The sequence below is a fragment of the Lutra lutra genome, chromosome 7 (assembly GCF_902655055.1).
Source record: "Lutra lutra chromosome 7, mLutLut1.2, whole genome shotgun sequence".
NCBI lineage: Eukaryota > Metazoa > Chordata > Mammalia > Carnivora > Mustelidae > Lutra > Lutra lutra.
Genome location: NC_062284.1, coordinates 65,833,002 through 66,916,934, shown reverse-complemented (window position 1 = coordinate 66,916,934; position 1,083,933 = coordinate 65,833,002). Strand labels below are relative to the sequence as shown.

Sequence of the window (1,083,933 nt, the reverse complement as noted above, 5' to 3'; positions counted from 1 at the left end):
ACCTTGCATGTAGAAACAGGCTGTATTTACTTTGAGTTCAGGCCTCTTGCAATTGCTCAGAAAACCGGAAACAATTCCTCGATCCGATTTGGAAGACCTGATGCTTTTCTTACTAATTGTTAAGGCTCAAAAGAACACAAACTTGCTTTTGGTTGGATTCCCAAATACCACCTCCGCATCAGGAAAATGAGAAGACAAATTTGACACGGGAGCCCAGTGCAGGCAAAAATTACAATGCATGTCACACTGTCATTTTACAAAGTGACTTTTTAAAATAGAAAATAAATAAATAAAGCCAGAAAAACCCCACAGAGACATGTTAATGCCTCAACCTGGAACAATAAAGCTCTGTTAAAAACACTTGCCATTAGCCACCATCTGCTGTCAGCAACTGGGGGTAATCTTTATGTCCTCTTGACAGCTTTGTCTCATTCCTTAGCCCCTTGATGAAACAAAAACCCCGATGTGGACCACGCATTTAGGGGTAAGGATCCCTGCCTTACCTAAAGATCAGTTCTGCTGCTTTCCAGCACTCTGAGCTTGGTGACCAATATTCAATAATCTGTTCAGAGTTTTCAAGACTATGTATTGAATTAGAGAAAATCTGCTAGCCGTATTTCCTTTGCCACTCATAATGCTCAGTGGGCTCACTTCCCTTGATGCATTCTGGGATTTGGGAAAATAAGAGAACTACGTTCTTACTCTGCTCTGATAAATGAGGAAAGCTGTGTGTAGCAACAAGATTCTCTTGATCAGGACGCTCCCAGAGCACCTGCATTTTTCTCCCATTTGAACAGGCGCTGGTAGACTATTTAGTAAATATAATTCTTATTCACGCCAAAGGTAAACTTATTTTCTCTTTCTAGTACTGTGGGCTGGTCTTTAAAAATACCAGCAAGATCAATGGCACAGTCACATGCTCCCTGACAATTTGGCAAAGAGCTCTTGTGCAGATAGAGGTACAGAGCAAAGGAAAAAATGCTATTAATATTCTGAGTGCATTCAGACCTCTGTTTCCATCTTTCAGATGTAATCTTACTGCATAAGAGGAATAGGACTAGAGCAGGAAATGCAGTGTAGGTAGAATGTGTGAATGACACACACTTGTTGTCCTTTCCTCCCTATGGCCGTTTTCCCTATCCAGCTCTCCATGGTGCCACTGAGCCATAAAATGCACTTTGATTTTTCTAGAATAGACCTTCTCCAGGTTTGGACTACATGGACTTCTTTGAGACAAAGTTCCTGTATTCTTCTGTGAACCTGCTTTTTATGGCAGAGGAAATGGACAGAGGGCATAGAAATAGTCATAGGATTGGTGATTTCTTCAATAGTCTTCAGTCCCAAGGGTAATGCACCCTGATCCACTCCAGTCATGCTTGTTGTGGTCATGCACTGTTACTTCATTTTTGGCTTCATTTTAGCTCTATCCAGAGCACTCACAATCTCTTGGGAAGGAGTTGCTCTAGACACATGAATTACCCAATCTCTTTTCTTTTTCTTTCTTTTTCCTTTTCTTTTTCTTTTCTTTTCTTATTGTTCTTGTCTTGTCTTCTCCTCTCCTCTCCTCTCCTCTCTTTTCTTTTCCCATCTTCTCTTCTCCTCTTTCCTCTTCTTTTCTTCCCTTCTTCTTTTCTCCTCTTTCCTCTTCTTTTCTTCCCTTCTTCTTTCTTCTTCTCTTTTAAATCTTAAACTCGCTGTGGACTTCATCCAGACCAAAAATGTCACCCTATACTTGTCTACTGGTTGTCTGGAGGTCTCCAGACAACCAGTAGACATTATTCTAAAGAGCGAGAACCACTGCTCTGGGAATTACTGTTATCTTGAAAGATGACAGTAATAAGCATTTTGCATAGGTATATGATTTATCCATCAGAACTTTCCTTCATCTACTTGTACCATGTGTTTTCTTTTATAACAACATGGAGAATTTCTGGAATACCTTTGATAATGGGGGTTTATGGCAATCCCTGTGGTATATCTACTCAGTCTCATGGAGAATAAAAATGGTAGCTCTCCACTGTTTGGAATATTGCTCAAACTCAAAGAATGCTTAGTTTCAGTGCAAATCAATAATCATAACTCCCAAGAGAGAATATGATCAAGTTAGTTTTCACCATTCAGTATGGAACACCCCACTTAATCAGAGGTTCACCTCATGGTCAAGTGGCCTTGTTTATGTCCAGACAAGTCACCATTTTCATCAACTTTATCAACATCATCATCATCCCAACACTTACTATAGGCCCTGTTATGAGCATTTTACATATATAAACTCAGTTTAATTGTACCAACAACTTCATGAGGTAGACACTATCATTATGATAATATCTATTTTATAGGTATTTGATAGTACCTATTTTATAGGTATTTGATACTATCATGTGATAGTATCTATTTTATAGGTATGGTATCTATTTTATAGGTAAGGAAACTGAGGAAGAGAAAGGTTAAGTTACTTGCCCAAGGTCACTCAGCTGATGTTGGAGAAACCAGAATGTTGGCTCAGGACCCATGCTATTAAATGATGGTATATTTATACATCCTTGCTGGCCCTGGCTTATCAGCCATCCCTAATTCAACCAGATAGGCTAATTAAGGTGATAATGCTCCAATGTGTCCTGTCAGCCTCTTGCTGTGGCAGTTAAATCTTTAATTGCTGGATCATTTGGGAAGTTCTGGGGTCCTTTGGAAAGAGCTGGGGCAGACTCAAGAGCTGTTTTTCAATTGGTAAGGAGGAAGTATTTCACTGTTAATAATGGGTAGTTCCCAGTGATATGTGCAGCCTTCTGAATATGTCTGCATATTCATAGTACTCAAATTCTGTTTACTTTTCCTTAATGGAAAGTCCTGTTTCCTCTAACCACAAATAAAGGTGCCAGTTATAACACTTCTTTTCCAATACATACACACCATTTCAGTAATGCACCACTTGTATTATTTGTACTATATACTTAGGAGCAAACAATACCGACAGGGGGTATCTTTGGAGCCTATATTTGAAATTAGTTTAGATGTTATCTCAGTTGAAATTAGATAGGATGAGATTAGTTCAGACAGTGAAGTTACATGTATAACTCATTTTCAAAGATAATTATTAAAAAGGAAGAATGTGTTCTAAGGGCCAGACAGCATCACATTTTGCATTTAAAAAGTATAAGTCTGGGGCACCTGGGTGACTCAGTTGGTTAAGTGTATGTGTTCAGCTCAGGTCATGGTCTCGGCATCCTGGGATCGAGCCCCACGTCAGGCTTCCTGCTCAGTGGAGAGACTACTTCTCCTTCCCCACTCATTCTCTCTTTCTCACTCTCTCTATCTCAAATAAATAAATAAAATTTTTTTTAAAGTGTAAATCTATTTAACAATCCAGTAGAGTCCAGCCATACTCTAAGTAGAGCCCAAATGAAACAAGTGTAGGAACCAAATATAGAAATTATTTACAAAGTGTTCACTTAATGAGATTAGAATGAAAGGATGAATCAGGGGTATACAGATGTAAAGCTGAAATTACCACCCAACGTTTTAAACACTTGCACTGACTTATGTTACTGAATGCAAATAATTCACCCTAAGGAGAAAACTAACTACTACAGGAGTGACTACAACAAAACTGAAAATGAATGTTGATCTCAAGCCCCATGTTGTTGTCAACTTTTGCATACAAGATCCATAATTATACAAGCAGGAGAATTGACTTGCTCACCCGGATATAAATCCATAACAGTATCTCCTCTCCCTCAAACTGAGGGAGCCATTGTAACTTGGACAAAGTGAAGCACCTTCTTTTTATGCCCTGTGAGTTTCATTAGTTGGAAGTTCAAGGTCCTAACCTGACAAGAGTTTTAAAAGACACCATGACTACCCAGGGCAGTAAAAGCCATATTTTCCATTGTTTTCCCTTCACCTATCAGAAAAGATGCATTGTGGAGATTCTATGAGGTCCTATAGCAGACAAGATTCTGGTTAATTCCAAGGGTCACACAGGCAATTCTTCTGGAGATACTTACAGTTCTGAGAAGATAACTTTGAGGAAGTAAGGAGGCAAGTCTCATAGACATGTTACTTTGAGAAATCTTGGAGCCAGTCACCCTCACTTTTTTTTTTTTTTAAGATTTTATTTATTTATTTGGCAGACAGAGATCACAAGTAGGCAGAGAGGCAGGCAGAGAGAGAGAGGAAGGGAAGCAGGCTCCCTGCCGAGCAGAGAGCCCGATGCGGGGCTCGATCCCAGGACCCTGGGATCATGACCTGAGCCGAAGGCAGAGGCTTTAACCCACTGAGCCACCCAGGCGCCCCACCCTCACTTTTTTTAAACTATAATTAACAAGCTGAATGGGATAGCTTGAAATTGCCTCCAAGTATTAATCTGCAGGGTGATGAAAGGTAGCCTTTCTCATTGAAATGGTCCCAAGAAAGTGTGTGTTTTTGTTTGTGTCCAGTTCTCCACGAATAGCTGATAGGCAGCGGCAATTGTCAAAGATGCCAGATGGAAATAGGTTTGAGCCAATCTGACATGGCTGCTCTTCTCACATGCCAAGACTTGACATTTTTCATGCTGTGCCTGAATTATATGCCCAGAAGGACTTAGGTTCTCTCTTCTGATAGCCTTGTACCTTATACCAACTCTAAGTCTTAGAAGAAATAAGGAAAATTTACAGTGTTGAAAATGGCCCCTTTGTGACAAACAGTATTGCTCAGCTCATTCTCTCCTCCAGTAGAGAGCATTCCCTTAACCTCAAACATGCCAGCCCTTCATAAACCACTCCCCCTCCTGGGGATGAGAATATGGCCCACCCCAATACTATAATCCTGGTTACAAGCTGATGGGGTGGATTTACTATAATTAGAGGGAACCCAAGCTTCAGGTTAAGACTTACTTCCTTGACTTTGAAAGACAAAGGTCATTCTGGTTGGACATATTCCATTCTTGGGGACTATTTTCTTCTCTCCTTATTAGAACTGCAGTGTTTCAAGTGAGGACAACAATGAATAATGGCCAGGGATAAAGATAGAATTGAGGTGCAAGAAAAAGCTAGCCATCACTTCTGAACCTTCCATTGTCATCCCGAGTCAATTTGAAATAATTTCTATTCTAGGATAGGGGAGAAAACTCTTGTCATAATCCAATCAATCTTAGGGGCTTTCTTCCCCTTCATCCCCTAAAAATTGTCCACTAAAAGAATCTGAGAAATCTTTCTGGTGGGATATTTGTACTCCATCATATCTAGCTTTGTCAAACCTTTATTTATTTGTATCGATTCATGAATCTTTAAGAGGTTATTCAGTTCAACCAGTTCATTCTACCAATGAAACCAAGGCCTCTAAGAGAGTGAGTGATTTACCTAAGATTCCAGCATGAGAGCATGGGAAAGCTGGGATTCAACATCAATTCTCAGGACCTGAGTTTATTATGACCCCATGCCTGAGATGCAATTCACCACTCAATAATAATCCAAATTATAGCAGCAACTTCCAATCCACAGAGTGGGAAAAAGATTTGATAAATAGAGATCCAGGTCAGAGGAAGTAGAAGAATCCAGGGGGAAAAAGGCTCCATCTGACTTTGTTCCTTATGTTCACATATATACTTTTTTCAAATAATTTACTTTTATATACTGGGCACAATTTTACATTCAACAGGAGACAGAAGTAGAGTGTGTTTCCAATTTAAGGTCAACTCAAGATAGGTCATGGTTAGAATTCTGTTGGCAGCGAATTGACAACATATGTTTGAAGTTAACGACAAGATACTCATTGCTTGTTTCAGATGCCCTGTGACTCAAGTCTGTTCATGATCCAGGACTCTGAGCCACTGACACAGCCATCACACAACAAGAATAAAATCTGAAGGCTAATTTATTTGGTTAAGCAATTCAATAGATTGTTATCCCGATTTTTAAAAAGTGTATAAATTAGATTTTATTCATCAGAACATCTTATGTAATAGAAAAATGTAATGTTCAAACTTTGAATTAAGGTAAAATATACATATAAAAAAGTGCATATGAGGTTTTGGTTTGATGAATCAACACAAATTGAACACAGTCATATAAGCAACACCTAGATGAAGAGACAGCATATTACTAGCATCCCCTTTGGAACTCTTTTCAGTCCCTAACAACCACACCCAAATCCCTAGTAAGCACCCTCCTTTCTTTTATCCACCTACACGAGTTTTGTACAACAAATGGAATGATACAGTATGTGTTTTGGGGGCATCTGAGTTCTTTTGCTCAATTTTGTGCTTGTGAGGATCACCCACATTGTCACATCTATTTGTAATTGTTCATCTATCCTGCAACTGTATCACATTTATTTAACCATTCTATGCTTGTTGGGTATTTGGATAGTTATCCTAAAGGTTTTTTATTGTGTTGAATTGTTTGCAAAAACATTAACTCAAAGGTAAGAAACTCACCTTTTAGAAGTAGGAGAGCTTTAGCAGCTCACACTATGGAATTATTTTCCAAAATCTAGTGTATATATTTCTGGGGATGTGTGCCTTTGGATTTACTGTCCTCCTGACCAACAGTTTCTATTGAGTCTTTCGGTGGTTAGAACCTGAGCCTGACAGTAAAGAGCCTTAACATTGCATGCTCCAGTCAAAATGAATGGCTGAATTATTGTGACATTAGTAGCAGGTAATTCATTTCCCATGTCATTGCTCTTCACCTTCAGCTGGTAGCCAAGCCTTTTCAAAAACCCCAACTTGTTTGACCTGCTCCCAGTTATAGTGCATTTCAAGCTCTTCTGTATAAAATGCAGTCTTGTCAAAAGGGAAGACACCTGCTCCCAGCAGGAGGGTTACTCACCAACTGCCAAGTCCTTTGTTACAGTGCTAGCAACAAAATGATCTTTCCATCTGGAAAGTGTCTACCACCATGACTGCCGGCCTTGGTACAAGAAAGAGGCAGAGACACATGTGAGGCGGGTGCTGGGAAATGGATGTTGACGAGTTCTTGATATTATGATTTTAAAGCTAATTTTCTCTGAAGGAGGAGCCTTTACTTCCTGGGTGTCCTCAGCAAAATGCACATATTTCTAGGTCTGGTTTCTTCTTTTGTGACCCCAATTCTAGCTCATTTACTTCTTCTTACCTATTTAAAAATTTTAAAAAGCCTTCATTCATTTTCACTTTCTCTCTAAAATATTCTCCTTCATGGAAAAGAAACTCTTTTCTTCAAGGCAGGGGAGTCCATTGAGCTGCCTCTCTGCTTCACTGTGCTCCCCAGCAGCATGGGACCCTGGAGTCCTCTGGCCAGTGACAGCTATGTCACAAAGACACATGGGTCAGTCCCTTTGCAGTCTGGGCCTGTGGAACGAGACTCCTCTTTCTAGGCATTATTTGACACTGTAAGCTGAGTCATTTGATGGTTAGTTGGATGCAGGTTTTCATACCAGCCCCCTTTTTTCTGATTGAAAATTATCAGTGTCCCCACAATTTCCAGCTGCCTGCTCTTCGGAGTCAGGAAGAAGCAGAGGGCTTCTGAGAAGGCTGACTTTATTTCTATCTCCACTGGATTGTTCTCAGAACTTAGACGTATACAGTTTTCAGGTGGTAGATTATTTTTAAGTCACACAATGGAAAATGTGCACCAACATAAAGAGAGGATTTTAATTAAAAATTAAAAATATTTTTCAAGATTACTACTCTCCACTGAAACCCATTTAAAAGATTTCAACTGGGAACTATTATTTTTTTAAAAGATTTTATTTATTTTATTTGATAGATAGAGATCACAAGTAGGCAGAAAGGCAGGCAGAGAGAGAGAGGGGGAAGCAGGGTCCTTGCTGAGCAGAGAATCCAATGCAGGGCTCGATCCCAGGACCCTGGGATCACGACCTGAGCCGAAGGCAGAGGCTTTAACCCACTGAGCCACCCAGGTGCCCCTGGGAACTATTATTTGATGTTATTGTTTTGGATGGGATAAAGGGCACCAAGTTTGATGCTTTAAGATAGGGTGGTATTGAAGGGAAATAAAAGTGAAAATGAACTTTTGGGACATCATCAAGATAAAAAGTTTCTGCACAACAAAGGAAACAGTTAACAAAACAAAGAGGCAACCCATGGAATGGGAAAAGATATTCGCAAATGGCACTATAGACAAAGGGCTGATATCCAAGGTCTATAAAGAGCTTCTCAAACTCAACAGCCAAAAAACATAATCAAGTCAAAAAATGAGCAGAAGTCGTGAGCATACTTCTCCAAAGAAGACATGCAAATGGCTAACAGACACATGAAAAAATGCTCATCATCATTAGCCATCAGGGAGATTCAAATCAAAACCACATTGAGATACCTTACACCAGTTGGAATGGCAAAAATTGACAAGGCAAGAAACAACAAATATTGGAAATGTTATGGAGAAAGGGGAAGACTCTTACACTGTTGGTGGGGATACAAGTTGGTGTAGCCACTTTGGAAAAGAGTGTGGAAATTCCTTAAGAAATTAAAAATAGAGCTACCCTACTTATGACCCTGTAGTTGCACTACTGGGTATTTACCCCAAAGATACAGATGTAGTGAAAAGAAGGGCAACCTGTACCCCAATGTTCATAGCAGCAATGGCCGCAGTTGCCAAAATGTGGAAAACACCAAGATGCCCTTCAACAGATGAATGGATAAAGAAGATATGGTCTGTAAGGGCCTATTTAGCCAGAGTGATTCCATCTTGGATTAAACAGTCATTTTGCTGTTTATGCAGTAAAACTTAAACTGACCCTGCCCCCAAGCCCAGGAAACCAGTCCCAGGTAACAAAGCCCAAATACAAGGGTGGGTCAGGCCAGGTGAAGGTATCCAACCAGTGGGAGCGCTTACTGTCTCCCTAGCTACCAAGAAGTGTGAGTCCCGCCTTTTGGGCACCAATTCTGACCAAGGTGATAGGCTAGTTCAAATGTGTACTACAGGGTAAATTGTAATTCAGTTGGTCACTTATGTGTGACCTAGCATGACTGTGCAGCTTTCTCTCTGTGTTACAATTTCATTGGCCACCTGTGCATGGCCAGGCCCAACCACATGGCCTTTGCCCTTAAAAGCTAGTCTGTAAGGCAGAGAGAGGTTTGATTCTCCATGCTTGGTATGAAATAAAGCTTTACTCGACCTGCTCTTTGTATCAGTCTCGTTCCTTTGACCATGGACCCAACAGGTCCATATATACAATGGAGTATTATGCCTCCTTCAGAAAGGATGAATACCCAACTTTTGCATCAGCATGGGTGGAACTGGAAGAGATTATGCTAAATGAAATAAGTCAAACAGAGAAAGTCAATTATCATATGGTTTCACTTATTTCTGGAAGATAAAGAATAGCATGGAGGACATTAGAAGAAGGAAGGGAAAAATGAAGGGGGAGAAATCAGAGTGGGAGATGATCCATGAAAGACTATGGACTACAGGAAACAAAATGAGGGTTTTAGAAGGGAGGTGGGTGGAGGGGGATGGGTGAGCTGGTGATGGGTATTAAGAAAGACATGGACTGCATGGGGCACTGGGTGTTATATGCAAACAATGAATCATGGAACACTACATCAAAAACTAGTGATGTACTATATGGTGACTAACATAACACAATAAAAAAATAAATAAGAAAATAGAAAAAATTTAAAAAGATAGGTATTAAGAAAGTAAAACAATGATTTAAAGGCATTCTATAAATTATAAAATATGGCACAAATGTATTTTTATTTTAACTGACCTCCAGGAATTAAATGTTTTTAAATTATCTAAATGTTCTTGGTCTCCAGACTGAGTGTAATCCTAAAAAAACAGTGACCACCAAACTACAAAACAAAAACCTTTCCCCTGTAGAAGCTCAGTACTAATCTCTCACTCTGAATTTATTTCCTCAGAAGGTAAATAACCTCCCATGGGCTCCATCTTTGTATCCTATTTAATTAAAACAACACTAATCACCTACTAATCTAGCTCATTCTTAACAAAGTATTGTATTCTAACAAGTCTGATTGTTGTTGTTGTTGTTTTAATTTGGTTTTCCTCCTCCAGGGAGGAAAAAAAGACCAGAAAAGGTAGGTATTGGTTTGAGGTCAGCAAGGAGATTTATGTAAGAAAACTCAAGTACCAGGGGAATCAACTCCATTTAGCCATAAAGCATTTCCCCCTGCAAGCTCAGGAAGGATTCCAATTATTTACAAACAGATAACATTGTGCAGCTCCCCCACTATTACAGATAAGTCACCAGAAAACAACTAGTTTGACAAAATTGCCCAGCAGCTCATTAACTGTACAGCTCTGCTAAATATCCACCATGGGCATCCCTCTGGAATTTGCTAAGGAAATGGAGGGTGGAATGATTTCCCCACCAGAATTCTGGAAGCCATAAAGTAAGAAGTAGGAAATGGTTTATATCACTGATGCACCAGTTCTATCAGTTGAAGGACTTGTTTTCAAGTTTGAATGTGTGTGTGTGTGTGTGTATGTGTGTGTGTGTGTGTGTGTGTGTGTATGTGTGTGTGGTTGAGAGAGAGAGAGGGAAAGAGAGAGAGAAATAGAGAAAGGACACGAATAGATGATTAACATCCAGTAAGAGTAGCAGAATGTTCTGGACCTTCTAACTGTGAATGAATGTTTTATTACAATCTGTCTAGGAGTAGGTCAGCTTAGAGATCACTAGAAAAAGGTATCTCTTGTGGTTTAGTTTTTGAGATAGAAAAGTTGTTTTCTTCATCTTAACATAGGTACATTCCTACGTACTATGGTACAATTGGGAAGGAATTCAGCCATAGTAAGCCTGAGACTCTGAGACTCTGAGACAGGGGCACCTGGGTGGCTCAGTCATTAAGTCACTGACTTCAGCTCAGGTCATGATCCCAAGGTCCTGGGGTGGAGCCCAGTATCGGGCTCCTGCTCAGCGGGAAGCCTGCTTCTCCCTCTCCCACTCCCCCTGCTTGTGCTCTGTCTCTCTCTGTCAAGTAAATAAATAACATCTTTAAAATAAATAAATAACTCACTCTAGTTTAGCGGTGAATGTTTAAAATCCTACCGAGCAACATATTTTCTGCTCCTCTACAATGCCTTCTCTACAAATACTGAGAGACAGCCAGGTCACTTCTATGTTTAGGGTGGGTGGGGACAGAGTTGGGGGGCTCTTGGTGAATGATAAAATAAGGATACATCTCAAAATAAAAATTACAAAAACTGATACAATTTAAATATTTGCATTTAAGATGCTAGCAATTTGAATACCGAAAATACAGTTTAATACAATTGTGCTGTTCCAAACATAATTAGAGGATTTATTTTAAAATTTAAATTACGGTCACCTGTAAGTAGTTTAATCTGATAATGGAATAAAAGCTTAAAATTATTGTATGAGGGTCATCTTCTTCCAATCCTATTAGTTCATCTCTGTAATTACATATATAAATAGCATCATTTGGAGATAATGTCTAAAATCTAAATTTCAGGCAGCCATGGTAATGGGGGGCTCAGGCTAGAAGGACCTCTGCTGCTTTAATGCTCCTGATAGGCTATCACCTGACTTCATTTCTACCTGTTCATTATGCTGAGTAAGGTCTGAGTGTTGGAAGTGATTTGAGGAATGAGATGATTCTTACCAGTGGTTCTCAAAGGCAAGTCTCTGAACTACTTGCTTCAGAATAATCTGGAATTCCCATTAGAAATACAGATTCTGGTCTGGTGGCTCAGTTGGTTGAGCAGAGACTCTTCATTTTAGCTCAGCTCATAATCTCTGGGTCCTGGGATTGACACCCCCCCTACCCCCCCACCAACCTCAGGCTCTCTGCTCAGTGGGGAGTCTACTTCTCTCACTTTCCCTCTGCCCCTCCCCCTGCTCTCTCTCAAATAAATAAATAAATCTTACAAAAAAGAAAAAAGAAATTCAGATTCTTGGCTCCACTTGAGACCTTCTGAGTCAGAAACCTTGGAGTGAGTCTCAGAAATTTGCATTTATGACAATGCCTATGTGATTTCGGAGGCACAGAAATGTTTGAGAACCAGTGAACTATGGGCTGGGGTTGAGGGTAATGAGGGCTGATTTCAGATGTGACTACATTGCCACCTTCTGTGCGGAAATCCTACCTTATAATGGCTATATGTTAATTACTTATTTTTTATCCTTGGGGTCATCTGAACCAGTTCACTTGATTGAGAACAACTAGGGACATTTTGAACAGGCCAGTCTCAAAACCCATTTTTTTTTTTTTAAACAAACCTGCTCTTGCTCTTATGATGAGACACGAGAAACGGACATTCTGGGCCCAAGAAGCTCTTGCAGTCTCCTCACTGGTGGGGTCTTGAGCCACTACTTTGAAGGAAACAAGACTTTCTCGTCCAGAAAATGCTCCAGAGAACTATAAAAAATACTTGCGCACCACCACGCTTGTCAGGAATTTAGCCTGGGGTGAGGAAGGCAGGGTTTCAGGGCAGGACTGTACCATCCGAGTGGCCTCCCTCTACACGCTGCCTCAGCCTCAACTCCAAAAATACATAGGCTACAATCCTTCCCCAGGAGTGAGATGGAAGTTCAGAGATTCATGGTCCGTGGGAATATGCTATTCCTAAGAACCTGAACATAGGTCAGCTGTCCTGCACCATCCATGCCCAAGCTATATTTTACTTGGAGAGAGAAAGAGTATGTTCAACAGGTGGAAAAAAAAAAAAAAAAAAAGCCTGGCCCCTCCCATGGAAAAGACTTGGAAAGAGTCCAAAGAACAGAACTGGACAAGTCCTGGGAACTGTTTACAAGGAAGTGAGCTCTTACTTGGCATCCCAGATCACGCTGTTCCATTAACATAACCAGAGGGCAGAGTGTGCTGGCCACAAACTAATTCTGTTGAGTGCTGAGGTGGCCATCCTGCTTGGGATGGTCTTGGCTAAATTATATCCCTGAATGAGAAGAAGGAGGTGAAAGCTGCAGGTGAACTATAAAGCGGGACATGTGTTAGTTGCTACTCTTATTAACAGCAATCAGTAAATTACTAGGTGATGTCACTTGCTAATTAATCCTCTCTTTTGATGGAGGGATTCTGCCTGTTTTGGTGCTGTTGCCATGTCAAAACAAAGCTTTCTGAACCTATTAAAGTTATACATTGTGCTGGCACTTGTTTTGAGTCTGAATGTTACATTTCATATTATAAAGGGAAATGTGGGGTACTGCTGAGAAGTCTTATTGATTCCTCCCATCCCTTCCTCCCCACTGAAATCCTTCAAATCCCAGCAAAAATGTCACCTTCATGGAGTCTTCTGACAGCCCTCTCTCCATCCAAAATTAAAAGCTCATTTCTCTGCATTCTGGAAACTTGTAATTTGTACCTCCTTTTAGCATTTCTTTCCCTCTGCCTTATATGATAGCTGTTTCATGCCATCCTCTCACTAGATAATGGTCTCTGGGAGGACAGGGGCCATGCCATCTCTGCTTCCATAAGCTTACACCAGGGTTTGCAAATAGCAGGCATTCATGAAATGTCCACTAAGTTCAAGTTTGTAGTCCAACGACATAAGTCACAGACTGGCCAGGCGCAGGCCAGAAATATCTACATTTTTTACATCATTGCCTGTTGGACTTCTGGCATTCCCCACGGCTATAAGCACATTGGACAGAGAGGCAGCTGACCTTTAAGAAGAGGCATACTCTCTCCAGTTTCCCATAAATGTTTTTCCATCATTTTAATCACCTGCCTGTATTCCATAGACCCCGTTCTCATAGAGATAGCATTCCCTTACCTTCCTTGATGTTGGTCAGGACTAAATGTCTCTAAGAACATGTGCGTAACTATGCTTATGGTGGCGCACTTCAGAACCAAAGACTATGTTTGCCTGGATAGATCATTTAGAGGTCAGCTGGTAATCAACTAGTTTGCTGTGCTCAATGATCTAGTTTAATTTTTAAGGGGGAAGATTATGATCTGATCATATTTGGTTGATTGTTTAAGGAATAGTGTCTTGAAGACTTCAGCCTGAAGTCAGTACAGATAAATGAATATAAAGAACAGTTCATTCTTACTGGTCTGCGTTTCCAGTAGGGTGATACTTCACGGTCTCCCTCCTTAATTACTCCTAGGAATCCACTCAGGGGCTTACAGGTTGACAATGTTTTCTCTATGTTCTTTTTCTCTCCCACTTCCCACTTTCTCCTTAACTTGCTGTAGCCTGGTCTCTGATCCCCATCATGCTAGGGGCAGTTGTGATGCTGGCTTCCATGTCACCATGGGATATATTTCAGTGCTCTTTGTATCCAATCGCTTGGTAATCCTTTTACAAATGACCATACTCATGCTCCCTTTTTCCAGAAGGTCTTTTATCCTTTGGTCACTATGATGTCACACTTTTCATGTATTCCTGGTGGTCATCTGGTTTCTCTTTGTCCAAAGCTTCTCCTTGAGTATTTCCCTTCACCTGGTGATTAATATTAGAGTTCTTCAAGGCTGAACCCAGCTCTTCTTTCTTTTCTTGTCATTATATATATTCTTCTTAAGAATCATACTCATGTCCTTTAATTACTATTCATATGCCAGTGATATAAAAATATATTTATAGCACAGATCTTTTCTTTGGCCTCTAGACCATGTAGTCCACTACCTACCTGACATCTTCGCTTGGATCTCTCAAGGGCATCCCAAGTTTAGTTGATCCCAAAACAAATTCACACCACCTCCCAAACCAATTTTTTCAGTTGTCTAGCTAGAAAACATCACAAGCCACCCAGATGTGAGAAAACTGGAAGCCATCTGTCTCACCTACCTACCCACCATATGGTTTCCATCACCAAGACTGATATTCTGTCTCCTAAATGTCTGGAAGCTGTCCCCTTGCTTCCATCTATGTCATCCTATACTGGTCCCGGCTACATCACCTATTTCCTAAACAATTTAGTGAGTCAACTGACTTCCTCCATTTTATTCCTGTCCAGAGCCAGAATAATCCAAATGCAAACATAACTGTGCTTGAAGGGCCCATTCAGTGGCTTTCCCTTGTTCTTAAAGACCAAAGTCCCTGAAAAGGCAGTACAAGATCTGGCCTCCACCGACTTCCTTAGCCTCAATCATCAATACCCTGCCAGCACTCTCTGTGAACCAACCATATTGGACCTTTTCACATTACATAGTTTTTTTTTCTGTCCACATATCTCTGTATTTCAAAACTGTCCCTCTTCAACTAATTATTTCTATTTCTTGGTTAGATGTCAACTGAAAATCTCTTCTCCAGCAAGTCTTTCTTGACCTCATTTAGTGTGTCCTCTTTGTAATGGAACTAATTATAGTCTGTAATTATAAGTTCATTTTGTGACACATTTAATGTGTCTTTCCCACACTGTGGTTTTGTTCATTGTCCCCCTAGGACTATCTCTAGCCCCTACATAATGCAGGGGACAAATATATATATTTTAGGGGGTAAAAGGTATTACTTACCAAATTAGTGATCAGAAATATCAGAGCCCTAAGTCCAACCCGGCCAAACACCCTGTTATATACTTCATCATGTCACTTCCCATTTCAAAGCAACGCCATATGTAAATTGTCTACAGAACAAAGTTAATAGAAATGCTTCGATTGAGAATAAGAACAGATTTCTGTGTGTGGAGCTCCATACATCTCTACTCACACCCTAAATTTAAAATTCTTTTGTAGTTTCAAAAAGTAAAGTGTCAAAGATGGACGGCTAATGGTAGACTATTTAAATTACTTTGGTGAAGCCATTAAAGAGAAACTGGGAACAATATTTTGATTGATGCAGCACAGCAAACAAATTGCACTGATATGCCTCTAAATTGTTACTATCATGATTGTATAGTGTAAATCATTACTCAATCAAGCACTCAATATGCCGTGTGAGCTCTAAGAAAAATAGGCTAGATATGATAATTAAGCAAAAGTGTGATCGTTACATGAAAATGAACATGAGGCTTGTATCAAATTTGTGGTTGTTTACAGTCATCTTGGTCCTCGTGTATTGTACTAACAATTATTCCAGTACTTTAAGATTCCCTGTAAAGCATTAATACACACTTGAACTCAGGTTAAATTTCTACATCTGAAACATAAAGAATATTATGACTTGGGTTTAGACTTAAAACAATAAAACCCCACAGATTTGCGGATTTCAAATTTCCAGTCACCGTTTTCCCAATTGCAAATATCCTCAATTGGTTGCTAGGGAATGGCGAAACTATCTTGACAGGATTTTTCTGAGAGTACTGTCAGGCAGACATCAGGAAAAGACAGACATAAATGAGAAGCCAGAGATCATAGAAAATATTTATAAGTCAAAGAGCTGTATACTCTAGTCTCTGAAATATTTTTTAAGACAAGCATATTAATAGTCAAAGACAAGGGTCTTCTAAGGAGTTGGACTGCCGGTTTCTCCGGGTTGTTCTGTTTGGTCTCAGGAATATCAGTTTTCAGTGACACCAATTTATCTGAATGTAAAGCGGAGAATGTCTGATATTCTGTACACTCGGTGCTCATCTGGATCGTTCTCAAATCAGAATAGACCTTCAGTGAACACATGGGAAGAGACCGTTCTTTGGTGAGAGCAGAATGTGACTTGAGTCACCTTTTCAGCAGGCATTCTGACTAGACTCTGGAGTTGGTTTTCGTTTGAAAGCGGATCCATCGCTGACCTCCAGTGTGACGTCAAACAGCGTTAGTGCTGCACTTCTGAGCATTGGGGATCATTCAGAAATCGAACCTTCTAACACAATCAGTGACCACCATTTATCTTCCAAAGGCACATTTGACTAATCAGATTCTCTCATTTTCCTCTATTCTGACTTTCAGCCCTGCTTCCTATTAGATAGAGGAGAAACACAGAACTCTTTCATCTGCTTTCCATACAATTAACATCAAAGAGAAATAAGTGACTCACAGTCACAGATAAAAAATTAGCCAATTATATACTGAAACTGGGACAAACAATTATGTCAATAAAATCGATTGGCACAAGAAACCAGACCCATAAAACCAGGACATTTGGCAGAATCTTCCTCTCCTTCCAGTCTGTCACCCACTACCACCACTGGACAAATGGACAATGGATACTAGAGACTGGGAAAGAAGAAGAGGAAAAAAGTTCATGACTCTGGTGGGGGAGCCATTTAGGGCCAATTTATCGAGCAGGATTGGATGAGTCTGAAATGGACAAAAAGCACTTTCCCTTTCCCCTAAGCAAACCTTCGCATAAAGACATTAACTAAGCAGCCGTTAGGACAGATGAATGTTATTTTTCAGACATAATTATTTTTTTCCTGGCATATAATTTGGAGGGGAAAAGAGCCATCAGTTTAAAAATTTAAATACTTAAATCTTTGAACACCATTTGCCAGACAGTAAGAATGAATGGCTTGATTCAAGGTCATGCCTCCATGCAATGAAACAACCAGCCAGAGGCGTCACCGAGCCAGCTAGCACGCCATCTTAACGAGACATTATTCTCTGAGTGGTCAGGGCACATGAGGCACATCCATCTGGATTGAGTAGACAGGCCACAGTGATCCAAAGTGACGGGTTCTATTGCTCCATGGTCTTTTCGTTCCAGCTGATTAGACCGGCTTCAATTTTTGACTAGTTTACAGACAGAGATGCTCAATGCATTCCAATTTGCGGTGATATTATGGAGGCGCTAGAAACTGAGCTCTCGTTGGTTATCCGGAGCCTGTGTGGGACAGATAATGAGCTAGAAACTCCGTCATCCCCAGTGTTTGAATCCCTCCCCAGGAGAAAGTTAGGTGCTTAGAGAGGTTTATTAACTATTTAAGGCCATTTGGAATACCATTAATGCATTATTGCTACAGTAATGCGTTCTTTCCCTTGCAAGAGAGCAGTGTGGCCATTTCTGTGGGAGATGGAGAGATATCAGGTAAGCTTGGCCTCTGACATCCTTCTAACATCTCTAGCCATGCCATTTCCAAGGGGAGTAGGTCCATACATTGTTGTCAACAGTGGGGCAGGAGAGGGAGCCTGCATTGAACAAAGACATAAATTTGCACTCTTTTAATTACATTATTTTTTAAAGTCCCAAATGCTAAGAGTGAATTTCTAATAAGCAAAAAACAGTTTGGACACAGTATCCAAAAGCATCACTCACTCTTTTTGCTTGTCATTGGGTTTATTTTTTTTAAGACCAGAATTGCATTGGCTATCAAATGCCCTTATCTGTCTGAGGATGAGAGATGTAGAAGTGGGAGCATGCCCCCTGTCCTGTGTCCCTTCAGATCAGACACATTATCTCCTTGCCCAGTGTCCAGAGAACCAGCCATGGAACATGAACACAGGGAATGGAGGATACCCAGCCAGGGTTGGCATAGTGCCCCTGCTGCCAACAGGATGTGTGAGGAAATGAGGCATGCCTTGAGGTGTCCATGTGAAGGTCCAATGACCAGGCCGAGTGGCGGGCATTGGAGTTGGACAGGAAAGCCTTTGACATTTTAATTGTCATGTTATGTAACAGATTTTTGACCCCATTCATAAATCATCAAGCTTCAGACTCAGACTTCACTATTCTTAAAAGACAACAGGCTTCTATTGTATGAGTTGAAAAAGAAAATCCGAAGATCGGCTAACTCAAAATCCTCAGCAATCTTCTTTTCAGTTGTTTCCTCCTCACCACTGACCTCCAAGCTAAAGCCCAATGTGACTTGACAGAACTTTCCTGCCTGTAAGTGATTTTGAGAACCAAAAGCCAAGCTGTCGGGAGGAGGGGTCATCCTTTTCAAACAGGCTCCCTGGGCGGATGACGGGTCTCACGGAGTCTTTTTGTCTTCCCCATGCTGAATAGGATAGCAGTAAACAAGTAGCCATAGCTGAATTTCTCTCTAGCATGTAATAGACAAGGGAGTTCGTGCAATGCCAGATAGAATAGGAAGAAGAGCAACCTAGACACACAGCCAGGGACGGGGCCCCAAGCATGAAAATACTTTTAAGTTTCTCAGCAGCACTTCCGGTGAACACTGACCAAGCGCACCTCTGTGCACGTGGAGGGGAGAAAGGTCGCAGACAGGAATGCTTTCTGACTGTCTATTGACACCCATAATAAATTAATAGACTCCTTTTAGGGGGTTTCAGCCTTATGGAAAAATAAGTGGTGAATATAGAGAGTTCCCATGTACTCCCTCACCTTCCCCCACGTTTTTCCTTATTAGGACCCCCGTGCAGGAGTGCGGTATATTTGGTCCTACCAGTGAGCCTATACTGACATTCCAGTATGAATTGCAGCCCATAGTTTACATGAGGACTGACTCTTGGTGTACATTCTGTGGGTTCGCACAAGTGTCTAATGACACGTATCCTCCACTGCAGTTTCATACAGAACAGATTTCCCTACAAATCTCCCGTGCCCTGCCTCTTCATCCCTCCCTCCCCTAAACCCCCAGCAGCCGCTGATCTCTTTAGTGTCTCCATAGTTGTGCCTTTTCTTGCACGTGATGTAATTGGAATCATACAGAGTGTATGCAGCCTTTTCAGACTGGCTTCTTTCACTTAGGAATGTGCATCTAAGTCTCCTTTATGTATCTTCATGTCTTGAGAGTTCATTTCTTTTCATGGCTGAATAATACTCCACGGTCTGGATGAGCCACAGTTTGTTTAGCCGTTCACCCCGTGGAGGACATCTTGGCTGCCTCCGAGTTTGGGCCACTATGACTACAGCTGCTGTAAAACATCCCTGCACAGGTTTTTGCCTCCACACAAGTTTTCTGCCTCTTTATTTTTCAGTACGGGCTAGAGCATCTCAGCAGGGGTTCACATCCCAGGTGTAGCACACGGCTGGGCCGTTGCAGCTGCTTGTAAGTAGGGGTGAATCAAACCAATGAATGACCTAATAAAGAGGTTCCCTCAGGGTGTTATAGAGTGAGTTTTGTCCCCTCGGAATTCATATGTTTAAGCCTGAACCCCCATGTTATTGTGTTGGGAGATAGGGCCTCTAAGGACATAATTAAAGTTAAATGAGGTCAGAAAGGTGGGTCCTGGGGCACCTGGGTGGCTCAGTGTGCTAAGGCCTCTGCCTTCGGCTCAGGTCACGATCCCTGGGTCCTGGGATCGAGCCCCGCATCGGGTTCTCTACTCAGCGGGAAGCCTGCTTCCTGAAAACCCCTCACCACCACCACCAGCTGCATGCCTGCCTGCCTCTCTGCCTACTTGTGCTCTCCGTCTGTCAAATAAATAAATAAAATCTTTGAAAAGAAAAAAAAAAAAAAAGGTGGGTCCTTAATCTGATAGGACTGATGTCCTTATAAGAAGAGGGAAAGACACCAGAGCTCTCTTGCTCTCTTCACACACACACACACACAGAGGAAAGACCACCTGAGGTGAGCAGTAACCATCTGCCCTGCAGGAAGAGCGCTGTTCCCAGAAGCCAACCTAGCCCCACCATCTTGGACTTCCAGCCTTTTCTAGCAGAGAACAGACTGGTCTCTCTTCCATGGCGTCCTTATGGGAGGTGAAGATAAGGGGATAGAGAGGAAGTTTTGTCTATTCTGGGCACCCCTCTGGGCACAGGTGAGAGCTCATTTATGCTTAGGCTGCGTTGTGACTTTGTCATTCAGGGGGCACAGAAAGGAGCTCTAACAATGCATCTCTGATTATTTCCTTGGAATTAACCTTCAGATGTATAAGTACAGAGTCCTAGAGGTTGAATTTCTGGGTTAAAGGATATATTCAGCTTTAAAGATTATTAGATGTGTTGTTCCAGTTACCAACTATACCCATTTGTGTTCCTACTGCGAGTTTCTTAAAGCGTTCATTTACCAATGCTGCCTATTAGTACTATAAAAGACAAAAGTAAAACAAATCTTGTTAACTTCATAAGCAAAGCACATCTGACAGCGTTTAAAAATTTTATTTATTTGGGAATTATTGAGGTGGGGTATTTTTATATTTTTGTGGTCATCTGCATTTCCTCTGTGACTTGCAGTTCCTACCTTTTGCTCCTCTTTCTGTGTGCTCCTGTTTTTTTTTTTTTTTATTAAGTTGTAAGAAATCTTTATATATTGAGAAGACTGGCACTATCAGCCAAATTGCACATTTTTTTTTTCCACGACTTTCTTTTGACATTTAATTGTGTGTAGGTATTTTGATGTGCGATTCTTTTTAATTTTTACGTTACTACAATATATTGATCTATTTGGTTTCTGCCTTTGGCATCATGTTCAGAAATCCTCACACATAGCAAGGTTAAACATATTTTTTTCCTGTATTTCATCCGGTATTTTGTTGTTTTAATTTTGCCATTAAATGTTTCATCATCCTGGAAATTCTCTGTGTAGAAGATGTGCAATAGAAATCTCTTTCTGATTCTTTTTAAAGAAGTGTGAACCAACCTCCTTCTCTGTCTCTGTTGTTTTACTCTATTTCTCACTGACTTCTTGAGAAAATCTGAACTGAATCCGAAGATCTTCCATCAATATAGGTTATGAAAAGAGAGCTGGGGAGACAGGGAAGAGAGAAAAAGGGAGATCAAGGGGAAATTCTTGGTTTAAAAAGCCAAGTAGAAAAGTCACTTTGGTTTCTCCATCTTCTAAATGAGCAGGCTGGACAGGATAATCTGTAGCGCTCCATTCCAGCTCAGTTTTATAGGATTTGCGGATTCGGAGGGCAAACCACATCTCTCATCCCGTCCTTCTCAAAGGAACTAGTGCACACTAAACAACTCTAAGCTGAAATGACTTTTAAGCTCAAGAAATACTGCAACCCGAAAGGATCTTTGAGAACTTTTAACCTCAATCGAATCATTTTGCTGATAAGGACAGAATCTGGAGGAAGCTAATGGATCTGCTCCAGGTCCCCCAGATGGTCAGTTGCAGGGGGCCTGGGGCCCAGGCCCCCAGATCTGCACGCCGCCGCCCTCCTTCCCATGTCTCCGGTGATCTCGTCATTTCCTCTTGCCTTCCTTGTCTTGTTAGCTTTTGTATGAAATGCATTGCACTCTAATCATGATTGCTCTCATCCACTGGATGGGGCACTGTTTGACAGGGGAAAGCTGAGAAAGAAGGTGACTTGCAGCAGGAAAAATGTAATGGAGAGAGTCTCTCTCTTAGGAAATTTACCACTTAAGGCCACTGTGTGCTCTAGTCCCCCTCAGGCACTTTAAAATATTTTCCCCTGGGAGCCCAGAGATCTTTTCAGTTCTCTTCTGAGAAGCTGACTGCAACCAAAGCAACAGACTCTTTCCATTTTTGCCTAAAAGCAATGAAATGGTTACCTATATCCTTAATTTAAATTCTCACTGACAGCTCAGACACTGTTGCAGCTGGAGGGGCAAGCTGACCTTCACATCTATTGTCAGTGTAGAGACAGAGGGGAATTTTATTGACCAGAGAGGATAATATGCATTAGGGAAGCCGAGCAAGGATGTTCTGACCTATTGGAATATAGTGCAAGGTCAAAGGGCACAGGATTGGAGCTGCGTGGCGTCGTTAGCGTAAATGCCAGTCGTGTCCCTTTGTGTGCTCTGCTGCATCACTTGCCTGTCTGTACCTTGGGGACTGGAGAGAGAGTCTTTTTCAGCTGCTCTTTGCTTATCTGTGGTATTGAGAAGAGCTGCTCCCAGCCCCTCTGGGGCTGCCTCTTGAAAAAAAAAAAGGGGGGTGGCCAATGGATTGCAACATTGCAAATCCCAGAAATTCCATCTGCATATTTTCAGAGCCTCTGGTACACTGGGTCACTCCTTAGGGGGACAGATTACTGTATTTGCTTTTAGGAATGAACCCTCAGAAATCACTCAAGGGAATGCCCGATGAACAATTCCTTTTTCTTCCTTCCCACCCCTGTCCCCCCGCTAAGTGTCTCTAAAAAGCGCCTCCCCCAGGGTCACTTGTTTGTGGTATTATCAAACTCCAGTAATGCAGGGGTCTCCTGGATATTTTTGTTGTGTACTTCTTTCCACATTTTCCATGTATGAAGAAAGAGGGAGGCTCCAGGGCCCATGAGAGGTTCATCAGATGTTCTTAGGAGCTGCCCAGCCCCACTGCAGGTGTACGGCTCTGTTCTGAGCAGCAGGCACAGGCCTTTGTGTCTGATTGACGTTTTCTTATTATATAGGTATTACTAGTATTCCCATCTGACAAATGAAGAAACTATGGCACAAAAACTTAAGTAATTGCTCAAGGTGATTCAGGGAGCAAGTATAGAAGGTGTGATGCAAACCCAGGCATGTTGGCCCTGAAGCTCATGCCCTTACCCACTGCCCTTTTCACCGACTCTCACTTTCTCTTTTCTTCTTTCTCTGTAGCAGAAGGTCTTGGCACCCCACCCAGAACCCCTTTAGCAGGCAGTGCAATACCCATTCACTACTGTCCATGTTGACCATTCCCAGTTCATGGCCTTCTCAATGCGCAGGAGGTTGTCACCCCTTCCCTACTTCTTCAGTTCCAGGAGTAGCTCACAGAACTAACTGACCAGCTTGGGAGTACCGAGGGCCCCTTGCCCTAAGTCATGACCAACCGTCACATACAATTCCTCCTCCAGTGGTGTAGGTGTGGGCAACAGGTCTTGGTTGAGACAACATGCATGCTTATCTTTATTTCTTTGTCCTAGTCTCCTTTCCTCACTCCCTACCTACCTTTTTTGAGAGCAACTCCTTAATAAATAACTTGGAAAAGGATCCCCTTCTCAGACTTTTCTTCTAGCCAGTCCAATCTCAGAGAGTTACCATCACACTTTCCATGCCCCTCTGTCTTGCTTTCATCTTCAGACTGATTCTTTCCATGTGGCATCGAAATGAGCCCAGTAGTTCAGAGCTTACATGGTCCCCTACAGGGAGAGAGCTCCTCATTCTCTCTTAGCATTTTAACAGTCCCTGAAGATTGGTTCTCGTGGACCAGTCTGGGTAACATGCCAGGGTATTGGGGTGAAGTGGGCTCCTGTGACTGAGAGCTAAACAAGAAGAGAAGCAATACGTGTAAAGAAGAAGGGTCAGAGATGTCAGGGGCCATAGAGAGTGGCATGATGAGCCAGGGTTGCTTTTAACCCTTGCTGGCATGTGACAGTCATCACAGGATAGAGAGAACTTGCATTCACACATCCTACCAGTCTGGAGTAAGGGAAATGGTCACAATGGTTCAACTGTGTTGCTCTCACTAAACATGGAGCCAGGGATTTCTGGGTGGGGGCTGACAGGAAGGAAAGGAAAGAGGGGGAGAACCTGGAGAGACAAGTCTCCCAAGTGCAATCCAGGTTTGGGTCTGTTTGGGCAAAAAGACACCTGGGTAAATGATAATAAAAATGTTTTACACCATTCTATGGATTCCACATATATTTGTGATTGGTCATTGAGTGGCTTGTTGGGAGAATCAATGAGTCCCTGCAATGTCTAAAAACTCAAAACCATTATTTATTATAAGAAATTATTTATTAAATATTTATTAATCAACCATTAAAATTTTAAATACTTAAATTAGATTAAATTAATCATTAAATAATCAAGTAAGTTAAATTTATTAAATTAAAATTTATAAAAATCTATATTTATAGAAATATATGTTCATATAAATATATGTCATATATAATATATATAATTTATTAAAAGTTATAAAAATTTATTCATATTTATATACATTATATATAATATATATAAATTTTATAAAATGCATTAAATATATAAAATTAATTAAATTTTAAAAAATTAAATCAAATTTTAAAATAATTATTTATTACTTAATATTAAATTATTTATTAATTATTTGTTAAAAGAAAACTTGTTTCTTTCTTATAATAAATAATGGGTTTGAGTTTTTAGACATTGCCCTGCAACTCATTTGATTCTCCCAACAAGCCTAGGGTCGGTGTTATGAGTCCCAAGTACAGGTGAGGAGAAAGAATCTTCTCAAAATCACACAGCAAATCTGCGGCCAAACCCAGACGCCAGCTTCCTGTCTTTTGGCTCTCCATGAGTTAGCAGATGGTGGCTTTGTATTTGCCAGGCAGAGGCTGAGGAGCTTAAAAGCCAGAGGACAGTTTAAATCATAAACACTGGGCGCCTGGGTGGCTCAGTGGGTTAAGCCGCTGCCTTCGGCTCAGGTCATGATCTCAGGGTCCTGGGATCGAGCCCCGCATCGGGCTCTCTGCTCAGCAGGGAGCCTGCTTCCCTTCCTCTCTCTCTGCCTGCCTCTCTGTCTACTTGTGATCTCTCTCTCTGTCAAATAAATAAATAAAATCTTAAAAAAAAAAATAAAAAAAATAAATAAATCATAAACACTTAGGGTCAAAGTTCTCCCCTCCCCCTTTCTGGTGAGTCAACCTGGGACATGTTGTCAACTACTGGCCACTGATTTCTCCTGAACTAAAACGCAGGTGGTAGGGACTGTGGTTATAATTTTAGCTGCTAGGGACTCAGCATGGAGCCAGAACAAGAGCTTGACTGGCTTCAGACAGGACAGAGCTTCCCCCTACTAGGGAGGCTCACACAACTAGGGAAGATTTTCAGGAAAGTGAAGAGGAAGACAGTATGCTGGCACCAAGACAATATAGACACTCAGGTGTGACATGGAAATAGAATCAGAGGGGAAAATGTCACTACAGAGGTGCAGCAGTGGCCTCCAGGGGAGACAAGAGCATTAAGGAAAACCATGACCCGGTGGCAAACAATCAGGGGTCCAAGATCTGCGGCCAGAATTTTAATTCGCCAGAGAATTGGAGAGCAAGTTCCTCTCTTGCTGGAACTGAAGCTCAGGTTTTTAAGTTTAAATGTTCTTGCTATAGATGTGTCCTGACAAGTGCAGGGAACGTGGGACTCTGATCTCCCGGAGGAGGAATGCTGTTTCTAAATCTTTGAGTTTGGAATGTCTCAGCAGAACCCGAATATGGCCTCATCTGTAGTGAAGGATGTCCCCAGGTGTCCTTTGGTATGGGTTAACGTGCATAAGGTCTTTTTTTAAGAAAAGGGAGAGACTAGTGGAGTGAAGTCATCTGTCCCCCTGCCCAGCCCTATAGTTCTTACAGGTAGATGAGGCACAAAGACAGGCTGTGGGAAGTGCCTTCATGAGGATTTTGTGAGAAATGGAGAAACAATGGCAGCACAGCCCCATTCTGAGGCCTGTGGGACTTCTCAGTTCTCATCCAGAAAATAAGAGAGCACCCAGGACAGGAGAGCATTCACGTGCACAGGGAACAGAGGTGGCAGGGCCCCAGGAGAAGATGGTGGATACTCACAGGTACTGTGAATGTCCAGACCAGACTGGTCATCAACAGAGGCTGGGGAAGAGGCCAGTAAAAGACACATGAGCCTCCCCTGGAGACTCCAAGGGGATTTGGCAGGGGTTAGAGGGCCTGTGTATACAGTTGGGTGCAAGAGCAGGGAAATCAGTTTATTACAGTTAATATAATTTCATTTGCATTCATAGCTGATGAGGCCTCAGGACATACTAGTTAATATTACTGAGCGATATATCACCTTAAAAGTTAGTAGCATTAACACAACTGCTGTATTTTGTTTACACACTCCACAGGTCAGAAATGCAGAGAGGGTGCAGCAGAGATATGATGTCTGGGGCCTCAGCTGGGAAAATCCTAACGTTGACAGTGACTTGACAGCTGGGGGCTGAAATCATCTGGAAGTATCTTCACTCATACGTCCGAATGTTGATGTTGGTTGTGATTAAGAAGGACAAAAAAGACCCAGGTTGATCAGCCATCTGCAGAACACATAGATGGATGGCAGAGTATGCCAAAAGGGAGCCACAGATCTCAGTCATGGCAGGCACCATGTTGGGGGAGGGTGGGCTGATAGGATGCATGATCAAATCCAGACTCAAAATGGTCTTGACATGCCACACCTCCATGCCAAAACCCTGCAGATGAACTTTCTTCTTCCTCTTTCTGGGGCTCCTACCTTCTCTCTGGTCCACTTAGTGGTGGCCTCCAAGTCAAGCAGGACAGGGTCTGAATGCCTGATCATTCCTGAACGCTCTGGGAAATACTTATAAGTATGTCACTAGATCAAAGTATATTATGACTAGAAGGAATCTTGGAAACTATCTAACTTAGTAATTTTTAACACTTAAAAGATTAACTTAACCTGGTTTTCCCAAAGAAAACATAAGGTCCAAAAAGAAATAAAAATAGTAATAAGAAAGAAAAAAAGAAAGAAAGAAAGAAAGAAAGGAAGAAAAGAAAAGAAAGAAAAGGAAGAAAGAAAGAAAACAAGGTCCAAGCCCAATGTTTAGAGCAGATAAAAGGACAGCTACTCTGATGAAGCAGGAGTGGGGGTTTCACAATGTCTACACACTCAACCTCCCATTGGACACCTGTGTGCAACCCTGGGGCTCTTTTGGGGGAGGAGGGCATTAAATTACAGGAAAAGGAAATGACTGATCCAAGGTCATCCAGCTGGTTTTTGATGGAGGTAGGAATGGAATTTAGGATTCTGACTCTCAGATTAGAGCTATTTTATTTTTTTAATATTTTTCATTTCAGTTACATAAATAACACAGTCATTGTGGAAAAATCTGAAAAATACCTACACATACAAGAAAATAAAAATTACTTTTAATCCCATGACCAAGGAATAAACACTTTCGTCATTTTAATATATGTCATCCCATACATCCCATCCATTTTTCCTTTGTGTATATATACATGGTTACCTAATATAAACATTGTTTTACAGCCTGGTTTTTTCTCTTCATAATTTCATGCCAAGATTTCCCATGTCATTAATTTTTTATAACATCATTTTAATGGCTGCACATAAAGAGTTGGCATGATCTCTTTAATGGGTCTCCTGTTATAAGATTTTTGCCTATTTATGCTCATTCTTCTCTTTTGCAACATCAAACTAAATTGTGATAAACATCTTTGCAGACACTTCTTCATGCACATCTGGGTTAATCTGATTATAATATATTCCTGGGAGTACATCTTTGGGTGAAAATCTACACACATTTACTAAGATCTTTTGATACCTTCTGCCAAACTGACTAGGGTTCCTCCTCTGTAACACCAGGGGTGCCTCTTCCTGGAAGACCACTCTGCATTGCACAGTATAGATTTCCTCCCTTGGGGAGTGTGACAGTTATTGTTTTGAGTTCTCTTTATAAGAAAAAAACCATAGCAACATTGACCTAGAAAGAACTTCAGAAGATGGATGGACCATCTCTCTCCTTACTCTAACTAACACAATTTAATCTGAGTGAGTGAACGGAGGAGAAACATAATGACAGGAAATCTCAAAATGCTACCACTCTAGAGTCATTTATAAAAGTGAAATTACTAACTTACAAAGAAAGAAGTATCAAGATTCCTTGCGTTAGCTTAAGCTAACATTCAAGACAACATTCACCAGGGCCGAGGGTTGGGGCCTGTACACAGGCCCCTTGCATTAGTAATCCCTGGGGGTCATTATTTGGCTTACCCCAAGGCCCACCTGCAAAGAACTCAAGTCAAAATTGTAGGTCAAGGAAGCTACAATAAGATTGCCAAGGAAGAAATCACTCTGAAAAAGCCAATCCACTTCATCCAAGTTGAGATGGTGGTAGACTCACAGAAGCCACCAGGAGTGAAAGGGAGGCAGTGGCACATCCTCAGTATGTCATCACTGGAGTCCCTCGTGCGCACGATATAAGCGCCGATGGCTCTAATATCAATGCTGTCGGCCTCAGACTTGGAACCTGAGCTTGAAAGACAGTAGTAGAACCATGGGCTTTCCTGATGGCCCCTTGATGTGGCCTAGCTGTCATCTTGGTTATTACCACAGAAGTCCAGAGCAGAAAAGACAAGAATTTTTTGAACTGTAGCCACAGGACTAATATTCAGAGGCAGCAGAGGTTATAGCTATAAGAGCCACCTGGGGATTCGAAGGGGGACAAATTTCCCACGGAATAAGTGTGCAGACGTTGAGCCACAAACACCCCGTGTTGAGCTTCTGTTAACCATTCGTGTCTGCAGACTGGTGGGCCTGGGAAACGTGGGTTCGACACACATGTCAGAGCTCATGCGTCTGGTGAAGGAAATATGGACCCTTGCTAAAAAAGAGAGTGGTCATGCCACAGCGGGAGCATCACCGGGAAGAAATGGAGAGTGTTAGGTCCCACCCAGACCTACCAAACCAGAATCTGTGCTCACAAGACCTCCCAGATGTCTCATGTGCACCGTCGATTTGGAGAAGCACTGACTACTCAGAAAGGGGAATGGACACTGAACAGTGACAACAGGTGACTGTTACACAAATTTCCCTGTGATGGTATTAAATTGATTCTCACAGCATTTTCCATGGCAGGGATCACTAATGAGTTGAGCATATAGGTTTGAATGTTTTCAGTGACAGATAAGGAAACTCCAACTCAACAGGTTTAAAGAATAGGAAAAAAATATATTATCTTACAGAAGAAAATAAAAATAAAGTAGTTCTCGGGCTTTTTAATTCTTTTTAAACCCGTCCCATGAAGGGGCGCCTGGGTGGCTCAGTGGGTTAAGCCGCTGCCTTCGGCTCAGGTCATGGTCTCAGGGTCCTGGGATCGAGCCCCACATCTGGCTCCCTGCTCAGCGGGGAGCCTGCTTCCTCCTCTCCCTCTGCCTCTTCCCCCCAGCTTGTGATCTCTCTCTCTCTCTCTCTCAAATAAATAAAATTAAATACCATAAAAATTAAATACCAAAAAATAAAAATTAAAAAAAAACAAAACAAGAACAAAACCTTCCCATGAAGACATATGCTTTCCTACATATTTAATTGACCGGAACTGGCATCCATGCCCACCTCTACACTGAGGAAAATGGGATCTCCTCCCTGGCTTGGGTCATTCAGGATGTGTCCTTGACTCATGAGAGGAAGGAGTAGATGCCAAAACCAAATGGGCTCCCCGTCAGCAAGGAGGAAAGGCCGTTAATACCCAGGGATCAACTTTGGCGTCTTTGGTGTATTTGTGGAACTTCCTAAGATTGCTACTATTTTTGCCAGTACATAGGTCAGTGTGTTCCATTTCCTTTTAATCAGCTGTCATTTTAAAGCTCTACCTTGAAATAATTTAACTTTATTTGTTTACATATCTTTTTTAATCCCCCAGCGAAGCAAGGACAATTTTTAATAAGAAAAGGAAAATAGAGCAAGAACAGCAGGAAAGAATTTTCATATTCAGACTTCTGATTGACTGTGACAAAAGGCAAAATAAATAAAAAAGGCACTTGACAGAATCCTTTCTAAAAAGTGGTCTTATTTGTTTCGTGTTTGGGCAGCACGGCTTCCTTCTCCAAGGCCTGCTGCTGGGGGTCAGACTGTCTGCGTCGTGCAGGATCACTAGAGTTTTTGACATTGTGCTACTCAGGCCCTGGGGTACACATTTAAATTGTCATACTCGGTCTCCCTCACAATGACATTCTTCGGCAGGGAAAGAAAAAGAGTCTGTGGTTGGTGTAAAAGAGTAAAACCAGATACACTTGCGAGTCACACCAGAAATTCAGAGGGTTTTTTCCACACCCGGGCTTGTTTTCCTTCATTAAGGCAAAAATACCAAGGTCGTTCTTGGTTTCCTAAGAACAAGGCCCAGCGCTGGCTGGCGTGGATTAGAAGATAGTTAATTATGCCCAGTGCTGTGTCAATCCTCTATTGGTGACGTGAGTGCTTGTTAGGCAAGAGGGGACAATCCTGAACTCCCCAGGGGCCGCAGTCACTGAATGGATGCTCTCTCTTCAGGGATCTGTTTAATAAGGGGCTCTCCAGCCACCTCGGCCCCCTGCCTTGTGGCCCACCAGTCTGTTGTGGTAGGGGACAGTGGGTGGTTTTACACTGGCTTTATTTAGTGCCTGAATGGATGGTTTCCTCATGATTTCTTTTGTTCCCACTTTATTAGCCATCTCCCTGTGCAGAGGAGTTTTGGACCAGGGTGGATGCTGGAAGGAGGTTGTGTTACAAATTTCACAGGCTTCAGAATGGTCTGGCTGGCATTTCATCAGTCCCCAGTAGGTTTTACACTTAAAGCCTGGTTGTTTTTGAACATTCTTTTTGGGTTTTACAACAGAAAAAACGTTTATCATAATTGAGGGTCCTGGGGCTGCCAAGCCCTTTATGCGCAATAATAGCTCATTTAATCCTTTCAATCATCCTCTGCAAAGTGTAGCATTATCGCCATTTAAAATATGAGCAACTGGGGCTCAGAGAGGTTGTGACTTGCTCATGGTTACACAGCAAGTAGGTGGAAAACCCAGAGTTAAAATTTAGCTTTTTTTTTTTTTTAAGATTTTACTTATTTATTAACAGAGAGAGAGAGATAGAGATCACAAATAGGCAGAGAGGCAGAAAGAGAGAGAGAGAGGGAGGGAAGCAGGCTCCCCGCTGAGCAGAGAGCCCGATGCAGGGCTCTATCCCAGGACCCCGAGATCATGACCCGAGCAGGAGGCAGAGGCTCAACCCACCGAGCCACCCAGGTGCCCCAAAATATAGCTTTAATTTACACCGAAGTCTGGGCTCTTCACTGGCCCAGGCGCCACCCTATTTTTGGGAATACGTTTGCAGCCTCCTAAGGAAGGCAGGCATTGGAGGGAGCAGAGCCCAGGCACAGAAGCACAATGCTTGGAAACCACAGGCTCACACACTGCCCTTTAGCAGTTTCTCCCAGCAGCAAACCAAGAAATGCAGACTTCACTTCTGTGCTCAAAAGCTCACAGCCCTCATGCTATCCTCCAGGATGGAGACATCCATTGCTTCACCTCTGTCTTCCTGAGCCTAATAGTACCTAACAACATGTGCAAAGAGCACCAGCTGCATTGGGATGGGTGGGAGGGAGTGAGGGGGAGCAGTGAGGCTCACAGTCCCACGGTTTTCTTTATTTTTTTTTTTTTATGATTTGTCCAAATGATGCATACCCTTTATTCATGTGTTCCCCATGAATTTCTTTTCTTTTTTTAATATCTTATTTATTTATTTGATAGAGAGAGAGAGAGAGAGATCACAGGTAGGCAGAGAGAGAGAAAGGGAAGCAGGCTCCCTGCTACAGAGAGCCTGATGTGGGGCTCGATCCCAGGACCCTGGGATCATGACCTGAGCCGAAGGCAGAGGCTTTAACCCACTGAGCCACCCAGGCGCCCCGGTTTTCTTTTTAAAAAAGATAGCCACACTCTCTGCTCAGCAGGGAGCCTGCTTCCTTCTCTCTCTCTGCCTGCCTCTCTGCCTGCTTGTGATCTCTCTCTGTCAAATAAATAAATAAAATCTTTAAAAAAAAAAAAAGATAGCCACAGCTTACTCTTTTTAGCTTGACCCTCAAATTGCAGGTTGTTGCTGTGTGACTGGGTAAAGTACTAAACATGTCTGACTTTTCAAAATCGTGGTATTGACGATGCAGTTTTCTTGAGGTAATTAAATAAAATGGGAAAAGGCAAATAAAGAGTTTAGCTCAGTCTCTGGATACGGCAAGCTTTTGGTAAATGGTGACAATCATCCTCACCATTGTGGCATTCTGCCAGTGCTGGGAATAGTACTTTCACCTGGCTCCCGCGCTCCTAGACCGACCGGGCTCGGTGTCTCGCCCCTGATAAAATTCAGAGGTGGTACTGAAACAAAAAAGGGACTTACTTCTGTGAGTCTGACACAGGGAAGACAGCAGACTGACATCTCAAAGACTGTCTCCAAAATGCTGAAAATACTTTGAGGGTTTCTATAAGAAAATTGTGGGACAAAGTTCACTGGGTACGTGCAGGTGGGCAGTGAAGGTCAGGTGGGTCATTGTCTTGGGGTCAATCTCAGGGATCTCGCCAGCGTCAGGGCAGTCCCTACTGCTTGAGGGGATAGTTTCTGCTCCTGCCACGGGATGCTTTGCCCACAGGGTCCTTTGCCTGAGTTAGAGAGATAAGCTGGAAAGAGGAACTTAACCCAATACGAAGTACAGACTGAGGTCAAAACGGAGGTAGTTGAAGGCCGCTTTCCATAGGAACCTGGGTCTGTTTTCTTAAGGCAAGAAAATTTGTGCTTCATGGCTCCCAAGAAAGGTGACACTTGACCACATTGCTCTGCAGGGAGTGGGCCTGGAAGTCTCCCCACGGTGGAAAGGGCTTCCGTGGATTTCTATATTCCACACCACTTGCCTCTTTCCCAGCTGTTACCTGGGGGTTGACTGCTCTCACACTTCTGACCTACTACAGCCCTATCATTTCACGAAACAAATATCGGAATATTCCCCTTTCAGGTAATATAGAGCCTAACTAGTGTTTTCCCCAATGAGTATTTTAAAACTAGAGATTTGTATGGCTCATTCAGAACCATTTTACCAGAAGAGGCAGCCGCAGGGAAAATGACTTGAAAGGACACATGAAAGATGGACTCAGCCTGTCTTCGTGGTAACAGAAATATTGCTGTTATTAATATCATGCACTTAGAGAGTGCTGCTTTCCCAAGGAGCTCAAAGCATTGCACATATATCATCTGATTTCTCCTTGCCACATGCAAGAGAGGTAAAAGACAGGAATAAGCAAGCTTCTGTAAAAAACACTGTTTACTGAAGTGCACTTGGGTTGAGCTGGAACCAGACCGAATCATCCCAGTCTGGTAAGAAGAGAGCTAATGAGTCATATTCCCAGGAGTACCAGACTTCCTGCTGGACGCCAGGGGAGGTGAGAGGTCCCTCTGAGTGAAACACCTGTACCCACACCGTGGGAGAGAGAGTTCATGGAGTCTCTGGGCCACTCAGCAGCCTTCAGGACCCACAGCTGACCTGGGCCCCGCCCCACCCTCTGAGCTGTGCAGCCTCCTGGATCAGCGGCTGGGTCCGGTGCCTGCCCCTCGGCATTTTGTTGGTCTTGGTTTCTCATGTTCTCCATGGGCGTTTGTGGAATTCTGCAAGTAGAGTCAAGAGCATTGCCCATGACACAAGGCTCTTCCTCTGGAGGATATTGGATACATTTAGGATTCGGTTGCAGAAGCTGCTCTGGATTGGACTCTGTTACTGCCCTAGTGATGGGGGATTGTCTGTGGCTTTGTACATCTAAGAAGCTCTCGGCGGGTTCCAGCATTTATTTCGTGCTCTACTCCCTCAGCCATAGTTCTCCTCTGGAGCATGTCACACTTGAGTCCATCCTAACTTAAATTTGACTTAATAAAGAGCTAGGAATGAAGGGCTACATTTAGATAAATGTTATGCTGTGTCCGAACTGGAGCCTGGAGGAGACATTATTCCCATCTTAGTAGGTGACAGGAATGGAGGAGGAAGCTGGAAGCATTTGGGGACAAGGAGAACCACTCAGAAGGCCCCCTCAGGACTGCATGGCACTCAAGACCTCTTTAGACGTCAGATTCTGACAGACCGGAATCTGACATCCCAGATCGGCACATACTTACCCATATGTTCTTGGAAAGTTCTTTCAAATTCCCAAGTCTTAGTTTCCTCACCTATAAAATGAGAAACATGACATATATCAGGGAGTGATTAGAAAGGTACAAGACAGGCTCTACCTCCTGAAAGGGAGCTCGGGGTGAGACTGTGGGAAACTTCATCTCCCTGTTTTGCTTTCAGGCACAGGTAACTTAGGGCCATTGGTGTTTACAGGAAATGGTAAAATCCCTGTAGGAAAACTCCAAGGAAGTACTGGCATTTCATAGCTATTATGAGAACTATTATGTGTTCATCCATTTATTCAGTCAGTGAAAGAACAAATATTTCTTAAGCCTTGGGCACCGGGCTAAAACTCCAGACACCATGATGGAAAAAGACACAATTCCTGCCCTCAACGAGAGACGGCTATTGTGTTTGGCCCATTTCTTCCCCCTAGTTGGTGATGTGAGAACCCCAGGTGGCCTAAGTAGAGTTGCTGTCTGCAGGGCAGTGAAAGGAAACAGCAAACACCCTATAAGTAGACATAGCCCTGGGATTCAGCAACTCCAGCCACACCAATTACAGCATTTTCTGTCAGGGCTGACCTTTGAGGAGATTGCCTCAATTATAAAAGGTCAACATCTCCTGGTTCTGGCACAAGCAAGTCCTGAGCAAGGTGGTAAATTATAGCCAAAATTACCCCATGGAGGTCCTCTGCTTTTGCCATTCAGCAGTGACCTAAGGCTATCAGACACCTTTGTAACATCGCGGTTAAATAGTTCTAACACACAAGGTATGTGCTGGCAAATGAGCACTTACATCTTAATATAAGTAAGTTGCATGGACTTTTTTTATAGGCAATTCAGAATGTGTTTTCATAGCTAGTTAGTGGTTACTCCTAAATGAATCCGTTCCAAAGGTCATGTACTTCTCCATGTACTTAACAAAAGTTAAGATGTATTAGTTCCAGCAGTATTAGGTAGCTTTCAGAGAACTCATTCCTCCAGGTAGGAGGGGACGAGGGCAAGGATATTTCATACCAAGTGCCTGTTTTTTATCCTGCTGCCTTAACACAAACTCCAAGAAGAGAAATTACATTCCCTGACATTGCCTGTCAGGATAGTAGTGACTCTTGACCTACATGCAGTTTTCTATGCTGAAGCTCCATCGTCCTGGACTCCAGGACTCTATCTCCCAGAGCCCAGAGTAGAGGACAGACCGGGCAGAATGTTCTCTTCAGAAGGACAAGACAAGGGACAAGAGTTCATAGAGAGCAGTGATCTGGGTCAGACCCCCAGCGATTCTGTGGAATTGGCTTTCCACCTCCATAGTTTATTCTGTGAACCAAATCTAGCCCTGTGTTCACACCAATTCCAGAAAGATGTCCTTTGTGTCACCGGACCAGAGAACTGGCTTATTCTCGGGCCAGAGGCAAAAAATCAGACTGGGAACTAATTTTGAAGCACATTTCACGTAGCCTAGATTTCCTTGTCTGGGAAGGCCTAGAATTTCTAACTCTTGTGCTCCAGACATTTAGTTTGTTTTTTAGCCTTGGTTATCAGAAGATCTTTTGATAACGTGCTCTATCAGACCTCTTTGCTCATTTTTCTCAGAGTAATGCTGGTAGTGCCTTTCTGATGTAGTCAAATATTTGTATTGCCTGTGGGTTAGTGTTCTCATTAGACTCTACAGAACATAGAAAAGAGCTCTTAACTTTTAGGGTACAAGGTCAGTGAATGGGCTGGAATCCCCTATAATCATATGCCAGCAATTCTGGATACGTGTGTTTTTCTAGGGAAAAGAACTGGTGTTCTTAATCAGATTCTCAAAGCAGTCAGTGACCTAGAACATATTAAAAAACTACTGATCTAGACAAAGTTTTCTTAACTTTGGTAGCTAATAGGTGACTGACAGAGATTAGAGTTCAATTATAATGAGAGATTAAGATTAGAGATACAGAGAGAGACAGAGAATGAGAGAGAGAGAGTAGAAGTTCTGTCAGCAATAAAAGGTGATTCTCAGACACTTTGAGATGTGAGTATTATAATCATGGGCCTGGCTCAAATGGAATGCATTTTGGTTTTTGTGTCTTTGTTCTGGCTTCATGAGACTTCATCCCTTTGTTCTGTGTTGAGTTTCTTATGAAAAGATTTGTTCAGAGAAGCACTTCACTTTGATTACATGTAAATTGTAATTTCACAGACTTCTCATGGGAGCAAATGAGAAAGTCTTGCAAATTTGAATTGTGTCATCTTCTGGCAAGACGTGGTTTTACTTTCACTATATCAGAGGAACATCATTGCTGTTACCCAACCTTTTGTGTAGCTGGTAACTAGACAGCTAAAAAGCACAAAGCAAATGAGGAGAACTACCAGGACCCAAATAAGCCATCAAAAAGCTATGGAGAAAAGAAATAACTCATAAAATGAAAGAGAATAGCTTAAGACTGTCCTAGACAGTAAATTCAGGGAGATTAGAGAGTATACTCAAAAAAGATTTGAAACCTATGAAAAAGAAACACTCAGAGAACAAGAAGAAAGAACAACTTCCTACTAATTAAAACACATTGCCAAGAGTAAAGATTAAGTCTAAGAACTTTCTCAGAAAATAGAGGAAAAAGATAGAGGGGGAAAATACAAGGAAAGATAAGAGACATAGGGAAAGGAAACATCCAGAGAACTCATACTGGCTCAATAAGCTCTCCAGAAAGAAAGAATTGAGGGAAAGAAAAAAAAAAAAGATAACAAAAGAGATTTTCCCGGAGTCAAAATACTGGGATCAGAAGATTGAAGTGGAAGGTCACCAACTGCTGACTCCAAGATATCCTTTTCTAGATAGAGCCTTGTGAATTCAGAACATCACGGATAAAAAGTAGACCCCTAAACCTTTCAGAATTTTTGTTGAACATACAAATAATAATAATAATAATAATAAGACTGACATCACCCTTCTCAAAAAACAACTTTGGATGCGAGAAGACAATGGAGAAGCAACTTCAAAGTGTTGAGGAAAATAATGTTCAATCTCGAATTTTATGCCCACTCAAGTGGAAAGTCTAAACAAAAACCTTTTCAGATATCAGAGACTCAGAAAATGTGGGTGCCTGTCTGGTACAGTTGGTTAAGCATCCACCTCTTGGTTTCAGCTCAGGTCGCGACCTCAGGGCTCTGAAATCGAGTCCCACGTCAGACTCTGCTCTCAGCATGGTGTCTGCTTGGGATTCTCCCTCTCTCCCTCTGACCCTCCTGCTTGTGCTCTCACTCTCTCTCTCTCTCTCAAATAAATAAATGAATTTTAAAAAACAAACAAACAAACTAACTAAAACCTGTATGTCTTATGACTGGCAAGTTTTAAGTGTCAGATTGGGAAAAGCGGAGGATAAGGCGAGGCTAAACAACACCCAGAGAGTTGCCAAATTAGATCACAGCTTAGTCGGGTGGGACACCCCTCCCAACTCCAGAGAATGGAAAACATGGCTGGTCTTGCTGCCGCTGCTGGTCCTGGACACTGGACCTTCACTCTCTGTCTTGGAATCCACAGAAACTCAGTAAGTACCCTGCCACTATCACCAACACCACCATCTCATCCAGAACAAATTCTCCATGCTCCCTGTTTTCGTTGGGTCACTATCTTTTAATTCAGTCTTGAGTAGGGAAATCTGATAGGTAAATCCTAGGTAACTTGCCCATGCAGAGGAGATTAGAGAAATGGGTTGTAGGCATTTTGAGGTTCCAGTAGAGGAACTTGGGCTTTGACACCCAAAGACTCAACCAGTAGAAAATTCCCCATACATAAAAAGAGAGTTTAGATTCTGAATAAAAAACTTCATAAAATAGGGCGCCTGGGTGGCTCAGTGGGTTAAGCCTTTGCCTTCGGCTCAGGTCATGATCTCAGGGTCCTGGGATCGAGTCCCGCATCGGGCTCTCTGCTCATCAGGGAGCCTGCTTCCTCCTCTCTCTCTCTACCTGCCTCTCTGCCTACTGTGATCTCTGTCTGTCAAATAAATAAATAAAATCTTTAAAAAACAAAAAAAAAATTTTTTTCATAAAATAATTTGGACATACTTGGTGATATCTTAAAGGCCCACATGCAAACTAAAATAAAAAATTAAATTGGGAGCTCCAAGAAAACAAACAAACAAAGGAGCATAACAGTCCCACTGTGGAGCAAAGTAGAACATTTGGTTTTATGTAATTGACTGAGAATAACGGAATAAAGTACTTTTATCTTTGATGCTGGAGATTTTCCTACCAATGACTCAAGGATCAGGAGGTGAGATCTGTGAAGAAAGGATATAATCCTGGCATGCTGTTTAACACAGCAAGGAACAAAATTTACACAATCAAAATAATTTTATTGGGTTTTCCTTGTTGCTGCATTCGATGTTGGCTATCAATTTGTGAATAAAGTCTACTTGCTTGTGGTTGCAGCACAAAATGCTAATGTAAGTGACCCTGGAAATGCCAAAATGTGGGTGACAGAGAGGGACATAGAGAGTAGGAGAAAGGGTAGAGAAAAAGGTAGGACACAAATATCCTCACCTGACTGGTAGGGTATCAAGAAATACACTGAAATTCAGTGGGACAAGAAATAAGAGACTATTCAAAGCTACACTGAGAAACAAGAGAAATTTTTCAAAACAAATTTAACTATCAAACAATGGGAACAGAAGAGAAGGGGGCAGCATACGTGACTCAGAACTGCATCTTTCATATTTAGAAGTCAGAAAAAAAATTTCTCAATTTAACAAATAGAGACATGGTATGACAACCTATCTCTAGGGGTCTGATGATTACCTCAGGATGACTGAAAACTGATGAGAGTTGAGATTGCTGTCAGGGAGTGCAGATGGAAGAAAGAGACCTGAGACAAGGAGTCCTGGTTTCTTTCTTTCTTTCTTTCTTTTTTTTTTAAAGATTTTATTTATTTATTTGTTTGACAGACAGAGATCACAAGTAGGCAGAGAGGCAGGCCGAGAGAGAGGAGGAAGCAGGCTCCCCGCTGAGCAGAGAGCCCGATGTGGGGCTCGATCCCAGGACTCTGGGACCATGACTTGAGCCAAAGGCAGAGGCTTTAACCCACTGAGCCACCCAGGTGCCCGAGTCCTGCTTTCTATCATTATCTCTTGAGTTGTTATTTTATGTGACTTGGATAAACATTAAATTAAAAGTAAATAAATAAGTGTCTTTGGTGGAAAAACAGCCAAAATGACATTCATTTATTTCCTTTGTTTCTTGAGTAGAAGAAAACCAAAACATGATATTAAAAACATATCAGAAATCAGGATTATGGTAAAAAATAGCTTATGACATTTCCCCTTCTTTACTTTTGCCATGTACACAATTAAAGAGCAATGGTTTATTTTAATCTTACTGAAAATTATTCCTATAAAGATGCTGAAGAAGCATTTCAGATGTGTAATATATGTGAGCTTGTGAAATATGAAACAAAAAATAAGTTTTCAAATTCCTGTTGGCAAGTATAAATTTGCATAGACTGATTTTTTTCTTTCTTTCTTCCTTTCTTTTTCTTTCTTTCTTTCTTTCTTTCTTTCTTTCTTTCTTTCTTTCTTTCCTTCCTGTCGTGTTGTTACCTTCTGAATTTTAATTGTAGAAGACACCAGCAAAGATCAGCAAAAGAAAACTATATTTTCAAACAAAGAACCTTACTTTGACAGAAGTTGATGAATTCCATAATTAATTCTTGTCTGTAGATCAATAAATTGCATAAATGGCAGATCAACCTTGACAAGATAGAACAAATACAATCATTAGTGAAATCCTAACAACACAGAACAATCGACTGTGAATTTAAGTCAGTTTGTCTGCGTCGAAACACTTCTCTTTGGTACTATTTCATAGTTGATGAGTCCTTATTGTGTGCTTGACATCTTTTTTATAATTGTTTGCAGATGATTTTAAATAGTGTCTGTTTATTTAACAAAAAATTTACTTAAGAGATGTGAATGTGTAGAACATGGAGAGCAGAGTTAACTCGAGGTTTTAACACAGTGTAGGAGACACAGCAACATATGTATTCTCAGATTCTAGAATAATACATCTAGAACATGAGGTGGATGACAGGGCATGTGTTGCGGGGGGGACTGGTCTGCTGAAAGCAAGGGGGTGGGACAGCATTGTCTGTCCAGGAGACATGACAATCTGGACATGGGGTATCTGACTGAAGATTTGACAAAGGGCAAAAACAGAGAGGAACCTAAGTGACAGGCACCTTTCTAACAGAAACGTCGGATTTGGCAGGCGATGGGCCCATAGAGAGGATCTTCTAATGCCTATGGAATGGTGCCCATCTTTTTTCAGCATTCAAAGTCTTCCATCACCTTCCATCTGATTGGGGTTTTATGCTGCTTCCTTCTTCCCATGGAGCATTCTTTGTGGCTCTAAGAAAGACACGACAGGCTTAGTCATATTTGGTTTCCTGGGAGGTTAGTGGACCTGCTGTTTTCACTGGGTCTCCTTTGTGCACAACAGAGTGGTGATTAAGAAGCCCTCCAGGTATGACAGGCAGACATTTACTCTTCTTACCAAGCAGGAAACACAAAATGATCTGGTTTTCATAAGCTTCCCAGGAGGCTCGTGCTTACGAGTAAGATGCTCTCCAGTGTTTTCACTTCTATCTAATAGTGCCTCTTCAGTGTTACATTCAGAATTCTTAATCATTTCTATAAACATTTGAGAAAAAGGTGTTGAAGGTAAATACAAAGCTTGCTGGAGGGTCTCAGTGCTGCTAGGTTTAATCCGGTTACAGCCAGAAGAGCAAACATTCCCCTGGTCATAGAGTTAGGCAGTCCTCTCGGAAACACAGGCTCAGTGCAGAGATTACTCATCCCACCTGGGAGGAGGTCGTGGCTATTACTAGCCACTTTTCATATACCCTTGACCTCCGCCCCATCCCCAACACCTTGTCATCACAGTGTGTGCAATGTGCTAAGAACAGAGTTTTTGACTTCCTTTTTTTTAAATATTTTTTTTAAGATTTTATTTATTTATTTGACAGAGATCACAAGTAGGCAGAGAGGCAGGCAGAGAGAGAGAGGAAGGGAAGCAGGCTCCCTGCTGAGCAGAGAGCCTGATGCGGGGCTCGATCCCAGGACCCCGGGATCATGACCTGAGCTGAAGGCAGAGACTTTAACCCACTGAGCCACCCAGGCGCCCCAGTTTTTGACTTTCTAAAAGTAACTCTGGACCTTTCTTCTCTTCACTGCTCATCCGTCTGCCCTCTTCCACGCAGTGGATGAATTTTTGCTTTCCAAGTGCTGAAGCCAGAGACTAGAGAACACCTTTCCTCTCCGTTTTTACTGCACACTCCATCCAATCTAGACTTCATCCACTCCGCGTGTCCCCATTCCCTCAAGTCTAAACACCCACCCACATCTCTTCCTTGGACAACAACAATCTTATTGGTCTCTCTGATTCCTTTCTTGGACCTTTGCAATCCATTCTGCACATGGCTGTGAGAATGATCTTAAAAAAATCAAAACCCGTAGATTTTACCATGTCACTGTAGAGCTTAAGGTCCAAATTTCTTAATGTGTTTTTACAGGGCTTTTTGACATGGCCCCTGATTCCTTCGCCGGCCTCCATTCTCCTCCTGATTCCCACACTCCAGTTAACCCTGGCCTTCTTCCAATTAATTGAATGTGGCCAAGCGCTTTCTCGTTGTGGGCCTTAAAGTTCCTTCCCCTGTTTCCACCTGAGTGACTCCTTCCTACTTTCCAATCTTCTCTTTAATGCCACTTCTTAAAAATCCTCCCTATGTTTCCCTCTATAAACTCACTTGTGTGGCTAACACTGTATTTTTATAGGACAGCGCGGCTCTCAGGGTGTGGCGAATTCGAGGCCAGCCTAGCTCCTGCTTTATCTTCGCCTGCTTCTGCCTTTCCCCACTCCTACCAGCCTAAGGCCTTTGCTCTCTGCGTTTTTCAGCATGCCTTGGCTTTGTCCTCACTAATGTCTAACCAAATCTCAAATTTTTATATGGTTCCTCAGTTGAATACTCAGCCCTCAGAACTACACATTTGAGGACTCTAACAATGTGCAAATTGGCCCCAGATATACTAAGCTCCATTTGCTGAAACATGCAACAAAATTTTTTTTGTAGCATTGACATGCCAGGTACTGTTCTAAGTACTGGGAGTAGAAAAGTGAACAATGTGGAGTCCCCTCCTGCAGGCAGCTCATTCTTGATGAGGGAGACAGATATTAAGCAAATACATAACCACACACATGTACCCATGCACACATGCATGTGTAATAATGCACTGGTATAGGTTGTTGTAAATTCTATGGTGAAAGTTTTGACTGGAGGATCTATGATTTTACATTCTCTAATAACTAGATCTAAAAAGGTGGGGGAAAACCCGGGTGAAACTAATTTTAATAAAAATTTTATGTCTTTTATCCATCTCAATATTAATTCTCAACATGTAATTAATATGAAAAATTAATATTTTCCTTTTTACGTACAAGTCTTCAAACTCTGCTGTGTACTTTACCACACAGCGTGTCTCAATTCAGACCAGCCATAGTTCAAGTACTCAATAATCACCTATGGCCAATGGCTACCCGATCAGATGGAACAGCCATACAGATTCTCAAAGGCTTAATGGTGCTCATGAACTTGCCCTAATTTTCTCACAAAGGAGTATTATTACTCAGGTAGGACATGACTTGACTCCTTGAATGCTGCACTCCTGACAACTTTAATTCCACTCAAGGCGAAGGTGGCAGATAAAGCCGACATGTAAAAGAAGAAGTTTTTGTGTGGCTCCAGTAGGCAGAACTAGAACTGAATTTCAAAGAGGCAGATTGAACTCAAAACTTTCAAACAAAAGAACTTTCAGGAGACAAATGAGATGTCCTGTTTCTTTTCATGGGAAGAGCCAAGTAGAGGCTGATGCCCACTTGGTCTAGGATTCAATAATTCAGTGAAGGCCTCTAACAGATGATCTCTCAAGTTCCTTTGAATCATGAGATTCTGTAATTGAATTACACTTGAGACATTCTTCCAACAAAGCATGGTATTTTTTTCTTTTTTGACCTTTATTTAGAAAGCATTAGAAAATGCCTTTGAAAGCATTTTATTTTCAGAAGAAACAAGTTTTCATCTACAGCTACAAATACAGATAGAATTTAAGAATTTAGGCAACCATTCAAACAATTTTAGAGAAAAAAAATGATGAAAATATTTTTGGGGGGGTGAAGAAGAAATCATTAACTCTCTTTAAACAGTTAAATCTCTTTAACTGTTTGTTTCTTGACTAGGAACAAGGCCAGAGAGTATAACTAATTGTTAGTATAAATTAGGCCTAATGAACTTTCACCCTCTATAGCATGTTGGACTCATCTATAATATTTTTTAAGATTTATTTATTTATTTGAGAGAGAGAGAGAGCATGCACAAGCAGGGAGAGACAGAGAGAGTGAGAAGCAGACTCCCTGCTGAGCATGGAGCCTCAATGCAAGGTTCTATCTCACATCCCAGAGACCACAACCTGAGCCGAAATCAAGGGCTTGGAAACTCAAAGACTGAGCCACCCAGGCATTCCTCATCTATAATCCTATTTGACTGAATGATGTATGTTAGTGATTGTAGCTCATTTTCTTTTAATTTATTAATTTTTTTATTTTTTCATAAACATATAGTGTATTTTTATCCCTAGGGGTACAGGTCTGTTAATCGCCGGGTTTACACACTTCACAGCATTCACCATAGCACATACCCTCCCCAATGTCCATAACCCCACCCCCCTCTTCCGACCCCCCTCCCCCCAGCAACCCTCAGTTTGTTTTGTGAGATGTAGAGTCACTTATGGTGTAGCTCATTTTTAAAATGAAATTATAACTATACATTATGGATAAAATTACAAATTATAAATAGATTCTCTGTACTATGGAATTCAGTAGGCCTGGGAAATACTGACTTATGGCAGTCACTTCTCCATAAATATTAAATCAATACATTTGCTTCCTGTTTATTGCCAAGAATGGCCTTCATGAGGTCTGGGCCTATTTGGTGCCGAACACTCACCTCCATTAACACTGGGAAGACAGAGCTCTGCCTGGCCAGACAGCTAGGGATTCTCCCTGCTTTTAACCTGGGAGACAAAAATTAACATTTTTAAAAAATAAAAGCATATGTGGTGCCCGGACGGCTCAGTCGGTTAAGCATCTGACTCTTGGTTTTGGCTCAGGTCAGGAGCTCATGGGTCATGAGATCGAGTCTTGTAACAGGCTCTGGGCTCAGCTTGAGATTCTCTCTTTTTGTCTCCCTCCCACTCGGGCATATATGCGTACAAATTCTCTCTCCCAAATAAATAAATCTTTAAAAACATATAAATATGGTTACTAGAAAGGGGATGGGTGAAATACATAATGGGGATTAAGGAGTGCATTTATCGTGATGAACACCAGGTGATGTATGGAATTGTTGAATCACCATATAGTACACCTGGAAATGCTATCATACTGTATGTTAAACTAGAAAAAATAAATAAAAGCATATAAAGAAATAAAGTTGATAATATCGAGAAGAGAATGTTTTTTGCAGTAATAAGCACTCGTTTTATTTGTTTTTTAAATGACCAAGGTTGAGGTTGTTTCTAGAAATCTGCAAATTTTCTTTAATTTTGGTATTTGTGTTATGATTATTTTCAATATGTAAATGGTTTCTGTATCTATGGATCTTCTCTTATTAACTCAAGTTAATACTAGATAGTACTCCTAGATAGGTACTAGATAGTACTAGATAGTACTATTGGAGATAGTACTCCAATCTATCCTCCATGTGCTCTACCCCCCTCATTCATGCCCTGTCTCCTACCCTGCAGGTGCACATTGCCCTCACACATGCTTGCTGGCCTCATGTGTGCATGTATATGTGTACATGCGTCCATGCACACACACACACACACACACACACACACACACACCAATAGAGGAGTCCACTTTCCTTTTTTTGTAAGATTTTATTTATCTATTTGACAGGAAAAAGAGCACAGAGGGAGAGGGAGAGGGAGAAGCAGTTTCCCCGCTCAATAGGGAGCCCGATGCGGAACTCAATCCAAGGACCCTTGGATCATGACCTGAGCCAAAGGCAGACGTTTAACCAACTGAGCCACCCCAGCACCCCGAGGAGTCCACTCTTTTAAGGCTGCAAATGTCTTTTCTGTGTTCCTAGGTGAGATAACAGAATGCCTTTAGCACTTGTTATCTCTTCTTGGGCTCTTTCTGCCCTATCCATTACTAGATTCCTATGAAACTAGATCAAAGCCATTAGTTTTATGCTCACAGAATTGTTGAGGCCATGGAAGAATGTACAGAGTGCTAAATGGTATCCTTGTCTTATTTATAAAGGATTTCACTCAGGTGAAAATGAAAAAATGGAGGGCTCTTTCCTTTTTTAATGTTACTGTTTAATTAACTTACCTATTTGTTCACTCATTTAGTAAATGTTATTTCTAAACTGCTTCATGCCAGCCCTATAGACAGTAAGCCCATTCCATAACTACTTAGTTCATAAGTAAGCAGAAGGATGCGTTCATCAAAACACTGACTTTACCACACGTGACAGATTAGGTAATGGACAAGTGTGTGAGCCATCATGCCGTGGGCATGCTGGGGAGGGAGTGACAAGCTCTGCCCACCTCCCTGAAGAGGTGGTATTTGGGCCAGGCCTTCAAGAATGCTGTGCGCTTCTGGCATGTGGCTTACGGTAGCGGGGGCAACAGCCCAGTCACAAAGCAGGGAAAGCACCAGGCATGTGTGGGGAGCAACAGGTGGTGTGAAGTGACTGGCTAGTTGGAAGTCAAGGCCACAAAGCCAAGAGTGGGCAGGTCGTGAAGAGCCTAAGGACTAGAACTGCTCTGGGGACTTTCATCCTGCCCTCTTGACCTTTCGAATGCTTTTCATTCTAGGTCTAAAGATGGAGACTAGAGAGTCTTCCAGAATGCTAGATGGGAAAATATGAAAAACAATCAGGCTACATTTTGGTGGTGGTGGCAGCAGGCAGGGGTGGCTTCTTTCTCCTCCACAGGCTCCTCCTCCCTCTATTAAATAGCAAGAATGCATCTTTTTTGTGACAATTTTGCAAACAATAGTGCATAGAATGCCTAAACATAGGGAGACACAGGGAAATTTGGGTACCACTCTGTACCAGTTTTCTATTCAAAAACAAAATGCTGTTATCTCATAGACATAAAATCTTAATGAGCTGTGTTTCTGTGGCCACTGGGAGCCACCCATGGGCAAGCTCTGCTGTGGAGAATGCTAGAGATTGCTGAGTAGAATGTCAGAATTCAAGTGACCTCAAAGCCCCATTGTGACCAAATGGCCCTTAGCATGAATGGGCATGTTCACACTCCAGCCTGTGACCACAGAAAAAGGAGCTGATCCACCATCCCCAGACGATTATGTAGTCTCAGGCAAACCAGACTACTCAGAGGCGCGTTTTTTTTCCTGAACTGAGCTGTAGATCCCATGGGAGAACAGAAAAATCAAATGTGAAATCTGGGCCCTGCCCTGGTTGTAATATCTGAAAAGTCACCACGATGGAAAATGATGAATCTTGTTGATTCTGGTGAGCTGGTCCTCAGATCTTAAAAGCCAAGACCACATTAGTATGCCAGTCAGACTAGACTAATCAGAGAGGCCGAGTTATTTCACGAGTACAGACACAGCCTGGATTCCAACAGCAAACAGTATCTTGACCTGACTTTGGATAAGGCACTGCCCTGTATATAGGGTTAATTCTAAACCTTTTTTGTTGACCTAAGCACCCTACTCCTTCAGCCCTTAAACACCAGGTAGCAAGCATCCAGACTTGCCAGCTCACAGCTACAAACATTTTTCTGAGCTCACATAAGGCCATCCCAGGATCACCTTCATGCATTTTATAAAGGGATGTAAGAGATCAGTGAATTGAATTTTGGCCAAGTTAAGCCTCTTATACTTAAACTAATTTCTCCAAGATCTCCAAAATTCATCTCAACTTTTGTCCATCTGTATCATCAGATTTCCCATTATCGGTCCCTACTCCAACCCCTCCACTCATCCATCCACAAAGTCTGTTACTTTCTGTTTGTTACATCTATTCTCTCTTTTCTTAAAAAGTCAGCCTCTTGGGCACCTGGGTGGCTCAGTGGGTTAAAGCCTCTGCCTTCAGCTCAGGTCATGATCCCAGGGTCCTGGGATCGAGCCCCGTATCGGGTTCTCTGCTCAGCGGGGAGCCTACTTCCCTACCTCTCTCTCTCTCTGCCTGCCTCTCTGCCTACTTGTGATCTCTGTCTTTCAAATAAATAAATTAAAAAAAAAATGTCAGCCTCTTTTTCTCTTACCTAAATGCTTATTCCTGTAGCTCTTATGGCTCTGCCTTGTTTTTCATACGATCTAGAACTCTTTCCCCCACAGTCTTGAGAAACCACAAATAACTCCCCTCCTATCATTTTCATTGTAGTAAATTTTGCTGAGTGCCTACTTTATGTCAGTATTGTGTGCTGTGAAGAACACAGAGGTAGGTTAGAGTCCCTGTCTTAACGAGCTTACAATTTAAAGAAAGAATTGGTGTAGACAAGTATACCAGGAAGGCGTGGAGAAGTAAGCTCCAACCACAGCTGCAGCCCTGTGCTTTGGGAACCCTAAGGAAAATGGCAGATGAGAGACGAGAGACCCCCACAGAGGCTGCATTTGAGCCCTGCCTTGCTGAATGTGAATAATCTTTGATTTCTGATTGTTTTCAGTACTTGTTGCACCTCGTACTGCAGCATTTAATCAACACAATGCTTTTAAAATATATGACTTGCTTCATGCCCAGTTTTGTCACCCATAGGTGGACCTGGTCTCTCTGGCAGAGAGTAAACCCCTTTGGTGGCAGCCCCGTCATCATCTGCTCTTCAGTTTCCCAGGGACACAGCACACACTCAGTTAACCCTGGCTGGTTCATGATGGGTACCGACAGATTCGGTTACTTCAAACAACGCGATGTTAAGAACCCAAGACCTCCTTTAACACAGGGCCTGTTGTTTAGAATCATAATGCTCCGCATGATGTATTTTGAAATCCTACCGCCCTCTTTAAAGCTGCAGCTCTACCAGAGCCTGCCTAGTGCCCCCAAAGGACTCTCGGTAGAGGCCTTTTTCGAGACACTGAGATCTTAGAACCTAAATTTAGAACCAAAGTAACCTGATGTTGGGGGCCACATGTCAACCTTGTCTGAGCACAGCTAACTCGGCCCTGTGGTCTGATGTGAATGAAGGGGAGGAGACTTCAGAGCAAGTGGGCAAAGCCCACGTGGGAAATCTGGGCCATTCCTGCTGCCTCCAATTTCAGACCAGAGCAAAACTTTATCACGGAAGCATTTTTCTTTATTCCGTGAACTTGGTGTTCAGTCAGTGCTTGTTCTGTCACCGGGTAACCTGTTCATGGACCCAGGGCACTCTGGCTCCTTGACTACTGATGGTTCCCAGGGGTTGTCAGAGCCAATTCTTGCCTGCTAGAGTTGTTAGAAAGGATAAATGAATTGTTTGTGGGCAATCCCAAGCCTTGGGGGTCTGTACTGGAGTCACCTTACTCTGATGTGGGAGCTACATGAGTTTCCAACTGGATTCAGTATTCTTCTAGGTGGCTCCTTGCCTTGGTCACCTTCCTCCCCCATTAGAAGTCAGCAAAGCCAGACTGTGGTTTATCAGACATCAGCAGGTGAGTATTCCTTCTCCCTCTCCCCCTTGTACAATGGAACAGAATGAAGGGCTGGCCACCTGAATGTCTCCTCATCGCATCGTTTTCAAGATTTCAGTTATCACTGTCACACAACAATGCCCTTTGGATCAGGGAAACCTCACTGAGGACTTGAGTTTTTGGACTGCTAGCTTGTGTTCAAGGATGTTCATTTCTCAAGCATGGCACTAAGCAGTTTTAGGAAATGCTGATACAACTGTAGCAATTTTCCCCAATTTGTTCCTGACAAAGAACTCTCTTCAAAATTGAGTTGGCTTCTTTTCTTTTGTTCAAAAATGCTGGTAAACACAATTAGCCTCATTAACCTCAGTTTCTGTTTCATAACTGAAAATTAGCCTACAATCACTGGTTTGCTGGAAAGCACAGTTGTAATTAGTCTTTAACTGACTGATATGAAAAATCTGCCTCTTCTTTAATTTCTTTGACATCTCAGTGCATTTGAAAACACGTCTGAACTCTCTCACACTGGCACTGGAGATGGGAGCAAAAATAAATCAGGGATTTAAATCAAGGATCTCAAGCTGAGACATGAAAACTGATATTATTGCACATGGAAATTGGAGACGCTGAGGCATTTGTCAAGGAGGGGATGACAAGAAGGTAGATCCTATGAAGTCTATTCCCAATACAGCTTCCAGTGTTCCAGAGAAGGTTGCTAGTGTGCTGATGAATCTGTCATCCATAGACAAAGTCAATGATTACGGGCAAAAAAAAGATTGGGGGAAAAAAATAGTTGTTCCTTGGCCCAGGTGAAGAATCACTGTCCCAGCTCTCAAAAACTATATCGTTGACCAGCTTTATAAGGCCCTCTTTTTTGTGGGCTAAAGAAGAAGTCACATTTCATGAACAGTCTTGGCATTTGTTGCTTCTTCAGCCAGCAGATGAAGGCTGCACTTGCAGGCTTTGGGATCAGACTGCTGGGATTACGAGTTCCATTGAGAAACTACAGCCGTCATCCGTCCAGTGGACAGGAGTGTAAAGAAAGTGTCCAGTGCAGAAAGGATGAGGATTTCATTTCCTTTTGATCAACCCACAATCTGCTGAGATAAAGGGAAAGTAATTTGAAGTAGGTCAAGCAGGTCTCTGGGCCTGAGTTGAACAGGGTGTGATCCGGGGAGCCCGGCTGGGACAGACGTCCCATTTGATGAAGCCCATCAATCTGGATTAGTCACCAAGGTGGCAAATCAAACACATATACCGATGTGTGCCCTTCTGGGTTGCTGGCTTTGGAGAGGGCATGGTGGAGATGAATGTGTCAGTGCTCAGAAATCTCAAGCCACTGAGACCTCACGTGCATGTGTGTTGAGTGGGGGTAGATTGTGTAAGGCACATCCTTGGGCTAGAGCATGGATGACTCCAAATGAAGCCCATTATGTAGAGGTATCCTGAAATGGAAGACGGGAGAGCTATGAGTTGCAAACATCTTTTCATTTATTGCCCTCAGCTCCCCTTTGGTGGAAAGAGGAGTTTGGAACTTATAATCCCAAGACCCATCTAGCACTTGGACCCTTTGAGTGGACACTAGGCAAAGTCATAATCTCCAGCTTGAACAAACAAGTATTAGATCCCTTAATATAGACATAATTCTTTTCTTTGTCCCTTCACCTGCTCTCTAAATTCCTTTGTTCTCTTAACTCCCACTAAATGTTCTTAATTCTTGAGTTGTTTCTCAATAGACTTTGACAGTACCCCCTGGCAAGCACATGATCAAGGACTCTGAATGGTCTCCCTGCCCATGTGGACTCTGGCTAGAAGGCTGTGAAATGGAGCCGAGCTGTTCTGTCTCAGTGCCCAAACTGCAAATGAGAAATCTTATAATTCAAATTGAAGTTCTCCCGTGTTACTCCCCGTACTTCTTATCAAGCCCTGTAATACTGAAATAAAATAGTCACTAAGTCAGGAAATAATCCAGGGCAGTAAAGTAGCTTTTATTAGGCACCTAAGGCATCAGATGCAAATAAAGTAATGAGAGAGGAAATTAATATTATTTTCTCTGTGCTTGTAGGAAAAGGCGGTGTGTGACACTTGACTGAGTGGCAATATCTTTGAAAACATCTTCTTTATTCTCTTCAGCTTGTTAATGCAAAGGCCTCTGTCTATGTAATAAGTAGGTTCAAATGGCCATGAGGTTGGGCAAGATAATGGGATCTAGTTCCTGGGAACTTCTCCCTAATAGAAGTGTCTGAGTTGAGAAATCTGTTTGAAGAATTCCCAGAAATGTACTATTTAGGGACCACTGTATTCCAAAGAACGACACTGAGACTCTAATGTGAAGAGACACATTTTTGCTTAGCTGTCCCCCACCCTACTCTACCTTCTCTGGCCTCGCAGCTGTATGCTTTTCCATTTCATTTTCTATTCATTTCAAACAGGCACCATGCACCCCACAGAAAGAGGAAGATTAGGGGTGGTTATTTTGACAAGACACTCAGGAATAGGCACCTCCCTCTTCCTCTGGCATTCATTTCTTGCATGTTTCTTTTGGGTAATTAAATACAGAAAGGTCACCTAGCATCCTGGCAAGTACAGGAAATGGGAGGGGGGGAACATAAAGTAAAAGCAAACAATCAATAGGAGAAAGTCAACACTGTGTTTTTGTTTTTCTTCCAGTTTCTCTAGAAAGGGATTAGTTGTGTATTGATTATTCATATGCCACCTACGTCCCCACAGATTTTTGAGGCAGTCCAATGTGAGAGCATCTCAGTAACACCTGCATGTTTCTAAATTTAATTTCTTGACAAAATAACAACAAGCCAATACAAAAATATGATTTGTGTGCTTCTAAGTTCCAGTGAAATAAAAAATTGGTCTCAGGGAAAACATCTGTATTCGCTTGTTCCAGCTCTTGGTTCCACCATTCAGTCATGTTATCTTCATTTCAAGAAAGCGCTGGCTCCTCTGCTTGCTCACATGCATGTGTCAAAACAGGTGCAGCTACGAGATTTGAAACTTTCCATTTCTTACACCTTCTTGGCCCCACCCAGCAAGGAGTGCAAACTGTATCCCACAGCCCCCAGCATCAAAGGGGACTTGTGTCAGAATGAACGCTCTTTCAGTAGGGCTATATCTGTAGAGGATCGCCATTCCCTCTGGTTCAGTTCTTATGATTGATATTACAAGAGTGGTCATTTTGAAATTCTGAGCCCTTTTCATTAAACTGGGTCATTGCTATTCTGTGAACTTATCTTGGGCTTTCTCATGCCGTGGTTTTCTTTGCGCTATTTCTTTGGCTTGAAATCCTCCCTATTGACACTGCGTGTCTCAATCCTCCTCATTCTTCATGGTTTTGTTGAAAGACTGCTACCTCATGAAGCCGTGGGTATCAATTGTCATGATAAAGCTGAGGAACAAACACATCATCCAACTGTAGTAGCAAACGCCAGTAAACACTGGTCGATCCCAAGTCTACAGGTCAACTGCATGGTTCTTAAGGTCTCAGTTGGTTTCACCCATGTAACTATGGGTTACAGCTGTATGATGTTAATCTCGGCTGGTCTCTCTCACATATGAGGTGGTTTGCTGGCTGTGAGGTGGCCCAGGATAGCTTTGTTTGGGAAAACTGTGCTTTCCTCCACATGGTCTCTCATCGTTCAAAAGGTTAGCTTGGGCTTGGTCTCATGATGGTGACTTGGCCTGAGGGAGAGAGGGAATGTGCAAAGTATCCTGAAGCTTAGGCTCAGAACTGGCACACCATCATTTCTGCTACTTTCTGTTGGGCAAGGTCAGTCACAAGGCCAACTCAATTTGAAGGGGGTGGGGAAAGAGACCCTATCCCTTATGGCAAGAATGGCAAAATCACATTGTAATGGCATGGAGAGGGAGAGTGAAAAATTGGAAATATTTTTTCAGTCAGTCGACCACAGCTTTTCTGATCACCTGGCTTGAAGTGGTTTTTTATTTCTTTTTATTTTCTTTTTTATTCCTTTTCTAATTTCTTTTTTCTTTCTTTCTTTCTTTTCTTTTTTTTTTTTTTGTTTTCAATCTTTTTATTGTTTTTATAGCAATTTAAAAATAGAATATTATTTGGGCACTTGCTTTGTCTTTCTTTAGGCCTCACGTTGCTTACTTAGTTCAGTGACTTGCCCCCCTTAAGCGTTATGCATATGTTTAAACATAGAAAGAGTCTAAAAATAAACCAAGATAGAAAACATTAAGCACACGGAATTTTCAATCTGGAGTGACCTCAAAAGTTCATTCCAGCATTCTCTCTGGTTGTGGTATGTAAGCTGCTGTATATAGGAAGCTGATTTAAAAAATAGTCCCCAAATGTAGAAAAGTCTCTCACCTAACCAATGCCTATTGCAAACATCTGTGTACCTAACACTCCTGCTTTATGCTTCCTGCTTCCTAGCAGAGAAAGAAGGGCTATTTTCCCATTTTTGTCCTAGCCTTCACTGCCTGCCTTCTTCTTCTCACTATGATCCAGCTACATTCTTCATTGGTGAAAATGGCATCCACTCAGCACTCCAAGTTGGAAACAGATCCTGAGTGTCAAGAACAGTGCTTTGCACATAGTAGGTGCCCAATACCTGTGGTAGATGCAGGAGATTCTATTATAGGATCTGCAGGCAATTCTGGCTTCTCTGATGTCTTTCTTGACTTCCTTCCTGAAATATGGCTCCCAAAGGAGTCAGTCTACCTGGGACCTTCAGAGCACACTTAGTTTCCATCTGCTTGAATCTTCCATCCAGCCTTTTGGCCACAGTTGGCTTTTCAGAAGACAAAGCCAACTTGCTTGGGTGGGGGGAGGTGGCAAGGAGTGAACTCTGCTCTGAAGAGAAAGAGAAGATTGAGTTCTAAATTGATTTATTCATCTTGAGTGCTCTCCACTCTATGGAATGGAATTCAATTAATATTTCAGGTTTTTAATGAAACTTGGTCTCACCATGACTTTTCTTGTCACCGTTGATTTCAGTTCTAGATTTGTAGACCTCAGTATTAAAAGTCTTTCATAATCAGTATATACTTTCATAGTTTTTCTGTTTTGGTTTCCTTCCTGGGTCAAATCACTGACAAATAATAGCCTGTTTTTTCTTTTGCTTTGGGAACAGTTTCTAAAGATAGCCTTTGTAGATCTATAATCTACATTTTAAATCTATAATTTAATCTGTAATCTATAATTTTAATCTATAAATCTATAATTTAATCTATAAATCTTTATTGTTAGTTATGGGTTAGTATGCTTAACCTCTGTTTATAATACATTCTATCTTTCAGATTCTCCCTGGCTCATTTTTTTTTAATCCATCCCTGTGATAGTTAATTATATGTGTCAACTTCACTGGATTCCAGGGTGCCCAGATATTTGGCCGAAGATTATTTCTGTGTCTGTGACAGTGTTTCCAGATGAGATTAACATTTGGATCTGCAGGCTGAGGAAAGCAGATTGTCCTCCTCAGGGATGGTAGGCATTACCCAACTTGTTGAGGGCCTGCATAGAACAAAAAGTGGAGGAAGGCAGAATTCAGGATCTCTCTGCCCAACTGCTTAAGCTGAAACTTTAGTCTTTTGCCCTCACGTTGGGTCTTACACCATTGGTGCTCCTGGTTCTCAGGCCTTTGTGCTCAGATAGGAGTTTTATACCACAGATAGAAGTTTATACCACAGCTTTCCTATGTCCCCAGGTTGCAGACGGCAAAGTTGTGGGACTTCCTAGCCTCCACAGTTGTGTGAGCTAATTCCTTACAACAGATCTCTTTATACATCCAATTGGTTCTGTTTCTCTGGAGAATCCTGACTAACTAATACAGTCTCTTATCGTGATATGACTACCGCTTTGTGAAGTTTAGGACAACTTGATATCTGGTCCTCTCTCGCCATTTATCCTCAACTGCCGGTGTTTCTTCATCAACAGAGGTCCACAGAAGTAATCAAATTGATAGCCCCATCTGCCTTTTTACCTTTCAGAATGGTCTACTATTCTTTATGACTTTTAAGATTCTATCTTTCCTGATTTCCTTGAAATTTAGTCTTTCCTATCAGAAGAGGACAGCTTTCCACTTTTGCCTTTCAAAAAAAAAAAGCATCTTTCTTTCCAAAATCATTTATTTTCTTTTCCATAGTCAAGGTCTGTTTGAAATTTTATATAGTACTCTCTTAAGACAGGCTAGAAATGGTTACCAGGCCTGCAATTTAGAGTGATGAATTACTGGCTAAAATCTTCACAATGGTTTATATCCAAATGTTTTAAAATGAAATTTCAAAGGTAATTTTAATGTAACTTTTTACTCTATAATTATTTATTCCTGATATTCTCCCAGAGATTTCACATAATAGACTTTTCCTCTTTTCTTTGTTTGTCTTTATCCTTTGAGAGAAATCTTTATTCTTCAGATAGTTAAAACAACATTTATTGAGCAACTGCTAGGTAACTGCCACTTGTATTGGGGACTGAGGTTCCAAACATGAACACCCTCAGGATGTGCAAGGAATATTTTGGTGCCTTCCCACCAGAAGTCTGACTAGGTTCTTGAGGAGACTGACTAGAAGGCTGAGTAAGCCTTTCCTTTTCTCCTCTTGCTCCCTCTGATTCCAGAATGATGTTTTGAGCACTCGATGTTCATCTAGTCAATGAGTAAGGTATTGAACAGGTTTCTTTCTTGTTGGGATGTAATTTTATTTTTTTTTTAAAGATTTTATTTATTTATTTGAAAGACAGAGATCACAAGTAGGCAGAGAGACAGGCAGAGAGAGAGGAGGAAGCAGGCTCACAGCTGAGCAGAGAGCCCGATGCGGGGCTCGATCCCAGGACCTGGGATCATGACCTGAGCCGAAGGCAGAGGCTTAACCCACTGAGCCACCCAGGTGCTCCAGGATGTAATTTTAAAGGAAAATTTAAATGGGTTTTTTTTTTTTCCCCTTCTTTCTGTCTGCCACTTTTGAATACTAGGCTGCAGTCATTCCAAATCTTATGTCTAATCACATCCCAGGTAGTATAATCTTTATACCACCAACAATTAATGCTCCCTTCTTTTTCTGGTTCTGCTTTTTCCCCTCCTAAAATGTATTTCTGTCTCCTATCTGCCAGCATTTCCCATGGATGCTCAGGCACAAAATTTCTTTCAATTTTCTGTAATCTCAGTTTCTAACACCAAGAAAGAATCCACCTATCACTTTGAGGACTTGCTGACCTTTTGCTTCTTATCAACTTGACATATTTTTTATTTTTTGTCTTTAGTTTTTATGTATTTTTGTTTCAGTTCTCTGGCATGGCTTCTTTGCACCCAGCTCTGCACCCTGGCTACTTAATTTTGGCTTTTCAGACCCACGCGTTCCTTTCTTGTCCTTTGCAGAGGCTCCTCCAGCCCCGGGCTCTTGTTCCTGTGATTCCTGCTCCTGCCTTTCTCTCCAGGGGTCCGCTCTCTGCTTAGCTGGTTGGGTCACATTTGTCTTGGCTTCCATTCATTTACCTCCCTGCCCTTACCCTCCTCCTTCTCTTGACTATGCTCACTAAATTTCTCTTGCACACCAAACTGTGCAAAGCCAAATTTCCAGAAAGTGGAAAGCCTCTTTACCTCCCCCACCCCAACCTCAGTCCCCATCACCAATCGTTGCAGTGAAACAGGGGAGCTCACGAGAGGTTAACTGAGTTGGGTAATACTGTGAGCAGTATTGGCAATGCCTTATGGTCTCTCCTAGGTACAGCGTCACCTCTCTCTTCCCTGCTTCTCACCCTCTATTAGCTACTGGAAACCTATTGTATCATGCAGAGAGATGTGGTTAATATTTTGTTTTGACAGGTTCAACTTACAGAAAAGTTGCATAAATAGTAGAAAAACTTCCCATGAACTCTTGACTCAGAGCCCCATTCAAGTTTTGCTAAATGTCGCAGCAAATTCCCTTACAGCAGAAGGTCCACACAAAGAGCACCTACTGAGCCAGTTGTCAGCATTCCTCCTCTTTACAGCTGGAGTGTTCCATAGTCTTCCCTAATCTCCATGACTTTGAATTTCTCAAGACTATAGTCCAGTCATTATATGGAATTTTCCTCAATTTAGGCTTTGCAGTGCTTCCTCATGATTAGGCCCCAATTACATATTTTGTGGAGGGAGCATCATAGATGCTGTGATAAATGTACTGTGGGGTGATATTTTGAGACTGTAAAATTTTTTTTCTCATCCAATTTTTGCCCACAAGTTTTAGCATCCTTTGGTATGTTTTTTTTGTTTTGTTTTGTTTTGCCTGAATTGATTATTACTGTGATGGAAATTGCAATTATCCAATACTATCATTCCTTGTACATTCATTAGTTGATTTCCCAACCTAAGAAAGACTTTTCTTCTCAGTTCATTAATTTACTCATTCATTTATTTGTATCAGTGTTGGCTCATGGCTTCCTATTTTATTCAACATGTTGTAATGCACTCTCATATTATTATCTATTTTGATGCTCAGATTGTCCAAGTTTGGTCAATGGAAGCCCTACATATGTGAACTTTTGGCATGTCTCCATCATTCCTTGATCATTTCCTTACTTTCTGTTATTAGAAAGATGTCCTAGGCTATCTTGTTCTTTCCTGACCCAACCCTGGGAAATCAGTCATGTATATATATGTATATGTGTGTATGTATGTATATGTGTGTGTGTGTGTGTGTGTGTATACGTGTGTATGTGTAGGGATATGTACATACATAGATACATATACATATATTCTATATTTATTCTCTTCCTAACTATATTGAAAACCATGGGTGCTCACTGATACTTTTTTTTTTAATTTACTTATTTATTGGAGAGAGAGAGACTGTGATCTGGGGGAGAAGCCAAAGGAGAGGGAGAGAATCTTCAAGCAGACTCCCCTTTGAGCACGGAGTCTGACATCGGGCTAGATCCCAGGACCTGAGCTGAGATCAAGCATCAGACATTTAATGACAGCCACCCACGTGGCCCCTCAATGATATTCCTGATTCCAGTACAACACCACAGGGTTTTTTCTAGCTTTCCCCCTTCCTATGCTTGTACTTCCTTTCCCTGACAGTGAGAAAGTTGGCCCCCAATATTTCCATCACCCTGTAGGTGATCAGTCTCCTGGCCTCACCTGATTGCTATCCTCCTGCCTCCTTCAGATCACCTGCATATTTATGACTGCCTTAGTGTCTTTTTGATAAAGGAAATAAATAAACTAAGAACTATATTTTATTTTTTTTAAAGATTTTATTTATTTATCTGACAGACAGAGATCATAAGTAGGCAGAGATGCAGGCAGAGAGAGAAGAAGAAGCAGGCTCCCCGCCGAGCAGAGAGCCCGATGTGGGGCTCGATCCCAGGACCCTGAAATCATGACCTGAGCCGAAAGCAGAGGCTTCAACCCACTGAGCTACCCAGGTGCCCCAAGAACTATCTTTTAAAGAAGGGATGAGAAAGAGTAAATGCATGGTGCTAAGAGTTTTTATCCAAACCATGTTTGCTATTTCCATCTCTCTTTGGACTTAGACAATTACATCTTTACCATGTATGAAATAATCCAAAATAATTTAAAAATATGTATTTGACCCTTTTGCTCTAATATTTATATTTGTTGACTATAGATGCTGTTGCTACAAATAGTTTACAGGTCAATTGTCTTTGAGAATAGATGGGAATATAAGACACCCAGTTTATTGCTGTGAAGAGGATAATTTCTGTTCTGATCAAAATGGGTTGTTAAGCTGTACAAACAAGGATCCCCCAAATTTCAGTGGCTTAACACAACCAACACTCAGTTCTTGTTTACGCAATATGCCCAAAGCAGGTAGACAGATGGAGATCTCAGAGGCTTAGACTGGTAGAGGCTTTATTTCTAAATGTGTTCCTGTGATTTCCATAGTTGTAGGATGAGACTGTGATTAATTGCACACTGGCTTTTAAAGTGTCTACCAAGACATGAAACATCATTTCTGCTCAAGTTTCACTGACCAAAGCAAATCACATGACCATACTTCCCAGGAGACGGGGAATTCCTACCATGTGTCTTGAAAGAGGAGAGTATGAGATATTTGCAGAAGAGCACTAATGACTCCCAGAGTGTCCATGGACAAGGGGATCAAGGCCACTGCTCTGACTTTGGCTCTGCCATTTACTACCAGTCTTATCTTGTATTGTTTCCAGTTCTTTATCTGCAAGGAAGGAAAACCTAGCCCATGTGGTCATTACAACAAAAATACTAAAAGTGCTTTTCAAAACGTAAATACTGTGAGATGCATGAAATCCTCATGACTTCTCTAATAATATGTCCCCAAACAGCAGATAATCTCTCTGGGAGCTTCCATATTCCAGGTGCTGAGGAGGATAACCTGATCTAATTATAAAAGTAATAGGTACTCGGTGTTGATCATTGGCCCTACACAAAAACACATAAATAAGAAAATACAAATAACCATTATTTCAAAACAGAACATTGTTTACCTTTTGGTATTCATCTCTCCAGTGTTTTTCTGTGTATAGTTTAAATAGTTGAAATGATGTACAATATTTGGTATTATTACATCTGTGTGCATTATTTTCAAGTTATAATTTGAACCTATATGCAATATTTTTCCATATTTTTACTTAATCTTAAACTTTAAATTTTTCTCATATAATTACAAATTGCATTTAAATAGTGTTTTTCAAAGCCCATATAATGTTTCATAATTAATTAAACATTTATCTATCGAGCTTTGAGACTGTTTTTACATATATTATATTCATGGTTATTTAACTCTGCCAAAGATGAAAGAATTCCTTGCTTCCACACTGTACCCGTTCTGTGCTCAGATTCCTTCCTCATCCCCCTCCACTCTGCTCCACATTCCAGGCTCCAGGGTCAGTTGGCTGCTGGCCGAATTCACCTCGTAAAAGACACTAACAGAAGATGGCAGGATAAGAGTAAGATAAGCGCAGCTCTTTCTTCCCTTCCTCTCTGCCTTGGATGGTTTCTCTGGCAGTAGCCATGCCTTCTCCTTGGCTCCAGCTCTCACCAGATAGGATCCCCAAGACATGATCTGACTCCTAGGCTCGGGTAACATGCCCTCCTCCCTTTGTCTCTCTTGCCTGGGTATGACGCTGGCCTCCTGCTGTTGCTAGTCTCTCATTATCTCCTTATTGGTTCTCAGCTCTTCTATCACTTGGGTTACCAATCCCCCACATCAAATTCTCTCCGAGGAATGGCTGCATAAGAAAACGACTGGGGCCTGGAGTGGAGAAGAGTTTCCTCTATGATAGAAGGAGTGAGGGAAATGGATCAAGGGATGGATATCTGTGGGCACTGGTGATGTTTTATTTTTTTCTAAATTTTTAAGACTTATTTACTTATGTTAGAGCGAGAGAGCAAGCACGGTGTGGGGCAGGCGGGGGGGGGTGGGGGACAAAGGGAGAGGGAGAGAGAAAACCTCAAGCAGACTCCCCACTGACCATGGAGCCTGATGCCCCTGAGATCATAACCTGAGCCGAAATCAAGAGTCGGAAGCTTAACTGACTGAGCCACCCAGGTGCCCCAGTAATGTTTTATTAGATGAACTTGACGATGAGTATAAGGGCATTCATTTTATTATTATCACTTGAACTAAATTAAATGTGTATGCTTGCATATGTGATATACTTAGAATAAATAAAACATACATATAAAACATATGTATTTAATATATAAAATATATAATACGTAAAATAGAAATACTTCTAAATCTCAGTTTATAATTGGCTGAAGCTTAATTTTGAAAGAATACAGATTTTAAAATGTGTTTCCTTTATCTCTGTTATTGCTGCTACAGAAAACCATGCACAGCTGCAAATATCCAGGTTTTTCTGCTCTAATATGAAAATGTGGTATAGAATGATTGCTATGAAAAGTCTCCTTCTGTTAACTGCTGGGGTAGGAAGTTACTGTAAATTTTCTTATCTTCTTGATGAAAAGAAATTCATCTGTGAGGCTCTTTCTTATGACTCCGAGGTCCTGATTCCATGGCCATTTCCTGTGCAACAACATCAAGCCTACCACCTGGCCACAGCAGCTGTGGATGAAATGTGTTCACTCACCATCTCACTGGGCTTTTGTTATTTAATGTTTAATTCCTACTCAAGTGGACATATCCAGGGGTCACCCCATCAGTCAGTCCCTGTTGACTGCTTGGCAGCACCCTTTGTCTATAGTCTAAATGTCCTTCCTCCATCCTTTCATCCAGTCATTTTCAGGAAGGTGTCTCTTGATGTCCCCCCAAATGAGAATATCAGCAGAGCTTCTGCTTCTAATTTACCAGGACAATGGGTTCCCCATTTGAAGTGGGTTTTTTTGGTTTGTTTGTTTGTTTTATTTTGTTTTGTTTTGGTTTGGTTTTAACTCGTACACATGCATAGCTGCACTTTAATTTGTATCAGCCACAATCTGGAAGTCAGGTCAGGTTCTGTTGTTAGTCGTGGCCACTGACTCTCCAATTTTTGTAGCCAGATGTCCCTCAATACCTGTTATCTTTCCATTGTCCCTGGGAATGGACTTCCCCTAAGGATTTACCTCTTGCCACTTGTTTTCTTGTGACATTTGCAGTGACATGGTGGAGGGAATCATAATGGTAAGTGAGAGCTGATTGTTAAATATGTGAGAATTTTGCAAACCACTTGTTAAACCATTGCTGGCATGCAACAAATCATGGTGGGAGTGTTTACACCATGGAAATTGGCAAATGCTACATAAATTAGGGTTTCCTCTCCCCTCACTCCCAAGAAAGCCAGTTCACTAGCACACCACCATACTTGGGTAACTAAAGCAAAAATAATGAAAATAAAGGCATATTTTATAAACATGGATAATTAGGAAATTTTTATTATTGAGGATACTTAAAAGATGTTTTCTAAAAAGTTTCAGGAAAAAAATCACCCAAATAGGTAAGCCAAGATTTTCTAAAGGAAATAAGAAATAAGAAATGCTAAACATAAAAGAGTAATAAACTGGACTTTATCAAAATTTAAAACTTATTTTGAAATAATGTTAAGAAAATGTAAAGTTATATATATATATGTATATATACATGTATTTTTTATTTTTTATTTAATAATATTTTTATTATTTGTGTATTTACAGAAGTATATATATGCATATATATACTTCTGTAAATACACAAATAATAAAAGGACAATTCAATAATGAAGTGGGGAAAATATTTGAATAGACACTTCTCAAAAGAAAGATGTAAATGGCCAATAATCACATGAAAAAAAGGCTCAACATCATTGTCATTAAGGAAATGAAAAATAAAACTCCAATGAAATGACATTTCACATCAACTAGAATGGCTTAAGTGAAATAGTATGTCTAGAATATGGAACAACCAGAGCTCTCAGACTGCTGGTGGAAATGAAAAATGTTATACCACTTTGGAAAACTATTTGGCAGTTCCTTATAAAGTTAACATACACCTACCCTTTGATTTTGCCATTCTACTCCCACTCAAGAGAAGTGAAAACATGCCCACAAAAAGACTTGCATAAGAATCTCCAGCGGCTCTCTTGACAATAACCCCAACCTGGAAGCTACCCAAATACCCATCAACAGGAAAAGGAACCTACAAATTGCGGTACATTTATATAATGGAATACAACTCAGCAATAAAAATGAACAGATTATTTATACATGCAACAACATGAGTGAGTATTCAAAACTTGTCGAGGAAAAGAATCAGACACCACAGACTATGTACAGTGTGTTTCTATGGATATGAAGTTCAAGAACAGACAGCACTAATCCTTGAAATCAGAATAGTGGTTACCATGCAGGAGATGGAAATGGTTGGGAATAACTAGAAAGGGACACAAGGCAGCTGTCGGGGATGATGGAGATATTCTATGCTTTGATTAAGGAAGTGGTTACACAGGTATATGGATTTATTGGAGCTCATTCTGTTTGTTAATTCAACCCAATACAAAGAAGAAGAATAGAAAAAAAATATGTTTCCAATATAGCAACTTAAAGAACACAACTAAAATGCGACTTTCATCAAGTCTCAGGACAATGAAATAACATTTTCTCTTGTTCTAGTGATGGAAAATATATATCATGAGACGATATCACTAGAGTATCAGGCCATAAGACAAAAAGAACAGAGAGCAGAAAGCAATTTAACCTTATACCATTACACATTTAGCATGATATTACACGAAAATTCTCCACCAATCATTTTATTTCAGCTTAATGTTACCTCAGGAGTAGTAGTTTCATTCCTGGCCTTTAAAAAAAAATTGTTTGGCCCGTTTACTCATACTGGTGGAAATAATAAATCTAATAAATCATCGCAGCCACCCACGCTCCTTGGCTGGCGTTAAGTTGCTGACTGACAGTGTAGCCGCAAGGGTTGGCAGGCCCTGCACCCACCAGGCCTGCTAATAGCTGGGCAGCTGCAGAGATCTGAAGAAGAGACTGGAGGAGAGGAGTCAGGGAGTTGAGGAAGTTGGCCTAGGAATTACATGAGGCAGAGGCAATCAATCAGAATTTTTGAAACTAGACATAGTTAGTCCTCCTTGCCATGCTTGGCGCTGTGGCCAACACTGTGCTTGGAGAATGAGGTGGTTTCTAGGAGGAGCATTCAAGGGTCATGAGACAAAGTCTCCTTCCATCCTAGATGTTCAGGTTAGCTTTGGTTTTACTATTAGAGGAAGATGGCTCCCTCCCATCCGCCATCTTGACTGCCACACTTTCATTGTCCTCTCGAACACTTCTGAGAGTTCCTCTGTGGTCCCCAAGTGTCGTGGTGTCACCTGTGAGCAGGCTGTCTAAAGCTGGCTCTGTTTCTCTGTCCCTTTTGGCCTCTGGGTCCAGGACCTGTGAGTACAGCTCACCACTGTCATGTTGTCACTGGCAAGACCCTAAACTTAATGACTCATCAAGCTCTCTGGAAGGGATGAGGAAATGTGGAGAGGGCTGGTAGCACAGACTGGAGACATACTGACACTGGCTATGGAACATCAGAGGAGTCACTGAGCTCTCTGTGTTGGGCTCCCCATCACGGGGAGTCCTTTCATGGGAGCTCTTTCCTCAGGCCTGACTTCCTCATCTTATCGCTGGGACCCATGTTCACTTTTTTGAATCCCCTCCACTCTACCCCTCTCCTGAGGCTGGGACAGACTAAATGAAAACCTCATCTCACACAAAAGCAAGCTCTCAGTCTCATCACTGCCTTACTGTGCACAATAGTTTACGTTCTTTTGTCTTGACAACCCCATTCCATGCCCTTGTCTTCCTAACATAAACCCCGTAAGTAAAAGAATAGTGCCTGTCTGTCCTCACTCATGATTTCCACACATGAGGAACCCCCCCCCACACACACACACATTAGGCTGAAAAACTGCCTTCAGTTTCACAAAACAGTATTTGTCTTCCCTTTAGCTCTATTATTTTACACTTTGAATTAGTTTTCTTAAGGCTGGTGCCATTCCGGCTAGATGTTTGTGGAAGCCCAGCATCCTACTGACAGATAGGTACTGTTGCCATTTTGTTACTTATTTTATGGTGGTTTTGTAGTTCTCTGTTCCTGTCTTCTCTCACCCCCTTCTCTCATGGTTAGTTGTCTTTCTTTAGTGATATGCTCCAATACCTTTTCTTTACTTTTCACGTATATATTACTGGTTTTTGATTTGTGGTTACCATCTGGGTTGTCTAAGAAGCTCAGCATTCTACAGAACACACAGAACGCCGAGCTGGATGGATGGGGAGAAGACTACAGCGAATCCGTGCCTTCTTGTCTTCTTGCCTGGCTGTGGAGTCACTTGATTCTCAGTGATTAGGTGAGGTAGTGTCTGCCTCTGTCACTTAGGACCCTTCCTCCAGGCCACAGAGTTCCATATAAATGGAAGCAAGGGCAGCTGCAGCCCAGAGCACACAATGAGCAGCACACAGAGCGGGCAGCCCACCTATTTGCATTAAATGCTTTGCATCTGCTCAATGGCTTCCCTCCCCACTCCGGGCAGGTGTGGGGGAGGAGGAGGGGGAGACTCTCCTCTCTGGTTCTGAGTGAGGCACCTAGTGAAGGAACCAGGGTTCCACTTACTGAAGTATAGCTCATCTGAGGCTTCCTGAGAGACCACTGTTTTCCAAGGGCTGGTCTCCTAAAGCAGTTTTGGAATAAGCTTTGCCATTTTTTTCTTTTTTTTTTCAATGTAAAATAAGAAGACACCAAGGCCATTTGCCATTAGCTCCAGCATCAGCTGCCCTCGGTTTTACACTGTGGTAAACTCTATTTCTGCAAGCCCCATAGATGAGGCTGGAATGGCTTCAGGCTGAGGCCAACTACAAACAAACCTGGATTAGCATTTTCAAACAGGCGAAGTATTCATGACAGAAGAAAATTCTAGCTGGAGCCCTCTCAGACTGCCTTTAGACATTCTCCCATGCCTTTATTCTCCCTTCCAGGTGCTTATTACAATATTTACCAAAAAAGCTGAGCTTGAGCACAGGGCCTGTGAAGTTCTGAGTTGACTAGCCTGTTCTTTCATCCATGGTGAGGAATAAGAAGCTAGAGCTGAAAATTAAAAAAATGTTTGCTAGCTTTTTCTACACCTGTGCACCAGAGGAGCCGGCGATGGCTCTTCGTTTTTCCCTTTGTTTTATTTATTTCATTTTTTCTTTTATTTTTAAATAAGTAGCATGGGGAATTGCGGACATCCAGCTGAGCTTGGGGCAACTTTAAAAGCCCACCACCAGACCCCCACCAAGATAAGCAGCCCCCACGCGGAGATGCTCCACCATCAATGAGGAGAGATGACTGAAGCTGAAGATAGGAAAGGGGAGAGATGCTTTTACAAAAATAACATAATTTGGCTCTCTGAGAAAAGGAAAGGCAAAATGCAGGCTGTGTTCCTTCTTCTCTCCCTTGCTTGCTACCCTGGGCGGGCGCATTAATAGGCTTAGTGCTTATTAAGGTGAAATCAAAATGAGAGAGAGACAGAGAAACTGCATGAACAGTATTCCTAGAGACCTAAAGTTTGAGGGTTTCCAGCTGGCTCATTTGCTTCAAGAAAGGCACTTTGGGGAGTGCCGGGGCCTCTCTCTGCCTTCATTTAGCTTCACAAGGAAGGAGGAGGGAAGAAGTCGATAGCTGATGTAGAGGACGTGATCCAAAATGATGGAAACTCTCTCAGGTTTTCACTTCAGCAAATACTTATTGAATGATTATTATGTGCCCAGCACCGTGCTTGGTATAAGAAATATTAAGAAGGACTTAATCGTAGCTTCCCCTCCTCACATCTTTATCATTTAGTCTCTCTGAGGGTGAAGCAGAGCTCATGGCTGGGAAAGAAAACCTTCCACGTCCTGGATTGCTGAGACAGCCTTGGATGATTCCAATGGATCAGATGCTGGCAACGGTTAAAATGTCCTCTCGTGGGTCATTTCTGAGTCTCTGCAGTGGGGTTGCTGTGGTGATTTTAGGATCAACTCGCCCACTCTAATTTGGGAATTGTTTCTCTTTGCCTTTTATCCCTGACATCCTGCGTCTGAATTGTTTCCACCACACTGACATCACTGATGTGAAACACTAACCGAATTTCTTTCCCCTATTCGACCTCAGTTTCTCCATCTGCGTAGCTCCAGAATCATCTGGTCCTAAGTCACTCAGCATCTTGGCAGAGGCTCAGTGCATTTGAAAGCCAGTAGGTGCTTGTTTCAAGTCCTCCCTGTCAGTCAAGTGTATCTGCTTAGTGTCTCTGTGTCTTATGTCTATAAAGATGCCTTCTTGGGGTGCGGGGGGGAAGATCCCTGGAAATGCTCACCGGCATAGTAGTCGCTTTTCTAGTAATTTGGCATTGTTTTCTTTTTAATGATTACAAAGTCTTCAGTAACAGTGTGCATTTAAATTCAGGTTCAAGACAGACTGACATTGAAAAGATCTGCTAGAAATCTTCCTTTGAAAAAGAATCTGGCTATGTGGGTATTTTAAGCAGCTGGAGGTGGCCAAGTTATCTTCACTGGCTTGGTTAAGCCTAGCACTGTGTGTGTGTGTGTGTGTGTGTGTGTGTGTGTGTGTGTGTGTGTGTGTGTTTGAAAAGTTGGAATGGAAATGAAACTAGACATTTTTGCAGAAATTAAGCAATTACTATTGGCTGTTATAATGTCAATTCATAAGTGACCCTTCAATACCATCAAAGCAAATCACTTGGAAATTAAAGAAAATAACCACTTCACTGAGCAAGCAGCTGTATTTGTGTAGGTAAAGTACCGAGGAGTCACCTAACCCTGCAGCTAACCCAGACTGCAAAGAGAGGGTGCCTCACATGTCTACCAGCCCGAGGAGGGACTTGGAAACCTCCATCACCTACGGCCAGTGGGTTCTGACAGCAAAGTGAATCACTTCTGGGGAAGACAATGACTTGTTTACTTTTCACTGAATTGAAAATTGAAGATATTTCATAATAGGATCTGGGAAAATTTGCCAGATGTTTCATTCCACTGTGTTCTTCTGGCAGGTCTACAAGATATAATGCTGAGAAAGGCTAATAAATCAAGGTAGGTATGAAAAGCTTAGGGACAAAATTCATAAAAACTTGAATTGCGGGAGGACACCTTTTCCCTAGCTGCTAGAATATGAGATTTCCTTGACTTTTTTTGGTGCTTCACAGACAAGCTAATTTAAACTATAGATCTTACTTTTACTTGTTTCTCTGTCCTCTTTTCCTCCTTCCCTTCTTCCTTTCTGTTCCAATTTTGCCAATCTGAGGGTCTCTACACCCGGAATAGGAAAGTACATCTTCTAAACTACTTGAAGAATGATCACATGAATGAATAACCACAGCTCTGGAAATAACTTCAATGTGAGGGAATTTTCACCTGGCCCAAGGAAAAGTAAACTGGAAAAAAGTTCGATGTTTTAAATAACAGACACGTTTAGCCATGAACTAACACCAAATGGAAAGCTTGGGGCTCATTTTCCTTTTCTTTCTCTTCAGATTTTTGAGGCGCTAATGAACCGTGGCATCAACTCAAGGAACACTGGTCCAGACTTCATAATGGTCATCTGTTACTTTGGACACAGTCCGTGTCATAGCGACTGCAATCCCAATTGTTGGAGGTATCTATTACTGCATTAACAAGTCATCCTAAAACCTAGTGACTCAAAACTACAAACATATTGTCTCAAAGTTCTGCTGGTCGGAAATTTGGGAGCAGCTTAGCTGAGTGGTCTAGATCAGGATCTCTTGTGAGGCTATAGGAGGTTGACTGAGGCTGTAGGCCATGAAGGTTTGACCAGAGCGAGAGGATCTGCTTCCAAGATGGCACACACACATTGTGGCTGACAGAACGTTAGTTCTTTACCGTATGGACCTCTCCACAGGCTGCCTGAGGGTTTTCATGGCCATGGCAGCTGGCTGCCCTCAGAACAAATGTTCCAAGTGAGAGAATGAAAAAAACAAACATAAAGCCACAGGACCTTCTATGGTCTATTCTCCAAAGTCCCACTGTGTGCTTTATTCTATTTGTTAGAAAGCACTAAGTCCAGTCCATACTCAAGGGGAGGAGAAATAGTCTCTATCTCTGAAAGGGAGGAGTATCAATGAATTTGTGGACATATCATCACCTTACTGATTGAACGGAATTTCTAATTTGTGCAGTCGATAGGGCGATATCAATAAACACCATGCAAAATTTTTAAAAAAAAAAGGAGAAAGGAAAAAGAAAAACACAACTCTACTCATATCACTCTTCATTCTCTTCCACCAACTTCCATCCCAAGCTCCACCCCACTCCTTATCCCATTCTGACCCTGCTCAGGGCTTTAGCTAGTTGCTGAGATCTTACAACGTTGAGATCTCTCAACTTTTTAGGGAAAAGAACCCAACAGAGGCAGAGGCCCAGGTACCCCTAAAGTCCAGGTAAAGTTCTATGGAAGCCAAAACTCTATGGAATCAGAGGACAAAGGTGAAGCAATAACATAAGGAGGAGAGAAATTCTCACAGAGGCGATCCTTTTTACCTGCTGTCTCCCGGAGTTCCAGGAGGTGTTGTTAAGACCTCCCAGAGGATCCCCTCTTCTAATGATGGGTGCAGGCACTCTCGGCTGCCTGGGGCCACCGTGTCTGGCTTCTCCCTCATCCCTCCTCTGCAGCTCCTGTGAGCTTTCGGGGCCCAGTACTTCCGGCCTGCCTTACGCGATAATCACAGTACTAAATCACTCTCTGCACGTTATTATCCAGAGTTTGCCCATGGACATCTTTATGTCCCACCAGGAAGTCTGTTCTGATCAGCCGTGCACCGACTTCCTTTCATACTTACAACAGGCAAGAAAAGTGGCTTCGGGGACTAGCAGCTCACAGGGCACAGTCATCCTAATGGCCTTATCACTCGGCTACCTGCTCCTCCTTCCCAAAGGGAACACCAGTTAGTGTATGTGAGCCAGAGAGTCTGGCTGAGCCATCCTATTACTGTTTTATATAAAGCACTTACTGAATTCCTAGAGGGAAGAGGAGTCTCCAAGGGGGATTTGTCTCATTAAACTGCTGGCTGCTTTCCGAGCAGCCGGAGAGGATCTAAAAGGTGACGCGAGCAGGGAGGCAAGACCTCTGTGGATCTTGGTGATGTTAATGCACTAACCTCTGGGCATGTGGGCGGTGTCAAGGGGGAACATCTCAGAGGAGAAAAAGAGAAATGTACTTTCCTCCTTTGTCCCATTTAATGGAGTTGAAGAAGAAACAAAGACATTTTTATAGAGTGATAAAAATATGTCCAGTATCAAAGCTTCTAGGTTTCCGTACCTAAAAATGCTTTATGATTTATTCTTTTCTTTCTTTCTTTCTTCCTTTCTTTTCCATAAAAAAAGTTCTCCTTCTGTCTCTGCCCTATAGAATTCTCTACTTAGCCTTAGATAGATAAAGAAAAAGGCTTCTGAAGATGTGGTCTTTTAAAAGCTTGGAGAAGAAAGAACAGAAATTTCTTTAAAAGGCCTCTGGCCATGATGTCTTTTAACTCCAGTTTATAGGAACCATTCACAGGAACCCTCTGGAAAAATGGCTTTTTGCTAAGAAAGCACCACAGAAAACAAACCAACTCCCAGGCTGACAGGATACTGTCTGCAGAGAACTTGGGGATTGCATTTGCAATGGTTTCCAGAGAAGACTGATGCCCTTGGATGCAGCGGACTCTGGGTGTCAGATCATTAGGGACTTCTTTCTGCTGCTGAGGCTAAGTCTGCAGGAAGAGGAGAAGGAAGCGCTTTGGCACAGCAAAGGAAATTGGGGCTTGACTTCTGAACACCGTTCTGCCTGACAGGGGCTGGGAAGCTTTTATTTGTCCCCCTTCTTAGCTCTTCAACACAAAGTGGGGCTGTCCAGTTCTCCTCCCTCTTCTGGGGCGGGGGTGGGGGAGGCAGTTTACTGACTTTCCTTTCCCAGGATGTAATTGTTTTCCTCCGTAACCGTGCCTAGAGCCAGGCATTAGGGCTGAAAGCAAGTACTCTAACACTCCGTTAAGACATTTGGTAGGACTCTTTTCCATCAACTCCTTTGAAATGAGCTGTGGCCATCTGACTTGCTCTGCTTGCTTAAATCTTTGTGGAAATAATTGTGCCCCTTTCTGTTGAAGCTTTAAGAGTTACTAAACCACCTCTTCTCTTACCTGCCAAGGTGACTGGCAGTGGTCTGGTGATGGCTGCTTCCAAAATGAGGAAGACTTGGAGCAGAGCCCCTACCAATCCTTGATGGACATACAGGCAGTAAGAAACACACTTTTACCATTATAAGCCACTAAGATAATTGCCTTGTTATTGTAGCTTGGCCTATTCTGTTCTGTCTGACTCTCATAATCTCCTCTGGGTAGAGAGGGGCTTCTAGCTGCCAACAGAAAGAATCTGTGTTCCTAGTTGGTAGGAACATCTCTACAGATGACTGAAAAAAAAAAAAAAATCCTTCTCACCTCCAGTCAGGGAAATATATATATTATCTAGGCCACAGGAAAGAACGAGGTTTTCATAAAAATTTAGTTGTATATAATTTCACTATGGAATTAGTTGTAGAAATTAACCCTTTTTTTTCTATTGCTTTGTTAAAGTTTACTATTAAACCAATCTGTGCTTCTTTCCAGGCCTGTGTGCAACCTCCAGCCCATACAGGATGTGAAGGTATGCTATTCCCACTTCCTATCTGAACGCATTTTATCCCTTGAACAGAATTGGGGTGAAGGAGAGGAGCCGATCTTACTTCAACAGTGATAAACCCTGGCAGCATCCCTGTCCAGGACATAAATATTTTCTTAACGGACTTTTACATCTGTCTCTACAGGAGACACTTTGGGAAAGATCTTCTTTAGGACCCTTAAGAGAAAACAAATGGTTGTAAGCAGTTGCCTATCGGACTGTATTCTCTTCAGATGACAAGTAGGAAGTATTATGTCTAAAAGTCTGTACGGTAAGGTTCTGGGATACAAGAGCTATGATTATGGGGGCGCCTGGGTGGCTCAGTGGGTTAGGCCGCTGCCTTCGGCTCGGGTCATGATCTCAGGGTCCTGGGATCGAGTCCCACATCGGGCTCTCTGCTCAGCAAGAAGCCTGCTTCCCTCTCTCTCTCTCTCTCTGCCTTCCTCTCCGTCTACTTGTGATCTCTCTCTGTCAAATAAATAAATAAAATCTTAAAAAAAAAAAAAGAGCTATGATTATGAAGAAGGTTGTTTTACAAACAGGGAAACCCCTTGGATATGTGGGGAACTGTTGGCCAGGGTTCCCAAGGACAGAGATTTAGGCAGGGTTTAGATGCTGACCCTTCACCTGGGTGGGTATGATTCCAGGGCCAAGGGAGTCAGGCAAGGGAAGCAGGCGGAACAAGTCAAAGGTGGTGCTTTCTGAGCAGGCTGTGGCTGCACAGGAAAACACAGCTGGTAAGAACACAAAGGCTCAGGGGATGTCCTGAGGAGCAATCTTCAAACAATCTGTTGGGGGTGGGTGCAGAAGTAGAGTTTTCCTCTTTGCTTCTTTCTGTGTCCTGCCTCTTACTCATCAGGTATTGTCTTACTGGCTGTTAATCCCATCAGCCTCACCCCCTACACACACACACACACACACACACACACACACACACATTACCAGGTTGTATTAGCCCTTCAGAGAGAGGGTCAAACCCCCACTTCATCCCCTGATGTTTAGCCCCAGAATGAAAAGGGCCTGAACCTCTGTGGATCCAATAAAGTCTATGTAGGGCACCTGAGCTGCTACCAGCGGTGAGAGAAAACAGGATGGCAACAGCCAGGGCTTGGCCCTGAGCGAAACCCAAGACCTCAGGACACGATGGGCAGAGCGATCCGGAGAGCAGCATAAAGTGAGTCCGACACAGGTGCTTGGTATTTAATTGAAAGAAGTATAGGTCTACATGGAGCCAATGGTGAGAGAGTCCTTGAGATTTTATTATATGTGGACAATTAAATGCTTGTAATTGTAGATGGCTGACAACCTGTTTTGGAGAGTTGTGGAGCTTCTCGTGGGAAAGCAGCTGGGATGAGGTTGAAGGTGAAGATATTACAAGCTGCTTCAGAAGGGGTGTACCTGGAGTGCCCAGAATGTTGAAGCCTTTGGGAGGGTGAGATGTGAATCAGTTGTGCAATGGGGATCGGTCAGACGTGCATGTACTCAAAAAAACAAGCAAAACCAGGGTCCCCCGCGTGGCTCAGTTGGTTAAGCCTCTGACTCTTGATTTCGGCTCAGGTCATGATCTCAGGGTTCTGAGACTGAGCTCCGAGTCAGGGTCCATGCTGGGCGTGGAACCTGGTTAAAATTCTCTCCTTCTCTCTCTGCCCCTCCCCCTTCGCGGGCTCACTCTTGTGCTCGCGCTCTCTCTCTCTCTCTCTAAAATAAATAATAAAAACAAAAACAAAACAGAAAACCAAAACTGAGGCATTAGGTTACTGGCGATTGAAATAATTTGAATAGTAGGTTATGCTTACTTGGTACCAGAATCATCCAAATAGCTAAATAGTGGATGTCATATACACCTATGAATATGCTTTCTTAGAGTGCTTTCCAAGATGCAAGATGATCTGGAAGTAAAGGTCTATATGGTCATGTGTGTTTGGAATTGCTACACGCATTGCCTTGTCTTGGAATGCTTAAGTAGCATGTCTTATTGTAAAGCAGCCTGTTTAACATAGCATTCATTTCCCAAACTGATTTCATCATAGGCCACTCCCCTCTGCACTAACAAGTGTCCACCTTCCAAGGAACTAGAAATCCTTAGGGAACACTTAGGCAAGCTCTCGACTATTGAGACTACCATGGAATTTCGTAGAAATTCAGGCAGCTAAGAGCCTGAGAATTGTGCTCTAGGACCACTGCTGACATTAAAGCTCTGTGACTTTAAAATCAAGTCACATAACCAGGCTTTTCCTCTGTTTCTTTGTTTTCCAAATAGAGGAGCTTTCCATGGTATCAAGTAGCTGCAAGTGAGCAGGTTACAAGACCCAGAAAGACTTGATCGGGGAATGGATATGAAGGTATTTTGGAAAATTAAAAGGAAAGGAAAAACAAGTGAACTGTCTGCTTTTCAAATGAATGTTTGAATGGCCCAGGATTGATTCAATAAGCACCTCCTTTATACGGATGAGCCCTGCACCGCTCCGAGCAGCCTTTGCCTTTCTCAACAGGCTTTCATACAGTTCCGTGAATGCCGGGAGACACGAAGAGAGTGGTTGCCGGGGTGAAATGAGAAAGCCCTCCTCCCAGCTTTCACCAAAAAGTAGGTGCTTAGATCATGGTGTCCAAAACCCGGTCTTTGAAGACACTAAGTGCTGAATAAATATCACTAAAACTAGGCTTAGCTTCTCTGCTTCGGAGGCGGAAAGTGAGTAATAGCCTTCAGGGTGCACCCCATCCGCATACCTCTTCTGCATGCTCCTTCTGGGTGGATATGGAAAGAGTGTGGATCATCAGCTCCTAAAATGGCTAAACAGGAAGGGGCTTTCCTCCAGGCTTACCTTCTCCCTCTCTCTTCTTGACAGAGGAGTAAACTGAGACCCAGCATCTACACAAACTTATCCTCTGTCCACATGAATGCTGGTCATGGTCCTGGACCCAGTTCCCCTTCCTTCCAAGCCAGTAATCCTCCCCTACAGTATGTGGCCTCATTTTCTTTTCCCCAGTGATCTGAAAACATTACTACCAAAGACCCACTAGCCCCTTAAATATAAATGAACCATAGAGGAAATTTGTTAGGATCACATAGAGCTTCCAAAGGGCAGCCGTGCTGCAAAGCAGTCTGTCTACCAGTTAAAATGGCTTTTCTAGAAGGGGGCTATATGGAATGACAGATTGAGGAAAGATGAGCTGAATCGGGTTGGGTTTCTTAGAAGTAGAGCTTGGCACAGGATAGGGTAGGGGAAGAAGCCTAGCAAGGATGTGGTTTTGGGTAAGGCCACACCTTGGTCTCGTTTGTGGGAGAAAGGTTCTGGAATGCATGCTGTATAGAACACATATCTCCTTTCAGGAGAGGAGGTCACCTTTCTCTAGCCCATGTACATCGGGTATTGGCTGTAGGCCTCTGGGGAGGGAGTTTATCTTCCTAGGGGAGAGCTTCTGTCCTCTGAGAGTGGTTCTCTGGAGAAAGGGGGCAGCTGTGAGTCATTAGCGGCCACCTCTCCCAGCAGGTGGGGTCTGGGCACTGTTAAGGGAATCTGGGCTTGCCCCCACAGCATCTGCCACAGGAGCAGAGTGTGGGTACAGGAAAGGGAAAAGGTTTACTAGTGGGCAGAGAGAAAAAGTCAGGTTTAATGTCATTCCCTTGGAGATGGGTATTTGTTCAGACCCATCAGGGCTGGGTGGAACAGGCAACCAAGCGAAGGCATCAAAGGAACATGTTCATCTTTGTTGTGGTCATGGTCAGAGAGGAAGGGCCCCCTCAACTTCACATTTCCTTTGGGTTTCTTCTGTATTTCAACTGTGATATTCTAAACAAAGAAAACAAGGAGAAGGAAAGGTGTGATGATATCTCTCAATGCACTAACAGCCATCCTTGACCCTCGTGCTGCCCAAAGAAGCCATCCAGAACTTTCCCATCTGCAGAGGGGGAAGACAACCATGGCAAAGACTCACAGAATAAATGTGGGGTGTGGTGCTCTCCTACCCTGATAAATTAGAAAGTATTTCTCTCATCTCCCTTCTCAGTTCTCTTTGGTATGTGAACTTGTTGTTCCAGTCCAGAGGAGTAGGTGGAGATGGTAGTCTTTATTTGCACGATCATGTGTCAACAGTTCTTTACAAAGAACAAACCCATTCTTATCATATGATGAAGAAAATATTAATTCTTCGCTTTGGAGAGATTGGACCACAGTGCTCTGTCACGGCATGTTATTGTTGGGAAAGGCTTTAGGACAATTCTTGTTCAACTTCTTCATTGTAAAATGGGGGAAACCGAAGCCAGAGCAATGGAAATGATTTCACTAAGAACACAGAGCTTGTTAATGACAGAAACTTTATGTTTTGTTCTTTAGAAACAGGCAAACAAACCAACCCATGAGGCTTCTACTGGATGCCAAGGTACCCCAACTTCTGCTGGAAGCCAAACACTCCAAGTTGACTAGGACACAGTGGTCATCTTCTCAGAAGGCACCCTGGACCATGAACACTAATGGAACACAGCATGTGCTCCACGTGAAATCCTCAGGATGCTGATACCGATCCTCGGGGGTACCGGGGGGCAGATGTAATGAGGAGTTCTGGCCGAGGAATTTGGGGGAAGCCTTTGCAGAGGAGGGGATATTTATGTTGGAACTGAGAAGGACGAGTCACATTTTGAAATTCAGGAAAGGGAAGAAGAAGAAAAAGGGTTACAAAGACAGCCCTACCAAGTGGACAGACTCAATGAAGGCAGAGAGAGAGGAAAGACTGGATTTTTTAGGGGAATAGGTAAGTGGATCTGAGTCTCGCACTGGGGAGCTAGGATGGACTCCAGAGGAGGAACGGTGTGTGAGCCCTGGTTTGGAAACCAAGCCTGGAATGGGAGAGAGGACAGAAGGGAAAGAATAATACTGAACTGCCAAAGCAGACTTGACTCATGAGCAGAGATTTGAAAAACAAAGGTCAGGGCCTCTTAACTACAAAATCTCTCTCTGGCCCTATCCAGAACCCCTTTTCAGTCCTGATGCTTAAAATTCACTGTTCAAGTTGATTTCTTTGAGTATTGACAATGTCCTTGTCTTAAGTAAGCTCTATTAAAATGTAATGCTCCTGAGTGAGATGAGTAAAATGCATCAGGTAATACTTTGGGCAATTTGTCGACAACTAAATGACAGCTGGCTGAACACAAGATCTGGAGGAAGGAAAACAAAGGAGGCACACGCAGGGGAGGGAGCCGTGTGGCAAGAAAGAGGAAAAGGTGTTGAGAGGGGAGGCTTCGCAATTGTGCCTCCAGCAGGCCCCGCCTGAGAACAATATGTGCAGACCAGATAGGGGGTCAAAAGGAACTTTGTTTGGTCTCAAGTTTGATGAGTGGTGCCCTGGCCCCAGTTCGGAATTCATGTTCAATTCATGTTCAGCCAATGGCCGTCAGGAATGAGGGTGTGGCTTCCGAATAGTCCACTTTATTTGGTTTGAAGGGAAAAGGAGGCGTGCAGCCTCACATAAGACTCCAGTTTCTCTTCCACTTCTGGGGAAACATGAGGAAGGTGACCCCAAATTTGGATATTCTCAGACCTTGTTAGGAATCTGCTTGTACAGCCTGCAAACGGGTACAGACTTTCCACGAAACTTGCTCATCTTCTACAGGGTATGCATGGTACTTTTCTCCAAATTTGGATTCTATGGCCCACCCATTCTCTAATAACTGAAATGTCACCTAGCTTGCAGTAAGATGGCTAAAAAGTTGGAAAGTGAACTGGCAGAGCACAGAAAAGAAATGGAAGAGGAAAATCAAACCAGAGAAGACATCCACATAAAGAAAATACAAAGAGTAAGAAGTTGGATGGAAACATTGTCAAGGACATGGATAACACACCTGAAGGAATTATCATCTTAGAATCATAAGATACAATTTTAGAAAATAAAGTGAGAATGATACAGTGAAAACTATGAAAGGTAGAAGGTATACAAAGGCTATCATATGTACATGAAAGTAGATGTCTATTTTGTAGGTGTTGCAGACTTAGTGGTTGTGTCCCTCTCTCCCCAAATTCATATTTCGAAGCCCTAATTCCTAGTGTGACTGCATTTAGAGATGCACCTCTGAGGGGGTAATTAAGGTTAAAATAAATTAGGTCATAAAGGTAGGGCCCTGATCCAATAGTGCGTGCCCTTACAAGAGGAAACCCCAGAGACCTCGCACTCTTGTCTCTGTTCCTCCATCTCGCTCTCGCTCTCGACCATTTGAGCACATGGAGAGGAGATGCCCATGGGCAAGCCAGGAAGATGCTTGCCAGAACCGAGCCCTGGTGACACCCTGATCTCATACTTGCAATCTCCAGAACTGTGAGAAGTTAACATCTGTCACTTAAGTCACACAGTCTGTAGTATTTTGTTACAATGGCCCAAGCTCACTTACACAAGAGGTGAGGAAATTTAAGGCACAAAGAAATTAAGTAACTTAGCCATGTTCACTTAGAAGGTCAGCCGCAGAGCTGATGTTTAACACCTGCCGTGTGGTTCCAGGGTCCGTGTTCTAAACTTCTGTCCTTTATAGCCTCTCATGGGATACAAAACAAATGGAGTCTGAAAATATTCAGAGATATGATAAAAGAAAGTTTCGTTGAAACGTTAGGAGGAATGGTCAAATACCGTATGGCATTTACTGTGTGTCTGGCTATATAGAACTGCTGACAACAGAAAACCTGATAGTGATCTCCATCAAAGTAACTCATGATAAAGGATTTTTAAAAAAGAATTTTCTGGCACCCAAGCAAATCATAAGTATGAGAAGAATATGAGTGACCTCACACTACTCCATGACAACATTTAATAATAAGCTACATTGACCACTGGTGAAAAATCCATATGAAAAGTAATTCTGATTGCTTTATTTTTATGTTTACCTTAATTTATACTTTTGGCCCAAACAATTGCATATATTATGTGAAAATTACATTTTATGTTAATTTTTTTCTCACTACTGTCAGCAGAATACAAATTATGTGAAAATCTCAATTATAAGAACATAATGTGTGACTTGGCTAAAATACCAAAAATAAATACCTAATACTTCATAAATTATGTATGTACTTGATCACTTATTTAAACCTCAAAACACATCAGTCAGACAAAAATAATTATATTCAATTCTCTGTGATATTCGCCAACTTTTAGCCATATGCAGAAACTATAGTTTTACATGTTTTTTAGTTTTGTCATTATGAAGGTATATTTGTCAAAGTAGGAGGAGAAAGAGAATTTCATTTAACAGTTAGCATTTATAACACTTAAATGTTTAGGCACAGGTTAAGTGAGTTTTTATTTTACTGTTGCCTCAGACCTCACAAAAGTTAGGGCCAAATTGACTAGCATAAATAATAATAATCATGAAGTAGATGAAAGAGCAGGATGCTGATTTCCTTATAATTTATACGAGAGAATCGATAAACACTGTTGAAAGTCAAAAAGGAGGTTTTGTGGGGAAAAAAAAAAACTCTCAATCTGTAAATGCTCTCCATAATATTCCCTTTCAAATTTTAAGCATCTTTTAGAAATTAAAAAAATTATCTGAAGACCAATATGTTTGTTTTATTGGCTTTTATCCTGTTAACATTTGGGTAAGTTAAGCTTAATACATTTTAATAAAAATAGCTTGTCTAGTAACTTTTGTGAAATTTGTTTTCCAACCCCGTTTCTTCCATTTATATATAGATTGCTGGAATGACATTTCCCAAAGTTCCCTGACACCTCTATAAGGGGTTATTTCTACTGGGGTGACTTCACGAAGTTTTAACCTTTGTCTTTTATACTCTGTACTGCTTGATTTTCCCCCCAGACTGCAATCATTATCTCAAAAAAAAAAAAAAAAAAAATCCTGAAAGTGCATGTGTATATATGAGAAAACAAAGATCATAGTATTAGCTCCATCTCCCAGGGCACAGTAATCGTTCCACAATTTGTTGGATTGGGGTTCCCTGGTTTGATGATATCAGCCTATGTCATCTCATTTAGATTCCATCTGAGCTAATTTGCATCAGCCTTGCTGATTTGCATAGCACCATATGCTGCCCCGACTGAATCTTTGCACAGTATGAAATAATTCCTTTTGACAGGATAACCACTATTACAGCAGGTAGGCCAAACTGGGGGAAGACTGTAATCAAATTAAGGATGCAGTAACTAGACAATTAGGTTTACCCCACCACCAAATGCTGGCACTAATCTGTTCAAGGTATCTAGAGAGCGTTTGGTTGGAAATGGCTCGAGGGCAACTTAGAACATTACTGCAGTGTGAACAGGAGACCTCCTGAAGATCCTTATTCATAAGCTGTTTAGGCCTTATTGGTGGTGTTAAGTCCTGATTTTTGCCATATTTTGAAAAATGAACATTTAATCCACACCTCAAAACCCAAAGGTATAGACCCAGGACCAAGAATGTAACTACAAGTTGGCTTTTCTGTTTAGCCCAATGACTTCGTGCATTAGTTTAATAACCACGTGTATCAATTTTAGTGTCATAGGTTAATGTTTGGTTAGCTGACCAGAAGATAAAGTTGCATACTCTGGAATGTAATGTTCACATGATCCTTCCTGTCCTACAAACCTGTCATCTTCCCTCTGCCTCACTTTTGGGCTGTCCAAAAGCAAGCATTTCAGTAAGGTGCAGAGCGTGGATATGATTTTACAGTTATCTCATAGAAAATTCCTGCTCAAGCGGGCAGGCCCAGGGCTCTAGTAATCCCTTTACATTCTGAAACCTCACCCTTTCCCTTGATCAGCATGAGGCACTTGACCCCTAGATTCTCTAGAAAATTGCCTCCCTCCCCAATGTGTGCAAGTGCACAGAGCTGAGACCCGCCCCCCTGCCCCCCAAGCCAAACTGAAGTGTCTGAGTTGAAAAATTTACCCTGGAAATGATGGGATGGGAGATGTCAGAGTTCTGTTGGACATCTCTGGGGGTGAACAAAGCTTCTGTTCCCCAGGGGGCTGAGCCATTCTGTAGGATGCTGTAGAGGTGAGAATGCTTTTCCACATCTCCTGAAGTTTGAAGAAAAAAGCTCAAGGGTATAACTGTGGGGTCTGATAGCTTTTTTATAACCTGGGTCTTTAGGAACAGTCAATTAAGGCTTACCTGCTGGAGCATTTTGCAGAACAAATCAATATCTCATTTATTAAAAATTAACAACCCATAAGCTTCAAATACACAAGTGAAAAAGCAAGGGGGCCATGTAGCAATGAAGGCTTGGAGGACGATGCAGCGGGGGAGGGGGAAGCACAGCATACATTTATGATTTTAAATATACCACAAAGTTCAGAGTGTTGTCATGCGGTACTGCATGGCATTAGCATAATCAACTTTGCTTGCTTTTAGTTTATGAGCTATGAGCTACAGTTAGGCTTGATTTGTATTCTGTTTCTTCCAGATCACAGGCTCCAGCTCTGAAAGCAGGAGGAGTTAAAGAAGTTACTCACAGAGGCTGGAGAGGGTAAGCAGACTACCAGCCTTCTTCGAAATTGCATAGGAAACAGAAAACATGGCCAGGTGGAGGTTTTTGTTTTTTTTTTGTTTTTTAAGATTTTATTTATTTATTTTGAGAGAGACGGAGAGTGCATGAGTGGGAGGAGGGCAGAGGCAGAGGGAGAGAGAGAATCTCAAGCAGACCCTCTGCTGAACACTGAGCCTGGTGCAGGGCTCCATCTCAGGAGCCTGATCCGAAATCAAGAGTGGGACGCTTAACTGACTGAGCCACCCAGGTGTCCCAATGGAGACTTTTCTTATTGAACTTTCCACTTATCAATTTTGAGTGGGTCTCTTCATCCAAAACCAGCCCCATCCCCAGAAAACAGTTCCTCTCCCCACCCCATACCGTAACTCTAACAACAACAGGCCGTTGGCATTCCTCAGATGCTCTTGCCTGCCCATTCCACAGCTCAGTCGCTGATTGGCTCATCCTATCAGTACCTGCAGCCACAAGTTCTCAAGTTTGTTTGTGCATTTGAATCACCTGGAGAGTTTCAGAAAACACCCAGGCCTTGGTCCCACCTCACAAAAATTCTGATATAATTGGTATGGGGCACAGGCTGGGTATTGGTATTCTTAAATGCCCTAAGTAATTCTGATGTGCGGCCAAGTTTGAGAACCACTGAAAAGATTGGTGCTTCTCACAATATGGTGCTCAGACTGGCAGCATCAGGATCCCCCTGGAAACTTGTCTATCACCACCTTAATCCATTGTCTCTGGGCTCTACCTGTCCCCTGACAGGTCTCCCTACTCCCAGCTTTGTACTTCACACAGAAGCAGGCTGATCATTTCAGAAACTTTTCTCAGATTGTCACCATTACTCTCTCCCTATTGCAAAATATTCAAATGGCCTTTAGAAAAAATCCAAACAGGGCATTGTGAACTTTGGCCTCTGTCTTCATCTCTGACTCCCCTTCTTCCTCACCTCCTCTAACTCCAGTCACAGGAGCTCATCTCATCTGTGGGCCTCCGTACTGCCCCTTTCCTCCATCCACAACTCTCTTCCCCAAGGAAATGGCATGGCTGTCTCCCTCTACTCAAGGCTAAACTCAAGGGTCTTGTCCTCAGAGAGGTCCTCCCCTGACCTCTTCTCCACTTTTAATGCTCTAAAGTCTAGGCTTATCACTATCTAAATTATCTTGTTAATGTATCCCCCCCTCACATTGTTCCTTTGTATGTATCACCACCAGAATATAAATTCAGGAGAGTAAATACCTTGTCTGTTTTGTTTCTTATATAATGGGCCTTCCATAAATCAAAGAAAATGGTGACAGGAAATATCACCTATGCTATCTCCATTTCCATATTAATCCATTTAGTTTGATAAAGGATGTAAACAAAAAGAGTTGGCAAAACTAGCTGTGTAGGTTTGGAAAAATCCATAGAAATGGACCCATATTTGAGCCATCAGCCATAACCCCAGCGAGCTGGGGTACCACGTGATACAGTGGGAATGAATCATGACTGCTCTCTGCTCTCTTTTTTCAGCCTTGCCTGCATGCTGTGCTTTAAGACCCTATTCAGTTCTATGATGTTTTCCCACATTTCTTGCCACACAGAGGAATCACATTCAATTTGCCACTCCCTCCTCATCTGACATCCATATGCCACAGAAGACACACCTGGTAGGTGGCCTATTATTTCTCCTTTCATTTTACCTTTATGATAGCCTCATACTACTTGATGGCAAAAAATCCAAATAATCCAACTTAAAAATAGGCAGAGGACTTGAATAGAGAGGTACATGAAAAGATGCTCAACATCATTAATCATCAGGGAAGCGCAAATCAAAACCACAATGAGATATCACCTCATACCTGTAAGAATGGCTATTATAAAAAAAGAGAAGAAGTAACAAGTGTTAATAAGAATATGGAGAAAAAGAACCCTTGTGCAATGTTGGTAGGAATGTAAGCTGGTGCAGCCACCATGGAAAACAGTATAGAGGTTCCTCAAAAAGTTGAAAATAGAGCTACCCTCTACCCAGCAATTCCACTCCTTGGTCTGTATCCTAAGAAAATGAAATCACTATCTTGAAGAAATGTCTATACTCCTGTGTTCATTGAAGCACCATTCAGAATAACCAAGACATGAAAACAACTTGTGTCCAGTGACAGATGAATGGATAAAGAAGATGTGGTATCTATACAGACAGTGGTATATTATTTGGCCATAAAACGGAGAAACTCCTGACATTTCTTTTTTTCTTTTTTAAGATTTTATTTATTTATTTGATAGACAAATTTTATTTATTTATTTGATAGACCACAAGTGGGCAGATAGGCAGGCAGAGACAGAGAGAGAGGGAAGCAGGCTCCCTGCTAAGCAGAGAGCCCAATGTGGGGCTCGATCCCAGGATCCTGGGATCATGAACTGAGCCAAAGACAAGGCTTTACCCCACTGAGCCACCCAGGTGCCCCAACTCCTGACATTTCTGACAACATGGCTAGACCATGGGGGCATTATGACAAGTGAAAGAAGTCAGAGAAAGACAAAAACTGTTATGATATTATTTATATATGGAATCTAAAAAAACAAAACAAACAAAAAAACAAACAAACTCATAGAACAGAGGGTAGAATTGTTGCCAGGGCCTGGGGGTTAGGGAAAACGAGAAGATGTTTGTCAAAGGGTACCAACTTCTAGTTATAAAGTGAGTAAGTCCTGGGGATCTAATGTACAGCGTGGTGACCATAGCTAACAATAGTGTGTTATATACTTGAAAATTGCTTAGAGAGTAGATCTTAAATGTTGTCATACACAAAAATTAGTAATTATGTGGGGTGATGGTGTGGTGGTTATTTCAGAATATATGCTTGTATCAAATCATCACGTTGTACACCTTAAACGTATACAGTGTTTATATGTCAATTACATTTCAGTGAAGCTGAGGAAAGTTCTTTCATGACTCGGGGATATTTTATATGTTCGACCTTCACAATGACCCATGGTCTTTTCCTCAGTTGTTATTTTCTTTTCAAAAGATTAACTAACTTTTCATCATGTTATCCAAGAGATTTAGTTTCATACAAGGAATGGTTAAATCGGTTACTAATATTTTTCTCTCCTTCTCTACACGTACACACATTACAGATTCACACATATATATCTGTGGTTTCCTAATATGTCCTCTCTCCCATGGGAGCATTTGATCAATAAGGTCATTTTTAATCAATAAGGTCATTTTAAACAACTTATTCTCTTCTTGGTGCTATAGTTGTTCTTAAATATTACAAGTTTTTTTTTCTTTACCTTTATGAGAAAGTCGTCTTACAAAGGAGGAAGGAGAGAAAAGAAAATTTTTATTTTTTATTTTATTTTATCGCCACAAGGTGTGTTTTATTTTCATTAAACGTACAAATAATTTTCTACAATATCCCAGAGCAAACTGGAGAATACGGCAGTCCGACTGGGGGGGTCCCCTCAGAGACCCGCAGGCCGGTGGCATTGGCACGGAGTGCCCGGGTTCACAGGCCAGCTTGTCGCTCCTGTCCATCTTGCGGGTGGCGGCTCTTCCTCCACATCACGACTGGGGTGTCTTGAAGATGACAGGGGCAGGGAATCCTCTAGGTTCTTAGGAAATTTCACTCCGCTTCTCCTGCTCAATGGTCTCCTTGGTCGGCAGGTGTTCTTCGAAGATCCTGCGTCTCCATTTTCTTCAGCTTGGCCTTATCGAAGCTGGCGATTTCCCGCATGTCCGGCTTGAGGTCTGCCGTTTTCTTAAAGTGATCCATGGAGTTCTGCTCAGAGCCCAGCGCCTGGTGCTCCCTCTCACGGGAGCCTCTTGCTGCAGCCAGAGACCGAGAAGGGGAAATATTAAACACAGCAGTGCCTCAAGTCCATTGGAATTCACAACTGTTATTAAAATTTTATCTCATCAATGGAAACTGAGCTACACTATTACTCAAATTAGAGTTTAAGTTCATCTCAACTGATGATAGATATGTAATAAAGCAAGTGTATTAAAAATGTCAGTACTGGGGTGCCTGGGTGGCTCAGTCAGTTAGCATCCAACTTGGGATTTTAAAGGCTTGGGTAGTGATCTTGGGGTCATGAGATCAAGCCCTGTGTCAGGCTCTGCACTGGCTGTGGAACCTGCCTAAGATTCCCTCTCCCTCTCCATCTTCCCCTCCCTCCCCATGCTCTCTCATTCTGTCTCTCTTAAAAAAAAAAAAAAGTCAGTAGTATATAATCTTGCTAGATACACAGTTGTTCACAGTAACATTCTTCCCAATTGGTTGTATGCTTAAAATTGCAACACAAAAAGCTGGAGGAGAAAGAGGGGAAGGAGATGGAAGATGAGATCGTCAAACAGCTTCTCTTTCCTTATTTTTCCCCTTCACAAAAGTACTATTTATAGTGAAATGTGGTATTCATATCTCTGAAAAATAAACTAAAAGAGGGAATAAGTAGGATATGATTACAAATAATGCCTCCATTAAAATTTCCATCTTTTTCAAGTTTCAGGTTTAATTTATGCACTTATGACCCAGGGGAAGAAAGGGTCTTGGGGTGCTCAACTCCTTTCCAGCCTGAAGCAGGAGCACTTTGTGGATGCCCCAGGGACCTCTTCAAAAGCCTGTAACTGGAGCTCAGGAGGACCTCCTGCACCTCCAATTAGGACTGAAACACAAACTGTCCATGTGGGGAAGAAGGTAAAGGAGGAAGAGAGGAAATAATAACTTTGTAACAGTCTGCCACTGTTTTTACTTTTCCTTTTGCTAATTCAGGTGTCAGTAGCTAGCTGATGTTTTATTTTAATTCTGTTCACTAAAAGAGAGAGAGAAAGGAAAGAAAATAAATAAGAAAGAAAAGAAGAGGAAAAGGAAAAGACACAAAAGAAAAAAAAAAAGGTCCGCCTACATAACGAGCCCATCTCAGGTTTCTCCAGCCAGGGAGCACAAGCAATTTGATCTCAATGGCTGCAAGCCCCTCACACATTTAACTGTGTTACCCCGACCCCACCCCATTTCCAGGGTAACTGGTCTTTATGATTCATCCTACTGCTTTCTAAACTTGTACTCTGTCTCATGAAGACTCGGCAGTCCTGCCCTGAGGTTTCTAGGGAGGGACCATTCTGATTCTAGAACACAACTCTTGGCCCTCTTTCTGTTGCTTGAATCCCACAGAATTGAAAATGAATTGTTCTCCACGTCAAGACATCCCGGGAACTGGCATGCTACCTGGCGCCTAGGGGCCCGAGATCCTTATCGGAAGGGGAGGGTGGGGCCAGGAATGTAGAGGGTAGAAGACAGGATTTCCTGTGGAAATTCAGCTTGAGTCTCAAAATACCACTGGAACTAGTAACGCCGCTCTTTCCCTCTTCCTCTTCCCTACCCACCAGCAGCCCACGCGGGACCAGCTCCTTAGGGATCCAGGTCTGAGGTGGGAAGGCACTTGTATTGCACAGTCATGAGGGCTGCGGGGACCTAGCTGAGGTCTGAAGGGATGTGCCAGCTGTGTGCAGGGCAGCCCCTTCAGAAAAAAGGGGAGACAATGACTTCACTTCTAGCCTTGAAAAAGAGTAAGGTTCCCAGCATAAGATGACATGAGCAGCCCTCAAGTATTTGGAGATCTGTTCTCTACCGTCCATAAGCACACACACACACACACACACACACACACACACACACACACAAAAGCACACACACACACACACACGCACGCACGTACTGGTTGTGAGTAGCTGGATGTAGTAGATTGGAGATGTGGGCAAACTCTCTGATGCCTGTTCCACGGACAGCAGACCTGGGGGCTTCCCCGTGAGTCTGACAGGCCTGCGTCGGCGGAGAGTACAGGGGAGGGGAATGTACCCTACTGGATCTGTGTCTGGTCTTTGCACTTCTACCATGACCTCTTGGGGCACCGTCCCGTCATCTAAATCCAAACACCCTGCTGGAAAACCTGGGTGGAGAAGGGGTGGGCCCCACTGAGTCCAGCTTCCAGCCACTGTGGCCAGGCCCCAGGCATGCTAGTGAAGCCTCTGGCCCTTCTAGATGAGCCCAGTCACTGGCCGAATACCACAGGCTGATCATGCAGAGAAATCAGCCAACCACTGATCCGTATACAATGGCTAATGTTTTAGTTCACTAAGTCGGGGACTAGTCTGTTATATAGATCCTGGAGCCTTGGATAAGGACCATTTCTCCAGGCACCTCAAAGCTGTGCTCAGAACTCCCATTCTGTCTCAAGACCTAGGCCTTGTTCCTTATCTGACCCCCTCACCAGGCTCTTTTCCACTGGGTGCAGACATTTTGGGGCCCCCAGGAGTAGTCCTCATGACGCCAACCAGGTTCATTAGACAAGTTGACTCAACTCTACCCAGCAATTATAGGTACAACTACTATATGTGAAGAGAGTCACTCAAAATATTAGAGCCCCATTCTCTGCCCAGTCAGGGTATCCTGTTAGCTTTACTTTACAAGTTGCAATAATTGCTATTTTAAAGCTTTTTTAAAAGGTTAGTTGATGAAGATTAAGCAAAAGAAAAGATGAATATTTTCAGGTTTTTTTTTTTCATAGAATTTTTGTGGAGGGAAATAGTCAAGGATGGAAAGTGCATGAATAATTATGGAACTTTAATCTTTCCTTACTTTTCCTTTGTATCCATTATGTTTTCTCTTCCCCGAGCTGCAATTCCTAAAGACAGTGCTGCATTTCAGGATATAAACCCAAAAGTTTGTGATTAATATTCTCCATTAGAGCTATTTTTTTCTCTCACTTTCTCTTTTTCTTCCCCTGCTAAAATTAGCATTCCTTGCTTGCTGGGATCCATGGTTAAGTCAGTATGTTGCTGTAGCTCTGAGTCAGATGCCAAGAACACCTTTCCAATCTGGCTCCCAGGGTGTTGGCATTGATGTGCTATGCTGGGGCATCGATATGATGTTCAGTGATGCATAGTTCTTTCTGTTCTCAGGGCTGCATTTGACTGTTTATAGAACAGCAAGAAATAGACTAATCTTCACCTGCTGACAAAGTGAATATGGGTGAGTTGCTTCTAGATTCATGGCGGTGATGATCGTGACCAGTGATCAGCTGAGATTAGGTATGGCTTGCAAGAGGCAGGAGCTTACTGGATCCGAGATCCTCAAATGGCCTTTTCATTATATTTGTATGTGAGGAGACCGGTTCTTAGCTGGCCAAAAGCAAGAAAAATTCAGGAATTCAATGTGTCAAAGTGACCATGCTCCACTTATCAAGAGATCTTTAATTATTTTCTGATCTTTTCACGTCCAGTTGCACTGTATTTCTGAAATGCATCGAGACAGGGCAGGGGGCTGTCGGGGGAAGGGAGGGAAAAAATGAAACAAGATGGGACTGGGGAGACAAACCATAAGAGACTTTTAATCTCAGGAAACAAACTGAGGGCTACTGGGTGAAGGGCATGTGAGTAGGGATAGGGTGGCTGGGTGATGGACATTGGGGAGGGTATGTGCTCTGGTGAGTGCTGTGAATTATGTAAGCCTGATGATTCACAGACCTGTACCCTTTGGGCAAATAATACATTATATGTTAATTAAAAAAAAAAAAAAGGTCCAAAAGAGAAAAAAAATGGACATTAGTGAAAAAGAAAGAAAGAAAGGAAGGAAGGAAGAAAGAAAAAAAAGTCTGACTAAGAACTGAAGGGGGTTATTAGAACTTGTGATTTCACGTTATAGAAAAATTTGAGTGGCCATGGACTTATTATCCAAACTACAGTACTTTAAGAGTGAAAGAAGACATCACTAATAATTATTCTGGGAAAATGGGTATAAACTCGGACTGTTCTAGGTAAATGGGACACAATTTCAACTTTAAAATACCCCGATTCAAAAATGACTTCAGGAGTATAACAGTCCATATATGGTGGTCCACTTATGGTCCATATAACAAGAACTCCGGAAGCTGAGGCGGCTTCAACACAGCTCAACCAGTTTCTCCCAACAGCTCTCTGCTGCTTCCTGGATGGTACATCGATCCTAGGACTGGTTCTTCCTTTGCTCACAGGATGAGTGTCTGTAGCAAACAGAGCATCATGCTGCTGTTTTACATTAAGCAACAGGGAGACCGATTCTGTCCCAGCCTTCTCAGCAAGATTGTTGAAGTTTAGACATCTATGTCACAGGCCCACCACTATGTAAAGGACACGGCCAAGGAAATGAAAGGCCTTGACTGGTTTCAACCAACAAGGGCCCACTGTTGGAGCTGTGAGTGGGGTCAGTTTCTCACAAGTACCAGGACAATTTGGGGGATGAGTGACTTTTTTTTTTTTTTTCATTAGAACCTGAATAATATTAAGAAGTGAGAGGGGGATGAATACTCAGTAGATAACCAGCAAACACCTGCTCTATTAGAAACAAACCTGAAATGTAATGAAGTAACTTGTTTTACGCTGTAGTTATTAGGAAGAAAACTTCCGAGGTGTAAATCCAGGTTTTACCACTTATTAGCCATGTGAATTTGGACAAGTTTTTTAACTTCAATCTCATTTCCCCAACTTGAAAAATGAGACGATAGTATTCACTGGCCTTATATGATTGCTATGGTATGAAATAAGATAATATATGCAAAGTGCTTGTGACCTTGTCTGGCTCCTAGTAAATGCTTAATAAATATGAGTTTCTACTGTAATGGTCACTTAATTGACTCTTGAGGGGAAGTTCATGGGAATGTATAAAGAAATGTTAAAGTGTCAACAGTAGAGAAATCCATTTTCTTGGCTGGGGTGAGGGCTGCCTAGAGAGGAGAAGGGCCACAAACAAGCAGATGAGTAAAGTTGGGTTTGAGAAAATTTAAAATGGTTCCTGTCCAAGGTGAGTCTGTCATTCTTAAACATTCCAAGACTCTCTTAGGAGCCTTTTCCAATGTTTCATGGTCAAGAAAATCTCCCTTACATTCAAGGTAAATCCCTCCAGTTGTCACATTAGCCCGTTTTATGTCTTCACACAGGATAAAACATGGGTAAAGATTTAACCAATTTGGAGAGCGAGGATGGAACTTTAGAGACGTTGCAAAGGAAAAGTGACAAGGCTTACTGACATCTATTTCTCAGTGACGGGGAGAAATGGTAGTATCAGATGCAGGCTTGTGATAGCGAGCATGAAAGATGAGGGAGACAATGGTGTCTCTGACACAGAGGGAGAGGGGGAGGTTGGTCTGCCTGATAAAGAGTGAGATTTATAAATATAAGGTAGTGGTATCCCCAGAGCTTTGATAGTAAAGTCAAAATGGTGCCAGAATAATAAAGAAGACATATCCTCTTCCTCTGTGTCCTCTCCTGGATATGCAGTCCATTAAAAAGAGAGGAGAGGGAAAATGTTGCAAACAGTGAAAACTTTCAGCCATCTGTACACATTCTGGCAAGGTTTACTCATGGGAAAAACATCAAAAACCAGATATTATCAAGTCCTAGTTTTTGGTGTGAGTGAGTGAGTGTGTGTGTGTGTTTGTGTGTGTGTGTTTTTTTGGGGGGGCTATTCTGGTGGTGTAGAGATGGTTGTTGGGTTTTCTTTCGTCCCGGGGACTGTTGTAGCAAAAGTGGTACTTTCTAGCACCACTTATCAATCCAGTGAGCCTTCTGCATTATAAATGCAGTCTGAACCATTCTCAGCAGCTGCATGTATGCAGTCATTATAGTTTTTGTTTTCCTGTATTTCCCTATGGATTTTCTGAGACACCAGTCTCCTGTGTTTAAAAAGAAGTTCTATTTTCTTCTGACTGGTTTCAACAAAAGACAAACTGGATTATCCAAAATTTGGTTGCTTATTATATATAGCTGCATTAACTTATATAACTGCATTAAAAGTACCTTCCCCCCGAATTAAATTCCTTTTCATTACAAAAAGTTATCTGTGGTGGCGCCTGGGTGGCTCAGTGGGTTAAGCCGCTGCCTTCGGCTCAGGTCATGATCTCGGAGTCCTGGGATCGAGCCCCGCATCGGGCTCTCTGCTCAGCAGGGAGCCTGCTTCCTCCTCTCTCTCTGCCTGCCTCTCTGCCTGCTTGTGGTCTCTCTGTCAAATAAATAAATAAAATCTTTAAAAAAAAAAGTTATCTGTGGTTTTATAAGTACTTCATTTAACTTGCTATGCACATAGCATCTGGTAATAATTCTGCATCAAAAATAATGAAGAATAGGGGTCTGCTCCTGAAATTTGTACATTGATTTGGAAAAAGAAATATCTGGTATCACTGGTAGAAAATTGAAATGCTAAAGAGGATTGTATGCCATGAAAAAGAAAGAATATTAAAAGAATTTTTTTCTTCTGTTTTCCTTTCCCAGCATACTTGTGTCACAAATTATGGATTTTTTATACAACTATCTTATCTCCATTATCAAACTGATTTCAAGTAACATGCTTTTTTTTTTTTTTAACAAATAGTAGTTGTTCAAAAAGGGATTGCAAGAGAATGAATGAATCTCTTACACTTGAGAAAATAATTCAGGGTTCTGAATTTGTCCATGAGTTGCATTGAAATATTCTGTGTCTTGATTCAAATTTATGGGTACAATAAACTTGCATTTTATATTTTAAAATCATCTGACCCAATTTATTAATATGTTTAAGAATTTAATTCTTGCTTAACCGCTTGACCTACCACTGTCCACAAGTCACAATTACTTAACAACTTAAACTGACACTTAATAAGTATGTAAATGGGAAGCACCCTAACGTAATACAGGTATCTTCCTAAGTGCCAATTATATGCCTCAACATTCCCTTCAATTTGAATGTGTTAGTAAGAACCTAATTACACTGGTTTATAACTGATGGAATTACAGAAGGAGAAGATTTCTCTCCTACATACTTATAGACCTCAATAACTGTTCCTTTGCAATCTGTTGCTATTCAATTACCAAGTAATAACTGTCTTAATGAATCTAATTGAAATGCTTATTTCAGACTCCTATCACCAAAAAAAAAAAAAAAAAAAAAAAAAAAAAGAAAGAAAGAAAGAAAAAGCACTTAGTGTGATTCCACTGGATGGGGCCTGACTTGTTTATCCAGAAAGAAGTAACTTCATTGGGAAGAGGTTCACATTTGTGACAGTTTTTGCAGAGTTTCAAGGACATTCCCTTCTCCATCATCCATTTATCATAAAAGCGAAGCCCCTTGACAAAACTCTGCTGTCTAAATCCATGCTGGTAAGAACAATCACACAGTCCCTGCGCCTGCATTTTCCCCTCCCAATGAGAAACTTTGGTTTAGCCTTCCTCAATAAAGACAGAATAATAATAAAACTCAAAATATCAATAGCTAATATAGAGAGGGTACTTCCTGGTGCCAATATCGTCTAAACACTTTACATATAGAAACTCATTCAATCTCCATGATCTCCCTAAGAGGGATATACACAATTATCATACCCATTTAACAAATGAAGAAACTGAAGATAGTTTACTTTATGGAGAAGAGCAAGTTTGTGCAGCATAGAGGCTAATTAATGGCAGAGATCATGGAGCACTCACCCAGGTCCCCTGGCTTCAGCAGCTGGAACTCACAAAGGGGACACTTTAAACACGTGAGAACTTGGTTGATACAAGGTCTTGTTACTTAGGAAATTGAGGGTTCGAACTCATACCGCAAAGACAGAACAACAAAATAGTTGTCAAACCAAAACAACAAAACCCTTTGAGTTAGATGTTCTATGTAACACTCTCTGCCCCCTCCCTATGTCATTTTGTAAGTTTCCATGGGCAACGGTTTAACTCATTCATTTCAAGATGATGGCAGAATTTGATTGAAAGAATGTATATGAGGACAGCCCAAAACATACCACTGTGTTTGTTTTCTTAAAGAAATGGAAATTTTATCTGCCATAAGCAAGATTGACTCAGGGACCTGCGGATCCCCAACAATTCACAATATTTATGCAGGTTTTGTCCAACTGCTCCACGTAGGTTCAACCGCCTTTGGAGAACCAGGAGAGCCCGGAAGCCGCTGACGCAGATGTGATAAGCCCAGAGACTCACTGAAAGTCAGGTTAGACTCAGCTGGCTGTGCTCTTCGCAGACTGTGTCCTCACAGTCGTGGAGATGGGCAGACGCCACGGTCTAGCGGTAAGACATATGCTGTACGGATTTTCTTCTCCAAAAATGATGATGGGCCAGGTAACAGCTCAGTGATGGCAGGGGTTTCTGGTGCACAGTTTGTCTATGGCGTTTGCAACGATTTTAGATATACAAAAAGACCTATCTGACGAGAATAAAACCAATGCTTTGTATACATTATCTAGGTTTGCTGAGGTTTCATCTCATGACTTACACGCGTCTGGTTTTTATTTGTAACTAGTGGTTCCTCTCAGCAGTGCCTGGCGTCCTTGCCCTGTGAAAGCCAGAGTCCCTCAGGCCTGTCTCTGTCCCTCCTCATCATCTGTGTGACACTCTTCTCATTCTAAGCTGTGATGTTTTTCTCCAGACATCCATGCTGGTTCATGCCAACTCCAGGGGGGCTTTCAGGTTCCTTTGGAATTCACTCAGGAACAGTTTTTAAGGAGCAACGGTCCTGGTATGTACCCAGTTAACAGTATCAAAACAGAGACTTCTAATAGAGCAATAACTTCCTTTCTGTGGGAAGAAAAAACAAACAAACAAACAAACATGATGGGAGTAAGTTATTTATCCTCTTGAGGAAGCCCTGAATTCCTCCAGGCAGGCAGCCAACAGAATCGTTTTTGAGTTCCATTTACATGCCATGGCACTGTACTGGGTTCCCTGGCTTAGGATTTATAGCCTGGAGAACGGCAATTTATAGTTTTGAGGCAGCTCCCAGGAATGTCCTTACAATGATGTCCCTGGGAAATGTGCAGTGGGGAGCAGGGAACAGAGTGTTACCCAGTGGACTGGGGAGACCCCAGGCCCTGAGACCTTGACCTAGCCTGACTAAGAGGTGTCCCCGAAGGTTCTTGGTCTCATCGTGAGAAAGAATTCAAGGACAGACACAACACAGAGGATGAGCAGTACAGACAGGAAGGATTATTAAAGCAGAAGTACACCCTCATGATGTGGGAGCAGGCAAGCTGGAGAGAGAGAGCTGATGCCGGGGTTTGGGTTTCTGCCGTTCATTGACAGCTGTTAACAAGGGGGGTGGAATATTCATTACCTGAGGCAGGGATTTCTTAGAAGCAAGTGTTCCTGCTCTTTCTTCTTTTTTTGGTCAGGGGTTTTCGGCCTACTTTGTCAGCCATCTTGTGTTTGTGCTTGGTTTGATCTGGCTTCTTGCGGCTTTATTTTGGAGTGCTGCCAGGACAGGCTTCTGACTTTCCCGATAGCAGGCCACGACTTCCTCCCTGCTGGCCTCCAGGCATCCTGTGAGAACCCAACTTTGAAGGGCCTCTAACAACAGGATGGAGAAATCAGAGTTTTACTTAATCCTGTCCTTCCTACGCAGAAAAAGCCCAGAACAAAAGTTCATGCAGACATCCAGCAGGCAGGGCCAGTTCTATGCAGAGAAACCGGTTTATGGAACAAAATTCAAAAATTGTCAAGAATTTTTCTAAGTCCAAAATTGATGTGGGTCCCGGTGGGTGGTGGTGACTACTTATGGGTACAGAAAGATCATATGGATTTGAAATACTTACATTCAAAATTTTAAAATATTTTAAATGTGAATCTGCATAGATGTATACTCTAGTCAAAGCAGTAAATTTAGTAGAGCATGTGGCAATTCTTTTCCGCAGGGGAACAGATTGTATAGTATTTACAGAACATGCACTATATATTCACTCTATTCTCAATTGATTTTTTTCTTTAAGGTAGTGGATTGTTTGGTTTAGAACTTTGACAAAGGTTATTTATTTATTAAATTGGGACTATTTTTACTTCGTTGTTGCTTGAAGGTACAGTATCCACAATTTTTGAAGTGTTTGTGCACTACCCCACCTCCTGCTCCCCGCCCCCACCTCTCTCTCACCTCTTGCTTTTTCTTGGTCGGCTCTTTGATATTTCTCTTAAAGTATCCAAATCAACTTGAGACTCCCTATTTCGGGCCCAGAGAGTTGATGTGGGTAGAGTTGAATGATTTAAACTCTAGGTTTGGAGATCTTGATGCAAATGGGAAGGATATAATCCAAGTCTACCCATAGTATAAAGGGAGGTTTACAGCATTGAGGAAGAGATTTCATTTCATTCATTCGACACAGTATCAAGTATGTTCCAGAGGGTAAGGCCCTGACTGAAATGAAGTCTTGTCTCTACAGAGTGCACTTTATGATTGGATTAAGTAAGTAGATAATATACCAACAAATAAGAGAATATCTGATGGTGTTATAAAAGGGATAAAAAGTAAAGGTAGAGCTCAGGAGGAAGGGGTGATTTTGAGTAATAAGGACTCCTGTGAGAAGGCAACATTTGAATTGAGACCTCACAAACTATTTAACTTTAGCTCAGTCTTAAATTAACCTTATTGAGTCTCTGCAGGGTAAAATTAGGTTGAAAGTACCCAATTCTTAGTTTATCATAAGGACAAAGGGGAGGAAAAAATATATTTATAAAGTAGTCCCACAAATAGTTAATTACTGTCATTGACAAAATACTATATCAGTAAGGGTTCGAGCAAGAAACTCACAACACACTCATATTAGGATCATTTGAGTACAGTTTCACAGGGGGAGAATTTACAAAACTGTGGATGGGGTGTAGGGAAACGAGAAGGGAAAAGTGCAGTATCTGGGGTCTCTTGAGAGCAGACATGAGTATCAACTCTAGATCCACAGGAGAGAACAGAGTGCTGTTAGGCACTCGGAGGCAGAGAGAGCTGTGACTGAGCTAAAACCTTCAGTTTCGTGGCCTTGAGAAGTTTGAGGGTCTAACTAGGTGCAGGGTTAGGCTAGGCATTGTTGGGGATTACAAGGTGTGCTAGCTACTGGAGTCTGCCAACGACAGGCTTACAGACAAGAATGGGGAATGACATGTACGTGAGATGTGATTGCAACGTAGACTATACTGAGGGCCATCAAAGGAGTTCATAGGAAAACCAAGGAATCTTGGTGATTGTTTCCACCCAACAGATTAGAGGAAGAGCCAGAGAAGAGGTGACACTGTTTTTCCTGGACCTTAAAGCAAAGACAGGATTCACACATGCAGCAGTGGTGGGAAAATGCTACAGGTGCAGAAAATGGGAAGTAGAGTTTGACTGGAGCCTCTGGTACAAGAAAGGGATTTCGATTTATCATTTCTATGAATCTGTCTAGATTGCCCTTCTCCTTTCCTCTTTCAACCTGTACCTTCTTTCTCTGTCTTTCATGGACTTTCTCATTTTTCTTATCCCGTTGGTGATCTCTTTTATGAGAGGAGGCTTCGGGTGAATGGGACTGTTGTGGGGCTCTGAGGAGTGTCACAGGGCACACTGTGCCTAGATTTCCGAAGCTCTTGCTCAGTCCTAGTCGGGACTGGACGTCACCTGACAGGAGGGGAAATGACGGGAGAAAGAAACAAAATGACCCCAGAACGAGGGCTATTTATTTGTCTCTTTAACCCAATTCTCCTGCTTCTCTCCCCATTTTCCAAGAACTGGAAACAGAAAGCATGGAGAAATAAATGGGAAATAGATTTTAGAGAACATGAGCTTGTCCTTTGTCCTCAGTCTGCCACTACCCCTTTCACAGCCCCACCTATGTGGACAAGTGAGCTGGTCCTTGAGTCAGGAACTTTCTCATGGGTCACAGAACATCAGCACTTTCTAATATGCTCTCCAGCCACCCAGATTAGATGCTGCTTCTCTCACAGGACAGTGTGCTTAAGGAAAGATGGATAGACTATCCTACACCTACCTTTGTATGCTTTCTTCCTCTTCCCTTTCTTCTTCTCTTTCTGTTCCTCCTCCTCCCCTCCTTCTTCTTCTTCTTCTTTTTTTTTTAACTGGTTAAAAATAATAACTGGGGGTTAGTTCTTCATTCACCGTGGTGGCCCAATTAGAGTAGAAAGTTCAAACTCAGTGCCTTCCCACTGGTTTCTCTATGTGCTTTCACAATGCTCACTGAATGTACACTGAATGAATGAATGTTTGCAAAAGGGTACCAAGGTTGAAGAGCCATCATAATTACCCCACTGTGCTCACTTTAATTGCCATTTATTCTCTTTCCCTCCAGTGAGCCTTGCCCAGACTGGGGAGAGAAACAATACTTTGTTCATCTTCGAATCTCTAGGAACTAGAAGACTATCTATGCTTCGTAATAGGTCCTCAATGTATACTTGTTTGAATGAATGAATAGCTAAATTAATGAATGAACAATCCTGGTTTCTAAGCATGATTTAGGGAAATGATGGGACATAATAAGGTCCCATTCTTGAGGCCATTTTGGCAAAGACCTTGTAAGCAAGACTGAGGAGGTTGGGCTTTATTACTTGATCTTGTAGCTCTAGGGAATGGCTGAAGATATTGAAGGAGTGAGAGAATAATTTAGTGACGAAGCCTATTGAGAAAGATCATTCTGATGGTTATGTAACATCTAAGTTACTGTTGATCTCGAAGTGTGACAATGGAGGCTTCAGTGAACAAAGGGCTTTTTATTTAAACACAGATGTGGCTGCCTTAAATCTATTGTCTATTAATGGAAATAAATACACTTTATTCGCCTTATGTGGTTGAAGAGTGTTAGTGAAACTAGTATGAACTAAATGTGTGCAATTATTTATCATTTCAGTAAAATATGAAGTCCCAAGGAGCTCCTAGATCTTAATGGCAATCAATACTGTCCTCAAACGAAGGGAGGGAAATGTTCCTCTTCTCACGTTGAACATCCCTCTGGGAAAGAGAATTCTTTGATTCCTGTGGCCCTTCAGGATGCTGGACATCAAGTTGCGTGATGTAGTCGATCTTAAATGTGAAAGGTTAGATTCGTAGGAGCAGATTGTTTTGTTTGTTTCTGTCACCTGAGTAGTTTGCCCCTGATGGTCACACCTTAGCATAGTTTTAGTCCATCACATGGGATTTTCTCAGGGTAACCTGAAGTGTTTGGGGCTATAGTTGAGAACAGCTCAGATCCATCTACTTGTGCTTTTTCATACCTCTAAAACCATACCGAACACTTTTTTTGTTAACATCATAAATATTGATTACTCACTATGACATATTATATATGGCTATAAAGTTTTTACTGCTCCTTCCATAAAGTAGTGGAGTCTGTTTCTCCCACTCCCTGAATCTGGACAGGCCTTATGACTTGCTTTGACCAAAAGCAAGTGGCAGATGTGATTCTATGTGATTTCCAGGCCTCTGCTTAAAGAGACCTTAGAGCTACTGTCCCTCTCTTGGACCTCTGCACCTTGAAGCAAGCCCAGACTAGCCTCTCTGAAGATGAGAGAGCCTGTGGAGAGAGAGAAAAACAGAGAAAGACCATGTAGTAGTAGAGGTCCGCCATCCCAGACATCCTAGCTGAGGCCCAAGATGGGTGGGGGTCATCCAGGACCAGCCCGGCCTCAAAGTTAGCTCTACCAACTAACTGATTGCAAACACACCAGTAAGCCCAGCTCACCCCATGTGGAGCAGAGGTGAGCCGTCCTAACTGAGGCCAACTGCCAACCTGCAGATTTGCGAGAAATAAATGGTTATTGTTGTCAGCTAGTAAATTTGGGGGTATTGTGGTAGCAGAATTCTAAAGATGCCCTCCTGCCAAGATTCCCATTCTCTTGTTATTCAATCAAACACCAAAGTAGGGACTGCTGTGAATGGAGTTTTCAAATATAATTAAAGCCCCAAGTCAGCTGACCTTGTGATTCGGCCTTGACATGATGATTTAAAATGCTGAAATGAGCACTTTAAAAATCAGTCAGATTTTCTCCGGCTTGTAGAGAAGGGTACATCAGAGAGATCCAAAGAATGAGAAGGAGTTGTTGAATGCTTGCCGAGTCACAGCTGGAAGGGGCCATGAGACAAGAGATATGGGGGCCTCTGGAAGCTCAGAGCAGAGCCTCAGCTGACAGCTAGTGAGGAGGCTGGCACCTCAGTCATACAACCACAAGAACTGGAATTCTACAAAGAGCCTGGAAGAGTTGAAAGCAGATTCTGGCCCAGAACCCCCACGTAAGAGCCTCGTTTAGCCACGACCTTGATTTCACCCTTCTGAGACCCTGAGCCGAGAACCCAGGCCAGCCTGCCTATGTTCTCTCTGACCTACAGAACCAGGTGCTAATAAGTCTCCATGTGTGTGCTAATTTGTTATGCAACGACGGAAAGTTTATACAAGGGGTTTATTTCGTAGTCCTAGATGACAAATACACACACTAACATTTTCAAAACACATGGAAAGACACAGCACAGAGTAGGGGATTTCAGTTCTGGCTGCACGTCGAAGTCTTGTGGAGAGCACTTTAAAATACCAATGCGTGGGTCCACCCCAGAGATGCTGATTTAATTGATTTAATTGTTCTGGGATGTGGCCCAGGCATTGGTATTTTTGAAAAGCTCCCCAGGTGATTCTTATATCCAGCTAGAATTGAAAACCACTAATATAGAACAAAATATATATGGACAGATAGATGAGAGAGAGGGGGTGATTTCCAGCCCCTCAGCCCCCATCCCTTAAAAGGATGCTGGGGACTAATCTTCTGTTACCCAGTTCCAACATGTGGTTTTCTTCTTCACACCCAGCAACTCAGGGACACTGGCAGGCTAACCTACAATTCGGCACAATTCTGACACGACCTACTAGAAGGTCGTGTCAGATTCCACAGGTGAAGGATTCAGTCCTACAAGACTGCTCCACATCCCCCACTTCAGATGCCAGTTACTAGTTCAGTCAGTCTGTGCTTCTGACTAATTCTGGCTAACCGGCTATAGATTGGAGATTCCAACAACCCCCCTTCTTGAATTCCATTAATTTGCTAGAGTGGCTTACAGAACTCAGAGAAACATTTTACTTACTAGGTTATGGGTTTATTATAAAAGGGTTTAACTCAGGAACTGATGAAAGAGATGCACAGGACAAGGTATGGGAAAGGGTGTGGGATTCCCACCCCTCTCCAGAAATGCCACACTCAGCACCACCATGTGTTCACCAACCCGGAAGTCTCTGAACCCCATCCTCTTAGGTTTTTATGGAGGCTTCATTACATAGGCACAGTTGATTAAATAATCAACCACTGGCAATCAATTCAACTTTTAGCACCTCTCCCCTACCTGGTAATGGGGAGGGGGGCAGGTCGGGAGTGGCAGGATGGAAAGATCTAACTCTCTTGTCATGGTTGACTCCACTGGCAACCAGTCCCCATCCTTAGATTACCTAAGGGTTTTCCTAAAGCTGCCCCATTAGCATATATATATATATATATACATATATATACATATACATGTATATATATAAAAAGACACCTTTATCTTTCTCATCACTGGAAATGCCAAGGGTTTTAGGAGTTCTGTGCCAAAAGCTGGATGACCACATCTATATTTCTTATTATAAATCACAATATCACAATGGCTCTATCACTTACAGGACTTTCAGCTGGAAGAAACAATATTAGAAGAGCAATGGGAGAGCAAGAACATTAATTTCTCCCTTAATATCAAATCCAGATCTGGGGGGCTTTAAAGTTGGCTAGTTCAGGAGCTCTGTGCAGCCATCAAGGGCTTTCCATCTCTTTGGTCAGCCATCTTCAGCATGTGGGCTTTCTCCTACTTGGCCTTTATTTTACCAAGATGGCGGTTGCTGATCCATAGACCGTATGTTATGCCATCATCCAAAGGACTGGAGTCATTCCTTGTGTACTTTCTATTAGGGAAAGAAACTTTCCCCAACGCCATCCCATACTTTCACTTAGGTTCTACTGGACAGAAATGGGTTCATATATTCATATATTCTGTAAGAACAGAGAAGAAACATTTTCAGCCTCTATATGGGAAGGTGGGTGGGCTCTCCCAGCAAGTTCGGAGCAGGGGGAGGTGGGTGGATGGTGACTGGGTAGACCAACAATCATGTCAATTCTTATGCTCACATAAAAATACTTACTTATATTTACATATAGACATGCACCCATGAATGAGATTATATCCTAGATGTCATTTTTGCTATGGTCGTGCTCCCTCTCACATTGCCTTATTTTTATCATAGGTTTGACTCACTACATTTTACCCCAGTAACAAACGTTCCCACCTGATGTTTATCCTATTCACAATTTTTTTTGGTGCTTATATAAAGCATAAAAAGTGCATATACTTATATGACGGAAGTGGGGGGTATAATTCATTTAACAAAAATAGGATCACATAGCATATTATGGCAATGCTTTCAAGTCAGGTACATACAATCACTTAGGTGTCTTGCTCACTGATCTCTAAATATTACCCATTAGTGCCAGCTTTTCCCCATTTTTCCCTCTGATTCAACTCTCCACTTCCTTCAACTTTTACCAAACAGCCCAATTTAGATTGAGTACAGAACTCTCTAGCCTAACTCATACTTCGTTGTTGGGGATGTCAGAGCAACAGAATTATGAAGCTGAATGTTCTGTAAGTACTTCTCTAGTTTTAACTGGCTATTGTTAACTAACTTTAACTAGCTGCTCACAGGCAGAGAAGTTTTCTGGGTCTCCTGTCACTAATTTTGTCCTCCTAAGCTTCTGGAAGCTGTATTATCTCCTGGGGGAATATAAGACTTTGGGATAATGTTTTGCATTTCCAAACATGCCACAGTTTCCCATGACTTTTGCTACCCAAATGGTCGAATTTTCCTATTGCAGGCTGGAGAGGAATTCATTCTTCTCAGACTCCCTTCCTTCTCTTTCCATGTTTATTCCAACAGAGGGGTCTTCACAAAGCTCTAAAATTCAACTGTTCTGCCAAGAATTTCTGTTTTGTTTTATTGTTTATTTTTAGGAGCTACAGTTTTTCTGTTATTTTTTAGTTAGATGTGAACAAAACCAAACAGTTGTTCGACAAATTTATATAGGGGTTATGTTATAGATTTCTGTCAAACATAGTTAGCCTGAATCTTTTATGCATTTCTTCTAAACAACTCCCTCTGTATACTGGTGTCTGAGGAGAGAAGAAGCAAAAGACCTGATCACTGGAAAAGACATAAAACCATTCAAAAAGGATTACAGCAAAATGTGATTCTTGGCCACCTTTAGTTCAAGCACAGGGCTTTGTCAGATGGGGGCCTCACCAGATACTAGTCAAATGTGAATAAGGCCAAGAGCAGAAGTGGTCTTGAAAAGTTGTAACAATGTGTCTGCAGTGCCCCCCTACCCCCACCCCGCCACCTATTTTAGGTAGTGGAGATTTAGAAACTAAAACTACTCAGTGGGGGTGATTTCCTATGTAAAGATGGGGAAAGTATTCTTGAGAGATAATCTCTTAATTAACTGGTAGTAGCTGACTAATCAAAAATTAAGAGACAAGTCCAGTTATGTAACTAATTAAAATGTTTTTCACACTGAGGGTAATTTTCTCTACAGTAGCTTCATTCTCCCTTTTACATCTTAAGTTTATTTTCAGAGAACAAGAAATTGAATTGTCTTGCTAATTGACACTCTTGATGTAAGTTAGTACAGTGGAAACACCAATGACAAAAGATGATAATACAACATCAGTTATCATCAAGGAAATGCAAATCATTACCTTACAAGTGTTAGAAAGACTAAACTCAAAAAGATTAAAAAAAAAAAAACAAGTGTTGGTGAGGATGTGGAGATAAAGGAACCTTCCTGCACTGTTAGGAATGCAAGCTGGTGCAACCCCTATGGAAGACAATATGGAGGCTCCTTAAAAAATTAAAACTAGAAAGACCATATAACCCAATAATTCCACTACTAGGTATTTACCACCCTGCTCCAAAAAAACCCACAAACAAAAAAACCCCAAAACACTCATTTGAAAAGACACATAGACCATTATGTTTATTGAAGCATTATAATACCTGAGGTATGGAAACAGCCCAAGTGTGTGTCAATAGATGAATGGATAAAGAAGATGTGGGGTGTGTGTGTGTATGTGTGCGTGCACGTGTAGTGGATTATTCCTCCACATACCATATGATTTCACTCATGTGGAATTTAAGAAACAAAACAAATGGACAAAGAAAAAAAGAGACAAATAACCTGACTCTTAAATACAGAGAACAAATTGGTGGTTGTCAGAGGGGAGGTAGATGGGGGCGGGGGGCTGGGTGACACAGGTGAAAGGGATTAAGAGCACACTTACCGTGGTAAGTACTCAGTATAGAATTGTTGAATCACTGTATTGTACACCTGAAACTAATGTAACACTGTATGTTAATTATCTTTCAATTTAAAAAAAATATGATGATATACAGCTAAATGACAGCTTTGAGGCTGAATTCCATTTTGACCGGCTACACTGCTTAATGATCCAAACAGGTCTTTAATCTCTGTGGTCCACAGCTATGAGAGATGGGAGGAGCAAAGTCCCTTCTTTAAAGCAAGAACTTGTTCAATTGAGAAAATGCATTTTTTTAAGTTTTACTTAAGTAATCTCTGCACTCAACGTGGGGCTCGAACTCATGACCTGGAGATCAAGAGTTGCAAGCTCCTCCACCTGAGCCAGTCAGGAGCCCCCAAATTCATTTTTTTTTTTTTTTTAAAGTAGTGGGAGTGGAGGAAATGCAGGGACTTTTGGAAGGGGGTGTGGCTTTCCTGACTGCCTTAACAGGCCTGTGGGTCACTGAGGAGAGGATTTTGCTCTACTAATTATTTCCTGTTTTCACAAGTTATCTTTACCATAACAATCTGATTATCCTCAGAGCTACCTGCTCTCTATTCATCAGCTTCCTTGCTTTTTGTTATTTTGGAAACCAGGGACAGGAGACCAAGGAGCAAAGGGGGCTTTACAGTTTTCTGTGTCCTCCCTGTTGAGGCTGATTCAGCCTCTCCATTCTCAGTTCCTGCTCTGGGCTCAGCCACTGCTGCACTGGTTAATCTGCCTCAGTCACAGTTCTGTCCCTCTTTTCTGCCTTTCAATATTTTCACAATTCCCATATTTCAACAGTTCGGTCCTAGCATCTCCTACCAGAAGAGAAATACTATTCAGACCCTTCAGAAGCCGAAGGACATCCGGGTCTATCGTAATCTCTGACATCTCCCTCGTAGCTAAATTATACCTTCTGGGAGTTTGTTTTTGGCCATGGACTTCATCATTTCTCCAGACCAGATAACTACATAAAGTCAAAGGCCATTTCCAAGGTTTTTATTTTTTTCTTTTTTAGGGTCAAACTTAAAGAGAATTTTCCAAAATATATGTTTGAGTGGAGCACATTTCAAAACGACATGTTAGTTTTAATGATTATAAACAGTTTTCAATATTTTTGTATGTTTCTTTCTAGAGTCCTTTCTACACATGTATATTTACATTTTAAATAATTTGAATTCTATTGCTTTCTTCAGGTTAGTATTTTGCTATATTCATTAAATAAATTTATACTAAATATTTACGTTAATTAAGCAAACACCAAGAGTTCAACTGTTTCCACCTCTCTGAATGTGGGTTGCAAAGGTAATTGAACATAATCTCTGAGTAAGCCCTGGTGATCTTAAGGGGCAGCCTTAACTGAAGAGTCAGTCACCAAGTCAGGTTGAATCTTAAATTTTGATTTGAATTCTATGAGTTGCTGCAGGTACACAATGACCAACAAATATCCAGTTGCCTGGAGGAGCAAATTGTCTTATTTTTTACCCTGAGCTGTTGTTAAACTTTGGAGCCTAACTCAAATCCCAAATGTTACACTAACACTAGAGGCTTTCATATTTGCAAAAGTACTCCAAGGGTTCCATTTCCTTTTTACAGTTTCTAAAGTTGTCCCCAAACCCATGGAATGCTCCTTTCAGAATGTCTAAAGAGTTCTATAATCCTCTTATTTGGGGACCTGATTTTGTAAGTGCTAAGAAGGGTGCATGTTTCTTCTATGCTTATTAATATTGACAATGTTGCAAATGTCCATCCAGACCTTGCTACCTGACCTAAGACGAAGATCTGGAGCAGTCATTAAATTTGGTCCTTCAACAGACCTTTTCTATGTGCTTACTCTGCCTCATGGAGGGCCAGGCAGCTCAAATCATCAGGACACATTCCTTTAAGATAAAGTCTCACTCATATAGCTCCCGCAACCATAGGGAGCAGTCAAAAAATTACAACCATATTTAACTCCCAGTATGTCACCCCAGCTCAATATGAAGCCATTCCAAGATAAGAAATAAAGTGAATTCTCCCCTGAGACTCTGACAGTCCACAGATGTAGATCTGGCAGGATGCCCAGAAAGTTAGATGGGTACAATTTGGACACATCGGGTTAGTTTCTTTTAACATCTCTGCATTCATCCTTTTTGGTTGCTTTCAGCCTACACTGTGTCAACTCAATCCATGGACTTTTTTTTCCCAAATAATTGATTTGGCGTGTTCATTACAATGGCCCAGCATGTGACTGATTCACTGAATGTTTCATTTTTCACTGGATGTTTGGCATGTACTCCTGGATACTGTGATTATTCTACCTTTTTTGTTTCTCCTCATTATACATGACGTGTTGGAGAGAGGCCATCCTTTCTGATTGAACAACTGATATTCCCTTTCAGCCCTTTCATGGAGGGTGTTGGTTTGTGCACGGGGCATGAGTGTGAGAATATGTGAATTAGCCCTGATTTGTGAATTGGCTGTCATCTACATTTCCATAGTTGTCAGCCCCGTTGACCTCAGTTTCTGTACCTAGAAAACGTGAATGACAGATCTTATCCACTTTCAACAAAAAGCATGTTGTAATTGTCATAGCACTGCATAGCGCTCAAAAGCACCAGGAAAACCCAAGAGAAACCTGTCAACCCAAACCAAGTGCTGCTCCTCTCTCAGGTACCAATGGATGGGCTCATCATAATTTCTAAATAAGGAAAAAACCCCAAAAAACCCATGTCCTCCAACCAGATCGATGCTTGGAGATTCAATTGTGAGCCCAGCTCACCATGAAGCACAAGGGTAGATACACAAAATGCACAAGGTGTGTCTCATCTTTGAATCACAGTCAAATACCCCTTGGAATTGCTATATTCCGAGCAGCAGCCTGACCTCTAATAGTCGTGGAAGTAGCTGCTGCTAGTGGCCCAGCTTTCTGGACCAGTGGTGTCCAAAATAGCATCTCAGTGGCATTGTCTACATTCCAAGTGCTCAGAAGCCATATATTGCCTGCTAGTGGCTACCATATTGGATAGCACTTATACAGGACATCTCCACGAGCAAAGAAAGTTCCATTGGATTGGGTTGCTTGTCACTGGCAAATCTTTCCTCTCACTGCTACACTAACTAGCCTCAAGTCCATATTTACAGTAGCATCATGTGGGTCCATCTCACAAATGAAAAAGAGTCCTAAGTAACAGTGCACATGTAACAAATGTCATGTTTTCATACTTTCCTTCACCCAGCATAAGAAGCTAAGATAAACCAAAGGGCATGTTACAAAGAGATTTATCAACCAGTAATCAATACCTAATTTTAGAAAGAATTATATCATGGGCCAGGGTCTAGAAATATTCTATTTTCTTTTATGTGTGAATTCCAATTGATTCATGGTGTGAATATCCAGGATTTGACTGCCCCCCTCCACCCCAACCTCTCACCTCCCTCATTCCTCTGTGAATTAAAGATTGATTTTATTATAAGTCCATTTCCTTCTTGTTTATGGTATCACATCTATTTGATAAAGAATGCAACATTGGCAGAGATTTAAGTATTTTGCATGTTATATATGCAAAAAGGGTAAACATCAACTATAGACCCAAGCTGAATGGCTTAAAGTGTATTGTTTATCATGCCTTATTTTATTGCTAATCTCACATCTAACAGCAAACAGGCCTCATACACCCATAAAAAGCCTACAAACCAAGCTATTGAAAGAGTAATATTTAAGCATAGCATTCATAAAATACGTAATGGAATTGTAGAGTTGACAGATCCCATAGAACTGTCAACGAAATGGATGCTGAGCCATCTCTTTTCAAAAATGAGAAAACTGAAATCCAGAGAAGTGTAGTGCCACAAAGTTCTTTGCTGAGTGATGGATTCAGGATTAGAACCCAGTTCCCATATGTGGAGCCTGGGCTATTTTGCACACCTCCTTTGTTGCCCTGCTCTGACTGAGCGGAAGGAGAAGACAAGCCAGGAGGGGAAGGCAGAAAGATGGCCACTCTCAGATGGCAGGAAGGTAAGTCCTCCTGGTACCTGGCCAGCACCCAGGCCACCCAAGGTCCACTATCTTGGATGGGAGACACGCTTTCCTCTTAGCCTATGAAGGCATCTCATGTGTTCCACATGGCTTCAAAATTGCCATTTCCCAGAGAAACCTAAATGCCAATCAATGGGATTTCTGGAAGGAGAGTACAGGTGGTCTGTCCTGGTTAATTTATTTTTTGAGTGTGACCTTATAATGTCTTTCTTATGAAAAGCTCTAAGTTCTCTAATCTCCTTCTCTCAAATAGCATCTAAGAATTTATCTTGATGATTCATAGATATGGTTTTAGGGGTCTGTAAATTCCCTGAAAAGGAAAATGAAATTCAGCTCCTAGGCTGTATTGTCATTAAATTATCAAAGATATCCACGACTGAAAAAATCCAAAAAAGACCTGTCATAAAGGGAGAAGAGATCAAGATGCACTTTGTTTGTTTGTTTTTTGATGCGGGGGGGGGGGGGGGGGGGAGCACAAACAGGGGGAGGGGCAGAGAAAGAGGAGAAACAGACTCCCCGCTGAGCAGGGAGCCCAGGGGGCTCTATCTCAAGATTTTGGGATCACAACCTGAGCCAAAGGCAGATGCTTAACCAACTGAGCCACTCAGGCACCCCAAGAAAGATGCACTTTTTAGAAGAAAAAAAAAATCACTAAACCCAGGAAAACTGTCACGATGACCATAAGACATAGTAAACGATGTAATAGAAATAGGCAAGGAGAAATCAACGATTAAGAAGCCCAGGAAGAAACAGGGTTGAAGATAGAGTTCCCTTTATTGTCTGTTCCTTCCTTCTTTTGTCGGATCCCTAAGAGTTATAAACCAACTTCTGCAGTGGGAAAAAACCTTCCACCCTCTTTTCCAGCACCGCAGAGGGCTACAGGCTGAGCCAGACTTCCACAATGCTGGGGCAGGGTTTCGAGTGCCAAGTCAGGCTCCATGACCTGCAGCAGGCACTGCCTTGCTGACTACCAGCTATAGGGCTGGTAGCTGTAAAAAGGGGCAAATCACCCCCCGCCTATCTTTTCCTTTCATGAGTGGATCCCTGCAAACCCGCCTCGCATCTCTAGATGACAGTAGGCCATGATAGGAATGCAAAAGGACCCTGGAATACCACTGAACTGATATTGAAATACAGCAGCCTCATTAGATGACATCACGAAGGAGAACAAGGCCTCAGATAGGAACCTGGCGCTCCTGCTTCTGCAGAGATGCTGCTGGGGTTCTGGGAGAAAACAGAGCCAGGGAGGAGGTACAGAGGGGCTTGGGGCAGGAGCAGCAGCTGGAACCAAGGACACAGAGATTGCTACAGACACTCCCGTGATCTCAGAAGTGCTGTGACACCATCAACACCCACAAGAGGCAACGACTGCAGCCACCAGCTCACCCCATGCTGAAGGCAGGACCAAACAGGATCGTAATTTTTCTTCCATTTCCATAGTTGGGGAAGGTATCTCTTCACGTAGTCTATTCAGTTAAAACAACGGAATGGAGAAAGGCGGTCCACCAAATAGTAAGAAATGTTCACAGGAACCTGGTCTGCCAGTTGTAATTTTGGACTAAAAGGACATCAAAATTTTCATATGGGAATACAAATCACGCATTTTAAAAATGCCTGCCAAACTCGGCGTGTGGACAAGACAAGGCGAGTCACCGGCACGTCTGCCTGAAGCGTTTACCTGCTGGTGCAGGGACAGTTCACCCGGCTTTCTGACTCGTTTTTCAGCTTCTCTGGGGCTCTGCCCATTGGTATTGGCTTTGCAAGAAGAGAACGGTGGCAGAACCATGACCACATAGCAGACATTCCAGATAAGAATATTCTGGTACATTTTAAAAGAAACTCTCAGTGGTGTTGATTGACCATAAAATAGTTTTTAAAACATGGCAAGTCATAAACCTCTTCAATATCAAGAGGCAGGATATAATGATTTGTATATTTTATTTTGACTTTACATGCGGTGTTAAAAACCCAAAGTACATATTATTTACACATCCACAATACAAGTTTACAAGATATCTATACATGTTAAAGTACTCTATAAAACAGTATAGAGCCACTTCACTTTAGGGTTACTTTTTATGCCGTACCATTAAAAAAGATACAATCTGTGTTTACCTTTGCACAAATGGATAAAGCATTTAAAAATTAAATTAACAGGATAGAGACTAGATTTTATGTTAGAAATTTCAACATAAATACTGATAGAACTCACATTACAAACTACAAGGCAGCACAATGTTACAAAATGTTATCCGGGTTCACATAGAGTTACTGTTCCGTTTTCCGCACGCTGGGATTAATATTGGTAAGGTGAATTCGAACACGTTTGTTGGTGGTGGACTGAGTAGTGTTTATCGTTGGTTGGTTTAATTTATTATTAATCTGTAATATTTTAGTTGCAAAGCTGACGTGTCTCAAGAACAGAAGTTCTTTCTAGTTTTTGAGTTTCCAGAGATCTCGGGGAATCACGTTCTTTACAAAATGATATTCTCAAAGGAAAAGAATAACTGTATCAGTATTCTACAATCTGTATAAAAACGCTCTGGTCTTCTGCAACCCATCCTCCCCCAAGTGATACAGATCGTCAGTGTTATCGCAAGAAATCAGTTGGACTCACTTGTTTGACTAAGTCAGGAGCATTCCTCTACCTTGATACTTTCTAGATTAGGTTCAATAAACCACGGTGTGGTGTGCAGCATATTAACTGAGACAGTCATCGGGGTTACACATCATCAACTGTAAGTGGCTTCTGCAAAACTACGAATAAATGACTCTACGGTTCCCGCAGGTGTCACATTACCCGAGAAACCTCATTTGCCTTCACATTATCACCGTTTCATCCTTAGGAAAGCGGGAGTGGAATGTTTATCATGGCAAAGGATGTAATGCTGCTATTTGGGTGGACTGCTGGACAACTAATTGTTCTAGGTTGTTTTTATGATTTTTTAAAAGTCTTTTCAGGTGCTGGTTGAAAAACATTTACAACTGGCACTGGGTAAACGATGTGCTATACTGGAAACACTTGACATATTTTAGTACTTCTATCATTCTCGTGAATAAGGCACAAAATGCACAGATTCAGGTAAACTCACATGTAATATTTACAGTCTATTGTCATTACCTGCATGACTTAGAAGAAAATTCTCGTATGACACAACAGAGACAACATGATTGCACCACTTTCGGTTTTCAGAGACTCTCTCTGTTAGGCCAATTAGAATTCCTTTCACATTTCCTTCTTTTGTCTTCTGCTTTGTTTTGTTCTTTTATCTTGGGGGTAGGAGGAGTTAAAGGAAGAGAAATTGTACTACATGGGAGAAACCAAACAACATCAAAATAAAACCTTATTAGTGTGTTCAAGGTTAAATACAGTGAGTCAGGCTTGGATTCACAGTGGACAGGTAAATTGTTCTACTGAATACTGGTGGATAAATCAAGGATACCTCTTAACATCTCTATCTCCTTAAGCTGGCAAGACTGTAATAGAAGTTTTAATGAATAGCAGCACAAAATTACTTAGAACTCTTACATTCTGGCATTGGGGACCATGTGAGTCGAGTTAATAATTTTGATGGCCAGATCAACCTTGATTTTATTTCTTTTCTCAAAGCTGAACCCAATGGACTGCTGTGGGAAGAAGTTACTGTCTCTTGTTCAGTCATGCTCAATGTAAACAAGTCCACAGCACAAAAAGATGCAATGGGTACCAAAACAAATCCTAGTGGGTACAGAACACACACACGCTCAACACACACACGCGGGCACGCACGCATATGCACACACACACACACACACACACACTACAGTTCATTGGTGGCATGAAAAAAAAATGCCACACTTGAAAAAAATGCTACAGTTTGGGTCAAAGACTGAATTTTTAGCAAATCGTTTGGTAATCTACAAGTTCATTTCTTTGAGACATTACCATTGTTTTTTGACATTTGTGCAAGAGGCAAGGTGAATGCATACAATTAAAATGTTCACATTTAATGGGAAGACCACACATAATGGTAGTCTAAGTTGAACCCATTTTCAAGTATTTGCTCACAGATTCTTCTGAGTACTGTATCAGCTCTCTATACTGGTAAGGCAGCCCCCGGGAGCTGCACATCTCTTTAGCTTCAAACAAAAGAAATGGAATGACCAGCACCTTCCTTTGTTTTCGGGCAAGTACACAGAAGCTTTGCTGTAGTAGCTACATGTGGCAAGTTCTGATGTTGCCAAAGTTAGAAAGAGTTTCTTTGGCCACTCGGTTCTCTTAAAATACAAGGGAGTCTCTTATCTTAAGGTACCCTTACAACATCATCCTCTCGACAACATGGACAGGATAAAGCCACACAGAAAATAGCACACTTGAGGCCTAGTAAGTGTATTTGTTCAGTGGTCTGACAGATGTGGTTTGAGGAACAAATGAAGGCTTTGGTGGCACATCAGGTTTTAAGGACGGTGTCCTCTTTAGTCCCGTCCTAGGAAGGGTGCCATTACTGGTATAGCTGCTCTGTCTGGAGAGGGAAGGCTGCAGATGAACACTCACTGGTGTTCCCTGAATATAGTCCACCTTTGCCCCAGTGGGGGTGGGCATGTACCCCCCACGGTTCATACTAGGCTGTCTAGATAACAAAACACCATTTGGTGAGTTTAAGTTTTTAGGCATTGCAGATATAGAGTGCCTCTGGGAGGAATTTTTGTGATAACCCCTTTGTCTTTCCAAAGACGTCATCGGGACCCCAGGAGTGGTGGGGACATCCACTCGCTTGGTTGGGCTATTTCTGGGGAGAGTTGAAGGAGGAGAGTATAGTGATGCCTCCCGGTTAGGGACCTTGGGTGGGACCTCAGACATAGGTCCCACAGGATCCAGCATTAGGGTCTGGTGGGCCATCTGGATATCTCCCATGATGGCTTTGGGGTTGCTGTTTGGGTCATTTAGATGCTTCAGAAGATCGTTGAGGGTATTTCTGGAATCCACAGAACGCCGGTGATCTCTTTTACTGGATGACTTTGTGAGTGGGTGGTCAATGTTTTGGAGCTTCTTTTCAGCTTTGTGAGCATTGGAGTTTGAGAAAGATGTGTTGTAGTCATGAGTAGCATTAGGAAGAACAATGGCACTGGGGATATGCCCGTGACTTAATGGGGAATGGGGTGGTGGACTAGAAGGGAAAAACTGTGGGGTTTCCTTCCTTGAAGCCCCATGGCCATGCGCCTTGTCTGAGTGGCTCTTCATGGACTGCAGGGTCTTCTGATGAAGCACAGGTGTAGACTCAGGTGTGGGGAGAGCAGCCAGTTCGGGAGGTTGGCCCCGATGGTCCATCACCATGGATTTAGTGTCTCCATTGGGTGGCAGCTCTTTCCGACTGGTCAGCAGGTTACTGTACAATTTGGGAGAATCAATATTCTGTTGATATTCCTTGACCGGACTGTCAAAGAGACCATTCAGTTTGGCAAAACTTCCACTGGAGTCTGTGCACGACTGGGCAGATTCTGCATCTTTATGGATCTTTCTGTTTTTCCGAACAAACAGGTCACGATAGCAGTATACTGCCACACCTGCAATGAATGCACCCAAAACAAAGGCGGCAAAGACACAGGTGATGAGGACATTCATGTGGACCATCTGGTTCGACTCTCCCGACTGGACCTCCCATCTCACACCTGCAACAGACACGCAGGAAAAGAGTCTGAGTGAGGTGCTTCTTTCAAACAATATTAGCCAGCAAATGGCTTCCATTGAGCCAATACTACCTTCACGTGGTCCATATGCTTAGCCTGGAGGGTCAGGGAGACTCTAAAATTCCACCTGTATATTTTTCTTGAGTCATGATCAGATCCCCAGAGAATACTTGATTGCCGCAGATGCCAGGGTAACTCTGATCTCCCACCCATCCGTGTGTGCCTTTTTCCCCCCGAAATCCCTTCTAAGTAGTTGTTCTCTAACATTCAAAGTTTTAGGATTTGGGGGTCCTAAAAATTAGAGTTAGAAAGTACATATTTTCTAAATGGTCAATTTAGAAACGTTTTGTCTCATGATTTTCTCCTAATTCATAAGTAGGGATTACAGGGCAACTGCTAGAATTAGCAAAATGTATGGATTGGCATAACTGTACATTATGCTAAAATAATTATGCTATCTTAACTAGAATAAAGACACACAATTGGTTCACAAACGAAAAGCGCCCGCTTGGTCATCGCTAACTACAAATACGAACTTTTGTGTTTGCTTTGATTTTTTTTTTTTTTTTCATTCCATCTTGGAGTGAATTACTCTTGAATTGCTTTCTATGAAAGAGATCCAGACAGTCTAAAGAAGTATAATATGTAGTAGTTAAGTATATTATCCCATCGTCTTGAGATATTTAAGAAATATTTAAGTTAGACTACAAGAAGAGTGGATTAGTTTGTAATTATTGGGATTTTTAATGCGACCACAGACATCTAACAGTCAATCTAAGAGATGTTAGTTTAAGAGGTATCCAAGTCTGTTACATGCTATAAGCATAGCTATCCCAGGATAAGGTTAAGTCAGAGTAATTTTGAGGATTCTGTTGCTTTAGGTTAGTACTAAGGCCTTTGAACATTAGTTGCTTTTAATCAATGTTCAGGATTATGGAATTCAGTGGCACTGGGAGAGACCAAAAAAGAAAAGTAGAAAGAAATGATATTACTAAAGGAAACAAAACAGAAAGAATGATCATAAAACTGTTTACAATGAAAACATATAAAACCCAAATCAACAGACGTAAATCATAAATGACAAAGTACTGGCATAAAAACTGATTGGAAACCTGATACCACAGTTTACTAAGCACCAAAGAAGAGGCTGTTTTTCTCCCAGAGTGATATGTCTAATAAGCCAACTCAACAGGCAGCTGTTTTCTAACTGCTCCTATTAGGGGCTGAAAGTGATAGTTATGGACAAATGCTCTGTCATGTTTCATTGCTTGTGACATCCAAGCAACTCACTAGCGCCTTGTGTATCCTTTTCATATTGCATTTGGAATCGAAGCGAAACACAAGGCTGGGGAAGGCTATTAGACAAAACATCAGATACCAGGATATTTGCTAAAATGAGTTTGGTGTTTTGATGTTGTTGGGGTGGTCCTGGAAATTCTCTGACATTGAGCAGACTCTCAGCATTTTGGGGTAGAAACCAACATAGACTAGACTGAGTGGCTATCTCATCACCCCTTTCGTTCACGGCTTTCCATCTCTTTGGTCGAGGAAGGCGCCCACTCCATACAAGCGCAGAAACCGGAGTGAGGGTAGTCCGGGTAGGAGGTGTGAACAACAGCAGAGCTGTGTCACTCCACCCCCCGGGAAACCCTGTGTCCACCAGCTCCTCAGAGAGATCAGGAATCAGGTTTCCACTCAGCGAGAGATGAGTGCCCTGGTGAGGCCTTACCCTTTGGGATACCTGATAAAGGATCAGTAAAATCAGAAGTGTTTGGGTCATCTTGAACTACAAATTTCCGGGAGCTCGTCAGTTTAGGTCTCCAGGGATCAATCACTTTAGGTGTAATTTCTGGGATACTTGCCATTGTGGTAACAGATGATGAAGATACCTCCATGTCTGTGGTGGCAAACAGATTTTTATTAATGTGGGTAATGCTGACAGATTTCCCTGACCACTGGTCTGTTGCATTTTTAAGTGACATTTCATTCAATTTTACGAGAAAGCCTGTTCTAGGATTTCATAAAAAACACATTCGAAGAGACTATACCCAACCTCTTTCTTGCAAGGGAAAAAGAAAAACTAAAAATTAACCATAAAGACAAATGAAGCAGATTTCAAAACTAGACACACTGAAAATGCTCCTACCAAAGCCCCTACGGCAATTAATGACCCTCATGGAAAAGGTTATACACATCCCAAAGATGAATGGCTACTCTCTCATTTTCGTGTGAGATGGCATCAGTTCCTTTCCTTTTGTGTATATGTCTAAAAGCATTTTCCTGAACATTTGGAGACTGCATATCCTTCACTGGGGAACCTACTGGGTAACTTCAGCAGGAAAACACCTGGTGAAGTCCACGTGATCTGGATCTGGATTTTCCACCTGCTAGAGCAGGCTGTTGGGCTCTGTCTCGGACCTCCCGTCCATCTGGGCCCCGAGGCCTTGCACCATCCACGGGGGAGCACCAAAGCAGGGAGGGACCTCGCGTGTGCCTTTCAACACGCTCGGGGAATTTCTTCCAAAGAATTAGCAGCAACTCATGCAAAAGAAATGGCATTTATAAGCTGAATAAGGATGGTCTGCTACATAAGATCTGCTATCCTCCTCTCCCTTCTGAGGAATGAGACTGCTGTGAGCTTTAGAAGCAGCAGGAGGACAGAAGTAACTTAACCTCTTAGCATGTGTGTTGCTGATTTCTACAGAGTAGATGTCCCCTCGGAATGTAAGCATACGGTTTTAGGTTAAAATTCCGGAGACCCCCATTCAGACCGGTGCAATGGTCGCAGACGAAGACTCCAAAACAGATACTGACAGGCACGGAGAGCCCACCGAACCACCCTCATACATCAGATACCAGCTTCATTCAATGGGAACCTTTTGCACACCACTGAGACCACAACATTCAAAGATCCACGGGCTCACCACAAACCAAAGAAAAAGATGTCAAAAATGTATAAATACACATTTTGGGGAAATGTGTATTTGTTTACTAGGTCTTAGGAAAGGTGAGGAGAGAAGAGGGAAATAATGAAAGTCTGCCATCCATTCAGTAGAGATGCCAGAGGGAGCATCCACAATGCACGGAGGGGGGAGAGAGAAGAGAAGCTTGGGTGGGCAGGCGTGCAGCTGGAATGTGGTCTAGGTGAATCCATTTGATTTTTCTTACGGGATGTGCCTCGGTCAATGATGAACTGTTAACATGCTACACAGGGGTGGAGTGCTGAGTAAGAAAAAGTCTTTCAGTACCATCGGTGGGATTATGAGTCAAAGCAGAAACGTGAAAGGCTGCCAAACTGCGCAAAAGGAGGGGAAAAGGGGCTGAAAATGCTGAACTGAAGGAAAGAAAAGGTTGTTAATTATCAAAAAAATTAAAAAAAACTAACCAGATGTTGGACCGCCAAATATTTTGTAATCTGGTGTAGTTGCAGTAGGCAAAATTTCTAAAAGAATTAAAGGAACAAGTAATCAGTAAAAAGTAACCAAAAGAAAGCAAAAATTTATGAATTCCAATTAACTAAAAAAGTCAAAAGAAAAGACTACAAATTAAAAGATTAACCTACTGGTTAGACTACCTTTCTCTAGATTTTCTACAAAATTGTAAATGGTGAAGGAAAAAAAAAAAGTAAGATTCTTCTCTAACACATCCCCATGACCAAACAGCTCAGCTTTTGCGAAGTTTAAGTTAAATGCTAGGTGGTATGTGTCCTGAGTCATTAAAAGGCTGATTGTAAAATAATGTTCACGTGCAAATGTGGTCAAAAAGAATTGCCAGAAGGGGAAGGAAGATCTGGGCTTACCATGGCAGTCCCCTAGGTGGGCCGTGTTGCCATATTCTGTGTCTTGTTCATATCCTCCAGCGCTGTGGTTATGGAAAGCAAAGAAGTCTTCGGTTAACAGCCTTCATAGGGACACAAGTGACAACCAGAGCAGAACCAAGAACACAGACCGATTAGTAAAATGGGCAGAGAGGAAAAAAAATGGACATTTCAACACAGCTTGCTAAAATGAGTATTTCTTCTATTCAACATCTGGCCACTAGAATGTTTAAGAGAGGAGAGAGAATTGTTTATTCTCTCCACCCATTTCCCTCAGGTATTATCCTGTCTACAATCTCCCTTCCTTATTACAGCCCCAGATTTTTTTTTTCCTTTCTTTTCTTTCTTTTTCTTTTCTTTTCTTTTTCCTTTTCTCTTCTCTTTTCTTTTTTTACTTCTCCCACATCAAAAAAAGAAAAGAGAGGAAGAAAAGAACAAAAGTAGTACTACTGGCATCTTTCTTAAAATGTCTAGCTTTAGAGACCCAGAGAGGACAGAGGCAGCTCTCAGAAGGTCCTGGCTGACGTGACAGGTCACACTTACAGCATCCCCGGGGTCACTCTGCCACAGGCTCCCTGGCTTAACCAGCCACAATACGGGTCCCGAGATGCAACACAAGACCTGTATAAAACCAAACAGAACGGAGCTTGGATTATTTCATCATCAAAGTTCACGGTGCTGCAAGACCCACGGTAAGGAAAGAAACATCAGCTTACTTTTTGCAGGATCCATGACGCTCACAGCGACTGAGTGGGAGGCGAATCACGCAGCTGGAGAATGCCACGTACACAGCATGATGGTCTTTATCCAACTGTAATGAGATGACCTTTCTGTCCTCCTCGTTCTCAGCATTACACCTGTATTTGGGGATACATTTTGAGGCCGCATGTTTAGGAAGTGGAAAGCTACATGAAATTTACAAGGCAGGTGGGGTTTGGTTTTGCAATTACTAAGAGCTGGGAGATCCTGAGGGAGATTCTCAGTAGCAAACCAGTGAAGTACATAGTTTGGGAAGTAATAATTCTATGTTTGATCTTCTGCTGCTCTGCACAATTGTTTCAACTTCAGGTTGGACAAAGAGTTGTTTTTTTTTTGTTTGTTTTGTTTTTTTTTTTAAGATTGCTTTCTTGTTCTGGTGACAAAGGGAACTGTGTTTATGAAGACCACTTTAGACCACAGAGAAGAAAAAGGACAGTTTCAGTGCACTTCAATCTTGCTGTGCTACATGTTTCTCATCTCTCTTTAGTCTCCTTTGCTCCATTCTTGTTTGTTTTAATGGTCCAGTTATCTTTTATGTCAGTGGCTGGAAGAATTGTATTGCGAGCTTGTGCTTATGCATACTTGGAACCAATTGTCCGCTGCAGGCAGCAGCTGAAAATAAGCCTGCAGGGTATCAGGGGTGGGTGCTAACACGTTCTCATTGCCCAAAGGTGAGAAACGAGGGCCAAATGATTTTTAAACTCATCTACTGCCCACCATACTAGCCCTAGTGGACTCAGGAAAAAAAAAACAAACTCAGGATTTATTTCACTAAGGAAAAAAACAAACAAACCCAAAACACAAATATGCCAAACCACTGCTAATTTCTGGGGCTCAAAGGAAACTGCTTGATGAAATACACACTGGAAAGTTTTGAGTCCAGCTGAAAAGCCTTCTCGTAAAATATACCTACTTTGCGTGGTTGTACGCTTCAATCTCTTCCAGTAACACGCTGTCATTCAAAGAGAAAGGACTGGTCTTTGCCAAAACTTTAAGCACCACACCAGCTTCAGAGCCAACGAAGATGACTGTGTAGTTCTGGTGGGGCCCAGCAGTGTGGTCCACAGCAATGGCCGTCAGTCTGTACCTGTGGGGGGAGGAAGGCCAAGTCAGAGGGGGAGGCCGACGGGGAGAGGAGGTGTTAGAGGGGAGCGGGCTGCTGGTCCCAGCAGTCTTACCGGATCCGGGTCTTGGTGAACCAGGGTTCGTCAGCTATGGGTGGGACGGCAGAGTCCATCAGCGGGTGGGATTTGATGAATGCCAGGGTCTCATCAGGGAAATCGATGGAGGTTTTATAAGCTTCGGCAAGGCCATGCTTTGCACAACAGCCAGGCCTGAAAGGAAAACAGTGTGTTTTTTCCCCTCACAAACTGTATCTAAGGGTAAGTGTCCATTCTGAAAGAAGAGGCCAAGAAAGAAAGGAGAATGAGCAAAACCAGAGGCGTAGGGGTCTCTCCCTGCACTCAGTAGGCTCTCCACATTCACCCCCGTGGGGTTCTGTAGACTGGCTGGGTCTGCAGTGCCCCTGCCCCCCACCAGGGACCCCTTCCTGGCACGGGAGGTTGGCCCCCCGCTCTCTGAGGATGGATGCTTCCAGGGACCAGAGGGTTTTGTTAAAAACAAAAATCACTTTCTGCTTTTTTTTTTTTTTTTTTTAAATTTACCTTGGCTTTGGTACTTTGTCTTCAGGGACTGCTGTCCACACAGAATCTGGGGTTTTCTGTTCTTTAAACCGTCCTCTGAATACTTTTTCAATGTCATCCATGCTAAATGCACACACGGCAGACCCAGGAATGCTGCAAAGGGGGACAGCATCAGGGAAAGCATCAGGCAAAGGAGGCCCGCTCCTGGGTCCCAGAAGCAAGCACAGAACAGCTCGAGAAGCGCCAGGGCTCTGTTCTCACCTGTTGAGCTGTGTGGTGAACACCCCGACCACAGTGGGGATGCCATTGATTTGTATGATGTCGGTAATGGACTGCAGAACATCGAAGTAGAAAAAGGAATCTCCAGGGACAGAGCAGTTGAGCCGAGCCTTCAGAAACGAGGTCCAGTGTTTCTCCAGGACCCGCTGGGAGCCACCCATGTCATTTTTACAGATGCGGGCCACACGGGAATACACGGCCTGCCCAGGGGAGGAAAGCAAAGCCACAGGGTTATGTGCAGGGAGGGGGAATGAAAACGAAAAGCTATTATTTAAGGGAGGGACCAAAAAAGTGCTAAAGATATGACTAGCTCAAAAGAATCTAGCAGGGGTGCCTGGGTGGCTCGGTGGGTTGAAGCGTCTGCCTTTGGCTCAGGTCATGATCCCAGGGTCCTGGGATCGAGCCCCGCATCGGGCTCTCTGCTCCTTGGGGAGCCTGCTTCCCTTCCTCTCTCTCTGTCTGCCTCTCTGCCTACTTGTGATCTCTGTCTGTTAAATAAATAAATAAAATTAAAAAAAAAAAAAAGAATCTAGCAATCTTCTCTCTAGGGATTTGTCCGGTAAGAATGTAAACTAGATTTACCTGGGAGAGAAGAGGGTCATTTTCCTGTTCTGCCAGACGAGCTCCCCAAGAAGGGAGCTGTCGGACTGGTTAGGGGAATGCAAACTATCTCCATAGTTTGTCTCCCACTCTGTGGCTTCTATCGTTAATGCCATGTGCCAGCCTTAAAGTTGGCAAAACGAGGCTGTGATGCTTTAAAATTATACGGGCTTTTCCTGAAGCACTCAAAATTGAATAGGGGCTCTACTTTCCATCCTGCCTTTTGATGCTGAGAAAGAATGAACGTTCAACAGATTTCTAAAGTGTTAAGGAAGCATCCATAGCTCAAGGGCGTCTGTAGAACACTCTGTAGTGACAGAAAAAAATGAAACCTTCTCCAGGCCCAAGGCTGCTCTTCTCACTCTGGCCATTGTTCAGGTATTTTCCAGCAATTATTCTCATGATAAGCAATTCACTTCTCTGCACTCGACCCCGAATGCACCGAGTGCTAGAAAACACGCAAAGAGCATAACTCTACCAGAGCGGGCTCAATTCCATGCAGTACAAGTCCAGAATTCAAGTCAAGTGCATATACTTGCCTTGCCTAAATTATTATGTTCTACCGCAATTTCTCGAAAGAAGAAATAGACATAGTTTCCATATTCTATGGCATGAAGAAAATGTGGCTCTGAAAGAAAAATAGAAAACAAACTGGTTCCTAAAGGATAATTCAATTAGCACAAGACCCCGGCTGCTAGCATGACTGATGGATGTGGCACATCTACAAGCCAGTGAGAACTCCAATACACCAACATGCTCAAGGAGTCCAAATATGGGTGTGTTGAAGCTTCAAGGAACCCACAGTCTTTCATGTCAGCTAATGGACTGTAAAAAGCCTAGGGGAACTGAACTACAGCAAAGGTCTCTGTTTCAACAGATTTATTCATTAACCTCTTTAACTAGAGAAGAGAACTTCTTATACTGAGAATAAAAAATCTTGGTATCTAGACGCCAAAGAAAGAAATGTCTCTGCAGAGATGAACTGATCGATTCTCAGTGTTAATTTGTAGGATGGTAGATGGGAGTGGACGAGGAACGTTATGTGTATTCAGAGGTAGGCAAACTGGCACGCAGAAATGAGGTCTTTCTTTTTTGAAGTCAACCAGGATAAACTCATAGATGAATCTATTTTCCTGACATGGCTGCTAATTTCCTCTTTCCTTGTCAACGCTCCTGCTTACAACCAAAGCAACTTGTCCTTGCTCTAAATAAACAATATAAAGTCATGCGCTGAGTTTCCTGATGCCTTGGCTCCTGTTCCCCCTTGGCCATCCCACTACCCTTGGCAATCCCACAACGCTGCTTTTCAAGAGTACCTTTTATCCACTTGGAATCATATTTTATTGTACGAAGGGCAGATCCATCACCCATGCTTCGGTAAATCACGGCATCGCTGGCCAGGAAGTCAGCCACTGTGGCAGAATATAGCTTCCCATCTGAAACCAGAATTATAATTGGGGTAAAATAATCATAATTATCTTGTGGTGTGTTATCCTATGCATTGTGTTACACCTTTTGGAGTTCTGGCACCTGTCATCCCTATATACACAAATACACCTAGACCCAGATGCTGATGGTCAACCTGGGACAGGTTGCCCCATGGCATCCCCACCTCATTTTGCAGGTTAAGGATCTGAGTATCAAAAAGTTAAGCAACTTATTCAGGGTCACTGACCTAGTTAAAAACAGGGCCAAGTGTCAGAATACTCATCGTATGCTCACTTTAAAATCCTCTTTTTTGGAAATTTTTTCCCTAGCTCCTACACTGTAAAAACACCTCTATTAAGGGAGCTACCGCAGTTATGAGCTTTTCTCTTCCTTTCAATTCCCTTTTACTTTCAATGTCATTAATCACTTATATTCATTACACTAAAGGATCTTACCAGCAAAAAGGGCAACATTGGTTTGTCTGGCATCGAATGGGCATCTTGCCAGGCCACTAATTTCCTCCCCGTCATACTCTAAGGTATTCAACTATAAAAGAAAAATAAATAGCTGGTGTCACATCTGTTCAATGTACCTGTTTGAAGGCAATACTGCTTTATTTGTACTGAAATTCTATTTGAAGAATTTTGTCTTTATTCTTCCATAGCATTAGAGATAAATGGGTTATAGCAGGGAGGATTCAACTCTAACAGCATGACAGTGCGGGAGGGAAAAAAAAAGTTGATAAAAAAAGCACACCATATGAAATATACTCACCCTATAGTATCTACACATGGGATTAAATGCATTGGTACCACAGACAAAAACCATCTCGTCATTTCTTGGAACAAATACTTTAATAAAGTTGTGGCATTCATCCTAAAGAAAGTAATAATTAAGTTACTGTTAGACATTCCATACGCTGACATTGTGGAATAAAGCCCACCTAAAGGCTCACTCTGGCAGATGACTCGTCTGTTCTACTTACTTTATGTTTGCCTTTCATAGCACAGTTTTCTCGGTCCTGTTGTCTTGACCGCCATGTCAGTTTCTGTATCAATCAAGCAAAACCAAAGTTCGTATTTGAACCAAAAATTTGGGGAGGGGAGGGAGACGTTAACCAAGTTCTGAGGGAATGCAAATAAATTTCACTTGCTCACCTTGCTCGGTATTACTTCTGTTTGGGGGATTTCATTTAAGTTTACTGTATAAACTTGATCCCTGTTGGAAACAAGGCAGTAAGTCAAATCACGTGAATACATAAAAATGTTAAGCTGCTGCTTCTTGTTTTGTTTTTCACAGATCTGCCTTTATTGTATTTTGGAGATCATTTGGATTTTCTCTGTCTCCAACAAAGTCAACAAAGAGGACTTTTTCATTAGTGAGATGCTTTTATATATCACTGTGGTTAGGGAGCAAAGAAAGCTCTTCTCTTCAGGTATGGGTCAAACAGCTACTGGTATTAGCATAGGCATACTTCTAATATTTGCTTGAATAATTCCAAGTTAAAAAAGAATAAAGGAAGATTTTTCCCCCCTGCTGCTTTAAGAATAAAAAATGGTGTATGATTTATTGATAGCAGTAATAAAATAGCACCACTGAAGGCTTTAGCCCTATATTTTGTTCCTGGTACACAACACTGACTCTTCTCAGTGAATATTTTTGGCTACTTGCAATTTTTGATCACAATCACATATTAGTTTTTCATGAACTAGACACATTAATGCAAGCACCACAAGAGAAAAGAATTTTAATCTAATAAACCAACGAGAGGAAAATTACCTGCCAGCAATATAAAGTGTGTCTCGAATTTTCAACATCAGCTGAAAGTCCAGCCTGTGCTGGGATTCATTGCCTGAAGGGCGTCCTCTAAAAACCGGATATTGCCTTGAATCTGCAAGTAAAAATGGGCTAAACCATCAGTCAGGATTATGGAGCTGAAGAATCAATATACAGCATTGATTAGCTGTATATACTAGTTGTAGAAGGGTTTTAACTAAATTCCTCTCTTATGGTCTTGAATATAAATGAATGAAAGATGGTGAATGTTAGCAAATGGTCTTTTTCTTTTAACAGAAAATATATAAACCTATACATGGGTTGCTTTAGGAAAGCAACCAACAGAGCTGTCCCATTTGCTCCAAACACTAAGAAATGACTCTAGATCCATTAATATGCAAAAACAGTTTTAAGACATATAAAATTCTCTTTCTAAAAACAAATGCATTTAGAGGATCAAAACCAAAAACAGCTCCCTTCTCAGAAAAGAAGAATGTTCTTTAGATTACTTACAGTGATAATCAACAGTATTGAGGGGTTCGTCATCTTCAGGAAAGCTGACGGCCCTTAGCCGGGAAATCATCAGGAGAAGCATGTAAGCACAAGGCAGGAAGAACCTCATGGTGGGCCAAGATGAAGTTGGAGCTGCCCCTCCTCAGAAATCCCACTCAGCTACCTGGAGAGCAGAAATAATTTGGAAAGGTGTCTCTCATGTGATGCAACTTGCTCATCTGTAATCAGTTCAATTTTCACCATGAGCTCTCTCCAGGGCCCTGCCCCTGTCGGGAGCCCTGGCAGCGGGGGGTGAGGCATCTCTGAAAACACAGGCTGAAGATGGCAACGTGCCAGGCCTGATCGAAGCATCTGGTGAGCATAACGAAGTTGTAGGCACATTTGCAAGAGTTTTTGAGGTAACTATGTATGTCATCCCAGCAAGATCACCAGAACCACAAACGGAAATGCTGGCTGCTGACTTGGCACGAAGATGGGCTAAGTTGGGATTAGAATTTTAATTAAACTCCAATCTGCTTCCCTTCCCCCAGCCTGAAATACACCCAGTACAGCTTGTCTCTGCAACCCCTCCCATAAAATGCCCAAGCTGTCTCACAAATATCCAGGGAGCTGATGGTCCCGTCACCCTCATCAGATCCTAGCTAAAGGCATTGCCAAATGCCAAACTTTCAGCATTACTCAAGCCTTAGCCCTAAATTTGTAAGCAGTTCCCTTAGCGTACTAAGACCAACATGGAAACAAGGACATGAATGACATTGAGTCAGGGTGAAAGGAGAATGAAAAGAAATGAAATGATTTCACGATCTATCAATTAAGCAGGACAGGATTAAAGCAGCACAGCTGACACCAGACCACTGGGGAAGTCTCCTTTTTTACATAAAACCATTTGGACACAAACCAATACCCTTAACATGCCTGTCCTCTTAGCTTTATTGAACTTTAGAACCATAGGGGGCCTTAGGGACCATCTAGTCCGACCCCCTCATTTTTAAGATGAGAAAACTATGGGCTGGAAAAATTAAGGGACTCACTGAATTTCAAGGGGCTCTTTCGAACACAATCAGGGTATAGACTTACATCACCTGAGTCTCTGTCTGCTCTCTTTTCATCAAATTAAATGAGGAAACGAAGTGACTGTTGTTTTTTTTTTCCCTCAAAAATATAGTATTACAAAAAATCTTTTTGGGCTATTGAATATATTCATTATCTTTATTGAAGTGATGTTTCACAGGTGTATGCATATGTTACATTTTACCAAACTGTACATTTACAATATGCAATATATTGTATTGCAGCATCTCAACAAAGCCCATGGCATTAATTGCATATTATCCATCAAAAAATTTTTTTTTAATCTTTAGCTGTTATTAATTTATGAAAAAAGAAAATTAGGGCTCTGCTGGGCCAACAGGATGGCTTTTTCGAAACTGCAAATGCTCTGCTTTGCAACAGTACTACCCCATCCCGGCCACAATGATCACCTACAGCTACTATACCGAACAGTATAGCAGTAGCTTTATCTCCATTCTCATCTACCTAAGAATGTTAGGAGAGATCATGAGAATCACTTCAAATTCTGGGTGAGTCCAACCACTAAACTGGGTACTTACTATGCCTCTTTTGTTTTCTTCATGTCAAAACTACAGAGGCACAGGCATGTAAGCTATGCAATGCTCTCAATGTTTGTCTTTCTAACTAAAGTAGAAGGCAAGTATATGTAAGTTTTAGAATCCTTGGTTTGCAAAAGAGAGAACAACTTTGAAGTACATTTTTTTCTTAATGGAGGATTAATCCAGCCGAAAGTTAACACATCGAAAATGCCCTGTTAAAAGCATGGTGGAGTGGGATCTGTGGCTGTATCGTTTTGTACTTGAGTCGAAAGGGTGTGGATGTTGGAAGTAGTCTGACTTGGGCTTGGTTGGAACTCCATAATTACTAGCTGATTGACCTAAGGAAGCTTCTTCTGTTTCTCTGAGCGTTCATTTCTTTATTTATAATATGGGGATAATACCACCTTATCCACTGGGTGAAAAGGAAGTAAATGTCTGGCTCCCATAAATTCTGAGCAAAGTTAGTCCTCCTCACCCATTCCCTATTGAACACCATGCACATGACCTTGACCTAAGAATCCGACCAGAGTCTGGGAAAAAGATGTCCTAAAATATTAAATCTATTTGGCCATTTCCCCTCCACAAACAGAGAGTTATTTTAAGTTACTTTAAAGTACAAAGGGATTATTTTTAGAATAATTTTCACAACTTGAGCTTATTTATCAAACCTAGAAAAGAAGGTGAAAAAACAATTACTGTCAATCTGAAAATCCCAACACAATAACTGTAATGATTTGGTTCTAGTCTTCTTATCACATGCACATATTTTCAATAATGACAAGGTGACCTCTTTTAATGTATGACTTCTCCTAAAGCAGAGTCTTCCTGTCTCACTTTTCCAGCATGCTTCCATGTTTCACCATTTATACAGACCCTGGAAAGTTGAGGTAGTATAAACACATGGAAATATTGCTGTAAGAAAAACATTCTGCTATGATATCAATTCCAAAGTTCATCCTCTGGATGGAAAGTCACTGGGTGTTTCTGCTGGGTGTCAGGAGGAAAAAATTAGGAGTACCCATTGATCTTAAAGAAATTAGAAATATCTGTGGGAAAATAAGAGGCAGACAGTTCTGTGAATCTTTCTCTACCATGACAGGTAACTGAATGGTTCACATCATGCAGGCAGAACTTTGATATCCCAGACAGCAGGACAGGGAGGGGCCCTCACCAGGAAGGGTGTCTCTCACATCTGTGATTCCAGCATTGAGGGTAAGGATGAAGTCACGGCTGACTCACTGGCAAGCACCAAGTTGCTGGCTGAGCTATCATTTCCTATAACTCACTCAACTCATCTGACACTGCAGAAGGCAATTTCTCCTCATACCCTTCCCCCCCATCTCATCGTCTAAAAATAAAGCCCCACCACTAATTGCTTCCTGTCCCTGCATAAAGCTTTATTTTAAAAAAATCACTTTCAGATTTGCCATAAAAATTATAAATGGAAGTAGTTAATGTAAAATATATATCAAAGTAAGACTGGGTCGGGAAGGGAAGGATCTAGAAATACCTGTGAGAAATGAACCAGGGAGATTTATTTGCATATAAACCCCTCAGACTATCTGGCTTTTACCTTATTTAAGGAAATATCTCAGAATTCCAGGACTCAGTAAAATTGTGAGACTAGTTATGCTGTTATGTGAGAATAGTTATGTTCTCCTTCAGAACAAGTGAAGAGGTAAGACAAAATGATGGAAGAGAATACAGACCTTGGGGTTTGAAAAGTCTGTTTCAAACTTGCTTGTGCCATTTACTTCCTGGCTCTGGGGCCTTATTTAAGACTTAATCTCTTAAAGCCTTAGTTTCCTTAAGTGTAAATTAGGAAAATTGCCATTATCACCTCCTAGGCTCTTCTGAGGATTAAATGAGACAACCTATCTAAAACATCTAACATAGAGACTGGCCCATAGTAAATGCCTAGTAAATTTTAGTGGGTATTATTATGACTATTATTGTTACATCTTATTGGGCAAAAATGACCCCAAAGGGAAAGAAATGTTTATTACTATTTTATCATGTACAACCATTCATAAAACCATTTATGAATACCATCTTAATAATGATAGGGGTGTTCTTAGAGGATTAAGATACAGTTTCACAGGGGCCCCTTGGTAGCTCAGTCATTAAGTGTCTGCCTGTGGCTCAGGTCATGATCCCAGGGTCCTGGGATCCCAGCCCCGCATCGGGCTCCCTGCTTAGCGGGAAGCCTGCTTCTCCATCTCCAGCTCCCCCGTGCTTGTGTTCCCTCTCTTGCTGTGTCTCTCTCTGACAATTGAATAAATAAAGTCTGAAAAAATTAAAAAAAAAAAGATCCAGTGTCACAGACATAGATGCTTCTGAGGAGGAGGAAACCACCTTCCTCATGTGTAAGGGTATCATAAAGATTGTGCCTAAATGAGATTTTTTTCCCTTTCAGCCAGAGAAGGGGGGAAACTGAGTAAGTAAAATTTGTCATTTTTTGGTATTATATATAGGCATCTCCCACATATATCTGATGTTAAAACCTAAATATAATGAGGGAAGTTCTTAAAAGCAGTTCAGAGCTGCCAAGATAGCAAGGGTTTGAGTGACAGTATTCTTTTTTTTTTTTTTTAAGATTTTATTTATTTATTTGACAGACAGAGATCACAGGTAGGCAGAGAGGCAGGCAGAGAGAGAGAGAGGAGGAAGCAGGCTCCCTGCTGAGCAGAGAGCTGATGCGGGGCTCGATCCCGGGACCCTGGGATCATGACCTGAGCCGAAGACAGAGGCTTTAACCCACTGAGCCACCCAGGCGCCCCTTGAGTGACAGTATTCTTGAGAGAAGGGAGGGTGCCAGGAAATGAGCTCCACACTTGGCACTTGATTTCATATTATGGGATTTGCTAATTCTTTTTTTTTTTCAATGTTTACTTTTTTTTTTTTTTTTTTTTTTTTTTTTTAATTTGGAGAAAGAGAGACCGAGAGTGGGGGGAGGGCCAGAGTGAGAGACTCTTCAAGCAGATTCTCCACTGAGCACAGAACCTGATGCGGGGCTTGATCTCAAGACTCTAGATCATGACCTGAGCAAACAAGAGTTGGACACTTAAACAACTGAGCCACCAGGTGCCCCAGGATTTGCTAATTCATAAGCTACCTAAAGATGAGAGTGTAGCTATAAAGAAAAGCCAGATTTTTAGCAGTATCGAGTTTACAACCCACCATGAAGGAGTCCCAATAACTATCTACAGGCTTTCTTTTGGAGCCCTGAGGGTCTATACCCTAAAGAGAGGGAGCAAACACGAGGTAGACCAAACTGTATAAAACTCCAACTTGGTCTCCAAAAAACTAAGTCTTGGATTGAATAGATGTAATCTCCTCCCACTCTAGCTCCTTGAATAAAATGCAAGGTGAGTCCTCTCTAGAGGAAAATCGTATTATCTGGAGATGCCAGTTTCTTAATACAAAATGCTTAACGGAAATTTCTAGATGTTCCAAGAACTAAGACTAAGAGAGAAAGGAAGGCAACAGAAATAGGCCCATAGGTAAGCCAGATTTTAGAATTATGAGGTATCAATTTAAAAAAATAATTATTTATTTTGTCCAAGAAAAAAAGGTGACAAAATGAAGAATTTCACCAGAGAACTAGACTCTATTAATAAAGAATTAAATGGAAATTTTACAACAGAAAAAGCACAATCATTAAAGCATTGTAATAGATGTATTTAGCAATGTATTTCTTATAGCTGAAGAGAAGATTAGTGAACCAGAAAATGGGCTAATAGAAAATATCAAACAGAAGCATGGAGAGCAAAGATGTTGGGAAAAACAGACAAGAGAGTAAGAGACACATAGGATCTTACAAAAACACCTAACATCGGAGTGCTGGTGAGTGGAGAGAGAGAGAGAGAGAGATGTGGATGGAAGCAACATTTGATAAGATAATGGCGGCATTCTTTTTCAAAACTAGCCAAAAACCATAAGTCTCACATTCATGAAACTATAACTTCTAAATACAAAGAAAAACATGCTTAAACACATCATAGTCAAGATGCTGAACACAAAGGGAAAAAAATATGTTAAAAGCTAAAAGGTATTTCACCTTCAAAGAAGCAAGGATAATACTGACAGCTGACTTATGAATAGAAATGATGGAATCCAATAGACCATAGAATGACATTTTTAAAGTGCTGAAAAAAAGTAAATTCTTAGGCAAGAGTTCTATTACCAGTGAAAATATTCTTCAAAAATGAAGGCAAAATAAAGACATTTTAGACAGATAAAAGCCAAGAGATTTGTTGTCAGCAAATCAGACTAAAAGAAATACTGAAATGGAGTTCTTTAAGCAGGATAATGTATAGGGTTTGTTAATGGAAGTTCTTTTAATAGTTATAGAATAGTGGCCAAATGCAAAATTAATGAATCCCAGATAAATAAATTGGTATAGAGCCTTTTTCTCCTGGAAAATTATATTAGTGCAAAGGAAATGAGAATTCAGAAGTTGAGTAGGCCTCCTTTATCCCCAGTACAAAGAACCCAGAAAGATACCATGCTGATTTTAAAGCTCTGGCTATCTTCTGGGGATGCCACTTCTAGAAGAGGAGCTGTTTAGACTCTCCTATGGCATATACCTCAGGATCTGAAAGTGGCATTGATTTCTCCCACTTTCCCAATTACTCCTCCAGATCTTGGAACTTCATGCTCTTCAAAATAAATCTTCCTATTTGAGGTCCTACCTCTCCTCCTCCTTTTTAGCTGATAATGTCCTAGTCATTTTCTCTAAGAAAGACTTTTTTTTTTTTTAAGTTTTATTTATTTATTTGACAGAGAGAGATCACAAGTAGGCAGAAAGGCAGGCTGAGAGAGAGAGGGGGAAGCAGGCTCCCTGCTGAGCAGAGAACCGGATGCGGGGCTTAATCCTAAGACCCTGGGATCATGACCTGAGCCAAAGGCAGAAGCTTTAACCCACTGAGCCACCCAGGCGCCCCAACTTTTCAAAGACTTCAGCAGACCCAGTCTTTGGTTCCATTTTGGCACTTGTCATCAGCTTTAGCTTCTTTACCTCAAAACTCATAAAGTCAAGGACTGCATGCTTTGCTCTCAATCTCTTGTCCTTCCAGTTTGCTTGTCTGACTATTTACACCATGACTGTTCCTTCTCATCAGGGCCATCAGTCTCCTAACTGATCTCATTTCTTCCAATTCATTAGGCTTCCTCAATCTTGACATATCACTTTATCCATCTTAGATGTAACAGTCAATAGTCAATCATTGCAATAATATTTTAGCCCATATTTGAGACTCCTTCATCCTTTGTATCCTTATCAGCCTTTCTTGTAAAGTTCTTGGATGGACTCAACACTTCACCTTCTATACCTGCCCCAAAGCAGTTGAGCCCCAGTGAAGACACCCACACTCTGGGACAATGTGGTAGTTACATCACAGAATTCTTGGGCACTGACTACGGTAGCACTATAATCTGTGGGGATACTGTTTCTCTACCAGGTTTGCCCACTCCCCAAATGAGTAAGTTTAAATTTTCCTATTCTCTTCAAAGCCTTCAGCTGGGCCTTCTCCTCACTCCACTACATTCTTCCCTGCTGCCCCATAGGTACTTCACTCAGAAAGTAAAAGTCATGAGATAGGAACTTCCTCCCTCCCCTTCCCATTACCAGTCAGACTCATTGCCTCTTCATCTAGTGTTTCTTCCTTCTGTCCTGTTTTAAGAGAAGTTTTCACCCCCCAAGTCTTCTCCATGTGCTTTAAACCCAACCCTTTCTCTCTTTCCTAGAAGAGAAAAACATAGGATATGTTTTTCTCTCTCTCTAATATAGTCTCTTAATTTTTTATTATTAAATACTATCCATTAGCACTTAACTTGTCTAGGCTTCTCTTCTCATCTCAAAAAAAAAAAAAAAAGAGAGAGAGAGAGAGAGAGGAAGAAAGAAAGAAAATCAAAAAAAGAAAAAGCTCCTGTGACCCCAGATCCTTCTCTAGCTACCACCTACCTCTTTCCTTCCATTCACAGATACTTAAAGTTCTATATTCTCACTGCTGTCATTTCTTCACCTCCCACTCATTCTTCTACTTCCTCTGTTCTAGCTTCTCTCTTAATAACACCTTTCAGTAAAGACATGATGACCTGTAGGTAGCTAAATGCAATGGATGCTTCCAGCCCTCATATAATTACCCAGTACCTTTAGACATAGTTGACTGTTCACAGCTTTTTAAAACACCACCATTCCCTGCCTTCCTTTATATGGCATTCTTTTGACCTCTTACCTATTCTGCCTACCCCCTGTTTGTCTTTCAATCATGTCTAAATGCAATAAGCATTATCTTTCAGAATATAAAGCTTATCATACAATCTCACAATCCTCCAGTAACTTTCTATTACTCTTTGGAGAAAGCCATGATCTTTGCAATGGGGCCATTAAGACTTCCCATGTTCTGAGTCCTGTCTCTGTCTCCAGTTTTATTTGAGACTGTCTCTTTCTTTACTTGTGCTTCTACCACCCTGGCCCCGTGTCTGGCCATGGACTGTGTCATTCCACCTACTTGCATCAAGCCTTTGTTCCTACTTTCACTCTGGATGTCCCTTCTTGCCTCCCCATCCTTGGCCTAGTTAAATCTTCCTAATATTTTTTAGAGCCTAGGGAAGCTTCTTCTCAGTGCCTTGGGATAAACATGTCTCACAGTTGTCTGTACTTGCGACAACTGCAAATGAACAGCAAATGAAGGACGAAACAAAACTAATCATGGGGCCTTGAATCACCACAAACTCTACTGAAATCTCTCAGGGCAAGATTAGCCTTTCAGAATCCTGTCTAATCTAGATTTATTTAATACTGTTAATTAAATAAACAACTATAACAAAAGGCAGCAGATCCAGGGAACTCTAGGTTCTACTCCCAAATAGCATTCTTTTAGTTGAGTATGCTGTGAACTAAAGGAAAGAATGGGATAGAACCAGAGCTGTACTGTAAGGGGAACAATTCATTCTATAGTCTATGAACTTCCAGGGGACACTATTCACAATGTAGTCCATGAGAAAGAGCGAATGATGGCTCCTGGATTTACAGGAATTATAGGTCTGCTGCCTAACAGCCCCACAGGACAGAATGGAAAGGGAGCAATGGGTTTAGGTAGGTTGAAAAAGACCAGAGAGAAGCAAGTTAATTGTTGTTCTTTGGAACCTACCAAGACTCAGAAGGTTGTAATTGAAGGCCAATTACAAAAGGTTCATGTTTATATAACATTTATATGTCTGGATTCTGGGCAGTATGTTCTGTGTAGGGCTGTAGGTTTTAATAACTGCTCAACATTAGTATTTAATCAGAATGATATGACAACCAGGCTGACATCATAGCCTTTTAAATATAAGAAGATGAGAGGAAGAGAAGATGAACCACTAGTAGTTCCAGAAGATCTTTAAGCAGAGTTGAGGTGGGTATTCTGGGCCCTTCTGAGGAGGTGGTAGCTCCCTGCATCCAGGCTCACCAAGTGACTCCTGACCAATGGGATCTCTTGGAAGAGCACCAACTGTCTTGTTTATGGAATCTCTAGTGCTACCCTACCCACACCCACCTAATCCTCTCCTTCACATGGGCTTGGGGACCAGGTACCATGTATGAACAAACATATCCTTTCCTAATTCTGGGCCAGGAAGAGATGGCTGAAAGGCCCTTGAATCTGAGACCCTTCTGCCCTCTGGGAACTTGGGTACAAAGGTAGAGGAAAAGGCTTTGAGCATTGTCATGTTAATGACACTTTATAATCAACCACCTAAAACACTGCCCAGTGGCTTGTCAAGGAAATGATGAATCAGCTCTCTGACTCACCCTCCACACAGCTGAGTTCCTGCTGACACATCAGAATCTGGAAGGATGTGCATCTTCAAGGTGCAGAGAAGAACCCTTGTGGGGACCTGGGGCCTTGGAATAAAGAACACATCAGGGATTCTTCTCCCACTGGCACTGGCAGCAGGAGAGGAAAGGGACCAGGAACCAGGATATTTAGGAACACAGACTTGCTGTGTGATCCCCAATAAGTCTCTGGCTTGAGTTCATGTAATAAAAGTGGGGGTGGGCAGTGGGCTGGACATGTAGGAACACCTCTTCCCCTAAGAGTCCATGATCTTCTGGGGGCTGGAGGAGAGAGGGGCAGCTGCTCCTACCTACTCAGACAAACATCCTAGTGTAACCCCCATTGCTCCACAGGTTCTTTCACCTCAATATGTGAGCATCTCAAGTGACTCCCATCACAGACACACAGTATTTCCCCTGTTCCCAAGATTTCCTGTGTTAGCTCCCTCTCACCTCTTCCACCGAGTTTCTCTTAAGAGACGTCTGAGCCCCTTGTCTCCATTTTCTCACTCTTTATTACATTTTTAACCCACCTCAGTCTAACTTTAACCCTTGCCCATCAACCACCAAATCGCCAAACCCAACTCAACCCTCATTCTAAATCTCTCATCACCCCAAGCTGTTTAAGCATGTTGGTCCCTCCTCAACTCTTACTGTCACTTCTGGCTTTCATAGTAATCCCCTTACTTGTCTAGCTACTCTTCCTCAGCAAACTTCTCCAACTTGTCCCAACACACTCACTCTCAGATGTGATTCTTCATGGTTCCACTTGGCTCTTTGGAGATTCATCCACGCTACACCCAGCTTTTTCATTAATACCAATTAATTGATGAATGCCAAATCCATATGCCCACTTGCAGGACTAGCTGTCCAAGTCTCTGCCAGATATTTTGACCTCAGTAAAATATAAGCACTTCAAATTGAGAAGGTGCAAACCTGAACTTCATATACTTTGCCTTGACTTGTCCTCCTACAAAATCCCCTTCAGAGCATGGGCTCTGGGCTCAATGTGCCTGTGTTCAAATTCATGCACTCTCACTTACCAACCATGTGACCTTGGATATATTACTTCATCTCTCAAAGTTGCAAGTTTTCTCACCTAAAACGAGGATAATTACAGCACTTACATCATTACAATGATTCAGTGAAATAATCTACATAACACATGTAACCAAACCCTTTGCACCTGATAAGGGTCCAATAATTACAACTACTATTATTGTTGTTGTCATTACTGATATTTTTAATATCCTACTCATTCAAGCCTTACACCTGAGAGTCATCCTAGATTTCTCCCTCTCTATCATTTTCTCCAATTTGTCAGCACACCCTATTTATTTTTCCCTTTATTGCTCTAGAACACATTCTTAACTGTTTTTTGTTCTTGTAGACTTAAGTTCATTTTGCAAAAGCCCCTAGAATGATATTTCCAAAGCACAAACAGTATCGTTTTTATTTTCTTGTCTAAAAACAATTCAATGGTTCCTAAAGGCCTGATGCTAAAATACAAATTCATTTTCAAGATTTACAAGGTTCTCCACAATCTGATTCTTGCCAGATTCTGTTTCATCTACCAATACTTCTCCACTTTGATCCCAAAGCAGTGTCTCCTGCAAACACTATTCTCTCTGAAACACCTTTCTTGGAAACTATTTATTCGCTCAAAATGTCCCTGGCCTTTGCCTCTTTTCTATTCCTCCCCTCAACCCCAAATTCCTCTCTTCTGGCCACACTGCTCTCCTAAGGATGGCTAATCATACTGTACTACCATGTAAATTCTTCTATTACAGAACTTATCATATCATAGTAATTACTTATTTTCACATTTTCTCTATTAAAGTGGGGTGCTTGAAAGAGAGAGTAGATCTTAGTCATCCTCTATCCCAGCATCAGGCACAGGGGACTGGGACCAGGAGGTCTTCAGCCAGTATTTAATGAATATAGGAAGAAGTAGGTATATGAAAGAGGTTGTACACATGTTGGGGACTTGGCTATGGCACAGGTGCCACATGAACCTGTTGCTACCATTTCCCCCAAACACCTATAGTCTTGAGACTACAATTGTTTTCCTATGACGTTGGCACACAATCCTCATTAGCCCCCAGTTCGTAAGTTTCCGGGTGCTGCAAAACCAAGAGGTTCTTTACAAATGGCAACAGATGCCTCTTTCCACACTTACCCATCATTAACAAATTGCTCTTTCATCCAGGAGTGATGGGTAACACGGGCCAAAGGAGTAAGTGATTTCTGTCACACCCTCCTGGAATTCCTGTTCATTTTGCAGCTTTCCCAGAACAAAGGAGAGGAAAGCAGAGCTCTTCCTGAGATTAAAGAACAGGGTCTATGGGACTGGCAGGAAGCCTACTTGACTCCCCACTACCTAACAAACAAAAATAAAATAAAAATCAGCCAGTCATTAGGCAGAGATCCTGCAACGGGGAATTCTTTATTTTGGCCGATAGCCTTTTTTCCAGTTAAAAAGTTAAGTAGTGCTAAAGCATAATCAAGCCAGAAATCAGTATGAATCGCTTTATAAGATCTTTCTTTTGGGCTAGATTCTGATAGAAGAAAAAAGGAAGGTGGCAGTAGATGCCCCAGAAGGGAGACGCAGGCACGCCGTAGGGTATGGAAGCCTGTTGTGTTCTTTATTAATGCTTTGCCTTTATAATCAAGGTCTTCCCCAAAGTTGGGTCGATTTTGTTTATTTTCATTTCATTTTACATGCATGAGGAAAGCTGGCTCTTTTGAAAGTTTTCTGAAAATTAAAGCAGCTCTTATGTAAGGTTTTCAGTTTAAGTCAAATTTTTTAAAGCAAAGCACACCGATATCTCCATCAGTAATGCTTCTGGTCAAATATTAATAATTCAAAAGGGAACTGAACTTAAAAGGAACTGAGCAGGAAGGGACATAAAACAGGATCTAACCTGTCTTTGCCAAATCTTAAGCAAATCAGAAACAGGGATCTCAGAATTTGACCTCTGAGAAGAACCATGGCTCCAGGGAGCCGAATTCTAGTGACAACTTGTCTACAAGTTTTGCTGGTCCATCCAGACTCAAACTGGGTAACATGTTAAAGGTAAATTGTCCTAGGAACAATCTTCATTTAATGTGAAAATAACACAAGAAAAGAGTGGGAAGATGAGCTCCGTACCTAAGCCAAGAGGATCCACGCAGATGACAAACACATCAACTTCTTAAGAGATCAAGAGGAGGACTAGCTTTGCGAAAACACAAAATATAGGGACCTTCTACAGTTGAAAAAGAAAAAATAAAATTAGCAGAAGATTATCGTGGCAGATACGAACACAGATCGTGTCTTTTTTTCAGGGAGGACTGCAGGGCTTCCCAGCGTAACTTGGTGACAAGAGAAATTAAAAGCCTCTTCTTTTGTTAGCTTGCGTACCCGGAGCCCCAGCCAGGCCCAGCTGCTCCCCGCGGGCCTCCAGGAAAGGAACCATTCTAGACAAAGGAAGAGCTCAGGGTTCCAAGGCGTGACTGAGATGCCAAAGGACTCAGCCTGCCTTTGGAACACTGGCTTATTCCACCAGATGACCTGCTGGGGCTGCCATATGGTCTGCGCCTGACATTCTGTTCAGGATAATAGGGCCTGGGTCCATGCCTGGTTCTGCCCTCTGGGCTGGGCTAACAGAAGTGGAGCATGTTTGTCCAGATTCCACTGACTTGTCTGATCCCGCCACTACGGAGTCTCAGCTTTCGACAACCTCTGTGGTGCCTTTCTCAGGTTTTCAAAGAACATGAACAATACCCAGAAAAGGAAAGACTAAGGAGGAACTACTGTTACTATTCCTGGAAGAGAAGAAGCAGATAAATGAAGGGACGTGGGATCTAAGAGTGGTGAAGACAGCGCAGAACCTAGAAGTCCCCAGAGTCCAGGTGACCAGCACTGCCAACAACCAGAGCAGCTGCTCAACGTGAAGGAGCTCACGTCTCCCTGTTTTATATCCAGCAAACCGCCTCATCGGACACCTCCAGGCGATGTCGTGTCCGAGGGTTTATGGAAGAGTTAAACTCTAACAATCCAGACAAAGAGAAGTAGTCTTTTTGTCACATTTTTAAAAAGCCAAAAATTCCTGGTTCAAGTCCTATGATTTTCAGTTGCCAAAAACATGGCCTTTGAATTTGCCTTCTGTATTTGAAAACAGTAATCGTTGCTTGTCTGTGCCAGATGTGGGGAATGATCACTAATGGTTCAGAAGGACCTAAAGCATCACCATTATCCGCATTCCATTAGGAAACTCAATTCCACTTGTTTCGAAGAATTCCTTTCCCCGGTGAAGAGTGCATGGCCTTTTTACTGTTGTTGCAACTTCCTGTGAGGTTATAATGACTTCAAAATACTTTTTTTTTTTAAAAAGTGTTTTGTCCTATTAATAGAAAATGAGAGCCCTGGTGAGTTACCTTAGCCCAACAGTCCTGGATTAAAAAGAAGGCGTTCTCAAGAATGAGAAGAAATGGCCAGAGGGAATTTCATGGCCTTCAAAAGCTCTGGGAGGGCCCAGCCTGGGTCTGAGTTCTTTACCTGGGACTCACCTATAGACTTCCCTCTGCAAGACCTATGAGTTTTTGAAACATCTGGGTCCACAGAGGCACACAGTGGACACACGTGTCAATTCCTGATTTTTACTAAATCAACTCAACACCCAAAGGGTATGAGGAAAGTGGGGCCCTTTCTTCTCTGAAGGGTGGGGCCTGCCCGAAATGCAGGAGGGCGGGGGAGGGAAGCCACACTGGGGTTGGGGAACGTAGACTCTGGAGCCAGAATGTCCAGGTAGGAGGCCCCACTCTGCCATTTAAGGAGCCATTTGCCCTTGAGCCACAGGATTAACTACTCTCTGTACCTCAGCTTCTTTGTAAACCGGGAATAAGGCTGGCTGCTTTCTCACAGAGTCACTCGGAGGATTGAAAGAGTTATTAAGAGAGCGTATAGAATTCCCAGCACATGTTAGCGATCGGGTGAGTGGCAAGAAGACTGTGCAAGGCTAAAGGCACAACCTTGAGGAAGGGTCCTGTGCTTCTAGTGCTAGGTCTGGAGATAATTATGCTTCACCCGTTGTATCACCCTTATCTACATTTACTCCTGCCCACCTTACGAATCACCTTGGTGGGGGAGGGGCGGAGTACTAATCTCACCCCTGACAGCAAATACACCTGGAGGTAATATGGAGTTAAGAGGGCGCCTGGGTGGCTCAGTTGGTAAGAGCCTGTCTTCAGCCCAGGTCACAATTCCAGGGTCCTGGGATTGAGTCCTGCATCAGGCTCCCTGCTTCTCCCTCTCCCTCTGCCCCTCTGCCCTGCTTGTGCTCTCTCTCTCTCTCTCTTGTTCTATCTCAAATAAAATCTTTAAAAAAATTATTTAAAAAAATAGGAAGTTAAGAAATCTGGATTCTACCTTCGATTCAGCTTTAGCTCACAGAGAGGCCACGTGAAAGTTGATGCACCTGCCCTGGCTTCAGTTTCCTCCTCTGTATAATGAGAGGGTTGGGCTACAATGTCCTCGGTCTCAAAGGCCTACCTCCAAGTCATTAGATTTTATGATTTTGAATTTAGTGCCTGGTTTAAGAAGGGCTCTTTACCAAAAGCAAAATGACTCTCAATTCACAAATTTTTCCTATAGCATTGATGTTGCCCAGGATACAAAGTGCAAGTACTCCCTCTGATCCCTGAGACCTGGGAGTGTGGTGATCCCTGCCTCTGATCCGGGATTGTATGCCAAACCACAAATGGGGTTCCCAGTACAAACTGATGTGCTGAACAGGGAATGAGTCTCCACTGGCTCTTACGAATCTGAACCTGGCATTGTGATGGTCTCCCAGATAAAATGGCACAGGGTTCATTTTTTCCCTCCCAATCATGTGGCTTTGGTACACACTAGCTTTAAGTTGCTGCCTCGAGCTTCCCTGGGTCTGGGGATCAGGCGGGGCAAGCCCAACCTTGGGAAGAAGACCCTTCCCACTTCTTCTTTACATTTTGTGATGTGATTATGGGAAGCTCAGCTCACATACCCCCGGGACGTCTATGTTCCTTCCCCTCTCACTCTGTCCCCACACGTACTTCATAACTGACAGGTATTTTATGCACATCTGTGTGTGACAATGATGCTAGCTCTCAGGTATATTCATCCTACACCAGGGGCTGGGCAATGATATTTTCATTTTTATAGTGTTTTATGCTTTTAAAACAAAATATGCCTTATCTATTTTGGTCCTTAAATGTTTAGGACAGAAATTATTATTATTATTTAAGATTTTATTTATTTATTTGACAGAGAGAGAGAGAGAGAGATCACAAGTGGACAGAGCCCAATGTGGGGCTCAATCCCAGGACCCTGAGATCATGACCTGAGCCGAAGGCAGAGGCTTAACCCACTGAGCCACCCAGGTACCCCTAGGACAGAAATTATTATCTCTACTGAATTTCACGTCAGCTTCATGAAGACAGGAGTTACTTCTGTTCTCTTTCTCTCTCTTTTTTTTTTTTTTTAGCAAGAGAAAGGTGAGAAGGGGTAGAGGGAGAGAGAGAATTTCAAGCAGGCTCCCTGCTGAGCACAGAACCCACGGTGGGGCTCGATATCAGGACCCTGAGATCAAGACCTGAGCCAAAACCAAGAGTCAGACACTTAACCAACTGAGCCATCCAGGCGCCTCTTTTGGTTCTATCTGGTACCAGATACCCACTTAGAGAATATTTGCCGAGTTAGTGAATGGACCTTCACTATACAGACGAGAAGTTAAAGAACTGCTTGAGGAGAGGCTGTTGAAAAAACGCTTCTGGATCATCTGTCTCCAGGTCTGTTGCTCTTTCTATCACCTCAATGACTAATCTCAGAGAGGCTCAAAATGGATTTGCATAGACAAAAATAAAATCGATGCTCCACAGCAACACTCAGTAGCGACCTTACAAATACAAGGCCGTTGGGGAAGCAGGGGCCAGCATTTGGATAATGCTTCTCTTAGCACCCCACATTCTGAGTGCGTGGATTCCCCTAATTCCCAAAACAAACCTCCTTCTCCTACCTCTCTGCCTTTGTGTATGCTGCGTCTACCTTCTGGGATGTTCTCGTCCTTTCCTCTTCCTTGTTATGGCCAACTCCTAATCAGAAATCATGTTCCACCAAGATCTTCTGCCACCGAAATCTGAGCTCCCCTTTGTTACAGGACACAATACACGACGCTCTAGTTCCTCCTTTTCTCAACTTCCTTTCTCTTCCCCAGCCCCACACTATAGGTTCCTGAGAACAGGGACTGTGTGTCCTTTACGACCATAAAGAAATTTCTAAAACATTGTCAGTACACAGGGGTTTAATAGCTGTTGGTTGAATGAATCATTGTGCGCAACCCTGTATCTTATCAAGAGAAAGAAAAAAGTTGAAGAATCTCCTCAGAGCACTTTTTGCACAGAGAATGAACAGGTAGCAATAGGTCAGCCCTGTGCACCAGAAATGAATCCAGGCCAAAACAAAATTATGCTGCAGAATGCATGGAAGGCGTTCTCTCTTGTGGCTGCTGGTGTGACCACAAGAAGACACGGGCTGCCGTTGATGTTGCAGTTGGAGGGATGGATACACCGAGTCATGGTGCTCCAGTGATACTATCTGCTCCATTTCCTACAATGACCAGAGCCTTGGGCCTGAGGCCCCAGATTCCATCCCAGCCACAGGAAGTGGAAGGATCCTGGGAAGCTACTGAGAAAAGGGTGTTGCTTTACACACAGAGACAGGCTGAATATTGTGGAAAAACGGTTGAGAGGAATTAGCCTAATTACCCCTGGAGGGAAAAGTGTGGCTGGCTTTCCTTTTTCACCATCTACCCTTACTACAGACTTGCAGCTCCTGGGTAAAAAGCTTTATAAAACTAGGGAAGGTGGAGGGTTGGGGGTCTTTTGTATAAAGGACACAGGGACAAAGTGGGATTATAACAAGACTAAGTAAAGAGCTCTAGCAGGACTTGGGGAAAGAAAACAGGAGGGACCCCTGGGTTTCTTCCCAAGTTGTGTCTATTCCAAGCTGGAGCAGGAGGGAAAGCTGACTCTTTCGTGCTGCACATACCGAAGGTTCCAGAGAATTTTCAGGGTGGTGGGAACTCAAGCGGAGGCAACCATTAACACCGGCACAGTGCTCCCCCGAGTCGGGGTGGGGGCGCTGTTTTCAGAGGCCCTCTAATCAAAAGTTGCCAGGCCCTAAACTCTAGCTGAAGTGAGTCCCTAACACCTCTGTGCAACCTTGGTCTCCCTGCGGCACCCACCCTTCCGGGGCAGAGGGGGAAAGAGAGGGCGTAGTGGGGTAGCTGTGGGCTGGGCGGCCAGGGCCCCGCGGGCAGGTGTGCACTACCCTGGCCTCCCAGGCTCTCAGGTCAGCCCCTCGGAGGTGAGGTCCGGGAGCACGGCTGCTGACTGCTTCGCCAGGGTTTTTTAAAGGGACGAGTGAGGAAACGGAAGTAAAAATACTCTGTCAATTGTCGAGGTGCTATACAAGCGTGAAGAAGGAGTATTATTATCAGAGCTTTATTTAATGGCAGTTCGCATCAGCACCGTATCCTGACGTCGCTGACACTTTGGCTCCAACACGCGTGAACCTTCCTCATTGCACAGACGCAGCCGCTCCCCGAGATGCCCTCCCCCTGGGGCCCCCCTTCCCTTTACTCCTGCTGTTCTCTGGCTCTGGAAGGCTTTCTTGAGTGAGGCTGAGCTGACTGGCAAGTTCCTAATTGTGTCTGAGGGCCATCGCCCTTTTCCATCTTCCTCTGTCTCCTTTCCGGATCTCAGCCAGGGATTTGCCACGGTGGGGAGCACTGGCCATCCACTTACTCATCTTTCTGATTAGACTGTGAGTTCCTGGAAGGGACAATCTATGACTTGTTAGTGGAAATCTACTCACAGGCCAGTATGTGAGATGTTTCTGGTGCCCGCTCCTCTAAGAGAGCGAAGTTTGCCGTCAGTAACATACAAATTTGGTTTACGTGCCCCACCCCCGGTGCTGTGTGTAATCTGCAGATGGACGCTGGAGGCTAGAGAAGTAGAGGTAGGTGATAGTGATCACGACAGGCCATGGATGATTGCTAAGGCGACATGAGGCATGGTGCTAAGCAACCCCCTCAGGCTGGTGGTGCTATTTTCCCGAATTTGCAGATGAGCAAATGAAAGAGGCAATTTGTCTCTGGTCCCCAGACTAAACAGTGGGGCTTAAGTCAGCTGGACTCTAATATCTATGGTCATAATCACTACACCAGGAAAAGATAATGCCAAAGAAATGGAAAAGAGAGGGGAAGAGAGGCATTTGTCATTTACTAAGAAAAGAATATCCTATTTTTAGCTTGACTTCATTATTGTTTTAAGATGTAGACAGCACTATTTTCCCTACATCCCTTCTTCTAGTCTAATGACCTAGCAGGTAATGGCAGCAAACAAATAAAGTTTCTATGACACAGTAAAATACTAACAGAGGAGTTTCATGCAGAAGAGAGCCAAGATCCTGTCTCCCTAAGTGTCAGGAGTTGGCATCCATCTCTTCCTCCCATCTGCACCTTGAAAGTGGTCAGAGACCTCTTCCCTCCCATCCTTGACTCAGCAGCATAGGCTTTAAACTGTTTCCAGGGATGACGGGGCAGAGGTGCATCAGGGACCCGCCCCCAGGGCCAGGGAATCTCCTTGTTCTGATGCTTCTCTGTGGACACAAATTGGGGTGGAAGGCCTGACAGGCCTCTTTGCTCCCAAGTCCTTCAAAACTAAAGAAAGCCTAGCTTGGGACCCCCTTCCATTAAATACCTGGTGGGCCAGGCAGAGTAGATATGAGAGGGAAGCACGTTACAAGGTAAGTCTCCACCTCTAGAGAGCTTCTCTACTTTTTTTTTTGCTTTCTATCTTTAAGGACTTATAAGAGCAAAGGTGAAGTTCTCACCTACACCCCATCTCAACCCCACAAAACGACTGGAAAAGGACTGTCATTGTGTGGAACCCAAGGGAAGAACAATGGGATGATGGTTCATTTTCATACCATTCCTGGGAATTAAACACCCTCACACAATTCAGTGAGAAAACAAGCTTTCAGAATACTCTGTCTCTGACACCCACTAGCTGTGTGACCTTGGAAAAAATGACTTCACCTTGTATCTGTAAAAAAATAGAAGATGATTCCACTTGTCTTAAAGGATTGCTCTGAGGCTTACAGGCTCAATATACAGTAAACCTTTAAAACTGTGCCTGGTGAATAAGAGCAGTAAGTATTAGCCGTTGGTATGGTTATTGCTGTTAGTATTATTATTAGCATCACTCTGCTTTCTCTCTGCTCTGTCCCATGACCTGGGATAATCTTACCTACTCTAACGATAAACTCTAGAGATTATGTTCCACATTCTCTCTTGTAATATTCTTTGGAATATTGGACGAAGAAACTAACTTCAAATAATTTCCCTTTTCATGGCACTAGTAATAGAAACCCCTAAGTCAACCACTCAGCATTCAGGCAAGATTCTCATAAAGATGGCTGTTGGCACATTAAAAGTTAAGCATTCTGCCAATATAAATGCACCAAATATACCTAATGTCATTATTCTTGAGGTTCATCACACACTCAAGTTCATCTTTAATATCTATCTTAACAGAAAAGAGCCATGACAACAGATGATTAATAGCACTGAGACCTGGCTTCCTGAAGAAGGTTGGATAATGGACGGAATACTGCTACGTTCCCAGTAGCAGGAAAGTCTGTTCAAGAGATCCTGGACTGAATTCTTTGTGGGAAAGGTAAATGGGGTGAATGGAGAACTCGGTCCTGATGCCTTCTGGAAAGCAGGGGTGGAGGTTAGTGCTACAGTACATCCCAGTCCATGATGTCCCAAGTATCTTGATGTTCAGACTCTCAAAGGGCTAGCAACTCTGTACGGCAATTTAAAACATGGCACCCAAATATTTTTAGACCGTTTGCATTTAGAAGTGGATGTATATATCCTCCCCTTGAATCTAGGATGTGGCTACTTGAATAATGGAATATGGTGGAAGTGATATATCAGTTTCCCAGCCCAGAACTTACAACTTCCACTTCCTATTTCTTCAGGCACTTGATGTTGACCCAGCCACCATTGTATGAGGAAGCTCAAGCTGCTCATGGAAAAGGCTTTGTGAAGAGGCCCCTGTGGAGAGGGACTCAGGCCAGTCCTAGCTGAACTCTCTTCTGAGGAGCAACCCTGACCCCCATGAGAGTGGGCCGTCTCAGAATTGGATCCCACAGCCCCAGGCTGAGCCACCCCAGATGATACTACGTAGAGCAACATAGTATCTGCCAAAATGTAGATTCATGAGTCAAATCAATAATTTTTATTATTATTATTTATTTATTTTTTTTTTAGTAAATGCTGTGTCCAGTGTGGGGTTGGAACTCATGACCCCAAGGTCAAGAGGTCCACCGACTGACCCAGCCACCCTGCTACCCTGCACCCCTGATTGTTTCTGTTTTAAACATCTGGTTTTGGCATAGTTTCTAATGCAGTTAGGTGACTTATATATTCTATGTTCAGTGGAGAACCCTTTTCCGGACCTTTTCTAGGTATTCTATCTTGAAATATTGCTTTCCTTGCTTTTTCCTTTGAAACCAGCAAAAGACTGAAATCAGGTGTCAGATATATTTCAAGAGACAGTGTTTTCAGATTGTTTGTCTGTGTGTCAAAGAGTACAGAACTTGTCCCTAAAATGTTTTGTTCCAGTCTCTTAAGATACTGTCTTCTTGTTATTTTTTATACGATTTTATTTACTTATTTATTTATTTGAAGAGGGAGCAACTATTTATTTATTTGTTTGTTTGAAGAGGGAGTGAGCGAGCGAGAGAGCACTCGAGCAGTGGGAGGGGCAGCGGGAAAGAATCAAGCAGACTCTGTGCTGAGTGCAGAGCCTGACACAGGGCTTGATCTCAGGACCCTGAGATCATGACCTGAGCCGAAATCAAGAGTGGGAGGTTTTACCAACTAAGCCACTCAGGTGCCCCTTCTTATTATTAATCATAGAAAAATAAATCATATCAATGAGGTACAAGCTCAAATTAGCTTTTTTTTTTTTTTAAAGGATACTATTTAATGCTGGTGAACTTGGGATGAGGTCAATATACTGCGCATGGCAGGGTAACTTAGGACAACCATTTAGAAAACAATTTGACAACGTGCACTAAATACACACACCCATCCATGTACATTAGTCAAACTAATCTTTGGCTCAGTAATTTTACCTCTAATGATTTATCCTAAGCAAATAATCTAAAGTAAGAAGAAAAAAGGAACCTCATTAGAGGAGGATGCCCATTGTAGCCTTATTTATCATGGTGAAAAAATTGGAAGCAGGCTAAATTTCTAAACTTGGAGAAGAAATTAAAACAAAAGTATATTACATCAGCTTTGTGGACTATTATGCAACTATTAAGATGATAAAAAGGAGGACCAGACATCCTCAGCTTATGATGCAATACTAAGTATGAAAAAAATCAGAATATAAAACTGTATATATACTGAGTACAAGTTTATAAATACAGAGGTACATATAAATGCATATTAAAATGGAAATGATAAAAAATAAGTTATTTTATGTAATAGTTTATATTAGTTTTTTTCCCCTTTGAAAGAAAACTTTGTATTTTTTTAATGTTCAAAGAAGGTGGGATGGAGAGTAATCCATTAGAAAAATTAAAATTACCCTTCAACTCAATTAAGCACAGCATTTTCTTGGTCAAGATGGTTGTTATTGCCTTTCTGTCAAATAAAACCAACAACTAATACTTGGATCCCATGGAAAATAACTTATTTTAGATGGTAACTTCCTAGACAATAAGCATCTCTATCACTTTGTATATTTATCCTCTGGGTGTTCAGTAAGGGAAAATGGAGGTAATTCAGTAATTGCAGTTAAATGAGCATATTATATCTCTGGCTTTGTTCCTCACCTCTCCCAACCTTCTACTTTTCCCTTCCTAGACTTCCAGAATATGAAGAATATTATTTATGTTTAGTATTTAGTATAATTATATTATACTAAAATAAAACCAGCAACAACAGTTTCTATTTTAAGAGTGAACTTTAATCCAATTTTTACCAAGACCCATGCCAATTCAAAATCACTGCTCTTCTCTTGGTGCTAGTAATACACTGACTGTCTTTTGCATTAAAATTTAAGAATTACATTCACATAAGAGAAAGAAAACTTGGCTTAGACTTCTTAGCGGTCCAATGTACACCAGTAAAAGCAAATGGAAAACTGATCGTAACTGTGTTCTTGGATATTTAAAGCCAACACCATTTTTACCCCAATGCCTCAAATACTGGCGTCAAGGTCTCCTTTCTCGACTCTAAAAATATGCACAGGAAAGTGGAGAAGGAAGACCTGGCCTATTCAGATCCCAAATTTCCACTTACAGCCCTGCAAGTGGAGGGACAGGAAGCAAGGACATTTCCTCTGCCAGCTTTCTTGCTCACTGCTGTAGTCATCCCCCTCCTTTAGCAAGATCCAAATAAGCGACCATCTAAGTGTCAGATTAACTTTTATTTGAATGTATAACAAAACATTAGTACATGTCTTTAAAAACTAATTTCCAAGCGGAACTTTTCATATTTTACCGTAGAGATAAATGGCTGCTGGAACGCTGAATCTATTTCAGAATTTGGTCACATTGAGCCATTTTTCTTAGTCATAAAATAAATACCATAGCAGATAAGGATAATTCCGTACTTCTGCCACTGGTTGTTAGAGCAACAGGAAGTCAGACTTCAGCTCTCTCTGTAGCCCTTTACAAATCAGCCCACTCAGTACTAATGCAAATGTAAACATCATTCTACCAACAGTTGGGGCCAAAGGAATATCTTGGGAGCTAATATGTGAACTCCCATTTGGTTCTAAGGCTTCTAGGCTAAGCATCCTATTGCCACAGTAAAACAGGCAGGAATCAAGATGTTCTCCATCAGCAGAAAATAAAGTTAAATAAGGTCAAATTAAATTAAAACAAGTAAATATAAACAGACCCTTAAACTGGATAAGTTTTAGGAGGCCCAAAGAACAGGATAGCTCTTGAAAGCCGAAAAATTACCACTCTCTCTTTCTCTCTCTCTCTCACACACACAAACACCCTAAACTATTTGAGTTATTTAAAAGAATCTACATTAACACCTCTTGATCAGGGTCAAAGTAAAAATGGCTTAATATTTAAGTGATGAAATCCACAGCACTAAGCATCAAGGCTTTGATCTTAATTGGCTCCTGCTACTGTGACTTACACCAAAGTTGTTTGTGGGCTTTTAACACTAAGACAGCCTCCCCATTTCTTTGCTCTAACAGGCCAACAGCGTGCCTATGAAGTAGGAGAGGCCCACTTGATGATGCAAATGTTCAGGGGGTGATTAGAGACACTCTCAGCATCGAATTTTCTTGTGATCTAAAATTTGCTAAAGTAGAAGGTGGTTTCAGGCAGAACTCACAGTGTATCTAAAAATGATGGCTGCTGAATCTCAGTTAATTTAGAGGATTTTTTTCTTTGAAATGTCTGTATTCAATGCAATTTACCAGTGACCTCGACTTGATAAGAAAACATGAGTGTGTCTGAAATCCGTGCTTGCCGTGAAATAGATGTACGTTTTAATACAGAATTTGTACCTCTCAGAGGTGTCAGAATGACTGAACCAGAAAAGATCTTTGTTCTCACGCTGAGTAAATGCAGATTCAATGATGGTGCCTTATTTCTTATACTTTGGAGACACTGGGTCTCTGTAGCTATCCGGGCCACCCTTCTAAAAGTTAATACTGAATGTAAGATGACATGGAATATACCTTGAGCTGCATTCACTTGGTGTCCCATCGTGGAGTCTGTTTTAATTGGTCAGTGCCCATGCCAAAGGGCTGGCTAAATATTTTGATTATCACCTTGCAATAAACCAAACTTTGTGGATTGTAAATTAGAAAATTCTCAAAGATGCCAATATTTGTATATCAGAATTTTAAGTTCTTAGATATGGATTTCTTTTTAAATGTGGTAGAAGTACTGGAGTGAGTTAAGTCTCCTCTGGGATATTAGCCTAAAATTGGATAGAGAGGAAAGGACAGATCCAAATGAAATGAGCAGAATAATGCCAATGCTCAATGAATTTGATTTTTTGTTGTAAAACTATCAAATAGCATTTAGGCCTCGTCTAGAAGTCAAAGGTTTTAACAAGAGCCCTGATTTCAACTTTCTTCTTCTTCTTCTTTTTTTCTTTTGACCCCTTAATCCCCATGTCTTAATACCAAGTTTTGAGAGTGTGATCATCACAGGTATAATCCAAATGCAGGCCTGATATAATTTTATACTAGTATCTTGATCTACTGAAGTGTGAGGATTGCCGGCAGTGACCCTGGAGGCCACGTCTATGTCTATTTTGCCGTAGTTTACAACTGAGAGAACCAGTGCCCAGGGAAATTAGGTGGCTTATCTGAGTATACAATGCAGTGGGAACTCAGACCCAGAGTCTGGATTCTTTACAATTCATGACTGTCTACTTAGATCGATACAAAACAAATGTCACTGGTGAAAAGAAGCCATTGGGATGGGCCATGTGATTTTCAAGGGCTAGTGCAAAATGAAAATGTGGAGGTCCTAATCAAAAAATTATTAAGAATTTTAAGATAGCTCCAGAAGAGCGTTCTAGGCATGGGGCCAAGCTTGGCTGCACAGGTAGCATACCCAGGAAACTGACCCTGGGTGCTCTGATTTCATTACTTACTGGACACTGACTCTTAGAAGGCAAAGGGGAAGAAAGGCTCTGTGAACACTGAAAGTGCTCAAAAATTATCTGTCACATGGATAAGTGAATGAATGAGGATGCCCATGAGTGGGAGAATATACCTAGGAAATTACTATTAAGACTCAGGGGCAGGTTGCATTAATGCAGTAAGTCAACGTGAGAACATGGTCCATTCTTGAAGTGTCACAAATCATAATTTGAAAATACTGCATAACTTAATCAACCTTCACAGTCCTGACACAAATAAGTTGCCAGAACTACGTCCAACCTGCGAGTGGCCGTGTATGCATGTGGTAGGCATTACCGTACTATTATGTCCTCAAGAAATGCCAACTGCTTCCCAGAACTGTTTTGTACTTTTTTCTCTCTTTTGCATTTAGAAGTATCCATCCAGATATATTTTATGGAACCCATCCGTGTGCAAAATCTATAAGCCCTTCAGATATGAATATTTCCCACATTGCCAGGCATCCTTGATTTAAAAACAATAGTAATAATAATAAAACTACTGCAATTTATTGAGTTTTTATTATGTCAGATAGCATGCCAAGTGCTTTGAATGTATTTCCTCCTGAAGAGGACCTCGTAACATCTCTATGAGGTAGATACATTATCCTGATTTTTCCAGAGAGGAAAACCAGGCTTTGAGAGATTGAATGGCAGAATCAGAATTTGACCTCAGGACTGTTTGGATTCCTGGAGACTCACTGTTCTTTGAAAGGAAAAATAGTGCAAAGTTGGACATACTGAGAACAGCAGACCAGGAGCTATTGCCTGACTTGAAAGAAATGAGACTTTTATTTGATAAGGTCTGAGTGAAGTTTCACTTTGGTGAACAGAAATGAAAATCTAGGTGGTTAATTTTCAGCTTACTACAAAGGCAGATCAGTTGCACAAAGATAGATGGAGGAGGAGTCCCCTTGCCCACATTTTACGGGGACTTTGGCCTGATTTATTGCATTACTATACCAGGAAAAGAAGTTAACAGTGTAACAGTACAGAGTGAGAGAAGGTTCAGAGCCAAGCTAAGATTTCCTCTCAGGTAGTCTGTAGTATGTTTCATTAAGAGACAAGAAAAAGATTTAAAAAAAAATGTGCATAACTTCCCTCAGTAGATACAGATTTACAATGTGTAAGAGAAACATGGGAATGGTTAACTTTAGAGATTCAGGGGTCAATGGTTTTTTGAAGTAGGGATCATAAGAAAATGTGAATTTTTAATCATGAAATGTCTCAGAATTGAAGAAAATATAGTTAGTGTTTCTGTCTCTACCCCTCAAGAGATAAGAGTGCCTTCATAATTATGGCTTTTATTTATTATGACGTTTCAAAGTGTTAATTTGGCAGGAGTATCTCATTTCTTATTTAAAACAAGCTACGGGAAAAAAATAGGAAAAAGCCTGGAAGCGTAGCAAAAGCAAATTCATTTTATATATATTCTGTCTGTATTTTGTAGCATTGTCCTCCAATGTCATATCTTTTATATTTTTTAATTGTCTGATTAAATAAAAAGTCTGTTTTAGGTATGTAAAATTTTCAAATAAGGGCAGAAAAAATATTTCTGGCCAAACACCAAAGTTTTATAGCTTGAGCACACTCATGAATATGTCAATGTAATATACACTGTGTTTACATAGTATGCATATATAACAATGTGATATATACAAATAATTTGTAACAAAATGCTTGTTTTGTTCATGTAGCCATCCAATAGTAAGAGAGTCTCCCCTGTCTAAGTCCACTGGAGTGGTCCCATTCCCCTGCGCAACACTGCTTTAGGCTTCAGCTATGAGCAGGTGTCATGACCCTATACACAGACACCAAGGAGAAATGTGTTACTAGGAGAGGTTTCTTAGCCTTGGTCTCTTGATTCGCTGGATACTCACTTGGAATGCACCAGTTTTGCTGGAAATATGAAAAGAGCTAGCCAAGGACAGGGCAACAGGCTGGGAATGGCAGAGAATACAGAAGGCACCTAAGTCTTTGATGACATTGGTGAATCAAAGAATTTACCAACCCTGGAGCCACCCTATCTCAGGACTTCTTTTTAAGTGACTTAATACACATGTCCTCATTATTGAAGCAACTTTGAGACTGGTTTTCTGCTACTTGTAGCCAAAGGCAACGTGACTGACAGCTATTATGTCCAAAGAACTATTCCGGCCAGTTTCCATGCATTATCTCTAATTGATTTCACATCTCTAAGCTAAGGGATATTTTCTCCATTTAATAGAAAATGAAACTAAGACTTGGAGAAACCAATCATATACTCACATCCAGTTATTGGATAGGACAGGATTCCAACCTTAGTCTGTTTGACTCTGAAAGTTATCATTTAAAATCTCAGCCACCTGGGTGGCTCAGTCAGTTAAGGGTCTGACTCCTGATTTCAGCTCAGCTCATGATCCCAGGGTTGTGAAACTGAGTTTGCTTAAGCTTCTCTCGCTCCCTTTCTCTCTGCCCCTCCCTCCTCTCAATCTTTAAAAAGAAAAAGAAGAAGAAGCTTCTAAAATCTCTGTATGCCTTTGTGTACTTGTGTGGTGGTACTGCATTTTTATATATTTTTAAATATGTCCACACTTATATACCTACGGTGAAGGTGTTATCTGTGGTAGTCCATCATTTATCACATTTTTCAGTCTTTGAAATGTTAAGATGTTATAAACATAAATATGTTTAACACAAAAATGTTAAACAGACTGAGGCAGAATTGAGGGAATATTCAATAAAATAAAGCAAATGGCAAGAACTGGGAAAAGGAATCATTACCAGGTTTCCTTTTCCATGGGGATTACTTATCCATGAGGAGGGGATTACCTCCTCATGGAATTCCAGCTCCGTCCTTGAGGCTAGCTAAGACATCAACATCACGCTGGATGACATCTGTATTAAAGACTTATCTTCCTGTACAGATAACATTAATGAGTAGGAATGTTGTAAGGGAGATACGTGTCTCTACAGAAAATAACCAATCAAAGATGGCAAATTTGCTGGATGGGGGTTACCATGCACCTTCTGTTTTCACAGAAGATCTTCCTAATCAATCAAGGCATTTCTTTTTCTCCTTGACCTTGGATGTAGACCCACAGACTTTTCCATCACTAGCTGCGGCAGCCGCTGCCAATCAGTCAGGTGTGGCTCTCTCCTTGGAAACTCATTTGCCCTGTGTGTCCTACATGTTCCGCAGGGGATGGCTCTTCAGGGACATAACTGAAATTACAGGGAAATTGTGCCATGCTAGCTTATCAACCCCTGAGAGTTGAATGAGGGGAAATTACCGCTAACTGAAAATATTATCTATGTATTTCTGAAAATTGAGTCTAAAAACTATATTAGCAGCAATGAAGTTTAAGTGATCCCGAAAGAAGAGGGCAAAGTGTTGTAAAATATAAATGGCAATAATAAATGAGAAAGTTGGGCTATTTGTGTAGCCTGTCTCTTTTTTTACAGATTAGCTATACGCACATTCACGAAGTGAATTCATATGTGGAAAAAAATCACCATTGGGTTTGATCCTATCACCTAGGTAATTAAAATATGAAAATAAATATAGCATTAAGGAATCCTCCTACTAGAAAGAATCTTGAAGATTCTTTGGACTCTCTCCACTGCCCAACCCCACCTCACTTTGTTCTAATGAGAAAACTAAGGGCAGCAAGGCCAGCGCCTTGTCCACAGACATCTGCTAACTCCATTAAAACATGTTTCTCATAGTCTCCCCCAGATGACCCTCTGGTCTGCCCAGTTCTCCTTTATTCAATCACCCCATGAAAGACAATTGAATTCAGAGATTCTGTAAATGCGGTTGATCAGGTAAATAATATTCATCCTCACAAGACATAAATGAAAGACCATGTACAGTATGTCGAGTCCAAAGTAGGACATGAAGATCAGCGTGGTGAGTGTGTTTTGTTACTACTATAACGATTATTTTTAAAAGCCCCCAATTGATTATTCTCAAAGTAACAGGGCCCTCCTGAGCACTTATGTTCTATAACTTTATTGTTTCTTCCACTGATGGAACCAAGGAGATTTTCAAGTGAGTGGTTCAGTCGTGGGCTTTGAAGTCAGACAGGCGAGGGCATGAATCCTGACTCTGCCGTGGCCCGCCTGTGGTGAGGTACTGAACTGCCGCAGACAGAATCATGTCCCCAGCCCTCCCCCCAAAGATGTCCACACCCTAATCCCTGAACCTGTGAAGAGGCTACTTTACCTGGCAAGAGAGACTTTGTATATGTGATTAAGTAAAGGATCTGAAAATAGGGAGATTTTCCCGGATTACCTAGGTGGGCTCCAATATAATCATCAGGGTCCTGAAGAGATGGAAGGGGGAGGCACACAGCCAGGAAAGAGCTGTGACTCTAGAAGTAGAAGCTGGCATCAGGGACGGCTGGCTTGGACTTGGAGAAGAGACCACAAGTGAAGAAAGGAAGGCAGCCTCCAGAAGCTGGGAAAGACAGGGAAATGGCTTCACTCCTAGGGCCCTGTGGACACCTTGCCTTTAGCCCAGTGACACCCATTTGGGTTTTCTTACATCCAGAACTGTGAGGTAATGTATTCGTGTTGTTTTAGGCCTTTGAAACTGTGAGGATTTGTTGCCACAGCAATGGGAAACTAACTGATGCTCCCCAGCGTGTGTCCTCATCTATAAAATGGGAATAAAAAAGTACATGCCCCGAAGGGCTGATGCAAGGATTTTATTAAGGGAATATAAAGAAAGCACATTAGCGCTCGGCAGAGATTAAAAACTCAATGAATGCTCACTATCATTATACATGTGATATCATCACATAGACTAGGGATTTATATAGTGCTGATTAGAATAAATGGTGATTCCATAAAATATAATTCATTCTATCATAATAATACCTTACATCTGGGCGACACTCATCTGGCTTTTATGAAGCCTGTTAACCTCCACTGTCTCATGAGATGCTTATTAGAATTGTGACTCCACAGATGAAGAGACTGAGGGTCGGAGGGGACAGTGCTTTCCTCAGTCACTCAGAGAGAGCACTCTGTTGGCCAGAGTTGGAGTCCAGGGTTCCAGATTACAGTACACTCCCAATCTCATTGTGTGGCTTACAGAAACATATGGGCATGCTATGTGGAATCTTAATATGAAACAAAAATGATAAAGCCAAATGATGATGGGGTTATTCATCGCACACCAGACCATTTCCCATATGATCTCACCCAGCGACGTCTTCTGCCGGGGACTCCAGCCCCCCGCTCCTCCTAGCACTGCCTGAGTACTCTCTCTAATGCATCTAGTCAATTGTGCAAAGCACAAGGGAAAAAATTCCATCCTGACCGCAGCAGGCAATCACCTTATGCCCTGAAGCATGAAGTTTGATTACCCTTATCTCAGTTTATCATTAAATCAAAAACTGTTGCTATGAATACTGGCCTAGGACTCCATTTATGAAATGATATAGGCCAGTCAGCAGAAATAAGTGAGTGCCCTTTTTCTTTCTTAATTTCTGCTCACTGTGAAGATTTTTTTTTTTTTTTTTGGTGAACAAGGGGGTTAAAAAAGCCTCTTTAGCTTTTGAGCAGATTTTATTACTTTCTCCACTCTTTCATGAGCTAGCTGGGATGCCTCAGGCTCATCGCCATTCTCCCCGTGCTGTAGGTAAGAGGTTTCAGATCTGATACCTAGTGGCCTACCAATGCTAGCCTTGAAGTCTGCACCTTGTTTGGGCAGGGACCTGCACTCTGGCCATACCAGAACACCATTTATCAAGGTGGGGTCAAGGGACCGCAGGGTGTGGGTCAACTGAACTCTTTGCTGCAAATGCAGACTCTGGACCCCACAGAACAGAGCTATTAGTCCTGGGGCCCTGGGAATCTGTATTTTAACCCTATGCGCTCTAATGAGTTTTATCGTTGGAGGACTACTGGTAGAGATCAAAGCTGTGGGTAATGGCAGGAATGGTCTGGGAATGTGCCTAGATTTCCCCAGTGCTCTTCAGTTTTTCATCAGCCCAGGGGGCAACCAGCACAGAACATAATGCCAATCATGTCTATCGGCCTTCAATACAACCAACAGTAGGAGCCAGATTTCTGAGGCCATGAATCCCAAATGGCTGACATCAGGGTCAGGGTTATGCAACTGGACATCAAGGGCTGGGGTCAGTCTCCAGGCCACTGGACCTCTCCTGCCAAACTCCCCTTTCCAGTCTGGTTGACTGTGCAGCAAATGTGGTGCATGGGGGTAGAGGGTAGCTGAGGGCGAAGCTGGCTTCAAGAGCTACATGTCTCTCCATGGGGAGAGACAGCACAGCATGAGGGCTAAAAGCCTAAGCTCCGGAGCCAGACTGCATTTACTTCTGTTTAATAGACACCGAGGCACAGACAGCACTCACCACCTGCCAAGCACTATTCTAAGTGCTTTTCAAATATTAATTCGCTTCTGTCTCACTACAACCCTTCTAGGTGGGTACTACCACCGTGGTCCACCTTTTCTGTGGTAAAACAAAGCCCAAAGGAGTGAAGTCATGGGCTCGAGATCACAGCGTGTCAGCCACACAGCCTGGACTCACACCCCAACGGCCGGCTCGAGTTCTTGGTCAGGACCCTACCGCGCTGTTTCTCATGGATCCAACTCCCCGGTTGGACCCTGGGAAAACTGCTTCAGCTCCCATCCCTCCCATCCCTCTGTGTGCCCCTGTATCAAAAGAGGACATTATGAATAATAGTACCCAACCCCAAGAATGCTAATCAAATCATTCAGTAGATGAGGCACACAGCAAGCACTCAGTAAATGCTCCTTAGCTACTGAGGGGTCCTACACCCTCAGAGGCAGCCTGAGGATTAAATGAGATAACATATTTAAAGTGTTAGGCACAGTGCCACGGCACACAGTAAGTGCTAGCTGTTATTATTAGCTGAGTTGAGCCAGGCCAGTTTATTTTAGGTCCTGTCTGGAAGGCAACTGTGCTTTACGCAGGAGGAGGCAGCCAGTCCTTCAAAAAAAAATAACTGGGTGGGAGCCAGACTCATTACTAGACTGAACAGGTTCTCCGCTTTATGTCACTGGAATATTCCTGAAAAGTTCCCGATAGAGGATTTGTATATGTTTAATCCTCCTTCCCCACTGACCTATTTTATAATTTCTGATTGATCCTTCATTGGCAGTGATTTCTTCAGACTTAAGTCGTCTCTCAGACTGTCATGTAACTATTAACTTGTGAAAGACTTACATATACCAAGGAAAATTGAACCACTGGAGCAACTCTTGGCTAAGTAATTGGCTTAATCATCCCCTAATGTAATTGTTTCATTTTATTTTTCCTTTGTTACGAGTCCTAATAAGCATGCTTCTACTACACTGAACATCCCGTCTTTCCTTCCATGAAGCTTATCACCTCCACTATTAAATGGAACCTTGGTTAAGTGGTTTGATTACGACTTATGTTAACTCAAGGGGTGAATGATGGCTTGGCAACCTGGGCCCAGGATGGCGGTGGGGGGTGGGGGGGGCAGCTTGGTGGTGGGAGGTGGGGAGGTGGAGCGCCACTGCTGGGAGGTGAGTTTATCCTGAAAGCTCAGACCCAGAGAGTGCAGCTGAATCCCCAGGGTCTCTCAAGGATGGCATTTTCCACAAAGAAGCATTAGTGACTTTCCAGGTTGTTTACTGCTACTTTTTCAATTGATTAGGAAAAGACTGTCAGCTCCAACCCCATTTTTTGCAGTTTACCAGGCATGATAGGCTCTATCTGCAATGTAATAAAATGTTAAACTCGACAGACACGTTTACTAAGATGTGTAACTTGCCGCGTGTCACTCAACTCTGCTACCTTTCAGAGATGAACAGGAACAGGTAATCCAGCCTCACGGGACCTGCAGTGTGGACTGAGCACCTGGAGTCCAGCTCCTGTCATTCTCACAGTTTCTTTGTTTTTTGTTTTTGTTTTTTTTTTTTAAAGATTTTATTTATTTATTTGACACAGAAAGAGAGAGAGAGAGAGATCACAAGTAGACAGAGCAGCAGGCAGAGAGAGAGGAGGAAGCAGGCTCTCCTCCAAGCAGAGAGCCCGATGCGGGGCTCCCATCTCAGGACCCCGGGATCATGACCCAAGCCGAAGGCAGAGGCTTAACCCACTGAGCCATCCAGGCGCCCCTCATTCTCACAGTTTTAACAAGTTTCTACTATCTTCTGCTTCCTCTCTCCACATCCCCTTTTCCCCTCTCCAAAACCCCCAATATATGTACACAATTTAGTCCTTACCATAGAATCTACATCTAACTTAGAGTATTTTTCAAGTTAAAAAAGTTGAAACCAGTGAAGCAGGACCCTTCTAGTTTGGTTCTGCTAAACAACCCCATGGGGGGAACAGTCTTGCTGGGTAATTTGAGGCAAATCACATTATCCCTTGCAATGTGCCTGCGCAACACTGAACCAGTTGGCAGTTGATAGGGAGTTTTTAGCTCTGATCACGGAGCAATCTACGGAATCGCCACAAGATTGATCCCATTCATTCTGATGGCTTAAGCCATGGGGCCATCTGCTGAATGGCCAAGTAGAAAGAGCACACCAGAGATACTCAATAAATATTTGTGGAGTGCATGGCAAACTGCCTCTTCACACCTGAAACGCAAGTCTGTCCTAGTTAGGACTCAAATGTGGACAACTGATCGAGACCCTTCCCCCACCCCCACCCCAGGGCCTTTGCCTAAGCTGTTCTCTATGCTTGGAATGCCCTCCCTCTCACCACCTCCCCCATGGCCCCCTCACAGTCCACCTGTCCAAATCCTACCTAGTTCAAGGACCAGCTCAAATATCAGCGGCTGCACAAAGCCCTCCCTGACTACCCTAGCCAGAAATAACTCCTCACTCCTCTCATCTCCCATAGGTCTGTGTGTATGGTTCTGGCCCTGAAAACACTCACCATTTTATTTTGGCTCTGTGTTTACCTTGTCTTTTCTATACCACTCAGCAAGACCCTTGAGCTCTGGAACTATGTGTCAGTTCCTCTTTGAACCATCTCCCCACCGTGGCACCTCCTTGTGCAGAGCAGACACTTGGTAAAAGTTGGCTGAATGAACAAATGGTTTCCCCAGCAATGACCAAAACAGAAACAACTGCAACATTCTTTCCTCCTTCTTCTGCCTCTCCTCCTCCACCACCTTCTCTAGCTTTTAAAAATATATTTATTTGACCCACCAATTACCCAGGGGAGGATGTTCGGGGACCTAAAGATGTAGACAATTTCGCAGACCAAAAAAAGCTTCCAGGGACCCCTAGAATGACAAGCGATACCTAGGCCAACGTAGACGCTGGGGGAGTCTGAGTCTCTGGTCCGCTGACAGCCGGCTCCTGGGAATGGAAGTGTTATTTTCCCAAAGAGCTTCATCTGCTCTGGTTCATATGTGCCAGTTCCTCGTATGACTAGAAACTCCTGACTTTATTTTTAAATACAGACTCCAATAATAGGCTAAGGAATCGCGCATCTTCCCGAGTCTTAATTATACATGTCCTTACACACTGGCCTTCTTCAAACCCGTATTTCTTTCCCATAAATATACGTTGAACAACTTAAATTTTAGCATTCTATGTAGTGGTAGTGTGTATTTGTATTTTTTTTTTCCCCTTCCGTAGGAATCCTGAATAAAAAAGGACAACGAAAGAAATGCTGACGCGCGAGTGACAATTTCTCAACAATGTATCAGCTTACTCCTCCAGGTAAAAGGATTCTCTCACAACCATAAGTAAGAAAAATGTGTATTACAATATAATACATAGTCAAACTTCAATAATACACTTTCCATCCTGGTGCCACTAATGCTTGAACAGCTGCAGCTCTCACTGTCTTTGTTGATGGGCCCCATAAATACTCCTGGGAAATGGAACAAGGATACATAATGGATCTTCACCTGCCAAGATCAGGGAAATGAATGTCAATGGCACCCAGATGCAGACTGGGTGGAGAGTGATGAATTCTGCCATTTGTCCTGTGCCACTGTAATCTTGGACAGGAAAGCCTACCATCGAGAAAAATGGTGGGAGAAGGAGCTGTTCTAGGACACTTGAGAAGAAGAGTGTGTCATAATTATTTGGCCACCAAGAATAAAAGTGAAAGAAGTATATAACAGTATGATTTAGTTTAGAGAAAGGTTAAAATTTAAGAGAATACCCACACTGTACGTATCGTTTCATTGGTATAAAATGTTCCCTCAAAATGGGACTCTTTTATTGAAGAACAAATGTCAGAAATATCAGGGAGTCACAAAATTATAGGGTCATTCATGCTCCCAGAAACAATTCAGTGCAGAGACGAAAGGGTGTGGGCTGACATGTGAGCTCAAATCCCGACTCTACCACCTCCCTGGCAGTATGACCTCAGGAGAATGACCTGACTTCTCAGGTCCCTGAGTTTTCTTTTTAGATAGAGCAGTGATAATTACAGAGCCCACCTTGTGCACTTGACTGAAGGTTACGAGAGAGAATTATAATCAAGACTAACAGTAAGGGATAGGTATTGCATGGAAGCTGCTGTTTCCCCCCTCTTCCCCTTTCTCCATCATCATCATCTTCATCCTGCCATCCCAGATGGTTTGTGGCTGACTTCATTAGTAAATATGAGAGGAAGAAGCAAGAAGACCATCTCCCACCAAAATACGAGGGGGTCTCCCCTGCCCGCATCAAACTCCAAAAGCAGTACTTCTAATCATGAAAGTTTTCTTTTTAAAGCTACCCAACATAACTTAACAAGCCTATCCACCTAACTCATGTCCTTGTTTTATCAAGCTACGACTACTGTGACATACCTTCTTAGTAAAAAGAAGAAAGCCCCCGCCCCCCAAAAAAGCGATAGAAAGCACTGGGTACTATCAGACAAGAGTCCCAGATTTAAGAACATCACATGTTTTTTGTGAAAAGGGAGGAAGCAGCGATATGTCCAGTTCTCCAAGGAACTTAGACAAGGTCTTTTTCTGTTTTCAGTCATTCAGAATCACAGGCTAAAGGCTAAACTTCATTCTTTTCTTCCCCTTTTCAGAAAGACTGCCTTCCAAAGGTCTAGGATGAGTGGTGTCTGGGTGGCTTCTTCTAATTCTGTAATTCTGGTGGTTTAACTGTGTCAAGCCTGCAGAGGCTTTCCCGTGGGGTGTCTACAGCTGTGGCAAGTCCTCTTTGAAGTGGGGCACACCATTGCAAGTTGGCAGGGTCTGCAGAAAGGTCTGCAGGTGTGCCCCCAGAACTGGATGAGGGGCCCAGCCCAGGTTGCCAAACAATGGAAAGTTCCCGTTCTGGGTGTTAACTGTAGTTACCACAGCCAGACAATGCTGCCAGTGGTGTGGAAGAAAAAATTGCTGTAGCCAGCTGTGCTGTTCACAGTCGGATGGATTCTGTGTAGCTCCAAATGGTGATGGAGCCAGCAGCCTGTTGTAGCCAAGGACAGGATGATGGATCATCTACATACTGTGTCCAAGTAGAGAGAATGGCAGAAGTTCACTTCAGGGTTGTTAAAATGCTAATCTGGGGGAGTTAACAAAAGCTTAATAGAAATGAAAAGTTTGAGAAATAAGTACACCTCATGGGGTATCTATGTGGACCACTGATTTGATCGCCCTTGGTTACATAAATGGTGGCTTTTCCCAGTAAAAACATTTCCTCGTTTTCCTGTTGAATGAATGGAAGCACCTCCAAATTGTTAGCGGCACTGCCACTGTTGTGGGTCTGAGGAGAAAAGTCAGCCCAACAATAGCCACCTCCACTGAAGAAGGTTATGAGAGGCTTACTATAGTTATATGATTTTACTCTCTCTGTGTCCTGGGAATAAATGAAAACACGTCCGTCCCCCCACCCCCACCCCCCAGCAGAAGTTGGCAGTTGTTCATAAAATAAGCAGCAAGCTAAGACGTGGGCTTTGGTGGATCTTAAAGCAAAGTCTCCATTCACATGAGTTCTCCTGTTCTAATGACAGTTTCAGTTTGTGAATTACACTACTGGTATATTCAATGATTAGTGTTCATAATTTAGGATTCAACAGCATGCTTCAAAAAAAGGTGCATATTTACATTTCTTGCCAGTGATCCATTTCGCCACGTGATCCAAGAATGCCATTTGCATTCTTACTTAAGTTGAACGTACAGAAACATGGCTGCCTCACCTGGCTTTGGAACACTGACTAGCATAGCTGCTTGCGAACGACAGGTACTCGATAAATACTGACTGACTGGCACACCCCCGAGTGCCTCTTGCTTCCTCTAGAAATGAATCTAGAATGTGCAGGCTTAATGTCTATTAATTGAAATAAAAGGTAATATTTTATCCTGCAATGGGTGAGGGAAGGAGTTCACCTCCTACAGTTACACCAATAACGGTTAGGCATTCAGCCAGGCTCTTAACTCTGCATAAAATGCATCAGAAGGGTGAAAAATGACCCCATTTCAGATGCATTTTCCACTCTTTGTATCTTAGTGAAACTCACATGCAAGAACAATGACTAAGCTAATTACTAACGTTTATTATGATGGAGCAGCAAGAAGTGAAGAACTTCTCCAGTTTCAATAAGTCCTTAACAATTATGGGCATCTTTGTGAACCAAAGCTCTGATTCCTGCTTACTTGCCTGTGTGCCTTTCAAGCAAGAGAAACCACCACACAAGGATGCAGGGGCCCACTTACCCAGAGCACCGTTACTGGACAGATCCTTCCTGTGCAGCAAGCAGCCAGTGAACTGAAGTCCACTGGATATTTCTAAGTTGCCCTCACTCTAAGGACTAATAGGTTTACATGAGAGCCATCTTTCAGATCCATCAGACCAGGGGAGACATGACCAGATGGTGCTATTAGTGGGCACCAAAAAAAATGAAAGAGAGAGAGAGAAAGAGGGAGAGAGTAGAAGGAAGGAAGGAGAGTAGAAGGAAGGAAGGAGGAAGGAAGGAAGGAAGGAAGGAAGGAAGGAAGGAAAGGGCAGAATGACCACAAATCTAATAAAACTTGAGTTAACCAGCTGTTTTGTGATGGAAAAGTCATAATATTCCTGGCATACTGTCCTACATCACAGAAATGTTCCTCAAAAAAGGTCATCCATGTAGTATCTCTAGTATAAGTGAAGAGAAGTACCAATATTCTATAGGATCCAGTAAGACATAGTAACTGGTTTTTAATCTAACTAAATGACCCAGGGGAAGAAAATGGTTTGCTAAACAACACATTTTGGAAATCTTAGGGTTATTTACTTAACTGTCTTTCTGAGAGCACATTCTAGGGACCTAAACAGAGCACAGACAGTAACTACAAAAAACAAAAATCGGCTATGGCTGGGTTTTAGTTTATTTACCTTAAGATGTTTTAAGTTCATGATAATATAGACCCAAATTTCAGGGCTTACTTGACAATTTCTATTTACCTAAGCCGGGTAAATGTTTGTGTAGTATTTGCCAGCCTGACAGAATATGCCTGTCACTCACTACATTAAACAGGACTACACACAACTTGATTTCCTGAGTTAGATAGCTAAAAAAGCAATAGGATTTTTTAACAACTTGAATAAACCAGCATCAAAACCTACTGTTTATTGAACCGAAAGGATAGTAAAATGCTCATCTTGAGCTGTCTGAGATTTTTCTCAGTTCTACAGGGATGAAAGCTGGAAAAATTTCTCCAAACAAGAATTTTTCCTCTGCTGAGGGGCAGAGACCAAGACGAGATTGGAAGAATGTTAAACCTTTCCCTAGGACTTTAGCCTTGAAATAAACAAAAGAATCCACTTTATTGCTCCAAACATCAAGCAGAGGGGAGAACAATCCTGCAAAAGCAACTAGACTTTTTACTGCAGACTTAAAATTCTCAGTAGCCAGAAGTTCTTGGGAAAATTACCCTAGACATTTCTTTTCCCAAGTCACTGGAAACACTACTGTTATTTTTGAGAGAAAGCAGCCGCCCATAGTGGTGGACATAAGGTCCAATTACTATTTACAAAGTCAATATATCTGTAATAACGATCTGCTGTCCCTCCTGTGTGAAAGTCGCCCAGCTGAGACTGGCGAGGGGTTGCGCTGCTGGAACTTGGGTCGCTGACTGGTCAGCTCAGAACAGGCAGTACTACCCTGAGTTCCTCTAATGCTGTAATTAATACTGCTACTTCATTCCCCTCTAGCTTCCATGACATTTAGCTCTTCAAGTTCAGGATTTAAACAATCTCTCGACAGCGGTGGTCCCGAGAGTCGATTTAGCAGAAATTTTTAAAACCCAGTTCTTATCCATACCAAGTCTTTTATGACCTTTTATTTCAATCCAAGACTTAAACACGACAGAGGAAGCTTTAAGCCTTCCCAAATTACCCAAGGCGCTGCTCTATCAGTTTCTGCAGACCAGGAACAGACATCATCGCTGTCAAGACGGGAAATAAAAGTTTCCCTACCTTCCTCCTCACCATCCCCCTGCCAGCGGCTGCCGATGCGAGCGGCGGCTCCCTCCCGGCTGCAAGACGCCTCTCGCCGCCAGAGAAGGGGCTCAGTGCAAAATTGACTCTTCCTTATTTGTTTCCATCCATAATTGATGGGTAGATGAGAACGTAACACATCTCTGCGCTGGGCTCTTGCCGCCTGGCGGAGACCCTCTCCAAAACGCTTCCGTAAATCATTTCCAGCCGTAGAACAAAGCACGGAAAGTTGCGGGGGAGAGTGGCCAACAGGAGAAACCCGGGCGCCGGGTGGGCGGTGGGGGTGGGCGGTGGGCAACTCCAGGCTCCAGAGCCCGCCCGCGGCGCGCTCGGCCAGCAGGGGGAGAAGGAGGGTGGGAAGTGGCTGCCCTCCCGGCTGGAGCCTGGGTTGGGGGGTGGAGGTGGCCGGGTACCCCGAACTCCCGCCCCAGGCGCTGCCGGAGGCTGTCCGATCCCGGGGCGCACTGACAGGTAGCGGGCGTCCGCGGTGAGCTGCTAGGTCTCGGCGGCGGCTCTGCGTCCCTTCTTCCAGCGCGGGCGAATGCCTGCGGGTCCACTCCTAGCCTTGCGGGCGCTGCGCGACCCCGACGGTCCCAGCGTCGGCTCCGGGGCGGGCGGGCGGAAGGGGGCGGCCGAGCCCGCGGCCGGCTGTGTCGGCCTTGGCTCAGCTTCTTGCGCTGGCTGGAGACGCCGTGACCGAGCAGCCAAGCAGCCCGGGTTCCCACTGATAATGCGCGGGGAGAGCGCGGAGCCGACTCTGCCTGGCAAGAAACTTTTACTTGCCCCCTCCTTCTGCTTTTTTTTTTCGAGGGGGGGGGGGCGTGCACAGTGGAGGGGGCCTCCAACTCCACGTGCCCCTCCCCCTAAACCTCCAGCAGTGTCAGTTTTGATGGGTCCGCCAAACCTCTCCGGCCCGCTACGCGTCCCTTGCACGGCAGGCGGACAGGGCTGCTTGGAAGAGAAATCAACTCTCCAGTGACAACACACATGCACGCACATACACACACGCGCGCGCGCGCACAGGCACACGCACATACACGGGCTGCGATTCCGGCTCTGAGGATCTGAGTCCGATCCCCACCAGGCGCCCAGAGCTTTAGCAGATTATAAGACGGTCTTACCTCATTGGGGGTGGGGAGTGGGGGTCGGCTGGTTAAAAAAAAAAGAAAGAAAGAAAGAAATAGAAAAAGCTCAATACGCGCAGGGAAAAAAGAAAATAAAGAAAAAAATCCGTCTTTCTCCTTAGGTCTTGGCTTCCTCGATATAATCCTGAAACTCGCCACCACCAGTCCTTGCAGCGGCGACAGCAGCAGCAGCGGGACGGAGCGGGAGCAAAACAAATCGAGGCAAGGCAAATGGTGTAATTCGATCCATCTCCAAGTCAATCCATCAGGCGAGCCGGAGCTGGTTCCCTCCCCGCACCAAGCAGCTCGCGACGCGGGGCCCACCCCCGGTCACGGACGGCAGGAGGCGCGGGCGGCTCGGAGCGCTCACCCTCGGCCGAGTGCCGTGGCCGGCGCCGCCTGGAGGCCCCCAGCCCGGCGCCGCGGCCCCGGTGACCCTTCCGTGGCCCTCGCGTCCCTCCTCCCTGGCGCTCTGCTGCGCACCCTCCCTCTCCCCACCTCTGAAGGGCTGCTCCTTCCAGCAACTCCCAGAGCCTCAGTCATCCAGCTCGCAGTGGCTGCTGCAGCCTGCGAAGCAGCCTTTCGCTTTCCTCCCTCTTTCCCTCTTTTTCTCCTTCCCTCACTTTTTTCAGAGCTTTCCTCCAGACATCCAGAGGACAAATCATTGCAGCCCAGAGGAGCTGCAGGCGCAGTTGCTCTGTAAAGTTCGGCCTTGGTTTCCTAATCTAAGATTTATTTTTTTAAGTACATCCTTACAAAACCGCCCCCATATTACCTTTCTCGTCCCCCAACCCCCTCCAATTTCTCTTTATAACCACTAAGCAAAACAGCTGGGAAGAAGCAATCAAACATTGCTTTATCTTTATAAAATACAGAAATTGCCTACTAAAAATCCCATTTCTACTTTGAATGAAAGCCATTCAGTACAGTATAATTTTGCAGGCTAATGAGCCGGTTTTACAGGCAAGTGTTTCGTGTAATATGTTGTGGGAGAAATGAAAATGTCCTTGAAGTGACATCATTTAAAATTGACTGTCACAAATGAAAGGGAAAAAAGGCCATATATTCCAAAACAAGAGGATTTTAATCCAAACTTCATTTCCAAGAATGGGGGCTGTGTTTTATTAATTTCCAGTTGAATTATGAATCACTGAGGGCTCTGAATGGCTGGAATGAACCATGATATCCCAAGAAGAAGAAGAAGAAGAAGAAGAAGAAGAAGAAGAAGAAGAAGGAGAAAGAAGGAGAAGGAGGGGAAGGGGAAGGCCAAGGAGAAGGAGGAGGAGGAAGAGAACAACAACAACAACAACAGAGCTTTTTCACCAAACTTTCAGTATTCATTTGATTATAGTTAATTACTCCGAAAGAGAGAAGAAGGGGATGGGGAAAGGATTTTCCTTTCCTCAATGGTTCCTGCTTTCTTCTCTGCACAGAGTTGCATGTTTACATTTAGGAAAAATACCCTGTTCTGAGTTGTTTCTGAAACTTCCACTGACAGCCTTGAAAAGGAACTCAAAAAGACACCCCATGGAACTGCGGAACTGCCTCCCGGACTCATCCGGAGAACTGTTTCCTCACCAGTTAACACTTTGTTACTAAAAGGAAGAAGGAGGGAGGAGAGGAGGGAGAGTCTTTTAAAATATAAACTCTCTTCCTGCTGTTCTTCCTATTCGAAGAAAGGGGTAGGGGGCGGAAAGAACAGCTTTGGCAACCCTGCTCTGTGATTTTTCTGTTGTTGTTAAGGCTTTTGTTGGCTGGCTGGCTGGTGTTTTCTGGTTGTGCTGGGCTCTGACATCATTGCAAGTTATTTGGCAGTCAGGGCCCTTCCCCAGCCAACTTCTGACCCAGAAAGCTGTGCCTGTTTTACTGGCATCCAGTCATCCCGTATTTTCTCCACCAAGGGAGCAGGCCCCGCTGTAGGCAGAGGGCTCTGTGCACTGAATGAAGATGCAAGGGGGGTGACCCGTGGCTCCATAAGAATTAAATTGCCACCCACCTGGAGGCAGAAAGCTTAGGAGTTGTTCTGTCTCTGCAGTAGCAGCAAAGGGGGAAAAATTCAGTTCTTTAGATTCCTGAATTCTTTGCTGAAATTCCATGATAGCCAACTTTACAGAGCACCACCCCTGGGAGTACAGTTTATCCTGGACTGAGTTCTTCAATCCAGGAATAAAAAAAACTTTGAGGCTGCAGAAGGATGTGCTAATAGGTCATTTCAAGCCAAGGATTAGACATGTTTTCAGTCTAAACATCAGTCTAGACCTTTGAGCCAGTCTTGACGTTTGGTTCACTGGGGAAGAGAAGTAGGGAAGTGGACAACCCACTAACACGGGAAGAGTGACACCCTGTGTCTTTTGGTCGGGATCAAGACATTACTCTTAGGGATTCATCATCTCCTTGGTTCCCAGAATCTTGGTCGTCAGGAAAATGACTTTCTTTTCATTTGGATTTTAGTGGGAAGCAGTCTATAAAGCAAGTGCTCATTCTATGCACTTTGTTAGCATTTGGTCCTTTCAGTTGATTTTATACACTTTTAACCTTTCAGCTCTGTTTACTTCTCTGGTGCCATATTTCGTCTCACGTCCCACATCCCACAGTACATCCCTATTAGGCTCTAGCATCGCATGGCCGCTGGCGGCTCCCCACTGTGTCACCCTGCTTCATGTCTCCTGTCTTCATTTATGGTGTCTCTGCTTTTAGGGCTGCTCTTTCTCCAGAACTTCAGGTACTTCACTTTTACCACAAATTTTTCTAGGTGTCAGAATCTCCCTCCTCCCACTAGCCCCAGAATGGGTTTAAGCGCCTCTTTTCTATGCTCTCCCAGCAAGTTTATCTAGGTAATTTCCCACAGGGAAGGGAAAAGATCTGTTTAGGATGTCTTCCCCATGGGGTGCTTCTTAACTGAAGGGATTCTTGCCTTTTGACCTGGATAGCCCCCCCATACCTAGCACAGTACCTGGCATTTACTAGGCACTAGTAAATGGTAACGGAGCCTAGGACTTTTATGTGCTTTCATACCCTTTTATGTGCTGAACTAGTCATCTCTAGACTGTGTCCTCCTCCAGAGTAGGGATTTATTCACCTGGTATCTCCTGAGCAAGCATAGTGCCCTTGTAAGGATATAGGTTGAATGAGTGAATAATGAAGGAAGGAAAGGAAGGAAGATACCTGGCTCTTTCCACACTCAGAAAGAATGCTTAAAGGACTCACTGCTGTAGAGGGTTAGCAGTGATGCTTTTGGGTTATCTGTGTACATCTCGCATTAGGGATAAGCAGTAACTTCATTCACGGTCCTTCGTTTGTTTGTTTCCTTTAGGAATAAAACTCAGAATGTAATTTCTATCTTTCATTCCCAATCTCATTTCCAGAATAAAAGCTATCTGAAAATTATGGAGAATCTAAGTTCTCCAGAATCTCCAAAACAGTGAAAGTTTATCAGTCATTCAAGAGTACAACTCATGAACTCCTATAGCACAAAGCATTCATGCTTAATATGGGCCAAACTCTGTTCTTAGCCTTTTACAAATATTAACTCACAACAATTCTATGAGGTAAGTACTACTGTTATCTTCATTTTCTAGAAAAGGAAACTGAAGTTTACAGGGTGCAAGGGACTTGCCTAAGGCCACCCAGGTAGTAACTAAATAGGATCTGAACCCTACCTCTCACTTAGTTGTAAGAGTGCTTAATAAATAGTGAGGTCACAGTTAATAGCAATAGTTAATAGTGAAGGCTTTAAAACATCAGACAACCTGGATTCAAGTCCAGACTTCTCCCCCTTGGGATAATTTATTCGACTACGTTGTGCTTCAGTCTTCTCACCTGTGAAACAGGGGTGATAACAATATTCCACATGGGTCTTATGAAGCCTGAATGTGATAATGCATGTAAAGTGTTTAGCATCTTACCTGGAACACAGCAAGCGCTGAATAAATATTAGCCAATATTATTATACATGCCCTGAAGGCAGAGCAATCTTGGAAGCCTGCAGAACTGAAAGGGAAACTTAATCCAACCTCACATTAAAAGTGAGCTTTAGTGCAAAAACAAATGGTATACAACAGCTTGGTAATGCCTTCCTCTATTCTTCATGCCCTCATCTGTGTCTATGTATCTGTTAATTCAGATACACACACTGCTCACTATCCAGTGGATATGAAATAACATTCTTGTATGAATTTTAATGAATAACACAGTTTAGGACCTAGAATTTCATGTTCCAAAATAAAAAGAGAAGAGGTATTGAAATTTCAAAGGTAGCTGCAGCTCCTGTGATTAATTTGGAATGCACATATAGTCTTCCTTGCGTTCGCACATTATAGAAAGTGCTTTTGTGGCAAGGGATTGCTTTCAAAACTAATCTAAGCTCTCCATGACATGATAAATCATTAATAATATAGACCCAAATCTCGGCATCTGCATGGGCACAGCTGGCCTCCTTGTGTCAACAGTCTGCATATGAAAGTGACTCTGCCAAGATATTTCACTTTAATGAAAAATATTTATCACGGTAAATCTTAAACCTCAAGATTTTACTGACATAATTCATTTCTATTATTATGTACTATGATAAGATACTACCACAGCTATGCTTATGTTTGGAATGATAAAACTGTGGCTTTTTAGCCATTTTGATTACTGTTCCTTAGCATGAACAATTTTTGCTGTACACTCTAAGTAAAGGGAGTGCACCATGCATCTACGGTAATAATAAATCAGTTACTTATCTAATTTCACTAATGACCCCACAGGTGCCGCTGTGTGGAAGGACACTGAGTGCTCAAGCCAAATTAAATCAGACTTTTTGTTGTTGTTGTTGTTGTTTTTTTTTGGTACCATCAGAAAGATGAACGGTAAGCAGCCCTTAGTACTAGCTCTTTTGAAAACAGACAAGAGATCAGGAATGCTATCACCATTTCATCAAAGATCTTTTGAAACAGCAGAAACAAAATAAACTTTTTAGAGGGAGGGTCAAACACAAGGATGATTAAATTAGTCCCAGTTTCTTACTTGTACTTTTATGTACTTGGGAAAGAGTGCTTAGTGTGCAGGGATGCTAGCTTACATCCCCGCAGATATAGGGAAGCTGAGACTCTGTGTAAATTCCTCAGAGCCTTCTCTCCAAAAGTTACAGCAACCAACCCACTGACCTTGAGGAATCGGGGCTGAATAATATCTATTAAATGTTAGAATCTCTTCACAAAAATGAAAGATAATACAAATATTCAAAAGTGGTAGAGAATTAGAATATGTTTTTTGAAATGTATCCTTTTTAATTTTTTTAACAAAGATATAAAATATCTTTTTTTATAAAAGATTTTTTATTTGTTTGTGAGAGAGGGAGCATGAGCAGGGGGAGGGGCAGAGGGAGAGGGGCAAAAGACTCCCCGCTGATCCGAGAGCCCTAAGAGGGGCTTGCAGGACTCTTGAGATCATGATCTGAGCAGAAGGCAGACACTCTACTGACTGAGTCACCCAGGCACCACATTTTTTTTTTTTAAATAGACCCCACTGTCTAATCACCTTCTTCTCCTTTTTCTTTGTTTCCCTCTCCTTCTGCTTATTTATTAATTAATTTATTTTTTGCCTCAGCCAATGTTAAAATTCAAATCAACCAAGGGATAAGAAACTAACTGGGTACTTATTACACCTTAGATACTGATGGCTACAATTTTGTCCACTTAATTTTCACCATAACTCTTAGAGACAGGAATCATTTAGGAATGAAGAAACTCAGGATTATTTGAGCTAACCATCTTAAGGTTTCCAGCCTTGTAGATGATGGAGGTCCAGAATCTACCATAGGTCTGTTTGGCTCTCAAGCCTAATTTGCTTTCTAGGCATGCTGTAAAAAATGTAAAAAAAATGAAAAAAATGTAAAAAACTTGCTTTACCCCATGCTGTAAAAAATGAGAAGAGCACAGGGTTGAAAACCAGTGTGTCTTGGATAACGCAGCAAATAAAATTATTTAAAACTCACAACTACACTGTCCAAGCTACGTTAAAAACATGTGCTTCAATTTCTAATTCTTTGATAGTTCTTGCCTGTTGCATACAAACTAGTATCAGGAATTCTGTGATAGGGTTTATAGCATATTTTAAACTTCTCTACCTTATATGCATACTATTACCCATATAACTCTTCTGGACTACTTAAAAATAATAATTTTAAAGAACCTATTCAACAGCATGCAAATTTATATTAACATCATCCCCATTGGGTAAGCTACAAATGTTTCAATTAATGGCTAAGGCCATAATGATGGTAACTTTTGCAAAAAAAAAAAATCCTAATCTCTGAATGCTATATACATTAGAGCTATATATTAGAGCTACAGACTTGAATCATTGCTAGAAACCACTAGTGCCACCTATTGGTTTAAAAAAAAAGAATAGGATTCTGGGTAATTTCCATCTTTCAAACAATGCAAGCAAAGATACATTTTTTTCTTTCCTTTCACCTTCCGTGGAGGATGTTTTCTGTTATGGACATTTGATTAATACTGAATATGTTAGAGTCATTTTTAAAAAATGACATTGGTTACGTGCAAAGGAGTGAAGGGTAATAGGTATATGGGGGACAGGAAAGAGGTGACATTCTGGAATAAAAATCAATAGCAAACACTGTTCGCATTCTGCTGTAATTAGAGGAGTTGTCTAAAATTCCCAATGCCTTATTAAACTGTGATGAAGTGGCAAGGGCCAGCAGCACATGGGGAGACACATTTGGCTAACAAGTGTTTAAATCTGAGTCTGGGATATGGTGTCACTGAGTCAGCAATGACACAAACGAGGTAATAGGAGGCAATGCTGTCTCCATTAGCCCCAAGTACTGGAGTTTCATTCATGTTCTAGAAGGAGGCTCAGGAGAAACCTGCTGTTTGTCTAACCTTTCACTGGCTGCACAAAGTGGTCTCCCCAGATCTCTCCGGCCTTCAAAACCAGAACCCATCATCAGTAGACAGTCAGCAAGTAAAAACAGTTAAGGATCATAAATTTTTACAGCAGAATTTTCTTGCTGGGATGGTCCTAGCAACCAAGTTAGAGCTAAACATTATCCATTTTACTTTACTGCAGTCGAGGTTGAGCTCCTCGATGGCTGCTAAAAGTTTGAATTGTGATATGCGCTGAAAAAAAAAATCACTTTGAATTTACATTCTTAAGGACCCCTTTAAAAGAGGAGCCTCAGAGTTTGCCATTGTCTGAATTTGTATTTCAATTATTAAGCGAAGAGAAGAAATTGTTTGGCTAGAAGCCTTTCTGGAAAACCCAGAAAAGGTCCAGAAGGAGTGTTTAGAGGCTTTTAACAGTATCACACACCCATTAAATTAGAATCTTTCCATGTATTATATTCAATGGTTGACTTTTCAAATCATATTGCGTCTGGATCCACATGTGCATTCCGTGTGTACTCTTCTTCTAGAATTCCTGTTTAAAGTATTTGTGAGTTCTTTCACTGTATGAAAATCTTCGGAATTGAGCTCATAAAGCACCCCAATGTGTTCTGAATTTCTCGGTCCTAATTGCAGACTGAAAAGATTCATTTCTCATCACAAATTTTAATTAAGAATTCCAGTTATGCAATCATTTGCTAATGAATAATACCTACTCAGTACCAAAGCATTCTATTAAATATGTTTACCAAGAGTATGTTTTCCAAAGATACTTCCCATGGGTCAGTTCCTCATTTTTAAGTCATCGACCTTATATTTAAAATAGGAGGAAAATATTTATCTCCTATTTTATTGAGATATGTGAGAATTCAGAAGACAAGGATGGCAGCTGGGAATAAATTCATATTAAAGTCAATCAATCATGATTTCAGCTCCTCAGAAATATCAAGATGCTTAATTCTGTGACTTATCTTTGTTTAGATCATTTGGTGAGGCTATTCAATTGCTTATTCCCTGGCTAGGCTATTGTGCTTTTGAAAAAACTACCCCAGGCTACTGATTCCTTCAATATGCTCTTGGTTTCCATGTAATAAGGGAAGAATCAATTTGCTTGTTTTTGACTTATTTGCCAGCTTTTATGTCGATGAACGAAAAACATAAATAAATGAACAAATTACTCATCCCTTTTGATATCAGGTAAGTATGCAGCCTATAGAAGGAGTGTTATTTCTGGGAATTTCAAACAATGTTAATTCTTTCAAGTTAAACCACTTGAAACACAAAAAGGCTGAGGCAGACTACCCGTAAAAATGTTTCTCTAAGAGACCTTGAGTTCCGGGGAACAGAGGACCTTCCAAATCAAAGCAGGACATTACAAAATCTAATCAAGGTGACAAGAAGAGATCCCCAGATAAGAATATAACTAACGTGGGCGAGGGCAGGATCATTCACTCATTCATCCTTACATACGTTCATTTCACAATTTGTTATTAATAGCATCAATCTGCTTTGTGTAAAGCACTGTGCAGAGATAAATGAGATATACCTTGCATTTAGACAGCAACTTAGAGTTTGAAAAGCAGCTTTATCAGTCAGAGTCCTGGCAGGGAACAGATGGCGCATTCAACGTATGTAATTTGGTCTTTAATAAAGGGATTATTTGTAAAGGTGTGGGTAGATTGCAGGGAAACCACAGGGAGAGTTACCCTGGGGCCTGACTACCCCTAGGACTTAAGGAGCCAGAGGAGGTAGCAACTGGCAGAACCTAGAGACATAGAGACAATGTGGGGAAGATCCCCTTGCTTAGAAGTCAATTTCTAGAGGCACAGAGTAGAGGAAGAGGACAGAGGCTGGATCTAGAGGAACAAATGGAAACCCATTATTTAATTTTATTTTGATTCTTACAGAAGAGTAGTGTTAGAAATCCTAACTTTGCAAATGAGAAAACTGAAACTAGATTTGCTTATCATACTTAGTTACATAGCAGAACCAGACCTTGAACTTGAGTCTTCTGAATCTAAATCCCGTGCTTATCAACCTATCTCCTTATTCCCTACCCTTTGGACTTCCTTATGACCCTTATCATATTGAGTTATTAACATGTTTTATCACTTAGTGGACTGAGCTTCTTGAGAGGGAGAACTAGATCATTGTATTTGGTGTATAGAATTGCAGCAGGATAGGAATCCTGGAGACCTCAGATGGATAGAATGGAGAGAATGTGCAACCTAGCTGGAAAGACAGATGTGTAAGGCTAACATCACACATAGCAGAATGCTACAAATGCTAAATCCAGAGGTAGAGGGAAAGGGCTGTAAGTGGACAATAAAGGAGGAATAGGCAACAGTGTGGGTTGTTAAGACTTTATGATGTGGGGTCATATGAGCTGAGCCAAGCGCTATGAAAGACAAGGTCAAAGGTAGAGGACTATAACCAAGTTACTGTGGGCGGAGGGGACAGCAGAAGTAGGAGCAGGTGGGAGGGCATGGTGTAGTTGGGCATGCTTGACATTCCTGGAGGCAAGTAGTCCGAGATGTGGCTGGAAGGACAAGATAGGCTCACAGCATGGAATTTCTGAAGTGGCACTTGCTGGAATTAGAATGTCTCTCTCAGGGTGTTTAGAAGCCATAGATTTTTGAAGAAAAGATGATAGTAATTTAGGCTGTGCTTTTGAGAGACAGTGCTCAAGGCAAAGGGTGGAAGAGCTTGGAGAGGTTTCAGAGTAAGGATGCTAGGGTAGGGGTCAGGGCAGAAGTTGGCTTCAGTGGTATTGGAATCAGTACATACTGGAGACACAACAGTGGGCTGATGTTTGACTGTCAGTGTGGGATGTGGTTTTTATTGGGGACCTAAAACTTATTTTCAATCCAAGTTTCTATAGAGAACATAGTCTTCAAATTCATCTAGGTTTTCTTTGTATGGCCAAATTTAATAAAAGTTAAATTATTTTAAGAGATGGAGACACAGGAAGTGGAGCAGGTTTTCAGGGGGGATAACTGAGTTTGGCCTTGGGTAAGTAGACTTTAAAGTGCTGGCATGGTATCCCTAAAGGGCAAATTAGAAATTGTCATAATAATTACATTAGTGGACAGGGGACACTTTCTATTTTCCAGAGAAACAGCAACATCTAAACGAGCCAAATACAAGGAATAAGGTAAGAGGCAATTCAGTTCTTATCAAATGACCTAGGTTAGCCCTTATGCCCTCTTAAGTCTCACGTGCTCAGAGATGCTCGGGTGAAAAACTTTAATCTTTTGCATTCCTGGAGTGTTTGCTCCAACACAGAAAATGTACACTGGAGAATTACACAATTATTTCCATTTCTCGGCCATGTCCATGCAAACAGTAATAGCAGACCTGGCAATTCATTGTATTTTATCAAATACCTTTTGGGCCGACTGTTCAGTGATATCTGTTCCACCTGACACTTTTATAGAAAATGCTGATGCATACTTTTAAAACTTTTTATGAAAAAATTCAAAATCATTCTTTCAGAATGCTAAGGGAACTTTGATGTTTCTTAAAGTGTATAGATAAGTGTCCAAAAATTAATTGAGTTAAACCGTTATCATTCCATGTAAAATTAGGTATCCCTAAGATCCGATTATCAATATTTGCTACTGAAGTCTAAATGAACTCAGAGAAATAGAGTACCGTGGTTTCTTCTCTCAATTATTTTAAACAATGTGAACATTAGCCATTTGACTTGATTTGCAATGTTAACATGAAATATAGTAGAGAGTGGATCATTTCAGAGTAAGAAATCACATCTTGACAGCCCGGTGATAAAATGCTGTTAACAGTAAAGATTAGATCACTTCCAGTTCTCTCTACAAAAATTTTGGGAAAAAATAGAATATGACTTTATATTCTTCAAGCTTAGTTTTTCTATTTATTTAGAAAAAGAAAGTGAGTGTGAGGCCATGAACATCATGATATTATTTAACAGTTAGAGTGAACTTCAGAGTAACTTCTATCAAGACAACTTATAATGTAATGGTTATAGGATTTGATAAGTTTCTTCACTTATGTTATATAGGTTAAAAACATATAGTGTTCTCTCCCAGTACATAAGGGAGAGAGACAGGAGGGAAGAGGGAGTGGAGGCAGAAAAAAAGTAGAGCGACAAAATGAAAGAAAAGGAAGGTAAATGAGAAATCTAATTAAATTTAACGGCACATTTCCAAGAAAAAGATAAAATCTTTTGCAACATCTGCAGGTTCAGTTTCTGAACTGTAAGCACTTACATTGGCAGGAACTTACTCCCCCCCCTTTTTGTTTTATTATTTGCCGTTAATGGGGGGAGAAATAAAATAGATATAAGTATTTGTTAATTTCACGCAACCCATTTCAAATTACACAGAATCTCATAGAATGTAAGCTTAATTACATAAGCAACCTTTGTATTAAAAACATCACTTTATTACCCTCTATAAACATTTTATGAATCCATTTAGTTTATGGTTAAATTAAGAGGAAATGAAAGGCAGGGATAAACTACAAAGGATTCTTTCCTCATCTTTTAAACTGACTTCATTAGAACCATAATTTAGGGCCAGGTATATCTGAGCAATCCAAGCATAGAGATAGGACAAATCTACACTTGTATTATTCAGTCAAATGTTGAAAAAGTGGTGTTCGGCTTTTGATGAATATTTAATATGCCAGAGAGCTCTCAAGATTCCACTTTAGCTGTGAGATCTGGAGCGGTTTTCAGCAGAGGCTGAATTGCTGATCTGGCCCCCTGAGCTCCCTCTCCACTTTTCTTCCTCTGATATTCCTTAAGTTGCAGAGAGGTAGAAAGATACTGCACCGTGCTGCCTGAACAGTCTCCTATATGTACTGTATAAATGAAGAAGATTAGGAAAAGGACCCTGGACCTGAGGCAGTCCCCACTCTGGAGAAGTACCGTGGTCTTGGTTTGAGGCCACAGGACTCTGACTATCCAGCAAAGGTTTTTGATTCCCTGGTAATGGCCTTAAGCCTCGAGGGCATGACAGAAAGCCAACATTTTTCATATTGCAGCATAGAATTTGGACCCAATTTGAGCCATCTGGACCCTTCCTTGCCTCTTAATCAGCGTAAGTCAATGTGGGACAAGAAACACAGGGCTTTCACAGATGACTGGTCTTACTTACTCCTGCAATTGAGAGGGATTGCGAAAAGCACTGGTTGGGCTGGCCTGTGATTAACCAGTGATTCTCTGGTTCAAGTGGGAAATGGTGAGCTTCTGGAAAAAAAAAAATCAGAAAAAAATAAATTCTAGAACCTCTGTGAAAGATTATTTATTAAGTCATGTATTTTGTTATTCATTTATTTTATTAGGGCAAGTACACAGGTTTTGTTTTGTTTTGTTTTTTGCTTAGCTTTGGTATCCTAACGATTCCAGGTTTCAGTTTCTCTTCTGCAATGCTGAGATAGTTAATAAGAGGTTACTGTTAAGAGTACAGTAACCAATGTTTATGAAAACATTATATAGGTTTTATAGAGTAAAACTGTAAAACCTTACAATAAGATTAGCTATTACCAAAGTTCAGTGGCCGACCTGGTGGCCAGGTAAGAATTGCTTGGGATGCTTTGTTAAATTCTCAGCGTCACACCTGCTTCCTTCCCTTTCTTCCCCATTATGATCTGTCCCTCTAGTGTCCTTCTCTTCTCTCTCACTGAGTATCATTACTTTAGTGATCCCATGTTACACCATGTCTCGTAAGTTCTTCAGCATAATAAAAAGGTGAAAAGTAGCTGCCTTTAAGCACTGAGTGCTAGAAAGCCGTATTTGTATCTCCAGTGCTAAAAACAGTATCTGGAAAATTCATATTTATTGAATGAACAGTTTAAATGATAACGCAGAGATTACTACCAGAAAGGTGCATGTAGTTCTACTACTATACATCTTTAAAAAATTTAAAATACCCCTTAGCTAACACACTGGGGAAAAAAAGAATCTAGAATAGGATAATTCTTCAACATGATCAAAGTGCAAGCCACTCATATCAAAATCCAACAAGTTCCTAGTGGTAAAATACAAGAGTTCTTCTTAAAAAAAAAAAAAAGTCATAGAGGGGCACCTGGGTGGCTCAGTGGGTTAAGCCTCTGCCTTCAGCTCAGGTCATGATCTCAGGGTCCAGGGATCGAGCCCCACATTGGGCTTTCTACTCAGCGGGTAGCCTGCTTCCCCCTCTCTCTCTGCCTCTCTGCCTACCTGTGATCTCTATCTCTGGGTCAAATAAATAAATAAAATCTTTAAAAAACCAACAAACAAAAAAACCACAATGCCACAGTAGGACAGGGAGAAGCATCCAAGTAAACAGAACAGAGTACAGGTATAGACACAAATTTTTATATAAAATTAAATTCATTAATATGCAAATTAAAGTATAAATATGGTAGCATTTCAAGTAACAGAGAAAGGATAAATTCTTAAATAACCAAGCTGAAACAACGGTTGGTTTTTTTGGCGGGGGTGGGGTGGCGATAGAAAGCTAGACTCCTGTTTCATACTTCATTGTCTGCCAAAAAATAAACTTCTAATGGATCATATATCCAAATTTAAAAAGAGGTTATAAAAATGTATAAGTGATTATTTCCACAAACCTAAGATAGTTTCTAAATATGACAGACACAAAACCAAAAATCAGAGTAAAAGACTGATATTTTTCTTATAAAAATCTGAAAATGTATATGCAGTAAAAAATACAATAAAACTTAAGAAGACCAACTAGCAACCATCTGCAATATAAAAAACAAAAGGATTATTATTCTTTTCTAAGCAACAGCTGTACTAAGATGTAATTCACATACTAAAAAGCTCACTCTTTTACAGTATACAATTCAGTGGTTTTTAGTATATTGACAGAATTGTGCATTCATCACCACAATCTATTTCTAGTATGTTCACATCATCCCAAAGAGAAACCCTGTACCCATCAGCAGTCACTCTTTATCCCTTCCTTTCCCTGACCCTGGTAGCCATTGATGTAAACTTTGTCTCCATAGATCCGCCTATTCTGGACATTTCATACATGTGGAATCATACAATATGCAGCCTTTTGTGTCTGTCCTTAGCACAAAGTGTTCAAGACTCATCCATGTTGCATCATGCATTGTTACTTTGATCTTATTATGGCTGAATCATATGCTTTTGTATGGATATACCACATTTTCTTTATCGCTCATCAGCTGATGGACGTTTGGGTTGTTTCTATTTTTTTGGCTATTGTGAATAATATTGCTATGGAAATTTATATACAAGATTTTGCATGGACACATCTTTTCATTTCTTTTGGGCATATACCTAGGAGTGGACTTGCTATGATAACCCTGTCTTTAATTTATTGAAAAACTACCAAACTGTTTCACACATTGGCTGCATAATTTTATATTTCTATTAGCCGTGTATTAAGGTCAATGTCTTTATGTCCTCATCAACACTTGTTACTGTCTGTCTTTTCAATTATAGTCATCTTAGTATGTATAAAGTAACATCTCACTGTGGTATCGTTGTGCATCTTCCTATTGACTAAAGGTGCAGAACATCTTTTCATGAGCTTACTGGCCATATGGGTATTTTCTGAGAACTGTCTACTTAAATTCTTCACTTATTTAAAAAATTGGGTTATTTACCTTTTTTTTTTTACTTTTTTTTTTAATTTTATTTTTTATAAACATATAATATATTTTTATCCCCAGGGGTACAGGTCTGTGAATCGCCAGGTTTACACACTTCACAGCACTCACCATAGCATATACCCTCCCCAATGTCCATAATCCCACCCCCCCTCTCCCAACCCCCTTCCCCCATCAACCCTCAGTTTGTTTTGTGAGATTAAGAGTCACTTATGGTTTGTCTCCCTCCCAATCCCATCTTGTTTCATTTACTCTTCTCCTACACCCTTAACCCCCCATGTTGCATCTCCTCTCCCTCATATCAGGGAGATCATATGATAGTTGTCTTTCTCCAATTGACTTATTTCGCTAAGCATGATACCCTCTAGTTCCATCCACGTCATCGCAAATGGCAAGATTTCATTTCTTTTGATGGCTGCATAGTATTCCATTGTGTATATACACCACATCTTCTTTATCCATTCATCTGTTGATGGACATCTAGGTTCTTTCCATAGTTTGACTATTGTAGACATTGCTGCTATAAACATTCGGGTGTACGTGCCCCTTCGGATCACTACGTTTGTATCTTTAGGGTAAATACCCAGCAGTGCAATCACTGGGTCATAGGGTAGTTCTATTTTCAACATTCTGAGGAACCTCCATGCTGTTTTCCAGAGTGGTTGCACCAGCTTGCATTCCCACCAACAGTGTAGGAGGGTTCCCCTTTCTCCACATCCTCGCCAGCATCTGTCATTTCCTGACTTGTTAATTTTAGCCATTCTGACTGGTGTGGGGTGATATCTCGTTGTGGTTTTGATTTGTATTTCCCTGATACCGAGTGATTGGAGCACGTTTTCATGTGTCTGTTGGCCATCTGGATGTCTTCTTTGCAGAAATGTCTGTTCATGTCTTCTGCCCATTTCTTCATTGGATTATTTGTTCTTTGGGTGTTGAGTTTGCTAAGTTCTTTATAGATTTTGGACACTAGCCCTTTATCTGATATGTCGTTTGCAAATATCTTCTCCCATTCTGTCAGTTGTCTTTTAGTTTTGGTTTTCTTAACTGTTTCCTTTGCTGTGCAAAAGCTTTTGATTTTGATGAAATCCCAATAGTTCATTTTTGCCCTTGCTTCCCTTGCCTTTGGCGATGTTCCTAGGAAGATGTTGCTGTGGCTAAGGTCGAAGAGGTTGCTGTCTGTGTTCTCCTCAAGGATTTTGATGGATTCCTTTCTCACATTGAGGTACTTCATCCATTTTGAGTCTATTCTCGTGTGTGGTGTAAGGAAATGATCCAATTTCTTTTTTCTGCATGTGGCTGTCCAGTTTTCCCAATACCATTTATTGAAGAGGCTGTCTTTTTTCCATTGGACATTCTTTCCTGCCTTGTCGAAGATTAGTTGACCATAGAGTTGAGGGTCTATTTCTGGGCTCTCTATTCTGTTCCATTGATCTATGTGTCTGTTTTTGTGCCAGTACCATGCTGTCTTGATGATGACAGCTTTGTAATAGAGCTTGAAGTCCGGGATTGTGAAGCCACCAACTTTGGCTTTCTTTTTCAATATTCCTTTGGCTATTTGAGGTCTTTTCTGGTTCCATATAAATTTTAGGATTATTTGTTCAATTTCTTTGAAAAAAATGGATGGTACTTTGATAGGAATTGCATTAAATGTGTAGATTGCTTTAGGTAGCATAGACATTTTCACAATATTTATTCTTCCAATCCAGGAGCATGGAACATTTTTCCATTTCTTTGTGTCTTCCTCAATTTCTTTCATGAGTACGTTATAGTTTTCTGAGTATAGATTCTTAACCTCTTTGGTTAGGTTTATTCCTAGGTATCTTATAGTTTTGGGTGCAATTGTAAATGGGATGGACTCCTTAATTTCTCTTTCTTCTGTCTTGTTGTTGGTGTAGAGAAATGCAACTGATTTCTGTGCATTGATTTTATATCCTGACACTTTACTGAATTCCTGTGCAAGTTCTAGCAGTTTTGGAGTGGAGTCTTTTGGGTTTTCCACATATAGTATCATATCATCTGCGAAGAGTGATAGTTTGATTTCTTCTTTGCCAATTTGGATGCCTATAATTTCCTTTTGTTGTCTGATTGCTGAGGCTAGGACTTCTAGTACTATGTTGAATAGCAGTGGTGATAACGGACATCCCTGCCTTGTTCCTGACCTTAGCGGAAAAGCTTTCAGTTTTCCTCCATTGAGAATGATATTTGCAGTGGGTTTTTCAACGATGGCTTTGATAATATTGAGATATGTGCCCTCTATACCTACACTTTGAAGAGTTTTGATGAGGAAGGGATGCTGTACTTTGTCAAATGTTTTTTCAGCATCTATGGAGAGTATCATATGGTTCTTGTTCTTTCTTTTATTAATGTGTTGTATCACATTGATTGATTTGCGGATGTTGAACCGACCTTGCAGCCCTGGAATAAATCCCACTTGGTCGTGGTGAATAATCCTTTTAATGTAGTGCTGAATCCTATTGGCTAGTATTTTGGTGAGAATTTTTGCATCTGTGTTCATCAAGGATATTGGTCTGTAGTTCTCTTTTTTGATGGGATCCTTGTCTGGTTTTGGGATTAAGGTGATGCTGGCCTCATCAAATGAGTTTGGAAGTTTTCCTTCCATTTCTATTTTTTGGGACAGTTTCAGGAGAATAGGAATTAGTTCTTCTTTAAATGTTTGGTAGAATTCCCCTGGGAAGCCGTCTGGCCCTGGGCTTTTGTTTGTTTGGAGATTTTTAATGACTGTTTCAATCTCCTTACTGGTTTGGGTCTGTTCAGGCTTTCTATTTCTTTCTGGTTCAGTTGTGGTAGTTTATATGTCTCTAGGAATGCATCCATTTCTTCCAGATTGTCAAATTTGTTGGCATAGAGTTGCTCATAGTATGTTCTTATAATTGTCTGTATTTCTTTGGTGTTCGTTGTGATCTCTCCTCTTTCATTCATGATTTTATTTATTTGGGTCCTTTCTCTTTTCTTTTTGATAAGTCTGGCCAGGGGTTTATCAATCTTATTAATTCTTTCAAAGAACCAGCTCCTAGTTTCGTTGATCTGTTCTATTGTTGTTTTGGTTTCTATTTCATTGATTTCTGCTCTGATCTTTATGATTTCTCTTCTCCTGCTGGGTTTAGGCTTTCTTTCTTGTTCTTTCTCCAGCTCCTTTAGGTGTAGGGTTAGGTTGTGTACTTGAGACTTTTCTTGTTTCTTGAGAAAGGCTTGTGCCGCTATATATTTTCCTCTCAGGACTGCCTTTGTTTTGTCCCACAGATTTTGAACCATTGTGTTTTCATTATTATTTGTTTCCATGAATTTTTTCAATTCTTCTTTAATTTCCTGGTTGACCCATTCATTCTTTAGAAGGATGCTGTTTAGTCTCTATGTATTTGGGTTCTTTCCAAATTTCCTCTTGTGATTGAGTTCTAGCTTCAGAGCAATGTGGTCTGAAAATATGCAAGGAATGATCCCAATCTTTTGATACCAGTTGAGACCTGATTTAAGACCGAGGATGTGATCTATTCTGGAGAATGTTCCATGTGCACTAGAGAAGAATGTGTATTCTCTTGCTTTGGGATGAAATGTTCTGAATATATCTGTGATGTCTATCTGGTCCAGTGTGTCATTTAAGGCCTTTATTTCCTTGTTGATCTTTTGCTTGGATGATCTGTCCATTTCATTGAGGGGAGTGTTAAAGTCCCCTACTATTATTGTATTATTGGTTATGTGTTTCTTTGATTTTGTTATTAATTGGTTTATATAGTTGGCTGCTCCCACATTAGGGGCATAGATATTTAAAATTGTTAGATCTTCTTGTCGGACAGTTCCTTTGAGTATGATATAGTGTCCTTCCTCATCTCTTATTATAGTCTTTGGCTTAAAATCTAATTGATCTGATATAAGGATTGCCACTCCTGCTTTCTTCTGATGTCCATTAGCATGGTAAATTCTTTTCCACCCCCTCACTTTAAATCTGGAGGTGTCTTCGGGTTTAAGATGAGTTTCTTGTAGGCAACATATAGATGGGTTTTGTTTTTTTATCCATTCTGATACCCTGTGTCTTTTGATTGGGGCATTTAGCCCATTAACATTCAGGGTAACTATTGAGAGATATGAATTTAGTACCATTGTATTGCCTGTAAGGTGACTGTTATTGTATATTGTCTCTGTTACTTTCTGATCTACTACTTTTAGGGTCTCTCTTTGCTTAGAGGAGGACCCCTTTCAATATTTCCTGTAGAGCTGGTTTGGTGTTTGCAAATTCTTTCAGTTTTTGTTTGTCCTGGAAGCTTTTAATCTCTCCTTCTATTTTCAATGATAGCCTAGCTGGATATAGTATTCTTGGCTGCATGTTTTTCTCATTTAGTGCTCTGAATATATCATGCCCATTCTTTCTGGCTTGCCAGGTCTCTGTGGATAAGTCCACTGCCAATCTAATATTTTTACCATTGTATGTTACAGACTTCTTTTCCCGGGCTGCTTTCAGGATTTTTCTCTTTGTCGCTAAGACTTGTAAATTTTACTATTACGTGACGGGGTGTGGACATATTCTTATTGATTTTGAGGGGGGTTCTCTGAACCTCCTGGATTTTGATGCTTGTTCCCTTTGCCATATTGGGGAATTTCTCTCCAATAGTCCTCTCCAATATACCTTCTGCTCCCCTCTCTCTTTCTTCTTCTTCTGGAATCCGAATTATTCTAATGTTGTTCATCTTATGGTGTCACTTATCTCTCGAATTCTCCCCTCATGGTCCAGTAGCTGTTTGTCCCTCTTTTGCTCAGCTTCTTTATTCTCTGTCATTTGGTCTTCTATATCGCTAATTCTTTCTTCTGCCTCATTTATCCTAGCAGTGAGAGCCTCCATTTTTCATTATACCTCATTAATAGCTTTTTTTATTTCAACTTGGTTAGATTTTAGTTCTTTTATATCTCTAGAAAGGGCTTTTATATCTCCCGAGAGGGTTTCTCTAATATCTTCCATGCCTTTTTCGAGCCCGGCTAGAACCTTGAGAATCGTCATTCTGAACTCTAGATCTGACATATTACCAATGTCTGTATTGATTAGGCCCCTAGCCTTTGGTACTGCCTCTTGTTCTTTTTTTTTGTGGTGGATTTTTCCGTCTTGTCATTTTGTCCAGATAAGAGTACATGAAGGAGCAAGTAAAATACTAAAAGGGTGGCAACAACCCCAGGAAAATATGCTTTAACCAAATCAGAGGAGATCCCAAATCATGAGGGGGGAGAAAGGGGATAAAAAGAGGTTCAGAAAGAAAAAAAAAGAAAGAAACAATTAAAAAAAGAAAATGAATAAAGAAAAAAATATAAAAAAGAAAAATACATATATATATTAGATAAACTAGTTTAAAAACATTAAAAAAGAAAAGGGTAAAAGTTAAAAAAATTTGGCAGAAGAAGAGAAAAAAAAATTGAAAAAGAAAAAAAAATTAAATTAACTGCAAGGCTAAAGAATCATGGGGAGAAAGCCATGAGTTCCGTGCTTTGCTTTCTCCTCCTCTGGAATTCCGATGCTCTCCTTGGTATTGAAACTGCACTCCTTGGTAGGTGAACTTGGTCCTGGCTGGGTTTCTTGTTGCTCTTCTGGGGGAGGGGACTGTTGTAGTGATTCTCAAGCGTCTTTGCCCCAGGCGGAGTTGCACCGCCCTTACCAGGGGCCGGGCTGAGTAATCCGCTCGGGTTTGCTTTCGGGAGCTTTTGTTCCCTGAGCACTTTCCATAGAGTTCCGGAGGGCGGGAATGAAGATGGCGGCTTCCCAGTCTCCGGCCCGGAGGAGAACAGCGCCCTCAGAGAACAGTGCGCCCTCAGAGAACAGCGCCCAATTACTCCCGTCACCCTGCCTCCGGCCGCGCTCCGAGCTGACTGAGCCTGCGACCGGTTCAAGGTAACCCCAAGCTGAGAGTCACTCCTCCGCTCTGTCTCTGTAGCCGGCTTCCCCGTTCTAATACCTGTAAGCTCTGCGACACTCAGACACCCCTGATCCTTCTGTGACCCTGCGGGACCTGAGGCCACACTGACCGCGCGTGGGCTTCACCCCGGTTAAGCCTCTGGAGCGATGTCCTTCAGTGGAACAGACTTTTTAAAAGTCCTGATTTTGTGCTCCGTTGCTCTGCCGCTCGCCGGGAGCCGGCCCCTCCCCCCGTGGTCTGTCTTCCCGTCACTTTGGATTCACTTCTCCGCCAGTCCTACCTTTCAGAAAGTGGTTGATTTTCTGTTTCTAGAGTTGCTGTTCTTCTTCTCTTCGATCTCCCGTTGGATTTGTAGGTGATAACCTATCTAGCTGATCTCCTGCTACCTGAGGTAGTCTCAGGCTGCTACTTCTCCGCCATCTTGACTCAATCCTATTTACCTTTTTATTACTGAATCATAAGAGGTCTTTCTATATTATAGGCAAAAGTCCTTTATCAGATATACGATCTGCAAATGTTTTCTCTCATTCTGTGGGTTGTCTTTTCACATTCTGGATGGTGTCCTCTGGAGCACAAAAGTTTAAAAATTCTGACAAAGCCCAATTTATCTATTTTGTTGATTGTGAATTTGGTGTAATATCTAAGAAACCACTGCTTAATTCAAGATCATGAGGCTTTACTCCTATATCCTCTTCTAAGAATACAATAGTTTTAGCTTTTACATGTAAAGCTATGATCTATTTTGAGTTAATTTTATATGGTTTGAGGTAAGGATCCACATTCATTATAGTGCATGTAAAAAAATATTATCTTAATGTTTTAAGTGCACTTCAATAAGAAATACTGCAAATATGCCAATAATAAAATGGACAAATGATATTGAGCAGGTAATTTCAATCAATTAAAAAGATATCAGCTTCAAAAAGTAATCAAAATGTAAATTAAAACAATAAGTTATCATTTATAGTTAGTTAGTTTAGCCTTAATTAGAGAGACTAGTAAAATCCAATGTTGAGGACGTATGGGGACATATACTTCCTTGTATTTATTGATGGGAGCAGTTTGGCACCATGTATCTGAATGTAAGATGTACTTTCCTTTCAACCAGAAGGTCCATCTCTGTAAATTAATTCTTTAAAAAAGAACTAGACTACTGTACATACTTAGGACTATTTATGACAGCAATAAATTTCAAACTACCTAGATATCGATCATTAGAGGACTATTTAAATTATGGTATATTCAATCAGGGGAATACTACACAGCTGTTGAAAGGGACATTAATATTTTGTGCATAGAAATACACCTACTACATACTAACAGATAAAGGTAGACTATAGAACAGTTTATTTCATATGCTTTCATATTTTAAAAACAAAACCCAAATGAAGGATATGTGTGAATATAAATAAAAGTCTTTAAAATCCCTATGATTTCAAAATAGGTAATTTACTTTCTTCTTCACATCTCCATGTACTATCAGAAATTTTTTTCTTCTTATCAAGAAGGAATTAATTTCATTTGCAGAGAAAAGTTAATTGTTTTTTAAAAAATCTAGAAACTTTTAAAACTTTCAGTATGTTTCCACATTTGGTGCATATACACACACAAGCCTGCCCCATCTTCCTACCTTTCCAGAAAAGACAGAGAGAAAAAACTGGGGCATTATTTAGTATTGGACCCAAATGTTCTTTACATCTCCATTATTGATTTGTATATTTCAGGGAGAGCTTTTCTCCTCCCAGAGTTATCTAGATAATTGTATTAATTTTCCACTTTCCCTTCTGAAATGTAAGTTCCCAGCCCTCATTTTTCCCTGCAGGAAGTTTCTGGAAAGGCTCACAAGGTGAGTTGCTTCATGATGGGTTCTTTTCTCTTTTTCCATAGGAACAGTGGTATATATGAAAGTTCACAGAGCTGATCAAAATGCATCATGTTATTGATATTACAACATAAATAGCAGCTTTACCTTAGCCAATGTCGAACTTTCAAATATGCAAATAGGATCCTTTACATTTGCTTTAAATAAAATTATATTTCATGTCCTATTCAAAAAATTTGAATATATTTTTATTGATTATACAAAGAGCCCCCAAAACTATAAAACAAATGTATAGCCTATAAAAATACAATTCCACCATGCTATAAATTACAGTGAGCTAAAGCTAATGGGCTAGCTAGAGGAAACATTAAACACTTGACTAACAATATGTACATGGGCTTTAGAGCTTAGAAATTCTTTCAGAGAATGTTTCAATAGGTTGCCTTTTTTGAAAAAGCTGTATATGGAAATTTGAAATAAGAATGTTTTTATTAGTAATAAATTCATGGAATATATTCAAAACTTTTCCACCTGTCCTTTTCTTTACACACACACACACACACACACACACACTGTATCATAATCATTTCTGGGGGGCATTTGTGATTATTCAGCTACAAGAAGGGGACTGGAAAGTAGGAATATCTTAAATTGGGTTTTCTAGCCTTTCCTCTGTTTTCTTTTCTTCCCCAAATATTTCCCTTCCTTTGCTACTGAATTGATGCTAAACACAAGAGAACAATTTAAGCAACTTGTTTAGGCCTGACTTGGAGGGACAGCCACTATTCTCTGTGCCTGATAGCTTGTATTTCCAGGATTCCATTTGTTGACCTTTTTTAGAGATACTTTGGTATAGTGGAAAGAGCACTGCATAGAGACAAATAAAGCCAGGTTTATGTACCAATTCTGTTCCTTAATAGCTGTTGGAAAATTTATTTTAATAAGTTTTAATTTCCTCATGTATAAAATAGGAATATCAATCCTCATAGGGTTATTAAACACCTAAATGAGATAGCATTGGTAAAGCACTTAGCATAATGGTTGGCACACAGTAGGCTTGCGATAAATATTAGGTCTTGTGTTATTTTACGTAAATTGTATGATTACACGGAGGTTAGTTTCAGAGAGGAAATACAGGTGCTAAGTGAACAGTGTTGAATAAAACTAAATTAAAGTTCTTTGTAAATCTGGCATAGGCTGATCCTTCACATCTTCACAGGGCTGGGCACAGGGTAGATCCTCAATAAATTATATAGATAGGATAGAAAAGCAATTTAGGGATTACTCTTTTTTCACGTCCTCCCTCTTTTTTAATCATAGTCACTTCCCTTTTGCCAGTCTTTGCTCTCACAGCCACTTTAAAATTTTAGTTTATTATACAGTGGAGAATGTTACAGCTACTACTGTGGGGCAGAACCGCACCATTAGGGACCTAGTTAGTCTCTGGTTTATAGGAGGCAAGTAAGTGTAATATATTGTGTCAACTCTGCTAGGTAGTGACTGCATGGGCTACTGTGTTGCCAAAACAATGAGGCTACGAGGACGCGTGGGGAAGAACACTGACTGATGAGTTATGCCTGCCATGGGCACAGCAGTATGGACTAGACACCTCTGCACCATCTACTTTTATTTCATATTTGGGAACCAGCTACGCTGGAGGAAAAAAAAAATGGTGGAAGGGAAAAAGTAACAGGTGATTTCCAGACAGGAAGGGAACAATCAAATTTACAAATATTTCTCATTTAGTGGACACATTTTTAGGTCCCATCTACATCAAAAATGTTTTCATTTCCCTCTTGAGAAGTTTTCCTTGTTAGGAAGATTTTAGTAGCCATACCCTGAGAAAGTCTTCAGAGAGTTTTAGTTTAACTGCTAGAGGTTTTGCCATAGAAGCAAAAAGCATTTATAAAATTCTGTTCTTGCCATTGGAGAGTTTGATCATTTGGTATGTTAAATAATATCTAAGCTTACACAGGCCCTCTTTCTCTCATTTTCTCATTTATTCCATTGGTTACATAGAGGCAGAGCATGTAAAAGAGTTTGCAGTTGAATGTTTATTGACCAAGCCCCCACTTTGCCATAAGCACTGTTCAAATATTAAATTTCATGGATTATGCAAAGCATATGTAATCCCAAAGGGATCTTACCAAACCCATATTTTAATAATGGAAAGTATCTATTTCGAGACAAATAAAAAAAGTGCACATAGTTCCTACAAGCATATATTAAAGATCAAGGGATTTCTGATAGAATAAACTCAAAATTGAACAGATTCTAAAGATCATCTGTGATCAAGTCTTCTATTCTACTGGTGGGAAAACTGAGGCCCAGGGAAGTTAGTGATCCTTTGGTCTTAGTGAGTTAGGTAAGCACCATGTTGAAATGGAATCCAAGTCTCTTGACACTCAATCATAGCATTTTCTACCAAATGTCATTGCCCCTGAAAAGAGCTGTGTCAGAAATAAGATGATAAGGATGTGTATTCAGGATGATGTTAGGGGGCTTATGTAATGGAAGGGGTAGGTAGGTTGAGGTGGAAAAATGAGGAAGATTTAAACAGCAACAGACATAGAATTGGATTAATTAGGATCAATCTCAAATCAGCAGAGCTTCTCAATATAGGAAGAGAGATTTTGAAGGAGATTAATGGACAATTGAAAAACAATGAACTAAAGGAGTTTTGGAGTCTGAATCCTAACAAATGTAGTTTATTGGAGTATTATCTGAAAGCAATTCAATGTTTGAAGGAAAAATAGAATCAACCTTGGAATCCGATGAGTATCAGTCAATAACCAATCAATGAGGAAAACAAATGCCACAACATCTGCTGGTGGGAGAAGAGAAGAGGCAAGAGGTCAAGATTGCAACCAAGCCCTACGTGGGCATTCTGGATATCCTGAGCTGTACTTATGGGGAGTTCAGGGAGGGGAGTGAGGCAGGACTGGCTCTTTTTCAGGGAGCAGGATAACCGCTAACCCTCAGAATGCAGATCAGGATACCCTGTGCACACACATGCCTTCCTGTGCTTCTCTGCTCTGGCAGTGAGGAGAGATATGCAGGTCTCTCCACACCCTGTTCCCTTGATTCTAGCAAGTTCACAGATACACATTGCCCTTGCCTTTCCTGGACGAGAAGAACACAGCTGACAGACCCTAGTACATTCTTTAAAGCCTGGGCCTGGTGTGAAAGGGAGAGGAGCAATAAAGACACCCTTTTCTCTATGTGATAATTGGATAATCTTACAAAAGCTTATCAGACACTTATGAGGTGACAAGCATACCATTATAGTAATAGGGGTCTGGGTAGGACTTACACGATGATGAGGATTACAGTGATAATAATAATAATAGCAGTTTTCCATGTGTTGAGTCCCTACTGTGTCAAGTACTTAATTGGGTACTTTAAAAATATTAATCTTTATAGTAAATGAGGTATGCGTTATAATCACCAGGAATGTATGTATATCCATGAAATGTGCAAGCAGTCCCTAGGGCAGTGGCTCAATGCCAGGTCTATCACTACCTGTGTGAATGGAGGATGGAACTGAACTCTTGGAGCCTCAGTTTATGTGCAAAATGGGAGCATTAATTCCCACATGGCAGGGTTGTTGCTGAAGTGCCTTTCACAGTACTTGGCCTCTAAGAAGCTATAGAGCAGATGTCAGATCCTTTCCACAGCCTTCACCTTTTCTTTTCACCTTGGCAGAGAGAGAAGTCACTAGGCGCTTTTGCCAATTTTCTCACCACAGTGAACCCCTCTTGCTTCCCCCTCCCAGCCCTGCTTCTAAAAATAGCTGCTGAGAGTTGTAAACCCGAGAGTAATGTCTTAAGTGTGTTGTTCAGGCTGAGAGAAACCCCTGGAAGTCTCTCCTCCCTCTTGAGCTTCGCAAGAGACCTTGTTCCTCAGGAGACTTACAGAATTTCAGGGTCACACAACTTGGATTTCTAGGGATGGAGGGAGAATGCAGAACGTCCAACCAGCCCTTGGAGTGGATAGATATAACCTGGTGAATTTGAAGACGGAGTTCTCTAAAGAGACTCGGACTGAAAAACAAGTTTTTAGGTCCCTAATAAAAACCCGGAAAAAGTGGAGTTCAGATCACTCTCTGAATGCCTCATCAGCTGATATCCAAGAAGCATATTGGAGACTTCTCTTGTACTATGGAAACTTATATATCTTAAGGGGTAGAGGAGAGGATTAAACAGCAGAGATGTGGATGCACATTGGTCAATATGGGTTTTTTTTTTTTCTTGCAACAAATGTTTGCAAATGTGTACTAAAATGACAAAGGACCTAACAACGCATTACTGAAACCCATGCTTACTGGATATACTGATGGCTTACTGGTTACAAAAATGTCAGCTTAGTTTATCACAGATCAATAACTCATTACATGCTCGAGAATATACACAATACAAGATGGATCAGCTTGCTGTCACATCCAGCCATTCAAATCCCACACCAATATGGACCTTTTTAGTCATGTGACTCTTCCTGTTTCCTTCCTACACTCTACCAGCTTTGGGAATTAAAATACATTTTATATTTTGTTAGATAGTAAAATAATTAAAAATATATTTTGCTTTCATTTGGAAAATTTGACGGCTGAAGGAATTAGCAGATGATAAAAAACAAAATCTTCATTTAACAAGACCTATAAATGCGTGTGTGTGTGCATGCACACATGTGTGCACACAATACCTCTCTTTCCCAATTAGAAGTTGTCAGGGCTTCCATAATTCAAATTAGCAAATCTATTCCAGTTGATTTTAGCAGAGACCATTCCTGGTACATGGTAAGAGAATGAAGATATCCAAACTGTCCCTACATTGTCTACACCTGCAATGTACCGGGGCCTGAAATACAGCTTCATGGAAGGGAACATAATTTACATGGCCATGCTAGCAAGATTCTTAAAGTCCAATAGGAACAGGAACACATTACCTTTTTCTTCCTTTCTCCACTTGAAAAAGTAGAATCTAGGTTTGGCATTGGTATTACAGATCAGTTTGAGTCCACAGAAGTCTGATTTCCATTTGGCCACAAATGAGGAATTTCATTAAGAGGGCCCACCAAATCAGCATTGAGAACCTGGTGACCAGGCAATCTGCTTATCTGTGTAACGTAGGCTGGAAGCCCTGGGGGCATATGTTAGGCACAGTGTTGTCATTCAAGAAATAAATAGTGAACATTAACTTAATTTTTGCCTAAGGCAATACCTTGCTCAAGTCTATCATGTTTGGGGCTCTGGATCCTCTCCCTGTTACCTACCAGCAGACATCACTACTATCTCAGTAGTTGTAACACACATTCTAATTGGACACAGATGTATTTTATTTTATTTTGTTGTTGTTGACACAGACGTATTTTAATTACCAACCTTCTCTGCCATGACTTTTCATCTTTGTCCCTTTAACATAAAAATGAGTCTGATTTGAGAAAAGCTGCTGTATTCTTCCTGTGCTCTGCGGCAAAAAATAACTTGCAGTTGACTGGCCACAACAGACACATGCGTTGATCTTTTCACAGCTGGGTTGTTTGTATTCATGTGAGCCTAGGAAAAATATTGCCATTTGTATCAGGTGAGTGAACGCACAGCTCCACTACAGGCCGGTAAGCCTCAGCATGGAGATTGATGGCCACAAGCAGGAGGCTTTGGTTTCTCCCAAGCAGCCCCTAACTCAGCTGGAGGGGGCATGTGGCAGGATGGGAGAGGCCTTTCCCTGCTTATTTTGCAATTAAGAAAGGGCAAACCTCTCTCTTCTAAATTCATAGTTTGGTGGGTTGGAGGTGGAGAGGAGGGGTGTCAAGTTCCTAAACTGGGATCTTTGGACACTAGGATATCCATGGACCAGACAGGTAGACTATGAACTCTGATAGTAAACAAAAAATTTAGGGCACATGTACATTGTGTGTGTGTGTGTGTGTGTGTAAAGTGTCCACCACTTTCAGAGTCTCAGGAGCTTCCAACATGTAAAACCTCAATGTCCTCCTAGACCAGCATTTTCAAACATGACCACGCATCAGCACCATCTTTAGGGGTTGTTAAAACAGTGATCGTGGAACCCCAGCCCAAGAGTTTCTGATTCAGTAGGTCTGCTGTGGGCCTTGAGAATCTGCATTTCTCACAATTTTCCGGGTGACTCTGATGCAGCTGGTCTGGGGACCAAACTTTGAGGCAACACTAAACTGAAAGAAGGCAAGGTTTCCAAACCTCTCTGCACACTGGAATCACTGGGGGGAGCTTTTAAAAAGATACCAAGTTGTAGACTCTGCTCCTAGAAATTCTAATTTGATTGATCTGGGGAGCCCAGGCATTTTTTTTTCCCCCAAATTCTCCAGGTAGTTCCAATAATGCGAGGCAGGGCTGTGAATCACTGCCTCAGAGCAACAGGGGAGTTGTGGTGATAGCAGGAGAGGGAATGTTTTGAGATAAAAGATCCCTTTCACTTTCAATGATGTAGCCTTCTGATTTTTTTCTTCCATCTCAGGTGATAAATAATTGCATGAGTTTGCTAGGGCGGCTGGACAAAGAGCCACAGACTGGGTGGTTTTCACAACAGTAATTTATTGTCTTAGTTCTGCAGACTAGAAATCCCAAATCAAGATGTCTGTGGGGTTAGTTCCTTCTGAGGCCTGGAAAGGAGATCCCCAGGTTCCAATGTCTCTCCTTAGCTTGTACGTGGCAGTCTTTTTCCTGTGTCTATTCCAATAGTCTTCCCTCTGTGCACATGTTCAAATTCACCCTTTTTATAAAGCTGCCAGTAAGACTGGATTAGGACCCTTATGACATCATTTTAAGTTGATTAGCTCTACAAAGATCCTGTGTCCATACAGGACACATTCTGAGGTACTGGGAGTCAAGACTTCAACACATGAATTTACAGAGAGGGAATTGCAATTCAATCTGTTACAATAATACTGTTGTTTCTAAAACTGTAAATATCTGGGAATGGGAGAGGGATACTCTCTACTCCTCTTTGCAAATTTCTCATTCAAACCAAAGCCTTTTATAATTGTAGAAAATCAATCTTTTGTAAATACTTTCTTCTTAGCTTGTAACTGCAGAGTCCAAACTTCATGCTATGCTTTTGAGGCAGAGCACTGAGCTAGCTACCAGAATGAGGTCCCAGGGTCATTGCTAAACAACTAGAAAATAGACGGTCATTGGTATGCAGTGGATGGTCCATCCAGCAGACACCATGGGTCATCTCTGCAACAGATCCCAGGAAAACTTGAACACTCTTTCCCGCTCAGCCAGCCCAAAATTTTCTGACAGGTTTACATGACTCTGCTTTATTCTGAACATTGGAGAATCAGGTATAATGTGTTTTTAATGTAACGTGACAATTTTTAAGGCTCTAGACAACCTTGTTTTCACAGCTTAACTCTCTGTGCTGAAGGGATGCTAAGTTTGCAGCATGCTGAGGGGTTTTTTTAAGCAGAGAAAATTGTGTAATCAGCAAGTGGACCTTAGCAAGATCATTACTAGGGAGGCAGAACAGTAATTGGTATGGAAGATATGGGAAAGCAAAGATGTAAGTGGGGGCACCTTCACTATTCTGGTATGTTCACAGTGGAGAAAGGAAAGCTTTGTGGAATAAATAACACTTTCAGTTATGATCAAAATTAAGGTTAAGGGCTGAGGTAGGGGGTGAAATGCATTGCTAATACCACTAGGGACTTAGGAAAATGCCTAAATCTGAGCAGAATGATAGACGGTCCTCAGTAAAAGGAAAACACACACACACACACACACACACACACACACACACACACACACACGGAAGCAAGCTTCCTGAAGAGTTTTGGCTACTAAGCACAGTAGCCCTTAAACTCTTCACTCCGTTCCAGCTGCTCTGGCCATCTTCCATTTGCCCAAACATCTGAAGCTCTTCCCTATCTTGGAGTCTTTGCCTTTGGAGTTGCTTCTCCCAGAAATGCTTTTCTTCTGGCTCTTTGTATACAGCAATCCTTGCTACATTTTGGGTTGCACTGTAAATATCACCGCTCTAGTGAAGTTTTCTTTGACCATTCCGTCTGCTTATGTTGCCTCTTTCATTTCTCTCTTATAAGAGTTTCACATTGTAATGTTTTCCATTTATTCACTGGCTCTTCTTTCATTACAGTGTAAGTTCCATGAAGGCAGGGACTACACAACCAGCCCCGACCTTCTGGTAGACACTCAATATAGACTTTTTTTTTTTTTTTAAAGATTTTATTTATTTATTTGACAGACAGAGATCACAAGTAAGCAGAGAGGAAGGCAGAGAGAGAGAGAGAGGAGGAAGCAGGCTCCCTGCTGAGCAGAGAGCCTGATGCGGGGCTCGATCCCAGGACCCTGGGATCACGACCCGAGCCAAAGGCAGAGGCTTTAACCCACTGAGCCACCCAGGCGCCCCCTAGACTTTTTTTGAATGAATGAATGAATGAATGAATGAATGAAGCAGGCTAAATGAAAGGTTTCACAAACATGGACAGTTGACCAATGTTACACAGGAACAGAGACATCTATCTAGTCTGTCTCCCATCGGACATGGTGAATACTTTTTATTAAGTATCTACAATGGGCCTGACCCTAAATGGGAACCTTTTATTTATAATCTTTAATACTCGAATTAATCCTGCAAGATAGATACTGTTATCACTACTTTGAAGAAAAGAAGGCTAATACTTGTCCAAGACCACAGACCTATGATTTAAAGTGAGGTAGACGTGACTCATGTCATTCTCATTTTATCATGACTGTACTAATAATTGTCCCTTAAGTCACTGAATTCTCTTGCAACTATAGGCTACAGACAAAAGCAGCTGATGACAGTGGTAAAGATGTAAGAAGTATTTACACTGCCTACCACCTACAGTAAACATAGATAGAAATGAGAAAGACCACATTTCAGCTTTGTTTCAAGCACTCTGAGGGGCACAGTGGCTTTTGAGTATCATCCTGGAACTCTAGCTTTTAAAAATAATAGCTCAGGGGCACCTGGGTGGCTCAGGCAGTTAAGTGTCGGATTCTTGGTTTGGGCTTGGGTCATGATCTCATGCGTCCTGGGGTCCAAGAAGTCTGTTTGAGATTCCCTCTTTCCCTCCCCCCATACATGTGCACACATGAGCACTCTCTCCCTCGCTCTCAAATAAGTAAATCTTTAAGAAAAAAAATAAAAAAATAGTTTCAAAGAGAAAAAGAGTTATTTTTGCAATAGGGAAATCTGGGACTCACCACTTTAAACAAGTAAGCAAAATTTGTATCGTTAGTAATAAGACATATTGACATCAACTAACTTCTGATATGATGCTCTGAGATGGGCTTAGTATTACTTCTTTGGTATTTTTGAAAAAAATGTATACTCCCATTTTAAACATGAGACAACATAGATAGCTCCAAATTGAGGCATATTTCTAACACATAACTAGCCAGTCCTCTTTAAAAGTGTCACAGGATCATGAAGAAGAATCCCAGATTAGGGGAGACCAAGGAGACATGCAGGGTCGACCCTGGATTGACTTCCGAACCAGAAGGAGGGTATCAGTAGGATGATCAGTGAAACTCAGATGAAGTCTACAGATATTTAAAACTGTTTGTATCATTGTCAATTTCCTGTTTTGCATTACTATTCTGTAGTTATATAAAATGTTAACAAGTGGTGGTGAGGGGAAGTTGGGTGAAAGTTATAGTAGAATTTTATGTGTATTTTTTGAACTTCCTTTATTGAAATATAATTAACAGTGTTATATTAGTTTCAGGTATAAATATAAAGATTCAACAATTCTATACATTCTCAGTGCTCATCAAGATGTGTACACTTAGCCCTCTTTATCATATTTCTTCTATTTCCCCCACCCCCAATTTCTCCTCTAGCAAACGCCAGTTTGTTCTCTCTATTTAGGAGTCTGGTTTGTTTTGTCTCTCTTTTTTTAATTTGTTCATTTGCTGTTTCTTAAATTGCACATATGAGTGAAATCATATATTATTTGTCTTTCTTTCTCTCCCTCACTTTTTTCACTTATCATTATACCCTCTAGATCTATGTTGGAAATGACAAAATTTCACTCTCTTTTGTCTTTCAGATCTAGATCTAGATCTAGATCTTATATAGATATATATCAGATATATATGTCTGATGTCATATATATATATCTACATAGAAATATATATATGACATCTTCCTTACCATTCATCTACAGATGGACAATTGGGTTGCTTCCATATATTTTTTGGAACTTTTTAGAGTTTTCTTTTTCTGCTCTTTTTTTTTTTTTAATGTTAGTCACCATACAGTATGTCATTAGTTTTTGATGTAGTGTTCCATGACTCACTGTTTGCGTATAACCACCCAGTGCTCCAAGCAATCCATGTCTTCCTTAATACTCATCACTGGGCTCACCCATCCCCCCACACACCCCCCAAACCCTTGGAGTTTAAAGTTATTACAAAATGAAATGTTAAAAAACAGCATAGTTTCTAAAAAAAATAATAAAGATATACCAATTTCAAAAAACTAAAACTAAAACACGACCTACCAAAGGGAGTTTAGAGTAACGCTATCTCTCTAAGTTTGGTGCCACTGGGAACCACTGTGTAGGGCTGAAGGTTGTTTAGTGGTTTCGGATGGTACCATGGTTCATTATTTTTGTGTCTCCTAGAGGAGGAATCAAGAAATAAATCGTGGGGAACCAATAGTAAATCTCTGTACATATGAAAGAAAACAGATAGTCTTGGATTCACTCCTTCCCCATTCTTGGGAAAATGAGGAATTCCTTCGGAGAATGAGGATAAAGTCTGAAATCAAGAAATGACGTGCATACGAATTGTCTATATAACAATATAACAATATAAAATATAACAATATAAACAATATAACAATATTGTTATTGTCTATATAACAATATCATATCTCTTAAGATCTATGTTTCCTCTTCTCTCCATCTATCATGAAAGACTAATTCAGGTGCCACCCCCCCATCTTTACCATATATAGCACACCTGAAACAGACCAAGGAAAGGTTCACAATAAAGGACTCTGGGAACAATGACTTCTCAAAGCCACAAGGGAGAATCACCCGGGTTTGAAACTGCTGAGCCTTGCAGTAGATGCAAGTTGTTCCCTATTGTAGCCAGCCCTATTTGCCCATACGTGGGCAAAACGCCATGCCTATAGATGGGCAGCACAGGGTGTAATTGTTGGAGGGGGCCAGTGCCTCTATCTATATATGACAGTAACACTCCACTTAACAAAGGAATGGAGGTGTATGGCCACGGAGGAGCTTTGCAATGGCAGAACCAGCCTGCCCAGGTAGTATGTTTCAAGGAAACACTTTGCTCTAAATCCCTGCTCTCCCCACCCTAGAATGAATCTCCTGCTACCCAGGAAACCTCTGCAGCCCTGTGAATAGGAAAGGGATGATGATGAGCAAATTCATGCCTACAGAAAAGCTGTGGGCCCCAGTGAGCTTGTTTCATCAGACTATTGTGGAAGCTGATGATTTGAGGAAAGGCAAGCTAACGAGAAGGGGCAGGAATGGAGTCAGGACCTTGCTCTAAAACATGCAGTCCAGCTCATTTCCCAAATAAGTTGGCAGTGCAGCTGCAGGTAGTGGCCAGAGAAAATTAGGCTTCTTAGAGGCCAAATCTCTCCCTCTGCTAGAGCTTTTAGGTTGACTGGGGCTCTTTAATAAAGCTCTGAAGGGAGGAGAGGCCCTTCCTCATTTTACCCACTTCCCAGGGCAAGCCCTTACACTGTGATATGAGGAGAAAGAGATTGCAGAAAGCAAACCAGGTCTGCTGATTTTCTAATGTTCTTTCTTATCACCTCATTGAACTAAAAGCTTTACATGGCCAAGATCACTACCCTAAGATATTGGCGGAGCACGACCAAAATTCTCTGGGCATCTGACTGACACATTTTATATGGGCTCATTCATGAAGGAACCAAATCAACTTTTACTATGAAATTGAGTTACATGCCGAAACTGCCTTCCTATAGAAACTTTTAGGATTTCAGCCTTTTTTGAACAGGCCATCAGAACCTAAAGATGTTCCAGCTATCCATATAATGAAATTCAAAGCAATGACTACAATTGGAAGCATGCATTTAAAAAATCTGAATGTGTTATTGTTGAGTATGATGAGTGTGAACACATATCAGTGATATATTTGCAGTGAAAAGTCTAAGCTAATATCTGAGCTAATATCAGACTTTCCCAACCCCCCCCTTTCCTGGGTGGGTCTTTGAGCAATAGTAAATTAAACTCGACATGGGTATGATTCAAATGGCTTATCTATGACTCAAAATTGGTTTACACTGTCTTTGCCAACTTGCACAATGAGCCAAGACTCATTTCCTTTGCATCCCCAGAAATCCTCTCCCCACCCCCATGTATGTGATGCATTTGCGTAACTGAAGTGCATTTGGTTACATGTGGGTGGACAGTCTGGTCAGGAGTATTAGCTAAAGAGGATGAACCTTTGTAGATTTTAAGGATCTCAGCACTTTGTCAGTTCTTCGTCTTCCAGTGAGAAGATGGGGCACAGTCTGGTGTTACATTACTACATGGTTGACTCAAAACTAGGAAACAAGTGTTCTTCCAGGTTGTCTACTAAAATGTTGTTTTGTGTATGTCCCTCTCTCGTCCCGAGTGTGAATCATAGAATGCCAAGGTTGGAAAGTACGTGAAAGCCTTGTTAACCTGCCCATTCATCCGATTTTGTCATTCTCTCTACAAAATCCTTATCCGGTCTTCACCCACCCTATGTTTAAATACCCCCAGTTACAAGGAATGTGCTACCTCCATACCTTTAATAAATAATTATGGGATAAATGAAAACGTGATAATTTTAATCTAGCTCCTATGTGATTGCCCTTTTAATATCTGAAGATAAATCATCTTTTATTTTATTAGCCTGACCATTCATACGTGCTTCAGTAATTCTCAGGCTGTATCTTGTATGTGATGAGCCACTTCATCACCTGCTCTTCTCTTCTGAATCTGCCTCTAGTGGGGTGCCCAATAATTGACATGATGCTCCCAGGGAGAACAGGACTCTCCATTACCTTATTTTAGCATCACATAAGGTAGTAATGCACACTATCATTACTTTACCTTTTTGTAAAGCCACATCACATTTTTGATTCCTCGAGCTTAGTGTATATTCAGACTGCACTTCCTATATATTCTATCTCTAACTTGCTGGCCTCATTTGTTCCTTTCCCATTTTTCCTACACATGCCTATTTTCCACATGATTCCAGGAATTGATACTTCATAGAATCTTTTTTTTTTTTTTTTTTTTTTTTTGGACAGAGATCACAAGTAGGCAGAGAGGCAGGCAGAGGGGGTGGGGGAGCAGGCTCCCTGCTGAGCAGAGAGCCTGATGTGGGCCTTGATCCCAGGACTCTGAGATCATGACCTGAGCTGAAGGCAGAGGCTTTAACCCACTGAGCCACTCAGGCGCCCCAGGTTGATACTTCAAAGAGTCATAGCTGATCATGTTACTTTCCTGCTTAAAACTGTACAGTGGTCAGGGTGCCTGGTTATCTCAGGTTGTTAAGCATCTACCTTCAGCTCAGATCATGATCTCAGGGTCCTGGGATCTGGGATCAAGCCACATGGACTTCTTGTCAGTGGGGAGTCTGCCTCTCCCCCAAGCACTATCTCTTTCTCAAATAAATAAAATCCTTTAAAGCAAACAAACATTTTCAATGGTTTCCCATTGCTTTTCAAGTAAAATCAAATCACTTAATGTGCTTTAAAAGGACTTTCGCAATCTCACTTTTGCTACATTTTCCACTTCCTTGAATAAGCCATGCCACATACCATTCCCTTCTGAAACATTCTACAACTCTGCCTTATTTTGCTGATTTCCAATCCGTCCTCTCAATCCTCTTTGAAGAAACTCACACCACTGAATCACACGTATCTTTCCTCTACACAACAAAGTTGGTGTAACTGTGATTAGATGCCTAACCCTTCATGTCTAGGGATGAAGCTTTCATTGAAGCACTTTAAGGAAGTTTCAGAAGGTTGGAACTTACTTAAATGACCCTTCTAAAACATCTAAATTGTTGAAAGAGTTTTCCTTTTGCTTCCAATTTATGATTTATTTTTTTTTTAAAGATTTTATTTATTTATTTGACAGAGAGATAGAGAGCACAAGTAAGCAGAGCGGCAGGCAGAGGGAGAGAGAGAAGCAGGCTCTCCGCTAAGCAGGGAGCCCGATGCGGGGCTCGATCCCAGGAGCCTGGAATCATGACCTGAGCCGAAGGCAGCTGCTCAACCAACTGAGCCACCCAGGCGCCCCTTATGATTTATTTTTAATTTTACTTATAAATCATTGCAAGTGACTTTATACTATGGCTTACTCTCCAGGGAACAAGGTAGCTGATAAATGACTCGAAGTCTTCTTAATGTATCTTGTCATGTGCAAGAATGTATCAACCAGATTGTGGCTAAGATTAAATATCCATAAATCCATAAATTTTAATTTAAATAAATAAATAAATAAATAAACAAATAAAATCCAATATATATATATATATATTTTTTTTACTCCTCTCTGCAAATCTAGACCCACTTGCTCTCCAGTGGACTCTATGTCAGTAATCATAGATTCCTCCACTGGCCCATTTCTCAGGTGATTCTTTTAGTCAGACTGTGTTTTCCCCCCATTATGAGTTCTCCCAGCAGTGTTGAATGGAGTCTCAAGGAGATGCAAAGCTAAACCAGGAATGTGGCACATCTTCCTGAAGTCAGTTTTACTCACAAGTTGTATTAGACTCCTCATGTAGCCAGCCCCAGATCCTCTAGGACTCCCCGGTCTCTAGGATCCTTGGTCACATGTTTTACCGTAACTATTTTGGTTTGAGACTCCTGCTAGAGGTCTTAAAATCCTCCTACCACTTCTGGGCTCAAAGCACTACTTACTATGGGAGATGTGACTTACTTCATGGCATCTTGAAAGGGCTGTGTGGTCCCCTTCAACATTCGGGAGAGTTAACGCCATGTGGAGCAAATTTTAATAAATATGGGAGGAAATCAGCACGCAAATTCCTCCAGTCCTTTTCTCCATCCTCTCTAATGGACTTTAGCAACATAATAGTTCCCATATGGGCTTTTAAAAGACTTCTGACCAGACCAGACAATCACTCTGCTTGATACAAGTGATGGCAACTTGGTGATGTCCCTTCATGTTCACTCTCTCTCCTCTGCCTCATCTCCATTCTTCTTCCCACCTGTCTCTCTGGAATATCACTAACTAATGAAGTGTTAGCTTGGAAGTGTTTGCCTCAGACTGTTTTCTAGGGATTGTGAGAAAACGTATTGGATGGGACTGCAAAAAAATTTCATGAATCTTATGATAAAATGTGATTCTCCAAAGATGGTTAATGCTTAAAATGGACCCCTTGTGATATTCATGGAAGACAGGTTTGTTCTCACCTGCTATTAGAATTTTTTCAGTAAAAACATTTGAGGAAGACTATAATAAAGTGTGAGTTTTTCAACATATTATTTAATCTTGAATTTTAGTCTACCCTGTCTTCTCCTCTTCCTTCTTTTGTGGCACAATAATTATTTTACTTTGTTTATCACTAGTTTTTTACATTTCCTCATATCTCTGATATTTGGCATTGAGCCTGGCACAAAGAATCCAACTGGTGAATATTTAGAAGTAAATTTATACGTGAAGGAATGAGTGAACAAATGGGTGGATGGAATAACTCTCACTTTCCTACCATAATGATTAGATTGAATAACTAAAACTGATTGTGGTTGTAATAAATCTGCCAATACAATTTTTAAAAAATGGAATTCCCATGTTAAAAGGTCTTAGAATTTATTAAATATTTAGCTTCCAATTATAACTGGATAACTGCCAGCACAGTAATATTTGACAAGCTATATTCATTCATTTATTCAATAAATAATTATCAAGACTCTGATATGTGCCAGGCATTATTACAGAATCAAGGAAACAAAGCAGTGTACTACATAGGCAAACACTCCGGTGTTCCTACAACTTATGTTCTTTTTTAAAAAATTCAATTAGCCAACATATAGTACATCAGTAGTTTCAAATGTTGAGTTCACTTAATCATAGGTTGCCTAAGATACCCAGTGCTCATTACATCATATGCCTTCCTTAATGCTCAACACCCTGTTACCCTATCCCCTCCAGCAACCCTGTTTGTTTCCTAGAGTTAAGAGTCTACCTCCCCTCCAGCAACCCTGTTTGTTTCCTAGAGTTAAGAGTCTAGAGCTTATGCTCTATGTCATGTCTCTGTGCTTTAACACTAACTGTAAAATGAGTTTACACACTATCTCAACCTTAATTTTTAAAAGAAAAAAATGCCTCTCTCTCTCTCTATATATATATACATTGATAGATATATCTCTATATAGATATCTATCTATATTGAGATAGATATAGACATATCTATATCTATATATTTTATATATATAATAAGTATGGATTATATAGTATTATTAGTGTTATATAGTATTCTAGTGTTATAATACTACAATATGGATGTATATATATCTAAATCTGTATCTATGTATCTGCATAGTTTTTAAGGTACTACCAAGGTCCTACCAAACATGTAGTTGACACTCAGTAAATGCTAATAGTTGTTATTGTAGATTTTTAAAAATTATTTTTAGGCTGAGGAATGTTCCATGAAACTATATAGCCCACATGAAGATAATGCAAGCTTGACCACCCAGTTAGTGCAGGCAATATTTGATGTGGCCTTTGGAAGGCATTAGCATCTTTTAGGGAGAGGGGAATGAAGCCTATAATTCTTTTCTTTTGGCTAAAACTGCTTAGGTGTAAAGACCATTGTGAAGATTCTGAAGATGACTCCGTGTCAATTGATCCAAAACATATCCATTCCTTTAAAGAATCCTGCCTCTTTATCATCTGTCTTCAGTACCTCTTGAATTTTGCTATCACTGGGTATTAAACTTTAGGAGTGTTACTAAGTTCATGTTGCTAGAAAAAAGTAACATTAGTTATACAGTACCAGAACTGAACTGAAGGATGATACAATTCATTTTCTTTGAGCAGTAAATATTTCATTCAGTCATGACCTCAATGCCTGGACTCTCAGAGAAGAATGAATCATTCATGTGTCAGTACAACCACATTAATACTTAGGAAAGTAGAGTTAATAATAGTAATACTTAACTATTTTGAGTGCATTCAGATGTACAATTTCTGTTGATAAAAACGGCAAATATCAATACAAACCAAATAAAATGTTCATGGGGATTTTTTTCTGAAAATAATGCAGGCAAGATAAACTAAAACTTACATTCAGATAAACAGTAGGTACTAAATGCAAAAAAATATCATGCTTTCCAGGTGCAAAGTAAGGATTTTGAGATTTTCAGAAACTATTAGCTTTTTTTTTTTTTAAGATTTTATTTATTTATTTGACAGAGAGAAATCACAAGTAGGCAGAGAGGCAGGCAGAGAGAGAGGAGGAAGCAGGCTCCCTGCTGAGCAGAAAGCCCGATGTGGGGCCCGAACCCAGGACCTGGGATCATGACCTGAGCCAAAGGCAGCGGCTTAACCCACTGAGCCACCCAGGCACCCCACTATTAGCTTTTCTATTTGTAGAACTTGGACCTAACTGCTTTTAGGTGCAGATCTTGGCATTAAAAATATGCACACAGACTAATCATTTCTCTTCATGGTCTGCCATTTGGAGTTTCGATGCAGACATGGAAATTAAACCTGATCGAATTCACTGTGTTGAGGAAATCAATCAACAGCGTTTATACGCTTAGCATTCGTGTTGAGCATGCTCGTTGGTTGGGGAAATCTATCCCCTTCCCTCAAGTGGTGTTTGAGTGGTGTCCAGGGTTTCTATCTTCATTTCTCCCAGTGGACATTAGTGAGGAGAGTTTCATGTATGGCTCAGGCCAAATGACTCACATCAAAAAATTTAGTTTTCAGCTTAACTAGGATAGCGTTGTTTGGCAGAGTTGTGCCACTCTTAGAGTACAATCACAGTTGATTTGCAATAGTTTAATCGGTCTTTTACTTGCAGAGAATGATATGGAGTAAGCCATGCTGGTAAAGAACCATCCCAGACTTGGTATGCAGGGTGAGTAAACGAAGTAAACTAAGCCCTGGAAATGGGGGAATAAAAAAGAAGTCAGTGAGCAAAGTCCTTAATTCTTGACATATTTTAGTTTGTGATTTGAAAAATGATTCAGAATGATGCGAGTATTGCAGACGTAACTGACACAAAAGTGGCACTGTTTGGGTCAGGCTCTGGCCCTTTGTATCCTGAAATACTAACTGATTGGGAAGAAACCTAACAGTTAACTTTACCCGTTAGGGGTTTATGTCTATTCCTTAAATCACACCTTACTCAGAGACATTTAGAAAGATTAATATTATGGAACTGAAACTTGGCTTCTATAAAAATTGAATATTATTTGAAATAACTCAGCCATTCGATCTAAAAACTTTTTCTTAGAGAGTAGTTTTCTGATAAATATATACTTTTAACTAATCAGACTTGGGAAATTTTGTCAACAGCAAACACATCCCCATGATTATCTCTCCTTTAGGTAAAAAATGCTAATGCAATTTATGATAATAGTAATAAACCCACCTTTCATTTTATAATGCATTATAATTAATAATCATTGTATAGAAGATATTACTATCTAAGGATTGAGGAAGTTAAACATCATGTGAAATATACAGTGAAGGAGCGACAAAGATTGGTCTGAAGTAGGCATTCATTCATCCACTTATTTATTCGTTCATTTTTTTTCTTTCTTTACTGCAACATGAGATCAACCCTCTTAACAAAATTTCAAGTATTATTTTTTATACTTTCTGCTCATTTTCTTTTCCTTTTTCCTTTTCTTTTTTAGTATATGTGCTGCCGAAGTGAGTACTCCTTTTCTTTTTAAAAATTATGTTCTGTTGGGGGGGCCTGGGTGCTTCAGTGGGTTGAGCCTCTGCCTTCGGCTCTGGTCATGGTCTCAGGGTCCTTGGATCGAGCCCCGCATTGGGTTCTCTGCTCAACTGGGAGCCTGCTTCCCCCACTCTCTCTCTGCCTGCCTTTCTGCCTATTTGTGATCTCTGTCAAATAAATAAATAAAAATCTTTTTAAAAAATTGTGTTCTGTTAGCCAATATATAGTATAGTATTGTTATGCACAATATTGTATAGCAGATTTTCAGAACTCTTTCAACTTGCATGACTGAAACTCTGTACCCATTGATCAGCAACTGCCCATTTCTCTTCCCACCAGTGCCTGACAATCACCACTCTATTTTCTGTATCTATGAGTTTGGTTGCTTTAGACACTTCATGTAAGTTGAACAATATGGTATTCGTCCTTCCGTGACTGGCTTATTTCACACACGTTAATGTCCTCAAGGTTCATCATGTTGTAGCCTGTGCCAGATTTTCCTTACTTTTTAAGGTGGATTAATATTCCATTGAACGTATATACCATACTATCTTTACCAATTCATCTGTCAATGGGTTTTAGGTTGTTTTCACCTCTTGGCTGTGGTGAATAATGCTGCAAAAATATGGGAAAGCAAATGTCTCTCTGAGAAACTGCTGTCAATTCTTTTGGATTAAATACCCACAAGTGGGATTGCTGGATCACGTGATTATTCTATTTTTAATTTTTTTCCAGGAACTTCCATACTATTTTCCATAGATGTCCACCATTTGACATTCTTACTGATAGTGTACGGGGGTTTCAGATTCTCCACATCCTTGCCAACACTTGTTATTTTGTTTGTTTGTTTGTTTATTAATGGCCATCCTGATAGATGTGAGGTAATATCTCACTGTGATTCTGAACTGCATTTCCTTGATAATTAGTGATGTGGACCATATTTTCTTATATCAGTTAGCCATTTGTATATCTTCTTTGGAGAAATGTCTATTCAAGTTCTTTGTCCATTTTTAAATTGGGTTATTTGTTTTTTTGCTACTTAGTCATAGAAGTTAATATTTAGATATTAACCCCTTAACAGATGGAGGTCTGCATACCTTTTCTCTTTCAATTATACCCTCTGGTAACTGTCTATACTGAGTCATTTGAAAAGTTGGCAAGGCTTTACCTTCCCAATAAATATCTGACTTTTTGATATGTCCAAGTAACTACATTTATGTCATTGGCCTCATTCTTTAAAGGGTAATGATGGAAAGCCTTTCAATGTATGCATGTTATCTGGAAGGGGCAATATTTTAACCAATTAGTACCCATAATTTCATATAAAATGCAATTATTTATTAGGTTTCTACTGTGTTCTCTGGTTCAGAGCAGAATTCATAAATTCAGTGACAATAAGTGCAAGAACTCTAGTGATACAGAGGGTCAGTTCAGTTGAAGAACATGAGATATACCTAGGAGACTAGGTTTTGGGATACGGGAATGCATTTCAGGGACCACCTCTGAATGATAAGAAATAGTATGAAGATTCTGGACATATGCTAGCTGCTGCCGTGGGTGAATGACGAAAAGGGCAATAGAGGCAAAATTTGGCTGTTTTGTCATGAAGAGAGGAAGCTAGTTCCCAACACCTTAACCTGGACAGCACAGGAACCCTATTTACACCCTGGGGCATTATCTTTGGAGTCTTAAGTAGCTGAAAGGGGCAACTGGTGGGTTATCTGGTGATTCTTAGACCCTTGAACCTTGATGAACTTAACTGGATTCAGTAATGATTTAAGGCCCACTTCTGCCATTTAACTGCTTGGAGAAATGAGATAATTTAGAAAACCACTCAAACTTAAACCATCTAGATCCCCAGTTTTCTTCTCTGTGAAAACCAGGATTGGCATGAGGGCCAAATGAGCCTAAGACTAGGAAAATGATTTAACATCCATAGAATGTTATAGATATGTAATTAAGTGATTACTATAATTATTTTCCTTCAGGTGTCTCAGCATTTACAAACTTTGTCATGGGAAAATTGATTTTAACCTTAATCAATTTACAAAATTTGCCCTGTGAATCACTTGAGGAGAAGATAGGGAAGTTGTGGAACAGAACAGAATGATGTGGGGGGGGTCCCCTCTCTGGCAAGGGTGAGCATCAGAAGAAACTGAAGGTGGATGAAGAGCCAGGGCAGACCTCCAGGGAAAAAGGATTTTTTTTTTCTTTTCTCCCATGAAAATGTGAGAGACTCACTTGGAAGAATGGAAGAACTAAAGTCAAATTATCTCTATCTTTCTTAGCTAGAATATGTGGGTGCATAAAAGCCATAGTTTTGAACGTCAGAATCCTTTTCATGACTATGTAACCCATCTCTTTACTTTTTATATAGGACAACTGCCCAGCTGCCTGAAGAGGGCAATGAACTTCTTCACAGTCACATAGACCTAAGGGATAGAGTTTAGGGTCTTCTCATTCTCAATTCAATGTTTTTCACTTCACAAAAATGGAATTTATGTTAAAAAACACATATCTATAGCAAAAGTTAGTCAAAGCACTTTAATTTGGAACATCAAATGTAAGTCAATTTTATATGCATAAATACACAGTCTATTACATTCAACTGTCTTTTAATATCAAATTCTTATTTTTCAAGAGTCTAGAAAGTAAAAGTACAGATTCACCTTCTCAGATGACCAGAGTTCATTAGCATTTTAGAATCAATCTTATGAATAGTTGAAATCTGGAGATAAACATCAATGCCTTTATTCCTGATTCTAATACTCATGATTTGCCTCATGATTTGGGGACCTTAATTTCATCACTCCATCCCATGGTTTACCCATCTGTAACTGGGCCAAATAATGGCAACTATCACACAATAACATTCATGTGAGGATTAAGTAAATTACGAAAAATAAGTCTAATACAGAGCAAAAGAGATAGAAAAGATAGAAAAGACTCCATAAACAGCTATTATAACAAGAGTCATGACTAAAGGGATAAATAAAGTGCGCTAGAAGGAAAGTCAGTACTTCACCACTCCTGTCAGCAACACTTTGCTACTTACTAGCTATGTGTTCTTTGGCAAGTCTCTTAATTTACAAGGGATCATTTTCCCTCAGTTGTGGGAATGTGGGCAATAGTAGTTAGCAGTATCATGGGATTGATGTAAAAATCCAATGAAATAATTTATGTTTTAATTTTTTAAAGATTTTATCTATTTATTTGACAGAGAGACACACAGCAAGAGAGGGAACACAACCAGGGGGAGTGAGAGAGAGAGAAGCAGGCTTCCTGCTGAGCAGGGAGCCCAAAGCAGGGCTCGATTTCAGGACCCTGGGATCATGACCTGAGCTGACCCAGGTGTCCCCCCCAGTGAAATAATTTAGATAGTACTTTCTGATATATAATATACCCATAAGAAAAGCTAAAGAAAGACAAGAAGGATGAGAGGAAGGGAAGAAAGGAAGGAATAGAAAAACATTAGAAAATCATGACGCATTTTTGATTGTCAGAAGCTAAGAAAGGGACATCTATTTGTGGCTGAAAAGTTGCCTTACCTTCTTGCCACAGCTCAGCCACTGACTTATTGTTTGATGCTGGGAAATCATTTAATCTCTAGATTACGATCTCAGGGGGTATATATAATTTGTACTCTTCTGCCCTGTACCACTGCACTGGATAAGATGACCTTGAGGTCCCCTTCAGCTCTAATTTTCTATGATAAAATTATGTTCCTGTGCCAGTGGTGCCTCTCCAATAAAAAGAAAATAGTAAAACCTTAGGCTAGTGAATGTGTCAAATGCTTTGAGATTTGCAGGAGAAAATTAATGTTCGCAGGGTGGTTCTCGTTGAGAAAGGATACTCCCCATTTTCACACTCCCTTTTTCTATTGAGGTTTTTAATTTAGTGGAATTATAATTCTTCTTTGCTTCTCTACAGCTTTCAAACATGGTGTGCTTTTGTGAAAAGTCTTTAATCATCTAATTTCTTACATTCTCTGTCTAAAAGCCACATCATGAGGATTGCTGACAATTTAAACTTTTCCTTTTATATGAGTTCTTGGTTTTCAGGACCTATAGCTAGATAGATACAGATGTCATTGTTCACAATGAACAAAACACTGAATATTTTTAGTGTGAATGAACTGTAAAAAGTATCTTGTTCAATTATCTCATTTAAGAAATAAAGATCCTGGGGCTCAGCGAGAGAAGGCATCTAAACCAAGATCACACAGGAATGGACTCCAGTTTCCTGATTCTTAGTAATTATGATAGATGGCATTTTCAAAAGATGGTTGTAACATTATTTCCCATTCCCATATGCTTGTCAGCAATGTGGTTTTTTCTACTCTTCCATTAAGATATAGAGGCTAATTCTATTCCCCTTGAATCTGCCTAACCAACAGAATGTGACACAAGTGACATCAGAAAATAGCAAGACTAGGGCATGAGGGACCTTAGTAGCTTATGCCTGGGTGTCTTGGGATGCTCTCCCTTAGAATTCAGCCCCCATGTTGTTAGAAGCCCAAGCCATGTGAAGAGGCCATGCATAGGCAACATAGTCTGCAACACTAGCTGAGCTCCCAGCTCATAACCAGAAGCTACTACTTGTCAAGAGCGTGAGTTTTCTTGGATGTTCAACTCAGTAGAACCATCAGAAGACGAAGTCCCAGACACCATCTGTGAGCCTGAAATATCCCAAAAGAGAACTCCTCATTTGAGCACAGCTTACCCACAGACCCGTAAGATAATGAGTATTTGTTTCAAGATACAAATTTTGGTGTGTTTTGTTATGCAGCAAAGGATAACCCAGGAGTACCCCTCCTTTCATTGGCTCTCAGATCTCACACTACTTGCTTTTGATTCTATACTACTGCTCAAAATATTTGGGATTAGCAGGTTAATGTAACTGTTGCATGGGATTGAAAATGAGAGCCAATTTAAATCTGACTGGATGAATTCTTGAAGTTGCACAGATTGTAACTTCCCACCTTTTGCTTGTTTGGAAAACTTGCCTTGGTTTCTCAGATTGCCAATACTGGACAAGCTCTCTCTGAAAGTATCAGACCTCATCAAGTTTAATATGAAAGGAGCCAAGCATGGAGATGTGGAGATGTGAAGATACAGTGGCAAAAACAGCTATTTGCCACTCTACTTTCCCCATCTTCTTTGGTCATAGAATCCTAATTCATTCATTGTGTCAGTGGACTCACTTAGTACACAGCATTTCTCAGCTACCTTTGCTACTGGATGTAGTCATGTGATTAAATTTTGGCCAGTGAGGTATAGGCTGAAATGTTATATGTGATTTTCCAAAAGGCTGCTCAAAAGAGTTGACTTAGCCAAGAGGTAAGATCTTTTCATTCTCCTTTTGCTTCCTTCTTCTTTCGTTCTAGAACTAGACATGATGGGTAGAGTGCAAGCACCTAGCTCAGGCAATGAGGTGATATGGAGGATAGAAGTTGCATCTGGTAGGGTCTCACCAGGAAAACAAAGCCAGATTTTGTTAATACTCATAGAATTCAAACCTGGGAATTGGTTGCATAGGTACTGGAAGAGCTGAGAAGCCAAACAGAATGGTGAGAAGACTTAGAAATTAGCAATAGTAGGTAGCCACTACCAGTGCAAGCTTGGAAGACAAAGGAAGGAAGCAGCGTTCCTGGAATCTAGAGCACAGAGTCACCCAACACAAACTGTAACACCGTGGACCTGTCCTGCTAGAAATAGAACCCCAGACAGACACAGCTGCTCCAGAGGGGCAGACCAAGGCAGAAAAGCTTCATCCTTCCTCCTGTCTCCTGAACTATGGCCAATGCTTCCCATTGGCTAAATGCAGCTTGGAGCCAATAATTTCAGGAACCAGGGAGATACCAGCTGTAGGGGCCAGCTTCCTTGCAGTACAGGGCAGATTAGGGAAAAGGTTAAAAATGATTCTGGGGCAAATGAGCCCGGGACTGCCACAGAAGCCAATGCTGGCATGATGAAAGAGGAAGCTGCGAGGAGGCTGAGCCCTAATGATCATGGAATTGCCATATTGGGAAAATGCCAGTCATCTGTAAGTTGTTGTTATTTGGATCTTCTATTACATACAGCAAAACACAATACTAATTGATCTTACTATCTCTTAGGGAGGGGAGTATATTAGTTTTTCAAGGCTACCATAACAAAATACCACAGACTGGGGCACTTAAACAATGGAAATTCATTTTCCCACAGTTCTAAAGGCTGAAGGTCCAAGATCAAGGTGTCAGCACATTTGGTTTCTTCTGAGGCCTCGCTCCTTGGCTTGCAGATGGCCACCTTCCTGCCTTATCCCCACATACTCTTCCTTCTGTGGGCATACACCTCTGGTCTTTCTCCGTGTGTCCAAATTCCCTCTAGTAAAGGCACCAATCAGATTGGATTAGAACCCACCCTAATGGCCTCAGGTTAATGTAATTCCCTCCTTAAATGCCTTTTTATCAGTCACATTCCGAGGTGCTGGGGGTTATGACATCAAACACATGAATTTTTGGAGGGGACACAATTCAGCCCATAACAGAGGTTAAGAGGAAAAATCAGATAATTGGAGAACTAAGTCAATCTAAATTATATATGCTAAGTAGGAAATAACAGTATGGATAATGCCAAAAAGCAGATAAATTAAGAAACATTTTTATGTGGTTTTTATAACACTGCGGTCACTCCTTGACCTTGCTCTGTGTTTTGCCTTCTAGATAGGCTGTTATGTAACTCAGCCTGCTTTACTTGCTCATGTGGAAGCCCACCATTAGTTATCACTTAGATCATTGAGCCAGGAGGTCTTCCAAGAGACCTGGGATTTGGCAGGTGCTAATTATTCACTAACCCCTCAACTAACAGGAATTCCCACTTCTGTTGGGGAAGGATGCAGATGCTCATGAATCCTCAATGAAGGGGCAGCTGCAAAACGGTGTTGCTTCCATAGTTTTCTCCTATAATTAGCTCCACTTAATCCTCATGTACAAAATACCTTCTGAGACTACAAAAGCCCAGCCTTGTGCAGCTGCCATTCTTCCCCTCTACGCTTGCTTTTGGCTGGACCGTGCTGCTTCTGAAGATGTAATTAAGTGTTTTGGTTGAAAGGGCAAAATCTAATAAGTGATCCTGAGTGGTGATAAACAGAATCCTGACCCTCCCAACCACTACGGCTATAAACAGAGAAAGCAAAGGCAGTTGGAATGTCCGTGAAGGGGGCAAAAGTGACCCAGTAGGTGGGAATTTCAAGCTATTCTCTTAACCAAAGAACAATTAATTGATGATGTTTTCAACCTGAACCAAGGTTTCTCAATGCTGAGCTCTATTCAAGTTACACTACAGTTTAACGTGCCCCCAGTGACCTCCCATCACAGTGGTGGTGGTGGCGGCTGAGGGATGGGATGTTCTTCTAATAATCTCCTTTTTTCCTTCCGACTCTTTCTTGCCACTCTCCTCCCTTCTACCTGGAGAACAAGCCAGGCCTGAGGATACTTGAGTGATTTGAAAATTACCCTAAAACTGATTTTTGAAGTACACAGTGAGTTCTTATTTGGAAATGATTTTGTTACGAACAGCCCATTTTCCTTATTTTACTTTATGTGGGTTCCAACCAATGGGCCTCTGGGGGCACTTGCCCCGATATGGGTCCCTGGAGCCAGTGCTGGTTTTGCGTGGAAGTACAGGATGATAGAAGATCTGTAGAGAGCAACCGGGACAAACTAAGGTGCAACGGCCAGAAGGATGAGATGCAAAGAACAAGATGGAAAGCAATGAGATAAAAAGCAGAGACACAGAAGAGCCAGCCTGAGAAAGCACTGTAAGTGGGGCAGGGTCTGAAGACCTATCCTAAGGAATGAAGCAGAGCATTGCTTCTCCCACGGAAACCTTTATACTGCCAGTATGCAAGTTTTCCCATGTGGGCAGAAGGGCATTTCTGCATGCATCAGGCTAGTTGGGAAATTAACTCCTTGGTTCTTTTCATAATCTTTCTTCTTTCAGTTATCCTGGTGCTAAGCCCTCCCTACCCCCCGACCCCCGCAACCCCCACTCGTGCTGAACCACCACAGCAGCTCCCTCCTTCTTCCTTTTCTTACCCCACTGCAAGTTCCCGAGCAGAACTGGCTTTGCCCCATAGACTGGGCTGGTTTTCAGATGATTCTGAAGCTTTCAGTGTTGCCACTGCATCAAAACAACAAGCTTTCCCTGCAAACCTTATCCCTGGGTTGAACGTGACATATCCCACTGAATGCTTTCTGGACCAGCCCAGTCGTTGCGTGACAGGCGTGTAGGCAGCATTCCCAGACACGGATTCTGGTAGACAGCCATTTGAAAGCAGGGGTTAAGCTGGAGAGGGAAAAGGGGAGGGGGGAGTGTTCTCAACTCGTGTTGATTTCTGTCAGATTTCAGTTGAGGTTTGTGAAGAGATAATTGTGTTATATTTTCTCATCCTTCACAGCCTGGTGGTTCCTGTATAATTATATATGCCTGAGCTTAATATTATTTCAGAAAGAAGAAAAGTATACAACAGATTTTTAGCCTCAGGCTTCTTATGATTGGGTACAGATTTTACTCTTGCAAATAATTTAGTCCTTTTTTCCCTTTGCAAAGAGCAATTGTAGGGATGTGGCTCAAGTGGATAGCTGGCCATTGGGGGATTTTCTGGGGCTGAAGGAAGATTGCCAGGCTCTGGGCATATGTTGTTCAGGACCCAATGAAATGCACAGAAGTGGTCCTCCCGTGTTTTCGACAGCAACCAGGGAGATGACGGATCTTTCTGCCTCTGGCATCAGAAGCTAAAGGAGTTGGCTTGCAATGAAATTCCCATTTGAAAAAGTTCCTCATCTCTCTGATAACCCAGCCGATTTGTTAAAATTGTAGGAACATTTCTGAATGTCATTTAATTTTTGCCACTTACGTTATTAATGTGATTAAGTATTATTAAGTCATATTTATTATGTTGCACTGAATTATTCTGATAACTATTAATACATTGTCTAGAGTGGAAAAATAAAAAGAAGCAATTCAGGTTGAGTGAAATTTTCATATTGATGTTATATAATTATCATTATTTAACCAGAAAGAGAAGCTGATACAATTAGGAAAATAAAACAGAGCCCAAACGTTTTTATTGATATCATTAATACATGTGCTCAGGACTGCCAATAAACATTTTAATACGACTTGGTGATAGAATAAATTACATCCATAAAATAATTATTTCAAGTTAATTAAAATATTTCTGGCATATATTTTTCTTAAACCTCAAGATTTAACCCTATGTTCTTCACTGTTTGCTCTGTTTTCAGGTTTTCAGTCTCTGTATATTTGACTTCTACATAGAACTTTGTTTTGATTTTGCCTTCTTTTTCATAAACTTTTGTGGTCTATAGCCAGGAAAGCAGTAGGCATTCCCTATAATATTTCACTTAATAGGAGTCAGTTTTGGATATCTAAAATGGAAATGATCAGGAAAGTAATTTCTCACTGTTGTTGGGCTCTGTCTGGTGGGATTATATAAAATGCTTTGCAACGTAGCATAACCCTTGAGCTCAGACTCTGGAACCAGGCTACCCTGGCTTTGAATCCTGGCTTTGTGTGTCATCTTTGGCAAGTCATTTAATCTCTCTGTGATTCGGTTCCCTCTTGGGGAAAAGAGAAATGAATATATCACGTAGGGATATTACAAGGATTATATGTGATAATAATATCATGTAGGGATTTTAAAGGTCTTCTATGAATTCATTTAGGTAACATTTGCTGTGATTAGTAGCAGACACCCCGAATGTAGCAAATGCACAATAAATAGTAATAGTTGTGATTCTTACCCACATACCCACACATGCATGTCCTGAAGCAGAACACCAAAACTTTCCATTCTGTAAGCATTGGTATCAGACTCCTCTCTGTCACTCAAGTTCATTCTCTCTTGCTTGCCCTCTTATCGACCCAGTTACCAAGCCTTATAGCTGCTTCCTTCACATCTCTTCGGTTCCATTTTATTGCTACCACCAATGGGTTTTCAAATTTAAAATACTGTAATAGCTTCTGAACTGCTACTCTTGCCTCCCATTTCTCCCGTTCCAATCCGTCCTTTGTGGTAGTAAAGGCATGTTTTTCCTGCTCACCTACTACTGGGATTCCCACCATCCAGATTCCTTAGTTTGTCAACCTGAGCTTTCCATTTCGGGCCCCGAATACGTTATTTCCTTTCATTACCCAGTGCTCCAGCCATGCTGATTTATCCCTCATGCTTTCAAAAAGCTATGAGCATCATCACTTTTCTTTTGTCTGAAGTCCCCCTACCAACTCAAACCCTACCTCCTTTCTCACTTAAGTTTCTCTTTCTATCCCTCAACTATTTCTCATTATGCCAATTCCTGTAGGTCTCATCTAGATCTTGTATACATTTGCCATAGGAACAAATATTGTATTGCAGTATTTTATAATTTGACCCGCGTCCACATTTTGTGTATACCCTGGAGAGCACTGGCCACTTCTGACAGTTCTCTTGTATGCCCTACATTGCCCAGCATAGTGACAACCAAAATGGTAGGTATTTCAGAAATTCCGAAAACGACTATTGTATCTAGCCTAAACTACTCAGTTTCATTTTTCAACTCAATTCAGCATCATTTTCTGGTTCTTATGCACAGTGTATAATGAGATTTGCTTTGAGTTATCAACACTGCAGGGAAATGTTTAAATTAGAAGGGAAAAATTCACCACCAATTTCTTTGAAAATGGAATAAAAACACAAAGATAGTTTTTCTATATTCTATTATCAAAATAAAATCTAAATCCAAAGCTATCATCTCGACAATACCATTGTTTTCTCAAGAATGAAAACTTGGTTTACAGAATGTACTTATTAAAAGTAATTAAATGGAAACCAAAATCCTTCTAAAACACTACTGTGTAGTATTTCTTGCCATGAAAAGTAGGACTGGCTAATGCTTGGTAACTTAACACAGCAGGAGGAAAAAGCTTATATCCGCAAGAAAGCCAGTGGACTTGGGAATTTAATACAGCCATTTAAAAATGAGTGAGAGGGGTGCCTGGGTGGCTCAGTGGGTTAAGGCCTCTGCCTTCGGCTCAGGTCATGATCCCAGGACTCATGATCCCGGAGTCCTGGGATCGAGCCCCACATCGGGCTCTCTGCTCAGCAGGGAGCCTGCTTCCCCCTTCTCTCTCTGCCTGCCTCTCTGCCTACTTGTGATCTCTGTCTGTCAAACAAATAAATAAAATCTTTAAAAAAATTAAAAAAAAATAAAAATAAAAATGAGTGAGAAAGGAGGATGGCAAGTAGGTTCATAAGTGTTAAAGTGTGTGTGTACATGCAGGAAGGAGGCATGGGTGCTTCCTTTTGTTCTTCAAGCTTCAATCCCTTAACTGTATTAATCCCTTAGATGATTTTTCTTGCGTACATCACGGGAAAAGAAAACCTACGAAGCATTATTTCAAGGGAGTCTACTGTGGTGGGAAGACATCACTGAAGCAGGGCTTCCCTATTTCTCATTGGCTTTCTGTTGTAAGCTGGGCCCGGGAGTCTTCACTTTGGTTTTTTTGGTCAGTCATATGGATAATTAAGGAAGGACAGACACAAGAAATCCATACCCATCTCAGTTCCAATACTTTGTAAGGTTTAACTATTTCTCAGATAATGTACCACATTCTTGGTGGTAGGGATAGCACACATGTGTACAAAACAAATGGAGACACTAGAGCTCAGAGAGTAGTGAGTATGACTAGTGTTCACAATGCAACATAATGAATATTTCATAACAGTGTTAACAAGGATTAAGGGGACATAGAGAAGGGATGGACTAATTCTTTTATTTATTCTTAGGTGTTTAAAAGGAGGGGTTATACTCCAGGAATGCTTCACAGTGAGTATGGCATTTGATTAAGATCTTGAAAGATGCATAGAATTCCTCTAGGCATAGGAGTGCTAGTGATACCTCAGGCAGGGGAACACATTCAAAGGTGCAGAATGAGTGAAAGAACTCAATGTGCTTCGAGAACCAGAAAAGCATGGGGACTGATGCCAACGTCATGGCTAGCATGTGCCAGGTAGCTGTCTCACAAAGCTACTGAACTTACAGTTACTTATGACAACAGTACCGCCCCCATATTGTGGAAGAAGAGAGGCTGGTCACCGCTGTAAAATGTTAGAGCTAGGACTCAAGTCCACGTCAGACTTCAGGATAGTCTGTTCCACACCACATAGAATGGGACATGATGAAGCTCAGACGCAAGTGTTGCTCAGCAAAGGAAGAAGAACGCCTCATTCTCTGAAATATCTGAGAAGGAAAGGACTGATGTGTGGAGGAGAAGGAGTTTGGTGGAGGATCTGATAGATACATGAGAAGAGGCAGGCTGGGTCATCTTTGGATCGTGAAAAGAAAGCTGGGGTGAGAGAGGGATGAGAGTTCTGAATAGTAGCCCTGGAGAAGGGGGAAAGGGCATCTTTGGATTGTCAAGGAAGGCATGGCAGATGGCTAAGGGGATGAGAAGCTTTGGAGTTCTTGGATGGGAAACCAAAAAAGGACTATTCTCATTTAGCCATTCATTTATTTGGATAAAAGTTAACAAACATGCACCATATGCCAGGCACTGGGCCAGGAACTGATGATGCAGAGAAAAATAAGAAAAGGATCCCTGCCCTTAGGGGCTTACAGCAGATCAAGAAGATACAAATTTATATGCAACTCCATGTAAGACTAGTTACAGATACCAAGATCAAGGTATACATGTGAAAAATGAGAGGAGGTTGTTCAAAGGAAGAGCTTAAGATTCCATTTGTGTGGAGGGAAAGGGTTCCAAGAAGAACTTCAAAAGATGGTGCTTTAAAAATGTCCTTGTCCTAAGGAAACTTGGTGCCAAAATAGCCACAGATGAAGTGGCCCAATGGTCCTGCTCAACTTTCAAACTATACAGCAAAAAAAAAAAAAAAAAAAAAAGAGAGAGAGAGAGAGAGAGAAATTTGTGGATTAAAAAAAAGATGTGGATGGAACCAAAGGCAATAAGATGATAACTGATGGGTCTGTATGGGTGTTCCCTATATTTCCCAACTTTTCTGTAAGTTTGGATTAAAACAAATTAAGAAGTGGAGAAGAATAAAAGGAGGCACCTTACAATGAGAACCAAACTGTAAATTATTTCCCGTCAGTAGATGAAAGATGGGAGAGTATCTGATCGGAAGAGACTCTGTGGGCATCTGGGTGGCTCTGTCAGTTAAAAGTCTGACTCTTGGTTTTGGCTCAGGTCATGATCTCAAGGTTGTGAGATGGAGCCCCAAGATGGGCTCTGCACTCAGCAAGGAGTCTGCTTGAGATTTTCTTCCTCTCCCTCTGTCCCTCCCCCACTCACATACATGCACTCTTTCTCTCAAATAAGTAATAAATAATCATTAAAAAAAAAAAGAAGAAGAAGAAAGGGCTATGATAGCACAGAGGCAAGACTTAGCCTCAGTGGGAACTGCAAGCAGCAGCCTTCATTCTTGGAAAAATTAGAACATTCCTCAAGGCAGGGGAAGTGGGGAGAGATGAAGCTTACAGTGGCAGAGAGAGGCCAGTCGTGGTGAGGAAAAAGAAGCTGTTCATTAAGTGAAAAAACAGTGAGATTGAGGTGTTGGAGGAGACTGTTCCTTCCCAATCTGCAGAGGGTCTCGCTCTGTAGGTTCAAATAAGCTTTTGGTTTCCTGAAGTGGAGCATGCAGAGAGAGGGGGACGGAAGGCAGGATGGCATTTATCTCATTGATTTTGTAATTTCTGAGATGTATGAAACCAGAGCAAGCCGCTAGGAGCAGAACAGAGCCCATGTATTACCCAGCTCTTTATACATAAGATGTTGGAATAGTGTATATGTCATAAACAGTGGAGTGGGAATTAGTTGGCCAAGAGCTGGAACAGGTCAGACTTCATTTTAGTCTCAACACTTTCCAGTGTTAGATCAACTAGATGCTTATAGTACGACATAGAACAAACTGGCTCAAGTTATTTCAGAGCCATTAATATCAGGCATTGTTTTAGACTATTGTTTTAACTGAGTATATTCCAAACTTTAAGGTATATCAAAGGGGAAATAAAGTCAGTGGAATCCAGTATCAATGATACTCTTGAGTAAGCTTGGAGATAAAGAATTCTCCACAGTTGCACTTCTAAGGCATTAACTTTTTCAAAACAAGTTTCACAAAAATTGTGATTAACTGGATTTGTTTAAGATGATTTTGAAGGGGCACCTGGGCAACTCAGTCAGTTAAGTGGCTGCCTTTGACTTGGGTCATGATCCCAGGGTCCTGGATCAAGCCTGGTGTCAGGCTCTCTGTTCAGCCTGCTTCTCCCTTTCACTTTCCCTCTGTGCTCCCTCTCAAATAAATAAATAAAATCTTAAAAAAAAATCTTTTAAAAAGATGATTTTAAAGCAAAGAATTAAAACTAACAGAGGCAGAGAACAAGCATATGGGACTAAATAGAGAAGGAAAAACTTCTCCTCATCATGGAGGCTGCCCAAGTGGGCCCCCAGGACCCTGTTCATCTCTCTCAGTGTCATGGTTAACAGAGCTGTCTGGTCTCTCCTGGGGACCACCCAGGCTGAGGAATTAGGCGTCTTCATGGGGCTCTCTATGAAGCGTGAGGCCTAATATGCCAGAGAATGCTTAGAGCTTCCCACAAAATTAGACTGTGTTGTACTTGAATAGTGTTTTTAAATACCCTCGGTGTTCTGTATAGCTATTTAGTGTTTCAGAAAATCAAAACATCAGAATGACAAGTTCATTAATGATGATGGTGATTGTTCCAGTTACTCTCACTTTGTAACAAACCACTCCCAAATGCAATAGTATAAAACTACTGATTATGCTCACAAATTCTGGGGGTCAGGAATTTGGACAGGGCATAGTGGGGATAGCTTGGCTGTGCTCTATGATTTTTGGTGCTTCAGCTGGAAAGACTTGAAAGCTGGGGGGTGACTACACAGTCCTGGAATCATCTGGAAGCTTCTTCACTCTCATGTTGGGCGTCAGGCCGTGATGACTCTAAGACCGAGCCCCGTTAGGACTGTTGATTGGAGTGTCTGTGGGTGCTCCATGTGACTTGGGATCTTTCCAGCATAGCACCCTCAAGGTAACTAAACATCCTACATGGCAGCTTATTTAGGGCAACGTAAGAGCCATGAGAGGGCCGTGATCATAATAGTAATAATTTAGGAAGCACTTTTCTTTCAGATACATAAAATGCATTCACATTCAGAAGCTTAATTTGCTGTTCATGTGATGAACACACATTGCCTAGATGTAGAGGCTTAGGGGCAAGAGCCAAAGGAGCAGGAAAATCTCATAAGTGGGTCATAGTGGAAAAAATTTATCTGTATTTTGATAAATCTAAGAAGAAAAAATTCTGTAAGAACAGAAAAATTCAGCACTGTACTCTGCACACTATGAGCATATCTGCTTATGGTCGTTGTCTCTGTCTTGCTCTCCCCCTACACAGTTCTGGTTTCCAAAAGATGCCACAAACCCATAGGACTCACCTTGCTTAAAAGCTTAAAAGCGTTATCTTAGCTGTCGCCTCCCCAATTCTCTCTTTAAATGAAAATAAAGGAACTGCTGACTAAGTATGGGATTATCCCTTGAATGTCACAATTTTGCCCCAGCCAGGCTGGTGCTAAATATAATTCCTAGTACAATTACTCACTGGGTAAAATAGGGATTTTTTTTTTTCCCTCAGGACACTGGCCTTGCCATTACATATACAGACATGTCTGAGCCCAACTTCCTGAAGCAGGAAGACAGTTCTATTTCTTATTCTCTCAGAGCATTCTTACGACACTGTGAAAATGCAAACACTGTTAAACCAGGACTTGGAAGTAGAAATCTGTAAACAGCATTTCTGGAAGTTCAGAAAAACACATCACACAAAATTTCTCTTAACTACTGGCTAGAAATTTTACCAAGGATATCTTGGAAATCTAAATTCTCATGTTTCTAGGACCATCCACGTATTACCAACAAGCACCTAGTTTAAGAACAGCAACACTTTACAATCTAGGAATTGGGACTTATGGTCTAACAACAGGAAGAATCCAGGTACTCTGAGTTTGTTCTGGACACTCTTGGCTGTAGGGTTGCCAAACTTAATTCCCTGAGGTTGTTTCTTCATCTGTAAAAATGTGAGTGCCTCAACTGATCTAATGCTGACTTGTTCTTCTCAGCTATGCTTTAAGAGTAAACATTTTTTTTAAAAGGTCCCTGAAAGTATTTACCTTAGGCAATGTCTGCCCACACCCTCTCTCTAACCATGATCTTGCTCTTTGCACTCCTGATGTTCTGTCTTCCTGAAAGGTTAGAGGATTGGAGAAAGACAGGAAGGGACATGCAGACAATAAAAGACAAAAACACGAACAAAGAGGGGAAGGCACCTGGGTGGCTCAGTCAGTTAAGCATCTGACTCTTGATTTTGGCTCAGGTCATGATCTCAGGGTTGTGAGATAGAGTCCCTTATCAGGCTCAGCGCTGAGCATGGAGCCTGCTTAAGATTTTTTCTCTCTCTCTCTCCCCTTTTGTCCTTCCCCCTTCCTTCTCTAAAAACAAAAACAAAACATGAATGAAGATAGGTAAGGGGAGAAAAGGCAGGAAGAATGGAGAGGGAAGGGTGGCAAGGGAAGGAAAGGCAGGAAGGATGGAAAGGAATAGCTTATAACACTTCAGAGTAGAGGATGGTAAAGCTGCAAAGACAGGAGTGAAGAATGGTTTCCTATTGACCCTTCCCTCTTCCCTGTTCAAGGGCTGAGAATATCAAGAATCATTCCTCATTGCAATTTAAATAAAAAAGTTAAATAACAATTCCACCAAGTCAACATCTATTTGCTATGGTTAGAGGGGATATTTGACAGAGAAAGACATTACATTTTGAAATATAAAGGGCTCTTGAGATGAGAGATGAGAGAGGAGCTTCTAGGTGACACTGCTTGGGAAATATCCCCTACTTCCCTCAGGCCCCATTAAAGCTGGGGAGATGAATACAATCAGAGGAGTTCTGTGAGGCCATGGTTGCTGAGGTCATGCATTGAGCCTGCCCAGCATTTGCATCTATCTTTCTAATTAATGCAAATGCTGTGAACAGTACAAAGAGTGGATTGGTAGAGCTCAAATCTCAAGGTGAGCTCTGAACAAATACAAAGAAAATGCTTGAAAACTTTGCAGTTAGATAGATGTTCAGTGTTGATACTAGAAAGTAGCTAACCACCACAGATTGTCAGGGTTCAAATGAAGAGAACAGGTCAGGTGCACAATGGTCACCAAGGAAAAGGCAAACCAGAAGCAGGACCAAAGAAGAGATCTCGTTTCTTCTGAGGAAGTGCCTTCGCAGAGATGCTAAGTGCTCTGCTCAGGGCGACATGTTAATGAGAAGGGGCTGTTATGTGATACAAATTATAATTACGCCTACAATTGTGTGCTACTTAGTTTTGAATATTTTATAGCTGTAATGCATGATAAATGGTTCAGTTCCCTTCCCAGTACAGATTTGAGTCTAAATAATTATTTTTTAAGTTAAGACTTCTTCAGTGGAATCAACACTTCCTGGAACTTTGCCTGGCACATGCAGTAGGAGCTCACTAGATATTCTATAAACAGGACTTTGTGATTATAAGGTGAGGAGTCTTCAGAAATAACCAATCAGAGCAAATTCATCTGTCATTGTGCCTGCATTTGTAAAGCATAAGGTTGGTACCTTATAAATATAAAACAAATGTCAACCTTCTCTGTGTGTTTATATGTAGATGTAAATACATGTTAGTTCAGCAGAAGTAACTATAAATAAAGAGTATTTACAGTAGATACAATACCATCAGTTGAGAATTGTTTTCATCAGAGGCTCTATTCACATATCCACTGTTATTTGTCCTCAGATTTGGTCGAATACTGGCTTCTGGATTGTTTTATTCAGATGGATATCTACTCATTTATGATGAAAAAGTCTGACACAGTAAAATACAGAGACCCAGAAGTCAAATGACTCAGGGTCTGATACAAATGTTCCTAACTGTCTAGGCATCCACGAGCAACTACTCCGCATTTTTGGAACTGCATTTCTTCATTTCCAAACAAGAGAGCTGAGCCAGGTGACTTTATGTGTCTTACCCACGTGCCCCAATTATCTAAAGGGTAGTTGCATTTTCAAACGTTCTCTTCTCCCAGGCAAACCACTAGAAGATCCTGGAAATTCCAGCACTTCGGTTTTCTAAATACATTACACAGTCTGCCTTGGGCTCAAAGAAGCACTGAGATCTTTCGATTGATTTTGTTTCCAGAATTCTAGTAAAGAACTCTTGACGAGTGTGTTCCAGGTACTTCCTATGACGCTAAGCTTCTCAGGTTTTTATTTCTGGACACCAGAAGGCTTAGCACCAGTTTACATGTAAATATCTTTTTTTTTTTTTTTTACCCCCCCAATACTCCCAACCCCACCGCTACTGTGGAAACAAAACAAAGCATCATCTGTGACTTCAATGGTCAACCCAAGAGTAATTCGGGATCAGAAAATATGGTAATTCAGTTCTAGTGACACTGAATTGAGTCAGGATAGACAGTTTACTGGCCAAAGGAGTGAAGGATTTCAAGTGTCTCTCTAGTTGGAACGAAGTAATTTTCCATTGCTGAATATACCTGAACTTTGCACAGTGACAGTGTTCTTGGAGCACTCTTTCTGGAAATTGTTCATGTCTGGGTAATCTTTAAGGGCTCCACTGCCCACAGAATTAAAGGAAATGATGTTTATTGAGAACCTATGTTATACCAGACATATTAAATGCCTTATGTATGTTGTTTCATTTGGTCATCAGAATTGATTTAAAATACATTTATGAGTATTTTACTCTGATCTTCAATTGCTTCAGTATGGTTTCAAGTTAGTCTTTGAGTCCACTTCTCCCCAACATGTAGCATAAGTTTATTTCATATTAACAAAATTATATGCTAATTGATTTGCCATATCTATAACTTTTATCATCCCATATGAGTGAATTGTGTGTGTGTGTGTGTGAACAATAACTACTTATTTTGAGCTCTTTCTCTCCTACACCCTACCCCCTCAATGTAGGTGAAATGCCATCTGTTTAAAAAGTCTTTGGTACTCTACACAACTAAAAATTGGTATATAGTAGTATTCAAATATATATATATATATATATATATATATATATATATATATATACACACACACACACATGCATACATATGAGTTGAATTGAGTTCACATATTGTGTGTTTAAAACAGAACGTTAAAAGAAATTAACTCCAAGAAGTGATGTAAATATGTATACATACAGAACGCCTAATGAGGCAAGTTATTGCTGAAACGTATTCGGACATATTTAGGGCTCAGATAGAGACAGAGGAAGATAAATTCTGAAAAGGATGCGCAAAGAGTGATGAGCTAATAACAGAATTTTCTGGCCTTCCTGATTTTACAACACTGTCATTAGCAGATAAAACTGAGATGAATGCTATTTCATAAAGACTTGGCTAATTTTAGGTTTCAGTGGTGCATTCAAAGAGGATGGCAGCAAGACAGAAATGGATTTACCGCTGCCATTCTGCTGCTACTTGTCCTGCGGCTTTTGGAGATGGTCCTTGAAGACCATGAGGACACAACACACACACATACACACACACACACAGGACTCTACCAGAGAGTGTGTGCATGCAGGGTGCAGATGGCAATACTCCTGCTCTGACACAGCATCTCTTTTGTATGCATAGCTTTGGAAACGTTGCAACTGTGGCGTTCACAAACCCTGCAGACACACACTGATACACTCTAACATACAGCCTCACTAGGTCTCCTTGGGCTTCCAAGGGGAGGCAAATCAGATACGTACCTTGCATTTGCGTGCCACACTGGAAGTCTGCAGTGACTGGCTTGGAATGGTCCTCAGGTCATTTCACTGAGGGTGTTAGGAATACCAGAAAAGAAGACTCAGCTGAGCTCTTTTAACTAAGTGATGTATGGAAGACAACTGAGCTAATTTTTCTGATTGGGACAAGAAGTGTTTCTGAATAACCAAGTTCTGTATTAGCATCATTTATGTTGGTTTTGTTTGTTGGTTGGTTGTTTTTCTTTTTGTTTTGTTTTGTTTGTTTTGTTTTTTTGCTTTATTTTAGGGACACGGGTTCTAATTCTACTCCTGCCGGCACTTTTGACATTTAGAGCAAAATCTCTCTGTAACTAGGCAACGTGGTTTCACTTTGAGCAAAAGGACTCCAGCATCACCTTCTGGGGACACAAGCTGGCCATTCTTCTTCTTGGACACACAAACATTATTACCTTCAAAGTCCCCATTTTCCCACAGAGCCAGCGCTTCAGATCTTCTGTTCACTTCCTAGAATGTGCTTTTCACAAATACTGTTTTTCTCTCTGAGTTTCTGTCTTCAGGAGAGAATGTGAGAAGCCAGCTCTTCATGCAGTTTCCATAGCTTCACCCCTCACCCAGAAAATCTTAAGGATTGTAGATTTAGCAGGGCAGTGCCAAGGTGGTGGAACCAAAATGGATTTTAAAAAATCTTAGTTCAGCCTGACAAGCAGAGATTACATCATCAGTATTTTCATCATCATCAAATTTTATTTCCTTTTTGTTACAGTAGAAATTGCAAGATGGGTAAGTATGTAAGAAAAGAGCATTTAAAACATGTCATCTCAGAAAAAAATAGACTCAAGCTCAATCTTTGTATACATCTCTCCTGACACAGTTTCCTGGGGAAGTGTCTTACCGGAAAGTCCATGGGGAAGGGGTTGGGGGAGGGAACAGGCAGGTAAATTTTCCTTAGAGAAATGCAATGATAAAAGTGGGATCCAGAGCTGATTAAGAAAGAAAATCTCCTTTTACTTGGCTTCCTAAGAAAATTAAGTGAACACGGAAAAGAACTGATACCTGTGACTCAGAGTTCAGAACTGACCAGCTCTCTTTTGCTCAAAGAAGATATCTGGCAAATGTGACCGTGTTTCTTTATCCCAAACCCAACTTTACTAACAGATGAAACAGCCAAGGACGCCTGCTTTTCAAATTTCTTAAATTTGCATATGAAAACCTGGGTTCTCCTGAATGGTCCAAACAAGTGTAAATCAACTCTTCAAGATTTTCAGAAAGTTTGTGAGTCACTCAGAATGCAGAAAAAATTCACTTGTCACATCAAACTGGTTCTTAAATAAACTATGTATTTTTATTGAAAAAAGCAATACTTGTATATGGCAAAAATTCAAGTATTACCAAAAACTGTTCACCAAAAAGTAAGCTTTCTCCATATCCTGGTAACTGGGTTCACTAACTTAGAGTGACTCCTGTTATGAGGGACTTATTTATCCACACAAAAATAGGTAAATAGAGCCTTCACAAGCATCTGTGTCTCCATGTGTCTATTTGCCTACATATCACATATACTTTCCTGCCCTTTGCTACTCTTATTTTTTTTTAATCTTAGAACATACCAAAGTTCTCTGATTTATAGATCTAGCCCACTTATATATTTTTTTAAGATTTTATTTATTTATTTGACAAACAGAGATCACAAGTAGGCAGAGAGGCAGGCAGAGAGAGAGAGGGGGAAGCAGGCTCCCCGCTGAGCAGAGAGCCCCATGCGGGACCCTGGGATCATGACCTGAGTGGAAGGCAGAGGCTTAACCCACTGTGCCACCCAGGTGCCCCTACAGATCTAGCCCATTTAAAAAAATGTAAATTATTGCATTGTGTCAATCTCCGTAATTCATTTAATTTGGCCTCCTATTCATTCACATTTAGATTATTTCCATATGCTTATTACAACCTTTCATGGAGTATTTTATGCCCCTTACAAGGAGCATGACCTCAGGCAAGTTATTTAATATTTATTTCAGTTTCTTTATTTGTTAATTGGGGACAACAGTAGTACTTATCTATGGCAAAAGCTTTTATTTTGAAAATTCATTTACTTATTTTTGTGGGGGAGAGAGTGTGAGCCTGAGAGTTGAGAGTCTGGGAGGGGGAGAATAAAAGAATCTCAAGCAGACTCCCTGCTGAGAGCAGAGTGCAGTTAGCGGTTAGGCTTCATCCCACCCAGGATCTGAACCCGAAATCAAGAGTCACATGCTCAGCCGACTGAGCCACCCAGCACCTGTCTGCGGCAAAAACTTTTGATTGCCTATCCAGCAACTATTTCTTCCTTTTTCAAGTTTTAGAATCCTGACTTTGTCTTCTTGGCAATACAACATGCTAAGGTAAATTGAGTCCCTCCCCTAGTCCTAGAGGATGAAAAAAATAATTTGTTTTAGCAAGGTTAGCAATTACGTTCCTCTTTGTTAGGGATTAGTCTAAGCCTGGGTACAAGATATGGTGATATAATTAATTGTTTAAAAGTGTAGGTCTTATTATGTTGAGCTATGTTCCCTCTAAACCTATTAAAACTCTCAGCAAAGTAGGTTTAAGGGAACATACCTCAACATAATAAAGTCCATATACGAAAAACTCACAGCTAACATCATACTCAATGGTGAAAAACTGAGAGCTTTTCCTCAAAGATCAGGTATAAGACAAGGATGTCCACATTCACCACTACCATTCAAAATAATACTGGAAGTCCTAGCCACAGGAATCAGACAACAAAAGAAATGAAAGGCATCCAAATCAGTAATAAAAAAAGAAAACTATCACTATTTGAGATGACATAATATATATGTATATATATAGAAAACCCTAATGACTCCTCCAAAAATCACTAGAACTGATAAATGAATTCATATTAATATACAAAATTACCAAATTAATATACAAAATCTGTTGCATCTCTTTACACCGATAAAGAAGTAGCAGAAAGAGAAATTAAGAAAATAATAATTTACATCAAAAATAATAAAATACCCAGGAAAAAAATTTAAAGAGATAAAAGACCTACAGTCCAAAACCTATAAAACACTGATGAAAGAAATTGAAGGTGACACAAATGGAAACATATTCATTCCATGCTCATGGATTGGAAGAACTAATATTGTTAAAATGTCCATACTCCCCAAAGCAATCTACAGATTTAATTCACTCTATCAAAATACCTGCCACATTTTTCATAGAACTAGAACAAATGATACTAGAATTTGTACAGAAGCACGAAAGAGCATGAATAGCCAAAGCAATCATGAGAAAGATGAAGAAAGCTCAAGGTATCACAATCCCAGATTTCAAGATATACTACAGAGCTATAGTAATCAAACAGTATGGTACTGGCACAAAAAAGAGACATAAAAATCAATGGAACAGAATAGAGTCCAGAAATAAACCCATGCATAGACGGTCAATTAACCTTTGACAAAGGAGACAAGAATATACAATGGAAGAAAGACTGTCTCTTCAATAAATGGTGCTGAGAAAACCGGACCCCTTTCTTACACCATGCAAAAGAATAAAAAATTGGATTAAAGACCGAAATATGAGACCTGAAACCGTGAAAATCCTAGAAGAAAATGTAGGGAGTAATTTCTTTGACATTGGCCACAGAAACATTTTTCTAGATATGTCTCCTCAGGGAGGGGAAACAAAAGCAAACTAAACTGGCAGACTACACCAAAATAAAAAGCCTTTGCACAGCAAAGGAAATCATTAACAAAATGACAAGGCAACTTATTGAGTGTAAGAAGATATTTGCAAATGATCCATCCATTAAAGGGTTAATATCCAAAGCGTATAAGGAATGTATAAACTCAAAACCAAAAAACCCCAAATAATCCAATTAAAAATGGGAAGAGGAACTGAAAAGACATTTTTCCAAAGGGGACATATAAATGGTCAACAGACACAGGAAAAGATGTTCAACAGTACTAATCATCAGGGAAATGCAAATGAAACCCACAATGAGATAGCAGCTTACACCTGTCAGAATGGCTAAAATCAAAAAGACAAGAAATAACAAGAGTTGGCAAGGATATAGAGAAAAGGAACCCTTGTGCACTGTTGGGAATGCAAATTCATTCAGCCACTGTGGAAAACAGTAGTTTCCTCAAAAAACCTAAAAAAGAATTATATTATCCAATAATTCCACAAATGGGTATTTACCCAAAGAAATGAAAACACTAATTTGGAAAGATATGTGTACCCATATGTTTATTGCAGCATTATTTACAAGAGTCAAGATATAGAAGGAACCCAAGTGTCCATCAAAAGATGAGTAGATAAGGAAGATGTGGTAAATATACACACATGCAGAAATACTACTCAGCCATAAAAATGAATGAGATCTTGCCATTTGCAATAATGTGGATGGACCTAGAGGGTATAATATTGAGTGAAATAAGTCAGTCAGAAAAAGACAAATACCAAATCATTCCACTTATGTGTGGAATTTAATAAATCGCCAGCCAACCAACCAAACAAAAGAGACACCCCCAACCCCTGACTCTTAAATATGGAGAAAAAACTGATGGTTGCTCGAGGGATAGTGATTGGGGGATGGGTGAAATAGATAAAGAGGATTAAGAGTACATTTGTCATCATGAGCCCTGAGTAATGTACTGAATTGTTGAATCATTATATTCAGGTATATATTTGTATACCTGAAACTAATATAACACCATATATTAATTATATTTCAATAAAAATAAAATAAGTAAAAATTGAAATCCACATTCACAGAAAAAATTAAAAAAAAATAAAATTTAATGTAATTAAAAAAAAAAAAAGAGTTTGACTCTGAAGTCAGCTGCCTGGACAAGAATCTTGAGTCCAGGATTTATTGGCTGTGTAAATTCAGGTAAGTTACTTAAACTCTCTCAACATCAGGAATACAAAAGTACCTATTGTATAAAGGATATTGTGAAGATTAAATGAGTGAATTGATATAAAGAACTAAGAGCAGTGTCTGGTAATTATTAAGTCCTTGATAAATGCTACTATTAATACTATCTGTCTAATGAAATGTCTTCTAGAAAGATAAAATGCTCCTGATCAAAGAGACACAAGACGACGACATTGGTTTGCTTCTTGCTTCTGATGCTACCATGTGATGCTGTGTGCGACTATGACTATCTGAGCTACTACAGTCATCTTGTCACTGTCAGTAGGCCAAGAAAACTGTCCAGGCATCAACCAGAACCCAGACTGCTGCACTATAGATTTGTGACTAAGATCATTTACCTCCAAACTTCTTGTTTAATGAACTTCTAAATTGTTTAGCCCATGTTTCAGTGGGCATTTGGTTACTTGCAGCTAATAGCACTCCCAACTGATACATAGTTATAAATGTTTGTGTAGATGAAATAAATTGATACTACATGTAAAGCACTTAGATGAATGCTTGGTCTATGATGAATGTGCAATAAGTAATAGTTATCATTATTATCTTATTGTTATATTTGAGTACATATACATAAAATTAAATATTTTACATAAATTCATACAAAAGCAACTTCTGGGTCTCAGAGCATGTTCATTTCAAACTTTAATATGTATCATCAAGTTGTCCTTTAAGGAAGTACATCAAATTAAAACAACAGCATTTTATACTTTAAATTTATATATTTTTTAATTGTAAGTGAAGTTAAGCATCTTTCTTATAAGTATAGGGGCCATTTGTATTTCTTTTTCTGTGACCCATGTATTCATGATCTGCACCCTTTCCCTTATTGAATTCCAAGAACTTTGCATACATAAAGGAAATCATCTTTTTGTTATAGTGTAAAAATATAAATTTGCCACTAAATTTTTTTTGTTGTGCCAAAATTTAATTCTGTAATCAAATTATGAGCCATCATTTTCTTGCTTATGAAAACCTTTTGCACTCCAAGTTTATAAACAAAACAAAACAAAAAACAACAACACAAAAAGTATGATCCCATATAATCTAATACTTTCATTTTTTAAAACATTTGACTGGTGGATCCATTCGTGTTTGGTAACAGGTGTAGCTTTATTCTTTTCCAAATGGCTGGCCACTTTCCCAATACCATTTTATTGAGCAATTCCTATTTTTCCATTGATTTTAGCATTAAATTTATTATATACTAAATTTTCTACATATATTTGGAACTGGATTGTCTGTCCTATCTCACTGTTCTAGTTGTATGTAATGTGTTAACATCAATTGCTTAATGTAGAAATACATTTATATAGCAATTGAGTTATACCTTACTTATTATTTCTACTTTTCTGAACTTGTCTGAGTTCCCATGTGTTCATTTTCCACAAAGACTTTCCTGTCTGTTTCTCTAATTTAAAATATTCCATTGATATTTTACTTTGGATTCTATCAAGTTCATTAATTTGAAAACTGACATCTTAATAATATCAAGACCTGTTCAATGATAAGGTATGCCCTTTTTATTCCTCAATAGTTTTCTTTATACAAATCATGGTGATTTCTTGTTCAGCTTGTTACCAACTTTTTTTTTTTGGTTGTTATTTAAAATAGTATCTTTTCTTCTATTATATATTTATATCTATTATATAATATATAATATATATATTATATATTATATATATATTTTTAACTATAATCTGAGGAAATGGAATAATAGTCCTTATGCCTTCTTAAGCAGAAGATGCTCAATATAACTTAACTTTTTTCCTTTTAACACAAATTGCTAAAATTATGTAGACTACTGTGACTAATTTGATAAACTGTAACAATGTAAGCTATCATAATAGATACTAGAAGATGATGGATCGAATCTTTACAGGTGTGGGTGTAAAGACTATATAACCTGACACCAAAATTGGACAAAGATAGCTTTGGCCAGTGTCATTATGAATGTCATTGCTAAAATTAAAAATAAGTTCTTGAACTTTAAATTGAGGAGTCTTTGATCATTTATTTAATTCTAAGCTATACATTCTTATACCTTTTAATGTCTTTGAAGATAAAAAGCACCTTATAATCCATATGTATATTTTACAGAGTAATGTTTCTTTTTTCTGTTGAAAATTTCTTTACCTTAATAATCGATGACTTCTAAGACTTGAGAAAGTACTGTAATATATTACAGCCATGTAGGTTTCCCACCTTCCCGCCCCTCCAGGAAAGCATGAATGGTTTAGTATATTTATTAAAATGATTACAGCTGTTGTTCAAAGAATAAAACATGAATTTATTGAGGGATGTTGAAAGATTTAGATAAGATCAACATGTGATTTTTTTTTTTTTTTTTTAGAAAGTTAGTAACAGGGGCGCCTGTGTGGCTCAGTGGGTTAAGCCTCTGCCTTCAGCTCAGATCATGATCTCAGGGTCCTGGGATTGAGCCCCACATCAGGCTCTTTGCTCAGCAGGGAGCCTGCTTCCTCCCCTCTCTCTGCCTGACTCTCTGCCTACTTGTGATCTCACTGTCTCTGTCAAATAAATAAATAAAATCTTCAAAAAAAAAGTTAGTAACATATTAGATAAAGAATAATCACTATCATCATAAAAATATCTTAAACCAATTACTACCATTATTCTTAAATAAGACACTACATACAAATGTTATATTAAAGTCAGGATGAAAAATGAAGTCCTTCTGTCCCTGTATGGAACAAATTTTTCTATCAATTCTAGCCTAAGTCTTGTTGGTTTAAAAAACAGGTATAAATGGGCAAGGGAAGAAAACATGCATTGTTTTTAGATATATTCTTCCTCTTTCTTTTTTTTTTTTTTTTTTAAAGATTTTATTTATTTATTTGACAGAGAGAAATCACAAGTAGGCAGAGAAGCAGGCAGAGAGAGAGAGGAGGAAGCAGGCTCCCTGCTGAGCAGAAAGCCCGATGTGGGGCTCGAACCCAGGACCTGGGATCATGACCTGAGCCAAAGGCAGCGGCTTAACCCACTGAGCCACCCAGGCGCCCCATATTCTTCCTCTTTCTGAAGTAAGTTTTTAAAGTAAATTCAATTAAATTTTTAAAATGCAAACGTCAATAAATTCCTTATACTCTTGTAACCATGTAGTCAGAAAGTGGAAAAAATATTGTTCATGGCAACAGTAATAATTTTAAAAACCTAGGAAACAAACTTAGAATGAGCAGGAATAAACTGAAGAAAATAAAAAAAAACTGCTAAAGACATAAAAGCAACTTAAAGACATGAGGAATTGTATTACTTCTTTATATAAAAATCCCAGGTATGTCACATATATGATTTTAAGGCATTTAGAACCTTCAAATATTTAATAGCTTTCCATTTTTGATTCTGATATTAGGGCTTAAAAGCTTACTACTTAGCTGACTCATTATCATTTGTCTGTGCTCACCCATTTTTGTCTATTAATGTTAGCATTACACTTTTGCTTCTGTCTTTTGCCTTAAAGGAAGACAAATCAAACTGTACAATTTCCCCAATACCCTTAGAGTAGCATACTCAGTGTAGCTCTAACATTGGATACAATGGGTGACCCAGAGAGAGCGCTTTGTTGGATGACATGTTTTCAACATGGCAGTCTGACATCCTCTAGGATTATAGGCATTACACAGGGCATTCTTTGTGCCCTAATCATCATAGCTGTTTGCTTTTTTTCTCTTTTGTCACTTGCTATTTTCCACTGTCAGAATGTCTACTGGTTTCCATGCCTGTTTCTGCTTCTAATTGATGTCCCCATGCTGATCACCATCCTTCTCCTCTGCATGTTTTGTCGCATTTTGCAAAAGGCAGGCTTGATATTTCATCAAAGGGCTCTTCCCATCCATGCGGTAGTTTTTATCAGCTGCATTTGGGGTTGTGCTGCTTCTTGGCTGCTAAAAAGTTTCACGTATTTTTCCAGCTATTTATGAGTTTGAAGGTTTTCTGGGAGTATGGCTATTCTAGAAAGCTGAATTCTGGACAGTAAAAGCTTGATGGAATTGTTTTTACAGGTAAGAGAAATGCAATTTTTATTATAAATAGAATCAATGTGTTCATTGGTATCTGGACTTAATTAAGAATGATTTTAAGATGAAAAATCCGAAGGATGCGTAAGAAGTGTATGGAGGCTAACCTCTTCTAGCAAGAATTATCTGCCAGCCTATCATGCTGGACACTTTGTACAGTCAATTCTCATTATTCAAGGTATTTATGTCCTATAAAGTCACCACAACTGCTAAATTAGAGAATTTGGAACCATTGCTCCAATGGGAAATACAGGGTTAGGTTCCTGTGAACCTCTGTCACAGTGTTTTTGTCAACTAATCAATACATAGCCTTGTTATATGGGCGTTTTTATCTAAAGGCACCTTATTCAATATATATTGTTCATGGTTCATTGATTTATTGACATTGAAGTCATGGCCAACAGGACAAAACAGGACTGTAACTCAGACCTGAGGAAAGCTTATCTAATGCATCCATTTTCTCCAAAAGGAACATCCCAGCCTTCTTGCACTTAGCAACCCCAGACCAGCACTTTAACACTACACTTGGACACATGGAAGCCAGTTGGTGAAGAAGTGAAATTACCAACAAAACAACAACAACAACAAAAATCCAAAAACATGGCAGTAAATAGACCATGGATGGACAATTGTTCTCAGAACGAGGGCTGAAACAAGAAGGCAGAACATCACCTCCTTTGACTTCAGGTGGGAATGTGTAACAGGTAACTCAAATCTTTTACCACTTCATGCACATTCATAAATGACCAGGAAAGTGTCATGAGCATTGATTTTGGAGTTACAAATATATTTTGGCAAGTAGGCTAATTCACAATTACTGAAACAATGAATAATGAGAATTCTTTTACATTTGGATTTTTATTTAATATTTAAAAAAACTCTCAAAGATAAATCTTGGCATCCCCAACCTACAGATGAGAAAGTTAAGATACAGAAAAGCTTCACAGTAGAAAAGCTTCAAGAACATGCTAATAATATGTGGTGCTTTGTTCATTTAATTCTAAGACCCTAATTCTTCCCATGACAGTTTTCCAAATATGAATAATGACCTTCTAATTCATTTTCTTTGAAGAAACTTGAATCTACTTGCCACATTTAAAATAGGGTGCATGATTACCTAAAAACAATAAAATAGTGATCTGTGTCATTTTACTGGGCTTCTTGTAATCTTTGTAAATATTTATAGCAATAATATTCCCTCTTAAGTTTCTGATTTTCTGTTTGGAAGAGTTTAAGAATATAATTATGGAAAGACAAGAATTATGACCGTAGTTCTTAACTCTGGCTTCACATCGGAGTTCACTGAGAAGTTAAGTAAGGAGATATGAATGTCTGTGGGTGAGACCCAAGCACCTGTAGCATATGTAAAAACAGTCCAGGTTATCTGAATGTGCGGCCAGGTTGAGAGCCATTGCACTGCAGGGAATGCAGAAACCAGCTAAGCTATTTACTCCATTTTCCTCAATATGGAGTCCTGAAAGGTATGGAAAGAAAGGTAAAGATCTATCATAGAATTATAAACCTGGCTGAATAGTGGTGTAAATGATAATCTAATACTATTGAATTAAACAGAAAGAAGAGGCTTCTGATTTGGAATTGAAAGATTATCACCATCCCTCCTTTTTTTTTGCATCTTAGATTAAGACCTAAGTATGGGTCTTTGGTAGAAGATTTACAATCATATCAACATGGAAGATAAGATTCTCTATCAGTATAAATGCCCTAGGGCAAGAACTATACGTATTTTGCTTGCCACGCAATCTCCAGAGCCCAGCCTGGAAAAATGTAATTCTCACCAAATATGTATTGAATATATTAGTGACGCATCACACTGATCTGAGAATGAGTGAGGCAGGGACCTTTAATCCTTGATTAATTCTCCATTCATTTATTCATGGACAGTATCTCCTTCTGTCCATGCATGCCTTCTGTGTCTCTGTTTACTGTGCAATACACATACAAAAGAAACCACCAAGAAACTTTCACTGCCGTTGCGTGGATAAGGCATATAAAATATTAGGAATCCATATTAAATAATTATTTTAACAGCACCACACTGAATCACAAAGATAATAAGTATTGCTGTTGGGAGTGTTTAGGCAAAGCTTTACAGAGGCATAGGGTTTCCTGGAGTACCTGCAGGCTCTGCACAGAAAAGAGCAAGTCAATCAAAGGAACATTCAACACCAGAAGGAGACGCTAGTGGCTTCAGCTCTATTCTCTACAGGCCTTGCTAAGAAGGAGTGAGCCTTTTCTCCGGGATTGGGAAGAGTGCGTGGGTTCTAGCAAAGGAGCACCAGCAGTTAATTTTCTCTGCTATTTGTGATTTTTATTTTCATCGTATATTTGAAGAGTCTCTATTATTTCCTGCGGAGTCAAGTTTCTTTTTATGTGCAGATTCCATCGCACACTAAGCATGCTTACATGTGGATAGCTTCCGGTTACAGTTCTATTGGAAGTTTTTCTATGTAAAGAGTGATTTAGCCTTGATTTAAGAAAATTTCTCATTATCTTGCATTTTCCTTGTAAACTGATCTTCCCTCAATTATACCTTGCCAGGTGTATGGGCATGTTTATCTGCTAAGAAGACAGAATTATTTTTACCATCCCCTTTCCTAGCCAAGGAGAACTGGAAGCAATAAACATGCTTGAAGAACTAGTCTCTCCGTGTTCCTGGAGCTCGGCACTACAAACTCTGTGTCCAAGGAGTACGAGGCTCCTGTATGTTTCACTATTTAAACAGTTTTGATTGCTGCCCTGCATGGTGAATTGATTTAAAACCAGATTCATCGTAGCTGGACTGAGGGTCCCTCAAAAATACTTCCACTCACTGATGGGGAACAGCAGTATGCGTGTATATCGAAGTCTGAGGAAAAGCAGAGACCAAAATGATCAATCCCTTAAGTAAATGAGACACCAATGAGCCAACAGTATGCCAAGTCAGTCCTTGAATCTTTGTTTGGACCTTGCTTTCTCTTGAGATGTGTGGGACACAAGCTCCATGCCAAGTTTTTGAGTATTATTATTTTTCAGGTAATAGTGAAGGCCACAGGAGCACAGTCTACCTTGCAGGTGGATCCAAGAAGGCTCTAGCAAGGACCTCTGTGCATGCATGACTCAAAAGTCCTAAGCATTATCTAGCTACATAATGCCACAGTTGCATCTTTAGCACTCCCTGGAAAGTGGAGAGGGGTGGGAGTTTTAAAGAAGAGGATAAAGGTAGGTGGGGGTTGGGGAGGGAGACTGGGGAATTCCAGAGCCTAGCACAGACTTCAAAGTCCTATGCCTGCTAATCTCATAAAGTCCTTGAACTCCTCCACAAAGAGCTGCACTTGTTAGTAAAACTCTTAACCCTTAACATACTAGTACCCTGCAAACTCAGGAAACTACACAAAGGCCAGGTGACATATCTTGTGAAAACTGGATTGTGTTTTCTGTTTTTCTTTCTCATCATCTCAGCATTAACTGAGTGAACCTTCTATATGCAAAGTACTGTTTAAACAGAGTAGGGAATTCCACATTTAAGAATTATTTCCTGGGGCGCCTGGGTGGCTCAGTGGGTTAAGCCTCTGCCTTCGGCTCAGGTCATGGTCCCGGGGTCCTGGGATCGAGCCCTGCATTGGCCTCTCTGCTCAGCAGGGAGCCTGCTTCCCTTCCTCTCTCTCTGCCTGCCTCTCTGCCTACTTGTGATCTCTCTCTGTCAAATAAATAAATAAATAAAAATCTTAAAAAAAAAAAAAAAGGAATTATTTCCTGACTACCAGGAGTTACAGTTGTTCAGTGAAGATAGAGCAGTATGTGTGTAGCAAAACATGATTCAGAAAATAAGGTTATGAATATTAGGAGTAAGATGGGATCACCACCAATGTGGGAAAAGAGGGAAGTATTCCAGTATTTAAGCCGGCCATTCTTAAAGGACACACAGACTTCTCATTGACCAAGGTGTGTTCAGGCAGGAGCAAGATGGCGTGGTTGCAAGGTTCAAGGAAGTGACTGGTCCAGCTGGGCTGAAGGAAAGGTTCACCTGGGGTGGCAGTGATTGATAAAGCTGAGCAGGGGGGTGGGGGCCTAACTGTGTAGAGTAATGAAGTTGTTCTCATTAAGAAGCATATAGTAGAAAGGATGCTTTAGGCAAACAATTGCCTTGTTGGTATGTGGTATTGTTTGGGGACAGGAGAAGATAGGGTACACAGTGTAGTTTGCAGGGTATAAATGATAATCCTACATATTTGTGTAGAACTTCACTTTTTATGAAGTGCTTTCATATTTAACTTTCTTAGTACAATAAATAAGGGAAACTGGGGCTCAGAAAATTTCATGGCTTTCTTGGCAAAACCAGAACTCAAATACAATTCTGATGTGGTTCCACAACCAGGGATTTCTTCTAATTTACTACAGTCCCTACGGTTCAGTTAGGGGCTCAAATCTGTGAACTGAAATGGCAGCTGGGGGAAAAGGAAGAAGAGATGGATTTGAAAGATGTTGTAAAGAAAGGACACCGAGTCTTGGTGACTGATATGAGGACATGACTTGTAGGGGAAGAGAACAATCTAGACTCAACTCCTGATTTCATTAAGCCCTTACTGAACATTTCTGTTTTCTGAATTCCTAGAATACATTGTCTAAAGCACGTATCTTAGTTTATTCCTTCCTACTATGTTCTCTAATTGTTTTTGGAATGTTAGTCTTTTATCTTCAAGTCTAAGATTACCCAAACATGAAACATTATTTTAGTTTTGTTGTATTCCCCATATCAATTAGACCATTACTGTGAAAATACATATAGATTTATTAAACGATGCTCTATTGTGTGTAATATATAACTTTTTTAGGTAATAATTGAGCCAAACATCATGGAAAAGAGGGAGCATGATTAAGAGACGGATTGATAAAATGTTGACATATTATGATTTTTCCAGATCTAAAAGAAACTAATGTTTGCATAATACTCATTCATCTGTCACTATCTCAGAGTTTCATTTCCCAGAGGTACTAAGGGTGAAGATTAGCCCTTTTTTTTGTTTTTGTTAGACAAGGCTGCATTGTATCACAGCTTGGATTATAGTCATTGATTCATTTAGCAAACATTAATGGATGCCCTATGAAATATGTACTGTCCCACTCTGAAACTCTAGCCCCTCCTGGGGGTAGTGGGGTGGGTGTCCTTGGGACTGGATAGCAAGGCAAGAAAACCTAAACTGAAACAATTGGAAATGCTGCTCTCAATAGTATATCAGAAAAATGTTTAGCAGACAGAGGGGGTACAAAATTACGGAGAGGAACATCAGAAAGGGTGCCAAATCTAGTAAAGAACATGGCTAGAATATCAGATCATTGAATCAGGAGGTCTGACATAGAAAAAGATCCACCAAAGATACACTAGGATTGAAAAAATGGAGCAGGACATGGAAAGATCCTGAGTAATAGCCTTACTCTAGAACATTCCTTAGGTGTCAAGATTCACAAAGCAAAAGTAGTTTAACTCTGGTTTAAAGGCTTCAGTCAGAACAGTCATGAGTGGATTAGGAATCAGACAGAATAATTTCCACCGGCAGAAGTTCTTTAGGACAGGATCCTCGTTTATTTCATGTCTGTATTCGTGTCCCCGATACTTGTATCTTATTAACTTTTTGATGGTTCATAGTTTACAGTAAAGGAAAAGGAACATGCATATTCACCTCCTCATGTTATTAACATAACGCTTTGTCTGAAAATTATTAATAAGATCCTAAACAAGAAAATAGCACACAGTTATAAACACATTTGCTGGCACTCAGTAAACAAAGAACAGATGCGAACATTACTGCTCTAATGAATCAACAATGCAGTAAGATCAGAACTAACTTCCAGATAATTTTAAAGTTCCTTATAACATGTCAGCAAATTTGAATGTCATTTTCATGTTTTCCAGAGGGAAGTATGATCTGATCAGACTCGAGATGCAGCAGAGTAAGAGAAATATTACCCTGAATTTACGGTTTAGGTCAGTGCCGTACTAGCCTTGCTGTTTGGTGAATTAATTAATTCCTTCAAGCCTCATTTTCCTAATCTGTACAGTGAAGAAAAAAAAAAAAGACTATTTTACCTATGTTCCAATGTTATTGTCAAGACAAAATGAGTTAATAAATGTGAATTTGGAAATGAAGGTTTCCTGTGGTACAAACCACTATATAAATGCATGCTACCTGAATCAGTTTGGAAGGAAATCAGCAATTAGTGAGTTGGGCATCAACTATAGGTGTGTGTGTGTGTGTGTGTGTGTGTAATAATAATATGTGTGTGCATGTATATATATACAATATATATTAGTATTTATATTGAGCACCTTCTATGTGCTAAGCAGCATATTTTCAAATTTGAAGTCAGCAAATACCACTCAGCTGTGAGTTCCTACAGAGCCAGAATCGTTCTTGGATGAGACGGTGCAGCGCTTTTTCATCACAAGCCCCTCCCCAGGTGGTTCTGATCTCATCTATGGATTGGTATGTGGACATGTTGGATGAGGTTGTGCAGCATGGCTCTCGTGGGCTAGGTCTCTAGAATAAAGGCAAACCTAAAAAATGAAGCCTAAAAAATAAAGACTCCTCAATGAATACAATTCCCATCAGGGTCCACTCCTGAATCCTGCACTTAACTACCAACGCCTCCTGGTACAAGTCAGTTAACTCAATGCTGGCAGGATAAAATGCCACCAGGCTTTTAAGTGTTGAGCACGGTGCTGACACGTCACAGGTGCTCAGTAGACGCTGTCTGTGCTGGTGGTGGTGGTCGAGAAAGGACAGCAGGGGCTAATAATCTGGTTTCCAACCTCTGTTTTATTACCTGGGGATGGTAAACAGCTATGTTTCACAAGAGGTACTTTCAGGGTAGCCTATCCTTTTTCAGGTACCTTTTTTCCCGGCCAAGACTCTGAGCTGGTGTGGAAAGAAGTTTTAAGAACACACTACTAGCCCTCACTGATTCATTATGGAAACTGCCTACAGGAACTCTTTTGTAGCAACATTTTTGAAAAGTTGTAGGCATTTGGCTTCTATGAAAGTGAACTGCCATCTGTTGGTCCTGCAAGCATTTGCACAAGAAAGAGTTGTAGCCCTTTCTTTTGATGACTTGCAGGCCGGTGCCCTCTTTTTTTTTTTTTTCTATTTTTGTGAAGGACTCTGAGGGAAGCCCTTCCTGTGCAGGCCCCTCTGATTGGTGTTGGATGGTCGTTCTCCTGTCAGCTGATAATGTTCCAATGGCTCGTGCAGTTCAGCTTTGAATGACTCAGTGTCATCTGTGTCAGGCGTTTATTTTTAGTACGTTTTGCCCCACAGATACATCTCCGAGACGTGTCTCTTCCATCTGTCTATCTGGCTCAATGCTTCTGTTTAAGTGACACATAAAGCTTTTACCCAATTCTTTATACCTAAGCCTTTCCATAGCCCTTCTCTTCCTTATGCCATCGAGACAGCGGCTTATTGACCGTTTATTCACATGTATAACTGGGTTCCTCGTGGCCATGACTTCAGTACTATAAAAACAGGTTAAAAAGAGGCCCGATGAACGTACACAGACATACATGCATGTATGCATAAGTACACACTTTCATGCAGAAATACACACGTCTCCATTTATGAATATCCCTATGGATATATTATATATATATAGTATCATCAATATTATGTTGTCATGTTAAAATAGGCACATAAAAACATATATACACATGTATATATTTAAAGAGAAATACATTTTTATATATACATATAAATGATATATGTTTTGATCATCAAGCAGTTTTACATTCTTCTTGTGTTTTCTGTTAGGTTGTATATTCCTGAAATTGTGCAGAATAGGAACATGTAAATGTGCAGAAAGGAATATTTCAGCCACCATCCCTTCGTCCCTGCTTTGGGATGAAATGTTAAATCTACTTTTGTAGTTATATTACACTTCAGGGAGTGTTCCACTGCTTCTCAGCTGTGCTATATAAGAAGCCAAGGCCATCTTACATTCTGTAGAATAATTTAGGTTATTTGGATCCACGGCATAATTTGCCTCCATGAAGGCTGACAGTGCTGACTTCCTTTGTCCACAATTGGGTGTGCTCAGTGTGAGTTCTGATCTAGGAAATCTCCATTTAGTCCAACTTTAAAAATGAGTGAATTTAGCTTCATCTGCAACTGACCAGGCTGATTTAAGAATTCATGTGTTTCTATTTTCTTCTCTTTCTTTTTTATCCATGTGCTTTGTCACTAAAACATCAATATGCCCATGTTCATTGGGAATATTAAATATTTTTGCATGCCACTGCACATGCAAAAAATACTCAATACCTCTTAAGTGTATCTTCCATAACTTATCAGGCATTTCATCTGTCAGCCTGAAAAATAAAGACCTTCAATGAATACAATTCCAATCAGAGAATCCTGCTACTTCAAAGTGAGCTTCAATAGCCCTTGACAGACCCCAGCAGAACCAGCTCACTGCATGAAGAACAAACCACACAATTGTGTTTTTATATACACATTGGTAGGTGTTGACATACTATTAAATTGTTTTAATAGGACCTACTTAGGAAAGTGTATATCTTGGTAGTTAAAACCTACTACATTGTGAAGTACACATTATATGCAAAATATTGCTCTCATAGGAAAATTTTAATTACAGTGTTTAGACTTCAGAGCCAAACTATGTTGCTTTGCCTTGTCTTTGGGAAACCTATTCTAAGCTAAAATGGTACCTGTCATTGAGTCAGCGGTGACGAGAAAAAAAAAAATGATCACCTGGGGATTTAGTAGAATATGGAGAGTGTAGGTTGCTGCACAATTAACCACAGTTCTGCTTGATTATTTTTGGTCACAGCTGCAGTCTGGATGAAACGTAAATGCCGACTTTTTAGTCTCTGAAAATCCTGTTCTGCCATGAAATTTGTTTACCACAGTTTTCTCTCAGAGAAGATGGTGGATAGTGATACATTTTTCAGCTAGTGACTTATTTTGCCAAAGGGGACACGTTTGCCTAGTGAATTAAGTAAATCCAGTCATACTCACACAAGCGGTTATTTCCTTTCATTCTTATCCTGGAGTTGAACTCCCTGGCTGCTTTTGTCATCATATCCAAGAAAATGAACGTGTGGCCCTATGTCTGCATATGGATCATGGATCAGTATATCCTCAGCCCCTTTGGGCTTAGAGAGAAATACTGTGGTCCAGAATTATGCTGTCCACAGAACATTTCCAGTATAGCTACGGCAATTTGATTCTCTTCTTTCCACTCTAAAAATCTTGAAAATGCCATCCGACTTTTCTCGTTCCCTAGAATGATGCTACTAATGTTCAGAAGTGTCTTTTTCTTATTTACAAGTGGAGATAGTTCCAAATGTCCTCAGTCAGTTCTCATGTCTAGGGGGGCATTATTACCTCAAACATCCTTCTTGAGACTTCTGGCACATATCTCTCACCCGCTCTGCCACCCCCTGGGAGCTAATCTGCAGGTAAGTTAGTCTGTGTAAAGAGCAGATGGGAGAGAAGGCCAGGGAGTGGGCAAGGCAAAGAGCAACTCTGGAAGACGCTATTGGTTTTTAGACGTTTTGTGAATTACACATGGCAGCATACGCTTGTTCTGGTGTCTTCAGAGAGAGCGAACTGGTCCCTTAAGTTGGAAATTGTTTTGCAGTGATGACAACAGCAACAACACAACAGATGAGAAGAAGAAAATAAAAGGGAGAGCTTCATTATCCACAACTTGACTGTTTTCTTAAAGATGTTTCCAATAAGGGGCTAAAGCGGCACATAATTTAGCCAAGTTTCTCTTTTCCTTCTTGTTTGGATTATCAAAGCTACAAGCAATGAGCCAGATTTGGAACCCAGCCAGGTCTCCGACAGAGGCCCAGCACCCACGTGCTTACTTCACTGTGGTCAGGCTGATCTCAACATCTTCACCAGAGTGGATGTTCTTTTGTTGTCTTAGAAACAGATGTGTTTGCCCTTTTAGAGACACATGGATCAGCATGTTGTGTCCCTGAAAAATCTCCAAAATGCTAATTTTAGTCTCCCTCCTAATGGTAGTAAGCTTCATTTAGTCATTCGAGACTAACTCAGGCCTCCAAAAGGAAACACCTACAGTTGATGGGAACAGGAAAGGCCCAAAGAGACGCTTGCGTTGTTTCCATGACCCACCAATAGAAACTATTGGATGTGGAAGAGCCCTCCTTACTATGAGTAGAATGCTGGAATTAATTCCATCAAACCATATAGTTGACACAATCCACTTTTATCATAATTAAACACTTTTACTTAAATGATACGACATTATCCATGACATAGTGATTTTTAATGCCGACTGGGTATTGTGTATGCCTTTAACATCTGTATGTCATTTTCACTCATTTATCAACCATGCATTGACTGAAGATTTGAAATATGCCAGGAAATGATTAATTGTCTAAAAGTTTATGATATTTTGCAGGAATAAATATTAAGTAGGAGGATAAAGCATGGTACAAATATTTTGATCTTTGAATGTATTCACTACTTCACAGCAAATAAAACAGAAAGGCTGGAATGAGACCAGGCATAGGTAATTTTTAAAAGCCCCCCACGTATAATCAGGGATGTGGGTAGTCTAGACCAGGGGCGGTTAACGGACCGCCTTCAAAAACATGCATTCCAACCTTGCTTATAATCAGTGTCGCCATCTCCCAGAAGCTTGTTCTGGATGCAGAATCCCAGGCCTCATGATAGATCAACTGAACTGGAATCTGCATTTTCATAAGGCGTAGACTTGCCAGGTGACTGGCAAGTGTGTAGACATTTGAGAAGACCTACTCTACCATGTCACACACTACAGTTGGATTCCATATCTGAAGCCTATAACTTAGCCTTGCCACCTTCCTCCTTCAAACCTGCCTCCGAGGTTTTACTGGAGACACTGAGAAGCTGCACTATACGGGCAAGATACATTTTCTCTCTCTGTAGGATCTTCCGGAGCAGTGGGAATGCAGGCCCTAGATGCTTTAAGTGGCAGAGAGAGCCAAGTCCATTCATGGTAACTAGTCCAAAACACGTTTTTTATCAGAGAAGCAGAGGTCACATGTGCAAAGTAATAGAATTAAGCTTCTGCACTCACTGTGTGTGGGGTATTCATGGGACACTGTCTTCTTGTCAATACAAGTGTGATGACCATAGAAAAAGATATCACACATATTCGACTCAAATATTCCAATCTCCTTTTTCTGGTGCACTTGGGGAATCCTTCCTGGTCATTGGTCTGTGCAACAATGCCCAGCCTTGTCCCTATTTCTGTCTGCCTGTCTTTCTTTCTCCTTATTTCCATCTCCAACTCTACCTCTCACTATATTGAGCTACTCTGCCATTTTCCACGCATTATTTGAGGTGGTTCACAGCAAAAGCACAGGATAAAAATCACATACCACCCAACCCCTCCTGCCTTGCTGCCTCGTGCTTGCTCTCCTGGAATAGCCTTTTCCACCATTATTGCATATTCAGCCCCATCTCCCAGGGGGCATGGTCCATTCTCTCGCTGCTCTGCTGCTTTGTCCCCTTTGCGCACTCTAAGTCCTTCCCTCTCTCTCTCACACAGACTCCTGGCTGAACCGCTCCAGGCTTTCGGAAACCTGGTGCCTCCTCTCGGATTGCTGCACTGCTCTCCCTAGGTATGTGCATGTCTTGCCTCTCCCACTAAACAGAGAAGCCTTTGAGGGTAAGCCTTGTGGCTTTGGGTGCTCAAAAAGCCACGCACCCTGCTGTACTCACAGTGGGTCCTCAGCAGCTAGGCATTTGGGGTGTGTGTGTGTGTGTGTGTGTGTGTGTGCACGCGCGCGCGCGCCTTTTTGTGTCTATCACAGGGTGAAGAGGATTAGAAAAAGCACTGAGTTCTGAGTCAAAAAATCACTGTGTTCTCTAATGACCTTTGTCAATATATTTAAACTCTGCACCCTGCTTTATTCCTGTGTAAAAGGAGGGGGTTGCCCTAGTCATCTCTGTCATCTCTACATTTCTTTCCAGCTCAGACTTGCTCCATTTCTGTTAGTATCCTCAGATAAAGCCTCTGCTGGCACTGGCTGCTTTAAAATCCACTTTAATAGGCACATGACATATCTGTGCACAGAACAATAATGTCCATTATTTTGTCTCTAAAATAAAAAAAAAATCTGATCCTGTTTCTAAAATACCAAAAAAAAAAAAAAAATTATCTCCAACTTAGGTAGGCTGACTCCATTAAGAAGGCTGGGGACAGATCATGATTAATTTGGCAAACATTTACTGCACAGCTCTAAATACCAGACACTGTGCTGAGCCCTAGTGAAGCAGCCCTCAAGGCTAGAGGGGGGATGGTAGCACAGTATGCTCTGGTCCACCTCAGAGGGACACACAGCACCCTCAGACAGTAGGCGTTCTGGCAATTACCAGAGATGTTGACGGTTTTGCTGTGTTTTTTATAGAGTGAGTAATACCAGCGGTTAGGATTGGGGAGCACCGTGTCTCATAGCTGAGGGAGTGGTGGGTACAGACACGAGATAGGGGAAAACAAAAGCAGTTCAGTACAGCTGAAAGGCAAGAAGATATAGAGGCAGACAGGGCTGAAGAGGAGCAGGGAACAAAGTCCTGTCAACCTGATTCCTGGCTAAGGAATGGGAGTTTAGGTGGGACAAGCCAGGGGAATTCCCTCTTCCTCACAAAGGGAGCTGCATATCCCCCCAAACTCCCAGCCAAGGATTCTTTGGAACAACTCAGCCAGCCGGGGTCTAAGCCTTGCCAAGAGAAGGATTCCGTTAACCTTAGCCCATACCAGTTACTCTCAGAAGGATGAGGCAGAAATTAGGGACTAGAAATTTTGGAAAAGGTGGAGAGAGCAAGGAGAGAAAAAGAGAGAGAGAGAGAGAGAAACACAGAGAGACAGAAATAGGGACACGGAGAAGACAGAGACATTCCTAAGGCTACACAAACAGCAAATAACAGACCCAGGATTCACAGATAGATCCTCTGCCAACGAGCCCCATTTTCACTCCTTTTTAGCCTCCAACTTTGAAAAGAGTCCATGTGTTTTTAAAAATCTGCTTAAAGTCATGATATTTCATAAGTGGCTCTTGTTTCCTGCTGTCCTTGCTGCTCAGCACGGCCACTCATTATTTCACCCTTGTCCCTGAGCTGCGTAAACATGTGGGAAGGAGATAAAGAGGGATGGGTCCTGCAGCTGCCCTCAGGGCCAGGAGAAGCTGTGGGGACCTGGGGCAACTCCTCCCCCCTCCCACTCTGCTCAATTTAACTTGGCTTTGAAAAGGCAGACCATTGGGGACCTCGTTTTTATCACCAGTGACTTCCTTTCCCAAGAAATGTGAGCCCCGTGGATATGAAGAATAATTGGTGAAGTACTTTGAGATTTCTTGAATATAAAGGACTGTGTAGGTGTGCAACATTATTATTACCACCTTCTGTTCAAGAAGTGATTTAAAAAAAAAAAAAAAGGCATGTAATTTTCAGCTTTTCTCCCAGACTGGCCTATGGCCATATTTAACATTAATATCATATTCTTTTGGGTGCATATAATTAGGATGTTTTTTACGACTAGTTAACTCTTGACTTGGGAAGTGTATTATGTAACATCATCTTTTCTCCATTACTAAGCAGCAGAGAGGCAGAGGTAGACAACCCTGATGACCTTCAGTTCATAAAGGAGAGGAGAAAATATCTGCACTACATCAGATAAGTCTGCTAAGACAGTTATTTGAAAAGATACCATGAATGTCTAAGGTTCTTTTCAATTAATAAAGTGATCCTTTAGGTACATTGGAAGCCTTTTCATGGTGGGTACTGATCTCTTATTTGTGAGGGAATCACTGGTTTCACTAGAGTGTAAGACATTTCTTTGAGCTCCCTCCGGGCTCAGATAATTTCACAAGTTCACTCTAAGGTGGAGTTGGGCAGGATTTCAAGGGTTGCTCTAAAGCCACAGCAAGCTTTTGAAGATAACAGACATATTTGTATCTTAATGACAATCCCAGTTCTTTATATATCCTTTTCCTGAGACACCTTGGTTCATCCCATCTGCAGGGATTTCCCTGCAGATGGTGAGATGACTTGTACATGGGAATCTCGCCTCAGTCCCAGCCTGTTTGTTCCTCACACTGTGAATTATCCCTGGTGTCCAATATTTCTTAAAGGAAAAAATTACACATGCTTTTTTAAAAATAGATCTTATTTTTTAGAACAGTTTTAGATATGCAGAAAAATGTAAAAGATAGTTATGAGACTTCCCGTATATCCCTGCACAGTATTCCCCTATTATTAACAGCTTATATTATTATATTTGTTATGTTAATAAATCAATATTGACACATTATTGTTAAGTAAGGTCCATAGTTTACTTAGATGTCCTTGGTTTGTTACCTAATGTCATTTTTCTGATCCTGTCCAGGATACTACATTACATTTAGTTGTCAAGTCTTCTTAGGCTCCTCTTGGCTGTGGCAGTTTCTCAGACTGTTTTTGATGACCTTGACAGTTTTGAGGAGTGCTCATTAGGCATTTTGAAGAATGTCCCACTATTGGGATTTATATGATGGTTTTTTTTTCATGATAATATTGAAGCTCTGGGTTCTTGGGAGAAGACCACACAGATAGAGTGCCATTTTCATCACATGATATCAAAGGCACAAACTATCCACATGATTTATGACTGTTGATGTTGGCATTGATCACCTGGCTAAGGTGGTACTTGTCAGGTTTCTCCACTGTAATACTTACTCTTCCTTCCCATCCCCTTTTCCATTCTGCCTTCTTCAGAAGGAAGTCACTGTGTGCAGCCCACACCTAAGGAGTGGGGAGTTATGCTCCCTCTCCTTGAAGGTGGTGTATCTCCATAAATTACTTGGAATTTTCCTGTGTGGGAGATTTGACTCTTATTTCTCATTTATTAATGTATTCAGTCATTTATTTATAACATGATGTGTTTATGAATATTTATTTTATTTTGGGGGTTGTAATTCAATACCACTTTATTTATTTTGTTATTCAAATTATTCCAACTTTGCCCATTGGGAGCTCTTTCAGTTGGATTCTGCGTCCCCTTTTTTTCACTTGTTTTAAGCTTGTCCTTATTTTCTGGCCCTACAAGAGGCTCCAGGTTCATCTTGTACACATGCTTTTTATTGGTGGAAAACATCTGGTTACCAGCAGTTGTCCCTTTAAAGAGATTTGCCCTCAACCTTTGAGTGAGCCTGAGATTAGATCTAGTTTAAAACCCCACGCTGACTGGTCCCTTGTGGAAGCAGAACTGTAGCCTCCTAACTGAGAAAGTGGCCCCAGCTCCACATGTTACTGTGCGTGGATGTGAGGGTAGATGGCACAGACAGGCAGGTGACTGGGCAGAAAACTATCCAAAGGAGATCACAGCCCAGGGCCACTTCTCTTCCTGAGACCAAGTCCTATTTTCTCAAGCTCAGAGGATTGACCATTCGCAGCTGGGAGCAACCACGTAGACAACCTGATCCATCTGCTCGCAGAACGTTTGAGTTGAGGCAGTCCGTTTTTAAAGACATTTGGGGGAAATCTTTGGTTTAGACAGGAGCGAGAAATAGGGAGAGCAGAGAGAAGCATCTTCTTGGCGTCATGTGCCAACCGAAATTAACAACTAATGAAAGCAGATTGTATTTAGCAGGTTTTAATATAAATTAGGTTAATGGTGACACATTTGAAATAGTGCACTGAAAAATCAGTCTGTAATAACAAGCTAACAGATGTTGGCATTTTTATTATTAATTATACATTTCATTATCATCTGATTATTGTCAAACATCATTGTACAGAAAAAAATCGTATAAATGATTCATACACATTTGTTACGTTGTTAAGGGGTGCTAGTGTCTGTTTTATTAATGCAGTGACTTGAATATTCTAGTATCATTCCAAAAACCTTAAGTTTAATTAAGACTACTGAGGCATACATAATGTGTAACAATCATCTTTAGCTGTGCTTGTCATTGGCAGATCTCAAAGAATTTCACATCCTGATTTGTCTTACACCCTTCTAGCCTCTTCAGTGTAAGACCTATATAGTTAGGAGGCTCAGGTTCTCAGGGAATATTACTAAACAAGTATAATGGCATCATCGCATACCATATCATTATTTCTCAAAAAGATCCCAGACAGAAACTGTTATGAACCTGCTGTTCTAGAGCCTGGGGAACACAGAAATTGAGTGTTTGTCTTACATAAGCAAAATGAAATTAAGAAATGGGCAGCATAAATAGCCATTCACCAAACGAGTACAAATTTCAGGGTTGTTTGTTTGTTTGTTTTTTCTCAGATAATCTTGGTCAAATCTGCTTATACAATATATATCCTACTGATAGTCTATTTGTACCAGGAGCATAACCTTTGTACTTGGATATCTTTCTGGTTATGGTTTGTTGAATACTTCAGACATGTTAGGGACTGTAATGAAGTCTTGCGATGCATGGTTTTTCTGGGACTCACATTTGGCAAGTAGTTCCTTGACTGTGTTGGAGTGTGGGTCATTGGTGAAGACTGTGGAACATGGTGTGGAAACTCCCTATGTTCCCTCCACAAAGAACTGGTTATAGAGTTGGAGATTATTAGCAGAAAGGACAGCTTATATTTGGCTAGTGGGCAAATACTTATTTGCATAATTGAAAGGTTCTAAAAACCCTTCTGAAAATATCTTCTCCCAAAAGCTTATCATAGCGTCATACCTGTTTACTACCTGATCTGTGATTCTCAATGTGAAAGTCGTTCCCCTTGGAAAACTGGTAAGATGCCAGTGACAGAAGGGGAGTGTGAAATGTTCCCATTTTTTGAACACAGAAGACAGCTCATGGGTTCTCTGCCATTGATACACAAGGGAAAAATTGTGTCCTGTATCAGACAAGCATTTACCTGGGAGCACTAACCAGGTTCTAAGGACATGGAACAGTGGATGGGCCAGCCAAGCAGCTGCTCATGATTCCCAATCCACATGGGGTGATGGAGCGTGAACAGAAATAAAACAAGGTTCAAAATATTACATCAATCAGAACCTCTCAGGGAGAATGCTGTTTGGGGTAGAAAGGAGTATTTTATTAGCTGCTGGGGTATAAGTAAAGGTCTTCTGGAGCATACTCTAGTCACGATAGGTGGCAGCTACATTACTTTTCTAGAGGATGTGCTCAGATCAAAGAGGACCTTTTGTTTCTCTGAGAAGATATTAAAAAATAATAATAATAATGTGTCCAGAGCTGAGTTGCTAAGAATCATTAGTGGGGTCTGAGCATGGGTTTCCTTCTCTGCCCTTCTCTCAACAGCACTGAACTCATTCTTACTTCAGGCTCAACCACTATTTCAAAAACACCGAGTTATCTGGGCTTCAATTTATTAACCTGCTAAGTGCGCCCACACATCTCAGCCAGGCCTACAATAGCCATGAGCAGGGATGGGCCTGATGAAAAATAATTAGAGAAACCTCCAACAAGGGGAGATCAGCTAGCAACATTGATAAGAGTTTTGTATATGCAAATCTGGATGTAGGGTTCCAGGGCCCTTTTGTACTGCAGGTCCCAGGGCTATGGCAGCTGTGCAGTAGGACTGAAGCCAGTATGTGGCTTCTCCTCTCTGACCCTGGTACAGTGCTGCCTGCCGGGACTGGTAGGTCTGCACTGAGGTCAAGGAGTTTCTTGCCTTGGTCACGAGATGTTCTTGATGTTAGAGGCATGGAATCTTATAAAGGAAGTAATAGAAGAGGACTGGCCAGAAGGCATCACCTGGGGATCGGGTAATTGCAGAGGCGGGGAGCCCTGAGAGCCAAGGAGGGCAGGTTCAGCTTGATGAGATATCTAGGGTAGGCAAATTCAGGGGATGGCTCTACTCCATGAAGAAAAGGAGAGAGAGTACGCACGTGCCTTGTGGACAGTATGTATTTCTCTCATTTTTCTACTCGTGCTTGGCTTTAGGAAGAGCTTTACCAGGGACAAAGAGGTACATTCATGTCCTCTTTGGGTGTTATGCTGGTTCATCCATGATCAACCTTAATCTTCAAGAATATAATTCAAGTTTTAAAAACTTCCCTTAATTCAGAAAAGAGGAAATTCTGTCTGTGGTGCTTTTTATTTTCTTACTATTTTAGTTTCTAATAATTTAGTAATTTTTATTAAATGTATAAAGTTGTGCAACCATCACTATAATCTAGTTTTAGAACATTCCCATCATCTCTGAAAGTTTCTTGTGCCTGTCTGCAGTCAGTCCCGCTCCTCATCTGCATCAGTTTTGAGAGCAAAAGCAACACACACAGGTTGAATATTCAAGATTGCCTCCGTGAAAACAATTATGTGCTTGAGACTCCTAAATAGAATGCTCCTTAGTCATAAGATTTTTTTAAGACATAAGTTTCTAAGATATAAGTTTTAATTTTAATTTACTTAATTTATTTAATTTTTTAAATTTTAAACGTTAAGACATAAATTTTTAAAATTATCATTTTTTGGTCAAGGACAGTCTTTATTGATGCAACCAAGAGAGAATTTCTGATGCATGTGTTTTTAGTAAAAAAGTACATAACATCTGTCATGCATGCCTGCTGATGTGGTTGCCTGCCTGTCAGAAACCAGATCCTCAATTCTGGCTGCATATTTTGATACCCTGGTGTAGGGTATTTTCCAACTTCGACAACCCGTTCTCTGATTCCCTAGATACCAACCACATGTTCAATATCTAATTATTACACCAACTACCCAGTATTAGCACAGACCTCAAAGTTTAAAAGGTTCATTCCCCCGAGACTATCCCCCTTTTCAAATGCTAGTTGTACATCCTGGGACTCCTGCATTTTTGACTGACTGACTATAAATCAAGGGTCCCCATGACCCCTTCCGCAGGTTTGATAATTTGCTAGAACACCTCACAGAACTCAGGAATACACTTTTCTTTTACTACTTCATTATAAAGGACATTATAAAGGTTATATTTCAACAACCAGATGAAGAGGTACACAGGGTGAGGTCCTGAAGGGTCCCAAGGGCAGGAGCTTCTGTTCTATGTAGCTGGGGTACACCACCATCCCAGCACATACCTGTGTTCACTGACCTGGAAGTTCTTGGAACCCCATCATTTAAGGTTTTTTATGGATGTCTTATTATCCAGATATAGTTGATTAAATCACTTGCCACTGGTGACTGACTCAATCTCCAGCTCCTTTTCTCCCTCTGGAGGTTGGACGTGAGGCTGAAAATTCCAAGCTTCTAATCTAGAACATTCTAGTGTCTAGCCCCCATCTGAGGCCATATAGGGGCTACCAAGAGTTACCTCATTAGAACAAAAAATACTCCTATAACATTTTTCATTCAGGGAATTCCAAGAGTTTTAGGAACTCTGTGCCAGGAACTAGGGACAAAGATCATACATCTTTCTATGATACCACACCTGGGACCACTTTAAAAAGTCTTAGTTCATAGGCTGTACATCTAGAATTTGATCTAGTTGATCTTAGTAGGGTCTGGATGATTTTAAAAGTGCTCTAGGTGAGTCTAAAGTATAGCTGAATTTGATAATCACTGTGAAATATCTGTTGATCCCCTTCTATGTGCTTAGCAGGGACTATACTGAACTTGATGGCAATTACAAAGGGAAATAAAGCTTATTCCAATACCTCAAGGATTTATAATCTAGAGTTAGGATCAGATAAATGAGTGCATATATGATAAAACAAAGAAATGTGGTAAGAAGATATCATTCTCTGAAGACACAATAAAGAAGCAATTGCTTTTGGCTAGAGGGAGTAGAGAAGGCTCTAAGGTATTAACGGAATTCTTGTGTTCACTATCCCATTAAAAGAGTCAGTAGGTTTACTCCATTCATTTGTCATTTACCTCTGTGATTCTAATGACTAGAAGATGTCATCTTCACTGAAAAGTGTATCTCTAAGGTGAGGACCCTAAATGAAATCACATGTGCAAACACATCCCTCTGAAGGATTCTTCTGAGTGAAGGGATTTCACTTAAAGTATGTTTCATTTACCACATATACAAGGTCTGTGAAGTCCCATCTACTGGTGGGAATTACAATCTAAATTTGGCAATTACTACTAGGAAGTTTTGTTTTTAAAAAATCACATATAGAATATTAAAATCAAAAGGGAACTTCTGATTCATCCAGAATGGAGTGACCCCATTATTCTCAGAACCTCCCTTTCATTAACTAAAAGACCCTGGACATCATAAAACAACAAGCATAGGTAGGTTCTGAAAGATGAAAAAAGGCAAACTGTATAGGGACATCAGGATTTGAGGAATGACAAGGTGGTGAGTTCCCTGGATTTCTTTATTGTATCTAATATATCCTTCAGAGGGGGCTTTTAGAAGCCAACAGACACTGACTTAAAAAGTGCCAAAAAAGACATGTTGCATGTTCCCCCAGATGATAAACCAGGAAAAAGGTAACCTAAAAACAAGAAAACTTTTTGACAATACTTGCTATCCTCCTGTCAAACACCAGTGGAAAACCGGTATCATCACCCGCAGTTTCAATAGAGGAAGTGGAGAATTGATCTTCCACTCCATACCCCACATCTGGAGAAGAAGGCAGTGCTCTGATCCCTTTGCCTAGTGGTATTGATGAACAGGAAGCTGATCTTCTATTTCCCATCCAGCAGACATAAGCAGTGTTTCAATTTCCCCCAGTGGTAGGGTAGTATAAACAGGGTCTAGCAGTAAGCTGTACCCACATACCTACTCAGAAACAATGAGACTGAACAATGTTAGCTGATACTCCTGTTCTCCCTACCCTCCCCACATGTGGTGTGTCATGGCATGCAGTAAGTAACTGAGCCTACACTCCTGCCCCTCACCCAGAATCAGTGAGGTTTGAGAAAGGACTAGTGGCACTCTGCATCATTTCCTCCCCTCCTGTGGTGGCAGGGGAACCCAATGGGGAGGTGAACTTTTGCTCTTACCTTGCAGCAACAAAGTGGTGTGAGTTAACCCTCCTTTTATCCTACCCTGGTGGGCCAGTGGGGTGGTAATCTTCCACCCAACTCAAAACAATGAGAGAGTATAAATTGGTGCTCCACTTTCTTTAGGAAGGTATTAGTAGCACCAAGGGGAGAGCGAATGTCTATCCTAATCATCTACAACAAGGAAATATGAGTAAGTTCCCCATTTTTGCTGGTGTTATTGGTGCAGAAAGCTAATCATATACATCCACCTGACCTTCACTATATGTACAAACTTGGGGTGGGGGGTTGAGGGGAGACTGCATGCCAAAAAGGAAGATTAAATAGGATCCAGGGTCTCATAATGTAATATCCCAAATGTTCCAAATGCAAAAGAAAAATCATTAATCATACCAAAGAACCAGGAAAGTCATAACATGAATGAGAAAAGATAACCTAAAGACATCAAACCAAGATATATCAGGTGTTGGAATTATCTGACAAAGACTTAAGCAGCCATCAACAAATATTTTGACAAGTAATTACAAATTATCTTGAAACAAATAAAAAAAGGAATATAAGCAAAGAAATAAAAATTATTTAAAAAAATGGAAATTACAGAACTAAAAATATAATAATCAAAAGAAAAACTGGCTGAATGAATTTGGTAGTAGAGTGGAGATGACCAAGAATAGAATCAATGAATCTGAGGACAAATCAAGCACTGGGTGTGGTGTATAAACAATGAATCTTGGAACACTGGAAAAAAAATTAAATTAAAAAAAAAAAAAAGAATTTACCGATTCCAAATAAGAGAAAATAGATTGAAAAAATTAACTGAGTCTTGAGCAATCTGTGGGACAATAACAAAGTAGCATTTGTATCCTCAGTTGTCAGAAGGAAAAGAGAGAGAACATGTTACTGAAGAAGTATTCAATTAAATAATAGCTAAAAATTCCATAGATTTGACAAATAACATAAATCTACAGATTTAAGAAGTTGAAAAAATCCTGAATATGGTAAGTCTACCAAAATTTATATCCAAGATACATTATAATTCAATTTTTGAAACTAAAGTCAAAGAAAAACAATTGTGAAAGCAGCCAAAGAGAAATGACATTAACTTATAAGGAACACCAGTTTGAGTGACAGCAGATTTCTTATCTGAAGCCATAGAAGCCAAAGGAAGTGCTGCATCATTTCAAGTACAGAAAGAGAAACCAATGAAGTATGATTCCTATATCCAATGAAACTACCCTTTAACAATAAAAAGGGGAAAAAAGACATTCTCAGAAAAACGAAAATAAGGAGAATCTGTTATTAGAAAACTTACCCTTAAAGAATGGCTGAGGAGGAAATATGGCTGAAGAAAGTAAATAAGAACAGAAAAGGTTTGGAAATTCATAAAGGAGAGAACATTAGAATGGGTAAAAATAGGAGTAAATATAATTCAATATCTTCTCATTTGCTTTTTAAATCATATTTGGTGGCTGACACAAAAATTATAACACCATTGAATGTGGTGTTCAAAATACGTAGAGACTATACTTAACACAATTATGCTTTAAAAGTGGGGAGGGTAGGGGCGCCTGGGTGGCTCAGTGGGTTAAGCCACTGCCTTCGGCTCAGGTCATGATCTCAGGGTCCTGGGATCGAGCCCCGCATCGGGCTCTCTGCTCAGCCGGAAGGCTGCTTTCCCCTCTCTCTCTGCCTGCCTCTCTGCCTACTTGTGATCTCTCTCTCTGTCACATAAAAAAATAAAAAAAATTACAAAATAAAAAAAAAAGTGGGGAGGGTAAAAGAACCTAAGTGTAACTGGGGTTTCTACACTTCACTTGAAGTGGTAAAATAATGATAACAGTACATTGTGATAAGTTATGTATATATATTGTAATATTAAAGCAAACATTAACAGAACTATTAGATCATAATATACTCATAAGTACTATAAATAAATCAATTTAGAATCCTAAAAATATATTCAAATAACCCATAAGATATGAAAAAAGAAACAGTAATAAGAAAGAGTGGAAACAGAAAACAAATAACAAAATGACAAACTTGAGCCCTAACATACCAATCATTATCTTAAATGTAAATGGTCTAAATACACCTGCCAATACATAAAGATTGGCAAAACTGATAAAAGAAAAAAAAAAAAAACATGGCTTAACTATATGCTGTCTACAAGAAACTCACTTCAAATTCAATGGCATAGGAATGTTGAAAGTAAAAGGATGGAAAAGATTTATCTACAAACAGTAACAAAAAAAATCAGAAGTGGCTATATTAATATCAGATAAAATAGAATTCACAGTAAAGAAAAATTACTAGAGACACAAAGGGATCAATTCACTGCAAAGACAAAATGATCCTAAATATGTACATATCAAATAAAAGAGCCTCAAATAATCCAAAAACTGGCAGAGCTGAAAAGCAAAATAGACATATGCACAGTTATGGCTGGAGGCCTCAATGTGGCCTTTGCAACAACTGATGAGACTGCTAGACAGAAAATCAGCAAGGCTATATATGATCTGAACAACACAACCAATCAATAAGATCTAATCAACACCGATAGCATATTCTATTCCAAAACAGCAGATTATACCTTTTAAATAAGTTCTCATGGTACACACTTCCCAAGATAGACTATATCCTGTGCCATAAAACAAACCTCAACAAATTTAAGAGAATCTAAATCATACTGTGTTCTCTGACCGTAGTGGAATGAAACTAGAAATCAAAAACAGAAAGAAAATATGAAAAATCTTGAAATACTTGAAAAATTAAACAACACACTTCTAAAAAAGCCATGGTCAAAAAGGAAGTCTCAAAGGAAATTTTTAAAAATACAGAGCTAAATAAAACTAGAAACACAACATATCAAAATATGTGAGAGGCAGCCAAAGCCAGTGATGAGAGGAAATTTTATAACACTGAATGCTTACATTAGAAACAAGAAAATGTGAAAAATTAATAACCTAAGTTCCTATTTCAAGAAACTAACAGCAAAAAAAAAAAAGCAAAATAAGTCCAAAGCAAGCAAGAGAAAGATAATCATAAAGAACATAAACCAATGAAATTGAAAGAAAGAAAATGATGGGAAAAAATCGATGAAACAAAAATACAGCTGTTTGAAAAAAAATCAATAAAATTGATAAATCTTTAGCAAGACTGACGATCTAAAAAGAAAGAAGACACAAATCACCTACAACAGGAATGAAACAGGGGCTATCACTTCAGATCTCACCCCCAGAATAATCATGAAGTGCGTATTGGTTTCCTATGACTGCTGTAACAAATTACCATAAATGTGGTGGTTTAAAACAACACGCATTTATTCTCTCACATTTCTGGAGATCAGAAGTCCAAAATCAGTTTTATTAGGTCTCCCTCTGGAGGGTCTAGGGATGGGTCTATTTCCTTGCCTTTTTCAGCTTCTAGCTTTTCATTCTTTGTGCTCTTGGCTTATGACATCTTTTTCCATCTTAAAATCCAGCAGCTTAATTTCCTGGTTCAGTCACCAATTGCTTTCTTCTCCTTTTATAGCCAAATCTCCCTCAACCTCCATTTATAAGGACACATACGATTGCATTTATGGCCCACCTCTATAATTGAGGATAACCTCCCCATTTCAAGACACTTAAGTGACATCAGCAAAGCCTCTTGTTGCCATATAAGGTAACATTTACAGATTCTAAGAATTAGAACCTGGATTCCTTTGAAGGCTCTTATTCAACCTACTACAGAATACAACAAATGACTTTATGCTCATAAATTCTACAATATAGAATAATGGATTTCAAAAATCATGAGCTGCCAAAACTCAACCAAAATGAAATAGAAAACCTGCATAGTCTTAAAATCATTAAATAAATTGAATGCTTAATTAAAAAGCACCTAAAAAAGAAATTTTCAGACCCAGACGTCATCGCCAAAGATTTATACAAAACATTTAAAGAATTCGCACCAATCTTATACAATCTCTTCTCGATAATAAAGAGAAAGCATATCAGGGCGCCTGGGTGGCTCAATGGGTTAAGCTGCTGCCTTCGGCTCAGGTCATGATCTCAGGGTCCTGGGATCGAGTCCCGTATCGGGCTCTCTGCTCAGCAGGGAGCCTGCTTCCCTCTCTCTCTCTCTGCCTGCCTCTCTGTCTACTTGTGATCTCTCTCTCTGTCAAATAAATAAATAAAATCTTTAAAAAAAAAAAAAAGAGAAAGCATATCAGAACTTATTTATGAGGCTGATATTATCCTGATACCAAAATCAGACAAAGATGGTACAAAAAATTACAGATTAATACTTGTCATGAACTTAGATGTAAAATCCTAAAAACTTTTAGCAAATTACAGCCAATAATGTATAAAAGAATATATACCATTACCAGGTGGGATTTCATCCAGGTAGGAATGCCTGGTCAAACATTCAAAAATCAATGTAATGCATTACATCAACAGATAAAAGAGGAAAGAAATATCACATGTTCATATCAGTTAATATAGAAGATGCATTTGCCAAAGTCTAAAGTCTATTTACGATTTTAAAAAACCTAGAAAAGGAGAAATAGAGGGAAACTTGATTTTAAAAATCAGCAGAAAGCCAATAATTGGCATCACCATACATAATGGTGAAAGACTAAACACTGTCCTAAGACTGGGAATCAAGAGGGCATGTCCCTTTTTACTACTCTTATTCAACATAAAACAAGCATTCCCAGTCATTTGCAGCACGGAAGGAAAAGAAATAAAAGGCATATCGGCTAGAAAGGCAGACATAAAACTGTTCTTATTTGCAGATAATATGATTGTCAAAATAGAAAATCTCATACATTGCAAACTCCTAGAACAAATGAGTTCATCAAGGTCATGGGATACAAGAAAAATATCTCATTTCTACGTAATTAACAATGAACATGTGAAACTGAAAATTAAAAATACAGTATCGTGAAATTCACTCCTAAAAATAAAATACTTAGATAAAATTAACAAAATATGGGGGCGCCTGGCTGGCTCAGTGGGTTAAGCCGCTGCCTTCGGCTCAGGTCATGATCTCAGAGTCCTGGGATCCAGCCCAGCATCGGGCTCTCTGCTCAGCGGGGAGCCTGCTTCCTCCTCTCTCTCTGCCTGCCTCTCTGCCTGCTTGTGATCTCTCTCTGTCAAATAAATAAATAAAATCTTTAAAAAAATATGTATAGGATCTGTATGATGAAAATTAAAATACTGATGCAAGAAATTAAAGGAAACCTAAAAAAAAATCAAGAGCTACACCATGTTCATGAATGGAAGACTCAATGTGTAAATATATCAATTGTCTCCTCCAAATTCATCAGTAAATTTAATGCAATTCCTATCTGGCTCCTAGGAACTTTTTTGTATTCATAGACAAGCTCACTGTAAAATCTGTACGGACGAGCACAGGCTTTACACTAGCTAAAACAAACTCAAATAATAAAGTGGGAGGAACCACTCACTCCAAAATTAGAGCCTAGTAGATAGTGGGAGAAATCAGCCCACCCAGTTTCATGATTTATTATGTAGCTACAATAGTCAAGAGAGTGTGGTATTAGTGGAGGGATATACACACAGTTCAATGACACAAAATATAGAACTTAGAAATAGACCCAAACTGTCCAATTGATTTTTAACGAAGGTGTAGAAAAGCAATTCAGTAGAGGAAGGATTGCCTTTTCAACAAATGGTGCTGAAGCAATGAGCAAAAATAAATGATAGATGGTTAGATGGATGGATGGATGGATGGATGATAGCAAGAATTTTTATTTAAACCTCACAACTTATAAAAACAATGGCTCAAGACAAATCACAGACTTAGATGTAAAATTAAAACTATAAACCTTTTAGAAAAAAAGAGAAAGTCTATGCAAAAAATTTATAGACTTGACACTAAAAGTACAATCCATAAAATAAAGAAATACCTCAAATGTCTTCAAAATTAAAAACTTTTGCTTTGCAAAAGAGCACATTAAAAGGATGAAAAGATAGGTTATGGACTCAGAGAAAGGATTTACAAACCTCATATCTGACAAGGAACTAGGATCCAAAATATTTTAGAAACCTAGGAAATAGTAAAAATCAAGTAATCCAATTAGGAAATGAGGGAGAATTCACTGAAGAGGACACATAGATGGCTAATAAGCACATGAAGAAATGCTCAACATCATTAGTTATTAGAGAAATGTAAATTAAGATCACAATGAGATCACTACACATCTAAAAGAAAGGCTAAAATAAAAAACAGTGACAAAATGAAAGCTGATGAGAATGTAGAGAAACCGAATCACATATATTGTGGGTGGAAATGTAAAATGATACGGCTACTCTGGAAAATAGTCTGGCAGCTTCTTAGGAAAAGGAAACATGCAACTACCACACAGCCTAGAATTGCAATCTTGGGTATTTATCTTTGAGAAATGAAAACTTACATTCACATAAAAACCTGTATAGAAATGTTCATAGTAGTTTTATTTTATAATAATAGGTTTATAATACTTTTATTCATAATAGTCAAGAACCAGAAATAACCCAGGTGTCTTTCGGCAGCTGAATAGTTAAACTGTGGTACATGCCTAGCAGTAATCCAAAGTGTGTGATATTAGTGGATGGGTAAGCTAGCAGGATAGGATAGCAGGTAACTCTATTCAGCAAAAAAAAAAAAGGGGGGGGCAAATTATTGATACCTGCAACAATGCGGATGAATTTTCAGGTAATTATTCAGGTGAAAAAAGCCAATCCCAATAGGTTATATAGTGTAAGTCCATTTATACAATATTCCTGAAATGATAAGGTGAGTGGTTGCTGAGTCAGGGGCTAAGGGAGGGGGAGAGGGCGGGGTGTAGCTGTAAAAGGGAAATAGGAGGGATCCCTCTGGTGATGAAACTATACTCTATCTAGACTATACCAATGTTGATATCCTGGTATGATATTGTACCATAGTTGTGTAAGATATTACCATCGGAGGATAAAGTGTACAGGGGCTCTCTTCTGTACCATTTCTTACAACTGCATGTGAATCTATAATTATTTCAAAATGAAACTTTAATTAAAAAACAACAACAACAACAAATGGAGGTGAGTGGAGGGCTAGCATTTATTGAGCACATCCTATGAGGCAGACGCTGAGCTGAATGTTTTTCACATATTAGAATGTGTATCCCCACAACGTCTCTGGGAGATATGGAGCATTGTTCCATTTTATTGATGGGAAACTGTAATGGCTTAGAGATGAGAATTAAATTGATTTCGAGAACATAACTGATGGAGACAGAGCTAAAATTTTAACCCTGGTCAAATTTTAGAAGTTAGAGCACAGATCAATGGGATCAATTAATTTTTTCATTTACCTATTTCCACATCACCATGATTTCTGCTTATTGAGTACATTGTATGTTCTCAGTGGTGTTCCTTGAACAGACGGATCTCAAAGCAGCATTTGCTATAAACGGATCTGAGAATAATCATGTCAGAGACAAAGATGAATTTATTTTTGTTTCTTTACACTTTGCCCCCATCTTCAACCCACATCACCAGAGCAGGAGGAGGTTGGGAGTAGCTGCCAAGCAAGTCAGTGCCACCACCTGTGACAGCTGTCTCCCTAATCATCCTCATCATACCAAACAAGGAAAACCTGGCTGTGGAGAGAAGGTGAGCTCTCTTTCTTCTACCAGCTTGTTTTTGCAGAATTACACTTTTTTGGTAAGCAACTCTCTTTCTTGTTTCATATGCTATCTCTACTGTTAGCGTTCCTTTGTGCTTCCCGTTTTGTCAAATGTTTTTAAACCTTAGGAAATTGAATTCTGAACATCCTTCAAACAAAAAATTGCATGCACGTGGGATATCTCCATCAGCCAAAATATTGATATTTTCTGGTAGGTAATTCAAGGCTGACTCCTAGTTGCTTGGTCGACACCCCACCCTCTTGAACAAGAGGGCTTGTGACGCATTTCCAAAATTAAACGAGTGTAAAATGGGCATGGTATATGTAGAAGGGAAGTTCATGAAAACATAAAAATAACAGTAGCAGCCGCCACAGCAAAAACATACTACCTACCTACTGCCTCAGGGCCCTTTTTTAATTCACCTTTCTTGGTTTCTTTGAAAATATTGAAAACTTACTTTTTTTTTTTTTTAGGATGACAAAGGAAGGGTTTTATTGAAGGGTCTCCATTTCTCCAAGCCTTTGGGAAGATAATGATGACAGTCATTCAGAAAATCCACACGCGATGTGACTGGCCACTTTTATTAAAAAGAAGACTTTTGAGGTGGATCATCAGTGACATGCCCACTGGAGGACAGTCACATGCTCAGAAAACTCACATTCTTTTATGCCACAGATCATAGCATCATTACATCTAGGAAAGCCCGTGCCTGCGCTTCTGTCCTAAGGTTTTGTTAGGGAAGTAGCCTTAGCATTCGGATTGCATGTGGAGCCAGCAAGGCTGGGGCAGCCCTTTCCACCATGCCATCAGAGCTCCCTGGTGAGTGACACACTCATTCCAGGGCCTGAATCTTACTCAACAGCTTCACTGGAGAAGTCTTTGGGCCTAGGAACTCTGTCTGCCTGGAAGGAGTTTTCCTCATGGGTACTGAAAGCAGTTCTGTATGCTTCAATGATCTAAGCACAACTTATATATTTAAAAAGTCTACTAATGCTCAGTCTCCCTCTTCTCTCTCTCTCTTCCCTCCTTTCCTTATTCTCTCTCCTCTAGACCCCCTCTCCTGACTTTTCAGAACCTCTTGACTCTTCAAACCCAGAGAATCTTAACTAATGGTCTCCAGAGTGAGGTGTGGTTGCTCAGAGGTATGAAAATTATTATTATTGGGGGTGCCTGGGTAGCTCAGTGGGTTAAAGCCTCTGCCTTTGGCTCAGGCTGTGATCCCGGGGTCCTCGGATTGAGCCCCGCATTGGGCTCCCTGCTCAGCAGGGAGCCTGCTTCCTCCTCTCTCTCTCTGCCTATTTGTGATCTCTGTCTATCAAATAAATAAATAAAATCTTAAAAAAGAAAAGAAAATTATTATTATTGGAGTATAAGAGGAAAAAACATGAAATTGTATTTGCCTATAGTTCATTGCATCCTTTTAAATTCCATTTCTGTAAATGTATAAAATTTAGTAGTAGTACACAATCATGCATGTGATTTGTAAGTAAACATTCATATTTTTGTATGTATTCTCAATAGATATTTTACTAATCAAGACATACACATCAAAATTGTAGAGTCCACACATCTACACCATGTTTGGCAGATAACTGCCCATCTTCTTAGGGAGAGAGATTTTTGCAACCGTCAGTACTGGCTAGTCTAAATATTTTTTCACTGTCTGTGTGTATGTATTCATTCACTTTATTCACTTAAAAATTATTATAGCATACAACAATTAGGCCATAAGCTAGGTAAATGGCTTTGGTTTAGAATTATTTTTCCTCCCCATGAGCAAGATACTTCCCCAAAGAGTCTTTGGGAGGAAAAATGATTTGTCAACTAGAATCTCAGGCCCATTTGATATCTCCCAAACTCAAAAGAACAATTCAAACTTCTCATTAAAAAAAAAAAAAATCTGTGAAATGATGACAATAATATTTAACCTGCAAGGCTGTTGTAAAAACTAAATGACATAACATTCATTAATGTAGCATGTTGTTAATTGGAACAGTTTAATAATGTAGCAGCAGCATTTTGATTCTCGGAAATAGCAATGCCCTCTTCCAGTCTATGTTAAATAACCTCATTTTCTTTAATATCTCCTCAAAATATATTTCATTCATTTATGACTTGATGGCTGAAAGTGGATGTCCCACTTTGCTGGAGCCACATGGAGGTAAAGACCTCTCCCCAGACCAATATGTCAAACCTCATTTAATGCATCTGGGAAATATGAATTTGTCCTGCATTTTCTTTCTATAATGACACTTCATTGCTTACTCACATTTATCTCATGGTTAGTTATGTGTCCTAAGTGTTTTCCCACTATGTTTATGCTATATTTGCATTACCGGATTCGTGTTCTTCGGAGGATGACTTGGCATTTGCCATATTTCAATTCAGCTTTGTTGATGAAATCATTTTCTAATCTTTCAAGGACACTTTGGTGTTTTTTTCCCCCACAACTAGAATTCTGGTAACCCCACCTAATTTAATATTATGTAGAAATGTGATGAATATATTTGTAAGGTTTTCATAAAGATGATAAAAAAATTACATATTTCCTACCAGAAAGCATTTGATAGAGCTTCCCAGGTCAATGCCATTAATAACTTGTTTTATCTTCTTTCCTCAGGCTAAAGGAAATGTGCAAGGCAGTGGAATGCTAAGTGCAATAATATGGGTAAATACCCAGAGCTGTGAGGACATGCAGGTATGGTTCCTAACACAGTTTTGGGAAAGCAAGGAAGTCTTCTAAGACCCTGTGACATCTATGTAGAGACAGGTTAAAAAAAAAAAAAAAAAGTGGGGAAGGGGCAAGAAGACTATGCCATAAAACAGGTGTAAAGTTCTGACTATATTTCTTCTGAGTACTGAGAGTCGCTCTGTATGGCAGAGGGGACTAGGCATACTAGTGAGGAATTGGCATGTCTAGTTCCTGAGGCACCTTGTTAGGCAGAGTAAGGATGGACTTGAGGTCACTGGGAAGACATCAGTGGACTTGTAAAGCAGGATCCTGATACCCTCATATTTGTTTTATAGAGAAATTAAAAATTACTCTCCCTTCAGTGTGAAGATCAGATTACAGAGACGGCCAAATTTAAAGCAGAGGGATGTTATAGCTATCTCTATATGTGTCTTATCTTGTCTTCTGGGCTCCAAGTACTCTGAAATATGTTGGTTTCTTGTTTCCCTTCTATCACCTGGCATGAGCCCTTGAAAATGTTCTGGGTACATCATCTCTGTACCTTCTCCCTTGTCCATCATGGTCACCACTCTGTGATAGAACATAAACTCGTCTGGACTGCATGTTCTTCATAAAATACCATTTGTATCTTACACACTGTTTGTATCGAAGAGACTCATTACTGAATCACTAGACTCTCAGAGCTGAATCAGTGAATCACTTCTAGTCAATCATTTCATGATGCACTCTAGTATGCTCCTAAGAATTGTTCTATTGGCTGGCATGTCAGTTAAGATATGTTGGCTATCAGAAAACATTATTTTGCTTCAGTTGCCTTGTCTGTAAAATAAGGATGATAATTTTACCTACGCAATGGGGTTATTATGAGGATTAAATTAGTCAATGTAAGTAAAGTGCACAAACTAGTTGCCTAGCAGATATAAACACTCAGTGAATGGGATTTTTGTAGTTACTTTAGCTACAGATAAATGCCAGAGTGTCTAGGAGTTCACAGTTCCCCGGTGGCCTTACCAATGACTGACCAATGCAGGCCTATGAAAGCCCAGATTCCCAGCCTTCGATGGAACAAACCTGAAGGTATAATTTATGCCCCAGAGCTCCGCATAGGATCAGAGCGGGAATGAGACTTTGCCTGAACTCACATACCTACCAAAGTTCTCCTCTGTCCTTCTTGCCTCCTTCCTTGCTAATTTCCCCGCAGAACCCTTCTTAAGTCAGTCACTCACACTCCATGCTTGTTTTAGGGTTTGCTTCTCCAGACCCTCCTCAGAAAGGTGGAAGGAGCAAGGAGAGGGGAAGCTGGAGAGAGGCACTGAAGCACCAAGGGCACTAAGAAGGAACTCAGCTCTTCCAGACCTGGGCTGGTTCTCCAGTAGCTTCTATGGTGTGTTGGGCTCAGCTGACTTTCCTGGCTCCAGTATACTACTCCTCTTTCATGTTCAGGACAGAAGCAACATCAGAGGAAACCTCATGGAAAACAAGCAGAATTTCAGCCTCATTTGGAGACAAGGAATTTGAACTTTGGTTACTCTTACGCTCAAGTTTTGAGATTCCCTGCGAATGAGGGTAGCTGAATCAGCAATCACTCCCATATTTTCAATGGCTAGGTTTGGCCTGCGTAGATTCAAGAGGCTTGCTGGTTTAAAGCTACCACAAAAGGTTTTGGTCAGGAAGTCATTTATAACCTCAACCCCCAGCAATTTACCCTGATGATTCCTGGGTGAGTTTTTGTCCTGTTGAATCAGGCATCTCTCAGTGGTGCCAGAAGGAATTTCCACCTTATTATCAGCACCATCTGGGTTACTACCCTACCTATCAAGGAAGCAGCAACTCCCAGCCTTCACATCTCTGAAAATGAGAAGTGGGGATAAATTGTGATGCTTGAAGACTAATAATTTCTCAGTTTTCATAAACTTTTTATGCTGTGAAGTGCTTTTATATTTTTTCTTGGTAGCTCTCCATAACAATATTGTGAAGAAGGTAAAAATCGATTGAATTATGTCCCTTTGACAGGTGAGAACACTGAGGAAAAAAAAGGTCAAGTGAGGTCCTTAGAGCCACAGAAAGGGAAGATCTAGAGCTGGGAGTTGAATCGAGTCAGGATTTCCTGACTGTGTATTCTGTGCAGAGGGGGTTGGGTTGGGGAGTGTGGGATGAGACTGTAGCCACTTCTCAGTTCTCCAAAGCACAGGAGCATCTGAGAACAGCATATGGAAGTGAGACAAACCATGCCTGTGAACTTGGACACTCTGAGGCTCCACAGAAAATTGCCCACAGCCCCACAATGACTTTATCCAACACAAGTGATTTCTTTGTACAGATTTAGACTTCCTTGCCAAGGAAGATCTACAGTGAGTCATTACTGTTGATTCACTGGGCTTATGCATTTAGCTAATTCAGCTAAAATAAAGATTCTATCCTGGGATAAGAGTTCGGACATGCAGAGCTTATAATTCGCACATTTCTGTCTCTGGCTGTGACTGTGGCTTAGGACATTGGGCGATCCTTTTGTTTTATTTAGCAAAAAGGTAGAGACGAGTATCTATGACATGAGTGAGTACTGCAGATGATAGTTCTGGGATTCTCACCTGTCATTGTAAGTGGGTATGCAAGCATGCATGCACATATGTTCACCCAAGGGAGTCTTGAGAAAATGCTACCATTTAGACTGGAACAGGCTGGATGAGTTCTAAGATATCTTCTTACCATGAATGTGAACTAATGAGGATAAAAGAGCCCATCTATGTGAGCTGATAGGCCCATTGTGTGCACCACACGGCTGTCCTTTCACACAACCCTGGGTGTTGCCCACTGTCCTTCTCCCCTTCTGTTAGGTCCTTCTTACTGTATACATTCAGGATTCCATGCTGCTGAGGGCTGGCAAACAGGGTGACATATAGTAGGACACTTAGGCTGGGTCTCTTTTTCCAGGAGTGGTCACTAGTCATCCAGCCTGGGATCAGGCTAGAGTTTGGTCTGCCCAGCCACATGGGAGGGGTAGGTAGATAGGATATATTCCTCTAAACCCCTCTAAACCTAAAGCAAAAAACACACCCACAATGAAATAATATTTGCACAAATAGAGGATAATTTTTTTTTTAAAAAGCAAGCACAACCACTCAGCTGCAACAACCACCCCCTAATTTATTGTCTGTGGGACCCACTAGATCATGGCGTGCTGACAGCATGATGAAGTAGGGAAGATGGATACACTGAGTGTCAGCACAGCTGGCTGATTTGCTTTTTAAAAATAACCCAGGACTGGATCAATAAGTAACCAGAGGCTGCATGTTCATCTTAATTTTGAAACTTTAAATATTAGTTATTCTTTCCCCTGTGCCCTGAAATTACAAGAAGTCTCTATTGCCTTGACATTGAGAACAAAGTGGGCTGACTGTTGATGTACTAAAGTGGTTGTTCTTACCCCCTCCCCTCAGGGACCCTCCCTCTGAGGCACAACTATACAATAACATGGGAGAACCCTTGCAAAAGGACACACTCTGTTCAAAACATGCCAAGGGTGGGTACACACAACTCACAATCCTTGTGTATCACTCTTTAGGAAGTTAGTGCTGTCCTCGATTGCATTAATAGATGCTTAGTGTCTGGGCAAAGGGGAGGAGTGTCACCACACTGTGATCTGCCGATACCTGCCAAGGGTTGAGCTAAGATATGGGTGCCATATTGTAACCCCCAGTTTCCCTGTCACCATCACCCCTTTTCTGAAACATGTTATTAGCTTACTCACATCCTGTATTGATCAGTAGATGTAACATGAATAGGGAAACAAAATAAAATTAAAAAATCAGAGCTTTAGAATGTCCTCAAAGAAAATTGGTGTCTGTGAACTTTGGATTTCCCAGGCCAACAAAACTGACACAGGGCTGCTGATCTTGATGTTTTTCTAAGTAAGGATGTTATAAAAAACACAGACAAAAACTGCCTTTACGCTCAACATCAGTTCATTTTAAGCAGTGCTTTTAATGCCCCAAATTCAGATTACAGAGCAGTCCTGTAAGCCAGAGTTTCTCAGATGTTAATGAGTGTCCAAATCACCAGGATGGCTTGTTAAAAACAGATTCCTGGGCCTCACTCCCAGAGATGCAGATTCATAAGGTTGGGGGCCTGAATTCTACATTAATAACAAGTTCCCAGGTCATGCTGGTATTGCTGGTCTGTGGACCATATGTCAGGGAGCACTGCTGTAAAGAAAACAGAATTAGCTTGCTTAGAACTCACTGCCTTGTTCTTCCATTTCTTTTGTCCAGGGCCAGAGAACACTTTCTCTTACACGGGCTTTTGTCTGCAGACCCATTGACCAAGCATAACTGTTCTCCTGAGACCATATCCCTCCCACTACATATCAAAGCACGTGTCATCCATGGGTTTGAACAATCCCACCCTCAGCTGCATGACTGTAACTAAGGCTTGAAGATGGATATAAGGCTGTCCTCCATTACCTCCACAACACACTCACCAAATTAGTAGCTTAATTTCCTCCAAAGGGGAGAAGTGGGGAAACTCAGGAGTGAAGACCCTAGAGACAGGGAAGTATTGTTTGTTGGTCTACATGGTGACTAAGGCAGGTCTTTCTTTAGCGGTTTGACTGTTTCTGCCCAAGTTTCACTGCCTTGTCGGTGCACAGAAATACCCATGGTCGAGTCTTGCAGCACACACTCTTATCCACTGAGCTGCCCTCAACTCTCCCTTACTCAAAAGGGTCTGAGAAGAGCCCTTCTCACCCTTGGATCACCTCCAGAAAGTCCTCTTTCACTCCATTCAGGAAGTGACCCAGATGGACAGAGTTATTTATACTACCTCAGACTCTATTATTTATCAGGCAGGCTGAAACACATTGTCTCTCAGAATCTTCATATCAACCCTAAGAGAAAGCTATTATTAGCTCCATTATTTCTTAGACGAAGAAACCTCTATCTGTGCTCAGTAAACTTGTTCAATGTTACCCAGGAGGTGATTCTGTATCACAGCAGTCATTCCACTCTACCTGCATGTACACTTATTTTTAAGATTATTCTCATTCTGCTATGTTCCTCTTTCTACTCTTTTTGACACAGAGAGGTGGCAAAGGTCAAGCGTGAAGCTAAATGCAGAGTGGAGATTAACTCTACTATCTCTATAAGAAAAAACACCCAAGTCCCTGTAGCCACATCACAGAAAAGCCACCCAATTAATTCAGTGATGAGATCAGCCACATTGATCGGCTGAAGAGTCAAGTGAACAATACAACTCATTGATTGGATGTTTCATTTTTCAGAGGCTTGTGTAGACATAGCACAGGAAGTCTCTTCCAAAACTGTTACCATGGCACCAACCAATTGGTCTGCTTGTCTAGCCTCCTCTGTTTCCCCAGGCAGTCCTTTTAGAGACTCAGTCAGAGGCCTGCTTGCCTAGGTCAAGATCTCAGCACCTCTCCTTGGATTGGATGGCTTTTCCAAAAATGCGCTTGTCTTCCAGGATAGTCTTATTTCAATTACTAACAACCTATTGACTTTACGTTTACAAATTGCTATGTTCCTTTTTTTTATTATTATTAGCAATCCAAGCACTGAAAGAGAGCCTACGATATTATCCCTATCTTACAGACAGATGGGGCATGCAAGCCCAGAGAAGGTAGGTCACCCAGCAAGCTAGATTGGGGCCAAAATTGTTTCTTCCAGTTTGAATATTCTCTGAACCATCTTCTGCCTTCACAGGGATAAATCAATGAAGATGCATTAACCTTGAGAATCAACTCAATTAGGGAAGAACAGACAGGAATTAGAATAGACATCTTATCAGGACCATACCAAATGGATGCCTAGCGAAATCTCAGTTGGAGGAAATGAACTCAAATGAGAAGAAGATGTTGAGAGTACCCAATAGTTATACCGCGTCTAGCCCTTACTTTGTGCCAGGCACTGTTTTAAGTGTTCACAGATTAACTCATATCATCTCTAGTTCAGTCCTAAGAGTTAGGTATCATCCCACTTTATAGATGGCAAACTGAGTCTTAGGGTAATTTAACTTTGGTCAACAGAAAGGGATCTAGACCAAATAATTTAACTTTGCAGCGTATGTTTAGGCACTGTGATAAATACTTCTTAAAGGAAGCATGTTCTATGATATTTCCTTATTATAGTGGGGAAGAAAACCAACAAAGAAACCAAACCAAACAAAACATATAAACCTGGCCATTTCCTTCTTTCCTTAAAGCCTATTTATGTTGCCATGTCATATTCCAAGCAAATAAAAATTTGTCTATATCAGCTCTGACAAATACACTTTTATCAACCACTCCCTTAAAGAGGCAACAAAGAGGGTGAATGTCACCACATAATACATAGCAAAACTTTGTCCCATTAGCAACTGCTTCTCAAGGTCCCCTTAGGCCCCTTATTTTTTCATCATCCCATAATCAACTTCTGATTTTCTCAGCCAGTTTCCTACAAGCATCCAGGCAACAGACTGAAGTATGAAAGGTGATGAATTCTTCTAATCCTTTCCTACAGACTGTAGATAACCTTGGAGGAGACTTTGGAGAAGCAATAATAAGCTCCAGCTTCTGAGAGGAATCCTGAACCCAACTAACAATGAGATCAAGGTAGAGTGATGACTTTGGCAGACGACTTACCATTGAGCTCAGAGACGGCAACAGCTCATGCCTGCTAATGTTCACGCCTGGTAGCTAAGTTTGCTGCTGCAAGTCTTGGCCCTGGGCTAATATGTGACTAGAAATTCAGGTGTAAAAAAGCATGTATGCCAAAATCAGCTGTTTCTTAGCAGTTGAGTTGAAGCAGCTGAGGGACTAAAATAATACTTCTCAACATATGTGCCGTGCTGTCTAAAAGTCATAGAACTGTTCAGAGAAGACGAAAAGGCTGGGGCTTGAATCCCATAAAGGGGGAAGGGAGGGAGAGTTCGGAAGAAAAGTGTACAGTCGACATTATGTGTCTAGTCTTCTATTTTCGACATTGACTTTTCCATCTCGGACACCAGGAGTTCCAGCACTTAAAAAGCACACATCTAAATTCTGTTTTACCCAAATCTCTCATGCATCCATCCTTTACCTACATAAATGGCTACACAATTAAATGACACCCTGTCCAGACCCATCTACAATTTTTTTCTTCAGGTTCAGCTTTGGAGGTCAATGGCAAGTAGTCCAAAATTCACAGACTCCTATTTTTTAAACATCCACATTGTGCCATAGCCAAGCAGAATCCTGGAAGTAGAGAATTTTTAAGTTAAGGTCCAGTTACTTGAGAAGAGCACAGTTGACAGAGGGTGAGCAGTCAGTAAATGATTAATTCCAGTATGACATGATCATGTTAGAATGTGCACAGAAGACTACAGGTGCTCCAACAAGGATATATCTAAACTACAGGAAGGCTTCAAGGTGGAGGTAATATATGAATATCTGAATTGAGCCTTAACATGTGTTAGAAGTTTACCAGACATTCGAAGAAAAATAGTCTTTAATAATTGGCTATTGCATGTAATGACATGCAATATTTTTCATTTAAAATGCAAACCTCACAACCATTTCAGATTTTAACAATCCATCTGAAATGGTTTTCATCTTTTTGCTTTATTAATGCAAATGCTTTCACAAAGAGAAAATTTCTGCCCAGGACTTGCTAAGTGTTAAATAAAATAGAATTTCCCTGTTAGGTATGGCATACTTCTTCCTTTTATTATCATCATTTGGATTGATGTAGTAATAAAGGATCCTGAAACCAAAAATTCAAATATATTAGAATTCATGCCCCTTGGGTCTCCCTTATTTGTTTTCTTTGATAAGGCTATTTTTTTTTGGGAATAGGTGGGGGAAAATTTTTAAGACTTCCTCATTTTTGAAAAATAAATGCATAAGCAGACACTTTTTTTCTTTAAACATCCAAGGTGGTACATATATAAATGAAGTCTTAATTTTAATTATTCTAACTACGAGGAAGCTGTCACGATAAAGTCATGAAAGCTGGTATGTATTGGATTGAAGGAAACTTTCCTAGTGTGCTCTGGGGATTCACCCTGAGTTCCAGCCACTGTGGGTTTATTCTTTAATAGATTGTGGTTGATATATACCAGAGCATTAAAAAATGCATCTATTGAATGTAGCTACTGAGTAAATATTAATAAAAACGATAGCCAAATATTGGCAAATGGTGGCAATATTATCTCATTTAATCATCCAATTGAATCCATAAGGCAGTTACTGTCATTAATCCCCCATGAGAAGGCTGAGGCTCCAAGGATTTAGTAAATTGGTAAGGTCACAGACCCTAACCGGCAGAGTCTAACTTCCAAAGCAGGGTGGTCTAACTGCTTCTTTTTCTTTTTAAGATCTATTTATTTAACTGATAGAGAGAGAGAGAGAGAGAGAGAGCGAGTGCACAAGGAGCCTGACACAGGGGCTCAATCCCAGAACCTTGAGATCATGACCTGAGCCAAAACCAAGAGTCAGATGTTTAATGGACTGAACCACCCCAGCGCCCCAGGACCGTCTGACGTCTAAGCCTTGCATTACAATGACTGCATGTCCTGCACTGTCCTAGATCCTGGACCCACTCACTTATAGGGTGGGAAATATCAAGGAGCTGGAGTCATATGAAGGAGTTCATACGTGCACAAAGATACTCAGCAGGATCAGGGGAGTTATGAAGACACCTGTAGAAGGCCGTGGAGTGGGGAAGGGGGCGGGGGAGGCTTATGACTGGACATTTAGTCTTCTGGCCGGTGCAGGATCTAAAGTAACTTAGGAAGCTCTGCCCTCTTGGAGGAGATCCAGAGGCTGAAGAGAAAGACAGATAAGAGCTGAAAGAATTAAATCAAAATTGTGAACTTAAAGAAGGCGTTTGGCACCCGATAGCCAAGCTGACCCATTTGAGCCATCTGCATTATTATGTATTAGCTGCCATGACCAGAGGGAGGTGAAAGCTCGTAAGTCTGCTGCAAGGAGGTGCCTGCAAACAAAGACACACTGCTCCCTGGTCATCCAGAGAGGTCCCAGGGAAGTGGCTTGGGGATATGTTTGGTCACCGTGTTACAAAGCAGCACCATATTTTGTGTATATGTGTGTCTCCCCTGATTCAATCTTCACTTGTTTAAGCTTCTTAAAGGGGTCTTACAGTCCTCCACCCATGACCTAGGCTGACATTTTTTGAGGAATCGAAACTGGGAATGAAAAGTAACTGCTGCCTAATATTAATTGTCCTAAATTCAAATATTCCCAAACATTAACCTTCAAAAGAAAAAAAAAAAAAAGCTCGAAGAACTCCTAACAGTCCCGATATATTGCATGTATAAGCATTTTTCTTATTTACAATTCATTCTGTAAGCACCATGATGGCAAAGGCCAAGCGTTACCCATCTTAGTATCTCACCCTAAACTGAGCACTACTAATATTTTTGTATTATGAATGCATTTCTTTGCTCTTGTTTTTCCTCAGTAGAAGTATAAGCTCTTGGGAGAAGGGACCTTGTCTGTCTTGGTCACTGCTGTGTATACCGTACACCTTGAGGGGTCCCTGACAGGTACAGAAACACAAATGTTTGGTGATGAATTAATAACATATTAATAATAATTATTATATATATTATATTATATTAATTAGAACAGTGCTAGAAATTATGAGGATCTTAAAACATTTTCTAATGAATGAATAAATGAGGTTCAAAACCTCCCCTTCCTCCACAACAAGGTAGGACAGAATGAGTTCAGATGAAATCTGCTTGTTTTGCAGGAGTATATGTGCATGGGGGAGAGGTCTTTCTCAGTGCTATGCTGGTAGCTATTCAGCTCTGCTATGTAGATCTACGTTTTTAAAGTTCCTTAAGATTTTAGAATAATCAGCAGCATTCTTTCTTCCAAAAATCATGGAAAAAGAAATAATCTGTAGTTTCAGGCTCCAGGTCACTCAAAATTTACTGCCATGAAACGTTATTCTATGTTCCTTGTAAACACATTTACATCCGTTCTAAAATGTAATATTGTTGAGATTTTTATAACTCCAAGATCTAGAAAAGAAGTTGTGAAAGTTCCAGATTTGTATCAAGTTGGCAAGAGAATAATGGTTTGATATTACTTCACTTAAGAGAACCACTAGTTGGGGCGCCTGGGTGGCTCAGTGGGTTAAGCCGCTGCCTTCGGCTCAGGTCATGATCTCAGGGTCCTGGGATTGAGCCCCGCATCAGGCTCTCTGCTCAGCAGGGAGCCTGCTTCCTCCTCTCTCTCTCTACCTGCCTCTCTGCCTGCTTGTGATCTCTCTCTGTCAAATAAATAAATAAAATCTTAAAAAAAAAAAAAGAGAGCCACTAGTTGTCAATCTCAATTATCTAGAATAAAACAAAAAAGTAAAAACTAAGCAAAAAGGCCTTTGTTTTGTCAAAACAATATCAAAAAGTCGAAGTGTTCAAGCCCATAGGTCTTCACCCACACAAAAGCTCCTCAGGCCCTCGCTCTTGGACACACCGTTAACCAACAGATTCCAAACCCAGGCACAGTGCAAGGGGCAAATGAGAAGGGCTTGAGGCTGCTGGAGATGGTGAGAAAAAAATACAAAAGACAGAAAACTAGAGAAAAGAAGTAATATCCATGAAAAGGAACACAAGGTATCCACAAGCTTAGCCCTCCTAGAATCATTTTGGACAACAGCTGTTTACAGCATACCAATTTTTAAAGGCATTACTCAGCTCTGCAGAAATTCATTGTGTTAATTTTGCCCCAAAGGAATAAATATATTAAATTTCCTCTGTTTAGGTAGGCAAGGGACTGATGGTTGTACTGTACATGCATTTTATTCTCAAAAATGCTTATTTTCTTAGTAGAAACTTCTGTCTTAGTGAGCCTTAATGAGCACTCAGGTTTGGTCATCACAATTCAATTCACTTTCAGTTCTTTAAAGGAATCTATTACAAATCCAAACATGCAAAGGGAAAATGGTACAGCCACAGGATTGGCATAAGGGATAGTGTTTTACTACAAAATCTGTAGTCAGTATACCATTCTCTCAAGAATATTCTATTTCATTGCATTCTCAACTTTCACCTTAGTAACTCCTAAGGGATGAACTTCCCTCCCTTAGAAGATAATGCTTTTTTTTCCTCTAAAGATTGATTGGTTGATTGATTGATTGATTGGTTTGTTTATTTATTTGAGAGAGAGAGCACGAGAGCACACAGAGGGAAAAGGAGAAGCAGAATCTCCACTGAACAGGGCTCAATCTCCTGGATTCTGGGATCATGACCCGAGCTGAAGGCAGCCTCTTATCGGACTGAGCCACCCAGGTGCCCCAAAACTAATGCTTTTTCTAGCACTCTAGGACAGTAACATTTGCAATAATCTTAAGGGTCTTAACTATTTATCAACATTGTTCTATTTCAAGATTTGTTTTCCTATACAATGCTCCGTTTTTCTTTTATTTAGTTAATATATGCTTGTTATAGAAAATAGGGATCCCACAGAAAAATATACTTAAAAAATTCCTTGTAATTATAACAGCCTAAGGATAAAAATGTTGTGGACTTCATACACAGAAACATGCACACACATGTTCATTATATAGTGTATACAGTTCTGTATTTTGGGTTTTCACTTAATGTTTTAGCTTATTTTTCCACATCTTTAAAAATTTATTAAAAAACATTTTAACATATATGGGTTTTCGGTCATAAAAATGTATCACTGACATTATGGAGTCATTTCTTTACTGTTAGATATTTAGGAAGTAAAAAAAGGCCAGATATTTTGCAGCTGAAATGTAGAAAAGTGCAAAGGCCGTTGTATCTTCAAAAGTATGAAGCAAAGTTCTAGACTCCTCTTTGTGTGTGTGTGTGTGTGTGTGTGTGTGTGTGTGTGTGTGTGTGTGTAGGAAGGTTGGGGGTGGTAGGCTAATCTATTGTGTGTAACTTTGGCACAGGTGCCCTTGCTGCTGCTTCCATTATGTTGGGGTTTTCACTCAGGCACCGCATACATTAGGAATGAAGATTGAACTTCAGTCATCTGTGTGCCATTTGCCATGTGCCACATAAAGACATATGTTCTGAACACGTCTAGCTGTCTTAAAATCTTTTTAACTGCCATATAACATAAAGTCATTCCTTAAATAACTTAATCCACTTTGAAGTGAGCTATATGAGTATCTATTTCCTTTCCCTGTCCTGCTTTCTTGCATTCTGCATTCTACCTTGGAAACAATCATATCAGGCATTTCTATAGTTTATTAACTATTTTCTTCAGCAGTAAAAAAAAAAATAAGTAAATGCTGAGAAAATTTCTTCTTTAATATTTCAGCACACAGTATTGCTATTAAGAGTTTGGAAAGAAAAATGTACCAAGAATAAATTACTGTACTATGAACTAGTAAGATAATATATCTAGGAAGGAAGTAGATTACAGAAAGTATTTATTTAAAAGAGGGAAAACTATAAATGCACATTGTAGTGAGAGTGTAGCTTGGGCCTTAGCCTGTTACTCTCTGCTGCTAAGGTTTAGACATAGTGGCAAAATTTTATCACACTAACAGCGAATATATAAAAAAACGTTTACTCACATGGAACCCAATGTTTTTCCTGAGGGTGGAGGGTGTGGTTAAATCTGAAGCCACTGTAGGAATGTTTGTTGAACTTAAACAATGTCCAGTGGAAGTCTAGTAGGGGTAGATTGGGGGGTGGGTGTGGAACTAAGTATTTTCCCAGGAAGAACCCATCCTTCTGAGGAGACTCAGGAGAGATGCTTTTACTCATGTAAAAGGCTTCTTGTTCCTCACCAACACCTATGACTTTTACATGAGTAAAAGCATCTCGCCTGAGTCTCCTCAGAAGGATGGGTTCTTCCTGGGAAAATCCTGAGAATGGAGAGTGTACTACAGTACACTCTCTGAGGCCAAATTATGACCTCAGTTATATCAAAGACAGTACAGAGAGCCCCAAAAAGAGATAAGAAAGGGACAAAGAGAAGAGACAGGAAAACAAAGTCACCAGAGAAATGTTTGGCAGAAGCCCAGCACAAGCCTGACATCTTCCCCCGAGGCCTCCTGCCTGTCTGTAGAACCACCACTCAGCTACCACCAACTACTCTCGCCTGAGAGAAATGCCAGGGAACCCCTCCCAGTGCTTCTTCAATACCAAATGTGTCAAGATAAATAGACCCATACAAACCCATACCGCATGGTTCTCCAAAGAAGCTTCTTCGTGTAAGAACAGGATTTCTCACTTGTAAGATTCACAAAATAGGGAATTATATTGTAATTGAGCCTGTGCTATTCCCTGAAAGTATCTTTTTTTGTTTGTTTGTTTAATGAATATATTTTCTTAAACACATTGGCACTGTCCCATTGAAACCAATAATTCTCTACTCCTTGACATGTGTGTTTGTTTAAATAAAAGATAAGCATACATTTACTTATAGTAAATAGAGAACAAATACTCCAACAGCTTGGTATAGTCTATGTGTAGAAGAGGACAAGGATTCAGGCATGCCCTATTGCAATCTGCTGCCACAAACTTGCTTTGTCACCTTAGGACAATATCTTAACCTTTCTGGGTCTTGGGTTCTAGAACTATAAATTGAAAGAGCAGGAAATTTATAAGGCTGCTTTTTGACCATCTGTGTTTGTTTGTTAATTTGTTGATCTGTGATCTATCCACACCAGTTAAGTCCAAAATGGCATGCTGGAAATGCCCTCTTGAGAGTCAATTCCAAGATGTGGTACTGAGTGAAGGAAACATAGATGATTTTCATGTACTTTAAAAAAAAAGAAATATAAAGCTTTACTCTCCCCAAGTCAACTAAATATATCCTAAGACCCTTGACCTCATCTCCACCAAGAACATCTGATGTGATCCTTATCATTTGATTTAAAGAATTTTGAATCTTAGAATTTTATACATGTTATCACCAGATGGTACAACATAGATCATTTCCTTTGACTCTTAGATTTTAGAGATGGGGAAACTACAACGCAGTAGCAAGAATAGTACCAGAGTCCACATCCCACAGTTTGTGCTTAGTGATCGAAATTCCCTTCGTCAGAATCTACCTTTAGAACTTGAGTTGGACACATGGCTCATGGTTGGGCCTTGAGGATTCCAGTGAGGATCACCAGTAGGCTTTTGTTTCAATAGCTCACACACTCAATGGCCAGGAAGAGGTTAGTAAAATAAATGGATACCATATCATCATCTAACCAAGAAATTGCATTCTTGATCATATTCAAACCACCATCATGGGGACACCAGTTTTCCTTGAAATACCTATAGATAAAGGGGGCAAAATCAAGGTAGATATGAAGTCAGCCTCCAGTATAGTCTGTTTCTTGTTATTGGTGACCTTGTGTAGTTCCCTGCTGCACTGCATCAGAGTTGGTCTGTGTAACCAACAGAATACAGTAGGTGAGGGGATACCATCCCCTCTACTCCTAAGAAGTTAAGTAGCTCAAGATCTTCTAGGCTCTATTGTTCTTTCAAGGCTTTATTTTTATGTGACTGAACAGGTTCTAGAATCTTTTTAGGAATTATATTCTGTAATAACAATTATACCTTGATCATTTTTTATGTAAAACTTTAGTGCAAAAACTTATATGTGCACAAAATGTCTCATTTCTTCATTGGTTAAAAATCAAAATAATTTGGGACGCCTGGGTGGCTCAGTGGGTTAAGCCGCTGCCTTCGGCTCAGGTCATGATCTCAGGATCCTGGGATCGAGTCCCGCATCGGGCTCTCTGCTCAGCAGGGAGCCTGCTTCCCTCTCTCTCTCTCTCTCTCTCTGCTTGCCTCTGTCTACTGTGATCTCTCTCTGTCAAATAAATAAATAAAATCTTTAAAAAAATCAAATTAATTTGGGGTACCTGGGTGGCTCAGTTGGTTAAATGTCTGTCTTCAGCTCAGGTCATGATCCCAGGGTCCTGGGATTGAGTCCCTCATTGGGTTCCTGCCTCAGTGGGGAGTCTGTTTCTCCCTTTCCCCTTCCCTCACTGCTTGTGATCTCATTCTCTTTCCCACTGTCTCTCTCTCAAATAAACAAATAAAATCTTTTTTAAAAAATTAAGTTAATTTTGTTCCTGATGTCTGTTACAAGACAGATGAGAAATCTAACCTCGGTTATTACTGAAGCCTCCTCCTCTCCATCCTTCAGCATCTGACCATGGTTTTAGTTATTGTCAAAGCAATGGAGAGGGCTTCTGGCCTTTAGTTCCTACCCTGGCCCTTTACATGCTTATTTTCTGATACTGCAGCATGTTTCCTTCAGACCCAAGCTGGGCCATGTACTTGCAGTGGTGGGAGGAAAACCAAGGGGAGAACAAACACCGCACAATACCTCAACATATCATCCTAGGGCAGGCAGTCAGAGAACAAATTAAATGTTAAGAAAAACAGAAAAGAAGTAAGCAACATGGTGCCAGTCTTCGGGTCTCTTAAACACTCAATGGGAAACAGGGAGTGTAGAAACAACAAACCAAGGAATAGAAGTAGGGCATTTTAAGAAGTACCGTTTAAATTGCAGGGGCTGAAGGAATCAACAGAAAGAAATGACCAAAGTGGAGTGGGCTTAGTAATACTAGACATATGTATATATAATCCCTCACATTTGTATGTATATGTTATGAAGGACTTTTCTCACATTTATAACTTCATTTGAGATACTCTTTACCACAAGGCTGCAGAACAGATGTTAACATATGAGGAAACTGGGACTCTGCTAGCTTTGGTGGCTTGTTCAGTGTCTCCGATCTGGTTAGCAGAGAAACAGAAAGCTGAGCCCAGCTCTTTTCCTACCTAGTCCTTTCTCTGGCCCCTCTTCCACTTCCATGGTGAACTGGTTCCCTGGAGGTAAGTTCTAAAGCAGGTTGGAATTCTCAACATCAACAAAGAAAAGTGGCATCCAAGAGTGACATGGAGCACGGGTGGCCATGGGAGAGCGTGAAAATATATGAGAAGGAAATGATCAAGGAGGTGGATGGTTCTGCATATAAAATAGAAAAGCCAGGGTGTGAAACACTGAAAGAATGCCAAGTGGTGACCAAGGGAACCATTGATCTGAGATAGTAAATTCTCCCCTCCCACTCCCTGACTAAGAAATTTATCTCCTACATCTTTTCAAACTGAATAAACAAAGAAAACACCACTATCTTCATGTAGTATATCATCCAAAGCAGACATATACAATCTCTCTTGGCCCCCTTCTAAATCATAGTCACAGTGAGTGACATCATTCTCATTTCCTAGTCACTGGGTCCTATATCTAAAGTTTATATGCTGGTCTGGACCACACAGATGGAGGTGAAGTCTTTAAGAAGGGCATCATATCCATTTGCCATTATGCTTCTGTAATTCTTAGCAATATTTGACATAGCAACGCACACTGACCCCGGATAAAACCGTGAGAGCTTCCAGGGAGGTGTTACTCAAGGCAGCTTCTTCTATACAGTACAAAGAGATGGAGTTCAGGAGATGGCGTACTGTATCTCTAAGTGGAAAAGACAGAAGGTCTCCAAAGGAACAACTGAATGGAGAGCCGATTTAGGATAAGAAGCCAGAAGTATACAGTGAACTATTACAGTATTGTGATGCTGTGTTAATCTTTTCATAAATATTTTGTGTGGCCTGGAGCTTTGGTGTTGAGAATCTATTCTGATTTCTGTGCTTACAAATAATAAAGTTATTAGCAGATGAGAAAAAAAAAAAAAACTACTGATATGCAATTTTTGCCCATACCCCCTCGCTCTCAACATTGTTATCTATTTTAATAAGCAACAGTATTTTGGCAAATGAAAATTCTCAAAATCCTCAATCATGCCTGTATCCCAAAGCCTGGACTTAGTTGGAAAGCTTTATGCCTCTGACTCAGTAGAGCTGGTTATCCTCTTTAATTGGATTGATGGCAACAATTGTAATTACCTTAGATGAGATTGCCTGTAATGTAATTATGTTTCCTTCATCAGCCTGAGCCGGACTTGTGGAATACATACAGAAGATGCCTCCAATTACTGAGAGGTTAAGGAGAGCATCACATTGCTTCACAAATCATGTTTGTTACTATATAGAATATCAAAAATTATGTCGGAAGCTGAAGGAATTAGTCCTCTAAAGCAGCTTTTCTGATCCAAAGATGTTCCTGTATGAGCTAAAATGTAGAGTGAAATGGCTACATTCCAGAACTATATTTTTACTTGGATTAAAAGCATATATTAAGGACATGGCATAGAGTACCAATAGTAAACTGTATTTTCTCACTGTTTTGTTACTACTTTCTATTTATAAACAATGACTGCATCTTAAAAGACATTTAAAAAAATACAATACCACTAGTAAAGTTTAACTTGATTTTTTGGTATGATTTCAAAAGTTACAGTTCCTAAAACTAACGTAATAAATAACAGGAGGTAATTTTAAAATACTAGTCTTTATGATAGATGGAGCTATAATTAATACCTAAGGAGCCAGCTGCTTACTACAATAATGCCTCTCTCCTATTTTCCAATTAACACATGGAGAACTTTAAAATTTTTCAACTGGAAGCCCAGCCTCGAAACAGGACAAGTCTGCCAAACGTACTGCAAACACATGTAGTTTAGGAGAAATGGCACATACTGGAAATCCACCCCAATCTTATTAACTTTAGCATTGCTCTCATTAAAAATAGAGCTGCTTATGGGTTTTTCCTTCTGAAGCATATGAAACATAGAACTTGGAAATGTGCCCTTTTGAAAAACTTATTCCTGTATTCACAAACCAGATGGTGCACATCAAATGCATCCTGATTTCCTAATGAAATAAAAAAAAAAAAAAAGGATTCCTATTGTGTTCTCTAATAAGATTAATGCATCCTCAATTGCTACTTTGGACAGATACTCCTAGAAAGTTAAACGACTTGGCTACTGCTGTCCTGCTGGACCTGGACAGGAAGGCCTCGGCTGAGTTGAAGAGCTGGGGCCATGCTGAGGGGCACTCTGCTTTTAATTTCTCCAAAGTAGGCTCTAGGAGAGGTGCAAGCCTTGCCACAGCTGCTGCTCACAAAGAAACCTTCTGTCTCTGCATATCAGAAACCAAGAGTCTGCTGTCTCATAAAAGAGCTAATCAAGCAAAAAGAGAGAGAGAGAGAGAGACTCCCTCTCTGTGCCCCCATTCTCTCTCCCTCTCTCTGTCTGCCTCCCTCCTTCTGGTCTACTGCTTGGTCTAGCCATCAGATCATATCTGTAGGGTGCTCTCATCACTAACACCACCAACAAGAGAATAATTTTAGGCACCATTTGAATGTCACACTCACAACTTTGAAACACCATACCATTAAAATATACCCAAAGCCAATAACATTATGCTGGGTTTTTCCAACAAATCAGAGAAGAGTATAATGTTGCTTACCTTGGAGAAGGTTGGCTTGTGTGGCCAAAATCTGAAAAAAGCAAAGAGAAATGGATTAATTTTCTATTACTTCTCACATTTGCCACCATGATACTGCATTGAACTAGCTATGGTATGTCTATTAATTTAGTAAATCCCCATTTCATTTTCTCTTGCTTGAAGGAATAGAATGGTTTAAGCCAAGTTGGGTTCTAACCTGAATCTAGTTGCTCTGTTTAATTCCACTATTAAATTAGGAATATGTTCGGCCAAGGAAAAGCATCCATCAATAGACTGGAATAAAAAAAAAAACTGTGGTTGTCAAAGCACTGTAGTTGTAAAACTTTATTATTTTCTTTAACTTTCAACATCTTGAAGATCTCTGAACCACTATGTCTTTTTTTATCTCTCCACAGTGAAGAAAATTTTCTCTTTTGCCGAAACACCCTGTTTCATGAAATGCAACATCGTATCTCATTTTTCTTCATGAACTGCTCTAATTTAACAGCTGGGCTGGAAGAGCACACATTATCAACAGGTTCAGTCATATAACACCCCAAACTTGGAAATAACAAGTTGGAAGCTTCACATCCTACAAAATAAATCAGTTACCCTATCAATTCTATAAGCCTAGGAGTCTGAAAATTGAAGGAAGGTATTTTGAACAGCACTGTGCAAAAGCTGTTGCTGAGTTAGGTGTTCAGTTAAGCTGAACAGCATGCCATATTCCTAGTTTCCTTTGCAGAAGCATTTATTTTACATTTTAAATATGCATACCTTCTAACTTGGGCGAGAAAAACTTAATTTAAAATAACACCACCACCACCAAGTGATGCTATGATTGATCAATACTTCAAGATTTGAAAAAGTTTTCCTCAAATGTTACACACGTCCCTGGGACCTGGGAACTTTTCCTCCTTTTAAGGTGTAAGATTGCTTTTCTTCTTGCTGTTTTGCTATTAAAAAAAAAAAAAAAAATCCCCCCCAAAACAACAACAACAAAACCTATTTAACAAACTGCTACCAAATCCATCTAAAGGTTAGCATTCTTTTTATTTTAGTGCTACTTTTTAATGGGCAAAAATTGATTGATTAGTTCACCTAGAACATTCTTAGCCTTAGGGCAGAAACAGTATTTTGTATACAAAAGTGGACTGGATTTTAAAAAGAAAAAGAAAATCAACATTCCAGAATACAATGAGATTTAAAAATGGAAGAAAATAGAAAAAGCAAATTCGGAAAGCATATCAAAACTCTTAAATATATTTAAAAATCTAAAGAATGTGTTTTAAGTTGTATTGAACACTGGCTTTCCTTCTTAGCTGGAAAGGTACTTACACTAAAAAGTCCAATTCATCTGGATAGTTAATATAGTAAACATCAGAATCACCTTATTTTCCCCAAACTCCATACACATTTTGAGAAAAAAATAAAGGCAATTATTTTTCCTATAAATCCACAACCTCTATTACTTCCCTTTCCCTCCACTGCCATCACCCTTCCACATTGACTTTGAAACTAATTTTAAGAAGAGGATTCTTTAAGTGGAAAGTTTGTTGACCTTTCAGAAAAGACAAGAGGTGAAAGAGAAGCAGGTAACTACTTGCCACTGGCCAAAACAAAGTGAGTGAATCTGTATAATATTAATTCTCTTATACTCTGATCTTATCTCTGACCCTCTTCTACCATTTATTGTTTGGGAATCTGGAAGTACCATGCCCCCAGCACAATAATTTATACTTAGGGGAACTGATTTTTAAACTTAAGTGGGCATGCAAATTCCTTGGGGTGCTTCTTAAAAATGCAGATTCCTGAGTTCCAGTTCAGCTCAACTTAATCTGAAAGACTCAAGCGTCAGTGCCCAGGAATGTTCATTTTCAATAACCTTTCCAGGCACCTATGACTGGGTGGTCATTTTGAGAAATACAGACTTAGGAAGATATGAAAAGTGATCATTGGCTGCACCAAATGCCAAAGCCTTGGATGGATAAGGTGTATTAAACTGATACCTAAAGAGCAAAAATTTAGTACTTTTAGAATGTGTTTGAACTTGTGACCATCAACTTACTATATATTGCTATATACATAAGATGTCATAAAGGATCCTAATGGTCCTATATCTATTATAGCCTATAATAGATACACAAAAAATAAAGAGAAAGGAATCCAAGCATAACACTAAAGAAAGCCATCAAACCATAAACGAAGAGAACAAGAGAAGAAAAAGGAACAGGAACTACAAAAACAACCAGACAACAATTTAAAAATGGTAGTAAGTACATACTTATCAATAACTACTTTAAATGTAAATGGAATAAATGCTCCAATCAAAAGACAAGCTGACTGAATGGATAAAAAACAAAAACAAAAATAAGACCCATCTATATGCTGTCTACAAGAGACTTCCTTACATACAGACTGAAAGTGAAGGGATGAAACATACATCATGCAAATGGAAGAAAAAAAAAGCTAGGGTAGTTTTTTTTTTTTTTTTTAAATGGGGTAGACTTTAAAACATGTAACGAGAGGCAAAAAGGGCATTACATAATGTAAAGAGATTAGTCCAACAAGAGGATATAATAATTGTAAATATCTACACATCCAACATAGGAGCACCTAAATACACAAAGAAAATGTTACCAGACATAGAAAGGGAATTGACAGTAATACAATAGTAGGGGATTTTAACACCTCACTTACATCAATGGTTAGATCAACAAGGAAACAGTGGTTTTGAAAGCCACATTAGACCAGATGGCCCTAATAGATAGATACAGAACATTCTATCCTAAAACAACCAAATATACATTCTTTTCAAGTACACATGAAACATTCTCCAGGATACACCACATATTATGCTGCAAAACAAGTCTCAATAAATTTAAGAAGACTGAAATCATATTAAACATCTTTTTTGAACATGATGGTATGAAACTTGAAATCAATTACAAGGAAAAAACTAGAAAAGACACAAACACATGGAAGTCAAACAACATGCTACTAAGCAAAGAAATTGAAGAGGGAATTTTAAAAAATACACAAAGACAAAAGAAAATGAAAACACAAGGGTCTAAAATCTTCAGGATGTAGCAAAAGCAGTTCTAAAAGGGAAGTTCATAGGCATACAGGCCTACTTCAGGAAACAAGAGAAATCTCAAATAAATAACCTAACTTTGCACCTAAAGGAGCTAGAAAAAGAACAAACAAAGCCCAAAGCTAGTAGAAGGAAAGAAATAATAAAACTTAGAGAAGAAATAAATGAAAGAGACTGCAAAAATAACAGAAAAGATCAATGAAACCATGAGCTGGTTCTTAAAAAAAAAAAAATAAACCAACTGAGAAAACTTTAGCTAGACTTCTCAAGGAAAAAAAAAAGAGAGAGAGGACTCAAAATCAGAAATGGAGGAGGAGCTATAACAACTGACACCACAGAAATACAAAACATTATACATAACAAATTATGAAAAATTATGTACCAACAAGCTGGACAAACTAGAAGAAATGGATATATGTCTAGACACATGCAATCTTCCAAAACTGAATCAGGAAGAAATAGGAAATTTGAACAGACCCTTTACTAGCAATGAATTGGCAATCAAAAAATTCTCAACAAACCAAAATCTAGGACCAGATGGCTTCACAGGTGAATTCTACTGAACATTTAAAGAAGAGTTAACACCTATTCCCTCTAACTATTCCAAATATAGAAAGGGAAAGAAAACATCCAAATTCATTCTACAAGCATTATCCTGACACCAAAACTAGAGAAAGACATTATACAAAAAAGAAAACTACAGGTTGATATTTCTGAAGAACAGAGAAGCAAAAATCCTCAAAAAATATAAACAAACTGAATTCAATACAATAATAAAAATAATTCACCCATCAAGTGAGATTTATTCCAGGGATGCAAGAATGGTCTGATATTTGCAAATCAATCAATATGATTAAAGTATATTAACACAAGGAAAGATAAAAAACAATATGATCATTTCAATAGATTATTTGACAAAATGCAACACCCATTCATGATAAAAACTCACAACAAAATGGGTTTAGAAGGAACACAGTTTAACATAATAAAAGCCATATATGAGAAACCCACATTTCTCATTATACCTAATATAATTAGGTATAATTATACATTATACCTAATGTATAATTATACATTATACCTAATGTATAATTATACATTATACCTAATATTGAAAACTGAAAACATTTCCTCTAAGATCAGGAATGAGACAAGGATGTCCAGTCTCACCACTTTTATTCAACATAGGACTGGAAGTCCTAGCTATACCAATTAGACAAAAAAAAAGAAAAGAAGGATCAAAATCTGTAGCATCAAAAGGAAGAAGTGATCATCACTACTTGTAGATGACATGATACTATATACAGAAAATCCTAAAGACACAACCAAAAAACTATTAGAATTGATAAATAAATTCAGTAAAGTTGCAGGATACAAAATTAACATATAGAAATTTGTTACATTTCTATACACTAATAATACAGTAGGAGAAAAATAAATCAAGAAAGCAATCTCATGCACCAAAAAGAATAAAGTACCAAGAAATAAATTTAATCAAGGAGGTAAAAGATCTGTATTTTGAAAACTATAAAATATGGATGAAATAAATTCAAAACTACATAAATAAACAGAAGGACATACTGTGCTCATGGATTGGAAGAATCGTGCTGTTAATATGTCTATACTACCCAAAGCAATCTACAGATTCAATACGATCCCTATCAAAATAAGACTGGCATTTTTCACAGAACTTGAACAATTAATTCTAAAATGTATTTGGAACCACAAAAGACCTTTAATAGCCAAAGCAATCTTGAGAAAGAAAAACAAAGAAGGATGTATCACAATGCCCAGATTTAAAGATATACTACAAAGCTACATTAATCAAAACAGTATGGTACTGGCATGGATATAGACATATAGATAATGGAATGAGATAGAAAGCCCAGAAATAAATCCACACCATATGACCAATTAAATTACAAAAAGGAGGCATAAATATGTGATGGGGAAAAGAGCATTTTCAATAACTGGTGTTGGAAAAAGTGGAGAACTCATGCAAAAGAATGAAAAGGGACTATTTTCTTATACCATACACAAAAATAGATTAAAATAGATCAAAGACCTAAATGTGAGACCTGAAACCATAAAACTCCTATAAGAAAACACAGGCAGTAGCTCTTGGACATTGGCCTTAGCAACATATTTATGGATAGTCTCCTTGGTTAAGGAAAACAAAAGCAAAATAAACTATTGGGATTACACCAAAATAAAAAGCTTTTGCCTAGTCAAGGAAACAATAAACAAAACAAAAGGCAACTCAGTAAATGGGAGAAGATATTTGCAAATGATACATCTGATAAGGGAATAATATCCAAAATACATAAAGAATTTATACACCTCCCCCACTCAACACCAAAAAATCCCTAAGCTATGCAATTAAAAAATGGGCAGACAACCTGATTAGAAATTTGCCCAAAGAAAACATTCAGATGGCCAACAGACACATGAAAAGATGCTCAACATCACTAAACATCAGGGAAATGCAAATCAAAACCATAATGAGATATCAGCTCACACCAGTCAGAATGGCTAGTATCAAAAAAACAAAAAACAAAAAACAAAAAACAAGAAATAACAAGTGTTGGTGAGGATGTGGAGGAAAGAGCACACTTGTGCACTGTTGATGGGAAATGGTGCAATTACAATGGAAAATGAGGTTCTTCAAAATACTAAAAATTGAAACACCACATGACCCAGTAATTCTGCCATCAGACATATATCCAAAGAAAACAATAACACTGTTTTAAAAAGATATGCACTTGTATGTTTATTGCATCATGATTTACAATAGCCAAGATATGGAAGCAACTCAAATGCCCATCGATAGATTAATGGATAAGGAAAATGTGGTATAGATATACAATGGAATATTGGCCATAAAAAGGAATGAGATCTTGCCATTTGTGACAACCTAGAGGGTATTACACTAAGTGAAGTAATTCAGATATAGAAAGACAAATATCAAATGATATCACTTATATGTGGAATCTAAAAAACAAAATAAACACACACAAAATGCAAATAGACTCTTAAATACAGTGAACAAACTGGTGGTTGACAGAGGAAGAGTGTGAGGGATGGGTGAAATAGATAAAGAAGTACAAACTCCCAGTTATAAAATAAACAAGTCACGGAGATGAAAAGTACAGCATAGGGAATATAGTCAATAATATTTTAATAACATTGTATGGTAATGGTGACTACATTTATCATGGTATCTATACAATGTATAGAATTATTGAATCAATATGTTGTACGTCCGAAACTAATATAGCATTATATGTCAATTATACTTCAATAAAAAAATGATTGACTTAACTAAGATATAAAATGTGATTATTTAAAGTATAAAAACAAAAGATAATATACAGTGTTAGAGTCAAAACAGTGGTTACCTGGGTGGTGGGAGGGGATATCTAGAAGGCAGCATAGATGAGGGAATTTTGAAGTTGTTGGTTATACAGGTGTCTACAGTTTCAGAAAATTCATTAGGCTGAATATTAATGGGGACCTTATTCATTGTTTATCTCCAGATAAGTCATAGAATCCTCGAAGTTTACAGTTGGAAGCCCTTCAGAAAAAAATTTGCCCAATATTTTCATTTTTTTTTTCATGTGAAGAAGCTTTTATGTAGAGAGATTAACTAGCTTTACGATTATTTTATAAATGGGGTGATGTGAAATATTAATGGAAAATTTTAGTTGTGATCTTAGATAATTCCCAGGTGTCTGCTTAATTTTTACCCCTTCTCAGTTTAAATGGAAATATCCATAAAAAGACCTATGTAAGTAAATACAATTAATCATAATCAATCATGTACTATCTTGGATTTGCTTAGAACCAAAATACTGAAAGGGACACATGGCATGCTGCTGGTTCTAATTTTCCATCAATTCATGACACACTTCATGCTTTGCTTGTGACAACACAAACCCTTCAGCTTCCTATTATAATTAATGTTATGAAAGGCACTGACATGCCCATAGACCTGCCATGAAGTTCCTGAGTGTGGAGTGACCCTTTCTGGTACATATAGATTGCATAAATAATAATAAACATATTATAATCACTTTCTTTGTTTTGGCCTCAGTATGTCACTTCCTTTATCTATAAATGTTAGATTCAGACTAGATGATATATAAGAAACTAACAGAATGATACAATTAAGTTAAAACAAAAGGACTAGTATAAAGATGTCAACTTTTAAAACATATATAAAATTGTTTGAAAGATGATCATCTCTCCTATCACTATCATCTCACTGAAAAGGAAAATTTTAACACTAAATGCATAGGAAGCACATAATTTCAAAATAAAGACCACTCTTCAATTGTTAAAAAACAATCTTTGTAAAATACTTTATTTTCCTTATGTTTCCATGTTGCTCTAGATTCAAAATAACTCAGTCACTGACCAACAGCAATCTATGAATTATTTTTTGGGGAGTTCTCCTACAAAGAACTTAAGGACAGCATTTCCCTAGGTGTATTTGATACAACACTCCTGCCCTGATATGCTTCTAAATAAAGGATTTCCTTGGTTTTAGACCAAAGGGATGTGGTATAGGTGGTGGGTGCTTCACAGTATAATCCCCTTTCAGAAATTCTTAGTGAAAATATTACAGATTCAGAGTTCTCTCTTTTTAAAATATTTGTTTATATATTTTGAGAGAGAGTGCATGCACAAGAGTATGCAGTGGGGAGAGTCAGAGGGAGAAAGAGAGAGGGTTTTAAGCAGACCTTGCTCTGAGCATGGAGCCCAACGTGGGACTTGATCTCATGACCCTGAGATCACAACCTGAGATCACAACCTGGCCTGAAACCAAGAGTCTGATGCTTAACTGACAGTGCCCCAAAGGCACACCCAGAGTTCTTCTAAAATAAGGCAAAATGTTATCTTTATTTCATCCATCATTCAAAAAATTTATTTACCTCAGAAGGTATTTTTTGCATATAGGGACCCCTTAACATTTTCCAAACCTGGTGTTCTGCATATCACTCTCTCAAAAAGTATTCTATGATTTTCCCTAAATCAGATCCACATCCTGGAATGCCAGCTATAGTTAACCGGCCCACCATTCTCCCACTCCCTAATGGTAACTTTGGAGGAATCTTTGACCTACACTCAAGAAATATGAGTTAAGAGAATTGGAAGGGAGTCAACACTGCAGGTGGCAGGTCACAAAGCCAGTCCAGAATCAAGCCCAGGAGGAGAGTAGGTCTTTATAAGGGAAATGGCGTCCTCCCACCCCCATCAGGGCAAGCTGTATCTTCCAAGTCTTCTTTATTCCTGACAATTTTGAAAAGTTCAGCTATGTGTAAGGACACCAAAAGAACAATGGCTTAAACAAGATAAGTTCTGTTTTCCTCTGGTATGTATAATTACATCATCATGCTCAGTGCTTCTCAAAGTGCAGCCCCAGGGAAGGAGCATCAGTATCATCTGGGAACTTGTTAGAGAGGCAATTTTTTTTTTTTTAAACTCTCCCCTTAGAGGCTTGCCAAGCACTCTGGGTGCTTCTGATACTACACTTTCAGAACCAGTGGTCTAGAGGTAGTTGGTCCAGGGCTGGAATGAAGACTATGTCCAAGGGGCCTTCCAGGATCTCTTGTCTTTTGATGCTTCCCTCACTATACCTATGATCTATGATCTATACCTATGATCTTGTCTTTTGATGCTTCCCTCACTATACCCTCAGAGGATTCCCTTTTACATATCAACCCAAATAACTTGCTGCCACATGTGTTCAGTCACAATGCCCATGCTCTCTTCCTCAGGAAACACTGTCCAAACCAGACTCCTCCTCTGAATTCTTCTGTCAAAGTTCTGGTTCAGGCCCTATCAGCTATCCTGGACTGGGCAATGGCCTCCTAGTTGCCTCTGTTCTGCCCACTGATTCTCTTCAACCTATCTACCCCCAACTCACTAGCAGAATTATCTTTTTCTTTTTTTTTTAAATGTGACATTTGTCTCTTACTCAACCACCATCTGATTCCCATGGCAAAGCTTAAACTCTACGATGAAGGTGGCACATTTTAATATCTGGCATCTATTTTTCTTCTCAGTTCTCTGTCAGTTCCTCACCTGGACACCTTCTGGATCCCAGTTACAGTAAACCATTTCCAGATCTGACCACATTGCTTGGTCCTATGTGCCTTTGCACTGTTGTTCCCCTTGTTTAGAATGCCTGTGTTAGGACTCCTCTCCACACACACTCATCCTCAGACATACTTCTTCCAACCTTATTTTTCACTCATAAACACCCGCTCATTCCTTGAAATCTAACCTATACAGCACATCTGTAGGGTCTTTTTCGACTTCCCCAAGCACGGTTCCTTGCTTCCTTGTGCTCTCATTGTAGGTATTCCTACCTATTCTGGAATGCTCATCATGTTGTATTATAATTTTCTGTGTACAAGTCTGCCTCCCACATTAGATGACACTTCTCGGAAGCAGGCACCGTTACTTATTCAATAAACATTAAATGCCCACTTTGTGTCAGGAAGTTCATATCCTAAAGTGTAAAGCTTAGCACAGTTCAAAGCATAAGTGAACGAATGTTTTCTATAAATTCTCTCAAGGATGTAATGATTGCAATTAACACCTATTTACAATATACCTGGGTTGTCCCTGAGAAACACACTAAGTAACCTAGTTGTTAGTAACGTTTTGGGTTTGGCCACTTCAGAAGTGAGAAAGTATTTTCAAAGGAAGTACTGGACTTTAAAGAGCAAAAGAAGGGGAAAAAAGAAGGGAATGAGGGAAAAAAAGCGCTGGGGATCAGGGCAAAAGAAGGGAAATTTCTACATTCAAAGCAATGGATGTGTTTCTATCTGGGAAGATTGGGCAAAATGAGTTCTTTAATGATTTCAGCTCTACAGAGAAACAAATATTATCCTTCCAAGTTTGTAAGACTTAATGGCACCTGTCCCTCTTGCTGAGCAGTAGATGGTGAATTATGTTGTCTAGGCACTGATGAATTTAAATTTCCTCAGGCATAGTTAACTGTGATGCCACTTCACCCTGAAATCGTTTCCTTCAATTTTTTAAAAGAAAGGGAAATGTCCTAATGTTTGAAGATTTTCTTCTGATTATTTAAAAAATGAAAATCTTTCCAGGCAATTGTCCAAATCTAAGAGCTTAAATTAAAATGCTCATTTTCAGAATTTCTCATGTAACTTCCTGTTTGGATTGAGGATATAGATCTTCTTTTGCCTAACCATGGGACAAAGAGAAATGAATGCTTCTGAAATTCCAGACCAAGTTAGAATCAAGGACACTTAGCAGAGACAAGTGGTACCGCTGTGGCTCTCAGAGAGAGGCCTAAGGGCAAGCAAATCTTTTTATGGTCTGTCCTGTGCCAAGATCTAGCTTATTGTTTATTCCATCAGTGAAAACATTCGGGAAGGTTATGTTCATTATGGTACTTTGTCACTAGCTGATAAGAAAAAACAATTAATGTGATGGCCAACATTGTTACTTTTCATAATGAACCAAGCAATATATATGCAATTTTGATGCATAATTGTTGGATATAAAGTATTATGGACTGTATTTACAATTTGTTTGTCAATTATGAAGCTACTATACAATGCAAATAAAAAATGCTACAATCTTTTCGTAATTTTCATGAAGGGCCCTTCTAGATGCAAATTTTTATTTATGTAATTTTCATAGGATGCAATTATGATGTAGTCTCCATCTCGTAAGCAAGAGGTTTATTGTAAACACTCTATTTAGCTTGCAAGTACCATACAGTTAAATGACTAATCACAGAAACTCAGTCCATGATCATTGACAAAAATGGCCACACTTACAGCTGAAATTAACACAGAGGAAAGTGATCTGCTTCTCACCCACACCCAGGAAGTCAATCACAGCAAAATGGCCCAACCGTGACTACAAGTTTGTGATGAGATACAATTAATCTGCAGTCTGAGTCAGAAAAAAAAAAAATGCTTTTCTCAGGTCCTATTTTCCCACTCCAAGTATGCTGGATACAACGAAGGGGCATTGGTCCACAACAACAGGGCAAGACATTCTCTCAATGTGTTTGGATGAGATGTGTGAACTCCTTTTCACATTTTTCTTACCCACTAACCCTTCTCTTATGGCCTCCCAAATCTAAAGATATTGATTTTTAATGAAATGTGCTTATGAAACAGTGATAATATTTTCCAAGCTCCCATTACTTTGACTTCAGAAATAACATCTAGTTCACGTTAAGGACATTATGGCTAGAAGACTCAGAACATGTCACTAAAAGTGTCAGACAGTGGGTAATAATTGCTCCCCCATGGATTTTACTCCTACCCCTGCAAAGTCTATTATTTTATACTGACAAGTGTTGGGGTCTTTTGGCATATGTTTACTATAATTAGTTCTCCTTCCTGTTCTCCACTGTGGATCTTTCAAAAAGTCACTCTCCTCAAGTTCTCTCTCTCCTACCATATTTCTTATCATTCTCAGCAGATAATCTTGTTCCTTCAAACCCAGAGACACTAGAAGTCAATACATGGGAACTCTCTCAACATCCTGAAACTTCTCTGTCCACTTCCACATCCCATTCGTCATCTACATATTTATGCCTTTACCCATCCTCCCCTGCTTCTCTTCTGATAAAATGAAAGAGGCATTTCTCTTACAGTCTAAAGCTTTCAACTTTGAGTACATCTTTCCCATCAAGATCTCAAAATAAAAAAAAAAAAGAAAGAAAGAAAACTTTCTGTCAGCCTTTCTACTCCTCAGATATCAAACATCTTTAAAGAATTGCTTCCAATTCTTATTCTGTGTTAGCCAGACCATTAAAAGGACCCTCCAACAAAACATTTCTCCTGGTATTCATGTCCTTGTTTACTTACCTCTCTCTGAAGCTGAGCAGGACTTGTAACTTACTTCTGGGCCAAAAGAATGCAATCAAGTGTCATCATATAACTTTTGAGGTTAGGTCAAAAGAACTTTTGCCTCTCCACCTGGATCTCCTGTAACACTTGCTTTTGGAGAAGCTAATTGCCATATATACAATCAAACCAACCTGAGATTACGGCACTATTACAAAACCCAAACTGGCTAGGTAGAGAGGTGGAGTGGAGAAAGAAAGCAATGTCCACCCAGCCCCCAGTAGTTCCCACCATCCCCAATGAGGCACCTGCCTTATGAGTGAAGAAGTCCTCTTAGACATTTAGCCCAATTGAACCTTCAGATAATAGCAGTTCTGCTCATGATCTGACTTCAACTGTAGGAGAGATTCTATATTAGTTTCCTAGGAATGCTATAATCAAGTACCTAGGCTGGGTAGCTTAAAGACAGCAGAAATTTATTCTCTCACAGTTCTGAAGGCTAGAAGTCTGAAATTAAGTATGCTCCCTCTGAGACTCTGGAAAGAATCCTTCCTTGCCTTTTCCTAGCTTCTGATGGTGACCATCAATCCTTGGCATTCCTTGGATTACGGCTGCATCAATCCAATCTCTGCCTCTGTCATCACAGGGCATTGTCCCTGTGTGTTTCTTTCCTTCTCGTCTAAGAATGTCAGTCATGTTGGGTTAACCGCCCACTCTACTCCAGGATGACTTCATCTTAACTATATCTATGAAGACCTTATTTCTAAATAAGGCCACATTTGGCAGTATTGGGGATTTGGACTTCAACATCTGTTTTTGAAGGACACAATTCAGCCCATAACAGACCCCCATGTAGATCTCTCTAGCTGAACTCAGTCAACCCGCAAAACCATAAGAGATAACAATGCATGGTTGTTTTAAACCACAAGGTTTGAGGGTGATTTGTCCCATAGCAATGGGTAACCAAAATGCCTTTCTTTACTGAAATCATTTCCACTAACTTCAACCTGGCTTCTGCCAACACATCCTATTGACAGGGTCACCAGTGACCTCCTGGTGTTAAATCCAATGGACAGAGGTGTTATTTCAGAAGGGTGACATAGCCTATACATCTACCTCCCTTTCTCCCTGAAGTCCACCAAAATGACCAAAGAAATTTGTATGTAAGAATAAATTCATCAAATGTCTAAAAACAAAGAAAGATGATACCAGCAGACAGAAATGTGAAGTGTTTCTTAGACTGAAAGCAGATAGAGGTGGAAAAAAGATGCAAAAACACAGCCAGAGAACCCATAGTTCAACAGGCTGAGGAGAGGGCCACTGAGATGGTGACATGTGTGGCCTCCTCAGAGCCCAGGGAAGAGCCCAGACTCTGAGTCACAGGATCAGAAGGCTCTGTCAGGGTGGCAGCCAAGGTCTCCCCCTCTTTCTTGCTTCCTCCATGTAGAACAGACATGCTCCTTCACCAACAGTAGCTACGAAAGTAAAGTAGGACCTTTCCCGGAGGGGCTCCTACCCTAGTGACTGGAGTCAGAGGGGCAAGTGGCAGTGTCCTCAATAAAGGCAGAACTCCACAGACATGGAGAGAGCAAATTATAGAGGAGTCATCAGCTCAGCACAGGGGCAGGTGCCAAGAAAAGTGCCTCCTCCCATCCACTTCTCTTCACTTATCCTTTCCTGCCATCACAGTCCAGGTGTGTATGTGCCCTCCGCTGTCCAGCCACCCTCACATCCTGAAGGGGAGCCTCATGTGACTAAGTCTATCCATTCACCATACCAAGTCACTACTGATAGCGCAGAGCTGTTCAGAATGAGACACACCTTTAAGCTTGTATTTCCCAATGTGGACACTATGTCAATAGTCATTTGACATTTGGGTCCAGACATTTCTTTGTTGCAGGATCTGTCCTATGCATTGTAGGATGTAGGGCAAGTGACATTCTTGTCCTCTGCCCACAAGATGCCATAAGTACGCCTTCACCCCCCACCCGACCCCCAAGCTGTGACAACCCAAAATGTCAGCAGACATCGCCAAGCCCCCACTTTAAGAATTCATTCATGACTAACAACTCGCCCCCACACCTGCTCTCGGTTTATTACTAAGAGACTATAAAACTCCATCCTCTAGGAAATGCTGGCCAGGTCTGACTGTAACTGCCTTCTCAGCTCCTACTCCACTCTCTCAGTTCTTCCAGGAACTTGACTTTCCTTCATAGACACAGCCACAACAGAGGCCCACACAACAGAGGATGCAGACAACATCCAGATGTCGGTCTTCACACAGCACTTGAAAATGCCTGCAAGGGAAGCTCTCTGCACTCTTAAACCCATGATTTGTGGTTTCAGATATGTGTAGTTCTTGTGCTAACTCAAAACTTCTCCTGGAGTAAAGACCATATCAAGCCTGAGGAGCGTGGTTTACAAAAGAGGAAAGGTAGGAGTGTGTGATTGAAAGGCGAATACCAGGGATTTGACTCAGTGGAGGAAATAAATTATTCTCTAAAGGATTGGGGTAGAAAATTGAAGAGGCTAAAATTCTTCCCCTAGACAGTAGGACTTGCTGGAGTTTCATTTAAGCTAATTGTTCCTCTTTGAAAAGGAAATGTTCACAAGAGAGACAAGCCTCTCCCACTTCTGCTTCCAGGAGAAACTTTCAGACCCCAGGTGCTGCCAGAGAGGAAGGGTAGGGTGGGAGGAACACTTGGAGGGTGAGGAAAGAAACCTCACTGGGGTCATGGCTGGAGTCTTTGGGGGCTTCTTCTCAAAGGCAAACTCCAACAAAGAGAAATGGGAGTGTGTGTTGGGGGAGGGGCAAGGATGGGGCCAAGAGGCCCCTTCAGCTCAGTCTTTCCACAGGCGGTGGGGAAATTGCTCATTAGTTAGGCATCGAGTTATCTTTCTTTGATACCTTCCTCTGGAAGTAGATGCACACATGTAACCTCCCAACAGCTCTTTTCAGAGGGAACACCTCTGTCCAAGTGAATCAATGTTGTCTGCTCTATGCTCATTTAGCTACACTCACTGTCATGCATGTGGAGAAGGGGAAAGTGATCCAGGCATTTTATAATTTACCAAGATGTCAAAGTGGTACTTCATTAAAAACAAAACAAAACAAAAACCATTGTTCCTGCTCCAGAGCAGTGGGCAGCAAACTCTGAGCCCTCCATCTATTTGTGTCAATAAAGTTTTATCGGAACACAACCGCACTAACATCATCTTTGGCTACTTACAATGGCAGAATAGATTAGTTGTGACAGAGACCATAGGACCCAAAAAGTCTAAAGTATTTATTATGCCCTTTACGTAAAGAGTTTTCCAGCCGGCACCAGAGCACTGAAGACAGGATTGTTTTTAATATTCTATCTAGTTGCCTGCTTTTTTTTTCCTCTGTGCTTTAGCTGTACTTAAACAGAACATAGTTTTCAGTATAAGACTGACAGTTTTTGTGAAAGATGTATTTAAATTTCTTCGCTTTTAAAAAAAAAGATTTATTTATTTGTCTTAAAGAGAGTTAGAGAGAGAGAGTAGGAGAGCACAGGAGGGGCAGAGAGAGTGAGACAATCTGAAGCAGGCTCTAAGCCCAGCTTGGAGCCCCACATGGGGCTTGATCTCGTGACCCTGAGATCTTGACCTGAGCTGAAACCAAGAAGCTGATGCCGACCCGACTGCGCCACTCAGGAACCCCAGATTTCTTCACTTTTAAACAAATAGTGCTTTTCAGAAAGGTCTGGAATGCTGCAGCATGGACTAACGTGGACCCGCAAGTCTGAAGGTAGAGTGAAGGAAGAAGGGACAAGGACTGTTTGGATGGGAGAGGCGAACACAAGGTGCTGGTTCTACTTTGCAAACCCAGGACAGAGTCAGGTGGCGTGGGGACAAGGCTGGGTGGAGGGATCCTTGTCTCTGAGAGCGCTTCTCCACTCCCAGCCATCCCATATTCTTCCAGTTCTGTTCCTTTCATGGGCCCCAGGTTCCTCCAGCTGTTGGAAGGGGCTTCCTCCCCTGCTGGTCTATCCAGGAGTGCCAAAGCTCTGTCTTCCTATCTGGTGATCCTATATCTGCTCTTCCCTTCCTCGTGCTCAAAACCAGATCCCCTGGAGACATCCACCTCCAGCCTAGGCCTCTGGCAGCTTTCCTGGCCCACTGCAAGTGCCCTAGGGAGAAGAGAGTGAATATAAACACAGGCAGGTCTTGTAAAAAAAACCTGTCAAATTTCATTTTGAAAATCTCACCCTGCATTTAAATAACAGTTCTAGAACAAAACAAGTAGCAAAACAGAGTTTTCTTTGCAAATTGTTGGCTACAGGGTTGGCGGGGGGGTGGGGGGGCTTGTGAATGCATCTGTTCTATAGGAATTTTTGTTGAAGAAAATTCATTTAATTTGGTGAAATACTGTTACTATGAACCAGCTGCTGATACATACGAGAGGCTTTGCTCATTGAACTCCAATTTAAAATGATCTTGGTTTAAAAGTAGTTTAATCTTCCCAAAGTGAAATCTTTCTACAATGACTGGACATCAGAACATTTGGATAATATGATGACCTTGTATTTATTTGAATTCGTGTAATATTTCACAACATATAAATCACTTTCACAGAGATGACCCTATTTGGTCTTCCAGTCCAATCTGGAAGGTAGGTAAAATGTTATTCCTTTGAAAAATAAATAAATGAAGGCTTAGGGAAGTTCACGGCCTTGTTAACTAAGGCTGCACCAGAGTAGGAAGAGGACATTAACCAAGATTTTGATTTCTGAGTTCTTGGAATTTCCTCTCACACTCTTGGTGTGTTTTCTAAATAGGATGCCCATCTCATCATGGGCCCCTGTCATTTCTTACAAGAGGTCCCTGAATTCTTATGCCCACTAAGCATTGTCTACATAATAAATTAAGGCTAGGCCAGACACATCCAAAGAAGTCATGGTAAATAGCGTATAATTAGCTCATTTAAAAGGCACCGTTTGTCATTTTTACACACAACAAATATTAAAATTAAGTGTCCTTTTCTCCAGTTGTAGAATGACCTGCTCGGATGGGAAGTCTGGGAAAGAGTAAATAAACCGGTTTACTCAAGTTGGGTACTGCCAGGTTTCAGGGAATCACAGAAAGCTTGGGTGGGGATGTAATCCTGAACAAAGGGTTCCCTTGGCCCCATCATTGTGTCACAATGTCAACTGATTATAATAACTCAATAAAGAGAGGCTGTGTGCCTAGAATTTAGGGGTGTAGTCTGCAGCAAGATAAGATCCTGAGCAAGTTTCCAAACTTTCTCAACTGGAGTTTCTGTACATATAAAATAGTACTTTCTTTACAAGGTTGCTGTAGGGGTTGAATGGGATAACCAATTTTTATAGACTACTTCACGCAGTGCATACCACATTGTAATCATTGGATAAATTTTTGTTATTGTTTTCAATAGTACTGTTGATATCAATAATATATTTTCAGCCTCTCCCCCACCTCAGTATTTGCCCATTTCTGCAAAAAGATGCTTCATGGCTTATGTGCTGGATGCTTGCCAAAACCTGTTACAGGAAAGGTGGTCTGTCTTTCTCTTATTTCTCACCACACAGTGTTCTTGCCTCTGTTAAGCTAACAACAAGCCCCAGGCAATATTACCTTTTCAAGATGAGGACACACTCCCACATCAGGGCTGTCAGAGAGAATTTGGGGCATGTGAGCCATTTAAATGAATCAAACCTGACAAATCCGATTTACAGATTAAAATAATGTTGTGATATTTACCAAAAGTGTATATAGCAAGTTAAGACACCTCCGACAGGCAGACATCGATTGCCTGTTTTAATCAGCTCGTATAATTTAGCTACCACCAGAAGCAAAATGCTTAGGAAAGCATTTCCAGAACATTTTTGATGCATTTAAAAATGAAGTAAGACCTTTGTTCAGGGTTTGCTACAAGGTGACACGTCTACTACATGATGGGAGGTCACATCAGGTTTCATTTGGGTGTGAGGAGAAGATCTGACTTGACATAAACAGGTAACAAACAAAGTGTTGAAGCAATTTCTCCAGGTGCTGGCGTATTAAGATAGGCGGAGAGACGACTGAGACCCATTGCCCGCATACATTCACTAACTCTCTGACACTTCTGGGACTTTATCAATACACCCAACATTTCTGAGCAGAATCAAGAATCATGGCCTTGAAAGAAACCTCAAGAAGGTACTTCATCAAGAGACCCTGGAGCAAGGTTATTGCTTAAGAGAAGCATGGCCTTGCTTTCAAGACTGATTTGTTGAATGAACAAGAAAAAAACAAAACAACTCTTTTCACCTCCCAACCCCAGAAGCCTGCTTAGCCCTGGGGGTAAGAGAGGGGCTGGAGAGTCTGGAGCAGACCCAAGGGTTTAAAGCCCTATCCACTTACTTATTATTTATACCCCGCCTGTTTCTAAAAGAGATTTGAGGCAGCTTACAACAAAAGATACCAGCAATAAAAAAGCCTTATCCACAGTCATCCCTTGCAGGGTTTTAGCATCACTTTCATGATCATCAAAAATGAGTATTAAATGGCTATTTGCATGGGATGCTATGCCAGGATGCTAAATCAGGCAGGGCCAGGCTCTGACCTCTGTAAATTTCCATCCGTTCAGATTGTGTTCATTCATTCTTTTGGCAAATATTTACTCAACACCTTCTCCATGCCAGCGCTGTTAGGCAGTGTCGGGGTGGCAAAAATGAATTACAGATGGGTACTGCCCTGCCCTCAAGAAGTCTACAGACTCATATAGGGGCCCTTGAGCAAGGATGTGTGATAGTGATATATGTCTGGACAAGACACAAACCTAAACTCTCCCATGTCAGACAGATGGCATCAGTGATGCGAGCAGGTTACAGAGAAGTGTAGTGGAGGGAGGTCAGAGAGAACAGCATCCACTCACTGTGTGTCCTAAAGAGACACCAGCTGAAGCAGATCAGGCTGCTGGCAAAGCTGTGAAGAAGAACTCAGCCTTCCCGGACACCTCTTTGTCCTCCTGGCGCTCTCTGCTTCCTCTTCCCGCTCTTTCCCTTCCCATCTGGACACTCTAAGCCCTAATGCTGTCAGAGCTGCCTAGCTTCCCAGAGGACTAGCATGTCATCTTGGTGACATATTCTGGGATACAAATGCACATTTCTACAGGACTCTCACCAACAACAGGCATACAGAGCCCTTATCTCCACCAAGGTAAAAATCATCAGCCATTGCTTGTTGCCAGGACATGCCAAGGAGTATCTGATTTTAAAAGAAGACCAGGCCTGGGCACAAAAGAAGTAATCTTGGCAAAATACATGGTTCCTGGAGGCCTGTTGTTGATGTGAGAGCTTTCTGGGTGTCCTCAAACCCAAGATCCAAATGTCTTCCAGTCCTGCATACCTAGAAGGCAAGGAGTTCCCAGGGAAAAGACCCTTGAGGGGTCCTACCAGCAGAAGATTCCCTAGCTCCCAAGCTAGACAGTAAGGTGGAGAAAAAACTTCTTTAGCTATAGTTCTTCATTCCTTGGAGCCGTAGTTTTTAACCTTCAGTTTTTATAAGAATCTCCAGGGAAGCTTGAAAAAGTACAGATTCCAAGGCTCCATCCTCAGAAATTCCTTTTCTTCAGGAGATCTGGAGTGGGTCCTGGAATTTGAATTTTTTAATAAGCATCACAACAGCCTCTGAAGAATGGTTTCAGAGCCATTCTCGAGATATACTGCCAAAGAGACATGCATTCTAGGAGAAGGTCTAGAAGAAGAGGTGTCTGTCTCATTCACAGATGAAGTGCTAGCACTTGAAGAGTATACGGCTCAGGTTATACACGCAACAAATATGTATTGATTTAATTAACGAATGGAGACCTGCTCTGTTTCCTGGTCCCCTGTGTGAGTAGAGGGCTTGGTAACATTTTTTAGTGAACGATAGCTTTGGAAAAGCTATCAAGGTATACCAGAGGCTGCATAAAGTACTCAGGATTATGTAGATGTGGAATGAGGCAGTACAGAACTAGTTTACTGATTGAAAAGATGTGGATCTTGCCCTACTCTCAAAGATCTGACCAGCTGGGGGGTGGTGGTGCAGGACTGGAAAGAAATACTTTGAAGCTTAACCTGAGAATCACAGTTCTGCCTAGCATCTCACCATTCACCCTCCCCTCACTAGGCTTCTGGAGTAAACAAAGTCCTACATGAGGGGTGGTGACTGGCTGACAGAAGGCAGGGCCAGGAATGAGGAGGAGTAAGCAGTGGGGGGAGCCCAAGGCCACAGGACACTGCACACTGAGGACACCTGCTCTGACCTACAAGGGACACTGAGCACACTCTTCACGCCGCACCCTAGAGGCAGCTGCCTCTTCTGCTTAGTGTAGAGTGAAACTCTTTTGGGCAAGGCATTTACCCTCTGGCATTTAGCCTATTGTCAGGATAAATTTATTCTTTTGTCTTCTGACTGACTTTGATAAAAAACCAGTGTCAATCTATCTAAGAAGAGAAATCCTACAACTTCTTTCAGTGACTCATTGCTGGGTCTTGTAATCCACTGTCAGGGAATCCTCATGCCTCCTGTCTGATGTCAGTAAGCAGGAGAACAGAGAGAGGAATCCTCATATCCACTGACTGCATCACTAGCTTTCATAAGAGCACTACTCCGGGTGGGCCGGTTTGGGCTCAGACAGTTGCTCAGAGCAGGACAAATCTCGCTAACATCTATGATGGCTTAATTGACATTCTGTCTGGTCTATTTTCCTTTTACCAGTGGAAAGAAAGAGGATATGGGGCAAAGCCTGGTTAAGTGGGACTTCTTCCCAATACCATCATGCCTGATGAAGCAATTAATGGATCCAGAATCTGCTTTTGGACAATCTGAGAAAATTTTCCAATCAATATCTTCTTCCTCAGAGTTCAACAGGATTCATCTACAGATTACTGCGTAAGTATTCTATTCCCACGCAAAAAGATAGGAGACCTAGGTTCTGGCTTGGCTGTAACCTTGTGTAAGAAGTGTAAACTCAGGAAGCCTGGTGGGTCAGTCGGTTAAGCATCTGCCTTTGGCTCCGGTCATGATCCCAGGGTCCTGAGATCAAGCCCCACATCGGGCCCCCCACTCAGGGGGGGAGCGCGCTTCTTCTCCCTCTGCTGTTCCCTCTGCTTGTGCTCTCTCACCCTCTCTGAGTCAAATAAATAAATATATAAATAAAATCTTAAAAAAAAAAGTGTAAACACCCCATATCTCATATCCCTCTGTAAACTGAGTGGGTTCTGCTATCTGTAGTGAAAAATATCCTCTAATGGTTTCTCATCACACTTAAAGTTCCAATTACTTACAATTTTTATATGATTTGGGGCTGAGATACTGTTCCCAACTCACTGTTTCATGCACTGGTCCTCTCTATGCCTCTAGCACTCCAAACTTATTTCTGTTTTGGGACCTCTGCACATATCTCCTCCCTCAAATTCTACCCCCCACCCCTCCTCCACCTCTCTACATGAAATGCTGTTACCCCAGATTGTTGCATGGCTGACTCCTCCTTGTTATTTAGATGTCAAGTTCAAATGTTACCTTTCTGGAGAAATATCCATGACCACTCAATCTCATACCCTGATTTAATTTTTTCACCAAAGCACTTACCATTACCTGGAATTACCTTATTTATTTGGCAGTTTGCTTGTTTGCAAATAGTTCTGCCATAACATGACAAATGTGTTCCTAAAAAATCACAGCTACCCGTAATTGCACAACACGAACCCCCTGGGCTTTTGGCAAAAACGGGGTTGTGAGCCCTATCCTCAAAAACGTCATCAGTGACACATTAAAAAAAAAAGATGGAAACAATAAAAATGTAACACAGTGTTATTTATGTTATGTGTTCAAGATATTCATATATACCACAATAAATATGTCACCTTATCTTGAAAAAGACTTGTGGTTTGCCTGTGGAAGTAGGCATGGAGGTGGGGGCTGCAGCTTGAGAGTTACTGCGTGAAATCAGATGGATAGCTGAAACACCAGATGTGGCTCATCACACACTCAGAGAACCCAGGTAGCTGGGAGAGATTTGAGGTGGGTGCACACACCCATTTTTCGTATTCCTATCCTATGTGGCTCAGTTAAACTGGGTGCCCTTTCCTGCATTCTAATGTTTCTCATAGATGAAATCATACCTAAGCAAACATGAAATTCACATTGTGCTTAAGCTCTTCCCTAATAAATTGGTAGCATTGGAATCAATTCACATTTTTTAAAACAAGCATTCTAGGAGATCTGATGGAATTTGCACTGCTCACTAGAATTTAAGCTCCATATGATCAGAGAACTTTCCCGTTTTATTCATTACTATATTGCCATATATAAACAACCTGGCATATAATAGGTTTTCAGCTGGTGTTTGCTGAATGAATGAATGAATGAATGGATCTTCATTTGACTTTCTTCTCTCCCCACCTACCAGTCTGCCCTTTCAAGGGTCACAGTGATCTTCACTAGTGTGGAGGCTGCTTTTGGTGAGGGGGCAAAAATAAGATGACAAGGACTTCAAAATTGCTGTGTTGGGGCATATGTTCTCTGAGGACAAACACACACCAAAAAAACCCAAAAATGAAACTCAAACTACTACAAATTATTAAGCTGTCCACCTAGGTCTTTCCGCTTTTGTAGTCATGGAAGATCTCTAATGTTCCTTGTATGCGTTACAAATACCTAATTCTAATTAGAGATTGTCTTAAAGAATCTGTGCAGAACTATGGATGAAGGAAGGCAGAAACACCACACAGAGCCCTATATAATGTGGAAAGCCTCCCAGAATGCATTCCATCAAAAATAAAGGGAGCTTCAAGTCTAACTACCAGCAGATAAATTCTAGCCTGTCTCTCTTCTCCCTATGAGTATCTCCGAGAACCTAAAATCTAATCATTCTTCTACTAAGTCAGGGAACAGAATTAGAAGTGGCTTTGAAAGGTCATCCCAGACAGGTGGGTTATGTCATATTCCTAAAGGGTTTGAAAATTGTTTGAATTTCAGGGAAACTGTCTAGCACTACTAAGTAAAAGGTCAAATCAGAAAGTCCCCAAAGAGCTCAGGAATGCTCTTCTAAATTTTCTCTGATTTAAATTCTGAATCTAAGAAAATGTGCCTGAAAATGCAAATGTTGTGATTGAGTTGCTTTAGTTTATCAAGCAAAATAGGGAATATTTTGTTATGATTCTTTACTTCCTCAGTAACTGCTCAATCTTATGGAGAGTTGAGTGGAGTGGCAAAGTAATTACATGGTGAGTACCATATATTTACGATTATTTATGTTTTCTAGATTGGAGTACAGGGTAATTATTTTTGGTCTTATTAAGTGCAAATTACTAAGTAGTCTTCAGGAACATGTAATTACTATGTACTGTAGTCACATGCCACTTATCAAGCAAAATGAATGCAGTCAAAATTTTATTTAATACAAGCAAAATGATGCATGTGGTTTTATGAAGCAAAGTACAGGGACCTGCCTTCCTGTCGTGGGAGAGCAAACAGAAGTAGTTCTTCTTAACTTAACTGTTTCTTGATGAACTAGATCGACATTTCCCAAAGGTTGGTGCTCACTAAGCATACATATGTCTGAAGCCCCAACCCAGACACAAACAGTCCTAGGAGGTGAGGTCGTAGAGTCTGCGTCTTTGACAAGCCCTCAAGGTGTTCTGTGTGCTCACTGCTATGAGAGAGCACCTGCCTGAGATTCACAAAATACTATGACCAGCAGGGTTACCTCCACACAGAGCAGGTGGGAAAAAATGGGGTCCTAGATGGCGTGAATTTTTCTGTTTTTCATTGCTTGGGTAGTTTGTGTTCTTTCTGGATTGCACATTGACATATATCTTTAATCCCACTTGCAAGGATACAGAAGTGTTATACATTGACTGTTCCCTGTGTTTTGTTTTCTATTATACACAGAGCATCTAAAGTCAATTTAGTTTAGTTTTTAGATTTTAGTGAACACGCAGAGGCACAAAACATACACAAACATACACAAATTATGAAGGACAAGCAGTATGAGACTAAATAGTGGATTACCTCATGGTCACACCAAGGGCAAACTTTAATCGGCAGGTATTTCCTGAGCACATACTCAATGTGATGCCATTTACTTTCTATATCCATTTATTCAATAATTCTTTTATTTCCTTAATTGATCATCAGAGTGGTTAAGGGGACAGGATGTGGAGTCAGGGGACCCCAGTCCCACCATTTACTAGTTAGAAAACCATGTGTGGTGTCAAACCAAGGTCTGAATGTTTGTGTGCCCCCAAAATTCTTATGTTGCGATCCTATCCCTAAATGTGATGGCATTAGTAGGTGGGGCCTTTGGCAGGTGATTAAGTCATGAGTGGAGCATTCATGAATGGGATTGGTCCCTTTTTTTACCTTCAATTTCTCTCTCTCTCTTTTTTTTTTTTATTATGTTCAGTTAGCCACAGTATAGTACATAATTAGTTTTTGAAGTAGTGTTCAATGATTCATTAGTTAAGTATAACACCCGGTGCTCATCACAACACGTGTCCTCCTCAATACCCACCACCCTGTTACTCCCTTCCCCCACACCTCCCAGATTGTTTCCCAGGGTCCATAGTCTCTCATGGTTTGTCTCCCTCTCTGGTTTCTCCCTCTTTGGCTTTCCCTCCCTTCCCCTATGGTCTTCTGTGGTATTGCCTATGTTCCACATATGAGTGAAACCATATGATAATTGTCTATCTCTGCTTGACTTACTTCACTTAACAAAATCTCCTCCAGTTCCATCCATGCAATGTCCAAAAGAGCCAAACTGCGGAAGGAGCCGAGATGCCCTTCAACAGATGAATGGATAAAGAAGATGTGGTCCATATACACAATAGAACATTACTCAGCCATCAGAAGGGAGGAATACCCACCATTTGCACTGACAGGGATTAATGCCTTTTATAAGGGATCCCACAGAACTTCTTCCAGCCTGTGCCCAGACAACTAGAAGTCTGTGACTAGGCAGAAGACCCTCACCTGACCATGCTGGCATGTGATGTCAGACATCCAGCCTCCAGAACTGTGCAAAATAAATTTCTTTTGTTTATAAAAGACACCCAGTCTGTGGTATTTTGTTATAGCAGCCTGAATGGACAAAGAGGCAAGTTACCTCTGTGGTTCACTTTCTTCATTGTTGATTAGGGGAAATAAAAATGCCTGTCTTAGAGGGTTCCTTTGAAGAAAAATAGTATAATGCAGGCAAAATGCTTAATACACATACCATCTATAAAAGTCTCAAAAAATGTAGCTGCTAGTGACATATTAAACATGAAAATACTGCATTCATATATTTGGCACTTGCATTTGCTTTATTAGGCCTAATCTGAAGAGAAAAATAAGTAAGACAATTTTTATACGTATCTTTCCTCTCACATTTAAAAAAGTCCAACCACACTGGCAGGCAAGTGTATAACATGCTTTGTCCTGCAAGGCAGGGAAAAGGTTAACTTTTTGACTTCAAGAGAAGCCAGCTGGAGAGGCAGACTGTCTGCTAATGGTGAGGGAGGGGAAACAAGAACTAATTTTAGCCATCATTCCTCAATCACTGTCCAGTTCCTCTTACACTCCTCCCTGCCTGCCCCTATCCTCTCTGGACTGTGAGGCCCAAGACTGTTTTCCCCAGGGTACCTTTATTTCCAGGAGGCGGATATAATTCTGTGGCATCCCAGTGACTCTTCCAGTGAATTGGAAATGCTTATGCCTATGTTTCTATCCCCTATAAATTATGTCTGTCTTTTTCTCAGAAATACTCATGCAACAATGTGCCTTTCCTGCCATCTTTTGCTGGAAGTTACTTGTTCAAAAATGTGAAGCATTGCTGTAGAAAAATCTGAGAAAGTCCAGACACACTTTATCTCAGTCTTATAGTAAACAAGAATGAAGAAAGCAAAGATTAATGATGATTGTTAGGGTGAGCACATATGCTTGTATAACTTCGTTCGACCTTGCTGCTGAAGTGAAAATATCAAGGGAGAAGGGGAGAAAATTACGCAAGTAAGTAGTATATTTCATGGGCCTTTCCACTATAAAGTTTGTGAAATACATATGTGTGTGTGTATATATACATGTATGTTCATATATATGTGAAATACAAACACTTTTCACTTACTAATGTTTGTAATTAAGGCACAAGTTCTTACTAAACAAAATCCTAGCTTGGGAACTAGAAGCATAAACAGAAACACAATTAATGCTTTTGCTGACAGCAGATTTCTTCTGTGGGTAAGAGCAAGCATTTCACATGTGCATAAATACTGAGATGTATTTCTTTAAGTACACAAACATGCATGCACATAAAATATGATCATAGGCAATGAGAGTTCAGAAACAAAAGGGAGCATCTAACTGCTCAGATCTGAGACTCACAAGGGGCACGTTTTGTTCTGGATTGGTAAGCAGTGCAGAAAAAGCTGTGAATGACGTGGTCTGGACACAGTGAGAATGAAAAAGCGTTAGTCCTTTTCACCAAGTCAGAGAAAACCCTGACTGGAAGCATTCTGCTAGTGCTAGCCCAGGCCCAGGGAATGAATGTTTGAATAAAAGAAGCCTTAGAATCACAAAGAGAGGTAAACCATAAGAGAAGTTGAACTCTAGGAAATAAACTCAGGGTCACTGGAGGGGAGGTGGGTGGAGGAAGGGGTGACTGGATAGTGGGCATTAAGGAGGGCACTTGATGTAAAGAGCCCTGGGTGTTACACAAGACTGACGAATCACTGAAGTCTACCCTGGGAACTAATAGTACAGTATATGTTAACTACATGGCAGAGCTGTCCACTATCGCCACTGCTATTCAACATAGTACTAGAAGTCCTAGCCTCAGCAATCAGACAACAAAAAGAAATTAAAGGCATCCAAATAGGCAAAGAAGAAGTCAAACTCTCACTCTTTGCAGATGAAATGACACTTTATGTGGAAAACCCAAAAGACTCCACTCCAAATCCGCTGGAACTCATACAGGAATTCGGTAAAGTGTCAGGATATAAAACCAATGCACAGAAATCAGTTGCATTTCTATACACCAACAGCAAGACAGAAGAGAAATTAAGGAATCAACCCGATTTACAGTTGCACCCAAAACCACAAGATACCTAGGAATAAACCTAACCAAAGAGGCAAAGAATCTATACTCAGAAAACTATAAAGTACTCATGAAAGAAATTGAGGAAGACAGAAAGAAATGGGAAAATGTTCCATGCTCATGGATTGGAACTACACTGAGTTTAAATAAAGAATTAAAAAAAAAAAAAAAAAAGGAAGGCTTAGAATCACAGTCTTCTAACTGGATCCTAGGTTTGCCTGTAGAACCAACCCCCCAGGGCCCTCTGGGCCCAGAGGCAGGGTGATTCATTGTTGTCATGTTGCCTCTGAGCCTACTGATGGGCAGCTTAGACCAGGGGAGTCCTTACCTGAGGCTGTGTGAGGATATTAACACACGCAAGTTCTGAGACCAACTGATCAAAGATGGAACGCTGATCAGACCACTTTCCCTTAATTTCTGCTGCCCTTATCAACATCTTCATATTGATCTACACCTAAGGCCTTGCTTTGGCACCTGGTCCTGCATTAACTGCCACCTGCAGGTATTTGTCCCTTGGCCTCCTTTACAGGTAATGAGATGTGTGGAGTTTAGCTGCATTTGGACTACAGCCTTACCACATTGTTTTAGTTTTTCTTTTACCTTTTTTTTTAAGATTTTATTCACTTATTTGACAGAGATCACAAGTAGGCAGAGAGGCAGGCAGAGAGAGAGAGAGGAGGAAGCAGGCTCCCTCCTGAGCAGAGAGCCCGATGCGAAATTTGATCCCAGGAGCCTGGAATCATGACCTGAGCCCAAGGCAGAGGCTTTAACCCACTGAGCCACCCAGGTGCCCCTGTTTTAGTTTTTCTTTACCTCAGTTCTCTATCTCCATTACTCTGCATCCTAAAGGGTAAATTCCAAACTAGATGCTAGACATTAGAAAAGGTGGGTTTCTGCTAAAATTAAAATAAGCACAGATAATAAATTGATTCCTGAAAGTCTTTTTTAAAATAAATCATGGTCAATTTGTAATGCTTTTAGAAATGTACAGTTCAACTGAATAGTGTGAATCATTTTGTCACATAAAACTTTTGTGATGGGGGCGCCTGGGTGGGTCAGTGGGTTAAGCCTCTGCCTTCAGCTCAGGTCATGGTCCCAGGATCCTGGGATCGAGCCCCGCATCGGGCTCTCTGCTCAACGGGAAGCCTGCTTCTCCCTCTCTCTCTCTGCCTGCCTCTCTGCCTACTTGTGATCTCTGTCTGTCAAATAAATAAATAAAAATCTTTATTAAAAAAAAAGAAAAAAACTTTTGTGATGAAAATATTTCATTTGGACAAGTCCAGAATGTTTTCTATCATGTCTCCTTATCAAGCAAGACTGGAAAACTGCAAGGCAGAAAAGATGGTATGCATTTATTTAAATAATACAGAGGACTTACAACATGTTCCTTTCTGTTCCTTTATAAGCCTGTGTTTTCCTCTTTCAGCTTATATACTTACAAAGGTGTTGCTCCACAATGTGAACTGATTTCTTTTTTTTTTTTTTTAAAGATTTTATTTATTTATTTGTCAGAAAGAGAGAGAGAGAAAGCACACAAGCAGGCAGAGAGGCAGGCAGAGGCGGAGAGAGAGGCAGGCTCCCTGCTAAGCAAGGAGCCCGATGCGGGACTCAATCCCAGGACGCTGGGATCATGACCTGAGCCGAAGGCAGCGGTTTAACCCACTGAGCCACCCAGGCGTCCCTGTTAACTGATTTCTTTACGAGATCTCCAGGATGCTACTTCAGAGCCCTTACTGCTAGAACACCCACAACTTCTCTTCGCCAGCCTCCAGCCACCTCCACCTCCCCATGCCTTCTAGCATGGATCCCTTTAGCTCACCCTACTTCTGGGCTTTGCTGACATGTCCGCTAAGATAGTCTTGATGTTGGTCATCTTTAGATGATGTGAACTCTACCGCTTCCCTGCCCAGCAGTTTTACGATATTCTGTATTCCAAAAAAGCTACATGTTGGGAGAAAGCGATGCATAGTCTGATCCTCTTTCAGTACCATCAAAAGAATCAAGAGACAGAGTGGAATGGATTGCTACATAATTGATATGATTAATTTGTTTCAATGAATGAAATGACAATTGTGTCCACAGCGCCCTTGTTTCTGTCCGCTCAGTGACCTGATCAGCAGATTGCATTTCACTGCATAGGTATAGCTTAGCAAACTCCATTTAAAAGTCTTCTCATTTAATAAACATTCTAGCATCGTATTTTTAATGTTACGTGTGCTTGTCAAGAAGCTAAGCGTTTTTTTGGATTTTACAGTTTGAACCAGAGTTTAGCCAAAACTAAAACCGATCAATCATTTCCAGGGTAGATCAACGCATTCAGATCCAAGTAATACCAAACAAAACTACTCTTTGAATACTGACCATTCCCATTCTTTGGAAAGAGCCCCGAGAATGAGATTAGTCTCTATCCTCAAGAACTAAGGTCTTACTCAATAACTGCTTTATTGTACATCAGCCTGCAAGATCCTCCAGGTTCTCGCTTATCATTTCAGGTAATGAGCAAATGCAGAGCTCTAATGTGTGCTAAGCACCACACCCCAGGATTCACGTGCATCAGCTCACCAGTTCACAGAAAGCCTGGCTGCACTGGTACTATGATTCTTCTTAAAAATAATGAGTCCGGGCTCCAAATATGTTAACACTTCCTGAAAAAGCAACAGTACTTTACTGTGTTTATGTTTTTCTTGTATTGGAAGAAAGAGCTACACGTGCCTGTGTGTTCATATGTTTAGTATATGAATGCATGTGGCTTGATGTGTCCCAAGAGAGTTGCCTGTTGCTGATCCCAGCTGGCTGGGAAAGCAGGAGAGAGGGTGGTAGGTAACCTTGGGACAGAGTGCCAGAGAGGGACTCATAAAGGAAGGGCTAAGTAAGGTCTCTCATGGCCTCTGTGATCTATATTGAACTGCCATCTAAAATAAAATCTTTTGTTTCAACACTAACAATCTAAGGAAAATAATTACAAATGTACAAAGTATTTTCCACATCCTTTCTTGTATGCTTTGTCACAATATTAAGTTTAAAAAGTAGCAAGAATAATAAGACACAAATCACTTATTTCTAAAAATAATCAAGGCTTAAAATGCTTTTTTAAAAATTGAAAATGGCCTCTAAACCTCGTTTGATATACATTTGGTCAGAGGAAACTGGTCACTATCACAGAAACATTTTAAGAAAAATTTGGATCTAGTTGTTCCCTGGAGATAACAACTCATTTTGAGATTATTGTACTAACCCCACGGCCTTTACTTTCAAAACATATATTGCCATGTGATCAAGGAGGTATTTCTTAAGCTGAAATTTGCAACCTCATCTAGAGTTAAAACTGATGCTGTTCTAAACCAATGACAATGTGTAATTTGGGTTCTGTTTCTATAACACTTTGAACTAAATATTGAATGGGAAACAGCTCCAAGCGGAAAATAATAGGTTTTGTTTTTCAAGGACTTTTTGCTAGAAGAATAAATCATGTTTTTGTTAGCTCCTGGTAAGGACAAACTAAAGGATGTACATGTGTGTACACACACACACACACACACACACACACACATACACATAATCTCAGATGTCCAATTTTCAGACCCCATATTTTCATAATCTTACCAACATTTGGGCAATTTCCTATTCCTTACCAAAAACTGATCTTACAAAACTTTAATATTTGTGGTTTCTGTGAACATTATCCATTGAGGTCAATGGGACTCCAAATATGCCTAAACCACAGCTGTTAAGTCAAACTATCTAATGGTGTATTTTCTGCATTGCTTTTTCAGGAAACCATCCCAGCCACAAAATAGATATTCTCAGCATTAGATATTTAGCTTTCTTAAACCCAGATTAAAGATCAGTGATGGTTCTGGGATGCTTTTAAACCACTCTGTAATTGCAAATGGTTAATCAAATTCATTAATCAGAATTCAAAGACCTACACTTTGACTTAATGTACTGCTTCTAAAGTTGAGAATTCTCTAATCAGACAGCAGAGCATCTGTCATTGGCATTCTCAAGGTCAGTGGATGTGGCCACCACTTGTATAAATTCCAAGGACATTAACCTTTGAAAATATCTTTTGTTTTATTTTTAAATGCTTTTGTCCAAATTGGGCTCTGGGATTTTTTTTTTTTTTTCCTCTTCCAGTTACAGAACGAGTATAGCTATGCTCTTAATATTGGTCTCAAATATATTTAAATAGGTGGACTAAAGTATGACTGTCCAGGAGAAATGAATTTATGACACTGTCAATTAAAAAGAAAAGTCATGGTGAATGTACAAGATGAAGATGGGAGGCATACCTTGCAGACAGGCAAGAGAGGAGCGGGGATGGGAGGCAATTCAGATGAACTTTGTTGTTTTGTACCATTTTGGATTCTACATGGTCCAAGATTAATGTCAACATTTGGATCTGCTCATAAAGCCGAAAACTCCCAGGCCCTAGATGTCTATTTGGCAGAGCATAGAAGAATCTGCACCTTGGCGACTCCTTTCAGAGTAGCTTTTACATACTGAGCCTTTCCCAAAGCATCAGGCCACTACCTCACTGCAGCTTCCCTGGCCTCTTCCACCAGCTAAAGCATTAGGTTGGACCTTGCTGGGTCTTTTGGTCACAGCTTAATCATTTGGGACAGGGCGGTCTGGGAAGAGCTGTCAGGCACCCCAATTTGTCCTGCATCAAAGGATAGCCTCCTGGACTCAGAACTGAACTGAGTGTGCCTCTGGTGGTGAGGGCAGAGTATCACTGACAGATGAGGTCAGGGCTGCAGACACAGGGCTGTGAGGCATGGTGGGCTAACCAAGCAGAGACTAAAAAAAAAGAGGAAATGATGAAATGAGAGGTCTAATCCTTGATGATGCACAGTCTTAGGAAAATCTCAGGAGTCAAATGGTAACTTTTTTTTTGCAGTCTAAGATATATGAAAAAATAGAGAAAAGCCATAATGAGATTTCACCAATCATTGAATATGTAGATATTTACATTTAAACAAGACAATAACAAGAAAACACTAAACAAAAAAAAATCCATGTAACTGTACTGTTCACAAGACAATTATAGGATTTCCAACAAATATATCATCATAGAATTCACTATAAGCAGTGTAATTGATAATGGGTCACAATTTAAGTTAAAGTCTGAACTCCTTACTTTAACCCAGTCAGTATACCTTGACTCTATGTATTATCTCACTTGAAGATGACATCCAAAGCCTGATGTGGGGGAGGGGTTAAGGGCCCCAAGGCTGCCCAGCATGGGGGCAAGGCATGCAGCATGGAAATAGCAACAGGCTTTATGAGTACACAGGTCTCTACATTCCTCAATCAAGAGACATAATAAGTGACTGCTGGGGCATGGAGGGGAGATACAGTCGGCAGCAAAAGGCTCTGAAATTTTTTGATGTTAAAAAAAAAGAAGAAAGCAGGGAAATATTGTTCTGGGTCAGTGCCTGATCCTGCTACAAGGCAACTGTGTTTGGGAGGGTCCTCCAGTATCAGGGACTCTGCTTGGAGCCTACAAGTTGTCTTGGAGTAGTATCTGGTCCTCTGACGGGAATTACTACATGGTTCTCTCAAGGGGCTAGACTCAAACACATGGTCTCCTGTCACTGTAGGTGTCCTGTGCTCCAGGTCATTCAGGACCCACTGAGCCACTTCAGGGCTCCTATCAGCTTGCATGAAAAGCATATCAGAAATGGTCACATGCACTGTAGGCCAGGAGGGTCTTTTGGAAATGCTCTGCTTTGCATAAGACCTGTAGAACCTTGCACAATCCTGGGGGATAAAGGGCAAGGTAGAAAGGGAGAACTACAGGTACTGAATTTGTCATCAGCCAGGTGGAATGGAGTTGCAGGATCAGAATCAGATTTAATTTAATTTTAAAAAATAACATACATTTCTAACACTGCCACATGATGACTGAAAATGAATAGTTATAACAAAGCTATATAGCTTTTCTTTAAAGGAAACCTTATTTGGAAGCCCAAGGGAAAAAGAGGTAAAAATTAAAGCTTTTCAAATTGGAACAGGTCACAAGAAGTCCTGAAATCCTGTGTTCCTGTTTCCCTAAAAATTGCCTAAGAGGATTCATAGACACCATGGAATTCCATGAAGTTCTCTGGAGTTCCACGGAGCACAGTTTGAGCACCAGTGAAGAATGTGATGGTGACAATGACAGCATTACTAAAGAGGAGAATGGATTGCTCCGTGGTTTAAAGCCATTTTTACGTATGTTGCATCACTTAATCTCTGCAAAACCTGAAGTTGAAGAAGCAACCTGCTCTGGGCACACCAGTAGGTGCAATGCCTATTTTTTGTTAGTATCTTTTAATTGGAGAAAACACATCAAAATACAAAAAGAGTACTGAGGACACATAACAAATACTAATGTTCTTATAACTTGTAATGAGTAAGTACTAACTTTTGTCATAGGTATCTTGAGATGTCATTGTTAAAGAAATGTAAAGTTACAGTTAAAGAGTTCCTCTCTATTTCCCTCTCCAGGCCTCATACATTTTATCCTCAGAAGAACCGGTATAATCCAGGCAATATAGGCCAGATTCTTGCTTTATTTATAAGTGATACAAAGATTCATTTTGTAAATTTTAATTTATAAAGGTCACAGTCCATGGCAAACTTGCACTGTCATTCAACAGGAAATCATTTTACTGCTATTTAATAGTACCACATAATTTGTTTCCACTATAATTTATTTACGCTTTCTCCTAATGATAGGTATTTGAGTGGTTTCTGACTATATACACTGCTAAAAACATTGCTACAGAGATGAACACAGCCATAACTGAAAGAGTTTCTCTAGAGGAGACAATGTAAGTTTGCAGAGTATGAGCATAATAAGTTTTATGGATACTGCCATTTCTATCCTCATATCCTATCAGATATTACATTCCTATCAGCAGTATATGAAAATTTGGATATACCTATGTTCTCATCAAAAAGTTGGCCTGTTTTTAAATTTTAAAAATCAAACACAGGTAAATATTATTATTTTAATTGCCTTTCTCTCTATTAGTGATATTGAACATTTTTTCATACGATTATTGGCCATGTGGTTTTCCACTTCTATGTATCACCTGCTTAAATTTTTGTAGGTTTCTTAGTTGGTTGTCTTTTTTCTTAGTGATTTCTTCCATGCCATTCCACAGACACTATAAATATTGGTGACAGAATAATTCCAAGCAGAAAGTTTCAGCTTCCAACAATGATCTCATCCTAGAGAGTAAAAGGAAGCTGGTATTTTCATACCTAGTCCATAACAGCAAAAGACATGGGGGGAGGGGCTATTCCTTTTCCTTTCCCTGATACACCACCTTGTTTTCTTCTCAAACAAAAACATCTTCCATTCTCTGGCAGAGTTCAGATTTTTGTCAGAGCTAGACCCTCACCTTAACAAACACTACCATGTGACTGGCACTGTATGAAGTACTTTCCATGCAGTAGCTCATAATGGCCTTGGGGGAGGTATTTATTACCACCATTTTCCAGATGCAAAAAATCAGGTTCAGGAAGGTCAAATGACTTGCTCACGGTCATACAGTTGTAGGTGGTGCAGTCCAGATCTGAGCCAGGTGTCTGCTCGCAAATAGGTACCTTAGTATTAAAGCAAAATAACTTACCTTAAAAGCTCTTGAAAAGGCCTCTGTGCTTTCCTTCAACTTGGAAAACCCCAGGCACATGCTCCCTGTCCTTGTATATGTGGAAACTTGGTTTGGTCTCTGAATCTTTGATGCAAGCACACTTGGCAACTTATTAACATGTACACTGGTCTAAGGCACACCATTCAAGCAAACGCTCTCCAACTTTACCTCCTCATTGTCTCTTCCTCTTCCCCATCAACTACTTTACACCCTTTCCATTCATGACTGCTGGCAAGAAGGAATCTCCTTTGAGGTCACTTCCAGCTCTAAAATCTGTGACTCAGGCGGAAGATATTCCAAAAGTCTTTAGATCTCTCTCTTACTCAGTATGGCCTGAGTTGGGTTCTTCACGAAGTTAGCAGAGCAGGTGAAGGCCCAAACACTGAGATCTAAAGACTCTGGGAATGTACTCTGTCTCTTGTGAACCCGGAAACTCACAGATTTAAGAGCTGTAAGTGACCTCAAAAGATCACTCCATCCAGCCATCTGCCTTTGTCAGGTGTCAGACATTATCTCAATTTTGATGATGAGGTAACTGGAACTCTGCAAGATTATAGGACCAACCCAAGGTCATATGCTGAGGAAGTGACCACAGAGGCCTGAAGTCCTGGCTTATTAAGCTACGGCTTTTATTACACATTAGAATATTTCATTGGGGCTTTGAGATATTTTAAAAATATTTACACTTCATAACCCAGTTGAAAACTAAGAAAAAAATATGGGTAGTGACAGGGTTGATAGCCAAGAGAGAAACACTGAAAGTGAAGGGAGAGAAGTTCTCAAAGCGAAGTAGAGGTATAAAGAAGACAACTTTTGGTCACATCCTGCTTTTCCCTGGATAAAATCCATTTTGCATTTCCATTGGTACTCTTCTGGAATTTTATAATGATGGAAGTAGGGAAAAAGGAAAAGAAGAGTGCAATACATAATACACTACACATTTGTTGTCTCATTAAATCCCCCCCCACCAAAATCTATAAAGTAGGAATAGGCCCCACATAAGTTATCCAAAATCCTTATAGTTAGATGGCTCCCAGATTCAGAATTGTTCAGATTTTACAAAGGCAATACATGTATCATAAATTACAAAATATTTCCAGTTGCATCTGGGATAACATCCTGTAATCAAATGCATTTGTATTTATTCAGCCAAAATATGAATATTCTCATTAAGTGGGATTAAACAAAGATTATAAATAGCCTCATATCAGTTCAAGTAAGGTTTTGTAAGCCAACCAAGTTCAGATCAGGCCAGATTTTGACATCAAATGGATTATTTTAAAAAGCTCTGTTTTGAGAGATTTCTGGAATTTGAACTGCAGATAAGGGATTGGGGATCTACATTAATATCCTGTATTATTATCATATCACAAACGAAGAGATACAGGCTTAGAGTTTGAGTAATTGCCTAAGTTCCCACATTCCATGCCAGAAGTGGGACTGGAAACCAGAGCCATCAATACCACACTCTCTTCTCATTCCTGCCTCCAAGGAGGGTAGTTCTTTTCTCAAAGAGATGGAAGGCAATCTTATACGGACACAGGCAGGCTGATATTTGTGCTTTGTACTTTTAATATAGTCTGGGAGGGCTTGCACAGGATTATGTACATGGTACACAAACTAAAGACCTATGAACAAATGAATGCCAAGCCTTATAGATGAGCACAAAGGAGATGGTTGAGAGATGCATAGAGGTAGGGTCTGGCTTCTCTGAGTTCATAATCAAGATGGTGGTCAAAACCTCTCAAAGAGGATATGACAAAGGAGATGTTCACCATGGACTTATACTCACAACTCTTTTCTTTGTCAGGGAGGGTGAAGGAAGAGGGAAGTTCCTTACCTACTGCCACAGGACATTGGGCAAAGAGTCATCACTGGGGAGGGTGCACACTGTGTAGATATTTATGATGGCAAATAACCTGTGCAAATATGATACTTTTATTAATTCCATAAATGTTGGTTAAGCATTCTACATACCATTATGGTGCTAGAACTTATCGGGAATATCAAAATAAGTAAAACTTATTTAATGCTCTCATAACGTCCTTAAGAGGAAGAGAGAAAAAGAGATAAGGCACACAAAGACTTAATTTTAATACAAAGTGAAGAATGAATAAGGTCAGTAGAAAGCAATAAATAAAGTGCTGTGAGAGCTAAAATATGGTCATCTGACCAGAAAATTCAAGAAGGGCTTTGGAGATGCTTAGGGAAAAAGGGATAGCACAGGAGATCAATGGAGATAGGGAGGAATGTGTTTCAGATGGGAAGAACATGATAAATCAAGGCCACTTGGCATTTTGTTTTCTTAGATTACTGATTAGAAAAGAAGCTATATGTCTATATGTATATTTTAATGTCTATATTTATAATCCATATTTATGTAATCTTCACTTTTAATTTCTTTTATATAATCTCCATTATGTAACCCTTATTTATTTCCTTAATTCTTTCATTTTTTTACTTCAATTGTTAATGGTCTTCAAGAACTTGCAAGTGATTCATTGATTTTTGATAAACTTATAAAATGGTACAACCATCATCACAATTCAGTTTTAGAACATTTCTATCACCTAGTGATATTTTTTTCAGCCCATTTATAGTCAGTTTCTACTCCTACCTCTCACCAAAGGAATGACCGATCTGCTATCTATACATTTCACCTTTCTGAAAAGATGAAATAAATAAGATCATACATTGTGTAGTCTTTCACAACTGCATCTGTTGCTCAAAGTTTTTGAGGTTCTCTCATGTTATAGCAAGTATCAGCAGTTCATTATTTTGCTTTTGAACCCTATTTCATTACATGGATATACCACATTGTGATTCTATATTCACCAGCTGATGGACATTTGTAGAGTTCCCTGTTTTTGGCTATTAGAAGTAATACTGTGAATATTATCAAGTTCCTATTTGGGCATATGTTTTAATTTCTCTTAGATTACTAAATCTATTAAGATTTCTTGGTTTATGGAAACTTTATATTTAAGCTTTTAAGAAACTGCCAAATTTGTTTGTAAAGTGGTTGTACCATTTTACATTATTGCCTGCAAAGCACCGAGATTTCTGTTTCTCCACATCTTTTCCAACACTTGGCATTGTCTATCCTTTTTTTATAGTCTTTCTAGTTTGTATCTCATTGTGATTTAAATTTTCATTTTCTGAATGATTAATGATATTGAACATCCTCTCATTTGCTTTTTGGGCATATTTGTGTCTTCTCTTATACGCCTATACAATCTTATCAAATGTATAATTTGCAAATATTTTTTCCCAGTCCTTGGCTTGCCTTTTTATTTTCTTTAGGTGTCTTGAAACACAAAAGTTATTAATTTTAATGAATACGATTTATCTTTTTTAATGGATCTTGCTTTTAATATTGAATCTAATAAAACATTGATTAAACTAAGGTCATGTAAAATTTCTGTTTTCTTCTGGAAGTTTTGTAGTTTGACTTCTTCTATTTAGATCTATGATGCATTTTGAGTTAGATTTTTAGAAAGGTGTGATATAAGGATCTAAATTTAATTTTTTCTTGCAAATGGATAGCAAATTATTTAAGTATGGATTGTTAAAAAGACTATAGCTTTTCTTTTGAATTATCTTTGTACTCTTAAAATCAGTTGTTCGTGTGTGTGTGGGTATATTTCTGGACTCTCTACTTTGTCTCATTGATTGAGTTGTCTACTTTTATGCCAATATTACAGTATGTTGATAATTGTAGCTTTATTATATACCTTCAAATAAGGTAGTATCAGTCCTCTAACTTTGCTTTTTTTGAAACATGTTAGGCATTCTTTTTGAATTTTAGAATTTAGATCCTTTGAATTTTAGAATAAGTTTATTAATTTCTATTTAAAAAGCCTTCCAGATTTATTATAGGAAAAAAAAAAAAAAGAGGCTGTTGGGATTGTAAAAGGGATTGCAATCCTTCCAATTTTGTTATTCTCTGCTATCATTTCCTTTCAGCCTCTATGACTTACCTTCATATTTATTGTAAGGCACATCTTTTAGCAACAAATTCTTTTAGTCTTTGTTTATCTAGAAATGTCTTTATTTCACCTTCATTTTTTTTAAAGATTTTATTCATTTATTTGACAGACAGAGATCACAAGTAGGCAGAGAGAGAGAGAGAGGAAGAGAAGCAGGCCTCCTGCTGAGCAGAGAGCCAGATGTGGGGCTCGATCCCAGGACCTGAGCCGAAAGCAGAGGCTTTAACCCACTGAGCCACCCAGGCGCCCCTCACCTTCATTTTTGAAGAATTGTTTTCCTAGAGACAGAACGTGTGGTTGACAAGATTTTTTCTTTTTTTCTTTCAGTTTTAGGTGTCATTCCACTGACTTCTGGACTCAATTGTCTCTGATGATAAATCAGTTGTTAATCATTCCCCTGTATGTGATGAGTCATTCTGCTCTGGCTGCTTTCATGTTTTTCTCTTTTCCTTCAACTCTATATACAGTCTATAATATGTCTAGATGTTGATCACTTGGATTTTGGTAAATGAGGTTCACTGATCTGTTTAAACTTGCAGATTAATGTTTTTATTAAATTTGGGAAATTGTCAATCATTTCTTCAAATATTTTTTTCTGTTCTGTATTAGTTTCCTGGGCTCCTGTAACAATATGCCACAACAGGGAGGCTTAAACAACAGAAATGTATTGTTTCTCAGTTCTGGATGCTAGAAGTCTAAAGTCAAAGTGTGGGCAGAGTGGGTTCCTTCTTAAGGATATGGAAGAAATTGTTCCATGACTCTTCCCTATTTTCTGGTAGCATCAGGTTTTCCTTACCTCCCTGTCACCTGTCACCATATTTCTGTGGCGCAAGTCATTCTGTGTCCAAATTTCCCCTTTTTATAAGAATACCAGTTATAATGCATTAAGGCCCACCCTAATGATCTCATCTTGTTAACTTCATCTTCCAACTCCCTAGTTCCAAATAAGGTTACCTCACAGGTAGTGGGAGTTAGGACTTCATAGACCTTTTGGAAGACACAATTCAATCTGTAACAATGCCCCTTTGGCTCTCTCCTCTCCTCTGGAAAATAAATTACATGTATGATGGTATGCTTGATGCTGTTCTATAGGTCTCTGAGGCTCTGTTCATTTTACTTCAATATTTTTCTCTGTTCTTTAGACTGAGTAATCTCTATTGATTTATCTTCAAGTTCACATTTTTTTTTCCTTCTTCCATCTCAAATCTGCTCTTGAGGCCTCTAGTGAAATTTTCTATTTCAGATATTACAATTTTTGACTCTAGAATTCCCTTTTTGTCCCTTTTTATAATTTTTATATTTTCATTGAGATTCTCTATTCATTGTCATCATGTTTTTCTTTTGTTGTTTAGACAAAGAATCCTTTAATTTGTTGAGCTTATTAATAAAAGCTTTTTTGAAGACTTTTTCTGTTAAATCTAACATCTGGGGATAATCAGTTTTCATTGACTGTCTCCCCTGTCCCCCACCCCAAGTAGTGGTCAATCTTCCTTGGTTCTTTAAATATTTTGGAATTTTTGTTAAATACATTTTATATAATCCATTGTAGTAATTCCAAATATTGACTTCAACTTTTCTCCTGTTATTTTTCTGTTATTTTATTAGTTTAGTATTTGTATGGACTAAATCTGTGAACTCTATCTCCACTGTGAATTATGGCCACTGATGTCCCTATTCAGTGTTTTCATTTGTTTTGTTTTCATTTTTAGGACAACTTCCTAGGTATTATCCTTTTCTCTGAATCACGTAGTGTTCAGGCAAAGAGAGGTCAGCAGTTACACTCAATCACCTTGAGCCAGTGAGGGTTTCACTCTCTGATAATGGATGTGGGTGTAGGCTGGAGAGCACATTTACATTCCATACTATTCCCAAGGTGATCCTGGCTTTTGCTTCCTTTCAGGCTCTCTTATTTTTCTTCTGAGAATGTGTGCATGCTCCACCAATCAGGAATGTTCGAATGGCATGAGCATGTACCAGTCTTTCCTGCACATCTGCACTTTTAGGACAATCTAGTGCATAGCTTGGCCCAGGCAGGACTGCAACCTCAGGATAGTAGAGCCTCTGAGAGTCCATAGTGGAATCCCTATTACCTTGCTACTAAGCTGATCTTTTTTTTTTTTTTTTTAAGATTATTTATTTATTTATTTGACAGACAGAGATCACAAGCAGGCAGAGAGGCAGGAAGAGAGATAGGAAGGGAAGCAGGCTCCCTCCTGAGTAGAGAGCCCAATGCAGGACTCAATCCCAGGACACTAGGATCATGACCTGAGCCGAAGGCAGAGGCTTTAACCCGCTGAGCCACCCAGGTGCCCCCTAAGCTGATCATTTTAACTATCAATGCTTCAATATAGGTAAACATTCTATAGCATGAGTAGCAATGCTACTAGAAAGTATCATGACCTAACAGTACCTAACAGTGAGGGAGAGATGGAAGGAGCAACCAACAACACCACACAGGTTTATATTGTTCTTAGCTGAAATTCAGTATTTTTCAAGAATAAATGCTTCTAAATATTTTGTATGCCTTTGGTTGATTTCCAGAACCCTGAATGGTTGTATCTGATGTTTTTGTTCAGCATTATAGTTGCTTTTTAGGGAAAGAGTTCCCTATTCTGTCATGTATGGAAGGAATTTCTCATTTCAGGAGGTTGTTTTTATCAGTGTTGTCTTTGATTTCCTCAGTATTGTGCATTGACTCTTTGCTGTGTCCTTTCAATGATATTTTCTCCAATACTTTTGGTCTTAGCAGCTTGGGAGATAGACTGATTCTGGAGACAGCGGAGCCAAACAAAATGGATAGAAACTTCATTTCCAATTACTTACTTCATCTCTAGAAAATAACAAGATTTTCAAATGCTCTTGAGTTTTTTCCATCAATTAGCACTCTCTGGAATGTATTGCCTCCCCTTTTCATACCAACTGCTGCTCTAAGACTCTGCTCAAGATCATCCTCCTTCATAAAGTCATTCTTAATTACTTCAACCTCCTCCAATTTCCCTTCTCTTTGAACTCTTTGGTTCTTATTTTTGCCATTATTTTTTGGAAATTACACAGAGTCTATCATATATTCTTTTCCTAACTATTCTTTTAGGCACTATTCTTTCTTATCTCTCTAGGGAGATCATATTTATTAAAGGTAGAAACAAAGCTATTATTTTACATGTCTCATAGATTTTACTGAAATCCTAGATATAATTTAGAGTTGGTAAGTTGAACTGAATATGATCAAGTGAATGGTTGTCTAACTGGTGATCATGTCATATACTTTTAGAAAAGTTGGAATCATAAAAAGATGTGTTACACTCTTCTTCACACAGTGCAAGTCTCCGTATGCCTAAGTCACCCAACTTTTCAAAGTCTAGATAAAATACCTCCTTCATGAAGACCTTCCCAATTCCCTCCTTCCAGGCAGTGTATCCTGTACTTTTCCTGTGGTGTTTGTCACTCTGTCTGCCTCACAGCTTTATGTGTATGCCCTTTTCTCTTAGCTATGAGCATCCGTTTCAGGCAAGGATTTATCTCTGTAACTTTACCCGTAGAATATCCTGGTATACAATTAACTTGGTACTTGTATACTAAATAAATGAATAATGGGTGAAGCTCAATCTTGGCTTTATAAATTATACTCAGCTCATAGAATATAGTGGTTGAATGTAGAAAGTGTATTTTGTAAAGTCAGAGGAGGTCAGCACTGGAAAGAACTTTCAGATGATCTAGAATAGTTCCTTTTCAGATAGGATCACTGGAGTCTAGTTAAGTAAAATGACTTGATCCAGCGAATTAGTAGCTGAGGTCTCTGAATGGCTGATGAGGTTGTTTCACATGTTTTTATCCAGTCTTCCCTCAGGGATGTGGAATAAAACTGTGGATTTGCACATGTTACAAGCAAATATTGGCTTCATCACAATTCCAAGTTTCATTTAGTGCTTCTCTTTATGTCAGTGAATTTATATTCAAATCTTTTCACCACCAACAGTAGAGCTGGTCTTGCATTCACTGTAGGGTAACAAATTAATGGGCCTATTCTAACAGCAGCATTACCAGGTCGAACAACCAAGGCTTTCCCATTGATGGGAAGATGTTAATAGACCCCAATGTATTGACTGGCCCTTAACAAGGAAGTAAATTCAAAACTAACAAGAAAATGTAAACCTGATGTGATTTCCCTAACCAAAACAGAGAGCAAATAGAACCCATTCTCTGTGAAGTATACAGCTACTAAACTTTAATGACAATATCAGTTCTGCTTGATGAGGGCAATAGTAAGTCCTCAGTTCATCTATTATAAAGATTGGAATTTGGGCTGATTTCACTGCACTTGGCAGGTGGCCGAGCATTAACAAGCTAATGCAAGCCATATTCTAGCTGTACTTAATGAAGGCAGCGCTCAAGACATCAACTTCAAGCAAAAAGCTTATATATATATATATATATATCTGGTTCAGACTGAACAGCAGAACACTGTGTTTGCTTGGTTACTGATATTTAAGAGCATGTTAATCTCAAATTAGAGAAACAGTAAAACCATAGTCATAGGTTCTTCAATTAAGTTAGGTAGCTGTCAAATTTCTGCTTTCATTTTAATGGGGCGAGGGTACTTTAGGAAAGGTAGTGTGACAGGCATCCCTACAGAGAGACACTTCCTTCTGGTTCTTTTAAAACAACCATGTTTACATCTTATAATAATCTACGGTAGGATTTTCCCTATGTCCCTCTCCCTCTAGCCCTTCTGCCCCTCTGTACCACACTGACTCCTCCCCTACAGCACATGAGAATATTATAACTAGCGGTAACTGCTTTCATTAACTGAGAATATATTGTATGTCAGGCTCTCTATTAGATGTCTTACACCATATCATTTAATTACAACAAATCTTTTCAGTTAAACATTATTACATGCGTTTTAGAGATGAAGGGCATAAGAATCAGAGAAATTAACTGCCTTGCTCAGGGTCATATAGCCAGTAAGGGGTAAAGACAGGTTTTAAACACCCACCAGTCTGCACTGACACTATGATTTCTGATTTTCATCCTTGATTTTGACTTTGTGCATCCAAAAGACATCACTTTCGGTTATCATTTTCCATCTTCTTTGTCCTAACCTTAGGGAAAGAAAGCATGCAGCCTTTGCCCTGTTATAGTCCTCTAGGGCTTTCTTTTTGGGAAGAGGCTCCATAACAGGTAAAAGGAACTTTGCATATATGTATATAATTATTCTCAAACTGTATGCCCAAAATATCTTTGGGGAGCCATCTATGGTATACACTTCTATAGCGTGGTGTATAGACAGTACCAACAAAAATATGAGGAAAGCCAAGAAACCTTTTACTACTGTATTATGTACACAATGCCAGGCATAGTGCCTGACACATAACAGTTGAGCAATACATACAAATTGGACATTTTTCATAAGAACGTATTCTTGCAAAAATTCATTTCCTAGTCTATTTCATATGATGATCTTTGTCTATTCATCACATATGGTTATAATGTTAAGTGGAAAAAGCAGAGAATGAGATCTTATCTGTGCTATGATTACCAGAAGAAAAATTATGAGTATCGAAAATAATTGGAAGGAAATATAAAATGGAAGCAATGATTTGTTGGTGAGGTGGAATTGTGGGATGATTTTCTTCTTCCATGTTGATTCCTATTAGAGCCATGACAGTGTTGTTTACGCAATAAATAATTTTTAAAAGTATAACTGTGAATACCAATTAAAAGTAAAACATGGAAGGTATGGGCCAACACCATCAGGAAGCATAAACGTGGCATTTCTTTTTTTTTTTTTAATTTTTTATTTTTTCAGCATAACACTATTCATTATTTTTGCACCACACCCAGTGCTCCATGCAATCCGTGCCCTCTACCATACCCACCACCTGGTGCCCCCAACCTCCCACCCCCCACCCCTTCAAAATTCTCAGATCGTTTTTCAGAGTCCATAGTCTCTCATGGTTCACCTCCCCTTCCAATTTCCCTCAACTCCCTTCTCCTCTCCATCTCCCCTTGTCCTCCATGCTATTGTTATGCTCCACAAATAAGTGAAACCATATGATAATTGACTCTCTCTGCTTGACTTATTTCACTCAGCATCATCTCTTCCAGTCCCGTCCATGTTGCTACAAAACTTGGGTATTCATCCTTTCTTTTTTCTTTTTTTTTTTTTTTTTACAGCTTTATAAACATATATTTTTATCCCCAGGGGTACAGGTCTGCGAATCGCCAGGTTTACACACTTCACAGCACTCACCATAGCACATACCCTCCCCAATATCCATAACCCCACCCCCCTCTCCCAACCCCCTCCCCATAAGTGACTCTTAATTCACAAAACAAACTGAGGGTTGATGGGTGGGGGGGAACGTGGCATTTCTATTTCTGCCGGAGTTCTGGCTTCTAGTGAGATCTTTATCCTTGTCACAAAGTATAGTCAACCCCCAACTAACTGCATTAATGGAGAGAAGTGCTGATGAGGGTTGGCTCCACATGTGGATGCCAAGGGACCCAGGGCATCCTACCAGGTATTCCACTAGAAGATTTTCTGTTGTCTGGGGGCTTGAGGGCCTAATAGGTATGGTTCTGTAGATCATTTCTAAATAATTTACACTGACTACCCTGAAAACATCTGTATTCTGAGTTCCTTAACAGAATTCAACCCCAATTGTTGTTGTTACGATTACAGCATATGGTTTGATAATGCTCAAAGGCCCTGTAAGGTCTAAACTAGTGGCTTTCAAAATACTGTTCCTGAGTAGCAACTCTGGGTAGAAATGGGTAGAAATGCAGACACACCAGCCCTTCCGTCTTTCTGAATCAGAAACTCTAGGAGGTGGGTTTATAAACCTGTGTTTTAAGAAGACTTCCAGGTGATTCTGATCACCAGTCCTTTTTGAGAACCCTTGAACTACATATACCCCACTCTGTCCCTACCCTGCATTAGCCAAAGGGTCTAATATTTTACTTTTGTCAGGAGTGATTACTTAGTTCACATAAATAATTTACTCTTTCAGGTGAAAGCAATGAAAGTTATTCAAACACAAAAAAAGGGTGGTGTTTTAAAATGTTATGTGCCACTAACATGTTAGGTTGAGTTAATTCTTCAATTTGCCTTGAAAAACAGATTCTTTAGGGTTTGGAAGTTTAGAGGTTAGCTGGAGAGCAGTTATGAGAAGAGGAAACGATGGCAGACTGGGCGAGGGGATCACAGAGGGAGCTGGGGGTAAATCAGGGTCCTGTAAACAAAACTTACCTACCTTTTAGACTACCTGAACCAGCATCCCACGCATTCAAATCAGTTCAATGTCCTCCTTGGGAAATGGCTCCCGTCTACCTCTCCTTATTGCAAAAGCAGGATGCATCCATTCTCTGAACATATATTACGGACTTAGTACTAAAAACAGGCCTGCACAGAAGCCTCCGTTCTTGTCCAGAAAACACCACCTTTCTATAAGTTGCAAAGCTATTTTCAATCAGAGCAAAAATAACGTGCAGCTCAAATCTTGTTTTCACATATAATTATGAATCATTTATCCTGGCTTGAGCCCTGCTGAGCATGGTTCTATCCTAGGATCACCATAATCCCCCTGAGAACACAGACGTTCTTGCTTCAGCACTTCCCTACTGAGGGCTTAGTAGAGAAAATACGCAGAAGCTACACTACCAAAACAAACCCTTCACCTGAGACCATCAAAGATGTCACCTACAGCAGCGATGTTCAACGGAGGACCTCAGGGTGTGTGCACCCTTCGTCTAAGGCCACCGTTCATTACCTGCGTGTCACTTTGTGTTTGGCTCTGCAGCCACCTGTCTTGCTGAAAATGAGCAGTAGGATGACAGAGGAGTGAAACCATAAAGCTGCTTCCTTGGCCATTAAAAGAAAACCGAATCCTGAAGGCAACACGTATTTCCTGTCTAGGAAGGACCAGGACCAACCCTAGCGAGATCTACCTACCCTGTGGCAAAGTTTGTTTTCTCCCATTGCTACACTCTCTTGTCCCCAAATTGCCTCTCCGTTCCCAAAGTGCCAACCATGAATTCTGTAGTGTTACACCGACTGACCCTATGTATGATGCATTCTTTTCTTTTTTTTTTTTTTTAAAGATTTTATTTATTTATTTGACAGACAGAAGCTTTGCGCAGTGGCAGTATCGTAGCCAATGAGGTTTATCCGAGGCACGATTATTGCTATTTATTTGACAGACAAATCACAAGTAGGCAGAGAGGCAGGCAGAGAGAGAGAAGGGGAAGCAGGCTCCCCGCTGAGCAGAGAGCCCGATTCGGGGCTCGATTCCAGGACCCTGAGATCACGACCTGAGCCGAAGACAGAGGCTTTAACCCACTGAGCCACCCGGGTGCCCCTGACGCATTTTCATATAACTTGCATTCACACCTTGTTCCTGCTTTTTCCAGGTTGAATGTGTGCAGTCTTCCACCATTTACTCATGGCTAAGTAGTGAAGCTGGACAGCATACTGATTATGAATATGGGCGTTTGAGCTGGAGGGTCTGAGTTCAAATCCTGTCTCCATCCTCAGCAGCCACCTCAGGCAAGCAATTCAACCTTCATTTTTATCAGCTTTCTCATCAATACATGTGACATTTATAGCTACCTCAAGGGGTGGTCAGAGAGGCGCATAGTATGTGGCTAAAGAGAAGTTTGTTCCCCTCCCTCTGCTGTTCTATATCTTGTTTTACCCTCGTCTTTCCCTTTGGGTCACACTCATTTGTAGCTCTTCTTCCTAAAAATGGATTGCTAGGAGCACGGTGTACCAAGACGTGGTCCCTGCGATGGTTTTCACTTGCAACTTATATTTCTCTGATAACATATACATCTTTATATTTAACCCATTTTTTAAAAATAGAACTTGGGAAAGCTCCTCAGATACAATTTATTCATTTCCAAACATTTTCCCATTCTTTTGCCTTCTTATCAAACAATACTGATGCCCTTCTTAAGACAGGAATAATATAGAAGAAAATGCTTTGACCTCCCACAGCCTTGAATGAAGGCTGGTTTGTACCCCAAACACAACAACTTCAACTTCATTTCTAATCATGATTTAAAATCTTTTTTACCCCTGTGATGTTCTCTCTTTCAAGTCCAATATTTGCTGGTACAACACATTAGCAGCTTTAAAATATCTTTCTCAGGCAGGGAATGTGAGCTATTAGCAGGGCTATAATATGCCAGCTAAAAGGAAAAGGGTGAGAGGCGTGGGTGTGGGCAAAAGGTGTTCTATGCAACCCCACTGGGACATCATCACTTTAGAAAACAATTTTACAGTCATATAGTTAAATTAACTGGTAGTTAGAGGCAATTACGTGATAAAGTAAAAATATTTATGTTCTTTAGAGCTCCAAAACTGTCATTTGAAGTGTGACAAATTTTAAGTAATTTCACCTGCAACTTTTGAAAGATTAGTGCTATGACTAAGGGCATAAAATTGAAACAGGTTGCCACTATAAAGTAAAATCAAACCTATCTCCCCCTTGTAATTTTGCTTGAATGGAGTGCTCATAAAATATCTCCCTGTCGTAGTTCTCATGCTTAAAATCTTTATTTTCTAAACAACTGCAATTTGAAATTTAAGATTTTAAAATGCCATCCTCCCCTAAGAAATCCAAAATACATCCATGCACACATTCGTGTGGTTCTTATCATTTTTTGGCCATTTTTTTGGGGTGGTAAGCATAAGCTCACATTTTTTCTTCTTGTTGTTGTTAAAAAGTACATTGGAAGCCATAAGTCATTAAAAAAAAAACAAAGAAATAACCTACTACCATATTTTCTACATAGTTATTTTATGGCTTCTCATTACCATTTTTGTCTCTGCTCACGTACATTTACATTTTTACAGAATTGCAACTATAGTGTTTGTACAATTTGGTGTTCTTCCTCAGTACTTCCTATTGTGCAATTTTAGCGTTTTTAGTTTCCATGACCATCATTTTAACAAGCTGCAGAATACTCTTTTGAATGACTACATCTAATACTACACCTAATTCTTTTTCTGTTCTTCTATTGTTGGGTACTTCAATGGTTTCCAGTGTTTCACTATCGTACATAGTGCTGCAATGAACATTTTTATGCTGTCTTTCTTTCTCTTTCTTTTATTCTATTTCCTTGGGCTAGAGTCCCACAAGGGGAATTACCAGGTTAAAGTGTATGCACTTTTACTTTGGTAGGCCTTGATACCTAAGGTCAAATTACTTTTCGAAGTATTTTATCAATTGACATGACCTCTAGCAGTAGAGAAGTTCATCTATACCTCTGTGTATTTCAATTTCATAGCAACATATTTATTTATATGACTTCAGTGATAATATACATAATTCTAAACCATTGAACTATGTCTCCTAATCTTTGGCCTTGGTGGAAGGCCTTTTGCTCCTGCAGCTTTCATGGGTGTTACTATCAGATATTCAAATGCAGGTACAGGGACTCACATGTACACATCCCCAGATGTCAGACTGGTAGTGGGGGGAACCAGTCAGATATTTGCCCTCGTGTATTGGAAGTATAGAGACACAAAGGAAAATGAAGTGTAGTACGTGGCGTTCAGTCTCCAGGCTCTCTCACTTTATTCTCATCTCTTCTTTCTACCACTTAACTGCCTCAATCCAAAACTCTAGATCCTGCCAAGGCTGTGCTCTCTTTCATTCATGGCAGGGCACCGTCTTTTTGTATCACTGTTGGTTCACCTGGCCTTTGGCCATAGTCTACCTACTTCTGAATGTCACCATGAGAATATGTGTATATTCAATCTGTCCCTCCCCCCAACCTCAAAGTGTTTCCAGTCATGTACACAAAGGGCTGCCCACAGAGCTGTGCATGGAGCAGGCCCCTAGACTGCAAAATAGTACAGGAGATAAACATGCTCCTGGCTGGCCAAGCAATGGATGAGCTCGCTATGCTCCCACCAACACAGATCATGAGTTGTAGTCCTCTAATCACGAGGGACTGGACCAGAGCCAGTAACTCATTACACATGGGTCACTCAAGAGCCCAAGATAGAAATAAGTTTGAATCAATGCAATCAAAAGGTGAAAACCTCCATATAACTGGAGGTGTAAGGAGCAAAGTTTATTGATATCTTGAATAGTTGTAGCTCCCATAAAAAGTTACAGCTTTAACCTTTCATATATGATGGTTCTAGTCTAATTTTTATTACAATATTAGGGATAATGTATGTCTATTAGAGAAAATGTGCACTTTTGAAAATGATAATGTCATATTTACTTTTATATTTTCTTGCACATAGAATTTTGCCCCCATTTGGGAAAATTTCTGCTTGAGGCAACAATGACAAGGGTCAGCTTTTCGGAGCTTATAGGGCCTCATGTTCCCAGCTGCAGGAGACTGAAATAATTTAAGCACCACGTTCCTCTGTAATAAATCTCGCGTATGTGCTTGGAAAAGGATCTGCTCTCTACCTCTGCTGAGTAGGATACTCACCTGGCCATTGTAGCTTAGAACTGGGCCCACCTGGATGGGTGGGCGGGGCTAAGCTGCTGGACCAGCCCATCAGTGGAGATGAATTCAATCACAGAGGTTCTCAAGAGCACACTCCCAGATTCTTTTGCCAAAGTTCGGTTCTCACATTAGAAACACATTTTGTATTCTATTTAAAAGGTGCCGCTTCTGTAAAGACCTGCATACACAATTAACTGCAACCAGGAGCAGACAGTATTGAGCTATTTGTCACTTAATGGAAAGAAGGGAGGAAGAACATATATCTGAGTATGATTCTCTTTTGCCTCTCCTGCTTCACCTGCAGTGGTAGAGGAGTATCTGAGTTTTGTTTTACTTTACACTACCAATATTTAAAAAAAAAAAAAAAAATGGCCCCAGAAAAGATGACTGGCCATTCTCCTACCAGATCAAAACTTCAAACTTGGAAGTTTGGAAGGAAAGAAACCCTAGCTCAAAAATTTATTTTTTCAATCATTTGTGCTCACTTTCATTTTTAGCTTCTGACGATATAAAAGTAAAATCTCCTGAAAGGTTATAAAGTACCATAACAACATGTTCTATATTCTCTCAAACAGGCCAGCACATGGGCAGCAACACCTCTCTTCTCTCTCCTTAATGAGAACTTAGATTGCCCAGGGAGCACTTTAAGGATGAAAGGAGAGAACACTAAGTGGGAGATCCAGACTTCAATGACCTCTGTCACATCTCCTGTGCAACTTTAGGCAAGTATTGGGACTTTAATAAAAGGAGTAGACTCTCACGGGTGAGTGACATGTGCACAGGTCTATAGTAATGAAAGACCCACATTTTACACTACAGGAACTTCCTTAATTTTCTTAAAGTTAAAAGATCCAGGGTGGGGGAGAGGAAGGGTTATATAGATTAGTACTGTAAGTGTTCATAACATCATTTTTGTTTCAATAACTCTGAAATGGATGTTGGATATAGTTATGCTATTTGGTAGCACATCAATGAATTTATTTCCTTTCATGTAGAAAACGCACAGTGAAAAACTTTTGACATCCCTGATTTTTAAAAAATCATATTTTGAAACTTTCTTCCATTTCCTATAAGATGGGATTAAGCGATCTCCCCCCATAATAGCTCCATGACATAGAAGAAGCCTGTAGTCACAGAGACTCTGACATCACCATACACTCACTACAGGGTGGCCTCATGCCCTGGTAGGAGTTTCATGAGAAATAAGCAGACTGTTCTGGGGAAAGAAAAAGTCTCTCAAGGGTATCAAGACAATGCTGCCAGAAGGTTGGGAATCTTTTTTTCATGTACACTGCTGCCAAAGACTTCCTAGGTTTCCACTAGCAGGGAAGCCAGGCCCTCTATCCCTGCTCCAGAGCTGAATGCAAGCCATCCGGTCACATGTTTTCTTTGCTAGCTGCTGTGGGAAAAAAGTATATGGCTGGCACCATAGGGGCTGGGGAATTCCCTCTGATACACTTAACTAAGTGAATATGTATATTTTCAGCCCTGAGGGTTGGGTGAATTGATTCAGATCAAACTGTAATGATTTTCAGCAGCATGTCTTCATGACTCATAAGGTGACTTGGAAAGCATGAATGCCATGCTTCATGCTCCATGGTTGGTGCTATTAATGATATTGATGACAATGATGACATTATAATTAATAATAATAATGATAGTAACAGACAAAAGTTCTCCTAAGGAACTCCATTATAATTGTATAGGCTCATACTTTCCTATATTTTTCTAAATGTTTACAATAAGCTCATGCTATTTTAGATTTAGACAAAATTACACATGTATGTGTATAATCTTTATATACAAATGCATGTATACATATGTGTAGGTGAGATATGTATACACATCCCAATCATCATATTGAAAGGGATTCTTTTATTCTGTCAACCATGTTTTGGAAGCACAATTGTGTTGTCCTGAGAGCATTCGTACTGCTTTGAAGAATGTCCAAATGGCAACTGGGATGACTCTGGAGAGTTCTGTGAAAGCTTTGCTGAGAGGGGAATGGCTCTCTCCATATTTTTGAACATGTGCAAATTCCCTTGCCTACACTTTGTATACTTCCCCATTTCTATGTTTGCTTCCAGAAGAGAGAGGGCCAAGAAAGAGCTGAACTTGTTCCAAAGGGAGGTGTTTCTGGCAGGTGTGAGGATTTTAAGATAATAAAAACATGTCGCAACCAGCAGTCCCCTCAGCTGAACAGCAGCTGCCTCTCCACACAACCCACTAAAGCCTGCTTTGGAAGTGTTGTTGGATTCAGACACTAAGCGGACCCACTTCTGTGTTTCCAACCATTTGATCTTTTTACCGCTTAGCCCATCACTGGGGATTCCCAACTACTAAATTAGGAAAGTTTGAAAAGCTCTTCATTTCAACCAGTTCCCATCAACTATGGTAGGCAGAACACATTGTTTTATCTTAAGCACGTAATTTTCCTCAAAGAGCTTGGGGCAAATAAAAGGACACAAGGATTAAAACTGAATCAAAGGGAAGAATGTGTCAGCAGTTATGTAATTTGGGGGAAAACAAGTTTTCACCCCAGATGAGGGAAATTCCAGAATCTTCCTGTTTCTGGACTAAACTCAGCACAAATGTAGTTGAGAAATGGGAGTCTTCTTTTCTGCTTTATATGGTTAATGTGTGTAAGAGCCACAGTGAGCTAAAACTGACTTCATTTTGATTGCTTTCTTGTAGGTAGGAGATGGATGTTAATAATGTTTCAGACATACATTTTTATAAGGGTTTTAGAGGCCTTAGGCCAACGTGGATGGATTTTTTTTTTAAAGATTTCCTTTATGCTCTTTGCACATTTTTGAGCTTCAAACTAAGATTCTATGAGCCAGCTATTTTCAAGTGCAGATAACAACATGATTGAAACAAATCTCTATTAAAGAAGAACAAAGATGGATGAACACATTTTCTTCCATTTTATTGGGACTTACCAAATGTTGGAAGTTAAAAAAAAAATAGTCAAAAACCAATATAGCACAGAAACAGGAACAGTGCTGGAATATTTGATGTGTAAAACAAAAACAAAAGCAAAAATACTGTTCCATAGAAATTAGCAGTTTAGATGGAAAGCAAGGCATTTTGTTCTGCAGGAAGGTCTTTCTCAAGGTTTGGGCTATATAGAAGTAAGCAGTGAATAATAATTTAGACCCACAATTTTCCTGTGATTAGTGGTAATGGTGTTGTTGCTAATGTTTCTGGAGAAACATAAGAGGTTTCTGTGGTATGAGAGTTTATAAGCGGGTGGATTTTGAGATGGGTAGAGTATTTTCATCATTTTCCTCCTGTTTTTAAGGGATCTTATCTTGTCCTGATGTAATCAGGATTCCCCAGAAATAATAATAACCTTTCCAACTCGTATTTATATATGTATAGTCTGAGTTAGATGTAAAAATAGTATCATTTCACAAGTGCACATAAAGTCAGAGGTATTTCTTTGTGTGTATTTTTATAAGCAATGATCCCCCCATTGACCCTCCCCAGAGCAGGCTAAGCTGGGAACAGGCTATTTCTGTCAGCTAGAATGTCTGGCTCTTGATGCATAAGTACTAAACAGAACTGGGTTGGAACAGGGACTGAAGGGGCCAAGGTCAGAGACTGGATACCAATTAGCTTTGTACAGAGGATACAACTGTGTCCTAGGGGCACAGATGCCCCTTGGTCATCTGACTGGGAGCTGCAGCATATGGTTGATGTTGAGGGAAATCCTAGTGTGAATGATCCAGTATGATCAGTCATATCCACTGAGATCATTCCAAATGTGTATGCCCCTCCACAATAGGTTTCTCCTCCATGGCCACAGGGTGCTGGTCATGTGTCCTAAATGCAAAGAGTAGTAGGGATGGGAGGGAAGTTCCTGTGGGTTTTGTGGCATTATTTTCTAGGTCATCCACTTTGGAACTTTTAAGCCAAGGTTTGATTGTGATCTGAAACCATGTTATGTACTGAGAGGGCATCCTATTTCAAAATATTTACAGATGTAATATGCTTACAGATATGTAGCTATAGCTATCCAGTATGGTTTTATTGGCTAGGTTTCATTAGTTCAGAAGTCAAGAGAGTGCAGTGAAAAGAAGCTCAACTTTGGAGTCAGGCAAATTTAAATTAGAATCCCAACTCCATACTACTTTCTATCGCCTTAGGGAAGTTAAATAATTTACCAAGCCTCAGTTTCCCAAACCATAAAATGGAATATGTTTGATACCTATCTTTTTCCCACTTGGTTTCAGTGATACTCCAAATTTCTCTTTGTCTTTCCTCATTATCTTCCCTCTTTTCATTTACATGGTTTTTGGTTTTAAGTTTCCTTAAATGAAAACTTCCTATGCCAGTTCATAACAACTCTGAAAACTCCCTTAACCTCCCCCACTCCCTGCCCTATATACATGTAGTAAATATGGTGCACATGTTGGAGATGATAGCTTCAGGCAGTACTGATCTCCATGCTTCTACGCTTTTCCGTCTTGAGTTGGGTGCAGCTTTTGGCTTGCTGCTTCTATCTGGAAGGGACCTTTTATGTGACTCAGCACTGTTGCCACACTGGGAGGTGAAGAAGAAAATGAGGGAGAAGTACTAGGAAAAGGTGGTGTCACAAACTAAGACCAGAAAACAACATTTGCACTGGAACAAGATAGGATGCCCTCAAGTGTTGATTCGAGACCTCCTTTCATTCCTTCTGTCCTCCAAATGGCAGAAGATACATATTTTTTCATCTCTTAGTTCTTTCATAAAATATAAAAGGAATATTATGACTATACATTAAAAATTGATCACATTTACTTAAATCTTAGAAGCCAGATTTAGAATAGCCTATTCATGGACATGCAAAGTAAAACAAGACTATATAATTCAATTGAGAAACTGACAAATTGGGACTACACTTTGATATTCTGAGCTAATAGCTATTAACATCAAGAACGTGTGATGTCTTGCTACTGTTTGTTTGCATGAGGCAAACTCTAATCTGATTAGGTATTATAGCCTAAGGAATATGTCTTTTATGACAGACCACCAACAACCTTTGCTATTGATCATGCAATCCAGAATAGGTATCAGTAGATAGAGTACAAATCTATACGTGTCCACTGTATTCACCCAGTGATGAATAACTTAGCAACTTATTTTAATTTACCTTAATTTGTAATTCAATTGGTTACACATTTTCCCCCAAAGTGTTAATCAATTTTCAATCAAAGAAGATTGAAGTGTCACCCTGGGTCCCTTCAGAGTCCCTAAAGCATTATTTATTCTAGAGACAAAAATCTCAACCCTTTTATATATGTCTACACTTTCCTGGAAAGCACTGAGCTATAGATTTGTTGGTTTACTGACCCACTTGTACAAGTAAAAGTCCACATTCCCTTCCTCTACCCCATGCCATCTTGCTAAGAAACCAATTCATACACAGTAATTTCCCAATATGGCAGCTTTAGATAAATTCTTAAGATAAAAATACTTGCTTTAGGCTATAGCTGTATTAAAGTCTGTCCAAACAAACAAACAAAAAACCCTCTTGCCCATGTGTTTCTCTCTCTGGCTTTCCTAAAGTTGTTGTCTATGTCAGAGTCACAAATGGATGCATCCTGCCCTGTTCTGGGTTTCAATGTCCTTCATATTCTAGAAGTCTTTGCGGTTCCTTTCTCCATTAGAGTTTAGCCACTCTGAGTCCCATTTTCCCAGGACTTCTTGGATGACAAGTACTAATCTGAATTATTTGACCTTAGGGACAATGGACTATGGTGGTCTGATGTACTAATACTTCAATATTGTCAAATATAAGCTCCATAAGAGAAGCGCCATGATATTATTTTAACTTACTTTTGAGTCCAAACTTTCCAGCACAGTGCCTGACAAATAGTACTCAATTTTGACCCCATAAGCATTCAATAGCTATTGTTGAATAAAGCAACAAGGATACTTATTTATATTCTAAGAAGAGTTTTCAAGATTTTGACCCAAAGCATTTATAATGATGGTGTGATTAAAACTCAGAGCAAACTTCCAAGTGGTATTTTGGGATTAGGATGCTCCGAAGATAGGCTAAATGCTTCATGCTTTTGGGTGCCTGATCTACCACAGGTGAGGTTAATTACAATTAATTTCACAAAAATAAATTTTTATAAAATATCTAGTTACATTCATTTGGCAGGCATTAAAATGTTCTAATTTAATTTAAATATATACCTTTGAGCCTACATTGTTTAGTTTGGATGGTCCCGTGGTTAAAATTAACAAAGTAATTTCTTTACTTACTATAGTAGAGATGAAAAGGGATGCTTCTGATCAATGGTAGACTTCTGAATACTGTAAGACAAGTCTGTCAACTAACTATAGTTTCTATATTTAGGTAACTCACTTCTTCCTTTGGTCTGGCAAATTCCTCATTTTCTGATCTCTCACATACATCATTTTAGCTTTATTTTTACTTGTTTGGAAGAAAGCTACCCCAACCCAATTTAGCATTGTGGAAGTATGCAGAAGCAATTTTATTTTATTTCATTTCATTTCATTTCATTTCATTTTTAAAGATGTATTTATTTCAGAGAGAGAGTGAGGAGGGGAGAGGAGAAGGAGAGGGAGAGAGAAACTCAAGCAGATTCCTGGCTGAGCACAAGGCCCTACCCTGGGCTCAGTCCCAAGACCCATTAGATAGATCATGACCTGAGGCAAAACCAAGACTGACTACCCCACCCAGACTCTCCCAAAATGTTTCAGTAGGTTAACATCCCATCATAGAATCATCAGACTGAAAAAACCCCTTAACAGTCATAGAATTCCAGAATTAGAAGAAAACCCTAGAGATCATTTAGTCCAAGCTCTTTAGCTGAAAAAACAGATTTGACTTACTAAGTTGTCCAGAGTGACACAGCAAGGTTAGACTCAAATTTAGGCCCTTTAATTCCTATTCCAGGATTCGTCTGAAGTTTCCTCCTTAGTCATGGAGTCATTAATTCATTCAAGAACCCTTTTATTAAACATCTATAATACAGATACTGCTAAAGCATTGGTGATGCAGAAATGCGAGATAGTGCTAGATAGACAATACCTACTGCACTGCCCCTGCCCTCAGGGTGCTCACAGTAGAACAAATGCAACAGGTGTCTACACTAGTAGTGTGAATTATAGGCCTTGTGGAAACATGTGACAGAGCACCTAAGTCAACCTGAAGTCAGGGAAGCTGGGCTGTGGCTCCTCTTTGAAGCCCCATTGCTAAGCTGAACAGACACAAGGAATCATTGCTGAAAAGAACTTCTGACTGATTGGTCATGTTTTTCCCAGAGTCACATTAGTGCTTCTGTGACATTCTAGAGATTTGCAATATGTAGTATTGCCTATAATCAGCAGAAAAAAATTGACTAAAAACAACAATGACGACAACCTCCCAGACAACTTAGAAAAAAGAGAATAGCACTTCTTTAAGCAAGTAGTATTCTAATTTTTCAGAATGGATAAGAAGGAAAAGCAGGAATGGCAGAACCTCTAGCTGGATAAGATATTAAGCCAAAATAGATCACATTGAATGGTGTCATTACTAGAGATTACACACAGGATCAACCAATTCTGGTAAATCACCAGGCCAACAAAGTGCCTTCACTCTCCAAGAACTACACAGGTAGAATCAGGAGTTAGATGCGTTTCTATGGTCAGCTGAAAGGGAGAGTAGCTATAGCAGAAAGGAGTTTCTAGGGTGGCGGTTTCTTGTTGGCAGTTCAAGAAGCCATATAAGTTATCCAAGCTTTATCTGATTCATGTACCACAGGACTGGCTTTTTGTCTCATCAGTTCCTCAACAAAAATATTCTTGTCAGATCATTGGGTTATTTTGCTTTGGAAAGAAATGTTTCTGGAATACTACAGGTGGAAATCAGAAGAAAATAGAATTCATGATAGGAATTTATGATTGGCTGATTATTATACCCATAAACTGAGGTGCACCTGCAGTTAAGTTCTGTGATTGGTTTTCATGAGGATTTCATTGACAGTCATCGTCTTCCTTTTTCTTGTTATAACAGCAACCTAACTCTGTATATATGCATATATAACAGTTTTTTAAGGGAATGCAAAAATGTTTCGAAGGGTCTTTTTAAAAATCAAATAAGCAGCTGCAAATGGGGAAATAACCATTCCAACTCTGTTTGGGAAACAGCTCTGATCACTCAGGGTATTCAGCAACTGCACAGGGAACTGATTTAGAACAGCTCTGAATATACCATGAAAACCAGCCTTAAGCTAATTCGTCTGATTGTACTCTTGGCAGCTCTTTTCGGATCGCTAACACTTTGCAGCTGTAAAAATAAAACAAAAACACCCTTGAAATAAGTTAGGTGCATATATGAAAAGCACAGCTGGCCTACTCCCCCAGATCATCTGCAGATATAAGATTCATTTTTTGAATGCTATTTTGCAAAGGGAAAGACCATGGCCATCTCTGAAGAAAAGCCAAAATTGCAAAGAGGATTCATTCATAGTTCTTTCTTCCCTCTATACCTTTTCTCTCCATGTCTCTGGAACCATTTTACTCAGCTCCATGGAAATTGCTGTTAGACACATCAGTTTTGGCCAAGTCCACACAAAACCAAGTAGAGATCAAGTAATTTTTTGGAGGCTCAGAATAACAGAATCTGGATGATTCTGGCCATGAAATGTCTTTATTTACCATTAGGATTCTTTCAACTCAAATTCTTTGGGTAATTGTTTATGTTCACCTGGTCTTTACAGAAACACTTTAAGAAGTTATAGGAGTCAAATTATCTTGTTGATTTAACTGTAATGGAGCTCAAATATCTTTCTGGACAACTTTCTGCCCATCTCCAGGAGTCTGACTAATAGCTCTTTCAGAACCAAACACTTGAATATTTCTTATTTGCAATCTTCTTTACTATGTTGCATATGAATGTTTGTCATAAGCAAAAGACCGAAAGCTGCTGAGGGAAGGGTCTACATCTCTACTTACACACAGCATCCTTGCATACTGCTCATCACAAATTTGATGTTATTAAAATTTCACCATAGTTCCCTTTTATCTTTGTCAGAATTCTTATAATTTGCACTTGGTTTTTACTTCCCGTTTGGTCTTATCACCAACACTCTATTCCATCGGTCTTCTTCTCCATCAGTAATAAATTACTCATTCTTGTACACCTCCACACTTGATCACACTTGTTGCTTTTGAAAACCCTTTCCCTTTGTTTGGAATATGCTCTCCATTTCTGTCTGGGATCTTCCATTTGTCCTTTCCAGTCACTATGACCCTCCTTTGGAAGGCTTCTTGAACATCCCCAGAGAAGCCCTGTGTATCCTTTATCCTTTTCTCAGCTCTTCTGGAGTACAGTGTGAAGTATTTCATTACAGGATTGATCATGTTACTTTTCAATGAGATGGAACATTCCCTGGGTCCAGAGCCTTGTCTTCTCATTCTTGTATTCAGAAGTGGTATATAGGCATTAACCACTTAGGACATTAATTAATTAATTAATTAATCATTCAATTTATCTGTACAGAGGATGTGCCGGCTGAGTGCAACCCGCCTGTGTCACCACTGTGTGCAGCTACCATATGTGCATTAACCATTCACTGAACAAATTGAGAGATTTAAAAGATGAATGAGAAGATGAATGGATGAGTGAATGATTCTTTTTTCAATGTGAGTTCATGGGGTATCTTACTAACTTGACTCTTAGTGGCAAAGGATGCCTTTCTAATTTTGAAATATTATCTCAGAGGTCACTAACTATAAAAACCTGAAAATGAAGTTTGCAGACATTTTATTCAGACCTTGTTTCAAGAGGATCTTTCTAAGCTATAGGCAAATCTTATTTTTATGTGGGTGGATTCTCTGAATTATGGTTTATTCACAATAAACTATGTTTTAAAGTTCTTACTAGGAATTAGCACCTACTCTAAATTAATTAAGTGTTCACAGTGTGGCTTCATTACATGTTTGAAGTGTTGTGAATTCCCAGAGCACCAGACACATCCATATTCAAATATAAGTGCAAAATAAAATTTAAAAAGCACATTACAGAGCTAAACATAAAAACTTTTTGGATCATGATTCTACTCATCTCTGGCATGAGTCCTTCCAATTCTCCAAAGTGTGTTCTCATGCATTTAAAAGGCCAGGTGTTGGTATCATCCCCTTTTACAGATGAGATAACAGGAACCAATGAAGAGGAGCAATGGTTTGCCTAGTGAAATGCAACTCAATAATGACAAAGGAGTTCCCTGTCAGATCCGCTGTCTCCTAGATGAGAGCTGGACTCATGTCTTCCGTCCAGTATATTTTGGCTACATTTCTCTGCAGTTGCACAGTGGGAAACAGAGGTGCACACATAACCAGAATTGTGTTTCACTTCTATGCTCCTGGGTATAGGATGCATATTACATGCTTATTTCCTGGGTATAAAACTGAGCCCAAGGTTATGTGGTGAATGGCCTTTGTCTCAGAGGCATTTAAAATTACATTATCATAATATTATTAATCTTTTGATTACATGAACTCATTTCTTTTGAGAATAAATTTACAATGTTTTAATTGTCACCATGGTATGTGGTAGCTAGTGACATAGTTGTAAGCAGATGTCAGTAGAAATTTCAGTGGCAGTACCAGGTGATGACAAGCACATCACAATATAGAAAAAACTGAAATAAAATCCTTGTGTTTTAAATTATCTGCCTAGATCATAAAATTCAGCAAAGCAGGATATTTCTTGCAATATGCTTTCTAACACCTTGTCCAGGAAAGGCATGGTTATCAATGTCTCTGAAGCTTAAGTCATAGCTCGAACATTTTCACTAGAAAGAAGGTTTTTAAGGATTCTTAGCTTAATGTCTCTTTTCTTAATTTTATCCCCTGAGCTCTAGATAGATCTTCCTGATACCAGGGAAATCATTTCTTTTTTTTCTTCTGGGTTTACATTCTCTGCATGGTTGTTGAAGGCATGTCTGTGCTTTCTTTCTCTTTAAATGAGTTTTCTAAAAACTTATTTTTTTTGCTAGTACTTTGCCGTGTATCAGTGTGCTGACACCAAATAATATTTTTAGTAGACTTTATGACAACTGGAAAATCCAGAAAAAGTATTCATTATTAAACTCAATAAAAAAGAATTTCTTTATTAGACTATTAAAGTTTGCCTGACCTAAGCCTATTCATTGCTGGGTTTTTAAAAAATATTTATTTATTTATTTATTTGACAGACAGAGATCACAAGTAGGTAGAGAGAGAGAGAGAGAGGAAGAAGCAGGCTCCCGGCTGAGCAGAAAGCCAGGATCTCAGGACCCTGGAATCATGACCTGAGCCGAAGGCAGAGGCTTTAACCCACTGAACCACCCAGGTGCCCCTCATTGCTGTTTTAAACAACCACATTCTCTCATGTATTATGACAAATATCAATAGCTATTTTGCTTACCTCACACACCAATTAACAAACCAGTGGATTCTGGGGCAAATAATTAGTTTGACTGTAAATTAGACCTTTGCTTAGCTGTTGGCTTTCTTTTCTGAAGTTGGTATGATCCAAGTTCACCAGTAGGACTTGGTTTGAATTTTAACCCAAAGAGCTATAAAATACCTGGGGCTCTTCTACCCCCTCAACTTGCCTGATATGCTCCCAGGTCCCGTGAGAATTAGAGTAGAAGGTGAGACACATGACAAAAGCCTCTAACCCTCCTGGGATAATATCAAGTTCTTCAAACTTTTTTGGTAAATATTAATGACCAGTCACTGTGTTAGACGTGGGAGATACAGTATGAGCCAATACGGACACATTTTCTAATACCCTCAGTGACTCAGAAGCAAATGGAACAAACCATGTTACTCAGATAATCATATTTAAAGTTAAAATTACATCTATAATAGGTGTTTCTAAGGAGAGAAATATGATCTGATGAAAGCATACAAACAGATTTTATCTAAATAAGAAGTAACATGAGAAATTTATCTACTGTAGAAACTCAAGGAGAAACTCAAGAGGACTGGCATAAAGGGCTGAGAGCTTGGGACAAGTGGGAAAATGATACCTAATGTATAGAAAAACATAGAAGAACAGAGAAAAGAAATGATGTGGAAGAAAAGAAAGATAGGGATAGGACATGTAAAAAAATGGACAGCTCACAATGTACCACAATATCTAGATGTCCAGACAATATGGGATGTGTTGAGAAGATGGTGATAGGAACCAGCTAAGAAGGGACCAGAACAGAGATGGATGTGTAGTAACATCAGAATCAGGAGGGATCTGGATAGAAAGAGATATAGGGAATCTGAACTATAGACTGAATTCAGAATGTTTTGGGTTTGAGCAAACAGAAAATATGCAGTTCTGTCAAATTACTACAGTTTTTGAGAAAATATCTCATCATGCTTGCCTTTTTTGCCTATGATCACCTCCCTTCAGTCTCCGTTCATGGGCTCCAATTCTGTATTTGCTCTGAAGCTTTGGTCTTCCATCCTGACTTCTTCCTGAATCACCCCCTGGAAGAGCACATAATCTCATACCTCATGACCACAGCCACATCATTGATTTTCAAAACTATTCTTCCAACCCTGACAGCTCTCCTGCACTATACCCCACATTTTAAATTTGGATAATCTGTTGTCAACCCCAACTCCACACATCCAAAACCAATCAAACTGTATCTCTACTCTCTCTACAGAATCTAACCTAGCATTGCCACTTCTGCTAATAGCCATGTATCAGCCCAAACACAAAGACAGAACCCTTTGAGGCATGCTTTGGTCATCCTTGACTGCTTCACTTCCTTGTACCGCCATAGCCGTTTATCACCAACTCGCATGTTTTATCCTGTGAGGTGACTCTGGAAATTGCCCATTTCTCATTCCAACTGCCAACATCCTGGTCCAGGCCCATGTGGCTTCAAGGCTGACCCATGGCAGAACCTTTGATTTGTTCTCCTAGGATCCAGGGCTTTCTTCTAATTTACTCTGGAAACATCTGTGTAATATTCATAAGTAAATTTTAAACATCTTTTTCCCTATTAAGAACTTATAAGGACTCCACAATATTTTATAGTATCTAATCTAAACTCTTCCCCACTGCCTCCATCACCTCCTTTATTCAAAGGTAAAGGGCTAACCTTACCTTCTATCTTATATTTGGATTTCCATGTTTCCTGACCTAGAGACAATCTTCCTTATCCTCTTAACCCATATAGTTGTTGTTGTTGTTGTTGTTTTCCTTTGGGTCTCCTTTGTTGTTTTATAATCTGTTTAAACCAATCCCTAGAGCCATGATATATTGATATGTCACGTCATGATGTCATGATATGTCAAACACTATTCTCTATTATTTATATTTTGAAAATAAGAATGTTTGTTTTTCTCCCTTTCCAAATAAAAAATTAATTCATATTTATTGTGATTTTCTAAATTATGTACTACCTCCAAGAAGTTGTAGTAACCATCATTCTCCATTGAAAATCACAGGCTGTACTTTTCTAAGATGGTTTTTATACCACTTGGTCCTCTCTGACTTCTGTATCTAAATGCTTACAGATGCATCACACTGATATTTTCTTAATGAAATGCTTCATGCACTGTTATTTAAATGTATCACGAAGATTCTTAGACAAGTTGTAACAGTTTGAATTATTTTAACTCTTTATAAGAAATGAAGATATGTGATAATGAAATCAAAATAGTTCCAAGTAATTCCCTCTTTAGATCTGAGGAATATAAAATTGATATATAATTATTGGAAAAAGCAAATATTTTATAAAGTAAATCAACAGAATTTTTTTTTAAAGCATGCAGTGTTTGTACACAGATTATTCCCTAAGTATTCAGAGATGGCTCCTCTAAGTTAGGTAACTTTTTTGGTTTTTCTATTTTCCCAGCTTTCTCTGTGAATTCTTCTTTGCAGATTAATATGGTCTTTGGAAATTATGGATTTTATTGTTAGTGACCTAAATTCATTCTGATTGGCTTCATTATAATGGATGTGGAATAGCTGACTGTGTTTTGTTCTTGACTACATTTTGTTTTCTCACTATTCATAAACAATATTGATCCTGGAAAAGGCATCTTGGGACCAATAATGAGATATTCTCCACATGAAGACATGGACGTCATTACTGATTTGTGTACACTTAATAATTCTTCCAAATTGTCCCTCAGTGATAGACATTCATTTGGCCTGAATCTGGAGGCCAACTATACAATCTGACAACTGTGACCGAGCTTGCATTGCCTAAAAGAGAGGAAACAGCGTCCTCACAAGTTAATTCACCATAAGCATTCACTGTGCCCCAGTCAAAATTAATATCCTTTTCCTCTTGACTTTCACAGAATTTTGGCACATCTTAATAATATAATACCTGTAAGGAGCCCCTTTAAGTCAGGGATACCTTGTTTATTTCTGTATTCCCCAAATCCACCATAGAACTATGTTGCTAGGAGGTTCTAGATAAATTACTGTTCCGTTGAGTACAAAGACAGCTCTATCCACCCCAGACATTAGCATTTCAAGTTACTGTGCCATTTTAAATAATGGATTCATCTTCCTGAAGCATACTTGAAAATTTTTTCATGGTTCCCACCCAAATGAAATCCAAATACAGAATTCAAGACTCCTTATGACCTGAATCTGATCCACTTTTCCTGCCTCATTGCCCCCTACTCTTCTTGAAGGCAACACTGACAAATTACCTGCTGTTCCCTGGATCCACCCCAAGTTTTCTAACCTTGTTTTCCCTTACCTGAATATTCATCCAAACTTAAATTTGTACATTTAAATCCAAGTGACTTTCTAAATGTCCCCTTTATAAGGTTTTTCTTCAAACCCCTCCTCTCTTTTCCCACTCCTATGAACTGGAGATTAATTGTTCTCTTTTGAAAACTCACATTCCATTCATTAGTGTCTTCTTTTGTTATACTTATAGCACATTCTATCTAGAATTATAGTAGTTTTTATAGCTGTCTTAACTTTCTTTAGGGTAGTGGTCTATCTGATTTCTTGTTTACCCCTGCAAGGTACCTAGCACTTAGGCATAGCAGGTGTTGAAAAAGTATTTGTTGAGGGGCGCCTGGGTGGCTCAGTGGGTTAAGCTGCTGCCTTCGGCTCAGGTCATGATCTCAGAGTCCTGGGATCGAGCCCCGCATCGGGCTCTCTGCTTGGCAGGGAGCCTGCTTCCTCCTCTCCCTCTGCCTGCCTCTCTGCCTACCTGTGATCTCTCTGTCAAATAAATAAATAAAATCTTTAAAAAAAAAAAAAAAGAAAAAGTATTTGTTGAATTGCTAATAGAATGGTTTTCCAGAATCAAAAAAATATAGAGAACGCCTGCCCCATTTAATGGACAAGGATTAGGGTCTATATAATACAGTGGCAAATAGCATGGACTTTGAAGAGAACAGACTCAGTCTGCATCCCATCTCTGCTTCTTCCTAACTAGTGACCTTGAGCAAGTTATTTGACCCTTGTCTGCCTCTATGTTCTTAACCGTGGAAAGGGATGACACTCATATCTACTGCATAGGGTTTGGAATTTAATGAGTAATGCATACTTAAAAACTTAGAATATGTATATAGTAGGTATCACTAATCACAAGAATTAGCTCAACCCTTCAGAGCAGTTTTCTCAGATTCTATTATTAATTTTCTAAAGATCATTCCCTTTCATCTCACTCATTTCCCGTCACATTCTTTCCTTTCATCTTTCTCATTTGCCTGATCCTGGATCATCTGCTGTTGAAAGATTCCTCCCCCTCCCCCACAATAGCTGTTCTATTCCTTATTTATTCCTAGTGTTCCTGAATTTAATATTACAAATAGCTACATTTACATTTATTATGCATAGGCTAATGTCCATATAATGAACAAAGTGGTAGATCTGTAATATGCAAATGATGAAATTTTGTTTTTTTATTTTAATTTCAGTTTGTTAGTGTAATATTGGTTTCAGAAGTAGAATTTAGTGATACACCACTTATATATAACATCCAGTTCTCATCATGGCAAGTGCCCTCCTAAATACCCATCTTCCATTTACCACATTCCCCATCCACCTCCCTTCAGCAACCCTCTCAGTTTTGTTCTCTATAGTTAATAGTCTTTATGATTTGCCTTACTCTTTTTTTCTTCCTTCCCCTGCATTCACCTGTTTTGTTTTTTAAATTCCACATGTGAGTGAAATCATATGGTATTTGTCTTTCTCTGACTGACTTATTTCACTTAGCATAACACACTTTAGCTCCACCCATGTTATTGCAAATGGCAAGATTTCATTCTTTTTGATGGCTAAGTAATAGTCCATTGTGCATATATCTATATCAATACCACATCTTCTTTATCCATTCATCAGTTGAGGGACATTTGGGCTCTTTCCATAATTAGCTATTGTTGCTGCTATAAACATTGGGGTGCATGTGCCCCTTCAAATCAGTATTTTTGTATCCTCTGCAGAAATGCCTGCTATTGCAATTGTTGGGTCATAGAATAATACAGACATTATAACAATATTTGTTCTTCCAATCCATGAGCATGGAATATTTTTCCATTTCTTTTGTGTCATCTTCAATTTATTTCATAAGTGTTCTATAGTTATCAAGGTAAAGATCTTTAACCTCTTTGGTTAGGTTTATTCCTAGATATCTTATGGTTTGGGGGGTGAGTGAGTTTTTTATTTGTCAGAGATAGATAAGAAGAGACAATATTGTGGCAGAAACACTATTATAAAAGGAATTTATGTGTGTGTGTGCAGGTCAGGGGGAGTGAGATAGAGTAAAAAATTCAGGCTAGGTGAAAAACTAACCTTCCCCCATAGGAAACTTCTTTAAGTATCAGAGATATTCAGAAACATTACGTGGTTTCCTCAACAACAGAATATTGTCAGCCCAAACAACTAATTTACATGAGCTTTTTGTTATGACAGTCAACACATTAACATACACTTAATAGTTTTATTTTTCTAACTTTTTAAAAAAGATTTTATTTACTTGAGAGAGAAAGTGCAAAAGAGAGAGAGAGCACGAGCAGGGGTAGGGGGCAGAGGGAGAAGGAGAAGCAGGTTCCCCACTGAGCAGGGGAGCCCAATGCAGGACTTGATCCCAGAACCCTGGGATCCTGACCTAAGCCAAAGACAGATTCTTAACCAACTGAGCCACCCAGACGCCCTTAATATAGTTTTATTAATGTTAGTAACTGTTCTATTTCTTTCTGATGAAAATTATATTCTTAGGCTGCTTTAGTATTCAGCTTTAAGAAATACTCACTGGTTTGGATTCATTTTTGCTAGTGATGTCCTATAGATGGATACATACTTAGTACATTTCCATGTTCTGCTCTATGCCCTGCTCCCTCTTTAGGTAATAAGCACCCCGTCAGTCTCTACCACAATGAACTACATGACTTTGGATTGATTTCATATGTAATGACTTAATGACAAACACATATCTCTGTGCATCTCATGTCAGTAACATTTTCCAGTAAAACTTTTAAAAGCACTTACATTACTCACAAATCTGACATAATTCTGCTATTTTGAATTTTGAGTCTTCTATTCAATTAGAGCAATCATAGCACATTCAGTCTGAGTATCACAGGCCTATGTGACATCCCAGGCTTTGCTTCAGTGTTGAACTCTGTAAATAAGTTCCATCCATCCACCATCTATTTAAGAAATCAAAAACCTTCTCTGTGCACATTCTTTTCCCAATGGACCCCTGTCCTCCCATGAAAAGAATAGAAGTTTGGTGTGACCAAAGTCAAGGAATGCGGTTTTGGCAAGTGGTAATAGCCCTCACACCCTCAGGTGGCCATTCACCCCTTTAGAGCCCATCTCAGCTCAGGGAACTGTCACTTTCCTGTGTCTCCGCTTTCTGTACTTCCCACATGCTACAAAGCAAGCAAAACTACAGACTTCATTTGAACTTTAAAGAAGACCAAGTGAAAACTTTGTGCCAACTACTGCACTCTCTGTGTTTCAAAAGATAAAATAGCCAAAAACAGTATTTAATAATCTCCATGATATGTTTTACAGATAAACACCATAATCAATTTATTGTCACCATGCCTACATTCAAATTTTTCTTTTATATATCTTAAAAAAATCATTTTAATAATTTCCAGGAGGGAGTACAGATTGTTTCTCTGCTGCCTTGCAATACTTTTTTGTGGGGCTTACTGGTTTACACTTATACTTCCTGAACTAGATTCAAGTTTTCTGTTTGCAAATGTCAACCATGTGATCATCATGATTTATCATCTACTAGATCAATAGTCATATAGGGAAAAAATAAAACATTCTTTCAGGGATAAAAATTTTAGATACCAAGGTTTTCTCAATTTTATTATAGCCATTCTGTGGGTTATCAGTAGTACCATGTAAAATATTAATAACATCTGGGGGCTTTTTCTTATTTTATTTGTGAATGTGACATACAAGATGGGCTGATTCTTCTTTAGGCTGAGCAATCTCATCATATCACCATCATCATCAATATCATCAAGCAATTTTTATTAAATGGTCAAATTGGAAGGCCATTGTGCTGAATTCATTTTTGCTAGTGATGCCCTATAGATGGACACGTACTTAGTATATTTCCACATTCTGCTCTCTGCCCTGCTCCCTCTTTATACCCATGCCAACTAAAATGGGCAATGAGAACACTGAAGTGTATGCATAGTGAATTTTCTGTTACCCAGCAGTACTGAGATTTCAAATGTTCAGTTTAATAAAAGCTTTCAGTGAAATTGAGATATTTAGTCAATTCGTCAGGCATATGCAACTTCCCCTTCTTGTTTAATCTGCCATAGATAATAGTCTGGAAGGGCACATCTCCACAGGATCTCTACCAGCCCCTGCTGATTAGGCCAGAGGTGGACAAGAGACCAGGAGGAATAAATCCACTCACTGACCAGCCACCAATTAAATATTCTCTCTTAAGAGTTAGAACTGAGAGAGCAAGAATAACAAAGTAGGATTCAACTCTGACACCGGATAAAGGTTTGGGACTAGAATCGATGCCATAACAACTCCCAGCTTCATGGAAGCCAAAGTGGTGGGGGGTTGCAACTAACAATCTTGTTCCACGAGAACAGAGTAAATGCACAGCCCAGGAGAACAACAGTACAGACCTAGAAGAAGAGGGAGACAGACAAGGGTCCCAGGAAATTCAGACTACATGAAATTGGATTTTATGAGATTTAACCAAAGCCTTTTAATTAAAGCCTTTATTCACTGAGCTGATTTTGGGGGGGGGTCTTTAAAACTAAACTATCCTTGACAAAGACAATAGTCAACTAAAACAAGCTAATTTTCAAAGGATTAAAATATATTAATGCCCTTTACAAGAAACCTTCCTAGACTGTGATTTGATCTCAGATTGATACTTGAGAAAGTCCTCCAGGATCCCACAGTGGCCAAGATCTTTGATACCAAAAAAAGAGAGAGGTGGAGGGAATTAGGGCTGAGATATAGAGTGGAAAGAAGGGTCTGGATGCCATTCTACCACGAGGAACATTTTTTATTCTTTTCTTTTCTTTTCTTTTTTCTTCTTAGAGAGGGGTGAGTGTGAGGGGGAGAGAGAGTCAAGGAGGGGCAAAGGGAGAGACAGAATCTCAAGCAGATTCCCCACTGAGCATGGAGCCCAAACCCTGCTTGATCTCACAACCCTGAGGTCTTCACCTGAGTTGAAATCAAGAGTCAGATGGATGCTTAACATACTGAGCCACCCAGGCGCCCCCCATGAGGAACATTCTATTAGTCCACTTGGTGTTTTAGAACCAGAGCTACCTGCACCATCCCAGCACACTCATTCACTCACTTACTCTCTTTCTCTCTCTACGTACACACCAACACACACACACCCACACACACAGGACAGTGCACAGCAGCATAATCTCCAATAGGTAGCTCATTTGGAAAGCAAATAAATAATGATGGCAGGGCAGGGGCCATGGGCAGGAGGAAGGGAAGGCAGGTTGTAACCAGCCAGGGCTTTCTCTTTCATTGATTCCCAACACTCAATTTTTGTCCTGACACTGACCCCCTAGAGAGGATGAGGTGGCACAGAGACCAGCGACGTCCCCTTCTCTCTCCAATCCCCACTCTAATGATCACCTACAGAGGGAGTCCTGGTTAAACTGTCAGATTCATTTGGCAAAATGAAGATAATCCCAAATGCATACGCATATGTGCATGTTCCTTTTTGCCTGAAAATATATGCAATGATATAAAGTGTTGCTTATAATAGCATCTTCCAAATGTGCAGCTCCTTTCTGATACCTAATAATTCTGGTCCTAACTGTGTTACAGAGTCCGGTGTGTGTGATCATGTAATCAAAGTCCAAATATAATTTGTCTATGCATTTGGAGACAAGGAACAGAAATGAGGTTATGATGAAGATTTCCTATTTGAATCCTAATTTCGTTTGCACTTCAAATCACAATCTTAATGTTAGGCTGATATTTGCACATATAATTTTAAAGTGTCTATTTGCTCTATGTGTATTTATAGCGAATTCACAATATATAGCTTTCTTCAGTGGAGTCTAATTTGGTAGGAAACTTTCCATGTACACATAAACAGTATACAACTTTGACCTATTTTTATTTCCACTTAGATTTTGTTTTGATTGTATAAAGGTAAATTGGATAGTGTGTCATGATTCATTTGTGCTTATCTTTTATTTTTTGTGTAAATTTGTTTTTATACATAAATACATAAAGTAAAATAATTATACCAATAGTAATATACAATTATTGAATGCTTATCCTGGCCAGAGGGATGCTAAGTTCCTAACTTGAATTATTTCCTTTAACTCTGTCAATGAACCATATGGAATAGGCATCATTATTAGTTCCAGCGTAGAGATCAGGAAACTGAGGCTGTAAGAGGATTTACAACTTCCTCCCAAATTATCCCAGCTAATGAGTAGCAGTGGCAGCACTCAACTCAAGCTCATCCATCTCCTAACTTTACCATCATAACTACTAACTACTAAGCTGCACTATTTACTTTCTCTGTCATCTATAAAGGCAGATGACTTAAGCTAAAATTTGCATTCTGGGGGCACCTGGGAGGTTCAGTGGGTTAAGCCTCTGCCTTCAGCTCGGGTCATGATCTCAGGATCCTGGGATTGAGCCCCGCATCGGGCTCTCTGCTCAGCAGGGAGCCTCCTTCACCAACCCCTTCTCTGCCTGCTGCTCTGCCTACTTGTAATCTCTCTCTCTCTCTCTGTGTCAAATAAATAAGTAAAATCTTTAAAAAAAAATAAAATTTGCATTCTGGGAAACTGGATCTTAAAAACACCACTTATGACTTATAACTCCTAGATATGTCCTTTAGTACACACAGTGTATTCAAAATCCACCTGAGGTCTCTTTAAATGTGTTGTGATCTTAATTATATAAAATAATAACTATGTCAAAGAAACAATCACGGAAGATATTTTTGAAGGAGCAGGAGCGTTTGAGTTTAGGAGTACTTTTTATGTGACAACAGGATTTTGTACAAATGGTCCAATTTAAGGGACCATTAGTTAATTATGAAGTGCCTAATTTTGTTGTTTCAAACTGGGACATTTGGTATTTAGAACAAAATATGTTTATGCATTTGTTTAAGTCCCTTTGGGTTGCTCAGAAGTTTGATACTCTGCCGAAAGGAGTTTGTCATAATAGGGAGGAATGCAGGGAAGATTTTAAAATATATAAAGCCCAGTTTTTCTAAGGGAGATTCTATTGAGCTGGAATTACCCTTCCTCTGCTCCTTGGTGTGTATGAGTCATAGCAAATAGCTTCTCCTGTTCTGCCATGTGATTCAGGGCCTGAGAGGATTACCATACAAGTATCTTCTCGGTCCAGAAACATGGAAAGAAATCAAGATATGTGATCCCTTTGCTTTGGTCCTGACAGCTGAGCAGGTCTGTGGAGACCATCTCCTCCTCCCTGCAGAGTTCAGTAAGCTTGGGATCGAATCATGACTTGTCATGGGAGCTGCATTTCAGACTGAGACTATCACCCAAAGAATGAAGACAAAATATGTGTCGCTTTAACTATCTTCCTGAAATACATGCTTCCAAACTCACAGCAAATTGATGGAACAATCACTCCTTCACACGAAATAACCTAAAGATTAAGAAAAATGTAGGTTTTCAGAAATAAACGATATTCTTCCCCAAACCCTACCATCTCCAAGAGGCTTGTACCAATGATTCTTATTTGTAAAACAAAAATTCTTTCCAAATAAGGCCCCCGAAGATGACAATAATTAAAGACTGAGAAAATAAGTATGTGTGTGTGTGTGTGTGTATGTTTAAAGCCTCAAAGTCAGGCAGATTATTTTAGTGAGACAGCTACTCATGACTAAAATAGGGAGAAAGCCAGAAGAATAGGAACCTCTTTTCTAAAAGGAAACAGGTTAGCTTTAGGAAACAGATGATAGCCTATGTTAAATCTCACCTTCTCCTATCTTCCTCACTCCAGAGACTCCCCTAATAAACAGCTCCAGTCTTATTATCCAATAGCTACTTTCTACTTCCATAGTAATAGAATTATCAGTGAGTCACATGGATACTGCAGGTAAAGACTACATTTCCTACCCTCCTTTGCACCTAGATGTTGCCTGGTTCTGGTCAATGGGACAAGAGAGGAAATGATACTCCAAACTTTTGTCATGTAACCTTTCCCTTCCTCCATCATGCTACATGGTGGTAAACTTTGTTGAGCATAGAGAGCAAAATAACTTTATTTCAAAGTTACCGATGAGGCTTAAAATCCAAAGTCTCCTAAATACTGGCCAACTGAGAGGAATGGGGAGGAATGAAGTAAAGATAAGACACAAATTAGATGGTCCCATAGACAACATTGTCTATTTTCCCACTCTACTCCAAGTTGAATGTCTTTCACTAAAGTGTAATGACTGTACTCAAAGTCACCTTAAGAGAAGGATTGGACAATCTAACCTTAGGAGACATGGGGTGATGAGAAATATCTAGACGGGGTGGGGGGCTTTCCTCTTAAGAATTCTCTCCTTAGTTGTTACCTAAGGAGAAAACAAAACTAAAAATGCATGAGAATTGGTTATGTTTCTGATTATTTACACAGTGAATAAGTGTCCGGAGAGGTGAAGCATTGCCCTTACTCAGTTGAAAATGAATGCGGTGTTCATATTAAAGTTTAAAACAGATATTCAGGATTACATCCACCAGGTGCCTTATATTTTTCCCTGGCTTTGTTCTCGGTGCAGTCAGGCATGAGGAGCTGAAGTGCCAACCCTCCCACCCGGAGTCTGGCTGGCAATAAAATGATACTACCTTTTGTCATGTAGGAAGCAGTTACTCACACAGCACAGGAACTTTTCTGTTGAAGTAATACTGGAAACCTGGCCTTAAAAAAATAATAATAAAGAATTGTGCTTTACCATACTGACATGCAATATCTTGAAATCTGTGGGGAATTTTCCTACCTGCTGGGGGTTATAGAGTGTGAAAAAACAGCTGTTAGCAGTTTCAACAGTGGATTATTTCACAGAAATTTTCATGAAAAAAAATTCACATGCATTCTCCAGTATTCCTTTTTTCCCCTCTTCCTTCAGGAGGCATCTAAGGAAGAATATAAATTTAGTTTCCTTCTTTTTTTTTTTTTTTCTCCCACTGTTCAGAATGCCCTAAAGGGAACAAATGTGGTGGGGAAATAAAGTAAGGCTATAAGTTTTATGAGATTGGCATACAAAATTGCCTTCCTCATTTTGTGCTGTGAACTCAATCAAACACTTTATTTTCTCTAGGAGAAGAAACCCAAACACAAAAACACACATACAAAAGAACACCTTTCATCAATTACTTTCACAGAACATCTTTGAGAGGTTGGTTTTCTTATTCTGCCTTGGGAGTAGATCTGTAACAAACTCCCGAACAATCTACATGTGGTATCACAAGTTTGGGGTTTTTTGTTTGTTTGTTTGTTTGGCATTTCCATACAATTTTTGGTCAAAACACTCTTTTGCCAAAATATGTATCTGAGATATTAATGCATTTTTAAAACACTTGTATAATGTTAACAAAATATTTACTCTTTATTCTTTTCAGTATTTTACCTCTGAACAAATGTATGTGTTTAGGGTTGTCACTACCAGTTTGAAAATTAGAGCCTTATTTTTTTTGGAGGGGACTATTTTTTTCTGTCACTACCTTTTTGTTAGAAAACATAATCATCACTGTTCAGGCCCAGCTCCCACCTGCTAAGCCTGACAGGACATAAACTATTTGGTGAAAATTCTTCTCTTGGGGGTAATTCTTGTCAGGAGTCAGTTGTTGAGCAAAATCCTGAGACACTGAGTAAATGAAAGACAGTTCAGTTAAGAATCACTAGTTCCATTTTAGTGCCAAACAACACCACCAAAACCCAAATCCAAAACAAGCGAAGAACGATTCTGGCAGACCAGGACAACTGGTTGCCCAGTGCCATAGCAATGGTACTATCTACTTATGACAGATTTGAAATTAAAATATTCATTGCAGGGGTCTGGGTGGATCAGTAGGTTAAGCATCTGACTCTTGGTTTTGGCTCAGGTCATGATCTTATGGTCGTAGGACTAAGCCCCATGATGAGCCCTGAGTTGGGCTCCTCACTAAGGAAGGAGTTGGCTTAAAGATTCTTTCCCTATTTCCCTCCCCTCATCTCACTCTCTCTCTCTCTCTCTCAAATAAATAAGGAAATCTTAAAAATATAATGAAATAAAATAAAATATTCATCACTTTTTAACAGGCATTGCTAAATATTGGCCATATCTCTACCAGATTGGCTAGACACTTTGATCTGAGGTCTGGTCCTTGATGAGGATTAGTAATAACACTCAGGTCATTGGTAGTGCTTCTCAAGTCACAACTTACCCCAAAGCCAGCGTTTTATGCATAGATATTTGCTTACATGGAACATTTTTAGAGATGCTGCTCTGGAGTCTTAGCTTTCAGAAAATCTCCCCCTTTCCAACTTTTATTTCTCTCAATTATGGTACATGATTGAGAGAAAGGTTTGAAGTTCTCTTCCAGTTCCCTAATAAGAGGCAAACAGTGGTGCCTGGGTGGCTCAGTCAGTTGAGCATTGTGACTCTTGGTTTCTGCTCAGGTTGTCACCTCAGTGTGATGTCTGGTGTTGGACTCCAAGCTCAGCATGGAGTCTGCTTAGGATTCTCTCCCTCTCCCTCACCTTCTGCTATTCTCCCTGCTTGTACTCTCCTTCTAAAATAAATAAATAAACTCTTTCTTAAAAAATAAAAAATAAAATAAAAGGCAAACAGTTCTAAGAAGGATGGCCATAAGCCATTAGTAGTTCAGAATGAGGGAAATATATGTGACAAGTGACAAATGGTTGAAGGCAAAGTCCTATAGGAATGGGTTACCAGCTGGTATCAAGGAGGGAAGCAGCAAGAACAAAAATAAAGAGAGTTGGAGGAGTATGGCCTCACCTCAATAGTTTTACTGTAAAAGGAAAATCTGAACAACAAAACTAAAAAAAAAAAAAAAAAAAAAAGGAATTGAAAACTTTAAAAGGTACAGACACTGGAGGTAAGGAGATGTTAAAGATTGACTCTAGTGAAGAGACCAACACTAGTATGAAAGCATGAAATGACTTTCTTTACTCCTTTGCTTGCTGAAATCCCACAACTTAACAAAGAAGAGGTGGGTGTTTTATCTCAAAAGCTTTCTTCCCCAGTAGACGCAGAAAGCTTCTAGAAAAGGTGGTCTTCCCCCTCCACTTTCCCATATCACTGGACTGGTTTTCTGTTTGCTTGCCTTTTACAGACTATTTTAAATGGCCCCATGAGTAGATACATGAGAAGCTGTCTATCTGATTTCAGAGACCTCTGTGAGGCTCTGTGAGGCCTTTATTACCCTTGTTGGAAGTTCCAATTGTGCCAACAGAATTATAGGATTTTACAGTGGGGCGAGACCTCTGAGAGCATTTTAAATCAGTCTCCAGTCAAAAGAGACCCTTTCTTAACCTTCAGTGGCACATGAGTAGTAGGGAACAATTATTTTGGAAGTGAGGTTTCCCATTCAAATGATAATACTTATTTTCAATTTCCGACTTCTCTTTGTGGATGAGTTTTTAAAATCCATGCTGGAAAGTAGGATTTGAGAAAAGAAAGGGGAGAGCAGGGAGAGACAGAGAGTGGAAACAGGAGGACTATTTATCCAGGTGGCGGAAGACTCTGAAGAGTCCAAGAGGAAGCCCTAAAGACTTTGTCCTTAAAACGAACTATACAGCTGAGGTCCCACCCAGCTTGACCCCAAAGCTTTGGAGCACCTTCTGAGGTATCTCCTTTATGAACCAGTTGTTGGCAAAAAGATGACCACCATAGCTATGTTTATCTAAAATGCACTAGGTGACTTGAAGCCATCCTTAGAGAATTATAAATCTCTTATTTGTGCTACCCCAGAGGCACTCATTTTTCATCTTTCCTATCTCTTTACATCCTGTATTCTCATTGATCCATACCATCTATGTTGGAAGGGGGTAAAAGCAGAGAGAGAGAGAATTATGGCTAGGGGCCCAAGGCATATGGAAAGATGACAGGTAAAGACACTGAAGTGATAGAGACAGAGACACTATGGCTGTGAAAAGAAGCAAATAAAAGCAGAAAGGCATGCATATGAATGGCTAACAGACACATGAAAAAATGTTCAACATCATTAGCCATCAGGGAATTTCAAATCAAAACCACATTAAGATACCACATTACACCAGTCAGAATGGCCAAAAATTGACAAGGCAAGAAACATCAAATATTGCAGAGGTTGTGGAGAACGCGGAACCCTCTTACACTGTTGGTGGGAATGCAAGTTGGTACAGCCACTGTGGAAAACTGTGTGGAGGTTTCCCAAAAAGTTAAAAATAGAGCTACCCTATGACCCAGCAATTGCACTACTGGGAATTTACCCCAAAGATACAGATGTAGTGAAAAGAAGGGCCATCTGTACCCCAATGTTCATAGCAATAAGGTCCACAATAGCCAAGCTGTGGAAGGAGCCAAGATGCCCTTCAACAGATGAATGGATAAAGATATGGTCCATACACACAATGGAATACTACTCAGCCATCAGAAAGGATGAATACCCAACATTTGCAACAACATGGATGGAACTGGAGGAGATTATGCTAAGTGAAATAAGTCAAGGAGAGAAAGACAATTATCATATGGTTCCATTTGTTTGTGGAACATAAGGAATACCACAGAGGATATTAGGAGAAGGAAGGGAAAAATGAAGCAAGAGGAATCAGAGGTGGAGACAACCATTAGAGATTATGAACTCTGGGAATCAAACTGAGGGTTTTCGAGGGGAGAGGGTGGGAGGATGGATTAGCCTGGTGATGGGTATTAAGGAGGGCATGTATTGCATGAGCACTGGGTGTTATATGCAAACAATGAATCATGGAACACTACATCAAAAACTAATGATGTACTGTCTGGTGACTAACATAACATACTAAAAAAATAAAAAATAAATAAATTTAAAAAAAAACAGAAAGGCACCCTATTTCCTACCCAGTCAACCTCTTTCTAGGAGGACAACAGCCTGGAGAGATACTCAGGTCTCCATGAATGTGACTAAACTTGGTCCATTAACATTGTCATAAGCAATTGTCATCTCATTATTATGCTCATATTTCTCTGGTTCCTTGGTAGCAAGACATAAACACCTTCTTTGTGTTTATGTTCCTGAAAGTCATATGTAGAAACTCCAACTCCCATGGAATGGTGCTTGGAGGTGGGACCTTTGGGAGGTAATTAGGTTTGGATAAAGTCCTGAGAGTGGAGACCCTGAGATGAGATTAGTGTGCTTACAAGAGAAAGCGACTTTACCTCTCTCTCTGCCCTGTGAGGACACCAAGAAGAGAGCCATGTATGAACAGGAAGAGAGCTCACTAAAAGCCTGACCACACGGCTAGCCTGATCTCAGACTTCAGGCCTCCAGAACCATGAAAAATAAGGTTCAGTTGTATAAGCTACCCAGCCTATTATGCTAGAGAAACCCAAGCTGACTGAGTCACCTTTTGTGATCACTGGTCTCAGGAAAGGCCCTAATATTTGTTACACTGGCCTCATCTAATAAAGCAATTATTAAGCAATATATTTTAGTAGCCTGAGCCCAATTCATCTACCCAGGAAGATAAATTTCCTTATTTGCTACCAGGGTAATGCTAAATATGAGTAGAGAAGAGACTTCCTTGCACTAATGAAAATCTTGATACTGTGGTACTCTCTCTAACTAATTAGGTTTCAGAACAATCACACCCCTGAATCTTTTGGGTCTGACTTGGTATTAAGTCATTTATAATTAGGCATAAACTACTGCATGCTTTCTATTTGTCTATGATTTATCCATGGTATCAGGCATCTTTAGGAAGCTAAGCCCTTTATATTTCTTTTATCAGCAGAAACCTCATTAATTTGTTGTGTGTGTGTCGTTTTTTTTTTTCCTGATAAGGCTCAAATTATTACCAAGGTAATCTTCAAGTAAGTTTCAATCAGCGGCCTCACAAAGGGGAATGGCATGCAGGCAAGTGGAAACACAGACCCCAGCCACCTACATGCAAAGCCTATGCTCATCTTCCCTCACCAGCCGCAGTCTCCTGGGGAGATGAGGATTAGGCTGAACATGTTAATTCAGGACGGAATAAAATGGCTTAAATCTTCAGGCAGTTCCATCCATACCTAGTTACGGCAACATTTCACCATGCAGCAATCTTGTCAGCAAGGAAACATAATGCACAAAACTGTCACTAAATTATACACTGAAGCCAGTTTGTATCGGTGGCAATAGATTTTATGATAGATCCTAGGCTGAAGCAGGGCCCATAATTTATATCTATCCCACGTCTCTCCCCTCTCCTTGATAAAAGTCAGGAGGAAGGCATATTTGTATTCCACTGTCCTCTGCGGAGGGTGTTTAACATGCTTATAGGCCAAATGAAGCTGCTTTGTTTGTTATCTCCTGGCTTCCAGAAATAGTCAGCTCTGATAATGTGCCACTGGAGTTCTGAGTTACCACATCATGATGTAATGGCTCGGGGAGTACAGTGAAACCACAAATGTCCAAATGAATTGACACAATTTCCTTCAGGGGAAGCAATCTGAAAATAATAGGCAGAAATTCTGGCTCCTTTTACACTTAGAAGAGATGATAATCATCACCGAAGGGGTGTCTGGGACTGTTCTGGTTGATCCACAAAAGGGAATGCTCACAAAAATCAGGCTTTTTTCCATGCATGGTGAACCCATCAAGTGTTCTTTATCTACCTTCTAAAAGGGAGCAGGCTTGTGGAGTAAATAACCAACGGAATCGCCCAGCCATCCTGTTTAAGTCTGAGTATCCCGCCAACAGTTCCACAAAACCATCGTACTCCCTTTTACTTCTTGATGTTTGCACCCGCCATATCCTCCGCATGGAACCCTGTGTTTCTTTCCAACCGTTACTCCCTTCTTCCCTCACCCCACCCTGACCCCTCCCCAGCCTTCGCCTCACAGTTTTGAGCTTGGTCTCCAGTTGGGAGAACAAGCCTGGAATTCAGGGAAGTTCTCTCCGTGTGTTTGTTCAGCAACCTAATCACCTATATCATCTTCAGGCACATTTCTATCCACTAGACTGGGAGCCCCCTGGAGGTAGGCACGGTTCTTTATCCACTCTCCCTTCCCCAGCAGACATGCCTGCGACAGAGGAGATGCTCAACGTTTAATGAAAGATTATTGAGAGAAAGATCACAAGGTATGGGGCTTAGCTTTGTTGTTGAAGTTTGATATTTGGGGTTTTTCTCTTTAAGCCCATAAAGACATTCACAAGCTCTCTCTAGCAGACCTGCAGTTTTTGGCATGCCCCTCTATGATAGATATTCCATTTGCATTTTGGGATCTACTCTCTACTCTTCTGCACCCTGTTCTATGCCCTGAGAGGCTGACTTCCCAGGCTTTCAGACTCCCGTACCTTCTGACTTTCAGTTGGATTCAGTCAGCAGAGGGCACCATTAGGAGACAGAATATGAGAGGAGAGTACGGTGGGGATACTTACCCCCCACCCCCCGCGCCCCCGGCCCCACCTACCCACACAACAAAATCCCTACTGTCTCCTTGGTGCCTTGACACTAGTCCCTCTGTTGGAAGACCATGATCCTTTTGACAGTCTTTTCTTACAACCCAGTGGCCTTATGATCCCCACTCCTCTTGTCCATAGACACCAAAAAGTAGTGATGACTTCTCTCATTTCTAGGCATAGATGGCTTCTTCATCCCCTAAACTGTGCATACCTTTGTAAAGGACCTTTCATTAAATTCTCTCTAATTACATGGTTGAGACTTGTAGATCCTGTTAAGAACCTGAAGGATATGCTCTCCTTCCCTAATTCTACCTTTGTGAGCAAAGGCATTGTCACTATTGCCATGCCCACTCCTCCTGGTGGGAGGGCAGCCATGCTCACAGCTTCCAAAGACCAACTCCCTTGCTTATTTTCCTAAAGGAAATATCATTTTGAAAGAGCGCATATCCACTTTTTACTTATTCATCATTTAACAAATGTATTATGGCTCTGTGCTTGCCCTTTGAGATAAAGTATAAATAAGTAAGCAAAGTCCCTGACCACATGAAGCTTACAGACTGATAAGGGAAACCAGATATTAAACAAGAAATATAATTTATAGCAGTGGAAAACTGCATGGTGCCACAAGATTTCTGATAATATCCTATAGTTCATATATGAAAATATTTCCTGTATAGGTTCCCGTTTTTTAAAAATCTAATAAAATAACTGAAATATAATTACAAATGTTTTGCGTTGTACTTGAAAAATATAAGACAGTCTGAGACTCCCTCTAAACTCTGAGTGCACAGCTTCCCCTAGTTTCCTGTCAGCTCCATGAAAGGACATGCATACAGCTGACCTGCTGCCCACAGAGCTGTGCTATCCACCTGTGGTTTGGAGCTGAGTTGGACAAATGCAGTCTGATTGCTGGCAGGTAAAGGTAGATATACCATTCTTCTAAAGAGCATACTTAATAACGAGTCTTTGTGATATATTTATTTTTTAGTGCTAATGAGAGATTTTTTTAAAAAATCAAAATAATTTAATTTTGTCCCCTATTATCAGGAGAGTATAATCTGGAATGATGGTAGATTCGAAGAAAGGAAACTTTCTAAACTGGTATCATGCAACAATTGTGGAAATAAGTCATACCTTTATTCAACTAACATTTGTTAAATGCTTGCTATGTGCCAGTTTTGGCATAGGTGCAAAGGAGGTCAAGGAGGCTATATGGCAAGCAGACCCTGGAGGAGTTTACATTTTAGTTGAGGAGAGTGTCCAGAACTTCAAGTCAGGAGAAGAAGCAGCCTTCAGAAAGACAGCAGCTGGGCCTTGAGCAAAAGCAGGTGGGAAAAAAAGTCTCCTCTAAAAGGTGCTATGGAAACTGAAGCTGCTGTAGAACTCAGGGTGCTCCCTCCACAGCCACCAGCATGTCACTTACCACATCTCCTCCCATTCCAAGGGCCCTCTGAGAGCACGGCAACCCTCCAGCCTGGTTATGTGCATTAATGCAGAATGGAATGAGCCCATGTTGACCCATCTATATTCAAGGTAGCCCTGTGAATAGCACAGTTGCCCATGTCCACAGGGCACCTCTGAGCCCAAATCTACTAGATGAGGTGGTTCTACTCTGGTACAGCAGCACAACGAGGCAATTTCTCCACTATCCCAACCAGAATTCCAACTCTACTCATCCTGCCTAAAGCCAGGTAATTAAAGTTCAAGAAACACAAAATCCAAGTTTTCTCCTCAGTCTTTGGCGACTATTTGACCTCAAAAAAAAAAAAAAAAAAAAAAAAAAGTCAGTGCAGAGACACCATAAGCAGGCATATCTGCCTTTGCTAGATGCCAGCTTTCTTCTAACACCTCCCATTCTCTTTTGCATTAGCTCCCTAAGACAGAGATGGGGAAAAAAAAAAAAAAAAGCAACCAAAACATGTGGTATCTATTAGATTCTTCACTGTAATTTCCTATTATTTGACCTTTGAGCCCTTCAGCCTCAACTCCTCTGTTTCACAGCAACTCCTCAAGGCCCTGCCATTTGTGGCTGAGATTCAGATGTTCATGGGATACTGCTCAGAAATAACTAGCTTGCAGAATTTTCTGAAGATCAACGCACAATGCAATATCTCTTCTCCTGGCCATTTTTTGCACTCTATTCTGACAAGTGGAATTGAAGGTAAAATTTTTAGAGTCAGCCTTCTGGTAGCTCAAATTATATTCTATAGGTCTTGTCCAAGATGTGAGTAAAGAAGTGTTAAAGCATCTATGTCCATCTTAGGTCCTCTCACACTGAGAAAGTGTGATATGATGAGAAAGAAATAAGCACAAGTTTGTGTCCCCAGAGACCTAGTTCCTCCTCCTCCTCATTCTGCCACTGGTAGAGGGCCTGGAACCTCAGCGTTTCTGGGTCTCAATTTCCTCACAGCACTCTTTCACTATTAGGACTTGTTACATGCAAAATAAATTCCCAGAACATTATTCCCAAAAGTAAATTTTAACTATCTTTTAAAATCAAAGGAAAATTGGTTTTGTATCCTGCACTGCTTTCTCCATGACCCTGGCTGGTGAGAACTGCCCAGCTTTCATGGGGACCCAGAACTGCACATGAATAGGCCCAAGAAGATGTGGGGAATCTATTCATCATTGTCCTAAAGGTCTTGCTCACTGACGAAATGCTCCTAAGCTCCTTTAGGGAGAAACTCGGAAGGTCAGCAGCCTGAGGAAGGATTAACAGAGGCTGAGAATCTAATGCTGAAAATCGGGTCTGTCCTAGCACGGAACACACTGTGAAAATGTTTTCAAGTACTCTGTGATGATGATAATAATGACAAAATCTTTTATTTCTCCAAAGAAGTTAAAAGAATTTCATAGGCTTCCTATCAATCATCCTTGCCACTTCCTCATGAGGAAGGATGAGGGCAGGCACTAATATGATAAAAACGGCAGCAGGAGTAAGCCATCACATTGAACTAGAGCCTTATAAATTGTTCGTTGCCCCTTGTAACCAAACAGCAGCTACAGTGAGAGGCAGAGAGGAGGCTTGGCCTGGTCTCAGGCCAGAAGCAATATCCCCTAGGGGACCTCCAGACAAGTCAGTGCCCCTGATTTTTATAAATGGCATTTTAGACAACCATTTATCACTGGTTAAATCCTGTCTTAGATTTTGAAGTTATCTCTGCTGTCCTGATATTTTTTTACTGCACTAAACATGGTTTCCACCAACCAGCAATTACTCGATTTCCCCTTAACCCTCTGATTGTCATCAGTATAAACAACTACTTATCATTCCCTGATTGCCATCAGAGTTCTTACTCCTGGGTTCTCGTTGTCCAAAAAGAATGAGCCTGCTTTGTCATCACCCTTTTAAAAATAAAGAAGACAAAGCCTTCTCTAGGCTTCTCTGGCCTAAATATCTCCTTGTCTACTTTGCTCACTCTCTACAGTCCTTCCAAGCTCTCCTTATTAAAAATTGAATCCCTATTCTCTGCTCTGAATGACAGCCCCACCAATGCTCATGCAATTCCAGTTTCAGAAGTAAATAAATAGCCCTGTCCCTGGCAGCTCTAATTGTCCTCATCTCACTACCATCACCAACATTAAGCGGGCTCCCATGAAGGTGAGGACACAAAACTGGCCAGAAAGAGCTAAAGCAAGTAGTCATTGCCCCCGGGGCAATCCAGTTCTTGAAATAAGTTGGTACGGCCCAGCTTTGGAAACAAACAGTAGGTAGGGTAGGCTAATTTCAGGAGGAAGCAGGAAGCCTGTGGAGGCTTTGGGAAAAGACGGCTTCCCCAACTTGCTAATGATGGAAAAGCAGTTTTATTACTTGAGGGTAGAGGTCAGTCTATGAAGGGTTAAGGAGAGTGCAATGGGAAGACCCAGGGGCACTGGGTATAGGTCACTCCTCTTAAGAAAACAAAAGTGATGGGAAGGATATACAAGAGCTAAGGGTGATTCCAAGGTCAGGAAAAGAGTCTCCTCCCAGATAAAAATTTCTTGGGGTGGGGAGGAAGAGGAAGAGAGAAAGGAGAAGGAAACAAATAAGCAACAAAAAAGGCAACAAAAAAAAACCCTTCTCCATCTTATGATTTTAAGGCTATATTTTGCTCCCTGTCTCAGTTTCCTGAGGTACCTCTAAAAAAAAAGGAAAGCCTGAAATAGAATTCACTGCATTCCTTGTACCACAATATAGGTGGGTAATGAATGCACTGAAGGAAGCAAAAAATACGTTTCTTCTATTAAAAAAGAAACCAAAACAAAAAACAAAACATGTTCAGCTGTCATGCCAGAGTCCTTCAAGGAGGTGGATTTCAGAATAGGCCTGTCTGACCTAGAAGACATCTGCCTTCCAATCTGAGAGTCTATGATCTAATTTCCAACAAACCCACTTTGAAAACTCCTGGTAAGCAATACCTAACCATGTGACCACAATGGAAAAAATCAGGCAGCCAAGGAATCTGGGGCAGCCCTACAACTGCCTGTAACAGTGTCTTTCCCCTGAATATCTAAGGATCGTAAATGATGGTCCATTCCTTATTCATTATAAAGCTAAAGACCTGAAAAACTCTACTGACCATGGTATTACCTTTCCTAGAAGTGCAGCTAGAAGCTACAAAATTAGAGAGTAGCCCTGGTTCTTGAAAATAGTGTTTTTCTAAAAAGCACTGCTCCGTACCCGAGGAAACTGCTTCAAACCAACACATCCGTCAACAAGCCTTATTCTTGGGCACTTAAAGTTTATTTTTTTTTTAATTATTTCTTCTCTTCACAAAAAAAATTAAATAAAACACGTTATTCAATACAGCTCTTTCTGAGTGTAGACTCCTTGACACACGGAAGATACAAGGCTCTGAATCAGTTGCTAGGAGAATATTTTGGCACACGGTAATTATTTTGCATGAGCAAGTCTTATGACTCATCAATACTTATCACTTTAATGATGTCCTCTTTTAACTAATTTCTTTTAAGAAGTGAGGCACCTCACTGTTAGCTTGGTAGAGCTGTAGCCAAGCACACACTTTCATGACATACTAATTCACAGTGTCCACACCAGATAGATGGGACTTTCCTATCTATCGATAGAGAACAGTAGGGAGGAGTTCTGAATAGTTAAGTGTTCTAAGCTTCCTTTCACTCTCTGGGAAGGTACAACAAATTGATGAGATAGTAAATTAGTCTTTTGTTAAGTCAACTCAGTTTGACAGTAATGGTTAAATACAAACTAGAACATCAATAGCATTGAAAAGTAAGTTGACTATCACTTTGATATCCTGTGGCTACGGTGATTATTTGAAGCAAATGGGCAATGCATACCATTTCATTCCAGAAGATCCTTTTGTAATTTCATTTAAGTTAGTTTTCAGGCCAGGCTACTCAGATTGGGGAGCTGAACTTAAGTACTGGGTGATTTGGCATGATAATGAGCTAAGTTCACATCAAGGTAACTGGATGCCCATGCAACTTACATAATTATGAAATGGTGTACGTATGAACATGGCACCCTGAGATCAGGGCTATAGAGTCACTATAAACTATGGTGTTGCTCCCAACAGAAACCACCCATTCCACTTGGCTCTGCAGGGGTAACTGCACAAGTAGAATCCAATAGCTCAGAAGTCCACAGTCCCATTCTGCAGCCAACCTGTTGCCCACAATTTGAGGTGTGGTTTTCTGGTTTCTAAAAGTAACTTTCTATCTCTGTCTTCCTTTTCAGATCCACCCAAATTATAGTTTTGGCTGTGAAGAAGAGTTAGAAAAATGACCACATAGTGAAAAAGGTATTTTTTTAAAGGTAATTGCACCATTTATTGGTTCTGCTTCAAGTCTAGCCCACGGAGTCAAACCAAATCAAAATGACACAAGACAGCCTCATTGAAAAGTTGTCCTAAGCATGGCTCATGCCTTTCACTAACTGAAGACATATGCTCCCAACCTGTTGCAGATCATGTTGTAAGGAGATGGTAACTTTGCTCCAACTCCTCATACATTCTTAAAGAGGGAAGGAAAACAACAAGCTCCATCCCCGCTAAGGCCACCCCCAGGAGTGAAGAGCTCCACTCTTAGACCTCTGTAACTCCTCCTGGGGCCATCCCTATTGTTATGTAAGGCTCTCTGTAGAAATTTACATTCAGTCCCAAGTTAGCAAGTAGCAGAATGTCTACTACTTTCATTAATTCATTCCATAGTGTCTACTGAGAGCCTATTATGCCTCCAGGATGATTTTAGGCACTTTATATCAGTGAAGGTCCTTGTGGAGTTGACATTCATGGCAGGGGTCAGTAGAAAGACAGATAATAAAAATAGACATAATGAGTAGATTATGGAATATATCAGTAGGTAATAAGGGCTAAGAAACATAAAACAGATCCAAATGAGGGGACTGAGAATTTCAGGAGAGGGGCAGTCAGCAATTTTAGAATATGGTAGTCTGGGCAGTTCTCTTTGAAAGGTGGAATTTGAGCAAAGGCTCAAAGGAGGTGAGGAAGTTGGTGATACTGATGTCTGGAAGATCATTTTGGGTGCAGGGAACATCCAGTGAGAAAACCATAAGTCAAGAGCATGAACACCATGTCTTGAGAAAGTCTAAGAGGCCAATCTGAACTCTTCTAGTGTGACTGCATAGGGTTTAGTGGGTGGTGTGGGGGATGGTGTAGGACATGAAGTCAAAGAAAAACAGGAGTCCAGATCATGACGAGTCTTGTAGATCACTGCTTCTCAAACTTTCAACTGGATATATATCATCTGGGATCTTGTAAAAATGAAGAGTCACCCCCACTTGGTATGCGGGAGGGCCTGAGATTCTGCATTTCTAACAAGTTCCTGATTGCCTCTGGTACTTTGAGTAGCAGAACTTTTAACCACTGTAAATGACTTTTACTCTGAATGAAGTAGGGAATCCACTGAAAGATTCTAAGACTGTTGAGAATAGCCTCTGATGGGGGAAAAGAAGAGAAGAAGGCTATTGTAGTAATACAGGCAAGAGACTTGGATTAAGAAGTATCAGTGGAAGTAATTAGATTCTGGATGTGTTTTGAGAGTAGAGCTATTATAATTTCCTGATGGATTAGAAGTTGTGTGGGAGAGAGACAGGAACCAAAATGATGCTAAAATATGTAACCTGAGCAACTGGGAAACGGAGCAGCCATCAACCTGAAATGGGAATGCTGTAAGTGGAATATGTTCTAGAAGGTAGGTTAGGAGTTCAGTTTGGCTTTAATGCATTTGGTGATGTTAAAAAGGCAAGGTCTGGAACTTTAGAAAGAGAGGGCTGGACTGGAGATGAATGTGGGAGTGGTTGACAGAAGATAATTAAAGCCATAAAACTGGATGAGATCACCCAGAGAGAGTATGTAGATAGAAAATAATATACCAGTAACAGTCCTGGGGCATTCATCTCCAGGAGACAACACAGAGGAAGGCTGCAAAGAGAATTCACTCTCAGGCTTTACTGGAAGCCACACTTGTGGACTGAATTTGAAGAGTCCTGTCATGCCTCCCATACCACATCTCGGTCACATAGGTAACAAGGCCATTGCTCCTTTAATAATGACTTATGGACACATGTAGAGAGGGAGAAAAGGTGCACTTTCCCACCCTCTCAGCTTCTGTGATGGAGCTACGTCTACCAACATGAGTTATTGTCTGAATGGTCGACAACTTGGAGTCCCTATGTGGTTTGTTGCAACAGGTGAAAAAACAAACAACCATTTAAGGGAGGAGCACAAACATTTACTTATTCATTCCACTACACAAAGTGAGAAATACAGTGTCTGACCTGAACAATACAGAAGCTACAGAGAACATCACCTATGGATTTTACTTACCTAAGCATTTCAATAACCTTAACAGCTGAGCTTGGCTGAGATGCTTTAAGAACAAACCACCCACCCACCCACACCCACACACCCCAACACAGAGTCTGTTGTCCCTGGGAATCTATCTTGGATCTATTTCTCAAACCTACTCATTCCAGCTAGCTAACATTCTCTTGTAGATTTATCCCTTTTTGACCCTTCTTTTCTCTACCCACCACCTTGCTAACTGAACTTTAGGCTCATCTATTTTCCTGGAATGCTATTTGGCTCAGGTCCACCCATTGCCTAAGGCCAGCTGCAGTTCCCAAGAGGAGTTTTCCCAAGGGAAAAGCTGTAGGCCCTCTTCTTACTCAGGACTAGAGATAATTAAGAACTCTCCTTGAAAAAATTATGGCATAATACAGGTTAGTATTATAGGATTGCTTGATCAATGAGCCAGGGTATGTATGTGTGATTATTTAATTTCATGTACACATAGACGTGGACTGTTATGTCCAGCACAGGCACTGTCATGTAACTTGTGGACCTTTGGTCCATTCTGCCTTATTCCATCTCAGACTATGGTACCATTTTGGGGGGTGGAGCAGTGGCGGTGGAAAGGATTATCATTTTCTGATACCCACCCAAAGGTTAAGTGTGCCTCGTTTCTATTAATAATTCGCTCTGGGTCTCTCATCCATGAATTTATCTATACCTTTCCTGAAGCTATTGACATTTTAGAATGTACCACCTCCTGGGGGTAATGACATAGCATTTTATGCATCACTGGAAAGTGACAATGGAGAAGAAATCTGTCAAGGCCTGCTTTGGTTCCTGTTCCCCTAGCCTGCCTCTCCCAGCTGAGGGAACACATTCTTCCCACCTATAGACTAAGCCCTGCTCCAGGCTCTAGGGCCAATTCTGTCTTTAATCACAAGGATTTAAAGAGTTCTTCAACATTTAGGAGCCTCAGAAGCAAATCACTGTAGCTGCCAGTTCTGTTAGACCACATGACCCAGTTCTATAAAGGAGCTTCTGTCTTGTTCCTGAGATCAGCGTCCCCCCTCCTACCCCAGTTCTGGCAGCATAATCTCTGTCTTACTCCTTTGTATTGAGGTCCCCAGCTTGGTAACCTTCCCAGTACTCCTGGCCTTCTAGGAATATGTCCTGCCTTTTTTTTCCCCCAGGACTTCTGCCTTACTGGTGGGACTCCTCTCCCTGAACCTGGAATTGCCCAATGCTGCCTGTTTGCACGTCTGCCTGCTTCATGATCCCGCACTTCTGTGCTCTCCCCACCTGTCAGGACTGCATGGAGTTTCCCATCCGACCCTCGGCACTCGCTGCTTTCTGGATCCACCTGTTGTTACTGATTGAACTGTGTGTATATTGTGAGTGAGGCATGGATATACTTGCCTCTGTAAAGCAAGTATAAAGCAAGTGTCCGAAAGACACTTTAGACCGTAAGCACGCATGCAAGAGAAATAAAGGATACTAACCTGAGCCACTGCTTCCTGCTGTGCAGATTACATACTGCTCCACTGCAGAGGGCAACACAGGCAACGTCTGAAAGGTACAGCACATCGTCATGTAAATGGTACCCCCTGGAGTTGTGCTGTGCGGCAACCCTGACGCTAACCACAGCTTGATATCCTGGGGATACCACTTAGGGATTGTGCTTATTACAAGTTAAGTAGTTATCAGCATATGCATCAGTGTTTCACGTATCAGCATTTAAGTTTGGGAATGCTGACTCAAAGCCAGATAGACTTTAATTATAGCCTCATAACAGGGTCAGAGTCAAAAGAAAAACGTCAGGCAGTATGCCTAATCTCAAACACTGAGTAAAGTTAAATAATTTAACAGACAATGAGAATTAAAATTTTCATGATTGAGGCAGGCTGCTGGTGCAAGACAGGTGGCTTAATCCTGAAATGATACAGTCCATATTCCAGACCATAATGGTCCTCAGAGCGTATGTGTGGCCTGAGATGTGCCAAACAGTCAGTTCCTCCTCCCACCTGCCACAAAGCATATCTCCTCAACATTAAAGTTATGTTTTAGGATTAACTGAATTGGAGCCCCACTCAACTCCCTCATGCACCCCTAGAGTATCCATCTTAACACAAATCAGCATTATTGACTCGATGGCTGATATAGAAGTTTCTGAAGGGATATGTTACAGGCCAGGTGTATCAGGGAAGCAGAGGAAACAATAATGTCAAGCTATAGGGGCAACCTAGTACATTTAGGGGATGAAATGATCTGAGAGGGAGAAGTGGGATTGAGGGGAGGTTAGACTCCTATCCACTGTGCAACCATGGCCACTCCATCTCTGGGCATCCGCCCTTTCAACTGTAAAGATGAGGGAGTCAGATTAGATGATATCTATGGTATTTTCCACCACTAAAATCCCAGACTATAAATTGGAAGTTGAAGCTTTTTTTGTCACAGAGTCCCATGGTCGCGATCTTCAGACAGCACAAGGTCACAGACTAAACTGATGCTACAGGAATCCCCAGCCAGGGTGAAGGAATGGCCCAAACCAACTCCGCCTCCTCCACTATTCCCCCCAAGGCAGCTCTGAAGGAAGACGAATGCTTAATTGCAAAGTAGGTGCTCCAACAACAGCCATGTGTAATTGAAGAGGTGGTTTCACAGACACCGTCGAAAACATAAGGAAATTGGAAGCCGTACACACTGGCATCCGTTCAGAAGGTAGTATTGCGAAGACTTATTATACACCCAGATTTTCCTCTCATAAATTAGATGATAATGTACGTGGTTAATTCTAGCAAGGTATTAATATCACATTAATCTGAGTCATAAAAATAAAGTGTTTATGGATCTTATTCAGCCTGCTAAGAACCAAGTGCCATATGGATGGTGGTATTGGGGGATGAGGCTCACAGATGAGTCTCCTGGCTCCTGTTCAAGGAGATGCACCCTTATTCATGTAGTCTACTGAGGTCCTTTGCCTGTTAAGTTTAGCTCTAGCTCTGTTTTGCCCTAAGCAGCCCCCAAAAGCCAGCGTGCAATTCCCCTCTTGCTGATTTCCTATTGGCATTCATTACCTGAACCTCCTGGTGAACCTCTACTACTGGCCACTATATGTTTCTCTCTAATCATCACATATATGCAAGTCTTGACATTCTGATTTGATTGTAAACTGCTTCAAACCAAGATCTGTGATGCATTGCTCTCTTCCCTTTTCAAGGGCCTGGCATTGGAGACTGGCACATATTTAATGCTCAGCAAACATGCTTGGAACAGAATAAATTTCATAGACTTTTGAAAGGCTACCAGAGGCCAGGTTGGGAGATACAACAGTGGATTAGAGAATCTCCGTCTTGAACATTCACCGAGGGAAAATAAAGAGAAAAATATGTGCACATAATCACTGAGACACAAAGTCATAGAAAAAGAGGAAGAACAAAACGATCAAAGAGGAGAGCAAGTCATTTCAAAAGATGGGCTCAACATTGGTTCTCAAATTGTAGCATACATTGGAATCATCCGGATGGCACCCCACTTCCAGAGTGTCCTATTTAGTTTTGGAAATGGCCTGAACATTTGCATTTCTCACTAGTCCCTAGGTGATGAGCTAACCCTAGCTCAAAGGCAATACTTTGAGAACCACGGGGCTGAAGGGCAAATAGGTTTGAAATAGAGAAAGGCAACTCAGTGGTTATTTCGATATTTTCTAAAGAAGTAGGGGAGGACATTGCCATGTGAGCAGCATGACCAGGGAGGTAGAGACAGGGAAGCACCCACAATGTTTACTCATGGCAAATAGCTGTATGGAGAGAAGAGGCTCTCAGAATCCAGGGGCATTATTTGGGGGGCCTTTAATGTCATGCCATGGAGCCTGGGTTCCTTAATGGGCAACAGCGAATATGGGAGTATGGTACACAGATCCCAAGGAGAGGCTGACAACAGAAGGCAATAGAAGAATGGACAACAGGGCTTGATAATTAAGCCACTAAGCCAATCTGTCTTTATTAAAGAGGAACCAAAATAGAACCAAGACATGTGTTCATCCGAAAGCCACTCCATATGTTTCTGGAGTTCATCTGAGTGAGCGGGACAAAGGTCTCAATTTGACCATTGCCCAGGGTTTTGGGATTCTGCTCTTATTATCACTCATCCACACGTAACACACAGGTACACCAGAATTTAGAACACGCCTCTTCACACGCCCACATGAGTCTGCAGCTGTGAAGTTAGGATCGAGCCCCAGCGCTAAATGCATGGGTGTGGAAGCATTTCCAAATGCACAGGGTAGATACTTCTCTGTCAAGTCAGGAGCTGTCCAGAATGCAAACATGATGTACCTAGTGGAACTAAAGAGGAGGAAAATCACACTGAACTCCCCAGTCAGGCTCTGTCTGAAAAAAAAAAGTTGGGTTTGAACTTAAAATAAAAATAAGAGCCAACAGATAGCGCTGCATACTGTTCCTAACACAATAAATGCATTCTGCTATTGAATCCTCTTAAGAGATGATTGTTATCTTTATTTTACAGATGGGAAAACCAAGACACAGAGAAGTCAGGAAGTGTGACAAGGTCACACAGCTAGGAAGAGGTGGAGCCAGGATTTGAATTCAGAAAGGCCAAAAATCAGCATTTGTGTGTTTATCCAGGACACTACATTTGCACTCTCGGTTGCACAGGGATCCTGAGGTTATATGCGCATTTGGAAAATAAAGTCCTGATTTGTCTCTCATTCCTCTTCCCTCCCTCTCTCCTTTGCCTCTTCCTTCCCAAATTATTGAACATCGATGTCTGTCAAGCAGTAGGCACACAGCCTGCAGCTGCTTTTTGAGCGTTGAGTGAAGAAGCCGTTCTGAGCAAAGAAATAATGTTAGCAGTAAATTACATACGTGGCCAGGATACAGGGTTTTCAAAAAGATCATACCGCTCCATGGTGTGTGGGGTACCCTCTCAAGAGTGCAGCTTTGGCTACACTTGCCACTGAATCAAATTCCAGGACCTTATCCCCAGCCTCATTTAGTTTCCTATCACAAACCATACTGAACCTTTTTGCAATGCCAAATAGGCCCCTGGAAGAAGAGAGTGTAAAGAGGGCTTTTATATAGTTATGGGGGAAAAAAATACCTTAAAACACATTCATCTGAAGCCTTCTTTCAATTCTCCCATGGAATGCTAACCTTTATTTGCAGTTTGTGAGATTCATGTCAGAAGCTTGCTGTAGCCTGAGGTTTAAACCAGAGAGATTCTGACTTGGTCCTGAGGCAGGTACCTTTGTAGCTTTCTAATCTCTCACTCTGAAGTTCGGGGGCTTTTAAGGGAGGCGGGTGATGTTCCCTACGGAGGATTTTCTGTCATTCTGTGGGCAGGAATGCATGGTTGTGATACAAAGAACTGAAGTCTAAATCTCTTTGCATTCTGCTTAATTGCCATTATTGGCCTAATTGCAGGTACAGGGCTCAAAGAGAACGAATGTCACTTGCCATCTGTAGCCGGAAGATGCTTGAATCAAACCAAATCTGTTCAGGATGCGAAAGACACTTTAGCATATGCAGATGCCCGAGATGGCTTTACAGACCCAAATCCTTTTAATAAGCTTAAGACAGGCCTGAATTTATTTAAATGTCTAATTCTAAATGTACGTATGCCTGGTAGTAATGTTTACCATCTGTCTGACACTGACTGTTGAGGTAATTGTCAAGCTACAGTATGACATATGGTGCACATATTTGGACCTTAAATATAACAGCCTTGGCATGAAACAATTGGAAACCAAGATTTAATCTTTGGTATCATTCAAGTTGGAGTTGAACAAACAGACAGTTCTGGGCTATTACTGTTTTCTTCCTTTATGATAAATACTCCTCCATAGACACGCTCGAGAACAACATCGAAGGGGCAGGCCTTGTTTCAATACACTGCCTTTTTCTCACTCTGGCTCCCACATTGGGAAACCCAGTCGGGATGGCAATTCTGCGGAGGAGGCCAGAAGCCAGACTCTGGCCCAGGCAGCATCTGGTCTCAGCCAAAGAATATAAGGAGGGTCCCACTTGAGAGCCCAGCAGAGCTGGTTGCCCAGGAGGAAGAGGCAGAACCGAATCCAAGGCAGTGGCAGCAACGGCAACTCTTCTTTCTGTTCTTTATTCTGTTTGCCTGTCTTCTCTTTTCATGTCTATTCTATTTTATTTCCCCCGTTTGGTTTCCAATCGTTCAGTCAAATATGGTAGCTTTGGCTGGAGGGAAGAAGAAAGGCTAGAGGCTGACAGCTCCAAGAGCCCCCCCAATGCCCCGAGGAGATGCACGTGATTCCAAGAGACGAGAACAACACCCTTTTCAAGTTATTTTGGTTAGATGGTAGAGACCCTAGTGACACATATCTCAGGCACTGCTCCCTTCATTCTTTAAATACTAGCAGCACTGTAGCATTTCATACAGCTGTGTAGATGCTTAAAGCCTGATCTGAAAGACCAACTTTATGCTAGGCTTAGAGGATGAGTATAGCTATTGTGGTTGCAGTCACTGTCTGTATCCAAAGTGATGTAAATATGGCAAAAGGAATAATGTAAACTCTTGCTGAAATGTAACTAAGAATGTGGTCGATGCCTCTTCTCAGCGGGCAAGGAATGTCCTTATACACGGCACTCCATACAATAATAGCTTCCAGTATAAAGTCAACACAGACACTCTTTCTCTAACCCTGTTTTTATCCCTAGGCTCCACTGCCTTTTCATTTAGAAAAGGAGGCATGGGAAATTCTGGAAGATGAGCAGGAAACTCAACAATGATCTGTGTGTGCGTGCGTGCATGTGGACTCCTGCACCGACCGTGCAGGAGGTCTAAAAGGCAAAAATGATAATATATGGGGTTAGCCAACAAGCTCTGGACTACCACCCCCACCTCCCACCCTGGTCTGAAATGACGACTTGATTCCAGAGTTTGGCATCCTGCCAGGTTCTGTATTTAAACCTGAAGCTTAACATGTCCTCTGTTCCTAATTAGCGACAAGGCTAAATTTAGCAAAGGTTTCTCTGGTGCCACCACAGTCACAAAACGATTCTAAAACTGAACATGAAGGCCGGTTATTTGATGGATTTAGGAAAAGACAAAACAAACCTGAAGGTGCCTCCCTGAGGTCTGATGGACGTGGACGCCAAGAAATTTTAAGGCAAAGGGATAAAATTGGCCATTGTGTAAATTTTGGTACAGGAAAAACCCTCCCTTGGGGCTCAGAGTTCACAGTGTGGCAGCCCAGGGGTTACATCTCAGACAGGCCTGGCCCAGGGAAACAATGAGAAGAGGGCAGGGTTCATTTTGCATGCCTCCCAACTCCCCATTAGGATCCTACTGCTCTTTGTCCTGCCTCCTTTCCTCTGACCACCCTCCAGCTGCAGGACTGTCCCCAACAGGTTGAAGTTCCCCTGTGCACTGTCATCCCCCTGCCCCCCACCCCCTGACTTCTCGGCACATTGAGACTTCAGTGATCATGAAGCAGCATCCCCCACACCAGCCTTTCCTTCCGGTTGGCCATCCATCCTCCCAGGGCTTCCTCCCCACTCTCTACAACAGTTTGTTTTTAAAATATTTCATATCTACAAAGGAGCTGCGAGAGTACGATGATGAATGATGAAGTGGCGTATAACCTTCATCTCAAGTCATCTTGCTGCACGTACTTTATTTTTCCTTTTCTCTTCCTTTGTATGTGTGTGCGTGTGTGTGCATGTAGGATATATGCAGTACTGGGGTTTTTGTTGCTAAACCATTTCAGAGTTAACTAGGCATCCAAACTCCTTGCTCCTTGGTATTTTCACGTGTGTCACCCAAGAATAGGGACATTAGCTAGATAGTCACGACTACAATCGTCACACTTAGGAAATTTAAGACCGATACTCTATGACTAGGAAATATGCAGCCCATGTTCACATTGCCCTAATTGTCCCATCGTGCCTGGTACAGGTCTTTTATGTGAGACATTGATGTATGAAACGTCTGGGCCAGTGGTCTGACAAATGGCCTTTACTGTGGTAAACATCCCTAAGTGTTACCACTTCTGCCACCCCATCAGTGGTCACAAACATCGCTAGACATGCTTAAGACTTATTCTTATCCTCACTTAAGACGTAAAGAACGAAGATGCCACGTGGAGGGCAGACCCCCAGCCCAGGATCAGCCCATGGAACCAGGATGGAAGAGCATGTTTATGGTCGTTCCTTCTCCCTTCTTCTCAGATCCCCCACAGCTGTAATTCCAACTTATGTGAGGCCTGATTTCCTTCCTTACTCCTGGTATATTATACCCACTTCTCATGCAAATAGCCACTCTGAGCCGCTCTCATTATGACAGGAATGAGACAATTCTCCTGATAGGGACAAGCTCTTACTCCTCACTCCTCTTTTTTTCCATCGAGGACAGGGAGTTTCCACTCCCCTCCACAATGAGAAAAACTGTGGGGGAGACTCTTCTGAACTCCCTCTTCTGTGAAGTGGCTCAAATCTGAGCATGCCCAGCCAGCCCCCCCACCTTTTTTTATCTCCAAGCTGCCTGTCTGAGCAGACACACTTACATGCTCATGGTACCCCTGTGTGTGTTTTCATGCATGCTGGGTGTGGTTAGGATGGCCATGGTCAGCGCAGAGAGCAGAGGGAGGGGCCTCTCTGGTGGCACATCAAGGTCATGTCACATTCTCTAATTAGCTTCATCAAAAATAAAGCTGCTATTTTGATATTTGTCTGGTGCCTGTAATTCCCTGTTGTTTTCCATCTCAGGAGGGCGAAAGGGTCTTATTTATTGGCTCCCTGAATCCCCAACTTTTCAATCAGAGCATTAACCATAATAGAGCAACACAAGTTTCCCACTGCCCTCACCATGGGGTGGAATGGATACTGTGCCTGTACTGACTCTTCCCTCTTGACGGGTACATAGGGTTGCCTAGGCTGTGGGACAATGGGAGGACTCAGGGCTGCACACACAGGGTGGGGGTAGTGAGGACAGAGGCAACCAGCCAGCTTCAGCTGAGCCCCAGCCAGCTGGTCTGCTTGGAGACTCCACAGAATTCAGAAGGTGGGAGGAGAGCCCCATGATTCTTTGAAGCAGGTGAAAAGAAGTTGAAAATGGACAGGCAAAGTCCCCATTTTAAACTCTTTGGGGAAAGGGCAGATCTGGCTGATAATGCCTGTAACATACCATCTCTGGTGTCCAGGAGGAAGGACCACAGCAGGAGGAGCAGGGGGCTTTGTGTCTGGCTGCCAAAGGCTAACGCATTTGCTATGGAAACTGAGCCTTGGGTTCCTACCAGGTTCTCTGGAGACACTCGGGCTTCTTTACCAGGAGGTGACTGAGCTGTTCTTTCTAACAAAGACTTCCCCTTAGATACAAAGAAAAATGGCCTCTTGTTAGTTTGGGGTTTGGGTGTGGGATGAAGGATAAGCGGCAGTAAATATAAGGACTGGGGTCTTTCAGCCTTTTGCTTACATCACTAAGACTTTAAATTATCCTGAACAATGTCTGATGTGTCTCTGTGTGTGATAAAAAATGAAAGAAAAAAATGTCATTCAAAGCAGAAGTGAAGCTGTCTAGGCCTTGAGCTGTCACACATACGGATGTGACTTGTGAGTGTGTGTGTGTGTGTGTGTGTGTGTGTTGTGCATGTGTGTACACGCAAACAAGCAGAGATACCTGTGTTTCCCCCAAGGAGGATTGAAGTTATTGTATGTGCCATGTCTACATGGCCGTAGACATGCCGTGTCCACTGGCAGAGCTGCCAGTGTTTTGAATAATTCACCTCCACCTCTATCCTACCCATATGCTTGTTTTCCTTCCCAAAGACTATGACCAAAATGGCCCCCACCCCTTGGTCTACCCCTGAGTCCTGACTAGAATGATTGCCTTCATGCGCTGGGCAGATTTGACTATATGGATTGGTTTCTCAAGTGAAATTTTTAAGACCCTGTCATCATGGGACAAGGGGTGTGTCTAATAAAAGGGTAGACACGTTATGTCCTTTTCTGTGAGTGCCAAGGAGTAGGGTGTGCAGGTTAATGACAGGGGATAATGACAGTCACTTAATTATTTGGCAACTCTGGGCAAGTTATTTGACTTCTTCAAGTTTCACTTTTCTCATTTATGAAATAACAATGAGGGCCATCTTGTGCTATTGTTTCAGGTTGTCATACTATGGCTAAAGGATACAGTAGAATTCCTGGCAATAATCAGAACTCAGTAAAATTTGGGTTGGAGCTACAGTAGTGCTTTATCAATAAATTGCTATATTAGAAAAAGTCTTACAGGGCTTCTGCTCCTCATCTTGTAATTAACATTGTTGGATAAGATTCTCAAATCAGGGACTGCCTGGGTGGCTCAGTGGGTTAAGCCTCTGCCTTCAGCTCAGGTCCTGATCTCAGGGTTCTGGGATCGATTCCCACATCGGGCTCTCTGCTAGGCAGGGAGCCTGCTTCCTCCTCTCTCTCTCTCTCTCTCTCTCTGCTTGTGATCTCTCTCTCTGTCAAATAAAATCTTTAAAAAAAAAAAAAAAAGATTCTCAAATCAACCAGACAGTATCTGCCGTTGTTTTGTGGGGAGATGTGTATGTGGGGTGTGGTCCTGGGGACAGAAGTTGTCTTAACAAGTCTTCAAGGCAGGCTTTTGCATCTCTAATAATTTGGGAAGTTTTTCAGCAATTTTATATAGCATTTGCATTAATCCAGAATTAGAAAATTGCCTTTCTGGACACATAAAAATCTTAAAGTATGTTAGAAAAAAAATTAATCCATTTTATTCTTTTTTCCCTGTGATGCTCCCATTGTGTTTTTTATCTTAGGTTCTCTGAAGACCCAAGGTTCCCCTCTTTCACAGGAGTTAACCAGAGATGCAAGAAAAGAAAATGAACTTATGCTCCAAGCCCCTTCTGGCTCAGAGGAGAGGGATCTGATCTCCATGTGAGCATGGGAAAGAAAGAAGGGTACAGCATCATGCACTTTCCTCTGCCAAAGTCCGACGGTGACACCCATAGACCTCTGACCTGCTACAAGCAGCTAGAGCTACAGTTACTTCGTCACAGTACAGTCAAGCACAGAATCAGGGCTACAACTGCCTTCAGTGTGGAGAGGAATGAGAGGATACTGTCTGATTCTGTCCCCTCACTGGCGAACAGACTTCTCTAGGGTCTGCCTGGGCCATGTGGCTTTTTTCTCCAGATCTACCCAAACTATGGCTGCCTTTAACATGGGAACCTTCAAGGTGCTCCTTAAAGTACACAGTTGTGAGCCCATGGCTTTGAATGCAGATGAGGGACAAAATACATGAAGGAAAATGTGTTTGAGATCTTCTTGAACATGGCCAAGTCGCTTAAATGCTTTAGAACTTATTTTCCTCACCTGTGAATGGCAACTACTGGTGTATATCACTCACCTTGCTAATACGGTGAAATGACACACATTTTGAAAAATACCTACCATTGAATCGATGCTCAAATGTGTAAGCTTCCCTCTCCTTGTTGACCGTAACACTTGCATGTGAGCTATCTTTCAGAAGGATGGCTGTCTGTTGGGCAAGCTCTGCTGCAGGAAGCAGCAACAGCCACAGCGTGGATAACTGCAGCTTGTGTTAGAGAAACCACAATACTGAGGGTCAGGAGACTTGGGTTCTAGTGTTGGCTCCCTGCCTTACTAGTTCCATGACTGTAAGCAAGTCACTCTCTGAGTCTGTTTCTGCCCATCTCCAAATGCCTGCTCCACAAAACTCATAAGGTGTTTTAAGGAGCAGAAGACATGCTAGTGCCCTTTCAGTGGTAAGGCTCAGTAAAAAACATAACATATCAACAACAGCAAACACCCATGCTCAAGTGTCAGCTCCAGAGAGGCTCCTCAGTCAGGACTTCTACTCTGTAGGCAGGGCTGTCCTACTTACCCTGTTCTGTGGACACTGGCAAAAAGATAGCACAGACATGTCTCTGAAGTAAAAACTAGGACCAGGAGAAGCCCAAACTGGCCCAATTTCATGGTCTCCCAGTACAAAGGACATTTATATATCAGAGCTTAGGCTTAGATTCGTGGAGATCTACACTCTTAGGATCATTCCTGGTATCCTGGCCTAGTCAAGATCCCCCAAATATGGACAGCTAACCCTTCATTAAGCAAATCTTATACCCTAACATTCATTTTAACATTAATGGAGGTAAAGCAAGTGGCAGGCATCAAGCAAATATGAACTTCTGCAAATATTATTTATTATCCCTATCTTAAAGATATGGGAACCTCAATTGCTCCAAGGCCATCTAACCGGTGAGTGACAGATCATCCTGTCCTCTTTGATTTTGCCAGACTAACAATCTCAATCTTTCTGTAAACAACCTGTTTATAGGGGCCTAGTGTGGTCCCACTCACTTTGTTTGTCTTTCTGGTAAAAGAAGAGTTCACATTTTAAATGAAGATTCAATATGATGAATGGTGACTCAGGTATATCCCACTTCAAGAAAAATCAACCTACAGAAATCCATTTTTTTTCCCTAAATAGATGTACAAGCAGAAGGGTAGTCAAGTTTTATCCCAGAATTCATCACAAGATATTACTAAAGATCAAGTTTCCGTAAGATAACCAGCACACAATTTGAGTTGTCTGATTGATGCAGATTTTTGTATTATGTTACTACTTGAAGTAGAAGTCAGTATAGGATAGTGTGTAGTCAATAAAATAGACACCATGAAAGGCAGAAAAGAAACTGTATTGTTCCTAGAAATATATCAACACAACCATAAATATAATTACTGATTTTGCTAATATTTTGTGTCAAATGTCAAGGCAAAAATACAAAGTGGGGTCAGGCTTTCAACAAAAATGAGAATGGGTGAGGGAGAGGAGGCAACCACAGTCGACCCTTCTTTTCTTTCTTATTTGGCTCTGTTTTTATGGGGAAATCACATTAAGAAGACAGTTTGATGAAAATATTCTTCAAAATCAATAGACACTTGTAATGTCTTGACCTAAGAGCTTGGGTCATAGGACCCAGGAATGGCAGAAGACAGGAATGACATTAATATGTGGGGGGAATGTCTAGAAGACATTTCATGAACCAGTGAACATTCTTAGTCTGAATGAATTTGAAAATTTGTTACAGAAGATATTCCATTCATTTGGGTAGAAGGGAACCATCTTTCAAAGATGATGTGATGTGCCCTTGTCATATTCACATGGTTTGGGTCACTGATTTTGCCAATTACTGCACAGCCTTTAAAGTGTTCATCCTGTATCAATTTTCTTCCCTACATACCTCAGACCAGAGGTGGGAGGGTAGTATGTTACTTTCCATGTGGCCTTATACCAGGGAGCCCTTTCATCCCGCGGCAGGACAAAACAAAGGAGCACAGACCATAGAGCTGAATGTGCTGAATTCCCAGAGAAGCCCACTTTCTATAGTGTACTTTTAAATCATAGAATTTATTTATGTTCTCTCTCTCCTTTCTGTGGTCAATGACATGGGTCAAAGGCATTTAATCAAACCCTTGTAGAGAGATGGGTCCCATCACCATGCAGTGCGACGATCTAATTTGTCTTCTGTCAAAAAATGTATTTTGGGAACCGAGCTGAATGTGATGTCTTTTTACGGTCACTGCTGAAATATGTGTACGGCACAGATTTGCTAGGCTCATTATTTCATCTGTCTCTTGGTAAATATTGAAATTATTGTTAGTGTGGATACTAAATACTGAGGAAACATGGGGACATGTTTTCTTTATTCCACTCTGAGTTTAGCTAGTGAAAGCCAAAACTACCTTCTCCTCTCTGAATCAGAATAATTGAAGACCAACAAGGCAATGCAATGACAGGAAGGTCTACAGACCAGATGCCTGATTGCTGCTGGAGAAATAACAATGTGAATGGAGCTTATAGTGAGAAACAAAAACAAAAGCAAAAACAAAACTCCTCCAGCCAGCAGGTGGTGCCACAATTTATAGTGTTTGGCTACTTTGGGCTTTATGAACAGCTTGCTAGCTGCTTTGTCAATTAATTTAAGTGATGTAATTTAATTTATTCTGCTGTATCACATAGGGGTTTATTAAAGAAATCATAATCAGCTCCTTGGCCTTGGATGACCAGCTCATTTGTTAATGTTGCTAACAATTTCCAGGCATCCTCTGCTAAATTCTTCATCCACCTAACTCCAAGAGGAAGGGACAAGTTTGGTCCTAGCTATTAATCAAGTGCAGATATAGACCTAGATTCTGAACTAGACCTTGTGTCTCAAACTTAAATCCGAACTTGTAAAGTAAGAAGACAGAATGATGCCCCATTCTCAAGAGGAAGGAGGAACTCTATCTTTGGTCCCATGTAGGATCCTTTCCCCTAAGACCGTTCCAAATTTTTGCTGTATGACAGACAAAGCCTTGGTCAGTCCATAAGTATTCTCTTGTGTATAATTTATTTTATTTTCTTTGCCAAAGATATAGAGAACAAAATTAACACATGAGACAAGGAAGGGAAGTGAGAAACTTACAAGAAACTTGACAAGAAGGAAAATTCCACCTCTGAAAATAACTCCAGTCAGTGATACATCTCCTAGAATTTACAGAAGTCCCTGATTAATTTTAAGTTTGGAGCCCTGAAAACTGTATTTCTAATGCAAATTAAAGAACTGAGGAACTTGGCTGAACTGAAAAAAGAAAAAAAAAGAGTCCCCATTTGCCCAGGTGCCAAAAGTTACTTCAATTTTCTGCATTGCTTTGTCTAGACATACCCAGACCAATACTTCCCTCTACTGCTTGAAAGCAATTCTACAACGAGTCAACCAGAATTATTTGCACAAAATAGCATACCTGTTTCACAGGTGTAGAAACTGAGGCATAAGAATTAACTTTACTTTTGCAAAGTAAAGTTAAAAGAAAAGTTTAGAAATTGTTCAAAACTCTCTTACTTCTGTGGAAGTACCTACTTCTAGGTAAGTGAGGCAAATTTACCTTTCTGAATGTGAATCTTAACCAGTGGACTCTGTTAAGTGAACATATAAGACTTGGCAAAAATAAATCTTTGAAAGAGATTTAAGAAAAGAGCAGAAATGACAAATTATCAAGGTATATATATACCCAAACTTGGGTCTAACATTATACCGATTATATCAGAACCTCTGTGGGTGGAACCTGGACACGAGCATTTACTGAAATTCTCCAAGCAATTCTAATAATTACTAGGCTACTAAAATGCAATGTTGGCTAGTAGGGTTTTAGAAAACAATGAAGAAGGGAATTAGAGTAATATCTTTTTATTAAATTATTATAAAAATTGTTTCAGTTTAATATTTGATGTAAGTATGGAATAAATTAATACACACTGATCATATTTTGGTCTCAGTTATCTTAAACTAACAAAAATATTTGTAATGGTCACAATTATTGGGCATATAAACATGTAATTTAGAAATTCTGACCAATATTGGTATCTTTACATTTTTTCATTCATAATTTAGTCCTCGATTACATTTATTGAATAGGGGCAGACAGGACGAAAGTGCAGTGTGTGAGGGTAATAGGATCTGTATGACCCGCCAAGCACCTATTATACCAAGAAAGCCTTCTCAAGGGCAGAGTGGCTTCTAACCAGTCAAAATCTATTTTTTCCAACAGAGGGGTCACTCTACTAGTGTCCCGTATGACTGGCTATGAAAATGACTTCTCAAAGAAACTGAGAGGCTAGTAGTATTGCAGCAAAAGAAATTGTGGCTAAGGAGGAGGATTTGGGTTCACCACTGATAGGTTAAGAGCAAGATCATGAGCAACTACCTGTCAAGTAGCCATGGTGATGTCAAGAACTTCTGGGGGTAGGGATATTGGTGCTGTCTTATTCACTAGAGGTGGGGGGGAAGCTTGGACTGAGGGGATAATCACTCATATATATCACCATCTGTGAGCCTGCTTCTGTATAGGGGAAAAATAACAGGCTATAAACACATGATTTACCTGCAAAAGCTTTAGAACTGCAATCTCAAGCCTTACAGACACAGCTCTATCTTTTATTTAAACAGCCTTTTGTTTCCATCCAAGAAACTATAAGCAATTTATAGATAGAGCTGGACCCCTAGGTTCATAAGGAATATAATCAAGAGAAATATATGACTTAAAATCATGTAATTGAAAGCATTAAAATAACCTTAAATTAGTGACCTATTCATATTTTATGAAGCAAAATATTTAAATACAAAATATCACAATGACATTAATAACCTATTCAAATGTTTTTTATGAGTTATACTTTGATGAAGTTACAAATTAATAAGTTGCTAATTAATTTTCTTTACAAATAACATAAATATTTTATCTATGGCTCGTCTTATTTGGGTTTGCAGGTAACCAGTAGAAAATCTGCAGAGTCTGGGAGATGGAGCCAAAGGAAGTGTTGAGTGAATGAGCCTGAGAAGGGTGCAGAAGCTGGGATAGGAAGACCATTTCTGGGGACAGATGAAAGGCTTATAGGGAGTAGATCTTGGAGTCTGGTCCTGTCCCACCATTTCCTAGCCATGCAACCCTGAACAAGTTTCTTAATCTTTATGACTTCTACAATCTGAATGTTTATGTTCCCCTTCTCCCTGCAAATTCAAATGTTGAAATCTTAATGCCCAATGAGATGGTAGTGGTAGGTGGGGCCTTTGAGAGATGTTTAAATCATGAAGGTAGAGCATTCATGAATGAGACTAGTGTTCTCCAGAGAGATCCCTCACCCTTTCCACCATGTGAAGATGTAGTGAGAAGGCATGGGCTATGAACCAGAAAGAGGCATTCTATCAGACTCTAACCATGCTGGAACCTTGATCTTGGACTTCCCAGTCTCCAGAACAGTAAGTGAATTTCTGTTGTTTGTAAGCCACCCAGTCTGTGGTTTTGTTATAGCAGTCTTAATGGACTAAGACAATGACCTTCCATCTCCTCATGTGAAAGAAGAAATAGACAATATGTTATGAAATTGTTTGAATTGGTTATTAAATTGTTTGAATTGGTTATGAAATTGTTTTAAATTAAAATGATACACAGAAAGTGATGTGCAAAGAGCACAGTGAGTACACAAAAATGGAAAAACAATAATTTATATAATTATTCATAGCTGGTCTCCACTGAAATACTTAAGAGAATTATTAACTACCATTCAATAAATAGTTTGCTCTTACAAGTTATAGTGCATGATACCAATAGATGACAATGTAAGGAGCAATGTAACTACAAATCTATCTGGAACACCTACCCTGCAACTTGTAATTACTAGCTCATAATCCAGGCCACTGTCTTCTTTTTTTTTTTTTTTAAAGATTTTATTTATTTACTTGACAGAGATCACAAGCAGGCAGAGAGGCAGGCAGAGAGAGAGGGAGGAGGAAGCAGGCTCCCTGCAGAGCAGAGAGCCCGACGTGGGGGCTCGATCCCAGGACCCTGGGATCATGACCCGAGCCGAAGGCAGAGGCTTTAACCCACTGAGCCACCCAGGCGCCCCAGGCCACTGTCTTCTTTACCCACATCATGACTCTCGTGGTCTGCAGTCATGAGGGCCTCTTGTACATCAAGGAGGTGTTTAAGATATTCTTGGCAGTGTTTCTCAGATCCCCCAAAGTAAATCTTTCACACAGCTTGTAACAAGTATTTTGAGTCAGTCTTAAACAACCGCATCTTCAAATCTGGTGAAAATATGCCCATCAATTTTCATTATTTGTGGTAACACGAAAGCAGAAATATACATTTATTGGAAGTAGTTGACAGTATTATTATTTCCTAAATGACACTAGATATCTATAACCCAGAAGAATTCAGGTTCCTGGGATTCCTCATTCTAAAATGAGATCACAAAATGTCCCTCCTTTTCCCATTCAGAGATTTTCTGCCTCATAATCTTGAGGTAGGGATTTGATAATTTGATGTCTTTATCAAGAGTGGGAAGAAATACAGGAAAAAGGTTGAGATGTACCAAAATCAAATTTACCTATTTTTCAGTTTTGCTTCCGGCTGATATGTAACTGTCAATCCTATGATGGAAAGGAGGTATTTCTTTCTTTGGGAAGCATAGGATGGAGATACACACACACACACACACACACACACACACACACACACATTTGACTCTCCATGGCTAAATTTTAGGAATCTGGAATCATAACCTCAAGATAAATCCAGGTTATAATCAGATCATTCATTCTATTTTTATGGAAACACATGGTCCTAAAGTGGTACAGTAGAAGGTACGGTTGTTAAACTAGAATGGACCAATGCATGAAGATAATGATTCCACACAAGGGGAATCTATAAGGCCTTTAATGGTATCAGAGTCCTAGTCTAAGAAAATAATCTGACAGCAGTATAGAAAGAGATAGAAAATCAGGGAGGATATTTATTGTGCAATGGTTCCTATGGGAATCCTCGAGGTCCTGTGTAATAATCACATCAAAAAGACAGAATTAAACTTTGTAGAAGCAGAACCTACTGTAAAACTGACTAGACACCAAAAGGGGCCAACGAGAGAAGCATGAGAGAAAGAAGAAAGATCAGGAAGACTCCAAGGCTTCAGCAGTGGTTTATTGGCAGTAAGATGCTTTACTAAACAGAATTAAAAGATACTAATTATAGTGGAGTTTGGGCTTTTTACATATGTTGGCTGAGGTGCTAAAGAATTGGTCAAGAAGTGTTGGGCATGGAGATCTGGAGCTGTGTAAAGAGACTGGGGTTATACAAATATACTTAAAAATCATCTATTAAGAAATATTTCCCACACAGAAATGCATTAATTTACTGAGGGAGAGAGGGTATATATTTATAGGAGGAAAAGGCAATCCAAAGACAGCCAGAAAACAACAATGACAGGAAAGTAGAAATTTCAGAAAGGGACTAAATAGCTGTGTCAAGGTTGTAAAGTCAAAGCAAATGATCACTGAAAAAAAGATGACTGAATGGGAATCAAAGGTATGGATTTTGTTTGACATTGAAGGCAAGGAGGAAGAAAATAAGGCATCAGCTTGGGGAAGTGACAAGCTTGAAAAAAGCTTTAATTTTGTGTATGTGTATTGGGGGGAGATGGCATAAGAATTATGTAAAAAAAAAGAGTAAGAGAATGAAGATGGAGCTAGAGATTAACAAAAGATTAACAAAAGCAGCAAGAAAAGAATCCAACACAAGAGAAGAGAGGATGAATTCTGGAAACAAATAGGAACACTTCTGTCTCATAGATGAGAAAGGAAGAGATGGAAAATGGGTAATAACTTGTGAAGCATAAGAAAGAAATGAAGAGAACTGTGTCATATATGAGTTTATCTATTGAAACTGTGGAGAAAGAACTGAGTGGAATTGTGAGGCAATGGAGAGTGTTTAAAATCATTGCTGGGAGTTTGGTTGAGGCAAACTAGTGGTGAGTAAGGGGACTGCAATGCAGCCATGATGGCTCAAGTGAGGAGAGGCAGTAGAAATACTTTCTCAGCTGTTCAGTGGCCCAGAGGTCAAAGAATCCAATAATCTTCTAGATTAAAGAGCAATAAGGTGGGAGGGTGGAAGATCAAGTAGGTGAGACATCTGCTGAATTTTCTGAAAGGTAGTTCAGGCTAAGCAGAAAGTAGGAAAACGATGAGAAAAGGGTGACAAACAAAGGAACTGAGGATTCAAGTACTAGAAAGGATGTAAAGGATACACATCAGATTTATGTGAAGGGTAGGAACTTCTCACCGGAGATGAATTTGGACTATTTCAAATACAATGAGATCTAAGATATTAAGTCATTGGTGCCTGAGATAGAATGAAAATATAAGTTTCTGGAGCTGAAAAATAGAAGAGTAGATATTAAGTTGAGGGAGGAGCTTGAGCTCCCAGAAAGGAGAATAACCAAGAGGTAGGCTCTGAGGTCACTGCGGACACTAAAAAGTGTTGGTAAATCTTTTTTTTTTTTTTAAGATTTTATTTATTTATTTGACAGAGAGAGATCACAAGCAGGCAGAGAGGCAGGCAGAGAGAGAGAGGAGGAAGCAGGCTCCCTGCTGAGCAGAGAACCCGATGCGGGGCTCGATCCCAGGACCCTGAGATCATGACCTGAGCCGAAGGCAGCGGCTTAACCCACTGAGCCACCCAGGCGCCCCAGTGTTGGTAAATCTTAAGTGAAATAATGGAGAAGAAGTTATAAACACACAAAGAACAAACATTTTAAAAAATGTATCTACCTCCATTGAGTAAATGAATAGTTGGATGGACCCTGATGAGATAGCACCAGCACTTCCAGAGACAACTATACATGGTTCAGGTTTATTCAAAGGGATCATGAAAAACCACTGTACTGCTTAGTCTTTGGCCAGCTAGAGAAATACTGAATCTGAATGTATAATAAATTAGCTCTCGTGTTCCATTAAGATACATTAACATCAGTAATCAGACATTTAAAAAAAGAAGTTTAATGAAAAAATGGTAAGTGAGTCCCTACTGTTTTCATTACACTCCATTTTCTAGTGAACATTGTTTCTAACTCCTTTGGAGAATTTCCTTTAGGAGACCAAGTGAAAAATGTGTCTATAAAAGAAATATTGATTAGTTTAACAATCTCATTAAATTTGATTAACCTTTTAAGAGCATTAGGTAGATCTTTAAATTATACAAAGCTGAATAATACGTTTATGTGTAATGAAGGACACCTTTTAAACACCTTCGAAATTTATGAGAATTGAGCACTTACAAGACTAACGTTAACATTTAGAATTTTAAAATGTGTCACTCTTCTGTATCTTACTTATTTTTAAGGTGATTTGGAATTTAAAATGACTTTGTATTTGCCTTATTTTTTAAATATTCATGAAGATAATGATAAACTACACTAGGTTAAAAGAGAGAGGCCAATAGAAAACAGACAAGTCAAGAAGAGTCCTAGGGACATTTTCCTCTTCTTTTTTCACCTTTTCTAAATTCTATGTCATCCAATTTATGATCTCACAGATTCATGAACAAGACCTAGTAACAAGAGTTCTAACAAATAGTAAAGGGGCTTGTAGGGAAAAGCACTAAAAGCAATCCTTTGAAATACAGGAGCTAGCTCCTCCATTCCTAGATCCTCAGTTAGAAAAGTAAGTTCTCAGGCATCAATACAAAGTAGACTCAACTCTGTAAGTCTCAATTTTTTTTTTTTTAATTTTTTTATTTTTTTCAGCATAACAGTATTCATTATTTTTGCACCACACCCAGTGCTCCATGTGTAAGTCTCAATTTACAACTAAGGCATAACATAGGCTAGAAGGGAGAAAAGAACTCATGAGGAAATAGAAAAACACTTTTTCTTTCTTTTATTTTCCTTTCCTTTAAAAAATAATGTATAGTAAGAAATACTGATATTTCTCTGAATGGATGGTTGCAAGAATGATTATTCATACAATTCCTTTAATCATACATGGTCACAAGAATGACTTTCAGCTTCTCTATTTCCCATTTAAAAAATTAAAAATATTTTATTTATCTATTTGTCAGAGAGAGAGAAGGGATAAGTAGGAGGAGTGGCAGGCAGAGGGAGAGGGAGAAATAGGCGGAGGGAGAGAAAGAAAGCAGGCTCCCCACTGAGCAGGAAGCCTGATGGTCTTGAACCCAGGACCCCGTGATCATGACCTGAGCCGAAGGCAGATGCTTAATCAACTGAGCCACCCAGGCAACTCTGAGCAGATTTTTAAAATAAAAATGGTAAGGCATCAGAAACTTTGTCCCTTATGTAATTGCCCTTTAAAAAATTCAGTATTTTTATTGACTGTCTATTGTATTTTCTTCCCCTGAGATACCCGTATGGTAATCAAAGCATGGGAATAGGTAATAAAAGACTAGAAATCATCAAACATTATTCCAAAACCCCAAAGGTCTATTATCACGTGTAGAATGATTCATTAATTGCTTTGTGTGTGTGTGTGTGTGTGTGTGTGTGTGTGTGTACAATCTCCAGATTTTCTTATTACATTTTGGGGATAAGAATAAAAATAGGGAAACATGCAATTATTTTTTTAAAAAGGGAAAAATAATGCATTTATTTTAAATTATAACATATTGCCAAATCCTTCAACAGTCATTTATCATGTAAAACAAGTTACTATAGTCATTGGTCATGCATACTGAAAATTTCTCAAATTTTAATCAATAAATTATGCCGCAGATGCATAATACTTAACATGAAAACTTGTGAAGGCTGACAAGGACTTTTGACATGTCTCCCATTAGTGACTTCAACGCTGCTTTCTTTAGGGCATTTAAAACTCTGTTTGTGACTCTTCATCAGCTGTTCTATAGACAACAGCAATCTCTATAATACACATTTTCACTTTCTGCATGGTTGAAGGAGCTCATGTGCAATATCCAATTTTAAGGTAGAGTGTAAGATTACATTTCTAGAATAGTGAAAGCCACAGCCATTGAAACTGCATTATTGCTGGTTGATAGTAATGTCTACTATTTACTGTTTGACGGACATTTGCGAAATGCAGAGAAGATGGTGCCAGGATGATCGTCAGGCCACTGTAATAACTGGTAGTGCATGCTGTCAGCTGTAGATAGGCCTGAACCCACAAGCACTTGGGTACTCAAGACACTTTGAAGTCAGCAGCTTCTTTGCTTTTCGGAATGGAACGGACTTTGAAGAATACACTCCAGATATATACGAAATACCTTTCTGGCTGACTTTCTTTGTCTTACTGAAGCCTTCATGTTGCATACATTTGGGGCTTCAATTTTCCACTGCAGATTTTATTCAAGTTGAAGTTTTGCAAACTACCCCCCGTTTCCAACAGCCTTGCCATGAATATTACACAGGATTCCAGTGTACCTGCAAACAAAAAGACTAGGAGAGGGAGACTAGAAGAATAATTTGGAGTATCAACTTTGGATGAGGCTGACCTGGGATCAGATCTTAATTGGTCTTAGGTAAATTACTTAGGTGTCTCTAAACTTCAGTTTCCTCACCTTTGAAGTGGGATCATTGTGTTTTCTACCACCCAGGATAGAATGAAATTTTAATGAAATAATACACATGAACCAGGTAATAGAGTTTCTGGCAAACAGGAAATGCTCAGAACTGTTAGCTAGTGTAATTATGAAATCACATATATATGTAGGCCTTTTCTGTTAACTGTTGTTCAGTTTATTGACCGATTCCCTATCAAGGGTCTCTGTGAATGGGAAGGTAGAGCTACTCTGCCTCCAATGCCCAGGACTGATATCTCCTGGAAATATATGATACAGTGATTTTCTAGCTAAGATGTACTCATATAGTTTTTCAATTCTAAAGAGAAACTTGCATGTCTGACCTGATGATGTTTTTAGTTGCCAACAACAACAGCAAAAAGACCACAAGATGAAAAGACCTAGGGGTGAAAGTTGCTAACAAAATCTCACATAGTGCATTTCTCTGATAGATGTATGTTTTCAGGAGGCATTATTTTCCACCATGAAAGTACCAAACTCTGAGAATGGGCCACTTGGAGAATGGGCCATTGTTCACCTGTGCCTTTTGCTGATGTGTCTACCGTCCCTCTGTTACAGAATGCTGAGCCCAAGGGATGGGAACTTCTTATGAGGAACTGGACCCCAGTAGACATTAGAAGAATCTTGATTATGGTGACTGATCCTTACACTAACTCAATTCCTGTTCTGCAGCCAATTTTTTTTTTTTTAAATCCAAGTGTTTCTTTCCAAGTTCAGCCTTTAGGCTGGATGCAGAAGGAAGCTTAGTTTCTTTTCTTGTCCCCCCTTGCTCAGAGGACCTTGGTAATGGATATGGAGGAATCTGATACCCTAAGGACAAAAAGAATCTTACTTGGCAAATAATTAAACCAAAGCAGGGAGCAAAACAATCATCAAAAATAAAGGCAAAATGTGGATTCTTTCTTTCTTTTAAAGGCTCATCGTGAACTTTATAACACTGTGCTCTTCCCCTCAAGGGACACCAGGTAAAGTGATATCAGTGTTTTCACCATAAAACCCCTAGTGCCCAGGCCTCGAAAGCTATCTGCAAAAATTTATGTGAATACAGAATACAGTATTCCAAATCTCATTATCTGAGTCTATTTTTAAAATTCACTTGAAATCAGTATTTCCAGAGTCTTAAAAATGGTTAAAAAAAACAAAGTCACATTCGGGTTCTTAAGTAGTTCTTCAAAACGTCTTCATATATTGCTTGGAAAGGTATAAAAATACAGAAAAGGCTGTGCAAAAAAATGCACACAATTTAAGGTCCTGGCTAAAGATCAAATGTTCAGGGAGCTGGGACAAGCACTTTGTGCATTTGCCTCAGAAACGTGTACTTCCTTCCCCTGTGGACCACATGTGGGAGAGAGCTTTTTAAGTATTAATTGCAGTTTTATTTTTGCTCCCTTTGCCAGGAATTGGACAGGCAATTCTATATTTCAGTACCGTGGCTCAGTGGGACCTTATGGAAGACATCTCTGGCTTTTATCCTCTATCCTAACTTAAGTCAACTTTAGATTTATTTGGTTTTCAGTCTAATTTGGATTTTTTTTCTTTCATTCTGGGTAACTTCATGGAATAGTATTTAAATTGGACATTTCTAATTTGGATCTTCTTATGCTTCTGTGGCCAAAGTCACTCATGTGCTTTCTTACACTAACATGACCTGCATTTATCGCAGTCATAAACACTAATTAGAAAATCATCGTGTTCTTGAATTTCCACATCTTGTATTTCATGATAGAGTCTAAAACTCTGAAGCTTAATAACCAGCACTTGAGATCAAGACCTCCCATTCTACAAAGTAATAGCTAACTACAACAGAAAACAGCAGAACCTAAACACATGAGTTTATGAGTTAATTCAACCAGTGGGTTTACTTTTTTAAACTGCTCTCTGCTCCAGGGAGGGTCAAATCACTGCTACATAAATGAGGAAAAGTTAGAGCACTGACCAAAGAAAAAATGAATTATACAGAATGATATTTCTTTGGCAGAAATTAGTAACTAAGCTCATTTTGAAGTGAAATCACACATTTTTATGCATTTATATATGTACACACATGTAACTATATGCACATATGTGTGTGGACATGTGTATGGACATATGTGTGTATACACTCACATATACATACATATATACATACATATTATATATATACACATATATATAAAATCTCAAATGGACAGACTTAATTAGATGAATCCTAGTCCTCATTTATAAGGTATTATTGCCCTCTGCATGGCTCTTTTATCTTCTCTCAATTTAAAGTATAATAAGTTCACCACTCATTTAATATCTAAAAATATGACCGTTCACCTACATCTAGTGGTAAGCCTCTCACCATTACTTGCCTCCCCTATGAAGTAAACTATAGCTTGGATTTTATGCTTATAACTTCCTTACTTTTTAAGGAATATAGTTTTGAAATCACACATATATATGCATATACTTATAAATGATGTATTGCTTAATTCTATACATTTTTTTAGCTTTATGATGGGGTGTCATGCAGTATTCTTGGACTTGATTTTCCTCACTCCACATTATGTTACTAAGAGAGTCATCTCTGTTGTCCTTAACTCTCATTTTCTTTTCTCATTGTCATATAATATTATACTATGAAAATATATCACAATTTATCTATCCAGACTCTGGTCAGCCTCTTGTCAAAGACATCCTGATTGCTTCTACTCTTGGTACTATTTAAGAAGAAGAAGTGTTATTAGGATGAGGACATTTTGTCATTTAACTGCTGAGAAATTACTGTATATGCCTTCTAATGGTGCATTTGGGTAAATGTTTCTTCTTGCATGTATGTACGCATACCTGCATGCCTATATATATCACCGCTAGATTATAGGGTATGTGACTTTATTATCTCAACTTTATGAAATAATGCCAAGTTATTTCCAAAGCAGTTGCTTCAGTTTACATTTATACTAGCGAATGAATAGAGACCTCACTGAACCTTATTATCTCTAGCAGTTGATTTTATTGGATTTCTCAGATTTTTCTTCTCCCAGTTGAAAGGGTGTCACTGGTATTGCAAATTTGCATTTTCCACTTTCTAGTTAGATTGAGCATATCTTTATGTGTTTATGGACCAAGTGTACTTATTCTTTTCTTAAATGCATATCGAGGTTTCTTAAATCCATTTTTAAATTGCGTCATTTGTGTTCTCCTTATTTGTGTGGTGGAGTATTTTATAAACTCTAAATACTAATCCCTTGTCAGTCATATTTTTTATAAATATCACTTTACTAGTTTGTGGCTTGTCTTTTCAATTTTTTAACTATCTTCTAGAGAACAGAAGGTTTTAATTTAATAAGCTCTAATTTATCAATCATTTCTTTAATGCACAGACTTTATACATTAAATAAATATTGAGCACTCATTATATGCATGGGTTATAACAGGCCCTGGGAATATAAACATGAAAACAAAAATAGTCCTTTCTCTCTTTTTTTTTTTAAGATTTTATTTATTTATTTGACAGACAGAGTTCACAAGTAGGCAGAGAGGCAGACAGAGAGAGAGAGGAGGAAGCAGGCTCCCCGCCGAGCAGAGAGCCTGATGCGGGGCTCAATCCCAGGACCCTGGGATCATGACCTGAGCCAAAGGCAGAGGCTTTAACCCACTGAGCCACCCAGGCGCAATAGTCCTTTCTCTTAAGGAGCTCAAAGACTACTGAGAAAGTAAAATGGGTAAATGATTATAACATATTGTGATACCTGCTGTTAGAGGCAAGAAAAACTTACCAAAGACAATTAAGGAAGCATTATAGAAACTGATGAAATATTTAAGCTACTTCCAAACAACTGGAAGAAAGAAATTTTATCAGCATATGCCAAGGCCCAGTGACATAAAAACTCACAGTGGGAAACTGCAGGTAAAATCCAACCAACATGGAAACTGATAAGAGTGAAAATAAGAGAAGCATTAAAGACTGTAAACCCCAAGGGTCCCACATTGATAGGTGGTGTGTTGTGAAGAAATAGAAGCTTACAAATGCAGGGACTTTTTTGTGTTTCTTTTTTTTTATTATTAATTTTATTTTTTATAAACATATAATATATTTTTATCCCCAGGGGTACAGGTCTGTGAATCACCAGGTTTACACACTTCACAGCACTCACCATAGCACATACCCTCCCCAGTGTCCATAATACCACCCCCCCTCCCAACCCCCCTCCCCCCATCAACCCTCAGTTTGTTTTGTGAGATTAAGAGTCACATATGGTTTGTCTCCCTCCCAATTCCATCTTGTTTCATTTACTCTTCTCCTACCCCCTTAACCCCCCATGTTGCATCTCCTATCCCTCATATCAGGGAGATCATATGATAGTTGTCTTTCTCCAATTGACTTATTTCGCTAAGCATGATACTCTCTAGTTCCATCCACGTTGTCGCAAATGGCAAGATTTCATTTCTTTTGATGGCTGCATGGTATTCCATTGTGTGTTTCTTTATCCATTGCTATATCCCCAGGACTTTGAACAGTTTTGATATATAGTGAATGCTTTCAATTAGGTATTTGTTGAATATCTGAGCGAATGAATAAAAGGATAAAGGAAGCAATGCATTTCAGTTTCCTAAGGCTGTCACAACAAAGTACCATGAACTTGGTGGCTTAAAATAACATAAGTTTATTCTCTTGCTTCTAGAAACCAGAAGTCTAAAATCAAGGCATTGGCAGGGCCACACTCCCTCCAAAGACTCCAGGGGAGAATCTTTCCTTCTCTCTTGAGCTTCTGATGGCTCCGAGTATTCCTTGGCTTGTCCAAGCATAACTCCAGTTTCCACCTCTAATTCTGGTCTCCTCCTCTGTGTTTTCCTCTTCTTTGAAGGATATTTATCACTGGGCTTAGGGCCCATTTGAGTAATCCAGGATGATCCCATCTTAGATACTTAATTATATCTGCAAAGAGCTTTTTTTCCAAATAAGGTCACATTCTCAGGTACAAAGGGTTAGGACTTGGACATATACTTTGGGGGGACACAATTCAACCCACTACAGAATATCACTTCTATACTGAAAATCTTTTAATGGCTCTGCTGTTTGAGAGTAGAATATTAATTCTTTTAAATAGCTTAAAGGACCCTAAGGATCTGACTGCAGTCTATCTCTCCATCTTCATCTCACTTCCTCTCCTACTCCATATACTATGCTCTGGTCACAACAGTCTTCTAGGATTTCTTTCAGGCCATGCTTTTCCATGCTCAAGCTGTCTGCACATTAGCCCTTTTGCTGTGGCTGTCTTCTTTCCTCTCTACCGCTGTCTCCTCTTCTGGTTTCAGGCTTTCTTCTCTGATCCTAAAATTATCCTCTCTGATCCTCAAAAGTTATCCTACTACAGCCCGACACGTTTAAATACTGGAAAGCTACAATAACTAAAACTGTGTCTTCAGAAAAGGAAGAGTAGATAAATAGCTCATAGTATATACATACTATGGAATCCCATGTAGTCGTCTAAGAAAAAAAAAAAAGGTCTGACTATACACAGACATGAAAAGAGCTCCAAGAGTGTGAAGGGACCAAAGCCAGTTGAAATCAGGTGTATAGCATGATCCTACAATAAAAAGAACATAACAGATATGTCTATATAGCTTCATGTATATATGGAAACGCATAGAGAAACCAGAATAATATCTCTCCCCTGTTGACAGTTGGGAGGAAGGCAGGAGGAGTAATGAGGAGAGTCTTTCATATTTCCTCTGAATATTTCTGTACTCTTTCAACCACGTGCAAAGAAAAAGTTATGTTTTACTTGTATAACAAAAATAGCAATGACAGAAACAAAAAGAAGTAAAAAAAAATAGTTTGGTTTATTCAAGAATGTACAAATAGACCAGTAGAAAAGAACAGAAAGGTTAGTAACAGGTGCACACATATTGGAGATTTAGTATTTGGGAGACGTAGCCTCTCAAATCAGCCACAAACGGACCAGCACCTCAATATATGGGACTGAGGCAAGTGCTGGCAAATAGTGGGGGCTAAGGAGCAGCAGATAATAGATTCCTGCCTCTAACCAGGCACTGAAAGTCAGATGAAAGAAAGAGAAAAATGTAAAGAACAAAATTATGAGAAATATTGGAAGGATATACAAAATAATATATTTTATAACATTGGGGCTGAAATAACTGAAATAACTGAAAGAAACAGCACAAACTAGATAATAATCATCAGAGAACTATACCTGAAAAATACTTGCATGTGTGCATAAAGAAAAATGTATAGAAGTGTTCACTGAAGCACTGCGATCTAAAATTAGAAATAACTTAAATAGCCAAAAAATAAGAGGAGGATTAAGTAAAATGTCATATGTCTTTATTATGGCTGCATTTTACCCTAAAAAACATATGGAATGCGATCTTAGCATTCAAAACAATGAAATAGATCCACATCTAGTGACACAGAGGAGTCTTCAATATATAATGCAAGTAAAGAAAATTATAATTAACACATATAGTATAATCCAATTTATGTTTTTAAAAAGAAAGCTATACTTATACACATATGCATAGATATATGTATATGTGAGTGCACATGTACATATGCATATACACATACATAACTATGCACATGTGTATGCACAGATGTATGTATAATGTATACATGTATGTGCATTAGAAATGTGTGGACATGGGCTTGGAAAAACAAACACTAATTCTTACAGTAGTGACCCCTTTAGAGAGAGTGGGGTTAGAGGTTGGGACATCTATAGATATTACCTAATTAGTAATCATTTCCTCCACTTTCCTTTAGGAGGCTATTCTTCCCCCCTTCTTCAGGGTTCTCACATTCATACCAAACACAATGCACATTCTTTTGCACAGGAATTGATAAGGATGGTCATATGACTTGAAGACCCAATCAGGGCCCTTCCCTGAGATCTTATATATGGACATTGGGAAAAGAAAGCATTCTCTTTTTTCTTTGGACCACTACCAGTATAGGTACGATTAATCTCCAGCTGTTTGAAGCCATGTTACCACTCCTTGCCTTCTTGGACTAGAAGAAGGGAGAGAAGAGAGGAAAAGAAAGGGGAGGAGGGAAAGAGGCCAATCATTTGGGTCTTTGCATCTAGTTGTCTACTAACTGGTCATGCCTTGAAGTCAGTCCATCTCTGAATCTCCTAGTTATGTGCATCATAAATGAACTTTTCTTAATTTGACTGGATGTCTTTCACTTGGAACAGAGAGTCTTGACTAATCTCGGCCCTTTTGTGTTGACTGTATTTATATAGTTTGATTGTCTTTACAAAGAAAATGTATTCATGTGTTACTCTATAAAAATGTTCCACCGATTTAGAGGGAGGAGTCAAGATGGCGGAGAAGTAGCAGGCTGAGACTACTTCGGGTAGCGGGAGATCAGCTAAATAGCTTATCTAAAGATTGCAAACACCTACAAATCCAACAGGAGATTGAAGAGAAGAAGAACAGCAATTCTAGAAACAGAAAATCAACCACTATCTGAAAGGTAGGACTGGCGGAGAAGTGAATCCAAAGCGACGGGAAGATAGACCACGGGGGGAGGGGCCGGCTCCTGGCGAGCGGCGGAGCAACGGAGCAAAATCAGGACTTTTAAAAGTCTGTTCCACTGAGGGACATCGCTCCAGAGGCTTAACTGGAGTGAAGCCCAGGAGGGGTCAGCGCGGCCTCAGGTCCCGCAGGGTCGCAGAAGGATCGGGGGTGTCTGAGTGTCGCAGAGCTTACCGGTATTAGAACGGGGAAGCCGGCTACAGAGACAGAGCCGAGGAGTGACTCTCAGCTCGGGGTTGCCTTGAACCGGTCGCAGGCTCGGTCAGCTCGGAGCGCGGCCGGAGGCAGGGTGACGGGAGTCATTGGGCGCTGTTCTCTGAGGGCGCACTGAGGAGTGGGGACCCGGGCTCTCGGCTCCTCCGGGCCGGAGACCGGGAGGCCACCATCTTCACTCCCGTCCTCCGGAACTCTATGGAAAGCGCTCAGGGAACAAAAGCTCCCGAAAGCAAACCCGAGCGAATTACTCAGCGCGGCCCCGGGTAAGGGCGGTGCAACTCCGCCTGGGGAAAAGATGCTTGAGAATCACTACAACAGGCCCCTCCCCCAGAAGATCAACGGGAAACCCAGCCAGGACCAAGTTCACCTACCAAGGAGTGCAGTTTCAATACCAAGGAGAGCGGCGGAATTCCAGAGGAGAAGAAAGCAAAGCACGGAACTCATGGCTTTCTCCCCATGATTTTTTAGCCTTGCAGTTAATTTAATTTTTTTTTCTTTTTCAATTTTTTTTCTTTTTCTCTTCTTCTGCTAAATTTTTTTTAACTTTTACCATTTTCTTTTTTAACGTTTTTTAAATAGTTTATCTAATATATATATATATTTTTCCTCTTTTTATATTTTTTCTTTTTTATATTTCCTCTTTTTAATAGTTTCTTTTTTTTTTTTCTTTCTGAACCCCTTTTTATCCTCTTTCTCCCCCATCACGATTCGGGATCTCTTCTGATTTGGCTAAAGCATATTTTCCTGGGGTTGTTGCCACCCTTTTAGTATTTTACTTGCTCCTTCATAAACTCTTATCTGGACAAAATGACAAGGCGGAAAAATTCACAACAAAAAAAAGAACAAGAGGCGGTACCAAAGGCTAGGGACCTAATCAATACAGACATTGGTAATATGTCAGATCTAGAGTTCAGAATGACGATTCTCAAGGTTCTAGCCGGGCTTGAAAAAGGCATGGAAGATATTAAAGCAAACCTCTCGGGAGATATAAAAGCCCTTTCTGGAGAAATAAGAGAACTAAAATCTAACCAAGTTGAAACCAAAAAAGCTATTAATGAGGTGCAATCAAAAATGGAGGCTCTCACTGCTAGGATAAATGAGGCAGAAGAAAGAATTAGCGATATAGGAGAACAAATGACAGAGAATAAAGAAGCTGAGCAAAAGAGGGACAAACAGCTACTGGACCACGAGGGGAGAATTCGAGAGATAAGTGACACCATAAGACAAAACAACATTAGAATAATTGGGATTCCAGAAGAAGAGGAAACAGAGAGGGGAGCAGAAGGTATATTGGAGAGAATTATTGGAGAGAATTTCCCCAACATGGCAAAGGGAACAAGCATCAAAATCCAGGAGGTTCAGAGAACCCCCCTCAAAATCAATAAGAATAGGTCCACACCCCGTCACCTAATAGTAAAATTTACAAGTCTTAGTGACAAAGAGAAGATCCTGAAAGCAGCCCGGGAAAAGAAGTCTGTAACGTACAATGGTAAAAATATTAGATTGGCAGCAGACTTATCCACAGAGACCTGGCAGGCCAGAAAGAGCTGGCATGATATATTCAGAGTACTAAATGAGAAAAACATGCAGCCAAGAATACTATATCCAGCTAGGCTATCATTGAAAATAGAAGGAGAGATTAAAAGCTTCTAGGACAAACAAAAACTGAAAGAATTTGCAAATACCAAACCAGCTCTACAGGAAATATTGAAAGGGGTCCTCTAAGCAAAGGGAGACCCTAAAAGTAGTAGATCAGAAAGAAACAGAGACAATATACAATAACAGTCACCTTACAGGCAATACAATGGCACTAAATTCATATCTCTCAATACTTACCCTGAATGTTAATGGGCTAAATGCCCCAATCAAAAGACACAGGGTATCAGAATGGATAAAAAAACAAAACCCATCTATATGTTGCCTACAAGAAACTCATCTTAAACCCGAAAACACCTCCAGGTTTAAAGTGAGGGGGTGGAAAAGAATTTACCATGCTAATGGACATCAGAAGAAAGCAGGAGTGGCAATCCTATTTATATCAGATCAATTAGATTTTAAGCGAAAGACTATAATAAGAGATGAGGAAGGACACTATATCATACTCAAAGGAACTGTCCGACAAGAAGATCTAACAATTTTAAATATCTATGCCCCTAACGTGGGAGCAGCCAACTATATAAACCAATTAATAACAAAATCAAAGAAACACATCGACAAGAATACAATAATAGTAGGGGATTTTAACACTCCCCTCACTGAAATGGACAGATCATCCAAGCAAAAGATCAACAAGGAAATAAAGGCCTTAAATGACACACTGGACCAGATGGACATCACAGATATATTCAGAACATTTCATCCCAAAGCAACAGAATACACATTCTTCTCTAGTGCACATGGAACATTCTCCAGAATAGATCACATTCTTGGTCCTAAATCAAGTCTCAACCAGTATCAAAAGATTGGGATCATTCCCTGCATATTTTCAGACCACAGTGCTCTAAAGCTAGAACTCAATCACAAGAGGAAATTTGGAAAGAACCCAAATACATGGAGACTAAACAGCATCCTTCTAAAGAATGAATGGGTCAACCAGGAAATTAAAGAAGAATTGAAAAAATTTATGGAAACAAATGATAATGAAAACATAATGGTTCAGAATCTGTGGGATACAACAAAGGCAGTCCTGAGAGGAAAATATATAGCGGTACAAGCCTTCCTCAAGAAACAAGAAAGGTCTCAGGTACACAACCTAACCCTACACCTAAAGGAGCTGGAGAAAGAACAAGAAAGAAAGCCTAAACCCAGCAGGAGAAGAGAAATCATAAAGATCAGAGCAGAAATCAATGAAATAGAAACCAAAAAAACAATAGAACAAATCAACGAAACTAGGAGCTGGTTCTTTGAAAGAATTAATAAGATTGATAAACCCCTGGCCAGACTTATCAAAAAGAAAAGAGAAAGGACCCAAATAAATAAAATCATGAATGAAAGAGGAGAGATCACAACGAACACCAAAGAAATACAGACAATTATAAGAACATACTATGAGCAACTCTACGCCAACAAATTTGACAATCTGGAAGAAATGGATGCATTCCTAGAGACATATAAACTACCACAACTGAACCAGGAAGAAATAGAAAGCCTGAACAGACCCATAACCAGTAAGGAGATTGAAACAGTCATCAAAAATCTCCAAACAAAGAAAAGCCCAGGGCCAGATGGCTTCCCGGGGGAATTCTACCAAACATTTAAAGAAGAACTAATTCCTATTCTCCTGAAACTGTTCCAAAAAATAGAAATAGAAGGAAAACTTCCAAACTCATTTTATGAGGCCAGCATCACCTTGATCCCAAAACCAGACAAGGATCCCAACAAAAAAGAGAACTACAGACCAATATCCTTGATGAACACAGATGCAAAAATTCTCGCCAAAATACTAGCCAACAGGATTCAACAGTACATTAAAAGGATTATTCACCACGACCAAGTGGGATTTATTCCAGGGCTGCAAGGTTGGTTCAACATCCGCAAATCAATCAATGTGATACAACACATTAATAAAAGAAAGAACAAGAACCATATGATACTCTCCATAGATGCTGAAAAAGCATTTGACAAAGTACAGCATCCCTTCCTGATCAAAACTCTTCAAAGTGTAGGGATAGACGGCACATACCTCAATATTATCAAAGCCATCTATGAAAAACCCACCGCAAATATCATTCTCAATGGAGAAAAACTGAAAGCTTTTCCGCTAAGGTCAGGAACACAGCAGGGATGTCCGTTATCACCACTCCTATTCAACATAGTACTAGAAGTCCTAGCCTCAGCAATCAGACAACAAAAGGAAATTAAAGGCATCCAAATCGGCAAAGAAGAAGTCAAACTATCACTCTTCGCAGATGATATGATACTATATGTGGAAAACCCAAAAGACTCCACTCCAAAACTGCTAGAACTTATACAGGAGTTCAGTAAAGTGTCAGGATATAAAATCAATGCACAGAAATCAGTTGCATTTCTCTACACCAACAACAAGACAGAAGAAAGAGAAATTAAGGAGTCCATCCCATTTACAATTGCACCCAAAACTATAAGATACCTAGGAATAAACCTAACCAAAGAGACTAAGAATCTATACTCAGAAAACTATAAAGTACTCATGAAAGAAATTGAGGAAGACACAAAGAAATGGAAAAATGTTCCATGCTCCTGGATTGGAAGAATAAATATTGTGAAAATGTCTATGCTACCTAAAGCAATCTACACATTTAATGCAATTCCTATCAAAGTACCATCCATTTTTTTCAAAGAAATGGAACAAATAATCCTAAAATTTATATGGAACCAGAAAAGACCTCGAATAGCCAAAGGAATATTGAAAAAGAAAGCCAAAGTTGGTGGCATCACAATTCCGGACTTCAAGCTCTATTACAAAGCTGTCATCATCAAGACAGCATGGTACTGGCACAAAAACAGACACATAGATCAATGGAACAGAATAGAGAGCCCAGAAATGGACCCTCAACTCTATGGTCAACTCATCTTCGACAAAGCAGGAAAGAATGTCCAATGGAAAAAAGACAGCCTCTTCAATAAAAGGTGTTGGGAAAACTGGACAGCCACATGCAGAAAAATGAAATTGGATCATTTCCTTACACCACACACGAAAATAGACTCAAAATGGATGAAGGATCTCAATGTGAGAAAGGAATCCATCAAAATCCTTGAGGAGAACACAGGCAGCAACCTCTTCGACGTCAACCGCAGCAACATCTTCCTAGGAACATCACCAAAGGCAACGGAAGCAAGGGCAAAAATGAACTTTTGGGATTTTATCAAGATCAAAAGCTTTTGCACAGCAAAGGAAACAGTGAACAAAACCAAAAGACAACTGACAGAATGGGAGAAGATATTTGCAAATGACATATCAGATAAAGGGCTAGTGTCCAAATCTATAAAGAACTTAGCAAACTCAACACCCAAAGAACAAATAATCCAATCAAGAAATGGGCAGAGGACATGAACAGACATTTCTGCAAAGAAGACATCCAGATGGCCAACAGACACATGAAAAAGTGCTCCATATCACTCGGCATCAGGGAAATACAAATCAAAACCACCATGAGATATCACCTCACACCAGTCAGAATGGCTAAAATTAACAAGTCAGGAAATGACAGATGCTGGCGAGGATGCGGAGAAAGGGGAACCCTCCTACACTGTTGGTGGGAATGCAAGCTGGTGCAACCACTCTGGAAAACAGCATGGAGGTTCCTCAAAATGTTGAAAATAGAACTACCCTATGACCCTGCAATTGCACTGCTGGGTATTTACCCTAAAGATACAAACGTAGTGATCCGAAGGGGCACGTGCACCCGAATGTTTATAGCAGCCATGTCTACAATAGCCAAACTATGGAAAGAACCTAGATGTCCATCTACAGACGAATGGATAAAGAAGATGTGGTATATATACACAATGGAATACTATGCAGCCATCAAAAGAAATGAAATCTTGCCATGTGCAACGACGTGGATGGAACTAGAGGGTATCATGCTTAGCGAAATAAGTCAATCGGAGAAAGACAACTATCATATGATCTCCCTGATATGAGGGAGAGGAGATGCAACATGGGGGTTTGAGGAGGTAGGAGAAGAGTAAATGAAACAAGATGGGATTGGGAGGGAGACAAACCATAAGTGACTCTTAATCTCACAAAACAAACTGAGGGTTGATGGGGGGAGGGGGTTGGGAGAGGGGGATGGGTTTATGGATATTGGGGAGGGTATGTGCTATGGTGAGTGCTGTGAAGTGTGTAAACCTGGCGATTCGCAGACCTGTACTCCTGGGGATAAAAATATATGTTTATAAAGCTGTAAAAAAAAAAAAGAAAAAAGAAAGGATGAATACCCAAGTTTTGTAGCAACATGGACGGGACTGGAAGAGATTATGCTGAGTGAAATAAGTCAAGCAGAGAGAGTCAATTATCATATGGTTTCACTTATTTGTGGAGCATAACAAATAGCATGGAGGACAAGGGGAGATGGAGAGGAGAAGGGAGTTGAGGGAAATTGGAAGGACTATGAGACTATGAGAGACTATGGACTCTGAAAAACGATCTGAGAATTTTGAAGGGGTGGGGGGTGGGAGGTTGGGGGCACCAGGTGGTGGGTATTGTAGAGGGCATGGATTGCATGGAGCACTGGTTGTGGTGCAAAAATAATGAATACTGTTATGCTGAAAAAAAAAAAATGTTCCACCGATTTAAGTACCTATTTGTTCATTTGTTTAATACTACTTTGTGCATTTGACTTGAGGGTAAGGCTCAGAGTAAAAACAGCATCCAAGCCTGCAATATAGTAGTTGCCCAATGAATACTTATTTTTAAAAAGTGTATTATGGAAATATCAAACTGGAAATATGGCTTTACTATAGGATGTTTAGGGGGATGTAGGACTAATGAAGATTATAAGTATATAAGGGACAAATTATGAAGGACTTTTTAAGCCACGCAATACTTCCACAGTCAATGGCAGTATAGATTTAGCATTAGTGACATTGATTACATTTCTAGTCTAAATTCTTCTCCCTATAAAAATGTACAAACTTAGCTATAGAGAGTTTTCTCACATCAAGAATTCATTAAAATATAATGGCACCCTCCCATGTCTTTTGCCAGGTGGAAAAACTGGTTTCATTGGGGTGCATATGAGGCCAAGATAACAGATGTAATTCTTTGGGAGGTCTGTTTTCCTCATTGTAATGCACATCCAGCTGTCTGGCAACCTACACAATGGGAATGGGTGACAGGGTGTTTCCAAGTTGGCACAGATCCACTAAAAAGAGCTCAAAACATTTTGGGTTGTTGGGGAATATCAACATCTTCATCTTCCTTAATAGAAGACAACTTTACAAATGGGAGATCTTTCCCTACAATACCCTCTCACTGGCAGAATCAACATCAAAAGTCCAATCTTTATAAAATCTATGTAACTTCTTTCATTGTTGTTCCTGCTTATGGTGCACATCTGTTTATTTTCTTGACATAAATTGCACATTACAAATTCACTTAGTACACGGATGGAAAATATTAGCAGGAACATTGACTGCAGCTGTCTTTTCAGTCTGATATTGTTTGCAACTCTCCCTTGTATACCTTCTTTATGCTTTAACTAAAAATTAGTTCTTATGTCTCATCACTCACAACAATCCCACTTTCTCAGTAGGGAGACTTCAGTAGACTTGGGTTTTTATTATATACTTTGGATGTTTCTCCTAACTACCTCCCTCCTACCTGGCCCTACTACCCTAATTCACTTCATGATAAAGCAGCTATTTGACCACCTTGTCCTTTCATTATCTACATAAACACAGTCCAATAATATGGGCTTGTGATAAACAGTATCTCTGGCCCTGTGGACTTCTGGATCTTTTGGGAAAACAGTATTGTCTTTCTCCTACCATGTTAACTGTGACTGATGAAAAAGCTCACAAAGTAGGGTGCATGGCAGAAAGCAATGTCACGTCTCTTGGATATATGAAATATGGCATGGACTGGACTGCCATGCCCTGTAGTTCAGTGCTATGCTTATCTGCCACTCCCACAGAAGATTTACCAGTTAGTTTACTTGGGTTTTCTGCTTTGTTTCTCTCCTTATGTCATAAGTTCTGGACAGCAGGAAGGCTAACCCAACTTAATAGCATCATTCTAGAAAGCTGGACATATAACATAATTGATCCTGACCAAACTCTCTTAGAGTAAAATATTGTATACTTTTCTTTGGTACAGATTTAATTATAATCAAAGGAGAGTATTTCATCCATTTTGCAAAATATTGTATTATGTACCTGTTCCTAGTGACCTTCTATTTTTTAAGGGTGGCGGTTATGTCTCTATGTTTATTCCTTCTTCCAAGTTATTAACTACTTCTTCATGCTTGATACCCTGAGAAACATGGATGTGACCCCAAAAATGTTGGTTGGTTTCATGATGTGACCCATTACTTAATGTCGACCTAGAAATACTGATCTGCCTGTTTTGTAGGTCAGTGACTCAGATTTTGACAACATAATCATATTCAGTTTAGTCACAGTGATACAGATGTGGCATTTATGTCATCCGAGACGATGGTAAATATATGTCCTCTATATCATGAAAGCCATATCTACACAAACTCCAATTTGAAGTGTTCTCAGGACTGAATATTCATATCACTCATATTATGTTCACATCATCTAAGATATGTTTGTCCAGTGTGAGATGCTATAACTATCCTCGTAGCCTTTGAAGAATAAATGGAAAAGGCTTAATAAACAACTTTTCAAATCAGAGTCAGGATTTATCTTACAGGAAATTGCATAGCATCCTCTTCTCCCATCCACACCACTGTACAATTTGAAACTGCTCTTTAAATTGACTACTCTCTTGGCAATGATAGGTTTGGACTGTATTTTTATTTATTGTTTATTGTTAGGGAATAAGGAACATAATAAAAAAATACTCAAGATATAAATAGTACAGGTTTTGCTTCTTTCTTGAATGCTATTATGATTTCAGAGGTTTCTTGGGACCTTAAACCTGATTGGATTCCATCATTCCTATGTCTGGGTACCTATGTCTTCAGAGACTCTGACAAGGGAATAAAATACTAAATTTATCAGCTAAATGGTAATAGTAATTTATATGCTTATAAAGAACTCCAACAATCTTAAAAATGAAATTAAAAAAAAAAAAAAGGATCCTGAGTTGCTGTGTGGCCACTGCAACAGAATATTTAATCAAAACCAAAAGTATCCCTGAAACTACTCCTCTTGGTGCAAGGACTGTAATGATGTTACATAGGATATGTCCCCAAAGTGCCACGGAAGTACCCCTCCATTGCTACTTATGGGTAGGAATTTCAATAGTGCTACATAGGAAATATCTCTAAAGGGTTGTTGATGGAGCAGGGATATTTATTGATGTAACACAGGAAGTACCTCTATACCACTCCTGCTGAGACAATGTCAAAGCACTACCCAGTGGGGAATGTTTTCAGCTTGGTGCCAGGCATAAGATAACTCTTACTGCCAAAAAGAGACTGAAAATACCCTTCCTGCTGCCAGAGGATGCTCAGAATACTACAAAATGCAGGGAAAAAATGCCGATTGTGCCACAAAGAATGGAAAGAGGAGGGAGCCCTCCTGCATGAGAAGAGTTCCAGGGCCAAGCAAATAGACCAAAGAAGCAATTACGAGGCTAACATGTAAAGCAGGCAGCCAGAATTTTGGTGAGCTGAACAGAAATCTCTGCAAAAGTTCAATCCGAAGTGAACGTTAAGCTTTTGCAGACAGGAGGCCCAGGAACCATCAGCAAGAACCCGGACACCAGAAACCCACACCTCCATATGAAAGAAACAAGGCAAGACATTTGCAGCAAACCAAAGAAGCTTCAACAAACAGGAATAATGAGAGAGGAAGAGAGTTGAAAGTGAGCCAGGACAGATACCATTCTTTTACCATGAGAGTTGAGAGATGTTAACAAATCCTTGCTGAGAAGAGCATGAAGATGGAAATCTGAACACAAATGATATTTATGGTCATTCTATAGTGAAGGTGGCCTGATAACTGAATGGTAAAATCCATATGGTTCCCATTCCAAAGAGTAGTTTTAATCCCTCAACAAATCCTTTCATGGTCTTCAAAATACCCTTAACTAAAAATCTCCTCCAGGTGTTGTTAATTGATAGATATTTCAACAGATTATATTCAACTATTGCATTTTAGACCCTAGTGTCCTCAAAGGGCAAAATCAGGCAATCTGCCGTCATCATCCTTTGTAGCATAAATCTATCAAAGCAAGTAACATGAAGAATCCAATAGGCTGACTATTCCACACTACTCAATATCTGGAAGTTACCTACACTTTTCTTTCCTTTGCCAGAAGGCAACAAGATCAGTGTAAGATCCAAGATGATCAATCTCTGATCTCCGAAAAAGTCTGAACACATTTCTCTGCAGCCTGCAGGGTCTATGGCTAACCAGTTTCCATGATCAGAGGTAAGAAAATTGTTAGTATTTCTCAAGTTGTATGGCGTTAACCTAGCAAATACTCTGGCAGTAGGTCAAATGGTGAAGATCTGTAAATGAACGACTTTTCATTCCCTCCATGCCCCCTGAATTCCTGATCATTCTTATGCTGTTATACCCTTTTCTGTCTTTCATGGTACTTATCTTCTAATGGACTAGGTAACTATTTATTACATCTACTGTTGGTTGTCTCCCCTCATTGTTGGAATTTATGCCCCAGGCTTATTCACTGATGTATCCCAAACATCTGAAAAATTATCTGGTACAGAGTAATTACTCAAAATATATTTATTTAAAGTGTTGAATGAATAAAGTTATCAACTCCAATATTATGTTTCATCCTTTCTCTAAGGCATTTCTATCTAATTAATTACAATCACATTGAGCTAAGACTAATAGGTTAATAAATGCCTAATTTTCTTATCAAACCAAGAATTCTGCCTTCACTTCTCTGTTACTTTCTTGTAACAACACTTTGGAGTCCCTTAGATTTCTACATTTTCAGTCATTTTCCACTCTTCATTTTTCCTCCTCCTCTATTTCTATCTATGTCATCCTGTCAGCATATCCTGCATATGACTTCTACATAATGGCCCCTATTATATCATTTCCACATGTTACACCATAGTCTAAAATAGGAACAGCAGGGTGCCTGGGTGGCTCAGTGGGTTAAAGCCTCTTCCTTCGGCTCAGGTCATGATCCCAGGTCCTCTGCTCTGCAGGGAGCCTGTTTCCTCCCCTCTCTCTCTCTGCTTGCCTCTCTGCCTACTTATGATCTCTCTCTCTGTCAAATAAATTTTTAAAAAATCTTTTTTTTTTTAAAGATTTTATTTGTTTATTTGACAGACAGAGATCACAAGTAGTCAGAGAGGCAGGCAGAGAGAGAGGAGGAAGCAGGCTCCCTGCTGAGCAGAGAGCCCGATGCGGGGCTTGATCCCAGGACCCTGAGATCATGACCTGAGCTGAAGGCAGAGGCTTTAACCCACTGAGCCACCCAGGCGCCCCAATTTTTAAAAAATCTTAAAAAAATAAAATAAAATAGGAACAGCATTTAGCTATCATCTAGCTTACCAACTCAAATTGTTCAGTAGAGGTTTCCCAGAGAGCTATGCTGAGAAAGATTCTGGTGCCATTCTGAAAGCATTCTGCTTTTGAATAGGGATACCTGTCGTAGAACAGGTAACTATGGCTTGTCATCCCTGGTCTAAGACCTCATCAGCTCATGCATTTAATGTATCAAACTCCTTTATATTGCCCAAGTTTTAGAAATTTCCTCTCTAATACCTTTAATATAAAAGTTTTAAAACAATCTTCCTTAAACATATTTTATATTTTTCCCATGTCACTCAATAATTCATAATGGCTCCCTTTGTCATTATGTCAAGTCATATCTTTAATCTAAATTCTAGACTTATCACTTACTAAATGTCCCCTCCCCACTTCCAGAAGTTTAATCATGTATGATCTACCTACCCAGAATCCTTGTTGTAGTCAAAGGATCTGCCTGCTTTCTTGCATGTCTTGCTTGACACTATCCAAGTCTCATTATGCCATGTTGCATGCTATGGCCTGAAATCGTTGCCCTCCCTTCTCAGATACTTCTCTAATTTCTCAGAAAAATGACATCTTCTAGGAAGCTTTCTCTAATTAATAAGACCTGACAGGTCAAGCCTCCACTCTACCCTTCCTCAGGACTCCTATGTAACCTTACTTTGTTTTATTTTCTTTTAAACATAATTTTGTACACAAACATAGACAGGCAGGGCTGAACTATACATAGCATGTACTTATCTATGTTCCTCCCTTGGGTTTAACATGTAGAGGGAAACAGTTTACACTGATTACAGACTAAGCTATATCACTTTCTGACCCTATTCAGAGCACTGCAGACATGTTCCATAATGGAACCCAGTAGATTTGTAAGTTGGAGGTGCTTGGGGTTGGCAGTGGCCTGACTTCAGGGCCAGGTGTTTGGACACTTCAGTGGTCAGTTAAAATGGGCTTTTATTCATCAATCTCAAATTCTTAGAAACAGTCAAGCCTGGTTCAAGAAGAAGAACCACAAGTAATGTCCTAGTGCAAATAACTGGAGCTCAGGTGTCTAAAAAAGCTTAAGGATTTAAAACATTCACTACTCTCTAGAATCCACCCAAACTCCTTCAAATCTGCCAAAGGTGCTTATCCTCTTCATGTACTTAAGTACAGAGCTACTTTCTAGCTGTAAATGGGGGTGGCTGTGAACTTCAAGATGACAAAGCCCAGGCTGAACATAATTTTAGAACCTGAAAACTGGAAGTGTTTTGTGGCTGCTCATCTCAAAAAGGGCTTTCTAACCTCATCTCAAGTGCCCTCATCTACTACCTCCAGGCTTATCAGGAAAGTGTCATGGATCTGAGCCCTTAAAAAAGTCTTTCAGGAAATTGAGGAAGACACAAAGAAATGGAAAAATATTCCATGCTTATGGATTGGAAGAACAAATATTGTAAAAATATCTATGTTACCTCAAACAATCTACACATTTAATGCAATTTCTATCAAAATACCATACATTTTTTTCAAAGAAATGAAACAAATAATCCTAAAATGTATATGGAACCAGAAAAGACCCCAAATAGCCAGAGAAATGTTGAAAAAGAAAGTCAAAGTTGGTGGCATCACAATTCCAGACTTCAAGCTCTATTACAAAGCTGTCATCATCAAGACAGTATGGTACTGGCACAAAAACAGACACATAGATCAATGGAACAGAATAGAGAGCCCAGAAATGGACCCTCAACTCTATGGTCAACTAATCCTCTATGAAGCAGGAAAGAATGTCCAAAGGAAAAAAGACAGTCTCTTCAACAAATGGTGTTGGGAAAATTGGACAGCCACATGCAGAAAAATGAAGTTGGACCATTTCCTTACACCACACACAAAAATAGACTCAAAATGGATGAAGGACCTCAATGTGAGACAGGAATCCATCAAAATCCTTGAAGAGAACACAGGCAGCAATGTCTTCAACCTCAGCGGCATTAACTTCTTCCTAGAAACGTCATTAAAGGCAAGGGAACCAAGGGAAAAATGCACTATTGGGACTTCATCAAAATTTTGCACCGCAAAGGAAACAGTCAACAAAACCAAAAGCCAAATGACAGAATGGGAGAAGATTCTCACAAATAACATATCAGATAAAGGGCTGGTATCCAAAATCTATAAAGAAGTTACCGAACTCAACACCCAAAGAACAAATAATCCAATCAAGAAATCGGCAGAAGACATGAACAGACATTTCTGCAAAGAAGACATCCAGATGGCCAACAGACACACGAGAAAGTGCTCCACATCACTCGGCATCAGGGAAATCAAAACCACAATGAGATACCACCTCACACCAGTCAGAATGGCTAAAATTGACAAGTCAGGAAATGACAGATGTTGGCAAGGATGCAGAGAAAGGGGAACCCTCCTACACTGTTGGTGGGAATGCAAACTGGTGCAGCCACTCTGGAAAACAGCATGGAGTTTCCTCAAGAAGTTGAAAATAGAACTACCCTATGACCCAGCAATAGCACTACTGGGTATTTACCCTAAAGATAAAAATGTAGTGATCTAAAGGGGCACGTGCACCCGAATGTTTATAGTAGCAATAGCCAAACTATGGAAAGAACCTAGATGTCCAACAACAGATGAATGGATAATGGTATATATAATGGATGTGGTATATATATACAATGGAATACTATGCAGCCATCAAAATAAATGAAATCTTGCCATTTGCAACCACATGGATGGAACTAGAGGGTATTATGCTGAGCAAAATAAGTCAATCAGAGAAAGACAATTATCATATGATCTCTCTGATATGAGGAATTTGAGAGGCAGGGTGAGGGGTTGTGGGGGGTAGGAAAGGAAAAAATGAAACAAGATGGGATCGGGAGACAAACCATAAGAGATTCTTAATCTCAGGAAACAAACTGAGGGTTGCTGGGGGTGGGGGTGGTACGGTGGCTGGGTTATGTACATTGGGAGGGTACATGCTATGGTGAGTGCTGTGAAATGTTTAAGCCTGATGATTCATAGACCTGTGCCCCTGGGGCAAATAATACATTATATGTTAATTAAAAAAAAAGTCTTTCAGAATATACCAAGCACTATAATATGGTAGCTGTGATTCTCAGAGGCTTAGGGAATTTAATACTATATAATTCTTTGGGGAGCGGATTTGAGTCTAATAGCGGAGACAGCCCTATAATTAGACAATTTCACTATGATGATACAGATTCAAGATGAAAATAAGAACAAAAGATAATGAGAAAACACAAAGGTGCACTTAACCAGTCCTGAAGTTTTAAGAACTTTCTGCAAGAGGTGATATTCAGACTGGGTCTATATAGTTAAGTAGGAGTTCACTAAGTGAAAGGAGATAGTAGGATTGGGGGAAATAAGTTTATTTAAGTTATTATGTTTTCATTATGAAGATACAATGAGAAGTTGATAAAGTGCATCACCACAGACTGTTACGGCGTTATTATAGAAATGAGCTGGATCAATAAATAAATAAACACATATAAGTAGGAATGGTACAGGTAAGAACCTTGGGAGTTTCAGCAGAAGTGGAAAGCAGGGAGAGAAATTAGGTAAGGATGTGCCATTAGTGTGACATGTGAGGTAGATTTTGAAATAAAGGCAGAATTTCAGTGTGGAAAAACAGTTGGGATAGCATAAGCCAGGGAATAGAGATGGGACAGCTCAGCAAATGTACAGGATACATGAAAAGAGCTATGACTGAAATGCAGGGTATCTGAAGGAGAGTAGTTGGGGATCAGTTACAAACAGCAGGTTGGGCCCAGCTTGCAGGTACTTGTGTGACAGTCAGGATAAGATGATTGGACTGTGTCATGTAGATCCAGAGAGCCATTGAAGGTGCTTGAATGGGACAGTAATGGGATCAGAGTTCCACATTAGATAGGAAATATCTATCACACAGCAGTACATCAACCACATTGGAGATAGGGAGAGACCGAGTTAAGGAAACTGCTTTGAAAGCATTGCTTTCCTCTAGGTGAGAAATAACAAAGAACACAGGCAGTGAAATAACAATGACGAGAACATAAGGAATTTTTTAAATGTTGCAATATATAATTTCACAGAATTGCAAAACACTCGCATTTGTTTTTAGATGTGTATTTTCATCTAGGGGGCAGGGGTCCTCTTCTTAACCCTGCTTTCTTATTACTGCAATGGCCCCTAGACCTAATACATGCCAACATCTGTTTAATAATAAAAGAGCGCTTTACTTTCCCAATTTACTTATCCCAAAGGTTGGTTTCCAAGTCACTACTCTAAAACTTCAACTTATTTTACATAGACGTAATAAAAATTAGATTTCTTCCACCCCTTGTAAGACAACCTCATAGAGTTGTTCTGATGAGATAAGAATAACATGTGGTGCTTAAAAGCTAGTTGGCATATATACATTTATTAGTATAGTGGAGTTCTTGGGTGTCAGTGGCTGTGCATAGATTCCATAAAAGGTCTATGTCTATAACTGAGATGGGGTTCCCAGTACTTAGCACATCACGCCTGCCCCTCAATGAAGTTGGAGGCGGATGCTGGATGGATAATTCAGAACCATCCTGTTCATCCAATGACACTCGGTGTACTGAGCATGGCAGAACACATGGTAGATTCCTAAAATGAAAGTTTTGTTTCCTGAGAGCTTATAATTCACCTGGTAATATGAAATTAATAAACACAAAGAAATGACTTTTAGACCAAGGCCAATAGGAGCTGACAAATGTGACTCATACTTCGAAGCACACAGACTGATGAAAGGAAAGACACACTCATCTTTTTTTGCCATCTACTGTAGTTAGTCCTCATCAGAGCTCTGATAAAGCCACCATCATTCTTGAAGGTTGGTTTTGATTTTAGTTCCCTTCCTTCAACCCCCCACTACCCCAGCTTTTTGCCCTTGGCCTTCTGCTGTCCCCTTCAGACTCCATGGTTGCTTTATAAAGGTCTAATATTAGCCTGACCTTTCTGGTTAGCATCACTCTTTCTTTATGATATTTGTGGGACTTAAAGATGAACCAGACAGACAAGAACTTTAAACTCTGTTATTGCCCTTCCTTGACACTTCCAACAAGTTAATTGTCTGTTTGCCTTCCTGTAATTACTTTAATTACATGTCATTAGTGACCATTAATAAATGTAAGTGTGTTTGATTTTCAAAATCTTACTTTTCTTACTCTCTGTAGAACTCCACCAAAGCGTTCACATGTGGTCAAAATAGAAGGTGAGGCAACTAAGCACATTCACATTTAGCCTTTGGGACTAACGTGAAGAATAGAGGATAACTCATGAACGGGCTAATTGTTTTTCCCTGCTTCTGACACTGGCCAGCATCCTTTCTATACTGGCTACATATATATGCAGTGTGTTCATTTATAAGACAGCAAAAGTTAAAAGGGGTTGAGAAATGAAAGACGCCTAATTGCTGCTATTATCTCAACTGAGGGAGAGAATTGCTGGGTGATATTATAAGGATCGAAAAACCATTGAAGATTTTATTGATGGAACACTTTTGCTCTAACTTCAAGCCCCAGAAAATGAAGGTCATAATTCCAGTTTTTATGAGTACCTGATTGGGCATTTACATAGAAAGAGCTGAACTATGAGGAGACTAAGCCAATATTCTCTCTGCTATGGTTTCCTAGATTATGTCACAATATCTACTATAAAAACAGTTTATCCCATATTGTCTTCTGGTCAGCTTTGCCAATGAAGTCAAATGAAAAATATTTTCTCAAGGCAGCTTAGAGAATGAAATGTATCGAGGATGATTAGTTAGATGCCCCTGACTGTGTCACTTCACTAACAACAATAAAATCATTGGTGAAAATGTTTAAATCTGTGGCTATTTAATATTTTCTGCATAATTCTCTTTTAAAAAAAACTTAAATAGACTAAGCTTATTTGTAATGATAGCAATATGCTTTTCTCCAAATATAAAATGATAATGTTAATCTCTAATTACCAGAATTTATGATTTGAATTTTTTTCTTGTGGTGAAAATGGGTTATGCCAGGTCATTCGTGATCTTTCCCTGCTGTAAACTAATGACAACACTTGAGAAAGCTGGCCAGGGTTGAGCCCGTGGGTTCTCTGAAGCTACAGAAAGGCAATTTAAATGTGTTACCCCATCCAGGTAAACCCAAGAAGGTGGCATCATTAGTACTCTGGTGTTCCTCATCACATACTCTGCCCAGGTTATGAGGACAGGACTGATAATATAATTTACATGCCACTTCCTATGGAGTTCTTGTGGAATAATAATTACTCATCTTTTTGAAGTAGTAAAAACCCAATACTAGATTTAATTCCAGGTAAAAATATATTTCCTCATATTTTAGAAATATCTAGTTTGTAATTCTAGTCAATAAATTCTGATTAAATGAAATAATATTCTAGGGAAAATAAAATTGATTCTGTATTATAAAATGTCAGTTTTCTGATTCATCCACATTGTTCCCGTATCACAAACCTTTAATCATACAATATGACCTTTTTACATGACTACTAAGTATTACTGTCTCTTCTTTCTTCAAATGCCAACATATTTTTAGATGAAGGGTAGATTTGTACATAAAAGATATCATCTGCCCAAGACCTTTCTGCAAAGGAGGGAAGAGAAGGGGTGCTAAGAAAGTGAAAGGATGTGAGTTAGAAAAAAATTCAAGGGATGAAACAGGAGTTATCTTAGGTTGGGATGAATGGGATGAGTCCACGGACAAAAAAAATGAAACAACTGACTGAATTAAATCAAACAGTATGCTTGGAGGGTGTTATATCATCTATATCCATACTTCCCCACTCCCATTCTCACTGTTGGTTTCTAAAATAACTTCAGAGTTGTTTTTTTTTTTTCACTCACTTTTTGTGCTTTTTTTTTTTTTTTTTTTTGAGACAGGAACATGGGAGAGGTTGTAGATAGTGTGACAGGTAAATGGGAGAAACAATACATAATTCTAAGTTGTTTATAAGCTCCGCCACTGACTTGTGCTGAATCGAACCTAAAAATAATGTGTATCAAATCCCCAGATTCCTAACATACATGAGTATAATAATTAAGTCCATTTCCTTTTATCAAATAAAAGCTTATGTCTTAAAGTTGTTAAGGCCATTTAAAATTCTCCTGAAATTAAGCCTCCACATTAGCAAGAAAAAACAAAGCCCTTCCCAACCTGATCCTAAATAATTTTGTAGTCCATCCTACCAAGTCACCCATGAAATTTATGCATCAGTTAATGACCAGTATCAACAATAGAGCTAAATGAAAGAATAAATGAATAAATGAATGAAGGCTTAATTTATCAAATACAGAAAACCCTTCCCCTCCTCTTTGCCTTTGCTTAGAATGTCCTCCTATCTCCTTTGCCTAAAATATGCCGACGCCTCTACCAAGATCTAGGATCAATGTTACCTCCCTTGTGACACAAGTCTTACCCCAGATTTTCTTTTTTCTAGCCACGCTGGACAAAGTCCCACCATAGCCCTGCTATTTAGCAGCATCATTCTGAGCCACTTGAGGGAAGTGTTCACTACTTGGCAATTATATTAGTCAGGAGAAGCTCCACTATGCAAGTCACAAACTGAGCCCAAAATTTCAGTAACCTAATATGACAGGAGCTTATTTCTTGCTCATACTTTATGTCTCATTCACAGTCAGCAGGGATCTGCTCCACATAGCTACTCAGAGATCCAAACTGATGGAAACTCCCATCATCCTGTAGCTATGCTATCCAGAACCTGGGCCTGCTTGATTGTTATAAAATCATGCCATGGAATCATATCACGAAATCATGAAAAACTGCATATGGGCTTTTACTCTCTTAGCCCAAAAGTGATAAATTCATCACTTCCACTTACATGTCATTGACTAGTATTGGTCACAGTGCCTTGCCTAATTGCAAAGGGGCCAAGGCATACAGGCAGTATTTGCTGAGCATTGTGGTCTTTACCTTAATACTCCATTAAAATATTATTAAAATGCCCATACTCCCTGAAGGAATAATCTACAGATTAAATATTATTCTTGTTGTAGACCAATGACATTGTTTTTACAGAAATAGAAAAAATAATCCTAAAGTTAATATAGAAAACCATGAAAGACTCAGAGTAACCAAGTAATCTTGAGAAGAAAAGAACAAACCTGGAAGTATCACAGTTCCTAATTTCAAAATATATTACAGAACTACAGTAATTAAAACAGTCTGGTACTGGCATAAAGACTGATAGAGCAAAATAGAGATCCACAAGTAAACCCACACATATATGCTCAACTGATTTTTTTTTATTTTATTTTTTTTTTAAAGATTTTATTTATTTATTTGACAGAGAGAGATCACAAGTAGACAGAGAGGCAGGCAGAGAGAGAGAGAGGGAAGCAGGCTTCTTGCTGAGCAGAGAGCCCGATGCGGGACTCGACCCCAGGACCCTGAGATCATGACCTGAGCCGAAGGCAGCGGCTTAACCCACTGAGCCACCCAGGCGCCCCTGCTCAACTGATTTTTGACAAGAGTGCCAAGAATCCACAATGGGGAAAGAATAGCTTCTTCCACAAGGTGTATTGGAAACCCTGGATATCCATACCAAAGAATGAAATCAAACCTCTATGTTATAGCATACATAAACATCAACTCAAAGGGATTAAAGACTTAAATGCATGACTTGAAACTATAAAAGTCCCAGGGGGGGATAAAAAAACCCAGGAGAAAATCTTCATGACATTGGTTTTGGCAAGTATTTTTTGGATATGACACTAAAAGCACAAGCAACAAAACCAAAAACAGACACGTGGGACTCTATCAAACTATAAAACTTCTGCACTTCAAAGGAAACAACAGAGTGAAAGGCAACCTTGAAATGGGAGAAATAATTGCAAGTCAAACATCTGACAAAGAATTAATTTTCAAAAGAAACAATTCAATATCAAAAAAAGAAAAAGTGGGACGCCTGGGTGGCTCAGTTGGTTGGACGACTGCCTTCGGCTCGGGTCATGAACCCGGAGTCCTGGAATCGAGTCCCGCATCGGGCTCCCAGCTCCACGGGGAGTCTGCTTCTCTCTCTGACCTTCTCCTCAATCATCCTCTCTCTCACTGTCTCTCTCTCAAATAAATAAATAAAATCTTAAAAAAAAAAGAAAAAGAAAAGAGAAAAAAGAAGGGAGGAAGGAAGAAAGAAAAGAAAAAATAAAAACGCCCAAATACAAAGTGAGCAAAACATTTAATAGACATTTTTTCAAAAAAGACATACGAATGGCCAACAGACACATGAAAAAGTGCTCAACATCACTCATCATCAGGGAAATACAAATCAAAACCACAATGAGCTATCACCTCATACCAATTAGAATAACTATCAACAAATAAACAAAAAATAAGTATTGCCAAGATTTTGGAGAAACCTGAACATTTATATGCTGTTAGTGGGAATGTAAAATGCTTCAGCTGCTATGGAAAACAGTATGGAGGTTCCTCAAGAAATTTGAAATAGATCTATCACATGATCCAGCAATCCCATGTCTGGGTACATGCCTGAAAACATTGAAATCAGGATATCAGAAAGTTATCTTCATTCCCATGTTCACTGCAACATTATTTATAATAGCCAAAGTAAAGAAGCAAACTAAATGCCCATTAGTGGTTGGGTGGATAAAGAGAATGTGGTATATAAATACAATAGAGTATTAGCCCTAAGAGAGAAGGAAATCCTACCATGTATAACAACATGGATGGACCTGGAAGACATTACGCTAATGTTAGCGTAATGATGGCCAGACACACAGGACAAATAATGTATGATTTTACTTTTATGAGGTACTTAAAATAGTCAGACTTACAGAAGAAGCAAATAGAATGGCAGGTGATGGGGGAAGGGGGAAATAAGGACTCGTTCAGCGGGAATAAAGTTACAAGTGTACAAGATGAGTAAGTTCTAAGAGATATGCTGTACAACATAGTACCTATAACAATACAACACTGTGCACTTAAAAATGTATGAAGAGGGTAGGTGTCATGTTAAATATTCTTACCACAAAACAGAAACTAAGACAAAAAAATGAATGGACATAAGGAAACTTTTGAAGGTGATCAATATGCTTAAACTGTGTCCGTAGTGTAGTGGTTATCATGTTCGCCTAACAATATGCTTAAACCTTGATTATGATGATGGTATCATGGGTGTATGGACATGTTTAAACTTATCAAATTGTATATATTAAACATGTACAATTTTTGTCTATCAATTATATTTCAACAAAGTTGTAAAGAAATACTCTATTAAGTACTGGGAAAAGAGGAATGATTAAGACTTAGTGCCTTCTTGCATAGAGCAAGCTGGATAGATACTGAGTAGTTTTAATAAAGCCTGTATCTATTAGAGTCATGTTGCATAAATGAGCATTTCATTGAGGTCATATCAGTCTCTCCAAGAAGAATAATATTTTAAGATGATTTCTGGAGTCATGTAACATTTGCTGCAAAAAAAATACATTCATAAATTTAAGTGTTAATGTCATATACCCTTTGATATATGCAATGAGGTTTGGGATGCTTAAAAATAAGTGTTTGTAGTTTATGTTTATGGTAATTTCATGGGAACACAGAAAGGATCCTAATGTATTAAGCAAACATTCCACAACTAATTAGGCCATTTACTCCTCAGTCCACTTCTCCTCTAAACTGAAAGGACAGAGGCTTCTGGCTAAGAGATTCTGACCCCACAGGCGACAGGGAGAGTCTGTCTTCCTCAGGGCTCAGTTGTAAGCCTGTCTCAGGCACCCTCAAGCTTCTTCCGGAACTCAGTTCACTCCACAAGCCCACAAACAAGGCGACAAGCTGACAGGAACTAAGCCAGGATTCTTGGCCTTCTATTCTGTTTCATGAGCCAAAGGGAAAGGAGGCCACCTTCCGAGGTCCAGCCAGCTAGGAATTAAGCCTCCTCCTCCCCTCTTCCTTTACCCTTGCCAGACAGCCTGTGGACAGCCTTCTCAGGCTTCCGGCACTCCTGGCCAGCTGGGAAAGGAACGGCCTTTCCAGACCCTGTGAGCTCGCCAATAAGCCCTTTTTTTTTCCCCCACTCGAGAGCCAGAATTGGGAGATTACAAAGCCACTGTCACAAAATGGTCACTAATAGAGGTTTTAAGGGACCAAGAGGAAGAAAGAGTTTCTGGGTCAAAGAAAAAGAAAGAAACTGGAGAGTTTCTAGCAGTGTAGTCGTGGTTTTCCATAGTCTGCTGATAATCAGAGAAAACCTTTTCCTTCCAAAGGACCCCAGGCAGGCTGGAAGACGTGTCTCTGAAATCTGTTCAGAGTCGTATTTCATTAGTTTTATTTTATGAGCAGCTTTCTTTTTGAGCATTAATCCCTATTCTCTAATGCATGAAAATTTTAAGTTGATACTTTATGAAGAGGTGTAAACATTGGTACCAAATGATCCCTGTTTCACATGCAGACTTCCTGGGGACCTGGTGGGAAAGCAGCTAGAGATAGTCACTGGTTCAGACTGTGTTAATGTGCATCAGGGGACTCAGGCATGATTGTTTGATTTGACTTGTGATTAGATCTTTCCCAAGTCTGGCCTTGGTGAGTCTTGGCCCAGGAACCTCCCTGGCCCACCAACAGACCTCTCTCAAGTAGTGTTGAATCTCTGATACAGTGTGGTATTATTCAGGGTCCACTGGGCTCTGTAAATTCCAAATCTTCTCCAGGGCCAGGTTTGGACTGGAACCAAAGCTGCCTCTACAGTGGCCAAGGGGAAATGGCCAGTGAGGAACAGGAAATGCAAAGTCGTGTGGCTCAAGTGAGACCACCATACCTTTCCATGGAGGACTGAATGTCTGTCCCCTCCTCTCACCATTGTCCATATTCCCAAGCCACCAACAATATTAGCAAACTAATTTTGCCTCAGGCTGACCCTGGAGAAAAGGCACTGTCTGAATCTCTTTTTCCTAGGAAAGTTGCCATGAGTCTTATGGGAACTGAGCAGCACTAACTTTATTTACTTACACTTTCTAAGGCTAGGACCTACACAAGGAAAAAATGTACTCTTAAGCTCTCCCTCCAGAACAATGCATCTACTTACTCTATGTCTGCATAACTATAAGCAACCAGGCAAGTAGTTCTTGACGAAACAAAAGCAAATTCAACCTTACAAGTGAACTGATCTTCTAACTTAAACTTCAGAATCCAGTTCCAATAATCAAATCAATATTTTCCAGCTTCAAAAATTTTAAGATCCAGTCTTCGCCTATCAGTCCTTTATATACATGTCTCATTTAATCTTCTGTACAACTTTATTATATCAATGCTATTCATAGTTTTTAGACGAGGTTGCTGAAACTGAGGAGAAATCAAGTAACAGTATCAGTGTCACACAGATTATAAAAGATGGACTCCACTTGTCTTTGGCCACAAAGCTCCTTTTCTTCCACCATCCACATTCTTCCGGTACAGTCCTAGGGCCAATTCGGATGAAGAGGGATAGTGTAGTTGGAAAACAGGCCTCTTCTATCATCCTCACTATCTCTTCCATGTTTACTTTAACTGTTTTACACATTGAGTTTTCATAAAAGATTTTCCTCGAAGGTAAGAAAAATTGGGACAAAGAATACTATACCATTTGTCCTCCTATTTCAGACTTCCTATTGAGGAAAATATAGGAGCTAAGACAGCGATATTTGACTGATGCAGTATCTTCTAAGGATATAATTTCTGAGTGATCCTGTGACACAATAATTGGTTATCATGTTAACCTACTAGACAATCAGAGATGATATTCTAAACTCCCTGGTGGCCCAAATTTTTTCTCATAGACCAAAATATTAATTAAGGTAAATTAGTACAAATGCATTTCAGACTCTTTTAATATCTTTTACATTTGGGAGAAAATATCAAATTCCTTCTCTACTTGCCAATTTGGAAAGGATAGGCTATGGACAAGTAGGACAAGTGGCCCTCTAATCCGAATACTGCCTCTAGTTAAACTAAAAGAGTATGGGTAATACATGTCATCTCCTGGGTTATGATTTTTGAAAATGCCTTCTATCATTAACATTTCCTGATTTCTCTGCATAATAGTGAATACCAAATGCATAGCATGCTAGAACCACCCCCCTCCTGTCTATTCTAGTTGTACTTTGACACCTTTAAGGATGGAAGACACAAGGCCAAGGTATGTGGCTTCAAAACTTAGCTGTTGCAAGTGGTTCTTGATCAGTTACAACTGCCTTCTGGCTTCTCCTTGATCTCACTTAGCCTTGCTTTCCAATGATAAAGTATGTATGTCTCTTCTCTCCTCTCGTTCTCCTCCTTCTCTCTCTCCCTTTCTGTGTATGTAGTATGCAGGGGTGGTATGTGTGTGTGAGAGAGAGAGAGAGAGGCAGACCTCTGATCAACTGAAGTTAGTATATTATAGGAATGATCTCCCTTTCTCCTGATTTATCACCCTCAGATGTGTTTATCAGGGAGTTTTCTTTTTTCTTTTTTTTTTTTTTTTAAGATTTTTTATTTATTTATTTGACAGAGAGAAATCACAAGTAGGCAGAGAGGCAGGCAGAGAGAGAGGAGGAAGCAGGCTCCCTGCTGAGCAGAAAGCCCGATGTGGGGCTTGAACCCAGGACCTGGGATCATGACCTGAGCCGAAGGCAGCGGCTTAACCCACTGAGCCACCCAGGCTCCCCTATCAGGGACTTTTCTTAACAGCTATGTCCCTTCTCCAGAAAGACACTTCCATAATAAATACAAAGGACACAATCAAAGCAGCTTACTTTGGTTGGCTAGCTCTTCCCATTAGGCCCCCTCCTCAATCTGGCTCAAAAATCAGGTCAAAATTTTCTGTCTGCCAGGCTGCTCTCTACTGCCATCCCATGGTGAGCCACACTCTTTCTTTGAATTAACTTCTCGGTACAGATCCTCCTAGACAAAGTAGACAAATTGTGAAAGGTCCTCTCCAACAGAAGAGCAGTCTTTACAACAGATTGCTTAGACATAAGTTGAAAATAACTAAGGAGTTACTGAGTGAGTTATAGTTTTACCAAGGAGTATATCAGCACCTGATTTGAGAAATGAGAAAACGTGATGTAGGAAAAGGGGAATCCTGGGGAAGCAGCAAACTGAAAAATACTAGAAACTTGGAGACACATTTGTGGAACCAAGAGACTTAAAATTTCACCAAGAGTCAGTAATGACTTCAACACAATCACTAGGATAGCCTGCTGGTGTCTCACAGTGTCTGTGCAGAAGTTCACGATTACCATAGTATCCATCCAGTCACTCCATACCTCTGTCACTGTTTGGACAGAACTCCTTACCGCTCTGACCCTGTTCCCTCAAATATTCATGAGGCAAAATAGTCACATGTCCCAGTCAATTAACAGACCTTCTTTCATACTTGTTTTCTTCTTCTCCTATCACTTGGTCAAAATCAGTAGTATTTTGCTCTATACACATCATATGACTCGCCTTGCTCTAGCAACTGGCTTCCAGACATGGTCATTACAGTATATATATTTAGTTCCTGAAAACATAACTTTACATTGATTAAAATTTTGAAATAACTCCATAAAGCCTTTTCGGTATGCGGCATACAGCAAACTGACCCAGACTGTTATTCAAACGGTATGCTTAAAGCAGTGCTTCTACTATTTGTCTTCATTCTCCTTCTATTGTGTTTTTTCTAAACTGGCAAAGAGGGTTTAAAAATCATAATAAAACTTGAATTTTGATCTATACCAAATCAAGACACCAATCTGAAACACTAACCGAACCTGACTACTTAGTTGAGTGTCTCTAGAGCCAGTATGAGGCAAACGTGCAGCAAAATGACATATAATTCCCTAAGAAGAATGAGCCTTCCAAATTCAAGCTTAATCAAATCACAGTATCATTCCATGTGGAAGACACAGAATTACAGAAGACCATGCCTTACTGTTGGGAGCCTGGGTCTTCCTTAGGATTCCGGGATGTCAATCTGTGGCGAAGTGATCCAGGACTCTGCATTCAACAGTAAATAGAAAAGAAAATGAACAAAAAGATATCAGGATGGCAACAAATGTGGCAAAAGTGCACTGCTTACAGATTACTAAGGAAATAGAAAACAAACTGGAATTAGGTTCATAATCCCTCCTTAAGCAATACTAGACTTCAAAAAAATATATATATTTCTCCACACAGAGCCAATATGTAAGCCAGTAGTTTCATACAGGGTCTTAGAAACTATGCTATGTGGTTACTGAAGGTAATAAGACCATGTTAGGAGGACCAGGATAAGGAATGAAATAATGCCAAGGCACTTATGACAACATTATTTCCTTCTCAGTATTTCTGATGAGTTCAAGGAAAAAGTTTTAGCTTCGTTAAAGTGTGTCTATAATCTTTGTTAATCACTCTTTTAAACTAACCTAGGTCCTGGCAGACCACAAGATAGTGTTAGAATTAATTAATCCAGTTTCCATTGTATTCATGGCTTATATTTATTATAAGCCATAGGAATAGCTATTTACCTACTTAGAGATAAAGTGTTGTCTTTTAAAATGATTTTAAATTTAAGAGTGTGTCAATTCAAGGAAAATCTGAAGTAAATAATAGTACTTTTGATATACCAACACAGGAAAAATCATGAAGGCAATAAGTAGGTGACTAAGTTTGTGTAATTCTATTTATTTATTTATTTATTTATTTTTAAAAAGATTTTATTTATTTGACAGAGTGAGACACAGTGAGAAAGGGAACAGAAGCACGTGGAATAGGAGAGGGACAAGCAGCTTCATGCTGAGCAGGGAGCCCAATGCGGGGCTGGATCCCAGGACCTGGGATCATAACCTGAGCTGAAGGCAGACACTTAACACTTAACAACTGAGCGCCCCTATAACTTTATTTATATAAATAAGAAAGGTTAAGTATCGATGGGAGACTGGAAGCTACATCATGATAGTCAAGTATTTCTATATCAAACTATCTCCAATATCTGGTACAGTACATGGCATAGAAGGTATTTGATAAATATTTTCAAAAATAAATAAATAACTAGCTTCTGGAGAATCTGGAAGATGTTTGGATGTCTGAGTTGCTCGTATGCATGGAGCAGGCTTTACCCATCACTGTAAATCTAACACCTACTACAGGTCCTTGATCTAATAGGACTCCACAAATACTTATAAATATATAACTGAACAGGCTTAAGTATCTTGATTTTTTAAAATTCTCAGAAAAAATTCAAAACATAAAGACCATATCTTTCTTACTACCACCCCCACCAAAAAAAAAAAAAAAAAAAAAAAATGCTTTGGAGCAATATTTCCAAAAGTCTTTGAGTTTTGACAATGGTGTTCCAAGGTTGGGGGAATCTCCTTGAGGTTCAGAAAATAAGAGGGTGTGCTACTATAGATAATTTTAGAAAAACAATAATATATCCAACTAAAAGTTGACTTACTTTTTATCATTGCCATGCATTGACCATTCTCAACCAAGTCAGTAATAAAATATTTCCCACCTGGCAGATAGCTCCCCTGCCTCCTACCTGGCACACCACAGATTTCAAAAAAGTTGGGCTCTTTACCTAAACTAACAAATTATGGTGATAAAGAATTTGGCAATGACAAACTTTCTGAACCCAGAGACCTCAAGAGTTCAAGCAAGGGTGTACGGAAAGGGAAATCTAGGAAAGCTATCATATCCTAAAGAAAATTCTAAGGCAACCCAGACAGAGTAGCAGAAGGGGTTTATTTGGGAATCATCCTAAATGGCTTTCCAGTGTGTTGGTGAAGGTAAATGGATAGAGCCCAGGGACAGGACTACTTCCTCTGGCCTGAGTGTCTACCAGCTATGGGACAATTTTTAACCATGCCATTCAAACCTTGGATACTGGATAATGGTAACGGTTCTGTGCTTTCTTTGGTATCATTGCTATAGACGATAACCAAAAAGGCATTACTTTGATACCTGCATAGCCTATCAACATCAAATAATACAAAATTATGGGTTTGGATCAGTAAGTGGTCTTACAGAAAGTCTTGAGGTAGCTTGATACCTTCCTCTTGCTCTGGACTTGCTCCCCATAATCCAGCTCATTTCATACCTAATGTTAACTCTTCTAAGGTTATCATCTAGGCTGGATGTGGGCCTTGTTGAGTTGTCTTCCTTCTCTGATCCCAGCATTCACTCACTTAGACTGAGGACATGAATCTGATAATTCTTGCTTCTCACTGCCTGGTTCCTGGCTGAGGTAGGACTCAGGGTTTAAGCCACTGTCTTCAGAACATCTTTTTTCCTGTTCAGTTACAAAGGTTGATGCAGTCTCCACTTCTCAACCAAATCTGGTATCATGAGAAAGCCCCAGTGATGGAAATCACTGTCAGCTGTACCCAATTTTTCAACAATGAAGAAACACAGATATGAATAGCATACATATACATACACATATATATGGGTACATGTAGATATATACATAGTGTCACATATGATTTAAATTAGAAAGGAGGCTGAAGTTGCTGATTTCCTTGATTATATATATATATTTTTAAGATTTTATTTATTTATTTGACAGAGATCACAAGTAGGCAGAGAGGCAGACAGAGAGAGGGGAAGGGAAGCAGGCTCCCTGCTGAGCAGAGAGCCCTATGTGGGGCTTGATCCCAGGATTCTGGGATCATGACCTGAGCCGTAGGCAGAGGCTTTAACCCACTGAGTCACCCAGGCACCCCGCCTTGATTATATTCTTTTTCCAACAAGAAGACAGGTCTAATGCAGCAAGTGAGGGACAGTGAAGGAAAAAAAAAAAAAAAACCATTATTTACATAACATATGTACTAGCCTGTGCTTCACCAAGTACTGTTACATAAACTATCTCATCTAAATCTCCTTAACAACACTGCTGATATTATTATTTCTCATACTAGAGATGAGGAAAAACACTAAGGCCCATAGAAACAAAGAAACTTTTCCCAGATCACATAGCAAGTAGGGGAAGGAGTTCAAACCTATCTTCTTTCTGCCGGCTGCCTTAGTAGACACATCTACTAATGACACCATTGCTTTTGGATTAGGTCCTACAAAAACCCATAATGATAAAGAATTCTATCAATTTTCTCTTAACATCCTATCAGGGAAAGAAAAGAGACAATGTTCTAATGTGAAGCAAAATGCCAAGATGTGTAAAAGGGATGTGATGAAGGTAGAGAAACAATCTCACTCCCATTTCCCACATACCTAGATCAAGACTTACAAGTTTTTCCCTAATTAAACAGCCTTTTTTATTCTTCCATCCCTTCCTCTACTTCTTAGTCGGCCATTTAACTAACATTTTCAAGTTGTTTTTTTCCCACAAATTTGCCAGCCTTCTTGCATTTTCAGCCTTCACATGTTTAATGAGCACACACCGGGTATAAGGCCTTATGTCAATCCATCTACTATAGGTTGCATTTTCTAGCAAGCATTAGCATAAATACCAACATGTTTACATCATAATTACTTTAATTCCCTTGGCCCCTACTAGACCTGGAGTGTGTCATTCCACAGTGATTTCAGGGGTAAGAGATGATTATTGGTCCATGAAACAAAAATTACAATGAATGCTTAGAAACTTGGCACACTGCTTCTGAAATGATCCCAACTTTGCAACAGGTTTTTGCTGCATAATGCTTTTATATTGATGTGAGCAAGTCACTATTTTCTAGGTCTTTAGGTTCTCATGTATAAAATAAGGATCAAAATTACTGTCTTTACCTTTTCTCCATGAATAGTTGCCAAACTGAACATTTTGGCATCTGAAAGTTATTTTAAAAAAAAACAAAACAAAACAAAACATGTTTTTCCCTGGAGAAAATCACTAGGTAAATATTATTATAGAATTAGCAAGATCCTTTCCTGGGTTTACAACTTAAAAGTTAGAGACCTTTTCTTATTATAGGTAAAAGAGTTTAGCACAACTAGCAATGTTGCAAAGCAAGTGTCTAGGAAGTAAGAATTTTAAATGGTATGTGAACAATTACTTATTACATAATTACATATGAATGTACAAAGGTCTATATTTGGGGCTTACTATTAATAACCAGATAATTAACAGTAGTAGAGATTGAAGTCAGAAGTCAGAGGCCCATTTTTTAAAAGACTTTATTTATTTGTTTATTTGACAGAGAGAATAAGAGACAGCAGAGCAGCAGAGGGATAGGGAGAAGCAGGCTCCCCACTGAGCAGGGAGCCCAATGCGGGACTCGATCCCAGGACCCAATTCCAGGACCCTGGGATCATGACTTGAGCTGAAGGCAGTTGCTTAACCAACTGAGCCACCCAGGCATCAGAGGCCCAGTTTAAGTGACTGCAATTTTATGAGGGATATTTCCATTTTTTGTATAGAATAGAGATTTATATATTCACTAGTAAAAACCTATTTATTGACTAATGAATGCAAAAGCACCGTGGGTATAGGATAGAAAAAGTCTTATATTTATTGAGCACCTATCATATTGTAGATGCTGTCCAAAGTGCCTTTACTTGTGTGTTTGTGAGTGGTGGAGGTGGAAGAATGAGAAGGAGAGAAGGTGTAAGAGAAAGAGAGGAATGGAGTATTCTAGCCGGAGTCTTAGCTCTACCCATCATTGGTTTCATACATGTCCAGCAAACTTGTGACATTATCTGTCTATTTGTACAATGGAGATAAGAACCCCTTAAGAGTAGAATTCAGACAAACTGGCTTAGTCCATGACAGTACGTTGTTTGTTAATGGGGTATGACAATCCGTGGTACTGCTCCCTTGAGTTGTGTCTTGACCTAACTGTACATGGACTCATATATATGGTACTAGTCTATTAAAGAGGTATTTAAATTAAATCAGAGAAAGAGAAGGAAGCTCCATTTGGGCAAGGGTGCAGGGTGGTTTGTGCGCATGCAAGACTACAAGGAACATAGTCAACTTTGGCACCTTGAGAGTTGAGTAACCTGGCTACACCACAGTGGTGGCACCTAGTCTCCATGGTAGCACACCCGCAGCTCCTCAAAATAATAATCTGAGAAGAGTGAAAAGTAGACATGGGTGTGGAATATATTGCTGGCAAATGCGGGGGTACCAGGAAACAGGGCCCTTGGCATGGAACTGGGCATGGGCAGTGGTGGCCTGGCATGAAGTTGACAAGATAGGTATCACCAAAGGCACTTGAAGCAGGATGTGATGGTGGTGGCTGGGGGTGGCAGGATGGTTGATGTCATCTGATAACTGAATGCATTTCTTGATGAACACATATGAGACCTCCCCCGCAGGGACAAGGTGTTGCAGGGCCTGAATTTATTACAATAGCAATGAGTGGTCCATCAGAGAAATGCTATTTCCCATTTATGGGACCCTACAAAAATGGTTTTATATCAAAAATATATTTAACCATGATAATGGAAGGTCATTGTCCTCATCTTATTGATGAGAAACTATAGCTCAAAAATAAAGGAAATCTCATTAGGGTTACTGTATAGCCAGTTGAGTAGTGGCCCCTAAAAAGATACATGCATGTCCTAACTTCTAGAACCTATGAGTGTTACCTTATATGGCAAAATATATAATTAACATAAGGATCTTGAGAAGAGGAGCGTATCCTGGATTATCCAAATGACCTCTACATGGAATCACAGGTACACTCATAAGAAAGAAATAGAGGGAGTTTAGGGGCACCTGGTGGCTCAGCTGGTTAAGTGTCTGACTCTTGGTTTCAACTCAAGTCATGACCTCAGGGGTCGTAGGATCAAGCCCCAGGTAGAGCTCTACACTGGGCAAGGAGTCTGCTTGGGGATTCTCCCTCTTTGCCCCTCCCCCATGTTGCGCATGTGCAAAAGTGCATGTTCTGTCTCTCTCTCTCTAAGATGAATAAATACATTTTTTTTTTAAAAAAGAAGCAGAGGGAGTTTTGAAACACGCACACACAGAGGAGAAGACACACAGAAAAAGAGGAGGCAATGCGATCACGAAGGTAAAAATTGGAGAGGTGCAGCCACAAGCCTGGAGCCATCAGAAGTTAGAAGGGGCAAGGAATGGCTCTGCCAACACCTTGATTTCAGTTCTAGCCTCTGGAACTGTGACAGCACGCATGTCTGTTTTAAGCCATCCACTCTGCGACATTTTGTTACCATCACCACAGGAAACTAATACAGTCATACAATCACCTAGTCGAAAGAGGAAACATGTTTCAGATCTAAGTTTGTCTGACTTTAAAATCTGTCTCTTTGGGCCTTGCTGGGATGCCTCCCATACCCCATCAGTGTATGCTGCAGCCATACAGTTCTTGGGTCTTGCAAAATACTTACCATCTGCTTTAGTCAACACCCCCTTCTATTTGGAAATGCTCTACAACTACTGCATATGTTAAGATTTAAATGAAGAGTATACGCAGTAAGGGCTACAGGAACTGAATGAAGAAAACTTGTTAGGGTCAAAAATCTGGAAAGAGTTTACGGAGAACGCTTTGAATCATGAGGAAAAGGATGCACATAATTGGATAATCGTGAAGGACCAGGTAGAACATTGTGGAGTCTCTGAAGAACAGCTTGAGCAATATTTCAAGGGGAAAATTACAAGCTCCATCCAGAGTACACTGTGCAACCCAGCCTGCAATTGAAAACCTCGTACTAAAATGAGAAACTAATTAGATTTAGATCCTGATTGTTTCTGTTATTTGCTACAGAGGACTGTTACTATCCCTTCTGGAATCTGTGGTATTCTTATTTATTTACCAAAGATCCTTTTCTTAAAAAAAAAAAAAAGTCCTTCCCACATCCAAATTCATTATTGAATTGGTTTTGTAGCTACATCTCTTTGTGGCCAAGAATTTTCTTTCTGTCCACGTGCCTCTTTTAATGCCATCTGTTTTGCTAAAGGATTTAATGAATTACAAGCCAGCCCAGCAATATACAGAGCCACAAAGACCTGGTTCTTGAAGAACAGGTTTTAGCTTTACATCATCCCTTCCTCTCCACCAAGGTGAATTAAGTAATCTTTACAAGGGATAAAATTACCTGCCCTCTTGCCTAACATAATAATGAAAAAGAGAAGGCCTTTTATCTATTCATTGTAAACAGAGTAATCACAATTTGCTATGGTTCACAGAAACAGGAAGAAACAATATCAACAAACCACCACAACTAATGTGTTTTTCATTTTATCTGAGAACCTTAAGAACTTGGTAGTCTTAACTCTAGTTCATTATGTCCAATGATTTAATCTCTGATGGCAGAGTAACAAGAAATATGTTTATGTCCCAGGTAGTAACAGCATCACCCCGGATCAATATTCACAGAGACTGTGGGAAAGAGGTTCAGTTTTTGCAAAAACACCTATGTATATCCCACCTGAGAACAGAGAAGCTGAGATGGGGCATTGGGTGTGGTACCCACTCTCTGGAATCCTAGTTAGGCAAAGTCTGTATTACCACAAACTATGGAGCATTAAAAAAGTTTAAAGCATCATCTCTGCCTTAAAAATCTAGTTGGAGAGATGAGACACAAGTCTTAAATTTTAAATACTAGCCCCAAACAATCAAAACAAAAAGAACCCAAAGTAAGAGTTCAAGAAAGCAAAAATAGCCCAAGACAGGACACATTTAATTATCAGTAATTGCTACAGGATGTCAGAGAAATAGAGAGATCATCTCATACTACAGTGGTCTGGAAAAGCTCCATGGCAGTACCAAGATTTGAAATGAATCACGCTGGACGAGTATAAAAAGCCAAAAAAATCAATATCTAGAATCACCAAATGGTGCCTTTATGAATATTCAATAAACTCCAGTAACACACAAGGACTGTTCTGTTCATGTGGCAGGACCAAATCTAATATGCACTGACTTGAACCAGTAAATATCTATGGCCTTTTCATCCATTCCACCATATAAATGTGAAGATGTAAACAAAAACATACATTCTTATTTTAAATGTGTTCTGCAAGTAGAAACTCTAATCTTAAGGATTTTATCCCTTTTGGACTAGGGTGTTTGTACTGACCTTAGTTCATCTTTCTTAAATTAACATGCAAGGACCAGATTTTCCATTCCGAAGAGCATACGTGACTCATCCAAGGACAGAAAGCAATTAAATTTCCAAGAAAAAGCCTCTTCCTAACATCCTGTACACCTCACTTTATCAATAAGAATATACTTAGAATCATGATTGTGATTATGATTACTACTACTACTAATTTTAGTGACGGAAAGACTCTGGTTCCATGCCCTCAGTTATACTGTCATACGATTATCAAACCTGACAGATGAACCTCATATTTCTTGTTCTGCAGGTCAACCTAACCACCTGCCCAATTAATATTCCAGAATGTCTGCTTTATACATGGCAGATACAATGGTGTAAAGGAAAAGCTACAAAGTCTATGTGTTCATGCAATTTACATCCAAGCATGTGTGTGTATGTGTGTGTGCACAAGCGTGTTGAGGGGAGACAGACAATAAACAAGTAATTCAAATGAATAAAAAAAAAATTTCAATGGTGAGGTGTCTGCTATGTGAAAATGATGGTGTAATGAAATGGAGAGTGACTGAAAAGGGTGGCCATGAGTGGAAGTACAGTTATTTAAGATGATGTGGTCACCAAAGACCTTTCTCAGAAGGTCATACTTCAAGAATTGAATGAAGGCAATGATGTGAAGACCAAGGGGAGAGTGGTCCAGCCAGAGAGAAAAGCAAGTATAAATCCTGGGTTAGAAATGAGCTTGTTAAAGGAGGTGGAGGCCAGGAGGTTTGGAGAATGAGAGGGGTACTGGTTCGAAAAAAAAGCAGGAAGAGGAAGTAGGCAGGAGTTAGACCATGTGGGGCCTTGTAGACCACAGAAATGGCTAAATATGCTTGGTTAGGGCAAATATTAACAGTGATTTCATAAGATCAAGGCAAATTTATTTGAATTAATTTCTAGGTCATTATATCTGCTCTTCTATGTTATGATACTTACTGTAACAAACATTTGAGATATTTATTTGCAACATCTACTAGAAATATAACATTTAGTAAAACTGAGAATTGTTGTTTACAGTTTTATGATCCTATTTAAGCTTAAATAAGAAATAAGATTTTAACAATATATTTCAATGTTCCCCACCCTCTCTCACAATACATTCTACACAAAAGTTTGGAAAACAAAGGGGAAAAGCTACAATCACATAACACTAACAAATCACCTATTTTCAGTTGTCTTTGCTCCTTCTTATATCTGTCCTCAAGCATACAGCATCATGATATAGCTTTAATCATGGCAGAAATATGATTTTCCTTCACTGCTTTCAAAGTACATTTAGAGTAAGGTACTTATTATTTCGTAAGATTTGGTCATTGGCCAGAAGATTTCTTGGCAACTCTAAATAAGCCTGGCAAACCCGGTTCCATTGATCACTGCTTGCAATGATTTTTCCCCCTCTCATCGACTCAGATCTCTACTTCTTATCAAAATTGGCCTTTCGGGGTAAAAAAGGACTTGAAGCAAAAAGTAATTCTGATAAGCAGTAATGAGCCTGACTCCTTCTTATGAGGCTCCCTGGGTATAAAAATTAGATTCTAAGTAATTCTAAATAATTTTTGAGAATTCACAGGAGAATTCCTCCTTTTGGTTGAGTGTCATTTGGTTGCAAATGAGAAGACACAGCTGTGGGATAGCTAATTAGAAGATTTTAACCTCACCTCACTATGTCTTAACAAAACCTAGAAAATAGACATTTTTCTTAGTCTTTATGTAAGATTTTAAAGCTCCCTGACATGGGGATTTGAATATAAGAATCTAGAGAGCTTAAAAGGTCAGTGGAGGAGTTAGTGGAATTGATTTTTTAAGGAATGGATTTTATTTCATAAATTCATGTGTTATTTAGAAAATTGAAGAAGAAGGACCAAATACAGTATATTCTCCACTACTCCACTTTTTCCCCCAGATAGTTGTCTCTGATATTGCCACAGAAATGAAATACTTTTAAATAAAACCTAATAGAGTTTTCACAGAAATTATTAATAAAATTTAATATTGGTTTAAGTGGAAGGCTGTAGGGGAAAAAGAGAGAAAATCTATCATTTGTTTTGGGGTTATTTTACAAGTTTTTAAATTTATATATTTCCCCTTGCAGGTATCACAGGCATCTCAAAATTAGTACAGTCATCACAGAATTCTTGATAGCCATGCTCACTATCCATTTGTTACTCCATGGTTCTTTCCTAGCCTCCTAAATCACGATGCACCCCGTGTCAAATCAAACTAGATCATACTTGATTCTCCTCTCTCAGAGCCTCCTTCAACTCCATCCACATTCAAACCACCTGCAAGTCCTACAAAATATATCATAAGGCTGCAATCAAGGAGTTCCTGGACTGTGTTCTCCTCTGGAGGCTCAACTGAAAAGAATTTGATTCCAAGCTTATTCAGGTTCACAGAATTCATTTCTGTGTAGCTGTTTGACTGAGGGGGCTGGCTTTTTATTGACTATTGGCTAAAGTCTACTCTCAGGTTGTAGTGGCCACCAGAATTTCCTAGAGGCTGTCTATATATCCTTGCCACACAGGTTTCTTCAACATAGCCACTCGTTTCATTAAGCATATAAGAAGAGTCTCTGGTTCAAGTCTGCTAAGACAGTTTTATATAACATTATGATGGGAGTTAGTCCCATCATCTTTACCATATAATATAATCTAAGTATAGGAATGACATCCCATCACCTTTGCCATATTTATTTGGCTAGAAAACAAGTCACAGGTCCCACCCACACTCAAGGGGAAGGAAAGACAGAAATCAGTGGGGCTTACCTCAGGGTCTGCCTGACACATTTTAATTGATATCCTTTACCGTAACTTTTTATTTTGTTGTTTGGGGCTCACATTCTTATTATTTCTTTTGCTTACTTTGATTTAAATTGTTCTTTCCCAGCCCCTCAGTTTCTTTAGGTGAAAACTTAGGCCATTGATTTTAGGCCATCCTTCTTTACTAGTAAAGGTGTTTTAGGGCTATTAATTGCCCTCCAATCACTGTGATAGCATCATCCTATTTTCATTTGTCTTGTTTTTATTTTCATTCAGTTAAAAATACATCCTAATTTCCTTTTTGATCTCTTCTTTGACACATGAGTTAATTAGAAGTGTGCTTTTTTTGTTTCCAAATACTTCAGGATTTTCCAGATCTTTCTGTTATTGAATTCTAACTTAATTCTATTGTGATCAGGGAATATATTTAATATGTCTTGAATCCTTTTCAAATTAAAGAGGGCTATATTATGGTCAGAATATTGTCTATCTTCATAAATATCCCTTGATATTTATGGGAAACTTGAAAACAATCCTTGAAAACAATCCTTCTATTAATGGGTAGAGATCTCTATAAATATAAGTTAGGTGAGATTAGTCGATAGAGTTAAGCCTTCTATGTCCTTATTTAGTGTAATAATTTAGTGTAATAATTTTCTATTATTTATTTAGAAAGGGTTGTTGAAATCTCTAATTTTGTTACTTCCATATTGTGTTTCATTTTTGGAAGCTCTGTTTTTAAGTGCAGAAATATTTAAAATTGTTATGTTCTCTGGATGAATTGACCTCTTTGTCATTATGAAATGGTACTCTTTATCCCCGGTTATTTTCTTTTTCTAATATCAATGTAGCCACTCAGCTTTATTTTAAGTTGTGTTATCATGATATAACTTTTTGTATAATTTTACTTTTAACAAATTTATGTTTTTATATTTTAAGTAAGTTTCTTATTTTCTTACAGGCAGGATATATTGGATCATGCTTTTTTATTCAATCTGATGATCTCTCATTGTTAATCAGGTGTTTAAACCATTTACATACAATGTAATTATTGGTATCATCTCATTTAAATCTACCATGCTTTTCTTTGTTTTATGTATATCCCATCTTTTCTTTATTCCCTTTTGCCCTTTGTTATGTGTCTCCTCTACCAAATTCATATTAAAACCTTAACACATGATGTGATGGTATTTGGAGATAGGGCTTTTGGGAGACATAGATGAAGTCATGAGGATGGGGCTCTTATGAGGGGCCTTTTTAGGTGGCCCCTACAAGGAAAGGAAGAAAGAGAGATCTCCTGCCCCCTCTCTACATGCTCGCACAAATGAAAGGACATGTGAGGACATAGCAAGTAGGTAGCTATCTTCAAGCCAGGAAGAGAACTCTCACCAGAAACTGGGCATTGGCTGGCTTCTTGATTTTAGATTTCCCAGCTCTCAGAACTGTGAGAAATAAATTTCTGTTGTTTAAGCCCCCAGTCTAAAATATTTTGTTATAGCATCCTGAGCAGACTAAGATATCCCTTTTTCCTGCTTTCTTTTAGATTACTTGAATATATTTTAAAATTATTCTACACTATACACATTAGTGGCTTATTAGCTTTACCTCCTTTTTTTTTTTTTTACAGTGGCTGCTTTAAGGGATTATAGTATATACATCTTTGAAATACAGAACTTCAAGTAACGTTATGCCATTTCACACAGAGTGTGAGACCACTACAACAGTATACACCCATTTCTCCTCTCTCATTCTTTCACTATTCTTGTCATACATGTTAATACCACAGATATTATAAAACCCCTCAATATGTCATGGTTACTTCTGCTTTAAATAATTATATTTTAAAGGAAATTTTTTTAAAATAAGAAAAAATATTTTAATAAATGCCTACAGGTTTACCATTTCCAGTGCTCTTCATTTCTTTGTGTAGATTTAGATTTCAGTATTTTTCTGAGAGTCTTTATTTTGGTTTTTGTATTTGAGAGATATTCCTGGTGAGCATACATTTTAGGCTGACAATTTTGTTCTTTTAGTACCTTGCTTTTCTATCTGGCCTACATTGTTTCCAGAGAGAAGTCTGCAATCATTCTTATCTTTTTTGCCTCTGTATGGACTGTGCCTTTGGCTACCTTTAAGATTTTCTTTTTAATACTTACTGGTTTGGGCCATTTGATTATATTCATTGGTATATTGTTTAGTTTTCATCATGTTTTTATGCCTGGGATTTACTGAGTTTCTTGGATCTCTGGGTTTATATTTTTCATCAAATTTGTTAATTCCTCACCTTTATTTCCTCAAATATTTTTCTATGTCCTTCTCTTTTTTGAGGACTCCAATGACAAATATATTAGTCTGACTGAAATTTTTCTATACTTCACTGATATTGTTTATTTTTCATTTTTCAGCTTTTCTTCCTCTCTGTGTTTCATTGTGGTTATTGTCTACTGCCATGTCTTCAAATTCACCAACCTCTTCTTTCACAGTGTCCAACCTTTCAATAACCTCATCCTACACTTTTAAATCTCAGGTATTTTTTTTTTTATCTCTATGGTTTATTTGGGTCTTTCTAAATATCTTCTATGTCTCTCTTTAATGTGTTCATGGTTTTTTTTTTTTTAACTTTTTTGAGCATATGGAATATATTTTTAATATCCCTGTATGCTAATTCTTACAGCTGGGTCATTTCTGTCTTTTTGTATTGGTTAATATTTTCTCTTATACTGGGTGTATTTTCCTGCTTCTTTGCATCTTTGAGAAAATTTTTATTGGATGCTTAATATATGAATTTTATATTTTTGGATGCTGGATATTTGTATATTCTTTTTTTTAAGATTTTATTTATTTATTTGACAGAGAGAAATCACAAGTAGGCAGAGAGGCAAGCAGAGAGAGAGGAGGAAGCAGGCTCCCTGCTAAGCAGAGAGCCCGATACGGGGCTCGATCCCAGGACCCTGGCTGGGATCATGACCTGAGCTGAAGGCAGAGGCTTTAACCCACTGAGCCACCCCGGTGCCCCATGGATATTTGTATATTCTTTTTCACATGTTTGAGCTTCATTCTGACACTCAAACAAATTACTTGATGAGATTTTCAAGGGTTACCTATAAACTTTGGTATGGAAAATCAGAGTAGTCTTTAGTTTAGAGCTAATTTTTCGCTGCTATTAAGGCTATACAATTCTGAGTACTCTACTCAATGCTCCATGTATTACAGGGTTGTTCCATTCTGTCTGGAAGGAACAAAAATTTTAACAAGCCCTGTATAATCTCTTGTGTCTGTTTCACATGATCTTTTATAGGTTTCTTCTCCAGATATAGTGATTTCATCACATCCTTGTGCTGAGCAGAACACAGTAGAAGACTTAAGGAGAACACTTTGGAGATCTTTAAAATCCTCTCTCTATGCAACTCTCTCCTCTCCAGTACTCTGCCTTGCTAATTCTTGTCTCTTTGGCCTCCCTGAATTCTCAATTCCATCTCCTCAGTTCAAGGAAATTACTGGGATCAGTTACAGCCCCTTCCTGGAAACTCTTGAGGCAGTAAGCTGAGACCATCGTAGGGCTTGCATCTTTTTTTTTTTTTTTTAACTTCTCATAGGTATCATTGTCTTATACTGCCTATTACTCAATATCTTAAAACTGATTTTTTTAATAGGCTATTTTTTTTTCATTGTTTAAGGTAGGTGAATAATGCAGTCTTTGTCCCTTATTATTACTAGAAGTGGAAATGTGCAGGGATCCTTTATCTTTTTCCATTTTGTGACATGGCTTCTATTGGCAGTCTGGTGGAATTTGTTTACACTTCTCAGAATATTGTTATTAAATTCATATAACCATAGCAAAGGACACCAATTATTCTGAAATACATTTATCAAAATATTTTTTAAAATAATTGTTACTGTAATATATGTGCTTCTTTATTAAAACATTTAAAAAATCTAGCAGCATGTCTAATAATTACCAAATCTGAAGCAGTGTTGATCATAAATAATATTTCCAGATACCTGCAGCAACTGTATGTATTATGAAAATATTTTTAATTTCTATTGGTGACAAAAAGAATTGCTAATGTAACTCAGATTTGGATCCTGCATTCATAATAGGAGGAATGCTAAATTTCAGTTAGAGTTAGTGAAGTTAGAGATGCATTTCTTTCTTTTTTCTCTTATCCATATTGATGGGCCTCTGCATTGTCCATGAACATCACAGAAATCTATGGACCCTATAGTAAGAAATGCCCCCCAATTCTTTGATTGTGGGGAGTAGGTCATGGCAAAATTTGCTGTCTCCAATACCCTTGGTTTCTCAAGCTTGCTGCTAGTTCTATATCGTCAATGTTACTGAGGTCCTAATGAACAATAAGATTAAATGGGATCATAGACAAAGCTCTTACTATTGTGCATGGCACCCAGTAAGCCCACAATAACCCCAATAACATTAGCTATTAATCATCATCACTATCTTTATCATGATGGGAGGGACCACTTCTGTGGCAAGGAACAGGCCAAAGTATATATAATGTGAAGGGCCCCTTTTAAGGAAAATCAATAAAATATTTTCTTTTCACCAATTTTATGAAAACTTATGGTTATATAAAAGCACTACTAGGGTCTCTCCCTATTCACAGAAATACAAATAAAAGGGTGGCATAAAAGGAGACTGAGATAAATAAAAATCCTATCATATAAACATCAGCATGTCCTAGGTACAAATAAGAGAATCGAAAACTGTGTGTGCATGTGTGTGTGCACACACCTGCATGACAGGACAATGAGCTCCTGCTATGAATGCATCCTCAAAGCCTCATCTCAAGATAGCTCATTGCTTTCTTGCTGGGTAGTCTTCATATATGACAAGTAGTCCTTATGAACAGAGATCTATCTACTGCCCCAGAAATTTGCTTAGCAAAAAGTGTTCAATACACATTTGTGAAATGAAGATTATATTCTGGTACGAGGAATATATATATATATATATATCCAGGGAACAACAAATGACAAGTTGAAAAATAACCTTAGAAATTAAGCTACTTGCAGGAAAAAAGGCTACTTCATTCTAAGGATCATTAATGGGCAAGAACTCCATTGCCAAAGCTAGACCATAAGCTCTTGAGGTGTATTATAAAACTTCAAGAAGGCAGGGATTCATAGTCTTTGATTCATACCTGAATCATGCTACTAAAGATCCTAGTATGTAACCACCACGCTCTCTATAAATGCTCATTAAATGCATGAAAAAGCTATACTGTTCTCCACTGACTGCATTACAGATCTAGCATTTCTTAAGAGCGTTAGCTGGGTAGCAGCAGGTTTTTGCTCATTTGTGAGCAAAATGACTGGGATGTCAGATACTCATGACCAAAGAGATCATCAATAGGGAATGAGCTTTGTAAAGAGCCTGGCTCTCTGGGCTTCATCTGAGGAGGGCTCCTATTTCCAACACGTGTTTGTTTAGGATCACACTACCTTACAGCTTCATCTGCAATAGTATTCAAGTTTGTGTATGGCTTGTCAGAAATTCTGGCCACAGGATGGGACTTGCATTGGGCTCTTGATCCCCTCCTATGCCATCTTTTTGAAAAGAGTTGTTAGAAGTGGTTCCTGTGATAAAGCAAGATGTTTTGAAATACATCAAACCAGTGACATTTGATTCTTCCTCTTTGTGAAGTGGGGCTATTTGTTTTAGTTCATGGAATAAAACCAAATACTTGCAGACGTGCTGTTACTACTTAAAATCGGACTCTTCTCTGAACATGAAACAGAGAGAGGCCCTAAGTACCATTCCCAGCTCTTTCCTCTCAGTAGGATACAAAGCTTTTGTGCACATAATGAACTCAGATATTTTAATAGCTGATTTGTACCCTTCAGGCCACTGTTGTCATAACCTCTACTGACTCACTGTAGATTATTATGTGGGCTTAGCATTGTTGATTTATTTTTTTTCATCTCTGTTCCCAAAGCGATAGAAATTACCACTTCCGTTTAAAACACATTTGTTGAAATGGTGCTTTTCTTCTAAAGGGCATTTAAGTCATTTTTATTTAAAATAAATTAATTAAATTTATCTTCTTCATTTGCCTCTACGTGACCTTTTGGGAACTTGGAAATTAAATTTTCTCCCAATATTTTACTTTCCAACTTGGGAAACATTGACGTTGTTTTAGATTCTGAGCAAAGTTGAAAAAGCACAGATTTCTTTTCAAAATAACTTCAAGTTTAAAACAAGAAATGATAACGAATCTGGAAATTTGCCTGCTATAGTATAAGCTTTACTTTTCCTTTTTAAAATAAATTACAAAGAAGGAATGATGAATGTAAAAAATAATGGGATCATTAAAAAAATCAACTAAAACAAAAGCCACCCATGAGAATGATTTCAACTGTAAATAGACTCATTTTAAAAATGTCAAAGTGTCCATATGTCATTTAGGAAATATTATTTGATACTGATAAACCTAATAAATTACTGAACAGAAATTGAAATCATCTATTTTTGAGTAGACCAAATAAAAATTACTAATGGTAATAACCTAAGTAACCATTTCCAAAATATACCAAAATACAGAATAGATCAAACAATTTGCTATTTATAACTTAAAATACTTTTTCATGCTTGATCACATAATCATGCAATAAAACTCTTCCAGGAGCTTTAAGAAATATTTTTAAATTAAAAAAAAAAAACTTTCTTATTAACGTTTAAAAATGAAAATTCATTTTCCTTAAAATGTCGGTATTTTCTTAAATGAAAGAAGAAAAATGTTTATTATTGACTAATTGCACACTATAAAAGCACTAATTACATATAATTTTATGATTGATCTCCTGAAGAGGTAGTTAAAACAGGTATTTCTTATACTTCCACTTAAAGACATAAAGCTCAGAAAAATGAACTCCCAAATCATATAGGGGCTAAGTGTCAAAGCTGGGGCTTGAATACAAGTCATCTGACTTTGAATCCAGTTTTTAACTAATCCCTTTAAAAGCAATTTGACAACTGTCTTATATATGATTGGGTGACATTGACCAGCTCCATTCTTTCATTTGCTTCAGCACTGCTATCGTCAATAGGTATTTCTATAACATAGCGCTTGTTGCTATGGAGAATTCAGAGAAGAGAAAAGAGAAAGCCATGGGCCAGGCCCTCAGGATCTGAGTGGTAAGTAAGGTAGCAAGCTAGGATAGGTAGTAGTGACAGAAGGTCTATGTGTGCGTAAAACAAGGGCACCAATTCTAAGTCCAGGTGGCCTTCGCAAAAAGAAGTCATCAGTCGGACACTGGGGTGAATGACAGTTCAATTTTTGGTTTTGGTCTTAAGTCAACTATACTGAGGTATAATTTACATACAATAAAATGTGTCTGCTTTCTATATACCGTTCAATGACCACCACAGTCAGGTCCAAGAGCATTTCCATCACTCTCACAAGTTCCCCTCCAGCTTTTCTATAGGCAATCCCTCCTCCCACTCTCGGCCTCATACACCCATTTATCTGATAGAATTTTCAAAATCTAAAGAGTAGAGAGGGTAAGGGCAACAGTGAGAACACAGGGAGGACTTAAATCAGATGAATTTCCAAACTCTTAAAATTCCAGGTCATATGTCTAAATTAAATGTTCAAGCAAGGAAGGAGAAGTGAGTTGGGTTTGTGGGGGGAGGGACAGCCATCTGCTTCCCATTAACTCTATTCTTTCCAGCAATCTTTTCCCAGCTTCTTACCATCGTACCACAACCCAGGCCCATCCATGCATACATTTATAGAATGAAAATGATACCTGCAGAGCCCTGCTGTATTAAGAAGCTGCAAGCTGGACCACACTGGTAGCTCCAACAGCATCCTATGTCCATGAATCCTAGCCAAGACTCTGATCAAGTACTTCTTAAACATCAGGAGATATGTCTAAGGAAGCTTTTGATATTCTCCTTGGTAACATGCACTTTGGCATACAATTTTCCCTTCAATCTTTCGATAACCATGCATTTTTCTGTACCTTCATGCTTTGAGCAGACCAGGAACAAATATCTCACTCTGTGCAAAAAGAATCAGGAGAGCCTCTGCATCACCACTTGTAAGTGCTTCATTAGCATTTTCTCTGAAAAGCATTTTTTGGGGGGACGTGCTTTTATAACACTTATCTTTCCTTGTGTTGAAGGTGGAGGCATCCCACTACTTTGCATAAGGAAATGAGGTTCTGAAGACTTGTGGGGTTAGGGACTGATGTGTGCCTTGTCAGGAAGAGATGCAGCAAAAGATGGAGAGAACACAAGAGATTCCATGGTTCCTCTTAGTCTTGTTTCCCCCCAGTAGATATGGGCCTATTGTTGAGAAGGTCACCAACCTTGCTGGGTATCACCAGTATGCTCATATTTCAACTGAGAAGGCCCTGGATTAGATAATGCCTTTTAGCTCAGTATTCTAAGATTCAATACTGCCTTCCCTTATATCATACTACCTTTTCTCTTTTATAAGTATTATAAACTAGGCTGGACACTTGAGGTCATCTTAAAAAATACCCAGCACACACAGACAAGCATCCAGACATCTGAAAAGCCCATAAAGGTGTGAAGTGATCTGGAATGTACATGGCCAGGAGGAGGCAGTTTCTGAGGACAGAACTTACCTCCTCTAAGTCATTCTCTCACAGAGGATCCCTTCCAGGGAACTCACAGTAAAACGGTGATCTGCTTTAGGGACCAACTGTCTGTAAACACACTAACAAAATGACACTGACAAGCACAGGAATATCTATGATGAACATACTGGGGTGGATGGGTGGTGCTATCATTCCCCAAATCATCTAGCGCATCATATAAATACGTATGTCTTGAATGGATGCATGAAAAGAAGGAAATTATGTTGTATAATCTCGGCACAGAAAGGTGAACAGGGACTGAATGAGTTAGATATTTGGGGTTCTTTTATCTGGGGTTATCTGATTTATTAAATGTGCATTTTTGGGGCGCCTGGGTGGCTCAGTGGGTTAAGCCGCTGCCTTCGGCTCAGGTCATGATCCCAGGTCCTGGGTTCGAGCCCCACATCGGGCTCTCTGCTCAGCGGGGAGCCTGCTTCCTCCTCTCTCTCTGCCTGCCTCTCTGCTTACTTGTGATTTCTCTCTGTCAAATAAATAAATAAAAAATAAAATCTTTAAAAAAAAAGAATATTAAATGTGCATTTTTAAGATCAGCCTGTCTTGGGAGGTTCTTTGCCTGCGCAATCAGCAATGAATTTGTTCTACTTGCTCCATGTCTAATCCTATTCTTAAAAGACAATTAAAACAGTGCTAAATAGTCCCTTATGCACAAGAGGTCAGCCACTCCTCAAAGCAACTTTCTCTGGGTTGGTAGTTGTAGAAAGGATATGTCTCTTGGAGTTTCCCTAATTCTTTGTAATATTTTAAAATAAGTACTCTGGGACAACTAAACACATAACTTGTCATCTAAATATGTATTCAGAGACTTCTAATACATATTATAAATATGTATTTAGGGATTTCCTTACAAGGAATAAAGAGCTTTATAATAACTCCTTTGGAAAAATTGTGCTCTATTGCATTATATGTGTTCAGTCTCTTAAAAAATTCATGCTATTTCCCTGATAGACCAGGATGTATGATAAGAGACGGTAACAAGACACTGTCAGGGAGGCATGGAGAATCTCAAATTCCACATATGATGTGAAGCCCTATTCTTCATGAAGGACGAGGTATGTGGTGAGGATACTTTGTTTTCCTTATAAATAATGCAATTCAGTTGCTCACATATCAGCCCATAAATGGGCAAACACAATGCACATAAACTGGGTCAGCCAGGTTCAAGGCAATCTGTAAACGGAAGCCTGCCCATGATTCTAGGAGGGAGACAGAACCTGCCTTTTTAGGCAGATGGCTAAATGCAATGAATTGTTTTGTAGGATCCTGCAACGCTTTCTCCAGTCAGATCCTTTTGGCTCTGGGTACATATACCTTACTATTGTTTAGTGCAATGGACATCCACATTTTTTATTATGTACTCCATTAGTAAAATATTGTTTTAAGTATATCTCTAGTATATGTGTGTTCATCAACTCATCTGCTATGTATATTGAATTATAGTAAAGCTTAATCTATGCTTTATTTTTAAATAATACATGAATATGAGTGCTGACATTTTTCTCCACTCCTCAATAAATTACCAGGTTCTTGGTTTTGGAGAATCAGCTCAAATTAAGAAGCATCTTCACAGGACGTACTTGTCTAGATCTCTCTTGCTTCATGACATTCTCTTCAAAACATGCAGAGAAGGGAGTCAAAGGCTGCGCATGTCAGCAATTCTCTTTGACCACAAGAGAAGCAATGAGTGGGGCAGAGGGTGAGTTTTCATCTGCTTATTTCTTAGATTCTGGATGGACAAAGCAACATGACCCCTGTGAGATTAGGCCAGAGTGGAAAGAGAAAAGGATTTGCCATGTCCCTCTGTTTGAGGCACTAGCAGAAGTTATCCCATGACAAAGGTAAAGACTCTTGTGTTCTCCCTGGAAAAAGATATCTTCTACAGGCAACACAGGTCTCTCCACAGTGATTATCCTCTAAAGCAAGGCTCTTCCTTCAGCTCTATTTGTTTTTCTCTGCAAACTTTTCCCTTCTCTGGTATCCATATTAAGTACCCAGAGTCCTCATTTCTTTCTCCTCACAACAGTGAGGCTATGCTACTGAGAAAATATTGTGATTAACAGATTTCATTTCCTTTTTATTTAACAAATGTTATTCACCTCCAACAGTCTTTCAGGTTGAGAAACAAGTTACTGATCAGGTACGACTCCTTCAAGAACCACCTGCTTAAAGAGTGTGCCCCATTGCTAATGGTTTAGATGTCAGTAACCAGCTCTCCTAAGCATTACTGAGATCATACCACATACCACTCTGCCTCACAGAGCAACCACCACCTGCAGCCTGACCAGTCAGCTGAGTCAGATCATACACAGATTATTTTTACTGGAAAAGAGCCAGCTCTTCTCCATTTATTAGTTACACAGGTATAAACAAAAGATCATGGCCCAGCATTCATGATATTAATACCTGGGTTTGAGATCTGTAGAAAGGAGTACAGAATGATGGAAGGGAGGCATGGTGTATAAAAGAAGTACAAAACAAGTTCAGCAAGGCAGATGAAGCTAATGTTAGTACATCTATGGCAAGTGTACCTTATGTCACCCTCAAAAATGCAGTATAATTGGGTGGATTTCTTGGTTTCTCTGAGTTTTATACCTACACCAGGAGGGCAACATTGGGCACATTCTTTTGGAGATGGAAATGTTCCATATAGTTTAGAAAGGATAGGTGTGGGATCTACCTTAAATTGCATACTGGCGGGGCGCCTGAGTGGCTCAGTGGGTTAAAGCTTCTGCCTTCAGCTCAGGTCATGATTCCAGGGTCCTGGGATCGAGCCCCACATCGGGCTTTCTGCTCAGCGGGGAGCCTGCTTCCTCCTCTCTCTCTCTCTGCCTGCCTCTTTGCCTACTTGTGATCTCTGTTAAATAAATGAATAAAAGCTTTAAAACAAACAAACAAAAAACCACAAAAACTGCATGCTGGCTTTAAGATCCAGATAAATTGCCAGGTCATTAATTCCTCAAACTCATTAAGAGCTTATCTGGACCATGAACAGTATCAGAGGCCTAAAGCAAACAGGGCACAAGCTCTGCCTACAAGAAGCGTGCAGTAATTTAGGGGCAACAGAAGTTAAGTTCATAGTAATAGAGAAAGAAGTGTAATAGCAAGCATATGGCATGTTCAGTAGAGGCAAACATGAAAAAAAGAACAATTATGCTAGATGAGAATACTTCAAAAAGGAAAGGCTGACAGAGCTGAGAGGGTCTTGAAAAATGAATAGCAGTGCCAGCATGTTAACTGGGGTGAGATATTCCACTGGAGGAAACAACTTGACAAATAGCATGACATAAGTGGAGAACTGTATGTAGGTCCATATGGTTACAGCATGGGGTGTCTATGGCGATATGGCTGGTGAAAGAGGACAGGCATGTAGACAAGGAAAAGATCATGGAAGTCTTTGGTGCCACACTGAGATTTCTGGAATTTATCCTGTATGCAAGTGGGAATTATTGAAAGTTTTCGAGAAAGGAAATGTATTTTAGAATGGATTGGGCCTATTGAATTCCTTATCACTTTGCTGAGTATTTCAAAACAGGAGTTCTCAAATTCACTACAATACACATGACGTATTTCCGCTTGCAGCTTGCTTCCAAGAAACATTATTGTAAGCAAGGCAGGCGACATTATGTTTAATTTCTGACACACTAGCTATAACTCCATTGTTTTCTGGCCACTGTCATTAGCCAACAAAAAGAAATAAGCAGCATCCAAATCAACAAGGAAAAAGTCAAACTTTCACTATTTGCAGATGACATGATATCATATGTAGAAATCCTAAAAGACTCTACCGAGAAACTGCTAGAACCAATAAATGGATACAATAAATCAAAGAATACTAAATCAATGTACAGAAACTTGTTGCATTTTTACATACTAATAATGAAGCAGCAGAAAGGGAAATTAAGAAAACAACCCCATTTAGAGTTGCACTAAAAATAATAAGATAACTAGGAATAAACTTAACCAGAGAGGTGAAAGATCTGTACTCTGATAACTATAAAATGCTGATGAAAGAAACTGAAGATGACACAAACACATGGATAAACATTCCATGTTCACGGATAGGAAGAAGAAATATTGTTCAAATGTCTATGCTACCCAAAGAAATCTACACATTTAACGCAACCCATACCAAAATACCAATAGCATTTTTCACAGAAGTATAACAAACAGTCCTAAAATTTATATGGAACCACAGAACACCCTGAATACCCAAAGCAATCTTGAAAAAGAAAAGCTAAGCTGGAGGCAAAACAGTTCCAGACTTCAGGTTATATTACAAAACTATAGTAATCAAAACAGTATGGTACTGGTACAAAAATCAACATATAGGTCAATAAAACAGAAGAGAAAATCCAGAAATAAGGCTGTAATTATATGATCAATTAATCTTCCACAAAGAAGGAAAGAATATCCAGTGGGAAAAAGAGTCTCTTCAATAAATGCTGCTGGGAAAACTGGACAGCAACATGGAAAAGAATGAAATTAGACTACTTTCTCATACCATACACAAAAATAAATTCAAAATGGGTTAAAGACCTAAATGTGAGACTTGAACCATAAAAATCCTAAAGAGAACACAAACAGTAACCTGTTTGACATTGGCTGTACCAACTTCTTTCTAGATAGGTCCCCCAAGGCAAGAGAAACAAAAGCAAAAATAAGCTATGGGAACTTCAACAAAATAAAAAGCTTCTGAACAGCAAAGGAAATAATGAACAGAACCTATGGGATGGAAGAAGATATTTCCAAATGACATATCAGAGAAAGGGCTAGCATCCAAAATATAGGAAGAACTTATAAAACTCAATATCCCAAGACAAATAATTCAATTAAAAATGGACAGAAGACATGGACAAACATTTCTCCAAATGTTTGGAGACATACAGATGACCAACAGACACATGAGAAGATGCTCATCATCACTTAGCATCAAGGAAATGCAAATCAAAACTCCAATGAGATATAACCTCACACCTGTCATAATGGCTAAAATGAAAAAACATAAGAAACAACAAGTGTTGGCAAGGATGTGGAGAAAGAGGGGCCCTCTTGCACTGTTGGGAATGCAAACTGGTGCAGCCACTGTGGAAAACAGTATGGAGGCTCCTCAAAGAGTTAAAAATAGAACTGCCCTACAATCTAGCAATCATACTACTGAGCATTTACTCAACAATACAAAAACACTAATTCAAAGGGATACATGCATTATTTACAATAGCTAAATCATGGAAGCAGTCTAACTGTCTATCGATTGATGACTGGATAAAGAAGAAATATTGTATGTCTATACAATGGAGTATTAATTCAGCCATAAAAAAGAAAGAGATCTTCCTATTTGCAACAACATGGATGGAACAAAAGAGTATAATACTCAGTGAAGTAAGTCAGTCAAAGAGAGACAAAGACCATATGATTTCACTAATATGTAAAATTTAAGAAACAAAACAAATGAGCAAAGGGAAAAAAGAGGGAGAGACAAATCAAGAAACAGACCCTTGATTACAGGGAACAAACTGATTGTTATCAGAGGGATTGGGGTGGGGAGATGGGTTATGTAGGTGATGCAGATTAAGGGTGCATTTGTTGTGATGAGCACTAGGTGATGTAAGAAAATGTACACCCGAAACTAATATAACACTATATGGCAACTAACCAATTAAAGAAAAACTTAAAAAAATAAATCTAATAAAAATTTAAAAGAAACAAAAAGAAAAATAAGTCTAAACACCCACTTTGCTAACTAAAGAATTGGAATGTATGCACAATTTATATTGTGTATATGTATAAATTAGTAATGCAATTAGAGATAATACATTCACAAATACACTCACATTTGTGTCGGGGATCCACACAGAAAAGAGCATCCATCCCACACACCCCCAGTGGATAGGCCAGCATCCCACAAGGCTAGTGGTTTTTCCTCCCAGACCACCCTCAGAGTGGCTAAGGAGGAGTCAGCCCCTCTCCTGGAAGTGAAGAGTGCCCCAGCAGGGTTTGAGGGGACAGTGTGCCAGCGAGAAGTACACCAACAAGGTTGATCCTTGAGATGCAGGTAGACAGTATCAAGAGCAGAAAGTGGGTGATGAATGGAGGAAATCTTCACGTAGGAAGGAAAACATTTGTGCATGATAATTTATTTTCTCTTGTACAAGGATTGTATATTTCCCTTTAGTGTTAGGGAAGTAGGAGGTGGTCATTCTTTGTGAGTCCAAAGTACTCCTATACTTAATGACCACCCTCTTAGTCCTTTGTCATGATATAACTTGTATCCCAGGTGAGCCACCTCCCCCTTGGAATATGATCTTTTGAATATAGAAGAATATAATTCTTTTGAAACAAGTGATATTTGTCATGTATATGGAGCTTGAAGAGAGGACACAAATATATGCTTAGGGGGAGAAGGACATGCCTTGAATTCTGAAATGCCATCTGTTTTTTTTTAAGTTGCAAGTTTGAGCCAAAATAGTAAAAATTAAAAAGTGCTGGAAACAATCTAAATAGCCTACAAAAGGAAAATGGCTCAGTAATAGGTAACACGTGGAAAGGAGTATTAAGCAGCTGCTGAATTAGTGCTCAGGAAGTTAGTACTAGTTACTCAGTACTACGCTAAATGAACAAGTGTAGAATACAAACTAATTACACTATAACTACCAACACATGAAATAGACACAGGTATGGTTAAACCCTGAGCTTAACATGTACGTGTTATAATGGAAAGAGTTGACATATTACCACAGTAGGGAGATGAGTGAGTTTTACTTACTTTCCCTTTTTTCTATTTTCCATAAGTTTTCTTTAGTGAGAGCATAATAACATAATATCATGAAAATTGCATAAAAAATATATTTTAAAAATCTGTGATACAAACAGGACTTGGATGTATCATAAATTTGTACTTTCCCAACAAATAAACTAGTTCAGCTCCTTCCAGAGACAACTAAGCATTTGACCCATTATCCATGTGACAATATGTAGTTGTGATATTTACTCAAAGAAATGAAGATGGAACAAGGCTCTTAATGTCATGAAACAAAATGAGGGTTGCTGGGAGTGGGGGAAGAGGGAGAGGGTGGCTGGGATACTGGGGAGGGTATGTGCTATGAGATGTGTAAGCCTGATGATTCACAGACCTGTACCCCTGGGGAAAATGATACAGTATAAGTTAATTAAAAACAAAAGAAGAAATGAGGATGGAGAAGCAGCCTTCCATCCTTGAAAGTTTATCCTGGGTATCAGAGGAGTTCAAGGAAATCAGCTAACCCAACACTTCACTAACTATAAGGCTTATATATCCCATCTCCATTGACAAGCCATCCTTTCTCATTCCAGCTAATGTGAACTTTCTCCTTTTTGAACATCCACCATCTGTCCATACTATTTATATGAAGGTCAGAATCTACTTTGTATTGTTAATAACTCTGTGTGTGTGTGTGTGTGTGTGTGTTAATAAAAAACTCCACGAGATTTTGTTATTTTGTTATTTTTCTCTGAATTTCTCCTCAGTGTCCTGCACGTAACAAATAGGCAAAGGTAAAAGGTTGAAGATACAGTCATTGATGCACAAGACAGCAGCATACTCAGTCACATTTTAGCCAGGTGCAGATCACTTCCAGAAAAACGGTGTGGCTGACTCCAAAAGGTTAAGTGAGCCTCAGGTGGGATTCTGACCACATCTCAGAGACACTGTGCTGTCCTCTAGATCATGTTTGTTTGTCATCATTATCTACTCTCTTTGTACCCACTTTGGTCTAGAAATGATGGGTTATCAGTAAAAGATAATATTCTCACATGTCCTGAGAAGACAAATTTCCATGGTAAGTAGCCATTACTAATTAATTTCCCAAAATTACCTGATGTGTGAGTGCAACCCTTTACCTTCCAAAAACTGAGGGCCTTCAGGGGCGCTTGGGTGGCTCAGTGGGTTAAAGCCTCTGCCTTCAATTCAGGTCATGATCCCAGGGTCCTAGGATGGAGCCCCATATCTGGCTCTCTACTCAGCGGGGAGCCTCCTTCCTCCTCTCTGTCTGCTTCTCTGCCTACTTGTGATCTCTGTCAAATAAATAAATAAATAAAATCTTTAAAAAAAAAACTGAGGGACTTCCACAGTTGCTAACATTTGGTGATTATTTTGATAGGACACCCTCTTCCAGAGTTTTATTTAAGAGCTTATGTTAATGTTTTCTCAGTGACGGGGTGCCTGGGTGGTTCAGTGGGTTAAAGCATCTGCCTTCGGCTCAGGTCATGATCCCAGGGTCCTGGGATCAAGCCCAGCATCCGGATCTCTGCTTGGCAGGGAGCCTACTTCCCCCCTCTCTCTGCCTGCCTCTCTGCCAACTTGTGATCTCTGTCAAATAAATAAATAAAATCTTTAAAAATATTTCATCAGTGTGTTCCAGTTATTTATTACTGTATTTAAAAAATCACCCCAAAACTTAGAGGGTCAAAACAGTAGTAATTTTATTATCTCCCCCGGTTTGGGAAGGTTCAGCTGGGAGTTTCCATCTGGGTCTCTTGTGATGCTGCAGTCAGATGTTGAGTAGACGCAAGGCAGCAGGTGCTATAGTAGCTAGGAGCTGGTTTGGCATCTCTCTGTTCATGCAGTCTCAAGACCTCTCCTTGTGGTCACTCCATAAGGGCTAGTTTGGGCTTCCTCACACTATAGTGACTTTAAAGCAGACTGTATGAAAGGTAACTCTGTAAAAGAGTTAATTCCACTGAGCAAACTTTACACCCAAGTCTCAAAAGTCATTTTGAACTGTTCTCTATTGCACAGCGTAATAGCTTGATAAGTTTCAAGAGGAAGGAATACGACACAGACTCCACATCTCAAAAGGAGGAACGTAGGGGTGGGAGATAGTGTTGTAACCATCTTTGGAAATGCCATTGCTACAAGGTGATAAATGTATCATTGCATTCCATGTGGTTAGTAATCATTTCAATTTGCTGAATTGGAATGCAGTTTCTACTATCACTGGTTTAAAAAAAAAAAGGATAATTTTCTAGTCAGTGCACTCTGTAACTACTGCTGGTTAGAGTAGGAGTAGCTTTCCTGCTTGGGTTCTGGAGATTGCTACTCAGGACACACACCTATGACTTGGAAGAAAGGAGCAATAAGTAATAACTCTAGTCCATTCGGAATTCCTAGTGTTACAGGGTTTTAGAGTCCTGCTGTGTCTCATCAGTGTTTTCCCTGTTTCATAGCAAAGTTTTTGTTTTGTTTTGTTTTTATACAGAGAATCAACACCCAAAAGAAATGATTCCTGTGTTGCAGTGGAGGTCTATGGCAAATACACTTCCTTTCCTGGCATTTCTGCTGTGGCTAATAACAGTAATGTAGACCTCTATAGCACTTTTCCACCCTGGAAGGTGGCTCTTAACCCAAACAACGTCAACTTGTAATATTTAAAACTTTAAACTTTTGGTAGCACTCCCACAGATGTTTCCTTATAATATAACTATCTAGGGCAGGTGTTACTCTCCTTTGAATAATGAGAAAAGGGAGCAATAGGAGATCAAATGGCATAGGTTATATGGCTAGCTGGTGGCAGAGTGGGGCTAAGAATCTAGGACCCCCAATTGCAGCCTAGGGCTCTTCCTGCTCAGCTTTGTAGATCAGAGCAGGTGTAAATTTTTCTGTGGCTGCAGAGACAAGGAAGAGGTAGATGAGCCTCCCTTTTCTGTACATCACAAAGGGTATCCTTTAGAAGTATGGTTATAGCCTACTCCTCTTATAGGAAAAAGAGGTAAAGGGGAAGCCTTAGGTTTCTAAGTGGCTCAAAGACTGTCAAGTAGGTAACAAATATAGGAAACATCAGCATTTGATGTGTACTATGTAAATAATACTGCTAATAGATTTTAACCTAACTTCAATGGAAATATTGTTGACATACTGTGGATGCAAGGTTTGCTAGTCATTCAGAATCTCTTCCCAAGCTATTTATGCCCATTACAATATAATGAATGAAATTAGGATGAATTTTAGCTGTCTTTGTAATGCTAGAAATTGTATGCAATGAGGGTTGTATGGTAAACATGGAGGAAAATGCTCATAATTCATACATTTAAATAGTAACCTAAAGAATTTAGGGTTATAGGTGATCTCAGTGTAGAGATGTAGCAGTTCCCTCCTACACTCCATCCCTCCCAACCAAAGGACCTATAGGAAAATCAGCCTTAGATAGACTACAAATGCTTTGACTGCTTTACTCCTTGGATTAAAATATTTCATATTAACAGATATTCATAATATATTATGGTTTGGAACATGTTCAAATCAACCTTATTTAAAAAATAAAATGTATTTGCTATGATTCCAGCATACGGAGTTCTCTAAGGCCAGTTTTTTTTTTTTTTCTTTTTTTCAGTCAACTGAGATCTGCTGTTGCCAAAAATCATGCAATGTCTATAGCTGAAAGACACAGCTATGCATTTGAAACTCCTGCCCAGGGGCACCTGGGTGGCTCAGTCTGTTAAGCATCTGCCTTCTGCTCAGGTCATGATCTCGGGGTCCTGGGATCCAGACTGAGTCACATTGGGCTCCCTGCTCAGTGAGGACCCCGCTTCTCTCTCTGCCTCTCCCTCTGATCCTTCCCCAGCTCGTGCACTCGCTCTCTCTTTCTCTCTCAAATAAATAAATAAAATCTTTAAAAAAAAAAGAAACTTAAAAAAAGAAACTCCTGCCCATAGACATTTAAAAGACAAATGGTATATCAAACTACTATATAAATGACATTGTGTCTGCATTCCTTTGTAGTAAAAAACAAATCATTTATTATGCTTGTTTTAACAGGAGCATTCCATTTTTGTCTTTGCATTGATCATTTCTCACTACATCTTGTTCCCATCCCCTCCATCTGCATTACAATTTTTGTTGCTTCTGACTTGGGTCCACTTTAGTTTCTTTCTAACATTATTTGCTCTGTATTTCCCTTCTCTGTTTAACCTGACTTTCACTTTTCAGGTGATTATTTTTCCATTAAATGTCAATCACAGGTAAGGAACATATTTTGGGATTAGGAATGATTACCCAGGAGAGAGATTGGAAAGCATGTGATCTACATAGACGACATAGTTCATATATATACCTAAGAAAGACCAAATGAGACTCATAAAGAGATACAAAATAGTATTATATAAAGTGAATGTCTAAAAGCTAACACGACGCTATGATTAACTTCACAGGGCTGCCATGTAAAGTGTGAAGCAGAGCATCAGAGGGATGGTGGCATTTCAAAGGCAAAAGAAGGAGCAAGTTGCATACAAGGTGATGATATATAGATGAGCTTAGTGGTAGTGTTTGGTTTCCTGAAGGTCAAGAAAAGAATAAATGTGAGTCCCAGCAGTAGGTTCTCCTGCAGGTTCCATAAATTTATCATGATTCTCCTTCCTCTTTCTTTTTTCCCTGTCATGTGCTCAACAGTCTGAATGCATATACTTTAAATTATCTCCATGTCGTTACCACTAACTTCTTTTATGTCAGACAACCTTGTTGCATTTCATTTTGATCAACAAAAAGTCCTCAGAGACCACCAAAGACCTGATCTCTTTGTCTCTTTCTGTTCTTGAGCTCAGCCTCTCATGTATATTAGACTTCATTCACCACCATCTTTTTGACTTTATCTTCAGGAACATTGTACATTTGCTTTCCTTTCTAAATTGAGGTCTGCCAAAGCCTTTCTTAAAAAGTGGTCTTCCCAGGGCACCTGGGTGGCTCAGTGGGTTAAGCCGCTGCCTTCGGCTCAGGTCATGATCTCAGAGTCCTGGGATCGAGCCCCGCATCGGGCTCTCTGCTCGGCAGGGAGCCTGCTTCCTCCTCTCTCTCTGCCTGCCTCTCTGCCTACTTGTGATCTCTCTGTCAAATAAATAAATAAAATCTTTAAAAAAAAAAAAAGTGGTCTTCCCATCTCCTTCGTGCATAAATGGTAGTTCTCGTCCAAAGTTTAATTGTGGTCTTGTGCTCTTTTTTCAATGCTCTGTTCTTTTCAAGCCAATAATTCCCACATGCCACTCAATACTTGTTTGTATGTAACTCTCCCAAAGCAATCCTCAGCTCAACATTTCTTACTGATTATAGGTTGTCATCACAGATTTCTTGCCAATAACAAGTGAAATATAGTCACAGCCAAGTTCGTTATAAAGTCCCTATTCCAAATTTATGGCAACCCCCCACTTTCATGTCATTTTCTTTGACTTCATTGATGATGAGGATAATCTCTTGCCTCCTTGTGCCCTTACTCATGGGAGGGCATCGCAGGTTCTCTTTTCCGTTTCTTCATTCTGCCAAGTACCCATATTTCTCTCTCCCTTGTAAGTCTTAGACACGTTTCTTCCTCTATTTCTGAAACTACAGTCTGCATCTAATCTCTAACACATTCCCAACTGTTCAAGGGTATTCATCACCCCTGTGATGTTGTCCATAGAAGGGTGTCCAACCCTCCTTTTGTTTTCCCAAGTTCAACTTATATGTGAGCAACTTGCTTTTCTGTACATCTCCAGACTCATCACAAAGTATGTGCTCAATAAATGCTGGAGGATGACACTTCCTGTCACTTGAGACCATTCCTGAGATATTGTATTTTTTTCCTTTTTTTCCTTAGTGCCTGGAATGCTTTTTGAAATGAAACTACCATCCTCCTTGTATTCAAATTTCTCTTGGTAATTGTGACCTTTTGAAAAAAAAAAAAATCTTAGTAGTATCTTGGTGAAGGATTTTCAAAGATTTAAGTGAAAGATTTAAGCTCAAGAAAGAGTCTTTCTTTCTTTTTGAGATCTCACAGTTACTTTTTATCTGATTTTTATTGTCTGCTTAATTTGGCCTCTAAACCCAAAGGGCAGAAATTAGGTATCAAAGTGTTCGGTCATGAGAACAGCATCTGCACTTAGTCAATAACATGCTGTCTACTTCTAGCTCTGCCTTTGCAAAGTGAATGAAAAATCCTACATGGAAAAGGCTGTAATGAAAAGATACACCACGGCCAAGAGGATATTGTACAGATCATATCATCACTTAGGTCACATGATAAATTTTCTCTGTAAAGGAGAGTTCACACATTCAGAGAAGAAAGTACATTCAAAATTACAGCATTGGCCCAGCTCAGACCAAATTGTTTCAGTTGTTTCTAGTAACCATATAAACAGAAACAGAATCTTCTTCAGTAGCATATAATTAAAGACTTCTAGAGAATTGATCTGTATAAATACAGAGATTGTAAGTGTTCAGTTTATATAGGTTTTTAAATAGAAGTGAGCTGACTCACAAACATTATTTAAAATGTACACAAACTACTCACTTCTCAGTACATAGCTATTATTTGATTACAAAAATAAAACATGGTTAATGAAATAACTTCCAGAATATATGCTCAAATTAATTGGCACAGTGGTCTAATTATAAGATGCAAAGAATACAAGGTGATCCCCTTCTTTTACTACATAGGAATCACAAATTAAAAATTCACAAAAGCTCTAGTTCTCACATGACTTTTTAGTTTCTCTGTTTCAATTGGAAGACTCTTATGCTTTGTCTCCCTCTCTGGTAAGCCATTAAGAGACTCTTAATCTCAGTAAACAAACTGAGGGTTGCTGGAGGGGAGAGGGTAGAGGGATGGGATGGCTGGGTTATGGACATTGGGGAGGGTATGTTGCTATGGTGAGCGCTGTGAATTGTGTAAGCCTGATAAACAACAGACCTGTATCCCTGAAACAAATAATATATTATATGTTAATTTTAAAAATGGAAAAACTTAATAAAAAATGGTAGACTCAAATGTTTTTATTCTTACCCCTTCCACTCTTTCCTTAAATGTCACCTCCCCCACTCCAGCTACTTACCCACTGCAAGGTATTGCTGGGGGGGGGTAGCACCACATCAAATGCACCCACTAAATATTATGCACATCTGTGTTACAGACACTGTTCTAGGCATTTGGACATAATAGCAGGCTACATCAACAGAAATCCTCTCCCATACGGAATTTACATTCTAGAGGGGGAAAGCGAAAAATAAATGAAATGAAGGAGAAAATTATGTGGATAAGCAGAATTAGGGATACCCAGGGTGAGGGCAAGGACAGATGATCATGGTAGACCTCATTAAGGAAACAGATGAGCAGACTTAAAAGAGGTGGAGTAGTTCGTCATCTATGAAAAAAGCATACCTGGGAGAAGAACAGCAAGTGCAAAGGTCTTGGGGCAGGAGCATTTCAAGAAGGTCTCAGGAATGGCAAGGGGACCAATGTGGCTACAGCAGAGAATGGTGGGAGGTTTTATGAGAGGAGAGGGGAGACGTAATAGTCAAATCTCCCAGGACATAATGAGCTGTTAAAAGGATTTTGGCTTTTACAGTGTGTGAGATGAAAATCCATTATGGGATTTTGAGTAGAAGAGTGACAGGGTCTTATCTATATTTTAAAAGATCACTCTGGCTGCTATGTTGAGATAGCTTCTAGGGAATCAAGAGAGGAAGCTGAGAGACAATTTAGGAGTCTTTTGCAGTTAAGAGATGATGACAGCTTGCATCAAAGTGGTTGCAATGGAGCTGGAGAGAAGTGGTAGGATTAAGGATATATTTTGAATTGTCTCTATAGTCAATAGGAATTTTCTGAAAGATTCTATGTGAGATGTGAAAGAAGAGGGGAGTTCAGGATAACTCCAAGGTACTTTGGTCTGAGCAACTGAGATGGGAAAGACTGCAAGCTGAAAAAATTGGGGGCAGGAGATTAGAAATTTACTTTAGGACATGTTAAGTCAAACAATTCATTCACACTATCCAAATTTGGTAGTAGTTATAAATCAGAAGTCCCAGGAATGAGACAGCTTTTATAAGCCCATCCCCTAACTTAGCCCAGATTTTATTAGACGCTTAAGTCATAGCAAGGGCACAGAATGAGAAAGAAAACTTCTATAGTAGATTCATGAATCAAAGAGGTTGTTAGGCTATTATTTTTGGTGCTTTCAAAGCAAAAAGTAGGGAGAGGGGGAATGCAGTATGTTGTCTGGAAGAAAAAACAAACCCAGGGTTTTTATTTTGCCTCACCTCTAGGAAAAAAAAAATTAATAATTATATTACATTAGCTGAATCATCTTCACTGGGCTATAACTCAGACAAGTCAATGCTATGTAGGTCTCTTGAAGGAGGTTCTCCTTTAGTTGGAGGAAATGAAAGTGACTAAGAGCCAGCCAGCAAGGTTAGTATCCAGAGTGGGAGATCACTTCTTTTTCCTCTCAAACTAGACACTCCTTAGTTACTTTACTAATTTCAGATTGTTGTAGGTGGGGGATGATTTGGGATGAAAGAACAGAATTAATAATATGTAGGCAAATGTGCAGAGGGAAATTTATACAATTTATTTTCAGTTAGACTGTAACTGATTATTCAAAAACTTTCCTGATGTGCTTGTAAATAACTAATAATTTTTGACACATTGATTCGTTCAACATTAAATATTTAATATTGTTCACTAACATCACGGATCATATTTGTGGTGGAGGTAATAAAATATAACACATGACCCTTGCCCTCAAGATCACTGTGGGCCTTCCCAGCCTATATCAAGGTTATTTCTTACAGTAATCTGAATGGCATGTGTCATGATTAGGAATGGCCATGAGACAACAATTGGCTAATGAGGTGTTTGCCTGGATAAAACACTGGAAACTCCTCTTGCAGGATGAGGAAAGATATATTTTAGGTGTCAGTGAGGGACAGACAACTGAATGATCACTTCTAATGTTGGTTCCCAGCAATCATCTTTCTGCAGTATTTTTCTACATCATAGGATTTAAAAAAACTGAATTTCTGCTTTAGAAAAATATTTAAAATATATATCAATCATTTAGAGCCTATTAAAGCATCACAAATACTATTTGTATTAGTCGGGTCAGGCTAACAATGATGTGTTAACACACAACCTCCAAATCTCAGCACCTTAACACAGAAATTCAAGTTTTTGTTTACACTGCATATCTAATAAGGTAGGGAGCTCTCCTCTTTAGAGTCACTTTGAGATCAAAATGCTGGAACACTTAGCCTCCTTAGGGGATGAGCTAATGCTTCACTGAGCATTGGTTTCTTACTGCCTCAGCCTGAAAGTGACTCATACCACTTACCTTAATAGCCATTGGGCCAAAGCTAATCATATCATTCCTACTAAACTGAAAGAATCCTAGGAATATGAGGAATATTTGGTGAGTGGTTTTCTTTTCCATATAATCGTTTTATTTTTAAGTAAATAAAAACACAATAAATGACTTAAAGATAGGGTCTTAGTGACCCAAAGTATGATTCTTCTTTAAAATGTATACAGAAGTAAAATAAATAAACAAACAAATAAATAAATAAATAAAATGTATACCGAAGTCAGTGAAAACTATTAAAAAAAAAAAAAACTTTCTCAATCCTTAATAAAAGTAAGACAAAAGGATTAAATTATCTAGTCAGTAGTGCTGCTACCTAGAATGTACCCTATATGAATCTTGCCTCTCTCAAGAGCCAGACCAGAGTAGATCAAACTGAGCCATAGCATCCTGAGGGTCTAGGAGACAGGAGGTTCAGCACCTCCATTAGTTAAAGTGTTCACAAAGAAATTAATCTGGCCCAACCATGTAGGGAACCATGCAGCCTTAGATTTGCCATAAACAGTTCATTGTTCCTCATCAAGGTCTCTGAGCACATATATTACAGGACACAAGGCATATATGGAAAACTGTTTCTACCATTCCATGAAGCCACATTTTATTGTGGAAGGTGGAGACAGAGAGGAAGGAGACCATAATCTATGTTGTAAAGAATCTGAAGGGTTATGGATCAAAGATATGGACTGATGGTTCACAAACCAGGAGCAACCTCACAATTTAGAATATTTCCTTTTTTGTTTAGGAAAAATGGTCTTTTCAAGTATGACTTTCCAAGAAAACCCCAGCTTCCCCAACACCTAATGCAAACCACAAAGTCTCTGAAGAATAAGGCCAAGTATAAAAAGGGACTGAAAACCGGACTTCTTTCCAACATGGTTTAGTTTAAAATCTGGCCATTCTCCACTAATTTACAATCCAGTGATTTTTTTTTAACATTTTTTATTTCCCTTTAGGATCAAGATAAAGCTGTTAAAGAACTGTGGTCTCTCTCTCTGTCTCTTTCTGTGTGTGTGTGTGTGTGTGTGTATGTGTATATGTGTTTCTGATAACCAGCTGTGTTCAGTCCCTCTTAAAGGTCAAAGGAAGGCCCCTTTTTCTTCCCATCTGGCATATTTCTTACAAAGAGCACACTGATATAAACACACATATTCCTCTTGTGCACCAGGTTTTGCCCTTGGATTGATTCTGGGTTAGTCAATGGACCCTCACATAAGATTCAGAGGGAGTTATGCCACGTGGGACCACACATGATCTATTTGTAGAATGGATTCTATATTCCAGACACTATTTATGTGCTGTGTAGGATATAAAGTGGACCAAACACAGACTCAACTCATGAAGTAGCTTTAGTCCAATAGTTTATCACCTGCATTTAGTCAATCTTCTTGAAAGTTGAGGAAAACAAAGTTATATTTAATCATCACAGCTCATGGAGGCAATAAAATAAGGAAAACAGCCAAACACGATCAGGGTGGCATGTAGCAAGAAAAGAGACAGAGGAAGAGAAGATGGAAGAAGGAAAATAGATCTGCTTTGACTCAGTTTATTCCTTTATGATCAGAACCCTGTTCCCTCTGCCTCAGTTCCACTTCACTGTCAGCCTGTTAAGTATTTCAATGTGAATGATCTAGAATGCACTCATTTCAACAAGAGTAAACACTTATTCCCAAACTGCTTCCTCTAAACTTCCTTATTTTTGTCAATCTTTTCAATATTCATTGCCAGACTTGAAACTACAGTTGCGGTATTTTTCCCCTTCTCCTTCAGCTCCTGAACCTAGTTACTTGCCCAATTTTATCACACATCAATTCTCATTTTCTATTATCAATGCCACCATGATAACTGAGGCCTCATCTCTCCATACCCAGACTGTCATCATTGTTTCATACTTGGCTTTCTCACTTTTATTGTGCAAACTCTACACCATCATTTATGATTTTAGCTGACTTTGTTGGGACACCGGAGTTTATTGAGATAATGAAAACTTATGTCCTTGCTAAAAATCCTAACATTCAGAATTTTGATGTTATTACTGAATCCTATCTCATAGCTTGTATTTTCAAAAGCATAAGGACTCTGTGGACAGGATGCAACTCTCAAAGGATGGAGGTTTTCTTTCTCAATCTTTTCCATGCCTTATAATTGAATTGATTTTGACATCTAAGCCATATTTTATGTTTATCCCATTATGCTTTGCAAAGAGACTAAGAGTTATCCAAGGATTCCAAGCTTGTGATGGTGTTCCTGTGTGAATCAGGCATCTCCTGATACTCCACAACTTCAGTGAGTTCTTTCCTAATTAATGACTAACCTTAATGAAAACTCAGTCCCAGAATGTGTGATCCATGAAACACTGAATTGCAACGTTCGACATAAAAAGGCTTTGAAAAATAAAGAAAAAGATACATTAAATGCAGCCAATTTTTATTAAAATCTAAACCCTAGTGTTTTGAGGCAAAACCATTATTTATTAGCTGGAGAAGTTAACTGGTTAATGGAAAGCCACTGAAGTCTCCATTGTTGCTTTTATTACTGTTATTTTGCATGACAAGCTGTGGTTTAGAAGGTACTTTTATAATGATAAGATATTTGGGTATATGCCTAAGAATCAAGAAATGTAAAACTTTTATTAGTATTTTACTAATGCAAGTAACTCAAGTGCCTGATGCAAACTTACATTTGCACTGTCCACAAAAAGAGTTCAGCAAAAGATTATAAAAGACTTAGAGTATAATTACACGAGAAGTGCTAATATCTAAAATACTGAAGCACCAACAGCATTTATCACAATTGGTGATTATAGATTATAGTTTATTAACAGCTTATAAATAGTCACTTAGCACTGTAATCTTAGTATGAAATGCACTGTCCGGTATAAAAGCTCAGAAAATTTTTGTGGAACAAATTAATTCTTTTGAGTACCTTATAAACACTCAAAAGATCCATTCACAAGATATAGGTGAATCACTTTACCGAATCTTTAGAAATAGCTCATTAGGTTTTTGACAATCACTGATGGCCCAGTTTATTTTATGGTTTTAAAAATAATTTTTCACATCTGAAAAATTCACACTTTTCTCCAAAGCAAAAAGCACTTTCATTTGATCATTCAGATTTTTAGTTTTTCTAAGCTGAATTGTTCTAACTTGGAAAACACAGTAGTTCTCCCAAGAGATGCCCAGACCAGCTCATAATTTGGAGTGGTTTGTTTTAGAGCTGCTTTTTTAGCTCAAGTGTGGTCACATGATCTTTTCAGCACATTTGCCTATTATGCTGCCTCTCAGACAAAGCCTAGTCACTTCACCTTTTATTTTTTTTTGGCTGATTACTTACTAACTCACTGTGTTACACATATATGTATTTTATTTTTATTTTATGTATTTTATTACATATGTATATATAAAGAAAGGGGGGAATGAATCAGAAAACTGTCAACTTTTAATAAGAAAAATTTTCCCACCTTCTAAAATTTATTGGCCTAAACACAAACCACTTTGTATTTGTTCCTATTGATTCATATTTATAAGCCGTATTTATTCAGGGTAATACCATAACCCTCTCTTCTTATCTTTATATTGTAAAAATAGAGGATGTAAAAATCAAATCTATATAATTTTGTAGAGTGGACATTGGCTATTCTGCCATTTGTTTTCAATGAGGGGACTAACAAGTCAGAACCTGCTCTTGACTCTTTTGGATTCATTAATGATTTTCATGAACACCCCGTTCTCCTCTTACAAAAGGAACATCTTTTAGGATTCAGTGGTCTCATGCATTGCTCGATGCACTGGAACATCACCCCCGTGGAGCCATGTATCATTGCTGGTGGCTGGGCAGATATTTAAAAGAATGAAAAGGAGGCATTATGATTTTTAACACATTTCAAGGTTGTCTCAATGAGTGCAAAGTCTTGTGCATACACAGGATATTTATGAAATAAATAAGAGGCTTACTTATAATTATTATCCTTGTTTCAGTAAAAACACTAATATATCTTTTCGTCACATAAGATGTTTTGGTGTCAGGCATTTTCAGCTGTTACTGTATCTGAAATCTAAACTGTTCATTTCTTTTTTTTTTCTTTTTCTTCTTTTTTTCCCCCCATTTCTTTTGTGCATGTGAACCAACAAGGGACATTGAAAACATCATGCAGTAAGTACTTTTGTAGGTGCCTTTGGAATTGGGGTCAGCATGATTCACTCACATTCACATGCTGGACCTTTAAGGGCAATGACAAAACTGTCCCTGCTGTCCATAGCTCCATCCATCCAACTAGGAAGATGTGGTTAGTGGATAATCTGGGATCATTGTGGGAGGATATGTTTGCTGAACAATGGGAAGAGGAGTAGGAGAGAGAACTGAGCTTATAATAAGGACAAAAAGCAAGGGATAGAGATTTAGATTTGCAACAATTTAGACTCTTTGCAATGTTAGAAAGGGAGAGGGACCATGTTTCAACTGGGGTTAGGTCAAAATTGTGCTTTGAAATGTTAGATGGATTCTAAAATATAAGATTTTAGTTTATTATTTTTATTAAACTAAATTTAATATAATATGAATACCCAACCATATGGCAAAAACCTCAGAAATCAGTAAAGAGGGGTTGGGTGAGCTTGGTGGTGGGTATTAAGGTGAGCACATACTGCATGGAGCACTGGGTGTGGTGCACCAAAAATGAATTTTGGAACACTGAAAATAAATAAAATAAAATGAAATGAAACAAAATAAAAATAAAGAGGAGGATTAAGACTCACAGTACAAGTTGCCTTACATGTAAACAGCCAACCATACTTAAAAAAAAAAAGCCTAGCATGAGGTAGTGGAAAAAGTGATGCCCAGGGGTGCCTAGGTGGCTCAGTAGGTTAAAGCCTCTGCCTTCAGCTCAGGTCGTGATCCCAGGGTCCTAGGATCGAGTCCCGCATCGGGCTCTCTGCTCAGCGGGGAGCCTGCTTCCCCCTCTCTCTCTGCCTACCTCTCTGCCTACTTGTGATCTGTCAAGTAAACAAATAAAAAATCTTTAAAAAAAAAAAAAGTGATGCCCAAACCTCATAGCCACAGGTACCTTTTCAGTTTAGAAAGTTACTAGTGCCAGGTATTCACAACATGAACCCAACAAGTTTCATTGTGTTCTTCAAGGGAAAAAAAAAAAAGAGAGAGAGAGTAAATATTTGGTTCAACCAAGATGAGGAAACATCGTATTTTAAGACCCAAACAGAGTCTAATCCATCTAGAGGTACAGGTTTTTTAATAGTTGTAGAAATAAGCACCATCTGCGATCCAGAGGACTGGCCTGAGTGATTTGCTTCATGACAGGACCCAGTGGCTAGGGGTCCTGACCAGCAGAGCTTTGTCTGGTCTGACATGTGCTGCCCAGGCAAAAGTGCTTGCTTCTGCTAGCCCCCTCCCCTGACCCATCCAGGAGGCTACATTGCTAACATGGCAGGATGAGAAAGAGTGAAGAATGGTAGTAGCAGTTGATATGATAGTCTCATGCATTTCTTTCTATCTCAAACATTTTGCCTTTTTACAGAAAGCCAATAGAATGTGTACATAAATTTCAGAAAGTATGTAGCTGTCTTCCTTATCTTACCAATGTTCATCAGGACTTTGTGACATTACCTTGGGCCTGTGGGGAACTGGGGTGGGAACAGAGGCAGGGGAGTACATTATAACCCTCAGAGGAAATATATGTTCCTTCTTTCCCAGCATTTTACATGACTTCTTCCTGTCTCTCTGCTCTGCCTTAGCACTTCCAGGCAGAGACACATGGGTTTAACCTGCTACAAGGGAGACCCAGCTCATATTTGCCTGTCTCTGTGCCATTGTTTCTGCCTTCCAGCTGCCTCGTTAAAAACCATACATATTTTATATTAGAGGAGGCACAATTAACTTGCTTTTCCCAAACCGGCCCCTAGCCTGATGAAATGCCAAAGAAAGAAAAATACTTCCTGGATGATCACAGACAATAAGCAAAAAAAAAAAAAAAAGAGAGAGAGAGAGAGACATACCAAGAAAGTGATGGTTTCCAGTAATTGTGCAAGTAAAAATGGGCCCCCAGGCAAAGTGGGAATGCTCCCCTCTTTTGTTGTAGGTTTCTATGCTAGAAAAAAAAGAATTCTCTTTTTTCCCCTCTCTATAGCAGACGAAATGGTTTGGTCTACGAAGGAGACTTTTTGGAGAATGGGGTAAAGTAGGAAAGGAAGAATAAAAATTTAATGCTAAAACTAAAAAGTAGCTGGCACACTGCTCTTTTCTTACTCTCCCTCACTCTATCAAAGTCCGACACCTCAGGCTACTTATGGGAACGGTTTCTAAATCAGGTTGGAAAGCTCACCACAGGAGCCTCTCACTTGCAGATATAGCTGTATGGGCCTCTTTATAATGATGAACTCCAAACCAACATGAAAGATACTTTGGCTGTGTTATATCATTTAAAGGTGCAAAAAAGCGAGAAAACTTTCCATGGATGCCCGCTCAATTACCACTAGGTAAGACCAGAACTTTCTAATCACTGGGAAGGTCAACTGGTGTGGTCACAAAAGTCTGAGAGCTTTAAAACTCCCAGGGACAAGAACAGACACCTTTTTTTTTTTTTTTTTTAAGAAAAATCCTCTTAAAAACACCCTTGAACCATTTTAGTTACTGATGGACTTTGACAGGACAGAGCATAGTGGCCTTGGCCATACAATATGACAAAAGTTGGTTCAGAAGGGTACAATCTGCCCTACCGTATTCCTTTCCAGGCAGATGCTTCCTGTAGAGCCAAGTGCTTATGGTCAACATACAACTTTGTTAGTGTTCTCTTGCCTTACCAGAGATGTGCATCATGTAACAGTAGACTATACTCACAAATACTACAAATCTAGGTCAAGTACAAGCCTCAGAAATTTGCACTAGATTTTTGAAGGACTGGCTAGGTGTGCTATTTTATGACTTCTTGGAATTTCATGCTGCTTCCATATATAACAACACTATTTCACAGCTATCTCACATTTTACTAATAAACTTCACTTATCTTTACTTAATACTTACAAGAACCCTAAACAAAAAAATTACATTATTGTATAAGAGGACTTAGCAAATTTAAGAGGCAGTCACACAGGCAGAGAGCAGCAGAGCCAGGAACTGAACAGCTCACACCTTCTAATGATAACTTTGGTACTGTCAGCATTGTATCCTTACCACTGCTACCTCTAGCTTTCCTGCTTCTGTGAGGTGGGCTTACAGGAAACCCTGGGCTCACCCACGCCCTCACAAATGCTAGTACTTGCTCTGGATCTTTCAGGGTGGGAATACTCTATTTTATCAGAAATGGTCTTCCTTTGTCCCTTTCCTCCTTCCCTTTCTTCCTCCCTCCTTTTCTCCCTCCCTTCTTCCCTCCACTCTTTCTTTCCTCCCTCCCTCCCACTCTCTTGTCTATTCATGCAACTATATAACACATCTGTGTTGAGTATCTGAGTACTTACAATAGACAATGTACATAAACACTAAGTGTTTGGAAAATGAAAATCATGGGATGCATCTTATCCACTTTTAAGGACCAGTTCGAGCCCAAGTGTGGACTTGAAGACTTTTCTACCTGCCTGTTCTTAAAACCCTTTTGCTCTTGTAAATGAAGTGTGCAGTTGTAACTGGAAATACTTTGATCTCCTGCAAAGCCTATATTGATTGATTTCTCTTTATACCATGTGTTCATATTAGCTTCACAGTGAGGTTGGAAGATTTTTTTTTTTACTAACATGCACCCATATGCTATTCATTTTATCTCTCATAGTCCTGGACATATTATATTGTACAGTATATAATATGTACTAAGTTCTCAGTGCTTGATTTATTGGTACTGTGACTCTATTGTAATATAGCAGGTAGATGGGCCATTTTACACCTAAATTCATCTATTTATTATTATTATTAATAATGCTCAGCTTCTCTCTCTTTCTATATTTTTTAAGGTAAGCCTTTTATGTAACCTGATAAAACATCTGAATCTTGGACCTTCCCTGGGCAGCTAATGAAAATTCAAAGTAATTTTTCTGAAAGCAATTTATTTAATTATCCTACTTTATATATCCCATTCCATCTTTCTTTTTCCCCAGGAAGAATATACTATTTCTCTTTGTCTCCTCAAAAAGGGTTGGGAAGAAAGTTTAGTAAATCAGAAAGGGCTCCAGTATGATAAGTAAGAGTTTTTCACTACTTCTGAGACACAGCTCCTAGAGTTATTATGATTATTACTGAATATATTATATATTATATAATTTTTAATAATAATAATACCATTAAAGAGACCACCGCCTCTTTTAGAATTTGTATCCAACAGTCCCCTCAGGGTTAGAGATGATATCAATATTCTCATTTTCCAGCAGGCTTAAATGATATATTTATTTTTTTGCCCATTTATATGCCCATATATATGCCCATATGTTTTGCAAAGAACAGACAATAATTTAACATAGGTTTCCTAATATCACATTCAGCACCCTTTCCCCTGTGTATATTGTCCTCTTTTTAAAATGAACCTATTTATGGTATGTAAAGGATAATATCACTGAGACCAATGTTTTCCACATGTTTTTCCATGGGATATTATAAAAGGTGATAGAAAAAAAGAGGGATTCAGTAAGTCTGGGAAATGGTAGGTTTAACAACTGTTAAGCTTCAATGTTTCTCAGAGCATCTACACTGCTGTTAGGGCCCACGATTTTACAGGAGCACGCAGCATCTCCCAGACTCATTGACACAGCATGTCTGTGTTCAGTGTTTCTCAAACTTATGGGAGAAGTGGTTCATTACAGTGGTTGACAACAACTGAGTTGTGTCCCATACATACTGAGTATGTGTCCCACATACCTGGGGCAATACTGATCTCTACCAATGCCTCGTTTCTCCCAATTAAAGTATTTCACTATCATGTTTTTAAATGAAAGGAAATGATGCTATCATTGAATATGGATCTTACTTCAATAAGATCACAAAAGAAAATGCAAATATGTTTTACTACACCCCACTGGCATTTGAAATTGCATTTGGTACCTGACTTATTAATTTCTTTTTACTACATTTTAACCTGTATAGAGAAGAATGCGATTTCTACCATTTAAACCTTATCGGTAAAATGATGTTTATGTCTTTTTAACTGAAAATATTCTCTTCGGATTTATGACTTGCATCTGGCAGAGAAAAACTATGTAATTTATACAATTTGTTACCACAGTAGTAATAAGAATAAGAGTCACAGCAGCCCTTAGGATCTTACAGAACAAATCTGAAACTAGTCCTTGCTAGTGTTAGGCTTCACTTGGGGGAAAAACTATTTGGTATTATATGTGTGTGTGAAAGACAGGATTTGAGTTTCTATACCCTATAGGAAGTACACATCAGGGATGTGCTTTTATATGTTAAAAAGTGTTAATAAAGGACCAAAATCTATCTTTTTAACTATTTCCTTCTGTATTCTCATACCTTTTAACTAGAAAACTTTGGGAAGAAAGATTTTACCAACAATGATCCTGAGGCCTCACCCTTTTTCTCTATAAAGACCACATCCTCATCTGCCCCTCATGATAGGATCAGAATGGAGTTGGTTCAATTAATCCAGATATATCCACGCAGGATACTGACTATCAAAACTGAATCCACTGTGTGTTTTCTTCTGCATCAGAGCTCTGCAGGTTCTTGTGACAAAATGGCCAAACATTAAACAAAGATACCAAATAAAACAGAAAAAAAAATTAAAATTCTTGCACTAAGCTATCTCAGGTGCTAGACCATTATGTATATATTTATGGAATTGGGGAACATAGCAAAAAAAATGCAGAAAAGCTTTCAAGGGATAAGACAAGTAGACAAAGCAACATTTATTAGTATATAATAACATAAATGCAAGTTTCTTATAGGTTCTTTCCCCCAATTATTATGGAACACCTGCCAATAGCCATATACACACAAAAATCTCCAGCAGAAAATGATTAAAAGTAATTAGAACAGGTGTTTATGGGGCTGGGAAATTAGAAGGGAGAATTTAGATTTTTCATTGAAGAGAAGCCCCCGAAATGTCCCTGCATCCTGTGAAAACTTGAAAGTGGAAGAAATGTCCTATTACTATGCAAGTCCAGAGAAACAAATTCCTGTTGCATTCAGGGAGAAAGTAAGGGATATCAAATCACACCACACCAGTATCATTCCAAAGGGTAAAATAGCTAAACCACAGAATAAGGAATTAGTGTTAATTAGCCTCCATTAGCCCTATAGCCTTGTAAGTCAACATGGAGGTTAAACATTGACCCGTATTGTTGTGGGGCATCTCTTATATACAAAGTGTTTTGAGAAACTGGTGCCTATATATAATAAGTTAGCTTACAGTAATCTTTTTTTTTTAATTTTATTTATTTATTTGACAGAGAGAGATCACAAGTAGGCAGACAGGCAGGCAGAGAGAGCGGAGGAAGCAGCTTCCCTGCCCAGCTGAGAGCCCTATGCGGGTCTCGATCCCAGGACCCTGGGATCATGACCTGAGCTGAAGGCAGAGGCTTTAACCCACTGAGCCACCCAGGCGCCCTTTACAGTAATCTTTTTATTTAGAAAATTTGTCCAAGTAAACATAAAGGGAGACTTCATCCTGACCTCTTCTGACATTTATTCATTTCTTATATCATGGTTTATAGTCTCCTTTCCCATTCAAATAAGAGCTCCTTGTCAGTAGGATCCATCTCTGATTTTCATTTCAGGTTTCTTAAGCTCTACTACTTGCTTTACCCCAAGAAGTATTCAGTACATGGTCAGTAACTTAATGGATGAATAAATAAATTTAAAAATAAATAAAGTGAAGACAGAGCTAGTGGCTCAGACATTTACTCTGAACATATTTTGCAACTAATTATAAAACTGATAGACTCTAATTTAATCCAGACTTATGGTAGATAAAAATTTAATTCCACTGAAATTTGTTTTATTTCATCATAAATGATCTATAGAAGCAATTGAAAGCACAATGCATTTTTTTTAATTTTCAACACAAATTTCCTTTTTCTCTATTACTTAGAATATATGCAATATTTTAAAGCTCCATATACGTTCTAATTTCTTCTCATTATATTTCCATGGTACACATCTGTTTTTAATTCCGAGCAGGAATTAGAGGTTTTGAAAAATAGCATTCTCCTCTCTAGACATGGAATGTTTTAAATGCACTTTCCTAGATAGTAGCTATTCTCTAAACAAATAACATTGAGCAACATCACAATTTAATAATACTCTCTATGCTGTGTGCCGTTTGCTGCTTCAGATGTTGTTTCCCTCCCTAGGCTTTCACTGATTTTCTGCTTAAAATTTAGTAAAGCTGCAAAGTTCTATGAATAGCAGAATATTCTATGAGCTTGTTCTGTTATATTAGAAACAAGTGGAGACTGTGAGTTCCTTGCCTGTCAATTACAGACAAGTTTTGCCTGGTCCCAATGGTTGATGTTATTTTTAAATGATTTTAGTATTATTTAGTACTCAAAGCAATAAAAGCACTTGCAAACAATAATGTCAAACACCAGTCATTTTTAGACAACTTCCACCCCCTATGCACACTCAAATACTTGTTCCTGGCAAAGCAAGACTGTGAAAGAACAGAATCAGAGGTTGGTGCTGGATCCTTTAAGCTGGGGAAAAATCCATGCTCTAATTAAATTACTGCATTGATGAATATTTCATATACATCAAGACACACTATAGAATATCAAAAACATGAAATGTAATTTCTCACTTTAGGGAAAAAAAATGATTTCTTTATCTTGTGGATTTGTACTTGTTTTTTTCTTTAGTATGTCATCCAAGGGTTTAATTATAGTATATGTTTGATGAAGAGTACAAATTTCATTAGAAAAAGTCCCAGGTGAGCTAGCAAATATGTTATTAGATGTGCTTTGACTAAGAAAGCAAGGAAGCAGATTTAGAATGACTGTAATCATTCAAATAATTCTTATAACAAGAAAGGCAAATTTTGAGTAATATTTCCTATTGTTTTAAGAATGCCTAAGAGAGGGCGCCTGGGTGGCTCAGTGGGTTAAGCTGCTGCCTTTGGCTCAGGTCATGATCTCAGGATCCTGGGATCGAGCCCTGCATCGGGCTCTCTGCTCAGCAGGGAGCCTGCTTCCTCCTCTCTCTGCCTGCCTCTCTGCCTGCTTGTGATCTCTCTCTGTCAGATAAATAAATAAAATCTTTAAAAAAAAAAAAAGAAGGGGCGCCTGGGTGGCTCAGTGGATTAAACCCTCTGCCTTCAGCTCAGGTCATGATCCCAGGGTCCTGGGATCGAGTTCCGCATCGGGCTCTCTGCTCAGCAAGGAGCCTGCTTCCTCCTCTCTCCTCTCTCTCTGCCTGCCTTTCTGCCTACTTGTGATCTCTGTCTGTCAAATAAATAAATAAAATCTTAAAAAAAAAAAAAGAATACCTAAGAGAAGGTGATGGTAAAGATTACTTACCGATGCAGTAAGTTCAAGTTCTAGGCCCCAAGGAAGCTCTATAATTTTTAAATACAAAAACACACTTATAAGAACCTCCATCTTCGGGTCTCCTGCAAAGTAGGCACTGCTTGGGTGGTTCACTTTAATCTGAGAGTTCTATCACTGAAACCCCGAGTTAAATGTTCCCAAGCATAAGAGGTGCGACCCATAATTCTATAATGTGCAGTACAACACACACATCATAGTGGCTCAGAGTCAATCAGAAGGAACAGGAACTCCACTTATAGGACTTATTTTAGCAAAAGGCCAATCCTCACCTTTCATTTATATGTCTTTGTTAAAGGCTTTTTCAGCCCAAGGGTCTTTTCTTCTCTCTCTTACCAATTTCCTTTGAGTGTTGGCCTTCCGTTTCAACTGAGTTATTTTGATGATAATGTTTCCTTTAAGATGATTATTTGTTTAAAGTTCAAGCTAATAAAAGTAACTTAACCCACTAAAAATATTCTGGGGAGCAGAACAACATTTTAGGATGTTAATTGCTCATGTTAGCAGTCATCCATGAAACATATGTCGAAAATGCTCTTAAAGGTTCCAAAATGTCTCCTACAGCTATAAATCTTTTACAGGTACAATTATGCGGAAACAGAAATAAGAAAAAGTGCATCCAACATCTGGAGTCAGATGGTTTACTGAAGTAAAATTACAAAATTAAATTTAAATGAACTTAATTAAAAAGAGGAAGGGGATCCAATTTAATATGGACATTCATCATGTCCTCATTGAAGTTTCTTCTAGCACCAGAAAAATAACAATAGTCTGAATACAAAAGTTGGATAAAGCCTCTAATGGAGTGTGAAAAGATGACCAAAGAGACACAGTCGGGCAGAATATATTCTCTTTTTCTCCCTGCTATATTAATGACATGGAATACCCAATTGTTTTGAAAAGACAATATCAGTCAAGAAAGTGAGCTTGGAAACTTATCTGTTTCAACCATCTCTTCTGTTTAGAGTTTCACTATACAAACTTCATCACTTAAGGATGGCAAATACTAGGTTCAGGTTTTCTTTTCTTTTCTTTTTTTTTTTTTAAGATTTTATTTATTTATTTGACAGGCAGAGATCACAAGTAGGCAGAGAGGCAGGCAGAGAGAGAGGGGAGGCAGTTTCCCTGCTGAGCAGAGAGTCCTAGGAGGCGCTCAATCCCAGGACCCTGGGATCATGACCTGAGCCAAAGGCAGAGGCTTTAACCCACTGAGCCACCCAGGTGCCCCTAGGTTCGTTTTTTAATTCAATTAAACATGATTGAAGACTAATAATATGCAGCAAAAACAAGCAAAAAATACCAAACAGGAAAATGTTCATTTCAAATCACCTGCCCCTTTAGTTCTCGTTCTCTAAAACAATAATATTAACAAAACAGATGAGCATGGGGAAGGGAAAGGGGGAAAAAAAGAGAGAGGGGAGTCAAACCATAAGAGACTATTAACTATAAAGAATAAACCGAGGGTTGATGGAGGGAGGTGGGGGGGGATGCACGAAATGGGGGGTGGCCATTAAGGAGGGGACTTGTGATAAGTACTGGGTGTTGTATGTAAGTGACGAATCACTAAATTCTACACCTGAACCAGTTTTACCATATATGTTAACTAACTGAATTTAAATAAAAACTTGAAATTTAAAAAAATATTATCATCATCATCAAAATGTTGACCCCCTTTAATACTGTGGTACTGAGTTCTTATTGCTCACTAATCGGTTTCTGTCTTCCTAGTTCTTAAACACCCTTCTTAGTTCTATGCTATCTTATATGCATTAGTTCTTCTTAGTTCTCTGCTATCTTATATGCATATCGGAGACAGATTAAGAAATAAAATTATCCATAAAAATTACGTATCTATAGTTATACGAAAAGAATAACATTTTATTTTATTAAACTGACAGATTCTAGAAAAGACAGCCAATGTTATTTGGCAGGTGTTTGCCCCTTGGTGGTTCTACATATGACGGACATTGCTAGAAGTTTGGTTTATGAAAACTTTACACGATCAGCTAATACTCAGATTCCGGTCATGTCATCTTTCCTTTCTTTTCCATAAATACTTAGTTTTTTTCATACTTATCATTCACATATTTCCTTCAGATCCTCCTTATCTAAACGAGAGACTCCTAATACCTCCCCTTCCCATCTAACGCAGCACACACTCACTGGGCAAGTGGAAAGCAGAAAAAAAGAGTCAACAATGGAGGAAGCCACAGACAGTTTATAACAGTGTGCTGAACACTTTCAAATACATTAGAGCAGTTCACACAGCAACCCTGGGTTGAGAGAACAGAGAATAATAACACTCAGGTAACTCCCTCAACATTGGACAGCTGGTAAGTAGCAAAGCCAGAATTCAAGTATCAGCTCTTTGGATGCCACCTCCCATGCTCTTAACTCTATCACATTGCCTCAGATACTGCAGCTGCTGGGAACCATATTAAGGAAAACTGAGGAGTATAACAAGAAGATTGACTCTTATCTTGCAGTGGGGATAGAGAAATAACCAGTGGTAGAGGTGTGAATGAATAATGAATAATTTTAACTGTTAAGAAAAGTTCATTCATCTAAATCATGTGTTCTTCACTGTCCCAGCATTTGATTCCCATAAAAAGTATAAAAATATTACATTTTAGGATTTTTGCAGTATCTCTACATTGTAGGAAAAGAAAAGAAAAAACAATTTTATAATTCACAATAACGCCAGTGATACTAATGGTCTGTGTCAGTAACTGTGACCCCATTCTACTCATAATCCATATGTATATTTTTAATTTTTGTATATATAGTATATATATATATGTATATGTATATATATATATATACATATATATATGTGTATATATATATATATATAGTTTTTTTCAGAGAACTGAATACCTGCTCCTAAAGCCACAAACAGAAAATGGCTTAATTTTCAGAGCTATTGGGCCTAAAGCATTAGATTTAACTATAAATTGCATTTTAGTCCCATTGAGTGACCGGCTAGCTACAGTGCCTCCAAAAATGTTATGACTTCCCTTCCCCCAAAATGTTGACTTTAGAAGTGTCTTAAATGGTAAGAGGAAAAGTTGAGAGTCATTTATGATTCTGCTAAAGTTCTGCAAAGACAGAAATTCAGGACAAAGGAAAAGGTCACTAGAACTTGCAAAACACATACCTTCACTCAGTTCAGAGCACGTGACATTGAAGATGAGCAAAACTGTGGGGTAACCAGTATTTTAGAGAATGCACAGAATGAGAAAATGTAGTACTTCTAAAGAAAAAGGGAGAACACAGTCACGTTGACAGTTACTCATTCATTCACTGTATCAAGAAATGGAACAGGCCAGGAGATAAAAATGGGGAGGGGTTAAGTAGGTTGGTGGGGGAAAAAAATCACAAAAGGAGGTCGTTAAAGTTCAACAATGAATTCCAAAGTTAAGTCTATATCTGATGTGCCAAACAGTGAATGCAGTGTTCTGCTGATAAAGGAATTTCAGGCGGTTCTTCTGATTTAAGAGGAACCACTGGATTCTATGATGACAGAACTCAGAGGGAGCCAGCCCATTCAGTATAAGACCCCCTCACTGAAGACCACTGTTTGGCTCAAGTCAAGAGAGTATCTGTGTGTCTTGAGTCATACAACTCTTGTGAAAGACAACTGTCTCCTCACCAACAGCCAAAATGGGAACCTCAGAACTCTTCATGCTCTTCGAAAGGTCTGCTTTGCCATCCTTGAATCGTGCAGTCAACACTCTACTTGCCCCAAACACTTACAGTGTCACCACAGTCTGTGAGAGCAGCAGGATAGCTATCACCAGGCCCCTGCATGTCAGTCACTGTCAGATCTTGTCCTTTCTTCTCTAACACCCATAGGATTTTGTTCACTACTTGTACTGACTCTGGCCCCGTACCTCTTGAAACCCTTTCCCTGAGCCCTCTGGGACATAAAGTCAAATCACCAGTAAGCCCACTAATTCTCAACTTCCTTTGGAAACTTCCCTTCCACTTTCTGCACTAGTTGAAATCTGGTTCCCCTCCATAACACTGATTCCACTAAAGCCCTTCCAAGATGTAGCTTTTTTCTCATAGATCCCTATAACCAAGGAGGCTGAAAGTATGTTAGGTGTCCTCCTTGCTCTTCATTACTGCACCTAAAACATTCTCTCTCCTTCATCTATAAGATTCCAGCTTTCATTTCCAAATTATCAGGCTATACCACCCTCCATCCCTGCCAGTGCTGCTTCTACCATTCTCCAGTTGTTTCCCCCCCATTAGCTGGAATTTTTTGTGCCTGGTTCATGATCACTCTCTAATACTTTTCCTATTTAATTTTTTTATGTTTGCATATCCAATATGATGATCCTTCCAATATCCTATCCTCAGTTCCTGGACTTTCTCTCTTCCAAGATCTCATTAGCCATCCTTCCTAACCCACTCACTTACACAGTCTTACCTCTGACCTTGTTAACTGTAACTGCAGCACCTAAAAAAAATCTCCACTTCAAATATTCCTTTCTCTGGTCATGACTGCTTATCTTTCCTGCTCATTTCCTTTAATATCTCAAATCCTACAATTCTGCAACCCCACCAGGACCTAAAATCCCCTCTCTTAGTGTCCCTGGGTTTTCTCTCCCATGATATCTTCTCCTGTTTCCTTGCCAAGGAGATCATCATTATAATCATATCCAACTCTTTTTTTTGCTTTGGTGAACTTTCCTGGTGGAATCATAAGCCTAAATAAAGTCACTCAGACAACCACTTGGTGACCAAATTCACGCATTCTGATATGCCTGATGTTTAGTAGATAATCAAATGAGAATTTCCGCATACACTCACATCTGTGCCTATACTTAACTCTCCGATTACTGTGGATAAGTGGCCAGAAGTCTTAGTCAAGGCCAGCCTCTCCACTTAGGCATAGAACCTTATCCTGCCCTCTTACTAGAATTACTACAGTGTGCTCCTAAGTCATTTCCCCACTTATACCTTGCCTGCCCACTCCAGGTGTCCCCTTCTACTGTCCACTCTCAACATAGCAGCCAGATCCTCATAAAAGTATAAGTCAGATCAATCATGCCACTCCTTAATCCAAAACCTCCAAAGCCTTCCCATCTGAGTAAGAACCAAGTCTTCAGTGGCACCAGTTCTCTACATGATCTGGTTCCACATTGTCTCTCAGACCTCATCTCCTACTGTCTCTCCCTTTTTCACTCCAACCTCAATGCCTTCCTTGCTGTTTTACAAATATGCCAGGCACGCTTTTGTCTCAGAGCCTTTGCACTTGCTATTTTCCCTGCCTAGGAAACTCTAGGTATTAGCATGGTGTGCTTCCTCATTTCCTTCAAGTCTTGTTTCAGAAGGTCTCAAAAGTTGTATCTAGAAAATCTCTCCTAAGTCACTCTGTAATTCAACACTGTCCCACTCTGCCCTGAACACATCTATTTTTTCTCTTTAGCACCCATCTATATATAAAATACATATGGGTGTATAAAAAATACATAAACACTACATCTTTTAGATCTGTATCTTGCTCAGTGCTCATTTTTCCAGATTGATTTTTCTTTTCCAGGATTACTAGAAGGTATTCCAGGGAGGTAAGGGTTTTTATCTGTTGGATTTACTTCAGTATCCTTAGTACAATGCCTAGAAAGACCTACTTGGTGATCAATAATTTGTTCAATGAATGGATCAACAAATAAATGGGTGTATGAAGGACTAGGGAATGAAAAAAACAGAAAGTTATAATGTTTTTCACATGGAAAATTAATATTTAGAGATGGCTATTTTTGCTAGGAAATCTCCTGTATGGGAAGTCAGGATTTGAGGGGGAAGGGGATACTAGAATACAACAGTTTTCACAGTGGTACAGTGACAATATTAACAATACAGCTCATTGAGCAACACAAAAACACCAAGATTAAAGTAAATCCTTGAATAATTCTAAAATTACCATGTTTAATCTTAGCAGTAACTGTCATTCCTTGAGGAAAGAGATATTTGGTAGATCTTGCCCTTTCTGTTTAACCTGCAAAAGTTTCACTTTTGATGATGTCTACTTCCTACTTTTTCAGACATTCCCCCCCTCCACACACACACTAATATAAGCAGATAGATTCTAAAAGCTGAAACACGTGACCTAGGGGTAGGTTGTCAGAACATATCTCTTTGACTAATACTAGGATGTAATCATACTATGCCTACACAATTTATGTTTCTCAGCTCCCCTTGCCCTCGACACTCCCAAACAAGTGGAATTTATGTTTTTAAGTTTCTAAAATGTTTTCCAGGATCATATTTGTGCCCTTACAATGTATGTTTATAATGTATCTTTGGGTAGTTAATTAGAATTTTTTGCAGATGGTTGATAAGACAGCAGAGAACACATTATTGAAATGATTCCTCCTCTTCCCCCTCAATTCCAGAGAATCTTCCAGTGATATATAAAGATTGTCTTTTATCAGAGGCTCTCAATCTATTCCAATTTTCCATAAGTCACTGTGCTCTAATGACATTTTGTCAGATGCAAAACTTAAAAATAAAAGGAGAAAATTCACTTTTGACTTTATTACACCAAAAATGTCTGAATGATAGATGGGACCATTGCAGATATGGTGGTTGTTTGGTTCCTATTGTTAGTCATGGGTTATTTTGATCCACTGCAAAGAAATAGTAGGTGACTAGAATAGAAAATACTTGTAGTTTTCTGGAGCTTCAGTGAAACACTAATCAAAGTAGCTGAGATTTTAGAGACCCTACTTGAATTTCTATCAATTTCTATCATTTCATGATCCCATTACTGGGAGGGTCTTAAGGATTCCTCTCTGCTTATTATACCTCATCTCCTATTTTTGCTTTGGGGAGAAGAAGAGGTCAATGACTGAAAAGAGATATTACCTTTTGAATTGGGAATACTGAAAACAATAGTATCCAGATCAGCTAGATCCCAAGAAAATTGTTTCACTGAACTTTTAGTAGTATGGTCTGCTCTGATGATTAAAAACCACAGTTTTTAGACTAATTGGGTCAGTTACAAACACACAAAAAAATCTGTATGGAGTATCCTGAAATAACATTTTCCATACTTAACTTTATTCCTATCTTATTCTCTTTGGTTACTCTTTCAGATTAGTTGCAGAATTTTGTGACCCAAAGAAAATTTAAACTAGATTCTAACATAAAGACAGAATGAAACATACCCAAGCTTGAAGGATCATTAGTTACTTTTGTCCTCTTAGTAGAATAAATTAGTAGGAATGAGGATGGGTTTAATTATTTAAAGAAGGTAAAAATGATGCTACCCTGTAGCTGGAGGTCTTGGGACCAGGGAAGAGGATGATAGTGCATGTAGGTAAACAGCTTCATAACAAAGTTCACAATGAACTTTGGATTATGTGCAAATTTTATCCCTAAAAAAACTAAATGGGTGATAAACTTGGTTGGTATTTCATACGTCAGCCAATTTCTCTGACCCACATCAATTAGGTTAACATTCTTCTCTGGCACTCTGGATAAAAATTTGGACTACTATATTTAACTCCATCCATTATTAATAGTCCTTGATTGCTTCTAACATTACTAGATAAACTGGGAAATCTGGAAGATTTTCTGTAACATGTAATTGTTGGAATTTCCTATATATTACCTAAGTCATGTTTTCTAATAATTACGGCTTTATTCTTTTTAACTTTAAATTCAATTTAATTGACATATAGTGTGTTATTGGTTTCAGAGGTAATTTTGTGATTCATCAGTCGCATTTAACACCCAATGTTCATTCCATCAAGTCCCCTCTTTAATGCCTGTCACCTAGTTATCCCATCTCCCCACCCACCTCCCCTCCAGCAACCCTCAAGTTGTTTCCTATAGTTAAGAGTCTCTTATGGTTTGTGTCCTTCTGTTTTCATTTTGTTTTTCCTTCCCTTCCCCTATGTTCATCTGTTTTATTCTTTAAATTCCACATATGAGTGAAATAATATATTTGTCCTTCTCTGACTGACCTATTTCAATTAGTATAAATCCTCTAGTTCCATCCATGTCACTGCAAATGGCAAGACTTTGTTCTTTTCGATGGCCAAGTAATATTCCATTATATACACATTGCTGCTATAAACATTGGAGCAAATGAGCCCCTTCGAATCATTATGTTTATATCCTTTGGATAAATACCTAGTAGTGTCATTGCTGGGTCATAGGGTAGCTCTATTTTTAACTTTTTGAGGATTCTCCATACTCTTTTCCAGAGTGGCTGCACCAGCTTGCATTCCCACCAACAGTTTAAGAGGGTTTCCCTTTCTCTACATCCTCACCAACATCTGTTGTTTCCTGAATTGTTCATTTTAGGCATTCTGCCTCAATGAGATGGTATCTCATTGTGGTTTTGACTTATATTTCCTTGATTCATTATGGCTTTATTCCTAAAGGACACGTGATTAACTCTTCTTTGCAGGGGCAAAGACTATAGTGTGTTCAAGCAAACAGTTTTTTGGCCCAAGACACTTCCCCACCCCCAATTCATATTGACTGTCTATGTTTGTAGTGAAATCGAGTCAGAAAGTAAACTCAGGGCTATAGGGGTATATTTATCTTAGATATCAAACACTTAAAGCAGGATTTATGGAAGTCAAAGGCTGTGGGTCAATATCCAAAAAAAAAAAAAAAAAAAAGCTGCACTGTAAACAAGTAAAGGACTTTCTGAGTTGTGAAGGAGAGGAGAAAGGAGACTGGGAAGGGGTGGAGATGAAGATAAGGGGCAGGAAGATAAGCAGAAACTCTGGTTTAGTAAGAAAAAAAGTATATATCTGAAAAAAAATAGAGTGAGAGAGGTCTGGGAAGGACTTATTCACCTCAAGAATCAACGCTAGAGATCCTTTCTTCCCTACCCAGCTGACAGGAATGTATCGTAAATATTTTTTCATTCTCACCCATGCTGTCCTTTTGGAGTAATTCTAGGACACTGAAATTTGGGGTCAATGCATCATAACACCAGAGACTGGTTCAGATACAAGTCAGGGGCAGTTATAACAACTGACTTTTGTAGTTAACACAATTTAGAAAAAAAGCAAATAATTAGAGCTCAGAACAACTGTAAGACTTTGCTCAATGTGAAGGCATATGTGACGACCTGTTAAGAAACTTTTTGACATAATTCCCAAATCAGACAAGTGCTATTAATAAGGATTCAACTTTCTAGCAATACTAAGTTCTGTGTAATGACTTTAAGTTTCTCAAAGTGTTTCCCATTTATTATTTTATCATTTTATAAATCTACAGAGGAGTATAGTGAGTATTAACCTCATTTTACTAAGGCACAAGAGTTAGTGATTAAGATTTTAGAGGCAAAAGAAAGAAAAACGAACAAACAACAAAAACAAAAAACTTCTCTAGCTAAGTCACTATAATGTTGGGATTAGGATTTAGGTCCATTGGTTCCTAAATCATTCCTCTATTATACCACCCTACATCTGTGTCTTCTTTCCCAAACAAATCTGTCTGGTCTCTCGCTGTTGCAAAAGGATTCAGTACCGCCTGGTTCTGATTAGGAGCTCCAGAGGTTAGGCGCTCCAAGTCTACTTTCAAGAAAAACTTCCCATACCCCAAGGGACACAAATCAGTTCAGCATGATCTATTGGGTTTCTCTGGTAGGCTTTCACTCTTGATAACAGAAAACATTATTTGATATACAGAGCTCAGATGAAACTATGACTTCCATGGTTCAGAAGTGAGTGACCAGACAGCCTCCATGGAGGTTTATTGTTTCATTAAGGCCAATCACATGCATGCTTCTTTCACTTTTGTTTTTCTCCTCAAACTGCCCAGCCTTGGGGATTTTAAAAAGCCCTGTTCAGTTTAACTCTGGCCCTTATGATATGTGAGATTTAATGACTTTCATTAGGATGTTATCTTAAATTCCGTGTATATATGAGAAACCATGACTTATGTATGGGAGTTAGAGCTTGGTGGGAGTTCCTAGAAAGCACATCTAAATCATGAAATAAAACATTAAACTCAAACACAAAGTAATTTAATTTCTAAAAGGAATGTGGTATTCAGATAAAAGAAACCATAATAGTACATTCATTTACTTTTATATGTATGAAAGTGTGAGGTTGTGCCGTCATTTTCAGGTATCAATTTTAAGTAATGCATCTTCCAGGCTATTTAATAATCATTCTTCCATTGTTCCATAAATAGATTATGTGAATACAAGCTGTTAAACTAAAAGTTACCTCAATAATATAACTGAATAAAACAGCAGGGAAATTTGAGAGGAATATACTCAGAAGACTAAATTTGAATACTGAATTGCCAAAATATATTCTTTGAAAATTCACAGATATAAGGCCATCTGTGATATACAAAAATGGACAAAGAAGTTGGTTAAGTCACATTTTGTTCAATGTATTATGGACCCGCTACAGGGACACATGAAAATGGAGACCCAAACATGTAGAAAATATACTAAGATGGTAGCCATCAGAGAACTAAAAAATGCAGAATATAGTCTCACCCTATGAAGATCTGGCTCACCCTGAAGTTGGTAATGGAATGAATATTGTTACTAAGTTTAACCTTTTCAGTTCAACAGTTCAGAGTCCAAAGAATCTACCTGGTGCATAGATGATCTTGTTGGACTCCAGTCAACCACGTCATGATACATTTTCTACTTTACATTTGAAATGTATCTAGACACTCTGTTCTATACCATAAAATATGGAATATGTAATTAATATTTTATTCAGTATTTTATTTGACCTCAGATCTGAGAGTGTGTGTGTGACACATATATGTAAATACACACAAAGTGGAAGACTTCTTTTTTCGAAACAAACTTCTAATAACACAATTTACTATCCATCTGCCAACATCTTCATCATTATGACTGTCTTTAAGGACATCATCGGGTTGTGCCTCTGACATCAACAAGCATCCAGCATATCACCACACCATCAACATCAGGCAGTCTTCATTTTTATGCAATCACCTGATTCACTACCAATTTGATTCTTTTAGAAACCCAGTCTCTGGACCCATACTGAGTTTATGACTGAACCATAAGGTATTGAAAACAGAATCACATCCCCTTTCCTTTTTCCCAATGATCTTAACTTTTGCGTTCCTTTGTGCCCTAATAATCATATCTCTTCTGAATAGAAACTGTTTCATTGTTCAAAATGGAAACTATTTACCCCCCTCGGTCCAATTGTACAAAAATCTAAAAAAAATCTTGGTATTACTTAGTTTCCCTATTTTCACCAATGCAAAAAATTCTAAATTCAACATTTATGGACTATAGATTTTTCTTGTGTTTCTTTTGGTTTTATACAAGGTAATAGAATAGAAACTCATATGGGTCAAAAAAATATTACATGTAAACAACTTCACTTTCATATATAATGCAAAAAGCCAGAACCCAGTATTATTTAATGTCCTTCATTGTTATATCTTTAAATCTTACCTCTGCAGATAAATGTGAAAACCCTTAAATTGCTGGCCTCAGTGTTCCCATGTCAAGTGGCATATGCTCAGATTGGTGATCCTGCCAAAAGTCACAAGAAAACGTTTATGAGACAGAGGCTGATGGACGATTATTTTAATCTTGCATGTCCAGCACTGCCGGCAAGCTTGGTTTATGAATGCCTGCTGCTGTTTTAATGATAAGACCTCTTAAACACAGCTGAATGCAGTGCACCAATGGATTTTCTTTCTTTTTTTTTTTTTCTTCCCTAACTAGGAGACTGATTATTGATCTCCACCTGGATGTTCCTATTGAGAACACGCCATTCACAAATGCAAGCAAAAAGAATTACGGTGCACACTGCATGGGTAGTTTTAACAACCTACAATAGGGACACAGTTTCCATGGAAAGGAAAGGAACAAATCCAGTCTTAATGAAGTATATGTTTACATGACTGAAAAGTTTGTGGACATTCTATGGGCCAAGCATTGGATAGTCCAGAGCATCTGGGTTTTGACTGGGTGCCGCATCAGAGTGAATATAGGACCCCAAGGATGTCCTATACTCCTACTCTAGGGAGGCTTCCAAGTTCTCCCTATCACTCTTGGAATAGAAGCTTTGCAGGTAAGAATGGACAGATCTGACTACACTACTTAACTAGAGGGATTTGAAACCAGAAGTGGCTATATAGAAACAGAAAGGATATGAGCCCAGTGGGAAACTCGAGAATTCAAAACCTGAATACAGGAGGGTGAAAAGTAGATACATGAACATCTCTAGGGACCCCCTGAAGCTGCTTGAAAAACCAGAGAAGCCTTAGGTCAGAATGGATTGTCTATTGGGTTTAACCCAAAGCCTGTGACCCTCCACTGACTAGGGTCTTTCAGACACATTCGGGGGTTCCAGGTCTTTCGCTGGTGGGAGGGTAAGGGATACATGTTTTCAAATGCGTCTGGGTAACTCTGTAGCTTCATTCAGAGTAAGAGATATCCATTCACTTGTTTACCACACATTTGTTTCTTTCACTTTCAGAACCAAGATATTTTAAAGCTAGAAAACGTCAAACATAGTAATACTTCTATGGGTTTTTATTCTACCAGGGTATGAGTGTGCGTGTTAGTTTGTTTAATGCTAAGAGGAGACATAAATTTTATATTTACCATTTGCTAAAGTAATTTTTGGAATTATACACCTGATATTTTTATATTAAAAAAAAGCAGAACTATGGAAGTAATTCTTCGATGGCAAGAATATATGCAATTGTGAAGATAAAAATGAGTGTATAAACTAAGGAAGCTCCCTTCAGATCAGGGCCACAGAGAACTCTCTATACCCTGCACAGCACCTATCATGCATGGCATTATCCATAGCACAGCCCCATGTATTTCAATTGAGGGGGAAAAAGTATTTTGTTGGAAAAATGCAAGATTACCAACTTTAGCAAAATACACTTACGTTTTTCAAATATGCTTTCTGAATTCTGTACTACCTTAACATTTTAAATGCCAAAGAGTCATTTAGGGTAGAATGAGCACTAGAATCATATTATTAAAGATGAAAATGTTTGGGCAAGTATTGAGGAAGGCAATTCTTGAATGTGAGTATGCATAAGAAGTACTCAGAGGTTTGTAAAAATAAAGATTTGGCCCTAGTTCCTAAAGATTCTGAATCAAGAGATCTAGCATAGGGTCCAGAACTATATATTTTCAAGGAAGACAGATCACCCTAATACACCTAACCCAAAGATTCAGTTTGAGACCAATTTCAGACCCAGTTAATGAGAAAAACTTTTCTCTTTAACCAGCTCCTCCTTGTGTTTTCTGGCTATGGTTGAGATAAGCCAAACATTGAATTTAGCAGAAGTATATGTAAGAGGAACAACAGCTGTGATATTTAAAAAGGGAATTGGCTTTTTAAAAATCAGACACTGCCAACAACAAAACAGGTAAGACTTATTTGGAGAGAGCTATAAACCCAAACTTGTTCCAGTTGTGTTGAGATGCTTTCTCCACAAATGAAGTTATTAAACAAAAAATAAAATAAAATAAAAAAGCCAAAGCCACACTTTCTCTCACATGTAACTATGTTGCTTTTTAACAGCTAATTACAACATCTACTTTGAGTAATACAGCACAGCATGAAGGCTTTTCGCCTGGAATCCTGGAATCACTACCACAACTTGCCTGCTTAAATAATTTGCAAATGTTATGTGTTCCCCTATGAGGCATTTGCCCTCATCCCATCCCCCCACTCCATACAGCTGTCATGGTATTTTTAAAGTTGGACACTGACTCAAGGTTAAGAACCTTTGGATTGGTTGCCTAAGGATGTTGATTCTAATCCTAGCTCTGCTTCTAACACTTTTTGTGGCCGTCAGCAGTAGACTTCACCTCTCTACACCTCAGTTTTCTCATCTGTGAAATGAGAAAGCTGAACCAGAAAAATCTAAGTATTATTCTGGCTCCTCAGTTCTAGGAGATGCCGATAAAATGGCAACAACTGGGAGGACTGACATGGAAGGTATATTGCCATGTCCATTGGCTTAATCTCCTTATTTATGGGGGAGAAAAATAAAGCCTAGAGAGGTTTTCATAAAACACTTTATGGTAAAAGATCAAGAATTGAATGCAGAATTTTAGCCTCATACATCAATTTACTTTTATTTTAATACACAAAAAGTTTATAAAGCTGAATTCCCAGCTCACAGTTTTACTCATTGACCAAGGGAGCATTTCAAGCAGGATTTTCCTTTCTTGGCTGGGAGAGGGGTACAATGTGTCCTTTGGGGTTCTCTCCCAGGTTTTCACAGGGAGAGAACATATGCTCAGGTCCCTAGAGACTTGTGCTCCCACACTCACAGCTGTACGAAAGACAAGAAAAAGCTGTCTACAAGCTTAAAAAAAAATAATCAGCATTTGCAAAAGTGCTCTGGGGTATCTTCAGGAAGTGTTCCAGGAGACTTGCTATTATACAATGATCACTAGGTTCTCTTCTTCTGGATCCTACTCCACATTCAAGCATTAATATTTTAGGTACATCACTGATACTCATTTACTCATCCAAAATTCAATTATCAGCAAGTATGCCTGACAACAACAGACCAAGTCCTTGCTCTCATGAAGATTACTGCCCAGCAAGGAACTGTGCCTCCTGGAAGGCCTGTGGCACTCCTGCCAGGGTGGACTAAGGGCCAGGGAGAAATACTGCCTTCCCAAGAAAAAAACTCATGCTTCCTGTAAGTTGCCCTTTTTCAAATTTACAAACACAGCTCAGGAGAATCTCTATTACCTTGGTGTGGATCAGTTTATCCAAACAGCTTTTGTTGAACCTAATAAAGCATTAGACTCTGTATGTCTTTCTTCCTTCTGTCAATACCCATTTGCTTATCATAACCGTACTTATTCAATAACACCTAGATCAAATTCTCCCTGTTCAATCACTATGACTTTATCCCACCTACCTAAGAATGTGCAGAGCAACCTCATTTATTCCTCTCACACAGCACCTGAACTGTAGGAATTCTAGAACTTCACTACTGTACAGGAATTATAAGTCATTGAGTTTAACTTCATTTTATGCATGGGAAAGAGTAGTCTAGAAAGCCAAAGTTGCAGAATAACTGTTAATGAATTATTACAAATCAAAGGGAAAGAACAGGAGAGCAAAAAAGCATTTGCTCTGCACTAGTGTTCTTTGGAAGATATTTTAAGTACATTATTTCAACTGATTCTCAGAAAAATCTTGCTCAGTATATATATTTGTCATATATATTTATATATAAGTAGATAACATTTTATTTTATGTTATTAAATAATTAATAAGTAATTATAATTATAATTATAATTATACATATTATATTATATTATAATATAATATATATATTATCATTTACAGGTAGAGTAAGCAAGTATCAGAGTGAATAAATAACGTAAGCCAGGCCAAACAACTACAAGTGATAGCTGGGAGAAGTGGGGTTCCAACACAGCTCTGCCTGAGGATACCAGACGGTGCCGGAGGCAGTTCTTATCCACCAGTTCCCTCTACTTCCACATGGGAGTAACAGACATGGGAAGTCAAAGGACAGAAATTCACTGAGAAAGGGGATTTGGGCAGCCACGGCAATAAACCCCAGGTCCCCAAAAACGTGGTCAAGGACCTGCTTCTGAGACCAGTTCCCCAGAGGATGAAGAAAGGCATGAAAGTGCCACCTTTGTGGAAAAGGAAGTGATGAAGACCGGTGGAATTTGCAAGTATCTGAGCTTCTGGCTGCTTAGCAGTCAGATGGGCATTGGTAATCACGTTCTAACTTTAAGCTCCAGGAATGACAATAGTGGAACAGTTGTAAAATGTAAAATCTGCAAGTCTCCCCCTTGTATACACTACTCTCAGAGGGAACAGAGGATGTCCTGATCCTTATTTCAAAGTTTATCCAACTTATACACACAGCAGGTATTTGGCAGCTTTGCACACCAAAAGGTAGACAGGAATGGGACGTGATGGGCGAATGCACCTGTTCCTCTGAGGAACAGTAATATTCTGTATCTATTTCAAACGGACCTTTCCTAAATTTTCTGTAATGACAGCCCAAGTACCATTAAAATAAGGACAGTAACCACACCTTCTGGCTATTTGGAATTTTTCACTTTACCAAGTATCTTTACATACACTGTTAATATCCACAAAAACTAAAGTTATCATTCATCCAATTTTTATTTATTTACATTTTTGAACTATTTTTTAACTAAGAAAACTGAAGCTCAATGAAGTGTTCAAGAGACATGTAACAAAGTAAAAACTATCAATCAAAGTTGAAGTTATTGAGGTCTTGCTATGGGCCATACACCATTGCAAAGGTCAGTTTGTAAGTTTGCATACTTAATCTGCATAACTATTGCATGAAGTAGGCATTATCACCCTCGTAAAATGAAATAAACCCAAGGATTAAAGTGGGTAAAATGACTCGCCTAAATCATACAGCAAGTTAGTACCAGAGCAGGATTCAAAACCAGACTTAAAGCCCACGTTCTCAACCAAAATCTGGCCTCGAGTCTTTAAATAAAGTAATATGATTTCCAGAGCTGTCCTCATTGCCTGAGCATCTGGACTCCTTAGCCTGCCACGTTCTGCCTTTTATGACATTGTGAGACCCCTGTATTACACTCTGAAATATAGGAAAGTTCAAGTTATTGGACACTTCTGTCAAAATTTGTTAGTACCACTCTCCATAATCGGGTACTTTGGGCAAAATGATATACGTCAACTAATGCAGGTACTTGACTTTGTTTACCTTGTTGTGTTTATGCAGACCGAGCTTTGTTGCTTTTCTCACTTTCTCCTGTAACCAGAGATGGTTACCTGCCTACGTATGTGCAGAGCTGTATATAACACTTAATGTACATGTTCAAAAAAATCTTTACCATACTTCTTTCGTAGGTTCAGAAAAAGGAAACTGAAGAACTGTGAAGAGAAGATAGTGAAGAAAGGATATGTTAAAGCTCTCTTCCTTTCCAAGAGCAGGGTCCTCTTGCATATGGCGCCTGTGTGAATGAAAACGTGGTGTGTTCTTGGGAAGCGCTGCAGGGCATGTGTCTCTGCATACATATGCATAATGTCCTTTTCACACTTTGGAGTTACCAGATGCCTGGTTCTGCTGAAAGGGGTTTGGTAACCCACTTGAAATCATGAGGATTCATAATTCATTTATGCATGCTACAGAACCCCTCTAGATGACATCCCTGCTCTAAAGAATGATTGAGAGAAAGATGTAATAGAGCTGAAAATGACAATGAAATATTAGCAGCCGCAGAGTTTATATGAGGCATTCTGGGTAGATGAGGGAATTATGCAAGTCAGAAGAAGAGCCCTTAGGCAACAGGAGAAGCAAAAACAAAAGTGGTAAGAATGTCTAGGTGTCAAGGACTAATTCGTTGCTATGGGAAAGGCCCTGAGGCACTGATCACTGTATAAGCAGGTAAGCAGCCCTAGACCTTGGACTCTCTGTGCTAGCAAGGGCTGGGCAAAACTCCTTCTTCACACCTGACCTCTAAAATTTCTTAACCCTCTGAAGAAGACTGTGAAGGCTGGGGGTGCGTAGTTACGATGGACTGAGGCTCTGCCTTGACGTGGGGCTCTAGGGTCTGATCCTGCTCTCCGGGCACCATCCTCCTCCAGTCCAATCATTCCCCATTGATTCTCAAAATGTTTTTCTGAGACACCAATTTCTTGCCATTTCTCTCAACTCCTTCACACCTCCTCCCTACCAACAACACCTTACTCCAGGATGAGATTCCTGCTCTAGAAGAGAATACAAAATCCTTCATAATCACTTCTCTCCACCGGGAGCTTCTTACATCTTCTAAAACACTTGTAGTATACTGTGCCTTAGCTCTGCTTGTCCCCTCTTCCTTTCTCACTTCTCCACTGGGCAAATTTCCTACTCATTCTCTTAAGAAACAGCTGCCACATCAGCAGCTGGCTGAAGACTTATTCAAATTCTAGGAAAGAGCTGATTATTCCCTCTGCTTTAGTCTCATAACACTGCACACATCTTTACTTGACCGCTTAGTACTCACTACTGGAATTGTACCTTACATGTTTTAGCCTGCACAAAACTATGAATTTCTGGAGGGCAAGAACAAGGCCTATAAATATACCTTTTTATCCTCTATACAAGCAAAATACCTAAGATATATTAGCTTAATAAATACATGTTGAATGAATGACTCCCTCATTTCCCTATCATATGCTTCTAGCAAATTAGAATGATTCTCCATCATTCTTTGGCATACTGTAGTAGTGATATCAGAGGGGAAAAAAAGCTATCTCTAGAAGGCAACAGATCAGGGTACTGGCCTGGCATCTTTGTCCTGAAACCTATCCCTTTGCCAATTTGTTCTTTACTATAAAGGACACCCCTCTGTTATAATGTTAGGGCTTTCTCAGGTCACAGGATTAAAGCTCCCAAGAGAGAAGTAGTGTTATATGCTGCAAAGAGCTTAGGTTTTGTAATAAGCTGGTCCTTGGCTCAAATTCAGGTGTAGCCTCTGGTAGTAATGGGAGCTAGAGCAAGTTTCATCATCTAGCTGAATTATAGGTCCCTTCTCAGTAAAATGAGGATGAATACTTACCCTATAAGGCGATTATCAGGATCAGAACATAGGTCATTGTAGGTTCTCAGTAAATGATAACATTTTTTACATCTTCAATCACAATCCCTCTACTTCTGAGTGCTCACAAAGTTCTTTTTTTCTTCTGGAATAGGGATTATCCTTGTTGGGGGTGGTTAGAAGATGGTTTATATACTAGAATCACCTAGTACTAGGACTAATGCAGAGTTGTGTATATTTTATTTCTCAAAGTTATCATACAGAAAGGGAGTTGAGACTAACATAACAAAATTTTAAAAAATGGAATGATTTGAGAATAAAAAGAATCATGGCAATAATGAAATATAACCAAAAAGAAAGAAAGAAAGATAGGTTGAGAATCACTTCTCTAGAATTACCTTGGAAAGTCTTGCTCTTTATTTTTACAGCCATAATTCTAACAGGGATCCTAAACCTCTCACCTTAAAATTGGCATAATAGCTTCCTAGCTGCCCTTCCTATTTAGGGGTTTTCCTCTTGTCAATCTGTCCTACATATAATAGCAGGAATCCTCTCTTAAACTAAAGGGCAGAGCAAACTTCTGATGAAATGAACACTGGATAGTCCCCACTAGTAGAACATGCCACCTTTCCCTGAAGCTCTTTCACACCCTTATGCTCTTGCTTCGAACTAGAGAGTCCTTTCCTTCCCTTCTAGTCTCTCCCTCAGCCCAACCCATGTAGCCAAAGAATTTCTACACATGATTCAAGACAAACTCAGGTAAAGCTAACCATTCCCTCCATTGTGCTACCACTGGACCCAGCTCACATCTATTATTGCATTCATCATATACTGTTACAAGTTATTAGTTTACCAGCCTTTCTGCTGTACTAGGTTGTGAATTCTTTAAAGGAAGAAATAGTGTCTTAATTATTCATGTATCTCCCCATCAAATACATACTCACTAAATTTTTATTGAATTGGATTGAACTGAGATGAAGTCCATTCAGCATTTAATTTGCTACTGCCACCTCCTAGGATGGGTGTATCTGTGTGTGCACAGTATGTACTTACGGGGTTCTCTCATCACGTTCACATTTTTTTCCACAGGCCTTTTTCAGACAAAGATTGTGCAAGGAAGAGAGTTGCATGTCTACCAGTCAAGTTCATTTCAGACCCCAGGGAAGCTGGGCAAGCTCTCTAGCCAACACATGGATTGTGAAAAACAGCTTTTGTTAAAACACCTTGTTGCTTCCTGTTCATTAAATTCAAACTCCCTCCTGTGGACTGCAAGATGGTATTGCCAACTTGACGGAAAGTCCACCCAGTCGAACTGCCTGGACTGGCCTAGAATGCATAACTGCTTCTTTTTGTGATTGTTCTGTGAACAGTACAAGTAGTTTCTGTGCCTACATGTCTCTCTCTGTCTAAGGGGTGACACTGCTGCAGGCTGGTAGCACTCTGGTATATTTCTTCTGTGATGAATGTATTAGGCCTCTTGGAATCCCAGGAGTTGTTGGCTTATTCCTCCATTCAGTGTTCACTCATTCATTCGCCAAACATTTATTGACCCTCTTTCCTTACATCAAGTGCTATGGTAAGTCCTAGGGAAATAAAGATGCATAAGAAAAAGTTTGGTGCACAATGAAGTCACTCAGGATGGGGAGAAAATAGAATACAAACAAATAATGACACTATAATAAGACAAGTGGAAAACAGATATACGTGCATAATGTCAGAGGGGCCCAATGGAAGCAGATAAAAAGAGGCTGAGGTCTTTTCGCATGTGCTAGCTTTGCAGGAAACCTGAAAGCACCCAACACAGAAATCTCACTCTGGCCCCAAATATCCCCCATGAGCCCAAAGACAGTGGAGAAAATTGTTAACCCTATCACAAAAATTATTGCTGTAGTTACCTGAGTGGCTCCAAGAACACAAATATCCCCCCTGAGAAGCCCATCAGCAGCGAGGCTGTAATGTGCTAATAGAATAGTGTTGCTGTCTCATCATAGTACTTAAATCTCTGTTCTCCAACATAGGTAACATCCTGACTTTGACCAAGTATAAGATACGGTATATCTGAGAAGGAAATAAAGATAAGGCATACTCAAGAAGAACTTTAAACAGAACCTTGCTTCAGCTCTAACTCAACGACTATGCTGTCCAGTATATTAGCCACTAGCCACAGGTAGTTATTTAAATGTAGATTACTTATAGCTAAGTAACATTACAGTTCTGCAGTGGTATCACCCACATTTCATAATTTCAATTAGACAGATATTGAACATTTCATTATCATAAAAAAGTTCTATTGGACCATGCTGCTCTAGAAGATAATCTGAAATTTGTATTCATTGATTCCATTATTTTATAATTTTATGACTTGCTTACTTTGTAAAACACTCATTTCTGGCTTCTGGAGAAGGCAGAGATTAAAAGTAAAATTGAATAATGGATGGTATGAGTGCATGGAGACAAAACAGCCTAATATATGCTATTAAAAGTAAGAGAGGACCCCAAAGGAGAGGTGACACATGATTCTTGAAGAGTGAGTCATTACTTTCCGAATTTACCAGTGGACAGGGCACTAGAGAAGGAGAGAACGCTACAAGCAGAATCGCAGGATGTAGAAGAACTTAGAACCCTACAAGGCATTTAGCATTCCTAGAGTGGAGTGTAAACTTCTGCGAAGATGTTGGGTGAGAACAAGCTGGCAAGGTGGGTGCCACAGTGTGCTGAAGGCTATTGGGTGAGCAGGCGGTGGGATGCAGGGAGGTTACAAATTATAACACAGTGATGAATAACACTGACATTATCCAAAACTAGGTCTCTCCTCAAAATTTGCCACTGTTAGCTTTACTATCTTGGCAAATTTTAAAATCTCTTGGAATCCCATTGTTCTCATCTGCACAGTGATGTTCATAACCCTGCCAACCTTTTACGATTTTTGTGTAGGTTAAATGAGACCATTGCTTGTCACAATGCCTGGCACGTGTTAAATCATCAAAAATGAAAGTTATTGTAATTTATAAAAGGAATGTGGGATTAGGAAAGGATTTGAGCAGAAGAATGAAATGATTATATTGTATACAGAAATAAGACACAAGACAATTCCCTATGTCAATAGTAATAATAAAACAATAGCTGATATTTGCAGAGTGTTTACTAAGCATCAGGCATGATTCCAAGTGCTTTAAATAAGCTAATCGTTTAATCCTCTCAACAACCCTATGAGGTAGGCTACCATTACTATCTCCCTTTTACACATGAAGAAATGAAGGCACAAATAAGTTAAATAATTTGTCTCACTACTAATAAAGGACAGAATGGGATTCAAACCCAGACAGCCAGCTCTTGAATCTCTATCCTTGGCCCCCAGGCTGTTCTGCCTCTGTTACAAATTCTTTGACAAAAGTCTGCCTGATTTTATATTGGATTATTTCCCACCACAGCATAGCTTCCAAATAATGTTATGTAATTACGGATCTTCAAAACAACCTTCTCACACCACGAAAGCCAGTAAGCCAGTATGTGCACTCCAGAACTAGTCCACAGAAGTTCATCTAGATAGAAACGGACAAATGCTTGTTAAATTGTGTATCATTAGAAAGGTAGGTTCAAAGCTTCCTTGATAATCCAGACATGATTGTAATTCCAGAGATTCCTCAACAATAGCGGCCAATAACAACCTCTCAAAGAACTCTGCTTCTTCTCATAAAAATGGGGCTAATGTGTGCCTCATAGGTTTGTAAGAAATATTAAATAAGAGAATGGATAGAAAGGATTCTGCACAGTTTGTAGCACCTAGAAGGTGTTCACTGAGAAGTATCTTTTGAGGCTGCAATTTTTGTTCTTTTAATTAAAACATCATTGTCCAATATGCCATTGTCCATTGCTGAGTCGAAAAACCTTTCTCAGGACTCACTGGAACCCCATTAAACATATTATGAATGGAAAGGAGGGTATCATAGGTATGAAATTCTTCAAAACAAACACATCCCAGTCTATGACCTAAATTCCAACTCTTCTTATTTAAGAACTTTTCTGACTCAATTTCAAAAATACCTCCCTGTTTTTACCTCAGTCTGGACCCAGATGAGCCTAACAAATTGATGTTTTATATTGACTGACCTCACTAAAGGCCTCATCTCTCAAGGAACTTCTTCCAAATGTCTTTTCTTCTGATAGTCTGTCCTTTAGTTTGATGTCTATCCTCAGGTAATTCCACTTTAATAAGTGAGATAACATAATTATCCTTCAAATTTGTTCCACGCTTTAGGCAGCCTCTCCCCAAGGAGCCTGGGCCAGCACAACCATGCTTTCCCCAGCATAAGACACTGGGTCTCAGCCCTGGGCAAAGGAGCATGTTCTTTCCTGCTGATGATGGTGAGTAATAATTATGGAAGCACAGATCCTCAAACCACAAATCCTCTATTTTTGGTCTTACAATGTGGTGGAATCTGAAAGCAGATCTAGGGCATCAGCCAGGGAGCCAGAGGAGTTGAAGTCTAGGAGGCCATGATTTGGGAAGAAAAGATATATAGTTCCCAGGTGGCTGATATATAGTTCCCAGGCCCTGAGTTAAGTGAAATTTTTGGAGAGATTCAACAGGATGGTGGCTGATAGGAGAATCAGTAAGTTGAATGTTGCTTTGGCACTAGATTAAAAGCAGATTGTTGTAAGCTGAGTTGTCATGGGAATCTCACTGGACTAGAAAGCTCACTGTGGGTCTGTGGCCTAGAATAACCAGCTATGTGACCTTGAGCAAATCACTTAACCTCTTCTAGTCTTTGTTGTTTTTTTCTTCACTAAATTGCAGATAATAATAGAAAATAATAAAAATAGCAAAAAAAATTTTTGTTTTTAACTGAGAAAAAATACAATAGTTTAAATTTTTACAAGTGAATATAAATTTACAGAATACTCATGTAAAGAATTTATGTGAAAGTGCCTGGCAAGACTTGTGACTCACAATTGTTAACTAAAGCATAGTCATATCAATCTTTCAGTGGTGCATTCTAATGACTATTTTTAAGGCACAAAGAGAGTAAGTTCTTGACCAAGGTTTTGATGGTGGCAAGTTTATCCAGACAGTGTCGTTCCTGAGCCAAGGACCCCAAACACTCTCTAGAGGAGGACCCTATATTCACGGTAGCTTCTCTGAGTTGCAGAGGCAAAAGTATCAGGTTGGTTCCTGTGAGACTGATGACAGCTACTCAGAGCCATCAGCTGACTTCAGGACTCCCACAGCAATGGCCATGGCACCACCCAATACTACTCCCTTGCTCTCACTTTCGAGTCTTCATACCCTTCCCTGTTTCTAAAATTACAATGTCTTCCCTCTTCTGTGCCAAGCCACATATGTCTCCATTCTTTTAAAATTCTCTGCTGAAGGCTCAGAGTCATGGGGAACAGGGATGAGAAAGGTTTTCATCAGGCTTTTGGGGTATTTAAGAAGCAAAACAACAATAAACCCCTTGTTCATCTTATTGGCATAGTCGCAGACTCTGGGACCCTTGGTCCTACTCTGAAGACTCACCAAAGACAAGCAGAAGTTCAGGAATTTATAGCCTGAAAAGTGAGGCATCTATGACTTTAGATGGTTTGAAAGGGTATCTTATTTGATAGCAGCCAATAAAGCAGGAGACACAGCCAGATCAGATAAGAAGAACATCTCAGGCCAGAATTAAAAAGGCTATTTTGGGATATGTCAAAAGGAGTAAAGCTAGATTGAAAATGACTGCAAAGGTGATTAAATAGGTGAGAACAAAGAGAACACTTCCTAAGTTCTGGCTAAGAAGGGAACAATTCTTAATCATCTTTTAATTGTACTTCATAATTAGCCAAGTCACAAATGCCATGGCTGGGATTAGAAGATTTTTCATAAGGTAGACACTGTTCTGGATTTTTGCTAGGGAACATGTTGGGGGTTGGGAGATGGTGTGAGTGCTGAAGGAAGGGCTTTCAATTTGTGTAGCGATTTGAGAAACTAGATTTTATAAGCATATTTTTTCATAAAGCGCATTTTGAAAGATATGTTGTTCTATTTTTGCCTTTTTTCTCTTTCCAAAGGAAATGAAAAACAGCAATGGAAATTTTTCCAGAGGAACAAAATCTCAGCAAACAGTGAAGCAAATAGCCACTGGAAATGGCTTATGAAGCTCCTAGAGATAAGGGATATATGATATCATAGTTATGTTACAACATCTTCAGTGACAAGTGGTGAAGAGGAAGAAAATGCTGAAGTTACATCTGACTGAGTTATTCCACACTAAATATTTTTAATTGGTATCACAGAAGCCATGGGAAACAGGTTAATTACATATAGGAATAAAACAATAAAATCACCTCTAACAGGCATGCATTTAATATATCAATATATAATTTCTGATGGGAAAACAAACCCTTTCCAAGTTAGAGTGAGTTAAGAAAAAGTCTGTGTGTAAAATAATAATACTTCTGAATAGTATGCTGGTTACATATTCATTCATTCTTTGAACATTTATCTAACACCTATGATGTATAAGACACTCCGCTCACGAATTGCAAAAACAAATTAAAATATATGCTCTGCCCTCACGAGGCTTGAAATCTTGGCAGAAAAACAAAGTTTTTCCCCTCCTCTACACCCTCCATTCTCTCTCTGTCTTTGTGATTTCATTTTGTTTATAGCTCTGAATAACTTCTCCATGCAGACAAATATCTGAATGGTATCTCTAGCTGACCCGCAAATGAGCAAGACCCATGTACCCAAGTAGGCCCAAGCAGGCCTATTGATCGCCCACACAGAAGTCTATGAGGGCCCTCCAAACAAGTGTGTCCAAATTCGAGCTGGCCGTTTCTCCCATTCCTGCCTCAGTCTTTCACCAACCTCTACTAGTTGTTTAAGACCATCAACAAAAAAGCTGATATGTCAGAGAAACAGGATGTAGGACTAGACCCTGAAGGGCCCATACTTGGTTTAATGCTCTGCTATCCCTGTCCCAGGATTCTTAATAATTTTATTTTTCAACTTGCGTTTTGCATGGGAAGTCCAATGAGGCAATGGAGTACATGTATAAGGAGAGAAGACACCCAGATGAAAGGAAAACCTTGATGTTTTAGTATCATTACTGGCACTTTTTCCTGTTTTTCCAACAGAGTCCCCACATTTTCATTTTTGTACTGGGGCCTATAAACTGAGTAGCTGACCCTGTGTATGAATATTACACATATCAGATTCAGGCAATGTGGTCTTTCCCCATGTCTGTGCTCTATCCTAGATGTGTTACCCTGCCTGCTTCCTTCCCCCTTGCTTCTTGTTGCAGGTTTTAAATTGGTCTGAGCATCAGCATTTTGTCTCTCTGTTCCATCACCTCTGGATCAGCTTACTGGCAATGGACTTGGGAGCTATCACTGCGTCATGGCGATGCTACTCAATGGTTTCTTGTTCTTTCAAAAGGATGTGCTCCTTTTGTACCATGTAACAGTCAACAAAATATCTTTCTGACAATCCATGGAACATTTAAAAAATAAGAAGAGGCACCGTGAACCTCTTATCGCAGCTTTCTGCTTTGAAAACCAGGGTTTGCGCCACAGGATTTGACTATTTCATTTGACTTCTCCATTCACAAAGCCAATGAAGATTTGCATCTTAAATTTCACAACTTTCTGAAGACATTTTAAAACTCTCACTCCCCAAAAGCAGAAATGTTTCTGAAATCCCAAGAGTACTCTTTGAAAGAAATCTCTTCCCCCTCACAGTGCTTAGTAGAACAATGTCATATATTTTCCAAAGTACAACTAATTGAAGCACTTTGTCTTTCTTAGTTTCCCACATTTCAAATACATATTATGTATGTAACTTTATAAATCAGGTATACTGTAATGCTTTACCTTTATGTATTTGGGAATTTCATCATTTCTCAGTTTAAAAAATGTCAAGGAAAGCTACAAATTTGGGGGGCATAACATCTCTGAAAAACATATCTGTAAGACCACAGTGATCTTAATGAGGTTTGCTTTGGTCAAAAATGGCAACAGGGAAGTAGTGAAAGATTACCTTTTTCTACACTTAAAAAAATAGGCATCATAGGCTGCCACTTCACAGTAATGTCTTAATATTCTCTCATTTAATTATGTAAATCATCAAAGAAGGCTGCTGTTTATGGTAATTTGCACGTGTGGAGATCTGCTTCCCAAGGTAAGCTAATTTAAATCAAATTATAACTAAGGGAGATTTACCACTTGTTGATTCAGACAATCATTTATAACTCCACCAAACCGCTAGCGAAGACGGCAGGATTTGAAAAATGAGGTGAAACAGTGGTGATCCCGCTGTGAAAGGAATCAGCTGAAATGCTATGGTAGGATTTAGTATTCTTATTGATGTCAGCAAGAACTGAAGGCAGCCTCTTTTGTGAGGGAAGTGATTAGTGAATACCGTTGACCCTTACTACCTCCACATTCAAGCCTTCCTTTACACATGAAGTTAAAGGCTGTTCTCCCCAACTAATTCACCACTCTCTTTTGATACAAATCCAGCCCTCTTCACAATCTGCCTGCATTCTAGTTGCATAGTTGTACCAAGTGCTGAATGTAACAGAGAAAAGACCATTGTGAACCGCTGAAGTGTTCATGTGTCCCCAGCTCCTTTCTTTTTTCTTTTTTTTTTTTTTTTTTAACCATTAAAGTTACTCCATTTCAGTTTGAGAAACTAAGCATGTACAAATTCATTCTTTGTTTTAGGGGCACATTTGTTACAGTGAATCCCTCCTTAGCTAACACAACTGGCCATGTTTGTCTCTGAGAGACCAAGAAAGGTACACCTCCTCTTGGATGCAGACACAGGTGTCTGTGACGATGGCCACAACTTGAATTTGGCAACAAGGAGGATGTAAGTATAGAAAACCGATTAAGAAAGCAGGCATAAGAACCAGGAACTGGGTCCAAAGACTCATCTTGCCACTCACTTGCTAAAAAATCTTCAAGAAATTTCCTCAGCCTCTCTGAACCTCATTGTTCTTATGAAAAGATAGCATTAATTATACATTCTTCATGAGATTCACACGATGACTTAACAAGTCAATGCATATGAAGCATAAAACTTTACATAAATGTTCATCTCCAAAAAATAGCATATATGAATAATAACGATGATGATACTGCAGTGTTATACATGGAAAATGAGCGATTTCCAATATATCTTATGGGTAAACAGTAAACAAAACATTTTCCATTCTTGACGAGAGCTTGACCTTCATTTAACTTTCAAGCTGGGTTAATCTGTTAAGAGTAATATGTTGGCCATGTTGCTAATGAATGTTGCTTATATGAAATGTGGCCCATGATTCATAAATTTCATCTGAGTTGGGAGGCACATGCATGAACTATAAACACCTGGTAGGATACCACTTGGGACTTCTCTGTGTGTGCTGAATTAGTCACTGACATGTCTCTCACTGGGACCCTGGAAATTATGCCTATATTATTATTATAAGAGATACTGGCTCTTGAAGGATGCAGCATTGAAGAAGCTGCCCAGTATAGACCCTTTCTTCTTGCAGCTGGACTGTACAACTCAGAATTCTGTGAAGACTCCCACAGAAGAGAAATGCCTGGGGATGTCCTGTCAATAGGCTAGGTTTCCCATCCAGGTCCATATAAGTGAATATGCTGTCCGGTATCTTCTATAGTAATTCTATGGGTCTGAATGCTTAACTAAACCCAAGGAAACACTCTGTAGATATTGCAGAATATTTATTTACTTATTTGGCCACTGAGGCATACGTTTGAAGATTAAAAGTATGATGACATTAGGATAATAGAGGTTCTGGATCAATTTTGAATACTTATAGAATACCAAAAATTTCCCCTGCTTATATATATTTTTCCATTTCCTGGAGGGGGACATTTTTGTTATTGATGATTCTTAGGGACTGGTGAAGCCATTTGGGGAGGCCAGAGATTTCTTGATTAGAATCAGTTCACAAATGTAATCTTCTTAGTGTGTCACATGAAGTAAAACACAGACCTGCTGGAGATGAGTTTCTCTCCAGAGACCTCTTCAGCAGCCCTCTGAATGTCAATGGCAACCAGAGATATCCCTCATTTTCATTAGAAGTCTTTACTCACCCTGGTGGCAAACTGGGGGTCCTGGAGAGAATTAAGCCCCCAAAGCATCTATATTAGTTTTTCATGGTTGCTATAACAAATTACCACAAAATCAGTGCCTTAAAACAACAATAAATTTATTATCTTACAGCTCCAGAAGTCAGAGGTCTGAAATGCGTCTCACTGGGCTAAAATCAAGGTGTCAGCAGAGCTGTACTCCTTCTGGAGATGGGGGTGGAGGGGGGCATCTATTTTCTTGTATTTTCCAACTTCTACAAGCCTCCTTCATGCCCTGGTTTGTGATCCCTTCCTCCATATTCAATGCCAGCAGCATAGCGTCTTCATATCCATCTCTGACTCTGACCTTTCTGCCTCCTTCTTTGACTCCTTCTTTGACTTACTCTGGTGATTACATCCTACTCACCAAAGCATCTAGAATAATCTTCCCATCTCAAGATCCTTAACTTAACCACATCTACAAAGTCCTTTTTGCCATGTACAGTAATAGATTCACAAGTTCTAAAGATTAGGAAGTGAATAATTTGTGTGGGGGGGCATCACTCGGGTATCATTTGTTTATAATAAATTAACTTCTCCCTTGTGCAATTAGAATCGTACCAGTTATGTAACATCCCCAGAAGAATTGAGAAAACTATCACTCAAATCATTTTTGGTGTTCTATGAATTGGATGAGTAATTCCAGTTGTGAAAGAATGCTTGGCGAGGAGAGTACCTTAAATGAATAGGAAATGAGACACTTAGTGACAGTCGTTTTACAAATTCTTTTAAAATTGGATAGAGAAGTAGGCAAAAGAGGTGGACCATGAAAATTAAGTGTGAGCCCAGAAAGCATACAGTAGTGATTTTAAGATGCACTGTCATGTGTAAATATATCTATTCAGAGAGAGTGATTGGGGTAACAAGAGTGGGAGAAAATGTGAATATGAAGAGCTGGTGCCCCTAAATTCCATCTTTTCTGAAAAGGTACCAGCTATCAAAGTAGTCTTTCTTTATTTTTAAAAAATATATCCTTTATTCTAATGACCCTTGCATACTTCAGTAACTACTCCCACAAAAAATATCCAGAAAAAAAAAAAAAAAAAAAAAAAAAGCATGGGTGTAAAAACCATACAATAGCTAGTTTCACTCCTCTTGCAAAAAAAAAAAAAAAATCAATAGTTGTTTCTGTCCCCAAATTTCATCTGGGGCCTCTTTGTGAAATGTGCAGTTCAATTTAGTGTTGATAGGTCATTCCAGTCAGCATGAGTTTTTATACAATTCAGTATTAATTTCCAGCCAACTGGAAACGAAAGCACTCCAGTTAGAGTCCCCTCTCCTTGGTATGCCTGACATTGTCTTTTCACTAGTAATAGGAGCCATTGTCTGATGGATTGATCCTTACAATGATCACATAATGTCCAGCAAGAAGGCTGGAAGATTCATTTACTGTCACCACTTATTTAGAGTTGAGTGAAGCCACTGTTATAAATTTTAGGCTGCCTAATTTGGCATTAGAATGTTTTCTATCATAAGAAAGAGTTCTGCAGTGCTAGACAAGAGGCCTGGCTGTGGTCCTGGCTCTGCCAGCATCCAGTGTGTATGTTCCTGGAGCACAGCTTATTTGGGGTAAACTTTTACAAGGAGAAACAGGAGCTGCTATCTGGTAGAAGTCTTGGGTATCTCTGAACTGAAGAGGAAATACTTTCAGAAGGGACAGTAGAGCAAAAGGGGTTAACTTGTCAGACTTGAGGAAGCAAGTGCCAGATTCAGGAAGGAAAACTCAAAGCAGAGCCATGAGTCTTCTTGAGCGTGAGGAGAATAAGAACTGGGCTAATAGATAATTCGAACTGTTCACGCACCCTTGCTAGTTCTAGACTCTGCTTCTGACTCACATCCCCACCCCCGTCTCTTGATTATTAACTACAAAGGGAGGCTAACATTTCAGACAATACAGAATGGAGGGGGAAAGTCGGTCTAGTAGGGAAGACAGATCCCTAAGATGGTAAAGAGAAAGCAAAGGAGACAAACTAATATAAATGCTGTGAAGGAAGAAGGCTACTGGGAGAATCATAAGAGGTCACCCCCTACTAATGTCTCCAGGGAAAACTTCTCTGAGGAATTTATGTTTAAGCAAAAATTAGAAAGAACCCTAGGAAGCCTCAGATCTTGATGGAATTACATATCCAAATATTTCTTGAGGCAGGAAAGAACTTGTCTTGTGTGAAGGGGAAATAAAATGAGGCTAAGATCAAGGTGAACAATTGAGGTGAAGTCAGAAAGGAATGTGTAGTGGATTACTCCCAGGCAAATATTCATTTCTGCCCTCCTACGCCATTCCATGGATGAACATACTTGCCCACTTCACTGTTGTTGGACTGCGCCATGAAGTTGCTTTGGGTTCCTGATGGTTGAGGGAATTTTGCTCACACTTAACTTTGGCCTCAGTCATGTCACTTCTCTGGCGAAGGGGACATTAGCAAATATGACTCAAGAACATGTTTAAAGTGTGCTGGCACAATGGAGCTCACCCTATGGCACTGCTGTCACTGTGGGGAAAGAATATGCCCTGAGTAGTCCATTGGTGACAAGAGGGTATGAGACTTAAGCAGCAAACATGGAGCCAACATACAGCTTGGAGTCAAGTCCAACGGAGTACTACCTAGATCAGCCAGCCTCCAGCTTATCTGAAGATGCTTGAGTAAGATTAAATAATTGTTATGTTAAGCCACCAATTTTTGGAGTGTCTTGTTATTTGGCATTACTATGGGAATAACTGACAGAGTATATAAGGATCATCTTACAGGGCTGATGGGAAAATAGCTGGAGAGTTTTAAGTAGGGAATGATATGATATAAGTCATGGTTATTGAAGCTCACTCTGCTGTGAGGGGCCAGCAAGGAGGGAGCAGTTGGAATAGCCCATCTGGAGAGAACAGTAGCAATGGGGCAAAAGGGAAGTGAATATATTTGACACAAATCTTGGAGACAGAACAATAACACTTGCTAATGAGGTATATACAAAGAGAAGGAGAATTGAAAACTAAAGAGTGACTCCCAGGTTTCCAGCCTGGACAACAGAATAGAGAGTAGAACAGTTTGGATTTTCCACTTTGCTATTTTTCTCATAATAATTTAAATAGTGATACAGTCAGCACAGCTTGAATTACTTACTTATACCTTATGTTGGATACTGGTTTGTTTCCTCTTTTATTCTTTTTTCAAAACTCAATAGTTAACCTCTAAGTACATTTAATTTTCATGTATTTTAGATGGGGGGGGTGTGTAGATTCCTAGAAATAGTACAACTAAGTCGATGCATCTCAATAATGTCTATTCTTCCTTCCTCCAGAGAGTCCATTCCTTCCTATAGGTAGGAAGTGAATTACGGTATTTGGCAGAAGCACATTCACAAAGAACAATATATTTTGTTTTAGAAAAATGTCACAGCCTCCTTGAGGTCCCTAATACTACCAACAACACATTTTTATAAAATGTTTTATATGTGCCAGACACTGTTTTAGGCTCTTTATGTATACATTGTCTGACCTAATCCTCTCAACAATTCTAAGAAATAGATACCAACATTATTCCCATTTTAAGAAATCTGAGGCTGAGGAGCTAAATAACATCTCTAAAAACATAAGAAATAGCTGTGTAGAATTTGCTATGTCTGTATTAAGGATGATGCGGAAACATCTGTCAGTTCATCACAGGTAAATTATTTGGACTTGTAAAGAAACCGCTTCTCACTTTTGATCAAATAATCCTTGTGCTTATTCTAAGGAAACAGAAGATCTTTACTGGATGAGTTTTGTACCAAATAATTACTTGTTTTCCCTAAGTAAATAGTAGATTTTTATTGGACAAACCTTGTAACCATTGAGGTTCTATCTAGAAAATATGTAGCCAAATGTCCAGCCCACTTGGGCATATGTCTAGCTCTTTATGCGTGTTCATCCTCATTCCTGGTCCCTGTTATGCTTCCTGTCTTCTTTTGTCATTTACTCCTAATTTTATTTTACACTGTGGTGGATTTTATATATCCTGTAAGCTTCCTTAATCCTTTCTGAAACAAAACAAGATTAAATAAATAAGTAAACAGACTCAGGCAAGTCTTTAAAAAAGAGTATCAATATAAAAACAAGTGAATGTCTGTGAATCCTACAGGAATTATGCTTCATTAACAATGGTCTCTAGGACTTCCAATTTTTTTAAGTGGTGTATTGAATAGACTCAATCAGAAAACGGTACCTGAAAGGGTCCCCCTTTCCAAGCCAGAAAGCTCTAGTAACCAAAGAGTAATAAAAACAATCCTTAGAACAGTAATATAAATTTTTAAATAATAATGATAAGGACATTTACTGAGTGCTCACTAGTCTTCTAAGTGGCAGAACTTAAATGGACACTAAGCACATTATAACAAATTACCTTATTTAATCCTTACACCAATCCCATAGAGGCCTTACTGTCATGTACACATGCTGCAATTGGGGAAACAGATTCCAGGGGGTTAAGTAATTTGCCCAATGTCACAGAACTCCCACATGCCAGATTTGGGGATTAAACTGAGGTTTGTTTAATACCCAAACCCATGTTATTAATTACACGATATTTATACATTATTCCTGGGATAATGAGTTTCCAACTTTTTTTAGAATTGTTACTGATTTTTCATTTTAACATTGTCTGTCCTGATGGAACACTCATCTGAATTAATCTGCCAACCAATTAGTCAGAGGAAAGAAATGAGCATTTATCGAATCCCTCCCACACAATAGGTATGAGATTAGGCACTTGAAACTATTAATTTAATTCTTAAAACAATTCCAAGTTCCCATTTAAACATATTGGGACTCAAAAGCTTAGTTAGTAATCCAAAGTCACAAAATTAGGATGGAATCTAAGTGCCTCCAAATCCATGTTTGTTTTATTTCTTCTACCAGTAGACTACAAGCATGATTTGGAGAAATTACAACTTTGATGTGCCTCAACCTTCTCATCAGAAAAAATGGAATAAAAAGGCCTGCCTTGGGGCACCTGCGTGGCTCAGTGGGTTAAAGCCTCTGCCTTCGGCTCAGGTCATGATCCCAGGGTCCTGGGATCGAGCCCCGCATCGGGCTCTCTGCTCAGCGGGGAGCCTGCTTCCTCCTCTCTCTCTGCCTGCCTCTCTGTCTACTTGTGATCTCTGTCAAATAAATAAATAAAATCTTTAAAAAAAAAAAAAGTTAAAAAAAAAGAGGCCTCCTTACATTTTCTAGACCGTGTGTTCAAGATGACCACACTTAACAATCAGATGAGGAAAATTACTTCCAAGGGCTGTTATTAATGAAGGATTTGTGTGTGTGTTCTAGAAGACTGCTCACCCCCGGAGATGTAGCCACATGTCTAAGCTGCCCCCTAAATTAGTCTGATAAATGGAAGCAACCAGGACCATGATGGAGCCACCCAAGCAACGGGGCCTTAAAGTGCACACGCCCTCGTAATGAGCATGTCTACAGGGGTAGTGCTGTTGCTCCCTCTTCCTGATTTGCCATTCTCTCGCCCCTACTGCCTTTGTAAGTAAGCCAAAAACCAAGATAAACATTCCTGCCTCTGCACCCAAGCCCAGCCAGCCTGCAGGATCATTTAATTCTAGATAAAACAACCCATGACATTGGGTTGATGTCTAGCCTCTGTGTCGTGCTTATGTGATGGCCATAAGAACACACCTGACAGACTCCCAACTACTGGAGATGTAACTAACCAAGGCCCCCAACTGCTGCCCCTGAAATCCAGACCCAGGTCTACCCAGATGTCTTGCTTCCCATAGGCTATGGCCAGTCAATGACTGAGCAGGCCAGGACCCTAAGATAGGAAAGAATCTGGGAGACAGATTTCTCTAATAGCCAACTTTGGCTGCAGGACTCCTTGATGGCCGTTGAACTTTCATGAGCAGTCGCACACACCAGTCTAGGACCTTCCACCTCTTTTCCTTCTTCACTGGGGCCAGTCTTGGATCAAGGTCTGACATTTCACCCAGACGCCACCTCGATCTCCTTATTGTCACTCATAGACATTTCCCCTCATAAAATCCTCATACATTTGATCCCACACTGGCCAATGCTGCTTGAAGGACACAGACTCATCCATTTTATAATGTTTCCTCTGCTTCAGTTTCTCTTAATACTACCCTTCAAACTTTTCCCATGGAGCAATAATTGATTCCCCCAAACCCCAAGCTCCAGCTGGAAGATTTTCCTATTGCCTCTTATCTTTACTTCTTTTAGGATACCTAAGTAATTTTACCATAAATTATGGTTGTCTATGTAGATATTTTATCTCCTCTACCATATGTTAAGCCCCTTGAATGAATGTATGGCATCAAAACTTACTGATATATTCTATCACTCTAGGCCAGGCATTGTGTATGAGTTTTACGTATGGCACATGCCTATTTAACCCTCATCAACACTCTGCTGGCTATACCTTATCAATTCCATTTTACAGAGAAGAAAATTGAAGCCCAGAGAAATGAAATGTCTTGCCCAATGCTGCAAAGTTACTAGTATACCTTATTTTGAATTTAGGCTTTTAGACTAAATCCTGTGCTAGAATTATAATTCAACCTCTATCAAAAACTCTTGCTGATATAACAAGTGTTCAGTAGCTCATCTTGTTTCTCAAGTTCTAGGAAGCAGGGGGCTGAATTTCCTACCCCATGGGAGCAGATGTCCTTCACCTTGGAGTTCAGTTATTGTTCATAGTCTCAACATTAATTATATAATTTTTGTGGGGGGTTTTTTGTTTATCGTTTTATTGCTACAGTTCTGATGAATATAAATCATTTGACGGTGTGGGCAGTTATGAAAAGCAAGAACTTCTGTACTTTTGGGTTCAGATGCACAGAAACATGAGAGATATATTTTCTGACAAACCCAAAACAAGGTATAAAAAATGATCTCAGAGAAAGTAGAAGCCAGGTTTTCTCTGTTAGAACAAAAAGAAATTAATTTTTGCAAATTCACACAACAATTTGGTTATAGAAATTAGAATGGAACTCACTACTCTGTTCCCAGAGCAAAGACCAAATTGCCTTCATAGAGGAAAGGAAGAACATAATGTCTACTGTGACTAAGCCAAAATGTATATTCATGTGTTTTGAGACAAGGTATTTTATAAGTGGAAACCAGGCCTATGAAGTCCCTTACTTGACTTAATGGCACTTGTTCACTCTTGAATTCTTTATTGCAATGTTCTGTTTGTAGTGCAAATTGCATTATTAAGTATTGATGAAAATTCCTAAAAATACACCTCTATCTATCCAAAAGTTGGATGCAATATTTGCATGAGTTATGAAAACTGCTGTATATAATGAGTTGGAACACTGCCTCGTGAATTCTGTGGTAAAAAAATTACAGTCCAGCTCCATGAATGTAATTATTCAGGTACCCCATCTGATTTATCATCTTGATGAGAAAGTAAGCCATGAAATATTTTCTGCTAGAAATCAGCCTTCGTTCATTTCACAAATACACTTGAGAGAAACAGGAGGGGTGAGAAAAACAACAAATGATCTGCCAGGACTGGAGGAAACATATTTCTTTTTCTCTACTCAAAAAAAAAAAAAAAAAAAAAAAAAAAAGACAAAAAAAAAACTTTAGTGATCAAATGTTAATTCTGAAAGAGATAAATGGGAAAAAAAAACAACTACAAACTGCTGTATATGTTTTTGGCAGTGTGAGCCTGACTCAGGGCTAGAGATGTTTGCTTTCACACCACTTATTCAAAATCAAAACCTAAGGGTAGAGACTCAGAGGGAGGAGCTTCTGGGCAGGAGGAAAAGAGGCATTTGGAGCTCCCCACACAGACACCCTCATATGCCACAGTTGGTAGCGATTAGTCCCTTTGCAGGCAGCAGTGTCTCTGTTGGCCTCTGCTTGCTGCTCATTGCACAAATTAGTGAAAATGAGTCACAGCATGTGCAAGCAAGTGGGGCTGATGGAATCTGCAGAGGTCAGCTTGCTGAGAAATCATTTCAAAGGAAAATAGGAACTTCCGACAGATGGAAGAGTGGGAAGCTGATAAAGATGTTTCAAGGGAAAGGGAAAGGTGAAGTGTGGGAAAAAAAAAACCAAGCTTCCCAGCTCTGAACAACAAGAGAACACTTAATGAACAGACACTAGAAAAGCAGCAGTATTTTGAATTTGCTCTTTTTTCCAGATCTGTTTAAAACACCTTTTATGCATTGCTAAACATGCATATAATATTTTGGCTTTTCTATTCTTTGGATACAACTGCTGTGACTGAGTGGCGGAACCGGCAGTGGGGGTGTGGGGGAGAGGATAGTGGTGGTGGGGGGAGTGGTTGTGGAGATGGGATGTAGAAGCCGGCAGTTGCCTATTCTGATCTGTTAAAAAACCCAAATCGTAACTGAACCAGGAAGAAATAGAAAGCCTGAACAGACCCATAACCAGTAAGGAGATTGAAACAGTCATCAAAAATCTCCAAACAAACAAAAGCCCAGGGCCAGACGGCTTCCCGGGGGAATTCTACCAAACATTTAAAGAAGAACTAATTCCTATTCTCCTGAAACTGTTCCAAAAAATAGAAATAGCAGGAAAACTTCCAAACTCATTTTATGAGGCCAGCATCACCTTGATCCCAAAACCAGACAAGGATCCCAACAAAAAAGAGAACTACAGACCAATATCCTTGATGAACACAGATGCAAAAATTCTCGCCAAAATACTAGCCAATAGGATTCAACAGTACATTAAAAGGATTATTCACCACGACCAAGTGAGATTTATTCCAGGGCTGCAAGGCTGGTTCAACATCCGCAAATCAATCAATGTGATACAACACATTAATAAAAGAAAGAACAAGAACCATATGATACTCTCCATAGATGCTGAAAAGCATTTGACAAAGTACAGCATCCCTTCGTGATCAAAACTCTTCAAAGTGTAGGGATAGACGGCACATACCTCAATATTATCAAAGCCATCTATGAAAAACCCACCGCAAATATCATTCTCAATGGAGAAAAACTGAAAGCTTTTCCGCTAAGGTCAGGAACACGGCAGGGATGTCCGTTATCACCACTGCTATTCAACATAGTACTAGAAGTCCTAGCCTCAGCAATCAGACAACAAAAGGAAATTAAAGTCATTCAAATCTGCAAAGAAGAAGTCAAACTATCACTCTTTGCAGATGATATGATACTATATGTGGAAAACCCAAAAGACTCCACTCCAAAACTGCTAGAACTTGTACAGGAATTCAGTAAAGTGTCAGGATATAAAATCAAGGCACAGAAATCAGTTGCATTTCTCTACACCAACAACAAGACAGAAGAAAGAGAAATTAAGGAGTCCATCCCATTTACAATTGCACCCAAAACTATAAGATACCTAGGAATAAACCTAACCAAAGAGACTAAGAATCTATACACAGAAAACTATAAAGTACTCATGAAAGAAATTGAGGAAGACACAAAGAAATGGAAAAATGTTCCATGCTCCTGGATTGGAAGAATAAATATTGTGAAAATGTCTATGCTACCTAAAGCAATCTACACATTTAATGCAATTCCTATCAAAGTACCATCCATTTTTTTCAAAGAAATGGAACAAATAATCCTAAAATTTATATGGAACCAGAAAAGACCTCGAATAGCCAAAGGAATATTGAAAAAGAAAGCCAAAGTTGGTGGCATCACAATTCCGGACTTCAAGTTCTATTACAAAGCTGTCATCATCAAGACAGCATGGTACTGGCACAAAAACAGACACATAGATCAATGGAACAGAATAGAGAGCCCAGAAATGGACCCTCAACTCTATGGTCAACTCATCTTCGACAAAGCAGGAAAGAATGTCCAATGGAAAAAAGACAGCCTCTTCAATAAAAGGTGTTGGGAAAACTGGACAGCCACATGCAGAAAAATGAAATTGGATCATTTCCTTACACCACACACGAAAATAGACTCAAAATGGATGAAGGATCTCAATGTGCGAAAGGAATCCATCAAAATCCTCGAGGAGAACACAGGCAGCAACCTCTTTGACCTCAGCCGCAGCAACATCTTCCTAGGAACATCACCAAAGGCAACGGAAGCAAGGGCAAAAATGAACTTTTGGGATTTTATCAAGATCAAAAGCTTTTGCACAGCAAAGGAAACAGTGAACAAAACCAAAAGACAACTGACAGCATGGGAGAAGATATTTGCAAATGACATATCAGATAAAGGGCTAGTGTCCAAAATCTATAAAGAACTTAGCAAACTCAACACCCAAAGAACAAATAATCCAATCAAGAAATGGGCAGAGGACATGAACAGACATTTCTGCAAAGAAGACATCCAGATGGCCAACAGACACATGAAAAAGTGCTCCATATCACTCGGCATCAGGGAAATACAAATCAAAACCACCATGAGATATCACCTCACACCAGTCAGAATGGCTAAAATTAACAAGTCAGGAAATGACAGATGCTGGCGAGGATGCGGAGAAAGGGGAACCCTCCTACACTGTTGGTGGGAATGCAAGCTGGTGCAACCACTCTGGAAAACAGCATGGAGGTTCCTCAAAATGTTGAAAATAGAACTACCCTATGACCCTGCAATTGCACTGCTGGGTATTTACCCTAAAGATACAAACATAGTGATCCGAAGGGGCACGTGCACCCGAATGTTTATAGCAGCAATGTCTACAATAGCCAAACTATGGAAAGAACCTAGATGTCCATCTACAGACGAATGGATAAAGAAGATGTGGTATATATACACAATGGAATACTATGCAGCCATCAAAAGAAATGAAATCTTGCCATTTGCGACGACGTGGATGGAACTAGAGGGTATCATGCTTAGCGAAATAAGTCAATCGGAGAAAGACAACTATCATATGATCTCCCTGATATGAGGGAGAGGAGATGCAACATGGGGGGTTGAGGAGGTAGGAGAAGAGTAAATGAAACAAGATGGGATTGGGAGGGAGACAAACCATAAGTGACTCTTAATCTCACAAAACAAACTGAGGGTTGATGGGGGGAGGGGGTTGGGAGAGGGGGGTGGGGTTATGGATACTGGGGAGGGTATGTGCTATGGTGAGTGCTGTGAAGTATGTAAACCTGGCGATTCGCAGACCTGTACTCCTGGGGATAAAAATACATGTTTATAAAGCTGTAAAAAAAAAAAAAAAAAAAAAAAAAAAGAAAGGATGAATACCCAAGTTTTGTAGCAACATGGACGGGACTGGAAGAGATTATGCTGAGTGAAATAAGTCAAGCAGAGAGAGTCAATTATCATATGGTTTCACTTATTTGTGGAGCATAACAAATAGCATGGAGGACAAGGGGAGATGGAGAGGAGAAGGGAGTTGAGGGAAATTGGAAGGGGAGGTGAACCATGAGAGACTATGGACTCTGAAAAACGATCTGAGAATTCTGAAGGGGTGGGGGGTGGGAGGTTGGGGGCACCAGGTGGTGGGTATTGTAGAGGGCACGGATTGCATGGAGCACTGGGTGTGGTGCAAAAATAATGAATACTGTTATGCTGAAAAATAAAAAATTAAAAATAAAAAAAATAAAAATTAAAAAAAAAAAACCCAAATCGTGTCACATTGGTTTTAAACCATTTTGTGGAGTTCCCTGAAATTCTTAACATTTAAAAAACAGCCAAAAAACAACATTGGGTATGAGCAATAACTGAACCCATTATAAATGATAGTGAAAATAGTCTTTGTGTGTGAATGTGTGTAAGTGTGAGTGAATGCGTTGTGTGTGCTTTGTGGAAGCAGGAGCTTGAAATAGGACCGGCAGACACACAGAGATGCTTCTGAGAACAAAAGGAAAATGTTATGAGAAATTGAATGTGTGCTAAAATTTCTTAGCATGCTGGAGACCATTCAGTGTAGTCTGGTGGTGAAGAATTCTGTGTCATGGAATCAGAAAAGGCAAAGGTCAAGTACTGTCTTACCCCTAGATCTGCAAACATGGGCACTTAGTTAGCCCCACTGAGCTTCACTTTCCATTATCTTAAAAGATGGAGGTGACTACAATATTTAACTCATAGGGTTCTTGTGACATAAAGCAAGTAAAGCATTTACTTCATTGTCTGAGACAAGTGAAGCACTCAATTAAATCTTATTATAGTGTTGTTGAGTACTGAGCCTCTGCCAGTGCCAAACATGAAAATAAAGGAAGCCTGATCTCAAAGAACAGTATGCCCTCTTCAGGAACATCAGGGCTGGCAGTTTTAAAAGTCAATCAGTAGGTAGCCAGGAGATAGGAGTGAAGGACCAATTACAGTGCTGATGCTCATTCCCTCTGCATGGGAAGCATGAGGATGTGGAATCCCCCCGCCAATTTTCCTTATGTCTGTCAGAGCAAATGAATCACCAAGATGAATCAGAAACTGCTATAAGCCATTGCCCACAACTCTTCCCAGAGGAGCTGCAGCAGAATCTTAGAGACAAGATCTTGCCTCTTTGATGCTAGGGAATCCTAATCCTCCATATCCTTGGAAATAGGGGCCTAAGACCACTTATTTGCATCAAAGTTGTGGAACACCAGAGGGCTGAGAAGAAATTGTGTTTCTCAGGAGGCACAGAAGGCAGTCCCCTGGATCACTTTGAGAGATAAAAATTAGAGCCATGCAAATGTCATCTGTTTTCACTAGATGGTACTACAAGATTAACAAACAACAGTTGGGGCACCTGGGTAGCTCAGTGGGTTAAGTGTCTGCCTTCCATTCAGGTCATGGTCCCAGAAGCCTGGCTCGAGTCTGCTTCTCCCTCTGCCCCTCCCCCCAATCATGCTTTTGCTTTCTTTCAAATAAATAAAATCTTAAAAAAAAATAAAAATAAAACAAGCAACTGTTAAACACAGAAGGCTGTTCCTCTGAAATCATGTTTTTCCCCGTCCTACCTAGTAAACCGTGGGCTCCGTGAAGATGGAAACCATGTCTTAGCCACATCTGTATTCTACTTGGGTCCTTGAGCACCACTTGAATGGTCTCCTAACAGCTCTTATAAGTGTTTGTTGACTTGGTTTGTACTTTTTAAAGAAATCTCCTTTGGTATAAAAAGGCCTCAGTAATCCCATCTTAAAAGGCTTGATTCATCATGTAAAAACTGTTTATTTAAGTTTATGTGGTACTATTCCTGTGTCTCTCTTGCTATGTTAATCTTGTAACATTCTACTGAAAGCAAGCAGCAACTATTTGTCATCTCTTCTCTTTATTTCATCAAGTATTTCCTTACCAAAGAGCAAGGCAACGCAAAACATTCTCGGGGCATTAACAAGGTCTTACTCACCTTTGTCTCCTCGAAACCCAAACACCATCTCTGGTTCAGAGCAAACATTCAACACATCCTCACTGAATGACCGAACAGAGAGGGGTGAATAGGATGAAGATCATTTATAATCATGCATAAGAGTTAGCCCATATGTTCTCCACTGCCTCATTAGTCACTCTTCAAAAGATGTGTTTGCAGTGGCTTAAGTTCATTGTGAAATGTTGAGGATTACAATTGTTCCCATAATTGTATATTAATATCACATGTTTGTGCATTTGCATACAATTCTATAATTTTTAAGTGTGGTCACAACTCTCATTTTATTTGCCTTTCCTCTGCTAAAAATATACTTCCATTTGTAAAAAAGTTTCATGATATCTCCTTTGATAGAACACTTTGAGACCTTCAAGAAAGCCTTCTCCTCTATTAGAGAAGGTCACTTTCCCATTGACTTTGACTGTAGCATCCCTGAGGCCATAGGTGTGCTCGTGTGCCCCTGAGTCTCGGGCATAGATTAGACTGATTTCAGGAAATTATCCTGCAGTTGTCACTCCAGAGACTAATTTGGGTATGCAAGACCCCATGGAATTAGGCTTTTTGGTCAGTCTGCAAAGGCAGTCTGTGGTTGGTCTTTAGCTCAAAACTAGAAATTATACCTATTGGCTGTTTCCATTATTAGCCAAAGCCACAAATATGGTACTACTAATTTTATTGCCCAAGTTTTTGGTGCAACCTGTGGATTTGCTCTGAAGTGGTCTGTTTTTGACATTGTAAATCTACCATAATCGATTGTAATTTTTACCATGTAGACATAGTCTAAGTCCTCTGCTGCAGTACTGTTGAAGCAGATGTTCAAAGTGTAAAATCCCCTAAAAGAATACTTGGCCCTGAGCCCAGCAGGCTGGTAGCTTCAGCCTGGCTTAATTCACAGTTTTGCATTTCTATTATGTTTCTGGGCCACAGAGATGTTTAACTTGTTTTTCTGACTGCAGCTGTTTTAACTTTCTCTTTTTAGCATTTTATTCATCATCACTAGGGATGAGAGCGGTGGGTGATGTATGATGACCTCCAGCTATTTTGACTGCAAGTTCTAGAGTCACTTTTAATTGACTCCTAAATCTAGGCTCATCTTTGAGCCTGCCCTCTTAATTTTGTTACCATAGCTATTTCAATGGAGTATCTTTCTACTGATTGCTCTTTACTCAGTGGACTTGTATCATTCGTTTCTAAAATACATGAAGTGAGACCAGACCCTCTCCACATTGAATTGTCTCATTTGTCAGGCTGTCATTAGTAAACCCATACATTTCTACTCCCATAAAATGATGTGACTGCTTTCCAGTGGTCACTTATATATGTTCCTAAACCCATTAATATGGTTGTTCTTATTACAACTAAATTAACCAATTAAATATGAATCTGAAAATAAAGAGAATTGTCATAAGGGAAACTGCATTGATGTTGCGGAAAGATTTTCCTTAAGGTGTGTATAGATGGGATCATTATAACACTTGTGGGGAAAAATGAGAGCCACAGCAGAAAGAGCACAAAGAGATTTAAACTGATTAGCAAACATCTCAGAATTACAATCTCATGTCCAAGAAACTGAACCTGGAAATTGAGAACAATACATTTGTCTGTGGTTAATGTAATATAGTCATTAGAAAGAAGAAAGAATCAACAGATCCTACTCAAAGAATACACCCTGGTGTTATGCTGAAAAAAACTGTGATCAAGTGTACATTTATAGGCTTTAAATTAAAATAAAATGTTTAAGGTTTATGTGCTCCATATTTTATGATTCCCTGCGGTAATGTTATTTTTTGATTAATCAACCAACATATGTCAGATGAAAGGGCTTCTACTGTATTTCTAAATGTGGTACTCAGGCTAAGAAAATCTTATTCTGTGCTAAAAAATTTTTATTTCATGTCCTTGGTTGTAAGGTTATTTATCTCATTTAAGAGTTTGCTCCACTAGTCTGTTCTCAAAATCCTGTTCAAAATTCACCTCTTCCAGGAAGTCTTCTCTGAATAATTCTACCTGTGTTTTAATTACCTTTACCTTTTATCCCTTTATCAAATGTGTACTCAATCTAAACCAACTCAATTGCTTCTTCTTCTTACACTGCCAACTATTAAATGATTTTTTTTAATCTGTTAGGTTAGGCTGATTTCCCTAAACAGATTATAAGTTTTTCCAAAGCAAAGCCTGCATCTTCTCTGCTTTGGGATTTTCTTCAGTGCCTTCAAATAGTACTCTCTATAGAGTAAGTTTACTCAATCTATCTTAACTGACCTATTGTTTTAGACATTTAAATGAATGAATGAAATAAATGATTACTACACACAGATATTTTCTTCCCCTAAAATGCCAGTTTCAAGGTGCCTGGGTGGCTCAGTCATTAAGCATCTGCCTTCAGCTCTGGCCATGGTGATTCCAGGACCCTGGATGGAGCTCCACATTGGAGCTCCCTGCTGAGAGAGAGAGAGAGAGATCTCTACAGTAAAGTGATCCCTCTCTGTGCTGAGCAGGGAGCTTCTCCCTCTCCTTCTGCCTGTCAACACCACCCCACCCTCCCCCCCCCCCCCAACTTGTGCCTGTTCTCTCTCTTTTTGTGTCAAATAAATAGATAAAATCTTTAGAGAAAAATGCCAGTTTTGAGAAAGGCATGAGTAGTTCGCCCCAAGCATTATTTCTACCATAAAAGCTATGGAAATTTAAAAGATTTGAATTAATTTATTAGTAAGATAATATGAAAGAGGTCTTAATCACAGTTAATTGTGTCAACAAAGGCTTTAAAGTTCAAAGGTTTGTAGCTGGGTTGCAAATTATATCTCAGGCTACAGCAGTTATGGAGCCAGAAAGAATTTTCCAACTTTTTTCTGTTGAAGTCTCTGGTTGAAGAAGGAGAGAAAGAATTATATGAGAATATGCTGTGTATGTCTTCTGACTAGACCTCTTGCAAATGACTACAAACTGCTTACCTTGACTATGAGAGCTCATGTGGCTTCCACAATGTTTAGTTTATGTTTGGAAGTAAGACATATTTTCTGCAACAGGCCCAGTAAGTGCTCATTAAATTTTGTGATATCAGAACAAAGTATCATACTAATAGGACTCTCTGACATTTCTGGTAATCCCATTATATTATATATATATATATCTTATATATATATATAATATATATATACATATATCCCATTATAATATATATATATTACAGATTATAGAATTGATCAAGTCAAATCTGGATTCATTTAGCAGAATCTATCCAAGCCATAATATATTACAGAGTGAATGAGAGCATCTGGTGGCAAATAATGTAATTAGGCCAGTTGTATGCAAAACATTGTCCTAACTAAAGTAAGCAAGGCCATAAGGAGTCTGTTTTAGAAATGGGTACCAAGTTTGAGGCACAAAAACTATTCGGGGAATTTTTAAATTGTCAGGAAAATTCTTAGGTTGGGAGGAAAGATTAGATTCACCTAAGTTTTAAAAGATGTGCAAAACACACTTCCCAATGATAATACACCAAACAGTTGGCCAAACATCTACTCAGAAAGATCCTTCCATCTTTAACATTGAGAACACTGATCTGATTTTTAAAGGGAGGCAAAGGAAAAACAGCATATATTTTAAATAAGGTTCTTTTGGTAGCCATCCTTGCTGTGGATATTCTGCTTCTAGAAAGGAGAGAAGTATGCTTTTATTATTACCTTAACCTCCTGCTTTAAAACTGTTTTTAAGGCTCAAGGAGGTGTTTTTAAACATTTCTCCTAAGGACATTTCCAGTTAATATATCCAATTGAAAGTGACCGTGTAATATAAAGCTTCCTCAAAACACTTCATTGTAAACATATGGGAGAGAAAACAAGTAGGCTTCCCAAACATCAGTCTGGAAGGAAAACACCCTCCTGCCAAAATGAAATTAAGAACGAGGAAATGTGTGACTTACTTCTACTCCTCTCAGCCAGCATAAACCCATAATATTCTCCTCAGACTCAGAGAAATGATTAGAGGTCCCCTGTAAGACTGCACTTACTTCCTAGACTCCAGGTAACTTTCCTAGTTCTGTTCCCACGCACCTTCCCACTTCGCACTCAGCCGCCCCTTACCTACCTTACCTTGGGATTGATACCATACAAAATAGGATGGTAGGACAACTTCTGACAACTTTTGATCCTCCCACTTGTTCAGGAGTGCGTTTTCATTTTATGAGCCCTTATTTTCCAAATACCCTTTGCTACTTCCCTACAAGGACTCTTAGGCCCTGATCCTCAGGTCGCCATGAAACAGCTTTTTTTTTTTTTTCACCCTCTAAGCATTGCTCTCTATTTCTCATCTCTGTCACCCAGGAGGCACTCAGCAACAGTGACAGACATAAGTTACTATTTCCATCTGATTGCATTGCTAGGAATTACTGAATTCCCCCATGAGGCCATTTGTACCTATTTCCTGGCAGTTCCAAGGATGACAGCCAATCCCTGAAATCATTTCATGTTATTAAGACACAAATTTATTATCACTGAATAAATTATATATTTGATTCAAAATTCAGGCCAAGTGGAAAAATTAGATTATTACTATCATCCCGCACAGATTTTATTATTAATTTGTTCATTTGAAATTTAATAATTTTGGGAAGGTCAAATAAATTATTTAAAATTGTATTCTGCTCTCAGACACAAATCCAACATCTCTTCAGACATTCAATTACTCATCATATCCAGCTTCTTCAGAAGTCAAGATGAGGTCTGGCAAATAATTATGGGGGAAAAATAGGGTCACTGATCAGCTATCAGGCACCAATTATTGATTATTTTAAGCCAAATTAGTTATTTAAATGATCACTGCAATATAGGAACAATAGAAGAAAGCATCCAAATTATGCTTCTTCTGATGTGAGCATGGGAAAAATAAGGGGCCGATCAATTTCTCAGTAACAAATCCACAAAAGGTCAACTCAGGGATGCGTGGAGACTGCTGATATCTAGAATATTTTACCCCACAGGACGGCAACCGCCTTTAAAGCACATATATCTGACCATCCCACGGTAATCTGTAACCTAATAGAGAACCACTGCTCCCTAGCTACCCATTGTCTGCAGAGAGTTGTTGATCTTTCTTTAGCCAGCTCTACAGAAAGAAGAGCAGTTTTCCAAAACTTAGATGAACAGTCTGGGCTTACAAAATAGCATTTTGGTCTTCTCACAGTAGCAATTTTAGGCGACACTAGTGCTTGGCTAGAAAGCTGAACACAAGTTATAAACAACCATTCACATAACCATCGGGTGGACATTAGGACGGAGCCAACTTTTATGTTCAACATCTCCATTGTGAAACCAGTTTGGCATTTGGTTTTGTAAAAGTAGGAAGCAGTCTGTGCCAGGGGGGTGCTGATGTGGATTTCTTGCTGTGCTCAGCATCCAGCAGCAGGCTGAGTTCCTTGTATTCAAATGCAGGTTGTGATAAAGAAAAGAAGCTAAAAGGAGGACCCCGGAAAGACATTTTTGTCAAAGGAAGCAGTCCAAATGAGAGACCTGCAGGGGGCACCGGCCAGCCAGGGCACCGTAGCCACTCACCCCTTCCATTGTCTCCTGGAAATCCTTGCCCCTGAAAATAACCCATCAGGTGCTCAAGTAGCATTTGCTTCTAAAAGGGGCTTATGAAATTTAGAAGTTCATTTGAGTGGCGTGCACTGTTTGAGGACACAGAACCAGCTCCATTTTAAACAATTCTTCCTTACATGGATTACATCCGTAGTTATTAATATAAACAACATGCAACTGCAGGCTGGGGACAGGCAACATGAGTGGGTCCAAACTCAGAGCCTAGAAAGGCACACGGTCCTTCTTTTTTCTCTATATAGAAGACCAGCATTTGGGACGCCTGGGTGGCTCAGTTCAGCAGCTGCCTTTGGCTCAGGTCATGATCCCAGCGTCCTGGGATCGAGTCCCACATCGGGCTCCTTGCTCATCAGGGAGCCTGCTTCTCCCTCTGCCTCTGCCTGCCATTCTGTCTGCCTGTGCTTGCTCTCTCTCCCTCTCTCTCTGACAAATAAATAAATTAAAAAAAATCTTTAAAAAAAAAAAAAAAAGAAGACCAGCATTTGACTCTTATTAACTTTTTTCCGATTAAGACAATGGAGCATAAATGTATATGTAATGTCTATTGTCCTTCAAATTATTTTCAGTGCATTATAAATCATGATTCACACAATTTATTAGTGAAATAAAATTATATTTGCTATTCATCCCTGGTCATTTAATTTTTAACAGACTTCTGTAAGTAAATCCACAACCTTATAAGAATTAGAATCGTAACTGGGTCAATAGACCGATTCTTCGTTGAAATGCTCAGAAACTGAGTTTGACATTTTTATCTGCTCTGGCCTGGTGTGAAGTCATGTGCTATGCTCACCAGCAGGTTAAAGTAACGAAGATATGCTCCAGTATTATAATTCAGTAGGTGTGTGAACAACAACAACAGAAACATAAGGTAAGTAATTTTCTTTGAAAAAATAAGAATATTAGAGAAGAGGAGATCAAGACTTGGAGAAAATACAAAGTTGAGGGTGGAGGAGGAAAGAAGGGAGGGAAGAGGAGCAGAGGGAGGGAAAGGGGAAAGGAGGCAGTAGGCTCCATGGGGGACAAACGGGCAGCTGGAAAACTTGCCACTCAAGATTTTAGACTTGTTCTCCACTGACACCATTCTTGTGTTGCCTAGACTCTGATTCATCCTCACACTACTCCCAGCCTCCTCCTGACCCATCTTTTTGGGGCCAGGTATTTTTTGCTTTTAGAGCATCTATAGCACCTGGAGACTTCTACTCCCCCAAATGTTAGACTCCTGGTGTGGTGAGTCAGCTTTTTCTGACACCTCTCAAGGAGCAATACAGACAAAAGATAGCTAAGAAAAGCAGAATGGCACAGACTACAAAGGATATATAAGTTCAGTGGTGAGAAGTTATGAAGGACCCTGGCGGGGGGCAAGGGGATGGGACAGGAAAGAGAGCAGAAAGCAACTGCTGTTAACCACCCCCATGGGCCTCTGTGATGGGTCTATGACAGAGCTGGAGTCTGATCAGGAGGAGAGAAGGCATCCCATTGGTCATTCTCCTGCCTTTCCCACACAGCTTCATGCACCAGACCTGGTCAGTGTTCCCACGCCCAGGTCCCTAGAGCACTGCACAGACGGGATCAGTACAGGATCAAGCCCCAAAGAAGGAGGCGTTGGTAATTTGTCCCTGCGCCTCCTCCCCCTCATCTCTGCACAATTGATGCTGGGCCTAGGACAGGTGTTAAAATGTGTTGCCAATCACATGGGAAACACTTATATAAAGTGAAGTGTGCCTCACATACAGCAGAAGCAGCCAAATCAAGCTTTAACACCTATGATGACCGCCTCTCTGTAGAGGACTCCTAGACAGAGAGGAACAGAGCTCTGGACACCCAATTAGGGAGCCAGAGGGTTAAGGACGCGCTGATGCCGCCAGTTTGCATGTGGCTTGCACATAGAGAGCAGGTGCATTGCAGTTCTTGCTGACTGAAAAAGGCCCCTTCACAAGAACAGAGAAGACCCAGCCCTCACCCCAAGCATGAGCTCGGTCACTATTTTCTGTGTGGCTCTCTCCTCTCTCAGAGCTGTAAGGAAGGGCAAACGGAGATTAAAGTTCTTCTCTTTACCACCTCTACCCTCACTCCTATGGGATTTCTTCCATGGGCCAATTTCCAGCTTCTGATCCCATTTCTTCCCTTCCAAATGAATGTTCCAGTTCCTTACATTAATATCCTTCCCATTTATTCTAGATAATGGGGGAAGTGGTTATATGTTCTTTTTTTAAAAAAGATCTTATTTACTTATTTGACAGAGAGAGAGAGAGAGAGAGAGAGAGATTGCATGAGCAGAGTCAGGGGCAGAAGGATAAGCAGACTCCCTGCTGAATAGGGAGCCCAATGTGGGGCTCAATCGCAGGACTCCAGGATCATGACCTAAGCCAAAGGTCCAACAGTTAATGGACTGAGCCACCCAGGTGCCCCTGGTTTTATGTTCTAAGGCTGGAAGACAGTGGACGTTTAGAGCTACCAAAGATGTTTTCCTTTTTATTTGCAAGTATCCAGCATTCCTTGTCCTAGTACATGTTCAAAAAAAGGTTGATTTCTGCCAGTTAATCTTGACATCTGTTGCAGTTCAGTCTTTAGCCATCCATGGATAAGTTATTTACTGCTGGATGGGTTTGTGCCATGACCCCTGCTCATGGTCATGCCCAAGAACCCCAATGTAATGATAGAAACCAATTATTTACCTTTATCCAACAAAAGGTTAGCTCTTCCATTTAGACCTTTTGTTCAAAAGCCAGGGGGAGGTTTTGCAGTCAGTAAAATACAGGTTTTGGTAACAAAAAAAAAAAAAGAAAGAAAGAAAGAAAGAAAGGAAGGAAGGAAGAAAGGAAAAAGGAAAATAAAACATAATTGTATGAAACAGAGGTTGGAACAGGCAGGATACATGCACCATGAATAGCAACAGTTCAATAACTAAGTGATACAGAGTAATATTTAGTCACAAGGTTGGGAAGTATCCTATTTATTTACCATACGTATAAAAATCTCAGAATGTTCCTAGCACCTGCGCCAAATACAACTCAGTCTGTATGACAGAAGAGTGAGGTTGAACAACACTGTCGTATGTTTCCTTCCATTCTTGTCCTCTGTGAGAGATCTTTCTTCCCACATCAGGACTCCGGCATCGAAAGCCATTGGGTTCTCTCTTCAAGCCTCTTAAAAAAATTGAATTTTCTGAAAAGATGCTGATCATAATCACGTAGGAAAGTTAATGTATGTTATTGTGTTGTCTCAAACATAGGGTATATTTACACTTTAAGATATCTGTAATTTCTGTCCATGTTTCTTTTAAAAATACATAAGCACTGAAAAACAGATGGAGGAAGAGTGGGAGAGGCTTCCTGGCTCATGCGAATCCCACTGTCCGTGTGATGACTTGCTCAAACGCAAGTGGACGACTGCATCAATAGCACCTGAGATGACTTCTCCGAGCCACCTGGATCTGATGGGCTCAGTGAAGTCATATACAGCTGGGTTATTCATCACCCCAGGTTCCTGTCTGTGTCCCGAACAGTGTGATGCACAAAACTAGTGCTTAGCACTGAGGTTGGAGGTGGTGATGAAGGCCTTTGAGAGCAAGACAGGGAAATAGAAACCGAGATAGGTTTCATGCCTGTGTGTTCTTGGTAGAATTACTGTTCCATGATCTAAGTTTGGCATTTGGTGACCTTGTCATCAAGGAGCTGGCAGTTAGGAATTAAAGTTATGTTTCTGGTGACACACAATCTGGATTCTATTTCTTTCCTCAAGCCTGAAAATGACCCTGGCCAGTCCTATGATTATCGACCAGAATTAGCAGCAGAGGATGTTCTAGTGAAAACATAGCTCAGTGGCAGGAGGATAACATTTATAAGTATCCTGGAGGGAGTTGCTGGAGTTTTAGGGGCAAAGTTTAATGTAGCTGTTTCTTTCCCTTTTGAAACCTGAGGCCACAAAATAAACAATATTGTGGTTTTATTAAAACACTAAATACATGGTGATTTTCCACTGACATTTACCTAATCATGGGAAAGAGTGTACCAAAGGGGCTCAGAGGCCCCTGCAGATTTGTGCTTTGTAAGCTGTAGCATCAGCAAACATTTGCAGCAGAAGCAGGGAGGTGAGCTAAATAGGGAGCTCTCAGGTCGTGTGTATTTTGAGGCTAACTAAATATGGAGTTGGTTTTTGCTTTGCATCTACTTCTTCAAGTCCAGCTCTATCTTTGAAAATAAAAAGAAAGAAACAACTTCCATGTTGCATTCAATCCATCAGTTCAAGCATGAGAAATTTTGGAATTTCCTATTAAAGGTTATATCCCAGACCAGGTATGTCTGATCTCCTCCTTGCCTGAAGACTAGGGGAGGCCTGGGAATTGTGCCAACCAAATGACTTGAAGAGCTAGGCCTGAGTTTGATCTGGTAGCCCAGTCAGAAAGCCAGACACTGAGTGCCAACAGAAAAAGAACTCTAAAGTCAAAATCATTGATGCCAAAGCTTTAATCTAGTCCAATCAATGTGTGAAGACCTGAGAACCGGAGATGAGACCAAAAGACATGGGGTTGGTACAGGCAGATATAGTGTATCACAGCAGGTTCCAGCTTGGGGATGGGGACCACTCGGGCTTCCATATTGACTCCAACACTTAACACTTGTGTAGCCCAGAGCACATTACTGGGTCTCATTAAGCTTCCATTTCCTCATCTATCAATGGGGGAAAGTATTACTCATAGGACCATTTTCATTATCGAGAAAGTGTTTGCAAAGCACTCCACACCATGCCTGACAAGCAATTAAGTACTCAATAAACACTGTATCTGATAAGCACCAACAAACACAAAATAAGCAAGAAGCTGCAAAAGTGAACTTAAAGTAGGAGGGCCTGGAGCCTTATCTTCCAAATGTTTAAGATGTCCAAATATGGGGACGCCTGGGTGGCTCAGTTGGTTGAGCAGCTGCCTTCGGCTCAGGTCATGGTCCCGGCGTCCTGGGATCGAGTCCCACATCGGGCTCCTTGCTCATCAGGGAGCCTGCTTCTCCCTCTGCCTCTGCCTGCCATTCTGTCTGCCTGTGCTTGCTCTCTCTCCCTCTCTCTCTCTCTCTGACAAATAAATAAAATCTTTAAAAAAAAAAAAAGATGTCCAAATATGTCTTTCAAGGGCTCACCAGTTATATGGTGACTGGTTCACCTTGAAAGTAATGGCACAGAAAAGTCAACAGTTTGCCCTGCACCACAGGTACAGGGGGAGAATGGTGCCTCTGCATAACACTGAGTACCCAAGGTTCCTACACATGAAGAGTGTTTTCCTTCTACTCTTCCTGAAGTTTCTGGCCTTTACATTCCTTTTAGATGGGTTTTCTTTTTTTTTTTTTTTTTTTAAAGATTTTATTTATTTATTTGACAGAGAGAAATCACAAGTAGGCAGAGAGGCAGGCAGAGAGAGAGGAGGAAGCAGGCTCCCTGCTGAGCAGAAAGCCCGATGTGGGGCTCGAACCCAGGACCTGGGATCATGACCTGAGCCGAAGGCAGCGGCTTAACCCACTGAGCCACCCAGGCGCCCCTAGATGGGTTTTCTTAAGAAGGTCAATGATCGCATTGATTTGGAGTGGGGAACCTAATTGAGGAAGCTGAGCAGCAAAGACAGGCAAGATTTTCCAAGCATTGGCTGGATTCATTTGTTTGACTAATCTATCCCATAATAATTCTCTATCACATAATAATTCATTTATTTTTTTCGGCAGACTTTTCTGCTCCTTTGGAAACTATGGAAATGGGAGTTAGATAACCACCATCACGACCTGGCAGAAAACTGGTTTTGAGGGCACTTTTGTGTGAATGAACATTATGATAGAGAGAAAAAGGTCTCCAGATGGTTTTCCTAAGCTAAGAATTTGGTTTAACAAAACACATGGACACTGGCTTTTCATGAATGGTGGCCTAAAGAAAAAGTACGTAGGAGTCCATACTGATTAGGAAACCCTGGGCCAACTGCAATATTTGGCCGTCCATTGTTTTGTCTGGCACTGGACTAGGGGAACAGATTGTTCCCAGCAGCTGTGCACAAACTGGCAGCAAGTTGCATCCAAAGTCCCACCTTCTGCATCAAAGTCCTTTACCAAGTTACCCTCGTCACATCAGTCCGTTTACTGCCTCCTGCATTATCCCCCATTCTTCCCTCTCCATCAAATGAACTCAGTACTCTCTTCATAATAATATCACTACACTTTAATTTATGAGATGGTCTCCCTATTCTTCTTACCTCAAGGCTGCCAAGCCCTCATCATTTTCCCATTTAAACTGTTTCTGAAATGCCAAAAGACTTTTTCTAAGTATTGGGGAGTGGGGGAGTGACACCTGGAGAATGACCTACTTTCTCTTTCTCAAAGGACAGAAGTCAAAATGAGTAAGTTTAGGGGGCACCTGGGTGGCTCAGTGGGTTAAGGCCTCTGCCTTTGGCTAGGGTCATGATCCCAGGGTCTTGGGATCAAGCCCTGCGTCGGACTCTCTGCTCAGCGGGGAGCCTGCTTCCTCCTCTCTCTCTCTCTCTCTCTCTGCCTGCCTTCTCTACCTACTTGTGATCTTTGTCTGTCAGATAAATAAATAAAATCTTAAAAAAAAAATGAGTAAGTTTAGGCCACAGCTCTTTCTCTTACCAGCCACATAATCTCAGGTAAGTTACATAATATATGTGTGCCTTAGTTTCCTCATTCATTTTATGAGACCACTCTCATAGGGCAAATAAATGAGTCAACCCAATGTAATATGCTTAAAACAGAGTCTGGTGTATAATAAGCATTTCATACTTATTTTGTAGCACGTGTCTCCAGAAAGGATATGAATGCTTAACTTCATTGTATATAGATTTTTTTTTAGTCAGAATCATAGTGTCTCAGTATTTGAAAAATTTCCTTTTGGGTAGGAACTTCCTTTATCCTTATGGCAATAACATATACTTTAGCAGGAGCTGGTAATCCAACACAATTCTAATGTACTAACCTTTTATGTATATGGTAAAATACATCAGTGATTACTATAATGATCAGTAAGTTTCAAAAATGAACCCCATTTCATCATAATTGGTACCTTATAGTAGACGGAAAAAAGGAGAATTGTTACTTCTGAATTTCAATGGGAGGATTTAAAACCATGATAACAGATTGGGATTCAAATTTTCACACTAAGCCCAACATAGTAGATGAAACATCGGCAATAATGGAAAGATATGGAGGGCAATTTTCTAAGATGCTTTTTCTTTTATGAACTATTATTGTCTTTTTTTCTCCTGAAAACTTCAATACATTGTAAAGGTGTCAGATAATTCAAAGAAGTTGCTGCAAAACCCTCTGAGCTCCAAGCCTGATGCAACTTTAAAAATGTTATTACTGAATTAGAACATACAAAAAGAAAAGTGCACACATCATAGGGGTATAATTTGATTAATTTTCACAAACTAAACACTCCCATGTTACCAGTTCCAGATCATGAAACAGAACATGACCAGAACCCAGAAGCCCCTGGGGCCCCTTTCATTCCCTACCTTTGAAAATAACTACTACCTTGATTTCTGACACTATCAATTAGTTTTGCCTCCTTTTGGATTTTTATAAATGAGACCACAGAGCAGTCATCTGGCTTCCTTTGTTCCACATGGTTTATGACATTAACCCATATTGCATAGCCCCCAAGTTACTTATAGATTAAAGCAATCATGTAGATTTCCTGCCAAGAACCCACAGACCATTTGGAATGTTCACTGTGATCTCTAAGAGCCTAAAGTGACCAAGAAGCATCTCTAAGGGAGACTGCATCTCTCTCAGAGGCAATTTTAAGAAATGTTAAGTGCTGAAATATAGCAGAAAGTAAAAGACTTTTGATCAGAAAGTCTGGGCTCCAGTTCTTGCTTTGTTACTCTTGTATGAACTTCCAATATAAAAATTAGCTTCCAACTTATATACATATCTGTCAAAATGGAAATGGAAATGGAAAAGTCCTGCAATTAACGCAAGGATCAGGGCAGCATTTTTGGAACGCCTACTGGGTACCTTCATGTGGTTCAATAAAGGTTGTTTCCTGTTACCTTTGTTCCAGAGGAGAAGATACATGGAAAGGTAGTTCAGGTGTGTGAAGTAAGCATGTGAGGAAAGTAGAGAAGTCAGGCACACCTATCTTTTGCCTTAGTGAAGGTGTTGGAGAGCGAGACTTCTGGAATGACTTCATGGTTAAGAGACTCAGGGGTTTGGAATCACACAGCTGACGGAGCTGCCTTCTCTCCTCCCCTGGCTGCCTCCCTGAATCACTTCTATGGCCAGGTCCACCAAAGCTGGGGAGCCTGGAACAATGCTATTGGTCTGTCATGTCTTAGAGATAACTCTTGCGACGATGTTAGGGTTGCGGACGCTGGTACCTAAATAAAAAGATGAAATGCTGAGTACACCGCTGGAAAGAGATCTGAAAGCCTTGTGAAAAGCTTCTCCTTTTACTGTTTTATGTTGGCCCCAAACATTATGTTCTAGTCACACACCAAACATTCTTAGGAAAAGAAAAAGGGAGCATTAAGCTTCAGGGGGCCCTTGGTCTCTCAGAAGTGTCCTCATCTTGTCAAAACTAAACTGGGAGTTTTTGAGTATGAGCCAAGGCTTGTCATCAGAAAAACAGAAAAGCTTGCTTCAACATTATGTAATTAAAATGTTAAAGAGATGCCTGTGTTGTCAGTTTAAATACAAGGATTGTAGTATTACTTAAGGAAGAAGCCAACTGTATTAATCTCTCTGTTTCTCCTTCTGTCCCCCTATCTCTCTGTGTCTCTGTTTCGGTATGTATGACTCTGAGGAAGGGGAGAACAGTCACAATTGCAAAATTCCCAATTAACAGTTCTCCTTTCCAGCAATTCCTTTTAAAATAGCTTGAAATGACTATTTCAATGACTTTTGGCTATAGTTGGCTATAGCCAACTTTGGCTATAGTTGAGGACTAAAAAATAATTCTTGTAAAGCACTGGAAAATAAACAGTTCAGTTACTCCACAGCTGAGTAGGCCAGAAGGCAGCAGAGCTTTGAAAAGTGGGGTTTTTAAGTTATTTGATCTAAGAAGGCAAAATACTTGGGATTTTCTTCTGTTTTCAGTGCTGCTAATACCAACTAGATACGCAGATGACCTGAGGTTTTGTAGCCACTCAAACTGGATTTGTGATTTATAATCTAGTCAGAGCAGGATTAGGAAGAAAATCTGTTCTGTGGGCTCTGTGAGGTTTGCAATAACAACTTCAATAATAATTAGAAGAAGAGGAATGGGGAAGGCAAGGGCAGGAAGAGAGGCAGCGGCAGTGTAAGAAGATCCACCAATAGTTGTTGTGCCATTTTTAAATACCAGACACTCTGGCAAATGAATTTCATCACGGATTAGTTTAGCTCTATGAGGCAGGTACTATTGGGAATCCCCTTGGAGGCCTAATGAAACTGAAGTGTACAGAGATTTTAAATAATGATGAGGGATGACCCATGCGTTCCCATTCCAGAGCCTGCGTGCTTCCTACTTGGATGCCTGTACGGGCAAGACAGAGCCTCACTGGCTGCCATTTTTCTGACTGGACCTCACTGGCCAAGCAGTTAGTACTGAATCTTTTTCTTGATAAAATTTTATCTTAGATGTCCAAACAGTTGAACAAGGGTCCTTCGTGATCTTCTCCTACCCCACCTCTCTAGCTCTATCTTTCATTACACCCCTTGTTGCCTATACCCACTGTCTCCATTGTTTTCTACCACTAAGAAATTTCCTGCCTCTACAAGCTGTGCTCTTTGTTATCTTAAGTCTTTTTACACAGGAATTCCTCTGCCTGAAACTCTTTATTCACTCTGTGCAATATCTACTCATTCCTTAAGACCAGGGTCTAATGTCATCTCCTCTGAGAAGTCTCTCGGATTCCTTCAAGCAGAGTTAACAACTCTCTTCTCTGTCTCTCTCCTCTGTACTGACCACAAATAGAGTCATAGGGCATTTTGTGCAGCTTTTCTATCTTCATGTATTTGCCTTTGTCATAGTTCTTTTTGATAGGCAGGGACCTCACCATCGTGTTCTATATTCTCACTCTATGTTATTCAATAGATTATGGCTTTTGTCCTTGTTCCGGAAAATGGACATACCGGAGCTGGCATATAGGACCCTTCAGATTTCAAACCGCACAACTCCAGAGGGCACTACCGGCAACAGCTGCAAGTGGGAAAGTCTCCTCTGGAGTCACGCAGTACATTCCCTTGCACAACTGACCATAACAGCCTGGTATCAACAGTAAGATATTAAAATTTGTGAATGCATAGGGTTCACATGGATTAAGAGCTATAGCACATGGCATATATACAAATAACTGAAATCAGAGTGACAGAATTTTGCCTTTCAGTCTAAACCTTCTTTTTCATGTGTGATTAGCTATATCCCAGTTCAAATAAAACATTGACACTATGAAGTGTATAATCAGCTCATAAGCGGCCCAGATCATAATCTAAACATCTTCTAAACAAAATATGCTCTGGAAAACAAAACTTGGTGGCCTCTGTTTCTGATGTTGTATCTAAATTTGCTCGAATGTGGACAGTGTAGCTTCATCATAAATATCCAGAAACTTGACCCACTTAAGAGATTAGATGCGGATGTTAGAAACAAGTTGCTGTAAGAGGAGGAGATATTCACATCTGTTATATGTGACAGAGTTCTATGAGTTTCAGGGGGGGTATCCCCCTCCAAGAGTTCCTGGGCACAGTTGTAGGTTTAGGGAAATGAAGATTATCCACAGGTCACCAAGCAAAACAAAAAGCCCCAAGAAGAGGCAAGAGCGCATATGCTAAACAAGGGAGAAAACCACTGCAACACTGTGCAATGTATAAATAAAATTGGCTGTCCTATTTTAACTTTGCTTAGCCAGGCTGTCAACTTAAGGTCTGATGATCAGCAGGTTGTCTGTTTTGCTCCTGTCCATTCCTAATGAAGGTTCTGTCTGTGGGATACCCTCCCAGAGCCTTTTAGGCCCCACCAGGCCAGCTGAAGGGCTAATGATTGGAGGCTGTTTTTAATTTCCTCCCAGCTTCCCTTTTGTTATCTTAGTGCTTGCCATCTCTCAGATGCTTGTACTTGATGGATTCCGCAGAGATAAAGATAAGGGTAATTTCTTGCCTACGATGCTTTTCTTTTGATCTTTTGTGGTTTTATTTTTTCACTTTGGAGTGTGGCACTCCTACCGTGCAGCCAGATGTGCCCGGGTCCTATTGAGATGCAGCCCAGAGCGTACAGACCACAGCAAGGCAGCTCTGAGATGGCCAGAATCCTTTGTGTCCTGGGCCCCAGAACAAGAGGAGGGAGGGGAGGGAAGGGAGGGGTGCATGGCGAGGGACAGGAAGTAGGTGGGATGCTTAAGGCAGGGAGAGCTGGAAGAGGGGCCCTGGAGGAAGGCCTTGGAGTGGGGAGATGGCCCGCTGCTCTCCTCTCAGAGTTAAGACCCACACTCCAGGGGGACCCACACTCCAGGGGGCTGGAACACATTCTCTGTTAGTTACATTGAAAACAAATTACAGCTACTGTACAAAACCCCACATTTGCAGGGCAGGGATATAAATAACGGTAATTATGCTGCTTCTTCGCCAGCATCTTACATGTTGACCCTGAGGAGACCCCTGGAGCTAGCTTATTTGAACGAAAAATCCCCTCCAGACCTTTTCTTCCCTGGTCTCTCGCATCTCTCGAGTGACTGATTACGACACAAACTGTCCTGTAGGCCATGGTCGTTTTGAAGCCCTAATAATATAATACAGCTGGACTCCTGCTGCCCACAAAATCAGTCACAGCTGATTCTGACCTGCAGCTCCAAAGGTAGGAAAACAGTTTCACACCTATCCAGCCGAACTTCTGAAGAAATTTTTGTTCTCGAGCAAGTGTAGTTGAGTGACCTCACCTCACCACAAAGCGCATGTGCCATCCTGCTCGGCTCGGTGGCACCTGACTCCCGTCTAAAGTCGTATCTTAATTTTGTAACTTTCCTTCCTAAATAGGCATGCCCTCTGCTTTTTTAACTGACTTAACCTGTTCCTTCACCATAACTAAATCACTCCCTTTTCCAGACTTTCATTCCACCGTCTTATTACAAATATTCTGCTACTTGCTGTGTCCTCTAGGTCTTGATTTGTTTTGTTTTTCTGGGTTGTGGGGGGCAGAGCCAGCTGCATGGGGACACCACATGGGCAGAAGGACTCCGTGTCTAGCTTAACTCAATGTGGCTTAATGACAACATTAACATTTCGAAAAGGAATCCTACAAGTTATTTACCCAGTCCTGAATGGGCCATGCATTCCCCCACCCTATCCCACCTCAGAAAGTGAACCCACATCTTACCCCCATAAGGCCTACCTTGTGCTAGGCCCATGACAGGCACTGAATGAATGTTCAATATTAGGGGAATGTTCTTAATATGTGACTGTGAGTCCAGAGTCTGAAGCCAAACACTTAGGTTCAAATTTCAGATTCCACCAGTTACTAGCTTTGTGATCTAGGACAGGTTATCTTTTTGTGTCTTACATTCTTCATCTATAAACAAAACAATAAATTTCACAAAGTTTTCACAAAGTTTTTGTGAGGATGAACTGCTTGGACACATAAAGTTCATACAACAGTTTCTGTGGGGTAGTAAGCAAATGCTATGTATTACTACTATTATTGTTTTTGTTGTTATTTGGGAATCTTTTGCTTTCTAACTGAATTTGATCCCCGTGTGGGAGGGCAGCAGCGTTCAGAAGGTTTCCTAAGGAGGTCTGACTGTTTCAGCAAGTTCTCAAGGATTTGGTCATTGGCCTGGGAGTGCCTACAATTTTTCCCCAAGAGCAAATGAGCAGCATGAAATCATCACCTCTAGAAATTCCCACTGGCCCTAATTCAAGAAACTCAGCCTCTCCCTCCCAGCCGCTCCTCCAGTATCAAGCAGGGCTCATCCTCAAGTAGAGAAAAGGATTGTGTACTGGCAGCAGGAACTCAGAGTCTTGCAGCTGCTTCTCCTCCCACCTTCCTGGGACTAGTCCCTGTGGGGGCTTCATTATGGCTGGCCACAGCCACGGCTCTCCTCTCCAAACTGGTGGTTAGGAGGCTCCAGAAAGGGCCACTCTGCTTTCTCCACACTGATTACTATGATCTTCAAGAAGCTCAGAGCCTGAAGAAGATTGTTTGGGGGCTGGTAAACCCACACAAGAGCCCCATGAGGAGCGGGGTCAGCTGGCATCATGGACAGTGGGAAACAGGGACCCTGAGAGCCCAGAGGGTAAAGTCATCTCGGTAAAGGACAGAACTGGGAGCCCCAGCAGCTCTGCTCATCAGTCTGTGTGAGGCCAGGTTCCCGTATCATGAACAAAATCTTTCCTGCTTGGGAAACAATAATTCCCGTTCTTGCTGTGGAATCATGTATTTATACTGAATCCCTCATTGTACCACTGATCCACTCCTCTCCCAGACTAGCCTTATTATGCCTCTAGAGCTTCAGCAAGGCAGGAGAGTGTCTTTTTCCCCATGACGATTTCCACTTCACTAGGTAGCCAGCTCGGCCCCCATTCCTCTTTTTCCCTTTCTGCATCCCCACTCACCCTTGCCTGGCTTCCGTGGTGGCTGCTTGATGACATTTCTCCTTGCCAATTAAGGCAAACCACTCGGCGTTCAACAATTTAGAGAAGGTGACCACAGAAATCAATGTTTTGTAATAAAAGGGGAACACATTTTTGAAGCCTAATTTACTCTAACAAGCTCATTTTTGTTTTAATGTTTTTAAATCTTGGTAATTCTATTAAATTGGAAGTCTTTGAGAAGAATGTTGCAAGGATAATTACACAGTACAGTTTGTTTTCCAGCCCCAACTTTATGGGGGAATCAGAAACGGTGGTGTAATGCAGCACAGCTTCGGGAACTTTCTAAAAAGAGAGGGTACAACCGTGGTAATACCAGAAGTAGAGGCACACAGAGCTGAGGGGAGTGAAAGTCGTGAGTGATGCGGGCTCTGGGTCCAGCAGGAAAGAACATAAAGGGAGACAGGATGGCTCCATCCATAAATATGCCCTGGGCAGCTGTCAGGTGAGCAGCATTGCGCTAGACCTTGAAAGAGAGAGGAGCAAGCAGACGTTTCAAATCCCTGCCCTCACAGAATTGCCAGTGTAGCTGGGAGGCCATTAGAGGTTTTTACAGAAGTCTGAACAGAAAGGGGCAGTAAGAGACTTTTTAGTACAACCTTTCTACTTTACGAATGAAGACTTGTGCTGTGAAGTATAAGACTGCAGAAATCACTGTCAGCACTGAGATGTACCCCCAGATCTCGTGATGACTACTCTAATATTGTTTTATCCCCTTCTGATGTGACTCACAGGGTAATAGAAAGTGGCCTACAATGTCTCCATCATGGCCTGCCATAGGGCATGAGTTTCTTGAGGCCAGTGGTCCTTTCCTAGGGGACATGCACCTTTTAACTGAATGAAAGCAGGATGTTATCTGAAGGGGTGGTTGGGGGATGTCACAGAAAAAGGGTTTATGTCATCAGCACAGCTGAATCCTGAAACACAGAATGCCCAGGCTCCAGGCTCTAGGACTCAAGAGAGGAAGAAGGCAAAAGAAGGCTCTGAGAAGGAGGCGAGGAAGAAGAGAGGAACTGGAAAAGAGCCTGCCATTAATAACCACCTATGCTGCACACATGCTTCTACAGCAAATCCTCAGGATAAAACCACTTTGCCCATTTCTGCCCAAGGGGGCCACCATTTTCAAGAGGCAAAGTTAGGACCCAAATCCAGGTTGGCTGGTTTTGAAGTATGTATGTGGGTGTATATTTCAAACAGCCACTCTACCACCCTCATAAAATTTCCCAGCTGTACAGTTTCCTGTGACTTAATGCTTCATGATAGCCTTGCATTTTATTATTTTATTTTACTTGGTATTTATTTTAGTTTTTGACTGTTCTCTAAACACAATTAAGAATCGTAAATATTTAAAAATCAGTAGAGGTAGCTGAGTAGAATGTATTCTAAATTGCCATATGAGGAGAATGAATGCTTCCTAGATTATTCTCTTTGTAAGCCTGCAGTTTCATAGGTTGGGTTTTCTTGAAACAGGATACAGTTGCTTTCTATTGACAACTGATAAATTTTCTTGCCTTGCACCTATTGTCTAGTATAGCACCATCCCATAGCACTTTCTACAAGAAGACGCAGATTTTGAATTTGTGATGTCCAATATGGTAGCCACTAGACACATGTGACTACAGCACTTGAAATGTGGCTAGGATGATGGAAGCACTGAATTTTAAATTTTGCTTAATTTTAATTTAAAACAGCCACATTGTGGCTAATGGCTAACGTATTAATGGCTAACGTATTAATGTAGATCTAAAACGTTCTATAAATGTAAGTTGCATACATAGACCTATATTTACCTGTTAAGAAAGCTCAGCATGTACTGGGAGAAACCGAAGAATGCTGGCACTCTGAGATGAAGACACAAATGTCAGAAGCAGTCTGGGATAATAGCTTTAGTAACATCCAGACATCATTAGTGGACTTATGGATTCATTAAGTTTTAGAATCCCTTCACTGATGAGCAGGATGCACTTGTCTGATACGGTTAGCTGTGTCACATTATTGTACGGGCAAAATGAACATTCTCGAAAACTTATGTCCTTGTGTAAAGGCTAGGAAAAAACAAAAGCAAAAAAAACTTTCAGCCTTTAACTATGTCAAGCTCAGAGCACTTCCAAAATCCACACTGGGCCCAAATCAGCTTTGTCTGTGGATGTGAACCTAATCGATTGAGCAACGCTCTGGGTCTTTCACCCAAACACATTATAATCTGCTTTAGAGCCTTTTTTTTCCTCCCCCACCCCCAGCTCTATTAGATCCCCTCAAGACTATGCTAAGTTTCACAGTGTTTCTAGTAAATGTGTCATAAGACTGAGGCAAATTTTGAAAAAGAATCCCTGAATGGAAAGCTATTACAACCTAATGAGGACCGTGATTATCGGGATATCTGGGTGGCTCAGTTGGTTAAGCGGCAGATTCTTGATTTCATCTCAGGTCATGATCTTAGGGTCCTGGGATGGAACCTGGTGTCAGGCTCTGTGCTTCAGGATTCTCCCTCTCCTTCTGCCCCTCCCCCAGCTCGCTCTTTCTCTCTTTCTCATAAATACATTTTTTTTTAATTTTTAAAAAGAACCATGATTATCATTTTTTTCCTTTTCTCTTTTATACGTTCATTCTACCTAGTAGATATTAATCCCTAGCAAGATATTTTACTTGGTATAAAATATTTGAATTTTCATAACTCCAAGTGATTCAAATATGTAAAAAATATGTGTTCTACTTGCATAGTATCTTCCTCTCAGAACCTTAAGTCTTCATGCTCATTCTGCTTCATTCCCATAGAGGAGAGAAAAGAGGAATTCCACCCCCTCTTCCATACTTTCCATTGTCCAGGTAAATATCAATTATCCACTATGTGCTAGGCACTGCTCTAAGAATTATAAATAGATTCACTCATTTAATCCTCAGGGCAACCTTTATAAAATCACTACCACAGATGATGAAAGTGAGGTATGGGTAGGTTAAGGATCTTGATCATTCAATAAATGATCAATTAGGTGCTAGATACACACACACCCAGCACTGTGCCAAGAGCCATAGAGATATAGTTCTCACCCTCAAGAAATTTCCAGTCCAGAAAAGGCAGAAGATATGTATCTGGCTATCTAAGATTCAAGATGACAAGATAAATTCCATAAAAGTTAATATGGCAGACCAAGAATGGTCAGAACTGAAACTATTCTTACTATAAGAGTGAAAAGCCTTTCTTCTCTTCAGTCTTCTATCTTTTGAGATCCTTACAGATCAGAGTTAAGGCTCTCCTCCCCAGAGACGGACACCCTAAATTTAGGTTTAAAATATGAAAATAATCTCATAGACTATTCAACTGCTTTTATGCATAAAGTAGCTGCAGCCATGATGCCCAATCAGGGCCCTGACTCATGCAGAACACAAAGTGCTTTCCTCTGAGACATCTGATGAAATCCAGATCTTCCCATGTGGGTGCTGAAAGCACTCCATTCACACATTACCACTTCTGCCCCAGGAAATAAATTATAGCCAGGTGGTCCCTTACCCATTTCAGAAACCAAGAAACTGAAACATATAAAGAAGATCCTTTTAGCAGATGTTTCAAAAGGCTTCGGAGGATAAAAAATAGGAACCATATTTCTTATCATTCCAGTCCATTCCTTTCCTTCCTCCCCAACAGACAATGATAAACTACCATGTTTATATGACAATCCTCACTAGGAAGCAATTATAGCAAAAAGCTAAACCTATACTCTGTTATTTTGATTATTTTTTAAAAAATATTTTTCTATAAATAAGCTTCTACAAATGAACTGAGGGAGGGGGGCCAGATATAAAAATTACTTTACATAAAAGGACAGATTATGAACCAAAAAAGGCCAAGAAATAAATAGTGATTATGATAGTAGGGTCATGGTGATCATTCTTCATAGGAAAGTAACTACTAATCATCCAAGGTCAAACATCATCTTATTCAAAGACATGGGGAGGCTCCCTTTCACACTTAGAGTCCACATAATCTTTGGACAGGCAAATGAAGAGTTTAAAGAATAGCATCATCCTCCTACAAAGAAAACTCAGTCTTGGCCTAGAATAAACTGTGGGACTCTGAAAAAAAAGGTTTCTAAATATTCCCAAAGTCTATAGAAATACTGAGTTTTTTCTAAACTGAATTTATTTAGTTTACAATATATTAGTTTACAATATATTACAATTTAGTTTACAGTATATTAGTAAACTCTGTTATGATATGCCTTCCTTTTAGGATAATTGTGGAGAAAATACCCACCCAAACCACCTTCTTGTTGGATCAGCGGATGATGCTGCTAAAAGCTTCAGAGGATGAAAAACTGCCTCTGATATCACTAGGTAAGCATGGCAGATGGCTCTGTACATAACATAAGCATTTCTCAGATTCCTCTGGTCTTCTCAATGGGTGTCTCTCTTGGTGTTTTGGAGGTTTGGGTTTTGTCTATTTTTTGGGTAAAAAGAATGTTTTACCAAAATGTCACACATAGCGCTTATTTTATGTAAGCATTAGAGTTTGTTCATATCCAAATAGAAAATATTTAAAGATTACCTGCCCATTGGGTGTAATCAACATCTCCATCGTCCTACATAACTTTAAACAATTGAGGCTTGGCCCTATTCTCATATTTTAAAATATTCATTGCCTAGTGTTCTCCACTGTAGAGTTCTCCTGTTACCTGGAATAAGAAGCAACCTAGTGTAACTTACGCAGAACTAAGTAGAAATGTGGTAGGTACTCACTGATACTTCAGGAGGATCCATTTTTCTTCTATTTTAAGGATGACCTTCCCTAAATGATTTACCTTTACTTTTTGTTTCCACCTTTTTCCCTTCTCTGCCTCCAAATGAATGTGAAAAAAGTTGGGGGAAAGGAGTCAAAAAGGAACAGAGAGAAATCAAAAGAGGTGAACTCCCAGTACAGAATACTGAAGTGGCCAAGGATTGGTGAGTCTTCCAACTCCCACTGATGCTCAGAATCTCCCTCTGGGTTAGACTGTCCCCATTTGGAGCTCTAAAATTCTACGGTTTTCTTGCTCTCACAATGTTATCCAGAGTAGAATGTCATGTTTAACTAGAAATACTGTAAACAGAGACTTGGAAGAGCAATTCGAAACAGCAAAATCTTGCCCCTGAAATTGTTTTTGTAATTATAATCTTTGCATTGGGAAAACATGGCCTTCTAATTTACATGCCCTCCTAGTGTGAAGGCCTGATACACTCTGATGGGCAATGTTTATCATGAGGAACCCTTGCTAGTTTTAAGAAAGCAGTTCTCGGGGCGCCTGGGTGGCTCAGTGGGTTAAAGCCTCTGCCTTCGGCTCAGGTCATGATCTCAGGGTCCTGGGATTGAGCCCCGCATCAGGCTCTCTGCTCAGCAGGGAGCCTGCTTCCTCCTCTCTCTCTCTCTGCCTGCCTCTCTGCCTACTTGTGATCTCTGTCAAATAAATAAATAAAATCTTAAAAAAAAAAAAAAAAGAAAAGAAAGCAGTTCTCTAACTCTGAGGTCAAGTGCATTGAGTTCTTTTTTGTTGTTCTTTTTTTCTTCCCAGAGCTAGTTTAAAGGCTACTTAAGCAGGTAAGCATAGTCCTGAAAGGACAAGCAAGTGGAAAGGAGGGTTGCAGGATACAGCAGAACTAAGGAGGCGGAGCAGACATCTGTTCTAAAAAGACTATAATGATAAATGTATTTTCAAAACTTTCCCTTTCACATACACATATACATACACACGACCTTTCTTCTGACAGTCTCTAATCTAGATAACTTTCTACCTCTGATCTTTGAGTCCTGAATATCTTTCTTAGGCAATATCAGTTACAAACAAAACATAAAGCTTTTCATTTTTATCTCAAAACAAAAGGAAAACTGCTTCAATGGGAAGTTTTTGAGATGGTAAGGTTATCATCGGCATCTACTATTTTCTTTTTAATTTAATTTTTGTTTCAACACTTTAGGATGTTAGTCCTCTTATCTGTATTTAACTGATTAGCAATTTGGTTTTTGGAATCCTTCATTCACTATTTGCAGTCTACAACTACTTGGTCCTTCCCTTCCACCCACATTTCTCTCTGCAGCCTCCTGTCTCTTAACCCTTCCTTCCCTAACCTGAACACCAGGTAAGACCTCCGAAGAGAATAAAGTCTGAAAACGTGGAAATTTGTTACATGAGTTTACATTTAAATGCCCCAGGTGGAAACTCCTAAACCTTTGCCATCTATAATCACAGGAATTCAAACATTTCTTCCCGGACTCTTAAATCTTCTAATTGCTTTCAAATAATATACAAGAAAATCTCATGAATTTACTGTAACAATTTCACAAACTCTTGAATGATTCTGTCCCATAGGGCTGGACACACACGTTTTAAACGCAGCTTAAAGCTGTTAAATCAACCAACTTTGTCCCTTTTTTTCTTCCTGTTCTTAGGCTGCCAGCGACAGAGACACAAAGTGGACTGCAAGGCCTTTTGCTGACCACATGGCTCCTCTCTGCAGAATGGCAAGCAGCCACTTCTAACCATAACAGTTAGGTGCCTGTATCATTGCTGGCACCATCCTACTGATTCACTCTTACCCCCTTCACTGGAGGGGAGACACGCTAACTGAAAACTTGGAGGGAAAAGAACATATTCTAGTTCAATGGTAACTCCCAAGTTGCCTTTCCTCTGCCAAATGACTCCTAATCTTAAGTTTCAACCTCAAAATAGATCAGAGAGAGACTGGCAGGAGGCAAGGGAAGAACTGAGCCATGAGAATGGTTAGTTGAGATTTGTAAAAATCAAACACAAAATACAAAATTAAAAACAGGAGAATAATGTAAACTAGTTGATTAACTGCTAGCAAAAAAACCCTTTTCTTTTTTTTTTTCTATTTTCTTCATGTGAAGGACTAAAGGGACTGAGAATACTTATCCTGAAAAAGAAAATTGCAGGAAAGCATGGGATATCAGGGGTGGGGACAAGGAAACCTTGATTGTCTTTAAGTGGTTGAAGTACTGCAACTAGAAAGAAGGGACAATTAGACATATGTGGCCCTAAGGTGAAGAACAAGGTCCAATGCATGGAAGGTATGGGAAAGTAGATTTTGAGAAAGTTAAGAATATTAGACAGCAATTCATAAGAATCAGACCTACACAATGAAGGCATGGGACATCTCGGTGGAAGGAGAGATTCAATTACTGAAGCTAGGTGGTTCTAATACTAATGGAAGGAGCACCGGACCACGAGTCAGGAACCCTTGCTTTGCCACTTAATGGCTAAATGATATTGAGAAAAATCAATTAATCTACTTGGACTTCACTTTTCTCATCTTCAAAATGAGATACTTAGATGTGCTTTTCTCTACAGTCCTTCCAGCTCCCATAACATCCTATTATTATTTACTTACATATTTTTCTACTAGTTATTCGCAAATTGATGAGGTGCTTGGGTATTTTGTGGACACAATTTGGGCATACTATCTGGATGTACATTTCTCAAATTTTATTCTCACACTGAAAACATTACCCTTATGCATTGCAATGAAAATTCCTCCTGTAACCAGAGGTACTTGACAATTTTAGTTAATTTCTGTTTCCAGGAAATGGTACAGCTAAATTTGTTCAAGGAGAAGCTTTAAGTAATAGAGAGGGGAAAAACGTGTTATACCCAACTAGGATTACAGCTTACTGGTTTTATTGATGATGCATTCTGCTGCATGTTGTTCAAAGTAAAATAGAGAACCATGAAAAAGATTAAGGCTGTAGTCAGGTCTTGCAGGAATCAAGATAAGGGTTCAGTGAAGCACAAGAGTATTTTTTTCCTAAGACTAAGAACCCACAAGATTGGATATTGGCAAATGCTCTGCAACCACTGTAAAATCTCAATTATTGCTCCATATCCATCCCTGAAGTCTCATGTTCACCTCACTCGTTGCTCTCACTCCTTAATACACACACCTGCATCAAATCATTCAGAAAGCATTCCATTAAAAAACATTATAATAAAATGGCATGCTTAAATTTAAAGGACAAATATCTGAGGTTCTATATTCTATCTACCCTGGGAAAAGTAAGAATTGGAAAAGCAAGAATCATGAGCAACCCACCTCTTTGTGGAAAGCCATTATGACATTCAGAGGGGAAGGTGCACTTCTTTACTTCTCCTTCTATTCTTAAATCATCAAAAGGTATAGCCCCAGAAAGGGCTTATTGAGAAAAATACCAGTACATCAAAGACCATAATATGATCCCAAGAATCAAAAGTTACCTTAGAGATTGAAAAAGTCAGATAGAGAAAGAGATAGAGATACAGAGACAGAGAAAGAGAGAGACAGCTTATAGATGATTTAAGAATCCCACAGAAAAATAACTAAATAATATTTTATAACTGGTTCTTAGTGAAATAAATTTTCCAAAATCTTGAAACTATTTCCACAACTTACCTTATAATATATCCTTCATAATTGTCTGCACATCCCTTGTATCTCTATTAATGGTCTCAATAAAAAAGGAAAAGATTCTGCATACAACAGTATTGACAACCTTACCCAATATTTTACACAAATGGTACAAAATTGTCTTCATTTTTGTCTTTAGGAAAAAGGATAATTCACTCAATGTTTCCTGACAAATGTTTACTCTCTACCTTTTTTGAGCACTGCTTTAGGAGCCAAGATGAATTCAAAGATGAGATTAATATATTCCCTAGCTTCAAGTGATTTATTCCCACACTGAGAAAACCAGACATGTATTAACATTTAAATAATATGATAAGAACTACAAGAGAGGTATAAGTTTAGAGAATGAAGAGACCAATTCTGCTGGACAAAACCAAAGAACTTTTCATGGAGAAGGTAACAGATGCTCTGAGTATGACACATTTCTAATGAGAACAGCATATGGAAGGGCACCAAAGTTGAAAGGTACCAAGATGGAAAGCACTGGAGGTGTATTTCCTTGTTAGAAGCATAAGGTACAAAAAGAAGAAGAAGGAAAATCATTATCAACTTTTATGCCAGGAAAAGGAATTTGATTTTTGTTGGTTGAATCGAGGAAATCCTTGAACTTGTTCAGTATGATCAGGGATTCCTAAATGGGATGGATATCTAAAGAAATCTAAGGCCTCCATTATAAAGACAAAACACATAACTCTTTAGGAACTATCAGTGTAATTTGCTATCCTAAAACTCAGGATCCTTTGTGAGACCCTTGGCATAGCTTGAAAAGGTTAATCATGAAGATTTCGTTATGAACAGAATTTGACTAAATGTTAGGGTGTGTGTGTTTGTGTGTGTGTAGAATAAACTGTCAGTAGAAAATAAAAGCAACAAATCAAGATCCTAATAGGAGCCCTCATGACATCTGTGTAGAGCTAAATAAACCTTTGTATGGAAAATTACTCTAAGAAATATTGATGTTCCAGTATCCAAACAGTATTCATCCAAAAATCATTTCATGAAAATGCTATCTTCTTGGTTCTATCTACAGGATACTAACAATATATAGACAAAAAGCAATCAGAATAAAACCTCTTGGGTGACTGGATCTTTATATGACAATATATCCAATATTGGGAACATACTTAATATTTAGGAAGCTTTGCAGGACATGCAATTTAATTACACCCTTGAGAATGTAGTCAAAAACTGTCAATCAACTAATCCTTCATCCTTATTTCTCTTTAAAGCTCATGCTCAGGAGCCACATACTTATGTGACCATGGGTGAAGGAAGTCTAACTAACTCTTTTTAGCATTTAGTGTACAATTGTGTGTGGAGTTAGGATGACTGAGATAAATGATCCAAAACAGAAGGTTCTTCACCCTTAGAAGGTGAGCTGTTCACAGATCTACCTGCCAGCTCATAAGCCTGAACTACATTCCATCCTTCTGATGGGACACTTCCTCTCTGAATCAGTCTCAGGACATGATGACTGAAATAGCAGTGTTTATTCAAGGCTGCCACTCTCTTGAGCTTCCAAAGCAGAGCAGTGATGATAAGAGAGCTTGGTAAAGATAAAAAGCTTATTAGTCTTCAGATAAGACACCTTATCTTCAACACCTTCTACTTTAATATTGAGGCTCTGTCAATTCAATGACACCATATTGATGAAAATCAGCCAATTATTCATCTGGATATTATAAATATAAATAAATAAATGTGTTATTTACTTTTATATTAATTATTAAATAGCAATAATATTATCTGTTGCTTAATATTAATTTTTTCTTTTAATCAAGTATAACCTTTTGTTTCTGTAGGAAATAGATTTCTGACTTCCATATGTATGTTTGTTATACAGTGACAATGAAAGTTTAAAGACATTTACTCCTTCAATCACAGGACTGTCCTTATTTATTTTCAGATTGACTGGATAATAGATTTTAAAATCCTGTTTTAATTTTGTTCTTCTGGAACATGTCATTTCTTTTGGTCAAGCTGTATTTTCCATTTTATTTTGATGACAGTTAAACATAGTACTTTCCTCTTTCAGAAATCTTCCATGTCAGAGCTATAAAAGAATGTATGAAAGGTTCTAAGTTTTTCAGTTGTTCACCAAATTGTTTTGGACCACCCTTACATTTGTGTGAAACACTGAGTCAAGTAATGTTTAAATACCAGGAAGTATCAAACATAATTTTAGCCCTCAAGGAACAACAGTTATAGTAATTCAGGTCATAGGTAATTACACACAAAGTAGAAAGTGATAAATGACAAATAAAAGGAGGTGTAGAGGGGAGCCTGGGTGGCTCAGTGGGTTAAAGCCTCTGCCTTCAGCTCAGGTCATGATCCCAGGGTCCTGGGATTGAGCCCCACATCGGGCTCTCTGCTCAGCAGGGAGCCTGCTTCCTCCTCTCTGCCTGCCTCTCTGCCTACTTGTGATCTCTGTCAAATAAATAAATAAAATCTTTAAAAATAAAAAAAGGAGATGTAGATATGAGGCACAGTCTTCTCCCCTGGTTAAGGACAAGGTCTATGAATTAGAAATCCTGATCTAAAATCATATATCTGACCTTGGATAACTGTTGTGCTCTAAGGATTTCGTCTCAGGTGAATTAGGAATAATAATAGTATCAACATTATGGGGTTGTTATGTAGACTACATGAAATAATGTACATAAGGAGCTTTTGTATTATAGAACAGTATTTAATGTTTATTATTATTGTTGTTATTGGTACAGTAGAAAATAAAGCATTACAAAATTAGATTTAATATGTGAGAGATTTTATAAATGAGAGAGAGAGGAGAAAAAACATGTCCAACCTAAGAATCAGGAAATTATTTAACAAATTTTGACATTTGAGTTGAATCATTAAGGTCAGATATGATATAAACACATGGAAGTGGGTGGGAGGAGGGGTGCCTGGGTGGCACAGTTGGTTAAGTGGCCAATCAGTTTTGGCTCAGGTAGTGATCTCAGGGTTGTGAGATTGAACCCCACATCAGGTTCTACGTTCAGCACAGCATCTGCTTAAGACTATTCCTCTCTCTCTGCATATCCTCCCCATGCTCTCTCTCAAATAAATAAATAAACAAATAAATAAATAAATAAATAAATAAATTTTTTAAAAATGGAAGAAAGAAATGGGTGGAAAGAAGTGGTACACTAAGAAACAGAACCAAGAAAGCATCAATTTCCAAGGAGAGTAAGAGGCTGCTCAGCTTGACAGCTGGGCAATGGTATGTGAAAAGAGCCAATGTGTACTACTAATATCCATGCAACAAAGAATCTGACCTTGATTCTGTAAGAAATGTTGAGCACTTCAGAAGTTTTCACAATGAATGCCATCATATATAACCAGAATAGTATAGATGTAATATGGTCCCACCTCCTACTTGGGACAGAAAACTTTATAAACAAAATGGCCTGATGAGCTAAAATAAAGAAGACACACATGATCCTATTTTCTTAAAAATTTCTATTTACACTAAAGTTCAAATTGTTTGGTTTTGCAACATCTATACTAAGCTCAATAGCCATAAGTAAAACAGCTATAGTTCTTTTTAAAAATATTACTTGTCCAATCATTCAGGTTTTTTAATAAAAATATAAATAAAGCTTTACTTTTGCATTGGAAATACACAGATTTTTGTCTATTTCCCCTCCCCACTCCATCCTTTTTATGAAAGTGATACAGAAGAGCAAACACCAAAAGCTTGTTTGAGTGGAAGGGCTAGGTCTATGGAGACAGCTGGTGGGAAAAGAATGATAAATGACCCAGAAAGGTCTGTGGTTTACTGCTGTCACTTAAAACACAGAAGCCATGTAAAAATGAGCCTTTGCTAACAGAATACCTTGAGTATCAAATTCCAAAGATAATCTAAGTGTTTGACCTACTATGTTCAAATTTACTATTTGAAATTCAATTTTTTCAACATTTATTTAGTAAGATACATATGTAAAGTACAAGGCTAATATATTTAAGCCTCTGAGATTGGCTTAGTTTCTGCTCTAGTGACTGAAACACCAGATCAGGTATTTCAATAAAGGACAATTTTATTAAAATCTTACTAATCTCCCATTGTTGTTTTTGATATCTAGCCTGTGAGGTTCTCTGACTTTTAACCAAGATCAGTTGAATTAAGAGATCTGATTTGTGATAAAGGGGTATGACTTAGTTATCATGAAAACATACTTCTGTGACAATTACATACAAACATACACACATACACATATCCCCAGCCATATTGACAAACAAAATGCTTTTTTATTATGCTAACTTCTGAAATAAGTAAACTGCTCTGAAACTTACATGAAACCATTCTCCATTAATAGACCCCACTTAGTTAATCTGTTGTGGTGGTGGTGGTGGTGGTGGTGGTAGTGGCTGTTGTTTTGTGCACCACATAGCAATAGCATGAAACTTTTAAGGGTTATTTCATCTCCCATCGATGAGGAGTTTATCTCCACAGAGTGATAAAGAAGATCAGGCCAGTATATTATTCTAGATTGTATTCAACCACATTAACATTGAGACCAAATTTCAATTTACTCCAAGCCATTACCAAAATCTGTTTTTATATTAGGCCTTATCTCTAGATCCATATTTTTTGTAATGATCTCAATTCCACTTTCTCTCCTGCATCTTTCGGTAGTGCAATGCCTACTTAAATGCAGTTAAAATTCATTGTAACACCTTATTTATACTGCAACCACACAAAGTATTTTCTATAAAAAAGTATTCACATTTTAAAGCAATCAGACAGAGGCCCTTCAAGCAGCAGAACTAGTGGATAATACTTCCCTGTCTTTACATTCAAAACATCTTGGCACACTGATAAGGTGGTGGGGTTTGGTCCTGCAAATGCTTCTTCCCTAGGCTTAACCAGATGCACCAACATGCCCTGTAGAGTCAGGAAGAGTGAACAAATAAACAAAAATGCCTCTTCCTCATACAGATGTTAGCCTGCACCTGCAAAATCTCAAATAACATCCTCTGATAAGGAAATCAAATCAAATCCACAAAAAGTGCCTTCCGCTTTTTAGGAGAAAATCGTAACCAATAGGCCTAGAAGTATTGTTCCTAAGGAATATAATTCCCTTCTGTGTGGAGAAAGCAGGTCTGGATAAATGACTATGGGCTGAACCACTCTGTTTATACCATGGACAGAATAATGGAGAGAAACGGTGATCCTTCACCCAGGATCTGCTTTGGGATTGCAGAGGAGAATGGAGCTCAGCAAGTTCTGCCATTAGATGTCCTGATTCTTTTCCCCTGTCCTCTATCCTCTACCCTCCTATATTTTCTCCTGTCCTCCTATTCTTGAAGAGCAGATCTACAATGTGGTGCAGCACCTCCTTGGCTAAGAACAAAACCAGCCACCCAAATTTTCTAATTTCTGTAATCCTGTTGTTTCCCACATCACAAATGCCTCTTCCATTCTCTGCCTGATAGCTCTCATTCTTTCTTAAGACGCTGCCTAAACATCTTCCTCTCTGGAAGACTTTCCCTGAGTCTTTCCATAGAATTAGTTACTGATGGTATGGTACAGTAGGAAAAAACAATGTGTGGGGGGGTGGGGGGTGGTGCCTGCAGTCACACTCTTGAGTCAAGGAGGCTTGGCTTTGAATACTGACTTAGGCAGTTACCAGTTGGATGATCTTGAGCATAAGATTATTTTGAAATATAATGAGATTACATATTGCTATGGATTCAATGTGCCCCCCTCCCAAATTCATATGTTGAAATCCTAATCTATATGGCAGAATTTGGAGGTGATTGCCTTGGGAATTGAGTAGGTTATGAGGGTGGAGCCCTGATGAATAGGATTAGTGCCCTTTTAGAAAAACATAGTAGTAGAACTAGTGACCATTTATGTATATATAGTTGTTATCATTATGGTGCAGTTTTAAGAGTTTTTACATATTAAGTCTTTAATCCTCACAACTCTATGATGAAGCATCAATGTCTCCATTTACAGATGAGGAAACAAAGAAACAAAGATGTTAAATAAATTTTCCTAAGTTTCATTCTAGTAACCAACACAGGTTCCATTTAAACCTAAGCCGTCTAGATCCGGAGCTCAGGGTGTGCAGTAAGTGTTGAATGAAGTAATGTAAGAGCAAATAAATAAATGGTAATCTATATATTCTTTCATGAACTGGCTATGTTATTTAGGATGCAAAATTTGAAAATATTTTTATTAGAAAGATTATATCCGAAGACCTGTATCAAAAGGACCAGATGTTGATGAAAGAAAAAAAAACAGGGTAAAGTACAGGAACTACCAGAAAACACAGTATCTAGATATTTACATGGCAAGATGGAAGAATATCAGAAACTCTCCCATCCCATAGCATTTTCCCCTTATAGCCAAAGACTTTTAATTTCTACCATAGAGACATGGCTGAATTTCTGGAAATAATACACCATGTTCATTGACACTAAAATACTAGTGATTTATTAGGAGTAGTAGATCTAATTTCTTTAGAGAAATACAGGGAATGTGTGACCTCTGGTTTTCCAAGGACAGATCTGGAGAAGAGAAAAGAGATGATGAGGGAGTGAAAGGACTCAGAAGGCACTCCATGCTTCCCCCATGCTTCTTTGGTTCAGTGTGCAGTCGTCCTTTCTGGAAAAAGGGGTGGATTCTCACAGAATTTATAGAAGAAAACATACAGAGGAAAACATTGCTACCTTGTACACTCTTATTATTACCTATGGATTTGTAAATGTCCCCAGTGAGTTCCAGCTACCTGGTGTCTGCATTGTGATTATAGATGCCCAGCAAGTCATTGAAACAAGTGCTGCAGTCTGAAATGAGCAGAAATGCTAATGAATATTCTCAATTGTTATTTGGAGGGAAATAGCTGCTTTCTGACAGAAGAGTCTGCTCCATTTAAGTTTCAACATTGGCTGTGAATAGGTCTCCATTTGTTGGAAGAAATACCAACTATGTTGGGTTGGGCTTTAATTTAGGTTTAAATTTTTACCAGTTACTCTAAAGCTGTCCCTGACATTCCAAGGTAAATGGGCCTTATGATAAGAAATGTTCCAGTAGAATCACAAGAGCTATGGTAGGATTGCAGATTGTCATCAATTATACAAACACCACTTCTGCTAGAGTTGGGTAGGACTCTGACAGTATTAATTTCTTTTTAATGTTGTTAAAAAATACAAAAATTCACTTAAGACAGAAACCTGGCACCACTCCTAGATGAGAAGATTGTACTTCAAAAACTCTTTTTATAAAAATAGAGAGATTAGCAAATCTTTTATTCCACTCTTACTGTGTCACCATAGAATATCACTATAATTATTCTGTTTCTAAATTTGAATTGCCTTTATTTTATTTTTATTTAAAGCCATATAATTCTTCTCTCATTACCTTGTGCTATCATCTGGTGGTTGAACTTCCAGTCACCTCAGCCCTCTTGAACACAGTACAAGCTGGAGGCAAAAATGACAGTTGTGGAAGAAGTTTTGGGGGATTAAATTTAAGCTCCTTGTTTTCCATATGTGGTGCAGAGAAGTTAAGTGACTTTCTTAGACACACAGCATAAATGGAGGCAAAGATCCAGGTGACACTAGGCCAAAAACCCTGGTCTCCTGATGCTATTCCACTGCCTTCCAGAGCTCCCTTTTGCCTTTGAAAGGAAAATCCTGAGCAACATGAAAAACTTATTTTCTAGAGTCCATCTACTTTACTTATTAGGAAAAATGGACATACCTGCAACCAGAATTCACTGATGTAATATGATTAGCAAAATCAGAATTACTAAACTAAGTCTTTGTCTTACCCAGCCTTTGAGAAACTTAAGCTCTGACTGTATGTATGTATTTACTGTATGCAGTAAAATTTAAACTGACCTGCCTCCCCCATCCCTCCCAGGGGAACTTACTTAAAAGCAAGTCCAGGAAACCAGTAAAATATGGTTGACCAGTCCTTGATAACATAGCCCAGAATACAAGGACGAGTCAGGCCAGGTGGAGACATCCAATCAGTGAAACGCACATACTATCTCCCTAACTACCAAAGAATGTGGGCCCCACCTTTTGGGCGCCAATTCTGACCAAGGTGATAGGCTAGTTCAAATAGCTACTATAAGGTGAATTGTAATTCAATTGGCCACCTGTGTGTGACCTTGCATGACTATGCAACTTTCTCTGTGTGTTACAATCTCATTGGCCACCTGTGTGTGGCCAGGCTTAACCACATGGCCTTTGCTCTATAAAAGTTAGTCTGTGAGGCTGGGAGGGGTCGCTCTCTCCATAAGGGATGGCCCCAACCGATACTGGCGCGAAATAAAGCTTTGCTTGACCTTTGCTTTGTATCAGTCTCCCTCCTTTGATCATGGACCCTAACACTGATATAGGCAGCAATAGGGTTTCCTGATGGTGTTGTATACAAGATGACTTTGGGAGATACATATTTTGTAATGGTTATATATTTAATATTTTAATAGTTGCATGGGGTATAATCAACATAATAAAGTGCTCATATGTAAAATGTATATATACCTGTGAAATTGTCACCATAATCAAGACATGAACATATATATCCATCACTCCCAAAGATTTCCTTGTGCCACTTGTACCCTCCTTTGACCTCCCTATCTCTAAGTAACCACTGATTCACTTTCTGTCACAATAGAGTAGTTTCCATTTCCTAGAGTTTTTGTTAAATATAGTCATACAAGGTGGACTTTTCTTGGTCTGTTTTCTTTAACTCAGCTCTATTATTTTGAGATTCATCTATGTTGTTGTATGTATCAATAATGCATTTTAAATAACATTTTTAAAAGATTTTATTTATTTGAGAGAGAGAAAGCATGAATGGGGCGAACAGCAGAAAGAGAAGCCGACGCCTCACTGAGCAGGGAGCCGGACTCCACATGGCACTTAATCCCAGGACCCTGGGATCATGACCTGAGCTGAAGGCAGATGCTTAACCGACTGTGCCAGCCAGGTGCCCAGAGCATTTTTTTTTAATTGCTGCGTAGCCCTCCATTGTTTGGAGACACCATGTTTGTTTAACCATTCACTTGTTGATGGACATTTGTTTCTAGTTTTGGGCTATTACAAACAAAGTTGCTATGAACATTCATGTACAATTGTATGGTCATATGCTATCATTTATCTTAGGTAAATATCTAGGTAAATAATGATTGTATATTTAACTTCTTTAAAAACATGTCAAGTTGTTTTCTCAAGTGGTTGTACCATTTTACATTGCTACAAGGAGAGACTAAAAGTTTAGCTCTCCAAATCCTTGTCAAGAGTTGACATGGTCAGACTTCTAATTTTAGCCATCCTAAAAGATGTGTAGTGATATCTCATTGTGATTTTCATTTGTACTTCCTAATGACTTATGATGTTGAGCATTTTTATGTGCTTATTTATGAACTTGTATATCTTCTTCGATGAAGTGTCTGTTCAAATCTTTCACCCAGTTTTTTTTTTTTTTTAATTTTGAGTTTATTTGAAGAAAAATCTATTCAAACTGGGCAGCACCAAAAAGAAAGTGGTTAAGAACACTATACCAGGGATGCCCGGGTGGCTCAATGGGTTAAGCCTCTGCCTTCAGCTCAGGTCATGATCCCAGGGTCCTGGGATTGAGCCCTGCATTGGGCTCTCTGCTCAGCGGGGAGCCTGCTTCCCCCTCTCTCTCTGCCTGCCTTTCTGCCTACTTGTGATCTCTCTCTCTTTCTGTCAAAAAAAAAAAGAAAAAAGAACACTATACTAGCAGGAGCTCAAAGAGATACTTTTATAGAGAAAAGAGAAAAGTAGGACATTTTTGATTGGCTATAGCTGAAAGCCTGTTGGTGGCCCACTGGTTGTGACTGGTTGTCCTTGGGTTATAATTTCATAACATTGAAGCATGTGCAGGCCTAGATTTTAATCTGTTTACAAAGGCCATAATGGCAATACAGCCACTTCAGTCAAATGGCCTTAAGAGTTGCCATGTCTCTGCAGTCCACTTCATTCTACAACACTTCTTCAGCCTTTCTTTGACCATGTCATTTTTCTTTTACTTTCTAGGATAGAACACCCAGGCACCCCAAAATTTTAATTTTAATAAAATTTACTTCTCAATTATTTCTTTTGTGAATCATACTTTTGTTATCACAGCTAAAAAAACCTTTGCCTAGGCTAAGGAAACAAAGGCTTCCTTTACGTTATCTCCTTGATGTTTTATAGTTTTAGGTTTCACATTTGCCTATGATCCAATGTCAAGTTATTTTGTACATGATATGCTATTAATTTTTTGTGTAAGTATGAGGTATGGACCAAAGCTCTTTTTTCCCCATTACATACAGCTATCTATTTGTTCTAGTACCATTTGTTGAAAAGATTATACTTTCCCCATAGAACTACATTTTATCCTGTGTTGGAAAGCAAGTGCCCATTTATAAGTAGATCTGTTTCTGTACCCTCTTCTGTCCCATTGATCTATTTGTCTCTTGTTACTCCAATACCAAACTGTCTTGATTACTGTAGTCTTATAACAAGCTTTACAATATTTTAGTGTTAGTCTTCCAAACTTATATTTTCAAAGTCATTTTGGCATTTGACGTTTTAGATAATTTGAATTTTCATTTTCAAATGAGTCAGTTTGCCAATTTCTACAAAAAGCTTGCTGCAGTTTGATTTGGAATTGTATCTATAGATCAATATGGGGAGAACTAATAACATATCATGTCTTCTTATCCATAAACACAGTATATAAATCCACTTATTTAGGTCTTCTTTAATTTCCTTTACTGGTATTGTATGATTTTCAGTGTATAGATAAATCTGAAAAAAAGTCATATATTATCTCTAAGTTTTTCATATTTTTGATGCTATTCTAAATGGTTTTGACTTATTTCAATTTCTAAATATTTATTGTTAATATATCAAAATACAGTTGATTTTTGTATACCTGTAAACCTTGCTAAATTTATTTCTTAGGGGCGCCTGGGTGGTTCAGTGAGTTAAAGTCACTGCCTTCAGCTCAGGTCATGATCCCAGGGTCCTGGGATCGAGCCCCGCATCAGGCTCTCTGCTCAGCGGGGAGCCTGCTTCCCTTCCTCTCTCTGCCTGCCTCTCTTCCTACTTGTGATCTCTGTTAAATAAATAAATAAACTCTTTTAAAAAATTTATTTCTTAGTTTATGTAGGGTTTTTTTTTTTTCCCTTTTTGGTAGATTCCACTAGATTTTCTATATATTTGTATTGTCTGCAAATAAAAGAGTTTTATTTCTTTTTTTAAAGATTTTATTTATTTATTTATTTGACAGACAGAGATCACAAGTAGGCAGAGAGGTAGTCAGAGAGAGAGGAGGAAGCCAGGCTCAATCCCAGGACCCTGGGATCATGACCTGAGCCAAAGGCAGAGGCTTTAACCCACTGAGCCACCCAGGCACCCCAAGAGTTTTATTTCTTTTTTCCTATCTAGGTGACTTTTTTCCTTGTCATTCTTTGCTGCCTAAAATTTCCAGTGTAATACTGCACTGTTGGTACTTAACTAAATCCTCAAGGTAGATACTATGCAGATCTCCAGAGTTCTCCATACAATTCTCTCTTCTCAGGATGTTTATCCTGAGAACTCCAGCCACCTTGATCTCCTCACACATTCAGCTTCATATGGGAGTGTATCATGCTCCTCCTTGATGTATCCTCTTCATACTGTGGCCTAGAAACTCTCCAAGAGTCGCCGGGGCAATTACCAGTCTTAGTCAGTTTTTTCCCATCTCTTAGGAATTACTGTCCTTCTTACCTCATATACGTTGTCTTGAAAATCATTATTGCACATATTTTTTACATTTTTGTGGCTTTTCAGGTGAGAATATAAATCCATTCCTTTTTACTTCATCTTGGCTGAAAATCCTTATATATTTATTTTAATGTATGCTAAAATATAAATAACAGTTACAGTGATAGTAGAACAGTGATATGATTATCTTTCAGAATAATTTTAAGTAAAAAAGAGTACCTGGGTGGTGCAGTCAGTTGAGCATCCAGCTCTTGGTTTTGGCTCAGGTTATGATCTCTAGGTGGTGAGAGCAACCCCCAATTCAGGCTCTGTGCCCAGTGCAAGGTATGCTTGGCATTCTCTCCCTCTCCCTCTACCCCTCTTGCTTCTGCACTTGCTCACTCTCTCTCCCAAATAAATAAATCTTTAAAAAATAATTTTAAGTTTAAAAAAAAACTAGTCTATTGTTGAAAGCATTACATGTATAATACAGATAAAACTGATGTGGCAAAAAACCTGAAGATACTGCTAAAATCATTGTTTATGAAGCACCATAATAGCGGGTAAATTAAAAGCAGCAGTGGGTGAGGGCTTACACAGAAAGGAGATAAACTGGGAAAATGCAGGTGACTCGAAGCAAAGAAGCAAAAAAATCTAGATGCCTTGAAAATAACTTGGGTCTATTTAGTGTAGAAGCAAGAGGGCTGCACCCAACAAAAATTATTTTAGTTATCGCTGTACTAAAGAATATAATAAGTGTCGTTCATGATGATGATAATTTTAGATCAAAAAAGGTAAACTGGGTTCAGAATACTATGCTAAAGTAAGTAATCATAAGACATTTTAGGAACAAGGCAATAAACATTTGTTAAAATTCTTGCTGACAGAGAAAGACTTAGATACTTGCAGAACTTATTCAATGAGAACATCTTAATAGTGTTTCCTAAAAACTAACAAATAAGATGCTATTGTTCATTACTTTTTAGGGGATTAAGGATTAGTAATTTGGTGTTCTAGGGAAACAAGAAAGTTTCATTGAACTTAAAGGCTCAAAGCTGGATCAGCCCAAAAGGGTTCAGGCACAGAAGGTGGAAGGAGGGTGGGATGGCAACAAAACATGAGCTTACCATTAGGGACACTTCATTTCCCAGATGCCACAAGCAATATTATGAGCCTAAAAGCAATGTCCTATGAAACACTAGAATAATAGCTTTGGCTTTGTGTAACTATGTATAAAATAACAACAACTTCAATTCAAATGGTGCACAAGAATCACTATAGAGTGATTCTTTAAATCCAACAAAGCTGTTTAATAATAGAAGCACATATTTATTCATAATTTTACAGTTAAGAAAATATTTGATCACATTTTATCTCAATTTTAATACTCAGGAAAATCTAAAGAGAGGAAGAGAATTATCCTTACATTGTAGATGAGAAGGTTTGGGGAGACTGTGACCTGTCCAAAATCATACAGCTGCTAAGTGGCAAAACTTGGAAAGGAACACAGTCCTTTCTTCCCAAGCTAGTGCTACTTACAACATGCAAAAATATATTTGGATCTCATTCCTAATTCCATTTTTGATCCTCTGGTAGTTGAAAACTTAACCTGATACCACTGGTAGGCATGAGAGGTCTCTAGGTCTCCTAAAATGATTTCACCTATGTAGACATTTTTAATGAGTGAATGGTCCAAGTCTTTAAGACCAAAATGGGTTGAAAATTTTACTTTAGAGACTTTGGGGATGATAACTGAAGCTGGAGTTCTAAATCGCCCAATAGTACCTCCCATTCCAATGGTACAATGGGACTTTGTATATTATATCAGTAAACACAGAAACCTAAGGGAGACAGAGTGGTGTTTCAATTTCTATTTGAATCAATTCTTTCCTACTGCCCACTTCTCTCTTTCTCAGGACGGTTTATTTTAAGCCTAAGGCTATGGTCCTAACAGCATTATTTAACTCCCTAACCCTACATTTGCATAATGTTTTTATCAGCCAACTGAAACCAGTTCTGGGGATTCAGCTGATGGCTTCCAGATCTGACCCCTGAAGAAAAGCAAACATGGTGTAGAAAGAATGATTTTTACTAGGAATGTAAAGTTGTAAATATATATTATTGTCTCTTGACAGTAGGAGTTGACTACTTTCCTGAAAAGGAAAACAGCAAAGAGATGGCAATATATGACTAAGGGAAAGAGTAGAGGGTCCTCTGTTCACCCTAGAGATGTTGCAGCAGAATTATCATTCCAACTATGCATTCTCTAAGCATAGAGAATTTTTGTGTTTTTATTTTTTTAATTAGCACTTGGGTAGTTTGTTTTGCGGGTTCACATGCAAAGCTGGTTCTTAAGAACAATTAACTTGGCTCACAGTCATCTCCAACACTCTCCCCTCTCCTTAATTTCCAGGCAATTCCTTCTGATACAGTAGCTTATTACCCATCAATTGACTGCCCCCCGCCCCCGGCTCTGTAACCTCATCTCCTCCTACCATTTTTTCCTGTGCCCGCTCTACTCCATCCATATATACTTGCTCTTCTTTGAAACTGCCAAGTCTTTGACATCTCAGTGCCTTTGAACCTAATGTCTCTCTCTGCCCCAGATAGCCCCATGGCTTGCTTCTTCGCTTCATTTAAGTCTTTGCTCAAATGTCGCCTTATTAAAGACTACCTTGTGAAAAAATAGTGACCTCCCTACTCCCAACACTATCCCCCTCTCTTGCTTCATTTTTCCTTATAGAACTTTGCAATGTCTGGCCTACTATACCTTTACTAATTTACTTGTTTATCTCTGCCCTTCCCCCAATTAGACTGTAACTTCCACGATAGCACGTGTTTTATCTGTTTTGTTTCCTGACAATCACCATTAATCTTTGCCTGAATGACTTAGTAAAGAAGTGATGTATGCCATCAAATAACTACTTCTTTTTCCATTTCTTGTTACAACACTTGCCATCAAATTTTAGGTGGCACTTCTGGGTCCAATACTAATCAGACAGACTATTGCTATCCAGATATTTAGATAAGCTGTTACAGAGTGCAGTATGAGGTCTTAGCTATAGCCTTTGTTCTGAACTGCTAGGCCTGAACTTCTTGTCAATAAAATGGTAATATATTAGCATGCCTCAGCTCTCACTTACAGTTTATGAATTTTTTCTTAAAGTTTTTCACCAATATTTCTTCAGATTTTGATCAATTATTCTATTTTACATTATGACATACATTTCACAACACCATGGACTATTATAAATGAATATTTACTCACTAAATCCTTCTAGCTTAATTTAACTGGAGTAAGTCCTATAGACTTGAATAGAGCATATTTTAAACTCATGAATTTTTAGAGTCATAAGGAACAAAGGTTGCCAAACTCAGTCTCCCACCTCACTTAGAAACTTCTCCCAAAAAAAGAAGAAAGATACAATAACTACAAAAGCAACAGCACCCATGTAATGAAGTTTTTGTCTTGCTATATTATCCAATTATCTCAGATTACAATAATTTTTTTTTACTTCCACTGGCTCCTTCCAGTAACCCAGTTAAGTAGATAGGCCATAGTCATTGGAGTGCCAACAGTGTAACTGACTGGTGAATGGTGTCTGTGTTTAGAGTACTGTGTTGTGCATATATGCAGATCCGTTCTGTGATTCAGGACCCATCCACGTAAGGCCCTAATCTACTGCCACAATCCTTTATCCAATAAGTTATGATTATCTTGTGGGGACCCTAGGACCCAACCCCGCAGACCGAGGATTTCAAGATTATGGAAAGGTTTGTCCTTCTCACCCATATGACTCCTTAAGAATAAATGACCCCACAGCCACAGCTAGATTCCAGAGGGAGAGCTCTGGTCTTGATTTAAAGCTTAGGTGGACTTAGAAAATCATCTTGAGTTACATCCCAAAGGGGGGAAAACACTGTTTGAAGAGTTAAAGGAAAGCTGCCATATTGCCTTTCTTGTGCTACCAGGGGCACGTTCCCAAGTTCCTTCTGGTTGTTTAACTGCAGCAACGTCAACAACAGACAATTAGGTGAAAGCTGTGAGCTTAAAAATAAGCTGTCAGGGCCAGGACCCATTCCCTCCTGGACTCACTGCTCAGACATGATGTTTGAGCAGCCTGCCTTTCCCGCTTAACCTTCCCTGGCTGATGCGTCCAAGGCTGGAGTGGGAACCTGAGTGTGTTTCTTCAATCTTGCAAGCAGTTTCTGATCTCCACTCAAGGTCACATAAATATGCACAAACCAATTAAAGCTCAGTTATTATGTCAACAAAGAGGCAGTGTTTGTTGGCCCTGCAGCACACTGTAGCATTATTAGTTAAGGAAAAGTAGAATCACCAAAGATGTCTTGTTAGGTGCATTAATGTCATTTACACTCATTCTTCAGATTAGTAAGCTAATTAGAAACATACATTAGCCTAAGCACTTCTCATTCAAATCCCTAACACATTGGAAGAATGATAATAAAGAAGAGAGGTGAGTTTCCTGCCAAAGTTGTGCACAGTTTGGGGGCAATGGCAGGATTCTTTTACTAAGCTCGTTCTTTCAAGATTGTAACTGACTCAGTCATCACCACATCAGGCTGCTACTGGTGCAAAATGTATTAAATGACTGGAAATGTAGGTTATTGCTGTTGGTATGTTTTTCTATGTTGTCTCTTCTCATAACGGCTATGGAGAGAAACATTTACTGCAAATCCATTTTTGGCTTTGGTTCTTACTGAGGGATAACTCAGTTTGTTCGTTTGTTTAACTTTTAAGTCATTATAGAAAATTTAGACAATGTTGAAAACTACAGACAGGACAATAAAAATCACCTATAATTATACCATCCAAAAATACTGTTATTTTGCTTTGTTGCATTTCCTTTTATAATCCTGTCTCCATACACATACATTTACACAAATGTCCATGCATTATTTTTTCCAAAAACTGAGTATCATACCATATATTTAGCTTTGTATTGTGTTTTTTTCTAAGGTATATAATGAACATATTCCCCATGTTTCCCCACATAATTAAGAGGAAAATAAGATTTAATGATATAAGATATGATGAAATTCTAACATATGAATGTACAATTATTTGCTTAAGTAAATTGTTTGAACTTAAATGAGTTTCTAATTTTTCACTATTACGAATAATGCTGTATTGTATATCTCTCTGTATTTATCTTGGCATACATATGAGATTATTTTCATACAGTCTACTTTTAAAACAGAGAAAAATATATAATGGGTCAATGCTTATGAGTGCTAGCTCAAGAAAATTAAAAAGCAAGAATAATGTGACCAAGGGTTGGACTATTCCAAAAGACACCCAGATCTTCCTACAGTGACCCTTTATCACTTTGGCCTGGGAGGTAGGTAGAGTGCATTAGGAAATTACAGGAAAGTAAAATTTGTCAGTGAGATCTTGAGGGAAGGGGGAATCAGAGATAAAACTTGTGACCTAGAGTATTCAGATCTGAAGCTCTTGTCACAGCTAAAGATTGAAATTGGACAACATAAACAAAGCTATGCAACATGGAGAAGAAGCCACACGTCCAAGTACAACCTGCATTCTTTCACATCCATAACTAAGTATGCACTGTCGATACACATTGCCCATGCATGTATCTACACTGTGGATCCTCTAATCAGAAACTTTCTCTCTCCTGTCTACCTTCCATTTTACAATGCACACATCAAAACTTACCTCATTTCCTCTGAGAAAGCTTCGCTAACCTTTCCAAAAACGTGTGGCTACCTCTGAGATCCCATAACATTTTGTACTGAGAAAGCATTATTTGGTTGTGTGTGCAGATTACTGTCAAATAATACTCCATGACAACAGACATTATGTCTTGTTTATCTTGGTAGGTCCACAGATTCTGGAATATAGTAGGGATTTAATAAATGCTGGATGAATTAAGGGGTAGTGATTGGGACTGATATCAATACCATGAACCATGGTCCACTCACCCCTACACAGCCTCAACAGTTTCCTTAGCCTGTTTTGGAACATGGAAAATATGAAAGCAGAGACTTCCACTGTAGTGCCTGGCTCCTCAGTAATGCTAGTCTCCCCCACCCATCAGTGACTCTGATCACTATCATCATTGCAACTCAACTCCATGACTTAAATGAGGATCCTTCTCATGAGACAGTACCTTTCCATGAATGCCTTATCCTATGCAGGAAAACCGTGCACTGCTTGATTACCAATGGACTAAGGATTACCTACGTCATGTACATACAAACACACACACATGCACACATGTGGATATACAAAGAAACACCGCTCATTTCTATAGTCGCATGCAAATGTCCACATGCACAGTCCCGGACAAGAGCAAAAGAAAGACGAAGAGTAAAGTGAGAAAAGCAGAATATAAAGTAAAAAGCATAACAAGAAATTGTGAATATTTTGTGTATGAGAGATGGGACTCTGGATGGGGGGAGGGGTAAATGTGGGGGTCAGCAAAGGGGACACCGGTTGCTAATTCTAAATAAAGGCAGCCCTAGATGCACAACTTAGTTCTGTTTTCTTTTCATCTGTCACCTTACCAAGTGGGCAACCTGGAGGCATCAAGCTGATCACAAAGGCAGTGTACAGTTCTTAAGCAGCATCTTTATCAGCTGATTGAGGCAATGATGACAACTTAATGAGACAACAGTAGAAAGATATGACTCTAAAGCAGTGTTTTCAAACTTTAGTGTGCAGGAGAAATGTCTTGGGATCTTGTTAAAAATGCAGATAGTCCCTACCCTAAGTAATTTTGATTTTGTGAGTCTGTGGTAGAGGCCAAGAAATGACATTTTTAGCAACCACCCAAGTGTATTCCGAGGTAGGTCTGAGGGCCATTCTTAAAGGAAACAGTGCTATAAAGGGAATAAAAAGAAATACAGAAGGGAAGAGGCATGAGCTAAACTACCTAACGTAACCCAAACAATGCACACTCTGGTCTCTCACAATCATTATAGCAAATCACAATGATTTACTCTACTTCAACTAAAATGTTCTGACATTAATTTTATTTCACTGACTTGAGATAATGATGCCAAAGTTTATATAACTACTTATTTTCCCATGTATATGTTTTATAGTCAGTATATATAGTGCCACCATTAGACCCATGACGCCTTTGTTACAGGTTCCTTCTATGAGCTGCATGGCTTATTAGTGAAGAGGTTAAGAAAGTGGTAAGAGGATGTTTTTTCCATTCATTTTGAACACTCCTTCCGTGGAGCTTTCCCTGATCCCTCAGCTCATTCTACCATGAGAAAGCACCCTGTAATTTCTCAAATTGGTGTTTGTCGTACCTGAAATTACTTGCCTCCATTATGTCTTGCTCACCAGCTAGAAAGCTCCATGAAGACAGAATCTTATCTGCCTTGATCAACAGTCTACGACCAGCATCAAGAACAGTGCCTGGCACATTTTAGGTCCTTAAAATTTTTGCTGAAGAATGAACAAGCTTTATCTTGAATGATGAAAATCTACCCTCAAGATAATTTGGCTAAAAAGAGAATCATAAAATAAGAAGCTTAGATTAATGAAAGAATGAATGAACTCTATCTTGATTGATGAAAATCTACTCAAATGACTTGAAGGGCGAATAATTAAATGACAAGATACTAAAGATTGAAATGATAAAACAGGCATGGTAATATTTCCCCCTGACAAATCCACTGTCACCTCTTTGGTGGGTCATTTCTTTCCCTCCTACTCAGTGCCAAGTCAGTAAGAGGTGAGCGACACACCAGAGCTCATGAATGGAGGGAGACAGGCTGGCCAGCAACATCAAGGTGGATCTCATCCACAGGTTGCTGAGCTGGAGGCCCAACCAGAGGAGCTGCAAGCTAAGCCTTGTTCATCTTCCTGAAGAGTCCTGGGAGATGCTCTGATGATGGCCTAAGCAAATGCTTTAACTAATGCTTTAATCCAGGTGTCCTCCATTGTTTCTGTCTTAAAGTGGATGCTTTATGCCTCCAAGGCTCAATTAGGACCCTGATGTGCATTAAAGAAGGCTTCATCCTCTCAGCAATCTCTGGTTTACCGCCCAATAGCATAATTATGTCTGCTGGGTAGGAAAAGCAGAGTTTTCAGGGACAAAGCCCACTTTTTAGTGTTTTGGAAAAGCTTCCCCAAATATTCTGATAGAGTCTCTTGGTTAGGAGTTTAGAATTCATGTCAACTTGGCATTAAAGAAGAGATGACATGCTCTTGCTAGCTATATAGTCATCCTGAGAAAAACTAGCTTTCCTGCCTTCTTTGTTCTAACTAAGGTATACAGAATCAAGATTCAAGATTGGTTTTGTCTTTATACCTAAATTATCAGACTTTAACAATTTGTTCTGCAGCTTTCCTCATATTTGCAAAATAAGACCTAATCTTTAGAGGAGTGTACACTTGAAAGCTAGCATATCTGGATTCAAATTCTGGTTCTGCTCTTTACTGGCAGTACATCCATGAATGAACAAATGAGCTGGCCTCACGTTCCACATTATAAAATGGAGATAATGGTAACAAACATAATAGGTAAAATTCTGTGAAAATTAAATGAGGAAAGAATAAAAGGACCTTGATCCTGGCATTTAATAAGTATTCAATAAATATTACTTCCCTCTCCTATTCAGTTTCTCAGAGAAGACCTAGGTTTTGCCCAGGCACTCATGAGCATTTGGACGTTGCAAATTCTGCAACCCTTCTCTGACAGGCAGTGTGTCCCATGACACACCCATGTTTCCCAGTCCAACATATCATGCTTTTCTTTAATGAGGAAAGGATTTCTCTACTAAGAAAAAAAAAATGTTTCTTTTTATTGTTTGTATCCCATCTAATATTTATCTTGCATTTATATTTTCTAAGTCACAAGTTAAGGTATAAAAAATACTATCTTATTAGTATTGTATATAAGTACAAACATAGGCTTTCTACTATCACACCTGTAAAAAACAACAACAACAACAACAAAAAAAACCTTTTTTTTAAAGATTTTATTTATTTGAGAGAGAGCATGAGAGGAGGGAGGGTCAGACTCCCTGCTGAGCAGGAAGCCTGGTGCAGGACTTGATCCGGGACTCCAGGATCATAACCTGAGCCAAAGGCAGTCGCTTAACTGACTGAGCCACCCAGGTGCCCCTAAAACAATCTTTTAAAATAAACAGAAACACAAGCAAAGTTCAAACTTTGAACTTTCAGTTCAAACACATATACATCTATTCATAATTAAATGTGGTTAATGGAGCAGAGTGGCATCTCATTTGTGAATTTTAACAAAAAAAGTTGGAAAATGTGGGGCCAGGGATATTAATGTAATGAAAATAACTAGTATGTGTATCACACTTGTGCACCTGGCATTTGGCTAAGTGGTTTACATTCTCTCTGATTGGATTCTTGTAATAACGTTAGGCATTAGATGGGATCCTGGGTATTTTACAGGTGAGAAACTTGAGAAAAAGAGGTTAAGTAACTTATCCAATATCACTTGGCTAGTCAGTGGGGAGCCAGGGTATGAGCCTAGTACTGATGGGCCCAAAGTGCATAGAGAGCACCTATGCAGTATCTGCTTCCCAAAGACTTAAACATCACTGGGATAACCAATACCTGATCACCCAAGGGGCCTGGTCTCACCACAGGACAGCAAGAATCTGACTATGGGCTGACTCTTCCTTTCATGGGATGAATTGGCATAGGACTCTGGCTGGTTGTTGGAGCCTGTCCTTGAGAAATGGGACATTCAGATGTCTAGAGCACAGTCCAGAATTTTCCAGAGAGGTGCCCATGGCTTACCCACTATAACTATGTAAATAACCAGCTTTGTGTGCCTTTGGTGGTTGCGGGGAGGGGGGTGGAATGGAAAAAGGGAATTAATCTGGCATGGGGAAAATTTCTTTCTAGCCCAAAAAGTAACAACCCGCAATTACTAAAACACACATACACCCACATACGCTTCTAAATCACTGATTTTCCTTCAGTAATCAGTGCCTTACAACCAACAGGTTACAAACCTGATCCCCACATTCAGAACTTGAGCATGGCACTTTCGAAATTTCCTGTCAAATCTATTTTCAAGGTTCACATGGCAACACTGCTGGTAAACAACTCAGCCCTTACCAACAAAATGTAAGCGTAAACCATGCTGTAACATAATGGAAGACAGTAAGCACATTTTGAGAATAGGGAAGAGAAAGACATACTTGCCATCTGACCTGTTTGCAATTCGGATCTTCACACATCATGTGAATACATTAGAAAAGCAACACCTTTTGAACAAGAATATGCATAGAAAATGCTTTTAACAGGCCAGGACAGATGGGATGAAATTATCTCTTTTTTCTTTCTGATTGAGAGCAGTAGTGTGACTGCTATGCTACCCTGGTTAATAGTAGAGCCATTATTGTCATAAGTAAAATGAAATAATGTTTATGACAGTATTTCTGTAACTCCTTTACAACTGTTCTGATTTGACATTTTAAACATGATTGTGAGGGAATTTAGTTCATTATTTTCATGCCCAGCAATAAAGAAATTAATGAAAATTGCATTAGGGAATCTGTTTCTACAATGGTTTCTTATGTGAGTCCTGTCCAAGGTGGTACAGCTTTAAGGAGGTTTTCACAAGGAAGAGTGGATGGCAGCTTTGGTTTGAACCCTTAATGTCCAAAGTAATTTAATAGTAGTCACTTTTCTAGAAACCTCCTGACTCCCTACAAATCCAAATCCAATTATGTGTAGAGGATCTAATAATTAGTTACATGAGGCCTTTTTTTGTTGTTATTCTTATTTTCTGGTACTTGGGCAACTGCTTCAGGTGACAAATTCATGTCTCTTATAAGCAATTTTTAGATTTCATTTTTGACTACAGAAGAAGCCCTAAAGATAAAACAATAATTGCAAATCAAATACCAACATGGAAATCAGTCCCTTCATTAATAACCTGGCAATTCCAGGAACAGAAGAGGTACAAGGAGGGAACAGCAGGAGTAAGAACAAAACTGAACATTTAGACTCAACCCCAGGATGAAGGGACAGCCAGGCAATCAGTGTAAGGGCACTTAAATTGGCAAAGAGGCTTTAAGATTGTTTTCATTTTTGCAGAAGAAGCCTTGATAAGTAATGCATTTTTAAAGGGAAGGCTTTCTGTCACAGTCTATTAGAATATGTGAAAGGAAACAATTCGGATCTTGGATCCGAAAACCTCTACCCTATGCTTTTGTATCCAAAGATCATGTAATGGTTAAGGACAATGGATAACTACGTGTTCCCTATTCTAGACAAAAACAATGAATTGAGTAAATTGGAAAAATTTTACAAGGATAAGTTTAAAGTGTCTGCTGTGACTGAGGGGCACTATGATAGAGATCAATTTAGAAAATAAGTATTTTTTTCTACAGAATTATGTTGAGCAAAGTAATTCAGAGAAATATAAAAAAATGGCTAGAAATACAAAGAAAAATATTCAAACTATCTAGAAAAGACAGGAAATAGAAAAATGAGGTAATACCTCTTTTCCTAGCAAAAAGATTGCAAAGAACAATGATACCAGTATTCAGGGAAAGTACGGCATGTCTGGCATGTGCATATGCTACTGGCAAGAGAGTAAAATAGTACCACCTTTCTAGAGTGTGATTTCAGAAATTTGGATAAAATGGGCTTATCCTTTAACTCGATAGTTCCACAAAGATGTGTTCATCTGAAGATTGTCTGTGATAGCAACCACTAGAGCCAAAAATCAAATGTAAATGAATAGAGGGTTTTAAATAAATTAAAGAACCACATTATAATGGAATGATAACAGCCTTTAAAAATTATATTGAACTATATTCACCTGCAAAGAAGGAAGCTCACAATGTACTTTAAGTGAAAAGAGCAGATTATAAAACAGTATATCCTATCTTACTATATCTAGACATATCCTACACTTATTATATATACATACACTTATGCATATATATATGGTAAGTATATGATATTTAGGTAGTATACAACATAAATAGCATACATTTATATTTACTATAATATTATTTATATAGATATATATGCATATAAATATATATACTATATATATCCATCTATATGTACTATTTGGCTTCCCTGTGTTTGCTTGAGAAAATAACTAACCCTTATTAAATAAGCAAATGCCTGCTGTTACCCATCTTAGTCTGCAATAATATTTTTATATAGATAAAAATTGATTATGAACTTTTGAAGTCTACAATTTTAAAGATATAAGTCTTTTTACTTGGTTTTTATATTAGAAACCAATATGTTTTTCAACCATGGCTTCTGCTACCACATATATATCTCTAAATAGGTAAACACAGGTCAAGTCACTTTTTTGGGGGAGCATAAAAGATGATACTAAACTAAAATTTATCTTTATACATTTATAAATTCATATTTATGAAAGAAAAATATTTAGGTAAACATCTAGGTGTAACAATGTTAATATGTTTATCTCTGGATTGTGAAAATGTATTAACTTATATTATACATTACATATTGACTATCTTCAGTTAACTTTGATGTTTATTTTTATTTATTTATTTTTTATTTGAGAGAGAGAGAATGAGAGAGAAAGAGCATGAGAAGGGGGAGGATCAAAGGCAGAAGCAGACTCCCTGTTGAGCAGGGAGCCCGATGCAGTATTGGATCCCAGGACTCTAGGATCATGACTTGAGCTGAAGGCAGTTGCTTAACCAACTGAGCCACCCAGGTGCCCAGCTTTGATGCTTAAGTTTGTTCCTTTTGGTCTCTAGTCTATGCACTTTATTTTGCAAAACCAAAATGACCCAAGCAAAATACCAGTAACATCAGATGAGTGCTTTCCTCTCAACTGCCAGTGGCACCCACTGGAGTCCAGGTGCATGTAGCAATATGCTCTCATAAGGAAAGAAAGATGGAAAGATAATTGTCCTTTGAGGGAAATACAAAATCACCATTAGGCAAAGGCCACCATTGCAGGCAACACCGACTAATGGATGTAAAAATCAATGAACAGATGATTAAGGAGAAATACAATGTTAGCATTAATTCAAAGTATCTCCTCCAAGATATTTATCCACCAAAAAGAGAAAATTGGCCATTCTGCCGTGGAGAAATCTAGCAGATATAAGGTTAAAATCACCAGCAATAATACATACAGACATCATGTAGACATGGCATAAAGTACTGAAAAGGGCACAACATTATGTCTGTGGTGTTCTTCCCAAAAGTGCATAACCTCAGTTGATTCATGGAGAAACACCTGATAAACCTAAGTTGAGAGACACTGTACAAAATAACTGGCCAGACCTCATTAAAAGTGTGAAGGTCATGAAAGACAAGAAAAGAGTAAAAAACTGTCATAAATTAGAATAGACTAAGGAGATGCAAAATAACTAAATCCAGATTGGATCCTAGTACAGAAAAATAACAGTAAAGTTAATTTTTTTGAAAAGCCAGTGAATTTTAATAAGATCTGAAGTTTACCTAATAGCATTTCCCCAATGTAAATGTCCTAGTTTTAGTGGAAGCTGGGTTGAGGGTATAATTACTGAGTTCTCTGTGATATTTTTACAACTTTTCAGTTAAGTAATAAATTATTTGGAAATGAAAAGTTTTTCAAAATGGGGGAAATTGCCATGCCTTCCTTCCGAACTAGATTCTTGTTCCATACATGTCAAAGAAACCTTCAACCCTTCGCCTAGTTTTCTGTTTTATGTAAGTACAGACACACTGTGCCTGAGTCTTGACGATATAGTTAAGAGAGGCTTCTCACAATCCACAGTGTTAAATTGATATGCTAGTGTCTCTCACTGTTTTAATGGTGCCCTCTAATCAGGAAAGGGCTTTCCTGCTCTCAGCGGACTATTAGAGAAGGAGGGAGATTGTGTTATTAAGCAATTAAAAATAATCCCACCTGAAAGTTTGAGAGGGTTTATTTAGTCATCTTCTGGAACAATCAGATTATAAAGTACCTACATAAGTGCTCGTCACACAAATCTGTGTTGACTGGTGAATAAGAAACATAAAACAACTAGATCCTCCATCTCCCCATACTGAAAAGGTAAAGATTATTTTTCCCATAAAGAACTAACACTTCTTCAAATTTATGTTCATTGGCCTATGTGGTCATTTCTTTTTTTTTTTTTTAATATTTAATTTATTTATTTGACAGAGAGATCACAGTAGGCAGAGAGGCAGGCAGAGGGTGGGGGGAAGGAGGCTCCCTGTTGAGCAGAGAGCCTGATGCGGGGCTCGATCCAGGACCCTGAGATTATGACCTGAGCTGAAGGCAGAGGCTTAACCTCTGAGCCACTCAGGCACCCCTATGTGGTCATTTCTTATAAGGAAGACACATAGTCTTCTAATAAGGATGAAGACAGTAACACATAATTTATTATAATAAGTTCTTTGAAGAGGGAAAAAATGAAACAAGTATAGACCTCTTAGTTTTGACTCTGAGACTGTGGTTAACGACCACATTTCTTTTTTTTTTTTTTTTTAATGACCACATTTCTTTACTCAATAAATACTGCTGCATGATGGCTAATGAAATAAATGTGCTCCATTATCCATCCCTAAAGTATCTAGGCAAAACCCTTTGGCCATAATTCTCTGCATTCCACCCCCTCTCCCCTTTCTAGGCAGCTCCAAAGTCTGCAATCTAGATGCTACTCAGTTCTGTCTTATTTGACCTAGAAAGAGACAGAGACCATAAAGATAGGAATGAATCCCCAAGACTGTACCAGGTACTCCTTATCAGAAGGGCTTCCCCTGATTGATTTAAGTTGTGGGGACCTGGGAGATTAGATAGATAGGTATTAATAGATATTAATGTATTAATTATATTTTAAATTCAATTTTACCTAGCTAGTGCTGTGTAATAAGAGGTAGAACCTTGTTTATAAAGTAGTTTTTAATTCAGCATAGAGGACAAAAATAATATTTTAAATTAATCACAGAATATATAAATATCAGGCCATGTCGTAGGGTCAATATGCTATCCAGCCTCACAGCAAATACATACATATTGAATCACTGCTTTCTATGTAACAGGCACTGCTTAGTATTAGGGAGATAAAGACGAGCACACACAGGGGCACCTAGGTGGCTCAGTGGGTTAAGCCTCTGCATTTGGCTCCGGTCATGATCCCAGGGTCCCGGGGATCAAGCCCCACATCAGGCTCCTTGCTCAGTGGGGAGTCTGCTTCTCCCTCTCCCTCTGCCTGCCACTTCCCCTGCTTGTGCATGCTCTCTCTGTGTTAAATAAATAAATTAAATAAAAGACACACACTTTCTCTACTCTCAAGGAATTCACAAGTATAAGGGAGAAGAGAAGAAATTAAAAAAAAAAAAAGAAAAAGAAAAGCAATACAGGGAGTGAAATGTTAAAACAAAAGAGGAGGCTCTTAAACTCTTCCTGGATGTAAGAAGGAAGACTCTGGTGATTTTTGAACTGAGACTTAATGGATGAAAGGGAATTTTTAAAGAAAGAACACAGGTTGGAAGAAAGGACATCCTGAGCATAAAGAATAGCAGGCATTAAGTCAGGACAGCACGAAAAGAGGTAAAGTGTAAGGAGTCGAAAATCTGTGGGTAACTGCAGCCTCTGGTATAGAGGGAGAAGGGGGCAGATGTCATAGCTGGAAAGGTAGATCAGGGCCAGGGCAGAAAGGCCCTTTATGACACACCGGGGAGCTGAAGCTTTATGAGATAGATAATGAGAAATCACTGCATATTAAGTGAAATTGAGTGATATAATTTTGACCGCTGCAAAGATAAAATATGGAACAGGGCAATGGAGAAAAGAAGACAAGTCAGAACAATATTGTGTATTATTAACAGCGGGGTCCTTAGGGTAAAAGAGGATCTCAATGAGGACTGGAAGTTTTCTGGCCAGGCTGCTAAGTGGAAGTACAGGGATGAGAAATGCAGAGAGAGAGGTCATGAAGTCTCCCTAGATATGAAAGCTGGAGAAGCAGCCCTGCAGATGTACCCGGTGAGTATTCAGAGAAACTGGGGCAACAGAAAGGCACAAGAAAAGAAAAGAAAACAAAACACCCCAGCCTTAGTCTAAGGCTATGCTGCCTGACACGGAAACCACTAACTCCATGTGGCAGCTGAGGCCCTGAAATGTGTGTCCTCTGGATGAGATGTGCCCAAAGTGTAAAAACACCCTGATTGCAATGACTTCATTTAAGAAAGTAAAATATCTCATTAGTAATCTGTATATTGATTCTATGTTGAGATAGTAATATTTTGAAATACTGGATTAAATAAAAATATAATTAAAATTCCTTTCACCTGTTTATAGGTACCTTTGTAAATACAGCTCTTAGGAAGTTAAAATTTTGTATGCAATTACAAATGTTGCTTGCATTAGATTTCCGTGAGACAGTGCTGGTCTAAAGGCTCCAGCCTTAACACTGTGGTAGGGTTTAAGGATGTGATGAGGGAAGCAAGGCTAGTCTGGGCCTTGTTTGAAAATAGAGGCTGATCAGAGACTGGAAAAGGAAACAGGAAAAAAGTCAGAAATACTAAAGACATGATCGATTATCATTTTGATAGGTCATGGTGAGGAAAATAGCCTGGACAGAGTAGACATGCATGAAGATGGATACATAAAAAGAAGGGAATTTGATTACGGAGAATAATGAATGAATATGGCTAAACATGTCTGCAGTGTAAAACAGAGAGCAGCTGGCAAGGGTGGCATCGTGATGAGAACAGTGTTTTAGGAAGAACCGTAAGTCATTGGTACACAGGATGAAATAGAGACACAGAGTGACTGAAGACAGGAAGGCAGAGGGAGCCTTGGTTGTTGTCTAGCAGTAAATGATGTATTTGTAGAGGAGGGTGAAAGTTAAGAGTAGAGGAAAAGAAATGCCTTAGCAAGAAGGGATGCTGTCAAGGGCAGGTGCAGTCTAAACCGAAGACCATCATTTGGAGGTCTCAGAGCTAAGACATCAGAGACATCAGGCCACATCACTTCTGCCTTAGCCCACATCTATGAGGTGTTTTATTGCATCAATCCTGCTGAAGATGGCAAGCTGCACAGTCTTCTCACAAGAACTTCAGGAAACGGCAAGGTCGCTGACGATATCTCCATAATTAACATCCATCCCCGGGACTGTCTCCTGCAGCTTTGAGCTACTCCAGACATTTGGTTTGCCTCCTGTAGACACAGGAGAAAACCCACCAAAAGAGATTTCCCATAAGCAAGGAGGAAATGTGAACAGCCTAGGGTAATTCTTTACTTTTGTTGTTAACTGCTGTGTGGGGTGGAAAAAAAAAAGCTATATATGGATTTTTTTTCATTCCTGTTTCTGTAATTTTAATGAGACCCAAAGTTAAAGTAAAAAGATTCAAATTTTCAAATCCAAAAGATAACTTTTAATTTGTAAGAGAAATGTAAATACATCTTTGACTTCAGGGTAAATATCACTGTGCTGATCTGCAAAATGACCTGATTCTGTAACTGAATACATCAAAATATATGTTAAAAAAAAATCCACACAGCTTCTCCTGCAGGCATCATATTCAATATCCTCCCATGATCCCCTGTTGGCTCCAAAGCAGATTATATTCAAGAATCAAGAGGTGAAAACACTTGATGAATAAGGGTATTAAAATGAATGCTGTGTCTCTGAGATAGCAATTACATTAATAACTTCTCCTGAATCCTTAAAAAAAAAAAAAAAAAAAAAAGGTAGGGGCGCCTGGGTGGCTCAGTTGGTTAAGCGACTGCCTTCGGCTCAGGTCATGATCCTGGAATCCCAGGATCGAGTCCCGCATCAGGCTCCCAGCTCCATGGGGAGTCTGCTTCTCCCTCTGACCTTCTCGCTCATGCTCTCTCTCAAATAAATAAATAAAATGTTTAAAAAAAAAAAAAAAGGTTAGCTTTCTCTCACAAAGGGTGTCAAATTGAGTATATGGACAACTAAATCCTACTTTACCTACAAAAACTCTTTAAATGGAGGAGAACACATTTATGTGTGTTACCTAAACCAACCAATCAAGGCACTGCATAAAGGGTTAAATGCATAGATGATGCAACAGAAGTCAAACTCTTCGGGTCAATTCTTTCCATGTCGTGTTGTCAGGAAATCTTGAACAGGCAGTGGCAGGACAATGAGGTCTTTAATGAATGGTCTTTGGTTGCAATTTCAAATCAAAGTGCTATCCCACTTTGTTTGGAATTTTGCCTCCCAAGCAAGCATTGTATTAACTTTGTTCAGAGCTTCGGCCAAAGAATTAGGCAGTATGTGATATAATCAATCCTAACCAAACAAGAAAATCTGTACTCAATTATGGCCATAAAGCCAAGGTAGGGATATTTCCATGATTTTTTAAGAAAAGGAACAATGGAGGGACTAGAATTTATGTCTATCTTCAACTTCTGCAAATCATGTTTAGATATATATATTTTTTTGTCCTTCTGATTTTGTCTCAGTCCTCTCATAGATTGTGATGCAGTGTAACATTTAGAAAGAAGCTGCGTGATCTTAGGTCTCAGTTTCCTATAGAGAGTATATGGAAAATATCGTCTCTCTTTATGGGACCAGAGTTAAGATTAAGTGAGATGAAAATGTCTCGTACATAGTAGGTTCTCCATAACAATAATAACAACTATTACTATTCAAAGAGTATATAACATTTGATTAAAAAAAAATCATGAGCTTTATCTGTATGCATTTAGAGCATTATTTTTGCCCCCAGGCAATTCCTTAGGATTTTACAGACTCCTTCAAAGTAGTCTACAAGTTTGGTAAACCATGGGAGCAAATGTGAAAAGAGCAGTTGGCTCCTTTCAAATAAGTAATATACTACATTAAAAAACAGATGCCTACTTCACCAAATGTAGACACTGGATGAAACACAGCCTGGACCAGGAATCTAATGTCTTTCTCATCATCCCCCTAATAGCCTGTGCAACTTTTATCTGCCCTTCCAGTTCACAGTTATGAGGGGGTGTATGATTTCTAAATGTAAGCTGAGCTTGCAGCCTTTCCATCTCTAAGTCAGGGTTAGTTTACATATGTGGTTTTGTCAGCAAACAACTTGTCACACGGAAAAGGTACACTCCATCTATCCTTCCACTTTGCTACAGATCTGAAAGGACATGTTCATAAGACTCTCCCTTATAGCATACACATACCAGAAATGTAGAAGTTTGGGGAACCTGGGTGGCTCAGTCAGTTAAGTGTGTGCCTTCATTTCAGGTCATGATCCCAGGGTACTGGGATGAGAGTCCTGCATCAGGCTCCCTGCTCAGCAGGGAGAATGCTTCTCGCTCTGCTCCTCCCCCTTCTCTTGCATGCTCTCTTTCTCTCTTCTTCTCTCTCTCAAATAAACAAATTAAAAAGCATCTTTTTGAAAAACAAAATTAGAAGTTTGTAAGTGAGGAAACTGAAAATGAGTGTAAAGAGATGAACTTTGTTTCTTTCAGGCAGTCAGGGGTTCTTCTGAGAAACATGATCCTATGTTGCCCTTAGGAATGATATATTTTATAATTTTATAACCACATCTCTGAAAATAAATGAATCCTGTAGTAATGCTCTAGGGATAACCAGAGTGTTGTACTTGAAAGATATTAAGGGATTTGGTAGGTGTGTTTTTAACTTTGGCTATATCCATATGATGTTAAGCCAATAAATGACAGAAAAGAAAATGAAAATTTCCAATGGATTAGCTGTAAAATTTTTAAATAACTAGAGCAGACTTAGCTATTTGATTTTAGTTTCTGTCTGAAATAGTTGCATTCTAATGGAGAACAATTACACTTACATCATTTCTCCCAATTAACTCTCTTTCCACAATTATAGGAACAAAAAGGTGAAATTTGACTTCTTTTTCTACCAATGATCACTATGATCTGTTCAAGTGACACATGAAGAGCCCAACCCCATACCCTGATCTCATTGCCAAAACCATTATGTAAAATCACCTGAGTCATTTGTCTAAAGGTTACTCAGAGACATGACTATGGAACTGTTCTGCCAGTGAGCCATTGTGTCTCAGGAGGTTGGTTCTAAAGACTTCAAGGGAATTTTCTTGACTTGCTTAATTAAGAAGATAAGCCTACTCGAATCTTCATTTATTTTAGAGATTATAGGTAGAAGACAATGTTTTAAGACTCAACAGATAAGGAAGGGTAATTGTAGATATTATTGAATGTCTACAATATGTCAGAAATTATGCAGTAAATATTACTCTCATTTAATGACAAGATGACACATTCTCATTAGCACAACAGCAAACTGAGATATGGGGGGAAAATCGGTCATTTATAAACCAGCATATCATGACTAGGTGACAGAGCTGGGATTTGAACAAAGGGTCTTTGCAACTATATAGACATACAGACATATATCAGGGAGAAAAGACCAGTTAGGCCAGTACTTAAATATTGGAAGATATTTCCTTTGTCTTCTTAACTTTTTACAAAATATCTTCTGAAATGTATAAGCTTAATGCCAATCTGCTTATCCCTCAACCATCATGGGGAGAAAAAAAAAAGTAGCCAGGTCAAATCCTGACACATTTCTGCAGGTGACAAACATGAAAAAACTCATCAGAACTTCTCAAACTCAACACCCAAAAACCAGATAATCATGTCAAAAAATGGGCAGAAGACATGAACAGACATATCTCCAAAGAAGACATACAAATGGCTAACAAACCCATGAAAAAATGTGCATCATCATTAGCCACCAGGGAAATTCCTCGTGGAATTTCCACCACACTGAGATACCACCTCACACCAGTTACAATGGCAAAGTTTAACAAGGCAGGAAACAAGTGTTGGAGAGGATGTGGAGAAAGGGGAACCTTCTTACACCGTTGGCAGGAATCCAAGTTGGTGCAGCCACTTTGGAAAACAGTGTGGAGATTCCTCAAAAATTAAAAATAGAGCTACCCTATGACTCTGCAATTGCACTACTGGGTGTTTTCCCCCAAAGATACAAATGTAGTGAAAAGAAGGGCCATATGTACCCCAATGTTCATAGCAGCAATGGCCACAGTAGCCAAACTGTGGAAAGAGCCAAGATACCCTTCAACAGACAAATGGATAAAGAAGACATGGTCCAACCACAATGAGATACCACCTCACATCAGTCAGAATGGCTAAAGTTAACAAGTCAGGAAATGACAGATGCTGGAGAGGATGTGGAGAAAGGCGAACCCTCCTACACTGTTGGTGGGAATGCAAGCTGGTGCAACCACTCTGGAAAACAGCATGGAGGTTCCTCAAAAATTTGAAAACAGAGCTACCTTATGAACCAGCAATTGCTCTACTGGTTATTTACCCTAAACATACAAACGTAGTGTGGGGCACGTGGGTGGCTTGGTGAGTTAAAGCCTCTGCCTTTGGCTCAGGTCATGATCCCAGCATCCTGGGATTGAGCCCCACATTGGGCTCTCTGCTCAGCAGGGAGTGTGCTTCCTCCTCTCTCTCTGCCTGCCTCTCTGCCTACTTGTGATCTCTGTCTGTCAAATAAATTTAAAAAAAAAAAAGATACAAACGTAGTGATCTGAAGGGGCAATGCACCCAAATGTTTATAGTAGCAATGTCTCCAATAGCTAAACTATGGAAAGAACCTAGATGTCCAACAACAGATGAATGGATAAAGAAGATGTGGTATATATATACAATGGAATACTATGCAGCCATCAAAAGAAATGAAATCTTGCCATTTGCGATGACGTGGATAGAACTAGAAGGTATTATGCTTAGTGACATAAGTCAATTGGAGAAAGACAATTATCATATGATCTCCCAGATATGAGAAAGTGGAGATGCAACGTGGAGGGGTTGGGGGTAGGAAAAGAATAAATGAAACAAGATGGGATCGGGAGGGAGACAAACCATAAGAGACTCTTAATCTCACAAAACAAACTGAGGGGTGCCGAGGGGAGGGGGATAGAAAGAGGGGGGGTGGGGTTACGGACATTGGGGAGGGTATGTGCTATGGTGAGTGCTGTGAAATGTGTAAACCTGGCAATTCACAGACCTGTACCCCTGGGGCTAATAATACATTTTATGTTTATAAAAAATAAAAAAAATTTAAAAAAAGAAGATATGTTCCATATATACAATGGAATATTACTCAAACATCAGAAAGGATGAATACACAAATTTTGTATCAACATGGGTGGGACTGGAGGAGATTATGTTGAGTGAAATAAGCACAGAGAGTCAATTATCATATGGTTTCACTTACTTGTGGAGCATAAGGAATAACACAGAGGACATTGGGATATGGAGAAGAGAAGTGAGTTGGAGGAAATAGGAGGGGGAGATAAAACATGAGAGACTGTGCATTCTGAGAAACAAACTGAGGGTTTTGGAAGGGAGGGGGTGGGGGGATGGATGAGCCTGGTGGTGTGTATTAAGGAGGGCATATATTGTATGGAGCATTGGGTGTGGTGCATAAACAATGAATCTTGGAACACTGAAAAAATTAAATAAAAAAAAAAACTTCTCATCATAGGATTCCTGATGAAACTGCTACAGAAAATACTCGTCGAGCAAACAAATATGTCATCACATATAGATCCCTTTTATGTAATTCCTATAAATCACCTTTGAAAAGATGAAATTGAAGACTAATTAATATAATTGTCATTTTGCAAGTAACAGCATTTTCTTTTACTCGGGAGGAAATGAAAGATGTTTTGGAGATGAGGAGGAGATATTGACAAAAGCCACTAGAACTGTTTTTTCTTTATTATACCCCCTCTACCCAACTGTTCAGCTTATAACAAGCAACTAGCTTTAAATGAACATCGTGTTCATAGTGACAGTCACCTTCTTTCCTGCTTTACATTCTGAAGTTTGGCCACATTTTCCTCAGTTTTGTACATTTGTGAATTTCCTGGGGAGCTCAGGGAAAAATCTCCTCATAATTGAACTGAGAAAATTCATAGTACTTTTCCTTAGGCCTAGGATTAAGCAGAAGTTGGCAGGGAAAACTGTGAAGAAGAATTTTGGGGATTCCTATAATTTCATCACCACCCATCTCTCAAATGTGTATCTCATTTTCTTTTCTTCTCTAGATTTCCTAACACATGATGGTTTGTTCCTAACAAAGAAAAAATAACAACATAAAAGACTAATTCTAAGAGGTTTGGTTTGCCCAAATGGTATCACACATTTGCAGTTAACAAAGTCCTCTAGCCTAAATGTGTAATAGCAAAGAATTAATCAATAATAACAGCTAACACATATTGACTATTCCCTATTTGTAGGGCTATTCCCTATTTGTAGCACTTATTTCTAAGTGCTTAACATATAATTAATTATATCATTAATCCTCACAACATCCCAATGAGAAGAATGCTACTATTATTCCCATTATACACTTGAGGAAATGGAAGCACAGGGAATTTCAGTTACTACTTGGGTCACACATCTATTTAGAGATGGAACCAGGATTCAAATGTAAGAAGTTGGGCTCAAGTGCTTGTGTTCTTAAACACCACAATACACTTCTACCAGCAAAATGGAATATGCTCATAGATAAGTTATCTTTTCCAAAAATATCCACCTGGTTTTGAAACTGCAAGTATTCCTGTCTATATTGAGTTGCCAAGTCACATATATTCTATAAATTATATTGGAGAAGGGGAAGTATGTAATGTGTTAGAAAGGAAAATACTAGTGATTGCCTCTACTTAGTGGGATTATGACTGATCTCTATTTTTATTTGTATATACATGTTTATTTATTTTTAACTGTATTCTCTGTTTCTTTTTACAATGAATATATATTGTTTATATAATCAAAACAGTGGGCAGGGGGAAGTGAAAAACAGAATTCCTAGAAGGGACCTCTATACCAGAGCCAGCCAGAAGGTTAAGTTACAACTAATCCTTGACTCTTCCATTGGAAGCCCCACCTACCTATTTCAATAAAATCTTTCCTCTTGCAAAACACTTCAGGGTCTACTAAAAGTTTTCAAATGTTATCTAAGTATTATCCACTAGAATGCTCAGTTCAATTTATTATTCATTGTGATACTTGTGACAGAGAAGAGATGAAGACCAAGAGCAGGTGCTAGTATAAAAGACATAGAAAAATGTGTGATGGCCCAAATGGGAACAGACTCTAAAAAGACCCCTCTTGGGTAAGCAGGTAGCTCATCTTGGCTGCTTTGGTGGCAACTCAGTCTCAGAAAGTATCGACCTGGAACTTCCATGTGGTCTGGAAAAGGTCAGAACCTGCAAAGCTTTATCAAAGCAAGGTTGTTTTGATGGTGGCAACAAAACTGGCAAGTTAGGAACATTCTTCAGTAAAATGTTTCTCATAAGAAAAAAAAAAAAAAAACTACCTTAAACTAATTCTATTTAATTCACTATAGTATGAAAATTGCTAAAACCCAAATGGAATGAAACAATCAGCCCTGAATTACAGCATTCTATAATAGAAAATAGTCTTAACATTAGTTATAATCTAGTAACTAAGGAAAGGGGTTGGTTCTCTTGTTTCTCTTTTACCAGATGATGTAATTTCTGGGGGAATGACCAGTAGAACAACTGGACTTCTCTCACAATGTAACTTTGGTGTGACTCAAGGAAGTGTAGCTCAGCAATCAGTGTCATGTTTCCCTACAGATATTCTCCTGGCTTTGCTATCATTAAGTCATTCTAGGGCCACACACGTGGCAATTCACATGGCAGTGCCACACCAATCCATCTACTCACTAGTCACCAACCCAATGAGAGTGACTATAGGGGAAGGACTCCACTATGTTCTAACCCAGTAGGCCAAACTTCAAGACACATAATAATCTTCTGTAAAGTTTATTTAAAATGTAGATTTTCTAAACCCTACTCTTGGAGAATTCAATTCAGTTGGTCTAGGGAGAGTTCCATGAATTTACATTTTTTAATAAGCAACCCAGATGATTCTTTCTAGCCTTGATGGTAGACATAAATGAAAAACAGGTGCTCACATAACAACACTCAGCATATATTCTTGTTTGCCTTATAAATTCTCATCTAAGTATGAATAGAGATGGTCAGGGTGAGTCTTTCAGCTTTGCCTCATTAATAATTCAGCAGAACTGAATATTGTTGTTGAATATATTGGAGTGATTGCAAACTTGGCAGGTCTCGTAGGCAAATTTCCTCCTGTATTTCACATCACCAGAACAGCCTTAGTCATCAGCACTATCGTAAAATACATTTACTTGAGGGCGATGAGGTGTGAGGTGATAGTTCAGATAAGAATCTTGTTTGCACTTTCAACTCAAATGCAACTGAGGAAATAAAAATATTCACCCATCCTCAGAACAGGAGAATGCCTAGCAATTTGAGATTCACAAATAATGAGGAAATTAAAAAAAATTATATTGCATAGCAGAATTTTAAGATAAAATTTGGAGCATTGTAAACTAATTTGAAGAAAATACCTACTAGAACTACTAGAGACAAGTAGTAGTTCTGTCAAAATCATTGTATGATTGACCATGTGCTTGTGTCTGGCTTCTTGGTCCCTTTTCTTAAAAGAGTATGTGCCTCTACATTGAGCAGAAGAATCTAGATGTGGCATGCTCAGTTCAAATCAAAATGAGAATAAATACTAGGCCACCTTATGGACTGTAACAGAAGCTTATACACAGAATTCCTAGAGGTGCTACTTATAGAATGACTAAGATAACATGACAACCTCTCTCTAGAGAAAGAATGTGACTTATGCATAATTATGGAAAACCTGTGCTAAAACACTGTAATTAGTCTGAATCTCTCAGGCAGTTTTTTTTAAATGTACTATCCTGCACACTCACTCAACCTTGCATGTATGTCATTTGTCATTTTTTTCCATGGGAACTGACCAGTCAGAGAGTGATAGACGGTAAGGGACATATAGGAGTAAGTGGGAAAGTTACTTTGACATCAAGGGAGATAGCAAAAACTAGCCTGAGCTCTCAGGTGTAAGTAGTTCAGGGTCTCATCATTGTTGGTCTTTCCTGGAACTGAGAAAACAATACCATCCCCAACAGAGGATTTGAACTTGTATAGTGAGTGACATAATTCAAAGGGGAAGGCTTATACTCTACCAACACTCCACCAAAGTCTAATAATTTTTTATTACTCAATAAATATTTAATGGACGTCTACCTAGTGCCAGGTAATGCTGGGAATGTATAAGCAAACAGTCAGACAAAAATCCTGCCCTTATGAAGCACTGAATTTATGAAAGAGAAAAAGCCAAGAAAATAAATGTCAGCTATATTGTATATCCAGTGGTGATGAAGATGATGGAGAAAGAAAAAGAAAGGGGTGGGGAGTCCAAAGGTGGAGGGGGGGCATATTTTTAATAGATTGGTTAAGGAGAGTCTCACTAAGAAGGTGACAATTAGGCAAAAAGACTTGAAGAAGTGAGGAAGTAGACGATGTGGAACTCATCAGGAAGAGCATCCCAGGAAACTGGAATAGCAAGTACAAAGGGCCACGGAGATCATTACAGACCCTGAAAATATCAGCATCTAAATCTGTGGTGTGGCTTCACATCATAGGCATTGACCCCTATCCTGGAAATTCACATCTACGTATGATATCGGATTGTATTATTAAGAGTGTGCTTTCAGTAATTCCACAGCTTTATAAGAAAGTGAGGCTGTGGTGAAGTTTGATGTGTGTATATCTTTAGGAATCTCATCAGGCATACTTTTGTTCCTATCTTTCCTTTTTGTCCAAGAAAAGACAAGTTCCCATATGAATCTGGAGAAGCAAGATGGATGAAATTAAGATTTTTCATCTGCCCCAAAACAACCAGCATGAGCACAGGACCAGTTCAGTTTCCAGGGTGGGGTCCATGTGTCCTTGCCATCAATACTTCTGGTAAATTTACGCTATTTCCTACAGTGAATTCTTTTTCTATGGCTTACTCAGTCGTTTAAAACAACACATACTATGTTATAGTTCTGGAGGTCAGAAGTCTGACATGAGTCTCCCCAGGCAAAAATCAAGGTGTTTGTAGGATGGCATTACTTTCTCTGGAGACTCTGGGTAGGATCCATTCCCATGCCTTTTCCCTACTGTAGAGGCTGTCCATGCTCCTTGGTTCTTTGCTCTCTTCCTCCCTCTTCACAGCCAGTAAGGTCAAGCTGAGTCCTCATATCACATCATTCACCTTTGTCCTTTTCTGACTTCCAGACTCCCCTCTGTTTCCCTCTTCCACTTTTAAGGATCCTTGTGATGACACTGAATCCTTCCAGGAATCCTGGGCATCCTCTAAGTCTCAACTTAATCACATCAATAAAGTTTCTTTTGCCATGGAGACAACATATTTATAGGTTCTGAGGATTACCAAGTGGACAAATTTGGAGGCCATTACTCTGCCTATCATGGTATGCTTTTTTCTCTTTTTTCTTTCTTTTCTTCTTCTTCTTCATTTTTTTCCACTTCTCAGGATCTGATCGGATTTTTTAAGAGAAGATTGCATTAGTCACTGAAAACCTGGCAAAGGAACAGAAAGTCCTCTTACATATAAGCAGGGTAACAGTCTGCTCTGGGGTAACAGCCTGGGGTAACAGTCCCTAAAAGGGCAGCACATGATTATAGGATCTTAAAAAGGGGGGAGGGGAGGGAATGAAGGAATTAAAGCAACCATTGCCTCTTAGGATATTCTAATAATGTGTAAACTGGAGCATATGAATTGGCCACTGTGAAGCTCAGTTTTCTTCAAGCAAACTTTAGGGCCACCTGTAGGCCACACGGACTGACATGGCAGTGGCCAGAACCAAACACTTATTTTGCTGTTACTGTTTTTGTTCTTATGATCATCAACACATTTTTTTTCTTCCATTGCTTGCAGGTTCCTCTAATCTAGTCTCTGAATAAAAACCTAGATCTTAAACTATTTTCCACATAAACTAGTCCTAGATACTGCATTTGACCTAAATAAATATTTCTGCTTTTTTCTCCTTTAGAGTTTGGGGGACTCTTGAACGCACTAGGCAAATAAAATCCACCCAAAAGCCAAATCAGTATGCTATGGCATGAACCCTGAAGCTATTTTTAAGAGAACTGCCCTGTGGTCACTGCTCCTTCTCTTTTCTTCCTTCTCACAGCTGCTGCTGAGAGGGACAGTCACCTGGCAGAGAGTGGCAGCAGCAGCTGTCTGTACAAAGAAAGGCTCAGCCTGGCAACCACACACTCCCACCTCCTGCTGAAGGCAGCCAGTGAGCTCAGATCAGGTGAGCAGCACATTCAAGATCAGACTGTCCCTAGGGCAGCTGGACACCTGCCTGGTGACCAACAGGGCCACCTGCCTCTTCAGAAAAGTCCTGGGTAGAGGGAAGCACAGCAGCTATCTGTTGTCACTTCTACTCAATTTCTGATGAGTGGTGAGTTCATCTCTTGCATTGGTGTTAAGCTCCAGATGCCTCAACACCAGATATGTAGTATTGCTATTATCTGACATATCACACATGGATCCTGAAGCCTCTGCATCCTCTGGCGCAGACCCATGTTTAGACTCATGTTAGCCCTGGAGTTGATGGAGGTTTAGCTGTCCCTGTTTACACTGGTTTAGCTCTCTCTCAACTTTGCTGACATGAATCACAGAATCACTGAATGCTCAATTTGTGCCTTAGAAATCGCCAAACCCAACCACCTAATATGAAGTAGAAGGAAATAAAGACCCAGAAAAGGAGAGTGGTTGGCCCAGAGATAAGACTTGGAACCCTGCTGACCTGTCTCCCAATTCACTTACCTTTCTAGGACACCTCCCTCACTCATATTTGAGTTTATGCAACTTGTCCTCTGGACCTTAAGATATACTCATTGCATGGAGGGAGCAGGTGATTAGTCATGTTATTTTCAAAGCTTATGATTAAGCATTCCTCTCTTGTGGATAAAAAGACTGGAGGAAATAGAATGCTGTAGCCCTCTGCCAGTGGTTTAGAATGATGGCAAGGATATCAGGAACAACACTTCATTGAAGATACAGCACCATGAACTGGGCTTGATGGTTGCATTACATATAACAGCTGTGTTGGCCTAACTAGCCTTTGGCAACTGTACAGAAGGCAGATGGGAAGCAAAAGGAAGAGTTGGTGAGTGATCAGAGGGAAGGCAAGTAAACATGTTCCTCAACCCTCTCTGAAAAATGGATCCACCAACTTCCCTTTGCCCAAACATTCACCTACCACTGATTAATAAAGTGAAACCTAGGGGCGCCTGGGTGGCTCAGTGGGTTAAGCCTCTGCCTTCGGCTCAGGTCATGGTCTCAGGGTCCTGGGATCGAGCCCCGCATCGGGCTCTCTGCTGAGCAGTGAGCCTGCTTCCCCCTCTCTCTGCTTGCCTCTCTGCCTACTTGTGATTTCTCTCTCTCGCTCTCTGTCAAATAAATAAATAAAATCTTAAAAAAAAAAAAAGTGAAACCTAGCGAATGGGAACCTCAAAAAAACAAATAATCTCAAATATCAAATCTGTCTGTTCTGTGAACACCTAACTATATAAGTAAAAAAGGAAAAACTTAAGAAATATAAACTTGTGTGGTCTAGTGGCAGGGGCCATGTTTGAGTCAGGACTTTTTCTTCCTTCTGGTCCTCACCAGGTCACTAAAGACACTCCCAGGACTCAACACTGTGCTGTACACATAACAGGCACTCAGTAAATGTTTTTAACTTGATAGCATTCTTTTACACTCACCTAAAATAGGCAAAACTCTCAATTTCTCTTTCTCATGATTTTTCAAGTGGCCTGGGTTCACTTGGCACTACAGACAATCCAAGAGCAATCAGCCAAGGATAAAATGCCCTAAAGACTGGGAAAGCAGACATTAAAAACACTTGCTGGAAAAAGTCCTCAGCATGAGGAACAGGCAAGCTCTTTAACCAAGCCACGGTGGGCACAGACCAGGCGGAACACATCTGCTCCCAGAGTTTCATTGATATCATTACTCCACAAGTTTTCTCAGATTAATCAGAATCTCCAAATCTTTTGAGCCTCCCTATCTCCCAACTAATAGTTACATCAAAGATAAATTTATGTTAATCTGTTAATGGGCACACCCCATAGTCATTAGGTGAGAAGATTGGCTCCTCTTTATATGATTGCTAAGGGTTTCTTAAAAAGAGAACTAATGGAATTGTCCTTAATAAATCTCCACATTAACTCTGTATTGTTTTTAGTGCTCACACATATGTGCCTGCAAATTTTCATCAAGTATCTATACAATCTTATTATTTCACAAGATGGCTTCTGGTGGACCATAGTTTCTAAGGGAGAAACAACTTTTTAAAAAGATGTAAGTTATTCTGGGGCACCTGGGTGGATCAATTGGTTAAGCCACTGCCTTCGGCTCAGGTCATGATCCCGGCTGGGATCGAGTCCCACGTCAGGCTCCCAGCTCCATCGGGAGTCTGCTTCTCCCTCTGACCTTCTCCCCTCTCATGCTCTCTCTCACTCTCTCTCTCTCAAATAAATAAATAAAATCTTAAAAAAAAAAGATGCAATGTTTTCAAGTGTGTTTAATAGATTCCACAGAGGGTATGTTGTCATCAAGAATAACAATATAAATATTTTATCTAGAACTCATTAATTATTTCCATACCAGTCCATATTCTGGAGAACGTCCATATAAGCAGAATTGACTTATTTTAATCTTCATTTAACTGAAGGCCTTCCTGCAATTCTGACTGAAACAACTGTTATTTATTGGCCATGCAGATCAGCTTTAGTTTCCTTGCCAAAGGTAAATACCCCAAAGGAATCCAAAATTATAGTGAATGAAAATTTGGATGGGCACCATTTGTGCTTTAATTTGGGTAAAAACAGTCTTTGAAGGTTATATGCTATGAGGGAGACTTGGCTTATTAAGGAGGTTTAAGGTTCCTAAATGATTGAAGTTACTCCAAGTAGACTGGATTTTGTCCCAAACTGGTTATTTCGTGTGGATGTTCACCAGGAAATAAAATAATTAGTTTGAAAGCAATAGTGTGTCTGGTTGGTTTAGTCTCTAAGGACCACATGATTCATTCATGTGCTAAGTGTCATAGCTAGACCAGCCCAGATGTCCACTGGATACCCACCCAACACACAATCACCTCAACATCTCCCATCCCAACCTTCCCTCTGCACCTTTCTTGCACACCACTGTCTCCTGTGTGAACTTTTATTCCTCACCTATTCCATTGGTTCATTATGGCCTTGAGCAAATTACAGTCTCTCTGATACTAAGTTTTAATGTTATAAAGTTAAGAACACCTTCAGGAATGTCCTAAGGAATGAATGCGATAAGACAGGTAAAGCAGCGCAATGTCTGAAACACAGTAAATGCTCTATCAATGTAAGTTGGTATCATCATCATCATCATCCTCAACAACGGCCACAAAGTAAGGCACAAGGTAACAACAGGGTGATAGAGAAGCTAGACACAGAACTGGATTTGGTAATGAGAGAGGGTCTGGTTATTGAAAGAGAGGCTAAAGGAACCCTTGTTGATGGAAAAGGGATATAAGACTGAGGCATGAAACATAACCATAATCCAAACTCTCACCAGTCCTTCAGCCTACTGGAAGACAGATGTAAAAAGAGAGTTGATAGAATATTATGCTGGCATAAGGGGCCATTTCACCACTGGGCAAATAAGAGCACAATGACTCCTACGAAAAGCTTGAAGTGACTGTTCTACCCAGTGGATACAATCAAGTCATTAAGTCACACTGCCTGGAACTCTATATTGCACCTACTTTGTACCAAATAGTTGTTTCCTGTAGGTAGCTCATGCTTCAAGCTGTCTTAAATGCTTTTGGCATTATTTTTACTTCCTCTTTATTAATGATTTACAATAAAGGTTCTGTGTGCCCAGTGAGTAAAAGAAATATTTTGTCTATATTAGGCTGAGCTTTGAAATGTACAAGTTGGTCCCCCAACTACCCCACCTAAGTGCTCCACAAAGCCATGTAATGGTAGTCAATGCACTGTCTTCTTCCCAGTGCAAGCTTTGTCCCTCATCCCTGTAGGTCCAGGACCAATCTCCTAAGAGCCCTTATCACCTATTCCTATTGCTTACTAATACTGCCTTTTTCATTAAATGTCCCTTTGACAGTGATCCTATTAGAGCATAAATCAGATCATGTTACTTCACCTGTATAAAACCCCTACACTTTAGAATAAAATTCGAAGTTCCTATCTATAAGCTGTAAGGCACCAGTATGCTCTGGCCCTTCTTTACATCTCCAGACTCCTCTAGGACTCCTCAAACCCTCATTCCAGCACCTCCACTGGTTTACTTTCTATCCTTCAAATATACTAACCTTTTTCTTACCTCATTTGTGTGTGCTTTCCTTTCCATGCATAAATGTTTTCTCCATTGTCCCCTCGTGGCTACTTGTACTCATCTCAAATCATCTTCTCAGATGGGCTTCCGTGATCATCTGATAAAAAGGAACCCTTAGCTAATACCACTGGCAACTCTGTAACTCAACAATATCTTTACTACCTTTAGAACTTTTATCACAGTGGGTACTCACTTTGTGTATTTGTTTACTTGTTTAGTAATAACTGTGGTTCTTTGAGAGGAAGAATTTCTAAACCATCGCCACATCCATAGCACCCAGGCCAGTGCCTGGGACAGACTCTGCAGATTAAGAATTTAATAAATGAATAAATGAATGCTTCCATCAACTACTTTCCCATTTTTTTAAAAGATTTTATTTATTTGACAGAGATCACAAGTGGGCAGAGAGGCAAGCAGGGGGCGGGGGCGGGGAGTAGGCTCCCCGCAGAGCAGAGAGCCCAATGTGGGGCTCGATCCCAGGACCCTGAGATCATGACCTGAGCTGAAGGCAGAGGCTTAACCCACTGAGCCACCCAGGTGCCCCCTACCTTCCCATTTTATGCAAAGCAACCTGATGTTTCATAATTGTGCTCACAATCTCTTTATAAACATTTTGGCGGGATAGTTATAAGATTGCAGAGAATAGAATGGGAGGGAAAAGGAATACTGGGTTCTATAAAAAGGCCAGAGAATCATTGGTTAGAGCTAAATCACCTGGTAATGGTTGTTTAAAAGAGAGTTTCTGGAATCTTGTACAAGAAACAAAACTGAAAACTAAGGAATATGTGTAGGTAAAAATGTCAGTTTTATAAGCAATTGAGATATCATAAAAATGTCTTATCCCTTTAGGACCTAAATATTTCCAAGACAAACACATATTTTTTTTTAAAGATTTTATTTATTTATTTGACAGAGAGAGATCACAAGTAGACAGAGAGGCAGGCAGAGAGAGAGAGAGAGAGAGAGAGAGAGAGAAGCAGGCTCCCTGCTGAGCAGAGAGCCCGATGCGGGACTCGATCCCAGGACCCTGAGATCATGACCTGAGCCAAAGGCAGCGGCTTAACCCACTGAGCCACCCAGGCGCCCAACACATATTTTTAAATGTTATTTATTCCTTTTTAAAGAACCTGATTCAGAGTTCCACTGTGCACCACTGATGATAACCTAATCACCAAACTGGCTTGCAAGGGGGATTCCAGCTGAGGTTTGTGTGCCCTTGAACAGGGGAAATACCTCCTTTCCAATGATTCGTTTAGAAAAGTGGGAAGAAATTCTCTAAATGGGCTGAGAACTGTTTTTGGGGAAAGAGAAGGCTGTGTTATAATTGCAGTCATTTAATTTCCTTTTTATAGACAAAAATGTAAAGATGATTTTTAGAATTCCATTTGCTTTTCTCCCTTTCCTCTCAGCCACGTGCCTGTCAATTCCCCTTACTGAACATTGAGCTTTAAAGGGATGCAGGTGTTAAAGCATATTCATATGGAAAATGTTCCTCAAACATGGTCCTAAATTATACTTGGTGACCAATTGTGTGAATATTTATGGCAGAGTTTGCTCATCCATTAAAGGAAAGAGTATTTTTCCATTACAAGTCTTGAATCTGATAAAACACTCACCATATTATTTTCTGCCATTCTAAAGGAATCCTCTGTTGGACAGTATATCTAGTATATATCTTTACCTTTACATTGTCATAACATTCAGGTATTAAAAACAAACAAACAAAAAAATACACTCAGGTACATAAACTGTTTTTTAGCTAATGCCCCCTCCTGCTTTACTTTCCGTTTTATAAACCTACACAAACTTCCATGGATGTACAAATGTCAGCTGATTATCTGGATAGGCTCAGCCGCATATGCAGCCACGGGTTTTTGTAAGTGATTAATTTTCAACATGCTGAAGTTGTATCTAGTTTTCATAATGGTATAAAGCAAATATCTACCGAAAAGGAGGCAAGGGGGTGTCTGCATGGCTCAGTCTGTTAAGCATCTGCCTTCGGCTCAAGTCATGATCCCAGGATCCTGGGATGGAGCCCAACATCTGGCTGCCTGCTCAGCAGGGGGTCTGCTTCTCCTTCTCTCTCTGCCTGCCACTCCCCTTGTGTGTGCTCTCAGTCAAAAAAATAAATAAAATCTTAAGAAAAAAAAAAGAAGGAAAGAAAAAAGAAAAGGAGGCAATATGGTAGCAACTGCTATTTCTAAAGGCAGCCATACCTTGGTGAACTCAGCCTAATTGCTATATATACACATATACATACACACACTCGATTATCTACCCATCTCTTCAAAAACTAAATTTTTCAGGTCTGTGTTGTTATGACCTCCTACACTAGGTAATAAGTCTTCCTACAGAAAAACAACTAACTAAAAAAATCAGAGCGGGCTGGGGAGGTACCAAAAAGGGGTTGGATTTGAGATGCAAGTCCTTAATTGAACTAGAAACTTAATACATGGACTTTCACCTCGAACATTAGCATAAGTATGTAATTAAATTACAAAACTGACACTTGGGCCCTGAGGGGTCAAGAGTAGTTGAGTGGGCCTGCCTGAGAAAAAACAGTACCAAATTCTAACCCTAAGGGCCAGCAGAAGGGCAAGAGACTGGTCATGGAGACAATACTGAGCCCCTATCTATATAATGGGAGAATCTTCCCAGGAAGGAGCTAGAAACAGAACAGATTTGTGATAGGTATCTGAAAAGCTAAGAAAAAAACCCTTAACCAAGTTCAGGAGAAACAGTTAACCCTGATTAGATCTGTACCCCATTCTTAATTCTCCGCTTAATCTTTTACTTTTCACATAAAGATCATATGGCCCTTACAAGCATCCTATACCTGGTTTTTTTGTTTTGTTTTGCTTTGTTTTAAGATTTTATCTATCCATCTGACAGAGATCACAAGTAGGCAAAGAGGCAGGCAGAGAGAGAGAGGAGGAAGCAGGCTCCCTGCTGAGCAGAGAGCCCGATGTGGGGCTCCATCCCAGGACCCTGAGATCATGACCTGAGCCGAAAGCAGAGGCCTTAACCCACCGAGCCACCCAGGCGCCCCCCTATACCTGTTTTTTAATACCATTCCTAGATCACTGTTTAAAGATCTCCACCTTTCTGTCATTGGAGCTCTCCTCATTCTTGTAAAGTATTTATTTCAATGGATAGGTTTTTTTCACTCTCCCAAGGATCTACCAACAATTCTTCTAAGAGTTTAAGCCTATAAATTAATAGTGATAATTAGGCTCTGAGAAGGACAAAACTATGCCAAGCCATGTGCCTATTGGGATGGGGGGGTCAGAGCAGAGCAGAGGAAAGAGAATATCTTCATTCTTCAAACTGTGGGATTCTAGTTCCCATTGAAGATGGGAAAATAAGGTCAAAAATTTATATTTATCTAACCTATAATTTTCAAAAATAATTTGTCATTCACGATCTCACATGATACTCTCACACATGTAAAAATATAACAAAGCATTTTTTAAAACCTCCTTAAAAGCTATATAATTACATTTATTTTCCTTCGTTGTACAGTTGGCAAAGCTGCTACAGAGAATACAGGACTTTGGGCCAGTGTGTGAGTGACTGTGACTCAGCCCTATGCGCCCTCTTTCCAGCCCTGTTGTGTTTTTGCTACTCTTGGCTCCTCCTTCTCTATTAACAGCCTATGGCTAGGCTAAGGCTAAAAACTATCTTAATGATTCCTTTCAAACTGGAGGCAGCAAAGACAAAGGAAATATTGTGCAAGAGAATGAAACGTTTCAGATTGTGTTCCACTCTGGGCACAGGATAAGAGACATGAACGTTGTCAAATTTGAAATGGCTGCTTCCCACCTCTGTCTTTGTCAATTGTTGGCAATAGCTAAGAAGAAAAGAATAAAAATTTAAGCAATATACACATTCCATCTTATCTTTGGACTTTCAGCTAGAAGCAGGAAGGAAATGAAGATCTTTGCTAAGTACAGAGGTAAAGTCCTACAGGAAGAAACCCAGAGGTATTTTGCCAAAGGAGTGCATTGAGCTTTATTTCATTTTTTTTTTTTTTTTGTTTTTTGTGTGAGACAGAATCATCTCTCATGATTTACAACAAAGGATGTCCCTCCTCCTACCACAAGAAAAAGCCAGAAAATGAGAAATAACACAAACTCTTTCTATAACATTTTTAATTTTATTTTTTTAGTTTTGAGATGGAGATTTAAAAGAACTAGCTAGCATTGTCACAAAGCAGGGGGAGGGAGAGAGCCTCCTACAGTCTTTTTTTCCTCTTCGAACTATAAGGTTAACTTCTCCAGTAGTACAGGGCTCTCAAAAGCACTTTCAGAACACAGTTCCAACATTTCTTTTCAGGCAGTTCTTAAGAATGTTGGAATGTGAACAACAACAACAACAACAAAAAATGTTGCTTCAACTGCAGTCTTCCCTCTGCATTTGGCCCACAAGCTCTGCTGATGTTGCAGAATAAATACCAGCAACACCATGAGCAACTTGAAAAAAAAAACTCTTTTTGGACTGACAAAGTGCATGTTATGCAAGACTTAATTACATACACTTCTTTACACATAGAGAAACAGCACAATGGTCCCAGGACCAAATCCAATGGATTGAATACATTGGGCATTTTAATCACAGAAAACTGGGCATTCTTACCATAATTGTTTATAATAACCATATCCATTGTGCTGGATTAAAACAGTTCTGATTTTAGGACTTAAGCAAACTAGACCCAGACACACAGACTGATTTCCAACTCCCCATTGCCACTGTAGACTAAACAACTATTGGTCATTAATAAAACATCAAGATAAGATATAAATATACATATCCTCCCTCTCAAAGGTGTCATGGCAAAGGCCCATACACATAATAAAACTGTTCATAGCATCTCTTTTGGAAAGACAGAGTGCAACCACTGTGCCTGTCTGGGACGTAGAGAGTCCAGCTTTTAATAATCCAAAGCTTGGACCACTAAGCCAACTCTGAACACCAAGAAAAAGTGGTGCATTTAGGCCCATTCTGATCAAAAAAACAAAACACACTATTGAAAGGGTAGATAGCCCAGAATAAGGCTGAGAAAGCTCAGTTAAGATTTAGAACAGAAAGAGAGTGACAAGGTACATCAGAGCAGCAGACTTCCGAGGGTAAAAAGAAGATGCTCAGAGGCCAGTGTGATGGGGAGCAATGCTGGGGGAGGCTGGTGAGTTCATGAGGGGGAAGGACTGGGTAGGCAAGGATGCACCTACTCTGCGTCTATTACTGGCATACTGATACTCAGCTTTGATGTTGTGACCGGGGGAAAAAAAAAAAAAGGCAACCACCAGGCTCCCAAATTAGACATTTTTCCAAGAATTGAGTTATTCTACTCTAAGATTGGATTCAGTATTCTCAGACAGAGATGCAAGAAAATCAATTTCCTGATAAAGAAAAAATATCTCATCAAGAGCACTCTTGGGAGACAGACTGCATGGCCAAGTGAATGGGTCCTGATACAAAGGAAACAAAGATTGCTGAGCAACATGAAATGAATAGCAAATATTTAAATTGCAATATCCATCCACTCAGGAAATGGGGTTTTAATGAAAAAGCTATCAAAACTAATGATAAATATTTTCTCCATCTAAGTCCAGTCACCCTTCATTGCTCGCCCTGTAGACAGGACCCAGACCCTGGCTTAAGCTGCCAGTCTTCATGGAGCTATGGTTCACTACTCAAATAGTGCAAGGCTGATGTTTGCCCTCATTATGTTTGTCTGTCTGTCTGTCTGCATGGAAATACTACCTTCACGTCCCTGCAGTGTTTGCAGCAAGCTAGCTCCCAGGTCAGATCTCAGGGCCCAGCCCATCAAATCCATGGTTTACAAGCTTTCATAAAGGTCCTAAATGCAATCATTGTTTTAAAAACTCATCTGCTTAAAATAAAAAAGGAAAACATTGCCAGGAACTGCTTAAAGAAAAACAAAAAGCTCATTTGATTTTTTTTTTAACTTTGCCCATCAGCTGCCAAGTAAACTTATTAAGTTTTTGTTTTATGAGAAATCATGAAACATGTCTAAAAGCAATTTTATATAGCCAGTAGGTATCAACCAAATACACTGCTATTCACTTTTACAGGTGTTTTTTTTCCCCTACAACCCACTGTAAACCTTTCAAAAGCAAGATACCACATCTTTTATATACTCCTTTATTTTCTTTCACAGTTCCCTGAACACAGGGGCCTTTCAATTGATATTCAATGTTCAATCAGTGTTTCCAGGAGTGAAACACTGCACCTTCCAATCACACATTTATTTGTTTTACTAAAAATAGTATGAATTATTTAATCCATTTTAATGTGTCCTTCCTACACCATAGAAGAGATTTCTTCACAAATAAAAAGTAGAAATTCTGTATGTGCACACATACAAGATTTCTTTTACAAGGGTATAAACAGATGGAGTATAACAACTTGATTTTACAGGAAAACAGAGGCCAAAATTGTGCTTACTATTGCATACTTTGTTTTGACGTGGGATAGAATGAAAGACAGAGAAGATATAAATAAAGACTGATCTAGCTTCGATAGACTTAATCAAACACAGCAAGAAGCCTATCATGATGTTAGGATATTATCGAAAAATGATAATAGTAAAAACTACTTTCTAAAATAATGTCAAATGTGTGAGTGGTAGAAGGTATAAAAAGAAAACTATTTGGGGCGCCTGGGTGGCTCAGTGGGTTAAAGCCACTGCCTTCGGCTCAGGTCATGATCTCAGGGTCCTGGGATCGAGTCCCACATCGGGCTCTCTGCTCAGCAGGGAGAGCCTGCTTCCCTCTCCTCTCTCTCTCTCTGCCTGCCTCTCCCATCTACTTGTGATCTCTCTCTGTCAAATAAATAAATAAAATCTTAAAAAAAAAAAAAAGAAAAAAAAAGAAAACTATTTAAAGTGCTATTCATATTGGGGGGAACAATAGAGTGGCCTATAAGGCAGAATTAAGTATTTAAGAGTAAAGGATATTAGTTTAAAAGGAAGGGATCCCTATTCCCTAAAACTCTCATTGGAAGAAAATCAGGACAAATGCTTCAAATAAAGGCAGTTGGTTAGGAGAGCAGAAGAGGGAGAAGTAGACAACGATATAGGCTTAATATCATCTCCTATCAGGTTTTCCCTCCTATCTTAGGTACGTACCATCTGTGAGTGTGAGTCCTGTGCTAGTGTTGTTGACCTCCACACTCAGTCTTCATTTCACAGGAATGGGTTTGGGAATCATATGTGCGAGGGGGCTGGATAAGATAAGATAAGGCTTCAGATAACAAACATCAGACCTTGGGCATCAGCCCAGCTTTCCTCCCTGGCTGCAATACATGATACAGTATGTGAGACAAAGACAGGTTGAGGAAAAGGGTCAGCAAAGGCGGGAGCAGTCTCTGAGTCACCTTTGGTGTAATTCTGTATTTTTATTTGTGGTACTTAGGAACTGTAGATAGAGAATAAGGAAGGATTTGTAAGGTGTAGGGACACATTGTTGAGTGGATGGATGGACTGTCAGAATACCCTGGATGTGTCTCTACTGTAAGAATTTTCATCCCACATTACTATTTTCACTAGCCCTTCTCTCCATGGGGACAGACACCCTATATTGCCTATTTCATACCAACAATGCTGGACTTAAATACAACATTTAATCATTTAAATCATTTATTTCAGTTCACTAATTTATTTACATTATTGTGACCAGTAGGCTCTGGGATTACAAGAAATATTTGAAAATGGCAGACACAAGTTTGGGGATGAAGGTGATAGTTTATAAAAAAAAAAAAAATACCTTAATGTGGATAATATCAGAGGTGCAAGTGCTCTCTGATATTTTAGGAGTTAAAGGGAGAATAATGTAAAGTATGCAACTGTCTTAGTCAAATTTGCCTTGCTAACAAACAATCCCCATACAAAATACAGGTTTTTTGCTCATTCGTGTTATAAGCTGCCTATAGCTTGGCTATGGCTCTACTTTACCTGCCTCATTTGAGAACTGAAGAAGCCACCCAAATCTGAAACATGCAGAGGGAAAGAGCAAATGTGGTGGCAGAAACACAATGCTTCTAAAAGCTTCTGCCCAGAAGTGGCATGGGTCACAACCACTCACAGTTCATTGGCTAAAACAAATAATTTGCCAAACCTCAAAGTCAATAAAGGTAGGAATGCATAGTCCTCTTACAGGAAACTGGAGAGTAATTGCAAACAGTAATATATCTACTACAAGATACTTCCATAAGATATAAAAAAGACTATGAAGTTCCTCTGGTTTCCTGGATCCGAAATGGGACCAGGCCAAAGAATGCTGTATTTTACTACAAGAGCCTTCCAGGTCCATAAAGTTTACATCTGAGTACCAGAAAGACCAGTGGAAGATCAGTCATAGTTACTGGGAACCACAATGCCCTTCTGTTTCTTTTGAGTCAAGACAGAATCATCATTAAGTAAATTCAAGGATTTCTGGCTTCAGAAAATGCCGCAGGTCACCACTCAGAGTACATACCTTCTCAATGATCAGTTCCTCTGGTGGTTTTATTCTGTACTGTGAAAATGGGGAAAGCACTGGTCACAGTAAGTGTCTCGGTTCCAGGAGTCAGTTCCTTCTCAATTTTTCCTCCAACCTTGTGTGAATATATTACCTACATGGGACAACTGCTGAAGCTTGTAACTAACCAAAGGCAATTGATCAATTTTGTGCTCGGATGTCCTAAACTATTTCTTACAAATCACTCGTAATATCATGACATCAGAGCACTGCATGTTTTCAAAGACATGGAGATAATGAATCAATGCTCCAGTATTCAATGATTCAATGACTTGTGAAGTGTTTTGATCTAAATTTTTAGGAATTACCTCTTTAATGTGGCATCCAAGATCTATCTTGATGCTGAATTACTGTGTCATTAGACCTAGTTTTTAGTATGAAGAATATTATGCTGCGGTCCTTTCTCCCAAGGCTCTGAGTAAAAATGTAAAACAAATGGAACAAATGTTTCACTTACTCGTGTACATGTGTGAGTCTGTATGTTTTTGTTTTTCTGGTCCCACATATTGGCTACATGTATTGGAAAGAAGATCAATAGAAGTGTTAATTCATGAAGGTGCGGTCACTTTTATTACCTTATATTGATGTCTCAGTCACTTGTTCAATTAAGTGAAGTGTCACTAGCATGGTAGGAATGGTATTCAATTTAAATTTGAACATATTATATAAATATGTATTTATATGTAAATATAAGCTATAAATATATATTCAAATACATGTTATATAATAAATTTATATTTATTAAATATAAATCATGTCTAGTGACACATATATAATTAGCATCTATTTAATTTTAGATAAGTGTTTTTATTATTATTTATAAAAAGACGTATAGTTGTTTACATTTCAAGCATGTTATTCTTCTATTTACATAGAATTGGACAATTCTCAACCTCTCAGTTTCTACATCTCTCTTTCATTTCACTTAAATTCTGATGGACTAGAAGTTAGATGAAATATTCTCATTTTACTTACAGCAATAAAGAATATAGCATTGTTTTCAAATCTAGATTAGTGCTTGACATGCTAATGATGACATAATGACCCCACTGAGCTTTTCTGTTACCATTTCTGCAATTTCTTTTTTTTTTTTTAAGATTTTATTTATTTATTTGACAGAGAGAGATCACAAGTAGGCAGAGAGGCAGGCAGAGAGAGAGAGAGGAAGGGAAGCAGGCTCCCCACTGAGGAGAGAGCCTGGTGTGGGACTCGAGATCCCAGGACACTGAGATCATGACCCGAGCCGAAGGCAGTGGCTTAACCCACTGAGCCACCCAGGCGCCCCCCATTTCTGCAATTTCTATTATGTATACCTGAGATGTGAACGTATCCTTGTATTTTTTAGATGAAAAATACCTATGTCAAATAGGCAGCATGTTGTAGACATATCACAGAGGCTCTAAAGAGAAGGTCATTTCTTAATGAAGATTGCAAGGAGATTTTTCTTTACTTTTGGATTATTGTGCTGCCCTTTCCTTTTACACTCAGCTAATGTATCTGAGAAAAGTCTGTCTTTCCCAGGCAATTATTTCATTCCTCCCAGGACAAAGCTATAGTGACCCACCTTCTAAGGATCAGCCTGACCTCATCAACATTCCCAGGATTGATTATGGAAAGAGATAGGTATCTAGAATGTATGGGACCTGGTCCTGAATGCTGGCATTCCATTTCCTCTCTTATCTTTGGTATCTGTACACAATGCCCAGGTTACCCCTTACCAAGGTTTTATTTATTTAGGTGTTTGTTTGTTTATCTATTTATTTACTTGCACCTCTATACTATTAGTATTTCCTGTGAGATCCAGCCTCCTGCTTTGTGCTTCTGAAGTTTCTGCAAGGTTGAACACACTCAGCTGTTTCATCTACTTCTATAGAAACAATATAGTCATCCCAAGGGAGAGCTGCCATTTCACAACCACTCTTGCTTTCCCCGAAGCCACACTTTTTTTTCCCTTTTACTCAACATTTAATCCCCTTGGCTCTTTGTTGCCACACTGCTTCAGAAGAAAAATCTGATTATGCTAAGAATATAAATACTGAAAAACAAATGTTCTAAGCCGAATTTAACTCACTTTTTTAATGTTCACTTTGGAATGATCTGTTTGTGCCCTAAAATAAATCCTCTCTGACATTTGATTCTCATTTAATATTCACCTTGGTTGAAGCTTCTGGGTCTCCATCGTCCTCCAACCTCCCTCCCTTCAAGTCTTTGTTGCCCAGCAACCTCAAACAGCTGGTTGTCCAAACCGGAAAAGTAAATGGGATTAACTCTGGAGGAAACTAATTGAAGGAAGCATTAGTATGCTCCCAATCAGAATTCTTTCAATACCAGCTGATTAAGTTGCGCTTTGCTCTCCTCAGTAAGAATGCGGACTGTGGAGTGTATAGGTGGAAGAACTGTCACAGACTTGAAGACACAGAGCATGGTGACAGCAGCTACTTACTATATAATAACACTTAACAGGCCATAGTCCTCTACCTGCAAAAAGGTGTAAAATTATATTACAAGTCTTTGCCCACTCTTCCTCTCATTTCTGTATTCATGCATGAATTCATACATTCATTCACTCACTCCCTTATCCAATCCAGTTAAGTATTTATTGAGAGACAGCAGGCTATTACAGAAATTCTATGGACTCTTGGGTGAACCTGACATTGGTTTCAATCTAACTCTATCACTTTCTAGCTAACAATGAACTAATTTTCTTAAACTCTCTAGGTCTTCATTTCAACATTGGTAAAATCAAGTTATCAAAACCTACCTTAAAGAGATATTGTGAGGATTAAGTAAGATAGAACATACAAAACAAGCACCATAGTGACTTGGCCAGGTTAGACCTTCCATTAATTCACTTTTCCTTCTACTACATGACATTGGAATGTGAGAGAAAAATGGGAAGTGTATTAGCTAGTTTGTGGCTATATTTCAAGCATAAAGCTAAGACAAGAATGGAATTTTAAGAGTAATGATTAAGAGGACTGGATAGATATGAGACTTTTTTTAATGAATAGAATAAGGTGAATGATACACATCAGGAGAAATTGTCAAAGGAACCTCCAATGTTTTGAGACTGGATAATCTCAGAAAATGGTTGTGTCATTAAGGAACTAGCAACCAAGGAAGGAAGGTTAGTCTGTCAAACAATTTAGGTTTACGTACTAGAGGCAGAGCTGCCCCTGGGGTAGAACAATGGAGAGCATCATCTTAACTTTTATTTTCCTCATTTCCACTCTGCTCTCAGACACAGCTAGAATGGAGAAGGAAGGGACAGGTGAAGAAACAGGTGCATTCAGCTGGAGTTAAAAGAACCTAAGCTGCTTACATGAGCTAGAATTCTGACATCCAAAGATCTAGCATCAGCCCTTTAAACCACTTTCAAGATTTCTTTTCCTCAGAGGAAAAAAAAAATTACAACTGCTTTCTAGACCAATTCATATTGGCCATATATAGCCCCTAGAACTTCCATGTGCTGGGAAATTTCCCTCAGGGGATGGGGCTCCAGAATGTCTGTAGACAGGAAGCACTCACTCAGAACCTATGTTCTCATATTCTCTGCTGGTCAGACAAGTGGATTCGGGGACTGGATAAGGAACCATGAAGGCCAGAGTAGTCCAATCCAGAGTTCCAAAGTTTAGACAAGTCCTTTTAGGGACATGTATTCTGAGTGAGGCACATACGCTGAAATGTGGGATGGAATGGTATAGCTCTGAATAAGCCCAGCATGGTTGTTGTTTATGATCACTTATAAAAGTGATCATAAAAACAGCTTCTTTTTGAAAATGGTCATCCAGTGTGCTACAAAGTGTTAATAAAAATTAAAGAGGTAGTTAATAGGAAAAGGATAACTTGAAGTGTAAAGATAGGATACAAATGAGACTGGAAAGAAAGGCAAAAACATGTGCAATGATTTTGCCATTTGCTAATTTGGAGATGCTTGAAGGACTTCTGAAAGAGTGATAAGGTGTGCAGAAGTCGCTGCCTGGCAATTTCATTCCTCGGGATGAGTGATGCTTTTTGCAATTCTTCTTCTCTGATTTACCCTTCAAAAATGCCCTTGTTAAGTCTATCCACTTTTGATCTGAATAATAATATAAAAAGTTCCATGAGGGAGGGGGTAGCGATAATATGCAACATAGATTTCAAGAAGTCTGCCCGATTTCAAGATCTGCCCTTGTAGTAGGATGTCCTGTTACCGTCTCCTTCCCTTTTTCTCTTTTTTGAACAACTACATCCTTCCAAATGTTTTCTTGTATAAGTAAAAAAAAAAAAAAAAAAAAAAGTGTGAACTCCTCTCCAATACAGTAAGAAGCAAGATTTGTTACCCGTATTCTTTTTCTTTCACCGGAGACAAAGGCCATCTTTGTAATCTGGCCCTGCTGGAGATTATATATTTCTTCCACTCTGAATCAGTCACTAGAAAAGTAGAAAAGTTTAAAAAAAAAAAAAGGAGGCAGAAAATAGGGATGTTTAAACTATACAGAATAAATAAATTATTCAGTGATATTAACCTCTCAACTACCTGCAAACCTTTCTTTGTAGCTCAAATGGTGAGCTGGCCTTGTGAGAGAAACGGTGTTTATCATTTATTTAATACACATGGCTGCAGCCTAAGGAAGAAAAGTTTAAAAGTAATGTCAACAGGCAAAGGATCACACTAGGAGTCATCGAACTCACCTTGCATTTCTCCCTGAGGCAGAGCTGACGTGAATTCATTCAGGGCCATTCTATTATTCATGCAAAGAACTGTCTATCACAAATGCAATATGAAAAGGAGGTGCGCCCCATGTGAGGCATGAAATACCATCTCTAATAACTGGCAGTTTAATTCCAAGATTTCGAGTCTGCTCATTTAAAAGTACCTGAAGCAAAGTTCTAAAGCACAGAATGATAAAGGAAATCATTGTTGTTATATTTTAAGAAACCATGTCTTATGTCTGCCAGAAAATACCAGAAACTGGGTTAAAAGGAAGATATGAAAAATAATGCAAAAACCGACAATGGAATGTCATGGCAGCCAGCGCCTCAGAGTAAGAACTTTTCATAACTCTGGAACACATTCACTATATAGTCTTTGAATTATCTTGGAAAACTGGTCTTATTCCTCTCTAAACACAGAGCAACTGGAAAAGAAGTCAAAAAATTTACAGCAGAATCTATAATTTACAGGAGAACCTAGATCTTGAAGCATAATCATTTTTACCTGCTGATAGACTAACAGCATTGCTGACTCATATATCTAGCAAGGACCATAGGAATTACCCACGATAATAAACCTTTACTAGTGGTTAAGGAACTGAGACCCAGTGGCAGACATAAAGCCAGAACTGTAGACTCAAAATAACCTGGTATTCTTTCTATCAAACCCCATAAATTTTTAAAATTATACTAAAAAATAACATGATGTGAATAGTGTTTAAATGTCCACTTTATAAACGTTCTCAAACCCCTTTATGTCTATAATGCTGTATGCCCTGCTTAATGGATGCCTCTTATTTTTGCATTAAAGGAGGAGGATAACTGTCTAACACCCCTGAATTAGATTGTTGTGGTGGTTTGTGGGACAATAGGTAGTTTGTGGGGTTCCTAGGGTCAAGGTTCTATAGGAAAAGCAAAATTAGACCAATGGGTAGAGATGATAATAGAAAAGAAAGCCAAAGCCCACTCAGCCAAGGGAGTTAAAAATAGGTGGTCAAACAGAAACCAGGGTTATGGACCCAGGACTTCCTCTCCCAGGGAGACAAGTGCAAGAGCAGCAGCAGATATAATCAGGATCCCGTCTGGACGGCCTGGAGCAGATGCTGTCTATGAATTGTCTGTATGTGCCAGCTGTGGCAGGGTGAGTGGGTGGGCTGATTATGATTAAATAGAGGATTGAGACAGGCTCACACATATGGGAAAGGTTAAGCTGGTTTGCTTGCTATATTTCTGGTCTAGCCCCAAATTTTCTCCAGCTGGACACTTCTAGAATAGTGAGAAAGCATAAGCAACCACCAGAACCTCAGCCCACCCACTACTAATGAGGCTTTCTTCTTAGAGTCAACTAGACCCCAAGAGTACCTCTGACCACTTCCAATAGGATGTGGAAGTCAATGAAGTTAGGGATTTGTAAGTGAAGAAAATGAGAGTATGGGAAGAAAAGTAGCAGAGATTGAATGAGACAAGACAGATGTTAGCTATATGTAAACACCAAAGTCTCCAAATGAAATCAAAGAACAATTCAACCTATTAACCAGCCTTTGTCTACAGTCCACAATGCTGAAGAGCTGACTCTTGTGATGTCATAGCCGTCATGGGTGTTTAAATTTAGGTGATTCAGGACAGGGCATGTGCTTGAATGAAAACACACACACACATACACACATATTTCCTCCCACCAATTTTTCTCAGTGGGTCTGTGAAACAACTACCCTCTGGGTCCTGCCACTTTGGGGTGTAGAGGGCTTCGGAATATAGGACAAAAAAAAAAAAAAAAAAGGTGGAGTAGGGTAGAATATGGAGCACTGCCACTCCTCAAAGGAGAGAAAGGAAACTGTTATGGAGGATTTTCTCTCAGTTTGGCCTCTGAGAAACCAGGACTAAAATTCGCTCTGGGTTCTAGCAATTTCAGATCCTGTTATGTTCAACAGCAGGGAAACATGGTGAATAAACAGAGAGGGTAGGACAGCAAGGATTTGAAAAGGGCTGAGGAAAGCAAGGTAGAGGGAGGAGAATGGACAGAGAAATAGCTTAAACAGAGGACCTAGATCACATAAAAGGTGTAGTTTTAGGTGTAGTGCCCAAAAGCACTAATATGAGTCCACCCAGAAACAAAAAAGACGTGGCTGGAAACTTGGAGCTGATTTGGGAAATAATGGGGTAGGAAAGATATGGACAAGAATCCGTAACATCCTCTACCTTGAAAGTTGCCAGGAAAGCATCTAACAGAGTGTCTGTCACATAATAGATTGTCAAACCATGTTAGCACCCCTCCTTTCCATAAAATTTCCTTGAGTATTCTTGGTGATGGATGGGTCATGACAAGAAAGGTTTCTGGGGAGTTGATAATATTAACAGTGATTGTTATTTCAAAATTAGCCAATGCCCTGCTTTTAGGAAGAACATAGACATGCATATGCACACATGTATTCTTTGTGTTTGAAGAGGAGGGCACTAAGCATATTATTATAATGTAATTTATAGTAACAAGGATAGAATAACTCTTCCATGGCAGGCAGTATGGTATTACAGTGGAGAAAGGATAGGGTCTAGTGTTAGATCTGAATTAAACCATGAATCACCTCTTCATTTGTTCTGCAACTGGCGTAGACTTCTATGTGTTTTAATTCCCTTGTTTGTAAAATGGGGATAAAAATTACCTATATCATAGTATTGTCAAATTTAAGGAAATCATAAATGCTATGTACTAACAGTGACAGTTAATAAAAACATTAATTTCATTTTCACTTTCTCAGTCTGCTTATACATATATGTTATGTATATATATACACATATATATGTATATATATACATATAGTGACAAAATCATAAGTTCACTTTACAAGGCTTTTGCATCTCCTGTTCACAGAAAATGCCAGGCAACCTTTAAATAAATCCCGTCTCTGCAACACACAAATTGTTAGTATCATTTCTTCTCATTAGAGAACCACTACCATGGTTTTTGAGGTTGGATGTCAATGGATTCTGTTAATGTTTCCTTTGCCTATTTTGCTTATAGTTAGTCAATTGCATTTAGCATATGTAGCCTGACTCATTCTCACTCACGTATGCAAACTTCACTGCCCTCCCCCAATAGATCTAAACTACAACTTCAGTGCTGGTGTATAAAGTGCATCTACAGGAGAACCTGTCCTCTATTAGAAATTAGGTATAATGAATGATTTCCCCTTCTTTTTTTTTTTTTAAAGATCTTATTTATCTATTTGACAGACAGAGATCACAAGTAGGCAGAGAGGCAGGTAGAGAGAGAGAGAGGAGGAAGCAGGCTCCCCGCCGAGCAGAGAGCCCGATGTGGGGCTCGACCCAGGATCCTGGGATCACGACCCGAGCCGAAGGCAGAGGCTTTAACCCACTGAGCCACCCAGGTGCCCCGATTTCCCCTTCTTCATAGGCAAATCCACTTGCAGGGACACTGAAACATCTTCAAACCTCCTGACTGATATAGATGATCCAGGGTGAGATGGTGGAACATTATAGGAACTCAGTTATGCAGAGCTGGGGAGGCAGGGACAGAAGAGATGAGACAGGAAATGAAGGTCACTTCTCTACTTACTCTTCCACCCCTGCTTTCCCTACAACTTCTGTATCTTCATAACAGTCCCATTACCTAATTTCTCATCCTATTTTCTTTTCACACATCTTACCCTCTCTCCCCGATTCTCTGATTCCTTTTCAAATTTGCTTAGTTTTATGTTTCTATTTCTCTATCAATCCAGATTTTGTATTATATATTTACTGAGCCTATAAACAGCACTCATGCCCCAGAGGAACATCCTGAAAAATTAAATACATTGTATTCAACTTATTTTGAAATTAATATGACAACACGCGAACCAGAATTTCATTTCTTTATATACTGGGTAATGAACCTACATTTTGGCAGACATGAAAGCTTCTTTCAACACTTTCCCCTCCTTCTTTTAAAGGCTTTTTAAAAAGTAGCTTTATGGGCAAGTTTCAGTAGGGGGGTGAGCATGGAATTTTGATACTACAAACCTTCCCTTTTCTCTCGAATCTCAAGCTTCCCTTCTTTTGCTGAGCATCTTAAACAAGCAGACGGATGTTTTTCCTCTTTTATTTTTTAATTGCTTATGTTGATGTGCAAGACAATGAGATGCAAAAGGAGTTGCCCACACAGTAATAATGGGGGCTTTGTGGGCTGCTCAGCATATGCTATGTTTCTCTGAAGCCTTTAGGTCCTTATCCTGAGCTCTACAAAGGGGTCAGTACATTTCGGCTTCCCTCCCTCCCATACCAAAGAGACGCTCTGACTGTGAGAAAAACAGCAGGTAGAATAGCCAATAACCCTTCCCCCACTATGTATATCACTTCTTTTCCACCGACAGTCAATTATTACATTTTAATCAGTTGTATTTTATGAGGATTTAATGCAATGCTGCCATGATATGGTAAACCAGAGCTGACTAGAAGAGCTATTTCACTCAAAGATTTTTGCTATTCAATTAGCTTTTCTGTTAATACATCATGATAGCTACTGTGATTAGAAAAAATAACATTCACTAATTTACACCTGAATGACATATAAAAGGTTGCTAAGTGCTTTGGAAGTATAACAGGATCATTTTTTATGTGGGAAGTAGTATATTTTCTGTCTAAGGACAGGATTCTGGCCAAAGTCTACAGAGAATGAACAAATAGAAATTACCAATCTTGATTTAGTGTTATTCTAAAGGCCAACTATTCATTTAGGTATTTAGGTAAAGATTTTTGCTCTCTATATGGTTATTAGTACTTTTGACAGCTTTTATTCAACACAGGCAGCACAGACTGTTGATACCTATCCTTTCTGAGGTCTTCTTCACATAAATTGTAAGTGTCAAACCCAGGAAATCTCTATGAAAATTAATGCTATGGGAGAAGAGTGCAGATGTTGTCTGGGTAACAGACTTGAGCACTGTAAGTACTAGAGACTTCTGTGGGCCTATTTTCTTAAGGCAGGACAAAAGAGGTCCCCCTTCAGAAGGGTTAGCTCACTCTTAAGGCATTAAAATTGGAAATGAAGGGTGAAACTAAGGGCACATTTTCCCTTAGTATTCCCTAGAAGACTCACAGCAATGGTACTTCCACAAACTAGTGAATAAACAATGATACACAAACTTAAAAGATCCTCAGCCTCACAGGGTGAGTAAGGAAGGTCATGTTCTGGCAGGCTCAGATATTGCTGAGACCTTGAGAAAAAAGGAATTCACCCAAATTTATAGCATGATAGGGGAAGTCAAGTGGCAAGTTCTTGGCTTGGCCTGCTATTTTTAAGAGGCTTTTAAAATTCCAATCTGACATTTAGGTCTTTAATCCATTTTGAATTTATTTTTGTGTAGGGTGTAAGAAAGTGGTCCAATTTCATTCTTTTGCATGTGGCTGTCCAGTTCTCCCAACACCATTTGTTGAAGAGACTGTCTTTTTCCCATTGGATATTCTTTCCAGCTTTGTCAAAGATTAATTGACCATATAAATGTGGGTTTATTTCTGGGTTTTCTATTCTGTTCCATTGACCTATGTGTCTACTTATATGCCAGTACCATACTATTTTATGGCAGTATTATTTATAATAGCTAAATTATGAAAGCAGCCCGTGTCCATTGATAGATGAATGGATAAAGAAGATATGGTATGTATATATATAATGGAAAATTATTCAGCCATAAAACCGAATGAAATCTTGTCTTTTGCAATAACATGGATGGAGCTAGAGATTATAATGTTAAGTGATATAATTCAGTCAGAGAACAACAAATGCCATATGATTTCACTCATATGTAGAATTTAAGAAATAAAACAAAGCAGCAAAGTAAGAAAGAGAGACAAGCCAAGAAACAGGTTCTTAACTATTGAGAATAAACTGATATTACCAGAGGGGAGTAAAAACAGGTGATGGGGATTAAGGAGTGCACGTGTTGTGATGAGCATTGGGTGATGTATGGAATTGTTTAATCCCTATATTGTATGCCTAAAACTAATATAATACTATATATTAACTATACTGAAATTAAAATAAAATTTTTTAAAGGAATCCAATCTGAGATTTTTTTATGAAAATTTCCCACAAAGCAAATGTAAAGTCTTTATAGTAAATTACTATTCTTGCTGCACTTACGAAAATGATCAGGCCAAATCTCATGAGATAAAGAATAGTTTTTCCTTGGGACTGCTTTTGATCAAAAGAAAGGTGACTGGGACGCCTAGGTGGTTCAATCGGTAAAGCGGCTGCCTTAGGCTCAGGTCATGATCCCAGGGTCCTGGGATGGAGTCCCACATCGGGCTCCTTGCTCAGTGGGGAGCCTGCCTCTCTCCCTCCCTCTGCCTGCCACTCTGCTTGCTTGTGCACTCTCACTCTCTCTAATAGATACATGAAATCTTAAAAAAAAAAAAAAAAAAGAAGGGTGACTACAGAGAGAAATGTGTTTGATGGAAAACTATCCATCATCACTAGAACACTTTTCTGGGTTATCGGAGTCCAGCCCTGTTCAATGACTTTTGAGATAATTTGCAACTCTGTAAATTGTAGGCAAATGATAGATATGCAAACTTTGTCTCATCTGGTAGAGACCTCATTTACTTCTTCAATGGTACCAAAAAGATCACTTTTGGTACTTAGATATAAACTGGACTAGATTTTGTTCCTTTGACAAATTAATAATAAAATTACCAAATCTTTAATTCTTTCAGTTTTCTTCAATATCTACCTACAATCCTCCAAGCCAGCTTTGGTTTTTCTCCCTCCTTCCTAACTTGGCATTACCAAGACCTAAATTCTAACTGCCAGATCCTTTGGCTGCCTTGAAGTTGGTCCTGTTACTCAAGATCTAAAGAAGTCCTGCAAGTGGAAGCCAGGCGATTTGGCATAAGACCTAAAAGACCACAGAAGACCATGCATGAGCCAAAATATTCCTTGAAAAGAAAGTTTGGCAAAATACTTGGGCCATACATGCCCCCATATAAGAATGTGGCTAACATCATCAAGACCAACAATATCCCAGCTTGAGAATTTCAAGAAAATCAATAATGGTGCCATATAACCAAAACATTTTCCTTCAAGGTTCTTACCTTCAAGGATACACTTCTGTTTCTTTACTCTAACACAACTTTTTATATTAGTATTTCCTCCTTTTTCATTTCAGGCATCCCTCTTTTTAAATACATCATCTCTAGGACTCTAAAATCACTGCCTTTTGCCACCAACTCTCAAAAGATGGTTGCACTAATTATACAGAAATGATGTCAACAAGAGTGCTTGAGAAACTAGTTCTTAAACCCCACTTTGCTCCATTTAGGATACTTATTATCTCATACAGCCACACACACCAAAAAAATCTTCTTAAACAAAAAGTGGAGACTGACAATTTTGAATTTTACCTGAGCCCTGTGCTCCCCAAAATCAAAGATGGTTAAGAAATTCCTTCACCCTCCATTTATCTAAAAATAGCTAACTGCCAATGACCACCCTGCCTTCTAATATTCTCATATAAGACTATCCTTCCTCAAAGTTCCCAAAGACTTGTGGATGATTCCTGTTTTCCTACTTCTATAAAACCCTAGGCCCACATCCTTTTCTTTGAGATACTTCTCATTAATGCATATTTATCCTACTGCAATAGCCTGAATAAATCTTCTCCTACTTCATCCAGTGCATGCTGTCTTCCAGAACAGGGGCTAGATTACACAGGTTACTGCATTTGGGCTGGGTTACACAGGTGCATGCATTTGTCAAAAAATCATGAAATGATGCAATGCAAGTTTGTGTAGCTCATTAAAAATAAATGTTACCTCGAGAGATAAAAAGAGGAATGTAAATTAGCAATGAACCATAGATAATATTATGTATGCTTAGTTGTTTTGGGGTGAGGCAAATGAATGTCTATAACTTACTGAGAAATATACTCAAAAAAGGAAATGGATTGATGCATCGTTAGATGGATTGCTAAATAGTTTGTCATTAAGCAAATACAGTAAAAGGTTAAGTACTAAATGTAAGTGGTGAGTTTATTATTGTACACATCAAACTTTATAATGAAATATTGAATTCTTTTCCTCTAAGATTAGAAAGAAGGCAAGGATATCCTCTCTCACTACTTCTGTTCAAATTTGTACTATGGGTTTTAGTGCAATACGGAAAGAAAAGAAATAAAAGGCATAAAGATTGGAATAAAGAAAATAAAACGGTTTCAATTTTCAGATGATTGGACCCATTTATGTAGAAAATCCTAAAGAATCTACAAAGCACTTGATAGCACTAGTTAATGAACTTAGGCACTAGAATAGAAGGTCAATATATGAATATTAATTACACTTTTATATACCAGCACAAATACTAAAAAGTAAAATTTTAAAATAAAGATCTAAATAAATTAATCTATACCATGTTCTTGAATTAGAAGGCTCAACTTTTTATGATGTCAAGTCTCCATAAACTGATTCATATATTCAACTAAATTTCAAGTAACCTCAGGCTTATGATAGTAAAAATAAAATAAAAAATTAAAATATATGCCAGATATTCAAATTCTAAAAATCTTTAGAGACTTTTAAAGAAAACAGAGATAGTTTTTACTTAATAAGAATTCATCTAATTGCTGATGTTGCAAAGTATCATTAAAAGAAGGCGTTTTATTTGAAAGAGCATGAAATTAGTGGAGTAACTCAGATTTCAGTGTCATCTGTGTCCATTTATCTAGTCACTGAACTTAGACTATTACTGAACCTTTACTTATTAGATATTCAATTGGTAGGCCTTTGTTAATCCCAGAAAAACCTTACTAAAAACTGAAAACAAGTCAATTAAAAGACATATATAACTACAAAAAATAGAGGAAGTAGGATAAAAAATAATGTGAAAATAAAATAGTCATCACTGTAAAGTAAGTATAAATGATTTAACTTATATATATTGATAAACAAATTTAATCTGTAATAAGATTCACTTTGTTTTTAAGAATCAATAAAGATGTTTTAGCTCTTTTACCTTAAATGGAGCTCTATTTTTTTTAAAGATTTTATTTATTTATTTGACAAAGAGAGAGATCACAAGTAGGCAGAGAAGCAGAGAGAGAGGGGAAGCAAGCTCCCCAGGGAGCAGAGAGCCCAATTGGGCTCCATTCCAGGACCCTGAGATCATGACCTGAGCCGGGTAGAAGCCTAACCCGCTGAGCCACCCAGGCACCCCTCAAGCTCCATTTTTAACTGTAATTTTTTTCAATAATTAGCAACATTTTAATTTATGTTGTAAATCAAATTTATTTATGCTTGGATAGATCTCATCTGGTGCACTGACAATATCATAAATATGAACACTCCTGAATATGCAGGTACCCCATTTGAAAGCCAAATTATTTTTGCATATGTGCTATAGTGCCTATACACAAACACATAATATTTGTAAGATTAAGAAATAGGCCTATGTTGCTTGAATCAACTAACAATAATTTTTTTAATTAAGGCATAAATAATAAAAACATTTTATAAAAAGCTTTTAAAAACAAATATAAAATGGCTGATACTTAAAGAAATTTGACTGAGTCTATAGTTTACAATTTAATGTTTGTCAAAAATGCCAAATAATTTTGCTTAAAATACAAACACAAATTTAGTTTGTATGAATAGCCACATAACATCTAGATTAATGGAAAATTAAACAGTGACTTTCTAAACATTGTCTCTAATGAAATGAAGGGGAAAAAAAAGAGTAAATATTCACCACCAGTAAAAGTGGACAACCTTGAGACATAAATATTTTTATATGAAACCTAAAATTCTGTTACGAAATGGCTTAACATAGTTCCTAACCTCACCATCAACCCACAAAAGTAGTAATAAGACAAGAAGATTAAAAGAAAACATTAAAAAAGAAAAAAATCTAAGACTTATTCACTAATTTCCTGCAACATGGGAAGAAGCAGTTCTGGCCAGAAGGTACATACGTGGTCCTGAAATGAGTAAAGGAATGACCTTTAAGAGCGAAAGTTCCCAGCATTTCAATGGAATGGGTTTAACTTCTTGCCATTTTGAAAAATCACATCCACAAGAATTCAGATGCAACCCTGGCTGATAAAGTTAGACATTTAACGGATATCAGAAGAAAGAGCTGAACCCAGCTCCACCACTTATAACTGAACTACCCCTCCTTTTCTTCCACCTCTATCCTCTTAATACTCCTACTTACATCACAGAATAAATAGAAGGCAATACCTAGTTTGCTGGGTATGTACAGAGGAAGGTAAAATGGAATAAATAAATGACAAACTAAATAGAGAAAAATGACAAAATGAAATAAACCACACAATATCAGAAATAAATGGAAGGTTTAGGTCAGTGATTCTCACACTTTGCTGCATTTTAGAATAATTCTCATGCCTAGGCCATATCCCTTACTAATTAATTCAGAACTTCAAGCATTTGTATTCTTTAAACCTTCTAGTTTACTTCAGTGTGCAATGAAGTTTGAGCAGTGCCTCTCAAACATTAATGTGCATAATGATCACCTGGGGATCTTGTTAAAATGCAGCTTCTGTTTCAGTAGATCCTGGGTGGGGTCTTTGATTCTGCATTTCTAATAAGCCTCTAGATGATACCAGTGTCTCTGGTGTGAAGACCACACTGTAGGTAACAAGAATCTAAATAGAACTGATGATGTAAAGTTAAGAAAAAATTAAAGGAGAAAAGCATGGAAATTATGCAAATAGATTTTTTAAAAAAGAAAAAGAAGATAAGCAAACAAAGAAAGATAAGGAACATAAAATCAAAGACAGGTAAAAATAAATCCAGTTGGAAAAATATAATCAAAGAAAAAGTAACAAAATCTGAAAAGTTATGTGCTCTAGGACTTAATAAGAATTTGAAAGAAGTAAAAAATCAGCTCAAAATTAAGATATAGGACAAAAGATTTTTTTAAAAAACAAAAAGGGAGAATACCAAGCTAAGTAGAAAAGATGGAGAACCAAATTGCTATCAGATTATTAGAAAGCTTAGAAAAAATAACAGATTACAGTTGTTAAGTAACCAGAGCAAACCACCAAAAACCAGTCAAAACATTAAAACAAATATCAAGAAAATGATGGATCTAAGGAATATAAATAATTCAACATGGATAATCGACATTTTCTAATTAAATAATTAAATAAGTGCATTGAAAAAAATATTCAGAGACATATGAGAAACATTCTTTTTAATATGGGGGGGGGAATAAGTGAATCTATAGCCTGAAATGGTATATCATACATCTAAATGTAAAACAATTAAGGTTAAAATATATCCTCAATAGGTTATTTAATTTTAGGAATTAAGAAAAAAAAAAGTTTTCAAGAAAAAAAATGAAGTTACTTCCAAGTACAAAGAGAAACAGACTATTCCATAATATCCGTCATGTCAAAAGACAATGTAAGAGGGTCAATGAAGTCCTAAGGAAAACAGAGGGTCACACCAAGAATATTTTAAGTGGCTAATCTTACTAAAGTACAAATGCAACAGGGAGATATACTTGATCATGGAAAAATTCAGAGAATACACATGAACACTTCCTGGAAAAAAAAAAAAGATTTAGTGATGATATGGAGACAACTAAGGCACAAAGCAAAATGAGACAGTCAGAAATGGAGAAAGCCATGTTAAAGTTACTAGAGCTGGTTCCACTTCTGGCATGACACAGAGAAGAGCTTTGTAGATCTGCTTCCCAGTGAGACTGGAGAAAATTATTTTAAAACAGCAATTTAAACCTCTGGAAATGGTTTTAAGTGCAGGCAAAAAATGAGGAAACTTTTATTCAAGAAAATCTATTAAAACTTGATAAGGACAGGGGCGCCTGGGTGGCTCAGTGGGTTAAGCCTCTGCCTTCAGCTCAGGTCATGATCTCAGGGTCCTGGGATCGAGCCCTGCATCGGGCTCTCTGCTCAGCAGGGAACTTGCTTCCTCCTCTCTCTCTGCCTGCCTCTCTGCCTGCTTGTGGTCTCTCTGTCAAATAAATAAATAAAATCTTTAAAAAAAAAAAGAAAGGAAGGAAGGAAGAAAGAAAGAAAAAAAATCAGTCTATGCAAATTTATACTTGCCAACAGGAATTTGAAAACTTATTTTTTGTTTCATATTTCAGAAGCTCACATATATTACACATCTGAAATGCTTCTTCAGCATCTTTATAGGAATAATTTTCAGTAAGATTAAAATAAACCATTGCTCTTTAATTGTGTACATGGCAAAAGTAAAGAAGGGGAAATGTCATAAGCTATTTTTTACCATAATCCTGATTTCTGATATGTTTTTAATATCATGTTTTGGTTTTCTTCTACTCAAGAAACAAAGGAAATAAATGAATGTCATTTTGGCTGTTTTTCCACCAAAGACACTTATTTATTTACTTTTAATTTAATGTTTATCCAAGTCACATAAAATAACAACTCAAGAGATAATGATAGAAAGCAGGACTCGGGCACCTGGGTGGCTCAGTGGGTTAAAGCCTCTGCCTTTGGCTCAGGTCATGGTCCCAGAGTCCTGGGATCGAGCCCCACATTGGGCTCTCTGCTCAGCGGGGAGCCTGCCTCCACCTCTCTCTCTGCCTGCCTCTCTGCCTACTTGTGATCTCTGTCAAATAAATAAATCTTTATTTAAAAAAAAAACTTGATAAGGACAGCAAGAGTCTGGGTATTTGAACCATGAACTCTTCCCTCTCTTTTCTATTCCAGGCAACAACACAAAAACTCTAGTCTAGACTTGGTATAGCCAAGAACACAAGCTCCCAACTAGAGGGGTCTCTTTCTGGGTGTTGGGGAAAACATCAGGATTTCTCACTCTGAACCAGCTATCTGCTGCTAAGGGCAAGTTCTGGGTGAATGTGGATGAGAATCTGGGGTTTCCTTTTTCTGTCTAGCCCCAACTTGTGGGATAGGTTCTGTCTTGAACATGGTGCAGTTGAGAATGTTCGGGCCCCAATTGTCCTCACCCCACCTTGTAAGGCAGTAGTTCCTTGCTGGGAGTGCCAGGCTAAAAGGACTTAAAGCTACTGCCCATCCCAACACACACTCAGCATCAAAAGCAGGATCATCACCTAAAAGAAGCACACCATTGAGATTTTTTGTCCAGGAGACAAATAGCCCTGAAACAGATAGAATCTAATCTCATCCTAAAAACAAACAAACAAAAAACCTGACTTAATTTGCAACAGAGTATGAAGTTTAATTTTTCAGGGGCCTTGGAAAAAAAATAATGTTATGGTGAAAGGCAATTGTAAGGAAATTAGATTCATTGGAAATATAAGCTAAATAGGCTGGATGGTTTGACAGAGAGAATGGGGAAAAGAGATAGCTGAGAGGAGCCCTCCAGAGGTCAGAACCAATCTTATATACTGACCTCAGAAATTAACCCCTCAAAGGACCACACATTTGATTGGCTTCATTTGTAAAACAATTTATTCGATATGGCATTAATGAAAACATTAGGAAAAACAGCCAGCAATTGGTGAAGCTTCACAACTGCATATATTCAGGAATTGAGACAGTGATGAGAAGCCCTGCCAAAACCGCTCTCACCTCAGAGTGACTGTGGTCACATCTATGGCTATACCCCCTAAAGAGTAATATCACAGAGATATAGGCACCACTAAAACAATCCAGCCAGTTACTGAATGAATAAACAAGCAAGTAACAATAGCAATAGTTACTAATTAATAGTTAATTGGTTAATTCTAAAATAAGAATTAAGAAAAATGAGCCTGAGAGAAAGATGAGACTGAATTTAGAACATAAAAATACATATAACTGGAATGCCAAAAGGAGAGGAGAGAGAGATAAGAACAGACAAAATATTCAAAAAATAACTGCTCAGTGAAATAAGTCAAGCAGAGAGAGTCAGTTACCATATGGTTTCACTTACTTGTGGAGCATAAGGAATAACACGGAGGACAGTGGGAGAAGGAGCGGAGAAGGGAGTTGGGGAAAATCGGAGGGGAAGACAAACTATGAGAGACTGTGGACACTGAGAAAAAAACTGAGGGTTTTGAAGGGGAGGGGAGTGGGGGACTGGGTGAGCCTGGTGAGTATTAAGGAGGGCACATATTGCATGGAGCACTGGAAGTAGTGCCTAAACAATGAATATTGGAACACTGAAAAAAAAAATAAAATTAAATTTAAAAAAATGGTTGAAAATTTCCCAAATTTAATAATTGTTAATCAGTTAATAGTTCCCCCTTAGTGGAAGACTAGTACTCAGAGTGGCTGCAATATATTATCTAAAATGTTTAGCCACAAACAAAAAAATTAGAGGGCCTATAAAGAAATAAGGAAGTAGGGCGCCTGGGTGGCTCAGTGGGTTAAGCCGCTGCCTTCGGCTCAGGTCATGATCTCAGGGTCCTGGGATCGAGTCCCACATCGGGCTCTCTGCTCAGCAAGAAGCCTGCTTCCCTCTCTCTCTCTCTGCCTGCCTCTCCGTCTACTTGTGATCTCTCTCTGTCAAATAAATAAATAAAATCTTAAAAAAAAAAAAAGAAATAAAGAAGTATTAAATAAGCATAGATTAAAAATGAAAAAACAGACACTAGAAACTACGTGTAAGAGTAACCAGATGCCATGTTTAACATACAAGATTTAAAGGGGCGCCTGGGTGGCTCAGTGGGTTAAAGCCTCTGCCTTCGGCTCAGGTCACGGTCCCAGAGTCCTGGGATCGAGCCCCACATCGGGCTCTCTGCTCAGCAGGGAACCTGCCTCCTCTTCTTTCTCTCTGCCTGCCTCTCTGCCTACTTGTGATCTCTATCTGTCAAATAAATAAATAAAATCTTTAAAAAAATATATAAGATTTAAAATTAGTCATAATAAATATGTTCAAAGAACTAAAAGAAACTATGATTGAAATAAAAGAAAGTATGAAGACAACTTCACACCAAGTAGAAAATATCAATAGATAGGAGTTACTAAAAAAAAAAAAAAAAAAAAAAAAAAAAAAAAAAAAAAAAAAAAAACAAAAAACCAACAAAAAGCTATAAACTACAATAACTGATATTAAATTTTACTACAGCAGTTTCATGGTAAATTTGAAATGACAGAAGAATTAGTTCACTTGAAGATAAGTCCACGGAAATTCTATAATCCAAAGAAGAGAAAGAAAAAAAAAAAAAGAATTAAGAAAAAATGAACGGAGCCTCAGAGAAATGTGGGACTCAAGAACATAAATATACCTGTAATAGGAATGCCAGAAGGAGAGGAGGAAAAAAAAAAAAAAAGCATACAAAATATTCAAAGACAGGGGCGCCTGAGTGGCTCAGTGGGTTAAAGCCTCTGCCTTCAGCTCAGGTCATGATCTCAGGGTCCTGGGATCAAGCCCCACGTTGGGCTCTCTGCTCAGTGGGGAGCCTGCTTACCCCTCTCTCTCTGCCTGCCTCTCTGCCTACTTGTGATCTCTGTCTAATAAATAAAATCTTAAAAAAAAAAAAATTCAAAGACAAAATGGCTTAAGTTTCCCCAAATTCGCTAAAAACCATTAATCTACATAACCAGGAAGCTCAAGGAATTCCAAATAGGATAAACACAAGGAGATCCACAAATAGGCCCATTGTAATAAAAATGTTGAAATACAAAACAAGGGGGGGGTTCCTGAAAATAGCAAGAGAAAAAGGACTCACAAATTGCATAAAAACCCAAAAGATTAACAACTTTCGTCAGAGCAATGGAGTCCATGGACAGCGGCTTAACATGTTCTAAGTTCTCAAAGAAAACACTGTCAACCAAAAATCTTATATGGATAAAAAAAAAGTTATCATGCAGAAAGAAAACTGAAATAAATGCATTCTCACATCAAAAAAAAAAAAAAAAAAACAACTGAAAAAAACTCGTTGCTAGCCAACAACATATAAGATATACTTGTTCTTGTATCTTGAAAAAATTTCTTCCGGCTGAAAGCAAGTGATTCCAGACAGTACTATGAATCCAAATGAAAAAGCAAAGAAATTGGTAAGAGTGATCACATAATTATAGAAGATAGTATAAATGCATATTTTTCTCATATCGGATTTAGAAAGCAGCTGTATAAAACAATATGGATATAATGTATCACTGGGCCCATAACATGTAGAAATATATTTGCCAATAACAGCATAAAAGATATGGGAACAAAACTGTACTGGGCTAAGGAAATAACTCCAGATGGTAACTTAATTCCACAGAATAAATAAGGAGAACCAGAAATGCTAAATAAGAAGTTAATGCAACAAAAGCTATGAATACATACTTGTTCTCCATTCTTCTTTCCGTTTAAGAGACATTAAATTATATATAGAAATAATGATAGCAATGACTTCTTGTGTTTTTAACATTTAGAGATACAGTACATATACAATTAATGCCACAAAAAGTGAGAAAAGGAATAGATCTATTTAGGAGCAATATTTCTATAGCTTTCTAGAATTAAAGTAGTGTAAATCTAAAGCTGATTCAGAAAAGCTAAGAGGTATATAATAAGTACTAAAGCAATCGCTAAGGAAATAACCCAAAAATATACTGGAAAAAAATCATTTTCAAAATTAAAATGCTGGGGTGCCTGGAGGCTCAGTTGGTTGAGCATCTGACTCTGGATTTCTGCTCAGCTTGTGACTTCAGGGTCATGAGATGAAGCCCTATGTCAGGCTCCATGCTCAACATAGAGTCTGTTTGAGGTTCTATCTCTCCCTCTCCTTCTGCCCCCAACCCCCAATCATACTCTCTAAATAAATAAATAAATAAAATCTTTAAAAAAATTTAAAATGCTACATTAGAAAATATTCACTTAATGCAAAGGGAAACAATAAAGGAGGAACAGAATTACAAAAAAGATATAAGATATATAGAATACAAAAAACACTAGCTGATATAAATCCAAGTATTCAATTACAACATTAAATGTGAATGGATTAAACAATCTGTTTGAAAGGCAGAGACTGTCAGGATTTAGGAGAAGAAAAAATGGCCCAACTATGTTGTCTACAGAAGAAACAGTTTAGATTTAAAAATATAGATTAAAAATAGAAGGATGGAAAAAGATACTATCAAGCAAACAGCAACCATAAGAAAGAGGGCATGGCTATGATAACATTATAAAGAGCACATTTTAGAAGAAAAAAATGCAAAAAATAAAAAATTTTAAAAAATAAAACAAAAAATGCCAAGACAAATAAAGAAGGACATTTTTATAACAATAAAAGGGTCAATAAATCAAAAAGATGTAACAGTTATAAACGTTCATGCACCTAATAGCAAAGCACAAAACTATGCGAAGCAAAACTGCAACTCTACAAATAGAAAAGTGACCACTTTCTACAGTAGGAGAAGTGGAAAGTAGTCTGTTCTCCAGAGCCGCCTCAGAGGGTGTGGTGTCTCCCGAGCTCACAGCAGCCTCTGGCCTGGCTGTGCACGTTCTCACGTGATCCCACCTGTGTGGAGGTATTGGCCACAGACCAAGAGGTGCTGCTTGCTGCTTAAGTGACACGTTCATTCTCTGCTGCCATGGACTTCAGGATGCCTCTTCTACCTCGTCCAGGAAGCACAGGCCAGGGGATCTGGGGAGGAGGGGGGTAGGTGGTCTGGGGGAGGGGGCCAGAGTCCCCTCCCTGAGGTGGCATGTTGTAGACAAGACAGGAGCAGAGCCCACCCTCTCCGTCAGGCTCCGTTTAGGCACAGAAACACACAGCCGTGGTTGTCCCGACCTTTGCGGGCTGCTTGGAACCATTCTAGCACATCGCTGTCAGAGCAGCTTCTAGCATGTCATGGCAGTGGGACAGGGCATGGTCACAAGGGCTGGCACCTGGTGAGATTGGGTAAGGGGGCTTCCTGCGGACTGGCTCAGATTGATTTGAGCTTTTACTTGCCATTGGCATCAGCACTTGGACTGAAGGGGGAGCTCTGTTTCTCTGTGCATCATGGCCCTTGGGGGAGCGGGGTCTCGGGGAGGACGGACTGTGGTGGAAACCAGTCCCAAGATGCTACCACACAGCGGAGAGAACGGGCAGTGTCGTTCAAGGTAGTGTTGCCCCTTGGGTCTGGACACAATCATTGGAATTGCTTGGAGCAAGTTTAAATACACACATCTTGTCCTGAAAGCTGCTGGGCTTCATTGCTTCGTATCCAGCTGCATCCAGGCCTGAGGCTGCTGCCCCTGACACCGGGAGCCACTGACTTAGTGCACGTGCCCGTTTGGATCTTGAGCAGAGAAGCAAGTCCTGGAGGGTGGGGTGGGGGGAAGGGTGGGGAGCCGATACTGAGTGCCTGCAGCATCTACTCTGTCTTCACTATTCAGAACTTGTACCTAAAATATTTAAAGAAATTGATTTTAAATGCAAATTAAAGGGCAAATGTTCTCAAAAAAAAAAAAAAAAAAAAAAACTTTCCACAGGTGGAGAAGTGAATCTGAGGCAATATATGGAAAGATAAACTGCAAGGGTTAGGAACCTCAGTAAGCCAGCCCTAGAAAGTGATACAGCAGTGGAGTACAAAATCAGACTTTTACAAGTCTGCTCCGGTGAGGGACATCCCTGCTTGAAAAATGCTCAGGTGATGAAGCAGGCCAGAATCCAAGGTGGATCATTGTGGTCTCAGGATCCTCGGAGTCACAGGAAGACTTGGGGGGTGCCAGCTGAGATCCCAGGTATGGGAGCAGAAAGCCAGCTGCAATTAGTGAGCCCAGGAGTGGGTTCTCAGCTCAGGGTTGCCATATATTGTGAACTGTGGCCCTGTCAGGTGACTGATCTCTAGCAGAGGCCCAACGAGCAGGGGCCCAGCTAGCAGCAGAACCACAATGAGACGCTCCCTTCTCCCCTGGGAAGGAGAAGCTTGGGTGCACACTGCAGGTGTTTACAGGGCCATGCACTTCTGCTAGGGGCAAAGACACCTGAGAATCAGTGCAAGAGGCCCCACCCCAGAAGATTAGCAAGAAGATCCTGCTAAGACCAAGTTTACTAATCACACAGAACTGTAAAACTCCAGGGTGAGGGGAAAATAGTATATAGAGTTCATGGTTTTTTGCCCTATGATTCTTTATACTTTCAATTTTAATTTTTTTCCTCTGTCCTTTTTCAACCAATTTCTTGTCTTATCAACTCTTTTTAAAAATCTTAAATTTTCGGGACGCCTGGGTGGCTCAGTTGGTTAAGCAGCTGCCTTCGGCTCAGGTCATGATCCCAGCATCCTGGGATCGAGTCCCACATCGGGCTCCTTGCTCATCAGGGAGCCTGCTTCTCCCTCTGCCTCTGCCTGCCATTCTGTCTGCCTGTGCTTGCTCTCTCTCTCTCTCTCTGACAAATAAATAAATAAAATCTTTAAAAAAAAAAAATCTTAAATTTTCATTGTTGCAGTTACATTCTATCCTTTCATTGTATTTAATTTTATTTTTGTGTGTGTGTGTGTGTGTATGTATATATGTATGTATGTGTATATATATATATACACATACATACATATAAAAGTTTTTCTTTCTTTAAAATTTTGGGAGGCAGTTTCTTCTACCAAACAGACCAAAACACATCCAGAATCTAGTGTATGGCTCTGTTTTCTACAACTATCTGGTCATAATATGCTCTTTTTCTTCTTCATCTTCCCTTTTTTTTGTTGTTGTTATTGTTAAAATCTTTTGATGGCTGCATAGTATTCCATTGTGCATATATACCACATCTTCTTTATCCATTCATCTGTTGATGTTATTGTTAAAATCTTTTAAAATTTTCATCATTATAGTTACAGTCTACCTTTTCAATGTATTTAATTTTATGTGTGTGTGTGTATGTGTTTGTGTACACACATATATATATTTTTTTCTTTCTTTATAATTTTGAGACTTAGTTTCATCTCAGAAACCAAAGGGGGGAGAAAAGAAACCAAAGAAAATACACTCAAGATATAAAGTATTGCTCTGTTCTTTTGACCTGTGTGTTTATATTCCTTCTTTTAATTTTAATTTGAATTTTCTTCTTTTTTTCCTTTAATTTTCATTTTTACAGTCACATTTCTACCCTTTCATTATATTAAAAAAAATTTGGACATATATAAGTTTTTCTTTTTTCACAATCTGGGGAATCAGTTTTCAAACAGTTAACAAAATCAGTTAACAAACAGACCAACATACACACAAGATCCAGCTTATTGTTCTGTTCACCTGTCTGATTATATTATCTTTTTTAAATTTTTATTTATTTATTTATTTGGTTTTGGGTCTCTTCTGATTTGTTTAGTGTATATTTCTCTGGGCTCATTCTTGCCATTTTAGTATTTTGTTCTCCCATTCATCTGCTCTTCTCCGGACAGAATGAAAACACAAAAAAACTCCCTCAAAAAGGAGAATAAGAGGCAGTACTGACTGCCAGGGACCTAATCAGTGTAGTTACAAGTAAGGTGTTGGAACTAGAGTTCATAATAATGATTATAAAGATACTAGCTGATCTTGAAAAAAACACAGAAGACACTAGAGCATTCCCTTTTGGAGAAATAAATGAACTAAAATCTAATCAATTCAAAATAAAAAAGGCTAATAATAAGATGCAATAAAAAATGGAGGTTCTGACTACCAGGACGAATGAGGCAGAAGAGAGAACTAATGATACAAAAGACAAAATGATGGAGAATAAAGAAAGAGAGACAAACAAATACTGCCTCAAGAGGGGAGAATTTAAGAGATAAGTGATGCCGAGGAGGAGTCAAGATGGCAGAGAAGTAGCAGGCTGAGACTACTTCAGGTAGCGGGAGATCAGCTAGACAGCTTATCTAAAGATTGCAAACACCTACAAATCCAACGGGAGATCGAAGAGAAGAAGAACAGCAATTCTAGAAATAGAAATTCAACCACTTTCTGAAGGGTAGGACTGGCGGAGAAGTGAATCCAAAGCAACAGGAAGATAGACCACAGGGGGAGGGGCCGGCTCCCGGCAAGCGGCCAAGCAACGGAGCACAAAATCAGGACTTTTAAAACTCTGTTCCGCTGAGGGACATTGCTCCAGAGGCTTAACCGGGGTGAAGCCCACGCGCAGTCAGCGTGGCCTCAGGTCCCGCAGGGTCACAGAAGGATCGGGGGTGTCTGAGTGTCGCAGAGCTTGCAGGTATTAGAACGGGGAAGCCGGCTACAGAGACAGAGCCGAGGAGTGAGCTCTAAGCTCGGGGTTACCTTGAACCGGTCGCAGGCTTGGTCAGCTCGGATCGCAGCCAGAGGCCAGGGTGACGGGAGTAATTGGGCGCTGTTCTCTGAGGGCACACTGAGGAGTGGGACCCCGGGCTCTCGGCTCCTCCGGCCCGGAGACCGGGAGGCCGCCATCTCCATTCCGGCCCTCCGGAACTCTCCGGAAAGCGCTCAGGGAACAAAAGCTCCCGAAAGCAAACCCGAGCGGATTACTCAGCCCGGCCCCGAGTAAGGGCGGTGCAACTCCGCCTGGGGCAAAGACACTTGAGAATCATTACAACAGGCCCCTCCCCCAGAAGATCAAAAAGAAACCCAGCCAGGACCAAGTTCACCTAGCAAGGAGTACAGTTTCAAAACCAAGGAGAGCGGCGGAATTCCAGAAGAGGAGAAAGCAAAGCACGGAACTCCTGGCTTTCTCCCCGTGATTCTTTAGCCTTGCAGTTAATTTATTTTTTTTTCTTTTTCAATTTATTTTTCTTCTTCTGCTAAATTTTTTTAACTTTTACCCTTTTCTTTTTTAACGTTTTTTAACTAGTTTATCTAATATATATATATTTTTTTGTTTCCTTTTTATATTTTCTCTTTATTGGTTTTTTGTTTCTTTTTTTTTTCTTTCTGAACCTCTTTTTTTTTTTTAAAGATTTTATTTATTTATTTGACTGAGAGAGAGATGACAAGTAGGCAGAGAGGCAGGCAGAGAGAGAGAGGAGGAAGCAGACTCCCTGCCGAGCAGAGAGCCCGATGTGGGGCTCGATCCCAGGACCCCGAGATCATGACCCGAGCCGAAGGCAGCGGCCCAATCCACTGAGCCACCCAGGCGCCCCTCTGAACCTCTTTTTATCCCCTTTCTCCCCCCTCACGATTTGGGATCTCTTCTGAATTGGCTAAAGCATATTTTCCTGGGGTTGTGCCACCCTTTTAGTATTTTACTTGCTCCTTCATCTACTCTTATCTGGACAAAATGACAAGGCGGAAAAATTCACCACAAAAAAAAAGAACAGGAGGCAGTACCAAAGGCTAGGGACCTAATCAATACAGACATTGGTAATATGTCAGATATAGAGTTCAGAATGACGATTCTCAAGGTTCTAGCCGGGCTCAAAAAAGGCACGGAAGATATTAGAGAAACCCTCTCGGGAGATATAAAAGCCCTTTCTGGAGAAATAAAAGAACTAAAATCTAACTGAGTTGAAACAAAAAAAGCTATTAATGAGGTGCAATCAAAAATGGAGGCTCTCACTGCTAGGATAAATGAGGCAGAAGAAAGAATTAGCGATATAGAAGACCAAATGACAGAGAATAAAGAAGCTGAGCAAAAGAGGGACAAATAGCTACTGGACCACGAGGGGAGAATTCGAGAGATAAGTGACACCATAAGACGAAACAACATTAGAATAATTGGGACTCCAGAAGAAGAGGAAACAGAGAGGGGAGCAGAAGGTATATTGGAGAGAATTATTGGAGAGAATTTCCCCAATATGGCAAAAGGAACAAGCATCAAAATCCAGGAGGTTCAGAGAACCCCCCTCAAAATCAATAAGAATAGGTCCACACCCCGTCACCTAATAGTAAAATTTACAAGTCTTAGTGACAAAGAGAAGATCTTGAAAGCAGCCCGGGAAAAGAAGTCTGTAACATACAATGGTAAAAATATTAGATTGGCAGCAGACTTATCCACAGAGACCTGGCAGGCCAGAAAGAGCTGGCATGATATATTCAGAGTACTAAACGAGAAAAACATGCAGCCAAGAATACTATATCCAGCTAGGCTATCATTGAAAATAGACGGAGAGATTAAAAGCTTCCAGGACAAACAAAAACTGAAAGAATTTGCAAACACCAAACCACCTCTACAGGAAATATTGAAAGGGGTCCTCTAAGCAAAGAGAGACCCTAAAAGTAGTAGATCAGAAAGAAACAGAGACAATATACAATAACAGTCACCTTACAGGCAATACAATGGCACTAAATTCATATCTCTCAGTACTTACCCTGAATGTTAATGGGCTAAATGCCCCAATCAAAAGACACAGGGTATCAGAATGGATAAAAAAACAAAACCCATCTATATGTTGCCTACAACAAGAAAATCATCTTAAACCCGAAGACACCTCCAGGTTTAAAGTGAGGGGGTGGAAAAGAATTTACCATGCTAATGGACATCAGAAGAAAGCAGGAGTGGCAATCCTTATATCAGATCAATTAGCTTTTACGCCAAAGACTATAATAAGAGATGAGGAAGGACACTATATCATACTCAAAGGAACTGTCCAACAAGAAGATCTAACAATTTTAAATATCTATGCCGCTAACGTGGGAGCAGCCAACTATATAAACCAATTAATAAAAAAATCAAAGAAACACATCGACAATAACACAATAATAGTAGGGGATTTTAACACTCCCCTCACTGAAATGGACAGATCATCCAAGCAAAAGATCAACAAGGAAATAAAGGCCTTAAATGACACACTGGACCAGATGGACATCACAGATATATTCAGAACATTTCATCCCAAAGCAACAGAATACACATTCTTCTCTAGTGCACATGGAACATTCTCCAGAATAGATCACATTCTAGGTCCTAAATCAGGTCTCAACCGGTATCAAAAGATTGGGATCATTCCCTGCATATTTTCAGAACACAATGCTCTGAAGCCTGAACTCAAACACAAGAGGAAATTTGGAAAGAACCCAAATACATGGAGACTAAACAGCATCCTTCTAAAGAATGAATGGGTCAACCAGGAAATTAAAGAAGAATTGAAAAAATTGATGGAAACAAATGATAATGAAAACACAATGGTTCAGAATCTGTGGGACACAACAAAGGCAGTCCTGAGAGGAAAATATATAGCGGTACAAGCCTTTCTCAAGAAACAAGAAAGGTCTCAGGTACACAACCTAACCCTACACCTAAAGGAGCTGGAGAAAGAACAAGAAAGAAACCCTCAACCCAGCAGGAGAAGAGAAATCATAAAGATCAGAGCAGAAGTCAATGAAATAGAAACCAAAAAAACAATAGAACAAATCAACGAAACTAGGAGCTGGTTCTTTGAAAGAATTAATAAGATTGATAAACCCCTGGCCAGACTTATCAAAAAGAAAAGAGAAAGGACCCAAATAAATAAAATCATGAATGAAAGAGGAGAGATCACAATGAACACCAAAGAAATACAGACAATTATAAGAACATACTATGAGCAACTCTACACCAACAAATTTGACAATCTGGAAGAAATGGATGCATTCCTAGAGACATATAAACTACCACAACTGAACCAGGAAGAAATGGAAAGCCCGAACTGACCCATAACCAGTAAGGAGATTGAAACAGTCATCAAAAATCTCCAAACAAACAAAAGCCCAGGGCCAGACGGCTTCCCGGGGGAATTCTACCAAACATTTAAAGAAGAACTAATTCCTATTCTCCTGAAACTGTTCCAAAAAATAGAAATGGAAGGAAAACTTCCAAACTCATTTTATGAGGCCAGCATCACCTTGATCCCAACACCAGACAAGGATCCCATCAAAAAAGAGAACTACAGACCAATATCCTTGATGAACACAGATGCAAAAATTCTCGCCAAAATACTAGCCAACAGGATTCAACAGTACATTAAAAGGATTATTCACCACGACCAAGTGGGATTTATTCCAGGGCTGCAAGGTTGGTTCAACATCCGCAAATCAATCAATGTGATACAACACATTAATAAAAGAAAGAACAAGAACCATATGATACTCTCCATAGATGCTGAAAAAGCATTTGACAAAGTACAGCATCCCTTCCCAATCAAAACTCTTCAAAGTGTAGGAATAGACGGCACATACCTCAATATTATCAAAGCCATCTATGAAAAATCCACCGCAAATATCATTCTCAATGGAGAAAAACTGAAAGCTTTTCCACTAAGGTCAGGAACAGGGCAGGGATGTCCGTTATCACCACTGCTATTCAACGTAGTACTAGAAGTCCTAGCCTCAGCAATCAGACAACAAAAGGAAATTAAAGGCATCCAAATCGGCAAAGAAGAAGTCAAACTATCACTCTTTGCAGATGATATGATACTATATGTGGAAAACCCAAAAGACTCCACTCCAAAACTGCTAGAACTTGTACAGGAATTCAGTAAAGTGTCAGGATATAAAATCAAGGCACAGAAATCAGTTGCATTTCTCTACACCAACAACAAGACAGAAGAAAGAGAAATTAAGGAGTCTATCCCATTTACAATTGCACCCAAAACTATAAGATACCTAGGAATAAACCTAACCAAAGAGACTAAGAATCTATACACAGAAAACTATAAAGTACTCATGAAAGAAATTGAGGAAGACACAAAGAAATGAAAAAATGTTCCATGCTCCTGGATTGGAAGAATAAATATTGTGAAAATGTCTATGCTACCTAAAGCAATCTACACATTTAATGCAATTCCTATCAAAGTACCATCCATTTTTTTCAAAGAAATGGAACAAATAATCCTAAAATTTATATGGAACCAGAAAAGAATTCGAATAGCCAAAGGAATATTGAAAAAGAAAGCCAAAGTTGGTGGCATCACAATTCCGGACTTCAAGCTCTATTACAAAGCTGTCATCATCAAGACAGCATAGTACTGGCACAAAACAGACACATAGATCAATGGAACAGAATAGAGAGCCCAGAAATAGACCCTCAACTCTATGGTCAACTCATCTTCGACAAAGCAGGAAAGAATGTCCAATGGAAAAAAGACAGCCTCTTCAATAAATGGTGTTGGGAAAACTGCACAGCCACATGCAGAAAAATGAAATTGGATCATTTCCTTACACCACACACGAAAATAGACTCAAAATGGATGAAGGATCTCAATGTGAGAAAGGAATCCATCAAAATCCTTGAGGAGAACACAGGCAGCAACCTCTTCGACCTCAGCCGCAGCAACATCTTCCTAGGAACATCGCCAAAGGCAAGGGAAGCAAGGGAAAAATGAACTATTGGGATTTTACCAAGATCAAAAGCTTTTGCACAGCAAAGGAAACCGTTAACAAAACCAAAAGACAACTGACAGAATGGGAGAAGATATTTGCAAATGACATATCAGATAAAGGGCTAGTGTCCAAAATCTATAAAGAACTTAGCAAACTCAACACCCAAAGAACAAAGAATCCAATCAAGAAATGGGCAGAGGACATGAACAGACATTTCTGCAAAGAAGACATCCAAATGGCCAACAGACACATGAAAAAGTGCTCCATATCACTCGGCATCAGGGAAATACAAATCAAAACCACCATGAGATATCACCTCACAGCAGTCAGAATGGCTAAAATTAACAAGTCAGGAAATGACAGATGCTGGCGAGGATGCGGAGAAAGGGGAACTCTCCTACACTGTTGGTGGGAATGCAAGCTGGTGCAACCACTCTGGAAAACAGCATGGAGGTTCCTCAAAATGTTGAAAATAGAACTACCCTATGACCCTGCAATTGCACTGCTGGGTATTTACCCTAAAGATACAAACATAGTGATCCGAAGGGGCACATGCACCCGAATGTTTATAGCAGCAATGTCTACAATAGCCAAACTATGGAAAGAACCTAGATGTCCATCTACAGACGAATGGATAAAGAAGATGTGGTATATATACACAATGGAATACTATGCAGCCATCAAAAGAAATGAAATCTTGCCATTTGCGACGACAGGAACAGTGACTTACAGGTCATACAACGGCACTAAATTCATATATTTCAATAGCTAATCCAAATGTACATGCCCTAATCAAAAGACACAGGGCATCAGATTAGATAAAAAAGTAAGACCCATCCATATGCTGTATGCAAGAAACTCATTTTAGATCTAAGACACCTCCAAATTGAAAGTGAGGGTTTGGAAAGCCATTCATCATGCCAATGGACATCAAAAGAAAGCTGGGGTGGCAATGCTTATAACAGACAAATTGTATTTTAAACCAAAGTGTAATAAGAGATGAGGAAAGACAGTATATCATACTTAAAGGGTCTATCCAACAAGAAGACCTAATAATTGTGAATATTATTCTCTGAACTTGGGAGCAGCCATCTATATAAAACAATTAATAAAAAAATTTAAAGAAATACATTGATAATAATACAATAATAGTAGAGGATGTTAACAGTCCACTCACTGGAAAGGACAGATCATCTAAGTAGAAGACTCACAAGGAAACAAGGGCTTTGAATGACACACTGGACAAGATGGACTTCACAGATATAGTCAGAGAATTCCAACCTAAAGCAACAAAATACATTCTTCTCAAGTGCACATGGAACACATCCAGATCTATCCACAATAGATCACATCCTGGGGTCACAAATCAGGTCTCAACCATTATCAAAAGACTGGGATTTTTCCCTGCATATTTTCAGATAACAATGCCTTAAAATGTGAACTCAATAACAAGAGGAAATTTGGAAGGAACTCAAACACTTGGAGGTTAAAGAGCATCCTACTAAAGAATAAATTGATCAACCAGGAATTAAAGAAGAATTTTTAAAAATTCATAGAAACAAATGAAAATGAAAACACAACTGTTCAAAACCCTTGGGATGAAGCAAAGGTGGTCCTAACAGGGAAATATATAGCAATACAAGCCTTTCTCAAGAAACAAGAAAGGTCTCAAGTACATAACCTAACACTAAAAGGAGCTAGAAAAAGAACAGCAAATAAAAAGCCTAAACCCAGCAGGAGAAGAGAACTGATCAATTAAATAGAAATCAATGAAATAGAAACCAAAAGAACAAGAACAGATCAAAGAAACTAGGAGCTGGCTCTTTGAAAGAATTAGTAAGATTGATAAACCCCTGGCCAGACTTATCAAAAAGAAGAGAAATTAATAAAACCATGAATGAAAGAGGAGAGATCACGGACACCTGAAAAATACAATTATAAGAACATATTATTAGCAACTATATGCCACAAATTAAGCCATCTGGAAGAAATGCATGCATCTCTAGAGATTTATAAACTACCAAAAGTGAAACAGGAAAAAACAGAAAATCTGAACAGATTCATAACCAACAAGGAAATTGAAGCAGTAATCAAAAATCTCCAAACAAGAGTCCAGGGTCAGATGGCTTCCCAGGGCAATTATACCAAACATTTAAAGAATTCATACTTATTCTTCTGAAGCTGTTTCAAAAAACCAAAATGGAAGGAAAACTTCCAAACTCATTCTATAAGGCCAACATTACCTTAATCCCCAAACCAGACAAAGACCCCACCAAAAAGGAGAATTACAGACCAATATCCCTGATAAACATGGATGCAAAAATCTCACCAAGATACTAGCCAATAGGTTTCAACAGTACATTAAAAGAATTATTCACCATGACCAAGTGGGATTTATTCCTGGGCTTCATGGGTAGTTCAACAGCCCCAGACAAATCAATGCGATATACTACATTAATAAAAGAAAGGGCAAGAACCATATGCTCCTCTCAATAGATGCAGAAAAAGCATTTGACAAAGTACAGCATCCATTCTGGATTAAAACTCTCCACAGCATAGGGATAGAGGGGACATACCTCAATATCATAAATGTCTTATATGAAAAGCCCACAGCGAATATCATTCTCAAAAGGAAAAATTGAGTGCTTTTCCTTTAAGATCAGTAACATGAGAGTGATGTCCACTATCACCATTTTTGTTTAACATAGCACTAGAAGTCCTAACCTTAGCAATCAGACAACGAAAATAAATAAAAGGCATTGAACGGGCAAAGAAGAAGATGAAGTCTCACTCTTCACAGATGACATAATACTCTACATGGAAAGCCCAAAAGTCTCTACCCCAAAATTGCTAGAGCTAATACAGGAATTCAACATGGCAGGATAATAAAATCAATGCATAGAAATCAGTTGCATTTCTATACACCAAAAATGAGACAGAAGAAAGAGAAATTAAGGAGTTGATCCTATTTACGATTGCACCAAAACCCATAAGATACCAAGAAATAAACCTAAACAAAGAGGCAAAGACTGTACTCAGAAAACTATAGAACACTCATGAAAGAAATTGAGGAAGACAAGGAAATGGAAAAATGTTCCATGATAGAAATCCATCAAAATCCTAGGGGAGAATATAGGCAGCAACCTCTGTTACCTCAGCCACAGCAACTTCTTGGTAGACACATCTCCAAACGTAAAGGAAACAAAGGCAAAAATGAACTATTGGGTCTTCATCAAATAAAAAGCTTCTGCACAGCAAAGAAATAGTCAACAAAACCAAAAGAAATCCAAGAGAATGGGAGAACATATCTGCAAATGTCTTATTGGATAAAGGGCTAGTATCCAAAATCTATAAAGAACTTACCAGACTCAACAACCCCCCAAAAAAAATCCAATCAGGAAATGAGCAGAAGACATGAACAGACATTTCTCCAAAGAAGACATACAAATGTCCAACAGACACATGAAAATAATGTTTAACATCACTCAGCATCATGGAAATACAAGTCAAAACCACAATGAGATACCACCTCACACCAGTCAGAATGGCTAAAATTAACGTCAGGAAAGGACAGTTGTTGGAGAGGATGCAGAAAAAGGGGAACCCTCTTATAGTGCTGGTGGGAATGCAAGCTGGTATAGCCACTCTGGGAAATAGTATGGCGGTTCCTCAAAAAGTTGAAAATAGAATTGCCTTATCACCCAGCAATTGCAGTACTGGGTATTTACCCCAATGATACAAATGTAGTGATCCGAAAGGACACCTGCACTCCAATGTTTATAGCAGCAATATCCACAATAACCAAACTATGGAAAGAGTCCAGATGTCCATCAACAGATGAATAGATAAAGATGATGTGGTATATACATTCAATGGAATACTACTCAGACATCAAAAAATGAAATCTTGGGGCACCTGGGTGGCTCAGTGGGTTAAGCCTCCATCTTCCCCTCAGGTCATGGTCTCGGGGTCCTGGGGTCAAGTCCCGCATCAGGCTCTCTGCTCAGTGGGGAGCCACCTTCCCCCCCCCCTCTCTCTGACTGCCTCTCTACCTACTTGAGATCTATCTTCTCAGTCAAATAAATAAATAAAATCCTTAAAAAAATGAAATCTTGGGCACCTGGGTGGCTCAGTGGGTTAAGCCACTGCCTTCGGCTCAGGTCATGATCCCAGTGTCCTGGGATTGAATCCCGCATCAGGCTCCTTGCTCAGCGGGGAGCCTGCTTCTCTCTCTGCCTCTCCCTGCCACTTCGCCTACTTGTGCACTCTCTCTCTCTCTCTGACAAATAAATAAATAAAATTTAAAAAAAAATGAAATCTTGTCATTTGCAATAATGTGGCTAGAACTAGAGAGTATTATGCTAAACAAAATAAGTCAATCTGAGAAAGATAATTATATAATGATCTCACTCATATGTGGAATTTAGGAAACAAAATAGAGGATCATAAGGGAAGAGAGGAAAAAAATAAAACAAAATCAGAGAGGGAGACAAAGCTTAAGACACTCTTAAACATAGGAAACAAACTGAAGGTTGCTGGAAGGGCATGGGGTGGGGACTAAGGTAATTGGATGATGGACATTAAGGAGGGCATGTGACATAATGAGCACCAATAATAAGACTGATGGATCATTGACCTCTACCTCTGAATCCAATAACACAGTATATGTTAATTAATTGAATTTAAATTAAAATTTTAAAAAGATACTGAGAAAAAAACTATAAAAGAAGCAGTAATTCTACTCTGCTAACCTAGACATATTAGAGTCCCTTATATGCAATCTAGGAAGGAAATGAAATGGTTGCACATCCAGAAGAGAATAAGCAAGATGAATGTTTGAAGAAATCTGAACTAAAGTATTTGAGGGGAAGGACCATAGTCATCTTTAAACTAGTTGAAAGCTGTCATATAGAAAGGAAAGTAGATATTGTGTATTATGTTCTAGAAATAAGAGCTATGAGTAGAACTTCCATGGCAACAGATTTCCTCATAATCAACCCTTCTCAAAGTACAGAATGAGTTCAAGCAGAGGCAGGATGAACTTTATGTCGGAAAGGTAGAAAGAATGCCTGCAGTTCAGAGGAAGACTACAACTACAGATCACTAAGATCTATTTAGCCAGACTTCTACCTTTAAAAAAAGAAAAGCCTCTGGATATTTTTAATTGCTATTAACCTTGGATATGGAGTATCTGGCACTTGCTGACTCATCCCTTTATACTTTATCCCTCTAGTAGGTGCTGTCTGGAAGATAGGTCTTTGGTAGCTTTGATTTGATGCTTCAAGATGTAAATCAGTACAATAGTCCCTCCTTACCCATGGTTTCCTTTTTCATGCTTTGTTAGTGAACTGAAAGCAAATGATTCTCTTTGAGACATGTCATCAGATGGTCTACCGTAGCCTAGCACTGTATCGCAATGCCGATGCCCTTCACTTCATCTCATCACGTTGGCATTTTATCATCTCACATTATTATAATAAGGGTATTATAGTACAATAAGATATTTAGAGAGAGAGACCACATTCACATTTTTATTACAGTACAATGTTATAATTGTTCCATTATTGTGATTAATCTCTTACTGTGCCTAATTTATAAATTAAACTTTATCATAGGTATGTGTGTATAGGGAAAAAAAACAACATATTATACATAGGGTTCAGTACTGTCATGGTTTTAGGTATACACTGGGGGTTCTGGAACATATCCCCTATGCACAAGGGGGAATTACTGTATATGTGAATCAAAGTGCTTAAACCTTTTAATGCATTAATTATTTCACATCATATGTTTCTATGTTATAGACCAGAGAAAGGATCCTCTCCAAGTCATCTCTCCACCTTTTTGAAAATGTAACTGGAAAATTTCTAAAGCAAAAACACGCATCTGTTCACGCTAGAATTCCCACAACTAGGTCAAATAGCACTTGGCATATGACAGAAGAGAGCCACACTTGGTGACCTTCCTTCTTTCTGGTCTTCAGATCTCACTCTGGGGCAGTGCATCTCACTTTTATGGCAGACCTTCAGGGCACATTGGAAACTGTTTACTCTTTTTATTCCTTGAAGATAACATTCAGTCAAACTGAGGGCTAGTGACAGCAACTGCCATTTAAAGGAACTGTCACTCATTTTACACAAATTTCAAGTATTTGAAAAATTATGTGAAGAAAGTTTTTAAACAAATAATCATAACCGGACCATTCCTCCATAGAAGCATTCTTTCAGCATTTGTGTGTGTGTGTGTTTTTAATTATTGCTCTATTTATAGACATCCCTGGAAATTAGGCATTTCATGATTATCCAGGGTATATCATGACTTACACATACTTTCATTAAATATAAATCATTCTGTATTTGCCTTTAGTTACAAAAAGAGACAATTCCCACTTTGCAGGTTTACTCTGAACATTATCAAACCCACTAGTAAAAAGTCTGACAGGGTAATTAGTTTTATTTTATAGGAATTATCCTTCTACACTACAAGCCCCTCTAGGGCAGGGTCTGTGACCTACTCATCCCTAATGGATATGAATTTGCTTCACAACTCCTTGGTGCTTGTATATGCCCTTATTTTATGTGTAAAATTCAAATTAAATATTGTTCCATATCCTAACTAGGCATCTGCCCTGCTCACTACTGCCCAGTACTATTTGATAATCCCAGGATGTTTAGACTGTACAGAATATGGGACATGGTCTGTTTTCAGTTCTTTGGATTATTTGTTGGGAAGCTTATTAACCAAATTGAAGTGGTTCTATTAAAGACAAGAACTCCTCTGTTCACAGCAACCCATTCTGTGCCTCATTGGGTTAAGGCCCTTTAACCACACGTTTCTCAAGATTACCAGCTTTTCTATGCTGTGTCTTTCTGTGCTCTTTCTTTGATCCTTCCACCTCTGGAGACCTCTTGATTCCTGGTACACAGCTAATCTCTTTACCTCCCTTAATCATAAAACCTTGGGCCCTTTCCTAAAGCACAGGATGGCCTTGAACCCAGAATGACACCTTCTCACCTTCTTGAAGAGTCTGTGTGTGGGGGAGGGTTAAAATGAAGCCATAGAGGGATTTAAAAAAAAAAACAAAAAACAACCTATTTTTCCAGGTTATCCCATTCCACTTTTGTATCTCTAGTGCCTAACACAGTCCTAACGATAGACCTGGCATACACTGGGCACTCATGAATATTTAATAAGTATACAACAGAACTGCAGGCAACAGGTGAACTCTCTTGAAGCATGCCAACTCTAAGATCCTAGAACACAGCTAGCCCACTGTTTACCAGAGTTGCAGAATTGTCACTAAGCACACACGTCATAAACCAACTCAGTTTCTTGGCTATGCCATGGACAGTCTGAAACCTTACAGACAAGGTCAACCAAACTTCTTCAAGCAAGGTGACAGGACACCAGCCACTTAGAGACTTCTGTTACTTCATAATCAACCCTGTAATATGCACATGTTAGGGAGCTAGACAAATGCTGATTGCCACGTCTGACATTCTATATTGTAAATCAGTAGAATAGTATAATAAAACTTCAGCTATTGAGAGCTGTTTTCCAAATAACTCTTTAAGTCTCCCAATACCATTAAAATTTTAACCATTTTGAATCAGTATCTCTCTAAAATACATTATGTATATCCCTGCTGTCTTGAGCAAATCATAGCAAACATAATTTAACCTTTCCTCGATAATTTAATGTAATCATTGCAAACATTCATTATGCCAGACCATATAAACAGTGGTGCCTTCTGGGCACTTTGGAGTAAATTGTGCTTGCTGCATGGCAGGAAATACTCTGACTGCTGGATTTTCCCAAACCCACAAGATCTTTCATTACATTCGAGTGTTTTTTGCTAAAGAGTTTTCTCATTCATTGCTTGATAATGGGATATGATGTTATACATAAACAATGGATCTTGGAACACTACATCAAAAATTAATGATGTATGGTGACTAACATAACACAATAAAAAATTTTAAATTTTTAAAAAATTTTTTAGAAAATTAAAAAAATAAAAATAGTATATATTAGTTTGTTGAACGATAGCTGTTATCTTTCCTTTGTAATTTTTAAAAGTATTTTATTTATTTATTTGACAGAAAGAGAGCTCACAATGAGGCAGAGAGGCAGGCAGAAAGAGAGGGGGAAGCAGGCTCCCTGCTGAGCAGAGAACCCAATGTGGGGCTCGATCCCAGGACCCTGAGTCTATGACCTGAGCTAAAGGCAGAGGTTTAACCCACTGAGCCACCCAGGTGCCCCTTTCCTTTATAATTTTTAATTTTGTTTTTTTTTCTAAGTTGCTAAAGCTTAGAAGATGCGAAGCCAAGATTCATTTTTTGATTTAGTAATACATAAGAACAAATAGTCCCTGGTTTTCACTGGGCTTATATTTTGTAATCTATTTTTGCTAAAAATTATGTCCAGTTTGCATTCCTTTGGGATTATGGCTATCTTGAGGCTATGAGATTGCAGATAGCTGAATTACAAGTATTTACATGTATCTGTATTTGTATTTTTTAGAATGATGTCATAGCTTTGAATCATGTGTTTCTCACGCCAGTTCTGTGAGTATCATTTCATATATTTTATAGATGAGAATTTGAGGTTTAAAAGGTTCACATCCCCATAGTCAATATAGGGGATTAAAATTTTATCCCTTGCCTCTTGACCTCAACGCCCAACACAGTTCCCAGCATGCTATACTCTACAAATGTTCTGGTCTATGAAAATGAATTGATCCCACAGGGTCTGATAATCTCACAAATGATGAAGTGGCTATGGAATTTTTAGATTCACACTCTTTCTTCTCACATTTTAAAATCAAATCTCAACTCTTAATCTGGCTACACATGGGTACACATATTAAGTCTGGGAACTAGAAGAAATTAAGCAATGTCAAATAAGACCAAAAAGTGAGCAAATATTAAATGGTTAAATAGGTAGAGAGAGACATGAGTAAAAATGGAAGTATGTTTATAGTGAGTACATTTCCTCCATCATTCAGTGAATACTAAATAAAATTCCTAAGTAACTCATGTGAAATAAGAAACTTAAGGATACTTTGTAGGACACTACAAATTTTCATTGGTTTTGTTGACATTTAATGGATGGCACTGCTATTTTTATTTTTATTCTTACTACCCAGGAGGTATAATATATGCAAAATGACATATTTTTATTCCAACATTTTTTTCCCCTTTCCTTTTCTACATTCTTGGAATACTTTCTCCCTTTTAAAAACCTTAATCAGCCTTCTGGGTTCAGGTGAACTTACAACTTCCATAAAATAATTTCCATGATTTCCACAAAACTCTCTTTTCTCCATTTTCTCTTCATTCGTCCAATACTTCCTGCCTTGATCTGTCATTAACAGTTTCAGGTCTATACATCTCTTGACCTAGTTTGATTGTAAATTTCTCAGAACAAAGACTGTACCTTATATTTCTAGTATAGTTTTTCCTATTTGAAGTTAGCAAAGCCAGCAAATGTCTAGTTATACAATAGGTGATCAAATAAAAATGAATAAATATAAGTCAATAAAATAGTAACACTGAAATTAGCCAAGTTCAATATATTTGTACACTTTATAGAAAAGATGGGGATATCAAATTGCTTCTGTGCTAACTATGCTTCATTTATTCCTCTCCACACACCCATATCTATTTTTCACCTCTCTACTATGTGCCTTGTGAGGAAGACCCCCGTGGATTACTGTGATGGACAAAATAATGTCCACCACCCCCTTATCACAAGATGTCCATGACCTAGTCCTCAGAAGCTGTGAATATATTACTTTATGGTAAAAGGGACTTTGTAGATGTGATTAAGGTTAAATATATTGAGATAAGGAGATTATTCTGGTAGGCCTAATATAATCACACACAATCTTGAGGGAACCTTTCCCAGCTGTGGTCAGAGAAAGAAATGCGGTAACAGATGCAGGGTCAGAGAGATATGACATAAGGACATAACCCTATTGAGTCACTAGTTTTGAAGACAGAGGAAATGCCATGCACCAAGGAATGCTGATGGTGTCTAGAAGACAGAAAAGGCAGGGAAATTGATTCTTCCCTGGAGTTCAGACAGGTATGCAGTCTGGAGACACCTTGATTTTAGCCCAGTGAAAACCATGTTGAATCTGTGGCCTACAAAACTATGGGACATTTAACTTGTATGGTTTAAGCCAACAAGTTTATGGTGATTTGTTACAGCAGCAACAATGGGAAAGGAATATAACTATGCATCTATTTCTAGCTAGATCTCTGTTGGATTCAGTCAGTGAGAGGTACATGTTGTTCTCTAATTCTACAGCAAGAAAAGAGCAGTGAATGGATTTCTTCCTTCTCTCTCCCTATTTCAGTCCTATACCGTCGACCCTACCTATGTCCCTTCTGACTCTAGCTGCCACTGGCTGGATCTTCTTCAATGCATCCACCTCCTACTGGGCTCTGGAAATAATATTTTCTTGCTTCATCCCTTCATCTTTGAAGATAGTAATGGTTTCCCACTGTTTGCTAGTTTCTGGAGGTGTCTGTATCCCATATTTATTCACTTAACTCTGCCCAGTTAGTGGTCACCCATTACACAATTTTTATTTGAACAGTCCAGAGTGAATCTGTTCCCTACTAGGGGCAGACTTGTTTCCTTAAAGCATTGTGAAAGGTTGCTAAAAGGTCTTGTGGACTTGAGAGAGGAATACATATTAGAGAGACAAGGGTAAGGGTCAGGAGAAACCACTTGACCCCTGAAAGAAACTTTAATTTCTTAGCTTTTCCATTCCCATGAGGCATGCACATGATTTTTTTGCCTTATTTTGTCATGTCCTCCTAGCCTCACAATCCCAACTCTCACCCCTCCACTACAGCCATATATACACAAATACTTTTTCTTGATGGGTATTTACTCTTTTTGTTTGCAATTTCTTGTGCTTAATATCCTCTTTCACCTTTTGGTATTTAATGTTCAGAACACAAACACATCTCTGAAAACAAGAAGATCAAATTTTCAGAATAAGCATCACAAAGTCACCAGTTCATCTGTGTCCAACTACATTTTATATCCAGCATGGGCAAAATTGGCACATTCATGAGATAAAGACTCTGAGTAATAAGATGGAAATACAACAGTAGAGCACCTCCCTTATCAGTCAGATATTCAGGTGTTCTACATCATTCTGAGGTGTGGCCAGAAGATGACATTCCCAAACAACCATATTTCGGCCCCATCCAAATGTCCTGGCCTTATTTCTCACATAAAACTACTTCTCTGTGTTCATATACCATAAAACACAAGAATGGGTGGTCCTGAGGGAACATCTTCCTTCATTCTACCTTCATTCCATAAAGAAGGAAAGGAAAGCCCTAAGAGTTTGGATCATGGAGCCAGGCTTCCTAGAATTTTGAAACATGGCTCCATCACTTAACTGTGCAAACTTGGGCAAGTTACTTAACTTGTCTGTGCTTAAGTTTTCATATCTGTATAATGATGGTAATAGTATCTACCACAGTGTTATGAGGCTTAAATGAGACAGTATCTATAAATGGCTTTACAACGCAGTCCTACAACCAGTAAATGGGTTAAGAATATTAAATCATATATTTTCATGCATAATTAATCTTTAACAACTCTGCAGAAAAGACATAATAAAACTGAGGCTCACAATGTTTAAGTAACATGGCTAAAGTCACAAAGTTTCTGTCAGTAGAAAAGATTCAAACCCAGATCTCCCTGAGCCTGGAACCCATGTTTCTCACTCACACTCTCCCATGACCTCTTTATTCTAACCAGTGTTTGTCAGCTCCTCCCATAGCCCATCAGTCAATATCCTGAGGTTCATTTTCCTGAAGTGACTGGTGGCTCCTCTCTCCTCTCTATTTCAAATATACCATTTAAACTAACACAGCCACATATTCTCTAACCCTTCTATTGCCTTATTTTTCTTCATGCCACTTATCACTATCTGACATCATGTTATATACTCATTTGCTTATTTTCCAACATCCTCATTGAGATTGTACACTCCATTCAAGTAAGGAAAAGGGAAAATTAAATTGTTCCTGTTCTACCTTCCAGGTTTTTAAAATTTTAACACAAACAGTGCTGGTATAAGAATACATGCAAATAAATAGTTCATGAGTTGAGGCCATGAGAAGTAAGGGGATCTTTTTCAAAATTTCAATTCAAGTATAGTTGATACACAGTGCTTCAGGTATACAATGTAATGATTCAATAATTCTGTGTATTACCCAGTGCTCATCAAAATAAATATGTTCTTCTGTTGGTGGCAATGCAAACAGTTCAGCCACTCCTGAAGATGGTATGGAGGATCCTCAAAAAATTAAAAATAGAGCTACTGTATGACCCAGCAATTGCACTTTTAGTTATTTATCCAAAGGATACAAACATAGTGATTCATAGGGGCACCTGTACCCCAATGTTTATAGCAACAATGTCCACAATAGCCAAACTATGGAAAGACCCCAGATGTCCACTGAAAAATGAAAGGACAAAGAAGATGTGGGTGTCTGTGTGTATATGTGTGTGTATAATGGAATATTACTCAGGCATCAAAAAATGAAATTTCATCATTTGCAATGATGGGGATGGAACTAAAGGGTATTATGCTAAGTGAAATAAGTCAATCAGAGAAAAGCAAGTAACATATGATTTCACTCATATGTGGAATTTAAGAAAAAAACATGAATATATGGGAAGGGAAGAAAAAACAAGATGAAAACAGAGAGGGAGACTCTTAAATATAGGAAACAAACTGAAGCTTGCTGGAGTGGAGGGGGTTGGGGAAAGGTGAAACTAGGTGATGGGCATTAAGGAGAGCACTTGATGGAATGAGCACTGGGTGTTATATGTAACTGATGAATCACTAAATCTACCTCTGAAACTAATAATACACTATATATTAATTAAATTGAATTTAAATAGAATAATAAATAAATAATAAAATAAATGTGTTCTTAAACATTTTCACCCATTTCACTCATTTCCCCACCCATCTCTCCTCTCCTCTCCTTTGTTTTCCATAATTAAGAGTCTGTTTTTTGGTTTGTCTTTTTTTTTTTTAACTTTCTTCCTTTGTTTTGTTTCTTAAATTCCACATAAGTGAAATTATATGTCATTTGTCTTTCTCTGACTTATTTCACTTAGCATTATACTCTCTAGATCTATCCACATCATTGCAAATGTTAAGATTTCATTCTTTTTTGTGACTGAATAATATTCCTGTGTGTGTGTGTACATCTTTTTTATCCATTCATCTATCAATGGACACTTGGGCTGCTTCCATAATTTGGCTGTTGTAAAAAATGCTGCAGTAAACATAGGGGTGCACATATCTCTTTGAATTACTGTTTCATATTCTTTGGGTAAATATCCAGTAGTGCAATTACTAAATCATACCACAGTTTATAATTTTTGAGGAAATTCCATACAGTTTTCCAACAGCTTATTCTTGTTTTTGTTTCCCTTGATTCAGAAGACTCAGCTAGAAAAATGTTGCTATGGCCAATATCAGAGAAATTATGCCTGTATTCTCGTCTAGGATTTTTTTTTTTAAAGATTTATTCATTTATTTGACAGAGAGAGAGAGATCACAAGCAGGCAGAGAGGCAGGCTGAGAGAGGGAGAAGCAGGCTCACCACTGAGCAGAGAGCCCGATGCGGGGCTCGATCCCAGGACCCTGAGATCATGACCTGAGCCGAAGGCAGCGGCTTAACCCGCTGAGCCACCCAGGTGCCCCTCGTCTAGGATTTTATGTCTCATATTTAGGTGCTTAATCCATTTGAGTTTATTTTTGTGTATGGCACAAGAAAGTGGTCCAGTTTATTCTCTTGTATGTAGCTGTCCAGTTTTCCCAACACCTTTTGTTGAATAGACTGTCTTTTCTCACTGCATATTCTTGCCTCCTTTGTCAAAGAATAATTGACCATATCCTCATGGGTTTATTTCTGGGCTTTCTACTACTGTTCCAATCTATATTTGTGCCAGTACCATACTGTTTTGACCACTGCAGCTTTGTAGTGTAATTTGAAATCTGGAATTGTGATACCTCCAGCTTTGTTCTTCTTTTCAAGGTTCCTTTTGCTATTCAGGGTGTTCTGTGGTTCCACACAAATTTTAGGAATGTTTGCTCTACTTCTGTGAAAAATTCTGTTGGTATTTTGAAAGGGATTACATTAAATCTGTAGATCGCTTGAGTAGTATGGACATTTTAATAATATTTGTTCTTCCAATCCATGAGCATGGAATAGCTTTCCATTTGTTTGTGTTTTCTTCAATTCGTTCTTCAATGTTTTTTGAAAGATTTTTATATTTATTTGACAGACAGATCACAAGTAGGCAGAGAGGCAGGCAGAAAGAGAGAGAAAGGGAGGCGGTTCCTGCTGAGCAGAGAGTCCGATGCGGGGCTCTATCCGAGGACCCCAGGATCATGACCTGAGCCGAAGGCAGAGGCTTTAACCACTGAGCCACCCAGGCGCCCCTCTTTCTTCAATGTTTTATAGTTTCCAGAGTACAAGTCCTTCAGGGAAGTAAAGGGATTTGAAAGTAGTCAGACCAATCTGGCCATAGGTATACATTAATGAGATGTCCTAGTCTGGATTTTACTGTTTGCTGCAATCTTCTATTGAGCCCTCTTCCACTTTTTTGTATGAAAATTGCATTTCTCCTCAAACCCCTATTGTTATTGCAGCATTACTTGCAATAGTCAAGATATGGAAGCAACCCAAGTATCCATTGATAAATGAAGGGATAAAGATGTGGCATGCACATATATATATATATATATATATATATATATATATATATATATATGTATGTGTGTGTGTATACATACATATATACATATAATATTTTATGGATATACATATATATCCATAAAAATGATGAGATTTGCCATTGGACACCTGGACAAACCTAGATGGTATTATGCTAAATGAAATAAGTCAGACAGAGAAAGATAAATACCAAATACCATATGATTTCACTTGTATGCAGAATCTAAAAAAGCAAAACAAATAAAAAACAGAAAACAGAAACAGACACATAAATACACAGGACAAACTGATGGTTACCGAAGAGAGGAGGGTAGAGGGATGGGGAAAATGGATTAAGAGGAGTGGAAGATACCCGTGACCAGTTATAGGATGAATAAATCATGAGGATACAATGTACAGCACAAGGAATATAGTCAATGGTATTGTAATAGTATTTTATAGGGACAGATGGTAGCTATATTTGAGGTAAGCACAACATAATGTACAAAATTGTCCAATTACTATGTTGTACACCTGAAACTAATGTAACAGTGTCTGTCAAGTACATGCCAATAAAAATGTTATAATAAAATAAAATAAAATAGCAGTTCTCCCCAGATGGCTTCCTAAATCCCAAACTCTACTCAGGCTTAGGGATTCCTATTTCTCTAGTCTAGTTATGGTCAACAGGTTTAGTTACAGACCACAGCTATAAATAGAAGTTTAACTTCAGTTTGCTAAAAAATATTTATGTAATAGATAAGCACATACACTATGCATTAAATATTTGTTAAGATAATGCACTAAAAGGTAATAGACTTTTATTAACAATGGTTACTTCTAGTGAAGATTTTCCAAATTTTCTGTAATGATCAAAGATTGCTTTTATAATAAGAAACAATATTATTTTTAACACATATATTGGGGTACCTAGGTGGCTCAGTCAGCTAAGGGTCTGCCTTCAGCTCAGGTCATGATCCTGGGGTCCTGGGATCCAGAGCCCTGTGCTGGGTTCCCTGTTCAGTGGGGATTCTGCTTCTTCCTCTCTTTCTCTCTGCTCTTCCTCCACCCCACCCTCCACCCCTGCTCATGCTCTGTGCTCACTTGCTCTGTCAAATAAATATTTTTTTTTAAAAAGTATTTCCAATCCAGCATATAGATGACCATAAGAATACCAATAATTTTTCTCTGAAATTTTTTTCTCCTTCAGACCCCTGAGCAAATTACTATTAGTTTGTAATTTAACTCAATATCTGTTTTTTGCATATTTAACAAAACTTCAATCCTGACCCCCAAGTTTACATATATATGCATATGCCCTATGGCTCCTTCTTCATCACATACCAACCAAAGTCATTAGCATGAAACCTTGCTTGATTAAGCTTGACCAAAGTCTATAAAGTATTATGTAGAATATGAAGGAACAACTGGGAGAAAATTCTGATTAAGCAGCTCAGCTTTGAGAACCTTAAAAACTTCATAAAGCAACTACAGAAAGCAAACCCAAAAAACCAGGAAAGAATGGGTTGACACCTCAACGTACCCAAGTCCATGCTAACTATAATAACAATTATGTTAAGTACTCAATCTGTGATAGCCCCTGAGTCAGGTTGTTGTCACAACATTGTGGCAATGCTGGGAAGCAGATACTATTTTTATGCCAATTTTAAGGGTAGGTTTAGGGTTCCAGAGTGATTAAGTGACTTGCCCAAAGTCAGACAGGTGGCAAACAGCAAAACTAGAATTCACAGACCCCTCTCATTGACTCCTGACCCCAGTTATTTTCTTTACACCCAGCTGGTCCATACTGGGAAATCTTGCCCTGCCAGGAAAGTGAGAGCACCAGAGCCAGGAACACAAGGAAGAAAGCTAATGCATCACAGAATTTTCTATCCAGTGATGGTGTTCAAGACTTGACAAAATATGGTACTTTGGCATATTGAGTATCTTAAGCTGAAGAAGTCTGAGAAAATGACAGAAGCAGGAAGGTCACTCTGACCTTCCCACCTTGCCCTTCTGTCCTAAATGGCCAGAGATACATCTCCCCGGCAAAAGTACTGTCTTATACCACAAGGAAAGGAAACAGAGAGAGAGGGAATGGGGTTTGAGAAATCTGCATAAACAAACCTTGTTAAACTAACCCTTATCTTCCAACTAACTTCTTCCCCACTTACTACTAGCCCAAACCCTTCCGTACTGTCCCCATTGTTCAAGATTCTATTGTTTCCTCTTCTAAAAGGTACAAAAACTTCTTGTTCTTCTGAAGGTTCCCATGTAAATGTAAAAATTTAGAAAAATTCATATGCTTTTCTCCTGTTAATCTGTCAGTTTAATTTTCAGACTTAGCCTGGGACCCTGAGAAAGTTGAGGAAAACTTTTCCTCCCCCTATACCAATTAGCCTCTATGTCTGCCCAAGTAGATTCAAGCAGAACTAAAAGGTCCTTATGAGCCAGCCACACATTTGGTAAGCAATGCTTTCGGTCACAAGTTGATTTTAGAGAGTTCTTTTTTCAGCATTTTCTTCTCTCCTCCCTCCCTTCCCAACTCCACCTCAATCCTGCTGGTTCCACAACCTAAATCAAGCCCAGCTCTGGGTCATGTCTGCAGTATTTCCTCTCAATGCGCTTGGCCTTACAATATATTTGGAACCAGAATGCACTGAAAACAGCTAGGAGAGAGAGGGTACAAGAATCCTACTGCAGTTCTGAGCAAACAAAATAAAGCTTTCAGGATTTATATATATGTGTGTGTGTGTGCATTTTTTACTCTGTAGGTGGTGACCACTTACAGAGTCTAGCTTTGCCATGAGGCCACTCTCTCTATCCTTTTGTTGCTTTCAATTGTTTCCTTTGTGAAGTCCGGCAGAGATTCTGATTTCCAAGGCCCTCTATATATATGTTCAATATTCTGTGGTTCTTCTAGGGCCTACAAGAGCTAAATAGGAATGGATTATTGAATAGTAAGAGGGAAAATACACTCCAACAGAACCATTTAATACTAGGAATGTCTTTTAAATATACATTTGGGGCTACACATTGTTTTATATAAGTCTGGACAACAGTGCCATTTGCATTCTAATCCTGACTCTGTCCCTGCCGTGCTAGGAGATAGATGAATCTCTCATTCTTTTGGTGTTTTAATTTCCTCAGTGGTTAAGCAAGAATGATACATCCAATCTACCTTTCAGAATTTCTGAATGGATTATAGCAAAACCCTTCATAATGTTTTGGCTTAAAAGATTTCTCTCTGAACCATATTTATGTTTTCATATTCTATTTTCCCCAAATAGTCATCAATAGGATCACAAAGGAAATATATCTATATAATTGGATTAATTTCCCTAAATCCTTGGATGATCCCAAAATGTTTGGCTGTGACTAATCAATGAATTTGAATTTCTGGCAAATAGCAATTATTATGTACATGTTTCAAATATCTGCCCTTTTCTCCACAGTCAGAAAAATCTGTTTTAACTGTTAGAACATAAATATTAATATTCAACAGCATTAAAATACTGTTTTGTTGGAGTAAAATTCCTCTGGTGACATGAGAAATCAAGATACAAAAATTCCATGTTGATGCCAAAGCATAAAATATACCAAATCTATAATATCATATTGATACTGAATGCTGAAGTTGGAAGTGATCCTAAAAAGGAAAAAAAAAAAAACAACTAGATGAAAGTCTTGAGTTTATAGATGAAGAAAAGAGGGAAGCAAAATATCTGAAGCAGCCAGAGATATTATGTTAAGTGCTTACTCTCCCAGCACATTCGGTCCTCCCCTCCTCCACCACAGCCCCGTTTTACCTAAGAATAATCTGAATGCCAGCAAGGCAAGATAACTTACCCAAATTCAGGGGTATGGCTATTATTAAACCCCAGAGTCCCTATCAGAGGTCCTAGTCCAGAGACGGAACCAAAAACCTGTAAGTCTACTTCAATGGCAAAATACCAAAAAGCCAACCAACACATTTTCCCCTCTGGGAGATCATGGTTAAAAGCTTGTACAGTGACAACTGGGAAATGGCAAGACTACCTGTGTGCCCCTCCTCGGGGATGACACATCCCTCTATATGTAGGAGAACATCAGGCGTATTCCAACTACACATCATATAACTGAGATCAGAATTTACAATAATCCTGTTATAAAAATATCAGTTTCAGTGCACCTGGGTGGCTCAGCTGGTTAAGCATGTGCCTTCAGCTCAGGTCATGATCCCAGAGTCCTGGGATGGAGTCCCGCATCAGGGTCCTTGCTCAGCGGGGAACCCGCTTCTCCCTCTCCCTGCAGCTCCGCCTACTTGCAATCTCTCTCTCTCTCTCAGGTAAATAAATAAAATCTTAAAAAACACTAACAGCTTCAATTTATTGAACACTTATGACATGTCAGGGATTTCAAAGCCTCATGTAAACTTTGAAGGTAAATATTACAACCTTATTTGGCAGACGAAGTAACTGAAGCTCCGATGGAATAACAGCAATAATAATAACAACAGAAAATATCTGTATGGGATATACAATGGGCCAGGTGTTCAGTTCTTTTTTTTTTTTTAAGATTTTATTTATTTGACAGAGAGAGATCACAGTGGGCAGAGAGGCAAGCAGAGAGAGAGAGAGGAGGAAGCAGGCTCCCTGCAGAGCAGAGAGCCCAATGTGGGACTCGATCCCAGGACCCTGAGATCATGACCTGAGCCGAAGGCAGAGGCTCAACCCACTGAGCTACCCAGGTGCCCCTGTTCAGTTCTTTCTTACATACATTTTTATATCTTACATATATAATACCTTATCTTCATAATAAGTCATGGAGGCAAGCACTGGTATCATACCTACTTGCCATATGAATAACTACACAGAGATGCTAAGTAACTTCCCCAAACCCAAGCAGTCTGACTCCAACAGCCAAGCTCTTAACCACTGCTCCATACTCAATATCATACAGAGAGTAAGTGGCCATAGGAGGATTTGAACTTTGCCCTTGAACTCCTAAGCCGGCATTTTTTCTAAGCCTTCATGTTTCTCAGCCCTGGCTGTTCACTAAAACAACATGGGCAGCATTTCAGGGGTGAGACTACCATCGAAGGGATATGATCATTTTATCATACACACAAACTGAAGGGGCTTTCAGCGGAGTTGCCTACTCTTTCCGAAGTGAGGAAAAAGTGTTGATGAGCACCTTGTCTGTTGGTTGGAATGAAAGCTCTCCTTAGTTCTCAAATGATTCCTCAGGTGACTTGTGGGTAAGTGCTGAGGCAGGGCCCATTGCCACTGGCCCCAGCCTAAGCATGACAACCAGTAAACCTGAATGGGTTCTGCAGAAATCCTTTTAAGCCTGAAGATGATATTTTTTTTTAAAGATTTTATTTATTTATTTGACAGACAGAGATCACAAGTAGGCAGAGAGGCAGACAGAGAGAGAGGAGGAAGCAGGCTCCCTGCTGAGCAGAGAGTCCGACGCGGAACTCGATCCCAGGACCCTGAGATCATGACCCGAGCTGAAGGCAGAGGCTTAACCCACTGAGCCACCCAGGCGCCCCTGAAGATGATATTTTGATCTATATCTCACCTCCTTTAACTTTTCATTTTGACCAACATGTACTGAGTTCCAACTCTGGAGAAAATGCTATGAAATACTATGGTAGCCACTTTAGGGAACTAAGATTTCTTGTACTTAAGAAAAGTACAATCTAGTGGGGGGAATATAAATGTTGGCAGCTACATATAATTCATATTACAGTTCTAAGAAGCCCTTTCGGCTCTGTACCTAAGTTCAAGTTTCTGCTAGGTGTGGGAAAATTTGAAAAGGTTCAGGTATACTCTGGGGGTCAAATCAAGGCACATAAAGGTGAGATATGGTGCCTTACAATGTGCTTCACTCTCATAAATGAGTTTAGACAACTCTCTCTGCTTCTAATGTACCCTGGAGAATTAAGTAGATCATTACTGTTGTATGAGTTTACAGCATCTTCTCTTCAGTGGTTTGTGTCCCTGAGAGCAAAATAAACTCCACATTTTCTTCCTGCAACCTCTCATGAATATTAATGCTGTCTTTATTTATTGTTTGGCAAAATATGACAAAAATAAAAATGCACTACAGCAAAAAAGAACACGCATACACCAAAAATATCTAGCTACTGTCAGAATACTTGTGTCATCATCATTATCAATAAATTGCACACTTGACAAGCATACTCCACACATTACATCGTCCCATACTTCCTTCTAACCACTGACCTTTCTTAAAGGGTGCTGCTGGTTCTCTGGTTGCTACTTGTACAAATCCCATTAATTTTAAAGTTGTACAGTTTTGTCATGTTTAAGCTAGAAACATGGAGTTCAGTAACACTCGGCCAAGGAGATTTATAATAGACTTTCAGAGCCTCAGAGTCTTCCCTCAAAAAGCTTCATAACCAGAAGCTCAAATCTATAAAATAAACAATAGTGGGACTATTCTGATTGAAAGGGGGATGATGATAGAATCCTACCTGTTCAGACTATCCTCACATCCTTAAACAGCCAAAAGCAATCCTACAGAACCTTTTGAGTTCTGCATGTCACATATGGACAGCCACTAATCCAGTCTACTTTATAGATACGGGATCAGAATAACTAGCCAATTAAAGTAGCTAAGGCCACAGAATTCGCTAGCAGCAGAGAAAAGCTAACATTCCTCTCCCCTCACTCCTAGTCCAGTGATCTTTTTACACAACTCCTTGCCTCCCTGTATATTTCAGTTTGAAGGAAGGACAAGGTGGGGAAATTATTAGGAACATTATCATTATGGTCTGTTTTCCAATGTTGGCAAGTTGGAATTCCTCTGAGGTTTCCCACAGACTCCTGGGATAACTGTTGCATGTTGGACTAACAACTACAGCAGACAGTGTCAAGATGTCTACCCTGTGTACTTACACTTGGAAAAGAACATATGAAAATATTAGTAACATTGAGCCCTGACACCCAAAAGAAAGTTGGGCTACACTGAGAACTTGACCAGGATTCTAGATAGTATTGTTATCCACCTCTAGTTCAAGCTTATTTCTAAGAGTGACGTAGAATTATATAACCTAGCTATTGCCATTGAATCACTCTGATAAAACCTGTTCAAGGGCACAAAATTTTTTTAGCCTGGAGTTATTTTGTTGCATATGTATTCATTTGGTTCAACAAAAGAGAAATTTTATCCAGCAGAATGGATCCAATGGCATTGTCACCTGTTTGTAGCTTCGGTCTAACAAATCCCTTCCTAACTATATAATAAATTGAACTTTACAGAGTATTAAGGGCTATATAATAAATTAGTGACAGAGTGATGATTTCAACTATATCCTGATTCCCAGTCCAGTGCTGCTTGCCAAAGCAGCTTCATAATCTATGTTCTTCTCTTTTCTATAGGAAATATTAGCTGATAGGCAAAGAATTCCTAAGCATTTTCTTATTTCCTTTTATAGTGGAATAACCACACCTCTAGCAAGATTTTCTCCATATAACATGTTCTTGAACAATTAATCTTTCCAGTAGCCTGTGGCAATAGCAGAATTTATCTGAAGACAGTCTGAATTATTGTCTCATAAGTATATTTTTATCCTTTATGTTGGAAGATTAAAAATATAACTCCTTTACACAATATGGTAGAGATAAAAAATAAACTGATAATATACACAACCATAGCTAGTGTTTTAAAAGACTATAAATTTTTGGTTTGGTTAATTGTATTATTACTGATATTGGTCACATTTAGTGTTGTGAATCATAATATTAAATACTTAGAATGCTATATATTCCATACTGGATTAATACACATGCACAGGACTAGAGAGGACCCCATGTGAATCCTCCTACTTGTGGCAAAACTAAACATACCCGGTGTGTGCAATCCATTTCTCAAGCTATCCAGGAAAAGGAGGATCTCATATTCCTTCAGTAATCAATTCTCAGATGTTACAGAAAATGAAAAATTAAGGAACTCCAAAGTTTGCCCCTCCATAAAAGCAATGAAAATTATGGCAAAAACTATTGGAATAAACCTTTTCAGAACTCCAGACTCTAACTGAAAGCTTGCAGCAATCCAGATAATGTTTGGTAAAACAAACAGAAAAACTGGCTAACTTTCAGTAATAAGTGCAACATCAGTTGGCATCGGGGAAATACAAATCAAATACAAATCAAAACCATGATGAGATACCACCTCACACCAGTCAGAATGGCTAAAATTAACAAGTCAGGAAATCATAGAATTTGGCTAGGATTCAGAGAAAGGGGAACAACTCCTACGCTGTTGGTAGGAATGTAAACTGGTGCAGCCACTCTGGAAAACAGTATGGAGGTTCCTCAAAAAGTTGCAAATAGATCTACCTTACCACCCAGCAATTTCGTTACTGGGTATTTACCCCAAAGATACAAATGGAGTGATCCGAAGAGGTACCTGTATCCCAATGCTTATAGCAACAATGTCCATAACAGCCAAACTATGGAGAGAGTCCAGATGTCTCCATCAACAGATGAATGGATAAAGAAGATGTGGTATGTCTTATACACACACACACACACACACACACACATACACACACACTCACTCACTGGAATACTACTCAGCCACTAAAAATTAAATCTTGCCATTTGCAACAATGTGGATGGAACTAGAGAGTATTATGCTAAGTGAAATAAGTCAATCAGAGAAAGACAATCATATGATCTCACTTATATGGAATTTAAGAAACAAAAGAGAGGATCAGAAAGGAAGAAAAGAAAAAAATGAAACAAGATGAAACCACAGAGAGAGATAAACCATAAGAGACTCTTAATCATAAGAAACAAATTGAGGGTTGCTGGAGGGGAAAGGGGTGGGGATAGGGGGTAAGTGGGTGATGGGCATTAAGGAGGGCACATGATGTAATGGGCACTGGGTATTATATAAGAAGATGAATCACTGACCTACCTCTGAAACTAACAATGCATTATATATTAATTAATTGAATTTAAATGTTAAAAAAAAAGAAGTTCAACTTACATCTTACTTTACACTAGCTAATCCTATCCTTCAATACCCAGCTCAACAGTAACTTTGAAAATAACAGTGCACAAATGCAACACATTAGCAAAGACTTCTTTCATCTTTCTCATGGCTCTCTGAAGACCTGCTCAAATGGCCTGTCTTTATATGGAAAATTCACAAATTTATAGAAAATAAATACTTCTAAGTAACTAATGGGTCAGAAGTTATAAGGGAAATTAGAAAATACTTTAAGATAAATAAAAATGAAAATACAACATAGAGGGGCACCTGGGTGGCTCAGGGGGTTTAAGCCTCTGCCTTTGGCTCAGGTCATGGTCTCAGGGTCCTGGGATCAAGCCCTGCATTGGGCTCTCTGCTCAGCAGGGACCCTGCTTCCCCTCTCTCTCTGCCTGCCTCTCTGCCTACTTGTGATCTCTCTTTTTCTGTCAAAAAAATAAATAAAATCTTAAAAAAAAGAAGAAACAAAAATACAACATGCAAAAGGTAAGGGATGTAGTACTCAGAGGGAAATTTATAGCTGTAAATGCCTACTTAAAAATATAATAAAGATCTCAAATCAATAACTAAAACTTGCATTGTAAGAAACCAGAAGAACCAGAGCAAACCAAACCCAAAGCAAGTAGAGGGAAGGAAATAATAAAAATTAGAACACAGAAAGGGAACAGAAAAATAATAGAGAAAATCAATTAAACCAAAAGTTGGTTCTTTGAACAGATCAACAAAATTGGCAAACCTTTAGCTTTACAGACATAGTGAAAATGAAAAAACATTCAAATTATTAAAATCAAGAATGAAACTGAAGATGTTACTACTGAAATAAAAATATGTGTTACTATACAGAAATAAAAAATATATGTAAGAGTATACTATGAGCAACCATATGCCAACAAACTAGATAACCCAGGTGAAATGGATAAAGTTGTAAAAACATAAAAACTACCAAATCTGATTCAAGAAGAAATAAAAAATCTGAACAAAACAAATGAACATAGGGGACAGGAAGGAAAAATAAAATAAGATGAATACAGAGAGGGAGGGAAACCATAAGGGACTCTTAACTCTAGGAAACAAACTGACTCTTAACTCTAGGAAACAAACTGAGATGAGATAGAGGGCGATGGGGTAACTGGGTGATGGGTATTAAAGAGGGCACTTGAAGTAATGAGCACTGGGTATTGTAGGCAACTGATGGATCACTAAATTCAACCTCTGAAACCAATAATACAATATATATTAATGAAACTGAATTTAAATTTTAAAAAATTTAAAAATAAGCCAAGAGATAGAGTCAGTAATCAAGAAAATTCTAGGATTTTCTTTTCAGATGATTTTATTGGTGAATTCTGCCAAATATTTTTAAAGAATTAATACCAATCTTTCTTATACTCCTCCATAAAATAGAAAAGAAAGGAATACTGTCAAATTCTTTCTATCAAGACCAGTGTGATATCAATGTCAGACAAAGACACTACAGGAAATAAAAGCCTACATATAGATATCTCTTATGAATATAAATGCAAACATGTTAGCAAACTGAATCCAGCAGCTTTAATGGGATTACACACTATGAATAATTGGGATTTATTCCAGGAATGAAAGTTTGGTTCAACATATGAAAATCAATAAATGTAATAAATTCAATTAATGGAATCTTTTAAATGATCATCTCCATAGATGTAGCAAAAGCATTTGGAAACATACAACAGCTTTCCATGATAAAAAAAATATTCCATAAACTAGAAACAGAAGAGAAATTCCTTACTGACAAAAGGCATCTACAAAAACACATAGCTAGCCACATGCTTAATTATGAAAGAATGAACTTTTCCCCTAAGACCTAAAATAAGTCAAGGTTATCTCCTCCAGCCACTTCTAGTCAACATTGTTAACTATGCTGGAATTAAAATTAAAAACTTAATAAAAAAATTGAACTAGAAGTTCTAGCCAGGGCAATTAAGCAAGGAAAATAAATAAAATAAAAAGCATCCAAATGGGAACAGAAGAAATAAAACTATTTCTATTTGCGGATAACATGATACTTTATATCCGAAATCCTGAAGAACACACACACACACACCCTATAAGCAAGAGCTCATAAGAGAATCCAGCAAAGTTGCAGGATATAGGATCGATAAGCTAAAAATCCACACATCTTTTTTAACTTTTTTTTTTAATTTCAGTTATTTAACATAGAGTGTTATAGTAGTTTCAGGTGATCAATAATTCTATACTCCATTTATTTCTTTATACTTGCAATGGACAATCTGACAATGAAATAAAGATAATTTCCATTTAAAATAACATTTAAAGTTATTAAATACATAGAAACAAATTTAACTAAGGAAGTACAATATACAGTAAAAACTACAAAACATTGTGGAAAAAAATTAAAGAAGACCTATACAAGTAGAAAGATATCCCATGTCCATAGATTTGAAGACTTAATATCATTAAGATGGTGTTATGCCCCAAATTCATCTATGATACAGTGCAATCACTATCAAAATTTTAATCACCATTTTTGCAAAAATGGACAAGCTAATCCTAAAATTTATATAGAAATCCAGAAGACCCCAAAGAGCTGAAATAATCTTGAAATAATCTTAAAAAAAAAAGAAAAATAAAGCTGGAAGACTCACATTTCCTGATTTCAAAACTGACTACAAAGGTTCAGTAATCAAAATAGTGTCATACCAGCATAAAAATAAAGAGATAAGTTGGATAAGGAAGATGTGGTCCATATACACTATGGAGTATTATGCCTCCATCAGAAAGGATGAATACCCAACTTTTGTAGCAACATGGACGGGACTGGAAGAGATGATGCTGAGTGAAATAAGTCAAGCAGAGAGAGTCAATTATCATATGGTTTCACTTATTTGTGGAGCAAAACAAATAGCATGGAGGACATGGAGAGTTAGGAGAAGACAGTTGGGGGAAATTGGAAGGGGAGGTGAACCATGAGAGACTATGGACTCTGAAAAACAATCTGAAGGGTTTGAAGACGTGGGGGGGTGGGAGGTTGGGGGAACCAGGTGGTGGGTATTAGAGAGGGCACGGACTGCATGGAGCACTGGGTGTGGTACAAAAACAATGAATACCGTTATGCTGAAAATAAATAAAATTTTTTTAAAAATTATTAAAAAAAATAAAGAGATAAGTGAAATAAAATTGAGAGTCCAGAAAAAGACTCATATGTCTACCTTCAACTGATTTTCAATAAAGGATATCAAGCCCATTCTACTGGAAAAAAATAGCCCTTTCAATAAATGGTGCTGGGACAACTCAATACCCATATGCAAAAGTATAAATTTGGACCACTACTGCATGACATATACAAAAATCAACTCAAAATGAATTAAAGACCTAAAAGTAAGAGTTAAAAGTATAAAACTCTCAGAAGGAAACACGGGGTAAATACTTATGAGCTTGGGTCAGGAAGTGGTTTCTTAAAAATGACATCAAAAGCACATGCAACAACAATAAAGTAATAATAAATTGGACATTACCAAAACTAAAATTTTTTGCATGTCAAAGAACACTATGGAGAAAGTGAAAAGACAACCCACAGAAAGAGAAAAATATTTGTACATCTGATACACAAAATGAAATATATATTATATACATATAATATATATACATGGAGAGAGAGAGAAGAGTATCCAGAATACATAAGGAATTCTTACAACTTAACAATAAAAACACAACTTAATTTAAAAATTGGCAAAGGATGTGAACAGTCATTTCTCCAAACAAGATATACAAATGACAAATACATGAAAAGATGCTCAACACCATTATTTATTAGAGAAATCCTAATTAAAGCCATGATGATAATACCACTCTATAACCACTATGTTAGCTACAATAGTAATCAATCAATCAATCAATAAAATAACAAGGGTTAGAATGTGAAAAAATTCCCTCATACATTGTTGATGGAAATGTAAAATGCGGCAGCCTCTGTAGAAAACAATTCAACAGTTCCACAAAATTTTCAACATAGTTACTACACAACCCAGGAATTCCATCTGTAGGTATAGATAGATAGATAGATAGATAGATAGATAGATAGATAGATAGATATTCATTCTAGGGAAGTATCTACATAACCACAAATATTCACAGCAGTACTATTCATTATATCAACTGATAAAAGGATAAGCAATATGAATATAAGAATATATGGTGAAGTATTATGCAGCCATAAAGCAGACCAAAGTACTGATAAATGTTAAAACATGGGTAAACTATACTAAATGAGAGCAGCCAGCCAGAAAAAGTCACACATTGTACGTTCCATTTAGATGAAATGTCCAGGAAAAGCCAGTCTACAGAGACAATAAGTATCTCAGTGGTTCCAGGGGCTAGAGTAAGGAAGACATCGGGACTGACTGCTTTTGTGGGGTTTCTTTTTGAAGTGATGGAAATATTCTGGAATCAGTGGTAATGTTTACATAATATTGTGAATTTACTAAAAACCACTGAAATGTATTTTTTTAAATGGTGAATTTTATAGAAAAAAATAATCAATTCCCAAAGTTTCTTTCTGTCTAGCCTATGGGTTATGCTCAAGACAGTTTTGTTGTGTTGTTTTTTTTTTTTAAACAACAAATGCAGGATAAGAATTAGGAAATACTTCTTGTTCTAACTGACACCTCCTGAAGGGATAAACTGCTGGGGCACAGTTTCATGTAATAAGAAATAGAAGTATTGTCCTATGTAGGAAACAAAAGTAATTATGAATTAGATATATAGAAGCTCAGTGAATGGCCAATTCTGGAAAGCATAAGCGACAAATTTCATTTCCTCAATTATGTGTGTGAATTTAAAAGCATCCCTGCCTGGAAAAAGTGGGAGTAATGGTGATGAAAAGTGGATTTTAGTGATGGTAATGCATATTTCAAGTGGGGATTGTTTGTTGGGTGGTGACTTGCTAGAATAGCAAGCAGTAGCTGAGACCTAAAAGATTAAGGCAGAGCCAAAGGATAAGAGAGAAGTGTGTAGAAGCTATAGAACTAGAAGGGGGGCAAGCACAGCTGGTTAAGGGCAGCCAGTTTGGATGAGCTGAGAAGGAGTTTTCAGCATTAGTAAAAGAAGATGCTAGTCCAGGGTCATTCATGTGAGTGGGAGAGAGGATGGGAGAATTACTCAAAGGATTTCAGTGGCTAAACTGGAAATTCCAATCAAATAGAGAGGAAAGGCGAAAGGGGGGAGAAGAGGGAAGAGGTAGGGAGTGAGGAAGAGAAGGAGAAGGGAAAGGAAGAGAGGAAAGATGACCAGAACTTTTCTTGTCAACGTACCTAATTGGTAAAAGTTAAGAAACAAAGCTTACTTTGTGAGGAAGAAGACAAATGGGAGGAGAAAAAAGCAAAATAAAACAGTAAAACAGAGGAAAAGCCTAGTAAAATCAGAGGACTTCGATTTAATTCATCAACTACATGTAAGCAGCGTGAAAATTACCCACATATCCATTATCTGCATTTTATACCTAAGAACATAGAAAACCATTTTTTGTCCTAGTGGCTCTTTAAAAATGCATCAGAAATGGGCACCTAGGTGGCACAGTTGGTTAAGCAACTGCCTTAGGCTCAGGTCATGATCCTGGAGTCCTGGGATTGAGCCCTCTTATCGGGCTCCCTGCTTGTCAGGGAGTCTGCTTCCTCCCTGACCTCTCTCCTCTCTCTCTCTCTCTCTCATTCGCTTTCTCTCTCAAAATAAGTAAATAAAATCTTTTTTTTTTAATGCATCAGAATTACCCAGAGGGCTTGTTAAAATGCAGACCACTCACCCCTCCTAGAGCTTCTCAGGCATAGGACTCAGAAGGAACCCAAGACTAAGCATTTTTTTTTTTTTTTTTTTTAAGACTAAGCATTTCTAACAAGTTCCCTGGTATGACTGAGAGTTGCTGGTCCAGGGACCACACTTTGAGAATCACTAACTTAGAAAAGCGGGGTGAAAAAGAAGAAATCTATTTTTAAGATTTTATTTATTTATTTGAGAGAGAAAGAGATCATAAGTAGGCAGAGAGGCAGGCTCCCTGCAGAGCAGAGAACCTGATGTCAGGCTTGATCCCAAGACCCTGAGACCATGACCTGAGCCGAAGGCAGAGAATTAACCCATTGAGCCACCCAGGTGCTCTAACAGGAAGAAATCTTGACGGCCTGTGACTCTAATGGCTGTGGAAGGATGGATGAGAGGAGAGAAGGTAGACCATGAGCCAGTTATTTATAGAACATGGGCTACCTTGTGCTAAGTACTAGAGATGGGAGACAGAGGGCAGCACAGATGAATGTTGCCCTCATAGAGTTGACGGAATACTAATGTTTAGGCATTTATATCTTAATTTTTAGCAGGGGGTTATTTTTATTTGAATTTTACATGCTAACTGTTCTTATATGTGATCATGGAAATCCAGGATTAGCAAAATGTATTCTGAATTTCAGTCCAAGATATACAACTTTGTATATATCAAATTCTGTATAAGAAGAAAATACATTACAATAAATTCTATTAAATGAGGGTGTGAGGATCAAACAGCAAAAGCCAGATTAGATAAATTAAGACCTGTGCTCCAAGGGTTAAGATAAAAGTTGAGTTGGTTGCTTACGCAGCCATCAAAAAAAAATGAAATCCTGCCATTTGCAAGGATGTGGATGGAACTAGAGGGTATTATACTGAGCGAAATAAGTCAATCAGAAAAAGACAATTATCATATGATCTCCCTGATATGAGGAATTTGAGAGGCAGAGTTGGAGGCTTGGGGGGTATGGTAGGAAAAAATGAAACAAGATGGGATCAGGAGGGAGACGAACTGTAAGAGACTATTAATCTCACAAAACAAATTGAGGGTTGCCAGGAGAAGGGGGGTAGGGAGAGGGTCGTTGGGTTATGGACACTGGGGAGGGTATGTGCTATGGTGAGTGCTGGGAAGTGTGTAAGCCTGATGATTCACAGACCTGTACTGCTGGGGCTAATAATACATTATATGTTAATTTAAAAAAAAAAAAAAAAAGCTGAGTTGGTTGCTTAATTCCCAAACAGTCCTTATGCCAAGGAAGAATTTCTTTAAGAGGTCTGAAATGAAAAACAGATCCGAGTTAGAGTTGCTAGAATTAGCAAATAAAAATATAGGATCTCAGTTAAGTGTGAATTTCAGATACAAAATGACTTTTTAAATGTAAGTTTTGTGTATTATTTGGAATAAACTTACACTAAAATTTTTTCCATTGTATATCTGAAATTCAGATTTCACTTGGATAGCATGATTTTATCTGGAAACTCTAACCTAAGTGAACTTTGACGAAACATTCATTCAGTGAACACTTAATATGTCATCAGCTTACAAAGAAGATAGAAGGATAGAGCATATCCTGTAGCACACACGAGACAACGAAGAATAAAATGATGTTCAAATGCCAATGGCTTTAGGTACAGTGGAGAGGGAGACCAATGTGACTGGAAGAGTCAAGGAAGGGGAGCTCCATCAGCAAGTATGACTTCACCTGGTACTGAAAGTAAGTAGAATTTGATTAAACAAACAGCTGGAAACAAAGCTATGGAAAAGAGATAAACAGCATGAATATGAATTGTAACATCTGGACCAAGGACAGCAGGCAAATAGGAAAGGAATGAGATCACTTGTGACAGACTGAGCCAATTCCCTCACCAGCTGTATAGGGTAAGACCTCTTAGAGCACAATTACTGACCCTCATCAATATTTTAGTATATATCCATGACCATCAACTATATCCCCACTTTGTTTGAACTTCACTAGGACCACATGGAGGGATTTGCATGCAAAGCATACCATAGGATATCCAGACAGTCTAAGCTTTTAAGACAAAGAAACATAATCTGATGGTTGGGGTGTTTTTAATCAGAAAATAAGTGCATCTTTGGTCCCAGGGCATTCTCTGATTTTAGTTTGAAATGAAGGTCTGTGCTATGGCCTCTTAGAGTCAGCAGATCTGGGTTCTAGTCTCTTAGTATGCTCACAAGGGAGAGTCTCTGGGCATCAGTTTCCCAGCTGTAATGTGACAATTTGAGATTATATGATCTTTCAGGGCCCTTCTAATTTAACATTCAGTGATTAATTGAATAAATCATCCATTCATTAAACACTTACTGAGAGTTTGCCATATGTAAGGCAATTTGTTAGGAGCTGTGATGGATACAAAGAGAGTTATTTATTCATAGTTATTTATTCATCACTAGGCAAAACTCTGAAGCAAATAGTTTGTCCCCTTTCTCCATCTTTACGCTTAGAGACCTACTTGGGCACTCCACAGAGGGTCTGGCCTCTGGCCCACTGAACTCAGCTTGCCAGGATTTGTTCTGCTGCCTCTCCTTTATCTTTATTTTAACCCCCTCCCTTAAGTCTCCTCAAGGAAACTCCACCATCTGCATTTCATTCACTAGGCAGGAGTTCCTGGTCTCAGCTTTCCTGAGTGAGAATTCATTCATCTGAATAACTCAAAAGTGTCAAAACACTAAAGAAGGAAAGGAGGAGCCTACATCAAAGTAACCTGAAGGTCAAGGTAGCCTTACATCTTATTTTTCTATGTATTAGCGAAGTCAATCAGAAATTGATTCAGATTAAATAAAGCAAACAAAGAAAATAACATTATCGGGGCTTACTTGTGCTAGGACAGAGCTAAGCGCTATGATGTATCACTTTATATGATCTGCATAACCATCTTGTGACAACAGTTTATTATCATATCGATAAAGCAGAGGCATGGAATAGGCAGTAAACTTGCCCCAGGGCAAAAGTGCCAGGGCCTAGAGTAATCTAGATTTGTCTAAATATCAAATCGATGCTCTTTCCAGTAAACTGGCTAATCCATAGGCATGGGTCCAGATAGCCAGTATGTTTCAAATAGCTATGTAGCATATCAACTAGTAACAGCTGAAGTAACAAACGGTATTTAAAGAATAGGCCAATTTTTTTTTTTTATAATAATGTCAACTTCAATAGCTTCATTCCAACATGCTTGTTGTTGTTGTTCAAAGTAGATCTATAGCCCAAGGTGAGGTCTTACACATAATCCTGCCACAGCAATCTTTGCTCACACGATGGCATATGTCATTTGTACTAGAGCTGAGACAAAAATTGGAAGTACTAAGTGACAATCAGGAGACTGTGGGAATTCTTTTGGGCAAGTGAGCTTTGTTTTAGTCCTGTCTGTGTATATTTGTAGGGCTGGCCCGACAATTTTAAAGGAGGGGTGTGTGTGTGTGTGTGTGTGTATGACACTAGTGGGAGAGGAAGTGGGAGCAGGGGAGGGAGAAGGACAAAGAAAAGAAAGAGAGGGAGAGAACACAAAACAGAGAGGGGCAGAAACAGCTCTCCAATACCCATAGGAGTTAACTCAGACACCATGACTTTAAGGCAACTGAGCTTTTACTGATTTCTACAGCAAAAGCAGAAGCTTTTCTAAGCTGTGTTATTATACCATGTAGCTGTCCTTTTAATATTTTGTGACCCAGGGTCACTGTGATAATCATACAGTACTTGTGAAAATATAGCAATGCGCTTGAGGATAATCATGTGTTCCAGGATATATGCCTCTACCCTAAATGAGCTCCTGATCACTTTGCTTTTTGTGTCATAGGCATTTTAACAAATGAGTCCTATTTCCCTTGGCTGGCAAGAGGGAACTTGGAAGAAAAACTTGTTTGGGGTGTAGATACCTACTAACCACTGGACTTACCAAGTTAAAAATTAAAAAAGGAGTGCATGATTGAGCCAGGAAGGACATAAGAAAAATGAAAGAAGAATATAAGCCTGTACAATAATAACCTGGTGCAAACCAAAAAAAAAGGTAGGGAATGGATAAGGAATGGGCTCTGGAGAGTTAGAGAAAGAGAGACTCAAAGGCAAAGTCTATGGAGATGAGCCAGGCCCTCCCAGCTCATTGTTCAGAGTATGGTTTCTTTATGTGCAACAACGTTCCCTGATTGTCTCTGACCCTGTTTGTTATCTCTGGGTTCTCTGACTCCTCCTCCCTTGCTATCTTATCAGTGTGTATTGCCACCTTCCAATGCACTGTCTAGGTGGAAACTTCTCTTAGTGCTTTGAATATTCCTTACAGTTATGGATTGAAAACAAAAAAGACAGTTAATAGAACTGTATGTTAAAAAATGAATGTGAGGGGGCGCCTGGGTGGCTCAGTGGGTTAAGCCGCTGCCTTCGGCTCAGGTCATGATCTCAGGGTCCTGGGATCGAGTCCCGCATCGGGCTCTCTGCTCAGCAGGGAGCCTGGTTCCCTCTCTCTCTCTGCCTGCCTCTCTGCCTACTTGTGATCTCTGTCTGTCAAATAAATAAATAAAATCTTTAAAAAAAAAAAATGAATGTGAGGGTCTAAAGGTAACACAGTACTCCTCTCTGGGTCTGTCCATGACTTCTATTGTAGCTACTTAGATAACATCTTGGTTTATTTCTGGATTTCATCTATGCTTTAGACAGGGCCAAATATAGATAGATAATTGCATTCATTTCCTCTGACTTCCATAATGAAGTGCCACAAGCTGGATGGGTTAAACATAAATTTATTTCCACAGTTCTGGAGCCTAGAGTCTGAGGTCAGGAATGTTGGCAGGGTTGACTCCTTCCAGGGGCAGGTGAGGGAAAATCTGTTCCATGCCTCCCCGCTAGCTTCTGGTGGTTGCTAGCAGTCTTTGATGCTCCTCAACTTGGAGATACAACTCCGATTTCTCTGCCTTCATCTTGCCATGACATTGCCCATAGGTGTGTCTCTGTGTCCAAATACCCCCTTCTTACAAGGACACAGTCATATTATATTAAGGCCTACCCTAATGACCTTGATTATTTGCAAGATCCTATTTCCAAATAAGGTCATATTTATGGGTATGTGGGTTAGGATTCCAACATCTTTTGGGAGTAAGGAAAGGCACAATTTAACCACAAAGTGTTTCTGTGTATATGCATTTTGTAAAGGGAAAGGCTCCTAAATAAATGTGACCTCTGTGAGGGGAGCCTTTGCTTATTCAAGTCTCCAGAGATGATGGAGTTCCCAGTTATAAAAGGCAGACATGTTAAATCCAAGCAGACCACATGACTTAGGGGCTTGGTGCTCTGCTCTGCTCAAGACTAGAAGACGCTAGGGGCTTTCTAGGCACTTGTGATGTGAGGGGGAAGAGTGCACTCAGGACCTCAAAAATCAGAATAAGGACCTTCTACATAACCAACGAGGGTCCCCTCCAATATCCCTATACCTCCCCTGAGCAGTAAGAGGGGGAAGGAGCACCTAAGAAGCAAGAAGAAAAGTAAAAGTATTGGTTTGGAGTGACAAGAAATAGAAGGCGAAGATGAGACTGAATAAAGATAAAAAGAGTTGGTTTTTTTGTTTGTTTGTTTTAAAGATTTATTTATTATTTGTCAGAGAGAGAGAGAGAGCAGCACAGGCAGACAGAGTGGCAGGCAGAGGCAGAGGGAGAAGCAGGCTCCCCACAGAACAAGGAGCCCGATGTGGGACTCGATCCAGGACGCTGGGATCATGACCTGAGCCGAAGCAGCTGCATAACCAACTGAGCCACCCAGGCGTCCCTGTTTGTTTGTTTTTAATGAGTTGCAGTTGTTAGTAAGTCCCAGAAGTAATTTTAAGCTTAACTAAATAATTACTGGTATGAAGAATTCCTTACAGTCATTTATTTAACAAATACTCATTGAGCACCTCTCACGTGACAAGAATTTGGGTGACTGGGAATCAAGTGGTGAATAAACAACAATCTGAACTTTTGGGACTTCATCAAGATCAAAAGCTTCTGCACAGCAAAGGAAACAGTCAAGAAAACAAAGAGGCAACCCACGGAATGGGAGAAGATATTTGCAAATAACAGTACAGACAAAAGATTGATATCCAGGGTCTATAAAGAACTCCTCAAACTCAACACACACAAAACAGACAATCATATCAAAAAATGGGCAGAAGATATGAACAGACACTTCTCTAATGAAGACATACAAATGGCTATCAGACATATGAAAAAATGTTCATCATCACTAGCCATCAGGGAGATTCAAATTAAAACCACATTGAGATATCACCTTACACCAGTTAGAATGGCCACAATTAGCAAGACAGGAAGCAACATGTGTTGGAGGGGATGTGGAGAAAGGGGAACCCTCTTACACTGTTGGTGGGAATGCAAGTTGGTGCAGGCCTCTTTGGAGAACAGTGTGGAGATTCCTCAAGAAATTAAAAATAGAACTTCCCTATGGCACTGCAATTGCACTACTGGGTATTTACCACCGAAGATACAGATGTAGAAGAAAAGAATGGCCATCTGTACCCCAATGTTTATAGCAGCAATGGCCACGGTCGCCAACTGTGGAAAGAACCAAGATGCCCTTCAACGGACAAATGGATAAGGAAGATGGGGTCCATATACACTATGGAGTATTATGCCTCCATCAGAAAGGATGAATACCCAACTTTTGTAGCAACATGGGATGGGACTGGAAGAGATGATGCTGAGTGAAATAAGTCAAGCAGAGAGAGTCAATTATCATATGGTTTCACTTATTTGTGGAGCATAACAAATAGCATGGAGGACGTGGGGAGTTAGGAGAAGGGAGCTGGGGGAAATTGGAAGGGGAGGTGAACAATGAGAGACGATGGACTCTGAAAAACAATCTGAGGGTTTTGAAGGGGCGGTGGGTGGGAGGTTGGGGGAACCAGGTGGTGGGTATTGGAGAGGGCATGGATTGCATGGAGCACTGGGTATGGTGCAAAAACAATGAATACTGTTACGCTGAAAATAAATAAATACATACATACATACATACACACACACACAATCTTTCTTTTAAAGTAACAGTCAGGAGTGGCTGCTAAGTTTTTGATGTTAGAGACCTGAGATCAAATCGCATCTGCAGTCTCTCTGCACTGTTTCCTTATGTAAAAAATGAAGGCAATAATAATATTTAACTCACCAGGTTATTATTAGAATTAAGTTAGCTATTATATGGAAAGTACTTAGCACAGTGCCTGGAAGTGGCAATGAATACAATTCTCATTATTATGATATATTTATAATTAATATTTTATCTATAGAACAGGGGAGTGAAGAATTAATTCTCATGGGACAAGCATAAGAATGGATTCACCAAGGAATGAATTCACCAGGGAGATACTCAACCTGGCCCTAGAAGTCTGGGATAGGATGGAAGTTAAAGCAATGGAAATTTGGGACACCTGGGTGCTTAGTCATTAAGCGCCTGACTTCGGCTCAGGTCATGATCCCAGGGTCCTGGGATCGAGCCCCGAATTGGGCTCCCTGCTCTGCTGGGAAGCCTGCTTCTTCTCTCCCACTCCCCTGCTTGTATTCACTCTCTCACTGTGTCTCTGTCAAATAAATTTTAAAAATCTTAAAAAAAAAAAGCAATGGAAATTAATAACAAAGTATGTCATCTTTTCTACCATAGGCACCAAACTTTTCCAGAATTAAAATGCTTTCGGGGAGGGGGGTTGGGAGAGGGGGGGTGGGGTTATGGACATTGGGGAGGGTATGTGCTATGGTGAGTGCTGTGAAGTGTGTAAACCTGGCGATTCACAGACCTGTACCCCTGGGGATAAAAATATATTATATGTTTATTAAAAAAATGAAAAAAAAGGAATGACTGGTCAGATGACTGGTCACAGATTGAAAAAAAATGCTTTGGCATTTTAATCACAACCTTATAGCAAACTTTAAAGAAAGAAAAAAAAAGAATTTGCTGCTATTGCTGAGATTCACAAATTATATATATCACCTCAGAGGGTAATAAAGAGAGAATAGAGCAGGAGAATATTACTGGAGACATGAAAAGAATAATTCAAAAAAAAGTGCCATTTGTAAATCTAAAAATTCTATTTTGTGAGACAATATCCTTTGCTGAGCTATGTAGAGGTTTTTTTTTTTAAGATTTTTTTTATTTATTTGACAGAAATCACAAGTAGGCAGAGAGGCAGGCAGAGAGAGAGGGGGAAGCAGGCTCCCTGCTGAGTAGACAGCCCAATGCGGGGCTTGATCCCAGGACCCTGGGATCATGACCTGAGCCGAAGGCAGAGGCTTTAACCCACTGAGCCACCCAGGCGCCCCGCTATGTAGAGTTCTATCCACCAGACAGAATCTGGGCTTCACAATAAGCTAGTTACCACAAAGAGCAAGCAGAGGGACAGGATCACATCATTTATCAACAGTTAAATTGCACACATAGGAAGGCAATCTTTAAGCCACCCCCTTCGAAGCTGAAGGGTAACTTGGAGCCCATCTGACAGAAGGTGACAACACCCAAGTTTGATGTTGGAAAACTGGCCATGTGAAGAACAGTTCAAAAACCCTTAAAGAGCATTGCCACAGGTGACAAATAAAAATGAAAATCAGGGATGCCTAAGTGGCTCAGTTGGTTAAGCAGCTGCCTTCACCTGAGGTCATGATCCCAGCGTCCTGGGATCAAGTCCCATATCAGGCTCCTTGCTCAGCAGGGAGCCTGCTACTCTCTCTGCCTCTGCCTGTCACTCTGTCTGCCTGTGCTCTCTCTCCCTCTCTCTCTCTGACTAATAAATTAAAAAAAAAATGAAAATCAAAGGGAGAAAATTTGAAGAGAACTCAGACTTAAGTAGGACCCTCAAACATATCTGGGGGAGAAGAGACAGTAAATATCTTTGGAAGAAAAAAAAAACTACAGACATAAAACAGAGAGACAAGATGAAAAGTACAATATATTCTTCAAAGGGTAAGTGTGGTAGGAAAATTAATCTTATAAGATAAAAATAACTTATAAATTATGATACTGTGTTTGAATCCTAATACTTTCATAAGATAATTTTAAAACAGAATTTTTCATATTTTAGTATAAGAAGTTTGGTTTAAAAGAAGGGTGAGGAAAATGAGAGAAGGGAGGGTGGTTAGTCATGAGGGAAAACTGTGAGATATTTATATATGCACGTGTGTATGTGTGTATACTATATTACATATATGCAATTAGAAGAATGGAATTTTTTACTCTATTACTTAAAGAAGATAAGAAAGAATTATTACTTAGGAACTCACTCTTCAAATAGATATGTGTTAGCATTGATTTATATGGGACCAAAAAAAAAAAAAAATCAAAGAAGATAGTCATAAACTTTGTGAAGATTTTGTAATTACCTACAAAGAAACAAAATATTTAGGGACAATGGTCAGCCTTGTAGTTTATCTCTTCAAAGGGTTAATGTCACTGAGAAATAGGGATGGAACCCACAGTCATTGTCCAGGCAGTAAACAGCCCACACTATGCACATGGTCCTTGGTGGGTCTAATGACCAATAAACTATGAATGATCTCCCTGAAATTTCTTTAGTATGATTTTTCAGTCACTAAATCTGTTGAAAAAGTAAACCCAACTTGCCTGGGCTTAAAATTGTATCTCATTTATTTATCCAATAAGCATAATAAAATTCCTGGTATTAGGACATGAGAACACAAAAATAAAGGGAAACATTCCTCTCAAAGAGCAAGTTAATAGAGAAGACCATGCATGGGTAATATCACACTAGTGGTCATCTCTAGCTTCTCATGGTCAAACTGCAGGGGGGTGGGGGGAAGGTGTGAGACTGTTTGACTATCCTGACAGGACTAAATTGTGTTTTCAGTGACAAAGGCAGAAGAGCTAACAGATTTGTTCCCAGTTAAAAATGAGTAAGAGACTTCCTGGTACTACTGGATGATTTTTGTTTTGGTGTGTTTGGCTATAGCCAATGTTGTAATCAGTAAGTGTGTTCTCACCATGGGAATGAAAATGGATGGTTTGCGAAATAGGTTTCAGGGAGAGGGTTTCAAGCAGAGACTGCTCACATGAAAGGGGATAAGTGGCAAGAGCATGGAACCAAAGAGGAAAATAAGTGGCATCTGGAAAGGAAAAAAGTTGGGGAAAATTTAAGTGGCTGACAAAGTCTGAGAAGCCTGAGTTCTGTACCCAGTGGGACTTAAGGGGGCAATGGTCCCTTTCTGAGCAGACGTCTCCATGACTGATTACTCCTATCTGGAACTTTCATATGATGGGTCATTCTTATATAGGATATCTTTTTCCTTAAGTGTGTTTTGTGAAAGACCAGTTCCATGAAATACTAATCCATGAACATGAAAAATGAGTTTCCTGGTTAAATACATGGGGAAGCTCAGGCTCTCTCAGTCCTGGTTCTGCAGGATACATAATTCACTCAGATGATTTAGGACTTCTTAATCTCATTTGTGTGTGTATGGCTACGAGTGTGCATGTGTGTATTTATGTGTGATTAAACTCTTTGGAAGTCCAGTAAAGCCTACGAAATCCATTTCAGAAAATACATAAAATAAAATACATAAAGATTATAAAAGGATACCAATTAAACTAAAATTCAGTTAACAAAATATTTTTAAAACAAAGTTTTAGTATAGGAATAAGTATGCTTCTTCACTAACCTGTTTAAATAGTATGATCTAGCAACAGGTCTCATAATGAATGTAGTTTCTAACAACTGATTTTAATGAACAATATTTCCAGATAGCAATAAAACCTGCAGTATGATATGAAATTATCTGTGATATCTGCTGATGATAAGTCAGACATAATGCTAATGTCTTTTACCTACATTCATAACTGAAGGAAATGCTAAATTTCTTTCAGATGTTAGTGAAAATAAAGGGGTAATTTTTTTAAAAAAATTTTATTTATTTATTCGACAGAGAGAGATCACAAGTAGGCAGAGAGGCAGGCAGAGAGAGAGGAGGAAGCAGGCTCCCCGCTAAGGGAGAGCCCAATGTGGGTCTCGATCCCAGGACCCTGGGACCATGACCTGAGCCAAAGGCAGAGGCTTTAACCCTCTGAGCCACCCAGGCGCCCCAAGGGGTAATTTTTTTATTAAGCAAGTTCATAGCAGTTTTTTTTTTTCCCATTCAAGTTCACTAATCCCCTGTGTTCTATCTATAATGTCACTGAGGTCCTTGGACCCCAGGATAAGAAAATCCCTAAAGGCAGACTTAAATGATACTACTTCTTAAGGAAGTACTGGCAGGATTAATAAAACAATCAAGGGATGCAGAAACACCCAAAAATAACAACAGGGAAGCCTGTGGTTGAGCGGAGGAAAGAGAAATAGTGTTTCTAGAATCCAGGGAGGGCTGGAGACATGGGGAGGGCCTGCCCTGTAAGAGCTATCATTGTAAGAGAAGCCAGCCACTGCCAGAGAACTGACACCAAAGCAGAAAAAAAAGGAAAAAAAAAAAAAAAGGCTGGAAGGAAAAATCCATTTTCCTCCTGCCCTTCTTATCTTCTGCAGATCTTCTATTGCCCAAACCCTAGAAAAAGTCAGTGGGCACAAAGCCTGGATGAGACTTTTCTCAGGAATTAACCTCCAGGGGATCCACAGCAGGGCAAAAAAGACTGGGAAATGGGTTGACGTAAGAAGGAACATGAGAAAAACTCGCACACTACCTATGTTTCTTTAGGGTAGATTTTTTTAGATAACTTCCATATACTAACATGCATCATGCTGACTCAATACATGTAATATTATTAATTTAATAAGGAGTGTTTGCCAAAACTATCTTATCTCGGGATCCACTTTTCAAGGAACATGATGGAGGATTAATATTCTGTAGAACAGAAGTTTGCAGATGCCACTCTAGGATATTCTGGAGACATGTGTATTTTATAGCATCAACTTCCTAGCTATCTAGCCAGGGTTGCATGTTAGTTAGCAAACACCTGTGAGAAACAAAAAAGACCTGATTTCTGGAGAAGCTAGAATTATTTGGCAGCAGTGAGAGTCAAGAATGAGCACAGTGGCCGGAAAATGTCCATATGACCTTGGTAACTGGTTTTTTGGTTTGTTAGTTGGTTTTTTGTATTGTTGTTGTTGTTGTTTGCTTCATTTCATTTTGTTTTTACTATAAGAGATAGCTGAGAAAGTGTTCCTTCCATCATGGCAGTATGGAAAGCCTATCCCCTCATACCTAGCTCAGGAACTCTAGACTCCTTATGTGGCAAGTGGTTCACACATCCCAGGTGTTCAGCTTGGGTCCTGGGCCAATGAGAGTGTTCTAAAGCCTTTCCACTGAGGACATCAGCTTGTGGTAAGCATTCTGATCTTAATATATCTTTTAAACATCATGAATAAACCATTGTGTGCCTGTCACTGCAATTACCTAACTCACAAGGAAAGCATCTTGGCAAGGATTAGCCAAATGCTAAAAATTACTTTGTTGAGGGACAGAGAAGAGCCATCAAGAAGGAAGTCTTGGTTGATTGCTTGGAGAAAGGGCCCCAATTCTCCACTCCTTCCTGCATCCACACCATTTGCAGTGTGGCTGTGCAGCTACTTCCTTTAAGTGGCGGCGGGGGGCGGGGGTCGGTTTCCAACTTCCCGTAAATGAGGTGCCCTTGCAATTTGCTTTGGACGGTAAGATATTGCAGGGAATACAGTATAGCAGCTTTGAGCCCAGGCATTACGAGACCCTGTCTGCATCTGCTCACTCTCTTGGAACACTGCCCCGCTGCCATGTGAACAAGCCTGAGCTAGCCTGCTGGAGGATGAGAGACCATGTGGATCAGAATCAAGTCAGACCATTTGTCCTAGCCAAGGCCTCAGATGTATGAGAGCCAAGCCAAAATCAGTAAATCTGGTCTACAGCTGACCTGAGCTGACCACAAATTAATAAAGAAGCCTAGCCAAGACTAGAAGCAGTACCCAGTAGACTCCAAATTATATTGCTGACCTACTCAAACATCAGTAAAATAAATGCTTGTTGTTTTCAGCTGCTACTTTTGGGGATGGTTTGTTATGCACCAATAGCTAATTGATAAAATAAAGCACAGAGTATAACTCCATCTGGGCTCAGTGTAGTACATAATTTTTTAAAAACAAGTATTGAAAGGAATGTGGGTAGCATAAAAATGTCAGGTTTCTTGTCCTTGGAAAATGAGGAAGAGATTCTGACAGGATATACAAAATGGAAGTCGTGCAAAAATTCAACTCTGAACACTCCACATTTTCACAAGGACTAATGCTAAAGGAAACAGTTATAGACCAGGGTCCAGTACAGAAGGAGTGAGGTAACCACAGTCCATAAAGGAAAAAAAGTAATAAAAAACACATTCTTAAGGATCCTATATCATATTTTCTAAAACCCTGAATTTCTCCATGCGGGAGCAACAGTGCTTATGACCTGGCAGCCTCCAACTTCCTCAGGGAATCTTAGTAGATGTGTTTTGTGTATGGGCAGGAGTCTCAGGGTCACAGTCCACCTCTAGCAACTGAGTGGTGAGCATCCTGACATGGTACACTTCTAGGAAATCCACTCCAAGTGCTTTTAGCAAGTACATGGGCAACCATACAAACAATAAGGACTCCTGCCAACAAAAAAGTATTCTTCTATAAGATAGTCATTGAGAAATTGCTCTACCAAGGTCAGAAAAGCTTTCTTTAAATGGCAAGTTTAAAGCTGTACAGGAGGACTATGAATGGATTAAATGTTGTAGTGCCAATGCTGACAGGAAAAAAATAATAATAAAGAACAGCTATGGAAAGAAGAAGTACAAAGCTTTGGAGTGCACACTTCAATCAGTTAGCAACACTAGTAAAAGGCACGGGCTTTGGCACCAGATGGACATGATTTTAAACTTCAGTTTTGTCCCTTACAACCTGCATGGCCTTGTCCATGTTGCTTACCTCTCTGAGTCTATTTTATGTTTTAGAAGAGCACCATTTGCCTCAGAGCATTACTCTAAAGATTAAATGAGATAGTACATATCAAATAATAGATAAAGTGTCTGGCATATACCAAGTGCTCAACATATTTTCATTGTTGGTTCCCTATGTTGAAGGCAAAGCATAATCTCCATGAATACTTTATTTTGGCTATCACAGTGTTTAAATTGAAAGAGTTTTTATCAAGAGCTCAATCACACTCTTTGGAGGCAGTGAAAAGCATAACTGAGTTGTAGATAATAAACAAAATGGAGAAAGAATACATCTTTGTGTGATGCTGTTAGTCACAGTCCAGACACCCTCCAGTTTTCAAAGGACTGCATCCAAAACTAGATCTGTGAGTCACTTTCTGGCAACAATTTTATAGACAGTGGATAGATTCTCAAGCCATCTCAGAAGAGTATACTTAACCCATAATAAGGTTGACTAAAGTACTTTAACTCTGAGTCCTAGGAACAAAGTTTCACGTGGTAGAATAGAAAGTTGTGATGAAGAAGAGAAGGGAAATATGGAGGAAAAAACCCCAAAGCATTGGGTGAAAGAAAGAAAAAAAAAAAAACCAAAAAACTAACACTTATGGTACATCCATTAGGTTCCAGGCATTGAGCTATGTGCATAGCAGTTTTGTTATTTAATCCTTACAACATCTCCTTGACATAGGCATTTGCCCAATAAACATAAATAAACAGCAATAAAAACAACAACTAAAAGCTCAGAAAGGTTAAATAGTTTATCGAAAGTCACATAATAAGCAACTAATGAAAGAAGAGCATTTTGAATGTGGTAAAGTCAGTGACCAATCAAGAGGTGATCAGAAAACAAAACTTCGGGGGCACCTGGGTGGTTCAGTCATTAAGCATCTGCCTTCTCCTCAGGTCATGATCCCAAGGTGCTGGGACTGAGCTCTGCATCGAGCTCCCAGCTCAGAGAGGAGTCTGCTTCTTCCTTTCCCTCTGCTCCTCCCCCTGCTTGTGCTCTCTCCCTTTCTCTCTCTCTCTCAAATAAATAAATAAAATCTTAAAACACACACACACACACACACACACACACACAAACTTCAGCTGATAGATTCAGTTGGTGTCTTCATAAATGGAATATCCTTTCCAGTTAGTGGCTAAAGAATCCTTTATAGAAGTGTGTGTCTATACATATGCACATGTACATACACATACAGTGTATCTAAATATATGTAATTAAATGAAATCCAGACAAATGATATAAAATTTTTCAATAGCACAGGAAGGTATAAAATGAAAGTTACATATCTCCCACCACCTAAAGTTCTATCTGTATTCTTCCAGTAAAGCATATGACAATTGCACATATACAAAGGAGAACTTATACTGTATGCTGTGTATATTACCTAAGGATACATCTTAAAGTTCTCTCTACATCATCATCAGTAGATGAAACTCATTCTTTTCACAGATGCAGAATATTCTGTGCAAAACATTAATTTATTGGCAGTTGCTATTGATGGAGAATTTTGTGTTTCAGTTGTTTGCCATTGCAAGGTACATCCCATTCAGATCTTCTAGCATACTTTTTTTTTTTAAGATTTTTATTTATTTATTTGACAGACAGAGATCACAAGTAGGCAGAGAGGCAGGCAGAGAGAGAGGAGGAAGCAGGCTCCCCGCCAAGCAGAGAGCCCGATGTGGGGCTCCATCTCAGGATCCAGGGATCATGACCCGAGCTGAAGGCAGAGGCTTTAACCCACTGAGCCACCCAGGCACCCCTATTCTAGCATACTTATGCAAAGCATATTATTAGGGTAACTCTGGAACTGTGAGGGTACTGGGTAAAAGGTCTTATGAGTTACAATTTATGATTAATGAACCCAAATTACCTTTCAAAAACATTGCACCAGTTTCTCGTTCCACTTATTTTGTCTGGGATAGCTTCTTTCTTCACATCCTCACCAATGCTACCTTTTTGCCAAACTCAATATAAAACTTGTATCTTATTTTGACTTTCATTTAATTATGTATAATATTCATCATCTTTATATGTTTCCTGGTGATCTGTACTTACTTTTCTGTGAATCGTTTTCACTATCAGGTATCTTTTTGCCCATTTTTTAAATTGACATTTTTCTTTTTTATTGATTTGTGTAAGTTCCTTGAAAATTAACAAACTGGCTCTTTGTTTTTCATGACTCTTGCATATTTTTTTCTTTGTAATCAGCCACATCTTCAACTTCAATTTCATCTTAAGCAAATTTCTGATTATGATAGGACTTTCTCTTAAATTGTCTTGCAAGAGGATATGTTCTGGTTTTGCTATTAGGAATATTCCGATAAACGTAAGAGTTCTATTTCCTCAAATGAAGTAATACATTGGCAATCTAGTTTTAAATATACTGGATTATGTACATTTGTATAAGCTTTTTTCAATCTTTGTTATTGTGAGTTCTCCCTTTGAGATAGATCCCATCTTTCTTTCTTATTTTTTAGTAATTCCAGTATAGTTAACATACAATGTTCTATCAGTTTCGGGTAAGAAATCACTTTCCGACCCTGCAAGACTAAGAGCAGCACGTGGAGTCATAGTTACTGCCACATTCATGCTCACTCTGCAAGGTGGCTCAGCATGTCCCATACACCACCCAGTCAGTTTCTTCTGGCAATTTGACAATTCCCCAACCTTGCCTTCACCTCTTCTTACTAACTTATTTTTTTAATATTTTATTTATTTACTTGACAGAGATCACAAGTAGGCAGAGAGGCAGGCAGGGGTGGGGGAGCAGGCTCCCCGCTGAGCAGAGAGACTGACATGGGGCTCGACCGGAGCCTAAGGCAGAGGCTTTAACCCACTGAGCCACCCAGGCGCCCCTTCATTCTAACTTTTAAGCATCATTCTGGGAATTTTTTTTTTTAAAGATTTTATTTATTTATTTGACAGAGAGAAATCACAAGTAAGCAGAGAGGCAGGCAGAGAGAGAGGAGGAAGCAGGCTCCCTGCTGATGCGGGGCTCCAACCCAGGACCTGGGATCATGACCTGAGCCGAAGGCAGCGGCCTAACCCACTGAGCCACCCAGGCGCCCCTCATTCTGGGAATCTATAGAAGAAAAATGTAAAGGTAGGGCTTAAGTCATTGTTGATCTTTGTTAGCCAGGAAGAATTCTGGGGAGATGGATTGCCCAGGAGCATGAGGCAGCCTTTAACATTTAAAGAGAAGGTGAGATGCTGTGCTGGGAGGATTCAAGGGATTTGGAACACTGAACCTCTGAACTCTGCGTTCCTCCTGAGAACCTTATAAAGGTTCACATTTACTCATCTCAGCTCAAGATTATTAATGATTTGCATTGATTACATATTTTACAGCTTCAAAACCACAGTCTGTCAAACAAACAATTGGTAAATACATAATTTGAAACCTTAAAGTCCTATTGAAGCTCAGGCAAAATCTGTTGTATTTTTCATCTGTTGCATTTTTTAATAATTTTAATATCACATTAAAATCTTTCCAAATAATAAGGTAAATCACCCTCACACTATTTCTAAAGATTAAAAAAAAAAATGACCATCCAACATAATCAGTTACCTCTGCAGTGTTGTAAATGAGACATCAGGACTAATTTTATTTCTGAGTGTCATGAGAAAAGAACTTCCTGTCATTTCACAAATTATCTAATTATGTTTGAGGGAAATGCCAATTCTATGACTCCATAATTTTAAAAATAACACTTATAAGTGGATTATATAGGTCTTAGCCCACAGTTCTATAGAAGCATTGATTTTCTACCCCTCTGTCTGTCCTTGTGCTTTATGTGCTTCTTAGGTAAAAAGCACATTCTTCAAGCATTTGGCAACATGTGAATACTCTGCTTCTATGTGATCTATAATATTATCATGCTGTATGTAAAGAATGAGAGTTGTTGAAAGAAAAGCCAAATACCCAAATCTCTGAGCTATAGCAAATTTTTTCCAGGTTTTACACTTTGAGATACCGATTTATTATGTACATACATGCATATCTGTATCCTTGTACCTATTGATAAGTATTACCACTTAAGAGTACATGGTTCATTCATATATATAACTTACAGCTATAAATGAATAAATGTATGAATAGAATGTATCTATGAATTGAAATGTACTTTTGAATGTACATGAACTAAATTATTAAATAAGACAATATCTGAACAAAAAATATATAAGTAGCATAATATACAGCATTATTCATTCAGAACACATATTATTTGAAAAGTGCCAAACATTTTTAACAGCCCCCCTTGTAGCAAATGTGTTTGTGCTTATTTGCACAACCCCCTTTGATATATTTGTGGACAAAAGAAAGCATCCTTGATTTTCAAGGCAACTACAATCTGGTTCTGATAACTAGGGTTTAGAAAATGCTCATTTTTTCTTTAAACTCCTCAGAGAACAAAGATTCTCTAGCCACAGATCTTTAATAGCTTCTGTCTAGATTCAGGTAGATTACATAATATAAAGTATAAACAGCAGATGTTAATTTGAATTTAAATGCAATTGAATTGTCCATCAAAAGGAACATCGCTCCAATTTATAATTAGCCTCCAAATAAATGAAAACCTATTCCTGTCTAAAATGAAGCTTAGGTCTGTTTATAGAATAGTCATTAGATTATGTGCTTCCACCGCTTAGAGACAGAACACACTTTTCCCTAATGGACTTTTAAATCCATGTAACTGTCAGCAAAAAAAGAAAAACCAAGTGGGCATATGATACTACATCAGCCAAACTTCCCTCTTCCTCCAGCAATCAGAGGGTCTGATACAGTCTTTGTGCCCATTTGCATTTTTTAGAATGAACCCAGACTCTATCCTGAGAAAACTGGGAAATATAAATCTTCCGATGCAGTTTACCTTAATAACAAAATGAATTAGAAGTGATCACGGTTCTCCTCAGGATGAAACTTCATTGTAGATGGTCATTTACTTGTATCTGGGTTGGAAGATTACAGAGTCCAATGAGAATTTCTAACATGTCATCTTTTCTACAACAATTTTGTTCTGCCCATAAGTAAAATAAAGGAACCAGACAAGAACAGATGCCAAATTCCCTCATTATGTATATTCTAAACACAAGTGTCTTGAGAATCTGCAAACAAAAACCTGAACATATTCAAGAACTCAGTTAAATAATCATTCTGCATGCTGCTAACAATATTATATTACTTCCTGACCTTCAGACATGTCTTCATGTGACCTCTTCCATTAAATGTTTAAACCACTCTGCTTGTGAAGCCTTCCAGACACTGCTTTTCAACTTTGTCCTAATCCCCCTAATACTCTCCCACTGCATCACCTTTTCCTTCTCTCTGTCAACCAGACGAATCCTTGACCCTATTTCACCTCAACAACACATTCAAGTCAGACTTTTTTTCATTTGAAATAGTCTAATTACTAAATGACTGCCACCATAGATATAGATATAGATATAGATATAGATAGATATAACAAGATCAGGCAACGAGAGAGAAAGAATGAGTCCCCATAACCAAGCATCGGTTTAATGTATTGCTTGACATCATGTTGCTATGAGGCTTTTAACAGTTTTCTCCATAATAACACACATGGATGACATTCTGATCAATGACCCAATCTCATAAGTGAACCCAGGTACAGGCATAACCACCAGCGTGCCAGACGTAACTCTACACTACCTTGCTTTCCCACTCAAGAGAGCACGATAGAATGTAAATGAGTAAGACCAACACCCTTATACCAGTTATCAGGGTTATTCTAATTTCTTAAAACAAAAAGGAGAATAATTTGCAAATGCTGACATTTTATTAATAACAATAAATTACTAACCACACACCACAGAAATGATCACAGCTTATCAGTGTGTTGTGTCTCTGTGGTTAAAACCTCCTGCTACAGACTGTCATTTTCTCACATACTTTCTCTAAAGCTTGTCACTCACCAAACAATGTTAGGCATACCACAAGAAGCCCTTTATTGATTTTGGAGCTAGATTTAAAATTAAGTGAGCTCAGTAAAATCCAATCAGATATATGAGTTTTTGAATTAAAAAATTAGGAACAGATAACCATGGGAGAATATCAGATGTGGGCAGAGTTAAGCCTAGTCACAGTAGAAAAAGAAAAACCAAAAACACATTACAACACTTGTAGTTAATAATCTACCCATTCCTCAAAAAAAGTGGCGTGAGATAAAAATCTCAAAATGCCAATCTGCCAAGCTGTCACCTAGTGCTTGTGATACTCTAGAACTCTTCTGTTCAACAAGTCAGCCAGTAGTCAGGTGTGACTATTTACATATAACTGAAAACTAGTTAAAATATACTAACAACAAAGGTTCAGTTCTGCAGCCACACTAGCCCTATTCATAGCCTATAGTTTGAGATGTCGTCCACCTGATCTTAAAGAAAAATGTTCTGTATTTGTGCTGTCCAATATGTATTGTCACTAGCAGTGGCTATTGAGCATTTGAAATGTAGTTAGTGCAAATGAGGAACTGAAATTTTAATATAATTTTAATTAAATTAAATTCAAATGTAAATAGTTATATGTGGCTAGTGCCTACCACACAGATAGAACATTTCCACCACTGCCGAAAGTTCTATCGTACAGTACTGCTCTGGAACCAGAGGATCCCTTATGCTGGGTGCCAAAAAGAGGGGAGGGGAAAATGAAAAAAAAAAAAAAAATAGGAGTGATGCTAGAACAGAAAAATAATATTTTTTCACTACGTACTATCTGCCAAGCACTTTGTTATGTGCTTTCCATATGTCACTTCATTTACTACTCACAGCCCCAAAATTGCTATTGACCTAACAGCAGAAGCTTGAAAAATATCTGAATCCACATCTATGTGACATCTCATGCCATACTCTTTCCACTACTCCTTGGCACAATACAGTCATGGCTGGTATTCACATGGTCAGTATAAAGGAGATTAAAGAATGAGGCCTCATGTCATTAAGCCCTGTAAAACGAGAGGAAACGTTACCTGATGTATCTAGCGGCAAACATGCAAAATATGTTCTTTTGAAAGATGGTATAGACTTAAAAGGAAACAGAATTATGGAAAATGAATTATTGATAGTTTCATTATTAAGGGAAGCTAGAAATGAATGAATTGCCAAAATTGAAATTGTAGTAACAGTGATCATCGTTAACAATAGCTATCATTTATTGAATCCTTGCTGTGCTCAATACGTCACACTCATTATCAGCCACCCTCTGAAGTACAGGTGAGGATGTCATTGTCAAAGATAAAACAGCAGTGGGGGAAGCAGAGAGGTCTGACTGATTAACCTCTTTCTTATCGTCTTAAGTGAAATTTCCCACAGCCCTCTCCCAGGCACACACAACAGAGTGATGAAAGAAAAGATAATGTCCAATATGAGTCAGGGGAGAAATGCATTGCCATGGTTAAAAGTCCTCATTTAAATTTTAATTTGCCTATTTCTTAATTATCCTTGCATAGGTCCTATTTTCTCCCCTAAGTTTGTATGTGGTGTTCATAATCATTTTCAAGGCTGACATTAAAATTTTCTAGGTTGGTAGGTTTGGGTGAATGGCTTAATTTCCTTTTATAGCCCTGACAGTTTACTGTTGATACCAAAAAGGATCGCAGTCCATCTTTGCCTTCTTAATATTATCTCCTCTCTAGTTGTTTTTATCAGCAATCATAGGGTCAGAACTGTTACGGATGAAAGCACATTTAAGGAAATAATAGAGACCCTTGACTGTCCACAATAATCATCTCACAGTGGCTAGAAATAATTTCAGGAAAGCTAATTATTAAATAATCAATAAAAATACTCTCTTAATTTAAGATAACGTATGTGTTAACACTGAACTTAATCCTTGGTACATAAAACTCACTCAATAATTATTTCCTTTTCTCCCTTTCCTAATCTTATCTCCTTGACTAGGTCAGATTATAATATAAATTGTGATTATAAGTAAATTTGGCTGAATATTTTCCTCTTTGGTTCAGGGTACCCACAAAAAAACAAAATTTCTATTCCAAGTTTTCTATAAATGTAGTGTAAGGAGAATACCAATTCTGAATTTCAAATTTCCTATAATTACTATTAATGCTAAAGGATACTTAGGCTATGTATATTTCAAAAGATGGTCAAATTAGGATCACACATCTAAAAAATGTATATGTATCTTAATAAAAATGTATTCTTGGAAATATACTACTTTGTCTTATTAATGAGCTAAACGAAGTGAGGAAAATAATACTCTTATTTGGTGTATAAAATCAATTTAAAAATTATCCCCATTAATTAATTTGTCATAGATTTTGTGGCAGAATATTGTGTAGCTATTAAAGAAAATGAATTCCTCATATCAGAGAGATCATATGATAATTGTCTTTCTCTGACTGACTTATTTCACTTAACATAATATCCTCTAGTTCCATCCACGTCTTTGCAAGTGGCAAGATTTCATTGTGTGTGTGTATGTGTGTGTGTGTGTTTAATGGCTGCATAGGAATTTGATAGGCAGGGTGGGGGGCCGTGGGGGAAAGGAGGCAGAAATGAAACAAGATGGGACCAGGGAGGGAGACAAACCATGAGAGACTCTTAATCTCACAAAACAAACTGAGGGTTGCTGGGGATGGGAGGGTAGGGAGAGGGTGGTTGGGTTATGGACATTGGGGAGGGTATGTGCTATGGTGAGTGCTGGGAAGTGTATAAGCCTGATGATTCACAGACCTGTACCCCTGAAACAAATAATACATTATATGTTAATAAGATAAATAAATAATAAAAATTTTAAAAATAAAGAGAATGAAGAAAGTTTATAATTATTAGAATGAAAAAAGATCCAAGATATATAGTTATGTGAAAACAGTCAGGTGTATCAGTGTTTTGATTTTTTTTAAGCAATCTGAAAATGTGAATGATTGTCAAATTGATAGACAAGAAACAGAGAGAGTGATGGATGAGTGCTGGTAGGTTATTATTATTATCATTATCATTAGGCATCACACACAAAAATCTCTTAGTAGTAGTTACCCCTATAGAGTTACCTCTTTGGAGGGTGGGGTGACATTCATATTTTATTTTTACTTAAGTAGAATTGAAATTTTCTAATCATGTACATGTGTTACTTTTGAAAACTATCACCAGGAGTTATATAGGCATTGACATTATAATCTTCTTGCTTTCCTACTTCTCTCTATTAAAAAAAAAAAAAACCACATATACAGTATATGTTATTTTATAAATGACTTTTCATATTATTTTTAAAATTATTTTATTTTATTTATTTATTTGACAGAGAAAGAGAGAGAGAAGGAGAGAACACATGCAGGTAGACCTTCAGGCAGAGGGAGAGGGAGAAACAGGCTCCCTGCTGAGCATGGAACCTGATGTGAGGTTAGATCCTAAGACCCTGGGATCATGACCTGAGCTGAAGGCAGATGCTTAACCAACTGAGCCACCCAGGCACCCTAACCTTTCATATTTTGATGAAAGTATAACAGCTCTAGCACTATCACTATAAAATTCACATTGCCAAATGGTTGGATTCTTAAGAGCTGCCTTCTAAAATAGTAGAGCAATATTGGTTTGGGTACATAACAATTTGGTCAAAGAAATACCAACTGATCTTAAGTGTCCATCGTTAAAAAAAAAAATCACAGCTTATATCTTCCCCCAAAAAGAAGGACACATAATATTCTCCATTTATTTATCATGATTTCTAAAACTCCACCTCCTTTTGTGTGTTCCCCTGGATGCAGAGTAAAATGGAAATATGCAGAAAGAAGAAATTCTGGCTTGGAAGAATTATTATTTTGAACCTATTCAAGGTTCTGCTAAAGTCTGGACATAATAAAAGCTATCAATATCTCCCTTTAAGAAAATATTATAGAATTTAAGAAGCAAACTATATTCAAAAATTTTTTCCCAAGTTTGAAAATAAAGGGCAGGTCATGAGGGAAAAGTTCTAGCACCTTTTCAGAAATAAGACATTTATCACAAGCAGACATGTTATCTCATCTTCTTTACGCCATTCTCCTTTTTCAAAGAAAGAGAATGTAGTACATTTTCTTTCATCCAGGACAAAAACCTAACATCCACACTGGAACAAAAACTGCCAGCCAATCCACTTTAAGGGCCTGATGGGCCCTTGGCAATTACTCCCACGGTCCAATGAATTAGGTATGAGTAACAATTTCAATCTCTTCCTTTCTACACAAAAAGACTGTATCAGTATTGGAAGGCTTTTAGAAACCGGGTGTCAGAAAGTTAAGCCGTGGAGTGCCTAGGTGATTCAGTCTACCTTCGGCTCCGGTCAGGATCCCAGGGTTCTGAGATCAAGTCCCCACATTGGGCTCCCTGCTCAGCAGGGAGTCTGCTTCTCCCTCTCCCTCTGCCTCTTCCCCACCTTGCCTCACTCATGCTCTCTCTCTTTTACTCACTCTCTTTCAAATAAATAAAATCTTGAAAAAAACAAAAGAAAAGTAAGCCCTTGTTTGTTTGGCATATGAACATCAGTGGGGACCAGCAAAACAGACCTGGATAGGCGATAGGAACCAAGAAAAAATTTGGGTTTAAGATTCTTCCTCACATTCAATGTTTGTATATATTCTTAAATGAAATATTCAGAAAATGTCTACTGCTCCTGAAATATTTGAATTGAAAGAATAGATTGTGTTATATATATAGTGGGGGATAAATATATAAAGTTTTCAAATTTGCCATTTTCAGTGAATGTGTCTTCAGGTAAGTTACTTTTCCTCATAGAACCTTAGAAAACTATCTTATTACATACTTAACACTTATTTAGAAGCCAAAACTGGTAAATACTCTTCTTGTATTTGCAAAAATACAGTAGAATTTGAAAAACACAGGTTTGAACTCAAACTTTTTTCAATACAGTACTGCCACTGTCAATGTATTTTCTCTTCCCTATGATTTGCTCAATACTACTTTCTTTTCTCTAGCTTACTTTATTGTAAGAATATAGTATATAATAATATACCAAAAAATGTGTTAATTGAGTATTTATGTAATCAGTAAAGCTTCCAGTCAATAGTGGCCTATTAGTAAAGTTTTGGGGGAGTCAAAAGTTATACACTGATTTTTACTGTGGGAGTAATTGGTGACCCTAACTTCTACATTGTTCAAGGGTCAACTATACATCCATGGAACATTTACCCATGGGACATTTCACAAAAAGTTAGGATTCCATGATCAAAACATTTTGGAAACACTTTGTACTCTATTTTCTTATTGATAATTCACAGTGTATTTATATATTCTATACTCTGGTCAAAAAATGAGCCAGTTTAAATTTGTTTTACATATTATTTCCCAATCTTTTTTATCATGGGAATATTTTCTTCATGTACTTACTCATATTTCATTGAATTAACATTCCATATAGAGGATACTTTGGGAAACACTAGATAACCCTACCTCTTTGGAACAACAGAATGGTTGTGGGCCCAGCAGCCACAGAGGACAGTGAGTTTCTCAAACAGAAAAAAGATAAAAAGGAAATATCCACATGCTAGGTCTATGGCCCAATCAGCACGCATCCTCAAATTGGGCCAACTAGACTGAATATTACTGGATATTCTTGCCTTACTGGGATTCAAATTTGGACAAGAGACAGAGTGAGACAAACCATGGGGGAAGAGAGGGATGCTCTTTAGTCATCCCTAGAGATGTGCTGATCCCTAGAGATCAACACAATCTCATTTGCAAATGAAAATAATAAGCCCAGAAATACTATATCATATACCCAAGACCACTTTGGTGCTCAGGAGCAGACCCGGAATGAGAACCCATTTTGAATCTGATGCCACAGTTCTTCCAAACAGCCCACATCAACTTCTGCCCAGTGATGAGGAGAATGATAATTAATTGGTTCAATATCATCGAACACTAATATTATTTGGGGACCCACATTAGGCTATGATGAGAAATAAACAATTGATGACACTTAAATGTTTTTCAGTGTTTCTTCCATGCTGTATAATTTCTAAGGATCCTAAGATCTTTGAACTGAAGAAACAGGAAGCAACAGAATGTATAGCAGTAGAGTGTAGTGGGGAGTATAGTAGCTAGATTATCACCCATCTGCCAAGCACAGAAAACACAAAACAACCCGCAAGCCTCTGCAGAACCACAAGTTAAAATCACCTAGTCTCCTATATGATGGAATTAAGAGGGTCTCAGGTACAAGCAGTTCTTTATTTACTCTGGGGGGTTAAATAGAGGCCAACTCAAACCTCTCATTTGTATTTTTCTAAGACTCTAAGCATAAAGTTCCTTACCATAATGATAACGAGGAGGAGGACTAGTAATTGTAGTAACACTTAATGGATGTTTTCTACGTCTCCGGTACTATTCTAAGTGCTTTAAATATGTTTACTCATTTATCCCTACAATAATGCCCTTTGGTGGGCAAAAATAGTTTTTCTCATTTTGCAAAATGTGGAAACAAAAGACCAGCTAAAATTTTAAACTCATCCAAAACCTCACAGTTCTAAGTAGCAGTGATGGGATTAAACCCAGGTAATCTGGTTCCACAGGTGATAGTCTTTAAACCATTATGTACTTTGCTCATATGTCTGCTGGTGGTTATTTATTTCATCCATTTCCGCAATCACTCCCTCTTGTCCTCTTGTCCATTACAGATTCCTCCATCGTTGACTTCTAAACTGATGAAGTAGATGAAGTATCAGAATCACCTAGAGACATCATAGTTCTGTCTTGAAGGTACTGAGTAATTTCAAAAAGCACAACAGGTTCATCTGGAGCCAAAGGACCCATGTTTGGGAGCCACTGATTTTGAGCTCTTCCCTCTTGGCCTTATATATCAAAGACACTGTCTGAGTTCACAGAAGCCAATAGAGAAGGAAGGACACAAAGCATAGCCGTTACATTGGCTAAATCAGCACATTACCCCAGAAGTCTTTGCATCTTCTTCTCACTCTATGAAATCCTTAAGGACAAGGACACAGCATTACTCAGATTTAGACCTTCCGTGAGTGAGACTGTTTGATTCATAATAGAGGTACAGTTAATACTTAGGTTTCTGTGTGGGTCTTACTCGAAAAATAGGCAATAAAATAATGGTTTTCCAAAACACTAAGAACGTTTCACCTATTGGTCCGATTATAAAAGAATCACTAATTTCCCCACACCACTGTAAATAGGAGATAGTAAGAGGGCTTATTCACTGTATTGACACAAAGGAAGGAGTAAGAAGGGCAAGCACAAATGGGAGCAAAGGAGGAAATCGTGTTTCAATCATGACTGTTTAGACAAACTACACGTCAATGTAGAGACCTATATTCATCTCACTGTATTCATTAAATCAAGCAAGTGTAACTTTTTTAAAATTCTTTCAAGGCTAGCTTCATAGGACCCTCAACTGAATTTACCCACTCATCTCCCCTTCCACTGCTGCCTAATTGGCCCACCACAGGCTAATGGGCAAACAATCTTCAGGAACTATTTAATCTTTTTTGAAGCCTTCTCCTAGAGCCCCCCTTTAAGACTAGCAGTAGGTTTTCCCTTGAAGCTATTTTTTTCTCTCTTATTTGTTTTTTCTTTCTTTCTTTCTTTTTTTTTTTCCCAAGCATTTTGGAGAGGCTTCTTTGCTGTTTGTTTCTGAAGCAAATCAGCAACACTAATTTGTTCTTTGTGGATTTTTGGAAGCCACCCCAGTGGGAGCAGCTTGCTGTGACCAGGATTCCTGCCTGCAAATAGAGGGGAGGGGGTGCACAGCAAGGCTGCTGAGACAGAGAAGAATGCTATAGCTAAGTGAACACATTAATGCCATAGAGCTGAGAAGCATAACCTCTGATTTCAAGAAGCTGCAACCAATGAATACATACAGACAAGACTACCTGAGAGTCATGCATTTGCCTCTGTACAATTGTGTACAAAGTAGCAATTACTGGCTGAGTTGAAAACACCTGTTTTCCTTAGACATGGGAATTTCATACAGATGTGATGCTACAGGTGGAGAAAAGTCTTCATGGGCTCTGAAGTTGGAAGGAAGCTGACAGCACATTTTAGATGACAAGGAAAGCATTCTGGATGAGGGCTGGCTGGAAAATTATCAGCTGAATCAGAACATGTACATTTTGATTCTGGCTCTGCCATTAACTTGCATTGTAGCCCTGTCCAAATCGCTTCATCTGCCTGCCAGAGTTCCCCACCTGTAAATTCAACAGATCCAACGGTTGGCCAAGAGTTCCTTTATAGTATAATGTGATGCTTCCTGATTAACAAAGAGACATACACATTTGTGTCTTTTGACTTTTTATCTTAAACTGACTCTCAGGAAAAACATACTAGATGAGAAAATTAATGTATTTTCAGGGACTTAACGTTTTAAGACAACTTTCAAAATATATAGCCAGAGATCAATATTACACACATTCTTGCCTTACTGGGATTCCAGGCATCTATTCCAAAATTTCAGCATAGTGATGTTGAAAACAACTGATGGTGAATCTCAGGCCCTATAAATATGCTGAATTATCAGATAAAAAGGCAACACAGGATCCATTTATGACAAAAGAAAACAAGATAATTTTTGACGTGTATTGAAAGATAATATAAATAAATGTTTTTAAAATGCAAAATCACTTATTATCCTGACACAACTACTTTTATTTATGCATATTATCTAAATATACATACTGTATTTATATGAAAATAATGATGCACACAGTATTTTATATTTCTCTATTTTCACGAAATTGTCTCATAAACATAACTTGATGTTTCTACATAATTATCATTTGAATGGCTTCATAATATTAAACTATGTTGATGTACCATAATCTATTAAATCATTATTTCACTAGACTTTTATTTTGTCTCCAACTTTTTGCTATTAATATTGACTGTAATAATTTTTTATGTTTAGCAGGTTTTATTTCTGTTCAAATGTTTCCATAAAAGAAGAATTTCTTAGGCAATGGATATGAATATATTTGTGGCTTTTGCTACAAATGGTCATGTTACTAAAGGGATTACAACTGATAACACCACCAGGCAGGAATGAACACATCATATTTAACAAAACTTCACCATCTTTGATGGTGGTCATTTTTATGATGTAATAATTTATGTATTTCAAAACTGACAGAGTGACAATGATGTGTATGACAGATAAACATAAATGTTTTGACCCCTCTCATAAAAACTCTGGATTTAGGGGCACCTGGGTGGCTCAGTGGGTTAAAGCCTCTGCCTTCAGCTCAGGTCATGATCCCAGCATCCTGGGATCGAGCCCCACATTGGGCTCTCTGCTCAGCAGGGAGCTTGCTTCTCCCTCTCTCTCTCTGCCTGCCTCTCTGCCTACCTGTGAGCTCTCTCTCTCTCTCTGTCAAATAAATAAATAAAATCTTAAAAAAAAAAAAAACTCTGGACTTAAATTGGAGATTCACATACTCATTCATTCATCTTAATTGATTCATTCACTCATTCATTCATTCAAAAACCTTTCACTGGGCACAATTACGTGATGATAATATGCTAGACACTGGGTATCTAAAGTTATACCTTCCCTTGATGGGGCACCTGGGTGGCACAGTTGGTTAAGTGTCAGACTCTTGGTTTTGGCTCAGGTCATGATCTCAGGTCCTGAGATAGGCCCCATGTGAGGCTCCATACTCACTGTGGAGTCTGCTTAAGTTTCTCTCTCCCTCTCCCTCTAACCCTCCCTACCATGCACGTGCACTCTTCTCTCTCTCTCTCAAATAAATAAAAAAATACTTAAAGTTACACCATCCCTTGATGGTATGGTTTCTCAAAGAAAGTAATCTATATGACCACATCTGTGGTCATTTCCTTAATCATAGCATGTTCCAGGATGCATATGGACACAGATATGAAGGGGGAAAAAAGTTGTTAATTTTTCTTAATAGCATGTTTTCGAAAAAACGTACTAGGCTCTCTCATTATCAGAACTAATTTTTAATCCATTCCTTGAATTAGCAAACTACTTCTAAAAGTGTGGCTTACATTATTTGTAGAGGCGGAAATTTTTGTAGAAGAATTGACAAGAAATGTCATCAGTGAAATATGAACTTTGATATGCTCCTTCTGCCTCTTACATGACTTTCTTTTCTTCTCTGTAGCTGCTACATTGTCCAAAACACAGTAAGTACTTAATAAATTGTGAATTTACGACTCTTTCTCCTTCATCCTCAAAGCTCTCTCTCTATATATATATATATATTATATTCAAATTCTTTCATCTGAAAAATTCCACCTAGGCCCATATCCCAACAAATTTAAATATTCTCCAACATTAATCCTCCCTCGCAACAACAAGCATCATTAACCAAGTGCTTAAAATATGTCATGCGCTGTAGTAGATGATACCCCTGTTATTTTTTTATTTAAAATTTTTTAAGATTTTATTTATTTATTTGACCGTCAGAAAGAGAGAGAACACAAGCAGGGGAAGCAGCAGGCAGAAAGAGAGGGAGAAGCAGGCTCCCTGCTGAGCGGGGAACCTGAGGCAGGCTCCATCCCAAGACCCTGGGATCATGACCTGAGCCGAAGGTCGACAGTTAACTACTGAGCCACCCAGGCACCCCTATTTTAATTTTTTTATTGATACCCATATTATTTTAATTTTTACAGAATCTGCTTCATGGCCCCATTCATTCAAGAAAAATTATGTAATTTGACCAAATTCTTCCATTCTCCAAACCAGCTACTTGAGTGGCCAAACTTCTGGTGAGCCTAAATAATTTCTATTTTATTAAACTAACCCTTCTGATGTGACTCTTAATGGATAGTCCAAAGAAGAAAAAAGAAAAGAAAAGAAAAAGACCAAAATCAGGGACACAAGAAAGATTATTAATGTGTCTTTTCTATTTACTCCATTTTTCCCACTTTGGGTTGAAAGCATTATTACTCTTTCTTAGATAAATTAGTGCCTATGAATTTCATAAATAAGCTTGCACAACAGACCTATTCAGACATATGGTAGAGATTTCTGTAATACATGCCATTCATCCTTAATGGTTTTTATTTTGAAATTCTCTTTGTAAGAGTGCAGTGTTAGTTCATTTTACTTCCTGAAACACTTGTGTAAGTATTGTTCTCTACAAACAAAGCAACATAATGTAGAAACAAATTATTTAGAAGTAAATTAAAACTATTGAGCATTCTAAAATGCAAATCACATAAGCTTTCTACTAAACAGATAAGACAAAGCAAACGATGATTTCTCTTGTTTCTACACACACTACCTTAAGTACAGCTTCCATACTCCCTACTCACAGCCTCCCTCCCTTCTCCCTCTCCCTTTAAGCACACTCAGAGACCACGCATAGCTCTGGTGAAAGAAGAAACCATGAAGTCTTCATCTTCTTCTGGCAATTTTTTTCAACACAATCAAGAATCATTTTGTTGAGCATAGAAACCAGGAAACTTTGGGGCAGCATTCTAAGTTACTCTAGGAAAGATCTTTTTATATGTACAAATGCGTAAGATGTATTGCCTTGATGTTTATAGGACAAGTTTAAAAAAAAATCTGCCATGCTTTCTAAATTCAGCCTGAAAATGTCAGCACAAGTAAAATGGTAAAATATGTAGAATTTTATTCTAATACCAGGTTGAAACTTTAGATGACTCAACTCTAGAAATTTTGAGCTGGTGGGAATAGTATGTAATTAAATTTTCTTTATTTTAACCACTCACTAGAATAAAATAGTTAACAATAGTTAACACTGACAGAGATGCTAAGAATTTTAAGCTAAAAGCAGTTCTTTGAATTTACTCCAGGCACATTTTATGCTTTTTAGTAAACATTTTATTTCTAACAGCTACCTGAATTTTATTAAATATAATATCCCAACTGGAGAAGGACTGCCAATTCTCCCCACAAACTAGTATCACTTAAATTTGGTTGGTTGGCTTTTGTTTCCCAGCCCTTCTTTAGCCTGAAGGCACTTCTCAGAGATGCAGTCGGTCTTCCCAACAAACCAACAGAGTAAGTACATCAGATTTTTACACAGTGAGGAAGCAGAGGAGCTGGATCCAAACTTGGGTCCTCTGGGGGGTACCTGGGTGGTACAGTCGATTGAGCAACCGACTCAGGGTCATGGCCTCAGGGTCCTGAGATGGAGCCCCATGTCGACCCCCATATTGAGCCCTAAGCTCATTGTGGAGTCTGCTTCAGTTTCCCTTTCCCTCTGCACCTTCTGCTCATGTGCTCGTTCACTCTCTCCCTCTTTCTCAAATAAATAAATCTTAAAAAAAAAACAAAAAACACTTGGTTCCTCTGACTCATTCCACTGGTCTTTCCCATATTCTATGGCAACTTATGTACATAGATAATCTTCTGCATGCTCCTTCCTTGAGGGATCTTGCTTTCAAGTTTACTGAACACTGCCCTGTCTCAGGAGGCAATAAACCATGGTGATGAAGAGTGTGGTCTCTGAGGTTGGCTTCAGTTTCACCCCCAACCAGCTGAAGGTTCAGCACACAATTTAAAACTCTCAATGACTCAGTTTTCTCATCTGTCAAATAGTATTAATAATACGAAATTCCATAATGAGCAGAAAATGAGGTTAACGTATGGAACTATCTAACCTATCAGAGTGCAAGGCACATAGCATTCATTTAATAAATGTCAACTATTTTTATTAGATATCTCAATTTACACATATAAGAAAATACTCCAGAACAAACTTACTCTTTCCTTCTGTGAAGGCACGAGAGAAGGGAGATCTACTTTAGATTAACAAGTTTTTAGGAAAAGAAATATTTAAGGAGTGTTTTACCAGGGTGGATCAGGTTGGGGAAAACACATCTTTAACTCTTTTGCAATTAGGTTTTCACATTGAAATGACAACATTTTCTTGAAGGAATCGCTAAAATGTCATGTGCGTGCACACACACACACTCTTAGATATTTACATGTTCATTCAAAAACGTTCTGTAGGTAACACAGGAATGCTGGCATTCTCTGTCATTTTGAGTGAGGCACATTCACACGTACTCTTCCTCAGTCACTGACTGAAGCTATGCCTTGTTTACCTTAAAACTTAATCTGTCCACCAAGACTGTCCAGCAAACACCTGGTTGGAGGTTACTTTTAAATCACAGGAATAGCGGAGTTCTTCAGGTGGTATGATTCATGGTTGGTGATGAGAGCAGCTAAAACAATCTATTTTCATAGATTCTTCCCCATCTTTTTTTTTTAATTTAAATATTTTTATTTATTTATTTGTCAGAGAGAGAGAGAGAGAGAGCTAAAGCAGGAGAGCAGCAGCAGAGGCAGAGGAAGGGGCATGATCCTCACTGAGCAAGGAACCTGATGCAGGACTCGATCCCAGGACCCTGGGATCATGGACCCAAGCCAAAGGCAGACGCTTACCATACTGAGCCATGCAGGCATCCCAATTTCTTCCCCATCTTAATATAAACCTCTTCATTACTCACTAGGCCCACTGAACTATCCTAAAAGCTTTACTACCTCAAATATTTTTGTGGAAAGGTTAGAAATAAAGAGACAGAAACAAATAAACAACTGAACTTGCAGATGGAACCTTTCAATGGCTTGAGAGGCTAATTACCTACCAAAGATGCTTAGATACACAGGCAAAACCAATAAGGGGAAAATGTCTAAGAGGTTAGAGTTCTTCTCTTCCCTCTCCCTTTTACCTGTTTAAAGTCTTCAGAGTGATGCTTCCAGAGAAAGTTCCTTCCCAGGAAGGGACTTCACACTATACTCAGTAAAATCTTGTCACACAGAGGTTTCAAAGAGGCACAAAGCATATTGACATATACAGCTGCCCTCTCTCCTATCACCCTATATTTTTATTATCATTTGCTACCAAAATTTTAAAAACATATCGGTGCCACATAGAATTAAAATCTGGGCTATAGATTGGGGGGGGGGGAGTTTAAATATTGGTTCTCTTGCTTATTAATTAATTAACACTTTTCACCTTCCCCCAAATGAAAGAAAAAATATCTCATCAAACTGTGCGAATCCAGGTCCCTCCTTTATATGCTTACAGTGTTAAAGGTTCACCTTGGAATTAGGCAACATGCGAGCCTTTCAAAGTAGGAGTTTCAGAGATGAAAAAGATGGGTTCCAAGGTACTGTTGTTCCCACTCTGTCTGAAATCACTATCTACAGGGAACAACATAACCTTCACCACAGTGGGATCCACATTTTTAAATGGAAGAAGAGTATCATAGAGCTAAGAGACAAATCCAAAGAAACAGGTTTGTTACTAGCTTTGGAAATAGATCCACTCAGATTTATGCAGTCGGAGGAAAGAAGCATAGGAAAGGAAAGGGTTTGAAGTCACCACCTCTGAATTAGACTTGGAAAAGTCTAGTGTAAGGAAGACACTTAAAGGAGGAGGCTCTCCAAAGCAATGTGTGACTCCCTATACATTTCTAGAGGAACAAACCAAAGAAATCAGAAGTCAGCTTGGGCCATAGTTCCAAAGTTATTGCTGCTCTACAGGACTCAGCAGGAATATGTAGGAGGTAAGAGAAGATTTACTCATCCTATTCTGAGATGTGAAAAGAACATATAGTTTATTTTTCTCACATGATTCTTCTTTAAATTGCCCACTTGGACTTACTAATTCACAATATTTTAATTTTGTTCTGGCTTGAGCAGTCTCCTTAAATTTAAGTATTGGTTCTATTCAAAGTTAACTCACTCATAGAGCTATTTATACAATCATTTTCGGGAGGATATAGTCTTTTTCATCACACATGCTCTGCCTTTCATACTTCTTCCTCTTCTCCCATTCTTTCCTGAGATAATTCCTAGACTGACCATGGGTTTATGACAATGAATAGAAGGAGCCTCAATCCATGCATCAGATGCTTCAACTTCAGATGCTCTCAGGTCCCAGAAATAGAGAGGGAGGACCAGTTTGCTCCCGATGTGGATAACCTGAAGTAAATTCATGAACCAATCAAAATAGATGCCTCTTCGATAAAAATATCAGAAGGGACACTGACTATAAATAAACGATATAAGCATGACATTGCAGACCTGCTAAATATAACGGGTGACTACGGAAATTGGAATGTCCCACCTAGTCTTTTGGAAGAACCTGAAGGTGCCCTTCATTGGTGTCCATAGGCACAACCATTTCTCCTAGTCAAGGGTCAGGATCTTAAAAACCCACCACCTCGTTCCCTAATTCCATAACTGTTTTTCCCTGCCATAATTCCTTAGGGCCAAAGGAATGGGTTTTCCATTTTCTCTGTCTCATCTTGAGTTTGCTCTACCCTTCAGAATGCACTAAAACTGGCTGATCTAGTCTACCATTCTTGTTTCTTGATCTGTTGGAAGTTAATGGATTTAATTTACTAAGAGCTAATAGATTTAGAAAATCCTTTTTCCTCAACAATACCTGATTTTCAAGAACATTATTGTGCTAAAGTAGAGAAGTCAAGAAGTTAAGCTTTGAAATGCTAAGTTGATCAGTGAGCCCTTTGTTTAATGTAGTACCACATCTGTTCTTTTGCAAGCCAATGGACTCTTGACTCAGCAAGGCAAAGATTTAAATATATCCAAAAATTGTTCCTTTACAAATATGAATTAATAGTGATAGTAAAAATTATAATCCAACTTGAAAAAATATAGCAAATATAAATAATAATACCTAGAACACTACAATTATATATTAAGAAGTATATTAATTAAAGCCAGGCTAGGAAATCAGATCTTTATATCAAGAGATCAAATCAAGACATTTTTGATAAGCTGCCCAAAGCTGCCAAAGAAATAGAGACTGGTAGTCTGGGAAAAGCCCTTCAGTGAGTCATGGATCATCAAGCAGGATTTTAGGCTATGCTGGGATTTTTTTTTCCTACTAATTTTATTGTTATTGTTAGACTTAAATCAGAGACCATGAATAACCATTGTGGACCTATCTCAATTAATGCCCTAATCTCACTCCCTACTTTCAATCCCTAGCCTAAATCCTCATCACAAAAAGACGCTATTGCAAGGTCAACCTCTGAGGTAAATATAACACAGCAAAGGAAGACAGAATAGCAATCTGTATGACACTTGCACTCTAATCTAAAACTAGAATTTGAGGGGCCACTCTCATCATCCTTCTGATTTTCTACTCCATTCCAAAAATATTAAGGAGGCAGAATTTTCTGCCTGCTAAAACTTAAAAGTGTCAACACATGGAGAACCCGTTACTTCTGGCTCTCTAAATATCTAGAAGATAACTTCCCATGCAGAATACAACTTTAAATCATCATGGTCTACCATGAAGGAATCCTCTGTGGTGGAGAGTAAAATCTGACAGGTTTGGGGGAAGAACAATTGTTCTCAAGAAAACCAAAGTGATATTAAAGAATTCACTGTAGTAGCTACAAGTCACTGCCTACATCCAACCATCAGAGGAATGGAAATCCAAACTACAGAAAGGTGGAGGTTCAGATTCCCCATTTGAATGCATAGATGAACAAACATTTTCTGAATCCTTAAGTGATTTTTTTTTCCTGAACAGTGCTAAGGTCTCCTAGTATATCCTATCCTATTCAAGACACCATTTTTCTAGCGTTTAGAATCTGGCATGTTTCCCAGCTACTAAAAAGTCTAATGAAAAGAAGCAGTCACACAAACCCAACCTGACAAGCTTAAGATCTTTTGTTGGTTGCCTTCTATAATTGATATTACATGTATATTTAGAATAAATGGACGCTGTATCCCTGAGTTGGTCACTCATTCTAACATGTTTCACATTCTCTTGAATTGTGTGCAACTTTAGAAATTTCCAATCATCTTACTTTTAAATACCTCAGCCTACAATATAAAAGGACGTAGAGTTTATTTAAATGAAGACATTATACATAGCTCTGCCTGCACTCTTTCAAAATACTCAGTCAATTAACATAAGCTACCTTCCAGAGGATTTGCTTTAAGTCAGGTGGAAAGGAATATTACTTCAGAACTAAAGAAAGAAAAAAGAATATGGAATGCACAGCAAACCAAACATCTGAGAAAGCATTAAGACTGTTCAGTTTCCCATATTTTAGAGGTGTTGGTATGGTCTTTTTTTCTCCCCTTTAAAACATTCTGGCAAAGATAGTATTCTGGGCACAACAAAAAGACCTCAAGGAGGTCTCTGAAGGGATATAATGTCTAAAATGTTTCAGTCCCTCCTATCAGACGTTTAGGAAGTCTCTCTGCAGCCTCCAAAATATTGCAGGCTCAATTACCCTCGGGGTGCAGTGAGCGGGCAGCACCATTAATCATTCCCTGGGCACTAAATGCCCTGAGAACAATCCTGAGTCCTGTAGCATTAAGGGTGTCCACGAACTGAGTGGGTCTCTGACAGCTGGGCCATGCTGCCACCTGGAGGTCAGCAGAAAACACAGCTCCTCAGTCTTTTTCCTCCAGTTTGGAGGAGCTACCGGGGTGGGCTGTGTTGAATATTCCCTCCTTCTTGAGCACTTAACTCTGTTCTTCTGCCTCCCAAAAATGTTGAGACTTTCCTCTTCACTGTTCACTTGCTTGTGGAGCAAGTGAGGCCAACTGCAGTGGGTGAAGGCCAGCAGTCCGACAGTCCTTGCCTTCCATGCTTTCCTCCTCCAAGCCCTCACTGACCTTGGAGCCCCATCTTTGGATGCACCTTTTCCTGTGTTCACATCCATCAACAGCAACACTGGGTGTCTCTTGTTCTGTTCTAGAGAAAAGACATCATACCCATGCTCTGTGTGAACAGGTAGAAAAAAAAAAAATAGAGGGTCGTGGTCGAGTCATCATGAGTGTTCACACAGGGTGAGCACCAGATGTTGTGGGACAAGCAGAAGGCATCCCGAAAACAGGCCAGAATGTTAGGAAAGAATCCAGTGGGAGGAACTCTTCAGAGGCATCATGGAAAGAAGAAGGGCATGTTTTTGAAATCTGATAAGCCTATGGTCAAATCATATCTACAAATACAAATCATGATCTTTCCAATTTTTGTTTTCCTGACCTGGAAAGTTCTTTGTAATGACACCTATTGTATAATGGTATTATAAATGGTATTTCAGAGGAGGTAGAAATGATATGTGTCAAAAAGCTTGGATAGTGTATTAGCTCAATACCAGAGAGTTGTTTTGTTTTAATAACAACAGCTCTGCCAGAGCAAGCTGGACTTCTCTGGGCAGAGACAGGGTCAAGGAAGGACAATACACACCAGGTCAGACAGTAGGAGAAGGGTGGCTCTAGGGAGATCCAAGTGGTATGTTCTCATTGGAAACATTTCTGTTTCACCCTTCTTTTCAGGTTTCTCTATATCTGTCTCTCCTCCTTTATCTTGTTCTTTATTGTTGTTATTCCACAATTGCCCCCACTCAACATTGAAAGGAAGGTAAAAATGCTACTTGTTGGGGTGCCGGGGTGGCTCGGTCAGTTAAGCATCTGCGTTTGGCTCAGGTCATGATCTCATGTCCTGAGATTGAGCCCTGTGTGGGGCTCCCTGCTTATCTGGGAGCCTGCTTCTCCCTCCCCTTCAACTCCTCCCCCTCCCTGTCTGTCCTTCTTCCTCCACTCCTCCACCACCCCTGCCTTTTTCTCTCTCTCAAATAAACAAAATTTGTTTCTTTAAAATAGTAAACAAATCTTTACATTTTCAGCTAATTCATGATAACAAGATTGGTCTGGAGGTGAAGCACCTGGGAAAGCTTCTTTTTTTTCATCAGATTCCCTTTTAAGTACTCAGTAGAGAACCTGGTGAGTGGGTACTAACATTCTGATAAAATGCTAGCACTACTTTGTCCCTACAGAATGCACTAGTAAGTTTGAGTGAGCTGTAGTGACACCTCCTGGTAAGAGAAAGGAAACATCACTTGATAGAAAACTCCATGCCTTTACAATTTTATGATCAAAAGCAATACATGAAAACATCTTTTCCACATGCAGGGTTTTCCTATCTAAGAAAAAAAAAGTTTGCAAAGATGGATACACACTCATATATACACATACTCAGGTTTCACTAACTTCCACTTTAAAAACAAGCTAAATCCAAAGAAGGAAAGATAGGTTTTTATTTCAGGACCTCAAATAACTAATTTGACTTCTTAAAAAAAACTTTCATCTGCTTATTTGAGCATTACACGTACAGAACTCTATTCAACATTCTCTAAGGTTAAGAAGTAAGATGCTATGGAAGTTGCCTTATGTAGTATTTTTAACCTGGTTCTTTGTGAAATGTTGATCTGATACTTCCTCTTGAATGCCTAACTATCAACTCTTGAAACCTCACCCCAGCCCACCCTATATCCCAACAACACAGTTTCCACTTAGGCCATCCCTGGACTTAAACATCTTCAGGTGTAGAGTCCCCCAGTCCACCCTTCACTCCCCTCTTCTCTCTCAAGCTCTCTCCTTCTCTCAAAATGCACTTGTATTCTGACAAGTATATTTAAGACCCTATGTACCAGAGCCAAAATGATAAGTGTTAATCATTTAACTTTCTGTATCTCCTTAGTGACACACAGACCTTGCGAATACAAAGTTAGCCCTCCTAGAAATGTAATCCCTTGATTACAATAGTTAGAATCTCAGCCACCTAACCATCCATCCAGCTACCCATACAATATTTAGTCACATTCTACATGCAAGACCCTCTGCTAGATATTAGGGGAAACAAATGTAATCATGACAGACATTATGTTTAGTTCAGAGAATTTAAATTCTTGTGGTCAAATAAAAGGGTAAGGATTAACAAACAAAGAAAAAGCTAAAATTGTGATAAGGTCTATTATGGAAACAGTAAGTTGTAGAGACTGAAAAAAGAATAGCAGGAAGTGTCTTTTAGATAAGTAAAAGTCAGGGAAGGGCTCTCAGAGGAGGCAGCAGAAGCGGAGACCTGTAGTACAAGAAGCAACTATGGGGAGAGTCAGCTGAGCATGTTCCAGGCAGAGGGAATAGCATGTGCAAAGGCCCTCTGACAGAATGGGCTTGGTGTTTTCATGGAAATAGTGAGGAAAGAGAAATTGTCAAGAGCTGATGTTGATGCAGGTGATCATAAGGGTTTAATTCAAAGTGTAATGATAAGTCCTTGAATAGTTTTAAGGAAGAAAAGGAATAATCTAATTTAGGTCTTGACAAATAGGTAATACATAATAGTACTCACTATACCAGACACTCATTTAATCCTAATAACCCTATAAAATATGTATTAATATTCCCAGTTTTTATCAGTGGGAAAATGGAAGTAAAGAGAAGTCAAGTAACTTGCCCCACTCCACCCCACCCTGGTCTCACAGCCAGTAAGTAGCAGTGGTGGGATTTATAATCAGGCCACCCACCCATGGGGTCCATGCTTCAAACACTATGCAATATAGCCTCTCATGTTATCAATTCTGCCAGAGCAAAAGTGGGAAGGACCTGCTAGAAGCTAAGGCAATGACCCAGGCTGACATTATGGGGTCTCACTCTGGAAGGATAGTAGTAGAGATGGTAAAATTTAAATGGATTTGTGATATATTTTCGCTGTAAATTCTATAGGTCTTGGTGGATTGAATGTGGCTGGCAAGGGGAATGTGTCATAGGAACAGATGTTTTAAGAACAATTGAATCACATTGTAGAAATGACTTTTACTATTGTTTATTCACTGTGCATTTTCTATGCTAACTTCCCATCAAGAAGTTTTCTCTTTCAAGCTAATATATTCAAAGGATTTGCTATGCAACACACATTTCATCTCAGTGCCCACTGGAACAACTTTTTAACATGGTTCACTAACTTTTCTGGTCTCTTCGATGTATATATAAAGAATTGTATGATGTACTATGTACAGTTTAAGATTGTTTTCTCTTACACTATATCACCCAGTTTTACCTTGTCAATAATTATTTTTTGAAAAAAATGAGTTTTAAATAATGCTTATCATCCTATTATAAAAATGTGCTATATTTTATTGTTTTAGTCTGTCTTTGGAAAGGTATATTGCTTCTAATTTTTCACTATTCTGGGTAACATACTTTATATTCAACTTTGACAACAACCCTGATTATTTCCCAATGCTAAACAACTAAAAATGTAAGTTTTAGGTCTAACAGAATATTTTTATCCCCTAACAAATTACATTTACATATTTCTACCTTGTATTCCACTGAAGTATAACAGTTGAAATATCATCAGTGCTGTGGGAGAGAACCTGCAAGAAAGCAGATTATGTGGGAACAAATACTGGTAGGTGGATAAATTTGGCAGTCTATGTCTGCAAAAATTATTTTTTGATTGCCTCACTTATATCAGTGAATAGGAAGCAAGGCCTTCATCTGAGAGTAAAGGTGTAGACAGAGGTACTGAGTGTTTAAGGAAAGAAGACAAAGTATGATATAGTCCTCTAGAAGAGTGAATGGAATAAGCTAACACAGTAAAAGAATCTGATACCATTTACCATTAATGCATATGTACCTTATACACAGTAAGTCCTTATTCCATGTTTATTAATGAAAGTGTGTTTTTCCTAATTAAGGGGTAAATTTCCTGATAACCCTTCATTAGCAAGAAATCAAGCTGCCTTGACCATACCTATACTACACTATACATGACTAGTATATTTGTTGATTAAAAGTGTTCAAAACAAGAAAAGTATTTACTTCCACATGTAGCTTGAATCCAACATTTATTTTCTGTCTTTAGCTTTTGAATAAAAATTATTTCAATAAATACTATATTTAGATTTTTCTAAACATTCTCATTCTTACAATATTGCTGTAGCACACATACACGCACGCACGCAAACACACACACACACACACACACACACACACACACACACTCTTACAGAAAAAGTCAGGTTCAAATCCAACTATAGGATTCCTTCAAACAGAAAATTTCTTTTAAATAAATCTGTAGAGGCACCTATGGATCAGTCAGTTGGGCACCAAACTCTTGGTTTCTGCTCAGGTCATGATCTCAGGGTTGTGAGATCGAGCCCCCCTATCAGCTCTGCACTCAGTGAGAAGTCTGCTTGGGATTCTCTCTCTCCCTTTATCCACCACCCCGCTGCCACATGCAGCCTCCCCTCATAGATAATTAAGTAAGTCTTTAGACAAAGATAGACATTTTGCCAATTTAGTAGAGAAAATAGGACATTTCGAGAACAGCATGAAGAAAATATCAAACAATTAATAAATTGGAAAATTCTTTAATAAGCTATGTCTTTCTAGGCAGAAATTTACAGCATATCTCTTGCTTCCTGATACTATGTACAAAATACATACTGAACAAAAATGTGCAGAATAAATTAAAAGAATTTACCTTGAATTTTTTATTTGGTTATTCTACCATTAGGCAGATATAGACATGGCATAAAGAAAGGAAAGGCCAAATTCTGACCTAATACCACAGTATTAGAATTGCAGTTACATTCTCTCACTGCTCCTAGAGAAACTTCAATATCCATTAGAAATAATATAGGAATAAAATGGGATTTCAACTCAGATCTTTAGAAGAAGCTATTCTTAAAAATTAATTCACTTGATAAATGTTCAAGTTTCTTCCTCACTTTTTTCTATGTGATCATTTATCCTACGTGCTTTGGATGGACGTTACCAAATCTCTGAGTTCAAATTCATAGCCCCAAGAGTTATTCATACCTGAACAAGCTGGTGAGGAATACTTAACTGGTCTCCAAATCTCTTAGGGATAATTTGAAGACAAATTCTCTACTCAAATATTATTAATTACTTATTTAGCACCTTAGGTAGCTTATTTCTGAGAGGCTTTCGAGATCAAAAGGGATACAAAAAAAGTGATGAGAATCAAAGCTAAAACATCAATTTGAATTGGGCTGCACAATGAGAATTTACTCCAGCACTTTGTTGCAATGTAATCTATAAATAACCCTTTGAGGTTCACTTGCCAATTAGGAATCATCACATGGCATGCACCTTAGATGACAGTAGCTAATTTGCATGTCTGTGAAATATTAATTTGATGAAAATTTTAAAGCTTTATGCACTATTTATATCATAATTGGAACCACACTAAATGTACCAATACATAGATTTTCATTGTATCCAATGTGCTTCTTAAAAAGCTACGTTTAAATGATCAGTATTTATCATTGTCTACTTGAGAGTTTGCTTCAGTTCACAACATATCTGTGTTTTAGACTTTAAATTATTTTTAACATTAGCCATAATTGAGATGTCTGGGGGAAAATGGTGTCTATGTGGGAGTCAGAGAAGATGAGAATCAGATTTATACCCAGAGATAGATGGTCAGACTTGGAAGTTTAATTCAGAGTCTGTGGCCTTAGCCATAAACATGTCACCCTGGGTCAATAATTTAGTTCTAATTTTTTTCAAGTTTTTACTTTTTTTTTTTTCCCTCTCCCTGAGTTTTTCAACAGTCAAAAAGAACAGTTTTGTGGGTGGTCCCTTCTAAAAGTTTAAAATGGTTGTTGATTCAAGTACAAAGGGAAACAACCAGTGGGTGCTTACATTTAACTACTGTATTTAAGTACAGTACTTAGAAAAAATATCGTATTTACATATCCAGAAATTTCATAAGCTGACAGCCTGGTGGAGTGAGCTTGCCACCAGAATTGCCACACCTGTCAGTCAGGTCCAGCCACTGGCTGATTAGGTAGCAAGCAGAAAAGCCAATTAAAGACAGAAGAGGGGAAGAGAGAAAGAGAATAGAATTGTCGGAAAATCTCCACCACCAAAGAATCACAGTGATCTTTCCAACACTTATTTTTATTCTCACATCTTCAGACTATTTGGAGTTTATTATACCCAGATGGGAATTCTTTCTAATGAAAAGATTTGGTTACTTTGCTTTACCGGTAGGTACTATTAATAATGTTTTTCCAGAAAGTGGAAGCTGAGCATCATTAAAGATAAGGTCTGGGTTTTTAATTTAATGCAACAGATGTGCAAATAGATGTTGAGTCGTTATTAGCTAATTTGTTATGTGTTTATGGCCTCTCTTTCTTGCCAAACTATAAGTATCTTTAGATCAGAAGTCATGCCTAAGTTTGGTTAGGGTCCTCAGCATTTGCTTAATAACTATTTTCAGATTTGACTGTACTTCTAAACACTTACTCCTATTCATTTTGATGGTCTCCCCACACAATAAAAAAAATAGACATTTCGACAAAAAAAATAAGTAGAATACGATAAAGTCACTGAGAAACATAATATACACACACATACATTCCACAGAGCTTTATATGATCAATAAATTAGACTTGGATTGGCTCTGAGTCTTCTAGAGGCCAAAGTAAAAGAGAAAATATTATCAGTTAAGAAATACACATTATTCCTGAGATTAAACATAATAATTTATCATAAATAAGCTATATATAAAAAGTATACACAATTTGCATTAGTCTATATCTTCACTTCAAAAATGTCTATATTTTCATCGATCAATTATGTTAATCTTTATTTTAAAGAAAATCTAAACAAATATTGGCTATTAAGGATATCTTATTCAATACTTTTTCTTCATATTAGTTTATGGGAAGGAAAATTAAATTTACAATTTAAATGGACTTATTTGAATCACTTAACCAATTTGTTTATGGTCGCATCTAGTTATGAAACTTGAGTCGCAAGCTTCATCTCCCTTCTTAAATATTTAATAAGTTCTAAACTTGTAAGAGGAAACTGAACTTTTTAAATAAAATGCCTCCAAAAGAAACATTGACAATTTTCATTTTTACATAAATAGAACAGCATTCCCTCCCCTCCAGCCTTCCACACACCCCCATACCTGGCATACAAAAAGAAAAAAAGAAAACAGTGGATAGTTTTCATTACTTAATACAAAGGAAAATTAATGGAATTAAAGTCAACATTCAAAGGTAACAAACCAAAGAACTAGGATACTCTATTACTTTGCCTTATGATATATGAAGATAATGCCTAAATTATCAAATGTATATTATGTGCCACACAGCTTGGACTTTTAAAGGTCAAAGAAGTATTCCTCAATGAATTTATTCAATGAAACCTGCCCTTCTCTTCCTGTGTTAAGCTTTGACTCTTCCCAGGTTTAATAAAAGTTGTTCTCTCTTTCTTCACTCTTCCCCCGCCAATCCCCACGTTTCCAATAGGAAGTCCCTTACAATGTTGAAGATATTTACACATAAATTTATGACATAGGGTAAAAATAACAACAAAAGATTCAGAGTCAACAGAGTATTACTTTAAAAGGAAATTAATTGTGAAGAAGAAAAGAGGAACAACATAAACTCAGAAAGAGTCTGAATGGTAGTATATAGTACAAATAATTCTCTATTTGGGGGTCCTGAGAAATTTCAGCAAGTGGTTGTGGAGTAATGAATGTTTGTAATTCATTAGCTACTATTTTAAAATGCAAAGCACACCATGACATCAATGATGTTCTTTTTAATCTCAACAAACAGGCTATTACAATTAAAGCACTCTCAAAAAGACAGTATATTTAAATATAGATTTTGGTAAGACTTCAATATGTTAATAACAATGATTCAATAACATTTCATAATTCTATAGAAAGAAAATGTGTTATAAGATTGGTTTAAAAATATATGTTTATATACACCACCCTTCTGTGAGTGTTTAATAACAGCTAGCATTTCTATCCTGAAAATGTCTTTTCCTCAGTACCCTTGAGTAAGGTTTCAGATCTTTAAGAAAATAATCACTGTTTACTAAAAAAAATAATTTTTTTCCCAAATAGAGAAAATAATAGCATTTTAAAGTGCTTGATTTTCTTTTCTCACTTTCCATCTTCCTTCAGCTCCTAGACAACAAAACAATGGTTCTTTCTTCATGTGGAAGAGTAAACTCAATAAACACAAATGGCTAGGGGGCCTCACAGCAGTGAAATTATGGCTTCACAAGGACTTTTTTTTCTTTTTGAAGAAACACTTAAAAGGACCTTTTCCAACATACTTTAAAGTCATGCATGTCTCAATGATATAATTAAATTGGCAACACTAAACATTGCTGACTGATAAATGAGGCCAAAATAATTAAGTTCTGTTTTTTGTACAATCAAGATTTAGAGCAGCAATCAATCTGGGTAAGAATTTGGAGTCAGGAGATTTCAGAAGATGAACAAGCAACTAGATAAAACTGGTCATGTGGGAAGGTATTAAATGAGTATACAGTTTATACATAGCTGCGGATACCTTCCATGTCTTAATCTTCATTAGAACCTTGTTGATTCATTGTTCGTGTGGTTTCATACTAAACTGGACATGGTATGCGAGTAGACAAACAAAAGAACAGCTTAAAAGATAATCCTATGCACTATTGAGCACTACTTATCTTGAAAATGTAAAAATATTAATAGATTGAAAATACAAAAGTTTTTTTTCAAAGCAAAAAAAAAAAGAGGCTCAAATAATGCAATGGAAAAGATTAAGGAATATTAAGAGTGGTAAAGGGCATGAGGGAGAGAAAGAGAGAACACAATATACTTTCCACATGTGTATTTATGGAACTGTGTATGTTGGATGCCTACTCCAGTTTCCATTTTTATTTATCTTCTACCTCTCCCTTCCTTCCTTAGGATAAATCACACGGTTTTCCATATCCTATTAACAGCACCCCACTCCACATGGTCTTCCCTGTGGAATCAGACTGTGGTCAGAAAGAGGTGCTGCTATTATTTCTCCTGGAGGCTGGAACTCCAGGCTTCAGCAGACTGATGCACTTAGCAGGTCCATCAGGCAAGTCAGAGCAAAATATAAACAGGGCAGTCGGATGTGTTAGTAGCTACTGGGATTTACAACCAGATACAAACATATATACATATATGTATACGTATATATATGCACATACACATACATATATATTATTTATATAAATCTTAAAAATCCCTCTTGTCAGAAGCTTACTCTGATTAGTAGCCATGGACCTTAGAGAAAGAAGGAATATCCTTTTCAGGAAAATGCACCTCCTTTGTAGTGGGCTAAGGAAGAGACATCATGAACAGGTGATATCGCTGTAATTTAGAAAAACGGGAAAACTCAAGAGTGTCCTACTCGCCAACAAAATGAACAAGCACCAGCTGTGTTTTGGCATCTCCAACTATGGATAACCGTCTCTCTTTGACTCCAGGTGCACATGTCTGCCTCCATGAATGTTAGCATGCGGCTAGGATGAGAGAGCAATGAATGTGTACAGGAGTGCTTGCTCGTTTGTAGAGTGGAAATTGCACTTTGTTTTTAAAAACGGATTTTCCCCCCGGAACTCTGCAATTCAACTCGCTGAAAGCACAAATAGAATAAATACACATGCAAAAACAGAGGGGGAGGGGGCGAAAAAATAAACCCCACCCAGGAACCTTCTTTTAAGAAACAGGTGCTAGCTAGCAAGAGAAAGCAGCCAGTTGCCAATAACAATTAAAACTCCATCTTCCTGACTCTGAAAACAATTTCTATGGGGAAATAGGCGCCCTGTTTCCTAGGGTTTAATTCACTAGGTTGTCTCTGTGAATTAGAGTCAGATCTAAGTTTCACACTCAGGAGCGGTTTTCGCTGTCGACTACTACTGCCCTCCCAGCTCAGAGAAGTCCGTTTCCAAACTGGGTAAGCCCTTTTCTCCGAGCAGCCTTGACCTCACTCCTCCAAGTCGTCACTTTTATTTATGGCCCCGTGAGCAGTGTCTGTGTCGCTCAGCCCGTCCCCAAGAACAGTCACCGCGAACAATGAGCCAGAGAAGGGACCCACCCAGCGAACGCCTGCTCTCCGGCCGCGCGCAAGCCTGCTAGCGCGGGACGCTCCTGGCTTCGGGGCTCCCGGTGCCCCACCTTTCCCCTCCAGAACCCAAGAAAAACAGGAAGGTAGGTCGTTCCCGACACCTAGACTCTCGTAATCACTCAGTAAGCCCTGTTCCCAGAACCCACCAATTAAAGCCGCCGTATCTCAAAAGAAAATCTGAAGAGGGGGCGGCGTGGCGGTCCCGCCGGCTGCCCACCCGGATGTAACTAGCCCAGTTGGGGGGTTTGGCACTCACTTACGCCCGAGTCCGCGGCTTACTGAAATCCCGAAGGATTTGGGGTGGGGGCAAGAGGTGGGGCCAGGAGCCATAAAGTGGCTTCCCGTCCCCTCCCCCCGGCCTGGCACGGCTCCGGGATCGGGCAAGACACAAAAGACGGGTAGTAGCAGTGCCACCAACTCTTCCGCCGCCTCCATCTGCGCTGCGCCGGCGAACGCGGCGGCGGGGCCTCGGGGCCGGGTCCCCGCGCCGCCCGGGGCACGCCCGGAGCCTGGGAGCATCCCTGGATGCCGCCGGAGCTTCCTGGTGCGCTCTGCGCGCAGCCCCCCAGCAGGAGCTTTTAGCTCCACAGATAAAGAGGAGAAATGGAGAGAAAAGGCAAGACTTACTTGGGGACCGAAGGCTCAGCCGGACTCCCGCTTCGGACTCGGCAGGTGTCTGGCACCGCGGGCCCAGGCGGAAGGCGCTGGCGCAGATCCGAGCTGAGCTCCACTTGAGCGAGGACGGAAACTCCCCTTGCTACCCGGCCCCGCGCCGCGCTCCTCGCTGTCACGGCACCGAGCGACGCAGGCACGCTCCCCACTGCCGCCTCTGTCCTGGTGGGTCTCTCTGCCCTCCTCTCCGGGTTCGGCTGCTCCCCCACAGACCACACCCTGTCACCTCGGCAGCCCTCCACTCCTTCCTCTTTGACACTTCCACCGGTTACTCCTCCGTCTGCGTCCTCCCACCCCCCTCAACCCACGTGCTTCTGCCGCTCCCTCGGCTCTAAACTTCCCCTGCCAAAGCCCCCACCTCTGCTCTGAAAACCTAAGGTCTCCCAGCTGAGGAAAGGTCCTGGGGTAGCATACAGCTGACTGACCTTTAGGTCATCACCACATCCACCACACTCCCCCCCCCCTCCCCGTCGCCACCCCCCCGCCAGCCACTTAAGTAGGCAGAACCCATTATGTTGATCTTGTTAATGCGATGGTTTAGGTATTGTGTATTATATATATAAGGATGTTATTTTTAATATGTCATCTGTCACTTTTAATACAATTTATTCCTGAGTGTCACTTAGTAATCATCTAGCAGCTTATTCATTGATCTTTGGGACTGGACTATCAGCCCAGCTTTCTGCATAAGGCAAAAAGGCTCAGCAAAATTCCAGAAAACCGTCTTTTGCCCAGTCCAATTCTTTAAATGCCATTTTCTACTGAGACCCCGTCTCTCTTTTTTTCTGCTGTTGTTATAGAAATATTCTGATACTCACTTTTCTCTGTTCCTGCAGACAAAATTAGAGATTCCTTCCTAAGGGCCCCATCAGCACTCTGTTCATAATTTCCATGATAGTTCTTTCCACCCATGTGATATTCTCTCTCCGTGTGACTGCCTTTACTACTGGTCCATAAGTTTCTCCAGGCAGAAGTTTGTCATGCTCTAACTTTATCAAGCGGCTTCTAATGTAATCCCTGGTACATACTATATGCTCAAAAAACTGTTCAAGGAATGAATGCCCTTTAAATATGATGCAAAGGTTGGTGGTTTTATATCCTATTTAAAGAAATGAAGCCTTCAATGATGGGCTTGTCTGCAGCTCAACTAATAGGTCATGTTGAAAACTAAAACCTTTTTACATTTGGCTGGGTAATTTCTTATACATTCTTTAATGTAATCCTTAAAACAAGTCTTCTTTGTAGGTGATACCGACTTTTTCTAACTTGGTGAATGCCATGAAGTTCAAAGCTCCTAAGCATCAGAACTGGGCTCCGCATTTCTCCAGACTAGCACAAGCTGTGTGAGGTTGGCATTCTTTTTTTTTTTTTTAAGTTTATTTATTTGACAGATAGAGATCACAAGTAGGCAGAGAGGCAGGCAGAGAGAGAGAGGAGGAAGCAGGCTCCCCACCAAGCAGAGAGCCTGACACGGGGCTCGATCCCAGGACCCTGGGACCATGACCTGAGCCGAAGGCAGAGGCTTCAACCCACTGAGCTACCCAGGCGCCCCCTTTTTTTTTTTAAATTTTATTTATTTATTTGACAGATAGAGATCACAAGTAGGCAGAGAGGCAGGCAGAGAGAGAGGAGGGAGGTTGGCATTCTTATCACACTTTCATCCTGCCCTGACTGCCCAGTGCCGGATGCTAAGCTACCTACTAGCTCCATGGAAGAGCCTGCCCAACCAGCCTTTTCCAAAGTAGTATTTTTCCCTTCCATTGTTCTCTCTTATTAACTCTTGAGCCTCTTAAGTTAGAGCTCTAAAAACAAACAGCAAAAACAAAAACTTCCCTAAATTCAGACCTCTTATAAGCACTTATTGTCTTAATTCTTAAACTCATTAAAAAAAAGTTGCTTTGTTTTGTTTTTTCATATATCTTGCTTCAGCTATCCTGTGTCCTACACAGGGATTTATTTCTTTGATACCTTCTTTGAAATAAAGAGAAGCTAACATTAAGTTAGAAACATCATCTAACAGCCTGCCATTACTCTGAGCCCTTTGCACATATATTAGTTTATTTAATCCCCAACAACCTTAAAAAGTAGAGATTATTTTATACATGGGAAATAGGCACAGAGTTGGGGTCACATAGCCAGTAATTAGTGTGGAACAGGGGTTGGATTCCTGACAGTCTGCCCCAGGAGCGGCTCTCTCTCCACCTTCAGTGATTCCTTGTACCTAAGAGATGTTAACAAATACTTCTAAATAATTCATACTTACTCCTCTAGTTGTAATAACAGAAAAAAACTTAATAGCAGACAAGAGAGACCATAAGTTATGAAATGGGCAGACTTCAGGTTATCAAGGATATATGATTGGCCCCAACACCATGAGAAATGCTTTCTTTGGTGGGATTATGGACTCTACCTCTGACATATATTTGAAATATGAGAGGAATACAGTCCAGGTTCATGACTTCAGGTGTGTGTATGAGATAACCAAGACTTCAAGGCTGAATTCCAGATCTTTCCTCACAATCAGTGAAGGACATCCCTGGCTAAACTGACTCCTGGCTAAGCCCACCCAAGCCAGTGTGTGTTCTTAAGGGATCCTGCTCTGTGTAAGTCACCTCCTCAGTCCTTGTGGCAGGCTGAATAATGGCTCACAAAAGACATTCATGTCTTAATCCCTGAATCCTGCCAGTTATTCCTTATGTGGCAAAAATATGGACTTTGCTGCTGTGATTAATTAAGGATCTTTAGGTGGAGAGATCATCCTCATCCTAAATGTAATCATGTAATCATGTAACCATGTCCGTATAAGAAGCAGCAGGAGATTTGACTCTCAGAAGAGAGGGCAACATGATCAGAAAGGCAAAGAAGACGGGAGGGATGCAGCCACAAGGCAGGGAATGCCAGAAGCTGGAGGAGGCAAGGGAGGGTTTCTCTCCAAGAGCCTTCTGAGACAGCATGGTCCTCCCTACATGTTGATTTTTGGACTTTGGGTCTCCAGAAATGTAGGGAAATAAATGTATGTTGTTTTAAACCACCAAGTTTGTGGCAGTTTGTTATAGCAGCGGAAGGAAACTACTACAGTCCCCAAATCTAGAAGATGACTTTCTATACCTAGGATTGAAATAGATGTCCCAAGCAGTTGGTCAGTCCTCTCTTCTATGGATGACAGAGCCAATCAATTGAGAGAGAAGGGGGAGGCATTTGATTCCCAGCATCATACGATGTAAAATCTCTGCAATTTAGACTTTCTCATTGCCTCCAGGTAATAAATATGTAAAATAACGGGGATACACTTAACACAACTTAAAGTAAACTTGAAATTCAAAATTTGTTTTCCACTATTTGACCACACTACCTAAAGTATATGATGGTTTAATATTAAAATATATATGCTATAACTATGTAGTGAATAGTAAAAACATATCTTCATTGAGTTAGAAGTGTTAATTTGTGGCCATCTGGGTGGCTCAGTGGATTAAGCCTCTGCCTTCAGCTCAGGTTGTAATCTCAGGGTCCTGGGATCCAGCCCTGCATCAGGCTCTCTGCACAGCAGGGAGCCTGCTTCCCCCTCTCTCTCTGCCTGCTTCTCTGCCTACTTGTGATCTCTCTCTTTAAAGAAAAAAAAAAAAGTGTTAATTTGTAAAATGAAAAAATATATAAACACTCTATAAACTTTGTAACACTTCTTGGAACTTTTCTCACATTTTGCTATATTTGAAATCTCTGAACAAAGAAACAAACCAAAAAATGTGGCCTAGAATTTTTTTATCTCTGAGAGGTCCTGGTAACTGAAATAAAGAATTTTGATAAATCTACTAAAAAAAATTTTTTTTTTTTTGCTTTTTTAACTAGATCTACCAGATAAAATACAGGACACCCAATTATACTTCAATTACAGATAAACAACTAGTAATTTTTTGGCATAAGTCCACATGCCATACAATTTTTGAGTCCACAAATCATCTCTATTTTTTTTAAAGATTTTATTTATTTATTTGTCAGAGAGAGAGAGGGAGAGAGAGTGAGCACAGGCAGACAGAATGGCAGGCAGAGGCAGAGGGAGAAGCAGTTTCCCTGACAAGCAAGGAGCCTGATGTGGGACTCAATCCCAGGATGCTGGGATCGTGACCTGAGCCGAAGGCAGCTGCTTAACCAACTGAGCCACCCAGGCGTCCCAAATCATCTCTATTTTGAAAGCTGCTGTTAACCATGCGTTATTTGGGATTTGGAGATGTGCTTATACTAAAAAGTTTTTTATTGTTTATCCAAAATTCAGATTTAACTGGGCGCTCTGTATTTTTATTTGCCCAATCTGACAATCCTGTTTTGTGTTTTCCTATTCTTCTCCCTTCCCTAGAATCTCCACCTTTCCCCCTCAGTTTTCATTGGGACTAACTAATTTATGTTCACTTGAAGCAAGGCTAAAACAAAATTTAACCCGTCACTGCTGGCCTAAGTTCTGAGGCCTTGTTCCACATAGAAGAAGTGGGAGAATGATGTGAGTCTCCTTTTCTTTCTTGTTTTAAAGATGTATGTATGTATGTATGTATGTATTTGACAGAGAGAGACAGAGAGGGAGCACAAGCAGAGGGAGAGGGAGAAGCAGGCTTCCCGCCAAGCAGGAAGCCCAATGCGGGGCTCAATCCCAGAACCCCAGGATCATGACCTGAGGCGAAGGCAGACGCTCAACAACTAAGCCACCCAGCCATCCCTGATGTGAGTCTTCTAAGATTTGGCCATCGAGTAAGATCTAATCCACCATTAGGAATTTCCCATTAGGTGACAGAGTGTTAGGCATGCTCCTATTTATCATACAGATAGTAGATTGGATTAAAATGAAGACTTGTTTTTTTTTTTTCCTTTTGAACTACTTTCCATCACTCACAGACCTTTGGATTTAGTACAATAATTCTGACCAGAAGTAAGCAATTATTCTTTGCTCTTTTTCCATCCTTTCCCCTATGATTTCTGGCCGCAAGATGTATAGTAGTTGGGGTGGGGGAAGAAAAGATCATTTGTGTGGTCTGTATTAGAAACTTGAGCAGGACACATAAAGCAAGTCAGGTAAATCACTAAGTTATTTGCAACTTAGTTTCTTCTTCTGAAGAAATAGAGCACAGCTCTGCATTCTGCACACCTTGTATCCCACTTGTATCTTTTTTGGGCATCAAACATTTTCCATTTTGAGTTAAAATTACTTGGAGACATAAGAGTCAGATTTAGATTAGCAAGCAAAAGTATTCTAGTTGAGTGAACTCGACAGGTTTTTACTCGCTTTTAAAGATTCTCAAGTGAAAACAGAGGGATAGCTAACAATAATCACAGCATAAAGTTGTTATAAAATTAAATGAGAAAATATCTGTAAAATATTTCACATAGGACCTCATATAGTTTAATCAATCAATAAATGGTAACTCTTTTTTTGGCCTTACCTGATACTATCAATCTGTACAATGCTTTACTCCCCAGATATGTCTAATGTGCACATATTAAGTGTTTAAAGCATATTAGCTAAATCAATGGACAAATGGGTATAAGGTAATTTATGTGAAAGTGCTATGAAATTGATAAAGTGCTATAGGATTTTTAAGAGGTTAGACCTAATAGTAATAATTAATAAGTAATAACAGGTAACACAGTGAGTCTTTGATTCTGGCGCAGCTTTGAGAACAGCTCTGCAAGAAATGTTTAATGCCTAACCTTTTTTATCAAAAAATTCAACTGGGAGAGACACTGTCTACAGAAAAGCAACATCTACTGATCAATGGAAAATGTTTCATTCATTCTGCTTTGCTCAATAAAAATTCACTACCTTCCTTTAAAGACTTTTTACTGTATTTCTTTTATTGAACCTATATTAAATTAGTTTTATTTAAATGTGATGGAGACCTCCCTTTTACCCTACAGAAGCAATTTTTTATTTGTCTCTCCCTATCAGAGTGGAGTTCAGCAGGCCACAGCCAATGTGGTAACCCCACAGTTATGAGGGATATAAGCTCCAAATTCCCAGAACTGCCTCTTGACTGATGATGGCTATCAGGACTCCAGTAATCACTTGTCTCTATGCTAGAGATAGAGGGGGAAGGTTAAAGGGTAGAAGGGTAGAAAGTGAGCCCCCACTTCTGACTCAACCTTCTGGAAACAGCCTTTCCAAAGCACTCTGCAATGAATTTCACCTACTCTGGGTGCAAGGAGAAGCTGGGAAATGTCACTGTTAGCAGGACACACTGCTGCTTGAATACAATTAGGGTTCTGTTACTCAGGAGAAAGAAGAGAATGGATATTAGGCAAATAACGAGCAATGTTTGCTATTGACCTCTCTATTTTTCCCTTTCATCTTCATCTTTTAAATCTTCCTTTTGGGGGCGCCTGGGTGGCTCAGTGGGTTAAGCCGCTGCCTTCGGCTCAGGTCATGATCTCAGGGTCCTGGGATCGAGCCCCACATCGGGCTCTCTGCTCAGCAGGGAGCCTGCTTCCCTCTCTCTCTCTCTGCCTGCCTCTCCGTCTACTTGTGATCTCTCTCTGTCAAATAAATAATAAAATCTTTAAAAAAAAATAAAAAATAAAAAAATAAATCTTCCTTTTGTGGGGCGCCTGGGTGGCTCAGTGGGTTAAGCCACTGCCTTCGGCTCGGGTCATGATCTCAGGGTCCTGGGATCGAGCCCCGCATTGGGCTCTCTGCTCAGCAGGGAGTCTGCTTCCCTCTTTCTCTGCCTGCCTCTCTGCCTACTTATGATCTCTCTCTGTCAAATAAATAAAATCTTAAAAAAAAAAATAAATCTTCCTTTTGTTACCCCATTGGCGACTCCTTAAACATTCTGTAACCTGAGTAATTTCCTCTCCTATTTCTGTGTGCCTTTTTCACTATTTCAGAAATCCACTACTTTGTCTTTTATGTTATCCATACAGTCTTTTTCCTATTTTTATATTGGTTACTTACTCACCCTAAAGTTCTTCATTTATTTCATTTTTATTCAATTCTCAGCCTCTCATACCATCCACTATTTTCTCTGATTATTGCCCAACTCAGCTCTTTAATTCCACAGTCATTGACTTTATACATTTTTCCACGTTTAATCCAGATGCTTTCAGGGCCTTTGGTCCTTTGTAATCTAGAAAACATTAGCTTATGATATGATATCTGGTATTTGCTTTGGAATAATTCAACATTAGGAGGGAGAAAAAAGTCTGTGATGTACAAATGAAACAAGATTAACCATCTGTTAAGATTACTGAAACTGGGTGATGGATATGTGGAGATTCATTACATCATTACTTCTAATCTTGTAGATGTTTTAAAATGTATATAATAGAAAGTAAAGAAAGAAATGATTGTGGGGCACCTGGGTGGCTCAGTCAGTTAAGCATGTGCCTTCGGCCCAGGTCATGATCCCAGGGTCCTGGGATCAAACCCTAAATTGAGCTCTCTGCTCAGTGAGAGCCTGCTTCTCCCTCTGCCTGCTGCTCTCCCTGCTTGTGTTTTTTTTCTCTCTCTCTGACAAATAACTAAATTTTTAAAAAATCTATCATAAGGAAACTATCTGAAAGATATTAAAAATAATGTTATTTAAAACAGGGAAAAACTGAAATGCCATAATACAAGTAATAATTTTAAAAAATTAGAGGTGCCTGGGTGGCTCAGTCCATTAGGCATGTGCCTTCAGCTCAGGTCATGATCCCAGGCTTCTGGGATCAAGTCCCACATGGGGTACCCTGTTCAGCAGGAAGCCTGCTTCTCCCTCTGCCTGCTACTCCCCACTGCTCATGCAGTATCTCTCCTTCTCTCTCTCTGTCAAATAAATAAATAAAATCTTTAAAAAAAAGAAAGAAATGATCCCTTGAATATCTACTTTTCATACTTTCCAAGTATAAAGTCCTCCCCAAAAATTTTTCAGAAAACTTTGGGAGGCTCACATTGTGTTAGCCCCCTCTACTTCTGGGATTTTCTCTCACATTGGTGTCTATATCTATCCACATCTTCTCATATATAACTGTATTTTCCCCAAATTACAAACACACATACACATCCCTTTCTCACAAAGTCATTTTATGAAGTGCTATAGGCCCATATGCAGGCTTACATATTTCATAGCTGTATAAAAAAATACCTTTCTCTTCATTCCTTAGAGCTACATGTGGTCTTTTAACTTCATTTCCTTGAGATATGAACAGAAGTTTTGTGCAGTTTTCTGTTCCTCCGGTCTTCTGTTTTTTTCCTCTGCTAATTGAAATACACCTGATTTTCAGAATCTGACCAGCCATCCTGGGCCACAAAGGCAAAGCCATTAGATGGCAGAGTTACAGGATAGAAAAGGCCTGGGTCCTAGAACACTAGAGACTGTCATGTCAGCTCTGGGCTGTCTTCCTTTGGTTTTGTTTATGAAAGCAAGAGGAATAAACATCTATCTTATTTAAGCCACTGTTATGTTATGTGTTCTTTTTCTATCATGCTGCCAAACCTAATCCTACTTGATATACTTACCAAGGAATTTTCCTTTTTCTGAACAAGTGCATTTCTGAGCCTAAGAGAAATTCTACTGCCAGATAGTAATAACTTTTTTTCACCTTATTTATACCTAATTCCTATATCCATTTCCAGGTCCAGTGATAGACATATTTCTCTTCTTGACTTGTTATTGTCTAAACAAATATAATAAAAATGTATTGCAATGGTAATTTTTAAGTGGTTTAAATATGAAATTAAAAGAAGAATATGTTGACTCTTTGAGTTATCTATTGTTAACAAATCACTCCAAAGCATAGTAGCTGAAAATAGCAATGTTTTGTTATTTCTCACAATTGTGTGGTTTACTGGGATCAATTGGATGTTTCTTCTGTTCCACACAGTATAGCTGAGGTCCCTCGGGTGGCTACAGCTAGAAGATCTGTTGTGGCTGGAACATTCATCATGGCCTCTTACCCGGTGCCTGCCTCCATCTGGCCTTTCATGACTTCATAGCCTAGCCGAAGCATTTTTATAGCATGATGGCTGACATTCAAAAAGGGAGATTCTGAGAGGACAAGCCCTCATGTGTAAGTACATTTTTAGCTTCTCCTTGCCTATTGCTTGCTAATTACCACTTCGCCCAAACCTGCAGATGAGAAAACTGAGCACAAGGAGTTTTAGTAATTTATCCAGAGTTATGGATTTAGTCAGTGGCAGAGTCAGGATTTAAAACTAGTTACGCTGACTCCACACCTTGAGAATGAAATTATGGCTGGGGCTGCGGAGTTTAGAACTTGATTATTGTCTATTTTACATGTGTAAGGTTTGGCTCTCCAGTTATTTCCAATTAGAAAAACTAAAAACAACATATTATGCAGCTTTTCAGGGTAAAATCACGGGTGTGTTTTGAAATTTATAAAACATTGTACAAAGGTTAAAAATGTGAGAGCTGCCTTATCTTAGTGTATCCTCCACAGTGCTAGCTGAGAGTTGCTGTGTCACACGTTATCTGCACACAGTGTGACTCAATGCGGTGTCCTCTGGAGCAAGGCTGGAGCCTGGCTATTTCTGGAGGGATGGTGAGCATCCCTCACCATGGAGGTGAGGCCTGTGTCTTCCTCATGTCAGTTGAATCTCTAGGTATCACTGTGCCTCCCTCAGAGTTGAGACCCACTCTTGCAACAAAGGCAAGAGATATACAGAGACACTTAGGTTGCTGGTTGAGTTTGCATGAAATCGTCACCATGTGTCAAAGTCCACAAGGGAAGTCCAAAGGGAACACATGGGGGACCTTTAGCCTTTTTATTGATGTCCACTTCAGTTCACATGCCAAGGATGCAATGAATTGAAATCAATTGTTTTAGATCCTACTTGGACCCCAACATGCATTGCAATATAATTTATTTTGCAGGAATATCACAAAAGGCTCCACAGGCAATTATGTTCAATGTAGGAAAACACAAGTTCTGAATGTGAAAATATGTTATGTAGCTTGCATTTAGAAAAGAGGTGGGTAAGGTTAAGGCAGTTTGCAAAAACTAGGGAAATAGAACATTCAAATAATAGGACTCTGAGAGTCTGAGAGTCTTGTTTAATTAAAGGAGTGATGGGGGAAATTTTAAAAGGGCTTAAAACTGAGACAGGATTCCTGTAGGGAATCAGGTTCCTATTGTTGTTTGGCGTGAAACCAACTAACTACACTTAATTAAATTAAGTGTGCTAATTACATTAACATATTTAATATCTACCTTTGTTTCTTGTGTACTACTTGGGTTGTCTGAGCAAAGTGGCATGCCCTCAGTTGTCTGTCTCTCTCCTCCCCTGCCATCTCCTACTCTCCTTCATGCTTGTGCTACTCCAGCCACATTGACATCCTTGCTGTTGTTCACACACACCAGACCCACTCTTTCCTGTGTCTGGAACATCTTTCCTTCAGCTGTATGCATGGAAACTCTTTTACCTCTTTCAAGTCTTTGCTTAAATTTCATCTTCTCCATAAGGCCCTATTTAAAAATGCACCCCATCACCAATCTCAGTATGTCCCAATCTCCTTTATCTACTCTGCTCCCTTTTAGGTCAAAATCACCATCTAATAGCATGGTTTACTGTCCGCTTTATTGCCTAGCTCCATCTCTGCCTGGTCCACCTAAGAAGCCCTATAAGGGGCTTTTCAGTTCTATTAAAGCTTTTCAGTTCTATTAAATGGCTTATCTCAAGAGCCTAGCACATTGCTTAGCCCATAGAAGATGCTCAATAAATACCTGCTGAATAAATAATAAGACTGTCAATTGTGCAATATCTATTCTTAAATAAGTCTTTTGTGACTACAGTGATGTTCAGCCTTCTCCTTGCCTTGTGGTTACAACACAGTACAATGCTTAATGCCATGAGAAATGAGGGACGAGTTGTATAAAAAAAATAAAGTGAAGAAAGGATCTGTACCAAAAGAAGGGGAGTGTTGTTCTGAGTTAATATAGTTCTGAGTTAATATAATATAGTTAATAAAGTTAATATAGGGTACAGATGCTTTAATGCTACATTTCTAGTTCAGGAGGTCCAAATAACAGTCCTAAAAGAATTGAGCTGGAAGAGGCATAGGGCTAAGAATAACCAGTGTGGTAGAATACATTTTGATTTGCCTCACTTCCAAATTAATTCCTGATTGAAAATTCTGACTCACAAAATTGTGACTCAAGAAGATTCTTACCAATATGGATCTACTAATTATTTTATATTTTTAAGTTTTAGTTAGCAACAAGTTTGCTCACTCCGAAACAATACTTTTTCTAATAGGTCTCATCTCATGGTCAAAAACCTCAGATGGTTAGTACAAACTAGAATGCTATGGTAAAAGTGATCCCTGTGCTATATTTAGCTTTGAAATAAATGAGCATCAATATTGATGGCCAATGACTGCCATGGGTTGGGAGGTGAGAGTGTGACATTAGTGCCTATATTTACTATCCTTGGCCGAAAAGATCTCTAAGATGCATCACGCTCTGGGGAAGACAATGTATTAAGCATTAGCAGAAATTCTGACAGAGGAAATTTCAAGTGAATATATTAAGGGTTATAACTAGCTGGAAGGTAAGCAGTGGAAATAAAGTATCACTGAAGATAAAACTTAAGTTAGAACTTTCATGTTAATATATGGGCTTATTCACATATGTTACTTAATATATGAGGTTTCTTCCTGCCTCATTAAAATACATCTGAAAATTTTTCAGAAGGCCAGAGATATATGTGTGTGTGTGTGTGTGTGTGTGTGTGTGTGTGTGCACGCGCACGCGCGCTCATCTGTCTGTGTTCCTTTGTTTCCTTGTTTATTATCTGTGTCCCCAACTAGGTTGTATGTTTCATAATAGTAGGAACCATATCTAATTTGTTCATGAGTCCCTCAAACATAATAGGAAATTATTAAATACATTTTAAATGCATGAGTTGAAATTCGTCTGGTAGCTTGTAGCATGATCCTAAGGGGGATGTCATAACATTTTGTTGGGAAAATAGTGGCAAGAAAATCATGACTTTGATTCATTTTTTTTTGTTGTTCCTTCTAAGAATTCTAGCATAACTGCAATTAGAACAAATATTTTTATTAACAAACCAGACACCTGTTTTCATAATGGTTACATTTTTCAGGAGTTTACTGAGCTAGATCAACCTTACATTATGCTGTGCCTTACTCCAACTATGTACAGCATCGTTTGGGGCTTCAGTTTAAATACACCTATTTTAATGCATATTTCTAAGTAATTACTTTCAAAAAGGAAGATACTCACTTAAATATTTGTTAAACATATGGACAACTCCAAGCAGAACTAAAAATAAAATTTCTACTTAGCAAGTGTATGGGGTAATAGCAAATAAAACAAAGCTTACAAAAAAAAAAAAAAAAAAAACCTGCAAAAATACAAAGTACCTCGTAAGCCAAAAAAATAGAGAAGGCATAAAATAAAAGAACTAAGATTACACATATTAATTATGACATTTATGTGTGAGATAAACTCCCCTCTTAACAGCAAATGCAAAAAAAAAAAAAAAGAAACAAAAGTCACAATAGTAGCAAAATGGAACTCAGGGAGAAAAAAAAGCATTGAATTACCCATTGAATGGGTAATTCTCTTGATAAAATCCATTGTGAAGGGATAACAAAATAAATCTCTGTATACATTATATATAGCAACAAAAATATTGTAAATAATTTGACATCAAAAACCACTGTAGTGAGATGCTTTAGCTCAGTACTGTGACAGATCAAGACACAAAGTAAATAACCACAAATATTTATGAACAATATAAATTCATGCTCACAAATAGAAAATATATATTTTGTCAAATGTGTGAGATGTGTTTATAAAATTTAATCAGATTTGAAGCCATTCCCTCAACTTTTATTTATTTATTTTTAAAGATTTTATTTATTTATTTGACAGACAGAGATCACAAGTAGGCAGAGAGACAGACAGAGAGAGGGGGAAACATGCTCCCCGCTGAGCAGAGAGCCCAATGCAGGGCTCGACCCCAGGACCCTGGGATCATGACCTGAGCTGAAGGCAGAGGCTTAACCCACTGAGCCACCCAGGCACCACATTCCCTCAACTTTTAAAAAATTGGTAACTGGATGGGCTAGTTTACATCTTCTGTCCAAATATGCACAACACTTAAAGTTAATTAAGAGTCCACTGAATAGCAATTTAGTTAAAAAGGGAATAAAAATGCAATTAAAATGTCTTTAGAAAATAACTGAAATGAGAATAATAATACCAAAATTTCTAGGGTAATCCAAAATACATACTTAAAGGTAAAATTATATCTCTATGGGCTATGATTTAAGAAAGATAAATGAACGAGATAGCATCTTATTTAAGAAGCTAGAAAGTTTTAAAAAAGGCAATGTTAAGGAAGGCAAGAAAAGGGAAAGTAATGGATTAGTAAATAGAAAAAAAAAATAAAGTGAACCAATCTAAATATGTAGGGGTTTTATAATGGACATATCTAGGAAATATACTTGTTGAAAAGAAGTAATATAAGCAAATATCAACAAAGGGCTGGATATGTAGAGGCTTTCTAAACTTGAAAACAATATATAAAATTACACAACTGGTGATCTATTGGATTGCCTGATCATGTTAAAACATCTGTATGGGGGCCTCTGGGTGGCTCAGTCGTTAACTGTCTCCTTTGGCTCAGGTCATGATCCAGGGGTCCTGGGATAGAGACTCAACCTGGGCTTGTTGTTCAGCGGGAAGCCTGCTTCTCCCTCTCCCACTCCCCCTGCTTGTGTTCCCTCTCTTGCTGTGTCTCTATTTGTCAAATAAATAAATAAAATCTTTAAAAAAAACAAACAAAAAATCTGTATGGAAAAAGATTAAACATATTAAAAGGCAAAGTGAGAAAATACTTTGCACCTGATACGCCAGATAAAAGTTGATATCCTTAACTTCAAAGAAAATGTGACAAACTATTAAGAAAGTGGTAAATACTCCATTGAAAAAACACCAAAGAATGTATGAAAATATATCTAACCTCAAAAATATATCTAACCTCATTAGAAACAAAGAAATGAAAATTAACATAACAGAAACTATATATCACTAAACAATCTGATGGGTTTTAAAAATTATAGTGTCTAGTTGCTAGTAAGGAGTGTAATAAAAATGTGTACAGTATACTTATAAAATTAAATTAGTTGAAGATCTAAAACTTCCTACACATGCTGAGTAGTAATAATAGCATAGAAAAAGAATTCAATGGAAACACAGTAAAAATCATCTCTTGGGTGTGGGAATTTATGTTTTTGTTTCAGTCTTTCTAATTTTCTGTTTGTCCAAAATGTGTACACAAAATTACCCTTATTTTAAACCTAAGTATGTAATTAACATACATAATTTATATATTGGTCAATAAAAAGGCAGCATAAAAATATGTCACTATATGATCTCAGGTATACAAACAAAAGTTATGAAAAATAATAAAATGTAGCATTGAAAATTTTAACAATGATTTTTTTTCTGGATCACTTAAGTGAAATTCTTTTCTCTTTTGCATTTTTGCATACTCTATTTTTCCCATGAGCATGTATGACTTTCAAATTCAGAAAAAAGTTCAAATTTAAAATGTTAATGAATGGGGATGAAACTGATTCAATGGTAATAATATGGTTTATAAATTTGAGGGTGGCACATGTATAATTTGAATTGTGCCTATTTATAGCTTTTCCTCTATTAGGAAAACTAACAGGAACTTCTTTTGTAGGCTCCTATAAGCATGAATGGCATTTAAGAGGCTTGATTTAATAGACATTACTTACCTGTGTAATAAAACAGTAATTAAATCATTATGATCTGATTAGATTTAGTGTTCAAATACACTAATACAATAACATTTCTAGGTACATCTTTGTTTATGCAGCAAAGGGATCACATTTTGTCAATTTGGTTAAATCGATATAAAATTTCTATCCCAGTTCTGTTGGGTTTGAGATGAGATCAATCGTTCTTCAGTGGATAGCCCTGGGAAAATTCCAGGATAAGGGAAAGAGCGTGAAGCACTGCAGTTAACCTTTATGTGATTGTGATGCTATAAAGCTAAATGATAACTCTGTAATGGCCTGGGTATGTGCAAGAATAGAATGGCCATTAAAACCTTATTATCTTTATATGTAGGGCTTCTCTGCCTCTACATCAGTAGATTCTGCCTGGGTATTATCACTTGGTTGTTATCACCAAAAATAATTATGACAAAAAACCTGGGGCTCAGGCTATGATGGTAACAGTTAAAAGAATGGAGGATTTTCATTGGGGATATTTGTTTGTGTATGTTTGTGTATGTGTACAGATGAGTGCCCATTTTTTATTGGGTTGGTTGACTTTTTATTATTGAGTTATAGTGATTCTTTATACGATTTGGATACAAGATTTTTTTCTCGGATACACGTATCACAGATATTTTCTCCCAGTCAATGGACGGCCTTTTCATTCTCTTGATAATGTCATTTGATGATAGGAAGATATTACTGTTGGTGAAGATCATTACCTCTTTTTCCTGTTATCTTATCTAATAAATCTTTGCCTACTTTAATTAGAGTTATGAAGTTTTCCTTTTCCATTTTCTTCTAGAAAGTTTAGAGTTTTAGCTTTTACATTTAGGTCTGGTTCATGTCAAATTAAATTTTGTATATAATGTGATACTGGGTTGAGGTTCATTAATTTCAATAGGGATACCCAGTTGCTTTAGCACATTTGTTAAAAAGACTTTTTCCTTCATTGAATTGAATTGACACCTTTCCAAAAACTATTTGATCATACATGTATGATCTATTTATGGAATCTCTGTTCTGTTCCACTGATTTGTAGGTTTATCATTATATCAATACAAAGTTATAATGTTGCTATAAGTCTTGAATTCAGGCAGTGTACCTCCTCCACTTTTGTTCTTCGAGATTTGACTGTTTTAAATCCTTTGCTTCTTCATATAAATTTTAGAATCAGTTCATCAACAAAAAATATTACTAAAAATTTGAGATTTTATTGAATACATTGATTAATCTGGGGAAAATGAACATTTTAACAGAGTCTTCCAGTTTTTGAAAATGGTTTATCATTCTGTTTATTTAGATATTCTTTTAACATTAAACATTATTAAATTCTTTTTTTTTACTTGATTGCTAAGTTTTATTCAATAGTTATACCCAATCCTGCTTTGTAAAAACAATAAAATGCCCCATCCTAACTATGTTGTGATGTGAGTACAGGCTTCTTGTTGTTTTTTTTTTTTTTTTTTAAGACTTTATTTATTTATTTGACAGAGAGAGATCACAAGTAGGCAGAGAGGCAGGCAGAGAGAGAGGGGGAAGCAGGCTCCCTGCTGAGCAGAGAGCCCAATGTGGGGCTCGATCCCAGGACCCTGGGATCATGACCTGAGCCGAAAGCAGAGGCTTTAACCCACTGAGCCACCCAGGTGCCCCCAGGCTTCTTGTTTTTGATATCAGTCTAGAAAATAGTTGGCAACAAATCCAAATTTTAAAAGTTTTAAGGCTTAATAAAAATACAGTTTGATAATTTCTCAATGCAATTTAGAAGTTGAGGACAGGATGCTAAGAGTTAATGAATCTTCCAAATACAGGCAGTTCCTAATGTACATAGCATTTCCCAAATATCAATGGCCACCCCCATTGGGCTCACAGGAGCAGCAGAAACTCCTCTCCTACTTCTTCTCTCAGTGACCGTACTACCAGGCACTCTAAACCCATTCCTATGGCCCCGGGGAGGGAAAGATGGGAAAAAGAGTGAATCAGGGCATCTGTCTTGCTGCACAAGGGCTCTTGCTACAGTTCCTGTTTATCTTGATTCCCACATCTGCCTCCCCCATCTCCACCCAAGCTCCCTGCCAGTGGACAGAACTAGAGAGCTCCTCCTCTCACTGGGTGGACATTGAGGGCAGGGGAGAAGCCACAGGGGCCAGCACTGCAAGTCAGGGTGCCTAACAATCCAGTTTGGAATTCACAAATCATTTTCTTGCATATTAAAAAGTTTACAGGTCATAATATGGCAGTTCACTTCTACCATTAGCACATTGCGCTGTTATGTGAAATAGTGTATTTGGGGTTAAATCTTAACCACCGCTTACTTTGTTTTTTTTTTTTTTTTTTAGATTTTATTTATTTATTTATTTATTTATTTATTTGAGAGAGAGAGAGAGAGAGGACAAGCAGGGGGTGGTGGCAGGTAGAGGGAGAGGGACAAGCAGTCTCCCAGCTAAAGAGAGAGCCAGACATAGGGCTTGACCCCAGGACCCTGAGATCATGACCTGAGCTGAAGGCAGATGCTTAACTGACTGAGCCCTCCAGGCACCCCATGACCTATTTTTAATGGGAAAATGCTCTGGATTTACAAGAAAAAAAATATCTTATAAATGGCCATGGAAGGGTGGAGACAGGAAATACTTGAGAGAGTAGCACAGAATGGGTTTCTTGAGTCCAGAGGGAACAGGGCAGTTGAAAGGGGGTGAAATCAGTTTTTGGTTAACAAAGCCATCTGCAGATCCCTTCACTGCTCCAGGTGTAACAAATTCAGCAATAGCTTGTTCCTGCAGGCACTTAAGTGTCTAGGCCACTGTGAATGTGACTAAACAACATTGTTGCTTTTCAAAATTGTAACAACAATGCAGGTATTTTTTTTTAAGATTTTATTTATTTATTTGACAGATAGAGATCACAAGTAGGCAGAGAGGCAGGCAGAGAGAGAGAGAGGAGGAGGCAGGTTCCCTGCTGAGCAGAGAGCCCGATGTGGGGCTCGATCCCAGGACACTGGGACCATGACCTGAGCTGAAGGCAGAGGCTTTAACCCCCTGAGCCACCCAGGCACCCCAACAATGCAGGTATTTTTAGCACCTGGGATTAGCTTTGCAGGCACTCATACCAATAGCTTCCCCCACCCAAACCTGTCCTCTGTTAACTGTTGGTCTAACATGAGTGAAATGTAAGAACCAAGACTATAGGGGTGCCTGGGTGGCTCCCTTGATTAAGCATCTGACTTTGGCTCAGGTCATGATCTCAGAGTTCTGGGATCAAGTCCCACATCAGGCTCCTTGCTCAGCGGGGAGCCTGCTTCTCCCTCTCTCTCTCTCTCTCTGCCTGCTGCTTCCCCTGTTGTGCTCTCTCCCTCACTATCTCTCACTATGTGTCAAATAAATAAAGTCTTAGAAAAGACAAAAAAGAACTGAGACCCTAGGCTTTTAGGGGCCAACTTTTTGCCTGATAAGTTAAAGCAACATGATTCTGGCCAGCTTTCTATCTTTCCTGTCAGGAATCATGGAATTGGCCATTTGAGACTTTGTTGTCAAACTATTTAATCTTCAGGCCTGAGGTCTCCAGGTCTCTTCAGGAAACTGAATATGGTCCAGAGGCCCTGCAAAGTTTTATGAAGAGCAGCTAAGCAAGCTTTCTTCTTTGCCATATCGGAGCAAATGTCTTTTTCCTAGAAAGTTGTCAGAAACAAATCAGAGTCAATAGTGACTTATGTAAAGCTGGTATTTTAGAATAGCTCTTTACTTTAGATATTATTAAAGACTCAAACCTGAGGTTCTGGAGTATCTCTTCTTCCCACCATCAGCAGGAATATAGTAAGATAGATAAAGGATTTAAATAGCCCCATTTATCCAGATGCATGAGGACAGAGTTTTAAAGTTGCAGAAGTCAGTGCCTTCCAAACAGAAAGAACTATGACTTCTGAAAGGAGCTATCCACATCACTGGTGAGGGGCAAAGGCCTAGACTGTAGGCTGATGAGAAAAGAAGGGAATCATTCACAGCAAAATCAGCCTGGAAATGAAAGGCAGATACGTAAGATCTGGCCAAGCTTTTAGATGGCAGAAATGAACTACCTCAGAGGGTCAGGGCACCAAATCTTTCCATAAAGCTGAGACTGAGAAGGACTTTTTGATTTTGGTGAACAGCTGTTGAGGACAAACTACTGAGGTGTCTCAAGAAGAGTGCAGAGCAACGCACTTGGGGTTGACAGGAAAGGAGGGGCTGTGGGCCAGCAGCTGTAGGTCCCAGGGTCAGAAACCAGGCCACACAGTGAACAGTGTGAGGATCTGAGGGGCCAGCCAGAGACTCTTACTCCCTCCCATTAGTGTTTTGGCTTATAGCCTCACTCCTCTACAGGATAGCAACAGACAAGGTTGTTTTTTATTTTCTTGCCAAGGCTTTAAACTCTGTTGCTTAGAGATTCCTGGACCCCAGGTCAGCCAGCAGAACTTCGTGCAAAGAGGCTGTAGGCAGCCCCACGACACTAGGCTGCACTGTGGCTTCGTACAACCTCCCCTCATGCTCCTCACAGAATTCTGTCACATCTGGAGTTGTGACAGAGTACAAACAAGGAAGTCACATTTTCTCCCCACCGGACATGTCTCTTGGCAGTAGTCAAGAAGGTAAGATCTTCCATGGTTCTGTGATGGCAATAAAGCCTAAGCCGCAGCTTCAGACACACAACAGACCATCTCCCTACCTGGCTCCTCTGGGCTCAGAAAAACTCTATTTGAAATCCTACTTCTCTGGTGTCTTGTCTGGCTACAGGGGAAGCAGCAACCTCTCTTCATAGAAGGACTTACTGGATTTGCCTCCGGTCAGGCTCAGGACTTTGCTGTGAAAAGCAGACCATAGTACCACCTGGGCTCATGGCTGTCACTCCTGGCATGGGCACTGGCTGCTGGGCTCAGCCTACTTCTCTAGGGCCGCCTTTGTCACCCGGCCCTTCCTCTGGATGAGATGTTTGTTGCAGCTTTAAGGGCCAATTTGGAGTCTTCTTCACATGAGAACATGTGGTCCTTGGGTTTGTCTGGGTGTGCCAAAGATGAAGGTAGCAGAGATTGAGGATATCTCTGTCTTCCCACCAGGTGGGTTCAGATGCTGAGCCTGCATAGGCACTGATTCATCAAAGATACTACTTCCTTTTCAGTATGTTCTGAGGCTCTTCAGTTGGTCGAAAAATATTAGATGCCATCCTGTTGGGCCTGCTTGAAGGAGCAGCTTCCAAAAAGCTTGCTTACCTCTTCTCTCACAGGCTTCACGGCCCTGGAGCCAACCAGCCACACTCACTCTCTGGACCCTGGAACACGTTATCCTATGGCCGGGTGACTCCTCCAAATATTATTAAATATTTTTTTGGCTTAGTTTTGATTTAATTTTCCAATTGCTTGTTGTTAACATATAGAAATAGAATTACTTTTACTATATTGACCTTTTATTCTTCAACCTTGTTAAATTCACTTCTTTTTCCAGCAGGGTTTTCTTTTTTTCAATGTTTCTTAGTATTTTCTATGTAGACAATGAAGGGAAGCAAAATTTGCTGCCCCCCAGACATGCCTTAGGCATTACAATTATTTTAGGCTTATTATTTGTAGGAAGGTGCAGACATAGAAGAACCTCTGAAAAACAGAGTAGAAGTTGCCCTTTTGTAAAAGACATTTACATTGGGCGCCTGGGTGGCTCAGTGGGTTAAGCTGCTGCCTTTGGCTCAGGTCATGATCTCAGGGTCCTGGGATTGAGTCCCGCGTCGGGCTCTCTGCTCGGCGAGAAGACTGCTTCCCTCTCTCTCTCTCTCTCTCTGCCTGCCTCTCCATCTACTTGTGATCTCTCTCTGTCAAATAAATAAAATCTTTTTAAAAAAAAAGACATTTACATTTATTAGAGAACTTCCATCTATAAGAGTGTCTCACCCTCTCTGTACAAGGAACAGAATGATGACTAAATCTCCAGAAAGTCTTATCAATGAAAAAGGGAAGGATTTAGATCTCACCCTTGTTACTGTGTTTTTCCCCATAATCCCCCAATTAGCAGGCCTCCCCTCTACTCACTCTCAACATCTGAGGATGGTATTTAAGGTGTTTGCTTAAACCATTTTAGGGAATTACTCCATTTTCTAGTATATAGAAGGTATATAGAAGGTACACATGTTATCAAACTTCTGTTTGTTTCTCTTCTATTAATATGTCTTTTGATACAGGGGTCTCAGCCAAGAACAAAAGAGAGTTGAGAAAAATTCTTTTTCCTCCCCAACAACAATCGTATAATTTATGAATAAGGAAAATTTTATTTCTATCCTTCTATCTTTTTTTTTTTTTAAGGTCTTTTGCCTTCTTCTTGCTTTCTTTTATTGGCTAAGAACTGTTGATCAGTTTTAAGAAAAGATATCCTTAAAAATAAAAACAAGACAAAACCTGAGTGGGAGACAAAACATAAAAGACTCTTAATCATAGGAAACAAACTGAGATTTGCTGGAGAGGATGGGGATGGGGTAACTGGGAAATAGACATTAAGAAGGGCACATGGTATAATGAGCACTGAGTATTATATCGGACTGACCAATCACTGTCCTCTACCTCTGAAACTGATATACATTCAATGTTCATTAATTGAATTTAAATTAAAAATAAAATAAAATGACGGGGGCGCCTGGGTGGCTCAGTGGGTTGGGCCGCTGCCTTCGGCTCGGGTCATGATCCCAGGTCCTGGGTTCGAGCCCCACATCGGGCTTTCTGCTCAGCGGGGAGCCTGCTTCCTCCTCTCTCTTTGCCTGCCTCTCTGCTTACTTGTGATTTCTCTCTGTCAAATAAATAAATAAAATCTTTAAAAAAAAAATAAAATGAAATAAAATATCTCATTTTTAAAAAAAGGATAGAAAAGACATCGTTTCCTTCTGTTCTGGCATTTAAGGGGCAAACGTTCTGTCATTTACCATTAAGTATGTTACTTTTAGTATGTTACTTCAAGATGCATCCTCATACACACGTATTTTAGTGTTTTGGAAAAACATATATTTGGTCAGTATGGTAAATGGTTTATGTAGATGAACCCTTATTAGTATATTTAAATATTACTTTTAAATTATTGCTATCTATCAACTTAAACATTAAACTGAGCCTTTAACAGAGGCATTAAGACTAATATTTTGAAGAGGTGTGGCAGTAAGCATACCTAGAGGAAGTCACTCCCAAATCCTTTGCCTGTGTTACTTTTATTTATTTTTAATTTATTTATGTATTTATTTCTTTTTAAGATTTTATTTATTTATTTGACAGAGATCACAGGTAGGCAGAGAGGCAGGCAGAGAGCGAGGAAGGGGAGCAGGTTCCCTGCTGAACAGAGAGCCTGATGTGGGGCTCGATCCCAGGCCCCTGGGATCATGACCTGAGCCGAAGGCAGAGGCTTTAACCCACTGAGCCACCCAGGCACCCCGGTGTGTAAAATTTATTCTTGTAACTAAACAGCTTTTTCTTTGGCCTATAAAAGATAGGAACAATTTGTTGAATGGTCTATGAAAGGTGTGGAAGGCAAGTGAGCAAGAGATAAGCACTGTACTATGAGGTCAAGCTAACATCATGGAAAGGCAGAATGTTTATAGGTCATATGAGAGCTTAACTTCTTTATTACACAATAGAGCTTAGTGTAGACAGTAAACAGTTTTCAGAACACAGAAGCATGGTACTAAAGGGGTGACAGCTGAGACACTACTAAATTCAGAAGTCCATACACTTCTGGAACCTCAAAAGCAACAGAATGAGAGTGCAGAGGATGAACAGGAACTTTCTGAGGTCTTCATGAAAACTTTAAATTACACATGGACCATTTTCGTTGTTTCAAAAACAGAGACCATTGCCAGTGTCTGTAGCTTGTTGCTCCTGAAGAAGCTTCATGAGTTTGCATTGGCCTGTTTGGCCAGCCTTGGCCCAGAGACTGCTGAGGAGTCAAAAGCACTGATCCCAAGCCTGGAAGGGTGGTTTGAAGATGAGGAGCTACAGCAGATACCTGATAACCAAACCAAGCGCAGCTTTCAATATTAATCTCCAAATATCCCTCTGCTGCTGAGGGAACTACATTCCTAGCATCTGGAGCTGACTTACACAGAAATGCTGTTGCAGAAGACACTTGGTCTGTGTTTGGATACAACAACCCAGCTTGATCTTGGTTTCGGTTGCTATTGCAAACTAGACTGTTGGACCTTGATAACCTGACCTTGCCTCTGGGAAGGGTGAGGTGGGGTGATGTGCATATAAGGTACACTGTTGATGGCCTCATACCACTGCTTTGGCCCCTGTATTATTTTAATTTTTTAGAAGATTTTATTGATAAAATAGTAATAATCATGGATACTTCTATTGATAATCGTGGACATTTTTCTAGAGATGCAGTCTTATACTGTGATAGTGGTTATATATGAACATTCAAGTTTTTTATCTACCCAAATTCCAGCATTTGTAAGTATGTTGCAAATACCAAATGTCTGAGGATGTCAGCAGTAGGTTTCAGCTCTGTCAGGGTAGTGACCATGTTCAGCTTAGTGAACAAAGGCACATGGGTAGTACCAGGGAAATACCAGCTGAATGAGTGAATGCTTTCCCTTGCTTGTTTTTTACTAGGGACATTTTGATATATTTATTTGGGTTAACACTTTCAGGCTGATAAAAGGTGAGACTGTCTAGCTAGTAGTTAAATATTTAACAGAAACGAACTCAAAGCTTTATCATGAAAAATCCTATTCAGACGATGAGGAGTTTCAGACAAAGGTGTCAGGCTACTGGGAAACTAGGAATAAGAATAACATGTAAGTTCAACCTACTTCTTAAATCACAAAAATCAAAGACAGGAGATTAGAAGGGAAAATATGTGGCAGGAATTATTTTATCAATTACTTAAATAAGTATTAACACTTTCTAAAGACAAACATCATGCCTTAATGAGAGGACACTGACAATAAATATAAGAAATAAAGTTATGTAGTATGTTAGAATGTGTTAACTGCTGTGAAAAAAAATACTAAGACCAAAGAAAGGGAGTTCAAGAAAGCAGAACAGAGGACAATTAAAAATGCATTCATTCGATTTATTCGTTCATTCACTCACTTAGCCACTCAGCCAACAGTCCTCAAGCATTTACTTTGTCCTTAGTATTCAGAATATAAAGATGAATTAGACGTGGCCCTTCTTAGTCAAGCTAACACACATGAACAATAGGAACAGCCAAGTTATTGTTTGTAAATTCTCTAATAAAAATGGGGATGGAGTGCTGGGGGACTTTCAATAATAGCTAGCAATTCAGGGAAGCCTTCAGAGATAAGCACTATTTGCATTAGATCTCAGGAACTGGGTAAGATTAAATCAGTTGAAGAGGAGAGAAAGGACATCCCAGGCAACAAAAACAACTAATGCATCAGCATGGAGATATACAAGAGCATAGCAATTCAAGGAAAGGTAAAAACTTTGTTGTAGTGAAAGCATAATTAGGACAGAAAGCTAACAAGGGGGTGTGTGATGGAGTCCAGTAGGGGTGAAGGAGCAGCTCTGCAGCAGATGAGCTTGGAAAAGGAATCTAGCCAATATACATGAAGAGTTTCTACATACACTGAATGCATTTGTATGCTGCCCTGTATTTTGATCATGCGAAACAGCAGGCTTAAAAGTACTGTGGAACAAAGCAGTTACTTTTGTGTTTACCATGGGTGTGCTTGGCTTTAACTAGACCCAGAATACAAAATTTCAAACTTACAAAACAGATAAAGTAGGATGTGATTATTTTGTGAACAAAGGGATACACTTTATAAAAGGATTTACGTTCTTTGTTCTCAAGTATAAAAGTAGTGCCTGAGCTTGCCAGCTCCCTGGATGTTAGGAGTCTCCCATCATGGAAGCTATTCCTGATACGCTCTGCCTCTTCAGTGGAACATTTTTTTTTTTCTTACTTTGCTTTTAAAGTTTTTTTTTGTTTTTTTTTTTTTAAAGATTATTTATTTATTTATTTGACAGAGAGCACAAGCAGGCAGAGAGGCAGGCAGAGAGAGAGGAGGAAGCAGGCTCCCTGCTGAGCAGAGAGCCCGATGCGGGGCTCGATCCCAGGACCCTGAGATCATGACCTGAGCCGAAGGCAGCGGCTTAACCCACTGAGCCACCCAGGCGCCCCTGCTTTTAAAGTTTTATATATATCTCCAGTCCTATAGAAGACATGATCTTGTAGTTTCAATATTTTAGTAAACATGTGTTTAGCTCCCAACCCTCCCCTCCCTTACCAATAAACGAACTGAAGGTCAGAAAGAGAAAAGAATCAATGCAGCCTTCATGGGGTCAGATCAGAACATCCTGGAGTTGGGGCTGGAGAATTGACAAATAAAGCTGATGGTGGAGGAGATGGCGCCTGAATTTGTAGGAGACACCATGGGACTACTGGCACTGTGTAATATTTGCACCGAGATTCCTGGTGATGATGGGGATTTGGATACAGGAAATGTGAGGAAGTAATGATACTAATCAAAATCTCCTAAGGGACATCTGTAGCTAGAAGATGGGCTTACTAAATTCCTTCACATGGTGATGTTTCATGGGAATACAGTTTTGTCAATCACTGTCTTTATCAGTTCTTATTCCCAAACATTTCAACTTTTTGGTTGAGCCAAGGTAGAGACAGTGAGAATGCAGAGGAGAGAATGAATTTAAATGTTATGTAGGAAGCAGAGTGAAAAACAATTGGAGACAGGAAAGCCGTGGTTGATTCCTGGATTTCTAGAGTTCTGTGTGAGTCTTAAAGAGAAATTGGATTCACACAAACATGCAAACACATACACAACACACCAAAGATAACATGCCTCTCAAAATACGTTGTTTGTATATATTATACTAAGACTCCCTAAACAAATTATACCATTAAGTGTATTTAACCATTTATGAATCTATTATTAATATTTAATTATTATATAATTAATAGAACATGAGGCTAGAAAGCCATATGATAATTTTCAGAAACTATGAGATTACAGATTTTATATTTTACAAAAAAGTTGCCACAGTCTATTATTTTCTTGAGAAGAAGCTGTTCATATATGAAATTGTAGTCTAGCCATTAAGCTAAGTTTAAGTACAACTTCATATTTTCACATTTCTTTTCATTATGATGTTATTGGTTTGATTTTTAATTGTTTTATTAATTATTAAGTATATGCAAAATTATATTTATAATATATTGAATCATAAAGAATAATACTAAAATGAAGACCCATATATTTTCCTACTCAGCTGTAGAAATGGAATATGATCAATACTTTGAACTTTTGGGGTTCCCTCAGTGATCACATCAATTTCCCTTCACATACCCCATCCTTAGGGGACTACCAATTTGATTGTTTGGAATTAATTATCTCCTTACCTTTTTTCCCAGTATAACCAATATCTTTATATTCTTAATCAATAGTTATCATTTTACCTAAAAAATAATTCTACATATGTACTTTTAGTGATGTTTATCTTTTGCCAAACAATACATTCTTGTGATTTGTCCATATTGATGTGCTTATTATTTGACTCTAATGTAGAGGGTTTGTTATGAACATATTTTGATTTGTTTGTCCTTTCCCCTGCAGATTGGCCTATTCTGGATACTCCTGCTTTGAACACTCCTGAGTGCGTCTCCTTATGCATATGGTACATTAAAATCATCCCCTGTTATTTGCTTAGAATTCCCTGTTACATCTTCTTCTACCTTTGACTTTCAAAGATGTGAAAGTCCTTATATTTTGGAGATAACTCTTGTTAACTGTACATTGTATAATGAGTCTCAATCCATGTATTTACAAACTTGTCTATGTGTTTATTTGTATATTTTCTATTAAGTACAATTTTATCTATAAGGGAAAAATAAAAAACTACTGGCAAATAGAAAGCTACTGTTGTGAGGAGTGAAACGTCATCCTACATTTAGGAGAAAAAAATGAAACTCGATTAACATGAGATTTATACTCAGCAACAAGTGAGGAACAGTAGGAAGGAAGAGCATATAAACAGAGGTAGTTAATAAGGAAGTTGTAGCATGTGAATTAAAAAGCAATGGTTACTGGAAGGAATTAGAGCTCTCCCTGGAGGAAAGAAGAGAGGTGGTATAAAAAGAGCTTTGCTTTTTGAGAAAAGGCTTGATGGTTGAAGACTATTCTAGTTCTGAAAGACTACCTGAGGAACGCATACATCCAGAGGAATAGAATGTGACAACAGACACATGGTTGTATGCCAGGCTGAGGTTGGATGAAATTTACCATAACCAATAGTCAACAGCACCTCAGAATATCAGGAGGTCCTGAACCTGAGCTGAGCTGGCCTAATTTGTGAGGGAGAAGTATATGTCTTTGCTAGCACCACCATTCTTCTTCCTTGGATGAGGTCCCTTCTTAGGGCCTTCATGCTGCCTGCTGACTATCTAGAACCCTTACATCCATGCCAACTAGCTGCACATCCTTCCATCAAACAGACATTTCCATTTCCCATGCCCATGGCAAACTTGCATAACCTCCAATGCCAGAAATTTTCAGTCAATCTACCCCAAAATTTTTATCGGTGTGTAATTTTTTTTAAGATTTTATTTATTTATTTGCTGGACAGAGATCACAAGTAGGCAGAGAGGCAGGCAGAGAGAGAGGAAGGGGAGCAGGTTCCCTGCTGAGCAGAGAGCCTGACGTGGGGCTCGATCCCAGGCCCCTGGGATCATGACCTGAGCTTTATAATTGTCCTTTATAATTGTCCTATATAATATATAGGACATATATATATTTAATATACATATATTATTTATATATATAATATATAGTATATATTTATAATATTTTATTATATATATTATATTATTTATATATTATATATATTATATATTTATAATATTTATATATATAATATATAATATATAATTGTCCTTTATAATTGTCCTATATAATAGCTTTATAATTGTCCTCTCTGCCCCATCTTTCTCTGCCACTTCAACCTCCACAGAACCTATAGGCAGACTGATATTTCTATAACACAAATATTGCCCTAAATTCCTCATTTCCTACAGAGTAGAACCTAAACTCCCTGGAATGACATGAAAGTCTTTTAAAAAATCCATGTGCAGCCTATTTTTCTAGTTTTATATAAATCTTATCTATACCTTTTCTACTCTTATATATATACCTTCAGCTTCACCAAGCTATTTCTGCTTTCTCTGATGTATGTGATTTTCCTTCTTGGCAATTAATTGCTATTTGTGCACTCTTAATTAACTCTACTCTCTAAAGCTTGTTTTCATCATTACCTCCTTTGTCCTCATCCCTTCTGACCTTATCCCATTCCCTGGCACATTCAGATATTTTTTCTTCTGTACTTCATTGATATGCAGGACATATTTCTGTGACCGAATTTCTTATCATATAGTGAACAAACTCCTGTGTTTTCCTCATCTTCTAAGCTTTGTGCCCCTCGAGAAAGGAGGCTGAAAGTTATTTCTCTTCCTATTCCTGGGCTTGAAACATTATCTGGAAAAGAGTTTTGTTGAGTAAATAAGAGAATCAAGGAAGAAACCATTAAAGAGGACAAATATAGATGCACAAGTTGGGCTAAAGATGGGAAGAAGGAGAAAGATCTTGAGTTTCAAGCTGTTCCTAGCTTGAATGTGAGAAAATTAACCAAAGAACATAGTAAAAGGTTTCATTCATTCAGAGTGAATATTCCTCACCATGTACCATTAGACTTAACTGAATAAAACATTGAGGAAAAAAAAATCATTAAATCATGAGAGTAAGTCATATAATTGATGCTTAGAGAAAGAAATAAAAAGAAAGGGAAAATATTTCATTTTTGATGTCCTCAACCCATGTCCAGAAAATGCCAAGCAAATATTTTGGGAAGCAGAAAACCAGTGCACATAGGAGCAGAAGCTTCTTTGTGGGCAAATACGATCTATGTGATGAAATGTTTGATCAAAATGTTTATTTGAAATGTTGGTGTTCTACTAGACTCAGGAAAGGTTTCTATTCCAAACATTTGCTTTTTGTCATTGTGAAAGAGAGTTCAGTGAATCCAATTAACTGAACAGAAAAGACTACCTGAGGCCAGATGCACTCCTTTATTCCTTCCCAGAGGGCACTATGTTATTCAAACTTACTTGGGCATTCCAGCCTTTGTCTGGGCTTCTCAGAAATCAGCTAGAATAGCTGTCCTTTTCTGGGAGGAAGAAATGAAGGGACCAGCTATGCCCTGCCGTGGGTTCTGAGAAGTCTAGCAGCAAACTGTAGCCTGCTCTCTCTCTGGTAGCACTACTAGTTGTGGTTTTACTGAGCCCCGCTCCCCTCCCCTCCACCAGTGCCAGGCACTGTGCAAAGCACTTTACATGTATTTATTGTCTCCTTTGACTGTCACAACGATACTGTCAAGAACATTTTTGCCCCCATTCGACAGAAGGAAAAGCAGTCTCAAATAACTTGCTTTAGGTCGCATAATGCAGCCAGTTAAGCATCTGAGCTAAGAATTGAACATAAGCTTTCAAAGTTAGTTGCAAGATTTAACAAAAAAACACATTTAAGACACCCAAATATTGTATGGGACATGCTTACAGGAAAAAGTTAGCCGTTGTTGATCTTAAATTCTAATTCAGTTGGATGTCCTGTATTTTTGGTAACCTTACTTTGAGGGCAACTAGCCCCCATAACAAGTGGCCACCCAGTAGACTGCTTTGGCAGATGATGCTGAGGATGTCTCTAGGTGAGCAAACTGACAAAGCATAGACAATAAATATGCGGAGCGAGACTTTTTTTTTTTTTTTTAAGCTCCAGATGTGACAGAATTGCAAGATTTCCATGTGCTAGATGCAATCACTTTCACGGATCTCAGCTCCCTTTGAGGCTGGGATTAGGACCTTGGATTGAGGAAACTAAAGCACAAAATCACATCTCGCTATAGAGGTAGATTTCTGTGAATTCGATGAAGCTTCAGCCTCAAGGCTTCTCTCTTGCATGGGCCTGTAGTCCTAATTTTATATGCCTTTTCTTATAGTGGGCTCTTAAATGATATAAACTTCAGTCCCCAAAACCTGGGTCTGTCCCACACAAACAGTTTATGTCAGAACCAGAATTCAAAGCCAAAATTTTCCCCTCCCCAAGTTTTTTGGTTTTTAAACGCTGGCTTGAAATTACTTAGAATTGGTCCTTACATCTAAAAAGTGCTCAGCGCATGTTTGGTAAATGGGTGAATGAACAAATGAATGAATGGATAGCAGATTTGAGAAAAATCAATTAGAAAATGCATGCTCTTAAACACAGTATTGAGAACTCAATTATTTATGTTGTTATACAAGTCCTGACCACTTGACCTTTTTCTTCATATTGTTTCATGTTTTCTCTCTGGAAAGAGTACGTTTTTTTTTTTTTTAAAGATTTTATTTATTTATTTGACAGAGAGATCACAAGCAGGCAGAGAGGCAGGCAGAGAGAGAGGAGGAAGCAGGCTCCCCGCTGAGCAGAGAGCCCGATGCGGGACTCGATCCCAGGACTCCGAGATCATGACCTGAGCCGAAGGCAGCGGCTTAACCCACTGAGCCACCCAGGCGCCCCTGGAAAGAGTACGTTTATTTAACAGTATAATATCTGTTATCAGAGACAGGAATTGGGGACAGGAGTCTCCTTTATTCCTCAGGCCTACAGGAATTGGAAGGTGGTCACAGAGTTTGTTTTTGTAAGGCCACTCTTTCCATTATCTAAAGTGGAGTAGCTCTGCATGGCTTTATTGTCATTGTATTTATTCCTATTATGTTATAAGGCGGGTTGTCCCAACTATTTTTACCTTGTTATACTCATTAGAAGGCTGCTTATCTTTTGCCTGGTTACTCTTAACTAATTGAATGCTTGGGATAAAATGGACTCTGGGCATATTTCTCACCCAGTTAATTACTTTCCTGCTCATTGGGATAATTGCATGTTTTATCTGTCCTAGAGGAAGGACACCCAAAATAATAGAAAGGAGACTGCAGAGTTGGGGAACAGGTTAAGCATGGGAAGCTTATTCATAATAATCCACCAATAGCCATGCAGCCTACTGCAGACGCAAAATTCCATACTGAAGGTCCTGAAGGGACACACAAGCACCTCCTTCACATTGTATTCTTCCCAGCGTCACAACATGACTATACGATAAAGCAATATCCTATAAGGTCATATAGCTACAAACAGTAGGGTTGAAACTTAGAATATATTCTATTCCAAAATGTACAAAAATCTGTCAGTCAGAATGCTGTCATTTTTTATATTTAAATATTTTAGTCATTGATATTAAAAGATATTTATGTACACATAGTACATTTGTAAATATAGAAAAGAACAAAGAAAAAAATCAGCGGTTTTCTGATAGCTAGTAACTATATATATATATATATATATATATATATGTTGTTTTTATATATATGTTGTTTTATATGTTTTATATATATGTTGTTTTTCTAGTACTTTCATACATATGAATGTACACGTGAGCTTTTTTTTAGAGTTGAAATCACATATTCTATAGAACTAACTATAATTTTTAAGGCATTCTTTTGCACAATATGTCTGATAGAACTTAAATAAGTGGGATATTGGTCTGTAAATAGGCTATTAATAAGTTCATTAGTTAACATCCTATTTATACCTATATTATTTATTGCAATCCTCTGAAATTAGGTTGCTAATGGTTTATCATCTAGTGAAATCTATCAATAAAAGAAAATATTAAAACATTTCACAGGGATGTCTGAGTTCACTTTCCTTACATTAACCTAAATTCAAAGTATTTTCCCCCATAAAGTTACATTAAGAGAAGGAGGTCTTACTCAACCCATGAACAACCATCTATCACTTTAGATATATATCTACATCATAATAAATGTAATAACTGTTGTTTTCCAGTTAAGGTTGTTAGTACTCATTCAGAAAGCTGTTAATACACTAAAAATATATGAAAGTGTATATAATGAATGACTCAACTTAGAATGGTCCAAGAGCCTATTAACTAAAACACTTGCATTATGAACACTATGAATGGATTTTTAATCTGATACATCTAGCTTTTTTTTTTTTTTTAAGAATGTGTCACAACCTAAATCCTGGAATTTAAGAACTCATTGATTATAATGGGTACAAGACTCTACCCTTGGGCTTCTGAGTCTCCAAACTCACATAATTTTTTTAAGTTTATTTATTTTTTTAATAATCTCTACACATAATGTGGGCTCAACCTCATGACCCTGAGGTCAAGAGCTCCATAGTCTTCTGACTGAGCCAGCCAGGCTCTGCAAAATTCACATAATTTTTAAGCCATAAACTATTATATGGCCTAATGAAGATAATTTTTCCCATCTTGACATGGATGTGAATTAGACAACTAGAGCTGCAAACCTTTTCTTTCAAAATTGGTGGAAAGTAGGAACAAGGCAATAAAGTGTTTTGTTGTTGTTGTTGTTTTTATTTTTTGCCATTGTTGTTGCCAACTGTGATTACTCTTGTTGTCACAGTCCTGTCACAAATATCGGCCGCTGGTCTAATTAGAAACCAATTGCTGTTGGCTACCATGTGTAGATATTCTAGTAGGTTATAGAACAGCTTCAATACTATACATGAAATATATGTTATAGTAATCTCCTGCAATCTGACAAGCATTTCAAAGTCGTATTTAATTATTTGAAATTAAACAAGATAAACTAACTTCAGTTTTCTAACTTATAGTAATTGTCATAAGAACAATTTTTAGCCTCCTCAGTTACGTGGCTAGATTGTGGCTATTTTATATATTTAATTAATTAATTATTTTTCATAAAGACTCTTCTTTTTCTTTTCTTTTTTTTTTAGATTTTATTTATTTACTTGGCAAAGAGAGAGAGCAAGAGACGAAACACAAGCAGGGGGAATGGGAGAGGGAGAAGCAGGCTTCCCACTGAGCAGGGAGCCAGATGCAGGGCTTGATCCCAGGACCTGGGATCATGGACCCAAGCTGAAGGCAGACACTTAATGACTGAGCCACCCAGGCACCCCTAGATTGCGGATATTTTAATTATTTATATTTTCATTCCTCCATCCTTTGTACCTTAAATTTTTTTTTAAAGAGTATTATGGCTTAAATATATATATGTCTTAAGAAAAAATACATATATAATTATAAGGAAAAGGGAAGCATATTTTATAGTTAAGAAATATTGACAATGAATTAACGTTAAATTTGGCTCTTAGCAGCCTTGCAGTTAAGACAAAAGTAGAAACACAAAATATTCTCTAAACTTTTTAATATAATAAAATAAAATATATTAATTACTCAGGATTAAAAAAAAATACTGAGTAGGGCCCAGTATACTGAGTACTCCCTCCCTCCAATATAAAAATGTAGATATAAAAAAAGTTACTCAGGATTGACAAACATTTCCTAGTATGAATGACTATTAAGAGTTTATTGCAAGAGACTTTTTTTTTTAAAGATTTTTATTTATTTATTTGACAGAGAGAGATCACAAGCAGGCAGAGAGGCAGGCAGAGAGAGAGGAGGAAGCAGGTTTCCCGCTGAGCAGAGAGCCCGATGCGGGGCTCCATCCCAGGACCCTGAGATCACGACCTAAGCCGAAGGCAGCAGCTTAACCCACTGAGCCACCCAGGCACCCCTATTGCGAGAGACTTTAATGAAAGGACTCTAATTGAAATTTTTTCAAAAACTGCTTTACAGAAAATGCCACATCTTTCTTTAGATACTTTTGTTCCCCCAATTGGCCCTCAGGTGCAATCTTGAGTTAATTATACTCTTAGTTAATGGTGTATGATTTTTTTCATGTTTTAGCCTTAAAAAATATCGAGATATATTATATCTCAATGAAAATGGTTCTAGGGAAGCATGTGGTTTTCTGATATTGTAAATTAATAGAGGTCTGAAGAGCAACATAGAGGAAAATCTTTCATAGATAAAATTAGATTTACATTCATTACTCCATTGGTCTTCATGCTAGCATATGCTTTCCCCTGGGAGTCCATTAAGACTTTTCACTAGGCACTCAGGCAGGAATAGTCTTAAGGAAATCCATTTCCAAATCTTCAACTGCCATATGTATAGCTTCCTAGAATTGATGTGCCTGACAATTTGCCAGTGGTCAATGCATCATGCTAGAAGCTTCCTGTCTATTGTCCTTTCCTAATTTCTCTTTCATAATTGCTTTTCTCTCACTTTACAAAAGAAAGTCATGGATTTCACACAAAGAGAATCTATATGGTGCATTACCTCTGGGTGAGGGCCTAATCAAAGGGATAATTTAAATGATACTAATGACTAGAAAGTAATTTCTTTTGCCAATCATGTGGCTTCTAATTCTTTGCTTTCAATAAAATTGAATGAAGAACTAATCTAGTAATTAGATCACTACAGATATATTTTTAATGAGTGATCAATATGTGATTTTTGTCTTATGACTTGAAAGGAATTCAATGAATTGAGCTTCTTTGCTGTAGCAAAACTTTTTTTCATTCCCATATATTTATATGAGAACAAGTTATTTCAATCAATATGTCTATAAGAACAAAAAATATAATTGATCTTGAAACCTGCTTTATTTTAGAAGAGAATGCACAAACTAATTGAAACAAAACAAGAGTATCCATCATCTATTTCATTAAGCAATGAATTCCTAATAACATTCTACCTATTGTCCTTAATGATTATATATTAAAATTCATAATATGTTTGTTTTGCCTTGGTCAACATAGATGACCATAGAATATTATAATCAAATATATTTGTACACATTTACTGCAGTTAAGTATAGAAATGCCTAGAAAGATTTTCATACACTAAACTTATTTTATAAGAATAAGATTATATGGGGAGGTAGAGTGGAAATACAAGATCAAGATGAAAAAGGAATGATGGTAGATTTTTGAAGAATAACTTGTTCATTTTTTTTCATGATAGATGATGGTGGGTGTCAACTCGCCATGATAATTCGATTTCTTTGAGAACACGTGAAACAGCCATTTAACATTTTTCCTTTAAATGTTAGTATTGGAGAAAACACTAGCTCTTACACATATTTGAAACTATTTAAAGGTAAAATGAGAAAAATTTGAATGTCAACTTAAAATGTGCAAGAGGATTCACAGTTTTTTATAATTATTTTAGTGAAAATAAATAAAATGTTAGAAAGTGACTATATTCATCTGTCATGTATAGATTTAATTTCTTTCACCCAGGTTTTTGATGAAGGAAAGATGATAGGAAGCATAAGACCCTTCTATCTCAAGGGTACCAGCAATGTTGGAATTCTGTGATCTTTACTGGCATACACTATAATGCTTGAAAAGCACAATCAGAGCCAGGAAACAAGGTCACCCTATCTTTGCATGAGATAAGCAAATGTTTCTCCTAACAAAGAAACATTAGATCCTCCTAAGAACAACAAAAGGTTTGGTCAGAAACACATATGATTTTGTTTTTTTTGTCTATGATGGGTGGAGTCTTTCTTGTTTTTCCAATGCAATGTTATCTTTCTATGGTACACCCATCCCACTCCCAAATTTATAGGTTATATAAAGTAGATATCCATTTTTCCTTCAATATATTGTCCGTGGGTATTCACTGTTAAAACTTCTGAACCCCCAACAATTAAGATCATTTTATAGCTGCTGCCAGGATAAAAGCGCAAGTAACCTCTTTAGTGCTTGTATTCCAAATGAGGGCAGTATTTGTTGTTCCCTGGTCCTGCATTCACTGGTCCTGGTCCTCTGTGCTGCTGCATTTCTTGGTATAGTTCCTTGGAGTGCCTCACCTTCCTTAGAATCTTGTGGTTTCCTGAGGCCTGTATGGTAAAGCAGAAAAGAACTCAGTCCAAAGGAAAAAGATTTGAGATACTTAACAGATTTGACACTGCTAGGATAGATTAACATGGATAATTTCCTGTTCTTTATAGGATTTTGATTTTCTCATCTATTAATAAGGAGAATGGACTAGATACCACAAAAATTTCTTCAAGTTTTGGGGCACCTGGGTGGCTCAGTGGTTTAAGCCTCTGCCTTCAGCTCAGGTCATGATCCTGGGGTCCTGGGATCAAGCCCTACATTGGGCTCTCTGCTCAGCAGGGAGCCTGCCTCTCTGCCTGCTTGTGATCTCTCTCTGTCAAATAAATAAATAAAAATCTTAAAAAAAAAATTTCTTCAAGTTTCAAAAGTCTATAATTATTTGTAGGAACTTAAAAAATTTTTTTTTATTAACATATAATATATTATTAGCCCCAGGGGTACAGGTCTGTGAATCGCCAGTTTTACAGTCTTCACAGCACTCACCAATATGTAGGAACTTTTCAGGATAATGAAATATTTTATTTTATGACTATTGTCTACGTTGCAGGCATTATATACCTGTCTACTTTTGCTATTGTATACATTATATAAACTCACTGGTGAATTTTCTTGTAATAAAGTTGACAAAAATGAATAACTTTCAGAAATAATGACAAGAGTAACATTTATTCTCATGTGTCAGTTACTAGTGTATTTACATGTATTATTTCCTCAACTTATTATATGGACTCTAAGATTTGATACCAAAATTTGTTACAATTTTTATCCTGATTCTAGTGGGAGGTAACACAGAGATCTAAAAATGTTAGTAACTTGCCCAAAGTCACACATGTAGTGAGGGGCAAAACCAGAATTCCAATACCTTTTTGTTAAATTCCAAAGACTGTGTTTGGTTAACTTCTTTATTAGAAGAAAAGCTGGAGAATGAGGCATGTACTGAGCTACTCCCTCCCAGATCTACACAGCAGAAAGAAAGCAAAAGCTGCTTTTCTCTTTTCTTTTTTCTTTCCTTTCCTTTCCTTTTTTTTTTTTTTTTTTTTTTTCCTCCCTGTCAAGGATTAGTGAGGGTTTCTAGGATTATCCCGATACCCACCACAGCCCTGGGGATTCTATACCTTTCCTTGTGGCTCAAAAACACCCTACTTACATGGAAATATGCAGAAAAAGGGTGCATGCAAACTAAACAAAATCACAGCACAGGAATTTATGTTTTTGTTGCTGATGTACATACACGTTTTAAGTTAAGATGCACTCAACTGATTGTAAATCACCAGGTACACATAGAATCTTAAGGGAATGCTAAACTTTGCCATCTACCTAACCTGAATATTGTCATTTTCCCTTATAAATCAATCCTGCAATGTGTGCTTTTGTTAGAATCTGTGCTGTATCAGGTGATTCTTAGAGGAAGAGAATTTCGTATGATCAGCAAGGTTGCTTGTGACCTTATTTTAAGTAACAGTAAATAATCATGTCTAAACCCAGAGAAGAAGCCTTGGTGAACAAAACCAAGTTAAAAAAGAAATGGTTATTGTTTTTGTTTTGTTTCGTTTTTCATTAAAATTCTTTATAGCAGTCCATATTGTTTTGGGTTTAGTTAATTGCCTTTTTGAGAAATATGTAGTTAAAATATGTATATTCTAATGATAGATGGCATGAAGTAATGACCGAAATGTTTTCTGTCTCTAGAAAACATGAAAGCTGCCTACTTTGGGGAAACTGACTGGTAGTATCCAGAGGGATGTGCCTAGAAATTAAAGATTGATACTGGGAGCCTTTAGTCTTTCCCAAGAGAACATTAACAGCATTTGAGGTCTAAAAGTCATGCCCCCAGTAATTTTGCCTGAGAAATTATCATTGGATTTCTTTGGGTCATTGATTCTGCTAATGTACAAGAAACAGCTCCCTGCTTCCGTCTTTGGGATCTAATTATACCCATTTTTATGAATTAAAAGTAAGTACTTATTTTACATTCAGAAATTCCTTAAATATGCTTTTATATTGGGGTTTTCTAGAAGGTTTAAGTGGTAATATTAAAAAATGTTTAGAATTATTACAGGTTATCTTTTTTTGGAGTAGAGGGGTGAGGAAGCTATCAAAATTAAGATTAATTTATGTAAGGGGAAATAGCGTCTTATGAAGTTTTTCACTCTTTGGTGTCATCTGTGCTAAAACCACCTAGAGAGATTTGTAAAGCACATGTCTTACCCCAGGCTTGCTTTTGAACTGAGCCTTATTTTTGTGTGCAGAAGCAGAATGAATTATAAGTAATTATAACATTTAAATTCTAGGTTTATTTTCAAGTGTAGCTAAGTTGACTTAAATGGGAATTCTGTAGCTACTTAGTAATTAGGAATGATAGTTCTCTGCAATTCATAATTGGACCCAAAACAGGTGTGTTTTCTTGGATCTTTCTTTCTTTCTTTCTTTCTTTCTTTCTTTCTTTCTTTCTTTCTTTCTTTTGTTCTTTCTTTCAATTTAAAAGTATTTTCAGCATTGGCAGAAGAATACATTTACCGATGACTATGATCTAATGAAAAATTTAGCTAAATGTAAGAGACAGGAAGTTTTTTTTTGTTACATTTTCATTTTATTTTATTTTATTTTTATTTATTTTTTTAAAAGATTTTATTTATTTATTTGACAGAGAGAGAGAGATCACAAGTAGGCAGAGAAGCAGGCAGAGAGAGAAGGGGAAGCAGGCTCCCCACTGAGCAGAGAGTCCGATGTGGGGCTCTATCCCAGAATCCTGATTTCATGACCTGAGTCTAAGGCAGAGGCCTAAACCACTGAGCCACCCAGGCACCGCTTTTGTTACGTTTTTAGAAAGTATTTTTATTGAAAAAATTAAGGGAAGCTGAATTCCTAATTAATGTGTGCATCATTTGCAGTTTTGACACTAATTAGCCAGTCAGAGGTGATAGTTTAAATGAGCCTTAAAGGATAGTAATAAGAGGGGCACCTGGATAGCTCAGCCGGTGGAGCGTCTAACTCTTGGTTTCTGATCGGGGTCATGGTCTCAGGGTCCTGGGACTGAGGGTTCTGGTATCAAGCCCTGAGGCCCTGTGTGGCTTTGTGCTCAAAGGGGAATCTGCTAGGCCCTCTCCCTCCCTCTTGGCTCCTCCCCCTGCTCTTTCTCTCTCAAAATAAATAAATAAAATATTTTAAAAAATGATAGTAATAAGAGAATTAAAAGGAAATAAACTCATACAATTAGGTGTAAGACCTTATTCCAGAACACACAAACATACACATATATGTGAAAATTGGACTATTCATATTATGAACTAAATATTAATACAGAACAAAGGCTACATCTTATTTCACTATCAGACTTAAATAATAATGGGTCATAATTTATTTGGTACCATTGGTGACCACACGAGTCTAAGAATTGTGCAATCCTAACAAGATAACAAGTTATTAATAGATGGCCCATAGCAATTCCTCAACCTAAAATGTTAATTCAAAAACAGTTTGGGGGTGCATGGGTGGCTCAGTGGGTTAAGCCGCTGCCTTCGGCTCAGGTCATGATCCCAGGTCCTGGGTTCAAGCCCCACATCGGGCTTTCTGCTCAGCGGGGAGCCTGCTTCCTCCTCTCTCTCTGCCTACTTGTGATTTCTCTCTGTCAAATAAATAAATAAAATCTTTAAAAAAAAAAACAAAAAAACAGTTTGAATGGAGTACGTTTCCCATTACATTCCCTAAGTAGCATATGCTTAAAATGACTTACAGAATACAAAACAGAGTTAAGAGGAAGGTTATTATAAACTGGTCCTATCAAGAGAATCCTGCCCTCTCATTAGGGTGCACTATCTTGGACTAATACCAGCTGACACATGGGGCTGTCCTAAGAACGACCATAAAAGCAAATAGATAGTCTGCAACAAACAATGTTACCAACTAAGATAAAGATTTCCTTCTTCTTTTAAAAGAATGTGAAGTAAAAAGCCTCTGATTTACATGAAATAATGAATTAGGAAGCAATGACCTGAACTAAAGATGTTTACTGGAAGATTATAGCAATTAATCAGATAGTAGATCATTCCTTTTCTTCATTCCATTTCTTTTGCTTCATCATTTACCCAAATTGTCTTATGGAAGATGTATAATGTCTGTTTTAAAACTTCCCTTTATTAAGCTATCTGCCAGGTTTATGTCTGGAAATTCGCTGTGGGTTTGAATTGATCCTATTTTAAAGTTTACTTTAGCTTTTCCTTTTTGAAAAATGAACGCAGGCTTATCTGAGATATTCTGGATATGGAGAAAGGTAGAAGAAAGAAAGAAAGAAACAAACAAACAAACCATGGAGGATCTTTTTCCTCAGTAATCAATACTTGAATGCACTGTGTGGCTTAAATGACTGAGAAATCCTCTGATCTTATTTGCCATGTTGTGTGAATACAGACTCTACGGTGATCAAGTGTACATCCGCAAATGCAATATAATGACTGACGAAAACTACAGGGGCTGTAGGCACTGTATACAGGAAATTGAGAGAACCACTCGGTGAGCCATCCCATCTACTATCGGCATCTTTAATTGAGGGGAAGGTGCAGGAACACGAGGGAAGAGCTTTGGACCATTTCTGAGCCTTCTCAAATCCAACCACATTGATTTTTTTTTTTTTTAAACACACTCCTTTGCCATTTTATTATAGTTTTGTCTTCACATGTTTGGTGTTTAGATTCTACCTGTTTAAGTTAGGATCCTTGGGCTCTTCATGGATCATGCCTTCATTCTGGTTTGCATTGTTTTTGTTGTTGTTGTTTTATAATTATGTTATGTTAGTCACCATACAGTACATCATTAGTTTTTTGATGTAGTGTTCATGATTCATCGTTTGTGTGTAATAAACTCCTAGGGCTCCATGCAATCCAGTGCCTGCCTTCATACCATCTTCTGGTTTGTAATGCTAATCTCAGGAGAGGTCTGAATGAAGTTTCAGGTAGGTGATGGGATGACCCAAGAATTACCCAGTTTGGATCACAGGCTTGTCATAAATACGGTGAAATCTTACCAGGATAACCCATTAAGTGAAACTTTCTTCTCCTTTCAATTGCCACTCTATAAAATGTCTATTACTTTTTAAGCACAAGAAATGTAATAGCCTTAGAGAATCCCCTAATAATTCTAATACTGAACATAACTCCCAAGATAAGGAAGGTTTATTCCAGAACTCCAAAAAGCCCATTTTTTCCAGAAACCAGATGTATATAGTTTTGTATTAAACGTAAGTCCTTCCTGGTAGCATTCTTGTTATTAAAAATTGAAGTGCACTGTGCACTAATCTGTTTATATTGGGTCTTTATCAGAGTACACACCTTAGTCAATGTCAGAATTCAGAAAGAAAAACCAAATATTGATTTTGAAGCCTGCCACTGAGACGAAGGGCTTAAATAACTTTCCAATGACATTTTCCATGTCAAGATTTAAGAAAGAAGAGAAAAAAGGTCACTTTGATAACTTACTTGATCGAATTACTTGGCTGAGCCTAGAGTATATGAACACGTTGATGAATATTTTTTCATGATAGACAAAAAGGATAATCCTCAGATCTATTTTGAAAAACGGGTCTCCATTTTATTTTAGCTCTTACCTAAAGAATCAGTCTATTTCTTAAAGAAATTTTTCTCTTGACATTTCTGCCTTCAATGCATCATGCTTCTATTCATATATATTTGTGTCTGTCCTTTTAACAGCTATGCCATCTGCAATCAAGTATCTGATTTGATTTTCTTCAAAGATCTGATCTCAGATACCTTATCCTCACAGCAGGCAATTTTTATGTAAAACACTGGTATCAACTCTAATGGATTTGATGACAGTTTTAAAACCTTTCTACATTAATGACCTTTCCATTGTATTTAAGTGTCACGTCTCTTATATGCTGTGATGAATGTGACACTGCCATTATAATGTCCTAAGTAACTACTCTGAATGGGACACTATCCATTCTTTGAAATTGTAATTGCCTAATGCAATATATCATTACAATTTATGACTTCTAAGGGAAAAATATCCCTTTAACTTAGATGAGTATTCAGTTATAAATGTGTGATTATGTGGTTACTTTGCTATTGGAATGTATTTAGAAAAGATAGACTTTAGAGTGGACTGGTCCTGATAGGGTTATTAGAATTTCATGTATTGATGCTTACCAGAAATCTCCAAATTATTTTTGGGGGGGCTTATTTTTTTATTAGTAACATATTATCAAATATCCAGAACCAAATCTAACAATACTAAATTAAAAAACAAACTTTATTGAGTTATAATTGCCATAACATAATGCAAGCATTTGAAGTATACAATTTGATTGATATTGATCTATGTATACACCCATGAAACCACCACCGCAATCAAGAGTGTGAATATATCCATTATGGCCCAAAGTTTACTTGTGCCCTTTTATAAATCTTCCATTTTACTCTGTTTACCTCTAACGCATCCCCTAGCAGCCATTAATCTGCTTTCTGTCACTACTAATTAGCTTGCACTTTTCAGAGTTTTAAATAAATAGAATCATATAACATGTACTATCTTTTGACTTCTTTCATCCAGCATAATTATTTTTAAAATTCAATTTAAACAATTTAAATATTGTTGTCTGTATCAATAGTTTGCTTTTTTTTTAAAGATTTTATTTATTTATTTGACACAGAGAGAGAGAGATCATAAGTAGGCAGAGAGGCAGGCAGAGAGAGAGGAGGTAGCAGGCTCCCTGCTGAGCACAGAGCCTGCTGCAGGGCTCAATCCCAGGATCCTGAGACCATGATCTGAGCCGAAGGCAGAGGCTTAACCCACTGAGCTACCCAGGCACCCTGCTTTTATTATTATTATTTTTTAATGTTGAGTAATATTCCACTGTGTAGATACCAACATTTGTGTACCTATTCTTCTGTTGATGGGGATTTGGGTTATTTTAATGTTTGGCTAGTACAAATAAACCTTGCTAATATTACAAAACACTGAAAAGTAAATCAAATTTCTACTACATATGCTGTGATATGAAAGATATACTCAGAGATAGTCATGAAGTAGAAGAAAAAAATTAAAATGTCAATTCTCTCCAATTTTTGATCTATTTGATTAACTCAATCTCAGTGAAAACCCCAGTCTTTTTATAGATATTGACAAAATGATCATGAACTTTATGTGGAAAGGCAAAGGAACTAGAAAGAAAAAATAGTTCCAAAAAAAGTATGAGGTTGGAGGACCCAACTACCCAATTTCATGATTAATCATTAAACTATGGTTAGCTAAGACAGTGTGGGATTGGTGGAAGGATATAATGCATAGCTAATGGAATAAATTATAGAAGCCAGAAATAAGCTGGCATAACTATGTCAACTTTTTTTTGACAAGATTGCAAAGGCCATTCAAGGGAGAAATGATTGTCTTTTAAACAGATGTGCTAGAACAATTGGATACCAGTATGCAAAAACAAACAAACAAAGCCCTCAACACATATCTCACTTTAAATGAAAATTTAACTGCATTTAATCATAGCCCAATGATATTAGCTGATATCTGCAGATGACCTTTAAGGAATTTCTCCTCATAGTTTTCTTTTTTTTTTTTTTTTAAAGATTTTATTTATTTATTTGACAGAGAGAGATCACAAGCAGGCAGAGAGGCAGGCAGAGAGACAGGAGGAAGCAGGCTCCCCGCTGAGCAGAGAGCCCGATGCGGGACTCGATCCCAGGACTCCGAGATCATGATCTGAGCCGAAGGCAGCGGCTCAACCCACTGAGCCACCCAGGCACCCCTCCTCATAGTTTTCTATTCAGAGGTTTTATTATAAACAAATACTGAATTTTGCAATACTTTGTCAATATTTTTGTGTCTATTGACATGAGGATGTCTTATGTCTTCTCTTTTTTCTTAAAGTAGTAAATTACATGTAATGATTTTTATTTTATTTTTTTAATTTTTTTTAAGATTTTATTTATTTATTTGACAGAGAGAGATCACAAGTAGATGGAGAGGCAGGCAGAGAGAGAGAGAGAGAGAGGGAAGCAGGTTCCCCACTGAGCAGAGAGCCCGATGTGGGACTCGATCCCAGGACCCTGAGATCATGACCTGAGCCGAAGGCAGCAGCTTAACCCACTGAGCCACCCAGGCACCCACATGTAGTGATTTTTATTTTTTATTTTTTTAATTTTATTTATTTATTTATTTTTTTATTTTAAAGATTTTTATTTATTTATTTGACAGAGAGAGATCACAAGTAGATGGAGAGGCAGGCAGAGAGAGAGAGGGAAGCAGGATCTCTGCCGAGCCGAGAATCCGATGCGGGACTCAATCCCAGGACCCTGAGATCATGACCTGAGCCGAAGGCAGCGGCCTAACCCACTGAGCCACCCAGGCGCCCCACATGTAGTGATTTTTAAATGTTGAAGAAGACTTGTGCTTTTGGGAAAATTCCACTTGATCATGACTTATTATCCTTAACTTCAATATATTATTCTTTTTATATATTGTTGTAATTGAAATTTTTTTCCTTATAGTGACTATGTTTAGTTTAGTATTGGGGTATTGCTGGCCTTGTGAAATGACTTCTGATGTATTTCCTTTTCTTTTATTTTCTGGAGGAGACTGTAAAGAATTGGAACTATTTCTTTCCTAAATGTTTGGTAGAATTTGCCAGTGAAACTATCTGAGCATTCAGTTTTCTCTTTTGGTAGATTTTAAACAGAAATTCAATTTCTTGACATATGTAATCATTGTGTTACCTATTTCTCCTAAAGTGAGTTTTGGTAGTTTGTGTTTTTCAAGGAATCAGTCCATTTTATATGAGTGTCTAGTTTATTGGCATAGTGTTGTTCACAGTAACTATTTTCTTATTTTCCATTCAATGTTTATGGTAGGAGTATGATGTCTCTGCTTTAATTCCTGATATTAGTCATTTGTGTCATCCCTTTCTCATCAACTGGATAGAGGTCTATCAATTTTATTTGTCTTTTCAAAGATCCACATTTTGGTTTCACTGAATATCTTTTTGTTTTGTTTGTTTGATTTAATTTCTGCTCTGATTATTTTTCTTTTTACTTTGGTTTTGTCTTCTTTTTCAAGTTTCTTAAAATGTGAGTTTAGGCTAGTGATTTCCTATCTTTCTTCTCCTGGAATATAAATATTTAATACTATAAATTACCCTTTAAACACTGCTTTTGTTGCAACCCACAGATTTTGGTATGTTGTATTTTTGTCTTTACCTAGTTTAAGATATTTTTGGACTTCCCCTGAGACTTCCTCTTTGACTCATGGATTATTTAGAAGGGTGTTTTCAAATATTTAAGCATTTAGGGATTCCCTGGATATTGTCTGCTTACAATGTTAGTTTATTATCTTTATGGCTAGAGAAAATGTATGACTTGTACTTGTATGACTTGAATCCTTTAGAATTTGTTGAAACTTAATTCCCAGAATAAGGTCTAACTTGATAAATATAAACATATAATATAGAAATATATATATCCTGGGGCACCTGGGTGGTTCAGTTGGTTAAAGCCTCTGCCTTCGGCTCAGGTCACGATCTCAGAGTCCTGGGATCAAGCCCCACATTGGGCTCTCTGCTCAGCAGGGAGCCTGCTTCCTCCTCTCTCTCTGCCTGCCTCTCTGCCTACTTATAATCTCTGTCTGTCAAATAAATAAATAAAATCTTAAAAAAAATAAAAAAAAAAAAAGAAATATATATATCCTGAAAGAAATCATATCTGTATTTTCATTTTTATATGGGTTTTGTGAGAGCGTCAGTTACCCTGAAGTGCAAAAGTTATTATTTAAAAATAATAATTTGTATTTAAAAGAAATGTATGTAAAAAGAAAGATGAAGGAAATGTAATGTAAATTTTTTGTTATAGAATTTTGGAGGACAAAGGATAACTGACACATTGTCTCTAACAGACATGCCTTGCCATCCCCTTTCCTAAATTCACTGAAGGTACGATTAGCCCTTCATTTTCACCATTGAATCATATAGGTCTAAAACATCAAGGTCAGGTAAACAATGGTGGCACTTGTTTAATGATCACTATTTTACTTCTCCTTGTTAGCCAATAACTCAAAAAACTATCACATTCCAAAGTATACCATGCATGACTACTTCTAGATTTGTAAATGTGTTGGGTCAAAAATTAACACAGTTTTCATCAAAGACCATAACATATATTTTTCCTCTTATTAATTATGTGTATAATTTGCTGAAGCATACATTTTATTTCCCTAGTGAGGACATATTCTGAAATTATTATGTTGCAGGTCTCAGGAGTTTACTCCCTCTGTCACATCTTTAGAAGGTTTCCTAGCAGTGTACCAAAAAAACATTTTAACTGAGGTGAATTTTATTGCCCAGTTTTCGGATATCAGAATTATCTTGGAAGAAGTGGTGACATATTTCAAATTAAGTGGGTCTGACTCATGCGACTTCCATTTCTGCCTGAAGAAAATCATTACTTTACTTCATAATATATAATGTTAGAATCTTGCAAACAAATAATGTTTTTAAATACTCTCTTTGAAGAGCAATAAGGCAATACCTCCTAAAGTTTAAGATGAGCATGCCCTATGATCTATTAACTTTTCCACTTAATATCTATTCTAGAAAAAAATTGCACATGTATACATGTAGTAGAATTCTTCTTACAGCAACATTTTAATAGGAAGAATTGCAAGCAACTTTTCGGTAGGATGAAGTATATTTAATGGCCTATATGTATTAAAATCCAAGTGATTTGGGGGCACCTGGGTGGCTCAGGGGGTTAAAGCCTCTACCTTCATCTCGGGTTGTGATCCCAGAGTCCTGGGATCGAGCCCCTGGTCAGGCTCTCTGCTTAGCAGGGAGCCTGCTTCCTCCTCTCTGCCTACCTCTCTGCCTATTTGTGACCTCTGCCTCGCAAATTAATAAAAAATAAATAAATAAAAATAAAATCCAAGTGATTTAACGGCTAGACTATTTTTTTCAAGGTGGGGGCCTAACTAGAGGGCACGCCTTAGGGGCAGGGTCTGACCGGCGGGCGCATCGCAGGGCGGGGCTTGGTTGGAGAGCGTGTTCTAGGCGGAGCTTGGCGACGCGCGCAGATCCAGCCACCGCGACGCAATTGCTCCACCTGTACGGTTTCTCGTGGCGCGCAACCCGCGTCCGCGGCGTTTAGAGGATCCCGCGAGTGGCGTCTTCTCCATGAACGCTGAGCGCGTGTTCTGCTGCCTCGACGACTTCGTCTTCCCGTCAGATGTGTCCTTGCTTGTGGTCTTGGCCCGGTGCCAGAACCATGCGCGTCCACAGCAGCTGAGATCTGGAACAGGTGAGCTGGAAACGTGGGTGTGGGATGGGAGGGTGCTGGCGTCTGCTCTAGAGGCTTTTCCCTGTCTGTGCCACTTCTTGGAGCGTCTCTACACCACTCCTGTGGACACGTGGAACCTTCAGATGCAGTGTCCTCGTCAGTCTGGCTCCTCAGGTTGGCTCCTTAGGCCCGGCCTTAGGCTGGTTCTGGTGGTGACCCTGCCGGTCGCAAACAAGGGCTTTCTTCTTCTTCTTTTTTTAAATCAGTACAGCTAAAACTCAAAAATACAGTGTTGAGTGAAAAAAGTTTCCAAAAGAGAAGTATCATTTATGTACATTAACCACCCCACCCGCCACAAATGTATCTCTTCAAGATGACTACATGTTTAATAGAACTACGAAAACATGAATTAAAATCATATTTCCCATCTTCAGGATGGTAGTTCCTTTGGAGAAGGAAAGAGGGAGATGGATCTGGAATGGGTTTAGCTGTGTCTGTACATTTTTATTCATTTACATGAAGAGAGTAATCTGAAACAAATACAACAAAGTATAAGCATGGCTTAAATATGAATAGTATATAAAATGATTTTCGTTATGTACTTTATTGTATGACATAATAGTCTCTGCTTTAAATGAAAAATAGGTAAGGTAAATAGACTAGACTATAACTTACATATCAATTTATTTGCATATCCAATTGGAAGTTTCCAGATATTTTGGTATTCCAGGTGTTCTTATAGTTCCATTAATTTTTTTTAATTGTCTCTATGATTTTGACTATTCTAAGTACCACATATAAGCGGACTTATTTGCCTGTGACTGGCCAATTTCATTTACTGTAATACCTCCAGAATTCATCCATTGTTGTAGCATGTGAGAATTTCTTCTGTTTTTCTTCCTTCTTACACCACATACTACAATTGCTTATCCATTTATCTTTGGTGGAGACTTTAATTGCGTCTTTGTTTTAGCTATTGTGGACAGTGCTGCTATAAACATGGATATACAAGTAATCAATTTGAGATCCTGCTTTGAATTCTTTTGCTTATACCCTTAGAATTGAAATACTCATAGAGACGAAAAATAGAACGGTAGCTGCTAGAACCTATGGTAGGAGGAAATGGGGGATTAATGGAGTTTCAGTTTTATAAGATGAAGAGAGTTCTGGAGACAGAAGGTGGTAACGGTTACACAACAATATAAATGTACCTGATACTACTGAACTGGACACCTAAAAATAGTTATTATACATTTTATGTTATATGTGTTTTACCACAATTAAAAAAATGTTTTAAAACTGTATTGTTATTTTAGAACTACAAATTGGAACCAAATGTGTTATCAGTAGTACAGCCTGTAAAGTTTTAAGTTCAGAAACCATGAATTTGGATACAAATCCAGAGTCAGTTAATAGTCCAGATGGAAAAGAAAGACTTCTGTGAATCCTGAACCTTTTACCAGACTTAGTCCAGACATTTTGGAAAAACTGTCTTAGTAGATGTTGTCTGTTTTAATTCTGGGAAATCTTCACTTTTAGATAACCAGATGGTGTGCAGGTCCAGTTAGGTTTGGTGCTTTCTTTAGCAGTAACATGTGAATCCAAGAGACTATTCCCTGGAGTTTGGTGGCAAAGGATTGGTGCAGAAATTTCTAGGAGCCTTTCCAGTGAGGCTGAAGAGAATCTTTCTGGAGATGTCTGTCCAATAGATGATATCTTTGGTTTGCAAGGTGTGTTGTTTAAGGTCTTCATCACCTGGGAGTGCACTGTGAAAAATTGCTCTACCGAAGCATTCTTATTTTTTTTTTTTTAAGATTTATTTATTTATTGGCAGAGAGAGACACATAGAACACAAACAGGGGGAGCGGGAGAGGGAGAAACAGGCTTCCTGCTGAGCAGGGAGCCCCATGTCTGTCTTGATCCCAGGACCCTGGGATCATGACTTGAGCTAAAGGCAGCCACTTAAGGACTGAGCTACCCAGGCACCTCAAAGCATTCCTATTTTTAATAGAAACAATTATGTCTTTACAATTTTGAAGTATATCTCTTTTTATTGACCATGGGTCAAAGGAAGCAGGACCAAGTACATTGGACACTTTATGACTAGCCAATGAATGAGAGCCTGTGAGTTCCAAAGGGGGTGGATCTGAGATTTAGAAGGACCAATGGCAATGCTTTTAGTAAGGTATTTGGAGGGTCTCTATAATTATAATTTTGCCAATTCTGCCCTAATAGTGCCGTTAGTGCATTTGAGTAACACTGAGGGTTGAGGATGATATGCACAATAAAAGTGTAAAACCAGCCAAACAGGAAAGACTTGTTGAAGCACCTGATTAGTAAAATGGGTTTGCAGATCACTGTGAAGTTTGAGAGGGGTTCCACCTGTAGGGATGATCTTTCTAACAGAATTTTAGCCCCAGAAGCAGTGCCTATCTACAAGGGAAAGCTTTGGTCCAGTAAGAAAATACACAAACCATGAGTAAACATATTTATATCCATGAGATGGAGGAAGCTATATGAAATCCATATGCCAAACCTCAAATGGTCCGTTGGGCAGAGTGGGAGCAATTTGAACAGGTTTTCCTGGATTGCACTTCACACAGGCGGGACACGTGGGGTGGGTACATTTTTGCATTCCTATTAATATTTCCCTACCAGTATTGGTTCATGAATCCTATAATTTTGTCAGTAGATCTATGGTTTAATGCATATACAGTTTAAGTAGAGGGAATTTCAGAATTTTTGGTAGGGCTGGATTGTTATGTGTTCCAAACCAGAGTTCTCTGTTTTTTTACCAAACCAATGATTATTGGATTTCTAATATTGTTTTTCCTTTTCTGGGGCTAACTATTGGGCATCTCTGGTCTATTTTTTATTTGATGATGATGATGATGATGATGATTTCAGAGAATATTCCTATGGACCATGACAGAGGTTTGGCTTTTAGTTTCCTGGAGAGTAGCATTTTAGCAGAAATATGAGTGAGGTGGTTTTCTTTGACCTCCAGAGATTTGAGTTTGGAATGCCCAGTAGTAACCTTAATAATACTCAGAATAATCAGCAACAGTGTGACATCTAATAAATTTTGGACATGGGAGCCATTTTAAATTGTATTCTCACTGGAGGTACGGAAACCTTGCTGTTTCCATAACATTCCAAAATTGTGAGCTACCTGAAAGGCATACTGATTATTGATATAAATATTTGCAGTTTTACCTGTGCATAAGGTACGAGCCTGAGTAGGAGCATATAACTCATCCTATTGAGTTGAAGTAGCCAAGGATAGAGATGCTGCTTTAATGACTTCAAAGTCATGGCATAACCAACATATTTACCATTTTTATCCTTTAAATAAGTACCATCAGTAAACGAGGAAAAAACTTCAGTGTGTAGATGAATTTCTTGTAAATTGTCACAGGGAGTCAAAAGGTGATCTGTCAGTATTAAACAGTCATGAGGTATTTTGTTTATGAAGGAGAGGAGAGTAGGAATGGTAAGATTAGTGCAGGAAAAACGTTATATGATGAGCAATTAATAAGAGAATTTCATGAGAGGTAAGATGACTGAAAAGTGTTGAGGGTGATGAAATTTTGGAGGGTTTCTACTGCATGGGGTACAAAGATGGTCAAGGGGGTTCCCATCATTATTTCTGTAGTGTCTTTAATTAGAAGGGGGTGGCAGGAAAGGCTCTGGGGCAGGAGGGATATCCCTGTGCCACAGGGTCTAGTTGTTGGCTGTAATATCCTGTAGGCTGATGTCCCATGTCTTTGGGTGAGCACTCCAAGGGCATTCCCTTCTTTCTCACATGCAAAGAGGACAAAGGAAAGTTGATAATGAGGATGTGCAAGGGTTTGGAGGCTGTAGTAGGCTTTTCTTTAAAGTCCCAAAATTTATGTCATCCCAATCTTCCAATAATTGTCAGTTTTGTCATTTTTTTTTAAAATAAAGCATATAGAGGTTGAGCCATAAGAGAGATGTTTGGAATCCCATTTTGACAGTAGCCAGCTAGTCTAAGAAAACATCTTAATCAGTGCTTAATATTAGGTTTTGGAAAATTAAGGATGCCATGAAGCCCACTTGGATCCAAATGTAGCCTTGTTCCGAGATCACTCTTAAGTACTGAACCTGAGTTTTAGCAAACTGTGGTTTACTTTGGAGACTTTTTGTTCTTTCAAGGGCAAAAATTCAATGTCTGCCTGTAGAGAGGTTTGAGAAGGAGAGCAGAGAGGCAAATCATCCAGGTATTTTAACAAAGTAGAGCCGGTAAAAAAGTTTATACCATCCAACTCTGCCTTTAGGTTTTGTGGAAAACAAGATGGACTCTGTGAAACTCCAAAGCATTGTCGTTCCTGTGTATTATCATTCTTCCCAAGTGAAAGCAAAAAGATACTGGCCATCTTTATCAAATTGAATACTAAAAAATACATTGCATACATCAATTATATTGAAAAGTTTGCTTTCAGTAGGAATGGATGTTAGTAGTGTATGAGGGTTAGGAACAACATGGTGCCAAGGGATAACAATGTTATTTATCACTTGGAGGTCCTGGACAAATTTCCATCCTTGGCCACTTGGTTTTCTCAGAGGTAAAATAGGGTATTACAAGGAAAAAGTGGAGGAGATAATGAGGCCCTGAACCTTGTAGTCTATTATGGGCTTGATGCCTTGAATGGTTTCTTTATTTATAGGATATTGATTAATTCTAGGAGTCGGAGGAGTTTTGAGGGATCTATTTGAATCTTTATGGGAGTTACAGTATGGACTCTGCCAATATCAGTTGAAGATTTTTACCTATAAATAGGATGGTGGCTGATTTAACAGGGGCAAATGATAAGTGTTCCCAGACTCAGCTGTAGTGCCAGAAGAGATGGAGCAAATGAAAGATGTTGAAGGGTCATTTAATTCACCTGGTTGGAGATTTTGATTATTACTGGTAAGTTTTAGAGTTATTTTCCCCTTTGGGAGAAATAAATTCCAGCATATATTTCTAAGAACTCTCAGACCAATAAGTGAATAGGGATGGAGAAACTAGGGAGAAAAGAGTGGGTATCTTTTAAAGGGCCTAAACAAAAGGGAATAGATTTAGAGACAGGAACCTATTGAGGTTTATTAGAGACCCCCAGTGTTTGAACAATTTTAGTGTTCCAAGGTAGGGGCTGATTTATAGCATTGAGGTTGAGCATGAAGAGGGTAACTCTGGTGCCAATAAGGGCAGAGAGAAATTCATTTCCAAACTGGAGAGTTGTTTCTCCAATCCAATTAAGAGGGAAGATTGTGAAGAGCCCTTGTAATTCCTCAGAGCTCTGTCATTGGGAATTACGACATTGGAAAGGCTGGCTAGAGGGCACTTGGAGTGCTTAGGTTGGTAACAGTCTTTCTTTTCCCAGATATTCTGGCTCTTCGCTATGATAGCAGAGACCATGTGGTTTTGGGTGTGTGTGTGTGTGTGTGTGTGTGTGTGTGTGTGTGTGTGTGTGTTGAGGCCTCCATTTGTTGGAGTTGAAAATTAAGAATTTTAGCACTCTTTCTTTTTTTTTTTTTTTTAAAGATTTATTTATTTATTTATTTGACAGATAGAGATCACAAGTAGGCAGAGAGGCAGGCAGAGAGAGAGAGGAGGAAGCAGGCTCCCCACCAAGCAGAGAGCCTGACACGGGGCTCGATCCTAGGCTTGATCCCAGGCTTGATCCCAGGACCCCTGGGACCATGACCTGAGCCGAAGGCAGAGGCTTAACCCACTGAGCCACCCAGGCACCCCATTAGCACTCTTTCTTTTAGGTGACTTATGTAAGGTGTGAGCCAGCTCCTTTTGCTCCCCTGGGAGTGGGGATGGAGTAGGGTTGAAAGTTCCAACCCTCCAATCACATGATTGGATCCACTGATAATCAGCCCTTGTTCCAAAAGTCACCTCATTAGCTTAACAAAAGACACTTTTATGGCTCTTCTCCCTTAGAAAATTCTAAGGGTTTTAGAAGCTTTGTGCTAGAAATGTGAAAGAAGATCAAATATATTTCTTATTAAAAATCACAATAATGAGACAAACCATAAGTGACTCTTAATCTCACAAAACAAACTGAGGGTTGATGGGGGAAGGGGGGTTGGGAGAGGGGGGGTGAGGTTATGGATATTGGGGAGGGTATGTGCTATGGTGAGTGCTGTGAAGTGTGTAAACCTGGCGATTCGCAGACCTGTACCCCTGGGGATAAAAATATATGTTTATAAAGCTGTAAAAAAAAAAAAAAAAAAGAAGAAAGGATGAATACCCAAGTTTTGTAGCAACATGGACGGGACTGGACGAGATTATGCTGAGTGAAATAAGTCAAGCAGAGAGAGTCAATTATCATATGGTTTCACTTATTTGTGGAGCATAACAAATAGCATGGAGGACAAGGGGAGATGGAGAGGAGAAGGGAGTTGAGGGCAATTGGAAGGGGAGGTGAACCATGAGAGACTATGGACTCTGAAAAATGATCTGAGAATTTTGAAGGGGTGGGGGGTGGGAGGTTGGGGGCACCAGGTGGTGGGTATTGTAGAGGGCACGGATTGCATGGAGCACTGGGTGTGGTGCAAAAATAATGAATACTGTTATGCTGAAAAAAAAATCACAATAATGCCCTGCTTTTATTTCTGACTAATTTGAGTCTTTTGCTCCCCTCCACTGACCCCCCGCCCTCATTTGGTTCATTTAGCTAAAGGTTGTCAGTTTTTTCCATCTGAGAACCAACTTTTGGTTTCATTGATATTCTCTTTCATTTTTAATTCTCTGCTTTATCTCTGATCAAATATTTTATTTACTTCCCTTTGGTAGCTTTGGGTTTAGATTATTCTCCTTTTTTGCAGTTCCTTAAGTTGTAAAGTTAGGTTGTTGCTTTGAGAGCTTTCTTGTTTCTTTATATAAGCATTTATAGCTGTGAATTTCTCCTTTGTATTCCTGCATCTCATAAATTTTGATATGGTGTATTTTTGTTTCCATTGGTGTCTTAAGTATGTTCTAATTTCCCTTTTGATTTGTTGATCCATTGATTGTTTAAGACTGTCTAATTTCCAATAATTTGTGAATTTTCGAACTTGCTTTCTAACTTCATTCCACTGTGGCTGGAGAAGATACTTTGTATGGCTTGTATCTTTTAAAATCTGTTGAGACTTAATTTATGGCCTAACATATTGTCTATTCTGTAAAATGCGCCATATGCTCTTGAGTAGAAAGTGAATTCTGTTGTTATTTGGTAGAGAATTCTGTATATGTTTGTATGTCTGGTTGATTATTTGTTCAAGTCCTGTATTTCCTTACTTCTGATTGTTCTATGCATTATTAAAGAAAGGGTATTAAAGTCTCCAACTATCATCATAGAACTGTTTATTTCTCCCTTCAATTCTGTCAATTTTTTCTTCATATATTTTGATGCTCTGCCATTAAGTATTTCAATGTTTAACATTTTTATATCTTCTTGCTGGATTGAGCTCTTTATTAGTAATGATCTTTGGGGCACCTGGGTAGCTCAGTCGGGTTGAGCATCTGACTTCGGTTCAGGTCCTGATCCCAGGGTCCCGGGGATCGAGCCCCACATGGGCTCTCTGCTCAGCTGGGAGTCTGCTTCTCCCTCTCCATCTGCCACTACCCCTGCTTGTGCTCGCTCTTTCAATATCTCTCTGTCAAATAAATAAAGTCTTTTAAAAAAATAATGGCCTTTGTCACTTATAACCCTTTTTGATTTTAAAGTTTATTTTGTCTGATACTAGTATAGTCTCCCCTTCTTTTTTTAAATTTTTTTTTTTTTTTTTTTTTTTTTTTTTATTTGACAGAGAGATCACAAGCAGGCAGAGAGGCAGGCAGAGAGAGAGGAGGAAGCAGGCTCCCCGAGAGAGCAGAGAGCCCGATGCGGGGCTCGATCCCAGGACTCCGAGATCATGACCTGAGCCGAAGGCAGCGGCCTAACCCACTGAGCCACCCAGGCGCCCCTATAGTCTCCCCTTCTTGTTAGTGGTTACTATTTTCATGGAATATCTTTTTTCGGTCAGCCTATTTGTGTCTTTACATCTAAAGTGAATCTTGTAGACTGCCTACAGATGGATCATGTATTTATTTATTTATTTATTTATTTATTTTTTTAAAGATTTTATTTATTTATTTGACAGAGAGAAATCACAAGTAGGCAGAGAGGCAGGCAGAGAGAGAGAGGAGGAAGCAGGCTTCCCGCTGAGCAGAAAGCCCGACGCGGGGCTCGAACCCAGGACCTGGGATCACGACCCGAGCCGAAGGCAGCGGCCCAACCCACTGAGCCACCCAGGCGCCCCGGATCATGTATTTAAATACATTCTGCCAATCTCTGTCATTTGATTAGAGAACTTAATCCATTTATATTTAAAATAATCATTAATAAGAAAGGCCCTAATTTTGTCATTTTTTTCTGTATGCTTTATAGATTGCTTGTCCCTCATGTCCTGCATTACTATCTTCTTTTGTGTTTATTTGATTTTTTGTAGCAAAGTGTTTAAATTCCTTTTTCATTTCCTTTTTTTTTTTTTTTTTTCTTTTCTTTTTAAACTGGGTTTGTAGCAGGACTTGGGGAATAAAGGTGGAAATCAAATATGAGATGCCTGTTAGACATACAGATAGATATCAGCCAAGTAGTTGGTTACATGGGTCTGGAGTTAAGAAGAAATATCTAGGCTTGAGTTATATATTTGGGAGCCATGAATGTATGGTTGATATTTTAGGATCTCAAGGGAATGAATGTGAAGAGTGAAGACAAGAGAATCAAGAATGGAGCCCTGGGGAATGCTAGCATGAAGAGATTCCAGAGAATTGGGGGAGGGATCACTAGAAGATTTAAAACACTGCTGTCTCCTTTGTACTTTCAGATAGTTCCAGGCCCTCCAATAATTAGGTTTTGTTGTTTTTATCTCCCTCCTATATCTTGGTGCATGGGACTGTTGGAGCTCTGAGAATCTGTACATACCAGGAAACGATCTTTCATCTCTGCTCTATGGCACCTCTTTGTTTTATGTTCTGTCACTTCTCTGCTTCCTAGCATCTGGGCATTTATATTGATGATTCCGGTGTCATTATTCTCCCACTTCTGGTACAGCAGTCGTTTCCTTTTGTGTACATTCTTTAGCTATATTTTTGTGGTAACCATGGGGACTGCATTTAACATCCTAAAGTTATAACATTCTAATTTGAATTCATACTAGCTTAACTTCAGTAACATACAAAAACTCTTTAACAACTCCATCCCACCCCTTTCAGTTGTTATGTCCCAGAATTACATCTTTATACCTGTGTGCACTCAAACAGAAATGATTTTTTAATGCATTAACCTGTTAAATGTGGAGTTACAAACTAAAGTTACAGTAATACTAGCTTTTAAGCTTATAGTAGTTTTTTAAATGTATTTAAATTTTTTAACATTTCTAAAATGTGTTTTTTAAATGTGTTATTTTAATATACTTTGTAAATAACTTTAAGAGATTTAAATCTCTTAAATTATAGAAAACAAAAAGTGGACTTACGCCATTGTTAATAGTGGCTTTTAAAATTGCTAATGTATTTTTTATCTTTACTGAAATCTTTATTTCTTCATATGTTCTTAAATTGTATGTTCTTCATACGTTCTTCATATATACTTCAATGTTCTTCATATGTACGTAAATGGTCCACTGACTTTTCATTTTAACCTGAAGGATCCCTCTAGCCTTTCTTGCAGGGCAACTCTAATGATAAGAAACTCTCAGCTTTTGTTTATCTGGGAATGTCTTAATTTCTCCCTCGCTTTGGAAGGATATTTTTGCCAGATTTAGGATTCTTGGTTTAACAGGGTTATTTTTTCTTTTAGCAATTTAAATATATCAACCCACTTCCTTCTGGACTCCAAAGTTTCTGATGAGAAATCTGTACTCCTCTTGAGGAGTTCTTGTATGTGATAAGTTGCTTCTCTCTTGTTGTTTTTCAGAATTCTGTCTTTGTCTTTGGATAGTTTGAATATATGTCTTAGTGTGGGTCTCTTTGAGTTTATCCTACTTAGGATTTGTTGTGTTTCCTGGATGTTTGTATTCATGTGTTTCATCAAATTTGGGAAATTCTCATCCATTAGTTCTTCAAATACTCTCTTTCTCCTCCTTATGGAATTCCTATAACTAATGCATAACTTGGTCCACTGGATGGTGTTCCACAGGTCTCTATCCTTTGTTTACTTTTCTTCAGTCTTTTTTTCTTTCTGTTCCTCAGATTCAGTACTTTCCATTGTCCTATCACTTCAAATAAAGTGATTCTTTCTTCTGCCTGTTCAAATATGTCTTTGACTCTCTAGTGAATTTTTTATTTCTGTTCTACTTTTCAGCTCCAAAATTTCCTTTTGGTTTCCTTTTAGGCTTTCTATCTTTTTTATAGATATTTCCATTTCATGCCTTCATTTTCTTGATTTTCTCCATGTATTCCTTTTGTTCTTGAGCATTTTTAAGAAAGTTGTTTTAAAGATTGTGTGTAGTAGATTTACCATCAGGTCTTCAGGACTAGTTTATCTTGTTATTCTTTTTTCATTTTGGGAGATCTGTACTTTCCTGTTTCTTTGTATGCTTTCTGATATTGTTGCTATATTTCAGTCTAATAATGTAGTTATTCCGGGACTTGGATTCTCTCCCTTTCTCAGGATTTTCTGTTTTCTCTTGTTTTTTGATGGTAGGATGTCTCTGTACTAAAGATCAGCCTGAGTTGTAAATTTAAGGTTCTTCAGGTCTTTTTGACCCTGTACCTTCCCTGGGCATGCAAGGTGACTTTGTAATTTCCCTTATATCTCCAGTTGCTTTTGAACGTCCTACTCTTCAATGCCTGGCTTCCAAAGAGGGGGAAAGAAAAGTGAAAGGAAAAAAGATACTGGCTCTTTAAATACCCCTGGAAGTCACTTCAGCCATTTGGGCAGAGTCTTGCAATAATGGGGAGTGGTTGCAATAGTGGCCACTACCTCTTTGTGTACACCACTGTGATCAACAGCAGTAGTCAGTAATCAAAGCATAGATCCCTGATATTTGGAGGACAGGGTCCTTTTTGTCTACTCTTGGTCCGGCAAGCTATGTGTAAGGTATTCTGGGAACATGTAGACAACTGCTTGCTGTGGGGCTGAGGGGTGAGGGATAGGTAGCTGTTACTGTACTAAGAGCTGAAATTGCCTGGCCTGTACCATCCAAAGATTTTTTTTTTTTAAGATTTTATTTATTTATTTGTCAGCGAGAGGGAGAGCACAAAGAGGGGGAGTGGCAGACAGAGGGAGAAGCAGGCTTCCTGCTGAGCAGGGAGCCTCATGTGGGACTTGATCCCAGGACCCTGAGATCATGACCTGAGCTGAAGGCAGACATGTGACCAACTGAGTCACCCAGGAATCTCCCAACCAAAGTTAAAGACTTGAAGTCACAAGTCTTTAACAGACTCCAGAGTTCAAAATAGTTACATCAGATAGATTTTGCCAGTGCAGTTGTTGTCTGGGTGAGCAGACAGATTTTTGATGGTTCTTATTTTGCCTTCTTTGAGGCATCCTCTACAGTCCATTTCAGTAGATACATTATCCATGATTGTGATAATCATGCTGAGATGAACTTCATCATAGGAATGGCATAGGTAGACCGTCAGCCCTGATCAAAGGGGAGGATAGAACACTTGCAGTTAAAAGAAATGTTATAATTAGTTTTTGGGGATTATTCAGCACTGAGAAATCTGAGCAACAAACATACAAGTGTATTAATTGTTAAAAATATTAATAAATTTGAACACATGTAAACAATATCATTTATTTATATAAATGCTGTAATTAGGGGGTACCTGGGTGGCTCAGTGGGTTAAGGCCTCTGCCTTCAGCTCAGGTTGTGATCTCAGGGTCCTGGGATCGAGCCCCACATCGGACTCTCTGCTCAGCGGGGAGCCTGCTTCCCCCTCTCTCTCTGCCTGCCTCTCTGTCTACTTGGGATCTGTCTGTCAAATAAATAAATAAAATCTTTTAAAAAATGCTGTAATTATGCTTTTCTTCCAGAAACCTATATAGAGCCATGATTCCTAACTTGGTATAAGGTTCCTGTATTGGGGAAGGGAAAAAAGTTCTTTAAACCATTTAAATTAGCCTGAGAGTGTTCTAAAACTTCCTCTCTTCTTCCCAAATTTTATAATTGCGAAGAAATACTCAAAATTTGGGTAAAAGTTGCCAATTTTTAATGCTTTTTTAAAGTTGTATTTTCATAGTTTGGTTACATTTGGTGGCTTCTGTGTTGATATTTCAACACAGAATTTTTTCAGTGTTAAATTATATATAAAGGTTCCTGTTTTGGGTGAACATGGAATGTAGTGTAATTGTTTTAATAATTAATTATCTTTAAAAATTAATAAATTATCCTGGATTTCCTTAAATTTTATTTAAATATATAACACAATTATTTTTTGTCTTCTAAATCAATAAAATAATATTTTGAAAAATAAATGAAAAGAAAGTTACCTCATTTTAAAGCTCATGTCTTCAACATTTAAACCTTATGGGCTGTCAGCCTGCAGGTAATTGATATGTCTGTTGAGAAAATAAAATAACAGTTTTGTGTATATATGTATTTTTTTTCATCAATATTCCAAAATTTTGCTGTCTTTCCATGACCCTGACATCTCAGCCAATTACTCTGTAGAAGTTTAGTAACAGGACATGCAGCAGCTGTGGTGTCAGTCACAAAAATTAGGATTCAGTTCCATAAGCAGCTCATGTGAGAACCTATAGACCAGGACACAAATTAGAGACACAGGAGTTAGGAATGATTATGCCACTTTAATTACCCTCAGGAGACTAAAGCAGGAACAGAACAATCCACTTGACTTTAATGGAGAGATGGAGGGGAAAAAAAAAAAAAACCTACTATATCCTCTGGAAGCTGAGAAGAAATCACCAGGATGCTCTGGAAGGCCCTAGGCTATCTCTATCTGAAAGTAAAGTAGTTTTCACTCTATCAGCAAATTTCAAAATGTGATCCATGGATTACCTTACTGAAGATCGAACTGTGGCTTCTGGGACTCTGTCTATCCCCCTTTGTCTCCTGAATCAGAATCTCTGAGGTTGAGTTTCAAGAATTTCCATTTCTAAACAGATAGCCAGATTAATTTTTTAAATAGTAACTCATGGAGATAAAGCAATTTATAGTAAATGATATGTGATGACCCTGCAGACCAAGATAGAGAACATTGTCATTATTCCAGAAAGTTTCTCTTGCCCCTTTCCAGTCATTTCTCTTCAATATCCCAACTATGTTGAGCACAGTTACAACTTTTTTCTATATATGTTAGTTATATCTATTTTTGAGTCTCATCAAAATGGAACCTATAATAGATAATCATTTGCTTCTCTTTTCCTTCTCTCAGCATACTGTTTTTGAGGCCAGTTAAATTTTAGGCACACTGGAATTTGAGAACCAAAGCTCTCTAAGGTAGAAATCATCATAAGGAAGCCTGATGTTAGAACTCCTCTGAAATAATGGAATTTTTTCAAACTACCCCATTTTAAAACCATCTTATATCTGAGGCAAATCCATTACGTGGTTGCCAAATAATTTTTTTTATTTTTTGTTTTTTAAAGTTGAAATATAATTAATATACAGTGTTATGTTAGTTTCAGGTGTACAATATAATGATTCAGCAATTCTATATATTTCTCAGTGCTCATCAAGATGAGTGTACTCTCAGTCCTCTTTATCTATTTCACCCATCCCCTAACCCACCTCCCCTCTGGCAACCACCAGTTCTTTGTATTTAAGATTCCATTTTTTGTCTCTTTTTACTTTGTTTCTTAAATTCCAATTAGCAATAATCGCGCCTCGGATAAACCTCATTGGCTACGATACTGCCACTGCGCAAAGCTTGTTTCTTAAATTCCATATATAAGTGACATCGTATGGTATTTGCTTTTCTCTGACTAACGTATTTCACTTAGCATCATAATCTTTGGGTCCATCCATATCATTGTAAATGTTAATTTGAGCTTTTCTGCATTAATGATATCACTCAGACCAGCCTCCATGAAATCAACCACACATTTTCATCATCATACTTTCCCTATTCCTAAATTTATATTTTCTTCATTTAGAAATTCTTTGTGGAGAATTTTAATAGTACTATAATGACAGCCAGTCAAAATTTCAGTAGTATCTGGCTTTATATAAACTAATCACAAGTCCAAATAACTTAGCATTCACCATTTGTTCTCAGAATCCTTTCAGCTTGATTTCCATAGGTTTTCACTCAAGAATCCTAAGTAGTTTCTCAAAATGGGGAGAATTACACAAAAAGAAAACAAAGTTGTAGTTATCGGAGAAGCGTGAAAATTATGATGGAAAACACCTATTAGACCACTTAGGTTTCAGCCCTGCTAGGGAGATGTTGGTCACCGTAGTAGGCTACCAAGTTTTGCTGAGTTCTTTGCTTAAAGCAGTTTTGCTTCAGCTATACTTTTGGCTTCTGTTGCTCTTTTGACTGAGACTTCTGCAATCAAATAATTGTTGTAGGATCAAAGTTTTACTAGAGAAGTAACCTAACTATTCTAAGTTGGAAAAACATACTCCTGTTTCACACTACTACCATGCTTCACTTATGACACCAGATGCGTGGGTTTTCTACACATTAAGCAGGGTGTCCTGTAATTCATTTTGGTTCTGACACTACCCACTGGAGACAGCATTAGATCTCACAAGGTAAGGGCTAAGTCCTGCAAGACTGCCCCTACTTCAAATGCCAATCATAAGTCCAGGTTGTCACTGCACTTCTGACTGACAGGTCATACATTGAGGTTCCCATGACCTGTGGGTTTGATAATTTGTTAGGAAGCCTTGTTTATTATAAAAGATAAAATAAATGATACAGATAAACATCCAGATGAAGAAATATATAGGGTGAAGTCTGGAAGGTCCAGAAGGAGCTTCTGTCCCTATGGATTTGGGGTATATCACTCTCCAAGTGTGGCTGTATTCATCAACCTAGAAGCTCTCCCAGCCCAGGGTTTTTGATGGAGGCTTCATCACATAAACATGAATGATCAACTCAATCTCTAGCCCCTGGTTTCTTTCCAGATGATGAAGGGTAGACCTGAAAGTATACACTTACAATCATGGCTTGGTCTCTGGTGACCAGCCCCAATTTTGAAGCTATTCATGAGTCCACCAAGAGTTGCCTCATTAGAGCAAAAGACACTACTGTCACATATCAGATTCCCAGGAATTTGGGAGCTCTGGTCATGAATCACAATCAAAGAGACCAGACATTGGGGCAGAAGATGTTCCTTGTACTCTCATTATTAAGCATATTACAAGGGATTTAGGAGCAATGTGTTAGAATCAGAGCAGAGAGCAATTATGTTTTCAAGTATTTTACATTTTCTTTACGTTTTTATCTACAGACTCATTCTGCCAACAAGCTTATTAAATAGTGGTCTCTTGGCTTGTGATGTTAGAAGATTTCTTGATAAAAGTTAGAAGTCAACTGTCTTACTTTCCTACTGCTATTATACCAAAAAGCCCCTTTGAGGGGCTGGGGGAAAGCATATAAAATTGAATGCCAAGAGGATAATCTAGACTGTAGGGGCCATCTGGATGACTGATGAGCAGCATGGGAATGCTCAGTTCAGGGACAATACAGATGGAAGGCCACTAAAGAAACTGTTAACTAGAATTGGCCCCATCAGGGGAATATCCCCGGGGAAATTTGGAACTTCATGTATTCCCTTTTTACCTGGCATTGTTAACACAAATAATTTTTTTAACTTACCTTCACTTTCTTTTCCTCCCATTTTGTTTAATTCCTTTTTTGAATTAATAGTGTTTATAAAAATATATAAACTATAATTCAATTCATAGACTTGAAAATTGTTCTTTCTTGAAGTGGGTATTTTACTCACATTGGATCTTTAACTCTATCATGTACAAAACATATTAAATTTCACCAAGAGATGAATCAGCTTCTAACTGTGGGATATTTAAAATAGCCAATAAGAGGCTCACAGACGATAGTCACAGTTCTGCAGGATTCTGTGGTTCTACTCTCATCTATTGTAGGAGTAAAGGAATGAAAGCCACTATGAAACTCTGGGTCACTCACATGGCCTGGTTATTCCCATTGCCTTCTGCTTCAAAGATGAATACATTACTGAGAATGTTACTAATTCTGAGCTGAGGTCTTTTCCATCTCTTTGACCTCTGATGCTTTTCTACTGATTTAGCATGAATTCTGTTTCATAGAGATGGAGATAAAATGCACATTTCTACTCTTTGTTCCATTCCATATATCTCTACAGGAGAAATGGACATTTTCTAACTTTTATGTTTTGTGCTAAAATATTAGGTATCCAGAAAAGAAGAGAAATATTTGCTTCTCAGGAATCTTAAGATAGATCACAAAGTGATCTATAAAAACAGAACATTTGGATTGGGGACAAAAAGATATAGGTCAGAATCATGGCTACATTACTAACTAGCTGCAAATCATAATATCTGAACCTCATATTCTTCATCACTGGACTGGAGATAGTAATATTTGGTTTGCCTGGTGGAGAGGGGTGTGTGTGTGTGTGTGTGTGTGTGTGTGTGTGTGTGTGTAGGTCAAATAAGGTAATCTGTGTGTATGCACCTTGTATACTAAAAAATATTATGGAAGTGTTAACTTCCTTTTGCTGCTGCTGGTTCTGGTGGTGATGGCAAGCACTGTGGCATAGTAGAAGTCAGATTGGAGTTCAAACCCATTTTGCTGTTATACTTAGTGTGTACCATAATTTTATATCATAGTTTCCTCATCTATATAATGGGATAAAAATTACTGTTTTTAACAAACTAAAAAAAATAACTATTTAACATATAAAATCTATAATTGTTAATAAATGTTAAACATTTAATAGATGACCAGTAAATACTAGTTTTCTATGTAATTCCTCCCTCTGCTCCATGCACATACTCTAAAACATAAATGTGGGACTAGGTCAGGATTTGGTAATTTACAGCCTTTGGGCTAAATCTGGCTCACCATTTGTCTGAATAAATACAGTTTTATTTGAATAAAGCCACACTCATTTGCTTACATAGTGTCTACAGATGCTTCTTTATATTATGGCAGCATTCACTGGTTGTGACAGAGACTACATGGCTGACAAAGCCCAAAATACTTGTAGGCCCACATAGCCCTTTACAAAAAAGTTTGGTGATCTCTGGTGTAGAGAAAGTTCTAATATTAAAAACATAAGTAATGAACCTAGTGGTTATTTACTTGGATCACAGACACTTAAACTTGGGGATATAGATGGTATCTCAGACTTTTTTGGTGTTAGGACCACGTTCCAATGTAGAAAATTTTTATTTATGTAGTTTTAACTATCTATACATTATTATGAAAATGGTTTTGAGTGTGGGGACCACCAGTTGTCCCAGATTACACTTTGAGAACTTTTTTTTTTTTAAAGATTTTATTTATTTATTTGACAGAGAGAGATCACAAGTAGACGGAGAGGCAGGCAGAGAGAGAGAGAGGGAAGCAGGCTCCCTGCTGAGCAGAGAGCCCAATGCGGGACTTGATCCCAGGACCCCGAGATCATGACCTGAGCCGAAGGCAGCGGCTTAACCCACTGAGCCACCCAGGCGCCCAAGAACTACTTTTATAAGGTCATGTGTTCATGAAGTGATACTGGTGCAAAATCCAAACCAGGTTAATATAACTCCTCAAAAAGTAAAATTTGACTTAGTTTTTTTTTTTTTTTTTTTAAGATTTTATTTATTTATTTATTTGACAGACAGAAATCACACGTAGTCAGAGAGGCAGGCAGAGAGAGAAGAGGAAGCAGGCCTGCTGCTGAGCGGAGAGCCCGATGCGGGGCTTGATCCCGAGACCCTGAGATCATGACCTGAGCTGAAGACAGAGGCTTTAACCCACTGAGCCACCCAGGCGCCCCTGACTTATAGTTTTGAGCCTGACCAGTTTTACTCTCTGTCTCACAGTGAATAATTTGTTTTGAATACAGATATATTCTGTTAAGCAAAGGACTTGTGGTCGAAAATGTAGTACTAGACTAAAATCCCACATGTTAAAACCTTATTATTTTCTGTTGATTTGCATTTTAAGAAATAAAGATGGATTCACATGTGTCAGGCTTAAAATACTTTTATAGCTGTAATCTTGTGTTTTCCTTACTGAGGAGGCACATCATACTGGCCCAGAAAGCAGGGTTTTGTGAGGACTCATTTTAAATATAGTTGCTTCTACTATTTCTAAGTCCTTGCTATAAAAAGAAAAATAAAAACGTAAAGTTTGATGTAAATAAAGTGATCTTTAAAAATTATACCATAATATGTGCTCATTGTACATGACTTTCAAGTACAGATGAACAAAATAAAAAAGAAAAATATACATGAAATACCAATAAGAACAATTACCTTTGGAATTTTTCTAGTATTTTAATCTGATGTCTGTGGTCCTATGTACCCAAAACTTTAAAACTGTGATATTGAATTATTTTATCTTTTTCTAAGATACCCATTTCTTTGAAAAACCTAATATACTGTCTTCACAAAGTCTCATCACAGTAAACTCATTTGAAAATACAAAAAATATATTATCATTTAAAAATATTTTGCTTAACAGTGGGGCGCCTGGGTGGCTCAGTGGGTTAAGCCTCTGCCTTCAGCTCAGGTCATGGTCTCAGGGTCCTGGGATCGAGCCCCACATCAGGCTCTCTGCTCAGCGGGGAGCCTGCTTCCCCACCCCCCACCCCCGCCTGCCTTTCTGCCTACTTGTGATCTCTCTCTCTGTCAAATTAAAAAAAATATATATTTTGCTTAACAAATTATTTTGCTTAGGATTTAAAAAATTACTTAGTAAGACTTCTAATTATTTTTGGTTGTAAGGACAAAGTACTTTTTTATTAAAGGATAGAAAAATATATGAAATGCTCTTTGAGATTTAAATAAGGTCAAATAAATGTAAAAATGCATTATTGCAATAAGCTGAATTTGACATTATTTCAAGCAGGAAAGACTGAGTAATGAAATGAACAATGTTGAGATTCTGATTAGCTGAACAATGAAAATTTAATTTTTCAAAGGAGAGATTTAAAAAAATAGAAGATTTGACTTTTGGCTAATAAGATCCTTTAATCATCAATCATATTTATGAAAGTTAAGTTTAAAAATGACAGTGAACTCGGGAATTTTTACAAGCTTCTATGTCATATGATACTTTATTTTTTAGAAAGATTTATTAATTTTTTGAGAGAGAGTAAGTGAGCAAGGAGAGGGACAGAAAGAGAGAAACTTAAATAGACTTCCCACTGAGCACAGGGCAGATCTGGGGCTGGATCTAAGGACCCTGAGATCAAGACCTGAGCTGAAACCAAGAGTTGGATTCTCAACCAGCTGCACCATGCAGGCGCCCCTCACTGTACTTTATTTGTACAATTTCAGTATTTGAAAGTCTCTTACAGCCTCAGAATCTTCAACTTCATCCGTATAATCAACATGCAGCAAAATAATTTTAATGAAACCATGAGAAAAAAAATGCCATGAAAGCATACATTTACCGAAGATATATGTTTTAGGAAAGACAGTCTTATTTCAAGAAAACATAGTCTTTTATTGGCTTGTGGCATAAAATATTTTCTTTTCTGACAGACATGTATATCTTTCACAAAATGCATGTAGTAATGGTACAGAATTAATAGTCCAACCTCATTAGTATGAGTGAATATTACTTCTCAAAGGAATATAAATTAATATAAATTCCTCAGTGAAATTCCACAGACTGTCTTTTGGCCCCGAGAACTGTTTTGTAAATGGACCAGGTTTTGTGCTTATACTGGGCATTGGAACTACAAACATGAAAACAAAGAGATTTGCACTTCAGAAGAAGGAACTTCAAAGAGTCAAGTGCAAAGGTCAGGGAGCAGTAATTCTGTGTGGGTGGAAGGTGAAGTAGGATAGCATAAGCAAGTTGTGTGTTGAAGAGACTCTTCTTTTCATGCATGGATCTACTGGTATAAGCTTCCATCAAAAAGTGACTCCTTCTTAGATGTTTCCCATGACATAAATATCATTTTTCCTTTCTTGTCCTACAGATCAGTTTTTCCTTCAAAGCTCCTCTTTTCTGGAGAAGTAAAATCCAGGAGAAGAAATGTTTAATTGTTAGAATCATTAAAGTTATGCTTATTTGTTAAGGCTACAGCTAGGGTAGGAGAGATAGAAGTCCCAACTTTAGCAGTATGTCTGCCAGCTTCTCTTTCTCTCTGAAGAAGGCATATAGGAATGAAAGTAAGTGGGATTATTCTGGGGAAAACCTTGAATCTTCTTTAATTCATGAAAGAATAAATTATTCATAATTAAGAGACTTTATTATCAGTAATACATTACTTGTGACATTTTTTATCAGTGTGTCTCTCCTCTGAAGGTTGAGACTTTTTTGCTAAAAATGATAACCATATTATTCCCATTCACTCTGGTTCATAACCCTCATAGTCTTCTGTGGCTTCTCATTCTTCCATGCCTTGCATAAATCATTGTTTGTCAAGTCTAGGCAGTTCTTATTCCTTTGCCTTGGGTTTAGTGTCTCTCCTTTCATTATCATTTACATTGCCACATCTTAATGTAGATTTCTGTTATCTGTCGTCTGGAAAAATCATAAAGTGTTCAAGCCATGGTGTACTGGGAGCTGAGAGTATGTGTATGGATATTAAAAAAAAAAAAATTTTCCCCCACTTTGGTCATCAGATTCTGTGACCATTTCAGTTCTCTGCTCAGAAAGCTACTAGTGGCATTCCATCTGTTATCTAAAAGAGTCTAAGCAGCCTGGTTGAATATCAATATATCTTATAGTGAGATTACTCTTATTCTGTTATGTAAAGGTTATGTTTCAGTCTGAATATTTTAATAAAGGAAAGTAATATTAAAATTGGAATAAGTATTGTAAGTTACTGAACAAAATTCAAGATTCATTTCTGAATAGAAATAAAATGAACAAAACCCCCACAGTTTATGGAGAAGTATAAACTTATGGAGAAGTACCAGTATACTTAACTAATATATTAAGCGTGTGAATAAAATTTGCAAACATCGTATTTGCTGAATTCATTACTACTAAATGAGCAGGATCTAAGAATTAATAATTAGCATTTTGACACATTTTTGAGAATCCGGATCAATGCAATAAAATTAAAAACAGGAACAAGTAATTTAAAGAAATGATAGCTTTTATTATTTTTAAATATTACAGATACAAGGAAACTTAAAATTATCATGAGCTCTGATTAGTTATAAGAATGTTTGAAATCTACCTTAAAATAATACTAATTACCTTAAAATCAACCTTAAATCTACCTTAAAATAATACTCTATTATCTTTTTTTTTTTTTTTTAAATTTATTTGACAGACAGATCACAAGTAGGCAGAGAGGCAGGCAGAGAGAGACAGGAGGAGGAGGCAGGCTTCCTGCTGAGCAGAGAGCCCGATGTGGGACTCGATCCCAGGACCCTAAGATCACGACCTGAGCCGAAGGCAGAGGCTTTAACCACTGAGCCACCCAGGCGCCCCACTCTATTATCTTTTGAAAATATTTTGCTTAACAGTGGGATGCCTGTGGCTCAGTGGGTTAAGCCTCTGCCTTCAGCTCAGGTCATGGTCTCAGGGTCCTGGGATGGAGCCCTGCATTGGGCTCTCTGCTTAGAAGGGAGCCTGCTTCCCCCCACCCCTGCCTGCCTCTCTGCCTACTTGTGATCTCTCTCAAGAGTTATGAAAAAACTTTTTTCAAGATTATTTATGTTAACAAAAATTTGGAAAAGCCTAAGAATTTAGTTATAGGGAAATGATTTGTGAAGATGGTACATTTATTTGGACTGGCATTAAACTTAATTTTTATGAGATGTTTGTATCACTCAAAATCTTTGCATAGACACTGGTAAAACACAAAGAGAATTGTATACCGAATGTGTGATATTATGGTAGCTGTGTAGAAAATATCAAAGAACAAAATGGAATGAAAACAACAGAGCTTGACGTAGTGATTGTCTTTGGATAGTGGATTCTTAGCTGCTTTTATTCTTTTTACTAATTTGAAATTATAAATTTATTACTGTAAGATTACATTATTTTTATAATTAAATACATGAAACGAGTGCTAAATAAACAAATATGCCAAATTCAGTTAGAATTCACTTCCCTCAAGAACCTTTCCTTGATTAATTCCGCTGGCATTGATCATTGCTTTATACCATGCCCCCATATTCGTGTATTCAATTTTTGCATGTTTCAAAAAATAAATTTATGAGCATAATTATGGTATTTCCACATATATATATAGTGTAGTCTCAACACTGAATTAAAAGCTTGAGAATATTAGCAACCTCAAGTGTATGTCCTGTTGTATTTCTAGAATAATTTATGCACTTTTCACAGATTGAATGTTAACTTACTGAACACCTGATGAACCATTGGAAATGTGGTGACATGTGACACGAGGAATAAATATGAAATACAATCCAACATTCTCTACAGTTTTTATTGCCACTAAACCCTAGTTGTTGAATTTCAAAAATACATATGCAGAAATGTTGAGTATTATACTTTTATAGTTGTATATTACCATTTAAACCAAGCTTATAGTTTATCCAGCAATGCTGTCCATATAAAATTTTTAAGCTCTAATTTTCTGTCAATGGTATGTTACCATTATGTTCATATATGCCATAGTTCTTTCTGAGTTTCCATCAGAAATCAGCTGAAGTGTTTTGTTATAAAACTAGATAGCAAAGAAGAAATGGGTAACTGCTGCTAGTAGGTAGATGTCACTACCGCTGAATTGCCTATTAACACATATACACTGTTTCTTTGTGTCCCAGATGTTCAGGCATATGGGAATGAAAAAAATCAATGAATTGGAACCTCTTGATTCTGTTATTCTGGTGACAAACAGTCTATATTGCTCATTGATGATTGTTTTACCCTTGACAAAGTGGTAGCAATTGTTACTTGCAGATGTAGCTACACTTAATTTCTTTTCTCAATTCCCCACACCACTTTTATTTGTCATTCTGGATCAGAGGGAAAAAAAAAAAACATACCACTAACTGCATGTGCTCTCTATACTTATTGATTAACTAAGGAATATTATTAGTACTTCTTATTGAAACCAGATGAGAAAAAATGATACGTTAAATCCAGTCATTTAGCCGAAGATCTTTACTCATTACAGGGAATGGGGTTTTGAGCAAGAATTGTGAACAACTCTGGAGAAAGAATAAGATAATAGAACCCAGTGTTAGTTATATTTTTCCAAAAGCAAAGGAAAATGCAGATGTATAAATTGAAATAATATATATTTTTTAATTTTAAAGATTTTCTTGTTTATTTGGGAGTTTTTTTTTTTAAAGATTTTATTTATTTATTTGACAGACAGAGATCAGAGTAGGCAGAGACAGGAGGAGAGAGAAGAGGAAGCAGGCTCCCTGCTGAGCAGAGAGCCCTATGCAGGGCTCCATCCCAAGACCCTGAGATCATGACCTAAAACAAAGGTAGAGGCTTAACCCACTGAACCACCCAGGTGCCCCAAGAGGGAGAGTCTTAAGCTTTACTCCGTGCTGAGCACATAACCCCTGTTCTGGGGTGAGTCTCATGACCGTGAGATCATGACTTGAGCCAAAACCAAGAGTTGGACGCTTAACTGAGTATGCCACCCAGGCGCCCCTCACACAGTTTTTTAAGATCAGGCAAAAGTAGATGTGGTTTTGTGAGTCATTTACAAATTGATGCGAATGTGAACAATAACCCAGAAAACCAGACAGGAAGAAAATAAGCTGGGTGAATAATGGTTGCAGTGCTAATAAAATAATGTGATTAGCAGCCAGCTCAGTCAGAAGTAGAAAAACAGTGATACTGCATCTAATGCTTGGGTGGCAATATGAAGGCTAATGTTGGAATATAGTTTAAAAAAGAAATTAGTGAAAGCAAAGAATAAAAAGACGAGTGAACTTGTCTAATTCATTTTTGTGAACATTTTCACATATCTATATAATACATACATATATATATATACATATATACATATACATACATATATATATATATAAACACTTGTGCCCAAGGCCATCCTAAATGTCATTGGCTATTAATTCTTTGGTTTTAGGCTATTTTTCTACAGGCAAATTTTTGTTCAAATATGTGATTCAATATAAATACTCCTTCCTTCCAAAAATGTTTATCATAGTCCAAAGGTTGAAAGTTGATATACCTTTCAAAAATAAACATTTGAAAAGAGCAGAAAATCTAGAATGCTTAAATGGATTACATTAGTAGAGTCAAATTCAAATAACAAAATGGAAAGGAGTGCAAATGGAGAATCACAGAGAGGAACATTTAATTTTAATACTGAGGAAAAACTTAACATGGGTTCTTTCCAGTTGTACAGTAGTTTAATAAACGTAGCAACCTGTTTTTTTCCAATTGTGTTAAAATCTCTTTCATTTAGTTGTAATGCCAGGAGAAGGATTAGTATTCTGTAGAAATTGTGATAAAGTGTTTATTTGGTTCTGTTTGCACTTGACATGCATTTTTTCAATACATGTATTTTGACAAGATTTGTATGTCTAATATAAGGCTTGGCTGCTGACCTTAACAGCAGTTGTTACCAACATGTACACTGGCAGAAAATAATTATCTTCTGTTGTCTGGGGTGAGCATGGACATGTGTTTATGCAAATTAAGGAATTTGGGGCATTTACATGTTCAGTTCAGCTTAGTGAACATTTAATGACAATATGCTAATCTTGTGGTGGATGACAATAGGGGTGGAGGAGATAGATAGAGATTTAAGTTTGGGTAGCCATACTGCTAATTCTGTAAGTGTTGACAATACATATAAGAGAAATACATAGAAATCACTGAAATGCAAGGTAGATGTCTATAATGCAATAGTATATCCAAATCAATTCCTATTTATATAGTTAGTCCTCTGAATAGATGAATTTAAAAAAAAGGTATATTCTGGTTGGGATGGGAGACATCATTTAGGAAGATTTCTTGAAAAATTGCATTAATTTTGATTGCTTTTAGGAAGAAAAAGGTTATTCTAGGAAGAAGAGATAGCTGAAGCAAGACATAGAATAATTTTCCTTTTGCACAGTATCTGAGAGTCCAACAGTTTCATTAGCAGAAACTACTTTTAATTTCCTTGGATCCTTGATGTGATCTGGGAGGGTGGTGGCAGTAAGTAAGGCTGCTGATGAAGGCTTTCGTCTTCCCATTTGAAATAGGAAATATATTAACTCCAGGTCAGCTTTTCCAAGAATAGAATCTTGCTTCTCCTGGCTTCTTTCTGCTCTAGGCAAACATTTATGTACTAGACTACCTTCATTACTAAGCCAGTCCCTACCAAAGGCTAGAAGCATTTGAGAAGACTGAAGCATGCTTGAGGCAGTTCTAGAATTAGGATTACTGCTTTACATCCAATATCACAGTACTTGATAAGTCATAGATTTCTCATGAACTAAATCCAGTGGGTTTTCCTACTAGTTATGATTATTATTTTGTCTTGATTACATATTAACGCATTTCCTCTGCTGGATCTACATGACTGTTCCAAATGTTTTAATTGATATGCTGATAAATTGCCTAGTACTTTTTGGTTTCACGTTCAGTAACTGGAGTCTGTATTAAAATAAAATGACCGCTCACATGAGCATCCTTGTTTATTTCCACCTATCAAGTAAATGTTTCAGTATTAACATCAGTTCCATTCAAGCTTGAATTTGTTTTGATTTAGGTGACAGATCTATATCTAAGTGTAATTCACCTTTCCCCAGGCTGGCCCAGTGCTATCTTCTTTTTCTTACACCATCAACAGTTACCAAGATACCAGCTTTCCTTGAGTCTCAAACAGTTCTAAGTATCATAATTGAGGACTCTGTAAGCTATATCTTGTTGCCCTTTTCATAATACATTATAAACATTATATATATATAATATATATATTATATATATAATGTATAAACAAAATACATTATAAACATTATTCCTATTCTAAGAAGCTCAGCTGTGTCTTTGTAACAAAAATGGAGTGGAAACTTGCCAAATGCTACGATAGAGAAAGAAGGTAAAAATCATTGCTCTGAATTATTCATAAAATCACAAAATTTAGGGACAAACACTAAACAAGGAAGCATTACTCAATGGCCTGAAACTGAGAAATTTTCTTTAGTTTCTCATGTAAAATGTCTTGCGATTCATACTTTCACTGTTAAAAACATATGGATGATTCTCTTTTAGTGAAAAGCACCCAATAGAATTGTTAGACAAATAAGATGAGCTTTTCTCCTCTTCCCATCTCTAAAAGCCATTTTCCCACCAATATGTTTACAAATGTATGTTTTAAAAGACCTAATCTCTCTATGATGTCATTTTCCCCCAGACTACCGGAATATATATTTATTCCTCTAGAATTATTTAGCTCTCAGGTGCTCAGTTACTATTTCCCTGGAGTTGCATTGCCCAAAGTAATGTGGACATTTTTCTCATTTTAACTTTCACCTCATATGGTCCCTTGGTTTGTAACATTTTGCAGCTGTTTTTATTTCTTTTCCTCTCTGTGGAAATTCTTTGCAAAGTCAGGAGAAAAAGTGTTGACTTTTTTCCTTATTCAAAAATTATGGTGGATGAAAACAAAATTTGATTAGGTAACTCCATTGTACACTGTCCTAACCTTTTACTAAGATGAACATGAGGGCACCGAAAAGGTGAGAACTCAGGCCACTGAAAATTTAGAATGTAGGTCAACATCGTGCTCAGTTTGAGGAAAGCATCAATAACTCAGTGAATTTGTGGTGACTGTGAAAAGTAACAATTAGAAGCAAAAATGCCGGGGCACCTGGGCGGCTCAGTGGTTTAAGCCTCTGCTTTTGGGTCAGGTCATGATCCCGGGATCCTGGGATCAAGCCCCACATCGGGCTCTCTGCTCAGCAGGGAGCCTGCTTAAAAAAAAAAAAAAAAAAGAAGAAGCAAAAATGCCATGCCTTTTTATGACAGAGAAAAGATATCCTGAAAATAAGCAGAAAAATCCTTTGTATTTCCCTTATAATTGTTTCCTGACAAAATAGAAGGACCTGTGCCAGTAGGAAAACTATATAGATGTATCTCTATTCTTCCTGGTGTTGACACAGAGGGAAATTTGCCCTCTTTACCATTTCTGTAACCTCCATATTATCATATAAGTCATAACAAAACTTTTGTAGATACTGATAAGATAGTAAACTGGAATGGACTGCTAACCCCCTAACCAGGATCCAGATCTAAGATGTCACACAAGTGAAGGGGCCATGTTTGCAGGGAGAAGTCCATGTTGAAACACTGAGGAAGACTTTGAGCTCTGATGTCTAGAAGAAATGTCAGTTAGAGGCTGATGACCTCTGACCATTTGTACTATTTCTCACCTAAGAGGTATAAACACCTAACTGGTCTCTCTGCTTCTAGCTTTGCACTACAATCTCTATTTGGTAGAGTAGGTAGAGAGATCTTGTTAAAAAGAAAGCAGATAATTTCATTCTTCTGCTAAAAACACTCTTCTGCTATCAATGGCTTCCCATCCTATCCAGATTAAAATTCAGAGTTCTTGCCAAGCTTACAAGCCCATATAGGATCCTGTCCCTCAACTGCGTCTCTGAAAAAATCTTCAACCTCCCCATCGCTCACCCTGTCAGTCACACCAGTGTCCTTGCTGTTGTTTTGAAACAAGTGAAGCATGATTCCAGTTCAGGGTCTTTATTCTTACCGTTTTCTCTGCATGCCTTGCTGGATGCCTTGGGCGTTCCTCATGGCTTATTTCCTTACTCCCCTCAAGTTCTTTGCTCATATACCAATTTCACACAGAAATATTTACTCACTAAAATTGCACACATATCCTTAGTTTCCTCTCTTACTCCTAACATCCTTGCAGCATTTGTCACTATTATTTACTTCTCCATCTTTTCCCACAAAAATATAAGCTCAATATGGACAGAATTCTTTTTTATTGTGGTAAGAAACACAGCATGAAATCTACCCTCTTAAAAATTATTTAAGTGTACCTAACAGTATTGTCAACTATACACATGTTATTGTACAGCAGATCTCTAGAACTTACTTATCTTCTTAACTGACACTCTGTACCCATTGAACATTTCTTTCTCCTGCCAGCCCCTGGCATACAACATTTTACTTTTGTGTCTATGAGTTTGACTGATTTATTTATTTATTTATTTTTAATTTTTTTTTTTTAAGATTTTATTTATTTGACAGACAGAGACCACAAGGAGGCAGAGAGGCAGGCAGAGAGAGAGGAGAAAGCAGGCTCCCTGCCGAGCAGAGAGCCCGATGTGGGGCTCAATCCCAGGACCTGGAGATCATGACCTGAGCTGAAGGCAGTGTCTTAACCCACTAAGCCACCCAGGCGCCCCTGATTTATTTTTTTTAATTTATTTTTTTAAAGGATTTTATTTATTTATTTGACAGAGATCACAAGTAGGCAGAGAGGCAGGCAGAGAGAGAGAGAGGGAGAGAGGGAAGCAGGCTCCCTGCTGAGCAGAGAGCCCGACGCGGAACTCGATCCCAGGACCCTGAGATCATGACCTGAGCCGAAGGCAGCGGCTTAACCCACTGAGCCACCCAGGCGCCCTCTCCACATTCTTTCTTAACATTTGTTGTTTTCTGACTTTTTTTGATAGTGCCCATCCAGACAGGTGTGATATAAAAATCACATTGTGGTTTTGGTTTGCATTTCCCTGATGATTAGTGATGGTGAGCATTTTTTCATACACCTGTGGCTATTTGTATGTCTTTGGGGAAATGATTATTCAAGTCTTTCTCATGTTTAATTTGGTTATGTATGTATGCATGCTTGCATGTATGTATGTATGTATATATATGTATTTTAGAAATTGAGTTTGTAATTCCTATATACTTTGAATATTCACCCCTTGTCATATATGTGGGTTGCAAATATTTTCTAATTTTTCTTAGTTTGCCTTTTTACATGGTTGATTTTTTTCTTTATTGCACAGTAGCCTTTTATTTTGATGTGGTTCTTTCATCTGTTTTTGTTTTGTTGCCTGTGCATTCATGTTATATCCAGGAAATCTTTGCCATGACCAATGCTATGAAGATTTTTGCTTGTTTTCTTCTACAAGTTTTATAGTTTCAGGTCCTATGTTTAAGTCTTTATTCCATTTTATTTATTTATTTATTTATTTATTTATTTATTTAAAGATTTTATTTATTTATTTGACAGAGAGAGATCACAAGCAGGCAGAGAGGCAGGCAGAGAGAGAGGAGGAAGCAGACTCCCTGCTGAGCAGAGAGCCCGATGCGGGGCTCAATCCCAGGACTCTGAGATCATGACCTGAGCCGAAGGCAGCGGCTTAACCCACTGAGCCACCCAGGCGCCCCCTTTATTCCATTTTAAATTGATTTTTATGTATCGTATAAGGTTTCAGTTTTAATCTTTTGCATTTGGATGTAGTTTCCCAACGCTATTTGTTGAAAAAAATAATATCCTTTGTCCATTGTGTAATCTTGGCACCCTTGTGAAGATCAGTTGACCATATATGAGTGGGTTTATTTCTGGACTCTATTCAGTTCCATTGGTATTTGTGTATAGGTATCAATATTGATATATCTGTCTTTATGTAACTGTCCTACTTCTTTGATTACTGTAGCTTTGTGGTATGTTTTCAAGTCAGGAAGTATGAGCTTTCTTTTTCAGCAATATTTTGGGGTTCTTTGTGGTTCAATATAAATTTTAAGATGAGTTTTTCTATTTCTGTAAAAAATATCTTTGGAATTTTGACAGGGATTGTACTGAATCTGTGGATCACTTTGGATAGTATAGACATTTGAACAGTAGTAAGTCTTCCAATCTATGAATGTGGCACCATTCTAATTATTTGTGTCTACTTTAATTTCATTCAGCGATGTTTGATGATTTCCACTGTACAATCTTTCACCTCCTTGGTTAAGTTTATTTGTAAGCATCTTGTTCTTTTTGATACTATTGGTTTTTTTTTTTTTTTTAAGATTTTATTTATTTGTCAGAGAGAGAGGGAGAGCGAGCGAGCATAGGCAGACAGAATGGCAGGCAGAGGCAGAGGGAGAAGCAGGCTCCCCGCCAAGCAAGGAGCCCGATGTGGGACTCGATCCCAGGACGCTGGGATCATGACCTGAGCCGAAGGCAGCTGCTTAACCAACTGAGCCACCCAGGCGTCCCATCTTTTTGATACTATTGTAAATGAGATTGTTTTCTTTTTTTCTTTTCAGATTGTTTATTGTTAGTGTATAGATGTGTAACTGATTTTTAATATTGTTGATTTTGTATCCTGTGACTTTGCTAAAAGTGTTTATTTTAGCAGGTGTGTGTGTGTGTGTGTATAATAACGATTTTCTACATGTAGATCACATCAACTGCAAATAAAGATACTATAAAACTATGAAAGTAAAAAGTATACCTCTTCTTTTCTGATTTGGATGCATTTTATTTCTTTCTCTTGCCTACTTTTTTTTTTTTCCTCTTATCAAGGACTTCCATCTGTTTTAATGTCTTATCTTTCATTTCTCATTTCATCTAGTTGAATCTGTTCTCTATTTTGTTCATAGTCCACCTAGAAGTTAATTTTTTTGATCAAAAAGTAGGAAAACCTACTTTTTGGTTCTTTTTTTTCCTGTTTTGTATATAATTTATTTCTTCTTTAATCTTTATTTCTTTTTGCTAACTTTGGACTTAGTTTGTTATTTACATTTTAGCTAGTTGAGGTGTAAATTTAGATTGCTTATTTTTAAGAGAGATCTTTTTTCTTTCTAATGTAGGTGTATATCACTATCAATTTCTCTGTTAGTACTGTTTTGGCTGTGTCCCTTATGTTTTTGTATATTGTTTATTTTTCTGAATATATTTCTAATTTCCCTTTTAATTTCTTCTTTGGCCCATTGTTTGTTCAAGATTTTGTGGTTTATTTTTCACATATTTGTGCATTTTCTAGTTTTCCTGCTGCTGGTGATTTCTAATTTCTTTCCATTGTTGTCAGAGATGTTAGTTGTTATAATTTCAGTTTTCTTTTATTTGTTAAGACTTGTCTTGTAATTTATCATGTGATCTGTCCTGGAGGATGTTTCCTGGACACTGGAAAGAATGTCTGTCCTGCAGTTGTTACGTGAAATGTTTTGTATTTATTTTTTAAGTCTATTTGTTCTATAGTGTTGTTCATCTCCTCTGTTTCCTTATCATTCTTTTGCCTAGATGTTCTGTATATTCTGAAAGTGGGATAGTGAAATCTCTTACTATTGCTATGTTGCTGTCCATTTCCTTTCAGTTTGTTAAAGTTTGATTCATATATTTGGGTGCTCTGCTGTTGTGTGCGTATATACTTATATATTTTTTATTTTCCTGATTAATTGACTTTAATCATTATAGAGTGTTATTCCTTGTCTCTTGTGATAGTTCTTGGCTTAAAGTCTTCTTTTGTCTGTTATAAGTATGTCTACCCTGCTCTCTTTTGGTTACCATTTTCACAGAATTCTTTTTCCATCCTTTTTCTTTGAGCCTGTGTGAGTCCTTAAATCTGTAATAGGTTCCTTGTAGACAGTGTGTAATTGGATCTTGTTTTGTTTTGTTTCATTCACCATTCTTTGTATTTTAATTGGAGAGTTAATATCATTTACTTTTAAAGAATTACTGATAAAGACTTACTTCTGCTATTCTGTTAAATGTTTTCTATCTTGAGACTTTTTTTTGTAGTGACATGCTTTGATTTCTTATTTTCTTTTGTGTATTTTCTAGTTTTTTTAATTCTTAACATGCAGTTTGTGTAAAACATCTTCGTGTTAGAAAAATCTGTTTAAGCGGATAACTTTAATTACATACAAAATTCTATTCCTTTGCCTCTCCCCTCTCTACAAACTTTGTTATTGATGCTACAAATTACATCTTTTTATATTGTGACTCCATTAACAAATCTTTGTAGTTATAGTTATATTTTTGTCTTTATTTTTTATAACAGAATGAGAAGTGATTTATGTCACCTGTTGCTTTATTAAAGCATTCTATGCATGTGTGTATCTATATATTTTGCCTTTATTATGAGGTTTATACTTTCACATGATTTTGTGTTGACATCAGGTGTCCTGTTTCCACTTGGTTTTCCCTTTAGCATTTCTTGTAAGGCTGTTCTAGTGGTGATTAACTCCTTCAACTTTTCTTTTTCTTTTTTTCTTTTTTTTTTTTTAAGATTTTTAAATTTATTTATTTGACAGACAGAGATCACAAGTAGGCGGAGAGGCAGAGGGAGAGAGAGGGAGAAGCAGGCTCCCTGCTGAGCAGAGAGCCCGATGTGGGGCTCAATCCCAGGACCCTAGGATCATGACCTGAGCCAAAGGCAGAGGCTTTAACCCACTGAGCCACCCCGCTGCCCCCAACTTTTGTTTTTCTTGGAAAGTCTTTATTTCCCCCTTACATTTGAAGGGAAGGTTTTGCTTGAATAGTATTCTTGGCAGTTTCTTTTTTCTTCATCTCTGAATTTATTACTCAGCTTGCACTGGATAGCAAGGTTTCTGCTGAGAATCTGCTGTCTTATAGAGGATAACTTGTTAAATCACTTTTCTTCTGCTGCTTTGAAAATTCTTTTTTTTTTTTTAAAGATTTTATTTATTTATTTGACAGAGAGAGAGATTACAAGTAAGCAGAGAGGCAGGCAGAGAGAGAGGAGGAAGTAGGCTCCCTGCCGAGCAGAGAGCCTGATGCGGGGCTCGATCCCAGAACCCTGAGATCATGACCTGAGCCGAAGGCAGAGGCTTTAACCCACTGAGCCACCCAGGCGCCCCAAAAAATTCTCTTTTTTTTTTGACTTTTGACAATTAGTTAGAATATAATGTATCTTCATTTGGACTTCTTTGGTTTCTTTTTGATTAGAGTGTATTGAGCTTCCTTAATCTTGATTTCCATTTCCTTCCCCAGATTTAAGTCTTCACCATTATTTCTTCAAATAAACTTTATGTCCCTATCTTTCTCCATCTTATGGGAGCACCATTATGTATTTATTGTTACTTTTGATAATGTCCTCTAATCCCTACTTGTCCTTCATTCTTTTGCATTCTGTTTTATTTTTGCTCCTCTGACTTTATCATTTCATATGATCTGTATTTGAGTTCGCTGATTCTTTCTTCTACTTGATCACATTTGATATTGAACCCTTCTAATGCATTTTTCTTCAGCTTTGAAATGTTTCTTTTTTATATTTTGTACCTCTTTATTAATATTTTTATTTTCTTCATGCATCATTTTCCTGAGTTCATTCAGCACCTTTGTGACAGTTATTTTGAATTCCTTGTTAGGTAATTCTTTTATTTTGAATTCTTTGTTAGATAATTCTTTTATTAGGTAATCCTAATAATTAAGTAATCCTGAATTTCCTTAGGATTGATTTTTGGACATTCATTTCATCCTTTTGTTGGTGCATGTATCCCTGTTTCTTCAAATTCTTTATAATTTTGTTTTGGGATCAAAGCATTTTTAAAAACTGTTATTTCTTCCAGTCTTTAGAGATTGGCTCTGTGCAGGGAAAGGTCTTCACCAATTTGGCTAGAGATTCTGGGGACCTCTCAGACCTTTTCTGGGGGAGCAGTTTCTCTGGTTTATACATTTTAATTCCAGATTAAGGGATCTGCCAGTTCCTTTTGTCAGGAGCTCGTAATCTCTTGCACCCTCTGGTGTCTGATTCTAGTATTGCAAGTTTTTCGGAGCTGCCCTGAATTTGTCCCCTCTCTTGTTCTCAGTGGTCCCCTGGGCTCTTAGAGTATGCTGTGCCTCACCAGTAGTCCCAAGTCAGGTGAAACAGAAACCAGTTTCTGGGCAGCTCCCACAAAAGTCTGAATGTTGGATGCATGCTCCTCTCTTGGCTTTAATCTTCGAGGGGATAGGCTGCTGAGCTGTATCAGCCTCTGTTTGCTGTATTGTGGACACTTTGGAGCAGTAGCAAGCCATTTAGCTCTCTTGTTTTGAGTGGCTGCCAAGCCTTTAGAGTATTCTAGGTCTTATCAGTGCTCTGAGATAGACAAGACAGAAACCAGTCTCATGGGTAGCTCCTGGAAAAGGTGGAACATTGGACACATACATACAACACACACAGACACACACGTCTTTTCCATCCTTGTGAGAATCTAGGTCTTGGGAGTTTTCTTCTACTCATTCCATACTGAGTCAAGGGAAAAAACTATAGTAAGTGAATGGTCTAAACCATTGCCTTTGTTTTCAGTGGTCCCCCACTTCATACTTTTTCCTGTCAGCCTTTAGATGCAGGCAAGACAGAAACCAGTCTCTTGGGTAATCCCTCCAAAAAGTCAGACTGTTGGATGTATAATTGTATTTCTCTTTTTCCCTTGAAAGAGAAGCCAGGAGCTAGGAGTTTCCTTTCAATTGTATTGTGCTATGTTCTGGGGAAGGACTATGGATAATGGGTGTGATAGTTTTTCTCACCAGCTTTGATGCACCTAGTTTAGAACTTGCGTGTTTGCTGGTGCATCTTAACTGATTTCTGTATTTTTTTAAAATTATTATGTTTAGTTAGCCAACATATAGAACATCATTAGTTTTTGATGTAGTGTTCAACAATTCATTAGTTGTGTATAACACCTAATGCACATCACAACACGTGCCTTCCTTAATACCCGTCACTCAGTTAGCCCATCCTCCCACCCCCTCCCTTCTGTAACCCTCAGTTTGTTTCCCGAAGTCCAGAGTCTCTCATGGTTTATCTCCCTCTCTGATTTCTTTCCATTCAGTTTTCTCTCCCATTCCCCATGGTTCTTTGCACTATTCCTAATATTCCACATATGAGTGAAACCATATGATAATTGTCTTTCTCTGCTTGAGTTAATTAGCATAATCCTATCCAAGTTCCATCCATGTCGATGCAGATGGTACACATTCATTGTTTCTGATGGCTGAGTAATAATCCATCATCTGTTTATATGAACATCTTTATTCATTCATCTGTTGAAGGATATCTTGGCTCCTTCCACGATTTGTCTATTTCTGGATTTTTCATAAAGGAAATTGGTTTGTGTTGCTGTTGAGTCAGTGTCTCTGTGGGGGAAAAGGTGTGGGTTCTTTTGTTCCTCCATCTTGCTGATGTCTGGATAGGAATTTTTAACCTGGCCCTTCTTTACTCATGGTTGGAGAATAGACCCTAATAGATAGAAACACACATGAAATAGTTGTTGGGGAATTATTATTGTCATTGAATTCCAAACATTAAAAATCTTCATTATGGGAAATAATTTTTTGATCACTAGTGAAAGTTGTTGAAGTACCATTTAATTGCTTTGAAAAGGGGGGCAATCAAGCATTTACCTTGATTTTTCTGTTCAAGCTGTATTTTTGGGATAACCAATAAATATCAGGGAGAAAAATTTTTAAGAATGTTACCAGCTAATAAATGAAGGCTATATGAGACAATTTACCACCTTTATGTAATATTTAGTAAAATAATTGTTTAAGCCAGGTTTCACAATGAAAGCTAAAACCATTAGGTCAAAATTTGATGGAGAACTTTATTGTGGTGAAATTTAGCTGACAGTTTCTTATCTGAAATAGACCTTTGAAACTTTAGGACCCCTTGGAATTTAAAAGGGATTTTAGTCTAATTTTTTGAGTCTATTTCTGTTCTCTTTTACTTTCTTATAAATAAAGATATATGTAAGATCAATTATTAACTAATAGGCTTTATGTCATTTTGGTGAGAGATATATATTTTGTATATTTTGCTAAAATATAAAACACATTTCAGTATATTTTGCGTTTTGTATGAAGATCTTTTCTACACTTTCAGAAGAAATCTTATTTCAGATAATCTCTAGATCCAACCTTCAATTTTCACTTTGAACAACCTTCTTTGCCATTTGTTTTATCAGTGTTTGGTTTATTTTTAACTTAAAATAGATTGAAATTCAACAGTCAATGAGTTAACTCAGGAAGTGTGTGTATCCAGAAATAAAAAAATGTCTTGGATGAATGTAAGTTGCACTTTGTTTTAGAACACTTATTTATAAATTCTAAAATAAGTTTGGGCAATTTTCTTGATTCCTGAATAATTTTACCAAAATAAGAAAACATTTTTAGATCATGAATAACTGGAGAAAGCTTTTAAAAAATGTTAGCAATTCTATTTAAATAAAGAGAATCTGCCAAAATTACTACATTCTTTATATGACAACATTTTACAGTAAAGTTACTTAGTGCTTTTCATTTGCAGCATTTAAAAATATCTATACTGGTTAATTATCTTATATGCCAACAGAATGGATAAGGGAATGCAGTATCAAGTAAACATGGTAATTCAATATTTATTTTCATATTTTATAGCAATAAGCTTTTAAAAATCCTTTTAACTTTTATCAGACTACTCATTAGAACAGTTAAAACATCTCTATTTACATTTCCATGATAATAAATCTTTTTATGATGATAAGATGGGCAAAAATCTCTTTCTCATATGTTGTGATTTTAATAGCTTAAGGTTCTCTGCTTCTATTCTGTGGTGAATTTTCATTCTTCTTTTGAGCCTCATCCTGGTGACTGTTGAACATTCAGTTTCCATCTACCTTTGTGCAATGCAGGGTCCATATTAACCTTCCTGCCATAACAGTTTCTACCTTCTTCAGGAATCTAGAGCTCTTATAAGAACAAAACAGTCATATGTTTTTTAAACTAATGAAGAATTTTCAGCCCATTTCTGGTGTAGAGACTAAAAATGTAGGTTATGTATAAGGTAAAGATTCCAGTTAGAGGACAGACATTTGAACATGAATGTTCCAGGATACAACTGCTGTGTTGAAGTTGAATCTGGTTATGGGCCACATTAATTATAGCTATTTGTTGCGAAGAGACAGAGTAATAGGTCATAGCTTCCTGAAAGGAAATCAGACCTAAAACATGGTGTGATGAAGTGTAAGGACTAAGCAAGAGATTTTTTGGAAGACATAGACTTATCTGTAACAAGTATCACTTGAAGTAGTAAAATCACATATTTTACTTATTTAGAAAACATTCAAGGAAGAAGTTTCCTAAATTTATATGTATATACTTTTTGTGTAAATCATATACAAGTGTCTTATTAATATAGATATATACATTCTTTAAGTTCTAAAATGGAATTACATTCGCTTAAGAGAGAAGCTTCTAGTTAGTTTCTCTGACCTGTATCCCTTTCAATCCATCATTGATTCTGGACAGAGGAACTTTGAGATTGTTCCCAGAGGAGGGAGAAGTGCTTTCAGTTGAGAAGCCAAAACAAAGAGAGTATAAGGTTTGTTAAAAAAAAATACTACATGTCCACATTCCTGAAATTTACCTTGTCAATATTATTGTAACAAATAATCTGGAATAGTTTGTCAGGCAGATTTGATTGCAGTATAATATATAATAAACAAGTGTAACTAAAAAAATTTTACTTTAATCATTGCATGTTTTATCAGAAATCAACAATTCTCAATTTTCTCCTCTTTATGTTTAAATTCATCTTCATTGCTTTGATCTTTTCTCTAGTCCCTGGTTCAATAGCGCTTACCTGAATTTTTTTGGTTGTTGCTTAAGTTTCCAACTTTGCTCTCAAGCACGCTGATGGGTATTTTTCCCTGTCTTTCCCATGCATTCTCTTTATGTCAAACCCCATGACTTCTCTCTTGTGGTCAGTAGAGATGCAGAGTATACAATTAATATACAGAAATATGTTGTTTCTATACACAAATAAGCAGAAAGAGAAATTAAAAAAAAATCCTATTTTCAATTGTATCAAAAAGAATAAAATACCTAGAAATAAATTTAACCAAGGAGGTGAAAGATCTGTGTTCTGTAAACTTTAAGACACTGATGAAAGTACTTGAAGATGATGCAAACAAATGGCAAGATGTACCATGTTCATGAATTAGAATAATTATATTATTAAAATGTCCAAACTATCCAAAGCAATTTACAGAGTCAGTGCCTTCATTCTCAGAATACCAATAGCATTTTTCACAGGAGAAGAAAAAATAATCCTCGACCTAAGACCTTACAAAAGACCCTGAATGGTCAAAGCAATCTTGAAAAAGAACAAAGCTGGAGGTATCATACTCACAGATTTCAAACTGAACTATAAAGTTATAGTAATCAAATCAACGTGGTACTGGCACAAATACAGACATATAGGTAGGTCCATGGAACAGAACAGAGAGCCCAGAATTAATTCCACAGTTCTATGGTCAGTTTATGACAAAGGAACAAGATATACAAAGGAGAAAAAGACTCATTTATTGAAGTATCTTCAGTAAATGGTGTTGGGAAAATTGCACAGCTACATGCAAAATAATGGAACTGGACTGCTTTTACACCCTACACAAAAATAAACTCAAAGTGGGTTAAAGACCTAAAAGAACTGAAATCACAAAACTGAAAGAAAAAGTAGGCAACGAGTACTTAGATATTGGTCTTAGCAATAATTTTTTTTGATTTGTTCTCTTAGGAAAGAGTAGCAAAACCAAAAGTGAACAATTGAGACTACTTTAAAAAAACTTTTGCACAGTGAAGAAAACTATCAACAAAATGAGAATGACACCTACTGAATGGGAGAAGGCATTTGCAAGTGATATTTGCATTAATATGAAAATTACATAATGAACTCATAGAACTGAACTCCAGAAAACAAAATTTTGAGTAAAAAATGGCCAGAGGGGGGGAAAAATGGCCGGAGAGGGCACCTGGGTGATTCAATGGGTTAAGCCTCTGCCTTCGGCTCAGGTCATGACCTTAGGATCCTGGGATTGAACCATGGATGGGGCTCTCTGGTCAGCAGGGGTCCTGCTTCCCACCCCATCCCCCCAGACCCCGCCTGCCTCTCTGCCTACTGTGATCCCTGTCTGTCAAATAAATAAATAAAATCTTAAAAAAAAAAAAAAAAGCCAGAGAACCTGAATGGCCATTTTTTTTTTTTTAAAGATTTTATTTGACAGAGAGAGATCACAAGTAGACAGAGAGGCAGGCAGAGAAAGAGAGAGAGAGAGAGGGAAGCAGGCTCCCTGGTGAGCAGAGAGCCCGATGCGGGACTCGATCCCAGGACCCTGAGATCATGACCTGAGCCGAAGGCAGCAGCTTAACCCACTGAGCCACCCAGGTGCCCCTGAATGGACATTTTTTAAAAGAAGGCATATAGATGTCCAATAGACACATGAAAAAATGCTCAACATCACTAACCATTAGAGAAATGAATATGAAAACCACAGTGCATATCACTTCAAACCTGTCAGAATGGCTAGTATCAAAAAGAGGAGAAATAGCATGTTGGTGAGGATGTGGAAAAATGGGAAACCTCATGCACTGTTGGGAATAAAATTGGTAAATCTACTATTGAAAATAGCAGGGAGGTTCCTCAAAGTTAAAAATAGAAGTACCATATAATTCAGTAGTTGTACTTTTTTTTGGGCATTTACCTGAAGTAATGAGTATACTAAAATGAGAAATACCTGCCATTTTATGTTTATTATGGCATTATTTGCAATAGCCATTATCAAGAATCAATATAAGTATCCATCAGTAGATGAATGGATAAAGATGACATTACACACATACACACAGAGGGATATTATTCAGCTTAAAAGAATGAAATCTTCTAATTTTCAACAACATGGGTGGACCTACAGGGTATTATGCTAAGTGGAATAAGTCAGAAACAAAACAAATGAACAGAGTAAAGCAAACAGAATTTTAAGTCCAGAGAGCAAACTGGTGGTTGTTGATGAGCAGATGGTGTGGGGGAATATGGGCAAGATTAGTGAAGGAGATTAAGAGTTTTGAACTTTATAAAGTAAATAATACATGCAGATATAAAGTACAGCATAGGGAATGTAGGTAATAATATTATAATAACTTTGTATGGTGACAGATGGTAACTACACTTATGCTGAGCATTTTACAATGTATATAATTATTGAATCAGTATATTATACACCTGAAACTAATATAATATTATATGTGAACTATATTTCAATTGAAATAAAAGATAACACACTAACGCAATAAGAAAAAAGAGACAAAATGAATTAACAAAAATTTAGTAGAATTATCAATAATAAAAATTTTATTGCAAAATATGTAACTTACCAGTTGATTTTGAAGATAAAGTCAGCTGGATTTCCTGGAAAAGTGAGTAAAAATAAGATACTTTTAAATTGGGAAAGAAGAGTTTAGTGAAACAATGCATCAGTCCAGTGGGGCTAGCAGCTAAAATAAAGAGTGAAAAAAATCTATAATAAATGGCAGAACAATATAGTGGAGTGCGATATACATGAATAATTTTTAAAAAGGGATGAGAATTAAATTTCATGAGTTTTCTTTTTTTTTAAAAAATATTTATTTATTTGACAGAGAGAGAGAGATCACAAGTAGGCAGAGAGGTAGGCAGAGAGAGAGGGGGAAGCAGGCTCCCTGCTGAGCAGGGAGCCCCATGCAAGGCTCAATCCCAGGACCCTGAGATCATGACCTGAGCCAAAGGCAGAGGCTTAACCCACTGAGCCACCCAGGTGCCCCAAAGTTCATGAGTTTTCAAATTGAATATATTCACCAGAGTTCAACCCAGTAGATGAAAATAGACCTATGCCAACACCAAGAAAAATAATGAAGAAAACTGCACACTGAGATTTAAAAAAAAAAAATTCTAGCTTTCTGAGAGGCAAAACACAAATAAGTCATTAGAAGATGAAAAATCTAAATCTTATAAATTGTAAGAGAAAATTATTTCTAGTGTAGGATATTATACCTAGTGAAACTTTCAGTCATATAAAAGAAATTAATAAAAAGCTTTTTAACATGTAAGGTTTTATTTTTTACTTTTTAAAAAAGATTTTATTTATTTATTTGACAGAGATCACAAGTAGGCAGAGAGGCAGGCAGAGAGAGAGAGGAGGAAGCAGGCTCCCTGCTGAGCAGAGAGCCCGATGTGGGGCTTGATCCCAGGACCCTGGGATCATGACCTGAGCTGAAGGCAGAGGCTTTAACCCACTGAGCCACCCAGGTGCCCCACATGTAAGGTTTTAAAATAATACTTTCAATGCATAGTATCTCAGAAAGTTACTGAAGGGGGCGCCTGGGTGGCTCAGTCATTGGGTGTCTGCCTTGGGCCCAGGTCATGATCCCAGGGTCTTGGGATTGAGCCTCACATTGGACTCCCTACTTCCCTGCTCAGCAGGGAGTCTACTCCTCCCTCTCTTGCTACCCCTCCTGTGTTCCCTCTCTTGCTGTGTCTTTCTCTGTCAAATAATAATAAAAAAAAAAGTTACTGAAGAGTGTTCCACTAAAGTAGACAGTAAATGAAGAAAGAGAAGGGCATAAGGCATAGGAATCTGTATGTATATAAGGAAGAGAGCATGTGTAAATGCCAATCACTATAAATCAAAACTGAAGAAAAATTATTCAAGATTAAACTGATAAAATACCTAATGCTTCTGAGTGTATTGATAGATTCATTAGACAATTAGAGTTTGGAGCTAATTTTTTGACATATATCTATATATACATATATACACATATATATGTCAGTGTGTATACCTATGTAAATATATATTTTTTTATTTTCCCCTCTCACCTGTTTAGCTTAATTGCTTTCCATTACTTTGTCCTCTAGGTTGCTGATCCATTCTTCTGCTTCCTTTTTTCTATTATTCATTCCCTCTCGTGTATTTTTAATTTCATTTATTGACTTCTACAACTCTGATAGGTTCTTTTTTTTTCCCCTGTCTATTACGAGTCCTACTGAAATCTTCCACTTTCTTTGTCAAGTTTTCTGAGTATCTTTATGACCACTACTTTATAAATTGTCTATCTGGCATATTACTTATATCTGTTTTGCTTAGGTCTCTTGCTATAATTTTGTCCTGTTCTTTCCTTTGGTACACATTCCTCTGTCTCCTCAGTTTGTTACTCTTTGAGTCTGTTGTAATGTGTTAGGAAATTCAGTTCTTTAAAGTAGTAGCCTTATGAAGAGGAAGTTCTATAGTGCCCTGCAGTGCAGTGCCTCCTGTTCATCAGAACCTGGTGCTTCAGGGGGTCTCCCATATGTGTTGTGCGCACCTGCTTTTATGGCTGAGCTGCTTTTGCCTTCTGTCTAGTCATCTGCAATGGTTCTTTACCTGGTTTGGGTAATGTTTGGTCCCTGTGTTCTTAGGGAGCCAATGTGGGACTGCCTTGGGCTTGAGCTGAGTCAGGCTTAGCATTTGGCAGATATAGTTGCACCAAACTATAGAGTGCTTTTCCTGTGTTGTCCCTGAGACAACACCAAGAAAAATAATGAAAAATGATGAATTTTCTTAATAAGAAAGTGACCTTTAATTGTTGTGTGTGGTTTTCTTCCGGTGGGAGGAGTCACTTTGGTGTGAAGGTGGTCCCTGTCAGGGCTGTTTGTTGTTTACTGCCAGGCATGTGGCACCATTTTGGGTGGGCTCTGGTCAAGAGGTAATGTCTCTAAAATACAGATATTATAGTTTTGATTTACATCATCCCTGTACTTAAAAAAAAAAAAAAGTTTCTCAAGGTTAAAAAGAAAGGGGAAAAAAAAAAGAAAAAGAAAGAATGTCATGAAAATAATTGTGCTCTTAAGCAAGTGGTGTTATCAGTCTGAGTGAATTATATCTCTTTTCTCAGGTTTTTTTTTTATTTTTTTTTATTTTTATTTTTTAAAGATTTATTCATTCACTTGACAGAGATCACAAGTAGGCAGAGAGGCAGGCAGAGAGGAAGCAAGCTCCCTGCTGAGCAGAGAGCCCGATGTGGGGCTCGATCCCAGGACCCTAGGATCACGACCTGAGCCAAAGGCAGAGGCTTTAACCCACTGAGCCATCCAGGTGCCGCTATTTTCTCAGGTTTTATACTTGACATATATTTTGGTTTGAAGAGGAGATCTACAACTGCAGGTATTCAGGGTGATTTTCTTTTATTATTCTGATGTATAAGTTGGCACTTTTATAGAGTTATGCTAATAAACAGAAACTCCCAGTCCATGAACTCTGAATGAGATAGGTGTACAGTTCATATTCGCTGGATTCACCTTACTTACACCTTATATTCAGCCTGATTTTGATATCTTATCTCCCTGTCCAGATTGTTAGGCACTAAATTGGATTAAAAATCTATTTATTACATGACTTTTGTCAAAGTCCTTTTTATATTCTTTTAAAGGATTTTTTTTTAAGATTTTATTTATTTATTTGAGAGAGAGAGTATGAGAGGGGGAAAGGTCAGAGGGAAAAGCAGACTCCCCATGGAACTGGGACCCCTATGCGGGACTCAATCCCAGGACTCCAGGATCGTGACCTGAGCCAAAGGCAGTTGCTTAACCAACTGAGCCACCCAGGCACCTAGTAATTTTTATATTCTTACTATTTGGTATAGTCATAGCTTTTCTAGATATTTAAATGATATAAAAATGGATTCTTTATCTCATACTTAATATCCAGCTCAGTGGTCACTTTCCAAGACCAGAATAATGATATAGCTAGACAGAATTAACTGTTAGTCAAGAAAAGAGTTACTTCCACAGATTACTTAGGTCCTGAGAAAGTAATCAGGAAAAATAAATTTATGTTGCTTGTTGACTCTGATTATCCTTTTTACCATTTTTACAAATAACCCAGGTGAAAATGCACCCTGTTCACAGGTAATAATCAAAAAAATAATACCATTGTGCCTATACAAAATGTACTTCATCCAAATTAAATAGAGAAAAGTAACAGGGACAGTATGACAGTAAAAAACAAGAATGCATACCACATAAATTACTATCGAGTCACAGGGCTAATGAAAATTTAAAGTACATTATCTCTTAAAATCAAAACAAGCAAGAAACTTCCCAAATAGGATGCCTTTGACATAAATGTTCAAAAATGAAATAGTAGGACTTAAATATATGAAAAGTGAGCTTATGGAGAAAGAGAATAAATATCTTTAATTTCAGAAATATAGTAGGGATACTAAAATGGAGAATAGACATTTTCAAAATTTACTTAAGGAAGTGAAATAGAAACAAAAAAGTGAAGCAAAACAAAATGGAAATGAATAGAGATAACAACTGTAGAACAGTATTTATAGTTATTTCAAGACAGACAAAACTGTCCCAGCATATGTTGTTGTATACATTTTATCTAGTTGTATAAATTTTTCATGGTTGATTGGTAATAGTTATTTCATTGTGTCTTTGAGTGTGGGTCTCAAAATTCATACCCTTTACTTCTTATATCTTTGTCAAATCTGTTACATTTTTTTCTCCTCTACCTCCTTCCCCTCCCCTCCTTCTCCATGAATTATGCAGTCAATGAAAAAATGTAAAATATTAACAAATTAACCTGAAAGGAATGATAAGAACATTTTTAAAAATCTGAAACAGGAATTCCTAACTTGAGAATAAAAGGTGACAAACCCAAATTGGTTCTTTGGATAAAATAAAAACAATTTACAACAGTAAAATATTTCACTAGAGTTTCAATCTAAATAAATGAGAAATCATATTATCATGGAAGGGGAATGGAAATATAATCACAGATATTGAACAAATTAAATAATTACACAAGACCACTTTCTTAACTTTTGCAAATACAGGTGACCTTTGAATGACATGAGTTTGAATAACGAAGGCCCATATATATGTGGATTTTTTTCAATAAATAAAATGCAGTACTGTTAATGTATTTTCTCAATAACATTTTATTTTGCCTAGCTTCCTTTATCTTAAGAATATGGAATATAATACATCTACAAAATACATGTTAGTTGATTCTTTTTGATATTGGTCAGACTTCCAATCACCTGTAGGCAATTATTAGTTCAGTTTTTAGGTAGGTGAAAGTTATACACAGATTTTCTACTGTATGAGGGGGTTGGTGCCCCCTAACCCCATGTTGTTTAAGGGTCGACTGTATATTCGAAGCCATGGATGATATGATTTTTTTCTTAGGAAAACATAAATGACCAACATTTCCAAAGGGTTTGAAAAATTAGTATCTCATTAACACAGAAAAAAGATGTGAGAGGTATAAAAGTATGTATGTTCTTCTCTCAACAAATAGACAAGTTAAAAAGCCAAACAAAGCAGCACACATGGATAGTTTTAGGTAGAAATATAATAAGACATGAAAATACTGATAACTCAATGCTATTTCAAGTTTTCCACTTCCAGTCCCAGCTATAACAAAATAATTGGATCAAGCCACTCCATCTGGCAAGAACAATTATGAAATTTGGATAAAATTAATTAAAAAATAAGTAGCTGTTAAAGGGTATCAGATACCAGTTGAAGTATCCAGAACTGAATGTCTAAGCTCCTAGAGATGAGAGAAACACATTGATATGATTCCAGCATTCTCCACCCCTTTTCATTTGATATATTTGCTGAACAGATAGCTAAAAAGAAAGTGGCTCAGTGGATATACAAATCTCATAGATCTGCATAGACAAAAATTGTATTCTTGACTTACCAAAGTGACCAGGATGTAAGGGGCCAGTAGAAGGGAAATTGCTGACATTCTATATGGCTTCTCCCTTTGAAACTTTTTCTGATTCCCCGGTTGCAGAGGATAAGACACTGAGGAACAGAATAAAATAGCACTTAATCGACTTTAAAAAAAATGCTAAGCAAAAGGATAGGCAAAATTTGGAGTTCACAGGCCACCAAGGAAGAGGGCCTGGGTGATGTCCCAAGCATATTAAGATCATACTTCATTATCAAATGGAAGTCATCAGTAAGTGAGAATGGGTGACTATTCGGAAATACTTTACTGTAATGACCATATTAATAAGTCACAGGAAGGGGCACCTGGGTGGCTCAGTGGGTTAAGCCTCTGCCTTTGGCTCAGGTCATGGTCTCAGAGTCCTGGGATGGAGCCCCGCATCGGGCTCTCTGCTCGGCGGGGAGCCTGCTTCCCACTCTCTCTCTGCCTGCCTCTCTGCCTACTTGTGATCTCTGTCAAATAAAAAAAAAAAAAAAAAGTCACAGGAAAACCAACACTGGTCATTTGCAGAAAGTTCAACACTCATAACAAATTAAATGATCTTGGCAGAATGGTGACAAATAATAAATAGATAATAAAATAGAAAATAAAAATAATAAAAGAAATATTTTAACTCAAAGTCAGAACCATGTTTATTTTTTTAAGATTATTTATTTATTTGAGACAGAGAGCGTGCACGCATGCACATGCACACATATACGTGAGCACATGATTGGGGGCGGGCAGAGAGAGAGAGGGAGAAGCAGACTTCCCAGTGAGCAGGGAGCCCAAAGGGCTCTCAGTCCCAGGATTGGGATCAAAATCTGAGCCAAAGGCAGATGCTTAACCAACTGAGCCACTCAGGCATCCCCAGAACCATGTTTAAACAGAATTTAATTTAATTTAATTTAAACCATGTTTAAACAGAATTTCATTTAAACATTAAATTCAGAAAAAAATAAATTAAGATTATTAATTCTAAACATATTATTTTTTGTACATTGTATTATTGCATATTATTTAGCACAATAATATGCAAAAGGAAGATGTAAGAAATAGGCAGTTTGGAAAGAAGCAAGATTTATATTATTTGTAAGTATTTTAAATTTATTATAAAATTTATGGGAATCAACTCAGAAATTCATAGTAAGTGAATTTAGAAATGTGACTGGTGATAAATATGTGAACATCAATAGTTTCCCTGTTCTAGTAACAATAACTAGAAAAAACTTTAAGGATAAGCATAAGAAATGAAAAGTATGAATAAGAAGAAATCCTTTTGGGTGCCTGGGTGGCTCAGTGGGTTAAGCCACTGCCTTTGGCTCAGGTCATGATCTCAGGGTCCTGGGATCGAGTCCCACATTGGGCTCTCTGCTCAGCAGGGAGCCTGCTTCCCTTCCTCTCTCTCTGCCTGCCTCTCTTCCTACTTGTGATCTCTCTCTCTCAAATAAATAAATAAAATCTTAAAAAAAAAAAAAAGAAGAAATCCTTTTGATGGTCAAAAATGATACTTGAACAAGTGAAAAGTATATTTCTTTTTAAAGAAGATTCAATAATAAAAATTTTTAAAAAGTCTCCCTAAATTCATCAGAAAACTTAATCCTAATACATATACTCCGAGGCTTCCTTTTAGAACTAAGGCAACCTTTTTGTAAAGAATGTATGGAAAAAAAAAAAAAAGCAAGACACTTTCAGCTATACCTTCACTTTAGTATTAGATTTATCTCTGGAAATGCAAAGTTGATCATGTTATTCACCTTTCCTTCAATCCTAAAACCATTCAGTAGTTTACGAATGACGATAGGATGAAATCTGAACACTTCAGCATGCATTACAAATAATAATTTGTAATCATTCTTTGCCTGGTGCCATTCATCTTTGTGTTTGTCTTTTTCTCATTCCTTCCAGAGTTAACTCTTCTTGAATCATTCTGTGTACCCTTGTTCAACATTCCATCTTTATGCTGAAGCTGGGACTTTTTTTCTTGTTGTTTTGAAATATATTATTTTTACTTCTATTTACATATATATATTTTTTTGAATAATTGGATTATATGCTGTCTCCCCAGCTACACTGTTGGTCATTCTTTACATTCATGGTGCGTACCATATACATAATGCTTTTGATTCCTGCATACAGGATAACTATGTGTGTATGTATTCATGCTATAAATGCAGTTTCTATTTGCAGATGGCATGTCTCTTGAGTAAAACCTAATTGTTAGTGTCTCAGAATTGACATATTTGGTCAGGCACAGGTACCATTCTTAAAGGCAAAACAAAAACAATAGTTGCCATAATTTAATAGCATGAATTTATGAGTCAGTGAATATCATCCTGGAAATCATGTTGGTGAGTTCTGATACTATAGAACATAGTTTTTTTCTTCATGTTACAAAGTGGCACCAGCTTTAGTAGCCTCAAAAATTTTGAAGCTCTTACATTGTTTCTTGAATGGCAATATCATAGATTACTCATATTTCATCATTAGCACTTATGCATAACATATAAAGTAAGGTGATTTTTTTTCTGCTTTACTGTTGACCCTTGAACAACATGGATTTGAACTATGCGGGTCCACTTAAATGTATTTTTTTTTTTTAGATAAATATGGTACAGTACTCTATTTTCTCTTCCTTATGATTTTCTTAATAACACTCGCTTTTCTTTACCTTACTTTATTGTAAGAATACAGTATATGATATAAATAACACACAAAATATGTGCAATTTTTTATGTTATCAGTAAGACTTCCAGTCAACAGTAGGGTATTAGAAGTTAAGTTTTTGGGGAGGCAACAGTTGTATGTGGATTTTCAACTGTGCAGAGAGGGTTGGAACCCCTGGATCCACCATAGTTTAAAGATCTGTTGTACTCTTTTTTTTCTCCAGTAGATACCTCATTTGCAAACATTTTAGGAATTCTTTGTTATTTTTTGTTGCTTCCATGAGGAAAATGTTGATGTTAAAATCTACTCTCCTGATGTCTTAAAATCCTAGAAAGATGTCCTGGAGTACTGAAAATTCCAGAGGCACCAGAAATTCCAGAAAGAAGAAAGAATAAGGTAGTAACATCTTCCTATTACCAAGCATTACTCACTAAAATATAGAAATCGTACCAGGAAATTATTTCAGATTATCTTCTTTAATCATTGAATCATTATGAAATAATCTGTAGCTTCTTTAATTCACAATTGAGACTAGAAAAGACTCTTCAGGGATTCATTTTTGGTAATAAATATATGTTCTTTAATTGCATAACATGGTATTACATCTGGACGTTGGGAATATAAGGATGAGGTATATATCTATCTGGCTCTGAAGAAGGTCAAATGTCAAAGGTTTCCAACCTTGTTCATTGAATCCCTATGAGTAAAACCATTTTATGCAAACAATATATAGAACTTCTAAGTGTATATTTGTTACGTGGAAATATAAAAATAATATAAAATCAAGAAATAAGGAAGCAAGAGTTATTTAAAATGTATATAATTTCCTTTTTTCTCATTTCATCATTAGAGGTTATGGGATAAGCCCTGCATATTTGAAGTTCAGGCTCAGCAAGAAGTTTCCTTGAAGCTTGTATCTCTCTGCCCCTTCCTTACATGTGTGTGTGCGCACACACACACACCCCTACACACAAACAAATAGAAAACAAACAAAAAAACCCCAAACCTCTCTTTCTCTCTAAAATAAATAAATCTTAAAAAATATTTTTTGGCTAATTTTTGTCAGATAGGTTTAGATTGTCCATGTTGACCCTAGAAATAAGGGTGACAAAGACCTACCTTGCTTATTTGAGAAGTAGGGCAAGCATCTATTTTGTCCTTTCCTTGTTCTTGTTGCATAACTAAGATTATGTTAAATATGTAATATCTTTTCAAATACTGTACTTGGTAATTTTATCAAGGTAGTTAAAACTGTTTAACTGGGTACACATCAATTGCAAACGGTTGTAATGTGCTGAAAACTAACAAATTAAAGAAGGCAACATTGCCCTCCTCTTTGCAAAGTTGGACCTCCCATTGTCCTCAGGATTGGCTAGTTGCTGTTGATAAAATACAACTAATTGGGGGCACTATTGTGAATATATATGCTAATGTTAGGAAAGCTTATTCTACGTCCCAATTTTTCAATTAAAAAATAAATAAATAAAAGTCTTAAAATTTTTTTTCAGCACCCCATTAGATATCCTTGTCTACTTTTTAGATTAAAAATTAAATGTAAAAAAAAAAAAAGTAAATGTAGGGGCACCTGGGTGGCCTAGTAGGTTTAAGCCTCTGCCTTCAGCTCAGGTTATGATCCCAGGGTCCTGGGATGGAGCCCCACATTGGGCTCTCTGCTCAGCGAGAGCCTGCTTCCCTTCCTCTCTCTCTGCCTGCCTCTCTGCCTACTTGTGATATTTGTCAAGTAAATAAATAAAATCTTAAAAAAAAATTAAATGTAAATAAAAGTCTTAAAATTTTTTTCAGCACCCCATTAAATAATCTTGTCTATCCCTGAAGTATATACATCCCATTGTAGAAACCACTGTCCTAGCTAATAAACAGCAGAATTAAGATACCACACAAATGTGTTCAGTTCTAGATTCCTCCCTCAAACCCTATCATATGACCTGTTTGAGTGATCATTCTCTGATATTTGCTCCAGGGAGCTTTTGATAAAATTGAGATCTTTAATAATATTTAAAGAGTTTCTCAGTCCATTGCAAGAAGAGAACACAAAGTAAAATTTAGGTACAATATAAAACACCCCAAAGCAGAAAACATGATAAAATCCAAGCAAATATTAGGGAGGATGACAGTTATAAATGGTTTTATTTCCTTACCAGAAGGCAAAGAATACCAGAATGAGTTCGTAAAAAGCAATTTGTACCCTATGATGATTATTACAAAAATAATCTTAAAACCTAGTGAAATAGGACAAGTATTTGTCAGGGGAAGGGGCTAAAGATGAGCAAAGATATACCCACCCAATGGAAAGAAAAATTCAAATTCAGGTGAGCCATATTAATTTCAGAGTAGAATTCAAGACTAAAATCCTTATGGGCTGAAAGTACACACATTTACCTGTATTATATCTTTCTTATAGATGTGTCAATAAATATAATCCTCTAAATAACAAAACAACTGTATAGAGACCAAATTCAAGCTATACAGTATTCGTCCTTTATTATAAAATACTCCCAAACTGGAAATTCGTACCCAAAATTCAGGTGAGAAAACCAAAAACCATTTCAGTATTAAGAACTAAAATAATCATGCCAAATATCAATACATTCAGAGTTAAAAATTTAAAAATTATGAATAATCTAGAGAATCACAATATGAGAGCACTAAATGAGACTGTTGACAAAGTGAGATCTTAAAAAGGTATTAATAAATCTTAAAAAGTATTGATACTGATCTTAAAAAGTATTGATAAATCTAATCACAGAATTTTTTTTTTTATAACGGGTGACACAAAATCTGATTTTTACCCTCATCCTAACACCCCAAACAAATACCAATAGGATCAAAGAACAAATCTCCCAAAAAACTTAAAGCATAAAGAATTAGAATTGTAAATGAAGATTCACAATATAATTAGAGGCAATCAAAGAAATATATTCTAAGGAAATTATCAGGGATATATTAAAAATGTATGCTAAAGTTCTCATTGTACTACTGTCCATAAATCTAAAAAGTTAAAAACAATTATTGGCTCGTGGTTATGTTGATTACAGTGTATTCATATCTTGGAACACACTGTGATAACTTTTTAAAGTTTATAAGACATCTTTAGTGAATTAGAAAAATTTTTGATGTGCCACATTAAAATTCTGGATACTAAGTTACATACAAAGTATAATTTCAACTAGTTTCTGAAAAATATATGGTACATGACTAGAAGTAAATGCAACAGCTATTAGTAGTAGAATTCTATTTTATAGTAATGAAATAATGAAGCAAGTCCTTTGACTTACTATTTATGTCCTTACACATTTCCTCTTTACCAGTATGTTCAATATTTCTGTCTTAAACCAATGACTTTCTATTAGGCATTGTGGCTTTGTCATTATTCCATTCAGTGGGCTATAGGTAGTGCATCTTTATGTTTTAGCTTATGACTGTTGTCCTGTCATAATTATTAATATTGCCCTCTTCACTTTCATACTGCCCTGGTATGGACAGTAAATCATATGGTTAGCCAAGATATGGGAAACCTAATTCTCATTCTGCTTTTCCATTGAAAGTCTGTAAAATTCTGGATAAGTTATCTATCCATGGAATACTTTCATCCCTGTTCTAAAATAGAAATGATATCTCTGCTGGTTAACTTCATAGGAATGCTGTGAGAATTAATGTTGGAAAATACTTTGAGCTCCTCAGAGAAAAGTGCTATGATATTGTCACTGTTAGATTTCTCTACTCGCTTACCATATGGGAAGTCAGGGGAAATCAAGATTTTGCAAGTATCAGGAACGAAACAAGATCAATCATGAATGTTCTGGCAGCACATTTTATGGAAGTGCCCCAGAGTACAAAATCAAGTGAACCTAAAATTCCCCCAAACATATAAATAACTAGAGACCTATAGACTAAATTTTGACTCTAAATTGGCTATTCAGTTAGGAGTTTTGAGTAAATATATTGAACTTCCCTTTCAGTATGAAAATATTGTGCTCTATCAAGTATTAACCATAAGGAGTGTTTGGAAGCTGAACAAAGACTGTTCATTAAGCTTGAAAGAGACAGATCTGAGCCAGCCAGCACTTGTAGCCTGGCACCAGGCCTCTAAACCAAACCTTTTATTTTAGAGGTTAGTTAGGTTCTCTAGGAACTCAGTGGAAAGGCAGCATCTTCACAAAATATTTCCAGTATCTGATAAATTGGGTACCTTGATCTAGTACTAAATATCTTTTTTAAACTCTTACAAATTAAAATCAAAATCAGTAAATCAATCCAGTTCCCAAGCAACAAAGATGATGATGAAAGGCAAGAATGAAGCAGATTAAAGTTCTAACATTGATGCCCCATATAGAATAGAGACTTCATTTGATTAATATTCAGAGGAAGCACCTGGATGAAGTGTAGCCAGATCTTGCTCTTGGTCCCTTTGTTCCCCCTAAAACCTACATCCCTTGTTTTAACTATAGTATCAAGCCCAAAACTTTAAAGTTGAGACACAATGCTTTATTTTTTTTCTGACATTACAAGTGCATTACATATCACCAAGTTGTTTCTCTTTTTATAAGAGAAGCTGTTCCCCTACCTGAAATTTATGTCTTGACCTTACGTGTCTGTCTTCTAGAACAAATAGTCTTTCTCCCACTGTCCATCAAGTTGTTCTCTCTCTTTGCTGTGTACTGGAAGCGAGGAAAGCGTATCTATATCATTTCCCTATTTGTCAGAATGAAACAGTTGTTCTTTGATAATGCTGAGCAGTTTGATATGCAAAGATGAATTATTTAGTATTTTTTATTTTTTTAAAGATTTTTATTTATTCATATGAGAGAGAGAGATAGAGAGGCAGAGGGAGAAGGAGTGGGAGAAGTAGACTTCCTGCTGAGCTGGGAGACTGCAGTAGGGGTAGATCTCAGGACCTGGAGATCATGACCTAAGCCCAAGGCAGACACTTAACCATATGAGTCCCCTCAACACCCTGTTATTTATTATTTACAAGGAGCAAAAGAGAAAATGTTGAAAACTGTCATTTCTTAAAAATTCATTTTGTTTTATTTTATTGGAATACAAATAAAATGACAATTTTTAGTTCAACAGGGAATAAAAAGATTTAGTTATGAATCCTAAAGAATATTTACATGTTAGAACTCTATTCACATTTATGATTGTATGGCATTTCATTGAGTTAGATTTTTCTAGATATTTCCAAATAAGAATTACATAAATATGTCTAGAAATTAAAAAAAATTAAAGATTTTGTTTGTTTATTTGACAGACAGAGATCACGAGTAGGCAGAGAGGCAGGCGGGTCGGAGGTGGGGGAGTAGGAAGCAGGCTCTCCGCCGAGCAGAGAGCCCGATGTGGGGCTGGATCCCAGGACCCCGAGATCACCACCTGAGCCAAAGGCAGAAGCTTAACCCACTGAGCCACCCAGGCGCCCCCAAAAATATTTTTAGTGATATTTGAATTACATTTTAGAAATGCTTGCCTTTACTGTCTTCTTCTTAGACTCTGTACATACTTAAAAAAAATTAGTAAAAGGTAGTTTTAGGGATTGCCTTTGGGAAAAGGTTGCATGCTCTTTCACTGACACATTGGGACGATGAGCGATATTAAATTTTGAGTTCCTGGGAAGATAATTTCCTTCTCACATAGGTTGAGTATTGTGATTGTTGCTTCAGATGCATATTGGTTTATCTATTTGGAATTTTGTGGAAATACATGATTATTATGCACTTTTCCTGATAAGGGACAATTTTGGTTCCTGATTGTTTTCTTTTACCTATATTTATATGACTCTGATCTAGTAAAGTTAGGCATTTGGCCAGCGTGTTGATTTGCACATTAGGCACGTGAATACCTATGAATTGGTTTTCTCCGTGGGGATATTCTCAGATGCAAAGCTGTGAAAGAGAGAATGTGGTCAGACCCTTATTTCATTTTGTTTGATAATAATTTTGCCTCTATTTCTCAGTTCCTTTTGGCATCACTTAGGGAATTATAGCCGTGAGAGCTCTTATAGTAGTGATCTTGTGACTTCTGTATAGGACAAGTAGAGAGTGCTTTGTGTTTGTCTTTTTGTGTGGGAAGCAGGGAAGAGATTACTGTTGCTCACTATCCAAGCACTCATTTTGGTTACAGTGCTTTTGCATAAGTAAAATGGCATAGTTTCATTGGAGGTCCTAACTTTTGGTGCGTGGATCATAGCTGAGTTGATGGTTGTAGATTTATGCTAGAATCTAATCACTAGTTCATTCATAATAAGCATTTTGGGCATGAATATATAGTGTAAGATACTGTGCTAGACTATGGTATTAAAAAATGTGTAAGTTATGACTTCAACTCTCAAGGAACTATTTTCGTTTGTGCTTACTGTGTGTGTTTTGAGGGAGGAGTTAGGTAAAGGAGGAGGATGAAGGAGGAGAACAAGATTTGGAGAGAACACACACGTGCCTAACTTATGGTGAGTTCATTGAAGAGTCTGCACTTAATGAAATGCCAGTGCACCCATCTAAGTCAGTCAGAATTGAATTTGAATTATTTTAGGTGGCAGTGAATTATATCAGATTTTTTTTTTCCTTCAGACTTGGGAACAGTATCCCAACAATATTTGTCTGTTGGTTATCCCACTTGAACTCGCAAAGCACTTCTGTTTACTCATCTAAAAATAGATGAGATATTGTGTTTTATGTGCCTCTTTTGTAAAATTATTGTCATGATTAGAAAATAAATACAGATACAGAGTAATGCATAATATACAGAAGGTACTAAATAAGTTACTGCAGCTATTCCGTTATTTTCATCATAATTTATTCATAAGTTTCATCTAAGTGATTTTTGTAGTAATGTTACTATTGAATATACATGCTTATTATGCTTATTTTAAAAATTTGAACAGTATCAAAAATAAGAAACAAGGAGAAATAAGTTACCCAGAACTGCCAGAAATAACTTGAGTTGGAATAATTCATTTTGGGTGGTTTGTTTCTTCTTTGTACTTTTTGGTATTATTCAAATTTAAAAGTAGTAAGTATATACTGTTACTGTAAAAGCCACAAAAAAGTTACATATGTTAAAGCCTGAATATATTGGTAGATAAGTACATAGATGGAAGATGGATATATAGAGAGTGCACAATACATAAGGAAAATAATTTTATAATAAGAGAATCTGCTGGGGCTCCTGGATGGCTCAGTGGGTTAAAGCCTCTGCCTTTGGTTCAGGTCATGATCCCAGGGTCCTGGGATCTAGCCCCGCATCAGGCTCTCTGGTCAGCGGGGAGCCTGCTTCCTCCTCTCTCTCTCTGCCTGCCTCTCTGCCTACTTGTGATCTCTGTCAAATAAATAAATAAAATCTTTTAAAAAAATCTGCTAATTTAAGTGAAAGTACTATATTTATTTACTTCTTTATTTCCTTAAAGAGTACACTTTTATTAAGAAAAACATGAAAATTAGAGGGTGATTGGAGGGTGAAAATTTATAATTTCCTTTTCACACTTTTTTAATGTATATGTATATATACACACACACATATATGTATGTATATATATATACATATATGTATATATATATATATATATATATATATATAAAATCTGTGTGTTATTCACACATATATGTGTATAATATCTGTAAGGCCAAAACATAAAGGTGCATGAAATTTATACAGCTGAAGGAATTATCACAAAAAATACTTGAGCAACTATCACACAGATGAAGAAATATTTTCTGCAAAATAGATCACCATCTCTTTCTTTGTCTTCAATTATATCCAGTATTTGGAATATACTTTTCTTACAAAATTTACATATCCACTCTGTGGTAGGCTGATAATGGTCCCCAAAGATATGTCCAGGGACGCCTGGGTGGCTCAGTTGGTTAAGCAGCTGCCTTGGGCTCAGGTCATGATCCCAGCATCCTGGGATCGAGTCCCGCATCGGGCTCCTTGCTCATCAGGGAGCCTGCTTCTCCCTCTGCCTCTGCCTGCCACTCTGTCTGCATGTACTCACTCTCTCTGACAAATAAATAAATAAAAATCTTAAAAAAAAAAAAAAGATATGTCCACATGTTATTCCCTGTAAATTTTACCTTACTTCGAAAAAGAGTGTTTGCAGATGTAATTAAGTTAAGGATTTTGAAATGCGATTATCCTGGGTTTATCTGGCTGGGCCTTATATGTCATCACAAATGTCTTTACAAAAGAGAAGGCAGAAGGGAGTGTGACAGTGGAAGAAGAGATTTGTAGATGTGATACTGCAGTTTCAAAAATGGAGAAGGGGGCTATGAGCCAAAGATACATCTTCAGAGTCTGGAAGAGCCAATGAGCAGGTTATCTTTGAGAATCTTCAGATGGAATGCAGTTCTGTGAAACTGGACTAGGGAAACTGACATTGGAATTCTGGCTTTTTGAATTGTGAGGGAATAAATTTCTGTTGTTCCAAGTCACTGAATTTGTGTTAATTTGTTTGAATATCCAGAGGAAACTAATACATACTCTTTATGTTTGTTTAACATTATGCATGTGAGATTGATCAGTGTTGGGACATATAGTTCTCATTTGTTCTTTTCATTGCTGTGTAGTGTTCAATATACTGTTTTTACATTCATTCTACTTTTTTTCTTTTTATACATAATGCTGTTATGAACATTCTTGCACACATCTCACAGTGTAAATGTGTAAACAGGTAGCCTTACCCATTTATTTTTCTCTCCAGCAATGTATAAGAATTCTTTTTTTTTTAATTTTTATTTTTAAAATTTCTTTTCAGTGTTCCAGAATTCATTGTTTATGCACCACACCCAGTACTCCATGCAATATGTGCCCTCCATAATACCCACCACCGGGCTTACCCAACCTCCCACCCCCCTCCACTCTACAACCCTCAGATTGTTTCTCAGCGTCCACAGTTTCTCATGGTTCATCTCCCCCTCCAATTTCCCCCAACTCCTTTTTCTCTCTGTCTCCCCATGTCCTCCATGTCATTCCTTATGCTCCACAAATAAGTGAAACCATATGATAATGGACTCTCTCTGCTTGACTTATTTCACTCAGCATACTCTCTTCCAGTCCCATCCATGCCCTTACAAAAGTTGGGTATTCATCCTTTCTGATGGAGACATAGTACTCCATAGTATATATGGACCATATCTTCCTTATCCATTCGTCCATTGAAGGGCATCTTGGTTCTTTCCACAGTTTGGTGACTGTGGCCATTGCTGCTATAAACACTGGGGTACAGATGGCCCTTCTTTTCACTACATCTGTATCTTTGGGGTAAATACCCAGTAGTGCAATTGCAAGATCATAGGGAAGCTCTATTTTTTTTTTTTAAAGATTATTTATTTGACAGACAGAGATCACAGGTAGGCAGAGAGGCAGACAGAGAGAGAGAGAGGGAAGCAGGCTCCCCGCTGAGCAGAGAGCCCGATGCGGGGCTTGATCCCAGGACCCTGGGACCATGACCTGAGCCGAAGGCAGAGGCTTTAACCCACTGAGCCACCCAGGCACCCCAGGAAGCTCTATTTTTAATTTCTTAAGGAATCTCCACACTGTTTTCCGAAGTGGCTGCACCAGCTTGCATTCCCACCAACAGTGTAAGAGGGTTCCCCTTTCTCCACATCCTCTCCAACACACGTTGTTTCCTGTCTTGCTAATTTTGGCCATTCTAACTGGTGTAAGGTGGTATCTCAATGTGGTTTTGATTTGAATCTCCCTAATGGCTAGTGATGATGAACATTTTTTCATGTGTCTGTTAGCCATTTGTGTCTCTGTCTTCGTTAGTAATTGTTATTGTTAGTATTCTTAATGTTAGAGAATCTGGCATATGTACAGTGGTATCTCTTTATAGTTTAATTTGAATTTCCCTAATGAATAATGATCAGCTTTTCATGTTTATTTGATATATCAAATTGAGTCCAGAGAGGCACCTAGTACACACAATTTGGAGATGGGGTTATTTCCTCTCCTTATCTACTTATTTCTGATGAACTATTTCTACTTTGTCAAGTAAGCAGCACATAATGTTATTATTCTCTCACCCTAGCTCCTTAGTTGGTTGTAGCCTTAGATCTACAATTAAATGTATATTAAATACATATGTATGTATTATGTATAGAAGTAAGGAGAGCTGATTCATATTTTCAAAATGTGATATTTGACAAGATGAAGAAAATAACTTTAGCAAGTTTAAGGAAAAATCAGAAGAAAATCTTAAAATAAAAAAAGGTACTATATTTACTGATAACTGAAGATATTGTAAAACTTCACGACCATATTAATTATACTGATAAAGAGGCTGATTTGGAAGGTTGCATTTTTTTCAAGTTTTTATTTAAATTCCAATTTGTTAACATAAAGTGTAATACTGGTTTCAGGTGTAGGATTCAGTGATTCATCACTTACATAGAACACCCAGTGCTCATCCTAGCAAGTGCCCTCTTTAATCCCCATCACTCATTTAACCCATTTCCCGTGCCCTCTTCCCCTCCAGAAACCCTTAGTTTGTTCTATATAGTTAAGAGTCCATTTTTTGGTTTACCTCTCTCTCTCTTTTTCTTCCCTATGTTCATTTGTTTTGTTTCTGAAATTCCACAGTGAGTAAAATCTACATTAAAAATATACCAAAATAAATTCTAGATTCATTTTATTTTTTTTAAAGATTTTATTTATTTATTTTACAGAGAGAGGGAGATCACAAGTAGGCTGAGAGGCAGGCAGAGAGAGAGAGAGGAGGAAGCAGGCTCCCCGCTAAGCAGAGAGCCCAATGCGGGGCTTGATCCCAGGACCCTGGGGTCATGACCTGAGCCAAAGGCAGAGGCTTTAACCCACTGAGCCACCCAGGTGCCCCTCTAGATGTATTTTAAAGACTAAGATAAAAATTATTAATGTATAGGGTGCCTGGGTAGCACAGTAAGTTGGGTGTCCACCTTTTGGTTTTGGATCAGGTCTGATCTCAGGGTTATGAGATCAAGCCCTGCAAACAGGCTCTGCGCTCAGCAAGGAGTCTGCTTAAGACTCTTCCTCCAGCTCCTTCTGCTCCTACCCCGTGTGTGTGTGTGTGTGTGTGTGTGTGTGTGTGCATATGTGCGACCACTCTCAAATAAATACATCTTTTCTTTTTTTAAATTAACATATAATGTATTATTTGTTTCAGGGGTACAGGTCTGTGAATCATCAGGCTTACACAATTGACAGTACTCACCATAGCACAGACCCTTCCCAATGTCCATAACCCAGACATCCTATCCCTACCCCCCACCCCCCACCCCCTAGCAACCCTTAGTTTGTTTGCTGAGATTAAGAGTGTCTTAAGGTTTGTTTTCCTCGTGATCCCATCTTATTTCATTTTTTCCCTCCCTACCGCCCACATCCCCCTGCCCAGCCTCTCAAATTCCTCATATCAGAGAGATCATATGATAATTATTTCTCTGATTGACTTATTTTGCTTAGCATGATACCTCTAGTTCCATCCACGTCTTTGCAAATGGCAAGATTTCATTTCTTTTGATGGCTGCATAGTATTCTATTGTCTTAAAAATCTATTGTGTAAAATAAAAATACAGATTATTTTAGTAATGTAGGAAGTAGTAGACCTGCTTAAATAATAAAAATAAGTACTTAAAGCATGGAACACTGGGTGTGGTGCATAAAAAAATGAATTTTGGAAACTGAAAAAATAAAATAAAAAAATTATATATTGGTTTAAAAAATAAGTACTTAAAGGAAAAGAAGATTAGAATACATTAAGAAAAATTACTTTGAACTACAAGAGCCATCAAAAACAAAGTTAATGATAAAATACAGATTAGGAGAAAATACCTGCATAGTACTAACAGAAAAATTTTATTTGTAGTGCATTTTGGCAGTACCGTATTTTATTGAATTTAAGATTTTTTTTAATTTTTCATTTTTTTTAAGATTTTATTTATTCTGGGGCGCCTGGGTGGCTCAGTGGGTTAAGCCGCTGCCTTCGGCTCAGGTCATGATCTCGGAGTCTTGGGATCGAGTCCCGCATCGGGCTCTCTGCTCAGCGGGGAGCCTGCTTCCTCCTGTCTCTCTGCCTGCCTCTCTGCCTGCTTGTGATCTCTCTCTGTCAAATAAATAAATAAAATCTTTAAAAAAAAAAGATTTTATTTATTCATTTAACAGACAGAGATCACAAGTAGGCAGAGAGGCAGGCAGAGAGAGAGGGAAGATGTTTTTAGTTATAAGACAGACTGTACTAAGAACAAAGACTGCAATACTGGTAATTAGCTATGATACAAAGCTTATCACATTGGATTTTTGTTTTATATTCTTTAAACTTCCTTAAACATAGATTTTTTAAAAGATTTATTTTTTTATTTATTTGACAGAGAGAGAGAGAGAGATCGCAAGTAGGCAGAGAGGCAGGTAGAGAGAGAGGGGGAAGCAGTCTCCTTGCTGAGCAGAGAGCCCAATGCAAGGCTCAATCCCAGGACCCTGAGATCATGACCCATGCCAGAGGCAGAGGTTTAACCCACTCAGCCACCCAGTGCCCCTAAACATAGATTTTAAATTATGTATCAACTACTGCGCATACTGTATACAACTAATGAATCATTGAACACTACATCAAAAACTAATAATGTACTATATGTTGGCTTATTGAGCTTAAATAAAAAATATAAAAAGGTAAATTTTAAAATTTCTCTTGAATACACAATCTAAAAGTTGTTACTTCTTGACTCTGAGTCATCTACATTTCTCTTTATCCACTCATCATCACTTACCTTATGGTCATGAGCATTGGCAATAAATCATTTCGCATCAACAGTGTTCCAGTGCTGTCACCAGGATTTTCTTTCATGTCATTCTACAAGTTTTGGTTCTAGTCCTTGTATAATATTATGAGAATATGTCAATGGAGAGTTTTCAGATAACAAATAGCTTTGTGAGAAAAATAAGCAGGTTATATTTATGTAGTCATGTCATTAAGAATTACAACCAGATTTACCTGCACAAGCAAGGGCAACCTTAAAAGAACTCCTGCCTCGGGGCACCTGGGTGGCTCAGTGGGTCTCTGCCTTCGGCTTAGGTCATGATCTCAGGGTCCTGGGATCGAGCCCTGCATCGGGCTCTCTGCTCAGCAGGGAGCCTGCTTCCCCCTCTCTGCCTGCCTCTCTGCCTACTTGTGATTGCTCTCTCTGTCAAATAAATAAATAAAATCTTTAAAAAAAAAAAAAAGAACTCCTGCCTCACCATCAGTGATTATGATACAGGATTCTCTAAGATATTCATTACTTCAAATTTGCTAGAACGTAAAAACATAACATGGTCATTAAATATGATAATTATATGAAATTTATAATCATATATTCTTTCACTCAGCATTTTTCATCTCTATCAGATGGTCTGAGGTGACTGACAGGATCAGTAACAGTACCTTGACAAATCATATGGGAATCTGAAACAAAAGGAAAAAATCTGTAATACCAATTTTGTCTATTTAAAGTGTTATGTTGCTCATTATGGATTTTTTTGCATTAACTTCGATTTAGTGAAATATTGCATTAAGATACTATCTACCTTGATTACCTGAGTTTCTTGGTACCATTTAAGTTTTGTTCCTGAAGAGGGGATCTCACCTGCTTTACCCTAGATGAGGGCTTGCACACGACCTAGTAATTTCACATTTATATCCACTTAGCGATTAATAGACAGATGAGACCTTGTCATTTTTCATTTCTTTATAGCTTACTCCAAAGAATTGGTAAGAGATATGTGCAGGGGTGCCTGGGTAGCTTAATGGGTTAAAGCCTCTGCCTTCAGCTCAGGTCATGATCTCGGGGTCCTGGGTTCAAGCCCCGCTTCTGGCTCTCTGCTTGGCAGGGAGCCTGCTTCCCCCTAGCTCTCTCCTTGCCTCTCTGCCTATTTGTGGCCTCTGTCTGTCAAATAAATAAAATCTTAAAAAAAAAGAGAGAGAGAGAGAGAGATTTGCAGAGGGCTATATTTTTGTTGTTAGTTTTGGAAAGGTAGCTGTATGCTCCTGACTACATTACAGAGTTTGGAGATTCTTTGCTTCACTATTTTTTTTCTCTTTTTTTTCTACAGTTTGTTCCTTTTCCAGAAAGTTAGATAATGGGCATCGTAATTTGTCAGATAAGGGTAGAAATTTCACTTATCAGACATTCGATGAATTACTGTACTTGTCTGAGTCTCAATTTTCTTGCCTGTAAAATGGGGATAATTTTCAGTATATAAGGTTCATGTGAGTAAATACCATATAAAAAAATCTTATCACATGTCTAGTCTATAGCCTGTACCTAATAAAAGAAGATTTTTCTTTTCTATTCTTCTGCTTCACATTATTTCTCAACTTGATACTAATGAGCTAATATACTATATGGTACATATAGTGTATTATTCAGTTTTGTAATACAGAACTTAAAAAAAGGTTTTTTTTGAAGTGCTTCCACACGTGTCTTTTATTGGTATAATCACATTTGTTACATAGAAGCCAGTGATAGAGTTTCTTCATTTGAAGTTTGCCCAACTATGTTTCAAAACAGTTTTTAAGCATAATGAAAGGAAGGAGTTTGTTGGTTCCTTAGCATAGGAGGAAGGAGTAACCAAAGGATTATTAAACTCTGATTCCTGATATAAACCTCAGTATTCAGTTTAATTGTTACGATGGTGCCTACGATTTAAAAATTTATATTGCTGAATCTAAAGTCTCAATGTGTTTTTTAGTTGTTGGAAAGAAAAAAGAGAAAAAAAAACTTTTTTATTCTAAACCTGTTCTCACTCCGTAGGGGCTATAAAAAGTTACTTATATAAAATAACAAAAATAGGGGCGCCTGGGTGGCTCAGTGGGTTAAAGCCTCTGCCTTCGGCTCAGGTCATGATCCCAGGGTCCTGGGATCGAGCCCCGAGTTGGACTTTCTGCTCTGCAGGGAGCCTGCTTTCTCCCCTCTCTCTCTCTCTGCCTGCCTCTCTGCCTGCTTGTGACCTCTCTCTCTCTCAAATAAAAAAATAAAATAAAATAACAAAAATATCTGTAAATTCATCTAAAATGAACTTGAACAAACCACTTCCTAATATCTTTGGAACAAAATATAAGCCTCAGTTTTTCAATGTTTTCAAATCACAAGCATTTGTTTAAAATTTTAGTGAACAAAACTGATTTTTCAAATGATTACTGTAATTAATATCAGAAGATAAAATTCGACATTGCTTCTCAGATATCTGAAAAGGGAACTCAACCTTAAAAATGACACAGTTTACTGCTCATTGTTGTTTAAGTTTGATTTTAAAAAAAGCAACTATTGGGGCGCCTGGGTGGCTCAGCGGGTTAAGCCTCTGCCTTCGGCCAGGGTCATGATCTCAGGATCCTGGGATCGAGCCCCACATCGGGCTCTCTGCTCGGCAGGAAGCCCGCTTCCCCCTCTCTCTCTCTCTGCCTGCCTCTCTGCCTACTTGTGATCTCTCTGTCAAATAAACATTTCTTTAAAAAAAAAAAAAAAAAAAAAAAGCAACTATCTGGAAAGGAATTACTAACAGAAAGCAATTAATGATATCTGAATTAAGAATTAAGATTTAGAAAAAAAAAAGAATTAAGATTTAGGGGTTCTCTGGTGCCTCAGTGAATTGAGCATCTGATTCCATTTCTGCTGGGGTCGTGATCCCTGATTGAGATGATCCAGCCCTGCCTCTGTCTCCATGGTCAGTGTAGTATGCTTGTCCCTCTCTTTCCTCCTATACAACCCTACCCAACCCCCACCCTGCCCCTGGTTGCTCCTGAGTGTGTGTGTGTGTGTGTGTGTGTGTGTGTACGCGTGTGCACATGCATGCATGTTCTACAATAAATAAATAAAATCTTTAGAGAAAAAGAATTAAAATTTAAGGGCAAATGTGTTAGAATCTTTGCTTTACAATAAAACCGTAACATCAGAGAGTTTATGGTTTTCTCTGTATTAGGCTTATTACGACTATTCTTAGGTGAATAGGCAAGTCAGTACTATAAAATATATCTTTTCAACTGATCGTGTTTAAATTACATCAGTTTAGAACAAAGACATTTTTTTTTAAAGATTTTTTTTTTTTAAATTTATTTGACAGAGAGATCACAAGCAGGCAGAGAGGCAGACAGAGAGAGAGGAGGAAGCAGGCTCCCTGCTGAGCAGAGAGCCCGATGCGGGGCTCGATCCCAGGACTCCGAGATCATGACCTGAGCCGAAGGCAGCGGCTCAACCCACTGAGCCACCCAGGCGCCCCTAGAACAAACACATTATTAAAACCAATAAATTCAGGCATCCTCCTATAATTTTTATTTACCCTTTTAAGAAATGATAAATAGCAGACTTGTCCATTGGGGTTTGTTGTAATCATGGAGTGAGTAAGCCACTATTTAATGCTTTAACAACAAAAAAATATTTCTCTGTTAAAGAATTTGAAGATATCTTGTTTAAATTAGCGTTTCTTGAATAATGACTCAAGGAACAGTTTCTTTTTCAGTTAGGTTTGTATTTCTCATTTACTGAGAGATTTTGAGATCAGATTGTTTTTTTTTTTTTTTTTAAAGATTTATTTATTTATTTATTTGACAGAGATCACAAGTAGGCAGAGAGGCTGGCAGAGAGAAGCACGCTCCCCGCCAAGCAGAGAGCCCGATGTGGGGCTCGATCCCAGGACCCTGGGGCCATGACCTGAGCCAAAGGCAGAGGCTTTAGCCCACTGAGCCACCCAGGCGCCCCAGACTGGGTTTTAAAAAACAAAAAACAAAAAACATTAGTCTCAAGTAGTAGTGGAAAGTTACCTCTTTGGTAACTATAGTAAACAAGATTGTATATGGTTAGATTTCTAATCTTTCATTTCTTTCTAGCATGAGAAAGTATCCTTGTTAGGCAAGAAAAGACATTGTATGTGGGGAATGACATTTGATGACAATGGCTAATAAAAGCTTTTCTGAAAATGGTGACAAGTGTGAAAAATGGGAAAAAATGGGAAAGCCCTATTTTTAACTAGTTGTAATGATTTTCTGGGAAGGGGGGGAGAGTAATAAGGGAAGAATCTGAAAGGCATCTGAAACTGATGCTAGTTTGTAACACAGATTCTCCCATATTAATTTGAGGTTGCCAAACAGACCCTGAGGCCATTATCTGGAGATTTTGGTTTGGTTTCCAATGAAAATATCTGTATTTTCCATATTACAAAAATAATCACTCCCATATTATGAGTGTAATCAAAAGAAGGATTAGACAAAAAAAATCCTACATATAAATGAAATTAAAATGCTAAGTATTCTCAAGGTTTTACTGAAAATAAAATTTACACCTGGAGAGGATTTTAATACAACCAGTGAGAAGCCCTTGGAAAACAAAAAGAAGAGGGATGGATTAATGGAAGTAGTGTAGCAGAGTTTGATACAAATTAATTATAAGTATAAAAGATGTTATCGGTATCATCTTTTCACCCAGATCTTGCATGTTTTCACAAGATTCCTGAAATGTTTTTTTACCTTCCTGAAAAATCATGATCCTTTTATGTTCTAATCTCATTCTGAAATACCCTCCTAGTTTTCTATTGCCACTGTAACAAAATACAGCAAATTCAATGGTTTACACAACATAAATTTTCACTTCACAATTCCCTAGGACAGAGGTCTTACAAGGTCCAAATGAAGGTGAAGCCAGTGGGACTTTTAATGGAAGGTTTTGGGAAAGAGTCTGCTTTTAATTCATTGAGGTTGTTTGTAGGGTTTGTGTTTTAGGTCACCTCTCGTGCAGTTGGCAAATCGCTGGTTCCTTGCTAGCATCTGCAGGAGGCTGCCTTTAGCTTCAAAGAGGCCCAATACCTGTTGTTCCATGTGAACTCTGACTTCTCAAAATCAGCAATGGCACATGGAATCCTTCTCATTTGGAATCTCCGGTTTCTCCTTCTGCCACATCTTTTTCACTTCAGTTGGAGGAAGTTCTCTGCTTTCAATTATGTGATTAGATTGGGCCCACCTGGATAATTGAGGGTACTATCCCTATCTTAAGGTAGCCTTAATTACAGCTAACCTTGATTATAGCTTTTGCCAGATTTCCAGATTCCAGGAATTAGGATGTGGACATTTTTAAGGGACTATAGTGCACATTACAAATGCTAATCAGGTGATAATTTGTTTTCTGCTTTTTGGCCATTACCTCACTGACGTTTATATTCTACCTTTTCTTAAAAATTCACTCTGGGCTAAGCTGAAGCACAATTATAAGAGAAAATCTAGGTGATTAAAAATGAAAAACAAAAAAAAAAAAAAGAAAAAAATGAAAAACATACTAGGCGAGGAAGAAGAATATGAGAAATTATGGTTTTTTGAGACTAACGTGTAGAGTTTTACTTTCACAGGTTTTTAGGTTCAAAGACTTTTGACAAAAGCATAGATGTAACCCACACCCCCGTCAAAGTAAAGAACATTTCATTGCCTTCTGAAAAATCTCATGTCACATTCTAACCATGTTCCATTACCCCTCAAGTATTGTTCTGATTTCTGTCACTTTGCCCATTGGTTAATTGGTTGATTTTGCCCATTTTAAACTTTATATGAACATTATCATATGGTATGTACTTTCTTTTTTTGGTAAGAGTATTTTGGAGATTCCTTCATGTCATTGAATGTATCAATAGCTCATCACTTTTCATTGCTATAGTATTTATGAGTACTTATTAATTCTTTAGTTATATCACTTTTTTTTTTAATTGATTCTCTTTCTTTGGGGCATTTGAGCCCTTTGTAATTTTTGGAGAAACTGTTCATTACTGCTTGGCTTGATAACGTTTCATAATGATTTTCTTTTCTTAGATTAATGATGTTTATTTAAGCAGTCATATTGAATTTAGAGATTTTTAAAATATTTTATTTATTTTTATATTTCCTATATATTTGTATATTTTAGATCGTCTGTCCAGAGACATTACCTACCAGTTGTGGTCTGGCATTAATTTTGGTAGGTACATGCATATGTATACTTGCAGTTATCCAGAAAGATGAAAACATAATAAGTGCGATGAGCTAAAAAAGAAAAAGGGGAAGTGTGATTAGTTTAACTTAAAGAACTGCTGTCAGTCTCATAATTGCTAGTTTCTCTAGTTTATAAACGTGACATTGCTATTTAAGATACTAGAAAAAAGTCCTCATTATATGTTATTTACAGAGATAAGTTTTTGAAACTGGTAAACATTTTTTTAGTATTTTCTCATATTTTATGTATTCAGTTAGTATTTCTTATATATTCAGTGTAACTTATTATATTCAATATATAATATCAAATAGGATTTTATGCTATTTCTTTGGAAAAATAATTTTATATCTTATTTCTTTGATACATAAGTTTTCATCTCTGTTAGGTAAGTGACCTGTCTGTTAAGTTGGCACCAACCACAAATATTTCAAAGAGTCCTTTTCAAATGTCTTATAATAGGACTAACATCCTCAAACTATGTTATTACAATGAATCAACTATAAAATTAGAATCCCAGGGGCGCCTGGATGGCTCAGTGGGTTGGGCCGCTGCCTTCGGCTCAGGTCATGATCTCAGGGTCCTGGGATCGAGCCCCGCATCGGGCTCTCTGCTCGGCGGGGAGCCTGCTTCCTCCTCTCTCTCTGCCTGTCTCTCTGCCTGCTTGTGATCTCTCCCTGTCAAATAAATGAATAAAAAATTCTTTAAAAAAAAATTAGAATCCCAGAATGATGTAAAAATCTAGATCAAAGCTAATCTGGGCAGAAATTGCTTTGATGTTAATTGAAAATATGTATATGCCTTTTTTTAAAGAACATTGAGAAATAAGACAAAACCTGGACTTTTAATTAATGAATGGACTTCCACAAATAAATTTCTGGAAAAACATTTTTTTGAGAGCTCGGGGAGAATAGGATATCTCAATATGTTAAGCTAACTAATCAAATGCAGAAAACTAAAGACCTTTGTTAAACTGCCACCAATAATTTGAAGACCCAGAGCTAAGCAATGTTTGATTTATATCCAACTAATTTTAAATTTAAGAGAGGACACTCCTTTAACAGTTTTTCTTTCTTTTTGGCACCAACATAACTGAAATCCGCATAAAAGTACTTTAGAAGGCTCATATTCTCATTCAAAAATAAGGAAACATAGTGTCTGTTCATATCTTCTGCCCATTTTTTGACATGATTATCTGTTTTTTGTGTGTTGAGTTTGAGAAGTTCTTTATAGATCCTGGATATCAGCCTTCTGTCTGTACTGTCATTTGCAAATATCTTCTCCCATTCCGTGGGTTGCCTCTTTGTTTTGTTGACTGTTTCCTTTGCCGTGCAGAAGCTTTTGATCTTGATGAAGTCCCAAAAGTTCATTTTCGCTTTTGTTTCCTTTGTCTTTGGAGACATATCTTGAAAGAAGTTGCTGTGGCTGATATCGAAGAGGTTACTGCCTATGTTCTCCTCTAGGATTCCTGTCTCACGTTGAGGTCTTTTATCCATTTTGAGTTTATCTTTGTGTACAGTGTAAAAGAATGGTCGAGTTTCATTCTTCTACATATAGCTGCCCAATTTTCCCAGCACCACAAGACATACAAATGGCTATCAGACATATGAAAAATTGTTCATCATCATTAGCCATTAGGGAGATTCAAATCAAAACCACATTGAGATACTACCTTACACCAGTTCGAATGTCCAAAATTAGCAAGACAGAAAACAATGTGTGTTGGAGAGGATGTGGAGAAAGGGGAACCCCCTTACACTGTTGGTGGGAATGCAAGTTGGTGGAGCCACTTTGGAGGACAATGTGGAGATTCCTCAAGAAATTAAAAATAAAGCTTCCCTATGACCCTGCAATTGCACTATTGGGTATTTACCCCAAAGATACAGATGTAGTGAAAAGGGGGCCATCTGTACCCCAACGTTTATAGCAACAATGGCCACGGTCGCCAAACTGTGGAAAGAACCAAGATGCCCTTCAACGGACATATGGATAAGGAAGATGTGGTCCATATACACTATGGAGTATTATGCCTCCATCAGAAAGGATGAATACCCAACTTTTGTAGCAACATGGACGGGACTGGAAGAGATTATGCTGAGTGAAATAAGTCAAGCAGATAGTGTCCATTATCATATGGTTTCACTTATTTGTGGAGCATAACAAATAACATGGAGGACATGGGGAGATGGAGAGGAGAAGGGAGCTGAGGGAAATTGGAAGGGGAGGTGAACCATGAGAGACTATGGACACTGAAAAACAACCTGAGGGTTTTGAAGGGGCGGGGGTTGGGAGGTTGGGGAAACTAGGTGGTTGGTATTGGGGAGGGCACGTATTGCATGGAGCACTGGGTGTGGTGCAAAAACAATGAATACTGTTACGCTGAAAAGAAATTAAAAAAATTAGGAAACATAACTTTCAAACCTAGTAAGTAAAATAGCAATTTTCATAATCTGCTTTTTTTCATTCTGTATGATTGTTTAAATAAAAATATCATTGTAGGTACCTGATTTCAGAACTAGAACAAGGAATTTATCATAGCAAATCCATACCTAAAATTTTGTTTCTTCTCCTTTATCCTGCCATTGGTGTTCTCAAGTTCTTTTTACAACATCTCCAAGAGGAGAAAGGTAAATATAGAGAACCAAATAAACTTGAGAAGTCTTAGGGCTCCAAAATCTTTTCTTTATCTAGCCATGGCTACTCATGTTTGGTAAGAAGGTGTAAAAAATTTTTACATCTTGGATGTATTAGTTCCCTGGCAGAGATCATCAGATAGTTGCTAAGTGGGACTTTAACCTAAAGCTATTGGATAAAGTTAATAAAATTTATGTAATTTCCTGTTGAGACTTTATATTCTTTGCTCTTGCCATTGTTGCTTAAAGAAAATGTCTGGGGGCACCTGGACATAATCAGTGAAATCTCTTCACTTTGGTTAGTTGAAACTCTAATGCCTCCCAACGTTATACAGCCAGTGGAATCTCTGTTCAGCTAATTGGTGCTTGGTAACTATTCTCAATATGGCCATGTAAAATCTCACTCTGTGTATGCACAATTTAGTATTCAGTCAAAAACTCAAGAAGATTCATATGTAGGTTTTTGGATCTCCTTCTCCTTGTAGCTCTTTCTGGGACCTTCTTCATAAATTCTAGCCACCTTACCTTCATCCAGTTTCTTCATCTGTTTCTCTGTCCAGAAAAATCACTGCTATCCTTCCTTCCCTGCACTTTTAAAAGTGCACATATATAGGGGTGCCTGAATGGCTCCATTGATTAAACATCTGACTCTTGGTTTTGGCTCAGGTCATGATCTTGTGGTCATGAGATCAAGCCCCACATCAGACTCTGCTCTCAGTGCAGAGAGTACTGAATCTGCTTCATATTCTTTATCCCTCTCCCTTTGCTCCTCCCTGCTTGTGCTCTCTCTCAAAACAAACAAACAAACAAAAAACAACCCCCAAAAAACCAAATGCATTCTTAAAAAAAGAAAAGTAGACATATATGAAGGCCAGCTTTAAATATGGAGATCACCTTAAGGATCATAACTCTATACTGCTTTTTTTTTGAACAGTTCTTTTTTTAAAGAGATTTTATTTATTTGACAGAAAGATAAACAGCAAGAGCAGAAGCACAAGCAGGGGGAGTAGGAGAGGTAATGCAGTCTTCTTAATGGGCAGGGAGCCTGATAAGGGGCTCGATCCCAGGACCCTGGGATCATGACCTGAGCTGAAGGCAGATACTTAACGACTGAGCCACCCAGGCGCCTCTCTAAACTGCTTGTTTCATAGTGCTTAGAACCTGTTGTATCATATATTTTGTTCACTTTATTGCAGAGAATAAGCCTGAAGTCTATTACTTTGTTATGACCAGAACCAGGAATCTGACATGCACTAGACTAAATATTTTTAAATATGTAATCAAGTCAGCCTTTACTATTTGCTGTTCACCAGGTAGGGCTTACATTTTATTATTTTTTTTGGAGGAAGCTTAGGGAAGACTTTTATTCATCACTATGCATTTGCTCATGCTGAATATTTCTGGTATATCCTTTGCATGCTGCCTGAATTCTGTTTATCTTGTGGGATTTATGGTACCTCTGCATTTTTTCTGCCCTAATTCATCTCCCAAGTCAAGCCAACTTTTCAAACTTTATTTTTTCAAAAGATACTTTTTAATTCACCTCTATTACAGTATTTACCATGTTGAATTATGGCTTTCCCTTTATGTGCCACAAACCCTGGTGAAAGTTTAGGTTCTAACTTCCTTTTTCTCAAGTTTTAGTCTCTGCTTGTTAACACTGTGTTGCACATATTAGGTCACTTTGAAGGGTTGCTCTGTTAAATATGTGCTAATTTAATTCACATAATTTTTTTTATGAGATAGAGAATGTGATTATCATTATTCTTAATGAGAGAACTAAGAGCCAGATAAGTTAGTTTTTTAAGTACAAGTTACTAGAATCAGTGATAAAAGTGAATTTCAAGCCCCAAGTTTCCAACTCCAAATCTAGTAATCATTACTTTACTACCTTCATTATGCATTGCCTTCACTCCTATTAGCCCAAACAACAACAAAAGAATACTATGATCTTTAAATACCAGTATAATTACAGAACATCAGAAATGAGAAGTCAGTAAAGCTTTATTAGTCTAACTCCTCATTTGATGCCAAAATGTCCTCTAGAGCATCTCTAACAACAAAACTGTTATAACCCTTCTGTTTATATCTTTAGTCCCTTAAAACAATCAATATCTAATTGTTATCGTTAATTCCTTATAGTTGTTCAAATTTGCAATCCTAAAACTCTTGTCCATTATTTCTTTCTTTTCCCATTATTGTAGTATAAAATTTGTCTCTGTGGTCATCTAATGACAAGCTTTCAGATGTTTATGTTTCTTTCTTTCAAGCTAAACATCAACTTATTTGCTCTTCATATTACCCAGTTTTTACTCCTTACATCAAATATTCCATAGTTGTTGTAGCCTTTTAAGGAATCTAAAACTATAAAACTCACTGTTCTATGTGATCACATAGATTACTATGAGACTATTATCTTAGGTGTTATTACAAAGTTCTTACTTTTCCTTTCTAAGATAAACAACATAACAGTGTAAATAAAGGAATTTTCCCTCTGGTAACTGGAAGGGTGAGAGTAGTTATGATTTACAGATGAAAGCCTAGGAGCAGCGTCTTCCTGTAGACATTACACTACCTTTTCAAGAGGTGGGTAATATATAATATTTTCCAATTATCTGCCCTCTTCCTTCGATCCTGTTGTTCTCTTATGTTGCTTTGACTAGTGAACAAAGGGAAATAAGAGGGGCAGTGAATGCTCCATCTTTTTCCTGACCACTGGTCTAGATGAATAAACAATGAAATACAGAGGTAAAGATGAATTTTATGAGTCTGTAAAGTTAGAGAATACATTTTAAAAATTAATTCTGTAATCTTAAGAATGGCTTTCACTGTAAATCAACAGCTGATGAGTTGGAATTAGACATTATGGAGAAAATACAGACTGAAAGAGATTAGGAATATGGTATTATACAGGACCCATAGTTTAATTGGTTGAACGAAGGAAACTCTTGGCTCGATCAAAAGGCTAAATTTTGGTTGATTGTGGTTTTTTCTTAAGTTCCAGAAGTATGCCAAAATTCCAATTTGGAACAAAGATCCAAATTCACAAAATAGGAGTGCACCCCCTTTCCTACTCTGTGGAAGAAATTAATGTATTCTTTAGACCATCCATGATGCCTTAATTTTGAGATTTTTCTCATAAGCAGTAAGCTTTTAACTATACCTTATCTAATTTTTTGGTGTTTATTAGAAATTTGTAATCTTTCTCTGAGATATAGAATTAGCTCATGAACCAGTATCTCCATGTTTGTGAAGACAGAGTCAATGCCTATGTACTTCTGAGCAGGCTATGTTTGCCACTCCTTTCCCAGGGCCCTGGAAAGTTCCTTTCTCATATGAGCACAGACATGCTCTCATATGAGCACACATGTGTACATACACCTAAAGAACGCACTAGTTTTTTACTTTACCCACTGTATTGGACTAAATCTCCATTTACTACCTTCAGATTTAGCCTCAGACTTTGGTAGACCAGATTAGACAAACTTACTCTACCATCATTTCTGGCATCCTTAAACTTGGGTGCAATCAATGATCACAATGACCTTCAGATTTATTATACATATATGAATATTTACTTTCAAAGATTGATTTGTCTATGCGAAATCTTAAAATCTTAGCTAAAGACATACTATGTGACATGCATATATTTTGGAACTGCTTTAACATGAACCTATACAAGATAAATCAGCAACAATGATATGTTAAAATGTCTGGCACAAACCTTACTAGCAGTGCTTTGCGTAACAGGACTTACTGACATCCAGTGATTGTTTACAAAGAAATTTGTTTGTTAAAATTTTCTGAGGAAATAACCAATAAAATATTTCCTTAGAATGCACATATTTCTGGGGCGCCTAGGTGGCTCAGTGGATTAAGCCGCTGCCTTCGGCTTAGGTCAGGATCTCAGGGTCCTGGGATCAAGCCCCACATCGGGCTCTCTGCTCAGCAGGGAGTCTGCTTCCTCCTCTCTCTCTCTGCCTGCCTCTCTGCCTACTTGTGATCTCTCTCTCTGTCAAATAAATAAATAAAATCTTTAAAAAAAAAGAATGCACATATTTCTTTTGGGATACCTACCTTTTTGTCATCTTAAACTGGGAAAGTTGCTAAAATCAGTTTGCCAGGTGAAAGTTGGGATGCAGCTGAAGAGTTAGACATAGTTGTTCTATCTTGAAAGCCGATTTCATTCTTCCACTGCCACATTTTAAAAGCTAAGACTTATAGACAAATATTCTCAAGCGATTTTACGGAGGAACTAGGACAGGCAAATATAAAACTAAAAAGATGTAATTCATGCCAACAGTCCTAATTCTGCTTCTGAAAATATGGTCAGTGTGCAAAACTTTGGTTGGTGGGATTGTCCCATTAAAGATATGTTGTCACTATCAACCACATTTTCAGGTTCCAGAATCTTTAAATATGTACCTTAGCTCTTTAATATTAGAGAGAGAGAAAGTGTGATAATTTTGGTGGGGAGATCATCATCAATATGATGTTGGAGAAGGTAGCTAAGTTAGCAGCTACCTATGCTACGTTGCTCAGAGGAGCACTCTAGCAGCTGACAGTGCTAAGAAGTTACTGTCCTGTACTATAATACCAAGCTTTAAAATTATGGTTTAAAATTTCAATAGTAGGGGCACTAGGGTGGCTCAGTTGTTAAGTGTCTGCCTTAAAATGTCAATAACAAAATTCCAGTCACAACTGAATTTGATAAAAGTTCAGATTCATTCTGTGATGGTAATATTTAGCTTCAGGTGAATAATGAGTTTGACACTCAGCCTTTCAGCATTTGGCCAAATGTTTAATTTGGTGCATCTCTACCTTATACATATTTTCTTTTTTTTTTTTTTTAAGATTTTATTTTTATTTATTTGACAGAGAGATCACAAGCAGGCAGAGAGGCAGGCAGAGAGAGGAGGAAGCAGGCTCCCTGCTGAGCAGAGAGCCCGATGCGGGGCTCGATCCCAGGACTCTGAGATCATGACCTGAGCTGAAGGCAGCGGCTTAACCCACTGAGCCACCCAGGCGCCCCCTTATACATACATATTTTCAAATTTAAAAGTCAGTTTTCATTTTTTCTGGTAATAACCTTCATAACTAATACATACATAGACATACACATACATATACATTTGTGTTTGTTTTCTGATGGAGCAAACAGAAGTGTATATACACAGAAATATAAGGACATGTTAAAAAAATGGAATCATTCAAAGCAGAGATCATTACACAAGAAGACAAAACTCAAACTAAACATATCCTCACTACTGTATATAACATTTATATATAGAAAATGTTAATTTAAACAAAGAAAATACTCATATGTGTTGATCATCCTGTTTCTTCTACTCAGAGCCCTTCTCCAACATTTGCTGCTCCTTTTTGTGTTCCAGGAGGCAAACTCTAGTTGGTTTGTCTCTTTGTTTCTGTGCATCTCTTTTTCTTCTTATTATTTTTAACCCTAGCTATGTCTTTGTAAACAGGCTCTTTATTAAGTTCTCTACATTTGATCCTCTGAGACAAATCATGATTCCTTCCAGATTTTATCTAGTAATAATGCCAGTGATTTATGGTATACAAGAAATACATCTAATAAAAATTAAAAAGCTTGAAAATGAAACTTTGGGCTAAGGTATGAAAGGCAAATGAAAACTAAGGAAAAACCATGGATCACAATATTGATTAATATAAAATAAATTCAATTTGTTGTTGGTAAAAAATCTAAATAGGACAAAGAGAGACACTATATATTAATAAAGAGGATAATATACATAAGTACCCAATAAGCATTAATTTCTTAAATGCCATGATTACAAATTAATAAAACAAGAACTTCATTAAGTAGAAACATTTTTATTTATTTTTTAATGTATTGCATGGAGCACTGGGTGTGGTACATAAACAATGAATTTTGGAACACTGAAAAATAAAATGGGGAGAAAGATTATTTTATTTCTTTTTAAAAAAATTTTTTTTATTCATGTGGGAGAGAGAGACAGAGATATCAACAGAAAGCACAAGCAGGGAGAAAAGGGAGAAGCAGGCTCTCCACTGAGCAGGGAGCCCGATGTATGGCTCGATCCCAGGACCCTGGGATCCTGACCTGAGCCAAAGGCAGATGCTTAGCTGACTGAGTCACCCAGGTGCCCTTATTTATTTATTTTAGAGAAAGTGTGTGCATGCACGTGAGAGGGGGAAAGGGAAGAGGGAGAAGGAGAGAGAGAATCCTCAAGCAGGATCCCCTCTGAACATGGAGTCTGATGCAGGACTCAATTTCAGGACTCTGAGATTATGACCTGAGCCGAAATCAAGAGTCAAATGCTTAACCAACTGAGCAACCCAGGTGGCCCAAGTAGAAACATTTTTTTCTTTTTTAGATTTTTATTTATTTGACAGACAGAGATCACAAGTAGGCAGAGAGGCAGGCAGAGAGAGAGAGGAGGAAGCAGGCTCCCCGCCGAGCAGAGAGCCCGATGTGGGGCTCGATCCCAGGACTCTGGGATCATGACCCGAGGCGAAGGCAGAGGCTTTAACCCACTAAGCCACCCAGGCGCCCCGTAGAAACATATTTTTAAGAGAAAATTTTTTGCGCTCTTTCCTTAGCTGATGAAAGATCCAATGGGCAAAATGTAAGTAAGATTAAAGAGGATGTAACTAATTGTGGAGAAGTAATATGTGGATATTCATTCAGATTCTCATGGAATAGGCTAAAGTGGACAAAGTGTTGGGCCTCAGGGAAGACCTCAGGATATTTGAAAAAGGAAAAGCAATGCAGATCTTAGTCTAAGAACAATGTAATAAAAGTAGAAATTAATAATAATAACTGTAAGCAGAAAATGTATACCACATTTTATAACATCGCTAAGTCTTGTCCTTGGGACAAAGAACAAATCAAAATTAAAATTTTGGTCTGAGTAGGAAATAACAATGAAATACTATACTCTTTTTTTTTTTAAGATTTTATTTATTTATTTGAGAGAGAGACAGTGAGAGAGAGCATGAGCGAGGAGAAGGTCAGAGGGAGAAGCAGACTCTCCATGGAGCTGTGAGCCCGATGTGGGACTTGATCCCCGGACCCTGGGATCATGACCTGAGCTGAAGGCAGTTGTCCAACCAACTGAGCCACCCAGGCGTCCCTGAAATACTATACTCTTAAACATTGAATATAGCGGGGCACCTGGGTGGCTCAGTGGGTTAAGCCTCTGCCTTCGGCTCAGGTCATGGTCTCAGGGTCCTGGAATCGAGCCCCGCATCGGGCTCTCTGCTCAGCAGGGAGCCTGCTTCCTCCTCTCTCTCTCTCTCTCTGCCTGCCTCTCTGCCTACTTGTGATCTCTGTCTGTCAAATAAATAAAATCTTTAAAACAACAACAACAACAATATTGAGTATAGCTATAGTAGCACTCAGAGACTAGTTACTTTAAATACTTAATTTAACATAAAAAGAAAATATTAGGATTTATAAATTAAGCATTCAAGTAAAGAATTAAAAAATGTAACAATGAATTTATCCTTCGAAAGGATGAGGAATAACTTCTATTTGTTATTTTGTTTACGATTATTTTATATTTTGTTGGATAAACATTGTGCATCTTTATATTAAAATAATCAAAATATCCAAATATATATAAAAGTTAATAATATATAATTTTAAAATTCTGTACAGATACCAAACTTAGAAAATAAATAAGCAGTGGTACCATATAACTTTTCCCGGTTCAGCAAACATACCTATTTTGCTAATAGCCACTGATAAGATTAGGATTTTATAATTAAATCTTGAAAGTAAGGTAAGGCAGGCCATCTATATTGTCTGGATAATGCCCAGTTGTTAGTTGAAATAGATCCCTATATATTACCTATTTTTATGTGCACATATATGGCAATTTTCCGTTCAGAAGTTTGGCCTCATTTAAAAATTACTTATTATTACAAAAGCAGTATGTATGCATTATAGCAAAATTAAAAAATACAAAATTAGAAGAAAAAATGAGCTAAAATATTCCTTCCACCTAGAGATCACCATTAATACATTTTCTTCTAGCCTTACATCTTATTTTTTATCAAATGCAAACTTCCTGTGTTTTTGTTTTGTATCCTGCTCTTTCAGTCAGCAATCTTCACCTTTATATTTTTGTATATTTTCATTACATATAATATCCAGACTGTACTTAGAATCCTTCAGTTAAGTAAAAATGTTATTTAGAACTAATTTCTTCAAACCAGTATCACTGAAGTACCACATACTCAGATTGTCATGTCCCTTAAATTTCTTTTATTCTAGAACTAATCCCCTTTTTATGACGCTGAGTTGCTGAAGGAAGGGGACCAACTGATCTACAAAATACCTTGCCTTCTGGACTTGTCTGATTGTTTTCTTGTGGAATCACTTCATTTTATATCTGTATCTATAATTGTATCTTAAGCCTCATTGTTTTCAAGTTATGAAAACATGCTTGACTGAAGTAAATCTTAGGTGATATTATATTTCATAGTGGATCACATCAGAAAATACACATCAGAAAACGTGTATTGGCATCATTGTTAGTGATGATTAAGATTGATCACTGGTTTACATGATATCTCATCCTTTTAGTCAGTTGGATTGTTCCCCTCGTGAGTATGAAACTATATATTGCCTACTGTCCTAGAAAGCATTTAATGGATTTTAGCAATTGTTTGAATTGATGATTTCATTTAGGGTTTTCAAAATTATTTTTTACTAGCTTAGATTATTCCTTTTCTATATTAGCTGTTAATGGAAATACCTGTAGAGTAGAAAGTTCATTCATCAACTGGAGCTATTGATTGTCCTGAAATACAGTTTTTTATAGAAAAGGCAGTATAAATAGTTAAATCTTTACCTTTAGTTATCAAATTTCAGAGTAAGAGACTTAGTAAGGAGTTTGTTTTAATAGCTTCTTCAAAGTGTGAAGGGTCACAGGTGAGATTTTTTTCTGACATTTTTTTTTCCTTTTTTGGAAATAATTTTGGACTATTGAATTTTTATTGATCAAGTGTATTCTAACCCACTGCAATCATTTTTCTTTTTGATGCTGAAACTGTCACAAAATTGGTTAGTGGGAAATTCTTCAAGATGTGTGTTTGGTTCTTTTGACATAATGCAGTTTCTCCACTAAACAAATGGTAGCATTTTATTTTAATGTTTCTATTTTTCAAACTTTTCATTCCAATATAGTATACATCAAATTGTATGAATCATATGTATACAACTCAATGGATAGAATGGAATGAATGCAACTGTGAAACTACCATACCAGCTTAAGAAATAGACAATTAATAGGACCTAAAATGCTCCTTAAGCCCCATCCCATCACTATCCTTAACTTTCTCCCAAAATGTGCTCATTATCCTGACTTTTAATGGTATAGAATAACTTAAAACTTAAAATTTTATATAAATATATTAATACAGAATATTTTTGATTCTATATGCTCCTCTTGCCCAAAATTATGATTGAAATTCAAGTACATCATTTTGTGTGTCTCTATCATACTTATTTTGATAGGTGCATAGGAGTTTTCTTACTTCCTTCCTCCTTCCCTCCCTTTCCTTTCCTTTCCTTTCTTTGTTTCTTTCACTTGCTTGCTTTTATTATGTTCAATTAGCCAATATATAGTAAATCATTAGTTTTTTCTATTCATATACAACTATTTATTCTTTCCTGTCTTGCTAAACATTGTGTTCAACTTGGGGCTATTATAAGTAATAAAGATATTACTTATAATAAAAATAAATAATAAACTAATAATGCAATAAAAATTTTTTCTCAGAAAATCTTTTTGTGAACATTCATAAAGTTTTCTTTTAAGACATATGTATACATATGTCTGTTGAATAGAAATATGGAGACTTAGAAACTAGATTTCTAAGTCATACAGTAAACATTTGTTCAAATATAGTAGTAATGAGAATCCCTTTTCCAAAGTGGTTGTTCCAGTTGCCTCCAGTTCCCTCCAAAAAGCATTTAAGAAATTTCCAGTTGCTCCAAAGCCTTATCAGCAATTTTTATTTATTAAAAATTTTTATCTGTTTTGGTGGACATGTAGTGGTTTCTCATGGTGGATTCAATTATCATTGATACAGTTGGGGACTAGTGAAGTTGAGTACCTTTTCAAATGTTTATTTGGTATTTGTATAGCCTTTTTTATAAGCTGCTTTTTTCAAAACAACCATTTTTTCTATTGGGTTTCCTCTGTTATTATAATTTTTGTTCATTCTGCATGTAAGCCATTTTTCAGTTACATGACTTACAGATAATCTTTTTTTTTTTAAACTTTTGGCTAGCTTTTGAACTCTTACTGACCCTTTTTTAGGGACTGCAATACTTAATTTTAGTGTAGTTCAAATTATTAATTTTTATTATGTCCTCCTTAAAAAATCTTTGACTGCCTAGGCCCTGAAGATATTCTTCTATGCTACCTTCTAAAATTATTATTGCTTTACTTTTCTTATTTAGATCTATGATAAATGAAAATGGCTTTGGGGAACGATGTGAGGTAAGAGCCTGGGTTTGTTTTTTCTTATGAATACTCAGTTGCTAAGTGCCATTTATTGAAAAGATCATCCCTCCTAGACCGCCTTATCCATTTAGTCATAAATCAGGTTATTCATTTTCAGGACTCTGTTCTGTTATATTGGCCATCTACTCTTGCAATAATCCTTCACTTTCTTTATTATGGTAGTTTATATAATAGGCCTTGATATCTGGTACTAGAAGTATTTTTTTTTTTTTTTTTTTTTTTTTTTTAAAGATTTTATTTTTTTTATTTATTTGACAGAGAGAGATCACAAGCAGACAGAGGCAGGCAGAGAGAGAGGAGGAAGCAGGCTCCCCGCTGAGCAGAGAGCCCGATGCGGGGCTCGATCCCAGGACCCTGAGATCATGACCTGAGCCGAAGGCAGCGGCCCAACCCACTGAGCCACCCAGGCGCCCTATTTTATTTTTTTTAAAGATCTGAGCCATTCTTAGCCTTTAGCATTTTCATCAAAATTTTATAGTTGTGTCAATTTTTGAAAATACATAAGCCTACTGAACTGTGTTTACTCTTGTAATCAATAGATTAGAACTGAATACATTTATAAATTTGAATTTTAAATCTATGAACATATTTTATCTCTCTATTTAGGTTTGGTTCAATTTTACTCAATAATGCTATATAGTTTTGTAGAGGTTTTACATATATTTGGTTAGATTTATTTCAAGGTATTTGATGTTCTGATTATCTAAGTGATATCATTTTTACATTTTAATCTTCTATTTGTTGTATAAGTAATACAATTTTTAAATTTTGACTTTATATCAGAAACCACACTAAGCTGTATTATTTCTAATAATTTAGTAGAAAATTCTCTTGGCCATTACTTGGACATAAACATATAGTCAGAAAATGAGAGTGGCATTTTACCCTTTCTTACCATTACTCTTTTCTCCTTGCTTTATTGCACTAGCCATAAATAAAATAGGATGAAATTGATTAGAAATGATGAAAGTAATCTAAGAAGGTCAATTTTTTTCTCTCACTTTTACCTTGGAGGGAAACATTTTAACATTTCACATTAAAAAGGATTTTTGCTTCAGTTTTTTTTCTCATATTTTTGAAGATGGTTTTAGCAAATTAAAAGTAGTTGCCTTCTATAGTTTGCAGAGGTTTTACTTAAATTGGTTTGATTTGTAGTCCATACTGTACCATTCTTTATAGATTTTAGGAAATCATCTCTTTTGTCTTTTCATTCACTGGTGGTTTATTTTGATTGGTTTTTTAATGTACTTTTGGCAGATTCATGGGGCAGGGGGGTAAGATTACAATCTAACAGGAAAGTTGCAAGAAAAATACAAAAACAGTAATTGAAAGGATACATGCACTCCAGTATTTATAGCAGCATTATCTGTAGTAGCTAAATTATGGAAACAACCCAAGTGTTTATTGATTGATGAACGGATAAAGAAGAGGTGGTGTATATATACAATAGAATGTTACTTAGCCATAAAAAGAATGAAATCTTGGCATTTGTAATGACGTGGGTGGAGCTAGAGAGTATAATGCTAGTAAGTGAGATAAGTCAGTCAGAGAAAGACAAATACCATATGACCTCACTCATATGTGGAATTTAAGAAAGAAAAAAAAATGAGCAAAGGGGGTAAAAAGAGAGAGGCAAACTGAGAAACAGACTCTTAACTATAGAGTCTGAGGGTTACAGGAGGGAGGGGGATGGAGGGATGGGCTAAATAGGTGATGGGGATTAAGGAGGGCACTTGTGATGAGCACTGGGTGTTGTATGGAAGTGTTGAATCACTATATTGTATACCTGAAACTAATATTACATTGTATGTTAACTGGAATTGAAATAAAAACTTTTTTTTTAAGATTTTATTTATTTATTTGACAGACAGAGATCACAAGTAGGCAGAGAGGCAGGCAGAGATAGAGAAGGAAGCAGGCTCCCCGCCTAGCAGAGAGCCCGACGTGGGGCTTGATTCCAGGACCCCAGGATCATGACCTGAGCCAAAGGCAGAGGCCTTAACCCACTGAACCACCGAGGCGCCCCAAAAACTTTTTAAAAAGTACAAAAAATACATTCAGATTTGCCAGATGTTTATATTTTGCCCATTTGTACATGATTCTCCCTCCCTCTCTTTCTTTCTGAATCATTTAAGAGTAATTTGCCATATTTGCCCTTTCATCTCTAAATTAATCAGCTCGATTTCCTGAGAACAGGGACATCTCCCCGTAACTACAGTACAATGATAAAGATCCAAGTTTACTTATTGGTATTAAAACAACCTTACATTTCTAGAATAAAGAGAAATCTTTTAGGCTACATTAAATTTTTTATATGTTACTGGATTTGTTTTGCAAATATTTGTGTAGGAGTTTTGCCTTCATAAGACTAGATTGTGCTTTTCTTTCCTGTAGTATCTCATCAGACATTCTATCCAGATAATGTTGGCTTCATAAAATATGTTGGAATGGCTTTCTGCAGTTTCTGTTCTCTGTAAATGTTAGTCTGGAATTATTATTACTTTCTTAAAAATTTTTTTAAAGTTGCAGATGAATTCTAGCTTGGAGTATTCCAAAATTGAATATAGCAAATATTTAATTTTATTAATATATATCAGGTTACACAGATTTTCTATTTTTCTTATATCTATTTTAGTACTCTTTTTCTTAGATTTATCTATTCTACATTTTCAAATAATTGCCATGAAGTAGTTCATAAGACCATCATCATAAATTTTTAAAAATCATATTTATTAATGCATTATCTACATTCATCAAAATTCATTTTTTATGTATATTGTTTCTGTGATTATTGACGAATATATCTAATATATAACTACCATGAAAATTAATATATAGAATATTTCCATCATCCTTATGAATTCCTTCATGTTCCTTTGAACTAAATCCCTAACCCCTACTTATAGGCCCTGGCAACCATTGATCTGATTTGTCTCTATAGTTTCACCTTTTCCAGAATATCCTATCATGGAATGAAACAGTTATCCTTTATTTCTTTTGAGAGATTAATTTATATTCTTGCATAGATTTGAAATTTGTCCTTTTGAAATTGCTAATATTAGGGGCGCTTGGGTGGCTCATTTGGTTAAGTGTCTGCCTTCAACTCAGGTCATGATCCCAAGGTCCTGGGATAGAGTGCTACACTGGGCTTCCTGATCAGTGGGGAGTCTGCTTCTCCCTCTGCTCCTTCACCCCTGCTCCTTATCTCTCTGTCTTTCTCAAATAAATAAAATCTTAAAAACATTTAAAAAATGAAATTGCTAATGTTAGTTTTGTATATATTATAACATCACTAGCTGATGTACATTTTAGGTTGTTTCCTATTTTAGGGCATTATGAATAATGATACTATTCATATTTGCATATTGGTGTTTACATGGGCTTCTTCCCACCTCCCTTTCTGGGGTAAATTCTTAGGAGAGGAATTTCCAGATTGTATGTAAGTGTATGTTTAAAGTTACAAGAAATTGCCAAGTGGTTTTCCAAAGTGACTCCATCATTTTTCGTCCCCACCAGCAAAGCAGAAGAGTTCTGTTGCTGCAAATCCTCATTAGCACTTGGTGTTTTCAGTTTTATTTAATGTTTAAGTTTTAGTCAATTTAGTATATGTATAGTGGCATCTTATTATAGTTTTAGCTATATTTAAGTGAATGTCACTCATCCTTTCATGTGTTTATGGGCCATTTGTATATCTTCCTTGGTGAAGTGTTTGTTCAAATCTTTTCTTAGTTTTAAAGTCTTAAGGTCAAAAAAATGTATTGCATGTTCTGCCAGTGTTTTGCATCTTTAGTTTGTTAAACACTGAAAGGGTTAATTCCAACAAACTGGTAGAATCTGTAGCATCTTATAACCTGTGTATTTCTGATAATGGGTGCAGAGTTGTGATGACTGATTAAAAGTCTGAGAAAGAATAAGAAACAAACACTTTTGAGCCATTAGAGAAGATTTTTCATTTTCCAGGACTGGATTTACAAACCAAAGTTGACTCTTCACTACATGTTTTTGATTATGCTCAAAGAACAACATCGTCAGGAGGTAATTCCAAATGTACTGAAAAATATTACATTTATTTCCAGTCTACTTCTGTCCCTTTACGTTTGTCTCTACTTTCCACATACTTATTCCAAGAAATTACTTTTTGTTTCTCTAATCCATTTTTGAGTCAGGATCTTAATAAGCTTTTTTTCCCTTCCATGGATCTCTTGAACTGATGATATCTGTGAGAATTATTCTTTGAAAAGCAAAACACAAATCAAAAGTAAAATTTGATAATCATGGCAATGTTAGAACACCATACTGTCAGTATGCTTCTGTGGTATGCTTCGCAGATCTAATGAAATCAAACATATGAGTCTCAGACAACAGAACACTAGAGACTGACTTCTGAAATATGTCTCAGACTTAAGATTTGGTCAGCTTCCAGGTAGGAGACTGCATCCAATTGCTTTTTTAGCTCTTTCTCCAGTAAGATTTTATCTTTATCAGGAAGAAAGTTTTTTATATGTGTGTGTGTGTGTCATACACACACACACACACACACATACACACACGCATATGATAATTAAAAACAGGTAAGAAAGGAGCAGGTCTCTTGTACTGCAACAGTCACTTATAACTCCATTGTAAGTTGTATCAGTGCTAATCATCTGGAAGACCAAGGGAGCACCTCATCAGTGTACTCTATAGTATGTAGTATGCCTTTCTCTTTTTTGGACATAACAATCTGAATTAAAATGCTATTTCATTAATAAATATGATATTTAAATCAGCAAATTAAAAATCACCACTATGTGTTAAAATTCCCTCTGATGACACTTCACTATGCAGAACACAGTAATTACTCTGAGAAATCAGCTATTCCAAGGTAACTGGGCAGTTACAATATTTTATCAAGTAAATTACCAGTCACCATCAACATTCATCAAGGACTCATTTGGATTTTATTACAGGTTGACATTTACTTATTTGCCCAATTTTTAAAATTACAACTGTTGCACGATTGCCCCAGGGTGCAACTGTAGAAAATTAGCACACTAATCACATTAATTACCATAAATAAAAGGTTATAAAAGAGCAGCAAGTAATAGCATAGAATTTTTTAAAAGCAACTTAGGGCATCCCTAATAATACTCTAAATTTATATACCATGTTGAAATTGTCAAGACTCTTATACTTCTATATTTTCTAACTTGAACACCTCTGCCATATATATATGTTATTATTGATACCATTCCCAAAATAAAGTGGAAGTCTGAAAATAGCTCTTAGTCAAGAACTGAGTCTCCTGACCCAACAACACTCCATTTCCCCTCTGTATTTCTCTTTCATTGATCAAGAGTAGAATATCATTTACCTTTTATGCTCCCATCTCTGGATCTAAAGGTCCAAAATATATCCTGATGTGCTTCCCTCTTTCTACCTTCATGGCTATTAACTCAGCTTAAGCAAACACCATCTCTCATCTGGACTACTTACTGTGATAACTCACTTCCTTCTAGCCCCCATGAAATACATACTGTACAGAATAAATCAAATGATTTTTTAAAAACGTGAGATCATACCATTTTCATGCTTAAAGTGAATATGGATCCTTGTGAAATGACCCCCTCCAATTTCATCTTCTTACCACTCTGTAGCTTCTCCTTACTCTACTTCCATTTTCCTGAATGTTGGGTGTGCCAAGATCCTCCTGCAGGGTCTTGGTTTTTATATTTTGCTCTGTTTGGAATTTCTACACCCAGATTTTTACAGAACTTATTTGAAATTCTTCTTTTTCAGAGAGAGTTTATTTGATAATGGAACCTAACCTGGCTTCTCCTCTTTCTCCTTTTCCACCTCATCCTATCCTCCTGTCATTCTTCATCACATGATTATGTTTTATTTGTATAGCATGTGTCTTTGCCCTCAGAAATGACCTCATCCATGTATTTATTTATTTGTGTATTGTACATCAATTCCCATGCATGATCAGATTCATAAGAGCAGAGAGACTGTATATCTTATTCACTTTTTGTATCAGATGCTATTCATTCTCTACTCATGCCCCTTAAGTCCACCCTGGAAGTTAAATGCCCCTTCAGTGCCAGTCTCTTTATGCCCTAAAGAGCATTCTACCTCAACATTTCCCTGCCTGAGAGCATTCTCTGGGTATTCTTCCTGGTAGGCAAGAAATGCCAGAAAGTTAACGCCTCTAGGGTATAATCCTCAGCAAATACAGTTAGGAAATAATTAAGTGCACATTTTCCTCACTCCTCAGATAGACAGTTTATAAAGTCAAAATTATGGGACATGTTTTACATCTTTCAGAGTCTCCAGTGTAACCAGGTCCTCACTGCACACAGAACTAACTGGCTTAGTCATGTACATTCTCTTTCAGTGATTAGCATTCATTTTTCCATCTTACTTGTAGTTATTAAATTAAAAAAATATTTATAAAATCATACCCATTTCTGTGTCCCCAGTACCTGACTGGATTCATTATCCATTGTTCTGTCCCCTTCTCTACTCTGTTTCTTTCTTCCTTACTTTTTTCTGTCCTTACTTATCTTATCCACCCTAATAAGGATTTTCCTTTCTAATTTTCTTCCTTGGTCCATATTACCTTATCTTACATGCACATGCATGATGTTTAACCTTAATTTGCAGGCTTGAATGTAATGTGAGCCCTGAGTCACCTGGTGTTGTGTCAACAATTTGCAGAGGGTACTATATAAATTAACATAGACATGAATCCCTTGTGAAATTACTTTCTAATGCAGAGGAACAAATGTTCATGATAAATACTTTGAGTCACTCCAAATGATCCCCCCCCTGCCTCACCTCCAGAGATGGCTAATTGTTTTCAGTATCCATCATGTTTTCCTCTTCCACAGTTGAGGTTGTGGTCATTCAAAATAAACAGTACATTTCCTGGGCTTCCTTGCACAAAAGTCTGGATGAGTTTTGGCTAAAAGGGTGAGAGCAAAAGAAATACAAGCAATTCGAGTTCATGCCTTTGAAGGGAATGAGTATGTTTTTCTCCTTTCTCTTTCTTTCTGGCTATAATGAGGATGTGGTTGGTACAACATTCTTGGGCAGCATGGAATAAAAGGTTTGAGCACTGGGTGTTATACCCAACTTATGAATCATTGAACGTTATATCAGAAACTAATGGTGTACTCTGTATTGGCTAATTGAATTTAAATTAAAAAAAAAATTAAGATCCAGTGTTCAAAAAAAAACAAAAAACAAAAAACCAAAAACAACTAGGTCTTTGCAGCAGTGATGGGACTCTATATAGCAGTATCCTATTTCTTTCTTTTTTTTTTTTAATTTAAATTTTATTTTTTATAAACATATATTTTAATCCCCAGGGGTACAGGTCTGTGAATCGCCAGGTTTACACACTTCACAGCACTTACCATAGCACATACCCTCCCCAATGTCCATAAGCAGTATCCTATTTCTAATGGCTTTCTGAAGCAGGCTGCCATACCAAAACAGACTTAATGTGAAGGAAATTAAAACTATCTTGTTTAAGTTAATCTTGTTTTGCATCTCTGTTCCATGGAGCTGACTCATGGATGGTCCAAATGACTAGAGCTGTCCAGTAGAGTTATATTCTGTGTGCTGTCCCTCTGTCTTGTGAGTGTGTGTGTATTCATATATAGGTATATATCTATGTATTTTTTATATATATATATATATATATATATATATATATATATATATTTATGCATTTTGTATAGTGTATATATTATGTGTATATACATATTTTATATACATATATATTTATTTCCATAATAAAGTAGTATAGGCCCATAAAAATCAAACACATTTAACTAGAACATATGGTATATAAAAGAGCATATTTTATTTCTGAGGCAAATTATTAGAGTGTTTTCTCCTCAAAATAATGTGATGTAGGGACACCTGGGTGGCTCAGTTGGTTAAGCAGCTGCCTTCGGCTCAGGTCATGATCCTAGGGTCCTGGGAATGAGTCCCACATTGGGCTCCTTGCTCGGCAGGGAGCCTGCTTCTCCCTCTGCCTCTGCCTGACACTCTGTCTGCCTGTGCTCCCACGTGCTCTCTCTCTCTCTAACAAATAAATAAAATCTTTAAAAAAATAATAATGTGATGTATTTATTCTCTTTGGGGTTATCTGTGAAGTATATGCACAGGTATAATAGTGCATGGGAAAAATAACAATGACTCATTCTGTACTAGTGTTTTCCTCCCATTACAATCTGGGGGTCCTCAGCTTTGTTCTTTTGACAGATGTTAATGTAGGATTTGAATAATAAGTAATCTAACACTGGTTGAAAGATAGTAGTGTTCCACATTTTTTTTTTGTATTAAAGTATCACTGGAGAATTATAATATATAAAAGTTAAAATTCACTCTGCTTTCTCTGTGGTTACCTCTAAAGCTAGTTATATAATTCAGCCAACTTCACCCTTGGGTATTCAAATTCTGTTTTTAACATTATAGTAGCGGGGGCACCTGGGTGGCTCAGTCAGTTAAGTGTTCGACTCTTGATTTCTGCTCAGGTCATGATCTCAGGGTTGTGAGATTGAACCCCCCACCCTGGGCTCCATGCTGGCCATGGAGCCTGCTTCATATTCTCTCTTCCTCTCCCTCTGCCCCTCTCCATTGTGCTCGCATGCCTGTGCATACTAAACAAACAAAATTATAGTGAAGAAACTCTGTATGTGTGAATTATATATAAGAAAGACCTCACTGTGATATGAGTAGACAACCTTAAAATTCTGTAGTCCACTTCCACTTTGAAACCATGTCTTGAGTGGGTCATAATGCCTCTAATGAAGTGAATACACATGCTGGAATACCAGGTTAGAGGTTTCCATGTAGTATGGAAAGTTGTAAAGAGGGCAACGGCAGGCACTTGATTTTGGGGCAGGTATTTGGGTCCCCAAGCCAAGAAAAACCCAGTGTTTTTCTATTTGCATATCTTCCCATTGACCCTTTGACAACTTCTTTCCATCCCTGTTCTTGTACTCAGTAGCTTTAGGAATCTGCTGCTTTTGAACACCTCACTGTGCTTCCTTGTCTTCTAGCCTCTGGTGGATGTTATCAGTGGTGTGCAAAGAAGGGAATAAATGATCTCCTTTCAGGGTGATCACAGGATGGGTGTTATTCGAATGAGAGTCACTATCTCTCTACAACCTTTTTTTCTCCAAGTTGTAATAACTTCTGTTATTCTTCACCCCTTCAGGTCTAGAGATGGTATGAGCTGCAGGGTACCTATAGAATTATTCCTTTTGGTTTATCTGTATACCACAATTTTGAAATAGCTCATTTTATTATACTCTATTCAAGTTACCCATTTAAGTGTATTTTTTTTTTTTTTTAGATTTTATTTATTTATTTGACAGAGAGAAATCACAAGTAGGCAGAGAGGCAGGCAGAGAGAGAGGAGGAAGCAGGCTCCCTGCTGAGCAGAAAGCCGGATGTGGGGCTTGAACCCAGGACCTGGGATCATGACCTGAGCCGAAGGCAGCGGCTTAACCCACTGAGCCACCCAGGCGCCCACCCATTTAAGTGTATCTTACAGTTCTTCTTAGTACCCTGACTAGTACAGTTTTCAAATTAAATTTTTGGTGAATATTCCAATAGGGATTTCTTCTTTCTTTCTTCTTACTATATTTTTCACTTTTTCTTGCACTTGACTGAAAAATTATAGTAGATTCAGTAGTTAGGACCAAAGAAATTCAGGACTGAAAATCCTTATACCAGATTGCAAAAGTACATCATGTTGAGGTCTGCAAATATATTCCTATTACTTTGCTATTCACTAAAGTCACAAGAACCACAATGATTTTTATCTATTTCTGCTTTCTGCTTTTTTTTTTTTTTTGATTCACAGAAAAAGTACTCTCTTTGTTATCTCTTTTTTGTTTTTTTCTTCAGAACCCTTATATTTGTTCTAGCTAAAGCAAACCTCTCCCAGGATTCCCTTTTGGAGGCAAGCCTCCTCTTTAGATTAGCATGAAAAATTTTTTTCTTTCATTTACCTCTATTCAATTTTATTATATTTATTGAGGTATTACATTTATAGAGTGAAATACAGATATCTAAGATATATATACCTATGTAACCCACACTTTAATCAGGATGAAAACATTTCTGTCATCTCATAAAATTCACTCATTCTTATTCCAGTAAATACTCCCCTAGCCTAAGGCAAGCAGCAATTTGATGTCTATGACGTTAGGTTAGTTCTGCCAGTTCTTGAATGTATTATCAATGGAACCATAGCATATCTACACATTTTGTGTCTGACTTCTTTCATTCCATATGATGTTTTTGAAATTCAGTTTGTTTCTGTGTGTTTTGGTATTTTGCTCTTTTTTATTGCTGAATATTATTCCATTTTGTGAATATACTACAATTTGCTTTTTTTTTTTTAAGGAGGAGATTTTTTAAAAAAAGATTTTATTTATTTATTAGAAAGAGAATGAGAGAGAGAGTGAGCAGGAGATTGGAATGGGCAACCAAAGCTCAACATGGACCAATTGACTGGTGTCCCAGATGTGACTACGTCCCCATTCTTAGCTAAGATGGTCCTATATTGTGCAGTTGTATGCTTCTGGGGCTGGTCCATGGATATTCGTCAAGCAGTTTCACTCCAGAAAGTGGAGGTGAGAATCTTCTGAGAGCTTTGGAAATTACAACCATTCACCATTTTTATTTTTTCTTAAAGATTTTATTTACTTATTTGACAGACAGAAATCACAAGTATTCAGAGAGGCAGGCAGAGGGAAGGGGGGAAGCAAGCTCACCGTTAAGCAGAGAGCCCGATAAAGGGCTCGATCCCAGAACCCTGAGATCATGACATAAGCCAAAGGCAGAGGCTTAGCCCACTGAGCCACCCAGGCACTCCCATTCAACATTTTTTTTTTTAAAGCACAGACTGGGTTTTCTTTTTTCTTTTTTTTTTTTTTTTTTTAGATTATTTATTTATTTATTTGACAGACAGAAATCACAAGTAGGCAGAGAGGCAGGTAGAGAGAGAGGAGGAAGCAGGCTCCCCGCTGAGCAGAGAGTCTGATGCGGGCTCGATCCCAGGACCCTGGGATCATGACCTGAGCCAAAGGCAGAGGCTTTAACCCACTGAGCCACCCAGGTGTCCCCCCATTCAACATTTTTAAAAGATGGGCAAGACACAAGGACTGCAAACTCTGGGCTGTGGCTATGATGTGGTTTTTCTGTTTTGTTTTGTTTTTTGTTGTTTTGTTTTGTTTTTCTGAACTCTGGTTATTGCCCTTGGAGTAAGGGTAATTAGGAAAGAGTACATCACTGTAAAAGATTAATTCACTTTCTGCTTCAGGGCAGCATTCAGGGAACTAGGCAAGTGACATTCTTTTTTTTTTTTTTTTTTTTTTGCTGATGGATAAATAGATTTTTTTTTTAAATTTTATTTTTTATAAACATATATTTTTATCCCCAGGGGTACAGGTCTGCAAATCGCCAGGTCTACACACTTCACAGCACTCACCATAGCACACACCCTCCCCAATATCCATAACCCCACTCTCCCAACCCCCCTCCCCCCATCAACCCTCAGTTTGTTTTGTGAGATTAAGAGTCACTTATGGTTTGTCTCCCTCCCAATCCCATCTTGTTTCATTTATTCTTCTCCCACCCCCTCCACCCCCCATGTTGCATCTCTTCTCCCTCATATCAGGGAGATCATATGATAGTTGTCTTTCTTGATTGACTTATTTCGCTAAGCATGATACCCTCTAGTTCCATCCACGTCGTCGCAAATGGCAAGATTTCATTTCTTTTGATGGCTGCATAGTATTCCATTGTGTATATATACCACACCTTCTTTATCCATTCATCTGTTGATGGACATCTAGGTTCTTTCCATAGTTTGGCTGTTGTAGACATTGCTGCTATAAACATTCGGGTGCACGTGCCCCTTCGGATCACTACGTTTGTATCTTTAGGGTAAATACCCAGCAGTGCAATTGCAGGGTCATAGGGTAGTTCTATTTTCAACATTTTGAGGAACCTCCATGCTGTTTTCCAGAGTGGTTGCACCAGCTTGCATTCCCACCAACAGTGTAGGAGGGTTCCCCTTTCTCCGCATCCTCGCCAGCATCTGTCATTTCCTGACTTGTTAATTTTAGCCATTCTGACTGGCGTGAGGTGATATCTCATGGTGGTTTTGATTTGTATTTCCATGATGCCGAGTGATATGGAGCACTTTTTCATGTGTCAGTTGGCCATCTGGATGTCTTCTTTGCAGAAATGTCTGTTCATGTCCTCTGCCCATTTCTTGATTGGATTCTTTGTTTTTGGGTGTTGAGTTTGCTAAGTTCTTTATAGATTTTGGACACTAGCCCTTTATCTGATATGTCGTTTGCAAATATCTTCTCCCATTCTGTCAGTTGTCTTTTGGTTTTGTTCACTGTTTCCTTTGCTGTGCAAAAGCTTTTGATCTTGATGAAATCCCAATAGTTCATTTTTGCCCTTGCTTCCCTTGCCTTTGGCGATGTACCTAGGAAGATGTTGCTGCGGCTGAGGTCGAAGAGGTTGCTGCCTGTGTTCTCCTCAAGGATTTTGATGGATTCCTTTCTCACATTGAGATCCTTCATCCATTTTGAGTCTATTTTCGTGTGTGGTGTAAGGAAATGATCCAATTTCATTTTTCTGCATGTGGCTGTGCAGTTTTCCCAACACCATTTATTGAAGAGGCTGTCTTTTTTCCATTGGACATTCTTTCCTGCTTTGTCGAAGATGAGTTGACCATAGAGTTGAGGGTCTATTTCTGGGCTCTCTATTCTGTTCCATTGATCTATGTGTCTGTTTTTGTGCCAGTACCATGCTGTCTTGATGATGACAGCTTTGGAATAGAGCTTGAAGTCCGGAATTGTGATGCCACCAACTTTGGCTTTCTTTTTCAATATTCCTTTGGCTATTCGAGGTCTTTTCTGGTTCCATATAAATTTTAGGATTCTTTGTTCCATTTCTTTGAAAAAAATGGATGGTACTTTGATAGGAATTACATTAAATGTGTAGATTGCTTTAGGTAGCATAGACATCTTCACAATATTTATTCTTCCAATCCAGGAGCATGGAACATTTTTCCATTTCTTTGTGTCTTCCTCAATTTCTTTCATGAGTACTTTATAGTTTTCTGAGTATAGATTCTTAGTCTCTTTGGTTAGGTTTATTCCTAGGTATCTTATAGTTTTGGGTGCAATTGTAAATGGGATGGACTCCTTAATTTCTCTTTCTTCTGTCTTGTTGTTGGTGTAGAGAAATGCAACTGATTTCTGTGCATTGATTTTATATCCTGACACTTTACTGAATTCCTGTACAAGTTCTAGCAGTTTTGGAGTGGAGTCTTTTGGGTTTGCCACATATAGTATCATATCATCTGCAAAGAGTGATAGTTTGACTTCTTCTTTGCCGATTTGGATGCCTTTAATTTCCTTTTGTTGTCTGATTGCTGAGGCTAGGACTTCTAGTACTATGTTAAATAGCAGTGGTGATAACGGACATCCCTGCCGTGTTCCTGACCTTAGCGGAAAAGCTTTCAGTTTTTCTCCATTGAGAATGATATTTGCGGTGGGTTTTTCATAGATGGCTTTGATAATATTGAGGTATGTGCCGTCTATCCCTACACTTTGAAGAGTTTTGATCAGGAAGGGATGCTGTACTTTGTCAAATGCTTTTTCAGCATCTATGGAGAGTATCATATGGTTGTTGTTTTTTCTTTTATTAATGTATTGTATCACATTGATTGATTTGCGGATGTTGAACCAACCTTGCAGCCCTGGAATAAATCCCACTTGGTCGTGGTGAATAATCCTTTTAATGTACTGTTGAATCCTATTGGCTAGTATTTTGGCGAGAATTTTTGCATCTGTGTTCATCAAGGATATTGGTCTGTAGTTCTCTTTTTTGTTGGGATCCTTGTCTGGTTTTGGGATCAAGGTGATGCTGGCCTCATAAAATGAGGAAGTTTTTGGAAGTTTTGGAAGTTTTGGAAGTTTTCCTTCTATTTCTATTTTTTGGAACAGTTTCAGGAGAATAGGAATTAGTTCTTCTTTAAATGTTTGGTAGAATTCCCCCGGGAAGCCATCTGGCCCTGGGCTTTTGTTTGTTTGGAGATTTTTGATGACTGTTTCAATCTCCTTACTGGTTATGGGTCAGTTCAGGCTTTCCATTTCTTCCTGGTTCAGTTGTGGTAGTTTATATGTCTCTAGGAATGCATCCATTTCTTCCAGATTGTCAAATTTGTTGGCGTAGAGTTGCTCATAGTATGTTCTTATAATTGTCTGTATTTCTTTGGTGTTAGATGTGATCTCTCCTCTTTCATTCATGATTTTATTTATTTGGGTCCTTTCTCTTTTCTTTTTGATAAGTCTGGCCAGGGGTTTATCAATCTTATTAATTCTTTCAAAGAACCAGCTCCTCGTTTCGTTGATTTGTTCTATTGTTTTTTTAGTTTCTATTTCATTGATTTCTGCTCTAATCTTTATGATTTCTCTTCTCCTGCTGGGTTTAGGGTTTCTTTCTTGTTCTTTCTCCAGCTCCTTTAGGTGTAGGGTTAGGTTGTGTACCTGAGACCTTTCTTGTTTCTTGAGAAAGGCTTGTACTGCTATATATTTTCCTCTCAGGACTGCCTTTGTTGTGTCCCACAGATTCTGGACCGTTGTGTTTTCATTATCATTTGTTTCCATAAATTTTTTCAATTCTTCTTTAATTTCCTGGTTGACCCATTCATTCTTTAGAAGGATGCTGTTTAGTCTCCATGTATTTGGGTTCTTTCCAAATTTCCTCTTGTGATTGAGTTCTAGCTTTAGAGCATTGTGGTCTGAAAATATGCGGGGAATGATCCCAATCTTTTGATACCGGTTGAGACCTGATTTAGGACCAAGAATGTGATCCATTCTGGAGAATGTTCCATGTGCACTAGAGAAGAATGTGTATTCTGTTGCTTTGGGATGAAATGTTCTGAATATATCTGTGATGTCCATCTGATCCAGTGATTCATTTAAGGCCTTGATTTCCTTGTTGATCTTTTGCTTGGATGATCTGTCCATTTCAGTGAGGGGAGTGTTAAAATCCCCTACTATTATTGTATTCTTGTCGATGTGTTTCTTTGATTTTGTTATTAATTGGTTTATATAGTTGGCTGCTCCCACGTTAGGGGCATAGATATTTAAAATTGTTAGATCTTCTTGTTGGACAGTTCCTTTGAGTATGATATAGTGTCCTTCCTCATCTCTTATTATAGTCTTTGGCTTAAAATCTAATTGATCTGATATAAGGATTGCCACTCCTGCTTTCTTCTGATGTCCATTAGCATGGTAAATTCTTTTCCACCCCCTCACTTTAAACCTGGAGGTGTCTTCGGGTGTAAGATGAGTTTCTTGTAGGCAACATATAGATGGGTTTTGTTTTTTTATCCATTCTGATACCCTGTGTCTTTTGATTGGGGCATTTAGCCCATTAACATTCAGGGTAAGTATTGAGAGATATGAATTTAGTGCCATTGTATTGCCTGTAAGGTGACTGTTATTGTATATTGTCTCTGTTTCTTTCTGATCTACTACTTTGAGGGTCTCTCTTTGCTTAGAGGACCCCTTTCAATATTTCCTGTAGAGCTGGTTTGGTATTTGCAAATTCTTTCAGTTTTTGTTTGTCCTGGAAGCTTTTAATCTCTCTTCTATTTTCAATGATAGCGTAGCTGGATATAGTATTCTTGGCTGCATGTTTTTCTCATTTAGTACTCTGAATATATCATGCCAGCTCTTTCTGGCATGCCAGGTCTCTGTGGATAACTCTGCTGCCAATCTAATATTTTTACCATTGTATGTTACAGACTTCTTTTCCCGGGCTGCTTTCAGGATCTTTTCTTTGTCACTAAGACTTGTAAATTTTACTATTAGGTGACGGGGTGTGGACCTATTCTTATTGATTTTGAGGGGGGGTTCTCTGAACCTCCTGGAATTTGATGCTTGTTCCCTTTGCCATATTGGGGAAATTCTCTCCAATAATTCTCTCCAACATACCTTCTGCTCCCCTCTCTGTTTCCTCTTCTTCTGGAATCCCAATTATTCTAATGTTGTTTAGTCTTATGGTGTCACTTATCTCTCGAAGTCTCCCCTCGTGGTCCAGTAGCTGTTTGTCCCTCTTTTGCTCAGCTTCTTTATTCTCTGTCATTTGGTCTTCTATATCGCTAATTCTTTCTTCTGCCTCATTTATCCTAGCAGTGAGAGCCTCCATTTTTGATTGCACCTCATTAATAGCTTTTTTGGTTTCAACTTGGTTAGATTTTAGTTTTTATTTCTCCATAAAGGGCTTTTATATCTCCCGAGAGGGTTGCTTTAATATCTTCCATGCCTTTTTCAAGCCCGGCTAGAACCTTGAGAATCATCATTCTGAACTCTGTATCTGACATATTACCAATGTCTGTATTGATTAGGTCCCTAGCTTTTGGTACTGCTTCTTGTTCTTTTTTTTTGTTGTGAATTTTTCCTCCTTGTCATTTTTTCCAGATAAGAGTATATGAAGGAGCAAGTAAAATACTAAAAGGGTGGCAACAACCCCAGGAAAATATGCTTTAGCCAAATCAGAAGAGATCCCAAATCGTGAGTGGGGAGAAAGGGGATAAAAAGGGGTTCAGAAAAAAAAAAAAAGAAACTATTAAAAAAAGAAAGCTGATAAAAAATATAAAAAGGGAAAAAATATATATATTAGATACACTATTTAAAAAACTTTAAAAAAGAAAAGGATAAAAGTTAAAAAAATTTAGCAGAAGAAGAGAAAAAAAAATTGAAAAAGAAAAAAAAAGAAAATTAAATTAACTGCAAGTCTAAAGAATCATGGGGAGAAAGCCATGAGTTCAGTGCTTTGCTTTCTTCTCCTCTGGAATTCCCCCGCTCTCCTTGGTATTGAAACTGCACTCCTTGGTAGGTGAACTTGGTCCTGGCTGGGTTTCTCGTTGATCTTCTGGGGGAGGGGCCTGTTGTAGTGATTCTCAAGCGTCTTTGCCCCAGGCGGAGTTGCACCGCCCTTACCCGGGGCTGGGCTGAGTAATCCGCTTGGGTTTGCTGGGTTTGCTTTCGGGAGCTTTTTTTTTTTTTTTTTTTTTAAAGATTTTATTTATTTATTTGACAGAGAGAAATCACAAGTAAGCAGAGAGGCAGGCAGAGAGAGAGGAGGAAGCAGGCTCCCTGGTGAGCAGAAAGCCCGATGTGGGGCTCGAACCCAGGACCTGGGATCATGACCTGAGCCGAAGGCAGTGGCTTAACCCACTGAGCCACCCAGGCGCCCCTGCTTTCGGGAGCTTTTGTTCCCTGAGTGCTTTCCGTAGAGTTCTTTCAGATAGTGGTTGATTTTCTGTTTCTAGAATTGCTGTTCTTCTTCTCTTCAATCTCCAGTTGGATTTGTAGGTGTTTGCAATCTTTAGATAAGCTATTTAGCTGATCTCCTGCTACCTGAAGTAGTCTCATCCTGCTACTTCTCCGCCATCTTGACTCCTCCTGCGGCAAGTGACATTTTATTTGAAACTTCTAAGAGTTGTTCTGGGTCTAAATCTGTGTGTTTGTGGGCTAGTAGTGTCTGACAGCACTTCACTATTTGTGCTATACTTACATTTCTTCTTTTATACTCGCACTTTTGTAAATCTTATTTAAGTAATGCAACATTGTCTCAGCTATTACTGTTAGTAATTACAGTGTTTGTTCTCACCTATGGAACAAAGCACGTATGTAAGTGCTTCAGGAACTGTGAAGGTGGTCAGCAGTATAGCCAGCCAACTGGATGCTTGAGCTGCAAGGGTGTCATAATATGTGGAATATATGTGCCTGCTTGTGGGAAATATAGAAGGTATTTGGGGAAGTAAGACTAATGAACAAATCAACAAAATAAAAAAAAAATTAAAAATGTACTTAATGCAGAAAAGTGGGATGGGATCATGAGTTATTGTAATTTTTGGACAAACTAATAATAAGAACTTGTTTTGGATAATAACCCAGTAAAACCTTGTCATGTATAACCATTTTCCCTTAATTCTGTAATTTTGTAGGAGATAGCCAAAAAGGTTGGTTTCTCCCCTCTTGGATGGCTATGTACTGAAAGTAAAAATGTACTGGAGAGCAGCCTTGATTAGAATAAAGGAGATTGCTCCTGCTAAGCTTCCTACTCTTTTTACAGGTCCAAACAGAGTGGGACTGAAGGTAGATAGAAATACAAGGTTCTAGAAATTTACGTTACATTATTTTCTACTTCCATTCATTTATACATAAGTGAAATCTAGTTAAACATAAAGGGATTCTTCCCAGGAGAAAATAATTATAAGGACTCCCAGGAATGGGTAATTTGTAGGCAAGGGGTAATCATCATCATCATCAATTTATAATAATTGCTACAGTTTATGGAGCACTTACTCTTTGCCAATATGCTTTGCATATATTATCTATAAACCTTTCTACAACAGTGTGAATAATGTATTTTAATTCCTAATTACTGATGACCAAGCTGAGGCTCAGAGATGTTAAGTGATTTGCTAAAGATAGCACAGCTAGTAAGTGATTGTGACAAGCTGGTTCCAGTGTCAGTGAGTTTAGCAAGCCAGGGTATTGCCAGACAGTTTTGTCTAGATTGCATTATCTGTGAGTTCTTTTGTCCTCCCACCCCCCTTTTTATTTCATAAGGCAACCAAGCTATCTTCTTCCCATGCTGATGTCTGTGACTCACTCATCAAGATGATAGGTCTGATTTGTTATTACATATGGATGGATATGCTTCTGGAATACCACCAAAGTAATGTTAGCCCATGATTACCAAAGGGTAGCCAGTCTCTTTCTTTTCAATGAGTAGAAAGGTAGAGATAACATCACTTCTTACATCAGTTCCTAAACTACTCAAATTGTTTGCTTTATGCATTTCTCCTCACAGCTAATCAGAAATAGACTAGAGTTAGGATCAGTATGATTCAAATTAAATCAAATTATACCTTTATTTAAATCATTAGTTAGAAAGATTTGATTTATGTCTTTCCTTCCCCTGTTCCAGGAGAAGTGTTTACTAATTGACATAACCTAAACTATAATACATAATTTTCACAACTCAGACAAGAATGTCAATTTAATTTTTAGACGCTACATAGTGTACATTTGCAATGATTTATAATGTTATTTTATCAGATTAGTTCTACAGTTGCATCAGAAAACTACACATCTAGATTTGCACATCTAGACAGTTTTACATTTATCAACGTCAAAGTAGTTTCTTCCAGAAAGGAACATTTTTCACAAGGGTCAATTTGAGCAGTTTCTTAGGTGAGCTGTTCAGGTTTTACATAAGGGCAATCTACTGAAACATTCTGAAACAGAAAAGTTACATTTTTGGTTTTACTGCTGTGGTAATTTTCTTTGTTTAGTACCACCTTGTCATTAAATCTCAAGTGAATGAAGGTTAATACATACAAATACAAATTCCAGATTATTTAAAATTCTTATTATTTGCTAGATACTATGCTGATCACTCTGCCTCCACAATTTCATTAATTCTTATTCCCACACTCATAGTTAGGTTTCATTATCCCTATTTATAAAAGCAAAACAAAACCATACACAAGGAAATCAGAGGTGATGTGTCAAAAGCCACACTGTAAATGTGATTCAAATATATATGATTATGACTCTAAAAACCATGCTATATCCACTGTGTTGTATGTTTTTCTGGGCTATGCTTGAAATCTAACTCCTTATTGTTTCTGGATTGTTTTACTGAAATGGTGGCACTGCCCTTTCTTTGCATTTACCCTTCTTGGTTTGATCCACACTGCTCCCGAAGGTAATTTTACTCTTTTGAAATATAACCATTTTTAAATTTTTTTTTTAAGATTTTATTTATTTGACAGAAATCACAAGTAGGCAGAGAGGCAGGCAGAGAGAGAGAGAGTGGGAAGCCGGCTCCCTGCTGAGCAGAGAGCCTGGTGCAGGGCTTGATCCCAGGACCCTGAGATCATGACCTGAGCCGAATGCAGAGGCTTTAATCCACTGAGCCACCCAGGCACCCCTTGAAATTTAGCCATTTTTAAAGCTTTTCTAATTTGGCAAGAAAGACAAGAGGAAAAAATAGGAAAAAAAAAAAAAGAAAAAGTTAATGTGCAGTAATATTAAATGTCTTATACAGGTATTAGCAAGAATGACTAGGGCTAGTAAAGAAGCTGCTGTCTCTCCTTTACATTTTAATTTTTTGGAAAATATATGTTTTCTTTATTCTTGTAAGAGTGAATGTCAAATTGATCCCAAAGATATGATATTCACTTAAAGTTAAGTTATGATTTCACTTAAAGTTGAGAGGTTGCCATCTCTAAAAAGGATAAACTTTGATTTCCTAAGATTAGGATCCAGAATACAATATGGATCATAGTATATAAAGCTAAGATAATCATGAACGGGAAAAAAAATGCAAGCATTTTCCCTTTTATATTAAAAATTAGAGTTACAGATAAAAGAATTTAAAATGCATTAATGTAACAAATGTTAAATACAATGGATGGGTATAGAGAGATTTTCCAAGAAAAAATTAACATAATGTGATAAATTCAAAGAATTCAACAAATTGTTAAATCTATTTAAAAGTAGCTATGTAATTGTACCATCATAAAAATTTTAATCACCAATAAGAGTCCATAGCAATTGAAGCACTGAATGAAATTGCTAGCTCTAATGCTAAGATCTCTGACAATTGGGTAATACATGAAAACAAAGTGTGATTAGCATAAATCAGGGGGAAAAAAGTTTAATATGGTCAAGAAATCCTGAATTCATCTGAATAGGAAAAAAATGCCATCCAAATAAAGAAGAATGAAGAGAAATTTAGGCAATGTAACTATATAAACAAATTTTTGGAAAATCTCAAGTTACTAATGATGATATAACACTTATTAAAAGGGTATTGACAGCATTCTAAACATCTAAAGAAGTGAGGAGCAAGTTTAATTAGATGACAGTAATCTTAGTTATTTTAAAATGTAAAATAACATAGTTGTATTTTCTAGTATTTTTAGTTCCTCTGAGATCATACATAAACTATAGAGGAGATGTGACAACACTCACGTATGAGACATTATCATTCTCTTACTTATCTCATTGGTAGTAGAAGTCTATTAGGACACACTTAGTAGTTGCCCCTGACCACGTCCATCTCCCTAAGTTTGTATTCAGCTTCAGAATGCAAAAACACACTTATCCCTATCTGTGGCTAGGTTTGACTATTTTCTCTGCTTCATTTGGGCAGTTTGGGCAAATCAGCTAAGAACTTGTATTGATACCCAAACGCATAGAAGGATGACAAAATGAATTTCTTAATTCTCAACAAAAATACATAGAACTAAAAATACTTTGTTTTTAGTATTGAAATTCAAAGGTTTCAATACTTTAAAAAGGTGGATAATGAGCTTCAAGTTTTGTCTGCTACTATGAGTATCTAACTTTATTTCACTATTCTTGGTTACTGCATTTTCTATCCCATAGTTATAGAAATGCAAAATATATAACATGAAAACATTATTATGTAATATGTTTTTATATTTATGTAAAATTTATATTTATATATCATATTTACATTTTTAAAAATTTCACCTGCTCTCAACTGTCTTTTAATTAATCTCAATTCAAAGATAAACTATAGAATTTTTTTAAAAAGTATAGAAACTCAAGGCTTACTGGATTAGAGAATGGTTTTCATAGAGATAAGTATTATCCCACTGATGTGTGTAAAAAACATGTTTTACAATTATTTTAACTCAATTACTGTTATATTTCCATCTGATCCCTTGAATCTTGCAGTGCTGAACTGGGTAGAAACTTTGGAACATTGTAGAAATAGAGGCTGAAAAGCTAAGTGTGTCTACACATAAATATTTTTCAAAATAGTGATTGGTCTTCGGTGACAAAGCTTTTGCTTCTGTGATAAAATACTTGTTAACAGTGTTTTAATTGAAACTTTTAATCTGAATGTTGTCTGAATCCTGTTAAATGTTACTTTCTTGCCTCAATTCAGATTTTCTTAATCTTCATTTTCGCATTGAATATTGTTACACTGTCTGCCTCATTATGCTAAAGAAAGATTAAGTAAGCTATTAACATTCTGAACGGCCTATGAGATGTTATGATATAGAATGTCATTCATTTTTATGAGTTGGCTGTCAGTGTGGGCTGCAATAAAGTTATAATTCCTCCCTGGAAGTATGTGATGCTTGGTGTTGCTGCAAAATCCTTATTAAAGTTACAATAATTGTAAATTAAAGCAAAAGTAAATAGGACTTTTATGAAATGGTTGTTTCTGAAAGTCAAGTGGTAGGAAATAGGACTACAAGATTGACATTGTTTGCTTTATGGCTTTAAATCATCATAATCCTACTGTTACTTTCTTTATTGAAAAAAAAATTTGGATTCATAGTGATTCAGTACCTTAAGCTACAGAGGTTTACTTATGCTGAGAAAAAGGTGAGGCGACAAAGCAGAATTGTGGTTTCATCACGGCTATCCTTAAATTGCTGCATGATGTTATTTGTTGGAAAACCTGAAGGTTGCAATTTGAATAGTTTTTTTTTTTTAATTTAAATATTTGGAAGGAAAGGGGCAGCCAGTGCTTTACATGTCATCTCATGGCCTTATTAAATGAATATGTTAATGTAGCATTCAGCTTGCAAATTTTCTCACACAAAATAGAAAACAGCTAGGAGGAAGATTCTCCTAGGACAGATAATGCTGTATTATTTAAGAATATGTTACCAAAAAATGCAGACTGTCATTCAGAACAAAGGAATTTATACTCCATGGTGTCTTGTGTGTTTGTTGTTTAGCTGGAAAGTATGTAGTTGTAAAGATAGGAAATATTTTATTTATTTCTATTTCTTATTTTCTTTTTGAGGTATGGGAAATATTTCAAATTAAGTAGATGATACATTTCCTTATAATGAATATGATTGGAAGAGAACATGTAAATGAAGACTAGTATTTTTATGTCACATATTTCATTGCATTTATTTCCATCTCTATTATCATCTTAGATTACAGAAGCTTGAGGTTAGAAATTTAGTGCTTTTAAAGATTTGTCTAACTTTGTTTCATGTTACAAAGATGCCATACTCAGAGTCAGCTTGAAAAATATGTAAGGGCCCATATAATTTATTTGAGTGGAAGTATGGAAGTATGAGGCCAGCTTGCACTGACTCGCGAGGACCTCCATAGCAGCCTCCTTGGTAGTCAGTCTCCTTTTACCCTCTGAGGTTTTATCTTTCTCTTTCCAGTTTTTGAGAAACATGGCACTGTTTAGGTCTTCACTGACCTGAGGTTTGAGTAGTGCAGTAAAAATGTTCTTATCTGAGCCTCTTGCATTAGACGTATTAGAAAAATACTACATTGCCTGCCCTAGGTTCTGTCATCCCTCTGTATAACTAGAATTCTGACTGTAGTTTAGGCAGCTTTTCTGATAAATAATGACCTGTCAGTATCTCTCCATCAGTGACAAGTTGATCATCGCTTCCCTCTGTTATACTGCAAAGATAGCACAGATAGATAAAATTAGTACTTGTTCTCTGAGGAAGTCAGCTGAACATTCCCGCCCCACCCCCACCCAGTCCCAATAGCTGCTTTGTCCTTTAGAAGATCAAACTGAGCCCTTCTGACCACTCATCTTGTCTTTCAGTCCTCATTGTTGCACCTATCCTGGAACTTAAATTCTTTTGCCTTTGGGCCCTGTGAAGTTTGAGTGTTGTTTTTCACTTGTTAAGTTTAAGGATATTAAAATCAAGGCATTTTCTTCAACTATACAGTGATCCATTAAGATATCATCTTATACAAAGTTTATCTTTAAAAATTTACCAGTTTGAATTTTTTAATTTTTTAAATTTTTACTTTTTTTCATTTTATTTTATTTTATTTCTTTTCAGTGTTCCAAAATTCATTGTTTATGACCACACCCAGTGCTCCATTCAGTTTGAATTTTGATATAATTTTGATTGATTTAGGAAATGATTAAGGTTGCTGACACATCCTGTGAAATAATCACTTATTGGAAATATCTCTGGTCAGTCACAAAGCCATCAAATGGTTTGTATATAAATTATAAGGAGCATAATCATGAGTTTTGCAGATGAGTCTCATTAACTACCTATATAATAGTAGGCCAGTTGGTTTACTTTGTTCGCCTTCAGTTTACTCAGTGAAGATAAGAAAATGGGGAAAAAATGTTGAACTGTTCAAGGTGTCTAACACAGGGCCTAGCAGTCAGGGACATCGCACGAATTTCAGTTCTCTTAATCTCTCTTACCCAGCCTCCACATACTTTCTAATTATTAACTTATCTCTGTTAAATACAGGAATACAAAAAAAATCACATTTTGTTAAATATCCAAGCAAATTATTATTTTTTAGCAGTCTTCTTGGGAAGAAGAGATCAGGAACACTATTACTTTCTCTCCTCTTATCAGCTAAGATTATTACAATAAAATGGAAAGAAGCAAAAAAAAAATTCTTTACAAATTCAAGGTGTCAGAAGTTTCTAAAAAGGATTGTGAATGTTTTTTACACACGCATCATCTACTTAACATGCTAAAAAGAATCCTTTTTTACTTTTAGAAAGCAGGGAGGAACAGAGAGAGGGGGAGGGAGATAATCTTAATTAGGTTCCACGCACAGTGTGGGACCCTATGCAGGGCTTGATTTCATAACCCTGAGATCATGACCTGAGCAGAAATCAAGAGTTGGATACTTAACCAACTGAGCACCCAGGAGCCCCTAAAACAAATCCCTTAAGTGATTCCTCTGAAAAAAGAATCCTTTATTTGACTCCCCTGGAGGGGAAAAAAAGCAGCTAGTGTTACTCCTAACATTTCCATAAGGAAAACAAGAGAAATAGCGTACACACACACACACACAGTGTGTGGGTACATAAGTACCACACAAAAAAAATGGAATCTTTTCTAATAGGGCATGTTTTCACAATTTCTGCAAAAGTATACTAACATTTTTTTATATTTATCTTTCTATTATTAATTACTTCATGAAAACAAAGCAAATAATGTATAAAACATGCTATAGTATTTACTGCCTTTTGTAACATCACATCTTTCATAATCAGTCCTGCTTAATGTTGTGGGGATGGGTGGGCAAAGCCCCACCCCTTCTTCCTTTTAGGATATTTGATTACAGTGGGCTTTCATAATTTCAAAATGAATTTGAGGATTTTGCAAGTTAGATATGTATTTTTCTTGTATCTGTGAAATTCAAGGACAAATATTCTGTATTATGTATTGTCACTATGGTCACTAAACCCGTAAAAGGTGACTGAATAATCTAGAGGGATTAAGAAATGAAGGTTTTGACTTGGAGTTGTTTAATATTTTCCAAGTTCTGTTATGAATTTACTTCCTCAGCAATAGTGTTGACTGTCTGCTAAATGCACATTTTTATGACAGGTGCACATAGGAGATGACAATAATATAAGATCTCCATTCTTGATATATTTGCAGTTTAATAGAAAAGCAGAAAATGGTTAATGTTCATGTGAATAGAAAATACAAAAATGCAATCTCTGAGCAGATAATACTATTTTTTAAATGTACAAATTAGTATAGTCACCTCGGGAAGCTTTTATCCTAATGTTACCATTGCAGAAATTATTTTGGAAACTTTGTGAGGACTGTTTAATAACTCATAAGCTTTGTGAGGACTGTTTAATAACTATTTAAAAGCTTATTTTATTGTGTTATGAACACAGTATGAGATCTATCCTCTTAACAAATTGAGTACACAGTGCATTACTGTTAACTATACCACAATGTTGCACAGATCTAGAACTTATTCATCTTATTTAACTGAAACTTTATGCCCATTGATTTGTATCTCCCCATATCCCTCTCTCTCAGGTCCCTTGCAAGCACTATTCCACTCTTTGATTGTAAGAATTTGACTATTTTAGGTATTACATGTAAGTGGAATCATACACTATTCGTCTTTATGTGATTGGCTTATTTCACTTAGCATAATGCCTTTGAGGTTTATCCATGTTGTGGCCTATTGCAGAATTTCCTTCTATATTAAGGTCAAATAGAATTCTGTTGTAAATTTACCACATTTTTCTTATCTGTTTATTTGTTCATCGGTGGATATTTAGGTAATTTCCACATCTTGACTTATGTGATGCTGAAGTGAACATAAGAGGGCTAATATCTCTTAGAGGTCCGATTTTCTTTTCTTTTCTTTCTTTCTTTTTTTTTTTTTTAAGATATTACTTGTTTATTTTAGACAAAGAGAACACAAGTGGGAACAGAGGGGCAGAGGGAGAGGGAGAAAGAGAATCTTAAGGAGACTCACTGCTGAGTGTGGAGCCCAATCCAGGGCTTGATCTCACAATCCTGAGATCATGACCTGAGCCGAAATCAAGAGTGGGATGCTTGACTGACTGAGCCACCCAGGCACCCCTGGGAGATGCTGATTTCAATTCTCTTGGATAAATACCCCGATGTGGGATTGCTGGATCATATGGAAGTTCTATTATTTTTTTTTTTTGAGGAAATTTCTTTCTATTTTCTACAGTGGCTGTACCATTTTACGCTACCAAGGATGTGCAAGTATTCCAATTTCTCCACATCCCTAAGACACTAGTTGTTTGCTTATTGACAATAGCTAAACTAAAATGTTTGAGATATCTTAATGTGGTTTTGACCATTGTAAGTCCAACATTTTTTTTCAATTCCCATTTATTTTATTTTTGGGAGAGACATTTTTATTTTTATTTATTTAAATTCAGTTATCCAACATGTGGTACATCATTAGTTTCAGTAATTGTAGAGTTCAGTAATTCATCGATTGCATATAACACCCACTATTCATCACATCATGTGCTCTCCATGATGCCTATCACCCAGTTACCCCATCTGCCTCACCCATCTCCCCTCCAACAATCCTTACTTTGGTTCCTATGTTTACAAGTCTCATGGTGTTTCTCCCTCTCTGATTTCTTCCCATTCAACCTTCCCTCCCTTCCTCTATGATCCTCTGTGCTGTTCCTTATGGTCCACACATAAGTAAACCATATGATAATTGTCTTTCTCTGATTGACTTACTTTGGCCAGCATAATACTCTCTAGTTCTATCCATGTCGATATAAATGGTAAGATTTCAGTAATATCCCATTGTGTATATATATTTATATACATAGATATACGATATCTTCTTTATCCAGTCCTTTGTCAGTGAATATCTGGGTTCATTCCATAGTTTGGCTATTGTGAACATTGTTGCTATAAACTTTGGAGTGCAGATGCCCCTTTGGATCACTACATTTGTATCTTTGGGGTAAATACCTAGTAGTAGAATTACTGGTTCGCAGGGTTAGCTCCATCTAAACTTCTTGAGGAACTCCATATTGTTTTCCAGAGTGACTATACCAGCTTGCATTCCTACCAAAAATATAAGAATGTTCCCCTATCTCTGCATCCTTGCCAACATTTGTTGTTTCCTGGCATGTTAATTCTAGACATCCTGACTGGTGTGAGGTGGTATCTCATTGTGGTTTTGATTTGTATTTCCAGGAAGACATTTGATGTTGATCATTTTTTCATGTGTCTGTTGGCCATTTGTATGTCTTCTTCAGAGAAATGTCTGTTCATGTTTTCTGCCCGTTTCTTGACTGGATGGTGTGCTTTTGGGTATTGATTGGTAAGTTCTTTATAAATCCTGGATGTTAGCTCTTTATCTGGTATGTCATTTGCAAATATCTTCTCCCATCCCATAGGCTGCCTTTTACTTTTGTTGACTGTTTTCTTTGCTGTGCAGAAGCTTTTTATCTTGATGAAGTGACAAGAGTTCCTTTTTGCTTTTGTTTCCCTTGCCTTTGGAGATGTGTCTATTGCTGCAGCTGAGGGCACAGAGATTGCTGCCTGTGATGTCTTCTAGGAATTTTTTTTTTTTTTTAAGATTTTATTTATTTGTCAGACAGAGAGGGAGAGAGAGCAAGCACAATTTGGGTGGGGGAGACACTGCAGGCAGAGGGAAAAGTAGGCTCCCCACATGGCAAGGAGCTTGATGTGGCACTCAGTCCCAGGGCCCTCCGATCATGACCTGAGTTGAAGGCAGCCACAACCGGGCATCCCCTCCTACAGGATTTTGATGGATTCCGGTCTCACATTTAGGTCTTTCATCCGTTTTAAGTCTATTTTAGTGTGTGGCATAAGAAAATGATCCAGTTTCATTCTCCTACATGTGGCTGTCCATTTTCCCCATACCATTTATTGAAGACACTGTCTTTTTTCCATTGGCTATTCTTTCCTGCTTTATCAAGGAGTAGTGGGCCATAGAGTTGAGGGTCCATTTCTGGGTTCTGTCTTCTGTTCCATTGATCTTTGTGTCTGTTTTTGTGCCAGTACCTTACTGTCTTGATGATTCCAGCTTTGTGATACAGCTCCAAGTCTGGAACTGTGATGCTCTCAGCTTTGCTATTCTTTTTCAGCATTCCTCTGGCTGTTTGGGATCTTTTCTGGTTCCGTACAAATTTTAGGATTGTTTGTTCCAGCTCTGTGAAAAATATCAATGTATTTTGACAGAGATTACCCTGAATGTGTAGATTGCTCCAGGTAGCATAGACATTTTAACAATATTTATTCTTCCAGTCCATGAGCATGCAATGTTTTTCCATTTGTCTTCCTCAATTTCTTTTATGAGTATTCTATAGTTTTCTGAATGCAGATTATTTGCCTCTTTGGTTAGATTTATTCCTAGGTACCTTACGGTTTTGGGTGCAGTTGTAAATGGGATCGACTCCTTAACCTCTCTTTCTCCTGCCTCATTGTTAGTGTATAAAAGTGCAACTGATTTCTGTGGATTGGTTTTATATCCTGATACTTTGCTGAATTCCTGTATGAGTCCTAGCAGTTTTGGAGTGGAGCCTTGGGTTTTCCACACAGAGTATCATGCCATTTGTGAAGAGAGAGAGAGTTTGAGTTCTTCTTTGCCAGTGTGGATGCCTTTTTTTTCTTTTTGTTGTCTGATTGCTGAGGCCAGGGCTTCTAGTACTATGCTGAAGAACGGTAGTGAGTGTGGGCATCCCTGTGGTGTTCCTGACCTTAGGGAAAAAGGTCTCAGTTTTCCCCCATTGAGTATGATATTAGCTCCACAGCTAACATTTTGTGATGTTGAGGTATGTTTCCTCTGTCCCTACACTGTGGAGAGTTTTTTTTTTTTTTTTTTTTTTAGATTTTATTTGTCAGAGAGTGAGGGAGAGAGAGCGAGCACAGGCAGACAGAATGGCAGCAGAGGCAGAGGGAGAAGCAGGCTCCGCGCCGAGCAAGGAGCCCGATGTGGGACTCGATCCCAGGATGCTAGGATCATGACCTGAGCTGAAGGCAGCTGCTTAACCACCTGAGCCACCCAGGCGTCCCAACACTGTGGAGAGTTTTAATCAAGAATGGATGCTGTATTTTGTCAAATCCTCTTTTACATCAATTGAGAGGATCATATGCTTCTTAACCTTTCTTTTATTTCTTTATTTTTTTTTTTTTTAAGATTTTACTTATTTATTTGACAGAGATCACAAGTAGGCAGAGAGGCAGGCATAGAGAGAGGGGGAGAAGCAGGCTCCCTTTGAGCAGAGAGCCCGATGTAGGGCTCTATCCCAGGACCCTGGGATCATGATCTGAGCTGAAGGCAGAGGCTTTAACCCACTGAGTCACCCAGGCGCCCCTAACCTTTCTTAATGTGATGTATCATGTTGATTGCTTTACAGACGTTGAAGCACCCTCACAGCCTAGGAATAAGTCCCACTTGGTCGTGGTGAATGATCCCTTTAATGTACTGTTGAATGCTATTGGCTGTATCTTGGTGAGAATTTTGGCATTCATGTTCATCAGGGATATTGGTCTGTAGTTCTCCTTTTTGTTGGGTTCTTTGTCTGGTTTAGGCATCAAGGTAATGCTGGCCTCATAGAAGGAGTTTGGAAGTTTTCCTTCCATTTCTGTTATTGAAATGGCTTCAGGAGAATAGGTATTAATTCTTTAAATGTTTGGTAGAATTCCCTTGGGAAGCTATCCAGCCCTGGACTCTTGTTTTTGGGAGGTTTTTGCGTATTGCTTCAATTTCCTTGCCGGTTTTCTTTTTCTTCCTGGTTCAGTTTTGGTAGTTTATAAGTTTTCGGAAATGTATCCATTTCTTCTCAGTTGTCTATTTTGTTGGCATAATGTTGCTCATAATATGTTCTCATAATTGTTTGTATTTCTTTAGTGTTGGTTGTGATTTGTCCTCTTTCATTCATGATTTTATGAATTTGGGTGCTTTCTCTTTTCTTTATGGTAAGTCTTTCCATGGGTTTATCAATCTTATTAATACTTTCAAAGAACCACCTCCTAGTTTTGTTGATGTGTTCTACTCTTCTTTGGTTTCTATTTCATTAATTTCTGCTCTAATCTTTGTTATTTCTCTTCCCCTAACTGGTTTGGGCTTTATTTACTGTACTTTCCCTAGCTCCTTTAGGTGTAAGTTTAGCTTGTATATTTGAGACTTTTTTTTTCTCCCTCGAAAAAGGCTTGTATTGCTTTGTACTTCCCACTTAGGACCACTTTGTTGCATACAAAAGTTTTGAACAGTTGTATTTTCATTTCCATTAGTTTCCATAAATTTTTCAAATTATTTAGTTTCCAGGTTGAGCCATTCATTCTTTAGTAGGATGCCCTTTAACATCCAAGTATTTGAGTTCCTTCCAAATTTCCTCTTGTAATTGAGTTCAAGTTTCAAAACATGCTGGTCTGAAAATATGCTGGGAATAATTCCAGTCTTTTAGTACTGGTTGAGACCTGATTTGTGACCAAGTATTTGATCTCTTTTTGAGAATGTTCCATGAATACTACATATATTTTGCTGCTTTAGGATGGAATGCTCTTTAAACATCTGTGAAGTTCATCTGGTCCAGTGTGTCATTCAAAACCCTTGTTTCCTTGTTGACCTTCTGCTTATATGGTCTCTCCATTGCACTGGGTGGGGTGTTGAAGTCTCCTACTATTATTGTATTATTATCAATGGGTTCCTTTATGTTGGTTATTAATTGATTTATATATTTTGCTGTTCCCAAGTTCAGATCACAAATATTTACAATTGTTAGATCTTGTTGGATAGACTCTTTAAGTATGATATAATGTCCTTCCTCATCTCTTACTACACTTTGGTTTAAAATCTAATTTGTGTGTTTCCTTTGATGTCCATTAGCATGATAAATGGTTCTCCACCCCCTCATTTTCAATCTGTACCTGTCTTTTGGTCTATAATGATTCTTTTGTAGATAGCATATGGGTGGGTCTTGCTTTTTTATCCAGTCTGACCTGTGATTTTTGTTTGGAGCATTTAGCCCATTCACATTCACAATAACTATTGAAAGATATGAATGTAGTGACCTTGTTTTGTTTGTAATGTCACTCTTTCTGTATATTGTGTCTGTTCCTTTCTGCTCTTTGTCACTCTTAGGCACTCCCTTCACTGAAAGGATTCTCTTCAATATTTCTTGTAGGGCTATTTTAGTGATCACATTGTTTTTTTTAGTTTTTGTTTGCCCTGAAAGCTCCGTATCTCCTTATATTCTGAATGATAGCTCTGCTGGATAAAGTATTCTTGGCTGCGTGTTTTTCTCATTTAGCAACCAGAATATATCATGCCTTTCTTGCCTGCCTGGTCTCTATGGATAGGTCTGCTGCCAGCCTTATGTTTCTACCTCTGTAATTTATGGGTGTCTTGTATTGAGTTGCTTTCAGGATTTTCTGTCTTTTAAATTTTTAAGGTTCAGTATTATATGTTGGGGTATTGACCCATTTTTATTGATTTTGAGCACGGTTCTCTATGTTTCTTGGACTGAAAAGCCTGTTTCCTTCCCCAGATTAAGGGAGTTCTCAGCTGTAAGTTGCTCAGCTATACCTTCTGCCCCCCGCCCTTTCTCCTTTTCTTGGACCCCAATTATTCACATATTGTTTTACTTTATGGTATCACTGATCTCTTGAATCCCCCCTCATGATCAAGTAGTTGTTTACCTCTCTTTTCCTCAGTTTATCTTCATAATTTTATCTTCTATATCAAAAATTCTCTCCTGATCTTCATTTATCCTAGCAGTAAGAACCTTCCTTTTTTATTGCATCTCATTAGTAGTCTTTTTGATTATGACCTGATTAGATTTTAGTTCTTTTATTTCTCTAGAAAGGGATTCGCTTGTGTCTTCTATCCATTTTTCAAGCCTAGGTAGTATCTTTATAATCATTATTCTGAATTCTAGCTCTGACTTTTTACTAATATCATATTTATGAAGTCTCTGGAAATTAGTACTCCTCTTATTCTTTCTTTGGGGATTTTTCCATTTTGTCATTTTGTTCAGAAAAGAATAGATGTATGAGAGAAAAAAGTAAAAAAATATCAACCACGACCTCTACAAAATATACACTAGACAAATGAAGAGATCAGAAATCAAAAAAGAAAAAAGAAGGAAAAAAAGAGAGAATATAATCAAAGAGGTGAACAGAACTTGGTGATACACCAGGTCCTGGGCATGTTTTGGTCTGTTTGTTAGAAGTCACTAGATCCCAAAATTGCAAAGAAAGAAAAACTTAAATATATGGAAATATAAAATTGAGTACAATTAAAGGAAGCCAAAAATGAGGTATGTATAGATAAAATATAAATGTAATAATAATGATAAAGAAGTCATAAAAGAAGGGTTGATAAGAAACTAGTTGAAAAGGAAAAAAAAAACAGGGAAAAAGAAAAAAGGTAATTTTAAAGTGAAAAACTAAAGAATCATGAGAAAAAACCTTCAAATTCTACATACTATTTTCCCCTAGTGCTGGAGTTTTTCAGTTTTTTGTGATCTGTGAGCTTGGTCTTAACAGGATGTTCCTGCTGGTCTTCTAGGGGAGGGGTCTGTTGTGGTGATTCTTAGGTGTCTTTGCCCCAGGCGGAATTGCACTGCCCTTGCTAGGGGACTGGGCTCTGTAAGCTGCTCAGGGTTGCTTTAAGTGGCTTTTGTTTCCTGAAGGCTTTCTGTGCTGCTTTACAGGATGAAAATAAAAATGGCAGCACTCTAGTCTCTAGCTCCAGAGCTGAAAGATTGCAGCCACCACTCTTCGGTGTGCCCTCAGGAAAAAGCAGTCAGTCTCTTTTGTGGGCACCAAACTCTGCAGACTCCTGTTGTGTGCACTGCACTAATCCTTCTGGGGGAAGGAACCAGGTCTCACAGCAGTTCTGCCATGTGCTGGGCCCCTCCTGCGAGAGTGGTTGCGGGATCTTGCCACAGTTCGAGGTTTATGGCAACACCGGGTTGAAAGCCCCCTCCTGGACTCGGTGATTGCAGCTGGCTTCCCTGCTCCAGTGCTTAGGAACTCTGCCACATTCACATACTCCCGTTCTTTCTGTCACCCCTAGGGATCCTGAGACCACACTGTCCCACCTAGGATTCTTCTTCACTTTGCCACCTGAGCACCTTTTAGGCAGGGACATTTCTCACCAGAGCCAACTTCTGAAAGTTCTGATTTTGCATTCTGCTGTTATATCACTTTCCTTTAGCTGGCTTATGGAGGCTCCCTCCCACTGAGGGTTTATCTTCTGGTATATCCCCTCAGATTCACTTCTCCACATCTCCTACCTTGCAAAAAGTGGTCACTTTTCTCTTTGTAGGACTGCAGCAATTCATTTTTTAAATCTCAGGTTGAGTTCACAGGTGTTGAAAATGATTTGATATCTACCTAGCTGAGTTCAAGGGACTAAATGAAATAGTTATCCTGCTTTTCTGACATCTTCCCTCAAAGTCCAAAATTTTTAAGTCAGATACTAGTTCTTTGCTCAGCCCTGAAGAAGTTGCAGCATTAGACACACAGATCTCCTCTTTGCCTATGTAGGGGGAAGCTAAGAATTGGGAATTTTCATCCATTCACTATGTGGATGTTGGCCATGTCTCCAAACGTCTTTGTTCACTTTGCTGGAACTATCAGAACTCCAAGATTGGCATGACAAAAGCCAGTTCTCTGGGAACTCCTCCCAGAAAAGTTGGGATGATAGATGCATGAACTAAGCACCTTCCTCCCTTGCAAGAAATTGGGTACTAAGGGGTCTTCTCCTGATTGCATGGTACTGTGCTAGGGTCAGGGACTCCAGAAAATGTGTCCTAATGTCCATATAGGCTTCAGTTAGTCTGGGTTTGCATTCACCTTGGGTTCAGGAACCTTTCAAGTAGTTTCTGGATTTTTACAAAGGAGATTTATCTGTGAATTTTTGCTGACTGTGTGTGTGTGTGTTGGTAGTAGGAAAATGGAGGACTTCCTTCTTGTCATCTTGCAGATGTCACTCCCCATTTACTTTTTATTTAAAACTTCTTTTTTTACTTTTATCTAATTATATAGCTTGATCACCCACATTATTTAGCAGAATTGCATTTGAATGACTTTGGCTGCCTCCAAATCTCCAATATACTATCAAAAATATTTAATATTGAAGACAAGCCAAAGAATATTTCCATAAGGTAAGATGTTATCTTCATGTTAAGGTGTCCATTCTCACTATTTTCCTCTATAGATTCAATGCAATCCCAATCAAATTCCTCATCCACTTTCAAACATAGATACTGACAAGCTGTTTCCAAAGTTAATATGGAAAGGTAGAAGAAGTAAAATAATCAAAATAATTTCATAAGTGGATCTTGAGTTAGGAAATGACCAAAAAGCATTATGGAAAAAAATGATAGATTGAACTTTATCAACATTAAAATCTTATTCAATGAGGCGCACCTGGGTGGCTCAGTTGGTTGTGTCTGACTCTTGATTTCAGCTCAGGTCATGATCTCATGGGTAATGAAATGGAGATCCGCATTGGGCTCTGCACTGAACAGGAAGTCTGCTTGAGATCTTCTCCCTCTTCCCCGCCCCGCCCCTCATGCACACTCTCTCACTCTGTAAAATAAATAAAACTATAAATGAGATCATGTTCAGTGAAAGACACTGAGAAGAAAATAAAGAGACATAAAACAGACCAGGAGAAAATATTTGGCTGTAATATTTCTGACTGAGAATTTATATTGAGAATACACTTAAAAACTCTCAAAAGCCAAATAATAAAAACTTAATAAAAAGGCCCAAAAGTTCTGAGCATATACCTTACCAAATGAGATATGTGGATTACAAATAAACATGAGAAGAGGACTAATATCATTAACTGTTAAGGAAATGTGAACTACAACCACAATGAAATGCCCCTATGGAACAATCAGACTGACTAAAAAAAAATCTGGTAATAAAAGTAAGCTAATATCAAGGAAATTTGCAGAAATGCAAGAAATTTGCATGATGCTAAGTAAAGAGATTAAGAGTCAGAAAACATGAGATAAAAGTTAAAGACACACATGGAGAATGATTACTGTATTCCATATCTGTCTTAAAAGATGTCCAATAAAAGGAGTCATAGATAGATAAGGGAAGAATAATCTAATAATCTATTGTCTAAAAGACAATAGAAGGAAATTTCCTTTGGGTGAATAGAATATTCAAATTGAAAAGGCCCATCAGAGAGTGAATATGATGAATGAAGAAAGATTCTATACCTAGGTATATCCTTCTAATGTAGAATTCTGAAAGTGAAAAGCAAATTTCAATAACTTACAGAGAAGGAAAACAAAATATCCACAAGCAATTAAGGCCCAGACTCAATTTAGAAAAGAGCTATTTACTTATGCTATAAATGGTGGATGAGAGTGTAACTCTCTTATACTGTCCCTGTATTTTCTACTCTATTCTCCCCAACATGTTAAAACACTATTTGTAATCCAAACAGTTCAAGTGTTTATATTAATGTAGGTGTCTAAATGTTTAGATACCAAGCTGGTCTGTACATTCTAATCATGCCTCCTTTCTTTAGTAGACTTTTTTCCTCTTTAATTTCCATTTGTCGCTTTCAATATTCTTTTATTTTCTTGAAAAATTTCAGTTATTCCAGCATATCATTCATTTTTTGGTTTTGTTTGTTGAGGGTCAGTGAGACCTCTCAGTCATTGTATTCGAATAGGTGCTGCTTATTTCAAGACTCACTGATTTATATTAATCTAACAAGGATGGATTCACTGTTACTCAGTTTTTCAGTTTCTGTGTTTACATCTTTATTCTATTACTATATCACTCCTGTAACATTCTTAGAAAGATCTATAGAAGTAAAATTGCTGTGCCATTATGTGCTTGGAAATAAATGCCTTTACAGTATACAATATACTTTCTTTTCTTTATTCCATACCTAAGAACTGAATATAGAATTCTAGGTTGAAGATAGTTAAGGAAGTATTCATTTTTTATGATAGTAGCCAGTACTCCTGTCGAGTAGTCTCATACCATTCTTACTTGGTCTTTTTGTATCTCATCTCTTACTTCCTTTTTGGGTTTTGGAGCATCTCTTAACTCTAATTTTCAGAAATTTTTTTTATTATATAATGCATGTTTGTTTTTATTCATTTTGCTGTGCACTTGATATAGCCATTCAATCTTTAGACCTACATTCATTAAAAGATCTCATTTATTTTATCCTTGCTCTCTGGAATTCTCATCAGTCACATAATGGCCTTCTTAGTTTTATCTGCTGTGTTAAAAATATTTTGCTTATTTTATGAATTTTTTCTTATTCCCTGCTTCTTGAGAAATTCTCCAAATTTTTATTTAAAATTACATCTCAGCAATGCTTTAAACTTCTAAGAGCCCTTTATTATTATCTGATTTTTTATTTTCTTCTGTTTTATTTTTTTTAATTTTTTTAAAAGATTTTATTTATTTATTTATTTGACAGAGATCGATCACAAGTAGACAGAGAGGCAGGCAGAGAGAGAGAGAGAGAGAGAGAGAGAGAGAAGCAGGCTCCCTGCTGAGCAAAGAGCCCGATGCGGGACTCGATCCCAGGACCCTGAGATCATGACCTGAGCCGAAGGCAGCGGCTTAACCCACTGAGCCACCCAGGCGCCCTATTTTCTTCTGTTTTTTTCTTTGTCTACCTGAAATCCAAATTTATAGGCACCTTATATTTTATGTGCCAAATCTGGCAACCCTACCCACTTTTATTTATTCATAAAGTAAACTCATAAAATAAATTTATTTTCATATTTATTCATAAATTCATAAATTCATTTATTTATACATAAAATTTAATTATGCCTCAAATATGCACATATGCACGTACATGTACACACACACACACACACACACCCTTCACCTTTATTATTTTGTTTCTCCTAGAACTTTGTTCTTGTTTATGGTTATACATGAAGTTGACCTAACGTTTTTAGCTGGAATATAGTGGTTTATACATACACACACACACACACACACACACATTAGGAAAGTATATATAAAGGGACGGGATCACATCAATAGGAAGGAATAAATATATAGTACTAGACATCAGCACAGAGGAAACCTATGGAGCCATTAGAAAAATTAAATTAGATCCTTATGTATTAACATGAAAACTATCCATAAAGGGACTTGCATATTTAATATTTATTCTACAAATATTTATTGAACGTATATATTAGGTGCTGTTCTAGGCACTGGGATTACAGCTGTGGACAAAATGAACAAGTTCCCTACCCTTCGCTTCAAATAGTGATAAATAATATAAATTAAACCAGGAGGTATATATAGAACAATAGAAGAATGATCAAGGAAAGTGATTTAAATAACATTTTTTAACTTGTTTTTTATTTTAATTCCAGTATAGTTAACAAACAGTGTTATATGTTTCAGGTGTACAATATAGTGATTTGACAATTGTACACATTATTCAGTGCTCACTATGATAAGTGTATTCTTTAATCCCCATCACCTATTTCTCCCATCCCCCCTCCACCCACTTTCCCTCTGAGAACAATCAGTTCTCTAGAGTTAAGAGTCTGTTCCTTGGTTTGTCTCTCTCTTTCTCTCTCTTTATTCCCTTTGCTTCCTTGTTTTGTTTCTTAAATTCCATATATAAATGAAATCATCTGGTATTTGTCTTTCTCTGACTGACTTTGCTTACCATTATACTCTGTAGCTCTGTCCATGTTATTGAAATGGCAAGATTGTAGATTGCTTAACATAGTAGAGACATTTTAAAAATATTGTTCTTCCAACATATGAGCGTTGAATATCTTTCCATATCTTTATGTCGTCTAGTTTACTTCATCAGTGTTTCATAGGTTTCAGAGTACAGGTCTTTCACCTCTTTGCCTAAGTATATTCTTAGGTATTTTATTATTTTTCATATAACTGTAAATGGGATTGTTTTCTTAATTTCTCTTTCTACCTTTTCATTATTAGTGTATAGAAATGCAAAACATTTCTGTACATTGATTTTTATCCTGCAATTTTACTGAATTTATCAGTTTTTGGTAGAATCTTATGGGTTTTCTATGTATGGCATTATGTAATCTGCAAAAAATACAAGTTTACTTTTTACTTTCCAACTTGGATGCCTTTTATTTCTTTTTCTTCTCTGACTGCTATGGTTAGGACTTAAAGTGCTATGTTGAATAAAAGTGGTGACAGTGGATGTCTTTGTCTTGTTCCTGATCTTAGGGAAAAATCTCTCAGTTTTTCCCCATTGAGTATGATTTTCCTATTGAGGCTGTGGGATTTTCACACAGGGACTTTCTTTATGTTGAGGTAACTTCCCTCTAGACCTTTTTTGAAAGTTTTTATCAAGAATGCATGTTGTACTTTTTTTTTTTTTTTGCTTTAAAAAAAAATATTCTATTTCTTTCAGTGTTTCAAAGTTCATTGTTTATGCACCACACCCAGTGATCCATGCAATATGTGCCCTCCTTAGTACCCACCATCAGGCTCATCCAACCCCCACCCTCCTCCCCTCTAAAACTCTCAGTTTGTTTTTCAGAGTCAACAGTCTCTCATGGTTTGTCTCCCCCTCCTATTTCCCCCAACTCACTTCTCTTCTCCATATCCCAATGTCCTCTGTGTTATTCCTTATGCTCCCCAAGAAAGTGAAACCATATGATAACTGACCCTCTCTGCTTATTTCACTCAACATAATCTCCTCCAGTCCCATCCATGTTGATACAGAAGTTGGCTATTCATCCTTTCCTATGGAGGCATAATACTCCATTTTATGTATGGACCATATCTTCTTTATCCATTCTCTTATAGCATACACAAGGATGTTGTACTTTCTTTAATGCTTAATCTGCGTTTATTGAAATGATCACAGGGTTCTTATCCTTTCTCTTGTTGATGTGGTACAACATGTTGATTGTTTTGTAAATATTGAACCATTGCTCATATCCCAGGAATCAATCCTACTTGATCATGGTGAATGATTTTTTTTAATGTATCGTTGGGTTTGGTTTGCTAAGATTTTGTAGAGGATTTTTCCATCTATGTTCATCACAGACATTGGTCTGTAGTTCTCCTTTTTTTATGGTGTCTTTGTCTAACTTTGAAATCAGGATAATGTTGGCCTTATAGGATGAATGAAAGTTTTTCTTCCTCTTCTATTTTTTGGAATAGTTTGAGAAGAATAGGTATTAACTCTTTATTTATTTGTTTATTTTTAAAAAGATTATATTTATTTATTTGACAGAAAGAGAAAGGGATCACAAGTAGGCAGAGAGGCAGGCAGAGAGAGAGTGGGAAGCAGCTCCCTGCTGAGCAGAGAACCTGAAGCAGGGCTCATCCTAGGACCCTTAGATCATGACCTGAGTGGAAGGCAGAGGCTTAACCCACTGAGCAACCTAGGAGCCCCTTAACTCTTTTTTGAATGTTTGGTAGAATTCCCCTGGGAAGCCGTCTGGCCCTGGGCTCTTGTTTGTTGGGAGATTTTTGATGACTGCTTCAATCTCCTTACTGGTTATGGGTCTGTTCAGGTTTTCTATTTCTTCCTGGTTCAGTTTTGGTAGTTTATATGTCTCTAGGAATGCATCCATTTCTTCCAGATTGTTAAATTTTCTGGTGTATAGTTGCACATAATATGTTCTTATCATTGTTTGTATTTCTTTGGTGTTGGTTGTGATCTCTCCTCTTTCATTCATGATTTTATTTATTTGAGTCCTTTCTCTTCTTTTTGATAAGTCTGGCCAGGGGTTTATCAATCTTATTAATTCTTTCAAAGAACCAGCTCCTAGTTTCGTTGATTTGTTCTATTGTTTTTTTGGTTTCTATTTCATTGATTTCTGCTCTGATCTTTATGATTTCTCTTCTCCTGCTGGGTTTAGGCTTTCTTTGTTGTTCTTTCTCCAGCTTCTTTAGGTGTAGGGTTAGGTTGTGTTTTTGAGATCTTTCTTGTTTCTTGAGAAAGGCTTGTATTGCTACATATTTTCCTCTCAGGACTGCTTTTGCTGTGTCCCATAGATTTTGAACCGTTGTGTTTTCATATCATTTGTTTCCATGATTTTTTTTTAATTCTTCCTTAATTTCCTGGTTGGCCTATTCGTTCTTTAGTAAGATGCTCTTTAGTCTCCATGTATTTGGGTTCTTTCCAAATTTCCTCTTGTTATTGAGTTCTAGCTTCAGAGCATTGTGGTCTGAAAATATGCAGGGAATGATCCCAATCTTTTGAAACCAGTTGAGACCTGATTTATGACCCAGGATGTGATCTATTCTGGAGAATGTTCCATGTGCACTAGAGAAGAATGTGTATTCTTTTGCTTTGGGATGGTATGTTCTGAATATATCTGTGATGTCCATCTGGTTCAGTGTGTCATTTAAGGCCTTTATTTCTTGTTGATCTTTTGCTTAGATGATCTGTCCATTTCAGTGAGGGGGGGTATTAAAGTCCCCTACTATTATTGTATTATTGTCGATGTGTTTCTTTGACTTTGTTATTAATTGGCTTATATAGTTGGCTGCTCCCATGTTAGGGGCATAGATTTTAAAATTTAGATCTTCTTGTTGGACAGACCCTTTCACTATGAAATGGTGTCCTTCTTCATCTCTTATTATAGTCTTTGGCTTAAAATCTAATTGTTCTGATATAAGGATTTTCACCCCAGCTTTCTTTTGATGTCCATTAGCATGGTAAATTTTTTTCCACCCCCTCACTTTAAATCTGGAGGTGTCTTCGGGTCTAAAATGAGTTTCTTGTAGACAGCATATTGTTGGGTTTTGTTTTTTTATCCATTCTGATACCCTGTATCTTTTGATTGGGGCATTTAGCCCATTTACATTCAGGGTAACTATTGAGAGATATGAATTTAGTGCCATTGTATTACCTGTAAGGTAACTATTAGTGTATATTGTCTCTGTTCCTTTCTGATCTACTACTTTTAGGCACTCTCTTTGCTTAGAGGATCCCTTTCAATATTTCCTATAGCTGGTTTGGTGTTTACAAATTCTTTTAGTTTTTGTTTGTCCTGGAAGATTTTTTCTCTCCTTCTATTTTCAACGATAGCCTAGCTGGATATAGTATTCTTGGCTGCATGTTTTTCTCTTTTAGTGCTCTGAATATATCATGTTTGTTCTTTCTGGCCTGCCAGGTCTCTGTGGATAAGTCTGCTGCCAATCTAATATTTTTACCATTGTATGTTACAGACTTCTTTTCCCGGGCTGATCTCAGGATTTTCTCTTTGTCGCTAAGACTTGTAAATTTTACCATTAGATGACAGGGTGTGGATCTATTCTTATTGATTTTGAGGGGGGTTCTCTGCGACTTCTGGATTTTTGATGCTTGTTCCCTTTGCCATATTAGGGAAATTCTCTACAATAATCTCTCCAATATACCTTCTGCTCCCCTCTCTCTTTCTTCTTCTTCTGGAATCCCAGATATTCTAATGTTGTTTTGTCTTATGGCATCACTTATCTCTCGAATTCTCCCCTCGTGGTCCAGTAGTTGTTTGTCTCTCTTTTGCTCAGCTTCTTTATTCTCTGTCATTTGGTCTTCTATATCACTAATTCTCTCTTCTGCCTCATTTATCCCAGCAGTAAGAGCCTCCATTTTTGATTGTACCTCATTAATAGCTTTTTTGATTTCAGCTTGGTTAGATTTTAATTCTTTTATTTCTCTAGAAAGGGCTTTTATTTCTCCAGACAGGGTTTCTCTAATATCTTCCATGCCTTTTTCAGTCCTGGCTAGCAACTTGAGAATTGTCATTCTGAACTCTAGATCTGACATATTACCAATGTCCATATTGATTAAGTCCCTGTCCTTTGGTACTGCTTCTTGTTCTTTTTTTTTGTGTTGAGTTTTTCTGCCTTCTCATTTTATCCAGATAAGAATATATGAAGGAGAGAATAAAATATTAAAAGGGTGGTTAGGACCCTAGGAAAATGTGCTTTAACCAAATCAGAAGAGACCCCAATTGTGGGGGGAAGAAAGGGGGTAAAAAGTATTTCCGAAAAAAAAAATTAAAAAAAGAAAAATATAAAAAAGAAAATATATATATATTAGACTGGTGAATAGAACAGAATCACCCACTTCATTCTGGGAGTATTTTGGTCTCTTAGAAGAAACTACCTCCGAAAATCTTAAAGAATGAAGTCTTCATATCTAGATAGATAGATAGATAGATGTAGATATCTATCTATAGAGATATAGATAGCTATCTATATCTATAGATAGCTATCTATATCTCTATAGATAGCTATCTATAGATATAGATAGCTATCTATATCTCTATAGATAGATACACACACACACAGAAATTAAGGGTAAACACGATGAAGGGATGGAATATGACTATAAAGATGAAAATTTTAAAAATATTTTTTCTAAAAAAGGAGTTGATAAGTTGTTTGGGAGAATAAAGAAAAAGAAAGTGGAGAGAATTTGCTCAGGTTGGAGACTAGAACAAAGCCCTGTACTAGATTTAGGGTATATTTTGATCTATTAGAAGAAGTTGTATCCCAAATATTTTTAGAAGAAAAAACTCTATGTGTATACAAAAAATAAAGTTAGATATAATGAAGGATAAAATATGACTATAATAATGAAGTTTAAAAAGATTTTTTTAATGAAAGGTATTGTTAAGATAAACTAGTTAAAAAATGTTTAAAGAGGAAAGAGTAAAAGTTAAAAAAATTTTAGCATAAGAAAAAAATAAAATTAAAAAAATTAATTAACTTTGCAAGACTAAAGAATCATGGGGAGAAAGCCATGAATTCCATCCTTTGCTTTTCTCCTCCTTTGGAATTCTGCTGTTCTCCTTGGTAAGTGAACTTGTTCTTTGCTGGATTTCTTGCTGATCTTCTGGGGGAGGAGCTTGTTGTAGTAATTCTCAAGTGTCTTTGCCTGAGGCCGAATTGCACCACCCTTACCAGGGACCTGGCTAAGTAATCTGCCCGGTTTCGCTTTCGGGAGCTTTTGTTCCCTGAATGCTTTCCGTAGAGTTCTGGAGGACCAAAATGAAAATGGCGGTCTCCGGATCTCCAGCCCAGAGGAGCCGAGAGCTTGGGGCTCAACTCCTCGGTGCGCCCTTGAAGAAAAGCATTCAATCACTTCTGTCTCTCTGGCCTCCAGCCACCTTCGGAGCTCCACCCCACCTGGGACCAAGCATCTCTGTCTTTGGCACACAGCACCTCCTTAAGTCTCCAAACCCAGCAGATCCCTGCGCTCTTCTGGTGGGGGTTCTCCCCCATCTTGTGGGGTCCCTGCTGAAAGAGCAGTGGCTTGACTGTGCCACAGATCACTGTTTAAGGTAACCCCGAGTTGAGCGCTCACTCCTTGGCTCTGTCTCTGTAGCCGGCTTCCCCACTCTAATACCTGCAAGCTCTGCAACACTCAAGACACCCCTGATTATTCTGTGACCACGCGGGACCTGAGACCACGCTGTCCCTGCTGGGGCTTCACCCCAGCTAGCCTCTGGATCGATGTCCCTCAGTGGAACAGACTTTTTTTTTTTTTTAAGATTTTATTTATTTATTTGACAGAGATCACAAGTTGGCAGAGAGGCAGGCTGAGAGAGAGAGAGGAGGAAGCAGGCTCCTTGCTGAGCAGAGAGCCTGATGTGGGGCTTGATCCCAGGACCCTGGGATCATGACCCGAGCCGAAGGCAGAGGCTTTAAACCACTGAGCCACCCAGGTGCCCCGGAGCAAACTTTTAAAAGTTCTGATTTTGTTCTCCGTTGCTCCGCCGCTTGCTGGGAGCCGGTGCCTCCCACCATAGTCTATCTTCCCTTCGCTTTGGATTCACTTCTCCACAGGTCCTACCTTTCAGAAAGTAGTCGATTTTCTGTTTCTAGAGTTGCTGCACTTCTTCTCTGCAGTCTCCTGTTGGATTTGTAGGTGTTTGGAATTGTTTGATAAACTAGCTGATCTCCTGCTACCTGATGTCATCTCCGCCTGCTACTCCTCTGCAATCTTGACCATAATCCCCTTATATTGTTTTTATTTAGGACTGGTTTAGTGGTCATGAGTTACTTTAGTTTTTGTTTGAAAACTGTCTTCTGTTGTGAATGATAGCCTTGATGTGTAGTGTATTTTTAGCTACAGGATTTTTCCTTTCAGCACTTCGAATATATCATGCAGCTCTCTTCTGGTCTCTCAAGTTTCTGAGCTCGATAGCCTTATGAGGTTTCCCTTGTATGTAACTATCTTCTTTTCTCTCACTGCTTTCAATTTTTTCTTTTTCCTTTATCAGTGCCTTTGCCATTATAATTACTATATCTTGGTGTGGACCTACTTGGATTGATTTTTTTCAGAGTATCTGGCTTTTTGATTAGCTACTATTTCTTCAAATAAATTATCTGCCCCCTTTTCTCTCTCTCCTTCTGGAATCCCTATCATCTGAATATTATGCTTAATGGAATTACTGCATTTCCTAAGACTGTTCTCAATTTGCATAATTTTCTGTCAGTCAGCTTACTTACTATTATTCTGTTAGGTTATTAATTTGTTTCTCTGCTTCCTCTAGCCTGCTATTTATTCTGACAGGTATATTTTAAATTTTTTTTATTGTGTTCTTCATCTGTGATTTGTTCTTTTTTATCTCTTTGTTAAGGGTCTCATTGATGTCCTCTCTTGTTTTCTCAAGTCAAGTAGGTATCTTCATGATTATTACTTTAAATTCTCTATCTGGCATATTATGTATATCGATTTCACTTAGTTCTTTTGCTGAGGTTTTCCCTGTTTCATTTGTGATACATTCCTGTGTCTCCTCATTTTGTCTAACTCTCTGTGTCTTTTTCTCTGTATTAGGAAAGTCAGCTCTGTCTCCTGCTCTTGATGGTAATGGGTTCATGAAGAAGAGATCCTCCAGTGCCCCGCAATGCAGTGTCAACTTTTCCCTTAGACCTGATGCTTCAGTATTTTCTGTGTGTATTGGATCTACCCTGCTTTTGAGTCCTGATTGCTTTTCCCACTTTTTTCCCTGTGTCTGGTTGTCTGTAGAGACTGTTTGCTTGTTGTTGGCAGTGTTTGGTCTCTGGCTAGGTGGGGTGTGTTTTTATAAGCTCTGTATTGGTGTGCTTGCAAAATGAGATCTGCTGCCATTGAAACTGGGATTGAGGTTCTGCAAAACATGCAGTTTGGGAGAGGAGGTGTTGGTAGGGTTTGCCTAGGTCTTCTTGGGGTTGGGGCCCATATCACCAGGATTATGGCAAGTGTGACTGCATGGGGTGGTTGGGGAGGGATCCATGGAAGCACTGTGGGCCAGGGCTTAGTGTAAGTAGGTTAGGTAGGGAGTGTTGCTGCCATCCTGGTTCCTGTAGCTGGCTGTGAGTAGTACCTCCCACCTGCTTGGTTCCTGTTGAGGTCTCCTCGTTAATTGTGACTCTCCAGGCCACACTCTCAGATGAGTAAATAATTCTTCTCTGCCCCCTGCATTTTTCAAACTGCTGATATTATGCTGTATCTATGCTGGCTATTTGTCATGCTGTATTTTTAAGGGCAGGGACTCCATTTCTTTTTTTTTTTTTTTAAAGATTTTATTTATTTATTTGAGAGAGAGACAGTGAGAGAGAGCATGAGCGAGGAGAAGGTCAGAGGGATAAGCAGACTCCCCGTGGAGCTGGGAGCCCAATGCGGGACTCGATCCCAGGACTCCGGGATCATGACCTGAGCCGAAGGCAGTCGTCCAACCAACTGAGCCACCCAGGCATCCTGGGACTCCATTTCTCTCTCTCTCTTTTTTTTTTTTTTTTAAAGATTTTATTTATTTATTTGACAGACAGAGATCACGAGTAGGCAGAGAGGCAGGCAGAGAGAGGTGGAGGCAGGCTTCCTGCGGAGCAGAGAGCCCGATGCGGGGCTCGATCCCAGGACCCTGGAATCATGACCTGAGCTGAAGGCAGCAGCTTAACCCACTGAGCCACCCAGGCGCCCCTGGGACTCCATTTCTTAAAGACCCCCTAGGTCTCCCAGAGTCAAGACTGTTGATTTTTTAAATTCCAGGCTTAAGTCACCCTGGTTGTGAGAACTCAGGAGATTCGGCCCCTCTAACTTTGAAAACCAAATGTTATGGGATTTGTTTTCCCTGTGCAAGCTCCCAGTGTAATAGTCTGTTTTTTCTCCTTCTCTAGGCCACCACCTCCCTCTGGAACCTAGTAAGTCGGGGTCTGTTTTGCTCTCAAACCACTTTTTCACCTTTCTTCCTTCCTTCCTTCCTTCTTTGATACAGACTCTTTCATTCCTTTAGTTGTGTAGTTTCTTCTGCTAGTCTTTGGGCTGTTTTCTGGTTTATTTATGCTGATGTGATTTTTATCTAGTTGTATTGGTGGGACAAAGTAAGCTTAGGGTCCTCCTACTCTGCTGTCTTCTCAGCCTCTCTCTTGAAATAAGGTTTTAAGCCATGTGTATATCTGAATATTGGTGGACTGATTTAAGTGATGGAATTATATAGGTAAGTTTCTGATTATTTGCAAATATCTTTTATTTGTGGTAAAGTAAAAACAAATTTTGTAATACACACACTAAATGTTGGTGATTGGGAAAAGAAAAGAAGAAATGAGTTTTACTATTCCTAATAATAATCAGTATACATTCCCTACAAACTTATAAAATGAGAGGCAGGCTGAGAGAAAGAGAGGAGGAAGCAGGCTCCCGGCCGAGCAGAGAGCCCAATGTGGGGCTCGATCCCAGGACCCTGGGATCATGACCTGAGCCGAAGGCAGAGGCTTTAACCAACTGAGCCGCCCAGGCACCCCTAAATATGGTTTTTAAAATATATTTATAATGAATGCTTTGAAGGCTTTCTCTGCTAAATCGGACATCTGGATTCTTTCACAGGCACTTTCTGATACTTTTCTTGATGTCTGAGTCATACTTCTTTTCTTTGTATGTCTCATAATTTTATGCTGGAAACTGTACATTTCAGATAATAATTGTAGCAACTCTTGGCACTGCCATCCTCTCTCCCCCATCTGTGGAACTTGTTACTATTATTTGCTGCTGTATTTATGACTGGCTGGATAATTTTAATGTAAAGTCTCTCGTGTTGTTTCTTAAGTGGTGCAGCCTTGGGTATGCCCACAGTTTCTGGGTTGACAGTGGTTTACCTGACCACACAGTTTCTGGGTTGACAGTGGTTTACCTGACCACACGAATTAAGTTCCATAATTGACAACTGATCTGTTTATTGTTTTCAGTAACATCTGGGATATAAATTGCTTCATACACTAAAGCTATCAAATTTCAGTTTCATTATGGGATAGTTTCTGAATTCAGCATTTGAAATTTTGAAATTTTTTCTGATCCTAGGATGATTTCTCTCATACTCCTTGGCCTCTCTCCTACACCCCTTTCTCTCAGGCAAACTAGCTGGCCTACAGGTCAGCTTGTACTTCTAATGAATCTTCCAATATCTGCACAACAATTGCCTTTGGCTTAGTATCTGAGCTATTGTCGTTTTCCAGTGCCCTTTATGGTGCTTTGCTCTGACTGAATGAACTAAGAACAACCTGTCAATGATGTAGCCATATCCTCTGCTGAAGCATCTTAAAATCTGAAGAAGTACTATTCAGATAATAAAAATGCACATGTAAGGAACTTATCCCCTTATCTTGGTATTAACATATTTTGCCTGGTTATCATCAAATATTTTATAAAATGTTTAAGTTAATATGTGTATTTAGTTTCTCCAATTGAAAGTTATAAATAATTCAAATGGAAAAAATACCAAGGTTTCACCTTGAAAAATGGTTACCTTGTAATTTTGAATGCACCCGAAAGCACCTGAATTCCAGGGAATTCAAAATCTTAATAAAAGGGTTAGGAAAAATTGTGTTTTCAGTATAGAGGGAATACAGTGTGGGAAGAAAGGGTATATTTTTGCATTTCAACATCTGTTCTTATTTAAAAATCACGTTCAAGTAATTTTGTAGTATATTTATTGATTAAAAATTTTATTAGGTTAAAAATGAATTCATTGCTATGCTGATAATGTGCATATTCCCAGTAAAGTGTCTAAAATATCTAGACTTATAAGGTGAATTGGAATGATGTACCCCAAATAACAACATTAAGTTAGCACAAGTTAAATGTCATACTAATGCTTGGAACAATCAAGAAATTTGTCTGCAGGAGTAATAACAGTGGTATTAATACTTAATATAGTATTTTTACTCTCAGTTGATGTTTAAGTAGACTTAGCAATAACATGCAGCTAAATGTACAATATTTTTATTATTGGTGTCAGTGGTTTTAAGGATGTGTGAGGAACTGTCAATAAATGGAAGCATGTTTATTGTGAAGAAAAAAAAGCATGACACCCCTCAGTATTGTTGCTGGGATGGTCAGAAGAGGCCTGCTGGAGAATTAGAACTTTCACTGTTGTCCTTTTTTAATGAGGCCATTGTTACACTGTTATCAGTGGAGACCATCTGGATAGCCAGAACTCACCTTTCTGCCCATGGTGACAAGGAGTTCTTCACCTCTGGTGTTAACAGAGGCCTACTTCCATGTGGAAGTAAATAACTGTCTCTGCCATGACCAGTTAAAAACACAAGATCTAATTAAAACACAAGATCTTAATAAGACTCAGAGTCTCATTACATAATATGAGAATATCCAGATTTCAACTAAAAAAATCATGTTATTCCAAGAAACAGGGAGATAGAAATCTGCACGAGAAAAGGTAAATAATATTTCTAATAGTGAAATGGCAGAGATTTTAGAAATGACAGAGATTTTAATGCTGTTTGATAAAAATGCTTCAACAATTGAGCACACTTGAAAGAAATAAAAATATAGAAAGCTTCAGGAAAGAAATGGAAAGTCTCAACAAAACTGACACCATGAAGAATTAAATGGGAAACTTAGAAATACATATTCTAATAGCTGAAATAAGAAGTTAAGTGAATTGTCTCAATGGGAGAATGATTGGGAGAGTAAAAAGAACCTGTGAACTGAAAGAAAAAGTGAAACTTGCCAATCTGAACAACAGAAAATTACTAAATTAAAAAAATGATGAAGGGGCACCTGGGTGGCTCAGTGGGTTAAAGCCTCTGCCTTTGGCTCAGGTTGTGATCTCAGGGTCCTGGGATTGAGCCCCACGTCAGGCTCTCTGCTGGGCAGGGAGCCTGCTTCCTCCTCTCTCTCTCTCTGCCTGTCTCTCTGCCTACTTGTGATCTCTTTGTCTGTCAAATAAATAAATAAAATCTTTTAAAAAATGATGAAAAATAGAAAAAAAATTAAAAAGTTGTGGAACTATAACAAAAGATATGATGTTTGTCTTTTTGAGTTCTGGGAAGAGAAGAGAAAGAACACAGGGCTAAAGAAAAAAGTACCTGAGGAAATAATGTTGAAATCTTTTTAAATTTGGCAAGAGACATAAGATGATTCAGGAAGTTGAGCAAACCCTAGACAGGATTAACTCAAAGAAATTCATGTAAAACACATTAAAGAAAAAAAAGTTCTTGATAAGTTCAGAGAAAATTGCTACCTTAGCTCCAGGGGAAAACATTTAAAATGATAGTAGATTTCTCATGAGAAATCAAGGAAGCCAGAAAGAAGGAGCACAATATTTTAAGGTGCTGAAAGAAAAAAAAAAAGGGCCAATATGTTGATCATAAACCTAGTGAAAGTATTCTTTAGGTATGGAGGTTAAAGCTAGACATTTTCAGATGCAGGAAGCCTTAAGAGAATTTGTTGCCAAGGGACCTCCCCTAAAAGAATGGTAAACAGATATTCTCTAAATTTAGAGAAAATAGTAAAAGAAGGAATTTTGGAACACAAGGGAGGTAGAAAGAGCACAGTTAGTAAAAAAGTGGGCGAATGTAATAGACTTTTCTTTTGTTGGGTTTTGTACACTATGTTTGATGATTGAAGCAAAAATTTCAACATTCTTTTATTCTAATTTTATGTAGAGATAATATTTATGGCAATTATATTATAAATGTGGTAAAGGAACACAAAAAATGATAATATTTCTATATTTCCCTCAAATTCATCAATGAAAACACCAGTAGCCTGTGAAAATTATGCATGTATGATATAATACCTAGAACAATTACTGAAAAATTTATATGAATAGATATATTCAAAAACACTTTATAATGCCAAATGAAATTCTAAACAATGTCTTCAGATTACCCACCAGATGGTAAGAAAAATGAACAGTAAGTGAAAACATAGATAACAAACAGAAAACAATTAAATTGGCAGACATGATTAACATATCAATAATTAAATTAAACATGAATGATCTAATTGAAGGACAGATATTGGCATATGAATTAAAAATGTGACCCAGTGATAATGACGTCTACAAGAATCCCACTTCAGATATGATATAGGTAGGCTGAAATTATAGAAAAAATTATATATCAAGTGACCATTAATCAGATGAAATTAGTAGTAACTATATTTATGTAAGGTAAAGTAAACTTCAGAGAAAATTATCAGAGACATTTGATCTTATATAATGATGAAACAGTCAACAAAGAAGACCTAACAGTTCTGAATGTATATGCATCAAGAACAGAGCTGCAAAATATGTGAGAAAAACTGATATAATTAAAAGAAGAAATGGATAATTTCACAATTATCATCAGAGACTTCATCACCTCTTAAAATCTGATTTTTAGAAAAACTAGAGTGAAATTAAGGATATACGGTGATTCAACAACATCATCAACTAACATGATCAAATGATATTTGTAGAAACTCTTCACCCTAAAACAGCAGAATATGCATTCTTTTCAGGTACTTACAGAACATATACCAAGATCATATGTAAGACCATAAAACAAATTGCAACAAATTTTAAAGGAGTTGATATCACATGGTCATCTCATACACTGACCACAAAGGAATTGAATTAGAAATCAATTTCAGAAAGATAACATGAAATCCCCAAAATTTTGAAAGGATAAAATATAGTCCTAAATAGTCTGTGGGCCAAAGAGGAAGTTTTAAGGGAAATAAGATAAATTATGGGCTCAGTGAAAATGGGTATACAACATTAAAATTTGTAAGACCAAACTAAAACTGTGCTGAGAGGGAATTTTATTTTTATTTTTATTTTATTTAAGTTCAATTAGCCAACATAAAGTACATCATTAGTTTTTGATGTAATGATCAGTGATTCATTAGTTGCATGCCCCCAGTGCTCATCAGATCACATGCCATCTTTAATGCCCATCACCAAGTTACCCCATCCCCCAACCCCCTCCCTTCTGCAACCCTCAGTTTGTTTCCTGGAGTCAAGAGTCTCCTATGTTGTCTCCCTCTCTGATTTCTTCCCATTCAGTTTTCCCTCCCTTCCCCCATGGTCCTCTGTGCTCTTCCTTATATTCCACATATGAGTGAAACTATATGATAATTGTCTCTCTCCAATTGACTTATTTCACTTAGTATAATCCCCTCCAGTTCCATCTATGTTGATGCAAATGGTAGGTATTCATTCTTTCTGATGGCTGAGTAATATTCCATTCTATGTGAACCGCATCTTCTTTATCCATTCATCTGTTGAAGGACAGTTGGGCTCTGTCCACAGTTTGGCTATCATGGACATTACTGCTGTGAACATTGGGGTTAATGTGCCCCTTTCTTTTCTCTACACCTATATCTTTGGGGTAAATTCCTAGTAGTGCAATTTCTGGGTTGTAGTATAGCTCTATTTTTAACTTCTTGAGGAATCTCAATACTGTATTTGAAAGGGAATTTTAAAGCACTAAATGCATACATTAGAAAAGTGGAAAAGGCTTACATCAATAATTTAATTAAGTTCCTAATTTAAGAACATAGAGATTAAAGAGCAAACTAAACCCAAAGTTTGCATAAGGAAACAAATAATAAATGAAGGAACAGAAATCAATAATTAAACACATAAACAACTGCTAAAATCAATAAAGAAGTGGTTCTTTAGAAACAATAATATAATTGACAAGCCTCTAAGAAGAAATACAAAGAAAGAAGCGAGAAGACACAAATTAGAAAAGGGAATAGACTGTAGATGTTAAAAGGATAAAAAGAATAAATTCCACAAACAACTCTACATAAAAATGATAACCTCAATTGCCAAGTCTTCTAAAACAAATGCCACAATTCATCATTACGGAATAGATTATTTTAATTGCCTTATAACTGTTGGGAATTGAATTTGCAATTTGCAAACTACCAAAAAATCTTTCAAGCCAGATGGTTTCACTAGAGAAATCCACGAAATGTTTAAAAATAAGTGAAAGAAATTCTACATAATGTCTTCCAGAAAATAGAAGATTTCTCAACTCTTTTTTAGAAACTAGTATTACCTTGATATCAAAAACTATACAAGGATAGTACACAAAGAAAAACTACAGACTATTTTCTCCTATAAATATATATAATGTCTTAACAAAATATCAGCAAATAGAACCCAACAGTAGTAAAGATTGTATGTTATGATGACTTTGGGTTTATTCCAGAAAAATGAAAGATTTGTTTCACTCTGGAAAATATCTTGTCAGGCATTTAAAAAACTAAAAATGAAATTGCCATATGACCTAGCACTTGTATTTTCAGGCATTTATTCCCATGAAATAAAGACTTATGTTTACAAACAAGCCTGCTTGAATGCTTTGAGCAGCTTTATTTACAGTAGTCAAACTGGAAAAAACCTGTATTTCTTTCAAATGGGTAAATGCTTGAACAAGCTATGAAATGATACATTCATACTATGAAATACTATTCTGCAATAAAAAAGAAAAAATTATTGATACATGCAGCAACTTAGTTGAATCTTCCAAGAACTATGTGTGGAATTAAAAAAACCAATCCCAAAGAGTTATATACTGCATTACTCCATTTCTCTAAGTTCTTTAAATGAGAAAATAGTAGAAATGGAGAGCACGTTAGTGTTTGCCATGGATTAAGAAGCAGGGGTGGGTGTAGAAGGAAGGTGAGTGTAGCTGTAACACACAACAGGTGAGATCCTTGTGGTTATGGGAACATACTGTGTCTTGACTCTACCCATGTCAGCATTCCATTTGTGATAATGTACTATGATTTCTCAAGATGCTTTTTTTTTTTTTGGAACTATATAAAGCATACATGAATTCTCTGTATTATTTTTTACAGTTGCATGTGTGCCTACAAGTAACTTTAAAAAAAGTTCAAATAAAAAAAATAAACCTGTCTTAGTTAAGTCTGATTGGATTTTATAATTAAATAACCTCAAATTATACTAATAATAATAGAGAAAAATATAGAGCCAAAATAATATGAAAGATACACTGTGATTGAGTGCTATGATTGGATGAGTGAATGCCATAATTATTCAAAACAGTAGGAAGTATGATTTGCCAGATTTTCATTTTTCTTAATTTAAATTAAACTATCCAACATGTAGTACATTGTTAGTTTCAGATGTAATGTTCAACAATTCAGCTGCCTATAACACCCAGTGCTCATCACATCACATGCCCATTTAATGCCCGTCACCCAGTTACCCCATTCCCCCACCCACATCCCCTTTTGCAGCCCTCATTTTGTTTCCCAGAGTGAAAAGTCTTCATGGTCTGTCTCTCTTTCTGATTTCTTCCCATTCAATTTTCTCTCCCTTCCCCTACGATCTTCTACACTATTTCTTATGTTTCATATATGAGTGAAACTATATGATAATTGTCTCTCTCCAGTTGACTTATTTCACTTAGTGCAATCCTCTCCAGTTCCATATGTGTTGATGCAAATGGTAGGTATTCACTCTTTCTGATGTTCAGTTGTATATATGAACCACATCTTTATCCATTCATCTACTGAAGGACATCTTAGGTCCCTTTGAAGTTTGGCTTATTGTGGACTTTAGTGCTATGAATATTGGGATGGATGTGCCCCTTCTTTTCAGTAGATCTGTATCTTCACTGTTCACTACTACTATATGCCTAGTAGTGCAATTGTTGGGTCATAGGGTACCTCTATTTTTAACTTCTTGATGAACCTCAATACTGTTTTCCAGAGTGGCTATACCAGCTTGCATTACTCCAAGATTGTAAGAGAGTTCTCCTTTCTCTGAATTCTCGCCAACATTTGATGATTTCTGTCTTGTCAGTTTTAGCCATTCTGACCTGTGTGAGGTGTTATTTTGTTGTGGTTTTGGTTTGTATTTCCCTGCGTGCATATGATGCTGAACATATTTTTATGTGTCTTTTGGCCATTTGTGTGTCTTCTTTAGAGAAATACCTGCTCATGTTGTCTGCCTATTTCTTGACTGTATTGTTTGGTTTTTGGTATTGAGTTTGATAAGTTCTTCGTAGATCTTGGATATTAGCTCTTTACCTGATATTTCATTTGCAAATATCTTTCTCCATTTCGTAGGTTACCTTGTAGTTTTGTTGACTGTTTCCTTTTCTGTGCAGAAGCTTTTTATCTTAATGAAGTCCCAGTACTTTATTTTTGCTTTTGTTTCCCTTACTAAATTTAGAGATGTGTGTAACAAGAACTTGCTGCAGCCAAGATCGAAGACGTTGCTGCCTGTGTTCTCTAGGATTTTGATGGATTCTTCTCTCACTTTTATGTCTTTCATCCATTTTGAGTTTATCTTTGTGTATGGTATAAGAAAATGGTCCAGTTTCATTCTTCTACATGTGGCTGTCCAATTTCCCCACACTGTTTGTTGAAGACAAATAGTCTTCAACAGACAATAGACAATTGGTCTTTTTTCCATTGGCTATTCTTTCCTGCTTTATCAAGGAGTAGTGGGCCATAGAGTTGAGGGTCCATTTCTGGGTTCTGTCTTCTGTTCCATTGATCTTTGTGTCTGTTTTTGTGCCAGTACCTTACTGTCTTGATGATTCCAGCTTTGTGATACAGCTCCAAGTCTGGAACTGTGATGCTCTCAGCTTTGCTATTCTTTTTCAGCATTCCTCTGGCTGTTTGGGATCTTTTCTGGTTCCGTACAAATTTTAGGATTGTTTGTTCCAGCTCTGTGAAAAATATCAATGTATTTTGACAGAGATTACCCTGAATGTGTAGATTGCTCCAGGTAGCATAGACATTTTAACAATATTTATTCTTCCAGTCCATGAGCATGCAATGTTTTTCCATTTGTCTTCCTCAATTTCTTTTATGAGTATTCTATAGTTTTCTGAATGCAGATTATTTGCCTCTTTGGTTAGATTTATTCCTAGGTACCTTACGGTTTTGGGTGCAGTTGTAAATGGGATCGACTCCTTAACCTCTCTTTCTCCTGCCTCATTGTTAGTGTATAAAAGTGCAACTGATTTCTGTGGATTGGTTTTATATCCTGATACTTTGCTGAATTCCTGTATGAGTCCTAGCAGTTTTGGAGTGGAGCCTTGGGTTTTCCACATAGAGTATCATGCCATTTGTGAAGAGAGAGAGAGTTTGAGTTCTTCTTTGCCAGTGTGGATGCCTTTTTTTTCTTTTTGTTGTCTGATTGCTGAGTCCAGGGCTTCTAGTACTATGCTGAAGAACGGTAGTGAGTGTGGGCATCCCTGTGGTGTTCCTGACCTTAGGGAAAAAGGTCTCAGTTTTCCCCCATTGAGTATGATATTAGCTCCACAGCTAACATTTTGTGATGTTGAGGTATGTTTCCTCTGTCCCTATACTGTGGAGAGTTTTAATCAAGAATGGATGCTGTATTTTGTCAAATGCTTTTTTACATCAATTGAGAGGATCATATGGTTCTTAACCTTTCTTTTACTAATGTGATGTATCATGTTGATTGCTTTAAAGATGCTGAAGCACCCTCACAACCTAGGAATAAGTCCCACTTGGTCGTGGTGAATAATCCCTTTAATGTACTGTCGAATGCAATTGGCTGTATCTTGGTGAGAATTTTGGCATTCATGTTCTTCAGGGAATATTGGTCTGTAGTTCCTTTTTGTTGGGTTCTTTGTCTGGTTTAGGGACCAAGGTAATGTTGGCCTCATAGAAGGAGTTTGGAAGTTTTCCTTCCATTTTTGTTATTGAAATGGCTTCAGGAGATTAGGTATTAATTCTTTAATGTTTGGTAGAATTCCCTTGGGAAGCTATCTAGCCCTGGACTCTTGTTTTTTGGGAGGTTTTTGCGTATTGCTTCAATTTCCTTGCCGGTTTTCTTTTTCTTCCTGGTTCAGTTTTGGTAGTTTATAAGTTTTCAGAAATGTATCCATTTCTTCTCAATTGTCTAATTTGTTGGCATATTGTTGCTCATAATACGTTCTTTAAAAGTTCTATATTTCCTTGTTATTGGTCATAATCTCTTCCCTTTTTATTCATGATTTTCTGAATATGGGTCCTTTCTCTTTTCTTTATGATAAGTCTGTCCAGGGATTTATTAGCCTTATTTTTTTTTTAAAGATTTTATTTATTTATTTGACAGAGAGAGATCACAAGTAGACGGAGAGGCACGCAGAGAGAGAGAGAGGGAAGCAGGCTTCTTGCTGAGCAGAGAGCCCGATGTGGGACTCGATCCTAGGACCCTGAGATCATGACCTGAGCCGAAGGCAGCGGCCCAACCCACTGAGCCACCCAGGCGCCCCCAGTCTTATTAATTGCAAAGAATATAAACTCCAGTTCTTTCTTTTGTTGTGAATTCCTCTTTCTAGTCATTTTGCCTAGAGAAGAATGGATGACTAAGTGAGTGTAACCAAAAATAACAACCACGACCCATGCAAAATAATATTATGCAAATCTGAAGAGGTCAGGAGGCAAAACAGGAAAGCAAACAAATACAAAACAAAAGTAAAGAAAACAAACAAAAAAGGTGTGGGAGTAAGAGAGAGTATAATCTCACATGGTGGACAATATAGGGTGATCCACTTATTCGTGAATGAATTTTGGTCTATTGGTTAGAAGACAGTAAATCCCAAAATTGTAAGGAAATCAAAACTTGTATATATACAAAAATAAAAAAAAATTAAAGATTTTATTTACTTATTTGACAGAGAGAGATCACAAGTAGGCAGAGAGGCAGGCAGAGTGAGAGAGGGGGAAGCAGGCTCCCCGCTGAGGAGAGAGCCAATTTGGGGCTCAATCCCAGGACCCTGGGATCATGACCTGGCCCAAAGGCAGAGGCTTAAACCCATTGAGTGACCCAGGTGCCCCATAAAAATAAAATTTAAGAGTTACAAAGGCCAAAAATGAATCATATATCTATAAAATATGAACGTTAAAAATAAAACTTAACAAGTGACATAAGAACAAGGAGTTGATAATATAAGAATGTAGTTGAAAAGGGAAATAGAAAAAAGAGAAATAGAAAAAAGAAAAAAGAAAAAATTTTAGACTGAAAAATAAATGACTCATGAGAAAAATCCTCAAGGTCTATATTTTGTGTTCCCCTAGTGCTAGATTTTTATAATCTTGTAGTCTCTGTAATTTTTGTTGTATACCTGTTCATCCAGTTGGTCTTCTGGGGGAGGAGCCTGCTCAGCTGGTTTTCATGTGTCTTTCTTTGGGCTGCGTTGCACTGCCCCTAGGCAGGGGCTTGGGCGTGTAAGCTGGTCCTCTGGGTGGGTTTTGTTCCCTGAGGGTTTTCCATGCCTCTTTAGAGATTGAAATAAAAATAGCTGTGCCCTGATCTCCAGCTCCTGAGCTGAAAGATCTTGGTCTCCCCTCTTCAATAAACCTTCTGGGACAAACTATCTTCACTTTTGAGTGTTCCAAACTCTGTAGACTCCTGAGGTATGTGCCTACAGCCATCCTCCTGGGGGTAGTCTAAGTGTCCCATGTTACTGCCCTTTGTAGGGCCCTGGCAGTGAGAGTGATTGCAGGATTGTGTGGGTGTATCCATTCCATCACTCCCAGGGGATGGTTTTTGGTCCCTGCATTCCAGTCTGCTGCTGGGTTCCCAGGCAGAGAGCGGTCACCCCATTGGCTTGGCCCATGGTTCATGGCGATAAAAGCCAAGAGTCCCCTCTTGGGTTCACTGACCATAGCCCATTTTCTCACCCCATTGCTTGGACATTCTGCATGTTCAGGTACCCACATTAGTTCTGTGACTGCTGGGATGTGGAGACCACACTAACACACCAAGATTCCTTCCTGTTTCATCCTCTGAGCCTTTTTCCGGCAGGCATGCCTTTCACAGGAGTAGATTTCTGAGGCTTCTGGTTTTGCCCTCTGGTGTATCAAGTTCCAGTAGCCAGCTTATGGAGACTTCCTCCCTCCTCCATTTATCTTCTGATCTCTCCCCTCAGATTTACTTCTGCACATTTCCTACCTTGCAAAAAGCAGTCACTTTTCCACTTCTTGAGTTCCAGATATTTTTTTTTCTTACCTCTCAGGCTAAATTCATAGGTTTTCAGAATGGTTTGATAGTTATCTAGCTAAATTCAAGTCTCCTTCTCTTCTTCCATCTTGCCTCCTCCCTTAAGTATTTTCTAATCTGATTTACCAGATTTTCAATGGTTAAGGATGTGGAAAACATTTATCTACTTCGTATAAAGCATTATGAGAGGGTGTTTCATTTCTGTAGACTTCTTGGGCATCTAAAATAGATATTAGCAATAAGAGGCCATATTTTTCTTCCTTCAGTTGTCATCTTATTAAGAATTTCTGTAGCCAATGTGTGTGGTTATGCCCATATTTGTATAATAAACTAAGTATTTTACACTGTAATAATGTGCATACAATAAGATTAGACAACACAATTGAGATACTTAGAAATAAGATTGTTGTTATAAGTTGGGACAAATAAATTGAGTAGTTTTTCAAAGAATATATTTTATCCTAATACAGGGCTAGTCTTTTCAATATTTGACTGTGCTTTTAAATTAAAAATAGTGATCATCTGTGTTTCTGCCTTGCAGAATGCTAAGAGACTTTAGTGTGAATGCCTAGAATGGATTTAATACATCATTTGCTACTGGTAGCACTGAGAGGAGGAGGTGGTAATAAAAATATATCTGCATAGCAATTCTGGTGAATATGATTCTGGGGATCTCCCAGCTGGAAGAAACTGGCATATGGCATCTTGTGCTACTTGTGAAAGAAACATAATGGGAAAAATCTTGCAATTAGACTGGTGGCTATGACAGTCACAAATATGTGTGTAAGCCAAAAATGTACATTGGAATATTCTATACTCTTCCAAAGAAAAGTACAGAGTCTATTTTATATCTGTTCTCAGGCTCTCTATGGAGTTGCTTACAATCTCCACCCATACTTAGGTACAAGAGGAACGGAGTCACAAATGTCATGAGAAGTAAATAAGAAGCCTGTCAATGTTTTAGCATTCACTATGGGGAGTAAGGCAGTATTGGATTATTCTGTTGAAGGAAAATGTGTCCCCCACACCTGCAACATAATCACACATGTATTTACATGTATCAATTCATCAGTATTTATTACCATAGAATATGTAGTACCAATCAACATTAATTAGAATAATAGAATATTAAGTAATAAATACCGTTCAGCATTTATTACCATAGAATAAATATTGTTTTAAAATAAGATTATTTTTCTTTAACTGTCCAGTATTGAGTTTCCCATCTTTTATGCCCTCTAGCTTAATTTATCAAAGTCCCTTGAATTTACAGACGCAAACTACAAATTATCTGTGGGTCCGTTAAATTTTTAAAAGCTGTATTGGTCAGGTTTCAGCTGAAACAACACTGCATGAAAATAATCCAAAACTCAATAGTTCACCACAAAAAGCACATCCATATTTCTCTCTCTTTGGTGTGTAAGCAGGCTGTAGTTCTAGTAGGCTAGGTTGGGATTAGCTGAAGTTGGCTCCTGGGTGACATTTGGATTCAAGATTGCTCCACATTTCTTCTCATTCTCTTTGGTCCAGGGATACCAGGACATGTTCTTCTCATGACTTGTGGCAGGTGCATAAGGAGCTAAATTAAACCATACAAGCATATGTAAAGCTTTTGTTTGAATTGAGCTCTTTAATAGTGCAGTGGTAAAGCAGACACATAGTCACTAAACCCCAAACACAAATGGGGCAGTAAACTACATTCACAATATTTGGAGGTACTTTAAATACTCGTGGTATTCATAAGTCAAATATGGAGAGGAAGGTGACTAAATTGGATAAAATAATATACTAAAGAAGCAAGAAACTAACTAGGCAGAATATAGTTGTTCAGATGATCTTTTTAGTTAAGTTTGATGTTTATCAAATGGTGCAAAATCATAAGTATATAGTTCACTGAATTTTTACAGAGTTTGGCAAGAGTTTTTATCATAAATAGATGCTGAAATTAATGAAAGCTTTATGGCATATTGAAATGTCACATTTTTTTCTGTTACGATAGTGAATTACATTAATTATTATTGTATTTAAATGTTGAACCATACTAGCACTCAAGAGATAACTCAGATTGTCCATATTTTGTATAGTTTAAAATTCAATTTACCGTTATTTGGGGTAGAATTTTGGGATCATGACCTGAGCCGAAGGCAGATGCTTAACTAACTGAGCCACCCGTGTGCCCCTGAATTTAGTTTTTTGTTATTTAATAAATTTTTAATATGGATTCTTTAAAAAAAAAAGATTTATTAATTTAGTTTAGAGAGCATATGTGAGTGGGGAGAATAGAGGGAGAGAGACTCTTAGACTCCCTGGTAAACATAGAGTCCAATGTGGGCCTTGATCCCATGACCCTGAAATCAAGACCTGAGATGAAATTAAGTGTCATATACTTAAGTGACTGAGTCACCCAGGTGCCCCAGAAATGGATTCTTATATTAGTTTCCAAGCCTTATTTCTTTTATTTGAATTTTAGTCCCTACATTTTTAAAAAGTACTGATTTAGCTGTATAGCTCACGGATATATATTTTTTCCATATAAAATTTCAGTTACCATTCAATTAAAATATTTCTTAATGCCTATTGTCTTATCTACTTTAACCGTTATGTTATTTAAAAGTAATAGGCTTACATTTCAAACACCTGAGGGTGTCTTAGATATCTTTTTTTTTTTTTTTTTTTTTTTACAGATTACTTTTTAAAATTCTACTTTGGTCAAAGAGCATTTTTGAGGATTTCTTTATATTCAAGTACATGCTTATGTTTGTTGAATAGTTTGTGTACATGTGATAAGAATGTGCATTCTGGGTTTTGTTGGTCTTAATATTCTGTATATGTATATTGAGCTTACCATTTTAATTGTGATGTTCATATTTTCTAGTCCTATGCAGATTTTTTTTCCCTATTTTATCAGGAACTATGAAATAAGTGGATTTCCCAATTCTCTTTTAACTTACGCCTTTAGGTTATTAGATGCATACAGATTTAGAATGTCTTTCTGAAAGATTGTTCCTTTATCATTTTGGAATACGTTTTTATATCTAAAAATGTTTTTGTCTTGATGTTTCCTGTGTTTGATATTAGTGCAGGTGCACTAGTATTCATTTGTTTAATGTTTTCATGCAATAATTTTGGATTATATTAGACTTTTCGTATGTTCTTAAATTTATATACTTTGTCTCTTGTGTGCAATATAACATTCTGAAATCTAATTTGAATAGTTTGTCCATTTACATATAATTTTAGAAGTAAGTGAATTTATTTTATTTTATTTTATTATTTTTATGGTGTTGTATTGTATTGCATTCTATAGTATTCTACCCTATTCTATTCTATGATTTTATTTTTATGTAATCTCTCCACTCAACATGGGGCTGAAACGTTTACAATTCTAAGATGAAGAGTCTCCTGCTCTACTGACTTAGGCAGGTAGGCACTCCAGAGATAATTGAATTTCAATTTTTGAATTCTCTTTGCTCCATATTTATTTTTTTTGTGTTTTTTTCCCCCTTTCCACTTTTTAAGGTTAATCTGTTTTTAAAGTTCCATAATTCTTCTCTCTTGGCCTTATACTTTTATACTGCTTTTAATAATTACACAATAGATTACAACATGAGTACTTGTTAAAACTTAAATTGGGGAATTTACAACTTTGCTGAAAAAGCAAGAATCTTAGACTGTTTAAGTCCATATATTTCCCAATTAAATTGTATACTTTGGGGGCTTATATTCTAATTTTATATAAATTTTTTTAACACCATGAATTTAATATTACCTTCAAATACAGTCAATATTTACTTATATTTAACCACTTATATACCATTTTATTTGACCTACATTCATTTTTTTAAAAAATTTTATCCCATTGGGCACCATTTATCTCCTTACCAGAAGAATTTACTTTGTGCCTTTAGTAAGACTTTTAGTAAGATTCAGCAGGTGATGAGTCCTTTTAGTTTTTTTTCTTCTGAATAGTACCTTCATGTGACTGTATTTTTGAAGAACATTCTCACTGCACATAGAATGCTAATTTGAGAATTGTTTTCTTTTAGCACTTTAAACTGTTTCATATTTTTCTGGCTTCTGTTGTTTTTGATGGAAAGTAAGCTATGAGTTTGTTTTTCCTCTTTAAAGGTATGGGACACCTGGGTCGATCAGTCATTTAAGCATCTGCCTTTGGCTCAGGTCATAATCCCAGGGTCCTGAGATTGAGTTCCATTTCGGGCTCCCTGCTCAGAGGTGAGCCTGCTTCTCCCTCTGCCTGCCACATCCCCTCCTTATTTATTGTCTCTCTTTCTCTCTCTGACAAATAAATAAATAAAAATCTTAAAAATAAAGGTGGTGTGCTTGTTTTTTCTTTGGCTGCTTGTAAGCTTTTCTTCCCTATCTTTAGTTTTCAGTACTTTGACTCTGCCTAGGATTTTGTTTTGGGTGGTGGGTTTGATTTGTATTTTTCCTTCTACAATTAATTGGGCTACATAACCTTGTAACTTTCTGGTTGTTTTGAAGAAATCTTGGCCAGTATCATTTCATCTGTTGTTTTATCCCATTCATTTTTTTCTCTCCTTTTGAAACCTCCTTTTACTTACATTTTAGACCATCTCATGATGGCACACAAGTCTCTTATCTTCTCTTTTACAACTGGTCATACCCCTCTATGTCTGTGCTCTTGTGTGGATAATATTCTGTTGAATTATCATTAATTAATTAATCCTTCTTTTGCTACATTTCATGTGTTTTTAAACCCATGTACTACACTCCTGTCTTTGCTTGTAGTAATTTAAATTCTAAAACTTGTGTTTGATATTCCACTTAGATGGTATGTGTTCTATGGTATAATTTCCTATCTTGTAATTTACTTCATTTAACATATTATAATTAATTAAAGCTCACATTTAAACCTATAGTACTGTTTTGTTAACTTGCTATTTATTTCTTTAGTGTCCCAACCCCCCTTCCCTCCTGTGATATTTGATCATATGATCTTAAAAAATGCTATGTGTGAGATACTATGTTTCAGACATTGTTTGCAGAAGTTATAGTAGGCTCTGGATTTTATTTGCGGTATGTTTATGAATACTATTTATCACTTTAAGTGAGTCACTCTATTACTAGTTTTCCACTAATTTAAAAATTATGAAATTTGATGCAGCTTGGAAAGATGGCAGAATAGGAGGACCCTAAGCTCATCCAGTCCCATGTTTATAAGTAGATATCACTCACATCCATGTAAACAGACTAGAGAGCAATCTAAAGACCAGCTAAACAGCCTCCACAACTAGATATAGAGAAGTTAGATCTGAGAGGTTAAGAAGAGTAGAAAAGTTGGTTGGGGCTTTCCCACAGGAGAGAAGGAGCTATGGGCAAGGATTGGGGAAAGAAATGGTGTTTTGAATTAGGCGCTCAGATGGGGAAGACAAATCCCCACAAAAATCTAGCTTTGAAATTCAGAAAGGCTGAATTCCAATTGGACTTGGAGCTGATGCTTTAAGCATCAGTGACTCAGCACTGGGTGAGCCAGAAGGGCCACTGATAGCTGGGTCCCTGCCCTTAAAAAGACAACAGACTGGGAACGGCAAAAAGGAGCCATAGTTTGCACAGTTCCTGGGACAAATAGGAAGAAGATCTCTTTGAATTGATTTCAGAGCATTTGGGGAACTTCTCCAGGAACAGAGGAGCTGGAAGGTGCCATTTTCCTTCTCCCAACTCCCTGAATAAACAGAGGGCTACCTGCAGAAAGCAGCACTGTATAGATGCTACCTAACCTGCTAACTGTGCCCCCAATCCATTCTCAAGACTCCTCCACTCCAAGCCTGCTGGCCTAAGCCCTGGGCTCAGCACATTTTTTTCTATCACTGCTGCCCTTCCCCCAAGACTTCCTGTGGTTCCATATCCTGGAACCTGCCTGCCTGGATCTCACTAACACCACAGGGAGCAAACACAGTCCACACCAAGCAGAGTACAGTGCAGATGTCTGGACTGAAATAAAAAGTGACTGAGACATAACAGCAGGACCCTAGCAACACAGATAGGAATCTCTCCTGAAGTTTGAGGTTCTAGTGAATAGGGAACACTTCACTGTAGGTCACTGTAGTAGGACCTCTTTTTCATAAAGCTGCTACTTTCAAGAGTAGAACATGTAGCTGATTTTCCTAAGACAGAGAACCAGACAGAGAGGTAGACAAAATGATAAGACAGAGGAATATGTTCCAAATAAAAGAATTGGACAAAATCACCACAGGAAATCTAAGTGAAAAAGAAATATGGAGTATGCCTGATTGCAAATTTAAAGTAATGGTCATAAAGATACTCACTGGGCTTCAGTAAAGGGTGGAGGACATCACTGAGAAACTTGACAAATAAAAATTAAGAGAGATAAAGAACTCAATAAATGTAATTAAAAATAGAATAGATGGAATGAATAAGTTATAGGAAGCTATGGAACTTATAAGTGACCTGGTTGGTAGAGTAATGGGAAGCAATCAAGCTGATGAGGGGAGAGAAAAACAAATACTTCATAATGAGAATATACTTAGAAAAATCAGTGATTCCATTAAGCATAATAACATTTGTATAACAAGGTTCTCAGAAGGACATGGGACATAAAAGGGGTTAGAAAATATGTTGGAATAAGTAATTGCTGTGAAAACTTCCCATATCTGGTGAATGAAACAGAGATTCAGATTCATGAGGTAAGATATTACAAATTCAATCCAAAGAGGTCCATGCCAAGACACATTGTAATTGAAAAGGCAAAAAATAGTCATAAAGGAAGAATTTTAAAGGTGCACAGGAAAAGAAAACAGTTATATACAAAGGAAACCACATAAGGTTATAGCTGATTTTTGAGCAGAAACTTTGCAGGTCAGTTGGGCATGGCTTAATATATTCAATGTACTGAAAAGGTAAAATCTGTAGCCAATCTGTCCAGATAGGCAATCATTTGGATTACAAAGAGAGATAAATAATATTCCAGAGAAACAAAAGTTAAAGGAATTGAGTCCACTAAACTAGCCCTATAAGAAATACTAAAAGAAACTCTTTCAGTGGATAACCAAAACCATACATAAGAATCAGAAAAATAGGAAGCAGAGAACCTAGAAAATAAGTATAGCTGTAAAAATCAGTCAAGAGAAGTACAAAATGAAAGGATGTAAAATATACCAAATACCTGAAACATGGAGGGGAGAGGAATAAAGAATGAATTCAAGATTAAGCAATCATCACCTTAATATAGATGGCTATATGCAGAAGATGTAATACATAAACTGAATGGTAAGGAGAATTCCAAAAATAGTAATAGATTTGTAAAAATAAAGTTTAAGGAATGGAAGTATTTTGCTAAAGAAAGCCCAACTAATCATGAGAGAAGAGAGAAAAGGAAAGGAACAGAGAAGGAGAGGATGTAGAAAACAACCATAAAACAAGTAACAAAATGGCAATAAATACACTCTTATCAATACTTATTTTCAATGTAAATGGACAAATCTTCAATCAAAAGACAGGATGATAGAATGAATAAAAATATAAGACTCCTCTATATGCTGCCTGCGAGAGAGTCATTTCAGATATAAAAAGTGAAGGAATGGATCAACATTTATTTTGCAAATGGAAGTGAAAAGATAGCCAGAGTACCAATTCTTATATCAGACAAAATAGACTTTAAAGTGAAAGCTGTGCAAATGATCAAAAAAGGACAATAGGTAATCATAATGTTATAATCCAACAAGAAGAGAATACAGTTGTAAATATTTATACCCCCAACATTGGAGTATCCAAATACATAAAGCAGTTAATACCAAACATAAATGAACTAATTGATAATAATACAATAATAATTGTGGACTTTAACACACATTTACATATATAGAAAATCAACAAGGAAATAGAGGCTTTGAATGACAGTTTGGATCAGATGGATCTAACATATATCCGGAAAATTTCATTCTGAATCAGCAGAATATGTATCTGTTTGTTTTTGTTTTTGTTTTAGATGTACAAAGACCATTCTTCAAAGTAGATCATATACTAAGCCACAATGCAAGTCTCAACAAATTTAAAAAAAAAAATTGAAGTCTTACTGTGTACCTTTTTTGACCACAATAGTATGAAACTAAAAATCAACCTCAAGAAAAAAAAAAAAGTCTGGAAAGCACACAAATACATAGATACTAAATAGCATGCTGTTAAACAATGGATGAGTCAACCAAGAAATCCAAGATACAAGCAAAAAATAAGTGTAGACAAATGAAAATTAAAACACTGTAGTCCAAAATCTTTGGGATACAGCAAAAGGTGTCCAAAGGGGGAAGTTTATAGCAATAGAGGCTTACCTCAAGAAGCATGAAAAATCCCAGATAAACAGCCCAACATTATATCTAAAGGAGCCATAACCAAACAAAACCCCAAACCAGTACAAGGAAGAAAATAATACAGTTGAGAGCAGAAATAAACTAGAAGTTAAAAAAGCAATAGAAGAGATCAATGTAACTGGTATTTGGTTATTTGAAAAGATCAAGAAAACCAATAAACCTTTTCCTGGGGCTCATTAAAAAAGAGAGGGAGGGAGGAGAAAGACAGAGAGAGAACTCAAATAAATAAGATCAGAAATAGAAAGGAAGAAAAAACTACTGACACCACAGAAATACAAAAGAATGTAAGAAAATATGAAAAATTGTAGGCCAAGAAATTGAACAACCTAGAAGAAATGGATACATGCTTAAAAACATATAGCCTCCCAAACGTGAATCAGAAAGAAGTAGAAAATTTGTGCAAGCTGTTACCAGCAAAGAAATTGAGCCAGTAATCAAAAAACTCTCAGCCAACCAAAGTCCAGGGACAGATGACTTCATAGGTAAATTCTGCCAAACCTTTAAAGAGGAGTTAAGACCTATTCTTTTCAAATAATTCCAAAAACTTGGAAGAGGTAGGAAAATTTCCTAATTCAGTCTGTGAAGCTAGCATTACCCTGATACCAAAACCAAATAAAGACATACACACACATACACACACAGAAGAACTACAAGCCAATATCTCTGATGAGCACAGATATAAATTTCATCAATAAAATATTCAGGAATTGAATCCAGTGATACATGAAAAGAATCATTCAGATTTATCCCTGGGATGCAAGGGAAGTTCAGTATTTACAATGTGATACGTCATATCAATATAAGAATGGATAGGGGCACCTGGGTGGCTCAGTCAGTTAAGTGGCTGCCTTCAGCTCAGGTCATGATCCCAGCCCTACGTTGGGCTCTGCGCTCAATGGGGAGTCTGCCCCTCCCCCTGCTCATGTTCTCTCTTTCTCTAACTTTGTGCTTGCTTGCTCTCTCAAATAAATCTTTAAAAAAATAAGAGAAGGAATAAATACCATATGATCATTTCAGTTGATGTAGAAAAAGCATTTAAGAAAGTACAACACCATGCATGATAAAAGCCCTCAACAAAATAGGTATAGAGGGAACATATCTCAACATAATAGAGGCCCTATATGAAAAACTCACAGCTAACATCATACTGAATGGGGAAGAACTAAGAGTGTTTCCCCTAAGGTTGGGAAGAAGACGGTGTATCCACTGTCAACACTGTTGTTTAACATAGTACTAGAAGTCATAGCCATAGCAATCAGATAAGAGGAAATGAATAAAGGCATCCAAATTGGTAAGGAAGAAGTAAACCTTTCAGTATTTGGAGATGCCATGATACTATATGTAGTAAACCCTAAAGAGTCCACTAATAAACTACTAGAACTGATAAATGAATTTAGTGAAATTACAGGATATAAAATCTATGTACAGAAATCCATGGCATTTTTATACACTAATAATGAAGCAACATAAAGAAATTGAGAAAGGAATTCCATTTATAATTTAATGAAAGATAATAACATGGCTAGGAAGAAACTTAACCAAAGCAGGGGAAGATTTAACTCTAAAAACTGTAAAACACTGCTGATAATTTTGAAAACAACATAAACAAGTGGAAAGACATTCCGTGCTCCTCGATTGGAAAAAAAGTATATTGTGAAAATGTCCATACTACCCAAGCAATCTATATATTTAATGCAATCCCCATCAAAATGCCAACAACAGTTTTTCACGGAACTAGAATAAGCAATCCTAAAATTTGTGCAGAATCACAGCAGTCACTGAGTAACCAAAATAATCTTGGAAAAGAAAAAGCTTGGAAAAGAAAAAACAATTCCACATTTCCATTTATAATACAAAACTTTAAAGATCAAACCATTATGGTATTGGCACAAAAATAGGCATATAGGTCAAGGAATAGAATAGAAACCCAGAAATAAATCCACAGTTATATGGTCAATCTTTGACAAAGGAGAAAAGAATATGTAATGGCAAAGAGATAGTCTCGTTAACAAATGTTGGGAGAAGTAGAAGGCTACATGTAAAATAAAGAAACTGGATCATCTTCTTATACCATTCACAAAGATAAATTCAAAATGGGTTAAACACCTTAATATGAGACCTGAAAGTATAAGAATTTTGGAAGAAAACACAGGCAATAATTTTTCTAACATCAGACAAAGCAACATTTTTCTAGATATATCTCCTGAGGGAAGGGAAACAAAAGCAAAAATAAACTATTGGGACTACATCAAAATAAAAAACTTCTGCACAATGAAGGAAACAATAAAAAAAACTAAAAGGGAACCTGTGGAATGGGATAAGATGTTTACAAATGACATATCTGATAGAGGGTTAGTATCCAAAATATATAAAGAACTTCTAAAATCCAAAACACAAAGAACAAATAATTTCTAAAATGGTCATAAGATGAATATACAGTTCTCCAAAGAAGACATGTAGATGGCCAGCAGACAAATGTAGAGATGCTCAGCATCACTGATCATCAGGGAAATACAAATCAAAACTCCAATAATATAAATGTATATAAAAATATATGTAATATATAATATATCACCTCATACCTGTCAGTATGGTTGAAGTCAAAAACACAAGAAACAAGTGTTGGTGAGGGTTAGAGAAAAAGGAACCCTCTTGCACTGTTGGTAGAAATGCAAACTGTGGCAGGCACTGTGGAAAACCGTCTGGTAGTTCCTAAAAAAGTTAAGAATGGAACTACCCTATGATCCAGTAATTGCACTACTGAGTACCCAAAGAATACAAGTTAATTCAAAGGAATATATGCACAGCTATGTTTATAGCAGAATTTTTTGCATTAGCCAAATTATGGAAGTAGCCCAAGTGTTCATTGATAGATATATGGATAAAGAAGAAGCGGCATATATGTTTACTGGAATATTACTCAGCCATAAAAAGAATGAAGTATAACCATTTGCAACAATATGGATGGAGCTAGAGATTAATATGCTAACTGAAATGAATCAGAGGAAGAAAGATACCATGTGATTACACATATATATTGAATTTAAGAAACAAAGCAAAACAGAGAAAAAGAAGAGAGAGAAACAAACCAAGAAATAAGACTCGTAACTACAGAGAACAAACTGATAGTTACCAGAGGTGGGAGAGGGGATGGGTGAAATAGGTGATAGGGATTAAAGAGTGTACTTATCTTGATGAGCTCTGAGTAATGTATCAAAGTGTTGAATCACTATTTTATTCACCTGAAACTAATATAACATAGTACGTTAACTATATTGGGGTTAAAATAAAAACAATATAAAATTATGGAATGTATTAAAGTTTACCAAATCTTTATTCATCATTAGTAAAGATAATTTCTGAGTCACAGTAATGGATTTTTACATTTAAAAAAAATTTTAAAGATTGTATTTATTTGACAGAGAGATATCACAAGTAGGCAGAGCAGCAGGCAGAGAGAGAGGGGTAAGCAGGCTCCCCGCTGAGCAGAGAGCCCGATGCAGGGCTTGATCCCAGGACCCTGAGATCATGACCTGAGGTGAAGGCAGAGGCTTAACCCACTGAGCCATCCAGGCGCCCAGATTTTTTACATTTTGGTGAGTATAGATAACATACTATAAAATTTAGCCTTTTATTATTTACATTTTTATTATTATTTTTAAGTATTTGAGCAGGAGAGAAAGCAAGAGAGAGAGAGAGCACATGTGGGGGTACAGAGGGAAAAATACACTCCCCACTTAGCAGTGAGCCCAACACAGGGCTTAGTCCAATGACCCTGAGATCATGAGGTGAGCCAGACACTTAACTGACTGAGTCACCTATGCACCCCTAAAATTCAGCTTTTAGAGTATACAGTTTAGTGTTGTTGTTTTTTTTTATATTCACGAAGATGTATGATCATCACTATTGAACTCAGTAACATTTTCATCATCTCAAGAAGACACATACTAATTCAGTCCTTCCATTAAATCACCTCTCCTCAGTCTTCACAAATACTAATCTTTTTCATCTCTGTGAGTCTGCTTATCTTGACCATTTCAAGTAAAGGAATCATAGAACTGTGGCCTTTTGTGAATGGCTTCTTTCATTTAACATAAATTTTCAAGATTCATCCATGTTTAGAATGTATCAGCACTTTTTTTTTTTAGATTACTGAATAATATTTAATCCTTTTGATTTATCATATTTTATTTATCCATCTGTTTAAGGACATTTGAGGTATTTCCACATTTTGGCTACTTTGAATAATGTAGGTATCAACATTCATATAGAAGTTACATTTTTTTAAGAGTTCTGTAGAGTTTAAAGTTTAGAATAAGATTGAGTAGAAGATACAGGTATTTTCCATATACCCGCTCCTTCTGTATATACATAGCCTCCCCATTATCAACATCACTCATCATAATGGTACATTTTTACGAAGGTTGAACCTACTTTGATACGTCTTAATCATTCAAAGTACATAGTTTAAGTTTACTGTAGGATTCACTTTTGGTGTTATGCATTGTATGGGTTTCGATAAATATATAATGACATATCATATGTAGGTTTTTGTGTGGACATACATTTTCATTTTTCCTGGTGTATACTGGGTATTGAAATTGCTGGGTCACATATTTTTGTTTTTCCAGGTTGTATACTGACTATTCAAATTGCTGAGTCATGTAACTTTTTGTTACTGCCAGAATTTTTCAAAGAGGCTACATCATGTTACATTCTCAGCAATAATGTGTGAGGGCTCCAATACCTTCAATCTTATCAACACTTGTTATTGCTAGTTTTTTTATTTCAGTCAGTCCAGTTCGTATAAAGTGATATCACATTGTGCTTTCAATTTACATTTTCCTAATGTCCAATATTGGAAAGTTTTCATATTTTTATTGACCAATTATGGAGAAATGTCTATCCAAATCCTTACAATATTTTTATTTGGGTTATGTTTGGTTTATGGTTGAGTTGTAAGAGTCCTTCATGTCTTTGTTCTAGATATAAGTCCCTTATCAGATATATAATTTACAATTAGCAATAATCGCGCCTCGGATAAACCTCATTGGCTACGATACTGCCACTGCGCAAAGCTAGATATATAATTTACAAATAATTTTTTCTCCTTTGGATTACTATTTCTGTTTCTTGATAGTGTCCCTGTTAGCAGAAAATATTTAAAGTTTGATGAAATTCAGTGTCTTCGTTTTGGGGGGCTTGGAGTGGGTTGCTTGTGCTTTGATATCATATCTAAGGGATCTGGGAACAAAGGTAGAAGGAAATGCAGATAAAATTAAATTTCCTTATAACCTGCAGCCCATTGACAAATACTTGAGGCAGGAAGAGTATAACATTACTCCAGGAAACTCTCAACTGTCTTAATGTTAATGGTTTGCTAGATGGAAAAACAACTTTAGGCTGATAATAGCTAGCTAGGGCTCCTGGATCCTATGAATCTTCTTTAGCATATGAAAGTCCTTTTGGAAACTTCCCTTGTCTTTACCTTCCCCAACTCCATACTATAGAATCAGTTGCTCCTCATAATCTGGACATCAGCTCATGGGTCCTGTTCCCATGCATTCATAAAACCACCTTTTTGTACCAAAGATGTCTGAAGCATTCTTTTTGGCTGACATCTGTGAACCCCCCACTGCTTTAAACCACATTATAAGGCCACATCAAATGTAGCCATTCAAAGTCACAAATACTTACCACTATGGTTTATTCTAAAAGTTTCAGAGTTGTAAGTCATACATTTCAGTTTATGATCCATTTTTATTTTATTTTTTTGTATGCAATGTGAGGTAGGTGTCCAGCTTAATTCTTTTGCGTGGGGCTCTCCTGTTCTATCATTATTTATTGAAACAATTCTTTCCTCAGTAAATGGTGTTGGGAGTCTAGGAAAAAATCAAGTGACCATATGTTTGGGAGTATTTCTGGAGTCTAAATTCTGCTCTGCTCATCTCTGTGTCTGTATTAGGGCAGAACCACAGTCTTTAGTAACTTTTGAAATCAGAATTGTGAATCTCACGCTGTTCTTTTTTTTTTTTTTTTTTCTAGGATTGTTCTGTCTATTCTGGGTCCCTTGAAGTCCCATGAATGTTGAAATGAGCAAGTAAGTTTCTAAAAGAAATGTGCTGGGATTCTGCTAGGGATTGCATTAAATTTGTAGACCAGTTTGAGGAGTACTGGCGTTTTAATAGTATTCACTCTGATCCAACACAAGATGGTTTTGGGTTAAGTCTTCTTTTAATTCTTACAGTGATGTTTTATAGTTCTCAGTGTGTATTACACTTGAAAAAAATTATTCCTGGTATTATTTGTAGTGCTATTGTGAATGGATTTTTTTCCCCTAATTTCATTTTTAGATTGGTCAGTGCAAGTGTATAAAAATATAGTTGATTTTCGGGGCACCTGGGTGGCTCAGTGGGTTAAAGCCTTTGCCTTTGGCTCAGGTTATGATCCCAGAGTCCTGGGATCAAACCCCACATCCCGCATTGGGCTCTCTGCTCAGTAGGGAGCCTGCTTCCCCTCTCTCTCTTCTGCCTCTCTGCCTACTTGTGATCTGTGTCAAATAAATAAATAAAATCCTTAAAAAAATATACATAGTTGATTTTTTAAGTTCCTTTTGTATCCTACAATTTTACCAAAAACCTCATGTATTAGTCGTAACAGTGTGTGTTTCTTAGAATTTTCTGTATATAAGATTATATGATCTGCAGATATAGACATTTTTAATTAATCCCTTCTAATCTGGATGCTTTTTATTATGTTTCTTGCATAATTTTCTTACATAGGACATTTAGTACAATGGTGAGAGTGGATATCTTTATCTTCTCTTAATCATAAGGAGAAGTATTTGGCCAGTTATCAATAAGCATGGCATTGTTTTTGTTTTTGTTTTTGTCTTTAATAGATGTCCATTATCTCACTGAGGAAGTTCCTTCTGTTTTGATTTATTGAATATTATTTTTTCTTTTAATCATAAAATTGTGTTTGGTGTTTGATTTCATCATTGCTTTTTCTGCATCTCCTGAGATGTGGGTTTTTTCCTATTATCTATTATCTGTCTATTCATTATCTGTTGTGATTGATGAGGGGAGCAGAGGGCTCCCTGAGGACAAAGCATGAGCTGACACCCTTCAACCCCCTCTCCCAGCAATGGTGTGATATATGTATAACCTTCTTCTAGGAAACTTCTAGCTATCTTAATGTTAATGCTTTGCTAGAGGGAAAAAGAAACTTAGTTTGATAATAGCAAGATCTCCAGTATCCTAAGTCTTTGTTAGCATACCTCCCCCAAGCCCATAGTATATAATTAATTGTTCCTCACAACCCTAGTGCAGCTCTTCTGCCCATGGGTTCTGTCCCATTGGTTTAATAAAACTACCTTTTTGCAAAGAAGAAGTCTCAAGAATTCTTTCTTGGGCTTTGGCTCTGGACCTCACCCCACCAAACTTCACCTGTATTCCATCAGTGATGACTGTGTGTTTTTTTGACCTTTATTTCTATGAATGTGGTGTATTACATTGATTGACTTTTGTTTATTGAGCCAATCTTGCATTCTTGAGTTAAATTCCAATTCTTCATGGTGTACATAATCCTTTCTGTGTATCGCTAGATTTGAAATGTTAATTTTTGTTTGGAATTATTACATCAGTATTCTTAAGGGATATTAATCTGCAGTATTTTGTCTGTCTTTGGTTTGTGGATGTCTTTGACTGGACTTTTTATTAGGGTATTATTGATTTTATAGACTGAGTTGGGGAGTATTCCCTCTTCTACTTACAAAAGTTTGTGAAAGACTGGGATTCCTTTATAATAATTTTTATTTATAAATAATAGTAGTAATGTCTGTTCTATCATTTCTGACTTTAGTAATTTGATTTGTTTTCTTTTTAATTTTGGTCAGTTTGATGAGGGAGCAGAAGGCAAGCTGAGGACAGAACACAAGCTAACAAATACTCCACCCTTCCAGCCCCCACAGTGGGATAATTGTGACATTCCTCATGTACTCCAGTCTGTCCTAAAACTAAGGGAAGGGAAAAACAAATGGCTAACTGATAGAGATCAAGGTCCTGCAGGACAGGAGTCTTCATCAGTTTACCAGTGTCTTGGTGATATACAAGGTTATTCTTATTCTTTTATTCTTATTCTTATTCTTACTCTTATTCTTATTGATAGCCTAATTTTCAGAGACCCATAACTCAAATTTTTTGGAGCCCAAACATCACCCTCCCCTCCATGATCAATGTGAGAAGCAGAGGCAGAAGAAGATATAAACAAAATTAAATTACTTTTTGTACTGTAGCCCATTGAGGAGGACTTGTGATAGAAGAGTATAATAACATTCCTCCAGGAAACTCCCAACTGTCTTAATGTTAATGCTTTACTAGAAGGAGAAACAGCCTTTCCTTGACAATAGCAAGGCCTTTAGTATCTTCAGATAGTATATGAAAGTTGTTTTGGGTACTGACCTTTTTCCTTATCTCCCCAAACCCCCAAGTACAGGATCAGACATTCCTCACCACCCCAGTACAGAAACTCTTTCTCCCCATGGGTTCCTTTCCCTGTGCTTTAATAAAATCACCTTTTTGAAACAAAAACATCTCAAGAATTTTCTTGGCTGTCAGCTCTGCACCTCACCAACATTGTAAAAACAGCATCATGTTTCCCAAAAGATTCATCTTTTGTTGACCATTTCAAAGAACTAAATTTTGGGTTTGTGTATTTTCTCTAACGGTTTTCTATTCATTTTGTCTGTTTTCCCTCTAGTCTGTACTATTTTCTTCCACCTACTCTGGACATAATTTGCTCTTCCACTTTTAATTCTTCTTCTTCTTTTTTGTTAAAAGATTTTATTTATTTATTAGAGAGAGAGAGAAAGAGAGAAAGTATGTGTGAGAGAGCACAAGCAGGGGGAGTGGCAGGCACAGGGAGAGGGAGAAGCAGGCTGCCCACTGAGCAGGGAGCCCTGGGGCTAGATCCTAGGACCCTGGGATTATGACCTGAGGTGAAGGCAGACACTTAACCCGCTAAGCCACCCAGGCACCCCTGCTCCTCTTCTAGTTTGAATTTCTTAAGGTTGATGAATATCTCTTACTTTTTTTTTTTTTTTTTTTTTTTTAGGGAGAAAGAGAGTGTGTGAATAGGGAGCAGAGAGGGAGAGAGAGAAAGAAAATTTCAAAGCAGGCTCCATGCTCAGCGTGGAGCCCCAAAATTGGGGCTCAACCCTGAGATCATGACCTGAGCCAAAACCAAGAGTTGGAAGCTCAACCAACAGAGCCACCCAGGCAACACACCCTTTTTTTAAATATCGGCTTTACCAGCTATAAATTTGTATCTATGCACGAGTTTACTGCATCCCATAAGTCTGGTATGTTGTGTTTTGCTTGATTTATCTCAAGATATTTTTTTCATTTCACTTGTGATTTCTTTTTTATCTCTTTGGTTATTTGGCAGTGTGTTGTTTTCCATGTATTTGTGAATCTCAAGTTTTCTGCTGTTACTGATACCTAATGTCGTTTGTAGTGGTTGGAGGCCATACTTTGTATGCTTTTAATTTGTGTAAATTCATGGAGAATTGTTTGGAGGGCTAATATATGATCTATCCTGGGGAATGTTTTTTGTACACTTAAGAAGGATATAATTTCTGCTCTTGGTAGGTGGAATATTTTTCGCATGTCTGTTTGGTTTAGTTGGGTTATAATCTTGGTCATGTGCTCTGTTTTCTTTTGGATTTTCTGTGTACTTGTTCTGTTCATTTTTGAGAGTGAAGCATGGAATTCTCTGTCCATCCGTGTTGTTTTGCCTATTTACTTCTTCAATTCTGTGAGTTCTTGCTTCATGTATTTTGGGGCTCTGTTATTAGGTATATATTTGCTTATAATTGTTATATATTCTTGATGTAATTACTCTTTTATTATTATAAAATGTCCTTTTTGTCTCCAGTAGCAATTTTTGTCCTAAAGTTGATTTTATCAAATATTTTATCTGATAGTTTAGCCATTCCAGTTCTCTATTGGTTACTGTTTGCCTGACATATTTTTTCCACCTTTTTCCTTTCAAGTTACCTCTTTTTTGTTTTTAAAAAAAACCTTGCAGGAACTTCTTCTTTTTCTTTTTTTTAAAGATTTTATTTATTTGACAGAGATCACAAGTAGGCAGAGAGGCAGGCAGAGAGAGAGGGGAAAGCAGGCTTCCAGCTGAGCAGAGAGCCTGATGAGGGACTCAATCTCAGGACCCTGGGATTAAGTCCTGAGCCAAAGGCAGAGGCTTTAACCCATTGGGCCACCCAGGTGCCCCTCCAGTTACTTTTTGAAACTAAACAACTAAATTTGTAGTTGTTTTTCTTTCTTTTAATCCTTATGCCATTGTCTGGCTTTTGTTGGGAGTCTTTAGTCCATTTTTATTTCATATAATTACTGATAAGGTAGCATTTACATTTGCAGTTTTCCCAATTTTTTCTTATATTTTGCACATTTTCTTTTATTCCTCTGTTACTGCTTTCTTTTGTGTTAGTCATTTTCTCTGTACTGTTTTTATTCCCTTGTCATTTCTTTTATTATTGATGTTTTTTGGAATTTACAAATAAAATTTTAATGTATAATAATCTGATTCAGATTAATATCTATCAATTTAAATTCATTAATATATAAAACCTTTTGTGCGACAATAGAAAAAAAGTTATGTATATATATATATTGATCTCTGTACTCAGTTCCTGGCACAGAGTTTCTTTTTTTTTTTTTTAAAGATTTTATTTATTTATTTGACAGAGATCACAGAAGGCAGAGAGGCAGGCAGAGAGAGAGGAGGAAGCAGGCTCTCTGCTGAGCAGAGAGCCCGATGCGGGGCTCGATCCCAGGACCCTGGGATCATGACCTGAGCCGAAGGCAGAGGCTTTAACCCACTGAGCCACCCAGGTGCCCCTGGCACAGAGTTTCTAAAAGCCTTCTAATTTCCTAAGTGATAGGAACACTAGGAAAATCTTCTTTTCTAATATTTGGTCTTTGACCCTGGCTCCTCATGTAGTTTCTATATCCCTTGGAATTTCATGGATGATAGGAATGACTTTTGTTTTAGTAAGGTGACTTTGGGTTGGCTCCTGGATGGGGGCTATCACCAGTAAGAAAAAATCATGATTCATTAAAAAACTTTGGAAGTTTCAGGCTCATATTCCATTCTCTAGAGAAGGTCATGGGACTGGAAATGGGGTTATTGATAAATCCTGCCTCCATTATGAAATCACTATAAAAATCTCCAAAATAGGGGATTAAGAAAGTTTCCAGGTTGCTGAACACATGAAGGTGCTAGGAAAGTACCATGTACAGAGGATGCATGGAAGCTCCATGTCTTTTATCATATATCTTGCTCTATACATCTCTTCCACCTGGATGTTCATCTGTGTCCCTTATTATATTTCTTTATAACCAATAAACAGTAAGTAAGCTGTTTTCCTGATTTCTTTGAGTCACTCTAGCAAATTAATTAAACCTGAGAAGGAGGTGATTGGAACCTCTTACTGTTAATTGTTGAGAAGCATGGGTGACAACATGGATTTTCAGTTGGCATATGAAGTGGGTGGGGGGCATTCTTGTGGATCCAAGCTTTTAATTGTGGGATTTGATGCTATTTATAGGAAGTAGTATCAGAATTGAGTTAAATTGTAGGATGCCCAGTTGGTGTTGCAGAATTTCTTGATGTGGGAAAAAGACTCCACATTTCTGGTGTCAGAAGTATTGTGAGTGTGATATTATAAGAGTAAAGGAGAACACACAGAGTAGTATATGTTTTCTTTACATTTTTGCTCTATGAGCTCCATTCCCTTCCAACTTCTTTGTGCTGTTGTTGTCATATAAATTAAATCTATCTGTTGTATACTTACCAATACAGATTTATAATTATTGCTTGATAATAAGAGGAAAGAGTTAAAACATAACATTTATACTTTTAAAAAGTTTACCTAGGGGTGCCTGGATGGCTCAGTGGGTTAAGCCTCTGTCTTTTCCTCAGGTCATGATCCCAGCGTCCTGGGATCAACCCCTGCATTGGGCTTTCTGCTCAGCAGGGAGTCTGCTTCCCTTCCTATCTCTCTACCTGCCTCCCTGCCTATTCTCTGTCTGCCAAATAAATAAAATCTTTAAACAAAATAAATAAAATACAAAACTTTACTATATATTTACATTTATTGATGCTTTTTATTTCTTATAATTCACTGACCTTTCTTTCACCCTGAAGGATTCCTTTTTGTATTTATTGTAGGCATGAATGCTAACAATGAATTCTCAGTTTTTATTTTTTTCTGGGAATGTTTTAATTTCTCCTTAATTTGTAAAGGATAATTTTGCCTGATATGGAATTCTTGGTTGATAGTCTTTTTCTTCAGGTAACTTAAATAACCTATGATATTGCCTTTTGATTCCCATGGATTCTGATGAAAAATCCGTTTTTACCTGATTTATGATCAACTATATATGATGAATCCCTTTTCTATAGCTGTTTTCAAGATTCTCACTTGTTGGTTTTAAAGTGTTTCATCATGATGTGCCTAGGTTCAAATTTCTTAGAGTTTATTCTGCTTTGAGACTTATGAATATGTAGTTTAATGTTTCCATCAAATTTTAAACACTTTTATTATTTCTTCAGTATTTATTGTTTTTTTTGTCTCTCCTTTGGAGCTTCCATCTTCCATGTTTTATAATTTCCATGTCATGTCTTTATTAATATTCTCTATTTGGTGATGCATTATTTTCATATGTTCTCCTAGGTTTTTAGATATGGTTTCCTTTAGTTTTTGAACATATTTTGAAAATCTGATTTAAAGTCTTTGTCAGATAAGTCCAACTTATGTGCTTCTTCAGAGACAAATTCTGATTGCTTTTTTTCCCCTTGATATGGGCCATGTTCTCTTGTTTTTGTACATTTCATATATATATATATATATATATATATATATACACACACACATACATATGTATATATTTATATGTGTACATGTATATATTTTTTAATTGGAGATTGTAAGCTCTGAAATCATATTCTTCGCCTTATAGAGGTTTTTGTTTTTGCTGTTCGTTGTAGTGTGTTTCCTTAGTGTCTTTTTCTGAACTAATTCTGTACAGTTTTTATTCTTTGTCATCTGAGGCTATGGAGTCCTCAGCTCAGATAGCTTTGTGGTCAGCTGAAAAGTACACAGAGATTTCATAGATCCCTAGATCCAGTAATTATTCCAGTGTTTGTGAGGGGGCTCTGTGTGCATATTAGTGAATACATTTTAACATTCAGCCAGGGACTGCTTTGGTCTTCACTTCCTGCTTACGCAGAGCGTCACAATTAGCTAGAAGTTAGAGTATAGGGCCTTTGCAGCTCTTTCCAGAGGTAGTACACTACCTTGGGAGTTTGGAGCCTTGTGTGCATAGCATTTGGGATTCCCGGAATTATATCAGAATTTTTTTGTGATCTTCTATTGACATCTTAGTTTTTTTTTTTCTTTCAGCTTTTTGTTGAGCCTGTTGTCTACTTTAGTTGTTTTATCTGCAACCTCAAGCCACACGTCAGTATCCATCCTGATATTCAACACTTGTCTCTGTTTTTGAAAAATGCTCCCCCCACCTTTTACTTACAGCTAAAGGCTGTGCATACTATGCAGTTACTCAAAATCACTTTAAACAAAGACCACCTTGCAAGAGAGATCTTCCAAGGAAACACCCGTAGGTCAAATAATGAAAATTCTCTGTGAATGGGGCTATAAAATAGACCCAACCCTTTACTAGCCTCCTCTAGTGACTAGTATGCTCTTCATTTTCACTTTGGTTGCAGACTTTTGGCTTTCAAGGATATTGTAAAACTCCGGAGGTAGGGAAAATGAAGTTAGGGCAAGTTAAAATACCACAAACATGCTTACAGAGAGTCAGCTGCTTTTATTGAATAAATGCTCTCTAGTTTTCTACAAGTCTTTGGTTAGTTCCTTGAGTCCTGAAAAAGTTTAATTTAAAATTTTTGCCAGTGTTCTCATTGCTTTGTTGAGGAGAGTTTTGTTTTTTTTTTTTAAGGTTTTTGTCCCACAATTTTAACTGATGTCTCTGCTAATAAATTCTTAATGTTATGCCATCCCTGAATTCCTGGGCTAAGCTCAATGTGTAGTCTATATGTATTATTGCATTTAAGCTTTGAGATATTTTATTTAGAATTTTTTGATAGTGTTTTTATGCTGTTCTTATGTGATACTGGTATCATGGTTTTTCTAATTTTACCTGGAGATAGTAACCAAATAATACTTTAAATTTAGCCATTGTCCTGGTGCTGATATGCATACAGCCTAATAGTCTGTCTACAATTTGTGCAGTTAAAATGGATGTTTTAAACAATGACCTTTTGTTCTATGACAACTAAATCTTTACAAGTATGAAGAATGGGATGCTAATTTTAGAATAATTTTTATTAAAAATTGACATAAATATTTTTCAGCTGATTTAATCTTAATCATTTCACTTAATCAACATTTTTACTGGCTCCATATTCATTATTGTACCTGTCTATATAAAGCTCACCAGTCACCCATAGCCAAGCCACTAAGAATAATTAAAAATACTGAGCAGTACTTCATGTTGAATGTGTTTTTTTTCGATCTGAACATTCCAAATAAATCCCCACTATAGCCCTTTGAATTATAATGTCATCTTTTTGATACTTATATGCCTTTATTATGTGTATAAATAAAATTAGTTTGACCTACTAATTTTATTTTATTAAAGATTTTATTTATTTATTTGACAGAGATCACAAGTAGGCAGAGAGGCAGGCAGAGAGAGAGGAAGGGAAGCAGGCTCCCCGCTGAGCAGAGAGCCTGATGCAGGGCTCGATCCCAGGACCCTGGGATCATGACCTGAGCCGAAGGCAGTCCCAGGACCCTGGGATCATGACCTGAGCCAAAGGCAGTGGCTTTAACCCACTGAGCCACCCAGGCGCCCCATGACCTACTAATTTTATATCATATCATTTGTAAATATTGTGGGTCTAAGTGTATTAGTAAGATTGGGTGTCCCTGGTATGTATCTGTCTAGAAATCCATTCATTCATTATTCCTTCCTCCTCCTCAGATATTCCATTTTGACCATATACTAAAAATTAAATGGATCAATGTTGTTATAAGGAAGAATAACACACATTACCTTTCTCTTTAAGGAATCCACAGACTAGTGAAGAGGAGGTATATAAACAAAGTCTTATAATGTTTTGTTATAAGTGCCATACTTTGGGTATGGCCAAACATAAGTTGGTTTGCCTAGAACAGTCCTAGGATTATATCTGTATTCCTAATAGTATTAATTGTACCTTCTCTGAATTTAATAAATGATCCACCTTGGATGATAAAATATTATACCTGTCATATCCAAAATGTTGTGAAAGCAAAATTGAGGGAAAGACAGACTATCATTTTTAGAAAAAATAACCTTTCTTTCTTTTTTTTTTTTTTTTTCTGTGTTTCTCTGTGTACTTACTAAAGATTGCCCTTTTGCTACAACATCTTAGATCCCAGCTGATTCAGTAAGTTCTTATTAACCAGCTGTCTTTGGACTTCATTTTCTTCTCCCTGAAGGTCTGGGCTTCATCAAAGTAAGGATTTAATCACACAGGCTCTGGCCAGACATACTGTGAGAACATGTTCATTTGTTACTTGGCTTTGCCAATACACATAAATCTATCCTGACTTAAGACTCCTTTGTATCAGAGGCGAACGTCCACAAAGGAGTCTCAGATCATTGTGATAGGGCCTCAGCTGAGATCATCAGATGCATCTGCTGGTAGATATTTGTTTCCCATTGAGACCTAGATTCCTGAAAATAAAATTCTCAACACCAAAATCTCCATGCTCATGGAATGTTTAATATAACCCATGAAGTACATTAGTTTTTATTTGTGTCTTTTCATTTTTAACTGCAGTAATCCAGAGAAGATTAAAAACAAACACTTGGAAACTTAAAAAAAAATAATTTTTCAATAAAATCAAAAGATGAATTCTAGATGTCCTTAAGATGTAGGGGCTTAGGGGGGCCTGAGTAGCTCAGTGGGTTAAGCCTCTGCCTTAGGCCCAGGTCATGATCTCAGGTTCCTGGGATCAAGCCCCACATTGGGCTCTCTGCTCAGCAGGGAGCCTGATTTCCCTTCTCTCTCTGTCTGCCTCTCTGCTTACTTGTGATCTCTCTCTCTGTCAAATAAATAAATAATATCTTAAAAAAAAAAAAAAGAAGATGTAGGGGCTGAATAGGACATATTGCAAGCCTGGGCTTTTCCTAGACTATATCTATAGTCTGCGAAAGCAGGTTGGATCAAGAAAATCATTTTAGAGATTGGAAGTCCTCCCATAATATGCGTGAAATATCTATGTTAGTGCTTTGGTTTCTTTTTTTGATTAGGAATTATTCCTACTCTGTGAATTTTTATTTTGTTTTTATTTGTCTATATTATGTATATTTGATTTTTGACAGGTAATTGATATACATAGTGGAAAATTCAAACATTATATAAAATTTAGGAAACAATTTTCAGTCTATCTCTGATACCAGCCAAGTAGTTCTTCCTACTCTATAACAAACAATATTTTCTGTTCCTTAAATATTTTTCTAAAAATATTTTTTGCATATATAATCAAATACATGCATACCTGGTTGTATCATTCTCCTTTGGTTTCTTCAAATACTACCGTAGTTTTATTTACTTATTTAATTCCCATGTAAATTCTTGCTTGGAACTTAATCCAGATAAAATTATTATTTCCATGTAGATGTTCAATATAGTTTATTAAATAATCCAACTTGCCTCTTTTAATTTAGATGCATATTTTATCATAAACTAAATTCCTATCTGTTTATACATTTTCCCATTCTATCTCTTCGATGTGCCTTTATTTGTATGAACAAAACTGTAATTAATTTAATTACTTAATATTTAAAAATATTTTATACATGCTTGAGGTGATTATTTCTCCATATTCTTCTCTTTTCTTCTGTCTGACTTATCTCTTGACTATTGTCACCTATTTGTTATGATCTTGGCATCATCATCTTCCATATGCTTTTGGTATTTTCATTGCAGTCATGTTAAATTTAAAGATTATCTTATGCAAAGCTTATGTTGACCCTTAAAAAAAATAAATCTAAGTTTCTTTTCTTTTTTTTTTTTTTAAAGATTTTAATTATTTATTTAACAGAGAGAGAGTCCAAGCAGGGTGAGCAGTAGACATGGGGAGAAGCAGGCTCCCGGCTGAGCAGGGAGCCTGATATGAGTTTCAAACCCAGGACCCTAGGATTATGACCTGAGCTGAGGGAAGATGCTTAACTGACTGAGCCACCCAGGGGCCCCCTGGTTTAAGTTTCTAATAGTCTTACTTTGAGTGTTGCAGGAAAATTTTCAAATTTTATTCATATAAAACATTTCTTATTATCTTTATTTCTCATATATTTCAACATTTTCCTATTGAAAATGGGTGTCTATTTTATTTATCTTTTAAACTCTTGCTGTTTTAATACATGACAGTTACAGATTTGTACACAACACATCAATATCACTTGTGGAGTTCTGTTACTGATTTTCAGTATTAGTTACTTTCTTTTGATGTAGAATTTGAGTCTTTTTTTTTTTTTTAAAGATTTTATTTGTTTATTTGACAGAGAGAGATCACACGTAGACAGAGAGGCAGGCAGAGAGAGAGAAAGGGAAGCAGGCTCCCCGCTGAGCAGAGAGCCCGACGCGGAACTCGATCCCAGGACCCCGAGATCATGACCTGAGCCGAAGGCAGCGGCTCAACCCACTGAGCCACCCAGGCGCCCGAATTTGGGTCTTTTAAAGTAGAGATAATTCCATACTATTTTCCTTTCCTTGTTTTATAACTACAATGATAGTACTTAAGAACAATGCTAAATAATAATACTGACAATAGACATTTTACCTTGATTATACATTTTTTGGAAATGTATTCAGTGTTTTCTCATTATTCATGATGCTGGCTTTGGGGTTAGTTGTATAATCAGGTTATTTATGTCATATGATTTCATTAAGATTTTTGGAATCATTGGATAATTAATATTACCAATTCTTGTTAATGATCTATGGGAATTACCCATTTTTCCTTTTTTAACTATATGCTTAATTATATATTTCTGTTTGTTTTTAACCAGTGTTGCATTCCTATTTAAAATATTCCATTTAATCCTTTTAATGTGCTGCTGCTTTCTGTTTAAATATTTTATTTAGAATTTGTCATCATTTGTCATGGTGAGATTTGTCCACATCATTTTTTCTTGCAATATTTGTTGCTTCTGAAGTTGTTTTTAAATTGTTAAACTCGATTCACATAAAGAATTTAAAAGCTTTCTCTTTCTGTGTTTTGGAAAAATTTAAATAGCATTAATTTGTCTGGACTTGAGAGATGTTATAGATCTCTTCTGAAAAGTATCTTAGCCTAGTGCTTTTCAGGAAGTAGCTCTTAATGTTTTTTTCTTTTTTATGGTTGTCTTTTTTTATTTTCTATTTGTTTACAGTAAGTTTTGATAAATGTAAATATTTATGTAGGATCAGATGGCTTTGCTTATAAAGTCTATCAAATATTTAAGGATAAAAATATCAATAATATGCCAACTCAGAAAATAGGGATGGTAGGAAAACTTCCCAATTCATTTTATATAGAAATGTAAATTATTACTTGTGTCAATTAGGTCATCTGTATCTTCTGGTTTTTGAAAAGTATCCATTTGCTCTGTCATAGACTGAGATTGATGAAAAGTATTTTGCTAATTCAATTCTCGGGTTTTTATCTGTTTTTAAATCTAGTAATCTTTGCTTTATGATTGTTGATGCTTGTGTTATTTTGTAATCATGTCTGTTACTTCATCATCATAAATTTCACCCTTAATTATTGAAAGTAACCTTTTATTTGCTTAATGTCTTTTGAGTGAATATATCTTTATCTGAGGTAAAGATCATGCCCATTGTTCTTTTCTGTTGTTTAATTTGCATCTTATAAATATTTCTTTGCAAATCCTTTTACTTCCAACTCACTTTGCTTTAGATTTTTTCTTATAAATAATTTATTTTTTTGTGGATAAGGTAATTTCAATTTTTTTCTTTTACTGAGTATAAGCCATTTGCATTTATTGATATGGCATAGATATTTGAGTTATCTCAAATTATTTTATGATCTGTTTTGTGTTTTTTTACTTTGTTAAAATATTTGATCTGCCTATTTCTTTGTTTCATTTTTTAATGTATATTTCCCATGTTATATTTATTTTTGCCATGGTGGTTATTTTTATAACCATAATGTCTTATAATGGCCTGCATGGTCTATTTCTTCAGGATTATTTTTTTTTCATTCTCTGTCACACTGCATACCTTGTTTGTGCCCTTTGATCTACTTTCTTTGTTCTTAATCCCTCTCTTTGGTCCAGAAGTCTGACTCTTATGGACCATATCAGTAAATTTCTATAATCTTTAGATTCTGGTTGGGCTCACTCAGTGATGAGCTCTGGCAGGAAATAATATGGAAAAGGAGAAAAAGTCTGTGTCCCTTGACCTACCATCACTATCTCTCTGTACTGCTTCCTTTGTTCTTTCTGGGATCAGGGTAGTAATTCTGGTTCTTGCTTTGTTGTTATTTCTATAAACCCATACTATACATTATTCCTTTGAAAATAAGCCTACCTCAAGTTTTCCTATTTTCATAATGCCATCACTTACCTGCTTAACCCGACTGCTATGCCTATTAGAAGCAATTCTTTTCTCTCCCTCCATTTCTCCCACTGCTAGATTTTAACTAATTATCATTTTTTTTTAAAGATTTTATTTATTTGTTTGACAGAGAGATCACAAGCAGGCAGAGAGGCAGACAGAGAGAGAGAGGAGGAAGCAGGCTCCCTGCTGAGCAGAGAGCCCGATGCGGGGCTCGATCCCAGGACCCTGAGACCATGACCTGAGCCGAAGGCAGCGGCTTAACCCACTGAGCCACCCAGGCTCCCCTAATTATCATTTTTCTTAATGTCTGTCATTGTGCTGTTAGCTATGCTTACAGCTCTGTTAGTTGAATAGTCAACTCTAAGTTATAAACTCTGATTACCTTGTATTAATAATTAAGAACTCTGCACATTTATGCTACCACTCAAATTGCAAACCCCCAACCCCTCGCACACTCCAAATGTTTTTTAGTTATGTTTACTCTGTGGTCAGGGCATATGTTTGTATATTGTTTTCATAAACTGACCACCATATTATTTTACCTTGCTATTCTATTTAAATTTAATGCTTACTGCCAGGTGTTTTACTCAGGTTTCATTATTATCTTTGGTTGACTAGAGATCCACTTCCAATATATTTCTTGTTACTGTCTAGAAGGGTTGCCAGATAAAATAAAAGACATCTAGTTAAATTTTGAACTTTAGGCAAATAATGAACTTTTTGTCATATAAGTATGTCCCAAATATTGCATGAGACATTTTTAATACTCAATTTGGCAATCTTATATTTGGCTTACAGCTACTGAGTAACACCCTTAGTGTTAACTGTTTGTGTAATTTGGAGTCTGAAAATGGTAAGCCTGTATTTTGATGGCAGTTATTTGTGTTCAGTTTTTCTTGGAACATAGCATATACTTTAAGCATGTTACTTATATTTTCTTTTATTTCCAGTAGTCTTTTTTTTTTTAATTTTTTCAGCGTAACAGTATTCATTATTTTTGCACTACACCCAGTGCTCCATGCAATCCGTGCCCTCTACAATACCCACCACCTGGCCTGGGTGGCTCAGTGGGTTAAAGCCTCTGCCTTTGGCTCAGGTCAAGATCTCAGAGTCCTGGGATCAAACCCAGCATCCCGCATTGGGCTCTCTGCTCAGCAGGGAGCCTGCTTCCCCCTCTCTTTCTCTGCCTGCATCTCTGCCTACTTGTAATCTCTGTCAAATAAATAAAAGGGATCTTTAAAAAAAAATGGTCCAGTAGTCTTTTTTTAATTAAAAGACTATAAATTCTTTGCCATCTCTCACCAGAACTGAATGGTGGGACTATTATTCTGCCCTTTGTACTTGGGCTGACTCTGTGTCTGTTTTCGTCCAACAGAATGTGTTAGTAGTGATGCTGTACAATGGGAAACTTCTGCTTTCACCCTTCTTGGAAGCCAGTCACCATATATATGTCAAACTAACCAGCAGTGAAGCCCAGGTCAGCCATGTAGAAAGATAGGCCATGTATAAGAACTAACTATATTTGGTACTTGAATTCCAACTCGGTCACTAACTGACTGAAGTTGATAGAGAACAAAAGAACTGCACGTCACAGCTTTTCCTCACCTAAAGAATCTGGTTCTTATTTTGGGTCACCAAATTTTAGGGACGTTTGTTACACAGCAATTAAATTATTATATCAAAGTTTTAAAAGTGTGAGTACTCAGTTTTATAAATTTATGGTATCATTTTCTCTATCTCCAGTATTTTCTATTTTAATCTTTTAAGCATTTCTTATTTCAATATTGTGCTTGGATTTTGTTCACTTTCAGCTATTGCATTTTTATAATTTATAACCATTTCTGTGTTTTGGGCACTATCTCTCCTTATACTCCTTTCAAATTTACCTTAATTTCTGTAATGGATTCATCTCATATTTGTCTTACACCTCCATTCCTGAACACTGTCTACTCACTATTAAGGTCTTCTTGTTGGCAGTCACTTCCCTGGACTTCTACACTCTGTGTTCTCATGCTTTGTTTCAGAGAAACCTTGGCTTGGTCAACTTTTTTGTTTGTTTGTTTGTTTTTAAACACATGGTGAAATTTGGTCACAATTTCCAACTTCTAGACTTTCTGTCTTTTCTTGTATACAGTTGTGCAGATTTTTGGTAGTTCTCTTTTTGATTAATAATTAAAGTCACAAAGTGAGTATTTCGTCCTCTCTCCCCAGTGTCCCCCCAAGTAATATTTCCTACATGTTTATTCTAAGGAAGGGTAGCTTGTTGGAATTTCTTTTATTTCCAAAGGGTTTGTATGTGAGATCATGGGGTCTTTACTTCTTCCATCTAATGGTGATAGCATCTAGTTCTAGGATATTTCTCAGTGCAATGGCTTCCTTTTCCCTTGAAGCCACAGAGGCAACTACTTAATGAAAACATGGCTAGTTTGTCTGATATTTATTTAATCCTATTTCCTGTGCTTCTCAGACTCTAGACTCATCCAGGACCACTTCAGATCATAGCCTATGTACTCTATTTCTTCCCTTAAAAAGAAAGATTTTAGTGTTTATGCCTTAGGATGTGTATTTTACCTGTGAAGAGTGTAGATCTCTAGTTTATCTGACATTAGCAGCCTCAGTGTTTGCTCTTTTCATCCTCTCAAGAACATGCCAGCTTCTTTCCCCTTCCTCTTGTCTGAGGTTGTGCTGCTTTTTATCTGTGTCCTTATTGCATAGCTAATGGAGAATGTAATTATAGAAAAAATCATTCTTTTTTTTTTCTTTTTATTAACATATAATGTATTATTAGCCCCAGGGGTAGAGGTCTGTGAATCGCCAGGTTTACATGCTTCACAGCACACACCATAGCACATACCTTCTCCAATGCCCGTAACACTACCACTCTCTCCATACCCCTGCCCCCGGCAACCCTCAGTTTGTTTTGTGACATTAAGATTCTCTTATGGTTTGTCTCCCCGCCAATCCCATCTTGTTTCATTTATTCTTTTTCTACCCCTCAAGCTCCCCACGTTGCATCTCCACTTCCTCATATCAGGGAGATCATATGATAGTTGTCTTTCTCTGATTGACTTATTTTGCTAAGCATAATACCCTCTAGTTCCATCCATGTTGTCGCAAATGGCAAGATTTCATTTATTTTGATGGCTGCATAGTATTCCATTGTATATATATTGTATATATATTGTATATATATACCACATCTTCTTTGTCCATTTATTGTTGATGGACATCTGGGTTCCTTCCATAGTTTGGCTATTATGGACATTGCTGCTATAAACATTCGGGTGCACGTGCCCCTTCGGATCACTACATTTGTATCTTTAAGGTAAATACCCAGTAGTGTAATTGCTGGGTCATAGGGTAGCTCTATTTTCAACATTTTGAGGAAGCTCCATGCTGTTTTCCAGAGTGGTTGCACCAGCTTGCATTCCCACCAACAGTGTAGGGTTCCCCTTTCTCCACATCCTTGCCAGCATCTGTCATTTCCTGACTTGTTAATTTTAGCCATTCTGACTGTTGTGAGGTGGTATCTCATTGTGGTTTTGATTTGGTTTTCCCTGATGCCGAGTGATATGGAGCACTTTTTCATGTGTCTGTTGGCCATCTGGATGTCTTCTTTGCAGAAATGTCTGTTCATGTCCTCTGCCCATTTCGTGATTGGATTCTTTGTTCTTTGGGTTTTGAGTTTGCTAAGTTCTTTACAGATTTTGGACACTAGCCCTTTATGTGATATGTCGTTTGCAAATAACTTCTCCCATTCTGTCAGTTGTCTTTGGTTTTGTTGACTGTTTCCTTTGCTGTGCAAAAGCTTTTGATCTTGATGAAATCCCAATAGTTCATTTTTGCCCTTGCTTCCCTTGCCTTTGGCGATGTTCCTAGGAAGAAGTTGCTGCGACTAAGGTCGAAGAGGTTGCTGCCTGTGTTCTCCTCAAGGAATTTGATGGGTTCCTTTCTCACATTGAGGTCCTTCATCCATTTTGAGTCTATTTTCATGTGTGGTGTAAGGAAATGGTCCAATTTCATTTTTCTGCATGTGGCCGTCCAATTTTCCCAACACCATTTATTGAAGAGGCTGTCTTTTTTCCATTGGACATTCTTTCCTGCTTTGTCGAAGATTAGTTGACCATAGAGTTGAGCGTCTATTTCTGGGCTCTCTATTCTGTTCCATTGATCTATGTGTCAGTTTTTGTGCCAGTACCATGCTGTCTTGGTGAGGACAGCTTTGTAATAGAGCTTGAAGTCCGGAATTGTGATGCCACCAACTTTGGCTTTCTTTTTCAATATTCCTTTGGCTATTCGAAGTCTTTTCTGGTTCCATATAAATTTTAGGATTATTTGTTCCATTTCTTTGAAAAAAATGGGTGGAATTTTGATAGGGATTGCATTAAATGTGTAGATTGCTTTAGGTAGCATAGACATTTTCACCATATTTGTTCTTCCAATCCAGGAACATGGAACATTTTTCCATTTCTTTGTGTCTTCCTCAATTTCTTTCATGAATACTTTATAGTTTTCTGAGTAAAGATTCTTTGCCTCTTTGGTTAGGTTTATTCCTAGGTATCTTATGGTTTTGGGTGCAATTGTAAATGGGATTGACTCCTTAATTTCTCTTTCTTCTGTCCTGCTGTTGGTGTAAAGAAATGCAACTGATTTCTGTTGCACTGATTAAAAAAATCATTCTTGTTGCCTTTCTATACTTACAAAAAAAGCAGTAGAGGTTGTCATATTATTATCTTTATCTTCAAATGGAAGTCATGTTTCATATTTGTTTTTATTTAATATATCAAAGATTTAAAAAGTGGACAAAAGTAAAGTGGATGAGTAATTTAAAAATATAAGAATGTTGACACTATCACATAAGCTTGAGAAATCAAGAAAGTGATGAGCATGTAACTCCTTATGTGATTTCTCAATGAATAGATCATGTTCCATCCTTTCATTGCTTTTCTATATAGGTTTAAGATGTATGTTATGTTCCAAGACATTTATGAAGTTTTACCTGTTTTTCACTTTATATAAATGCATATAACATACTTTGTATCTTTTATTTTTATTTTTATTTAATTTAATTTTATTTTTTTAAGATTTGTATTTTATTTTATTTTGACAGAGAGAGAGAGATCACAGGTAGGCAGAGAGGCAGGCAGAGGGGGAGGGGGAAGCAGTCTCCCTGCTGAGCAGAGAGCCCCATGCAGTGCTCCATCCCAGGATCCTGAGATCATGAACTGAGCCAAAGACAGAGACTTAATCCCCTGAGCCACCAAGGCGCCCCATCTTTTATCTTTAAATGCCTTGTTATACCTTTGAGAATTACCCATGATGATATGTGTATATGTAGACCATTCTTTTTTATTGCTGCATTGTATTTCTTTGTTTCAATGCACAACAGTATACCTGTTCTATTCTTGATATAGGCATTGGATTGCTTCTAGTTTTAACTATTCTGAATAATGCAGATATGAACATGTCACCTGTAGCATAAAATATTATTGTCCAAGGAATGTACATAGGTATGCTTTTATTAAGTAAATTTTAGGCTTATCTTTGTATTTGTAAGGTAATGCCAAATAATTTTCTAAGGAGATTGTACCCATTTATATTACTACAAATAGTATACAAGAATTCCTTTTATACTAAAACTTGGTCAGCCTGTATTCTTATCCAAATTTATTTATTTATTGAGAATATAGTGGGTAATTGTGATTTTATTTCACATTTACTTGGACAGTGAGGTTGAGCATTGTTTTTATGGACATGAATATATATATAATATAGTGCATATTGTATACACACACATATATATTCTATTATTAACATTTCTTCTTTAAAGTACATTTTCATATTTTTCTCCTTTTGCTCTTACTTCTGTGTAAACTTCCTAAATATATATTTTGTTAACTACTATAAATTATATGATTTATAAAAATATTCTTTCAAATTGTAGAGCATAACATCACTTTATACTGACTATGATTTATTCTGGTGAAAATGAATTCTAAACTTTAATAATGTGAAATTTAGCAATCTGTTTTTCATTTTGTAATTTTTTTAATTTTTAAAAAGATTGATTGATTTATTTGACAGAGATGGGGGAGGGAGAAGAACTAGGCAGGATGGCAGGCAGAGGGAGAGGCAGAAACAGAGTCTCCGCCAAGCAGAGAGCTCAACTATTGGTGGGGCTCAATCCCAGGACCTGTGGGTTATGACCTGAGCCAAAGGCAGACTCTTAACTGACTGAGCCACCCATGTGCCCCTATAGCTTTTATTTCTATTCTGATCTTATTACTTCCTTCCTTTTGCTGGGTTTAAGTTTTGTTCTTTTTAAAGCTTTTAGGTTTAAGTTTAAGTTGTTTATTTGAGATTTTTCTTACTTCTTGAGGTAGGTCTGTATTGTTATAAACATATATCTGAGAACAGCTTTGGTTGTATACCAAAGGTTTGAGACCGTGTGTTTTCATTTTCATTTGTTTCCATGTACTTTTTAATTTCTTCTTTTCTTTTCTGGTTGACCCATTCATTGTTTAGTACCATGTTGTTTCACCTTCATATATTTTTTTCTTGGGGTTGAGTTTTAGCTTTATAACAGTGTGGTCAGAAAAAAAATGCATGGTATGATCTCAATCTTAAATTTGTTGAAGCTTGTTTTATGGACTACTATGGATCTATTCTGGAAGATGTTCTGTATGCAATTGAAAAGAATGTGTTTTAGGGTAAAATGTTCTGAATATATCTGTTAAATCTTTCTAGACCTGTGTGTCATTCATAGCCACTGTTTTCTTGTTAATTTTCTGTTTGGATGATATGTCCATTGATGTATGTGGGTGTTAAAGTCCCCTACTCTTGTATTATAGCCAATTAATTCTTTTATATTTGTTATTGTTTTATGTATTTGGGTGCTCCTATGTTAGGTGAATAAATATTTACAATTTTTAAATCTTATTGTTGGTTTGTTATTATCCTTCTTTGCCTCTTGTTACAGTTTTTGTTGTGAAGTCTACTTTACTGACTATAAGCACAGCTACCTGCTTTCTTTTGACATCTGTGTGCATGATGACTGTTTCTTCATTGCCTCACTTTCAATCTCAAAGTGTCTTTCTGTCTGAAATAAGTCTCTTCTAGTCAGCTTATAGATGGGTCTTCTTTTTTGATTCACTGTGTCATCCTGTGTCTTTTGATTGAGATGTTTAGCTTGTTTTCTTTTAAAATATTTATTAGTAGATATGTATTGATTGCCATTTTGTTACTTTTTTGTGGTAGTTTCTGTAGATTTTCTCTGATCTTTTCTTCTCTTGTTCTCTTTTCATGGTTTGCTGGTTTTCTTTAGTGATATTCTTGGATTCCTTTCTCTTTATTCTTTGCATATATATTACTGGTTTTTGATTTGTGGTTATCATTAGGTTTGTATATAACATCTTCGCATATTAATTTATTTGTTGCTTAAGTCTGAACCCATTTTTTAATATTTCTTTTGGGGTTAGTTTAGTGGTCATGAGCTCCTTTAGTTTTTGTTTGTCTGAGAAACTCTTTATCTATCCTTCTATTCTGAATGGTAGCCTTGCTGGACAGAGTATTCTTGGCTGTAAATTTTTCCATTCAGCACTTTGCATATATAATGCCACTCTCTTCTAGCCTGCAAATTTTCTCCTGAAAAATTTGCTAATAGCCTTATGGGGTTTCTCTTTGTATATAAATGTCTTCTTTACTCTTTCTGCTTTTAATTTGTTTTATTGTTACTTTTTTCCATTTTAATTACTGTGTGTTTTCATGTGGACCTCCTTTGGTTGAATTTTTCTGGTGGCTCTCTGTGCTTCCTAGATCTCAAAGTCTGTTTTCTTCCCCATATATGATAAGTTTTCAGCTATTATTTCATCAGATAAATTTTTTTATCCTCTTATTTTTCTCTTCTTTTTCTGAGGTCCCTATAATCCAGATGTTATTATGCTTGATGGAGTCACTGATTTTCTTAAGACTTTTGTTAATTTGCATAATTTTCTTTCCTGTCCTTTGCTGAGATTGGTTACTTTCCGTTTCTCTATCTTCAGGATCATTAATTTGTTTCTCTTCTTCATCTGACCTGCTATTTAATCCATGAAGTATACCTTTAATTTCATTTATCGTGTTCTTGATCTCTGGTTGTTCTTTTTTATCTTTGCATTAATAGTTCGCTGATGTCCTGCCTTCTTTTCTCCAGTCCAGTGAGCATCGTATGATCATTACTTTAAATTTTCTATCAATCATATTATTTCTGTCTGTTTTACAGTTTTGGTCTCTTGCTATAGGTTAGTCTTGTTCTTTCACTTGGGAGCTGTTTCTTCATTTTGTCTGAATTTCTGTGTTTTTTCTCTGTGTTAGAAGTCAGCTACTTCTCTTGCTCTTAATGATAATAGCCTTATGAAGAAGTGGTCCTGTAGTGCCCTGCAGTGCATTGTCCCTTCTTTCCTAGGGTCTGGTTCTTCAGGGCGTGTTGCATATGTATGTTGCATGTGCCTTGCTATTGAGTCTTAGTCTCTTTCTCTTTCAGTCTGGTTGTCTGCACAGGCACTATTTGCCTATTTTGGGCAGTGTTTGGTTGCCAGCAGGGGTGGGTCATGTTTTAACAAGGTGTGCAGTGGTTTGCTTGTGAAATGAGAACTATATTACAGATACTCATCTACACAGTTTGTGGGCTCCCTGGTATAAATGTCTGTTTTCTGCCCTTCTCCATGCGACTGGCTCCCTTCCCATCATGGATGACCAATGTCTATTTTGCTCTTATACCACGTCTTTGCCCTTCCTACCTTCTTTAGTGTGGCCTCTTCCCAGTCTTTAGTTGTAGGGTTTCCTCTGCCAGTGTTCAGGTTGTTTTCTGGGTTATTTATGTTGATATGAATGTTATCTAGTTTTATCTATGGGTCAAGGTAAGCTTATGGTCTACTACTTTGCCATCTTCCTAGCTGACCATGTTAAAAGTGACTTATCTTTAGATAGAGATATTTTATATGTTTTTATTTTGAGTTTGTTTTTAAATATTTACGTTGAATTCAGTTAATATATAGTGTATTTTAACTTTTATTGGTCGAGTTTAGTGATTCATCATTTGCATATAACACCCAGCACTCATTATGTCAAGTGTACTCTTTAATGCCCATCACCAGTTACCCATCCCCCCTCAACAACCTTCAGTTTATTTCCTATAGTTTTGAATCTCTTATGGTATGTCTGTCTGTTTTTATCTTATTTTTCCTTCCATTCTCCTATGCTCATCTGTTTTGTTTATTAGATTCAACATATAAGTGAAATCATCTAGTATTTATCTTTCTCTGCCTGATATTTTTTTGCCTAACGTAATATCCTCGTGTTCTCTCTCTCTCATTGCAGATGGCAAGGTTTCCCTCTTTTTGATGGCTGAGTAATATACCATTATGTCTATGTCTATATGTGTGTATATACATATATATGTATGTATGTGTGTGTGTGTGTATGTATATATATATACATACACACACACACACTACACATTTTTTATCCATTTATCTGTTCATAAACTTCTGGGCATTTTCCATAATTTTGCTATTGTGGACATTGCTACTGTAACATTCGGGTACTTGTGCCTCTTTGAATCACTATTTTTGTATCCTTGGTATAAATCCCTAGTAGTGTAATTTCTAGGTCTATTTTTAACTTTTTGAGGAGCCTCCATACTAAAGGCCACTCTGGAGTGACTGTACCTGTTTGCATTTCCACCAACAGTATAAGAGGGTTTCCCTTTCTCTGCATACTTGCCAACATATGTTGTTTCCTGACTTGTTAGTTTTAGCTATTCTGACCAGTGTGAGGTGGTATCTCTCTGTAGTTTTTTTTTTTTTTTTTTTTTTTTTTTTCCTTTAAGAAACCTTTTATTTTAAGGTTTTTCTATTTTCTAAAAACTTGGAAACAAATAAACAAGTAGAAATACTCAAATTAAGAAGGTGATTAGAGGCTGTTTGAAAACTAACTGAACATCTGATTATGATATTTGTTGTTTTTATAATTTTTGTTCTAATGATAATACATTCTTATGAAATGTCAAATAATTGTTAGGTGTATAAAGTAAAAAATGAAATTCCCTTTTCATTCTCTGTAGTTTTGATTTTATTTCCCTGATGACGAGTGATGTTGAGCATCAGACAAAAGAGTCTGTTAGCCATTTGTTTGTCTTCTTGGAGCCTGTTCTGCCCATTTCTTGATGGGATTTTTTGTTTTTTGGTGCTGAGTTTGGTAAGTTCTATATAGATTTTGCATACTAGCCCTTTATCTGATAAGACATTTAAATATCTTCTCCCATGCCATAAGTTACATTTTAGTTTTGTTGATTGTTTCCTTTGCTGTGCAAAAAAGCTTTTTATCTCGAAGAAGTCCCAATAGTTTATTTTTGGCTTTGTTTTCCTTGTGATTGAGGGCATGTCTAGCAAGAAGTTACTGTACCCCAGGTTAAAGAGGTTGTTGCCTGTGTTCTATAGGATTTTGATGGATTCCTGTCTTACATTTAGGTTTTTCATCTATTTTGAATTTATTTTTATGTGTGGTATAAGAAAGTGATCCAGTTTTATTCTTATGCATATGATGTCCAATTTTCCCAACATCATGTGTTAAAAATACTTTCTTTTTTCTATTAGAAATTCTTTACTTGTGGGGCGTCTGGGTGGCTCAGTGGGTTAAAGCCTCTGCCTTCAGCTCAGGTCATGATCCCAGGGTCCTGGGATCGAGTCCCGCATCGGGCTTTCTGCTCAGCAGGGAGCCTGCTTCCCCCTCTCTCTCTGCCTGCCTCTCCACCTACTTGTGATCTCTGTCTGTCAAATACATAAATAAAATCTTAAAAAAAAAAAAAGAAATTCTTTACTTGTTTGTCAAAGATTACTTGACCATAGAGTTGAGGGTTCTCTATTGCACTCCATTGATCTGTGTGTCTGTTTTTGTGCCAGTACCATACTGTTCTGTTGATTGCGACTTTGTAATATAGCTTGAAGTCTAGAATTGTGATCCCTCCAGCTTTGGTTTTCTTTTTCTACATTACTTTGGCTATTTGGGGTCTTTTCTGGTTCCATACAACTTTTGGTACTTTTTGTTCCAGCTCTGTGAGAACTTCTGGTGATATTTTTGATAGGGATTGCATTGAATGTGTAGTTTGCTTTGGGTTTTATAGACATTATAACAGTTATTGGTCTTCCAGTCCATGAGCATGGATTTTTTTCCCCCATTGTTTGGTGTATTCCTCAATTTCTGTCATAAATGTTCTCTAGTTTTCAGAGTATAGATCTTTTAACTATTTGGTTAAGTTTATTCCTGGGTATATTATGATTTTTGGTACAATTGTAAACAGGATCGATTCCCTGCTTTCTTTTTCTTCTACATCATTGTTAGTGTATATACATGCAGCAGACTTCTGTGCATTGATTTTATATCTTGTGATGTCGCTGAATTCCTGTATCCTCGCAATTTTTTGGTGGAGTCTTTGGGTTTTTCCTCATATAGTGTCATTTTATCTACGAACAATGAAGATTTGACTTCTTTGCTCATTTGGATGCTTTTTATTTCTTTTTGTTGTCTGATTGCTGAGGCTAGGACTTCCAGTACTATGTTGAACAACAGGGGTAAGAGTGTACATACCACTTATATTCCCAAACTTAGGTGAAAGCTCTCATTTTTTCCCCATTGAGGATGATATTTGCTGTGTGTCTTTTGTATATGACTTTTATGATATTGAGGTATGTTCCCTCTGTCCATACATTGTGGAAGGCTTCTTTTCAAGAAAGGATGCTGTATTTCGTGAAATGCTTTTTCTTTATCTATTGAGAAGATCATATTTTTCTCATCTTTCTTTTATTATTGTGGTGTGACATGCTGATTTGTAGATGTTGGACCACCCCTGTAGCCGAGGAATAAATCCTGCTTGGTTGTGGTGAGTAATCCTTTAATGTGTGTTGAATCCAATCAGCTAGTATCTTGTTGAGAAATTTTGCATCCATATCAAGGATATTTGTCTGTAATTCTCTTTAGTGAGGTTTTGTCTCATTTTGGGATCAGTGTAATGCTGGCCTCATAGAATGAGTTTGGAAGTTTTTCTTCCCTTTCTATTTTTTGGAATAGTTTCAGAAGAATAAGTATTAATTCTTCTTTAAATATTTGGGAGAATTCCCTATGAAACCATCTGCCCTTGAACTCTTATTTGTTAGGATATTTTGGAAGGCAGCTATGCTCACCACTATACCACCAATGCCCGCTTGTTAGGATATTTTGATTACTGATTCTGTTTCTTTGTTAGTTATGGGTCTGTTCCAGTATCCTATTTCTTCCTGTTTCAGTTTGGTAGTTTATACATTTCTAGGTATTTATCTGTTTCTTACAGATTGCCCAATTTGTTTTCCATATAATTGCTCACAATATTCTTGTAATTGCTATAAAATTGCTCATAATAACAATATAATTGTTTTTATTTCTTCATTGCTTATTGTGATCTCACCTTTTTCATTCGTGATTTTATTTATTTGGGTCCTTTCTCTTTTCTTTTTTATAAGTCTGGTGAGGGCTTTATCAATCTTACTAATTCTTTCAAAGAAGCAGCTCCTAGTTTTGTTAGTCTGTTCTACTGGTCTTTTGAATTCTATATCATTCATTTCTATTCTAATCTTTATTATTTCTCTTATTCTGCTGGATTTAGATGTTAGTTGTTTTTCCTTTTCTTGCTTTTTTAGGTTTAAGGTTAGGCTGTATATTTGAGATTTTCCTTACTTCTTGAGGAAGGCCTGTATTGCCTCCTGTTTCCCTCTTAGATTGCCTTTGATGTATCCCAAAGTTTTTTGAACTGTCATGTTTTCATTTCCATTTATTTTCATTTATTTTTAGAAAATTTTTCATTAATTTCCTGGTTGACACTTTTATTCCTTTTTTTTAAAAAATGATTTTATTTATTTATTTGACAGACAGAGATCACAAGTAGGCAGAGAGGCAGGCATAGAGAGGGAGGAAGCAGGCTCCCTGCCGAGCAGAGAGCCCGATGCGGGACTTGATCCCAGGACTCTGAGATCATGACCTGAGTCAAAGGCAGAGGCTCAACCCACTGAGCCACCCAGGCACCCCGACACTTTTATTCTTTAGTGGGATGTTCTTTAACCTCCATGTTTTTGTGGTTCTTCCAAATTATGTCTTGTAGTTGACTTCAAGTTTTAAAACATTATGGTCTGAATATATGCATGGTATAATCTCAACATTTTTGTACTGGTTGAGACCTGCTTTGTGACCCAGTACGAGATTCGTTTTGGAGAATGTCCCGTGTGTAGTTGAAAAGAATGTGAATTCTGCTGTTTAGTTCTCTGAATATAATTGTGAAATCCATCTGGTTCCATGTGTTATTCAAAGTCCTTGTTTGCTTGTTGATTTTATGCTTAAATGATCTATCTATCCATTACTGTGAGTGGGGTGTTGAAATTTCCTTCATTATTATCAATGAGTTTCTTTATGTTCGGTATTCACTAATTTATATATTTAGGTACTCCCAGGTTAGGGGCATAAATATTTACAACTGTTAGATCTTCTTGTGAAATAGTCCCCTTAATATTATATAGTATCCTTCCTCATTTTTTATTATAGTCTTTGGTTTAAAATGTACTTTGCCTTATATAAGGACTGTTATCTGAACTTTGTTTTGATGTTCACTAGCATGTTAAATGGTCTTCATCCCCTCACTTTCAATCTGGAGGTGTCTTTGGGTATAAAATTAGTCTTTTGTAAGCAGCATATTGACGGGGTTTTGTTTGTTTTTTTTTGTTTGTTTGTTTGTCTTTTTAATCCATTCCGATACCCTATGTGTTTTGGTTGGAGCATTTAGTCCATTTACATTCAGAGTAATTATCGAAAAATATGAATTTCGTGCATTGTATTACCTATAAATGTGTTTTTCCTGTAGATTCTTTTTTCCTTTCTGGTCTTTGTTACTTTTGGTCTCTTTTTCTGCTCAAAGGGTACCCTTTAGTAGTTCTTGCAGGGCTGATTTAGTGGTCACAAATTCCTTTAGTTTTTGTTTGTCTTGGAAACTCTTTGTTTCTCCTTCTGTTATTAATGATAGTCTTGCTAGTTAAGATATTCTTGGTTACATATTTTCCCCATTTAGCACATTGAATATCCAGTCGCCAGATCTCTGTAGATAAGTCTGCTGTCACCCTTCTGTGTCTACCCTTGCAGGACCTCTTGTCCTCTTGTCCTGGGCTGCTTTCAGGATTTTCCCTTTATCTTTGTAATGTTCAAGTTTCACTATAATATGTCAAGTTGTTTACTTATTTTTGTTGATTTTGAGGGGTATTCTCTGTGCTTTATCAATCTGAATCTCTGTTTCTTTTTCTAGGTTAGGGAAGTTCTCAGCTATAATTTTTTGAATAAACCATCCCACACCTCCTCATTCTCTGGGCCATTTATACTATGGGTATTTTGTTGTATGAAATCACTAATTTCCCTAAGTCTGCCTTTGTGATCTAATGTTTTTCTACTTCTTTTCATCTTGCTCATTTTCATAATTTTATCTTCTGTATTACTGTTTCGCCGTTCTGCTTTGTTCCTCCTTGTTTTCATGGCCTCTACTTGGGACTGTGTCTTGGCAATAGCATTTTAAATTTTGACTTGACTAGATTTTAGTTCTTTAATCTTTACAGTGATTGATTCTCTAATGTCTTCTATGCTTTTTTTCAATCACAGCTAGTATCTTTATAAGTGGTTTATTTTAAAATTCTAGTTCAGACATCTTATATTTGTATGATTAAATCACTGGCGAGTACTACCTCCTATTTCTTTTGGGCTGAATTTCTCTGTCTCATTATTTTGTTCAAAAAATTTAAAAAACAAAAAAAAAAAATTCAAAAAAAACACAACTAGATCCTGGTTGTGTTTTGGTCTTCTTGTTAGATCCCAAATTAGAAATAAATACAATGAAAGGAAAAAAAAAAGAAATATGTAATATATGTACAAAAGTAGAAATTTAAAAAGGAGAAAAAATTGAAAAAATAAGAAAGTAATTGAAAATATAATAATAAAAGACTGAAGAATAAAAATCAGAGAATGTTATATACTGTTTTCCCCAAGAGCTGAAGCTTTGCAGCCCTCTGTGATAGGTAAATTTTGTGTGAGTGAGTTGTTTGTTCAGGTATTCTGGGGGAGGGCCCTTGGCACTGATTCTCAGATGTACTTGCCCTGGTAGAAATGTGCCTCCAGTGTTCAAGGAGTCTGTGCTTGCTGTAAGTGGGCTGGGACTCCACTAGGTAGTGCTGATCTGCTGCCTGAAGACTTTCAACAATGATGGGTGGGATAAATATGGCGGTGCTACGTTCTCTAGCCCCAGAGCTGAAAGTCCATGCCCCCCCCTTCACTGAGCCCTCACAGAGGAGCAATCAATCACTTGTCTCCCTATTTTCTTTCAGAACTCTGTGTTCACTTATCCTATGTTCAAGTGTTTTTATCTCAGGCATGTGACCGAGTTTCAAAACTTCAAATTTTAGGGACTCCTGCATCTCAGACCTCTGGTATTCCTTGCGTGCTGGGGTGGGGTGATGGGCACCTTACCAGGGTTCTGCTTTTTGCTGCCTCTGGGAGAGGAAAGTTATCACATGACTATGCAGCAGTTTTCAGTATATGGTAACAGAGAGCAGAAAACTGACACCTAGACTTGCTGTTCTCTGCCAGCTTCCCCAGTCTTGTGCCTGGGAACCTCTGTTGCACATAGGCACCACCCATTCTTCTTGGGACCCCGGGAAACCTCAGACCACGGTGTTACACCTAGGATTCTGCCCTGCTTCACCACCTGAACACCTTTAAGCCAGGCACATCCCCAACTGTTGCAGACTTCTAAAAGTTACAGTGTTGCACTCTGCTGCTTATAATACTTTGTTTTAGCCTCCTTAAGCAGCCTACTTAAGCAACCATATCTTCAGGTATATCACACGTGGTCCAAGTCTCCACACCTGCTGCCTTCCAAATGTTGGCCACTTTTCTACTTATAGACTTGTACCATTTGTTTTCTCAGACCTGCAATTGATTTCTTGGTGTTCACAATGATTTGACAACTACCTAGTTGTATTCAAGGGATGCGACAGACTCAGGGTCCTTCTGCTCCCTTGCCATCTTAACTCCTCCTGCTGTTTTTTATTTTGATTTAAAAAAAATCTATTACATGATTAAACTTTGTTGATCCAGAAAATAGTGGGGTAATTGAAGGAGCAAAGAAGCTAAGTAATTAATAGATACTGAAAGAATTTTATATAGTACACAAAGAGAGAGATTGGGATTCTATAAAATCAGGAGTGGCTTATATATTAAAGTAGGGAGAAAGGGTATATGGGTATAAATTTAGGTACGTAGTTAGATTTGTTGGTGGGAAGCTGAGGTTATTTATATGAGGTTGGCTCTATATCTTATAATGATAAAAGAAGTGAAGTTATCAATCTAGAACAGATAGTGAAAGAATATTGGAGATTTGAGAGACAGGAAAGCATGAGCATAATGAAATATATGATTGAATACATCATCATAAAGTCACGTTTTGATTGAAAGAAGAAAATCACTGGTTTCAAATATGGGATGGGATCCTTCCCAATGACCTGGGAGAAAAAAAGGAAGGTGAACTTAGGTAACCAGATTTTGGGCTAGAGAAATGAAATTGGTGGAAATGGGAAAAAATGGAATATTTAGATTATCCTTTAAACTATGTTAATTACTTCACCCACTTTGACTTTACAAACTGCAAATAGATACGCTAGAGTAAACGTTAGTGCTTGGGGGTTGCCTTTGTGGCTCAGCTGGTTAAGCACCTGTCTTCAGCTCAGGTCATGAGCCCAGAGTCCTGAGATCAAGCCCTGAGTCAGGTTCCCTATTTAGCGGGGAACTTGCTTCTTCCTCTTCTCCCTTCTCCTGCTTTCTCTCACTATCTCTGTTTTTCTCTCTCCAATAAATAAATAAAATATTCTTTTAAAAAGTGTCTGGGCAAATATTGGGGACGGGGTGTACTCTGTTTAACAACACTCTACTATTCTCTGATGTATTTGAATACATTAAATATACGTATGGCCTTTTATTTATAGTTTACTGATTTTCAAGTATTTTTTGGCTGTTTCATTTTTTGCTTCTGTTTTATGGGAAGATGCATACTGAGCTCAGATAGTCCTTAACCACAATGTGTGTCTGTGGAAAATGAGAGCAGCAACTACGACTAAGAAGATATCCACTGTTGGTAGAGATTGAGAGCAGTCAAAGTTTACATCAGATACAGTGTTCGAAGTGCAATGGTTTAGTCAAGTTAGGAAAAATTGAAGAGGATAAGTTCAGCCACTTCATCCCGAAATAAAGGGAGAGTCAAGGTTTAAGAAATGTCAGAATACACCTGAAGAGCAAGAGACTTTGGAATTCATGGTTATTGACATTGGTGTAAAAACATTGAGATAGGTTTGGAAGTTCCCTGTGGTATCCTCTACTTGGGAATAAGCATGGAAAGGGGTGAAGAATCTGCAGAAAAGAAGATGATTCCAAGATTAGGAGAAGAGGTTAGTAGAAAGTTAAACCATTGTTGAAGTAGGTGTCACAAGATGGTGAGTTTGGAACTGAATATGACCCATTAATGGACTTGCTTGTCCTGAATAGTGTTTAAAATAAGCCAATTTACTTTCCAACATCTAAGAACTTTCATATTCCTTTGTAGCAATACCACACTTGAATTTCTCCATATGCAAATTAGTAGCTGGAGCTGAGTAATAACTGCCGTCATACTTAGGAATATTGTGTACTGTTTTTCTCTAGTTTTCCATAATCTCTGCACAACCAATTTTTCTCATGCTGTGGGTCTGCCTGGCTCCCATCCCTGGTTTATATAAACAGACAGAGAGATGGAAGGGTTGTCAGTTGCTAGGAGGGAAAGAGACACTCTGTTTTAGAGAAGTGGTTCTGAACTAGTGATATATCTGACATTTATTAGTATGGGTATGCTATTAATAGTGTTCTGCTTCAAAAATAGCATAGCTTTCTACTACCCCCTTTTCCTAATCTTGGGACCATCCTCTCTTCTGCAAATTCTCCATCTCTCACTATGTTTACTCCCAATTAGAGCACATCACAGGGAACTTTCAAGCCCATCTCTACATAATTACTGCAACAGAAAAAAAGAGTATGAAAAAAGGTGAGTAGTCACTGTTTCCTATATTTCCTGTAAAACTGTGTGTGTGTGTGTGTGTGTGTGTGTGTGTACAGAAAGAAACTGTAATTATGGCTTTTGATTATAGGGTGGATATAAAAGTTACGATCTACCACATTATAGCTTGCTGTGCATTCATGTCATAAAACAATACAGAGGGTGGGGAGAAGGGTATAGAAATGGGTGAGGAAGATACACAAATAAGCTTAGGTTTGCATGACATTAAAATGGTAGCCATACAGTAAGATCACTGATTTCATAATGACATTATATCAAGAAGAGCTGTTTGCATTAAAGATGAACATCCTCTCTGAGTATAGCTTTATTACTGGAATGCAGTTATTCTCATTGGTCTAATAAATCCAGTAATTTCTACCAGTTCTATTTTAGCCTTCAGAAGTTTCAGGGAATGGATCCAACAGTAGGTGTGCAAATGTAAAACTCTTCCTGTTTCAACATTACCCCAATGAACAAATAAGAGAGAATGAGGTGGATGTTAACTCAAAGTAATTTTAAGAATCTCCAAAGTTCAGTGTCTCTTACCATTGCACCTAGTTTGAAATAGCAGTGCATTGGGGCTATTTTTGGAGGCTTTTTTTTTTTCGAAACTTATTCTTTTGAGAAATTTTTTAAACATGGTGTAGAAGGATTTCCATAAAAATAGCTCCTTGATATTAATTGTTGTTGGCTCCACTGGACCAAGGACTCTGTACTCTCCTAATACCTCTTGTTATGTGACTTGGTCAGACCATTTAATCTCTGGATGCCTTACTTTCCTTATCTACAAATAACCAATAATATTTTCTTCAGCTAACAAACAGTTGCTACTAAAATTCAAGATTATAATGATGTACATAAAAATTCTTTAATATAAGTTACTAAATTGATAATTTGCTGTACTTGAATTTTGGTATTGTAAGCAAACTATTAATGGATGATTAAAATAATGAAAAATACATTCCAAGTATTTAAAAAAATTTTTTTTTAGATTTTATTTATTTATTTGACAGAGAGATCAGAAGTAGGCAGAGAGGTAGGCAGAGACAGAGAGGGAAGCAGTCTCCCTACTGAGCAGAGAGCCTGATGCAGGGCTTGATCCCAGGACCCTGAGATCATGACTTGAGCTGAAGGCAGAGGCTTTAACCCACTGAGCCATCCAGGCACCCCCATTTCCAAGTATTTTTTAAAGATGAAATTATATACAGTAAAATGTGTCAATCTTAAGCATACAGTTCAATTAATGTTGATAAATGGTCACACTCCTTAAACTAACACCCAATCAAGATATAGAGCATTACTCCCATGTTAGAAAATTCCCCAAGGTCCAGGAAATCCACTCCCATCCATATATCCATGGGAAATGAAAGTATCTATCCACAAAAATAGCTGTGTAGGAATTTTATATAAGCATTATTCATAATAGCTGAGAACTATAAACAATAAAATGTCCAATAACAGGAAAATGTGCACACAAGTCACACATTCATGCAATAAAATACCATTTAGTAATACAAAGGAACAAAACGTCAATACATGCAATAACATTAATGAAGCCATCAAACATTGAAAGAAGGCAAATATAATGAAGCAATCCTGTACGGTTAAGTCTTGGGATTCTCAAAATCAAATGATGATGCTCAACCTTCTATAGCACAGAGATTAATATATAGAAATAAGTGTTCTGAATCTCAGAAAGAAAGGGAGGAGGTATCTGAGCATACATTTTTCTGCTTATTTTCTTTTCAAAACATAAGTATCTTCTTTCCCATTTTAATGTGTTGAATTTTATGACTTCGGGTGTATTTTTCTGATGAGAATTATTAACATGTTTGAAATTACAAGAGATAAGAAAAATTATATTAAATATTAAATATGTCTTGAAAGCAAAACAAATAACTCCTAAACAAAATGAATAATTCAACTCAGATTCTTCTAGTTGAAGTGTAAACAATATGTAATAAAAAAATCTATTATTGAGTGACAGCCACATGAATTTTGCATACAAATAATTTTATAGGCGTTTTCACTATATAATATTCATGATAAATATACCAACAAGGGTTTCTTGGGAAAGTCTTCCATATGTATACATATACACATACACATACACATACATATACATCCTCTTCATTGTGACATAGTATACAATTTGTCAGAATTTACTTGGCCTAGTGTCTGGGATTTCTTGGTAATTTTTATGGACTGTGATGTGACAGTATGTATATGTGAACAAAATTAACACTGTCTACTATTTACTTGATAGAATGACTTCTTTGTAACTTCTCTGATACATTTTATGCTGAAAATTCATGAAGAGTCTCTGACAAAAATTCTAAAACTGATAGGACATTACTAAAAATGTTATGAGGGAAGTAAAAAATGATTGTGCTGCCTTTACATCAAAAAAAGGTTGTAATTGTATTTGTGCAACTTTTTGAATGGTTGAAGAAGTTGATGTTGTATACCTGATATGCAGATGTGTTGCTCCTTGGTCATAATTTGTGACCAAGTAATTGAGCTTTGTCTTGCTTAGTGTAGACCTCAGGATCTTCATATTTGAAGGTATGCAATGAAGATCATGTATTTGAAGTTATGCACAGAATCATATAAGACTTCTTACTTTGAGGAACCTTACATACATTGTGCTGCTGCTTCTGAAGTCAACCTGCTTCTCTCTATGCTGCTCATGCTTTTTAATGTTTATTTTTATTATATTTTGTTTTTCTTGTTAGACTTAAACAGAAGTGAAAGTAAATGCTGATGGTGGTCGCTGACATCACCCCTCTTATTTTTCCCTATGGAGACATAAAAATAGGAGAAATGTTACCTGGATATAAAAGGATTGGCTTGTTACAGCACTTGAATACTATCAGAAGGTTTTTGTAAAAAGGACACATATCTTTAATTATCTGTAACTAGGCAGAATTGGTTTACTGGTGAACTGTTTATACATAGACACATCCAAAGAATTCTTAAGTGGAATTTGTCCTTACAATGCCTTCATTTACTTAAGGTATGTTTATCTGCACCTCCCCCCTCCCCAAGAAATGAGCTTGCATTTTTTTTTTTTTTTTAGAACTGAGCTTTCCAAAATGAGTTTCTACTGATTGTAAGCCTATACCTTCAAATAAACCAAAGTAGCATGTTTCTGCCCAGTTTATCTTCATCATCCTTCTGTAAAGATCCAGTATTCTGATGTCAATACTGGACATTATTTTCAGACCTCTTCCACTGATATTTTAGTGAACACATAATCATTCATTATCTCGTTATCTTGATTATTTTAATCGAAGCTATTAATATCTTTGTGTCAGTTTCCTCTCATTCAGAAATCTTTGTGATAGCATCCCATGGTATAGTATCCTCAAATTGAATGCCTAAAACAGCATTCACCTTTCAGAGACATTCATTTATGAATTAAACATTTGGTGACACAATGTTTTATGTATTTTATTTACTCATTTTCTGTGTTTTTATAGGTTTTGCATGACTGTCATAAAAGTTTTTGTTAAGAGTTGAATTTGTATATCATATTTATTTTATTCTTTGTAATCAAGTCCTTCCAACATTTTGCATTATCACAACAAAGTACACTTAAGCAAGTATTATGTTAGTACACTAGGAGTAAACATTCTGTTTGCTTCCAACAAATAGTCTGGGGGCTTTAGCTATCTAGAGACTGGTGTATCAAGGATCAGTATCTTGAGCATTATTCTGCTTGCTGGCAACAGAACAGTGAACAATGTAGGCAACGTTCCTGTCCTTGTTTTGTTTACATTATAGGAGTAGATAATTTAGTATGAACAATTCATATATTTATAGAACACAGGTAGGAAAAAGAGATTAAGACTGGTGGAACAGTAAGTAAGGGCCATTTTAAGGAGCATCATTTGAAAAGGTTTTCTGTGAAGATGGTTTTTGGGAAGACCAAGAAGTAAACCAAGTTAGAGAATGGGCTTTTGGGAGATATGAGAGAAGAACATTCCAGTCAGAAGGAACAGTTAAGTACAAAAGTTAGAGTGTTATTAGAAACTTTTGAGAAATGGAGAGAGGGCCCAGTGCTGAAGTTCAGTAAATGAGGTGACAGTGGGAAAAGTTGGGGTTAGAGATGGAGGCAATGACAAGATCATGTGGCACCTTTTAAGCCACAATGAGAAGTTTGGCTTTTATCCTAAGTGAATTGAGAAATGATTGAGCAGAAGAATTACTTGACTTGACTTATATTTTAAAGAATCACTTTGGCTCCTATGGGAAGAACAGAAGGCAAGATGACAAAAGACAAACCTGGGAGATCAGTTAGGAAGTTATAGAAATAGTTCAAACATGAGATCATAGTGACTTGTCTAGGGAATCTAAGGTTTTAATGATAGAGGTAAGAAGTCATGATTAGATTTTGGATTTATTTTGAAGACCAAACCAGTGAGATTTGAGGGTGTATATGTTATTATCTCTTTTATATATGAGAAAACAAATGTTTATAAAAGTTAAATAACTAGAAGCAGAGAAATGAGAAGTACAGCATTAAGAATGTTGGCAATATTCTAGTTCTTTATTTGGGTAGAGGTCTCAGAGATGCTCATTTAAAATTATGCTTTAAGATTTATATCAATATTAAATATGTCTTTTTATATTTCTTATATTTTTATATTAAGTATGCAAATACTATGTGTCTTTTTATATGTATAAAATATCATATAGAACTTAATATTTAAAAAGTTGAGAATCCTCCCCAAGATTTCCAAGCTAGTATGTAGCCCTAGCAAGATGAAGAAAAGTAGAAAATGGAGGGAAAATGAAAATTACTTAGCACATCATACCCTCCTTAGCATCCACTCCTCGATTCAGTGTGGTAAAGTTTACATGTCCAATATAAGGGGCATGCAAAGTCACATTAATTACTACATCATCATGGAATGATATCAGTTACACTTTCATCTAAAACTAAAAATGTTTGTTGCTACCTAATGGAAAAAAAATGAATGAACATAAAGCAATAAATTAATATAAATCATAGCTGCTGCTACTTACTCCATTGCTGCCATTTCTGTAACTGGTGATGAGGTACTCCTTCTCAGCAGTCATGCCTGTACTCTTAGGACACTCATTCTGTATTGCTGGTATTTACCAGCATATCTACTTAATGGTGATTCTTACCTTTTGGGTGACGCAGCACTTCACTTCTACAGGATTTGAGCCCTTGGTGGTCTTTAATGGGTTGCTATAGTTTCCCATTTATTGGAAACTATTGGACAAAGGAATAATAGCAATATACTGAATTCCCTGAGATCCAAACAGTATTCCTTATGTCCATTCCATAACACCAATAAAATTGGCCCTGGTAATTGTGATCAATCACCGTGATCAGTATAATTACTCTCTTCTCTGAATGTTTGTTTACCATTATATAAAACTAAGATAGCCAGTAATGGTAGCAGCATCCAAATCACTAGACTCATGATGGTGTTTGGTAATAAGAACATTCTTCCCCTGGGCTTCAGGATCTCTAAGTCCATTGAGTTGAATGTCAGAGAGAAGCGAATCAGTTTCTTCAGCTGGGTTAGTTGGAGTAATAGGAAGAAAAGTCAGCCCTAGTTTGTTTGCTTGTTTGTTTGTTTTGGCAACCTAGGCATAGTATGGAGAAACTTAGAATCATATTGTGGCTCCTGTTTTTATTTATTTATTTGTTTATTTATTTAAGTTCTTTCTTTCTTTTTTTAAAGATTTTATTTATTTATTTATTTGAGAGAGAGATCACAAGTAGGCAGAAAGGCAGGTAGAGAGATGGGGAAGCAGCCTCCCCACCGAGCAGAGAACCCAGTGCAGGGCTCGATCCCAGGACCCTGTGACCATGACCTGAGCCGAAGGCAGAGGCTTAACCCACTGAGATACCCAATTGCCCTTGGCTCCTGTTTTAAAACATATGCTGTATCCTATATGTCAGTAGGGTTATCTATATACCAATGCCATAGGTGAAATTTTAGCAGTACCTTCCCTTCTTCTATCAAACTAAAAGGACAATGGAATATGTCTTAAGAACATTGAATTCTGTAAAAATGAATCCATTGCTTCCTCCTTTTTCTTAATATTGATTCATGGAACATTAGCTAGAGAAGTTTAAGTATATCCAATTTCACTCAAGCTTTGTATATCCAACTTTTGGAACTGAATGTGCTATTTGCACCAAAATGTGTTTTTACCAGTTTAATTAATAGGGCACATGGCCTATGTAATCACAAGTGACATGTAACTGTAGCAAATTTGTCCAAAATCTACTATTGCTTTACAACTTAAGTATCTTGGCCCAAGTACACTAGCAGGAGAGCCACAAAGGCAGAGAATTTTAGATCAATTGCTATAAAAGTCCTTAGGTGTTAGGTAAGTTTGTTTGCCCCACCCCTCCCCTTTTTTCTTCCTTCCATCCTTCCTTCCTCTTCCTCATCCCCCTTCTTCTCCTTCTCCTCCTCCTCCTCCTTCTGCTTCTTACTTTCTTTTTCTAGAAACAATTAAGAAGGAAGTCTAGATAATTCCTTTAATTCAGCACAGCAATTGAGTCCGGATGTTCTAGAGCATATCAATGATCCTTGTGTTCTATTTTAAGGTATTTTGGAAATTCAGTTCTTCCATCTTCCTTTATTTTTTTCTCTTAGAGTGAGAGGAGATCTTAGTGTTAATAATGTAGGTTTTGGCTTCAAAGACACTGAGAGCCCTTTCTTTCAACAGTGGGATGACCTGAATGAAAGCCCTTATACTTTTCTGTAAATGTCCCTTTGTTGATAATGAGCATTTAAAAAGTGAGAATATTTTCCTTAAGTGACTTGGAGGACCTTACCACAGGCATCAAACATATGAAGAACTGCCAGTGAAAAGTTTAGGAAACCACCCACAGAAAGGCAGGGTGCTATGTTAATTGAAGCTGTTCTATCACAAATAGTTAATTTAACAACATGCTGAGGTGAAGAACCATGGTTGTTACTCAGATCTTGTGTTTTATAGGTGTCACAAGGATAAAAATAATAACAGAAAATGTTTACAAATCTTCTCTGTAAGGGTTGCAGATAAAATACAGGACACCAGTTAAATTTTAATTCCAGGTAAAAAACAAATATATTTTTAGTATAAATATATCCAAAATATTTCTTTGGGATGTTCTTATACTTAAAAGATTTTGTTTTAATCTGGAATTCATATTTAACTTGGTTTTCTGTATTTTTATTTGCAAAATCTGGCAACTCTTTCCTCCGGGTTCTCCTAGGAAAATTATTTTTACAATATATCGAACCCTTGGAATTTTACTGTTCTGACTGGGGTATTGCATAAGAAGAGACTAAATAATTAGTAAAAGAGGATACATTTATTTAGAGTAGAAAGAATGTGAGTATCCTTTCTGAAGAACAAAGTAGATCTGATAAGTGGGGATTGGAATAAGAATAAGAGGGCTGGGGTAGAGATAGAATGAAATGGTGGGTTGAAGCTTTAGCAGAGATAGAAGAGAGTTTGGGGAGTACGTGCCAAGTTATGAGAGGGGTTTGTTTATTTATTTATTTATTTATATTATGTTCAGTTAACCACTGTATAGTACATCATTAGTTTTTGATGTAGTGTTCAGTGATTCATTAGTTACATATAAAACCCAGTGCTCATCACAACATGTGCCCTCCTTAATACCCATCACCCTGTTACCCTCTCCCCCCATGTCCCTCCCCTCCGAAACCTTCAGTTTGTTTCCCAGGGTCCATAGTCTCTCATGGTTCCTCTCCCTCTGATTTCTCAATCTTCAGATTTCCCTTCCTTCCCCATGGTCCTCCATGTTTGCTTATGTTCCACATACGAGTGGAACCATAGGATAATTCTCTTTCTCTGCTTGACTTACTTAAGTTAGCATAATTCCCTCCAGTTCCATCCATCCATTGATGCAAATGGTGGGTATTCATCCTTTCTGATGACTGACTAATATTCCATTGTATATATGTACCACATCTTCCTTATCCATTCATCTGTTGAAGGGCATCTCAGCTCCTTCCACAGTTTGGCTATTGTGGACATTGCTGCTATAAACATTGGAGTGCATATGCCCCTTCTTTTCATTCGCTGTATCTGCATCTTTAGGGTAAATACCTAGTAGGGCAATTGCTGGGTCATAGGGTAGTTCTATTTTTAACATTTTGAGGAACCTTCATATTGTTTCCCAGAGTGGCTCTACCTGCTTGCATTCCCACCAAAAGTGTAAGTGGGTTCCCCTTTCTCTACATCCTCACCAACATTTGTTGTTTCCTGTTTTGGTAATTTTTGCCATTCTAATTGGTGTAAGGTGGTATCTCATTGTGATTTTGATTTGTATTTCCCTGAGGGCTAATGATAGCTGAGCAATTGTTCATGTCTGTTTGCCATTTGTATGTCTTTGGAGAAGTGTCTGTTCATGTCTTCTGCCCATTTTTTTGACTGGGTTATTTGGTTTTTTGAGTGTTGAGTTTGAGATATTCTTTATAGATCTTGGATATCAGCCCTTTATCTGTAATGTCATTTGTAAATCTCTTCTCCCATTCCGTGGGTGGCCTCTTAGTTTTGTTGACTGTTCCCTTTGCTGTGCTGAAACTTTTTATTTTGGTGAAGTTCCAGAAGTTAATTAATTAATTAATTAATTATTTTCTTTTTTCATATCCTTTTTTTTTAAAGATTTTTATTTTATTTATTTGACAGACAGAGATCACAAGTAGGCAGAGAAGCAGGCAGAGAGAGGGGGAAGCAGGCTCGCCGCCAAGCAGAGAGCCCGATGCAGGGCTTGATTCCAGGACCCTAAGACCATGACCTGAGCTGAAGGCAGAGGCTTTAACCCACTGAGCTACCCAGGTGCCACCCCCATATGCTTTTTTTAGATGCACCTGTTTTTTTTCCAGTTTATTTTATTTTATTTATTTTCAGTGTTCCAGCATTCATTGTTTATGCACCATACCCAGTGCTCCATGCAATACGTGCCCTCCATACTACCCACCACCAGTCTTACCCAATCCCCCAACCCCTCTCCCCTCCAAAACCTTCAGTTTGTTTCTCAGAGTCCACAGTCTCTCATGGTTTGTCTCCCCCTCTAATTTCCCCCAACTCATTTCTCCGCTTTTGCTTTTGTTTCCCTTGCCTTTGGAGACATGCCTTGAATGATGTTACTGTGGCTGATGTTGAAGGGTCATTGCCTATGTTCTCCTCTAGGATTTTGATGGATTCCTATCTCACACTGAGGTCTTTCATCCATTTTATTTTTATGTATGGTGTAAGGGAATGGTCCAGTTGCATTCTGCAATATGTAGATGTCCAATTTTCCCAGCACCACTTATTGAAGAGACTGTCTTTTTTCCCATTGGCTACTTCTGCCTGATTTGACAAAGATTGTCTGACCATAGAGTTGAAGGTTTATTTCTGGAGTCTCTGTTCCATTCCATTGGTCTATGTGTCTGTTTTTTTGCCACTTCCATGCTGTCTTGGTGAACACAGCTTTGTAATCCAGCTTGAAGTCAGAAAATGTGACTCCCCCAGCTTTCTTTTTCTTTTTCACCATCCCTCAGTGATTCAGTGTCTTTTCTGGTTCCATACAAATTTTAGTATTGTTCTAGCTCTTTGAAAAATGCCAATGGTATTTTATAGGGATAACATTGAAAGTATATATTTCCCTGGGCAGGATAGACATTTTAACAGCATTTATTCTTTAAATCCATGAGAATGGAATGTTTTTTTTCATCTTTTTGAGTCTTCCTCAATTTCTTTCAGAAGTGTTCTAGTTTCTAGAATATAGATCCTTTACCTCTTTGGTTAGATTTTATTCCTAGGTATCTTATGGTTTTTGTTGCTATTATGAATGGAATCAATTCCTTAATTTCTCATTCTACAGTTACACTGTCAGTGTATAGAAAAGCAGTTGATAATCTGTGCATTGATTTTGTATCCAGCCACATTACTGAATTGTTGTATGAGTTCTGGTAATTTGAGGATGGAGTCTTTTGGGTTTTCTGCATAAATTATCATGTAATCTGCTTGAGGGAGAGTTTGATTTCTTCTTCACCAACTTGGATGCCTTTTATTTCTTTTTGCTAATTTCTGATTTCTGAGGCTAGGACTTGCTAGCACTATGTCGAAAAGTAGTGGTGAGAATGGACATCCCTGTCATATTCCTGACCTTAGGGGAAAAGCTGAGAGCTTTGATTGATATTGATATTCACTGTGAGTTTTTCATATATGGTTTTTATGATTTTGGGGAAACTTCCCTCTATCCCTGTATTCTGAGGAGTTTTAATCAGAAATGGATGTTGTATCCTGTCAAATGCTTTTTCTGCATCAGTTGAGAAGATCATATGGTTCTCGTCTTTTCTTTTATTAATGTTCTCTGTTACATTGATTGATTTGTGAATACTGAACCACCCTTGCATCCCAGGAATAAAACCCACTTGGTCGTGGTGAATGTACTTTTAATGTACGGTTGGATCCTATTGGCTAGGATCTTGTTGAATATTTCGGCATCCATGTTCACCAGGGATATTGGTCTGTGATTCTCCTTTTTAATGGGGTCTTTGCCTGGATTTGGGATCAGTATAGTGCTTGCCTCATTGAAGGAGTTTGGAAATTTTCCTTCTTTTTCTATTTTTTTTTTGGAATAGCTTCAATAGAATAGGTATTATTTCTTCTTTAAATGTTTTGTAGAATTCTTCTGGGAAGTCATCTGGTCATGGAATTTGTTTTTTGGGGAGGTTTTTGATTATTGCTTCAATTTCATTATTGGTTTTTCATTATTCAGGTTGTCTCTTTCTCCTTGTTTCAGTCTTGGTAGATTGTAAGTTTCCAGAAGGCATCTATTTCTTCCAGGTTGCTTAATTTGTTGGCATATAGTTGCTGGTAATAATCTCTAATAATTGTTTCCATTTCCCTAGTGTTAGTTATGATCTCTCCCCTTTCATTCATGATTTTATTTATTTTGGTTCTTTCTCTTTTCTTTGGGATAACTTTGGCCAGTGAGTTAACAATCTTTTAAATTCTTTCAAAGAACCAGCAAGGGGTTTGGAATAGAATTGGGCAAAGACAATTTTTAGGAAATTGTGCTCTTTGTTATACAACATAATTTCTCTCTCGGTGTCTCATCAGTAGCCCTCAGTAAATGTATTATTAGTTTTTTGTATGTATGTATATATGTATGTATGTGTGTATTTTTTGGTCTGAGGGTAACATGTTGGTTTTAGTTTTTTTTTGTTTTGCCTGGAATCAGGCCAATAATGGCCTGTTTAATTTAGGTTACATAGAAGTACAATGCACACTAATCATTCTCAGAACATGGGGACTATCTTGTTAAAGGCCAAAAATGCTTCCATGCAGTTTTTAATAAAATTAGAAGACAACAATTTAATATTGACTGAAGGATTTGGAGTAGTTTCTGAAGTGAGGAAAAATCTCTTACTAAATAGGAGCTATAAAACAGACAAGTGTCAATTTCTAAATTTAGGAAGTCATTTCAGTGAAAGATTCTTTTTGGGGGTGTGTTATATCTAGTTCTTACAGACATACTTGTCAGTTCAATAGTTCTGCTTCAGGGATTCCCATTAATAAGTTCTTGAGTTACAGCCCCATGTCTGACTGCCCCTAATTATAACTGAAAAATGAGCTATATCTAACAATGTCATTTAGTTCCTTATTAGCATTTATATCATTGCAGTAGATTTTTGAATTCCTTCCTTTGTGAGGACTCTTAAAGTTTCAAAACAGAGTGTAAACTACGAAATGACCAATAATAGCAGGGCCATTTTTCTGGCTAGCAATATAAATCAACATGTCTTAGTGGATTAAACAAAGTAGTAATTGTGAAGGCTAAGAATATATTGATTTAACAATAAAAGTTCCAGTTTTAAAAACAGAGGGAAAAATGTCATTTATTTGCCCACACATCCATAATTTTTAAACAGGTTAACATTGCTGCTTTAGATAGCTTTTTCTTTTTTTATTTTATTTTATTTATTTGTCAGAGAGAGAGAGAGAGTAGAAACAGAGGGAGTGGCAGGCAGAATGAGAGGGAGAAGCAGACTCCCTGCTGAGCGGGGAGCCAGATGCCAGACTAGATCCCAGGGACCCTGGGATCATGACCTGAGCTGAAGGCATACTTAACTGACTGAGCCACCCAAGTGTCCCTAGATAGCTTTTGATAAAAGATATAAAGTGGATAAGTGTATAATGTTGAACTACCTTTGTACCATCTCCTCAGGGGCCATAGCCATCAGGATTTTGGTGCGTATTTAAACAACATATATTTTACTTCTTTATATGACTGGTAAATTGAAGAGGCATGAATACATGGGATTTAATCATAAAGCAACTTCATGTGTCTCCCCTGTTCCTTTATACTGATGCTCTGGGTGTTTAGTCTTCCCAAGTGACAGGTGAAAATTCTGGTACTTGATGACATTTCTGGCTGCCCTTGGCTAGTAAAGAATTAAGTGGTTATTTAAAGACACCAAATAGTGTCTCAATTTGGTAATATAATTTTTAGTGTGATTCTATGTGATTCTATGTGATTGTTAGCTTCTCATATAATGTGTGTTCTATGTGATTGTTATCATCTCATATAAAAACTTCTCATATAAAAACTTGAATTTCTGAAGGACTTTTCTTGGCTTCTTAACCCTGTTTCTGAGGCCTTCAGAGTTGAAGGAGGTGTGTAGGAAGGAGATAGAAAGGGATGACAAAAATTCTGACTTATGGATAAAGGTCTGTGTCAGTCAAGGTGGCAGGAAACAGATGGCGTATTCAAAAGGGATGATTGCCAAGAGTTTAACAAAGAAAGTGTTTTCAAGGGAAAGGTGAAAAAACAAAAACAACACAAAACAAAAAACAGGGGCGCCTGGGTGGCTCAGTGGGTTAAGCCGCTGCCTTCGGCTCAGGTCATGATCTCAGGGTCCTGGGATCGAGCCCCGCGTCGGGCTCTCTGCTCAGTGGGGAGCCTGCTTCCTCCTCTCTCTCTGACTGCCTCTCTGCCTGCTTGTGATCTCTCTCTGTCAAATAAATAAATAAAATCTTTAAAAAAAAAAACAAAAAAAAACAAAGGAAAGGCTAGCTAGTAGGAGTGAAAAGCCACCACCATACCTTAGGTCACCATCAACAGTTTGACCTTAGGTGGAAGAATACAAACACTCAAAACCCACTTCAGGGCTGGGAAGAACCAAAGGAGTAAATAAATCGAATTCTCTTTAATTCCCCTCCTTCCCAGTATCTTGTGGGTAATTCCTACTAGCTGAAACCAACCAACAACTGGAAGAGATGCCTGGTGTACTCAATATGGGTTTGCCTTCAGTAGTGTAGGGAAGGACCAGATGAAGCTAAATCTTTCTTCAGGGGTACTTTAATTGGGCTTCAGATATTTTCCTTTTTCTTTCCTTCACTTCTGCCCAATTTGTGGGGAACTCCCATGTGCATTTCTCAGATTAGGGAGAATGTATTTTTCTCTTTTTTTTTTTAAGATTTTATTTATTTATCTGACAGGCAGAGATCACAAGCAGACAGAGAGGCAGGCAGAGAGAGAGAGAGAGGGAAGCAGGCTCCCTGCTGAGCAGAGAGCCCGATGTGGGACTCGATCCCAGGACCCTGAGATCCTGACCTGAGCCGAAGGCAGCGGCTTACCCCACTGAGCCACCCAGGCGCCCCAAGGGAGAATGTATTTTGATTATACCTTGTTGGTCTCTTAAATGCCTAACGTTTATCTAGCAATATGTCAGCTTTTCAATTCTGAATATGTTTATTCTTCCAGAGATGTTCTATCTTCTACATGGCCCACATCTAATACAAGGAAATCAGTCATGCATTGTTGTCTTTCAAAAATGCTGAGATTGCACATCAAAATGCAGTAGCATTTCACCTTTCAGTTCTACCTTTATTAGCAGGTCTATGCACTGATCTCCATTCCTTTATGATTTTTCAGACTAGATGCAGAAACTGATCCTAAACTTTAGGGACACATGTTAGTCTTTTCCAGTGTTGTACTTAAACCACATGTCTCTTAACACAAAGTACAGAGGAAATTATCTCATACTCTCCTGTTCTTGTCTTATAGTTTCCATTTCATTTTTTTTTTAAATTAACTTTGAATGTTTACAATATTCTTAATGTAAAGGGTATGGAGAGATAACTCTCAGTCCTGGAATTTTCTTCTAAATTACAGGTAAACCACTTTAGGTACCTAGATATTTTTCTTCTTGGTTTTAAGCTTAGCTCTATAATATAATTTTTTTATCATATTTTATATGACATTTCTATGTATTTACTATCTATGTGTGGTGGGTGATATCAGTTTAGTCTGACTTACTGATTGCATATAATTTTAGTTTAAAAAGGAATTTTTGTGAGAAATTGACATTTCTGTGTCTATGTTCTTTGAGCACCTGTAATTTCAGTAATGTAATATAGGTCACATAATTTAATCCTTTACATAATAGCTCCAAAATTTATAAAGATATCACAAATGTATATCAGTGAAAGAAGTTTTTTTTTGCATGTAAGAATGGAAGTAGTTAAACACAAAATGCCATATTTCTAGTTCTATTATATTCTGCCAGCACAATTATATTCTACTATAAATAGTGATTGACGAAATCAATTTTTTTCATTACCCAAAACAAAAATTAGAAATAATGAATGCTAGGGGCGCCTTGGTGGCTGGGTTAAGCTAAGCCTTCGGCTCAGGTCATGATTTCAGGGTCCTGGGATCGAGCCCCGCATCAGGCTCTCTGCTCAGCAGGGAGCCTGCTTCCCTCTCTCTCTCTCTGCCTGCCTCTCTGTCTACTTGTGATCTCTCTCTGTCAAATAAATAAATAGAATCTTAAAAAAAAAAAAAAGAAAGAAAGAAATAATGAATGCTATGCAATGTCCACTATAGCCAAACTATGGAAAGAGCCTAAATGTCCATCAACGGATGACTGGATAAAGAAGATGTGGTGTTTATATACACAATGGAATATTATGCAACTATCAAAAACCCCCAAATATTGCCATTTGCAATGATGTGGATGGAAATAGACAGTATGCTAAGTGAATGTCAGTCAGAGAAAGAAAATTGTCATGTGATCTCACTGATATGAGGAATTTGAGAAACAAGACAGAGGATTATAGGGGAAGGGAGGGAAAAATGGAACAAGATGAAACCAGAGAGGGAGATAAACCTTACCTCAGGAAACAAACCGAGGGTTGCTAGAGTGGAGAGGTGTGGGAGAGATGGGGTAGCTGGGTGATGGACATTGGGGAGGGTATGTGCTATGGTGAGCGCTGTGAATTGTGTAAGACTGTGAATCACAGATCTGTACCCCTGAAACAAATAATATATGCTAATTTTTTTAAAAAGGAAAAAATAGTGAATTCTAAATATAGAATTTGGAGAATATGGAAAAGTATAAAAAACAGCAGTTGTGTATAATGCCATGTCCCAGAAACATCATGAGTGGTGGTACTTAGATGAAGAAGATAGAACTGTCATCGTGTAGATTTTCTTCTCTCTTAATGAAATATCCTCTGGATTAGAGGTATATAAATGAGGATTATCAAGCTTAGCTCTTGTTTTGGCACCTTCTACTATATCTTCAGACCAGTTTATTTTAGATTAGCCCACAGAATCACAGCACAATTAATATTTCTAGATTTGCTTTCTGGGTTGCATAATTTTTAATACTCTTTACTGTTCACTCTTTTGTAATGAAATGGAAACACCTCTAACTTTGGTTTTATTTACTGCATACTGTATTCAGGTTTTTCTCACTCCATCTTTAACTTTTCAATTTTACTGTTGACTAAAAATCCAATACAAATTAGTAATGAGATATTTCTTTTTTCCTATATATTTTACCACTCTTTTAGAGTACTGCAGAAAAATATGATTATGTTAGTAGGTGAAAGGGAAGTAACTTGGTAACTTTCAACAATACTTGTGATACAAAAACATTTATCCAACTGGCAATATAGGTAGTAATATTTAATTCAATACAAACTAAATACAAATCTTGTAATTGATAAATCAGTCTAAAAATATTAAGAATGTAGTACAGTGCTATTTAATAAAATAATATAATCTGAACCAATAATTTACATGTCATTTTTAATTAAAACATTTATGATAGGGGCACTTGGGTGGCTCAGTGGCTTAAAGCCTCTGCCTTCGGCTCAGGTCATGATCCCAGGGTCCTGGGATCAAGCCCCGCATCAGGCTCTCTGCTCAGCAGGGAGCCTGCTTCCTCCTCTCTCTCTCTGCCTGACTCTCTACTTGTGATCTCTGTCAAATAATAAATAAAATCTTTTAAAAAAAAAACCTGATAGCCATGTTAAAAAGAAAAATGACACAGATGAAATTAAACAGTATACTTCTAAATAACTCATAAGTTAAAAACATCACTGGAAAATATGTAAAGTATTTCAAAGTAAATAATGAGAAAGTAAGTATCAAAATTTGTTGGATGCAGTTAGGTCAGTTATTAGAGGAACTTTATAGTCATATATACACTGTATATGTGTCTTATCTCGACAACAATAGAAAATATAAAAAATAAAGAGAGGGGTTCTGTTTAAGAAACTCAAGTTGTGGGGCGCCTGGGTGGCTCAGTGGGTTGGGCCGCTGCCTTCGGCTCAGGTCATGATCTCAGAGTCCTGGGATCGAGCCCCGCATCGGGCTCTCTGCTCAGCGGGGAGCCTGCTTCCTCCTCTCTCTCTGCCTGCCTCTCTGCCTGCTTGTGATCTCTCTGTCAAATAAATAAAATCTTTTAAAAAAAAAAAAAGAAACTCAAGTTGTATGTATGAATGTAGCATAGGTGTATCAGTAAAAATGTACAAGGAAACAGAGAGTCAAGACTGTAATGCTCATCCTTGGTTAGATTTTATTTAAAATGTGGGAGCATATTGTGAAAGTTTGAGTATAGATTGAATATTAGTTTCTTTTAGGAAAACATACATTTTTTTTAAAAAAAGATTTTATTTATTTATTTGACAGAGAGAGATCACAAGCAGGCAAAGAGGGAGGCAGAGAGAGAGAGAGGGAAGCAGGCTCCCCGCTGAGCAGAGAGCCTGATGTGGGGCTCAATCCGAGGACCCTGGAATCATGACCTGAGCCGAAGGCAGAGGGTTTAACCCACTGAGTCACCCAGGTGCCCCAACGTACATTTTTAATTTAGGATATGGATGTATTATAATGCAGGAGTATATAGGTGCACATTGGAGTGTCAAGAGTTTGTAATTTAATTTTATAGAGAAAAATGTCTTAAGATACATTTGTATGTATGTTTATATCTATATATTTATCTATATCCATATATTATAATGAGAAGTGTGAGATATATGATATAATGTTAACAGTTGTTGAATATGAGGTTTTTATTTTCCTTATTTTAAATTTTTTTCTAATAAAAAGTTTTATAATATGTTTTATAATTTTAGTATGTATTGTAATATAGCATCATATTATGGTATTATGTGTTTTATAATTATTATAAACAAATAGTTATATTTATATTTTTAGATAAAAATGAAGTGTCTGTTAGTAAATAATTTTAAGACAAAGAAAAGAAAATGCTGGAGAGTAGTGTGGATGTGAAAGTCTTAGGCTCAGGAGACAAAAAAAAAAAGAATTAAAAAGCATCCAAATAGGGAAGAAGTTAAGTCAAACTTTCACTTTTTGTGGACAACATGATATTCTTTGTAGAAAACCCAAGAGACTCTGCCCCCAAATTGCTAGAACTCATACATGAATTCAGCAAAATCACAGGATATAAATTCAATGTGCAGAAATCTGTTGCATTTCTATACACCAATAACAAAGCAGCAGAAAAAAAAAATCAAAGAACAGTCCTATTTGCATTTGCACCAAAAATAAGATACATAGAAATTAATGTTACTAAAGAGGTAAAAGCTCTAGAGTCTGAAAACTATAGAACACTTATGAAAGAAATTGAAAAGGGCACAAAGAAATGGAAAAAGCATTCCATGCTTATAGATTGGAAGAACAAACATTGTTAAAATGTCTATACTACTCAAAGCAATCTACACATCCCCATCCCCATCAAAATACAGAGCTAGAGCAAACAGTCTTAAAATTTTTATGGAACCAGAAAAGACCCCAATAGCAAAGCAGTGCTGAAAAAAGAACAACAAAACTGGAGGTATCAAGATTCTAGATTTCAAGTTATAGTACAAAACTACAGTAATCAAGACAGTATGGTACTGGCACAAAAACAGACACATAGATCAATGGATCAGAATAGAGAATGCAGAAAGGGACCTACAAGTACATGGTCAATTAATCTTTCTATAAAGCAGGAAAGAAGGTCCAATGGAAAAATGACAGTTTCAACAAATACTATGGGGAAAACTGGACAGCAACAAGCAGAAGAATGAAACTGGACCACTTTCTGACACCATAGACAAAATAAATTCAAAATGGCTGAAAGACCTAAATGTGAGCTAGGAAACTATCAAAACTCTAGAGAAAACAGGTGTAAACTCTGACCTCGGCTGTTGTAGCTTCTTGCTAGACACATCACCACTGGCAAGGGAAACAAAAGGAAAATCAACTATTTGGACTTTATCAAGATAAAAGATGTCTGCCTTGCAAAGGAGACAATCAACAAAACTAAAAGGCAACCTATGGAATGAGAGAAGATATTTGCAAACAACATATTTGATAAAAGTTTGGTATCCAAAATATGTAAAAAACTTACTAACTCAACACCCAACAAACAAGCGAGTTAAGAAATGGGCAGAAGATATGAATAGACACTTTCCCAAAAATGGCATCCAGTTGGCTAGCAAACACATGAAAAGATGCTCAACATCACTCATCATCAGGGAAATACAAATCAAAAACATGAGATACCATCTCACACTTTCAGGATGGCTAAAATAACACAAGAAACAAGGGTTGGTGAGAATCCTGAGAAAGTGAAACATTCTTGCACTGTCGGTGGTAATGCAAACTGGTGCAGTCACCCTGGAGAACAGTTTGGAGGGTCCTCAAAATGTTATAAGTAGAACTACCCTGTCATCCAGCACTTGAACTACTAGGTATTTATCCAGAAAATACAAAAATGCAGATTTGAAGGGATATGTGCACCCTGATGTTTATAGCAGCATTTACAATAGCCAAACTATGGAGAGATCACAAATGTCAGTCACCTGATGAGTGGATAAAGAATATTTGGGGGGGGGGGGTGTGTGCACACGCATGTGCACTGGAATATCACTCAGCCATCAAAAAGAATGAAATCTTGTTATTTGCAACAGCATGGATGCAACTAAAGTGTATTATGCTATGTGAAATAAACTAGTCAGAAATAAGAACTCAATCACTGATAAGTGAAATTTAAGAAAGAAAACAAATGAACATATGGGAAGGGGAAAAGAAAAAAAAGAGAAAGGGAAAAAAGACATGAGACTCATAATGATAGAGAATAGAGTTGAGGGAGGGAGGTGGGTGGAAGATTGGCTTGATGGGAAATGGGCATTAAAGAGGGCACCTGTTATGATGAGCGCTGCGTGTTGTATGTAAGTGATGAATCACTGAATTCTTCTTCAGAAACCAATATTGCATTGTATGTTGACTACCTAAACTTTAAATAAAAACAAACAAAAAGCTTACCTCTCCTTTTAAAAGTGGTATGAAAACAATCAAGTTGTTATTAGACAAAATGATCCAGACAGACTCGTATCAGAAATGTAAAGTCAAGAGCAAAGTTATGACAAGTTAAAGAACACTGGCTTACATCATACAGAGAACATAAATTTCTAAGATCAAGAACTCAACAAAGATCTAATACTGAGAAAAAGATGAGTCAGTGACTTTAATTATAAGAATAATGCAGCTGCTACAGTTTTTTTTTAGTTATAATCTATTTGGTTTGTTTGTTGTTGTTTTTCATGGTTATTTTAGAATATACAACATACATATTTAATTTATCACAATCTATTTTTGTAATGGTACAATAATTCACATACAATTCAGTGTCCTTGCAATAATGTATTTTCATTTATTATAATATGTTTCATTTCTCTCTATATTTTGAAGTCCAAACCTACAACATATTATCATGTATATTTTATTTATTTTTATATGTATTTTATCATTTTGACTTTAATCAATTTCCTTTTAAAGAAATATAAAAATTAGTAAAGGCTTTTTAAAATTATCCAGATAATTATCATTTCTAGTAATCTGCATTTCTTTGCATAAGCTTTCATTTGATATCCTTCTTCTTTATTTTGAAGAAGTTTTTTTCAGTCTTTTAACGGTGCAGATATGCTTGCAGGTACCAAATTATTTTAGTGTTTGTTTTTCTGCCACTTGTTTTGGAAGTATATTTTAACAGTATATTGAATTCTAGGTTGACAGGTTTTTTTTTTTCTTTTCCTTTCAGCATTTAAGTGATCTCATTGCTTCTGTCTTCTAGCCTGCACTGTTGTAACCATGATGTGCCTTAGTGTGTTTTTCTTTGTGATCATCTTGTTTTTATTTCATATACCTTCTTTGATCTGTTTGAGTTACAATTTTCATCAAATTTTCAAACATTTTTGTTATTTTTTTGTATTTTTCTCCCCTTTCTCCTCTGCCATTCTCATTACACATGTTAGACTTCTTGATATTATCATACAAGTCACTGCAGTTCTGTTCAGTTTTTCAATCTTTTATTTTGTGGTTCATTATAAACAGGTTTTACTTTTGTTTTTAGGTTTGGTGATCATTTCCTTTGTACTGCCCATCTTCTGTTTAGCCCAACCAACGTTTTCAATGAGTTTTTCAAGTGTGTTGACTTTTTTACTCCAAAAATTTCATTGTGTTCTTTATGATATCTTTTGTTTCTCCACTCATTATGTTCATAAGTTCCTGAACATATTTATAGTAACTATTTAGAATTTCTTTTCACATAACACAATCATTCTGTCATTTTTTTCGTCTTTGTCTATGGACTAATTTTTCTCCATATTACAGATTTTTCTGCTGCTTTTTCACATGTCTAATATTTTATTGGATCCTTATCTTTGTGAATATTACATTTTTTGGTGTCTCTATTTTGTTATCTATTTAAAAGAGAATTGAGTTTTGTTGCAGTTTGCAGGTGTATAACTTGTGGATCAGCTGATTTTTTTTTAAGATTTTATTTATTTATTTGACAGAGATCACAACTAGGCAGAGAGGCAGGCAGAGGGAGAGAGAGAAGTGGGCTCTCCGCTGAGCAGAGAGCCTGATGCAAGGCTCAGGTCCTGACCCTGAGATCATGACCTGAGCCGAAGGCAGAGGCTTGAACCCACTGAGCCACCCAGGCGTTCCTCAGTTGATTGTTTTAAGGCTTGATTTTAAGAGCTATTTTTTTAATTGAAGATTTTATTTATTTATTTGTCAGAAAGAGCTAGAGAGCACAGGCAGGGAGGGCAGCAGAGGGAAAGGATGAAGCAGCCTCCCTGTGGAGCAGGGAGCGAGATACAGGGCTTGATCTCAGGACCTGATCCAAGGACCCTGGGAGGATGACCTGAGCCAAAGGCAGATGCTTAACGACTGAGCCACCAGGCACCCTGATTTTAAGAACATTATGGCGAGTCTAGATTAGCCTTTACTCCAAGACTAATTTAATTTAGCCTTAATTTTTAGGCATGACTCTTGTGGGGGTCTGTAGTGAATTTCCTGGGTATTCCATAAGGTCTCTTCATTCTCGTTTTTCAGAATTTGCCTATGTTTTTGTGTAGTGTGAGCTCTAGGAATTTTTCAGTTTATAATTCCTTGCCTCTGCCTAGCTGCTTAGAGTCTCATCATATACATTGAAATTTATTGCCTGGACAGGCTGAAGGGAATAATTTTACCAATTTCTGGACATATCTCTGCTGATCTCCCATCTCTCCTATACTTTCCCCATAAATTCCAGTTACCTTAGTTTTTGTCCCTACCTCTGACCTCTGTCTTCTGCTTGTGTTCCCTGTCTTTTTTTTTCCACAGACTGGAATGGTGCAGAAAATAAGGATGATTTTAGAGCTTACTTTGTTTTCTTTTTCTCAGTAGTCCAAACTCTGTATTAGTCAAATGTCTAAAAAGGGTTATTTAGTATGCACTTACGTCTTTTTATAGTTGTTTTTGGTATCAAACCCAAGGTAGTTATTTCTCACAGCAGAAACAGAAGTTCTCCTATATGTGTGCATTGTTATGGATCTTTATAAAATGTAATTTGGTAGCTGACTGGTACATTGTTTTGGGGGTTAATGAGTTAAAAAGTAAATTAGAGGCCTTTCCTGAATTAATCATAAGCATCCATGAACTGAGGAGTATGTATTAGTGAAGTTGATGAGTGTATTTGAATTACATAAATAGAGTTAAATTTAATACATAGATGTATCCAGGCAAACTTACAGTAAACTCTGGTTAGACTGTATGGAGTGCTTTCCAGGGGGGAACAAATCAGTGCCCAAAACTGTGGCAGCAGACTTCACTGTGGCTAAGAGTAACTGGGGAAATGGTGATGGGATTAAGGTAGAGGGCTAGTTTTGGTTATGGGCACAGTTTTGTCATGGAGGAAAGTTTGAGTATGCAGATATTGAACCAGAAGGCCAATTTTGATAGCAAAACATTGTTCCTCCTATGTGAAAATGCACACTGAGGTAATTCCTAGTTGAAGCCCCAGAGGTTCGTTTGGCATGATACTGGTATCTTGCCCTAGCCCAATGATGGAAGGTGTCTCTACTTGAGATTAAAGGGAGATTAAAGGGATCTGCAGCTCATCTAGAGATAACCCCCCAAATACCCCACATGAAAGTCTACAGAGCTGGGCTGGTTTGAGTTGTGGATGCTATCTGGCTAGATGACAGGCAGTGCCCACAGTGTCAGCAGGCTGAATTGGTTATAGCTTGGTTTCCCATGCAAAGGAAGATCCCCACCTCAAGAGCCTAGAGCAGCTGAAAGTATATGGATTCCTTGGAGAGCTGTTTGACTTGGGCACCTTTTTCTGGAGTGTTTGTTTCCAGGATGCAGCTGTGCCCATCATTGCTAAGAGCTAATCTTCACAAAGATCTAGTCACTAAAGATTGGGTTTCTATCTTTGTTCTACTCAGGGACCTTACCCTATCCGATGCATAAGATGACTCTCTGGTGTCTGAGTTTTCTGGGATATTCTTTAGTACTGTCCTTCAGAGTTCTGCATGTGTAGAGGATTATGATGAAGTAGTCCCTAAAAGGAATCCTGGGTGTCTGCCCACGCCACATTGTAGTTTCAGGTTCAGCTTTGCTTTCTGACCTCAGATATGCTAACTATTTTGCTGGCTCCAAGACAAGACAAGCCCCATCATTGATACTGTGGTTTTCAGTTAACAATGGTTAAAATATGACTTTTTGTTTATCAAATTAGCAAAACTTTTTAAAAGGGTATAATAGATAGTTTTTATAAGAATCATTTGACATCATCCTCAAATGTCTTATATAAAAATAAACTGGCTAAAGTTGATGGAAATAAATTTGTCAGTGTGAATCAAGAATATTTTAGATAATTATATTATTTATCAAATATTTCACTATCAAGGAATCTATCCTAGAGAAACAAACTGTCATAGATGATTTTTCAAACTGTCTATTGTAGCATTATTTATAATAATAAAATTAAGAATAAATTAAATACCCTCAAAAATAAAATGATTTAGTTATTTGTGATGAATTCATTTCAAGTGATCCTGCTTAGGATGTAGTATAGTACACTTATGTAATAAGAAAAAGCTCATGTCATAATATGGAGTGAAAATATCAGGATACTAATTATAGCAATTTGATTCCAATTTTGTAGAAATGCTTACACATAGACAGTTGTGGAAGGCAATGCACTAAAATAACAGCAATGGTTAACTGTTTGCTGTCATTATGGAGAAAAGTGATTATTTTGGTCTTATACCTTTATTTTTCCTTAAATCCTGTATAAAGACCATTTATTATATTTTATTAAAATGATGTACTATATGTTAGCTAATTGAGCCTAATTTAAAAAAGACAAAAAATAAAATATTCTATATGTGTATAAAATAAAATAAAATAATTAAAAAATACGGGACACCTGGTTAGCTTAGTCACTTAACCATCTGCCTTTGGCTCAGGTCATGATCCCAGAGTCCTGGGATCAAGTCACTTTATAGGCTTCTTGATAGGCAGAGAGTCTGCTTCTCCCTGTACCCGCCTCTCTCCCCAGCTTGTGCTCACTTGCTTGCACATTCTCTGACAAACAAATAAAATCTTAAAAAAAAAATTCATTGGACTTGATGTACTATTTTTGCAATTTCCTGGGAATCTATAGTTATTTCAGAAAAGAAAACTTTCTCTTATTTTAAAGTAAATTTTATACTCATTTAGTTTATACTTATTCTCAGCTGTGATTGATTCCGCCTGTGTTGTTACAGTAGAAGGTCTGACCATTCCTTTAGACACATGGCAGAAGTAAAGCATTTCTTCCTCTTCAGATCTCAATTATCAGGTAAAAAGGAATCTTTCAAAAATTTATCAATATGCATTGATTCATTAAAAACGTATTTATTGAGTGTCTGCTATATGCCAGACAATGTGCTATGTGCTAGAAAAACAAGGATGAGTATAAAAGACTAAATCCTTTTACCCAATGTGGTTTTTTTTTTTTTAACATTTTTTTATTCATTTATTTGACAGAGAGCACAAGCAGGGGGAGAGGCGGGCAGAGGGAGAGGGAGAAGCAGGCTCCCTGCTGAGTGAGGAGCCAGCCCAGAACTTCATCCCAGGACCCTGGGATCATGATCTGAGCCAACGGCAGACACTTAACCAACTGAGCCACCTAGGCACCCCTCACCCAATGTGTCTTTATTGTTATAGGGAAATACTTAAAGAGAATATAGCAGGAAGAGATGAGTTCATCTGAGGGGTGAATTTTTTTCCCCATAAAATACTGAATTCTCAAAGGAGGACCATACAGTGCTCAGCTATGGCGAAAAACATTTGATTTGAATTGTACTATTGATACTTAGCAGTTATATGGAACTAGGGAAGTTATTTAAATTCTCTGAGCATCAATTTCATTAACTGCAAATGGGAGATGTAGTACTGACCTCAAAGGATTTTGTGAATAGCAAATAATATGTAAGGTGCATTGTACAATGTTCAGCAATTAATATGAATTCAACAACTGATTGATACGAGACTAAGAAAGTATGCAAATAATCATAAAAAAGAGATTGAGACACTGTATTAATTAATTGTAGCTTTCAACACTGACTGCAGTAGTGTATACTGAGAAGACCATAGTGGTAATTAGGTCTGAGGTCAAGAAAATCATATGCAGAATGGTTAAGATAAAGCAATAGAACAAATAACCAAGTATAAAAATATTTTATTAACCTATTAATGTAGAAATAGTGTTAGCAAGGAGAAGGAATAAAAACAAGACTGAGAGATAGTGAGCTCTAATATTATTGAAATATGTATAATGTTCAACTGGGATGTTTAATCGGATGGTTTTCAGTTTCTCTTTTTTACACCTTTACTGTCATTACAGCAAACGGCTCTCTGGAAAGAGCTCTACAACCAAAATTATGTCCTTTTTCAGTCTGTGTCATATAGAAATATTGTTCTGATTAAAAGGAAAAACAATGAAGAATACTGAGTAAATGTTTTTGCTGGTTATTGTTCATGTAGTCTTCACTCTCTAAGATGTGAAGACAATGTAATTTTATGTTGTTGGCATTGCTAGTGAAGAAAGGAAGTTTGAACTCTTATCTAATTGATAACTAAAGGAATCATAATGGACTATCTGGGGATCACAGTAATCTTTGTGGAACTCAATGAAATACTGTCCCATTGAATAAACTTAAAGTAAGAGTCTTCACATAGGTGTGTAGTTATCTTCTGTTATATCTAGTACCATGATAAGAACAGGAAACATTTGGTGAGTGCTGATTTTGGCCCATGCTCCATTCTTTTTTTTTTTTTTTTAAAGATTTTATTTATTTATTTATTTAGGATTTTATTTATTTATTTGACAGAGAGGGAGAGAGAGCAAACATGGGCAGGGGGAGGGGCAAAGGGAGAGGGAGAAGCAAACTCCCTGATGAGCAAGGAGCCCCATGTAGGACTCAATCCCTAGATCCTGGCTGGAATCATGACCTGAGCAGAAGGCAAATGCTTAATGCATGAGCCACCCAGGCACTGGGGCTATGCTCTATTCTGAGCATATTGTACATACTAATTCATTTTCCCACAACAACTTTAAAAAAGTGGTTACTAGTATTCTTTCTCATTTTGTAGATAAATAAACAGAAGCAGAAGAGATCAAATAACTCTTCCAAAGTCACCTAACAGAGGATTTAAAACGAAGTAACTATGTTCAAGGCTCTAGGCCTGCTCATTACACCTCTATTCTCTTCTGCCAGGTATTTAAGGAAGCCAAACAAGCAGAAAACAAAATAAATGGAGCGTTTTCCGATTTATATAACTAGTTATTTATTCATTTTACAAGCAGGAAACTTTGCCCAATTTAATGGAATGTCATGCTTCAGGTGGAATAAAATTTGAGAACTTCTTGTAGAAAGTACTCTGCTAACGACCCAAAAGTGTAGGGGGTAGACCAGGAGGTAAATAAGTTGATGTAACATTTTCCTTTTCCTTTTCTGGATTCATATGGAAAAAATAGTAAGTACTAATAATAAAAATAATGATAGCAAAACCAAAAATAGCTATTAATACCCAGAACAATGATCAGAACATCATAGGTGCTCAATAAATATTTATTGAGTGAATACTAATAATTGAATATTTCTCACATGGCAGAGAAAGTAGATCTTATATGAACAATTTAATATTATTTTTATTACTTTACCAATGAGGAAATTGAGATATTGAGAGATTAAATGATTTATCTAAAAGTACATTTTAAAGTGATGAAACTAAAATTGAAGCTTAATTTCTCTTTAGTTCCTACAGAATCTTCTGTTTCTAAATTGTCTACAAAGATTTCAGACCTCTCCTTACATGTTCATATTTTGCAGGCTGGCAATAAAAAGTCTAGCAGGTACTAATCTAACAAAACTGTTTTTAAAACTACTTAGTTTGTTTCATAGAATTTTCTGTAATGACTTTTCATGTTTAGATAATATGTATAAGCCCTGAAATGTAAGAAGTTCTGCAAAATTTTATGTCATTTAATAGTTTAGTACCCCTATGAGATACACTGAAATGAATTATTCTTCTTCTTAGTTTGATAGGTAAGAAAATTGATACTCAGAAGGATTAGGAGCTCTATTCAAGTTCATTTTTTAAGTTACAGAGACAACTTTATTGAGTTGTGGAGACAACTTTATGAAGTTATGGAGACAACTTTAACCCAGCTCTTTTGACTCCAGGCACCTGCACTTTTCACTACATTCCTCTGCATTCTTATAATGCTTGTTAGATTAATGGTAGACATTTTGAGAGTGCTTCCTGTTTTATAACAGAAGTGTCTTAGAGCTCCCTCCGAAGTAGATCTGGAGATAAAGATATGGTGGTCATAGTTTGAGAGAGGCAGAAAACTGGTAGAGGAAGGCTGCCTGGGACAAAAACACTCATGCGTTTGCTTCTGGGAACATTGTCATCCGACAGACCTCAGCTGAATCCCTCTCTGGGGCTTACTTTCTTCGGGCAGCCCATATCTCTGACAAGTGTTGTTTCAGAGAGCCTTTTTCATTAAAGTTATTTTACACAAATTTTGTCTCAGCGTCCGTTCTCAGGAAACTGGATATGTAACAGTTGGTAGAGTCTGAAACAGCAGACTCTGAAATGGGATTTTGATCTAAATGTCTGGCCATGGCAGTGTAGCTGATTTTCACATCACTGGTGGTAGATATAGCAGGCATAGTCCCTGGAAGTGGGATAGTGTGCAATTGCCAGAATTTCCATCAGTGGTGAAATGGAATGCTGTGGTAGTGAAATGGACTGTAATGATTTGTACACTATATGAGATGTTTGAGAAGTACACGGGAAATATAAAGACTATGGAATCAAATACCTTTGGGGAATCAGCATGTTGTAGGTATCTGAAGACTGTTTTGGTGGAGATATTCAGTAGATAATTGGAGCACAAGAGAGAAGTTGGTTTGGTAAATAGATTTTTGCAAGTGAGTCAGATTGAAAAAAATGAACATAAACCACACTTTCAGTAAGTTTAGTCAGAAAGGAGGGGAAAAGAAGAAGAAATAAGATAGAGATTTAATGAGGTAGGTAGTATGGTGTTTTAGAGAAGAGAGGTCCATGTGGAAAAGAGAAAATGTACTAAGACACCAACATGTGAATGATTCAAATGTCAAGGGTTTGGAGGATCATCTTCAGGAAAATTTGTGTGTCCCAGAGACACAAAGGTTGAAATTTCAAACAGTTAATCTTTAAAAAACAAGTACCAGTGAGAAAGGCTAAATGTATGATATGTCTATGCCTCATGAGAATTTTAAAATGAAACTGGTTTCTTAAAAGAAATTTTAGGATAAACTATGAAACATAACAGCCAAAAAAAGTTATCTGAAAATAGTAAAGATGATGCTAGAATCAATCATATTACCAGTTACTTCTTTCGTTTCACTAATGATTATTGATATTTAAAAGAGAAATTAGAGAAAAATATGTAGTTTATAGGTTATATAAATACTTAATGTGTTTGCAAGAATGGAATGTTTTTGTATTTGTTTGATTTCTTAGAAAACATTTTTTTGGTATTGTGTTTTGGAAAATGAGGTAATCTATGTTAGTTTACCTGGACTTCCCTGAATAAGACCCTATATAAATCTTAGGGGTTTTTTGTTTGTTTGTTTTCATTTGTTTTGTGGTTTTTTGTGTTTTGTTTTGTTTTGTTTTGTTTTCCTAAATTTGGCCTATGTGGCATTCATTTGGAACAGCTATGATCACCTTAGACCTTTGCAAGTATAGTCAACTCCAGGACGGAGTTCAGTGTCAGTAACTTTATAGTTTTGTAATGCTATCTCTTAACAGGAAAGGCTTAAAATCTTCAAAGAAAAAGACAGCTGTAAGGTCAAGCCTTCTCTACTAAAAGTCAAGTTTTCTTGCCTAACCTGGTGAAATTACAGACATAATCGTGTTAAAGTTTACCTGGAAAAGGTGGTTCTCCCATCATAATATTTACTTAGTACATGGAGGAGCAGGTCAACCTTGAAGTCCAGAATGTGAGAAACTTTTTCATCCTTATGTCTAGCTCTCCTCAGGTTCCCTCACATGCACACCTAATCAGGATCTAATTGTGCAATTGAAGCATATGTGGGGAATTCAGAGGTCCTTATGCTACTTCATAATCAAAGCTACAATCTCTACTGATTTCATTACTTGAAATTAGTAAGACTATTTTTGTGTACTATAAAAATTTTTCCATTTTTACATTGCTTATGAGTTTATGGAAAGGCCAAATTCTTAGAGTTATGATGCAGTAAATATTTTGACCATCTGACTTCAGTGAACATAATTTTAGACTGCCTATAATTTTTAAATACATTTTTTATTTCTGTTGTTTTAATTAAATTATTTGCTATAGTTCACAGTGCTGATGTAGGTCAAATGGGAACAATTTACCTGTAAATAACATAAGACATAAGAGAAAAATAGCATGTAGTATCAGATTTATAGTATCATTTTCCAAGAAATCCTCAAGCTCTATAAACAATACAGAACATTTGAGAATACTTATTTATACCTTTAGGGAAGGAGAGAGTTTTCCAAAGCACACATTGGTATTCAATTCTTTTGCATTACAAAGAGCCTCTTAAATTTGTTTTCAATCAGCAGTTTTGTGATTCTTCTACATCTGCACTGGAGCATAAACTAAAAGATACATTCAGGTCCAGCACAATTTCATTACTACCTGAGAAACAAAAAAAGCTCTCTAAAAATTACTGTGAGAATTAAAACACACATTGTCTATAAGAAACCAGGATCCCAAAGCACTTGCCTTCTTTTTTTCACCTTCTTGTGTTTTCCTGTGTTTGTTGTGCTATGTCCAGAGTTTTTAGATCTGAGAGGCAAAGTCCAGGATGCAAATTAAACACCTTAGCCAGACAGCAAGTCTTTTTTATGATTTTTCTACTGGTCAAGACCTGTAGTACATTATCTAAAACAAATCAAGGTAGTTGACTTTCTTGTTTTGTTCCTGGATCTGGAGAAATTGTCTAATACATTATCAGGATGCTCTTGTTGTAGATGCTATTGTTTGATTAAGGTAATTTCCTTATATTCCTGCTTTGCTGAGAGTTTTTAGAACAAAGAGGTGTTGAAATGTATTCAGAGACTTTCCTTTTCCTTTTTTGAAAGAACCATATGATTTTTCTCCTTTATTTTGCTAAGGAGGTAAATTATATTGATTGATTTTTGAATCTTAAATCAAATTTGCCTGTTTTTGGAATAAAGCACAACTTGTCATGATGTGTTCTTCTTTTTATATAGTGTTGGACTTGATATTCTAATATTTCATTAAGGATTTTTGTTTTTATGGCTATAAGAGAGATTATCTTCTTAAACATATTTATTGGAGTCCTAATTTTATATGTGGTATTTTTTTTCAGTTCAAAAGTTCTATTTTCTTTCAAATCTAACTCTGTTAATAATTTTAATAATTCTCTTTCAAAGTTCTCAACTTCCTTCTTAAAATATGTGAGTTATATTTCCGGTATCTAGGACCCTTGTTATTCTGTTTCTTTTGACTATTGCATATTTTCGTTTTCATTCATTTAATCTTATCTCCTATAGTCTAGATCATTCTGACAGTATAACTAACATTATATTTGAAAATTTGTAATTTATATATATTTGAAATAGAAATAATTTGAGGATTAAAGTTATGATATAATCCCGCGTAGAGGATTGGTAGTTATTTCTGCTGAGTGTCTGAGGATACCAGCAATCTGAGATTACTTTAACCAATTCCCAGGAATTGAGGGTATTTGAAGCTATTTTTTTCAAGTTTCTGTGAGAACAATCTTTTTCTAGTTTTGGTTCACTCTTTGGTTGCAGCCCTTTAAGGTCCCACTCTGTAGTAGTAGAGATAGCAATACCTCCGTGTTTTTGGAACCTTGGACTCCAGAGATTTTTTTTCGCCCTTCCCGGAGATATTATCAGAAGTGCTTCTTAGATTCTTATGTTCAATATTAGCAGCAGAAAGTCTGTCTGAAGTATGGTTTACCTCTTTGGATTTCTATCTGTGATTGGATATGGTACCAGTAAAATAAATATTCTTCATCTTATTGGTGTTCAAGGATATTTATATGTGTTTATATCTGTCTATCTCTTTAGGTAAGTCTGTCTTTTATATGTCTGAATGTTCTAGTTATCCTTGGTGGGAAGATTGATCCAAATTATTTGATCTAGAAAATGTGATTTTCTTTTTTAGGTTCAAGTGGTTAGTAATTCTTTGAATGCCGAGATTATATGTTTTTTTTTCTTTTTACTTATTTTTTAAATGAAAAAATATTACATGTGTAATAAATATTTATTTTAAAATATAAATTGTAAAAGATTAGAATGGTAGAGATCATGTTTGAAGTAGGTCAAATGAAAAGTCGTGGAAGAAACTATAACATGAAAGTCACAGAATTCGTAGTAATCATAGACAGCATAAAAAACAGCCATATTCACCTATTCCTTGTACACTACAATGTCCTGGTCTTAGCAATACTCAATTTAACCCAAGCAATAAAATTTTCAATGTATCATTGAAGAACTATGATATACCAAAAAAGACAGTAGAAAGATCTTGAGCTTCCAGTTGTGATGACAACGAATTGGGGATGGGGAATGCTTAACTGAGACTATATGTGATTTAGAAGAGATATGATAACTATCTTCAAATGTTTAAAAATGTATAATGCCGAAGAGAGAGGGAATTTAGTAAATGTGGCTTACAATGTTTAATTCCCCTTTTTTAAAATAGGGAATTAAATGAAAATAGGAAAGGATGTTTTCCAAATAACCAAAAAATTTACCCATGTTACTAGTATGGAGAGCCTTGCAAAACATAATGTTATTGGCTATTAGAAGAGTTCAATGAAAGGGTAGGTGGATACTTCTCAAGCTTCCCTTTAATGGGAGGATCCATCACAAATCTAGGATACTTGGAAAATTTTGGGATCTAGATAATTCTGGCAGCATTAGATAGGATATATTGTAGGTATAGTATGTATTGTAGCAGCATGCAGGATATATGTAAAGGTGAGAATTTAAGATAAAATAAAGTAAGTAATTTAAACACTAAATGACGTTGTACCTGGGCATGATTGTTGACAGTGGGTATGGCAAGGATATGGAAACCAAAACGATTCTCTGGAAATGAGTTAAATGATTTGGTGGTTTACTGGATATAAAAGATGAAGTAGGAGAGAATAATCAAAAATGTCTTTTTAATATTCCTCAATACTAGGAAAAATGTAGGATTAAGTGGGATGATATAAGTGAAAACTCATAAATGATAAAAGGTTTAAAAGTATTTGTTATCACATAAGTTTTTGTATAAATTTTCACTTTCTGATTTCTAAAACTACTTCTTTTCCTGAGAAGCAGTCATTTGCTCTATAAAATTTTCTACCTCTATAATCTGTCCTGCTGAAAAATTGCAGCAAACCATGTGTGAATAATAGAAATTTTTCATTATTTCTGCCTAATTCAATTTTAAGCATTTCCAATTTTAGGGAAGTTCAGGCTCATTATCCATCCTGGAAAAGTAGATTATTGCTGATAAGATAGCATTACAATAGTATGGAATTTAAAAAATGGTATAATACTTCCTATTTCTGGTAAGACAGTTATTTTTTATTATCCTTCTATTATTTGCATAACTCTATAAAAGAAACTTGAGTTATACCAGGAAACCCAGACATATAATTCACAATTGATGTTATTTTCTTTTTGTTATTGTGGTTGGCAGAATAGTAGCCAGAACCCAAAGATATCTGCATCTTAATTCTCAGAACCTGTGAATAATTACCTTATATGGCAAGAGGGACTCTTGTGATTAAGTTAAGGAACTGACAATGGGGAGATTATCTTGGATTATCCAGGCTCAGTCTTGTTATGTGAGTCTTTAAAAGCAGGGAACCTGGGGCGCCTGGGTGGCTCAGTGGGTTAAGCCGCTGCCTTCGGCTCAGGTCATGATCTCGGTCCTGGGGTCGAGTCCCGCATCGGGCTCTCTGCTCAGCGAGAACCCTGCTTCCCTCTCTCTCTCTCTCTCTGCCTTCCTCTCCGTCTACTTGTGATCTCTCTCTGTCAAATGAATAAATAAAATCTTTAAAAAAAAAAAGCAGGGAACCTTTCTAGGCTGGAGTCAGAGATACAGTTATTGAAGAAAGGTTTTGAAGATGGAGGAAGGGGCTCATGAGTCAAAGAATATGTATGGACTCTACAAGCTGGAATTGGTAAGGGAAGGGATTCTCCTTTGGAGCTTCTGGAATGGAACATAGCACTGCCAATATCTTGCTATTAACCCAGTGAGACCTGTGTCAGATTTCTGACCTAAAGAATTATAAAATTTTTGCATTGTTTTGAACCTCTAAGTTGGTGGCTATAGCCTCCATAAAAAATTAATACAGTCATTCTCTCGTGTTTACCATAACCATGGATTAGTCATTTTATTAGTTTGATGTGTGGGCAGAAAAAAAAATTGCTGGGTCCAGTTACCACTGACTTAGAATTGTATTCTTTTTCATGTAATTCGAAATCTAAAGTTAGTCAGCCCAAGACAGGTGCTACTTCTTAAGGCTGTCATCCAAACTCAGATTCATTTTAGCTTCTTGTTCTGTCATTCTTAACAGGTGTTTTTCATTCTTAGTGTTGTAGGGTGACAGCTGCTTCTCTAGATGTCTCATCCTTATTTCAAATAGGAAGAAGAGAAAGATATGAGGAGACAGCAAAATGACATCATATGGTATTGCCTCTACAAGTTCATGTGGCCACTCTAGTTGCAAGGCCCCTTAGAATTTGAAATTCGTAGCTAAGTACATTGCTACCCTGAGCAAATTTGGGATTCCATTAGGAAGGAACAGGGGAGGTGGGTTGGAACTTAGTTATTGCCTTTTACTTACATGGATACACACTTAAGTATTTAATTAATTAACTTTTATTAGAATATAGTTGGCATACAATATCCTATTTGTTTCGGGTGTATATCATAGTGGTTCAGTGTTTATATGTGTTACAAAATGATCCCCATTTTAAGTCCAGTTGCCATCTGTCACCTCCAGTGTCATTACAATATTATTGATTATGGTCCCTAGGCTGCACATTTTAAGTCCAAGAATTATTTGAGTTTAAGAGTTTGAGATAAAGAGTTTGAGATAAAGAGTTTGTCCTCTTTATCTCCTTTACCTAGTTAGCCTGTTTCCCTACACCTCACCCCTCTGGTGACCAGCAGTTTGTTTCCTATATCTGTGAGCCTGTTCTTGTTTTGTTTGTTTGTTTTAGATCATGGATACATATTTTAGGAAGTGCTCAGCTACTGCTGGAATCAAAAGGGCATTTCTGTACTGTGAAAAGTACTGCTGGGTAAATTATGTAAAGGGCTAGAGCACAGCGTTCCTGATTTGGAGACATGAATGATAGGGACTAGAATGTAGAGGAGAATTACTTGGGAAAGGTATCTATGGTTAAGAAGAGGATTTCTTCATCAGACTATTCCTCTCCTCTGGCTGACCTTTATTTTTTCCTTCCATGTATTCTTTCAGGCCTTTCTTTGTAGAAATATTCCAGAATTTAAGTTCAGGACTTCCCTTTCTGTCCTTTTAAAAGTTGTCTATGAAACTCTTCTGCTGATATTTTGAATATCTATAGGTTAATGTTCAGTGTGTTGCCAAGAGTTAAACTGGCCACAGCTAATCTAGATTCCCTTCTGTGCTTTTCAAAGCCCTTTGTCAAGTTAAGGAAATATCATTTCAGCCATTCTGTAGTAAAGTACACCCATTCTGTAAATAAAAGATCAGCAAATCTAAGCTTGCAGGCCAAATCCAGGCCATCACCTAGATTTGTTAATAAGGTTATGTTGGAACGCTTTTGTACATTGTGGCTTTTGTGCTACACTGGCATATTTCAGTAGTTGAAGTAGAGACCTATATCCTGCAGAGCTGAAAATACATACTATTTGGTGCTACAGAAAACAGTTGCTAATGTCTGTCTTAAATTAATCATCATTATTTTATGTTATGGAGTTAATTGGGTTGAGGATCTAAGTAGAGACTGAATCAATCCAATCACTATAAAATGATTTTTTCTTGTCCTGGGAGTTTATCTCCCATCTCCTTGTGACACTTAAGCCAGGAGCATTGCATCATTTGATTTTTGTAAAAACACCTGGGGACTTTAATTTCTCCTTTTTTTTTTTTTTAAAGATTTTATTTATTTATTTGACAGAGATCACAAGTAGGCAGAGAGGCAGGCAGAGGGGGCGGGGGAAGCAGGCTCCCTGCTGAGCAGAGAGCCAGATGTGGGGCTCAATCCCAGGTGCCTGAGATCATGACCTGAGCCGAAGGCAGAGGCCTAAACCACTGATCCACCCAAGTGCCCCTGATTTCTCCCTTTTAACTAGCATTAATAGATCAATACATGAATACCCAGAATTATTAACCTTAAATATCGACTATAAGAAAGGGTAAAAGCAATCTGAGGCAAAGGAGTAGAGGTTGTTACCAGGTGGTTCTGGATAATAAAAACAAAAATCCAGGCAAATATCTTGCCTGATCCTGGGATTGCTAGAACTCCAGATTTCATAGTAAAATTTAACTTCCCAGCTAAATTGAAGTCACCCTAACAAGATGAAGCATGAAATCATACATGCCAAAAGAACAGGGTGTATAAAGTACTTAGAAAGGGCAAAGAGGTCATTTTTCAGATCCAGCTGAGCTGAGTTATGAAGGATGAGTAGAATCATTCCAGGGAGATAAAACAAGGAAAGGCATCTGAAGGTAGGGGCAAGAAAACTTTTAGTACATATTGTATTTGGCACTTAAATGACTGTTATTTTGTTGTTGGTTTGCTAAGACTGCCTTACCAAAGTACCATAGACTGGGTGACTTAGACAATAGAAATTTATTTCCTCACAATTCTGGAGATGAAGCTTTTGGCAGGGTTAGTTTTTTCTGAAGACGATCTTGTAGATGCTAGTCTTCTCACTGTGTCTTCACATGGTCTTCCTACCAGATGAACCTGTCCTGATTTCCTTTTCTAATAAGTACACCAATAATATTGATGTAAAGCCTACCCTAAAAACATCATTTTGTCTTAATTACATATTTAAAGTTCTTTAATTTTAAATACAGTCATATTCTGAGGTACTGGGGATTAGGACTTAAACATATGAAATTTGGGGTTACACGTGCAGCCCATAACATAAATATTCATAGATTCAGAAGTATGTTGATTCAACTATAGGGTAAAATGATGCACTGGGGAAATGGTGACACACGTGACTATAAAAGTAACCAAAACCCGATTTGAATAATATCATACTAAGAAGCTTGAACTTAACTTGCAAATAATGAAGAATTGGAGACTAATTTTAAACACTGCAATCTTATCAGAATTGCATTTTAGAAAAATAGTTTTTCGGGTTGCCTGGGTGGCTCAGTGGGTTGGGCCTCTACCTTTGGCTCAGGTCATGATCTCAGGGTCCTGGGATCAAGCCCCACGTCGGGCTCTCTGCTCAGTGGAGAGCCTGCTTCTCCCTCTCCCTCTGCCTGTTGCTCTGCCTGCTTGTGCTCACTATCTCTCGCTCAAATAAGTAACAATCTTTTTAAAAAAAAGTTTATGGAGCTCATAATTATTGAAAGAATGATAGTCTTATCATTTAGTGATATCTGAGTTAGTACTATTTTAAGTAAATATACCTTTCTGTTCTCACAAAGCAGGTTTTTGACTTTGATTTTGAAACAATAGCAGTCTGTTAGGTTGTGATGTAACTTCTGTAGCAATGAGGCCATCAATATCTTCAGTACATAGAGTAACGAACAGTTCAAAGTGGTGGTAGGTTCTTAGGAGGGTAATGGTTTTGTAATTGAACTTTTGCTTCTTATTTTAACAACTCTAAAAGTGATCCTTCTCTCCTGTACTGCCCACTTATATTGTCCCCCTTCACTTACTATACTGATATCCTTCCTGACTTCAGTACTTTGCACTCTACCATACACAGGAACAAATCCCTGATAATTAATAAAACAACATGGTTTTTAAAAGGCTGACCAATAATAGCCAGGCTACATATGAGTAAGTACATCATACAGGATTTCTTTCTATAATATCACTTATAATTTCTTAGTGGAGTTGTATTAGAGATTATACATGAAAATCATTTCATAAGCAGAAGTAGAGAACAACACATCAGAAGAGTTAAAAGCACCTGATTCAGTGTCAGACAGACCTGTCTCTGAATTCTCTCTGGGCCATATATTAGCCATTTGGCCTTGGGCAAGTTGCTTTTAACTGCTTAAGCTATAATATTTTAGTCTATAAGACAATAAGGAAGTACCCAACTGCTACATTTTTTATAATTAAACTTCATAATGCAGGTACAGGGCTAGCATATATTAAACACTCAATAAAAGTCAGCCATTCTTATAATTTGGTACCAAATGCATTGTCTCCAAGTCACTGATACAAAGGCCTTCTTTGTAATGCTGTCTTTAAAATAATTGGTACCTATATGAATGTTAACAAAAATGAAAAAAATCAAGCTCTTACCAGGGAACATCCTGACATTTTAGTGAATAGATGAACACCACTTTTTATTTTTTTTTTACTTCATGTTTTTATTGTTTGCAAATATTTTTGCATCAGGTAGGTAATAAAGAACCTAGATTGATGGGAGGCATATGATAATATTTTGTCCTGTTTTATTATAGGTTTTAGTAGTAAAACCATTTTAAAAGTAGACTTATGTCCAGTATACCTAAATATTATAATAGAAATTTTTACCTTATTCTATTTCATGGGTTATTATTGCCACTGCCTATTTGGAATGTCAGTTCTGCTTAGTAGTTCTGCTCTTTGATAGAAAAACAAACAAACAAACAAACAAACAAACAAAAAAAATGCTTTTCGAAGATGAGACCTATAAAGCCTTCTATTTTCGTTTCCATTTTCCAGGACAACCCAAGCTGTGTCTAGACTAGAAAAAGTTTAAAAGAATCTCATTAATCCACTGCATCCTTTATTATATAAACCAAATTAATCCCAAGAAAAAGAACACCTCTCTCCAATAACTGTGAAGCTATTGGGTTGTTAATGATCTAGTCCTTGTACACTCACCTCCCTTCATTGAGTATTAATTACATTCTCAGTCTGTGTAATATGCTTTCTACACCCAGGGCAGAAGTAAGCTTGGCAAGGGGTCGGAAGGAGCCTCTTCAATGTGTCAGTCAAGAAAGAGCCTCAGATGAATATGGAAACCTGTTATTTTTTGGAATCAAAAAACCTATTGTTGTAAATAGTTTTCTTATGCATCGCCTGTTTTTGACTCTACTCAAGGAAACTGTTGCTGTCCTTAATAAAGTAATTGAAAGTTCCTAGACAAAAAGCTGTTTGGCAGACTCCAGCCCAGGATCTGTATTGCTGTATTTCAAAGTTCCCACAGAAGGTTGGGGGTGGGGTGGCTAGTGAGTATCCAGTGGGAAAATAGATGAGAACCAGGACCCCTGAGAAATGAATCCTGACTTAATCCTCGCCAGAGCTGCTCATACAAGTATGCTTCTAGCTCTACAACTGTGTGCCATGCTGATAATCTGTCTATGTGGTGGCAACTTTCAGGTCCCCTGGGTTAGGGAATATGGGAGTACTGTATACTCCAAAGTGCACCATAGCCAAGAATTTTTAAGTGTCAAGATACTTCATGTGAGTTCAGAATATGGGGATTTTTTAAAAAACCACTTTATTGAAGCATGAGTTGTACACAAAAAGCATATTTAATGTATGTGACTTGATGAGTTTGAACATAAGCAAACTTATGTGATACCGTCATGACAATCTATGCCACAAACATATCCATCACCTCCAAAGGTTTCTTCCCACCCTCTTTATTAATTGTTATTTTTATTTTTGTGATAGGAGCACTTAACAGAGTTTTCAGTATACCATAAAGTATTAACTGTAGGTACCATCCTGTAAGTAGATCTCTAGGACTTACCCATCTTGTAACTGAAACTTTGTACTCTTTGAGCTTCTCTCCTCTCTAATTTAAATTATTTTGGAATCTCAACTTCTATTCAATTTCATAATATTTAACTGAGGACACATCAAGAACAGAGATGTATGTTGAGTACTCTCAAGTGACAGTGTTGAAAAGAGCAAGCTGTTGATTTCCCTTCTACAAACTCAAAAAACCGTGAGCAATCAATAGAGAAGTACAAAAGTCCATGTAACTACACACAAGCAACTTTTCTATTGTCATCTAGCCCCATAACGAAGCTTTAGTAAATAGCTAGTGAGGAGCACTTCCTTCCTTATGACATAGTTACAGATACTTGGTCTCACAGTCTGTGTTATGCTTAGCATTGTCTACTTGCTAAAGGACTGATGTAAAATCTAACTTTTTTGGGTCCACAAGGCCTTGTAGTTAACTGAAGACTACTTCAGCATCAAGATTATGAGATGCAGAGCTCCTTCCTCTCTAGTAAAATCAACTGTAAACTATTGCTTGGACATGAAGCTACTTTCCTTCAGTTTGTCAGGTGACATACTGGCCTCGATAGCATGATGCTGTTAGATGCTTAAAACATCGTTTCCTAAAAATAACTTTGATTTGCAATTAGGCACTTGTTGAAGTATAGCATGAATTAGATGAATTAGAAATGTTGCTGAAGTTATATACTTCACTGGAATGATAGTGTTCTTTATTTGGACAAATGGGAGATAGAGGGAGGATTCTCTAGGACATTTGTTAAAGCTTGTTTCATGAATCAATGAAGTACGTACAAACCTAAAATTTGCTTTCACCATTTATATTTCAAAATTGAAAATTGACCACTGAGAATGAAATTAGTGTACTTCTAATAGTTTCTGAGGAAATTCATGTGGAAAATAAAATATACAGTTGATGATAAAACATTAGCTGAGTTGTTAGATTCAGCCTGGAGAAAGGTCCATGTCATCTAGGATTCTCCTTATTGGTGTCCCTTTCTTTACTGGGGTCTTTGTCACCACCCTAAGAGTTAACTGAATTGTACTTTTGCCAATCTCTGTTTGGAATTAAATATTTGTGATTAAACAATTAAATATGGGACTATCTGGCAAATGATTCTATTGTACAACCACTTCTGGAAGTAATATGAAAGAGATTTCTTAAAAATAAAAAACATTCACAATGCATTATAATGGTGGAATTATAAACCCTTCATTTGAATTATTAGACAGTTTATATTCCTTCCCCTCCCATTTACTCCAGTTATACCTTATATTTGAACTATGCAGGGAGCCTCATAGTTAGAATCTCTGGAGTCAGGACAGTGCAGACAGTCTCATTTTGGCCACATTCTATCTCTTTTGCCCTAGACATGTTACTCAGTGACTGTATGCCTCAGTTTTCTTGTTTGTGTACAGAGTGAGTAGTTATTTCATCTACTTCATAAAACTTTTGAGAAAGATTTAATGTGATAATGAATATGAAGCTCTTTTCACAGTCCCTGACACAGAAAACACAATATATATTTATACGCACACACATATACGTATAATATCTAGAGTTGAGTTGTTCACTTTCTTTGCAGGTGAGCTCTTTCTCCTGATACCCTCATTTTGGTGAATTAAGATCCATTTCCTTCTAAATGCTAAAACTCAAAACCTTAAGCATCATCATTTTTTAAATTTGTATTGAGACAGCCTATCTCTTTTTAGCATATATTATCAATTATTGAATTCTAGCAGTTCTTTGCTCCACTGTAATTTTTTTTTTAAAGATTTTAGTTACTTAGTAGAGAGAGGGCACACACACAGGAGCAGGGGGGAGAGGGAGAGGGAAAGGGAGAAGCAGACTAGACTCCTCACTGAGCAGGGAACCTGATGCAGGGCTTGATGCTTAAGCTAGATGCTTAGGACCCAGAATCATGACCTGAGCCGAAGCAGATGCTTCACTGACTGAGCCACCCAGGAACCCCTCACCATAATGTCTTTTGAACATCTCCCTTTTATTCTGTCTTTTCTCACAGTCATGCATGTCTTCTCATCTCGGTTATTCTGATGGCATCTTCACAAAGATCTTTTCGGCATAGTATGTCCAGATTAATCTTTCTAAAATTTTATTTTGACGGTGATGAATGTTTGTAATAATAAGCTGAGTATTATTATTATTCATTTAACAAATATGGACTCACCAAATGTTACAATCCAGGAAATGTTCTAATCACTAGGGATATAGCAGTAAATAACAGATAAGTCTTTGCCCTCAGGAACCTAAATTCTTCTGAACATACTACTTCTAAAATAATAATTAAAAAAATAACCTAACAGTAAACTCCAGCGAATGCTTATCATTAGTAATCATTTGTTATATGCCTAAGCATTTCTAACCATAATGACAGATATTTCATATAGAGTATCTATAAATTTTAGACACTTGAAAATTAGGTATGATTTACATTTTACAAATGAGATAAGTGAGGTTCAAATAGAATAAGTAACTTGCTTAGCAGCACGCAGTTAGTGGGATTCAGATCCTTTATAACTCCAAGTCCATCTGAAAATAAAACCAAGCAATTTTTATTATAACATGTGGCCTCACTTTAATAGCTTAATAAATGGCTAATTTGTTTAATAATGATCAAGATACCGTTAGCCCCCACTCAACCCTTTTTTTCTAACTTTATAGTTCTCATACTCTACCTTCAAGTCATATAGGGTCATTCACCTTCCAAAAACCACATTCCACTTTCTCCCCTCTATACAGGGTCACTTTGAGTTTCCTAGACCTAAGGTTCTCCCTCTTTCTTTCTCCCTAGCCCTCCCACCTCTCTCTCTCCCTCCCTCCCTGTTTTTCTCTCCCTCCCTCCCTCCTTCTCTCCTCTACCTTTCTCTCCTAGTATCTAAAATCCAGGAAACTTTCTTGATCCTTTCACCATAACTGAACTGTCCCTAACATAGACACCATTGAATCTTATGCTTTTATACTAACTTTAAGCTACATTTTATTATAGAATTTGAATAAATCTTTAATTCTGTTCAGTCAACTAGATTCAGTCTTTGATCTTTGCATCACTGTGTATGATAAAAATTCTTTTTAAGAATTCTCTGCTTAAGGATGCCTGGGTGGCTCAGTCAGTTAAACATCTGCCTTCAACTCAGGTCATGATCCCAGCATCCTGGGATCAGGTCCCACATCAGGCTCCTTCCTTCTCCCTCCATTTGTTGCTCCCCCGGCTTGTGCTCACTTGCTCCATCTCCTGTTGGTGAAAGCTTTAAAATCTATAAAGCTTTAATAACAGTTATGGCTAAATAACAGTTGGTAAATACAAAAACACATGAGTTTGATTGACTTAGAGGAAGAGTGATGAAAAAAAATAAGTGATTTTATGGATTGTAAAATGACATGTTAGATATTGGCTTGAATCCAGCTTTTTCCTTTTTTTCAGTAACCTCTTGTCCAGGGTCCAATTATTATGGGATTTTCAATGGGTTCCTTAATAAAGGCTACTAGTACTTAAGGATTTATGTTTGAAGAGCCCTTTGAGATAATTCTGAAGACACAGGGAATATTTAAATTTAAAGGACAATAAAATGCACTTGGCTTTTCATAACCTTGCTCAATAGATTGGAATGTTTTAAAATAATGGGAATTTTTAAAGAGTAATTTTTTTCTAATACAGTGAGGCAGGAAAGTCTTAGTTCAGGAACATCAGCTTTACAAAAAATGCCTTGAGGGAGGCCCAGATGTATTATCTAGAGGTCTTTCACCTCTTCCTTCAGCCCTGGTGCCTGTCATAGCACCATCAATCCATTCCCAGCATTTTACTTAGCTATGAACTTCTTAGAGTGACAAGAGAGTGATTCATAATATATAGTAAAGTTTCCAGGAAGCTTTTTTACTTTAAGCTACAGGGCAAGTGAATCAGCCTTTTTCTTTCTCGCAGGAACTACTTATCTTCAATCTTTCAATTAAAGGTCAGAAAATGAAAGAAGACACTCTGGTTGTCTATTACTGCGTTTTGTTCCCATTGTCAGTGAATCTGTTCTTTACATAGTTGTCTCTCAACCTGTTCAAGATTTATGCTTTTCTCCCCTGTTTCTGATTAAAGATGTGAGAAATTTTCTCGGGAGTTTTGAAAATCTTCATGAATTACCAACAACAACAACAACAACAACAAAAGATGGAGAATTATATTCACATTCAAAAAGGAGGGGAAAAAAGTGCCTCTCACACAAAGAGTAATGTTTAAAGCCTTCACAAAGGAGGTTAAAGGGAAAAAATTATAAGAGCCAAACTAAAATATCTTTTTAGGAAGTTAAAATCATGCTTTTAGCATCTTACTCTGTGTCTATATAACTGATGAGGACGCTAAGTAAGTTTATGCAATTAAAAAAATAACAATGATTAGATGCTTACGATGTGTCAGTCTTAACATGAGTTAATGTATTTAATCTTTATGGCAACCCTGTGTGATAGCCTGTTTATGCTTCTGCCCTGCAGGGGAGACCTCTGAATCCTAGTAAATTGCCCAAGGTGAAAGAGCAAGGAAAGGACAAGACAGAGACTTTATTTTCGTGAGGTGTGATTTCCAACCCATGCTCTTAACCATTTCGCACCACCATTCTATAACACCAGAAATAAATAGGGAAAATTCAGACTTCTAGCATTTAGAATGGGTTTGGAGTCTGGAATGTTTTAGTGAATCCTCAACTCTTAGTTTTCTCTATACATACTGGAGTAAGACATTTCTATGAACACATTATCCTTAGTCCTTGAAAAGCAATGAGGGACTATCAAATATATTCCTTAATTCAAAATCAATTTATGCTTATTGAATATCTCTTGACCTATTTGGATGTTCAGCAAATACTGTTGCACAGTATTCTGTCCATACGGTTCATACTGATGAATGAAACTACAAGTTATTTAACTAAATTTTCTTATTCTACTTCATTTGTAAGTCACTGTGTTAGGTGCCTCTATGTGCATTATCTTACCTAAACCTCTAAATGCTTCTGAGATATATTGTATCCCACCTTGGTCTGAAGATGAAGAGGTTGCCAATGTTTAAGAGAATGAAGAGAACTTTTTCTAGGTCAACAGACTGAAAGGGACAGAACTGATGTTTGGAATTCTGATAATCTCTGGAGGGCCAAAAAATTTTATCAGTCATACAGGGGTGTAAATCACTTTTAACTTAAAAAAAAATCTCGTTTGCTGAAATATAATTCCCTCATGTTTGGTATAAAAGGATGGGACAATTGTTTGAGGGCCAATCTTCCAAATGATAAAGCAAAGCTTCTAGCAAAAATTCATTAATAGAATATATTAAAACACTTGTGGCTGGAGGATTTGAAACCATCTAGGTATCATTGTAATAACATGTTAACAGCATTTCAAGTACTTATGTTTCTAGGGACTTGTAACTTCCCAGAATCCTGAGCCCCAACTGTTAACAATTAAAAGTCTTAAGAATGCTTTGTGTAGTACAAATCCTTCTATATCTCAATTTATTCTATATATAATTAAAACCTATTATAACGGCCTTCTGCAAATCATAAGCAATTGCAGAATTCCTAATTATAACAAAGATGATTTTTTAACTTTATTTTTTCAGTGTTCCAAGAAAACAAAGATGATTAAAAAAGAGAGAGAGAGAGAGAGAAATCTAGAAATTTAGCAGAGAAAATAGTAGGGTCTCAACTTCTGTACTTCTATTTTCAGAGATTATGCTATATATCATGAGAAATCTAATAAAATGAAATGGACCAAAATCTCTCAACAGAATTTCTCAGTGTGTTATTAGGGTCCAAGAGAAATGAATAAAGTTCCTAAGAAAGTCCTATTGATGAATCCCACTGACATTATTATGGCTACTATATTAATATTGCTGGGTACTTACCTCAAATTCTTCTCCATCTGATATATTATTTACAAGCTGCAATAATACATCAGTGTATTTGGTGATTTATAAGCCACAAACCACATTTTCGTTGTGCAAATACTGAGAATCAAATTTAATGAATTTGCAGAAGTAACCCTATTACTGATATTACTGGTTCATGTATAACTGTGTAGAATGATACCTGAATAAATTTGTAATCTAATCAATAATTCTTTGGTCAAAATATCAATAGAAGAAGGTGAATTAGGCAAGGGAAACCTTTAAATATCTCAACTTGTCTTCAACCTTATTCAAATTTTGGAACTGGAAACTTTATTCGGTACATCTGCTACTCAAGAAAACTGGATATTTCAGGTGGTTTAAGTTAGAAAGCATCATCCATTAGGGTTTTTTTCCTTTTTTTTTTTAATTGAATTTTATTGTTGTAAGAATATTCAACATGAAATCTGTCCTCTAAGCAACTTTTTAGTACACTATATCATTCTTGACTGTAGGTTACAATGTTGAACAACAGATCTCTAGTACTTATTCATTTTACTTAACTGAATTTTGATGCATGCTATCTAGGAAGTCCCGATATCCTCTTCTTCCTAGCCCTTGGAAACAATCATTCCCTTCTTTATTTTTATGAATTTGACTATTTTATGTTCCTCATATAAGTAGAATCATGCAGCATTTGTCTTTCTGTGATTAACTTATTTCAGTTAATGTACTCAAGTTTTATCTGTATTGTGGTATATTTCAGAATTTCCTTTGTTTTGAAGGCTGACTAGTATTCCATTGTATGTTTATACCACATTTTCTTTATCCATTTACCAGTCAGTGGGCATTTTTTTCTCTGATTTTGGTGACATATTCATGAAATTGTTGCCAAGACCAATCAAGGATCTCTTACCCTATGTTTTATTCTAGGACTTTTATAGTTTTAGGTCTTATGTCTAAGTCTTCAGTTCAGTTTGAGTTTTGTGTATGGAGTAAGGTAAAGGCCCAATTTCATTCTTTTGCATGTGGAGAACCAGTTTTCCCAATACCATTTGTTAAAGACTATCCTTTTTGGATTGTGTATTCTTGGCTCCCTTATCTAGTTGGTTGATGGTTAATAGGTGAATTTATTTCTGGATTCTGGATTCTGTTCATTGGTCTATAAGTCTGTCTCTATGCCAGTATTGTACTGCTTTGATTACTGTAGGTTTGTGATGTATTTTGAAATCAGAACATCCAGTGTCTCTAGCTTTGTTGTTCTCACTATCGATTTGACTATTCGTAGTCTCGTTCCTTCATATAATTTGTAGAATTGTTGTTTTTCTATTCTGTAGAAATTGTCATTAGGATTTTGCATTGACTTAGTAGGTTGGCTTGGGTGGTATGAACATTTTAACAGTAGGAAGTCTTTCAATCCAAAACATGGGATATCCTTCAATTTGTTTGTGTATTCATTAATTTCTTTTGTCAGTGTAGTTTTTGGTATATACATCTTTCACCTCCCTAGTTGTTTATTTTTATTTTATTATTTTTAGTTCTATTGTAAATAAGATTGTTTTCCTAATATCCTTTTGGGTAGTTCATTGTTACTGTATAGAAACACAACTAATTTTTTATATGCTAATTTTGTATCCTGCAACTTTAGAGCATTTATTGTTTTTAACAACTTTTTTTTTTTTTGGTGGAGTCCTTTATATTTAAGATCACATAGTCTACAAATAGGACAGTTTTACTTCTTTTGTACTTATTTGTATGCCTTTTATTTATTTTTCTTGCATAGTTGTTTTGGCTAGGACTTCAGTACTCCTCTGAATACAAGGTATTAAGAATGGTCATCCTTATCTTGAGTCTGATCTTAAAGGAAAAGCTGTCATTTTTGGACCATTGGATATGAGGTAAGGAATGAGCTTTTCCATATATGCCTTTATTATGTTGAGTTAATTTCCTTCTATTCCTAGTTTGTTGAGAAGTTTTTTCATGAAAGCTTTGAATTTTGTCAAATGCCTTTTCTGAAACTACTGAAATGATCATGTGGTTTTATCCTTTATTTTGTTAATGGGGTATATAAATTCTCTTACCACTGTTGTATTGCTATCTATTTCTCCCTTAAGTTTTGCCAATGTTTGCTCATATATATATGTACTCTAACATTGGATGCATATATACTCCTAAATTTTTCTGGTGGATTGACCCTTTTGTTATTATAAAATACTATTCTTTGTCTCATGTGACAGTTTTCTATTTAAAGTCTATTTTGTTTGATGTAAGTATAAACATCCTTACTTTCTTTTGGTTACCATTTATGGGAAATAACTTTTCCATCCTTTCACTCAGTGTATATGTGTCTTTAAATCTAAAGTGAGTTTTTATAGATAGCATGTAGTTGTGCCTTTTTTTTTTTTGCCTTTCTTAAATTTTATTTTTTATAAACATATATTTTTATCCCCAGGGGTACAGGTCTGTGAATCGCCAGGTTTACACACTTCACAGCACTCACCATAGCACATACCCTCCCCAACATCCATAACCCCACCCCCCCTCTCCCAACTCCCCTCCCACCATCAACCCTCAGTTTGTCTTGTGAGATTAAGAGTCACTTTTGGTTTGTCTCCCTCCCAATCCCATCTTGTTTCATTTATTCTTCTCCTACCCCTTAACCCCCCATGTTGCATCTCCACTTCCTCATATCAGGGAGATCATATGATAGTTGTCTTTCTCCGATTGACTTATTTCGCTAAGCATGATACCCTCTAGTTCCATCCACGTCGTCGCAAATGGCAAGATTTCATTTCTTTTGATGGCTGCCTAGTATTCCATTGTGTATATATACCACATCTTCTTTATCCATTCGTCTGTTGATGGACATCTAGGTTCTTTCCATAGTTTGGCTATTGTAGACATTGCTGCTATAAACATTCGGGTGCACGTGCCCCTTCGGATCACTACGTTTGTATCTTTAGGGTAAATACCCAGCAGTGCAATTGCAGTGTCATAGGGTAGTTCTATTTTCAACATTTTGAGGAACCTCAAATGCTGTTTTCAGGAGTGGTTGCACCAGCTTGCATTCCCACCAACAGTGCAGGAGGGTTCCCCTTTCTCTGCATCCTCGCCAGCATCTGTCATTTCCTGGCTTGTTAATTTTAGCTATACTGACTGGTGTGAGGTGATATCTCATTGTGGTTTTGATTTGTATTTCCCTGATGCCGAGTGATATGGAGCACTTTTTCATGTGTCTGTTGGCCATCTGGATGTCTTCTTTGCAGAAATGTCTGTTCATGTCCTCTGCCCATTTCGTGATTGGATTCTTTGTTCATTGGGTGTTGAGTTTGCTAAGTTCTTTATAGATTTGGACACTAGCCCTTTATCTGATATGTCGTTTGCAAATATCTTCTTCCATTCTGTCAGTTGTCTTTTGGTTTTGTTCACTGTTTCCTTTGCTGTGCAAAAGCTTTTGATCTTGATAAAATCCCAATGGTTCATTTTTGCCCTTGCTTCCCTTGACTTTGGCGATGTTCCTAGGAAGATGTTGCTGCGGCTGAGGTCAAAGAGGTTGCTGCCTGTGTTCTCCTCAAGGATTTTGATGGATTCCTTTCTCACATTGAGATCCTTCATCCATTTTGAGTCTATTTTCGTGTGTGGTGTAAGGAAATGATCCAATTTCATTTTTCTGCATGTGGCTGTCCAATTTTCCCAACACCATTTATTGAAGAGGCTGTCTTTTTTCCATTGGACATTCATTCCTGCTTTGTCGAAGATGAGTTGACCATAGAGTTGAGGGTCTATTTCTGGGCTCTCTATTTTGTTCCATTGATCTATGTGTCTGTTTTTGTGCCAGTACCATGCTGTCTTGAAGATGACAGCTTTGTAATAGAGCTTGAAGTCCGGAATTGTGATGCCACCAACTTTGGCTTTCTTTCTCAATATTCCTTTGGCTATTCAAGGTCTTTTCTGGTTCCATATAAATTTTAGGATTATTTGTTCCATGTCTTTGAAAAAAATGGATGGTACTTTGATAGGAATTGCATTAAATGTGTAGATTGCTTTAGGTAGCATAGACATTTTTACAATATTTATTTTTCCAATCCAGGAGCATGGAACATTTTTCCATTTCTTTGTGTCTTCCTCAATTTCTTTCATGAGTACTTTATAGTTTTCTGTGTATAGATTCTTAGTCTCTTTGGTTAGGTTTATTCCTAGGTATCTTATACTTTTAGGTGCAATTGTAAATGGGATGGACTCCTTAATTTCTTTCTTCTGTCTTGTTGTTGGTGTAGAGAAATGCAACTGATTTCTGTGCATTGATTTTATATCCTGACACTTTACTGAATTCCTGTACAAGTTCTAGCAGTTTTGGAGTGGAGTCTTTTGGGTTTTCCACATATAGTATCATATCATCTGCGAAGAGTGATAGTTTGACTTCTTCTTTGCCGATATGGATGCCTTTAATTTCCTTTTGTTGTCTGGTTGCTGAGGCTAGGACTTCTAGTACGATGTTGAATAGCAGTGGTGATAACGGACATCCCTGTCGTGTTCCTGACCTTAGCGGAAAAGCTTTCAGTTTTTCTCCATTGAGAATGATATTTGCGGTGGGTTTTTCATAGATGGCTTTGATTATATTGAGGTATGTGCCGTCTATTCCTACAATTTGAAGAGTTTTGATCAGGAAGGGATGCTGTACTTTGTCAAATGCTTTTTCAGCATCTATGGAGAATATCAGATGATTCTTCTTCTTTCTTTTATTAATGTGTTGCATCACCATGATTGATTTGCAGATTTGAACCAACCTTGCAGCCCTGGAATAAATCCCACTTGGTCGTGGTGAATAATCCTTTTAATTTACTGTTGAATCCTATTGGCTAGTATTTTGGCGAGAATTTTTGCATCTGTGTTCATCAAGGATATTGGTCTGTAGTTCTCTTTTTTGATGGGATCCTTGTCTGGTTTTGGGATCAAGGTGATGCTGGCCTCATAAAATGAGTTTGGAAGTTTTCCTTCCATTTCTATTTTTTGGAACACTTTCAGGAGAATAGGAATTAGTTCTTCTTTAAATGTTTGGTAGAATTCCCCCAGGAAGCCATCTGGCCCTGGGCTTTTGTTTGTTTGGAGATTTTTGATGACTGTTTCAATCTCCTTACTGGTTATGGGTCAGTTCAGGCTTTCCATTTCTTCCTGGTTCAGTTGTGGTAGTTTATATGTCTCTAGGAATGCATCCATTTCTACCAGATTGTCAAATTTGTTGGCGTAGAGTTGCTCATAGTATGTTCTTATAATTGTCTGTATTTCTTTGGTGTTCGTTGTGATCTCTCCTCTTTCATTCATGATTTTATTTATTTGGGTCCTCTCTCTTTTCTTTTTGATAAGTCAGGCCAGGGGTTTAACAATCTTATTAATTCTTTCAAAGAACCAGCTCCTAGTTTCGTTGATTTGTTCTATTGTTTTTTTGGTTTCTATTTCATTGATTTCTGCTCTGATCTTTATGATTTCTCTTCTCCTTCTGTGTTGAGGGTTTCTTTATTGTTCTTTCTCCAGCTCCTTTAGGTGTAGGGATAGGTTGTGTACCTGAGACCTTTCTTGTTTCTTTTTTTTTTTTTTTTTTTAAGATTTATATATTTATTTATTTGACAGAGAGAAATCACAAGTAGGCAGAGAGAGAGGAGGAAGCAGGCTCCCTGCTGAGCAGAAAGCCCGATGTGGGGCTTGAACCCAGGACCTGGGATCATGACCTGAGCCGAAGGCAGCGGCTTAACCCACTGAGCCACCCAGGCGCCCCCCTTTCTTGTTTCTTGAGAAAGGGTTGTACCGCTATATATTTTCCTCTCAGGACTGCCTTTGTTGTGTCCCACAGATTCTGAACCATTGTGTTTTCATTATCATTTGTTTCCATGATTTTTTTCAATTCTTCTTTAATTTCCTGGTTGACCCATTCATTCTTTAGAAGGATGCTGTTTAGTCTCCATGTATTTGGGTTCTTTCCAAATTTCCTCTTGTGATTGAGTTCTAGCTTCAGAGCATTGTGGTCTGAAAATATGCAGGGAATGATCCCAGTCTTTTGATACCAGTTGAGACCTGATTTAGGACCCAGGGTGTGATCTATTCTGGAGAATGTTCCATGTGCACTAGAGAAGAATGTGTATTCTGTTGCTTTGGGATGAAATGTTCTGAATATATCTGTGATGTCCATCTGGTCCAATGTGTCATTTAAGGCCTTGATTTCCTTGTTGATCTTTTGCTTGGATGATCTGTCCATTTCAGTGAGGGGAGTGTTAAAATCCCCTACTATTATTGTATTCTTGTCGATGTGTTTCTTTGATTTTGTTATTAATTGGTTTATATAGTTGGCTGCTCCCACGTTAGGGGCATAGATATTTAAAATTGTTAGATCTTCTTATTGGACAGTTCCTTTGAGTATGATATAGTGTCCTTCCTCATCTCTTATTATAGTCTTTGGCTTAAAATGTAATTGATCTGATATAGGGATTGCCACTCCTGCTTTCTTCTGATGTCCATTAGCATGGTAAATTCTTTTCCACCCCCTCACTTTAAACCTGTAGGTGTCTTCGGGTTTAAGATGAGTTTCTTGTAGGCAACATATAGATGGGTTTTGTTTTTTTATCCATTCTGATACCCTGTGTCTTTTGATTGGGGCATTTAGCCCATTAACATTCAGGATAAGTATGAATTTAGTGCCATTGTATTGCCTGTAAGGTGACTGTTATTGTATATTGTCTCTGTTCCTTTCTGATCTACTACTTTTAGGGTCTCTCTTTGCTTAGAGGACCCCTTTCAATATTTCCTGTAGAGCTGGTTTGGTGTTTGCAAATTCTTTCAGTTTTTGTTTGTCCTGGAAGCTTTTAATCTCTCCGTCTATTTTCAATGATAGCCTAGCTGGATATAGTATTCTTGGCTGCATGTTTTTCTCATTTAGTACTCTGAATATATCATGCCAGCTCTTTCTGGCCTGCCAGATCTCTGTGGATAAGTCTGCTGCCAATCTAATATTTTTACCATTGTATGTTACCGACTTCTTTTCCCAGGCTGCCTTCAGGATCTTTTTTTGTCACTAAGACTTGTCAATTTTACTATTAGGTGACGGGGTGTGGACCTATTCTTATTGATTTTGAGGGGGGTTCTCTTAACCTCCTGAATTTTGATGCTTGTTCCCTTTGCCATATTGGGGAAATTCTCTCCAATAATTCTCTCCAATATACCTTCTGCTCCCCTCTCTGTTTCCTCTTCTTCTGGAATCCCAATTATTCTAATGTTGTTTCGTCTTATGGTGTCACTTATCTCTCGAATTCTCCCCTCGTGGTCCAGTAGCTGTTTGTCCCTCTTTTGCTCAGCTTCTATATTCTCTGTCATTTGGTCTTCTATATTGCTAATTCTTTCTTCTGCCTCATTTATCCTAGCAGTGAGAGCCTCCATTTTTGATTGCACCTCATTAATAGCTTTTTTGATTTCAACTTGGTTAGATTTTAGTTCTTTTATTTCTCCAGAAAGGGCTTTTATATCTCCCGAGAGGGTTGCTTTAATATCTTCCATGCCTTTTTCAAGCCCGGCTAGAACCTTGAGAATCGTCATTTTGAACTCTGTATCTGACATATTACCAATGTCTGTATTGATTAGTACCCTAGCCTTTGGTACTGCTTCTTGTTCCTTTTTTTGTTGTGAATTTTTCCACCTTGTCATTTTGTCCAGATAAGAGTATATGAAGGAGCAAGTAAAATACTAAAAGGGTGGCAACAACCCCAGGAAAATATGCTTTAGCCAAATCAGAAGAGATCCCAAATCGTGAGGCGGGAGAAAGGGGATAAAAAGGGGTTCAGAAAGAAAAAAAAAAAGAAACTATTAAAAAAAGAATGTTGATAAAAAATATAAAAAGGAAAAAAATATATATATATTAGATAAACTATTTAAAAAACGTTAAAAAAGAAAACGGTAAAAGTTAAAAAAAATTTAGCAGAAGAAGAGAAAAAAAATTGAAAAGGAAAAAAAAAAATTAAATTAACTGCAAGGCTAAAGAATCATGGGGAGAAAACCATGAGTTCCGTGCTTTGCTTTCTTCTCCTCTGGAATTCTGCCGCTCTCCTTGGTATTGAAACTGCACTCCTTGGTAGGTGAACTTGGTCCTGGCTGGGTTTCTTGTTGATCTTCTGGGGGAGGGGCCTGTTGTAGTGATTCTCAAGTGTCTTTGCCCCAGGCGGAGTTTCACCGCCCTTACCCGGAGCCGGGCTGAGTAATCTGCTCGGGTTTGCTGGGTTTGTTTTTGGGAGCTTTTGTTCCCTGAGTGCTTTCTGTAGAGTTCTGGAAGACGGGAATGAAGATGGCGGTGTCCCGGTCTCCGGCCCGGAGGAGCCGAGAGCCCGGGGCCCCACTCCTCAGTGCGCCCTCAGAGAACAGCGCCCAATTACTCCCGTCACCCTGGCCTCCGGCCGTGCTCCGAGCTGACCGAGCCTGCGACCGGTTCAAGGTAACCCCGAGTTTAGAGCTCACTCCTCGGCTCTGTCTCTGTAGCCGGCTTCCCTGTTCTAATACCGGTAAGCTCTGCGACACTCAGACACCCCTGATCCTTCTGTGACCCTGTGGGACCTGAGGCCACGCTTACCCCGCCTGGGCTTCACCCCAGTTAGGCCTCTGGAGTGATGTCCCTCAGCAGAACAGACTTTTAAAAGTCCCGATTTTGTGCTCTGTTGCTCCGCCGCTCGCCGGGAGCTGGCCCCTCCCCCCGCGGTCTATCTTCCCGTCGCTTTGGATTCACTTCTCCGCCAGTCCTACCTTTCAGATAGTGGTTGATTTTCTGTTTCTAGAATTGCTTTTCTTCTTCTCTTCAATCTCCCGTTGTATTTGTAGGTGTTTGCAATCTTTAGATAAGCTATTTAGCTGATCTCCCGCTACCTGAAGTAGTCTCAGCCTGCTACTTCTCTGCCATCTTGACTCCTCCCCCTCTTTTTTTTTTAATACATTCAATTACTTCCTGTCTTTTAATTGGCAAATTTAATGCATTTACATTTAAAATAATTATTGATAAGGAAGAATTTGCCATTACATTGTGATAGTTCTTTTCCATTAGTTTTATATTTCCTTTACTTGTATTTTTTCTTTTTTTGCATTCTCTTCTGTTTTGTCGATTTTTTTTTTTTTTTTGTATTCACATGCTTTGGTTCCTTTCTCTGTTTTTTTATGTTCTGTAATTTTTTTATGGTTACCTTGAGACTTATATAAAATCAGTCTACATAGGTGGATACCTTAAGCTTAATTGTCCACAAAACTTGTCTCTTCTATGCATTAGACAAAATAGACATCTTTTCTAAACTTCAGAGATTGGGATTTTGCAGGCAGAGACTCCCACCAGTCAGTCTAGTTTGAGATTCTGGTGGTCTCTACAAACTTTTTCCTTCCTGAAGGATAAATGCAGTTGTGGTTTATATCCCGTTTGTGCTGAGCTGTGCCAAACCACCATCTGTGTTTCTCCCAGTTTAGTTTAAAGCTCTTTGAAGGGTATGAAAAGTTGATTTTGAAATCTCTTTATAATCTTGGTACTTAGCATAGGTAATTAGCACACAGCACAGGTCTAAAAAGACCAGTCAGTGAATTTAGGGACATTATGTAATGAATAATGAGTAATTCCATTTAGTGTAGATAGGTTGTATTTAATACAAGCAAGAATTGCCCCTGAGGAACTGATAGGAGATATTCCTAAATCTTACCTTATTTTAACTTGGACCAGGGACTCCTGTCACGTATTTCCTAGAATGTGTCATACTACTTTTTAGTGTCAATGAAAAGTTACACTGCAACTCACTGTCTGCAGTTTATTTGTAATATGGGAATATTAATATGTACCTTCCAGGAAAAAGTGTCAGGATTATGTAGAATTTTGCATGTAAAGCTGATATGAAAATTCTAAGGCACCCCACAAACAGTAGTCCTGTTGTTAAAAGAATGAGCTGAGGAAAATGTAGACAACATGAACATATTGTGCCTTTAGAGAAAAAAAAATTTTTTTAAGTGCTTAAACTATTTCCCTTGGTGGGATTATTTTATATAAACAAAACATTATTTTTATAAAAATATAGATAATAAGGATAAGTGGCTCAAATGATGAATAGTAGAACATGGGAATTTGAAGAAACGATGTCAGATATATCATATTCTTCTGTGGAAGTGATGTAAGTATATCTATTTGTAGTCCTATTCCATTCATCATTGGGAAATCTATGGGATGTACTCACTAAAGAATCAAGTGATATACTTTTATTTTTAAAAGGGACACTGGCTAGATATCTTTAACACCTATTTCCTTTTTGTGTATGTTTCCAGTGTTGGCCTACATTTTCAGCCTCCCTTGCAGTAGTGTGATCATTTGGTGGTGGTCTGACTACGGAAATGCGCACTCTCTTTTTCCCCCCTTATTTGTCAGCTAGATGCAATGACCCCATCTTATGCTTGGGCTTTGAAGCTGGTCATTGAAATTGCATCAGTGGGTTTCCGGGTGACTACATGCAGTCGTGTAATACTTATTTTATAAAAAAAAAATTACAGTAACATGCTAAGGACTCTTACAGGCTCTACAATAATGAAAACTATTTATTTTTTATTTTTAGACCACTATTTTCCAAACTTATTGATCTATAAAATATTTTGAGTTTGTGTAAAGGGGAAATAATACTTATTAACATCTGGTAGAATATTCTTCACGAAATTTTGTCATGTAGAATGGATAGCTCTGAGGCTCTAATTACTATTCAGCAAGACATGCTAGAGGAAGGCTGGCATGTAGAATAGATGGAGGATAGTAACAGTATACCTACCTGCTGCTCTGAGTGCTGCTGAAATGCAAGGACATGTATTTGCTGTTAGCTAGGGAAGAAACATGGAAGGTAAAAGGTAAAAAAGATTTTTTTCTTTTGTTAGAACTCAAGTTGTCTTATTCAGAATTCTTAAATTTGAAAAGAAATGACACAGATATATAATTTTTTCTTTTATTTAAAAACTTACAGGCTTTTTCTAATATATAAATTACCATATATTCACAAATTGAAAAGGTACAATTACATTATTTTTAATATATTTATAGAGTTGTGTAACCATCACCACAGTCCAGTTTTAGAGCATTCCTGAAGTGTTCCCTAATGCTCATTTTAAAGTCAGTCCCTGTTCCCATCATCAGTCTTGGAGAATCATGTGTCAGCTTTGCCTTTTATGGAGCTTTAATATAAATGGAATGTTACTATATGTAGATTTCTGAATCTGTCAATCATCTTAAGCTCCATACATATTGTAGTAGTCTGTTCCATTATATTCATGAATATATGATCTCATTGTTTGGCTCTAACATACTTTATTGGTTTCATCAGTTAATGGATATTTGAATTGTTTACAGTTTTTTACTCTTAATAATTTTGCTATGAACTTTGTACACAAGTCTTTGTGTAGACATATGTTTGTGCTACTCTTAGATATATGAGAGTAGGATTTCTTAGTCTTAAATCAACAAAATGATTTTCAAAGTAACTTTACCTTTTAAATTCTCACCAGCAATGCAAGAGTTAGCTTCGCCGTATTTTCACCAATAATTATTATTTATTGTCATTTGATTATAGTTATTTAAATGGGAGCAAAATGATACTCTGTTGGAGTCTTAATTTGTATTTACCTAAAGACTGGTAATAAGCATGTTTTATATGCATATTATGTCTTCATATATCTTTTTGGTGAATTGTCTATCATATGTTTTGACTTTTTAAAAAATCATGTTGTCGGGCGCCTGGGTGGCTCAGTGGGTTAAAGCCTCTGCCTTCGGCTGAGGTCATGATTCCAGGGTCCTGGATCGAACCCTGCATCAAGTTCTCTGCTGAGCAGGGAACCTGCTTTCCCCCTCTCTCTGCCTGCCTCTCTGCCTACTTGTGATCTCTGTCAAATAAATAAATAAAATCTTTAAAAAAAAATCATGTTGTCTTCTTATTGAGTTGTAAGAATTCTTTATATAATTTGGATACAATTTCATTGTATATATTGTGAAAATATTTTCTGTATGTCTGTGATTGCCTATTAATTTAGTTATTGGTGTCTTTTGACACTCTTGAATATTAAATTTTGATAGGGCCAATTTGTCAACTTTTGCTTTTATACAATTTGACATCATATTCCAGAATCCTTTCTCTAACCCAAGATCATGATATTTTCTCTTGCATATTATTCCAAGAGATTTATAATTTTATCTCATAATTTTGGATTGTGCTTCAGTTTGAGTTAATATTTATATATTGATCTGGGTTGTCTTCTTTCATATTTTTGCATATGGATATGCAGTTGCTCAGCATCAGTGTTGAAATACTATTTTCTCTCATTAAATTACTTAGGAACCTTTGTAAAAAAACAAGAAACAAAAACAGTTAATCATAAATATAAATGTTTATTTCTGGACTCTTAAGTTCCATTCCATTATCTATATGCCCATCATTGCAGCAGTAACACAGTCTTTCAATTACTGGGTAGCAGGTAATGTGAGTCCTTCAAATTTGTCCTTTTTAAAAGTCATTTTAGGGGCGCCTGGGTGGCTCAGTGGGTTAAGCCGCTGCCTTCGGCTCAGGTCATGATCTCAGGGTCCTGGGATCGAGCCCCGCATCGGGCTCTCTGCTCAGCAGGGAGCCTGCTTCCTCCTCTCTCTCTGCCTGCCTCTCTGCCTGCTTGTGATCTCTCTCTGTCAAATAAATAAATAAAATCTTAAAAAAATTTTTATAAAAAAAAAAGTCATTTTAGTTATTTGAGGTCCTTTTTATTTGTAAACAAATTTTCAGTTCAGTCTGTTGCTATCTAGAAAATAAAAGACTGATCTTATTTTGATAGGGATAAATTGAATGTATCGATTAATATTGGGAGGATTTCCTTCATAATAATGTTGAAACTACCAATCCAGAACATTAAATATCTCCTGATTTATTTTGATATTCTTCAATTTTTATTAGTATTTTGTTTACCATATGCATGCTTTATGTTTTTTCCAAGTATTTTAAAATTCTATTTTGGATGTAATTGCTTTTCTAATTTTATTTTTTAGTTATAACTGATGTTCTATTTTGTAAACTTTCTGAACTCACTTATTAACTTTATTGTGTGTGTGTGTGTGTGTGTGTGTGTATGTGGAATTCCACAAAATGCATCAAGTCCACTGTGAATAGTTTTACTACTTCCTTATAATCTGAATGCTTTTATATTTTATTCTAGTTTGTCTTATTGTAATGATTAGAGTTAATTATTGAATAAAAGTGGTTGATGGGGAGAGGAAAGGGGGTTGGGAGAGGGTGGGTGGGGTTATGGACATTGGGGAGGGTATGTGCTATGGTGAGTGCTATGAAGTATGTAAACCTGGTGATTCACAGACCTGTACCCCTGGGGATAAAAATATATGTTTATAAAAAATAAAAATAAATAAAAAGTGGTTAGAGTGGACATGGCCTTATGTCTATATTATGGGGAGAGCTTTCAGTCTTTCAACATTAAAAAAGAGGTTATTTGTAGATTTTTTATAGGTTCCCTTTTTCAGGTTGGGAAAATTCCTTTTTATTTTTTAAATTGTTGAGATATATTACCACAAATCGTAATTAAATTTTGTTTGATTTATTTTACTGAAAAAATAGGGTTAGTCTTTTATACTCCTTATATGACATATTGGCTGATACTGGATGTTAAACCAACCTTTCATTTCTGGTATAGCTTTGGATTGGTATCATAGTAGTAGTAGCTTCTTAGAATGAGAAGGAAAGTACTGTCTCTTCTTTTTCTTGGAGTTTATGAATGACTGGTAACATTTATTCTTTAAGTAAATGCTACATTTTAAAAGAGAGGCTCTCTGGGCCTACTCTTTTGTTTATGGGGAGAATTTTAATTACAAACTCCATTTCTTAACTGGTACAGATTATTCAGAGTCTCCATTTTACCTTGAGTCATTTTTAGCAGTTCTGTCTCTAGAAATTTGTCCATTTCATCAGTTATCTAATTTGTTGGCATAAAGCTGTACGCAATATTCTCCTATAATCCTTTCATTTTCTGTAGCTCAGGAACAATGCACCCCTCTTTCTTTACTGAGTTTAAAAATTTGTGATTTTTCTCTTTTTTTTTCTCACTCAGTCTAGCTAAAATTTGTCAATTTCATTAATCTTTAAGAATCAGCTTTTGAGGGACGCCTGGGTGGCTCAGTTGGTTAAGCAGCTGCCTTTGGCTCAGGTCATGATCCCAGCGTCCTGGGATCGAGTCCCACATCGGGCTCCTTGTTTGGCGGGGAGCCTGCTTCTCCCTCTGCCTCTGCCTGCCATTCTGTCTGCCTGTGCTCGCTCGCTCTCCTCTCTCTCTGACAAATAAATAAAATCTTTAAAAAAAAAAAAAAAGAATCAGCTTTTGAATTCATTGATTTTCTCTATTTTTTTCTAACTTGATTTTGTTGATTTCTGCTTTAATCTTTATTTTCTTTCTGTTTAATTTGAGTTTAGTTTGCTCTTATGTTAGTTTAAGATGAACCCTTAAGTTTTTGTTTAGAGATTTTTTTTTCTTTTCCTTTTTTCTTATCTTTGTTAATATAAGAATTGAAAAACTTGAATTTCCTTTAAGCACTACTCTAGCTGCATCTCATAAATTATAAAGTTTTTGCTTTTGTTTCATTCAAAATATTTTAGTTTCCCTTGTGGTTTCTTCTTTTATCTGTGGATTCTTTTTTCACTGAATGATTTGTATGAATTTGATAAAAAAAAGTTAAGTTGCTTTTCCAGGAAGATTTTTTTTATTTAGACAATGAAATCTATTTTCTAATCAACCAGCTCATAAAAAGTAAAGAAGGAATTCCTGTGCTTTTGTTTGTAATGCACAAATCTAGAGCCTCCAGGTGGCCATGTTACAGAAATGTTTTGTTTAAGCTACAATGTGTTTAGAATTTTCAATGTCGACTTATTTATAGGGGCCACATACTCCAAGGGCCATGTCTTATTTTTTCAAACTGCCTGTCGTATTATACCAAGTTGGCTTCACCCATTACTGTTGCCTGAATGGTTTCTGTACTCATTTGAGTTTGAGACTCCTGACACTGCTCCAGCAGCCTGAAAGAGGGATTGCCCCTGTAACATTACAAAGGGCCATTTCTCTGGGGAGAAGTTTTGATTCTCAAAGAACATCATCACTTTAACAGTAGTATCCATGTTTCTTTCTTTCTTTCTTTTTTTTTTTTTTTTTTGTTAGGGCTACATATACTTTATTCTCAACTTACTCTTTGTTTTCTTTGGAAACAGTCGTGGAATTATTGGATCAAATTATAGTTCTATTTTTAAGTTTTTGAGGAACCCCCATAATGTTTTCTGAGTGATTGCACCAGTATGCATTCACAGGAACAGTGCAGGAGGGCTCCCCTTTCTCCACACCTTCACCAACACCTGTTGTTTCTTGTATTGCTGATTTTAGCCATTTTGACAAGCGTGAAGTGATCTCTCATTGTGGTTTTGATTTCCATTTCCCTCAGGATGAGTGATGTTGAACATCTTTTCATTTGTCTATTGGCCATATGTGTGTCTTCTTTAGAGAAATGTCTTCTCAGATCCACTGCCCATTTTTTAATTGGATTGTTTTTTTAAATTTTTTAAATTTTTAAATTTATTTCTTTTCAGCGTAACCATTTTTCTTATTCTAAAAATTAGCCTTATTTAAGAAGTATAAGGGAAGGGAGTGTCTGGGTGGCTCAGTGGGTTTAGCCTCTGCCTTCAGCTCAGGTCATAATCCCAGGGTCCTGGGATCAAGCCCCGCATCAGGTTCTCTGCTCAGCCTGCTCCTCTCTCTCTGCCTGCCTCTCTGCCTACTGGTGATTTCTCTTTCTGTCAAATAAACAAATAAAATCTTTAAAAAAAAGTACAAGGGGTTATAGTTACTCATTTAGAAGGAGAGGAAATGAAAGGATTTCTTATGGTTCATAGATAGGCCTCGGTGGATCCTTTTTTTCTGCATTGTAGTATCTCTATTCAGTTACTTCAAAATACAGATTCTGAATTCTTCCAAAGAAAATTTTCACTCCTGTTTATCTGTAGAAGATGTGTTAGACTAGCAGTCAATACTACAAAGCCTGCATTAAACTCCCTAACTCTAATCAAATTGATTTACAATAGTAAGAAAAATGTAATTTTCCAGTACTAAAATATTAGGAATATTAGGAATATTACAATATTAGGAAAAAATCGGAAATTATAAAACAGCAAATGGAGGAAAATTTGATGATGGAAAGTAAGTAATAGTGACTTTTTTTTGTTTTATTAAGGTCTTATTTTTACATGGTAAAATTCACCCTTTTCAGATGTACTCTTTTGTGAATTTTGACAAATTTATAAACCATAGAACTGTCACTACAGAGTAATCTAATCACTCCAAAATTCCCCTGAATCCTTTCATGTTCATTTCCGTCCTATACCCTGGTCCGTGTCAACTACTGAGCTGATTACTATTCCTAAAATTTTGCTTTTTCCAGAATGCGATATAAACAGAACCATACACTATGCACTCTTTTTTAGGAATGGCTTATTTTATTGAGCAGAATGCTTTTGAAAGGAATATAGTTTATTCTTTTTATTGCTGAGTAGATTTCCATTGTATGGATATGGTACAATTTGTTCATCTGTTTCCAGTTGATGGACTGGTTTGTTTTACATTTCTGGCATTCAGAAATAAAGTTTCTTAGAACTTTCATATATAACTTTTGTATGGAGATATACCTTTGTTCCAAAGTGTCTATAGCTTTTTGCATTCCCAAGAACAATATATTAGCATGGCAGTTGCCCTGCACCCTTGCTACCCTTTTGTATAATTGCTTTTTTTCCTCTCTTAATTTGAACCCTTCTAGTAGATATTTAGTGATATCTTACAGTGGTTTTAATTTTTGTTTTCTTAATGCCTAATGATGTTGACAGCATGTTTTCATGTGCTCCTTTGTCGTCTTATATATGTATATATCTTTGGTGAAATGTCTGTGACAATCTTATGCCCATCTTTTATTGTTTTTTTAGTATTGATTTTTGAGAGTTCTGTACATATTATCATTTTGTAATATTTTCTTCCACTCTGTGACTTGTCTTTTCATTTTTTAAACAATATCTTTCTGAGAACAAATTTTTAAATCTTGAAGAAATCTAATTTAGTAATCTTTTATATGTAGGTTTGTTTTCTTTGCATTATATCTAAGAAATCGTTGACTAACCCAAGGTCATAGTGGTTTTCTCCTTGTTTCTTCCATATGTTTTATGGTTTTAGGTTTTATATTTAAGTCTATGATACATTTTGAGTTAATTTTTTATATGGTATGAGGTCAGGGTTTCTTTATTATTTAATTTCGGGCATGTAGATGTCCAGTTGATCTGGCACCATTGTTGTGAAGACTATCTTCACTCCTTTGAATTATCCTGAATTATCTTTAGTAGATAATGTCTAAATATTATATATCAGATATATCAGATATAAAGATATCTGAATTTATCTTTATTATCTTGAATTATCTTAAATTATCTTTATGTAAAATAATTGCCCATACATCTTTGAGCCTCTTTCTGGACTGTCTGTTTGATTCCAACTATTAACATTTTGAAGTACAATTAGAGGTACATATGGTTTACAGAACTGAGATTGTATCACATTTTTGTTTTTTAATCTGTTTCTATTATTATGAAAATCTTTCACTCAATTAAGTAATATTTGGAAACATGATCCTTTAACATTAAATATAATTTCGTGTAAGACTTCCATGTTACAGGTGAAATAAAATATAAGATTGAGATATTAAGAAGGCAGACTAATTTTTAATTTAAATATACTTTTTTTCATTTCAAGTAAGACTAAACAAGAGTTAAATTTTCCTAAAAAGCATTTAGAAATAATGTTAAAGTGTAGCATCAGTAAAACACACATGCAAAATAGAGCCATTTAGAACTTAAGATTGCTCCAGACAGGTCTGGTAGAAATATCTACATTCACATCTGAAAAAACAACCACATTTATGGTTTGTCACAAGACATCTAGAATCTTACTTGGTTATGAAAAAAAAAGAAAAAAAAAAAAAAGCACCTCATTAGCAACAGCTGCAACAATGAGCACCAGAGTAAGCAATGCATTTTCAGTCTGTCTTCAGTAATAAGAGTACAAGCCACATTGTGTGGGCTGCTTGTCAACTTCTAGGAACATTCCTGCCAGCTAGAAAGAGAGGCTGTAGCTGTCCAGCCTGTCACTTTGCCCACAGTAGAGAAAGGATATTATAGCAAAGGCTGGGCTGTAAAGCAAAACCGCTTAGACTTTTTAGAATATCAGAAAGCATCTCAAGCTTGCTTGATTTCCTTGTTCAGAATTGTCACAGTCTCCATCTCTGTGTATACTTGTACTGCAAGTGGCATTTTTACTGAACAAAAAAATCAAACAGAAACACCGATGTGGAGTGACTCCCTGTCCTAAAAACACATCTCCAGTTCACTTTGATCACAGGCTTTCTGCATTAGTATTCTGTGCAGGAGTAAAACAAAAGCTATTCATGGTGCAGAAGAGAAAACTTCCCCAAGGTTTTAATGAATTACTGTGTTTGTTCAACAGTTGTCAGGTGTTTCAAATCATTCTATTGATAGTACAGTACTATGTGTGTTTTATGAATGACAGTTAAACCTGAATACAGAAGAAAATCTGTCCTTATATAATATACTACTATACATTTTGGAATCTGTAAATTATAGTTAAAATGAACTCAGTGCAACTTGATTTAAAATCACTTGCCTTGATTCTCTAAACATCTTAGAAACTCTTCCCTAAAGCTTCACATTAGTTGAGAAGTTGAATGCAGCTGTAGAATGAATGGTAAAGATGCTTAACAAAGAGAACTAAGTTCACCATAGGCTGAAATAGAACTATATTCATTCAATTACTGTTTTCTTTATTTTAACTCAAAAAAGCTTGGGTAATTACCAAGGCTGATTTAGGCACAGCTATGTTGAGGGAATTATTGAGAGCCCAAAGGAAAATAAAGGCAGCTAAGAATGGCATTTGAAATGTGGCTGAGTAACTCTTAAATTGTGGAAACTTGCAAAACAAGGTCTCACTATAAGGAATCAAGGATATCCATGCAATATACTTAAAATTTTATCTCTTCCTGAAAATTCAGTTTGATAATTGCATTAGAAATATGTTCATGGGTTGGGGATTGTTTGAGATTTAGTTATTTGTGTTTTCTTCATATTAAAGGGAAAACTTAACTAATATAGATCAGAACTTATACTTTTCACTTGGGAATGTACAGAGCTACAGAAAGTGTCACTCCCAAATATGGAAAAGGAAAAAGCTAGATAAACTGCAATTTCACAATATTTCTTGAACCTAAAATGGAATACCAACTATAAAAAAATTGTCTGATGGTATTACAGATCATTAACATAACTAACATAACGCTAAAAGGGAAGAGCAGAATTAACATAATTAGGAAGATGATATTTTGACCACATACCCTGAGGCTCAAAACAATACGAAATATATAAAGTACTGTATTCTAGTTAACAAATATATTTCTCTTTTGGGGGAGAAACAAGATATTTGCATATTATCATAGGTATTTTTCCCAAGATATTCATTAAATATAAAAGGGGATTTTGCATTGGAAAAAATGTGGCACACTACTCCAGTATTTCTTGGTACCTCATTTTCAGGTCTGCCTAGTGTGCCATCATGTGGTAGTTCATTAATTTATTTAGCAATACTTCATTAAAATGTACTTACTTTGAGTTTGTATAATTACAAAGAGTGCAGTGAAATCAATCTTGTAGTTATATCTTTGCACAGTTGTGTGAGTATATCCTATGCATTCAACAGTAGAGCTGATATATATCAAAAGGTATGTTCATTAAAAAGTGTGTATTCTCATATGTACTTTGTGCTACTTCTCTAGTTTCAGTTCTCTATGTACATACAGATAGATGGTATATACAATGCCTTTCAAAATGATTATACAAATAAAAATCTCTCTTAGGATGCATGAGAGTTCTTGTATACTAATATTTTTTAACATTTATCTATCTCGCTGGCAAAAAGAACTATCAGAAGTATTCAAATTTGTATTTCTTTAATTATATGTCAGTTGACTGTTGTAATTCATTTCCTAGGCAATGCTGTTTATTTCCTTTGGCCACTTTTTGTGTCTAAGTTTTGGTTATTTCAAAAAAAATTTTTTGTTAACAAAAAAATAGACTCTTGTCACATATATGATTTATATATATATGCATATATATATATACACACACACATATATATTTAAAATATATGTATATAGTATAGATTTTAAATCAGATTTGCATTCACATTTTACCTTTGTTAATGAGACTAGGTGGTGTTGTGCATAAATTTAACATTTTTTTGTAATTTATTATTTGTTTTTTGGATATATGTCTTTCATAGAAAGAGCTTATCTAACCTGATTGAAGATCATAAAAATATTCATCTGTGTTTTTTCTAGCAATGTTACAGTTTTTATTTTTCTTTAATTAAAATCTATTTTCTACCTAGAATCTATTTGAGTATGAGGAGTGAGATATGAAGAGAAAAGACTGGATTACAGAGAAACTGGACGTATTTTAAAAGTAGAACCCAAAGGATTACTGATGGAAAGGATGTATGGTGTGAGAAAAAGAGAAGCATAAATGGTGAGTATGAAGCTTGTTTGCTTGAGAAAATGGAAAAAATGGTTTTCATTAGTTGTGATGAAAACCCACTAATAAGAAGACATGGGCTAGGGCTGGGAGTGGAATGGAAAGGATTTCTGGGCCAACTGTGTCAAAACTTGCTGATACAAGTAAAATGAAGGTTGAGGATTAAACAGTCTTGAGAGTACCTGTTCCTTGAAGTTTAATGTTATAGAAACTAACTCAAGTTTGGGGTTTAACCCTTTAGAAACTTTATTACTTTCTTTTATTCTCAAGTACATATCCAGGTTTTATATTGCTTCTTGATATATTTTTGCTAATTTATATTCTTCAAGAAAAATGGCTCATTTCAACTCAGTGTTCAAATCTGTATGCATTTTTTTTTAATTTTTTTTTAAAGATTTTATTTATTTGTCAGAAAGAGAGAGAGAAAGCACACATGCAGGCAGAGAGGCAGGCAGAGGTGGAGAGAGAGGCGGAGCGAGGGGCAGGATCCCCGCTGAGCAAGGAGCCCAGTGCGGGACTCGATCCCTGGACCTTGGGATCATGACCTGAGCTGAAGGCAGCGGCTTAACCCACTGAGCCACCCAGGCGTCCCGATCTGTATGCATTTAATTGTACAAACTATATCTCTTGACAAAAATTGACAAACTATTTGTCAAACTATTTGTACAAACTATGTATATATATCTTCTTTTAAAGATTTTATTTATTTATTTGACAGAGAGAGATCACCAGGCAGGCAGAGAGAGAGGAAGGAGGAAGCAGGCTCCCTGCTGAGCAGAGAGCCCGTTGTGGGGCTCGATTCCAGAACCCTGGGATCATGACCTGAGCTGAAGGCAAAGGCTTTAACCCACTGGGCCACCCAGGCGCCCCTATTTATATATATAATTTAGATTATTTTTCTGATTTCATAACCAATTTCATACAGTTGTATTTTCTTTCTACTTTATATTAATATGAATGATTTTTCTATTTTATTATTTTTATTAGATCAGAGGGCATAATATTAGAATTATATATATTTCATGTCTGTCTTCTAATTAATTTATATTTATATCCTTAGTAATGCTTCCTTTCTATTCTTTTTCTAACTTTTGAGTTGATTGCTTAATTCATTCTTCATTCTTTTCTGTTTATTAGTCAATTTATATGTTTAATAGAGATTATTTTTAGTATTGTTATTTTCTGGGTACTCTACAAGTTTGTTTATCATTTTCTATTTGTTTCAAGGACAGGTTAAGAAAGATAAAAAAATAAATTGTATAAGGATTTTTATACAACATTTAGAATTTATACAATTTATTGAAATTATATTATTAAAATATAAGGTTATTAAAAATAAATTAGCATTTATCTTAGAAAAATGGTTTATTGATATTGATATTAGAGTAAAATACTTATATAAACCTCTCTTTCCATCTATTATATATCTAATATTAATCATCAAGTCTTTCTATATTTTATGTTTAATTGTCAAGGGGACAAAAAATGAGTTTAACACTATTGTGTTTCAATCTATTTTTTTAAAGCCTTTTGTTCATTTGAGAGAGAGAGAGGGAGAGATAGTACACACAAGCAGTGGGTGGGGCAAAGGAAGAGGGAAAAGAAGCAGACTCCTTGCTGAGCAGGGAGCATGTTGGGATACAGGGCCAGGTCCCAGGACCCTGGGATCATGACTGGAGCAAAAGGTAGACATTTAACGGACTGAGCCACCCATTTGCCTCTGTTTCAATCTGTTTCTCCTAGTATTTCCTTCATGTACATTTTTTATAGTTTGATGAACTTATCAGTTATAATGTCCTTTTAGATTATGTCATTTTTTGTGACCTTATGATTTATTTTTAATTTTGCTTACTCTCCTCTTTTATGGGTAGGCCCAATTTTTAAGCATATAATCATTTTGAGTTTCTTGATTTTACATATTTGCCTTAAGTAAATACCTGGGTTAAATTTTTTATTTTGTCTTCTTTCATCTTTCTTGATGGAAAGTTCTTAACATGAAAGATGGAAAAATGAAGTAGATTTTCTCATACATCCATTTTTCTCTCCTGCTTTCTCCATTTTTGTTTTTACATTTTCAAGATTCATAACATTTCTAGCTTCTTTTTAAATCATTATTCCCGTGGCTCTCCACTTAAACTCTTTTTTTTTTTTTTGAAGATTTTATTTATTTATTTGACAGACGGAGATCACAAGTAGGCAGAGAGGCAGACGGGGGTGGGGGAAGCAGGCTCCCTGATGAGCAGAAAGCCTGATGTGGGGCTCGATCCCAAGACCCCAGGACCATGACCTGAGCTGAAGGCAGAGGCTTTAACCCACTGAGCCACCCAGGCGCCCCTAGATTTAAACTCTTAACTGTTTGTATACTTAAGTTTGTCTTCAGTGTTTCCTATAGTTCATTTATACCAACAATAACCTTTCTGTTTCTGAGTTCGTAATTTTTATTCATCTGTTAGCTCTATAGATTACAACTTTTAATTTTTTTTTTCTTTTTAAAGCTGGGTTCATGGGTGATAGGGAACTTCCTATCACATTACATCTTAATGTTTATCTCAATTGTGGAAAACATATACGTGGAAATAAAGTTTGTGTGACAGAACTTTTTCTTTAAAATATCGTAAATATTGGACTTTGGGGAAGATGACAGAACAAAAGGACCCCAAGCTTACTTTGTACACAAGATACACCTGGATAAGAGACACATCAGTGTAAATAATCCAGAAAATGATCCAAAGACTGGCAGAAAAAACTCTTCACAGCTAAATGTAGAGAAGAGGCCACAATGAATAGGACAGGAAGGGTAGGGACACAGTGGGGAGCTAAAGGGGCCCACAGGAGTGTTTGTGATAGGGAGGGAGCCACAGGCTCAGAGAGCGGAGAGAACAAACTCTTATTCCAGGAAGCCCACCCTTAAAAGATGAAATCCCATAACATTTGGCTTTGAAAACCAGAGGGGATGAATTTCTTATATTCTTTCAATCACCAGGATTTAACACCTGGAACTTTAAAACTGAGTGGGTTTGGCTCTGGGAGAGCTGGTAGAGTAAGAGGAAACTGAGTTCAACCTTAAAGAGACAGCACAACAAACAGCTTTGCATAGATAGAACATAGAAACAGAGTTTGAAAAACTCCTGGGGTATAAGGGAGGGAAATTTGTTTATTAATCTCAGAGCATGTGCAGGAGGGGCAGGGATCTTTGGAAGAATTCTTCAGGAGCGTAGGCAATGGCAGGCACCATTTCCCTTCCCACTCCCCCAGTCCACACACACACACTTGCGGGAACCAGTGCTTTGCCAACACTGCCTACCTAACTTGGCCCATGTGTTTTCCTGCAGACACACTCTGTTTAGCCATACCTTAGTTTCAGGTCTCCTCCCACAGCAGATCTGCACACTCCTTGCTGCCACTGTATGCCAACACCCATGTATGCCTATGGATCTACTCCCTCCAGCTTGGCCTGCAACTTGCCAGTGGCTGCAGGTCCCCTCATGTAGGAGACAAGCTTGCGCCTTGCTGACACTCATGCCCTGCCCCATGAAGCCCTACAGTAGGAGGTTTCTAAAGTAGCTCTAGGTCCCCTCCCTTAACAGAACTGCTCAAACTTTGTGAACACTGCATACCCTGCTCCCACATTCTCCTGTAGACCTGCCCTCTTCAATATACTCATGGCTGGACCCCATCCAAAGCAGTACCACAAGCTTGACAGTGTCAAGCAGTCACAACAGGGGCCTGCAACACTACAAAGTGACTTACACACTGGGAAGAGGAGATGATAACCTCATAAACAAGTCCAACTGTGGCCCCATAAATGGGCTGGGGGTAGATAATCTTGTCTGACTCCAGGACTGGCAACCAAAAAAAGCTTCTAAGGGGACAAAATTGGAAAAGTGCCCCATGATTGCATGCTACTGCATCTCTGACAGATGCTGGGTATGACTCAAGACCAGGGAGCCCTACACTGGGACAAAACCCTGCCCATAACAAGGAAAGAGAGCCATTACAGATGACTGGGTAGAAGGCAAAAGCAACTCATCCACAAAAACAGGGTGCATACAATGCACATAAGAGACAATCCTGAAGTACCAGGTCCTGATGCATAGTGGACATTGCTCTACAGGGCACTACAGGGCCTCTTCTTCATAATGCCACTACTTTCAAGAGAAGGAGATGTATTTGACTTTTGTAACACATAAAAACAGACATTGAGAGTTAGACAAAATGAGACAAAGAAATATATATCAAATGAAAGAACAGGACAAAGTCCCAGCAAAAGACCTAAGAGAAATGGAGATAAGTAATATGCCTGGCAGAGAATTTGAAGTAATGGTCATAAAGATACTCATGGGACTTGAGAAAAGTGGAAGACCTCAGTGAGACCTTTAACAAGTAGAAAATATATAAAAGAACCACAGTTGAAGAACTTAATAAATGAAATTAAAAAAATAGAATAGATGGAATGAACAACCTATAGGAAGCAGAAGAACGGATGAGTGAACTGGAGGACAGAGTAACAGAAGTAGTCAAAGTGAGCAGCTGAAAGAAAAAATAAAATTGAAATTAGACTTAGGAAATTCATCAATACCATCAAACTGAACATTCACATTATAAGGATCTCAGAAAAAGAAGAGAGAGAAAAGGAGGGGAAATGTATTTGAAGAAGTAATAACCAAAAAACTTTCTGAATCTGGGGAAGGTAACAGAAATCCAGATCCAGGAGGTACAGAGAATCCTCAACAGAATCAACCCTGGAGGTCAACATCAAGACACACAGTAATTATAATGGCAAGAAGTACTGCTAAAGAGCCCAGAAATAAATCTCAATTTTGATAAATTAATCGTCTACAAAGGAGACAAGAATATGCAATGGGGAAAGGACAATGTTGGGGCACCTTGGTAGCTCAAAAGCAAGACTGACTCTTGCTTTTGGCTCAGGTCATGATCTCTGGGATCTAAGGCCATGTTGGGCTCCATGCCCAGTGGGGAGTCTGCTTGAGATTCTCTCCCTCTCCCTTTTCCCCCATGATCTTTCTCTCTCTCATACACAAATACATTAATTAATTTTTTAAAAAAGAAAAAAGCACAGTGTCTTCAGCAAATGTGTTGGGAAAATGGGACAGCCACTTGGAAAAGAATGAAACTGGATGAGTTTCTTACACCATACACATTAATCTCAAAATTGATTAAAGACATAAATGTAATGCCTGAAATCAGACAAATCCTAGAAGAGACCACAGGCAGTAATTTCTCTGACATCAGCCATAGCAACATTTTTCTAGGTATTTCTCCTGAGGCAAGGGAAATAAAAGAAAAAAAAACTATCAGGACTACATTGAAATAAAAAAGCTTCTGCACAGCAAAGGAAATAATCAGTGAAACTAAACGGCAACCTACTGAATGGGAGAAGATCTTTGCAAATGACATATCCATTAAAGGGTTGGTTCCAGAATATATAAAGTGCTTATACACTCAATACCAAAATAACATAATTAATCCAGTTAAAAAATGGACAGGAAACATAACCATACCTTTCTCCAAGAAAGAGATACAGATGATGTGCAGACACATGAAAAGATGCTCAGTATCTCTCATCATTAGGGAAATGAAAATCAAAACCACAATGAGAATGGCTAAAATAAAAAAAACACAAGAAACAAGTCTTGAAGAGACTGTGGAGAAAAAGGAATCTTTGTGAACTGTTGGTGGGAATGCAAACTGGTATGGCCACTGTGGAAAACAGTATGGAAGTTCCTCAGAAAGTTAACAATAAAACAACCCTATGACCCAGAAATTGCTCTACTGGGCATTTACCCAAAGAATACAAAAACAGTAAATCAAAGGGGATACATGCATTCCTATGTTTTGTTTTTTTTTTTTTTTTTTTTTTTTTTTTGCAGCATTATTTACAATAGCTTTATACAAGTAGCCCAAGTGTTTTTCCGTAGATAAATGGATAAAGAACTGGTTTAATATCTGGAAATCAATTACTATGACACACCACATTAATAAAGGAAAGGATTAGACCTATATAATCCTCTCAAAGATGCAGAAAAAGCATGTGAGAAATTACAGCAAACTTTCTTGATTAAAACCCTCAAGAAAGTAGGGATAGAAGAAACATACCTCAACATCATAAAGGCCATATATGAAAGACCTACAGCTAATATCATCCTCAGTGGGGAAAAACAGAGAACTTTTCCCATAAGGTCTGGAACATGAGAGAGATGTACACTCTCATCACCATTGTTTAACATAGTACTGGAAATCCTAGTCTCAGGAATCAGAAAACAAAATGAAATAAAAAGCATCCAAATTAGCAAGGAAGAATTCAAACTTTCACTCGTTGCAGAGTGAAAGACATAATACTTTATGAAAGTATTTAGAAAACCCAAAGACTCCATCAAATAATTGCTAGAGCTGAGACATGAACTCAGGAAAGTTTCAGGATATAAAGAAAATATACAGAAATCTGTTGCATTTCTATACTCCAACAATGAAGTAGCAGAAAGAGAAATCAAGATTTGATCCCATTTACAACTGAACCAAAACCCATGAGATATCTAGGAATAAACTAACCAAAGATGTAAAAGACCTGTACTCTGAAAAGAATATGACAGTGATAAAAGAAATTGAGTTGACACAAAGAAAGGGAAAAACATTCCATACTCGTGGACTGGAAGAATATTGTTAAAATGTCTATAGTACCTAAAATAGTCTACACACTCAATGTAATTCCAATCAAAATAACACTAGCATTTTTCACAGAACTAGAACAAACAGTCCTCAAATTGGTATGGAACCAGAAAAGACCCTGAATGGCCAACGGGAGGTTGAAAAAGAAACGCAAAGAGGGAGCATTACAATCCCAGACATCAAACTGTATTATAAGGCTGTCATCATCAAGACAGTATGGTACTGGCACAAAAAGAGACACATAGATCAGTGGAACAGAATAGGTAACCCAGAAATGGACCCTTAACTCTATGGTCAAGTAATCTTCGACAAAACAGCAAAGAATATCCAATGGGAAAAAAAAAAAGCCTTTTCAACAAATGGTGTTGGGAAAACTGGACAGTAATATGCAGAAGAATGAAACTGGACCACTTTTTCTTACAGCATACACAAAAATAAATTCAAAGTGGATGAAAGACCTCAATGTGAGATGGGGAATCCATCAAAATCCTGGAGGAGATAACAGGCAGGGACATTTTTTACCTTGGCCACAGCAGCTTCTTACTATATACATCTTTGGAGGCAAGGGGAAAATAAAGCAAAAATAAACTATTAGGACTTCATCAAGATAACAAGTTTCTGTACAGTAAAGGAAATAAGCAACAAAACAAAAGGCAGCCTACTGAATGTGAGAAGATATTTGCAAATGACATTTTGGATTAAGGGCTAGTATCAAGAATCTATAATGAACTCATCAGAATCAACACTGAAAAATAAATAATCCAGTTAAGCAATGGGTAGAAGACATGAATGGACATTTCTCCAAAGAAGACATACAAATATCTAAAAGACACATGAAAAAATGTTCAGCATTACTCACAATCAGGAAAATACAAACCAAAACAACAAGATACACCTTACACCTGTCAGAATGGCTAAAATTAACAACTCAGTAAACAACAGATGTTAGTGAGGTTGTGGAGAAAGGGGAACCCTCTTAACTGTTGGTGGAAATGCAGACTAGGTCAGCCACTCCTGAAAACAGTACAGAGGATCCTCAAAAAAGTTGAAAATAGAGCTACCCTATGACCCAGAAATTGCACCTAGTAGGTATTTAACCAAAGGTTACAAAAAACAGTGATTTGAGGGGGCACATGCAGCCCAGTGTTTATAACAGCATTATCAACAATAGCCAAATTATGGAAAGAGCCCATCTATCCATTGACTGATGAATGGATAAAGTAGAGATGCTGTGTGTGTGCGCGCATATATATATATATATATATATATATATATATAGTGGACATATATATGCGCGCATATATATATATATATATATATATATATATATATATATATAGTGGACTATTACTCAACCATCAGGAAAAATGAAATCTTGCCATTTGCAATAACATGGATTGAACTAGAATATATTATGCCATTTGAAGTAAGTTAAGAGAAAGACAAATGTCATATGATTTCACTCTTATGTGGAATTTAAGAAGGGAAACATGAACATAGGGGAAGGAATGGAAAAATAAATTAAAGGAAAAATAGGCAAACCATAAGAGACTCTTAACTATAGAGAAGACACTGAGGGTTAGCTAGCTGGGAGGTAGGTGAGGTGCTAAAAGGGTGATGGGCATTAAGGAGGGCACTTATTGGGATGAGCTCTGAGTGGTACATCTAAGTGATGAATCACTAAATTCTACTCCTGAACCAATATTACAGTGTATGTTAACTAACTTGAATTTACATAAAAAGAACCCAAAAAACCTAAAAATTTAAAAAATGAAAATGAATTAAAGAAATGATATATATCTACACACATACACACAATGGAATATTATTCAGCCATGTAAAGAATGAAATCTTGCTATTTACAATGAAATGGATGGATCTAGAGAGACTGTTGCTAAAGTAATTAAGTCAACCACAGAAAGAGAAAAACCATAGGACTTCAGTCATATGGGGAATTTAAAATACAAAACAAAAGAACCCCCCCCCCAAAAAAAGGAGACAAACTAAGAAACACTTTTAATTATAGAGAACAAATTGATGGTTACCAGAGAGGAGGTGGCTGAGAGAACAGGTGAAATGGGTAGGGGAGATTAAGGAGTACACTTACTATGATGAGCACTGAATAATGTATAAATTGTTGAATCACTATATCGTATACCTGAAACTAAAATAACACTGTATGTTAACTATCCTGGAATTAAAATTTTAACAAAATTTTAAAAATAATTTAAAAAAATAAACATGACTTTCTTCAGAGTGGCCTTCTCTGACTCCCGTGGCTAAATCAGCAGCATTCACTGTCCATACCACATTACTCTATTTTATCTTTGTCACTACCATTATTGATACCTGCCAGTAACTTATCTACTTATTAGCTCACAAGATTGTCAAGATCAGAGACTTTGCTTACTCCAAATGTGAAGTGCACTGCCAGGCCCCAGGAGGGGTTTATGTTTAGCAAATTGACTGCTGTGTGCTCCCAGAGGTTTTTCAAAAGCAAGTTGTTACATGAATTTCACATTCTGATAGTGGTGTTTAATACACATCTCAATACCCTTAGGATTTTCAGCTTTAAGAACACAAAAGAGCCACTTACATCCTTTATGCACCTCCAAGACTTTTAGAGAATTCTAGTAGAAATACATTTCACAATTAAGTGCCTAAAAAGTCTTTTTGTTGTTGTTGTTGTTACAGATTTTATTTATTTATTTGAGAGAGAGAGAGCACAAGCTGGAGAAGGGTTAGAGGATGAGGGAGTAGTCGACTCCACACTGAGCAATGAGTCAGATGCAGGGCTTGGATCCTGGCCCTGGGATCAAGACCTGAGCTGAAGCAGATGCTTAGCTGACTGAGCCACCCACGCACCCGCCTAAAATGTCTTTAACTTTTAGCATATTATCCCCTAACCTACTAAATGGTCATGATATTATTATCAGGCTCAGAAAACAAAATTATAAAGCAGACGTGATAAGCAAAAGTCCAAGTACTGGACTATTAAATTAAAACTATTGTAAGTGATATGCTGTTTTTTTGTGGTACCAAATGTTATTATGAGACAATAAGGAATAAGCCTAATGTTTCCCTTGTGGAGATGGTATACTGATTTTATTTCAGTTTCCTTCAGACTCTTTCTTCAGACATTAATTCAGTAAAGTCATCAAATATGATTGGATTAATATATTTTGAATCATTTGTTTACTATTTGTCCTGACCTTACTATTCAGTTTTAAATTTATTTTTGTTAACATAGGGGAGTTTATTTCTACATCTATCAACTTCAGGAATAAAGTACTCATTCCTCCAACTATTGGGAGTTGCTCTCATCTGAAGATGGAAGCCCAATCTCTGAAAACATTCAGTAATTGAAAATGTCAGATCATAAAAGCTTGATCCCTTGTGCCAGTTTGGGACAATTCTGCAGGGTCATTCCAGCTCCCAGGCTCCCTGGAGATCAGCTCATGCCTTTGTGTTGATGGGGTAACCTTCAAATTTCTTTTTTACCCAACACTGCTTTCTTCACTTTTCAGTAGGTGTTTATTCCTAAAGTATTTCATAATAAAATCCAATCTGCTATATCTTGCATCCTAGGGAGGGATCTGTCCTCAAATTTTATCATACGGAAATGGTCAGAAATCACCTGGCTGAAGTTGAGGTGACAATCTCTGAAATTCACAGACTTTTTGTTTAATTTTTTTGTTTAATTTTTTTCCTCCATTTTCTTGAGGTATAATTCACATCATAAGATTAAGGTGTACTTGAGTTACATATTGTGTAAAAACAAAAAAATCCGATTTTATTGTTTTCTTCTGACACAGTGAGTGATTCAGCAGGTAATATTTATTGAAGATTCTCCCTCCACACATCGTTTTCATGTTTATAAAATTTTTAGATTTGGGAGTTAGATTCTTTGCAAATAAATATGACTACACTGCACACTTCTGTCTTTTAACACTGCCTTCCCTGTTGACCTTCTCTATTATCATGCACAGAAATGGTTGTCAAGTACGCTATTCGTTTTCTTATCCTGCCTTCCACCTAATTTTCCCAAGAAAAATATAAAAATCGAGATGCTCAGAAGTGCTATACATACCTTTTAGGAAAGTATGCAGTTATTTGTACTGTGAAATATTGTATTGAGTTTTAAGATCCATCTTGATTTAACCCAAGAGGCACAATGTCTGACAGGCATTTTTGACAGGCTGTGATGTGAGATTTATAGCTATCTTTGTTTAGCCTCACTGTAAACAGGATTTTCATCTCATTTTTTACTAATCATTTATTTTACTTCTGAAGAGGAGTTAAATAAACATGGATTTACTCGATCATATATTATTGAAAGTTACCATTTTTTTCTCCCTTAAGTTATCGTCCATGACATTTCTCAAAAAAAATATATATATATAAAACAAGGAATCTCTCTGGTTTTCAATCTTAGAACATACTGGGATATTTTTCATCTGTACAAATTAAATCCACTTAAAATTGATTTTTCTTGAAATATTAAAAATCTGCATTGTTTCCATCATCAAGTCATAAGCTTTATTAGTACAGTGTTTTTTTCCTCCAAATTGATCACTTCTGATGCTTTTGATACATAAGAACATAATATTTTTATATATTTTAGACAATAATAGGAACATTTATTGAAAATTATACCAAGGTCTTCAGGTGCCAGGTTTTAAGAAATTGAATGAAAATTTAAGTATTTATTGTAATTATTTTTGCTAAGTATAATTTTTCCACTAAGTTGTGCATTTATGGATCTCATGATACTTCTTTAATTATGGAATAGTCTAAATGTCCATCAGATATTTCACTGGAACTTGGCTTCTCTTTCAGTGACTGCTTCACACTAATTTTTGATGCTGACATATTTAAGGAATTCTCTGGAAACAAATAGTCCATGCTGTGGCATAGGTTAGCCATTTGGAGTTATATTTTACATGTCGTTCCCATGAGAAAAATACCCCTCTGAGTTCAACTTCAATAAATGCTTCTTTGTTTGCTTACTTATTAAGTTTTTATTTTAATTCCTGTAAGTTAACAAACATACAGTGTTATACTAGTTTTGCATGTACAATATAGTGATTTAACAATTCCATACATCACTTAGTGCTCATCATGACGAGTGCACTCCTTAATCTCCATCACCTCTAACCTATCCCCTACCCATGTCCTCTTTGGTAAGCATCAGTTCTCTATAATTAAGAGTCTGTTTCTTTTTTTTTTTTTTTTTTAAAGATTTTATATATTTGACAGACAGAGATCACAAGTAAGCAGAGAGACAGGCAGAGACAGAGAGAGGAGGAAGCAGGCTCCTCGCTGAGCGGAGAGCCCGATGCGGGGCTCGATCCCAGGACCCTGGGATCATGACCTGAGCTGAAGGCAGAGGCTTTAACCCACTGAGCCACCCAGGTGCCCCAAGAGCCTGTTTCTTGATTTCTTCATCTCCCCCCCACTTTTTTTTCTTAAATAGGATGTACGGTAAAATGACATGGTATTTGTCTTTCTTTGACTGGCTTATTTCACTTAGCATTATACTCTCTGCCTCTATTCATGTCATTGCAAATGGAAATATTTCATATTTCACTCCTTTTTATGGAATAATATATAATAATACACATCCCACAACTTCTTTATATATAATATATATAATGATATATATTAATACACACACACACTTCCCACAACTTCTTTATCCATTCATTAATTGGATGGATACTTGGACTGCTCCCTTAATCTGGCAACTGTAAATAATGCTAAAGTAAACATAAGGGTGTATTTGTCCATTTGAATTAGTGTTTTTTAATTCCGTGGATAAATACCCCATAATATGATTGCTGAATCATAGGGTAGACCTATTTTTGACTTTTTAAAAAAGATTTTATTACTTATTTATTTGATATATAAAGAGAGATCACAAGTAGGCAGAGAGGTAGGCAGAGAGGTGGAAGCAGGTTCCCTGCCGAGCAGAGAGCCGGATGCTGGGCTTGATCCCAGGATACTAAGATCATGACTGAAAACCAAAGGCAGAGGCTTAACCCTCTGAGCCACCCAGGTATCCCCTATTTTTGATATTTTAAGGAACTTTCATACTGTTTTAGACAGTGGCTGCACCAGTTTGCATTCCCATTAACAGTCCATGAGAGTTCCTTTGTCTCCATTTCCTGGCCAACACTTGTTGTTTTCTGTGTCATTGACTTTAGCCATTCTGATAGATATGAGATGATAGCTCATTGTAGTTTTGATATGCATTTCCCTGATGGTAAGTGATGATGAACATCTTTTGATGTGTCTTTTGGCCATCTGGATGACTTCTTTGGAGAAATGTCTCTTAATGTCTTCTGCCCCTTTTTAATTGGATTACTTGTTTTTGGGGTGTTAAGTTTTAGTAGTTCTTTATAGATTTTGGATACTAACCCTTTATTGGATGTTATTTGTAAATAACTTTTTATATTCCATAGGATGTCTTTTAGTTTTGTTGATTTATCTCTTGCACTTTGCAGAAGCTTTTCATTTTGAGTAGTCCCAATAGTTTATTTTTGCTTTTGATTCCCTTGCCTCAGGAGACATATCTTCAAAAATGTTGCTATAGCCAGTGTTAAAGAGGTTACCTCCTGTGTTCTTTTCTTGCATATTTATGGTTTCAGGTCTCCCATTTAGATCTTTATCCATTTTGAGTTTATTTTTGTTTATAGTGTAAAAAAAGTGGTCCATTATTTTTCTTTTGCATGTAGCTGACCAGTTTTTCCAACACCATTTGTTGAGGAAACTGTATTTCTTCCATTGGATATTCTTTCCTGCTTTGATGAAAATTAATCGACCATATAGTTGTGGTTTTATTTCTGGGTTTTCTGTTCTGTTTCATTGATCTAGGTGTCTATTTTTATGCCAGTACCACACTGTTTTGTTTACTACAGCTTTGTAATATAACTTGAAATCTGGAATCATGATGCCTCTAGCTTTCCTTTTCTTTTCCAAGATTACTTTGTCTCTTCAGGGTCTTTTCTGGTTCCATAAAATTTTAGAATTGTTTGTTCCAGTTCTGCAAAAAAGTACCATCGATATTTTGATAGGGATAGCATTAAATGTGTAGATTGCTTTGGATAGTATAGACATTTTATTTTATTTTAAAGATTTTATTTATTTATTTATTTGACAGAGAGAGAGAGAGCGAAAGAGAGAACACAAGCAGGGGGAGTGGGAGAGGGAGAAGCAGGCTTCCCGCCAAGCAGGGAGCCTGATGAGGGGCTCAGTCCCAGGACCCTGGGATCATGACCTGAGCTGAAGGCAGATGCTTAACGACTGAGCCACCCAGGTTCCCCCAGTATAGACATTTTAACAATATTTGTTCTTCCAATCCGTGAGCATGGAATGTCTTTCCATTTCTTTGTGTCATCTTCAGTTTCTTTCATCAGTGTTTTATAGTTTTTAGAGTACAGGTTTTTCACCACATTGGTTAGGTGTATTCCTAGCTATGTTATTATTTTTGGTGCATTTGTAAATGGGATTTTTATCTTAATTTCTCTTTTTGCTGCTATTGGTATATAGAAACACAGCAAATTTCTTTACGTTATGTATCCTGTGACCTTAATGAATTCATTTATTAGTTCTAGTAGTCTTTTGATAGAATCTAAAGGGTTTTCTATATATAACATCATGTCATCTGTAAAGAGTGGAAGTTTTACTTTTTCCTTACCAGTTTGGATATCTTTTCTTTCTGTTTCTGATTGCTGTGGCTAGGACTTTGGTACTATATTGAATAAAAGCAATGAAAATGGACATCCTTTTCTTCTTCTAAATAATTAATTAAGATAATAATTCAATAGTATAAAAATAATGGTAGCTGACATTAATTAAGTGCTTACTACGTAGAACCTTACATGAATTTCACTCATTTAATCCTTAAAAAGTCCTACAAGGTAGGCAGCACTGCAACAGTGCTTTTATCTCTTTCACTTAGATCTCTGGCCATGGCCTTATATTGTTCTTTCAGTTGGGATAAATGTCTCTGTCTTCTCATTTTGTCTAAGTTTCTCACCGTGTACTCTGTGGAGGAAAGTCAGCTGCATCTTCTGTTCTTGAGGGTAAAGGCCTTATGAAGAAGAGGTCCTGTAATGCCCTGCTCTGTAGCGTCCCCTATTCCCCAGGCCCTGGCACCTCTGGGAATATTTCCAATGTACACTATGTGTGCTCTGCTCTTTTTGTCCTGCCTACTTTGTCTTTCAGGCCAATCACCTGCAGAGACTTTCTTTGCCTGTGGTGGGTAGTGTTTGGTCCCTGGCCTGAATGTAACATATTTTTACTGAATGTGCTCTGGTATGTTTGTTAAATGAGACCTGTACCCACTGCCAGTGGCTATGAGGCACTGCAGAACTCCCACATTGGTAGAAGGTAGATTTCTTGTGAGCTTGGGTTTGGGCTGGTCTTCCTTTGGAAGGGACCCATTGCCTTGGAACTAAAGCAAGCATGACTAGGAGGGGAAGTTCCACTGGAACTTTGGGGGTTGAGGGTTAGTATAAGCAAGTTAGACAGTGAGTGTGGATCCTGTGGTCATTCCCACCGATGGACCTATGCTTATGCTGAGGATCAGGGAAGGGAGATTGCACCTTCCTGTTCCTTTGTTCCTGGAGTTGTCTCTCCATGAATACTGTTTCTCTTGATCAGCGAATAACCTCCCCACTGTGTGTCCCAGCACTCTTTAGATTGCTATTTCCATGCTGTATGTCTGTGGGCTGTTTTCCTGCTTTTTCTCCAAGAGCAGCCCCAAAGTCCTTTGAGGTTTCCTAGAGCCAAGCCCACTGACCTTAAAACTCAAGGTTTTAAGCCCAGCTGGTTGCAAGAATTCATGAAATTCAGCCCTTCTCACTTTCTAAGCCAATTGCTATGAGGATTTATTTTCTCCATGTGTTCCCCTGTGTGATAATATGTCTCTGGCCTTTCTATGTGACTGTGGCTCCCTCCCCACTGCACAGGTCATGATCCATTTCTCTCCTAAACCACATCTTTGTCCTTCCGACCTTCTTTGATCTGGTCTGTTCTCTACCTTTAGTTGTGGGGTTTCTTCTGCCAGTCTTCAGGTCAATATCTGGGGTTTTTAAGATAATTCGATAGTTACCTAGTAGTTACAAGGCAAGCCTAGGGTCCTACTACTCCACTGCCATCTTCCAACTAGGATATCTTTGTATATTTAAAGGGGTAGTCATGAAGCCACTTCAAGTTCCCTTTAGGAAATCATATGCTTAAAGGAGTAACTAAAGTCAGCTTTATATCTCATTTCTTACCTTTGGAAATCTGGAGATAACCTAGTCTAATGAAGCAAGGGGTGTCTGTTGAGACCGTGACTTAATCTATTTTATTTTTCTTTCTCTCTTGATACTCAGGTTGATTGTATATGTGATCTCATGCAAAGGAGTGTGAATACAGTGAAATTTCTGCTATGTGCTCAATTATTTATCCATTCATTTACTTCTTGAGCAAACATTTATTGAGCGTCTGCTTTCTGTAAAACACTTGGCTGGGCCCTTAGTAATACTAAGCTCTAAGGATCTAATATAGCAACAGTCAAATATCCAAACTATATAATGCAAAATGATGCATGGAATATGAAACTAATGGACATCCTAGTTTAATTTTTGGTATCATCTACCTTCTGCAAATGCTTTGTCAATCAGCATATATATTCAGGTAAATAGTTATTTCCTCAAGGCTGGTGTGAGAGAGAGAATACATTCAAGTAACAAAAGTCATATCATTCATTAGAAGAATAAAGTCATTGGCCAGGACCTCAGTTGCAATTCCCAGATATATCTGCTCACTTGGCAGGAGAATCTTTAACACTGATAGATCAAAGAAAAGTGCAACTTTGGCAAATCACGTAACCATTGTTTCACAGCATCCTGATCAGAATCTACAAGGGGAAAATCATCAGTATATAGATAGTTTTGAATGATTAATATCAGCACTTTTCTTTTTCCTATTAAAGTATCAAAGACTTACACATGAAACTAAGAGTTAATTTTAGAAAAATAATATAAAATGGGAACACCTGGGTGGCTCAGTGTGTTGGGGCTTCTGCCTTCAGCTCAGGTCATGATCCCAGGGTCCTGGGATCGAGCCTCGCATAGCACTCTCTGCTCAGCGGGGAGCCTGCTTCCTCCTCTCTCTCTCTCTCTGCCTGCCTCTCTGCCTACTTGTGATCTCTGTCTGTCAAATAAATAAATAAAATCTTAAAAAAATAATACAAAATGGCAGTACTTATTTAGTATTTTACCCATTTTCATTTATATTTTCTTTTTTTTTAAAGATTTTATTTATTTATTTGACAAAGAGAAATCACAAGTAAGCAGAGAGGCAGGCAGAGAGAGAGGAGGAAGCAGGCTCCCTGCTGAGCATAAAGCCCGATGTGGGGCTCGAACCCAGGACCTGGGATCATGACCTGAGCCGAAGGCAGCGGCTTAACCCACTGAGCCACCCAGGCGCCCCTCATTTATATTTTCATTCACATAATTGTTTACTCATTCAATGAGTATGGATGGGCTGAGCATATTTATTTTGTTAGGTGTACTGAATAGTAATAGAAATTGAGGCTCAGGACTTAAAATATAATTATCCTAAGTCATACAACTAATAGGTGGTGAAGCTTTTATTTAAATTAGATCTAATTCAAAGCCTATCATAAAAAATCTATCTATTCTGCTACTTTAGAGTGGAACTCAAAATTATATAGTGGCAGGTATAATTTTGAGATTTGCTGTTATTTTATAGGTCTTGGTTTGAAAACGAGGATCTAGATTCAGAAATTCACATGTATATTGGGTCAGTGGTGTGTAGTATGTCAAGAAGGACTGATAGAATGCCTGGCCCTCTTGAACTATCATTTGGGTTAGAGACATGTATATGAGATCTTTCACCTTCCTTTCAACTCTACTATAGGAAGAGCAGGAAGGCAAATATAATGTTAAAGTGCTCCTTGTCAAGGAGAGACAATAGACAGGAATGGACTGTGCTCAAGTGCTGATGTGCAAGTTCTTGTGCAAAGGGAGAAACCATCATGACAAAATGAGGGGCTGTTATCTCCAGCTCATCTGATTTTTCCATAGGAGCCAAAATAGGAGTTGTAATGTGAAATCTTCTGATTTCAGAGCTGGTAGAGCACAGGGCACATTTTAGAGCCTGCAACCTTGTGTTTGAATCCTGGCTCTGACACTGTCTAGTCCGTGACTCTTCTGTGTTACTCAAATGGTCCATGATTCAGTTTTCTAAGTGGAAAATGGAGCTCAAAATCATGTTGTTTCAAAGGCTATGAAGACTATGTCATGGTTGTCATCCTGGCAGGACTGCACAGTTGCAGTGCTGCCTACCTCGTAGGATTTTGTAAGGACTAAATGAGTGAAATTCATGTGAGGTCCTACGCAGTAAGCATTTATTAACATCAGCTACCATTAGTTTTTACTATTGAATTATTATCTTAATTATTATTCAAATTATAAATACTGTATAGGCCAAAGAAAAATATTTACCAATTTGAATCTCTGATTAAAGCCTATAGACATTCTTTTATTTCTGTCACTGTCCACATAATTTATATACATATTTATCAGGCAATATAGTCTCTGTAGTAAACTCTTATGATTTTAAAAAAAACCAGAAAACAAAAAACAAAGTAGCTTTTCATAGGTATGATGATTATACTTTGTATGATATAATATTTTTCCCACTTGAGCATGTTTTCACTGTGCAAGAGTAATTGATGTAAACAACACAACGTAACTACTACAGTATCCTTTGTTGGACTATAAATGAACTTGGGCATAGATGGTAATGGAGAATTAAGAGAAGTTCACTCACCTAAGCAATAGGAAGCTTTTGGAACAACATACACTGGGTGTATAAGTATTTGGGGAGGCAATGGATATGTGTGTAATTCGTAGTAGCATCTTGGCCCAGCCACCTTTAGGGTTCATATCTAGGTTTTATGAAAATTAGAACATGTATGAGCAAAAAGGGCTGAAAACTCTCAACCTTAAGCTACAGCATTCAGAGTGCACTGTAAAGGAGAGAAGCATCCTTCTCCACTTTTCAAAAGAACACCATGGAGTTTAGCATCTTGGTGGTGCCAGTGATTTTTGCTATAGAAGGGGATTACAGTGTCTGGTAGACTAAGAGCTACTGAGTGATGACTGACAAGAAATGATAGGAATTTAACAAACAGAGCAGTACCTAGATGATGCCAAGCAACTCAGCATTTGTGCATAATAGAAGAGGATGTATTTCTGAGTATACCTGATACCTCCTAAATTCTTCCAGGAGTGGTGGAGAAGACTTTGGCATGTAACTGGGAGTCCTTTGAAAGAAGAAGTGTAAGAACAATATTAAAACTATTGCTGTGAATGTGATTGTATTCCTACTAAGAGACTCTTTAAGTTTGAGGAAGCTTGAGATACTTAACATATTTTATATTATAAATATAAATTTAATTTAAAAATAAATACATATTTATATGATAGAAGATCAGGACATCAAAGACAAAACAACTAGGTGCAATTAGATACCTCTTTTGCAAGCAGTTAATGTTTGTAAGTTTTTCTTTTTTTAAGATTTTATTTATTTATATGACAGAGAAAGATGCAGCAAGAGAGAGAACAGAAGCAGGGGTAGTGGGAGAGGGAGAAGCAGGCTTCCCACTGAGCAGGGAGCCCAATGCGAGGCTTGATCCTAGGACCCTGGGATCATGACCCAAGCCAAAGACAGACACTTAACAACTAACTGAGCCACCCAGGCGCCCAGTGTTTGTAAGTTTTGATGGCCTCCTAGATTTTAAACTCTTTCTCTAACTTGTGATACATTATCTTAAGAACCAGATTGATATTGCATGATTTAATGTTGGTATTGACTATTTCTAAATAAGTTTCTTCCTTGGTATGTACGTGATATTTCTGACTTCCATCCTTAAAGCTAATAGAATAATTTCAGTAACGTTTATTTCATTTTTTTCCTAACAGAGTTTTACATGTCCATGTTTCAATTTCTATGCAATTGTCCAGTGTAATTTCCCTTCACTGCACTTTTTAAATGATGAGATTTTTATTGTACAGCTAACCACTTCTGTACTTAGATGAGCTTTCTATACTGTGATGCCAGAACTAGTTAAGTTTTAAATTATAGATAATTGTTTGTTATATACATTGGCTACCACCTGTCTTTGGTTCCTTTGGCAATTGTGTGCTGTTTCTGGCAGTTTTTCTCAAAGTGTTGTGCTCAGACCAGCTGCATCAGAATCACTTGACTAGCTTGTTAAAAACACCACTTCCTGAACCTATGAGGCTTCATAAATTAAGTTCCCTTTGACTTTTCCCACTAAAGTTTGTGAACCACAGCTATATTGAGTTTACTTTGAAGCTCTGTTTCTATGTTTAAAAAGGGATTTCTCTCCTTCTGAAAATATACAATTTAAATTAGCCAATACATTTTGATTCCACAGTATCAGTGCTGAATTTAAAAGTCATATAGTCTAGTAGCAATTAACAAGAGGCTGTAGATAATATTACAAAAACAATAGGCAGATTAAGAAAAATGAAAAAAAAATTAATAAAGTGTCATAAGGGTTCAGCAAAGAGAGAGACATTAGGACACATTGAAGAAAAATAACCAAGGATTTATGAATGGAACAATTTTGATATGGGACTTGAGATACTTGGAAATTTAGATGTGGACATAATGGGAGTCCACCAGGAAAGCAGCAGAGCAAATGCCCAGTTGTGGGAAGATGAGGATGATAATCAATGCCATCTCATAACTCAGCTCAGCTGAAGCATGAAATACCCCCATGGGAGTTGTGGGTGACAAGGCTGGAATTACAAGTTTGGATGGTGAAGATTCTTGAAGTCCTTGAAGTCCATGCTGAAAATAATTGTTATTTTTGGCCCTTCCGAATGTCTGTGACATTTTAGGAGGGCTGTGGATTTAAAGTAAGAAACCACACATTTATGCATTGTAAGATTGTGTTTCTGATTTAATTAGCCATTTTTGCAACATCAAATCTGAAGTAAGCCCCAAAGAGGAGAACATTTCAGCAAATCTCAGTGTAACTTCTTGTTTTGCACAGAGCCTAATCGGGCACACACCATGTGGGTGATTCTTTCTTTATAAGATACAGTCTTGCAAGTCCTGACAAGTTCAGTTCTTCCTATATTACAGTCATTTTCCACTTTGGTATTGCAGCATGATTCATTAAGAACTTACATAACCTGTGTGTTTCCATTGAATAGTATGCTTGAGAAACAAAAGATTTTCATTTGGACCAAAGTCAATGCCATCAAGACTACATTTTCATTCTGGGCATATGAAAGGATTGCTTTATAAGGACAAAACACAGGGTACAGGATGTCTTCCAATATGCTGGGAAATCACTTTCTTTATAGCCTTCTGCCTAACACATTTAATATCTACTTGGATTTCTGATCCTGACTTTGATTAAAAAAAAAAAGTCTGTACTAGAACCATTTCCCTGTAATATATTATCTTATGAGATATCTGGAACTTGTGGTAGCTACATGCAGAGTATTGGTATGAAGAACAGAGAAGCCAGCATGGTCAGCCTTCGCTGGGAGACATTACTGCCCTCCAGAGAAGCTGATGTGAGGATTTTAGGATGTGTGTTAAGCACTGAAGAGACAGACATTAACCAGTTCGAGAGCAGCTTTCAAGGAAACCTCAAAAGGCTGGCCATCACTCAGTAGTGTGACCAGTCTTTGCAGGATACTACAGAATTGTACAGGAGATGCTCGGACGTGAAAATGCTGGAGAGCTGAAGTACAGATGTCAGCATAATGGCCACAAGTTGATTTCAGAGCTAGAAGAGTTGTTTTTAAGCTTAACTGGAATTACCACATATTGAGGTACTGATGTGGGTTCCTGACTTGTGCTCTCATAAGTCAGAGATAATATGGGTCTGAGTGAGAGTGGAAATTAGAAAATAAGTGATAAAAATGAGTCCATATGTGCTGGGGGGATGGGATAAATAGGTGATGGGCATTAACGAGGGCACTTGTTATATGAGCACGTGGTATTGTATGTCAGTGTTGAATCACTAAATTCTGCACCTGAAACTCATGCATATACTGTATGCTAACTGGAATTTAAATAGAAAGTTGGAAAAAAAATGAGTCCATAACCTCATCTTCTAATTGAGTGTGGGTGTGTGTGTGTGCATGTGTGTGTGTGTCAAGGGAAATGAGGGGAGGAGTGGATCTCAATGTACACACTGATTTTGAATATTTTTATGGAAGTCAGGGACAGGGAAAGAGATTTGGACTAGAGATATGTACTTGTAGTGAAAAATCTCTAAATTGTAAAATACACTGAAACTTATAATCTTCTGTTTTTAAAAAGTCAAAAGGTAGTATTTTTCATAGTGCTGCTCGTAAAAATACCATACCACCTCCTCCTAAAGATAACACATCTGCAGCATGATTGTTCTATCGATAATCTTTACCATAGGACATTTGGCCTTTTCTCTAAAACTAAAAATCATTCCCCCTTGCTAGAGTACTATGTTTGAAAGCTGTGTGGAGTGCTACCGCAATTCACATCATACTGATGCCTGAGAAGTGTCACTTTGGCCTGGACTTCTAGTCACAATAAATGAATTTCGTATCTCTATCACAGTTACATCTCTTTTTGTGATTCCCTCATAGAGTGAGAGAATGACATGCAAACTTCCTTGATAGCTGGTCTTTCATAGAATTCCTCACATACTGATGATTTGACAGACTCAGGCACCTTAGGGAAGTCCAGTACGCAGTCCACCCATCACCACACCCTGCCTCTCACTGTTCCTTCTGCTGTCTGTGGGAGGTTACTACACCACAGGCAGTTCCCAGGCCACTGTGAAAATGCTCCTGCCTTGGCCTAGATGGGAAATTGGCATGGATGACCTAGTATTTTGCTGCAAGCTGTATATGAATGTGCCAGTGACATACATTTTATGGAGAAAGGCTTTTTCCATCTACCTAGTCAACTCTTCAGGACACTCACAGTCAAGAAGTTTCCCTGTAGGAACTGCTAAACAAGAACTCTCCTCTTTTAGCTTCTCTGAATACTGTGCCTGAATGTCTGCATATCTGTGATGGAGGACGGTGGCTTCTTCTGTAGGTCACATGTTTTGTTAAGGTTGAAAGCACTGAGAGGCATATGTGGGTTACAGTTTGGCCTTGCCCATTCAGTTGTCCTCAGGGGCTCCAGTTTTCCTCACTGTCCCTCTAGCTTTTCTTCCTGACTGCTAGTCCTCCTGACCTAGTGACTTCATCTTATCTTATGATGCCTAAGCAACCTTCCACAAGTTCCACAGACTTCATATAGGGTAAAATACTTATAATAAATCTATTACTCCTCATCAGTTCTCTGAACAGACCTTACTGATACCAAGGCTATTTATCAAGGAAATGACATGATAAGGTTTGCACATTTGTGCAATACCTGTAGAATGGGTTAGATGTAGAATAATGATTAGAATATTCTAAATAGCAAAAATCTTCACCTTTCAGATGACATCTTATTTGAAACTTTAGATAGAAGGGGACCTGCTTGCTTGAGAAATAGGATTGAGGGACTTAGGACCTGATTGTTCTGCCTACATTTTCCCTTCCCTCAGCAATTGTGGAAGGACCCAGAGTTCTGAGAACAGTTTAACAATGTCTGCAACAGGAATGCTTTTATACAGCTACAGTGTTGCAGGGACATGTGGGTGACTCATTTGGTTAAGCATCTGGCTCTTGATTTTGGCTCAGGTCATGATCTCCGGGTCATGAGACAGAGCCCTCCATCAGAGTCCCTACTAAGCAGGGGGGTCTGCTTGAGATTCTCTCCCTCTGTCCCTGACCCTCCTTGCTTTCTCTCAAATAAATCTTAAAAAAAAAAAAAATTACAGTGTTGGAGGTGAGCATGGAGTGAATGGGGCAGTTTAGAGGTATTTAGGAAGTAAAATTAATATTGCCTTGTGTGCTTGGTATGGAAAAGGCAGAAATCTGGGAATTTTTCAGGCCAGCGGTTAATTTATGGTACCATTTCTTGAGAAGCTACTACAAATTTTAGATAATATAGACAATATTAATTTTGGACAATTGAGTTTTTGGCTTGTTCAGGCCATAATTTGCACTAGACCTGGAGCTGAAGAGAGAGGTCTTTTATAGAGATATAGTTTTAAATCATTGCAAAGGCAAATCAGTTTTAGATTATGAAGAATAGACTAAGAAGAACTAAGGCACAAATGTATACTCTGATAAATAGCAACAGTTAATGTGGCCATAAATTCAGGAAGCACTTGAGTTGCCAAAAACATACCAGGAAAGAAGAATCCATAGCCCATAAAGAAACAGAGCATTCAAAGAAAGGCCAATCAACAGCATGAAATGTCAAGCACACAAAGGTCATAAAATAGCCTTTATATTTAGCAATTATAGCGTCATTAAGTAATGTATGAGGAGTAAGAGGGAGATGGGATTTATGTTAAGAAATGAATAGAAAAAGATCATGGAGGCAGTCAGTGAGTATTTTGTGAAGGAAAAGAGTAAGAGATAAGAGAGAGAGAGAAATGGGCTAAAGGATACGGTTTTCTTTTTGAAGCAGCAACTTGAGGGGAAAGAATTATTTAAGAGTAATTTAGTGAATATTAAACTCAGTCATTCATTGTTTTCATTCAGTTTCTATCTCATTATCTCCATCAACAAATATCTGTTAGCCAAGATCTGTTCTGTATTTTTAAATAGCAGAAAACTCTCTGCTCCTAAAAGCATTATGTATTAAATATCGTTTCTTCTTTGGCTCACAATTTGGCCATGCTCTTAAGTTGTACCACTTGCTAGAAATGAAACCAAGCTTCTGAATATCCATAGCTCCTGAAGTTTTCGTACTTAATCATCTGAATTCAGGGCTATGATTTCCCCTCCCTTGCCAATGCCTGTTCTTGGTTTTGACTTTTCCTTCATTGGATTGTGTGAGAACACACAGTTTTAAAACAAACAACCAGAGAGAAAACATTATTTTTTTTTACTCTGGTGTTATAGAGGGTAAATTCTTGATGCCTCGTTTAAAATGATTATTTAGCATTAACCTAGTTCATTCCAGGCACTCTGTTTTTGCATTTTTTATCTCATTTAATTCTCACAGTAACCCCATGTAAGTGTAATTATTATACCATTTTTATAAAAGGTGATTGAGTCTAAGAGGTTAAAAAAGTTCAAGTATAGACAATAAATATGAGAACAAGAATTAAGTCACTAAATATAATTTAAACATAGTTCTTGACATATAACAAGTACTGAAGATCATACATTATTATTAATATTATTTCTAATAGGTTTTGTAATCTGTATCCAATGTTCTTACCTTATGACACAATTTTATTCCATTCTCACCCAACTGTTCAAAAAGATAACGAAGAATCACATGATATCAAGCCATAATAAATGGTAGCCAATAATCTAAAATTAACACAGTTGAGCATCAGGAAGAATGCCTGGGATAGGATAAAAAAATGGAATTGGGACATAAAGATAGATGCCCTTCCCACCAGTATCAATACTAAAATTGAGTTAGAGGGTAGTTTCCAGTAGCAGATTTAATATAAAATCAATAACTTCTCACTTTTGGATGATGGATGGTGATGAATTTTGTGATAAAGTATTTAAGAAAACACTGAGGAACACATGGACTTTTGGAATTTCTGTAATAATCATTTCTTGAATGTGAGGGGTCTGAATTCACTTGCTTTTAAACTCCTTTGTTTAGGGGTGCCTGGGTGGCTCAGTCTGTTAAGCTTCTACCTTAAGTTTAAGTCATGATCCCAGAGTCCTGGGATCAGGCCCCTTATTGGGCTCCCTGTTCAGTGGGGAGTGTGCTTCTCCCTCTCCCTCTGACTGCCACTCCCCCTGCTTGTGCTCTCTCTGTTAAATCAATAAATAAAATGTTTTTAAAAAATAAACTCCTTTGTTTACAAGATTATTTCTCGTTTTTGTTTTGTTTTGTTTTTGTTTTGCATTTGAAGAAATAACTACAAGAACAAAAAAATGAAGAGAGTTGAAAGGAAAAACGGTATAAAAGCATGTTGTAATATTGTACAGTACAAATGGGTGAAAAATGAGCTAGAAAGATGAGATTTTAAGGACATTTGAATTGTTGCATGGAGGAAATACTGTTGGTCAATTTTGATAATGCTATTAAAGATCATTACTGGGGGAAAAGAAAGATAATAGTTGTAAGATTTTGTAATCAGTTAATGAAAAGCACAAAGCTCTATAATGAGAATTTTCATTTTTTTTTACTCTGAAGGTGTCTCTGAACCAGCACACTGCTGTGAATTTTTAGTCCTTCAATAATCAATTCTCAGAGACTTCAATCACCTTTTGGCTCCTATTAATTATCATCTTAGCAGCCACAGACAAGAGCAGTATGCCGTTTTGGTTTTCACAGCATGCATGATTGCCTTGATGCTTTCTAACCCAAGCGGTTCTTTACCCTGCAGCAGATTCCTCTCTTCCATCTGTAGCTGAGTGGGCTCAGAAATCCCCATGAGAATTGTTGGCCCCAGAATTTATGGCTGTCAGTAATTAAGCTATCTACTCCAGCTGCAAGCTATTCGACAGCCTCAGTAGTAGAAGAGCATCCTCCTGCTGCGAAGGATGGTCACAGTGAGAATAGAAAGGTCAATGCCCCCTGGTTGGTTGGCCTTGCACTGGGGAGCTTGGCTTATTCCAGGTTTACCCCATGATTTTCTCATCTGTCTTATATTGTTTTTACAAGATGGTGGTCTTTGCCACAAGCCACCTGGCCTGTAAATTGCTTTTGTATTTTTATAGTGTCTATATGCAAAGAACAACTGTTTTCAGTATTTGCCATCAGTACTATATGCCATAGAATTATCCTGGGCTCATGTTGATTCTATTATAGGCTATATTTTAATTGTATAGTTTGTCCTTGATCTGGATTGGGGTTGGTTTCATGTCACTAATAATTAATTATACCATTTACATGGTTTCTATCAAAATTATTTCTGTCTGTACCCTTTGGAATAGAGAACGTTTTTTACACATTTTAAATTTTTACTCTGTTTAATCATTGAAGTGTAGGTGCAGGAGTAAGAGTGTCTGCAAAGTCTCATCTGGGATTATTTCCCAGTGTATGTGCCTCTGTGTGTTTTAGGTGTTTTTGATAATGCATTCTTCTGTCACAATTGAAATGTACTGATGATTGGACTGACAATCAGTGCTCACTGTGTCCCATTATCATTATATCTCCAACATCTAGCATCTATCTGCATAATTGCATTTGGTAGATGCTAAACAATGTACACTGAATGGTTGAATGAATGAATGAATTCAATGATCAAATATCCTTTTTTCATATTGCCTTTCCAAGTAGTGCCCAATTTCTGGTCATTTTGATATGTGGTAGTGTGTGTGTGAGAGAGAGAGAGAAAGAGACAGAGAGAGAAGGAGGGAGGGAGAGAGAGAGAAGAAGGTAAGAGAGAAGAAGAACTTCAGACATTGAGAATGAGTATGAACATTGAGCAGTGTATTAACAGGTGTGTAAAAGAGGCAGTCACAACCAGTGTGTAAATTAAATACAGGCGCAGTACAGCACAGACAGGATATCAAACCCAAACTTAGCTTTGAATGACTTCCTGAAAGAGATGATTCTTTAAAAAAAAAAAAATTATTTGAAAGAGATCACAAGTAGGCAGAGAGAGAGGGGAAGCAGGCTCCCTGCTGAGCAGAGAGCCCGATTTGGGACTCGATTCCCAAGACCCTGAGATCATGATCTGAGCCAAGGGCAGAGGCTTAACCCACTGAGCCACCCAGGTGCCCAAGAGATGATTCTTTTTAAAAGGTGAGGTATCCAGGACAAGGCAAAGTGGAGAATGAAAAAGAAATTACTGGCAGAGTCAACAAATCATAGAGGGGTGAGGAAAGCATGCAAATAGTGAAGTATGGCTGCTGGAGGGAGGTGTTGGGTGAGGCCTGGCCATTGCCAATTCTTGACATCTCTGATACCACAATATTCCAATCCAGTATCATCTCCTTGTCCACAATAAAAACCTCCTACATGGTTTCCCTGATTGTATTCTTCTAATCATGTCTTTGCATAACAGCTGCCTGAGAGACCTTTTTAAAATGCAAATCATGTCACCCCTTTGCTCAAAACTCTACGTGGCTGGGCTGCCCATTTCATTGGGATGAAATCAAAAGCCCTTAAAATGGCCTACAAATCTCTTGATGCTCTGTCTCCTGGCTTGCCTCTGTTCTTGCTTCCTGTCAGTCTTCCCGTGCTCACTCCTTTCCAGGAACATGTGAGATTCCCTGCTCTCTCATGAGGGAGGGCACCAGTTTCCCAACTCAGAAGTTTTGTACTTGTTCTCTCTTTTTAGAACATTAATTTACCCAGATATTCCCAACACTCTGTTTCATACTCAGATGTCACTCAGGGATGTCTTCCCTGACCACACTATCTAAAATTATACTCACCTTCTATTTTCTTATTTGCCTTTGTTTTCTTTGAAACCCTAGCAGCCTATCACTACCTGACACCACACTTGATGCATATTTGTTTATTGTCTGCTCTCACCCTATTAGAATGTGTTTCAAATGAGGATGGGTATATTGCCTGCTTTGCTTCCACTTTTTAACTCCAGTTCCTAGATAGTGTCTGATGCATAGGGTATCTTTAACATGTATTTGTTGGATTAACAAACATTAATAAATGAACAAATGATACTTTGTCTTTTTAAAGAACCTCTCCTCCTATGTGATTATTATATACACTGAAGAAACTGGATTTTATCCTATAGTAATGGGGAAAAATTGAAGATTTCTAAGCAGGGAGTGGCATGACCAGACTTGTATTTTAGAGAGATCATTCTGTCATTCAGGAGGAGGATAGATAGAAAGCCTTTGAAGTGATCAAGGCAAGAAATTATAAAAATTGAGTAGAAGATGTGAAAGTGAGAAAGAGAGGTGGAGACACTCTAAAGGAACTTTCAGTTGATGAAATGAGCAAGTCACCCTTAAATCATATGGAATTGGTGAAAGAGTAGGAAATACAGGGTGACTGGTTTGGCTGGGACTCTACGTTTTCATACTGAAAGTCCAGCATCCTGAGAAAATCCTCATTCCTGGTTAGAACAGACTGGTTGAGGGGTGCCTGGGTGGCTCAGTGGGTTGGGCCTCTGCCTTTGGCTCGGGTCATGATCTCAGGGTCCTGGGATTGAGCCCCACATTGGGCTCTCTGCTTAGCGGGGAGCCTGCTTCCCCCTCTCTCTCTGCCTGCCTCTCTGCCTACTTGTGACCTCTCTCTCTCCCTGTCAAATAAATAAATAAAATCTTAAAAAACAAAAAAACAGACTGGTTGGTCACCCTAAAAAAAATCAAACATGATTATAATACCTAATCCTTTCCCCAATGTGCATTTAAATAGTGGCCATGATTCCCACATGAAACACTGTGCTCTCTTAAGAATCACTTCAAATCCTGTTCCCCTAAATACTCTTTCCTTTCACCTCCCCTTCCACTCTGCCACTCTTCACCATGCCAAAGCCTTATCTTCCTCTTCTGAAGGATGACAGGATTCTTAGAATAAGTGAGCTATTTTGCTTTGTATAACATATTTATTGACCACTTTGCACTTTTACCTTTTAAACTCAAAGCTCATGCAGGGTAATGACATGCTTTATTCATCCTGTTATCCTTGCCCAGCCAAGTAGTACAGCTCTGAATTCATGTCTGTTGAAAGAATTGATGCAGACATGTATGTACGCTATGAGTTTGGGGAAATAGAAGGTGCAGGCTGATATTATTGGTCTCTGCTTGGAAAAAGGAACTGGTGTGATCATATGTTAGTGGCTACCTAGAAACATTAATCAAGGATGTGTTGGCCACCATTTCTAAAGGAGAGAGAAGAGAATAGACAAATTATTATTATTCACAGATATGACTCTCAGTATAGGCAGGGCCTGCACATCTGGTCCACGTGAACCATTGCTTTGTGTGGCATCTTTGACCGAAACACTCTTTTCCAAAGGGGTAGGGGACAAATATTGTGAAATAGGTGTCAGAGTCTTTTGATAAACAAGGGTACATATTTTAAGCCTGCCCTTATATGGAACAAAACATACTACATGGAAATATAAGATTTTGACCACTGCCATGTTGGCCAACAGTTTGAACTAGAATTTGTAAAATAAATAAATAAATAAATAAAATCCCTAGAGAATTACTTTTTACATGATGCTACATTCTTGGCACATGTCACATTAACTCTAAATACATTTAGCATGATTTCTGGTATTCTAATCATGGAATATATATGATTTTCTCAATCTCCTATTTCTTTCAACCCTAGTTATTATGTTTAAGACCTGGTATTATTCCCTTGTAGTTAGATACAAGTCTGTGCACTTACACTTACGCATTATATATAATGCATGGGAACTAATTGATAGCTTCAAAGTAAATTCAAGGGTGGCAGTAGCCATTTGTTGTGACTTGAACAGTCTTCTTGTTAAAACATCTCACAGAGAGTAGGAATCACACACGAAGTTTAGATCCATCGTGTCAAAATTCGCAGGTAAAGTGTATAAATACTATATTCTTCTTCACTGTTTTTCAGCGTGAGGACTACTTATTTTCTTTATTAGTTATTAAGATGCTTTGACATCAGGTGATCAGATAGAGCTTCCTTAAACGTAGCTGAGAGAGCCTTCTACTTCAAGCAAAACCACTATTCTCTTCTTTGATACCAGATTCTCCCATAACTAATCCTCTAATCTTATCATGCTTTCCTCTTTTGAAATGAAAAAGTTATTTATTATTCTCAATATTCACCTTCCATTGTAGTAACTCTCTGAACAGAGAATTTGAAATCCCAGTGTCCTTAGGGCTCCCTGTTGTAGGGAAATGGATGTAAGAACTGTGGGAAAAATTCCCAAGAAAATCCTTCAGAGTTAGAATGAATGGCCTCAACATAGCAGTAGGTTGGACTTGTTCAACGGTGAACTAAGTTCCAGGCATTATAATGTCACATGATCAGGATGCTAATATATATGGGATGCCTTCAGAGGTATTAAAGTCCCAGGTTATATCCGAAAAATCAGTTAATATTCAAAGAAGCATTTTTAAGATTAAATCATGAAGACCAATAGTACCTCCTAATCCAAAAGAATTTCCCTCTTCAATATAGAAAACATCAGTTTTCTTTTTATGTTTCTTCAAAGTTTCTTACACTTTAGGATATTCTCTTCACTATACACAGAGTGACAAATGGATGCCATATGGGTCTGTATGTGATAATGTGTTTACTATGTAGATTTTAGAAAAAGGAAATGGAAAAATGAGAATTCCTGTGTAGACCACATTCCTAGTGATTCTCAACACTTACTCTTAATACTCATGCCAAAGCTAGAATATATAATAGTGATTTATAATCATATTTCCTAACACCTTTCTTTTCGAGGCAACCCTGCTTGGAAAGAGATGAATGTTTTAAATGACCTTTGAGCCCAAATATTCAATGATTAAATCAAATAATGTTTTAATGAAATTTTTTTTGGAAAGATGATGTAGTGTACTCAGTAAGAGCCTCTGTGTGGCCAAGCAGCCTAGCCTAGAGCTTGTACCACACTAGGGAGGGTATTGAATATCTGTTACTTTTGCCGTTTTCACTTAAAAGTTGGGCATTGTTTTAGCTGTTTTGAGCGGCTCAAATATAAATAGAGACACACCTGTTTTTATGTTGTATTCACTGAAGATCTTTCACAATGATGACAATTGCTTGCCTGTGTAGGGAGCTTTAAAATGCACACAATTGTTCTGAAATCATTATATCCTTTACACTTCACTGTAGGGCTCCATTCCCACTTCGTAAATGAGAAACTGAGTCCAGTAATTGTTATCGTAACACAGTAAATATTCAATTATTTAGCATGAATATGGAATATGTTATACTATGTCCTGTGTATGCTAAGTTATGTTCTGTTCTGTTCTTATAGAATTTAATTATATAATAGGCTAGGGATTGCTTACCAATTCTCAAAATATATTAACATATGTAGGAAAAGTGTAATCACCATAATTTAAATCTCCTTGGTAAAAATGGGAGGCTAAATATATAAATTTCCTCCCCCCAAATAAGTGTATGTTGAGTAACTACTCTGTAAGATACTGTGCTAATAAGCACAGTGTTGCATAAGAGGCTTCTGAACAGGTCTGGGTTGTGATAAAACAGTGATTTTTTAAAAACCTAATTTTTACTTATAATTTTATGAAGTTGACATTTCTTTCTAAAGGTCAACAAGAATTTTTTCTCAAGTAATAGAGTAAGACTTAAGGAAACTGGTGATTTCTTGAGAGCATCTAAGTAGAAAAGTTTAACTGGAAATGTTCCCATTTGGGGTGCCTGTGTGGGTCAGTCATTAGTGTCTGCCTTCAGCTCAGTTCATGATCCAAGGATCTTGGGATTAAGCCCCACATTGGGCTCCCTGCTCAGCGGGAAGCCTGCTTCTCCTTCTCCCTCTCCCCATGTTTGTGTTCCCTCTGTCGCTGTGTCTCTCTGTCAAATAAATAAATAAAATCTTAAAAAAATAAAAAAAATAAATAAATGCTCCTTTCTCATGGAGATAGGATTGGCTCTTCACATAAGACAGTTAGGTTGGGCAGGAGTTTAACAGGAGAGAGCTGACTCTCCAATATTGTGTAGAAAGAAGCTTGATAAAATGGATTATCTTCAAAACAAAATGTTTTGGCTGTGTATAGAGTTCTCAGATAGTGTTTTGCTTTCATTGTCCCCAGTCTAATCTCTTACAACTATAGACACATTTCTATCAAGTTGATGTCTGAAATTTCTAAGTCAGTCAACACACACTTACTGAATGTTGCTATGTGCAGAGCACAGTGCACAGCTGTTGTCATGGTGTCTCAGAGGAAATTGACTGTGTTTTTTTTTTTTTTTTGCCTTGTATTCAGTTTTTTTTTTTTTTTAAACTGGGAAAAGAAACATAGTTCTATATGAAAAAGTCTACTTACATAGCTCTGAGCTATGTAATACATTCAATTACTAATTTTCAGTTTCCTCAGTGAAATGATCATGAGCCAATGTTAGGTATTAAAGGTAAATATTAATTACACTGTAGTTGAATTTTTTATTTTGGCCTATAGGATCTGAAAAAAAACTAGAGAAATCCATATATCATATACTGAAAATGTCAGTCCAATGTTTTAAAATATTTACAATCTTTCTCTAAGAAAATGATTAGGTTGAAAATACCTGAGGCACTTTAGAAAGTTTTAGAATTGGAGAAAAGATAGAAGACTAAAAAACAATGCTATCTTGAAGGCAATATGAGGTTGTAAAGTATTCTTTTTACATTTACATATTTACATTTTACAACTTTTTCACCCCCAAATTGATTGAAGGCTCCTTTGTTGTTCCAAGCATGAAGGTCAATTATAGGATTTACCAAGGGAAGCTGTTACATAAGATTCTTCCAGAAACACAAAGGGGTAGTTTAAGGAACCTGGGTGTCGTAGAAAGAATCAAACCATTTAAAAATAGACTTTCATGGTGATTTCTTCCTACTGGATACCCTCCCCATTTGTAACTATTGAGATCACTACTTCTGCTTACTTGAAGCTAGCATGTATTTTCAGGGGATGCAACAAAAGATTATAATTTTCTTTCTGTCTGTGTTTTTGCTGATTTGCTAACAGCCTTTATGAAAACTGTATGTTCACAAAGACTCCTTTGTCCTCTGAAAACTTGGCAATATTTTCATCATTCAAAAATAGATGTCAAATAGCATCTTGTCTGTGAAGATTTTCTGGAATCTTCTCTAGTGTTCCATCAAGTCACTTGGTCCACTAGGCTCCCATAACATTCCATGTTTATCTCTACCATTGCTAACTCATTATAATGTGCATATAAGATTGTTTCCTCTTGTGGACTAGGAGACCCTAGAGGGCAAGGACCACTAAAGCAATTACCTAATACTATATGCTGGCCAGACAAACAGAAGTGAACACATCTTCCAACTCATTACATATATGTTTTTATCTCTCCCTTAATTTGGGCTTTCTCTCCAAAGGCCCTGCTTCCTATGTTGCACATGGTTTATCACATGCATCAAGAGATTAGGGACATTAAGCAGGTGACAAATATCAACAATGAACTGGGGATTTATTGTAATCAACCAATATGCTCAGCTTTGTAATTGCTCAGAGCTTTTTGCTCCATAATTATATGGTTGCCTCAGTGTAGCCATTCAATGATGTTATAATTAGTGGGTAATTAACAAAAGCATTTGCTGAGATGCTGCAGAGCATGAAACTTGTGTGCAGGTTGAAAACATGAGGATTGATAAACTACTTAGTCAACAGTTTCCTAAAAATACTTTAGCATGTCCTTTTCAAACCTAAGCAATTATAGACCCCTTCCTAGCTTGCATATTCTGTACCTTACTCCACAAGTTGTTTTGCATGCCCTCTCAAGCCTGGAATGGACCCATCTAAGCCTTGCCTTACTACATCTTCCACCTCACTTTACCATACATACCCTTTTCCACTTCCACAACGCCTTAATCTTTATGGCAATTGCCAGTTCACAAAGGGATTCCATATATGTGATTTTATTTGATATGTGAGGTGGATTATGCAGAGCACTGGCTCCAACTTAGAGATGATTTTAAAAAAAAGGCTTGAAGGAACTTAAACCACTTACCTTACTTTTTTTTTTTAAAGATTTTTTATTTATTTGTCAGAGAGGGAGAGAGAGCAAGCACAGGCAGACAGAATGGCAGGCAGAGGTAGAGGGAGAAGCAGGCTCCCCACCAAGCAAGGAGCCTAATGTGGGACTCGATCCCAGGACGCCGGGATCATGACCTGAGCTGGAGGCAGCTGCTTAACCAACTGAGCCACCCAGGCGTCCCACTTACCTTACTTTAAAAGGCTTTTGGTAAAGAGTCTCAAAGCTGAGACTCTTCAGACTCCATATTAAATGATCTTACAACTTACTTTGTATAGAATGGGGCATATCAGATGCGGAAGAGAAGACAGCAGAGTACAGTTGGGAGAGAAAGAAAAAGGTAGAATAACGGGTAAAAGTGAAAGTTAATGTTGAAGGAAAATGGGGATGCTGTTGATACCTAACAAAATACCCAAAAGCATTAATCAGTACACAAACACATGCTAGATGCTGGACATCTTCTTAGCCATCAGCTTCTCCTTCTGTAAGAGAATAATAGTAGTAGTATCTAAGTCTTAAGACTGTTTAGGAAAACAGCTCATTGAGATAATGCATGTTAAGCACTTAGGATAGGTTCAGATAACCTTGTAAACACCAATGATTGGGAACACTTAAGAAGTGACAGAGAGAGAGGGAGGGAGAAATTAAAGAAACTTAAGGAGTTTTTGAGGCAAAATGGGATCTGCCCACTGAGTGCTACCCAGGGGAAATATGATTGGAGTCCTTGGTTCAGGGAGTCAGGGTCCTGGAACATATATTCTCCATTGTGGAGATGGTTGTTCCTGCTTGCCAAGCCTGAACCCACTGCGTATTGGAATCCAATGGCTTAGCCTCTTGTTCTGATTCCATCATTACTGAGCAATCTACCGTTTATGATTTGGTTTCCCTCAGAGCCAGGGAGATACTGCTCTCCAAATGCCAAAACATGCGTCACAGTCCAGGAGGCATCTATTTCACCACTATAAATTAAAAACAAATTTCATTCTGGAGGTGCATTTTTCCACAGTGGCAGCTGGTTTTGTAGCTCTCCTTTTGTTGGATTTTTGTTTCCTTCCCTATCATCTTTCCACGTTTGTCTACTGGTGTTCCTTTTACTTTCTAAATAAACTAGTTTCCCTGGCATCCCTGTCTCAGAGTTGGCCCCTGGAGGAGCCCAAACTTTGACAATCACCATGCTACTCTCTGTCTCTCTACCTGTCATCTTGGCCTCTGTCTCTTAGGTTGCTTCACGGAGTGAAGCATGGAGGCATATCCACCAGAAAGACTGATGTTATGTATCCATTGGTTATAATACATGAGAAGAAGAAAGCCATCCAGTCAATTCAAATTCTGAAAAGTACAGATGAACTCTTGTCTTCCATGAAGTAGGTATCAAGGGAGTTATAGTGTTTTTCTTTTCCTGGCCTGAGTGACAAGCCCAGATGGGAGGGACAAGCTACTGTGACTAATAGCCTTGTCAGAAACACAGAATGAATAAGGAGCAATCCCAAAAGAAAGGAAAAGAGAATCACTGTTATCAACAGAAGAGATGAAGTGTGCTAAGCAGGCAAAAACAATAGGTGTCTGGTATAGCTATATAGAAAAAATTGTACTGCTCACCAACTATAAATCAGCAGTAATGATACCCTGTCACCCCTCTAGAGACCAAGGGGAAGACCTGTCAAGACAGCATGTCTAGTCCTCCTATACCCCTTGATACATGCATCCCCAAACCCTGGCCCTCAGTGACACTGCTGGGCTCTACCCAAGAGCATCAGAGTGAAACACAGCCATGTAGCCCATCCTCATTACTGTTGGGCTGGGAGTCACTAATACAGTCACTAAAACTGTTTTAAGCCCCTGTTCATTCTGAAGCAATGACTTCCCCGCTTCAGGCCTCAGCTTCCTATGTGTGAATTGAATCTGTGCAATCCCAGCCTTAAAACGCTATAATTCCTGGGAAGTTTGTAATGTCTGTGTTCCAGAATCAGAATTACACCAGTGAGGACCAGATAAGAAATAATTTTCTTTGTGTTGCCATTCTTTTTGTGTGTGTGTGTTGCCTTTCTTATTAAGATTAGGTAATATTTATGAGTTCCCATTAAAAGAGTTGCTGATTTCTCATACTTAAATACAGAGTAGATCCTCAATAATAGCTCAATTTTATAGTTGGTTTCACTATTGCCTGTCTTCCTAACTCTGTCTTCCCTACTATAGTCAGAGTGATCAGTGGAAAACAAAATGAAAGGAGAGAAATCAAACAGTTTTCCTATTTGATTCCAAAAGAAAGTAATCTTATTTTGTAATTAAAAATAATAATAACAATAATAATAATGGTAACAACAATAATAATGAAGGACATACCTATCATAACTACTTTCACTGTACATAGACTAAACACTCCAATGAAAAGACATAGGAATACAGATGGATAAAAAAGAAAGACTCATCTATATGCTGTGTACAAGAGACTCAGTTCAGACCTGAAAAAACGTGCATGTTGAAAGTGAAGGATGGAAAGCATTTATCATGCAAATAGAGGTGAAAAGAACCTGGGACAACAATACTTATATCAGACAAAATAGACTTTCCAACAAAGACTGTGACAAGAGACAAAGACACTATATATGTATATGTGTATATGTTTGTGTGTGTGTGTGTGTGTGTGTATAGTCATAAAGGGAACAATCCAACAAGAAGATATAATAATTGTAAATATTTATGCATTAAATATGGGAATACACAAATACATAAAGCAGCTATTAATAAACATAAAAGAAGTAACTTATAGTAATACAATAATAGTATTGGATTTAACATCACACTTATATCAATGGATAGATCATCCGAACAGAAAATCAACAAGGAAACAGTGGCTTTGAATGGCATATTGGACCAGATGGATCTAATAGGTATATTCAGAACATTCCATCCTAAAACAGCAGAATGCACATTCTTCTAAAGTGTACATGGAATATTCTCTGTAATATGTCACATGTTAGCCCACAAAACAAGTCTTAATTCAGAAATTTCAGTCATAATCATGCCTCTTTTATGACCAGAAGACTATGCAACTAGGTATGAACCACAAGAAAAAAATTTAGAAAGAGCACAAATACATAGAGGTTAAATAACATGCTACTAAATAATAAATTGGTCAATCAACAAAGTGGATATCGAAAAATACATGGAGACAGATGAAAATAAAAACAACAGTCTGAAATTTGGGGGATACAGCAAAAATTGTACTAAGAGATAAGTTTATATCATACAGGCCTTCCTCAAAAAGGAAGAAAAATCTCAAATAACCTACCCTTACACCTAAAGGAACTATTAAAAAAATAAAAATAAAACAAAACCCAAAGCCAGCAAAGAGAGGAAATAATGAAGATTAGAGCACAAATAAACAAAATGGAAACTAAAAAATACAAGTGAATAGACCACTGAAACCAGAAGCAGCTGGTTCTTTGAAAATATCAAGAAAATTGATAAAACTTTAGCCAGAGTCATTGAGAGAGAGAGAGAGAGAGAGAGAGAGAGAGAAGACTCAATCAGACATGAAAGAGGAGAAATAAAAACTGATACCACAGATGATACCACAGAAATACAAAGGATTATAACTTAATATTATGAAAATTTATAATGCAAGAAACTGGACAACCTATAAGAAATGGATAAATTTCTAGAAACATGTAACCCCCCCCAAAAAAAAAGTGAATCAGAAAGAAATAGAAAAATTCGAATAGATCAGTTAGACCAGTTACCAGGAATGAAATTGAATCAGAAATTAAAAAAAAAAAAAAGAAAAAAGAAAAGAAAAAAAACCCAAATCCTCTAGAAAAAAAAGTATAAGGCCAGAAAGCATTATAGGTGAATTCTACCAAACACTGAGGAAGCGTTAATACCTAGTCTTTTCAAACTATTCTAAAAAATGAAAGAGGAAGGGAAGTTTCTTAATTCATTTTATAAAGCCAGCATTACCCCAGTACCTAAACCAGATAAAGACACCACAAAACAAACAAGCAAACAAAAAAACCCTACAGACCAATATCTTTGATGAGCATAGATGAAGAAATCCTTACCAAAATACTAGCAAGCCAAATCAAACAATACATTAAAAAAATTATTTACCACAATCAAGTGGGATTTATTCCTATGATGCAGGGTGGTTCAATATTCACAGATTAATCAACACATTTCATTTCAACAAGAGAAAGGATAAAAACCAAATGATGATTTAAATAGATGAAGAAAAAAAATTTGACAAAGGACAGCATCCATTCATTATTAAAATCCCTCAACAAAGTAGGTGAGGAGGGAACATACCTCAATATAATAAGGGCTGTCTGTGAGAAACCCATAGCTACCATTATCTTTAATGGTAAAAAACTGATAACTTTTCCTCTAAGATCAGGAAGAAGAAAAGGATGTCAGTCTCACTACATTTATTCAGCATAGTACGGGAAGTCCTAGCCATAACAATCAGGCCAGAAAAAGGAATAAAAAGCATTCAAATTGGTAAAGAATAAGTAAAGCTTTTACTCTTTGCAGATCACATGATAATATATACAGAAAACACTAAAGACTTCCAACAAAACTACTAGAACTGATGAATTAATTCAGTAAGGTCACAGGATACAGAATCAGTATACAGGAATCTGATGTATTTCATACAATAATAATGAAGTAACAGAAAGAGAAATTTTTTAAAAATCACATTTACAATTGCACCAAGAATAATGAAATACCTAGGAATAAACTTAACCATGGAGGTGAAACACCTGTACTCTGAAAACTATAAAATACTGATGAAAGAAATTTAAGACTGTGCAAACAAATGGAAAGATATTCCATGCTCATGCATTGGAAGAACAAATTGTTACATTGTACATACTACACAAAGCAATCTACAGATTTAATGTAATCTGTGTCAAAATACTAACAGCATTTTTCACAGAACTACAACAATGCTAAATTGACTTAGGAAAGATGGAATCACAAAAGATCCAAAATGGCTGAAGTAATTTTGATAATGAGGAACAAAACCGGAAGTGTCACAATCCCAGATTTCAAGATACACTACAAAACTGTAGTAATTAGAGTATGGTACTGGCACAAAAATGGACAGATCAGTAGAACAGTAGAAGAGAACACAGGCAGTAATTTCTCTGACATCATCCACAGCAACATTTTTCTAGATATGTCTCCTCAGGCAAGGGAAATAAAAGCAAAAATAAACTGTTGGGACTATACCAAAATAAAAAGATTCTGCACAGAAAAGGGAACAATCAACAAAACTAAAAAGCAATTTACTGAGTGGGAGAAGATATTTTCAAATGACATATCTGATAAAGGGTTAGTATCCAAAATATATAAAGAACTTATATAAGTCAGCAACCAAAAAACAAATAATGCACTTAAAAGGTGGGTAGAGGACATGAACAGACATTTCTCCAAAGTAGTCATACAGATGGCTAATAGGCACACAGAAAGATACTCAAAACAACTAAGCATCAAAGAAGTGCAAGTCAAAGCTATCACCTCACATCTGTCAAAATATCTAAAATGAAAAGCACAAGAAACAAGTGTTGGCAAGGATGTGGAGAAAAAGGAACCCTCATGCATTGTTGGTGGGAATGCAGACTTGCAGTTACTGTGGAAAACAGTATGGACATTCCTCAAAAAATTGAAATTAGAATTACTACATGATCTAATAATTCCACTACTGGGAAATATTTACCCAAAGAATATGAAAACATTAATTCAAAAAGATGCATGCATGCATGCACCCCGTGCTTATTGCAACATTATTTATAATTGCCAAATTATGGAAACAGTCCAAGTATCTATCAGTAGATGAACAGATAAAGATGTGTTATGTATATAATGGAATATTGCCCAGCTATAAAAATGAAGGATATCTTGCCATTTGGAATGTTATAGATCTAGAAGGTATAATGTAAGTGAAATAGGTCAATCAGAGAAAGACAAATACCATACATTTCATTTATATGTGGAATTTGAGAAAAAATAAATGGAGAAAGAAAAAGAGACAAATGAAAAAACCCTCCTAACTGTAGAGAACAAACAGATGGTTACTAGATGGGAGGTGGGGGGGTGCATGGGTGAAATAAGTGAAGGGAATTGAGTGTATTTATTGTAATTTATAGAATTGTTTAATCACTATATGGTACACCTGAAATTAGTTTAATACTGTATGTTAACTAAACTAGAATTTTAAAAAATAATAAGTGAAACCTACAAACCCAAGCCACCTCTACAGACTTCCACACAGTTTTTATCATTTAACTTCTAATGCAAGCATCTTACATAACGATGATAAATTTATCCCCGCTAAGTAGTTGTACAAATCTATTAACTAAACTACAGACTTTAATACTCAGCTTTTGCCAGCTTTTCCACTAATGCCCTTTTGTCTTTAGGATCCAATCCAGGATACCATATATTACATTTAGTCATTGTACCTATTTATATCCTCCATTTTGACAGTTTCTTGTTCTTTCCTTGTCTTTCATAAACTAGACTCTTTAGAAGAATACTAGAAAGGTATTTTTTTATACACTTTTTTCTTTCTGGGCAAAGCAAGGTTTTCCAAAGTTTTTTAGGTTACCTCCTTTCCTCTTGCTTTGTTCAGTGGATTTATGTCCTAAATTTATAGAATAGATATATTTAAACAGCCTGTATCCTATCCTAGGTCCTCCCAACATTTTAGGGACATTTTAAAATAAATTGCATATGGTAAAAGTCACTCGTAGTAATCTGCAATTCTGTGGATTTTGATAATTAGATAGCATCACGTATCTGCTACCACAGTACCATGTGGAACTGTTTCACCATCTGAAAAACTTCGTGTGTCCTCAAAACCTCCCCCGACCCCCAGGCAACAACTAATGTGTTTGCCATCCCTAAAGTTTCGTCTTTTTCAGAATTTCATAAAATGGAATCATAAAATACTAGGCATCTAATCATAAAATAATCATAAAATACTAGGTCTGGCTTCTTTCAATAAGCAAAATGCTGTTTATAGTTCACCCATTTTGGCTCATGAATCAATAGTTCTTTTTTATTCTAAATAGTATTTCATTTAGTGAATGTATTACAGTTTGTTTATCCATTTAAATTTTGAAGGACATTTGGGTTTTCTGTTTTTGGCAGAATGTATAAAAGTGTTTTTGTTCAACACAAGTTTTCAGTTCATGTGGGTAAATTCCTAGGACTAGCAATGCTCAGTCATGTGGTAAGTGTATGTTTAACTTTGTAAGAAACTGGCAAACTATTTTTCAAGTGGTGGTTTTATTTTGCATTTCAAACATCAGTGGATGTGAGTTCCTATTGTTGTATATCCTCATTAGTACTTAAAATTGTCAATTTGTTGATTTGAGCAATTCTCTTAGGTGTGTAGATGTATTTTATTATGTTTTAATTTGTAATCTCCTAATAACTGATGATCAGTGCATCTTTTCATGTATTTATTTTCCAATTGAAGAACCTCTTTGGTGCCTAGCCAGGTCAAATTTACAATTTTGTTTTTGTTGGTTTGCTTTCTATTTTTGAATTTTATGTTTTCTTTATATTTTCTAAATATATGACCTTTGGAAGATCTGTGATTTACCAATATTTTCTCAATGTGTGTGTCATGTCTTTTTGTTCTCTTAAAATGTCATTCACAGACCAAAAGCTTTGGTGATCCATTTATTTTCTGTTCTTTTGTGAATCATGTTTTTGAAGTCATGTCTAAAAATTTCTAATTGAAGTCAAGGTCATGTAGATTTTCTTCTGTTTTCTTTTAGATGAGTTTTTGTTTGTTTTAAGATTTTATTTGTTTATTTGACAGAGAGAGAGGTAATACAAGCAGGGGAAGTGGGGGAGGGAGAAGTAGGCTTCTTGTGAAGCAGGGAGCCTAATGTGGGGCCTGATCCCAGGACACTGGGATCATGACCTGAGCCAAAGGCAGATGCTTAACGAATGAGCCACCCAGGTGCCCCGCTTTTAGATGAGTTTTTAATTTTATCTTTTACACTCAGGGCTATGATCTGTATTCATTTCAGTGTGAGACATATGTCCAGGTTTACTGTTTTGTAAATGCTGTCTAGTTTTTCCAGCACCATTAGGTGGAAAGATTATTCTGTCTCCCTTAAATTGTGTTTACTTTTGTGAAAAACCAGTTCACTACATGTGTTTTTATCTGTTTTTGAGCTTTCAATCCTCTTTAATCTATGCCTGTTTGTTCAACATTATTGTGGTTGATCACTGCAGATTTAGTTAGTCATAAAATTGGATAGTGTGGAAGCTCTAATTTGTTCTTTTTTCATAATTATTTTGGCTGTTCTGGTTACTTTCACATTCTCTAAAGAAATTATAGGCCATATCATGACTCTACAAAAAGCTAGTGGAAAAGTGATTGGAATTCCATTCAATCTATAGATAACTGAAGGGATTTCACTTCTCAACAGTATTGAGTCTTCTAATCCATGAAGATGGTATATCTCTCCATTTGAGTATCTTCTTTGAAAAAAATGTACATTCAGGTCCTTTGCCAATTTAAAAAATCAGATTGTGTATTTGCTATTGAGTTTCATGACTTCCTTATACATTTTTGGATATCAGTCTATAATCAGTTATATGATTTGCAAATATCTTCTCCCATTTTGTAGTTTGCCTTTCCATCTTTTTTTTTTTTTTTTTTTTTTTTTTTGGAGGACAGAACTCTTTTATTGGGTGGCGGGGGCTGCAGGCCAGCTGGGCGGTGGGGGGCATCAACGGTAGAGGTAGTCGGCCTGGATGTTGGCGGCAATCTCGGCCTCCCACTTATCCCCGTTGCTCAGCAGCTTCTCCTTGTTGTACAGGAGCTCCTCGTGCGTCTCAGTAGAGAACTCGAAGTTGGGGCCCTCCATGATGGCATCCACGGGGCAGGCCTCCTGGCAGAAGCCGCAATAGATACACTTGGTCATGTCGATGTCATAGCGTGTGGTCCGGCGGCTGCAATCGGCCCGCGGCTCGGCCTCGATGGTGATGGCCTGGGCGGGGCAGACAGCCTCACAAAGCTTACAGGCAATGCAGCGCTCCTCTCCCGACGGATAGCGGCGCAGCGCATGCTCTCCCCGAAAGCGAGGGCTCAGTGAGCCCTTCTCGAACGGGTAGTTGATGGTGGCAGGCTCCCGGAACAGGTAGCTCAGGGTCATGCCTAGGCCTCGGATGAACTCAGTCCACAGCAGGGTCTGAGCCGCCCTGTCGGTCACCGCCTTCATGTCCATCGAGGGTTCCTGCATGTTCACGAACTCATGAAGCGCTGTCGCTCCTTCCCTTGCCGAGCGGCCTGTCCCCCTTTCCATCTTCTTGATTGTTTACTATACAGAAACTTTTTAGTTTGATGTTACTCCATTTGTTTATTTTTGCTTTTTTGGTAATCCAAAAAATCATTGCCAAGAATAATGTCAGGTTAGATTTTCTGCTAGTTTTATAATTTCTGGCCTTATGTTAAAGTCTTTAATCTTTTTGAGTTGACTGTTATGTATGATGTGAAATAAGGATCCATTTTCATTCTTTTATTTGTGGATATCCAGTTTTCCCAACACCACTTATGGGAACAATTGATTCCCTATTGTGTAATTTTGATGCCTTTGTCCACAATGAGCTAACTCTTTATGTGTGAGTTTATTTCAAAGTTCTCAATTCAGCTCATTTCTCTCTGTGTGTATATTCATGCATTCTCTCCACTTCAGTTTTTTAGAAGAGTTTGAGAAGGATTGACATTAATTCTTCTTTAAAGTTTTGGTAGAATTCATCAATGAAGCCATCTGGTCCTCAGCTTTTTTTGTTAGGAGACTTTTTATTATTAATGCAATCTCTTTATTTCTTATAAGTCTATTCAGGCCACCTATTTTTTCATTTTTCAGTCTTTGTTATATATTTCCATTTATCCAATTTGTTAGCATATATTTGTTCATAATAGTTTCTTATCATTCATTTTATTTCTGTGGTATCTGTTATAATGTTTCCTCTTTCACTTCTGGCTTTTTAAATATTATTTTATTTATTTTTTAGAGAGAGAGAGAGAGAGAGCACACACATATTTGGTTGGAGGTGAGATGGAGGGAGGGGCAGGGGGAGAAGGAAAGAGATAATCTTAAGCAACCTCCATACTCAGTGAAGAGGCTAATGCAGGGCTCCATCTCACAAACCTTAGATTATGACCTGAGCTGAAATCAAGGCTCACACACTTAACTGATTGAGCCACCCAGGCGCCATGTTTCACTCCTGATTTTATTTCAGTTTTCTGTTTTGTTAGTCTTGCTAAAGTTATGTCCATTTTATCATTTTATAAAAACAGGTTAATATCCAAAATACATAAGGAACTCACACAACTCAATGTTTATAAAACAAACAAATGAACAAACAATCCAGCTAAAAAATGAACAGGAGACCTGAATAGACATTTCTCCAAAGAAGACATACAGATGGTCAACAAGCACATGGAAAGGGAGCTGCCCTGTGTCTTTTGATTGGAGCATTTAGTATGTTTACATTAAAGTAATTATTGATACGTATGTTCTTATTGACATTTTGTTGTTTGGTTTCTGGTTGTTGCAGTTCTCTTCCATTTCTTTCTTCCTTTCTTTCTCTCTTCCCTGTGTATTCTGTATTCCTGTATTCCTTTCTCTTTATATTCTGTCTGTTTCTCTCTCTGTGTGTGTGTGTGTGTATATATATATATACACACAAAAGACACAGGGCAGCTATCTTTCCATGTGCTTGTTGACCATCTGTATGTCTTCTTTGGAGAAATGTCTATTCAGGTCTGTGTGTGTGTGTATGTGTGTGTGTGTGTGTGTATATATATATATATATAATATGTGTACGTGTATATAATATGTGTATATAACAGTCTGTTTTAAGTCAATGGTCACTTAGGTTCAAGCACATTTAAAGGAAGTACATTTTGGGTTGTTCAGTATTCACAAATCATTCAATGTGATATACATTAAGAAAAGAAAGGATAAGAACCATATGCTCCTCTCAGTAGACACAGAAAAAACATTTGATAAATACAGCATCCATTCTTGGTAAAAAGCCTCTACAAAATAGGGATCAAGGGAACATAGCTCAACATCATAAAGGCCATATAAGAAAGCCCCATAGCTAATAATCATCCTCAATGGGGAAAACCTGAATTTTTTCTCTGTGGTCAAGAATAAGACAGGATCTGCTCTCACCATTGTTATTTAACATAGTACTGGAATCCTAGCCTCAGCAATCAGAAAACAAAAAGAAATAAAAGGCATCCAAATCAGCAGGAGAGAAGTAAAACTTTCATTATTTGCTGATGACTTGATAATCTATATAGGAAACCCAAAAGAATCCACCAAAATATTGCTAGAAATATGGATGAATTCAGCAAACTTGCAAGACATAAAATCAATGTACAAAAATGAAGAAGCAGAAAGAGAAATCAAGGAATCAGTCCCGTTTACAATTGCACCAAACAATAAGACACACAGGAATAAACCTAACCAAAGAGGTAAAAGATACGTATTCTGAAAACTATAGAACACTGATAAAATAAATAGAGATGACACAAAGAAATGGAAAAACATTCCATGCTAATGAATTGGAAGAAAAAATATTGTTAAAATGTCTATACTACAATATACACATTTAATGCAAACCCTATCAAAATAGTGAAAAATACTGGTGTTATTTTGTATAGGAACTATCCAATTCTTGAATTATTTTTGGTGAGAATTCTGATGTCATCTTTACCTTTGTCCCTGTGTACATGTGTTTTTCCCCCTTTAGGCTGCTTTTAAGATTTCCTCTTTCTAATTGGTTCTGAGAAGTTTTATTATTATGTGCTTTACTGTAGTTTTCTTTATGATCTTTTACTTAGAGTTTGTTAAGCTTCTTGTCTGTAGATATGAATGTTTCATAAAAGTTTAAAAAATTTTGGTCTCTATTTCTTCAAATATTTCTTCTTTCCCTCTGTTTTCTACTTTGCAGACCCCATTTAATTGCATTTTAGGTTGTTTGAAGTTGTCTCACAACTAACCCACTGACACTCTTCTTTTTCTTAGTTGGTTTTTCTGTGTGTGTTTCATATTAGATAGTTCCTATACTATGCCTTAAGTTTACTAACCTTTATTTATGCAGGGTCTAATCTACCATTAATTACATCCTAGTGGATTTTCATCTTAAACGTTGTAGTTTTCACCTCTTGAAGTTTGATTCTGTTTTTTTTTTAATGTCTTTGATGTCTCTAAGTTTTTGAAAATATTCAATACCATTATAGTAAGTTTTTAAATGTCCTTCTGGTTTAGATTTGTTGATTATTTTCCTTATTATGAGTTATATTTGTTTTCCTCTCTGGCATAACTAGTGAGTAACCTTTGATTGGATTCTAGACAGTGAATTTTACCTTGGTGGTTCTGAGTATTTTTGTATTTTTATAAATCTTGAACATTGTCCTGGGATACAGTTAAGCTCTCTGGAAGTTTTTTGGGTTTTTGTTGTTGATGTTTGTTTTGTTTTTTCTTTTGAGTCTTATTTTCATTTTTTTAGGAGGGACTGAAGCATTTCATAGTCTACAGATAATTATTTCTCACTACTGAGATAAGACTATTCTGTTTACATTACCTACTGACCGACACATCTTTGGTTATCCAGAATGGCAAGTAAAAATGGGTGCTGTTCTTAGCCCATTGTGAGTGCCAGGCATGGTTACCTTTAATCTTATTGGGTGGTTCTTTCTCTAGCCTTAAGTAGTTTGTTTTTCTACACACATGGGCTCATCAGTACTTTGTTGATTATTTGAGGAAACTTCTCTGAAGGGGATTCTGGAGTTTTCTATCTAGATCGTTCCTTGCTGATACTATAGTCTGTAAACTTTGGTGGCCTCCGGGTCTCCCCAGATCTCAGCTTCAGGTCACATAATCTTCCATTGCTACCTGGATTCCTTCTCCCTGTGCTGCAGCTTGGAAAGTCTCAAAACAGTAAGGTATAGCAATCACAATAGTCAAACTAACTTCATTTGTTTCCAGTGAAGTGTTTTTTAACTATTTCATTCCTTCTTTTCTGTCTTTATTTCTTTTTTTTTTTTTTAAAGATTTATTTATTTATTTATTTGACAGAGAGAGAGAGATCACAAGGAGAGCAGCAGGCAGAGAGAGCGGGGGAAAGCAGGCACCCACTGAGCAGAGAACCCGATGAGGGGCTCAGTCCCAGGACCCTGAGATCATGACTTGAGCTGAAAGCAGAGGCCTTAACCCACTGAGCCACCCACACCCCTTCTGTCTTTATTTTTTTTTGTAGTTTCATGAGGATGTTACTTTATTTTGGTCAGAAGCAGTATTCCAGAAAGCCACTTTTTAATTTCATTTTGAAATAAAAATGGAATATATTTTAAAAACTGTATATACTCAAGGTGTATGACATGATGATTTCATGTTCATAGTGAAATGATTGCTCTAGTCAGGAGATAATTATGTCAAGTAAAATAAACAGACAGAAAAAGAAAAAAACACTACAGGATCTCATTTTTTGTGAATCTAAAAAAGTCTAATACATAGCAGAGAGTAGAACTAGGCTTCTGACAGGAGCAGGAAGTTGGGAGAAATAAGATGTCAAAAGTTCGAAGTTAGTGTTACATAGGATGAATAAGTCCAGAGCTAAAATACATAGCATAATGACTATAATTAATACTGTATTAATATTGGAAATTTGCTAAGAGAGTAGATTTCAGGTGCTGTCATTACAAGAACTATTTTCTTATTTGTTGCTTTTTAATCTTCTCCATTGTTCCTTTGGTTCTTAAGGGATTATTTTCTGCTTCCTTCTTTGCTCTCACTTTTAATCAGTTTATTCTATTTTTACTTCCTTTTTTTTTTTAAAGATTTTATTTATTTATTTGGCAGAGAGAGATCACAAGTAGGCAGAGAGGCAGGCAGAGAGAGAGGAGGAAGCAGGCTCCCTGCCAAGCAGAGAGCCCGATGTGGGGCTCGATCCCAGGACCCTGAGATCATGACCTGAACCGAAGACAGAGGCTTAACCCACTGAGCCATCCAGGCACCCATTTACTTCCTTCTTGACATGTATCCTTGGGTCATTAATTTTTAGTTCTTTTCTACAATAGGTATTCAGTAATTTTTTTCAATAGTTTAACACATCATACTTTAAATATTGTTCAGTACCAAATATTTTCTAATTCCTATTATGATTTCTTTGATCAAAGAATTATTTTTTTATGCCTAAACATTCAGTTCTAATTCTTTTTTTTTAATTAAATTTTATTTTTTATAAACATATAATATATTTTTATCCCCAGGGGAACAGGTCTGTGAATCGCTAGGTTTACACACTTCACAGCACTCACCATAGCACATACCCTCCCCAATGTCCATAACCCAACCCCCCCCAACCGCACTCCCCTCATCAACCCTCAGTTTGTTTTGTGAGATTAAGAGTCATTTATGGTTTGTCTCCCTCCTAATCCCATCTTGTTTCATTTACTCTTCTCCTACCCCCTCCACCCCCCATGTTGCATCTCCTCTCCCTCATATCAGGGAGATCATATGATAGTTGTCTTTCTCCGATTGACCTATTTTGCTAAGCATGATACCCTCTAGTTCCATCCACGTTGTCGCAAATGGCAAGATTTCATTTCTTTTTTTTTTTTAAAGATTTTATTTATTTATTTGACAGAGAGAGATCACAAGTAGACAAAGAGGCAGGCGGAGAGGGAGAGAGGGAAGCAGGCTCCCTGCTGAGCAAAGAGCCCGATGCGGGACTCGATCCCAGGACCCCGAGATCATGACCCGAGCCAAAGGCAGCGGCTTAACCCACTGAGCCACCCAGGCGCCCAAGATTTCATTTCTTTTGATGGCTGCATAGTATTCCATTGTGTATATATACCACATCTTATTTATCCATTCATCTGTTGATGGACATCTAGGTTCTTTCCATAGTTTGGCTATTGTAGACATTGCTGCTATAAACATTCGGGTGCACGTGCCCCTTCGGATCACTATGTTCGTATCTTTAGGGTAAATACCCAGCAGTGCAATTGCAGGGTCATAGGGTAGTTCTATTTTCAACCTTTTGAGGAACCTCCATGCTGTTTTCCAGAGTGGTTGCACCAGCTTGCATTCCCACCAACAGTGTAGGAGGGTTCCCCTTTCTCCGCATCCTCGCCAGCATCTGTCATTTCCTGCTTGTTCATTTTAGCCATTCTGACTGGTGTGAGGTGATATCTCATTGTGGTTTTGATTTGTATTTCCCTGATGCCGAGTGATGTGGAGCACTTTTTCATGTGTCTGTTGGCCATCTGGATGTCTTCTTTGCAGAAATGTCTGTTCATGGCTTCTGCCGATTTCTTGGTTGGATTATTTATTTTTGGGTATTGAGTTTGCTAAGTTCTTTATAGATTTTGGACACTAGCCCTTTATCTGATATGTTGTTTGCAAATATCTTCTCCCATTCTGTCACTTGTCTTTTGGTTTTGGTTTTCTTAACTGTTTCCTTTGCTGTGCAAAAGCTTTTGATCTTGATGAAATCCCAATAGTTCACTTTTGCCCTTGCTTCCCTTGCCTTTGGCGATGTTCTTGGAAGATGTTGCTGTGGCTGAGGTCGAAGAGGTTGCTGCCTGTGTTCTCCTCAAGGATTTTGATGGATTCCTTTCTCACATTGAGATCCTTCATCCATTTTGAGTCTATTTTCGTGTGTGGTGTAAGGAAATGATCCAATTTCATTTTTCTGCATGTGGTTGTCCAATTTTCCCAACACCATTTATTGAGGAGGCTGTCTTTGTTCCATTGGACATTCTTTCCTGCTTTGTCGAAGATGAGTTGACCATAGAGTTGAGGGTCCATTTCTGGGCTCTCTATTCTGTTCCATTGATCTATGTGTCTGTTTTTGTGCCAGTACCATGCTGTCTTGATGATGACAGCTTTGTAAAAGAGCTTGAAGTCCGGAATTGTACTGCCAACGACTTTGGCTTTCTTTTTCAATATTGCTCTGGCTATTCGAGGTCTTTTCTGGTTCCATATAAATTTTAGGATTATTTGTTCCATTTCTTTGGAAAAAATGGATGGTACTTTGATAGGAATTGCATTAAACGTGTAGATTGCTTTAGGTAGCATAGACATTTTCACAATATTTATTCTTCCAATCCAGGAGCATGGAACATTTTTCCATTTCTTTGTGTCTTCCTCAATTTCTTTCATGAGTACTTTATAGTTTTCTGTGTATAGATTCTTAGTCTCTTTGGTTAGGTTTATTCCTAGGTATTTTATAGTTCTGGGTACAATTGTAAATGGGATGGACTCCTTAATTTCTCTTTCTTCTGTCTTGTTGTTGGTGTAGAGAAATGCAACTGATTTCTGTGCATTGATTTTATATCCTGACACTTTACTGAATTCCTGTACAAGTTCTAGCAGTTTTGGAGTGGAGTCTTTTGGGTTTTCCACATAGAGTATCATATCATCTGCGAAGAGTGATAGTTTGACTTCTTCTTTGCCGATTTGGATGCCTTTAATTTCCTTTTGTTGTCTGATTGCTGAGGCTAGGACTTCTAGTACTATGTTGAATAGCAGTGGTGATAACGGACATCCCTGCCGTGTTCCTGACCTTAGCGGAAAAGCTTTCAGTTTTTCTCCATTGAGAATGATATTTGCGGTGGGTTTTTCATAGATGGCTTTGATAATATTGAGGTATGTGCAGTCTATCCCTACACTTTGAAGAGTTTTGATCAGGAAGGGATGCTGTACTTTGTCAAATGCTTTTTCAGCATCTATGGAGAGTATCATATGGTTCTTGTTCTTTCTTTGATTAATGTGTTGTATCACATTGATTGATTTGCGGATGTTGAACCAACCTTGCAGCCCTGGAATATATCCCACTTGGTCGTGGTGAATAATCCTTTTAATGTACTATTGAATCCTATTGGCTTGTATTTTGGTGAGAATTTTTGCATCTGTGTTCATCAAGGATATTGGTCTGTAGTTCTCTTTTTTGATGGGATCCTTGTCTGGTTTTGGGATCAAGGTGATGCTGGCCTCATAAAATGAGTTTGGAAGTTTTCCTTCTATTTCTATTTTTTGGAACAGTTTCAGGAGAATAGGAATTAGTTCTTCTTTAAATGTTTGGTAGAATTCCCCCGGGAAGCCGTCTGGCCCTGGGCTTTTGTTTGTTTGGAGATTTTTGATGACTGTTTCAATCTCGTTACTGCTTATGGGTCTGTTCAGGCTTTCTATTTCTTCCTGGTTCAGTTGTGGTAGTGTATATGTCTCTAGGAATGCATCCATTGCTTCCAGATTGTCAAATTTGTTGGCGTCGAGTTGCTCATAGTATATTCTTATAATTGTCTGTATTTCTTTGGTGTTAGATGTGATCTCGTCTCTTTCATTCATGATTTTATTTATTTGGGTCCTTTTCTTTTCTTTTTGATAAGTCTGGCCAGGGGTTTATCAATCTTATTAATTCTTTCAAAGAACCAGCTCCTAGTTTCGTTGATTTGTTCTATTGTTTTTTTGGTTTCTATTTCATTGATTTCTGCTCTGATCTTTATGATTTCTCTTCTCCTGCTGGGTTGAGGGTTTCTTTCTTGTTCTTTCTCCAGCTCCTTGAGGTGTAGGGTTAGGTTGTGTACTTGAGACCTTTCTTGTTTCTTGAGAAAGGCTTGTACCGCTATATATTTTTCTCTCAGGACTGCCTAGTTGTGTCCCAAAGATTTTGAACTGTTGTGTTTTCATTATTATTTCTTTCCATGAACTTTTTCAATTCTTCTTTAATTTCTTGGTTGACCCATTCATTCTTTAGAAGGATGCTGTTTAGTCTCCATGTATTTGGGTTCTTTCCAAATTTCCTCTTGTGATTGAGTTCTAGCTTCAGAGCATTGTGGTCTGAAAATATGCACGAATGATCCCAGTCTTTTGATACCAGTTGAGACCTGATTTAGGACCCAGGGTGTGATCTATTCTGGAGAATGTTTCATGTGCGCTAGAGAAGAATGTGTATTCTGTTGCTTTGGGATGAAATGTTCTGAATATATCTGTGATGTCCATCTGGTCCAGTGTGTCATTTAAGGCCTTTTTTCCTTGTTGATCTTTTGCTTGGATGATCTGTCCATTTAAATGAAGGGAGTGTTGAAGTCCCCTACTATTATTATATTATTATCGATGTGTTTCTTTGATTTTGTTATTACTTGGTTTATATAGTTGGCTGCTCCCACGTTAGGGGCATAGGTATTTAAAATTGTTAGATCTTCTTGTTGGACAGTTCCTTTGAGTATGGTATAGTGTCCTTCCTCATCTCTTATTATAGTCTTTGGCTTAAAATCTAATTGATCTGATAAAAGGATTGCCACTCCTGCTCTCTTCTGATGTCCATTAGCATGGTAAATTTTTCCACCCCCTCACTTTAAATCTGGAGGTGTCTTCGGGTTTCAAATGAGTTTCTTGTAGGCAACATATAGATGGGTTTTGTTTTTTTTATCCATTCTGATACCCTGTGTCTTTTGATTGGGGCATTTAGCCCATTAACATTCAGGGTAAGTATTGAGAGATATGAATTTAGTGCCATTGCATTGCCTGTAAGGTGACTGTTATTGTATATTGTCTCTGTTCCTTTCTGATCTACTACTTTTAGGGTCTCTCTTTGCTTAGAGGACCCCTTTCAATATTTCCTGTAGAGCTGGTTTGGTGTTTGCAAATTCTTTCAGTTTTTGTTTGTCCTGGAAGTTTTAATCTCTCCTTCTATTTTCAATGATAGCCTAGCTGGATATAATATTCTTGGCTGCATGTTTTTCTCGTTTTGTGCTCTGAATATATCATGCCAGCTCTTTCTGGCCTGCCAGGTCTCGGTGGATAAGTCTGCTGCCAATCTAATATTTTTACCATTGTATGTTACAGACTTCTTTTCCTGGTCTGCTTTCAGGATTTTCTCTTTGTCACTAAGACTTGTAAATTTTACTATTAGGTGAGGGGGGTGTGGACCTATTCTTATTGATTTTGAGGGGGGTTCTCTGAACCTCCTGGATTTTGATGCTTGTTCCCTTTGCCATATTGGGGAAATTCTCTCCAATAAGTCTCTCCAATATACCTTCTGCTCCCTTCTCTCTTTCTTCTTCTTCTGGAATCCCAATTATTCTAATGTTGTTCATCTTATAGTGTCACTTATCTCTCGAATTCTCCCCTCATGGTCCAGTAGCTGTTTGTCCCTCTTTTGCTCAGCTTCTTTATTCTCTGTCATTTGGTCTTTTATATCGCTAATTCTTTCTTCTGCCTCATTTATCCTGGCAGTGAGAGCCTCCATTTTTTATTATACCTCATTAATAGCTTTTTTGATTTCAACTTGGTTAGATTTTAGTTCTTTTATTTCTCCAGAAAGGGCTTTTATTTCTCCCGAGAGGGTTTCTCTAATATCTTCCATGCCTTTTTTGAGCCTGGCTAGACCTTGAGAATCATCATTCTGAACTCTAGATCCGACATATTACCAATGTCTGTATTGATTAGGTCCCTAGCCTTTGGTACTGCCTCTTGTTCTTTTTTTTGTGGTGAATTTTTCCGCCTTGTCATTTTGTCCAGATAAGAGTATATGAAGGAGCAAGTAAAATACTAAAAGGGTGGCAACGACCCCAGGAAAATATGCTTTAATCAAATCAGAAGAGATCCCAAATCATGAGGGGGGGAGAATGGGGATAAAAAGAGGTTCAGAAAGAAAAAAAAAAAATTAAAAAAAGAAAACGAATAAAGAAAAAATATAAAAAAGAAAAAAATATATATATTAGATAAACTAGTTAAAAAATGTTAAAAAAGAAAAGGGTAAAAGTTAAAAAAATTCGCAGAAGAAGAGAAAAAAAATTGAAAAAGAAGATAAAAAATTAAATTAACTGCAAAGCTAAAGAATCATGGGGAGAGAGCCATGAGTTCTGTGCTTTGCTTTCTCCTCCTCTGGAATTCTGTTGCTCTCCTTGGTACTGAAACTGCACTCCTTGGTAGGTGAACTTGGTCCTGTTGCTCTTCTGGCGGAGCGGCCTGTTTTAGTGATTCTCAAGTGTCTTTGCCCCAGGCTGAATTGCACCACTCTCACCAGTGGCCGGGCTGAGTAATCCACTCGGGTTTGCTTTTGGGAGCTTTTGTCCCCTGAGCACTTTCCGTAGAGTTCCGGAGGACGGGAATGAAGATGGCGGCCTCCCAGTCTCTGGCCCGGAGGAGCTGAGAGCCAGGGGCCCCACTCCTCAGTGCGCCCTCAGAGAATAGCGCCCAATACCTCCCGTCATCCTGGCCTCCGGCCACGCTTAGAGCTGACTGAGCCTGCGACCCGTTCAAGGTAACCCCGAGTTTAGAGCTCACTCCTGGGCTCTGTCTCTGTAGCTGGCTTCCCTGTTCTAATACCTGTGAGCTCTGCGACACTCAGACACCCCCGATCCTTCTGTGACCCTGTGAGACCTGAGGCCACACTGACCCCGCATGGGCTTCACCCTGGTTAAGCCTCTGGAGTGACGTCCCTCAGTGGAACAGACTTTTAAAAGTCCTGATTTTGTGCTCCATTGCTCCGCCACTTGCCGGGAGCCGGCCCTTCCCCCCGCGGTCTATCTTCCTGTCGCTTTAGATTCACTTCTCCTCCAGTCCTACCTTTCAGAAAGTGGTTGATTTTCTGTTTCTAGAATTGCTGTTCTTCTTCACTTCGATCTCCCGTTGGATTTATAGGTGTTTGCAATCTTTAGATAAGCTATCTAGCTGATCTCCTGCTACCTGAAGTAGTCTCAGCCTGCTACTTCTCCACCATCTTGACTCCTCCTGGTCAATGAATTATTTTGAACATTATTTTTTTAAAGTTTTCAAAGTACATGAGTTAGTTACAGTTTTGTTATTGGGTTTCTCATTTAAATAAATTTTTAACAGAGAAAACACTCAACGTGGTTGAAATTATTTGGTAATAATTGAGATTTTATGTGTGACCTTATCTTGTTTTGAGTTCTTTGCTCGTGTTTTGATAAACATTTTATTGATATAAATTATCTAATATAAATTATTGATATAAATTATTTGAGCTGAATACTGAGTCAAATATAACTTAACACTGTAAACTTTAGATTGTTTTGGTATGTTAATCTGGGCTCTTAAGAAATACTGCATAATCGGGACGCCTGGGTGGCTCAGTTGGTTGGAAGAAATACTGCATAATCACGCAGTAAGAGAAATGATGAAATAGAGTCCAATCTGATTATTTTAATAACAGTACACTTTGCTCATTCTATTGAATCATGTTGAATTGTCATATTAGTTTTAATTACAGTGATAGCAAATTTGCCAGCAGATAAAAAAGAATCAGGGTATGATTTTTAAATACTATAATGATAGAATGACTCTTAAATTCATATTGTATATGTATATGTTATTTAAAGATTTTTTTGTAGGGCACAAAGCACATTCTTTTAAAGTAGTGTTTCAAAAAATTTAAATGACCTTTAAAATATATCAAGTCAGGTGTTTAAGTTGTAGGTCATATTTACTTTAGCTTTTTCAGATCCTTCTTTTCTTCTAATCCTGGAAAGTTTTGAAGAACTTGAATGAATTTTGTACTCACGTATGTTTAATGACATGAGATATTGGAGAGCTCTCTGTGCTTAGAATTGGTTTTCTTTTAAGGAAAACAGTTGGATTTTATAATTGTAATGCCTGAAGTAGGTGTATTGTAAATATTATGTGAAATATAGACTTTATTTTCACAGTGACTCTGTCAAGTGGAATTTGACAGGACCAAGAAGTTTAAGTTATGAGTTCCTCTAGCACTGGAAAATATTGCCTCTTTGAGAGGCTGTGAAAAATCATGAAGAGCCAAAAATTGCCTCTAAGCCTTTAAATAAAAAGCTGTCCATTTTCTTTTTTTTTTTTAATTGGATGCAAATAGTGAATGCAGTTGTATTAACTTATTGTAGCACGGAAGATAAACTTAATAAAAATTCTTGTCTGGGGAGAGAATTCAGAATGGAAGACTACATCTTAGCTGGTCTTGTATTGGTACTCCCTCTGCCTGAGTTGAATCAATATCTATCTCTCTCTCTCCATTTTCACTTAGGGATACAGGTAAAAAATATACACTAAACACCCTAGTTCCTGAGTCCCCAAAATAATTAACCAGCATTTAGTACTTTGGTTCTGGAGTAGACCAAAAAGGAAATAATAATTAAGCTACTTTGATGAATCTTTTGAGAGTAAAACGTTAGGTAATTAAATTCAGTCTTCTATTGGGATCATATATAAATTGTATAGCTTTTCCTGGGTGGCTGGAAATAGAGTATCCAAGAATAGGTCAAAGAACATGAAAACCAGAGAGAAATGTTTAAATGTGGCCTGCCACTGAGGTCAAAAATGATAATGTATTCAGCTTCTCAGCAGTGGACCTGAGGACATAAAGTCTGCCAGTCTTTCAGGTATACTTCTCTATTTCTTAGTATCCTCCATATGTCAGACTCTTAGTTGAGGAAGTAAAACCAAAGATCTGTTAGGATGTTATATACCACACCATTCCATAAGCTTCTTGAATACAAAGATTGTTTGTTTGCCTTTGGAACTGCCATATTCCAAAATCATTTCAGGCATAGGAAGTTGACATATATATGTCCTTAAATTAAATTAGTAGAGCAGTCACATATCAGTTACCCTAAAAAAATAATTTTTGTTGGTTAGATATGCTGTTTCTGTTAAATCACACTTCTCAGGTAAATTGATTGTGAGCACATGCCAAAGTGTTTTTGCACTTTTGATGAGAGAAGAAGCTCCTTAAGAAGACTATTCAAAGGTTTCTATCCTGGGAGAGACATTTTATACAAAAGAAAATTTGGTATATAATTATTGATATGACAGATTTAAAAATGTATTTCTGTTAAAATATTTTTAGAATTTTTTACTTAGTGGGATGGCAACCTTGGCTTCCCAGAATTTCTTAATCTCCTTTATGGCTATCAAAGAATTACTCAAGTCTTTTATGAGAAATCCTAAATTACTTCCTAGAAGGAGGTCATGAATTATTTCAAGCAAAAGTATTCTATCTCAGACCAAGTTTGGGAAAGAGTTCTTTCTCGTTTATTATAAAGTGGATCAAAAACAAAGTAGGTTAGAGATGCTTGGGTGGCTCAGTCAGTTAAGCATCTGCCTAAGTAAGACTAGGTCATGATCCCAGGGTGCTGGGTTGGAGCCTTGTGTCAGGCCCCCTGCTCAGTGGAGAGTCTGCTTCTCCCTCTGCCTCTACCCCAACCCCCACTTGTGTTCTCTCTCTCCCTCACATAAATAAATCTTTTTTAAAAAGTAAGTTAAAACTGCTATAGCATTCTTTAATTAAAATGAATTTGCAGGGGCGCCTGGGTGGCTCAGTGGTTAAAGCCTCTGCCTTCGGCTCAGGTCATGATCCCAGGGTCCTGGGATCGAGCCTCACATCGGGCTCTCTGCTCAGCAGGGAGCCTGCCTCTTCCTCCTCTCTCTCTCTGCCTGCCTCTGTGCCTACTTGTGATCTGTCAAATAAATAAAAATCTTTAAAATGAATTTGCATATAACATGGTTGGTAGTTGGCTCCTTTCCTCTGGCCAGCCCTTTTCCTCAGTGAGAACAGGCTATTATTACCTTTGTTGGAGGAGGAGAGAGGAAATATGTTGGGAAGATCATGGCTATGCAGAAATTGTAGGTAAGGAAGCAGAGCAGAAAATCCTTAAATTATCCATATTTACTTTCCCCTTTGTTAACTTTGTAGCTATAGAATACAGGGTAGGAGAATAAGAATGGAAATGGGAATAAAATGAAATAAATTATTTATTTAAAAAATGACTCTTGAAAGAGGAAATGGTAGTAAAGTTTCATTATGACCATAACAACCCTCTGCAGTGAGGTTGAATAAAGAAAATTAAATAATCTGACATCAACTAAATTGTTTTTCCTTTGTAGGTTTTAATTCATGGTTATTTTTTAGAACTCTTTATCTTTGATCTTGTGTAGTTTCACTGTTATGTTTCTGCATTGACAGTTTTTCTTTTTCAGGCTTCCTCAGTCTAACAACTGTGGTCTTTTCAATTCTCAGCCATATTTCTTCAAATGTTGTTCATTGCACATTTCCCCGATACAGAAATTTGGACTTAATATTTTCAGATATCTCAGCTTTTCCTACATATTTCTTAACTCATTTTTATATTTTCTATCTTTTCATATTTCTGGGTTATACTGTTTTTAGTAATTTGTTGTGTTTGTTTTTTGCAATTTATTTAGCTCTATATTTGGTTCATAAATTGTCTTTAAATATGTCCAATCTGGTGTTTAACCCATTTATCGCATTACTATCCTATTATTAACTTCTTTGTTTCAAATGTGTTTGGCCAACTCTGATAGTCCCTTGTGCCTTCATCAGTCCTGACATTCCTTTCATATCTTGTTAGAAATAATTTGTATCTTGTTAATTGTATAATTTGTATCTTGTTAAAATAATTTCTTTATATATTCTGAATCTGATGATTCTATTTATCTTCAGTATTCAGAGGTTATGATTCCCTGTTCTTTATGCTGAATCGTGCTTGCATTTCTTATGTCCTTGTATGCCTAGTGTTTTGGTTTTAGGTTCATACTTTTGAATCACTATTTTAGAGTGTGTGTGTATGTGTGTGTGTGTGTGTGTGTGTGTCCCCGGAGAGAGGATTTGTGTTTACCCCTTATAAGAACATCATATAAACCACAGTTTGGGATTATTTGGAACTAAATCTCTAGCATGGGCTCTAAATAGGAGTGCATAGGTTCTGTAAATTTATTTCCTAATAAATGGCATTTTCAGGGGACACCCTTTTTATTTATTTATTTATTTTAATTTTTTAATTTCTTTTCAGCGTAACAGTATTCATTGTTTTTGCACCACACCCAGTGCTCCATGCAATCCGTGCCCTCTCTAATACCCACCACCTGGTTCCCCCAACCTCCCACCCCCCGCCCCTTCAAAACCCTCAGTTGTTTTTCAGAGTCCATAGTCTCTCATGGTTCACCTCCCCTTCCAGTTCCCTCTTTAAATCTTACCTAGAGCAAAGGCTAACACAAGCACGTTTCTCAGTTCTCTCTCTGTGAAGTGTCTTGTATGTGTTAGCTCATCTGATGAGGGTGCTGCCCTTCAGGAATTTTGATTTTATCTAGAGGTCTCCAGTTAGACCTCTCTCTCATCTTTATCAAAACCTAGGTGTCATCTCCTATCCATACAGCAGCCATTATAATTGAGGCTATGGGCCACAAGTATGACAGATTCCTTTCGTGTTCTGGATCCCGTGTTGGGTTTATGAAGCCTCAACATTTCTAATTAATTTTTCTGATTGTCATCAAATCAGTCATATTATAACCCACACACTCATACTCATGCTATATTCATTTTGTCCTGGTTTACTACATTGGGGCATTTTCTCTGGGTATCTCATCAGCCTTATTGCTAGAAATGGAAAATTTACAATGTATTCTTAAGCATCATGTGATTCCCCCTTGAGAAGCTTTGCCTTCATTGCTTTTTCAGCCTCATAACTGTTCCCCATAATAGTCATAAAATGACCACATAATAGTCATAAAATGATTGATAGTTTGATGAGTGCCCTGATGAATGAATAGATGAATATGTAAGAGAAAAAATATTATCCTATTGGCCTATGTAATTTTTGGTGTTGGATACCTGAATAATTTTTCCTGGAAGATTTGAGGTTCAAAATATAGTTCATATTTTATTCAGATGGAGAAGTTGACTGATACACTTTTTTATACTCATGTTTGCTCTACTGAAATTTTCAGACACAGGGCACTACATCTAGTCAACGCTACAATTAATTCCTATCAGAAAAAACCCAAATACTCAGTGTTTTATCTATGGAAAAATATAAAATATCTCACAATTTAACAATGATTAGTGGCTTGTTAAACTTAAATTTCCTATTTTGTATAGAATATAGAATAACAGTAAACACATTAATAGCAAGTAAATGAATTAATTTCAGAATTTTGTATCATATAAACTCCTGAGTACTTATTGCTCTGCCAATACAATATGAATAAACTATTTTTTTACCATTAAATGTTTCTGACAGAAAAGCCTTTTCAACAATTTAATTTGTTTATCACTGGAAATAGGAGTAGTACTTTATTTCTAAAATTTTATTATAACGTAGCTGTTGCTTTTTCCTTTAGCTGTATCTGCAATCTTGTCATTTTCTATAATAGGTAGATCTATAGATAGAACTTTAAATTATTTACAATAAAACTTAGGTTAAGCCAGATAAATAATCATGGACAGCAGCAGGCTTTGCATATAAATGTGAATTTTGTTAAAATTCTAGGTTTGTATTATCATACTCCACATTCTACCCTGGGAATGTCTGAAAGCTGGAAGTATTTTAAAAATGTCATTGTTTGGGTGCATTAGTGCATTTGTAATATGGAATATGAAGCACCATTTGTTTTTTGTTTTTTTTTAAGATTTTATTTATTTATTTGACAGAGATCACAAGTAGGCAGAGAGGCAGGCAGAGAGAGCAGGGGCGGGTGGGGAAGGGATGGAGAGGAGAAGCAGGCTCCCTGCTGAGCAGAGAGTCCGATATGGGGCTCGATCCCAGGACCCTGGGATCATGACCTGAGCCGAAGGCAGAGGCTTTAACCCACTGAGCCACCCAGGTGCCCCATGAAGCACCATTTGTAAAAGAAAATGATTTCTAGAAATGAAAGAAATGCTTTCTCTTTTTTTACACATACAGTGATTTTTAAATGTTCTTCCTTTTCTGAAGAATGTAAAGTGCACATAATAGAGCACAATGAATCGTCAGAGTTGTGGACTCTTAGGCAAGTTCCTTACACTTAAAGTTAGGGGCAGGGCTTTTAGTATGACATAAATCTGGGTTAAAGTGTCAGTGTCTTCATCTTACATAACATTCTAACTGGGCATCCCTTAACCTACTTTTGCATTTCTGAAATGAGTATGATCACACCCTCCATGCAGGGTGATCAGAAGGATCACTGTAAAATGGAAGCAGAGTGCTTACTAATGCTTACTGATGCATACAAGACACTTACCTTCATAACTTGCAGAGTTTCTGTGATATCGATAAATTGAAAATGCTTTGAAAACACTAAAGCACTATAAAGAGGAGGGCCTGGGTGGCTCATTACGTTAAGCATCTGACTCTTGATTTTGGCTCAGGTTAGGATCTCAAGGTCCTGAGATAAAGCCCCATGTCCTTGGTTGGGCTCTTCACTCAGTGGGGAATCTGCTTCTCTCTGTCTCTATCTCTGTCTCTGTCCCCTCTCCTTCCCTCCCCCCTGTACCTCCTCCCCACTTGGACTCTCTCTCAAATAAATGAATAAAATCTTTAAAAAACAAGCAAACAAACAAACCCACTGATGCACTCTACAGATGTATGTGTTTTAAAAAAGGTTAAATTAGAATGATAGTGTTACCTTTCTTGAAAATTATCTTTATACAAACTCAGTTTTCCAGAAAAAGCAAGACATTTTAGCTTTTTCCAAGGACTCATGATGAACCAAAAGAATCCTTGTTCTCTCCTCTTGTATATACTGAAATAATAGTTTATTGTTATTCTGTCCATCAAATTTTATCAAAAAAAATTTGAAGAAAATTCTATGTACCTAATAGTAGAGATATACTACTCTATACTACTAATAGTAGAGAAATACATACCTAGAAGACACCATTTGACTGAGGAAATCAGTAGGAAAGCAGAAAACCATTCCAACGACAGGATAAAATATAAGCTCTAACAGGAATAGATACAACGTGATGGAGAACCATAAAGGGAAGTAAAACACATTTTGATTCAGGCAAGAGGGAAGTCTTCAGGGAAACTGCTGAATTTGAGCCAAGTCTTGAAATAAAAATAGTGCATCATCCCGCCTGGGCAAGAAGGGGAATGCCACAGGCTGTGTGCTCAGCTTATGCAAAGGCACCAGTGTTTGCATGCAGGCAGTGAGCTAGGCACAGGCCAGCAGTCTGATGGTGTTGAAGAGTATTGCAGACAGGGGCGCCTGGGTGGCTCAGTGGGTTAAGCCGCTGCCTTCAGCTCAGGTCATGATCTCAGGGTCCTGGGATCGACTTCCGCGTCGGGCTCTCTGCTCAGTGGGGAGCCTGCTTCCCTCTCTCTCTCTGCCTGCCTCTCTGTCTACTTGTGATCTCTCTCTGTCAAATAAATAAATAAAATCTTTTAAAAAAAAAAGTATTGCAGACAAAAGGCAAAGCTGTCAATGAGGAGGCCCACCTACCATTGGCTTGGAGTTGCCAGTGTATCCTGAATTTGGCTGTTATGAATTGGTGGCCTCTCTCCATGGCACTTCTGGATCAGCTCTCCTTATCTCCAGAATGACCTGTGATTGCAGTGCAGATTCTGTGTGGAAACTAGTCACTAATCTCTCCATTCTACAAATAAAGAAAATGAGAGAGTTTTGGACCCAGGTCAGCTACTTTTCTTCCCATTTCATTGTAGCTGTACCCACCGTGGACTCTATAGTCTCCCGAATATCCATAAAGTCTTCAAGTGGCTTAAAAGACTTTAAACATTAAACTTTTCTCAAGCAAAGGGCAGATCTAGCTCTGGGGTTGAGGCCACTGCCCTTTGGCCATGTAATGAACAGGAAGGTATGAAGAGGGCAGCTCTAAGTAAACTAAGAGTCTTAGTCTGGACCAGAATTGGGCCATGACATGATTATTATTATGTTTTCCTCAGTAGAGAATTGAATAATGAAATAAGCAGTGAATTGCCAAGTTGAGTTATACAGAGGTAAAAATGTTAAGGACAGCTTTGGGTTGGGGCCCCAGAATTAGAAAAATGTAGACTCACTAGAGATTATAATGCAGATTAAATGTACACCAGAAAGAAGAGGCAACCTTTCAGTGACATTCATCACTTTCTTAAAGCTGTACTTTAGTCTTTCTGTAAGTAAGGGGAAGGTTTGGAAAATACGCAAAACTCATAAGTATGGAACATGTTTTTAATTATGCCTTATTTTAAAAGTCTTTAAAAGCTGTGTAGATGCGTATCTTAGATTCTTATCTTACTGTTTTTCCTAGTACATCATTATTTTATATTTACATTCATAAATAATAGAAAATATCAAAGTTTAAAGGATGATTAAATCATTAGCTAGTGATATATGTACTTGCTGAAATAGCATACCATTATTTAATGACAATTGTAAAGGTGATGTAGCCATGTAGATAAATGTTCTTGGACAAGAGGTGAAATGAAAACAAAATAGAAATTCATATTTACATTGAGATTACCAGGATGAACATATACAGAAAAATAATAAAAAGAAGCAAAGAAAATAAAATCCAGTGTGCTATTTGATAGGCGATGGGATACGTCTTTCTTTCCATTTTATTTTATAATCCTATTTTTGTGATCAATACTGAAAAAGCAATCTTTGTTTAAAATGAAGAGAAAATTTCTGAACTCAATACATGATGCCTGAAATACCATACAACATTTATAATTAAGAAGGTCTCCCCTCCACTTCAAATTTGGTTCACTTCCACTTGAAAATAAATCTGCCTAAGTATTTCCAACAAAATTAGGATACTAGGACAGTAAGAAAAGTTTGAAAGTACATGCTGGGTCGAGGTAGAGGGATCTCTGAATTACACAAAATTTCAGAGCATTATTGCAGGCAGGACTTATACTGTGTTTAAAATGTAGAATGTACTATTTTACATATTTCAAACAATGCAATGGACATCTCTGGGGTTACTGTTAATATGTTGATGCATATCCTGAAGCATTAGAAAAAAACAGATATCGAAGCTAGAATCAGGAAAAGGAATATTCCCCTGAATCAGATATTTGTAAGGTGGTGATAAACAGGCATAAATTGGGGGAAAAAAAAGTGTGAATTTTTTTTTTCTTTGTAAGCAGAGAAGGGACACTGTAGAATGATAGTGAGGTATGAATGTACACAAAGGGCAAGGGAGAGGAAAACATTGTCTCAAAATTGAGGCCAGAGAGGTGCCTGCATGGCTTAGTCATTAAGTATCTACTTTCTGCCCTGGTCCTGATCCCAGGGTCCTAGGATTGAGCCCTGCATCAGGCTCCCTGCTCTGCGGGAAGCCTACTTTTCCTCCTCCAACTCCCCCTGCTTGTGTTCCCTCTCTCTCTGTGTCTCTCTCTGTCAAATAAATAAAATCTTAAAAAAAAAAATTGAGGCTAGAAAGAAAATAGAGGGAAAACTAGAAAAGTCAATACAGAAGAAAATAAGGAGGCCTATAATCAGAAAATAATAACAGAGTAAAGATCAAGAATTGATTATCTGTGATTCTTGGGTGAGGAAATAGTGCCCACATCACAGACTAAAATGTGAGGATAAACAGGGATTCCTAGTGGAGGAGAAGCATTAAGTCATTGGATATGGAAAGTGACAACTATGAATGACCTTCCACTTTCAGTGGAGAAATTCCTAAATATCTAAGTTATCTATTGTACGTGAATCATTGTGGTAGGTGTTTTCATAGATGTGAGCTAACAGATTCTATATCTGCTGCCATTCAGAAAGACAAAAGTTGTGTGTGTGTGTGTTGTTTGCCCAAAAGCACACATGTAATTACTATGTAATTAGTTTTACCTTTGCCAAAGATAACAGAGTTACATGATTGTTCCTCTAAAACAGTTTGCATTTATTTAGTTGATGGACACTCAAATAAGAAAGAAATCCTTCATATTTGTACAGTACTTCACAGGTGAGAAAATATCCTTCCAAGTTATAGGTAAATTTTACTACGACTGCCATGGGGTAAAAAATATAGCAGTGGCTCTTTGACCGTGATTAAAAGTTACCCAGTCCAGTGCTCAATGGAGAGTAGATAAAGATGAATTAGAAGCAGTTGACTGACTTTGGAAATTCACAATCTGGGTTCTAGAATGATGTAATAAACTGTTGAAACCAGCACCTGGTGCCTTTAATCTGCTGTTGCTGCTGCTTCTGGCTTATGGATTGAACTCGAACTTGCACCTGGGGTATTAGTGAGCCAAGTGTCCCGGCATTGATTTTCCTCACGCTCTGCTCCAAAATGCTCCTTTCCTCTGATTACAGGGAGGCTGGCTGTTTTCTTTCTTGCAGTGCTGTGTGTGAGACAGCTCTTATAAGGTGTAGCAGGTAACTTGGATGCCCCTGCCAAATCCATTTAGCCCACCTGACATGAGTACAGATGCAGCAGGCAGCTTCTTCATGCTGCCAGCCTCTCTAAAGCATGCCGTCATCCACATTTCTCAGGCCAATTTCGGTTCTGCTGTGACCTTTGGTAGCGTCAAATAGGTTATCATACCATATCAAACTCCAAAAATGCCTTTTGCCATTAGTGAGCTATGAAGTAAGGATTTATAGCTATATCCAAAGAGATCTTGCCTCCAGAGATTATAAAGATAGTTGGAAATATGAACAAACAGGAATTATCTGACCAGTATATTTGCACAGTACAAATGAGGGAGAGAAAAAATAATGTATAAGAACTTCATTTCTGTAAGTCAAGCAGAGAGTCAATTATCATATGGTTTCACTTATTTGTGGAGCATAACAAATAGCATGGAGGACAAGGGGAGATGGAGAGGAGAAGGGAGTTGAGGGAAATTGGAAGGGGAGGTGAACCATGAGAGACTATGGACTCTGAAAAACGATCTGAGAATTTTGAAGGGGTGGGGGGTGGGAGGTTGGGGGCACCAGGTGGTGGGTATTGTAGAGGGCACAGATTGCATGGAGCACTGGGTGTGGTGCAAAAATAATGAATACTGTTATGCTGAAAAAATAAAAAAATTAAAAAAAAAAAAAGAACTTCATTTCTGTTACAAATATAACCCAGGAAAAACTCACAGATTTGTTACTAAAATTAATACATGCAAACAAATGAAGTTTTCATTCCCAAATCAAAAGAGAACTTCATATTCAAAAATAAAGAAGCTGATTGCCACAAAATGATTCTTATAATGATTAGGATTATAAAATAATAGTTGAATTTATGCTAAAGATAGTTGAATTTATGCTGAAAAGTAGTATTAGAAAAATCAAAGACATACATGTCTTGATAAGGAAGAAATTATCAGAATGAGAGAATATAAAAAGATATAGAACAAGATTAGTAGTTACTGAAGAAAACAGAGCAAACAAAAGAGGACTAAGAGCAAAAGAAAATATTTAAGGCTATTAAAACACTAAGGCTTAATTTTGAAAAAAATCTATAAATTTGCCACATTGAAATATCAGCAGGCAGCAGTATGCTACTGGTCTTTTGAACATGGTGAACCCTGAAGGTTTCTATCACTGCCTAATGAACAAGGTCTGCTGACTTTTCTTCTGCACACCTGGATGAAATCTTAAGCAAATCCCACTATAGCACTGGTTGTCGGATTCTAGTTTGATTAAAATCACCTGGAGAGCTAACCAAACTAGGTTTCTAGCCCTTATCCTAGAGTCTCTCATTCAGCAGGTCTGGAGTGGCTCTGAGAGTTTGTATTTCTGACAAGTTTCCAAATGATTCTGGTGCTGCTGGAGAGGGTGGAGGGACCACACTTTGAGAACTATTACATTAGGGTTTCTGATTACTCTCAAATAATTAGTAGGTACATTTTTGAGATCTTGAAAACACAAAGAATTATCTATAATTATAGCTTTACTTCTTTATCTTATTCATAGCTTTTCACCCAGCCCAACTAAAAAACAACAACCCCTTCTGCTGCGGTTTTGGCATAGAAATGTATAGTCGGGAAGAGAGATATCTTAGGTTTCCTTTTTCCCTTTGGATGCACCCTTATTCTATTTGTTACCTGCTGCTCTTACCCCCTCAGGCTTATAAAGGGGAGAATAGGCATAGTATAATATGCTGGTGCATTGTTAATGGAGTTCACTGTATGTTGAATATCGAATGCTGATGTTTTGTTGTGTTTTGTTTTGTTCTGCTTTGCTGGAAAACACAGGCGACTCCAAGGAGCATGTTCAGAAGGAGATGATGATGTCTTAGTCTAGCCGTATCAACTTCCCCTCAGTTCCTGGCTTCCTGCTCACAGAGTCCCACGGACTCCCTCAATTATATTACATTTCTTCTCAGTCCCTATTTTAAACCTGAGAGGTGGGGTGGGAAATGAGCTAGGGGTCAAAAACCCATCTCAAATTTTTTAGCCAGTCCTGCATTGTCTTACTCATGTTTTCAGACTTTGATGACACTTCAGAAACTTTAATACATCAGGAAAAGGTGAATATAACATCTTTTTACTATAAAGTATAAAACCCTTAGATATGTTACATATATTAACTTAAAACCATAGACTGTATTAAAAAATATCTGATCTGTGTTATCTCGCATGAATTAAAGTTAGACACCCGATCTCTATCTTGCATTTGTCATTGGAATTACACTCCCTTTTTGCTTATACCAATATGTAGGAAGAATGTAGGAAGAATCTCTTCTTCATAATGATTGCCACTGATGTCCTAATTGTCTGAGCTCCCAAACAGCCTGTTATTCTGGTAGCTTTTAGATTCCAAATGCCACATGTTGGACACTGAAGGACTATTTGAGGATGTGGGGAACTTGGTGCAGCTGCTCCTTAGGAGTCATCCTTTCCTGAGGACACGGGCACATAGGGAATAGAAGCACTTTGGGGATAGAGTGGCATGATAGTTAGTCAGGTAATAACACATGCTGGTGGATGATGACTTGCGAGTAGAGAGCGAGGCCTGGAGCAAAGGAAGTGGTGCTATGTTCCTATTTTACTGACAATGGTGATGATAAAGATTATTAGTTTAGGTAACTTTGTGACTACCGTGGAGAGATCACAAAATGAAAACATTAAATTTAAAGCCTTGTACTCCCAATTCAAGTTATGGGTGGAGAATCAGAAAGCTTCTATATTGTTGCGAAAGGAATCCCTTATCATTTTAAACTGCAAGCCAGACATGGCCAAGGTTCAGATCCAGAACCTGACTGTACTAGTTACAGTGTTGTAAAATCATTTAATCTCAATCTTGCCAGGTCTGTTAGGCTAAATTAAAATAAATAGGAAATAGTGGAATCCTGAGACTTGGGATAGGGACAAATTTGGGCATACCCAAGTATGGTTGAGAATTTTTAACTGAAATTACAATAAAATCTTCCTTACTTAAGGAAGCAGATCTGTTTCCATCTCAATAAGAGAACCAGACTTTCCTAACAGAGGTTTTTCAAGGACTTCAAATAGGGATCATCTTTCATAGGGAGATTCATATTTGTCTTCAGGACCTACACTCAATATATATTATTGCCTCTAGACCCACAAATAGACATGTTTCAGCAGAGTCCCAGTGATATATGTGGTCCATCCAAGAAGGAGATAGTGTGGAAACTGAAGTCCTACAGAGTCTTGCCTATGCGAATCTGTAAGAACTGAAGGAGTGTGTATGGAAATGGTTTCTAAGGATATTGGTCCGAAAAGTTGGCTTAAACCTATGTTATTGGTGTATGACTCATCTGGAATTTGTGATTTATATTGTTTAGCTCAAGGCATGTGACTGTGGGACTGGCCTTAAATGTGACGTAAAGGGAACAGAGCTGGTGTCATTTCCCAAACTAGAGGAAAGTTTTTGAAAATCCAAGGAGATGGGAATGTTGGGAATAGAACTCTTATGTGTAATTTGTTCAGTCACATCCTAACTCTAGGAAAGACAATGAATAGTCCCTTGATGAGGAAAAAAATCAACATCTGTAAAGAGTTTTCTAGAGTCTGTCCTCTCGAGGCCAGTGATGATTATGGACATGCCAGTATGTGACTAGGTTCCCCAATTATTATGAGAATAATTGGTAGGAGGTGGTAACACTTCACCATGGGTGGCCAAATTTTCACAAACAATTAACTGAGTTGAATGTGGAAAGTTTTGACTCTCAGGCTTCCATATTGGTGAGTAACCAATTGATCAAGGGAACAAATTCTATGTATGAAATGAAAGGGTAGCCTCTACTTATGTAAATAGATAAATTCCAGATCCAGTTGGAAGAAATTGGACTCAGGTCAGGTCTCCATAATGGTGATGATTCATAACTCCTTACTCAGTTTGCAGACTCAGAGTTACTTAATTAAGAAGGAGTTTGATCCCTTGCAGTGTGGACAGAAGTATATGGTGTAATTCTACCTCTAAGTCTTTGTAATGTGGACATATATTAGGGTGTGTACACTGGAAAAAGAAAAAATTTCAAGTTTTCTGGAGGATATTAGGTATTGAATTGAAAAAAAAAACTAGTTCTTAACTATTCCACTTTCCCATTTACCACATGGCCACTGATAAATTTGTGGCTTGTAGATATTAGATGACAGAAAAGTATCTTGGCCAGAATCCATCTCTGTGTATATCCAAATGGTACCACAGAAATCTCTGTGGTTATTTCCCTAGTTTGAGTATGTACAGTAGAAATCTGTTATCTATCTATCTATCTATCTGTCATCTATCTTTATTTACCTAACAACTGGCAGAATTCCCACATTGGTTCCCTGTCCATGAAATAACGGCTGTTATGGAGAAAAGACGAAACTCACATTCCTGGCCCTAACCCCTTGCCATGATAGTATACTATAAAGCAACTTTACTTGAAAGGAAGCACAGAAATTATTGTCACTGTCAAAGACTTGAACATTGTACAAGTATTTATTCCTGTCACACCTTTACTTAAATTGCCTTTTTGACCAAGCCAATGACATAGAGATCTTGGGGAATGACTAGATGATCTTAAATCAGATGGTGTCTTGATTTGATTTCTTGCAAAAATCTGAGACAAGGATTTGAGTACAGTTTATAGGAAAAGTGATCTCAGGAAGCACAAATATGGGCATGGGGAAGTCAGGGAACTTTGTATTTTAATGTGCATTTATGGGATAGGTTTACTGCAATGGAAAACTGGGGCCTAATTCTTTTGGGAGTTCTTTGAGGACCATATAACAATTGTCCAACAAGGGATTGGGAAGCTGTCATGTTTACCACTGATCTCAGTTCTTTACTGGTTGAGATTTGCCTTTGCTAACCGTGTATCTGGCATTTTGAGGCTGAATTTTGCTTGGACTGAGCCAGTTCTTGTGTTCCAAAGTAAAGCAGTCAGGCCAAGAAGCAGAAAAATACATGTGTTCAGCTCAAAAGTCATTAGTGTCCGTTATAGTCCATGGCTACATGGAAACTGAGAGGGTGGGTAAGAGAATAACGATCTGGGGTATAAACATCATCTGCTGTAGGTAAGGATGATAATAAGACTTCCTGACCCCTGGTATGGAGCTATTAACATGGCAGATAGTTCATTTCTATTTTAATCACAGACACTCTGAATATGACTAAATATGCTGCTTTCAAGACTCTCTCTTCCTTCCCCCCTCAATGACAATTCTGTCACTCCCCTGTGCCACGTGGATATGTATAATAATCTCTTCAATTTGTTTAGTCTTTAAAAAAAGAAAAAGACAAAAACTAAAACTGCCTCTGACTTTTAGCATCTTTTGTTCTTCACCTTACAAAATACATCAGCAAATAGTAAAACATCCAGATTTCTGAAGCAAGGAATGAATTATCTAACTACCATGATTGAAAAACAGCATACACAGGTTATTATTTTTTTAAGTAGGCTCCATGCCCAGCATGGAGCTCAAAACAGGGCTTGAACTCATGACCCTGAGATCAAGACCTGAGCTGAGATCAGTAGTGGACTGAGCCACCCAAGCACCACTACACAGGTTAATATTTTAAATGTATACTACTATGCATTTTCTCCCAGTGTTCTCCCTAGTATGATGTTCACTGTTCCCTCAAGATTTGGCTGGGCATGTTTCTCACATATGAATAGTAAATGAACACAAAAGCCTCCAGTAAGAACAAGAAAATCTCACCTAGCTGAAACTTGGGAACATATTCAAGAGTTTTATTTATACAGAATGTAATAAAAATTGTCACTTTTTAAATGTTTGCTGTATTCTAGGCATTGTGTTAAGCAGTTTGCATACAACTAACTCATTAATCCTCATAGAAATTCTATGATGCAAGTGTGTTATCCCCATTTTAAAGTCTAGGAAACTGAGACTCAGAAGGGTCAAGTAGTTTGTCTAGGGTCACATAATTGGAAAGTGGCAGTATAGGGTCTTGGATCAAGTTCTCAGCCTCTAGAATCATGTTTTCTTATACTATTACATACCTGTGCAAATGCCCAGGAGTTGAGGAGAGTGACTGTTGGTACCAAAACTCAAGAGACTCCTCTTTAGATGGTGGCATAGTGATGAGAAGCTTAGGGGAAGCTTGTTGAAGTATATGGGTAGTACTTATTATGTGTATATGTTTGTGTGTATGTGTTTGTGTGTGTAGGTGCCTACATTTGTGAGAGAGAGGGCATAGTCAAACCACAGAAGTTGTCTGAGACATGGGCTAGAATTCAGACATGGAAATATATTCCTTTTGCCTACTGTTTCTCTGTCGCTGACATTAGGGTTGCTGGCAGTGTAGGCAAAACTGAGGCCAGGCAGATTTCCATCCTCTTCACTCTGCCTCCGAAGGTCTTGGGATACTCTTTTAAAGAGGAGAAAGAATGGATCCAAGAGACACTGATACAGGTTAATGGAAGCCAGGATTCCACAGGGAGTAACCAAGCATTCTCCAAATTCACCCAGTATAGCACATCCCACATAAAGAATGAGAAATGTATTAGGCATTTAGAAATAGGCAGAATATACATCAACTCTATGTAGTTTGAATAAATGTTCTTGGATGAAACATTAATATTATAAAGAGGTTAAGTCTTCCAAAATTAATTTATAAATACAGTCCAGTGTCAGTCAACAGTGGTGAGAGAAGGATTTCTGGTTATGTTAGTAAGAGGTAAATGGATAATGCCAAGAAAAGAAATAAATAAATTGGCCATAATATTAAAAAACAATCGTTTCAAGGCACAGGAAATTGAGCAGAAGTGGTCAACAAATTGGAAATGCTGTCTTGAAAAATCACAGGAACTTTGGGTCAGAACATTGTGTGTGTGTATGTGTGTGTGTGTGTGTGTGTGTGTCCTTTTGAGTGGGGCTGTTACATTCATATGACCCAAACTCTACCCGATGTCTGCTTACCCCCAAGTTTGGTTGGTGAGAATAGCAATTTTACTAGCATGTAGCTTACCATGAAGCCCAGAACCTTTGCTGCCAGTGAGGTGGGCTAAAGTCTGGAGGTAGAAGGCAAAAACACATGGTTTTCTGGGCTAAAAAAAGGAAATAGATTTGGAGCAAACAGTAAAAACCAGTGTCTTTGATATCCTAATGCTGTAGGCCCTATTGAGGAGAATAGCAGATCAACCTGCTATTTCTTAATAAGGAGATTCTAGAAATGAAAGAGCCATGGGAAGGCTGGTTTAAGCTTTCCACACATTCCAGTTGAACTGGAAAACTAAGCATGTACAAGAAAGAACTAAGTGATGGCAATGGAAAGTGAAGGCCAGGGGAGATATGAAAAGTGGCTCCAACTTTGACTATATTCCCCAACCCATTCACAACTCACTTGGCCAAGTGAGGAAACCATATAGGATTACGGGTAGTCGAGCACAATCTTTGCCAAAATCATTGGCCAATCACATATGCAGACACAGAGGGGACCACTAGGAAGACTGGTTACACAGTAAAAGTAAGATTTTTTTTTTTTTTTTTTTTTTTTTGGTAAAAGTAACTGAGCAGACACATCAGTATTTACATACCACAGCAGAGATAGGTTCCATAGTGTCATGCCATATTAAAACAAAACCAACAATCTTCAGAAAAATAAAACACAGTCCAGTGTTTTTATAATATGATGTACTCTAAAATGTCTATTTTCAGCAAAAACAACAACAAAATACTAGTGTGCAGATAAAAAGGAAAGTGTGACCCATACTGAAGGAAAAAAAAAGCTAACAGAAACTGAATTAAGGAAAAACATATGAAAATGACCCAATAAATAGGAGAGCTTAATAGGAAATTAAAAATGATAAAAAAGGATAACATAGAATATATAGAGTTGAAAACTGAAACAACCAAAATGGAAAGTGTAGTGGTAGATGGACTCAAGAAAAAATTATAACAAATAGTCAATGAATTTTTGAAGATAGAGCACTAGAAATTTCCAACCCAAAAAATACAGAAAAACAATGGAAAGAGAATGAACAGAATCTTAGAAACTTGTCATACAGTCTTAGGCATCAGTCCCAGCAAGAGAAAAGTAATTAAATGGTGCTGGAAGAACTATTGAGGAAAAAATGTCTGAAACTTAAAAGTTGATTTTTAAAAATTAACTTATCAATTCAAGAAGCTGAAAGAATCTCTAGTAGGAAAAACATAAAGAAACTGACTTCTAGACCAATCACAGCCATGGTACTAAAAGGCAAAAACAAAGAAACCGTTATTAACCTATGTTTCCGCCTCAGGAAACCACAAAAAGAAAGAAAAATCAAGGAAAGAATCAAGATCAGACCGTAAGTCAATGAAATAGAAAACACAATGTGGTAAAGAAAATGAGTGAAAACAAAAGATGTTTCTGGAGAAAGATCAATAAAATGGATAATTTTTGAGCTAGCTCAGACAAAGGAAAAAAAGAAAGAATGTGTGAATTATCACCAGAAATGAAAGAGTGGACTTCTCTAGAAACTCTATCCCAATTAAAAGATGAAGGAAACATTATCAACAACTTTATCCCAACATATTACATAGTTGAAATGGATAGATTCCTAGAAAGACACAAGCTAGCCAGATCAGTTTTTTTAATAATTTTTAAAAAAAATTTTTTATAATCATATAATGTATTATTAGCCCCAGGGGTACAGGTCTGTGAATCGCCAGGTTTACACACTTCACAGCACTCACCATAGCACATACCCTCCCCAATGTCCATAACCCCACCACCCTCTCCCTACCCCACTCCCCCAGTAACCCTCAGTTTGTTTGTTTGTTTTTTAAAGATTTTTTATTTATTTATTTGACAGAGAGAGATCACAAGTAGACGGAGAGGAAGGCAGAGAGAGAGAGAGAGAGAGAGAGAAGCAGGCTTCTTGCTGAGCAGAGAGCCCGATGTGGGACTCGATCCCAGGACCCTGAGATCATGACCTGAGCCGAAGGCAGCGGCTCAACCCACTGAGCCACCCAGGCGCCCCCCTCAGTTTGTTTTGTGAGATTAAGAGTCTCCTATGTTTTTTCTCCCTCCCGATCCCATCTTGTTTCATTTATTCTTTTCCTACCCCCCAAACCTACCACATTGCATTTCCACTTACTCATCAGATCAGTTTTTTTTTTTTTTTAAAGAAAAAAAAAACTTCTGTCAGGCAAAATTGTTGAATGTTTATTATAAACCTTCATTGAAAGAAAAAAAAAAAAAGCACCACGAAGCAAAATGACTCCATTGGTGAATTTTGTCAAAAGGAAAAAATAGCAGCAATGTCTACAATAGCCAAACTATGGAAAGAACCTAGATGTCCATCTACAGACGAATGGATAAAGAAGATGTGGTATATATACACAATGGAATACTATGCAGCCATCAAAAGAAATGAAATCTTGCCATTTGCGACGACGTGGATGGAACTAGAGGGTATCATGCTTAGCGAAATAAGTCAATCGGAGAAAGACAACTATCATATGATCTCCCTGATATGAGGGAGAGGAGATGCAACATGGGGGGTTGAGGGGGTAGGAGAAGAGTAAATGAAACAAGATGGGATTGGGAGGGAGACAAACCATAAGTGACTCTTAATCTCACAAAACAAACTGAGGGTTGATGGGGGGAGGGGTTTGGGAGAGGGGGTGGCGTTATGGATATCGGGGAGGGTATGTGCTATGGTGAGTGTTGTGAAGTGTGTAAACCTGGCGATTCGCAGACCTGTACCCCTGGGGATAAAAATATATGTTTATAAAGCTGTAAAAAAAAAAAAAAAAAAAAGAAAGGATGAATACCCAAGTTTTGTAACAACATGGACGGGACTGGAAGAGATTATGCTGAGTGAAATAAGTCAAGCAGAGAGAGTCAATTATCATATGGTTTCACTTATTTGTGGAGCATAACAAATAGCATGGAGGACAAGGGGAGATGGAGAGGAGAAGGGAGTTGAGGGCAATTGGAAGGGGAGGTGAACCATGAGAGACTTTGGACTTTGAAAAACGATCTGAGAATTTTGAAGCGGTGGGGGGTGGGAGGTTGGGGGCACCAGGTGGTGGGTATTGTAGAGGGCACGGATTGCATGGAGCACTGGGTGTGGTGCAAAAATAATGAATATTGTTATGCTGAAAAAATAAAAAAATTTAAAAAAGGAAAAAATAATAACAATCCTGTATACATTTCTTCAGATTTAGAGGAGGGACAATTTCCTAATTCATTTATGAGACCAGTTTTAAAGTTAGCAAAAGATCACAAGAAAGTGACATCATATATATTGCATCAACATTGATGCAAACATTTTTAAAAAAAATATTAGCAAACTAAGTCAAAAATTTAGAAAAAGAACTATTCATCATGACCAAATGTGATTTATTTCAGGAATACAAGTTTGTTTTCTTTTTTTAAACATCTGAGAATAAATTTAGAGGATATACCATATTAGTGAAATGAAAATTAAAAGCCATATAATAGATATCAAAAAAGCGTTGGGCAAAATCCAGTATTCATTCATAGTAAAACCTCAAAAAATATGAATAGAAGGAAATAGTTGAGAGAAAATTGTCCATAAGTCTCTTGTGTATTTGTGTGTCTTACAAGCAATGTACTGATAATTCTTTTGTCTGGGACTCTCTTCCCAAGGATACTTGCTTATAGCACATATTTAAAAAACAGACAAAGTGTCTCTTTCCAGAATAAATAATGGACATCCTTACATGTTTCATAAGGACAGTGTCTACCTCTGGAGCACAAGGAATGCATACTTACTGCCTTTTATAAAAGATTAGGGTCTTCTAAGATAAATTTTCTCCTTAGTAACACAACCCACTGAATGTGCATGTATAACTTGGCTCTGTTTAAATGACATTGTGGAAATTAGGTCTCAAGGAACTAGTGCAAAAAATGCTGATACTTCAATAGCAGCTATGGATGTAAGTTAAAATATTTTGTCTTTGAGGGTGCCTGGGTGGCTCAATGGGTTAAAGCCTCTCCCTTTGGCTCAGGTCATGATCCTGGGGTCTTGGGATACAGCCAAGCATCAGGCTCTCTGCTCAGCAGAGAGCTTCCTCTCTCTCTGCCTACTTGTGATCTCTGTCTGTCAAATAAATAAATAAAATATTAAAAAAAAATATATATATATATATTTTGCCTTTGATTCAGAAGTCTTATGCTTTCTCCCAGCATCCATTAATCTGTGGCAGGCTAACTTATTAGCTTGAAAATTTGCTAAAATCTTAGACTCTGCAATTCTTCAAAGAAATTTCCTCCATTTGATAAAGTATACCTAACAATAACCTACATCTACCATTATGCTTAATGCTGAACGACTTCTTTTCCTCTAAGATCATGAACAAGCCAAAGGTGTTGTTGTTACCACTTCTACTTAATATTATCCCTGAGATTGTAGTCAGTACAATAAGGAAGAGGAAAAAAAGAGGCATAAAGATTAGAAAGGAAGAAGCAAAACTTTCCTTATTTTGAGATAACTTGATTTCTATGTAGAATGTCCCACAGAATGTCAAAGACATTCTCGTAGTTTTGTGGAAATGAAAAAGACATTCAGAACAACTTTGCAATAGAACAGTAGAATCATGGACTTGTATTATTTCAACTTGTCTTTTTATAGACCTAAAATAATCAAGTATAGCAAAGACAAATTAATCAATGAAACAGAAGAGATAACTCAGAATTTCTAGTCATTCCTTCTTCTTAAACTTGACATTTTTCCTTGTTTTTATATTCACAGCTAAGATTTATTTGAAAAGATATAAAGCAAGATCAATGAAGGGAAGAGATACACGGGGTAAAATCCAGAGGAATCCTCACACGAGCTTTCATGAATCCTCTCCAGCTGGAGTCACACAGACCTGTGCAATGTCTGAAGTATGTCAGGTGATTTTTTCATGGTTAGACCATAGTTACGGGTTTTGGGGAATACCACAAAGGTAGTACCTTCTCATTGCAGGATATCAGATTGTATATCATAATGACATGATCATATGTTTTCTTCTCTCTCACTATCAAAGAATGTCCTAACTCTTTAATTATGCTAATATTATTTTGTATTTCTCAGTAACATTTGGAAAATTTTTGATTTTGTGGATTTCCTCATATAACAAATATTTTAATACGTTTATTTCTGTGTAACTAATACTTTTATTGCTTTCTTATTTCATTTTATGTGTTAACAGATTATTATATGTCTAAAGTGAAAACGCAGATTTTTGCATATTTACTCTTTATTGAGCTACTGGACTGTCTTATAGTTTATGGTGGTTCTTAATTGATTATTTTAATATTACAAATTACTACATACGATAAAAATTAATAGGTTATAACATTGCCACATGACAAAATATTATAAGTCTTTAAAACAATTTGGAATACTATTTTAATACACAGAGAATCTGTTATGTTAAGTAAACAAAGCAAAACAGAAAATGATGGATTTCAACTAGGGTTAAATTTACTTGGGATGCTTACTAACAATGTAGACTACTGTCCTCACCATCCCAAAACTACTGAATAATAAATTAAGGGGGCAAGACCCAGAATTCTGCATTATTAATAAATACTCCTGGTCATTCTGATATGCATAGATAATGCACAATAAAATCTGATTATATAATAAGACACATATATAAGAAAATCTGTATAGTAGAGAATTCAGTAATGATTTTCGTAAATTCTTTTAGTCTCTTATCAAATCATACTATCTCTCAATTTAAAAGGAGATTTGACAGGATCCCATCATAGTGTAAGGAACTCATCAAATAAATTACTTGTGCTTCATTTTTAGCAGGAAATTAATAGGTCTTTTAAAAGTTTATTTTAAGAAGCCATTTAAAGTTGTGGTGTTTTATAATATTTTTAAAATGATTGTGGTTTTGTTAATGTGACAAAGACACAGACACTGTGGAAGTAGGACTGTCTTATTGGTTGAGAGGAATCAATAATGACTCACTTGAAAAAATCAGGATTATCTAAAAATTCAGGAGGTCCAGTGGAAGGTGAGAATATGACTCCTTTTGTACAAAAATCTTGAAGAATTTTGAGACAGCAACACACAGCATTAAACTAAGTACAGGGCATTTCGTAGCATAGGTTCCTTTGTGACTCTCCAGGTTGCACACTCATAAAGCTGCTCTACAGTTAATATTCTAAGAGCAAGTTATAACCTAAAAAAAATAAAGAATTACGGTTTCAGCTTTTGTAGTCACAGCTTACTCACTATCATTTGTTTTTTAAACTGTTATGCATGGAGTTCTGAACAAGATTGCAAATGGTAAGTCTTTATAACATATTCATTTTTTGAACATTTTTCCCTCAGGTGACCTAAATGACTGTATTTCTTTTTCAAACATAAAACATTTCTTGCTTAGTGATTTAAATTCATCCCATGGAAATGTCCTTGCTTCTGTAAATAATTTTTTAAAAATATTTAATGTGTCTGTATAGTAAAATCTTAGTAAATAATAAACAAA

The 1,083,933-nt window shown here is 38.4% G+C and overlaps 2 protein-coding genes, 1 long non-coding RNA gene and 4 pseudogenes across 22 annotated transcripts; 2 read left to right on the top strand and 5 right to left on the bottom strand.

Annotated features, from left to right (window-relative positions):
* Positions 1–83,940: 83,940 nt before the first annotated feature.
* LOC125104761 (thymosin beta-10-like) lies at positions 83,941–84,200 on the bottom strand (annotated as a pseudogene).
* A 1,346-nt stretch (positions 84,201–85,546) lies between these two features.
* On the top strand, positions 85,547–92,533 carry LOC125104762 (uncharacterized). The gene is made up of 3 exons (XR_007128726.1): positions 85,547–85,881; positions 87,413–87,482; positions 92,375–92,533. It is a non-coding gene; the product is annotated as an uncharacterized LOC125104762 (long non-coding RNA).
* A 17,216-nt stretch (positions 92,534–109,749) lies between these two features.
* On the bottom strand, positions 109,750–707,179 carry SEMA6D (semaphorin 6D). 20 transcript variants are annotated; one of them, XM_047735954.1, is made up of 25 exons: positions 707,003–707,179; positions 487,692–487,772; positions 428,159–428,223; positions 283,490–283,520; positions 175,852–175,943; positions 133,587–133,642; positions 132,520–132,654; positions 123,112–123,274; positions 122,602–122,713; positions 121,980–122,040; positions 121,808–121,870; positions 121,597–121,698; positions 121,278–121,368; positions 120,711–120,830; positions 119,934–120,022; positions 118,777–118,994; positions 118,537–118,668; positions 118,051–118,206; positions 117,786–117,959; positions 116,830–116,970; positions 116,657–116,734; positions 116,096–116,196; positions 115,682–115,738; positions 114,026–114,193; positions 109,750–112,278 (listed from the first exon to the last, which is right to left on the bottom strand). In XM_047735954.1, the coding sequence occupies exons 8-25, from the start codon at positions 123,218–123,220 to the stop codon at positions 110,990–110,992; spliced, it is 3,261 nt and encodes a 1,086-aa protein (XP_047591910.1). In that variant the 5' UTR covers positions 123,221–123,274; positions 132,520–132,654; positions 133,587–133,642; positions 175,852–175,943; positions 283,490–283,520; positions 428,159–428,223; positions 487,692–487,772; positions 707,003–707,179; the 3' UTR covers positions 109,750–110,989. The 20 variants fall into 20 exon arrangements, with proteins under 20 accessions (XP_047591910.1, XP_047591906.1, XP_047591917.1 ...); XM_047735950.1 differs by having other exon boundaries at positions 132,520–132,612; XM_047735961.1 differs by having other exon boundaries at positions 114,038–114,193; positions 132,520–132,612; positions 707,003–707,178.
* LOC125105727 (uncharacterized) lies at positions 330,256–330,336 on the top strand (annotated as a pseudogene).
* Positions 707,180–767,675: 60,496 nt separating the features above from the next.
* LOC125105714 (uncharacterized) lies at positions 767,676–767,791 on the bottom strand (annotated as a pseudogene).
* Positions 767,792–906,090: 138,299 nt separating this feature from the next.
* Positions 906,091–906,291, bottom strand: LOC125105707 (uncharacterized; annotated as a pseudogene).
* Positions 906,292–1,047,980: 141,689 nt separating this feature from the next.
* LOC125104453 (NADH dehydrogenase [ubiquinone] iron-sulfur protein 8, mitochondrial-like) lies at positions 1,047,981–1,048,639 on the bottom strand. The gene has a single exon (XM_047737068.1). It carries the CDS (start codon positions 1,048,637–1,048,639, stop codon positions 1,048,064–1,048,066), a length of 576 nt encoding a protein of 191 aa, XP_047593024.1. The 3' UTR covers positions 1,047,981–1,048,063.
* Positions 1,048,640–1,083,933: the final 35,294 nt, after the last annotated feature.

Coding starts and splice junctions, on each gene's coding strand:
- SEMA6D (XM_047735954.1), bottom strand. CDS start 123,220: ATGAGGTTCTTCCTGCCTTGTGCTTACATGCTTCTCCTGATGATTTCC. Junction 122,714..123,111: donor CAATACTGTTGATTATCACT/GTAAGTAATCTA, acceptor TTTTACTTGCAG/ATTCAAGGCAATATCCGGTT. Junction 115,739..116,095: donor CCACCTAGGGGACTGCCATG/GTAAGCCCAGAT, acceptor TAATTCTTTTAG/AAATTTTGCCTACTGCAACT.
- LOC125104453 (XM_047737068.1), bottom strand. CDS start 1,048,639: ATGGAAAGGGGGACAGGCCGCTCGGCAAGGGAAGGAGCGACAGCGCTT.